The sequence below is a fragment of the Pogona vitticeps genome, chromosome 3, assembly GCF_051106095.1.
Source record: "Pogona vitticeps strain Pit_001003342236 chromosome 3, PviZW2.1, whole genome shotgun sequence".
Lineage (NCBI taxonomy): Eukaryota > Metazoa > Chordata > Lepidosauria > Squamata > Agamidae > Pogona > Pogona vitticeps.
In genome coordinates this window covers 190,564,204-191,573,544 of record NC_135785.1, presented here as the reverse complement: position 1 = coordinate 191,573,544, position 1,009,341 = coordinate 190,564,204, and the positions used below count along the sequence as shown (strand labels likewise).

General features: G+C 39.1%; 1 protein-coding gene, 3 long non-coding RNA genes and 1 pseudogene across 9 annotated transcripts; 3 read left to right on the top strand and 2 right to left on the bottom strand.

The window, feature by feature from the left end:
- Positions 1-43,216: 43,216 nt before the first annotated feature.
- Positions 43,217-987,635, bottom strand: IL1RAPL1 (interleukin 1 receptor accessory protein like 1). Of its 5 annotated transcripts, none has more exons than XM_072994270.2 (11): positions 986,221-987,635; positions 859,812-859,917; positions 513,470-513,749; positions 436,470-436,656; positions 430,903-431,056; positions 277,400-277,474; positions 88,675-88,807; positions 78,996-79,141; positions 61,366-61,509; positions 48,312-48,482; positions 43,217-46,841 (listed from the first exon to the last, which is right to left on the bottom strand). In XM_072994270.2, exons 2-11 carry the CDS (start codon positions 859,891-859,893, stop codon positions 46,123-46,125), a joined length of 2,091 nt encoding a protein of 696 aa, XP_072850371.1. In that variant the 5' UTR covers positions 859,894-859,917; positions 986,221-987,635; the 3' UTR covers positions 43,217-46,122. The 5 variants fall into 5 exon arrangements, with proteins under 5 accessions (XP_072850371.1, XP_072850372.1, XP_078246585.1 ...); XM_072994271.2 differs by having other exon boundaries at positions 986,225-987,635; XM_078390459.1 differs by lacking the exon at positions 986,221-987,635 and adding an exon at positions 903,252-911,542.
- On the top strand, positions 495,346-509,981 carry LOC140705706 (uncharacterized). 2 transcript variants are annotated; one of them, XR_013543570.1, is made up of 5 exons: positions 495,346-495,492; positions 497,024-497,117; positions 498,437-498,644; positions 504,109-504,198; positions 505,092-509,981. It is a non-coding gene; the product is annotated as an uncharacterized LOC140705706 (long non-coding RNA). The 2 variants fall into 2 exon arrangements; XR_012085178.2 differs by having other exon boundaries at positions 495,346-495,496.
- On the top strand, positions 510,418-513,745 carry LOC144588182 (uncharacterized). The gene is made up of 3 exons (XR_013543571.1): positions 510,418-511,848; positions 512,932-513,264; positions 513,690-513,745. It is a non-coding gene; the product is annotated as an uncharacterized LOC144588182 (long non-coding RNA).
- A 1,755-nt stretch (positions 987,636-989,390) lies between the features above and the next one.
- On the bottom strand, positions 989,391-990,193 carry LOC144588183 (uncharacterized). The gene is made up of 2 exons (XR_013543572.1): positions 990,124-990,193; positions 989,391-990,067 (listed from the first exon to the last, which is right to left on the bottom strand). It is a non-coding gene; the product is annotated as an uncharacterized LOC144588183 (long non-coding RNA).
- A 12,063-nt stretch (positions 990,194-1,002,256) lies between these two features.
- LOC140706153 (U1 spliceosomal RNA) lies at positions 1,002,257-1,002,411 on the top strand (annotated as a pseudogene).
- The last annotated feature ends 6,930 nt before the right edge of the window (positions 1,002,412-1,009,341 follow it).

The following is a 1,009,341-nucleotide window of genomic DNA, read 5'->3' as shown; positions in this document are numbered from 1 at the left end:
ATTCCGAGTGGAGTTATACTTTACCTGAAGCATTAGATCAGGTGTTCAGCTCTAGCCTTATCACTTACTACTCTGGCGATGGGTGTGGGTAATACTTATAAGCAGCCATACTTGGATTATCGTCTTTCCCCTCTTCCAGACAACTGACACAATGTACTATCTGTCTTTATTAGCAGTGTGCAAGTTTTTTTCCCCTAAAGTTCCAATTCTCAGTAAATGTATAAGTGGCTTCTATATAATAGGTAATGGTGAACTGATATGAATATTAATTTCACTTCTACACTTTTCTACGTAACATTTTGAAAATCTCTAACATACAACCAACGATGTTGTAGATGCAAGCTTTGTTCAACTGCATCAGTGTTTTTCCCAGATAATTTTCCAGTGTTCAGCAGTGATTTAATGTGGACACTTAAATCACACAAAGCAAGAAAAGGAAAAACAGATCTAAAGAGGCAAACAGGACATTTAGAAAGAAAGCTGGAAACTGGAAAGCAGCAAAGGAAAATTCACTGAGCAAGTCACATACCTATTGAACTGGAAGGGGAATCAAGACAAATTTGGATCTACAAAGCTCATCGGCTACTATACTTTGAACTCCATGAGATAAGAAATGTATGTAGGAGAATGGTACAAGGCCACAGTGCTGCAACCCAATCTATCAAGAGTGAAACATATATTGGAAGCAAACTTAACTTCTCTATATGAGCATCTGTTACCAAACCAGGAAGCAAAAGAAAGAGTTCTCTCTGGTTACCATCCTTTAAGCATCATAATTGTTTATACACAAATATAATTTAAATTTGCTACACAATGCGCTAATTTACAGCCATTTCTTCTTAGTCTTCCCTGGATCATTTTTAACCCATATCCAGACAGGCAGAACATTTAACTCCCAGAAGCCCAGCTTTGTTGCAGATGCAGAACAAGATTTGCCTAACCAAAATATTGCATTTTTCTGCTAGAGTACATTTTCCCCATACACAACAAAACATTGAGAAACATTATTTATTTATTTATTTATTTATTTATTTATTTATTTATTTATTTATTTATTTATTTATTTATTTATTTATTTATTTATTTATTTATTTATTTATTTATTTATTTATTTATTTATTTATTTATTTATTCATTCATTCATTCATTCATTCATTTATTTATTTATTTATTTATTTATTTATTTATTTATTTATTTATTTATTTATTGTATTTATACCCTACCTATCTAGTCATGATGCAGAGTACTAAGATGAGGTGTAACTCCTTCTGCTGCCAACCATGAGGAAATTGGGAGACAACTGAGATTCAACACTCTGCAAACTTTGCAAACAACCAGTTGTATTTTTCAAGATAGTGAAGTATCATGAAAGCAAACTATAGAGTTGATTGCTTTGCAGACAAGAAATCAGGAATCTCTTAAAGAGTCAGGATTCACTGGAGAATAAATCCATGACCACTTTGTCAACAATAAGTGTGTTTGTACAAATTTCAAAATTTGTTTTTCCGTGGTCAGGATGAGGTAGTGATGGAACATATGACCCACATTAGTTTTGCTTTATAGTAGATTGTATTGGTGGTAGAAATCACTCCCCTCTGATTAAAGCAGCCCTGGGGAAAGCTAGAATTGTAATTCTGTATTACAATTCTTGCTGGCTGGAAAGCCAAAGAATCAAATCATTGTATCTCAGAAGAAGGCCTGGTATGGCTTTTTTGGCGAGACTCTAGGACTGATCACTGTACATCATCACTGCACTGTACTATCTGCTGAAAACACAAATGAAAATAGAAATATTAAAACTGATAACAACCCCCCCCAAAATAATAATAATAATAATAATAATAATAATAATAATAATAATAATAATAATAATAATAATAAGAATAAGAATAAGAATAAGAATAAGAATAAGAATAAGAATAATAATAATAAGAAGAAGAAGAAGAAGAGAGATGTGAGTTTAAACTCATTGGCCCAAATCTTGTTGGTTATTTCTGTGGACACAACAGCTTGTTGTGTATGCAGTTGTTCATTTATGTTAATTGTGTAAAGAGATATTCACTACCCTCTAGCTTATATTAAGCTATGCTATTTTTAATGGGGCAATCTCCAGTTTGTGTAATTTCTAGTGGGGTTTGGTGGAGTTGTCACAGAGTGCTCTGTCCTCAGTTTGGGGAGATACCTGTGATTATCCAAACATCTAGCCCCAGTTCAATCCTTGTTGCCTCACAGAAAGGAAAGAAGTCATCATCAACCCCATCTGAAAAAGAGTATTGCTGCTTTGACCTTGTGAACTGCAAGACATATTTTGATGCTTCCTTAGGCTTAAAGGGCTGCCAATCAACAGGTTTATCTAGGAATGCATCAAATATTCCTTTGCAATAAGGTTGCTGACCTGATGGTGTTGTTGTTAAGAAAGAAAGATAAGAAAAAGATAATCCACTTTTTCTTTAAAGAAACTGTTAGCACTTTCCAACAACCAATCTAGTCATGCAGCTAGAAGTGCTGCAAAATACCCACCAAAAGCTTTCTACTATCTTAAGGTTACAGTACTGGTTCTGTTCTACATGAAGACTTTTCACTTTGATAGCTAATAGTGTTAAGTGTGTTTTGTATGGACGAGTAGTCAGAGGACATTTGTACTGAGTTCAGTGTGATTATATCCAGATTAGAAAAATTAATATTAGTAAAAGATGAAATTAGTAAAAATGATGTGAATAAACATGACTTAAGCATTACAGCTACTCACACTAGTATTAGTACAGGCCTTAAAAAAATTAAAATATTTTTATTCCACCTTTCTCCTTAAAAAGAACCCAAGTCAGTTAACATCATTAAAAGAAAACATTTAAAAGCTAAAACAGTAAGAGTACATTTATTTAAAAGTATAAAACAAATCAACACTAAAAATGGTAAATAAAATTAATACCCAAAACAGATTCAAAGCCACAAGACAACATTCTATTTTAAAAAAAAAACCTCTCAGCCTTAAACTGACAGAACAACTCTTCTGTGGCTGAGCCTTTGATTCTACAGAAAGTCTTCAAGAAATAAATAAAATAGATGTGCATTCTCAAATGTCTTTTTGACATCATGACCAACAACTGTGTGTCCATAGTTAGACAATAAAATATTCTGTAATAGATATTTTTCCTTTTATGTTATTGGCATAATCATTGTATATTGTTGACTAGTGGTCTCTGATAATTTCAAGGGCTTTAGCAAGAAGAGAAAAGGGTTCCACACTCTTTTTCATCCCTGGCATTTGACAGTTTTATAGGAATTGTTTGAAAGTGGTAACATGTGGCACGCTCAACTTTTGCAGCGTCAGTGTTTTTCTCCACCAGCATCACTCCATGATGCACACATTTTTCTTTTCAAGCAGGAAATTATTTTCACAAGTAGAGACAATTGTCAAATGTTTCTAACTTGGGAAATGTAGCTTGTAGAGAAGTGCCTAATGTCTGCTGCTCTCAGCACAAATATAATTCATGCAATCTGCCACATTTTCAGGAGATATAATGTGTAAGGCTATCAACTATAATCCCAGTCTTTTAATAAGTGCCAGTTCTGTGCATTTCAGAACAATGGCCAATCACTTTAATTTCATGAGCATGGCCTTTTTTCATCTTCTTCTTTAGTACAGTGAACTCATGTTAGCGTAGACAGATGGAGATTGATGTTGAAATTTGGCAGATCCACAATGAGATAGAGAATATTATCACGTCTATCTCCTAGCTCAGGGCCCTCTTGCTAAGAGAAAAGGATGTCAGTATTGGAAATGAAGGTCTATTTAAAAAAACAGTGAGAATAGGATGAATATATCCCAGGCTTCCATTTAGACTGAAGCACAAATCTATGATTTCTCTCTATTTGATGGATGAAAACAAAGAAACAGCTAAACATCTAGCTACTGGTTTAAAAAGTTTTACAGAAATCACAATCCAACATGCCGAATAAATCATCATCATCATCCCCTCCATGGACTCAGGCCTTGTTGAGGCAGAGGGTCTTGGGGGCTTCAGTGAGGTCAAGAGTTATGCTGAAGGGCCTCCCAAGCCAGACAGGTCTCAGCTGAGAAGCCAGACCAACTGTGTCCACCAACCATCAATTATGATGAGAGGAAATAAACAAAAATGCATACCAGATAGATCGTTGCCTGGGTCAACAAGGACCGCATCAGATGCTATAGCCCCTGGGAATCAGGTGACAAATGGGCTACATGGCTCAGCAGTCCCTGCTGAGGAACCAGGACAGGCTGCTGCAAAGCTACTGGAACAATGTAAATGCAAATCTTGGACTCTTGCCGAAAATCAAGAAATTATGAAATGTTACTACAAGGCAAATGCAACAGCCCATGGTTTTTAAAAAAGAAAAGGAAACACCCAAGTAGTGACACAACTGAACAGCGATTAATGGACCAGAGAAGGTTTATCAGAAGTGTTTTCAGAACCGGAATTGCAAGAACTAGAAAAAGTGGCAAAATCGACACAGGAAAATGGCCATAATGTGGAAGACAAATGGAGGGCAGAGGTAGACGCAATAGCGGAAGAAAACATATCAATAGAGGAACAACATATGGAACAACAGAAATTATGAATTGACAGAACAGCAAACATCACTGAGGGAAAAAATAGTAACCTATATTAGCCAGAACACAGAAAGACAAGGCTCCCCAATTTGCACCAATCACAAAGTAAACCAGTGAAGGATCTATTTAATGATGCAAATGTCATCAGAAAAATCCCAACCAACATGCTAAAGGAAACAAACCAGCTCATGTATAACACAGCTACCATAATAACTGTGGAACTTGATTACAAGCTGCAAAAAAACAAAAACAAAAAAAAACTCAAGGAAAACAAATGGGTGATATTGTAATAACAACTGAAATGATTAAGAGGCAAGTATAGGCTATTAAAAATTGGAGTGTGCCTGGTTCAGATGAGCTGCATGGATTTTGGTTAAAGCATCTAACAAGTCTCCATCAATGGATAGCAGTGCAATTTAATCACTTACTCCAAAATTCTACAATTGAAGCTTGGATGACAGCAGGCCACACATTTCTGATAATAAAAGGTCATCAAAAGGGCAAAGAATCCAGTAATTATCAACCAATTACATGCCTTCCAACAATGTCCAAGCTCCTCACAGGAGTACTTGCAAGATCAATATATAATTACTTAACTGAAATCTCTCTATACCCAACTGAAAAGAAAGGGAACTTTAAAAAGTCAAGAGGCATGAAAGATCAGCTGCTTATTGATTAAATGATCCTGAAGAATGAAAAAAGATGAAAAACAAACCTTAATAAGGCTTGGATAGACTATAAGAAGACATTGGACTCATTGCCACACAGCAGGATTAACACATTTTTAAAAATGTTTGGGATTAGTAAAAACATTCAGAAGTTCCTCAAGAAAAACATGGAAAAAATGAAAAACCATCTTAACGGTGAAGAAATTGGGGATGTTAGCATCAAAAGAGGAATACTTCAAGGGGATTCCTTGTCACCACTGCTGTTTAAGATCTCACTAATCCCCCATGTCAATAATTTTAAATAAAACTGGAATGAGCTACCATATTTCAGAACAAGCAGGAAAAATCCATCATCTAAATGGATGACCTAAAACTATATGCAAAAGGTTCCATGGAGATAGAATCACTGCTAAACACAGTGCAAATATTTAGTGAAAATATCCAAATGAAATTAGGAATTGACAAATGTGCAGCTCAGGCTTTACACTGTGGCAAGATCCAAAAACTAGATAGAATAGAGTTACAAAACGGCAATATTATAAAATCACTCTCAAGTGATGAAAATTATAAATACCTTGGAATACTAGAAGCAGATAACATTGTGGACACAAAAGTTAAAGAAGTGACAGAAAGGGAATATATCAAAAGACTGTAGAAAGTCTTAAAATCAAAATGAAATGATGGAAATACAATCAAAGCCATAAACATATAGGCAGTTCTAGTGATTAGATACGCAGCTGGAATAATAGATTAGACTCAAAATGATTTAGAAGAATTGGATCAAAAAACACAGAAACTAATGAACATACATCATGCACTACATCCAAAAATGATGTGTACAGATTATATTTACCACAAAACATTGGAGGCTATGGATTCCTGCAAATACAGCAGGTAGTAGAGGAGGAAAAAAGAAGCCTAAATGATTATATCAGTACAGAGAAAAATTACTTAAGGCAGTGAAAATGGAGTATATTTTGAGAACAGAAACAAAGGCTCAATATAAGAAACAACAATTTGAAAATAAAGAACTGGAAAAATAAATCACTACATGGACAACACCTGAGAAATATTGATGGAAAACATGATCCTAATTCAACATTGGCATGGCTAAAACCTTCAAGAAAGAAACCGAAGGCTGGATTTTTGCTGCACAACAACAAGCACTCCAAACCAATGTGATGAAACCTAAGGTCCAAGGAGTTAGTGCTAACAGCAAATGCTGACTCTGCCAAGAAAAAGATGAAACTGTGTCACACCTCATCTGTGAATGTCCAAAGATTGCACAAACAGACTACAAAGTTAGACACAAAGTTAGTGCACTGGTCATTATGAAAAAATTATAACTTGCCGGCCTCCAAAAACCCACGAGAAACATCAGGTAGAGAAGGTGTCAGAAAATAAGGAAGTCAAGATCTTGTGGGATTTCCAGATCCAAACTGATAGAAACCTTGAACATAACACACCAGATATAGTAGTACAGTGGTGCCTCGATTTACGAACATCCCAACGTATGACCATTTTGAGTTACACCCAGCTCCGGCCACAAAATTTTGCTTCTACTTGTGACTGGAGCTTCCACTTACGAACAGAAAAAGGCAGGGGGAAAAGGCGGGAAATTCAAATTTCTAACTGTAAGTGGCAACAAGTCTGCTTCTTTGTAGCTCTTTTGCCGCAACCGTTAGAGTGAGTGCTTGGGACTGCCTGACTTCTGCTTGGGAGGGTGTGTGTGTATGTTTGCAGGGAGGCTTCAGGCTGCCTGGTAAGGTAAGATTCTGTTTTCTGCTTTTAAAAAACTGTTCTGGATGTTTTTGCAGCATGGTTTTGGGCTGGGGGGCTGTTACATTTCTGTGCTGTGCTGATTCTTGGAGGGTTGTTTGTTTTTTTGGCTTCCCCCCATTTCCAATGGGTCTTGGGGGCTTTGGTTGCTTTTTGGATTGCTTTTTCCCATTTCCAATGGGTCTTGGGGGGTTGTCTGTTTTTTGTTTCCCCCCCCATTTCTGATGGGTCTTGGGGAGTTTGTTTGTTTTTTGGCTTTCCCCCCATTTCTGATGGGTCTTGGGGGGGTTTGCTTGCTTTTTGGGGGTTTTCACCCCATTTCTGATGGGTCTTGCATGCTTCCCTTGCTTTTTCCTTTGTTTTCTTTGCATTTCTGACCCGGTCCTTTTGTTCTCTGTGCTTTTCCAATCTGCTCCGTTTGTTTTCTGTGCATTTCTTGCATCCTTGATTGCTTTTTCTGTTTTCTGTGCATCTCTTGCATGCTTGATTGCTTTTCTTCCCCCCACCCCTTTGGCCAGAAGGGATTGATCACATTTCCAATGAGTCTTGCAGTGATTTTTTTGTTTGCTTTTTAAAAAAATGTTGGAACAGATTAATTGCATTCCAATGCATTTCAATGGGAAAGGTGCTTCGACTTACGACCATTTCAAGTTACGTCCATCTTCTGGAACAGATTATGGCTGTAAGTCAAGGCACCACTGTAACAGAATGAAGAAATTTTATAGGAAACTAAATGTGTTACACAGGGATGTGGTGCTGCTGAAGGTTAAACCACAGAAGCCTCTGTGCTGCAAGGTCAGAAGACCAGCTTTCGTAAGATCATATCCACACAATGGAGTGAGCTCCTGTCGCATGTCCCAGCTTCTGCCAACCTAGCAGTTCAAAGGCATGTAAAATGCGAGTAGATAAATAGGTACCAACCACCTCATTGGGAAGGTAACGGTGTTATTGGTCTAGTAGCGCTGGCCACGTGACCACGGAAACTGTCTTTGGACAAACGCTGGCTCTATGGCTTGGAAACAGGGATGAGCACCGTGCCCTAGAGTCAGACATGATAGGACTAAATGTCAAGGGGAACCTTTACCTTCAATGTATAAAGCACTGGATCATGACAACAGGTTCATGAGTCTCTGGAGATGAATCTTAAATTATGATAAATATAGCCTTTAGCTTTCTGAAATATTTCCAGAAAGCCTGTAATACAGCTAACAATATGGGTAAAATTTAGTTCTGCAAGAAACAAAGAAGATTCTCTTTGGTTTTCAAGATCATAGACATAATTATTGAATCTTAATTATGGTTAATGATGTAAGGAGACAGAAAGGGCATAGTTTATATTGTGCACACAAAACCTGGCCAAGCACAGACAGCATTTTGAAGCAAATACAGTATATGAATAATGTCAGTCCAGAAGTTGAGAAATAGATCCAACAGAAATGGAATAAAATACCAGCCCAAAGTCTGTCACTTTACAGAATCATATTTTTGATTGCAGTGGTACTTGTTTCCCAATATTGCATGCCAGTTGGATGCCAAGGAAGACTTCAAGCTTATTTATGATATCTTAGAAGCCCTGGAAATGATTGATGACAAGCATGCTATCATTTTGTCACCAAGAGTCATGTAAAGAAATGAAATAGAAAGCATTTTCACAGCATGAAAACTACAGGAGAGAACAGCAAGAACCTTAGTACAAATAGTATCATTACTTCTTTAATCAGCAAGATATCTACAATAAATAATTAGATGTGGACTATTAAAAAGATTCTTTAAAAATTGCCTTAACCTTTCAGGCTTACTTTTTTTTTCTAAATTTCTACATTTAAAGACATATTTTGATTAATAATGACTTCACAGGATGCATTTTTAATTGGTAGATATTGTTACAAATGTTAGTGAGTAATTTGGAGAATTATTGACTTGTCTAAAATGAAGAACAAGTTATTTTGTGATGATTCCAGTTCTCAAATTGTCTGTTAAAGTAAGATCCTATTTTATTACCTCATCTGGCCAGCTATAACTGATGTGATAAAGTGGCAAAATCCCTTATGCAAATTAATTGACATATTTTCTTTATTTGATACATTTTCTTTATTAAAAACAGAGAATATAGGACATTTTATCTGATATTTGACCATTTTTATGCTGAACATTGTACGTTCATTAACCAAGACATTGAACAGTTGAATCACTAAATAAATCTTATATTGGTTGTTGTGGGTTTTCCGGGCTCTTGGGCCGTGTTCTGAAGGTTGTTCTTCCTAACGTTTCGCCAGCCAGAGAGTAAAAGCACTGCCCCTCCCTCACTTTGCCCCTGCTTGCAGGAGCCCAGCAAGACTTTATAGCAGGATTTTGGGTATCTTGGGAATTTAGAAATCTGAAATTTCTGAAATAAAATTTAAAATTGCCATGCGGTGTAATTCTGCGCCTACAGAGCTGGGAGTACGCCTACTGATATATAGAAGGTTGGACTTGTACAGATTTGCACTATAAGACTAAAGCTCTACATATTCCATTAATCACAATGGGATTCACTTGACAGTAAACAGCCTGGATTCTTTCCAAATAAGAAAAGCAAATAGGGCCAACCATTCTCTTTCAAGGTAAGCACGACTGGTATTTTCAGTTTATATGATACACTTTAAATCTGGGTTTACAGTAGGAACCCCCCATATCCACTGGAGATTGGTTCCAAGCCCCTTCTCCATAGATACTGAAAACTGTGGGTAAATGCTATTTATAGCATGGTAAAAGGGGAAAAAAACAGAATTTTTTTTCAGATGCATTATCAGATCTGATCACTAGAGGTGCCAGAGACCATGTTATGCATTCTTTACTTACATGTGTTCATATCTTGATGTCTGCATCCCTTTAGTGGCTGGTTCTGGTAATACACGTGAAAATAGTTTTTTAATGGATTTTTTCTTTTAATATTTGTAATCTTTTCAGGCTGCAAATAAGTGACTTAGTGGATACTGATCCCGTGGATAAGAGGGGGCCTACTGTATTTAGGGTTGCCTATTTCTGAATAGGGATAACAGTTTTATTTTTTAAAAAATCATAACGTAAGAACCCCAGGTTTCCCATATTTGACACAGACCCAAAACAGACTGTCTGGTACACCTGTATCAAATTTGGTGCTGATCTGAAACCTAGTTTAAACATTATATTTTATAGGGGAATGGGGAAGAAACAGTGGTGCAGTGGGGGGTGCAGGGATGAATGTAATCACCTTTTAACCCAGGCAAAGCTAGAGACATTTGTTTCATAAAACAAAGCCTTGCACCATAAAGATTTGCACAACTTACTAAGGCAAAGTTTACACCACAATAGAATGTGTTAGTCTTTAAGGCTCCATAAGAATATATGTTGTCACTATAAGAGACTAAAACAGCTGCCCCTCTAGATTTTGCATATTTTATAGTATTTTATAGTGTTATATATTATATTGTGTTTATGAAATTCAGTTTTGCAAACATCTGCCCAGTTTGTATATGTCTATATGTATACATATATATTTACTACACATATATATTTACTATACATATATATTTACTATATTTGAAAAATGCTCCCTTGTGTGTTATCATGTACACAAATACACGTAATACACATACACAGGGTTGCCTGTATAACATTTTTGTGCCTCAATTCTATTATGAACAGTAAAAGAAACATGCTATTTTCCCTATAAATATATGGTTTTAAACAATTTCCCCAGCCATTTACTTACAAGCAATATCACCTGCCAAGATAGCCTTTTCTCTTCTTCACGGTAGAAACAATACTCTATTTCCTCCCCATTGTCATCTTTGCAGCTGTCAGTAGATTATGTACCAGCTCTTGATATACATGTTTAACACTATTATTTCCAAAGTCCTAACAATATAATTAAATGATAGGTTTAGCCAGCATTCTTCCCCACCCCCACATATTGAATTGTATCCATTCTATATATCCTTATCTTTCCACACTGCCATCTCACAGTGAAGAAATCTGCAAGTCCTGTATTACAATTCAAGTGTTGCCGTAGTGCAACTGAAAACACTATCTTACCAACCATATAATTACACTGATACACTATTTAAAATAATTTCCTGTCCACTGCTGTATGAGCGTGCAGAAACATATAAGGTTACCATAACTGCTTAGATTCCATTTAACTATAGTGGACCCTCGACCTACGAATGGCCCCACTTATGGACTTTTCGACAAATGGACAGCTCCAGCCACAAAATTTTGGATCGACTTATGGCCGGAGCTTCAATGTGCAGACTGAAAAAGGCAGGGAAAAAGGGCGGGAAATTCAAACCGTTGGTGGCGAAGAGGCTGCTTCTTTAGCTCTTTTGCCTCAACAGTATGGAAAAGGGAGGCTCAGCCTCCCGGGGTTCCACTGCTGCTGCTACCGCCACTAGGAGGAGAGCCGCTGGACCATCCCGGCTGGGTTCAGTCTACCGGGCTTCCAGTGCCATTGGGGCAGTGCTTCGGGAGAAGCTGTGCAGTGGGGGAGAAAGGCTGGCTTGGCTCCCTCCTTTCTCCCCCACCGCCTGGCTTTTCTGCTGCTGAAACCACCATCGGGCCCAGAGCTTCAGGAGATCTCGCCTTTCTCCCCCACTGCAAGGCTTTTCCCGAAGCGCTGCGCCCGATGGCGTTTTTGGCAGTGGAGAAGCTGTGCGGTGGGGGAGAAAGGCCAGATTGGCTCTCGCCTTTCACCCCTGTTGCCCAGCTTCTCCACTGCTGAAACCACCATTGAGGCAGCCCTTTGGGAAAGCCGGGCGGCGGGGAAGAAAGGCAGGAGCCAATCTGGCCTTTCTCCCCCACTGCATGGCTTCTCCTGAAGCACTGCGCCCGATGGTGGTTTCAGCAGCGGCGAAACTGGGCGGTGGGGGAGAAAGGTGGTGGTGGAGGCCAGGCCCGGTGGCCATAGCCCCAGCCCAGTGGCAGAGGCTAGGCCCAGCAGCGGCAGCCAGAGCCCTGGCCCGGCAGCAAGGGTTAGAGTCCAGCAGGGTGGTCACAGCGGTGCAGGTAAGGTGCTGCTTTTTGCTTTTTAAAAAACTGGTGTGTTTTTTTAGTCTTTTGTAGGGTGGGATTGGGCTGGTGGGGTTACGTTTGTGTTTGTTTGTTTGTTTTTTTGCAGCCACAGGGGCTTGCAGTGTTTTAGTTTTATTTTATTTTTTGGGGGGGGTATTTTTTCTTGGACCGGAAGAGATTAATGGGTTTCCAATGCATTCCTATGGGAAATGCATATTCGACCTATGGACTTTTCGACCTGTGGCCACCATTTCAATACGGATTAAGTCAGTAGGTCAAGGGTCCACTGTACCTATAGTTATGTTCCAATAAGTTGGGGGTGGTAAAATTTACCCAAGCAAAATTAAGGGGTAGTATTACAAGCTGTTTGCTTCCTTCTGCCATTTTTGTTTGCAGAACACCACAAAATGTTAAAATCTCAATAATTTAATGTTAACTAACGTGTCTTTTTTTTTAAAAAAAGCAGCAAATGACAAAGAGCAACAGAATTGTGATGTTGTCTCCTTCCTTCCTTCCTTTAAAAAAAAAACTACAGAATTTTTGGAAGGGGCTTCAGGGTGGTGTTTGCTGGTGCAGCAAAAATGGCATATTCTACTTACAACTCACTTTAGCGTAATAAGCTGCAAATAGAGTAGGTCCATTTGAATCAATGGAACAGATGTAAGACTTGCCTCACCAAATCTCCTCTGCTTTAATGGTCTGCTCCAGTGCAATTTACTGTGCTAAACAAGAGTCATTAATTATAGCAAAATATTGTTTATATGTACACGTATCTCTATAGATGTATGGACATATACATTTCCAGTAAAAGGACTATCTTAACATTGTCTCACTGATTCAAGAAATATGAATTTAAATGCTTGGAAGATATACCGTTAGTCATATGGGTTGATATTACAGCAAATTTTTGAGGACTCGTTGAGAGAGAGAGAGAGAGAGAGAGAGAGAGAGAGAGAGAAACCCTGTCCTTTACTCGCCAGTTGTTCCAGTATCTACTCAGACAGAAACAATATGATTAGTCATTGTCTGGCAGGGCTGCATTCATTTAAATGATGCTCTCTCAATTTCCCTTTTTTTTATTTCAAGTGGTCATATGTTTCATAATGGCCTGTGGCCATTAGCAATAGGGAACTACTCAGACCAGCGTTCCTGACGTCGGGGGAGTTGCCTGCAATATCTGCCATCCCCAGGCACGGGGTGAGAGACGTGTCTGGGAGAATCTCTGGCCTGCACTCCCCAGCCTTGTTTTCAGGACTGGGACCCTGCTGCTACTGCTCCTGCTGCTTCAGGCCTCCCCACCCCCTTCCATAACATCAGCCACTTGGCTGGGAGGGAGGGAGGCCATAAAAGCTGGAAGCTTGTGCCAGGGCCTTCACAGACCAGCGTTCCTGACGTCGGGGGAGTTGCCTGCAATATCTGCCATCCCCAGGCACGGGGTGAGAGACGTGTCTGGGAGAATCTCTGGCCTGCACTCCCCGGCCTTTTTTCAGGATTGGGACCCTGTTGCTACTGCTGATGCTGCTTCAGGCCACCCCACCCCCTTCCATAACATCAGCCACCTGGCTGGGAAGGGAGGGAGGCCATAAAAACCGGAAGCCTGACCCTGGGTGGTATGCCATGTATATTATTTGCATGCACTGTATATGGTTTATTTTTCTTTTATTATTTGATTTATTTGTATTATTATTATTAACTGTATTCAATTTATGTTTATTTACTTTATGTATATCATTTTTGTGCACTGTCTTACTGTATATGGTTAATTTTCTTTTTTGTTATTTGACCTAGTTGTATTAAGTTAATCTTTTTTTTTAATTTTCTTTTCTCCTTTTCCCCTCCTTTCCTGCTTTTGTCCCCCCCTTTCTTTTTTCCTCCCTTCCTTCCCCCTCTGACATGGAATGGACGGCCTGCCCTCTCAGCGAGGGACCCCAAAACATTTCTGTGGTCACGGGTAGAGGGCGTTATGGTGTTGGCACGGTCCCCACTTGTGTAAGAAGAACGATGAACAGATGTCTGAAGGCTGTACATTGTTCTGAGACCGTGACCAGCCCCCAGTATCGAGGCAGCCAGACCAGTCAGCCTTCCACCCTACGCCTGGTGTTGTTGAATGCCAGGTCTGTATCCAATAAGGCCCAGGTAATCTACGACCTTATCCTGGAGGAGGATGCAGACCTGGCTTGCATAACTGAAACATGGATTGGCGGAGAGGGGGGTCCCCCTCTAGCACTCATCTGTCCGCCCGGTTATGCTGTCCAACACCAGGGTAGACTGGAGGGTCGGGGTGGGGGAGTAGCCATTGTCCACAAATCCAACTTGGAGGTCGCTAGGCGCTCCTCAGTGGTAAAGCCGGGTCTTGAGGCCCTCCACGTGTTGATTGGGGCCAGGGATGGTATTGGGATCTTGCTGGGTTACCGAGCTCCCCGCGACCCAGCCATTTCCTTACCGGAGCTGGTGGACTTTGTCTCCGCGGCACTGCTGAGTTCCCCGAACCTATTGGTTTTGGGGGATTTCAACGTGCATGCGGGGGCAAAGACCTCTGGGCCAGCTCTTGAGTTCTTGGAGACCATGGCCTTCTTGAACATGTCCCAACATGTTAACGGCCCCACCCACATGGGTGGCCACACACTTGACTTGGTTTTTTCCACTAATGGGAGCGAGAGTGGTCCTATGGTGACTGACCTTGAGTCGGTACCCTTGTCATGGTCGGATCACCACCTAATAAAGTGTACCATTAAAATGGCTCTCCCCCCCTGCAGGGAGCAGGGATCTATTGTTATGATCCGCCCTCGAAGGCTACTGGATCCGGTTGGATTCCAGGATGCCATGAGAGGTGTTACGGCTGACCTGGCTGGCGCTCCTGTCGAGGCTCTGGTGGATGGCTGGTTTGCTGCCGCGACTAGGGCTGTTGACATGATCGCACCTAAACGCCCTCTCCGCTGCAGAGACCGCCCGGCACCCTGGTTTAATCGGGACCTCCGGGCGAGGAAGCGGGTCAGGAGACGGCTAGAGCGCAAATGGAGAAAGGTCCCGACGGATTTCAATAGGATAGCTGTCAGGGTCGCTACTAACCTTTATCTTGCTAAGGTAAAGGCTGCTAGTAGATCATACCTCGCTAACCGGATAAGCGAGGCGTCCAACCAGCAGGCGGAGTTATTCCGTATAGTACGCGACCTCTCCGGAATTGGTCCGGGCGATGGGCCTCCCCCTAGTTTTTCGCCGGACCAATTTGCAGCATTTTTTAAATCAAAAGTGGAGGCCATCCGCCGGGACCTCTCTCCTTTTTTGAGCACAGTGAGTCGAGCTGAGATGTCCAGTGCTCCGTCTTGCCCGGTGATCCTGGACACCTTTCAGCCTGTTACGCCTGACACTGTCTCCAGGGCGCTTGACCGCTGTCGTGCCACCACCTCCTCTTTGGACCCTTGCCCGGCCTGGCTAATCAAAGCAGCCAGGCCGCTAACAACGGAGTGGGCCACGGCTATAATAAATGGGTCTCTCCTTGAGGGCAGATTTCCATCTGCCCTGAAGGACACACTCATTAGGCCCATCAGGAAGAAACCTAGTTTGGCGGCGGACGAAATTGGCAACTACAGGCCCGTCGCCAATGTTTCTTTCCTTAGCAAGGTAGTCGAGAGGGTGGTGGCTGACCAGCTTCAAGCGCTCCTGGATGAAACAGATGCCCTGGATCCATTCCAGTCGGGCTTCAGGCCATGCCACGGCACAGAAACGGCTTTGGTCGCCCTGTGTGATGACCTATTGAGGGAGGCTGATAGGGGCAAAGTGTCCCTGTTGGTCCTCCTCGATATCTCAGCGGCCTTTGATACCATTGACCACGGTATCCTCCTGGGGAGGCTCTCCGAGTTGGGAATAGGTGGCCTGGCATTGTCCTGGCTCCGTTCCTTCTTGGAGGACCGCCCCCAGAGAGTTCAGCTTGGGGAGAGAGTCTCGGCCCCGTGGAGCCTCAATTGTGGGGTTCCACAGGGGTCGATTATCTCCCCAATGCTATTTAACATCTATATGAGGCCGCTGGGTGGGGTCATCAGGGGGTGTGGTGCTTCGTGTCACCAGTATGCGGACGACACGCAGCTCTACATCTCCTTTTTGCCAGCTGCAGGAGAAGCCATCCTGTGCCTTCAGCGTTGCCTGGGGACTATACTGGAATGGATGCAGGAGAACGGGCTTAGGCTGAACCCGGACAAGACGGAAGTACTGAGGGTGGGCCCTCCCACAGTTGGGGATTTGGGAAACTCCCTCTCTTTTGGGGGGGTGACTCTCCCTGCAAAGGACGGTGTACGCAGCTTGGGGATCCATCTGGACCCAGTGCTCTCCATGGAGTCACAGGTGGCGTCGGTGGTCCGCACCGCCTTTTTTCACCTCAGGCGGATAGCCCAGCTGCGGCCCTACCTGGATGTGGGGGCGTTCACCATCTTAGTACACGCGCTCGTAATCTCAAGATTAGACCACTGTAATGCGCTCTACGTGGGGCTTCCTTTGAGGTTGCTGCGGAAATTACAGGTGGTGCAGAATGCGGCAGCCAGATTACTCAGTGGAGTGAAAAAATTCCAACATATTTCGCCCACTCTGGCCGCATTGCATTGGCTGCCCATCAGGTTCCGCATTGACTTCAAAGTGTTAACGCTTACGTATAAAGCCCTAAACGGTTTAGGGCCTCGATACCTGGCGGAGCGCCTTCTCCCACCAAGTTCTACCCGGGTCACACGGGCGAGCCAGGAGGTGAGGCTGAGGAGCTTAACGCCGAGGGAGGCCCGAAAAGAGAAAACAAGAAATAGGGCCTTCTCGGCGGTGGCTCCTCGCCTTTGGAATAACTTACCTCCTGGTATTCGCAGAGCTCCCTCGCTGGGCACCTTTAAGAACCTATTAAAGACTTGGATGTTTCGGCAGGCCTTCTCTCCAGATTACTTTTGATTTTCTTCTCTCCTTTATTGTTCCCCTATTTTTAATTGTTGTTGTAATTAGGCTGTTTTATGTTATTGTATTTTATCTCTGTTGTTGGCCGCCTAGAGTAGTCCACCACGACTAGATAGGCGGGATATAAATTAAATAAATAAATAAATAAATATTAGCTGTCAGAAACCTATCAATAATTATGGCTGCTGAGGCAGAAACTGAAAAATTAGCAAGCACATCCCGGGGAAGCCAGTTAAAACAAGAGCTCACCGTCTCACACACAAAAAAACCTTTGCTATTCTGCTTATCTGTTCTGCAGATCCAGTGTTACATTCATGGACTAAATTCCCATGTTGTGCACTGAAAACACTGGCTTATACGTCTTTTAGAAAAAGATTGCCAATTCATTATAGTATATATTATTATTAATAATAACCTTTGAACTGCACAGCTGGAAAGGACTGTGTGGATCATCTAGTCCAGCCCTGTGAAGGAGGTCCAGTGGGGAATCGAATTCTCAATTTCTGATACCTAAACCACTAAACTATCCAGTAGCTCTTTTTTAATTTTGTTAGAAATATGAGGTGCGACAAAGGAAACAGTATTTTTTGGTACTTCTCCCTTTCCTCTTTTTTTTTTTTTTTTTTTTGAAATAACATTTTTCTTCTTTGTGTTGTGAGCATGAAAGTAAAGGATACTTCCACAGCCCCCCAGACCCTTACTCTTTTTGTTTGCTTTAAAGCATAGAAAAGCTTTGCTTTTCTCACTGAACTTGGTGTCACTAGACTCTGTCACAGATGCACCTGCTTGCTCCAATTTGAAGCTAGGCTGTGGTATATCGGCTGATCACGAATATTCTGTCTACCTAATTTCCTATTGAAATGTAACTGCAGAACAGCTTGCAAAATAAGTTAGAGTACATAAAGGGCAGGGATCCAGCTCTGAGGATCGTGTGATTATAGGGCCGGTGGCAGGAAGATGCGCTGGGCCACTTCCGGACCAACAGTCATCAAGTAAAGGTGGCTTGAGGTCTGGGGTGTTTATTAAAGGCCGGCCAGGTTCCTGCTGTCGTCAAGACCACTGGAACCTGGGGCCTGGGACTCACCCATTGACTGTTAGGGGTATCATGGATACCCTGCTTTTTCCTGCTTCCACACTACTGCAGGCCCCTTCATTTGATGAGATCAGTGAAATATATAATTGGATGTGATTTAATAAAGTGTGGCTCATATTTTAATCCATATCATTGTCTCACATCTTTATTCCAGGACCTGGGTGTGCAATGGAAATCTGAATTTTTGGTTGCTGAGACAGCAGATAGATAAGATGTGGTAGGTTTTCATCCTGAAATAAATGCACATTTTATGGAAGTCACATTTTATGTTCTTACTTTTGTGTCTAGCTCACTCTGGAGGTGGTGTATGAGTATTTTGCTATTTTAGAATATGTTAACGTATTTCTGGGTTTTATTTGTAAACTATTTTAAATAAAGGAAAAACACAGTTCCTTTTAAAAATCCTTTTTTTTGGCATTATTGAATTCTGTGGAAGTTTAGATTCTTTATGATTAATCAGTGGTGTTAATAATTTACTCTGTATTTCCCCTTAAACTATCTTTCATTACTAAATTCACATTCATCATTATGAATTTATTGTCCTAAAAAAGTATTCAACTCTGTTCCAAAATATTCATTAAGATCCTAGACCATATTTATTAATAATACCAGTCATATTTTACAGATCTTTTTAAAAAATACGTATAAGCATTATTTTATAATATTTCCAGGCATGAAAAAATCTTTTTAATGGAATAAGCAGTGAGTAAATAGATATGTTAATATAGGTGTGACAGTGAACTATTCAGCATTCTTTAAAATACAACTCTGCAGTATCCAAAAACAAAGATTTAATTAATTTCAGCTTCTTAATTGCTATCATTACTTCTTCCTGGCTAAATGATGTATTTGATTTGTTCCTGTGACCTAAATTTGAGACAAAAGGTTGTGAAATCATTTTCATTAGGACGCTCACTACCAAAAAAAGTTCATTATAAAAATTAAAGAAAGCTTCAAAAATATCCTATACCAGAGTGGCTTTCAAAACAAAGAGTAAAAAGGCACTTCTGTCTACCGCCCTGGTTAATTCTCTTCTAGATTTACTTTTAGTTCAGATAACCATTGCAAAGGATAACATAGATTTTCTGTATTACAGGCTTCTAGCAATTCAAGCTTATCCGTCACTGTCAATTTTCCTTAATTCCAGTTTAAATAGAATTTAAAGCAAATGATGTTGTTCCAAAGAACAATTTAATTCGTATGGTAGTTTACTGATGATTTGCATCTTTGGTAATATTGCATGATTAAGAGTTCTTGTTCCCTGTCTGTCTCAGTTACATTTCAGACCCCCATTCAACATGAATAGGAATGTGGCCTAACTTACCATCAGACCAGTTTTAAAATCTTCTCATTTCTATCACTCACATAAAAGGAATCACTGTGTGAGGTGACATTATCATTAACTACAGAGGTCAGCAATGAGTGATTTGAATCCCCATTAGGAAGTATGCAATTTGAGTTGTCCAGAAAACCAAAATATTTAAGGATATGTTTTAAGTCACCAGAGCGATACCAGTCTCCAGGGCAGGGATATGCATTTTTAAAGTCCCAGAACCCTTCAGAGAGCACACCAGCCCCTCTAAGTGAAACTGGAGGTGTTAAAAAATTCACTGGGAGATAGAGTCGTGGCAGAGGGGAGAAATCATGCAGTGCTTCAGAATATAATCATACTTCCCTGGAGACACAGCTACCTAGTTTCCTTCTTTCCTTCCTTTTAAACAAAACAAAACAAAACATTTTTTCTTCCAGAATTTTTGGAAGGGGGTTGGTGGTGTTTGCTGGTGCTGCAGAAATAGCCTTGGGGCACATGAAGGTTATAAACAGCTAAAATGCTTAGATTTTATTTTTTTAAAAATATACCCATTAGATGCTCAGGATGGGAATAAACCTTACTATTTGCCTCTTTAGAATATTTCAGAGAGGCAGTGTTCCCTCTAAGTTGTGAGGGTGCATGGCTGTGTAGCATTGTATCAGTGCCGCACACACACACACAATTAGTATTGCCTCTTATTTGGTAGCCAGAACTTTGTGCGTTTGGGGTGGAATTTCTGCTCAGTGCTGGTGGAAAATTAGAGGAAATGTTGCAGAGATGTGATCGAAAGAATCCAAAGGAGACCTAAAGTTCTCTGTAATGGTTTAACTGGATTGGATAGGCACACTGTTGCATGTGGATTGAAGTGATGATTGAGCATTCATGAAAAGAAGCTGCAGGAAACCAGAGGGCCATTGTTGTGTTGCAACAGAACTTGTGATTATTTTTAAGGGTTTCCACAGTAGCACAGCTGTGTTTGGTATTTGATAGACAACGTAAGAACCACTATAATTAAAACTGTCAGGTTTTCCCCCTATAAATATATTTTGGGGAGTTCATAATTAGGTCAACTTAGTGCACTCAGTCTTTAATACATTGCATGATCTTTATATCATATTTCTTCCCCATCATGGCTCCTGTTCCAAGTTTTTCCCAAAATCATCTGTGTAAAGAGCTTATTGCTCTAGCTGTGCAGACTGTCTCATTTTCTCTCTAACGAAGAGTATTAAGATTGTAATGTGACTAGGAAAGAGTCCTATATGCTATTCATTACAAAACGAAGACTTAAGAAAAATACAAATAGAAAAGGATCCTATACACTGTTCATTACAGAATGAGGATATGTTTTGTTACAGTTCATGAAGAACCATTTCCAGTATTCGAGATAGCCTAAAAGGATCTAGTAGACGATAACCAAACTTCTGGGAACTAGAGTATGACCCCAGGCTTCCTTCTTGGAGGGAGTTAAGGTTGGGTTAAGGTATCCCTCCACCACCCTCTGCTAGCAGAGGTGACACTTGCTAGTAAGTGGATGAGCTCTTGTCTATCCTAGAAGCCCAGAGAAAACTGCAGGGGAGAAGAACTCTCACCAGTGGCAAGTCTCCCTAGTGCTTAGAAATGGAAAGGACAGGGTGGTAGCACTGAATCTAAAGCCTTGCATATCCCCCTAGGGACCCAATACTTGCACTCTTCAGGTATGTAACCTTTGTCTTCCTCTAAGCCTTTGCTCTAGTTGGAACAAGTCAGCAAAGTTTTTGTAATATGGTATGGAATTTGCTCCTTTACCTCTGTTACAGTTCATGCAGAAGCATTTATTATGTGCTGTACCTTTATTATAGTATTTTTTTATTTGCTGTCATATTTACTTTGTTTTCCCCTTTTGTTACAGTTGTTTGTCATGTTTCATATTACCACATTCATTTCAGTCCTGAAAATATCAAGGTTAAAAATGATATTGAAATTAAATGGCTCAGTAGAAATGCATGGGCTTGCTCAGTGCTCTTGTCCCAACGCAGCATCTTTGTGCTGAGGGAGAATGGGTTTCTCCACTTCAGAGTGCAGCTCGCTATGAAAAACGTTGAGCATGCTTTGTCACATGGATTCATAACCCTGATGTCCTAAGCATATAAGATGAGAAGTAACAGCACTGCACTCACCAGTAAAATCAAAAGGCCATTTTAATGGTTGCTTAATGATATTTCTTTCACTTAATACTCAGTATAAATATCTCAGATGGAAATTGACAAGACATGAAGACATCTCAAAACTCCAGGTCAGATGACTTGTGATTACAACAACACAAAGAGAGAGCCATGCTAGATCAGACCCAAGACCAGTTTGTAGCTAGTGGGCCTGTTTCTGCTTGGAAAGCCACTTAAGGGGCAGGATACTGAAAATAAGGGAGTAGGTTATCTCTAACCCATGGAACTGGTTTATGGAACAGAGTAGAGTGTCATTGAAAATGATTTCACCCAGAGCACAGAGTGCTGTCCTCTGAAGATGCCACCCACAGAGACTGGCGAAACATTAGGAAGAACAACCTTCAGAACACAGCCAAAGAGCCCGAAAAACCCAGAATAACCATTAGAGTGTTACTACTTTGATGTAAGGCAGTGTAAGTATACTTGCTGGTGACTGTGCACAATACTTGCACTGCATTTTTGCATCAGAGACTATGTGTTTTGACTGGGCAATAACACATCCTCTGCTTCCTCCTCCTTGATCTATACATGTTCATCTTCAATATCTGATGCATGTGCAAAACTAGCTAAAGATTCCATGTTCATTCTTCCCAAACCAGTAAATAAAGAGACAAAACACAAGATTAAGTTTCAAAAGGGCAACAAATTCATTAAACTAGTTAACTCCCTCAGACTTGTAGTGGAGCCTAAAATATCGATTATATCAACCCGTATCAAAGAGCAGATGAACCCACCAGGCCCTTCTTCTGCCGCAATGGGTTAGTCCTGCTATATGTCACCTGCCTTGCCCCAGCTGGCCAATCTGGGGAGACAAACGTGGGTCATTTCCAGCCCAAGTCCCAGGATTTAAGGTTGTTCACATCCCACTGCTGCCTCAGAGGGCCATACCTGTCTGTGTCCTTGTGTCTCATTACTCTCAGTGTCCAACCAGAGGCTTGATTGCCCAATAGTGCCTTATGGGGCTTACCACTACCGCCTTTCTCTCTGTACTACCTGCCAAATTGTGACCTACCCAACTCAACACCACCATTGATCTGCCCCACGTACCTCAAAGGAATCAGAATGGGATAGGCAAAAATAATCGCCAAACAACCTAAGCCCTCTTGTTCAATATGCCAGTCAGGGAACCCAAGCTGAAAATTCCTATCCAGTCAAAGATGTGACCAGTAACCTCATTCTGGATTACAGAGTGGATATGCTGGCTGGCAGTCCCCAGCATCACAGAGAGGTAGTGTTGGGGCAGGGCCATCTTTTTAAAGGCTCCTGTCTCCATGTCCAATGCTGCATATGTGGTGATACATACGCACCACACTAGCATGCCTCCACCTCCTTTACTAGAGCAGGGGAATGCACCCCTCCAGCTACATAGCAGTGGGCATACAAAGGAAGTATTCTCCAATAATTCTAATGTGCAGAAGCACAAGACACAAGCATGTTAAATAAGGAAGAAACTTTTTTTAAACCACAGTTGCCTTTGGAAAATAATCTTATTTTAAGGGTTCTTTTAATCTGACAGAAGACAGGGAAATATAAAATATTGGTTGGCACCACATCCATCTCTTATATTTATTTATTCCTTTTCACTCAGTTTTATTTAAGAGGAGCAAAGAAAGGTGTGCTAGGTTCTTTTTATGTTAATTTAATTATCCCAAATTGTGAAAATGATTATTCCACAAGACACTCAAGGAATTCAGCAGAGTCTTATGGGAATATACTAAAATGAGCTGAGGAGTGTAGCATCTCTTTGATGTAGCTATCTTAAAGAGTAGGGCATTTGGGCGTGCTCACCAGTGAGTGGTAGTTATTATAACCATGTAAAAATGACTGCTTTCACATCAGTCCAACAATCAGCAATATGGTAGAAGCTGTGTCATACCTCATATTTGCCTAGCATACCTTTTAATAGGACAGTTGTAGCACAATGACTAGGGACGTGGTGGTGCTGTGGGCTAAACCGCAGAAGCCTGTGCTGCAGGGTCAGAAGACCAGCAGTCGTAAGATCGAATCCACACAATGGAGTGAACTCCCGTTGCTTTGTACCAGCTCCTCGCCAACCTAGCAGTTCGGAAGCATGCAAATGTGAGTAGATAAATAGGTATCACCTCGGTGGGAAGGTAAAATGGCGTTCCCTAGTCACACTGGCCATATGGCAATGGAAACTGTCTTCGGACAAGTGCTGGCTCTACAGCTTGAAAACGGGATGAGCACCTCCCCCTAGAGTCAGACACAACTGGACTAAAAATGTCAAAAAATTACCTTTTTACCTTAGCACAATGACTAAGATATGGTTGAAGGCAGCTCTGGAAGGCAGGGCCCCTTTTGGGAAACAGCATATTTCACTTTTTCTACCCACTCACTCAGGAAACTATAATATCAACAAGTTTCTGTGTGGAAAGAAACAATGGAAACTACTATTGAGGCAAGACAGATGGGAAAGAGATTGAACGCTAGAGGTGAGGCTAAGCTGTGTGGCCTCACTGCCCCTTCACACATTCATTTTCAGCAGAGACATTATTTTGCCCAATTATTTTGTGAAAAATGAGATTTTTGTACCCTTCAGTGTTTTTCACTAATGAAAATGGTAGCCGTGATTGACAGTTACACTCCCTCTCCTTTTCAGTATTCACACTGCACTGTCTAGTCCCTTAGATTAATTTTCTATGGCTTTTGTATTCACTTCCCCACATTTTCCCCCAGACAATCATTACATGTACCTACTCTTCCAGTTATTCATTGCCCTCATATTTCATTGCTGAGTTGGCATGTTTTTGTCATTTCTCATTAAATAGATCTTTCAAATTTATTTTCTGACTGATCTTTTCTGGTTATCACTACTAATTTAGTGGAGCAAAGTAAACAGCTAAGAGAAATTATTTTCAGGAAGAAGACTTTTACATGTAGCTAGAAAATTATTGATACAACATGGAATAGCCTCTATGAACTTTGCCTAGCTGCAAATCCAACTGTTAAACTGATAGGGCTAATACAGGCTGGAATGTGGTCTGACAACAATTGACAGAAATCACATGATACTATAGATGGTTAATGAACATTCTAACTACAGAGGGAACAAAACAGAGCCTCAAAGACAGAAGGAATTGCTTGGAATAGGCAAATGGAATATAGAAGAGTTGAATGGGAAAATGTCCTACAATATAGGGATGCTGAGGGGTAGTCATCCAGAGACTGGATGACTAGAGGAAAATGGTGGAAGAAACAGGGAATGCTTACTGTATGCTCATTCATTCCCTCTATCCACAGTCTTAATCTAGGACACTGCTTCCCAACTTTGGATCCCCAGATGTTCATGGAGTTCAACTCCTAGTAATCCTGGCCAGCACAGCTAGTGGCAAAGGCTTCTGGGAGTTTTTGAGAGCTGCACATGCAGATTACAGTCCCCCAGGCTCTCATGCAGCTTCCAAGCCATATCAACAGGAAAACAGAAACATTATGTGGCTTTTCCTGGCTTTCTTTTTGCTGATTTCTTTGTCCTTTCTAACTGAGGCTGTAGCTCCAGCTAGTGTTGGGATCAAAGTGTGAGTCACATGGGCTACTATCATCTGCTTCTGTGCAAGGTTGGACATCCATAGTTTAATCCAAGGTTTATGTCTGAGAGGAAAGATGGGTGAATAACTTACATAATTTTTTAAAAAAAAGAAATTAGGAGTGGAAGTTGATACAAATGCAAGAGATTCTTACAGACAGACAGACAGACAGACAGACAGACAGACAGACAGACAGACAGACAGACAGACAGACAGAGCCAAGATGGTTGAATAAATGACAAAAGTACTTCACATGATCAACCAGGAGCTTGAAGAAATGGTGGAAAGGATGATGGGAAAAAATTAAAAAGTTGAAAGGAGAGCTGGGAAAATTCTATACATAGAAAGAGGAATTGTAAACTATCCGTAGTAGGAGACAAAATCAAGGGAACTTAGAACTGTGAAAATTCACAGGATGTATTTCCATTGACAATTATTCTTAGCAAATTGCAAAAACTGCACCTTTGCTCATACAGTATTTTACAATAAGATTTTTGTCCAGTATTTGCAAAGAATAATAGATTGTGGCAGTATACATAAAACCAACATGCCTTGAAAGTACTTCTGGTTTACAATGAAAATGGTGATGAGGAATTTACTGATGAAAAATACAAATTATTTACCACAGAGAACAAAATACTGTTTGTATTGGTATTTTTAAAGTAAATGCATAATCAGAGCTCCTATTTTTAAAGTAAATGCATAATTAGACAATTTAAGAAGTATTTTAATATATTTGAAGTGTAATGACTTGGAGGAAGGAATGCAGGGAATACTTAAACAATTTGCAGATGACACAAAATAGAGTAGAATAGCTAACATCTTGGAAAACAGGATCAAAATTCAAAAAGATTGAGCACTGGGCTGAAAACAACAGAATGACATTGAACATGGATAAGTGCAAATTTCTACACTTGGGGGAAGAAACCCAAATGGACACAAGATGGGGATATTTGGATCAAAAATAATACGAGTGAGAAGGATTTGGGAATTGTTGTAGAACAAAAGCTGAATATGAGCCAAAAGTGTGATGTGGCTACAAAAAAAAGGCAAATGCTATTTTAGGATGCGTTAACAAAAGTATTATCTCCAAATCCTGTGGGGTACTAGTCTCCCTCTATTCAGCACTGGTTTGGCCTCATCTAGAGTACTGTGTCCAGTTCCAGACATCACACTTCAAGAAGGATGTCAGCAAACTGGAGCAAGTTCAGAGAAGGGCAACAAGGATGATCAGGGGACTAGAAACCAAGTCCTGTGAGGAAAGACTGGAATTATTGGTCATGTTTCACCTTGAGAAAAGAAGACTTGGAGGGGGGGAATATTGGATAGCACTTTTCAAATACTTGAGAGGCAGCCAAACAGAGGAGGAGCAGAATCTGTTCTTGATCATCCCAGAATGCAGGACACATACACTGTTTCCCTGAAAATAAGACCTAACCTGAAAATAAGGCCTAGTATGATTTTTCAGGATGCTCATAATATAATCCCTATCCCAAAAATAAGTCCTAGTTAAGTGAAACCTCGCCCTCCACCATTGTGCAGCATTTTGCAGCGACCAGAATAAGATGACATGACTGTATTTGAATAAATGTAGATTGTTGTACATGAAAAAAAAATAAAACATCCTCTGAAAATAAGCCCTAATGAGTTTTTTGGAGCAAAAATTAATATAAGACCCTGTCTTATTTTTGGGGAAACACGGTAATAATTGTCTCAAGCTGTAGGAAGTCAGATTTAGACTGAATATCAGGAACAACTTCCTAACTGTTAGAGCAGCAAGACAATAGAACCAATTGCCTGAGACAATAGAACCAATTGCTGGAGGCATTCAAGAGAAAATTGGACAACTGTCTGCCAGATCTGCTTTGACTTGGATTCTTGGATTGAGCAAAGAGTTGGCCTTGATGGCCTTATAGGCCTCTTCCAACTCAGTTATTCCATGATTCTATTATTCTAACTGATGCAATGAGATCTGGAATTTATTGTGCAAGATTGCCATGAGATTTAACAGGAGGGAATGGCTTTAGCTTAGTGGTAGAAACTATTCATGCTTCTTGTGCGGAAGATCCTTTACTGACCCTGCAGACAGGGGTCTAGAACCCTGGGGATATCTTTTTTTAAAAAACATTTTTAAATTAATTTTCCAATCTATCTACATTGTTTGTGCTTATCAGACATTGTGTTACATACTTGCTTACAATTATTTGTTTTTTTACATCTCAGTGTCTTCTCGATTATCCCCCCCAAATTCCGACCTTCTTTCAAACCATTCATATACAGATTTTAGTATATAGTATAGCTACTATCATAATATTACTCTCATATTATATAAAGTTCTCAAGATCTTCTAATAACATTCTTATTGAAAGTGGTTCCAGATCCATGACCCAGCTTTATATATAGTTTAGTCTGCCTAAAATAAAAAGTCACCATATTACATCTTTACCCTGATTCGGGCTCCCTTATTTCAATTTAGTTCTCCTTTTAATATATAGAATATACCCTTTTACAGATCCAAATGATAAATATAAACATATTTCCAATATTAAGGGGCCATTCCTTGTTTTCCCTTTTTTCATCTTTCTAGGTAATTCCCTCTCTCTAAACATGCTGTTATCTTTCATGTCCTCTAAAACCATTTTGTAGATCTGATTTATGTCCATTTTTTGTACTTGGTCTATCTTCAATGAGTCTTCCAGGCTTTTTTTGGTTAATTTTGCTGTTTTTTTCCCTTTGTCTTCCCTTGGTACTCTCCTCTGGTCCAAGACTGATGTTTCTCTTAGATTAACTTTCTCAAGCTGCTGCTTGGTTTGGCATACATCATCTGTGATACTCCCATTTCCTTCCTTGTTGTTTTCAGTTGCTTGTGGACTATAGTCCTTCTGATGTTGATTGGATAATTTTGCCTCTTCATAATGAGATGTCACGGTCGTTAATATTTGTTGAAGCATAAATTTTACTTCATTCCAAAATTGTCCTTGTTGTGCCATTCTGTTTCTGCTGCCTAGATGCTTATAAACAGATATTCCAGATTTCCAGAGTCATTTCAGGAGTTCCGCTTTGGCTGTGTAGAGTTGAACCAAATTGGACCCAAGGAACAGTTTTTGAAAAGTCCACTTTAGGGTTAATTCCGGCCAAATGCAAAGAGAAGCTCACGAGGAGATAAACAGTTTTTCAGCCTTAAGCAACAACAGAATGTCCAAGGCCACCTCTTCTGGGAATCATTCCAAACACTTTAGATAGACAAAACAATGTCCACACTTAATTTTCAGGAAGGTCTCTTAAGCTTATAACGCCAGGTTGTAAATATTCTTAAAGTATAGTTTTAAAAAGTTACTTTCTTCAGCTATCCCTCTCACCAGATTTTCTGCCGCTTTAAAAAGTTACTGAGATAAGATAGCAATTCTTTTTTTCCATATGTAGGGGTACGTAGGCAATTAGTTGCAAAAGAATTCTCACCCGATGGAAAAACAGCGATGCCAGGTGCTGTTCCTTGCTTCTCTCAGACGGCTGCCAGCGACTTGGAAGCTAGCCGAAGCTGCTTATTTCTGCCCATTGGCTGATTAGGGAGTTTCCTGGATCGAACCGGGGTGGCCGCCGCCCCCCGGGATCAACAGGCTTTCTCCCCCAGTTCACCACCCCTCCAGGGTGGTTCCGACACCCTATGGTGTCCCAAAACGGGTCAGAATTCAGCCCAGGGGACAGAGCTCTGCCCTCCTGCTGCTGTCTCGTCGCGACGTCAAGCCGGAAGTCCAACCCTGGGGATATCTTTATCGGCTCCTTCCAACTTAACTTTTCTATGATTCTATGATCATTAGTTCAGATCTCTCCAGAGTGTGTATATTCATAGTCAGTGTTGCTTTCTGAAATGATCATTTTTCAGAAACCTCTTGCTGAGCTATTTTGACCCATTGATTGATTAGTTTCAGTGTTTAGTTAGCCTATTGATTAATTGAAAAGGCTTTCCCTACCAGCATCTTCAATAAAATTGCAAGTTGTTATTTTATTATGCATGTTGACTACAACTGCTCCACTCAAAAGCCCACCAATTACAAGTGCCAATTTTTTCCCCAGACATTTGCCAATTATCGCTTTAGTTTCAGTTTCCATAATTTCACATATTCATGGGTGTTTGTCTGTTCTATTTAATCTTGCCATTGTTTCTCTACCACTGATCCTGAATTTTTAAGTAATTAGTTGAAAGCTGCCTATCCCTACAGAAACTTAACATCTTGATTGCTAGTTGTTGTTGCCTGCTTTTGCCAATTGCTGATGTAAACATTTGCTTAATATATTCATTTGCCTGAAAACTTTCTTGCATTTACTAAGCTCACAGTTCAATCCTGTGCATATTTACGTGGAGATAAGTCCCCTTGAGTTTAGAGGGGCTTACTGTCATATAAATAATGCAAATATTGCAGTGCTATTTTCTCTCTTCTTTTCTTCAATGGCAACACTTTACTTTGACGCATCAGAAATCATCTATACCAGTAGTTCAAACAGCAGTGTTATGCAACGGTATATTGATCAATGCTATTAACATACAGCAGGACCCCTTTATCTGTGTGGAATAGATTGCAAGCCCCCCCCCCCCAAGATGTGTGACACTACAGACAGTACTAAACCCATTAAAGAAAGAGAGAGCACCACAGACTGGGTTGCAACTGAGGACAGTTAGAGGTGGGGGAAGGGCAAGAGGAGAAGGTAAATGCACATGTGCAGTGAGGGCTGGGTTGCAGTGGTGGTGATCACAGATAGCTAAAACCACAGATACTTGCTTTCCAAACATGAGGGTGCTATTGTGTATTAGCCGCCTCGAGTAGACATGGTCTAGAGGGGCGGGGTAAAAATCCAATAAATAAATAAAATAAAATAAATATGGGTTTCTTACCAGTTTAGCTATCATGCTTTTGCGAAAGTATCCTGATTCACAGTTTGTTGAGGATGCTCAGATTTACAAATGGTTAAACTGCTCCTCTAGCACAACACAAATTTTAAAGTTCTTTGGAGAGACAAATTACTGCAAAATCATTTTATTTGTAGAGTTAAAGGCTCCCAGGTCTTCTCTGTTGAGATTACATGAAATCCTCAAGTGTTTATGTGAAATGCATTAGCCACTAAACTAACCCTACCTAGCCAGTTGTGTGAATTTTTTTGTGACATGGGATACAAGTGGAAACTCATTACCTGTAATCACCTCTGTGCTTTTCACCATTGCACTTACGCTGGTAGTGAAAGGATTCTGGCTGCAGTTCTTTCAACATAAGGTAAAGTCCAACAGTGGAATGCACTGACTGAATAATTTCTTCTAGGGACAGAAAGGGTAATTTCTCTTTTCCTTTCTAAGGCAGTCCCGTGTGCATCCAGAAACAAACAAACAAACAGTAAATCTTTGTTGTAGATGATTGGCAAATGCTGTGATATCATTTTTTAAGGCAGCTCAAGTGGAGGGAGAGAGCATTTTCTGAATTTAGGCCACAGCTTTTATTGATGTTAAGCAGCATTATTTGGAAAAAAAGAATTTTCAAATAAAAAATGCATAAATAATCTTGTAAATTCAACTATTTTCAAGCACTTAATGGGCCATTCCTATACATATTTGCTCAAAAGTAAATTCCACTGAGATAAATAGGGCTTGTTTCCAGGTAAAGGGATAACAGAGAAATGAAGCCTCTTGGCAGTATAGTTAATTCTGACCCATACAATTTGAAGTGTTTGGTGTTACACCAAAGCAGTAATTTGTTTTGTTTGTTATAATGTTGGGAAAACTATTATTTTTTTAAATGTTATTGATTAGGTTTATGGATCAGTCAAAATACATGGTGCTACATTACAAAAGGTTACTATTCTAAGAGCACAATTAGTCTGTTAGTGAACAATCCTATATAGAGAAAATTTACGTGGAGGTTCAGAGGGTCAGAGTCATCATAACCTATGATGATGGTAACAGAAGTTTGAACATGAGTTCAAACTGGATTCTGATGTTGTTTTAATGGGGAAAAATATAGTGTTAGTTAAATTATAAAGGATTTAAGTAAATGTCATGCATAACATTGAGGCATACATATCAGAGAATCAAGTAATTTGTAGAAAATATCTACCTAAAAAAATTAGTTGATAGCTGATTTTATTTCCTCAAGATGTCTGCAAACCATGATTTTGTTAAAAAAGCTGGAATTTTCAATTGAATATTCAGTGCCCTTATTGAATTCCCAGGATTATTAAGGTAAACCTATGACAATTTATTGCTGTAGAACAGACATGAACTGGATGTGCAAATCTGCTTTTAATAAAACATGGCTAAAGAGAGATTGCACTTTGTTCACTCCAATGGAATATCTGGTTATGTGCTGGTACAGTATGCCCTGCATAGGTATTTTAAATATATGCACTTCATAAAGCAAGTCCTTTGTGTGCTTTATGTAATAAAACTGCTAGGCTATGTTTTATTATAAAATAATATAAAAATAACCATATACAAAGCATAAGTTTATTTCTGGCCCTATTTTTAACTGGAAGCATACTAATAATGATTGTTAAATTATTTAGAAAGTGTTTTCTCTACCAAAACTATGACTTTCTGGGCTCACAGACCCTTCAATGAAAATGTAATCCCATCCAGCATCAGTCCCAGAAGATGGGAGTGGGAAACTACTTCTGAGTACCTAGAAAGCGCTGGAAAGAGTCACCATGCATCTGAATTGACTTGAAGGCACACAGCTATTGTTACTAGATTCCAGTTAAAAAAAGAGAGTAATCTCTGGACTAGCTTTTATGTGTGCATCCTAGCCAGAGAAGCTTTTCTGCTCCAGTTACTGGGCTCTCTTTAAGAATTCTCTCACACCTTATATATTATACATAGGTACATGGAAGCTTCTCATAAATTTTATCTTCAGAGAGCCCTTTCTGCCTTGATTTAGCCCATAAGCAATCTCTGTACATTGTTGATGATTCTGAACCTATTTTAGGGCATACATGCAGTGCATAGAGAGTACTATTGGGGCTGCTCACCATTGCTGTGCATGAGCTAGGGGTGAAGTGAGGAACACGTCCAACATACTCCTACAGCTGTACAATGTAGATGGAGATCAGAAACTTCTTCTTTAAGGTTGCTTATCTGTTATGACTGATTGGAGGCCCTCAAGGGAGACCATTGTATTAGCTTTCAAGGACTACCATCCTTCCATCAAGTCTACAGTTTGAAGACCACTATATGTGGGCAATAAAGGTGACATGTTTCTTGTTTCTCAGTAAGGGTAAGAAAGACAGAGAAAAATATATCCAGCCAAAAGCCAGTTCGTATAATAGGATGGCAGCTTGTTTCCACCAGAAAAATCCTGGGCCATGGATGAGCAACCAGTGATCATACAGATATTTTTAGAGCTGGGATAAAAACTGCAGATCCCATCAGCAGTGGAAAGAGTCTGAAGAACTGTGGGAGTTTGTTGTCCAACAATCCTTGGACAGGTCAACTACCATGATGAAAATGAATGGCAATCTCTATTTTCCTTTGCAGATAACTTTGATTTTGAATGGCATTTCAGAATCTTTTAAAAACCTCACCCATTACTTCCACCCCCTTTCCAAAAGACTTGGAGAAAATAATCTACAATTAAAAATAAAGCAAAACGCCACTGCTTCATGATGTTGTGGTGCAAGTCTGATGAAGACAACACCTTTGTCTTATAGACTTGAACCCACCTTTATCTCCCTACAGAGGCACAAAGTTATGAAGAAGTTGCAGTACAGGCCACAACATCTCTGCACTTCTGTGTATGCATTTTCAGATATAAAAATACACTAATAATATGAATTACCAGGTACAGTATAAAAGCAGTTTACTTTTTCCCTGATATCTGTAGTCTGCAAGCATGGGGTAATACTGGGAATGTATGAATCAGTATTTATGTGTTTGTACAGGTGCTGCATTTTGCCAATACAAGCCGTAATAACCATTTGGGAACAATCATTTGAGAATCTCTAATTAAGAAAAGGGTATGCTGAATCATGGATTGCTTCCTTGTCATGGCGAAGGGGCTTGAATAATTCAGAGAAGCTATGGGCTAGGCCATGCAGGGACACTCAAGACACAAAGGTCATAGTGGAGAGTTCTGACTAAATGCGACCCACCTGGAGCAGGAACTGGCAAGCCATTCCAGTATTTTTGCCAAGAAAACTCCATGGACAGAAACAAAAGGCTAAAAGACATGCTGGAAGATAAGCCCCTCAGGTCGGAAGGCATCCAACATGCTACTGAGGAAGAGTGGAAGACAAGTACAAGTAGCTCCAGAGCTAATGAAGTAGTTGGGCCAAAGCCAAAAGGATGCTCAGCTGCGGACGCGCCTGGAAGTAAAAGGAATGGCCAATGCTGCAAAGAAAAATACTGCATAGGAAACCTGGAATGTAAGATCTATGAACCTTGATAAGCTGGATGTGGTCAATTAGGAGATGGCAAGAATAAACATTGACATCCTGGACAACAGTGAACTAAAATGGACGGGAATGGAAGAATTCAATTCAGACGATTATCATATCTATTATTGTGGGCAAGAATCCCGTAGAAGAAATAGAGTAGCCCTCATAGTCAACAAAAGTGGGAAAAGCTGTACTGGGATGCAATCTCAAAAGTGAGAGAATGATTTTGATACGAATCCAAGGCAGACCTTTCAATCCAAGTTTATGCATCAACCACCAATGATGAAGAGGCTGTAACTGACCAATTCTATGAAGACTTGCAACACCTTCTAGAACTGACACCAAAGAAAGATGTTCTTCTCATTCTAGGGGACTGGAATGCTAAAGTAGGGAGTCAAGAGATAAAAGGAACAACAGGTAAGTTTGGCCTTGGAGTTCAAAATGAAGCAGGGCAAAGGCTAGTAACACTGGATGGAGGCTCGTAACATTGTACAGGAAGCAGCAACAAAAACCATCCCAAAGAAAAGGAAATGCATGAAAGCAAAGTGACTGTCCAGCGAGACCTTACAAATAGCAGAGAAGAGAAGGGAAACAAAATGTAAGGGAGATAGGGAAAGTTACAGAAAATTGAATGCAGACTTCCAAAGAATAGCAGGGAGAGACAAGAGGGCATTCTAAAACGAACAGTGCAAAGAAATAGAGGAAAAGTATAGAAAGGGAAAAACCAAAGATCTGTTCAAGAAAATTGGAGATATTAGAGGAACATTTTGTGCAAAGATTGACGTGATAAAGGACAAAAATGGTAGAGACCTAACAAGCAGAAGACATCAAGAAGATATCAAGAATACACAGAGGAATTATACCAGAAAGATCTAGATGTCCTGGACAGATAGTGTGGTTGGTGACCTTGAGCCAGATATCCTGGAGAGTGAAGTCAAGCGGGCCTTAGAAAGCATGGGTAACAACACGGCCAGTGGAGGTGATGGCATTCCAGTTGAACTATGTAAAATCTTAAAAGATGACGCTGTTAAGATGCTACACTCAATATGCCAGTGAGTTTGGAAAACTCAGCAGTGGCCAGCGGATTGGAAAAGATCAGTCTTCATCCCAATCCCAAAGAAAGGCAGCACCAAAGAATGCTCCAACTACCGTACAATTGCACTCATTTCACACACTAGGAAGGTTATGCTCAAAATCCTACAAGGTCGGCTTCAGGAGTATGTGGACTGAGAACTCCCAGAAGTACAAGCTTTATTTCGAAGGGGCAGAGGAACTAGAGACCAAATTGCTAACATGTGCTGGATTATGGAGAAAGCCAGAGAGCTCCAGAAAAACATCTATTTCTGCTTCATTGACTACGAAAAAGCCTTTGACTGTGTGGCCCACAGCAAACTATGGCAAGTCCTTAAAGACATTGGAGTCCCTGACCACCTTATCTGTCTCGTGATAAATCTATATGTGGGACAGGAAATAACAGTTAGAACTGGATATGGAACAACTGATTGGTTCAAAATTGGGAAAGGAGTACGACATGGCTGTACAGTGGTGCCCCGTATAGCGAGGTTAATCCGTTCCGGATTAACCTTCGCTATACGAAAACATCGCTGTGCGGGTAAGGAAAGCCTATTGGAACGCATTAAACTTAGTTTAATGCGTTCCAATAAGCTTCGAAACTTACCCCTCCAGCGATGTTTTCGCGTCCGGTGGCCATTTTGGAGCCGCCGATCAGCTGATCGGCGGCTCCAAAATGGCCGCTGCATGACCCGAAATGCCCCCCCGCAGCGTTTTCGCGACCTCCGTAAGCAAGGGGAGGGCGCGAAAACACTGATAGGGGCCATTTCGGGTCATGCGGCGGCCATTTTGGAGCTGCCGATCAGCTGTTCGGCGGCTCCAAAATGGCCGCCGGACGCCCCAATCGTCGCAAAGCGAGTGCGGCAATTGGGGCTGATCCGTATAGCGATCCCCAAAAAGGGATCGCTATACGGATTCTTCGTTAAACGGTGCGCTCGTTAAGCGAGGCACCACTGTATATGGTCCCCCGGCTTATTTAACTTATATGCAGAATACATCATGCGAAAGGCAGGACTGGATGAATCCCAAGTCAGAATTAATATTGCCAGAAGAAATATCAACAACCTCAGATATGCAGATGATCCCACTGATGGCAGAAAGTGAGGAGGAATTAAAGAACTTCTTAATGAGGGTAAAAGAGGAAAGTGCCGAAAAGTCTGAAGCTCAACATCAAAAAAACTAAGATCATGGCCACTGGTCCCATCACCTCCTGGGAAATAGAAAAGGAGGATATGGAGGCAGTGACAGATTTTACTTTCTTGGGTTCCATGATCACTGCAGATATTGACAGCAGCCACGAAATTAAAAGATGCCTGCTTCTTGGGAGGAAAGTGATGACAAACCTAGACAGCATCTTAAAAAGAAGGGACATCACCTTGCCGACAAAGGTCCACATAGTCAAAGTTATGCTTTTTCCAGTAGTGATGTATGGAAGTGAGAGCTAGACCATAAAGAAGGCTGAGTCCTGATGAACTGATGCTTTTGAATTGTGGTAATGGAGGCAACTTTTGAGAGTCCCCTAGAGTTGAAGGAGGACAAACTTATCCATTTTGAAGGAAATCAGCCCTGAGTGCTCACTAGATGGACAGATCCTGAAGCTGAGGTTCCAATTCTTTTGCCATCTCATGAGAAGAGAAGACTCCCTGGAAAAGCCCCTGACATTGGGAAAATGTGAAGGCAAGAAGAGAAGGGGACGACAGAGGATGAGATGGTTGGACAGTGTCATCGAAGCTACCAATATGAATTTGACCAAACTTTGGGAGGCAGTGGAAGACAGGAGTGCCTGGCACGGTCTGGTCCATGGAGTCACAAAGAGTCGGACACAACTTAACGACTAAACAACAACTACAAATGCTGAAATGATATTATTTCTCATTTTTTGCCTTGAATTCAGAACCAACCCATAGCAACCCTAATGGTAAGTGAGAAATTTAAGGAATAGCTTTATCTGTTCCACATAGTTTCCATGGCTGAACAGGGATTGAAACCCAGGCCTCCTGAGCCCTAGTCTGTTATTCTATTGACAACTTCACATTGGGCAAAAGTTATTTCTTACAACTATTTATTTAAACATGTTAAACAATGCCTGTTCCAACATCCAAAGCAATTGAAGATTAAATGCTAACATGTTCTTTCCTTTTTTAAAAAATCCAATACTGACATAGAGTAAGGTAGAGAATCAAATTTCCATGGATTGGGAAGAACTTAAATATTGCTTTTCTAAGCCTGATCTTTCAAACCGACTGGGAAAGTGTATATGAGAAAAGAGGCACAGTTCAGAAGGTATCTATCTTGGAAAAAGAAAGAAAGAAAGAAAGAAAGAAAGAAAGAAAGAAAGAAAGAAAGAAAGAAAGAAAGAAAGAAAGAAAGAAAGAAAGAAAGAAAGAAAGAAAGAAAGAAAGAAAGAAAGAAAACTCTGCTGGATTAGACCAGGATCCACCCATGCCAATGCCTTGTTTTCCATAAAAGTATGAGGTGCTTGTGGGAGGACCACCAAAAGCAGGACAGGAATATAACAATCCTCTTTCTCTGTTGCCTACCCAGGGGTTGAAATGCAGGGGTTGAAATGTTGACATGGGCTTTTGTTATCCAGGTTCAAGTTTCTACTAAACCATGAAAAATGGTCTAACCTACCTCACAAGGTTGTTGTCAAGAAAATTGGGGAGAAGTGCCACAGGTTCACTAGAGGAAAGATGGGACATACATGTAACAAAATAAATCTATACACAAATGAACAAACATTGCCTTGACATGAGAGGCTACATCACAATTGGAAGCCATTGATATACTTTCCTGTCAGTTCAGTTCCTCCATAAATTTAATTCTGCTTTCACTTCATTTAAGCTGTGGCTGTTGCCACTGGTTATGTGAGACCCAGACTACCCAAAGGTTTCAGTATTTTTAAATTCTAATGTAAAGATAGCTGCTACTGTGTCAGAATTTTAAATATGGGGTTGAGTCAAGGTGAAAATTGGAAAACTTCCGTGAGGTTGCATTTTACAAATCTGATCATCCCCGACCTCACCATTTGTATGTAGAGTGCTAATATCATGGCAGCTGTAGACGGTCTGTGCATTGCACCTTGCCTAGCCTCAGCACAGCTAAATTTGTACAGAACTCATTTTACTTAGGAAAATGAATTGAAAATAAGAGAGACCTCTGTGGTTGTTAGCTTTGTAGTAGGTGCAGAAACAGTCCCATTTGATGTATTCTGGATGTTCAGAAGACAAATCTGCAACATTGTAATGTGGTTCTTAAGTTACACGGGTAATGCTAATTGTTTCTCTAAGCATCTTTGAGAACGTAATTACAGCTACTGTGCAGTGTTCACCAGAGGATAAAAGCTCTGGCAAACAAGTCTCCTCTTATTGTAACTACATTGTTGGTCACCTGTGAGGGACATAATGAAGGATGTTCCAAAAACACTGTATTCGAATTTCAGTGAAACGCATGCCTTCACACTATTAAAAACTTTTAAAAAAAGAATCGGCATATAGGCTTGGTGAGAAAATAAATTACTATTTAAGCAGAGCTGAAAAAGAAATTGCAATTAACCATGATTTTATAAATCTATCTCAGCATACAACTTCAGGATTATTGCAAACCGTATATCTCTCCCCCACAACTATTGTTACAAAAAATATGTCCACAGAATCACACACTTCTCTCTCTCTCTCTGTTTTGATATATAAGTGAACATACATAACTAAAAACAGGTAATTTCAAAAATATGCAAAAATACATTGGGAGAATTTCTTTGACCTACTGAATGAATGAGTCTTTTCCAGCCGGCAGTTATGTTAAACCAGGGACAAGATCTGTTTTCAATCATACCAGAGTGCAGGGCACATAATAATGGGCTCAAGCGACAGGAAGCTAGATTTAGGCTGAATATCAGGAAAACAATCTTAACTGTTAGAGCAGTATGACAGTAAAACCAGTTACCATAAGAGGTGATGAGTGTTCCAATGCTGGAAACATTCAAGAGAGAGCTGGTTAACTATCTGCAAGACATGCTTTGATTTGGATTCCTCCACTGAGCAGGCAGTTGGACTTCACAGAGGCCTTATAGGCCCCTTCCAACTCTATTACAGTGGTGACCCGCATGACGATGATAATCCATTCCATTGAAATCGCTGTTTAGTGAAATCATCGTCATGTGAAAACCACTTCCCCATTGAAATGCATTGAAACCCGTTTAATGCGTTCCAATGGGGAAAATACCTCGTCGTTTTGCAAAGATCGCCCATAGCTGTAAAAATGGCTGTCCTGCAAAGCATGGGTTCGGAAAACACAGGGCAGCCATTTTGCGAAGCTGCTGATCAGCTGTAGAAATCGTCATCTTGCAAGCAAAAATCGCCCATTGGAATTACTGTTTTGCGAACTGCTATAACGATTGCAAAAGTCATTGTTATCCAGATTCGTCATTTAGCAGGGTTGTCATCTAGCGAGGTACCACTGTACTCAATGATTCTATGAAAATCCCTTTGATTCAATGGATCTGTGCTAGCTGAGACTCACAATTGGATTTAGCCCAATATTGGTCAAATTATTTGAAAAAATGAGAATATTGAATAAAATGTGTAAAATTTAAGAAAAATTACATACCAAAATACATGGAACACCCACACGGAAAGGAGAAAATGAGCCTCACAACTGGATATGACTCCTGGGTGGAAAAAAGAATGCATGTTGGATTCTGAGACATACAACAGAACCAAGATAAACAGACTATCACTTTTTTTATGTTTGAGCAGAAGCCGATACCATCTAAAAAACAAAATGTGGAGGTTGGATGCAATTTTCATTCATAGTAGCAAGGGTTGAGTTCTGCTCAGGGGGTGCTCCTCCAGAGGAAATGGGAACAGCAGAGTTACGTACACAGAGAGAGGGAGACAAGCAGAGAAACAGACAGTGACAAGTGGTAGCTCTTACCCCTTGATTTGATTTCTTTTTCATAGCAATATTCCCATTTTAGTTTTGCCACACTGACATATCCTTGTTTAGGACTACTACCTTATTTTCTTTTTCACGTTATGATGCAGATATTATTCACCCATCTAGAGTGCCTTCACTTTTAATATAGAAAATGGCATAGTTGGTTTGAGGTGAGCTACGTATCTCCTTAAATAACTACATAATTAACTTCAATAGATATTTGAGACATAGTACAGAGAACTACATGATTTGTACCAGGTATTCAAGCAGGCTTTAGATTTCTGAAGTGGAAGCTTCTCCCTGCCACATGAGTAAGAGTTTTCAAAACTTAGTGGACAGTATGGGGTCCACCTGATCCAAGTTTCTCAATGGTGACTTTTTGGTCCATGGCCTTGGGTGGAGGATATATCTGATATATATTGTTAAACGTATTAACACTGTAGTATGTGAGCTACTACAGTACTGTTTAAAGCCTTTTAGCTGTAGTCATGAAGGCTGTCAACTGCTGTTAACAAGCAAAATTTGTGAGCAAGTTAATTTTCTGTATTCAGGAGCAAAAAAGGGCACACTCAGTAAACTTGTCTTAAAACAATCTAGAATGATTCAGACATGCTGAAACAATTTAAACCATGTTAAGATACTCTAAAACAGTTTAGATGCACGATGTGATGAACGTACGAAGGAAGGAAGCACTAGTCCTGTAGGGTGCGGGCAAGCATTCCTTCAGACATGCAGGTCACCGCAACCACTCTCCATTGCAGATCATCTACAAAAATAGCTATGTCTTTTGCACTTGCACCCACTAGCATAGCCTTAGATCGTTTTTCCTTCCCAAGAGACATATGAGCAGCTGACCTTGGCTTCCCCTCCCCAGAAACTATTAGACTACTAGCTGTACAACTCAGGTTGTCACAAACTGAGTTAAAATGTAAGCAGTGCATACAGAACTATATGATTTTTACTAGTATCTTTTCCAAAAGATTCTAGAATCCCAAACTACTAAAACACCTCCAGCAAATGTCTTGAAAGCTCTTAACTAAGAAGACATCAATATGGCACAATATCCTGCCAAAATACTAGCAAATGTATAATTTTCAGGAAAGTGGTTTGGAATCAGAAAGTCTTCTCTATGAAGGGAAAGGATCTTTTATGCATATAACAATGCCTTCATCATATGAACACATGGCATATGGATAACAATTATGTATGGATATATTTTTAAATTCTGGAAGCCTTTTATAGAAGCCTATATTTAGATTTATTCTTTATTTGAGCTGGAATGCTTCTAGTTGTGATTCCTTCTCATTTGTGTTGTTGTTTTTTTTTTAAGTTTCAACCAATTAAATATTGTTTAAAAAATAAAACATGGAGGGAAGGGATCTTTCTGTTTACAGAGGAAACTGGGAGTTAAAGGAAAAAACTGAAGTAGTAATTCCCACCCCCTGCCACAAGGTTCCCTCTAAGGTGCATCACTGCATTAGCATGGGGGCCTTTGCCCCCCACTGTGTAGTTTTCTTCCTCCTCCATGCACCCACAGTGATGATTTTCAGTCTCAACAGGACCCTGTGTGGGGAGGGTGGAGTTGTGCACATGGGGGGTGTCACACATGGAGGGAACATTGCCCTCATTCCTCATTTCTCAACAGCCGTGTTGGTGCAGATAAATTCAAAAAGTCATGCTCTTGCATTTTCTTTTAGCATGAGTAGAACTCTGCTGAGTTCCAAGACTGGTTGCAATTCACTGTGTACAAATTCTTTTCTTTCACAAAGTTGCCTCCAAATGAGTGCTGTGATGCAGCTGAAAGGAAGTGGGCTTTTTCATCTCCTGCAGTGAGGAAAAGGTAGGACTAGTCATGTTGCTGTGATATCCTAAATTGGGGGAAGGCAATGGGCTCTTATAGTGAGACCTTACCCAAGGTAGATCTCTTTGCTGGGAACAGAGCAGCCCACTCACCTTCCCTGTAAGTCAGACGATAACTTCAGGGGCTGGATAGGAACTTTGAGCCCAGATTCCATGATTGGTGTAGTGAACAAAAGGGGCCCAGGGGAGTTTTGCCTTTCCTGTTTCTCATGGAACAGATGGGCAGATTAAGGGTGGTGTTCTGTTTAAATAGATCACAATCTGGTGGATCGTGTGGGGAGATGAAATGTAATAGTGAGATTCACAGGTCCCCATTTGGTAACTAGGTCCCCTGAATGGGTGCCACGAATTGTGTGCTTCAGGTATGCAAACAGGAATAGCTTTTTGAGGAAGCCTCAGGTAATGACCAATCTCAGTTCATGAGACTTGGGAGGGAGACAAGCCTGAGGTTATCTCCCCAGTTTGGGCTGGTTGGGGCTCACTCAACCTGAACCCGAGGCGCTTGGTTTGTCCACCTGCTCCTGTGCCTAGGTGTGGTACACTACTTTAAGCCCCATCTCAGTTTGGGGATTTAATTAGTCAAAGTTGTTTAACCCATCTTCTGTGTCTTGCCTGTTTATTTACTGGTATGGGCGGAAATATTGGATCTCTTTCTGATGGCTTCTATCAGAAAATGGCAACATGAAATAAGCATTTAATCATATTAGGTACCTTTGGCGCTGCTAGTTAGAAAAATAAAACAGGTGAAGAATGTCCACAGGTTTTTAAGAATATTAGTTCCATAATAAAGGATGGTCTGTAAGTATAGCCTCATCGCACAGTGGTTAAATTGCTGTACTGCAGCCCAAACTGTGCTCACAAGCTGGGGTCCAATCCCAGGTAGCTGGTTCAAGGTTCATTCAGCCTTCCATCTTTCTGAGGTTGGTAAAATGAGTACTGAGCTCTCTCTCTCTCTCTCTCTCTGTGCGTGTGTGTGCGCGTGTGCACGTGTGCGTGCGCAATGTATAGCTTAAATAATTAAATTGTAAACTGCCCAGAGAGTGCTTCAAGTGCAATGGGGCAGTATCTAAGCAGAACACTTTGCTTTTATAATAGTTACTCTGAAAATCCACATGAACCAATGGATTTTGATCTAGAAAACCTTTGCCCAGTGATTACTAATAACGAACTACATGCTCTCAAGTCAATTCCGACTTACAGAAACTGCTTCCAGGGTTTTCTAGGTGCAAGTGCTCAGGAGGACTGGTTTACTATTCCCTTTACCATTCTCTGGTGCTCTGGAGCTGTGCAGCCTGCTGAAGGCTACACAGTCTGGCTCCTCTCCAGGGAGGCACAATGTGGAATTGAGCTTCTGAGCTCTGGCTGAGCTATCCATCCATCCATCCATTGATTAGACTGTACAAACTGAGCAAAGGTTGTAGAAAGAGTGTTAAGCATACTAAACTTTGCATTGGATTCAAAACAAGAGGGCCTGAAGAGATCATCTGGATCAGACGGAAGGTCTAACTAGAACAGCATTCTGTTCTCAAAGTGGCTATCCAGAAGCCACCAAGCAGGATATGAGTACAGAGGCACTTCCTTGCTTTAATTGCAAAGGTATACAGAGGCAATGAAGGTTTCCATTCACCATGACTAGTATGTGATGAGAGCACCAGCCTACATAAGAATGCATTTTTTAAATAACCTTGACGAATTTCTATAGGTACACTTGACTTTGCATACAAAAATTATAACGTTTCTCCCTCCCACCTCCTTTCCCTATAAATAAGGATGGAGCCCAAGAACTAGGGCAAATATATATTTTTTCTTTTTATTTTGTGTTCAAACAGAACTTTAGTTGAACATTGAGTATGTGAACATAATGACAGTTCCTTTATTTTTTTTTCTCACACAGAGCTGTTTTTTGAAGAGGTGTCCTTGGGCGGAATGTTTCTAAAGCCAGAAACGGCCTTGTCCAAATGTTTTTTGTGGACAAGCTCTTTCACACACTCAATTTCTTTCTTGTTTGTTTTTATTCAACAATATGACAAAGCATTGTAAGAAAAATCTTCTCTTTAAGTAGTGTGAATATCAAACAGTATCCATCAATCCCTGAATCATGCTATTCAAAGTGCTTAAATCTACATTAAAAATAGAAGAAATAAGTATTCCTGGTGGGACTTCAAAGAACAAAACAAAATCAAGATTTAAAAAACCCACAGCCCTCCTAACACCTACATTGTGATTGTGGTCAAATTGTAATGCTTTACACGTACTTCATAATCCACTCCCCAGCTTTAAAATTAAAATGGATAGTTCACTGCACTGATTTAACTTTTGGGGTAGGTGGAGTACTTGTAGTCGGGAAGGTCTGAGATTTGGAATCTCATCAAAGGCCATCAAATGTTATCAGTAATTGGCAGGTGTCTGTAACAAACAATATCCATCTTACATTTTCAAAGAATGACCTGTGCAAAGATGCTTTCAAATTCCACCTATCTTGGCAGCTTTATTTGCTTGATGTGATTTATTTGGCACATGTCCAGGTTTATTTTTTATCAGGGGTAGGGGAGCACATATTAACAAAATGACAGATTATTAGAAAAGGACCTGAGAGATAAATATTGTTAGGCAAATAAAAGTCAGTGTATATCCTGGAGTCCTTGAACATGGTTTGCCGATATTTCCTCACCAGTTACAATATGAGGCTGCCTAGTATCATACACACTTGAAGTCTACAAATATTCATAGACTGCTGTTTATACATTCTTTAACCGCATTCTGCCTTATCCAGGTAAAACTATAAACAGCCTTCTTCCACACAATGACAGAACAAAACACACAGTAGCCACGACAGTGACCATGCCCGGGAAACTCTAATTGAATAAAATGTTGGTAGTTTTAAACAATTGTTTCCAGCAAGTGAATTGTTGCATTTTGAGTACAATACAGAGAAGGTTACATTCTCTTCTGGTGTAATTTAAGCATCATCAGTGTTTCACTGCATCCGTTTACACATTTATAAATGTGCTGCTGATTATCTAGTGTGGTACTAATGCAATATCCTAGTGTTGCCCCCCAGATGTTCATATGAAAGTTGGCTATTGCATCAGTATGTGTAAATATGGATATTAATCATGATTGTGTTAACACTGGCTCAATGAGGAGTAAAAATCCGCTTTGCTAAAGTCTATGACAAACTCTCACTGAATTCCACATAGACACAATTCAGCTCTGGAGTTTATGCACAGAATAATTCCCGGAGCCAAGCTGCATGCTCTTTCTTCAACTTGTTAAAGATGAAATCATACATTCAAAATAAAACTAGTTTATTTTTATTCAATAACATTAATTGTTTCCAACATTTCTGGGTCTATTTTAAATATTTATCTTATATAAAATATTGATGTTTGTTGGTATTTACTTTTGCAACCTCCTGAGATCTCCTTTAAACAACCTTGGAATTCAAAACAACTTCTAAATTATTATTACAAGCTTTAAAAAAATAAAAATGAATAATAAAACATGCTAAATTCTGGATGTATCAGTGAAAAGAAAAGTTGCTGACTGAACTTCAGTATACATGGGGACTCCAAAAACGGCTGCACACAAATATTCTCATATTTCTTAAAAGACAGCATATTTTTTTTGTAATACAATATGACGAACCATATTAGATATTGTCCTTCTGCTCTCCTTTGGTTTGGAAGCCATTGCCATAAATCGCTGCGGGATTTAGTGCACATCAGTGCCTATTGCCTTACTTGCCTGACAAATGTAAATAATCTCATTTGTAGAATTTAAAAGGAAAAAAACCCCAATGATCTCAACCAAAGAAAAAAAAGGTCTGGGGAGAGTCACAAACACATCTAACACTTTCTCAAGAAGTGGATGAATTAAGAATCAGCATGTTCTCTCTCTATAAAAGGCATATAGTCAACTCATAAAATAAAATAGAGAAACCCTTATTTTTCTTTCTACGTACTCCATAGTGGTAATAGTGATTATGTGAAGCGGGTGATACAGACTGGGGTCGGGGTGGGGTTGGTTGGCTGGTTGGTTGGTTCCACAACTATTTACTATGTGAAATGTTAGACAATTAGACCATCTGTAATTTCACTCAGTGTCTGGTGCTGTAAAAACTTGAAGGTAAGAGGACAGAGAGGGATAATAAATGAAGAAAGGTTTATGAATCACCAGTAGCATCCTCCTAAGAACAAGTGTTCACACTCACACTCACACCCACACACACATTTGTGAATTGTTGCAAGCATGGCCTCTGGGGTTCAGGCTAGACAGGCCAACAAAACAGATAGTGCTTCTGGGTTCAACAGAGCTTTGTCCAAGCATTCCCAAGAAATGTTTAAAAAAACCCAAAACCCAACAACACGCAAACTATACTAATGAAGCAAAAAGATTTTTCCTATCTATACAGCAGTCTCTTCACTTCTCTTTTTTTAAAAAATGCAAATATACAAATCCCAGTGACATATAAAACAAAGTCAAAATGTGAATGGCAAGAGACATGGGTAAAACAGGAAGACTGATGCTACAAAGAAATTTGCAAAAACATATGTACAAGACCCTGTTTTTCCTCATATTTCATAGATTGTAATGCATGTTTAACAGCAGCAGTCGAGGATGTAGTTCCAGGCACCGGACTGCAGACTTAGCTTCTACACAAGGGGGCTGAATTCCCCCTTGCATGTATGTCACCAAATGACACTGGATATACTGGTTTCCCGTGGTAATAGTGGCAGTATCGCACTGTTTGTATGAGCCTCGTCGGGATTCTGCTCCCTGTTAGTTTTTGTCTGTGGCCTCTGCCCATTAATAAGTGTCATAGGGATGTTGCAGTAGGTATGCTGGTTACCTATTGAGGTAAGAGGCAGGGTGCCAGTAGGAGGTACGTCGTATTCATAGCTTCGATAATAGTGTTTCTGGCGCATCTGGGAATGATACGTGTTATGAAAGGTGGAGCGCAGGTCAGGATGGGCAGTGGCAAGAGCAGTGGAGGTAGCAGCAGCCATGGAAATTGCTGAGACCGTCTGCAGTTCCCCAAAGGGCCCCTGCTCACTGACATCTAAAACCTGCTCATGTGTGATGGGTTCTATCCTCTTAAAAGGCATTTCATACTGTAAACGTTTCCAGAATTTGGAATTTAACTTGTTGCATTTTGGTCCATGCCATTTAATCACAGTTAGGAGCTTGATAGTATGCTTCAGGGCCTCAACCTCCTGGTAGTTCATAATCCCCCGGAGTTCACTGCATTCAATTAGTATCACTTTAATTTCTCCTGTAACTAACATATTTCGAAGTCTTGTTTCCAGTTCAAAGATACTCCAGCCTCTTCTCACCACATAATTTGGAGTCATGACAATGATCAGTCGCTTGCTTTGGTCTACACATCTTGCAACGTCTTCTATATATGCTACAAAAGCAAAAGAGAGGCTCAAAATCAGCTGAAACACATGACTGAAATGCTAACGCTGTACAGAAATTACAAGCAAGTTATTTTTAATTTTTGTCTTCATGTCCTAAATGAATGTAAATATTCGTTTAATTTATTACTTTTAAAAGGATCTCATATATTGGCCAGATTCCTATTGCTTACACTTGCTTCTGAAAGTGCATTGGCTTAAATCTCAGTAATGCCACTAGATATGAAATTAGTGTAGGAATTTGCTGTTGTGTGTCAGTCCCCTGATTTGGTGTGTGACTGCAAATGCCTATGCTGACTTGTTAATTTATGGCAGTTTGCCACTGAAATTTATGCTGACAGATACAAGCATAATTGTTCAATTGGATTCCAGCCTTTGTTGATATACCAGATTAACAACAACTAGTAACCAATGAATATTCACTGACTGAAATCCTGTTTGCACAGCTAAGCCATGTAAGCCATGTATGCAGCATAGCTGAACAAAAGGAATTTTAGCCACTGTCTATGTTACTTTCAGTTTAATATCATTCTTCACATAGTAAACTTTGGACTGCATATTTATAGCCAGCAACTTTGCCACTAAGTCTTAGCACAAGGATGGGGATTGTGTGGCCCATGGAACCCATGAAATGTGCTGAGGCCTTTACTGCAGCCCATTGGTGGCTAAATGCTTTCTGGCCTACCCCCACCCCAGGCGCAATGGGGATAATAGACACTGGCTATGGCCCACTGGGATCCTCTGTGTGTGTGTGTGTGTGGGGGGGGTAAATGGAACTGGCTGATACGGCTCTTGGACTTTCAGTGGTTACCCATTCCTGCTGGAGGAACTCATATCATGAAATACTATTAAAACACTGCTACACTGACAGAGAGAGGATGGGTTCTTCTCATGTTAATATTGCTTTGCAGGTGCATTTGTTAGGGACATAGGAGAGGGCCTTCTCTGTTGCTGCTCCCAGACTTTAGAACTCCCTCCCACAGGAGGCTAGGTTGGCCCCAACTTTGCTGTCCTTCCACAGGCAAATGAAGACCTTTCTGTTCAAGCAAGCCTTTCCTGCAGTGACTGAACATGATTTTTTAGATGGATTGTTACACATTACTGTTTTGTGTGTGTGTTTTTAGTATTGCTTGTGTTTTCCATTTCTCAGAGTGGCATTAACTTGTTCCTTTTAAATATTTCTATACTGAATGTTTGCAGCTTTAAATATTGCCTTTTAATGATTTAGGCTGCCTTTCTATACTCATTGTTTTTAGCTTTAAATACTGCACTTTAATGATGTATGCCACCTTTGTATATTAATTGTTTTTAGCTTTAAATAATGTTTTCAACTGGTATAGGCCACGTTGGGTTCTTTTTTAAGGAGCAAGGTGGGGTATCAATATTTTAAATAAATAACTATATAAAATTGCAGAATACTGTACTGCATGCAATTTTTTTAAAAAAAAATTATAACTTACTTCCAGTTGGTATCAAATCTCTATCTGGAATGAACAATTTGTACCCATAATGCTTTTCCAGCATATCCGGTAAGATCTCAAGAGCAAACCGTTCTTCTTCCCCAGTTTCCTGATTCCATTGGTCGGGATCCACTTTGGTGTATGACAGGTATGCATCATAATCTTTGTTATCTGAAAATATAAAGGGAAGGGGAAGACACGGACAAAAAAAAAAAGAAAGGAAGTAGACAGAACTTGATGTTCCTCTATGTATTTGTTTAGCTAATATCCTCTTTTCCCTAAAGGCACGCTGATCTCCTCTTCAGCAGTTTTCTTTGACTTTACTTTTGCTGCCTTTTCCCTTTCTGCCCTACTGTATCAGGTTTACAAGCTACATTTCCCATTATAGGAACAGATGGCTTCAGCAAAGACAACACATTCTTCACTGCTTAGGCCAAGGGTATGTAACTTCCAGAAACCCCTGAACTACATACACTATACAACTTGGAGGGTGCCCACATCAGCTACTCTGACATCACACCATATGAACTACTGTTTCTACCAAAACCTCTCTTTTTCTTGAATTTAACCCTTATGACTTCTAGTTGATAAAGGCAACTATTTCCCCAGAGATTTGGGCTGAACTTGAGCAGTTTTAGGCCCAGGAGAGGACATCTTTCACAACCAGAAGCCCACTCTCTAGCCTAAAACAGTTTAGGGGACACTGTGACAAAATTGCCCTCCCCACATCTCTTACAGATGAGAGGACTTGTTGAGCAAAATGGAGGGGGAGAAATAAATTTGAGGGAATGGTGCGTTGTGACCATGGATACACGGATCTGGGAACCACACATGCAGTCAAACTACCACACTGTACAGGAAAGAAAAGTATCTGAGAACGTCTGCCTAATGCTTATTTGTGTACATGGCTTTGCATCATAAGGCATGTAAAGATTTTTTTGAGAACCTATGTGCATTTGCAACAGGGGAAATTCACTTTAAGGTGGGAAAAAGAAGGCTGAGTTTGGAATTTTTTTTAATCAAAACTCATTTTGAATTTTTTTTTTGCTTCAAGATGATATATTATTATAGTTGAGATTAAGATTTTAAAATCTCTGTCTTTCCTAAAGCATTTAAATGTAAACAAAACAGTAACACTATAGAATTTGAATCTGAAATTTAAAGTTTTGGTTTTAAAAATGAAGCATCATCATCAAGACAATACAATATACATTGTATTGGTTGAAAAATGCAATAACAACATTATAAAATCAAGGTGGTCAAGCAAATATGAGTGAGAAGAAATTGAGAATGTTTCCATTAAAATATGGCACAAAAGATAGGGCAAGAAAAGCCTTCCTTTTTATTTTTTTAGATGTATGTTTGAATGAATGTAGTTCATTGCACTAAGGTTTTGAATATAATATGCATCCAATATGCTTACATGCAAGATGGAATGGAAGAAGCCATCATTAATTTTCATTAAGGGGTCAATAATGCCAAGTGCTCTGGAAATAATACAGGGGAGTAAGAGGTCACATCTTGATTTTTGTTGCGAAGAAAGTAGGAAAAATCAATGGCAGGAGTAATGAAATGTTAACATGCATCTAACTCTCCAGACAATATTAGGCACAGGCTATAGAGAATATCAATTGCTTGTAAAAGTGGCCTCATTGAATACCTTGCTGTGTGCCATGCACAGAGTTACAATGATTCAGTGCTGAACTGAGATATTTATTAACAGTACATCTTTTTACTCCTTTTTACATTTCATTTCACATTAAATTTGAAAATAGTTTCCCAGTACTGCTGATGGCCTATATGAAAAGCAATGCATGAGTCTTGAATTTCACTGCATCTTAATGGGAGAGAACTTACCTACTGCCCCTGATTCTGTGTGCCCACTAGCCTTGCTCCCAAATTTTGGGTGCTAATTCCAGACATCCGTGGATGTGCATGTATGTAGACTTCCACATGAGCAGGAGGGGGTTTGCTTACTGCACACATGTTAGGAGATGGTTTGGTGAGAATGGGGAGGAGGCAATCTTGTTTGAGGGATTAGCCTTGCCTATGGAAGCAAATCTGAAGGAGGTGACAGGAGGCTTGCCTGCAATCTGTGGCCTCCATATGGACTGTACACCATTTTAGAAAACCTAACACTGCACAATTAAAAGAGTAATTGTGTCCTTGAAGTGTTTCTGCTGGTCAGCCCTTCACAGTAGCAAAGTACATGATCATACTGGTGAATGGAAAATACAATATGGATGTATGTGTGCCCTGTTTCTTTTATATATAAGTCTTTAAATAGTCTATTAAATAGTCTTTATATATATAAAGACTATTTTAACTTGAGATAGCAGGGTGGCACCTAAATATATGCATTTCTTAAAAGTGTGTGTGTGTGTGTGTGTGTGTGTGTGTGTGTGTGTGTGTGTGTGTGTGCATGTCTGTGTGTGTATATATGACCTTTAGGTGCCACCCTGCTATCTCAAGTTAAAGTTAAAATAGTCTTTAATCTTCCTTCAAATAAAATGAGGCCTGTTTTAAAAACATATTAGAAACCTGTTTTAAAACACAGTCCACTGGGGATTATCTCACTGTGGCTTTTGCCAAGGAGAAGGTAGAGGATGAACATTAGCTGTGATGCAGTTCACAGAGAATTGCAATGAGTTTCACAGATAATTTCAAACCATGTCTATTCTGCTTTCAGAAGAGGCTCTGCATCATCCAGAATGAGGTGAAACAGCCACAGCCATATTCCAACAACTGCTTCTGAATTTAGATCACCATAAACCGCAGGAATTTTCTTAGGATCAGTTATCAATAATAGCAAAAGCAAGCTGAGCTACAAGAAGGTGGTGCAATTATTTAACCATGGCAGTTTCCCATATTCCTGTGGATCTCAATAAATATCCAACACAATCTACGTTCCCAAGGTGTAGTTCAGATGCTCTGCCTATGTTCTGTTTTGTTTCACCTGTGTCTGTATGTGTGTGAGTGTGTGTACATGCATAGACGTGCATGTGTGTGAGCACATTTGCACATATGCTCTCATCCAACTGGAAGTTGTGGCAGCCCAAACTTTTATGTAAACACTCAAGATAGTACATTGCCAACTGTTGCAATTTTGCAGGATCAAAAAAAGAGCAGGGTTAAAATTCAAGAGCTGGGTGACAGGCTTCTGCTTCCTATCTGAGTAACACTTCTTAATTTATTCTCAAAAGCCTGAGGAAAGTGCAACTAAAGCCTTCTATATCAATGCATCTTCTAAGTGAAAATGTGATTGATTTGTTGCTTGCACTTTGGCCCTAAGTATAGATTATGCCATTTGGAAGATTTGCTTTTTGGCAGAGTAATGGTGCTTTACTGATAAACATACTACCTCTCTATGTCTATCCTTATGAAGAAAAACAACACCTGCTATTGAGCACATAAAACCCGATATGCTGAAAACATTTACCAGAGCCTTCTGAGCTGGCAGCGAGATTAAAAACAAACCCCCTCCCCAAATTTGTGAAATCCCCGTCTTGCTTTAATAGCAATGCTTCCAAACACTGTCGATGTTATTTGGAGCAGTTCCAACCGCACTTTATCTGAATGCGATCTGCAAAAGCATCATTCAGTATCCAGCACATACTTCTGCCACTGCCTAGTAAAACTTCAAATGCTTCATCAATATGGAGCTATTAAGGGGAAAAATCCTTGAAGTGTAGTTCTGTCTGCTCAAATGTAAACCGCCTTTGAATTCAACAGGACTTACTGCAGTTTTACAATACAATCCTGTCCATTCATATTAAGAAGCTGGAGTGTCACATTTAACATTTTAAATTTAGGATGGAGACAGAAGAGGAAAAACATCTACTTTTTGTGATGCACCTCTTTGCATTCCATTTTGAATGATACTTCTGTCCCTTGCCAATCTGCCTTCTTTCACATATTAAGCCTCCAGCATGTATATTTTATAAATGGGGAGGCAGATGTTTGCACTTGGAGCTAAAACTAGAAATTTTGGCACTTGAGGCAAATTGTACTATTTCCTACCTTCTTGGCCCTTCTTGGCATGACTCCCAGCCAAGAAAAAAAAGAGCATCCCAAGAAAGACAACATTTCTATTTCCAAAAAGAGAAAAGTGAATAATGCTGGAAAACAGGGTAATTTTTCCCGAATCTACCTTCCGTAGATTCTCCTCTGGGTTTTGGCACCCTCCAGTTTTTGATCCCTTGGGACAGAATCCAGTTGCTTTGTCCTACTTATGGCTCTGTTCTCACTTGATGAATTTCTGTTCTGAAATGCAAGGGAAAGGCCCTGTCTCTGGAACCAGGTGGAGCAGGCAAACGAGTAGACAAGAAAACTTTGGCTTAAATCTGGTTGCATAAAGTTATGAGGGCTGATACCAGCTGCATCCTTTTATCATGAATTAAATGTAGCAAAGAAAACCCCTCCCTCAGGTTCTAATGCTCTATCAGGGTCCCTTTCATCCTGGAGAAGCCTCTGGTCCCTTGCGATGGGATAGGACTCTTAACTGTCTGAAAATCAGCACTACCAGTCCTGCACGCTAATGCATGCATTTATTTAGCCAATGTATGCACTTATTTATGCATATTATCGCATTTATGCATTTTACACATTGAATGAAGCATATTTGTATGTTTAAATTTAACATGTTTTAGCACTTTTCATTTGAAACCTCTGTATTACTTTTTGCATAGTTTTTCTCTGAAATGCCCATAAACCTTGCCATTGTGCAAACTGTTGAGATGCCACCCACTGTATTTCTTCCTGGAGGTGGTGTAAAAACGCTACTTTCAGCAAGATAGTTAAATCCAGTGCACTGCTTTTCTATCCCTATGCTTGATTTATTCATCAGCTATATGGAACGTTAAGGTGAAATCCAGTTATTGGTTCTGATGAGACTGATATAGTGATCTAAGTTCCATTGATCTGTAGTTCTTGGGAAGAACAACTGGAATTTGTTGTTGTATGCCATCAAGCAGCTTTTTTTTTGAGGTTTTTTTTCAGATTTTGAGGTATTCAAGATGTTCAAAACAGCCACTCCCTAATGAGTTTTTATGGTAGGGATTTATACCCAGAGTAGGGATTTGAACCCAGGTCTCCTGAGCTCTATTCCAGCACTCTGCCCACAGCCTTACATTGACCCTCATAATGATTGGACTTTGTCTAAAATAGTTAAGTAGTTCAAATAATCAAAGCCATTTTCTAAATATGCTTGAAAGGAAGAGAGATAACTAAAGGACTGTATTCAGCCATATTTATAACATCATAATGTTGGACACATTTGGTGATACATTTGGTTAGAGGAAGATTTGCTTGGGACATGAAAAACACTTGCTGAATTCTTTGTTGTCATCTTTTTAGATTGACTCAAATGACTTTATTCTTTGACGAAGATTCTTCAAGCCTATGGTATTTCTTGCCTTCAGGCCCCAGAGTGAGCTGGGAGATGCTATTTTTAATTGTTGCAGCTTCTGTAATTTCAGCAAACTGTACCTTTGCAAAACTAACACCTGTTTGTTTCCAGAAGCAAAGCACAGACATACAGAAAGCAAAAAAGGCCTGGCTTATATATTGAAAAGAGGAAATATCCTCTCTGATCCTTTTAATCCCCTGCAAAAAGGCAACAACTATCACCATTTTGCACAGGACTTGCATTGAAGGGTTATTGACGGCCAGAATTATTTGTGCTGCACTGCCTATTTTGCAAAACTCAAGTGTTATTACTAGGGGGAGGATTTGTTATCACATTTCACATTTTCTTGCAACCTACATATGAATCCATAAGCAAGATCAAATACATTTATGAGTAATCTGGCCTTTCTCACCAGATTGCTCATGACCATGTTGAAAACCACCCATAACCTCATAGGTTGTGTGTGTGGTGGGAATGATACGTCATAGAAATCCTCCCCCTAGTTATCACTCTTCTTTTGCTGACGGCACCACAAAACACACCACCCTCTTGTAAAGCAAGGAGAGTAATTTTGTGTTTTTTCTTCCTTCTATGCAAGGAAGCTGTTTCAATAAACAGCTGAAGATTTCTATCACTAGCATCATATTTTTATCTTGAGCCAGAAGAATGCCACCTCCATATTCCCACTGCTGTGCAGCTGGGAGAGAGGAGGAGCATTCCCTCTCTCTAAGTAATTGGGAGGTAGGCCATAGCGTATGATGCAAATATGTCACAGCATCAGTGGTGCTGGGGTTAAGGTAGAAATCCTTAAAGGTGGCCTTCGTTGTATGGCCCAACTACCCTGTAGCCTGGAGTGAAACCTCTGGTTGGCTGGCAGGACTGGATAGGAATATTGGGCTTGGGTTCCCTAATTGGCATATTGAGCAAAAAAAAGGTCTGTGATTGCCTATTCTGTTCTGACTCCCACAGGGCATGTTCAGGATAGTATCATATTAAAAAGTCACAAATTTGTGGGTAGTGCCAGGATAGGAGTCTTAGTAGTGAGCTGCCATTGAGTGATTGAGTCCCCTGACTGAGGGCTGAAAATCACGTGGATCAGGGATACATGTAGGGTCAACCCCCTGAGGCAATCTCTGTGTACGACCAGACTCGGATCATGGGAGTTGGGCTGCAAATGGACTCAGGAATGTCCCCACTGGTAGAAATGACCAGGGCAAGGCTGGCAATGTACAGCAGGGCCCCAGGGCCAGGGACTTATCCAGGCTGGGCTGGAGAGGGGTCTGGGTGCTCCACTTGCTCCTGTTCATGGTTCATCTTAGGCCTCACTGCAGGTTAGGGGATTAAAATGGTTAGTGACATTACGGCCCATCTCCTGTATTGTACGGCCTCTTTATTTGCTGGTGTGCAGGGCCAATAAGTTTTATCTTATATAAAATTAATCTAATTATATAAAATTAATTTTCAAGACTTGAAAATTGCAGATGGAAACAAAAATTGTAGAGCACGAATTTTATGGATAGCTCAAATAACCTGAACTATTATTAGTGTATATACTGTAAGATCAAAAAAGTTCAGTTCTTTATCATTTTTGTCATAGAAATATAGCCTGTGGATATGGATTATTTCATTACTAGGAAAAGGATAGAAATTCAGTTAACATAGGTATTTCTGGACTCCAAAATTAAATGTCAGAGCATTGTCTCATATTACCTTTGTAATTCAAATTTCAATGACTGAAAATTAGCCATCTATTTTCTTATACCTTGTGTAGTAGTTACAATTATATCTTGCTTTTCTTCCAGTGAATGCAGGGCAGTGTACATGTAAACTCAAACATTCTTGAAAGAGAATGGTAACAATCTTGGGGCTTTCCATTCAAAGCAACAAAGAAATTAGAATGTTGTGGATTATAAATTGTTTAAAAGACCAGTTGCAAAGAGGTTGATGCAAAATAAGTTTTGTAATGAAGTTATTGGGGATCTGCATAAGAAAGATAATTTACCTGATACGCATAAGTTCTAGGTATTTTTCTCTGAATATTAATCCACCAATTCTAAATGAAGTTTAGACTGACTATCATAGGATATAACACTTGATGGCATTTTATGTGCCATTCACTCTACAATTAAAGAAAGAGTACCAGGACCAGATGGTTTTCTGACAGAACAATGCAGGCATTTAAAGAGGGAATTAGTCTGCATTTACACTACCCAGAAGATTTTTATCTTTTGAACATTAAATCTAGTATTGAACCAAGATAGCACTTCTGTTTTATTTAATCTGTGAAAGAATTGAATGCAATGTTAACATGAATGGTCAGAATCGTACCAGCTAGTTGTGCCAGCCTAAATGAAATGGCATAAATCACAGCAGTTTACTGCTGCTAGTTAACAAGTCGCTCCTTGCAACAATGGTAGTAAAGAAACTCACGTAACCAGCATATCATGAAGGACACAAGTGCTGACTTGTTTCATTGTGGCAATTTGTTACTGCAATTTATGTCGCTGTAGAATGCAACTGATTAATGCAATTCTAAGTGATATACACAAATTGACAGGGAAAAACTTTATTGAGATTTGGTGTCACCAGTGATGATGATAGCTCTGTCTCTCCTTTGCATTAGAAACTTAGGAAAGCTGTGCAGGATTGAACTGTTGCTGCTGCTGTTGTTGTTTTGACTTATATACCATCCCATAGTGCTAAAGGCACTCTCTGTGCATTTTACAACAAGGTTGTGAGCAGAAGCTTGATTGCAGTACTGCAATTTAACCACTGGGCCAGAGAGCTCGGTTTATTGCCTGAAGGCAGTGAGGTACGGCATCACTGGGCATCACTAGTCAGGTTGTGGGACGTAACAAAGTTGAAGACTGTCGATTAAGGACTTAGAGAATCTCATATGGATGGTGAGGAAGGGTAAAATGTTTTAATTAATAAATAAAGATAAAAAATCCCCACTGACACCATACTCTTACAGATTCAAAGTTTGTCAACAATTGTTTGGCATATCTGTGGAATGAAATGACCAACGATGGTGGCATGTGTGTATGTGTGTGTATGTTTACAAGGGCACATTTTCAAGTTTTCCAGTAGAAGAAATAGTAATTTGGGGGTGCATAAAAAGCAAAAAACAACAGCAGCAAACTATTTTCCCTTTGGATAGAATGCAGTACTTTAAGGGCAGAACAAATAGCAAGATTGATTTACCCTTGATGGGAACCTAAATTTGCATTTATTTTGTTTTCTCCCCAAATTTCCACTTTTCTTGGGCAGGATAAAGGACAATGAAATCCCCTACCTCCAAAACTTGAATATATCTAGATTTTATATCTCCAGTTCAGACCACATCAATTTTATGTCCAAGTGAAATAGTTTTGATTGGATTATGCTTTTTTCTTGTACTATTCTCAAGAATGAAGAAAGAAATCATAATATTAAGGTGAAGCATTTTATATAATGAATTGAGGTGCTTTATTTTTTAGAGTACAGCTGGAACAATTTTCTGCTTAGGTCATTGAGATGAAACTAAAGAACAATGCCTGAAGCTGATCGGGAATAGTAAGTCTGCTAAGTATGTTCATTTTAGCAGATTAATATTGATTATGTAATGCCTGAATCTTTGGCTGGGAAAGAAGGGCCTAATTTAGACATAAATGGAGTGAAAATTATGGGAAAGGAATATAAAGAAAATTACATACTAATTATTCTTCATTGATTTTTACCCCCTAATCCATTTCCCTCTACTTCTCAACCGTTAGATCTAATAAATGGTTAGCTTTATCAAGACTCTTAATAAACTGGAACAAGACAGTAATCATGCTTATCAACTGCATTCATGTTTATCTACTGCTTATGAACAGACAAAACTTGTTCTAGGTGATTTTTAATTTTTATTAAGGACTTAAACACTGTCAGTCTATTATAACTGTCAAAGTATCAAAAACAATCACTTCTAAATAGAAGTTTTTGATGAAGGAAATTGAATCAGAATTAAGCTAGTAAAACATAACTACAACAACCGTAACACAATTTTCAGTATCATTATCATCATGCGCCATCAATTCAATTTGATTTATGCCAATCCTTTTCAGGGTTTTCTAGGTAGAGAGTACTCAGAAGTGGTTTGCTGTTCCCTTTTTCTGAGGGCATCCTGGGACTATGCAGCTTGCCCAGGGTTACACAGGCAGTTTTTTCCCCTAGAAAACACAGTGGGGAATTAAATTCCCAACCTTTGGCTCCACAGCCAGATACCTAACTCACTGAATTATCTAGCCAGCTTTCAATTTTCAGTATGGGGCTAAATAAATATAGCACTCTTTCATCATATGGTGAAATTGAACCCAAGGTTCCTCAAAGCAAGAGTTGCCACCACGAAGGCTAGCCTATAACATTTTATTTGCTGAGGTGTTTTGCCACGAGAACTCTGTTCTAGCTTCTGTCCTCTGAAGATGCCAGCCACAGAGACTGGCAAAACGTTAGGAAGAAGAACCTCCAGAACATGGCCAAACAGCCTGAAAAACCTACAACAAATCATCATATGTTTTTGCTTTTACATCCATCCATCCATCCATCCATCCATCCATCCATCCATCCATCCATCCATCCATCCATCCATCCATCCATCCATCCATACTCCTCCCATCTAGACTACTAACTATCAAAGATCTTTACATTCTTTTGTTTTGGGAACTCTCTTTTGTTTTTACTCCCAAATGCTCCTTGGTACAACAGTGGAGGGAAAGTTATATGTAATATAATATATACATACACACATAAGGCATTATTCACTTGTGATTCAAGGGTTATTAATGACAGGCCCATGTTTTCATATCCTGAAAATGTGAAAGGGCCTTTTTTTTGTCTAGACTTACAGATTCAACCCTACCACAAGTATTGGTCTTACCTTTAGGCAGAATGGGGTGCCTGCCTTGGGCCCTGGGGTTTAACAAAAGACATTTAGGATGTTACCTATTTAATATGTAGTTACACTTTTTCTGGAAAAACACAAAAAGGTACCTGTGGAATTTTTGCTCTCATGTTAAAATAACGTAGCTGACTTCCAGTGCTAGGCACCTTGACCTGTACAGTTGGGTAGGTGTCAATGGCTATTCAGCTTCAGGGAGAAAATGGACCCAATATCGCTGTTACATCAGGCCCTATAAATCTAAGTACTCTTCCTCTGATAACCCAAATAGTACACTTGTGAATAAACTGGATTTTCCTTACAAATATTTATTTATTTATTTACTTGCAGTTATATGTAATAGGTTACAGACAGCCATCCAAACTGGAGGGTTTGAATTTGCAACTCTTTTTAAAGAGTCTCTTTACTTTTTTTTAAACTCTCAGAATATATATTTTGGATTAATTCCTGAGTCTGAAGGAGTTCCCAGATGGTAAAAACTTGAAACAACATAGTTCTGATCATTATTGGCCTTACAACTTTATGTAATGACTTTTTATGAATTAAAAACAGTTTTTACATCTATTCTTGCTGCTAAATATGCCTGGTGAATAACTGTGTATAGAATTTATGCAGTCACATGTGTTTTCAGTTCTTTGTTATACATGGAACCAAACAAATATTCTGAGAGAACGAATTCACCAAGACATATACACTCTGAATGCTTGATGTAAAACAGCCTTCTCTTATTTCATATAAAATTGGCTCAGAAATACTGATTGAAACCATGACATCAATTGGATGGAGCACATGATTTAATCCTCTGGAAACAATACATTTTAAATTGTATAATCATGTTAAGTAGAAGATGTTGAGAAGTTACTGAAAACCATCTCTGGATCATTGTAGACTATCTGGAAATTAGGTTTACATGAATCAACAGGATGTCACTTCTAGAGATTAGCCTGATCTCCACAGGATATATTGAACCCTTAATCAGAGTCTGATTGAAAACTGCAGTTGTTGGTCATTTAATGCACCTAGTGCTTCTATTAATAGTTCCCACATTATAGAACTGTCACATGTTAATACAGTAGACCCCCAATCTGCAAGATCTTTATCCGCTGCTTGAAAATACTAAATGAAAAAACCCCAGAAATATATATTTACCCCAACTGGCCACTAGAGGGAGCCAGAGGCCATGCAATGGATAGCCTTCAATACTTCTGTGTTTTTTGGCGTCTGTGGAACTGATCTCTTGTTCCAAGTGAATCAGAAAATGAAATGATTGATTTGTGAACATGAAAAGGCAGAGAAAAATTCTCTGTTGAGGCAAGTAAGGTCTGTTTATTTCATTGCAGAAAGCTTGCACATCTGCTGTTGAACAAAAATCCAAGTGTGGATGAAAGTTTGTCTGTTTGAATGAAATAGAAAATGAAATGAATGTGAAAAAAGAAGCAGCTTTTATAAAACCAGCCCTGTCTCATGTGGGGTGGCAGAGATACAAATAAATATGTGTGGCCCACATCCAAATTTGTACTTTTGCAGTTACAAAATGGAAAAGACCTCTGGTACAAACAGAGGTTTTTTTCTTTTCTTTTCCATGTCCATTAATCAATCAATAATCATTCCATTTTCCGTTACATTTCAGCAGGCAAATCTGCAGATGTTTGCATGGTTTCAGCAGTAAGATGGGCCTTCTCTCCCAGTGTACAGAGATCTTTAAGGGAGGGACTGTGAAAATCATCCCATGTCTGTTAACTTATCACCGAAGGCTCATAAATATTCCAAGGGCAAGAACATTGATGCATTATGTAAAGTTAGCCAAGGGACACTATAGAGAGATTCTGCTGCAATTTTAAAAATCAGATTAAAAGTCAGAATAAAAATCAGGGACTTGCAAATGGAAACAACGCCAGCTCCCTTAGAAAAGTGAATGTTGTTGTTGTTGTTGTTGTTGTTGTTGTTGTTGTTGTTGTTGTTGTTGTTGTTGTTGTTGTTGTTATTATTATTATTATTATTATTATTATTATTATTATTATTATTATTATTATTATTATTATTATTATTATTATTATTATTATAGGTAGGCAGTGAAGTTATAGCATGAAATTGGAAGCCTCCCAAGCAGTCTTCCTGATTATAGTGTGATTCATCATTTGACAGTATTATTATTATTATTATTATTATTATTATTATTATTATTATTATTATTATTATTATTATTATTATTATTATTATTATTATTATTATTATTATTATTATTATTATTATTATTAAATCAGAAATAGAATTTTCACACACTTGTGTTTTTTGATGTATATTCTACTCTTTGGAAAGCTAGAATGGTTTGGTCAAAAGCAGTAAAAATATACTGCAAGATAATCAGCAAGTTTTTTGTCTCCCCTGATTAGTGACAATGGACAATATCCCATGACAGCATTGTAAAATGCCATCATAGGAGAATGACCCAATTATATGTTTTAGTAGAACTATGTATGTATGTGTGATCTTCTGCAGCTCCACTGCACCAGCTCTGGGGTGATGGAAATAGTAGATTCTCTGCAACTGGTTTTCAGGAGAGATGGAAATTTATGAGGAGTGATTTCTCCCCCCCCCCAAGCTGCTAGCTTATTGTTGGATCTAGCCCTCATATTATGTGTATCTCTGGTGTCTTTTTTAAGATCTTCATTTGAAATCCAAAACAAAAGTCATATTTAAAAATGTACATGGAGATGCTTGCTTACCTCCATCTAGTTCTTCAGCACCAAAATGATTCCTGTAGAAGAGCATAATCTCAATCTTGTAGCATTTGTAGATTGTCACTAAACAAACAAGCAGTAGCAGAATAGCACCAAGCCCGCCAGCAAGTTCAACTGTATACATCAGCTCTGAAAAGAATTATAAAACTTAATAACCACCACATTCTGAACTACAGGTACCCACTTATTAGCATATCATGGATGTGGGGGACTGTATCAATAGTGGTCAAACCATGACAGCATTTCTCTGTGGAGAAACAACACGTGGTTTCCTAGTTCATTGGTACAAGACGTATCATCATTCTGATTGGAAACAATAACCATGGTTATCTTTTGCACAAGAGGTGGATGAAACACTTCACAACCCATATAGCATGTTGTATTTTTAAGGAGTTCTATTTTTAACCAGTCACACAGGATGAAGGCAAATACAGGCATTTTTCTTTCTCTCAGTTCAAATATGTGAAGACAGATAGTTTCAAGAGTCTCGATTTCCCATGATTCAGTTCGGCTTTAATATCTCAAACCATTCCCCGTTGATAACACAATTCATCTCGCCTCCTTAGCTTTCCATAAGCAGGTTTGTCTTTTCTCCCTCAAATGTTGCAAACCGCCCCAATTTGTCATTTCTGACATTCTGACATTCAAAGTCCAAATGTAACCACTTTCCTGTGTTATATTGTATCATGGGAGGTTACATGATGGATTGAAATCACTTCCATGCAGCTTAGTTTCTGAGGATGGAAAAGGCAAGGGTAAACATAGCTGTATCTGTCTGGCAACAGTAATCTCTGTGGTAAGACCCTGTATGAGATAATAACTGTAAGTGTTAAAGTCATCATTGCCCATTGCCCTCACATTTACCAAGCAGTTGCACATATAAAGATGTAAGAATGACCATTTTGAGTGAATGGTACTATTAGTCCTGCTATTGTTAAAGACAAGGAAATAAGAGCTGGTCAAATGAAATGATATACTACAAAAGGCGAGAGAGCTCTTGAATTGTTTCAGAAAATGTTACGGAAATTAGAGACGAAGAATCGTTTGTCATCCGAAGAAAGCAACAACCACAGGACAGATCATGGGTGGTAATATTTCTGTTATCCAGCTTTTTAAAAATCGCAGTGATTTGAGTTCAAAGCTAGTTTTTAAAAAGGTGTGATAGATGGAAAGAGAATGCAAAATAAAGGCTCTGTATTGTACACATGTCATTAACCAGCCTGTGAATATTTTAGTATGAAACTGGATAATAGTATTGTGAAACTGCCTACTTGTAGACATTATGATTGGCTGCAAGCCTGAACTTCATTACACAAGTCCAAGGCTAGGCACAGCCAAACTCGTGTACTGTAGTTCATGCAGCCATCTTGAAAGCAGATTGGGCTGCCGTTGGGCTGGTATTTTTGCAGTAGTCACAGTGGAGGGGTTGGGTGGCAACCAGTAAAGGGAAGGAGGCCTGAGTCCATCTGATTTTTACTAGTGTTCCAAAGGCTTGTTTATAAGGTAATTGGTGCTAATACTACTATTCCCATGACATTTGTTAGATTTTGTCTTGATTTTTAATTATAGGAACTAGTTCCCTCATGAAATAGGCTTTCATGAACTATAATCCTCTGGATGTTTCAGACACCAAGAAGGTGTTCATGAAAGATTACTTCACAATAAAATCAGTTTTTGAGGAACTACAAGGCTCTTTATTGTCTCCTTTACAATACAGTGGACCCTCGACTTACAGACGGCTCGACTTACAGAATTTTCGAGTTACAGACTTCTCTGGCTGCAAAATTTAGATTTGACTTGCAGCCGGAGAATCGACCTACAGACCAGAAAAAAACCCAAAATGGAACAAAAACAGAATAAAAACTGCCAGTTATGGGATTAATCAGTTTTCAATGCATTGTAGGTCAATGGAGATTTGACCTACAGACTTTTCGACTTGCAGCCACTGTTCCAATATGGATTAATTCCGTAAGTAGAGAGTCCACTGTAGTCTTTCTGATGGTTTTATCCATTTGTGATGCATTGTATATTGTTTAGAGTGTGCTGCTATATATTTCCATTAAAGACGTATGAACCTGAAGGGGAAATATAATAAGGAATAATATTTATTTCCACTAGCTAGCTTATGTTTATATTTTTATTGTTGTGATGCATGCAGTCTCTATAAAGCTTCAGCATTCTCTAAAACACAATAAACTGTAATTAAATATTTTTGTTTTTTGTAAGATTTATATTTCCTCACTATTCTCTTCAAAAATGTAGTGTAAATTCCTTTATATCGTACAGTTTTAAGATCAGGAATGCTGGTTCCACATATTGGGTACATTTTTTAGCTATAAGGAAGCACGTTTGTTTCCTCGCAATAAATAAACCCACAGCACTTTCATTAGAATAGTAATAAAATTGCTTAGGAAATAAATGGAAATGGAAAGCATACAGGACTAGCTTACCATTTTATCATTTTCTGCCACCTGTGATGCAGCTGTTTAGCAGTAACAGAAGATGGGAATTTAATGTGCTAGGTTGCAGGGTGCAAAATGCACTATTTATGTGCCTTTCGTAATGATGATGCATTGAGGCAGAGGGGAAATGCTACCATTGAAAAACCAGCCGAGAATTATTATGAGATTACACAGAAATAATTTCATGAAGTTTTTTTCACCAATTATTGCGTGTATTTCTGAATGGATATGCTACTGTATGAAAGACATTCCATTTCAGACCATAGGATGCCTTGTTTGAAATATGTTCTGTACAGTTTTCACTTCTTGCTTTCAGTTTCAAAACAAGTACAGTTGAATGCCACTGAAATCAATGGTTATCTGTGACATTTCCCAATATTCATACTGGCATAATGCAAAGTTACACCAGCATAAAGGACCTGGATGTTATGCCCAGCAGCAAGGAAGTGCACAATTTGATTCCACAGTGCTTTGGGGATAGCCATTCAGCCTTGGTGTTTGTGTAGATATTCTGGGCACTCGTGCAACTAAGAAAGAAGATTTTGCCCCTCCTTCCATGTCATAGATTGAATCTGACTTGGCCACCAGCCTGGAAAACTGAACATGTATCTAAGGGAGGTGAAGAAACCCTGACAATTTCTTGTTTCTTGTAGAGACACACAAACATATATTTTTTATTTATTTATTTAACTTATATGCCACCCACTCTACCCAAAGGTCTCTCTACTCAAACTTGATGTGGTAACACTGAGAATTCTGTAAACTCATGAGTGTTCTTGTGTTTTGTGCAATGACAGGACAACATGCACTTCTCTCTGCCCTTGTACTTTTTACATTCTGTACAAAAGGTGATGGGACAAAACCAACACACCTAGAAGAAGCACAAAAGTATGAGCTTATTGATCAAAAAGATGCACACAAACTATCCAATACTTTGGTAGTTAATGCAAGAAGACAATACTTACTACATTTTCTGAAAACGTACATTTTCCAGAAATGCACAAAAATGATCTTGTAGCTACACAAAATCTCTCCAAAATAAATAAACAAATAAACCGTACTGTCTTGCTTTGTCTCGTTTTCTACACGAGAACTTTAAAGACATGAGGAATGTACATCTTTGATTATTTCATTCTTGTAGGTAAGAGGGGAATATTTCAAAGATTTTCTCTCCACAGGAAGAGTGTCTCTCTCTGTGTGTGCACCTGTGCACATGCATGCATGTTTGCAATTCTAGCCCTATTTTAAATGTAAACTTCTTTTGCATAAAAACAGTGTTAGAGCAGAAATCATATTTTGTACAGTGATTTGATTTGATTTGATTTGATTTGCAGAATATAAGCTATTATAACAAAATAACAGAGTTATAGTGCAAAATATAATAGCTTTTAGTTATGCTGTTGCTGACAAGAAAAGACAGTGGTCCCTCTTGAGCTGTTGAGACATCCTCAATTCAATTCAATTCCTTTATTACAATCAGATTAGGCATCCTTCAGTCTCGGGAGACTATGGTAACGTGCTCTGTATGGAGGACTTGTGTCTGAGAAGGCCAATTCAAGAGTGACAATCCCTTTCACACTGAGGACAAATACAATCAGTCCCCTGTCCAGCTCTCAGATTTTGCTGGTTTCATGACTGCCTCTTTGCCTCGACCTTCTGGACAAGGGTATCTTTGAATTGGGAGAGGCCATGATGCACCACCTGCCTCCAGGCTGAACTCTCAGATGTCAGGGTTTCCCATGATATCAACAACATTACAATCAACAGATAAGATCAGCTGATACATTCTTTTTCACTATGGACAAGATTAGTTGTGAACATCCTTTACATTATTATCCAGCACAAAATCCAGCCCTTGTTATAGATAACCATTAATCCATAGCAGAAGCCTCTCCCATACACCATTTTGTATCTTCCTGATGAAAATCAGTAGAACTAGAGGGTATGGTAGTTCCATTACAGTATAAAACATAAGCCAAAGATGTAAAACACATAAGTAAGATGAGAGCTTGGAAATATTACGCTTAGAAAACATTTTAGGGGTTGTGTTGTTGTTTTTAAAACATCAATTCAGTGCAAATCACCTTTAAGGGGCGGAGAGGAAGAAAGAAAAAGTACAAGCCATTTCAGATCTGTTTAGCCTTTGTGTTCTGATGTTAAAATTATAGACCTTGTCCTGTTCAAGGGTCAAGATTGAACTGTGAAAGCGGCAAAGGAAAATTACTAACCATTTCCTATGGGAAATGGCTTTCTGTTAAACACAGGAAATGAATGAGTACCCAAGAGTAACATTTGAGGGCAAAGCAATCACTTAGTTACAGGCAATTAGCAATAGGTTTTGGGAAGCACAAGCCTGGGTCTCCTTTAAGGGAAAAGCCAATTGATTGCTACTGTTGTTCTAGACTGAAAAGAAATAAATAGATCGCTTTTGTTTGAAATGAGTTTTGCTATAAGCATTTTGAGCTACAAGCATTTTGAGCCATGGCTATACAGTGGTGCCTTGCTTAGCGATGTTAATCCGTGCAGAAAAAATCACTGCTAAGTGATAACATCACTAAGCGAAAATAAAAAGCTCATAGAAACGCATTAAAACATGATTAATGCGTTCCTATGGGCTAAAAACTCACCTTTAAGTGAAGATCCTCCATAGCGCCTCCATTTTCAGTGCCTCTAAAGCGAGGTATCTGTGCCTGAAAACAGCAGGTGGCCATTTTGTTTTCCCGGCGGCCATGTTGAAACTGTCGATCAGCTGGCCGAAAATGGGGGCTTTGCGATGATCGCTTCCCTGCGATCATTGCAAAGCGAATTTCCCCCATAGGGACCATCGCAAAGCCATCGCTTTTCCGATGGCAAAAAGTCCATCGCAAAGTGATTTCGTTGCTATACGGAGCGATCGCTATGTGAGGCACCACTGTATTGGTTCTCTTATAAGGACAACTTGACCAAGAAAAGCAGTGAGAGCTAATTAAAATAACACATCGACATTCTGTAGGCATACTGAATGATATCATGGGGACATTTTCCACTAATCCTACAATGATCTTCTGGGGGGGGGGGTTGTATCTTTGAACCGCACCTGGATGTAATTTCTGTTAAACTTTGTCAGCAATGACATAATGGCAATTTACTTATAATTAACTGCACTTGCAAAGGAAAGTAAATAAACGAAAGAAAGAGCACTCTGAAAACTTTCCCATGACTACTTACTTTGGGTTTCCCCCTTTTCTTTCCTACATGTAATGGAGCTTGATGGTGTGTTCTACAGTCATCACATGCTATACTGCATTTTTTATTGTAGATTCATGTACACATTCTCAGTTGCATTTCTATTGTACACAGTTGATTCTGAATCTTTCAAATGCCTGTCGCTGTTTGAAATGTGAAATTTCAGTCTGGATTTCGTTGTGTTTTCTCAAATTCCACCTCTGTTTTCTCCCATATTTCTTTCATATCTGCTTGCACAACAGAAGGGGCATGGATTTTTGCATGTGTTTAAATGCATTTTTGTAAAGGGCACATTTATTTTTAAGGGAAATCTGTCTGTGCATATTTTTTTGAATTCTGTGCAGACTTAACATTTTTAAATGTGTGCACTGATTTATGATCCCTTAATCTAGAATCCAGATGACCTGGTTCTTGAGGTGAGGTGTATCTCTGTACAACGTCTCATGGGATACAAAAATGCTTGTCTTCTTCATGCTGTCAATCCAATTTTCCCCATCATTAATCAATGATTTCCCTCACTTCTTTTGCTTTTCATGGGAAAATACTTCAGACCAAAGGCCTATATAGGCCAGTTCATGCAGTGGCCAGTTAGATGCCTCTTACTAGCCCACAAATGGAACACAAGTGCACTAACATTCTGCTGCTCAAGCTGCCTCTGAGATGGAAGACAATACAGTATACAGATATCAGATATCAGGATTTGTCACCATTGACAAAGTTATCCTCCATGAGTTTGTATAACTCCCTCTAAAGACATCCACACTGGAGGAAATCACTACATCTTGTGGCATAGTATAATTCAATAGTTTCACTATGAACTCTATAAAGAACCACTTCCTTTATCTGTTCTGTATCTCCCATCATTCAGCTTCATTAGATGACTAAAGATGGGGAAAATAACCCTCTCCCCTACACTATGCACAATTGTATATCCTTTAGAGGAGTGCATACTGCATGGTGCAGAGATAGGTACTAGAAAGAGGTTATCTTCCAACATTCATGGTTCTTCCACCATGATAAATGAACCCAGCCTTGTTGCCGTTTTCTCCCGGCATACTGATGTATTTCACAAAATTAATACAACCCATTTGTAAGGATTGCACCTGGCAATGTAACTTCATATCCCAGGCCCTTAATGGCTTTCTGATAAAGTTAGTCACCAAACAATGTCCTACAATACAAGGTATTTTCGACCACCAATCTCATTTAGACAATGGGCTGTGCTTGTTTCTATTAACCTGCAAAGATCCACTAGAATTTTCAAAATGATTTTTGGTACATTATTATAAATATACAGGGTTTCAGGCAGTATAGTCCAATAGTGTTGTTTCAGTTGAAATACTAGTTTTATTTTTGCTGTTGCTCTCATCGGGAATAAGTAGTAGGATTAATGCAGAAAGATGTTACTGTCATATCATGAATTTGCACCTTGAAATACTTTGTGCTGTTATGAAACAGTGCTACATTGGATTCCAAAAAGCTGTGATTTTTAGAGTATGTACACAAACATCCTACTTTTTGTCAACCTAAGTCTTTTTCCTCACACTTAACGTGTGAAATATAGTAGTTAATTGATGTCTAATGACTGAGAAAGCCCATGAGATCAGCAATTTAAGCTGGTTGTAACTCTTCCTCTCAGAGAACAACCCAGTATCTTTATCTTAGTGATGTTACATTTAAAGATTACCTAACCATTTTGTAAATGACATACAAGCATATGACACTCAGGCCTTAATTGCATGCATGTGCAGAGGGAGGGCATGACGCACTCCTGGTCTTTTGTTCCATGTGGATTCAATCACAGAGCTTTGGATAGCTAAATAGAGGTACATATGTTGAGTTTTTGTTCATCTACGGTGCTGCATTTTAAAAATCGAATTTTGGAAGGAAAGGTCCTTGTCATGTTGTTGCTCAGGAAACTGATTACTGCATCATCCCACTTTGCACGTTTAGATTTTAGAGATGGCTATGAGTACAAAAATGAAAGTTGCAGGGAGTTTGTCAGTTTTTGCAAAAGTGATTCCATGCTACACAGAGATGCAAAAATGAAAGTTGCAGGGAGTTTGTCAGTTTTTGCAAAAGTGATTCCGTGCTACACAGAGATGTAGATCAAGAACAGGAACAACACATGTCCTGCGGTTAGTGTGATTAGAAATATCGTGCCTATGCAGGAGTGTAAGAAAATCATACACACACCAATTAGTTTGGAAAGAACAGAGGAAAGAATGGAGAAAAGTCAGGTTGCTCCCTTTGCCTCATAAACACAACAATTCATTTATTTTTATGGGGTATTTTCACTCTTTGGCACTCCACTCTTTGCACATTCGTTAACCTCAGGTTGAAAAAACAATAGAGATTGAAAAGTGGGGAATCTGATATCCTTCCCCCTCCCTCTCTAACCTCTGTGTACTCTTGGGGGCTGGATTGACAGCTGAGATGCTGATCTCAGCCTGGAACAATACATAGAGAGGGAAAATGAAGGGGGGGGGAGACAATCTTCTTGCTGTCTTTATGTATTTTTCTAAACTAAAATTGCTCCCTTTTCACGTCCAAATTGCCACTTAGTTGTAGGAAGAGTGATGAGCCTTTTCTGGTGCAGAGGGTTGTCGCTACTGAGTCCAGTACAAATGCAGGAACAGGTGATACCTTTATTGGACCCATTAAGAAAACAAAAAAAGTGAGCTTTCAATGATAATTCATCTTCTTCAGGCTATACATTAAGTTCTCATGGGTAGCTCTGAAATTCTATGTTTATATTCAAGTCCCAAAAGTTTCACGGCTGTTGTTGGGGGGGGCAGGTGTAGCTTCTTAGATGGAAGGAGCTGTAGTCTACAGGATTGTGAATGAAGAGTGTGGTTTCAGTCCCTCTATCTTCAGCCAGAGGCTTGAAATTTATGACCCATCTGGTTCCAGTCAATTTGTGAATAAATAAGCCCTCCCCTTAATCTATCAGTTTCTAAACCTAACAGAGATCAGTGCCAGTGGGGTTTAAAATAAAAGAGCCTTTCAAATTTTTGACAGTTTAGAATAATTTCATGAAATAATAATCCCTCTTTCATATTAAAACACATGCTTCATGATCTTTCTCTATTAGCAATGAATATATCACAGTGCCTTGCAGTGTGATGTCTCAATGCCTTTTCTAGCTCACATGCTTTCAGTGATAACTGGACACATGAACTTTAATGTGCTGCCTTGTGATTCAGGCACCCTATATTCTCACACCTCCATTCTGTGCTCTCCAACTTTCTTAAAATTTAGTAATCTCAAAATGCAATCGCATTCAGTTCACAGAGAAAACTTTCAGTTTAACTTTATGGCCAAAATCCTATTGTGCCATTATGTATTTACAACTCAAGGTTGTGCCTGCGGTAGTTGCTCTATGGCTGAGGTGGAAGTGCTGTCTCCAAAGCAGTTCCACGGACGTATTGCGTAATTGGCTGTGCTGGGGATGCATGACTAATTGCACAATTCTACAGTGACATTTTACAGCACAATTCCCATTCATGCCAGTGTAACATTACATTACACCAGCATGAACAGGATACTCGTGGTTGTGTTAAGATCCTTCCTTTTCCCTCAATCTGCTATGTGATGGGAAATTGGAACTTTTAAGGATAACTCTATTGTCCTCTAAAGATGCCGGCCACAGAGACTGGCAAAACGTTAGGAAGAACAACCTTCCGAACGTGGCCAAAGAGCCCGAAAAACCCACAACAACCATTAGAGCCAAAAAAACCCACAACAACTGATAACTCTATTAATTGGACAAGATGAATATGGTACGGTATCATATGTTGTAGCCATCCATTTGAGATGGATGACTTTAAGTTGCAGTCATTGACTTAAGTCTTAGGTTCATCTGTTGATTGGAATAGACATATGTGGTTCAATGCAACCCGAACTATCATGTGTTAAATGTTACTTATAATGGACAGTCAACTCATGACACCTATACAGAACAATAAAAGATAGAAGGAATTTTGCATGGATTCCCTGTGTTCTATTCCAGTAGTTTATGTAATAAAGGAAAAAACAGTGGTAAAAGAATTGTAGTAGATGCCAAAAAGCTGGCTGTTGTTATAAAGAAACATTTCAAATACATCATTGAAATCCACAAGCTCCAGCAGAATTTCAACAAAAAAGAGGAAAGTTTGAAACTCAACAAAACTTGGCTCCCAGCTCTGAAAAACACAGCGTGCAAAAGGTCAACGAATTCTACCCAGCCACAAGGACCGGGGATCACTACACACAAAGACCAGCTAATGACACCCATCAATCACAGTGACAGATAATCTCTCCTCCTTATCACAATACACCCACAACAAGACACACTAATCACCCATCTCCTGAAAAGGACAAAAGCCTATCTCACAGCCAAAAATACTCCACTCCCAAGCAAACTACACCAGAGCACAGAGTGCTGTCCTCTGAAGATGTTGGCGACAGAGACTGGCGAAATGTTAGAAAAAACAACCTTCAGAACACGGCCAAAGAGCCTGAAAAACCCACAACAACCATTAGATACCAGCCTTCGTGAATAAATTGAAACATTTCTTTGTTTGCTTTCATAAATCTCAACCTAACTTCTTCTAATGTAATCTCTGGTCATACCACTAGCTGTACAACTAGGGAGAAACATCAGGAGAAGTTAGGTTTAGGTTTATTGTAAAAATCATGAGAGAACAAGTGAAGTCTATGCACCTGAATGGCTAGTAGTACTGATTTCAGAAAGAATTGAGGGAAGATGGTTCAAAGAAATTTGTTGCTTAAAAACTAACTGTTGGAGGGATGCCATATAAACAGCAGACGGGAAAGGTTTATGAGGACTGATTCCTTTTCAGTCATAGGGATGAATACTCCAAGTCACAAAGATCATTTTTGCACATTGTAAATAACTTCCAAGCATTAGATAGGCGTAAATGCAGAATAAGTAGGATGCTGAAGAACTTCATGGAAAGCTCTCTACATGTTTGTGAAGTGTTATGTGTTTTTTAAAAAAGAGAGAGAAGCTGTTAAAATTCCTAGAAGTAACTAAGCATTTAAAAGCTACTTTGTAGCTTCAACTTGCTATGTAATTAAATAAGACTGCAGGAGGTTAGCTCCATGATGAGCAAAAGCCTCATATTTCAGCAGTGTGCTACTGAATGAGTGTGTCCTCTCTCTGTTTATTATTACATTACATTGCATTATTAAGAGTGATTATAACAAAGGAATTATTCCCACCAACTGATTTTTTTTTAAAGGAATGGAATTGACTTGCTTCCTACTTAGTAACTGCATAACATCCTTGCAGTAATAGCACTGAATAGTTTAACAATTCTGACATTGAGAAAGAGACTAGGAAAAATGCCACTCATGCAAGTGACATAAAAAATGGACCAGTCTTACGTCCTCAAACTCATAATACTTTTTCTGAATGCACATATTTACGGAAGGACTATCTCTTGATTTTTATCTGGATTTTTACGAGACCATCAGCAAGGCTGACTGAGAAGACCTCAGTGAACTAAAACTCCTTAATGAGCTGAAGAGAAGATCCGCTGGGCACCATTGGCATTCATGACTAAAGCTAAGGAAAGTTTCTTCCTGGTTTTATTCCTGACACTTCTTTTTCCTCTTCCATTCCATTCCCTTCCTTTTCTTTTCCTCTTCCATTTCCCCCCTTACACTGCTATATCTCCTGGGATTATATGTAGGAACAGAGATGTTTGGAATCAATATTCAGGAACAGGCCTACCCACTATTGGAACATTATGGTTTGGCATCTATAGCTATTTTCCACCAACAGAAACACTCCGAAACTCACTGAGAGCAATAGATTTATGCTTGCAGAGGTTTCCACCACTATAACATGGGCTTTTGGGGTGGACTTGATCTCTCCTTTCTAGTACAGTGGCACTTCTGCCCTAAACACTCTTGGATGGCAAGAGGATTTACCCTGCTACAGAATTAAATAAGACAATGGGCTCTGTTATGGATCACCAGCTAGTAGAATGTTAGGGGAAAAATTATAGGAAAGAGGCAACTTCCAAAATGTATGGGTATAAACTGTCTTTGAAGGCTCTATGTTGTGATATACGGTATGACTTGGTGACAAAACTCTCTTTGTTTCTGTTCTATCCGTCTGACTTTTCCCAGCCCTTGTTTACTGGATTGTGAGACTTTGGATTTTCCCCACATGGAAATTTATGGGTATTTTTAAACACACTTTTTAATACATGTACATTTCCTGATGTACATGTCTCCCCTATTAACTAAGTGTGTTTCCGGATATTTGCTATGCACATTGTTTTGGGCACACATTTTGCTCAGAAGAGCCCCAATAAGCCCCACAAAAGTGCAAATTATTGATGCAAGGTTCATTTCTGCTGGACAGTATTTTAGGTATCCGGTTGCTGAGCCAGAGGCTGGGAGTTCAATTCCACACTGTGGCTCCTGGACAGGCGTCCATAGGGTCCCTTCCAGCTCTGCAGTTCTAAGATGATGAGGAAGATGAGGATTCATCTTGCAATGAGACAGAGGAGGTATAAAAAAAAACTTTAATGAGATCTGTTGTAACCAGGAGCCTCGTGGCGCAGTGGTTAAACCGCTGTACTGCAACTAAAACTGTGCTCACGACCTGGGGTTCAAATCCCAGGTAGCCGGCTCAAGGTTGACTCAGCCTTCTATCCTTCTGAGGTCGGTAGAATGAGTACCCAGCTTGCTGGGGGGGGGGGGAATGTGTAGCCTGCATAATTAAATTGTAAACTGCCCAGAGAGTGTTTGAAGCGCTATGGGGCGGTATATAAGCAGTACGTTTTGCTTTGCAATGCATGTCCTCTCTATTCCCACTTGTGCTATTTGACATATTAAGTGTATTCAATATCTCTCCAATGAACACTAGTGAGATAAGCAAGTCTGCAGATGTTACCAAAGTAGGCACTGGTAAGTTTAAAAAAAAAACTATCCAAAAGCAATATACCTACAAGCTTGGGACAACATAGCGGGAGACATCAATTTCTATTATGACCTGCCTGTGAGCTTGTCAGGCCATATCACACATTGATGGCCTTTATAGACAGGCTAGATAACCAGACATTGTTTTGATTCAGCAATGCAGTTTTATTGTTCAATTGGTGATCTGGCAAAGCCAAACACAAACCTGTAGAACACTGTCCAGTTATATGGAATCATACCCTCCTTTCTCTGCAAAGTGGTTGCATCCATTCATATTTCTGATAAAGTGCAACAGACATTGCTTGATAAAGTAGAATCACCCCCACATTTTTTCCTGTCCAACAGGAAAGAAACTTCTGTAGGCACAATGCCAATTATTTTTCTGAATTTCAAATAGATGTAAACAGCTTGACCAGGATAGATTGGTGTTCTTTTTGTTACATTTTATTTTTAAAAAGTGTTTGGTTAATAACCAAATGTCTGTAATGCAAATGAACAGACATATATACGAGTAATAGATAGTGCTTGATTATTCTCATACAATGCTTCCTAGTCTCTCAAAGAAATTCCAACATCTGAGCAGACTATTTTCCACTTGGAGAATTGCATCATATCCATTCCTCAATGTGCCAGGCTCACAATAAGGTCCGCTAGGTGTAAACAATTCATTCCTGCTGTGAAGCTAATCCTGTTGACACCTGAGGTCAACCTGGTGGCCACCAGGTGCTGGCCTTTTTGAGGAGGGATGCCCTCTCCTTGAAACTTGCTCTCCTCAGAGACCTGCCCAAGCTAATTAGATCACTCCAGACATTTAAGTGGGTTTTTAGAATAGTCACAATTTTTTTTATTGTTTCATGTGGCTTTGTGTGGCATTGTTGCACTGCCTTTTCAGATTATTTCTATTTACTTGTAAGTATTTTAATGTTTGCTACTCTGTTTATTCATAAAGTAAATATGGATTAATTTTTGTGGAGAGATTATTTAAAATGTAAAAATACACAAATGTAGAAATCATAGTTTGAGATCCCACTTCTTCATTGAATATTAAATGAATCTAATGGTCCATGATATTTATAGTATAATTCCCATGCATGGCTGCTCACAAATAATTCCCATTGCATATTGGAAGTCTTGCACTTACTTTCACTAAGTCTATAGATGCTTGCAGAGATAGCCTATGCCAATATTGTAATGTTATCAAATTACAGCAGTTACCAAACTGACAGAATCATAATTGTACCATGTTTACTGAATAACCAGGTGATCCAACATTCCTATGTAATAATACAAATTTCATGCCTAGCCAAGGTATAAACTGAAGCAAATGAATGAATGAATAAATAAACTGTTGTCATGGTGAGAAAGATGAGCCCTGTTGCAGAATTTTCTTAGGTAAAATGTCTGAGAAACCTGCTTGATTTTTTTTTTTTAAAAAAAGCTGTCATGGCTAATTTCTCATCTTGTGGGAGAAGATGTCAAAATAGAATGTATGCTGAATACATCCATCAGGTACAGTTCACAAGGACACTATCAAGTACAGTGGTGTCTCGACTTACAAACTTAATTGGCTCCAGAACTCCAGTTGTAACTCAAAATGGTTGTAGGTCTAAGCACCATTTCCCAGAGGAACGCACTGAAATGCAATTAATCTGTTCTGGCCAAAGAAAATAATAATAATAATAATAATAATAATAATAATAATAATAATAATAATAATAATAATAATAATAATAATAATAATAATAATAATAATAATAATAATAATAATAATAATAATAATAATAATAATAATAATAATAATAATAATAATTGCTGCAAGACCATCAGAAACATGATTAATTCCTTCCAGCTGAAGGAGGGGGGGAAAGAAAAGCAATCAAGTGTGCAAGACCCATTGCAAATGCAAACAAAGCAAAGCAAAAAGCAATCAAGTGTGCAAGACCCATTGCAAATGCAAACAAAACAAAGCAAAAATCAATCAAGCAGATTGTGCAAGATCGGAAATGGGGGAAAAACCTAAAAAGCAAACAAACTCTCCAAGACCCATCGGAAATGGGGAAAAAACTCAAAAAAGCAAGGAAACCCCCAAGACACATCAGAAATGGGAAAAACTACAAAAAGCAAGGAAACCCCCCAAGACCCATTGGAAATGGGGGAAAAAAGCCCAAAAGCAAGCAAACCTCCCCAAGACCCATCAGAAATGGGGGGGGAAATGCCAAAAAGCAAGGAAACCCCCCAAGAGCCATCGGAAATGGGGGAAAAATCCCCCCAAACAAGGAAACCCCTCAAGACCCATCACAGCACAGAAACATAACCCCCCAGCCCAAAACCACACTGCAAAACCCACCCAGAACAGTTTTTTAAAAGCAGAAAGCAGCACCTTACTTTACCAGGCAGCCTCCTCTAACTGCTGGGACGAAAGAGCAGCCTCGTTGCCATCTACAGTTAGCAATTTTAATTTTCTGCCCTTTTTGCCTGCCTTTTTCTGTTCATAACTGGAAGCTCCTGCTGCAGGTCAAGGCAAAATTTTGCAGCCAGAGCTGGCTGTAACTTAAAATGGTCATAAATCAGGATGTTCATAAATTGAGGAACCACTGTAATTCTCAAACAATTCAAATCTTCAGCTATCATGTCAACTCTGACAAACCCTTTCTCCTACTAGCTATATTCTTCAGAGATCACTTGCTATACTTTTTAAATGACTCTTCACTGCCCATCTACCCCATTATTGTCTATCATTACTGGAAGGGGATTTCCTCAGTTAATTGGGATTGAACTTGAGATCTGCATGTAAATACATGCTCTGCCACTGTGCAGTGGTATGTCTATATAAGTACAAAGGAGCCTTTTAGCCATTCTACGTTTCATATGTTCCTTACTAGTTTAGAGTAGAGTAGAATAAAATCTGTATACATGATATTTATTAAATAAATTTTTGCATGAGGTATCTATGATACGGTGTTAAACTTTTTCCGTAGAGCACTGCTAGATTGCCATGTACAGTAAGCAAGTGTCATGAGTGTATACAAGCACAGGGGGACATCTTATCCAGAATCCCAAATGCCTGAATGATTTTAATGGTGCACAGTGCACTGTGTTGCAGCAGTGCATGCAGTGTGGACAAATTATGCTCAAAACCCACTATTCAGCTTTGATCATGCTTAAAAAAATGCCCTTGACAGGAGTCCCATGAAACTTTTCCATCTTCCATCTTCCTTCAAAACAACAGTAAGATTGAGACATATGATAACTTGGAAAAGTTAGTGCCAAGAAGGACAGGGGAGATCATTATTAGAAAGGTCAGTAGCTGCACAGGAGTAAAGATATTTAAATTTTTTTTAGAAAGGAGAGGACAGGGAAATAGGTATGGAGAGCATTATTAAACTTTTCTCCAACTAGTTCGGGACTCCATAATTTCAATACATACTTTGTGAGATGCTACTTGTACTGCTAAAAAAATCTGGAATGAGAATGCTAAGCAAGTTAGTATTTGGATCAACATAATAAAGAACACGTGGTCTTCTCTTATAAAAGCTATGCAAAAATAAGGTGGTATATGTACATATACATATACTTAACTATACATAATGGAAGGTGTGGAAACATAATCTATTGACTAATTTCTAACCCTAAATTAGAAGTAACATGAGAATGCAGGAAGAACTTCCAACAGACGACATATTAAAAAAAATCACTGATTGCAGAGTTAATACAAGAAAAGTTTACATGACTGACCATTGGTGATGAATGAATGGGACTGGCTATGCGGTCATCTAGTACAAGGATTATTATAGAGCTCTGTAATAATCCTTGTACTAGAATATACATTATACTATTGGTTAAACTGCTAAATAGTGTCTGTGCATGTGGGGGACATTCAATGAACTCATAATCCACCATGATTGAAAATAAGCTATAAAATCTTGTGGTACCTTAAAGACCAAAAAGATGTATTTGGCATAGGTTCTCATGGAATTTAGCCCACTTTTTCATATGTATAAACTCTCCCTCCCTTGAAAATTTCATCAACCACCAGTGACTATGGAGGTTGTATAAGCCAGTGGTCCCCAACCTTGGGCCTCCAGATGTTCTTGGACTTCAACTCCCAGAAATCCTGGCCAACAGAGGTGGTGGTGAAGGCTTCTGGGAGTTGTAGTCCAAGAACATCTGGAGGCCCAAGGTTGGGGAACACTGGTATAAGCCATTCCTTGCTGGTGTTTCTAGCTCCTGTCTGGCAGTAATCACTGCAAGTGTCTTAGTAGAAGTTGCACCCCTGCATCAAACCATTAGACTAGTCTGTCTTTTTCAGTAGTATCCAGTCAATAAAAGATACTGTTGAAAGACTAAAGAGGAACAGACCCTACACTAACAAGCATAATAATAGATACTCTAAAGATTTTATAAAGGTTACTGCCAGCGTATATTAGTTTTTAGTCAAAAAATTTCTAGACACCAGACTTTACCAAGGACTGTATGGAATATTCTTTAGTTCTCTCCCTGTCAGTGCTGAAAGTTTTAAACATAGCATTTAGAACAACAATAAAATTGTCTTCAAGATGGAATTCATCACGATGCTGAGAGAGTCTTTCTGCTCTGCATTTATCCTTGAGCCCGTTATATTTGGAACTTATTGCTTTTCTGTATTATTTAGACTTCTAGAAAACGATTAAAATTCTATTACCAACAGCTGCCTGGCAGAATAGTGCTAGTATATTTTTATTAGTTCACATACTCATGAGCTCTTTAAAGCATTTTCTATAAAAGCATTATTAAAAAGTGTATTTAACTGTATTTCTTCAACAGATAGTCATATTTAATCATGCCTTTATTTATTTATTTAAAATGTCCTTCCCAGATAGAGTCAAAGGGTAATTAGTATTTTGCTTTCAGTGTACCAAAGACATGGCAGCTAAGATAATAAATGGCTATGAAAAAAAAATATATACTGCTTACAGTTAAAACCATCCTTTAAAAAAAGAAGATATTCACCCCTTTTAAGTAGAATAACGGTAGCATGTCTGCGGCCATATCCATTTTCAACATAACATGAGTAATTCCCAAGGTCTCCTTCTTCCACTGAATCAAGAATTAACGAAATGGAAACTTCCTGTTCTCCAAGGTGTTCCTTAAGAACTCTGGTGAAAGAAAAGAAAACATTTTTCATAGATATACCAATTTTTTATACAATGCCACAAGGAAAGATAATCCTGACATCATGTTTTTGACAAACCAAAGCACGCTGATTTCAGCTTTGGCTGCGGTTTGATGCAGTCTTAATTAAATTACGTGATGTCCTTTTCTTCTTCGCCGTTAATGAGGACGTTTGGTTTTGTAGCTGCTAATAAGAGGAGCAATTAATCTGGCATCCTTAGACACATTCAGATGAGCTATTAGAAGCTGTGTACCAAAAAAATTGGGGAAAAGAGTTACATTGTATTTTGAAAAAAACTTTGAATGGGATTTTTCCTTTTGAAATTATGATATACAAAAGGGATGCATATCCTTGCTGATTTCATTCTTGCAGGTGAGAACAACCATTTTCCAATTTCTCATTGGTGGATGAAATTTCAGGAGTTTCTATGCTTTCCCCTCCCCCATTTCAGGACATGGGTGGTGGCAAGTTCATGCTAAATATTTCTTTCTACAAAAACATTGTTTATTCCACAGAATACTTTAACTTTTGCAATTTTAGCTCCCCTTTGTTCCTTTTACTCTGGCAACACCCTTCCTGCTTGTGTAGCCTCCCAGGACACCACCCTGATTCCTAAACTACTCTCCTCTCCCAATAAATATTGTATTTGTTAACTATAGGTAAGCATAATGTTTGTTTTTAACACTTTGGGTCCACGTTTTGGGAGAAATACAGCAGATAACTAAAATGAAACAAAATGAAATTGCCTGTTTCCCTCTTCTAAATATTTTCTTTGCCTTCGATATGCTACATTCTCAATCAGACCCTGGTTTCTTCTGTTCTCCATGTATACTCCTCTATAGAAGCCAAGCAGCTCAACAGTAGCTACTCTGGGGACAGAAGTAATAATTCAAGATGTGGAAATGTGAGTGGGTTAAAGACAACTTAAGAGGGGTGGTGAACAAGCAGCTCTGAAAAATACAAAGTCAGTGTAAAACCATCAGCCAGCTCCAGCCAAATCTGAAAGCAAGGTCACTATACAATAAAATTGCCTTGTAAAAGGGTTTATTTCATGGTTGACAGTTCAGCGTAGAGAGAATTGAAAGTGTATTAAAATATGTGGTTTATGTAAAATGTTTTGATGTGTTAATATGACTGGTAGGTAGCATTTCCAGATCTTTTGTGACATGCTATACTTTATTTTACTAGACCTTGTATTTTACACCCAGTGTAACCCACAGGATGAGCAAATGCTAGTCAAAATAATAATGTCCATTGCCATGGTGGCATCTTGTCAGATTCTGATTTACAGGAATTATATTTGCAGGAGTTGCAAAAGCAATAGAAATTTCAATTATAATTTTTTTTTTTTTTTTTGGTGAATCAAGACCCTGTAAGTTGCAGATCCAGGAACAAAGAAGGTTGACAGTTGGGGGGTGAGGGAATACGGATATAAACAATGGCCATAAAAGATAGGAAGGGCAAGAAGCTTAGGATGGGAAGAGAGCACGAGCAGAAGGAAGAAAAGTCTACTAGGGTTGTAAAGCAAAATTTATATACTGATGTGATCTTGTATTTGTTCATGATCTAATCTATCAGTTATGTAGTCTGCTAAGATGCTTCCTTAGATGTGACTAAATTGAGAGTTTTCCAATAGTTGTTGTAGGTTTTTCGGGCTGTTTGTCTGTGTTCTGGAGGTTTTTCTTCCTAATGTTTCGCCAGTCTCTGTGGCTGGCATCTTCAGAGGACAGGAGTTAGAACTCTGTCTGTGTCCTGGTGTAGTGTGTGGGATGGTACACTGAAAGCAACTATCCCACACACTACACCAGAACACACACAGAGTTCTAACTCCTGTTCTCTGACGATGCCAGCCACAGAGACTGGTGAAACATTAGGAAGAAAAACCTCTGGAAAACGGCCAAACAGCCCAAAAAACCTACAACAACCATTGCCTCCCTGCCGTGAAAGCCTTCAAGGATACGGTTTTTCAATAGTTCTATAGTACTTTTAAATAATTATTAAGTATCTGTAGCATTTTAGTTGAAGTCTTATTATCAAATTATTAAATTGTGTTAGAGTACTTGTATTTTCCATTCTCTGATCTGACAATGAGAGTCACATAACTGTTGTCCTGCCTGGCCCCTTTGGGTATTGAGGCAACTCAACACATCACAACCACAGGCTTCATCATAATTGGTGCCACAACATTTTTTGGAACATTACACGCTAGACTGAATTGTGTAAATTTGAAAATGTAAACATAGATGATGTTAGATTTCCTGCTGTCTAATGTATGAAGACTGAAGCCAAATAGTATCAGATATGCTTGTCCCTTCATGGAAAATTACTGAAATGAGCACTATAATATTAAAATGTGGCCGTAAAGTAGGTCTTTGTTTTGTTTTATAATATATATAGGGCACCACTTGGACAGATACTAATAAGAAGAAAGAATAAAACACAACTGGGAACTAGTGCATTATGACTCAGGGCACTAATTACATTTTTGGATAATGCTGGTTAATATTTCTTGGGTCTTATTTTCAGGATCCAAGGGTATATTGGAGATAAGGATGTATGGAATGAGTTGGACTGCAGATATATGGACTTGTGGTATGGACTGTAGAATTGTGGAATAGAATGTCCTACCTATCAAATGGGATGGAAGAATCTTTGGTTTGGTTTGTAAATGCCATGATTGACTGCTCGCTGTTAGGAAAGAGAGCAGAAGGGTTTTTTTAGGTCTAGATTTTTAAATTTTGAATGGATAAAAGAACAGAAACATGGCTGCTGTGTTGACAAGGCCTTGGCCAAGCTAAAACTCATTGGAATAGTATGGGCAAGATTTGAAGTTGGGTACTTTCAATTTGCCCAGAATATACCCAGATGGCTGTAATCATGCCATTTGCCTCAGGACAAAGGGATGCTGCTTCTGGATAATGAAAGAAAGTGGTGTAATGTACCTTTTTCTTCCTAACATAACCAATTTGTGGACAACATAAAATTGGAACAGCTAATACCCTGAAGACAAGAATAAAATTCATATAGATCTGGACAGGCTTGAGCACTGGGCTGAAAACAAAAGAATTAAATTTAAGAGGAATTAGTGCAAAGTTCTACACCTGGGGAAAAAACCCAAAAGCACAAGTACAAGATGAGGGATACTTGACTCAGTAACAGTATGAATGAGAAAGATCTTGGAATAATCAAAAATCACAAGCTGAATATGAGCCAAAAAAAAGGGCAATGCTATTTTATGATGAATTAACAGAAGTATAGTTTCCAAATCCTGTGAGGTACTAGTTCCCCTCTATTCAGCACTGTAGAGTATTGTGTCGAGTTATGGATAGTGCACTTTAAAACATATACCAACAAACTGGAACAAGTTCAAAGGAGGCAACAAGGATGAACAGAGGATTTGGCTGAATATCAGGAAAAAATCTCTTAATTGTTACAGCAGTATGACAATGGAACCAATTTCCTTGAGAGATGGTGAGCGCTCCAAAGCTGGAGGCGTTCAGGAGAAAACTGGACAACCATCACTTAGATCTGCTTTGATTTGGACTACTGCATTAAGCAGGGACTTGGACCCAATAGCCTTATAGACCCCTTCCAACTCCATTATTCTATGATTTTACTAACATAGAAGTGAGGAGGGGGAAAGGGGCCAATATAAATGTAGGACAATTGGGACTGTCAGTGGAACAGAAAGCAATTGCATTTGTATAGAGGGGCACACTTTTTCAGCTCATTTTTTTTCCTCACATAATTTTACTTTGCCCTCCCAACCCCAGAATAAAGCACGAGACAGTGGTATGGGTTAAATATGAGCCACACTTTATTAATATACATTCAGATTCAAAATTTTCATTTTTTGTAAAAAGAAGGGGTCCTGCTATAGTGTGAAAACAGTTAAATGACGTGAGTATCTAAATACCCCTTGATCAATGATGAGGCGGGTCCCCGGCCCCCAGGCTCCAGCAATCTTAAGGACAGCAGGAACATGGCCGGCTGCTAATAAAACACCCCCAGACCTCACCCCCCTTTCTTCGAGGGGTGTTAGTACGGAAGTGGCCCAGCGCATCTTCCCGCCACAGGCACTGTAATCGCATGATCTGCAGTGCCAGGCAGTTGGATGTGCTGTTGGCTTACTTGAAATTACAGCGGTACCGACGATAAATAGCTGTTTTTTCTGCGCTACCTGCCAGTGTGACCAAAATTTATTCCACCAACTTGCCAACAACCCTCATCCAGTGTGGGATAGGCAAAAAACTCCCCCATCCGAAGGCCAATCAGGATGAAGGTCAAAATTCCTATCCAGCCCCTTAAAGGCGACCAGAAGAACTCACACTAGAAATAGAGAGGGTGGGTGGGTGCCCAAAAAGAAGAGGGCATTCTAGAAGGGAAAGTCCCTTAAGTAACCTTGCTTTCCCCTCCCACATATGAGTCAAATGAGACTAATCCATCTTGCAATATCCCGGGTGTAAGGCAAAAGCCAGCCTTGCTGTTTGAAGTCCAAGGACCCTCCAGTGGCTGGAGCATTTTTATTTTTATTTTTTGCAGATTATTCTTGCTTTGCAGTCTTTTGGCCTTAGTTTATTTTTTAGCCTTAACTTTGAAAGAAAAATCTGTTTTTTTTACAGAGAATAAGACTAATTTTCTGAAATTCCTCTTCTTTTATCTTTCATTTATTTTTCTCTCATGACACACCTACCCACACACCTACCCTGGTGAAACTCAGACTGAATTCTTTTATTTTACATTTTTCTTTTAATTTTCTTATCTGATTTTTTTCTGGAGTCATCCACATTCACTGGAGTCTTCAGGAGTCTGCTATCACGAACAGATAGCTATAAATCTTTTTCTGCTTTTCGACTAAAGACTTTTAAACAACTAGGAACACAGCAACTGGTGAAAAATTAAGGGGAAAATGCAGTGTTTTATAAAGGGTTAACCATGGCTAAACTGGTGTTTTATATAATAATTTAATAGCTGCATTGCATATTGTCTAAAATTAACTGGTTTATCTCTGATCTTCTATGCACTGTGCCTTCATGATCTTATTCCCTGTTTACCTGTTGTGGTATGAATAAATCTTTAAACTGATTGCACTTGTGAATAGCTGAGACCATATACATACCTCTTGCCAACCCAGGCAAACTATGAACTTCTTTTTCAGTAAGCACTGTTCTCCTCACCCACCCCCAAATTCCACTGTTAATGAAATGTCCCATTTCCCCTTTTCAACCAAAATTCAAGCAGCATGGGACACATATGGCTGTTCTGCAAATCTGTTAGCACTCTAGGAAGCTTGCTAGAAGCACTAATGGTTTGTAAACAAGCCACATGGATGACCTGTGCACCTTATTTTACAAATTTGTTAGTATTTCTGGGAGGTATCCCAGAGTGCTATTAGTCTTGTAGAGTAGCTACATATGTCTCAGGCTGATGAAAGAAGCAAATGTTAGTTTTTGCTACCAGCATTGCAAATTCAGTGGTAACACTGAGAGGGACATTTCAGGCCTTTAAAGGGATGTAGTTTTGAAAAATGTCAAAAAACATGCAATGGACATGTTCCATTGCTGGTTACTGGAGCTGCACGCAATACAAATCAGTAGCACACTACCTGCGAAAAACAAGTAACATGGTGCTGGCCAAATCCTGTTTGATATTTATGCACATGCAAGAGGAACCATGGAATTTGGGCAGCAAAGTGTGGCTAACTGACATGGTGCTGGTGATGTGCAATTAACTGCACAATTAAGCTCATGACCAGGACCTCATCAATTAGCTCTGCCGACTTCTGTGATTTCTTTTGTGCACACATCCATCTGCAATAGAATTCTGGCCACTATCTCCAAACTCTTCTGCCTTATGTGAACTGAGGGCCTGATCACATGAGGCAAATGTTCCCTAGTTAGATTGTTGTATAAATTTCTGGTCACATGATGCACAGCCATTATCGCATCATTTCCCCAGCCAGTCCTATAACTGCAGTTTCTTTCCACCTTGCTGAGACTGTTGTGTTATTTTGTTGTGATGACGTCTCGGAACATTCTTTACCAGTATTGCTTATGTGAACATCATTCCTGCTGGGGAAAACAGAGAAGGAAGAGTGGCCAGGACCAAGACACCACTGGAAAGAAGCATGCCTACCCCTTGGGGCTTGGTGCAGGGCAGTGGGGGTAATGCCCAGCCTTTGCTAGTGGAGAGGGGGTGTGAAAAGGAGAAGGGAGAGTGGCCAGGACCAAAGCACCACTACAAAAACACATGGCCACCCTGTGGGGCTTGATGCAGGGATAGGGCCAGGTACCCCTGGCCAGAGAGAGAATAGGTTAGAGTCTTTATATCTTTTTATTTAATATATATATAAAATAAGGGGCTGCACTGCCCCAGGTAACAAGACAGAAAGTAAATCAATTCCACAGGGTAGCCAGACATAATATTTCAAATAGGAAGAAATGAACTGGCAACATTAAAACGGGAACACTTGCCTAGGTACATATAACATCTGATTGTGATTCAATGCACCAGACGTATGGAAAGTATTGTTAGACATGTGGAACATTTGCCTTGTGTGATCAGGCCCAGAGGAGTGATAGAATGATGCTCTGGGATTCAGAGTATTGTGTACCAATGCTCAGATGGCATTCACATGCCACTATGTTCATGCTTCTTAAAACTAGCTTTCCAAGCTCTGATATGGAGAAGCAAAAGCATTTAAATAAACTATCTTAACTCTTCGTTTTTTCACTTACATATCAATTTGCTACACGTTGCCTCATGATTTTGCTTATACAATCTATTTCCATTCTATAGTAAGCAAGGCTGGGGGAAAAGGTAGCCTAAGAAAATATTTCACATCTTGGAAGGGGGCAGGACACATGCCAAGAAGGCTTTGTGTATTGAGTATCCAGACCTCCACCTCCTCTGCCCACATCTCCAGCCTCCAGTTTCCTCCCTATCAGATACTGGAGTTGAAATATCAAAAAAGAAACAATGGTGAAAAGGTGTGAGGAAGCAGGACCTGTGAGATGTGGCTCTGCTTTCAAATTTGGGGAAAAATCGAATCCTTCCTATGTCCCTTGGGTCACCATCAAAGGGACAATAGGATACCGGCCTTATTTAATCTCAACATGTACAAGATATTACGCTTTATAGAGAAAGCCTTTGTTTTTCTTGTAGATCTATTTTAATCAGGTTATACACGTGGCCTGAGTAATATACCGTATCATTTATTAATGTAGTAGCAGTGAATTCTCTTCTAACATCAACAAAATAATTACATTTTATGTATCAAACACCTCCACTACTGAGTAGCATACCAACCGCTCAGTAATGAAGCTAAGTTCCCCCTCCCTCATAGTCTGTCTTTTTTTACATTTTTTTAAAAATTCTATGAATATCATGGAAATGTAGGAAGCTAGCTTACCCCACTTCAAACTATTTGTCCATTTAGCTGTTATTTTAAATTAGATACCCCCACTTCATTTGTTCATAGTTCATAATGATATTTAAATGATTTTCCACTTCAAGGAGGTCTCCCAATACCTGCCTTAGATAAATGACTGGGGATGTTATTCCTTGAAAAAAATCATAATTGATTTCAGGAGGAAAAGGGGGATTCATACAACACCATCTGCCTTGCTAATTCCATGTACAGTTTTCTTCTCTTCTCTTTAGACTCCAGCATGAACACATCAACCCTGAGTGCTCACTGGAAGGACAGATCCTGAAGCTGAGGCTCCAGTACTTTGGCCATCTCATGAGAAGAGAAGACTCCCTGAAAAAGACCCTGATGTTGGGAAAGTGTGAAGGCAAGAGGAGAAGGGGACGACAGAGGATGAGATGGCTGGACAGTGTCATCAAAGCTACCAACATGAATTTGACACAACTCCGGGAAGCAGTGGAAGATAGGAGGGCCTGGCGTGCTCTGGTCTTTGGGGCATGAAGAGTCGGACATGACTGAATGACAGCGACGAATAATGACCAAACCCATGACCAATGACCTACTAATTTCACTAAATCAAATAGTCCATCCACTCCTCATTAATGGCAAATATGAAAATTGCCACAAGAAATTAGAGCTTAAACTTGAAAGAAACAAGGAACTGGAGGCCATTTATTATAAAAAGCTATTGGTATCTACAAAAAAAAATGGCAAGACTGAATCATACCTGCATAGGACAGATAAAACATTTTGACACAGTAACAAAGAAGAGGCTCCATGATTGTTTGGATAATTGTCTTGTTTCAGGATTCTAAAAATTTAGATAAAGGCATGAGTGATTGCTATTTTGAAACATGATAATCAACCCAGAAACACAAAAAACTTCAGTCCACTCTCACACTTGTATCTTTATAAAGCCATGATATGATATGTAACCATCTAATGAAAGTAATGGAACAATTCCTCATTGCACAAAAGGCTTTAGACCTGAGAAAAATCGTACTGCAGAAATCCTACATTTAACAGGGAAACTAAAGAAACCTGGGATATGATCAAGTTTGAGCAATGCAATGTAATAGTTTTTGCCTGAAGTGGAGCCCAAATGGCATTCCAAAATCCTGCTAAAGCCAGAGGCTTTAAGTCTTGCTATGTCATTCCTATGTAAATTCATGCCTTCTTTGTCATGGTGCTGCCTGAAGCTGGTTGCTTCATCCTTGCTGTAAGGGGCAGGTCAGCCTTGAGCTGCGGCCTAAAGCCCACTGAGAAGAGATATGATCTTCTAAGGAAGGTTTGTATTCAAGACCTTGGAGATAGCCTTAGAAACCAGCTTCCAGTTGAAGAGACTGTAGCCTGTCCTGAGGAGAGAGGGTAAATCTGCCTCTGGCAAAGGTAAAATTTAAAGTGGTTTTCTATGAAGGACTCATTAATATCTGTATGATTTGGAAAGAAAACATATTTGGAAGCAAAATATTTTAGGATTCCTTTTTCTCTTCATTTGTGGAAATCTCTGCAAACGAGCTCACTTCAGCTCACTGAGATGTTCCAAATAATCTCCACCATTATTAGAATTCTTGAAAGCCTAGACTCCTTATTTTACATATGTGCCCTTGGGATATTAGCAAATGCACTTGTAATAGTGGCAGGCAGGAAAGCATAAAAACGGGGGAGGAATGAGTGGAAGGTCTTGGAACTATTTGTAGAAAGATTACATCATTGTTCAGTGCCTGGTGTTGCCTGCTCATAGGTTTTATACCAGGATTGGGAAATGACTGCATTATCACAGTAATTTGCAGAAAACACTTTGTAATTTTGGCTGGTATTTTAATTATTTGAGTAGCTCCTTTTGCTCAGAATCCATTTCTTTCATTAAAAAGCAAATTATTGAACCAGTGGTTTGAGAAATAATTGTGCACATGTCACAGAATACATTTCTGAAGCCAATCTCAGTGCTCACCCCTCAGAAAAGCAGGCCTCTGGTGATTTAATACACTCTATTAAGGTCTATTGCTTTCTCTACATAGTGTTGTATTCATTACGGTGAATGAGAGATTAGACTTGACAAAATATATACAATGTCCTCCTTTTACCTGATATCACTTTCCCAAACCCGACTTTCATCCAAATCCTCAATAAACTTCTCGCCTTTCATCCAGTACATTAAAGGGCTGACTTCTCCGCTGTATCCGAAAAATGCTCGACAGGTAAGATTAGCAGAGTGGCCTGTTGAAGTGAATTAATAAGGAAAATATGTTATTCCAGAGCTGGCAAAAATGTTTCTTTATCAACAGCTAAGTAGGGCTCTCTCATAAAAACCCAACAAAGCATTACTTACCCTTAACATTCATGACCATTTAGAAACAATTTGTGACCCAGTGATGTTCAAACTACTACCAGAAACATTTTCAGTGAGTGGATGGAATAGACCAATCAGTTACAAGAGAAAAGAGGAGTCCATTTCTTTCATAATGGATGTACACAGAAAGATTGTATATGTTCTTTGTTTAAAATATCATTTATGCACATTCCCCATTGCCCAAATCCAAACAATCTAATCCACAGAACCTTAAAATCCTGCCCTGAACATTGACCCTTACACAATAATTTTAAATACTATTGTCTAGTACTGCTAGAGACTCAAAGCTTATTTGCCACCAGTAATTATGCTTGTTGCTGTAACAGGTACTCCTAATATGCCGAAAATGATCTACAAGCCATGTTTTGACCTTACTGAAAATAGGATGATACTATAAAGAACATTTGCAGAGGGAGCAGAACAAGAAGGGTCAGCCTGTGAGCTAGCTTTGGTGAATAGTGCCACAGTGTACTTCAGTCACATCAAGTATCACATTGTGGTTATGTAATATGATCCCTGGAAAAATCATTGTTTTAGCATGGAGGAGACTGACCAGCAGTACAAATTAGACAGCATTCCACATTGGTCCCAAGAGTCAAACTGTGCCCACATAATGCAACCCCTTGCCTTCATACCCCCCTCCATTTTTGAAAGAATAAAAGCTTTGTTGTTGTGGGGTTTTCAGGCTCTTTGGTTGTGTGCTGAAGGTTGTTCTTCCTAACGTTTCGCCAGTCTCTGTGGCCGGCATCTTCAGAGGACAGCACTTCAGAGGAGAGCACAGAGTGCTGTCCTCTGAAGATGCCGGCCACAGAGACTGGCGAAATGTCAGGAAGAACAACCTTCAGAACACAGCCAAAGAGCCCAAAAAACCCACAACAACCATTAGATCCCGGCCGTGAAAGCCTTCACGAATACAATAAAAGCTTCTTTGGCTCCTTAGCCCCAGCGGTAGAGTATTTTGTAAGGTCTGGGTCCCACACAGTACACAATGTGTGAGGGCATTTATAACTTTTTTTAAAGTTAAAAATGATGTGGGAGGGGAGGGGTGGCTCATGTGAAGAATGGTTCATTCTTAATAGTTTATTTGTGGTGAGGCAGCATGCATTAAGACCTAAGCAAACTGTACTTTTGTATCCTGCACATATAAAAATATCTGGTTTCCTGGGCTTTTTGTGAAATACATGAAAACAATACTGGATGCACACTATGGCTATGTCATTTGGAATTACTAACTTATGTATGTATGTATGTATGTATGTATGTATGTATGTATGTATGTATGTATGTATGTATGTATGTATGTATGTATGTATGTATTTATTTATTTATTTATTTATTTATTTATTTATTTATTTATTTATTTATTTATTTATTTATTTATTTAACGTATATGCGGCATCCACTACCCAAAGGTCTCTGGGCGGCTTACAACAATTTAAATACAGTCAAAAAGATAAAACAATTAAAATATATACTGTACAATTGCCATCAGGACTCACAGTTGATATTATTTCAATTAAAAGCCTCCTGGAACAGGAAGGTTTTGACCTGGCGCTGAAATGTCATCAGTGTCGGCGCCAGACAAATCTCAGTTGGGAGGGAGTTCCATAGTCTGGGGGCAGCTGCCAAAAAGGCCCTTTGTCTACAAGCCATCTCTCTTTCCTCCTTAAGGGACGGCTCTTTCAAAAGGGCCCCCTGGCTAGATCTTAACTGCCGGGTAGGCTCATATGGAAGGAGGTGGTCCTTCAGGTATCCTGGGCCCAAGCCGTTTAGGGCTTTATATGTCAAAACAAGCACTTTGAATTAGGCCCAGGCAGCAACTGGTAGCCAATGTAACTTATACAGAATCGGCTTGATGTGTTCCTTAGTGGCACCACCACTCACCAGCCGTGCAGCTCGATTCTGGATCAGTTGCAGTCGCCGGACCATTTTCAAAGGCAGCCCTACGTAGAGTGCATTGCAATAATCTATGTGAGATGTTACCACTGTGTGTGTAACTGTCATGAGACTCTGCTCGTCCAGGTAAGGCCATAGCTGGTATAATTTCCGCAGCTGAAAGAAGGCGCCCCTGGCTACTGAGTCCATCTGGACTTCCAGAGTTAGACTGGGGTCCAGGAGCACCCCAGGCTGTGGACCCTGTGCGTTAGGGGGAGTGCAACCCCATTCAGGGCAGGGAAATGGCCCTCCAGCCTGTCTGGCGAAGCACCCACTAACAGCACTTCCGTCTTGTCTGGATTGAGTTTCAATTTATTAACCCTCATCCAGTCCATTATCAGGTCCAAATGACATGAGTTCAGCACAGAAACCACCTCACATGGATTGGTGAAAAATGAGAGGTAGAGCTGAGTATCATCAGCATATTGCTGACTCCTCGGCCCAAACCTCCTGATGACCTCTCCCAGCGGTTTCATGTGGATGTTAAACAACATGGGGGACAGTATCGAGCCCTGAGGAACCCCATGACATAAATGCCATGGGGCAGAGCAACTGTGTCCCAGAACCACCATCTGGACATGGTCAGCAAGGAAGGAGCAGAACCACTGTAAAGCGGTGATCCCCAACTCCCAACCCAGCCAACCTATCCAAAAGGACACCATGGTCGATGGTGTCGAAAGCCGCTGAGAAGTCCAGGAGTATCAACAGGGTCACACTCCCTCTGTCTCTCTCCCGGCAAAGGTCAGCATACAGGGCGACCAAGGCAGTCTCTGTACCAAAACCCAGCCTGAAACCCAATTGAAATGGATCCTGAAAATCCGTTTCATCCAGCAGCACCCATAGTTGCCCAGCCACAACCCGCTCCAACTCTTTGCCCAACTAAGGGAGGTTCGCAACTGGTCTGTAGTTAACCACCATCCTTGGGTCCAGGTTAGACTTTTTTTAGGAGTGGCTGAATTACCACCTCTTTCAAGGCGGTAGGGACCACTCCCTCTCTCAAAGAGGCGTTCACGGCCTCCTGGACCCAGGTGCGAACCCCCCTGGCTGATCTTCCAATTAGCCAGGATGGGCAAGGGTCGAGCGGAGTGATGGTATAATGGACAGATCCAAGCACCCTGTCCATATCCTCGGGTCTCAACAACTGAAACTCATCCATTAATACTTGACCTAAGCACGGCAAACTGGATACATCCTTTGATTCTGCACTAATGGTGGAGTTCAACCCACTGCAAATCTGAGTGATTTTTCCCTCAAAATGAATGGCAAACTCATCACAGCGAGCTGATGAACAGTCCAGGACCTCCACTGGATTTCCCAGTTGAAGAAGATCCCAGACCACCCAAAACAGCTCTGCTGGATGACATTCTGAGGAAGCAATACAGCTGGAGAAATATTGCTGTTTTGCCAGCTGTATTACCACAAAATAGGCCCGATAATGGGCTCTGTCATGTTCAACAAACTTAATGGATTTGTATTGTTGCTGCTGTCATTAAATGTATTGTTGTTGTTGTTGTTGTTGCTGCGGCTGCTGCTGCTGCTGCTGCTACTACTACTACTACTACTACTACTACTACTACTACTACTATCACTATCATCATCATCAGTAATAGTAGAAGCAGTAATGGGTATCCAGTGTGGTTTAGTGGATAGAGTAATGGACCAGGACTTAGGAGACCTAGTTTGAATCACTATTGGGCCTATTGTCAAGCAACCACTCCTTAAATACCTCACTTAGTTGATGGCCACACTTCCTCACCATGTTGCAGTGCTGTGCCTGGACTTGTTTGTTTTTTATTGGGACTATTCTGCAACAGGCTGCACTCCTGTACTCTACTAGTACTACCGCCTCAGTTCAGGACAGTTCAAGAGTTTTATCTATCACTGCTGTTAGCCTATCTGTAAACTGTTCCACTGTCTATCATCTCAGACCCTGTTGTTGTTGTTGTTGTTGTTGTTGTTGTTGTTGTTGTTGTTGTTGTTGTTGTTGTTGTTGTTGTTGTTGTTGTTGTTGTTGTTGTTGTTGTTGTTATCAGTAGCAACATTCAAAATAACCCACACATACTGTACATCACTATTTTTGATAGGGGGGCCTGGCAATATATGTTGCTTTGCCACCAACTCCTCCCCCCGCCACTAAATAGTATTAAATTGTTTCCCCATCTAATTAGGACCTGAGTTTTACATCCAATACAGTGGACCCTCGACTTACAGATGGCTCGACTTACAGACTTTTCGAGTTACAGACTTCTCTGGCTGCAAAATTTAGATTCGACTTGAAGCCAGAGAATCGACTTACAAACCAGAAAAAAACCAAAATGGAATAAAAATAAAATAAAAACCACTGGTTATGGGATTAATCGGTTTTCAATGCATTATAGGTCAATGGAGATTCGACTTACAGACTTTTCGACTTGCAGCCACCATTCCAATATGGATTAATTCCTTAAGTAGAGGGTCCACTGTACAAGGATTGCCCCAGAAATATTTTCAGGCGGCCTTTATTCCACTGAAGAATGCTGGGCCCATGCTCATTGATGAGCTTTTTGTAGCATCCACCTTTAATAAACATGATGATATAGGCATGCACATGGTACACAATAACATAATCTTAGAACTGCAGAGCTGGAAAGGACCCTTTGGATTATCAAGTCCAGTCACTATCAAGGAGGCCCAGTGCGGAATCAAACTCCCAACCTCTGGCTCCACAGTCAGATGCCTAAACCACTGAGCTATCATCAGTTCCTATCAGATTCCCCCATTAGTTCCCATGCAAGTCATCCCAGCTTCATCTTGCACAGGGGGCTGCTGGTTTGTGATTTTGCCTCATATAACAGTATTTTTGAAAACATCCTTTGGAGATTGAAGCTGGATTTTTCCACACCTCTGATTCTTTACCAAAACTGATTTCGGTGCAACAGGAATTAGGACAGTTCAAGAGTTTTATTTATTCACAAAGGCTTCTTATTCTGTTTTGCTAAACAGGTTGAACCGGTCTATTGTCAAGTGACTCTTTTTAAAGCATTGTTTCTCAACCTTGGGGTTCCTGCTAATCTTGGAGACTTAGCTGTGTTAACAAAGGTTTGTGAGTGTTGTTGTCAAAGTATATTGATAGGGTCAGGATTGGCATACTGAATATAAATCTAACTTTGAAAAAGGAAGTACAGGTGCTTTTCCTTTTGGGAAGTGGGGTGACATATGCCCTTTGCAGAATGTATGTCATCTAATGTTTGTATCAAGTAAATCCCTCTAATGTTACCTTTCAGATGTTATTTTCTAAACTTTAGATTTCGAGAGCTTTCTTTTGGTCTGGTCAAAAAAGTGAGAAATCTGAAATTATCACATTAATTCTAATACAGTGGTGCCTCGCATTACCACGTTAATTTGCTCCAGCGAAATCACTGTAGAATGAAAACGTCGTAATGCAAAAAGAAAAAACCCATTGAAACACATTAAAACCCGTTTAATGCACTCCAAAGGGCTGTAAACTCACCGTCCAGCGAAGATCCTCCATAGGGCGGCCATTTTCGCTGCCTGTGCAGCGAGGAATCCGTCCCAGAAACAGCGGGGGGCATTTTGTTCACCATGCGGTCATTTTGAAACCACAGATCAGCTGTTGGAAAATCGTCGTTTTGCGAAGAATCGGTTCCCGAAGCAGGGAACTGATCATCGCAAAGCGAAATTCCCCCATAGGAAACATCTTTTTGCGATCGCAAAAGCGATCACGAAAAGTTCATTGTAATGCGGTTTCGTCGTTAAACGGGGCAATCGTAAAGTGAGGCACCACTGTAATTAATACCAAACTCCACCCTAGCACACAGAATAATTTATTCTAATGTGTCAAAAGGAGAAGCAAGGAGTTTTCTGTATGCATTGCTGAAAGACACAAATTAAAAATATTGCTAGATTTCTTATCTCATAAAATACACATCTATTCTTGCTTTCCTTACATTCTGCCTGTCTCCCTGAGCCATTAACTGGTTCTGATGGCATATTCAAAGTAGGTAATTTAAGTTAATTAATTCTGTGTCATGAAGTCCGAACCGATTTATAGTTACCCTAAGTGGGATACTTACTGTAAGGAGTGGGATTCAAACCCAGTTCTCCTGAGTCCTAGTCCATCACTCTGTCCACTACAGTACACTGGCAATCACACAGACATTTTCATCATTTATATTTGATGTTCTCTCTATCTAGTGCCTTTTGGTTTAAGAAATCTAATCAGTGTATAGATTCAGCTAGATCAGTGATATCTGTAAAATCTTTTCAGGTATTCAAAGAACATTGATCTGAACATTAGACTGGGGACAGAATTCCAGCCCTGCCCATCTAGCTGTTGCTTTCTTCATGGAAAGAGAGACATTCTGAGGTGAAAAACTATGTGTGGAGTGTCTCCACACAATCAGGGTTCCCAGTCATGAGGAAACGTTCTCCATATAGTGTAGTATACCATCCTATGAAGACATAGCTAGTATGGTGTAATGGGTAGAGTGTCAGATAGGAGACCTGGATTCAAATTCCTGCTTGTTCATGAAAATACATTGACTGGTGGCAGTTGTAACCACCCTTTGAACATTTCACATACCTTGAAAACTGTATTAAGGTTGCCATAACTCAACTTGACAACACAAAATGATGTCATCATCTTACATAGAAAACCATGTCTTCAACATGCCCTTTTCCATGTGAGAAAAGAGGAAGGAGGAAGGGTAGAATTTTCTACTTGCTCATGAATTCTGATCAATCCTTTCTGAAATAGCTCACTTTACTTCTAAATCAACATAATGTTCAGGGGGTCCTGAACTGTAATAACCGGAGCTTCTTTGGCCAGAATGAGAACACAATAGTAAGATGGCCCTTGCATGTAGTGGATCCCATTAGGGGTTATAAAAATTCAGGGTCAACAGGAAAAAGGGAGGAAATGCTCAAAAGACAAACTTCTAAAACAATAGAACAATTCCAGTAATCAGAATTCTTCTCGTTAAATTTTAGGGAATTCCCTCTGTTGAATGAAATATTTAACATATTTAAAACACAGGATTCAAAGTTTCTGTTCAACATGAAATATTTACACATGGAAGATAAATTAGAGAAGTGCCACCTCTGAGCAGTACTGTATAGATTACTGCTGAGCAAGGGCCATTAATATGCCAGGTGTTCTGCTATAAATTTATACCAAGGCTGTGGCTGCTGTATAATCTATACTTTCCAGTCTGTCTGAGTTTAACAATAAACTATTGAGAAGGTCAGTGATGGGTCATGCAAGCAGGATTTCTCTGACTATTTGCTTCTGCAGTTACTGATGTCCTTGTCACTTACTTTGAGCTAACAGGAAAGGGAGTAGCTCATCTCATTTAAGAAGAATGTTTGCTTTTCAGTGCATTGATCTAATCAATTTTGAGGTGCAAACTTGATTGAATCTCACCACACTAAATAATAAAAATGTGCAAAAACAGTATCTCCTCCCCAAGAGAGGGGACTTTCCAGGGAATGGCTATCTCTGACAGAGTCTGTCCTTTTCAGGAACTGATTTTTGTGCATCTCTGTAAATGTACAAAATTACAAACTACAATAAAAGCTACCTTGTTAAATGGGCTATTAAAAGTAGTAGTACTGGATGGGTTGTTTGAGTCTTTCTGAACTATCTTGTTTTTGTACTTGCTCTCTCTCTCTCTGTTTACATGCATGTGCTTAGCATCACAAAGGAACATATTTTGTGCAAATTGCACAAATCATGAAGCATGTGTTGATTTGTTCTCCTTCTGTAGGTGAGGCAGCTCATGGGGAATACTTGACAAACTATATGAACAATTTAATTTTGCTTCTGTCACCCTTTAGGACCAGATAGGAAAATTTCAGCTCTCATTTCTAGCTTAGGTTTAATTGTGCATGTTTGGAGAGAGAAAGTTTAGAACTGGTTTGGGCTTAGGGCAGCCATCTTGGCTTTTTTTTAAACAAGAGAAATCTGTAAATTGTTACAATAACCATCTCAGGATTTCTGACACTAGGTCTCAACTAGTAGTTTTTGCACAGGTGCAATGTTTTCTCTAAAACACACAGCTGTGTGCATGAGACTCTGCCTCACTGCGCAGCTTTCCTCTTCCTTCGCACAGCCCCTTTGATTCTGTTTGCGACAGAAACCCAAACGCACAGGGAGAAGGATTGCACACATATACAGGGGAGAGGGGCTGAAAATTAGAAGATATATTGCATGGGTGTTAAAAGGGATGTGGGCAGCAAAATGCATTTGTTTAACGGCTGGAACTGTGGAAGTAACAGTGGCAAGAGATACTTCTCACTACATTTCACTTCAGCAATAGGTATAGGTGTCGGTGTGTTAGTGCGCCTGTATTTTGGTCCTTCATTAATCTTTCTGCATTGGCTAACTGGCTCTTATTTCACTCTTTCTATGGAGTTCCTTATATCATTTGAAGATGTGAAGAATGTGTGGAAATAGTAGCTAAATTGCATGAGGGACAGCCAAATCCATAATTTTACTCAGTAGTTTCATTGCATGAAAGTCTGTTGCATTTGTGTTGTAAGTTGAAACTAGAGTAGATCTATTAAATCAGTGGAATCTATGGAGGAGTAGACTCACCAAATTCCCACTGATCCAATGGGCCAACACTAGTTGAAACTTACTGTACTAAGCAACAGAATTTCATCCACTAATCTCGCTCATGGCCTTAGTTTTCACTTACAACTTGATATAAGGTTTTCAGTTTAAAGTTCCTCTCTACATCAGATACTATTTTGCCTGCATCAAAGTCCATATGGATTCTGGTACACATTTAGAAACATACACATGTTAAAATGTTTTTTTAATGTGTGCATGTTTGTGTACTTCTACAAATGAACATACTTTAGAAATAATTTTTCAATCAAATAAAGCATTTCATGTGTATTTTTCAAATGCATGCATTTCTATACACATTTTTACAAATCGATGTGAATTCTTCAGATTTTATTCCGTGCAGTTCGAAATGTACAGACAATTATATCCACTTTTTAAATTAAACGTGTTGTCAACTTTAGAAATATATAGATGTTGATAGCAAACTGATGACTCAGTCCATTTTTAGGTTCAGATAATGCAAATTTGATTAATTTGCACTGTAATGCAATAAAAAGCAAATGTTATTTCCAAAGAAGTCGCTCCATTAGACTGCCTTAGCTTGTTGGCAAAAACATGCCCACTCTTTAGGATTGCCCAAAGCTAACACAATTGCACTGAAAAGGCAACTGAAACAGAACTCCTAATCGCCTATGGATTATGGGAAGTACCCAGCTAAAATATCTGTATACAGTGTGTATACAGGCATTCTGTTTGTCAGGCATTCTTCTTGACAACCTTTGGGCCCCTTTGTGCCCTGTGGCTCTTGAAACCCAGCACATTCACTTTTATGCTGTAGTCAATTTTTGAGGTGACCTCAGATTGGTAAATGGCAGGTAATTCACAGAAAGCCTTAAGCAACTTACTGCTTTTTGCAAACTGTATTTTCTAGTGAATCTTCAGCATCTGGTCTGAAAATTGTGCCATTTAGACAATCACTGGGCACATTATATCCCCTGTGAATAACTTTATTCACATTCATTTAGACACAATTCCAACTATCCATTTACATTCTTGTACAGATGTTAGCTTTCTATTTGTAATAAAGGTGTTCTCAGTCTCTCTCTCCTGTGTAAGTCACTGCTTCACTACATGAAATCTCTTGTTTTCTCCAATACTCCACAGTAGATGCTTCCAATTCCATTTCCCAACCAACATCTTCAGACAAGGTCAGAAAACATTTAAGCAAACCTAGTTATCTTAAAGCAAATTCAAGGCTCCCTCCTCCAAAAAGAAAAAAAAATGCTGAAAAGAGATTAATAATGAATTACAGGTTATCCATAGGTTTTAAGATGATATTATAACTCACCTGAATAAATTTATAGTAAATATTTTGAGTGTAGTACTCAGGAAATGAAATTGTCAAGGTAACTGTAATGTATTTATTTATACATTTATTGTGGGGTTAATCATCTGAACAGAATATTCTATTGTAAAGATGCTACTTTTGGTTCAAGCTGATTAGATTCAGCCAGACGAATGAATCAAAAACCCTCTCTCCTATCTCCTTTCTTGTTACGTGGTCTGGTTTCAAATTGAACAGAATGTGAGGAGGGCCTTCGAGCTTCAGAGCTACTCCCTTGAAGCTGGCATCAGTAGTGACAACATTTGGTTTCAGTGTTGTCTTCTTCTAATTAGTGAAGTGTTGGGCATTTTCAACAGCTTGTGCAGTGGCTCCTTTATTCCACTAGAGGACGGTGCCTCTCTTTCTAAGTACCAACCCATTTATTTTTAAATCCAAAGAAATTGCTCAAGGTATGAGCTCTAATTAAAAATATAATAATAATCAGTATTCGAATAACCTGCTTGTTGAAATTAGCAAATAGTGTTTTGTGCCTCAGTCAAAAATAATTTTACATGGGCAACTTAAATTAGATTTCCATCATTAGTCATACATGTTCAAACATCTTGCAATGACATCCATGTTCATCTTTTCTTTGTGAAGATTTGTCGCAGAATGATGTCTGTTTCTTTTGGCAGCAGTGACAATTAGCAGTATATATCAAGACAAAACTGTAGTTTAAATAAAACCTCAAAGGGCTTTTTCCAAGGATTGGTGTATTGGGACTATCTCACTGAGGTCTAACCTACATAGCCCATTTTTAATGGGGACAAAAAAAAGCAGAGAAAATCTAAATGGTATAGAAAATTATAATGTAATAATTCAAATGGATGAGTCACACTACACAGATATTAAGACAAGGTGGATATTAAGTTCTAATGGCAAGACTACGTTGTGTAAAATGGCCCTGTCAAGTCTGACAGTTTAAACCTTTCCCTCCCACACGCTTCTTCACATTCTCTGCAGTTTTTTTTTCTTCTGAGGCTGAAGAAAATGGAAAATTAATTTTGTTTTTTTTAAAAAAAGCTAGCCTGCAAAAATAAGGGCTGCAGGAATGCTTCAGCTGTCAAAAACTAAGTGAAGGGCAAAACTTCAGGTTGCCTTGGCAAAGATGTGTTATCCAAAAATGTGTTTGTCAGTTAACGGTACGGGAGGGAGGGAGGCTTAACTGCTTCCCACCTGCAAATTATATTCTGCAATCCTTTCCCACTGCCAGCTGGACTTATTCCCAGGCTCTCTGCCACACTTCAATTAGGGGAAAGATATCAATGGAAAGAAGTTGCAAGAAAATATATGGGTAGCAGAGAAGGGGCTTGCACTCATCAGTTTATTTGGCAAATCCAGTCCACATATGTGTATGAGGCAAGTTCCCATTGTTGCAGTTCCCATCTACCATCCCATTCCTGTCCTTCAGTATGATCTTTGTTGCTTACTTTGTGGGCAAGTAGGGTGATTCTGACCTGATATTCAACCATCCAGTCTCTTTCACCTACTGAGCAGGGAATGGAGCTGTTAAAGTTCAGGGAGTCTTGGACAAGTTGATTCAGTTCACTTTCTCAAGTTGATTTGTTTTGCATTTGGATGACAATTTGTACATGTAAGTTAGAGAATTAGTGAATGCCCTATGTCTATGGTAAATAGCAATTCCCAAGATCTCTTCCTCAGGGCTATTTGACCCATGAGTTTGATCACCTTTGGGACCAAACTTGTTCATATGTTTTGTTCATATATTTTGAATTCTGAAGCCCGAGAGGGGATAGCACAGGAAGACCATTCTATACCTAAACTGAAGGAGTTCCTGAAAAGTGTGATGTAACTCATGATCTGGGCAGACTTGTTCATTGATTTTGGCTATTTTGTGTGTATTCACACTAAGACCTAAGATCCACATTTATATTAGCAAATGTGGCCATAACTGAATCCATCTGTTGGAGACTCCTCTTCATTTCCTCTACTATCTGAAAAGTACAGCAAAATTTAACATTTTTTACCCTGAAACGAGTCTTGATTTATTTATTTCAAAATCCTTCTGTGCTGCCTTCCAGTTAAAAATGAAATATCCAGAAGTGCCAGATGAAAATTAAGGTAACCAAAGAAACAATATCCACTCCATCCCAAAAGATAAAACAGACAGAACTAAAAGGAAATAAAGATCCCAGTTAAAATAAAGGGTGTCTTTCAACTCTTGACAAGCAAGCAGAGATAGAGCCAAGAGGCTCCCTGTTAGAAGTGCATGTTGGCACTACAACAGGGATTGATTCAACCACATTTCTACTCGTGGCTACAGGTGCTACAATACCCTGCCTTGGCTACATCCTCAAAAGAAATCCTAAGAACGAATGAGCTGTTGCAGCAAAATGCTAGGGCAGCTGAGTAAAGGGTGTTTTTTTTTGCTAGTTTGTTTTGTTTTTAGTACTCTAGAAAAAAAAAAGCAAAGTATGCCCAGGATCATTGCCAACTTGATCCATGAGAATTCCCTTCTGATTAGAATACATTGCCATAAACTTTAAATGTGTTACTGGAAATGTGAAACAAAACCCATCCTCATCAAGTACTTTCAATTTTCCCCTTTGTTTTATGCCATATGGCTCACTACAATTAAAGCTGATGCATGTAAGGCGAGCGTTTACCCAAAGTCTCTGAAGAAACAGTGGATGGGCTTCGTTTCATATCTGCCATCGTATTTGGGACAGAATGGGGCAAAAATATGGGATGGTATTAAACAAAAAGGGAAGAGGTTCCTCTCTGGCATTTCCAATATTAGAAAGAAAATTTATACTTCCTAAGGCACTGGTTCTTAACCTTGGGTTACTCGGGAGTTTTGGACTGCAACTCCCAGAAGCCTTCACCACCAGCTGTCCTGACTGGGGTTTCTGGGAGTTGCAGTTCAAACGCATCCGAGTAACAAAGGTTAAGAACCACTGTCCTAAGGTATAGTATCCACTTGCATCTAAATTGTACGTAACTGAAGGGGTTAGATCTCTGACATTATATTGTCCACCCCAGCACTAGACTGTTTTGGAAAGATATTTCTACCAATTAAATGTAGGACAATGGATATAGAAAATGCAACTGCTTACAGAGTTCTGTAGCATCCCCCACACATTTGGTTTTCTGCTGCAGAAGTTTTTGTTTTTGCTTTTGCTTTAAGAGACATCTGGACATAAAACACGTCATCTGGAAAAAATGAGCCATTGGAAAAAAACTGAGGAAAATGAGACATGGTGTGCTTTGGAGACAGGGCACTGGCGTGGCAATTTGAAATTGCATGAGCAAGTAGATGTTCTAAAGGCATTCAAGGATTATTGTGAACTTAGAAAAACTAGATCAGGATTTACCAACTTTGGTAGCACAAATTTGATGAGGCAGCAGGACAAGATAATTGTGACGGGTTTAAGGCAGCTTCATAAATGAATTGCCTATATACATTAGGCAAGAACTACTGACTTCTTTGGAGGTAGTGGGAAAAGGAAGGAATAAAGTATGCCTTTTTGTTTGTCCTTTTGGCACCCCTTTTTCTTTCTTCTTTACTGTGAAGTGTCTGCCTGGGCATTTGTGCAACTGGAAAATCACTTTTAGAATAAAACCCCGTTCTGCTGCCAGTCAAGGCTGACAGTTCTGGACTCCTGGAGCCACAAAGGTGCAGACCTCAAATTGTACCTCCTTTCCTTCTGTCACGTTAAGAAATCTTCCTGTGGTGATTTGACAGAAAAAGGTGGAGAGGGATGCATGGTCTTATCTCCCCATATCCCAGAAACAGGAATTGCAGTCTTTAATTAACAGTGACACTGCTGGTGAGATTCACCAGCAAGAGCTGGAGAGGACCATCCTACCTCCTTTTACCTGAAATTCTCTGCCTGCAAAATAAAAACATGCTGATGATTGAGATGCTAATCCTATTTTGACAGCTTCATTGAGATCTACTGGAAGGAGGTTAATCTCATTTCTAAAGTAGACATTTTTTATTCATTTGTCTTTTTGCAATCACCATTATCCAATTATGTTACTGTGTTTTATAGTTAGGTTACAATATATTTATCCAGTTATGTACGTGCATATTCAATGTGTTATGTATTCTGTATGTTATCTACTGTTATCTACTGACAAAACCCGACTAAGAAAGGAATTCTTACTTTCCAAGGACTGCAGCTACCAAGTTGCTTAAGGGACAAGAGACCTTTGTAACCTTCTGTTTCTACTAGGCTATGCTTACCATCTTCATAGAATCATAGAATGATTGAGTTGGAAGGGGCCTATGAGGCCATCAACCTCCTGCTTAATGCAGGAATCCAGATCAAAGCAGATCTGACAGGTGGATGTCCAATTTTCTCTTGAATGACTCCAGCATTGGAGCACTCACCACATCCTGAGGTAATTGGTTCCACTGTTGTACTGCCCTAACAGTTCAGAAATTTTTCCTGATATTCAGCCTAAATCTGGCTTCCTGTAGCTTCAGCCCATTATTACATGTTCTGCACTCTTCCGATGAGAGAGAACAGATCCTGCTCCTCCTCTGTATGACTATATTTCAAGTATTTGAAAAGTGCTATCATCTTTCCCCTCAGTCTTCTTTTCTCACAGTTGTTTCAGACTTTCTTCATAGGGCTTGGTTTCCAGTCCCCTGATCATCCTTTACCCATATAAGATTTTTACTATGGTTTCCAATATCACACTAAACTTCTAATCTGCCAGAATAAATAACACGTAACTAACTCTGGCTTAAATGAATAGCATATAATTAATGCTGACCAGGGTTACATAAAATCCACAGACATAATTTCATTTCCAATTTTATTTTGAGTCTCAGCGGTGTATTTCCCAAGCAGCATGTTTAAATGGGAAATCTATATGGCATTCAAATGTTGACAGGGTCTGTTAGCACAGCCATTATTTTAATACCGCCATTTGAAATAAAAGCATCAGATTTTTAAAAATTTATGCCCATTTCACTTCTGTTTGTGCTGCATTATACATTTTGAGTCTGCAAGGTTGCAGAAACAGTCATTCCCTGCATACATGTTCCATTCATTCAAATGAAGATGACTGACTTGGAATTGTTAGGAATCAAAAGGATCTATATGAAATGAAGCAAAATAAATCAAGGTTATGTAGATGCCATGAATTAAAGTCACGGATGCACTACTCATAAGCAGGTTCATCAAAAGCATGACAGATTACAGATGCCTGGTGGAATGTTTTTAGGAGAAACTGCAAGTGGTAGAAAAGCTTATCTGTATCTTGGCATTTTATATTTTAGCAGAAATTCTAATATTATTGGTATTGAATTAAAAGCTATGGAAACTGTAGCACTACCAATCAAAAATGAAAAGAATGTGGAGAAAGTAAATTGAGAGAATACATTTTAATGATGCATGTTTTGGCCGAGGTTTTCACTATATTAGGATTGTCTGGGACTGCTCAACTGCTCCATGGTACGGGTACTTTCTGACCCCTATCATCTGCGTTTTTCACAGGGAAGGTCCAGAAGTTGTTTTCCTTGTGCCGAAGTTCTAGGAAGGGAAGGAATCTGGTCCTGGTGGGAATTAATTTTGGCTTGAGTCAGCCATAAGTTATAGATGCCTATTGTATCTCAGTTCAAAGTGTTATGTTAGTCTGTGTTCTCACATATCTGTCTTACTGTACATTTGTAAGAAAATTAACTTGCATTGGTGTCATTCATTATGGGTTTATGAATGAAAGAATGGTACCTCATCGAGACAGAGGCCATTATGTAGTGGAAACCAGATTCACAATGGCAATGAATTCTAGGGGAAACTCCTTTGAATTAAATTGGAACATTTACAATGTGGTGCTTCACATGTTTAGTGTGAAATTCTACTGTATTCAGTAAGGCCTTTCCCTGATAGTGTGTTTCCAATTATAGTTTTATAACTGCATAATAGTTGTGTTGTGCATTTTACCTCAGAAGCAAATCCATTGTTTAAAACAGAATTTATTGTATATGAATAGGTATTCATCCTTACAGCCCTGTCCTTTTCAGGATAATATGGAAGTACTTCCCGTAGAATGCCATGGATCTTCATCTGCAGTAAATGGAGATGTTTTATGCTTGCAGACATGGATGTAAAACCAATGTTGTGCTAGTGCTTGTGCATCAGCACTGTGGGTCCTTTTCCCTGTCCTCTTGTCAATCATCATTTCTTTAATGCTCAAAAACCACAGGAAGTCTCAGTGACTTTTCAGGGAGGGGAAACTACTAACTATGGAAGCTCACTCAGCAAAACCACCCCTTTGGATTCCAACCTGTATCACCAATGTCCTATTGTAAGGCATCTCTCTGCAAATATTTTACAAAACCTCTTATCAAGCAGTTGGCTAGCTGGCTGCAGAATTCAGTTCCCCACTGTGCCTCCTTTTCTTTTCCTCTCTATTTGGTTTCCATTTTTCTAAGTTTTCCATTTTTCTAAGTTTTTTATTATTTGCTGTTTTATGTATGTATATTTTAATTATTTGATGATTGTTAGCCGCCTAGAGTGGCCCTGAGTTGGCTGGATAGGCGGGATATAAATAAATAAAATAAATAAATAAATAAATAAATAAATAAATAAATAAATAAATAAATAATAATAATAATAATAATAATAATAATAATAATAATAATAATAATAATAATAATAATAATAATAATAATAATAATAATAATAATTAGAATTAGAATTAGAATTAGAATTAGAATTAGAATTAGAATTAGAATTAGAATTAGAATTAGAATTAGAATTACAATTATAATTAGAATTAGAATTAGAATTAGAATTATAATAATTATAATAATTATAATAATAGAGTCAGCCTATGTGGCCTTGGGCAAAATGACATCCAGAAGATGGAAATGATAAACCACTTCTGAGTATTGTCTACGCAGAAAACCCTGTAAAGGATTGCCATAAATCTGAATTGACTTGACAGCACATCATTCTTGATTTTAATCAGACAGAAACAAGAGTAGATTTTACAACACTGATGGTACTACAGTGACAACTACAGGAGTAATTGTGGAAAAGATGAAGTCAAAGCTACAGAGTAAATATTTTTCCCCTGGGAACTGGACAAAAGAAAGCCTTAAAAAGAGAATTATTAATATTGACTGCAGAATATTGGTGTTCACACAGGTCAGAATACAATGTCTTTGACAACCAAGTAATTTACTCACTGCATACATGCCTTGCACATCATATTCAGTGGGTATCATTCAATGTTAATATTTACTAACAGATTCCAAACTGAAACTGAAGTTGCCACACGTTTCCTCATAGTAAAAATAGCATGTCAGAAACCATTTTGAGATCAATGGTGAGACAGTATTTTTTCTTATACAGTGGTGGCTTGCAAGATGAATTTAATTTGTTCTGCGGTTAATGTTGGCTTGCGAAAAATTTGTCTTGCGAAACACGTTTTCCCATAGGAATGCATTGAAATCTAATTAATGCGTTCCTATGGCAAAAAAAAAGTCAGAAGAAAGTCAAATTTGGTTTACAAAGGGTTTATTAAATGCTCTTTAAAGCCATACATATTGTGCAGATGATTTTAAAAAAATTCAATCAAAAAACTTTTTTAACATCATAGAAAAACATTTAAAAATCAGCAAACATGAGGCAGGAACAATAAATGGAAAACATTCATCTTGCAAAGCATGACCATAGGAACATTTGTCTTGTGAGTCATCACCCCCATTGCCAGAACCATTTGTCTTGCATGTTTTTTGTCCTGCGATGCATTTGTCTTGCGAGGCACCCTTGTATTTCTTGCACTGAAAGGCAACTTTGCATAACATTGTGCTAATCAGAAATATTTTGTTTTTCACTATGTGGGTTAAACAGGAGTTGAGGTTAAAGAGGAGCTTGCATTAACCCACTGTTCTTATCCTTGCAGATGACTTGTTATGCCCATTTCCCTTGTATTATTTTAAAGGCATACCATAAAGTTCAAAATTAAGCCAAAGCAATCATCAGACTATTAAAGTACAGACACCAGTTTTAAAAATGATCCTCTGCCTAGGAAAAGAATTCACTGATAACTGATACAGAGGGGTTTACTGACCACTATGAGAGGTTGCTGCTAGCACCCCTGGCAAGCTCCATCCCAGACACCCAGGCAAAGCCCTTGGAACCAGCAGCTGTGCTGCCTCTAAGATGGGTGAGGAATGGGAACATCTGACCCAGGTTGGGGGGGGGACTGTTGGTGAAGAAAAGGAGGAGGGATCCTCCCTACAGCTTAGGGCTAAACGTGAGGCCTCCAGAGGAGTCATGAAGGTAAGATGAGAGATGCATGCATGCTGTGGATGACTTGGTGAATCAGGAGGAAGAAGAAACTTGGGGTGATGCACAGGAGGACATTAAAGAGAAATACAGTGGGGAGGAGGTTCTGGAGCTGGAGGGGGGCTGGAATTATGTTTACCACAATGATCCCCGAACAAGGGTTCTTCTTGAACTTTGCATGCCCCAAGGGTAAGGCAGTATGCCATGGGCTCCCTGTCAGAGTGGGCACCACTGGCTTCAACATTGGGACTGCCACCATCAGCTTGACCAGGGAAAAGTGGGTCCTACATTGATACAGAGGAATGCTGGAGGCAAAAGAGGCAGAAAAAACTCTTGTGGCACTTCTAGCAGCAGCTGCTGCAGCAGCCAACAATGGCAAACCCAAACCTTGCCCTCACTGAAGCTTACATTCCTTCTCCCAGCACCCTCCTTGGGACCCCCTTGGAGTCCACCTCTGAAAGACACTAGAGATTCATAGGCTTCAGTGGAGCTGACTTTGGGCCCAGAACTAGCCAGGATTGTGGAGGGATATGTGGCATCAACCTCACCCCAGGGACAAGTTACAGGAGTGGGGTAAACTTCTATAGTTATTGTTTCCCCTTCTTCTGTTGCAATAAATCCCACTGAACTACAGCCAAACCATGTTGAGTTGATGGATGTGGACATGGATGGCATAAAGGCAACCTCACTGTGGGGGGTGGCAGGGCTCATACCACTCATACTGATTATTCATACAGAAAGGGAGGGCATTCATCTGATTGTGCCTTCTCTGTCACCTCGGATATATAAATATACACAAAACTCACTGAATAAAGCAGATGTACAGAATAAGTGTGAATTGATGGACAGAGGAAAGAGTGTGAAAGAAAGAAGGGGTGGCAGAAAGAGTGTTCTGGTTCTATTCACTTCATGTCTTCCAATGTTGACTCAGACCCCTATCCACTGCCAGTATGGGTTGGAGCTTTGGGAAAGAAAAATAAAGCTTTATGCTCTAAAATTTCACAATTCCCAAGCCATCATAAATTTTCCATACTTGGCTTGTACTTCCTTCATTTTCTCTCTGTAAGTTCCCTAGCTTTGAAAGTCCACCCCTCTTAAAGCTCCTTGACCTGGTTGCTCAAATGACCAAATTCTTCTAATAGAAATCCAGACCACCACAAACCCCCAATCCAAATTGGATGTTTTGAGATTTTGTTGAGATATACCCAGGAGTGTCCTGCTGCAGAGCACTGACATATCATCCAGTCCTTTTTCTACCCAGAATTGTCTCTAGCAAGCTTACAGTTGAGACAAAAAGGTAATATTTGCCTCCTGTTGCAGGTTAAACCCTATTCAGGCATTCTGAGGCACAGAAGAACGAGAAGGAGTGTTCCATTTATGATATCACAATATTTCCCTTTCCCTATCCTTTATTATTATTTATTTTTTTACCAACAGACTAATATAGCTACCTCTTTGGAAACTGCACACTGAGTACACTTAGATAGTCCAGATGGTGGGTTACTGAATTTAAATTGCTGCAAGCCTTTGTTTTGCGTATGACATACACTGTATTGAAACAATTATCACTAGGGAAGTGGCAATGATACCATCTAAAGATACTTCTAGTGATAATTATCCCATTTAATAGAGGCATGGGTGCAATAAAAGGACATTTGGTCTAATCTATAGACACTTAACATTACATTTTAAAAACTGCTTTGTTTATATCAGCCTCATCCTATCCCTCTTCCTCTTCCAGGAATACACATAATAGTCTTTCATGGTCTAACAGCTACACATACCAAGCCTTGGGATTTGACGTCGCTAAACAGTGCATCATCTGCAGCACTTTACAGAATGACAGTTGCCCACAGCTGGATTCCACCACTGAGCTTGAGGGATCTTTGGTTGTTAGACTTCCATCAATTCATTTAGAAAACAGAGGCTGCGGCCATACCAGCAAAATGTTTCCAAGTTACTCCTCATGAATTTCAACCCCCTCCTCCTTTTTTGGTTCAGATGACATAAATCATTTTCATTTATTTTGTTTCCCCTCCATGGTATCGCCACATCAAATCCAACCCACTAAGAGGCTACTACTATATTTGTTCCACATTTCATTGTGCAGAACAACTGACATCCCATTGACCATGTACTCCAAAACCGATTTGTTTCCTGTGCATCTGCCATGCAATCCCACCTCCCTTGTTTGACTCCCTTAATGTTTAAATTAATTTTAAAATGGGAATATTGGCATGGTGGTATACTTCCGTCAAATATGGAGCATCAGTCCACCTGATGTCTTTTAACCACCACTGTGGGTTCTCCTCAATAGAGGGTAACAGAGCATGGAATTGGGAGAAATGGCCCAGATCAGTATGTGGCCAGTAAGGATGTTTTGCTGACACAAAGATGTACCCACACATTTAAAAAAGGGGGAGAAAGGAAGGAGAGGCAGAGAAAGGTGCAAGAAAAGGAAGGCTATATATCTTGCAGGAGGGGTGTAGATGGACATACCACATCTAATTCATCCCTCAAAAGTGGAATGGTTAGAAAACATATGAGCCACTATCACAGGATATATGCCAAGTGACCACAATGTGTGACTATAGAGGAAGCAGAAGACACAAGAAAGAAGGAGGGTATTTTTCATGTGTAACTGGGGCCAGAGTTACAGCCCGGTGTGTATGTAGGTGTAGCATTGAAAATGCATGTGACAGGAATTGCTAGGAAAGAGTGCTTTGTAAAAATGACCTTGTCTGCTCTTTGCCTCCTAAAGCATTACACAGTGCCCATTGGCCAGTGTCCCTCTTTCTTCTGATTATATTTCCTTCTTCCTTAACTGCAGCTATGGATAAGCACAGAAGAAAGGAATCTCTATAATGTGGGGGATAAATTGGCTGCTGATTTCTGTCATTCATTACTCATTGTGCCTAGCAGTCTTTTTTTGGTCTCACTATAAGACAGTTTACAATCAAACATGTATAGATGATATCCTGCTTGTTATAGATGCAGTTCCACCTAACCGGACAGTCTTTTAGTTTTAGCCACTCAGTCTGCTGTGAGCAGAACGAAGACATTATTTTACAGGCAGTCACAAAAAAATGCTTCCACCATGCCAACACTGAGAACAAATGCTATGCTTAATTCCAAAACATTTGGAGGTAACATTTTAAAGTGTTACCTGCCATGTGCTACTTTTCAGGGGAAACAAGCACCAACACTGTTAAGTTTTAGTGAAAAACATGCTGCTTATATATTGCCCCCCTAGCACTTAAAGCACTCTCTGGGTAGTTTACAAGTTAATTGTGCAGGCTACACATTGCCCCTCCAGTGAGCTGGGTACTCATTTTACCAGCCTCAGAAGGATAGAAGGCTGAGTCAACCTTGAGCCAGCCACCTGGGATTGAACCCTGAGTCATGAGCACAGTTTTGGCTGCAGTACAGCAGTTTAACCACTGCTCCATGAAGCTCAGTAACAATAACATAATAATGGTAATATTACAGTGGTGCCTCGCTTAACAGGCGCCCCATTTAATGACAAATCTGCATAGCAATGCGGATATTCTGATAGCAAAAGCGATCGCATTGCGATGTTCCCTACGGGGAAAAATTGCAAAGCGAAATTTTCCCCATAGGCCCCATTTTCAACCAGCTGACCGGCGGGCGCTTTGGAAGGAGCGTGGGGGAGGGCTCCCCCGCGCTCCTTCCCAAGCGCCTGCCGGTCAGCTGGCCAAAAAAGCCAGCGGGCACTTCGGAAGGAGCATGGGGGAGGCCTCCCCATGCTCCTTCCCAAGCGCGTGCCGGTCAGCTGGCTGAAAAAGCCGACAGGCGCTTCAGAAGGAACGCGGGGGAGCCCTCCCCTGAGCTCCTTCCCAAGCACCCACTGGTCAGGTGGGTGAAAAAGCCGACAGGCGCTTCGGAAGGAGTGTGGGGGAGGGCTCCCCTGTGCTCCTTCCCAAGCGCCCACTGCTCAGGTGGGTGAAAATGCCGGCTAGGGCTTTGTGAGGACCGTGGGGGAGCCCTCCCCCAAGGTCCTCCCAAAGGCCCCATTTTCATACAGCTGATTGGCGGTTCCAAAATGGCCACCTGCAGTGTTTTCATGCCGTTTCCTCGCTTACCGAGGTGGCGAAAATGGCAGCCCTATGGAGGATTCCCGCTTAGCGGTGAGTTTACCCCCCATAGGAACGCATTAAATGGAGTTTAATGCGTTCCTATGGGGTTTTTCTTTCCGTATAGCGATGTTTCCGGATAGCGACATTTTTCCTGGAACGGATTAACGTCGCTTTGCGGGGCAGCACTGTACTACATTTTTGATAGAATGGCTAAAATCCAGTTCCATAACATAGTTAGTCACAACTAGAGTTGGCCCACTGAATCATAGGGGTTTGGTGAGTCCATGTTCAATTGATTCAGTGGGTCTACTTTAGTTGTGACTTACTTTGCTAAGCAACAGAATTTCATCCAATAAGTAACATTCCCTTCTTTAAAAAAAAAAAACATTATTGTGGAGGCATTTGTAATTGAATGGCTTTTTAACTGTAACAACCCACCCTTTGTAGCAATGTAAGTAACAAGGCCAATGAACAACATCTTTTTTAAAAACCAAGAAGTTACTCCCTTGTCCTTTAAATGTAGTTAACATTCCAGACTCTCTAAAATATTGGGGGGAGGGTAAACCCTGAAGTTTTAAAGTCTACAAGAATGGACAATGGACTTCACTATGGAATTAATGTATTGAAAAAAACTCCTACAGGTTTTGTAGGCTGGTGAGCTCTATAGAGTTCTGTGATGGAGATTCAGTACACTCCCCTGAATGACAGTGATACACCTCTGTAGCACAGAGTTATGTGCAGTTCACCAAGGATTTTGCAGGATTGAGCCATGGTAGTTTCAGTAGCTTCAGACTCCTATAACTACAGTATATCACAGAAATGAGGACAGCCCCTCACATTTCATAAATATTTTAGTATATCTTTTCATGTGACAACTCTGAAGAAATGACACTTGGCTACAATGTAAAGTGAGTATACATTTTGTACATTGATTGTTGTGGGTTTTTCGGGCTCTTAGGCCATGTTCTGAAGGTTGTTCTTCCTAATGTTTCGCCAAGCTCTGTGGCCGGCATCTGAGGACAGCACACTGATCCTGCCCATGAAAGCCTTCGCGAATACAGCTTGCATACTGTCCCCTCAAAATAACACAACATGCAGCCATTAATGTGTACACTCATATACTGTATAGATGTAGGTACAGCATAGGTACGCTAGAACATACAGGTACACAAACTAGAACAATTGTTATAGCACTTGAAGATTTACTTTGGGATGCAGCCAAGTTCATTTTCTGAACAAAGACAGATCCAAACTTTGCACTATAAAGTTGCCCAGTGTACAGCTGGTCACTCTTTCATTTCCAGAAGCATTGCATTGCAAATTTACTGATGAGCAAAATGACCCAACAATGTTGTCATTAGGACGAAAAATGACAATAATTTCTAACCTTTTAGTTTATTTTTAATTTTTACCTATATTTCAAATACATCCATAATTCTAAATTATGGAACACTCTGATACAAATATAGAAAGATGATAAATAACACATTTTAGCTGCTAAATAGTTCTGGAAGGAGCACCAAGGACACCAAGATTCCGTAAGAAGCAGCCTGACACACCAGTTCACACATAGTTTATCAAAGAGCATAAATTCCTGTGGCTAAATGCCAACACAATTTGTAAATATATATTACTGCAGATAATGTGTTGACAATCAAGTTTCTTTTCTCCAACATTCAGCAGGTAAGAACTGGTTCCCCATTGTTGCCTTAACAGAGAGATTCTCTTAAAAGGACAGAAATGTAAATTTCTTTCTAGACATTTTATATTCCTCCTCAGGATGGTAAGAGCAAATGAGACACTAGGACATTTCCAAAGCTACCTTTTAAAACTACTTACTAAGCAGATGTTTAAGTCTTTGGGAAAAAAAAACTTTAACTACTTTTTTTTACTAGATCCCAAAAAGGCTGGATTTGCACAACCACAGTAATCCTGTCTATCATTTTAAAATTCTCTCTGTTTGAAGCTTCTATCATATGTAAGTCAGCTATCATAAAAGCATTTACGCTACTGTGGGATTGAAAATAACAACAGGGTACCACTTGATCCCAACCTGTCCCCAGTTCAGATAGGCTAGCCTGAAATGTTTTGGCAAGAAAATCCCTAAGTTAAAAATACTACTGCTGCCAGGTCTTGGCTGGAAAAAAAGAAAAAAGGCATTCCAGGACTTGATTCTGAATTATCAGAGCAATGTGCATCAGAGAAACCTGGCAGAATGTGAATGGGATAATTGAGTGAGCAACCATTTCTGTCAACACAGGTTCTCCATCCAACAGCAGGAGAGACTTTGTGGGCAGGGAGATGGGAATGTAGTGGTCTAACATAATGCTACCCTTTCATCAGATGTCTCATCCAGCAGTCTACCAGTCTTTGAGTTTATCTGTCTGAAGGTGGCTGCCCAGGACAGAAAAAGGATGTTGTTGGTGTACTGCCCATCCTGCTGCATGATAGTTCTCCTTCCTAAGTTAAGCAGGGTGGTCTCCTGGGTAGTTCTGGAGTCTATTTGGCCTGTAGTGCAAGAGGACTTACATATTTTCTTAAACTGCTCTATCAGAAGTGACTTAAGACTTCTCAACATCTACATTCACCACGGATCTATCTCAAGTGAAGTTTGATCCAACTCATTCTACAGGACATTGTCTGGACCTGGGTTTCTGTTCTGATGTAATCTGAACAGAACACAGTAAGCTCTATTCAGTAATTATCAAATATGATTAATAATAACTGAATATGATTGATAATAATCACCATGGTTCTGACTCACATGGAGTATTCCTGATTAATGCTCCAGATATATTTGCAAAGGCTTTCACGGCTGGGATCTAATGGTTGTTGTGGGTTTTTCGGGCTCTTTGGCCGTGTTCTGAAGGTTGTTCTTCCTAACATTTCACCGGTCTCTGTGGCCGGCATCTTCAGAGGACAGCACTCCCAAAGCCAACTACACCAGAGCACAGAGTGCTGTCCTCTGAAGATGCCGGACACAGAGACTGGGGAAACGTTAGGAAGAACAACCTTCAGAACATGACCAAAGAGCCCGAAAAACCCACAGCAACCAATGCTCCAGATGTTGATGGAAGAGAATGTCTGGATCCAAAATAAAGGTCAGAAAGAAAGAAAGAAAGAAAGAAAGAAAGAAAGAAAGAAAGAAAGAAAGAAAGAAAGAAAGAAAGAAAGAAAGAAAGAAAGAAAGGAAGAAAGAAACTAGCAAACTCAAATTGTCCTGCAAGTAGTACAAATAAAAATGTATTTCAACTAATTCTTTAAAATACTGGGCTCATCCACACTGTGGTGTTTTCCCCAATTATTCTTAAATTGATCTAGATCATTCTGGTATTTCTTTTTTGCAGATTTTAATAGATCTTCCCTGTATTGACATCCCCACATGGTGAGAGTATTTGTTGCTAGAGATGGTAAGCTACTTCTGAGTACTCTATACCTAGAAAACCCTGAAAATATACCATCAGGTCAATTCAAACATGGCATCCCTTTTCAAGGTTTTCTAGGTATAGAGTACTCAGAAGTAGCTTACCATTTCCTTCTACTGAGGGCACTCTGGAAGTGTGTAGCCTGCTCCAATAGTCAGGCTCTTCCACTATAAGGTGTAGTGGGGAGTCAATAGTCTGACCCCTAGCTCCACAAGTCAGTGCTCCAGCTCACTTAGCTATTGAACCAGGGAGAGCTAAGTATCCAAAGGCTTATGACCTTTGGACAATGTAATCAACAAGCAGCCCAATGCTGGCCAGTACACTGTCCTACCATTTGTTTGTTTGTTCAGTCGTTTAGTCGTGTCCGACTCTTCGTGACCCCATGGACCAGAGCACGCCAGGCCCTCCTATCTTCCACCGCCTCCCGGAGTTGTGTCAAATTCATGTTGGTTGCTTCGATGACACTGTCCAACCATCTCATCCTCGGTTGTCCCCTTCTCCTCCTGCCTTCACACTTTCCCAACATCAAAGTCTTTTCCAAGGAGTCTTCTCTTTTCATGAGATGGCCAAAGTACTGGAGCCTCAGCTTCAGGATCTGTCCTTCCAATGAGCACTCGGGGTTGATTTCCTTTAGAATTGATAGGTTTGTTCTCTTTGCAGTCCAGGGAACTCTCAAGAGTCTCCTCCAGCACCACAATTCAAAGGCATCAATTCTTCGGTGGTCAGCTTTCTTTATGGTCCATCTCTCACTTCCATACAACACTACAGGAAAAACCATAGCTTTGACTATTCGGACTTTTGTTGGCAAGGTGATGTCTCTGCTTTTTAAGATGCTGTCAAGGTTTGTCATTGCTTTCCTCCCAAGAAGCAGGCGTCTTTTAATTTCGGGGCTGCTGTCTCCATCTGCAGTGATCATGGAGCCCAAGAAAGTAAAATCTGTCACTGCCTCCATATCTTCCCCTTCTATTTCCCAGGAGGTGATGGGACCAGTGGCCATGATCTTAGTTTTTTTGATGTTGAGTTTCAGACCGTTTTTTGCACTCTCGTCTTTCACCCTCATTACAAGGTTCTTTAGTTCCTCCTCACTTTCCACCATCAGAGTGGTATCATCTGCATATCGGAGGTTGTTGATATTTCTTCCTGCAATCTTAATTCCAGCTTGGGATTCCTCCAGTCCAGCCTTCCGCATGATGTATTCTGCATATAAGTTAAATAAGCAGGGTGACAATATACAGCCTTGTCGTACTCCTTTCCCAATTTTGAACCAATCCGTTTTTCTATATCCAGTTCTAACTGTTGCTTCCTGTCCCACATATAGGTTTCTCAGGAGATGGATAAGGTGGTCAGGCACACCCATTTCTTTTAGGACTTGCCATAGTTTGCTGTGGTCCACACAGTCAAAGGCTTTTGCATAGTCAATGAAGCAGAAGTAGATGTTTTTCTGGAACTCTCTGGCTTTCTCCATAATCCAGTGCATGTTGGCAATTTGGTCTCGAGTTCCTCTGCTCCTTCGTCTGCCCCTTCGTCTACCATACCGTATACTAAAAAAATGTAGAGGGGGAGAGATGGAGCACACTGATCATATGGATCTCTACTATAACCTGGATATGACAGGGAAGACTTTAGGTTCCACCTTTAAGATCTCTTATGGATGACTTCTCCTTTCAAGAGCAGGTTGCTGAACCTTCCCTAATGCACAGAATGATCTTTTGTCCAATACCCATAACAATCAATTTAATGATGTTATAACAGAAAAAAATTACTACAATAAAAATGAACAAAACTATATGCATTGATTTGAAGGATGCAACAATGGCACACCCATGCTGACCAGTTCAGCTCATGTGTAAAATCTCTCCCCAGCTCTCTTAACAAATGACTACCTTAGGTCCCTAGCAACAAAAAGCACATCCTTTCTAAGGGTGGGGCACATAGATGGAGCCACTCTGCAGATTGCAAAAGCATGTGGCCATCCTCTAGGCCACAGTGTACAGCCAGCAAATCCTTTGCTTCCTCAAGTATTGCACTGGAATAGCACTGAACACACACCCGCATTTCATATAACAGCATGGCTGTACCTTCCCTTGCCTTGGCTAGCAGCACAACCCACTGAAGAGTACTGGCTATGACCTCCTCCATTCCCAGCTCCTGCACAGCCGTGCAAACAGTACATGCTGAACTAGTTCTCCTTATGCCTTGACTGGATGCACTTGGACACGATTTCTACATTATGAACATGGCAATATCCAATTTTTACACTGTTGTATGACAGATACACTGGAATATCTCTCTTTAGGTCCCACCCCAATCTCTGCCTACATATATTAGAACAGAACATATACTGCATTTGTGAGTGATAAGCTTTAGCCATGACGAGTTCTATTAGGGAAGTGATAACTTCTGTGTTTGTGTGTCACGGAGCTGGCAGTATTGTTGACACACTCAGCCTCAGTCAATAAATGGTTACTTCTCAGAGTCTGTTAATGCCACACAGTTTCTGTAGCTAATGGTACATTTTAAACAAAACATTGTGGTGTCTAAGCCTCCCTAAGGAGAGTTTAGCACTCGGTCAGAGAGTTCAACATGCCATTTACCGACCACCTTTGCACTGAGGCAAGTCCCAACACCTCAGCAGTGTGTAGCGTAAGCCCCTTGAAGAAGTTTGACCTTAAAAGAACATTTTATTTTTACCCAGTACTTCGCAAGTACAGACACATGGGCTTTGCGAGTCCTTAGAAATAACAACAGCTCAGTTAGGTAGGACTCTTAAAGATAGCTAATTTGTGGCCCTTTCCACTCCCTGGATTTAGCCAGACCCTGCTGGTTAAGAGACCAGTCCTTTGTAAGGATTTTTATAATTAATTTTTATTAGAAAAATAGAGTTTCATAGAACCAGTTTATATTGCTCAAGCTTTAGCATAAAGAACATATTCAAAGATCATTACAGTTAAATAAAATAACTAATCCCCATTGAAATAATAAACACTACTAAGCTGGGCTAAGGTGGGCTAGCCCCACCTCCTTTTCTCTCTCCACTTACAGTCTTAATTTGTAATATTTTGTATATTTATAAACTTGTAAACTTGTTAACATACATAAGGTAAAGGTAAAGGTTCCCCTTGACAAATTGTCCAGTCGTATCTGACTCTAGGGGGCAGTGCTCATCCCCGTTTGTCCATAGACAGTTTCCGTGGTCACGTGGCCAGCGTGACTAGACACAGAACACCATTACCTTCCCACCATGGTGGTACTTATTTGTCTACTCACATTTGCATGCTTTCAAACTGCTAGGTTGGTAGGAGCTGGGACAAGTGACAGGAACTCACTCCATTGCATGGATTTGATCTTATGGCTGCTGGTGTTCCGACCTTGCAGCACAGAGACTTCTGCGGTTTAACCCGCAGCACCACCACATACCGACCGACCGACCGACCGACCGACCGACCGACCGACCGACCGACCGACCGACCGACCGACCGACCGACAGACAGACAGACAGACAGACAGACAGACAGTATTGGGGAATTCAGTGGTTCTGAAATATAATATGTCCAAGACTTGGGTTAAATTGGTTCAACTTTCGCAGGACTCAAAAGAACTGGAGAAGGAGTAGGCTGTTGACCAATGCAATACTTCTTAACTGACCATTTCATCTGTTCAAAAGGAATGTAGCATTCCTTAAATAGAACTAAGGGTTTATATAGTCAACATTTACTACGTATCTCAGTCTGAGACTGGGTTTTATATTTGAAAAGAGCACTGTCAAAAAAGGCAGAAGAAAAAGATTGACGTGGCATTTCGGAGATACGCAAAGCCTTCGAGAACTATAAACCTATATCTTTGTAGTATGGATGAAGATGTCATGCACTGACATGGGTTAAGAAAACTGCCACAGAGAAGGCAGAAGAGGTTATTGGTTGCAGAATATGGAAAAAGCAAAGTACTTTCGGCTTCTTATGTGAAAAAGGCTGTCTATTTAGACAAGGCAAAATGCTTGATTATTGCAACAACGCGTCAAATAAAACATTATTAGTTGGTTTCTATGATGTAAGCTTTCAGTGGGTTTTTTCATAAAAGTGATCACACAAAGCCACTGCAAATAATTTGTATGCTTTTAGTGTTGAAATATTTGTTACGTTAGCAAAACTGCCTAAAGGGTCAGCGAACCAAGAATAAGAATAAATTGACCAATTTTCACCACAGTGAAAGGTTAACAGTGGGATAACTCCTGAAGTTTATTAATAGACCCTGGGCTATTACTTTCTTTTAGAAGAGAAACTACTGCCCACAAAGTACAACTTTGCTATTTTTGTTCCTACTGAAATAAATCAAGCTTTTGGTGCTGAAACACTTTGATGATCTGGGAAAAAGCTGTCATCAGATATGACACACAATTTGCTTAAAGTTAGCTAAATGAAGAAAGGATTGTACTCAAGAGATAGCTAACGGAGTAAAGTGAGCGAGCAACAGTATATGACATGGATATTGACAGATGTGTAGGCGGAAGACATATGAACTTATAAAGTGTAGGAGGGAGACATATGAACTCATGCTCTGCCGAACACTAAACTAACAAAACCATCTTGGGAGGGATCTAATATTCTGCTTCAGTTTTTTAAAAATGCAGTAGAGTAGAAGACATGAACAATGGAGGAATTTGTCATTCTGTCTAGTGTTCCGACCTTCAAAGCATCATGTCCTATTTAGATTCAGAAACTGAACAAGAGCTCATAATGGTGTTGTTTACCTAATAAGGTACAGAGTTTCCAGCTTTCAGAACAGATTATCTTTGATTTTTGAACATGGATTTAAGAGAAAATGAATATTATTAAAGGACTGATGGCTGTTCCAGAGCTAAGAAAAAGATCTTCATGTGATGCTGGAAGTAGCATCCAGTGGTAATTAAAATAAAAATTTCAGTTTCTTTACCTATCTCCAATTTTTACTTCCTCTCTTGTATTTATTATTTATTTATTTAAAATATTTTTTTACCTATTTAATTAGGTAGTTTACATAAGTAAAAGATAATATTAAAGATAACGAGTACTAAAAAATACTAAAAATATGTGTATCTGGGCAGCTGAAGGCCTCTTGGATTCCTTGTTTCAAGATTTCCAAATACTTTTTGCTGTCATTTTGTTTTTGACAAGGCAATACTATGTTACAGCTCCCATTGTTTTTTAAAAAAGTATGCTGTCCAATATTTTTTCTTACTTAAATGTGATGGAAGGGATGTTTCGGAGATGGCACTGGGGAACCAGGATGTCCTGGTGCAACTGAAGTGGGCTGTGTTTATGTGACTCCCCACAGGTAGAAATATAGGCTGGTCAAGTGCCCCCTTTCATATTTAACAGCCTGGTATTTCACATGTGTCTCAACTGTGTCTAAACCATTTTCTGCTTTTGTACAGCTTAAATGGGTGGTCTTTTTCTTTTACATAATATGTTCATCTAAGCAATCTGCCAGCTCGTATCCTGCTCTGCCAGCTGTCAGCATCAAAACAAATTAAACAGAAACACTGGCAGAAGTAGATATGGTGGCTTAACCTGTGATGCACAAAAGAAATAGCTGAATTATCTGGCTTAGTTTCCCTCTTCTCAACTTCTTTTCCTTTCAAAAAGAGGGATGATCCAGGAGAACACCCTCTTAAGAATAGAGGCACACTCTGAGATGGGAGACATAGACTATAAGAAACATAGATGGGAGACATAGACTGTCTCTAGCATACTCATCCAGAGGTCACTGCTTCCTAGAAGTCTCCTTGAATATTTCACATTTTATTTATTTGACTTACTGGGAAGGTGACGATGTGAATGCTACTAATAATGTGCCCTCAATTCCATTCTGACATATGGCAATCTTTTCCAAGGTCTTCCAGGTGAGATATCAGAAATGGTTCATCATTCATTTAGTCTCAGGATGCTTTTGGTTTAGCTTCCCCAAGGTACACAGGATGGCTCTTCCTCTAGGGGGCAACAGTGCAGAATCATACTCAAATTCCGGCTCTGCAGCCAGATACCTAACTCACTGATGCGGTGATTAATTGAATGGTCATTTATGTAGATCTGAGCAGGATCTATGTGGGATATCTTGTGAAGTGGAATTGATGTGAGATTTCTTTTTAAAAAAACAACACAGAGATATATTACAGAATGAGCTTTACAGCTCATTTTCTGAAATATGTGGAGAATTTTTCCAGATAGATAGTCTTATATTACATATATTTGGGGTTGAGATGTTGATCACGAGAGTGGTTACAATGCTTTAGGATTCATAAACATGGTTACAAACATGAGGAGTAGGTCAAAGATCTGGGATGGGTATAATATCCTTGGGTACAAAGAACAGAAGTCTCTGTGTAATATTTTTGTACCTGGCACCATCAATACATCCCCCTTAAATTGATGTATTTGTTTCATTGTAATGAGAAACTTTGATATCTGTTGGTCTAACTTTGAGCAGTTGGGATCGACTGTCTTTTTCAGATAGAATCCTGCTAAGTTTAAAGGGATAATTTTTTCATTCAGCTGCAGTCTTTATATTTCCAAATGTAAGTCATGCTTCACTCCACAGTTCTTACATGTTTGACACTCCTGCAATTCCTCCTCCATCCTACCCTTGTAAGGAAGGTCATTCACCTTGAAGCTGAGTTGCTTGTGTTCTATTCTTTCACAATCACAGGAAGTAAAACATGGAATTCAGCTCTTTGGTCTGCATTTGTACAATCTCTAAGACCCTGGAAATCTGGGGAACTTTGTTCAGGGACAGGTCTCTTGCATAAAGCAGCCATTTTCCAAAGATATAAAATCCAATACCACAGCCAATTCAGTCCACTAACAGCACTAGGGATCCAATCCATAGTTTAATCAACTATCTGACTGCATGCAGAAAAATGATTTCTTTGAAAAGTTCTATTATTTTAAAGCAGCTATTCTAAACCTGGTTTTGGCCATGGCCATAAACATAATATGAAAGAAATATAGGCTGAATCAGTATTGTATAAATTGCATAGTGAACCTTGCAAAGTGGCGCGTAAAGAACTGTTTCCAGTCTGGTCCCCTTCAAATGTGTCAGGGCCCCCAGGGGGCCATACAGCCCTTGTCAAGAATTATAACAATGTCATAACCATGTCCAACTCTAAATAAATATATGTTTAAGACACATTACAATTAAATTATTTCTGGCTCACACATGAAACTGCTGATCAAAATAAAAGATTTAGGGGGGAAAATCCATCTTTGGTAAGCCATGACAAGAAATGGTCAGATTATGTTCATATACAATGCCAGCAGTGACGATGGTCTACAGCAGTGGTCCCCAACCTTGGGCCTCCAGATGTTCTTAGACTACAACTCCCAGAAGCCTTCACCATCACCTCTGCTGGCCAGGATTTCTGGGAGTTGAAGTCCAAGAACATCTGGAGGCCCAAGGTTGGGGACCACTGGTCTACAGTATACTCTCTTGTGCTCACTACTGTTGACAAAGTGACACTAAGCAAGAGAAAATCCCAGAACCTGACTCCTTTTTTCACCAGTTAACCATTTCTCACCCAACACAGAGCAATTTTAAAGTCTATTTCTCAACAAGTGGAACACGTTGGCTATATCTATGCCAACGTTGCTGTTGATCTGAAGTCCAGTTTCTATGTTATACTTTTTTGTTTGGACTGCCCCCATTTTTGGAATTGCCTTGTAGAATGTTGATTTGTTCTGCTACGCAATATAATTCAGTTCCTACTCTTAACCAGAGAGTATATACATTGAATCTATTGTTGAATGGTAAATCAACATTTAGATGAAGGCCACTGAGTCAATCAGCCTGTGGTATTTGGAACTAGCAGTTGGCTTACTGGTCAGCCATGTAGTATTTTCTGCAATCACTAACAATCAAGCATTAGTAGGAGACTATTACTGCAGTGCTGTTCATTAACTATCTTGGTGGTACATAATTCCATTTTACTAATACCTCTGTATCTAACTGAGATAAAACATAATTAAACTCAGTCTGGGCCTAACACACAAAAATCTACTGGCTGCTGTTAGGGAAAAATAGTTTTGGAAAATGCAAGCAGAATGAAGAAGTGTTGGCAGTCTGAATATGAGTGTAACATTTTCCCAAACTACTATTTTTTTTTTTTTATCTCCAAAGTGTCCCCAATTATTTCTTTCCTCCCTAGGATCTCAGAGATGTTTTGCTGTTAAAAGATATGTTCAGAACATTCAGGGACATTTTCTTGGGTAGATAAATGGGTGGGAATGAACTGGAAAAACATTAAAATAAAACAGAATACCATGCCTCTCGCTTTTTCCCTTTAAACTGTCTGAATATACATTTTTGCTTCAGATATATATGTCCTTGATATAAGACATTTACATTCCCTTCTTCTGGGGGGCACCCTGGACCATGAAGCTTGCCCAAAGCTACATAGGCTGGCATTTTTCAGAGGAAGTACAGTGTGCGTTTGAACTCCCAACCCTTGGGTCCACTGCAAGGTGCTCCTGCTCACTCAGCTATCCAGCCAGCTATGCTGAACTACCCTATGGAAATAATTTCAAATGAGACAGATGACTATCCTTTCTTGTAAAAAACAAAACAAAGAGGAAACTTTTCCTTAAGTATAATCCCTGACAGAATGTGGGTTGGGTGGCTGTGACATAAACTCACACGTTGCTTAGCAGCATGGAATCCCATGATAAGGTAAACACTTTTATGTTGCCTTTTATGTGAAAGGGACCTTATATTGTTTAATATTCCTTAAGTACAATGGGAAATTTGTGTGATTTATTTATTTTATTTATTTATTATTGGTTTTATATCCCTCCCTTCTAGACAAGTGATGGATTCCATCTGTACAGCAGGGGGTTTATTTTTAACATCTCCTAAAGAGTAGTAGCATCTCTTTCTCCAACTAGGAAGTCACTTTCAAAAATCAAAAGGAATTAGAATTACAAGGAAAAATAGTTTAGAAGTGAAGCATGGGTGTGTCACACCTATTCAATGCAAACATGTCAAAAAAACTAACTGGACATTCCTAATTTGGACTTGGGCTTTGAATATACAATATAAGAACAACCTCTCTCCATATATACTTCCCCTGTGCTAACCATCCAAGTGAAGCATAGCAGTTGTCCACCAAGACTTAAATGGGCCAGAAATTAGAGAATATTCAGGGAGACTCATTATGCTCAGTGTTTAATTCATTTATGTATCAAATGAACTCCAGATTCTTTAGAAGAGTTTGCAGGTCTGTGTTGTTTGTGTTTGTCTTAGAGGTTTATTTCTCTTTTCATTGCCTTGCCTGATTTTTTTTGATATTTCTAATTTCATGCTAAATAAACGAATTAAACAAATAACAAAAACACTCTCAGCTTTATGGGCAGTTGTGACTACTTTTAAGTTATCTGACCTGCTGGCTGCACCCAATTAACCAGTAGCTCTTCCTGTCACTCCTCAAGCTATAGCTGCTACTGATTACTCCAGAATGTCCTGAAGATGCACCGTTCTCTACAAACTTATTTTCTGAGCTCGAGCCACTCCAAATTCTATTACTTGGGTGAAATCGAAGGGGTCAATCCAACTTTCCTCTTCATTTGTAATAAATATCACACTTTTCTTAGGGTCACTCATTGTAGGTTAAGCAATTTGTGTAAAACTGCAACGTATGTGCACTGAATTGCTGAGTTACCTTGAATCTCTATTGATAAAGGTAGTGCAGCATTCTTAAAGTTTCTCTGCATTTTCAATAGAACTCATGCACAGCCTCAAAGTGAGCTTTCAACAAAACAGAAAAACATGGGATTAAACATCTATCTGAAATAGAATGGGAATAAGTTTTTGTATTTTCAACTCTCATTTTTTTTTAAAAGGAAAAGCAGCTATTTCTGGCATACGTTTCTCTACTTTGTCTTACAACAAACAAATACTGCATCTTACATCCAGTATTAATAAAAGGTAACTGAGAGAGCAACAGGAAGAGTTTATATTGCCAGTTGTACTGCAAGGTTGGACAGGATAAATTCCCCACATTAACATCTTGCTCTTCTTCTGTTGTTTTGCTGAGTTACAAATTTTCTCCAATTTTAATCAAAAACTCTTCCTAGGAATATCTCAGCCATAATAAACAAAGGAAACTGGAGAACTTTACTTGCTTTATGATCTCAGTGTGGAGAGCAAAAGCTTTTTCTTTCCTCACCAAACAAGGGAGGAGGTGGTTCATGCAAAATAGGTTCTTTGTTGTCTATGACGAATTTATTTTCATGTTGAGGCAATTGCTCTGTTTAGCCATTAGTTCTATTTTGCCAGTACTGCATTATTACTATACAACATAGAATTTTTAAAGCTACTTCTTGTAAGATTCCTTTCTATTAAGTAACCAAAAAGAAAAAAAGAAATGAGGTTCAAATCCCTTTTTAAATCATACGCTGATGCTGAAGAAACCAAGGAATAGACCTAAGTAAAAAAAAAAAAATCTAAGAACTATAGGGCAGTCCATGTGTTAAGGTTAGTTTTAAAGCAGCACCCAAACTTGAAATGTTGAACTGCAGTGCAGTCAGTTATGGGAAGTCATTATCTCTCACTGAACAACCTCCAGTTGCAAAAGGACTCGGCTGCCTCTGGTCAAGTAAGAGAATTCACCACTACTGGAAGGAAACAGCTACTTTTGTTCTTTGGCTTACCGATATAGACAGGCATGAATGATGCAGTGAAATCAAATAGACGGTGAAGATTAAGAAAAGACTTCAAATCACAGCCATTCTTGCTTGACTATTAAATACTTATTTGAGGCAAGCCATCTAGAACTCATTAGAAAATAGGCAACATATAAACTTTTTACAGCCCCTCGGCTGTGGAACGCCCTTCCAACAGAAATTCGGCTGGCACCCTCGCTGGGTGTTTTTAAAAGAAAGTTTAAAACTTGGCTATTTAGGCAGGCCTTCCCTCCAGTCAGCTAAGTCTTTTTATTTCTTCTTTCCTTATCCTACCCCATCTTGGTAATTCCTTCTTAAATTAATTGTCTTAATTAATATAGCAATTGTATTTTTTATAATTATATATATTTTATATTGATTTATTTTTATGTTGTAAGCCGCCCCGAGTAGACATGGTCTAGAGGGACGGGGTATAAATTTAATAAATAAATAAATAAATAAATAAATAAATAAATAAATAAATAAATAAATAAATAAATAAATAAATAAATAAATAAAGTTTGCCTTTCAGGAAGCATGATACCTATGTTTCTGTTGTCACACACAGCAGTTACCCATGGCTTAGATGTATATGAAGACTGCAAACAACTGTGGCTTCTCTCTATATGTTGCTTAAGAGGGACAATTCCATTATTCATGAAGGTGGTCCACATGAGTTGAAATCCTTGTTTTCCAGGCTCCCAAGTTTATATGAAGAGCCCCCACAGGCACTAGAGGTTCTCTGTCTTCAGGTGTGATACCATCCACACATAGCAGGGCAATAAAAGTGAAGGTGGAAGGGGCAGGCTAGAATTCTCTTTTCCACAAGTGAACATTCTGTACACTTTCTATCATCTCAGTAAGGCTATGGTGAAATAGTCTAAGTGAGATATTATAGGGAGGAAAAATGGCTACTTGGGCCCAATTTGGACATTGTCCCTTAGGGTTACACTCACTTTTGTTGCCAGCGGTTTACACATTAATGGCTGTGTGTTGCGTTATTTTGAGGGGACTGCACATTTACACTGCCATACAAGCTATATACTCACTGCTTTACATTGTAGCCAAGTGTCATTTCTTCAGGTTTGTCACATGAAAAGATGTATTAAAATATTTATGAAACGTGAGGGGGTGTACTCACTTCTGTGATATCCTGTATGTGGCAGCTTCAGGAAAAGGCAAAAATCTATCTTATTTATACCCTTGGATCCCATGACCATGACTTTCAAGGGCTCACTCCTCCCATGAGTTAACGTAGCTTAATATAGTTCAATAAGCACAATGAGAAATGCCTATTTCATATTCTTTTCTACTACCTTCATTCAATAAAATGTTTCCCCATTTAAATTTCTTTTTTATGCCATATAATTTCATATAAAATGTATAATTCACACTAAAACAATGTCTTTAAGGGGCCTCAGTATTTTTTTTAAAAAAATATTGTAATACTGTGGTCCCCAAGCTTGGGCCTCCAGATGTTCTTGGACTACAACTCCCGGAAGCCTTCACCACCACCTCTGCTGGCCAGGATTTCTGGGAGTTGAAATCCAAGAACATCTGGAGGCCCAAGGTTGGGGACCACTGTTGTAATATATTGTATTTCACTGGATATGCCAATCTATGTGCAACTATCACTTATTCTCATGTAAATACTTTGAACAAAAAAAAAGCTTAAAGAACTAGGAGTCTAGATGTGCCTATTTACTTGTGTCTCACAAGCTTCAGATTTTGTCAACTACAAATAAATGAATTATCTTCCTTTGCCAAGCCTATAAACTCTCTTTAGCTTCTGTTATGCCTTTGGCTATTGAGATCACTTGAATTACACAAAAGTGTTATGAAAATTTTCTTTACTGAGCATAAATGAACTCATTTAACACAGTGCGAAATGTGATGTGAACATATGTGTTGCTTTGACATTGTTTTGAAGGAGAATCATGTGGAGGAAGGTCTCAGAAACCGTAACGCAGTTGCCAGCCACAAGTTCTATAAATGCATAGGCTTCACCTACAGAATGATGTTAAAAACCTTTCTATCAATATTTAAACAGAAAAAAACTTCATCTTTTCATTGTATGTTAAGGTCTCTTTGTTACAAATATGTAGGAAGGACTCCCTGTACCCCAAAGACACTATCCAAACCAGTTTGTCCTAGACGATCCAATGGTTCAAAGGATAGCTATAAAAATGCTTTATTTGATTCTCCCCATATTTTACAACTACTGTAGTACACAATTAATTATCTGTTGTACACTTTTAACTGCATTTTGTATATTTCAGCTATATAACATGTTTTATGAATTTTGTATATTTTAGCTATATACTGTAATATGTTTTATCAATTTAAAAATTAACAATTTTTAAATTGCATTTTGTATATTTTAGCCATAAATATGTTTTATGAGCTGGTTACTCGACTGTAATAAATAAATTCATTCATTCATTCAAAAGAGAGAGAGAGAGAGAGATAGAGGTCCCTTTGTAATAAAAATCAAGCACAAACATTAGAGATTTTTAGAACAATATCTTCTTTTCCTACGATGACTATGAATGTTTGACCATGTATACTCAAAATTTGTTTTAATTGATTTCATTTTTAATTTCCCATTGTTTAAGTTTAAATGTGTTTTAATATTAATAGTTTAAACACAGGTACTTCTTATCAGTTATACACCACCTTGGGTCCCTTCACTGGAAGAAAGGTGGGATATGAATAATATTAAAAAGCAATTAGAAATTTGTCAAGATCATTCTCCTCCTTTCCTCCATTTTCTTTACACAATCACACTGAGATCTGGGTGGGTTAGGCTTAAAGATAAATTAGCTGAAGGATGGTGAGGTGACTAGCCCATGAGCATCATGGCTAAGTGGGGATTTGAGCCTGGTGTTACCTAGTCCTGGCCTAACATTTTCTTTGTAGTATCCAGGGGCTGAGTTGCATAGCATCGAAAATGTAGAGATTTGGTCATATAGGCCTCTCCCATTGAATTTACCCCGTAAAAGCATCAGAGATGAGACAAAAGGTGTGCACAACACAATTGGCAGAATAACTTGCATATAGTTGTTTCAGGAAGGAAAAGCTGTCAACATAGGGGCCTGTTATAGTTTACAGCATTACACTGAAAATAAATGTGCTATTTTCCACCAAAATATTGTTTCCCATTACTGTGGAGAAGTGATGGGCCTGTGGGCCTCATGCATTACAAATCTCATGTGCTTTAAATTGCTAGTAAATCACTTGCATTTTTCCTTTAGTTGTTTTTGCTGAGCTCAGCACTTAGAGCTTACAGCTGAATACTGGCACCTAAATCATCCATTGCATTTTTATAGCCTACTGTAGCTTTCCATTTCATACACCAAGGAAATGCCATGTTTTCAGATAGCGCAGGGGTGAAAATTTTATTCACCCAGTGAATAATTCTTTTCATCTCTTCCTCCCCCCTTCCTCTGCATTTGTACAGTAAGTTGCATGATTCATTTTACAGTACCTTGGAAACTATTGGCTGAAATCCAGTAGCAAGACACAATGAGAGTAGACCCATTAAATCAGTGGGGATTCAGTGAGGCAACTCCTCTGTAAGTTCCACTGATTCAATAGGCTTCCTCTAGTTATGACTTACTTTTGGAATTCAATCGTTCTATATTCCTAATTATCAACCTATGGGGGAATTATTAAATGAATGTCCGAATATTTATTATTATTATTTTAATTTTTTAGAATATTTATTATAAAGTATTGTTACTATTACAGTATTACCTTCCTTCGCCATATAAACATAAGGAATTTTAAGCCCAATGAAATTCCTCACCTCAATCAAAGTGTAAGACAAAGAGATCCACCAAATCAAGGTTTCTGCAATGTATTCAAAACATTGATAGTGTCCCTTTCCTCAAGAAGCAAAGTACACATGCAGACACACACAAAAGCATAGAAGATGTCTGATTGTTAAAAAAGATGGCAACAATCCATCTAGTGGTTCCAATTCTTTAAGAAGGCAACAATCGTCCTAATTTGGGGCAATTTGTGAATTGCACAATTTTACACTCCCCTCCCCCAAAAAAGACATTCTCTCTAAATGTAAAATATCCATTAACAAACTTGCTAGTAAAGAGAATAATGTTGGAACTCTTTATCCTTGCCTGCAAGGATAAGACACATAAAGATTTACCATTTTAAGTGTATTTGAGAAGCTTTTGTTCTTGAGGATTTGCACTCCTTTTTACAAATATCCCTGTTTAAAATACTTTTACAAATATGCCTTTTTAATATACTGCCATCCCCATAGTTTGGAGTCTTGGTCTTGCTTTGGAGCCAAGGTTGCTGAAGGGCATTGTAGGATATCTGGGAAGTAGCCTTCCATGCTGAGAGAGCTAGTATTGGTGAAACTCTTGACAACTTCAAAAGTTCTTCACATGCCTAGTTTCTACCTATCAAACTGATTATTGGTAATTGCTTGGATTGTGATCTCTTTCAGACTCAGCTGTGTCCAGTTATTATTATACGTTGCTGGAAGTGACTAGGTGCAGTTCAGCTTTCACTCCAGAAAATGCATGTCTCCACATGGGAAACAGTAGAGGGAGGACCTCCTCTGTGTTTCTAGATTGTTCTTTCCCTGGTCTAACCTGGCCTGACCTTCCTTTGACCTTAGATTACAACTCTTAGGGTTGCTGATGTCACAGCCTTCTCTCACACATGTTTTTTCTCTGTCCAAAGAGGACACATCTTGTCTTTGTTCTCTAGAATTGAAAAGGGAAGCCATGGATCCTGACAACTCCAGCTTAGATAGTGCTAGGACTTCTCTCACTATTCCTATAATGTGTATTTTTCTAATTAACTTCATAATTTTCTTAGAAATATACACCAAAAGGAAATTCATGTAAAGAAAAATTAGATGGAACAGACTTACGATTTAATACAACCGATGCTGACCCATACTGGAAATCACCAGGCTAAATTTCCAGAATTATTTTGAGACAGAGAATAGAATAGAACTGTGAAGACCGCTGTGTTCATCTGTTGTTCCACTTTTTAAAAAGAAATGTAACTTCTCTTTCATCTCTTTGCATGATGCTAATGCAGATACCAATGGCTTATAGAAACTTCCAAAACCATGTATAAGGAATCTGACTTAATGAATGAGATTACAGAACTGCTAAATGCTGATCTATCAGTTTTTCAGCTTTTAAATCTTTCTGCCACTCAGGATTTTAAAACAAGATGCAAAGATGCTTGTTCGATATCACAGGTCAAGAAATATCACTTTGGGATTAAACTTAGACCTTCAATCAAATAATAAATGTGTAGCAGGAAAATTAATGAAGAACTGATTGAACCTAGAAAAGGTTTACAGTGTCAGTAACAGCAACAGAGGATAAATTTGGCATTGTAGGTGCTTGGCATGCCTATCCCCATAACCAATCCCCACCCATACAGAGACTCCAAAAACACTGAAAGATGAAATGAGTTATACCACCATGAGCTCTAATAAGTTTCGTTTCCATTAGGAGCAGGTCCTTACTACACTTGGGACATATCAGGGATTAGGTAGTGCCATGAGCTCACTTATGAAGAAAGCAATCAGTAACCTTCTTCAACTGATAATGGTACACTGTCTTTTTTGATATTGTTGTTGTTTAGTCATTAAGTCATGTCTGACTGTTCATGACCCCATGGACCAGAGCACACCAGGCCCTCCTGTCTTCCCCCGCCTCCTGGAATTGAGTAAAATTCATGTTGGTAGCTTTGATGACACTGTCCAACCATCTCATCCTCTGTTGTCCCCTTCTCCTCTTGCCTTCACACTTTCCCAACATCAGGGTCTTTTCCAGGGAGTCTTCTCTTCTCATAAGATGACCAAAGTATTGGAGACTCAGCTTCAGGATCTGTCCTTCCAGTGAGCACTCAGGATTGATTTCCTTCAAAATGAATAGGTTTGTTCTCTTTGCAGTCCAGGGAAATCAAGAGTCTCTTCCAGCACCACAATTCAAAAGGATAAATTCTTCGGTGGTCAGTTTTCTTTATAGTCCAGCTCTCACTTCCATACATCACCACTGGAAAAAGTATAGCTTTGACTATTCGGACCTTTGTCGGCAAGGTGATGTCTCTGCTTTTGAAGATGCTGTCTAGGTTTGTCATTGCTTTCCTTCTGAGAAGCAGGTGTCTTTTAATTTCCTGGCTGCTGTCACCATCTGCAGTGATCATGGAGCCCAAGAAAGTAAAATCTGTCACTGGATCCATATTTTCCCCTTCCATTTGACAGGAGGTGATGGGACCAGGGGCCATGATCTTAGTTTTTTTTTTTTTTTTTTGATGTTGAGCTTCAGACCATTTTTTGTGCTCTCCTCTTTCACTCTCATTAAGAGGTTCTTTAGTTCCTCCTCACTTTCTGCCATCAGAGTGGTATCATCTGCATATCTGAGCTTGTTGATATTTCTTCTGGCAATCTTGATTCCAGCTCGGGATTCATCCAGCCCTGCATTTCACATGATGTATTCTGCATTTAAGTTAACATTTGATCTCTTGATCGTACAAATAAAATTGATTGACTGCATATAAGTTAAATAAGCAGAGAGACAATATACAGCCTTGTCGTACTCCTTTCCCCATTTTGAACCAATCAGTTGTTCCATATCCAGTTCTAACTGCTGCTTTCTGTCCAACATATAGATTTCTCAGGAGACATAAGGTAGTCAGGCACTCCCATTTCTTTAAGGACTTGCCATAGTTTGTTGTGGTCCACACAGTCAAAGGCTTCTGCATAGTCAATGAAGCAGAAGTAGATGTTTTTCTGAAACTCTCTGGCTTTCTCCGTAATCCAGCGCATGTTAGCAATTTAGTCTTGAGTTCCTCTGCCCATTCAAAATCCAGCTTGTACTTCTGGGAGTTCTCGGCCCACGTACTGCTGAAGCCTTATGTGGCGGAATGCCCAAGTCATGCCTGTCCATCATATGGAACTCTGGGGCAGGAGCCTATGGCAGGACAGGAGGGGCGGAGTCAAGAGAACAGTTCGAGACTGAGGGGGTTAGAGAGAAGATTTTGAAGTGTTAAGACAGAGATTGGAAAGTTGGTGCATGTTACAGAATAGATAAGGGATAAAAGTAATAGAAAATAGATAGACAGTCATAAGATATTGGTACAGTGGCTAATGTGAATGAATACAAACAAGCCAATGTGTAATCATATCCAATTCTAATGATTGGACAATAAAAAAAATCTATGGTTTTCTGTGATTTAACAGTCAAACAATAAATAAACCTGTTATATTTGGCAACCCGGGTCTAAGAAACATATTTGGCACAGTGTGGATAAAGATCCACTGGTGGCAGTGTGTAAAGGGAGAAAATAGTATATCGTGTCCGAAGGTGGACCTGTGTTTGAGGGGAAATGAACAGGTGACACTGGGTGAATGCAACACCTACCTTGTAGGATTTTGAGCATAACCTTGCCAGCATGTGAAATGAGTGCAATTGTATGGTAGTTGGAGCATTCTTTGGCACTGCCTTTCTTTGGGATTGGGATGTAGACTGATCTTTTCCAATCCTCTGGCCACTGCTGAGTTTTCCAAACTTGCTGGCATATTGAGTGTAACACCTTAACAGCATCATCTTTTAAGATTTCAAATAGTTCAATGGGAATGCCATCACCTCCACCGGTCTTGTTGTTATCCATCCTTTCTAAGGCCCACTTGACATCCCCCCTTAAAAGTCCACAACCACAATATCTGTGTTGTCTGGACAACCAGATCTTTCTGGTATAATTCCTCTGTGTATTCTTGCCACCTCTTCTTGATGTCTTCTGCTTCTGTGAGGTCCCTACCATTTTTGTCCTTTATCATGTCCATCTTTGCACAATTTTCTTGAACAGATCTCTGGTTTTTCTCTTTCTATTATTTTCCTCTATATCTTTGCACTGTTCATTTAAGAAGGCCTTCATGTCTCTCCTTGCTATTCTTTAGAAGCCTGCATTCAATTTTCTGTAACTTTCTGTATCTCCCTTGCATCTTCTTTCCCTTCCCTTTTCTGCTATTTGTAAGGCCTCGTTGGACAGCCACTTTGCTATCTTGCATTTCCTTTTCTTTGGGATAGTTTTTGTTGCCACCTCCTATACAATGTTACAAGCCTCCATTCATAGTTCTTATGGCACTCTGTTCACCAAATCTTGTTCCTTAAATCTGTTCTTCACTTCCACTGTGTATTCATAAGGGTTTGATTTAGATTATACCTGACTAGCTCAGTGGTTTTTCCTACTTTCTTTAGTTTAAGCTTGAATTTTGCTATAAGAAGCCAATGATCAGAGCCACAATCACCTCCAAGTCTTGATTTTGCTGACTGTATAGAGTTTCTCCATCGTTGGCTGCAGAGAATATAATTAATCTGATTTCAGTAATGCCCATCTGGTGATGTCCATGTGTATACTCGCCTCATGTGTTGTTGGAAAAGAGTGTTTGTGATGACCAGCTTATTCTCTTGACAAAATTCTATTAGCCTTTGCCCGCTTCATTTTGAACTCCAAGGCCAAATTTACCTGTTGTTTTCTTGGCAAGTTCCTGCTCCAGGTAGATCGCGTTTAGTCAAAACTCTCCACTTTTTTGATATATGTATATTTAATAATTTCAACCAGTGAGCCTAGTTTGTGAAAGTTCATGTGGGAAAAACTAGGCACATATTGAGTTCTCTGCTGAAATTATAATTTATGTTTTCTCAAGGACAATAACATAATTAACTGCAAAATATTAATCATAAAATGCAAAACATTAGAATCTGACTCTGAGAAGGCAAACAAATATTTGTAGCCTTCTGTATCTGGAGAGATTAATGCAGATTGAAGCAGAGAGATATGCAAGGTTTCCCTCTGCATTTCTGATTCCCAAGGGGTCTGTGACAATCTGCATTTGAGTAAGAGAGAGGAGAACAGAAAAAGACTGTTTCTCCCCTTATGGCAGGAATGGGCACATGTGGTTCCCTAAAGGCTAGTCTTACAATAAGAGATGGGTCAAAATCAATTGAGCTGAACTTTGCATTTGATTCAAGCTGGTCTTTCCAGCTTCAGAAGCAAGGAGGCAGCACGGAATCAGTTTTAAAACAAATCAGTTCTGGATATAATTGGAGATAGGGTAGCACTTGTAATTATCCGACAGATACATAAAAATATTTAGGAATATATTTTAATCACACATGTTCTATGTTATGAAGAATGTAATGTTTTCAGAAACAAATATGATGAGTAGAAGGTATGAGAAAAAAAGGGCATACCAATATATTGCAGATTGCATTTTGTGTGGAAGTACTGTTCCTTCAGAACTACACATTACGTTAGATTACTGTGGCTGAAATGTTCATCACCAGGACTTGTTGAAAAGTTCAGTTAATAAAAATGTTATTTAAATCCCATAGTAGAGTTGAAAGAGGTAATTTCAGTAAGGATGTTTGTGTGGGATTATGTATTATTTCAACATGTCTACCTTTTCTTCCAATACTGGAGAAGTGTTGTAATATCTGTTAGAGTTAAAAATACTGCTAAGTATGGAGGGGGGTTTGTCTTCTTTCATAATTCTCCAGTTACACTTTCAGATAACTGTTCCCATTCTCAAGATTGCTAAAGTGGGACACATTCTTCATGTTTTTGGTGGACTGAAGGAATTCTGAGGAAAATATTTTAGGGGACCTTGCTCACAGAATCTAGCTGTCAAAGGCATCTACATAAATGATTAATCCCTGGAGTCCTAGAACCACCATATTTTATTTCAAAGTGATATAAACATGAGTATTACATGAAATGAAAATAATGTTCTAGCAGAGTTTGACTGGGGATCCCACAACCTTTCAGAATTTCAGTTTAGAGTAGCTCTTTAGTCAATTATTACTTAAGCACATGGCAATAGTATTGCTTTAGGGAGGAGCCCCAAATATCTATGGATTGCAATTCACTTCAGACAACTATGTAGGCATCCTTCAGTCTCAAGAGACTATGGTATCGTGCTCTGTATGGAGGTCTTGGAACAGTGTCTTGTGTGGCTGAGAAGGCCAATTTGAGAGTGACAATCCCTTCCACACTGGAGACAAATCCAATCTGTCCCCTGTCCAGCTCCCTGGTTTTGCTTGTTTTGGGACTGCCTCTTTGCCTCGGTCTGCTGCACAAGTGTCTCTTCAAATTGGGAGAGGCCATGATGCACCGCCTGCCTCCAGGCTGAATGCTCAGACGTCAAGGTTTCCCATCTGTTGAGGTCCATTCCTAAGGCCTTCAGATCCCGCTTGCAAATGTCCTTGTAACGCAGCTGTGGTCTCCCTCGGGGGCGGCTTCCCTGCACTAATTCTCCATACAGGAGATCTTTTGGAATCCGACCATCAGCCATTCTCACGACGTGCCCAAGCCAACGTAGACGGCACTGTTTCAATATTGTATACATGCTGAAAATTCCAGCTCGTTCTAGGACTACTCTATTTGGAACTTTGTCCTGCCAGGTGATACCAAAAATGCGTCGGAGACAACGCATATGGAAGGTGTTCAGCTTCCTCTCCTGCCGTGCACAAAGGGTCCAGGACTCGCTGCAGTATAGGAGTGTGCTCAGGACACAGGCTCTATAGACCTGTATTTTGGTGTATGCCGTCAACTTCTTATTAAGCCATACTCTCTTTGTGAGTCTAGAGAACATGGTAGCTGCTTTCCCAATGCGTTTATCCAGCTCGACATCTAGGGAGAGAGTGTCAGAGATTGTTGAGCCAAGGTACACAAATTCATGAACAACCTCCAGTTCTTGCATGGAGATAGTAATAGAGGGAGGTGAGTCCACGCCCTGGCACATGACTTGTGTTTTCTTCAGGCTGATAGTTAGTCCAAAGTCTTGGCAGGCCTTGCTAAAATGATTTATGAGTTGTTGGAGGTCTTCAGCAGAGTGGGCAACAATGGCTGCATCATCAGCAAAGAGGAAGTCCCGCATGCATTTCATTTGGACTTTGGTCTTCGCTCTCAATCTAGTGAGATTAAAGAGCTTTCCATCTGATCTAGTCCGGAGATAGACACCTTCTGTTGCAGTTCCAAAGGCCTGCTTCAGCATGACAGCAAAGAAGATCCCAAACAGATCCCATGTCTGGCAATCTCATCTCTTGCAGGGCAACAATGTCCATCCGCAGTCTACTCAGTTCAATGTCGATAACAGCTGTCTTGCGCACGTCGTCTATTTCCTGCAGGTTGTCAGAAAAGCCAGGGGTCATTGTCCGAACATTCCAGGTTCCCAACTTTAGGGCAGATATTTTCTTTTGATTGTTGCATGGTGCATGGTTATTGATCTGTTTTTCGGCTCTCCGACCATCAGAAGTAGCCCCTGGCATCGTGCTCTATGCCAATCGAGCAAAACGTATAACCAGTAGCTGCTAGTTCCTGTGTTATTTGGACACTGTATGCAAAGCTGGAGTGTCTTCTCCAGAGCACGAAGCCTGGGTAGAATAATATGGAGGATAGGCTGTTACCCAAGCAGCAAATCCCCCCTCTCCACGTCACTGAAATAGTCCAATGGAGAGGCAAGAGCCAATACAACTGGTTCCAGCGACGTCGCAGGAGTTGGCAGAACAACACGAACTGTCTACAGGACTCCGGCTCCGGATTTTGCCTCAAGGTTATCTCCTGAAGCCTTTTCCATGAGTGGATATAGCCACAAGGCAGTGGAGGTTTGAAATCAGAGTTTTCCTTCTCCTAGATGGGCTGCCTTACATGGCTGACGAGTCCCACCTACCCGGCCTGCTCCCTAATAGTGCGGAAGTATGATCCTACTCCTGAAACATTCCTGCCCCCAGGTGTAAGAAATGCTATTTGGCTATCCTATTTAGCAGATTAAAGTAAAAAAATAGAGTGAGAGGATTTCGGCGCGCGCTTCTGCAGGCACTAATTTAAAGCCAGAGCCCCGCCCCCTCAGACCATGTGGTCAAAGGGTCAGCCTACCAGGAAGAACTCACCAATTAAAATGGCCCCCAAACACAGCTCCCTCCTGCCTCTGCTTCCTCTTCAGGAAAGGGGCTTAGAGCTTCTGCAGGCACTAATTTAAAGCCAGAGCCCCGCCCCCTCAGACCATGTGGTCAAAGGGTCAGCCTACCAGGAAGAACTCACCAATTAAAATGGCCCCCAAACACAGCTCCCTCCTGCCTCTGCTTCCTCTTCAGGAAAGGGGCTTAGAGCTTCTGCAGGCACTAATTTAAAGCCAGAGCCCCGCCCCCTCAGACCATGTGGTCAAAGGGTCAGCCTACCAGGACAACTATGACATCCAAACAATAAGAAATATTCCACAGACACTATATTATTTATTTGTTACACCTGTACCCTGTCATTTCACCAAGCGGTTGCGTATAGCAAACAAGTACAGCTTCATTTTCACTCCCACATCAACTGAACATATGAGGTAGGTTAGGTTGAATGGTTGTGTGATTTGCCAAAAAGCCAATGAATGAATATCACAGCTTAGCAGAAATTTTAAATTCTGGTTTTCTTGCTGTAGCATTCCATCACAAGAGCAGGCTGGATCAGCTGAAGAGCACTGATGATATAGGCTGACAGAGTCATGTTCCAGAGTATAAGCACGATTGTTATGATCCATGCAAACATTGTTTTGAGGGAAAAGTCACAACTTTAGGTGAAATCACAGAAACTAGGGCAGGAGTGGACAAAGTGCACTGCTCCCCACATAGTGGGACTACACCTTCCATTATCCTCAGCCAGCATGGCTAATGGTGAGGATTTGCAGTCCAATAGCACATGGAGAGAGATACTTCATCCACCCTGCCTGTGGAAGCTCATACTAAATATTAAAGAGTCACTATTGTAAACTTTTTCAGCATAGGAAGTTCCCAGCACTAGCAGCTGATGGTTCCTTGTCAAGGACCAGCAGTAACCCATATGCAGTATGGGGAGGGGGGAATGGGGGAAAGTTATCTGAGGAGGATGTGTCACAAACAGTATCAAATTATGATCTTTTTCTCACTTTTGCTGCCACTACAGTTTCCCAATTAACTTTTACCTTTGCAGTGGCTGGTTTTAAGCTTGCAGTAAATTATTTCAGAAGTTCAAAAAAATTAAAACAAAGGGAGAACAAGTGTATTTAAAATTATAAATGTAACTATAGAAATTAAGTTGTATTACACATGAGGCATATAGCGAAAATGTTCTATTGTTTTCTACAAGCTACTACTTATTTTCAATAGATCAGTTATATACCATGTAGCAGTTATTACAAATCTGGGCATAATGAAATACTAATAATACTCCCTGGTGATTAGCCAGTTGCATATAAGGCAACCTCAGTTAACTCACTGATTATCCTGGAGGGCTTTGAGAAGGGTCTCTTTTTTCCCCTCCTTGCAGTCTTCCTGGGTGCTTTTTGCACTTCTGTGTGGTGTCTGTGTAGATACATGCCAGATTCTCTCAAGACTGAAAGATGACCTCATTATAATCTAGTACCTGCCATCATCTGAGCTTCATTGCATCCTATTCACAATGCATTTTCTTGTGGTCCTCTCTCAGCCTTTTTCTGCTGTTACAATTTCTTCAGGCTTTGCGTAGCTTCCCTTAAGCTATTTCTCAAGTCCCTTTGGAAGTCTTCTCTACAGATTCCACCTTCTTCCTCTCACTCGCCTTTCATTCAACATTCTTCAACAGTCCAGCCAAAACCCTTCAGCCAGTTTACTTGGAAGAAGATTGAACTCCCCCACTTGTTTTAAATAAAGAACCAATTGATTATGTGCAGTAGGAGGTAATGACCAATAGATAAATGTGAAATGTCCCCACTAATCAATCATAACTAACCATCTTTGTTTCCATGTGGTCTAAGAGTAAAAGTTTTCAATTTTTTAATGGGGTGTGAGTTTTTCTCATTTATTTTTCTTTACTGATCACTACTTAAAAGAAAATAAATTAACACATTTAACTTTTCCCTCAGGTAACAATATTTCTTTTTCTACTTCCTTTGAAGGCAAGCAGAAGAGTGGGAGGTTAGAAAGAAATGAGAATTTTTCTTTTTCAGACCCAATCCCTTATAGCCACTGCAAATTGTTAAGGTTTCCACAGTATTCATTTGCAACTTGAACCAGAGCACTGCACATCCATAACTTATTCCCCTTGGGTAATATGCTATACTTGAACAATTGTGGTCTTAAACAAGCAGTCTAATAGTTTGATTTTCAGTAAACATTTCTAGTTCTCAGTGGTCTTGGATCTTGTGACTGAAAAAGGCTCCCAGTCTTAGTTTCAATGTAACATATTTTTTAAAAGGAACAACATTCAACTATTGCCACATAATTGGATAAGAGAAAACAGATCTCATTGTATTTGGATGGTAATATTTGATTCTCATGAAGGTGAGTTATGAATCTAGATGCTTCTCAGTGCCATAGATTTCTACCTGATTTTCTGTCTAATCTCTTCCCTCCCCCTAGGATTTCCCAGCCAGCAAAATTACCTCAGTTTCTTTCCATTACATTGTGAGTATAATTGCGCAGATACAGCACAGAAATTGATGCCATTCTCCACAAGATTCCTTATCAGCACCTGTTGTCCATCTCAGTTTCTTAGGACTGACAGATACAACCCCTGGAAATTAATCAGTATAAGTAGCCTGAAACTGACAAGAGCCACATCCTCAACAAAACTGTCTCAAAACAATAATTTGATACTGACTCATACATGAGTCTGAAAATAGCAAAAGAAGAGCAAAGATAATACTTCAAGAACAAGTAACCCATGACTCTGATCTTGTGCATGAAGTTGACAAGGACTATGGAGGGGATGAGGGGATATCTCTCAAGTCTTTCTCTCGCCAAGTATTCTTTGTACTCCCACCATGGAGACATCAAATTATATTCTCTGTCTCCTCTGAACAAGCAAAGAAGCAGTATACTCTTTGAGGTAAAAGACTTATTTAAAAATGGATAGTAGTTCAGAGCTTTACATTTAAAGGAATTTCCAGCCTGCTGATCAAACCAATTTGTTCATCCATTCATTTTATTTTTATTAGTTTATATACCACCACTCAGCAAGGGCAGTCTACAGCGTAATATAAAACTGTCCTTTCATAAATGAATAGCCCAGAAAAATGGAAAGGTCTTAACCAGGGCTGCACAAGACAATAAATACATAGTGCTGTCCTCTGAGGATGCTGGCCACAGAGACTGGCGAAACATTAGGAAGAACAACCTTCAGAACACGGCCAAAGAGCCCGAAAAATCCACAACAATCAATAAATACATAGTTAGTGTTTTCTTATTTGTATGTGGATTTCTACACAGATTTACCCAAAGTAGCTCATTAATGAGAAGAAATAATATGCAACGTAGATCAAGACATTGGTACAAATATAATGCCCCAAATAGTTCATAGTGTTGAATTTGATTTTAAAAAAAGTAAGCAGCATTATAAGAAGTATAGTTATATACAAACAGGAGGGCCTGCTTTCCAATCTCATTTCAGCCTAATTTCACTAATTGATTATGATATCTTATTGGAATGGCTTTGTGGGATAGGAGTGGAAAGCATGTTGTTACAGTGGTTCTGGTCCTACTTCCATGGTTGGTTACAAAGTGAAATATTCGGAGTGTATTTCTGTTCAATCCCATTGCTATTAAGTTGTGAGATACCAGAAGGGTCTATTCTATTTCATTCCCTGGGATAAAAATGAAATGAATAACTTAAATAATAAACATGTTGTTGTTTAGTCATTAAGTCGTGTCCGACTCTTCGTGACCCTATGGACCAGAGCATGCCAGGCCCTCCTGTCTTCCACTGCCTCCCGGAGTTGTGTCAAATTCATGTTGGTAGCTTCGATAACACTGTCCAACCATCTCAAATAGATAAATAAATAAGTAATAAAATAAATCCCATCCTCTGTCATTCCCTTCTCCTCTTGCCTTCACTCTTTCCCAACATCAGGGTCTTTTCCGGGGAATCTTCTCTTCTCAAGAGATGGCTAAAGTATTGGAGTCCCAGCTTCAGGATCTGTCCTTCCAGTGAGCACTCAGGGTTGATTTCCTTAAGAATGGATAGATTTGTTCTCTTTGCAGTCAGGGGACTCTCAAGAGCCTCCTCCAGCAACACAATTCAAAAGCATCAATTCTTTAGTGGTCAACCTTCTTTATAGTCCAGCTCTCACTTCCATACATCGCTACTGGAAAAACCATAGCTTTGACTATGCGGACCTTTGACGGCAAGGTGATGTCTCTGCTTTTTAAGATGCTGTCTAGGTTTGTCATTGCTTTCCTTCCAAGAAGCAGGTGTCTTTTAATTGCGTGGCTGCTGTCACCATCTGCAGTGATCATGGAGCCCAAGAAAGTAAAATCTGTCACTGCCTCCATATCTTCCCCTTCTATTTCCCAGGTGATGGGACCAGTGGCCATGATCTTAGTTTTTTTGATGTTGCGCTTCAGACCATTTTTTCACTCTCCTCTTTCACCCTCATTAAGAGCTTCTTTAATTCCTCCTCACTTTCTGCCATCAGAATGGTATCATCTGCATATCTGAGCTTGTTGATATTTCTTCTGGCAATCTTAATTCTGGTTTGGGATTCCTCCAGTCTGGCTTTTCGCATTATGTATTCTGCATATAAGTTAAATAACCAGGGGGACAATATACAACCTTGTCGTACTCCTTTCCCAATTTTGAACCAATCAGTTTTTCCATATCCAGTTCTAACTGTTGCTTCCTGTCCCACATATAGATTTCTCAGGAGACAGATAAGGTCGTCAGGCACTCACATTTCTTTAAGGACTTGCCATAGTTTGCTATGGTCCACACAGTCAAAGGCTTTTGCATAGTCAATGAAGCAAAAGTAGATGCTTTTCTGGAACTCTCTGGCTTTCTCTATAATCCAGCGCATGTTTGCAATTTGGTCTCTAATTCCTCTGCCCCTTCGAAATCTAGCTTCTACTTCTGGGAGTTCTCGGTTCACATACTGCTGAAGCCTGCCTTGTAGGATTTTGAGCATAACCTCGCTAGCGTGTGAACTGAGTGCAATTGTATGGTAGTTGGAGCATTCTTTGGCACTGCCTTTCTTGGGATTGGGATGTAGACTGATCTTTTCCAATCCTCTGGCCACTGTTGAGTTTTCCAAACTTGCTGGCATATTGAATGTAGCACCTTAACAGCAACATCTTTTAAGATTTTAAATAATTCAACAGGAATGCCATCTCCTCCACTGGCCTTGTTGTTAGCCATGCTTTCTAAGGCCCACTTGACTTCACTCTCCAGGATATCTGGCTCAAGGACGCCAGCCACACTATCTGGGTTGTCCAGGACATCCAGATCTTTCTGGTATATAATTCCTCTATGTATTCTTGCCACCTCTTCTTGATATCTTCTGCTTCTGTGAGGTCCCTACCATTTTTGTCCTTTATCATGTCCATCTTTGCACAGAATGTTCCTTTAATATCTTCAAAATTCTTGAACAGATCTCTGATGTTTCCCTGTCTATTATTTTCCTCTATACCTTTGCACTGTTCATTTAAGAAGGCCCTCTCTCCTTGCTATTCTTTGGAAGTCTGCATTCAATTTTCTGTAGCTTTCCCTATCTCCCTTGCATTTTGTTTCCCTTCTCTTCTCTGTTATTTGTAAGGCCTCGTTGGACAGCAACTTTGCTTTCTTGCATTTCCTTTTCTTTGGGAAGATTTTTGTTGCTGCCTCCTCTACAATGTTATAAGCCTCCATCCATAGTTCTTCAGGCACTCTATCCACCAAATCTAGTTCCTTAAATCTGTTCTTCACTTCCATTGTGTACTCATAAGGGATTTGGTTTAGAGCCAGATTTGATCAGAGCCACAATCAGCTCCAGCTCTTCTTTTTGATGAATAATATACATACATAACATTTAAATTTTCATCATATTCCCTTCATAAGACCCCCTGCTGTGGAGATGTATGTATGTTACACACACATGCCTTTGAAATTTCCTACCATAATTAAATGTTGCAGATGGAACAAAATTAAACATAACTTTAGAAAGATATGTCAATAAACTATTCATTACTGTCATAGGTAGAAGTTGTGCAAAAGTGAAGTTGATTATTTTAAATTATAACTATTCTTATTTACTGTTCCCACAAGCAGAATTAATGTGAAGATATTCCTGGTATTTGTATCCATATACAATTGACAATATGAATGAACATTAGTCACATTATTGATGCAATCTATCACTATATTTATTGATTTATATATTGGCCATGTGAAAGCACACATTATAGTGTCATGAATGACACAGTCAGAAAAATAGCATACAATCAATTTAACCACATTATGAAATAATAACAAACACATCATAGAATTGTAATAACTGTAATGTGGAACTGCATACCATTGAATCCAGAAGATGCCAAGATATGTGTAAAATTTAATAGATGCAATCACTAGCAAAATATGAACATACGAGAAGCTCTATTCCTTTATTAAACCTTTGTAAGACGGAGTGAAATTCATCTCAGTTATTACACTGGCTTCCTAGTCACATTCAGACCTAATTCAAGTTGCAAATATGTCACTTTAAAACTCTTAATTGCTTTGGGGATTTTGAATTCCTGAAAGAACTCTTCTTTCCATGTCAACCTACCCATGATTTAAAATCTGCTGATAGCCTTCTCCAGGTATCTCCTTTATTGGAGGTACATCAGGTAAGAACAGAGAAGTGTTTATTGACAGAGTTGCCCCAGTTAACATATACTCTCCCTAAAGAAGCTTGCTTGCTACCTAAGTTGCCATCTTTTCAGCACAAGACAAAATTATGTTGAGTCACAAAGGCATTCCAGGTTGTTGTTCATGTTTTGTCATGGATTTTATCTGTTGTTTCCATGACATCGTAATTGGCTGACCATTACCACTCTTTGGAATTCCCTCCAGGCAGGTACTGAGGCTATGACAGTGTCTTTCTCCCATTCATGGAGTTTGTGCATTGCAAAAAATTTGAAGTTCATATTGATTCTATTAAGAGCATGTCCCAGTTATATGTTTCTTCACTTATAGGGGGTGAAGTGTGAGAGTATCTGTGCCTTTCCTCCCCCCCCCCAATATGGATTCTTGCTAGTAAGAAAATAACTGAAAAAAGAGGAAGGAATCAAAATTCTTCAAATTAAATAAATGACATTTTGTCTCTTTAGAAAAACAGTTTTGTAGGTCTATCTTACCTTGATAAATATGATAATTTTAAAATTGTCAACTCTATTAAAATAACAAAGGCTTGTTAAAAGTCACAGTTCATTAATGTTACATGAAATGTGTGCTTTATGCCTTTTGTGACATCAGAACAAAAGGTAGGAACACTTCAAGTAGTCAATCTGAGATTGCCATGCAATTATTACCTTCTTAATGACAATCTAAAATCTACACAAGTCACTTGTCATGCCACTTTTTATCTTTCATTTCTTTTGTGATTGAAAAAGAAGGAATGCTGTTTCCTTGCTGTTACTAATGAAGCGATGATGAAAGATAAGAATCAAAGAAATCCTCGGGAAGGCTGAATTGTATAGAGTCTTAATTGCACACGATGGAACGTGTCACGTATAGAGAAGGGAAAAATCTGTCAGTTTTGCTTTCTTCTGTATTTGATTTTCTTTTTTTTTTTTTTGAACATGTTTTTCTAGCCCAAATGCAAAGACACAAATGAGTTTTAGTAAAGTCAGCATTCCTGAGTGGAGGAGAAGAGGGATCCTCTGTGTTATCTGCCAGGGCATGGAATTGTGGGTAAGGAGACTATCTGCTGCTGTGGCCCTTACTTCCCCTGTAGAACTAAGCCACTTAGTCCTCTGCTGCTAGACAGGATCAAGTACTCCCTGGTGCTTTGCTCTCTTCTCCCTTTCTCCCCCTGACTTTTCTTTCCTTTGACTTTTATCACTTGCTTTTTTTTAAAGTATTTATTTAAGGACAGGGTAGGGAATACAAAAAGTAAGGGGAAATAGGGAAGAGGGAAAAAGGGTTAGGGGGATAGGAGAAAATAGAGTATACCATCATCCAATCAATTCATATTACAATAACCAACTTTTTGCTTTTTCACAGTTTGATTACCCTCCTGCTTTCATCTTATGATTTAATTTTAGTTTAATTTTATGTTACTCCAACACTATCTGGTAACTGCAGCCATTTATACAATAAATCGCATCATTTAGTTTCCTTTTGAATTGAACAATCTTTCAGCCCATCTGACAGAATATCCATTTTTGTCACTTCCCATATTTTCACAATAAGATTCTCTTGTTTCAGTATCTCTGCTTTCTTGAGATTTTTCACATAATGCTTTTTAATTTTGGAAGCTGCATAGGTCACTGGATAACTATCTATCCCATCTATGTTACCTGGTGTCATGCCCAATAAAGACGGTTCTAAAGTTTGTGCAGCTTCATTTATCACTTGCTTTTATCACTTGCTTAGGGATAGAGTGCATAGGGGGAGTTTTTGTGGTGGGTGGTGGTTGAGCGATAGAGAGGGATAAGAAAGAGGGAGCTTATTTAATGTGTCTGCTGTTGTGAGGTCTTCATCTGTCAAAGAGAGATGTGTTTTCAGAGGCACATGTTTGGGGAAGCAGAGAACAGCCATTACAATTACAGAGGGCAGGGGAAGATAGGAGTTGGGAGCCATCAATTACATCATGAATAGAGGGTAGAAAACAGAGTGTGGGTTGTCCCCATCAAACTGTCTTGAGAATCAAATAGCCTGGATAGCTTTGATAGCTTGTCAGGCAAAGACTTTTCCGGGCAGGCTTTTAATAAGTGTGTGTGTGTGTGTGTATGGGGTATCTAATGAAATTTATAAAATTTAGATATTTTGAAATGTTTTTTAAAATGTTTCTAATCTTAATTTAAATTCAATTGCCTTTAATAAAGTTTTGTATAGTATTTTTAACTTGTTATTGTACATTTTTAATTGTTGAGAGCTGCCTTGGGTCCCGTAGAGGACAAAAGGCAGCATGTGAATAATATAGACAAACAAACAAACAAACAAATAAATCTTCAAAACCAATTTAAATTCTCCTATACTTTCATTGGCCATAGTCACTAGGATGGAGAACATCATGCTGTATCTCTTTGCCACATAGTACTAAAAATGAGAAGCCTCTCATAAGAAAAGAGGAAGGCCTACATTTTGCGCCACAAATGGCTGAACAGATAAGATATTAAGCCTATATTTCTAAGAGTGACACACTCCCATTTTCTGGGCCTAGATGTATAATTGAATGTGTCATTTTTGGTATTGCCCACATTCAGATTTTTTCTTAGTCCCATGTTCTCTCTATCTGGAAGACGAAGAAATTTGCAAATGTTGGTCCATTCTCATAAACAAACTTGAAATGCTCACTGATATTTGATCATGAATTGCTTGTTTGACCATGAATTGCTTGTTGATAAGGATGAAGGAATTTTTAATGGAAAACATTTAAGAACCTCGACACTCAGCAACTAAATGGCAGCTGCCCTTCCAAACAATGTCAAAAGTGGGGACAATACCTGAACCACAACACCAGTTACTGATCAGGAGCACACTCTGTTTGTTCATGCCTGGTAAACTGTGCCCCACAAAACATTTAGAGATGTGTAGAGAATATTTGTAAAATGTGCCAGATTTTGGTAGTTTGAATTTTTTTTAGGTCTCTTCTTTTCCCAGGAGCAACTACAACAAGAGCCGTAGATGTTAAATGTTTGAACAGCATGGATTGGTTTCAGAGGTTGTGGAGCCAGAGGTTGGGAGTGAGATTCCCCAATGTGCATTTTTTTGACAGGAACTTAACTCAGTGATCCATAGAGTCTTTTCCAGCTCTGCAATTCTAAGATGATGACGACAATGATGATTTCTACTGTATATCTTAGCTCTTTTGCACATTCATATAAATGCAAGCACATGGCCGGTAAGGCCTAGCTCAGTGGAAAATTCTATCTTTCACGTAAAATAGAGATAGCAGACTGATAGCCCTATGTGAGGCTGCCTCTGAAGACAGTTAAAAAACTGACAAAAAATTCAGCAGCCATACTACTGATTGGAGCCGGTTACAGGGAACATATAAGGCCCCTGTTAGAGCAACTGCAATTGCTACCAGTCTATTTCTGGGCCCAGTTCAAAGTGCTGTTCATTACCTATAAAGCCCTAAACAGCTTGGGTACAGGCTATCTGAAGGACCATATCTCCCTATACAAGACTTCTTGGTGCTTTATCATCAGGGGAGGCAATCCTATTGGTATAATTTGCAGCACAGGCATGGCTGATGGAAACACAGGAGAGAGCCTTCTCTATGGCAGTTCCCAGGCTATAAAATGTTCTCCCTCAGGTTCCCCCCTCCCTTTTATCCTTCTGCTGACAGCTGAAGACCCATCTCTTCAAGAAGGCTTTTAACAATCTCTCAATGTCTTCTTATAGCTAAGATAGTTTAAATGTTTACTTGCTTTTAATTATTCAATTGCATTTTAATTAGCATGTGGTTTAATTGCTCTTTTAATCTTGAACTTTTTTAGGTTTTTAATTCTATTTCTTTTAATATTGTGAGCCACCTTGAGTCCCCTTATCAGGAGAAAAGTGGCATATAAAACAAATAAACAAACAAACAAATAAACATATGGGAGCTGTTTATCTACTTTTAGTCTAGTTTTTTTTTTTTTTTGGCCAGGTTATCTTCAATGTAAAGGACATCTTCTTGACTTTTAAAACAGATGACGAGCTAGGGCAGAATACATAAAGACAGCAGATTAGGCACCACCTTCAGCAATGCAGATGGGAGATCTGAAGTCTTGGTGAGTGAACAGAGATGTGCCAAGTATGCCCCTGTTTAAGGTACAATGACCTTTTGAGGAGAGGCTTGTGTAGATGAGCACCTATCTTTGCATGTTCATGTACAGGATCAAGAGGAACAGAGAAGTAGTCACAGCCATGATCATAGCCTGTTGTAAACAAACTTGTGCTTTTCTGGCTCTTGAAACCACTACCTTTTCCTGCCTTGCTACAGGTGAATCATGGAATAATTGAGTTGGAAGGGGCCTATATACAAACATCCTTATGCAAACATCAATAAGATTCTGGCCCTGCTACTAATATATATTGAAGTCATTATGCATCTGTAAGATCATTTTCACCACACTACCATCTATCACCATAAATGGGTTATGTACGTTTAGCTTTCATGAGTTTTGGGTTTTACAGCAGTCTACTTATCTATATACTGTTATGCTAGAATTTAACTTTGTACTGTAATGTTTTTAAAAAACTCAATAACTTTGCAAGCAGTTAACTGAATTAGAAGTTAGCTTTGACCCATAATTCACATGTTGAGGCTGACTCTGCATGGGAGCTAGAGAGATTAAGAGTCATAAGCCATGGCCATGTACATTTCCACCCTCATTGTTACTTTGGGTGAACATTGACTTCATTTCACTCAGCGTCATTATTATAAGCATCGCATTATCCTCTTTTTGTTCATTTAGTAATTATTATAGACTACAAAATTATTCTAAAAGTACCCATTCTAAGCTAGATTTTTTTAAAAAAATTCAATGAAAGCTAATTGGGTGAAATTACACAGAAGAAAGCTGATACTGAGCATACGGTAAAAAATATAAATGGTGATCTATTCATTGTCACAGAAGACTAGACAAAATCCTATCACTACACTAATTTAAAATGATTCTAAGAAGAGAAGAATTTAAAGTTCTCTGGGGACAAATCATGCATTGCAGTTGTACCCCATTATTTCTGCAAGAACTTTCTCTTGTATTAACCTCTAAATTAACCTCTACATAAGTATCAAGAAAATACAACTGAAAGTCTCAGTGGAACATGATCTTCCTTGTGAGAATTGTCAGACATGTTAAATTATTTTTGAGGTATTTTGTACCAACTAATCTATATATTGAATTTGCAGTTTGTTAGGAAACAAGAAACTGTGGAAGATTTAAAGCCTAAAGTGTGCTGAAGCCTTCATGAATATTCAGATTAAATTATCTTTCCCTCCAGCTTTTCTCTGTATTCCCGTCCACCCACATCTGTACACGATAGTGTTTGTTGCTCAAGAGGTTGCCCAGAAACAAGATTTAGGAGTACTTTCTCCCTTGAGAAATGTAATTAATTACTATTGTTCCCCCCGAAGGATTTCACTTTCAGATCATTTATTTTCTAGTGTCACTGATGAGCTGACTGGGAAAATGAAACACTTGAGTTTAATTACCAGTTAATATTGCAGCTTTGTGAGCAGGTACTTCATCTTCTATTTCTTCTGTAATTGTCTCTTCTTATGATATAATATGCAGTTGTATCTACTACATTTCAGAATGTTAACTATGGCTTGCCACCACTGTCCTGATGAAACTAATATAAGATGACTACAGAATGAATTAGCCACAAGCTTTCTGTGTGTAGCAGATTGGAGGCTTTCAAATATGTTTTCCAGAGACCCAAGACTGGGAAGACATAAAGATGGAAAATGAACAAGTAAATTAACTCTTCCCTTGTAATAATGTTAAACTCTTATATTAGCATTATAATGTTATGGGCATTTCTAAGACTGGATAATCAATTTTAGGTTGTAAAATAAATGAAATATTACTTGGTGAACATGTGGTGTGATATGAAGGGTTGCACAGTATGTCAGAGACCTGTTTAATGGCCACAGGGTGTAGTAATTTAATGTTAGTTCCCTAATCGAATTCCTTGAACATGCTTTACAACTGATTTTCAGTGTCTATAAGGAAAGGAACACCACACTAGACACCATTGCGAAAAGGAATAAAAAAGTGTTTTATTTGGAAGAGGTGTCTGTTACAAGGAACACCACACTAGACACCATTGCGAAAAGGAATAAAAAAGTGTTTTATTTGGAAGAGGTGTCTGTTACCTCTCTCTATGGTTCTTTCTATCTGTTCAGTCTGTATAGGTAGAGATGTTAGCTATCCCCAAACTGAAGTCACATTTTATGAGGAAGGTATAATGAACTGATATATGCACATATTGAGAGATGATTAATTAGCAGAAGACAGTTCACTCAAACTTATATTTATATTGAGGTTGCTAGGCAGAGGTGTAAAGCTGCCAAGTCCAAACTACTTACAGTAACTAATACCAGTATTACTGTCTAAAGAAGTTAATAATATGAAATCTTTGGTATGGTTCTTGGTTGAGGGTTCTGTCACAGTTCCTGACTAGAAAGATTGACTGTTTCCTCTTGAAAGCAAGGATGTGATTTGTCTCAGTTTGTATAGCTGGGATTCTGGAACGTAGGAGAATATAGTCATTGTAGTGACCAGACTTTGGACAAGCCATGAGAAAATGGTTTAAATCCTGTTGAGTAGTCCTGCTTATGCAATTTGTCATTAGGGAAGTAATGGTTGCAATAATGGCATGGCAGAAAAACAATTCAGAAAAATCTGAATCCTCAGACGCACTGCATAAAAAGTCAGGATAGGAAGTATGCTTGTGGAATCTTTGTTGCCGGGGTGTAATGACTGGCAAAAGTTATGCCTGTGTATCTTTACATGGCAGCATACAGGATTCTGGCCAAGCAAAAAGTAGGGCGAGGTTCAAAGATGGATACTATGAACAGCTCTATACCTAGAGTGTACCCTGAAAGACTGTAGACAGAGAGATATTGTTTCTGGCAAGTAAATAAATGTGGTATAACACAGTTGCCAATGCAGAACTGAGTTTCTGTGATGAGAGATCAATAAAAAGGCAGAAAAATCTAAAGCTATTGGTGAATTAAAAAGTTTGTGTTTATCAAGAGAAGTTATCTTTTTCTTCCTTTTTCTTAATGAACTGCATATTTTGCAGATTTTGCCTCCTCTTAGTTTACCTTGTCTTTTCTCCAACTGAATTCAATCTGAAATTCAGTTTCATCACTCTTTTTCATATACAAGAAGTTTTTACTTGATAGTGTATGTTAAAACCTCTTTCTCTGAAATAGAAGGATAAGAGGATTTTGAAATTTCTCATTCCAGTAATTTTACAGTGGGTTATGTTTTTCAGTATTGAATCCTCCACAGACTCTTCACAGCTCTGAAGACATGACCAAGACGGGCAATGAACAAGCTCAGGCATTTGCAAGCACCCAGCAGCATATTAAGGGGCTAATGTAAATAGGGCAGATTCCTATTGATGTTTGTGTACAGTTAATGGAAGTGGCCATGACTAATTGACAAGGTTCTGGAATGTGTCTTGGGCATATACCAGGCCATGCCCAAGACACATTTCAGAACCTTGTCAATTCAACTGAAATGCACCCCAGCATTTTGACAATTAGTCACAGCAAGTTACACAAAATGCTAATAGGGTTCTGGTCATAGTCCACTGGGTCCTACCAATTTTGCCTAACATAAAACATCTGCCAAAGTAGGGATAAGAGCATACCTTTCTCTAATGCTTCTTTCTTTAATTCTTCTGCTCTTTGTATTCATAAAGGCTTCCATGGCCAGGATCTAATGGTTGTTGTGGGCTTTTCGGGCTCTTTGGCCGTGTTCTGAAGGTTGTTCTTCCTAACGTTTCGCCATTCTCTGTGGCCGGGATCTTCAGAGGACAGGAGTAGCACTCTGTGCTCTGGTGCAGTTTGTTGGGGAGTTGAGTATTTATAGCTGTGGGATCAGCTTTTGTCCTATTCAGGAGATGGGTGATTATGGGGATCAGTGTGTTTGTTGTGGGTGTAATGTTGTGATAAGGAGGAGAGATTATCTGAGACTGGTGAAATGTTAGGAAGAACAACCTTCAGAACACGGCCAAAGAGCCCAAAAAACCCACAACAACCATCTTCTGCTCTTGTTAAGGGCTTCAGTGAAATGAGAGATTTATGACCTCTTACTCAGAATATTCTGGGGAAACCCACAGAATTTTGGGAGGGTACATATGTAGGAATGGATGTGTTCTGGAAGGGTAAATCATAACATACTACAAGGGATTTTGCATATTCTATCAGCTCATGCACTACATCTTCCAGCATTTAGTTTTGAGATCCCACAGATGGTGCTTTGGATGGTGATTAAAGATGGTGGCACAGGTGGCAATAATGAGAGTTCAGCCCGATGGGGCCAGACAGTCCACTTACAATTCTGCTGCAATCTCTGTGGAGCCTTCCAATGGCTCCGGAGATTGCGATTGGCTCGCCACTCCTAGGAGGAGGCAGGACGACAAGCTTCTCTGCCAGGTTGAAGAGTGGCTCACAGATCGTAATCTCTGGAGCCACTGGAAGGCAGAATTGTGAGTGGACTGGCCGGCCCCATGGGACTCGGACTCTCATTATTGCCACCTGTGCAGGGGTATTCGTATACGAACACCTCCATCTCTAATGGTGACTTCTGAAATTCTGGAGCTATCCCTGGGCTAGACAACCATGTAGTAAGGTTAGGTTTTCACTATTTCTAAAATATTTGTTATAACATTCATCAAATTATTATGCAAATACCATTATTCTCTGATCTGACCATGGTGATACATGACCTATGTACATCTCTACCGAGCTACGTGGGGCTGCCTTTGGAAAGTGTTGAAAAACATCAGTGGGTCCAAAATGGCACAGCTAGATTGCTAACTGGGGCTGGTTACAGAGAACATATAACTCCCTTGTGGCAGCAGCTCCATTGGTTTTAACCTTTAAAGCCCTAAACGACTTGGATCCAAGTGATCTAAAAGACTGCATCTTTCTCTATGAGCCTGCCTGGGCATTAAGATCATCAGGTGAGGCCTTTCTCTCAGTCCCACAACCCTCAGAGATTCGCTTGGTGGGGACACAGGAGAGGGCCTTCTCTGTTGCTGCTCCCAGACTCTGGAACTCCTTCCTATGGGAAGCTAGGCTGGCCCTCCACAGGCTGGCAAAGACCTTTCTCTTCAGGCAGGCTTTTCCTTAGTGACTGCCAGTCTGAGAGAGTTTTAAAAATTAATTGTCTGTTGTTTTAAATGTGTTTTTAATGTTGATTTTCTTTTATCATTTTTAATATAATACTTCTTTAGTTTTAAAATATATATATTAATATACTTATTAGTTTTTAGCTTTAATACAGTGGACCCTCAACTTACAGACGGCTCGACTTACAGACTTTTCGAGTTACAGACTCGAATTTAGATTTAGATTCGACTTGCAGCCGGAGAATCGACTTACAGACCAGAAAAAAAAACCAAAATGGAACAAAAATAGAATAAAAACTGCCAGTTATGGGATTAATCGGTTTTCAATGCATTGTAGGTCAATGGAGATTCGACCTACATGCTTTTTGACTTGCAGCCACCATTCCAATATGGATTAATTCCTTAAGTAGAGGGTCCACTGTATTGCCTTTTAATTGTTGTAAGCCACCTTGGGCCTTTAAGGAGAAAGGAAGAGTAAGCCAGAATTCTCTCCCCAGTAAGTCAGAGGCATAATTTTTAAAATATCCTTATGGATTACTGCATCACTTGTTAGTCAGAAGAACTCTTGACATATTTTTTGATGTGTGAACCCAGCCAACAGATTGCTCCCTATTAATACTGTTTAAAGTACTGGCTTTGTGCTCCTGGTAGCATCGCTATATGCCCTTTATCTCAGCTCCCTGCACTGTCTCCACACTGTGGATACTCTTTTTAGCATCCACGGCTTGCGTTGAATCACTTTGTTTCTTTTTCTGACATTCCTAACTCATTATTCACTTTAAAGTGCTCTCAGGGTGACTTATATATTAAAATACTCTACCAGCAAAACATAAAGCTGGGAAGCAAAACCACAAAAGTTCCACCTTAGGTCTCATCAAGCTACATGTACAGTTCTCCAGCACGTATCCTGCTTCCATTGGAATGCCTGCTGCTCTGTCTCTGCTAAAAGAACTCAATGCTGTGGTCTGCTAATTGTCATTGTGTGCCGTCAACTGGTTTCCAGCTTATGGTGACCCTAACAGAGTCTCCTTGATATGTGAGATGTTTAAGGGACAATTTGCAGGTGCTATCGCTGCTCCAGTGAGCTGCCATGGCTGAGTAAAAAAAATCAAGCCAGCTTTTCTGAGTCCATGTCAGACAATCAATCTGCCACACTCTGCTGGCTCTCATAGTCCACTTGACCTTAAGCATAATCATTGGTATTTAGGTGAAGTGATCCAACTTCTTTGTGCACCTCCTATCATAGCTAATATTATTAGGTATTATAAGACATTTTGCTTCTTGAAGCAGTTATCTCATGAACACACATTATTCAGATGCCTAAAGCAGTTTGCTTTACCATGCTATATGGCAAAGCAAGACCTGACCAGATAGTCTGTATATATGTGCATTATGTTTTTCAGATTTAAATATGGGGATGTTCTGTGACACACAATAGCTATGTATAGCAGCTCTGGTAAAAAAGCTATGTTCCCATCACATACTATAGCTAGATACTCCATTTATAAATATTTCAGAATGAGCTGATCAGCACACTATCCTTGCTTATAAAATGATTTCTTCCTGGCTGGTACAAGAATGACCTTTTAGTGTTTTCAGAAATAGAAAGTCATTTACCACAAGAAACAGAGCACTAACTGATCTGTTAGTAGAAACTAACAGCTGTAGAATCAGGCAGAGTGTTAACCCAAAGTGAGAACTCAGCCTGAATTTCTAAAGAAATGTCAGAATTATCTTCCAACTTTAACCATTTCTTTTAAACTTACATTACCAGTTTGCTCTTTCTCCTATCTCCAGAATCTAATCTGATCTCAGAAAGCATTTATTTATCATTTATTTTGAAAATTTTGACTTTCTTCTGAACTCAATACTCCTGTTCAAGAGAATAATAATTACAAAGCCAATAAAACAATCAACTATGCAGTGATCCCCAAAGACAAAATCTCCAACATTTTCAAAGCAGTGGTACTTAATAACTGGAGTTCTAAGTGGCATACTCTCCACTTGCATTGAGCACTGTAGGAGTTGACCAGATGGCTAAGGTCCACATCTACAGCCTTAAGGAGAAGGGATAAAAAGATTGTCCAGAGAATGTCAAGTGATTTAGATAGAATTGAAAAGATTGGGCATTAGCATTGGGGCCAATATTGGTATGGTGGACCCATATCAACCCGAGGTGAGCTGACACCATATACAATAGCATGCTTTTTACTTGTTAAAAACCAAACAAAAACAAAATGTTTTACTATCATGAGGTGGACATCTGGACATTCATATGGATACAGGTATTTGTTTCATTATTTGCACTTTATAGCTGTATCACTTTACAACAAAATCGAATTTGCCTTTTTTGCAAATGATTCTATTCAGTATCAAGGCAACAGAAGAAAATGCGGTTTCATCCCAACAGTCCTAATAATGGTAGGTTTTTGGTCATTTTTTTAAAAAAACCTGAATATGTGCTGGATATTTTTTTTATTTTTTACTTAAAATGATGTTGGCAAAAAGTTTTGTTTGTTTTGTTTCCTGTAATACACCAGGAATGTAGAATCAGTTCTAAAGTATTGGATGCTCATGAGAAGATATAACCACAGTGTTACCTTTGTCTTTCATAAGTTAAGTAATATTAGTGACTGTAAAGGGAGTCTCCTGTAAGGCCTTTAAGTGCAGGATCTAAAACAGGGGTGGGTGATGTGCATCCACTATATGCAGAGTCCACCCCCATCCCTTGCCGGGTATTTTGTAGCACTGCACTCCACCTCAGAGCCCTAAACATCCAAATACAAACAACAACAAGAAAACCTAGGTCTTTGTCTCCTCCTAGATGTCTAGCAGGGTTGGTGGAGTGTCCCTCAGCACCCAAAAATCAAAAATGTAAATTATTCAGGATCTTCTGGTTTGGATTTTTAAAACTTTTTAAAAAGCCTATCAAAGTTGTGGCCCATCAAAATGGTCGAAAACTGGTCTAAAAATCACCTACTATCCATTTGAATTAAAAAGCCAGCTCTCTCAAGCCGATTGTGGGTTTGCCATATTGGCTATTTAATGTTTTAAAGTATTTTCTTACAATACATTGTCAACACTATGCCTAAGAGCACTGACAACACTAGGTCTTGGTAACTAAAATCTAGTAGTAAGTCACAGTTAGAGCAGGATCACTGAAAATTTACATAGGTGTTGACTCACCGAATCCTCAGTGGGCCTATTATAGTTGTGATTAACTACCAGACTTCAGCCATTCAGGCATCATGTCTGTAGCTGAATGAGATAGAAATGAGTTTAGGGGTCAGGTTTCAGATTATAATTTCTAGAATCCCCAGCCCTACTTACTAGCCTTGATGATTGAGGATTCTGAGCTTTGCAGTCCTTCCAAAACAATAAGCCTATCATTTCTTGGAAACTGTGATCCCATCTTCAACCAACATGTGTGCTATGTCATGAGAACTGGCATTGTCCTGCACAGGTATTTCCATCTTTCCCATTCTAAATTTTATTTCATTTTACATCATCTATTAAACCAGCAATGCCAGTCACTCAGAAATAAAACTATCACATTTGGATCAAAAAGAAAAAGTAGCACTGGAGGTCGTCAGTGTATTTACTCCAAGTCCCCATATCATCTCCCCCAACACAAAGAATAGATTCCTCAAATGTTCTCCTACAGCAGTGGTCCCCAGCCTTGGGCCTCCAGATGTTTTTAGACTTCAACTCCCAGAAATCCTGGCCAGCAGAGGTGGTGGTGAAGGCTTCTGGGAGCTGTAGTCCAAGAACATCTGGAGGCCCAAGGTTGGGGACCACTGTCTTACAGGATAAGAAGTGTTCGTAGCACTTTTCCAAATTTCCCTGAAAGACAGGAGTGCAACCTGTGCAAAATAAGCTCTCATTACATATTTGGAAAGGATTCAAATTAAACCGGAAATCAAGGAGGAGCATGTTTAAGATAGTTTTGGCCACGTTTTGCTTTCTCTCATATTGAAACTTGATTAATCTACCTTAACTCTGATTAATGCAAACTGAAATGACCACCTATCTCTAGTTTGGACTAAATGGCCTTGTAGGCTCCTTCCAACTCAATTATTCCACGATTAAGTGATTCATGCAATACCTTGGGCTACATAGTTTAGTTGTACGCAACAGCTTCATGCAATTAAATATCCCCTTATATGAGAAGCTGCAATGGGGTCCCTTTTCCCATGGCATGGAGCCAGAGGTACCCCATTCCTACATTAAAATGAATGATAGTTAACACCGATAATGTTAAGCAGGCTGTACTGGATACATTAAGGATTATTAAAATTGTTTGAAATCTGTGCAAAATCATAAACTGGAAAGAAAAACAAACGGAAGAGGCAGTAGGATGATTTAATGACATCACAAAAGGAAATGGGAAAATGAACTATAGGTGGCATATTATATATCTTTGCAGTCTGAAGTAAACAGCTTTAACATGATATGAATAGGACAGCATGTCAATAAAAGGATTCGAAAGGGTAGTGACATGATGATAGCATAGAGGAAAGAGCAGGAGTTTAACAGTGGCAGTTTAGACAGATTAGAAAGAGAAGTGACAGCCAGTGAGGCCAAATGAATGATAGTGACAAAAGCCAGAGAAGTGTAACTCAGAAAAACAAGAATTACAAGCATAGATTCTTTCAGGAGAACAGTAGCAAAGCCAAGATTTATGGAGGTCTTCTATGAAGAGGTATCTACCATGGGGCACAAAATGATGCTTGTTTGCCTTCTTTTTCCTTTCAGGTCACAAACAATCACATGATGTGCTAACTCTGCTGAAATATGTAAGTATAAACCATTTTACAATACGAAGGGAAAGAAGCAATTAAGAGATTCTCTAATGGGGCACTGATTATATAAATTTTGTACAGCAACACACTCTTCTGAAATGCAAGTTTTCATTCTAGTTTTCTAGGTTGATGCTGTGTATGTGAGGCAATAATTTTGGGGTTTTGTTTCGTTTGTTTATCATACTTCATGTTTCCCGTCTTCGTGTATCTGGCAGTTCAGCAAAAGCAACCAAGATAGCCACACTCAATTCAAACCAATGCATCATTATTCTACTCAGTAATTCTTAAAGACTTCATTAAGGAGCCTGGCCTTGAGAGTTAAGTCTTACCTAAGGAAATTATTACTGCTTTTTAGGGACCTGCTGGCTAAATGAAGGAGTTGAGCTGGCAGACAATGATTCAAGCATCTTAGCTCTGCCATGAGATTATATATTAAAGAAAACAGCAGGTTTGCATGGCAATAATGATAGAACTGGTTGTGGGAAATAAAAAACAATGAATGCCAACTTTGGGATGTGTGTGTGTGTGTGTGTGTGTGTGTGTGTGTGTGTGTGTGTGTGTGTGTGTGTGTGTGTGTGTGTGTGTGTGTGTGTGTGTGTGTGTGTGTAAACTGGACAATGTTTCATACCTTCTATTTTTCTGCTTATCATTTTGTCATTGATTAAAGACGTATCACTTTGAAATGTAAATTGCAGCTGTTCTGTGCCTGATCTGGATTGAGACCACAGAGTTAAAGACTCCCTGCCTCATTCTCATTCTAGGATATTAATCAAAATCTCAATCACTCTAACTGAGAAAAAAGCAAAGCTAGCCACATCTTTAAAGTAATATTGGAGGGGGGGGGACCAGACACTGGTGTTTACCACATTGTTTCCCACTGTATTCTAATTTATTTTTCTAGCACAACTTATCACATGCTTCTTCTGCACTAGTCTTACACTTTGCTCCCCTTTCCCTCTCATTCTTTGGTCTTATGACTTGCTGTGCATAATTGAATTCTAAAAGATTTGTGAGGCAAGGCGTACCCTTATAGAAGCCCTGCTAATTTTCCCTCAGCATGGCTTGTTCTTCTATGTGTTTTAAGATTTTCTCTTGGATGAGGCTTTCCACCATCTTCCCTGGAACAGACATTAGGCTAACCAGCTGGTAGTTTTCTGGATCCCCCTCCTTCCTTTTTAAAAGACTGGCGTGACATGTGCTATCCTCCAGTCCTCTGGCACTGTGGCCATTTTAAGGCACAAGCCGTATACTGTCATTAAGAGATCAGCAACTTCATTCCTCAGTTGCTTAATAACCCTTGGGTGGATGCCATCTGGGCTGGGTGACTTATTGATCTTCAATTTATCAGTTAGGTCTAAAACATCCTCTATTTTAACCGGTATCAGATTTAATTCATTAGTCAGGAGGGGCTGTTCCAGCAGCGGAATCTGCTCAAGGTATTTCGTTGTGAAGACAGATGTGAAGAACTCATTTAATTCCTCTTCAATCTCCAAGTCTCCCTTTACCTCCCCTTTTTCTCCCTCACCATCCACTTCTCTGGCAGGTTTCCTGCTTCTGACATATTTAAAGAAGCTTTTTTAAATTCCACTTTATATTGGTGGCCATACGTTCCTCAAAGTCTTTCTCTGCCTTCCGTATCATCTTCTTACTTTTCTTTTGCCAGAGTTTGTATTTCTTTTTATTTTCCTCATTTGGGAAGGATTTCCATTTACAGAAGGACCCATTCTTGCCCTTTAAAGTCTCTCTAATTCCACTTGTTAACCATGCCCACACCCTCTTGGACTTAGTTGAGCCCTTCTTTCTTTGCGGTATACACTTCCACTGGGCCTCTACTACCGTTGTTTTAAACAGGCTCCATTCACTCTGGAGAGATTGGATTATTTTTACCTTCCCTTTCAACTTCTTTCTAACTAGTCTCCTCATCTGAGGGAAGTCCACCCTTTGGAAATCAAGGGTTTTTGTGTCAGATTTGATTGACACTCAAAATTGAAACTAAATGCACAAATGCATGCAGAACAATGAATCAAAAAATCTAAGTCAAATAAAACAAGAAGGATGAGGATAATTAAATCAGCAGCCAAAACAGTTTACACAACAAACAATTTGAAAAACCAATGATATTTGAAACACTGAATGAAGAATAATTGAAATCCACCTAGAATCAAACCACTCCCAGGCAAAACAAAGGATTACTAGGAAAATAAAACCTACTATAAACTATTTTGAAGTAGTAACTAGCTCTGAAACACATTTTCATCACCCAGAAAAGAGAGAAAGAGAGCTCAGCCCTTCAAACAATGGTTTAAAAACTAGTGCTACAATTGACACTCAACAAAAAAGTAGGATTGAGAATCAGGGATACACACACATATATAGCTGCAGTGACACCACAGAATTCCTCCCTGTAAATGCTACTGCTGGAAAATCCTGGTGAGATTCCTGCCTAAGACTGGAAGTCACAGGTCTGAATTAGAAAAGTCCAACTCAACTCACATGTTCCAAATCCTTCCCCATTACACCATGTTGGTGTTTTCCATATATAGTAAATAGTTTGGAAACCATGCTGCCTATCTTTTAAATTTTCATCAGTTTACCCATTTAGCACGTGAAATGCTCCAGATTGCGTTGGATAATGTTGGGGCAGGTAACCCACTCCAAACTGGTGGTACAATGTCCAAATAACTTTGTGTTGGTCCAGCATACCCCAGGATTTGAGATTTAGCTGAATTGCTGCACAGTCCTATTAGTTAGCGTTTTTCCTTGTCCTATTTTTGTTTTGCAAACCTTTTTTAATAAAATATATATTATTTTATATCAGGCGTGATTGCTTTTGATTTTGTAAACAACCCCCAACAACAACCCCCAAACTACTGTATTACTCATCTGGGAAATGGAATGTGATAGCTCGCCTTCCCCATTCTGTTATAATATTTCAATGAGTCTTTACAACCCTGGTTCAGTATTATTCTCAAAATTATCTTATATTCATATATATCAACATTAACATTTATAAATAACTGTTCTGTCTGGGTAGGGTTTCAGGGGATCATGCAAAGCTTCAGAAACAACCACTCCTTAGTACCTAATTGTTCAGCTCTGCAAATAATTAGCACATCTCTATAAAAACCATAAACAATTTAGGAAAAATAAAGATGACTTGATTATCTTTCATCAGTTGCACACTGAGGGATTAACTTCAGAATAAGATTGTTCTCATGCTGAAACTGGGTCAAGTATGCTATGTAAATTATCCTTGTTTTTATGGCCCATCATAGGACTGGAATTATTGGGGGCTTCATTCCCTTGGTCCTACTGAAACAGCAACATCTACGTTGGCTTGGGCATGTTGTGAGAATGGCTGATGGTCGGATTCCAAAGGATCTCCTGTAAGGAGAATTAGTGCAGGGAAATTGTCCCAGAGGGAGTCCACAGCTGCAATACAAAGATATCTGCAAGCGGGATCTGAAGGTCTTAGGAATGGACCTCAACAGATGGGAAACCCTGACATCTGAGCATTTAGCCTGGAGGCAGGTGGTGCATCACGGCATCTCCCATTTTGAAGAGACACTTGTCCAGCAGGCTGAGGCAAAGAGGCATTCCCAAAACCAGCAAAATCAGGGAGCTGGACAGGGGACAGTATGTCAGGTGAGTGCATGTTTGGCCTGGATCAGATGAAGAACCAGAGAGAGAGTTAGGACACAAAGATGGAGACCAACAGAACCAGAGGAACTATGGGACTTTTTATTTCTAGCTAGAAGCCCTCATTGTGAGAGATTCAACTTTTGAACTGTTAACATTCTGAACTAAATTGACAAAAACCATCTGCCACTGGGAGTAGAGTCAAGGGGATTAAGAAGACCCTGGTACGAAGACCCGCCTGAGCAAAGCAGATTCCACACCTGTCTACTAAGTGATGGAAGACATGTTAAATATTCCATACTTCACAATAAGTGATAAGGACCATGTATCTAGGGGCAAACAAAGGAATCTATACTGCACATGACCTGTGAGCAACCTGAGACAAAGGAATGTCTTTTATGCATGCTCTATTTAAAAAACTGCTCAAATAGAATATAAGAAGAGGGGTCTGGGAAAACATTAGTCTGTCTGTCTGTCTGCTGAGACCAAAAAGCTTTTGGAACCAACTACCTTCTTTGGAACTTGGACAATGCAGATAAAGAATTCTCTCTTTGGAGAGTATGTATGTGGTGTGAATGTGCTGAATGCATGAAAGCCCTTTATTTAGAATTGTAATCAATAGGTAATAAAGTCTATTCATTTTGCATTTATTAATGTGTCTTGTGAGGACCTTTGCTGTTTAATATTGTTCTTCTTGGGATGCAAAAGAACCAGTAGTCACCCTTTTGTGACAAGATTGTATTTGTCTTCAGTGTGGAAGGGATTGTCACTTTCAAATTGGCCTCCTCAGCCACACTACGTGCTGTACCAAGTCCTCTATTCAGAGCATGTTACCATAGTCTCTTGAGACTGAAGGATGTCTAAGAAAAAACATCCCCTTAGACCAATTCAACCACCTCTGAGATAAGTGGACAAGGCATTGGTAAGATGACTTAAGGCAGGCCAGCATATGACAATGGTAAAATTGCTCCTTAAATTTCTCTCATGCCTTAAAAACTATGTTAAAATGTGACCTCACAGCACATAACAGAGAACATTTTCATATGCAAAATGTTTAGTGTTTCACTAAAAATGTTAGAAGGTTGGGAGTAAGATACGGCAGTAAAATACAAAACTGAATTTACTGTAGAAGGAGAAACCATTGAGGATTAAAAAAACAACATAAATGTATGTGGGGAAGAATGGTAAGGGGGCCAGAGGGTGCAATCAAAAAGTCATTGGTCCTGTAATTTGGTCAGAGTTGGGAATGGACTGGTTCATTTCTTTTTCTGGGGATGAAATGATGTATGTGTCATTGCAAATCAGTCTTGCCCTAATCAATGCCCACCTGCATCTTTTTGGTTCCATTTCAGTTTATTGGGTTGTTGTTGTTGTTGTTGTTGTTTTGGAGGAGGGTTGGTGCAGATAGGAGCACTCCATTTTAGTTCAGTTCTAGCATGTTTGATGACTGGGAGTGAACCAAAATGGCTAGCTGTTTCTTTGCTGAAGCTGCTTAACAATCTTGAGAAATGGGAAGCTTCTTGGTTGCTTATCTGCAGAGGGGAAGGAAGCAGAAGTTTCCCTTTTTTTAAAAAAAAGTTGCTAATGTATCAGCAACACTTTCCAAGGGCTTTCTTTAAAAATGTCCTATGTTAGTTAAGAACAACTAAAAAGAAATGGAAAAGTTATTCTCCCTTCCCCTCCACAGGCAAGTGGAAAGGGAACTTTCCATTTCTCAAGACTGTTAAGCAGCTTAGGCAAAGCACAGAAGAAAAGACAGAAGGTGTTTTGTTTTTGTTGCTGTAGTAGTTTTCCCCTTTAAAGAGAAAGATCAGTCAGATCATGCTAAACTAGGTTACTTCACGTGCTCATTACCCCAAAAGACATACCACACATCAACACATCAAACTGACCCAGTTTAGCATGATTCAAACCTACAGAAGTCAGGATAATTGGTCTGCCTAGTCACACACAGATTTTGTTTTTTGTTTTTTTTATCTGCATAACATTTTAGTTCAAATTTCCCTGTGACATAATTATGTATCTTCAGGGATAGTGGGCCTTCAGTTTAAAAGTCTTTAGAAAGCCATTCTGGCCAGTTTAAATAAAAACATATAAACTTTCTCTGAAGCTGAGGGGGAAAGTAGAATCCATTAAATTACACTGTCTGTCTCATCCAGACTCATGTCAGCTTTCAAGGTTACCTCCATATTTGTGTTTTCAGTTTTTCCTTCTCATAATTGGTAGGGTTATATCTATGAATATTATAGTATCTAATCTGAAAAATTTCAAATAGGTTAAAAGGCAATCCATCATCTCCTTTAAAATGTGATATTAACAGCTTTATAGTTAAATTAGGCTTTGAAAAATAGCTAAAGATTGTCTATGAAAAAGCTCTTTTTTATGACAAAGATAATTGAACCCATGGAGAGGAAAGTATAACCTGGAAACGATTTAGAAAATTCATCATGAAAGTGTGTCATTATATTAATTTAGAGAGAAAATCACTTTTTTATTTACCCATCTCTAATGAATTAGTCTCCCTAGGTTCAGGAAAGGGAAAGGAATAACAACATTTTAATAATGAATATGTCAAACAGAAAGTAACTTTGTCTACTCCACCTAAAACTTAGTAGTTCAAAATTCTACATGTTTTTTAAAGTGACTTAATGATCAGCAAAGGTTTTCTTTATATAAATATTATAAATATTTTTTATTTGTAAAATAACTTAAAATGGCTAGGGGAAAGTAATATCTAATAAAATGATTAGGGTTGCTTTCATTTTATATAGCTGTACAAATATTATGCAGTAATAAGGCAGTAAAAGTTCAATTCCAAAGTGAAGGGGAAATAAATCAATGTGGATAAGTAGCTATTTATCACAAGAATATGATTATAAAAAAAGAATACTGAAGTTTGAAGATAGCTGTGTCAATATCTATTTTTTCTTTCAGCTCTGGAATTTAGCTAAAGTTTTTGGAGATGAAAAGGTTTGAAAATGAATATTAGCTATACTATTATTCCAGTGGCTGGCTCAATAAAATTATAACAGTAAAAATAATAAACTGTAGCATTTGCAACCAAATGCTCATGTATTTCTAGTGAAGAAGATGTTACGAAGTTTGGAAAGGCATGCTCATCTATAATGTGTGGATATGATTGTAGCAGACACAGTGCAGCTGCAAAAGAGTGCAGCAATGATATTGTGGGGCACAACAGTTCAGCATTCTACAAGGCAATTCTAGAACTAAGGGGCAGTCTGAACAATAAATTATGACTTTTAAACTGGGCATGGGACCACCTAAGATAATTGTAACAGAGACTCTGATCTTGCTCTGTGCCAAATATGGGGAAGTTTGGACAAAGAGTTTTCAAGTTATGATGTTTTAAAAAGTAAAATGGTTTTACCCCTTGTTTAAGCTACCCAGATTTAAAGTAACTCAAATGAATTGAAAATACCAATCTAGAATATCTTGAAAGAAAAATGTTGGCCCCACCCAGTTTTCTTTATTTGGAAAGAATCAAGGCTGTAGGGGCTGAAATACTGATCCTCAAAATGCCCTTTCGAATAGGAGAAATCGGAACTTCTTACAATATTGAGCATGAATAGCAGGAACAATTCAATTTTGTGTTTTTAATCTTTAAAACTCTCAAAAGATTGAGATTCAAGTACCTCAGGTATCCCTATTTGCATTTTGTTGAGCATGCTTTATTCTTTCTGAATCTTACTATTCATTTCTTCAATTTAGAATCTCTGTATGCTGGAAGTGACTTGACAGCACACGACAACAACCGACACGTAAGTACAGTGGTGTCCCGCGTGACAATGATAATCCATTCCATAGAAATCACTGTCTTGTGAAAACATCATCTTGCGAAAACCGTTTCCCCATTGGAATACATTGAAACCCATTTAATGCATTCCAATGGGGAAAATAGTTGTTTAGCAAAAATCGCCCATACGGAAGCCATTTTGCAAAGCGCCGATCAGCTGTTAAATGGCTGTCCTGCGAAGCACTGTTCCGGAAAACACCCATTTTGCGAAGTGCCAATCAGTGCCAAAATCGTCATCTTGCGAGAAACGGTTTGCAAGGCACGGACCCAAACATCGTCCAGTGAAAATCACCCATCGGAAACACTGTTTTCTGAATCGCTATACCGATCGCAAAACCTCATCGTCATGCGGATTTGTAGTTTTGCAAGGTCGTCGTCTAGTGGAGCACCACTGTATTTTGACTGAATCTTCCTCCTAGTTCTTATTTAATGTTATGTTTTTATTGCGTCCCCCCTGTCTCCACAGCTGTCATTTCTGTGACTGTCATTTGTTAAACCTGTTAGTTTTAAATCTTGTGTATAATAGGCAGGATACACCGTTTCTTAAAAACTTTTATTTATTTATTTATTTATTTATTTATTTATTTATTTATTTATTTATTTATTTAGATAGCTAGATAGCTAGATAGCTAGATAGCTAGATAGCTAGATAGATAGATAGATAGATAGATAGATAGATAGATAGATAGATAGATAGATAGATAGGAGAGGCGGAGCTACAAATTGCGAGGCAGCAAGGAATCTGGAGCTCCCCAGGTTTGTGCCGCATGCTGAGAATCCAGAATCCCCCCAAGAAATTGAAGAAAGGGGGGGCTAGGAGAAGCCCACCCCTGGGTCATAAAAGAGCGGAGGACTTCTGGGGGGTGGAAAGCAACCACCTCTTTAGATTACTCCTTCTCTAGACAAAGGATTCCACCGACAACATTTTTTTATGGTCATCCTAGCTGTAAAGCTCCGTGGCAGGAGGGGAAAGCACAAAGATTTATGAAGGACTGCATCAACAGAGCTAATTGGTTTCAACATTGCCTCTGTAAGTACAAAATAAGCTTAAGTGGCTGATTTTAAGAAGATAATGTAATCTTGAAGCAGCAAACAAGCTTTAAACCCAAACAGATCGATATTTTATTACTGCGTCACACCTGAAAAGAGGAGCTGGAGCGGATAAGGACAGAGACTTCCGTTATTTGCCTCCTGTCCTCGGTGGGAACAACCCATAGTAACTTTTATAATCATCATCATCATCATCATCATCATCATCATCATCATCATCATCATCATCATCATCATCATCAAAAAGGGGAAGAAAAGAAGATTTAAGGAGATTCTGTAAGAGGGGGACTTTAACTTATTATGACTGATTCTATAATTTACAATCGAAGCTATCTGGAGAAAGCTGGAGTCTGGGACAGTATAAATCATTAGCTCTGTTGAGGAACTGACTTTTATTACTTAAGTACTTTATGGCTTTCGGCTGGGAGAAGCAAAACAAACTAAGTTTGGGAGTATTATCTATAACAAGGAATGTTTATTTAATTGAGTTGTGGAGGCATCTTTGAACATCTACTTCGCAATTACGATGGATGTAACAAAAGAGATAGTAAATGCTTTTCAGAACTTACAGAGGAATATTCTTGATCACCTGAAAACTCAATTTTATGAACTCCAGACTGTGCTTTCAGAGTTGAAGGAAACGACAGAGAATCTCTTGTCAGAACAGCAGACTGGAACAGATCACCTCACTACAGAATCGCAAGGAAGAGTAACAAAAGAGGGTGAATGCTTCAAAAAGGAGTTTAGGGAAATTGATTTGCATGGTGAGAAAGAGGTTCAGGTGGATGAAAAAGAGAGGTGTCCAAAATTGATGGGTGTTTACGCAAAGCGGAGAAGTGAAAAGGTGGGGCTGAAAGGGAAACTGGATGATTACAAATCAGACATTGCTTGGCTTCAAAAGGAGGACATGATAATTGGGAAAAATTCACCAAATCAGAGAAAAAATAGCCTAATAGGATTCTATAGATGGCATTTTAAAACTAGTAAAAAAAAAAGGAGACAATTTTAGTTTTAGGTTTAGAGTGCTATAAATAAAAGGGGAAATGATAATTGATGAATACAATAACAAAACGATTCTGATTTATATTTGGAGATAAAGGACAATTAAGATTTATCAATTATGTAATATGAAATATGTATGATGAATATAATATTAGAAATTGTGGATCTTAAGGTACTCTTTAAGATGTAAATCAACTGTAGGCAATTAATGCCATAAGAGTTTTGGACAATATTTGAAATGTTGATGAAATGTGAAATTTGGATATGAAATATATGTATGTTTAGATGTAAAATAGAATTTAATAGAGCACAGGAGATTATCAAGCTAAATAAGTATACCTTGTGATCTTATTTATGATGAATATAACATTAGAAATTGATGATTCTAAGGCACATATTTAAAGAAATAAAATACCCATGAATGGCAATTTGATTAAATTTATATATAACATACTCATTCTCTGAAATATTGATACCATGTGAAATCCTGATATGGAATACATATTTGCATAGACTGTTAAATGAAGGTAATATAGTGTAGGAGATCAATCAATGCATTTATATAAAGACACTAAGCACATATGAAGTATAATATGATTAAGTAGTCAATGTTAGATATATTATTTTGTGGTTCTGCTTTGTTTTGTCTTTCTTATGGTGTGGTTTATTGTTGAAATACAGATTCTTCATGATGGTAGCATGAATATTTTGAGGAATAATTGGTAGCCAAGGATGTGAGAGAAATAATTTTTAGAATTAGTACAACCTTAGGACAGATTATATTTGAAATTCTTATAGAGTAATAAGGTTGATACAGTCAGACCTTTAAGAATGGATAATACCGTATGGAAATGCCTACCCCTTGCCTATATATGTGGGGTTTTGTTTTGTTTTCGTTTTTGATTTTATTTGTATTGTTTTTGTTTTGTGTGTGTGTGTTTTTTGTATGTAGAAAAATAATAATAAAATATTATAAAATAGATATTTATTTATTTATTTATTTATTTATTTATTTATTTGACTTATATCCCGCCCATCTGATAAGTCTATATCACTCTGAGCGGCTAACAGCAACATATATACAATTATAATAACATAAATCGAAAATATCAATTAACAAAACATAACATAAATCATAAATAATAGATAGATAAGGAAAGTCAAATGAATTAGATTAGATTAGATGCTGGCAGGAGGGAAGGCCTTAACATAGAACCATGTTTTTAGTTGAGTTTTAAATGTACCCAGGGTAGGGGCCGCGCGAATCTCAGGAGGGAGACTGTTCCAAAGGCGAGGAGCCACCACGAGAAGGCCCGGTTTCGCGTCTTCTCCCTCCGGGCCTCCCTCGGCGTCAGGCTCCTCAGCCTCACCTCCTGGCTCGCACGGGTGGTCCGGGTAGAACTTGGTGGGTGAAGGCGTTCCGCCAAATATCGAGGTCCCAAACCGTTTAGGGCCTTATATGTGAGCATTAAAACTTTGAAGTCGATACGGAAACGAATGGGCAACCAATGCAGTCTAGCCAGGATAGGAGAGATGTGATGGTATTTTCTCCCTCCAGTGAGGAGTCTGGCTGCTGCATTCTGCACCATCTGAAGTTTCCGTATTAACCTCAAAGGTAGCCCCACGTAGAGCGCGTTGCAGTGATCTAATCATGAGATTACGAGCGCATGCACTAAGGTGGTGAGCGCCCCCGTGTCGAGATAGGGCCGCAGCCTGGCAATCCGCCAAAGGTGGAAAAAGGCGGAGCGGACCACCGACGCCACCTGTGTTTCCATGGTAAGCGACGGGTCCAGGTGTATGCCCAAGCTGCGGACCCCACTCGCCGGAGCCAGGGTCGCCCCCCCAAACGAAAGAGAGCCGACCAAGCCACCAACCACAGGGGCCCCCACCCTCAGGACTTCCGTCTTGTCCGGATTCAGCCTCAGGCCATTCACCTGCATCCATTCCAGTACAGTCCCCAGGCAGCGCTGAAGGGACAGGACGGCATCACCTGCAGTTGGTAAAAAGGAGATGTAGAGCTGGGTGTCATCAGCATACTGGTGACACGACGCTCCACACCCCCTGATGATCCCAGCTAGCGGCCTCATGTAGATGTTAAATAGCATTGGGGAGATAATCGACCCCTGTGGAACCCCACAGTTGGAGTTCCACGGGGCCGAGACACTCTCCCCAAGCTGAACTCTCTGGGGTCGGTCCTCCAAGAAGGAACGGAGCCAGGCTAATGCCAGGCCACCGATTCCCAGCTCGGAGAGCCTCCCCAGGAGGATACCGTGGTCGACGGTATCAAAGGCCGCCGAAATATCGAGGAGGACCAACAGAGACGTTTTGCCCCTGTCAGCCTCCCTCAGCAGGTCATCATACAGGGCGACCAATGCCGTCTCTGTACCGTGACGCGGCCTGAAGCCCGACTGGAATGGATCCAGGGCATCTGTTTCATCCAGGAGAGCCTGAAGCTGGTCTGCCACCACCCTCTCCACCACTTTGCTCATGAAAGAAATATTGGCGACGGGCCTATACTTGCCAATTTCATCCGCCGCCAAAGTAGGTTTCTTTCGTATGGGCCTAATGAGTGTCTCCTTGAGGGCAGGCGGAAACCTGCCCTCAAGGAAAGACCCATTTATTATTGCTGTGGCCCATTCAGTTCTTTTCGGCCTGGCTGCTTTGATTAGCCAGGCCGGGCAAGGGTCCAAGGAGGAGGTGGTGGCCCGACAGCGATCAAGCACCCTGGCCACAGAGTCAGGCGTTACCGGCTGAAAAGAGTCAAAAATAACCGGGCAAGACGGAGCGCTGGACATCTCAGCTCGATTCACTGCATTCAAAAAAGGAGAGAGCTCCCGGCGGATGGCCTCCACTTTAGATTTTAAAAATGCTGCAAATTGGTCCGGTGAAAAACTAGGGGGAGGCCCATCTCCCGGACCAACTCCGGATAGGTCGCGCACTATACGGAAGAGCTCCGCCTGCTGGCTGGACGCTTCGCTTATCCGGTTAGCGAAGTATGATCTACACGCAGCCTTCACCTTATTCAGGTAAAGGTTAGTTGCGACCTTAACAGCTATCCAGTTGTTATCCGTCGGATTCTTCCTCCATCTACGCTCTAGCCTTCTCCTTATTCGCTTCATCGCCCAGAGCTCCTGATTGAACCAGGGCGCCGGACAAGTTCTGCGCCGGAGAGGGCGTTTGGGCGCGATCGTGTCTACTGCCCTGGTGGCAGCGGTGGACCAGCTGTCCACCAGGATGTCGACAGGAGCGCTAGCAGGTCAGCCGTAATCCCTCTCATGGCATCCTGGAAACCAATCGGATCCAGTAGTCTTCGAGGGCGGGCCATAAAAATAGGCCCCTGCTCCCTGCGGAGGGGGAGGGCCACTGTGAGGTTACATTTAATCAGGTGGTGATCTGACCATGACAAGGGGACTGACACCAGGTCCGTCACCATCAGACCACTCTCGCCCCAATTGGAGGAAAAGACCAGGTCCAGAGTATGACCACCCACGTGGGTGGGGCCGTTAACATGCTGGGACATGTTCAAGGAAGCCATGGTTTCCAGGAACTCAAAAGCTGGCCCGGTAACCTCTGCCTCCGCATGCACGTTGAAATCACCCAAGGCCAGAAGCCTCGGGGAACCCAACAGTGCCGCGGAGACAAAGTCGGCCAGCTCCGGAAGGGAAGTGGCTGGGCCGCAGGGGGCTCGGTAGCCCAGCAAAATCCCAATTCCATCCCTGGCCCCTATCGACACGTGGAGCACCTCTAGACCCGGCCTCACCACCGAGGAGCGCCTGGTAACCTCCAAGTTGGATTTATAAACAATGGCTACTCCCCCTCCCCGTCCTTCCAGTCTACCCTGGTGCTGGACATCATAACCGGGCGGGCAGATGAGGGCCAGGGGGGGACCACCCTCCCCATTGAGCCACGTCTCGGTTATGCATGCCAGGTCTGCATCCTCCTCCAGGATAAGATCTTGAATCAACTGGGGCTTATTGGATACAGACCTGGCATTCAACAGCACCAGGGTTAGAGTGGAAGGCTGGCTGCACTGGTTACCTCGATATTGAGGGTTGGTCACAGCCTCAGAACAGTGAACAGCCTTCAGACATCTGTTCACTGTTCTACTAACACGAGCAGGGACTGTGCCTACGCCATATCGCCCTCCACCCATGACCACTGGGATGTTAAAAGGCCCCTCACTGGGCAAACAGGCCTCCCACTCCATGCCAGACAGCAGAAAAAAGGAAGGAGGGAAGAAAAAATAAGAAACAAACACTAAAAAATATAGAACTTAACAAATAAACATAATACGTTGTAATACAAAATTATAAACATAATACAAAGTAAATTAATTTAAATTAAATAATATATTAAAAAACATAATAAAACATAAATAGTAAAAGTGTTACCCCAGATAGATGATGATAGATAGATAGATAGATAGATAGATAGATAGATAGATAGACAGATAGATAGATAGATAGATAGATAGATAGATAGATAGATAGATAGATAGATAGATAGATAGATAGATAGATAGATAGATAGATAGATAGATAGATAGATAGATAGATAGGATATAGAATTTATATACCACCCATCTAGCCAAAGGCCACTCTGTGTGGTTTACAACATAACACAAAGCAATAAAAACATCACAAGTAATATAAAAATGCAGTATAATAAGACATAATGAAATACCACAACATTTAGACATATAAACATTTAAAATGGCAGTATGACAATCTTACTAGCTGATGATAGGTACATTATATAACTGAGAAGAGCATTTATTTTCAAGTATTATTCTGAAGGAAATCATATGAACAGCATAGATTAGATCTGGAGACTAATGTATTAAAGAGTTCCAGAATTAATTCTTTTGTGGGTTTAGAGTTATATTTGGACTGAAATCCAGCAAAGAAGCCAACACAGAAGCGTAGGCATTTGTGAGACACAGGAATAGGGCCAAATGTTCTTCCTGCCTCACAGAAATCATTTATACAATGCTCTAAAAATGCCCCAAATCCAGAAGACCTGTTCTAATATCTAAAGCCAAATTTGAATAATCTGTGCAATAACTGAAGTGTAGAGTCTGGAACATACATTGTTTTTTCAACTACGGAAAATAGCTCTTTGGTCAATTTTTTTTCTGCTGCTTAGATTTGCATCTGTATCTAATTCCAACAAACTGTGAATCTACCATGCCTCTGAAATATTACATTAAATGCCAGTAAACAAGCAAGAATATTGCCAGATACACAATGTGTCAAAAACACCAGTGATACATATTTGTATGGGAACATTTTTGTCTGGGAACATTTTTGGATTTGATAATACGTACTGAAATGTGCCTACATCTATAAAGCACTTTGTAGTACCGAAGACACTCATATGCACTACCTTACTGAAATCCCCATTGTAATTCTGTGGTCTGAATATTATTATTCCCACATCCCCTGCTACCAGGTTGAAGCTGAGAGAGGGTGGTTTACCTAAGACTAGCTGATAATTTCAAATGGGAAACACAAACATTGGACAAGGGAGCTCTTGTTTGTAGACCACTTTTTAAGCCATTATTTTATTTAATTCATATTTAGCCATTAGTTTCTCAGTTGATTATCTATTAAACCAAACAATTTATGTTGCATTTTAGCAAACTGGAAAAAACTAAGAGAATTAACATTTAAATGCTGAAATTTTCTATGCTAATAGTATAAAGTGAACTAAATGTGCAGGTCTCACTTTCTAAAATGGAAGACAATGCTGCCTCAGCACTCATATTTCAATATTGTTCTTAACATCAGCATGGCCCTTCAAGATAAAATATCAAACAGTTGTTTGAAAGACCTTTTTGATGTCTGTTTTATCATAAGAACCACTATTGCATATTTGAAGTATTTAAGATTAAGGTAAAGATATGATAGGAGCTGGGGTGGCTTACCTTTTATATTTCACCACTCAATGGTTAAAACTATTTGCTAGCCGAATACAGTATCTGTACGTTGTAACATTTAAAAAACTGATAATATTTCGCAGGATTTATTTTGAGCAACCTCATACTGACATGCTGTGTCATTTCTAAATGTCAAGGATTTTATGCCTACTTCATGAAAACAGATCCCATCCTCAGGGACAGTATTTGGGCAGCGTATATTTAAAAAGTCTTCCAGAAACCATTTCAATAATCCAGTGACCTTTGTTCTTCTCCGAATGCTGGACAGTCAGGCAACTTTAAAGAATCAGTGTAGTCTTTACCTTAAGACTCTAAAAATCAGCTCATACTTAACAATTTTACTTAAATGAAGATAACAACAGTGTAGGCTGTAGATGTAGTTCAGGACATCACCCTGACAGATGGGAAGTACACTACATTTTTGGTGTTGGTTTTTGAGTAGGGGAGAAGTTGCAATCCTGGAAACTGGTTCATATTCAGAAAATGCCATTGTCAATTTTATTATCTGAAGGTATAGGTAGTGCTCATATGTTTGGATTTTGCCATACTTAACAAACAGCTGCGTATAATATTCATGTATAAAGGTCATAATTTGATTTCCCTTCAGATGATATAAAGGTCATAATATGACAATTTATTGTGACATGGCACACATTACTACTTCATATGAATATAATACAATTAGCCATATGCATCAACCCCTATAGTGCTGTGTTTCAACCAATCAACAACTGCACGGTGACATGTCCTCAAAAGACCACTGGTTTGGAGGCTTTGGAAATAATCTCCAATGTTTTAATGCTGTGAAGAATATTATGGGGGCAAAAGAATTTACAAGTGGAATGAAGTCATACCAACTTTATTTTTCTGTGCTTTAGAGCTTGAAAAGAGTCATCTCACAATTGCTTTTTGGGCTTCTTCTCTTGAGAAAATATGATTTTCACCTAGATGTCTTTTGACAACCTTTTGTTTGACCAAAAAAAGTTTGTTTTTTTTAAAAAAAGAAGTATCGGATTAGGCTCCAAATTTCCATATGTCTCTAGCGTCAGGAACCCACAGCTCTCCTGATTATACCAGTTCAAATGGCTCCTCCAATTTATGCCAAGGGACCTAGCCTCTCCGCTTCCCCAAAAGGAAGGACTTTATAGGTTCATATTTAATTTTATATCTAAGAATGCAACTACATGGTTAAATACCATGGGATTTGCTCTGCTTATAAAGTGGGTGAAATCAATGACCTCATGATGCAAAGGCTGATTTGAATTGGTCCAAAGTCACTCCCCCCCCCCCCCCGCTGCTGGGCTTCTGCTTTTTAAAGCCAGAATGATTTGAACGAGCATTATCCCAAGTGGTAAGTTGTTATACATTCTTGTAAATCTGGGGGATGTCTGCGTAGGTGGTGTTTTGCTGACACTGGCAGTTGGGGAGTGATGTTCAGGCTTTGAGGGCACCATAATTTTAATGTGGGAGATGCTAGTCCTGAATCCTGCAAGATCATGTGGGAAGGTACTTTTGTTGTGAAGTGAAGTTTTAATGATGTTAATTATTTAATTGGCAGGTCTGAAAGTGTTTCATCCCCTTTCATTACTCTTTTCATCTAATTTCAAGTAATGCATGCAGAAATTACCTCATCTCTGTTCACATTTATGTATGTATGTATGTATGTATGTATGTATGTATGTATGTATGTATGTATGTATGTATGTATGTATGTATGTATTTATTTATTTATTTATTTATTTATTTATTTATTTATTTATTTATTTATTTATTTATTTATTTATTTATAGACTGGCCATCTAGTCATATAGACTACTCTGGGCGGGTAACAACACATATTCTATAGTTTTAAACTATTGGCATAATAAACGGTGACCAGAGATGAGGTAATTCCTGCATGTATTACTTGAAAGTAAGGGAAAAGAGTAATGGATGAAAAGGGAAAGGTGGTGATCTCTGTTATAGAATCATTATGATGTATGCATTATGATGTGTTTTGCAAAATTACTGTTCAGACTTTTGATATTCCATATTCTTAGATTGCTTTGAGTACCTTTCCATGTTGTTTTCCTATAAAAAGAGTTTTTGAGAAATGTAGTAGTCAGAATCTCTAAATGAGTTAGTAGCTGCACAGCAAACCATAAAAAAATTCAGCAGAAGTGGTACGACATGAAACAAGAACCAACAAAGGCGGTACATGAGGATAGAAGGAGGCTGTGGGCTTGAACGCCACTCGCATCACAGCCACTATGGAGAACCCCTTAATCAATCCACAGCCCCTGTGTGAACACAGATTGCAATTTTAAATGTAATATAGGCTGTGAATCAAATTGCAGCAAAGTGTAGTTTCACTCATTGTAGTTACACCCTAACTCAAAGGTATTCTGAACAGAGAAATGGATATTAGGTGATTAAGCATATATGATAAAGATGTCATAATAATAGCTATATTTTGTAACTTTAAACTGTCAAAAATTACAGTTTTTCAAAGATGAGTGAAAATGCCAAATTTTGTGTTAAGTGTTGACAGAAACATAAGGAATATGCAGTGCCAGGGTGACTGAAGCAAGATGGTTGCAGCAGTTTCATTGAATAAGCTGTTACAAAGCTGTAAGAAAAATCTATTCTTAATTATTTTGTTTTTCTAATTAAGACGTAAAATAACCTTATTTTAAACATGGTTTCGCTTCTTGTCATGTTAGTCTGTTCAATGAAAGACAATTACTTCAGTATATGGGTGAGTTATGGAACTCATTTTAGCAATGAGGAGGCAGGCTGTCTTTTTCATGTAATTCCTGATATTCTTTGTCACAAAAGAAATTAGTTTTTGAGAGTTTATTGTAGCCTTTTTAAAGATGTGATGTCCTGATAACACCAAATAAAAATAATTAATTTTAAGAAGTGAGCTGTCATAAGCAAACTGTTGATGCAAGAATCTTTTTGAACTGGACAGACAGATAGCTCACTAGATATACCACGTCAGTTTCCTTGTGTGATTCCATAAGTAAATGTGTAAATAGATAAATAAACAGATGTTATTAGGATCATAGCCTAAGGATGTGAAGAACAGAATTGAAGATCTATTTTGGAGCTAAAGCTTTGTTTTATTTGTTTGCTTGGGAGTGATAGACAGTCTGTACATTTTGAAGAGAATTTAGCTCAATATATTTCAACAGTCTGGTTTACTACAAGACCGACTGAAATTTTTTTGCACTGCATATTAGTGACACAATACCTCAGTTTGACCCACAGGCTAAAAAGTACAGGGAAATACTCTCTGGATCCCTCTCATAGCTAAGTCTGACACTGCATCTTTTAAATATATAAGAATGTATTGTAAAGTCTATTCTGACTTATGCCAACCCTTGTAAGGTTTTCCAGGTGTGAAGTACTCAGGAGCAGTTTACCAGTTGCTCTTTCTTGGGCTAATTGGGGCATGCAGGTTGTCCAAGGCCATATAGGTGACTAAGCATGTAACCTCATCTGCCATACATAATCTAGTAATGTTGGCTGACTCTTCTGGGAGGTACAGTGGGGATACGAACTCCTGGCCCTTGGTTCTGCAGCCAAGGACTCCAGTCTATTGAGCTATACCAGCGTTAATTGTAAAAACACAAGGACAACACCAAAGAATACTTCTCTTGCAATTTAGGACTGATAGGAGAATGCCATACAATCTGGGGCAGCAGGAGGGGGGATCCTGTCCAAATGCCTTTAAATTCTCTTAGAAAGTAACATCTATTAATTGTTATTTTTTAAAAAAATAGAAAAAGGTCATGTGGTACCCAAAAACAATAAAAATGCAAGAGTAGGTGATAGCTATGGTGGCAGTAGCAGCAGCAACAACAGTGTGGCGGTGAAACTGGAGCAGAGAGCCCCCTGTTCATTCGTTCGTTTAGTCGTGTCCGACTCTTCGTGACCCCATGGACCAGAGCACGCCAGGCCCTCCTATCTTCTACTGCCTCCCGGAGTTGTGTCAAATTCATGTTGGTTGCTTCGCAGACACTGTCCAGCCATCTCATCCTCGGTCGTCCCCTTCTCCTCTTGCCATTACACTTTCCCAACATCAGGGTCTTTTCCAGGGAGTCTTTTCTTCTCATTAGATGGCCAAAGTACTGGAGCCTCAGCTTCAGGATCTGTCCTTCCAGTGAGCACTCAGGGTTGATTTCCTTTAGAATTGATAGGTTTGTTCTCCTTGCAGTCCAGGGGATTCTCAAGAGTCTCCTCCAGCACCACAATTCAAAGGCATCAATTCGTCGGCGGTCTGCTTTCCTTATGGTCCAGCTCTCACTTCCATACATCACGACAGGAAAAACCATAGCTTTGACTATTCGGACTTTTGTTGGCAAGGTGATGTCTCTGCTTTTTAACATGCTGTCAAGATTTGTCATCGCTTTCCTCCCAAGAAGCAAGCGTCTTTTAATTTCGTGGCTGCTGTCTCCATCTGCAGTGATCATGGAGCCCAGGAAAATAAAATCTGTTACTGCCTCCATATCTTCCCCTTCTATTTCCCAGGAGGTGATGGGACCAGTGGCCATGATCTTAGTTTTTTTGATGTTGAGTTTCAGACCATTTTTTGCACTCTCTTCTTTCACCCTCATTACAAGGTTCTGTAATTCCTCCTCACTTTCTGCCATCAGAGTGGTGTCATCTGCATATCGGAGGTTGTTGATATTTCTTCCGGCAATCTTAATTCCGGCTTGGGATTCCTCCAGTCCAGCCTTCCGCATAATGTATTCTGCATATAAATTGAATAAGCTGGGAGACAATATACAGCCTTGTCGTACTCCTTTCCCAATTTTGAGCCCCCTGAGCATGAACCAAAAACCGAACCAGTTGTGGTTCGGTTTTCCAGTTAACCACGAATGACAAACCATAATGTATCACCATTTTTCAGGTCTGTGCCCATCTCTATTCAGAATCCAAAGCATATTTCATAATGTGTATCTTATGATATAATGGCTCTAAAAATGTTTATTAGTGGTAACATGTTTAGATACTTCTTTAATGTTAATTAACAGCTTTCCGCAATGCTGAATTAATCTGCTGTTTTTCCCCCCTCTGTGACAACTTTCTTGTGTCCTTGTGTAACTGCTATAGCAGGTGTTTTTTTTCTACCTGTGGAGGTTCCCATCATGTTTGAGAACCTCAAGTTCCTCCATGACTAGAAAAGGCTCTCCACTATAGAGGTTGCATAACAAAGGGGTTTGAACATTTCATTGCCTTGATTTTGTTGTGCTCCTTCAAATCCCAGTTTAATTTTCTTCTCATCCTTGCTTTGCATTAGCCTATTAGACTTTTTGTTGTTGTGGGTTTTTTGGGCTCTTTGTTTGGCCATGTTCTTAAGGTTGTTCTTCCTAAAGTTTTGCCAGTCTCTCTGGACGACAACTTCAGAGGACAATACAGAGTGCTGTCCTCTGAAGATGCCGGCCACAGAGACTGGCAAAACGTTAGAAAGAACAACCTTCAGAACATGGCCAAAGAGCCTGAAAAACCCACAACTATTAGATCCCGGCTGTGAAAGCCTTCACAAATACATATTAGACTTTTCGCTTTTTGTATTTTTTCCACATTTTTTTTCCAAAGGTGTGTATTCATCTATGCATTTTGTCCAAAGTATGCATTTTATCATACTTAAGGTGTGGCTATACTGCAAAATACTGCTTGGTTTGTGTTGGAGTATTTTGAATGTACCAGGGATTATTAAGAGTGGTTCTGCTACTGAAATCGCTGTATTAGTCCACACAGACATGATTAATCATCCAGATTCAGGAGCCCATACTGCACTTCCCAACTGGTAGAGTTTTCAGCAGGATCACAGACTGATCCTATTAATACCATCCTCTTTAGCACTCCTTCCCCTCTATGTGGAAGCATAATATTCATTTTTCCACAATTTGGACTGTTCCCCCTCCCCCCCCCTTTTTTAATGACAAGGCACTGGTTCTGAGACTGGCTCTGTGCACGTTGGGATCCAAGTCACCTCAATCAGGAAAGACAAATCCTGCCCTCTCTGTCTGCCACGAAGCTGACACGTGTCTGCATATGCAAGAGAGAAAGAGAGAGAGAAAGGCAAGAGAGAGAAAAGAAAAAGAAGGAAAGAAAGGGGACCTGACAAACTTCTTTGTCAACTTCCCAACTGGCTCTTTGTTTAAAAGTGGGTGAGGGAAAGAGAAGCATGAAAGTGAGCTGAAGAAAAACACACTATATAATGGAAACTCTTTTATTTTACTGTATTTTTTTTTCTGATGTGACAGTGCTGAATCAATTTAATAGCCGATCAGACCAATGAAATGGATTAGCTATTTTGATTTCAGCTGTTTCTCCATGAAGCTTTAAGATCAAAGTAAGAGAGCAGGGAGAGGGAGGGAAACCAGAAAGATGTTGCTAAGAGCATTTGTCAGTTTCATCTGGGTCCTGAACTTTCAGATCATAGCTAGAAGATGAGTTGGAAGCACAGCAGTTATCTGACACAGCGCTACAATTAACAGATAATTTTAAATTTTTTCAAAACATTTGGAGGAAAGACAACGGGAGCTCACTTGAGGGGTATTATCCCATCCAATTTGCATACCACACCCCACTATAGATATCACACTCAACATCACTGCCTCCAACACCCCCTGTGGACAAAGAGAGGTGTTTACAGATGTCAGAAAAGGGGAAAAAGCCATGCCAACTAATTCAGTATGAAATAAACAAACCCCTGATGGCTGAACAAAAAGGCACAAACGCCCCTGGAAAAAAGTGCAGGCTTCCACTCAATTAGGTTTACATCATGTAGCTGCTGGAAAATGAATCAATGTTGATTGTGCCTGGTCTAACACAAACCAAGCGATATTTTGCAGTCAAGTCACACCCTTACACATTTTTTTTTACTGTTCACTAAAGTAGGTTTGTATTTTGCCAAGTGTGTTCATTTTTACCAATAACATTTTAAAATGTGTGCACACTTTGGTGTGCATGTTATTTCTGCAAAAGACCCTGCAAGCACTTGTCAGGAATTGTTTACTTCACAACAACTCCCGAGAGGTGCAAAGGCACTACTTGTGTCAAGATTGCTGAATCCAATGAAGCTATTTTCTATCCCTAACTAGAACACGGAGAAACAGCAGAAGTGACACAACAGTGAAGATGTTGATAAAGACACATCCCTGCAGCCCTTTCTATATTCACACAGCAACCTGACAACTGTAATATCTGAACAGGACTAGTATATGTATAATAAAAAAAATCTATGATTTATTTCTAAAGGCACAAATAATCATTATACTTTTCTTACTCTTCTAGTGTGGATATCCTAACACCAGGGAGAATTTTGTTTCTTGCTTACATGACCTCTGTGTGATATTAGAACCCATTACAGTGTCTGATTATTGCCAGAGATTTCACTTTTCTGATAAATTATTAAACAACAAAAATTGGAGACTTCATTTGCACAATATTGAAATCATCTCTCTCTCTCTCCCTTTTATTGTACTGAAATATAATGGAAAAAAGTATCCTCAATCTCCCTTTTAATTTTTATTTCTAGTTTTGGATACACTGATAGAGCTTACAGTTTAAACTTCTTGTTACCGTTATGTGCCATTAAGTTGCCTCTGAGGAATGAATGAGTTCTCTCCAAAATGTCCTATCCTCAATTGTTCTGATCAGCTCTTGAAACCTCAATCCTGTGGCTCTGTTTAAAAACCGATTCCATCTTGTATCTGGTCTTGCTCTTTCCCTGCTGCCTTCAACCCTTCCCAGCATTATTGTCTTTTTTAGAAGATCATGCCTTCTCACGATGTGCCCAAAGTAGGGCAACCTCAGTTTCATCATTTTTGCCTCCAGAGATAATTCAGGCTTGATTTGGTGTAGGATCCACTTGTTCATCTTTCCAGAGTATCCATAAAGCTCTCCTCCAGCACCATGTTTCAAACAAGTTTTAGGGCTTAAATTTACAAGAATTGTATTTTTCTCTTTCTGAATTCTTTATAGTTTCAAAGACATCTTGAAGCTACATTTTAGTGACCTTTTACTCTGTTCTTATGTACTGATTTTTTTTCACCTAGCATACAGTGTGCCTGCATTCACTTCTCTCTGTTCTGTCTCGAAGCTCTTTGTGCTATGAAATAGCAATTGCCCACAACTTGGAAACTGCTCACATATACTGTTCTGGTCTCACTAAATAATTTTGCCTTGTGCTGTTTAGACATGAGTAAAATTAATGATCAGTGTGGCCTATTTCTAAGTAATGATCTACACATACAACAAGCAAGGAAAATGGACACTTATTCTGAAACAAAGGACTGGCAATTTCAGTAAGTATAATTAACATAACATTATCAAAGAAGCAGTGCTATTAGCTATTGCAGCAATGTATTATGCAGTTCAGAATGTTAGTTGTTCCTTATTGGTTTTATAAATTAAGAATGGTAGAATATATGATTAGATATTTTTTGGGGGGGAAATCCATCCTCCAGACAGCATTGGTTTATTTCCTTAGAGCATTTTCTTAGATCATTTCTAATTTGTTTAAATGTAGTCTGAAGTTCAAACCCCCAAATGATAAAAATGTCTGCTCTGTTTTTAATATATATAAGACTATTTCACTATCCTACAGTCCCACATGCCTCTCAATATCTCTTCCCCCTACTATCTGAGTTAATTTGCATTTTGGACATTAAATGCACGAAAAATTGTATTCTGCAGATTTTACAGGAATATAATGGCCTTTTAATAAAAGTACATTTTATTGAAAAAAACTTTTATAACTTTAAAAAGTTCTAGTTTTGTACCTAGATGTCTAATTTTAAGACTCCTTTGTTATTTTTCTCTTACACTAGGATGAAAATATTTAAATTGTTTGAATTGTGGACTGTTTTCTGACCCTCAGTAAAAATTACAGCATGTTGCAGAGCATAACACCCCCCATGTCCATTTATATCTGTGTGGATTCAGAGAGAGCTAAACGTCCCTTTGTACTGCAAAAGATTTTAAAGGTTTCTTTTTTTTAAAAAAAAAGGTGATCTTATTGTAGTGCTTTATCATCATTTTCATCTGCAAGTTTAGTTTTTATGCCAGTAGAACTGTGCAAAACACATCAATGCATACATAAATTATAACAGATACAGATTTGCTTTTCAAAACATTAACAGTGAAGTCATTTTTTTCTGGGATTTCCTTTTTTTTCTTTTTGATTTTGTTAAATACATCCTTGGTTCCCCAAAGCTACAAACACACTTTGCAGTAGAAGAAAAATAAGAAGAAATATGAAAGGGCCAGAAATGGAAGGCATTTTAATCTGGGCTCCCTGTAATGTTCCTTTTTCAAAGTAGGGGAATTGCCAGATAAAAGCCTCTTCATTATCTAGAAGCACATCTTTCTAGGATCATTCTGTGCTAAATTCCATTCAAGACCAAAAAAAAAAAAAAATCAAATACAAATCATATACTATTTAGGATACAAAAATCTCCATTTATCTTCTCCCCCTTTCCCATTTCATCCTGTCATCCTCATCACACCCACACAAGCAGGAGATCAGGGGACAATCCAAGGATTCCAAGTCTTATGAAAGTGGACTTCAAAGGAACAAGTAGAAAGGGGGGGTAAAGTCTTTTATCTCTGTGACTAGGTTGAGACGTTTTCCATTTACACATAGGGCTCTTTGGATTCCAGTTATTATTCCTCACTCAACTCAAATTTGTGGTAAGTAAGAAGGGAAGAGGGACGTGGTGGCGCTGCAGGCTAAACCGCAGAAGCCTGTGCTGCAGGGTCAGAAGACCAAGCAGTTGTAAGATCGAATCCACGCGAGGGAGTGAGCACCCGTTGCTTGTCCCAGCTCCCGCCAACCTAGCGGTTCGAAAGCATGCAAATGCAAGTAGATAAATAGGGACCACCTCGGTGGGAAGGTAACAGCGTTCCGTGTCTAAGTCGCACTGGCCATGTGACCACGGAAGATTGTCTTCGGACAAAAACGCTGGCTCTATGGCTTCAAAACGGGGATGAGCACGGCCCCCTAGAGTCGAACACGACTGGACAAAAATCTAAGAAGGGAAGAAAAGTCTGTAGATCTTAATATAGATAAACAATTTCATGTCCACAGGTAGAGATGAACAAGAAATGGACAGTTTCAATTCCCCCCTTCCATTCTGTTTATGCTGACTGCCTTCTCTGAAGGAACAGGTTATACATGAGTCAAGATAACCAACCTCTTGTTTATGAAAGAAGGCAATTCCTAATAATCTAATATTCTGAAATGGCTCTAAATCATAGCAAGTATATGGTATATTGTCTGCTGGGTTGGGACACTGCCTTGTTAATGGCCCATTTTGGATATCTAGAGATCATCATAGGATCCAACGGCAGTTCAGGAATAGGAATTTACAGAAAACCTACACACACTGATCAATACCTGCAGTTGGACTCTCATCACCCATTGCAACACAAACTAAGGGGCATCAGGATGCTAAACCAAAGATCAAGAAACATCCCCACCTCCACAGAAGCCAAGAAGAAGGAAGACGGACATTTGAAGGCAGCCCTTAAGGCCTGTGGATATCCAGAACAGGCCTTTAATAAGGCAGTTTCCCGACCCAACAGGAGAATGGAACAGTCTGAAACCCAAAGCTGATGGAAGGACCTGGTCATTCCTTACATGGAGAGTGTGTCTTCAAACCCACAAACACACTAAGGCAGATACTCATCCACCCAAAAGACGTGACACCAAAACGCAACAGGAGCAATGTAGTATATGCGGTCCAATGCAAAGAGAAGTGTTTGGAGCTCTACACTGGAGATACCAAACAGCCACTAAACAGGAGAATGGCCCAGCACAGAAGGGACAAGGGCTCAGGACCACAATCAGCAGTGTTCCTTCATTTAAAGGAAAAAGGACACTCATTTGATGACCAAGATTTACTCGTTCTGGACCAAGAAGATAGATGGTTTGAGAGAGGGGTCAGAGAGGCCATACATGTGTATACAGAAAATCCTTCACTCAACAGGGATGGAGGCCTTAGATACAACCTGTCTCCTATTTATCATGGTGCCCTTTCATCTGTCCCTGGAAAGATCAGGTCTACATCCACCAGAAAGACCATTGTTAACTATTGTTAATGATCCATGACAATGAGTGGAGAAGGAGAGAAGATGGGATTTTCACTTACTCCCCTGTCCATTGTCCATCTAATGAGCCTACTCAGACCAGGGGGGAGTGAAACTAACATGGGGGATGTATCAGGAGTCGCCTACCAACTCTCCTCAGACTGAAGAAACTACTTGGATGAGTAGCTAAACATTTCAGCCTATTAAGAAAGTAGTCCAGTTACCATGACTCAACTTCCAGATAACCTCACCTGGATGACTGAGAATCTTCACAGATATGTTTATTATTAATATAACAATGAACCTGATTGTATACATCACCACCCCTGTGATGCACAAATGATAAAGAGAGACACAGATGGATAAAAGATTAAAGTTGCACTGCATGGGCCTGTGTGTCCATACACACACAAAATCAATGTAGCACTAAAGCTTATTGTGTTGCCTTTTTAATATTTTACTGTTGGTGCTTTAGTCTTTACCAGCTCGCTATTTGGTACAGGTTGTTTACACCTTCTGCTCTGTTGTTGTCTTTTTTTAAAAACAAGAAATTACAGTGATGCAATTCCTACTGTAGTCTAAATTTAAGTTATAGTATGCATGCAGGCATATTGCTGTTAGGAAGAGCTAAATGAAACAGCATCTTCCATCCCCTTTTAATCTTTTAACTTGAAAGCCAAGGCTGCAGGGCCATCTAATGAACCAAGGGTTACCTCACTTCTACTAAAAGCATTATACTCTTTAGAAAGTAAATGGCAAATGTCCTGGATGCTTAGAGATAAACTAGGGTAATTAGATAAACAAAAGTGTGTTAATACCACATGTCATTGTCCAAATTCTGATTAGGAAATATCTAGAATAACTCAGAAATGTGAGCCTTACTCCATGATGGAATCTGACTGTCTTGCGACTTTCAGAGATTCAGAAGACTTTAAGCTCAGCAGCTTCTAAAAACAGTCATGTGTCAAGACACAGGTGCATCAGTGTTGAGCAATGTAAGACCAGAAACCAATTTCAGACCTTTTCATTTATCTTGAGAGGAAATATAATATTATTCCTTTGTTTAATCACAAAACACCATCACCACCATACTCCCTGTTCTGTGTTGAATTACATTTCATTATTTAGGATCCTATAAATTTTGCTTGAGAAGGATTTCAATGTCTCTACAGAATACAAGACAGACTTGTTTTATGATAATCAGTACCTGAAAAGATTTTGAGAGGAGGTGATAAAGAGGAGTAGATCAAAATCTTAGTCTTGGATTCTGAATTATATGAGGAAAATCTTGAAGAGGACTAAGATAAGAAGAATGCAGTAAGTATTCTACCATTCTATTCTTTTCTAAACCTAGTTTAGATAAGAATAAAATGGTAGAATTTTATTCTACCATTTGGCATAGGCCTACTATGCTAAAGTAAGTTGCAGTCAGAGTAGGCCCCTTTGAATCAGTGGAACCTATGGAGGATTGACACACCAAATCGTCATTGATTTGGGCTTCTTTTAGTGATATTTACTAACTAAAGAACAGAATTTTGGTCATCAAATTCTTTTCAATATTAGTAATAGAAGGAACACAAGCAGAAGGCATACAAAGCAGAGAGTATAGAAGGTGCCCAGCTGCCAAACAGATAACTCAAGAGCAAGAGATAGCTTATGAAATTAAGGGAGGGAAAACACTGGCAAATAATACAGGAATTGTTCTAGGGTTGGGATGATCAGATTTGTATTATTTTTGTTGACTACACAATGTACATGTCAGTGCAAATCAGTCCAAAGTTTTCCCCCAATGTGATTCCGCCCTCTTCTCTTCTCTTCTCTTCTCTTCTCTTCTCTTCTCTTCTCTTCTCTTCTCTTCTCTTCTTCTTTCTTTCTTTCTTTCTTTCTTTCTTTCTTTCTTTCTTTCAGTAAATGCATTTGCCTTGGCTCAGGCAGTACGATGTATACAGTTTCAGATCACTCTATGGAGGGGTTTGTAGCCATTCTGTTTCAAACTGTTCTATATGGCTACAGCAACAGAGAGGGAAGGAAGCAAGCCTATTCAGATGGGATACTGGCTACTGATTGAATCCTCTCTTCTCCAAACCTGATGTCTGGGTCAGCTTGTTTTCCTTTTCCCTTCGTCTTCTTCTTCCCTTTCTTTCTTTTGAAATGCTTGGTGGTGTTGTGCTAGGGCACTTAGGAGATCAAAGGGTGGAACAAAAGAGTGAGGAGTCAGCAGAAAGAGGGGAGGAAGAGCTAATGAGCACTTCTTTGCAGCTTATTCAAGTTGCTCTGCTGTAGCCAATGCCAAGGGTAGGAGATTTGCTAGATCACCTAAAGCAGTGGTCCCCAACCTTGGGCCTCCAGAGGTTCTTGGACTTCAACTCCCAAAAATCCTGGTCAGCAGAGGTGGTGGTGAAGGCTTCTGGGAGTTGTAGTCCAAGAATATCTGGAGGCCCAAGGTTGGGGACCACTGACCTAGAGGGCACTACTTACCTAAGTTCTATTGATCTAACTAAAGGGTATTGGCAAATTCCCATGATGCTCCAAGACTGAGAGAAAATGGCCTTATGCAACCAGAAAGGTCTCTATCAATTTGTAAAAATACCATTCGGGCTACATGGGGCAATGGTGACCTTTCAACGCCTCATGGATAAAATATTAGAACCCGTACAAGACTGTGCCGCTGCTTATATCAATGACATCACAGTTTATAGTCATACCTGGGAAGAACACTTAGGCCATTTGAGGAGGGTACTCGGAGAACTAAGACAAGCAGGATTAACAGTAAAGCCTAAGAAGTATAAAATTGGCCTCCCTAACGTGGAATATTTAGGGTTTAAGGCAGGACATGGAGAAATACAACCACAACAAGAAAAGGTCACAAAAATATCACAGTGGTATCATCCCAAAACCAAATGGGAAGTGCAACAATTCTTGGGTCTGGTGGGTTACTACCAACAGTTCATCCCTCAGTTTGCAACCATAGCCGCCCCCTTAACTGATCTGACCAATAAATGGGCCAGTCGATGGGTGATGTGGGGAAAGAGGCAGGAATAAGCTTTTAACACCTTAAAATCGATCATCTGTGAGTTACCAGTCAGGTTAACTCCTGATTTTGATTTCCCTTTCACATTGTTTATGTATGCATCAGAGAAAGGGCTAGGGGCAGTGTTGTCCCAAGTCAGGGAAGGAGTGGAATACCTATTATCATTTCTAAGCTGGAAACTCACCCATAGGGAGCAGACATATGCAGTGATTGGCCATCAAATGGGCTACACACAGTTTGAGATATTACCTTCAAGGAGCCCTGTTTATCCTAGTGACCGATCATGCTCCCTTGCAGTGGCTGTAAAGGATGAAAGAGACCAATCCACGGCTCACTCATTGGTATTTAGCCCTGCAGCCTTTTGCCTTCATGGTCCAATACAAGAAGGGTTCCGACCATGCTAATGTCGATTTTTTCTCTCGGCAGGGACCGTGGGGAAGAGAGGACAGCCCTCTTGGATGGGGGGTATATAATAAGCAGGAAGAGAGTGTTACATAACAGCACTGATGTTACCTGTCTGTCATGGGTTTGGAGGGAAAGTTCCATCCTATGGGGGGTGGAAGGCGGGACATCAGGAGGAGGGGCTGTACTGTATAAATATGTGATGCCTGTGTGGTGAGAGTGAGATGCTGAGAGACACTGGGTTGTGACGAAGCAGCAGCTGGGAAGAAGAAGCTGTTGTGGGAGTCTGTGTGTCAGACAGGGTACTACTGTGTGTCAGAGTACCAACCTGATAGGTTCAGGTGTCTGTTGGTTAGCCAGAACTGATAGGTTCAGGGTCTGTGCTTTAAGTTAAGGGTTCTGGGTGAACTAAACTGTATGCTTGTATGAGTGAGAATAAGCCACGTTACTTTATTTTATTCACCTGATTGTTTATTTTTCCCTGTGTGTATTTAAATAAACCTTAATCTTTATTTGTTTAAAAATCCATCCCTGGTCTGTGTGACTTCTTATAGGGAATGGTTGGTGGCAGCTTAGTGTAACTGTGTGACATATCCCAGTAGGTCTGGGTTTGTCACATTGATTGGTGTCCAGCGTGTGGGATACGACTGGTCCAGTTGTCCAGTGGTCCAGCAAAGCCTTGGCAAGTGTGCCCAGAGCAAGGGGGGTCTAGTCAGGGACAGTCTGAGGCGCGTAGGTAATCTTCTAGGTGTACCTCACGGGGAGGTGCGCTAGTAGAAGAACGTGCCAACTGGGGAGACTTAGATTAAGGTGCTCTGAGGCAGCCTAGTTTTGGCGGGAAAAAGCTGAGGCAAAACTGCGTAGTAACAGCGAGCTAGCTTGCCAGCTGAGAGGCCCAGCAGAGGGGGGTAGGCTCTGACTCGATACTGTTACAAGTTAGTGCTGAAGAACAGCAGCAGTCTCTAGGGAAAGCTGGTTCTGAGGCAAGAGGAAAAAAGTGGTCGTTTTATTTTGAGGCTTGACTTTTTAAAGCAGCCTGTTCTGAGGGGGGATTATGCCCTTGACTCGAAGCCAAGTGGCAGACATGAGTGAAGTGAAAGACCCCCAGATTGACCAAGGTTCTGAGGATGAATTTGGCTCAGTGCAAGGTGACAGCACAGGAGAGCAGGACCCAGAACTCAGAAAAATACTCCTAGCCCAACAGCATGAACTGAGGGTGAGGGAAGTGGAGGAAAGATTAGAGAGAGAAAGAAGGGAGGAAAGGGAGAAACAAAGGCAATTTGAACTAGAGAGAGAGAGAGAGAAAATTGCTCTGGAAAAAGAAAGAATGGTGTTTGAATTAAGAAAACTGGAACTGATGAACCAGAACAATAATAACAATAGGGATTCTGAGGGAGGCCAATTGTCTAAGGCTGACCTGAAGAAATTCCCTGTGTACCACAAGGGAGATTGTCCTGAGGTGTTCTTTTCCCTAGTGGAAAGAGCGTTTGTGGACTTCTCAGTGAGGGAAACTGAGAAGATGACCATCATGCGATCTTTAATCAGTGGTAGCCTGGCTGAGGTCTATGCCGAGATGCCTGAGGAACTGATGAAAGATTTTGCAGAGTTTAAAAAACTGGTGTTTGCCAGACATGGGATAAATGCAGAGCAGCTGAGACAAAGATTCAGGTCCCTCACCAAAAAACCAGAACAGACTTTTACCCAAGTGGGGGCCCAATTGGTGAGGCTGCTTGAGAAATGGCTATCTCAGGAGGGGACAGAGACCTATGAGCAGCTGAAAGACTTGATAGCACTGGAACAGTTCTATTCAGTCCTGCATGGGGAATTGAAATTCCAGGTGAGGGAAAGGAAACCGAAATCTGTGGCAGCAGCCGCAGAGATCGCAGATTTTATTTCCCAAATAAGAAAGCCCTTGGGTGAGGGGAAATCTGTAGGTAAACCCAAAGAAACCTACAGCAAGTACTCTCAGGGACCAGGGAAAAGCCAGCAAGGGGGAGGGGCCCATGGTGAAGGGAAGCCCTCAGACATGAAACTAAGACCTCAGATTTTGGAGGGAAAACCAAAACAAGATGAGAGAGAATCAAAATACACCAGAAAATGTTATTTCTGTCAGGGAAAGGGTCATCTAATCTCAGAGTGTGAGAAATTAAAGCAGCTAAAAGGAATGGTGCCTCAGAATTCTAGTGGGACCAAGCCAAAAGCTGTGTTCTGTGTCCAGAAAGAGCAAGGCTCAGTGTCACAGAGGGAGCCTGTTGCCATGGCTACTCAGTCTGGAACAGCTACCTCTGCTGATCAGGCTGAGGAAAATGGTCCTCTTGTGGAGGTAAAGCGCTGCTTGCTGATAAAAACAGATTCTCAGTTGTTTGAGACAGCAGGGGTGGACGTAGGAATACTTGACCGTCAGTATAGGGGGCTGCGGGACACTTGTTCCCAGGTAACCCTGTGCCATCCAGATATTATTCCTAGGGAGTTTATAATCCCAAATGAGAGCATGAAGGTGGCAGGGATTGAGGGGCAGGTAATCTCTCTGCCAGTAGCAGAGGTACCTGTCAACTTTCAAGGCTGGAGGGGAGATTGGCGGCTAGCGATTTCATCGGCTCTGCCAGCAGCCGTGCTCGTGGGAAATGACCTGGCTGAACATGTGAAACGGGTGCTAGTGATTACACGCTCACAAGCCACCACAGGGACAGTTCAGGGGGGTAATGATGAGCCAGAGACGGAAGCAGAGGGGAGTTCAGAAGCTGTGGTGGAAACCTTAACCACAGACAGCAGATTTGGACAGGAGCAAAAGGCAGACGCCACTCTCCAAAAGTGTTTTGAACAGGTGACTGACGCCCAGCTAACACCTGAAACCCCAGTGAGATTTCTGGAGAAAAAGGGGATTTTATATAGAGAAACCCTGAGGAATATCTCAAAAGGGGGAGATGGGATCAGAAGTCAGCTGGTGGTACCTGAAAAGTATCGCCCCATGATCTTACAAAGGGGTCACTCTGACATGTTTGCTGCACACTTAGGGGTGAAAGGGCCCCTTGATTTGATCAAACAAAATTGGGAGCAGATCACCCAGGATGACCCACAAGACGTTGTGACATACATAGACACCTTGATGAATGACCTAAAGCGAAATCTAGAGCTGGCAGCAGAAAACCTGCAAGCTCAGAAGGTCAGACAGAAAACATGGTATGACCACAAAGCTAGAGAGAGGCACTTTGACCCAGGGGAGGAAGTGCTTTGGCTTAGGCCCTGCAGAGAGAATAAACTGCAGCTCAAATGGGCAGGACCATATAGGGTCATTTCCAAGATGTCAGACCTGAACTACCTTATAGAGCAGGAGGAGAACCAAGCAAGGAGGGTGGTTCATGTGAATGCCCTAAAACCCTACTACCGAGGGGAACAGAGGGTTTTATTCGCGATAAAAGCAGCTGAGAGTGAGGAAGCTGAATTACCCTTCTGGGAGGGTAGAGGGGAAGTAAAATACAACCCAGAGGAGGTAAAGATCAGTCCTGCACTCACCCAAGACCAGCAGCAAGAACTAAAAATGCTGCTTAGTAAATATCAACAGGTGTTTTCCAACAAGCCGGGGATAGTGAAGGGAGTGATGCATCGGATCCACACAGGGGATGCACCCCCGCAGGCAGTATCCCCATACCGAGTAACGGGACCCTATAGGGACAAGGTGCGGAAGGAGCTGGACGAGATGCTGAGGGAGAACATAATCGTCCCCTCTTCTAGTCCTTGGTCCTCTCCGATAGTCCTTGTGGACAAGCCTGATGGGAGCATTAGGTTTTGTGTCGATTACAGGAAATTAAACCGTGTAACCACTCCTGATGCCTACCCAATGCCCAGGCTAGACAACCTGATTGAAACCATAGGGGGTTGTCGGTTCATCTCATCATTGGACCTGGTAAAGGGATATTGGCAATTAAGAATTGATCCCAGGGATCAAGAAAAGACTGCCTTTTGCAGCCCTTTTGGTCTCTATGAGTTTCGAGTCCTGAGCTTTGGTCTCAGAAATGCACCAGCCACATTCCAAAGGCTGATGGACCAGACCTTGGCAGGGCTCAGTGACTTTACAGTGGCCTACATTGACGACATAGGGATCTTCAGTAATACCTGGGAAGATCACCTGATACACCTGGAATTAGTGCTGCAGAGGTTAAGTGCAGCAGGGCTAACAGTAAAGGCCAGCAAGTGTCAGCTGGGTAGCCCAGAAATAAAATACTTGGGTCACATGGTAGGGGGAGGAGTGATAAAACCCCTGGAGGCCAAAATAGAAGCTGTTCGTGATTGGCCTAGACCCAACACCAAGAAAAAAGTCAAATCATTTCTTGGGTTGGTGGGCTACTACAGAAAGTTCATCCCGAGGTTTAGCGAGATTGCGGCTCCGCTGACCGATCTGACGAGGAAGACGGCTGATGACCGCATCCCGTGGACCAGCGACTGTGAGGCGGCGTTCCAGAGGTTGAAGGAGGCGTTAATCAACTATCCTGTCCTGCGTGCTCCAGACTTCGACCGGGAGTTCATCATCTACACCGATGCGTCTAACAGCGGGGTAGGAGCAGTTCTGTGCCAGGAGGATGAGAATGGTGACCAGCATCCAGTGTCCTACCTGAGTAGGAAACTCCAAAAAGGTGAGAGACATTTGGCAACCGTGGAGAAGGAGTGTTTGGCCATAGTCTACGCGATCCAGAAGGCCAAGCCTTACATCTGGGGAAGACATTTTGTTTTGTGTACTGACCATTCACCACTGCAATGGTTAAAGACAATGAAAACCCACAATAGCAAACTTATGAGGTGGGCTTTAAACCTACAGGACTATGACTTTGAAGTGAAGGTGGTCAGAGGGTCAGTGAACTGTGTTGCTGACGCCTTATCAAGAAGACCTGAAGAATGAAGACGGCGAAAGAACATGGACTATGTGTATATAATGATGACAAAAAGTAAAATGTACCTGGTTTTGAATTTGGTTTGTATGAATAAAGGTAAATTGATGTAATGTATATGGTAAATGTTTAAATGCCTAATTGCTATGGTTAACTTAGAATGTAAGTATGAGTAAGTATTATATGGTATGTATAACTGTTGTTGTGTATTTTATTCAGGTTGTTTTTTGGTGAAAAGCACGTTAGCTTTCCCCCTACAAAACAACTTATAAAGAGGGGAGGTGTTACATACAGCACTGATGTTACCTGTCTGTCATGGGTTTGGAGGGAAAGTTCCATCCTATGGGGAGTGGAAGGCGGGACATCAGGAGGAGGGGCTGTACTGTATAAATATGTGATGCCTGTGTGGTGAGAGAGGAGAGATGCTGAGAGACACTGGGTTGTGACGAAGCAGCAGCTGGGAAGAAGAAGCTGTTGTGGGAGTCTGTGTGTCAGACAGGGTACTACTGTGTGTCAGAGTACCAACCTGATAGGTTCAGGTGTCTGTTGGTTAGCCAGAACTGATAGGTTCAGGGTCTGTGCTTCAAGTTAGGGTTCTGGGTGAACCAAACTGTGTGTATGTATGAGTGTAACTAAGCCACGTTACTTTATCCTATTCACCTGATTGTTTATTTTTCCCTGTGTGTATTTAAAATAAACCTTATTCTTTTATTGTTTAAAAATCCATCCCTGGTCTGTGTGACTTCTTATAGGGAATGGTTGGTGGCAGCTTAGTGTAACTGTGTGACATATCCCAGTAGGTCTGGGTTTGTCACATTGATTACAAACCCAGACCTACTGGGATATGTCACACAGTTACACTAAGCTGCCACCAACCATTCCCTATAAGAAGTCACACAGACCAGGGATGGATTTTTAAACAATAAAAGAATAAGGTTTATTTTAAATACACACAGGGAAAAATAAACAATCAGGTGAATAGGATAAAGTAACGTGGCTTAGTTACACTCATACAAGCATACAGTTTAGTTCACCCAGAACCCTTAACTTAAAGCACAGACCCTGAACCTATCAGTTCTGGCTAACCAACAGACACCTGAACCTATCAGGTTGGTACTCTGACACACAGTAGTACCCTGTCTGACACACAGACTCCCACAACAGCTTCTTCTTCCCAGCTGCTGCTTCGTCACAACCCAGTGTCTCTCAGCATCTCACTCTCACCACACAGGCATCACATATTTATACAGTACAGCCCCTCCTCCTGATGTCCCGCCTTCCACCCCCCATAGGATGGAACTTTCCCTCCAAACCCATGACAGACAGGTAACATCAGTGCTGTTATGTAACAGAGAGCATAGAGGCTCCCGTTAGAGTGCCATCCCCAAGTAAGACATCTAAAGACCACTCTGCCACCAACCCCTCCAAGGAAGGTACACCAGGGAATAGACACCTGGGAGCTGGAAATAAATCTATGGGGTCTGACGGTGGCAACACAAACGGAGCAGGAATTGGTAGGAAGAGAGGAACAGGGTAGGTCCATAACGGAGGCGGGAATGGAGATTATAAATAGGGCACACGACAACATACTGGGGGGTTGGGGACTCCTCTGGGTTGAAGACCCATGGACTGGGAAACGGGAAAAGATAAGAGAGGAGGCAGACTATCGCTGTAGGAGGGGACTTCCCCAGTGTCCTTCTTACTGGAGTGAGTCCGAGGCGAGAGAGTGGAGGAGACGGCTGAGAGAGGAGAAAGAAGCAGTGGCCCGGGAAACTGAGGAACGTTGGGCATGGCGTGCAGAGGAGGTGCAGAGGATGATGTACCTCCGGGACCGTGGGGACAACTTGCAGGAGAAAAAGACCCGGTATGGAGAGAGGAGAGGGATGAAGAAACCTTACCATTACTGAGAGACGAAGGAACAGAAGCTGATGTTCCAGTTATGACCCATTTGTTCCAGGACCCTGGGAGGTTAAATCACGGAACCCTTTTGATTCCAAACTTTGGTTGCCCTTGTTGGTCCCGCAAGAGAAGTTACAGAATGAATCGTTAAGAGAAGTTTTACCATTGACTAAAGAAATAAACACCAGTTTGGATTTTGGTTTAAAAACGACTCCTGTCTTATTTGAGCAAAGGTTGGAGGCGAATATCGAAACCTGCCACTGTGATGTATGTTTATTAGTGTATTAATATACTCTGATCAAGTATCCTAAAAAAGAAAAAGAAACATCAAGGCTTCAGTGACTGCAGGAAATATATCTAAGATTCATTCTGCAAAATGTCCATAATTTGAATCCTGTGATAGAATTTCACAGTACAGTGAGATTTTAAACCAGTGAGCCAATCTGCAATAATTAGCTACTCAGGAGCAGGAACACAATGGAGAAAATAAACACAATCTAATTTCCTTTTCATAATTCCATGCCAGAGGATCTGCATCTGCTACATGCCATGCTTGCACCAAATATCTATTTCCCATAAAAACAGAGGGCAAGATGGAAGATGGAGAACAGTTTCCACTTGAACAACAGGAATCTCCTTGTGCTCCCCCCCCCAGATTGGAGAAGATTTGAAGGGTATGCAGAGCAGCTAACAAAGAAGAGAGAAGTTATGTTCTCCACAACAGAGATGAAAGTTTTTCTGTAGCACATTCTTTATTGCTATAAATACAGATTGAAGAGTCTTGTATTAAGTACTCATAATTTGCTGAAACCCCTTTAGCCTCCTTTTGCCCATTATTTGTGCTAACCCATTAGTACCTTCATCACACTTTTCATGTTATCTAAATTACCAATCCGATTGGACAGAACTACATAGCAGGTCCTGAACGAATGGCATGATGGCAATCAGCTAAGGAGCATAACAAGCCCTCAGTTTGACAAAAGGAAGTCTTCTTGTTTTTCTAGCACAGAATAGATCCCTCAGAGTTAGTAAGTAAGTAAGTAAGTAAGTAAGTAAGTAAGTAAGTAAGTAAGTAAGTAAATAAATAAATAAATAAATGAATAAATGAATAAATGAATAAATGAATGAATAAATAAATAAATAAATAAATAAAGGCAAGTCCCTGAATTTTAGCATAATGTGGAAATCCTGGTGAACATGTTGTGTCTCAGAAGGTATTAACCGTCTAATTTGCTGAATCTAATTCAAGCTTTTTGTATGTGGACATGTAAAATGGACATGGAAAACCCTGAATGCACCATTTTAATGTACTCCTTTTAAAAATGTGCTGCAACTGGAATGGAGAAAATGCATTCCATGTCTAAATATTTATGCTGTGACTGTGAGGATGGTTTCGTACCAGCCACAGTTGTTCTTTCTAAGCATCTGCTAAATCTGTACTGTGCACTTTGGGGCCAATCAGTGGCAAAAGTCCTGTCACGTAGTTATATCAGCATAACTTGAAGTGGTACAAGAACTGCAACATTTGTACCAAGGCTAAAGTCGTATCCAGCAAATATTTCTACAGGTGCAGTTGCTCATCTGTTGCATGTTAATGTGTAGCCAGTGCACAATTAATTGCACAAACTATTTGTGCAATTAAATGTGCAGATTCCGTGGACATAACTCCTCAAGACCATCTGCAGGCATAACTTTATGCTATGCCAAGTGTGACAGAATTTCAGCCAGCATTAGCTGCACAAACTACAGTTGACTATGTGCTGATTTCAGTTGATAGCAGCCTTTTCAGAGATTTGACAGTGTGCCTGTGCTTCCACTGAAATAACTTCCAGGTTGATTCTTTGAATCCAGCAGTTTAGCTGCTTTCTTAAATCAAAAAGAAAACAAAACATCCTGGTCTCTTAGATTTGTTATTTTGTCCTGAAGTAACGACAGAAATATCTGGCTCTCTCAAGTGGGTTTACTTTCCAATATTGGCCTATTTTCCAACTTTTTCTTACATTTAATTTTAATATATAATCAAGATTAGAAAATAGTATTCCCACAGAGAGGAGTGTAATCTAAAATTGGCACAGCTAGTGTTTGCTGGGAATGCAGGAAGTGAGAGGTGCCTCATTTGCTTTTAAAATTGATACATTGAATACAGCACATGTAGAGAAGAATTAACTAACTGTAGCAAAATGTTTTTCTCAACTGCTTCTCTCTGTTGGAAATCCCACCATCAGATGTATGAAAAAACAACAAATAAAACGAGAAAGGCCTGCAAAGCTGCAGAAAGGTACTGTCTATCTTAATCCGTTTCAATCCCAGTTTGATGTAAAGTATCATCAAGCAGAATGGGATTCCTCATGCCAACTTCATATGTAAAATACATTCTTTCTTCACTTCTAATTCACGATTGCGTCTTTTGTTAGAGATCATTTCGCAGGCTTCTGTCCCCCACAGTTGCATCTGAATTACAACAAATAAAATGCTGCAACTCTTTGAAGATGAAAGTGAATGTAAGTATTATTAACAGCACAATGAAAATGAGGAGGAGGCAAGACAAGAGATACGTGCTAGTGTTTTAAAATAGTAGACATACTCGATATAAGATTTCTAAACCAAAAATATGAGAACTGCAGGAACAGGAGCTGGAGTCACACCTTGGGTGGCAAAGAGATAGTTGCAAAGTAATCACAAAGCCCCAGTAACCACATCTCTTCAATGCAATTTTATACTGCCCTGTGTCTTTGTGTCCCTCTGTATCTGAACTGTTAATGAGTCCTCAGGAGCGTAAACGTTCGGATCTGGCCCACTTTGGATGCACCTCACCGTGATGGTGATGATGTGACCATGCCCCAGATCTGTCTGCATGAGCCCAATTTTGTTCCGATTTCAAAGCACAAGAACCAGTTGGGGAAAGGGGCTATGCCAAATTTATGAAAGATTCTGTGTTATGCAAAAGAACAACACTATCATAATGTACAATCAAGTCAATTCCAATTTATGGAGTCCTTCCCAGGTTTTCATACTACAAACTACCAAAAAAATTGTCTATCTGTTCTAAATAGTCTTAGAACAGAATCCTTCCCCCCATTCTGCTTTATTTTGTGCTATTTTGTTCTTAACAACAAAATTTACACAGATCACCCAAAAAGTTGTCCTGTCTATAAACCTCAGCAGTCTACTGCTTATTAAATTAATACCATTCTAGTTAATAGTCTGAAACATGGCACCCATTACAATCTCCAAATGTATCAGATTTCAAAGAGAGCTATAACAATTTCAAATGTGCTGAAAACTGAAGCTCTTTTCACTATTTTTTGAAAAAACATAATACATTTCTGTTATGTTGTGCTGAAAATTACAGTGTACCTTTTTCAGGCTTACATGTGGAAGGAGATCCTTAACTAGATTAGTGAAGTTCTTCTGAACAGGAGCTATAAAGTTATTACAAATGTTGTGCCCTATTAAATCCAGAAGAATTGCTGGCAAAATTATGCTATGTGGATTCAATTCCAGTATTTTAATGTTTCAAACTGCACACAAATAGAACAGAATACATCTTCCTTGTTCTTCAATATTTTTATACTCTGTTCTTGAATATAACCTTTAGTGCATTATCCGCCACATAGTAGATAACAGTCTTGATCAAGTTTAGCTGTTCGATGAGGTCAAATAAAACCAGCAATATTTTCACACTCCCTGAAGGAAAGAGTAAAACATATTCTTTGCCCACAAAACCAGAGTAACTTTACTGTGAATGACCAGGTTGGGTGCTTATTTCTCTGCTAGTTTTGCCAAAAGAGATTTCAGTTGTAACCAATATCCTTAGAGTGAGCTCCCTATTAAAGCTGGATTGGCACCTGTATTATGACCCTTCCACCGCTGTGTACAAATGGCTATGTACTGGTCTTGGTTTGATATTAGTATGTTTTGCTTTTATGCCATGAATTTGTTTTTATTGTTGTGATTTGTGTTATTGCTTATATTCCATCTATACCAACATTTTCATTCTTACATTTGTTTTGTTTACAACATCTATACCTTATGGAGAATACAGATTAGAAATACTCTAATCAACAATTAAAGCAAAGCAAAGCGTGCTGCTTATATACCGCCCCATATCGCTTCAAGCACTCTCTGGGTGGTTTACAATTTAATTATGCAGGCTACACATTGCCCCCCCCAGCGAGCTGGGTACTCATTTTACCAACCTCGGAAGGATAGAAGGCTGAGTCAACCTTGAGCCAGCTACCTGGGATTTGAACCCCAGGTCATGAGCACAGCTTTAGCTGCAGTACAGCGGTTTAACCTATAGGTACATACAACTGGTCAGAGAAGAATGTAAAATGTGCTATATATCCAGATAGATATGTCGACGTACCTTGTATTTCAAATGTGTGAATGCACTGCCTCTATGTTTGGACGTGCATCCAAATGACATCCAAATACAGTGGTACCTCAACTTACGGACGTCCCTAGTTTCAAACAATTCGAGTTACGAATGGCTCCATTTGCAAAAAGTTGCTTCGACCTGCGAACAGAGCCTTGACTTACGAACCAAGAAAAAGAAGAAGAAAACTTTCCTGTCCTTTTTTTGACCTAAGTTCACCTTAGGGCAGAAGAAGAAAAATTTTTAAAAATTGCCCCCTAGTGGTAGAGTACAGATTAACCGGCTTTGCATTAGTTCCTATGGGAACTAATGCCTCTACCTACGAACACCGCCTCAACAGACGAACGAAAAACAGCAGATATGGATTAAATGGTTTTCAATGCATTCCTATGGAAAAGTTTGCCTCAACTTAAAAACTTTTCAACGTACAAATGCCATTCCAATACAGATTAAATTCGTAAGTCAAGGTACCACTGATAACGTATTTTGATAATGTGCATTAATGTAAGTACATAAAAAGCATGCTGCTGAAAACTCGGACACACACTATTTTTTTTTACTCTCAAAGATCCTTTTGTTTAGGTTTTTTTCATTTGTTGTTGGATGAGAATGGGAAACCTCCTTATGAACAGAGGTCTTCCATTGGCTGTAATTTGCCAGTGCTGTTATGTATTCATATACGTCTTTTGTAAAATGAAATCTCCAAATGTCCTCTTGATCTGTGGTTTCACATTAAATTTTGTTGCAAATGGAGGTGTGGGGGAAAATCCCTATGAATGGTTGTACTGAACAATGAAGTATTGTATATGATTAACATGACTATTGCCCAAATATTAACTTCCCACTCACAAAAGAAAATTGTGTTGTAATTTAGAGGGCAGGTGTGTTTTTTTAACATTTATGGACAATCTCCCTAAGCAACAGCTATCTTTAGTGTTAAAAGAGGTCTCAGGAGCTGAAATTGCACAACATGTATTTTAGAAAGAGCCTTTTACATATTTTATTAACTTACTTCAACATATTTTTAAAATCTTCATTATACCTTTACTGAATCTGAGACATATCACTTTAAAACTATCACATAAATAATAACATTCAGAAGAGTTAAAAATGAAATATTGGCTTGTTTTTAATTCTTTGAGGTCTTTATTGTTTTGACCACTTTGGTCATCCAACTTCCACCAATTTAAAACATTAAGTAAAAATAATAATATATACACAAACATGGTGCCAGCTGAACAGATACAATACTAGCAGATTAAAAAGTAAAAAAAAAACAAACCCAAATATGTACATTCTCCAAAATGTTAGGATAAAAACAAAATACAAAAAGTTTAAAATATAATTTCAGTATTAAAAACTAAGACATTTCATGTGGGTCTTCAGATGAAGTAATTAAAACTGTGATATTGTTTCTGTTGAATTTCTCCCTGTAAAATACTGATGCATCTCAAAATTGCTGGCTGTATGTGTGTGTATTTATTTTAGTAGTGCTGAGCCAAAAGAGAGAGTTCCTTCTGAGACCCTGAGACTCTTTTATTGACTCATATGTGCCCCTTTGCAAAAGAGACTGAAACTATTCACAGGCAGATGGACAAGAAGATAACAGGGACTGATGAGGTTTCATGAAAGCAATTGAGTCAAGAGTCCCTTCCCTGATCCAGTTATGTATAGTTTATTATTTACCATTTAATTTTTTAATATGCATATCCCATACTTCAATGACTACTATTCCATGACAGAATGTGGATGAGACTGGGCTGTTATCTCTTACTCAAATGGCTTTTTAGGGTTTTTTTTAAATCCCTGGCACATATTTTACTATATAGACATGCAACCTTTTAAAAAGCCTGTTTCCACAGTTTCTAATGTTTAGGTGATTAAATTCTCAATTTCTAATGTTTAGTTGATTAGATTTTAAACCAAATATTCTAAGCTTTGCCCTCCTAGAGCGGAAAAACACATTTTAATATTTGACAAATGTTTAATCAATCAATAAATAAACATAAAAACCTGGTAGCATCTGTGGGGCTCCATAGGTCCCAAAAAGATAACCCTGAGGGACCACATTTGGCTTATTGGCTACACTTTGCCTAGCCATGGCTTAAAATGTCTACCCTTTTAATATATTAAATATATACTGGCTGCAGTATTTAACAAGAGTGAGAAATGGGGTGGACTATCAGCTTTAACTAATATTCCCCATCTATCCAGAATATGTTGCAACTAAAACATTGAAAAGCCTGATTGAGGTCTGCACATTTGCTATGTTCTGAGAACAGCAATCCTGAAGAATGTGATTGCCACAGCTGTCCATTAGACCTACAGCAAGCCTCAGTACTGAGTATAAGGATGAGAAGGCGGCTGCTGAGTAGTTTTGCAACTTCTGACAGACAGATTGTTTTGTCACCACAAAGCAGTGTGGGTCACGGGTATGCTATTGAATTCTTCTTTCTATTTAGCCAGGTGCAAGAGCTGGATATATACATCTGAATGTACACACTACTGAATGAATTACACATTTTTAAAATTAATAATTTTTTTGGGGTGGGATCCCCATCTCTGAGATGTATACTCCATTTCATGTCCTTTGCTTCTTGCTCCACAAACCAAACGTTTTAACCAAGTTTTGTTTATTTATTCTACTTTTACAAGCAGCTCATTCATGCAAAAAAGCAGTGGCCATCATTTTGCACAATTTGTGCTATTGCACTAGAACATAAAAACATAGGAAGAGCCCTGCTGGATCAGGCCAAAGGCCCATCTAGTCCAGCTTCCTGTATCTCACAGTGGCCCCACCAGATGCCCCTGGGAGCACACGAGACAACTAGATCCCTGTCTCCTGATACCCCTCGCCTGCCTCTGGCATTTGGAGATACCTTCCTTCTAAGCCTGGATATTGTGCATCCCCATCATGGCTTGTAACCTGCAATGGATTTTTCCTCCAGAAATCTGTCCAATTCCCTTTTAAAGGTATCTAGGGCCGATGGCAAGGAATTGGAATTCTTCACTGCTGCTGCACACTGGTTGACACTACTTGTGTTCAAGCATTATTTGCTTAGTTTTGCTTAGTTTGTGAATAAACAGTTATTGTTCTCATCAACTCCTCTTATCAAGAAATCTGCAAAACACCACACCATTTTGCAGGAAGAGAAGATTTTTCCAGTTCCCCATCTTTATATATAAGGATGAAAAAAGGAAGAAGTAGCATCTGTAACTGGAGGCAATATGCATCTGAATGCCAATCACAGAGAACAGCATACTGGATTTGTGTGAACTGTGATCTGAACCAGCACAATTCTTCTGACACTTAGGAAGTATATAAGAACAGATGGTGCAAACTTTTCTGCTGACATGCTGAGAAGGACACTTTTCAGGGAACCTCAATCCTGAAACAACTTCATTGGTTGTCTACTTGTTTCACAAGTTCAAGGTGTAAGTGACTTGAGATCCAGAATCCTGTACCAGCCTGCCTATCCTTTTAGATGGGGTGGGGGGAACACATCTGACCACAAGGGAAAATAGTTTGAGTGTGTTGCAAAGTATGCACTCAGACCACATTTATGAACACACACATAAGGAAACTTGTGTAAGGGATAGGCTAGTCTGAGAATATCACATTTACACAGAGCTATCTATAAGAGGGATTTTGCTGAACACACAAGAATTAAAATACAGCTAAAATTCAACAATAAGGTATATCACAAACATGGAGAAATATAGACTCAAAAGAAACTAACTTACATGGCTAATAGGTTCGGCATTTCAGGCTACTACTGCAAAGTTCAGAAGTACTTGGACAAACTATTTGCAGAGGTGTTCCAAAGAAAGGATCTTTTCCTAACCCCTGCCACACACACACACACGAAAGAGGTGGGCAGATTTGGAAGCCACCAGTATTTGAGGAAACTACTTCTAGAAGATAGATTAAAGGATAAAAAAGATTACTTCTTAGTCTTGCTAGACCATCTTGGAGCTGGAACTCCTCCTGGCATTCTTGGGCAAGGATCCTAAGAGAGGGCAGGCTAATAGAGGCCCTAGGCCAGAAACCAGGAATTCAGAACAGAAGCATAGGCTAGCAGGATTCTCTGCCTAATCCTGGATTCCAGGGGATTAAGATAATGATTTCAGCTCAGCAACAAGGAAGTCAAGAAGCTTGGTATGGATCAGCAGGAACAGGATTCAGGCAGAGGCAGACAAAGGAAGATTTACCCCAGAGTACAAAATAAATAAAGATTTACCGCAGAACACCAAATATAGCTATTGTGTGTTTTTCTATATGGTTTCTGGCTAGGCTGATTAAAGCGCTGGCCCCTTGTTAGTCATGTCCTGTTGTGACTTGATCTCAATAAAGGAAGCAACAGCTGTTAGTTTGCAAGACCCAAGCAGAATTTACTGGAAAAGACAATTTTGCTATAGGAAAGCAAGAAGAGACAACAACCCATAGGACATGTTGTTTTTCAAGTTCTGAGCAAAGCTGTATATGACAAGGCATTTTGGAGATCATTAGCTCATACAGTCATCACACATCAGAAATGACTTGATAGCACATAACAGTTTTTGAGGGTTTTTTAAAATAGCAAATGTTGTATAGTGGCAAGAGAGATGAAATGGTTGAAACTATGACTGGATATAGGTATACCCAGCTCTGGTAACATTGAGTAAGATTATCCTCAGTCACAAAGCAAAACAACAACAACATTTCTCTCTCTATATATTTTTTCTTTCTTTTCTCTCTCTTTTTTAAGTCATGCCATCTTGGCAATATCTTATTTGGAATTTAATTGTTATAATTGTATTTTTGTGATGTTATCCATGATATATTTATGTTTTTATCGATGTAAGCCGCCCTGAGTAGACATAGTCTAGAGGGGTGGGGTAAAAATCTAATAAATAAATAAATAAATAAATAAATAAATGAATGAATGAATGAATGAATGAATGAATGAATAAATAAATAAATAAATAAATAAATACAGTAATTTCACAGCTTAAAGAAATGAGCTTCTGAATATTTGTTCTCTATTCTTTTTTTAAGCATCTTTTAAAATATTTCTGCAACCAGACACAGAATCCCTTTGTAATGCCTGTTTTGCCAGTTAAATGTTCTTCCCCTGTGAGTCAGCTAATTGAATCCTGACTGAAAAGGTCAAATGTTCAGATTGCCCCTGGAGCTGAAGACTTGTCAGGAGCCTGGTCTCAGAAATCCTGAGAGAATGTTTACTGAAATCACTTAAGGCTGAGACAATTTGAATGCACCATACAAAACTGTATGCTAATTCCCTGGAGATACAGTACGTGACAAAATTTCCCCCTTTCTGGAGAACTGTTACTCCTTTCCTTTATTTAAAGCAAGCCTATCTTTTGACTGTTTCTGTGACCTTTCATTGCCCTTCAAATATTTCCCTTAGTAACCACACAAAGCTACAACCGTGTATCACTTTGGAACACTCTTGCTGGTAAGCCTCTTCCACACATCCTCAGTTTATAACAAAATCATTGAATTACTCTTTTGAAAGACCTTTTTTGAGGATCATATTTTAGCCCCTGCAGCCTGGATTCCTTTCAAATTAAAAAAAAGCAAGTGGCACCAACCATGCTCTTACAAGACAAGCAAGATTGGAATTTTCAATTTATTTTATCTGTTTTAAAATTGTAGCATTTAAAGTTGCTTGTTTCTGCATGAGAGTAAAACTATTTTAGCTTAAAAACTCATAACTCAAAATCCCTTTGCCCATACTTCTCCAAATTTGGCACAGAGCAAGAGCAGATTGTCTTCTACATCCGTGCCATATTTGGGTATGATCTGAAATTCACGTTGAAAGTTATATTTTTTTGTTTGTGATCCCTCCATTTTTAGAATTGTCTTGTAGAATGTCAATTTGTTTTGCTGCACAATAACATTCCTGCACTCTTCTGCAGTGATAATACACAAAGGAAACATCTGCATACTTGGGAACAATTTTGAAAGTAAGAGATGATTACCGCCAACGGTACAATTTAGAAAGATATGATCTAATTATCTTTTGAGAATCTTCATTAACAAGCAATCTTTGCCTACGCTTAAAAGCTTGGCAAGTACAATTATCTGAAAGGTTTGTTATGTTAATTTATTTTTTTGCATTTCGCAATGTGCATCAGAGCGCTCAAAAAGCTGAGCAGAATGTAATAGATGTTTAAAGGAAGAGTCACCAACTGCCTCACCAGCTACTGCATTAAATCTATTTTGCCTACCTTCCATTCACCCTGATCATGGTTTCATGGTTCTGTATTGTTCTTTCAATCAACCTGACAGAGAAATGTTTTTGATTCTAGGAGCACAAACTCAGAATTCAGAAGTTACTATCTCCCCTTTTTGTTTTGTTTTTCCTCTGCCTGCAATGCCAAAATTAGTTTTGATTAAATATTGGCAAAATTCTAAAATAAGGGCAATCAGAACCCTGTTGTGAAAGTAAAAAAGAAGTACCTGCACAGTTGACTTACAAAAGAAAAGGCTGGAGAACATTTTAAAGCAATCATGGGCAATTCAATAATAGTTTTTGAAGGCATAGTACAAGGAGAGCTTTGATTGATCATCAGCCTTGTGTCTATGAACATATAACATAACTGTTGCTAGTTGTTATTCCGATAGCTCATCACAAACCTAAGCTTCAAATGCACTTCAGGTAAGGAATAATCATGCTGGGATTCATGAAAACGCAGTGCAAAGTAATCAGATTCCTCACTACCAGTAACTTTTCATGCTAGACTCTTCCGCATGATTACACTCACAAAGCTATTTATGTGCCAATATATTTTATTTTATTTATTTATTTATTTGACTTCTATACCACCCATCTGGCTGCCAAGGCCACTCTGGGCAGTTTACATATCAAACACGAACAATTCAAAGCAATAAATATAGTAGTAGTGAGCATAACAATAACAACATTTTCCTTTTTCCACCCTGAACTCTCAGGAAGAGGTAACATGAAAGTTCACCTAGATAACTTTTAGGGTCATCTGAATTGTCATCAACACAATCTGTTGGGAATCTTCACTCCATTGTGTTCCTCATAGGCCATGTTGTTAACTTCAGAACAGAGATAAAGTAATTTTCATTGGGACTGCAGCAAGGGAGGAAAGAACTAACTCTCCTCCTCATGTTTTCCTGTTTGGCTTTCTTCTGTGGTTTAAAAGATGCAAACGACGCACGAGATGTGAGTGAGGTAAAGGGTAGCGGTGTGGTCCAAACAAAATAAAAGGTATATGCAAAAATAGACAATACCTTTACAGACCACTAATAAATCATCCATAGAGTCAATGAGCTTTTGTGGAGTAAAACACCACTTCATCAGCTTTGCACCAGTGTGAAAAACTTAAAGTCCAAAACTTAAATCTAAGCATACATGGCAAGAGGAATTTAGCCAGGAAAACTGTTCTTAGATGTTAAGACCAACAGTTCTTGGCAAGATGGGTTTTGCCAGGCTTAGATGGAAGTCAGGAGTCTGGTTGCTGTTCTACGGTTAGAGCTTAGGCAGTTGTGGAATGAGTGTAACAATGATTGTTCTTCCAAACAAAGAAGCAAAGGCCATGTGCATACTCACACTTCTCTATTTGGCCTTTGTTCAGAACAGATATGTTTCTGCTTGGCCAAGCAGAAGTGATGGAGAAAACCTGAGTCCTCTATCTGAAAATTGGGGTAATAATTTAGTAAACTTGCTAGGTAAGTACATGGCTTGTGCTTCTTTGGAAGACCACAAAAATGCTGAATCTTCTAGAAAGGCAACTCTGAGATGCAAAATGATGGATGCCATACCACCCACTCCCCACTTCTACCAACTGATAAACAGGCCAGCCAGTATGTTGTGGGACATCATGTTCCAAAGACACAGCCATTCAAATAGTCCTCATCACAGGTAAATACATTCTAATAGTTTAAGCAACAGATGGGCACCATCTTTTTTCCTTCCATTTTCAGTAATATTGTAGTGCTGTAGGCATGCGTAAATCAAGGCACCACTGTATCTGTGCCTGGGTGGTCTATAAATATCTGTAGGACTCCTGGGGGTGCCAGGTATCCTTATCAGGTTCTAACAACACGAACAAGTTGTGTGTATCCCCCAAATTCCCAAATATCTTTAATCTGTAGTGATTTGTGGCATTGTGTTTTATTTGATTTTTATTTTCTTAATTCCAATACTTTACAAATAAGAAAAATTAAAATGGCTACCACATATTTCTGATCTATTGGCACATGCATAGTGATTTGATTACAAGACGTAGAGAGCACAGCTTCTTTGTGTTTTTATAAAACCCATTTTTATGTAGCAATAACAGAAAAAAATGTTTGGCCTTTTAACAATTCATTTATCTGCCTTCCAAACATTAAGGTGCAGGAAAACAATGAAGTTACAGAGGAGAGACAGCAAGAAATTGTGAGGCCCTTCTGTATGCTGCATAAGTACTTGGCTGTCCAACAACGTATGCTAAAATGTTCTCTTCTCACAAATATATCTGATATACATGAAAAGAGCTGTCTGAATACAGATCAGTAGTCTTTCTATTCCAAGCCTCATGGTGCAGTGGTTAAACTGCTGTACTGCAGCCAAAACTGTGCTCATGACCCAGGGTTCAATCCCAGATAGTTGGCTCAAGGTTGACTCGGCCTTCTATCCTTCTAAGGTCGGTAAAATGAGTACCCAGCTCGTGAGAGGGGGGAAATGTGTAGCCTGTATAATTAACTTGTTAACTGCCCAGAGAGTGCTTTAAGCACTATGGGGCAGCATATAAGCAGCACACTTTCCCTTTTGCTTTTTTTTTTTAAGCAAATACTATCAACTACAGCCCCAGGTATAGTCCCTAGAGGACAGTATATCAACATATGAGTTGATCAAGGTCTTAAATTTTCAGGAGAGACGATCCTTTGTCCCACCATCTTTAGAGGAACAAGAGAGGCTATTCTCAAGCTGTGGAACTCCCTTCAGAGGAAGGCTGCTGCACCCCTTTGCACCACTTTTGTACTGGCATGTAGATACATTTTTATTTAGAGTTGACTTTGGCCATTGATGAGAAAGGACCTTCTGTTGGTGGGCACTGCATTTCTTGTTGTTTTCAAATATTTTTCAAATTGTATTCATGTCAATGTGGTGCTTCTTTTAATTAGAGTTGGTGGTATTTGCATTTGTATATGAATACATATATCCCTGCAGAGGTTGAAATAACAAAGATCTGTCCCCATGGGGCCGGACTGTCCACTCATAATTTTGTCGCTGCTGCCAGCTCCATGGAGGCTTCCTATCACACTGTTCTCTGCAATGAATTAGCCACTCTCCGACCTAGCCGAGAGGCTTGTCACCTGGCCTCCTGCCAGGAGTGGGTAATCGATTGTGGACAACAGCGCGATAGGCAGCCTCTGCAGAGCTGGCAGCAGTGGCATAATCATGAGTGGACAGTCCGTTATTTCCACCTGTGTGGTGATATTCGTATACAAATTCGAATGCCCCCATCTCTAGTGACAATATATTTAATAGTATTTTAGTAGTTTTATACTTTCAAATATTTTAAAGGCAGAAACCAAGCCTTTGTGATGCCATAGTAACATCTCATAGACAAGTTCATTTGACTGTATTGAAAAGGTGGGAAAACCACTATTAAAAGCAGCAATTTGGGAATTAGGTTGCTTTCATGTGCAAAAATCATGTTAATGCCAGCTGGACCCTGCAGTACAGCAATGTGAACTTTTGATCAATAATGAAATATAGTATCTGGTGCTTACATAAGAATTAGAAATATATGAGTTATAGGTGGTCTCTGCTCGAAGGATTTAGTTAGTTTTAGGCCGTTAGCCTGGAATGTGTGTGTGGTAGTATTAGACATCCATTTATATTGCTTCATGGATGAGGCACAGAATTAATATTTTCTTTCATCCCCAGTGCCAACAATTCATGCCTTACAATTGCTTCTGCATTTCAGATATTTCAGAGCAAACAAAATAAAATAAAATGGTTTGCCAAATCAGATTTTTTTTAAAAGGAAGAAATACTCTGAACACACACAGATTTGCATTTTAAAACATTTAAATCACAGCACAGTAATGTCCACAGGACCAAAATGGCCTTCATGTTTCCCTGGTGTGATTTCCATATATTTAGAACTTGTCACGATCTTATTGTAGAAAAGCATCACATATTTTTAAAGGACAGAATAATATGTTGAGCATCGGTAACCTTGTATGTGCCTGGCCAGCCATCCCTGACTACTTTAAAGAAGGAGGAAGAAAGGTTGCTATTAGCTGTACAGGAGGAGGCAAGCACACCAATGACAGCTCAAGGTAGTGTAATAGGTCCCTACACTTTAGATGCAGAGTAATGCCCTAGATACACCATTGTCTCCATTGCAGAAATTATTCTGAGCTGGTTGGATCTTTATCCCAGTGCTCGTACGCTTATTTGTTTCCATGCAAGCTGAGACATAGTATAAATAAATATTCATTGCTCCTTCATTTAAAGTGTCCTGAAAATACTTTCAACATTAAAAAACTTCCAATAATATTAATTTAGGACTATTTAGTCATTGGGCCCATTTTATTTAATTTTTTAAAATCCCATACTCTTTCCTTTCTTGCTCGTCACAATGTGTTAACCCCTTTTCTTTTTAAGATTTGCTATAAAGGCACGATGTGTTTATTTGTAAACAGCACCTGAAACAGATTTCAGAAACAGTGAATAAATTAGAAAAAAAAAATTAAAGTCAATCTGCTGCTTCTCAAAGAATGACAAGTGAGAGCACTGAAGGAAAACTCAGAAACCACAACAGACAGGAGGTACTTCAAGAGTTGAAATAAGAGGCATGTCTCGGTAGTGGATCTCCAAAACGTCCACTTAAATACTTTTGAATACTGGCATGCTGCTTGAGTCAAGAGACCTGAAAGCACTTTCCACTTCTCACATCATCTTGTGGTAAGAAAGATCAGGCAGTACAATATGATGTCAGGGGATTCCAGGTAAAGTGGTTTCCATCATGCTATTCTCTGATGGAATATTGCCAGTAAATATTATATTTCACATGTTTCATAAATCTGTCATGCCTGGTCTCTCCTGTTTCCTCTCTTATAATGCACATCATTTCACAGAAGTAGAAAAAGAGAGATTCTGGTATCTTCAAAATTATATATTTTCATTTGGAAGAAATTTATTCCTGTGCAAAATGAAACCACAGCTTATTTTACAGTAAATGCCAGTAGATAGTTTGTTGTACAGTATCGTTCAAGAAAGTACGACGGTACAGTTTCCCCCCATGTACAAGGGTAGATTTTTTTTTCAAAAATATGAACAAAACAAACCCTAATATATATAGCTTTCTAAGCAATTATTATTTTCCTGCTGAACTTTATTTTTTGGAAAAATATCATTATTATTATTTATATAACACAAGAGTGCCCTAAATCCATTTGTTAGTTCCAACTAATAATAGACCCATGGTGTCAATGGGAATGTAAATAGATATAGATCTACTTGATTTTCATTGATTCAACAGATCTGCTCCAGTTGACATTTGGATTTAGGTCAGATGGCGCTGCGGGCTAAACCGCAGAAGCCTGTGCTGCAGGGTCAGAAGACCAGCAGTCGTAAGATCGAATCCACGTGACAGAGTGAGCGCCTGTCACTTGTCCCAGCTCCCACCAACCTAGCGGCTCGAAAGCATGCAAATGCAAGTAGATCAATAGGGACCACCTTGGTGGGAAGGTAACAGTGTTCCGTGTCTAAGTCGCACTGGCCATTTGACCACGGAAGATTGTCTTTGGACAAAACGCTGGCTCTATGGCTTGGAAATGGGGATGAGCACCCCTCCTTGATCAGCATGCCCATGCCTTACTGATGAGGAAAAACTAGTTCTTTTTGGCAGTCAGCATCGCCATGAGACATGCTAGTCAAGAAGATGGTGCTGAAACAAGAAAGCCCGAATTTAGCAAAAATACTGTTTCCTGTTTTTGCTCTGCAAATCAGCACAGAAATAATGGCCAGAATCCTATTAATTCTGCCAGCCAACATATGCCAAATGACATAAACAGCTATAGCAAATGAGCTAAGAAGTTCCAACTTCTAATTCTGTCACATAGCAGTCATGTAATGTACTGAGCAATGAGAAATGTAAGTGCTGACTTCTTAACTAGTGGCAATTTGCCACCTTTATCAATGCTATTTGACTTACATTGGTAGGCATAAACAATAGGATTCTGGTTAGTATTTAGGGATGGAAATCTACATGGTATGTGAAAACTTATCTATTTTCTTTTTGTATACAAATATAATTTGCTAGACTCTGTAGGATGTGGTTCATTTTTATATGTTGTTTCCATATGCTAAGACGTTTCCTTACATTCAATATTTATCATTATATGTATTTTACAGAAATTGCTTTGAAATTGTAACTTTATGATACTAATCTATATTAGATATTTCTGACTCATGCAAAGCCCATTCCAGAGTGAGGGACAGCATGATCCTGTATATGGTTACTCAGAAGTTTAATGGACAAATTTGTGAATGGGCAAAATTTCTCAGAAGCTGTTTTTACAATAGCAACCTAATGCTGAAGTCTTATTCCCACTTGCCTATGGGAGCTCCATACTATCATTGTACTCTTTGGACAGAGATCTAAGTAGAACCCATACAGTTTTGCACATTGAACATATAAGGAACTGCAGAGTGAACCATTTTAAAAGTTACATTCTGAACCTGAACTGAAGAGTTAGACATATGAATGAACCACAATCAAAAATACTAAGGAACCCACTTTATATGCCTCAGATTTCATGCAAATGCTTCCCAAGTAGAATAAAAGAACAGTGTAACCCAGTATAACCCAGTGTGGTGTAGTGGGTTTAGTAATGGACTAGGACTCAGAAAGCCTGGCTTTGAATCCCTGCTCAGTCATGGGAACTTACTGGGGATGTGAAATTGGTAAAACCACAGCTTAAATACCCTCAAAAGTCTATTAGGGTTGCTATAAGTCTATTCTAAACTGATGACACATAACATAAAATAATTCATTTTCACAAAACAACAACAATATAATGTCTGGGGTAGGCAAAGTGTCTGCTCACAGATATGCTTCTTTATGGCTCTGATATTAATATTTCTAGCTTTCACAGCTGCCTCTAATACCAGTGTAGCCACATTTCACCCCCATGTTGTCATGGCCACCTTCTTCATTCTAGTTGGTCACAGGTATGCTAAAGTTGAGCTATCTGATACTATGGTCCAAGAGTCAGGTGGCTCCTACATATGTCTAATCAATAAAAAGGAAAGGAAGGTGGGTCTTTGCAAAGATGATGACCAAGGAAAACGCTAGTCTTGCTTTCTGCTGAACTACAGCCTCCTGATTGTTTGTTTGTTTGTTTGTTCAGTCGTTTAGTCATGTCCGACTCTTCGTGACCCCATGGACCAGAGCACGCCAGGCCCTTCTATCTTCCACCGCCTCCCGGAGTTGTGTCAAATTCATGTTGGTTGCTTCGATGACACTGTTCAACCATCTCATCCTCGGTCGTCCCCTTCTCCTCTTGCCTTCACACTTTCCCAACATCAAAGTCTTTTCCAAGGACTCTTCTCTTCTCATGAGATGGCCAAAGTACTGGAGCCTCAGCTTCAGGATCTGTCCTTCCAATGAGCACTCGGGGTTGATTTCCTTTAGAATTGATAGGTTTGTTCTCTTTGCAGTCCAGGGAACTCTCAAGAGTCTCCTCCAGCACCACAATTCAAAGGCATCAATTCTTTGGCGGTCAGCTTTCTTTATGGTCTAGCTCTCACTTCCATACAACACTACAGGAAAAACCATAGCTTTGGACTTTTGTTGGCAAGGTGATGTCTCTGCTTTTTAAGATGCTGTCAAGGTTTGTCATTGCTTTCCTCCTGATAGTTGGAGCAAAATATGTAGGGAATTTTCTCTCCTAATGATGTGTTACCTGTAATGTACTGTATAATTCAACCCTGAGACATAGTGAGTTTTTATTTTAATATGTGTGTGCGGAGCTAGATAATTAAAGGAGAGTGCTCAGCTGGATACACAACCGATTAAAGCTGTTCATTTAAAAAGGTTCAGGTCACATATTTCAATTTCATTGGTTCCAGACTGTGTGAATGCTTGACAAAGTTGACAAAACAACCCATGAAAGGACCCATCCTTTTTATCCACACACAATATTTTTGGCTTTTTTTCTCATTTCTGGATAGGGTCCACGATCCTGCATGCGGAAGATGTATGGAAGAGGGGGTGTGGGGGCACAACTGCACTTCTATCTACTGAAAATTTGCACTTATTTTTATTGTGGAATGTTGAAATAAAAATCAGTAAGGCAAACCTATCAATATGCAGAGCACAGAAGAAACGGCACACAGCAATGTCTATTGCTAGTATCATGTTTCTCTAGATACTTTTCCACAAAGCTCACTGGGAAAATTTCAACTTTCTTAATGTAGCTCTGCAGACATAGCAATATGTTGCATTTGTCTCAGGAATCTTAGGCCTCAATTGTTTCCCTGGATGCTCTTTCATATAGGAATTGCTTCTCTGAGAGCACAGAGGGGAATATGAGCTACGACTCACCCTCAAACCCCCCCCTTCCTGGTTTTAATCTAAGTACCTACATTCTCTGTTTAAAATGCACTAGGGAAATTTCATGACTCAAAAAATCCTCCATCAAAATTAATAAATCATAAAGAGGTGCATATTCTTTTTCCCCCCACTTACCCTCCAGCACTATGCATTAGTGTGTCCTCTGCTACCAACTGCAATTCAGAAATAGCCTAAATTTTAAAGTAGTCCTATGGGTGGAGATGAAGAAACAAGCGAACAAATAGAAAGAAACATAAGATTCGCAAAAAAGAGAAAAGGAATCTGAACAACTTGATGACTATAATAGAAGAATGTTTTGATTTAGGACTTTCAAATGAGCTAAATATAGTATACAGAAGTTATTAAAATGATTAATAATGACATGCAACTGATATTGTAATTGCCTTACTAATCATAGGGGCATTATGCAAAGTTCTTTAAAATGAACAGCATCATTTGCATCTTTGATGTTGCTAATTAGTTTGGTGCTTTGTACTACCAAAAAACGATCACACAGTAGCAGTGTATATTTGTGGGATTTGAAACAAAAGGCATTTATTAGAATGTAACCTTCCAGGCCTGATGGTGATGGTAACTTCTGTCAGCCACTTTGAACTTTCTGCCCACCCACCCCCTCTTCATTGACTGTGACAAAGAAAAGCAATGCATTTGCCGTGGTGAGTCAAATACCATACAGACAGAAATCATTATAGTAAGCTTGCCCAAAATAACCCACAGCTCTTCACGAAAAAGGCATTTAAAAATCATGTAGGAACACATGGTGACAGCTACAAGGTTGTCTGAGCTGTGCAGCTGATATTAATAACTTCCTTGTTACCGACTAGTAACCAAGGCAACAACCAGTGATATCAGGACAATGTATTCATATGCAGGAATATGGATTTACTTTTAGGTGCAGAACTTGAGTGGGCAACTAATTGTTAACTGAGGGTAATTTCGAATTAAGCAAGGGCTGGAAGGGTGTGTCAGCCGCACCAGCATTGCCCACTGATTCACTCAAATCAGTGCTGCTGATTGATGGGGAAAGGATTCTTTAACCTCTTTTTCAGTGTGAAACACTACAGGCCTAGATTACATATCTAAAAAATCCGAGACAAATGGGAAAAGCTTTTAAAGGCTTCCCTCTAAGTGTGAAAGGGGTGGCAGGCTGTGTCCCAGTTGTCCCCTTGTGCTCCCCAAATCCTTGGTCCAGTTGCAGGTGCCTGGCTCATACATGAGAGTGAGGAAGAGAACGAAGAAGGGCCTATGCTGATGGTGTTGGTGACAGTGATGCTATAGGGTAGGATCCAATGTTCCCTCTAATTTTCCAGAGTGCTGTGTGGAGGCTCCACCCCTGTGCTTGGGATTCTGACTGTGACCAAAGCAAATGGATGAAACCACTAGCTCGGCTGTGTGCACCCGATGCAGCGCTGCATGCCTGTGTGCCTTAGAGGGAACGTTGGTGGGACCCTTTGCCTGTAACCCCACTGCAGAACAGTAGCTAAAGGGCATAAGAGAAACACAGTCATGATTAAGAGCTATCCCTATCCTTAGGGCTTTCAAGAGTCCTAGTTGAACTTATAAGGAACTGCTGTATGTCTCTGAGCCTCTGGGTGGGGAAAAAAATCTCAGGGTAAGTAGTGCTACAACAAAGAGACAGGTTGGTTTTCTTCAGCAAGGTTGCTTTGAAGCCTGGAACTCATCTCCACTGATACGTAACTTGTGCCAGGGCTCACTGGCTCAGCACAAAGGTGTTAGTAGGTAAGTATGTCTGGGACAAGCCACCGCATCCAAAAGTCACAAGTGATGAGAGAAGACTGAAAGCAAGCAGGTGCATGCACTGCCATCCATCAAAAAGGAAGGCAGGAGTCAAGCATCAGTGTTGCCACTTATGGTCCTTCTTGTTGCATTAGATGGCCGAGGTGCAGAGTTTGTTGTTTTAGAAAACAAAATACCAGTAACTCACCATGGGCCTGTGTTCTGATAAAGAGTCTTCCACAAGTCTCAGCAACAGGACAGGACAGGGTTGGGCAATGAATAGCCCACCCGATGTTCAGCTGGAACTTCCATGCCCTCTCACCTTTGGCTTTGTTGGCTAGAGCTGATGGGAACTACAGTGAAGGATCTTATAGAGAGCTACACACTCCCCACACCTGAAGCAGACTCTGAAAAACTATCTGCATGTCATTTGTGCTATTAGATGTGGGCTCTAGCAGAAATGGCAAGGGATAGCTGTCTGCCTGGCCATTGAATTTAAATGGATTCTCAGCCCAGTTATTTGGATTCCCTATACTCATTTAAACAGTCAGCTAACCCAGTTCTTCCAACCTTTGCCGCCCTTGCCTCTTTGAAATCTCAAGAGTCCACCGCCCCACCCTCAGTCTCAGGGAATGAAGTGCTGCTCACCTGCTGACCTGAGAAGTTCTTAGGACTGAATAGTGTCCCACAAGAGCTGACAGTTACTAGGACAGAATACACTTCAATATACAGCTCCAAAAACATAAAGGTAGATAAGAACAGCAACAACAAAAAAGCTTCTCCTTGGATCAGACCAAAGTCCATCATTCTGCCTCCAAGAATGGCCCACAAAATACCTAAGAGAATCCCTAGAACTAGAACATCCTTTCCTACCACTGATTCCGAGCAACACGGTGCCTCTGATCTGGAAGGAAGTGTCCATGAATGTAGTTGCCACTGCATGTACTTGAATGGCATTAGGTCCATTCTTGAATGTTGCAGACCATAGGTAGCATCCTCAAATTAACTTCTTCGTTGACAAAGCCATGGGTTAAATGGGGTACAGAGGTCACCTCATCCTATAGTGTACACCATATTGAGTATTCTGGAGCACTGAAACTGCCATGACCAAATAATATCACCTTGACTGGAAAGATGGGACAAGGATGGAAGCCCTTGCAACTTTCTGAGTAAAACAAGCATGGGAATTTACATTTGTGAGGTAACCTAGTTGACCTGATTGGGTAAAATAGGAAGGGGTAGCTACTTCACTATCTTGACGGGTGATCAGAAAGACCAGCAACTCCTTTAGGCAACTTTTAATGAGGCCTCTTGTATTAGACCAAGCTTATTATACAGCTACTCTAAAGAAGTACATTAGGAGTGGCTAATAAGGTTTTTTTTTTAATAGAGAGAGAGAGAGAGCAGGCTGGACCTTACAGCTCCTGATGGCTGCAGACTATAATTCTTGGAAGTCCAGGGAAATAATGTAGTTTTTAAAAAAACCCTGTTCCAAGTAAGGTTTCTGGATGTTGTAGTCTAATTCCATTTCTACTCTGAAGGTTAAAGTATCTGTTATAGAGCTAGTTTAAGCATTTTCCCCTTTGGGGTGGGGGAGTGTGAGTGACATGTAACCTCTGAAAAAAGACCATTAAACTAAGGTCTATATTAACATGTTAATGGGACTGATTTAATGTGTTAATTCAGTGTTAAATGTCAACATCAATGAGTGAATTTCCTAATTTCTAGTATGGAACACACTCTGTGTGTGTGTGTTTTACTTTGCTTCTTGCATGTGAATAAGTATGTAGTTTCTTTTAAATGTCTTTTTGTTTATGTAATAATGTTTCATCTGACATCAGGTGCTGTTCACATGATATTTACCTCAGCATCTGGAGATGGTGAGAGAAAACAGCATTTAGTGGCATAGCATAGCAAACTCCAGGAGCAAAATCGCTGAGGACTGAGAATAAACCAAGCCACAACTTTTTCAGTCATTATCAATAATGGAATAGGAAAAAAAACATCCTTGATTTCATGGGACCAAATCAGCATGTGGGGAGGAAATCCAGGTCGCATAAGCGCTAGCTCAATTTCAACAGCCAAGAGCCCGAGGTGCTCATAAAATGTCATGGGTTCCTTATTAACGTTTTATAACACATGATGCAAAGAACCCAGATATTGTGCTGACATTAAGCACTTTCTAAAACTACTTCAACTTTGGCAGGAAGCAAATTAACATTAAATTAAATATGCAGAGTTATTAATACTTTGCATATGGAGTTTATTGTTGCTGTATTGAATATTTTAATAACCTTCATCCACAAATACTGCTGAGGACATTATAGCAAGCTCATTCATTTTAATTAGTCATCTTATAAATTATGCGAATGACATCGCCTCAGCTGCCTGGCAGCTAGGAAAGCGGTGTTTCTGTATTCACATGTAAATAATGGTGGGTGACAATTAAGAAAATGTTGATAAAGGACCATGTAATTACTGCTATTAACACTACACCTTAAAAACAATTGAAGAATGTGTTATACCTGCATAAAAGGAAAACTGCTTTGAAACTAAAGAACAAAAGCTTCATTTCATACATTCGTTTTATATCTTTTACTTGGCAGCTACTCATTTAAATGTATCATCAGAAACAATAGGAGGAACTAGCAGGCAATAGTAGAATGCTGTGGTTTTAGAAATTATATGAAAAGAAGATTTAGACCACTAGAAAATACACTTGTTCTTAATTCTAAATATATTTGATTGGTAGGAAGTCCAAGAAGCTGAAAAGAGTTTATTCCCATATAGCCAATCTAATGTAATAGTTGAGTTAGGACAGAAAAGATTTAAGCTTATACTAAATATTGGAAAGAAATTCAAGTCGATTTACTTTTTCATTGGGAAAACTCAATGAGACTGTAAATACTTGTGATTGTTTGGGATACCCTCTGGAGGAAAAATGTTTACCCATTTGTGTATTTCAAATATATACATAGCAAAAATTTTGATTTTTTTAAAAAAGCACAGAAAATGTGCACTTTTTCAAAAGTGCACAAAACTATTATTTCCATGTTTAAAAAATGTGTTTGTTACAGGGATGCTGCAGAGCTGCTTAAAAAAGTGCTAATTAGGTGCTAGAAAACAGAGGAAAATCATAATAAAATTACCATTCCTAGTTCAAATCTTTGCTCAATTAAGAAGCTCTCAGAGTCATCTGGGCCGCCTTGGTGTTGGCACTCAGCATAACTGGGCAAACAGCAGGCCCACCTATACCTAGTATACTCATAAAGGAAGAAGAAGATCCAAGTAGCTTTTACTTTAAGCACCAAGGCAGGGACCCTCTTATGCCCCAAACATCTCTTGGCCATCAGATGAAAGACATACAGGGATTTATGGGAAAGATAGCAGCCAATGCAGAGCTATACAGTCCACCATCTTTCAGAGCAAGTTGCTAAAAATAACAAATGTTCTTTGTTGGACTAAAACCGAAGGATGTGCCACATCTGAGAATTGTGCAGTGATTTCCTGTGAATGCCTCCTACTTGTTCTGTAACCTAGTGAACTGCTAGTAGTGGGGAGGTTGGATCAGCCACTAGAGGTATGGGACCTTATTGCTCTGCATGCTATCTTGAGCTCCTCAAATGAAACTGCAATACAAATGGAGTGCCAACAGTCCATAGGGTTGCAGTCTTCATTTACAATAGCCTAGAACCCATTATAGATAAGATCACTAGTATCAGAAGCAGATATTTGAGTGAGTGCATTTAAAAACAAACAAATATATTTCTCACCCTCCACAGTGTCTACCTCTATCATGTCACTGTGGCATAGAGGTGACTCTGGGTTCTCAAAAGTTATGGCACCCAAGTCTACTGCTTGCTACTCTCATTTGTTTAGATTTTTCATGACAGTTCTTGTTGGTATGGAAGTGTGTGACTCTAATTTTTTTGTGGGTAGAGTGGTGTCAAAGGGACCCATAGAAAGGCCAACGAAGTTACTGAAGCAACTGAGGCAACTGACTATATATATTTGATATATAGTTTAATCACAAACAAGCAAACTTGAACTTTGACAGATATCCTTTTCCCAATATAGCAGTGCCACCCTCCATTATGCAGCAGTATCTCGACTTGGTGGACAGCGGTTCCCTTCACTCTCCCCGGCCAATGTTCTGAAAACAGTTTAGTAGCACTGACATAAAAACAAGTTTCCTCCATGTTGGAAGGAAGAGAATTGTAGACCTCAGAACTCACTGGCCAGCTGGCACTGCTGGTCCAACTATCTTTTGTGCTGCCAACATTGCCTTTGGGTTGTAGTGGAGTAACTCAGCAGGGCCACTGGTCATTGAGTCGGGCCTCCCTAGCTAATATGTCATAGTGCAGAGAGCTTCCTTCACTGGCTCCAATTAGGGCCACTTCACCTACTCCTCATCCTCTTCCCTGCCATGTCATCCTCTAGAACCCATGAGTTAGGTTTCTCAAATGCATCAGCCTCTCATCCTTTTACCCCTCCTCCATACCTCTCTCTCCCTCAGCCAGATGCCACTCATTACTGATTGACCAGTTGCCTTCTCTGAAGCCTTGCTCAGGTAACTTCCATCACTGGTGGTCAGCCTGTCTTCTAGAACACCTTCCAGCTGATTTGGGCTGGAGTGAGGGACAGCTCCATATTGGGAGAGGATGTGGGAGAAGCAACCCCTTTTCTTTGGGCAATACCCCTGAATTCCAACAATGGGATGTTAGGGCCCAAGACTGAGACACTTGCCTTGAACTTTTTAGTTTTAATTGTGAAGTTTTGCTTATGTTGCACAAAAATGGTACTCATTCTCCTTTTCTTCCCTCAACAAGTACATAATGCTAATTTGCCCTCTTGCAAGGTGAGAAGAATAATTTTGCGGTTCCTCAACCTTACATGTGAGGACAACACAAGTGAGGATTTATGTCCATACTTTAATGTAAGGATATAAATCATTGCTTACCTTGTCCTTACACAAGAGGATGAAATTATTTTATTTATTGGTTTACTTTATTTATAGCCCGCCTTTCTCTTAGTGGGGGGGCTCAAGCCAGTGTACAACATCTCGGCATACATATGTTTAAGACCACAATAAATTAAGATATTAATATGAAAATACAATGAAGCTTTTGTGGATGAAGAATTGCAAAATTATTTATCTTGCCCGGTTTCAGGGTGAGGCATTTTGTGGCACTTTTGGTCAGAGAATGAGAATGAGAACAGGAACATATTAACATATTAAGGAAAACCACACAAATAAAAGAGACTTTGCAAAATGGTGATGTCTACTTTTGCAGGGGCTTTTAAGGATTAGAAGCCCTGGAGGGATTTGCATCTTTTAAAAACAATGAGCTAGCCACTCTGCGCTTACCATCTCTGTGTGTGCACACACACACACACACACACAAACAAACAAACACACAAACAAACACAAAAACACACACAGAGAGGGAGTTTCTCTAAGGAAAAGGACACTGAGACAGTTTGCCACATTTCAAGGACATTGATGGGAAAAGCTGCCTTTATCTCATTGTCTCCTGAAGGTGAATAATTTTGTGGGCTTGAAAATAGTTTGTTGACATGTCTTGTCAAGTTAAGATAGCCCATATCAGCCCAAAAATTTAGCAAGTATTCTTCCCACCTCTCTTCTGGTGATAATTGGCTACTTTTTACCATCCCAAATTCTGCCCTGAGAAAAAATCAAAACACATTTGGGTATTTATTCATGTAATACTACCTGTCCTGGTCAGTAAATGAAATATTCTGTGGAGACAGGCAATGAAAAAAACAATGCCTTATTAATAAGTGCCTGTGAACTGACAGCACATAACAGAAGTAGGGATATGAAAAGGTAAAAGAGTTACCGGAGCTGAGATTTTGAAAGAGACAGGAATGCAGACTAGTTACTGCATAAGGAATTCAGTTCATACAGGGAAAAATAAGCAACAAAATTAAAAATAAAGTCAAAAACCTTCTGTGAGATTTAGTCTTGTAAATGCCACTCATACAGTTGCTTCTTCATTGCTTGTATACACAAAATTCATACAGTGTGATTTCAGACAGAAAACCCACAAGATTAGGAAACAAACCTATTGCCACTTGATGACATTTTCTTTACTTTTCTTTCATTCTTTCTTTTTCAAATCAACAGCCATTATAGATCTGTAATAGCACATTCTAAATTGGGGGGAGAAAGGCTCCTGGCATCAAAAGACTCTCCTCATTATTCTGACAATTGGATTTCAGACTGAAACTAACAGCACATAAGCTATTTTTCTTCTTCCTTTTCTTGTGACAATTTCTTGACAGCGTACACTAGGACAACAAGGTACATAGGAGTGACAGCCAGGGATGATACCACATCGAGGATGGCCTTTCCAGTAATTACCTGATCTCAGTTAAGCAGTCCTGGTCAAGAATGTCTGAAGTGACATGTCAGAAACTGAGCACCACTATTCATGTCTCAGACGCTAAAGCTCTTCTCAGCATGCTGCACAGGTATAAAATAATGGGGAGATAAAATTTAAAAGAAACAGCATTTGCTAGAAGAATGCCCGGACTGGTTCATGCATTTGTTTTCAAGTAGGAAGCAAACCCAGATATGATCCTCAACCCCAAATTGAGTCAAATCTTTAACACCTTGATCTGCAAAGCTGCAGCTTTTAGCTTTAGCCTCTACCTTCATTTAACCTTCTAGTAAGAGGTCCTATCATGCCTGCTGTTTTTTCTGTGTTCTGTATACAAACAGAGTATTCCCAATTCAATTCCGGTTTGAATCAACTAGCACACATGTACACCAGGCTTGGTTTTAGTTTCTAAATGGCTATGAATACTCCTTGTATTTGAATCATTCAAAAAGCCACTTGAATTGTTGTCCCAGAAGTTCAGTTTCACTGTCCCCAATCACAATTCACAGGAAGCTGTTACATACCAGGTTGGCCTATTACTGAGACAGTGTGGTACTGTGGATAAAGTGTTACATCAAGGCATGAGGGAATTGTGTTTAAACCCTTGCTTACTCACAGTAACTCGCCAGGGGGTGGCAATAGTAAATTATTCTCTGAACATTCCATACACCTTGAAAACCCTATTAGGTTGCCATATACTGGAAGTGATCTGATGGCACATAACAACAATAACCTGCTTATCTATCTAGACCAGTGAACAGCCCTATTCAGGCAGCCTATTTGGCATTTTCTGTGTACTGGAGGTGCCTCACCCAGCCCAGCTCTGTGGTATTCATGAAGGCTCTCTCTTTGTTTACACTGAAGTAATCTAGACTGTAGGATGGAATATTCTTGCAAACAGAAAATTAGAAGGTCAAGTCAATTAAAGCCTATAGCTCTTTTTAAATCCTTAACAGAGTATCTTTTTATCTTTTTAAAAAACGAATCAATCAAGTGAGCTCCACCTAGCATTTAAAATACCACAACTGAGACACAGGCTTGTTTTGTGAAAAAGAACTAGGAGTTTTTTGCTGTGTGTTTTTATCCTGGTTGTAGTTGTTTTTTGGTATGGGAGTGATTCTTCTAGTATTTTCTTTCTAACCATCTGAAATAAAACCAGCTCATTCATAAACTGTGAGATTACATCTGCAGCAGAATAGTGAATGCTGTATTCTTACTTTTTTCTTCTTCCTTTATCAACATTCTCAGTATAGCATACGGGCTTTCGCCATCACTAAATCTGGTATTCAAAATAGAATGCAAATTATTCTGATTATTACAACGATATTAATCACTTTATTACATATAAGATCATTCTGGTTCCAGAAGCAGGGCTGAATGTGCATGATGGAGCAACCTTCTAGAGCTAAGCAGTTCAAGCATGAGAGCCTCAATGGAAGACTATGGCCGCAGGGGGATCCCCTTGTAAACCAACTTTAATTCTGGCTTGGAAAAAGGATGGGATCTATCTATCTATCTATCTATCTATCTATCTATCTATCTATCTATCTATCTATCTATCTATCTATCTATCTATCTATCTATCTATCTATCTATCTATCTATCTATCTATCTATCTATCTATCTATCTATCTATCTATCCATCTATCCATCCATCCATCCATCCATCCATCCATCCATCCATCCATCCATCCATCCATCCATCCATCTATAAATAAATATATAAATAAATAAATAGAACATGTGAACTTCAAAGACTTTCTCAAAGAAACAGAGTTGAACTAGTTGATCGGTTGCATCATGCTTCAGTTGTATTCCAACCCATCCTGAATTGGAACTGCATCAAGAAACATGGTTGGCCTTACGTAACTAACTTATTCGCATAAACACAATGTTTTGTGCTATTATTATTATTGTTGTTGTTGGTGGTGGTGGTGCTGACTGGTATTATATAACAGATACATGTTTTAACCAAAAATCTAAGTATAAATATCGGTGCAGTATGTACGCTGTTCCTAATATTGCCATTTTTTCTAGCTCTGATGGTGTTATTTCTGAGATCTGCAACTGCTCATACTAGTGTGTGAAATTTCTTGATATTGTTCCCAAAACCACGGTGACAACAGGGACCACTGAAGTGTGCTCCATCCACAAGTGAGATGTTTCAATTGCCAGGTCTCAATACTTTGTTAGTTTCTCCAGTTCTTTATGGAACTTCAACTCTGGCATCCCCTGGAATTGCAATGTCAATGATCCAGACATTTCTTTGTTCTACCACTACTATGTTCAGTGTGTTATCTTCAAGGTTGATCAGTTTGGCTCTGGAAATCCCACAGGGTCTTGACTTCCTCATTTTCCGACTCCTTCTATAGTGATGCTCTCATGGCCTCAGATTTTTCATAGTAACTATAATCCGTCCACATCATTTTTTGGATGTAGTGTGTGATGCACGTTCATTAGTTTCCATGTTCTTCAATTCAATTCTTCTAATTCATTTTGAATCCAATCTGTTATTCCACCTGGATATCTAATTACTGGAACTGCCCATGTATTTATGGCTTTGATTTTATTTCCACCATTTAATTTTGATTTTAATATCTTTTGCAGTCTTTTGACTGTCCTTTTCTGTCTGTTTTTTAACTTTTGTGTGCACTATGTTATCTGCTTCTAGTATTCCAAAGTATTTATAATTTTCATCACTTGATGATGATTTTATAATATTACCATTTTTAAACTCTATTCCATCTAGTTTTTGGATCTTGCCACGGTGTATAGACAGAGCTGCACATTTGTCAATTCCAAATTTCATTTTGGTATTTTCACTAAATATTTGCACTCTGTTTAGCAGTGATTCTATCTCTGTGGAACTTTTTGCATATAATTTTAAGTCATCCATGTATAAGAGATAATTGAATTTTTTCTTAAACTACAACATAAACATAAAATACATAAACCAAAATACAAATCAACTATGTTTCCCACCACCACAGTCGGGACCTCTTGCAGTAATCCTCTTCTTCCTCTACCTTTATTTTTCTTCTTCCTTTATTGTCATCTTCTCCAGAACTGCATTTATTCTTGATTTGGAGCTTTCACTTTTCCTCTTGTTAGCACATATTCAAGAAATCTGCCCCATATATCATAGAAATTATTCTTTTTCATCTCTCCTTTCTTAACCTTTAACTTAGAAGTTAACTTATCATTTATAGCAATGTTCCATATTTAATTATACCATTCTTCCATTTGAAATTGATTTCCAATTCCTAGCTGTGGCAGACAGCCCACACGTCACTCATGTCAGTCACTGTAGAGATCTAGTGCAGGAGCCTATGACAGGACAGGAGGGGCGGAGTCAAGAGAACTGGGAGAGACAGAGAGTCAGTTAGGGAGAAGAGTGTGAAGTGTTTAGACAAGAGATTGGAAACTTGGTGTGTTAGAGAATATAAAAGAGTTAAAAGTAATAAGAAATACATAGACAGTCAGAATATATTGAGACCTTGATCAAAGTGTATGAATACAAGTAATGTAATCAAATCCATGTTTATTGAATGAATAATAAAAGAACATCAATGATTTTACTTCTGTGATTCACATACCAAACCATAAATAAACCTTGTTATATTTGGCAGCAATAGTCTGAGATTCATAATTGGTACAGTGAGGGTAATATCCTCTGGTGGCAGTGTAAAAGGGTGAAAACAAACAAACAAGGAACACTGGGGGGGCACGACACTAGCTATTATTAATCTGGCTACTGTTAATAAATTGGTAATCAATTCTCTAGTCATCTTATCATATTCCACATTCTCAAATATTAGTAGCAGAGCTATCTCATGATTAAATACTATATCTTTTTCACATGTGTCATTCAGTTCTTTAAAGATTAGTTTCCAAAATTGTTGTCCTTTTTCCCATTCCCACCACATATGAAAGTATGTACCAATTTCTTTCTCACATTTCCTTCTCACATTTCTCACAACAGAAATTCAGATTACTAGAGTTAATTTTATTCAATTTTGTTGGTGTCAAATACCATCTTAAACCCAATTTGAATTGTTTTCTCTTATTCTCAACGACATAAATTGTAAAACCCTCATTTTCCACATCTTCCTCCATTCTTCATCATTTATCCTTTTTCCTAAGTCTTGTTCCCATACTAACTTCAATCCTTCTTTCTCAATCTCTTTTTCTTCTAGATCAAGCAGGCATCTATAAATTTTACTCACTGCACCCTTTACTGAATCACTCCTCTGAATATCTTCATATGATAATAGAAATTGTTCATACTTCGTATATTCTCTACTTTTATTATACTTCTTTACCCATTCATTAATCCATCTTTCTAATTGCATATAATTCAACCATGATATATCCTTATTTTGAAGGATTTGTTTCATTTGATCTTTCGATCTCATTTTCTACAACCAGTCTTTTAACCTAAACACTTTTTATTTGAATAATTCTGCATAAACTTTCATATTGGCAGGAAAATTCTCTATTTCAATCACTAATTATAATGGAGAGTTAAATGGACATAAATTCTTTCTATATTTGTACCAGACGTTTAACATAGTCTTTAAAAACGGGTTATTAATTTTGCTTATTTTATATTTCTTAGTCATACCAAATAGATGTTTTTCAATATCCACCTGTAATTCTGATGATTCCATTTTCCACCAAATTAACCTTTCTGGGTTATATATAATTTCCCCAATGACCCTCAACTGATTAGCCAAATAAAATTTTTTTTTTTATATTTGGTATGACTATACCTCCTTTTTTTTTTTTTTTGCTGTTTTGTTATCTTTTTATTTATTCTGGCTCTCTTCCCTTCATTACAGTATTTATTAATCATTACCTGCCAAAATTTAAAATAGTCTTCTGTTAACTGTATTGGTAACATCCTTAATAAAAAATAATAATAATTTCTGGTAGAACCTTCATTTTTATCAGTGGGATTCTTCCAAACCAAGAAAGTTTTAAGTTAGTATGTTCCTGTAGTTTCTGTTTAATATCTCCTTTCAATTTATTATAATTAAGTTCTTTTGCATTTTTAGTATCTAAATCCATTACTAAATATTTATAATTTAATTTACTAAATAATTATATTTATTATATTTAATAATAAATATAATTTACTAAATCCATACTTAAATATGTAACCGATTTACATATCTTAAAATCATATTTATCAGAAAACCTTTCTTTTTCCAGATTATTATAATTAAACAACATTATTTCAGATTTTTGCCAATTTAAACGTAATCCAGTTATTTTTTCCAATTTTTTCTAAATGAATTTCAATTCTGTCTATACTTTCTAATTGGTTTTTCACTGTCAATAGGGAATCATCAGCAAATAATTCTTATTTTATTATTTTCACCCATACTTTCAATTAAATCATCATTCCTTATTGCATTTGCTAACATTTCAGTAATCAAACAAAGCAGAACTGGAGAAAGAGGGCAACCTTATATGGTGTCTTGGCCTAGAGCTATCTACTCTGTCATCTCATCATTAACAATTACTGCAGAAGTGTTCTCCAAATAGAATTGGTCTATTACCCCACTAAATTTCTTTCCAAATCCCCAACCCTTTAAAAGGATCTTTAATGTTGGCTATTCTACAGATCTGAATGCCTTAAAAATATCTAATGATAAAATACCTGCTTTTGATTTATCTTTTCTATATTATATATAATATTCAAAACCCATCTAGTTAAAATTTCCATTTGTCTTCCCTTTAAAAACCCATTTTGATCCCCTCTAATATATTTCGTAATAAACTCATTCATTCCATTTGCATTAAATATCTTTGCATCTTGATTTAATAATTAAATACGTCTATACGAACATGGGTCTGTCAAATCTTTATTGGGTTTTGGAATAAGAGCTGTTAATGAATATTTCCAAGAATCTGTTTTTTCCCCAATATTCCATTATAAAGTATTTTTAACTTGGGGATCAGTATTGATTTAAAAACTTTATAATATTCCCATCCCATCCATCAAAGCCTAGAGTGTTATCATTTTTTAGTTTGTTAATAACCTCTGTAATCTCTTCATGCTTTACTTTTTCTAATTCTCTTTTATCATTCTCTAATAGTTTACTCATTTTCATTTTCTTTAATATAATTTTCTATATCTGAGATAATTGATTTTTGCTGCATGTAGCCTGATCCACTTTTGTTTAAAATTATTGACATGGGGATTAGTGAGATGATGATGATGATGATGATGATGATGATGATGATGATGATGATGATAAATTGACTTCAGATCTGCTGAATCCTTTGCAAGAGTTTAGGCAGAAGGCCTGCTATTTGTGCTAGTTTATTCAATAAATTTTCAATCTTAACTTGATGCAGTGAAATACACCTTCTGATCATAATCAGGATGCAAGCAGCTCTCTGGGGTCAGATATACTTTGGTTAAAAAGAAATGCTTTGCCCAATTTGTCTCAGAAGAGTTTCTGCTCTAGGATCCTAGAACAAATCTTTCAAAGAAACACATTTCACCATGCAGGCATTTTGATTACTTTTTCTCCCACAAAGTATATAGATTATTCGTCCTAAAAGGACTGCAACTGACAGTAAAGAGACTGTTTCATTTACTTTAAAGAAGAGGATTAGCATTCAAAATATCATGGGATCTTGAGCTCTCTCTTGCTTTTGCTTTTAAAGTGAGACAGCAAAGGCCTTGAATTTAAATATATGCAAAATTGTGCTGTAATTATTTTGATCAGTGAAAAATAACTAATTCAGATCTACAGAAAATGTAGGGCATGAATGGCCAGTTAATTTGGTTTTTGTGTAATTAACTGTACCTCCTATGGTTCTGTTTTTCTCTTTCTTGCAGAACAAAACATTTCTTCATCTAGCATTAGTTATGCACTTCATCATTCAGGCAGAAAAACAGGCCTTCCGAAACGCAATGCATGTGCAGTACAAATGTCAGAGAATGAGATGGCACCCAGCTATTTAGTAGCAGATTGGACTCCGCTCTCAGCAGGCATGCAGTGTCAAAATGGTCAAGGCCCGCAATTATTACTTCACTTAAGTAATGTCTTGCTATAATTTGAATTTGAAATATCAAAGGCTCCCGCAGTCAGCTTTTATATATCTAAGTGAACAACATTTACCTCCTTTAAGAGAAACACTGAACCGAGAAGAGGAAAAGGGCATGAAAATGATATTCACACACACACACACAGAGACACACAGACACACAGACACAGACACAGACACACACACACACACACAACTGAAGAAGAAACAAATAAAAAAGAATTATCAACTTTTTTTGTAAAATAACTTGAGACACTTTGTCCATGCTTCTTCTGTAAAGAAGAACTGCTCCAACACATTTACTCCAATAGCATGGCACCATGACCATGACAAAAAGAAACGTCTGTTAATGCTTTTCTTTCTGATCCCAGTGGTGTAGCTAGATTTTGGATCTTATGTTCACTCAGGGATCTTCTATTATGATTGCAAAGTATATGATATTCTACTTATTTCTTCAGTTATTTCTACTAACTGTTAAGGAGTACAGATGGATACTTAGGGTTTTAACACACCTCACCTACAAAACCTGGTGCTGCTTCTTCCGACAGTACACACACACACACACACACACACACACACACACACACACACACACACACACACACACACACACACACACACACACACACACACACACACACACACACACACACACACACACACACACACACACACACACTGGAGAACCACACAAGCACAGCAATTCCCTGAGACTTCCAGTAGCAACCTGAGACATCACAACCACAGGCCTCAACTTACAGGCACTTCAGGCAGCAAAATGGAATTTTTCCTCCTCCCCTGCCACTTAATATGAGATTTGTCTCTCTACCTGGAGAGTGGTGGAAGCATGGCAATTCCTACTCAGGATCAATCAAAGCAATAGAATACTCCCTTCTTTCACAACTATACCTCTTATCAACAGCACAACTTGGTCTTTGACAAGAGTCCTAGAAACCAGAAAAAAATATAATGAACTGGCCTGGTATATCAAAATACACCTAAAATCACTGAGACTTCTGTATAAGCATATAAAGGATTCTGAAACAGAAATGGTATCATTTATCATTCAATTGTGCTCTCTAGTTTAATGATGACTATTAGAGATGGAGGTATTCGTATACGAATACTCAGCAGCTGTGCAGGGAGACTCGTCCTCCCTCTCTCTGCCTGGAGTGGCCAGCTGAGTGGGAAGAGAGTGGAGCTCTGGATGCAATTGGAAGGGTGAGTGGGGCAGCCGCTGCCAGCAGACACCTGAGTGGATGGTCCATCTCCAGAGGACAGACCCTTGTTAAGTCCAGCTGCATGGGGGATATTTGTATTCATATACAAATACCCGGATCACTGGTGACTATACATACATACAATTAAAAAGAATCAGCTAGCTTCAGACTTGTAAATTTTGTTTTGAGTCAATGTATTGTTCGCATATGTGCAGAATGTGGTATATTAAAGCAGCTCTGAAGGAAAGATCACAGGGAGAAGAGGGAGGCTATAGATGGAGTCCTTAGAAAGGGATAGATTCATGTAATTACCCAGGCTGAATTGTTGCCCACTGTAGGTTGCATTAAGAGGGGAAGCTCCATTGGGTAATTCTCCACTACCTGAGTGATTAAAACCGATTTTGGAAGGGCATGCCTTCACTATACTCACACAAGGATTGCTTATATATTCATTTCAGGTCACTATGTGATTATCATGAAGAAGCTGCTCTCTATCTCAGTTCAAATCTCAGCCGGAGAATCCACATAGCAGGTAAACACAATTGGCTGAACAGTAACATTCTGTTTCTTTGAATGTTTTCAGGAAGTTATGATACTGGCAGAAACAGAAAATATCCTCCTTCCCCTCTTTCTTCTTTCTTCACGTAATCTCCTGTGGGTGGCTTCTCTTCTGAAATGGTACACTCCAAAAGGTGCCTGCTCCCTGTAAAAGGTTTCCTTCCCCATGTAAACATCACACAGGGCAGTCTTCCTACAAGAAACACAAGGAAACTTGATGTGTTCACACCAGACATATTTAGAAACAGCCAGTGCTTCTTAACTGACTGTTCTTTAGTCTTTAATTAATTTTCTGCTGGGGTATTTTTGACATACTTGCCCCACTACGGTAGTGCCAGACAACTGCTAGACATAAGCAGACAAAATACCACACTTTTAAATGGGCTCACACTTGTGCCTGTTGTGGAGCCAGGGAAGCCCTTCCACTTACTTAGGCAATATAAAATCCGCCCATGGGATCCTGACCCACTCTCAAGTATTTGGCTTCCTTCCCTTACACTATCTTAACTGGTCTTCTCTAGTTATTTCAACTAGTCAGTCTACATATTGTAAGGTTTGTGCATATTTGACCTGGAGAGAGAGAGTTAGGACTCAAAGATGGAGACCAACAGAGCCAGAGGAACTATGGGACTTTGTATTTCTGGCTATAAGCCTTCATTGTGAGAAATTCAAGTATTGAACTGAATGTTTTGAACTATGCTTTCAGTAAGTTGACAAAAAAAAATTGCTGCTAACTGAGGGAATAGAGCAAATGGGATTAAGAAGACCCTGGTACAAGGATCCTCCTGAGCAAGCAGATTCCACACCTGTCCACTAAGTAATGGAAGACACATTAAGTGTTCCATACTTCACAATAAGTGATAAGGTCCATATATCTAGGGGGAAACAAAGAAACATCTAATGCACATGCCCAGATAGCAATCTGCCTAAAAGGAATATAACAAGAAAGGTCTGGGCAATCATAATTTGTCTGCTGAAACCAAAAGGCTTTTTTGGAACTTGGACAATACAAATAAAAAATTCTTCTCTCTTTGGTGAGTATGTATGTGGCGTGAATGTGTTGAATGCATAAAAACCCCTTTATTACAATTGTAATCAACAGGTAATAAAGTATATTCATTTTGCATTTATTAATGTGTCTTGTGAGGTCCTTTGCTGTTTAATACAGTGGTGCCCTGCTTGATGATGATAATGCGTTCTAGCAAAATCGCTGTTAAGCAAAATCGTCATCAAACAGAAAAAAAAATCCCCACTGGAATGCATTGAAAACCGGTCAATGCGTTCCAATGGGGGAAATACCTCATCGTCCAGCGAAGATTGCCCATAGAGAACCGCCGATCAGCTATTCTGATTCACTGTAATGTGAAGCTTCCATCCAGAAAGCAGCCATTTTGAGAAGGGAGGGAAGCCATTTTGTGGAGGGAAGCCATTTTGCAGAGCCGGAAAAAAACATCATTTTGCGAGCAAACGGTTCGCGAAGCAGGCTTCTAATCAACATAAAGCGGATTTCCCCAATGTCATCGTCAAGCGATTTCAACGTCATGCCATAAGCGTCTAGCAGGGCACCACTGCATTGTTCTTCTTGGGATACAAAAGATCCAGTAGTCACCCTTTTGTGACCGTATCCTAGTGTACCATATTGGAAAGCAGGTCGTGAAGCATAAGAAGGTAAGCTACAAATCAGGATGTTCACATTGCACACTAACTGTGACCCCACCCAGTCCCAAACAAGATAGCCAAGGGCAGAAATGCTGGAAGTTGAAGACCAAAAGATCTGGAAGGTCAGATGTAAGAACTACTGGCCTGAACTACTATATATAGGGCTAAGTGATTGTATTTTTTATTATTAGGTTCTCACCCATCTTTGCCTATCACCAAGTTCTTTTCAGTCACAACAAACATCAGCATGTAGGTTGAAGTTTCATAAGTTTTTAAACAGGTAAATGGATTATTGTGCTTGACTGAAAGTTTGTGAGATTTAAAAAAATCTCACGCATCTTTATTACTATACAAAATGTGACATAATTTCAATATTGCAAAGTTTATCTCTAACACTTCCTCAACAAGCTGAATGCAAGATTCACTGATATGTACATCCACGTAAGAAAACCAATACTTAATAGATATATTAGTATACATGTTGTAGCTTCTGTAGCACTTTCAAAGGCAGTCCCAGAAAGAGAACGCTGTGGTAATTGAGCCTGGAGATTACCAATGCATGGACCAGTGCCATTAGTACCTTTCTGTCCAAAAGGGCTGCAACTGTGCAATCAGCTGAAGACGGAAAAAGGCAGACCTGGCCACAGCAGAAATTTGGTTCTCCATAGATAGAACTAAGTCCAAAAGCACACCCAAGTCATGGACCTGGTTAGAAGGTATCTTGTCTGGACCGGAAGGGGGAGTGTAACCCCTTCTGGACAATACAAGATACCGTCTAACCAAGCAGGCTTCCCTCTGAACAACACGATATCTGGGAAAGGTTATCGACCCCTGTGGCAGTCTAATGGTCCTTAAGTGGATATTACCATCACTAACTGATTTGCAGTTCATCTTCAACTGAAGATTGAGGTCATCCATAGGGACCCCAACTCTGTGATGAAGTACGTTGTGTTGGTATGTCTAATGCACTGTTTTGTCTAGTTTTCTTGATTATGATCTAGTGATGTGGAAAAGGCACTTCCACATTGCAAAACCACATCTCCTGCATCAGAGTCATGTACTTCTCGGCTCCTGAAATCTGCTAGGGAATAATGATTAAATGCTCCGCTCTGATCATATATTCATTGCTACAAGAGGACTTTATGCCCTTCTGTTTGAAAGAAACAATAGTTTGGCCCATTACCAAAAAAAAAAATCCATCTTAGCAGCAGATGATGTAAATAATTACAGACGTGTCACAAATATTCCATTTATTATTCATTTATCCTACAGTTGCATGAAAGCGTTTTAAAATAATTGTTATTATAACTCTTTTCTTTTTCTAGCTGAAACAGGCCACCTGTATCATCCTGCAGAGTCACTGAATAGAAAAATTCATATACTTAATTTTATACATGAGAATTATTCATATGATTAATCTTTTTTGGAATTTAAATAAGAAACATAGCCAATATGTTCTGCACCAATTTGCATAACTAATCTTGCTTAAGAAACTATTTGTAGACTGTCCCACCTCCACCCTTTCCCAAGGTTTGTCATTTCTTTCAAAGTTGCATTTGGTAAATGGCAAAACAAATTAATGCATTATCTTCTAATCTAGCATTGATGAGTTAAAAGAAGAAGAATGAAGTATGTGCTGCTTGTGGATGAAGGCAATTGAAAAATAGCTGTATGAATCTACTTATGGTACAATAAAATTAATTTCCTGGATGACTTCTATTTTCTTATAAAATATTTTATCTTTGTCTTCCTGAACAATCTCAAATTATAGTCTTTACTCTGTGAATTTCCTAGATGCTGTTTATTTACCATGAGCCTATACATTGGGCAGATTCTAAATCAGGAGTCAGACTATGGCTATCACACTGAACTTACTACAGAGAATAAGTACTCGTACCTCTCTTGGTTTTAAGATATGTTACCTTTTGTAAAATTGCAGCAAAGGCTCTTTAGTGGTGACATTTAACTTTTTGGAAGTGTTTCTTCATATATCATATGACACAGGGCATATTTTGTGAGTGTTTTTCTGAGCACTTTTGTAATGACTCGTGTGACCATGCCAAAAGCCACTGTGCTTGGGATGTGTGTCATAAAAGGTAAAGGTAAAGGTTCCCCTTGACAATTTTTGTCCAGTTGTGTTCGACTCTAGGGAGCGGTGCTCATCCCTGTTTCCAACCATAGAGCCAGCATTTTTTTTTGTCCGAAGGCAATCTTCCGTGGTCACATGGCCAGTGCGACTTAGACACGGAACGCTGTTATCTTCCCACCAAGGTGTTCCCTATTGATCTACTTGCATTTGCATACTTTCGAACTGCTAGGTTGGTGGGAGCTGGGACAAGCGACGGGTGCTCACTCCGTCGTGTGGATTTGATCTTACGACTGCTTGGTCTTCTGACCCTGCAGCACAGGCTTCTGCGGTTTAGCCCACAGTGCCACCACGTCCCTTGGGATGTGTGTCATATTCGTGATCAAAGGGCTACCACAGCTTCTAGCAAGCAGTCAGCACAGATTGATTCAAAAATCATTGGAGTCTATTACAAAAGTAGTAACACAGTTTTATCACACACTCTTTCTTTTTCTTGTTCCACCACCTGTTTGTTACAAAAAAAAAAAAACAAAACACTTACAAAATACACTTGTTGAGGATTTGGGACTCTGATCTGTCATAAGTTCATCACAGTGAGACTCTGAAGGTCCATTCCAAATGAAAGATGTTGTGTGTTACAGCTCTCAGTACAGCACTCATGTCTAATTACCTAATTGCTTAGCAGTGCTCATGTCTCACCCTGCCACCCTCGTTTAGGTGCTAAAAACTAAACAGTGTTTATTGAGGGCTTCTTGTTTTGACACTTAGCCCAAAGCAGCCCTAGAATAGGTGGTCTTTAATATTAAATTATTCATGCTACATTATTGCTCATATCTCTTTTTATCTGTATGGGGGGGGGGAAGCATATGCATTTTGTTTGCCCTCGTAACTTTTTCCTACAAGTGTGCATCATTGGCTCTTGTTACTAAAGGTGCTCAAAGAAATTTGTGTTCAATAATTTTGCTCTGCAAGTGTGCTGAAAGGAAGCAGATGTGGGCTAATGGGAGGGAGAGGACAAGTGGGTGGAAGAGGGAGGGTTTCTATTTGTTGCTATGCTTGCTCCAACAGCTTGTCTCCAGGATGCAGATGTCAAAAGTATTCTTGGGCATCTCAAAACAGAATCTCATCACCTGCTCTCTTGCCACATCTGCTCAGATTTGGGGAAATCCACTGCTTTATTCATGCCATGTAATTAAAATCAAATTGCATTGTTGAAAGACACAACACAGCTGAATATTCAATGAAGTTGAAGCATTCATTTATCATTGGTTTACGCTCCCCCCAAACCTTAGCTTTTGCTTTGTGGAATTATTAGGTAATAATCATATAATTTGCAATCTGATGTTGCCTAGAGTCATTAATTGCAATAAGATATGTTTAGAGAAAAAGATCATTTCCTATCTATCAGGCCATTAGATGAAACTGAGGCAGAGCATTAAGTAATTTAATAAGAAAAACAGGCTGTTTCATCCCCCCCCCCTTTAAGAATTTTCATTAACTCAAGAATATTGTAGAAGCAGGCAAAACAATGACTGTTCTAGGAGGCTCTCAACACCAAAATTACAGAAGAAACGGAAGCCAAAGGGCACTTAGGAGAGCAGTACTCATAATGCCTTAATACTAATGCTGAACCAGCTACCACACACTGGCTAGAAGAAGCTCCTAAAACAATTAATGAAAAGAGATACGGAGAAGGAAAAATACATAATCTCATTGTCATGGTCCATTTTCTACAGAATCATGACAACAGCTCATAGGTTTGAGGGGCACGTACCTTGACACAGAATTTCAGGGTGACATCTCCCCTTTACTGCTTGGAACACAGACTGTCTAGAAATGTCACTGCCAATGTGTTAGCATCACATGGTCTATTCAGTGGCAATGTTGTGTATAACTTACTTTAGAAGCAACCATCTTTCAAATGATCAGTGTCTTGCTGTACACTTCACGGACACAATGGGAGTGATGTCACTGACAGTAGAAGATGTGCCTGGTTCAATTTTCAGATCTGTGCAACTCACACAATGTACACACAACCTGAAATCAAAGCAGGAGCTCTTCAATTAATGGCAGTCTGCTGTTGCTGGCAACATCACTCTTGTTGCTTTGGCAGAGTCATGAAATGCAATTTTGGCCAAAGTGTGCATGTGTTATAATTTAAGGATTTGAGGATCATCTGACTGCCATGAATTACATCACATCAATCTAAAATTCAACAGCCAGTAACAACAGAAAAGCTGCATTAATAATAACATCTTATGGAGGAAGGCTATGTTCTTGATTTCTTTTTTTATCATCACAGCAGGTCTAAGGCTGCAATCCTAGTCATATTATTTGCTTTGAAATGTGGCCAGATAGAAAGGCTGCAAATCTTCTTCTTTGGAAGAAAGGTGCAATTCAGAGCATCAAGATTAATTTCATAATAGATAAAATAAGATCTAGTTATAAATGCTTGGGAAAATACTAGAAAACCCTGCCTGTCCTATATACATCTTAGAAATACATTTATGTCACTGAACATGAAAAATTCCCTATGTATTTGTCAAATAAGCTTATGGTTTATTATGGTATCAGTGGTGAGGCATCTACCATGCAAATGTTTTTCACTACAGAAAATTATTGTAATTGCCATTTTAATGCTGGTAATTTTCCCTGAGAAAAATCCTCAGAGAGACTTTGATGGGATAACTGCATAACTGTTTTTTAAAATTTTCTGTGACTGGTATCCTAATATTTATCACATTTCTTTCTGTAAATGTATCAATTTGTCTATTTTGTACAGGTTACTTATTTTTATCAGAATGTTAGCCTGCCTTCTGTAGACAATGGCCGGTATAGCAGGTTCAATATTCATTAAATATCCAAAGCTTGCTGGAAAAGACAATAATGCTAGGAAAATGCAAGGACAACAGCAGGAAAACAGAAGAGTTGAAGACCAAATGTGAGATGGACTGATTTGCAAAAACTTAGCAGGGCTCTTAAGAACAAAAATTTTTGGTAGCCACTGTTTCATAGAGTCTCCATAACTCAGAGGAAACCTGACATCATGTAATAACAATATTCAAAATAAGATGATTCTTAATCCTATGCTATTTACAATAGACCTTACAACAGAATTTATAATGTTTAACAGCATGATATGTTAGACCAGGATATTAACTATATTTGAAACATCTTAAGCAATGTGAAGAACCTTCAAGTTATTTTTCTTTTACAGTATGTGCATTGCTCTTATTTTAACAACCTGCAAATAGATTATTCTGCTGATTTTACACAGATCTCATTAACTACAAACATATTAATGTACTCATCACTAATAATTAGTATGCTGGAGTTCTGCCAAGGTAACCCAGTCATTAGCATAAAAAATATCTAGTCTTATAAATGGCTTCATTGTCTCTGATTATCATATGATGCAACATTACACAAAGTAAATTAGAAGAGAATTTATAAAAATGTCTTCATATTTCTGGTAAGTCACTTAGAGGGCTCTCCAAGACTCAATGACACATGCAGATTTATGTGTCAGAACAGGAGTCCTGTAACTATTCCCACCTTTGTTCAATTTCACTGTGTTTTTTCAAATCTACCTGCATTTTCTTTTCATCAAGCTGCAAAACTGTTGCTTTTTAATTCTGGTACTGTGATTCATACCTTTTCCCCATGCACATTTTCTCTAATTTATTAATTTATCTACTTACCTAACATACACATGTCCCCTATAGATGAAAGTATGTTTGCAGATACTCTTCCTACTACAGTAGGATCTCTGTATCTGCAGCAGATCTGTTCCACGATCTACTGCGGATGCCTTAAGCCACAGATAGCAGTGAACCTATACACAACACAGAGAAAGACAGGACAAAGGCTACAAGAAAGTGGGACAAAAGCCACAAGGAAGATGGGGAATGCCATGAAGCCCTTTGTATGTTGTTTATAGGAATGCAGTTCAATGAAGATAACTGAAATTGCGGATACTGATTCTACAGATACAGAGTGTGTGTGTGTCCACTATATCTGCATTTTTGCCATGCATAGTGTATACATCGTTCAATTCATTTCTCTTAAATGCCCTGTAAACGTCACGTATATATGAATTATTGCAGAGAATTCTATTTCCTCTCAAAACAGCTCTTAGGAGATGCAGAAGTGGTGCTTTTGCTGAGATTGTGAAATCCAACAGAATTGTTCTCCATCCCTCCCTGATATCAGTTGAGATGTAGTTCCATTGTTTTCAGTTTAAGAGCCAGATTAATTTCAGATTAATCTAAGGCATGTAGGCAAACCATAAGAACATGTGATCTAAACCTTGAAAACTAGGAGATTGTGCTTATCTGTACAACTGAATATAGGAACATAAATAAAGTTCTGCTGAAATGGACCAAACTGGAATTTAATCTTGTGTTTCTCACAGGAAGTGCACCAGAAGGCTTGAAGGCGGTATAATAGCCACATTTGTTATTGTTTCCCAACAGCTGGTATTCAAGTATTCACCCTGCCTCCATCAGGACTATGATGGGGTGGTATTGGAGAAAAGATCTTTAACAGCTCAGTTGAATGGCTAACCTGTTAGGTTTAGATAGACATAAATAGCATCCTTGGTGGGAACCCAGAACTGGGACTAGTGGCACATAAAATGGTCACATTAAATGTGAAGTCCAGAATCTGTTCTCAAAACTCCATCAGATGGAGTGGCTATGGGGAGTCCCCTCAGCCCAGTTGTAGCAAACGTCTACATGGAACATTTTGAAAAAGAGGTGCTTTGCACCCACAATGTGGTTACAACATGGATGACACCTTCGCAATTTGGAGCCACAGTGAAGAAAAACTGGAAGAATTTCTAAGCCATCCCAATAGCATCCACCCAAAAGTACAATTCACCATGGAAAAAGAAATAGAGGGCCAACTCCCGTTCTTAGATGTCATGGTCATATGCAAACCTGACCTCCTGTTGGGACACAAGGTCTATGGAAAACTCACCCACACAGACTGGTACCTACACAAAAACGCCAACCACTACCCATGACAAAAAAGAGGCATAATAAAAACATTGGTAGACTGTGCAAGTCAGAACCGTGAAGCTCAATTTCTCAGCACTGAACACAACCATCAGAATTGGGCCATACAGGCAAATGGCAACTCCAAAAATGAAATCACAAGAGCCATCAAACTGAGAAAACAACACTGAACTGAAGAAGAAAAACAGCCACCCACAAATAAAGTATTTCTGCCATACATCAAAGGGGTCATGGACCGCATAGGGAAACTTTTAAGAAAAACCCCAACTACAAACAGTATTCATGACAAAAATACAAAAAATGTTATGGTCAGCAAAGGACAAAAGGGCCCCCTCACCACTGCAGGAGTATACCGGATACCTTGCAGTTGTGGCCAGGTATATATTCGGACCACAAAATGCAGCATCCACACCAGAGTCAAAGAACATGAAAGACACTGCATACTAAAACAACTGGAAAAATCAGCAGTAGCTGAACATGCCCTGAAACAGGCTGGACATGAAATCCTATTTCAAAACACAGAAGTACTGGACAACACCAGCAATTATAATGTTAGACTACACAGGGAAGCCATTGAAATCCACAAACACCAGCAAAGCTTCAACAAAAAAGAAGAAAGTCTAAAACTCAATAAAGCCTGGTTCCCAGCACTGAAAAATACAGCCTGCAAAAAGATCAACGAACTCTACCCAGCCACAAGGGGCGGTGATCACTGCACACAAAAGACTAGCTAACGACAACCATCAATCACAGTGACAGATCATCTCCCCACTTATCACAACAATACACCCATTACAAAAAAACACCCTGATCACCATAATCACCCAATCTCCTAAAAAGGACAAAAAGCTGTTCCCACAGCTACAGATACTCAACTGTCCCACACACTACACCAGAACAAAGACAGAGTTCTAACTACTGTCCTCTGAAGATGCCGGCCACAGAGACCGGTGAAACGTTAGGAAGAAAAAACTCCAGAACACGGCCAAACAGCCCCAAAAAACTACAACAACCATTGAATCCCGGCTGTGAAAGCCTTTGAGAATACATCTAAGAAAACTATAAACACTAATCAAAATATGCGGATTTGGATACACAGTTCTGAGGGCAGTACGTTGGCTTTAACCATCAGCTATATGACCTATGATCAATAATAGGGATGTAAATCTTGTTTATTTCATTTTCACAAAGGAGAACAAAAAGTTCAAAACTTTTCTCCTCAGCAGGCATGATTAGAAGTACGTATTTCAAGACTTTTACTTGTAGAAACGATGAAAGTGGTTTTCTGTCCCAAAACTGTATTCTGCTCAAAGAAACATTATATGTTGTACAAAATACCCTTATATTTTCTGCAAATAAATGCACATTGTGTTAAAACATAGTGTTTTCATAATGTGGAATGAGTTTTTTGCCTTGCCCCCTTTCTTTTCTTCAGGGCTACTGCTGCTCCTGATTAAAAACGGACTAATCATTTTACTCTTGAACAGGAGTAAAAAAATGACACATTTGACATTTTCGATGGGGTGTCCTGATGAGTTGAGACAGTTTTTCATCGAGGACAAGAAAGCTTGTGAGTATTCCTCACATCCTTATTCAAGAGGGCAAAATATATGAAAGAGAAACTGAATGAAAAGGAAAACTAGGCAAAAAATCTTTGCCCAAAGGATATAATTTATTTCAAGCAGAAAAGCAGTATACTAAAGTGACTGCTAGGATGAGCTATTGAGTTTAAGAACAAATTTAAAATCAATGGTAGTAACAAATATAATGTCATTGCTATTGTTTTTGCAGAGGTGCCAACAGTAACACACAGTTGAAGTTCTGGATGACATCAACTGGTTAACAGCTGCCATGATATAAAATTGCTGGCTAGGTGCCTAACAAATGAAAAATAACTAGATGGCAGCCGTTAACCAATCAGAATCCCCCTGGTACCATTTGCTTGTTATGGACCGACACAGAAGAGGGCAAGATATCCGATACATCCTTAACTTTCCACACATAGCCGCATGTAAGCATGTAAGATACAGATCTGTATTAGTGAAATAAATATGCATGCTTCCTCTCAGGATGTATCATAGAGACTGCTTCACAACACTTTTCAGAAACTGATACAAATAATATTTTCAATGTGTATTTATAGAAAAGAGATACCCACTGAAAAAGCCTTTCTAAACCTGTGTATAACACAGGTACGTATATTAGGGAACAAGGAGCAAAGGCAGGTTTGCTATAGTATCACAAACAAAACATTTTAAGAGGCCTGAATATACCACAGATAGCCCAATACTAAAAGGTAAAAATGTGTTTGCATTCCAGGAAGGTGATTCAGGCAGACATCCATGATTGAGCAATCATACTTGCCGGTGAAACCTTTGCTTACCCCTAATGACCAGTCACAAAACAAAGCAAGCTAATTTGCACACAGTGGGAGGTGTGAGAAGCTCCCACTGTGCCAATCAGATACTCTCAGTGCTCAAAAATTATGTCTTCTAATGACAAGTTGTCTCTGATGTATATTTTGGCCCTCACAGAGAATATAACAGTGGACACGACATGTTTCCACAAGATTGTCCTTGGTATTTTTGGTATTAGAATTATTTTAGACTTTAGTAAGTGTTTAAAATACTCTGATCAGATACTGAAAAGCAAGACAGCCTTGATCTTCAGCTCCTATAGTGTCAAAATCAGGCAGACACAATTTACAGTAAATGGAAAGGGTAGGGAAGAGAATGCTTTTCCTTCTTGGTCTATTGGATAGGGCATATTCATCTGCTCACCTCTTTGAGGTCATGTCACTGCTGTGAGGCAGGGAATGAAGCCTCTCACTGAGCCTTGGCTACTGGATGAAGCTGTATTGGACTGTCCTTAAATATTCCAACCCATAACTCACTCGTAGCCAAGTGTTCTTTTTGACAAAACAGATCAAGCAAGCTACCCGCAACTGCTCCTGTACTGACCAAAGGCTGGATAGAAAAAAAGAAAGAAAGCTGGAAAGGAATAATGAAATAAGCCTACTGGGGTTTAATAGCTAGGATGGTGAGTCATACTTGTACACATCCCTTATGTTTTCAAGTATTGTAATGATTCTGGAAAAGTCAAACAAAACTCCTTTGCTATCAAGATGTTAGGACTAATACCTGTGACACATTTGCATTCATAGCAGCATTTGTATGTTAAACACAACAATTGCCTGTTTTAAGAATCCTGCTTTTTCATCCTGGTTATGCTGTTTACCAGGAAATTACTTGTGTATCTCAGGTTCAAACATTATGCAGTAAGAGCAGCAGAAATTTAGCATCTCTGTGTAATAATTCTTCATGCAATGTGGAGAAGTGTGCCATGAGCTACCCAGGGAGAAAGCATGAAGAGAGAATTTTGTTAAAAATTTAGATGGCAAAAATTTGCAGTGCATCTGAGGTTAGAGAATATTGACTTATTTTGCTTTCTGATCACTTCTGGGCATTAGCTTGAGTATATTCAACAGGATGAGATTTCCTTTTTTAAAAAACTGACTAGTAGCATTTTTAAAATATTATTTTCAAAATAAACATTATTTTAAAAATCCAGCATTCATGAGATCCCATTAGGCAGGTACAGTACTGAGAGGAGAAAATAGGAATAAAATTACATTATCGGTAGCTGAAGACAGTATTCTCAAGATGAAAGACAAAGACAACATTCAGGGTAAAGAAAAAAAAACTTAGTACTGGAATGTATCTGATGCTTGGAAACAAAGAGAATCAGGGACAAGCTGTACTCTGTAGCTGCTGAAGGGTGCTTTAAGGTGAAAGGAAAGGAAGGCAATTTGCATTCCTTATTGCAATGTGTAAGGGTCATCAAAATATGACCTATCATTGGTCTTAAAAGGCAAAATAACTACACCTGCACCCCATAATGTAATGCTACAGGGAAGAGGGCATCAGTTTATTCTCCAGTGCGCCTGAGGGTACAACAGGAACTAATGGGTGGAAACTCATCAGAGGGAGATCCAACCTAGAAATAAGGAGGAACTTCCTGATGGCGAGAACCATTAAGTAGTGGAACAGCTTGCCTCCCGATGTTGTGGGTGCCCCATCGCTGCAGGTTTTCAAGAAAATATTGGACAGCCATCTGTCCGGGATGGTATGAGCTGTCCTGCCTTGGACAGGGAGTTGGACTAGAAGATCTCCAAGGCCCCTTCCAACCCTATGGCAATTCTATGATTCTATGAGAAGGAATAAGAAATTACAGTGGTGCCCAGCATTACGACAATAATTCGTTCCGTGAAAATCGCTGTTTAGCGAAAACATCATCTTGCGAAAACCGTTTCCCCATTGGAATACATTGAAACTCATTTAATGCGTTCCAATGGGGGAAATCATTGTCGTTTTGCGAAGACTGCCCATAGAGAAGCCATTTTGCGAAGTGCCGATCAGCTGTTAAAATGGCTGCCCTGTGAAGCATCGGTCCCGAAAACACCCATTTTGCGAAGCGCCAATCAGTGGCAAAATCGTTGTCTTGCGAAAATCGATTTGCGAAACAGGGACCCAAACATCGCCCAGCAAAAATTGCCCACTGGAATCACTGTTTTGCGAATCGCTATAGTGATTGCAAAACCTCATCGTCATGTGGATTCGTCATTTTGCGAGGTACCACTGTATTAGGAAGGAACCAAATAATCTCTAGTACAGACTCCCAGGAGCAGTCAGACCTATTACTGTAGACATGCACCAGCCTAGAGGGTGCAGATATGCACAGTGCCTCCTGAGTAACTGGCATCTAGAGCCAGATGGGAACCCAGGTAGCCTATCAAGTTCAAATTCCCCCATTTAAACCTCAGGGTAATCCAGGAGGCTCACCCAGATCAGGGATGGTATTTAACGAACCACTTATCAAATGTCCTGCAGGTATGTGATTTAGCAGGTGAGGGGGGTGTCACTGCTTATGACCAGGCCAACCAGAGGAGAGCATTGCATAGCAGGGGCACAAAGTGAGTTTTGTTGAATGATAAATTATGGTTGGTCCTGGTAGGTTCTCAAGGGAAAGGGAACTGAGGCAAGAATACCCATTGGTCAGCCAAGAGGGATGGGAATAAGAGGGTCTGCAGGTATTACAGTTAGGGACTCACTGCAAATTTGATCACAATTGCCACAATTGCATGGGTCTGCACCTATGGCCTTTCTGCTACCAAGATTTAGGATATTAGTAGCCCATTTGTGAGGGTCAGCCTCAAGCTGTACCAGAAAAAAGGAAAGAGGAGCCACATGCCACAGAAACAGCAAAAATCCAGAGCCTCAAAGTAGAAGGGAAGGGGCTGACGGTCTCCCTGGCCTCTTCCTTGTCTTGGTGCCAGTTTCAGTTGTATGTTGGAGGGATACCCAGACAGGGAGGCAGCCAAATACCTCTGGGAGGGATTTATGCTTGGTTTTCATATTCAGTATCAGGGTCATCATGTTCAGACAGACACCATCAATTTAAAACCAGCTGCTTGCTGAAGCAAAAACAGATAAGTTTGGAGAAAGTTGGATTTCAAGCCCTTTTACATTACCTTGTCTGCCAAATTTGAGGCTATCTCCATTGGTGATGGTTCCTAAGAAAGCTCCAGGCAAATGAAATTTTAGGGGAGTATTCAATTTCATTGCAACATCTATGTTGCAGTCATACAACAAAGCAGTGGCAGGTTTCTGAGACTTGACATTTATTTATTTATTTATTTATTTATTTATTTATTTATTTATTTATTTATTTATTTATTTATTTATTTATTTATTTATTTATTTATTTATTTATTTATTAGATTTCTATCCCACCCTTTTAGACAAAGTCTACTTATGGCTCCTAGGAACGGAGGATTAGTTGGCTTTGGAAGAGCTTGTTCTTGGCTTACTTAGTGGAAGGAGAAGGGCCTAACACTGAAGACACTGTGAATTCATTTAGCTGCCATTTCCTTCTTCCAAAAGGTACAGTGATCCCTGCACATCTTTTCAGGCTTGGAGAGTGCTGGAGAGTTGGCACTGGCTCACCCTGTGCCAGAATGATTGCCACAGGCCCATCACTTTCCAGCTCCTGACCAGGCTTCTCAAGCACCTTCAGGAGACCTGTAGGTATCCCTTATGAGGTGCTTCTTTTTTTGAGCAGCCTTTGTACTTACCTTCTTTGGGACCCTGTGGGTAAATGAATGAGGCGCTAACACTAAGCAGGACAGGACAGCTAGAGCTTTACAGGTAGGGGATGTGTCTATGGCTGGGAACCACATGAGGTGTAAGATTTATCAGAAGGATCGGGGGCACACTATGTTTTTATGAAGGATGCCTAATCAGTTTGCCCAGTCTAGGCAATGGCACCAATCTTGGAGGCATGGCCTAGAGGTGAAGGTTTTGTTTTCATTCATACAGACTGAACACCATTTTCTTATTGTTCCAGTCTGCTGTAGTTATGAGGGTGGGGCTGCTAAGACGGGATTGCCATCAAGGGAATTTGGAGTACATTAATTTAGAATTGAGGCAGCTACAGCTGTGGCAGGCTTTCCTTCTGAAAAAGAGCAGGCCGCAGGGAGACAAACTCTTTTGCTTATAAGCAGTTTGTCACAAGGAGCTTATACAGTCTAAGTTGATCTATTCCAGAACACTGGAGAAATGGCTTGCAGACATAGGGCAGGGGTTCTTAGACTGATAGTCTGGCAGAAGGTGGCCATGCATATAATCACCTCTTGTGGTGATTTTGTGCATAGGACTGGTTTCCAGGTAAGAAAGATAGTTGGTTCACCCTATCCCAGGCAAGAAATCCTCCCCGAGAGGATTGAGGAGTGAGGAGCTGACAGGGGTGCATCTGGCTTGGGAGGGTTGCCACAATCTCCCACAGTACGTAGTGGTGGGCCAGCCTCTAGTGGTTTTGTGGTTGAGGGCATTAATGCTCACATGGTATTCAACCATCCCATGGTTTTCCAGCAAGATTTGGGACAATTTTATTGGCTGGCAGGTGGGTCACCTGATAATGGGATCCACTCATGCTGCACCAAGACTATTTTGCTGTAACTAATCCAAGCGGTGGCCTTTCCATCAACTTATGGTCTTCTGTATCATCTATAATTTCATGAAGCACTTAGAATTTTCTGCCTTTTTATAATTTTCTGCAATAAATCTGTTATTGCATACTGGTGTGTGTTATTTGTGAGCTGGGGAGGAAGTGGAGGGCTGTATTGCCTAGGTATGCAAATCCTTATCTGGGTTGCAGTAAGTCAATTCTGAGTTAACAGCATATGAACAACAGCAGCAGCAGCAATAACAACAGTAGCAAACAGGAACCCCATTGCAGTACAGAAAAGGTGTAATCTATCATCAGTATTGCAGAAAATGGAGCTTGGATAGAGATGACAGTCCACTTCTGATAAGCCTGCAGGTCACATCGTGCCTAGTGTTGCTCTACAATAGGGGTGATTAACTGAAGAAACTCTAGTGCCTATATCTGCCCTATTTTTACCACCTATCATCTACCTCTGCAAGGTCCTTTAAAAGCAGAAACAAAAGGGCCTGGAAGGCTGTTTTGCTATTTTAAAAACTCTACAGACATTTAAAATGTCCAGAGTGTTCCAAAACACTAATTAAACATTCAATACAGCATTAAAGTGGACCTCCCCTGCCTCATGGTCACAGTTCTTCATTTTCAGCCTGTTTCCCCTCCCACAGTAATAGGGGATCCACAGAGTACTGGGCACATTGCTTGCTCGCTGCATAATTTCCACTCTTGTTTTAGAGTCTTATAATTTCACCACCACATATAAAATGAAAGACGTCAATATGAAATCTTCAGTTTATATCTAGTAAATTAAAAATACGAATCTTAGACCCACGCAGGACTACTTCAAAATGAAAGATTAGAGAGAACAGTAGTATAACTTGACAGGAGAAAAATATGCATTTTTGCATATCAGTGTAACAGCACCCAAAAGATAAAGAATGAGGTGGGAAGGGAGAAGAAAGAAGGAGGTGTTTGGCAAAGTTCCCTTTCAATAAATAAGAATGGAATACATACACTTCATATTCAAGACTGGTCTCCAGATTTCAACTAAGACATCATTTTATTAAAGTCAGTTACCTAATTAGGCTTCTTCCAGCGTGACAATGAATGACACATTTGTTTTAACATTCAGAAATGGGGAAAGCATGGCTAACAGATAACAATATATTTCAGTTTATACAATATATGAAACCAAAGACACACACAACAATTATCAAAATTTCATGCTTGCCAACAAAGGTTTGGAAGGAAAGGGGGGTTACTGTTGCTGAAGTCCAAGATTCAAAGCTTTACCAGGATTTTATATGTTAAATACAAAACCCTAACATCAAGGCAAAGGCAATAATGGGTGTAAGGAGGAGGATGTTGTTGTTATGAGCTATCACATCACCTCCAACTTAATGGCAACCCTATGTCTTTGCTAGAGAGTATCAACCCACTCACAGAGTGTTCCTACCTGCATTTTTCTGGCCCTGTTAAGGGGCTTCTGTTCTTCTATTGTGGATAGCATGGCTCTGATTTGGATCAATTCCAGCATATGTATATAGGCATCCTTCAGTCTCAAGAGACTATGGTAACATGTTGTAAATAGAGGTCTTGGAACAACATCTAGTGTGGCTGAGAAGGCCAATTCGAGAGTGACAATCCCTTCCACACTAAAGACAAATACAATCTGCCCCCTGTCCAGCTCCCTGATTTTGCTGGTTTCGAGATTGCCTCTTTGCCTTGGCCTGCTGAACAAGGGTCTCTTCAAATTGGGAGAGGCCACGCTGCGCCGCTTGCCTCCAGGATGAATGCTCAGATGTCAACATTTCCTGTCTGTTGAGGTCCATTCCTTAGGCCTTCAGATCCCGCTTGCAGATATCCTTTGTATCACAGCTCCGGTCTCCCTCTGGGGTGCTTTCCCTGCACTAATTCTCCATATAGGAGACCTTTTGGAATCTGACCATTAGCCATTCTCATGACATGCCTGGGCCAACATAGACACTGCTGTTTCAGTAATGTATACATGCTAAAAATTCCAGCTCGTTCTAGGACTACTCTGTTTGGAACTTTTTCCTGCCAGGTGATACCAAAAATGCGTCGGAGGCAATGCATATGGAACGTGTTCAGCTTCTTCTCTTGCTGTGCACAAAGGGTCCAGGACTCATTGCACTACAGGAGTGTACTCAGGACACTATAAACCTGTGCTGTCAGTTTCTTATTAAGCCATACTCTCTTTGTGAGTCTAGAGAACATAGTAGCTGTTTTGCATATGCTTCCAGCATATTTGATCATTGGAACTGATCCAAATCAAGCCTTCCTCTTCAATTTGTCAATACTGTGAATTGGCGTAATAAGCAAGCCACTTCAGGATATAAAGTAACCACTTCCCCTGCTCAGCAGAGACCAGGAGAAGTATATATATGAATGACTGTATATAGTCTACATATAGACTATATACGACTGTATATAGTCTATAGCTGATCAGCCATAAAAAATTCAACTCCCCCCCCCCACCGATTTCTTTGCCTGCCCTTAAAGGGCCATCTGAGAAACTACCTGCAGTTAATTCCATGGTGGTGTCTTCAGCTGCAGGCAGTTTCTTGATGTGCCTGTCATGAAGGGCCTTGGGGCTCCTGATTTTGCTGCTGTGCTACTGGAGGAGAGCGAGCGAGCAATAGTCCTATTGCACTAGTTAATGTCCATTTGTGTCGTGTTAAGAGTCCATATGTACATCAGATTCCAGGTAAAAAGCACATTGAATTTGATATGCTAGACTCATACAGACATGTCCATTTAAACCTGAAAAGGTTTATTACAAAGCCTCAATGAACACATCCTCCAATTATCTGGTACTTCACCATTTCAAGAAGATAATGGGCAATGGTTCTGAGAGTTCTTCAGTCAGTTCCTCCAGTACTCTTGGATACAGTTCTCCTGGCCCTGGAGACCTGAATTTGTTCAAAGAAATTAGGTATTCCTTGACGATTTGTTTATCAGTCTCACACTTCACTCCTGTCTCCACCACTTGTATACTGCTACTTGCACTTATATTTAAAAGAGAATACTTAGAGACAATACTTGTATAATTATACTTAATAGAGAAAATTATAGCTTATTTTTAAAAAAGGTAAAACAAAACATTTATTTCAGATGAAGATGTATGATTTGCAATTTGTTTTTAAAATTTGTGATTTTTAAGTCACCCTGCTCCCTGTGTTATTTCACCCCACTCAGTGGTTAGTGGTATTAGCTTAGTTTGGAAAATTATATATAGTGGGCAATGGGTAGAAGATATTTCTGATTTACTACATAATGTCACTTTTTTCTGCCTAAATACAGCTATACTTTTCCAGGGCGCAATGCACCATGATATTCTCTAGTTCTAACCATCATCCCTACTACATAAGTCTTTCAATATGCTGATGCCAATCATATTAATAAAGATCAAGGTCAAGCCCCAGTTGAATCAGAGGCAAATGATGTGGTTACTGAACAAGTATCTGGCAGCTACGAGTTCAGAGGGTGAGAGGCAGGTAACCAGAAAATGACAGGTTCCAGAATGTAGCACAGGGAACATGAGATCTGAATGGCTGTTCTAGGGATGAGTACATAAAAGTGGAGAGGTATGCCTGAGGCAGTTCTTATACAAAAGCCACTACTGGCTTCCTCCATCACAGATTTCCTCTGGACTAATAAGCTAAAGTCTCATTTTCTGCCACTATGAAGTAGAACTTGAAAATGTATTTACAGTGACAATTTTGATTGTCAAAGTAGTTAGTTTCCATTATAGTGGCAGGTTTTTAATAAAAGGAATTAACTATTTTCCCGCTTCTCTGTAGTTTCTAAAATAATTAAACACAGATCTGAATGCTACAAGCAGCTACTGCTTTGTGGTACAAAACACTGTCTCCTCCAGTCTACTGAGTTACTGCTACCCCTTTAAGCAGCAAGACATACGACCTCAGGCCTAGCAGATCATGCTAGTTTTCAGGGGTTTTTTGTTCACCAGTCAAACCAAGTCAAGATTCCCATTCAAGAGGTTCACTGTTGGACAGCAGCTCCAAGCAGACATTATGTATGTATGTATGTATGTATGTATGTATGTATGTATGTATGTATGTATGTATGTATGTATGTATGTATGTATGTATGTATGTATGTATGTATGTATGTATGTATGTATGTATTTATTTATTTATTTGATTGATTGATTGATTGATTGATTGATTGATTGATTGATTGACTGACTGACTGACTGACTGACTGACTGACTGACTGACTGACTGACTGATATCCCGCCCATCTGGTCTATACAACCACTCTGGGCGGTTAGTTTCTGGTAGGAGGGACTAAATGTAATTTTGCTCTTGGCCACAACTACAGAGCTTTCTAATAGTGCAAATGGCTGTCCTGAACCTAGTAGGCTTTTCAACAAAGCATAAATAAACCAGCTGGGATGCATTATGGGCCCTGGGGGCCTTGGTGCAGCTCCTGGGCTGTGCTTTGCACAGTCTTGGAGTTGCATTGCCTCCAATCAGATTATACTGTAAAGAAAGAAAGATTATACAGTACATACTGGAGAAACAGCTGGGGATAGGGATCTTATTCTATCTGACACTCAGATTCTGCTCAAGCCACTCACAGGAAAGTTTGATAAGGGACCATGCATTCCATGTTACCTCATTCTTGGTCTGTACAGTAGCAAAGTAAGGATCCTTGTCTAAAAGTCTAAACAGAGAAAGAGAATGGCCTCTAGCTGTCTTGTATAAGACATATACAGTGGTGCCCCGCATAACGAGCGCTTCGTTTAACGATGAATCTGCATAGCGATGTTTTTGCGATCGTTTTTGCGATCGCATTGTGATGTTTTAAATGGTAAAACATCGCTTTGCAATGATCGGTAAGCGTTTCGCTTACCGATTTTCGCATAGCGATGTTTTAAGAACAGCTGATCGGCGGTTCCAAAATGGCCACCGGGTAAATAAAATGGTCGCCCGCTGTGTTTTTGCCAGGATTCCTTGCTTACCGGGCAGCAAAAATAGCAGCCACATGGAGGATTTTCACAGAACGGTGAGTTTTTTGCCCATAGGAACGCATTAAACGTGTTTTAATGCATTCCTATGGGCTTCTTTGTTCAGCATAGCGACGAATCCGTATAGCGACTATTTTTCCGGAATGGATTATCGTCGCTATGCAGGGCACCACTGTATATGATTCTTTACAAGCCAATACAGTAACCCTTTTCATTTTTGGTCTATTTCCATTTTTCTTCATCACATACCATTTTTCTTCATAATGATAAACTACGTTGTTGTTGTTGTTTAGTTTTTAAGTCGTGTCCGATTCTTCGTGACCCCATGGACCAGAGCATGCCAGGCCCTCTTCTCTTCCACTGCCTCCCAGAGTTGGGTCAAATTCATATTGGTATCTCAATGACACTGTCCAACCATCTCGTCCTCTGTTGTCCCCTTCTCCTCCTGCCTTCACACTTTCCTAACATGAAGATCTTCTCTTCTCATGAGGTGGCCAAAGTATTGGAGCATCAGCTTCTGGATCTGTCCTTCCAATGAGCACTCAGAGTTGATTTCCTTCAGAATGGATAGGTTTGTTCTCCTTGTAGTCCAAGAGACTCTCAAGAGCCTCCTCCAGCACCACAATTCAAAAGCATCAATTCTTCAGTGATCAGCCTTCTTTATGGTCCAGCTCTTATTTCCATACATTGTTACTGGAAAAAGCATAGCTTTGACTATGCGGACCTTTGTCGGCAAGGTGATGTCTCTGCTTTTTAAGATGTTGTCTAGGTTTGTCATCGCTTTCCTCCCAAAAGCAGGCATCTTTTAATTTCATGGCTGCTGTCACCATATGCAGTGATCATGGAGTCCAAGAAAGTAAAACCTGTCACTGCCTCCATATCTTCCCCTTGTATTTGACAGGAGGTGATGGGGCAGTGGCCATGATCTTAGTTTTTTTGATGTTGAGCTTCAGACCATTTTTGCGCTCTCCTCTTTCACCCCTTTTTGTTTCTGTCCATGGAGTTTTCTTGGCAGTTCCTGTAGCTTGCCAGTTCCTGCTCTAGTTGGATCGCATTTAGTCAGAACTCTCCACTATGACCTATCTGTCTTGGGTGTCCCTTTTTGGCATAGCCCATAGCTTCTCTGAATTACTCAAGCCCCTTTGCCATGACAAGGCAGCAATCTGTGAAGGGAATAAACGACTAGGGATGCACAAAAACAAGCTGTCTTTCCAAGAATGCGTCTTTCGTCACTGAAGCTTCTCACAATATAATTGACAAGCTTCAGTGGCATGACCATCACACCAAACTGTATTGCAACGATTGGATGGAAAACATTGCAACAAATAATGTGAGCACCAAATAGCAGGAAAAACCTTACAAGACCTGGGTTTTTTTCCTATTTTTTTGGTACTTGCCTCCTACCTTTTTACACCCTGAGGGCTCCGAGATGCTGCCAGTCAAGCATTCAAAAGTGTAGAACAGGAGTAGCCATGTGTAGAAGATAAACTGTAAGTGTTCATGGCATACACTTTTAAATGGAATAAACTACACTAGGATGAAAAGCTTTTGTGGCTATCTTTTAATTAGAAAACCATGTGTAATGAAAGGATATAAACCATAAGACTTGATGGTGGGGGAGTCTGAGTGAGAAAAAGAGTCTAAGTGAATATGATGTTTAGAAAACCTTTATTATTCATTAATTCAAACTATTACTTAAAAGAAAGTAGGAATACGCCTAATTGTACTGCAGCATTTTTCTTTAATAACGAGCTCTCGTGACTCACAATGCAGAACATGCATGCAAAAGCACCAGTAAAACAGAGATAAATGAGCTGCAACTACAAAGGTTATTCATTTCCTGAAGTTTAATTTATCAAGACAACTTTGAGAGATTCGCCCCCCTCTACAAGAAATTATATCTGATCAGCGGCATTTAACTAGGATTTCAAGAAAACAAACCAACATCCAAACTGTTTTGCTATTCATATGACCAACAGGTGAACAATATTTAATTATTTAATTATTGAGATGACTCTTCTACATGCCATGGCTCTTGGCCCTAGATCTATAAAAAGTCAGTGACAGTGTTCCTAATTTGACATCTTCTCTCTCTCTCTCTCTCTTTCTTTGTCTCTCTCTCTTTCTTTGTCTCTCTCCCTCTCCTATTTTCTGTCTTGCGATCTCCTACACCCACCCTGAGGATTATGCAGGTTGGCCTGCTTATTTCATCATTAGGAACTGCACGGATCTAGCTTTTTTTCATTGAGACCTCTGGTCATGGCCTCTGTATCATGAAGAGAATGAAATATTTGATGGGCCAACAACTTTATGTGATAGATGAACTCCTACAATTCATACTATTTTTTACAACCTGTTAATCCTTAACTTGAGCAAACTGTCTCAAGCTGTGTGGAAAATTATTTGAACACCAAATGTATAGTGGAAAAAATCCATTTGATAGAATGTGGTCCATAATAGTTACTTTTAAACTATTAACATACATAAAATTTTGCATACCGTGACAAGATAGAGTATTCTAGAGACAGAATCCTATGAACAATACCATCAGAAAACTCCTGCCAGGAACTGCCCTACTTCAGCCTTCCAATCTAAAGTCAGCGGCTTTCTTTTGTTTCTCAAATTTTGTATGGCCAAATTGTCAATGTTTTTCTTGCAACTATAGAAGTGCTATCAACACTTTTGAATAGTTTTTAAATCCTGAAGGAGGAATGGATTGCTCTTTCAAAAACCACTTTAAACAGTATAGAAATGTGAGCACCTTTTATATGTGTTTCTTTGACTCTGGCTGGAATCTTATTGCAATTTGTATAAGGGTTCTATAACTTGCTGTGGCTAATTGCAAGTAACGCATGAGTGCATCTTGGTTACGACACATGACTGAGACAAACAGGCATCTGACTGAGAGAAATGTTAATTAGCTTTGCAGATTGTGCAAACATTACACAAACACTGACAGGATTCTCCCCAGAGTGTGAAACATCTAAATAACCTGTGAGCAGACATCTGAGGTAGGCTATGTTATTCTACTCAATGCTACTCATAAAAGGTCAAAGGAAGCTGAAATATGGTTCAATTAAAACAAAAAAGATCATACAGCAAAAGAGAAGGATCTAGTACTGTGGCCTGAAACTCTAGAGCTGGTTGACAAAGAGCGTCAAGGCCTTTATGAAATACAGGTACAAAGACTGCCCATTATCTGTACAGTGGACCAACCTGCCAAGGATGTGTGGTGTCTAACTTAATGAAAATATATTTTGACAGTTAACAGTGCCATGATCCAGCCTCATATTACCAAGAGGCATATCGGGGAGCCTGAATCCTCTGTTGTGGGGACTTTTCAAGAGCAGCAGACAGACCTGCTAAGGCAGTTGATAGTTCAGTTCCAAGAGATAACATGACATTTCCAGGAAGTGTGTCTGCCATAAATCACGCTATTGAGATAGCCATTGCAGCATTGATCTGAGCATCCTTCAGGTCATTATCCTATGCACTGTGGATGTGCAATTGGAGATGCAAGAAAACAGAGATAATTCTACTATTTAGCAGAGAAGGAAAAATTCTCCAGTGCTAGTTTGTACTCCTAATGGCATCTCAAGATGTGCACTAGCCACTAAGAATTAAACATCTTTTCCAAATTTGATATATATCCTATTCCTCACATAGGAATGTGAATCATGCCCTGGTATACTGTCCTGCACAAAACTGGAAATAACCTTTGTTGTGAGGTGAAAATATCTTTTTAAAATGTCAGCCCGTGAGAGAATGTGGACATTTGGGAAACAGATTTTTGCACATTTCTGGAAATGTGCAAAATATAAAACTTTGGTAGCAACTGCCCTTTGCATGGATTATGAAAAGTAAGCATTGCATGTGTCTGTGTGAAAGTGTTCTGTATGCTGTTTATAGTCAGCTCTTGGCTGATAGGTGTGTGTGTGCATTTATCTTCACAAAGGGAAAAGGTGCTAGAAAACTTCTGTACAAATTTCATAATGTATGTAAGGGATGGGTGGAAACACTTGGTGACTCTGGTGGTAATTTCTTTCACCCTGAGAGGTGAGAATTATTGACAATCTGACTTAGCTATAAATAGACTTCGGTGAAATTTCTTCACACGGCTTGCCTCAGGTAACTGCCAGAAAGGCTTGAGTAAGTACAATCATCCTCCCATCCATATTTTACTAAGGGAAGACACCCAAAACAGCTGACATTTGAAAAAGCACTTTTGTTTAATATTATTTGACTTCCACTGGATCTTGCAACTTTCCAGGTGCTTTTATATAAAATCTTGGAGTTCCCTGTGTACACTGATGGTACTATTTATTGCTAAACATGGATGAAAACATTTAGTCCATCTAGCTTTTGCATGCCGCAGCTTACAGCAAACAGGAATTATAGACAGTGTCCCAAAGTTACACTTTGGTATTTAGACTGTTACTTATCTAGACCACCTACTTGCATGATCAGGAATAGATGAGGAAGAAAAATCTCCCATGGTGACAGGACACTGGAAAATGGCATCTCTGGTTTCATGAGGGTGGTGATTTTAGTCTTAACTTTAAAGAAGCCACAACCCAAGATGTGGAGCTTATTTAAACCAGAGGGTTTAGCACTTTGGATAGCTATTGTAAAGATTTATTTTCTGTTTCTTTGTAAAATAGAGGAATTTCAGTTAAAGTTGATGCTTGGTCAATGACAGCTAGTAAATTCTATGGCCCTTATTGTGGAGAAGGGGCAGACACATGCTAAGACTCCCTTATAAATCATAGCACAGACAACAAGGCAATTTAGCAAGATTGCATGAAAATTTATAAAAGAAGCAATCAGATTAGCACGTAAATATGACCCAGAAATAATTGGCCCTCTTAAATTCTTTAATTGCTTGTATTTTATTAATAAAACATGTTTCTAGAGAGGTTTGGCTTTTGAACTCACATCCATTTGCCAACACAAAGAAGCATATGGGACTACATATGTGCAAAACATTTGCTGTCTAGAATTATGGAAGTGAGTTTGGCATGTGACACAACTTTTGTTGTCGGTGCTGACCCTGAAGAAATTAAATAGTCACTGCATAATTTCTGTTATTAAAGTAGCATTTGACTAATTCATTCAACCCAAACCTTTTCATTTATTTTGCAGGGTGGGGTGAAAAGATAGGGTTCATCTTTATGGCACACAAAGTCTAACAGCTTTCAGACATAGGTGATCAGACCTTCAAGCTGAGAATGTCAAAGGGTTAAAAAAACAACAACCAAGATACGAAAGAAAACTTTGCTCTGCTTCAAGAGCTCTAGCTTGGCAGTCTTCATTTATCCAGCAACATTGATGTTGTGATCTGGGAAGGAAATGCCACTGAGACATCCCAAAGGGCTTCATTTGGGGAAGATGGTTTCCCACATTGGACATCTCATATTTAAGGTAAACCTCTCCCCTCTCTCGCTCTCTGAGGTTATTCAAATTTGCTTGTCCTTTGAGAGATGGAGCAAATATTCCACCACTTTCATAGAAAGATGAATTGTCCTGTGCAATGTACCCTCTAACTTTCAGCTCCGCAGGGAGGGCCTCCATCTCTTTGCCCCTGCGTGCATGCGTGACGCCCCCCCCACGCACAGAGTTCCATCGTGACTGAAATCTTAGATGACCACTGTGCAGAGGAGGAAGACAGCTGCACGGAGGGAGACAGAGGTGCTCGCATGCGTGCATGCACCCAACTTAGAGGGAACCTTGGTCCTGTGGTAACAAAATATGTTTCCCTACCTATTGAAAGAATGGATGGCAGACCAACCTGATGGATGGATGGATGGACGGACGGACGGACGGACGGACGGATGGATTGGCTGCCTTTTACCTGACAAGGCTTGTTATGTGCCATCAAGTCACTTCTTATAGCAACTCTAACAGGAATTCTGAGACATCTGAGATGCTCAAAGAGTGTTTTGCCATTGTCACTCCCAAGTGAGCACAGGTTACAGACTCATGCAGTGGGTTACAGTTCAAGCAAACAGTTTCTGAGCTGACAGCACAAGTTTTCCTTATCTGATATTAATTAATTCCCTATTACAAGCTCAGCTATAGTGCTAATAAATTATTTCATCACTGAAAGTTCCCAGAGCACTGATCTATATGCTGCCAGGTAAGAACTCTTCTATAACTTAATAAACACAGTTGACCAGCACATGTCATCTTCTGCATTAAAAAAGACATACAAATAAATTTCAAACTAGTTCTCTTCATTCTTCTAGGTATTGGCCTTCACCTGAAGTTTGGATTATATTAATAATATTCTGCTGAGGCTACATAGGATTATTCCAGACATGTAGATGATGAACAAAGCACATGCCCAGCTATTACCATTTGCTTGTAGATAGAAATTCAGTTGTCCCTCCTCTAGTAATATTAATGTGATTAATATTTACCACAACAATTAAACTGATGTTTTTCTCCCATAAACATTCTGCTTTTTAAAAATCCCTGCTCACCCACCGGCTTCTCAAGGAATGAGAACAGCCTAAAATAAGGTCACCCATTGCATAACAAATAAGGAAATACTATCTGAGTTTTTTCTAGAGTGGTCAAAATCCTCTGGGGCATTTCTGCTTGCAAAAAAGGGAATCACACCATCAGCAGCAGCAAATTGCAGCTGATTAAATACTTCAATTTTTTTTATTTCAGAGTAGGCATGACTTGCACACAATGAGAAAAAGTCACATCCACCCTGACTTGAAGAACGAAGTCTTTGATCAGGGTTATAATTTTAACAAAATTACAATGGATCTCAATCTTATGTGGAAGGTAGGTGGCTTTTGGGCCTGTTGAATTGGCTGTCTTGATATTAATTGTGGAGAGGCTTCAAAGTTCCTTATCTATTTCCTCATATTTGTGTATCTCTAAATCATATCTCTAAATCAAAGACTCCCTGGAAAAAACCCTGATGTTAGAAAAGAATGAAGGCAGGAGGAGAGGGGGAAGACAGAGGATGAGATGTTTGGACAAGGTCACTGAAGATACCAACATGAATTTGACCCAATTCTGGGAGGCAATGGAAGACAGGAGGGCCTGACATGCTCTGGTCTGTGGGGTCACGAAGCATCGGACACGACTAAATAACTAAACAACAACAAATCAAATGTGAATAATGTAAACAGAGGATATGTTTAAAAAGAGGACTGAAGCTCTGAAAACAGAATATTGTCCACCCTCAAAGCAGACACGCACATAGCCATCCTCCTGTGGTGGATGACTGCAAGCTATCCATTTGGTGATGTCCCAGCACAGTCACATTATGGACTATAATAGTAAACATCAAATTTAGCAGCTTTCTACCTTCCTGCTTTTCCTGCTCTCCAGCATAGATGGGTGGACCCACCTCATGGCCTTGGATGCTAAGTCTCCATAACTAACTAATCACGACCTTCAGATAATCAAAACACTCAATGTTAACTGCATTTGCCCAGCCATGATTACAATATTTACAGTATGTCCCACATTTCACTCTTGGTGATTGGTACTTAAAAGTAGCTCAGCTAGAGTTTCTGTGTCCCACAAATACACACCATATGAACACTCAAGTCAGAAGGGTTGCAGAACTATAGTAAAAAAAATTGGAAAACTTGCCTTCCTTAAGAATATTCAGTTTCTCCAGACTTTTTTTGCAAAGAAGAAACAGAATGAATCAAGATTTCCAAACTAGTTTCATTTTTCATAACAGGAGTAGGAGCATTAATATTGCATTCAGCTTTGTGGATTTTAAATTAATTTTTCATTTATTTTCCTGTACTGAGCACACCAAAAGGATTTACAAAAAGGAAGATGCTTCAGGACAATCATATTGCATAACTGAGGAATATGGTATATAGCTATGTGGAATTTATTGTTATTTATGGTTGTGGGGATGCCAATAACTTCTTCTAAAACAGCATTTTAAACATCCTTTATAAACCAGGAAATCTGTTCTCATGCCATAATGTGATAATTACAAGCTCATTTTTATGAATGAATATTGACCAGATGTTAATAGCATCAGGAAAGGTTTTTCTGGCAGTGTTAGGTATTGTTAGTTTCCTGATAGTCCTATAAAAGTACTTAGGTTCTACAGATCAATGCACTTATGCTAGTCTGGGTATAACAGCAAGTGGGGTATATGTAGAATACAGCTTTGAAGTTGAAAACTCATTGGAACTACCACATAGTTTCATTTGTTAGGTATATTACTTACTGGACTTTATTAAAAACAGAACTCACTTACTTGTAAGGAGAACTATCTATAAAAGAAATAAAATGTGTTTTGGTACAATTATATTGACACCTGGCTCCTTACTGGGCATGCTAGTAGATTATTAGAAGCTTTAGAGTGCATTAACAAAAACAAACAAAAAACAACAGACCCATACAGTACTTGGTAGTTCAGAAGTGAGAAAGAAAAAGAGAGAACATAGCCCAGGCTGAGAATTGGTTAGCCAGATGTAATCACAACAGAAAGGTGGATTTTCACATGGCAAATGTTGTATAAAAACATAAAAACAAGATGAACTATGTAGTGCTGGAAAAACTTCCTCTTCCTCAATTTAGTACTAACTCAGTATTAATGACCTCTCACAAAAAAAAAAAAAGAATATATGTTTCTGGGAGTTTTCTCTCCATGTTAGCTACTTTACCCTGTTGCCTCCTGAAAAATTACACTTATTTGAGCAGAGCATGGAAATATGGCAATGAGATGGCAGGAGTTACAATTCACCAGGATCACATACATTCATGCTTGAAAGCATCTGCAGAAGGACCAAATGTGTCAGGATTTGTTCCTTTAAGTGAGCAAGGGGTTAAATTTAATATTGTAGTGAGAATGTAAAGTCATGCCTGTAACATCAAGTAATGGATGACTGATAGCATACAGATGGGACAAGCTTAGGTAATGCTTGTCGGCCATGTTCAGCTGCCATGTCTGCAGCGAGAGGCTGCTCTCACTATTTAAGCAAGAGTGTGAGAACAGCACTTCGCCACTCAGTTGTGAGTCTGATGGTCATTACTTGAATGTGAATGTTATCTCTCCCAATGTATATATTACTATGTATATATGTCTGACCAATGTTAATATATCAAGTCTAATTAACATATTATGTTATAAGTCTTATCAGAACTCTCTCTGTATTTTTCCTTTACTCTGCTTATTAAGGAAAGGATTTGAAGATACCAGTTAAGAGACTCGTTATCTTGTTATCTTGGGCTCCAAGGTTTGTTTTCCCTAACAAAGTACTCTTGGAAGCTTCATTATCCAAATCTGACTCCAAGCTTCTGGAGAGGCAATATGCCACATCAAGCCTTTGGAGTTGGCCCCACGCCAACAAAATGTGAATTCCTGAAAACAGAGCAAGCATCCAGCATGCTCTTGGCAACAGGTGAGCCATGTTCATCTGCAGAGGACGGATATGCAGTTGGCCACTATTCCCTACCACTTCCCATGTCATCTCCTCCCCAAACTGAAACTGCTGATTAATGGTAGGCTCAGGTGGGTGATTTGGTCTCAAGGGGGGCATCTCTATCTTATCCTGCTGAGGTCTCACAGTGCTAACAACAAGCCTTGACCATCAGTAATCTGTGAGCAGATTTACGTACCTATGCCAACTAATGTCAAAGTTAACCCAATAGGACTAATTTGTCTACATATTCGCCTCATTTGACTCATTCCCACTAACCTGCCAAACTAGTTAAGGCCAAATTCATGCCAGATTAGACCAAATCAATGGGCTCCAAGATTCCCAACCCTGTAAACTAATCCATTCAGTATGGTATCATTTCAAAAACCTGAACTGGATAATTTGATTTCAAGCAAAGAATTTCTATGCAGCCTCAAAATGATCAGCAAAAGCATGTATTGAAGAAAGTAAAAGGGCAGGATTTGGCACACATTTATTGGTCAAGTCGCAGCTTCCCTGATGCAGTGTTATCCTCGCCACCACAAACTTACACTCAACACCTATGCTATGGTAGAGGGGAGATAACCTTTCTCCTGTCAGGCATGACCAAGATACTTGTAGATATACAACTCCTTCCACATCCCTAGCAGAGGCACAGAGACAGACTTAAACACACAATAAGAACAGTTCAGTTGTAACTGGTGGAAGTGTCATGTTTTTAGTGTCTAGAAAGAAAATGCCTTTGGCTGTAAGCTGAAATCCTCTTCTAAGCATCACATAGTTTGTCAACTGTATAGGGTACATAATAGTTCAAAGATTCAAATTCTTATGTTATTCTGTCAGTTCACTCAGTTGTCGCAGGTCTTTGCTTAGTTCACAAGGAATGATTGCAGATGTTTATTCTACTGTTCACCTTCATACTTCTAACAATTGCTAGTAGATGGATTGAGCCTCAGACCCCTGAATGCTGATTTCCACAATTTAGATCAAGCTAGATTTACTTTCCCCAGGTACCTTTCTAAGGTTATATCAACAATGTGTTCACATACATTGTAAATGTAGGCATCAGACCTCATATCTGACATTAATGACTTCTAGAGTTCCTGCTGGCTTTTGCTGAAGTGAAATATGCAGCAGTGAATGTTGAGGTTTGTGCTCAGGCAAAATATCCGAAGGAAATAAAAAAATTTTCAGTAAGACAAGAGATATTTCTCAGAGGGCTTTCACACACCCCCTGTTTCTAAGCATTGCAGTCGCCGGCCTTAGCTGCACTTACTTTTCTATGTGGTTATAGTTGTTTCCCAATAACATATGACTAACATTGGTTCAATCCTCAATCCAAAGGAAGAATAATCAGAAGAGTGAGTCTCAGAAGGGCAGCAATGAAGGAACTAGAAAATATCAAGTGTAAGGATGTGTCCATGGAGATGAAAACCAAGATAATCCACACTTGTATTCCCAAACACCATGTACGGTTGTGAAAGCTGGGCAGTGGAAAAAAAGTGATGGGGAAAAAAATAGATTCATTTGAAGGTAGTGCTGGAGGACAGTTTTGTGAATGCTGCGGAATACCAGAAAGATGAGCAAATGGGTCCTAGATCAACTCAAGCCTGAATTATCTCTGGGGACAAAAATGATGAAACTGAGGCTGTCATACTTCGAGCATATCATGCTGAAGGCAGCAGGAAAAGAGAAAGACCAAATACAAGATAGATTAATTCCCTAAAGGAAGGCACAAGTTTGAGTTCATAAGAGCTGAGCAGGGCTGTTGAGGACAGGACATGTTGCAGATCTCTCATTCACAGGGTCGTCAGAAGTCAGAAGCAACTTCACAGCATGTAACAACAAAAACGTTGGTTCCGTGCAGGTGAAGACAATATAATATAAAAAGCATACTTTTAAATTAACTTTTGATGCAGAATCATTTTCCCATCTGATATTTAGTGAAGGGTGTTGTACCCAGAATAAATATTTTTAAATCATGAAATCAAATCTCCATGCTAATCCTTACCTCTGCAAATCTATATTAGCATGAAACCATGGCATTCTCAAGTGCTCTCTATTTATTAATAGCTTGACTGAGCATGCTGAGTTGTTGAGGAGAGTCTTCGTGAAATATGAGGTCTTTGCTGTAATTTCAGCCCTGAGTGACAATGAACAATAGTGTTTTCAACTAAATTAGCTCCCAAATATGAGAACTATATCTACAATTCATATCCATCTTAGCAAATGCTGCAGAGCATATATGTATGATGCTTTCAAAATTATGGATACAATTAAGTGGACTCTTGCTGCTTCTATTATCTGAACAGACTAGAAATGTTACAGTTTCACCGTGTGGATAAATAACTTTGGAGGAAAAGAAATGAATATTAGTTTCCTGTTTGAATAATATTGCAAAATAGCAATAAACAGTTACACACGTAGGATTCTTGTATCAGAGGCCCAAACTTATGATCCTTAGCACACACCATCCCTTTAGCTGAATGCAAACTAATTGATCCCTCACACATTTGAATTACTGAAATGGCTTTGAAATTCATGACAAAAAAGGCACCATTTCCAAAGAGCTTTATAGTCAGTGTGGTTGTTAACAGGTGTCTGTAGTGACATGAAAGCTAAATATTTAACTACCTACTTCTTTCCCATTAATCACTGCGTTGCCAAGGGGGGAAAAGAGTGTTACAGAGATAAATGACTTAACATCAGAGGGTTTTGGTGCTGATGTGCAATGGGAGACACCAGGGATTTCTGGCCAGTAAGAATCCAGGTATCAGATAATGTCCTTAAACAGTTATTTCAAAATATTTTTAAGGGAAAGTGTTCAATAAAATTGCTATGCGATTTGTCTGTCCTACAATCTAACCCATGGAAACCTATGCCATCATGAAATCAATAGTTTTTAAACTGCCACGTGTTTGTTTTCAAATTTTAAAGGCATTGCCTCATGGCATCATTTTCTTTTAATCTGGAATACTTGACTCCTGCTTCCCCAGTTGAATTTTGCCTGGTGAATGTTAGCCATGTGTGGTCAGATGCCAACCTTCCCCTTGTGCCAATTGGACTCCAAAGGTCTATGGCATCTCCTAACTAATTATTTCCCCACAGGACACTTCTCTTAGAGGAGTTGGCAGGAAAAACTGTCTGTTTACACATACTAATTCATGTAAATCCAAGTATGGGAGCTAAATTTATTTTAAAAGTCGGGAAATTAAAGCAGGAAGGCGGCAATTTTGTTTCCCCCCCAAATATCCCTAAGCATACTGAGTAAGTCATCTAGACCACTGGTTCTTAACCTTTGTTACTCAGATGTTTTTGGACTGCAACTCCCAGAAGCCTTCACCATCAGCTCTGCTGGCTGGGGTTTCTGGGAGTTGCAGTTCAAAAACACCTGAGTAACAAAGGTTAAGAACCACTGATCTAGACACTCCTCCTAGGTCGCATTAATTTAATTAACTGTGCAAGTGACATAATAATAAAGCTTAATTTCACTCATGTTTCCAAAGGGAGGAAGAGGTATCATTTATCAGGAAAGAAGAACAACAGTAGCAAAGATATGTATCAAAGCTGCCACGGAATAGGGAGGGGGGAGGCAAGTACTAAAACCACTGATAAGAAATGTTTGCTGCTTATACTGCTGTCGACTTTTTATCTCACCCTATTTGTTACTTTGGGTTCACACAGCAGAAATCTACAAATCCCTTAACCAGTAATAAATTAAGTGCAGAAAGTTGGCCTTAGCAGAAATCTAGTCTTCTAGTTGTGCATCATTCTGCAATGCCCCAGTTGCAATTCATTGACTTGTTCAAGTGAGGCCTTGCAGTTCACAACCAAAGAGGCTAAATCCCAAGGAGCTGGCTGAATATATTGCTTTTGATTAGTACTGCAGAATCATGTTTTTTTAGCTCAGCCAAGTTCCTTTAAGGTGCTTCTCTCGGGAGGCTCCTTTTAGAATTCTCTGCATTTTTCCCAGCCAGAGGGTGGGGAGGGAGAAGAGGCCAACATGTCTTTGTTCATAATCAGCCATGATTAGCAGTCCAATTCCAAGGGAAAGAAAAAGTGACATAATGAATTCCATCAGAGTTTGTGTTTGTCAAAGGCAGTTTTAAAGGGGATATCTTAATTTTTTTTTAAAATGCATATGTTGAGAATTTACAACAATCTTGTGAAAATACAGCCTTCCTTAGAAAATGATTCCCAATGTCATCACCATTCAAGATGACCTTGTTAAAAATATGCATTTGCAACTGCTTGGTAGTATTAGAAATGGAATCTGATTTCCCCCCAAACCTGATCTCTAGCTAGAAATGTGAAACATCTGGGCTCATCACCACTACACTTTCTTCAGGCTGCTTTTCTGTTCCCATGAGCAAGAACTATTTGCTCTGAAGCCTTCATCTTCAGTGCAAGTCTTGTTAATAGATATGAACCACGGTATCAACCACTGGTCTGTTTGGTGGTTTCCATTTGAGTAAAGGTTGTTTCTCTTGAAAGTTGTATTTGGTTGCTCTTCCTCCCTCCATATTTATCTGCAATCCTCTGTTTTTCCTTGTGTGTGTATGCATGTTGGTATTAGTGATGGGGAGAAATTTCAGTTTCCAGGCAGCTCTTGATTATGATTGGTGTCGGGAAGCGCAGTTTCTAGGGGACAATATGATAACGTAGCTTAAGTGCAGCAACATCACATATGAGGGGAGCAGTCTCGGCGATAAATAAATAAATAAAAAATATCTCCCCACCCGCCTTTCTTCTTCCTGAATGCTGTCTGAGTTAAGTCATTAATATCAATCCAATTCCACCTGAGCCAATGATTTTTTTTCTCATCACTGGAAATTGTTTTGGGTGTGGATGTACAAGGTTTTATATGTTCATACAAAAGTACTGTACTTTTTGAAATGTACTCTTTTGTTGTTATTGTACCTCTTTCTCTTATGTTTCAAGTAGCACCAAGGGGATAATAGCTGGTGCTTCTATGCCCTGTATTTGGGGGAACAGATGACCATTGTTCTGGTCATCCTTCTTAGCCAGGGAGAGAGAGAAAGGGCACTGCACCCAGGACACTGCTGATAACTCCTTTCCCAACTGTTGGGGAGAAAAGGCCCCTTCCCCTTATTCCTCCTCTTCCTCAGTTGACCAGCAGCCTCCTGTCATCACTCTTTTTTATCTGGCTCCTGGCTGCCTCAGGCTTGTGCCTTAGCCTTTTCCCCTGGCTGAGCTATCTCAGCCATCTTAAAGGGGCCTGATAGCTGCCTTGGTTAGGAACATTACAATCACTCAGTCCTGCTCTTACTGAGTTTTCAATTTCCCAGAAGCCCCCTTATTTCAACTTGCATATTTTGGTGCACATTTGTCAAAATGAATAAATTTTAAAACACTTTTTTCTAATATGTGCATTTGTGGTTTTGTGTGTGTGTGTGTGTGTGTGTGTGTGTGTGTGTGTGTGTGCACGCGCGCGTGTGTGTGCGTGCATGCGTGTACCCTGACTAGCTAAATCATGTTTCTGCACATTTTAAAAATGTATGATTTTTGCTGCTTGCATTTTTTTCACATACATGTGGTCTTATGTATGAATTTTGCCCCATCGGATGCATTTTAAGTCCTGTAAATGTAGAGATTTCTGCTGCAATAAATGATCCATTCCACTGTTGGCCTTGGGAGCTTTGAAATGCAGATTCATGTCATTGTATTGTATTCTATTTTTTGCTAGGAGTTGCAAATCTAACAAGTTTCCTCCCTATCTCTAACTTTGGTTTGATACAGCAAAGCTGTGTAACTTCAAAAGCTTGTTTCTGTAACCTGAAGGATATGCAAATTTCTGACAAATGGCTAAAATCATCAACATGGATCTTTAGAACAAATGGCTAAAATCATCAACATAGATCTTTAGATCTTTGCTCCTGTTCTATTCTGTACCAGCTGAAGTCTCTGGCTATATGTTTACTTGTGCATTCTCATTAAATGGGAATTCTAATAACGTTCAGCAGCTTGAAAAGCTTTTGCTAAAGAACAAACCAACTAATCCTTGACTTCATCCATGAAAAGGATTGAAATGTATACCACAGATCACATGGCAGGCACTTAAACAAAAGTGTCATGTTAGCTTGCAGCAATTAAGAATGTAAACCTTCCTTGGTAGTGAAACAGAGACTGGCTTTTGTAAATATAGACATTCCATAAACAACTAACAATAGGGGTAAACAGACAGCTAGAAATTTATTATAGATGTATTTTCAGGAGAAATATATTTGCAAGGTTCCCACAATTTTTGTTTTGTTTTGTTATCACTGTACTACATAAGCACTGGGTACAAATTACAATATTGCAATACATGCTGCTGAGTTTCAGGAAGGAAGTATCAATCATATTCAATGGTATACTTTAGTCATGAGGCGCCATGCTCATAAATCCTACATGACAGTAACAAGCTTAAATCTGACAATGGGTAGTTAAGCTGAAAGGATATAGAAATGCCAGAGATGATAAGGTCAAACAAAAAGCCCCCTATCAAAGTGCAGAGCGCTTGCTGCCTATTACTTTTAACGGGAGCTCAAGTTTGTCAAGAAAACAACACCTTCTCATTTTATTTACCTATGCCTCAGATTATTTAGCAGGGATTAGATTTGCTGCACAAGAAGCCAGGTCAATGTGATGCTTTTGGCGGTAGAGTGTTGTCATTTTTTTTTAAAATAGAATAGCAGTAATCAAATGAGACTTTCTTCATATTTTTAGAAACTCATACAGATAGTCACTTAACATCTATATACAATACAGGCTTTATTAAGGATAAGCCTTTTATTAAAATGAATAAGAGAACAATCCTGATCTGGTAGCTTGGGGAGGCATAAATAGCATTTAAGTGCCTCTGCACTGGTGGGGCAGGACCTACACTTTAGCATTCCCTGGTATGTCTATCAGGAGCTTTGCAGGGCATTAGCCCCAGAACAAAGTGTTGTGGAGGCTGCTTGGGAACAGATCGAATTTATTAGTTCCCAAATCCCCTTGCTCTCTGAAGAGCTGAGCACTGCTTTATATAAATACATCTTCCCCCCCATTGCAGTCAATGAGGTATTACTAAAAGCAAGATGTGCTGTATGATGGGGATACACCTCAGAATCAGATGAAGACTGAAGGCGGGGCCTCTCCAGACTTGTTTACAGCTTCACAAGGCTCCATGCATGGATGGGCGGGGTGCACTTGCAGGTGGGCGGGTCGTGCGTGCAGGTGTGTGTGTGTGTGCGGGAGTGGGCGGTAGAGTTGTCTTCGCAGCCTGGTCCTACCAAGGCCACAGACTCGCACCGGGCCACAGACCAGTGGTTGGGGACCCCTGCTCTGCAGCATAAAATCTTTTCTGAGAGAATAGCACAGAGTCAACATTGTTAGTGGGTTACAGCAGCCAATTAATGTTTCAAAAATGTTGATAGAGAAAAGTTCTGGATTACTAAGACCTCTGATAAAATATTTTGGTTGCTATATGCCACCTAATGAGAAGTGTTTGTGGCACACTCTTCCAGACCCTTTACAGACTTAATACCTTTAAAAGTTATAGCTCACTAAAAACCAACGTGTATAACTTTTAAATAAAATAACTTTCAAAAGTTATGGCATTAAAAAAGGAAATCTTCTTTTGCAGCTTCAAAATAGTGCAAAGTATGGAATTCTGCAAGACTTGAGCAGAGCCGTTTAGGATAGGATCTTATGGAGGTCACTGGTTCATAGGTCTGGCACAAATCAGGAACAAGTCGACAGCAAATGACAACATCAAAGGTATGGAAAGAGACAACGCCAATAAAATATTCTTATTGAACTACAATGTAGATGGCATCTGTGTTGTGCCAGAGTACCTGATTGCACCATATGGTACTGAAAGGATTACGAAGTCATCAGATTCAGCTATCTATGTCAGAGTTTTTTTTATTAAAACTACAGGCCATTATTAAAACTACACAAGAGGTAGCAAGCATACAATAGTAGCTTTCCCCCAAAATATACAAAATGTTTGGAGTGGTGATTTTATAATCTCACAATATTGTCCAGTTGATCCAGGAATTATTTTAATTAGGGTCATATTAATTAAACTCTTTGCAGTAATAGACACAGCTTCTTGTGCCTATAGAAGCAGGAAAGTGTACAGTTATGAGGATAGCTAAAAGTGCAGCAGGAAGGCAACAGCTGGGTCTCCTTAGATCCTGACTAGACAATACATTACCAGGGCCACACATTCTTGCTAACATTTGGAGAGTATCACGACGTTACGTAACTGACCATGCAAACTACTCTTGTGATTTATCTGCATTATACAGGGTTAGCTAACTAACATTTTCCATTAATATCAATCATGCAGGACAAATGGGATGTTTCTAGTATCCGAAATGTACTTTTGTCTTGCAGAATATGCACATGTGTAGGTCTGCAATATAAGTCACTGTACAATGTTGTCACCTGTATGCTTGTAAACTATTTATACTGATTTATATTGCCATGTATATTTTTACACTGTGAAAAATTGCTTGCCTAAACCCCTCTCCCCATATAGTGATGTTGCCATGAGGTAGATCTTTGCCCTTGAAGGGTGTTGTTTTGTTTTGGCATTGGAGCAAAAAATGTTCAGTGAACCATGGTGCATCAATGCAAAAGTGACATGCTCTGGTTGTCAGGAGATTTGCCATTTGAGAGAGACTAAAACTATTCACACTTGTTAAAAAACAGCCATAAAAATTGCTTTGTGTTTGGGTGAGAAGTGGTCTGCTTCTGGGATTTTCCCTTGCTTGGTGTCGCTCTGTGAGTGATAGTGAGCAAAAGGTTTCTTGTAGACCAGTGGTTCTGAACCTTACTTCCCTAGATTTTCTTGGACTACAACTCCCAGAACCATAGTTACAGATGGAGGCTTCTGCTGTAGACCATCTTGACTGCTGTCATGGGAGATGTCAACATTCAGGCTGCCCCTAGCCTATGTTTTAATTATGATGCTCAATTCTTTAAAAAAAACACCCTCTGGTTTATGAATGTGCTTCTGTATCCATAACTCAAAACACCAGGGGATGGCCTGATATTGCTAATCAATATGGTGCACACACTCCTAGCAGGGGGAAAAAAAGCCAAGGTTAAAATAGCAAACTAGGTGCAATTATTTGACTGAATTCACTAACTCACTGAAGTATTTTTTTCTGCTTGTCTTCTTAGAATGTATTCAGTTCTTCCAAACATCTTCAAATGCTAATTTATTAATCAACTGCAAATCTACAGTTAATGAAGTAATGATATTTTGTTCCATCAGATAATGACAACAGCATTATAAGCTTATGGAAAAAACTCAGATACGGTATATAGATGCCTTATTAATATGTCACTTTAAATCACATATGAATATCAATTAGTTGTGTGAAGAGTCGTGATTTTCCATATTTTAAAAAACTGAATCCCCTTTGATATTGGGTTCAAAGTTATAGTCACTTTATTATTATTATTATTGTTGTTGTTGTTGTTGTTGTTGTTGTTGTTGTTGTTGTTGTTGTTGTTTAAGTATTTATTTAAGGACAGGGTAGGGAATACAAAAAGTAGGGGGGAATAGGGAAGAGGGGAAAAAGGGTTAGGGGGATAGAAGAACACAGAGTATACCATCATCCAATCAATTCATATTACAATAACAGATCAACTTTTTGCTTTTTCACAGTTTGATTACCCTCCTGCTTTCATCTTATCATTTAATTTTAGTTTAATTCTATGTTACTCCAACACTATCTGGTAACTGCAGCCATTTATACAATACATCCCATCGTTCAGTTTCCTTTTGAATTGAACAGTCTTTCAGCCCATCTGACAGAATATCCATTTTTGTCACTTCCCATATTTTCACAATAAGATTCTCTTGTTTCAGTGTTTCTTTCTTGAGATTTTTAACATAATGCTTTTTAATTTTGGAAGCTGCATAGGTCACTGGATAACTCTCTATCCCATCTATGTTACCTGGTGTCATGCCCAATAAAGATGGTTCTAAAGTTTGTGCAGCTTCATTTAAGTTTTGTTTGGCATCTAATGTCCCCTCTTTTGTCACTTTCATCAGATATTCTATTTTGCTAAGACCTTCATGTACTTGCTGAAACCCTGTTATTATTATCTTTTGCATAGTAATCTGCCATTCCTTTTCTATTTCTTGTGCCACTGTTCCAAAACTTTGGGACTGAACAGACCAAGTCTCCATTTGTTGTCTTAAATTTTTGGAGGCCATCTCAGGCTTACCAATGAATGGGGTTTGTATAAATAATACTATGCCCTTAATCACAATGTTCGCCCCTTATATATCCTTCAACAATTTCCACAATTTTATCAACAATCCAAACCCCTAGTCATAAACCTCCCCTTAGATCTCCCTCCAATCTTTATCCAAATATCATAATATAAAAACCAACTTTTAACCCAGCAAATTCAAAATCAGATAGAACTGTGGCACAATTATTTCTTCTTCTCCAGAGTTTAGCAAGCTTCTGTTATCAGTCTCACATGCAGCTCCTTCTTTCTTCTCCAGAAAACAACCAGATTCTGTTATTAACAATTCACAGAGTCCAGAAAAACGCAAAGAGAAATATGTCCCAGCCAAACTGCATTCACGAAACTCAAGTCTCTTAAATCCTGTCCGATGGCATTAGAACCATCTGGGATTCTTTTCCAGAAAAATAAGATTTATTTTTCCGTCTCACTCTCTCGGCTTTGAAATCAGCCTGCTATATTAAGAGTTCACTTGTGGAGGAAAGTTAGTTTCGCTTTTGAGGCAGACTGATAAGATAGGCTCGTCGCTGCTTTTCTTCTTTTAACCAAATATTTTCATTCTTATTTTCAGCTTAATGGGGCTGTTTCATAAATCAAAGGCTTCAGCTTACTTAGTTGTTATATATTTTAAGCTTACATTGGTTGTTCTCCTCTCCCCGATAAAGGGTTACTCACGGCTCCGTGCCAAATATGGCGCCCGCTCCAATCCGTGCTGGGTGATTTCTTCAGAGGGAAGAAGTCTGGGTTTGCATCCCTTTCTTCTCCTTCTGCTGCTCATCATCTGCTTCAGAGAGACTTCTCCTAGACTCTCCTTCAATCCCTATTTCAAAAAGGGGATCCCGGACTGGACGGTTCCAGTTTTTCCAGAGACAGCTCTTCTCTGGAGCTACTGGCAGCACCGTAACAAAGCCCCGCCTCCCAAAGTTATAGTCACTTTAAAGTGCACTTCTTGTTTGAAACTGGTATAATTCAAATAATCAAGATTAGCTTCCTGAATAAACTTTTGGGCTTTGGTTATTAGTTCAAATTTAAATACTGGGGGAAAGTCCTCTCATTCCTTTAATTTTTTTTCTCTATACCTGTGATTTTTAGAACTGATTTTAAATATATCACATGCAGCTCTTTTTGTTGTTTCTAAAGAGAATATGAAAGAGAAGACAAGATGGAAATAAAAAAGAGAGGCAATAAAAAGCATTCATTCCGACACATTAAAACACAGTGCTATGTTTCATTAAGGGTAGAATTAAAAATAGATTCCAGATCTGAAAAAGCTACTGTGGTGGCTCCACTCCTATCAATAGAACTGCTTATTGCACAAAATTTGATCCTTCAGCTGAATTATCAGAAATATACATGACCATTGAAGCCTACTATTCTGTAGTGGGTTCTAGACCAATAAAGAGCCACATACACAATAGTAATTCCACTTGGTTTACTCAAAACGGATCAAAAAAACCACACACACACATAAATAAAACCACCGCCCACCATTGGAGGGGTTCCGACACTCCCTACTCTATTGGCTAATTGCCCAGCATCCTTGCTAATTGGGGGAGGGAAAGTTATCCTCTGAGGCTGTTATCCTAGGGAGCCAAGCTCAACCACCTGGCTCCAAGTAAAACCTGGAGAGGACAATAGTGGAGTTGATCTCAAGACATAACACCTACATTATATTTGTTTTTAAGGAGTTGTACACATTTGCTATTTGAACAGTAATTATGATTTGGCAGGTTGCTGCAGGACCTCAAAAGCCATTCTTGAAGCAAGAGAAACACCTATTTGTTTGTTTGTTTGTTTGTTTGTTTGTTTGTTTGTTTGTTTATTTATTTATTTATTTATTTATTTATTTATTTATTTATTTATTTATTTATTTATTTATTTATTTATTTATTTATTTATTTCCCGTCTATGTGGACTACCAGACCACTCTATTTAAAAAAAGAAAAGAAAGATGAAAAAGTCTGTTCATCTCCAGTATTACTGGTATGTTCCAACCATCCAAAATAATTAGAGTTCACTTCTCCCAAGAAAGAGACAAAAATCTTTTCTTTGTGGCAGTGCAAATGGCCTGGCAAAAGCATGGGAAGTTGACACACTCTTTATTTGCTATCAGGTAGCATGTGAGCTGGGGCTATCAAGAAAATATATTTCATTAGACTGTAGGTTGCATTCGAAGCTGGCTTGAAACAGCTTGAAAAATGCCCAACTCCACTCTTATTTAGGGCAAAAGGTGAAAAGAGGTGGGTTGTACTTCAGATTGTCTCTTGAAATTTGTAGGAAAGTGAATTGAATTTTCTGTCTTCTGTGGATTCTGGAAAGGTTTTCAGGTACCTTCCTCTAAAACAAAACCAAGTGTGTTTCCTAAAAGATGATGACATCTTTGTGCTGTCTTGTCTAGTGAACTGGACAAAAGCTGCTGCTAGGGGAAACTTAACTTCCTTGTTTCTATAAACTGCATGGCCATTGGGGAATTTTAACGCAGCTTGCCACAACTGTTTTATTTTCCTGCCCTTGGTGAAGAAAATGTGTTGTGGAAAGTTACAAAACAGATCAATTCTGTGTGAGCTGGCCTGGGGAAAAACTTCAGCTCCACCAGGATGCTGCAGCCGGACAGCTGATTAGGCCATTTAAAAGTAGCATACAAATAACATGGTACTGGCAACCAATCTGTTTCTCAGTAGAATTCAATGAAAGTGTGGGTTATGATTTACAAAGTGGGACATAACTTGAATATAGCTGATGGACCACACGGTCCCATAAAATCCTGACTGGGCTTTACACACACACACACACTCTCTCTCTCTCCCTCCTTCCCTCTCTCTCTCCCTCCTTCCCTCTCTCTCTCTCTCTCTCTCTCACACACACACACACACACACACACGACCCTTGACGGAACGTTTGCTGAGGACACAAGAGCGGAGTCTCAGTGGCTACTCCTAAACTGTGGAAATCTTTCCTGAGAAAGGGTAGACTACAGTAGCTTTCTCCCCCTTGTCCTCCTGACACAAAGCAAAGCCTTTCTTTAAATTGTCATCAGCTTTCAACAGTTCAGCTTGGTTGCAATTAAATCTTGGTTACCATTAAGATGTTGTCTTAAAAAAGAAAGCTTTAAGACTTGTTTGAGGTTTTAGTTCATCTGCCTTATGTTTTTTCACCTACTTATTATACTCTTTTTATTGTTAGTTAACCTTTATTTTAAGAGAAAGGAGGGGGCATTAAAATATTACATACCAGACACCATAGACAAGAACAAAACAAGCTGGAACTGTATTTTCCCCCCATATGTAAACACTACCTAATATGAAGTATAGCATGACCTTTTTCTTGCAAAATCTATGCCATACTGAATAGTGAAGCAAGACACACTGCATTATCTGAAAAACAATATGGACTCAGAAATTAGTACAACCCTAATTCATTGCAAGGAGTTGCATGCACACAAAATACTAGCAAGAGTAACTGAAAGTGCCCCAGAAGAAGGCTAATATGTTCTAACTAAAGTTTTAAAGAACAACAGATGATATACAATATCAAAATAGCAACAGACAAGAACATACGTCTGAACACCTGCAATTATGATGAGAATCACTCAAGAGATTGTTTAGTGTTTCTTCTCTAACTATTAACTATCAGAAGACCAAGATACAGTGGACCCTCGACTTACAGACGGCTCGACTTACAGACTTTTCGAGTTACAGACTTCTCTGGCCGTAAAATTTAGGTTTGACTTGCAGCCAGAGAATCGACCTACAGACCAGAAAAAAAAAAACCAAAATGGAACAAAAATGGAGCAAAAACAGCTGGTTACAGCATTAATCGGTTTTCAATGCATTGTAGGTCAATGGAGACTCAACCTACAGACTTTTCGACCTGCAGCCACTGTTCCAATATGGATTAATTCCATAAGTAGAGGGTCCACTGTAGTTGCCTTTGGACAGAGACCTAAGATTCAGTCATGGCAAATAAATGGACACAGTTTCGAGCAGGTTACCAGCTTCAAATGTCTTGGGGTAGTACTACAAGCCTCGGGATCTACACTTCAGCATAGTAAATTTGCAGCAGATCAGGGAGAAAGATGAGCAAATAGTATAGTAAAATTCCATCTCTCCCAAGGAGGGTCCTTTATACCAGCAGCCCTCAAACTCCATAAAGCAAAGGCTTTAGCTCAGCTGCTGTATGGCTCATTCATGGGGCCATCCAGCTCTCACTTTGCATCACAAGAAATATAGTTCAATCTAAATTTCTAAGAACTATACTCCAGGTCCCAAGATGGGTGTCAAATGTAAGGATAAGGCTATAAACAGGATGCCTTAAAGTAGAAGCCTGGATTAGGATCCTGGATTAGGAACCACATATATATGTGTCCCAGTTAAACCCAAAAGGCCTATTTTCTTTGATATTTAATGATAACTATCAATCCAAGTGGGTCAAATTGGTCCAGGGCTACTTGGGGAAAACTGGCCTCTCACCTCAGGCACTTATTTCTTCTAGAATAGAGCAGGCAAAACAAATAGTCAAACAAAGAATAGAGGACAATGAATATCAAACAGACCTCTCTAGCATTCAAAACATGGCAGTAAGGACTTACATCAGAAACTGTATGGAACCAGCCAAATACTTAACATCTTTGGAAATTAAAGGAACTAGAAGAGTCTTTACTTTGGCGAGGTGTCTGGCCCTCCCCTCTGCTGTACTAGAAGGGAAGTATAAAAATACTCCTTTTGCTGAAAGGTTATGCTCCTGCCACCTGAGGGAGATCGAGACTGTGCAGCATATGTTCTTCACCTGCCCATTGTATGAAGCAGTGTGAAAAGAGACTATTACCCCATTAATAGATAGAATCCCAGGATGTTCAGAGGGAAATAGGCTTGAGTTCCTTCTCTCGGAATTTGATATGCAGATCACCTGTCAAGTTGTGAAATTCTGTGTAGCAATACTTCGATTGTGGAAGTTAAATACCAATTAGATAGTAGCTCCCAGCTGTATGTGTGCCAACATGTGAATATTGAAAGTTAGAAATTATAAAGTTTTATAAAGTTTTATATTTATGTGACTGGTCTAAGGACCGTAAATAAACTATTCATCTTCATTCATATTCACTCAGAGGATTGTTTAGTGTTTCTTCACAATCAGTTTACACGATCCCAAAGAAGACTAGTATATCCTATTCAACAAGAAACAATTTCAAGGTCAAGACACTGTATATTATAGTATACACAGTAACAATATTGTCTCACACAGAGAGAGATAAGAACATCTAAGGTAATGTTGAAGTCCTCTTCAAGCAATATTGAGATTTTAAGAACATCAGAGTAAAGTTTTCTCTTATTTAGAAACTTTTCAGGGTTCTATGTTGGGGATATTTTCACAAATGGTTCCATACATGAAAATGAATGCTTTTGTTTAATAACAGAAGCCACAATACTATAATTTTGTTATGACAAAAAGGACATGTTAGAAAAGCCTTGAGAGAGGCAGTAACCCACAGTACCGAAGGACAGGCAGGAAGAAAACAAACAAAATGCAACTCCCCCCATCCCCGTCCCCCTAATCGCCTTCATTAAATGAAATAAAGAAATCCTAAATCTACCATGACAGCAAGAGTGAGTGAAAATTCCATGGCAAAGGCAACAACCCCACTATTCAGCAGGAACCAAAGAGTCACAAAAGGTTTCACAATGAATGATGAAGACTACTGAACTTCAGCTGTAATCTGACAACACTACCAAAGTGCTCTTCAGGCAGTGTGAAAGTATGCCTTAATAAAATTTTGAATATCTAGGCATGGATAAAACATTAATTTCAGGAAGTTTTGTTTCCAAGTAAACCAGAAGCTCACAGCACTTATTTGACCAAACCAAAACAGAAACATCAGGATTTTCGACTTCAATACTTGCACCACGTCCGCCTTAGGATCCCTTAGTAAATAAGACATTACAAAAGGAATAAGTGCAATAGCGAGAAACTCTTCTTTTATTTATACACGGAGTTCCGTCCTTTAATGCTTTAACTTATCTACTTCTCAGTTAAAATCTTCGAACACATTAACTGCACACCAATGAAGGAATATGGTACATTGCTGGGTAACCTCCTTTAAAAAGGGTTAATTATCATGTTTAATTACACAACACCATCAATCCAGATGTGCAATTATTAATAATTTCAAACATTTCTGCACAGAAAACACAGTTGAATATCATCTCCCCACTCTTTTAGCTTTAAAAGTTAATGCCCTCATCAAACATTGAGACACAGATATCATCAACATGCCCTGAATGCCACTTACCCAGCTGTGTTTCCTGAATTGTCAGTTTACTCTCCAAAGGGTACAAAAGCTTTGGTGGTTTTTCTGTTAATGGCGCTGCAGAGAGGAGGGAAAAAGAACCATGTTCATTCTGAATGCTGTTGAAAATAACCCTTCATTGTTTAGATGACAAATAGACTAAACTAATAATATCAGTTGCACGGGGATTATTCTTAAAATTATATGGGAAGTCTACAGAGAAGGTGTCCCTCAGCTTCCTCTGTTTTCTACAGCATCTTCAAGTTTACCACAATTTCCACTGGTGCACACATATGGACTTACTATGTACGAATTCATCTCAGTTGCTTGACAAAACCAAATTTTTGTAAGATTCTTCTTTGTTTCTGTTCTGCATTTTTAATTGGATCCAAGGTTGGAATCAATTTAGATTTACATAGCTCCCACTTAAATACAAGGACTTCAAATTAATTCATAAATAACTGCAAAGTTGAATTGTCACTGTCACTTGTTATGTCTATTTTCTTGGTTTCTTCATAATAAATTAAATCATTCTGACTCTAATTAGCCCAGCTTTTTTTAGCTAGTCACATACTTCATCCACAAACCAGCTTAATATAATTGATTATTTTTGTTGATTTTGAATAACATGAATATTTGTGAAATTTCTTCTTCTTTCTAATTTCTGATGTGCACACAACATAAGAAGGACAAAATATAACAGTTGGTTATATTTAGTGTTGAAATATGGATAAATATTCAAATTAGAGCAAACATTTATTCATGCAACTTATAGGCAGGTTCATATATAAAACAATTAAAATTATTTTCAGCTGCATGCACGAAGATCTTTTGTTATTTTTATCCTTGAACAGTCATCCATATGAGAAGCACTCTAACAGGACTAGGAGGTGGTCTGTCTTTTAATTTGAAGTAACATTTTTTTTTAAATAAGATCTTTGCTATATTCAATTTTCCCAATTGCTTCTTACCAAGCCTGTTTAAAATGAAATAAATTTGGGTGAAGTATGAGAGAAGCTTTTTTTCTAGGTGTTAATTGCTTTGCTTCATTATTATCTTCTCCCTCTTTGCCCTAATTGAGTTCCCTACAACTTAGTATGCTCATTTCAATCCCATGCACATACACACAAGAACAGAATGATGTCTTTAAATATTCAGAGTTTTGCTATCACAACACATGCCACTTTTTCTTTGACTCATTAAAAGGGCAGAAAGTAAGAGAGCAAGCATTAAGCAACAACCGCTCAACCCACTACCTGGAAGGCAACGTTTCAAAACCACAATTGAAAAACTGGGCTGGTTATTTCCAAGAAAAAAAAAGAGAGAGAGGTGGATGGAAGAGAACTCAGGTGATTGCCTTACAACTGCTTCAAAGAGAATTCCAAGCACAAAATGATAAAGGAATAGTAGTTTCCAATAGAACAGTTGTTAACAAGTCTGGTAGACAGGAATCTGCATGTTTCACTTTCACATATGCTCATTTTCGCCTACGCTAGGCTTTTTTGAATTTCAAGGTCTTTCCACCCTGTCGATTACTAACTTTGTCAATTTTGGTGAATTCTCATCTAAATAAAAATCCTCAAATTTTCCACAGATCATATTCAATCAATACATGTGTTATGTTGATTCTGACTTATGTCATAAGATGATTATGACTTATGGAGCCCTTACTAAGGGTTTCATGGTACAGGAGATACTAAGGAGTTGCTTCCCACATCAGCTTCCATGGCCAAGTGGGAATTTGAACACAGGTTTCATGAGTCCTAGTCTGGCAGTTTGTTCACTGCACTGCACTGGCTCGCCATTCAGTGGAGACAACTATCTTGGGATGAACATATCCATGCTGTATGTATCTGCCATATATCTGTAAAAGATGAGGACCATATAAGAGAAAAGTGGTGGCAATCCTAATTCAGCTGAATACATGAGTATCCAAAGTCACACTTTTAAGAGTTAACATCCTCTGCTTAGATAGGTGAATCTATATTTTGTCTCTCTCACACACGCAGGTTTTTGTAAAACTCTCAAGTTCTTTCTGTCCAGTTAGAATGAAAACTAAACTAAACTAAACCAAACTAACCTTAAAAAAATTCACAGTTCCTACTAAGGAATGCTAGCATCTTTATCAGTAGTGCCAGCTTCATGAATGGAGCATTCCTATCCACTCCCGGCATCCTCCAGGCTCAGGACTGGTTGTGAACTTATCTTGGCTATGTTGATTAGGATTATGGCTCAGCAGCAGAAAAAAAATCTGCATATTGAAGGGGAAAAGGAGTTTTCTCATTATTGATTAAAATTAGAGGTGAGACAGGATATATTCGGTGACTGCACCTCTTTCTTTCTTAGCTTTGTGGCCAAAAGGACAACACGGCTTCTCATTAACATCCTCTTAAATTTTGTCTGAGGGAATGGGAAGGTAGATGGCTTTGATGGAAATGACAGTACTACATTGATGTTATTTTTCTCTCTTAAATATTTTGCATTAATTTAACTACTACCTTTTCTTTCTTCACAACTGCTTCCAAAAGACTCCTTATCAACTCAGAGTAATCTTTCAGAAAGTATCCACTATACTATTTAAATGTAGATTTGCCTTTTATTGTGAAGCTCAGCTCAATTATTCCTTATCAGATAGTATTTCCTCAGCCACTGTTCTTCTTAATCTCTTAACTCCCTTCAAAGCAGACAAAGTTCTGTTCTGGTCTCTAAGGTATAGCAACGGCTAGAATAATCCTAGTACAAAGGACATGCAGGATAGGGAACAACCAATTCCATTTATTTAACAAACAGATACATCACTTACCTGAGGCCTTGGACCTCAGGTGGCAGCTTTCTGTGTGAAAAATAATAGCCTTTAAAACTGCACAGGGATTAGGGAGGTTATAGTCTCACAACACTCTTTTGGTGTATGTGGTGAAACTTATCTGTAGCATCAGTCTGCTCTACAGCATCCCTTTCATTGTAAAATACACCATAATATGAATTGTTGCTTGAGACCATCACTATGAAAATGCAGAATAAAGGGCAGCGCCCATAGTTAAATATCCATCAGTGTGATTTAAAACTCATCTTGTTTTTTCTTATGGTATGCCTTTATTGAGCTGACACCTTTTCCCCCGGTTTCAGTGCATATCTCCATACCAAAATTTAGTATTAACTGGTCCCTTCTCTTTCATAATCTGCAGTCCTCTACAGACATACATGTGAGCAAAATTCCACTGAATAGTCTGGAATCTGGATCTTACTTTTGAATGAACACTAGGTTCCCCCTGCCTGCAGGCCATAATTAGCCTGCCAGGATCTCCCATCCACTGTGTTTCCAGGCCCTGCCCCTCTGAAAATATGGGGAAACATGCTGTGGTTTTGGACATGTACATCTACATGGAGTTTGTGCATGTATTCAGGAGGTAAAGGAATCTCACTGAATTATTTGCTCTTGACAAGACAGAGTATCCAGACATGCAGAGACAGTCTGCTGAGAGCTCGCAGATCTCTGCAAGATTTCTTATTTCTAATATGAGAATGAAATGAGCTGACTATTTTTATTGAGATTTTTGCAACTTGTGCAAAATCTCTTTCTGGAAAACTATTGTCTTCTTACTATGAAAAGCAATTCCTCTTTTGACTGTAACTGAAGATCAACTATAAGTAAATAGGTTATTCTTTTCTACTTAAGCTACTTGCACAGTGATTTTTTTCTTTTTTATACAAAGGGCTAGTGTGAACAAAAGGACTGGGTGCATGCTAGGATATCTATCTATCTATCTACCTCCCTCCCTCCCTCTAGCTAGCTAGCTAGCTAGCTATTCTCTCCTAAGTTTCCTCAGCGCTGCAGCAGTTGCTTTTGTATTTTTAGGCTCTGCTAATTATAAAAAAATACTAAATGTGCACAACAAAGGCAGCAAGTATTGCACCTCAGCTGTGGTACAAAAAGGATCATTGTCACAAATGCAAGAACTAATAGAAAAGATCTTGCCATCTCTTCCAGAATGAGACAGACAAGAATTTGTGCTTCTAGCATGTATAGGTAGGAATGTCCTTCTGCTGGCCTTTGTTCCTGGCACCACCTGTTACAGGAATGTAACCCTTGTACCTTATCTATAGAAGAAACTGATCCTCAAGCTCAAAAGTGCAGCCCCCATGTGGAATGAAATGCTATTTTTCTGAAAGTGGGGTCCACTACCTTTCACCTGTTCCTGCTTCCCCCCTTCTGTTAGTAATAATCAATTTTGTGACATCAAAAATCACTAAGGTAATTGGAATTGTGATGCTTTAAATGGAAAATTTAAGGTAGAAGATCAGCCATGGAAAGAGGCAAATTGTTCAGAAACAAGGCTCCTCCTGTTATATAAATATCTTGGGCAGTAAAACTAGGAAAAGAGGAATACACAACAATGTGTCAAAAGCACGTAGGCAAAATTGTTTCCAAATGACTGTTTACAAAGTTCTGAAGCAATGTGGCCCCTAATGACTGTGGGCAGGATGGGAATATTTGGGGTGGAGAACACATGTGCAAACAGATGTTGAGATTCCTCATTATCTGCTCATCTCTAATTGAAGCTGACATGACATTTGAGCCAGCCTAGTTACTAAGGGAAACTGCACATATTGCTTCTTTTCTACATTGGTGTTCTTCAATGTTCACAGCAATTCCCAATGCCCTGCCAGGGGAAAGCTGGGGAAAGGTTTTTTAAAAGCTGCAATAATCAAAACCATACCCTTACAGATGGGTGCATAGTCTCTCCCCCACAAAACAAGAAGGAAGGAAGGAAGGAAGGAAGGAAGGAAGGAAGGAAGGAAGGAAGGAAGGAAGGAAGGAAGGAAGGAAGGAAGAAAGGAAGAAAGAAAGAAAGAAAGAAAGAAAGAAAGAAAGAAAGAAAGAAAGAAAGAAAGAAAGAAAGAAAGAAAAGGCAGGCAAACTCTTATCTGATATCAAATGTTTCACTGCAAGATAGATGCTGTATTATGATTGTTCACAGTGCATTCAAACAAGCAAACTGATTTGGATCATATTTGTTCAAACTTGTGAGACTGTAAATTATTAATGCATTGATTTGTAAGATACAACAGTGTAGTATCTTATCTTATAGAAGAAGTAACTGTCAACTAGGGGCCTGTATCAATCTGTCTTGATGGGCTGTACCATTAATGTGAACTCAAGTGTTCTAAATTCTTTTAATGGAGCAGACGTCTCTTGAATGGTTATTTAACAGAAGAAGCAGAAGTAGCAGCAGCTGCTTCACAGCAAGATCTAAGAAACTGCAAAATTCTTCCCTGTGGCCAATGAGATGCCCTATATGGTTCAGATCCAGGCTCTGTGAAGGGCTATATTTTTCTACATATAATCCTTCCTTGCTTATCATAGTTCCAGTGTTCTCAGAGGAATACTTGGTGTGGACATGAGACAGCACATTTTCAGCAGCTGTTCCCTGGCTGTAGAACTCCACAAGCAAACCTACAATGGACTCCTCACAGATTTATGGAAAGCGAGTGCCCTGATGAAAAAACGAATTTGAGTGGGTGGATGTGCAATAAACATTACTACTTTCTGGTGTATTTTAAACTGGTTTTTAAACTAGTTTTTAACACTGGTATATGTTTAATCATATTTTAATAATGCAAGCCTTTCTCACTTTTGTATTCTAGAAATTAGGCTGCTTTGTTTAGTGATTGTTCATAGGCTGTAAAACACCACATGACTGTGTACAACATCAGGTGTGTGGCTCTCATGATATCCCACTGCTGGAAGACAAACAGGATGTCAGCTTCTAAATATGAGCTGAATGCTGTTTAAAGCAAGCAAGCAAGATAGATAGACAGAATTATCTATTATTATGCACATTCCTTTAGTCTTTACGTAGTACTGTATATAGTAATTACACAGAGCAGTAACTCATACATTAACTAGCTCTACACTCCTGCCCTCTGTGGTCCATGATATTTTGCTTTCCCAAACACAGCAACAAACAACATTCTCTCTCCAAGTCAAGGTACTTTCTTTCAAAGGCTGGGCAAATTAATGAGCAACTGAAGCAGAACTCCTCCAAATATCCCCCATTTCCTGGAGGCAAAAAAATTACAATAAATTAAATAAATAAATAACAGTCATCTATATTTCCATTACAGTCAAGATCAGGTGCCTGCAGTGACAATTTCATTTTGCTAATGGTATAGAGCAGTGGTTCTTAGCCTTTGACTTTCTTAAACTACCACTCCCCAAATTCTTTATACTGGCCCTGTTATTTGGGGCTTCTAGAATTTGAAGTCCAACTCATGCGGAGAACTAAAGGTCGAGAACCACTGGGGTAAAGGCAACCCAAACTACCAGCTTGCCTTCTTATTTACTTGACAATAAGAGGCCAATATAGGCAAAGGAAAATATAAAAGGGTTTCTGTCCCAAAGTACAGTCATGGATGGGAAACTGGGCCAGAGTAAGAAGGGGGATAAATGGTGAGCGTAATCTGCGGTCTAAATGCCTCTCTGAAAGCACTATGGATACGGCAAGCAGCCATGCCAGGGGTGCAAAATAGTCAGCTTTGCTTCTCTCCTCCTTGCATGCAAGAAGCTCCAAGACAAAGTATTTTGCAGCACGAGGAATAAATTCTTTTGGGAAATTTAACAGAACTATCTATACAGCATCAAAAACTCTGATCCATGGCCCAGATCCTTCTTCCCTAATTACTGCAGCCCTTTCACTGGTCTCCCACTGTATCATCTTGAGCTCTGTATATCTACCCAGTACTCCAACTCCAAAAGCATTCAGTTGTCTCATCACACTCATTGGATGGCATTTCTCATTCAGTCCCAGCATAGGCTTCTTGTCTGTTGCACTAGAATGTCAAGGTGCATTGGAATAATCAACAAGAGATCCAAAGGAAGCCATGAACACACAAACACACAGACATACATACATACATACCTGCCATCTTAAAGTAAACAATAGATAGACAATTATTTTTTCAGCTATGCAACAAATTATGGAGTTCCAAAATAAAACCAGCTAGCATTATTTTAGCCATGTATTTACCATATGGCTAAAATGATAAATTCTCAATTACAGCAGCATATATAACTTTTTACACATGTTTTAAAAAACACAATGTAAACATCTATGTTAGTTATTTGTGACTCTCAGAATTGACTTAAGGGAGTCAATTTAAGTGCTGAAGTCTAACTACCCAGTCACTTTAAGATGATAAGGATTCTTCTTAGAAAATAAGAAATAGCTATTTACAAATGTATGAGAGAGAAGTGGAACATCTATTGTCTGTTCCTTTATTGAATCCTTCCTTTACTTGGAATTGCATTCTATTTCTCCTGAACTCCGCTTTCTCTATAATCTTTCAATTAATTCCAGAAATACAGCATGCAGAATCCACTGCCATCCTTTTCCTTTCCTGCTTGTAAGTACCTGTGCCTGCACTGATAACATGATATATAAAGAAAGGCAGTCTACATGTAATTGTGCAAAGATTCAGCAATATTCACTGTTATAATCTTTAATCAGATGGGTCCAATTAAGCATGACAGATTTAACAATAAAAGGCTCATAAGGCTCATGGCCCATATACTTGACAAAAGTCCTAACCTGTTATGAACTTATAGTGCCCAGAGACAGTAACAATTCTTTTTCCATGTACTTCCCTTTAAAAAGGGGCTTATTTTGGTTTGTCCCTTTCCATCACCATCTGCTGTGGTTCACCATCTGTGTAATGCTGAGTAGCCACAGTATTGTTCTACATGAGGTCGGGGTATTAGTCCCAACTAAAGTAGATTCAATGAATCAATTGTAACTTCTTAAGTGAAGAATTGTGTAAGTATAATTGATATACATCCTTCTCTAACTTGAACTTGATTTAGACCTTTGATGTGATATAATAAGCCAATCTTTAGATGTTTTTGCCTTCGGCTAACTGACTATCCATATAATTTGCTTGACGAAGAACTGTTCTTTTACATTACATAATGTTTTTCTTGTTCCTCTTTTAAAGTATTTATATTTTAATTGTAAGACCACTTCAGACTTATTTATTCTTTTAGAAAAAGGATTCTAAGTAACATCAAAAACAATAACAACAACGTCAGATTATAATTATAGTGCACTGTTTTAGGTAAGCTGTGCATTGGTAATGTAAAGGGGAGGCACAAGTTATGGGAAGGATCTGCAGTCTATGGACAGCTATGTATGTATATCCCTCTTACAAAGTTCGGTAATTTGAAACAGGGAATGTAGAATTACTGCATAATTATTTCACTTCCTCTTCAGAAACAAAACCAGGTAATATGGAACTCAAAAATACCATGAGAAGCCCACAAGAAGTTAATTCCAGAAAATATAGCTAAATCCTTCACTAAATCTAACCAAAATTAAACCTCATCATTTTAAGAGGTAGGGAGAGACACAATTCAGCTCCTTCATGGAGGTAGGATATCTACACAGGCTTTCTGATCCCTTCCCAGCAGCAAATAGTTTGTTCCCGTCACTGTGCAAGATATTTTTGAAGTTTTAAAAATGGAGAGGGATATCTTTTTCTCTGTACATTGTTAAATATGGTAAGCCAAGTTAAGCTGTTTGCTGAGTTAGGTTTCAATTGGTAGGCACAGTTTATTTTCTTTCTAATGCTATATTTGTTAACTGATCTGCTTTTACGGTTCCGTTGTACATATTTCATTTTATATTTCAATGCTGATAACTGCCCTGGGTACAGGCTGAGGAAGGATTTAAATAAGCAAGCAAGCAAGTAAATATTGTATTCTCGAAGGCTTTCATGGCCGGGATCTGATGGTTATTGTGGGTTTTTTGGGCTCTTTGGTCATGTTCTGAAGGTTGTTTGCTGGAATTTGTACACCCTCATCTTTGGGAACTTTTAAGTTTTTGATCCTTTACTAGAAAATGCCATTGAAAAAAGTCAGACAACAGTAGGCTCATTGATTCAGTGGGGATTTTATGAGTCAACTCCTCTAAAAGTTCCATTGATTCAGAACGGCCTACTCTAGTGCAACTTACTACAGTATTTATTTATTTAATGTTTATACTGCCCCACTATTTGCAACAGGGCCCCCTTACCCACAGGAACTGTATCTACTGATTCATTTATCCACAGTCTCAAAATATTAAAAATATTAAAAGAAAAATCCCAATATATATACATATGTATTCAACAATAAAGTTACCAGAACTGGCAACTAGAGGGAGTCAGAGACCATGTTATGTATAGCATTTGCTATTAAAATAATATTCCATATTTTTCAGCATCTGTGGGGGATTGGAACTGATCCCCCATGGATAGGGAGGTTCTACTATAATAAAAATAAGACAAATGAAGGTTAATAAATTGATAAACCAACCAAATAAAATTAACACAGCATAAAACAAGAGGTGATATTAATAAACAATAGGATTTCCGGCAATAAGTTTAGGTGTTCACAAAATCATTCTGCCCAATACCAGTTAATTTTTGTGAAAAAATCTTTCAGAAAAATGAAACATTTTGAGCAACAAATTAAAAAAATCAAAACTGAAGCTCCCAAAGGAACTACCCAATTACAATTAGGCATTCTTCATAAACTTATCCAAGTCTTCTTAAAAGTCAGTATTGTTCTTTGCTCCTGCGTCTACATCAGGTGTTCTTCGTGTAATGGAAATATGTCTTGAAAGCAAAGATCCACCCTCTCCAGTGCCTTCAGCCTGATGGAAAAAAAAATTAGTCCAAAGTGGGAACAAACTGCTTCCATCAATCATGGCTGAAAGGAGAGGCCTTTCCACACACCCAATTTTCATCTGGAGCTTTGGGTCGCCTTTTCAGTTATCTGCCTGTTGTAAGTTCTTATCCGTGAAATGTTTGGGAGTGAAATACTGGGCTATTTCTGCTTTCTCTGTACTTATTGTGTATCTTGTTTTCTATCACTGGTAGGAACAACAGGATTAAATGGAAGTAGCAGAACCGTGTGTCAAATTGCTTTACAAAAGCATGACCACTCTACAGAGGAAAACAGACAGATTTTGTTTCTCTTCCTTTTCCTTCTTCTTTGTTGTTGTATAATTTTGACAGCCCACTTAAGAGAGGTTTGTAGAAACATGTAGAACCCATAAGTGTTTCAGACATTTTCACCCACCGGTACAGTTCAGAAATACAGTTAGGATGTACCTCTTTCAGGTTCATGATGCAATTTTCTTGCTTGCTTGCTTGCTTTTAGAAGTGAACCCTTAATTAATAACTCTGAATGCATAATATGTTATCTTAGACCCCATGATGTAGATGAGGAAGTGGGAAACCCATATGCTGGTCCTTCCCCAAATTCGATATATCAATTATTCTTCAAATTCTGCAATTAATATCTCCCTTTTTTGCTATTTTTAAAAGAGGTAACTTGGTATCTTTTGTTATTGTTGTGAAACAGCCCTAACCCATCTTTGTACAACCTGGCAATACATGCCAAAAGACAGATAGTGGCTAAAATCCTGTTGATTAGCACAAGAAAATTCATTACTTCCAGTCCATTCATAGCAGGCCAACAAAAAGGTGCCATGATTCTTGGGGGCACACATGCAGGGAGACCTGGCTCATGCTTGCATGTGCTTTCCCCTCCTTTGAGAATCATGGCAGGGCCTTTTTATTTGCCAGTTAGGAACAGATTGAAAGCTACTTTTTTAAGGTTAAGCAGCAGGATTTTAACAACTGTTGTATAGTAGTCAGCATCAGACTGGAACTAGGGTGTAATGCTGTGAAGTAGAGGTGTGAAGCCACACTTGTTTCATTCTTGCAAGAGCGGTTTGAAGACTGCAAGTTTGTCATTCATGAGGAACTGCCTGGAGGTCTTCACAGAATTCTTCCATTGATGACAGCATTTAACTACAAATTTCCTGCATATTTTTGGGGCAAAATCAGTCAGTTTGCATAAAATGACAGAACTGTGAATTGTGCAAATAACCCAAACGGTGTCTTTGTTTAAGAATTTGGATTATTGGAAGGACTGGGGGAAAATTATAGACATCTGGCAAAAAAATCACTCAGACCTTGCAGAGGAGAGCTCTTAATCTTTCTCCTGGCTGGTGAGAAATATGTATTTGGGGCTTAAACATTCCTTATAGAAGTATCTCATCATGTGAAAGCAGTTTAAAGAGATGAGAACAAAAATGTGATGAGTAATGTTTTTCAGTCTCTAATATGAGCACTTGTGAAATTACTCATTCTTGATGACACAGGCAATGTGGATATGTTGAGGCAGCCCAGCAAGAAACAGTATTCTCTGTGAGTGTTCTTGTGTCATGTGTAAGAACATAACAAGGAACAGACTTTTTTTTTCCATCAAGAAAGATTTATTTTCGTTGTAGGAAATGTCTCTACAGAAAGCTAGTGACTTGTCGTACTTATAAAGCAAAGCACAGACTTACAGAGCAAAATCCTTCTAATTTTCAAAAGCTGATACAAAAAAGCAATAGCTATCATGGTTTTACATAATTTCTTCAGTATTTTCCATTTGCCAATTTACGCAGAAATTATTCTTAGGGACATGAGAACTTATATTTAGAGTGCCGGGAAATATTTTGTTTTCCAGGTATGGAGAACAGTTTTCCAGTTGCTCGTTCTTACACATGATAAGCAAGCAAACAAGGATTTACCTCCCTGCAAGGGAGAGTCAGCTTCTAGTACCTTCGAACCCAAGCCAAGAAACCCACAGGGAGTGTCTCAACAAATTTCTCTCTTATTCTCTCTCAGCTTGACCCAGTAGATTAAGGCCAAGTGAAAAAGGAAGAAAGCCATGTATTGCCACATTAGGTTCACTGAAGGGAAGGTGGAAAATGCATGTAGGTAAGACATATAAAAAATAAATATAAGCAAGAATCAAAGGAAGGCTGAATGAATGGAGATGTATGAACAATAGCATTCTCTTCCTCCATCCGTATGCTCCTCTAGCTGCAGAACTGCACAGCTGATAATATATCAGTATGATTCCTACCTTTGGAAACACACATAAGTTTCATTTTGGGATTTGGCGTACATTCTGCATAATTTCTAAAATTAAACAAATGTTTGTTTTAAGAATGGATACATAGAATATTAGCATTAGGTTTACTTCACATGGCACAAGCATCTCTACAAATGGCTAGTTTTACCCTACTGTAAATCAAATAGTTGTAGGGATGGAAATAATGTTTTATTATTCATCATTCAATGTTGCTCAAGCAGACCAATTTACCCCTCCCCCAAAGTCACCTTTTTGAATCCCTCTCTGGACAGTCTATTATTTTTGTATGGGTTGGAGGTCTCCAGTTTAGTCCATTTCCAAGGAATGTGGTCACTCAGAACAGACTAAATTAGAGCCTTGTAGCTTCTTCCAGTGTCAATTTCCAGTATTCTGCAGTGGCTTATGAGCCGCTTCAAGATATTGAAAATTGAACCCTTTGCCTCATCATTTGCGGAGGATCAGGGAAATGATTTTTTAAAAAAACTGTCTGCTAGATCATTGCTAATGCAATTGATCAATTCATTTAATTTTTTTTAAAAAAATGTTTTTTTCTTTGCCTGTCTCTGTGTTGCTGATTGAAACAGCAGCTGCAGGCAGTTTCTCAACTGACAACACATAGACAGGCAAAAAAAATTTTTTCATTAACTGAAGTGGTGCACCATATCAGCAATGATCTAGCAAATGTTAAAAAGAAATTTTACTTCCCCTGTCCATCTGCAGATGATCAGGGGAAGCTCTTAAATGACAGTGGATATGGCTGCAAAAGGTTGTTTACCATTCAGATGGGAAGAGCATGCCAAACAGCACATTGCTCCATCCTGAGACTTCAACCAACCCTTTGTAATCCAATCCAGTCTGTACTAAAATGGCCAGTCTCGGCAGGCCCTAAAACAGATCCATTTTAGCTGAGCAAATGTGAAACTGTGGTTCATCACTGAAACCAACAGTTGTTAAACCAAATAGTTAAGGTAATATTTTCTTGAAAAATAGGAACAACGTTTACAAAATGAATGATGATTCCAATTGTAAGTGACTGAAGAAAATCCCAATGCCATGCTGTTTTCAACATTTAAGAGCTGACCTAAATAGCAATCAGGCAAGGTTAACTATCATATTATTTTAATCACTGTCATATCACAGCTTCTGAGAAATGAGCTGAGCTGCAACTGGGTGACTTCGGTACATCCCCCTGCATGTGAAGGCACAACAAAATGATAAACAAAAATCTGAAAATGTTACAGCATCCACTGCAGAAGGAAACATCCTTGTTGGTCCTCCTTAACCTATCAGTGGTGTTTGATACCATCAACCATGGTATTCTTCTGGGGAAGCTTTCCGGATTGGGGAATGGAGGTCAGGCCTTGGACTGACCCTGGTCCTTCCTGGAGGACTGCCCTCAGAGAGGGCAGCTTGGGGAGATGTTGTCCACCCCGTGGACTCTCAACTGTGGAGTCCCCCAGGGTTCAATGATCTCGTCAATGCCATTTAGTATCTACATGAGGCCACTGGGGGAGATCATCAGGAGCTTTGGAGATTTGTGTCATCAATATGCAGATGACACCCAGCTCTATCTCTCCTTCCACCCTTCTGCAGTGGATGCTGTCCTGTGTTTGAGCACTGCCTGGATGCCATGCTGGGATGGATGAAAGACAACAGACTGAGGCTGAACCCAGACAAGATGGAAATACTGCAGGTGGGGTCCCCTAGTGTTTGTGGTCTGGGTGCCTCCCTTTCTTTTTTTGGGGGGGGTTGGATGAGGTGTGCAGCTTGGGCATACTTTTGGACCCAGTGCTGTCAATGGAATCTCAGATAGCATCTGTGGTTGACACTGCCCATCTCCATCTAAGGCGGACAACTCAGCTGTGTCCCAACTTGACACCGGGTCCCCCACTACAGTGCTCCATGCACTGGTAGTCTCAAGATTAGACTACTGTAATGCTCTCTATGTGGGGCTGCCCTTGGTGCTGAATTCAGATGACTACGTGGGGTGAAAAGGCATCAACATATCTCCCCCACCCTGGCTACCATGCACTGGTTACCCGTTCATTTCTGTGCAAACTTCAGGGTAATGTTGTTAACATACAAAGGTAATGTTGTTAACATACAAAGCCCTAAACGGTTTGGGACCTCGTTATCTGGCAGAATGTCTTCTTCCAACCAGATCTGAATGTCCTGTAAGATCTCTGCAGGCTGGATAGCTGAGAGTTTTGACCCCAAGAGAGGCCCAGAAAACAGGAACCAGGAACCAGGTCTTCTGGGCAGTAGCCCCACAATTATGGAATGCTCTCCTGCATGATATTCACCTAGTACCTTCATTGGGAAACCTTTAAGTGATTATTAAAAACATTTCTATGTAGACAGGCCTCTACAACATCTGATACAATAGCGCTATGCTTTCTTTATTTTATTTTAATGTTCTATTGATATTATTTTTATCTGTTAATAGGGTATAGATTATTTTATTGTCTGCTTTGTATTGTCTTTATATTTTGTTTTATGTTGTTATGTAAACTGCCCAGAGTGGCCTGTGTTGCCAGATGGGTGGTATATAAACACACAAACAAACAAACTCAGAAGATACAGCATTTCACTAGTATAAAGATGCAATTATGGGAATGCATCTGCCACTTCAAATTCTGCTTGTTATACAGCTAATTCAGTCATAGCACACTTTTAATGGGGACAAAAAAGTGATCTGTGGGAGTTCGTATGGGGAATGGCAGCCATTCTCCTGTTGCATATTAGGTAAAGGTAAAGGTTCCCCTTGACATTTAGCCCAGTCGTGTCCAACTCTAGGGGACGGTGCTCATCAGTGTTTCCAAGCTGTAGAGCCAGTGTTTGTCTAAAGACAGCTTTTGTGGTCACATGGCCAGCGGGACTAGATATGGAACTTTGTTACCTTCCCACCATAGTGGTACCTATTTATCTACTTGCATTTTTACATGTTTTCGAACTGCAGGAGTTGGGACAAGCGACGGGAGCTCATTCCATCATATGGATTCGATCTTACAACTGCTGGTCTTCCGACTTTGCAGCACAGAGGCTTCTGCGGTTTAACCCACAGCACCATCACCTATATTAAAGCACATATCCTTTCAAGTTTTAGAAAGCCCATGATCCTTGAGGCATGCAGCTTCAAATAAATATGAACTTTTTAGTTTTACCTGCCATGAAGAAGCAAATACTTTCCTCTACAACAGGCTGAGTGAGTTTTTAACCGCTCTCTGGCAATTCTAGAAGATGACCAAGTGAAAAAGTTGTCATGGAAACTAAATATGGAATTAGCACCTTTGCTTCCAGACCTTTAACAGATTTTGTTAAGAATGCCAAGCAAATCAAAGAGAATTGCTGGCCTCTTTCTCAAGAAGCTGAGAGGCTTTGAAATGTAAAATAACATGTCTAAAACAATACCAATAGAAAATGTTTGGATTATCCATAAACTACTTTGATCCTGACATCTAGCTGCGATCCTACATAGCTCAGTTCCTTAAAATTAAGAATGGATAGATCTATTTATGTTCCATGCCATTTTTTTTAACTTTTAATCTTTATTGCATTTAGAAAGGAAATTATAAAAATCAGTAAATAATTTTCACAATATTAGCACATAGCCAAAATAACTTTCTATTATCTCTTTCACAAAACAGTAAGTCTTTAACATTTTTACTTCCTTATTTTCCACCAAACATTTATTTTCTTCACAATCTTAATAATACCTTTCTTAATTCTTATTTTATATCCATATTAACAATCTGCTTTACTTTATTTTTACTTCTGTTGAGATCAGTTCTGCTTTTAATTTAAGCCCAAGTCACTTGGAACAGGTTTGGGATCTTATTTCCATCTCTCTTTAAGATAATTCTTTATTTTCCCCCATTGAGATTCGTGCTCTGTTCTGCTTTTTCCTTCCAATGAGTTTTTAGTTTTTCCATTAATATTGTTGTTGTTGTTGTTTAGCAGTTAAGTCGTGTCTGACTCTTTGTGACCCCATGGACCAGAGCACGCCAGGCCGTCCTGTTTTCCACTGCCTCCCGGAGCTGGGCCAAATTCATGTTGGTTGCTTCAATGACACTGTCCAACCACCATTAATATTAGTTCCTGTAATTTTATTAAGCAATCCTCCATCGAAGGCTCCTCTTTGTCTTTCCATTGTTTTGCCACTTGAATTATGGCTGCACCTAATATGTATAAACAATTTTTGTCTCTTGTCTTTAATTTAGCTTTACCATATTGAACAAATAAGTTTCAGGTTTCATCTCCATTTTTATTTTTAAATCTATGGTGATTATTTTTTTCTATTTCTTTTCAAAATTTCCTAATAAATCTACAACCCCACCACATATGATACAATGTTCCTTTTATTGTCTTACATCTCCAACATTTATCTTTCTCATTTTTCTTCACCTTTGCCAATTTCTCTGGTGTCATATACCATCTACATAATATTTTCATATAATTTTCTTTCAAATCTATACTTATTAATTGTTTTTGGTTATCATTCCATGCTCTAAACCAATCCTCTGTTTGAATTGTTTTACCTAATTCCTGCATCCATTTTATCATATTTTATTTAATTACTTCCTGTTCCATATTTCTTTCCAATAATAGTTTATACAACTTTGTGATTTGGTGATTTTCTTTTCCCCATATTCTCTTGTCTAGTTCCGTACGTTCTTTATCCAATCCTATTAATTTTTTATCCATTTTCATTCTTTCTGATAGCTGTCTGAAACAACATGCATATTATTCCTACTTGATTAATTTCTTGTCTTGTTCTTAATCACAGCTGTTCCATGCCATTTTGTGGAGTTATCTTTTTTTTCTGTTTCAAGAGTGATCAGCAGTTTTAAAATATCATCTTTGGATATATTTAAATATTTTCATAGAAGCTTAGACATTATTTCTTGTCCTCATCTGTATTTCAGAGCAGATTAGAATACTTCAAGTGTTAAGACTTCCATTGAAACATTAGAAGAAGTGCAAAATATGTTGGAGAGCTAAAATACTCAAGAGTTTTAGGCCTATGGATCGGGGCAGTTCCTACAGGAACCATGGTGCTGTAATTTTAAATCCACACTTTCAATACAGCCTGCATCTTTCCTAACTTACATCGAAGAGACCAGCCATCTGCCATGAACCTCTGAAACTCTGAATTCCCTGCACTAAGTAGAAGATACTGGTTTATGCCTGAAGAAGTGGGCACTGATCCATGAAAGCTAGCAGACTGTATGATTGTTCTAGTAGTTGATAAAGGTATCACCCACTCCTGCATTGCATTTTGTAAGAACCGGCTCTCTTTGATTTCAACAAAATCCTCAAGCACTCCTACGTAAATCTCACTGACTAGTAATGTGTAGAACTGCTGACAGTGGATTTCCATTTGAAGCATGCAATTTTGAGACTTTTATGTGCTCTATTAATTTTGGAGCCTTGGAGTGTCCGGTCTTTAGTAAGAAGAAAGGCAAACGGAAATATTTTCCCCTCAACTTTCTAATAGACAATGGAAAAACGAAGGCACATTTTTTTGGCTGGTGGTATGTTAATTTCCTTTATGCAACCAAGCAAAAAGAAGGCAGATGTTTGCTGTAGTGAGTCCTGGAAAGTAGCATTCATCCCAGGAGATACGGTTCAGCTTCTCTATTGCAGATGAGGCAAACCAAGGTAAATGATAAATTGTACCACACATCCCTACAATTTATCATACAGTGCCCTGTCGGTATGCTTCTTCATGCACATGCGCACGCACGCACGCACATAGACACATGGCTTACCAAGATAATCACCAAGTCAAAGAAGACATTCACCCAGCCTAATCCATATCTAAACACTTTGAAATCTAAGTTCTTCAGAAAAACTTTATGTTCTGATCTTTTGCTACTTGTTTATTGTTATAGGATTGTATCATAAAAACATATCTTGCAGTAGTTTTTTAGTACCCTCATGGTATAAAATCAAAATCATAATTCCTCAAAGACAGAGGGAGAGGAGGTGGCCAACAGTAATAAAACTGGTACCCTTTATAAACAACAGCAACAGTAACGTTTTTTCCATAGAAACCAAATCAATACAGAAAATGCTCTTATTCTACTTTCGTTGCTGCGTGTGTATCTCCTCTGCAGTTACTTGGCAACAGAATGAGATTAAGAACTATAAGCATTTTGCTCTGTCAAAATGCTCCTGGAACTGGTGGTTACATAGCCACCCATTTATTCCCAGTTACACTGGAAATAACTTGTGGTTGTGAAGAAAACAAGGGTTATATGGTAAAAGTTACCCACAGAAGGTCACCACCTAAACACTGAAATTACTGCTAAAAGGCTTGAATTGATTTTTTTTTACAGACGCAAAAATATACACTAACGTAACAGTACATAGAATCCACAAGCCAAAAAGAAGATAAGAGAAAAACGAGGCAATAAGCACTATGTTTATAAAAATATATGCAGTATAATAAAACACATCACTACACTTGCAAAAATATAAAATACCAATATTTTTTCTACCAATATTCTACAAACAGATGAACACTGCATTTTTAATGGCTCAAGAGAATTTTCTATGAACCTAGGAGTTAAGTCCTATGTAAAGAGCAGTTTTTATGCTTGAATAAATATGCACAGGACTGTCGTGTAAAGGTACAATCCAAGGCAGGATTTCTAGGAAGAAGTCCCACTGAAACTCAAAGTTACCTTCCTCTGAATAATGAAGCTTTGGGTCACACCTGGTGTCACCCCTACACAACTGATAACCTTGGAGTAAATCCCACTGAGTCCCACAGTACAAAATGGGACTCAGTAAATATGCAGAGGATTGTCTGTAATGACACATTCTGGGTGGAAAGTGTAGGAAAGCTTTTTGATCTGGTGTGTTTGGTGTTTCCAGAGGGGTGGCGAGCAGAACTTTGACCTTTAACCCCTCCAAACAAACACATTGAAGGTCAGGATTGCTAAGGGAGGGAAAAAGTGGGATTTTTTCATTCTCTCATGTTAAGCTGCTGTAAACCTTGCTCTCCCCATCACCCAATTCCACTGCAAGCAAGAGATTACTGTTTCAGTGGGAAAACGATGACCTTGATCAACACTATGGATAGGAGCTTTAACCTCACCTCCTCTCACAAAAATTCTGACCACAATCAATGTTCCACCACTGGTAGTGGAAAAACTACTAACTTGCCACCCCCCCCCCCCAATCTTGCCTGCATATTATGTGTGCCTGCCAGTGGGGGAACATAATAGCACGGAAATGAGGATGAGGACAAGAGAGGCTTCACCCCTGTTGTCTATCCAGCAAACTGCAGTTAACAATGAGGTAATGGCTGTTTTGATGAAGGTCACTGGCAGATGCCTTTTAGCTCTCTGTCCCCACCATGCACAATCCTGATGAATATGCCTGTTTCCTTTCCTAGTGCATACCATACAGGGAAAAAAAACCCAGTAATCTCTTCCCGTATCCCAGCTGATAAGTGACCAGATGGGCTGCAGAAATGGTGGTATCATCAAGGCTCCACAATCACTGTTCCTTAGGCTCATGACATATGGTTTAAATTGCTATTTCCCTAGATGCTATTCTATGTTATATGACATCACGTTAGAACTGGCATAGCAACTCTAACAGGGCTCTCAAGTTAAGTGAGATATTTAAGGTGCAGTGGTTCCAGTGCCACTAGCTCCCAGTGGCTGAGCAGGGATTTGAACCCACATCTCCTGAGTCCTAGTTCATCACTATACCACACTAGGTGTAGTTACCTCTATATAGCTATAGAGATGATATTATATTCTATCGCATAATGATGACTCAAAGTTTGGACAAATTTCTGAATACCAGCATTTATAACAATCTCTCCATAGTGATCATCACAACATTAGCTACAGTCTATCTCACCTGTAATAACTTTCCATTCAGTTGAGAACTTCCTTGAACACCTGTGCACACCTGGGTGGCTAAATCTTAGGCAATTCCATTCAAAGGAAAAATTCAGCTCACAGTTCCCTACTGACAAATCATTAATATAATGTCTGCAGACTAATAATTTTTTTTTTTTGGTCTAGAAAAAAAAATGTCAAAGAAAGCTTTGAGCAATTCAAATATAACATCAGGTCTTCTCATCTTACAATCATATTTATATTCAGTAGGCACAATCAAAATTTCAACACATCCTTGTCTTTGAAATCCTATTCACCATCAAGGACAGCAACAAAACAGTAACTGACTTTTTAAAAAGCCCCATAGATGTTCACATTTGCCTTGACTAGAAAACTCCTGCCATTCTAAACACATAAGGAGAAATACCACCTACAGCTTGGCTTTCAAAATCAAATATATTTGTAACAACAGAAAAAAATTACCAAAAAGGAACAAGTGAGCTTAAAGGAAACCTTCTGCTCAGAGGATACTCTCAACATGTCTTTGACTATCACAGCCATGAGGCATCCATGTTGCCTAGAGAATTTTTTCTCTTTGAGTATGAGAAGAACAACGTATACCACTGACAAGGGATTACTTTCCAGCAGGTTCTATCACTGTTCATTTGGAAAAAGGTATTTTTAGCCAACTTTGGAAAGGTTGCTAAAGGTATCAGCAAATGTCTTGTTACAGCATTCCATCAGCCTCCAGAACCATGCAGATTAACAGAGACAGCTGGACTAAAACCACCAGTCAGCAGTCCTGGATCACATCTTTCTAAATGCTAGTGCTGCATCATCTCTGTTTATCTTAGGGAGGCAGTTACCTAGGAAAAATACTGTGACTGCCAGAACTTCTTATATATAAAAAAATGTAAACAGCCACAGGTCTTGTGGTATAATTTACATCACAGAATGCTAGTGATGATGATGTGTATTCAATGGATTGAATAAATCAATTTATCTACATATTTATTTGAAGAACCATAAATTCACTGTCGAGAGGGAAATGTGGGCGAACTAACTGTGAAGCAGTTCAGTTAAAATAATCTCTCTGATTTGTCTATTGTTGGGATAATGTAAATGGCATCACTTCTGGAACACATTTTGCTGCCAACTATGAAATCTGTGTAGACATTATCTGTGGCATACTGAGTCACCCAACTCAGTACACAACAAATTCCCTTCTGTGCTGACCAAATTCACTGGACAAGGTTATGCCATTTTCACTTCACCTGCAACAGAATTTGGGCCAGTGCAAATTCTTGTCCACCTTTACCTGTGACCATTTAGAGATTTTTGGATAGCACCTTGCAACAGCTCTAACTAGCACAGGACATGGTGTGGGATTGTAAGAGTTGAATACCCACAATATCTAAATAGTCAATCACTTAATCCATTATGGTTGCTAAGCTATTTACTTTCTGTCCCTGTCCTTAACACAAAGATGAAACAAAACAAAACAAAACAAAAAACTGACATCTGACATATTTCTAATACTGTTTAAAAGGTTAGATTTTAAGGGAATATGGAGTAAATCTACCACTGCATCTAGATGTATATACAACATTTGTTTGAGTTTCAGAATCATTTTGCTATTGTTTAAAGTAACCTGCATATAAGATGCACCAGTGTTTAAACATTTCTTAAGTTTCTGGAGCTTGCTTTTTTTGGTCGTTGTGGATTTTTTGGACTGTTTGGCCATATTCTGGAGGTTTTTATTCCTAACGTTTCGCCAGTCTCTGTGGCCAGCATCTTCAGAGGACAGGAGTTAGAACTCTGTGTTCTGGTGTAGTATGTGGGGCAGTTGAGTATTTGTAGCTATGGGATCAGCTTTTTGTCCTTTTCAGGAGACTGGGTGACTATGGTGATCAGGGTGTTTTTTGTTATGGGTGTATTGTTGTTCTAAGGGGGGAGATGATCTGTCACTGTGATTGATGGTTGTCATTAGCTAGTCTTTTTTATGCCGTGATCACTGGTCCTTGTGGCTGGTAGAGTTCATTGACCTTTTTTCAGGCTGTATTTTTCAGTGATGGGAGCCAGACTTTGTTGAGTTTTAGACTTTCTTCTTTTTGGTTGAAGCTTTTCTGGTGTTAGTGGATTTCAATGGCTTCCCTGTGTAGTCTCACATAATGATTGCTGGTGTTATCCAGTACTTCTTGTTTTGAAATAGGATTTCATGTCCAGCTTGTTTCAGGGCATGTTCAACTACTGCTCATTATTCCAGATGTTTTAGTCTGCAGTATCTTTCATGTTCTTTGATTCTGGTGTGGATGCTGTATTTTGCGGTCCCAATATATACCTGGCCACAACTGCAAGACATCTTGTATACTCCTGCAGAGGCCATGGGGTCCCTTTTGTCCTTTGCTGACTGTAACATTTGTTGTATTTTTGTGGTGGGCCTGAATACCTACAACAACCATCGGATCCTGGCTGTGAAAGCCTTCGAGAATGCTTGCTCTTTTTCATCGTGCATTCATAAAATGTAATGCTAAGCACTATTACCTTTGGCATACAGTGAAAAGAGAGGTTATTTACCTGTAACCATGGTTCTTCAAGTGGTCATCTGTGAATTCACACAAAAGGGTTAACCCAGCGCCAGCGTTGGTCCTCTTGGAACATTCTTGAGCTTTAAGAGAAAAGTAACAAAGTTTAAGGCTGCCTGTACTGCGCATGCTCCCCTCGCCCAAGCCTCAGTTCCATTTATCCGCCACAGGTACCTGAGCATGAGCTCGATACAGACAGTGACAGATAGAGGGGAGGCCGGGAAGGGTTGTGTGAATTCACAGATGACCACTTGAAGAATCATGGTTACAGGTAAGTAACCTCTCTTTCTTCAACGTGGTCTTCTGTGAATGCACACAAAAGGGTGATTAGCATGCTTACTCACTGGATGGTGGGCTGTCACTGGAGGACAGACGTCAATACCGCTCTCTCAAAACTTGTCTCCTTCTTAGCCTTCAGGTCTAGTCCGTAGTGAGTGATGAAGGTGGAGACATTAGACCAAGTGGCAGTCCTGCAGATGTCAGGCACATCAACGCCACGTAGTAGGGCTGTAGAAGAGGCCATGGCTCTGGTGGAATGAGCCCAAAGTCCTTCAGGTGGAATCTTATGCCGAAGCTCATATGCAAGTGAAATCGTGGAGACAAGCCATCTGGAGAGCGTTGAAGACGATGTTGGGAGACCCTTCTTTTTTCCAAAGTAGCAGAGGAAAAGCCTATTGGATGACCTAAAGTCCTTGGTCCTAGAAACATAGAAGGCCAGAGCTCTCCTGACATCCAGAGTGTGGAACATGCGCTCGGTGTCATTTGTAGGTTCAGAGAACAGAGTGGGAAGCAGTAAAGGCTGGTTGAGGTGACAGTCTGAAACCACCTTTGGAAGAAAAGAGATGTCAGGGTGTAACAGCACCTTATCTTTGAAAAACTGTAGAAAAGGTTGGTCAGAACGAAGGGCAGCAAATTCACTTGCACGTCTGGCAGAAGTGATGGCCATAAGAAACAATGACTTAAGAGACAATATCTTGAGGTCACAGGTAGCCATTAGCTCAAAAGGAGGACGAGAAAGGGCATGCAATGCCAACTGAAGAGACCACTGCGGAACGGGTGGTCAAACTGGAGGCCTGAAATTAGTGAGTCCCTTGAGAAAGGTTTAAACTGTAGGATGAGAGAACAGGCGTGATGAACCCGAATCCTTGGGTTGAAAAGAAATGATTGCAGCTAGGTAAACTTGAATAGTGGAAATAGACAACTTGAAATCAAACAGGTAACATAGATATTGTAGTAACATAGAAAGAGACACAGGGGATGGCACAAGACCCCTGGCTTCAGTGAATTTCAAAAAATTTCTCCACTTATAACTGTGGAGGAGAGCAGTGGAGGGTTTCTTTGCATGATCTAACACCTCCTTGATCTCGGGGAGATCCTCCACGCCATTAGATGTAGAGTGTCCACATCTGGATGGAACACTCTGCCTGCACCTTGAGTCAAGAGATCGTTGATGTAAGGGTATAGGTGGATGCCATTGAGGCATGGGTAAGCTGCTACAGGTGCCATGACCTTTGTGAACATCCTGGGAGCTGTCAAAAGACCGAAGAGCAGGGCCAGGAATTGATAAATGGTTCCCTGGAAGATGAATCAAAGATACTTGCAATGATTTGGATGGATGGTCACATGGAAGTATGTATCCTTCAGATCCACCACCACGAACCAGGTGGTGAATGGACTCCAAAGTTACCATCCGGAAGCGTCTTGGATGCAGGTAAGTGTTTAGGATTCTTAGGTCGAGGATAGGCCTTATACCTCCACCCTTCTTTGACACGGGGAAGTACCGGGAGAAGAATCCATTTTTTAGATCTGTGGTTGGGACAGGTTGAATAGCGTCCTTTCCTAGAAGAGATAGAACTTCCTCTTCTAGAGCAGGGTCAAAAGATGTGTGACTTACGAACCCTAAGGGATGAAATTCTCTAAATTCCAGTCTGTAGCCGGATTGGATGATTTTAACACCCATGAGTCGTTTGTGATGGTAGACCAGTTTGCCAGAAAGGGTTGAAGTCGTGTGGTGATGTCGTTTCCGTTTATATGAATGGCAGAGTCAAAGGTATGTTTGGATTTTTTGGGAGGTGGCTTATAAGATTGCCTGCACTGTGATTGCTGATGACGATAACTGGGAGCAGAGGAAGTCGCCTGAGAAGACCTTTGTTGCGGTAAGTTTTTATATGGCTTGTATTGCTGTAAGGATTGTTGATATTGGGAGTAAGATTTCCTCCACTGAAACTTAGAAAATCGAGGCTGAGGCTGTATTGAGTAGGATTTCGCCGTCTTTTTGGCCTTATGTAGTTCCTCCAAATGATTATTGGTCTTGTCATTGAAAAGTCCAGTGGTGTCAAAGGCGAGACTCTCCACTTTGGTCTTGACATCCTCCAGGATATTGGCAGATCTAAGCCAAGTATGCCTGCGTATAGTGATTGCAGACATGAGCATTCTGGCAGCGGTCTCTGCTGCATGCCGGGTCGATAACCTTTGATGTTTTGACACAGTTTGAGCTTCTTCATAAGAATTTAAGAAGCCCTGCCTTACATCTTCTGGGGTCATCTTGAGACCAGGTAAAATCTTGAGCCAAAGTTGCTTCTGGTACTCCCCTAAAGCAGTTTGATAGTTTATGATTCAAAGGAGAAATGAGATTAAAGAGTAATTTTTTTCTCCCAATAAGCTCCAACTTCTTACCCTCCTTATTCGTGGGGGTAACATGTGATTTTCCAGTGGGTTTAGAACAGCTGATTTTGATGATTAGAGAATTTGGAATAGGATGCTTGAGGAGAAATTTCGTGTCATTGCTGTGGACACGATAGAGGTTTTCAGTTGGTCAAGAAATAGAGGGGGAAGTAGCAGGTTGCTCTCAAAACTCTTTAATAATGTCCATAATCACCGGTACAAAGGAAAGGCTAGGAGGTGAAGACGTCTCCTGGATGATGTCTCCAAATATAAGATCTTCAGAAGGAGGAGCAGGTTGGTCCACTTCTAACTTTAGTGCACGTGCTAGACGTGAAAGCTTTTGTGAGTATGAAGAAAAGTCTTAAGATAGGGAGAAAGCATGGGGATCCCCTGTATCAGAAGGTACGACTTCACCTTCAGGAAGATCACCTTGGCAAGGCTGAGCTGGAAGATCCGGATCAGAATCTGAGGACTGAGAAGAAGAACCTTCATCAGGATCAGAGGAAAAAACACCCGTCCCTCTTACGGGGTTGAGGATCGATGTTGTGCCTGTCCTTTGACGTCGAAGAGCGAGTCTGTTGAGAGGTCGAGGGAGCATTAAGATCAGGAGGTGCAGTCACTACCGGTAAAGGCACTTGAGCCTTAGCAGCCTTGATGTTGACTCGTTGACGCCGACAATGATGGCACGGTCGAGGAGAGTCTGAGGAAGAGGAAACATAAATGTACTTGACTTTCCTATGCTTTTGACATCGATCCGTCGAGGTCGAGGAAGAATCAGAGGAACTTGAATGTCGTCGACGTTGGTGATGTTTCCTAGAGCGAACCCTCCCAGAGTCATCTGAAGTGGAGGAACGGTCTTGACGCTGACGTTTCGATCGGCATCGGTGGAAAGAACAGTGCTTCCTTTTTGACGAGCGCTTCTTACGAGGGGACCTCGACCTCGAAGGCGCTGAAGAGATCGATAGAGCCGAAGACCCCTGACCATGAGAAACTGGGCTTTGTGGGGCAGAAGTCAAGCCTGTGGTAGCTCCAGCAAGCTGACTCGGCATCGAAGAAGAGACGCCCTGCGGAATAACCGGCTCAGCTTGTCGAGAAGGCAGAGATGGTGCTGCCTCTGACAAAGACTCCCGATTTCTCGAAGACTCCTCCAAAATCAGTGATGGTAATGATTCGGATATCAGAGGAAGCTGGATGGAGGGCTCCTTCGCTTTAACCGCAGCTTTAGTTTTCACTTGCTTCACAGGTTTGGGAGCTGAAGCTGAAGCGGTATCCGAAGTCTTGCCAGACTTTTTAGAGGGAGCTGACTTTTTGGAGGTTTTGCCTGCCTTAGAAGTGGATGGCAGAGGGGAAGCTGTGGATTTGGAACAAGGAGTAGCTGACGGTGAGGCAAGCTCCATGTCTGAGGGCTTGGTGGAAGACAGTGTGGATTCCCACAGATGGTATTTCAGACGTTGTTGCCTGGCTTTCAAAGCTGCCTTAGTAAAACTCTTACAGTGTATACAGGATTTTGCCTTTAATAAATGGGCTTCTCCCAGGCAAAAAAGGCAGTGATCATGCCCGTCCTGGTGGGGTATCTTCCGATCACAGAGCACGTAGTGGCTGAAGGGCCCTGAAGGGGACATATAGCTAAGAAAGTCCATAGGGAGCCATTGTGAGGCAAGGAAAAAAGGCGGGAAAATCCGAGGCAGCCAAGTTCGAAGGGAAAAACAGTAAACAGAGTCCGTAAAAGAGGAGGTCCGCGTCAAGGGATATAGCAGTTCTCGTAGTCAGTACAGTCCGGTCAAAAACACGAAAAAATCAGTATAAAATAGATTGAAAAAACAGAGCTCGAAGGGAGAGGTTCCAAGTCATTAGGCAGAAAAAGGGAACTGAGGCTTGGGCGGGCGGACCATGCGCAGTACAGGCAGCCTTAAACTTTGTTACTTTTCTCTTAAAGCTCGAGAATGTTCCAAGAGGACCAACACTGGCGCTGGGTTAACCCTTTTGTGTGCATTCACAGAAGACCACGATGAAGAATAAATCTTAATCTGGTTTAATCAACATACTGCAACCTGTACATCAAGCTTTTTCAAAATTCGGCCCCTCAATGCTCCTTTATTACAACATCGGAAGTTCTGTCATGGTTACTTTTCCTGCATAATGTATCAGCACCATCTATCATTTCAATGGCTTCTCCATGTACAAATGGCTTTACAACAGCTTCAGAATATTGCTTACCATCATACTCAAGTGGACTGACTATGCCGAGAAATTATGACTTGCCTAAGCTTTTTTTTTTTTTTTTTTTTTTTTTTTTTTTTTTTTTTGCTATATGGAGAGTTGAACCTGATTCTCCAATCAAAGAATTGAAGGCTACCTTTAGATACTAGGTACTTTGTTTCATTCCATTGCCATATTTTTCTGGTTTCTCTTTCCTGGACTAGTCTAAATGATAACAGGTTTATGAAATGATCAATTCCTGGTGTATTGCAAAGATACTTTCCTTATTTTATTATATCTTTTCCCTTGGAGGAGCCATGTCTGAAAGACAGACAGATCTATGGGAAATGAAATGAAACAATACTCAGCAGGCGTGATCTGCCTGTAAAAAGTAGGGGGTAGACAGCTAGGACTATGCAGACATACACTGTGGTTGTGGGGGAGGAGGGGTGAACTACATCAATTTGCCCCCCTGCCTTCCTTCACATCAGCCCTGCCCCTCACAGCAGGAACAATCACAGGAGGATTAAATCAACCATGCTTCCAGCACATTTCCATACAGTTTTCTTAGAAGCCAACACTAATATAAATGTGCGGAATTACTGTCAAGTGACACAGAATAATCTACAGTGTAACAAACAATAGTGCCTCATCTAGCACAGCAAGGAAGCTTAATATAGCACAGTACATTAAAGTAACTTTAAATAATAACTAAGCAGACCAGCCATTGTCTGACATGCTTCCAGTAGTGGAAGTGATAGCAGGAAGCAAACAAAAGAAAGGGAAGGAAAAGAAAAGAGTAGGGGAGCGGGGGAGGGTGTCAAGTTCTGGATGCTAATAATTGCACCATTTTCAAAGGCCTCACTCGTCTGAGAACGGAATAAAAGCTATGTTTTAGTTTACTTTAGCTAAGCAAAAGAAGAAAGAACATTTCAATAACATGTTTTCACTGAATTATTATCCAAACTCATTGGATAAAATGCATGTTTCAAATGCTAATAGCATATTTGAACTTTTCCCCATCATAATTTCTTTTGATATTTATGGTAGCAGCACACAGAGAATTTATTATATCCATGTGGGAGCCAAAACCCAGAGAGAGAGAGAGAGAGAGAGTATTCATTAACATGATGTCATTTAATGAGGCTCCCTTCTTTAACTATCTGTAAAAAGAGTTTGGCTTCTTTGAAAAAGGTTTATTTATAATAGCAAGCGAGCAGTGAAACAAAGAAATAATCAAAACACAGGAAGCAATATAATTCTTCAGTTTGCTTCAGGTGGAAGACACACAGATCCTAATGACATTCTTGCTCAAATAAGAATGTCCAGCTTGGAGAGAGTGTATCAGTCCTGTGGCTCCTCAATTGTGGGGTGCTGCAAGGATCTATCATCTCTCCAATGCTGCTTAATATCTATATGGGGCCACTGGGTGGGGTCATCCAGGAGTGTGGCGCTTCATGTCATCTGTACACTGATGACACGCAGCTCTACATCTCCTTTTTTCCAACGGCAGTGGATGCTGTTGCATCCCCTGAGCGCTGCCTGGGAGCTGTACTTCAGTGGATGCCGGAGAATGGACTGAGGCTGATCCCAGACAAGACAGATTTTGAGGGTGGGCGCCCTTCCTATCAGTGGTTTGGGAAGCTCCCTCTCTTTTGGGGGTGACTTTCACCACAAAGAGTGTGGTCCACAGCTTGGGGGGCATCTTGACCCAGTGCTTACCATGGAGCCCCAGGTAGCGTCCATGGTCCACACCACCCACTTACATCTTTGGGATTGCCCAGCTGTGCTCCTATCTTGATGTTGGGGCGTTCACCACTCTGGTCCATGCGCTCGGAATCTCAAGGTTAGACAACTGTAATGCACTCTACGTGGGGCTGCCTTTGAGACTGATGCAGAAACTACAAATGGTTCAGAACACGGCTGCCAGATTGTTAACTGGGGTGAAAAAATATCACCACATCTGGCGGCCTTCCACTGGTTGACCATTCGTTTCTGCATTTACTTCAAGGTATTAATGCTTATATAAAAAGCCCTAAACAGTTTAGAACCTCAATACCTGACACAGCACCTGCTCCCACCTAGCTGTACTTGTGTCACTCAATCTAGCCAGGCTGCGCGGCTGAGCGGCTTGACCCCAAGAGAGGCCCAGAAGGAGAGAACTAGAAACCGGGCCTTCTCAGTGGTGGTCCCTTGCCTCTGGAACACCTTGCCCCTGGAGATTCACTGGGAGTTTTTAAGAACAAGCTGAAGGCCTGATTCTTCAGGCAGGACTTCCCCCCTTCCATTTCTTAGTTTTTATGTTTTACCATCTTGGACTTTCCCTGTCTCTACGTTGTTGATATTGTTGTTTTAATTTTTGTTATATACTCAGACTGTAAGCCACTCAGAGTAGATTTGTTGAATCTAGATGGTTAGGGTAAAAGCTGGATAAGTAAATGAATGAATGAATGAATGAATGAATGAATGAATGAATGAATGAATGAATGAATGAATGAATGAATACTACAATTTTTGAAGGATCAAATTGACAGGCAAAAATCTCAAGAAGCCAGATATACACCACACTGTCACCCATGAAACCTGGTATTAGAAGACTTGAAATACTCAAGCACTAAAATATTTTAATGATACAGGCATATTTTAATGATCAAGATACAGGCAGTAGCCATTTCTTCAGAAGTATTCGAGAGGGTGCCCTCCTGCCTGCAGGAGACCCCATTCTCCATCAGTTACTGTATTAGAGCTGCACGCGAGCTGGAGATGGTCTTTCTTGATGTTAGGAGAGCTTTGGTTCCTATAGCCTAATCTCTAGATACCTAGCTGGTATCTCGACCATTCCACTCATCTCATCACTATACTCTTACTTGGAATTTCTTAAAAAAGCCTCCGAGGATGTAATTTGTCATTGAGTAACTTCTTTTTTAAAAAAAATATTTTTGGAACAAAGACAAATACAAAAATAGCAAAATACAAATAATAATAGTGCTTGCTTTACACTAAGTTCTACCTTGCACCCCATACCCACGGGATCCCTTAGAACAGGGGTCAGGGAACTTTTTTACCTTTTACCCCCTAAAAAATTTATATACACTGACATTACCCCCTTGATTTGAAAGGAAGGATCTTGGTGACACGTGGCCAGTTGAGCGCTGCCACCTGTGCCCAGGTCTCCTCCTCCTCTGCTGTCACCTTGTGGGGGTGCGCTGACTCCTTGGCCCTGTGGGGGCTGCTCCCTTTATACACCAGTGGGTGGCTACCAGGTGGCTGTCGAAGAGCAGCAGGTGGCTCGCGCCCCAGGAACACCCGACATTGCTTCCCGCTCCGGCACCGGTGGCTATTCACCGGAGCAGCCGCATCAGGCCTCGGCGTCAGGTCTCCCACGGGTCTTGCCGTCGAAGTGCCGCACGGAGGGCGAGAGGCTCCACCATGCCTGGCTGGCTACTGCAGAGGCACGGCTGAAGGAAGCCGCGTGGCTGGGCGAGTGCTGCTGCCGCCCAATGGGCTCCTCCGGGAATGGGGACAAGGCATGGGGCAGCGGCAGCCCGGTGCCACGAGGCTGAGCCTGGTCCGGACTGCCATCATGGTTGCGCCCTCCCCCCTCCGCTGCGATCTTCCTCTCCAGGCACTCGAAGGAGAGGCTCCTCCTGGCTGGGGCGCTCCGGCCACTCGTCCCCGGCCTTGCCCTCCATCATGGGCATCCCCACCACCGCTGCCTGCTGTACGCTACCAGCTGGGGCCCATCACCAGCCGCCAGCCGCCATGGCTCGGTTGCAGCCAGGCCAGGGAAGGGGGTGGGAAGGGGGCGACTGGGCAGCCGGGAAACCCCCCTTCAGGCAGAGGAGGAGGTGGGAAGGGGGTTAGGGTCGCATCCTCATTACCCCCAGGATTTTCATTTTTACCCCATTTGGGGTAATTTACTCCTGATCCCTGACCACTGCCTTAGAACAATACTTTTATTACAAACTTCCTTTCCAGAAATTGTATAGATAGTTGTTTAGAGGCTTTCCCCTTCTCTTTCACTAATACAAATTCCACAGATCTACCCCAAATAGCATAAAAATCTTTGAACATTTCCCCTCTTTTCATCTTGAGTTCAGTAGTCAATTTATCATTTAATGCAATGTCCCATACTTCACTGTACAAATCTTCTAATTTAATATCATTTTTATCTTTCCAAAACCTAGCTATTAATATTCTAGCACTTGTCATAAAACTGGAAATCAGTTCCTTCAAACAATAATCAAGATCTGTCTTATCAAATTTGACAACAAAGCAGTTTTAGAGTTCAATTCAATATCTTTTCCAAATACATCACATATTTCCTTAAAAATCAGTTTCCAAAATTTCTGAATCAGAAATCCCACCACATATGATAATATGTACCACTTTCTTCATCACCTTTCCAACAAGCTTTAGAGTAATCTGAATATATTATATTCAATTTCACAGGAGTCATGTACCACCTTAAAAATATATTTTTTAAAAAAATTATTCTTACTGACATTAGCCTTAAAACTCTCATCCTCCACATTTTAATCCAATCTTCTATTTTAATTTCTGTCTTTAAATCATTTTCCCAAATTAATTTCAAACCTTCTATTCCCCATTCTTTTTCCTCTTGCTCCAAAATTACATTACATATTCTACTTACTACTCCCTTCATCAAAGCATCTTTCTGCATATCTTCATGTGATGACAGAAATTGTTCGTACTTAGTGCATTCTCTACATTTACCATTAGTTTTCAATCATTCATTTGTCCAACTGTCTAACTGAATATAATTATACCATTATAGTTTATTAGTTTGAAGTTTAATCATAACCTGATCCTTCCATCTTGTTTTACTCATTCAATCCTTCAATCTTGCAACCTTTTTGTCCTTGAACAAATGACTAAACCCTTTAAGTTTGTAGGAAACGTTTCTATTTCCATCACTAATTTTAATGGTGAAGTCGAGGGACATAGCTTCTCTCTATTCCATATATATAACATATTTCTTAAAAGGGTTTTTATCTGATTTATTGTATTTCTTTTTACTACATTAAACAAGTATTTTTCAACATTTATTTTTATTTATTTATATATTTGATTTATATCCTGCCCATCTGGTCTGGTCGGATTCCGTATCGCACCAAATTAATTTTTCTTTATTGTATATAATCTCTCCAATAAATCTTAACTGATTTGCTATATAGCATTTTTTTACATTAGGAATACCTAAATCTCCTTTTTTGGGGGGCCTTATACCAATATCTTATTTTTTCTAGATTTTTTTACCTTGATTACAAAATCCATTAACTAATCCCTGCCAATACTCGAACTCTTCTTCTAATTGTATTGGGAGCATCTTAAATAAAAAGGTAATTTTTGGCAATATTTTCATTTTAATCATAGAGATTCTCCTAAACCATGATAGTTTCGATTTAGAATATTCTTGCAATTTATCTTTAATATCACGTTTTAGTTTATTAAAAATTTTCTCCTTTAATTTTTGAGTCATTTTAACTATATTTATACCTAAATATTTAATATTACACATTTTAAAACATTTCTTGTTCCTGTGTATTATGATTAAACATCATTATTTGTGTTTTTTGCCAATTAATAGTTAATCCTGTTATTTCCCCAAATTTTTCTAAGTGTTTTTAAATATTGTCCATACTCTCTAATGGGTTTTTAATAGTCAATAATGAATCAGCAAATAAACTAATCTTAATTGTATCATTTTTCCTAATCTTTAATTAATTCATCATTTCTTATTGCATTAGCTAGCAATTCTATAACCATACAAAACAATATTAGTGAAAGAGGACAGCCTTGTCTCTCACCTCGGCCTAGAAAAATCTGTTCCATTAAACCATCATTAACTATTACTTCTGAAATATTATCTGAATACAATAGCTTTATAACCCCTCTACATTATTTGCCAGATCCCCAATGCCTTCAAGAAAAATCTTCAATTTATCTTTCATTATATTGCAACTTTTAGCTGTTCTATCTATAATTATCCCAACTGAGATCTTTATTCTTCTATTTTTACACATTATAGCTAATAATTTTGAATTTTTATTGTTAAAATTTAAAAAAATGCCTCTTTCAATACATCAAATATCTCTGGACTTTCTCTGTTTCTAAGTTATCTAATTCATTTCTCTTAGCCTGAATTTCTACCAAAATTCTTCCATCTCTTTCTTTTTAAAAAATCTATTTTCTTCTTCCAATTTTCTCACATTTCTCGTCTTATTTTTTTAATTTACAGGATTCCCTTATTGTTATTCCTCTTAAAATTGCTTTCATGATGTCCTAAAACAGGCCTAATTTAGTACCTCCTGCTTCATTGATTGTCCATAATTCTAACCATTCCTTCTTTATCTTTTCTTTTACCTCTAGGTACTGTAAAATATTATCTATTCTCCACCTTTTAGAGTCTTTATAATCTTTTTCAATCTCATTGAAATAAAGCCACTTCTGATGTGTAGTGGCTACGGTATGTGAGTTAATGACCTCCCAAATGTCTTATCATGAACAACAGGCATGAGTTCTACCTTACCTATCTCAAGTTTGCAGTGCCTAAGTCCCCTTAAACGGAGAGCAGAAGCAGACATTTTAGAAGTCTGTAGAACTGAAATTCAGACAGGAAGTAAAGTGATCCACGGAAAAGACCCTGATGCTGGGAAAGTGTGAAGGCAAGAGGAGAAGGGGACAACAGAGGACAAGATGGTTGGACACTGTCATCGAAACTACCAACATGAATTTCACCCAACTCTGGGAGGCATTGAAAGATAGGAGGAACTGGCGTGCTCTGGTCCATGGGGTCACAAAGAGTCAGGCATGATTTAATGACTAAACAACAAAAGTGATCCGTGCAGGTTTATGAACTAATTATTTTACCACATGCTTATAGTAGTTTAAAGATGTGCTAAGTGCCACAGGGTAGAGACAAAAAACTATCTCATTTTTTTAACACAACAATATGTGTTTTATACTGTAAGAGGAATCTAGTTAGAAATTTCTGGCCATCATCTGAGAAGCATGATATAACATGTGCTATCATATCCTCAGTGCCCTGAGAACATGTGTCTAGATGCACAGGAGGCATTATCTCATTGAACAGTACCTACAAATGTGGGGATCAATTTGGTCAAATTTCAGAGGCCGAATCCAAGCCAATAGAATTAAGAGCAGATTTAGGTATTACTTAACTCCCATTGATTCAGTGGGTCTGCTTTACTTGAGGCTAACAATTGGAAATTCAAAAGAAGTTTAAATTGAAGCTGTTTGGAGTGAAAAGAAGCCTAAATAGATTGCCAGTATATATTTCAGAAGGTTGTGATTTGTATTTAAATCCTTAACATTATTTGAATGCACTTTTCCATGTGATTTAATTAGCTGTAATCGTGCTGATCTATTTAAAGTGGATACCCATGATGCATGGCATGTCCTTTCAAATAGGTGTACAATTATTGTGGAAATGAATGGATCCACTAGCCGAGGGCAATTACAATTACAAGAAATGCTTGTTTAGTTAAAGGTCACAATCTGATGCTTTGCTTTTCCTTGTGATAGTCTTGTCACTGTACAATTTCAAACAATTAAGGCACATTTTTAACAACCATGATTTAGTAGTTGACTTCAGAACCCAGCTAAAAACAGATGGATAATTCCCATGTGTCTGTTTCTATGTACACATTTTAGTATAGAAGCATTATAATGATATACTAAATAATATAATGAAAATAGATATTTAAATATCCGCTTTCATTTAAGTTCATTTTTATAATAAGTTTGCCTTTGGTCATACTGTACATCTTAAAGTGTGACTTTTATGAAACTAAAAAGAAAATAACACACAATTTAATATGTGCACATATATCTGTTAGTGCTATTTCTCAGTTATCTGGACCGAACGGCTAGAAAATCATCGCTAGAAAGGCTTGTTAACTGAATAACTATGACAAAGAGAGTTTCCCATAGGATTAAAATCTTTCAGCTTTACAAAGGAAAATGTGTGGTTAAAATACTACCAACTCATCTTTCAGTAACTGTGAAAGTCTAAGCCACCCTGAAGAACAGGAACCTGGTTGACATGGGTCTTGATTAGATGAGGAATTGACAGGGGAAGAACACCTCCTCTTGTCATAAGTCAAATACAGAGCCCAAAAGGGAGATGTGAACATCAGCACATATGGCTGACTGAATACATGAAGAAGCAGAACAACCATTATTAATAGAGATGGGGATGAAGTGCCAAAATGGCGCTTCATCTTCATTCATAGGTCGTCAAACCTAATGACCCAGGACCCACAAATTCCCCCCAAGTGACCCGACAGACAACGAATCAATTTATCATTCATTTGGTCATTTTTTATTTTTTATTTTGCTTTTCCTCCTCTTGCTATGCCCCGCGGAGCACATCAAGAAGAAGGAAAGCAGGAATCAAAGCGATCTCACAGCGCTTTGATTCCTTTCCCCCTCCTCTTGCTAAGCCCTGCAGGGCACAGCAAGAGGAGAGGGAAAGGGATGAAAGCAATCCTGCAGCTGTGGCTGTGCGATTGCTTTGATCCCTGCTTTCCCTCTTCTTGCTATGCTCCATGGGGCATAGCAAGAGGAGGGAAATCAATCAATCAATCAATCAATCAATCAATCAATCAATCAATCAATCAATCAATCAATCAATCAATCAATCAATCAATCAATCAATCAATCAGGAAAGGAAGCACTTGATCCCTTTCCCCTCCTCTTGCTAAGCCCTGTAGGGCATAGCAAGAGGAGGGAAAACAAGGATCAAAGCCATCCTGCAGCCGTGGGCTGGGAAATCCCTTGGATCCCTCTTTGATAACTTCCCTCCTCTTCTTATGGTGCATGGGAATAGAAAGAGGAGGAAAGGAGAACCAAGCCATCTCCCAGTTCTGGGGGTAGGATTCCCTTCTGGCAGGCTTTAGCAAGCTGCTCAAAGGGAAAACCCCTCTCTACTTATGCCCCTGAGGAACAGCTGATCTGCGGGGGCATAAGCAGATAAGAAATGAAGGGATTATAAGGGTTATACTTGTTGCTTCATATTCGTTGGGGTTTCTGAACCCCAAGAATACGAAGCAACAAATATCTGATGAAGGAGGATATATAACGAATATCCTGATTCATTTTTAAATTCATCCCCATGTCTGATTATTAATCAAACTTAATGATAATAATACTACCTATGCACCATCAGGTCAATTCTGACTTATGGCAACCCTTTCCAGGCCATCTAGTCACAGTAGTAAGAATACTCCCTTAGTTTTGCTAAATTTGAATGCAAGCCATTTCCCCTTTCTTGCTACTATTCTATGTCTCCTCCTGTTCTTTTTTCAGCAGTTTTCATTGAGGAAGATGAATATGCTATAGCCTATCTTTAAAAAAAAATCCAGGTGGCTTAGAAAATGTATTTGAGTAAAGTTTAAATCAATCACATTCTACTGCTCTGTTTTTTCCATCTATCCACTGACTTTAGTGACCTGCTTGTGGAAGCCAAGATTAATTGTCAGAAACTACTCCAGTTTGCATTGTAACACATTTCTGCTGCACCAGAATTAATTGTATTAGTCACTTTCTCATTTACTGCCAGGCAGCTGAAGTTGTCAAACAGCATTTGGTGGTGACAAAAGATGGAAACCATTCTACAGGCACTAAAATGAAGGGCAATGCTTGTGTAGATAATTATTTTAGTTAGCATGGATTTTTCCTGATGAAGTCTGAAGCTGAAAGCAATGCTGTGTATGCCAGGACAGATAATCCTTAGATTATTATACTTGATTGACCATACATGGAAGCAGCAGCTTCCTCTGTGTGTGTATATATATATATATATATATATGTAAATATTTTTACTACAATGCCCAAGTGTATAATATCAGAAGTAAGGGCTACATCATACTCATATTTTATCCATTTTATATTTTATATATGTTTATCCATATATATACATACATAGTATTTCACAGTCACAGCACATGCTGGCTTGCTTAAGGAACTGCTACAAGCATTATCATCTGCATAACATCTGTACTGCGTGCTATAGATGTTTAGTATAACATATGTAGTACAGATGTCAAAAACTTCAGGGATATTTACATCCATAATGTTTCCTATAGTGTGTGGTGCAGCTGTACAAGAAATAGCCTTGGAATAGTCAGAGCTGTTACCTGGAACAGAATGGGCCAAAAATCCCCCCCCCCCGCAGTTATCATGATCACTGCACAAGAATGCAGTGATGTTATTCTGCTGGCATAGCAAATCAACAGTCTACAACAGTGGTTCTTAACATGGGCGATAATGCCCCCCAGGGGGTGATTTCATTTTTCAGGGGGGTGGTAGAACGAAAAGGGGCGGTGTGGGGGCGCTGGAGCTGAAGGGGGCAGTAGGGGGGCGCTGGAGCAAGCCAAACCTGTGAAGATGGCTGCAGCCTTTTTACAATGTGCATGAATATATATTTTCCTCCAATCTTAATTTAGTTTCAGAGTTTTCGTATTGAAATTTTTAGTTCCTGCATTGCGGTTTGTTTTTATGCCCTTTTTATATTTCTTTTTGCGTCTTAAAATTCGCTTGCAACTAAATCATTAAATGTTACTTTTGGGGGGTATTTCATTTTCTTGGAATTGAATTTTGTTTTCAGGGGTCATTAGATTTAAGTGTCATAAATAAATAAATAAATAAATAAATAAATAATCACCACAGGGGAGGGGGCGATGATAACTTCCTCAATGGCTCAAGGGGTCGTTTCTTTCAAAAAGGTTAAGAACCACTGGTCTACAAGATCATTCTAAAACTGAGGGAAGCCCAAATAAAAAATATAATTCTGAAATGGGGGTTCAAATAAGCACAAAATTTGGCACTGATGTAGCCCTTATTTCTGATATTATACACTTGGGCATTGTAGTAAAAATATTTACAAAAGCACCTGGTGTTGAGGTAATCATTGGAAACTTGGAGATATCCAATTGCCACAAATTTCAAACCAAACTAAAAAGTGCTACAGGTTCAACAAGTACTGAAAAATTACATAATAATTTTTTTTACTTCAGTTTTTGCTTCAAATATATCACATATTTTTGTCAAATTCCAAGTACAGTGCAAACAGAATAGGAGGAGAATTGCCACATTTGCAATACATTCTCAAATCCTAGTCTTCACAGTCTGTCAGAACCACATCATGGTGATGGTGCCAGAAATTACTGAAAGGTCCAAAAGAATCATGGATGTCACAATGGACACAGGCAACTTAAAGAAATAATTATGATGTGGCTCTTTTCAAATGAGACCTATCAAAATCCTGGGGATACTGAAAGATTTTTTTTAATGTCAGTTCAAGATCAGGGGTGAAGCGATCTCATATAGGTTCCAGCTCCACAATGCCAGGAAATCAGAAGTTAAGGGAGATGTTTCTGACTTTTATTGTACTGACACAAAAATGTTACAGCACTGCTTCATAAGGAAATACAAGACTAGGTCATCCTCCCAAACTGGACTGGGGCTTGAAAGACCAATAAAAAGTGTGAGCACATTTAGGATAAGTTATAAACAATTACAACTTGTCACAATGCAAAATGTCAGTGCTTTAGAAGAGTTCAATTTATAGATGGAAGCAGCTTTCTAGTCCATAAAAGGAACACCACAGTCTCATGAGAGTTTGCAGTATAACAGATCGTGGCTTACCATACGTCAGAAGACCTAAGACATGAGTAAAATAGGCTTGCAGAAGTTGGATATCAACGTACTAACATGGTTTCTTTTCAGATTTTTCATGTGATTGCCCCATCTCCTTGTTACACGCAGACTATCAATACAAACATAACTATTAAATTCCCATGGAAGACTGGGAGGGTACTGTATGCCTATGGTCATGTTAACTCCAATTAAAATGCCATTCATACCTTTGAAGCACACTGCCTGAGGATGCTTAAAGACCATCTGAATACAAAAGCCTAAGGCATCTTGTTGAACGTCTTAAAATGTCAGGTTCTGTCTTGAGTCAGGAGATTGATTCCTTATCAACAGTCACAGTGTATTAAACTTTTAAAAGGTTAAGCAAATGAGCTGAGTAGTTTTAACTAGATGAGACATACTTTAGATCATTATGTCCTCATCAGAAAGCAAGAGAGCATTATACTGTCATTCATTCTTCAAGAAGCTGGCAAGGAATACAACAGCAGATATTTTAAATACAATTTCCTTGATTGGAATCGGATTCTTTACCATAGGGCATAGGCTATGTTCAAATGACATACATAGTATAATTAAATGTGAGCAGCCCTATATAGTCGTAGAGGCAGACAATGTAGTGTTTGAACTCTGCAATTAAATCCCAATGTTTGTGTGTGTGTGTGTGTGTGTGTGTATGTGTGTGTGTAGGCATCCTTCAGTCTCAAGAGACTATGGTAACGTACTATGAACAGAGGTCTTGGAACAGCATCTAGTGTGGCTGAGAAGGCCAATTTGAGAGTGACAATCCCTTCCACACTGAAGAAAAATACAATCTGTCCCCTCCCCAGCTCCCTGATTTTGCTGGTTTCAGGACTGCCTCTTTGCTTCGGCCTGCTGAGCAAGTGTCTCTTCAAATTGGGAGAGACCATGCTGTACCACTTGCCTCCAGGCTGAGCACTCAGATGTCAAAGTTTCCAATCTGTTGAGGTCCATTCCTAAGGCCTTCAGATAGATATCTTTGTATTGCAGCTGTGGTCTCCTTCTGGGGTGCTTTCCCTGCACTAATTCTCCATACAGGAGATCTTTTGGAATCCGCCATTCTCACGACATGCCAGAGCCAATGTAGATGTCGCTGTTTCAGTAATGAATACATGCTAAAAATTCTAGCTCATTCTAGGACTACTCTATTTGGAACTTTGACCTGGCAGGTGATACCAAAAATTCATCAGAGGCAACACATGTGGAATGTGTTCAGCTTCCTCTCCTGCCATGCACGAATGATCCAGGACTCACTGCAGTACAGGAGTGTGCTCAGGACATAGTCTCTATAGACAAGGATCTTGGTACATGCCGTCAGCTTCTTATTAAGCCATACTCTTTTTGTGAGTCTAGAGAACATGGTAGCTGCTTTGCCAATGCGTTTATCCAGCTCGACATCTAGGGAGAGAGTGTCAGAGATGGCTGAGCCAAGATACACAAAGTCATGAACACCCTCCAGTTCTTGTATAGAGATGGTAATAGAGGGCGGGTGAGTCCACGCTCTGGCCCATAGCTTGTGTTTTCTTCAGGCTGATTGTTAATCCAAAATCCTGGCAGGCCTTGCTAAAACAGTTCATAAGTTGTTGGAGCTCTTCAGCAGAATGGGCAACAACAGCTGCCTCACCGGCAAAGAGGAAGTCCTCCATGCATTTCAGCGGGACTTTGGTCTTCACACTCAGTCTAGAGAGATTAAAGAGCTTTCCATCTGATCTAGTCTGGAGATAGACACCTTCTGTTGAAGTTCCAAAAGTGTGCTTCAGCATGACAGCAAAAAAAGATTTCAAACAGAGTTGGTGCAAGTACACAGCCCTGTTTCGTTCTGCTTCGGATGTCAAAGGGACCTGATGTTGAGCCATCAAAAACTACAGTGCCCTTCATTTCCTCATGAAAGGACCTGATGATGTTAAGGAGTCGAGGTGGACATCCAATCTTGGAAAGTATTTTTAAAAGGCCGTCCCTGCTAACCAAATCAAAGGCCTTTGTAAGATCTATGAAGACCACAAAGAGTGTCTGTCGTTTTCTATATTTCCCCTGCAACTGTCTGAGGGAGAATACCACGTTAATGGTGGATCTATTAGTTCAAAATCCACACTGTGATTCTGGATAGACTCTGTCTGCAAACACCTGAAGCCTCTTCAGCACGACATGGGCAAGCAGCTTCTCTACAACATTGAGGGGAGAGATGCCATGGTAGTTATAGCAGTCGCCCCTGTCACCTTTGTTCTTGTACAATGTGACAATGTTTGTATCCTTCATGCCCTGTGGTACTCCACTTTCCCTCCAGCAAAGACAAACGACTTCATACAGTTCAGTGGTGATGATCTCTTTAAAGCACTTCAGCAGGGATGTTATCCTTTCGAGGTGCCTTGCCAAAGGCGAGAGAATCCAAGGTCGCTTTTATTTCTGCTAAAGTTGGTTCACTGTCCAACTCTTCCAAGACATGCGGGCACTCAATGTTATTTAATGCCTCTTCGGTTACTACATTGTCTCTAGAATATAGCTCAGAGTAGTGCTGCACCCAGCGGTCCATCTGCTGTGCTCGGTCCTGGATGATCACACCTGTAGCAGTCTTCAAAGGAGCAGATTTCTCCTGTATTGGACCTAAAGCCTGCTTGATACCATCATACATTCCCTTGATGTTACCTGTGTCCTCTGCTATCTGTATCTGAGAGCAGAGCTGAAGCCAATAGTAATCATTAAAACATATCCTGGCAGTCTGTTGGACTTTGCTATGAGCAACTCAAAGAACCTGCAAGTTGTACTCACTGGGACAAGCTTTGTACACTGCTAGAGCTCTCCTCTTATCCTCGATGGCTGGCATCAACTCCTCTGAATTTGCTTCAAACCAGTCTGCCGTCCTTTTGGTCTTCTTGCCAAATGTGGACAAGGCAGTGTTATAAACAGCATTCTTGAAATGTTCCCATTGTTCAGGTGCATTTGCAATAGCCGGGCCTGGAAGAGTTTCCTCAAGCGTTTGGACAAATTCCACCACTTTTCTCTGATTGCGGGTCTTGCTGATGTCAATATGTATTTATTTATTTAATTTATACCCTGCCCATTTAGACAATGTCTACTCTGGGCAGCTTATGATAAAATAGCATAAAAGCAATTAAATCAACAATTTAGGCAACAATAATGATATCATTCAAGGTGGGAAGAAGAAGCTCAAATGAAAAAGTAAATACAGGAAAATAAAAATCGAGAAGTAAATCTTCAATTAAAAACAATAAACCCTTGAGGAATAGAAATGTCTTAATTTCACCAACAGAAGGCTTTGGGGGGGTGGGATGGGGAAAGTTCAATTCCCATGGTGCCTCCCAGGAATAAACCCAGCATGTGTAACCATGGGCATGCTATGCGGTCTATACCTAGAAAACTATGGAAAAGGTCACCATAAATTGGAATCAACTTGCAGCATTCAATTATTATCATTATCATGTGCCAATGGGCCTGAATAGAGTACAAAATTGCCACTCATCCAAAGGCACGAAGGGCCCTTTAGAGTTTTTTTTTAAATCTGAGATCCAGGATATTTGAGAGTTTGCAAGAAGGACTCAAGGGGCAGGATCTTTGCCCATCCCTATAATAAACAGCTCATCCCATGCATCTGTAAGATCTCTCTTGATTAACTCCTTTTCCAGAATGTCTGGGAATTAAACCACAGTAACAGTCTGATGAACAGTTTAATGCAATCAGACTGTAATTAACCTGGCCCTTTGGGTCCACACACCTTTTCTTTAATAATTGCCTCAGTGCCGGTAGGCTGGATTTCCTTCCCAATAAAGATGGTGGCTGAATTGTGTCACATAGAGCAACAATACATTCTATATATGGAACTAAATAACCACATGCTGTATAATAACATATTTTTGTACAATGACATTATGTATAAAGAATTTTAACAACATCTATATTTTACGGTGTGTTCTGAATGTACATGAATTGCTGTACATAATTCAGAACACACAGTGAAATCTAGATCTTGTTAAACACCAGTCTTCATTGTCAGAATCGCCTAAGCAGCGAAACTGTCTATATTTAGATATGCAAACAAGTTAATAGCCCACATTCCCTGTTGTACATTTTTTGTCTTTCTTTTTTCTTTTTTTTTAGTGGTACTCTGAAAGGAGCACAGCTTGAACACTTGACAGCACTGATAATAATGGTAATCTGCACTTTTTCATTTCACAAGTGCACATGCAAGAAAATGTTTGTATACTGGCAAACTTTGCAGAGTTTTGTGGAAGGGTTTTCTGTGTAGTGTGTGAATGTCAAATCTGTTAGAAGTGTGATTTCTAAATGTGGCTACCCAAAACATTTGAAGCATGTCAATACTTAACACTGGTGGCTGGTAATGTGGCACTCATGCACACACTCTTGCTCCCAAATCTTCTCCTTATGGCCATTTGTCCTTCAGCAAAAGTCTGGGATGTGGAGCAGGGCATTAAAAGAGGGTATTTGGGAATGAAGTACAGAAACAACTTGCCCTTCACACACATTACCCCATTCCCAAATCCTCCCTACTATTTGTATCTCATATAAGATATCCTATGATTTTCATGAAGATCTTCCAACTTGCTTTGTGGGGTGCAAAAGGGGCTGTATTGCAGAAAGACGGACGGTAAATGAGGAGCACAAATGTGACAGTACAACATCTAAGCAGAACAGCTGATCACTTCTGTTTCAGACTGTTCTGGAGGTGAGACTTTCAGATATAGAAAATATGGCAGCTGCAGGCTATGTGCTAGAAAAAAGCAAGCTGGACAGCCTTTGCGAATATAAGCTGGACAGCATTCAATTTATTTATTTATTTATTTATTTATTTATTTATTTATTTATTTATTTATTTATTTATTTATTTATTTATTTATTTATTGTATTTATACCCCGCCTATCTAGTCATTTTGACCACTCTAGGCGGTTTTCTGTTTACACTGATCTCCACAGCTGAAAGTAACACATTTAAGCAGTGATGAAGGTCAAACAGCAGTTACTTTTGCACTCTGTGGCATGCTAAGCAAAATGGAGGTGAGCTTAGAAGTCCTCCAGTCCAAATCAGCTATCTATCACCTGAACGATCAAGAAAGCAAAATCTACACTTGAGATGTGTTAGTTCCATGCCATGATGATAATGCTAAGCTTCTGCAAGCCCAGCAAAAGTGACTGAGACATTTTCTCTGCCTTGTACTAAAAATGGAAAGGGTGAATCATTTCGGCAGGTTCATATTCTCCTGAACCAGTCCATAACCTTGCTAAAAACACATAAGGGGAAATTATTTGAGAATTAACCCCTTTCTCCTTTTGGCTGAGCTTGGCAGTTTTTCATATTTATGGGGAGATTTCTTTCTTTAAAAGTTGGTTTCCAATATTTAAGCAGCAAAAACAAGCAGATACTCAGTGGCTGATACCCTGTTATGCAACTATGTATGCATAACTTGAAGCTGCAGAAGCATTAGGAAAAAAATGCAGCAGACTAGAATACCCACAAAACACTTCCACATGCATGTTGCATTACCATCCCAATGTGAACCATGTGATCATGAACTGCACAATGCATGTGCATCCACAATATGAATTGCACAGCTGTGATGTGAACCACATAATCATTGAACGGTTGATTCTGTGGTTCACATCACAGCTGGGCGTAAGATCTTCTGTGGGCATAATTTTACCTCATGGCAACCTGAACAGGATTTCAGCCAGCATGTTATAACAGCTAGTAACATAACTGAGTAGTGTGCTTTATCTTCTGAAGTAAATATTGTGGGCTGTGCTGCTCTATTTGCAAGCCCCCTAACTTTAGAAATGCATATCCTCTAAAAATGAAGGTCAACTAATGGGAAATTATGGCAACAGACCATCACACTTACTTCAAAATAAATCCCCTTCAAGGAAAAGTTCACAGGAGGAGGAGGAGGAGGAGGAGGAGGAGGAGGAGTTTGTTAACATTCTCATGCTGAGGTTCATCACTCTTGTTCCTATTTGGTGGCTGCCTTGCAACTAACACAACTATCACCACCACAGAAAACCATAGAACAGCAGCCAATAGACAGCATTGTGGAAGGCAGAAGGGAAAAATTAGAGAAGGGGAAACAAAGCTGTGGTGCTAGTGGCAATACTCACCTGAGAGAAACTATTGGAAAATGTCCTTTTTCCACTGAGGAATCTGGAGAAACAGTCCCCTGCCCCCCCCCCCAAATTCCACAAACAAAGCGGAGAATTTCAAAAGGCCATGTTGCTCAGCTATCAGTCAAATCAAATGAAATATAATGATGTGCCTGTCCTTCCATGATCTGTGTTTAAAGGGACAACCATAAGTGGAACACCACACTTCTGTTTATTGGTAGGATAGGACATGAAAGCTACATTAATTGTTATAATTTTTTCTTATATTTGTTATGTTTTTATGTTGTAAGCCGCCTAGAGTGGTCGAAATGACCAGATAGGTGGGGTATAAATAGAATGAATAAATAAATAAATAAATAAATAAATAAATAAATAAATAAATAAATAAATAAATAAATAAATAAATAAATAGGTGATCGGTGGAGTATCCAAGGAGAAATATCTTAAATGCAATGCATTAATCTTATTCAGAGTTTGAGTGCTAACAATGATTGGATTAAATATATCTAAATGTTTACTTTGAGTGATAATTATTTAAACAAGAACTCTGTGATACGTAGGTGCATAGGGGAAGGGAAAACAGGCTGTTATCAAAAATCCAGTGTCTTCTATGGGAAATATGCCATTTAGATTTGTTTTCATTGTTTCTGAGAACAAACACTGGTTGCTACTAAGTTTCTTGGGTTCACACTACAAACCAGTGCCATTTGTGGTTCCAGTTGCTTATAGAAGTTTGTGTTCTGAACCACATTCACTAGTGGTAGGATGAATGAAATATGATATGTCTTGCTCCTTAAATAGAACTGCCTATGATATCAAATGCTTCCAATCTGATCTTTTTTTTAATCCAACAGTATCAGATATAGCTCTCAAGAAAGGCTTCCGGGGGGGGGGGATGTAGCAATTCCTCATTTGTATTCCTATTTGATCAGTGGAAAGATCTAACAGATTGTCTACAGTTTTTCCTTATTAACTTCGATTGCCCCTTATTGACACTAGCTGTGAAAGAAAAGAGCTGGGAGATGTATAGTTGAGGCTTGAACAGTTCAGTCTCAGTGCAGACACTTTAACAATTCTAGAGTCCTTCAGAAAACATATTGAAAGTGACTGTCCTTAATCAAATAGGGGTTTAGCAGTGTGACAGTAGTTTTTCTCTCTCCTCATCCCCATTCTTGTTATGAAAAGTTACTTCAGAGAAATGATAGGAAGGATAGTGAAGAGGTTGGAGGAAGACTATGATGCCTGATGATGATTATGGAGAAGATGGAAGAGACAATGTTTAGTGGTCCTTGTAATTTGAAGGAGGCAGGCTTGCCTACTTCAGGAAAAATGAAATTATTCTTAAAAGCCTAATTCTCCGCACTGTTGGACTGTCTCTCCTGCCAAGAGGTGCAAGTGGCTCAGAGTACATTTTATCAGGTGTATCTGTTAGGTTAGAAGTAGGGATGTGCGTTGGTCACCCAGCCCACTCAGTTTTTGAATTAAGGGCATGCAGATTGGTGCCTATGTAATTCTGTGCTTCCCTACACTTGCTATCCTTTCTTCCCCCATTTTTCCTCTTTCCTAGATGTGAAATTAGTGCTGTTGACGCCACTCTGATTAATTAACTAATTACTTTCCAGAAGGAAAGGCACAGAAGGTTCACCTTTAAGGTAAAGAGCATACTGTCTTTCTCATTTGCCATCAAATCAGCATCCTCTTGAATTTTTATTTCTCTTTCTCCACATCTAATCATGAAATGTGAATGCCAGATTTAATAGGAAGGATCCATGGATGTGTCATTCTCCCCCATTAATGTGTATGGGTTATTTGTTGAGCCAAATGGCCACCCTGAAAATCCACAAATATCCTTGGTTCAACTCATTATTATATATTGGTCCAAAGACAGTGCACATGCCGAATAGCATACAAGCCCCTACTGATGATGAAGCTGTGACAATAGCTAATACATTGATAACTATAAGACTAGATGAAATGTAGCAAAATGATCCTCCCTACCACTCACCAACCCTGTCCTCTTTGTCCCCACAAACTCAGCCTCATTCCTGTCTTGCTTACTGGCTTCACCAGAGAACACCTCTGTTTTGTTTCATAGCACCAAATGCTTCCTCTAAGACGGCCATCGTGTCTGGAACAGCTAACTGAAGGTAATCATTTAAAAGAATTGCATTCTATTCTCGACTCTCTTTTGTTGAGTCTAAATAGTTTTCAGTAATACAGAAATACAAAGTCCCTCTGTTCTAATGCAGTCAAGTGAAGAATTCACCGTTACTATGCTTACTCAGGACTTGCACCATTTGTACAATAAGCTTTTCTAAAAAATAATGGTTGTGGGTGGTGCTGGAATTTTGCACAAGAAAAGACAGCACACTTAAGAGCACAAGGATCTAAAGGAATTGCTCTACAGAAAATGATTTCTAAAAGGTAAGTCTAGGGCGTTAGAGAGTGGAATACCTTCAAAATGGAGATCCAAGCACAGAAACAGGGGACAGCCATCTTGTGCTTGTTTAATAAGTGTTTCCTCTAGTACAGTTGTAATGGGATACAGTAGGACCCCCCATATCCACTGGGGATTGATTCCAAGGCCCCCATGGATACTTAAAACTGTGGATAATAGCGAACACCATATATACCATGGTAAAAGAGGAAAAAAGCAGAAAAAACATTTTCACATGCATTACCAGAATTGGCCATTAGAGACCATGTTACGTATTCTTTACTAGCAAGTATCCATAGCACGGTCTCTAGTGGCCAGTTTTGGTAATACATGTGAAAATAGGATTTCCCCCCCAGATTTTTTTTATTTTAATATTTTTAATATTTTCAGACCATGGATCAGTGGTTAGTGATCCCATGGATAAGGGGGTCCTACTGTATTCTTTTTGTTTTTATGGGGAGTCTCAACAGGCAGTTCAACATTAGGACAGGAAAGCCTAAGTAATACGGGAAGGACAGTGGACATATGTGGTATTGCAAGGTTTCAAACATCAGATTGCCTATTTATAGATAAGCAAAGCTTCAAATAGCAGATGGTCTTTGTCCATGCCAGTAGGGGAATTTTAGTAGAAAACTTTAGGAGAAATGGAACAAGGGAATTAGTTGACAGGAGATAAGTAGGAAGGATCCCTTCCTCCAAGTCTGAACTAAAATCTGAGCCAGATAAGAATTCAGGGGATATAACACTCTGCCTCATATTTGAGCCATGTGTCGCAAGTTATTAAATCACATATTTCTAAGTCCATGCAACACTATTTCACTACAGAGAGTTTTAGTCTGAATCTGCAATGTACATCCCTAATCCATATTCCATGCTTGTGATTAATAAAAACAACTATTAACACAATCTCATTTTTAAAAATCATTTTAAAGCACAATGCAACATTATGAAATGGACAGAAGGAACTAAAAATGCATTCTGTAAGACAAACTGACCTGAAAAAGTTTTTCACCATCATTGGGTAAGCATTAGACAAAAAGCTATGCTGTAGGGAAATGGTATTTTTCTTGAAAACCTCAAGTCCTGCAAAAGCACTACGCACGGCTCCTCAGATAACAATTAGCTTGCATGCATTCTGAGTAGAAAATTCATAATGGTAAATGGAATATTTTCATAACATGTTAACATATCTTTGAGCAGATCCCAGCTTTAATGCTGTGATAGTTCTAAAATATAGGGCAGGCACCTGTGGAATTATTATTAAGATGATACAACATGTTTTAGCCATATATTATAGAACATATATCCCAAAGCTTTCTGTTTTTAGTTTGTCTAGAATAATCACTTGGAAGATTTCCAATTATGTTAAGATGCCAGTGTGTAAACATTCCAGCCCTATTTAGGTGCTCATATCCATGTAGAACACTCATGACAACAAAGAAGATAGTGCTCTAGCCCTGTGCCTTTGTTGCCACTTTCTATGCATGGAAGTGCCACTTTGCCCACTCCTGCTTTGATTCAAAGAGCGCAGGAGTAGGCAAAGTGCGGCTTGCGTACTGCCCCCCTGACAGGACTTCCAGTGTGCCCTTAGACTGCCCAAATCCTCCCAAGCCAAAATAGAACCAGTTTGTCATTTCCTATTTCTGCAGGGAGGACTGTTTGGGCCTAAAAAGTGTTCTGTGGAGGGCAGAATGGCATTTAGAGAGTGAAATTATATTACAAGAGCAAACAATCTCTGCATACCTACAAGCTTCTGGGGTACCATTTGTCATTTGGGGCACTCAAAATATTTTGGGGTTGCAAAAGCTGGTGTGAGGGAGGTGAATTCCTCCAAGACTCACTGGAAGGTAGAAATGGCTACAGGCCCTTTACTAGTTCCTTACCTTGCTGCGCTGCTTCAGGAAATGTAAATTACATAGATTCTCTTTAAAGTGAATAACGATGAATAAAATTTTACCCTGTCCATATTGTACATATGTTGGCCCCGCATACATGTATGAAGTTTACGCAGGCTGTATTTTGACATACTTGCTAAACTCCTGTCACACAATTACATAGAAGACATACCTTTTAGAGGAAATTTGACATAAGTTAAGAAATCTCTCTGTAGACATTATTTGTTGTTTGCTGAGTTATGAGACTCGTGCACAACAGATGTTTATGGATATGTCTTAACTTGTGGCAATTTGCCTCTAAAACTTAACACATTTTTTGTTACTGAGCAACAGGATTCCAGCCATTGCTGAATATGCACTGACACAGTGATGTTCTCATCCTGGAGCAAAAGATTCTAAAGATATCCCTTCATGCCATATCACTACTACAGCTTCTGTCACCTGCTACCTCCACATTTTCTCCAGGTGAGTCAATCTCCTGTGATAGAAAACTTATACTTTAAACTGAGCCAGAACTTAAAACAAAAAGGCAAGAAAAATGTCATACACACATCTAGAAATGGGATTTTCTATTTATGGTCCTGCCGTTCCTTGGGTGCAATTACCCCCCCCCCCCCAGGAAACATTGGCAAGCTGAAGGGGTAATACTACCCAATGATATCTGGTATATACATTAAAATGCAGTTAAATGTCACTGATGCATGGGGGTTGAGAATCATGTTTCAAGGATAAGCAGATGCAGGGAGGATTTATGTTCTTGAAACTGTTGATTTGGAAAATAGAGAGCTTTAACTTCAGTTTCACTTACAATATGGACTTTAATTAATTGCCTAATAGTTTTACAGTCTTCTTAGACACTTTAGATCTTTAGTGCGTCAAAAACTGTTTCATGGCCTTCAATATTTAAACAAATCTATAAGCACAGTTTCTGTTGTTGATGTCAAATAACTCTATGAGTCAAGCTATTATTAAATAAGATACATCTTGCTCATTTAGCTGCAGTGCTCCCATCATGCCATTTTATAAGCAATTAGCTGGCAGAGGCAGGGAGCCATCACCAGTGACAGACTAGTAGGCAGGAGGTGTCACTATGGTAGCAGGTGTGCAAAAATTAATCAGAATTTGTGAGGTGAAGAGGGACAGTGGAACCAACTGCTAGGTAACAAAAGACACGGTGGAGGCAGTGATTCTTTTACTATGAATGGATGCTTCAATTGTCATGTCTGCCACATATAGATCACTGCGATATACTTCTGCCCAGCATAAGGGCTGGGGTTCCGTGAGAAGTGTTCATGGCATGCATTTTATCTATGATGAGGTACACAGGGTTCTCAGGATGGATTCCAAACATGCACAGGCTACCTTTGAAGACAAACTGGGGTGGTGTGGGTAAAAGTCCTTTTCAGTGGGAAGACTGCAACACAGAATGGGCTTTCCAATGGTAATGCCAACATGTGGAATGCTAGTGCAAGAGGGATGCTAGAACTGCCTGCAACCATGGCCAGAACACAGGAACCTCCTTTATATGTTGGTCTCTTTTATTCAAGTAGCCCAGTATTCTTTATTGCCTTGAATGGCAAAAGTCTCAAGCAGAGATTTTGCCCAATATCTGGCCAGCTATCTGATCCCTGAAAAGAACAAATACAGGGGAGGGCAGAGATTATACGTGGGATTTTTCTCAGTCTTAAGGATATGTGCTTTACTCTCCTTTGACTGACTCAAGAGATGTTTGTTATTCTTCCAGATGGGAAAGGTCAGGCAGAGGAGAAAACTGAAGGCACTTTTCAGGTGCCTTTAAGGTAAACTGAGGCAGCATTCCTCAACATTGTTATGCTGCATTTAAATTCTTGGGAGCAACATTGGGCAGGGTTGCTGACTGTGGCTGAAATCCTGATACTCAGTGCATTAAGTCACAGTAGAAAGGTCTATTGAATCAGTGGAAACTTAGTGAATCAAGCCTTCTATAAATTCTTTTGCTTCAGTGGGCCTGCTCTAGTGTGATTTACTACATTTAAGCAACAGGATTTAAGTCAATAAATGTTCCTTGTTTCCAAACACTTGAAAAACACAAAAAACACCTTTGCATCTTAGAGAAACAAAGCTCCTCATCGAAAACCCATGTCCTGTTTTGTTTGCCATAACACCATTGTTAAATTCTGCTCACTTATTTGAGAAATGGAAGGTTCCTGGGCTGAGTACACAACCATGCTTGGCTTTCTTTGAAGGGAACTCACTGGGGCATTTTTTAAAAACACAAATATTTGCATTAACTTATAACCAATCAGGTTAAGCATAGGTGGAAAGACAGTTTAAGCATGTAATGAGGAGTCAAACTCACTGTCCCACATCAGCCTTGAAAAAGCAGATACTGTATCTCCCTTAGAAGGTTCTTCTTATGAGCTTGCAGAACCCCCATACTCTGTTCTGCTAGATTTTCAGTTTATCTGCTGTCTGTCTGCTGTTCATCAGATGTCTACTTCCAACATATCCTTTTTAGCTGCATGGGGATCTGTCTGCCACCCTCACTCTTCTGTTCAGAGCACCCAGTATACCAAGAAGGAATAAACCAATAATTAGCTCCTGCAGATACATCATCTGAATATCCCGGGTCACTAATAAACAACAAACAAACCGCCCCAAATGGTGTAGTCCTTGTGCAAAAATTTAAATGAAATGGTGGGCCTTGTATTACCTACATTGTTTTTGGATTGTTAACATGCTATGTTCAGTACTTTGGGCAAATGTTGCCTCAGAGCAACCTGGTCAGACAATCCAGGTCTTCCTGCTTGGTGAGTATAACAGCAGAAAGTCTTTGCTGGTACATGTGTTGTGAAGAAACATGCTTAAACATGATAAGGATTATCTTTATTTGCCTTAGTCAATAATGCTGATTCATGGTTATGCACCCAACCTCTACCACTGAAGGAAAAAAAAACACATCTTGCAGTTTAGAAGCTTCAGATCAGGCTTCAATGTGGAAACACAGTGAAAGGAGAATATAGTGGTGAAATCCAAAGATAGCATTACATTTTTTGGGTCCAATAGCCTGACCAACACTATTGAAATGTTATTCTCTAGCTTGAGTTAAATTCAAAATGAAAGGTATATCTTCCATATAAAAAATATTGAGCTGTCACCATTGTACTTCCCTTTGCATTTCTAAAGAAAATTATCTGCATTGTGCTCTGTATATTACATATTCTGGTAGTTTTGAACTTTTGTATACATTAAATGTAAATTCAAATCGGTAAATCAGGATGACTTTTGAGATACACAGGTTTTTTTCTTTTATCATATTTTGACTCCCTCCCACCTACAGCTAAATTAACTGGGATAAAACCAATCTTTTGAGCTGGCTGGTTTCAAACAAGCTTACTGTATCCTCATAGCATGATAATTTGTACAAGTACAGCTTTAGCTGTCACAAATATCTGTTTGTTATTTGTGTGAGCAAGGGAGACATGTCATGGGGGTAAATACTGCATAAATGCTAGGTCACACACAGCACAATAGATCACCAGTGCACTTGAATCCGAAATAACAGTGGCTTTCATCTGAAGAAGCTGTCAGAAGCCAGACGTAATCACAATCAGAATGTGAATTAGAGAGTGAAGAACTTCTGAAATTGCCCTTTTGTTTATTTACATTTGAGGCCACATCACAAGATATTTAGCTGTCCAATTTCAGCCTTTACATCTTTAAACAAAACAAACAAAAAGCATCAAGAAAGAGAGGATTGTCTTGGATTATTTTTATAGTCACAATCAACAGCTCCATCACATGATGAAAATTATCTCTATTTGCCTCAGACAGAAATGTTGATTCATGTTTACCTACTCAGCCTTTCCCATGGAAGCAAATGGTACACTGAAACCATTCTAGAAAACATTTCATATTCTTGAGACCTTTGTATCTGTGATTTTATTTCTGCAATGTAATTAAGAGCCATTTTGTTGACATAACAAAAAGGAAGTGCAAGTTATGTTAATATGTTTGCCAATATATTGATAGGACCATAACTCAACACAAAGGTAAAGAAGCGTACAGTGAAATCTATCTCCACATCCCGTGTTTTGTTCCTGTTTCTTACAGTTTCCTACAGATAAATCTGGAGCACATTAGCCAATGATGGGTTGGCAGTTGACAAATTTAGTTTCTAAAATTATTCCTATAAATTAAAATCAACAAGTAAGGGGGAAAATATAGGCCAAATTCCTTTAGTCACATCTATTTCAGTAGGTACAGTTCTAAGGATGATTAAACCTAGCCCCAGCTTGTGGTGTTTAAACAATTTCTTGCCCCATGGCAAACAAAATGTTATGACTGCTGTTTCCCTTTCTCTGTCTCTCACTATAAACATGAAAACCGAGAATAAGCCAACTAACAGATGCAATTACTGCCCTACTTAGAGACATCATAACTTGCATTTGAGACTTTACACTTCATGATCAAATATATAGAAATCACAGGTAATGCTGAACTGGTAAGACTATAACCTATGGAATATTAGTAGCCATTTGGATTAATAAAGCAATCTAGCACATGAAACCACCATAACAAACAACAAATTAACATGTTTGGTATGTAACTACTACGTTTAACTGCAAAATGTTTGAGCAAATACAACATCAGAAAGGCAGGAAAAGACAGGCCAAAATAATGTGTAAAAAATACCAAAACATAAAAACTCATTTAGCTTCCTTAGATTTTTGCTTTAAAAAAAAGTTTTGGTGCCAACCAAGGGATGCAAACCTTTTCCTCCTTTCCCTAGGACGTTTTGCTGTTCTCACAAAAATGGATTGGGCTTTTGGCAAAATCTTTCAGTACAGTGCTTTACCTCAGGATGACTCCACTCCCAAATTTTATTTAGATAATACCTCACAACAGTTCTACAAATTTATAGCACACATCTATAGATTCTATACCCTTGTTTTCCACTCAGGCCATCAGTACTTATCTCTCACTTTATGACAGCTATCTCGGAATAGGCAGACACAACTACCACTCTCCAGTGACTCTGATATCTCTGTTCATACCTGCACAACAACTAACCTGTGACATCTCTCTGATTTTTGCAGATGTGACAGATCCTTCTTCTTTAGTATCATTCTCTTCAGTGTTCAGAAGAGTTAGAATGGAAATAAATCCAGGTCACCAATGGATTCTGAAACTTTAACCTTTGATGAATGCATTTGCTATATTGCTGCATATACAATACATAGGTTTTGTGCAAGCTTGAGAAATATGGAAGCTTTGTACTTCTGACTATGGAAAATCTACTACATATCAGAGTAATATTTTGTACTGATGTCATTAGTTGAAAACCATTAAGGCAGTTCTGAAAAATCACTTGGTTTCCCAGTTCTCTCTTTCCATCAGCTTCCATCTCACTGCAAAGCAGTCATATTGAAGTCAAGATGCTGAGACATGCCTCTCAAAATCAAGTGAAGTGTAAAACACTGAAATAAAAGACCTTACAGAAGTATTCTAAAAACCAGCTAAAGAAGGTAAATCAATATGATGAATCTAAATCAAATTCCAACTCTGAAAGAACGTAACCAAGATTGACAGCAGTGGAAGAAACAAAAAAAGGAAGTTTTTCTTTCATCTTGGGTGGTTTATATGGGATACACATTGGCAAGTTGAATAAGGATATTGATTTCCATTTGTTAAGGTTGAACTAACATAATATCTGACCTAGACATCATAGTCCCACACTATATCTAACGAGGCAAGAGAGAGAAACAAAGACTCTTTTGAAAAATGCAATCAGAAATCATTGGTGCTTCAGATGGGATGATAAACAATTCTGGTGGTGTCATACTTCAATGAGAATTTTATCACATTTTCTTACTAACCTATCATCAGTGGCCAGAATCTTTCTGAGAAATACCATGTACATAAGGGAAAATGTGCAAGAGAGATATATGAGAGAGAGAGAGAGAGAGAGAGAGAGAGAGAGAGAGAGAGAGAGAGAGAGAGAGAGAGAGAGAGAAATTTAAATTGTCCATTATGCCCAGTGTGGTGTAGTAGATAGAATGACAGACTAGGGGTCTGGATAACAGGGTTCAAATCCCTAGTCGGCCATAAAAGCTCACTGAGAGAGTGGAACTGGTCAAACCACTCCTTCAATATCTCATTTACCTTGGAAGGCCTATTAGAGTCACTGTAAGTTGGTTCCAACTTGATGGCACAGAACAACAACATGATGTCCCTAGTGTGCGACTGAGTATTACTTGGGTATGTAGGACAAAAGATACAATCAGAAAGATTCTGCACACCATTTGGGCTATTTGGGAAGACCATTTTGTAAACCCAATAGGATCATGACCAGTGTGATTTTTCAGAGCAGAATTATCTTCTGGTAGACCTTATGCCACATAACGTGTCTATTATGTAGCACAGCCAAATACTGAGCATCACAAAAAGACAGAAAAAACCTGCACAGTTGAATCATTCAGCTGTAATAGTCAGTATTGCTTGTAATCAAGTCTTTTTACATATTAGACTTCTGGTGAACTAATATCACTTGAATCGGAAGTGCTTTGCCTTACCTGGTTTATGGATGACACTGAAAACACATTTTGTTTTACTTACAAAGATATTAATAGAATTTCTTTTCAGTTCAAGCTGAATGACAATTTTAACATTAGCATTTATACCTTTTATAAAGAGGCATTTAGAAATACCTATTCAGCACAGTATCTTATTATATCTGCAAGTCGCTTACTCAGAATTACTATTGCTGACATCAGTGTCACTACATTAGAGTAAAATAAAATTGTGGACTGAGGTGATAGTTTACTACACAAATCGTTGGTGGCAAAATCAATTTCATTTCCCTGTTTCTTCATGCAGAGATTCTTGTATCAACAAAGCTGGAGATAATAAGAAATAATTTTGAAGGGGGAAAAAATCTGTCCAAAACAATTAAACTAAGCCAAGTTTTCTCTTGTCCTTCTTAATTTGGAGCCTGTTTCTCGCACATTCTTTTCCAAGGCAAATAAATTAGAAAGAGGGAGAGTTTTTTAAAAAAACAACAACAGACACAATAAAACCTAATGCAGGTTAAAATCTGCATATAAACCAATTTATATAAGGAAAAACGGCTTGTGAATTTAATTAAACAAGATTTTACCCTTTGGTATATATCTGTATCTACCAAAAAAGGGGGCTGGCAATTAAATATTCACACTGCATTTGTTTTCACTTCTATCCATGAGGACAGTGATTGGAAGCAATTACACACCACTGTTTATCTAAATGAAAGTCACAGTATGAAAGGACAAGATCAACTACTATCCTTAAATAAATACATGAGGCACAATCTAATGAAAATTGAACATGTCTAAGTCATGCTGCTTTCAGTATGCAGCACTGGAGCACATGCTTAACTTCCTTGCTGAAATCAATGAAACTTAAACATCCCTAAGTTGTATTTGTTTTTGCCCTCAAAGTGTCTGAATGCCCTTGGTAAGAAACTGAATATTGTACTCTGGACTACTTATAAAGGTAAAGTTTCACCTTGACAATTAAGTCTAGTCATGTCTGATTCCAGGGGCTCGTGCGCATCCCTGTTTCTAAACTGAAGAGCTGGCATTTGTCCATAGACACTTTCCATGTTCACGTGACCGACATGACTAGACACAAAACACCATTATCTCCCCACCGAGATAGTACCTATTCATCTACTTGCATTTGCATGGTTTTGAACTGCTAGGTTGGCAGGAGCTGGGACAAGCAACGGGAGCTCACCCCATTGCACAGATTCAAACTGCTAACTTTTCAATCGAGAGCCCAGTGGCTCAGCAGTTTAACCCACGGTGCCACTCATGTCCCTGAGCTACTTGTAGCCCATGGAAAAAAGTCACAAAACAATTCCATGTTATGGTTGTTGTGGGTTTTTCGGGCTCTTTGGCCATGTTCTGAAGGCTGTTCTTCCTAAAGTTTCACGAGTCTCTGCGGCTGGCATCTTCAGAACAACCATCAGATCCCGGCCGTGAAAGCCTTCGAGAATACAATTCCATTTTACTATGAGTAAGAAAAGAACTTACCGCAAGTGTATGCTCTACAGTGTTCATTTTAAAGAAACCACAACAATACAGGGAATATTATTTTAGTGCAGATATTACAAAATACTCCCAAGTACACTAATACGAATATGGAGGATGAGAAATAATGAGACATGGAGGGTGAAAAATGTCCTTATTGTGTCCCTTATTGAAATAGGTCATGTTGACTTTTTTTTTTTTCAATTTGGCAACCTTTTATTATGGCCTCGACACATAGATACTGCATTTCTGCCTCTCAATTTTTCAATTTTTTGAAAGTGAAAAGTCTGTATTTGTGTTTGGTCTTTGACTATAAATAAATACATTCAAAGAGATAATTTGTGTCAAACAGAAAATTTACAGCAGCAGTAACATTGTTCAAACGATATTCCTCTGTCCTTCCTGCTTGGGTAGAACTAGTTATTTTGTGGAACATGTCTGATTTTATAATGTGTTTTCTGGGGGGAACCTTTGAACAGCACAACAATTGCTTTTGGGAGCCAAATGTGTGGGCCATATCTTGTAGTGTTCTGGACCTGTCTCTTTCAATGAAAGGTTCAAATGAGAACTCTCTTTCCTTTGGGAAAGGAATTGCTTAGAGAGCCAACTTTTGGGAGAAATTTGCATTGTTGCCTATATAAATAAACAGCATATATAAATATACCGACTTTCAAAACCTTAAACCACATTTTAAACCAAATTTACATTTAAACCAAAAAGATCCAAGTTGAAGTTCTCTACAAAGCTAAGGAAAGCCAGACTCTAAATTACTCCCCACCTCCCAGAAAATCCAGGCACATTAATACAGTGGTGCCTTGACTTATGATCATAATCCGTTCCAGAAAATGGTTATAAGTCAAAATGGTTGTAAATCAAATCAGCATTTTTAATAGAAATGCATTGAAACCCAATTAATCCGTTACAGCTGTTTTTTGGTTGTATGTAGAGGCGCTGATTGTAAGTCGAAGCACTCGTTCCCATAGGAACTAATGCAAAACCGGTTAATCTGTCCTCTACCACTAGGGGGAGAATTTTTCTTCTTTTAACCTAAGATGACTTCAGTTTTAAAAAGGGCAGGAAAGGAGGGAGGGAGGGAACAATGGGGAAAAAAGGAAAGAAAGAAGATCATCACTGGGGCACACAGACCGTCAGACAAAGGTTTGTGCTGTTAATCACAAAAAGAGAGAAGATAAAGAGAGAAGACACTGGGGGGGGGGAGAGACAGTTTGCCAAACCCTAAGAGCCACAGAATCCAGCAACCATTATTCCAGCAAACAGACCCCCTCAACACAAAAAGAGAGCAGAGAGAGAGAGAGAAGACAATGGGGGGGGGGGAAAGACTTGAGTCTAAGCCACATTTTACAGCATGCCAGCCAATACAGCAGACCTTTGCAGAAAATGTTCTGATTTTAAAAAAAACTTTGGAGTCACATTTTAAACCCACACATTTTAAAACAGAAGAGAGGTCACAGTACACAAACCCTAGGAGCCACAGAATACAAAAATAAATAAATTTTACATTTTAAAATTACAGTCTAATTTTCACATTTAATTTTAATTTAATATTACAGTCTACTTTTCACATTTTAAATCCACATCACAAGACCCATCAAAGCACAGAAACATAACCTCCCCCAACCTGGCCCAAACCTGCAAAAACCCTGTACAGTAAATACAGTGTACTCACCCAGAACAGGCTGTCTCTCTGTTTTAAAAAAGAAAGTCAAAAATCCAAAAAGCAACCAAACCCCCCAAGACCCATTGGAAATGGGGGGAGGAACAAAAAAACCCACAAACGCCCCAAGACCCATCACAGCATAGAAACATAATCCCACAACCCAGATCAAAACTATGTGGCAAAAACACCCAGAACAGTTTTTAAAAAGCAGAAAACAGCACCTTACCTCCCTGCAAACACACACACACTCACTCCGAAGCAGAAGGAGGCAGTCTCAAGCCTCTGACGGCGACGCATACTCTCTAACTGCTGGGGCGAAAGAGCTACAAAGAAGCAGCCTCAACACCACCTGCAGTTAGAAATTTGAATTTCCCGCCTTTTCCTCCTGCCTTTTTCTGTTTGTAAGTGGAAGCTGTGGTCGCAAGTAGAAGCAAAATTTTGCGGCCAGAGCTGTTCGTAAGTCAAAATGGTCATAAGTAGGGGTGTTGGTAAGTCAAGGCACCACTGTACATCCCTCTTATACTTTGGCTAAAATCCTGTTATTAGTATAGTTAATTGCACTAGAGTAAGTCTGCTGAATCAATGGGAATTTGGTGGGTTAACTCTTCTGTGAGTTCCATTGATGCAAATGGGCCTATTCTAACTGCAACTCAGTATGCAAAAGTAAGTCACAGTCAGAGGAGGACATTTGGATCAATGGCACTTACAGAGGAGTTGACTCACCAAATCCCCATTGATTCAACGGCCTATTTATTATATTAAATGACAAGACTTCGGCTGTTATCTGCCACCCAAGTGAACATTATAGCATAATCCCAGTAGCCTCCACACTCTCTGTAGAATATTTCACGTACGGAGTGGAAGAGTTGAAAGGAAACATATGCCGAGTAGAGATGACAGGCAAGCTAACTGAACAGTTTGGAAACAAATGAGATTGGTGTTCTGCTCACAGAGGAGCTAGGGTTTGGGTAGAGCCTAGGGTGTCACAAAGAGTCGGACACAACTAAGCAACCAAAGGATGAAATGACAAGGGTGATAAATAACAATCCAAGGAAAACAGCATCAGGGTTCCCTGGTCCAGTGCAGTTGGGGAACAGACAAGTACTGAGGTTGGCACATTAGAGTCAGGATCTGCAAAAGTTTCACAGTACAGTAGTACACAATGTTCAACACAATATGTTGACAGAGGCAGACAAAGAGGTTACTCAACAAGTGTGGCAACGGAAGAAGAACCAGATAAGTAGGGACAACTTATACTGATTCCAGCTCAGATGCAGAAACTATTCCAGCAACTCCTTCCAGATAGAACTTGATAGAACCTCAGTTTATAAGATGACGTAAAGTGCTTTGCTCATGAGGAGTCCTTCCCCCTACCTATCCCCAAACTGGGCATTTCTTAATGCCCAGTTTGAGGATGGGTGCCTCTGGCCTAAATAATCAGACATTGCCACTTCAAAGGGCTTGGCAAAAGCTCCATCTCTGCCTTTGAAATGGTGGTGGATACTCTGAAACAGGGTACAGGCTTCTCCTTGGTCACTGACATGGGCTTTCCTTTTTGGTGTTGCAAATTACTGGAAGTTTTGGGTCCAACCCTGAGCCAAGGAGGAACTTCCTAGTGTAGCCTATCATTTAAAGGTAGGCTACCAAACAGCTTATATTTCCATATAATTTGTTTAAATAGGCAATTTGTTTCTGGTGCACTGAACATGGCAATTGACAAAAATTATTTCAAGGTAATGGTATTTTACCCCTGCAAAGATTAGGTTCTGGTGCTCATTTTCATCTCCCTCCATTGCAATTCCAAAACATGTGCAGATATTAGTTCTCTCTTCCTGTTAAGAGTCATGCCTTTTGTTCTCTTTTTGACTGAAGTCATTGAATTAAAGTATACCCTGGAGTACAATGTTTTTTGCTCTTTGTAGGCAACAGGCTAAATCACCACATTCATGTGTGTTCTTCAGTACAATACATTTCTCAGCTTCTCTCCAGAGAGGCTGAAGAGGTATACAAATACAACTGCTTCTCTGCAGTGGGTGCAGCATACGTGCATTTTTTGTCTGAGCCTCTCATCACAGGAGTAAAACTTAAAGAGGCAGACCCTTAACCAAACTCAAGCAAAAATTCAAAAAGCATGCTGCTTTCTTGTATGGGATACCTAACCTTCTACATTCAAAAATTAATGTGGCACAGATGTCTTCATGGCGATGAAGCAGGTGCTCCTCCATAATTATATTCAGTTTCCATTCAAGAAAACAAATTGTATGTGCTTAGAATGCTGTGTGGAAAAAACAGCTGATGGTAATAAGATGATCCAAACACATTGGCTTTAAAAAGTGAACCAAGCTTTGTGTCAGACTATTAGATGGACTAGGATATGTTCTAAACTCCTTTGCCTTGTGAAGCTCTGTGCTTCCACTAGTCTTGTTGGGAAGGGTCTGGCTAAAAGGAAGTGCTAACTTCCCTAGCTAAAGTTCTCACTGTGCACAGCATAGCAAAAAACCTGGTGAGGAGGACAGGACATGAATAAGTGAAACACCTGCTGGGATAGATGATATACTGACACTAGAGATGGGTATGAACCAAACTATGAACTGTTTTGCCAAAATGAAATGAAGCGCCAAACTTTTTTCCACTTGGCAATTCATTTTGGTTTGGCAAAACAGATGTTCCCGAACCCTTCCCACTGCCCCTGCAGCTTCCTAGCTGGTCCTGCCTCCTCCTCTGCCACTGCTGTCTTCAGAAACACCACCCTGGCTTCCCTTCTGGGAGCTGGACTGGCTGCCTCTGTGCATGCACACACCTCTCAGCATGCATAGAGACAGCTGGACTGTCTCTCAGAAGGGAACCCACTATGGCTGCCTGGGAAAGTGATTACTTAACTCACTACCATTAAAACCACAACATGCATAGTGCTATAGAACTTGCATGGCATCCATGTGGTTTTTTTACTTTCATCTTGTCAAGAGCACTGTGTTTTTGAAAAGTGTTTAATGCACAGTAACATAGCAGATGAAGTCTTGGAAAGTGCTGCAGTAGTTGTTCTCCAAACAGATACAGTGGTGCCTCGCTTGACGAGGATAATCCGTTCCAGCGAAATCACTGTAGAGAGAAATCCTCGTCAAGCGAAATAAAAAAGCCCATTGAAATGCATTGAAAGCCGGTTCAATGCGTTCCAATGGGTGAAATACCTCAGCATCCAGCAAAGATCCTCCATAGGGCAGCCATTTTCCGATGCCTATGCAGCGAAAAATCCGTCCTAAAGCACAGCGGGGAGCCATTTTACACAGCGGGTGGCCATTTTGAAACCCAACGATCAGCTGTTTTGGAAGAATCAGTTCCCAAAGCAGGGAACCAATCATCAGGAAGCAAATTTTGCCCATTAAAACATTGTTTTGTGATCACAAAAGTGATCGGAAAAACCTCATCATCAAGCGGATTCGTCGTTTAACAAGGTAATCATTGAGCAAGGGACCAGTGTGCTGGGTTTGGTGACATCTTTCTAGCCTTGTGCTGTTCGGTTTTTTCCATGCATGCTGACATGGTTTGAGGGCATTGTCAATGCACCGTGTTGTGAGAGGGAATTGGTAGTAGTTGCCATAGATTCTGTGAACTTGTCAGCCAATATCAATTGAACAGAGGGTTGCAAATGCATCACCTCAGCATTAGCCCTTTGCCTAGCAGCCCCCAGGCACCTGAAAATAATAAATGTCCTTGTCATGTAAGAGAATTTTCTTCACTTTCTTCTACTTTTGATTCTTCTTACAGCAAACAGATGTTGTTCTTCCCATAAAAGAAGTGATTTGAAAGTAGTTTGGAATAACAGATTGTTACTATGTACAAACATGAAACACAGAATGAAACAGCTTAACTGTCTGTTTCTGGGTAATTCAAGACAATAGAAATGGATTCTGTTCATTCAAGGCAACAAAATTGTGCCATAGGATTAATTTTTTTTATTACGAGTAGAAAAGAAACTTTTTGAGGCATAAATCTCATATATTGACATCAGCTGCAGTTTTTCAAGTTCCTGTCTAATTTTTCTTGTGCTAATTATACATCCCTCTGGTAAAGTAAATAACAGCCATTTAAATTGTTCTACAAGGTAGTGACATTGCAATGTCCTCAATGCAAATTTATAATACCTTCAGGCATTTAGATTTGATGGATCTTGCTGAGAAGTTAGTCAAATGCCCACACATATCCATGGTAACAATGGAAGCATATATCAAACAATCAGGTTCAAAATTAGAATTGTCTTCAGAAGGAATACATCTAAGCCCCAAATGCTTCACCTGATGTATTTATAGCAATAAGATAATTAGGAAAAGCTAATATTTAAATCAGAGAACATACTACACGTATACCATAGGTAGGCATTTCAGAATACAGTAAGAGATTATTGTCTCCTGTAGAGGCTGTGTGACATATTCCAATAGAAAATGAAGAGTGTCAGATTAGAAAATTCTGCTTTATGACACTGCGCTGAAGGAGGGCAGGAATAATATGTGTCATTCCTCATGAGCACTTCTATTTTCAGCCAACTGATGATGATCAGCCAGAATACAAAAAGGAATTCTAAGCACACATGCATTTTTCCTACTTTTAAATAGGCCACATTGTGCTGCTGAGGTATAGGAACTGTGTTTATGCATGACCCAAGAGCTTTAATGTTTACATAGGATTTTATTTACATGAAACTAGGGCTGTATAAAAGACAAAAGATCAATATTTTTAAGTGTTATCTTTACATGGAACAGCAATGCTGAAAGGCTTTGAGATGGTTAGTGTTGCAGCGGTGGCAGATTTTTCTCCCTTGCACTTGTGTTAGCAATGCACTATCTATTACTATCTAAAGAACTTGTTCCAGATAATCAATCACCCTATCAGGTTAAATGCCTTTACCTAGGTTTCAAGATATTGAGATGGAAGACAGCGCAGTGGGAGTGATTTAAAATTGAAATAAGTGGAAATATGTTAAAGCAAATGTCCGTTCAGCCCGGTTGAACCATGCTTTTGTGCAAATTTTGCAGAAGCCATATCTGTCATGAATCAAGAAACCATTCTCTTATTATTTTATTAATAGCCATCTGTCAATGAAGTATAATACAAGGCACCACATTAAGTGTCTTTGCACTGTGAATATAATATTGGTCATTTAAAGGCGAGACAGAGAAGTCTTACCTAATCACTGTGTGATTAGTTAGTACTTCTCTGGCTTCATTGGTCATGTTATTGGAATAAATTTCTGTAACTAAGTATATTATGACAACATATTTTCACTGAAACACTTGTTGGAAAATCTCAGCTAGAGCTCAAATGCCTAAGTACAATCCAAAAATCTGAAAGACACGTTTAGCTTGCACTAAAATAAAAATGGAAAATAATAAACATCTAAATAAGAGTCCAAGGGTGCTGGAAGTCCAGAAAAGAGAGAAAAGTTGTGAGAAGTAAGTTTAATATTTGCAGTGTACAGTGTTGTTCACATTCTTGTCATGTCTTCCACAGCACACACATGGGGGAGAGCACTGGGAGATGACATGAAAATTATAGCCGCAGTGAAAATCATTTCACCTTTGCTGTGCTAGATGGTGAGATTTGCTAATTACTTTATGCCTAAGCAGTGTATGAAACTACTACAAAGGAGGATGAGCCAAGATTATAGAGATGGGCACAAATTAAAAAATCAATTGCAAAATTAATCAAAAATTGCTAATTTGTTGGTTCACATTAGTCAGAGGCAACACTCCCTATGAATACATTGCCCCTAACCCTTTGAAATTATTTCCTTTATAGAGTAGGATGAATTGCCCTAGTTTTGTGTTAGCTGACACAATCTTTGTTAAACATATACATAATCAGGGGCTAAATTCAGCAATAGTAGTACCTATACAAGATCTACTGAAATTAGTTGAACTTAAACCAAAGTTTATCCAGACACATGAAAAGCAGCACTAGTTTTATCATCATTGTTAAGTATAACTTATGAAAATGCTACTTCCCCAATCCACTCCTACGTTGTCTTTGGTTCCAGTACTCCTATCCAAAAGAGGAAGAACAAAAAGCAAGATTGTTCATAATTCCACCAAGTCCCCATCCCCTTTTCTCTGCCGTTTTCACACATACTTCTTTATACCACACCCCACCACTATTTCCCCCCAAAACAAGTATGGAACTTCTGGATTTTGTTTACAGGAGAGTTGGGAGATCAAGCAATGCTTCTTAAAGCACTCTTTAAATTTCCACAATGAGCCTAGCTAATTCATCTCAATTAGACAAGTTTGGGCAGCAAGAGATTCTTGGGTGAAAAATATTCAGTGTTACTGCTTATCAACTAGCAAACACAAAGAAAGAAAGAAAGAAAGAAAGAAAGAAAGAAAGAAAGAAAGAAAGAAAGAAAGAAAGAAAGAAAGAAAGAAAGAAAGAAAGAAAGAAAGAAAGAAAGAAAGAAAGTCCTGCACAGAGAATCACAGGGGATCATTTTTAACGGATGTCCCCCAAGTTTTTCCAAAGTGCTGGTTTCAAAGACATGAGATTTCCTAGTGAGATAGAGGAGCTTCCCTTGTCAAAAGCCAAGACTGAATCTGTCAACACTAGTGCTAAACTCAGTGTCACTTATCTGAAAGACAAGAAAACAAAACCCAGCAAGTAGATCGTCTTGTCACTGGACATCCCTCAAGTTTTTTTTTTTGATAGTGTTAGTGTCAAACAAGCTGATTCCCAAAGGAAATTAAGATGGAGCCAGACACTTCCTCAAGAAGCTGTCAGTGGCAGTGTTGATCTTTCATTAAAAAAGCAAGAAGAGGTAGACACTACTACACTATGCCTCCCTGGTCACATCATGAACTGTGATCAAAGGCACACCTATCAAAGGTATTGAAACCACTGATATTTTAATCATATCATCCTGTACTGAGACAAGGAAGTCAAAATGCATTGCAAGAAAAATAAAAATACATGCCAGGTAGTGGAAAGGCATGCAAAATAGTAAAAGCGAGAATGTCATGTGGACATCAGAGAAGACAGCGACACCAACAGTGGACAAATTCGCAGTGGAATTAAGAAGTTCCATTAATTTCAATGGGTCTGCTTTGAGTAAGACTAAAGTTAGATGTAAGGCTGCATTTTCCTGGTAGTAAACCCCATTAGATTAGATTAGATTGAATTAAATCAAATTGGCATATGTAGGTTCTGGTATAATGCTACAGTTTCATTCACTTACTTGAAAGTAAGCAGCTTCTGTTTATTGAGATTTACACCTGAGTAAACATGTAGACAATCAGACTGCAAGTCTCTGTCCTTGAAATATTTCTGAAAAGCAGACCTTTTTCTCTTCTTCTTTTTTTAAAAATAAGTCAGAAATCTTTATGTAAACCTAAATGCAATCCTGATTCAAATGCTTGATTCCCAAACTATCTTGGATTGTTTCCTCCTTTATTCACAACAGCGCGCAAAAGCTGTTCTTTAAGAATGTGTAAATGTAATGTGGGGACTTTGGCAACATACATCCAGATATAATGAGAAAAAGAAATACAATGGAACAGAAGCACTTATGAACAGCTCACCAAGCTTAGCATACATACATATCTTAATTTATATTTATTGTTAGGAAAGCATGATAACTGTATTATATGTATGAACTTTAAAAGTACAAACCATCACTTTATGTTGATCTAGGAAGACAAACTTATTAAAAATTGTTAACTTCTGAACAAAGGAGAACAATTCCTTTTCATTCCTTTTGTTAACCCATACTTGATAAATGAATAGAATAGTTCTACTTGCACATGGGGATTTTGAATAGAACAATCCTCTGATAAACAACATAGCCTCTTCATTTGCTAACTCAGACTTCCAATAGATATCTCCTAAGACTATTCATTTGAAAACTAGTTTTCTCTGTGAAGTGAATGAATGGAGATAAAAACCCTGAAAAACTCTGAAAGGATTTTTTAAAAAAGAGAATATTCTTTGGGTGCTAAAGCAAACTGATCATTGTATTTGGAACATGTACAAATTAATTCTAATAAAGTAGCTATAGCTACATGTTAATAATCTCTTTTTTATATCTTAATGGAAACAACATGAAAGGGCAATGTGAGAACTCAGATTAACTATACTGGGGAAAATGTCATTTCTCATCATAATAGATGGGGAGGGATATCTCTTCAAAAACTAGCCTGTAATTCAATTTCTTTCGCTTCCCCTTCTTCAGAATTTCAGACATGTTCAGTGAAAAAGCTTGACCACAACAGGCCAAATACACACAAGAGAATAACATTATTATGTAGAGTGGTGACTCTTGAGAAGTGTCAATGCTAAAGTATAGGGAGAAGTGGAAATGTGGAAAACTGTAATGTGGAAAATACTATTTCTAAAATATTTCATACAAATATCCAAAATCCTAGGATGTTCTGGGTTCTTTAGAGAGTCCCAGACTTCCTTGGAGGAGGTCAGTCCAAAGCCTAGTTTAGGAAGGTTCATAACAGATCCTTTGGGGATGAGGCCAGCAAGAACTTCGTCAATTAGACAGAGTGAGTAACATAAGCAGATGCTTCCTCCTCCCCGCCCCAGTTAATTATTTCCTCTAACATTCGCTTGTGCATATGTGTGTGTTATATCTTTCCCTATGGTGAATGCAATTTCCTATGCAGTGTACTGGCCACACACAAATATAGGCTGTGCCTCACCCTGCAAAGGATTAGCTGTTACATTGGTGCAGAAAAGGGCATCCAGAAAGCCATACATTTTCCTTCAAAGAGTTTTGCTGCACAAACCTTATGCAGGCTTGGGGTAATTTTATTTGATTTGGAAACCACTGTTAGATAGGCAAGAAACTGCAAAAGATTTCTCAACAGATAGGACTTGCAAAGGAAATTTAAGGATGGGAGGGATTTATTTTTTCTCCATTCCTCCTACTTGAAGATATTTCCCAGTTTTGCAACAGTTGCCCATGGTCTGGTAAGTTCTTGCTCAGATCTTTTTCTTGCAGTACATGATATATTTGGCTGACTATGGAAGTCACCTGGGAACACCCTTTAGGCCAAAAGAGAGGCTGGCTGATATAATCTTACTACACCAATTTTCTTCTGTGGTGGTTTGATCTTTTGAGGTCCTCCATAGCTTGGGACTACATCAGATGCATGGATCTTAAGGTCACTGTGAGAGACAACCTTTTAAATGTGGTGAGGTCTACAGCTAAAAAATACCTTGGCATAACATGTATGAAGAATATAAAACCTAAACAAAGTACTTTGAACATCAGAAGTACTCCTTTTTATTCTCCTGAGCAGTTTAATACTTGTTTGACAATTTTAAGAGCTTTACATTGTTTTATTTTGCTTCTGGATGTTATAATGTGTTGAAATGTTTTTACATCTTATTAGCTTTATCCTGGTTTTACCACGTGCTCTTTTACAATCACTGTTTTCTTGATATTTTAAGGGTTGGTATCTTTAATTTACCTCTGCACTGCTCAGAGAACTTTAGTTATTGGGCACCGTAAAGGAATTAGATAAATTTGTGGCTCGAATTTCTCCCTTGAGAACTTTTAAATCGGTCTCATTAAAAAGAACTTTGAAGAAAACCTCTGGTGAGATCTGATTCAGATTAAGCCTGGGACTGATAGTTCTTGAATTTATCACTCTCTAATTTGTACTGGGAGCTGATATACTACTAAGGAATGTACTCTAACTCCAAATTCCATCCATGGCCAAAATAAATATAAAAATCCATATAATTTTTCCCCCTCTACTGCCATTACATTCTATTGCTATCACAGTGGTGTGAAGGATGGAGGGCTTAGGAACAAAACAGTACTTGCCAGCTGCAGCATAAAAAGCCAATGATCAGGTGGGACGGGGGTGAGCAGTGAAGCAGCAGGTCTCCTTGGGGCTCTGGGGAAGATTGTCTGTATACAGCAGACCAAGATCCCCTCAAATGAATTTTTGAGGGCAGGGAAGTGTGGGAGAACACCCCCCTGTGTCATAGGGGATCGAGAGATCTCAAGAGAAGTGGGCTGCAACCCGCTATCTGGAGGATTTCTCTCCCCCAGACAGAAGATCCAGCTCGGTGCCATGTTCTGGTGATTTAGCTGTGCAGCATACCCAGATCAAGAGACTACACCCTTGGAGGAAACATCGTTATCTCAAGGGAGGAAAGTGGGTAACTGAATTGAACCTTATCCCTGGAGGATTATATACAGAGAGAGAACTCGATAACTTAATAACTAAACAAATAACAACCATATTTTAGTTATAAAAGGTAAAGGTAAAGATTCCCCTTGACGTTTTAGTCAGTCGTGTTTGACTCTAGGGGGTGGTGCTCATCCCCGTTTCCAAGCCATAGAGCCAGCATTTGTCTGAAGACAGTTTCCGTCATCACGTGGCCAGCGCGGCTATACACAGAATGCTGTTTACCTTCCCACCGAGATGATACCTTTACTTTACTTTATTTAGACTTATACCTCACCCCTCTAGACAAAGTCTACTTTATCTACTCGCATTTTCATGCTTTCGAACTGCCAGGTTGGAATTTTAGTTATATAGTTGTAGATGGCATTTTAGTTATATTGTTGTTTAGTTATTTAGTTATATCTATAGTTGGTATTTTAGTTATACTTTCACACAAATGCAGCCCCTTCCTAAAGAGAAGTTAAACAGGGAGACGAAGTGGCATGGAAGCCTTTATCTCACAGTAAACCTCCCAGGTGGTGAGAAAAACCCTGAGGGGAAATTATTAATGGACACAGAGAACTAGAGAACTGACTTCCAACAAGGACTGCTGTAGTTTTAACAAAGGGGGAGGGGAAGGGAGGAGGGAATTGTCAATTAAAACTTTCAAAGCCTTTTGTTCTAATTTCCCCAAGCCCCCACATCTAACCTGAGAGAGAGAAAGGATTTCCATCCAACAGGCTCAGCTATAACATCAACAGAGAAGGGGAAAGGAGGGGTGGTCTGTTAGCTAAACTTTCAAAGCTTTTCAGTATTATCTCCCCCAATCCCCGCTACCCAGCCCGAGAGAAGGAAAGAACATTTTAAATACAGCATCTAAACTCTCTGGCCACCTGGAATCTTACAGCTAGAAAGAAGGAAAACTTGAACTATTAAATGTAGCCAAAACAATAACTATAACAACAATAGCCTCAGATTTAAACAGAACTTTCACTTTCAATCCTGCTCATCCCCAACTCTGCCAGGAGGAAGAGAGCACATGGATGTTTTTGACTGACTTCATTAGGCATAAACAACTGGATGTAGCTCATCTCTCAGACTCTTCCTACAAGACATTATATTCCTATACCCCATCTGGAATGTCTTTAAAGATGCTGGAGAAAGCATTGGGCTGATTGCCAGTTCTCCCAGTCACGAAGAAATTGGTTTATTTTTCCTAACAGGTTTCAATCTTTGGACACTTTGCTGTGCTCTGGTGGCCAAGAGGGGACAAAGCAGCATTTAGTTTGGTACTTTAGTGCTCTGAGGACCTTTAGTGTAACTTGTAAAGGTAAAGGTAAAGGTTCCCCTTGACAATTTTTGTCCAGTCGTGTTCGACTCTAGGGGGCGGTGCTCATCCCCGTTTCCAAGCCATGGAGCCAGCGTTTGTCCGAAGACAATCTTCCATGGTCACATGGCCAGCGCGACTTAGACACGGAACGCTGTTACTTTCCCACCGAGGTGGTCTCTATTTATCTACTTGCATTTGCATGCTTTCGAACCGCTAGGTTGGCGGGAGCTGGGACAAGTGACAGGAGCTCACTCCGTCGCGTGGATTCGATCTTACAACTGCTTGGTCTTCTGACCGTGCAGCACAGGCTTCTGCGGTTTAGCCCGCAGCACCACCACGTCCCCACAGTGTAACTTGATTTGGCTTTTACTTTTGCATACGCTACTGCTCTCTGGTGACCAATTTAAGATAAGGCAGTAACTGAGATTTTTATTTCAGATATATATAAGAAAATTGAGGAGCTTTATCAAGCTGATTTATATGAGGTGTGATAATTATTCTTAAAGGTAAAACGTTTGGTACAATGGGGATTTAGTGTAAAGGTGAGACAATATGACTGTTTCTCCCTCTTTTTTTACAAACTGATAAAAGAAGAATTATGGTGACCAGAACAAAAAAAGACGAGTCTCCTGGGCAGACCTCAGGAGTGGCTAAATTATAAATCAAGATCCTTTTAAAAATACAATGCAGGATATGCAAACCAACCTCATCCGACAAATCTCAGAGCAGATGCAAAAACTAAGAACAGAATTCAGAACTGGAATTGAAAGCAATAACCAGAAGAGTGACACATTCACACAGTTGAACAAAGATTAACAAAAGTGTAACAAGAAATACAAAATATCAAAGTAGAAAAAGATAAGGATCAACAATGTCTTCTCACCTTGCAAATGGACAAAGCCTCATATTTTGTTAGAATTCAAAATGTGGGACAAGGAAAACAAGAAGATTTATTGAAACTGATTTCAGAAGAACTGGTCACTCAAACAGGGATAACTCAAGAAGAGCTGGAACAATCAATAGAGAGAATTTACAGAGTGGGGAATGCTTTCACGAGAAGGAATAAGCTACTGAAAGAGATTCACATAAAATTTTTAAGAAGATCAGTGAAAGAGAAAATACTGAAAGTCAAAAGAGAAAAGGATTTGACAATTAGAGAGACTAAGATAAATGTTTTGAAACAGGACCTTTGGAGCATGAGAGAGAGAGAGAGAGAGAAGAATATTCTTTTCTTACTAAAATATTGTTAGATAGGAAAATTCTGTTCACATGGCAAACACCTGAAGGAGTATTCCTGAACTAGGAGACAAGAAGATATAATATGAATAGCAAAATGAAGGCCACGAACTTTACCAAAGAAATGAAACATAAACTGAAGCTGGCAGAAGAAGATCTACAGTTTTCCAATGAGGAATCAGAAGAGGAACAAGAAGAAGCAGAATGTAAAAGACAAAGAACTCCACCACTACCAAGAAGAACCAGAGGCAAGGAAGCTAAGGATAAAACTGGTAGTAAAAGCTGTACAGATGTCCAAACAAATTAAATTACTATCAGTGAATGTCAAAGGGATGAATTCACCCCCCAAAAAGAAGGAAAAATTAATAAACTTTTTAAAGCCAAGGTAGAAATCATATCTATTCAAGAGACTCATATTAAGGAAATGGACAAAAATGTGTTAGAAAATCCAAAATTGGGTAAAATCTTTATAGCCTCAAATCAATAGAAGAAGAAAAGAGTAGCAATGTACATAAAAAAGGAGCTAGAACCAAAATTGGTATATGCATCAACAGAAGGAAGATTATTAATGGTGGAAGTCTAAAGAAGGAGAAGAAATATTGCTGGTGAACATTTATGTACCAAATGAAACACAACAAAAATGTTATCAGGAACTGAAGAACCAGCTGATACAAAGGCCAGACAGAAAATGTGTATTATGGGAGATTTTCATGCAATAATTGACAAACAAAAAGATACTTTGATGATGAATGGAAATGGAAGGAAAAGAACAAGAAACATGATCCCCCAAGAGTTTCTGGAAATGGCAGAAAAAGTAAACTTAATTGATATATGGAGAACCAGATACTCTCAGAGAGGAGATTATACATTTTATTCACATAAACACAATTCATGGTCGAGAATAGATAACAGTTGCATTTCAGAGGAAATAACACATCAAGTGGAAGAAACTGAAATATTACCGAATACATATGCAGATCACAACCCAATATCAATGACCTTGGGATAAGCAGTAAGAAGAGGAGGTTGGAGACTAAATAGCCACTTTTTAAGAGAAGAGATCTTTTCAACTAAAATTTAAAAAGAATTAGAAGTTTTCTTTCAAATTAATAAACCCCAGAATATAGAGATGACCATGATATGGGATGCAGCCAAAGCCTATTTTTGTGGCTTTGCGATAGAATTCAATGCACAAAAGAAAAAAGAGAGAAACAAACAATACCAAATCCTAATAACGTCTCTAAAGAAAGAAGAAATGGAATTAAAGGAAACACCTACAGCTAAGTACCTAATAAACAAGATAAATATATTACAACATAAAATTAACTTACTAGAACAAGAAGAAATGGGTGGGGATTAAATTTGCAAGGCAATTTTTTTTTTGGAAAATGCTAACAAACCAGGAAGATGGTTAACATACAGAATAAAAAGAGAGAGAGAAAAAAAACAATGATCAATGTAATATTGGGTAAGGAGGGAAAGGAAATATACAAACAAAAGGAAATTGAAAAAGAAATTAAAAACTTACACCAATCTTTATAAAAAGAAAGAGACTGAACAGGGGAAAAAAATGGAACAATTTGAATAAACTTCCAGATTGGAGAGTTAGTTCTCAACAATTGAAAAATGTAAATAAACCAATCACGGCTAGTGAAATTGGAGAAGCATGGAAAAAAACAGAAAAATGGGAAAGCCCCTGGACCAGATGGACTTCCAGCTGAATACTACTAAGCATTTGAAAAATTTTTAAGTCCACACTTAAAGAAATTAATAGAAGACATTGAAACTGGAGGGGAAATCCTGGATTCATGGAAAGAGGTACATATCTCCTTAATACACAAAGTGAGGACGGAGAAAAAACAAATTAAGAATTATAGACCAATCTCTCTCTTTAATGTTGACTATAAGATATACATGGCTATTTGGTGACAAGGCTAAAGGAGGTACTTGAGGAAATGATACACAAACAGGTTTCATCCCAAAAAGGAAACTATCATCAAATATAAGATCAATAATAAATATTTTGGAATATTTTGAAATGCATCCAGAAAAGCAAATGATGTTGAAATCTTTTTAGATGCAGAAAAGGCATTCAATAATGTTGATTGGGAATTTATGTTGCTGCAATTAAAGAAGATGGGAGCAGAAGGAATTTTTCTACAAATTCTACAAACAATTAAAGCAATATACACTAAATAGAAGGCCAAGATTAAAATCAATGGTCAAGTAACTGAAAATATTCAAATTGAACAAGGCACAAGGCAGGGATGTCCACTTTCTCCGTTATTATTTATTCAAACGTTAGAGATTCTAAATAGACAAATAAGAGGGAATGCTGGAATTAAGGGTCTCAGAATTAGAGGAGAAGAATTTAAGCTGCAAGCATATGTTGATGATTTAGCAATAATACTACAAAACCCTCTGGACACTTTGGAAGAATTAGTGAGAACTACAGAAGAATTCAGAGCTATTCATGACTAAAAACAAAAAAGAAAGAAGACATGGAAAGACTGGCAATGAAAACTAATTTCAAGGAGGTACAGAAAATGAAATATCTAAGACTTATCATTACAAAAAACCCAAGTAATTTGATGAAAGAAAATTATCTTACAGCATAGAAGGAAATTCAGAGAGACCTGGAAGAATGGAATAAGCTACAAACCCCTATGATGGGAAGAATCTCGACAATAAAGATTACCAAAACCGTTATTTTTTTTTCAAAATTTACCAGTTTTATTAAATTATAAATACTTCAAGGACCTGGACAGCCTGACTTCAAAATTTGTATGGAAGGCCAAGAAACCAAGAACAAAATTTAGAATACTGCAAGAAAAGAAAGAGGTGGTTCAGGATTACCGAATTGGCTATTACAGTATATTATAAGCCATGTCCCATGGTCTGGATAAGAGAATGGATAATATTAGAAAATCAAAGATTATTGAAATTGGATCTAAAAATGGGTTGGCATGCATATCTGTGGTATGGGAAATACAAAGAACGACCACATTTTGCAAAACATATTCTGCTTCATATGGCAACAATTTCAAATACAAACCTACAAGAAAATTCCAATATGGGTAGCATTAATAGAAGCATTCACTTTGAAAGTATTGAATCAGAAGGGAGTGTTACTCATGTATAAAGACTTATTAACTAAAGATCAGAATATAAAAGATAAACAAGATCTAGAGAAAATGGGCTTAGCTACAGATTGGTGGTCAATGCTGAAATTACAATTGAGATATAATAAGGAGAAAATTATGGGCTTTTTGAGGGGAAAGTCCAGGTGGATGAATTATGGATTTACACGAATGAGAAAATAATTTAAAAATGTATACATACTTGTTAGAATACGATTTAAAGGATGAGTGGATGAAGGAGGCGATGGTAAAATGGGCACAACATTTTGGGTACAATATTGATATTGATGAATGGACAAAGATGTGGAAAGAGAATCATAAAATGATTCAGCCAGTGAATCTTAGAGAAAACATCCTTAAAATGTTTCGTAGATGGCATTTTACTCCTGTAAGATTGGCAAAAACATCAGAAGGTAACAGATGGTGGTCATGTGGAAAAGCAAACAACAACAACAACAACAACAAAATTGGATACAAGTTTGGGAAATGGTAAAAGAGATTGTTCAACAAAAAATAAATTTTAAACCTAAAATGTTATTATTGAATATAATGCCAGAAATTGACAAGAAAATAAAATATAGCATACTGTATATATTCAAAGCAGCTAGGTTACTCTGGGCCCAAAAATGGAAGAATGTAAAGATACCAACAATGGATGAGCTATTAAAGAAGCTATTGGATATTGCAGGACTAGACATGATTTCAGAGGCACCACGAGATCAGCCAAGAGACTTTGTAAAGCAAAGCTGGAAGCTGATATATAATTGGGCCCAGAAAAAGACAGGAATTTAGGGGGAAAATTAGTCTATAGCAAACCAGTGCTCACTGGAATCCCCTTGAAGATATTCCGATGACCAGATGACGGTGAAATCTCTGATCCATAGGGGAAGGATGGGATATTTAGCTGTGGGGTTTTTTGTTGTTGTTGTTGTTGTTGTTGTTGTTAACTATCTGTTAGATTGTTAATGTTTTTAAGTTTGTATGTTTAGATATTAATAAAATTGTTTTTTTTAAAGGATCAGGTGGGACTGGCCATAAACTGGTTTGAAGTAGACCTAGACACTAAGTTGCAGTGGCATTTTTGTGACCACAGGGTTTTTGAATGGGGATGAGAGGTGTTCTGAGCAGCAGCAGGGAAATTACAGTTTGCCTCAGATGCTGCTGCTGCAGAAACAGACATATGTGCTCCAACAGCTACAGCTAGTGTTGAATCAAGCTATAAAAGAAATTGGCTTACTAACTGTACTGACTGATAGACTTTTCAATTAGCTTCTGCTCTTCCAAGAACAAAGGGAAGAGAAATAATGAGACAAAATTTAAAATATAGCCTATAGATTAGAGGCTTTATCTTAGTTTAACATTCTACCCTGATCATCGTGATCTTCATGGCTTTATGGCATTGTTGTTTGTGGTAAAACAATACTATATTGGGGAAGAACATTACTAGTGTACAACAAGGCTTTTAATCATCTGGATGGCAATGAATTGGAACTACAGTATGTTGATTACAGAGAGATAGGACATAGGAAAGAGTGTAGGAAAAGAGTAAAGGGATAGTATGTGAGCACACATTCCTTGCACTGTCCTGGATTCTATGATTGCTGCAAGGCAATTACAATGAGTGCTATTTTCTGATATAATAACAGTTCATATTACTGTTCAGCTAGGCATTTAGAAAAGTCAAAATACTTTCAAAGGGCAGAGCGGTATGAGGTTGTTACCAAAACTAAAAATATAATTTGACATTCAACACACTCTGAACAGGAGGAAGGAGACAAATGAATAGAAGACATATGAATGGACAAGAAAGCAAGAGGCAGGAGAAATCTAACAATGGGCAATGGAAACAAGATCAGAAGGTAGGGAGAAGAGGCAAATGAACAGATGAAAGAGAAGAGGAAGAAACAAAGATAACTGGGAGGAAGAAAGGGAAGGTAGACTGAATCTGAACCAAAAAACATGAGATGAAGGAGTGAGAGGAAGTAAAGATAGGACAAGGAAAGACAGAAGCTTGGGATTTTAGAACAAGCAATAGACCAGAAGGAAAGAGATACAAAATGGAAGGCAAGCAGGAAGTGAAGAAGAAGGAGCCAATCAAAGTGAGTGATAGGTGAGAGAACAATGAGTGTGTTTACATGACTGGGTTTACAAACCCAGACTTTCCATTCATTCAAACACAAAGGCTCACTGGATGCATCTATCATATTCAGTTTCTTAGACATTCAGGATTTGTTAATAACCTTAAGTTCTTTCCATCCCATTTATGAAGGAATTTGTGAAGTTGGTAAATTCTTATCAGAAATTAAATTATCCCCATACATAGAAAGAATTCAAGCAAAAGACAGAAAACTGAACGGGGGCTATAAGCTTTTTAGTAAATCAGAATGTGTGTGTGTGTGTTTTTTTTTTTTGGTATGGCTAACACCCAGACATTAATGTCTATTATCCATTCCAGAGTGTGCTACCAGTATGCTCTCCTGTCCATTATTGTGAGGGGGAAGAGAAAAAAATGTGGAATGTGGAAGTGCACAGAATTGGGCATCAGAGCTGATATAGAAGTTCATATTTACTGGATCAGGTCAAAAAGAGGCATCATAATATATAAAACATTTCCTAACTGCATAGTCTAAACAACCAAACAGGGAAAGCTGTCTTTGCTGTAGTTGCTTTTCAGTAGTCATTTTTATTTATGCATTCCTGCAAATGCACATTTGTTACTTTGGAACTTTCCACTTAGAGCTATAAAAGAGCAACTGTTTTATTATTTGGGGAGACTCACCATACACATATACTCTTTGTGAGTTAGTGATTAACCACTTTTAAAAGGAATGAAGTATTATATTATGAAGATTCACTCTGTGTTCTGTTTTGCAACCCCGAGCCAGTGAGCACAAGTTGGACTGAAGAGTTATCTTGCCCCAGCAAGAAGAGTTCCTAAGTTATATAGGACCCTGATCTCTATAGTTCTGATTTTTATAACTGTTTAGTGCCGTTCAGGCTATATTTTCAAGGATCCCAAGTAGAGATGAGCACAAACTGCTGGTTTGGTGGTTTGTGTTGGTTTGTTTTTTCTGGCATTTCAAAGCCCCACCTCTTCCTGAAGGTGCCCACTCAGAGGCAGTGCCTGGAGGATGCAGAGCAGAGAAGCCAGGGCACTACCTCTAAGTGGGCACCCGCCAGAGGAGGCAGGGTTAGAAAGCACCTAACAATTGTTTGGCCAAAAAACAAACTGGCAGAGACCGCTGAGCTGGCGGTTTGTGCCCATCTCTAGTCACAAAACTGCCCCCCCAAAACACACACACACACATGCACACACAAGTGGGTTGTTCATTTAATTTGACATCTAATGTAGCAATGGTAAAGACCCCCACCTTTGGCTCCGGTCATTTTTATATACAGTCCCTGCTGAACCCTCTAACCAGGAGGGCTTTTATGTTAGCGCGGATGAATATCTTCCCTTCCGAAGTTCTCAAGGGACGATATGCCAGAATACCCTTTGAAGAAAGAACTTGTAACCTCTGTGGATTAGAACCCGATTCAGTTACGCATATTCTATGTCATTGTCCAGAGCTAAGAGATCTCCGAGACCGTACTCTAGGGCCAATCATTTCAGGCTTTCCGGGTCCCCCCCAGTTTTTGACAGGTTTTCTTCTTCATGACTTCTCTCAAGAAACAACGACTTTAGTAGCTGAGTTCCTTGCACAGGTTCTCACCTCCCAGTCCCCAAAAAAACTAACTTGACTCCCCTAAGCACCTCTGCGGGCTTATTCCCCCCCTCCTTACTATTTTAATTATTTACTTAACTGTATGTTCAACTGTTTCTTGTTTTTATGCCAATAAAGGTTGTTGTTGTTGTTGTTGTTGGTAAAGACCTAGTTTTGAAAACAGAGTTAAATGGAAGACTATGCAACACTTAAAGGCTAAACACTGTGGTTGAGACGTTGGTCTAATTAATCAGCAACCTCTAAGGCCAGCAATTCTCATTAGATTCTACATGCCAGTACTAAAAATTCTAAAGTTAGCAGGAATTTTTGGCTGATCACTACAGCAGATCTACTAAAAGCTTCTATAACCTCCCATTAAGAACGGGGTATGTGTGTGTAGGAGAAGAGGACAGAGGACGAGATGGCTAGACAGTGTCATTGAAGTGACCAGCATGAATTTGACCCAACTCCAGAAGGCAGTGGAAGACAGGAGGGCCTGGCGTGCTCTGGTCAATGGAAAGTCAGACATGACTTAACGACTAAACAACATGTGTGTGTATCCAAAGTTGCTTACATTTCAACAGACAGTATATTTATCATGCAGATTCTAGCCAAACTACATAAATCAAGCCCAAAAATATAGTTTAATTACTTACTGACACTTCACCATTGAGAAGCCATATGTGATGAAGATTAGCAGAAGTGATTTGAAAAGGTCCTAAAGAGTCCACTGAAACATGTAATTCATCTGCTTTAATATGGACATTTTGCTGAATGAGCACAGTTTGTTATCTTCAGAGAAGGATACAATTTAAACGGCAGAATCTACTTTTGATCACTGCTTTGAAAGCTTCATTAGCACATTGCTATTCAGCACTACAGCTGCCTCTCTTTAATGGTTGAAAGTAATCAAAGTGTAAACCCATCCTTCAGGGGCCCTCAAAGCAGCCCAATATTTATATAGATACATTAGTGTGACTTAAAATATAGTTGAAAATTAACATTTTTCTTCTTGTCTATACTTTTGTTGAAGAATGGAAAAGAAAATCAAATCTTCTCAATGTTAAAAGAAAGCTACTTAAGGCCAGTAAGAAAAATGAAGCAGAACGCTCGTTTCCAAATTTTCCCATAAACGTCTAGCCACCTTTATAGTAAAATGTTAGCCAAACAACAACCCTGCCCATAATACTGCCAAATTTAAATTATATGCAATAATTTAAAATGTACATTTGAAATAATCAGTTAACTGTACAGTATAATGTAAAACATAAGATATATTGCACACATTTAACTTACTGTGGAATGTTTTAAAATGTGAGGTATATTTCTATCATTTGGTGCTGAAAATAATAAAGAGCTACCCTCTCTTTATTATTTTTCTAAGCCACAGTTGATGTGTTAAATGTTGAAAAAAATACTGGCCTCTCATCCGGCTGCACTTTCCTCTAAACATATAAGGAAATTCGTTTCTTGTAACTCCCAGTTGGCATAAAATTGTCTTGATGCTCTAATCTTACACTGCTTACAGCTATTCCTCAAAAACAAGCAACAAAATACTATATGTTGATTATCCAGTTTCCCAATCACACTTTTATCCAGGTTGTCACTGGAGTAGCTTTGCTGAGGCAAAGCTCCATATGCAGTACATCCAGAGGAGGAAAATCCTCATTCTCATACTATTCTCTATTGCTATGTTGGTTGCATTCTCTCTTCTCATACATGCAGAAATGTTCAAATTCACCACAAGTGAAACTAAGATCAGTGAATGTGCTAATTTAACTGAACAGCAAGACATACAGCAGACTTTGACCTCTTTACTGCTGTTCCTTGGAGAAAATTAAAAGTAATTGATGGGGAGCTATTTAATTAAAAAAACAATTCTTCATAGTTATGCATGATTAAATCCACAGACCAATAAAGATTAACATACTGTATAACATTTGCTTGTTCTAACAATGCTCCATGGGCTTCTGGAGTTGTAAAAGGACAACAGTTGCTCTTGTGTATAAGAGCTTTTACTATTAGAGTGGTAGGTCTCTTTTTGTATTACAGCATTTTCTAGCTTGGGTAATATACAATGCTATCAGCTTTACAACATGCATAAATGCAAGATGTTTACATATCATGTTACTAATACTGCTCAGAAAATGGCTTGACCTACTTTTATATTTCCCTTTGATGAAATAATAAGCAGGCAAATCTGTTTTATGTTGAAATATGCTGTTTTTAATAATTAAGGCATTGCTGAACATGGACACACCACTAGAGTGAGATGTATTAAACTGCTCCAAGCCATAGTGGATAGATGTATCTCAGAGCTTTCCACTGAAATCCCTGCTCCACCAAGGCTGTGACTGTATTGACAGGTAATGCTGGAAATACTCTAGGATGGGGTGGTCAGGTTCACATTATTTTCAATACAGAACATACAACTCAACGCGATTCAGCCCAGAGTTATTCCCCAGTCCAATTTTCTTTCTTCTGCCACTGGATCCTCTCTCTCTCTCTCTCTCTCTCTCTCTCTCTCTGTCTCTCTCTCTTGCAAGAAACGCATACACACTGGTTCAGGCAATGTGATTGCTTGAGACCATGTGAAAGAGTATATAGTCATTTTATTTGAAGCCATGTCACCTGGCTACAGCAACAGTGACAGAGGCAGGGCAGTTAGGAAATTGGCTGCTGTTTGAATCTTCTCCAAACTTAGAGCCCAGGTGTGCTTGTATTCCTCTTCTCTTTCCGTTCCATTCCATTCTTTCTTTTTAAGGTTTGCTGCTCTAACACTAGGGTACCTAACAGACCAAAGGGAAAAAAGAGAAAGGAAACAGTAGAGAAAGAGAAGGAAATTATCAATCAGCCTTGTTTGCAGCCAGTTAAGATAGCTCACTGTAATGGGACCACCTGCATATCAAGAAGTATAGAGCAGAGCTACCTTAACAAGCTGCATACAAGCCTATTTTAACTTTCATGTGATCAATCACAAGATTGTTGTGTTCAGTTTCCACACAATTCTGCTTCTTTTTAAAATAAGCACAAATTGACATTTAGTTCCATGTACCGCTTTCCTTTATGTACATATTTTTATATACAACATTCTGTAATTTACACATTTTTTGTGCAAATGTTGATCTAAGAACTATGTTTCAAAATTCTTAAAAATGTAAAAGCTAAAGGATAACTATGTTTCTATCCATATAGTTATGCAGAAAGGGAAATTCTTGTTTCACTTTAAAATGCAGTTGTCTAACATCTTTGAAATGAGGACATAATGTACTCACATCTGATGAAGTGCTCCACATGATCTGAAACACTGATTAATCCCCATCAGACATTTTAAAACTCTGGCTAGACTCCTATAATCATGTAGCATAAAGTGGAAATTTGTGTGACTATATATGTGAGTGTTCTGATTGTCTGTTGTAGGTCTGGACATGTCTGCAATGTGTGCCCTGCCATGCATTCAGTTATCTGGTTAGAAGAGACTCCCCCATTCATTCATTCATTCATTCATTCATTCATTCATTCATTCATTCATTCATTCATTCATTCATTCATTCATTCATTCATTCATTCATTCATTCATTCATTTAACTTATATGCCACCCACACTACCCAAACATCTCTGGGTGGCTTACAATTAAAATACAATTAAAATATATACTCTAAAAATTGCCCTCAGGACCCACAGTTGATATTATTTCAATTAAAAGCCTTCTGGAACAGGAAGGTTTGGACCTGGCAGTGAAATGTCATCAGTGTTGGCACCACATGAATCTCAATTCGTCTTCATACTGTCACTTTCACATGCAGTGATTAAAGGAGGTAGTATACTCTTTGTAAGCGGAGAACAGAAAGAACGACTGAATAAGGCAGTTGTGTTCTGAGTGACATAAGGACTGGTAAGTGCATGCAGCTAAACACAGTTCTGGCCTCTCATCAGACTTTTACCATCAATGCAGAGATATTCGGGGCAGAGAAGACAGTATTTTTGCCCCTTTATTTTCTCCACAGCAAAAGGTTCATCATGTCTCAACAGGACCTCTCACTTATGTTCTAAAAGCTCAGCAACATTCCCCGTCTCCCATTCATTTAAATGGCTACTTCAATGGTACATTTTTAACACAGAGATCCCATTTAGCTATCATGATCAACAGCACTTATTATCCTCTATGAACCAGTGTGAGGAAGAACTTGCATTTAATTATTTTGAACCTCAAGGAAGAGTTCTACTCTAAGTACTTACTGCACCTTTGCTAACTCCTATATGCATATGCCACCATCTTATATGGCAGCCAAAATGCATAGTGTTGTGCTGAAAATTTCTTCCATGAGTAATTTGACTGTTCTCTTTAAATCTGGTTGAAAGCAAGTTTCTTTCAAAAATAGCTGCAAGGGAGGAGAAACTTCAGAGAAATTCTCATGAGTGAGGTTAAGAACTTTTGTACTTATGAGATGGCTGGAAATGTATGGAAGTTCACTGACTTTTATGGTACAATTTTGTTGTTAGTAGCTGACAGCTCCTTGGCTTACCACAATCCAATTAGTGCCCCAAGAAAGCCACCAAAAGTTAACTCCTCCCACAGGACTTTTCAAGTCAGTAAGGATAGGCAGCCAAAGAATCTGAGGGAACGAAGAGCCCATGTAATGCTCTCCCCCATCTTGCAATATTACGGTAAGCTCAAAAAACATATTTGAAAGAAATTGTGAAGGGACCTTAGAATTAGGCAGAAAATTTGAAGCCCTTCTAATAGACAGATAAAAATTCTGGGAATTTCGGTGACAAACTGTGGTACAACACTAGCCTCCCTTTTTCCCTTGAGCTGGATGCGACACTAACAATATTCACACCTAATATGTGACTTAGAGGTATGGGCAGTTTTAAAACATCTTTTGCAATGGAGATAGATGTAAATACAATAACCTTTCCAAAATCTAAAAACACATGGGGAAGGTGTTGAAACCTGAAGAATAACTACTACTGAGACAAATTTCTTAGAAGACATTTTCTTTAAAATAATTCTGAGATCTTTCTTTTTCCTTCTCCACCATTTTATGTGGATACCTTCCTGTCATCATCAACATAATGCCTTAGAATGACATGGGGCAAAGAGAATTCCTCCTCTTCTCTTAGTTTTTGTGTACATAAATGTGACGTTCCTCTTTCTCGTCACAATGGTCAGGACACTCTCTCATTCACAATTTATTTACGCTGCCACCAACCACTCCTTCATAAGACTCTTCAGACAAATGTATGATTTTAAAAATAAAAACTTGTATTTTATTGATAACAACAGAAGGAATGGTAAATCACTTTATCAACTAAAATAAAAAGGCAATCAGTAATAATAAAGTATCCCCTCATACACACTATCACTCAGACCTTAACTCTTCATGACTCTTAACTCCAAAACTAACTCTCCATAACTCTTAACTCCCAACTGACTCACATCATTCACTCTCCCCCCTTATATACACAGCTCCACCTCCTGGAGTCCCACCTCCTGCTCTGCTATAGGCAGATGGGTTCCAGCATAACCATGATAGGCAGGTGACGTCATCGCAGCCATCACAATAAATAATGTGTAGGATTTGGGAAGGCTGTTTGTGCACATCTATAGTAACATATACAGTAATCTTAAAATATTGTATTCTAAAATAATTTCTATACAGTAATGGATAGACGCATAAAGAGATATAAACAAGAAACACAAAACAAAAGAAAAAGAAGATGACAAAATGTTTTGCCACACTTAAGGACTAACTATGACATTTTAATGTGAGCTCTTGTGGAACTTGTCTACTTCTTCAGACATAAGAGTGAGATATAAGAGATATAAATAAGCTGTTTTAAAATGAGGCATCAAAATTGATTATTTAACTTTTCCATCTGATCTGAACATGGGTGACCCATCTGACAAAGAAGTCAAAACATCTGGAGCATTTCCCATTGCTAATAAGCCAGACAACCAAAGAACTCAGTTACCATGTTCTTCCTTGCAGTAAATGAGGAATGTCTTATTATTCTACAATTCAGACTTTCTATCTGAATTGCTAAAAAGGCATCATTTCCCACAATGATATGTCAAGAAATCCTAATGATTATAAGCCATCATGTTGCTAGATGAAACTCACAAAGTTCATGAAATAGCAAATATATTTTTGAAAGCCAGCAGAGACTTCACTTATCAGTTAGCAATCAAACAAGAAGCATTTTCAAGGTTACATATTTCCATACCTCAAGAGGCACAAGATGTGGTCTCTGACTATCTTTGAGTGATTCTTCAGAGCATTCTGCAGAGCATGTTGAGCTACAGTTCCTATCTTTGTTGTGATAAAATGAGTTAAAAGTTAATAGGAATGTCTACATTAGTTTGCTTAGAATAGTATTCCATATACATTAGTGTGTCCTTCTTATTTCAGGTTGCTAGTAGTGCATTTTGTACATCATTTCCTTACTTGACTCTTCATCTTGAACTGCTGGATAGCTCAGTGGTTTGGGTATGGGAACTCAATTCTTTCCTATGCCTCCGTGATATGGTCTGGACTTGATAATCCAGTATCTCTTCCAGCTTTGTAGTTCCAAGATGATGATGATGATAATTAATTATTCACATGAATTGTTGACATATTCAAATCCCCTCTTGTAATCTCTTTAATAATTTGGAAAATGTGGAAGACATGGAGATGTAAGAAGTGTATAATTTCTGAAAAATCACCCCTGCTGAAGACATCATTAGCCTTCCATAGGTATAGTTGTGGAAACAGGATTTCAGTCAATGTATATTAATATAACAACAGCAACTATGGGAGAATTAAAACTGTGTGTAACAGCTACCACAAAGAAATTTGAAAAATATGATGGACTCTTGAAACAATATAGAGAAAACACGCAACTTCAAAATACCAACAATTGTTCTATACATCACTAGGAGAAAATGCAGAGCAAAAGATTTTAAGCCCATGTAAAGATGATGCTCTAAAATTTGGAAAGAAATGAGGGAAAGCCCAACCGGACATAATAAAGATGCCTCGTGGATTAAAGACATTTGTAAAGAAACTCAAGGGAAACAAATAGATGATATTGTAATAACAACTGAAATGATTAAAAGACAAGTAAAGGCTGTGAAAAACTGGAGTACACCTGGTCCAGATGAGCTGCATGGATTAAAATGCTTTTAATAAGTCTCCATCAATGTATAGCAGTGCAATTTAATCACTTACTCCAAAATTCTACAATTGAAGATTGGGTGACAAAGTCCACACATTTCTGATAATAAAAGATCATCAAAAGGGCAATGAACCCAGTAATTATCGACCAAATACATGCCTTCCAACAATGTTCAAGCTCCTCACAGGAGTACTGGCAATATAAATATATAATTACTTAACTGAAAGTCCCTATACCCAACTGAAGAGAAAGGGAACTTTAAAAAGTCAAGAGGCATGAAAGATCAGCTGCTTATTGATAAAATGATCCTGAAGAATGCAAAAAGACAAAAAACAAACCTTAACCTGGATAGACTATTAAAAAGCATTGGACTCATTGCCACACAGCTGGATTAACACTTGCCTAAAATGTTTGGGATTAGTAAAAACATTCAGAAGTTCAATATATTCGCAAAGGCTTTCACGGCCGGGATCTAACAGAGTGTTGTCCTCTGAAGATGCCAGCCACAGAGACTGGCGAAACATTAGGAAGAACAACCTTCAGAACACAGCCAAAGAGCCCGAAAAACCCACAACAACCATTCAGAAGTTCCTTAAGAAAAACATGGAAAAATGGAAAGCCATCTTAATGGCCCATGGTGAAGAAATTGGGGAAGTTAGCTTCAAAAGAGGAATATTTCAAGGGAATTAATTTTCACCACTGCTGTTTAACATCTCACTAATCCATATGTCAATAATCTTAAATAAAACTGGAGTGGGCGACCATATTTCAGAACAAGCAGGAAAAACAAATAATCTCTTATATATGGATGACATAAAACTATATGCAAAAAGTTCCACAGAGGTAGAATCACTGCTAAACACAGTGCAAATATTTAGTAAAGATATCTAAATAAAATTTGAAATTGACAATTCTGCAGCTCTGTCTATACACCATAGCAAGATCCAAAAACTAGAAAGAATAGTGTTAAAAATAGCCATACTATAAAATCACTGATGAAAATTATAAATACCTCAGAATATTAGAAGCAGATAACAGTGCACACAAAAGTTAAAGAACTGACAGAAAGCGAATATATGAAAAGACTACAGAAAATCTTAAAATCAAAATTAAATGGGAGAAATACAATCAATTCCATAAACACATGGGCCATTCCAGTAATTAGACACCACATTGGAATAATAGATTGGACTCAAAATGAATTAGAAGAATTAGATCTGAAAACACAGAAGCTAATGAAAACGCATCACGCACTGCATCCAAAAAGCAATGTGAACAGATTATAGTTACTATAAAAAATTGGAGGTCATGGATTACTGCAAATACAGCAGGTAGTAGAGGATGAAAAAAAGAAGCCCAAATGATTATATCAGTACAAGCAGAGAAAAATTACTTAAGACAGCGAAAATGGAGAATATTTTGAAAACAAGAGAAACAAAGGCTCAATATAAGAAATAACAATTTGAAAATAAATTAAATAGTTGGAAAAATAAGCTACTACACTAAATGTCTGTGGAGAGCGATTTAGATTTTAGTAGGATTTGAAATGAAGTTGCCCAGCCACTACTCTTCCATTGCTCTACCATACAGCGTTTAGGTAGACGGTGATAGGACATTTCCATCACCCTCTTAGAGTAGGAAAATATAGCTAGAGTTGCTCTGGCTTTAATGGACACCATCCATGTCTCTGTTCCAAGAAAAGCTGCTGGAGTCCCCTGGGGTGCCACGAGGATGTGTCTCAGAAGAAACTGGTTTCTTTTCAGATCATATAAATATTTCAAGAAATTAGTGCTAACAGCAAATGTCAACTCTTCCAAGAAAAAGATAAAACTGTGTCACACCTCATCTGCGAATGTCCAAAGATTGCACAAACAGATTACAAAGTTAGACATGATAGGGCAAAGTTAGTGGACTAGTCATTGTGCAAAAAATATAACTCCAAAAACCCATGGGAACATCAGATAGAAAAGGTGTCAGAAAATGAGGAAGTCAAGATATTGTGAGATTTCCAAATCCAAACTGATAGACACCTTGAACATAACACATCAGACATAGTAGTAATGGAATGAAGAAATGTCTGGATCATTGACATTGCAATTCCGCGGGATGCCAGAGTTGAAAATAAAGAATTGGAAAAACTAACAAAATACAGAGATCTGGCAACTGAAACATCTCATCTCCTGAAGAAACACACTTCAGTGGTCCCCATAGTCATCAGGGCTTTGGGAAAAATATCAAGAAATTTCACACAGTACTATAAACAGTTCCAGATCTCAGAAATAACAAAAATGACAAAAATGCTACAAAAATGACACTATTAGGAACAACATACATACTGCACTGATATTTAACAGATACTTATGTTTTTGGTTAAAACATGTATCTGTTATATAATACCAGTCAATGTTTTATCGTTTTGATTGATTATATCTGGTGTTTTTGAATAATAATTAAAACATGGATGGAAATCCTCACATGTCAATGTGAGAGTTTATCTCCTCCCCCGCTTTGTGCTCCCCTCGAACATATACTAAAGATGCTAGTTCTTGCTTTAAGCCATCAACTTCTACTTCCAACTCATTCAACACCTCATTAACAGTCTGGCTGTTGGGGCTCCACCTTCTGCCCCAACAGGGAGAGTGAGTGGTTAACATAACAGTTTGCAGAGATCACCTCATTCCCCATGTCTTGACTTAGTCGCAACCTATGGTTCAGTATCTCACAGGGCTCCCCTGACATTGATAGGTACAGCAGGGGCAGTGTCTCATCAGGCCACAACTCTCCTCCTCCTGTGATAATCTCTGGTGAGGCAGTTCACAACCATCTCGTCGGTGATAGTTCTCACTGAGGTTTCTTCATTCTGCTCTGTCCCTCTTTTCTCTCTCAATTCAAGTCCTTTCTTCCCTGATATTTCTGTTCCACTCCCAACTTTCTCGCTCACTCCAGCAGATAGGTTTTCTGGGTGGCTGGTAGTTTCTCCTCCTTTCAGCTTCTTCGCAGGGCAGCATTCATCTCTCCTATTTATGTGTTCATGGGTTTTCCATCCAATACCATACACATCCCTCTGGCAATACTCTCCTGTCTTTCTTTACCTCCACTGTGCCACTTCTACCTCTTTTCTTTCCCACTCCTCCCCTCTCTCTGCTTGCTTCCCTCCCTATTTATACATTTCCCCTCCTTTTTTCCTGTTCCAATTCTCCCACCTTTTTCTCTATTTCGATTCTTTCTCCTCCAACAGGAAGCTTCTCATTTTTTTTCCTTCTCTTTCTCCATTGCTCTTCTTACTTGGGCTCTCTCCACTTTCCAGGTAGAGGGGACGGCACTCAGGCAGAAGGCATTGCTTTTCCACCCTCCTTCTCACAGTCTCCTTTTCACAATAAACCACAAAAAATGCTCCTTGACAATGAGATATAAGCCAGAACTACACACTTGCTTCAAACCAGTGCCAACATGAAATGAGTTTTGTCATTTCTCATGATATATGTCTTACTGCGCCTTAAAACAGTGTGCATTGGGAACCATTTTGAAGCACAGTAAGACTTCAACCGAGTGAGAGAGCCCTTTTTTCTTCTGCAGGGTTTGCTTGTTCTGCAGGCAGCTGGAGTGGCAGGTGGGCAGCACAGTGGCAGCAGGGGTGGAGCAGGGGGCCTTTGATTGCCAGGAAGAGCCTTGCCACTGCCACTACTGTTGCACTCCCGCACTGCAGCCATCCACCTGCCCACCAGACAAGCAAGCCCTGTGGAGGAAGAAGGACTGCCTCCTTCATGTACAGCAAAAATGGAACCACTGAATCTGATCCCCCAGGAAAAACAATATTGCCAGATGGCCAATATTGCGAGTCTTCCCAGCTACTTCTACATTAGCCAGCTGATGTGTTCTTGCCTGTGGGGGAAGGGGCAGCCAGAAGCTCTGCTTTCACTGCATTAGAACAGATATAATAAAGCAAAAGCAAAGCGTGCTGCTTATATACCGCCCCATAGTGCCTGAAGCACTCTCTGGGTGGTTTACAAGTTAAATATGCAGGCTACAGATTGCCCCCCCCAGCAAGCTGGTGCAGTTTTGCTCCTGTTTGCAGATAATCAGCTTTTTAAGGCAGGTTATCTCCAACCTTTTGTTCCAGCCACAGAGTTTTCACATTTGAAAGTACAATAGCTGTGCAAGTTGTGGAAAACTAAAATATGTACTTCCATATTGCAAGGACCTTTAAATATCAGATTTATCAGATTGGGATCTTTGATGAATGAGTATGTTGAAAGCAGAAGACTATAGAGATCTCTAGTAGGAAAGGAAAAGAAAAACCCAATAAGCTTGTATGAGAAATGCCTGCTAGCCCTGATAATGGCTTCCTGCAAGTGGGCTTCCTACGACTTCTGCTTGTTTGATTACAAGTCTAATGGACAAAGTATTCTCTTTTCCATTGCATGTTATTGGCCCTCATTGACTATTATCATTCATTATTTTAGCACCACATAAAACCACTGAAATGCCAGAATATGTACCTAAATGGCTGCCACTTTCAGTAATCAAGATCAAGAGTCTCACCGTTCAATTGAAAAACAATAAAGTGTCAGGACTGGATTTCTTGCCTCCAGAACTCATAAAATCTAATATTAGTTAGTGAGCCACTTTGCTGGCAGTTTTACTTTCATTTATTGATTCAGCAGGTTTAATATGTGAAGCTTGCAGTATAGCTACAATAGACTCATACACAAAAGGTGCTAAAACCAGTCCTGCAAATTACTGCCCAATAGTCTACCAGGTATGATTAGCAAGTCTTATGCAATGCTTCCTTAGAACAGACCGACTAGATATAAAACAAAAGCATGATGCTAGCCAAACAGGCTAGAATTTGGTCAGAGTGGATCTAATTTCAATTACAGTTTTGTCCTAATTTGTTTAATTTTGAAATGCAAGAGGTGTTTTGTACCCAGCACTTACTGATCCAAAGGCTACTGTATTTTTCCATGTATAAGACTGTACCTTTGTCTAAAATCTTTAGACTAAAAATTGAGGGTTGTCTTATACATGGAAGTAAGCTGAGAAGAGAATAAAACAAGTGGAGGGGAAAGCAAGGATCAAAGTGATCCTGCAGGGCTTTGATCCCCGCTTTGCCCTCCACTTGCTAAGCCTTAGAAAAAGGAAAGCAGGGATCAAAGCACTGCAGGATGGCTTTGATCCCTGTTTTCCCCTTTCTTACTAAGTCCCATGGGGCTTAGCAAAAGGAGGGGTAAAGGATCAAAGCAATCTCATGGCTTTATAAGGGGGAGAGGGATCAAAACAATCATGCAGTCGTGGGATTGCTTTGATCTCTTTCCTCCTCCTTTTGCTAAGCCCTGCAGGGCTTAGCACGAAGGGAGAAAGCAGGGATCAAAGTCATCCTGCAGTGCTTTGATCCCTTTCCCCCTACATTTGCTAAGCCCCACTTAGATTTCTTAATTTTGGGTTAGAAAATTGGGAAGCATCTTATACATGGGGCATCTTATACATGGAAAAATACAGGTATGTGTGATTCAGTATCACATACACCATTTTTGGAAAATCTCCTCAGCTATAGATAAAATATTATACACAGTGTGGTCTGGTGGACAGTGATGGACTAGGACCTAGGTAGGAGACCTGGATTTGAATACCTGATCAGCCATGGAAGTTCCCTGAGTTGGAGTGGAACTAATAAAATCACTTCTTAAATATTTCACTTACCTTGAGAGCCTTCTTAGGGTTGCTAATGATGGCATATAACATAACATAACATTAGAGAAAAAAATACTTTCTTTTAATTTTTTTAAAAATATTAACACATGGTTGAGTGCATTAATCTTTTTGTTAACCTATATTGATGGACATCTCAGAGACCCTGCACCATCTGCAAAAGGGGTTAAGTAAGATTGCCTTTTATGTCTAGTTTTTGTGTTAATAATAACCATTGAGCATTTGACATCTCCCATTGTTCATTCCTCCAAACTGACCTCAAAAGCCATTTCAGTTTTATTAAATGCAGACAATGGCATGTTATTTGCTAGATCTAACAGTCTTTAAATATAGAAGGACTTTTTTGAGTGCCATCAGCATCACTGGAGGGTCATTTTAGGAGAATTCCATTGCAAAACCAATGCTGATGTGATGGAATGTCAAGAGTATAATTTATATAGCTACTCTAAATTAAAGACAAATAAAGGAAGATGGTGACAGTTATTGGAGTGGGCATGGGATCTGAATCTCAACTTTTTACACCAAAGAAAAGCCTGTGTTTTTCTGGTGTTTAAGTTCATCTGCTTGAATTCTCAATTACAACTTGATTCGATCTTGCCCGCTGTAAGTAATCTCAGCAACCCAGTGGCTAGGCTAAACTACCAAAACTATTTTCCCAGCACTGTAGAAAAAGAAAATATTGTTATTGCTACATTTTCATTTTGGTAGAGTGATAGGGTGAGAAGTATATAGTTGGAAAGGTTTAAGTGTGAGTGAAGACCAGCTGGAATGGCTATGCTATTTCCCCTGTAGCTAATTCTATTTGTAGATTGCATGAAATGTCAAAAACAGTACCTTTGATAGATCCGCAGTAACAAAATGTATCAAGGTGTTTGTTCTATTGCTTTTATGTTTAATGGGCCCTCCAGGTACTATGCTGAATGGTAGGCCCTACAATACTTTAATGCTACCTGCCTGAGATTTAAGTAAAAAGGAGAACAATTCATCAAAAATATGCGAAAATGGTCTGTCTCACACAGAACACACAAAACCATTTTCTTCCATGAACTCTTGACCCCATATGCTGGTTAAGAAAAAATAATTCTTGTATCCAAAGTAATTTATGAAGAGAAACTAGACCCTCTCACATTTCTGAGTGGAGTATCAAAAGGGTTGAAAAATATTTGTATTCCAGGTACAAACACATTTGCATCATTTAATAAACTGGACATGGACTTAGTGCTATGGAATTGTAAGACCTGGTGTTCAAAGATAACAGTTAAGGTCAAAATACTTTCTCTAGAGTGTACCACATTGAACAGGGATACAAATAATAGAACTTCAACCCAGTGATTGGGGGGGGAGGTTTACATTCCCAGGTAAGAATCTTCCACCCAATATTTAATTTTCTATATAACAGATCATCACCGTCACGTGAATCTTCACCTATAGTCTAAAGTGCTACAATGCTTAGACATGGGACCAAGTCCTTACTACTTGCCTTAGATTAACTTGGAGGTCTCTCACACACAAGCCAGAGAGACGTTTCCAAACCAGTCAATTGCCTCGGGAATGCCCTATCACAAATGACCTTCCTATTTAAGCAAGTTAGAAATGAGTTAGAGAGGTGGATGAGATCACAGAATTTCAGTTTTATTGAAAGGTACAGTTTCTTCTGCCAGTGTCTCAGGAGGGGCAAAATGCCATTTTTGCCAAGACTGTCCAATTTGCTCAAATTATTTTCCATTTCAGACTGGAGCTATTCCTTTAGTTCTGTCACCAGTACGTTAGAGTAATAACCATTTTACAGAAGGCAACCCAGAGAGGGTGGCAAAACATGTAACTTGGTAGAAAAACAAAATGCAAAGGTGAAAATAAGAGACATTTTTTCCTTGTCCCTCTGATAGTTTAACTATAAAAATAAATTGCTAAACTATTAGTATATTTTAGATTTCCTAAGATAAAATTGCCCCTCGTTGTATTTTCAAGCTGTACCTTCCTAAGCCATTAATCATACAAACAGAAGGGTATCAATAAAATGCATGTTAAGAGTATTTTATCTAACTATATAGATCTGTATCTTTAAGGCATGCAATTAAATGTTTAGTTTTATTACCATTTAAATTATAGATCTTTTCAATAAACAGGCAATTAAACACTGGCTGCATTGCTTTTCTGTGAATTACAAGATTATTTACATCTGTGTAAGATGTTGCCTGGACAGCATGCTCTACTAACAGTGCAATTCCATATATGTCTCTTCATAGGTAATCCTTGCTAACCTATATTCCAAAATACTGTACACAGAGTTCTACTGGCCATGACCCAGAGATGATATGAATAACTTTAGTGTTCAAATACTAAGCCTACTGCAGTTATTTAAAAGTGTCTAGTAAAACACTGGCCTCTGTGCATTCTCCTAGTGCAAGGCTCAAAATTCTATGCAAATACAGCTGGTGAATATTATTGTTTTATTTGTTTGAGATTTCATTAATTCCCATAATAGCATTCAATATACTTAATAATAGCTCATCCAATACACAAGGTCCATAAATGTAAACCACTAGAACAAACTCTGCAGCTGTATATTAGGACAATGCAATTATCATCAGCAATCAATTTCCATTTTCACTTGTACTGAGATAAACAACAGAATACAATAGACAGAATGTTTTACAGCCAAGGGATTTTTAAAGCATTAGGCAAAAAACAGTATCATACCAAAAGCAGAGTACTGTACAACACTATTAACAAATGTTCTGTGTGTCATTTTGGTCTAGATCCAGCACTGTGCTAGTGGTAAAGTACCAATTTGACAACCTTTCCCACAATAAAGTAGGTAGCAGGATACAGTATATCCAAAACTAGTTAATGTAAATCTCAGCAGACAGGTTAATACAATAGATTTTGTCCTTGAAGCATTTCGTACAGTACATTGATCAGAATGGGCTACCAAGGGGTCCGCCTCTTCATTCAAAATTAGCTCCACCAAACAATACTATGTAGATGCTATGATGGAAGAAAAGAGGTTGTAAGTTCTTATCCACAACTTTAGAATGACTCTCTCTAGCCACTGCATCTTCCATTTCAACAGGGAACTGAATGGGATTCTACCAGCAGGAGCAGTACCTATCAACTATTATATTATGACTGTCTGCAGATGTAGTTCTCATGATGGTTGCACAAATCTAAGTTATCTAAATTGTTTTCTATCCCAGAGGTTAATCTGGGTTATGATATGGCCACCAAACATGAAAACCAAGAATTTATGTGGAGCTCACCAATTCAGAGGCCAGGTTTTTAATGTCTCCTTTCAATCAGAAAGTTGGGATTATGACAGCGTGCATATACATGGACATCACTTCAAGCAAGTGTATGATTCTCATTATGGCTACACAGACCTAAGGGTCAGGTTTCATAGTCATGTTGAAGCCATTCAGAACAACAAGTCCAGTGGTTTCTAACAACATAATCAATACTGTCTTTTGCCCATACAACTACTAATACAAGTAGGCAGCTGAATGTCAAGTACAGGTTTAAGTCAAATTCAGGCATTTTACAAAGGATTAACTTGAAAGTATGAGCAGCAGGAGAGCGCAAGCCTTCCTCTCTGCTATCTACAGGGGATAAGGGACGGCCAAAAAGGGAGATGGTGTTCTACATGTGGAACTTCTCCATACAATCCTGATTTTTCACAATCCCCAATTTTATGGAGAGACTCCCTATAGATTAAAAGTTGTTCTTTTCAGGAAGTCTCTTTACCCAAGGATACAGTGGCAGCAGAAGGCAGAGCTAGAATTCTCTGTCCGTGCATTCAGATTTGTTAAAAAAAAATTCTTTGAATACCTGAATTGGGTTATAATTAAAGTTATCAGAATGCTATTAAGCAGGATACTGGAAAAAAAGAGACAGATCACTGCAACCACTGTTCAGACAATTTAGGAAAGTACACACATTTTTAAAACAAATGGACTATTAACATGGACCATTCTAATTCTTTGAGTTAATGCAACAGCTTGCCTATTATTTTTCTCTGTATTTAAAACTCCTGAAATATCTAGGGTTTGTTAAAGGAAAAATAATTACAGTATGAATGATTTTTTTTTTACTTTTTAGGGATAGGAAAGAGAATAAAACTAAGTGTATGTGCATACTGATCCGATCAAAGTTGCATGAAAATATTTGCAGTAAAAATTGGACCCAATGCATCTCAAACTGATCTGGAGGTGCCTGAAGCAATTGTCAGGTTTCTCCAGATATTTCAATTCTTTATATGTTCTTCGATCACTAAGGGGGGGGGAATGAAAATGTGGAAAATAAAGGGTTATGACCTCGGAATTAGCTCTAAGAACATGGGGGACCTTCATTTTTTTCCTACCAGCTTCCTTCCTTTCAACATTTAACAACTGTGTTAAGGAAAAAGATGTGTTGGAAGTATGGAAGATGTCCCCTTATTTTCCCTGGTGTCCACCTTGCTCAAGTCTGAGTATTCACTGCCTATTGCAGCTCAGAGTGCTACTGCATGTTTGGCACCTACATACTCTGGAACATAGATAGGCACCCACAAAAACACAGAAAGGACCTTCTTGGTTATCAGTGGCAGAGAAGAGGTTGCCTTATATCACAGAGACCGCCTGGCTCCCTCTCTGGGTGTCTTTAGAAGTAAACTTAAGACATGGCTATTTAGGCAGGCTTTCCCTCCTGCTGTATTTTAATATCTACATTTTTACATCTTGGATTTTTGCATGTTCATTGGTTCTATTGTTCTGAAATTTTGTAATGCCGCCCAGAGTAGACTATCTGGCTAGATGGGCGGGGTATAAATCTAATAAAATAAATAAAAATAAATAAGAGAGAAACCGTAGACAAACCGTAGGCAAGTACATTCAAGCGCAAGTGTCTTCCGTGGCACTTCTGTAGTGCAGCAAACAATAAAAATAATGAGATGAATGGGCAAAAGGAAGTATTGTGGTTGAGGTTCATGTCCACTAATATCCCCAATCAGTATCTGGCTTGCTACCTGCCTAGCCCAAATCAAAATGCTGTGCATTCAGTACCCATCCACTATGGAATATACACAGGAAGTAAAGCAAAAGCCAAACCAAAACAACCTGTAAAGGCCAGTATCAAGCACAGAGAGGGAGAGGGAAATGGTGGGGAAGAGAGGAAGATCCTTTCACCTTTCCAATCAAAGCCACTACAAGAATGTCAGTTATCCATCCTACATTCACATAGATACCCAACCCTAAATATAATGAAAGGTCAGTGCAGCTGTCTAAAATTAAAAGCAAGAATATTCCAGAATGTGGCCAGGTTAACAAGATATGCTCTCCCCTCCACTGGCTCTTGGCTGAATAGATGTGGAGAAGGAGCTTGACAGATAAAACCCCAATGAGAGCCAAAACCTCTCCTTGAAATTCTTATCACTGAGCCCTGGGGACAGCTAAGATTGGCCTCACCAGAAACTAATTCTTCTGCTTTGGTGTTTTCTTTTTTTGCTACAGCAATTGGCACCAAGTATTTTTTGTTGTTGTTCAAATTTCAGTCCTTTTAATCCCCAAAACATCATAGCAAACTTCAATGATCCGTAGGAGCGCCTTACCTGACCTGAGCTTGACTTAGGGCTTCTTGAATCATTCTGTATCTGCTCTGATAGAGTACCTGTATCCCCCCACTTTGCCCCACCTCTAAATACAATCTAATTTAAAAAGCTGCCTGAAACAGTTTTTCTCAATGATATTTATAATTGCCATATACAAAAATATTAGCTTGGTACTTGCCATAGTTCTGAAACTTGTCATATAGATGTGTCAGCTTTTCGGATGTGGCAAAAAAGTATAATGCTAAAACATGCAATCTTAATTGCAATAAGCATGATCAAGCCAAAGTTAAGCACTTTAAAGTGCTATTGATTTTCACTGGAGTGGCTAAGCACATTCATAAATCTTCTGTGTTTGAATCAATTAAATTTAAAATCCGTAAAAGTCCATCATGATAGAAATGCATTTTCCCCCTTTTAATCCCTTCTTATGATTATTTGATTGTCAGACTTTCAACCGCTTGGCTTCTGGGCACAGATAAAGTTGCTACCATTTCTGTTCATGCAGTAAAGTACTATGTATGTTAAAAAATACCAATAACCATTCTTGAACTTCAGTTTCACTGCCCCTTAGTGCAATGCACTATTCCGGGTGGTTTACAATGGGAACTAAAACATTTACTAATTATCTATGAATAAACAATAAAATTAAAACATTTAACCAAATAATAAACAAATCACCAAGATAGTCCTTTAAGCAATATGGGGCAGTATATAAGTATCAGGCTTTGCTTTTTTTTGCATTTAAAGCACAATAACAAACAAAGGAAAGAACCTAAAGAAGCCAGGGTGCCTGAATAAGGAGCTTTCAAATGAGTTAAGATTTAAAAGAGTGTGCATAAGAAATGGGAAAGGGGGGCAAATCACCAAGGACAATACAAACGAGTAACCGATAATTGTTAGGGGTTTGTCACAGAGCAAAATCTTAAAGTGAGCTCTGGCTTCCAAGAGAGGTTATAAACAACAAAAAGCTAAGCTCTTCTGTTATACATCCCCTATAGTATATTTTGTCAATATAATTTGTGCACACTGTTTGCCCATAATAAGAGAAATACTGAATCACTATTTTTAGTATAAGACTCTCTTTTGCACACATGAATTTTTGCAAGAAAGCAGCCATAGAATACAATTACTAGTTTTATGGATGCTTTTTCAAAGCATATTGCACTGTAAAAACTTACCTGGGAATTTTTTTAAGGGAAAAATACATAACAGGATACATTATTACTAGCTCAAAAACCATGCGGTTTTGCTTTATTCTTGTTCTCAAAATTGATGACAACCACACAGAGAAAAGGAAAATCACCTATTTTACTGGAAATAAAATTGGTGGTTTAGATTTGATTTGGATAGCAATGATAGCCTCGCTTGCTAGCACTGCAAGAATTTTAGTGAGAATGGCTTCCTTTCTAAGTCAATAGCTGTTACTTTCTTCTCCACAACAAAAGTAAATTAGTATTTTCAAGCATTCTCTTGACACAATATCTTATTTTCTCTCTGTAATCCCTGCCTGTACACATCTCTAACACAATGTAAGGCTAAATATAAATATTCTTAAATATTGTGAGAAAAAAAGTGAGCAAATATTTGTGCTTCTGCCAAAGTCACCTTGAGGATCGTTTATTTAGTGGAAAGGTAGGGTATAAAAAAGTTAAGTAAAAGTACATTTTTTGAAAATCACATTAAAGTATTGTCAAGCTATAAGCTACTGTAACAAATTATTGCACATTGACGCTGATGGAAAATACTATACCAAAATGAACGTCATAATAATTCTGCTATAATTATAATTCTATTCTATTAGCACTTTTAAGGAAATATAAGAATCTAAATCTTCATTTTGTGCTGTAGAATCTGGAAAAGGAAGGAAGGTTTGTAAGTAACACAAGACACCAAAACAATCTAACATCATAATATCAAAGAAATAGTAACTGAACAATGTGACATTCTTTAAAAGTTTATTTTAAAAATAATGTCATCTCTAAAATATGGCATTTATTTTCTTACGGAAAAAAGCATGATCTACACACAATATTGATTTTAAAGGAACACAAGCAAAACAACAGCAACAACCACCCAAACACACATATCTGTATGTGCCCAATGGGGCTCTGCAGTGAAGATAATTCAGTTAAGACCCTGACTAAAGAAAAATGTAAAAAAAAAAAAGAGGTAGGTTAATCTTTAACTGATTATAGACCACATAATTCAACTTGTTTGCAAATGCAAATCTTAGTTGGAAAGGCAAATCTTTATGCTGGTCACTGAATATGACTAATAATCAAGACATAGTTCGAACTTCACTTCTATTTTCTAGAATTCATCTGAATTTTGGACTACATTTGAAAACACAGCATGTTGTTAGGAAGAAGTATAGCCTCCAAACGTCAGACAAATACAGTAAGTGGAGTACTATACACCTTCTTTTTTTAAAAAAAGGAGAATGCCAACAATTTACTTTTGGATGATGTTTAAATATCTGAGTAGATCTAGAATTTCTCATGGGAATAGGTCTAGGGAGGTTTGTGCAAAAGCAATCTACACTTGGGTGGAAAAGAAAAAGAAAGAGGGGCAAAGAGTATGCTTCTTCAATCCCCCCCCCCAATTTGTAGAGAAATGATAAAAGTACACATTGCGTAGATGTGGCCTAGTTACAAAACTTGCACAATTTTACAAGCAAGCTGATGGAGAGTTATTAGTTAATCTGTTTTTGGCAACACATCTGCTTTTTGTACATGCACATAAAAATTATAAGAAGGTGGGTTAAGAACCTGGTCCTCTTTTGGCCACACATAGACTAAGGGCCTGTCCAGACTGTGGGGGTTGGTTGTGAGGTGGATCAGACTGGAATGGGTCCATTGAGGTGTGAGGGGGGAGAGGAGTGATGCACCATTTGGCATGTTCCTTCCATCCAAAACAGCAAACACCTAGTAGCCCAATCAGTTATCAATCAAGTGCTTCCCCTGATACTATAGTGTCGGGAAAGTGAAATTGAGTATGCCCCCCCCCCAAAAAAAAGAATACCCTACCACTGGGACAGAAAGGCAAATGACAAGTGTTAAATAGAAACACTTGTGAAGAAGGTATTTTTCACCTGATCCAAACCATGCCATCAGCAATCTCTTTATCATATCTATATGCCAGTATGGACAGGTTCTATCCAGGGAAGTTGGAAAAAAAATTTTTTTAAAGGAACATAATAACAGTAGTCCACAGCTAATTACATAGAATACTAGAGTTCCCATTTTCATTTAAATATGCCCAGAGAGCTGAGATATTCTAGAGTTGAGGGCATGTTCTGTTGAATGAAGGAGAAGTATGTTACTTGACTATCCACTTCACCGGAAGGTCAAATAAATAGCTCATTAAAGTTCCTGTTATGTAAAGGGATAAAAAAAATGTAGTCACAGACGTTTTTCACTCTAGAGGCTTCTATTAGGCTTGTCTTTTAAAAATATGTTCATGTATTGTGAAACAGCATCAACATTTGACTAAGACAGACATTATACAATAGTTTATGATTTAAAAGGTTCCAGCTCATAGAGAACATTAATGGTATTATATTCATTTGTGCCTTCCCTATCATCTTTCAGCAGAAGGATTATAGTAAAAGAAATATTTTTACACCTTATCTGCAGGCTCACAGGGAGATGATTGTGGCAGACCTAATTACATCCACAATGAACTCATAGAAAAGTGGTGCAGAGGTGAAATTTTCATTAAAACAATTACTCATATCTTCAAGCACTAATTCATATACAGATTCTAAATGGTAGAGTAGGGAGTTTTTAAAGTATGTATCAGCTGTATTTGAGCAGCAATGAATGTTCTGAGCACTTGGCATGAGAGGGGAAGTACCTAGAGCTTTTTCAGAGAAGTGAGTGACAAAGAGAAAGACATACATTCAGCCACCAAATTGAATGCAGGGCATAATCCTCAATTTAGGAACCCCTTCCAAATATCCCATAGCAAGAGGCATGGGTAAAGTATTTATTTATTTATTTATTTATTTATTTATTTATTTATTTATTTATTTATTTATTTATTTATTTATTTATTTATTTATTTATTCATTCATTCATTCATTCATTCATTCATTCACATTCATTCATTCATTTATTTATTTATTTATTTATTTATTTATTTATTTATTTATTTATTTATTTATTTATTTATTCAATTTATATGCCGCCCACACTACCCAGAGGTCTCTGGGCGGCTTACAATAATTAATGGACTCAGGACTCAGGATCTTGAACATATTATGCAATATCAGTCATTGTCTTATTAATGTTTAGCATTAATGCTCCATGAGATTAAACCATAGGAAAATTACTGCATAAAAATGCAATCGTGTACAATCGCAGCCTAAAGTCCTGTGTATTTTTGCTAGGGATGGTAAGACCTGATTGTTAGAATCTTTTTATTGTTGAATTTCTTATATAACAAGGGATGCAAATATTACAATAAACAAAATAACAAATAAACCATAGATAAGTTGTTTGGATCACAGATAACAATATATATGCCACTTGCTAAAATAACATAAGAAATATATATTTTTGTGCAAATTTTACCAGATCTTTAAATGTTATAAGCCTCCATTTGTTTCAGAACAGAGCAAATTCATAAACATGGGCTTTGATACAACCAAACTAAAGAAAACCAAAGGTACAAGGCATATAATCAGGACTTTTAAATAAGCATGATTAAATCCTATTGCATATATTTAGTGCTATAAACATGTATGGTGTGATATAGGAGCAGCAGAGTTCCTCCAAACCTGTGCATATTTCTTTGAAGCCTGAAAAGAGCCTAAATATTAATCTTATTTTGCTGACAGGGATTGTGGCGGACAGCCCACACGTCACTGCTGTCAGTCATTTTAGAGCTCTAGTGCAGGAGCCTATGACAGGACAGGGGGGCGGAGTCAACAGATCTGGGAGAGACAGAGAGTCAATTGGGGAGAAGATTGAGAAGTAATTTAGACAAGATATTGGAAAGTTGGTGTGTTAGAGAATATTAAAGAGTTAAAAGGAATAAGGAATACATAGACAGTCAGAATATATTGAGACCTTGATTAAAGTGAAGGCATACAAGCAAGCTTACATATAATCAAATCCACCTTTATTGAATGAATAATAAAAGAACATCCATGATTTTTCTTCTGTGATTTACCTACCATAAATAAACCTTGTTATATTTGGCAGCAATTGTCTGAGATTCATAATTGATACAGTGAGGGTAATACCCTCTGGTGGCAGCGAAAAAGGGTGAAAAGAACAAGTCGTGTCCAAAGGTGAACCTGTGTGTGTGTGTGAAAACAAACAGGGGACACTGGGGGTGCGCAACAGGAATATTTAAGTTAAAACCCATAGGTCAGAAGCACAGCCACTCTTCACCGTGTATATTCTTTGGATTGAATCTTCAATCTCAACACCCCTTGAAATCTGGGGAACTCACATTAGTGTTGACTAACAAGTCCCATTCATTTCCCAGCTTCATCTGGGACTAATCTTGGGCATAGCCCATTCTCAAAGAAGAGCAGTTATTGACATTGCTTCTTTTCTTTGTGGAAGACGAAGCTTCTCTTTCCCACTCTTCCTTTGAGAGCATGGTTTTATGTAATAGAGAAGCTACATGTGAAGCTTTAGAAATCAGTTAGTTAAATTTTACACACTGCAATAGAAAAGAAATAAGAAGCATAAATGACATACACACCCCTGCCCCCAATTTCTGTACAGCATTCAAGCAGTCATCACATATCAGAGATGAACATTTAAACTATTCTTTTAAATTGGTTCAACTACCAATTTTACTCAAAATTCAACATTTGACATCCTCCATTCACTGACTCTTTAAATGTCATCAGTGGCACTTATTTCTGTCAAAAGGCCCCTCTGGACCGGTGCGGAGCTGCTGGAGTGGGGCTTCTTTTCCTGTCCATCCAGCAGATGGATGGCCAGGAAAAGGAAGAGGGAGCCACGTGGTGGATAGGTAGGTAGGTAGGGCTTAAGGCAAGCCTTTAAGAAGGCTGCCCATGCCTGCGCCATTCTCTTTCCCTGCTGGCTACCCACCTTGCCCCTCAGGGGGTAAGAATGAGAGTAGCTCTTCGCTTTGGGGCCGAATGGGAATTTTGGACCTGCACCTGCATTGGCCTTAGGGTGCAGGTGTTTTTTTGCCCATTCCATTCTTACTTCCTAGGCATTGTGGGTTTTTAAAAAATAATAATAGATGATCATTGATAATACGGTTACAGCAGCGGGTGGGGCAAAGCAGGATAGGATCATGGGATTACCAGGGGATACACACAGCAGGTGCACACCACCCCTCCTCTCAGAATTGCAGTAAAGGAGGTTTAGTTGAGGAGAGGGGAAATCAGGGGACCTCAGGGGATGCAGTTTACTTAGGACCCTGGGGCCAGGCTTGAACCGACAAGAGGGTGCTGTGCTGTAGAACAGTACCCTTTTGATGCAGGATTTTGCTGGAGAAAGGTCTGGACTGGTCAAGTAAGATTGACGATGCTCCCAGACCTGTTTTGCACTACAGCAACCCCCCTTGTAAATAAGGGAAGTTCAAGTGTTAATGTTAATACAGTTTTGGCCCTGGTTTAACCCACTTACTTTGTGTCTCGTCTTGTTATTCCAGGTTGAATGGGCAAAGACTGCTGTAAACACACTTAACACTGACAACAATGCAAACATTATATTTGTAGCGAGAAACACTTACTGTTCAGCCCTTCCAGCTGATGCTGCCAAATGGATAATTTATTGGGTGTTAGAAACATTGACACATAACGAGTTCCATAGAGGGCAATATCAATTCCTGCGTTCACACCTTCTTGTTCAGCTAGCAGAAGTGGAAGTTTGCATGTTAACTTAATGAATGTGAAGGAACAGTTAACATTTAAGTGGATGCAGTAAATATGGAGCCAGCAGGTTGGTAAACTGCAGCTAGATATAGCCCAAGGGTGTGGCAATACACAGACTTCAATTTTATGGATAACTGAGTGCTTTTAGTAGTTGTGGCTATACATAACCCAGGAATTGTATGGGCGGGGGTAGATATAAGGTGTAGAATGCAATATTATTATTAAAAGAGAATACACAGTTGGAGACACCTGATAAGGGGCAACACAGAGCAATGAAAATATCACAATTGCAGTAGTGTTTGTAACCATATCTGTACAGGTCTAGGATCAAGGAAAGCATATGTGATCCTTCTTATGTAGGATCCTGTGGATGTACTGGGCCCTAACTCATCTGACAAACTTAATGAAATTTATGAGATCTAAATCACCATGAAAGACTGAGGAGCATTTGAGAATATCATCACTTTCATGAAGCATGCAAAGAAAACAAAATCAAGGCCAAAATTATTTTTCCTCCTTAGTGTTCTACATGATTGGCTTTAAATGGATTGGCAGTAGCTGTGAAGCCATTAGGGAGTCCCATATTTGGAGCCTACGACCAAATCACATGCTGGGATTTAAAATCATATTTTATTTTATTTTGCAGTCTGGACTATTTTATTTAGGCAATAGATTACATTCCATTTGTAACATCTGAGAATGCAAACAAGATGTGAAATATTGTGCCATCGAAAGTATTCAGAGTTTCACACTGATGTTATGCAGCCCTGATAACAAATTAAGGTTGAATGTTTCCTCAGCCATACACAGAATCGCACATTCTACGGGCAATTTATAAGTGTGACGTGTAAAAGCTGACGTGTAAAAGCAAAAAAGCAAAGCGTGCTGCTTATACACCGTCCCATACTGCTTAAAGCTCTCTCTGTGCAGTTTACAAGTTAAATATGCAGGCTACACATTTCCCCCTCCCCTGTGAGTTGTGTACTCATTTTACCAATCTTGGAAGGATGGAAGGTTGAGTGCACACTGAGCTGGCTAATTAGGATTGAACCCCAGGTCATGAGCAGAGTTTGGCTGCAGTACAGCAGCTTAACCACTGCTCCATGAGGCCTAGTGGTCAAATGGTATGATCTGTACAGTAAATATAAATAAATAAATAAATAAATAAATAAATAAATAAATAAATAAATAAATAAATAAATAAATAAATAAATAAATAAATATTTTGTTGAAACTGATTAGCCATCTTGACATTACCATAATGAAAAAGTAAGTATTTAAGTTCTTCTCCACATGGACAGTGGTCCATTTTTGTTTTTCTTACACAAAGTTAGCCTACATGGGAAGGGAGTGAAGTCTGTGCTCTGCAACAGGCCTTCCCCTGTGCCATCTACACTTTGATGTCAGCCAAAGAACCTGTGCATACACAGGCTTCCACTGGAAAGAGAACACAGCAACTCTGAAAGTGCATGCATATCATGGTCTATATATGTAGGTTTCCCTGGCTTAGCACATGGAGCACTGGGAGGCTGGCCTGGGGAGCCATGGTATTTCAGACAGGGGGCAGTAGATGAACCCTGTACTTGTTTAAATGTATGGACTTCCTTCATGGGGAATGTATGAAGGGCGTTCCTTTAATGAATAGGCAAGAAGGCTCAGCAAAGCCTGCCTTCTGCTTCTGGCAGATTCTGGTGACCATAAGGGCTGACAGGAAGTCCCCTCTCACTTTTACCTCTGTGGACAGTTTTGGATATTTCCAGATATTTGTGAAGCTCAGGAACTGCCCATGATAGCCTGATTCTCATAAGACACAGAGCATGGGAAAAGCCAGATGGAGGCCAACACAGACTTGCGGAATCAGCATAATAGCTATTATAAGGATAAATTCATATAACTCTCCACAGCAAAGACTGCAAGCTGAATCTCCCATAGTTCTGGAGGACTGTTAATAAAGTCTCAGGTATAAGAACACCTAACCAAAAAGTCACATCACTCCCCCACTCCCCCCAGCTATCCTGCAGCTACACTGCCAGGTCAGAATACATCCTTCTTGTCTAAATTTTCAGCAGACAAAATTAGCCTGCCAAAATTAGCCTGCCTTTCTTTCTTTCGTCCTGTATGTATAAGAAAAATATGTCTGGAATCAGCACAGTTCTTCCATTTGAAAAACCTTACAGAAATCTCTTGACTTCAGTGTCTGTTGTTTATGTGTCATTCCTCATTTCTTGTTCCACATTCATGCTAGATTCTAGTTACACCTATGCTGTATGCTGCCAGTTGGCTCTCTCTCTTGCTGAGATGACATTTTGCCTAGGGCTTTGCTAGAAAGCCTCCTCAAGCCTTTTATTTTGGAATATTAGCTGAAATATTTTTTTAAAGCGCTCGTTGCAAAACAGCTTAAAGCCTTCTTCATAGCCTGTTCTTCACAGCACCTCAGCAGTATTGTGTATTCCAGCACTTCCTTCAGGAACAGACCACATATATGAACTAAACGTGTTGCCTTGAGCTATCTCCTAAGGGTCATTTCTATATACCTGGTAGGATCCAACTTGGTCCTGCTGAGTTGTGTCTAAAAAGATTTTACATTCTATGTTTCAGTTCTATAATTAAAACCTGAACAAAGTGCAATCATTCCATGGTACTCCACTGATAAGAGTCAAAACAAGGCTGTATTTCTAATGTCTCTAATGTTTCTTCAGATTAACTAGATCTTCTGCTCATCAAAAGCTTTAGAAGATTTCAATGAGACTGAAGAATTTCAAATTAAATACTTGAGGAGGAAACATAAAGTCAAGCAGAAATGACATACAAGTCCCCAGAACCCCATGCTCAGTCTTTGTATTAGATTTTGCAGCTCCGTTAGCTCTACCGACTCTTTTGATCTTGGCAACACAGAGCAGGAAATGCCCTCTGCTTTACCTATGCTCAGAAACTAAGCCCTGCAGACTAGTGTAGTGCAACTGTTAGAATATTAGGCTATGATCTGGGAGACAAAGGTTCAATTCGCAACTCAACTGTGAAACTCAGTGATTACCCTTGGGCCAGTCATAGTTGCTTAGCTAATATGCATTCATAGGGTTATTGTGAGGACGAAGGTGGGTGGGGAAGAGAAACCTTGTGCACTGTTTTGAACTCACTAGAGGAAATGTGTGATATAAATGCAAGTAATAAATACATTAAATAAACATGCCCTTTTCCTCTCAGCCCTTTCTTTCCTCTTGCGCCCTCACAGAAGCCAAAGGATCGCTAGTTGGCTCTGGTTGCCAGTAGAAGCCAGACCTCTTAAGACAGTGGTCCTCAACCTTGGGCCTCCAGATGTTCTTGGACTTCAACTCCCAGAAATCCTGGCCAGCAGAGGTGGTGGTGAAGGCTTCTGGGAGTTGTAGTCCAAGAACATCTGGAGGCCCAACGTTGGGGACCACTGTCTTAAGATCAAGCCACTCTGTGTAGCCTGGTCCAGTCTCTCAGCATAGCCACCCTTGACAGAGATATCATGTGTTACTTATCACACTATAATCCCCACATTTAAATCTGGTGCATTGATTTGTGTTTTATATATATCTATACATTGCTCCACTCACCCAGGAATGTTTGTTGTTTAACAGCTAATTGATTCACCTATCTTTAACATTATATTATAAATTGTCTGTGCTTTCCGAAATTTCAGTAGGCCTGTGTATATTCTGATTTTTGTATGTTTGACAGACTTGAACTGAGAAGTACCACTGCAAGAGCATAAATTACTGTGACCTATCTGCTTGGTTGCATTAACTTCCAAAGCTCCCTTATATAAGTACTGTATTTTTTCGCACCATAAGACGCACTTTTTTCCCACAAAACAGGGGGGTGGAAAGTATGTGCGTCTTATGGAGCAAAGAAAACAGATTATATTTTCCTGTTTTCTTCTCCTAAAAAATTGGTGCGTCTTATGGAAAGGTGCGTCTTATGGAGCGAAAAATACGGTATATTCCCAGAATGTTAAGTGTGGAAAGCTCACATGGTAATATTTTGACTATGTAAAGGGCTCTTCAGATGGGTTCCATGTGGCATATTGGTACCAGACAAACAAAGCTCAGTGTCCTAGGTATCTGGCTGTATAGCCGGAGGTGTGGAGTTGATTCTCCATTGTGCATTCCAGGAGAACAGTTAGCCTTTGAGGAGCCAGTCTTGGGCAAGCAGAAAAGGGTACTTCTGAGTATCGAATACTTGGAAAAACCTGGAAAGGGTTCTGACTTGATCACAATCAATTATTGTTATCATTACAGCACCCTGCATTTCTGTACATTCTGGAAACTTTCTTGCTAGCACAAGTCACCATTATGCACTGCTGGAATGATTCCTCTCATTAATTATTGATTTTAAGCCCATCTACTGGGAAATAATCTTATTGAAATAAAATGACATTGTTAGAGAATGCAGATATAATTTCTTCATTGTGAAAGTGTCACTTGGGTCAACCCTGACCCCCCAACAATTTTAAATTAACCATGCCACATTGATTTCTCGGGGAATATGAGAGTCCTTCTGGTGATAAGTTTGGAGCATATAATCAAAATTAACTGGAGGGAAGTGATTTACCATACAGATTGGCTTTTGTGACACTTTTTGTGGTTTCACTCAAAGTTTTATCCTGTTTCTTTTCTGTATGACTGGCTTTTTAAAAAGGCTTACTAAAAATCACCTATAATGGATATTTTCTGTCACATGCTGATTTAAATTGGCATTTTGATACATTCTAACTTCTGAGAGCTGTGCCACAGAAACCTCTGTGGTTTCTAGCATGTCAGGGTACACAGGGCAATATCCAGGTCCTGCCTGAGATCTAGGTCCTTCTGAAGCCTTCACCACTGATAATTTTGGGGTTAGGGGGCAGTTGTCAATAGGAACTATTTTAGGATTCACTTAGCCTCCTGAGAACTCCAGGTGCAATCTGAAATTGATTTAAGACAAAATGTAACAAGTAAACAAATGTACAAATTCTACTGTTTTTGGCCTCTACTCTTTCACTGGTGATTCTTATGAAGAAAAGTGTAAACTAATTCAATTGTAGGCATGTAACCTGACAAAGTCCAAAAGGAAATTTAATTAACAATATAGGCTTGCTTTAACAGTTCAGTTGACATTTGCTCGTAGCATTACAAGTAATAACATAGGGCAGAAAATGCTATATGAATAATGGTATGTGAAGAAATAACAGAAAAAGAAGTAATTTAATAACATAACTCAATAACATCACATTTTGAAAGCTGGAAGAACTGTTTGCACATCTGATACATCCTGTAAATTTAAGGTTCTGAAGCGATATGTTAAGACAGTTACTCTTGCAATATTTGGAAAATAACAGTTTCAATGAATCTTGCATTCATGGGTTTATAGCCCTCAGTTGGACAATGTATTTTGATCATGAAACTAAATATTTGAGCATGAAATTCTAATTTATTTTGAGCTAAACATCTGTGACTCAGCCATAACCTGCAGCTGCTAAAATGTCGACATTAGTCATCTGATGTTTATTTCTCCATCATAAAAGCATATATTTGCCTGCTTCTTTCCTTCCAAGAGAAATTTGAATTTTACTATTAGAAATTCAGGAGTGTGAAGCGCTCTATCAAGAAAACTGTTTTAGTCCCCCCCCCTCTCCAAACAAACCTTTTCTCAATTCAAACCAATCCACATTCCCACTCTGTGTGAAGTTTGGTACAAATTGTTTGAAGAGCTGAGTTGTAAATCTTAGCAGTAAAAATAACCACAAAGACTGGAAATGAAAAATATTACAGTAATCATTTAGGTCACCATGATCTGGGTTATTTCTTTCTTTAGAAACTTCCTTGAATTATCTGTTTGTATTTTCTTGTGACAGAAGAGTCATTCTGAATACTGTCACATCTTCTGGTAAAATGTATTGCTGACATGCCCTGAATATCATTCAATTTCTATGAGCCTCCTATTTTTAAATGGGTCAGGACTTTTTGTCTGATGGTGCCACTTCCATTCCATGCAGACTAGACTAGACTTACGACTGACTCTTACTGCAACACTGGCTGTAGAAGAGGATTCTTCATGACACCTGAGGTCACCAGAGGATTATGGAGGTGTGAATCAAATGGCCATAGAATCAGGAGAAACCACTGCCCAGAAGAACTCCCATAGCTGCTCCCCAACATGTGTTACCTAAGTAGGTTGCCACACTCTGGTTCATGGTGGGATCATTCCTATATCACAACAAAGTGTAGAATTGTGTCAACTCAATGCACTTGGTAGCAGTGGCTGGAGACACAACCTGAAATAAACTCAAGCACAGTCCTTTTTTGGTTGCAGTTGCTTCACAAATGAATACACAGATTGTGAGAAAACAAACATGAGCTGTATTGCTGAAACATAAGGCAAGAACATGACCAGGATGGGTGGATAGTTGGCTTCCCTAGCTGCAAATCCCTTGCCTCCCTCCGGTAACGCATACAGCCATCCGCCTACCATCCAACTGTGCTCTTGGCATATTTGCTGCTTTTGCATTTTGGAGAAAATCAGTCACAGGAGCTCCTTTATTCAGCCAGTCTGTGCTGGTTTTGTGACATGTGAAAGCATATTGCATCATTGTGCTCCATTTGGACCTTTTCCAAAAAGTCATATAATATTGTTAGGATTGTAGTGCACAAGTAGAAAAGGTGTAAGACATAGTGACTGATATGTTGTTGCTTTATTGTGCATGTGGAAGGTAAATGGCATAACATACATTCACTTCTAGCTAGCACTTCTGCTGCTGGGATTCTTTACAGGGGGACTTGTGTTTGGTAGTTTGGCATGTACTTAATTATACAGTTGGAAGAGCCATCTAAAAATGACTGAGTTCCATTTGCCTTCCACATGTGCAGCAAAGCAGTAAGATTTCACTCAATGTGTTACGAGAGAGAGAAAAGATAGGATTTGAGCTGATTTTTCTCCATCTGATCTTTGGGATTGGAACTCCAAATCTTTGCACCTCCCATGATTCCTGGAAGGGCTACAACATTTAATGTTTTTCAAATCTGGATGAAATTTATGGAAATAATAGCACCTCAACTGAGGGCTATGTCTGCCAAACATAGAACAAATAGATGCTGAGATTTTTGTGTTATTTATCATATTTTGATTTAAGCATTTAAAAAAATCATTGTCAGAATATATACCTTATTATTGAAGGAAGGAAGGAAGGAAGGAAGGAAGGAAGGAAGGAAGGAAGGAAGGAAGGAAGGAAGGAAGGAAGGAAGGAAGGAAGGAAATGGATAAAATTTGCATCAAACAATCAATTTTGTCAAAATTGAAGCAGGGAGTTTTATTTAAGAACAACCATTATTGTTTGGGGGTGGAACATACAGTTAACAGAAATGAAAAGACATGAACCTGCAGCAGTTTACAAGCAAGAATCTAGTGATACCCCTTCACAGGTTCCACAGATACCATCAAAACAGTTTTAACATTCATGCTCTTGGGTATGGCCAGTAACTTGTAGCTCAAGGTGGATCACCTGACGACTTTCTGACCACTATGACTGGGAGCAGGAACTATCAAATAGCACTGAACACTGGATCAGTCTCACAATATACTGTAACATATTCCATTACCACAAATCACTGAGGCTGAAGAATCATGGTAAAAACATTCACTGTTTTTACAAGCTAGAGTAAACAGTTACAAACCTACAACTGCTCCTTTCCCCTACCTCAGTCTGCTCCTATCCTCTTTCAAACCCTCTATCTCTGGAGAATAAATCGATCAATCAATGTATGTCAGAAAAAAGCAAAGTCATTCACCATAAACATTATTGACATATTTAAATACTGTACAAATAGAAAGATTTTGGCAGTTTAAAGGCTTCCCAGCTTAAGACTATATGTGAGCTTCATGTTGGTTCAAAATCCACAAAACCAGGAAAATAGAACTTATCCTAGTTTTTTGAAAAGAAAAAGTGCTTCTACAGTGTTCCAAAACCCACAGAAGACAAAAATGAAAACCAGTTATTATTTGGGTAGTCATTAACAGGGTGGATATGTCATTAGACAAATCATTAACTGGGCAGGTGCATGGAAATAAATGGCTATGTCATTCTACACTCAGAAAGGTACATTTCTAATTAAGTCTGCATAGGATTGCATCATGCTTTTTGTTTTCCTGTCTTTTCATCAGTGATGTATCTTGTCAAGCAAAATTCCAGTATTGAGATTTCATGCTGTCTATCCCCCCAAAATATATATATATATACGGGCAAAATTGCACAAGAGACACTTGATTTATACATGACAACAATCCCCATTGATTTGAATGGACTTTGCTAAAAAGGATTCATCTCAAAGAAATGTAAACTATTTACTGGATAGTCTCAAAACTAAATTTATTCAACCATTCATAGCTCTCTAACTTAATTCGAAGGAAGGAAGGAAGGAAGGAAGGAAGGAAGGAAGGAAGGAAGGAAGGAAGGAAGGAAGGAAGGAAGGAAGGAAGGAAGGAAGGAAGGAAGGAAGGAAGGAAGGGAGGGAGGGAGGGCGGACGGACGGACGGACGGACGGACGGACGGACAGACAGACTTAATATTTTTAAGGTGAGAACTTTTGTGCTGGTATAATTCAAAACACCAAAACACCAAAAGTGACCAAATAAGAGGTACAGTTTGCTGCCCCCATTTGTCTTCCTATGTATATATTGTCTAGTTTTACTGGCTTTCTGTCAGAACATAAGGGAACTGTCCTAGACATACTTGACTTAAGGAACTTTTTGTGAACACGTAATGTAAAGCAAAAACAGGTGACAACACATTAAACCTCTCCTAAAAACATTTCTAGCCCACCTTTCTTCCTCAGAGAAACATTATATTGTTTTCTACATGCCTAAATTCACATCCAAAGGGTGTAAAAGAAGCTGGAAGAACAGATGCCATTAAACTCATCTATAATCTACACAGATACAGTTATTCACAAATAACATTTAACATATACAGTGTCTATCATGCACTTATATCATGATTTACAAATAAAATTCCATGCATGCACTCTGTATACAGATTGGTGACACGACACTTGTACATATAATGGAGTGTACATATGTGTGTACAGGGGATTCTGAAGTTCTAGCCTTTTTGCCCCATTTTCCTGATATGATATACTGCATATACAGTGGTGCCTTGCAAGATCAATGCCTCGTGGGACAAAAAAAAAAAGCAAGACGAATGTTTTTTCCGATCGCTATGGTGCCTCGCAAGACGGATTCTTCTATGGCCCTGCTTCGCAAGACAATTTTTTTACCCAGAGATCGATGCCTCGCAAGATGAAAAAAATTCATTCGTCTTGTGAGGTTCCTATTGCAATGCATTCCTATGAGAAGCTGCTTTTCGCAACATGATTTTTTTTTGCAAGACAGTGCTTCTCGCGGAACGAATTACATTCGTTTTGCAAGGCACCACTGTACGGTGTTTCTGTCTGTCTATTCATCTGTCCTCACCAACCAGTGAAGACTTTCATTTCTTTACAAAGTGGTATCCAGCACATCAGCAGACCTCACCAAAAGCATGAGACAAATAAGCTAATATGATTTGAAAATGCAATAAAAATGGCAACTACATCTATTTTTAGTACTATTTAACTTACTGTATCTATGGCAATTTTCACTGATCTGAACATTGTCAGAATTGTAGAATCCATCAATACACAAGGGATGCCAAGTTTCAAATTATTATTTAAACAAGTAGTATCTTCGGAAGCAACTGGATTTTAAAACTTTCGGTGGGAGCTTAAGAAAATGGACACTCCCATTTGCGTTCCTTCAAATCCAAACCACTAACAAACTTCAGGAGTATTCAGACTCATCAGACACAATCAAAATTAGTAATTTGACTGAATCTAAAGTATGCCCCTAATTAAAATCAGAGAAAGTCAGAGAAAAGCTACATCATTTACTATAAACATTACTAACATATTTAAATGCAAATATGAATTACGGTATGTTGGCAGGTTAAATGCTGCAGCCAGATTGTTAACTAGGGATCACATAGCCTCCACACCACACCACAATTACAGCAGCTCCACTGGTTGGCAATCCATTTCTGGGCACAATTCAAAGTTCTGGTTTTAACCTATAAAGCCCTAAATGGCTTTGGTCTAAGCTATCTCAAAGATGAGGACTGCCTTTGCCCGGGTGTTAAGGTAATCGGGGAGTCCTTTCACTTGATCCCACCATCCTCACGGGTGCTTTGAGTGGGGATACCAGAGAGGGACTTCTCTGTCACTGAACCCAGTCTCTGGAATTTCCCTCCCTCCCCCCCCACACACAGAAGGCCAGGTAGGCCCCATCTTTGCTGCCCTTCTTCAAACAGATGAAGTATTTTCCCTCCATATATGCTTTCCCTTAGTGACTGGCTGTCTGGTAGCAGTTTTTAAATGGAGTGTTTTGCCTTGTAGCTTTGAATCTGGCTTTGGTGTTAATTTTTAAAACCATTTTTAGTGTGGTATTTGTTTGATTATTTTTAAAATTTGTATTCTTACTGTTCTTAGCTTTTAAATATTGCATTTTAATGATGTAAGCCATCTTGAGTTCTGTTAAAGGAGAAGGCGGTGTAAAACTATTTTAAATACTAAATAATAATTCCTATGCCTTTTAAATATTCAGTCCTTCATTTCCCAGTGTTAGCTGATAGAAAACAAATATATGAAGATTTCAAACAGACTGCAATTGACTAATTACAGGAAAGCTTCCTGGAGCTGAAAGGGATTTTTTCTTCTTCCTTATTTGTCAAACAGACTGTGACTTAAGACAGCCTTTGCTAATGCCAAACATCCTTTTATTGCCTGTAGAAGAGGGGGGGAAGGGGGAGAGAAGAAAATAGTGTATCTTCTATGGAATAGCAAACCCAGTAACAGGCATGTAAATCAAGGCAACTGCCTAGGAATAATCATTTCCAAAAAAATAAAAAACAAAAACCCAAAAAACAATGAAGAAGACATAAATCCATTTATCTATGGACCAGAGATAGTAACAAAGTAAACTTCCCTGGATGGCCCCACTAATGTACCTCAGGGAGCATTTCTAAGCACCTCCATTAACTATTCTGTTTTCCTTTTCCCTGCAGAGATTGCCAACAAGGGTGCCAATTAGCACTAACAGTAAGTGTGCTTTTTTTCTATCTGTAAATTTCTCACAGAATAATTAGAAGAGACCAAACAAGTGACTATTAAAGAGCAAATTCTCATTCTGGATTAGTATATTTTGGTTGCTGTCAACTAAGATGAGTGTTGAACTGATGACCTACTGTGGAAGATCTCTTTCTTCTATTAATCAAAGTATTTTCTCCTGGAATGTTTCTGAGTTTGCAAACCCTTCAGGAGGTACAACAAGCTATGAAACTAAAGGTTAAACACAACAATGAAACTAGGGCAAAGACAAATGAAGACTGACTTGGCAGTCCTCTATGGGGTGCACTGTAATTCAACAACATGGAATTTGTCTGACATTCAGTGAATCTTTGCTCTTCCAGTTTCCCCAGGTTCACAGACCAACCGCAGCCCATGTAAATCCAGCAATTTATCGAAATTATTACCATACACAATTTTATGCAAGGGAAAAAAACAACATATTTTTATGATGATATATCTTTATTACAGAGAATTAGAAAGGCGGCAGAAAAGTCTTCCCCAAAGTCTTGCCAAGACGAATTCTCCACACATTTAAATAAACATTTGTAATGTTTCAAGGGAAATTATCCAGGCCAGCTCCAAGCCAGGCAGCCCAGTGAACTCTTTTAAGTGCTAGCTGGATACCTGAGGCTATAAGATCAGCTGGTTGCCCATACAGGTAATGGCTCCCAGCTGCTTGTATTAAATGTTCCAGTTGCTGTGACATTCCATCATGCTGTAGCCAAGCTAGATACATCTCACACTTGGAACTTAAAGTCAGAAACCACCTATCAACATAAAGGTGTCTATGGGTGCTACCAACCATATATTTTGACAGAATTCACACACAAATATAGCAGTGGAAGTCAAATGTGACCAAAATTAATGTGAACCACAACATAATTAGTCAAATGAAACCAACTGGCCTAGAATTATGAAAATTCTGCCCCAAATTTAAATGTATTAACCTTAATTATATATGCCCCAGTAGAAACACAAAACTATTCCAAACCACCTAGTTCAATACAGAATAGGCAAAAATACCCTTACCATAAAAGGGACCCTAGCAAAACATTTCTACTCAGACCTGAAGTTACCAGAAAAGCTTTATTAAATATAAGGAGAATGTGTTGACAGTTCTCCAAAGAGGGCGAGAGTGTAGTCTGGGAGAACTGTGTATTCACCATCCCACCTTCATCCATAAATATACTGTAAAGAGTATAGCACACCTCATGATTACCATTCATCAATCTTGATTATGGTCTTGATTGTGTCTTGCTTGATTCTGTTTCTAAGTCTTTGACTGTTACTTCTTTAAAACAGAGCTGGTGAGACTTGGAAGTGGAGGCAGCAGCGTTTTGTCCTGGCTGCCTCTTTATTTTATTTTAATGCAGTTTTTTAAACCTCTTTAACCTTTTATAAACAGCTATAAATAGCTTTTATCATGTCACTTTTAGATAGCTTTTAAGATCTTTGGTTTTAGACAGCTTTTAAAGTTTTTTTAGCTTTTGAAATCTTTGAACCAGCTCTATTGGAAGAAGAAAAGGAGGGAGTAGCCGGAGACTCTATTCTGTGGATACAAATAACCCGGCTCTTATCAGTGGCCTTGTTAACTCTGTTTATGCCATTGAAGACAAAGGAGCAATAATATCAGGAATATTATTAGGAAAATATATACTTCTGGCCTTGGAAAGAAAGGAACCCGATTACTGGATTACCAGACTTAGATGAATTACAGTGGAAACAAGAAAAAGGAGCTACTTCTCTGTGAGTAACAGAACAACGTGGCTAAACTAAGAGCACTTGGGGGGTACTTGACTGTTGCCAATTTCAGTGGATATTTACATTCTATGTTTTCCATGAAATGGAAATACTTGATCTTACCTTGTCTCCTCCAATGTTGAGACAGATACAGTGTGGCACCCCAATATCAATCACACCTGTCTCAGACCTGGGAGCTGGCAGGACAGGTGGAGGCAATCCGTTTTCTAAAACATCGCAGGCCCAGGTATGTGGCCACAGCCTTTCCAAGCCTTCTAGTCCTCTTGGGAACATTAACACATATAATGCCAAACATTGTGTTAAAGTCTCCAAGGAAACTGAAGCAAACCAAGATAACTGGCTTTGTTAGTTCATTGAAACCCTTAACAATCAATATAGAGAATTCTGTTACTCCTCATATCGATTTATCTGACAGCTTTTTGACAAACTGTCAGTTACTGTAAAGTAGCCAGTTAATAGGCAGCCTGTTAAATAGCACAGTGAATGTAGATTTTGGCAAGTTAAGACTGTCAGATTTTGCATCAGACCTAGTCTTGGGTCCCGATGGTTTTTTTGTTACCAAATGACGCTGGGACCCTTAGAGAGCAGAAGCTGAACTGTACAAAGGCTGAGATGCCAGAAACTAAAGACACTACACCAGTAACAGGGGAACATGGTTCTTCTCAATCCTCTAAATTAATCTCCTTGGACTGTGATCAAGCAACTCCACTAAAGGATCCAGGTAGCTGTAGAATACAGGGCTTTATTAGAGACACATTAAAGGAAATAAATCAATCTGTGGCCACTATAGCAGATCATCTGATGGAAAATAGGCTGCATCTTGCAAAAAAAAAAAAAAATACAGTAGACCAGTTGAGCCAGAGCCAGGCTGAACATAGACGGTGTATGTCTGATAAAATGAACTATTACAATCTGTCCCCAAAAGCTATTGACAGAATTGACAAGCTTTCACTAGACGAGTTACTTCTATGTGTAAGTTCTCAGACAGAGGCTCAGGGAAATCTTATTGCCGCTGCACCACCTAAAGCAGACTCTCTAAAACCTTTGTCTGCAATGGTCTCTTCAAGTGCAAAACATTATCCTCCAGGAAAGGATCCCGCAAAGATTGGTGGAAAGGCATCTACCCTACACTTGGCGAAGGCTAAGCCCAAACCTGTGAAGACAAAGGAGGCTCAGAAATGAACATCCAAAAAAAGAAGAATGAATTTTAAACCTTTATTTAAACTAATAGAATCAGCAGAGTATACTGCAAAAGGGAAGCATGCTGAAAGACAAGCTAAGGATGCTCAGAGAGAGAAACTTAACTCCAGGAGGACTCTTAAGGATAGTGGCACCAACCAATTTAAGGACACCATAACTTTGGATTTAATCCACTCCTCCAAGCAGAGGGCTGAACCCTCCAATCGGGGTTCACAACAGCTACACCCACAAAGAATATTTTATCCACCAACCTACCCAGTATGGATCTGGATTTGGCTGTAGGTTACCCAATACCTGTCATTATAAGAAATAGGGGCTTGAATCCAAGATCTAAAAAGAAGAGAAGTAGATGGAATGATGCGAATTTAGGGCAAGTTAACACCTATGGGCTTTCTAAACAGTCCTTCGGTCAAGAAATTGATTATTACTGCAAGGACTGACATGGTGACAGGAGCTATTCTTTGCAGGTGAAGAACCCATTGGGCTTAGAGCATGGATGTGTTGGAGAGAAACCCTGTGGCGCCAAGCATACTATGTCCAATGTTTCAGGAAATGAAGTTAGTATGCAAACTCTTTTTAATTTAGTTAGGTCACCTTCTCCCTTTCAGTTAGAGCCATCCTTATCCCACGGCTTGGGTAATGACTCTCCACCTCCTCAGCTATCTGACTTGGAAGACCCCATGTTTTGGCATAAGAGTCCTGCAATTAAATTTTTGTCTTGGAATACTGCGGGCTAGCAGACAAAACCCCTTGGATCCTGCCTTCATTGAATATATCAGTAACTTTGATATTATTCTACTACAAGAAATGTGGTCTTTAAATGGTTATGCGGCATATTCTATTAATGCCACACCCAGTGCTAGAGGAGGTCAACCCAAGGATGGTATGGTCACTTTCTTATCAACAAAGCTATAGGCAACATTAGTGGCATGGGATTTTTCCAACAGGATAGCTTCTGACATGACACTGAAGATTGCTACGTGTTTGTTACTACTTATCAATGTTTATATTCCTCCGCAACAATCTCATGTGATTGACAGATGAGTACTATATTGATCATTTAACACAATTGTATCCTGATGCTTCTATAATAGTCGCTGGGGATTGTAATGCCAGGATAGGTACAAATGATGAGACACTTTCTGCATGGTTCAATGTGACATTCCCAGAACCAATTCTTCACGCAAATTTTAATCACATTTTAAGCAACTTAAACCAGGCAAGGCTCCTGGAACCGATTATATCCCACCTGACTTTATAATGTCCAACTCTGACTGGTGGACTCCAGTACTTGCCTCTTTATTCACTGGATTGATAAAACAGCATGTTTTCCTGAGGATTGGGGCCTAGCCATTGTAGTCCCAATTTGCAAAAGAGGAAATAGAGGGGATCCTGCTAACTATTGACCAATAAGTCTATTAAATACTATTAGTAAACTATATGCAAGGCATTTATTGGGTAAATTACAAGACTGGCTACTTGAGGAGAATATACTTGCAGAGGAACAAGCTGGATTTAGGCTTGGAAGATCCACCATAGACCAAGGTCTTATCTTACACCACCTGGCATCTAAATACTTTGCCCTTAAATGTGGTGCTCTATATGCAGCCTTCATAGATTTCAAATCTGCTTTTGACCTCATTCCAAGGGAACACCTGTGATCTAGATTTGAGTCCACAAGTATCGATAAATGACTTCTGTTGATGCAGTGACTTCATGAAAATACGCATTTGCAGGTTCTTTGTAACTCCGCTGGGATCTTATCCAACCAAGTCCCTGTGCTTAATGGAGTGAGACAAGGATGCATACTAGCCCCCACCTTGTTCAATTTCTATATCAATGGCTTAGTTGGAAATTTAAGTAACCCCAGTTTTCATCAACCCAAACTTGCCTCTTGCCCAATTTCAATCCTACTCTATGCTGATGATGCCATTTTACTGTCAACAACCTGCACAGGATTTAGAAGACTTCTGAGATCCTTCTCATCCTACTGTAATAAAGAACAACTAATAATTAACTAAAACCAAGATTATGGTGAAGAGTAGAAGGCGAATAAAGCACAAATGATCTCTAAATGGACACCCTATAGAGCAAGTAGCATGCTATAAATACCTTGGCATAGTTTTTCATTCTTCAGGATCCTGGCTTACTCATGTAAACCACACAGCAATGAGTGCCCTGAAAAATACTGGGGCACTAACAAGATTTTTCCATACTGATGGGGGTAAATATGTACCATCGGCAATACAAGTTTTAAAGGACAGGATTATTTCACAAATGCTTTATGGCTCTCAGCTATTCGCTTATGATAATCTATGACCTCTGGAGATTGTTCAGACCAAATTTGCGAGGACTGTTCTTGGAGTTCCACCTTGTACTTCCAATGTGGCTCTTTGCATAGAGGTTGGGTTAATATCCACTAAAGCACGGGCTGAAGTCCTTATGGTGAAATACTGGCAAACTGATTTTTTCATTAGAAGGCTTGGCCCCACTGATCCCATTAGATTCCTTTCAGTCGGAGTGGAAGAAGCATATACTGTATTTTTCGCTCCATAAGACACACCTTTCCATAAGACGCACCAATTTTTTAGGAGAAGAAAACAGGAAAATATAATATGTTTTCTTTGCTCCATAAGACGCACAGACTTTCCACCCCCCTGTTTTGTGGGGAAAAAGTGCGTCTTATGGTGCGAAAAATACGGTAACTGAAGAGATATCGAAAATTGGCTTTTCCCCCAGTATACTTATAGCAATGGGTCTCATGGATGCCATCAAAGTGGTGAAGTTAAGGGTATGGGACATTGAACTACAGGATCATGTTGGCCAGTTAGGGAAATATAACTTTCTTAAGAAATCTGCTTTTATCACCTCCTCGTATTTAGCCAGCACTATGTCATCTAAAGCCATACAGGCTTTTATGCTAGCTAGGCTCAATGTCTTTCCTTCTAAGCTTCTGGAGGGAAGATTTCAAGGTTTGCCTGCATCAGATTGTCTCTGCCCTTGTAACAGTGATAAAGTTGAATCAGTGGTCATGTTCTCCTTTTCTATACTTGCTATCGGGATCTTCGTATGGAGCTTTTATCACCTATTATCTGTAAATCTCCTGGGAGATCAGAGGAGGATTATTTCCAGTTACTACTCTCTGACAATACCCCATATATTACGAGACAAGTGGCCAAATTCTGTGCTGCAGCAATGGTTATTCATAATCAGATGTTTGGGTAGGTGATTTTAGATGGATAATATAATGCTTTTAATATAACATTGGCTGAGGTTTTACTTATATTAAGGATATATGATGTTATTAACTGAAAAGAAGGGGTTGTTTTATCATGTTTTAATGGAATTTTATTACCCTGACTGACTTTACGAAACTATAATTATATGTATCTATTTTATATTGATTTGGTTTCACTGGTCTTTGACCATAATAAAGTATTCATTCATTTAAAACAGAGCTGGGCTACCTCCAGAAGCCAATGTAAGCATGACTAATCTTGTTTATAATTTTCAAACCTAATCTTAATCTTAGAACTGCAGAGCTGGAAGAGACCCTATGGATCAATCGAGTCCAGCTCCTGTCAAGGAAGCACAGGGGGGAATTGAACTCCCAACCTCTGACACCAGAGCCAGATACCTAAACCACTCAGCTATTCAGCAGTGCATAAACACACCCACCTTTGGACCTTGGAGGGAGGCACCCACTTCTGTGATCTCACCCCACCAACTTTTCTTACCTAGCACTTTCAAGTCACTGTCCCTACTTTTTAAACAACTTGTTTTTTTGAAGAGGGATGATTGCTGAGGGGGCCTTGAAAAATGGTAAAGTTGCCCCACATCTCCTAAAAGACATAGATAGATATTGGGACCATCGTTCCCTCCAAGCTGTGTGGGTGTGCAGCACTACATCATGGGCACACAAAAAGAGCCCATGTTGCCATTCAATTGCTCCCAGTGGAGGCTGGCACTCTACATGCAAGGGGCAGAGCCACCATGCAGTACCTTGAAGAATTAGAAGGAATGTTGATCAGGACCATTTTCTTTTTTTAAAAAAAGGGTGTGTGTGTGTGTGTGTGGCTGCCCTAGGGAGCATAGGAGCCACATTCTGCCCACAGACAGCAATTTGTTCAACTCTACTAATTGTAGGTGCCTTTTTCATGATTTTATTTATTTTTCTTATATTAAAGAAAGCAAACAAGACTTAACTTTTGTGCCCACTTGAAGAACGAAATCTCCAGAGAAGAAAACAAGCTAACAATAAAACATTCTAACAAATGTACTTTCTTGCAAATGAATGAGCTGTTAAAATAATCTAATATATAACAATTTGTATTTTAACATTACTGTGTGTGCATAGATTTATACATACAGTATATGAATGCACACACATACACACATATATAATTAATGTAATTTAACATCTAATTTTATCAAATTTATGCAATCTAGCTTCCTATTTATGCAAACAGAAATATAATTACATGTTTTTTATATGTTATCTTTTTTTTTCAAAGTAGAGAGTTGCATTTGGCTTGTGTAGATAAAACTAAAGATGTAGTTCACTTTATGCTTTTTATTTTTTAAAATATATATATATATATATATATCTTATGTTCGGGCTTACTAGGAATTACTGCATCAAGTTTTTACAACAATTTTTCATTATAAAAATCAATGTACCAGTGACAGAACACCCGATATGATTTTTTCTCAAAATGAAAGTATAATTGCATTATTCCATGCAATGACTGCTCATTTTTATTTTCTAAAGAATGATCTTTTCCCATAAAACACAAACTATGCATTTCATAGAGAAATGTTATTGGTTTATTACAAGCAAGACTGATAAGATTCACATTAATTTCTAATAAAGTGCACATTAACAAGGAAGAAATAATTCTGCCTCTCCTGCTTCTGCCTCTAATTTAAATCAGAGTTGTGTACAAGGGTCTTTTCAAATTATCCACCCTGCTCATGGTGGAGAAATTCTGGAGATAATTCTGCAGAGCGGCCTACGTTTCTCATGTTTCTCAAATTTTGGCCTTGCACGTGCTCTGCATCTTCCCCAGGCCCATAAAATATCAGAAATTAGAGAAGAGTATATAGATACAGTGTGTGTCTCAGTTGTGTATCATCATGCAGCATCTTCCCTGGAGTTTCGCAGAGAAAGAATCACTGCTAAACACAGTGCAAATATTTAGTGAAGATATCCAAATGAAATTTGGAATTGACAATTGTGCATCTTTGTCTATATACCAGCAAGATCAAAAACAAAACAAAACAAAAAAACCTAGATGAAACAGTTATAGAATCACAATCAAGTGATGAAAATTAAAAATAGATTGGAATACTAGAAGCAGATAATATCCTGCATACAAAAGTTAAAGATATGACAGAAAGGGAATACAACAAAAGACTGCAGAAAACCTTAAAATCAAATTAAATGGTAGAAATACAATTAAAACCATAAACACATTGGCAGTTACAGTAATTAGATACCCAGCTGGAATAATAGATTGGACTCAAAATGAATTAGAAAAATTGGATTGAAAAACATGGAAACTAACGAACATGCATCACACACTACATCCAAAAAGTGATATTTACCATGAAAAGTTGGAGACCATGGATTACTGCAAATACAACAGGTAGTAAAGGAGGAAAAAAGAAGGCTAAATGATCATATTAGTACAAGCAGAGAAAAATTACTTAAACTGGTGAAAATGGAGAATATTTTGAAAACAACAGAAACAAAGGCTCAATATAAGAAATAACAATTTGAAAATAAATGAAACAGTTGGAAAAATAAGCCACTACACTGACAACATCTGAGAAATATTGATGGAAGGCATGACAATAATTCAACATGGTTGTAGCTAAAACAGGGGACCATTAAGAGAGAAACTGAAGTCTTGATTTTTGTTGCACAAGAAAAAACACTCCAAATCATTGTGATGAAAGCTAAGATCAAGAAATTAGTGCTAACAGCAAATGGCGACTCTGCCAAGAAGAAACTCTGTCACACCTCATCTACAAATGTCCAAAGATTGCACAAATAGACTACAAAATAGAGTGGCAAAATTACTGCACTAGACGTTATGCAAAAATATAACTTGCCAGCCTCCAAAAACCAATGGGAATATCAGATAGAGAACATGTCAAAAAAAGACTAAGTCAAGATCTTGTGGGATTTCCGGATCCAAACTGATAGACACCTTGAACATAACACATCAGACATAGTAGTAATAGGATTAAGAAATATCTGGATCATTGAAATTGCAGTTCCAGAGAATACCAGAGTTAAAACTAAAGAACTGGAAAAATTCACAAAATACAGAGATCTGGCAATCATAACATCTCGCTTGTGGATGAAACATACCTTAGTGGTCCCCATAGTCATTGGGGCTTTGGAAACAATATCAAGAAATTTCACACAGTATTATAAGCAATTGCAGATTCCAGAATAACATCAACAGAGCTACAAAAAACCCCAGCAAAATATAGGAACAGCATACATACTACAGTGGTGCCTCGCAGAACGGGCACCTCGTAGAGCGATGAATTCACTCTATGAGGCCGTTTTTGCGATCGCAAATGCGATCGCAAAACGGTTCCCGTATAGGCAGGAAATCGCAGAGCGAAGGTCGGTAAGCTGTTCGCTTACCGACCTTCGCTTTGCGACCCGACAATCAGCTGTCCGGCGGGTCCAAAATGGCCACCGGAACAGCCGAAAGGGGCCAGGGCGCAGCGTTTTCGCGCCCTTGGTAAGCAAGGGGAGGGCGCGAAAATGCTGCGCGCAGCCATTTCGGGGCTTCCGGCAGTGTTTTTGCACCCTCCCCTTGCTTATCAAGGGCGCGAAAACGCTGCGCCGCAGCACCTTTCGGCTGTTCCGGCGGCCATTTTGGACCCGCCAGACAGCTGATCGCAGCCATTTTCGCACCCTCGTTCTGTGAGGGGAGGGCGCGAAAATGGCTGCCGGCATCGCTGTACGGTAAGTAAACGTGCCAATTGGCTTTTTTACTTCCGTACAGCGATGTTTCACACAGTGATGGTTAATCCGGAACGAGGCACCACTGTATGTTGCTATTTAACAGATTACTTAGATTTTTGGTTAATACTTGTATCTATCATGTAATACAAGTTTTGATTGACCATGCCTGGTGTTTTTCAATAACATCTTAGAACCGCAGATCTGGAGGGCACCCCATGAACCATTGAGTTCAGCCCCTGTCAAGGAGGTACAGTTGGAACTGAACTCCCAACTTAATCCACTGATCTATCCAGCAGTTGTGTCAAGTTCAAGGGGGAAAAAAATGAAGCTACTTCTGTGCTGTAATTTAGGCTCCAATTTCCACACTATTTCATTCCCCAAAGAAAACAGTTCCCGTTTTTCTGTCTATTTCAAGCACCTTTAGCATTTATCTGGGATATAATTTTGAGGTTATTATAACGTTGCAAGGCGGTTACCTTTTTCTATCCATTACTAAGCTTTTCATCATTCTATAGTTTATTCGAATGCTCACACCTCATTGACTTGATTCAAACCAATAAGGAAAAATTAGTGGATGAAGTAACAGTAAGGGGAACTCTGGGGGAAGTGACCATGCTATATCTGAGTTATTGATTTCAAAGGAAGCAAAAGTAAGGTGCAGTTGTATGTGTTTGATGGTTTTTCGGAAAACTAGCTACTAGTTGGGTGGGATACAAATGTAAACAAACAAACAATCTCGTAACAATGATAGGTAAGGTCCCATGGCAGGAGATCCTAACAAGAAAAGGAGTCCAAGATTGGGGGGAAAGGGGGAAAGAAATTCAAAAGGGGGGGATGCAATATGGCTTCACAAAAAGCTAAGAGAGGATCTGAAAACTAACCAAAAAGAGACATATAAAGAAAGCGGAAGAAAGACCAGGCTCCAAAAGCAGAGTACAGACAGGTAGCAAGGAATTGCAAGGTTACCTTTAGGAAGCCAAAAGCTGGAATGAATTGAGATTAGTGAAAGATGCTAAAAGCAATTTTTAAAAAATCTTCATTTACATTTGTAGCAAAAGACAGAGAAAAGAAATAGTGACTCAGCCACTCAATGGAGACTGAAAAATGATAGCAGACAACAAAGAAACAGCAGAAGTGCTCAAGCTATTTTATCTCAGTCTTTTCCCAAAAGACAACCTATTACCTTCTAGGCCAGTGATGGTGAACCTTTTTGAACCCGAGTTCCCAAACTGCAACACAAAACCAACTTATTTATTTCAAAGTGCCAACACTGCAATAGAACCTGATTTGCTGGGGCACTATCGCTATCTCTGAGGCAAAAATGAGAAAACTGAGGTTGTCCTACTTGGGCACATCTTGAAAAGATTCTCTGGAAAATACATTAATGTGCCAGCTGTGGCATGCATGCCATAGGTTCACCATCACTGTTCTAGGGAAATGTGAAGTACAAGTGGAAGGAACAGGATTGCAGCTTGAGATGATAAATAAAAAAGGAATAGCTTACTACTTTGAATGAGTTCAAATCTCCAGAGTCTGATGAATTGCATTCAAAAGTACTGAAGGAACTAATTGAAGAATTGTTAGAAATGCTATCTATTATTTTCTTGAAGTCAGGGAGGACGGGTGAAGTGATTGGAGAAGGGCAAATGTTGCCCCATCTTCAAAAAGCGCAAAAAAAGGATGAACGTGGGAACTACAAACCAGTCAGCCTGTCATCATTCCCAGGGAAAATTTGGAGCAGATTATAAAGCAGTCAGTATGTATGCACCTTGAAAACAATGCAGTGACAAGAAGAAGCCAACATGGATTTGTCAAGAACAAATCCTGGCAAATGAATCTAATTTTTGATCATGTAACTTTCCTGGTGGGAATGCTGTAAACATGACATATCTTGACTTCAGCACAGCTTATGACAAAGTGCCTCATGATATTCTGTTAGCAAGCTAACTGTGGGCTCCACAGAATAACTATCAAGTGGATGCTTAGTTGATTATAGAATCGTACTCAGAAAGTGCTTTTCGTTGGCACCATTTCAAACTGGGAGGAGGTAACAAGGGAAGTACTATAACATTCCGTTCTGGGTCTAATGCACTTCAACATTTTTTGTTAATGACTTGTTTGAGAGGGTACAGTGAATGGTTATCAAATCTGCAGATGACATAATATTGGATGGAATAGCTAATACCCTGGATACCAGAAGCAAAATTCAAAAATATCTCAATAGGCTTGAGCACTGGGCTAAAGACAGCATAATGAAATCTAACAAGGATAAGTGCCAAGGAAAAAAGAAACCAAAGTATCTAGGAAAAAGAAACCACATGCACAGTTACAAGATGGGGAATATTAATAGTACATGTGAGTAGGAATTTAGAATTCTTGTAGATCACAAGCTGAATATGAGCCAACTTGTAATATGACTGCAAAAGGGTCAATATTCTCTTAGGCTGCACTGGTTGAATCCCAAACTGCTGATAATTTGCAGAGTTCTGATGAAGGAAACACTCTTCTTCTTCAAGACATGTGTATTTACAGAAATGTACAAATATACAAAGCAGCAGCCCTTCGGTGTGGCAGCAATATAGAGGCAAAGTACATAGAGGATAGCAGAACAGAGTAAGAAGATACATCACATACACATTGTACACTTATATACATTTAAGCAGATGCCTCTGTCCAATCAAGACAGGTGTTGCATCATTTTCATACATGGGTGTTGCACCATACACAGATGTTGCATCGTATTCTTCACAGTCACTGTGACTCAGCACTTCAGAGTCTTGCACGGGTGATCATTATGGCAGCTTATTATCACTACTGTCTTGATCTGTTCAGGCCTGTAAAATTCTCAATATTCTAAGAATCATAACTGTTACAGCAGTGCAACATTAGAACCAATTACTTCAGATATACTCTAACTTGGATTCTTGCATTGACCAGGAGGTTGGACTCAATGACGTTATAGGCCCCTTCAAACGCCATTATTCTATGATTCAATAATTCCTTGATGTGGGGGAAGTAGGGTAGAGGATAGGGCTTTTGTTGAAATGCAGGAAGCTGTGGGAGGAACCTGTCTCCCAGACAGATAATTAATTACACTGTGAAAGAGAAAATATGTGCATACTTTCTTTAATTACCTAATAAATAACATAATAAGAATCCTAAGCCAAACTCATGAGAATCTCCTTTAAATTTATTCTATTAAATTCTTTTTGAAGGAAATTTCTTTTTCTATTAAGTATAAGGAGAATGGAAGAAATTCTCATGGGAGAGTTTTCTGACATAACTCTGCTTTAAATAGAATCTTTTCTCCTTTCTTAAAACTAAACAGTGATATAGACTATTTTGTTATTGTTTAGTCGTTTAGTCATGTCCGACTCTTCGTGACCCCATGGACCAGAGCACATACCATGCTACAAACCGAGATGCCAGCTCTGCCTCCACTTTTACTCTGGCAACATGATTACAGGACCTAGCAATGTCACACACAAAATCAAGGGCACTTTTACTTGTTCCTCTGCTAATGTGGTCTATGCTACTACTTTAAAATTAAAACTAATTTTGCCAACTTATGCCTCTCTGCACTCTACATAGGCCAAACAGGACAATCATTGTACAAAATAATTAATGGACATAAATCGAACATAATGAATGGCAATACACAGAAGTCTATTTCAGATCATTTCAATCTACCTGGACACTCTGCACTGGACTGGAAATATGATATTCTGTAGAAAAAGAGGTTACAGTACTTACCTGTAACTCTGGTTCTTTGGGTGGTCATCTGTGAATTCACACTAATGGGTTAATCTGCACCTGTGCAGAGCAGCCTCAGAACTTTCCAGAGCTCAGACCTCCCGCACACTGGCTATAACCCCACCCCCAGCACTGAGTGCCTCAGTTCCTTAGGACAGTGGTTCTTAACGTGGACGATAATGCCCCCCAGGGGGCGATTTCATTTTTCAGGGGGGCGGTAGAACGAAAAGGGGCAGCGTGGGGGCGCTGGAGCAGAAGGGGGGCGGTAGGGGGGGTGCTGGAGCAAGCCAAACATGTGAAGATGGCTGCAGCCTTTTTACAGTGTGCATGAATATATATTTTCCTCCTATCTTAATTTAGTTTCAGGGTTTTCGTCTTGAAATTTTTAGTTCCTGCATTGCGGTTTGTTTTTATGCCTTTTTAAATTTCTTTTTGCATCTTAAATTCGCTTGCAACTAAATAATTACATGTTACTTTTGGGGGGCATTTCATTTTCTTGGAATTGAATTTTGTTTTCAGGGGTCATTGGATTTAAGTGTCTTAAATAAATAAATAAATAAATAAATAAATAAATAAATAAATAAATAAATAAATAAACAAACAAACAAACAAACAAACAAACAAACAAACAAACAAACAAGTAAGTAAGTAAGTAAGTAAGTAAGTAAGTAAGTAAGTAAGTAAGTAAGTAAGTAAGTAAGTAAGTAAGTAAGTAAGTAAGTAAGTAAGTAAGTAAGTAAGTAAGTAAGTAAGTAAGTAAGTAAGTAAGTAGGTTTTAGAAAGATTCTCCACCCTCCTGGGGATCTGGTAGGAGGAGGACGACTTCACCCAGTACTCCCTCATGAGCTCTGACATAAAATATAAAACCAAGCCTGAGAGGTGGAGACTGGTCAAGGGTTATGTCCTCATGCACCTTATCCACTTTTTTCACAGGAGGCTGCTTGATGTCGAGCACCAGCACCTTCACAATACAAAGGATTAATTGCAAATAGAAAGAATAATCCTCAGACGGTGAAGGGGATGATTTCCCCTAACAACAAATGCCAGTGTTGGAACATTATGAGGGGTTTCCTCTTCACCAAGCAACTCCATAGAGTCCAAGTCCAGAGCCTCTTGGTCAATCAAAGGAGAGTATTGCTCTGGAGCTGATGGTAAGTGGCAGATAGTCGCATCGCCCCACAGACTGACTGCCTGCAGCCTGGCAGGGGGATGTTGAGGGGAGTGCAGGCGCTCCAGGCCCAATTGCTTGCCCTCTGGGTCTGACATCAGTCAAAACAGCCACTTAGCTTCCACAGCAGAAACAAGATCCAAAGGCAGGCGCCTCTTGCAGGGCTGCGGTAGAGGTGAAGGATAGATAGCACCCTCAGTATCGACCAGTTGATTGTGAAACCATCAGTGTTGAGGGAGAGAGGGAGACAGCGAGGGTGAATAGGTCTGATAATGACAATACCAATGGTACAGGTCATATCTGTAAGCCCTTAAATAGAACTGTGGGTCGGGCTCGAAACCTTCCAACTCCGCATTGGAGGAAGGTCATAATAATGGCATCTTACATAGCAAGCTGACTCAAGCACTGGTACTGATGGACAGCTGCAAGGCCCTGCCTCAATGGGCGGTTCAAAGTGCCTTGACTTATGAGAACGCTTTCGCGGAGCCTCCTCCATAAATGATTCTGGACATGATATGGAGGCTTGCCGCCAATTGAGCCCAGAGAGGATTGTGGGCTAGACTGCACCAACTGTGCCTCCTCAGCCAAAGTGTTACTCCTGTCACGGTAATCACTGACACACAGGGATGGCAGGGCCTCTGGCACCGGCAGAGGCACGTTGTTGTCTTCCAATGGCAGGCTCAGGCATACTGAATGTCACCGGGATGTTGCCGGCATCGGCGCTGAGGTTTCAGTTGCCTGAGCAGGTTTGGGTGCCTTCTTCCTCTTCTTCGGCATCAATGACGAGGGCTTTGGTGTCAATACCAGGGTGGTTGTCCTCGAGCCTGAGGAGGAAGTCTTGGACTTGGCCGCCATCTTAGCGCCTTTATGGGCCTTAGAAGCCAGAGAAGATCCCATGACTGAAGGCTGCTGTTCAGCTTGCAGAGGGTCCATGGAGGCACCCTGAGATGGAGAGAGGGACTTTTCCCACAGAAAGGACCAGAGGCATTGAAGCCTCAACTTCAAAACTGGCTTAGTAAAGTTATTACAAAATGTACAAACAGCTGGCTAGTGCTCTTCCCCAAGACAAAAATAAGCACTGAGAATGTCTGTTTGAAAGGGGAATCTTGTTAGAACAGACCTCCCACCTTTTGAAGAGGCCCCACGAGACCATAAACTCTGCAACTGGTAAACAGCACTAACAGTCCATTTTTATTCTTTCTGATACAAAACTCACAATGAAGAAGAATGGTCGACGGTCCAAAATGAAGCCAGGGAGATCAAACGTAGGTAAGGTAGGTAAAAGGTTTTGCAAACTCATGGTAGTTCCTAACGAAGCTGCTGCAGTGGCGGCAAGAAAAGAACTGAGGCACTCAGTGCTTGGGGCGGAGTTACAGCCAGTGTGTGGGAGGTCCCAGCACCATGTGCTCAAGCTCTAGAAAGTTCTGAAGCTGTTCTGCACAGGTGCAGATTAGCCCATTAGTGTGCATCCACAGAGATCACAAAGAAGAAGAAACATTATAGAACAGGGATTCAAAGAGAGTTGAGAAAAAATATTTACATATCCTGGGTATTCCTCTCAATGGTTTGAGTATTAATCAAGGATTCTTGGGCAATTACCAGATGTGAAATGCTACAATAATTATGTTGTTATATCCCATTATTTTCCATAGCTCAAGTTCTTCCCAACCCACCACTGCCACTTTCACAGAACAAACCTTAAAATCAAGCATTCGTAACCCATTACCAATTGTGCAATGCTACAATAATTACGTTGTTTCTGCTGTTGTCATTTATTACCTGAGGTTCCGTTATCTACCAGCCATTATTGTTTTCACAGAACAAGGCTTCAAAAGAAAAGAACTAAATATCAAACAGGGGTCTCAAGTCATTAGCAGATGAGAAATGCCACATTGACTCACACAGTTTGCAACTTGTGTCTGAGTAAGTGGGCGTGATCCACAAAAGCTCACATAAAATAAAATAGTAGCTAGTCTTTAAAGTGCCATATTTATGTTATTTTTTATTTTCTTGTTTCTGTTTTGTTCCTTGTCTGAAAAACGTTGACAAACACAGCTACTACTTGAAAATTAAAACTAAGCGAAACATTCTTTGAAGAGGAAACATCTGTATCTAATTATACAGGTCCCTCCCTAGAGAACAGCCTATTGGTCTACCATTTCCACATCTTCAGAGTACAGTGGGGTCTCGACTTACGAACGGCTCGACATACGAACGTTTCGACTTATGAACCGCTCTCATAGGAATATATGGACTCGACTTACGAACTTAGATTCAAGTTACGAACTCTTTTTTTTTCCTTTTTTTTAAAGCTAAGTCATCTTAGGTTAGAAGGAAAAAAGAAAAAAATCCCCCTCTAGTGGCAGAAGGCAGAATAGCAGCTTCCCATTAGTTTTTATGGACGAAAAGAGCAGATATGGATTAAATGGTTTTCAATGCATTCCTATGGGAAATGCAGATTCGACTTAAGAACTTTTCGACCTGAGAACTGCCTTCCAATACGGATTAAGTTTGTAAGTCAAGACCCCACTGTAAGTTCAAAGGTGACATCTAGATGAGCATAGTTGCACCTATGGGTGTACAATTTCTGACACAACCAGTTGTGTGACTGATTGCACAATGGTATAATCCAAAGCAGAATAATTGCTCTAATAGAAATTTTTACTCAACTAGTGTTATATTGGAAGTAGGTCAAAGATTTTGCTACCAAAATTTCAAGAAAAAAAAAAGAAAAAAGGTTTTTTCCTTTTGAAGTCTGAATGTTATGTATATAACATTCAGACTTCAGTACAAATACTTTCTTTTCCCAGCCACTCAGCACCTTGTTGTGCCTTGTTTGAACAACTCATATGTGGTTGTCCATACGAAAAATCATGAAATGAAATCTTTCCATTATATTCTCCTATAAGAGCAATGTGGTGTTATTCCTGATATTTAGATTACTTTCATGTGTACAAATGTGTTACAATTCTGTTAGCTTGATATATGTCGGAATTCTTCATCTTCGCTTGTGGGCAGTCTCTGGGAAGAGGGACAGTAGTAATTATGCCCTGACATTTGATTGTATTGTTTATTGAGTGTTTGTTACTTCACACATTTTAAAAGGAGCCCACTGAGTTTAGCCATTAATTTTGTGACACAAAATGTATGAATATCCTATATTAGTATCTCTTTATCATTATGCAAATGGAGAGTATGCACAGAGTCAGGACTTCAGATGTCCAATCCCTGTAGAATTCTTTCATCCTCTATTAGTTATCCACCAACAATTGGTCTCAGTTGTAACTTTATTGTAAGTAAAGCAAAGTGTGCTGCTTATATACTACTCCATAGTACTTAAAGCACTAGCTGGGCAGTTTAGAATTACACAGGCTACACATTGCCCACCCCCACCCCAGCAGGATGGGTGCTCAATTTACTGAACTTGGAAAGACAGAAGGATGAGTCAGCCTTTAGCCAGCTACTTGAATTCACTGAGTTCAGACAAGGCTGTGAGCAGAGTTTAGACTGCTGCACTGCAGTTCAACCACTACTACGAGGATCCTATGGCAAATGGCAGCTATTAATGTATAGCCGGAAAGCGATGTACTTCTGAGGCTTGGAGGAAAATTTGTGCCTCTGTATTCAGTGAATAGCTAAGCTTTATTGATCAAAGTGAACTGCTCTGTTCGCAACGGTACACTGAATTCCTTACATAGTGATTAACTGATACAGTCATAATCTGTCAATTATGAACAGAACAAGAGAAACATTGTGCAAAGTGCCAAAACGTACACCACAATGCATTTATTACTGTATGTTTTAATAATGCAGTTTCCATTCCTTAGAAGAGTTTTTTTTTAGGGAGTGGAAAGTTGTATGAATGTTCATTCTAAACCAAATGAGAAATATCCATGAACTTGCTTTAATGAGTGGGGGACGAGTGTTAGTGGAAAGGGTGGCCTGAACAAAAAGGTTTCCTTTCTCCCTCCATATAAAAGGCCAAAGAATATGAAGACAATCTATCATTCGTCAGGCTTGTTTTCATGAATTCATATCTCATCTTTTAAAATTAATACAGCTCTTGATATAAATTAAATGCATCATCTAGGGAAAAAAAAGCTTTACAAAGGGAATGAAAAATACCATTGCTGGTTCTAATTCATCCTCTATATTCAAACAATTGTCATTTGTTATCAATCTCTCAAAGGAGGACCAAACTAATATGGTGATACGTCCCCTCCGTACCCAGAAAAAGTGAATTTAAAAAGTAACGTGTAAAAGATCATATTATTTTAAATATTAAAATACTTTTAAGATTCCTTTTCTTTTTAATAAGAAAACCTGACAGAATTAATACACTACTTACACATATTTTATAATTAAAGAAAGGAATGAAAGTTTGGTAATCAAAAGCCCATTTCAAACTTAAATCATTCACTTTCTTTAAACAAACCAATAGTCTAGATCAATGTCACCCGGGGTTTAGGCCATGCCATGATACAGAGATGGCACTGGTCACTCTGTATGGTGACCTCTTGTAAGAGGCTGATGGGTACAGTGTAACCCTGCTGGTTCTCCTAGATTTCTCAGTAGGTTTTAATACTGTCAACTGAGGTATCTTCCAAGATAGACAATTGGGGCTCGGTATTAGAGAACTTGCTCTTCATTGTTTCAGGTCCTTTCTTGATGGTCATACCCAGAGAGTTCAGCTTGGGGAGGCTTTCTCAACTCTATGGTCCTTTGTTATGGGGTCCCCAGGGATCAATTATCTACTCTTTTAATATCTATGTGAAACTGCTGGATGATGTCATCCAGAGAACTGGAATTCGCTGCCATCAATATGCTGATGACACACATCTCTATATTTCCTTCACTATATCTTGCAGGACCATCAAGGTCCTGTCTTTAATAATGGACTGATGATGGCTATTAAGTTGAAGCTGAATGCAGACAAGATGCGAGATCCTGTTGTTGGGAGGTTCACCTGACCAGCTAGGAGGAAATTTACCCGGTCTGGACAGGATTACCCTTCTCCTAAAAGACCATGTTTGCAATTTGGGAGTAATCTTGGATCTGGCAGTCTTGATGGAAAAATACATTTCTGCTATTACCAGGACCATCTTTTTCCAAATTAGAAAGATTGTTCAGTTATACCCCTACCTGGACAGGACATCCATAACAACATTGGCCCATGCATTAGGATGGGGTGGAGGTATCTTTCTATTGTGAAGAGGAACAGAGCGCAGTACACCTCAAAAGCCCCAGTTGAATCTGCAGAAAGTTCCATGAGTATAAGTGCATCATTGTCAGTGTTTCTACTGGCTAGAGACTCTGAAATGGAGGTGAAGAAAGCTTTGGACAGAGTATAATTATTTCCTTACTGGAGATGGACCTAGATTAGATCTTTAAGTTATGAAAGCCTAAAATTTGCCCCATTAGTTAAAGCATTTGGGGAATAAAAGTATCCTGCTAAACAGTCTGAAAAGCCACATAAACCTCTCACATGAGCAATTACCAGTTCACTCCCTACATCCTAAGCCTTTATTAACCTCCAGTCCCCAAAGTTCAGATTGTAAATTCTAATCTATGCCTTCATCTAGTATATATGCATTGGCCCAGTCTGTGCCAGAATTTGCAAAGAAAGAAGCCTCTCTGAGACCTAGGGCAATGTGTGATAGAGGCACACATTGGAATGTGGAAGAGACACCTGTATACCAATCCATGAGCCACTTATTAGATGTTGCTCATGGACCTGTGGCCTTTGGAATGTCCTAGAGCCCTTACCTCTTATTAATCTTAGAATATTTTCATAGGCACAATACAACAGAAAGACACATCTTTTCTTGTTTACAGTCAACCCTTGACTTACAAACTTAATCCTTTCTGGAAGGAAGTTTGTAAGTCAAAAAGTTTGTAACTCGAACCAGCATTTCCCATAGGAATGCATTGAAAACCAATTAATTCATTCCAGCTGTTTTTCATTCTTAGGTGGAGGGGCGGTTTGTAACTCGAATAATTAGTTTCCATAGGAATTAATGCAAAGCTGGTTAATCCATTCCTACCACTAGGGGCAAAAAGTTTTTTTTTCTTTTTTCCCCCTTTTAACCTAAGATGACTTAGGTTTTAAAAAAAGGAAAGAAAAGAGGGAGGGAACAGACACATTTTCAACAGAACACCTTGAAAAGCACCTTTTCAGCCAAGACAAGCACCTTTTGGGAAAAACCAAGCACCTTTCAGACAACAACACCTTGAAAAGCACCTATTCAACCAAGACAAGATCAGACAAGCACCTTTTGGGGGGAAAGGGGGCAGCAGAGGAGGGAGGGAAGACCTTTTAAACAAAGCACCTTTCAAGACCCATCAGAAAACAGAAACATAACCCCACCCACAGCATGGCACAGAACCCAGTTCTCAAGTCAAATCCATATTTTCCTATAAGAGTCATTCATAACTCGAATCTAAGTTCGCAAGTCAAGTCCATATTTTCCTATGAGAGCAGTTCGTAACTCGAAATGTTTGTAACTAGGGCCGTTCATAAGTTGAGAGTTGACTGTACTTGTAGGACCTAGAAATTAGAGATAAGCTGCACATGAACATTTCTATGACTTGTCAGTGAGAAGATGTCAATCAGACCTCCACAGAATTGTTTAGCCTTTCTTAAAAGGCTATTTTTGCAAGTATCGAATACAAGTATCCTGTAAACTTAAGTCACCTAACCAAAACACTTACTTTATTCCTAAGTAACCCCAACCATTTATGCACCAACTATTTAAGAAATTAGCTTATGCTCAATCAGATCATTATTCCATCTAGCTTCCTATTTCCAACTCTCACTCACAGTTACGTTTTCAATGCTTTAGGCAGGATTTTTCCTCAGTCTGACTGAAGGTCCCTGGTACTCTACGCCGGTCTTAAATCAAAGTACAGTATTGAAAGGGTAGCAATGATGACCTCTCAATCTATCAAACTTCCCCACTACTGTGATGGAGTATAAGAACTTTTGCATCTCCATTAGTTATTTGCTGTTTGTATCTTTGTTACTTTTTTGCTTTTCCACAGTTTTTATCAATCTAATTTTTTATCATCTAATTTATATCAACTGCCTAGAGTAGTGCTGTGGCACTAGCAGGTACATTATATCAAATGGAACAGATAGATAGATAGATAGATAGATAGATAGATAGATAGATAGATAGATAGATAGATAGATAGATAGATAGATAGATAGATAGATAGATAGATAGATAGATAGATAGATAGATAGATAGATAGATAGATAGATAGATAGTACAAACAATAACTCACCAATTTACGGTGCAATTCTATCTAGACATGGGGATGAATTAAAAAATGAATACTGTATTAGTTAAAAATCACTGATTTGCTTAATATTTTTCCCTTTGTTTCTGTCTGTTCTAGATAACCCGACAATTATGTACGATATTCCTCCAGCCTTCCTATTCTGCCTTTGGGCCTGCTGAACAACTGATTGGAGGGTCCATAAGCAGACAATCTTCCCCACAGCTACCTGCCCCACAGTCTGCCTTGCTTCCCCTTCTCCTCCCTCCCTTGGCCACCATCACCATCCAGCACCACCCAGCACCGCCACCATTTACCACCACCTGCTGTGATAGTCTCCCCATGATGGCCTGCCATAAGGGACATAAACTGCCCTTTGCAAAGATGGCAGCTGCATCTTTTCTTAGGGCAGGGACGTTACAGCCACCATCTTTGCAAAGGGTGGCCTGGATTCCCTTAGCCTGCCCTAAGGGAATCTGGCTGCCCTTTGCAATGATGGTGGCTGTGGCTTCCCTTATGGCAGGGAAGCCACAACTGCCATCTTTGCAAAGGGCAGCTGTGTCCCTTATGGCAGGCTGCGGTGGCGGAGGCAGTGGATGGCAGCAACACCAGGCAGCAGTAGATGGTGGCAGAGGAGGCCACCATGGCACAGGCTGGAGTGGATGACAGCGAAGGCCATGGTGGCAGGTGTGGATGGTGGTGGCCTAGGTAGGGAGGTGATGGGGGTAGTGGGAAGGAGGCAAGGGAGCAGGCTGTGTGGGGGAGATTCAACTTTTTTTTTTCAAAGACAGCCTCGAGCTATCTTAAAATCCAGCAAACCAATTTGCAGCTTGTCAGTTCATGGGCAGGAAATCCATGGTTCATGGACCACGAACCAAGACAAACCGTCATTTTGGTGTCATCTCTAATTCTATGCATTTCTGCTCAGAAGTACATGCTATTAGATTTTGGGAAACTTTATCTAAATTAAGTACGCATTCAATTACAACTTTAAACATATTTTCATACTGGAGAATTTGTTGGTGTACAGCGCATATGTCCTTCATTTGCATATTTATTGATAAGATAGGAAACTATAATTCAAGAAACAGTGCCTGCAAGTTTTTTTTTTTATTATTATTATTTTTAATTTTTTAATTAACATATCCATACATAACCATTTCTCTTATCTTTACATAGTCATCATTTTCCTATTTATTTCTACCCCCTTATCCCACCCCCCCCAAAAAAAAAGACCATTTAATTTTAAATCTGCAACCATGAGCACACCTTTTGGAGTTTAACGAATATAACATTATTGGCCCCCCCTTCTCTTACCCATCTTACATATCCCGACCATTTCTTTCTTATCTCTAATGTTTTTTCTTCCCATACCTTATCCTGTGTCAAAATCGACAGTATGTCTGATTGAATCCATTCATATAAATACCAATTCCATCTTTCCAAAGTCCATTTTGATGCATCCTTCCACCCATAAGCTATTACTGCATGTGCTGCTATAATCATAGCTTTAAATAAATTCTGTTTAGGTTTTTTTACTTTATTATTCCCCAGAACTCCCATAAACAAGATTTTCCCAGTCAGCTGCAATTTAATATTACACACGGCGTTCACCTTTTCTAAAATCAGCTGCCAAAATTCAATAACCTTAGGGCATTCACACCAAAGATGTGCATAATATCCCTTACTCCTCTTACAATGCCAGCAACTTGAATTCAAACCTTTTATCATATAAGACAACTGAGGGGGTGTCCTATACCATTTCAATATTAATTTCATCTCCAATTCTCTAAATTTATCCATTTTGATTTCCAATATGCCTTCCATTAACCCATCTATTTCGTATGCTGACAATGTCATTTCTCTTTCCCACTTCGTTTGTATTGTCCCAATCATATAATCTTTATCTGTATTTATCAAGTTGTACAACTTCCTTGCAATACCCTTCTTATTATCCTCTTTATTATTATATAGTTTTTCTAGCGGGGTATCCTCTTTATTTAGTATTCCAGAATACCTTCTCTGTTTCAAAATATTATATAAAGCCATAGTCTGTAACCAGTATTGTCTTCCAACTTGTCCTACTACATTTTGTGCCGGAATCTGTGTCCCCTGAGGGTTATATAAATCCTTCACTCTATAATAGCCAGTTTCTTTTAGTTTCTTCCAAAAAGTTTTCTCAATTTTCAAATCCTCACCTAGAGATTCTAGTGGGGTCCATTTGGAAAGACTTGGCATCCAATTAAGTTGCCTTTCCCCCCATATTGTTAGTGCTGTCTGTCTTGGGCCTATTGTATTTTTAATGTCGTTTTTAACCTTCTGTGTAAATATTCCAAATTTACCTACTCCTTTATTTATTATATCCTCCCATCTTACCCATTTCTCCACACTTTTCCCATCTAATTCCAATAGCATTTTTATTTGAAAAGCTTCGTAATAGCTTTCCAAATGTGGGAGACCCCACCCTAAATCTTCCTGTGGTGAATATATTACCCTCTTTACTATTCTAGCTTTCTTCTTCCCAAAAACCCAATTTTTTAATTCTTGATCCCATACAGCTAATTGTTTTTTTGGGATGTACTCCGGGAGTACCTGAAATAGATATAACATCTTTGGTATTATAAACATTTTTATTGCCCTTATTTTCCCTAAAATACTTATATATCTATTATCCCATTCGTTTAGTTTTTCCTGTATCCTTCTCCAAGTTATTTTATAATTAGTTCCCATCAAATTTTTAATACTTTTTGTTATTGTTATACCTAAATACTTTAATCTCCTAATTCCTAATTTCATACCTGTCAGCTTTGCTATTTCTTTTTGTTCCTTTAAATCTATCCTTTTAAACATTATTTCTGATTTCGAAATATTTACTCCTAAACCTGAATATTCTTTAAACTCTTCTAAAATTATCAGTAGTTCTCTTATTGCATCAAGAGGATTTTGTAACACCAATATTATATCATCCGCATACAGATTTAATTTAATTACCTCTTTCCCTACTGTATATCCTCTTATTTTACTACTACTTCTAATTTTTTCGGCTAAGGGTTCCATAGATAACACAAACAGCATTGGGGATAAGGGACATCCCTGCTTCACTCCTCTCTGGAGCAAAATTTCTTTTGTATAATTATCATTAACTTTAATCATTGCCTTCCCTTCTCTATAAATTTCTTTTAATGCTATCAAAAAGGGACCGTCAAATCCAAATTTACTTAGTACTTGAAATAAATACCCATGACTTAGAGTGTCAAATGCCTTATATACATCTAATTTTAAAAGGGCAAATCTTCCTTCACTGTTTCCGTGATGTAGAGTATTAATCACATTCCTTATAGGGTGTCCAATATATCTCCCTTTAACAAAACCATATTGATCCTCTCCTATTAATCTTGGGAGTGTTTTCTCTAATCTATTTGCTAAAATTTTTGCAAAAATTTTATAATCCTGGTTTGTTAAACTAATAGGCCTATAAGAGTTGGGGTCCGTCGGGTCTCTCGATTGTTTCAAGATTATCATAATTTCTGTTTTCCTCCATGATTCAGGGGCTCTCCCTCCCTTCATTATCTTGTTAAACAAACTCTGCATTTCTGGAACTATTAAAGGCCCCACCATTTTATAAAATTCTGATGTAAAACCATCTAAGCCTGGTGATTTCCTACTTTTTAAATTTTTAATAACTGTCAAGATTTCTTGTTGTGTGATTTCTTCATTTAAAATTGCTAAATCTTGTTTCTTAATTTTGTTCACAATAGCTTCTTCAAATTGTTTCTCTTCATTTACTTTAAATAACTTACTATAAAAATCTTCAAAGATCTCCCTTATTTGTTTGTCTTTAAACACCTTACTTCCCGTTTCATTTTTCATGCACCCTATCTTTTGTTTTTCCTTTCTTTTCTTCAAATAGTTTGCCAATCTTTTCATCGAGTTTATATTTATTCTCTGATACTCATTCCTCACCAATAAATCTTTTTTCCACAAAAACAAATTATCTAACTCTTGCAGCTCCTCTTTCACCCTATTCAACTGTTCCTGTATTTGTCTTTCAAACTTCACCTGTAATCTTCTTTGTAATTCAACTATCTCCTTTAATTTTTGTTCCCTTTTGAAATTCACCTTTCTTCTAAAATGAATTTCTTTAGAAATACATATTCCCCTGATTACTGCCTTTGCAGCATCCCAAATTATATCTTCCTCCGCAGATCCTTTATTTTCTTTAAAATATTTTTGTATCCCTCTTATTAAATCCTCTCTATCCTTTTGTTGCAAAAATATCCTAGAGTTAAACCTCCACCTTCTAACTTTCTGTTCCTCCTCCAAACCAATCTCAACAAATAATGGTGCGTGATCTGAAATCCATATAGCTCCTGTTTCCACACTATTAACTTCCATATCGTTAGTTTCTTTCACTAAGATATGATCAATACAGGAAAATTTTTTATACCTTTTTGAGTAAAAGGTAGGATGCTTTTCATCCTGCAGGAGACTAAATACCTCTTTAAGTTTCCATTTTTTTAAGTTTAATTTCTTATTTTCCCTAATATCATTATTCAAATCCCCTGCAATTAACAAGTCTCCTTCATAAAATGACTGCAATCTTTGAAAGGTTCGGTTCAAAAATAGGGTTTGTCCTTTGTTAGGTGCATAAATACATGCCAAAGTATACTTCTTTCCATTCATCCTGAATTTCACAAAAATAAATCTTCCATCTCTATCTTTACATTGTTCCAAAACATCTATATTCATTCTAGAGTGCAAGAGAATAGCCACACCCCTTGCTTTGTTTGTTCCCCTTGACTCTATCTGCAAACTCCAGTCAGAAGACTTCATCAAAGGTCTTACGTCTCTCTTACTCTTATGCGTTTCCTGCAAACACAGAATATCAACCCCTTGATCCTTTATCATCTTATTTAATCTATAACGTTTCAGATCTGAGGCCAAACCATTCACATTTAAGGAGAGTACTTTAATTATCCTCCCCATTTTTTGTCTATCTCAACTCCCCCTGGTGTGCCCCTATTATTTACTATTTTTTGATGGTCTTTCCCTCCCCCATAGCCCAAAAATAACCCCTTCCCAAGGAGTTGGGTAAGGATACTATATCCCCCCATTTTCGTCTCTATACGTGGAGATCTGTCTACCCACATACTCCCCCCCCAAAAAAAAAATTTCATTCTTTTCAACCAACACTAACCAAAAACAAAAAAAACTATTTTCACATGGTATAAATTTTACATTCCTGAAGGAAGCTTATTCATATTTACAGTCACATATAAATTCCCTCAATCTTCTTCTTCTTCTTCTTCTCCTCCCTCCTTCTCTTCTTCGGCCTGCTGAGTAGTACGTTGTACGTTAAGTCTGTATAGTAACTTCTCCGCCTCTGCTGGGTTGCTAGCTTTCAAGAGTTTTCCATCTTTAAAAATTAAAATATTGGCTGGATAACCCCAGGAAAATAAAACACCATTCTCATGCAACTTCTGTGCAAAGGGTTTCATAAGTCTTCTTTCATTCATGGTTTCTGGTGATAAGTCAGGGCGAGGAAATATCTTCTGTCCCTGAAGTTGTAAGTCTTTAATTTTCCTGAGTTTGTTCCAAACATAGTTCTGCGTTTTCTCTCTTGAAAAAGCTATTATAATGTCTCTAGGCCTGGCTCCAGGCTTTGGTTTCGGTTTCAGAGATCGGTGAGTGCGTTCAATGTCCTCATCTGTTATATTTATGCCATGTTCCTGAAAAAAAGCAATTACAGTCTTCCCAAGGTCTCCTGCAGCAATGTCTTCTGTTACTCCTGAAAGTCTTAAATTCTTTCGCCTTTGGCGGTCTGATAATATGGCCAGCCTTTTTTTTAATTGCTGTATTTCTTTCTCGTTGTTTTCACTTTTTTTTACAGCACTATCTGCAGCTGACCTTGCTGTTTTAACCTCTTCCACTAATTGCCCAAACTTAGATTGAAGCGTTTTTAGGTCTTGTCTAATATTTTTCTCCATATTAGTTATCAACTCCGACAGTTCTTTAACTTCACGTTTTGTCGCCATTATGCTTGTTATGTTGTTTTGTTGTTTTCGCGGTGAGTATTATTGCTTGTAATTAGCAAGGAAAAACTCACCAAGTCAAGGGAAAGTTTGTAGCTGAGTTTCCGGAACCTCCTCAAAAGTTCCTTCAGGCTTATCTTTCAATTGTTTGGTTGTATTATAGTTTTATCTGTAAGTTTCCTGGAGGGCGATGTAAAGGCGTCTAGCTTCGTCGACGCATGCGCAGATCTCCCCCAGTGCCTGCAAGTGGAGACTCAGCTTTGTCTATGAACTTTTTAGATTCCTTGTTTATTACAACATCACCTCAAATTACTCTCTTAGGAGTATTCTGTATACTATATAGACCAATTAACTGAAGATTCTAGGAAGGGGATGGGAAATAATAAATGATACTGAAAGGACAATGTGGTTGAGTTTACCATACTCTAGGGAAACATAAAATTGAAATTAAATCTCCTAATTTTGCAGCTATAATAAGAAACATTAACATCAAATGTCATTTAACCACTTTTATGGAGGCTAGCTAATAAGCATCATGGGTGCCTTAAAACTAGATTTATTTAATTTTTGTGAAATCTTATTTCAACCAGAAGATTATTAGCCAAATACATATTTTGCATTTTGCATAGTGATGCTTTTAAAATATCCTCATAAAAATTCCCCCTGCAATCCACAATTTCCTAGTTATCTTTCTAAACAGGTGCATTTCATTATGAATCCTTTATTGTTCAATCCAGCTACCATTTTATGCAAATAAATTGTGGATGGGCAGTCCGCCACAACTTTGAATGAGAATTAGAAAGAGAAAAATATATCATTTCCGTTACACCTAGAAATGGCATTTCTTTCTCAACTTCCTGGACACTTATTAGCAGAGATGCTTGGTCTAGAGCAGATCATACCAATTCAGGCCAGTCAGGAAGATTTTTAAAATTTTGTTTTCATTTAAGCTAGATAGTCGATCTCCAAGTACATCATATAAAGATAATGCCATGGTGTGATGATGGGGAAGAGGAAGGGGAAGGGAGGATGCTGCTCATTGGCAATTCTGCTTTCCAGTGATTTTGAAAACCAGGAGAATGTGTGCCCTCCTACAGCCTAGATGAACAACTGGGCTGCAAAAGGACATCGATGGCTTTGGAAGTGCCAAGGAATGGCTGAAGGCTATACATAGCCCCTGGAGCTAAAGGTCCTGACACGCACACCTTGGTGTACAACATCATTAAGTTTTCTTTTTGGTGATAATTTATCAGTGCACAAAAATGTGTGTGCCTATTGGAAAATACTACAAAAAAGCATCACAAGGTGACTAAGCATGCAGTTATATCAAGATTGCTCTCCAGCATGTTTATCAATTAGCACATTCTTAGTGTAAAAGGTTAATAGTCAAGATTGGGCAGAGTTGTTTCCCTTGGCCATTAATAAAATAAAACCCCAAAAGTGTCAGAAACACATTAACACATTGAACATATTAGAATTATCCTTTTCTTTGACTGACAGTAAATACTACGAGAAGTGACTAAGATAGCCATTTTATGAAAAACAGTTTATTCAGTGAAAAAAATCAATTAAGCAGTTGCACTGGACTTTTCTTGCTTGATGTAACTATCATATCACCTATTTGTTTGACACATTGTCAGGGAGGATATTACTGCCATTTCTATTGCATCACATTTTCAGTTCCCTGAGGTGGGACTCAGCACTGCAAATAGAGATGACACAAATCTATCTTTTGCAGCTGTTAGAAACCCATTGGAATATTTAGACCAGTGCAAAGAATGCTTTGATCAAGAGTAAGCTTTGAAAGTCTGTTGTATTGCTTCAACTGGAACTGTCAATGGGAACATTTTACTGTTCTTCAGCTTTACCTCCAGGAATCTGGGCACAAAATAGGAGTACTGGAGAGTAGATGGCACAATACAAAATACCATGCTTAACTGCCCAAATTATGGAGGCTGCATGGGGAAAAAGTGAATCTGGGTTGAAAAGAAGATACAGAGCAGATAAATTGAAACATCAATGCTATGCTAGGTTTCTTGTGTAGTCATTTAGATCAAGTCTCAAGCCAGTGAGAATACAGTGCTTATATGACAGCTGATCTGAATCCATTAATCTCACACTCCATGGCACCTCTTTGCTTACAAGGCAAAGTGTTTTATATAAAATAGAGGTAGCGTAGGATTTAAATGGATTGTTCAGTTATAATTAAAGATCAAGATCAAACAGACATTAAAGGGAATGCATATTTCCTCCTATTAAGCCATTTTCCTCTCCTATCCACCCTTTCCTGTTAGAAGGGTAAATAGCTCCCCTTCGTAAATGGGCTGTTTTAATATTGAGTAACTATGCTGGGATTGCATGGCAATCCTGTGAGGCAGGGGCAGAACAAAGGGAAGAGACCAGAAGAGAAAGAGTATCGCCATAAAACACAAAAAAGAAAACAAAAGAAAGAAAAAAACTGTGTTGCTTCTATACCACCCCATAGCACTTCAGGCACTCTCTGGCCATTTTACAAGTTAATTATGCAGGCTATACATTGCCCCCCCCCGTAAGCTCAATACTCATTTTCCTGACCTCTAAAGTGTGGAAGGCTCAGTGAAACTTGAGCCAGCTACCTGGGATTGAGTCCTGGGCCATGAGCACAGTTTTGGCTGCAGTACAGCAGTTTAACCACAATTCCACAAGGTTCCTCATAGTCATGTTGTAACTTTTCCAGTGAGTTTATTAAACTCACTGAAAATCCTGCTGCGTACCTGTGCCTGTGTAACTTGAAGTTGTGGAAATTATCATGACACCTGTACCATGGCAGAAGTTTTATCCAGGAAGCAGTTCCACAGACACAGTTGTGTGGTTAGTTGCATTTTTTTATTGCTCAGTCAATTGCTCAGTTAGTTGGACAATCAGACATGTGGAATGTGCATAAGTGTGCACAGGCATATTTTTATTGCTATGCGAAATGCAATAGGATTCCAGTCAGTGTTTTTTACTACTATGTTTTATTGTTTTTTCCTCTTTCCTGATCTTAATTTCCATTTTAAAATTACACCATATTTTCATGTAGCTGAAATCATTAAATTTTAAATTACTTCTGAAATGAGATGTGAAATAATTGAGATGAATTTCAGGCGATGAATCAACACATTGTCTCAGAATGCCAGAAAATATGGGGTGTCTAAATACCTAATAGAAAAACTTATGCATCCTGTGCTTACTTTGTAAACTACTTAAAAAATACACAAACACTATACATTAATAATAATTATGAACTTTTCTTAAAGGAAATATTAGTCTTACTGAATTGTCATGATTCCAGAAATACATTATAATCACAAATGTACTGCATAATCTTGGTACTGTACAATCTAGAGATATCAGTATTGTGTTTCCTAATGAACTGGAATTAATTATTTCTTATCACATACTGTAGTTCTGCAGAAAAATGAAAATGATTCAGAAGCATTTAGAAAGACCAGAATGCACAAACACAATATGTACAATTTATTTAGCAATCAGCAGAATTATTCATACTACGTTCAGAACAATGATTGACATACTACTTATATTAATGACGAAACTTCCAATGAGCCTGTATCTTCCATTTTATCTCTAGCATAAACATACAATCATAACAAAGAAAAGAAATTGTCAAAACAATCATGTTTTTTTCCTATGAATTGGTCACATGTGACCAATGCAGATTCTGAACTGATGCCTGTGGAGTGGGTAGCCAACACTGCAGGAATTTTGGAAATTACTAGCCAAATTTCGAAACATGGTGACAAAAACATATTTAGAGCAGAGCCAAGAGAGACTGCTGATACCAAGATAACATCCAATGGCTTACTTGGGAGCATTTAAAGTAGGGATACGACAAATTAGGTATGTGTTTCAGTTCAGAGTTTATTTGGATTCCAAAGCAAAATGGAGGCATTACTCCATTTTGGAAGTAATTCAAAACAAACTAAGGAAACCCATATCAGCACTCAGACTGAAATTAGGGTTCTCTGAAGTCCTGGAAATTGCTTCATATGCTTGGGAGGTTTAAGAAAAAACACACTTGCTGGGAAAATAAATGTAATACTGTAACAGAATTAGAAAGCTTAAAGCATAAGGAGATTGAGAGCATAAGCACCAATGAAAAGCCAGACTCTTCTGGGAAGCCCAATCATGGAGCCCTTGGAAGGAAATTTCCCTGTCTATGTGATTGGTGGCCATTTTGTAAAGGCAGCATGTTTTTGAACAGAGATAGATTTCTCTTCCACGCATGCATTTTCAGGATATATGACATGTTCTTCTTTCCCTCCTTTCTTTCAGTAGCTGGAGATCTCAATCCAATTAATTCAGTGCCAGTGTGTATGAAACATATGGCATTGTGCAAAATTTGACTAGGGTAGAATTAAGATCAAGACCTAAGCTATCTAAATTGTGCAGTTATGGTGGGGTGGGGGAGCAAGGAAAGAAAACGGTGGTAGCTTTGCCTTCATACTGGTGGTATGGCAGTAATTGAGGTCACTAGATCCAATCCCCTCATCCCAGATCACAGTATGTTATTTCTCTCAATTTCATATTTTTTTCACTATTTGGCCATATATAAGTACATAGAAATATTTTGGAATATTCAGATAGAAATGGAAGCAAGTATGAATTCCCTTGAAATAAATTGGTTCCAATTTATAAGACAAATTATTCAGATAAAATTGTGGAGGGTATTCATACACCACTGTAAAGAATACTAGATAAATTCTTTGTTTTCTTTAATTTAGGCTATTTCAGCTCAATGAGACTCCTCAACAATGAATTAAAAGTCCCACAAGACTTTGTGCTTCCAGATTAACGGAAAGCATGAAATATCATTTCCCCCCTCATCAAGCTTTTTAATCTGAGCAAACTGCACAAAACCAATGCCCTTTCCGTTTAGAGGCTGTCCATACTAGCATATAGTCATGGTATACAGTTCTCTGACAAAACTGTCATCAGAAAAAAAGACATAATCTACTTCCCATTTAAGAGCTGCCCTGCACCTTTCTGGCACAGGGCTAGGACATGCAAATTATTCATTGGGACACAAAATAGCTCTTTGTTCTGCCTTTGCTGATGGGTACCAAGAATTAAAATAGATTTCACTGAAGATAAGGACTTTTTAAGCATTGGCTGAATTGCACCAAATTTCATAGTGTGGACAGGACCTAAGATGCGAAATATATTATTTTTTATTATTTATTTACAATATTTTTAGCAGCATCATTACCACTGGCTTCTGGGCGGCGTACAACATTAAAACTTAAAAACATTGAAAAGACATGCGCATACACAGACAAAGAAAAAGCACAAAACAACCGTCTGATAGTTTTAAAAGATGCAATCTCCCTCAATTCTTCTAATCCACAAAAGACTAGGTAACAAAGCAGAAGTTGTCATTAATTTTGCATTCTTTGTGGAAATACATCATTTGTGTTGAAGGGCTACCTGTGCAAATTTTGCTTAATTTGTGCAAAACAGTTCTTGTAAAACAGTTCTTGTGCATGGGATTTTTTTCTCTTGTTGAGAGTTCCTCAATTTTCAAGGAATTAGGAGAATAATACTGGAGTTTCTAATTTTCTCTTGAGAAAATAAGACAAGCAAAGATTTGCATTATAACCTTGTATTCAGTCCATGGAGATAATTGAAAAGCTCTCCAACAGAAGTTATGCTGAAACCTGGAGAACATGGCACTGCTTTTCCCTTTCAGCTTTATATCCTTCATGACTCAGTGACAGAACCTGGAACGCTTCTTGCCCAAGTCCTTTAGCGCCGTGGTCTCCAACCTTGGGCCTCCATATGTTCTTGGACTACAACTCCCAGAAGCCTTCACCACCACCTCTATAGGCCAGGATTTCTGGGAGGTGAAGTCCAAGAACATCTGGAGGCCCAAGGTTGAGGACCACTACTTTAGAGCAACAAAGTATTTATTGTTTTAGCAACTTCTGTGGCTGCGTATAATTTTTTTACCAGCATTGTTTCACATGGGTTCACATTTTTAGCTCATAAAGAAGGACATCCAGTTCTAAACCATCAGTATATTGAATAGCAATTGAACTTCATCCTTCATCTGGGCTTTTTGTCCATTTTCTTCCTGCTGACCCTGACAAAACCTAGCTTTGATTCTGTGGAAGACTCTTAAATGTAACAGTAGTTTTCAACATTTGCAATGCTTAATATGCTTACATTTATTAGTTCCTGAAATCTACATGTAAAATGGCCATGTAAATATCTCTCTATTAGGTAAAGGGTCCCCTTGACATTTTTAGTCCAGTCATGTCTGACTCTAGGGGCGGTGCTCATCCCATTTTTCAAGTTGTAGAGCCAGCGCTGTGTCCATGTGGCCAGCGTGACTAGGGAAAGCTGTTTTACCTTCCCACTGAAGTGGTACCTATTTATCTACTCGCATTTACATGCTTTCGAACTGCTAGGTTGGTGAGGAGCTGGGACAAAATGATGGGAGCTCACTCCGTCGCATGGATTCAATCTTACGACTGCTGGTCTTCTGACCCTGCAGCACAGGCTTCTGTAGTTTAGCCCACAGCACCACCATGTCCCATTCATCTCTCTATTAGTCACATCATTTAAGCAGTCCTAGGAATGCTTCTGCCACAAAAAAGAAGGAATTAATTTCTTTTCACATAGATGTGATCTACAGCACTTCTGTTTCCTTTATGAAAGTGTGTAAACTTCTGTGACATTTAATGCAGCACATTTAGGCAACATAATGTGTAATAAATGGAAAGTGATCTTTTAGAGCTCCTACAAGTTAAATACAACTGTATCTATCTAAAGTCATATTGTTACAAGTCATCACACTTTATCTGTCCCATTTACAGTTATGAGTACTGTTTCTTTAGTGAAAAAGCAATATTCCTCTGCCCTAATAGTGTAATTTATTACCAGCCAAAAAGATTTCAAGGCTATCTGAATTTTATTATGCTTCAATATATTTACATTAAAGATGCTTTGATAGCCTATTGCACAGATGAGAAGCAATGTATTATCATCAGAAGGAAGGGATACCTTTTCCCCTTCACCAAAAGTGTCCCAGTATTCCATTCAAATAATAAATTTAGCTAAACATGCCCAAGAACATTATGTCATAACTATGCTGTCTAAAACGTAAGTCAGAGGAGTCAGGAGGTGCATGAAATTCAGCACAATGTAGGGGCAGACCAGAACACAATGGTCTCCCCCTATTATACTATGCAGCAGCTGTATTTTGCAGGTGTGCTGACTCTAAACATTGAGACTGTCACAAAGTTCCAGTATACCACAATGGCTGAGAACTGAGATCCATAGTGAAACAGGCTTAATTTTATTTCTACTCACTACCTGGCTGACTTTGATCCATTTGCTATCCGCAACCTATTTCATAGGATTATTACAAAGACAAATTGGGAGGCAAGGGTGATGATAAATAAATTAATTGTGAAACACTTAATCATGAGCAGGTCCTGTGTGGCTGGAAGAATTTCAAAAGAAAGAACTAATAAGGTCGAGTTGTATGTGTCTTTCATCCTGTAATAAACACTTCCAATGCTGCAAGAAATACCTATGACACTGTGTGTGTCTAGTCCATACAGTTAGGTCATTTCATTGCAAAACTCATTTCAAATATTTTTAACCCATGTGAAAGTTATCATGAAAAAACACTTTAGTGGGAAAACATCCAATGGACAATTACAGTGGTGACTCACATTGCGACGTTAATTCGTTCCAGCGAAATGAAAAGGTCGCAATGTGAAATAAAAAAGCCCATAGAAACATATTAAAATGCGATTAATGCGTTCCTATGGGCTTAAAACTCACTGTTCAGCGAAGATCCTCCATAGCGCGGCCATTTCTGGTGCCTCTTAAGCAAGGAATCTGTCTCAGAAAACAGCGGGCGGCCATGTTTTTTCCCCGGTGGCCATTTTGAAACCACCGATTAGCTGTGCAAAAATGGTCGCTTTGCGATGGTCGGTCATCGCAAAGCGAAAATACCCCATAGGGAACATCGTAAAGCGATTGCAAAATGTTCATCGCAAAGCAATTTCGTCACTAAACGGAGTGATCGCTATGCGATGCACCACTGTATTTGTTAATTAAACAATTGCACATCACAACAAATTTGAGGAAGTAAGGCTCAAAATAAAGTTGCAAAAATTGGCATATTTTTAAATAAAAAGGGAGAATTTTGCTTTAAACATCCTTTTTCCTAACACTAGAACTCTGACAACAGAACTAGGAAATTTTTCACCATCCTCACTGGAGAAAAATAAAAAATGTTGCACCTCCTCATACTTATATATTCCTGGCAGCAACTTGCCCAAGGGATCCATAGGTGGCAAGTTATGAATGCTTCTGCCTGGAGCAATTTGGAGGGTTACACATTCTCTGAGTAGACATGAAATAGTCCTACCAGTAGCATCCCATCAAACAAAAAGAATCCAGGCCAAGGTCATCAGTAATCAGCCAGCAGAAAACAACAACAGTCCAAAGGGAAAATCACAGAGCACAATGATAAATAGTCCAGGTCACTCACAGCAAAGCAGTGAGGGATCTAACAGTGTTTGGTATGTGCAGAACAGTTTTCTTCCCAGCACTGCACATGGGTGAAACAGGAATTTGTATGGCAACGTTGCTGAGAATGCAAAGTTGGAAACCTTCACAAGATTCAGGTGCAGGCTGTGAAGGCTTAGGTCTCCATGTGAGCAGAGAAATGCTATCATAGAAGCCCTTTGCTCCTGAAGAGGTAACTACTCATAAGAAGGTCTCCCCTGGAGCTCTACACTCTAAGAATGTTCTGCCTAGTCCAAGCTTTCATTCTCTTCTGTTTTCAAGGATTATGGAAATTGCCAGTTCCTGATATGAGTCAAGGCTGCTCTTGTTGGGTAGTATGGTGTCTTGCATCATAAATGGGAGTTATGGTGTTCGTGGAGTTCTCTGATGTTGGCTGCATGTTATCCCCACTACAGAATTCCTCTGGTGAAGCCATGACAAGAGCAAGGAATTTTATCTCATGCCCTATATCTAGAAGATTCCCAGTCAATGCATAGTTATCAGAGCTGCTTAACATATTCTTTGAATATATGTAGTTCAATAAATACCAGCTGGGATTTTGAATAGAGAAGTTTATCTTCAGCCATGATAAACCACTTGTGAGGCCAAATATAACAAGGCTCTATGGTCTTACATACATTATTTAAGCATCATCACTATAATTCGGTGTGACACAAGATCCCAAGAAATATTTGGAATGCATCTGCACCAGGAATAAATCACAACTGTGATTCCTTCAGAAAGATGAAGACTTGGTCTTCTCACAGAACTTCATCTTCCAAATATTTTAACAAAGCACACTGCCACACTCAAGATACTCAGAATTAGAGAGCAGAACACTATTTTTTGATTTCAACAAGTTAAGACTGCAAAAATATTGAGTGCGGTCTTTTTGAAAGCAAACTCCTCTTAAACAATTGAATTTCTGCTACACTGCATGTCAGACTGGGCAACATAAATTAAGTTGCAACCTTCCCCCTCCCCACCACTGTCACAGTCCATTTCATTTACAGAGAACAGATATTTAAAACACATAGTATACTTACACTCTTACAAAACGTGACTACCCACTCTTATTAGAAATAGGGCCAAAACGAAATATAACTGAAACTATTTGTCCTATCTTCTTATGTATGCAAGGATGTGAAATCTTATGATTGGAACAAACAAATTGGTGGATACATTTACTCAGAATATTATTTTCAGTTTTTAGAGTCATCTCAAAATCATCTGATTATACGTACAAATCTATTCTAAAAGAGATTTAGTCAGAGCATGGGATTTAGTCATGCGTACTTTACTTCAAGCCCCAATGTAAGGTTGATTAAAACACTGTGAAACCATAGTATGAAACCTATCCATTGTCTGGACACAACAGTCTCTGCAGTTTAGACAATGAACATATTTCTGCATGGCTAAACTTCAGCAAAAAGCAGTAGAGGGAGAAATCCAAATGAAGACTTTCCTTTCTCTAAATCAAAAATGCATTGAGAATCCATGGTTACCTGTAACTGTTAATTCTGTAGTTCTTCTCACAGAAAATAATCCATATTTTAATTCACAAGTGTAATTTCCAATGTCATCTTCTCTGACCTCCCGGATAACAAGAGTGTCCTTTTTGAACAGAATACTTGGTCTCCAGGTTGTGACTTGGCATTCCTAAGCAAAGATAATTACAGTCCCTCAGTGATTACAGTCTTTACATTTAGATTTGACACATCAGCTCTAAACCAGAATCTTAAGGGCTTTTAAAGGTGACACAATACCAGCACAAGTTCATTATACCACTAAACAAAGAAGGCACTTTGTATCATATTCAGAGCTTTTGAAAGGTATTTTTCCGAAGTGTTTTGATATAAAAATATGCGACTAATTGGCTCAGCATTGAAGGAACAAGAAAAGATCCTGAGGTATAAAGATGTGTTGCTGGAGACCAAGGCCAAAATAATCCATACAATGGTATTCCTGGTTATTATGAACAAACCTGAAAGCTAGATAATGTTAAAAGCTGAAAATGTGGTGCTGAGAAGAGCTTTTCAAATATCAAGGACTGCCATACAAAGGTGTTCTTGACCAAATCAAGTCTGAACTCTCACTAGAAGCTAAAATGATTAAACTGAGGATAATATAATTGGACATATCATTAGAAGACAATAATGCTAGGAAAAGTGGAAGGCAGTGGGAAAAGATATAATATTCAACAGAGTGACTCAACAAAGGAAGCCATAGCTTTTAGTTTGCAATCTCTAGACAGGAGTATTAGCCGCCCCGAGTAGACGTTGTCTAGAGGGGCGGGGTAAAAATTGAATAAATAAATAAATAAATAAATAAATAAATAAATAAATAAATAAATAAATAAATAAAAGTCCTTGGAGATAATTATTTCATAGTGTTCCTTAAGTCAAAAGTGATGTGATGACACATAACAAAAATTGGCTCAACAAGTACTAAAAGTGTATGCCTTTGCATAATAATCAGTGTCCTTTATGATACACCGATATCACAGAGCTTTCTTCTAAATATATGTATGTAAGGAGAAGGATTTATTACTTTGTGTTCTTCCTAAATTAAATGTGAACCTAGGACCACGTAGCATGACACTAGTTTATGACAACTCTCTCTTTGGTAAGTGCAGTTAACTGGCTTGACTATGTAATCTCTCACAAAGCTTTAAGACACATTTTGAAGTATTTTATGATTTCTAAAACATGCTGCAGTATTATAATGTTAATTTGTGTCTGTATTAGACAGAAAAAGCTCAATTAAAGCATCACTGTAACAACAGTGTGGATACACATCAGTGACATAATTTCCATACAAGGTTTAAAAGGTCCTTGTACATTATTATCATGTTTGAAACTTCTGATTAAAAGGGTGAAAGGATTGTACTCAATTATTCAAGTCAGAAATTAGACTGATTATTTTTTTGGGGGAGAAATAAAAAACTGTGAGAAGCAGAAATCCAGCTAATGTAGATTTGGAAATCATTGCCACTTCAATCCATGGAAGGCTTCATGTGATGAATTTTAGTGAACCATGCTGTTAAAGACAAATAAGTGTTGCCAGATAAAAAGAGGCAACACAATTGTTAAGCAGAGTGAATGAAAAAAAAAAAAGGAAATAAGTAAATAATGTTGGGAAAAAGCAGAAATATTCAGCAGAAAAATCTCTACTCCTAAAATTATCTCATAAACTAGATGCAAACCGCAAGGTGTCACAGATGCCACAGAACCCATGAAATTATACAAACAATTCACATTCTAGTGAAGGTCAGCAGTTCTTTCAGAATCCAAAGGTGGAAGTAAAATAATTTTAATAATGTAATATCTTAAATATACTGCGAAGAACCTATTAGGAAATACTACAGTTTTAAATTGTGAGCTACATCCACATTGTCCTAGTTTAAAGGTCTTGAAGTAAAAGGAGCTGGCTAGAGATTAGTGAATTAAGTATCGGGCTGCACGAGCCAAAGGTTGGGAGTTCAATTCTCCGCTGTGCATCCCAGAAGCTTGAGCCTGTGCAGTCATGGGCAAGCTGCACAGTCCCAGGATGCCTTCAGAAGGGAACAGTAAACCACTTCTGAGCATACTCTGTACCTAGAAAACCCTGGCAAGGGTTACCATAAGCCAGAATTAAAAACCTGATGGCATACTATAACCATTATTATTAAGTGAAATGTAAAATGACCTAGATGCATGAATCTGAATATATTTTTTCATTACTGCAAGAGGCTCAGAAAAATTATAATCTTTAAAACCACCATACCATAGGCTATTTGTTTTGGGGACAAATGCTCTTTGCTGGAATAAAACAGAATAGTCTCTTTATTTTCCTTGGCATTTATTATTGCCTAGGGTTAGCTTTATAAGATGGGATTAGACCTGAACATTGTTGAACAGGATAGAATCACATTTCTGCGGACATGTAGACAAGTTAATACCCTTCTGTTCCCCTACGATTTAGGCAGGATAACGTCTTCTAAATTATCCTTGAAAAAAATCATCTAAAAAAAAAAATCAAATGTTCTAAAACTCTTTGATGATTCTGTCACACTGGGCAAATTCATAATGGCTGAAATCCTGTTGTTCATTATAATAAGTCACACCGGAGTAGGCTCATTGAATCAGTGGGGATTTAAGTCAAATTTCTCAATACTGCATTGATTCCAATGGGCATAATTCTAGTTGTCATTTACTTTGGCATACTAAGTCACAACTAGAGTAGGCCCATTGAAATCAATGTATTTCATGGAGGAGTTGATTTATGAAATCCCTACTGATTCAATAGGCCTACTCTAGCGCAATTTATTACTCTAAGCAATAGAATTTCAGCCACTATCTTGAAGCCAGCTCAAGATCTGTAGTTCAGGAGGAAGAAAAGGGGTTATTCTCCAACTTTGTGCCATATCAGTTCTTGCACACACCCCAAGACACTAGAACTTGAGGTGATCCTCTTATTTCCCACCACCACCAGAGAAGGAAGTGTCAAAAGCTTTTCCCCTGCTCACCCACACTGGCTGAAAGGGAAGACTATAGCTACAGCTACAGCTTTCTCCTCCCTCCCAAAAAGAAGGCTTTAATGGTATCAGCAGTGCTTCCACCCAACTGCATGAAAGAGAAGATGAACAAGAGTCATCCTGACAGTGGAGCTGGTCCTCATTGTGACGCTCAAAAAGTGCTTTTGTTTCATGAAAGGGCATGGTACTTGTTTCTGGCAGTTGCTTATACAGAGAGGTACAGTGTACAGTGGGCCTTTATGAGGGAAGACAGGATATTCAATTAAATAAAGGTCAATTTCTTAGCCAGTTAGTTATGAAAGTGGCTGATTTGTTTACGCCGTACTTCAAGAGTGACACAAAAATTATCTTAAGCGTCAAAGAAAAAAATGTATATAAAGTGCGGATATAATTTCTCCAGACGGTCATTTTATTTAAGAAGTGTTAAAATGCCCATCTAAAGAAAGGACAGTGATTGAAGCAGACTTGTTAAAAATATGAAGTCATAATATGCCATTATTTTGAGAATAAATTTTAATCTGAAGTAGCAGGATTTTTTAAAAAATATTTCTCTTCATCTGTTCATCTGTTTTTAGAAACATCTTGTGAAAAACCACAAGAAATTTTATTTTAAAAAAATACAGACATAGTTTCTCCTCAATTCGCTGGGTCAATTTCACACATTTTCTTTCAAAATATCCTTTCTTCCCTACTCTCATTTCTGGGCTAAATCCTATTGTTAATTCCAACTACAGTGGGGTCTTGACTTGAGAACTTAATCCATATTGGAAGGCGGTTCTCAAGTCAAAAAGTTCGCAGGTCAAATCTGCATTTCCCATAGGAATGCATTGAAAACCATTTGATCCGTATCTGCTCTTTTCCGTCCATAGAAACTAATGGGAAGCTGCTATTCCGCCTTCAACCACTAGAGGGGGATATTTTGTTTCTTTTTTCTTAGGTCAAGAAAGGTTCAGGGAAGGCAGGGAAAAGACAGTCCAGGCAGTACCAGGCAGTCTGAAGACTGTCTCCCAATCCACTCTCTAAACGCTGGGAGGAGTGAGGAAGCAGACAGGCACCCTTTTCACTGGCCAACAGTTAACTGAAAGTTCAAATTTTGCACTTTCCCTGCCTCCCACGTGGTTTTCTTCAGTTTTTTTTCAGTTTGTAACTCAAATCTAAGTACGTAAGTCAAGTCAATATTTTCCTATGAGAGCGGTTCGTAAGTCAAAATGTTCGTAACTCGGGCCGTTCGTAAGTCAAGACCCCACTGTATCAAAGATTCCACTGAAGAAACTCAATTGATTCCATACCCCTACTCTAGTGGGACTAACAAGTTCATTTAGGCCTTTTATTTTCTGATTGTCTAATTATGACGCTTATATAAACCCAAAGAGGCTTTTAAAAAAAAAAAAAAAAGTGTAAATATTTTGTTTTATAAAATAAGTATATTCTAAATGCTGTTCTTGCTCACCTACTAGAGGCTGGACATCACCACAGGCTATACTACTTCTGGATACAGGATTTCTAAACAACAGAAGAGAATTCAGCCAAACAAGTCCTCAAGTTACCTCAGTCAATAGGCGCTTAACCTTCTTGCTCTTATTTTCCAATTCATTTTATCTTGTATGATCAGGCACAACAACTTGTACAATCTGCACATTCTCAAAGTCAAATGTAAGTTTTTGCCAAAACTTTTTAAAAAAAGTAAAATGTGAGATCGATGTTAAAAGTATGGGTCAATCTATTTCTAGCCCTTGTCAGTTTCACATATCTGCTCAAAAATCTTACCAGTCATTTTACAATAATAATCTGCATTGTTTTCTGCATTGTTTTGATGCACATAAAGATGCACTTAAGTATAAGTCTATATGTATATTTCTTTCTATCAAACAATGCATTTTAAATTTACTCTGATATGATTTTGAGCTCACATCAGTCTTAAGAGAGGAAGGAAGAGTGGAACCAATAGGATAATAAAAGCACTTGACAGTCCTATGCGAGCTGAGTGGGGAGCAATGAGGAAGATATACCACAACGTATTCTCGAAGGCTGTCGCGGCTGGGATCTGATGGTTCCCAGCCCTGAAACAGCCCGAAAAAGCCACAACAACCATATACCACAACATTTAGCAGCTGTTGAGGGTTTGGGAATTTACAAGAGTTGCAGGTTGCAAGAGACGAGCAGGGGTGATAAGAACTGCTCATTAATAAGGTTGCCATAAGTCGAAAGTGACTTAATGACACATGACAACAGCAACATTTCTATAGTATTATATATGTGCAGCTATGAGAAGGATGGTGGAAGACAGGCAGCAGATCTGTTTGAAATTGGAAATATGTATGAATAAAACACATTTTTATTTTCAGTTATTACTCAGCAGTAAGCATTGACACATTCCCCCAGCAAGTATCATGTGGCCTCTTTCTGTTTTGCTTAGCATTTTCTTTATTACAGTTTCCTAAATCTCACCAAGCTGCATGTAACATTCAAGCAAAAATGTCAGATTAATGAAAATGCAGCAGAACGTGACATGAATTTTTTTTTCAGGAAGCAACCAAAGCTTTTCATACATCTTACCTTATACCACAGGATTTCAGGCTCTCTATACGGTGTTAAAAAATCCTGTATGTCTGGGCATGAGATTTCCTTGCTTTTGCTAAGTTCAGCTTTTTCAAAGTATTTCATCTTTGAATTGTAGCAGAGGCCAGTATCATTTTCACCCACTGTCAGCGAAATGGATACTTTCATACAGTAAGTAGAGTTTCTGCAACACAAAGTAATAATAATGAGCAAACAAATGAACAAATGGATAATATCTAATATTCCAGTGAAAGGCTAAAACAAAACCACTCCGAAATAAGTATAATAGGCTTTCTGTGTGTGTTTGTTCTTTGCCATTGTTACAAGAATCTTCATAGATACAATAAATAGGTCTGCACAGAAATTACAGTATAGCTTATTATTTACTTGTTGACTAGAAATTTTATTGTTTGTTTATCATCATAAGCTAGTAATAGTCTTTGAGTTCCTTTATTTCTACATATTGTATGGGAGAATTTTGTTGTTTAGTCATTAAGTCATGTCCAACTCTTTGTGACCCCATGGGCCAGAGCACACCAGGCCCTCCTGTCTTCCACTGCCTCCTGGAGTCTGGTCAAATTCAAATTGTTATGGGAGAATAGCTACCTGCAAAGACAATATCAGCACTAAGGATCTGCATGTAATGGCTGTCAAAGCCCATAACTCTCCTGCTGACAAACACTATTACAACAGCATCCAGGGGTTGAAAGAACCAGTTTAGAGCAAAGCATTCCAGCCCCAACAGGAATGTGAAGCATCTCACTAGGAACTGAAGTGTAAACCAAGCAATTCATCAGATTTAAACAATTTCTCAAGTGAAGCGGTAATTGAAAATATATCCTTCTATAGAATTTAATTCAAATCATCTTAAAGTGTTTGAGTACTTTGAATACAAATTAGTTGTGGTGGCATTGGCATGGAGACAAAAAAAAACAAACAAACCACCTACTTGCTTACTGTACAGCATCATCCCATGCATACTGACTTTGAAAAAGCTCCACTGTCAAGTAGTTGTGCCTGAGAGGCTTAAAAATAATTGTTAACATGTTTTTCAGCTCTTGTTATATGCAATGCATGGTGCACTGATAAAATTTCTGCACATTCACAGGAAAAGCAATGAGAAACCAGGAAAGTTTACTTGCTTCTTTCAATTCTGTGGTGCTCAGTTCTCAGAGACGTAAAATATGCTCCCAAAAAATTTCTATTTCCATTTTGGTTTTCCGCGTGGGTAGCTCAACAGTATGTTAAGGTTGATCAATTTCTGGTAGTGAAGTGTTATAGCGGAAAGCTCCTTTCCCTACTGTGCTGGTAATACCTTTTGACCTCTAATCTGAAAGAAGTGAATACATATAAAGGATTTTGATACTTGCCCTCATAGATACCATGAGTTCAAGACAGTTGTGATTTATATCTGCTTGTTATATAAATGTGTGCAGAGAACGTGTCCATTCTACTTCCACAGATAGCTTGTTGATGTGGTAAAGTCACATTTAGAACAAGGAAGTAGGAAAAGAGGCAGGAAAAAAAACAGGTTGCAACCTACTATATCCGTTCTTCAAGTGTTCATCTCTACATTCACAGAGCTACAGTTTGGAGCCTTCTAAATGGAAAGAATTTGGGCAGCTGCTGCCCACTCTTGCCTACAGCACGTATGTGAGAAGTCTTTCCTTTGGTTCAAAATACGAGTGACATGATGACAGAGTAGGAGTCAATTGTCAGTGCTAAACAGGGGGAAGATGGGCAGGTCACATGAATGATACTGCTCATTACTCAAAAAACAAATGGTAAGCCAGTCTCTCTGGGATACATGTATAGGTAAAGGCTAGTGAAATTTCTTGCAAAATCTCTCAGAAACAGGAGAGAGGGTGGACACATGGATCACTGGAGAACAGCAAAAGGAACTGTTGCATCAAAGAAGTGGTCCGTTTAGATCAGGTATGAGTCAAGATAATAATGTTAAGTGAAGGCTGATGTTTGTGATTTGGTAGCAGCTTGGCCCAATTAAGGTAAGAGCGCCTCTTTAAGGAAAGCAGTGGAAGTACTGATTGCTCTAGTGGAGCAGCTCATAGGTACACATGGTAACAGCATTTTTTCCAAATGATGCTCGTAACTATCAACCTGGAAAGCTATTGGGATGATGGCACAGAACCCTTTTTGCAACCAGAGTAATCTAGGAGAAGATGAGTAATTTTCTGAAGGGGGATATTAGTGCCTTCTTTGCATCCATCATATGCATGATGCAATGGTCCACGACAGAGGCCAGTGATGGGACAAAAATGGAAAAAAATAGTACCTTGAGGTGGACCTGATTTTCAGTAGGAAAGAAATATTAAAATATCACTCTGCCATGATGCCAGATCAGGTAAGAAGTCTCTTATGATGCTAGCTGAGGCAAGGTTGGTTAGGTGGCAGCACCCAGAGCTCTTTTGCTCTTCAGTCCATAGTGATGGCAATTAAGAAAGCCACTTGGCAAGATAAATCCATGACTTGACTGAGGCAATGAATTAAGGGCAACACTGTGAGGATCTGTGGCAGGACCCCAATCTGATGAACAGTATTTAAGAAGGACATTTTTGGCAGATTGTCAATGGCAGAGATGGCCTTCTCAGGAAGTGAAAAAAAAATCTTTAATACAAGTACTTCCAATGCAAGAGGGTCTGGTTAGAAAAGGATGATGGACATGTGTTTTTCCCTGAGACAAAGATATCTGCTGCATCCATCTGTAAGATGAACTTTCCTGTCAATAAAGGATTTGTGTGTGTGCAGATTAAAAGGAATAAAAATGTAAGGGGAAAAATCCTCACAACAAATATAAATATATGAACAAGAATTGAAATGAAGATAAAAGAAAATTAAATGTTTGTTAATGTGTTGTGAACATGGTGAAAAAAGGCTAATGTTTCTCTCAGAGGTTCCTTGTAAGTTTGTGCTGCCACTGTGGCAGAAGATAAATCCAGCTGTAACTTCTGTAATGATTCATGGAGAGAGAAAAATCCCCTTTGTGAACCAGGTAAAGAATGTGGATGTCTCATTAGATCCAATGTTCCCTCTGGAGAAATATGTTGGAACTGTGCCCAGGCCATCAGTTTTATCATCTGTCCATGGTCCAGAAACTGTCTTCTTACTTAGGGAAGGCTGATGTGACCATGCTGATCAATGCAGCTTTAACCTTCAGATTAGACTGTTCTAATTCACTCTACATGGGAGTAGCCTTGAAGCTATAACTGCTACAATACACAACAGTGAGACTGTTAAAGGATGTGTCCTGTCATGATCCTACATTATCTGTTTTAAGCCAGCTGCATTGGTAATGAGGTTTTTTTTGTTTCAGTTTAAGGGGTTGTTATTTCATTCAAAGTCCTACATGGTATGAGACCACATACTTATTGGACCACTTCTACCCATATGAGTCTCTGTGCCAATTAAGGTCATCCAGAACTATCACAACTGTCTGGTTTGAATGCATTTAAAAAAGATTTTTCTGTGTTGCTGCTCCCACACTCTGGAATTCTGTTCCTTAATCTCAATAAGTATGCAGGGATTCAGGCGGGCATGTAAGGCAGAATTGTTTTGGTGGCAAGCATGTTTATATAGTAATGTGTATAAGATAAAATAGCTTAGGTTGTTGCTGCATTTTATTGCATTTTAGTTATATGAAGCATTTTATTGTTGTGTATGCTACATATCACACACAACAATAAGTAAATCAACCTTGAATGCTCACTGGAAGGACAGATCATGAAGCTGAAGCTCCAATAATTTGGCCATTTCATGAGAAGAGAAGACTCCCAGGAAAAGACCCTGATGTTGGGAAAATGTGAAGGCAAGAGGAGAAGGGGACGACAGAGGACGAGATGGTTGGACAGTGTTGTCGAAGCTACCAACATGAATTTGAACCAACTCCGGGAGGCAGTGGAAGACAGGAGGGCCTGGCATCCTCTGGTCCCTGGGGCCACGAAGAGTCGGACATGACTTAATGACTAAACAACAAATGCTACATATGTATTATTTTCATGTTGTGTGCTGTTCTGGATCTCTTTGGGAGAGAATGACAGACAAATGAAAACAATAAACAATCAATAAATAAATGGAGCACAACTGAAGGACAGACCTCTTATACACACACTGTAGGCAGCAGGGATGATGCTATCATCCACACTCCCTCAATGTACACAGTGGCTCTGTGGTAACCTGTGGTGGTGTACATGCAGTGCACAAGAACAATGATAAAGAACAGTATCACCAGGAATGAGAAAAGCCTAACTTGACAAGGAAAAGTAAGGTAATGCTAAATAATTGCAATGCAGTACCCTTCTTTTTCCTCACCCTTTGGATCCAGGTGAGGACAGGTAGGGATATGAAAGTCTCAGTCTCAGTTTTGTTGCATTTCTTCAAATCCCACTTATCCCACTTTTCTTCTCACAGTTTTTCGTATCACATCACAGGACTTCGTGTGAGGTGAATTTTACATTGGCATTTATGTGCATTTATATGCATTTTTCTAATGTATACTTTCATGTATGTATTTTTTCCCAATCTAACACATTCCCCTATTGACTAAAAAAAATTCATGTATTTTTTTTACAGTTGTGCACATTTTTAGTTGCCTGCATTTTGGAATAACTGTTTCTGCAGATAATTTGTAAAAAGGAATTGTCCGAAGGAAAACACATACCGAAATGATTTTATTAGTCTTAAAAGTGCTGCAAATACTTTTGTTTTTGTCCCATTTTTGTTTTATTGTTGCTAAAAAGACTCACATGACTACTTCTCTGAAAATATGATTTACTGGGTACTGAATCCACACCCACACACCCTCTAAGCCTAGCAAATATTTCCATCTGAAAGCATAGTGCATTTCTTTTTGCAGTGAGTCTCAACAGGTGCATAAAGCTTCTTTGGCCAAGACTTTAGCAAAGTTCTTGTCTATCCCCAAGGGCAAGCAACACTATACAAGCAGGAGATTTTTTTTTTTCACTGTCTTTATGAACCTTCATGCATGCCTTTACTTCACAGCAGGACATGAACTGCAACCTTCCTACATAAAAATGTGCCTACACTTTTTGTGTGTTGGTGATAGAGGGAAACGTTGCATTTTGTTCACCCTGGCTTCCAATGCAGAGTGGGAAGAATATCTTGCTGTGAACTTGAAGAGCAGCAGTTTTTCAGGCAGACAGGCAGTCTTGATACAGGTGGATTATAGGCCTGGCTAATATCAGAAAGCTCACTATAATCAAAATATAGGACTGCCAGAAATGTTAAAGCCATGTGTTTGTGCATGGGAATCATTTGGGACATTTTACTGTTGTTGCCTTCCAGATTCTTCAAGGTGTCATGTGCATTAAAAGTCTGAGATACACAGAGCTACTAGTTCCATAACTTCTTTCTCCCTGACAAAATTACTTTTTTTTTCAAATTCCAGAATTGGATTTTCATTCTGATAATATAAATGACAATTTTGCTTTGAATGTATGTTCTCTTTTCTTACTTCCTTTATTTTTGAAATGGTCCACAAAAATGACAGAGAATGTCTTAACATGATATTGCACTTGCTTCATAGGATAATAGGTCAAGTACACCATGCTGATATAGATATAAATGTTATTCAGATCATTAAGTTCTTACAAATGAAGCAAATATTGAGGAACATATTTTAGTTTTCAGCACTTTGCTGAGCATAAAACTGCTGTGTGGGTGTAAGGGGCAGGTTGTAACATTTTGAGGACAGTGGCGTTTATCCATATTTTTAGGAAATGTTTTATGGAAGTTTAGCTTTCTTTCATAATCAGTAAGCTCTCTTTTCTGTTAAAATGAAATCAGTGCTGAAGCCATAGTCTAAAGTGGAACAGAGATGCACAGTGACAAAGACCACCTCAAGCAATTTCACCTCAGCAGGCATAAAATAGGGCGGGGGGGGGATAGCCCAGTAAATACTCTTTTCAACAACTAATTTGACCAAAATAATATGTATGGTGAGCAAAACACTGCTCTTTTATAATATAGAAATGGATTAATCTTCCTGTTTCATTATCTCCCACATCCAATTTTTCCACTTTGTTCTTTCTGTTCTGGTAGAGGAAATCTGTAAACTCGCTCAGTATTTAAATTCTCCCACACATATCCGCTTGGGCCAAAGTCCACAGTATGGAGAGAATGATGGCAAATACACGCATTCAGAGCAACACTTGGAAAAGATATGAACCCAAAGTACCTGTAAGTGTGAATCAGTCAGTTGCTTTCTCCATATTTAGACTTTTAAAATCACAAGTTCTTTTCATCATATAAATATACCCATTTACAAACTTTCCAAAGTTTTAATATAAAAAAAGTTGATCCAAAATGTTGTTATTCAACTCTTCCATAAAGTATGTTTCTAGCAAGAGCATAATGCACATCTTCTAACTCAGGGTCTCCAAACTACAGCCCAAAGGCCACATGCAGCCCTCTTTGCCTCTTTGTGGGGGTTGCCTTTTTATCCAGCACTGTTCAGACTCTAGGACCTTTCCCACGCCACCCTTGTGTCCCCGCCTTCCCTAACAGTGCCTGGCAACAGGACTAGTCTCCCACCCATCCCCTGCTCTAATGCATGCACACACTTTCTCTCAACCTATCTGCCAGAGGGAAACAATGAAGCTCCCACCCTTCCCCAGGCTTCTCTCTGAAAAGTTTGAAGAGTCTAGGATCTCCTCTAGCTCTGCACATCTAAGGTTAATATTATAATTATTAAAAAACAATCCTCATTGGAACCAAGGTGGGCACAGAGGGAAGCTAAGCCTAAAGGAGGAGGACTTTCCTCCTTCCCTGGGGTGTGGGTGTGTATGTATGAGGGGGAGGCATTCACCTTGATAGAAAAGACAAGGACTGTGAAGCCAAGGAAGCAGACGTTTATGTAAAAGGTGCTCACATAGTCCCTGGGTTGCCAGATATGGATGATGGCAAGTGCAGGCATGGGCGCCTGGTAGGGGTAGAAAGCAACTGGCACCCCCATGTGCCCTCAATGGAAACAAACAGCTGCTTCTCCAGAACTACATTGATTCTTGATTTGGAGCTTTCACTTTTCCACTTGTTAGTACATACTCAAGAATTCTGCCCCATATATCATAGAAATTATTCTTTTTCATCACTCCTTTCTCAGCCTTTAAGTTACAAGTTAACTTATCATTTATAGCAATGTTCCATATTTCATTATACCATTCTTCCATTCAAAATTCAGACTTTGATTTGCAATTCCTAGCTATTATTAATCTGGCTCCTATTAATAAATTGGTAATCAATTCTCTAGTCATCTTATCATATTCCACATTCTCAAATATTGATAACAGAGCTATCTCAGGATTAAATTCTATATCTTTTTCACATATGTCATTTACTTCTTTAAAGATTAGTTTCCAAAATCTTTGTACTTTTTTATATTCCCACCACATATGAAAGTATGTACCAATTTCCTTCTCACATTTCCAAGAGACATTCAGATAACTAGCGTTAATTTTATTCAATTTTGTCAGTATCAAATACCATCTTAAACCCAATATGAATTCCCCCCTCTTATTCTAAGAATAAGAAAAGCAGTCTTTTTAAAACTAGTGTATCAAATCCTGCAGCCAGCTACACCTCATGCCCTTTGGGAGATTCCAGTGTTGTAATCCAACAACAACAACAACAACAACAACAACTTTTCCAACCTCTGCCTGGACAGAGAAAGAGGCTGTAGGTGCTTGGGTTGGACTCTGTATTCTTCTAGAGTAGACCCAAGTGCAGCAGTTCACTGTCTAGATTAAAGTTGCTTGTTTTATATCATGATTTTGCTCTTGCAAATCTTGTAAGGTCTGTTATGTGCCATTAAGTTATTTCCAACACAGTGACCCTATGAGTTGGTAACCTGCAAAATGACCTATCATTAACAGATTTTCTGTTCTATTACCTTCACCTTTCCCCAGTTTGTTGTCTCTTCCACTGAGTCTTTTCTTCTCAGAATGAACCCAAGATACATTAGTCACAATTTAATCATTAATATTATAAATTAATATTTTGAAAATAAACAAGCAGTTCTATCTTTCTCATTAATATTGTATACAATATTTGTTAATCCAAATAAAACTTATTAATTCATTATAAAACTGTTTCCCCCCACCTTCGGCCCTTGAAAGTGTGTAAAATATATGATGTGGCCCTCATACTGAAAAGTTTGGAGAGCCCTGTTCTAACTAATATATAATGGACAGGATCCTACTGGAGTTTACATAAAGATTGCACACGTTGCCACACCTAATTGTGACTACTTGATTAGGTGCTCAGGTGCATCTCCCAACTGCATAACCAAGATGCACTCTAGAATCTCATCAATTAGCTACAATTAGCTATAGCATGACGCAGGAAATCTTGCATGAACATTATTAGGATTCCAGTCAATGAGTGACATGTGCATGAGTCTACTTCCCACTGTTATGCAGCATATGGGGAGTTTTTCAAAAACATACTCCAGACCTTCTGCTTATAAAATATTACAGAATGTAGTAGGCAACACCAGGACTGCATTCAAAACTTTACAAACTGGTTTTGGAAAACTCAATGCACTTGAGGTCACTACATGTTTATATTTCAACATTCTCTACTTGAACTCATTCTCAAATGGCAAATATTTAGAGCTATTGCTTCACATGCCCCAATAAGAATAAAGTGAATCTAATGAATGAACACAAGAGGTGCACCAATATTTGCTGTATACCTACATTTTCAGAGACACTTACTGTATTTTTCTGTGTACACGACCCCACAATGTATAAAACAACCCCCTAATTTTGACTCTTGATGGAGGCGGAGGAGCAGTTAATGGGCAACTGCTCCTCCACCTCCGTCTCCTGCTGCTGCTGTCTCCGCTGCCCACCCGATCACGTCCTCCAGTGTGACTGCTGGGGCTCACCTCCAGATCATGTTGCCATCTTGTCCCCTGCCCTAAGGAGACAATTACTGGAGAAGGTGATTCGGCGGCAGCAGCAGCAGGAAGAGGCGCCCGAGCATGTGTGAATACTCTGCCTCTGTCTCCACCTCCTCTGCTGCTGCTGCTTCAGCCACTGGAGGGGACAAGCCGGCAGCAAGAGGCGCCCAAGCGCATGTGTGACTGACTCCTTCCGTGTATAAAACACCCTCAAAATTTCCTCCAATTATTTTAGGAGAAAGTGTCATTTTATACATGGAAAAATACAGTATATTGGACTGGATACCATGTTAATCTACCCAGAAGGACAGATCCATTGGAACAGCACTTGCCAGTCACAGGTAGGTCTCACTGATCTAACTGAATCTATTCAAGGTAAGATGAACACTGGATTTTTGCTCATAAGTTTGCTTCAATTCCCAACTCCTATATGCTTCTGCATGTCAAAGTAAGGAACAATAACAACTCAACGCAAAATGTTACTTGAGTGGATATCAGATATTTGGACAGATTTAATTTGCTGCCAGAAATGCTGGATTAAATTTAAAGACCGCGCTGCATACTAGTTCTATTTGTCCTTGGTTTTAGTGGTGTATTTACTTCCCCCTTCTATATTTCTCTCACATTCTCACCTAAGGAGTCCCAATTATGCTCTGGTCCAGTAATGAGGAATGTGGGATGCTGCTGGTTGTAAACACAGAGGGATGGTGTTGTCCACTTGGCTCTGCAAGTGGACATACCTTTTGTTTGTGCAGCTGGATCTTGGATTCAAGTGTCTCAATCTGGCATCAATAACTGGTAACATCCATGTCATGCCAAACACAGCAAAAGATTTCCAGAGGGAAGAATAAGAGATACATCTAATATCCGTCCAACTATTTTGCTTAGTTTTGTGAATAATGTGGTTACAACATGGAGTGCTTAACAAAATTAAGAACCATTATGAGCAATTTTCCTCTTGTTAATTGGAGGCTCTGATTCAAGTGGTTAAAATCCAAAAGGAATTTCCCTGCGAGACTTTCATTCTGCGCCGTAAAATTCAGACAAACCTCACAGTCAGTGCCCTTTTCAATATTTTACTGTTTTAGCAGAGGCTTAACCAGGCTATTAGCTTCCCATGTTTATGAATCGAGGAAAGAGAAATTAATCTTGATGAACTTTCATTCATTGTGATACAGACAGATAATGAAGACAAGTGTCTTGAAATGCTATCTCAAATGCTAGGCTATGTTCCAATATCCACTGAGCTAACTTACAGAATGAGGAATTCTCTGAGAAGAATGTGGATTAAAAACTTGTAATTTTAGATAGAAAAACTAGGAATCTGGCCACTAGCACTTCTTCCTGTTCAATGTTGTTTTGCTAGATGAAATTTAATACAGTTTGTGACAGTATTCACACATTAAGTGAAAGAGTATCTAGGTAAGAGTGGGTTGAGGAGGAGAGAGGAAATGTCTGGCTCTTTATAATGCTAATGATGCTATGCTGCATCACAGGCTAAAGACTAGAAAGCTAAATTCCACACCCTTGCTATACAAACATGGTTTGCACAACATGGTTTCCAAAAGATGACTCCTCATTTTTTAAAACAAAAAAGAGAGGCTGGGAGTTAGCAAAGATTATCACTTGAAACTAAGATCCATTCTACATAAAAGATGGATTGTGAAGAAAGATGGGGGGGGGGTGAGGAGAGGAATCAATTCATTTGAAATGTGGTGTTGGCGGTGAGCCTTACTTATAGCACAGACCACCAGAAAGGCAAATAAGTCAGGTCAGGTCTGGATTCTCACTGACTAGAGCAAAAATTAGGGATGTGACAGAAGGATTAACACCATTCATAAAATCCACAGATAAATATCCCTTTCTTCTCATCCATGTGGGAACAAATGACATAGCCAAGAGCAACTTTGAAGACATCACGGCAGACTTCGAAGCTCTGGGAAGGAAGCTTAAGGATAGGCTTGAGTATTGGGCTGAAAACAACTGAATAAAATTCTACAAGGATAAGTGCAAAGTACTGCATCTATCTGGCTCAGCAGTACTACAACTGAGAAGAACCTTGGAGTCATTGTAGATGATAAGCTAAATATGAGCCAAAAGTGTGATGTGGCTACAAAAAAAGGCAAATGCTATTTTAGGATGCATTAGCAGAAGTATAATCTCCAAATGCAGCGAGGTACTAGTTCCCCTCTATTCGGCACTGGTTAGGCCTCATCTTGAGTACCGTGTTCCGTTCTGGTCACCACACATGGACTAGTCAGTCTCAGAAATCCTGAAAAAAAAATGTTTACTGAAACATCTCTCTCTCTCTCACCTACAAATGTATTAAATTGTTCAGAATGATGATGGTTTATGTACCCATGATTCAAAAAGCCAAGAAATAGCCTGATATTGCTGTCCATTATTGTGCCACATTGCCAGGAGGAAAAAGGATATTAAGCTTTACATAGCAAAAGACAGTCTGAATGCTGAGAACACCAATAGCAGTAGTAAATATGGTCTACAGCAGTGGTTCTTAACCTTTGTTACTCAGGTGTTTTTGAACTGCAACTCCCAGAAACCCCAGCCAGCAGAGCTGATGGTGAAGGCTTCTGGGAGTTGCAGTCCAAAAATATCTGAGTAACAAAGGTTAAGAACCAGTGGTCTACAGAATACCCTCTTCTGATCAGTACAAGAGATGCGCATGAAACATCAGTTTGGCAGTTCATGCTGGTTTATCCTGAGCGTTCAGCCTGGAGGCAGGCAGTGCATCATGGGCTCTCCCATTTTGAAGAGATACTTGTCCAGCAGGCCGAGGCAAAGAAGCAGTCCTAAAACCAGCAAAATCAGGGAGCTGGACAGGGGACAGATTGTATTTATCTGCAGTGTGAAAGGGATTGTCAATCTCGAATTGGCCTTCTCAGTCACACTAGATGCTGTTCCCAGTCCTCTATTCAGAGCATGTTACCATAGTCTCTCGAGATGCCAAATCTAAATCCTTGAGTGGAGCAAGTGTTTGGTGCTTTCCAGCCCCAGCTCCTGTAGTGGGCACCCCAGCTTCTCTACCTCACCTCCTCCTTCAACATAATAATTTTTTCTTTGTGGACCCCTATTTTTAGTTGGCTTATGGAATGCTAAATTTGGCTGCACCAAAAATACAATGTCACTTCATGAAAGTTTTGCTGGCAAGTCTGTTTTCTAATAAAGTGGCTGATTTTCCTTCTCTTTTGAAATACCTTTTTTGAGGATCAAAGTTTTAGCCCCTGCAGTCTGGATTCTTTCTGAAATAAAACAGTGGGTGAGGCCAACCTTTTTCTTTCAAGTGATCTAGATTGGTCTTTTCAGTTTACAGTATTTGCTATCTCTGTGCCAATGTTCATGCTGATCTGAAGCCCAGTTTTAAAGTTTTTTGTTTGTTTGTTTGAGCTGCCCCCATTTTTAGAATTGCAATATATAATGTTGATTTGCTTTTGTCAGCACAAATAATCATGCAGCAACAAAGGATGGGGTTGGAGCTTATATGTATGCACACATCTTCAATTTAAGTCTTGTGTGTGTTCAGGTGAATGCTTGATGACTGCTACAATATGGGCAGAATGAACCTCAATAATGTTTGTAACACAGAATAGTAATGAACACAGAAATCTTATATTCGGAGGAGATTGCCCTATGTGAGTAGCCTCTCCTGTGAGACAAAATGCCAGTGGGATAGGTTGGGGACTCATGTGGAGAGGCTGCCTAAATAAAATAGCTTCTTCCTTTTCTCATAATTGGATTTGTGTTCAACATGATGATGGAGGGAGTTGGCCTAGCACAATGTGATGGGCAGGTCAGTAACCACTCCTGTCCATCACAATAGAATCTTGATATATCAACCAATGGTTGAACAGAAGAGGCAGAACTAAGGATATATAAGAGAAATGGAAGACAGTTAAAGATCATTTAGGGATGAGTTAGGGATATGAGTTAGAGTTAGGGAGTTCAGTTAAGGATATCAGTTAGAGAGAAGCAGTTTAGGCAGTTAGGACCAGCCTTATGTTAGAGAAGAGTAATAGGGAGATAGGGAATAAGATAAGAAATGAATAAATGATGAAAATGATTCTTCATAAGCAAATATAAATGTTATCTAAGCACAATGTATTGAATGAATAAAATAAGACCATCCATGATTCATTTTATATGATTTACTTATAAACACACAAATAAACATTATTATATTGGATAACTGTGATTTAGGAGTCATATTTAATAGAGTGAGGAATAAATCCTCTGGTGGTAGCCGAAAGAGTTGAAAAGTAAATGTCATACCCGAAAGTGAACCTGGGTTGTGTGGAAGAACAAACAGGGGAACTGGGGGTCTGTGACACACGCTTCTCTCAATGCAGGTGATGTCCATGGACTTCCTTAATGTCCAAATACACTTTGTTTCAGTAGAATGAACAAAGAGGAAAAAAATGCCAGAAGGCCAAAATAAATGTCTAATCTTATTAAATCTAGCATCTATTTATAATCATTAGCTGAAGGCTATCTTGCTGTAATATGAGCATATGAAGAAATATGTGCCTCTCAGCATAAGCAGAATATTTTTTACTCATAAATAGATAACCAGGTGACTGTCAAGCCCCTGTTCTCATATCTCCGAATACCTGGGATCAGGACTAAGGATTTAAGAAGATGTAAGGTTCAAGTAGACTTGTCTTAAGCCTTGAAAGCTCTCACTCTGAGGAAAAGTAGTACTGCCTTTTATAGGACTTATAGGGCACCATATCCATATGTCAATCACCTCTCACTCAAAAAGGAAAAAAAGAAGTAATTTGCAGTGATTTAAATAAATCTGACCAAGGATAAGCCAGGATGCCTTATCAAGTCAGTGGTCTAATAAGAGTCTAGATCTGTGCTCACGCTACTTTGCTGGTAGATATAGTCAAATTCAAATCATAGGGATACAGTACATTTAGGTACATCAGAGTTATATTTAGATTTTTTTTTTTCTGTTTCACACAATTCCTTACTATGCACTACCTGCAGTGCAGTTTTATTCCCCTCCAGCATAACATTTTTGGCTATAGGCTGGACAACTCCCCTGGCAAATAAACTGGGAAAGAGATTACAAAACTCATTTTATCTCTCATTAATAGTCTGAGTCAAATCCATTATTTCAAAGTATGAAAATCAATACTACATTGGCATGTTCCCACGTCTTAATCCAATTCAAACTTCTCAATAAAAGAAATGCTAGAGCAATTTAAGACAACATACAATGTCAAGAAGCTACGTTTGCCAAAGAGCGCAGATTAATAAAATTAAGCAGAGTTTTTCATTGCACATTAAGGCAGAAAGTAAGGTTTATAATACAAACACAGGACCAAATATCCCTGTCCCTTGAAGTTCATTGTTTCTTTAACCTGCAGCTATATGAGAGATCGGTATCTCCAGTTCAGCCAGGAAGAGAACAGATCAGCATACATAGTAGAATGCATCCTTCACATTGTCCTACTATTGACATGTACAGAGAAGACCTTTGTGAGGCACGTAGAGATGGGAATAAAATACTGTACAACAATAACAATCATCATAAATTCTGTGTAATCGACTTGTAAGACCAACATTAGGCAGATACAAATGCATCCCCTGTATCTATGTAAGTTCCACATAATTAAAGAGGAGGAAAAAAAATTCCTACGAGCAGATGAGCATAAAAATTTTTTTAAATGGGAAGTAGCTTTGGGGAGTTGAATCAACAACCGAGAAGATAAAGAAACAAAATAAAATGCCACCTCTGATTGTAATTGCACATATTATGTGCAGCCAAAATTCTTCTCACTAAGCATGCTATAGTCACCCCCATTTACACCTGAAGGAAATTTGACCCGTATGGTCCTCTAAGAATTCAGGAGCTTGTCAAATGTTTGCTATTATTATATCACATCAAGGTTCTTGCTTTGATACAATAATATGTTAGGACTCTGATTTTAAAACGCAACTGCTCATAATAAACCACTGCTTTGATAACTTCAACCACTGTTGAGCTGTTGTAGTAAAATGAATATGCTATTGGATTGGTACTAGAGAGGGACACGTTCTTCCCAAGATGAACCCAACTGGGGGATTGTGAGCTAGGGATGGATGGAATTTTTGCTGAATTCCACATTTCTGATTCCTTCAAGGGGTGAGCATTTCAAGATAGAACTTCAGGGGCACTTCTAAAGTAACTTCAGATTCCTAGCCCCCAACTGAGAGCAAGAAGAAGAACTCCTTCCTCCCTCCCACCTGCACACCATCCCTGCTCCCTCTTTGTAAATGTTTAGCTGAACATGCCAGTAAGGAGATCTTTTCTGCACAACCTTCAATTTCAGAAGCATTTAGTCAACATTCCTGTGCCTTGGCAACAGGTGTTAAGATCAGCAGGAGAGGCCTTTCTTTCCATCCCACCACCTTTGCAGGTGCATTTTGTATGGACACAGGAGAGGGGCTTCACTGTTGCTACCCCTAGATTTTGGGACTCCCTCCCACAGGAAGCCAGGTTGACTCCATTGTTGCTGCCCTTCCACTAGCAGGCAAAGGCCTTTCTCTTCAAGCAAACTTTCCCTTAATTACTGGCTGCCTGAGTAGTGTTCTTAAATATATTTGTGTGCCTTTCTGCTTTATATGTGTTGTCTCTGCTTCCATCTTTTACTGTAGTACTTGTCTGATATTTTTAGTATTTTTATGCTAATTGCTTTTTGCTTTAAATGCTGTCTTTGAATAATGTAACCCACCTTGGGCCCTTTGGAAGGAGAAAAGTGGGGTAGAATTTTTTAAAAACAAACAAACATTGTTAGAGTTGCTGTAAGTCAGAAGAGACTTGACACACATAACAGTGCTGCTCTGTTATCCATCAACAGAGATTTATCTCCATGTGTTAAGTTGAAAAAAAATCTATATGTGGCTTTTAAAACAAAACAAGATATATTTCCAATAATCACCCCTCTTGCACATGAGATGTAAGGCTTAGAGACTAACTCTTTAAGTCTCCTTTTATGTCTGAATGTATACTTAGATTATGGGACAGCACTTCTAAAAAGCAGTTAGTCAACTCTATGCAGTGTGTTTTATATGTGTGTGTGGTTTATTATGTGTGTATGCTTGCTGCATACAAGCAAACTATGGGGAGAACCTGTATATGGTATTTTGGGGATATTCTGGTAGGTGAAATGCAAAATCGTAACTTTTTCACTCTCATCTCGGGGACAGAAGTAGCTCCAACAATACTGCTCCACTTCGTATTTACTGAATATATGAAAAGGACTTAATGTCCTACATCTACTTTTCCCTTTTATAATTCCAAGTGTTCTTGTATACGTTACAAAATAGTAATCCATTTCAGGTTGCCTCCCTACTTTGTCCTGCCACCTCCTCCACTGCAACCCAGAGAGATAGCATCCCGTGCCCCCTGGGAGCCCAGCCAGCTATCTTTGTATCTGTACAGGTCACCTCTCAGCTGAGAAGCAGGTGCAAGTGCACAGCCAGTCAGCCAGCTACCTGCTTAAAAACATTTTTATGCCAGATTGTCAGCCCACCAGGAGGCCTCTGCACAGCTCCTTGCCTTTCAGCTGAGATGTGGGGATGTCTGTAGAGGCCACTTCTAGGGCGCGGTGCTCATCCCCGTTTCCAAGCCATAGTGCCAGCATTTGTTTGAAGACAGTTTCTGTGGTCACATGGCCAGCACGACTAGACACAGCACGCCGTTACCCTCCCATTGAGGTGGTATCTATTTATCTACTCGCATTTTTACATGCTTTTGAACTGCTAGGTTGGCAGGAGCAGGGACAAATGATGGGAGTTCATTCCGTCACGTGGATTCGATCTTACGACAGGTGGTCCTCTGACTCTGCAGCACAGAGGCTTCTGTGGTTTAACCTGCAGCGCCACCATGTCCCAATGATGATGATGACGATGATGACGACGATGACGACGACGACGACGACGACGACGACGATAATAATAATAATAATAATAATAATAATAATAATAATAATAATAATAATAATAATAATAATAATAATAATAATAATAATAATAATAATAATAATAATAATAATAATAATAATAATAATACTGTTTGTATTCCCACAGCAAAAAAGCGGCATAATCAAAACACTGGTAGACCATGCAAATGGAACTGTGAAGCTCAGTTTCTTAGCACTGAACTCAACCATCTGAATTGGGCCCTACAGGCAAATGGTTACTCCAAAAATGAAATCACAAGAGCCATCAAACCAAGAAAACAACACCAAACTGAAGAAGAAAAACGGTCACCCACAAATAAAGTATTTCTGCCATACATCAAAGGGGTCATGGACCGCATGGGGAAACTTTTGAAAAAACACAACCTACAAATAGTATTCAAGCCCACCACAAAAATACAACAAATGTTATGGTCAGCAAAGGACAGAAGGGACCCCCTCACCACTGCAGGAGTATACCGGATACCTTGCAGTTGTGGCCAGGTATACATTGGAACCACAAAATGAAGCATCCACACCAGAATCAAAGAACATGAGAGACACTGCGGACTAAAACAACCAGAAAAATCTGCAGTAGCTGAACATGCCCTGAAACAAACTGGACATGAAATTCTATTCCAAAATACTGAAATACTGGACAACACCAGCAATCATTATATCAGACTACACAGGGAAGTCATTGAAATCCACAAGCACCAGCAAAACTTCAACAGAAAAGAGGAAAGTGTGAAGCTCAACAAAACTTGGCTCCCAGCTCTCAAAAGTGCAGCGTGCAAAAGGTCAACGAACTCTGCCCAGCCACAAGGATCACTACACACAAGCTAATGACACCCATCAACCACAGGAACAGATAATCTCTTCACCTTAGCACAACAATACACCCACAACAATATACACTAATTACCCATAAATACTGCACTCGCAAACCCAAACTACACCAGAGCACAGAGTGCTGTCCTCTGAAGATGCTGGCCACAGAGACTGGTGAAACATTAGGAAGAACAACCTTCCGAACACGGCCAAAGAGCCCGAAAATCCCAAAACAACCATTAGATCCCAGCCGTGAAAGCCTTCGCGAAAACATGATAATATTAATGTTAAAGAATAAATATTAAAAATTAAAATTATAAATTAGTTCTAGTTTTTGTATGTATGGCAGTAGACATGGCTCTAAAGCCAATGGTTTACATTTCCTCGCAGGCCAGATTAGGAAACTGTATTTTTTTTCTCCTTCAGGTACAAGTGGGCAAGGAGTTGCTGGTGCTATGCACCTAACATTTTGTACAAATTGCATAACATGCAAAGTTGTACAAAACGGTAAGACCTATTGCTTAGTTTTATGGATTTCTTAATCCATAACATGCAGGTCTCTGTATCTTTTAGCTCAACTAAGCCTTCTGTGCTTGCCTTGTGCTTTTAGGCATGCATGTGTGCGCACACACTGGTTCTTAAAATTAAAGGGAAAAAAATTAGATTTGTGTAGGCCATTGGAGAGAAATTTTGCAGATTTTGCCATTGAATGGGACAAAAAGCACTCCTTATCTTGATATCTTTAAAGTACCCCAGTTTCTGGAAAATGCATACTGGCAAAGGAAGGAAGGAAGGAAGGAAGGAAGGAAGGAAGGACATAGAATTCCATTCTCCCTTTCAAGAAACCAAAGCCCTACAAGTAGTATAAGTCTACACATAACAGTCACTGAAGTTAATAGAGTCTACAAAGTATATCAATGAGGACAAGATTATAGCATACAGAATTATGGACCTTTCTGTCAGCTTTTTCTACTCATAACGAATCATGTGTTAGTTATAAACCACAGTAATGAATCTCTGGAATATTTCCATGAACAAACCAATGCCTGTAACTGATTTCATGACATATTTCTATTTGATATGGCTATCATTTTATTATTTCAGTATTCTTAACTATGTTCTGGAAAAAAAGGTAGTCTTACTAAAGGTGCCTTCAACAGCATAATCAGAAAAGAGTAATAAAGAATAGAGGTCAGAAAGATTTTTATATATTATATATACTCTCTCTACATATTTTTATAATATATAGAGAGTAAGGTGTTTGTTTTTTAATCTACTGAGAGCATTTTATATAGACACATCTCAAGAGAATAACTATTCTGATAATTATTCAGTGTGACAGGAATCAGCTACAGAAATACAATGCCCCATTGCTATTTAAAGAAAACAATTTTAAGATCAAATAACTCACATTTAATAAACAATATTATCTCGGATAGGAGGGAGTTCCAAAAACATTTTATTTTTCCCCATTCCTATAGCGCAAATATACGTGGAAGCTAAACACATCAGTAACTTCTAGTTGTATGAAATTACCTCCCACAAAATTCATCTGTCAGCAGATATGTCAAGCTAGTCTGCAATAACATACATCCAAAATATATTTTTAGAAAAATGCTCTTTATATATATAGGTGAATACCTTAATAGCGAACTAGTATTATTCATGGAAAAATGCAGGCCATGAAGGTACTTCCTTTTTCCTGAATTAGTTTTCTAAAAGTCAGGCAGGAAATATGTCATTCTATTGCTGCATAGCAATCCAACAAATGATTGCTGACAAGAGAGAGACTGCTCAGCAAGGAAGGGGGCAGAAGGGCATTTTACTGCTAATTTAACCCAATTTGCACTTTTTAACACAACACCCACACTGAAAAACAATTGCGCTTCATAATTTTCATTTATTTCATCAGTTCAAGGCAGAACTGTTTCAGCATTTGGTGCCATTTGTAACTGTTTCATAGTTCTGAATTTCAGGTAAAATTCTCTTTTTTACCTGAAACTACAGCCATGGTGGCGCAGTGGTTAAACTGCTGTACTGCAGCCAAAACTGTGCTCAGAACCCCAGGGTTCAATCCCAGGTAGCTGGCTCAAGGTTGACTCAGCCTTCTATCCTTCAGTAAGTCAATAAAATGAGCACCCAGCTCGCTGGGGCAGGAGCAATGTGTAGCCTGCATAATTAACTTGTAAACTGACCAAAGAGTGCTTGAAGCACTATGGAGTGGTATATAAGCAGCACACTCTGCTTTTGCTTTGCTTTTTTGCTACACGGTAGAAGTACAGAGATCTACAGAGGAGAATAGCTTCAAGTTCCCAGAGGTCTAGCCCTTTCTCATTAAGTAGCACTTCAATCCTCAGTAACTTACTCTGAAACATTCGTAGGAGGAAGAATATAAAATGTTTCTTTTCTTGTATTTCCTTGAAATTACAGATTTGTGTATACTGCTTTCTTTATTGCACACGTACTAGCAACCAGCTGAAGAGATCAACAGCAAGAAACAGCTGCTATCTAGCAAGGAAAGAGAGGGATGAAACACTCAGCAGAGAGGTGGGCTCTTTTCTCTTTGAATTCCAAAGCTGGAAGAAACAACTGGTTAGTGCTGAATAGATAATTATCTCAGTCCAGAAGAGTCCCTTCCAGTCACTGAAACTACAAACAGCATGCAAGGTTGTAGATAAAACTGCAACAGTTACCTCTCTTTCAAATGAGTAGGAATGTTAAATGTACTTTAGTAGAATAGATGGAACCTGAAGAATCATTGGAAAATCCTAGATGTTCATATATGTCCCAAATCATATTCCTGCTGTGTCCTGTGGCATGTTGTTTAGCACAGTAAGTTGCAACTGAAGCAGACCAATTGAATCAATGAATATTTGCTATGTTAATTCCTCCATAAGTTCCATTGATTCAACAGGCCTACTCTAGTTGTTATTTACTAGGTTAAGAAACAGGATTCTGTGACTGCAAAATAACCAGAAAGGTGGGGGGAAATGTAATTGTTTCCATTCATCTGACATTTGCAAGGTCTTTTTTTTGCACATTTGTGATATGTCATTAATCTACACACACACACACACACACACACACACACACACACACACCTCTTATCCTCCTAAAATCCTATAGATTTCTTACATAGGCCAGCTCTATCTTGTATATGATTTTTAAGAACAATTGCCCCCAAATAATACAGAAAGGTAAGTATGCTTTATCTTATCTCAGTTTGTTTGCTGAAATTCCTGAAGAATAAAGGTTGCTTCTGCACTAAATTCCATGAACCTATTCTTCTAAATGTGGCAAACTTCATCCTCTCAGAAAGGGCAACTATTCCTAGAGCTGTCATTCCATTTGGCCAAGAAACAACATGCATAGCAACAGTTTGGAGTTTTCTTGTTTAAAATGACCCAGAGTTTAAAGGTATCCCTATAGAACTCCCTCTGCATCTATTTGTCTGCAGCTGGAAAGGTTTCATGCATTACAAGGAATTACTTTGTTTGAATCTCTCACCCATTTCTGTGAAAGAGAACAACATCTGTGAGCTTTGATTCCTAATAATATTCAAGGGGAAGCAGGAGGTGTGAGATTTTGGATTGTTCAATGAAGATTTTGATACAGCTCCATGAGGGGCTTCCAAATTAAGCAATGGTGAGCTGGGCTGTTTTCTCAACTGGCAAACTGGGGCCTGAAACAAGTGTAGTGGTCAAGGCATGCATTGACAGATGATAGGAAATATCTTACATAGTAGTCCTTGTAGTCACAAATTGGTCTGCTCAGACGTTTCTGTGGATAAAACATATGTATGGAGACATGAACAGAAGATCACACTATCTGTTTCTCCCATTCTCCTGTATAGTACTGACCACTCTTGGTGGACAATCATGTATTGGCAGTAATGTCTACAAAAGGAAGCCTATGCGTTAGTATTTACGCACATGTAGGAAGCTGGCTGGATAGCTCAGTGATTTAGGGAGTTGGCTGGGCAGCCAGAAGTTGGAAGTTCAGTTCCCCACCATGCTTCCTAGGAGAACAGCCATTCTATACAGTAATGGGCAAGCTGCACAGTTCCAGGTTGCCCCAGAATAAGGGAACGGTAAACCACTTCTATGTACACTTTATCTAGAAAACCCTGGAAGGGTGGCCATAAGTCAGAATTGACTTGACAGCATACAATTATTATTAGATTTTCTTTGGGAAGACATCCTCATATGATTTGGATGCTCAGTTGGCTGGGCCATCTCAAAAGGACATGGCCAGTACAACCCAAATTGTTGGGGTGGGGCCAGCATTGCAGCCCCTTTACACTTTCCTCATATGTAAATTCGCTGTGCTGAGGACATAATAAGTTCTAAAGTGTGCATTATGTCTACTCTGTTTGATTTACTGCTACAGTAGGACCAATCCATTTGTCTGTTTTATATTCTATGGATTACTGGAGTTATATTATGAGAACCTAATGTATTTGGCAGAGTGAAAATATTTTAAGAATACTTATGTATTTGGCTGTAGTGCAGGGTGGTTAACTTAAACAATAAATTGTACTCATATCACTTACCATTGGTCACACCCTGGATTTTGGCTCTTTGAACACCAGGTGGAATTCAAAGAACATAGAAAGGATCCAAAAGATATCTATAATAGTATAGGAAGTGTAGAAAAGAATTGCTGTTTCTAATTACATTTTTATGTACCCCTATTTTCTTTTGTAGATGAGACAATATGAGGACTTTGACGGTTTGTTTTGATATCTGAAAGGAAAATTGTGTGCCCGGTTGCAATCTGGACTACATTTCTACAAATGTTATGTGACTACTGTACTGTAAAATAAAGTTCATGGGTGGAAAGGTGAAAAAGCTGTGATTGTATTGTGAAGGAGCAGAAAACATAAGTGTGCCATCCTTAACTGTAGAGGATATAGGAAGAGAAGAGAAAACGGATAAAGGGAAGCCACAAACAGACAGTTAGAGAAGAGGCGGGAGAAGTAGAATCAGATGAAAGAGTGGGAAAGACAGAGGTTTGTTTGACAGAGGAGTTGATAGAAGGAGAGTGGGTGGAGCAAGAAGTGTCAGTCTGGGAGGAGGATATATATGAGGAAGGAGTATGACGGTTTAGCTCAGTGGTGGCAGACTACGAGAGGAAAACACAAGAGGAACGTAAGAAGGTGTTTGAGAGGATTCACACCCAAAACCTCATGCGAGATTTCCCAAACCTCCAAGTGAGGGGACTTCTGCCAGATCCAGAGGTGGATAAGGAGAGACTGACCAGATACGTGGCCCAAGAATGGACGGTGAATCGTAGCCCCGTGTGAAATAGAGCTGCAACGTGAGTGGGAGACTTCGCGCAATTGGTTCCCTGAAGGACCGGATGAGAGAGGATGGGTGCGACACACATTTTGTGGGATGATTTGTGCCAGTTGGAGCATTCCTCCCCCGAGAACAGACCACAAGGAATGGCGTGGGCAGTCCCACCGTTAAGTCCCTGGGACTATGACAAGAGTATTGTATCTGAAAGTTGTGGCCTGTTGCCCAAGTTAAAAAAGTTTGATCCCATAAGTAATATGCTGGTGGACGTTGGCGAGAATAAAGAAGAGAGTTTAAAGGTTATCAAAAGGACTCCTTTATTATTTCCTGCGGAAAAAGAGGGGCTGCCCCAGACGGGGGAAAGAACCTGTTCACATGTATCTGGACAATAAAAGCCTTCCTTCATAACTTACCCCCTTTCCATTTTTAATAAAGTTTTTTGGCCTCCCTAACTAGTTATGGTCACAGTAGTTAAAAAGAAATGCAGGTGTCACTCCCAGAGTTTTAACAGTGACTGGTATAAAACTGCATTAAAGTCAGCAAGTGACATATTTGTAGAATGATCTATAAACTTCTGTTAAGCTTTGAATAAATTTTATGCAACATCAGTGGATCCGCATTGAAGAAATGCATGAGTTTGCATGCTAAATGTGCAAGGAATGATTATCCATTATATTTCCATCACAAATGCTGAAGGAGCAATAACATTTGAAAGGTATAACTGGCTTAATATAAGAAGAACACCGAACAGTGTTTGAATTTTGAATGATGAGGGAATAGACGTTTTGTATACTAATGACAAATATTCAGCTAAGCAGGAACTGCAAAAGTGGTTGCAGTTCTTCTCTATCCCTGATTAAAATATGAGGTGACTTTGCAAGCTATACGGGGACTCCTTGGAGACATGCTGGGCCTTTTTATGAAGCAAGTGGAATTGTGAATTTCCATAGGAGCTTCTGAGTATCTCTTTCAAAAATCAAGCATTCATCTTGCATCATAAGCTACACATACAGCTGCACATTTTCAGAGATACATGTTGACTCATCATATAGAGAGAGAGTGAGAGAGAGCGCTTTTTTTAGTTCACAAGTTGTAATGAATCGAACTACGAACAAGAAAAAATGAACTGGGCTGTTTTGTGGTTCAGTTCATGGTTCATTTCATGCAACCCGTTTCCCCAAAGCAAAATGCCAAACCTTTTTTCCACTTGGCACTTCATTTGGCTTCCACTTGGCCCTTCCCGCTGGACCCATCACCTCCCTACCTAGTCCTGCTGCCTCTTTCTGCTCCTCCTCCTCCTCTGTCACCACCTTCAGCTGATAGCCATGCACAGGCACAGAGACAGCAGACATTTTGAATTCTAATGTCAATACCCAAAGCTGAAAGGCACATGTGCAGAGACAGCAGGCCCAACACCTGGAAGGGAAGCTGAGCTGCTGTCTCTGAAGATGGTGGTGGCAGCAGAGCAGGTGGAAGAGGTGGCAGGACCAGGTAGGAAGGCAACAGGGGCACTGGGAAGGGGAGGCAGGCTACAGAGGGTGTAGAGGGAGTAGGTTCCCCTCCTTTCAGACACAAACTGGAAAAACAAACCACAAACCGGTTTGTTTTTCTAGAGTTTTAGGGTTTTTTCCATGGTTTGTGAGTAGCCACAAACCACAAACCATCATGAATCATCATTATGCTCATCTCTATTCACAACTAAGTGAAATTAGGCATGGTATCTGATGCATGCAGTATGCAGAATGCGTCCCTGCAACTTTCCGCACTGCAGCCAAAACAAATCACAACTTCTAACTCCCAAACCTTGTTTTCAAATGCTCACTCTGAATGTGAATTTTCACCTCACAAGTTAAATGCTTCCAGCTTTTCTTTTTTTCTTTTTTTTGTTTGCATGTCTAGACAAAATTAAAACTATTAAGGAATCATAATATGCTAAGTATTAGTTACCATTCTATGTTAACTATAAAACATCAGCGCATATAAAACCAATAACAATTACATGTCAGCTATTAAGTTGTAAATGTTGAACAACCATTATGAGAATTTATTATCTGAGCAGGATGAAATGAAGAAAAGATTGAGAAAGAGATTTAAGAATGAAAGATTCCTCCAAAGAAGAATATTTTGAGGAAGAAGAGGCAGTTTTTGAGAGCAAAGTGGATGCTGCAGTCAAAGCAACTGGAAGAAATAAAGCATGAGAATACCAATATATTGTAGCTATTTTGATATGTAGAGGCTGAATTTTCCATAATATTAACAAGAATGAGTAGCAGAAAACAACAATAATCTGAAACACTTACTTATGAAGGTGAAAAGAGGAAGTGCAAAAAAATAATTACAGATGAACATTAAGATAAAAATAATGACTTCAAAAGAATTACCTAACTTTAGTAAGGAATATAAGAAATAAAATTATTGAAATTTTTCTGTATCTTAGTTCAGTGATCAACCAAGGTACATCCAAGAAATCAAAATGACATTAGTACTTGGAAGGGTAGCCGTGAAATACCTGGAAAGGATCCTTTAAAATAAGGATATACTACTGGAGGCCAAAGTCAAGATCAGATTACAATATTTTGTTACCAGGTTTGGTCTAAGAGCACATCCATAATCACCCACATGTTCAGAAACACATCCATAAGGGATCTTTGAACCATGGCAAAAGTGCATCTCAGCACAAATTGGGCTGTGTCACACAGAGCTATTCATAATGAAAATCTTATTAAGCAAAAGTAAAGTGTGCTGCTTATATACCATCCCATAATGCTTTAAAGCACAAGTTACAGTGGTGCCTCGCTTGACAACATTAATAAGTTCCAGCAAAATTGTCGTCAAGCGGGGGAAAAACCCATTGAAAACCGGTTCAATGTGTTCCAATGGGCTAAATACCTAATCGTCCAGCGAAGATCCTCCATAGGGCGGCCATTTTCCGGTGCCTATACAGTGAAAAATCCATCCTAAAAACAGCGGGGAGCCATTTTGCACAGCGGGTGGCCATTTTGAGAGCAGCCAATCAGCTGTTTTAAAACCATCGTTAAGTGAAAAATCGGTTCCTGAAGCAGGGAACCGATCAGCGTTAAGCAAATTTTTCCAATTAAAACATTTTGCGATCGCAAAAACCTCATCGTCAAGCAGATTCATCGTTTAATGAGGTAATCTTTAAGCGGGCACCGTAATTATGCAGGCTACACATTGCTGCCCCTCCCATGAGCCGGGTACTCCTTTCACCACCCTGGGAAGGCTGGAAGGTTGAGGCAACCTCAAGCTGGCTACCTAAGCCTAGAACTCAGATCATGAGCACAGCATTCACCGTAGTACTGCAGTTTAACCACTGCGCCACAAGGCTCTCACCAGAATTAAAATATACATAACAATTATATTGGGAAATAGCAAAGATTAAACAATAACTTATATAACTAATACAGGGGAATATAAAGTCAAAACAAGCAAACTTGCATGGATGAGAAAGTTCTGAGATTCATACTGCTCTGTAAAGTTTTGCAGTGCCTGAGCAGACTGTTTGCACAGATGCTACTGTATTTTCCCCAAAATAAGACAGGGTTTTATATTAATTTTTGGTCCAAAAAACACATTAGGGCTTAATTTCAGGGGATTTAATTTTTTTTCATGTACAGTGGGGTCTTGACTTGAGAACTTAATCCGTATTGGAAGGCGGTTCTCAAGTCAAAAAGTTCTCAGGTCAAATCTGCATTTCCCATAGGAATGCATTGAAAACCATTTGATCCGTATCTGCTCTTTTCCGTCCATAGAAACTAATGGGAAGCTGCTATTCCGCCTTCGACCACTGGAGGGGGATATTTTGTTTCTTTTTTTCTTAGGTCAAGAAAGGTTCAGGGAAGGCAGGGAAAATACAGTCCAGGCAGTACCAGGCAGTCTGAAGACTCCCAATCCACTCTCTAAACGCTGGGAGGAGTGAGGAAGCAGACAGGCACCCTTTTCACTGGCCAACAGTTAACTGAAAGTTCAAATTTTGCACTTTCCCTGCCTCCCACATGTTTTTTTTTCAGTTCTTAACTCAAATCTAAGTATGTAGGTCAAGTCAATATTTTCCTATGAGAGTGGTTCCTAAGTCAAAATGTTCTTAACTCAAGCCGTTCTTAAGTCAAGACCCCACTGTACAACAATCTACATTTATTCAAATACTGTCATATCTTCTGGTTGCTGCACAATGCTGCAAAATGGTAAAGGGTGGGGTTTCACTTAACTGGGGCTTATTTTGGGGGTAGGGCTTGTATTATGAGCATCCTGAAAATGATTCTAGGGCTTACTTTCAGGTTAGGTCTTATTTTTGGGAAAACAGGGTATAAAGATAATAAAAAGAAAGAACAGAAGGATCTTTCCATAAATCACACAGATGCACAGACACACACCAGGAAAGGGGGTGGTAGATTGGGAAGCCACCAATGTCTGGGAAAAATACTCCCAGAAAATAGATCAGAGGTGCAAAAGATTACCTCTCTTTAGTCTTGTTAGACCAGGGGTCAGGGAACATTTTTATCTTTTACCCCCCCCCAAAAAAAATTTATATACAGTATGCCAACATTACCCCCACCTGCTCCCAGCACCGCCCCTCTGCTCTTGCCATCTGTGACTGACCCCTCTCCCCACCTCTGCACTCGCCCGGGACCTGCAGCCGCTGCCCGAGCAGCCAGTCTGGAGCTGCCACACCACCGGGAAAACGCATCCTTGGCGAGGGGAGGTGGGCACCGCAGGTCCAGCAGGTCCACCGGCCATGAGCTCAGGTGAGGCGGGGTGGGAAGGGGGCCTCCTTGCCAGTGCACTGGGTGGGCGGGCATGGGCAGGAAGGAGAGCCCCAGCCAGGGCTTCGCCAGGCAAAGAGTCCAGCTGGCCCGGTCCACCACCCTCCCCCCCACTTTGGAGGGAGGTGGCCAGGCAGGTGCCCTATGCAGTTCCTCGCTGGGGCTGACTCTCCCCATGACGTAATGCCCGCCTACACACTGTATCATCAGAAATAAAATGTCAGGATTTCCATTTTTACCCTGTTTGCCTACTGGCCCCCTCTCTGTTTAATTTATACGTAAATGACATAGTAGAATACCTGAACTCTCCTAGTCTCCACCCTCCAAAATTACATCAAAGACATATTTCTATCCTTCTTTATGCGGACGATGCTGTGCTTCTAGCAAGAACTCCAATCGGCCTAAAGAGAGCCCTTAAGAAATTTGCAGACTTCTGCAAAATGAAGGAATTAGAAATAAATTATCAAAAGACAAAAATTATGGCCTTTGGTAGAATACAAAAGAAAAGGTCTTGGACGATAAATGGACAATCTCTCGAACAGGTTTCCTGTTTTTAATATCTAGGTATGGCCCTTCAATCCACTGGGGACAGAAAGGCTCATATACAATATGCAGCTACCTAAGGGGAAAAAACAGCAAATGCCATCTTAAGGTTCTACTACTCCAAAGGGTGTCGATATATTCCAGCAGCCCAAAAACTCTTTCAGGCAAAGGTGGTCAGCCAGATGCTCTACGGCACCTTTATAGGGCCTCCACCTAGCTGCTTTGACCCGATAGAGCGGGTTCAAACTAAATTCCTTAGAGCAATTCTTGAAGTACCAAGATGCGTACCAAATGCACAAATACGTTTAGAGACAGGCTCACTAAGAATGGTAGCCAAAATTACACTAGCCTCACTTCAATACTGGCTTAAAATAAATTATCAACCACAGGGATTAAACTATTTACTTCTAAAGGACAATTTTCAATCGAAGTGGCTGAAAGCGATCCTAAACAAACTGCAAGTTATGGGCTTCTCTCCACAAGCAATACTGAGTATGCAATGGGATGAAGCAAAATTAGCCCTCAAACAGAGAATAATGGACATGGACAGATAGATCTCAGTAGATGCCCCAACTTTAGAGTGACGGACACGCACATATATCGTGTGCTCCCCATGGCCTATTTGTCACAGCTTGAGACATATAAGTTTAGGAAAGCCTTTACTCTGGCTAGGTGTGGGGCCTTTCCCTCAGCAGACCTGGAAGGCAGGTTTAAGAAGATCCCGAGGGAACAGAGACTCTGCCCCTGTGGATCTGGTGAGATAGAATCCATTGAGCATATGATGCTCAGATGTAGCAGGCATAACAAGATTTGAGGAAAATATATTACACCCCTCTTAAAAGACATGACAAACCAGTCAGACTGGGACTACTGTAACCAATTATTAATTGATCAAAATCGGATTACTACAGAACTGGTAGCGAAATTTTGGGCGGCATGCCATAGTAGGCAGAATAGATAGCCAAACTTAGACATTGGTCTTACATTGTCATATTTGTAGTTTTAGTGTCTTTTGCTTATTTGACTTGGCTTTTTATAGTATATGTCAGTACTTGAAGCTCCGCATTTAATTTTGTTTTATTTATATGGCTCGATGCTGTAACAACTATAAAGTAAGTAAGCCCTATTTGGGGTAATTTACCACTGTTCCCTGACCATTGTGTTAGACAGTCTTGGAACTGGGAAGTGTCAAAACTCAAGCTAGAGAGAATTCTTGGGCAAGGATCCTAAGAGAGAACAAGCTAACAGAACTCCAAGGCCAGAAATCAGAAATGTAGGAGTTAAACTTAAGCCAGCAGGATTCTCTGGCTAAATCCTGGATTGGCGGTAGGGGAAAGGGGACAGCTCAGAAATGAAGTCAGCCCAAAGAGGCTTGGCAGAGTTTAGCAGGAGCACAGTTTAGGCAAAATGGGTACAGAAAGAAGATTTTCCCCTGGAACAACAGTCTGGTTTCTGTCCAGACTGACTATAGTGATTTGGCCTTTATTAATCATATATCCACTAAACTTGTTCTGCCCTGATCTTAATCTTGCCACCTGATTAACCCTATCTCATGGTCCAAAGACAATGTATAGGAAGGAGAAAATGGGGAACTCCCTTTATGAAAATGCAGATCATTCTATGCTGTTTCCCCAGATCTCCAGACAATCCTTGTAGCAGAAAAACAAAAGTTGGTGATTTAATCTATACGTCCTCTCTACAAGAGGTCTGTCCCGTGAGATTACTCTTTGGCTGGGGTGTTCACACCTTCTATGTAATTTTGACAGGGATTGTTTCAAGCTATATTCTTGTCATTTACTCTTGGGGGTTGGTTCACTTGAGTCCAGAGGCTATCTCTTTACAGCCATTGTATGTGACGTATACTCTCCTTGGCCAGATAAGGTTTCAAGTTAAAATAATCTGTGAGGCGCACATACATGTTGTAGCTTGTGGGATGTTGTACAGACCTGGCCATTTGGTAACAATTCCCAATTAGCATGTTTGGATATGAAAATTGGACAATGAAGAATGCTGCTGGGGCAGGGGACCAGTGCAAACACATGTACATCCATAGCCTTAATTAGGTTACTCATTTCAGAAAACCATTGGGAAAAATGCTCAGAATAATGTACCACTAAAAATGTATCGCTATGAAGAGTAAACTATAGAGAAAGACTAAATAATGGAATAACCACCACCACCACCTTAGAACTACAGAACTTGGAAGGACCCTATGGATCATCAAGTGTAATGATTCCAAGAGCATCCACACATTGACATAGATGAAGCCAGATACCAGGCTCAGTCTCCTTGGACCTGTCTAACATAAAATTTCTATGGCACTGAAAAGTACAGTCTCCACCAGTTACAAATTGATTGATCTCAATAGACCAACATTCAAGTAACAGAACTTAACACAAAGGATAAAGCAGATAATAAATGCTAAATTTTAAGAAAATATGTAAAGATAAAGGTTCCCCTTGACATTTTTAGCCCAGTCATGTCCAACTCTAGGGGGCGGCACTCATCCTGCTTTTCAAGCCATAGAGCCAGCGCCTGTCCGAAGACAGTTTCCGTTGTCACGTGGCCAGCGTGACTAGGGAACGCCGTACAGCATATTAAAAACAACAATGGTTTTTTTTATCACATTTGAAAAATAGTATACTCTCTATTATCACACAAAGATATACGTAACAGTCCATAACAGTACTACATGTATTTAATCCCATTTGTTTCATTAGGTTTAGCAGTGTCCATTTCCATGGTGGATTGTAGCCTTGATGACATTGTAATAGATGGAAGTGTAACAACCATAGTTAGAAATGAATACTATAAAAGTACAATAATTATATAAAAAGCACTAGGATAACATACTTCACTATAATGGTTCTCAGAACAAAGCATGCATTTTTAATAAGCACGTTAAACCATAATGTAAATGATACATAGTACCATTATGCCTTATGGAGCATGGTATGAAACATAATTGCTTTTGGTTGTTGTGGGTTTTTCGGGCTCTTTGGCCGTGTTCTGAAGGTTGTTCTTCCTAACGTTTCGCCAATCTCTGTGGCCGGCATCTTCAGAGGACAGCACTCTGTGCTCTGAAGACAGAAAAGAAATTGCTTTTCTTTCTGTCAATGAAAAGTTACATATAGTCTTACACTGATCCCATTCTCCTTCAGTCCTAAACAGATCTGCCCTTCAGCAGGTAACCTAACAATGTGTACAATATTCATAATGCATTTGTGTCTCCACAAGGAAATCCAATTAGATTTGCATAAGCCTGGGAGGCAGGAAAGTTTTAAATGTCAGATCATACGTCCACGCTATTAAAGAGCAGGCCAGGTAGGTGGGGCTCGTCAGCCATGGAAGGCAGCCCATCTAGGAGAAGGAAAACTCCCATTTCAAACCTTCACTGCCTTGTGGCTATATCCCCTCATGGAAAAGGCTTCAGGAGTTAACCTATACTTAGCTTGGAGGGACATGATTTGCAATTAGGCTGGCATGCCTATTTATGGTATAAAAAGGACAAAGAACAAAAATTTTTTAATTCACATATGATAAGAAGAGCTTTACTGGGAATGTGGAGAAAAATTGTACAACAAATTTATTACAAAATACCTGTATGGGTGTCACCGTTAGAGGCCTTTATCCAACCCAGTCTTATGACAAAAACAAACTTTTTAAAATATCAAGATCTATTAAAAAAGGATGGTGAACTAAAGTCTAAAGAAGAGCTAGAGTCACAGAATATATATATAGAGTGGTGGCCTAGAGCACAGCTAGAATCTAGATATACAAAAGATAAAACAGAAGGCTTCTACTTAGAGCAAACGATTTTTGACAAACTTTTATTAGGTTCAAAAGAACAAACTGTTAAGAAAATGTATAATTATATGTTGGAAATTAAGATGCAAGATGAAATGGTTAAGGAATGTATGATTAAGTGGGCACAAAATATAGGGCATAACATTGATATTGATCAATGGCTGAAAATATGGCAAAATAATATAAAGCTTACAAGATCGGTGAACTTTAAAGAGAATATATATAAGATGTTTTATAGATGGCACATGACCCCAGAAAAATTGTCAAAGATGTATACAGATGTATCAAATAAGTGTTGGAAATGTGAATCGCAAGTGGGAAGCTATTATCATATGTGGTGGTCATGTGGAGTAGCGAAACAATATTGGAAAAGAGTACATGTAATGTTGGAACAAATATTGCTCTGTAAAGTGCCATTAACCCCAGAACTGTTTTTATTGAGTATGATACCTGAAAATATAGATAAGTCAAAGAATTATATAGCTATATACATAGTTACGGCAGCTAGAATTTTATATGCTAAAAATTGGAAAAGATCAACGGTACCGAAACAAGAAGATCTTATTGAAAAGATACGGGAAATAGCCGAAATGGACATTTTATCAGAAGTTATGAAGGACTATCCCTTGCAAAAGGCAACAGAAAGATGGGATCTATTTAACAAGTGGACAGAATCAACAGGCAGCTTGTGAACAGTACATATTGAAAGGAGAACTGAATCTAGAAGGCAGAAAAGAGTAAATAGAATAATTTAAAATCTTGATATGGCAATAGGTACAGAATGGATGAAAGTATGTTATTGTCTCCCCTCTTCCTCATCAATCCCAATTCCCTTTTCCTTTTTGTTATCCCTTATAAAAAAAAAAAATACAAAAAAAAAAAAAAAGGAGTTAACCTAGAGGCAAAATCCGGAGATGGAGTCCCGAAGGCAGCTCGTGTCGTTCTGCCAACTCCTGCAACATTGCTGGAACCAGTTGTATTGGCTCTTGCCTTTCCACTGGACCATTTCAGCAATGTGGAGAGGGGGGATCTGCTGCTTGGGTAACAGCCTATCCTCCATATTACCTTACCCGGGCTTCATGCTCTGGAGAGGACACTCCTCAATTCAGAGCATGTCACCATAGTCTCTCGAGACTGAAGGATGCCTATGATGATGATGATGTGTCTCCATACAGTTCATATCTTAACTTGTCCAGTAAATAGGAATTGAATATTGCTTAGAAGCTTGACATCAGATACAAGAAAGTTATTCTTTTAGACAACAGTTCTCAGAATCCTCCAACCAGCATGGCCAATGGCTGCACAGTATTTTTTTTAGAAAGAGTAAAATTTCCAAACTCCAAATGGAACACTTCATAGAACTAGAATTTAAAATCAAATTTGCCTCTTTCAACAGCATAGAAGCTTTCCTTACATGCAAACTTTTCAGCAATGTTTCTGGAAAAGATATGCACTGTGAACCTTTTGTTTCCTACTCTTTGAGCTTTTTTGCTATCTCTTTATTCTTTTTTTTAATGCTCAGTACATCTTCTACGTGCCTGTAGGAAATGAGAACTTTTTAAAAAGCCAAAGAGCAAAATAAAATACAATTGTCTTTTTCATTTGATTAAAAAAAAATCCAGCAAATAATCTGGGCAGAAATAGAAAGTGAAGTAAAAAGTAGAAGATGCCAGTCGTTGGATTAAAGGACAGCCACAATTTGAAAGAAGTCAGTAAAGGTAATCTAACACAAACAGGCAAAGGGTGTGAAGCAGTTTAGGGGCAGGTGTTGTTGTTTTTTAAACTCTAGACCTAAAGGTGATAGTCTGTTGGGCTTCAGTCCTCTGGTTTTATTCAGACACAGAATAATGTATCATTCCCTTCCATGGTCTTGGAATGCTGAGTGGATGGCCAAGCTTGATCTGGAGCGCAAGCCCTAGCAAATTGACACATTCCAAATTCATGAGTGATAATTTATTTTATTTTATTTATTTATTCTCTTTATACCCCACCTATCTGATCAATAAGACCACTCTAGGTGGCTTAACTGTGCTTCAGGCTGCCCTAAACAGCAAGCCTCAGAAATGTTATCTCAAGGTAATTACTACTGCAACAGTGCTTTCACTTACTGCACATGCCTGCCAACCAAATGTGACAAAATTAATTTCTCCAAGGCTCCACTGATTCAACCACATTAACCTGTCAAAGACTCCCCAGCCTTTAACTGTATTGATTCCTTCAATACAAAGCAGAAGAAAACACTTTATGAGTTAATCTCTTGTCAGGCCAAACATTCCAATTCAGCCTAAATGCAAGGAACAAAGCCCATACCGGAGAACAAGGAAGATGGGTAGGAGCCACAAGGCTAAAGGGGTGTGTGTGCAGGGCTTGGCCAATAATCACAGACCAAGTGTTATCCTCTGACATGGCATGTGGTTTGTCTTGTACTGATTTGTTTTTAATTAACCATTCCAACACAAAACAAGGAAACCCTGAAATCCTCTAGATATTTAAATGTTCAGTCCTGGATTTTGCAAGCAGTTTGTTACCATTTTCTAGAAAGAAACAATTCCCAAAGTACCTGAGTTATTGATTTTGCCCAGTGTGTTTTCAAATTCTTTCTTTAGATCTGCAGTTTCTTTCCACTTTGGAATGCAAGAAAATACATTAAAAAAAAATGCTAACGAAAATCTAAGTACAATGAAAACATTGTGACAGAGCCCTAACCAGCAATCGTGGCCAATCAGGCAGGTAGTACAAAATGTGGCCACAAATCAACTTTATAATTCATGCATGAACATCATACAAGATGTCATTATAACACTGAATTTGTTTGTTTGTTTGTTTGTTTGTTTGTTTGTTTGTTTGTTTGTTTATTTATTTATTTATTTATTTATTTATTTATTTATTTATTTATTTATATCCCGCCTATCTAGTCAGCTTACAACAAGAATATTACAATATAATTAGAAACAATTTTAAAAAGGGGAAAACTTTAGGCAAGATGGGAGAGATACTAGGAGAAAGAAAGAAGGGAAAATCAGGAATTGGCTAAGGGGAAGGCCTGCCGAAACATCAGTGTTTTTAGTTGATTTTAAAAAATACCCAGCGAGGGAGCCGCGCGAATATCAGGGGGTAGATTATTCCAGAGGCGAGGAGCCACCACTGAGAAGGCCCGATTTCTTGTCTTTTCTTTCCGGGCCTCCCTTGGCGTTAGGCTCCTCAGCCTCACCTCCTGGCTCGTGCGAGTGACACGGGTAGATCTTGGTGGAAGTAGGCATTCCACCAAGTATCGAGGCCCTGAACACTTTGCCAGCATTCCTCCTCCTCCACAAGGGATCAGCAGCACTGTCACCATCTAGCTATAGTTTAGCATTAATAAGATGACTTTCTGCAGTATCCAGCTCAGAGGCTGGTCTACTGCGCAAGGGTAAATCTGCTCTCCGACAGGGAAGGCCTGGTCAACCCATGATTTAGGTAGACCTGCCCTCTTTTTGAATGGCACTACTCTCATCTGCTCCTATACATCTGGGCCCAAGAACTGGTCTGCAGTGCTGCCCTCTGATGCCCTCCAAAGGGGAGGGCCTGGTCTATTGAACCCCTCATAGACCTGTTCCCTGCTGCCCCATCAAGGTCTGGTATACTGAACTGTCTGCTTCCCCATTGGTTCTGAAATAGAACAGCTCTTCCTTTTAAATTTGTCTTGTCTGTTCCATAGCCTAGTCTTTTGCCACCTTTTCATATCTGGCAGACCAGGTATGAAAAGCATTTGTAATATTTAGGGAATTCAACAAAAACATGAATGGAAATAAAATTCTTTCCCACTTACACAGGACAAATTTAAAAGGCAAAGCTATTCCAGGGATAATGAAGTCTTTGCCATAAATAAGCAGCACATATCATTGGTGAGGGCAAGAAGCATGCCAGTTTTTATCTCTCACACAGTCCATTTTTAATTTCAGGCTTCTTACCATGCTTATGACTGTACATTTATACCATGCAATTATTGCAAGTAAACATGGCTTTCCAAAGCAGGCATCCATTTAGTGTAGTTCACTAAATATAGTTTAAACGCATTTACATTTATAATTCAAGATAGAGCTAACTAGAATGTTTCCTACTTTCAGCAAATGAATAGGGCACATATACTTTTTTCCCCAAAGGAAACAAACAAACAAATTTCTCTGGGGGAAAAAAATCTACAACCAAGAATCCGATTAGTTATGGCCACCACCATAATGTAATTGTCAGCAGCAAATTGAAAGCATAGTTAGCATAGATTATTTGGTGTAAAACAGAAAAAGCGTATTCTGATATGTGGCCATCTCAAGCTATGCCACTGGTGTCTCATAGTGCAAATATTCAATAAGGCAAGCCTTCCCCCAGTAACCAGCTATGTGTGATTTTTAGATAGATTGTTATGCATTACTGTTTTGACTGGATTGTTAGTACTACTTGTATTTTCTTCTCAGAGTGACATTTTTAATATTTTTGTATGCTTACTGATCTTTGCCTTAATATTGCCTGTTAATTGATGTAAGATGCCTCCCTATTCATTGTTCATAAATTTTAAATATTGCCTTTTAATTATGCTAACCACTATTACATGCTCATTGTCTTTAACTTTAAATATTGTCTTTCATTGTTGTAAGCCACCTTGAGTCCTTTACAAGGAGAAAGGCAGGGTATGTATGTATGTATGTATGTATGTATGTATGTATGTATGTATGTATGTATGTATGTATGTATGTATGTATGTATGTATGTATGTATGTATGTATGTATGTATGTATGTATGTATGTATGTATGTATGTACCATATTTTTCACTCCATAAGACGCACCTTTCCACAAGACGCACCAAATTTTTAGGAGAAGAAAACAGGAAAAAAATAATTTGTTTTCTTCTCCTAAAAATTGGTGAGCCTTATGGAGAGGTCCATCTTAAGGAACACATCCTAGGACCCTTTGGAGGCTCGCCCTGCACCCCCGGGGGTCAGAGGGGGCGAAATCGCCAGCTTCTGGGACTTGAGGCTTGGGAAGCTTCAGAAGAGTCCCAGAAGCTGGCGATTTCCCCCCCTCTGGCCCAGCAGGGGGGGCAGGGTGAGCCTCCAAAGGGTCCTAGAGTGTGTTTCAGGATGCTTTAGAGACTCACCCTGCCCCCCTCAGGGGTCAGAGGGGGCAAAATTCAGAGGCTTCCCAAGCGTCAAAAGACTCCCAGAAACTGGCAATTTTGCCGGTGATGGCCCTGTGCAAGGGGGGAGCATGGCAAGGGTCCTGGGAGGCTCCCTCAGACCCTTGCCATGCTCCCCTCACCCCCCCCACCACAGGGCCAGGGGGGGTAGAATCGCCAGCTTCTGAGAGTGTTTGGAGGCTTATCAAGCTTCCAAACACTCCCAGAACCTGGCGATTTCGCAAGGGCTGGCCCCGTGGGGGGGAGTGTGGCAAGGGTCCTGGGAGGCTCCCTTGGACCCTTGCCACGCTCCCCCACCCCCCCATGGGGCCAGGGGGGTAAAATCACCAGCTTCTGGGAGTGTTTTGAGGCTTGGGAAGCCTCAAAACACTCCCAGAAACTGGCGATTTTGCCGGTGCTGGCCTGTGCGGGCGTGGGAGGAGTGTCGCAAGGGTCTGAGTGAGCTTCCAGGACCCTTGTGACATTCCCGCCACCTGGAAGCTGGTGATTTCGCTGGCGCTGGCCCCATGGGGGGGTGGGGGAGCCTCGCAAAGGTCCTGGAAGGCTCACCCGGACCCTTGCAACGCTCCCCCCACGGGGCCAGCAGTGACGAAATTGCTGCCTTTGGTCCATAAGACACACGGACTTTCCTCCCCACATTTTGGAGGGAAAAAAGTGTGTCTTATGGAGCAAAAAATATGGTATGTATGTATGTATGTATGTATGTATGTATGTATGTATGTATGTATGTATGTACGTACGTACGTACGTACGTACGTACAAATAAATAAATACATACATACATAAATAAATACATACATAAATAAATAAATAAATAAATAAATAAAGAAATAAAGAAAGAAAGAAAGAAAGAAAGAAAGAAAGAAAGAAAGAAAGAAAGAAAGAAAGAAAGAAAGAAAGAAAGAAAGAAAGAAAGAAAGAAAGAAAGAAAGAAAGACTCCAGTCATAGCTTGGTTGTTTACTTCTCTTCCCACAAATCTACAACAATAAGCTATCAGAGCCAAGTTAGAAATGAGGTGGGCACATCATGAAAAGCAGGGCTGCTTTAAATGATAACACTTATTATTTGAATATGAGTTTGTATCAGTTTGCATTTGGAAAACTATTCTGTGTTTGTTTTGTAATTAATCAACTGGGATGCAACATGATATTGTTTACATGGCTGGTTCCCAGGTACATAGTGCTAAAAGATTTGCATGCATGGAGAGATCATGTAAAAGGACACAAAAATTTGCTTCAACATAAGTGCTCAACCTCAGATGCCGTCTTCTGATGAAACAAACAAAACAAGGAGGAAACCTGGATTTTTCTTACAGCTCTGAAGTGACTCCAGCTGAGAAAAGATATTGCTTCTTTTAAGGGTATAAACAGCGATTCATCATTACTTTGGCTCCTTTTTAAAAACTCTTGAGTAATACCTCTTGGATCTTAACAAAGTCCTACAACAATAACACTGTGAAGGAGAGCAGGATACAAGTGTGTCATCCTCATCAACAGGACCCAAAAAGGAGGAAAAGGAGATCAAAGAGGGTGACACAGAAAGAGTGACAGGAGTGTTGGGGGATGGGAAGAAAGAAATAGAGGTTTGTTTGGTGGAGGAAGAAGAAGGAAGAAAAGGGAGGAGTTAAAACTTTCTATGTGGGAGGAGGAGATAAAAGAAGGGGGAGAACGGAGGTTTGGCAGCAGAGTGATAGAAAAAGGGAGAAGAGAGGATCAGTTGGAGATAGATTCAGGGCATGTTGATCAGAAACATGAGAAAGCACACAACCTACTTAAAGACTTCCCTAATATGAGAGTAAAAGGTCTACTTCCAAATCCAGACATTCCTAAAGAAGGAAAAATGGTCTATGAAACACAAGAATGGATTGTGATCGTGTTTCCGCATGGACAAGGATGTGGGAGGAAGGTGATTCCTCGCAATCCGATATACAACAGCCCACCAAAGGAGGGAGATTGGGCACGACACCCATGTTGTGGGACAGTATGAGCGATGAGGAGTGCTCCCTTACGCAAGATTACTGATAACAAACGGTTTGGGCCAGCCCCACAGTGAATGGAGTGAAATTGGATTATGAGTCCCAGTTAACTTGTTATGGGCAGTTACCCAATTTGTCATGTTTCAACCCAGTTGTTATTGATGTTGAGACTCTACAACAGAATAAATCAAAGATTGTTAATCCTTTAATTCAGTCTCAGTCTCTTCTGCCTGCCAAAAGTGAGGAACTGTCACCAGTTTTGAAAGAACCCAATCACAAGCACATTTTCAAGATCCTCATTTAACCCTTTGAGAATTCAGCTTTCAAGCTTCAAAAACCAAAACATAGCCTTCCTTTGGATAAGTAATTACATCTGACTCCTGCAATTTTTCTAATAGTCTAAAGTGTTCTTCAGTGGAGCTCTTCTTTCCTCCTGAAAACACTGAAGTACTTCAAGGGTTCCTGTTCACGTCATATTCTATGTACTACTAACTCACTCACTTTTGGCATAGCCACCTGTGTTCATACACCACATACATGCTGTTGCATGCTCAAAAATGTAAAACACTGAGCCTAGAATTCACTAGGTGCAAATACATTATTCATGATCATTTTCTTTTTGCAATAACTAAGGTATAACTAACTTACATTATGATTGTAATGCAAAACAAAATGACTTCATCTCTCTTACTGCATACATTTTATCACAGAGCTTTTAAAAATTATATTACAATTACAGGGTGCTGGCCTTCCTCCTGAGAAGCGTTATCAGGTCAGCAGCTGGTTTGTTGTTGTTTAGTCATTTAGTCGTGTCTGACTCTTCATGACCCCATGGACCGGAGCACACCAGGACCTCCTGTCTTCTGGTAGCATTCTGATTTTTTAAGTAACTGTAAGCAACCATTTTGATTATTTTCAGTGAGAGCAAAGAATTACTTTTGGATTTGTAATGGTAACAACAAACAGCTACCTTTGAGGATTTTTGAATGGCAAGTGTAAATAATTACTTTTTTTACGAGTTCCTTCCCAACTTCTGGAAAAAAAATTGTATGCTTTATTGCCTTCTGCACTGTAGGTTTCAACTGCCAGGCTGTCGAAAGATAGACCTTTTCTTGGTACAGTGGCAATATGTGCTTCATCAAATTGGATAATACTTTTGGGCACTGATACCCACTGGCAATTAGACTGAACTACCCTGGGCTACAATTGGTCATATTATGCACCACCCCAACCTTTACAACTCTTCCTAATGAAATGTATGGCCTACTGTCTGGACCCAGAATATCCTTTATGAAATCTCAGTGTTAGTCACATAAATACTTCTCCACAGTCTATCGGCAGCAGAAATCATGTCAGTTCTTGGTCAAGGCTTGCCTTTTGGCTATTATTTGGTGGATCTGGTAAGTTCTGAGCAAAAATGACTAATAAAAATTTCAGCTGCTGCCAGCCAAATTCATGAGGCACAGCTATTCCCAGTATGGAAAGGACCATGTCTGTTGCAAATGCCTACCATGTAGTTGTTAAGATAAGGTGACTGCCAACTCAGGGCGGGGCAGGGTGGAGCACGGCTCTAAATCTGCTCTACAAAATGGTTGAATACACAATTATTCAAAATCAGACTTTTGCTACTCAAGGCACTTTCTGAATGGGTAAATCCAACACTTCCTTTTTCTCTCACATTCATTTGGAATGAAACAAAAACAAAAATAACATATTTTTTCTGTTACGTTTATGACTAATTTGTTAATTTTGGAAAGTACTTAGGGAGGAAATGAAATAAATTCTCATCTGTCCTAGTACACAGTACATAACAACAAATTTTGGCAAGTAGAACCATAGCTGTCAGCCTATTACACATAACTTCCCACAAACAGGAAAAAGTAGCCAGTTCCCTGTGGATATTGGGCCAATTAGGATTAATTAACTGGTGTAGATTTAACGAGTTGATCTAATTTCAATATTGAAAATTTCATATGTACATTTCCCTTTCCTTGTTGCATTATTTGTGATTATCTTGTTCCTCGTCATTCAAAGTCAGAAGGCCAAATCAGACTTCTTGGCTGGATAATCTGCACAATATCTTATTGATATTTTATTGATATCTGCATTTTTGTTATGTCAAGTTGCTTCTGACCTATGGTGACCTGAACAGGGTTTTCAAAAGTATTCAAGGAGTGGCTTTACTATTGCCACCCTCCAGTGAGTTTTCATGACCCAGTGGGGTTCTTGAGTCCTAGTGTGACACTCTATCCACTACCCTTAAGTACATGCATGTACAATTAATTAAACAACAGTAAACAATATTTTATATTTCTATCTTTTTCAAGGCAGATGGAAAACAAAAGCCTCAGAACAATGAGGTAAATTATGAAAAAAAATAGAGAACAGGTATAGAAAAAGTTAAAAAGGATAAATATACTGTTACTAAGATTATAAAGCCCTATCAAGGTACCTTACACACTAAAAGCATCATAAAACAATGTAAGAGAGAAATTACTTTTTTTAAATGACTGCAATTCAGTTATACAATCTAAAACCAACAGTACTATAATAAAAACTTCAACACTGTAGAAAAAGAAGTGCCTATTTAAAATCTGAATTTGATTAGGTTATGAATGACCCTTGTAACATCTGCTTTATCTAGCCAGGTTGCAGCTAGAGAATCAACCAAAGTAATGTAAACACTGCTAGCTACTGGCACCATTTGAAACTCTGTTCTTGGAGTGGAATGCATGAGAAATTTCAACACTGTGCATGTTCTATTTCAGTGCATGCAATTTATGCACCATTGTGTATACTAATGAAGTTCTAGCAAATAGCCAAGATAGAGCTATTGAAGTAGCCCACTTCTCGTTTTTTTAAAAATAAGCTTATTGACTTAATATTTTAATTTGTTTTCAGTTTTACCTATATTTCATATATGTCTATAATTTTAAATTGTGAATTTATTTAGATATGAACGAAGAAACTTTCGGGAGAAATTCAACACCATCTAGCATTATTCACACCTATCTGTGGATCAGCAAATCTTATACACAGAATTTCCATCTTGACTAAGTTTCAGCTTGTTAGCCCCACCTATTGCCTTCAAACACCTTAATTAAGATTTTCACAGACTCCATGGGACTAACAGATGCAAATGTGAGATGAAACTGTGTGTCATTATATCAATAGGTGACACTTCAGCCAAGCCATGGATAAAATTGTGCTAACAGCTTCTTGTAGGTGTCTAAAACAACAGGAAGTAATATAGAATCCTAGGTCATCCTAGAATTCAGGGCCCATGAAGCACAACAAAATATACCTGGAAGCATCATCTGGTTATATCCTTCAAGAAACAACAGAAGCCACTATAATACTATTCCACGAGAGCTACCGCAGCTATATAATCTATATTTGACATCATGGCCAACATTACTAAAGGCTACTGAGAGGTTCAAAAACCCCCAAGTGTCCCATTGTCCATTCCTAGCAGTACTGAAGGTTGTTACTGTCCCAAGGCCAGGTCGACAGACAGGAAGGGATCCTAATAACCCTAGGATCTCCTGGAGCAAAGGACCACCATCGATAAAAAGCAAAAATCTCCAAAAATCAAGTTATTAAGAAGCATTGTTATTTTTCACATGATTTAATCAGTGCCTTCTTAAGCATAGTGAGAACCACATTCATCCTGAAGGAGACACTAAACGTCTCTGAAGTTCAGATGGCAATCTCAATCATGTTAAATTATAATGGCAGGAAAAGCACTGATGGGGTGGCTCAAACCACCAACACGTATTTCCAACCACTTGCCCACAATCTGGCCGCATTCATCAAAATGATGCCATTCAGCTCAAAACTTGTGAAAGTATCGGAATCTGCAAAATTGAATGCAAAAAATAAAAAATAAACAGAAACACCAAGAGCCTAGATGATTCTGCTTATAATTTATTTTATCTATTTTTTGGTGAACATTACTCAGAATTACTTCTTTTTTGGATGTGTATCAAGACTATTGCAAACAGACCTTTGAATGTATTTTGGAAGTACAATTTGAATGGCATTGTGAATGTTTTAAAAAAGTGATGCACTTAAATGTACCAGGATGTGTAGTAATTACTTATGGGGCTGCCCTAAGTATACTAATTATCTGTGCTAGGCAATTTCAGTGGAAATCTATGGAGACATTGTTATACTTTAAGTGTTTAATAAAATTGTTTCCATTTGAGATTATGACAGCAAAACAATTAAAATTCTTGTCCAAGGAGAGCCAGAGGCAATACAGCTAACAAAGTAATTTAGAACAGTTCAGTTCTGATGCAGTAGTTGATTTTTGGTGAATACTTGCTCTTTACCCAGCTGAGTTGTAGCCAAGAAACTGATATCATTCAGCTAGAATCAGAATAAGTCAAAGCCTCACTACGGACTATTATTGTCACCAGACTCTCAGAAAGGCCAACTGGTATTCAAAAAGATAATTAAAACAATGTTACAGGAAAATGATTGAGAGGCATAAAATGTTTTTCTGCTTTAAGTTTACAGTACATTGGTGCCTCAACTTACGAACATTCCTACTTACGACCATTTCGAGTTATGACCAGCTCCAGCCGCAAAATGTTGCTGCTACTTGCCAATGGAGCTTCCACTTACGAACAGAAAAAGGCAGGGAAAAAAGGCAGGAAAGTCAAATTTCTAACTGTAGGTGGCGACAAAGCTGCTTCTTTGTAGCTCTTTCACCCCAGCAGTTAGAGAGTGTGCGATCAGAAAAGGCTGCCTGGTAAGGTAAGGTGCTGTTTTCTGCTTTTAAAAAACCGTTCTGAGTGTTTTTGCAGTGTGGTTTTGGGCTGGGGCTGGGTTATGTTTCTGTGCTGTGATGGGTCTTGGGGGATTTGTTTTTCGGTCCCCCCCATTTCTGATGGGTCTTGGGGGTTTGTTTGTTTGTTGGTGCTTTGCTTTTTCCCCATTTCTGATCTGTCTTGCATGCTTCGCTTGCTTTTTGCATTGCTTTTTCCCCATTTCCAATCTGTCTTGCATGCCTCGTTTGCTTTTTGCATTGCTCTTTCCCCATTTCTGATCTGTCTTGCATGCTCTGTTTGCTTTTCTCCCCCTCCCTTCGGCCAGAAGGGATTAATCGTGTTTCCAATGGGTCTTGCAATGATTTTTTTTTTTTGTGATTTTTTTCCTTCGGCTGGAATGGATTAATTGCATTTCAATAGGAAATGGTGCTTCGACTTACAACCATTTCAACTTATGCCCATCTTCTGGAACAGATTAAGTTTGTAAGTAGAGGCACCACTGTAGGTCTTTTTGTGATCTAGGAAGGATATGAATGCAAACCATCAGTACAAATTTGAATCTCTTTATAAGTTCGTGGCCTTGAGGAACACCAGGATCCACTGTTTCTCTAGGATTATCACTTTGCTGCACTCCCAGAAACATCTCCCATCAACATTCTATAGTATGAAGGCTGAATCTTATTCTGTCAACTGTTAGTGGTCCTTGATATCATCCCAATGTCATACTTCACCCACTGAAAATTATTAATTAAACAGAATTACATGGTGAGTTGCCTTCTAATATGACAATGTAATCTGGAGTGATTTATCCCAATATTGCACAATCCTCTTTGCGTCCATATCATCTTCTAGATCCAAATCAAGTTGCTGATCATGATACACAAAACTATCAATATCCAGGAGGCAGGCTGGATCCAGGATCTGCCATCACATACAGAAAAATTCTACTCATGATGCTACTATGCCCTTTTAAAATAATCAACTGTTGCCTCTTCACCATCAGTTGTCATGATCCACAAGCCATCTGTACATATTTGGGGGAAGAACCATAGGAGTTGCTTCATTCAGCCCAGTTGGATCAATGTCCAACATATCTGAGAAACCAAACGCATTCCTTTAACAACCACAATCTTGAAGGCTGGAAAAATCCTTATAAATAAAAGCATTATAAAAACAAAAGCCACTATTACAACAGAATTCTTATCAACAGTGATTTCTTGCCCTTCTGAAAGCTTTTCACAGTTCATGTATGAGTATCTCCAAATGAAAATGTACAGTCATGTGAAAAATGAATTCCTCTTTGAATTCTATGGCTTCACATATCAGGACATAATAAAAATCATCTGGTCCTTAGCAGGTCTGAAAATTAGTTAACACAATCTCAGATTAACTACAAATACATGACATATTACACTGTGTCATGATTTATTTTACAAAAATAAAGCCAAAGTGGAGAGGCCAATATGTGAAAGACTAAGTTTACCGAATCAAGAGGCTAAGTAGCATCCAGGTGCTGCTAACCAAATGCCGTTGAGTAATTGATTATCAGCAAGTGTGACCACCTCTATAAAAGCCAACGTTATAGCAGTTTGCTGGTCTGGATCACTCAGGTGTGTATTAACGCAATACGAAGGAGGAACCACATCAGCAATGATCATAGAGAAACAACGATAGCTGCCCATCAATCTGAGAATGGTTATAAAGCCATTTACAAACAATTTAAAATCCGTCATTCTACAGTGAGGAAGATCATTAACAAGTGAAAAACATTAAAGACAGTTGTCAATCTTCCCAGGAGTGGACGTCCAAGAAAATTCACCCCAAGGTCAGACTGTACAATGCTGAGAGAAACTGCAAAAACCCAAAGAGTTACATCTCAGACTCTACAGGACTCAGTCAGCATGAAAAATGTTAAAGTTCGTGACAGTACAATTAGAAAAAGAATGAACAAGTATGGTTTGTTTAGAAGGGTTGCCAGAAGAAAGCCTCTTCTCCAAAAAAATGTAGCATGATTTAGGTTTGCAAAGTTGTATCTGGACAAACCAGAAAACTTTTGGAACAACGTCCTTTGGAAAGATGAGACCCAAGTGGAGATGTTTAGCCATAATATACAGCACCATGTTTAGTGAAAACAAAAAACAGCATATCAGCACAAACACCTTATACCAACTGTCAAGCACATTGGTGGAGGGGTGATGAATTGGGGCTTGTTCTGCAGCCCCAGGACCTGGGCACTTTGCAGTCATTGAGTCAATCATGAACTCCTCTTTATATCTAAATATTCTAGAATCAAATGTGAGGTCATTTTCCAACATGTAAGCTTGGCCTAAATTGGGTCATGCAACAGGACGATGATCCCAAGTGCACCAGGACATCTACAATAGAATGGCTGAAAAAGAAAAGAATCAAGTCGTTGCAATGGCCCAGTCAAAGTCCAGACCTCAACCTGATTGAAATGCTGTGGTGGGACCTTAAGAGAGCTGTGTATAAACAAATGTCCACAAACCTCAATGAATTGAAGCAACATTGTAAAGAAGAGTGGGCCAAAATTCGTCCACAATGATGTGAGAGACTGATAAAGTCATATAGACAACGATTACTTCAAGTTACTGCTGCTAAAGGTGGTTCTAAAAGCTTTTGAATCATAAGCTGTACTTAGTTTTTCACATATGGCTTCTCTATTTTGGCTTTATTTTTGTAAAATAAATCATGACAGAGTGTAATATGTCATGTATTTGTAGTTAATCTGAGGTTGTGTTAACTAATTTTCAGACCTGCTAAGGACCAATGAATATGGCATATTCATTGGATTCAATGGACTTGAACTGTATTCTTTGTTGATTTTAATTATTTTAATGTACTTAATTGGCTTTAATGGTTTTTACAGGGGGGTGCTTTTCAATGCACTTATTATAGTTACATTTAGTTTTATTTATGTGCATTCTTTTATGGCCATGGGTCCTATTTTTTGGTAGAAAGGTGGGGTATAAATGAAATAAACAAATAAACCATAATAATAATATACTACAATCATTTACCAGCAAGCACTGCTACATACATGGGGCATTTTATACTCTGCAATTAAATGAAATTCCCAGTCTATAAATGAGGGGGAGGCAGAAGTAACTTGATGCAAATATATTTATTCACCTAGATGAGGGTTAAATAAAATTCAATAGTTCATTCCATTTCCAGCTGCTGTCTATTGCCATGTAAAGGTGATTCCTTCCTACTTCTATCTAATTATTTTATTTTATGCTGAGGACTACTTTAGCCATTGCTCTAACACTGTACTAGAAGGTCATGTTTAATCGGTTATCTTCCATGACTTATGAATCTCTTTTAGAATAATGGCTTTCTAGGATAGATAAAGCCTCCTATCTTGCAATTAATCTTTGCTTTCAGATACATGATCTCACATTTGCCCTTATTAAAATGCATTGTGCTTGGTAAATGAGCTTAAGAGGTATGCAGATCAGTCTGCTGTCTTATTAGAGATCCAGGCTATCATTTAGGCCTGCTGAACTCTTTGTTAAACATCCTGACAGTTTTAATCCTTCAATAAGTGTTCTCTTATTGTTAAGCTTCATTGGGGCTTTGAAAAATTGCTTCTTGGACTACAGCTCCCAAACTCCTTAGGGAGAATGACCACAAGCCATGCTGGTTGTAGGACTGAGAAGCTGAGGAAGCATGCAGGTGAACACTGCTGAATTTTGTTTGGATATTATCCTAATTGTAAAATATCATACAGCTCCAAGTGAGAGAAATTGGGTGGGGGTTACAGAGTTACAGCAGTTTTTGGAGCAGAGGAATGACTTCTGTTTCCTCCTGGATATTTCTAACCATTTTTTTCTTGATGGACAAAACATGGTTTAAAAATTATCTGATCAGAGACAATATCCTGCAGTATCCAAGTGAACATGCAATGTTGTTGTAGGCACACGGGCATCAGCAAGAACTGCTGCCATATTGAAACCCTATGAAAGCCTTGCACTGCTAGAAGTCAACATGAGACATCCTAAAAAGTCACAGGAAAGTTTTTAAAAAACTACAGACACACACAAGAGAGAGAGAGAGAGAGAGAGAGAGAGAGAGATGCCACATATACTTAGAGGGACAATGAAGCTTCTTCCCAAGCTCATTGCCTCCCCCTAAAATTTCTTCACACATTTTCCACTTACCCAGCTATTTTTAAAGGACTGTTTCTGTCCTCAGCCTGCGTTTGACAAACTGAGAACAACAAAGCAGTAAAAAAAATATAGCATGACACTAATCCAAACTTTTACATACTACTTTTTCAAAAGTTCTGTAATTGAAACAATGGTTTCCCTTTCTGGTTTCTTTTCACTAACTGTAGCTCAAATAAACCACATGTCCCTAAATTTGGACCCCACGGGGACACTATTGTTAGTTTAAAAGCAAAAGTAGCCCCTCCTCACTGTTGAAAAAAAGAAGAGGGGAAGTTGCCATACCTCATTTTCATGGTGAGTAACAATGCTTTCCTACCATGTCTAAAGAGAACAAAAGAGTTCAAAATAATGAGAGGGATCAAACAGACCTAAGAAAGATTAAAGGGAAAAATGGGGAAAAGGTTGTGCAGAAACAATCCTGTGTCATCTAAGTTTCTATGGAGCTTTGTGTGAATGGAGAAATTTCTAATCTTAAGCATATCAGCCATAATTTCAACCAAGATTGTTTTTCCTTTACTTTTAATATATATAGTCTCCTTGAAGCAACTTTAATGTGGAGCAGTGAGATTATCCCTTGGGACGTGGTGGCGCTGCGGCCTAAACCTCAGAAGCCTTTGTGTGCTGCAGGGTCAGAAGACCAGCAGTTGTAAGATCAAATCCATGCAACGGAGTGAGCTCCCGTCGCTTTGTCCCAACTCCTTGCCAACCTAGCAGTTCGAAAGCATGTAAATGTGAGTAGATAAATAGGTACCATCTCAGTGGGAAGGTAAACAGCATTCCGTGTATAGCCGCGCTGGCCACGTGACAACGGAAACTGTCTTCGGACAAACGCTGGCTCTACGGCTTGGAAATGGGGATGAGCACCGCCCCCTAGAGTCGGACGTGACTGGACTAAATGTCAAGGGGAACCTTTACCTTTACCTAGTGAGATTATTTATGAAAAGTGATTCACAATACAATGTGGCATCTGTCTAGTCTGACAGAGTTCAACAGCATTTACTCCCAGGTACGCATAGGCTTGCAGCCTTACTGTATTCTTATTCACTGCCTCTTATAAATCCTTTCCTGAGAGGAAACGTAACTGAACAGACATATTTCTATGCCATATATGAGACATATTAAGAAAATAACAAAAATTGACTGCTGGGCAGTGGCTTAGGAATCTGGCTGCAGAATTTGGGAGTTCGATCCCCTACTGTGCCTCCTTGACAAAGGCTGGATTTGATGATCCAAAGGGTCCCTTTCTAGCTTTGCAGTTCTATGATGATGAAATTTGATGAGGCAAAAACAACTTTATGAACACATGAAAGGAAGCATACTTAGGGGGGAGAGATGTTGCAAGATTCGTTCATGGGTTATTCGTGTATAGGAATTTGGCCATTAGAGTCTAAACAAGAGGTTCCCAAAACACAAATATGTGACCTTGAGGAGGAGATGATACCATAGATTTCATGGCCTGAAATTATATGAGAGGGGATTGGATTTTCACGTTTTCATTGGGACAGAACAATTTTCTGATTAGCTGTGGACTAGAAATAACATGAGAAGAGGAAACAACTCAATTTGTAAACGTGTCTCAAGTCAATCATTTACACAAAACAATATTTAAAACAATCAAAGTCCAACAAGAAAAAACAATTCCAAGAGACAAAGCTATCACATTCCTGGTAGGGTCCCAGTTAGACTAATAAGTGGTTTTAGGTTCAAGGTGAATTTATTATAGTAAAATGGCCCAGAAGCAAGCATCGCTAATGCAGCAAACAGTGTCAGGGTTGATAGCATAGCCAAGAAGGATCAAGAGTCGAATTGGCCAGCATTAGCAATGAGTTCGACTAGATGACCTTTGGCATTCCATTAAACTCTGCTATGCACTTTTCTGACCCCTATTAATGCCTGTTTTGGAGGAAAGACGGGAAATACAGTAAATCAATAAATAATTCTGGAGAACAAGCACAGGTCATTGGTTTTTGTGCTGCCCTAGGTACCATTCCACTATGCCCCTTTGTACCTTGCATCTCCTGGCAAACAGATCACAATTATGTTGAAGCCAACACAACTGTCCATGTTAGGTACATTCTTATTTAATGCATGAATACATTTTCATCCTGCTTAGTCCAGAACTACTGAAACAGTGATGTCTACGTCGGCTCGGGTATGTCATGAGAATGGCTGATGGTCGGACTCCAAAAGATCTTCTGCATAGAGAATTAGTGCAGGGAAATCGCCCCAGAGGGAGACCACAGCTGCGATACAAGGATATTTGCAAGCAGGATCTGAAGGTCTTAGGAATGGACTTCAACAGATGGGAAACCTTGACATCTGAGCATTCATCCTGGAGGAAGGAGGTGCATCATGGCCTCTCCCATTTTGAAGAGACATTTGTTTAGCAGGCTGAGGCAAAGAGGCAGTTCTGAAACCAGCAAAATCAGGGAGCTGGACAGGGGACAGATTGTATTTATCTTCAGTGTGGAAGGGATTGTCTCAAATTGGCCTCCTCATCCACAATAGACACTGTTCCAAGTCCTCTATTCAGAGCACGATACCATAGTCTCTTGAGACTAAAGGATGTCTAATCAGTCCAGAACTGACTGAACTAAGAGATCTGAAGAGAAACCAATAGCCAAAAGCAATGAAGAAAACAATAATTCTGAATATAATTAACTCGGAGGTGCACTCAGGTGTAAAGTTATTTCACCTGCAAACAAAAGTGCATCAATTTATATTGCATGAGCATTCAGGAGAGAAGGCCAAATATGCTTTAGCTTTGATAAAAGCAAGTCAGCAGAGTTAACATGTATAAGGATTCACCCAAAGGAAGGAAGGATAAAGAGAAAGGGAAATCTTTGCGCTGTCAGTGTAATTCAGTTTCTGAAAATCTAAAATGATGATGATTGCTTATGAGTTTTAGGAAGCCTCTCAGATTATTAGATAGGAAAAAATTGTTAATGAACATGTACTATTCTACTACAAACTAACAAATCAAGAAAAGAGAAAGAACATCATTAATATATGTTGATGTTGTGAATACCTAAGATGTCTTGGACACAGGTGGAGAATTCCCAAATATTGAAACTTTTCCCCTGGATTTTATAGATGCAGGAAGTACCAGCAATCACTGTAAGGCCTGGAAAGGCCATGTATGTCTCTCATGTTCCCATTCACCAAGCAAATTACTTCAATTCCAGAGCAGCTGATAATGCATAGGTGGAGAGTTAAATGGATGTATCAGAAGCATGGGTAGATTATCAAATAGGTAGACCATCCGTTCCACTCCATAGCCCCAGACACTCTACATAGCTACATACAGAACTGGATTAATAAGGTACTAAACTCTTAAAAAATGCACATCAGGGTACTGTGACTGGATGAAGCTATATATATATATTGGCCAATATTATTTACATACAACAAAAATGGGACAAAAGCTCAGAAAAGGAACAGATCTTCCACGGAGAAGCCAGTTGTCATTTAAGGAATGAAAATAAGAGACACAGAGAGAGAAAAAGAAGAAGCGTGTATTAGATTTTTTTAGAAAGAGAATATGAAACAGAAGTAGAGATGGGAATGAAACTCCAAAATGGCACTTAGTCTTGGTTCATGGGTCATCAAACTTGATGGCCCATGAATCATGAATTGCCTCCCAGTGGCCCGATGAACCACAAATCAATTTGTCAGTTCGTTGGGTCATATATATATAAGTCCTGGCCGCCACAGCCTTCCTATGCCATGCGGAGGACAAGGATCAAGGCAATCTCCCAGCCCCACTGCCTTTGCAGTAGGGCTGTGGGATGGCTTCCTATACCAGTGGGGGCATAAGAAGAGGAGGAAAGCTCCTCAGAATCTATCTAAAAATTTGACCCAATGAACTGACTAATTGATTTGTGGTTCATCATACTATTGGGGGGCAATTCGAGGTTCATGGGTTGTCAAGTCTGACAACCTACAAACCAAGACAAAGCGCCATTTTGGCGCTTTATCCCCATCTCTACTTGTTTCATGTTCTCTTTCTTAAAAAAAATCTAATTCAAGCATCTCTCTCTCTCTCTCTCTCTCTCTCTCTCTCTCTCTCTCTCTCTCTCTCTCTCATTTTAATTCCTTAAATCAGTGGTCCCCAACCTTGGGTCTCCAGATGTTGTTGGACTACAACTCCCAGAAGCCTCCACTGCCATCTCTGCTAGCCAGGATTTCTGGAAGTTGAAGTCCAAGAACATCTGGAGGCCCAAGGTTGGGGACCACTGCTTTAAATAACTGATTTCTCACTGGCAGATCTATTGCTCAAAGGCCAAAGGCAATTCTCACTGGAAAAGTATTGTTTGAGTAGAAAACCACCTTGCATTGAAGTGTAGACATTGAGTGGCCTGGAGAACAGGCATGTTAAACAATAACACTCACTCCCAGCAGGTGGCTAGGCTGAATGAATGTGGGAGCAATTCAGAAAGCTGTGAAGCTGCTCCTGTGGTCATTTAATCATCTCAATTCACAGAGGTGTCTTTAAAAATAATAGGATTAAATACCTCTTCGCAGTACAAAATACTAGAATTAAATATTAATCATTCATTTATACGACTGCTTATCCAGGAGCAAAGGAGAAGTGTTAATGCCATAGTACTCTGTCCCTGGACTCTAAAAATGGGACAAAGGCTCAGAAAAGGAACAGAGGAGAAAAACTTAATAGAACAAAGGACATAATACTCCTATTCTTGCATTGTCTTTTACACAATTACAATCAGGTAATGAGGGAGAAGAGATCATGCTCATGGGTGTTGAAGTTTTTGTACATGTTGCCTTTGACTGGGAGGGACCTTTCTGGGCTGAGGTGACTGTCAATCTATCCAGTATATATATATAGGATATATATACAGGATAGATTGACAGTCACCTCATATATATATATATATATACTGTCAATCTATCCAGTATATATATATATATATATATATATATATATACTGGATAGATTGACAGTTTATATATATATAAAATTTATATATATATAAAATTCTATGGGAAGATACATTGAAACGTTGGTATGCCAACGCTACCAGTGAGCGGTGGTCACCAGTAGTGCTGCACGGATATCCCAAGTCCATTGTGTGCAATGCATTTTTGCAGGAGCAGCCAGTGCGATAAAGGGATCCTTTCCTAAACAGAACTCCCTTTCTGATCAACATTTCCTCTTATTTCTACCCTTGTGTGCAAATCTCTCTCCCCCCCCCACACACACATGTGGAGTTCTATTGTGACCGGAATGAAAGGGGCTGCACATGGAAGGAGGAAAGCTGTCTAGAAGGGAGGTGGAGTCAAGCACACTTGCACAGTCACACCCTTTAGAGGGAGCCTTCTTTCTGATATATCAATCGATGTATCGACAAATATATATATTTAAATATATATATAAATCAAGGGGCAAAATTTCCCCTTGAAGCAAGGAAGAAAATAAACTAGTACAGTGGTGCCTCACTAGACGATGATAATCCATTCCACTGAAATCGCTGTTCAGCTTCAGCGAAATCATTATCTAGTGAAAAGTATTTCCCCATTGGAATGCATTGAAACCTGTTTAATGCGTTAATGGGGAAGAATTGTCATTGTCTAGTGAAGATCGGCCATAGGAAAGATGCTTTGCGAACCACCGATCAGCTGTTTAAATTGCTGTCTTGCGAAGCTTAGGTGCCGAAAACACCCAGTTTGCGAGCACAGAGGGAGCTATCAAAATCGTCGTCTAGCGAAAATCAGTTTGCAAAGCAGGGACCAAACATCATCCGGCGAAATTCACCCATAGGAATCACTGCTATAGCGATCATAAAAAGCCAATGTCTAGCAAAAAACCTGTCATGCGGAGTATATGTCTAGCGAGGCACCACTGTACCATGGTGTAACCAGCTATAATAATTCAAATAGGAGGAAATAAATTGGTACTGCTAAAAGTTCATCAGATTCTCATCCTGGGATATAAACCACATGACCATGATTCAATACAACATAGGTATGGAAAATATCAGAAGAAGTCGAAAACATTTCCCTCATGTGACAAGGGCCAAAGTGTGATTTAATTTTCAGTAAATGTTATATTGAAGCCATGGTTTACTGTGTACTGTTGTTTTACAATATCCAGCTTGTATTGAATGTGTTATAAAAATTGAGAAGATCTACCATTTATAGGTTCCTGCCAAAGACCGGGTTGTTTGTGGAGAAATACTTTATAGTTCAGTTAACTGTTAAAGAGTTCAAGACTCAAATTTAGGTAATGTTAACCTAGAGGTGATAAATTTATAACAGTTATGTTGAGGTTGCATTGTTGTTAAAATTGACGTTATGTTACAGAAAACATGGGCCAAAATGGCTCAGATAGTTATGCCAGCCTTGTTCGGAGTAACTTTTTGGAGGCGAATTTCCTCAGATTAAGAAATCACCATAGACCGACTCTGTACTTAACAAATAATGTCACTCTTAATTTCTTAACTTGAGGGAATTCATTACACTGTTTGTGTTACACTACTGTAACTGCAGAGAAATAATAAAAACCCCTTTGTGATTTTAGCTACACCTTCTTTATCCCTCCAAGGCAAAACGCATGGCTCCCCTCCACTCCATTTTATCACCATTCAATGAATTTCAAAGGTCAAGTCCAAGGAAGTGAACTTGGATTTCCTGCATCCCTGTGCAATTCAATACTAGGGGAGGATTTCTACCACATGACGTATTTTTTTTCTGCAACCTGTGTTTGAGCTTATAGGTGGGTTTGCACATTTTTAAGTAATCTGGTGAGAAAGGCCAGTTTATTCATAAACATGTTTGAATTTACTTATGCATTAAAATGAAGGTTTCAGAGAAAATGTGAAATGTCTTTCCATTGGTCTTGTTTACAGAATATTGAGAAACCACAATATCTATGGAAGCCTTGGCTGATATGATAATTCGAACCAACTGAGACTTTAGTCTAAGATGTACATTAAAATAAGAAGCTCAGATCAAAACACACTGTTTGATATTTATTAACTGCAGAATCTGGAAAACATATGCAAAGGAAAACATTAATTTCCTCCTGTTATATCCATCAGGTCACATGAGTGCTGCTATTACATACAAAAAATATTTTAATATAAAAACATTTGTGTGAATTTCGTTGTATGGGTGTATATACTTACAATGACAATAAATTATTATTGTTATTATATGATGACATTTTAATACACGGAAATGTGAGAGAACATATAATGTTATCTGCCATCAAGTTGGAATCAACTTATGGTGATCCTAACAGGGCTTACAAGGTATTTAAGGAGTGGCTTTACCAGTTCCACAAATGACAGTGAGCTTCCATAGCTGAGCAGAGATTTGAACCCAGGCCCCCTAAGTCCCAGTCCATCACTCTAACCATGACACCACACTGGGCATCAAAAGAAAAAAAAAAACTGTGGTTGTGATGTCAGAATCTGACACAGAACTGGCCCTGGAACTTGATTCCCTACTCATATGTAAAAGTTTGTGTGTGTGTGTGTGTGTGTGTGTGTGTGTGTGTGTGTGTGTGTGTGTGTGTGTGTGTGTGTGTGTGTGTGTGTGTGTGTGTAGACACATGCATGCCTGTATGTATAAAACACAATTAATATACCTAAAACACAGCAGTTTCCCCCCCATGGCAAAAATCAGCATTTCTGAAACTAACATGTTTTCTTCTACAGACTTTTTTTTTATTGAGAGTCTGTAATCTAACAGCCAGTTGGATAATTATCCAATTCTCACAACTGGGAGCAAATCCTTCTAGCTGGACTGAATTACAAGAGGACATGCATAGGCCTGCGGATAATACTCTAGCAGAGAAAAACATGTTCAGTTTCTTTTAAAAAAAATTCACTTCTACAACATGCAGAAATTGCAGGTTTTTAACTGAAACAAGCATACATCCTTCTGTGGGATTAACACTGTCTAGGATCCAGACTAGTTTTGTTTGATACCTTACTGGTTTTAAAAACAGCTACTCTCCTACACATAGGTTAAAATCCAATTTGTTATGCTAGCTGTTGTAATGCAATTGACGTAAAGTACAGTCATGAATAGCCATGACTTGGTGCACAACATAATAATAATAATTTATTAGGGTCAATGACCAGGAAGATATAAATACATTATTTAGATAAAATTACATAATATCACAGGCATTGGTCAAGACGTGTGCACAACAGCAATTGACTATACTGACTTCTTGAAGAATTTGCCACTGAGATTTACATGAAGAGAGGAAAACAGTTTTGTGCAAATGGTATCTTCAATTCAGTTCAGTTTATTTGTCTTATAAATAGAAACTAATTCACCTTGAGCCCATCTGTAACCTGCACAATTCAGTTTATAATCAGAATACATCAGAGCATTTGCACATGTTTGTATTTGTCCAAATAGTGGGGGACAGATGTGAAAATGGGGAAAGCAATGGGCTCTGGCTTGAGATGGGTGTGTGTGTGTAAAAGTCAGTGCCATTAATTTACTCAAATTCATGTAATCATTTCAACAACAAAAAACTTTATTGAAGGGGGAAGGAATATTTCCCTCTGTAGCTGCACTTCCCCAGCAGACAGAATATCTGATTGCTGCCTTCTATAGAACACAAATATGAGCAGGGGGGAAAGGCAGAGGCAAAGCGAGGGGTGATAAAGCTAGCAGCAGGCATTTTTAAAAAATGGAGGAGGGTGATAGCTTACTTACTAGTTCTTTTGTTCGAGCATTATTTTTATTTTCCCAGTGAGTACTTTTTTAAACCCCAAAACACTGAAACACATATTTGGTGGTTCAGAAAGTCCTAATTCAATTTGAAAATTGCTCTTGGTTTCCTCACTTTGCTTTACAGAGAAATGTGGCTGCTTGGTTTTGGGCTTGGAATAATTTCCAAACCTGAAGTACCTCTCTAATAAAAACACAATAGGATCTGGACCGCGGAGGAAAGGTTTATTTCTTTTGTGTACCTGCATACAAATGTGCATGCACAGAAATCTGCCGATTGATAACTCAAGGGAAACCTATAAAATGCACAAGTTTTTCTGAAATCCACACTTGCTAACCTAGACTGTTAATAATCCCATATATATAGGGCAACTATTTCACATTCCAGAATTAAGTCACAAAACTGTACGATGAGCTAAAAGTCACCCAAAAACCAAATCATCCCTCTATAACATCCATGGTTTGATGCAAGTTCCAAACAGTAAGGATGGGAAATGCAACACAAATAAATCAAATTATGTTTAAAATAAAACAACTGTTTTTTGCCCTTGTCTGTGACTTCTCAAGGATTATCACAAATGCTGTTAAACCTAAATGTGTTACTGCTGCACTCTAGTTCATTTTAAGCATTTATGAGCACTAGAGGATAAAGTCACATGTTTCACAAAGTCAGGGTTCTTTTTGTTAAATGCAGTACTAACAGCAAAGTAAAGCATATCATGAAATCTTTCCTTCTTTCGAGGACAGACTGATGTTTAATAATGCTTTGCCTCATCTATCAGCAGTTGGAGAGATCCCAAGATGAGGAAGGGGTCAGTGATGATAAAATTAAAGGCTGGGGGAAAGAGTGAACTACCCAACTGGAGAAGGCACCTGTCAAATACATAGATTGTTTGCTAGGCTACACAATAAAAGATAAAAATGATCTTGCAAAATATTTAGTCAAGGAGACTCAGAAGACAGTGAAGAATGAGGAAGACATGTTATGAGCTTGATCTATGGGAATCACAGAGATGTAGAGGTTTGGACAGTAATGCATGGTCATTGTACACAATAGAATTCAGTTGTACAGGACACAATATAATACAGTACAGATAGGCAACTTATCACACCACAAGAAGTATCAGATATTCCAGCCAATCTATGGTGGCCACCATGATTAACTTCGGTGATGCTTTTGATATAACTGAATAATAGAATCATCCATTGGCAACAGGAATACCTACAGAACAATGACAGCATTTCATTTTGTGAAATGGGAGAAGGCAAGCAGCAAGGAACATCTATGGCCAGCTGGAAGAAAGTGAGAGCTGAAATTTCCAGCCATTGTAAAATATCCTGTTGGTTCTACGGCAGAGTTTCCCACCCTTTTTGGCACCACAGGCCCTTTTTATTTTTGAGAAACACTCATGACTTCCCACCTCTCTGATCCTCTTCTAACAAAAATAAAATCAAATTGGCAAAAATTGTAAATTAAAAATAAACACATTTTAAAGAAATACTACATTCTAGTAACAGTACCTAACACAGAAACTTAAACTTATTTTTTAAACTTATGTATATATATATATATATATATATATATATATATATATATATATATATATATATATATATATATATATATATATATATATATATATATATATATATATATATATATATATATATATATATATATATATATATATATATATATATATATATATATATATATATATATATATATATATATATATATATATATATATATATATATATATATATATATATGCCAGGACAGACTATTGTGATAAACACATTTTGCAATATTTTTGTTACTCGTCATGCTCCTGCTCTTTGTACTTCAGTTCCCTGCTGCTGGATACATGCAACACATTCAAGTTCAAGTGTGCACCAAGTGTTTCTAAAATTCTCATTTTCTTCATTTTCAAGAGTCTCCACTGCAAAATCGTCCTCCTCATCAAACAAAGCATGATTATGTTTTGCACAGATGCTTTGAAGAGGCAGCAACAGGCCTGAAAGAAAGTCATAGTAGGTATATGTCTGCTTGTTTGTCCTAGCTATCATGTTCTAATTAAGAAAGCAAGCAAAGAATGTTGCTTCTATACTGCCCTATAGTGCTCAAAGCTTAAAGCATTCTCTGGGCAGTTTAAAGTCTAATTATGCATTCTACACATTGCCGAGTGCCCATATTCATTTGGAAGGATCGAAGGCTGAATCAGCCTCAAAAGAATGGGGATTTAGTATCTTATGCTTTACAATAACCTTTATAGCTACCGTGTTTTGCCTAAGAAGAATTGGGATTTAGTAAGCTCCATGGATTCAAATTGGCCTACTCTAACTGCCACTTACTATGCTAAATAATGTTCAGAGGAGGTGACTCACCAAATCCCTGTGGATTCTATAGGCCTACTCTAGTTTGATTTACTACACTAAGCAACAATATTTTGGCCATTGATTGGACTCAATCACAAGGTTGTGACAATCCAGAAGTGGGTGTAATGAAAGATATAGATGACTGGAAAGGGAATACAGTGTTACTGGTTTACTAGGGAGACTTTTCATGGCTAAATTTGTCAAGAACTTGATGACACAGCTGAACAGAACTTCTGGATAGGAAAACTGTAATGCTACAAAAGGAAAAATGTAGTTTAAAAATCCCCCAAACCCCCATATGTATATACACTTATCAGCAACATTTTAGCCATCTGCCTAATATCATGTAGGTCCCCCTTGTGCTGCCAGAAGAGCTCTTATGCATTAAGGCATGGGCTCCAGAAGACTTCTGGATGTGCCCTGTGGTACCTGACACCAAGAAATTAGCAGTAGATCCTTCAAGAGCTAACCTATAAGGCCTTAAACGGTTTAGGACCTTGATACCTGGCAGAGCGCCTCCTTCTGATTAGATCTGCCAATAAGATTGTTGCAGGCAGGGCAGTTGAGAGTTCTGATCCCGAGAGAGACCCGAAAAGTGATAACCAGAAACCGGGCCTTCTTTGCAGTCACCTTGCAACTATGGAACAGTCTCCCACCCAAAATTTGCCTGGCCCCCTTGTTGGGAACCTTTAAAAAGCTATTAAAAACCTCGCTATTCAGGCAGGCCTTCTCGGATCTTATAACAACATGATATAATAGTACCTTAATATTTAAACATCCAACCTACCACCATGATTTTATTTTTGTTTTTGTTTTTATTCTATTTTATCCTCATTTTCTTTTAGTTTATGATGTTTTACAGTGTTCCTTTTTGTCGTTTGTTGTGTATTTCTTACATTTTATTTAGTAGTTGTTCTATATCTTGTTATTCTCTCATTTTTGTTATTTATATTATTGTAAACTATCCAGAGTGGACTTGGATGCCAGATGGGCAGGATAAAAATCAAATCAATCAATCAAGTGCTGCCAGTTGTGAGGTGGGGTCTCCCTGGATCAGATCAAGTGTTGCAGCACATTTCATAGAATAGATGCTCAATCAGATTATGGTCTGGGGAATTTAGAGGCCAAGGGAGCACTTTGAACACTTTTTCATGTTCCTCAAATGATTCATAAACCATTGTTGCAGTGTGGCATGGTACATTATCCTGCTGGAAGAGACCACTGCCATGAGGGACCACCATTGCCATGAAGGGGTGTATGTGGACTGCAACAATCTCTAGGTAGGTGGTATGTGTCAAAGTAACATCCACATGACTGCCAGGACCCAAGTTTTCCCAGTGGAACATTGCCCAGAGGATAACACTGCATCTGCAGGTGTGCCTTCTTCCCATAATCCATCTTGCAGCCATCTCTTACTCACACGCACATGCACCCCGCCATTCACCAGATCTAAAATAAAATGTGGTTCATCAGACCAGGCAACCTTCTTCAATTGCTCCATGGTCCAATTCTGACACTCATTATAGGCACTTTCAGTGGTGGACAGGAGTCATTATGGGCACACACACATATTTTTAAAGAAGCAGAATTGGAAATGTTTCATTGAAAAATGAAAAAAAAACCTAATACCTACTGACATCTGACATTTTCAAATCAACTCACAACAATAAGGTCTCCTTACACTTTCTAAAGGTTGTACGACTGTGATGCAGACCGCTATTTTTTAAATGATCTACGGTGGCTAGTTTTGTTAAGGAATGCCTCAATGAGGAAATTCTGCAATTTAAGATCAACATAATCAATAATTCTGTTATTAAAACATTGTTTATCTGTTGAATAATCAACAAAACAGGAAAGTTCATTAAGAGATACGATAAATTAGAACATATGTACACACTTGTACACACAGATTTATGTTCCCGTGAAGCTCTAAAGCTTTTTGACATGTGGCTATACAATATCTGTGATATTTAGTATTGATTGCCCAATAATCTCATATTATTGTCAATCTGATATTTTCTATCTCTAGACAAAATAATTTTTATACACTAGACTCGCCACATTAGAAATCATCCTCTTGTATTTAACTGAGGTTAAACATTTTTCTTCTCCTTTTTGGTTACTGCAAAAGCCACCATCATTCAGTTATTAATCGTCTCAAAACATTTTCTTCTTTCACATCAATTCTAACCCTCAGAAGTTTTATCCATTTTTTCTTGCTTATCTATCAAATAGTTCAGGCAGTCATTCACTCATACAAATGACTGCCATCACTTATGCCTTGGAAGACATAGCAGTTCTCATCAACACCAAAGCTAGCTCTATGATCAAGGCCTATGATTATTGCTTCCTTTTCATTCTGATATTTTTAAAAAATTTCTCCTAAATTAGCTAGACACGCCAGTAGCATGATTCCATAATGGCCTAAGAGAGACTGGTGAACAAAACATGAGCACAATAGGATCTCCACATTATTCATTTTCATTGGGAACAGCATACTGTCCTGGTAGAAACAAAAATATGAAACAAAAATATGGACCTTTATCCTTCATGTGTTTGCTTATTTTAAAGCCAGCCAATATGGCTTTCTGTTCCCAAGGGAGAATCAGGATTGAGGACAGATGGAGCTCCAATGTGTTCAGGGAAGGAAGGGGAGGAAGAGAAGAATCTAATGGGCTCCCACCCTTCTCCTCCCTCCATCACCTGTTTTCCACCCCCATTCATCCTCCATCTCCCCCAGCTGATCTGGATTGGCTGCCCCCCACCAGTGGCAGATTTTGAACAGGATCACATGTGTGCACAAAAAAGTGAGTCTTTCCTCTTCATTCTCTGGGCTCGGGGGGGGGGGGAGGGAGTTGCCAACACCATCTCTGTTTGAAAAGGTGTGTCTGTGTAGTTAAGATGGTGGCAGTAAAGGGGTTTGCTGGAGCAGATGAACTTGAAGAGGATTGGAGGCACTTTTTTCTTTAAATATTAATATCTCTTTAAATATTAAAGAGATATTAAAGGAACATTTTGTGCAAAGATGGACATGATAAAGGGAAAAAAATGATAGGGACCTAACAAAAGCAGAAGACATCAAGGTGGCAAGAATACACATACCAGAAAGATCTGGATGTCCTGGACAACCCAGATAGTGTGGTTGCTGACCTGGAGCCAGACATCCTGGAGAGTGAAGTCAAGTGGGCCTTAGAAAGCATGGCTAACAACAAGGGCAGTGGAGATGGTGGCATTCCAGTTGAACTATTTCAAACCTTAAACAATGATGCTGTTAATGTGCTATAGTCAATATGCCAGCAATTTTGGAAAACTCAGCAGTGGCCAGAGGATTGGAAAAGATCAGTCTACATTCCAATCCCAAAGAAGGGCAGTGCCAAAGTATGCTCCAACTTCTGTACAATTGCACTCATTTCACAAGTTAGCAAGGTTATGCTCAAAATCCTACAAGGTAGGTTTCAGCAGTATGTGGACAAGAACTCCCAGAAGTACAAGCCAGATTTTGAAGGGGCAGAGGAACTAGAGACCAAATTGCTAACATGTGCTGGATTATGGAGAAAGCCAGAGAGTTCCAGAAAAATATCTACTTCTGCTTCATTGACTATGCAAAAGCCTTTGATTGTGTGGGCCACAGCAAACTATGGCAAGTCCTTAGAGAAATGGGAGTGCCTCACCACCTTATCTATCTCCTGAGAAATCTATATGTGGGACAGGAAGCAACAGTTAGAACTGGATATGGAACAACTGATTGGTTCAAAATTGCAGATGATCCCACTCTGATGGGAGAAAATGAAGAGGAATTAAATAATCTCTTAATGAGGGTGAAAAAGAAGAGGGCAAAGATAGCATGAAGCTCAACATAAAAAACAAACAAACACCTAAGATCATGGCCACTGGTCCCATCACCTCCTGGCAAGTGTGTGTGTGTGTTTAGTTGTTTAGGCGTGTCCAGCTCTTCGTGACCCCATGGACCAGAGCACGCCAGGCTCTCCTATCATCCACTGCTTCCCAGAGTTGTGTCAAATTCATGTTGGTAGCTTCGCTGACACTGTCCACCCATCTCGTCCTGGCAAGTAGAAGGGGAAAATGTGGAGACATTGACAGATTTTACCTTCTTGGGCTCCATGATCACTGCAGATGCTGATAGTAGCCCCAAAATTAAAATACACCTGCTTCTTGGGGGGAAAGCAATGACAAACCTAAGACACCATCTTAAAAAGCAGAGACATCACCTTGCCAACAAAGGTCTGCTAATCAAAGCTATGGTTTTTCCAGTAGTGATGTATGGAAGTGAGAGCTGGACCATAAAGAAAGGTGACCACTGAAGAACTGATGCCTTTGAATTGTGGTGCTGGAGGAGACTCTTGAGAATCCCCTGGACTGCAAGGAGGTTGAAACCTATCTGTTCTGAAGGAAATCAACCCTGAGTGCTCACTGGAAGGACAGATCCTAAAGACCCTGATGTTGGGAAAGTGTGAAGGCAAGAGGAGAAGGGGACGACAGAGATGGTTGGACAGTGTCACCAAAGCTACCAACATGAATTTGACCCAACTCTGGGAGGCAGTGGCAGACAGAAGGGCCTGATGTGCTCCGGTCCATGGGGTCACGAAGAGTCGGACACGACTTAACTAAATAACAACAACCTTTCCTGATATTTGGTTTATTTTTACTGTTTTTTTTAACTAGCTGGTTTTGAATAACTACCAAGTGTTCTATTATGGTATTTGTTTGGCAATCTCCTACTTACATATACACTAAATGTTAACTGCTGTGGTTACTGTTTCAAAGCAATTCAACAACACTCATACTTTGTTCAAGGTTGGGAACACCATTTAGGATTATGACTATAGGATAGCCACTTCTCCAAAGGATTCCATGGCCAATATGAATGCATGTGTTAGGATACCATAGTTTAGAATAGCTAGGTATTTTACTTCCCAATATGTGTGCCAAGAAACATTTGACACCTATGACATGATGGCACCTGATTAACCCATGCTGATGCAGCATGGATCTCTTATATTATTTTATATTTTTTAAAAATCTACAAATGTACATTGCATTGAATATATTTATGTAACAATGTTTAGGCATTCAAGCCTGATCTTAAGTAGACTTAGCAGGGCTTCATTACAAAACATAATTATTACTGCCATCATGGGAATTTTAATGGCATTTTAATTTTTATTGGCTTGTATACAATACCACTCATTTGGCATGCAATATTAAACATCTGAATTTTCGAAATAGATGCTAAAATGCTTTGGTAAAAATGAGCCAACATGTCACAAAATATTCGTATTAAAACTGAGCCTGCTTTCCCATCAGTAGTCCTAAATTATGAAATCACTGTGAGCAGATCTCAAATTTGCTAGCAGATACTGGTCCCAATTCAAGGAAAGCTCAGTCACCAGAGCAGTTAGACCAAAAAAAGTTACACTGATTTTAATAGGAGGACCATTACTGACTTTCTCTAAAGTGGGACCACTGTCTACAAATACAATAAAAAATAATAAATCTTCCAAAGACAAAAAGAAAGCCAGGAGAGAAATCTCATTTGCTCCTTTCTTTCAGAAGAAATGTAGCTACAAAAGACTAAGCCAAAAGAGTGAAATTTGCATGTACGAAAACACAATGAAATAACATTAAGTAGCAAAAATGATAAATTAAATTGATAATAGGCTTCAACATTTTTCATGATATATAGTTGGTGATTTGTAAGAGTTTATGACAATCTAATCCCATTGTTGTATGCATGGCTGGGAAATGAAACAGAATTATTGAGAGAAAACCAACTGAAATGCAGATGATTATAAGCACACTTCTCTTAACCTATTTAAGCCTTGTTTCCTTTTGTCTACATTTGCCTTACAAGAGTTATTAGCGTGGGGTAGGAATGGGGAAATCTGACACTTGCTCTCCCTCATTCAAATTATTTTAATGTGAAAAATCCTTTACTCCTGAATATGAAATTGTTTAACAGTGGCACAAAAATGTATCAAAAATAAACTTGAATAGAAGTCTCCTCGATTTGTACTAGCCAGTCTTAAGAGGTACAGCTATTTCCTGTTACACAATCTATATACACATCCAGTCAAGACTGTTAACAAAAGCACGGCCATATCTTTTGCTTTCCAGCTAGAGATGGGGGTATTCGTATACGAATACAAATATCCCCGCAGGAGGGTCCAGCCCCATGGGGCCGGATGGTCCACTCACCGATCTGCAGCAGACGTGAATGGTGCAATTCTGCAAATGGATCCACAGCGCGCAGTCCACTTGCCACTCTTCGACCTTGCAGCAGGGCTTCTCCTCCCGCCTCCTGCCAGGAGTGGTGAGCGGATTGCGCGCTGCAGAGCCATTCATAGAATTGTGCCCTCCATGTGTGCAGCAGATTGGTGAATGGACTGTCCAACCCCATGGGGCTGGACCCTCGTTAACGCCGCCTGTGCAGGGATATTCATATTCAAATACAAATACCCCATCTCTATGTTCAGCCTTTGGGAGGAAACTGCGAGCACAGAGGGTTTTTTTGAACAAAATAAAATTAAAATTACATACTTTTGAAAAATATGCAGAAACTTGCCTTTTCCTATTTCAAACATGCACGAAAAAATACAAGGAAGGTCTACATTCAAATCTGTGCAGAACATGTGAGGATTAAACATAAAGTTCTGCAACCTGATGTGGAACTGGGAACTTTATATGGACAATAATTCTGGGAGAATTCTAGGAAATGCGACAAAAATGAAACCGATAGATTTCCATATCCAGATTCCCTGTTGCTTCTGTCTGAGTGGAACATGGCTCTCCCATGTAGATGAGAAGCCTTAGAAAAAGCAATGGCTATCACTGTTCAGCACTTATAATGGCTTGAATCCGATGGAAACCACTCCAAGTTCTGGACTACAGCAGTTTCTCTCATATAAAATTTCAACTTCTTCCCCCCCCAGCCAAATATGAGAAAATGTTTCATATTTGGACAAATGGTTATCAAAAAGGATCACCCATCTTCTTCATGGAACCACTACTGTAATATTGGCCAGTTATGCACCCTTAATAATTAAGAATCACTTGTCCTCAATGAGCAGTCAAGGGTTTTGCACTCATACCCAATAAGCTAGACACAAACGACAGTTACTGGGTTTAAACAAGCGACACTTATTGACTATCATCTGCAATGCAAAACATAAACTGATGAATGCATTCCACCCTTCAGTGCTGGCTCTGTCAGACTGTAGAAGGAAAAATGAATATTCGTAGGATTTTATGAAAGCCTCTTATTTGTTCAGAAGTTTAGATAAGAGAAGAAACAGCAGGTATTTCTCCTGCTGCTTCTATTCTTACTCAGGCCTGCTTATTAGAGAGCTGCAGAGGGGTGTGTTCTATCATTTGCAGAAAGCTTTGGAGCAGAAAGAAACAGAAGAAGAAATACCTCACTGTGCCTTTCCTTCACCTAAGTCTCCTTCAGTCCTCAATGCTTTCTACAGAGCTTGAAGGAGACATATAGTCCTTTTTCTTCTTCTTTTTTTATTTTGGCCTAAGGGAGTTGTACTGAAGGAAAGCTGCAATTTCTGTTTTTTTGTGTGTTGTTTTTTCCTAACAGTTATTTTAGGTCATGTCGTTTCTCCCTTGAACTCTTTAGCCAGAACTGACTCTTGGGGGGAATGTAGGGTCATGCAGAAAGCACAGACAGACAAAAAAAAAAAAAAAAAAAAAGAAAAAGAAAGACATTCCTCATCCTGTTATTGTCCTTCTTCAAATATTTCTGACATTCACAAATGGATTTGTGGGTTCTTTCACACAGTCACTTCACAGCACTACCATGCACATGACATTAAAAGCAACCGTTGTTTCCTCACAAATCTGAATTTGCGTTTGTTATGATTAAGTTTTTTTTTTCTGGAAAGAAAACAAAATGGAATAAGCAGTGGGAAGACCCAGAAACATTGTAAGTGGGAAACAATGTTGTCAGAGTACCTGTCAAATGTCATGAATAAGGTGGAAGATTGTACAATGAAGACCTGGAATCTTCATCCCTCCTTCTAGCAATTTAAGGAGATTGTTAGGAAGACTGATGATGTGGGGCTGTGTCCTGTTTTCCCACTGTTATCCTCATTTCTATCCACTAGACAACCTTTCTTTACCAAACCCTGTGTGCTTGCCAGAGAGTTTAGGAGAGAAATTGAGCTTTGTATCTCTTGTAAATATTTGGATGAATTAGAAACAATAGCAGAACAGACACCTGGTGTTTTTTTCTTATCTTCTCCATAGTACAGCAAAAGGTAAAGAGGCCCTGGCCTGTTTCTATATGACCTCTGAGCTGCAGAAATTGAAGGTTCAGAAGAACTGATAGTGAGGATGGTAAGTGGGTATTGGTAAACGGCCACTTCCTAAAATGTATGAATGTTAAGTGATCTTGAAAATTAACTTCTTTATGGTCACATATCTATTATACCTGGAAAGCAGGAAGATAAAGGCAGTGGGGATTTTTGCTACCATACATTATTATGACCTTCTAAAATGCTCTAGGAATTTTTTAAGGATTTGAAAGGATGATCCAGCCTCCCTTCCACTGGGAAATAAAAACATGCAGACACCTGATTTTTAAATGCAAGTACAGCAACAGTAGTAAACTGGCGAGGACTAGCTACTCACAGTGACCTCTCCAGAATGATTGACTGACTGCATGACACCAAACAGAGAAAATCACCATGCTGCTGGGGGTTATTCCAGCAGTAACTAAAAACCTCAAAAAAGGTCGGAAACAAATAGAATAAAAAGCTCTGTTCGCTTTGTCTACCTCTGTTTGAATAGAGCAGTTTTAGAGAAGCTATCATTGTGTAGCTGAATATGTCAGAAATATATCAGCGAAGAAAGGGATGTGAGACTGATATCCCAAATATTGATATGAACAAAACAAAATGGTTCCTTTACTTGGCCTGAAACTACATGCTCTAGAAAAATGGGAACAATTCCATAGTGACCCCTGTCATATCACATGATGATAAACCCTACTGCAGTTCAAAATGGCACCCAATCCAATTCTTTTCTCCTCTGGTTTTCACAGATACAATGTGATTTTGGACAGCAAGCTACTCTTTTTTCCCCACGAGTTTCCAAGCTCTGATGTGATATTTGAAGAAATTAGAAAGCCATATTTAGTATTAAATTTTGGCAAGCAGGATACTTAAGAAATGTCTTATTAATTAGAAAAGTTCAGAAGATGAGACACTCTTCTTCTTGTTGTTGTTTAGTCATTTAGTCTTCATGACCCCATGGACCAGAGCACGCCAGGCCCTCCTGTCTTCCACTGCCTCCCGGAGTTGGGTCAAATTCATGCTGGTCACTTCGATGACACTGTTCAAGAGTGTAAGACACTCTTACATCATACAAATAATTAAACTGATAGTTATTATATAACCTATTTTGTAAGCTGTGTCTGTGCAAGGAGACTTCCCTACCATGTCAGGGTGAGGTGCTCCCTCCCCTTGGGTCACCCAGTATTGCTCTATAAATATTAGATATAGCTGAAATACTCACTTGGCTACTACAGCCTAATCAACTTTTGTTCTTTAACAATAACAAAACAGATTTAACTATTTTTGAAAAACTTTTTAGAAAAATACAGCACTTTTCATAAAATGGCAAGAAATAATGCCATTTTCAAATGCTAAAAGATTTTTTCCCCTTATTTTCAATGGATTTTTTTAACTTTTTAGAACAGATGGAACAGATTTAAAAGGAAGTTGCTAATTATCTATTTAAAATAGCTTCATATGACTCACTGGAATCAATTCTTGCAATTAGTTAAGTATCATAGAACCTGCAATAACCTTTCGCATCACTAAATTGTAGCATTGTTTTACTTTTGTTCTTTAAACAACAAAGGTGTTAATCTTGCTTCTCTAAGGCAGCAGCATTAAAAAGAGTAGTTAGACTGCAAAGAGATTTAGAAGTTAAGAACTTAAAAACATGCAGAAACATCTTCAGTCTAAATGGCAAACCATATGTAAGGGGTGTTTCTGCATGCACTTATTTTGGGTGGTGGAGAAAGAAGCAGTCTTTGCCTTCCAGATTCCCCCACCTGAGCTAGATCATGTGCTCAAGAAATTGTTTTTTCCCTCACAGATTTAAGCTGATCAGATTAATCAACAAGGAGTTTCCAAACTCCCTGAGATTCCGTGCCTTCAGGCACGACAAGGGGCGCTTTTTTTCTTTTCACTGTCTCCACAAGTTGAGCAAACTATCCCTGCTCAAAACTGGTGGGAAGCAAATCACTCATGCACATGCAGACACATACATACATATATGCACAGAGAGAATGACTGATCAAAAAGATGCTAACAACTGTCCCAAGGCTTCCAATCCCTAAATGCCCATCCAATAAAGTCTTGGTCATTGTCATTTTGCACAATTTGTGGCACTGAGCTAAAATGAAATTTATGTTAAATTAACAAATGCAGAATTTTGATGAAATCTGAAATTTAAAAAAAGAGATGTGTTTGGAGCTAGCAAAGAAACCAAGGTCAAAACCATCCATAGTATTTAAAAGAAAGACATTGAAGAAAGGCAGGGTCAAAAATCAACTCATTTGAAATGGGGTGTCGGAGGAGATACCATACATGTCGAAGTTTGAAACTTTGTACGTTTAAGAGAGTTGGAAAAATAATAGAATGATTAGAGGCGGTGCAGGAAAAAAAGTGCTTTCCTAGAGGTCTATAAAGTTTGCAGGGACTTTTAGGGAGAGTCAAGCACCTAATTTCTGGGTCTTATACAGCCAGCCAGAAAATTGGTATTCAATCAGAGAATCATTGTAGGGTTCAAAGGCACCTTGGAGGTATTCTAGTCCAACCCCCTGCCCAAGGCAGGAGACCTCATATCATCCCAGACCTCATACCATCCTGGACAGATGGCTGTCCAATCTTTTCTTGAAAACATCCAGCGATGGGGCACCCATAACATCAGGAGGCAAGCTGTCCCACTGCTTAATGGTTCTTATTTCCAGACTGGATCTCCTTCTGATGAATTTTCACCCATTGGATCTTGCCCTACCCTCAGGCATAATGGAGAATAAATTGATGCCCTCTTCCCTGAGGCAGCCCTTCAGATATTGGAAGACTGCTATCTGTCTCCCTTCCATCAAACCTAAACTCTCACTAGACCAAAAATGAATAAATTGGCCTGTTATGCACATATAATAAGAGTATAAAACTGTCCAGAATACATATATTTCTGTTTCTGTGACCTTTCTCTCCAAATGTTTTCCTTCATCACTTACAAATGTATAAAATGAAATATTTCATTTCACTCTGCTCCTGCTGACTAGCCTGTACCATGACTGCTCAGCCTGTACCATGATTGAAAAGTTTTTTTAAGGATCAGTATTTCAGCCCCTATAACCTGGATAGTTTTCAATTTTTAAAAAAAGTGGGTGAGGTCAATAATTCTCTTTCAATATAAACAAGATTGGGCTTTTCAGTTTATATAAGCTATTTTAAATCTGGGTGCATTCTGTTTCAATTACATTTAAATAAATATAACTTAAAATCCTTTGCGTAAACTTCTCAAAATTGGGCACAGAGCAAAAAGCAGAATGTCTGCTACATCTGTAACAAATCTAGTGCTGATCTGAATCACCAGTTTAAAAGTTATGCTTTTTGTTTGGGCTGCTCCCATTTTTAGAATTGCCTTAGAGAATGTTGATTTGCTTTGCCAGCATAAGATCACTGCTGCATTCTTGTACTTTATGTTAAAAAAAATTTCAATCATGGACCCATCACCTGGCATCTTGCTGTGAGACATTTTCTAACTGTCTGCCAGTTTCTTATAGTAAAACTGGTTTCTATCAATTTGGAGTTTCTTATATCCCATCCTTCTGGTAAGGTAAAGGTCAATGATCCCCTTGACATTTAGTCCAGTCGTGTCTGAGTCTAGGTCACGGTGCTCATCCCCGTCTCCAAGCCATAAAGCCAGTGTTTGTCCGTAGACAGTTTCCATGGTCATGTGGCCTGCACGACTAGACACAGAATGCCGTTACATTCCCACTGAGGTGGTACCTATTTATCTACTTGCATTTTTACATGCTTTCAAACTGCTAGGTTGGCAGGATCTGGGACAAGTGACGGGAGCTCACTCTGTCATGTGGATTCCATCTTATGACTGCTGTTCTTCTGACCTTGCAGCACAGAGGCTTCTGCGGTTTAACCCGGAACACCACCACATCTCTTTTTCCTTCTGGTACATGAAAGTAAAAGGAGTGACTTGCCTTCAGACTCCCACTTGTAAATACAAAATGAGCTTTCTAGAGGTAACACAAGGGATGTTCCACAAGACAAGAATGTTCATAAATCAAGCATTGTTTAGTTGAACAGCTACAGTTTTCTTCACCCCTTAAAGTTCTTCTCACCTCCAGAGGCCTTCCTGAGCAGAAGCTTGCATTGGGTTAAGTGATCCTTTAAAATTTCACATTTATGCTTGGTCAAGCATTTAAAAAAAACAGAAATGCATACATCAAATATCCAAGTCTATAAATGTGTTGAAATTTGCTGGGAGACATCCAACTTTCATCATCTCTCTGTCACTTGTTTTCATTAAAAAAAAAACAATAAAAATGCAGAGTGCCTAAGAGTTGAATCAAAAAGTAAAATAAGAGACAGAATTCTGGCTCCTAGCAAAGAAGTGCTGTTTATAATGAAGTTCATTCATCTCTTCAGTTGACTCCAAGGTACATTTTATAAACTTTTTAATCCATGTGCAACAGAATGTGGTATCTTAGTGCCTCAGAGTTACATGTCTCTATAGGGATCCCATCATTCACATAGCAATCTTTTGGTGAAGAAAACTTTGGATCAATCTGACTTCACCAGATGATTTTTTTAAAAAACACTAGAGCCCTCTCAGTTGTTCTCTAACCGCAATTATCAATACGATCAATAGGAGTGCCTAGCCCCCGACCTGTGGCTTTGCTCATGTGAGTTGTGACATGCCTGAAGAGAAGAGGTTTCTTTTTGCATGTAGGCACTACACATGCGCAATAATGCAAATTTTCCAGGATTCTTGCTCATATGGAGAACCAAATGTGAATGGAAAACTCTTCTCTTAAAATGTGGTTTTGTTCTTCTGGGCAAAGTGATACAGGAAGGGTGAGGCAAGCTTCTCTAACCAAGTTCATGATGTTAGATTTTTTTTAAAAAAAAATAGTATTTATTTATTTATTTTTATTCATTCATTCATTTGTCATATTTATAGGCCACCTGATATATAGATATATTAAAAACAATTAAACTATAAAACTAATTAAAATACATTGAATAATTAAAAGCATATGAAAATAATTAAAAAACATATTTATGGCTAAAAGTGACAAGAGGAGGTTAAGTGTGGCATCGAAATCAAGGGAGTCAGCTACCTTGCCTGCCAAAACCTCTGTTGGAAATTTGCTTCTGACTGTATCAGGCGACTGATAGGTTCAAGCCTTGTTACAGGCTAAGAAGTAGCTACGTGTGGACCTCAACAAGGAATGATGAAGCCCTTAGAGAAACACAGCAATATGTATATGGCACCCCAACTGTTAGAATATGGATACAGCAACTTGGGAAGGTTGACAAATTTATCTCAAATACTGTATTGGCTGCAACTAGCTTAAGAGGAGCCTGTCCCACAATTTCTGCTATTTGACAATATGTCCTTGACCACTAACTTTATGGCCTGGACTCTTGGCCAACTGCAGCTGGGGTGACCCACCTGGCTCCTTTGCTGAGGGCCTTCAAGACTAACCTGAAAATATGGCTATAAAGGCAGGCCTTCCCTACAGCTGTTACCTAGTTTATCTCCCCTTTTCCTTTTTCTCTCTTTCTCCTCCTCCTCCTTCTTCTTCTCTTCTTTTCCCCATTTTGGATTCCGTGATTCACTTGGATTTTACCTTAGTTCATTTTTTATGTTATATGTAAACCGCCCAGAGTTGACATGTTATAGATGAGCAGTATATAAATCTAAATAAACAAATAACCAAACAAACAAACAAAATGACACATCACACACACAGTCTAGGTGTTTGGGTTTTATGTAGTACAGGATTGACACACTTTTTGGTTATTCAGCATTTGGGGGCATTTTTACACACTGCAATATATTGGAATTATCACTGAGATTAGGAAGTACCTCAGAATGTGTACTATGCACTCAACAACAACAAAATCTAGTGTGTGCAGATTAGAAGGGCCTACTCTATATTTACTCAATGGTCATCTCTGAATTAAATTGCTTGTTTTTAAATTCTACCTATACAGTATATAAATTTATTTTCCTATCACATAATAATATTAGGCTTTCCCTGAGTGTTAGGTTTTGAGATCTCGGCCTCCCTTTTGCCATCCTTTTCATCATCCTTTTTACCACCTCATTGCCATCTGTTTTAATTCATCCTGCTGGTTATTATATTTGCTGAATGTATGTATGTATTATTATTTTTATCGTGTTTTGATATTGTGTTGTTTATCTTGTTGTTAGCTGCCCAGAGTGGCCTGGTTGCCAGATGGTGCGGGGTATAAATCCAATAAAATAAATAAATAAATAAATATCACTGATGACTAAGATGTCAAAATTGGGTATGCATATTTGAGACTTTGGGGTTCCTGTTTAAAGGCTCAATCCATTTTAAGAAGGGGCAGAACAGAGGCAAAAAGACCCTACATTCTAATGTCTATTTCCAAATTTCACATAGCAGAATGGAAGCTGGTCAGCATATCATCAATGTCATTGTACATTGCATAGTTGGACACCAGCTTTCATCATGACCCCATTTCTCATGGGAAGTCTGTGTAGAATTAGCCAGCAACCCTTGCAAGGTTAAATAGAGATTTTTGGTTCATCTCTCCTCTGGGATGGATTTTTCTCTCTACTCTAGAGAATCTGTTCTCAGAGGTGGTTATTTAAGTGGATTAAGTGGCTCTGTTAATATGCTAATCTTGCTTTTTGGTTCCATTTGGCTTTATAATCCAATTACCTTTTTGTTATGCATCGAGTTTTGTTGTGGGATAGGCTAATTCGCTCACATTTTCAGGGGTATATACAGGCAGGAAACATGAAGTAGATACTGTCCTGTTCCACACTGGCGCATGGCAGTTATGGCTCCCAGCCAGAAAAGCCCCAAACCAGGGTCAAAACAAAAGGGAACAGCTACTGAAGAGCTCGCCAAAACATACCATAGCCAAAGGTCCCATTTACTCCTCCTACATGGCCTCTGAGCCCTTATCATGCACATGCTTCTGGGTTCCCAAAGTTTCATTGTCTGTGGAGCTAAGTGGTTCGTCCCTCTTGGGTTCAGGAGTATTCGGTTCATCTTGCTAAAGGACTGTTTCAACAGGGACATGGTAGATATCAACAAGTTTCCAGAGACACATTTAGGCAGTGATTCTTAGCGGAGTGAAATTTTGGCTAAAAACCTCTAGCTACGTAGCAAGAAAAATGCAGATATCTACAGAGCAAAATTAGCTTCAAGTCTTCCCAGAACAGACTGTTCCATTTGCTTCTTAGCAACTGGCACAGTCTCGATAACTCATTCTGAGACATTGGTAAGAAAAAGAATAAAAAGTTCCATGTACTCACAAAAAAGACTGGGTACATGAACAGACCTTAACTGACTCATAACTACATAACTTCCAGCAGCCTACCACTACTAAGTGAAAACTGACTGAAAAAGTGCAGGGTGGGTGTGGGTGGGGGACTCTTAATGAGAGAGGCAGGAAAAGAATAATTGGTTACTGTGTGTACTGACAATCACCCCAGCCCAAGAGGTTCCTCCCAGCCAAACCTCTTAAAGACAGCATATAAAGGTTGTTAAAACTCCAGCAATGATCAACCATGGCAAAAGCATCCTTTCTAACAACATACGATTTCTCAGCAGGATAATGCTCAGCCTCAGTGTTAACTCAAGTCACTCGTCTGGAATTGTGAGGTCATAGGCAAGGCTGGTTATGGAACCACCTTCTTACTACAGATGTGGCCTGATGGGTGAGCTATCCTAGTCCTTCCTTTTGGCAGACAGTTTTTGACCCACTTCCAACCCAAGCTTTAGAACTGCTAGATTGGGTATGTGGCACCGCATATCAGTATCTCCTGACAAGGAATGTTAAAAGTTCAATATATATCCAAAATGACTATAGATTGCTATATGAACAGTGAGTTATACAGCACTTTCAATAAAGAGTGAAGAGAGAACAAAATGGGAGATCAAAGATACAACATTCTCTGTAAACTCTGTTATCTTATTATATAATCAAACTATCAGTGTGTTCAAACATTATGTTCCCTGTCTGAACTGAATAGTAGTAGTAATAGTGGTAGTGAGAAAGTGTCTGCTCTTCTAGAGAATGGTATATATAATGAGCAAAGACAAGCACTAGGATGGCAAGCTACCAAAAACATGCAGACTCTGGCAATCGTTTAAAAAATGAGCAGCAAGTGCTAAAAAGTGTCTGAAATTTAGTACAGGATGTTTTTGTTTTTTTCTTTTTCTTTATTTCTTTTTGTTTTGTTTTTCTAATTCTTTTTTCCATGACCATGAATGCAGACTACCTCAATAGCAGGTGCGCATCATTTCCTGTCACACTTGCTTTATAATGGAACCTGCAATGTGTAAGTAAATGGATCATATCTACAGATATGTGTCAATGAAGAGCCATCAGTCTTTTTTGAAAAGGGCAATAAGCTAAATGTTACAAGCCATTTAGCAATAAACTGTGCATTTTCTCTGCAAGACTTTTCCTGCATTTTTATCTGCATCATTTCACCTATCTCTAAATTTAATTCTATATTCTTGGATAATTTTCAGAATCTAAGCGGGAGCCCATATGCTCTCTGTTTTCTCCATGGGCAAAAATGTAGCTCAGGATGAATCAGTGCTATGATACAGACGGAAATGATATAGGGAATAATGCATTTCATAAGCAAGAGATCTAAGAAGTGATATGCTCTGCTATGGTGTGTGTATGAGAGAGAATAAAAATGTACTGAGTTTAATCTTATCCCATTACAGTGTAAATGATATCTAGGGTATAAGTTAAAGGAAATTGTTTTCTGTTTTCCTTTCTTTAGGTACCAATTCTGCATATCATCTAAAGACAATTATACACATCGTATATGACAATTGCGGCAGAAATCTTTGTAGAACTGAAATAACAGAAAAAGGCGGGCGGAGTGAGGGTACAGAATCTGTACTTGCTAAGCTTAACACTTCCACTAGGCAGTAACATATCTTTCCTTCCTCAGGAAATTGAAAAGTCATAAATACAGCTTATACATCTACTCAAAATGATGGTGTTTCAAAGATAACATATTCAAAGCAAACCTATTCAAAATGTCTGCACTGTGTGGAGTATTTCATAGGACAGGAGCACCAGTTGAAGGCCAGCTGGAGCTGAGTGGACAGTATGTGTAAAATATATTTTCTATAAAATGTAAAGTAAATATAAATATGCAGAAGAGGTAATGGCACAGGATATGGCACAGAATCAAAATGAAGATGTTCCTCTTGCAGATGATTAATCAAATGCTGGGGAAAGCAAGAAATTGTATTTTATAGCTTCCTTTTACTTTTTAATTTAGCTGGGAGATGGAAAATGGAAGTGCTTACCTTATAACACATGCATAAAGTCCACTGTCTTGTGCCACTGTTGGACGGAACCAAATTGCATCTTCCTCTTTGCTCATCCTTGTTCCATCAAAAGCTATAGGTTCCTCAAAATCTCCAGGTCCAGAACTTTTGTACCACATTAAACTGAGTCCAGCACTTTGTGCTAAGGTGTAATTTGCTCTTATATATCCATAAAACAATGCACATTTTATACGAACAGGTTCTCCCACTAAAACTTGATACTTCTTGTAATCCACCGACCAATCAGTACATCCATCCGCTGAAAGAGAAAAGAGGAAGAAAAACCATTGAGAAGTCAACATACTGCTGAATACACCACATTCCCCTTACCTTATTTGGGACTTTTCATTTCTTAAATCACCATGCTGATTTATTGATTTTAAGCAACATACTCTAAAATGGTTTCACTGAATGTCAATCAAGATAGACCACAGTACATTGAATGAAGTGCTGTTGTTTAGCGTAGTATGTTGCACTATGCCAGACCCATTAAATCAGTGGGGATTCGATGAGTCAACTCCACTGTATGGTCCATGGATTCGAATGGGCCAACTCTAGTACAAGTACAATAAGGAGCATGATTCCAATCAGTGTTTTCTTTCTTGGTAATATGGAACAATTAGCAAATCTCATCACCTTGCTTGGTGTTAGTCCTTTCCTTCGATATATTTTCCATCAATAATATCTGATGAAACCATTTCAAACATATAAGCTACTTAGATAAGAGGATTTCATAATCATGCATCTTTATATATGACATACAAGAGTATGCTATCCATGGCTTCAGACATCTGCAATAGGTCCTGAAATGGATCATCTGCAGATAAAGGGGTGAGGGTGGGGACTCCTGTATTAAAAAACAACTGCTGCTAGTGGTGATTTCAATGGTTTTGATACTTATTAGATTGATATTACAAATGATCATACCATTGAACTTAACTGAATTGATGTATTGCCACCCAAAAGTGCCAAGTGAACTAAACATCTCTAATGGGTGATGACCCTTAATTCCAATCATGACTGCATAATCAGTTATAGTTATGGATTAAAAGAAATCTGAAACAGACAAAAGGTCAAGAGAATTGTATACTTAAATGGGTAGTTAAGCTATGTAACCATGCAAATATATATACTAAATGAGCATTTGAGAAATGGTATTCCAAAAATATTGTTTCAGATACAATATGTGGCTGAAAGAGACATCAAAGCTAAGCATGCACGTATAGCAACCATAAAAAGAATGCCCCAGCCTTTGGGAGAGGGCTATTATTAGTTCCATTTACAAGAAGGATTCAAGATCTGACCCCAGTAACTATTGTCCCATAACTATTGTCCCTGTTTCCTGGCATTCCTCCCATTTTGCAGCTAAATTGAAGGAATAGGTTAATTCCTCCAGTGTAAGGAGCAGATTGATGCTAAAGCAGACTCTTGTACATTAGATCATTGTCTGACTCTCTCATACATTGCTGAAAAGTATTCCAGCTCCTCAGCAGGAAAATTGTTTGTGGTTTTCATCAATTTTAAATCAGCATTCAGTTCTATTTCCTGGGAAATCCTTTGGAGGAAGTTAGCAGACCTAACAGTTGAACTGCGCTTACTGTTCTTGATTAAAACATTGCATTGCAACATCAAGTGAGATGTTGCTGCAAAAGCCAGCTTGCAAATGTGATCCACATATTCAAGGGGGTCAAGCAAGGTTGTGTGTTATTAAACATTTCCCTTGGAGAATTAGCACAGGTGCTAAGCTTGTGAGAGTCATATCCTTCAAAGATTGCATCAATAAAGATTTCTTATTTTCCCTATGCAAGTGACACATTACTGTTTTCAGACAAATCTAGGCTTAAAAAGACTACTGGCTGATTTGGGAGAGTATTGCGGAAATAATCAGCTGGCTATTAGTTCAAAAACTGCAACAAACTAGATTTAGTTGAGAAACTGATGGCCATCTGGCCAAACAAATTCCTGAATATTTACTTTCATAAATCCTCTATATGATGGCACAGAGGAAGCTTGTTATATCTACTGGAGCAGAACAATGCTCAAACATGATATTACACTTTTTTTTCTGACCAAAGGAGGTAGGTTTGTTTCTGCTGCAGTCAAGGTTTTGAAGGTCAAATTAATGTCCCAGCTTTTATAAAACGTGGCAGTGTGGACCACAGATTTACACTCATCTATTGAACAGCTTCATTCTTGAGATCTATTTTGAGTGCTATCAAATGACTGGTTCTTAACCTAGAAGTGGGTTTAAGCTCACAAATAATTCTGGCCTGAAGTTACACCCTTAGCTATTGGAATCAACTACTACATAGGGAAACTTGAGTCCTATGAGTGATCCGTGTGTCTTTTCCTGGAATAAATCTGTGATTCAAAAGATTTCATCATTTGGCTTTAGCTAGCAAAGCTATACCAGCGTAACAGCACGCAAGCCAGGTAGATGATAAAGCAGAGGATCTTACGTATTGAAAAGGAGATTGCTGGCTCCAGCCAATAGAACTTTGATTTAATGTTTCCTTCAGTAATAAATGGGACGTGGTGGTGCTGCGGGCTAAACCGCAGAAGCCTGTGCTGCAAGGTCAGAAGACCAGCAGTCGTAAGATCGAACCCACGCGACGGAGTGAGCTCCCATTGCTTTGTCCCAGCTCCTCAACAACCTAGCAGTTCGAGAGCACGTAAATGCGAGTAAATAAATAAATACCATCGCGGTGAAAAAGTAAAACAGTGTTCCCTAATCACGCTGGCCACGTGACAATGGAAACGGTCTCCAACAAGCACTGGCTCTACGGCTTTAAAATGGGATGAGCACCGCCCCCTAGAGTCGGACACGACTGGACTAAAAATATCAAGGGGAACCTTTACCTTTACCTTCAGTTATAAATAGAGTCTTTCTTTAAATAAGCTGACAATCTTTAAATACAGGAGAGCCTTTTTAATAGCAAGGGCTGATGTATACCCTTGATGCTGATGGAAGGGCAGTTTCAAGGTAAACCACAAATATTATGTCATTCTGGTGCATATTATGTTTCTGTACTGAAATTTCTATAAAGGTGCAAAGGACCAAATGCCACACCTGATCTTTCCTGGTAGATTGGATGTAGACCTTCTGAAAATATGGTTAAATGGGAATAGCTACTTTGTAGTAAATGTAGAGAAATTTCTAAATATTACAATTGAAACCTAGTCCATCACTCTGTCTACTACACCACACTGGGTAGCTTCTTATAATTGATACTAGATGCTTGAAGACATATAGCCTATGGAGCAAATGGTTATGTAATTAATTGTCTGGGTTGTGTGTGTGTGTTTTTAAATAATCAATGAACATTTAGTAACACAAAAAGAGGGACAGACTGATTGATCAGAAAGTCCTACCAAATGCTGCTACATTTGCCAGTTCATGAAAGAAGACAATGTGTACCTCATTTCTGATAATGCACACATTACAGAATTGTGTTATCGTCATCGCAGAATAATAAAAACACTCAACTTTGCTATATCATGATAATGAGAAAATATTGTGATTTTTCTCGTTTACTACCAGAAAATGGAGGAAATCAAGACTTGCATCCCCATATAAATTTATAGACTGGAAAAGCTTGAACCTCCCAGTTTCTATCAACAATACCATTTTCTTATTATTATTCTTTTAACTTGGAAAAACATCTGCATTATTCAAAAGTGTGGAATTTCAGAACCACATTCAGTGAAGTGGCTCTAGTCTGTAATCTCTGTTTTAATATACAACCAGTTATTGCAACTGATAATAGCACAATGCAGAGAATAAGATAAATATAATTTACCCAGTTGTTCCTTTGAATAGCTTCTGGGGATGAAGCAAGCCATAGTACATCACTGTCCTCATAATGAGATCATTCTGCTGGATAAACAGTCTTCCTGCAGGGTGTACCTGCTGATCAGAACCAGCCAACCAAATATTTAAGCAATCTGAGGAGGCCTTCCCTGCCGTCCTCAGTATTGTACATGCTGTTCTCAGGAAAAAACTGATTCAGAGAAGTAGAAAATTGAGCCACTAACTTCAATCTGGCTTAATAACAGTACAGTACTTCGATTCATGCACATGTACACACACTCTAAATCTCTACCACACATTACCAGTTTAAGTATATATGTAGAAGGAATTACAATATTGGAACAAAATTGTGACCAACTTACTAATTTACTATAACCAAACACTCTCTCTCTCTCTCTCTCAATCTCTCTCTCTCTCTCTTAAAATATTTACTTAATATTTTGTTACGCAAAATATTTCATATCAAAACTTTTTATTCTTATTTTTACTCATTTACATGCTGTTCTTTTGTCTGAAGACACCTAAAACAACATACACCACAACATAGCAATATAGATGTCCATTACATATATAAGACACAAAAAAATCAAATAACAGAATACGTCACATAAAACAACCTAAAGCCCACCAGTTTTATCTTTTATACATCCCCAGATAATGCTGGAATAACAAAGCAAAGCAAAGCAAAGCGTGCTGCTTATATACCACCCCCATAGTGCTTCAAGCACTCTCTGGGCGGTTTATAATTTAATTATGCAGGCTACACATTGCCGCCCCCCCAGCAAGCTGGGTACTCATTTTACCGACCTCGGAAGGATAGAAGGCTGAGTCAACCTCGAGCCGGCTACCTGGGATGAACCCCAGGTCGTGAGCACAGTTTTGGCTGCAGTACAGCATTACCTCTCATATAAGGCCATCTTGAGGCAACCTACAAAATGACCCCTCACAACTCCAAAAGCTGACCATATTGGCAGCTGAACCCTATTTTGATGTAGGCAATGATGTGATGTACTGGTGATACGCCCACAGGCTAGCTTATAAGGGAAAGAGCTGGACGGTTGGGGCATGCAGTTTTGTTTTCTATGAAGCATTTCTGAATTTCAAAACGTTTAGAAATGTTTATTTATGTTATTTATGTTTTCTGATGGTAGGCTCATATATACTGCAGAGAAAAGACTGCACAAATGTACACTGATCTACTCTGAAAAGCTCTTTTCATATTCCATGTAATGCTGAGCATGCTGATGATAATGCTCCTTCCTCTGTTACTCAAGATACTTTGTTTTTATTTTACATTGCTGTTCTTTCCCCTCAGGGCTTCACTGAGTTCAGCAAAATCACTTACTAACAAGCATGCTATATTATCAAAAATACCAATTGTACTAGTTTCTATCTGTGATTAAACAAACTTGGACAAGGTCAGGTCCTGAAAGAAAGTCTGAAAAAGGTCAGTCACTCTTTGGAATATACATGAATAAATATATTTTATATCATGCACTGAATCTCAGTGTATCATTATGGCTATCTGTGTTCTTTTTCAAGAACTGACAATGCATTTTCTTGTGTAACAATTGTAAGTAATAAGAAAGATAATTAAAGACACATAGGTAGCCATCTACAGTAGCTACACAGAAAAATCAAATCCAAATGTTTTTATGTGTGTATCTCAAATGTTTTTCATGAATTCCATTGTTCAAATATTGCAGATCTCTTGGCAATTTTTTTTCAGTTCCAGTCATCTTCCACCTACATTCTCTTTCTCCTTCTTGATAAATACATGCATGCATGCAACCACACACAAAGTTTGGGAACCAATGCCTTGGAGATGTTTGCTCAAAAGTGTGTGGTGTCTGTCAGCGAGAGACAGAGATCAGGAGAAATATAAATCGCAAATACAAGATGCTACTCTCACATCTTTTTGAACATCTTCAGTGAAAACTGAAAAGGTATAAAGGCCAGAATCCATCTGAATATTTACACCAGCATAAATGAAATGTAATTTGGAGTTGTAGATATTGGTGTTTGTGCAAGGTTTGTATAGCTTAATCAACATCATGATGTGCCATCAAGTCAATTCTGATGTATGGTAACCCAGCTAATTGTGGCAAATTGATGAGATGTCAGGGAGCTTCTCAGTCACATGCCTGGTCACATGCCAAATGCACAACCAAGATGTGTTCTGACATTTAATCAACTGATTGCTGTTAGCCACCGCAAGTTAGACAAAACCAAACACAAACACCAATGGAATTCCAGTCACTGGCTGAAGTTGTGTTGCCCAGTTGTGCAAATGACATATTTATTTATTTATTTGTTTGTTTGATTTCTATCCCGCCTATCTAATCAATTAAGATTACTCTAGGCGGCTTTGGAAGTGAATAGATCATACATCAAGAAATCTCCTTAGACCCCATCTGTTACGTATAGAGTGTGCAACAGATCATGTCCATGGAGATTTCTGAACCTGTGGCAATTTACCTTTAAAAGATACACTGTCTGCATAACTGGGCAACAGGATTTCAGCCAATGAGTGCTAATTACTAGGTGCAGATATGATTTTACTTGTTCCTCAGTGTCAATGCATAGTAGTTGCTAGGAAATGAATAAACAGCTTTGAATGGATAACTGTTTGAAATCTACTTCATGTATATTTCAAATACAAAAATTCCCAAAGCATATGTTTCTATTTTTTACAATACCATTACAAAATTTTTTACTACAGGCATACCTCGGTTTACAAAATTAATTCTATGCGATGTTACATAATGCAGAAATTTCATAAACTGAAATGCCAATTGCACTAGGAAAGGGGCAGCGCTATAGGGGCAATGTGCCCTGGGAATACCCTTTTGTACTACCGGGGGGGGGGAGAAAAAAAACATAAAATGAGGCATTATTTTCTATGGATTTCAGTTCATAAAATTATGTAAACTGAGGTGTTCGCAAACTGAGGTGCCACTGCATATTGTTTATTAAATTCGGCTGCAAGAAAGGGATGAACTTTTTATGAAAGATTATTCCTTTTCACTTAATTCTGAAAACACATGATCTGAACAAGTGGAAGGGATGAGAAACTGAATCCACTGTCACCAGTTCCAACTTGTGTGTAAAATCTATAGGCATGACCTGTAACTTCCTTTAAAAAAAAAGGGTACCTGACTATATAGTGAATTAGAAAGGCTCCATATATACAAGATATGTGTTTGTAGGCTCTGTTCACAGGACATCAGTGGTGGGACAGATCCTGTTCCTCCACCATAAATCCAATGTGTATATTTCTGGACCATGTGAAAAAGGGTTATGGAGAGGCACTGTCATATAAAACATACGTGTATGTACATGCATCTATGGTTTATTTATCTGTTGCCCTTACTGCTTGATGAGTTTCAGAATTCTAACACTGCCTATTAGTTTACACAAGAATTTACAGCATATAATTGTTTTATATTATTCCCTATTTAGAGACTGTGATCTTGAGTGAAAGTCACAATGAATGGCTAGTTATTATACATCCAATTTTTCTCTAACTAGTGCTCATCACAATTTCCCATTTAAGCAATGACCACAGACATCCACAGTATGAGATATTTATCGGCTCTCACAAGCAGGCTGAGATAAAGCACTGTGAAATTGAACCTGTCATGATCAAAGAGGACTATGATCTGGCCTGCTGTTTTGTAATGGTGTAGTCTAGCTGGTGCTCCTCCTCTCCTCCTGTTCTCTAATCAAAGCATCAAGCAACTATTATTGTGTCCAAGCTTCTTAAGTCCAACTATTACCAACATAATTCAGCAATCAGCTTGCACCTGCAACTAGTAAATATAAGACAAGAAAGAGTTGGTCTTAAATGGGCATTGTTAATTGGTTAAAAGTGTAATCTGCAAAACAAAACACAAAGTGTTTGTTTTAATCTCACCCATTATCGTGAGCCCATGCAAGGCTCAAAGAGGAGACTGAACACTTGCTTGTTAGATTCCTTGGCAAACAGCTTTGGATCAGCCACAAAAGCTAGCCACAGCTTTAGCATTATCCTCTCACATTGATGCCCTGAGTAGGGTCTGTATGCTGCTTCACCCTCATACAGGCCCAGAGCATGTGTATTTTAAGCAAAGGTCACTTCATTCTGTAATAAGGCCATCCACCTTCGGTAGCCCCTAAATGTATCTCCAGAGGAGCCCTGGGGCCCTAGCACAGGATCACTGTAAGTCGGTTATGACATTTTTTTATACAAAAAAAAAAATGTTACACAACTCTTGGCTCAAAAGTCTCCTGTGCCCCCCCCCCAAGTGAGTATCTATGGGGTGGGAGTGGGGATTGATTTTGCCATATTTTCAAGTGACCAATTTTTTTAAAAAAGAAATTTGTTCATTAGAGAGCAAAAGGGGACATTTCCATTTTTTAAAAAATATATATACTGATTGGGTTGAGTAGGAGCCATAGAAGCAGGTGCAATAATCCAGGATTAAGAGGTGGGCACCTGCGGCTTCTGGACTACTAGAAGTGCCCATACTGCCATACTGTCATGAGACTCTACAGGAACAAGGAGGAGGAGGAGAGATAAACCTTAATTCCACCCGTCCCAAATGTCTCGCAATACTCATCAAATAAAAAGCCAGAACCAGCCCCAATAAATCCCACACTACACTTAACTATACCCAGCCCATCACTCTTTCCACTACACCACACTGGCTGCCACAGTCTATGAATGATCATTCAGTTATTGTGCAGAGGAGAATCTTCTCCACTGCACTGCCCACCAGGCGGAATGGTGTCCCTACTGAGAGCAGATGGGCTTAAAGCATGGGATGCTTCTGCTGATGGCAGGTGACAGAGTTGTTCACCTGGTCTTTTTCTGACTGCTAGTATTGCCAAATGCCTCTGGAGTTTTGAGTAGCATGCTTCATTGTTTTACCATTGAAGTGTGATTGGCTTTTCTGTATTGTATTCTGATTTTTTAAAAACATTGGATTTTTGCTTTTAAATAAAAAGTGATATACAAACTTTCTAAAAGAACTTAATGAGGAGGAGGCTGCTGGAACGTGAAAGAAATGGAGAAGCAGAGAAGGGATAGCATGATATGAACAGCTTTTGGGAAAGTGGTATAGTGAGGAAGAGATATATACAGAGGTCTGGGGGAGGAAGAGACGGCTGCCTGGTAGCCATATCTTCTGGCAGCAGAAGAGTGAGGGTGTGTTAGATAAGAAATCTAACCAGATGCTCAACAAAACCAAGATCTGCCTTTCAAAAACTGATGGATTTGCTTAACCCCGGATCTGTACCTGCTGTCCTCTCTGCAAGGTGTGAGCCCCAATTCAGGACACACAGTGCCTGAAAATGGCCAGTCTTGGGCATTAAAAAACAAACAAACCCAACAACAACAACCAAACAAACAGGAGGCCTGAGATGGGTACTTCTGTTTTGTCTATTTAGTTTTGAGGTGGCGTGGGGGGCTTATATGACCACCACTTCCTCAAGGACCATAAAGTAGAGGAAAAACAAACAAATCACTGTTCCTGGAGGTCTTAGCAGACAGAAAGTCACCAGCTTATGTTTAAAACAGTATTTGTTTCTTGAGGGAAGTCTTATGGATCCACAGAAATGCCTCCAGGGCCACACATTGCCTACCCTGGCACAAACTCATATACACTGGTGGAATCTGAATGTGAATTAGGGTCCAACTTGAATCCAGCTACTAGCTGATGCATCAATCACAATTCTAGAAGAGATGCTTCCTTTAGTCCAAGTTTGACCTTCAAACTCCAAAAACTTCAATCACTTATTCTGGAAAGATTTCTAGAATTTAGTGGGAATTGAGTTTAGTTGGAACTGTCATTCCAAAATAAGCCATTTGAAGATCACATTGCAAATCTTTCCTTCACTTTCTGTTCACAGAGTCATATACCCTTACCCTTATAAAACAGTTCTGTGGTTATAGGTAATTTTACACAATTGACTTCCAAGTTACATGCTATGGGGATAAATAGACACAGTAAATTGCTAAAGTAACCTCCAGAGTCAAAACTAATGTTAAATGCTGTATCTTTACTGGAAACACATTATAAGATACAATGTTTCAATCAAAATATACTTTAAGGCACAGTAAAATGGCTTTGTTTACAACCAGAGCATGTGAAAACCAAGTTTGGATTTTCAAAAGAGGTTAATGGAGTTCAGTGCTCAAATCTCATCAAGATTTGTGGAAATTAGATGCTAAATTCCCTTTGGCTCCTACAATATTCTCAATCCTGTTTGATTTGATAGTTGGTAAATCCAAGCAATTTGTTCTCTCCTGCTATCACCTAAAAGAAAACGAACTGGTGGAATTAGAGAAAGTAGCAATAGTACTTCAAACAGGCCTTTTGTGGGTCATTACATTCAACCATACACAACAATCTGTGTTTTTAATTCATAATGTTATTGACTGCAATATGTTAGCACCAATCTCTGAGCTCAACTGAGTTCAACTGAAGTCAGGCAAAACCTCATTGCAGGTCATCAAGGTATGGGTTTGGCATGGAGTGGCTACTGGGAGAGGCTTTCTCTGAGCTTCAACTGAAATGTAGTGGCTGCTGGCCAATCTGTGACTGTAAACTTGAATCAAATCAAGTTCAGATAAACCTGCCAATCACTGGCTGCTTTGCAGCTGAAAATGCCCAAGATGCTGGGTCAGATTTCCATTTGGGCACTGAGCACAGTATGTGGGCAACATGGCTTACAGCAACTGTGGGCATAAAAGCTGCTTATAAAAGCAAAGTGTGCTGCTTATATACCGCCCCATAGCGCTTCAAGCACTCTCTGGATGGTTTACAAGTTAAATATGCACGCTACACATTGCCCCCCCCCCCCAGCAAGCTGGGTACTCATTTTACCAACCTCGGAAGGATAGAAGGCTGAGTCAACCTTGAGCCGGCTACCTGGGATTGAACCCCAGGTCGTGAGCACAGTTTTGGCTGCAGTACAGTGGTTTAACCACTGTGCCACGAGACTCATAGAAAACATTCCAATTAGTTTGTCAATCCAAGAAGCTCTCATTGTTTCATAACAAATAACACATGGACATTTCACTAAAAATGTACTCAGCATCATGCTACAGAATAAATGTTGCTTGTCTTCAGCAAGTCAGAAAGTAAATGAAACCTTTGTTTGCTTTCAAGTGACCTCTCAGACCACATTGCTTAAACAAATTTGCCTGAGCAAGGCAAGGCCTGGTCATACTCAAAGCCTTGTTACACCTTGTGCAACAAACACAATCTGCAATGGCATCTTCAGTAGAAATTTAGCTACAGAAGAGGTTGGACCACTGCAATTCCCCCCACCTAAAACTAAGTGTGTTAAAGGAGAATAAGAGTACAGGAAAACTTAATTATTAGCATGTCTTCAATGCAGAAGATGTATCACAGATTCTGTCATTTGAACTTTCAGGAAAGAACACTGTGAAATAGCAGTGACCAGACCTCTTTTAAAACCCCAAACAATGAATTTTTTGAGGTGGGGGGAAACAACAGATAATTAAATCTGAGTGGTATCCAGCTTTTGCATATACCAACATAGCCTCTTCCCACTCCCCACTCCCATGGAATTTAAGGCAAACAAACAAACAAACAAACAATATTATAGAATTGTGAAGATGCTGCAATGGGACAAATGGGGATCTTTTTGCTTAGAAAAAAAAAGCAAATTGGGATATAATTCAGGCATATAAAATTGTGTCTAGCATAGGGAATGGATTGAAAGATTTTTCACCTTTTCTAATGTCTTCTGTCATATCAGGTCTTGTAATGAAACTGAGGACATGAAACTAACCATCCATAAAAGGAAGTAATTCATGTACCATATCTTTAAACTACAGAGTTCACTAGATTCAGCGATGACCACTGTGGTGTTCGCCTAGTGCCCCCTTGCTGATCATCAAAACGCAGAGTGCACAAAGGCAAACAATCCCCTCTCTTACACTGCTGCCACCAGGTGATCACTAAATCACCATTACTTCAGGAAGATGATGATTCAGGTCCACACTTCAAAGTCTCTTAAATATAACATTTGTTTATTGATTACAGAAAATGATAGTGATTCATGAATATCTTCTTTGGGTAAATTTCTTATTAACAACAATCTTCTATTTGATAATACACTCCTAACTCTAATCACCTCTCAGATTTCCCCAAACTCCACACTCTATCCACTATCTCACTCTACTCATCTCTGGCTCTTACTCTCACTGACTTGCTCTGACTAAATCCCTCTCAGGCTCTGCTTCTTATCTCTCTCGGCTCCACCTCTCAGCATCATGAATATGCATGAACAATTAACATAACCAAACATAAACCATTGACATCATAAAGGGGAAAACTACAACCACCAACTTACATGGCTTTTAAAAAAGACTGGAGAATAAGGACACCAAAGGATGCTGGGTAAGATATGTATGTAATGCAACTGGTATCAAATCCAGCATGTTTTCAAATACTACCTGCTGGGGAACAACAGCTAGAGAGGCCTATTCTCCTCATGTCGCTTTTTGGGGTTGGGGTTGTGTTGGGTGGCTTCTCAAAGGTTTCTTTTTGGATACTGTGGAAAACGGAACACTGGACTAAATGGGTGGAATCTATCTAATTTGTTTATTTTATATACCATTCTTAAATCACAAAGTGGTTTATAAGACCAACTGATCAAACATAAGTACTAACAAAGCAGTACAATTAAAACCCTAGACCTTCATCAGATGCAACCAACAATAAGAAAATAAATATCACAGAACTCTTCAACAAAAGAGAAGGTTCTCCACAACCAACGTCAAAAGGACACAAGACCAAGGTGAAGAGGTGTGTCTTAAGCAAGTGGGCTAAACTGGGCATTATATGAAATACATACAAGCACACAGCTAAAATACCTTTCTTATTTATTTACATGACTCTAACCACAGTTAGGGCTATGATACACAAGTAGGGAAGGTTTATATCTTCTACACACAGTTGCCTTTTCCTCTAAATTTGAGCAAAAGGGAGGTGGAGAAGGCATCAAAGGATTCCCTCCTCACTCTTAGCCCACACAGAAGGAGAAGACTTTGGGAGAATCAGATGCAGTGATGGGGCAGTTTTAACCCTCCCCTCTTCCACATGCAGTGATGCCATTCTTAGTTGGGTCACACAGTGTTACATGAGCCATTCTGAACTGGGTCACCCAATATTACTTATTCATAAAAACTGGAGGGAGGTACCTCACAAACTCTTTATGTATTTAACATAGTTTAGCCCAGGATTGCTGCTGACGACTAGCACAACTTTTATGTTCGTTTCTGGTATGGAACATCATTGGTGGGGAACACACTGCTTTCCCTCCAAAATCAGACAGACAGAAGTGAAATATTATTAAAGCTGACATTCTGCTGCTATTGCAATAAAGCTGAGATGGTTGTCTATGGTCCAGCCATTTTAGAAACAATACCAATTAAGTTAGCTTTTTTAGTGGAACAACCTTATAACCTGAGCATACCTGTGAGAGGGAACATTACAGACAGATACTTCAATCTGCTTGATCTCTGTGCAGTTTCACAATGGCCAAAGGCACAAAGGTGAGGGGAAAAGTACTGTACTATATAGTTCAGCATCAAACCACAGGAGAGAGTTTTGAGATTGTTTAGAATTTCCTTCAGATATGAGATTGCTAATTAATTCACTCTCAGCTTCTCTAACCCTTATTTTTATAATGCCTAGTAAACTATGTTTAATTGTTTGTTATTGTATCTTTGAGCTGTTTGTACTATTAATGGTGAAACACAAAAGCTCTGGGATGTTTTGCCACCATACAGTATAAGCTACCATCTTTAAAATGCATGGAAGAAATGAGGTAGCAATGGGGCCTTTCATGCTTACACAAAAGACCCAAAACACAAAAGAACTCTGGTTTCTTGCATTTCACATTCTTTCATTAATTGCCAGAAGAGAGGCTCTTAAACATGAATGATTCTTGTTTACAAACATGGAGCACACAATATTTGTTTGGTTGCTTTTTTTAGGAGAGAGGCTGTTTTGAGTGGGGGGGTTATTCTGCTGTTTTCTTCCCCCTTGTGTTGGGGGAGTACTTGTTTTGTTTGGTTTTTTAAAATGTCTTTTTTGGTTTATTTACTGTGCATTTATTTTGTTAAAGCTGTATATTTTGGTGTGTTTTGGGACAACAGGCTAGGGTTTTTGGCTGGCTTGCACCCAACTTCAGCATAGGTTATTTCCGAGGAGGCTTTACATCTGAGGAGTTCTCCCTTTCAGGTACTCCACCAGATTACCTTTAGTCTTGCTCAAGCCTTCGTTCTGTCACTGTGCCGCTCTCTTGGACTGGGAGGAGGCCCTGCTTCATTATCAGATCATGGACTACCAGGCCTTCTGTGCGGTAATCTCCTTTGACTCAATTCCCTCCAGCAGAAGCAAGATAACATAAGTGGAAAAGTTTTACTCTTTGTTGCCAATTGTTTCTCTCTGCAGGATGAATGAAAATCCCCTATCAAATATTCTGGGGCAAATAAAATTGAAGTCACCAGAGGCATCTCACAACATGTAATTTGTTGCCTCAAGGGCCACAAGAAATGTAAAAAAAGTATTTTGGGTTTTTTTGTTTTGTTTTTCCATTAGTTTTTTAAAAGAAAAGAAAGTACTAAAAGATTTAAAAAATTAAAAAGCAAGTGAAAATTTACAAAACATATATGAAGGACTAGAATATGAAAGGAAGTATTACTTTAGCAACATAAACAGAAGAAATCATGATATATTTTTCCTTATATGTGCCAAAGTGGGTGCCCTCATCCTGGATTCAGACAAAACTGGATGTGTTGACCACCTACAGATTTTTAGCACTGCTCCGAACAGTGTCCATGTTTCTCCTGAAAAAAGCTTCAAATTGTTCCTGCAACAGAATAGACTGGAATATTTTGGTGGGCGTAGGAAAATTTCACGAAGAAGTTGTCCATCAATCACTTCCAAGTTGACTAAGCTTTTATGGCTGGGAATTAATTTACTATATGGCTAAGCTGCAGTTTCCACTACCTCTTAGTCTTACCCACACGGCATCCCTTGCTAGTATATCGATAATGATATGTTTTACAGAGTTATTCTAAATTATTCTAAGGCTTAGTGAGATAACATATGTGAAGTGCTTTGAGCATTCTGGAACGGTGCTATATAAATACTAAGATGGTGATAAATCATCTCTTGGTTGCTTAGCAACCAAAAAAGGATTATTTCCCATTCTCTAGTACCTGGGAAAATGTCTATGCTGGTGCCATAAAAGGTTAAGAGAGAAGAGAGAAGGGTGGAGAGTATAATGAGGAGGGCAGTGTTGTGTTTCAAGAACAAATGGTCGTGCAGGAGAGAAGTTACAATATGAGTGGGAAAATATAGGTGGAGAGGTAGCCTTGAGTGAACACAGCAGTGTTGAAACTGATGCTTATCTGGATTGGCCAGAAGGCTCTACCAAGACACCATGAATTTTCTGTCTGGGAGGGTTTTTTTTTAAAGCTATTCTTTTTATGTTCTTGCTGCCATAACCCATTGCCCCAAGGAAGGTTAGATGTGTGAGAGAGCCTCATGGTGACTAAAAATACCCATGTTGAGCTTCTAATAATTGATACATGACCTCATTTGTAAAGACTTAGTTGACAGATGGGGAAGTGTAATAAAGAAGGTGGTCCTAAAGAGAGGTAAAATGAGAGGGTTTGTGTATGTGAAGGGGATGGTCCACGAATGCTGTGGGAATGTGAGACGCAGATGTTTACTTTTATTTCAAGAAAAAGGAGGGGGAAATAGTCCAGCTTCTAGCCAAGATGACCTAGACTTAGCTGTTTATTATTTTACTTAGAAATTGTAAGTTTATTTAAACATTGTAACAGTCTGAAGATGTCTAATGCTTATGCTTTAAAGCTACAACTGTAATCTAATGAATCTACTTTATTTTCTTAATAAAACAAGTGTAAAGCTTCAATAGAGGACCAGTCTCTTGATGCAGCAGGACTATAACTAAATCCAGTGTGGATGAAAGAAGGTTAATAGAGGCTACTGTAAATAGAGGTCCTACTTGTCCTACTTTACAAGGCTAGTGTGTATTCTAAGGAAACATATAGCCTATGTTTTATTGCTTTAGAAGCAATCAATGTTACTTTTAAGGTTCAGGCTTGTCTATCAGGCTTACTACGCATTTCTGAGACCTAAAAGATCTACCTCAGGAAATAAAGGTGGTGCTGTAGTTTTGTGCCCAGAGGGACTTCCTGACTGTGATCATTGTCTCTTTAGGGAGATGGGATCGTCACAACCATTACTGCACACACAGTGAGGGGGACCTCCTAGTTCAAACTGTTCATCATAAAAGTTACAGTCTGAAGGACAGTCTGTCAACCCACATAGGCTCTCTATGTAATCTTAGCCTGGTGAGACTTGTAAAAACCAAGAATGAAGTGTGTGTGTGATCTTCACATCCCTAGAAAGCATTGTTGCTGGTGCCCAAACCCTTTGGGGACTTATTCAATGGGCAATTCAGAAATCATGGAGTTTGTGCTGAGGTTTTTCAGGGCCTCAAACCAAGCAGAATTGCTCCTCTTAGCTACATATATTCTCCTAATTCCTTTCCCACAGTTTCACTGTCTCCTTCTTTGTTTCTTCTTCAGATTCCACAGTTCATTATTTTCCTCAGGGTCCAAGGAAATTATTCATTTCAGGACTTTTGATCGAAAATTGTACTCCTAGAGCCCATGATGTTTACATCCAGGGAAGGCCTCAAGTTTGGTTTCATGTGACATCATGTAATTCCTTGTTTCTTAGTATTATCTGTTGCTCATTCAGCTAGTTTGCCAATCTAGCAGCACCCATCCATTTACTAATTCAACTGCCTTCTTTTTAAAAACATTTATGGCAAAGTAAAGATGTATTGTACTTTTAGAATATTTCCAGTAAGCTGCTGTCTCCATTAGTGCAGTGAATGATCTGCTATGTGGTGTGCATACCAGATTTCTGCAATGCTATATCTCAAATTGATTGGACATACGTATACATATGCAAGATTGCCTCCATGTGACTCTGGCCCTTTAGCAATGAAACAGAATGGAAGGATAGCAACTGATTCACTAAAAAAGCACACCAGGTACAAGTACAGTGTAACCTGCTTTGAAGTCGGATGATACTAAATATCACTGTTTGCAGTATAGCATATTATTTCATGCATAAAATAGGCCAAATAAATTAGATGAAGCCTATTAGTTTAATCACCTGGCTTTTACCATTACCTCCTCCAAGAATTCTTTTAGTTTTAGCTTTACAGACTTAGGTTCATTAGTGACCACGTAGAAGCTTGGATATGTTACGTGTGTGTGACTACGAGAATTTAAGTTTCAATATTAATTGCAGGCTTAATATTTCTTTCTGCAGCATTTCACATGATTATCTTCATTTCCTGGATGACATGACATTTTATATTACAGAGACTTAGTTGGAAATTCTACAGCTAGGGCCGCACTGAGATTTGCACTTCAAACAGGATTAAAATCATTCTATTTCACACTTCGTTGATTGAATCTATTTTCCTGATTTAACACAATAACTTCTCAGAGCACAACTGAATCCCCCCCCTTTTTTTTTGGTAAATTATTTATTACTTTGTACAGGGAAAATACATTTCTGCTTTACACCTTTGTGTGACTTTTTTTTCTTCATCAGAGTCTCACATTTTCCACTTCAAGCTAAATGACCACACAATAACTTAAACAGAAGGGAAGCAGGCACCGTCACACCTCATATAAGACATCCTTTGCAATTCTGAATCATTCACCTTATCTATCGTATGCTAATTTACCACAGGTTGAAAGTGGAAAAACCCAAAGCAATTGTAAGTCAGCAAGAATTTATAGAAGTGCTTTAAAAAAATTAAAGCATACATTTCACAATATTTATCATTGTTTTGGTTAACATTGAAGAAAATGATGAATAGTTAAAAGATTTTTTCCTTTTGAAAATTTCCCTAAATGCAATTGTTCCATTGACTTCAGCATGCACCTTTTCACATTTTAACTTACAACCCCATGATATATTTAGTTATTCATTGATATAATTTATAGCCAGTTATTAAGAATAATGAACCACCAAGTGATTATAAGAAGGCAAGGTGTTTTGTGGAGCTCTTGAAAACAGATAAGAATGAGAATATGGAGGGAGTAAGGGAAAGGAGTGCAAATATATGAAATTTGTGCAAATAATGCATAAATATGGACTGCTGCTGTTTTCTTGCATGGACTTCTAAGGATCAAAAACATCAGAAGGGTTGTTTGCCTCTTTTAAAACAATCATGTAATCCATCTACGCTTGCTGTTTGTGTTGTCTCATTCTAAATTTCCATGGAGACAGTCGGCACAAATTAGAGTGACAATGGGGAAGGGAAAATAGTGTTCCTTGTCTCTAGGAAAGAATCTTCTGGAGCTTGAAAATTCCTCAATGAGGTATCTCACTGATTCAACACAGCTTATTAGAATGAAGAATTTACCTAGTATTATTTATTTCTGTTGGCATACCATGAAAAGGATGGTAGCATGGTGATCGTATTATCATTTTTATTTACTGAAATGACATATATGCATAAAATATCCTTATGTAAAGTCAAGGGCTCTGATGAAAATCCTTCCATTCATTTCCATAAGGGTGGAATGTTTTAGAAATATGGTGTGCTTGCCCCCCTTTTGCTGGAGGAAAAAAAAACTCAGCTGCCAATAGCTGCTTACCACCATGAGGATTGTCAAAAGTCCTGTATTTTTCACTCCATAAGACACACCTCTCCATAAGATGCACTGATTTTTTAGGAGAAGAAAACAGGAAAAAAATAATCTGCTTTCTTCTCTTAAAATTTGGTGAGCCTTATGGAGAGGTCCGTCTTATGGAACATACCCTAGGACCCTTTGGAGACTCACCCAGCCTCCCAAGCCTCAAAAGAGTCCCAGAAAGTGGTGATTTTGCCCCCGCTGGCCCCCGTTGGGGGTGTGGGGAGCCTCCCAAGGGTCCTGGAAGGCAGACTCGGACCCTTGGGAGGCTCCCCCACCCCCCACAGGGCCAGGGGGGGCGAAATCACCAGCTTCTCTCCATAAGACGCACAGACTCCCCACACACTTTTTTTTTGGGGGGGGAGTGTGTCTTATAGAGCAAAAATACGGTATCTTTTTCTTTCCCCTTTTGTTTCCCAAGTGAACTTATTTTCCAAATTAAAAAAGCTATGTTTATCTATTGCATTCATTATCTGCCTCTGGCTTTGAAGCTTCTGTACTTAGCTAGGCAATGAAATACACCATTACACTGTGCATTATTTGTACACTGATATTTAGGTTTTATGAGCAGAAGCAATTCCAAATATTTTGAAGACAGGAATAGTTTTTAAATAATAAAGGGCCATTTAGAGTTTTGGCAGCTGATTATGACAGTGTTAACGACTGCTCCCTCATATTTTAACAGATCTGTACAATAGCTGAGGTCTGATAAACACTATGACAGCCAATGGTTGCAGCCCTGGTTTAATTAAATACTCTAACTAGATGAATAATTTGTGAGGAACTTAAAAGTATTGTTGCCTTAGCTCTTTTCACTGTTTGAGAACCATATGAAAGTAAATGAATGTCATTAATTTCCCCAATTCAAAGCAAATACATTCTAGCTATACTATTATGTATGCCCTCTTCTTTTGATTAATGAAAACATATGGTATATTTCTGTATTGTAATATTGTGGAAAAGAAGCACATTTCCACTACACGTACCATGTTAGCAGCATTAGAAAAGCATACTTTCATGTCAGACAAAAACAACTGTGTAAACATGATTAGTGATATTTATATGACCAAATGTTATTCTTCCAACATGGTGGATATAAAAAATCATTTTGCTCGAACATTTTCTAGTGGTTTCTTCCATATGACACAAATACAGTTGAATAAAACATCTATTTAGAATTCTTATTTTCTGTACCTCAGAGCTCCAGAGATTATATTTGGATGAAAAAAATCAATGGAGAAAGAGGATACAGAGAGAAATCTTGATGCAAAGAGAAAAGAATGACCCTATCTTTTCAGTATCTGTCCAAGACCAAGAGGCTTTTAGATGCACATCCCTGTTTTATAGAGCATTGTTTCCCAAGCTCTTCACCATCCTGAACTAAACTCCCCCAAACTTTGAGAAAACAGAATAAATCCTCCACAATATCACTGGTAAACACATCCAACTTAACAACAGAACATGGTACTGTGAAAAACCACACTAGAGGATATGCAGTGAAACATTCCAGTCCTATAAAAATGTATCTTTTTTTTTTCCAGTGGGCATAGGAAAACTCAAGTGATTATGGGTTGTGTGCAGGAAATGCAAGGGTATGCACTGTTCAAATTTTTAAAACCTTGCAAACCTCCATGCAGAAAACACCTGTAAAATGAGGTACAGTTTGGGGATTAGTACAAAGTTTCTATAGAAAAAATGTCTGTGATAGTGGGATCTAAACAAGGAGATCAAAAAGGAAGAAGCTCTGTTCAATACATTCATATGAATGATAAGCATTTGGTGGGGGAGCAGGTGAGGATGCATCCATTAGCCCTGCACATGCAACCATTTTCAAAGGCATTTGCTCATTTAGTGCTAAGTACAGAAGAGGGATTAAAATATATATTTAATTAGGGTTAGGGTGCACACTTGTGTATGCCCAATGCCACTGTACAGAAATGCCTGCAATGAGCTTTTAAATGCAAAAAGAGCATGAATAGAATTATTGATTAGTGAGAGTAATTTGGGGTCAGGTTAGAGGTCCAGTATGCCATTTGCTATGATCCTCACATAGAAATGGCATACCGGACTTCAAGTGACCCAATTTGGTCTGGTTTCTTCTGCTGGAGATTTCCCATATTGTGGCTTTAAAAGAGCCACTTCTTGATATTGGCAAATTAAACATTTCCTCGGCTTCATGAAGAGACAGAGGTCTTTTTTTGGGGGGGGGAACTCTGTTAGGGCAGTGAATATTCACTGTTTCACTTATAAAAAAATAACTGTGGAATTTAGTCACCATATAATAATAGTTATTCAGGAAATAATAATCCCCTCTCCCTTGTTTTTGAAATCTGCCTAAATTTTTTCCCATTGGCCCTAACACAGAGTTTGCATCTACCAGCAATAACACTCTCTGAGTGGAAGTAGAGGGAGATCATTTATCCCTCTCTTCTGCCTTCATAGTTCCTAGCTCCGATGCCAAGAATGAAGCAGTGCTCCAGAGAAGATTTCCATGGGGCAGATACCTCCTCCTCCTCTTTACACCTGTGGAACAGTCTGGATTATCCTGGAGAATGGGATACCGTATTTGCCGCTGTACAAGGCGACTGGGCGTATTAGACCACCCCCTCCCGACTTGGAGGCATGTTTTTGGGACAAGGGAGAGAAGGGAAGGGAAGCAGGTGGCGGCGGAGGAGGAGGAGAGGAAGGAGAAGCAGCTCTCCGGCAGTGCGCGGTTGAGCAGGCGAGCTGGCTCAGCTGCAAGGGAGAGAAGGGAAGGGAAGCAGGTGGCGGCGAAGGAGGAGGAGGGGAAGGAGAAGCAGCTCTCTGGCGGCGCATGGTCGAGCAGGCTTAGCAGCGTGGGGCAGTGGGCTCTGGCCACTCAGGCATGGCTGGCTTTGCTTCCCTTCCACCCTCCGGACCAACCACCTGCCTGCCCACCTGCCTTCCTCTCTGGCTGGCGCGGCCCCGCGTCACTTACTCAGTGGCGGCGGCAGCGGCGGTACCTCCTTCCTGGCCCAAATTAAGTGCACCTGGCATACAAGATGACCCCCCCCACTTGGAGGCATGTTTTTGGGGCCAAAAAAGTCATCTTGTATGCCGGCAAATACGGTATATAATAATGGGCTCATGTTACAAGCCAGATTTCAGCTGAATATTAGGATACATTTCTTAACTGGTAGAGCAGTAGAATAGCAATAGAAACAGTTATCTTGGGAGGCAGTGAGCACCCCACACTGGAGGCATTCAAGAGAAAATTAAACAGCTCTCTGTTAGATTTGCTTTGATTTGTATAACTGTATTGAGCAGGAGCCTTACATGCTCCATGGCCTTACAGGGATCTTCCAACTTAACCATTCTATGATTCTAAGCCTTCTAACTATGTAATTAGCAAAAGTTTTGATGTAAATTTAACTCTTTATAAATTGTATCAGTTTAAAAAGTATTAATTTTAGTAAGCTTATTGACTTTACTGTAAAGTTATTACAGTAGTAATTTTTAACATGAAAAAATAAACATTACAACCCCATTCCAATTGGATAGGAATCTGAAAACAAGAAATCCAGAGGTCTGGCTGTGACTTCATCTTCATAGTTCTAACAACTCTGCCCTCTTACCCCAGAATAATGATGCAAGACCAGAAAATATGGATTAAACATGGGTCACACTTTATTGAACTAATCAGTGTTGCCAACCCTTTGGCAAAGGGGGGTCCTGGCATAGTGCGGACTCAGGTTTAAATAAATAGGTCTGAATGGACTCTTTAACAAACAAATGGGCGAATCCCTGTCCCAAGCTTTTACAGTCATGAAGACAGCGAAAAACCCGGCTGGCCAAAATTGGACCACCATCAGACCTCAAGCCACCCTCTCCATGTTGACTGTTGGCCTGGGTGTGGCCGCAGTGCATCTTCCCCCGCAGCACTATAATCGCACAATCTGCAGCGCTGGGAGTTCAGATGAGCTATACCTTACCTGATAATGATATGGGACTCACCAAAAGACCTGTTTAATCCGCACTACCTGCCAGTGTGACTGAAAATTCCACCTCAAAACGTGCCAGCACACCTTTTCCAGTGTGGGATAGGCAAAAAATCCATGCCTCCAAAGGCCAATCAGGAGACGGGTCAAAAATTCCTATCCGGCCCCAAAGGCGACCAGATAAACTCACACTAGAATATAGGGCAGGTGTGTGGGTGCCAGTAAAGAAAGAGGAAGAGGAGAGGGGGGAATGGTCCTTAAATAACCTATCCTTCCCCCCTCCCTCAAAGTGCTCACGCAAGACTATGAGATCTCACCTCCTCTGAGGAAGAAGGCAAAGGCATTGCCAGAAGTTTCTTTTTAAATTCCTAGCTGGTAAAAGTAATACTTTCTATGCTTTTACTTTCTATGCTTTTATGCCTCCTCTGCTGCACTTTATAATTGCCATGAAGAAATAAATGGTTTAATCTTAACTGAAGGTGAATAAGCGTCATAAAATCCTTAATAATTAGAAAATTGCACTGTAACTGATGTTTTTCTGTAAGGAATGGGAAAAGAAAGGAAAAATATAATAATACGTAGAGCTGTCAGCAGTAATGAGATAAAAATTAGATAAAATAATGTATTATTATACTGCTGAGTAGTAATTCTTTCTGCATAGACTCTGGAGTATAATAATGGTAAGACAATGTGTAGGGTGGCATTAAAATGAGAATGCCACATAGTGAAATGTTTCTCAGTAGCTCTTAGCCTTTCCCAAATGAAATTTTTTTTAAAAAAACCCGTTTTAAAATTCTGAACCCATAAAACCTATTTTGCTATATATGGGTAAATAATATGGTGCATAGGTTCTTATCCTGTGGTCCGCAGACCCCAGGGGGGCGCAATGTCCTCACAAGGGGTCTATGAAGGCTTGAAGAAATGTTCTGATCTTTTCCAGTTAAAATAGAAAGGAAGGAAGGAAGGAAGGAAGGAAGGAAGGAAGGAAGCAAGCAAGCAAGCAAGCAAGCAAGGAAGGAAGCAAGGAAGCAAGGAAGCAAGGAAGGAAGGAAGGAAGGAAGGAAGGAAACATAGAACATCTTAATTTCCTTTGCTTGTTTGTGTAAAACCTGTTTTTTCTAGCCTATCTCCTCCATTAAAAAGAAACAAGAAAAAATATTTATGAAAATAACTGTTTGATAGCAAATAACTGTTTGATATTTCTGCACATGGTGAGAACATGCAAGTGAATGACAATGAGTGGCTGAGAGACAGCATGTGGCAAGCAAAAACTGAATTTAGAGACCCAGTTTCAGTTAATGTGCATGAACTAGAGGGGCTCACTGCAGCAGAGGAACAGAAACTCATAGAAATATCTATGGATGGTGCTTTGAAATTGCAGTTCAAGTAACAGTCCCTTTCAAATTTCTGGACTACAAGCAGATTTTCTGGAACTACTGAAGAGGGCTATGAAAGTATTGAAAAAATAATTTTCTGCTCTTGTTTATCTTAAAAATAAGTACAGAAATAAACTGCTGAAAAAATGTAGAGTCAGAACTCAGAATATAAGTTTCACCTATTAAGCTCGGTATAACCAGGCTTGTAAGTGAAATGCAGCCTAAGCCTTCTCATTAAGTGCAATTATATGAATGTAATATGTTCTCTTTTCCCCCCACCTAACTTGTAATGAGGTACAGTACAAATGTATATACAAATTATATTCATGTCATTTTCTAGCTTTCATTTTCATGTAATGTTTTGTTATAGGCGTGTCATATTAATTATTTTATGTGCTTATTGTTTTGGTTTCTTAAGCAAAGATTAAATATCATCATCATCATCATCTGTATAAAATTATTCCAATAAAATATAATAGGAGTGTGTGTATTAACAGATTAACTTATCTCTTCTTTCTCTCCAAATTTGAAGACCCTTCAGGACAAACTTTGAATAAATATTTGATACATCTTAGGGTTTTAAATCTTGAGTTAAGTGTTAGTGGTCCACAGTAATAAAAGATATTTAAAGGGGGGCTGTGGTAAAAAAAAGGTTAAGATCTGCTGATACAATGGAAGAATTAAGTCTGCGTCAGAGCTTTTAGTCTGTATCTGAGATTTTCATCAGAAGCAAAAACAACTACAATCCAAAACAAATGTTATAGAACACTAGTGGAATATTATTCATACTGGAAATTTTAAGCTTTTTTTTCTCATATGGCCTGTAAGGCAGCTAATGGAATAAAAGCATAATATGACTATAAACGAAACATTTCAAGAACCTTAATAGAAAACCATTTATACTTGTTACCCAAAAGCAAGATAGAGGCATTTGTAGGTAACTTTGAAATGTTTTAACAGTACAACATTGCAGCTGAAGTCCAGCAGTAAGCTACAACTAGAGTAGGCCCACTAAATGAATGGAACTTACATAAGTGTTGACTCACCAATGATTCAGTGGTGGGCTTACTTATCACTAGATTTCAGCTTCTGTTTAACTACAGAATGTACTTGTAAGGCACCAAAGTTATTATGTGAAGCACTTGCTGCCGACCTCAGACAACTTAAATCATTCCTGAAATAGGATTCTTTTGTCAGTTTCCAACACAACCACTCTGCTCAGATTGTGAAGGGATATGCTAATACAAGAGGGATGAATGAATGAATATTACGGTCAAAGACCAGTAAAATATAACAGGGGTGGGCTATTGAGGCTTTTCAAATGTTGCTGGGCCTCTATCTCCAACATTTGTCACAACTTGCTATGGTGGCTGGACCTCACAATACCGATGTTGCAGTCCAACAACATCTGAATATTTTTTTAAAAAACACATGTGTTTATTTATTCTTGATCATCATTTGATCTCATCTCTTTTTTTCCAATTGACAGAAAGCAAACCACCTACTAGGAAGAATTCTGTCTGATACAGGGAAATTAATACAGAATATTAGGAATGGGATATTATTTAACCTTTCAGTTTAAAACTCTTAAGAGAGGGCCACAAATTTATTATTCAAAGAAGCATTAAAATCTTGGGGGTGGAAGTATTTGCAATGTTTTCCAATGAGAAACAACTTTCTAATTAACACTGCAATTACCCAAGCTTTTATGTGCAAGCCTATATTCTATCCAAAAATGATTAGCTCAATTTTCATAATTTCCTCAGACAAGCTGTCAAACCTGCTTTCCCCCCTGATGTATCTGCAATAACCAGTATCTTACTGCTATTAAATTATTCAGCATCACTAAACAGAATATTTAGGAGATTCTCTTAAAAGCAAATCATGATTCATGTCAAAGCTTTGCATTATATAGCAGTAATATATTAATAGTTTATACACAAAGCTTCAAGGTAATATAAAACAATTATATAAACAATAGCTTGCCTTGCAGCCCAGTAATTTCATAAAATGTTATGTTTGTCCATGTCTACAAGGACATGAACAGGTCACAGGGAAGTAGAAAGGTGAGTTGCTAATTTGATTTTTCTTTTCAATCAACATCTATTAAGTTACTGAAGCAGATGGATTGACTGCTCTTTTCTGCCTATTAACGTTTCCTGATTGATTGTTCTCTAATAAACATAAACAAATGCATGCATGCATGCAAACAGAGAGAGTTAAGATTTACTGTAACTTTAACTTGATCTTGTCTCTGCTGGCATATATAGCTCTCGCAGTGACTGGAACTGATTCAATATAGTGTCTGCCCGTTCAATAAATAGTTGTATATTGTCTTGTGCAATATATATATATTGCACAAGACAATATAAAACTATTTATTGAATGGGCAGACACTATATTGAATGAGTTCCAGTCACTGCAAGAACCAATATATTTTTGGATTTCGTCTGTGTAACGAGCTAGGTATTATCACATTCTTGGTACCAAGCAGCAAATCACTAGGGATGGGATTTTCAGAAATTTGTGACCTCTTAGAATTTGCCCAGAGTCGTCCAGGTAGAATTCTGGATTGGGAGAGCTAAACCAAAAAAAAATGTATCACTACCAGCATATGTGTTTTATTCCATGTGTTTGTGCTTTGAAGAAGAAGAAGACGCCTCAGAGCTTGCTGGGAGCTCCAGTGATTGCAGGAGTTGCCACAATAATCCACAGGAAGCGTACTCTTATTACTTATTACAATCTATAGTGGGAGCCTTTCACAGAATTATCCTTCCCAAGGACCACCATGTTGACTTCCAGGAGCATAATAACATTTAGCTTCTGTTAGATTTATTCATACAAGGAAAGCTAATTTCAGTCAGAAAGTTGTAAGAAAAAACTGCACAAATAATAATAAAAAGAAAAATAATAATTTCATTAATTTTTAAAATGATTGTTGATAAAGAATATGATAGCGGTACAGAACTTAAGACAGTGTGGGAAACAAATTTAAATATCAACATACCAGAAAATATTTGGACAAAAATATGGAATACTCAACCATACAAATTGGTATCAGCTACATCAAATAAATTTTATTAAAAGTAGTTCATAGGTGGTACTTACGCCCTACAAAATTACAAAGTATTAATAGAGAGAAACCACAATTGTACTGGAGGAATAGTTTTTTGTGGGTATAAAGGATGACTAGAGCACACATGGATAGCTTGTTTGAAAGTAGAAACATTCTCAAGCAAAGTAACCAATTGGTTAGAAAGTGCAAAAAATAAAAAAATAATCTGAAATGAAATATTACCTCATCTTTATAGATGAAAATCTATCTAACAAAGAGCTGGTGGTGATTCTTATAGGAGCAATTAAATAACTTGATGCTGGAAAAATCCTCAAGATCTTTTCTTGAACAGATTCCTGAATAGAAAATGGGTAGTTGCACTGATAGACAAATTGACTAATTGGGTTAAATTATACCAAGGAAACACAAAACAAGATAATTTAATGAAGCTATGGCACCCTCTGTTCATGTCTCACATTCAATTAAAAAATATAGAAGACAAAATGGGAAATTGGCTGGAATGTTGGTTAGCTTAAGTTTGTAGGATAGATATAAAATATGGATAATGAGCCATGGGGGAGACTGAGATAGTTAAGGAGATAAAGTTGTTGTGCATATAGCATATGAAAATAGTCTATAAATAAAATTACTATGATTGTATTGTAATTCATATGGTTCTGTTTATATAATTTTTAATCACTTCTCAATTAAAAAACTAGGGGAGGGGAGATGACATTGTTGTTGTTTAGTCGTTAAATCATGTCTGACTCTTCATGACCCCATGTCATAGCCCCCCACAAAAAAATCTTCTCCCAAGCCAGCTAAAAAAATTACTTGGTTCTGAGGACAAATTAGACTATTTTGTATCTAGTTTAGTGTAGAGATAAAATGCTTAAGTTGATTTAAACATCATCAAGTTTCAAAGGAATTCCCTGCAACAGTTGCTGATTTTCTACTAAATAAACTTCAGATCTGAGGTAATGTTAAGAGGTATTGCAGGAAACTGGAATAACTACTTTGTCCAGTATACAATTTTGTGGACAAAAATGGGGAAGATGTGCTAACAAAAATCCATAGCCAACAATGATTTCCACAGGCTCAGCTACTCGATAGTGTGCTACTGCAGTCCCTAAGAACACATGAATATATCAGCAGTCTAACAATGAACTTCACACAATGTGAGGATGCACTTGAGAGTCTTCTGAATGTCTTGTGTCGGAAGCTAGGATGAAAATCCTCCTCACAATACACCTACTTCTTGCCATCTTTCTATTTAGATGTCTCAGATATCTATACTTAAAATTAATACCAAACAAGCATTTTCCTGTTAGATTTACATGATTATACAACATAAGGTAGTTTATTAAATAGGGACAAAATCTAAATGAGGTGATACCTGTTTTGACAGTTTCAGCAAACTGACATTTTCATTTGGTTGATTTCTTGCAATAGCCCGTCATGGAGATATATTACTCACTGAAACCTCATAAAATCCACTTTTCTCCTCAGGCTCTAAGCAAAGAATGCATAATGAAGCTTATGCACACTGGCACGTTTTTGATTAGTTACAGGAAAGCTCCCTTATAGCTTCAAGTGATGCTTTTCATATCAGAAGAGCCCTGAGTATAAGCAACAGAGGAAGTTAGCAGTGAAAAATACTTGGCCTTTTATTCACCAGTAATCATAAAAGGGTGTAGTTCAGTTAAATTTACCTTTGATACTGCCACCTTATGCATGCATCTGAGGTTGCATCCTGAGAGAACTTTTCTATGCTTTCTAGAATTTGCAGTGTGCAATAGAATACAATAGGCCATTTGCAGAGTTCTCTCCCAATGTTTCATGCTATTATTGTAAGCGATTATATTCTATCAGAACTAATTCCCTCTTTGTTATTCTTACATGACTCTGCACAGGATAACTACTTGCAGTACAACAGATTTTGCTTGAGTAGACACTTTTTTCTCTCCATTTCCCCAGGTTTAAAACTCTGTGGCCATGTCTGTGATCAAGAAATGTGGGGCTTAACCACAGGATAGAGATGACACAGGCCTGGGCAAAATGTTGCCCTCCAGATGTTGCTGAACTGCAACTCCCAGCAATCCTAGCCCACACAGGCAATAATGAGAAGTGCTGGGATTTGCAGTTCAGCAACATCTGGAGCGCCACACTTTGCCCAGGTCTGGGTGATGGAGGCCTCATATCTGTTCTTCAAGCACAGAAGAACCAGGAATGCTGCTCTGATTACAAACACACACACACACACACAGACAGACAGACAGACAGACAGACAGACAGACACACACACACACACACACACACACACCTCTTTGCATACTCAAAAGCAGCTTTGCCAAGGAAGAGTTTTGCTGGGGTATGTAAGTAGAGATTTAGGTTCGCTGTAAGATATAGTGGGCACAGCACACATTTTTCCCAAGCACACAAGGAAGTGTATCCAGAACCAAAGACACTATTTGTCAGTTTTGTTTTCATTATTTGAACTAGTAAGTCAGTACGTAGTCTACACACTCATTACAACCTCAGCAGTCTGTCTCAAGCCCTCAAACGACTCACTACTAGAAGTCCCCCACTCCCCAGAGATATACCCACAGTGTGAAATGATATATTTTCAGCACTTAAGCGATGAGTTCCTTCTAGGAAGGTAATAAAAAATAACAACACCCTCACTACATTCTTAAAAAGGTAAAGGTAAAGGTTCCCCTTGACAATTTTTGTCCAGTCGTGTTCAACTCTAGGGGGCGGTGCTCATCCCCGTTTCCAAGCCATAGAGCCAGCATTTTTGTCCGAAGACAATCTTCCATGGTCACATGGCCAGTGCAACTTAGACACGGAACGCTGTTACCTTCCCACCAAGGTGGTACCTATTTATCTACTTGCATTTGCATGCTTTCAAACCGCTAGGTTGGCGGGAGCTGGGACAAGCGACGGGAGCTCACTCTGTCGCATGGATTTGATCTTATGACTGCTTGGTCTTCTGACCCTGCAGCACAGGCTTCTGCGGTTTAGCCCACAGTGCCACCACGTCCCTTCACTACATTCTTGGGTTATTGTTATTTGTCAAGCCACCTCAACATGGAATTTTCCACCCCAGTGAGACTATTCATCTGGGCAAGGAATAACAAGGCAAGGAATGCTATTTTTTTCTCATGAACTCCTGAAATTGGGCAAAACATGTGTGTGCTATTGTAGAATCAAAGCACACATATGTGGAGATGCATGGATATGCATATATACATACCTACAATCATAGCAAGTGCTGCTGATTGTTGAAAGAGATACATACATCTTCTCAGTCATTTCTATAAAAAGCCCATATCCCACAAAGCAGGAACAAATAACATTTTGTGGAACTTGTCTTATTTATGATAAAACTTCAGTTCTGCCATAAGCATCATTTGCTCTATCTTGCTTAGTTTGTAGGAAAAATTATTATTGTTCTCTCCTCTTCTTGAGAGTGCAAGAGTATACCTGAGAGTGCAACAACATATCTCACATCACTCTGCATAGGAAGAATAATTTTTGAGCTCTGTGCGCTCACTTCCAAGAACAGAACAAGGGAGAATTTACATCACTAGTACATTCTGCATGGAAGCCTGACTTCCACAAGACCTTTGTTTTCCATGAGAGGAGATAAGCAATAATTCAGTGTTTGATGCTGTGATAACATCTGGGAAAAGCACACATCTCTCTGCTTCTTTCACCTTTTTTGTGCACCTTGCTATCAAAAGAACAAGCATATTCTCTTGGATCTCAGCACTGAGAGGAAGGTGGCATATAAACAAAACAAAGTAAAATAAAACAAAAGAAAAATGTGGTATTGTCTCGCAGCGTAACTGGCTGTTTGCCTTCACAGCTGCTTTTCTTATTGGATTTCTTTAGCTGCAAAGCCTTTACTATAAGAAAAGGAAATGTTTTGCATGGCCTCCTTGCTGTATTGCTAAATACACATGGGTGGGTGGCTCATTAACTTGCCTAGCTTTCCCCAAATGCTGCTCAAACCAATTAGCTCAGGAAGTCTCCTCCTCTCCTTTTTAAAGCGAGTGTATGTGGTTGAACTATGGGGCTACAAAGAGTGGAAATCTAGGTCATCTGATTCATGCATAGTTTCTGGAAATAATTACAGGATGAACTAGTGGATCTCATATTGATGTGTATAGCCTCCCCTATGAATATGAAAATTCCTAGAAGGAAAGAAAACCACACTGAAATAGAATGCATTGAGCTATTTTTTACAGCACAAATATCACACGGGTTACTTGAAGGCAGTTGTCATTTTTGCTCAGTGATGGCTTTCTATTTGAGCTATGAATGGTAACTGTATGACAGAGAATTATTATCTTGTTTTGGAGATTTTGATATAAACAAGGTCATTGCATAATTCACAATCTATCAGTGTCGGCATTCATGGCGGGAAAGAAACTATAGTGCCACACTATGATGTTAATTGGGCCAGTGGGAAAACATAGCAGGTAAGTGGCTGTTCTGGATGTTTCTTTTCTGTATATGGATTTTTGTTCCTCCTGAATGTATTGGCTTTGGTTTCATTTCCTGGAGAAGACGCCTATTTAAATAATGCATAAGGGTCTTTGAAACCTGCTTTATATCAATACAACTTAGAATGTACAGCAAGGTGTTTGTCCTGGGACATGAATTACTGGCACATGGTAAATGGCTCCATTTACAAAACCGTAATTCCCCATTCCTCTCTCAATCACCACCAACCAACAGGGTATTAATCAGTCCAGCCGCTTCTAAAATACTGCACAGGACAGCTACTGTTGCTGCTGTCCTACATAACAGAGTTGCTGCAAAGCATGTATGTGAATATGATCACATCATCCTCAAACTATGTTATGTTTAAAACTATAAATGCTTCATTTCTGCTGAAATTTAGAGAGTGACATACAGTATATTGATTTTTAGTGGAGAAAGAGGGTGAAAATGGCTTTTCTCCAGCTGATTTGTGGCAAGGAGAAAAGGAGGAAGCTAGTAAAAGTGATAGACAATAAAGCCAGAACGACCATTACCAAAGGTCTTACATTTCTGTCTCATTCAACTCACATCACCATAATTGTGGAGCATTACAGATAAATCTGATTAAACTGCAAATCTGCCAGTCAAAGGGCAGTAAAAACACCACAAAAGATGCTACAACCAAGAGTTCCAATGCATTTAAAGAGTAACAAAATTATTATGGCATAAGATTTTTGGGGAAAGACCTAATTCCTTAGATGCATGGCAGCTCTGTCAACGCAGGTACACATGTAGCTCAGGTGGAAGGGAGAAACAGGGAGATACAAAACAAGACGTATAAGCAGTCTATGTATGCATAATAAATCTTAATAGATACAAAATAATTATAGTGATCATTCAGAAAAAAGTAGCAAGAACTAATTGTGTATTAAAATTTTGATTGGTAGTATTTTATAAATTATTGCTGTAAAAATATGTAATATATTTAATGTAATTTCAGTAGTATATCTTACATTTCATTCCCCTCTGATAATGTTTCCCTTTATTTATGATACATCATGTTGTATACTTATCTCACAATTTAAAATGTCATTCATTGCATCAGAGGAAGTATGCTTTAGTCTATGAAAGCTTGCACCATAGCAAACAGGTAAGGCAAAATACAATTGTTTATCTCAGCTAAAACCAACCAGTTGCTTGGTTGTTTTTACTGCAAAAGACTAACCTGGCTACCATTGTATGAAGAAAAGCTAACATTTCACTCCACATAGAACCATAGAATAATGAAATTGGAATGGGCCTATAAGGCCATCGAGTCCAACCCCCTCCTCAATTCTGGAATACCAAGGAAAGTATATCTGCCAGGTGGTTGTCTACATTTCTCTTGAATGCTGCCAGTGTTGGAATGCTCACCACCTCTTGAGGTAATTGGTTCCATATAACAACATGATGTTCTTATTTCTCGTCTTTGTTCCCTAATTCACCAACTTACCTAGGAAATATTAAAACTGGAACTCGTGACATGTTATAACGCACAAAGACAGATATAATAAGAATAAGTACATAAAAAAATTATATCAAGAAACAGACAAACGAGTTATCATAATGCTGAGAAAGTTTGAAGGCAACAACAACAATAAAAGAGATGGACTAAGAGTTGGGTTGACTTTAAAAAGGGAACAACTGCCTTCAGTGTGGAAAACTTGAGCAGGACAGTTGGCAAAACAACTTTTTGGAGATCACCAATTCAAAGGGTTGCCATAAGTCAGAAGCAATAAGTTAATGACACATATCAGTAGCAGCAACAACAGTGGGTTATCTTGTTAAAACACAAATTAAAAGCAATATAAAAGCATATAGTTATAGCCTGTTTTAAAAAAATCACTTCCTCAAGAACAAATCAGGTGCCAAAAGGCCAACCCAGAATGGTTCTTAGACCCCTAAATTGCTGCCTTATGTTGTATTACAGTTCCCATCATTCTTATCCAGAATTTCCAACAGCCATACTGTGCGTGGCTGGTGGAAATTGCAGCCCAACAAGATTAGAGGGCATGAGGTTAGAAAATTTGGTTCTACTCATTTGTCTCTGATGCCCTTGAGACCAACTGCTCACTGCCTGATTACAGCATTCAGTATGCATGGACATACTGCTGCATGACTCCAACATCTGATCTCCCATCCATTTCTTTTTTTCTTTCTTCCTATCACTAATTAATTAAACCACGGATGAATATTCAGATTAGATTCTACAAGTTATATCTCACCGTGAATATTTTGTGTTGCTATGTGCCCTCAAGTAACTCCTGATTCATGGTGACTCTTATGAAATAGCAACCACAAAAAGGTTTTTATCATTAATAGTCCTATTCAGTTCTTGGAAACTCTTGGAAACTTATTTTCTTGACTCATTCATCTCATATTTGTTCTTCTTCTTCTTCCTCTTTTGCCTTCTACCCTTACCAGAACCGCATTTTCAGGTGCTGTCTTCTCAGGATATGTACCAAGTACAATAACATTAGTTTAATCATTTTTGCTTCCAGGGAGAGTTCAGACTTAATTTGACCTAGCAGCTACTTGTCTTTCTGGCAGTCCATGCTATCTGTAAAGTTCTCCTCTAATGTCACATTCCAACGAATCAATCTTTTTCCTATTAGCTTTCTTCACTTTTTAAACATTTACCATATGCAGTAATAAATATACAAAAGGCAGCTATGAAGGAACTAGAATAGATCCTCAAGTGTAAGGATGTGTTACTGGAAACCAAGATGGAGATCATCGACACTCTGGTATTCCCAATTAAACTACACTCACTCTTCAAGCCTTTCTGTCACACCTGACTCTGGCTAGTTTTGCTGTGTACTGCCCCATAGCCAAATCTTGCAGGGGCATGAAAGACTTCAGGGATCCCAGTGCATTGTCCATTCCTGTGGTAAAATATGGTCCTCTCAAAGTTGAAAAGGAAAATCTACTAGGGAGCTACTGGAAAAAAGGGAGAGCATGTATGTGAGCGATGTTGCATGTGTATTGTATAATTCAGTCTTAAATCCCACTGAACCTGTGGAGCATTTTCAGCCAAACATATACGTAAGCTACCAAACACTCCTCCTAGCTTTTCCTTGTAGTCTTCTCTTGTTCTTCAATACACCATAATCTAGATACATCCATTTATTTGAAGCATGCCATACTCGTGAATCTTCCATTACAAAATCTCATCCTCTTCTGCCACCTTTGCCTTGTCTGCATTACCAAAATCTCAGACATATAGAAAATATGTTACCTTAAAATCTCCACTTTGCTGATGGTTGAAACTCCTTTCATGCTCCCTATGTTTCTGGAGGAAATACTAAATCACTCAGGCTGTAAACTTTTGACCAACACATCTCAGTAAATAGCTGAGTTGCAGTAGCCTGATAGAAGACAATTTCCTGCATTTCCACTTTTTCTTGCAACCCAAGGATAAAGCCTAATGTTATAATAAATTTTCCATGCACCTTATAATAGGCTTGCCAGAGTCTATGATCATTTTTCTCCTGTGTAAGAATAATACAGTACTTGTGAAGTCCTCTGATGGGGAAGTATTTGGCATGTAGCCTAGTCATAAACTATTATTTACTTTTAAAGGTTATGTTTCTAAAATAAATAGGAACATACAAGTCAGTGGCTTGATCATTTATTTTACTTTGCTTCTCATCGCTTGTGGATTATTAAGCACTCCATGTCTCACAACCAATGAAATCCCTCTGCTTACATTCAAATGATCACAGAGTGTCGTTATTGACCCTAGAGCAGATGGGGGAAAGCATGTGGCTCACAGGCTACATATACCCTTGCATCTGTGTTTGGAGCCCCACATGTAATACAAAAGTTGCTGTCCTATCAGTAAATATATATATTAACAGTGGGATTTCATCAGAGTGTCATGCCTGATGTTTTTCATGACAAAGTGATTGTTCTCCTGTCAATGGCCAATTACAAAAATAGAGAGCTAATATGCAAGACACAGAGGTGAGGAAAAGTCTATGCTATGACAACTGATCACTCAAGGTCGACCTGCTTCTAAATATGAGCTTGAATGTATTGCCTAGTTTTACTGTGCAGGTCCAATGGCTATGCAGAGGGCTAATCATTCAAGCATCCTCTACATGAAGTACTTTAAGCTCTACTTAAAGCCTGGATGTCCCGCTTTTGTTAAGCAGGAACAAGACAATTATGAAAAGCTGGATAGCTCAGTGGTTTAGGTCTCTGGCTGTGGAGCCAGATGTTGGGAGTTTCACTCCCCCACTGTGCTTCCCTATCAGGAGCTGGACTTGATTATCCATAGGGTCCCTTCCAGTTCTGCAGTTCTAAGATGATGATGATGGTTTCTTTCGTACACATGGAAACTGCCATTCCAAGAACATTTAATCTTTCTTGTCAGTGTGAGTGGTTCATACTTCATTGAATGGATGAGTAGTTTTTCTCAGGTTCTTCTACATCAGCAACTTTGCTTGCAGTCATTCAGAATGGCTCCTTAGTTCCAAGATATCCAGTCCTACCCCTCTGAACACCTCAATTCTAGGTAATTTCAGAAGATATCTTAGTGATATACCCAAATTAATCCTTGATTCTATAAGTCAAAAGATTCTTCTCTGCTTTCCCATCACTAGAGGGCTTACCTGATAAATTATGGCATGGTTTAGAGAAGTCTCACTTTTTGGGGGGAGGGGGTCTACCTTTCGAATCCCTTTTAGTATGATTCAAATGTTATAATATGGGTTAACTCAACATGCATATAAGGAAAGCCCCATTGTCATTTATATCACTCTTCTAGATGAAAGGTAAAGGTAAAGGTAAAAGTTCCCCTTGACAATTTTTGTCCAGTCGTGTTCGACTCTAGGGGGCGGTGCTCATCCCCGTTTCCAAGCCATAGAGCCAGCGTTTGTCCGAAGACAATCTTCCATGGTCACATGGTCAGTACGACTTAGACATGGAACGCTGTTACCTTCCCACCGAAGTGGTCCCTATTTATCTACTTGCATTGCATGCTTTCGAACCGCTAGGTTGGCGGGAGCTGGGACAAGCAACTGGAGCTCACTCCGTTGCGTGGCTTTGATCTTACGACTGCTTGGTCTTCTGACCCTGCAGCACAGGCTTCTGCGGTTTAGCCCGCAGCGCCACCACGTCCCTTCCCTTCTAGATGTAGAGAGTGACAATTCTGAAGATGAAGAATTTTGTGAGGTTTCTCTAAAGGAAGGAGAGCACTCTGGAAAATCAGGCCCTTGAAAGAATTCCTGTAGCCAACAAAGATCTTCCTCTTCTGACTCTCTGTCCTGCAAATGTAAGAAGGCAAACAAGCAAGCAAACAATTGGGGGCGATGAAGCTATTGTGCTCCCCTCTATGTTGGGAGAATCTAGCCTAATCATAATGCCTAAAACAAGAATCTTAATGGAGATACTAAGAATCCTCACTCCCCTTCTGCATCATTTGGACAGAGCTCAAGGAAGGAAGACTCTCTCTGTGTGTGTGCGTGTGTGTCTGTGTGTGTGTATGAGTCTCTCTCTCTCTCTCTCTCTCTCTCTCTCTCTTTCTCTCTCACTGTGTCTGTGTGTTTCTCTCCCATGAAATTCAGTTCTCACTATTTCCCCTCTCTTTTGCATCTCCAAAGTTGAAGCAGTTCTCCGTGCACCCTCCTTGGAAGAATAATTTGCCATCTTTTTGCGCCTCTCATCTCTGAGGCAACTGTCACAGTTAATTATCAAATTGCCTTTTGTTATACTGGAAAATTTCTGATCTTGCCTCTCCTGTTCCTCTGATTATCTTACAAGGCCACTTCATTATCCAGATGTCAACCCAAAGTTATTCACTCTGTGCCCTGGTGTATGTCAGTAAACTTGCTAATTTCTGGGTTAACTACACCAGACACAGAGAAACCTGTCCTCCAGAAAAATGCAGCCATGCCCACAGAATGAGCTACATTTCCCTAGTCATTCATGTTCTGAAGAGGCTTCTTTCTTGAACAGCAAACAACAAAACAAGAACTGGCGGTTAAATATAGGTCAGAATCCGATTGGCAATTTATGCTGGAATAAGAAAAAACATGGTAAACCTTGACATCAGATGCCACAGCTTAAAAAGGTGATTGTTGATTCATAGGCATTTGTGATTAATAATGCACTGAGGGATGCAATCAGCATCTTGTTAATGAAGAGCAATTTGAAACCAAGATTTTCTGGTCTTAAATGTCTGAAGAAGTTGGCACTGCACAGTGAGAAATAGGTCAAATACTTGTCCAAAATAATAGACTTCCAGCACATTTCTGACTATAAGGAAAATTTCTGGTGCACAACTAGAGGTGATTCTAGGAAAGTTAATTCATGTGGGAATAGTAAAAGCAGTAACTGACAACTGGGTTTGGAGAGTTCCTTATTAACAAGTCAGAGTGAGGAACTAGGTGCTTGTGTACAGAAATAGGATTTTAAAAGCAAGTAGCCATTAAAACATGTTTATAACATGTGGTTCTCCATGTAACTGAATATTCTAACATGCCAATAAGCTTTAAATGTAAGCAATTTAATTTTTAAACAAATCTCCATATTTCTTTATTTTTAATATCAAACTTCGCTACTAAACTCAATGCTGAAGGAATCTTAAAAGGAATTTAAATGGTGGCAACAGAAATTTAAGGAAAAAACCTAAATCCTATTTATAAAAGATTTTATAGAACTGATTATATTTTAAGCGGTATTTAATAAATCCGCTGTTCGAGACTGCATGTTAGAATCATAGAAAAGTGAAGTTGGATGGGCCCTACAAGGCCATAAAGTCCAACTCCCTGCTCAATGCAGGAATACAATCAAAGCATATCTGCCAGGTGATTATCTAAGTTTTTCTTGAATGCCCCCAGTGTTGGAGCACTCACCATCTCTCAAGGTAATTGGTTCCACTGTCGTACTGCTCTAACAGTTAGGAAGTTTTTCCTGATATTCAACTGAAATCTGATTTTCTTTAACTTGAGCCCATTGTTGCATGTCCTGCACTCTAGAATGATCAAGAACAGATCTTGCCCCTCCTCTGTGTGACAGCCTTTCAAATATTGGAAAAGTGCTGTCATATCACCCCTCAGTCTTCTCTTCTCAGGGCTAAACATGCCCAGTTCTTTCAGCTTTTCCTCAAAAGGCTTGGTTTACAGCCCCCTAATCATCCTTGTCACCCTCCTCTGAACTTGTTCCAATTTGTTAGCATCCTTCTTGAAGTACGGTGTCCAGAACTGGACACAATACTCAAGGTGACGCCTAACCAGTGCTGAATAGAGGAGGACTAGCACCTCACAGGATTTGGAAACTATACTTCTATTCAGAATTGAAAACAGACTGTCAAGTAGAGTAACTCTTGATTTATTTGTTGTTGTTTTAAATGGCAAGTAGACCAAGGCTAAAGGGATATAATGAGAAAAGCTTCTATGTTTAAATTTTGTTCTCTCTCAATTTTGTGACGGGAGCAGAGTTTCTATGCAGCAAGATCACACACACACTGTGCAACATCATATTGTCCTTGTTAAATTAAAAACCTGAGAAGCAGCATTACAAAAAATTCTGAGATTAATTGAGGGGATATATTTCACTGAGGAAGATGCTGTTATTAGAACACTTCATATTCATGTCAGAAATATCTGGGTCATTTATACTTCTTGTCAGATATTTAAAGAGCAAAAAACATGCAAGAAGTCACTCAGAAGAGACAGACAACAAAATGCTGTAAAGCTATCATGTGTGAGAGACTCTATTTCCCAAACACATAGAAACAGATACAGAATTTTGTCAGTGGAACAAATATGACAGAAATTAATTTGTGTAGTACTGTACTTCAAATGGACATTAATTTACAAGAGAGAATGAAACACTATAGATCAATTATACATCTATAGTTTTATGTTCCTATAGGTATAAGTAGATAGGCATACATTTATACACAGTGTCATTAATGATTTACTGCATAAAATGTAAATATAACCAGTTAGCATTTGAATATTATTTTCTTTTGAACTCCCATTGTGCAAATTTGCCTCCTTTGTAGAAATCAGCACAGGCACTGTTGCCCTTGAATCAACACTACAGGGAATGCAGTGAACAATACTCCTATCCCAAAAATTGTGGAGTCTCCTTTTTCCTTAACACATATGGGGGGAATTTGCATCTTATTAGCAACTATATATGCCTAGTGTCTATTTCAGAGGGATCTGGGAATTCACTGTGGAAACATGAACATTCTAAATGTCAGATTCTAGTTTAATTGTAGATGAAATATGCAGTAGCTCGCTCAGAGTGTTACACAGCTGTACAAATATTTTGAGACTGGGAGATTCTAACCTAGCTAATGTTCATGCAAGCAAGATGCCTTGAATTATTTTCTGGATGAGAAAAACAGAATTCAAATTCCATATCAAATCCATGAATATTTGCAAATGAGGTTTTCTCAGGCTGTCTATATGAGGCAGAAATGTTCGTGCTAGTAATTGTATCATCCTGTATCAAACAGCATAAGTTTGCTTCTGACACACAGACTCCAACTCCTCACTCCACACAAGCTCCAAATATATATACAGTACAGCACCTCCCCCCTGATGTCCCGCCTTCCACTCCCCATAGGATGGAACTTTCCCTCCAAACCCATGACAGACAGGTACCATCAGTGCTGTATGTGACAGCTTCATGTGTTGCATCTTCTTTACAAGCATTTCAAGGACAGAGTGTAAATAATTATGTACAACTTGTGCACTGAGTTTTCTCCATGTTCAATCAAAGCCGGTGGCTTTCAAGGACATATCTTTAGGACAACCTACAAACACACACACACACACACACACACACAATCATGGAATACAGTGGTGCCTCGCAAGACGATGTTAATTCAATCCATTGAAATCACTGTCTTGTGAAAACATCATCTTGCGAAAAGCGTTTCCCCATTGGAATGCATTGAAATCCGTTTAATGTGTTCCAATGGGGAAAAATCGTCATCGTCCAGCGAAAATTGCCCATAGGGAAGCCGTTTTGTGAAGCGCTGATCAGCTGTAAAATCGCTGTCTTGTGAAAAATGGAAGTGCCAATCAGCTGTAAAAATCGTCGTCTTGAGAAAAACATGCGAAGCACAGACCACATAATCGTCTAGCAAAATCCCCCATAGGAAAAACCGTTTTGCAAATCGCTATAGCGATTGTAAAACAACATCGTCCTGCGGATTACCTGTTTTGCGGGGTAATTGTCTAGCGGGTCCCCACTGTATGTGAAGTGCAAAACATCTCCTATACTTCTGCAGAACTGAAAATAAAGGAATTCTGAATTCTGAAGCCAAAAAGGAGACTTTTATTGTGAGCTTATGGAGGGAAAATAAGAGTAGGACTATGAAAAGCACACGGAAGTAGGGAAAACTGATAGAGTATGGGATCACTGCTTTCTGTATGGTGGCCCATATGTTACAAAATTACACCATTTCCACATAGAAGAAAGAAGTATTCTATTGGGGGAGGGAAAGGGAGGGAGGAAGAGAAGGAAGGGAACTAATAGAATCAACATGACTAGTGATAAGGAGGTTGTGTCTACCATCCAGGACCCAGTAATTTTGATACTGATAGGTGAAGTTTCTTGACAGAAAGCAAGAAGCATAAGGAAACTGAATATGAACATTCATATCTCCGAATCTTCCTTCTTTGATGCTCTTCACACAAAAGAGGTCAGGAAAATAGATGCACAAATATATTAAAAACATCAGTGTCATTGTCTGGCTATTGTACCTCACAAAAAAAGATTTAATATAGGAAAGCATACATATTAATCTATTTCCTCTCTCAATCAAATTGGAAAAAAAAAGATTTAATGACCTTCCGTATGTGAATTACGTGTTAGCACATAAACACTTAGAATATGCAACACATATTTTTACAGACATGCAAGAATCAGATTTGGTCTTTGACCATTGCCAAAGAATTACATACGGAACTTCTCATTATGGACACACAACATAATATAACTGAATTAGCAATAAAGTTCATACTCCAAGATCCATAAGATTTTATGTAGGATTGCTTGGTTGGACTAGTTACAGTATTTACTTTTGCTTGAATTGTTTAAAAATATTAATTAAAATTACAGTATGCTTTTACAAAGATTATTTACATACTGTATATTAATATCTACACAGATTTTTTTTTTTAACAGACTGAACAGAGATGGTCCAAATCTTGACTTATTTACTACTGCCGGATATTTAACTATTCCTACAAATGGTTGACTCAGACAAGCAATGTAATGATTGAGAATGGAGTGTCGTTCATCGATCAACTTCTGTGAACAAACATGCTCAGGTCACTCCACCATTCATAGAAGCTACACTGCAATACTCCACAAATCATCTCCTCTTAAGTTAACTGCTCCCTTGAACAGATCAACAGTAGATGTGGAAAGCAGGCAATTAAACTGTTGTACAATTATACTTTCACCACCTTGGATTTATATGTTTATGTTGAGATGTTGATATGAAAATGTATTAAATATTAATGTTGTATAAAGGTAAAGGTTCCCCTTGACATTTAGTCCAGTTATGTCTGACTCTAGGGTCTGGTGCTCATCCCCGTCTCCAAGCCATAGAGCCAGTGTTTGTCCGTAGACAGTTTCCATGGTCATGTGGCCAGCGTGACTAGACACAGAACACTACTACCTTCCCACCGTGGTGATACGTAGTCATCTACTTGCATTTACATGCTTTCGAACTGCTAGGTTGGTAGGAGCTGGGACAAGTGACGGGAGCTCACTCGTGTGGATTTGATCTTATGACTGCTTGGTCTTCTGACTTTGTAGCACAGAGGCTTCTGTGGTTTAAATGTAAAATGGGTGATTTTATCTGAGTCACTGTACTGATTGTATTCAAGTGTGGGTATCAAGAATTAAGACTTAATGTTGTACAGCTGTGTACATGGTGAAACTTGGTGCAGCAGAAAATGAAGTACTGTAATGTATTTTTCTGATTGGTCACAGAACTGTACATAAGTCATGTGTAAAATGAACATCCTTATCTGCTGTAAGTCAGATCACTTTTTCCTATGCAGTGTGTTCCTTCATGTCATGTTATGCTGCCAGAGGAATATCTATTCTCTATTTATATATGTAAATAGACTAAGTTGTTGGTTTTACTCTCTCAGTGTCATAGTGTCATAAGTATCTCTGCTAACCAAATCTCCTTACTCTGCTGATGTTATGAGAACACACGTTATAATCAAAATTCTCAAAAATTGGTTTTGTTGTTTTATTGTTTTTAAATTTGTAAACTGCCCAGAGTAGACCTTTGGTTTAAATGGATGGGATAGAAAACAAATAAATAAATAAATTTAAAAAATACATTCAGGAAAACCACTCAGGAAAACCACTTTACCCTGGACTGGGGAAAGTTATTTCAAATAATAGTTATTAGTAATAATAATTTAGTAAATACTATTTACTAAAAACATTGAATGGTGACTCTCCGCAACACCTCTCCTCTGAAAAAGGAATTGGGTTAACAGGATTAAGCCTAATCACTTAAAGCCTACACAAGATTAAAGTAAAGGGAGCAGATTCAAACATATAAATATGTGCTTGCATACATTCAGTCCCACATCAAATCATAGCAAAACCAAATGCAGCTAATTCAGAAAGCTCCCATCCTAATATTGTGGTTAACCAAAATAAGCAAAAATGTGGTGTGCAGGATGATATAAATAGAAATAACCAGTACACAGCAATTGTGTTCTTTACTTATATTTACTTTAAATTAAGGATTTGTGTATACTTTTTTCTTCTTCACACATGCTTTACAAGCAACAGAACAGATCAACAGGAAACAAACAACTCCAGTGACCAAAGAAAGAGAATACTTGGGAAAGAGGTGGGGCTCTCTTTGAATTCAAAGAGTAGAAGGAATGAATAATTAGTGCTGGATAGACAAACAATTCGTAGACAATTCAGAAAATTCCCTCTCAGTCACTCAAATTACAGGCAGCAGGTGAGCTTATAAATAAAACTCCAACACATTGGTGGGTGAAACTGTCAATAAGTGAAGCACAGCGTCAGCCAGCTGGGAGGAAGGAGCTAAGTGCCAGAGTGGGCAGGCCCCCTCAGCAAGGGCAGATGGGTTGTTGGCCTTGAAGGAAACACCTGAGGGAGATGAGGGTGGAGGCTCTAAACCCACCCCTAAAGAAACAGCTATAGTTGTAGCTGAGCTAGATATAGAGGCGAGTGAGCAAGAAGAAGGGGAACTGGACATTTGGGAGAATGCCTGGGAGTTTCCATCACCTTCGGAGAAGAGAGAAAATAGTCAGCTGGGGGAGACGCTGAAAGGAACTTCTAAGAGGCCTGCATCTCCAGAGGATGGCTGGCTTATCTGAAGGCAAGTTGAAAGCTGAAAGATAGAAGCTCCTGGGTCAGCCAGTGCTGCACAGCTTGCTGGATGCTGTGCTGGGGGACTCGGCTGGCAAAGACTGTTTAACAGCCTGGACCTTTCAGACAAGATGAGCTGCCATGGGAGTGAAGTAGCTCCCTGGGGGCTGGGACAGAATATTGTCTCAGTCCTGGAAGGATAGAAAGCTACCAATTCCATCCCTGCTGCTTGGGACTAGAAGCCCCATCCTGCAAAGGACTACAGAGACACTGTTTTTCTTTTCTTTTCTTTGTATGCTGAGTCCAATAAAGCTTAACTGATCACCAGTACCTGCTGCCTCATCATGGATACAGCGGCTGGGGCCGCTCACACACTGATCCTCCATCACAGCACACCTCCAGTGGCTAATACTGTATTTACAATATTTGATGAGTACAAATGGCTTTCAGCCTCAGGGTTGTACAGTGACCTCCGCTTAAACTGTATGTTCACTAAAATCTTATCTGCTTTATCACATACATGTAATCATCTCATAGGAATTAACTGCTTCCCGCTCCAAATGGCAGGGAGAATCTAAATTCTAGCACTTGCCTCAAAGACACACCATAGCAATGTAATCTATAATAGAATCTAGCTATAGTCCAAGTCAGCAGATTAAAATACTTTAATACAAATTAAGCAGACTATACATCTCCCTGATAAAGAATGAAAATTAAAATTGTAATCTTGGCAATTGCATGTAATTTGCATATACATTACTCATTACTTCATCATGGTCTAAGACTTAATGCCCGTGTGCTGTCTGTGTGTCTTTGAATTGTCTACATACATAGGGCAGATGGGGATTCAAGTCGTTGGACTTGCTGTCAATGTAGACTTAAGTCACACTGGTTGCCTCAACTTGGGGTCAAAACAAAACACATTGAAGGAGGACTTAAAACAGATGGGGAAATGTAGCTCAATGAAAATATATTTAACACATTTTGGAAAATCTGTTAATGTCTCGACCCTAAAAGTAAACTTGTAAAATGGATTTTATTCTTCATAATTTATGTACTTAGTTTGATCTGGGAACTCAGTTTAAACAGTTCCAAAGTTACCTACAGTAAGTCAAATAACTTTGTTCCTCACAACTTACCATCGATAATTTGAGTTTTCTTGTTATGTAAATGCTCCTTGGACAGTAACAATGAAATAAGAAGCATAACAGCAAATAACAGGATTTGCCCTTGTAGTAAAAATCCATTTTAATTTTCTTTTCTGATCTCAAGAATATTTAATTAAAGCAGTCAGAATAATCTCCAGAGATTCCCCGAACATAATTATTACTTATGTCTCAACCTACACAAATCTCGAAGACATTTTACAGATTTGTGTAGGCTAAAAAATCCTGTCCTATTCCATTTGGAACTTTGTTACAAGGAAATGTCTTTTTTTTTAAATCAAAGATATTTTGACACAATGTAATTCCTAAACTGCAGGACACAGGTAGATCACTGCAATACAATTACTATTGTATTTACTGTTAAATCAATTAACTGAAAACGTAGAGGATTCAGTGACCTGGGAAGCACCTATCAAGAGAGAATTTAACTCCATCTATGTACAACTCAAGCTCCCCTGGCTTTGCCTTCTTTCAATTAGAAAAAGGGGTAATTTGGCCATGTGAAAGATGTGGTATCTGGCTGGGATAATTCAGTTGTTCCTGATGATATTGCAAAGTTATCCTCAGTTGGAGAAGGCTTCCCACTGCATCTCTGAAATGAATCAGTGCTCTAAGCTGGCCTCTGCTGTGAGAGAGGTGTGCCAGAAAATGTAATAAAGCAGTAAAGGAAAGTAAGACAGAATCAATATCAGCTTACAGCAGAAGCAGAATTCACTAAGGTTCTGTAATTTTGCTATTTTGCTTACTTTAAAAAATGCAACATTCAAATATGCTTTCAGTTTCCCTTAGGAAAAAGTACACTTTGTGGGATCATTTGTTCAAAAAAAAAAAAGCTGGCACATTTATTTAATATGAAAGTTAAAAGGATCAGATTATAAACACAAACACAGGAAAATGAAATGCTGAGGAGCAAATAATGTTATCCTCTTTGCTCAAGTCACTTGGGTCCAAACATAGTGGAATATGTTTTCCATGTTCATGGAGTGAGTATCTGGGGAACAATGGGTGCAAATTGGAGGTGCCTTTTATCTAATTACCACCCCTATAATTTTCTTTACAGGTTCTAAATGTCTTAATTGTTTTATTATTTAATTTAACTTGTTATTTATTTTATATTGCCACTGATTATTTAATGTTTTTGTTATGCCCTTATTATTCATGTTAACTGCCCAAAGTAACCATTGGTTTAGATGGGTGGTATAAAAATCAAATAAATAAATGAATAAAATCAATTGCCACTGGAATCTTTACACACTGGAGCCCTAGTAGCAGAGCTGGGCCAGAAGCCGACATATTTTTAAAATTAAGAGGAATACAGCTTGCGGGACTTTTATCTGAATAAGTGGAACAGCCCTATAAGGTTCCTTTGATGGGAACCTGAGCTGAGGTTTTGAGAAGTTAACCCTGAGGTTTTGTTTCGTTTTTTAAAAAAATATAATTAAATAGTTGACATTATTAGAAATTCAAATGCTGCTTTAAAAGTTTGTGGTTGTTTTTGTTAACTGGTCATCAAATCACCTCTGGCTTATGAGCAATCTCCTAAATGTCCTATCTCCAACAGCCAGCTCAACTCCTGTAAACTCAAGGCGGTTTCCTTTAGGAAGTCAATTCATCTCATATTTGGCCTTCCTCTTTTCCTGCTACCTTCAATTTTCCCAGTATTATTATATTTTCCAGAGAATCTTGTCTTCTCAGGATTTGCCCAAAGTATGACAGCCTTTAGTTTCATTATTTTTGCCTCCAGAGATTCTCTAGGCTTGATTTGCTCTAAGACCCGTTTGTCTTTCTGGTAGTCCAGAGTATCTGTGAGTCTATAATGAGATAGCTCTAAATGAAATTTTAAAAGGTATTTGGCAACACTTAATGAAGCACCTATCAAAAACAGGCTTTACTTTGAAAATGGCTTTCCAAGAAATCAAGAGAAATGAAATGACAAGAAAAGTGGTCAAAAGAGATTGAGTGGGCATGCTTGGGCCACATAAGCTCTGAGTGTTCCTGGTATGGTTGGATATCAAGTTACCAGGCATTGCTATGACTGCATGAGTATGTGGGTGAAAAAGGCTTTTCTGCATCCATCATTCCACAGCCCTTACCATTTATAGTTAGAACAGTGCCTTCTTCATGTCAGTAGAAGGTGGCAGCTAATCTTGGCAATCAAGTATCCTTGCTGGTTGCTACTTCTTGTCAACTTCATAACTCAGAACAGACAAGATGCAAGTTGAAATCAATATATGCAGTCTGAAAAGAGCTGCCTTTTCAAAATGGAGGAATACTGGCTGAATAAGGACACTTCTTTTGAAATCGGAGATGCAGATGACAAGGAAGTAGGTTTGCCAAGTCAGCAACATCTCATTCCCTAATACAGTAGTTCAAAACCAAAAGTAGAGGCATGGGGGTGGGTCCACGAGGGTAGCCCTTTGTAATGTTATGGGGCAGGTCCTTATGATGCCAAAGTGATTGGGCAGGTAGGTGTTGACAGCAGGTTGGAACTGCTTCTGGGCTAGATAATTTTTGAAAAGAGCCCAACAGAATCTGGGAAAATGAGTTCAAAATCTGGATAATATCTGACTAACTAAGCAGTTATACAACCCAGAGCTGCAGTGTGTGTGTATATATATGTACCCAGGATCTGTGCAGCACAAAGGTTCACAAGTCACAATACTGGCAGTCTACCTGCTGCCTTGCTTCAAGTGGGATCATGGAAAAAGCGCATGCACTCCACATTTTTCTCTCCTAAATCCCTTTGCTCCTGGCTTTTTGGTGTGCCAGTGCTGAGCAAGCACAACACAGGCCTTTACATTGATTCAATGGGCCCTGATGCCAGATGGGAATTGCTGGAGATGGGTACTCAGAATTTAAAGCCACCTAACACGAGCAAATCATATATTCTTCATATCTAACCCCAATCATCCTGAGATTTACGTACCTCAGTTTTTAAAATAGTAACCATTGGGCTACCAGTCTTCTGGTTTAATCTGTGGCTAAGCTTTTAAAAAGTAATAGAGAGAAAAGACCACCTTCAGCATTGTGTATCTGTAGGTACAAATAAACTATTACCTCATGTGAGCTTCCACACCTAAATATTATCTCTCTCCCTATCTTTAGGGAAATACCCCCTGCCCCCTCAGTGTCCATTTTCTGAGCATCCCAAAAGAAACTAGAGAAGGGTGGAGGGTGAAGAGAGATATGGGCCATCATTGTGGAACATTCAGTGGCTTACACATGTTATTTGACTCTCTCCTCTCCCCACCTCAAACACCTGTTTACCAGGATCATTGCCATCAACACTTAACATGCAAAGTAAGAGATGGATAGATGAATATACAAGAGGATAAATGTAAGTTAACATGTGCAATTTTATCCTGCTTCAAGTATGTCATGATAACGTTTCCTCAGAAATAACATGGAGAGGTGATCCCTGTGCAAATTATAAGTCACACTTGTCCTGTTTATAAAGTTTTAAATAAACTACACCTTTTTAAATTCATTTCAATACAAAAGATACATAATAAATAATGGCATGGATCCTACTTTCTCTGTCCTGAATGAAGCTTTCTCTCTTCTAGATAAAGCTCTTTGTGTACCTCAAAACTCACTCTGCCTGTCTGGGGATGCAGAAATGACACCCTCTTATTTGAACTGTTGTATGTTTTCACAGCATGGTTATGTCATATTGCTATTCTTGAAAATAAAATCAAACATAAAACATCACACTCACAGTTGTTTTCCAATATCCTGTATCCCATGCTACTAAGGAAATATAAATGACTTTCCAAAAAATAGTTTTTGTCCCAAAAAAGGTAGTGTTTTCAAGTTCTGACCATATGGAATCCAGATCATTTGAAAACTACCTACTGTATGGACTAGCTTAATGAAGCGGAGTGTCCTTCCTTGTGCTACACAAGTCTTGTTCTTACAAGTCTAGAGAACAGGAAATGTTTGGGGAGGGAACTCCTTGCCCTCTGAGAGGGTGAGACATACTTTGGTGTTGTAGACATGACAGTTTTTGTTCCTTGTGCAGCTTCTGCAAATTGCATCAATCTACAATGGCTGCTGCCTGTTGTGAGGCCAGTTAAGAAGTAGAAACTTGGACAAGTTGTTTGCATCTTTTTTAAAAAATGACCCTATCCTGCTGTGCTTATTGTGCATCTATGCGTTTCTCTTTTTAAAAAAAAAAAAAGAGAGAGAAGATGATACTACTTTTGTGCAGACTGTTACAAACACATTTTTCATAAACTACTGAAATCTTAACAGGGAAAAGAAGCACTCCTTGTCTTGCTCTCACTCAGAAACTGAGGAAACCTCCAAGACCTGGAACTTTCCCACGGAGGCATCTCCTCATGTCAAGAAACAATAAAGAATTTTGCAAGTGTTCTTTACATCCCTGCTGCCAGTTACTGACATAATGACATAGCTATGTTAGTGTGGTACCAATGAGTCACATACAAACATATTCAGACTTCAAGGTGACATAGAAAAGTGCTGTTTGTCTCTACATAGAGGACATAAGGTTTTAAACAATTTATATAAAGATTATCCAAAAGGAAAAATGAGATGCTTTGGCCTTTTCTTCCTTAAAAGTAATAATAAAATAATAATATTGTCGTAATAAAATCGCACATGCCCTCAATTCTGATTTGTGGTGCCTTTCCCAGAGTTTTCTAGGGACTGAGCACTTAAAAGTGGTTTACCATTCCCTTCTCTTGAGCATGCTTAAAATTGCCCATGGCTACACAGACTGGCTGTTTTTATGGAAAGCACAGTGAGGAATCAAACTCACAACTTCTGGCTTTGCTGCCATGTACCCAACTTATTGAGAGTACTTGGAGAAATTTTCAGTCTGAAACACACCAACATTCCATTTGGACATCCAAGATATGGTTCAGATAATCGTTGTTTGGATACCCTTGCTTTCTTTCCAATACAGATGGGTAGAGTAGTTAGACAATCATGTAGTCTGCCAAAAATCTTTATCTTTTGTGAACACACAGCATAACATTTGCAGCCTTCCAAGAGAAGAGGGATTTCCAACAGGATGGCAACTGTGTTAATTCATACTACAGCTTTGTCTAGAATTTTTCAAATTTGTTTTTCAAGCTTTAGCTTTAGAAAGAAAGTTCTTTGTGGCTCGAATTTGTTAGGGGAATCTTCCCACTTGCCCCTTTCCTGGAATAACTTAGTAGTGATCTAGTGTAGTACAGTGCTTCTCTCAAAGAGTTCCAAAAAGCAAAGGTGGCAGTAAGCTAGAGAGAGAAAGAGAGAGAGAGATTTATGTTGCTTCTCATTGCATTTGCTTCGTGGAATGCCCTGCGAATGGAACCTCATATTGCTTCCAAAGCTTTCCACAATGATAATCAGTGGGAAGCTGTAAAAAGATCCTCTAAATGTTAAAGGAAGATATTTTTAACCTTAGCCATCTCTCTAGAGCAGTGATGGTGAACCTTTTTGAGCCCGAGTGCTCAAATGGCAACACAAAACCAAATTATTTACAGTGGTGCCTCAACTTATGAACACAGCTACTTGAGACCATTTCGAGTTATGAACAGCTCCAGCCACAAAATTTTGCTTCTACTTGCAAACGGAGCTTCAACTTACAAACAGAAAAAGGCAGGGGAAAAAGGTGGGAAATTCACATTTCTAACTGTAGGTGGTGACGAGGTTGCTTCTTTCTGGCTTTTTCACCCCAGCAGTTAGTGTGCGATCGGAGAAGGCTGGTACCAGTTGTATTGGCTCTTGCCTTTCCACTGGACCATTTCAGCGATGTGGGGAGGGGGAATTTGCTGCTTGGGTAACAGCCTATCCTCCATACTATTTTACCCAGGCTTCGTGCTCTGGAGAGGACACTCCAGCTTCGCATACAGCGTCGAAACAACACGGGAAGTAGCAGTTACCGGTTATAAGTCTCTGCTCAATTGGCGTAGAGCAGGACGCCAGGGGCTACTTCTGACGGTGGGAGAGGTCATTGCACCTCACTAGGTAGATACCGCCCGCCTTAAGCTGGGCAGCCCCCAGCCAGTAAGGTGCTACCTCGCCATGGGGTGCGTGGGGTTTAGGGTGAAACCCGACAAGCAGATCGACAACCGTGCACCATGCAACAATCATAAGAAAACTTCTGCCCTAAAGCTGGGCACCTGGAATGTACGGACAATGACCCCTGGCTTTCCTGACTACGGCTTTCCTAACGACCTGCAAGAAATAGACGATGTGCGCAAGACAGCTGTCATTGACATGGAACTGAGTAGACTGCAGATGGACATTGTTGCCCTGCAAGAGACAAGACTGCCAGACTCGGGATCTGTCAAAGAAAAAAACTTCTCATTCTTCTGGCAGGGAAAACCATCCAATGAGACCAGGGAATATGGTGTTGGCTTTGCAGTCAGAAACACTCTCCTGAGATGCATTGTTCCACCCACTGTGGGGAGTGAAAGAATCCTGTCTCTGCAGCTCCACTCATCAGCAGGACCAGTAACCCTCATTAGTGCATATGCACCAACACTGTCATCCACTCCAGAAGTGAAAGACAAATTCTACGACGATCTGGCAGCTACTATCAAAAAAGTCCCTGAAAGAGATTCACTGTTCATTCTTGGAGACTTTAATGCTAGAGTTGGTGCTGATCACAATTCTTGGCCCACTTGTCTAGGCCGTTTTGGCATTGGAAAGATGAACGAAAATGGCCAACGCTTACTGGAGTTTTGCTGTTACTATGGTCTCTGTGTCAGCAACACATTCTTTAATACGAAGTTGCAACACAGAGTTTCCTGGAGACATCCAAGATCCAAGCATTGGCATCAGCTCGATTTGATCCTCACTAGACGTTCTAGCCTTCCTAGTGTTACGATCACACGCAGCTACCAGAGTGCTGATTGCGATACTGATCACTCCCTGGTGTGTAGTAGAGTAAAACTGCGAACAAAGAAATTGTATCACATGAAAAAGGAAGGAAGACCACGTATTGACATCAACAAGACTCGCGATCAAAGAAAAGTGAAGGAATTTGCCCAAGCACTCGAGGAAACCCTTCCAGGTCCAGCTAATGTAAATGCACCTGAACGATGGGAACACTTCAAGAACACTGTCTACAACACCGCCTTGTCCACCTTCGGCAAGAAGACCAGAAAGATGGCTGACTGATTCGAAGCCCATTCGGAGGAGTTAATGCCAGCCATTGAGGATAAGAGAAGAGCTCTAGCAGCATACAAAGCCTGTCCTAGCGAGTACAACCTGCAAGCTCTTCGAGCCGCTCGTAGCCAAGTCCAACAGGCTGCCAGGAGATGCTCCAATGACTACTGGCTTCAGCTTTGTTCTCAGATACAGATAGCAGCAGACACAGGTAACATCAAAGGAATGTATGATGGTATCAAGCAGGCCTTAGGTCCATTACAGAAGAAATCTGCTCCCTTGAAGTCTACTACAGGTGTGATCATCCAGGACCGCACACAGCAGATGGAACGCTGGGTGCAGCACTACTCCGAGCTATATTCCAGAAAGAATGTAGTAACCGAAGAAGCATTAAATAACATTGAGTGCCTGCCTGTCTTGGAAGAGCTGGACAGCGAACCAACCCTAGCAGAAATAAATGCGGCCTTGGATTCCCTCACCTCTGGCAAGGCACCTGGAAGGGACAACATCCCTGTTGAAGTGCTGAAATGCGGTAAGGAGATCATCATCACCGAACTGTATGAAATCTTTTGTCTCTGCTGGAGGGAAGGTGGAGTACCACAGGACATGAAGGATGCAAACATTGTCACGTTGTACAAGAACAAAGGTGACAGGGGTGACTGCAATAACTACCGTGGTATCTCTCTTCTTAGCGTTGTAGGGAAGCTGCTTGCCCGTGTTGTGCTGAAGAGGCTCCAGGTGCTTGCAGACAGAGTCTATCCGGAATCACAGTGTGGATTTCGAGCAAATAGATCCACCACTGACATGGTATTCTCCCTCCGACAGTTGCAGGAGAAATGCAGGGAACAACAACAGCCACTCTTAGTGGCCTTCATAGACCTTACAAAAGCATTTGACTTGGTTAGCAGGGATGGCCTTTTCAAAATACTTCCCAAGATTGGATGTCCACCTCGTCTCCTTAACATCATCAGGTCCTTCCACGATGGAATGAAAGGCACTGTAGTTTTTGACGGCTCAACATCAGATCCCTTTGACATCCGAAGCAGAGTGAAACAGGGCTGTGTCCTCGCACCAACACTTTTTGGGATCTTTTTTGCTGTCATGCTGAAGCATGCCTTTGGAACTGCAACAGAAGGTGTCTATCTCCGGACTAGATCAGATGGAAAGCTCTTTAATCTCTCTAGATTGAGAGCAAAGACCAAAGTCCAGCTGAAATGCATGAGGGACTTCCTCTTTGCAGAGGATGCAGCCATTGTTGCCCACTCTGCTGAAGACCTCCAACAACTCATGAACCGTTTCAGCAAGGCCTGCCAAGACTTTGGACTAACAATCAGCCTGAAGAAAACACAAGTCATGGGCCAGGGTGTGGACTCACCTCCCTCTATTACCATCTCCACACAAGAATTGGAGGTTGTTCATGACTTTGTGTACCTTGGCTCAACCATCTCTGACACCCTCTCTCTAGATGTCGAGCTGGATAAACGCATTGGGAAAGCAGCCACCATGTTCTCTAGACTCACAAAGAGAGTATGGCTCAATAAGAAACTGACAACACATACCAAGATCCAGGTCTATAGAGCCTGTGTCCTGAGCACACTCCTGTACTGCAGCGAGTCCTGGACCCTTTGTGCCCGGCAGGAGAGGAAGCTGAACACCTTCCATATGCGTTGCCTACGACGGATTTTTGGTATCACCTGGCAGGACAGAGTTCCAAATAGAGTAGTCCTAGAACGAGCTGGAATTTTCAGCATGCATACATTACTGAAACAGCGACGTCTACGCTGGCTTGGGCACGTTGTGAGAATGGCTGATGGTCGGATTCCAAAGGATCTCCTATATGGAGAATTAGTGCAGGGAAATCGCCCCAGAGGGAGACCACAGCTGCGATACAAGGATATCTGCAAGCGGGATCTGAAGGCCTTAGGAATAGACCTCAACAGATGGGAAACTCTGACATCTGATCGTTCAGCCTGGAGGCAGGCAGTGCATCACGGCCTCTCCCAATTTGAAGAGACCCTTGTCCAGCAGGCTGAGGCAAAGAGGAAGTCACAAAGGAAGCAAAACCAGGGAGCTGGACAGGGGACAGATTGGATTTGTCTCCAGTGTGGAAGGGATTGTCACTCTCGAATTGGCCTCCTCAGCCACACTAGACGCTGTTCCAAGTCCTCCATACAGAGCACGATACCATAGTCTTTCGAGACTGAAGGATGCCTACTGGGGGTTTGTTTGTTGGATTTTTTCCCATTTCTGATGGGTCTTGGGGGTTTGGTTGCTTTTTGGGTTTTCCCCCATTTCTGATGGGTCTTGGGGGGTTTGGGTGCTTTTGGGGGGTTTTCCCCCCATTTCTGATGGGTCTTGCATGCTTCTCTTGCTTTTTCCTTTGTTCTCTTTGCATTTCGGACCTGGTCCCTTTGTTTTCTGTGCATTTCCACACTGCATCCTTTGTTCTCTGTGCATTTCAGACCTGGTCCCTTTGTTTTCTGTGCATTTTTAACTGCTCCCTTTGTTCTCTGTGCATTTCCAACCACATCCCTTTGTTTTCTGTGTATTTCCAATGGGTCTTGCACACTTGATTGCTTTTCTCCCCCCCCCTTTGGCCGGAAGGGATTAATTGCATTTCCAATGAGTCTTGCAGTGATTTTTTTGCGTGATTTTTTTCCTTCAGCTGGAACAGATTAATTGCATTTAAGTGCATTTCAATGGGAAATGGTGCTTCGACTTATGACCATTTTGACTTACAACCATCTTCCTGAACCAATTGATTTCGTAAGTTGAGGCACTGTATTTCGAAGTACCAACACTGCAATTAAACCTGAATACTGGGGTTTTAGTTTAGAAAAAAAACTCATGTCATTTACACATTTTGTCTGTCTGGTTCTTTATTGATTCCACCAACTGACAGCTCTTTTAGAAAAATGTATAGTGCAAAATGCTACACTGAATTAAATGCACCCTATTTATAAAGCTTATTAAGTACATTGCAATCCTGAACTTGTTTCCTCCAGAGTAAGCTACCCTCAGAAAAACAGCTATATATAGGAGTGCAGATTTTTAAAGTGTATACCTACATTTTATACACTACATAAAGTGGATACACACATTTCACTTATTTGAAATGTAGTGTTGGAAAAGAGATTTACAGATATCATGTCAGAAAGGTAAGTAAAACAAATTAAGTGTGGACTCTCACTAGAAGCTAAAATAACCAAGCAAAGAGTATTGTAGTACAGTGGCATCATGAGAAGACAAGGTACTGGAAAAGGCAGCAATGCAGGAAAAAGTGCAATGCAGTAGGAAAAGAGGAAGACTGCAAATGAGATGGATTGACTTAATAAAGAAAGCCACCATCTTTTGTTTGTAATACCTTTTATTTGGTGTTGTAGTCAAAGTAGGACCAGGAGCAGAGAGACTGGGATTCAGATTTGGGGAATAAACTATTATACTTTCACTTGTTTTGGGTTGAGAAACAGAGAAATGTGATTGTTACACACTTCAGAAATCTAGTTCCAGGTGTGTTGATTGTCTTTTACTAGGTGTTTGCTGTTAGTAAGACTCTGCTAAATATTCCAGTTCTGCCCAGTTCAATTTAGAGTCTAAACAGAATTTTAAAATACTGTACTTGCTGTTCTCAGCAAAACATTGCAGAGCTAAATGCAGTGGAGATGAACTTTGGAAGGTTTCCTTTTTCATGGTTTTATTTATATTTATTTATATTTAATTTATATGCTACCTCATTAGTCCCAAGGCACTATTCTGGATGGCTTACAGACAATTACAAACCAGGACAAACAAACTATGGACACTAAAATGTCTTTCTTTCTTTCGTATGCTACCCATCTAGCCAGGCTATTTTGGGTGGTTCACACACAATCAAACCAAAAACATAATTACAAATATAAAATAAGTTCAATATATAAAACATCATAAAATGTAACAACAAATAAATAATCACATAATAAAATATATATTTAAATATTTAGATATTTAAATATTTCAAATGGTGCAGAGGGCAGAAAAATCTTTTCATCAAAGGCTGTTTTAAAACAAACATGTTTAGAATTTTGTTAATTTCCCTACTTACCAGAAAAAGACATTGCAGGGCCATATTTTGAATTAAAAATAGAACTATGTGGAAAATGCCTTAAAATACTTCCACCTCCCACTCTGTAAAACAGGAAGCAATTTGTAAGGCTGGCCAGAAAGAAAATCAAATGTGTACCATAATACAACCTTACTGAAATCCTTTACTAGGTACTTTTGAATGTAATGTAATCCACCAATTGTGATTAGCTTTTGATGACTTTTTAATTCTGGTTTTATGAGTAAAGTCTCTTTGTGTCTCTCTTTCTCACACACACACACGTACACACCCACAAACACTATGGAAGGTTTCTTTTTTCATGGTTTTATGAAAGAGTCAGTTTCTCACACACACAACCTCCCTCCCTCCCTAAATTTTCAGCAATTATTCACATCAGTTCAGTATGTCCCTGTTTCCTCTCATTGCATTTAAACAAGCTGGTGAATCCACCCGCACCTCTCTCACACCTTCCTTCCCGCCTTAATTGGAGCTTTCGCTCCTGTTTGCAGTCACCTCAGGAGGAAGTACAAATTCACACACCAGACTGACTGCCCCAGGCTGTTCTACAGCAGTAAACAATTAAGCACCCTTATGTCCGATCTCTAAAAGAACTGATTTACAAGTGCCACATCCAAGGAAGTTAGCAGGGATAGGTGGCTTACAATCATGCAGTTTGAGTTCTGCTGTGGGGTGTAGCACTCTTCTCACGTGCCTAGGGATAGGTCTCTGCATGCCAGCTGTGGCACGCATGCCATAGGTTCACCATCACTGCCCTAGAGAATGCATTTAAACATGTAATATACAAATACAAGATAGTTGCTGTGGGCTCTTTGGCTACTCCTGTCCCCTGAAGATGCTGGCCACAGAGACTGGTGAAATTTTAGGAAAAACAACCTTCAGAACATGGCCAAAGAGCCCAGAAAACCCACAACAACCATTAAATCCTGGCCGTGAGAGCCTTCACAAATACAAGCTACCTTAACAGTATTTGTATAACTTATTTTTATATTGCCACTTTCAGTCAGAATGGCCTCAGGGTTTTTTTTTTCCACAGATGAGTGGTGCATTAGCTAAACACTTTTATGACTATTAATTTAAAGACATATTTTTTCCTTTTACACATAAAGAACTACAATTTTCTATTATTAAAGGCAGCAACAATTGCTGTTTTTAAAGATAATCTAAATAAGAAAGAAGATTTCAGGTGGACATCTTGGATGTACCTCAGTTTTTTGGAACACATGATGCAACGATTTAGTAAATTCTAAGGGAGAGGTACTATTCTGCCCTTGTCATATTTAATCGTTTGTTTAATGAAAGCCAAAGTAAGTTTTAACATGGTTATAAACAGAAAAATAAGTCCTGTGAAGAAAGACTGAAAGAACAGGGCATGTTTAGACTTGAGAAAAGAGGACTGAGGGGAGAAATGATAGCAATTTTCATATACTGTACTTGAGGGGTAGCCATACAGAGGAAGGGAAGGGGTCTGTTCTCTATCATCCAAAAGTGCAGGATACATAACAATGGACTCAAGCTACAGGATGCCAGATTCAGGCTGAATATCAGGAAAACTTTCATAATTGTTAGAGCAGTATGACAATGGAACCAATTACCATAGAAGGTGGTGAACACTCCAATGCTAGAGGCATTCAAGAGAAAATTGGACAACCAATTTGTCAGATCTGCTTTGACTTGGTTTCTTGCACTGAGCAGAGGGTTGGACTCAATGGCTTTATAGGCTGTTTCCAACTCAATTATCCTCGGAGAGATCATTGTTTAAAAAGGAAAAAACTCACAACAAAACAGCACAGCTAGCTTTTTGCACAAGGCAGGCAAAAGTACACACCCAAGAAATCATGATTATCATCTTCCCCGTAGTCATTGCGGCTTTGGGGACTGTAGCAGGCCACTCTCAAGCCTCTACCCATCCAGGCCTCCAAGAGTGCCCACTACTTCTCACCAAAAACTGCTGCCACCAACCTATCCTTTAACATTCACAAGGACAAGTATTTCTTTCAAACAAAAATAAAGTGTTTATTGATTACACAAAATAAAAGGAGTAAATCACAGGTATAAAATCAAGTTGTCAATCACTGTTTATAAGACACTATCTCACACAGACTTTTCCCTCATGACAGGCTCTTTCTCACTCTCTATCAATCTCTCTAATCACTCATCTTCCAAACTGATCTCTCTCACACCTCACACACACCTTATATAACCCAGCTCCTCCCACTTCTGCACCACCCTCCGTCCTCTCATTGGCTGAGGTTCCCCTGCCCAGCTGTGACGGACAGGTGAGAGCAGAGCTGAACGCCACAGGGACTATATCAAGAAACTTCGCACAGTACTATAAGCAGTTGCAGATTTCAGAAATCACACAATCAGAGCTACAATAAACAGCAATGTTAGGAACATCACACATATTGCATCAATATTTAACAGAGGTTTTTGGTTAAAACTTATATCTGTACCTCGGGGGTGGGGGTGGGGGTGGGGAGTTTAAAACTTTTGGCAGGAAAGGTGTGGTGGAGGAGGACAATAGTAGGCTGTGACAGTCCTGAGTGAAAAAGAAAGAAATAGACAACAAGCAGTGATTCATTCCATCATAGTGGTGATGACTGGGGTTTGATTAGGTGACAAGGCTCAGATGGTTAGATTAGTATATAGAAAAATGCAGGAAACCATTGTGTTTGTTAAGGACTAGAGGGACCCTGTTGAACTTCCAACTACAGTATATTCCTGCTCAGTGGCCTTCCTTTGGAATCTGAATGCTTCTTTGTTCAAAGACAGCAGCTCTGAGGTCAGAGAAAAAATTTCCAAGAAGAGTGGTGTGCTCACCCTCTAGTTTCTAGGTATTTCTGCTTCTGGTGTTCACTTTGTGACTATCTAATATATTATGTAGAGTTTTGCCTGTTTGTCCAATATAAAACTCAGCGTGGCATCGCTGACAGAAGATCACATATATCATATTGTGGGATATGCAAGTGTATGAGCAGCTGATATTGTGTATTATGTTCTTTGGGACTCAGGCAGAGCTGGCGTCTGTGATGGTGGCAAGGTCTGACTGCTGTGTCAGTTTCTCTGGTGGCTGGTCTATTTTTCATGAGCCTCTGTGCACTTGCTCTCAAAGACTCTTTACTAAGAGGATTTTTCTAACTTGCTCATGCCATCCCAAATGATGAATGATATGTGTGTCTTTGTGTGCGGTCAGGGGGTCAGGGTGCATCATCTTCCCCTCTCCCAAGCACATCTTTGAAGGATCTAAAACAAACTACAGGATTTCTAGAAATCCCACAGTCTAAATCCAAACAATGCTTTCTGAATGCACACACATTTTTGTAACAGCCATGTGTTCCACATTACAATAGGATAGCTGACATAGAGATAGAGTATCACCTGGAACTGACTGGGATCAGTGTGTAGCAGAAGAATTCACCATCCCACCTTCTCAGAAAATTGCAAGTACTAGTTTTGATCCTCACTGTCAATGTTTTGGGCTTTACAAATTGATTCTTCAACTACTCCTTCTCCCAGTCTGTTATTATGGCTATTTATTATGACAATTATTTTCAAAAATATTGCTAGTCTGTATTATTGTTGTTTGACTTTATGTTTTAGATACCAAGGTCACATAAGTTATTTTTCTTTGCAACCATAATTGCCGCATGATGTGATATGTTTTTGCACGTCATAAAAATTGCATGCTTGCAAAAAAAGAAACACCCCCCCTAACATCACATTTTGGCAGTTTATCACCTCTAAAAGAATAAGTTGGGTTGAGCACAGTCAAAAGTGCAGAAAACATCAAGCTACATGTTTTCTCTTAATCAAACATTAAAAAATATCTTGTCTGCTACATTCCTGCCAACAGATGAGACAGAACAAAAAGAAAATTAAAAATAAACAGCTATATCACTGCACTGTGATTCTGGAGGAGAATTATACTATCCTTTGCTCTGGGGAATTGCTTGGTAGAAAAGGCAATCAAGGAGGATTAAAAAGAAAAAACTACATAAATAAAATGTATTTTTAAAAAGATTGTCTCTAGGTTTAACTGAATTTCCTCTCAAAAACTTTGTCCTGTACTTGCACTCCATATTATCTGTGTTACTTCTGGCATTTATGGTTTACTCACCTCATCTCCGTCTAGCCTAGTATTTCCATATTTTTATCACCTATCATTTTTTGTGTTTTTTTCCTTCTTCTATTCTCAATAAGAGCATTCCAGATCCCAAGGTGGCATGATAGATGTCCTTAAGGACAGTCCAAGGAGGACCTAGCCATCTTTTACACAAGCGTTTCTGTCATTAAGGGCACACTGCCTCCGAACAAAGACCTTTTATTCCTAGCAGCCATGACTAACAACTATTGCCAATCTTACCCTGCATGAACTTCATATACTTGTCAACATGCTTGGCAGGTGACTGAGCTACAATAGTCAAATGTGAGGACAAGAATGATTTGGTTCCTCACCCATCCCACCCCAATTTACTAACCAAAAAGAGAAGAGTTATCTTCTACAAGTTCAACAGAGACATAGAGGAATAAATTACACCAACATCAATTCAGACAATTTGAAGAGATGTAAACATTTTATTTGAATCATGTAAGAGTAGTGTTGTGAGCTCCACCACACCTGCCCTTGGTAGGGTTGGCGGGTAAACCTTTCCCCACGCCAGTGCCCATGAATGCCATGGGATATGGATTAAGTTCAACAGAGTTTATCACAACGAGGGAAAGAGAACACACAGTTCTAAAATTTTGCTCCATTCCTAACTCTCTTCTCAAGAGTGAAGTTAACATTAATTCCCCCTGCACAGTCTTAGTTTCATCCAGGCCCCTAGTAAACACCATTATGGGGGTCATGAGTTCTTAGAATCATTCAGCAACAGCCTCCATGGGGTACCAAAGGTGGACATCCTGAAGAGGGTCGGCTTGTAAGCATAATGAGGCAGGGCTTGGGGTTCACCAGAGAGGAATGGCTGCTGGTGTTAGAGGTGTCACTGGCAACCCCACTACCTTTTGCACTTTCAGTGTTGTGTCTTGGTAGGCATAGGGCCCTCTGGGTCTGCCAGTGGCTGGTGAGGATGACTCCAGTGTTGAGGGCAGGAGCAGCTACTTGAGCGAAATCTCTTGGGTATGTCATTCTGTTCCAGGGGTATATGAAGTTCTATGAGAACCCCCTGTCCTTTTCTTTAGACATAGTCCCAGTTCTTCTCCAGTACCCTCGCCACCCTGTACACCTCATCGACATATTCCTATTTATTATCTTAGCTTCCCCAGCAGGCTCATATCTCCCTCTCCCTCCTCCTCTGACCACCCCTACCTCTTCCAGGGCCTCTTTTATGGCCTCCAGCTAAAGGATAGTATATCCCCTCCCCCACCTCCTTAGGTGTTCTTCCTTAGCCCCATCCCTTGCCTGGCTAGGCTGTAGGTGTAACTGGATCCAGAAGTCCTGCATGGGTGTCTGGAGTGCTGGACAACAGCCTGCCAAGGGCATTAGCAGTGACCCCCCTCACAAAAACCCTCAGTACACAATTTAGTAGTTGAAAATGTTCTCATTTTTACTCTCCTTTATGAATAGTGATAACGTCTTAGAACTGATTTGATACTACTGACACTTGCTTTCCTTTGTAACGTAGGAATATAAAGAATTCAGATAAAAAAACATTCATGGCCTACAAAAAATAAGATTGCAATTCCTCCAGAGCATACTCTGTTTTACAGTTGTTGTGTCAAGACAGAATAATGGTAACAATAAGAGTAACAACAGTTTGGCATTGTACAGGAGAAACTTCATTGCCAACAAAGCAAAGCATGCTGCTTATATACCGCCCCATAGTGCTTCAAGCACTCTCTGGGCAGTTTACAAGTTAATTATGCAAGCTACACATTGCCCCCCCCCCCAGCGAGCTGGGTACTTATTTTACCAACCTCGGAAGGATAGAAGGCTGAGTCAACCTTGAGTTGACTACCTGGGATTGAACCCCAGGTTGTGAGCACAGTTTTGGCTGCAGTACAGCGGTTTAACCACTGTGCCACGAGGCTCTCTGCGCCAACAACCCCCTGCAGTGTTCAAAAAACATGCATTGAATGACCCTTCAGAACAAATATATCAGCCTGAATTTTTTCAAGCTCCGCTGTCCCTACTCAAAAGTAACACCTTTAGGATAATACTGCAAGTAAATAAATTAGGATTGTCTCATGTGAAGGCAGCAAAATAAGGAATTTCAGTCCACAAGTTAACAACATATTGCCCATATGTTCCCATACCAATCCACGATGCACTAAAAATGAATGAACTAACAAACAAACAAATTAGTTGTCACAGAAAACAGTGTCTCCTCAGATCATTCCCCTCCTCAATCAGCCATATTGCAATGAATATATAGCTAGACCTGGCAGTCAGAAGCTGTTTGCTCTCATTCTGCTCCAGGATCAACAAAAGCAGAATAATGCCTGACTGCGAAGTCTTGTCTTTTCCAGGCAAGGCAAATCTATGCCACCATGTCAAACCACTACTTTTCTTTGTGCTGAACTTCAAATTAATTATAAGAGGGGGGAAAGGGATGCTGAGAGGTCTAATATGTCAGTAACCGTCAAGACCATTAAACCTAATCCCTGAGAACAAAATGCAGTAATTCTCAGAAACCTGAAATGAAAAAAGCTCCTGGCCTCCCCCCTCGCCAATTCAATTTGAATCATTGCCCAGAGCCACTCTGCTTATCAATTACACCAATCTGCTCACATAAAAATTACAGCAGCAGAAAGTGTTTGCACCTCTGGTCAAGTGACTCCCAGAATTGCATTATGTGATCCAACAGCTATTTATCAAACAAGCCCATTTTTTATCACTGGCTTGAATCAGTTCATTAGGTTGTACAGCTGCCAAGGAACAGTATTGTCGACCTTCTGATTGGTCCATGTGGACCTATTGAAAGTGAAAAAAAATTAACATTGTCCATGGCTTTCAGGCTTCCCCATCCCCCAAGTAACTACAATTGACATGCTTATTATCGGTAACTTAAACACCATCTGTTTTTGATCCATAGCATATCACTTTGGCAATATCTATGATCTTAAATTGCAGTTACACTTGGCTTATGCCAGGAAAAATGAATCAAATGTGATTCTTCCTCTGATGATGTGAAAGTCAGAGAAAGAATATGATCTCATTGCATTTAACACATACAAAATAGGTGCTATCCACAGCCTTTAAAATGGGCCAATTAAATTACAGAAAATATAGCTCATTACATCTTTAAAGAGCAACTTGTAGCCTCTAAATCATGTCTACATTTTAAATAACTTGCAAAATGATTTTTTGTTTGTTTGTTTGTTTGTTTGATTGATCGATTGACTTGTGTACCGCCCGCACTCTGCAAGAGTCTTCGGGTGGCTTCAATTAAAACAGTTCAGTTAAAAACAGATACTAAAAACCAATATTGTTACATCTACTCTACAAAAGCAAAAACAAAAACAATCTACAAAAACTATCTAGAGTCATGACTCTATTAATTAAAATTAAAACCTTCAATTAAAAACTTTAATTAAAAAACTTCTGGAACAGGAAGGTTTTTAACCTGGTGCCGACGTTACTAACTATGTCAGTAACGTTGGCGCCGGTTGGATGCCATTTCAGAAGGCATTCCAATGACCAGGGGCAGCTGCCAAAAAGGCCCTCCACCTACAGGCTATCCTTCTCACTTCACTGATGTGAGAGGATCCAATGTGGGATACTAACTCATAGAGATACAACTGCACTAATTATACAGTCTATACTGTAGAGCAGGGGTGGGCAATTAATTTCTATAGGAGGTAAAGCTTCCCCTTGACAATTTTTGTCCAGTCGTGTTTGACTCTAGGGGGCGGTGCTCATCCCGTTTCCAAGCCACAGAGCCAGCGTTTTGTCCGAAGACAATCTTCCATGGTCACGTGGCCAGTGCGACTTAGACACGGAACGCTGTTACCTTCCCACCGAGGTGGACCCTATTTATCTACTTGCATTTGCATGCTTTCGAACCGCTAGGTTGGCGGGAGCTGGGACAAGTGACGGGTGCTCACTCCGTCACGTGGATTTGATCTTACGACTATTTGGTCTTCTGACCCTGCAGCACAGGCTTCTGCGGTTTAGCCCACAGCACCACCACATCATTTGATAGGCCCTCCTTCTATAGGAAAAATCTGAACTGTGTTCGGGGGCCGAACCAAATTTACTTAAAAATAAAATGAAACAGTGATGTTATTATTGTTTTTATTTGAAACTTGTTAATCTTCGCAAATACTAAAGAGGTTTTTTTGCGATATGTTAAAGATACACAACTGATCAACTTTAGATAAAAAGCTATAAATAGTTTTGATGTTCAAAACTGTCAGCGGGCCAGACAGGAGCAGCTCGCAGGCCGTATGTGGCCCTCAGGCCGCACTTTGACCAGGTCTTCTGTAGAGATATAAACTGTACCTTGGTTTGTTGTCATGCATCTTATGTCCTTTCTAAAACAACTTATGGATTTGCAAAAATGATATTTAATACAACTGCACAAATCTTAAAACAATAACTGCTGCCTTTTTTAAAAGTTGAAGAATTAGATACATTGTGTGCATTTTGCATTAGCTTGCCTTCCTGTGCTTCTTTCATGCATGCATGTTTCTCTAAAAAAGAAGGAAAATACTTGAGAAGTTTTGCACAGATTACACAAACCAAGGCCAAAAGGTGTTTTTGTGTGTGTTGCGCTTCAAAAGACTGTCTCGGTGTGCTGAAATCTGTTTCACATCCCTACTATGTGGACAGAAATAGTTTTCAACTTTATCAATACAACATAGTTGTATCTGTTTGTTGCCACTTTAAAGTCCATAGCTCCATCCCAAATAATTATGAGATTTGTAGTTTTCTGTGGTAAAAGAACTGTTCTAGGGAATGCATCCTGCTTTCTTGCAGAACATCAAAGTACCTGACCAGCTTAAGAAGTCCAGGATTCTGTAGGTTCCAGCAGTAGTTGCAAAAGTGATGTCCAGCTGATAAAACTGTGAGGTATAGATACACTCTCAAGAGTACTGCTGTGCTTATTGTTTCTAGAAAGTATATTTGTGAAATAATTTAGTTTTAGGTGATGTAGCATGTTCACACAGAAGCAATCTGCATCCCCCTATTGTATGCACATATTGAGAGAGCTTGAGTGTGTCAGAGAACTTGGAAGCAATGCTGTTGGGAGGCTAGACCCCATTACAGGTTTACACTCTTAGAAGGGTCATCCAATGTGCAATGACCAAAACTGAGACAGCAGACTAGAAGACATCCACTCTCTTCAGGAATTAATGGTAGCTTCAGTATCAAATAACAGATGCCTGGAATGTTGATGGGGGAAGAGAAGCTCCTGAAGGACAGCTACTGGGTAGCAGCAGTGGCAGCAGGTGAAAGCCTCAGCAGAAGCAGTCCTAGCGAGGTGGTGTATATTTAAAAATGCAATTGATTCTTATCTGTTTGTATAACATTAACATGGAGTTAGTAAGATTACTAGGCCAACTCATGTAACCTAACTTTGGTGCAGACAAAAATGCAGGTTTGTTGGTAACCCTGGATTTTTGTATCTTAAGGGGTGGTGTGTCATGAGATTGAAGGAGAGTGGGACTGGTAGTCAGAGATTGAACGAGGGTGGGAATTATAGTCATTGAAGAGGAAAGAAAATGGAGTCTGTTAGGCTTTAAAAATGAAAGGAAGACATGGGAATATGAGAAAGGCAGAGAGGTTGTTTTTCTTAATTTACAGCTAGCCTGGTACAGTGTGAATCCTGATAAGGGTACAAGGACGAGGAGGCACATAGAGCACAGACCCAACAAATTCTTTTCTAATTGGAATGGAGATAAACTACTTGCATCTTCATGAGAATTGTGGATGGAATGGACAGTTATGCCTCTTTGAGTTGATTGGTTTATGGTGAAGAAGGAGGTCCAGAGAATGTAGAAAATGGATGATGGGTTATGTGGGAGAGATTCTTGTTCAATTTTAGATCCATGATGATGGAGAGAGAACTTGATGTTTTGAGTATGTAGCTTGAAGGAGAGAGAATGTAAGTAAAGGAAAGAAGGAGGTGGGGCTAGCCCACCTTAGCCCACTTTAGTGGGTTTTTAAAAAAATGGAAATTGTTGTATTTAACTGTGTATTCTTTTGAACATGTTCTTTATGCTATGCTTGAGCAAAAACAAACTGTTTCTGTGAAACTATATATTTTCTTAGTAAAAAATTAATCATAAAAATCTTCACTAAGGATTGTCTCTTGGATCAGTAGGGTTTGGCTAAATCCAGAGGAGTGGTAGCGGCCATTGACTGGATACCAGAGAAGTCCTAATTAACTGAGCTGTTGTGACTTCTTAGGAATTATAAAGCCATGTGTCTGTACTTGTAAAGTACTGAGTAAAAGTAAACTGTTCTTTTAAGGTCAGGCTTATTCTAGGCGCAAAGGCTATGCACTGCTGGAGGTTGAGGACTTGCCTCAGTATAAAGGCGGTAGATTTTTGGTTAAGGAATTCCCTGACTGAAGGATCCATGCTTCTTAGGGAGATTCGGTCCTGACAGGTGACACTGGCAGAGAATCTTTCATAGGTAATGATAGTGGCTTTCAAACTATTTCTTGTTAGTACTGTGCTAAAGAAGGCTATGGTAAACTTCTTAGACAAAGCACCTACAATGAAACAATTCAATTTGAAACAAGAGCTAATGCTGGAAGGTGAAGGATGGCTTACTTGGACAAGTCCGAGGACCAACTGTCACCCCATCCATGCAGGAACTACTGTGGCCTCATCTACAGCAAAACTGGTCCCCCCTTTAAGCAACAAACTCCTAAACTTTGCTTTCCAAAAGAACCACACTTCCGGGAGGCTTCCAAAAGCCTGAGCCCTGACTTTCCCCCCTTTTCCAGGCAGACAAAAAACAAACAAACACCATCTTGTAATAGTGATGGGCTCCGTGTTTCTACCCCATTAAAACAGACATAACTATTAAAATAAGCTTAATGTAAAATATGTTAAAATCATTACAATAAATATTAAACAGTGTAATAATAAGCCAGTTTTTAAACGTCTGTACATCAGCTTTCAGTTATTTCTTTCTAAAGCCATGCTAAGTGCAAGTTAGGAGAGTTGGAAACTAAAACAGCTTTTCATTATGTTACCATAACACAGTTGTAGTTGGATTAATTTTGCACATAATGAAGTCATATTATAGACTACTGAGTTTTAAGCTATAATCAGCTTGGTAGAATACATTGCATATGAACTGACTCACATCATGAATGTGATGATTTTGCTTGTAGTAATGTTAAACATTTCAAATGTTATTTTGGGCTACTGAAAACTTGTCTTTATTTATTTTTCATTTGAGGGGGGATGTACAACCTACCCTTCTCTGGTGTTCAGTACTCTGCTTGACATTTCATGCTTGAAAAGGACACCCTTTACTCCCTAAAAATGGGCTTTGTTTCCCCAATTCAGTGTACCATTTATTCCCCAAATCACTGCATGAAAGTGGCTTTATTTAATGGACCAAAGATCAAAATGTCTATGATTTAATATGACTGGGGTCATCATGTTCTGAAATGGCTGCATATTTTTGAAGTGATGCACAAGTCTGAAATATGTGTCTTCAGTTCAGTGAGCAGCTACATTTATGTCAAAATGGGAAGTGAAAACAAATTAAAGCTAAGTTAGGAAGACTCTATCTGCTGCTCAATGCCATGTGCACTATTTTAGAGTGAGATAGATTTAGTTTTCCATATCAAAATTCTGATTATTCACTTATTTAATGATTCATTTCCAAAAGTATTCTTGCTGTGATGCTTCTGGGCAGCAACATCTTCTATTTACATTGCTTCTTCTTGCAGTAATTAAACAACTTTCTAATCGTTTCGGCAATTAGAATGTTATGAAAAGTGGTATATCTTTTTTCCTTCCAATATTGTTGCTGTTGTGGAAATACTTTTCTGGAAATCTTGAGAAAGCATTGGCTTGTGTTAGAAACACAATGCACCTGTTAGAGCCTCCCTAACTGCAACAGTTATACAAGGTGCACTGTGGTTATGTTTGTCTAAAGAGGAAGAAAACACTTACTGTATAGGATCAGAGTTCTCTTGGCTAAGAAGACTGTGATTTACTTCCTTATAGTGGTGCACACAATGTAGTATACTGAATAGAGCAATGGGAGACCTGGGTTTGAAACCCCACTTGGCCATGGATACTCTGGGTGTTTGCTATTCGTTTAATAAAAAGCAAAGTAAATATTTTGCTGTATATAAGGGGATTAGTTGGGGTGGAGGAAAGCTGAATTTGATCAGGCAGTGGTGTCTATTCTGTTGGCAGAGGGATACCACTGGATTCCATCCAAAAGATATATCATGTTTCCCTGAAAATAAGAGAGGCTCTTATATTAATTTTTGCCCCCCCCCCAAAATGCATTAGGGCTTATTTTCAGGGGATGTTTTATTTTATAGTTATGTCATCTTCTGGTTGCTGCACAATACTGTACAATGCTGCAGGGCAGGGTTTCACTTAACTAGGGCTTATTTTTGGGGTAGGGCTTATATTACAAGCATCCTGAAAAATCATACAAGGACTTATTTTCAGGTTAGGTCTTATTTTTGGGGAAACAGGATAGATAGCACAGCTCTTTTTCAAAAATGAGATATTCTGATTTAAATCTGACATTTCTTTTTCCTAAGTTCTAAATGAATGTATTTTTATTACTTCTTAACCTAAGATAAGCATGCCCCATTGGCCAAAATCTAATTACATACACCAGAGGTCCCCATTCCCTGGTCCATGGCCCGGTGCCAGTCCGTGGCCTGAGCCGGACCAGGCCACAGAGACAGACCTCCCCCCCACCCCCAGTCCCCCCACAACCCCTTTGTGCATGCACGCGCATGCACCCACACGAGCGTGCCTCCACCCCTTTGCACATGCACACGTGTGCCCCTGAGTACTGTGCCATCCTTCACGCATGCGCACAAGTACATGCCCACATGAGCGCCATCCCACTCCTTCGCCCATGCACACAAGCATAGGGAGGGTGCCCCGCCTTCCCCTGCCAGTCCACAGGGTTAAAAAGGTTGGGGACCACTGACCTACATCATTAGTGTAATGTCACTGGGATAATTTTCAGTAGGGAATTGCCACAGGTTAGTAAGTTGGCACTGGCATTTCCTCTAGCACACTGATTGCATGACTGAGTGTGTGACTGTGTGTCTAAACTGACTCCTTAACCTGTGGCAAATTACCACAAAAAGTTATATCATCAGGTTTGCCCATGGAAAACCTTTTTCAATTTGCTGCAGTATCCTGGGGACATGGAAAGGTAACTATCACATAGGTAGACAGATCTGAAGGCCAGAACAGAACTATAGAAACACATGTTTAAACTCATTTACTCCAAAAGGTTTTAGTATATTCAGATGTGTTTTGACACATTTGAAAATCTAGTTACAGTGTTGGATATATAGTTACAATTTTGGAATGGCATGCAATCTAGACTAATGGTTAATCAGAAGTGTTAAAAATCAGCTAGACATCAGGAATAAATTTCTCACAAGTTACTCTAACCCATAAATGCAATTACATCCCAAATATATGTCAAAATATTAGAGCCTCTTGGCAAAAACCTGTTTTGTTCTGTGTAGTATACATGCAGACTGTAAATATCTATGGCTGAGAATACATCTGGCTCCTACATACTTTAACTATGTATGCATGGCCATTCTGGTGTTCACCCTGAAACAGCTGGGCCATTGTAAACTTGCTAAAACTACAACTTATTTACATTACTGCTTCCTTTCCTTTCCTCCCTTAGAAGATCAAGAAAAAAAATTACAGAGCAGCATAAAATGAAATATTTAGACACCATAAAATGATTCAGTTATCTTGGAGGACTGAACATCAGCAACAAATATAGTTATTGCACCAGAAAAATAAGGATTTTTGGCTTTTAGTAGTTTAGGAACTAGGTCTTCAGAAAGTGGTGTTTCCAGTAAATCAAATAAAGTTGTAATAAAACACACTCTTGCAATTGCATAAAAAAGGACAAGAACACAATAAATGTGCAAAAGTATCCAGCCTAGTGATGTCACATGGAGACATGACCATTTCAGGAAAAAAATAGCTCAATGACACTTTCACAGCACTGTCTTCGACCACTCTCTTAATTTCCCAGCTCCACATTTCAGAAATGTACCTCTGATAGTAAGGAATTTGTTCTGAACAACTTGCACTGGTCAATGAAACTGCCAAGTACTGGGAACAAGGGAATCATAATTGCTGGGACTGTTTGATTACACATAGGAAACTAGTTCCCTATGCATAGTCAAATATGTAGGGAAGCTGAAGTTTAGGAAAAATGGCAAGTTATCTCTCTGGCCCATATGACTAGTAAAAGCTTTATTTGTCACTAGCTGGGATATGAACAGCTACATTTGACTAAGGCAAACCCAGAAAATATTCCCTTCAATTGCAAAATTATCTTGTGCAGTTTGGGGTTGTGGTAACTCCTGTTCAACAAACACAACTCAGGGCACTCTTGAACAAACTAGTTCTTTCAGTCTGATCTAGGTTCCTAGTTCTGGCTGCCAATTTACTTTACATTAGGAAGACTGCAATCAGGTCATACTGAAACAGTGAACATCTGGCCTCTAAATAATCAAACTCAGTTTTAGCGCAATCATCTTGAAGAGTGACTGAAGTCCTTGCAATTAATATGATGGCAGAATGATTGGTAGTGATCATAACATCAGTCATTTCTATGCCACTGCAGGAGGAAGGCCTTTTTTCTATCAGATTGAAGGTTGTTTTGTCGTAAACTTGTCACGCTTGAACAACACAGATTGGCAAGGTACATATAATAGAGGGCCTCACATAAAGCACACTGAAGGATCAAAGAGAGTTCAGCCGGCATATATCTTCAGAGTGCACTGTCCCCTTCAGCCACATTGTGCCTGTTTTCCAAAGTGAGATAGAGCCAGCTATGGAACACTAAAGAAAGATTGCCATGGATAAGGCCTTTAACAATGTCAAAGTTGATTAATGAGAGAGATAAGAGAACATCCTCTTTTTGACATTATGGAGCAAACCTAGGGAAGAGAAAGAAAATAGAATGTGCCAATATATAACAAAAGATATTTATAAGGTGGTGATATTTCCTTCTCAGGCATGTTGATCTATATGTCATTGAAATTTGGGTATTTGATGTCCTTATGCATTTTAGAACACTAAAACATATTGGCCTCTTCCAGAATAAAGCAGTACATTATATGATCAGAATCCACTATGATGAAAATAGATTGTATTAAGCTTTTAAAATTGAAAGTCCTCATGCCATACACTTGTTTCTATAAAATTTCTAAAAAGGAATTCTAAAGGAACAGAGTGAAGTAAATATTATTTCAGGTAACTTTCATTTGTGAGACTGTAAGATTACCAAGAATATAGAGGTAGGGATCTACTTAATTAAACCTATCATGCATAGCACAGCCCATTATCCGTAGGCAATAGCTAAAGCCTTACTCCCCCCTTAAGACCAGTCACCCAATTCACCACAGGCATATTTAAGCCAGTCTTCCTTTAAGAATAGGGAGGAAGTAGGGACGGACTCACTTCTACTTAAAAACATTTCCATATAACCTACAGCTGAAACTAGAAAGGTCCAAAATGGTGATTTATAAAAGGCATATCCATCACACACACATAAATACACACACACAAGGAAGAAAACCTAGTGAGTACCCCAAATAAAATCTGGTGGTTATAAAGATCTTCAAAATACTATTTAGAACAGAAATAAACCATGAAGTTGCACAAAACATTAAAAAACAAACATCTTTTATGTCAACAGAAACATGAAATCTTTACTTGTTGTAATGTTAAGTGCCAACAAGTTACATCTGACTTATGGTGACCTTAAAAGAGTTTTCAAGATGTTTCAGTATTTAATTATCACTGCATGAGAGTGTAGTGATATTATTGTGCAGCAGAACAAATCAACATCCCACAAGGCAATTGTATAAATGTGTGTGTGTGTAACTTTGAAACTGTCTGCAGGACAGTTTCTTGTACTCACTACCATTCATATTTGTTGAAAAACAGTCATGACAATTACTTTGTGTTTGGGTGAGAAGTGGTTAACTGGTTTGGTGTTACCTTGTGAATAATAGTGAGCAGATTTCCTTCTGCCCTCAAGGATACACTCATTAGGCCCATAAGAAAGAAACCTAGTTTGGCAGCGAACGAAATTGGCAACTATAGGCCCGTCGCCAATGTTTCTTTCTTAAGCAAGGTAGTCGAGAGGGTGGTGGCCGATTAGCTTCAGGCGTTCCTGGATGAAACAGATGCCCTGGATCCATTCCAGTCGGGCTTCAGGCCGCGCCATGGAACAGAAACGGCATTGTTCACCCTGTGTGATGATCTATTGAGGGAGGCCGACAGGGGCAAAGTGTCTCTGCTGGTCCTTCTCGATATCTCAGCGGCCTTTGATACCATTGACCACGGTATCCTCCTGGGGAGGCTCGCCGAGTTAGGAATAGGTGGCCGGGCATTTGCTTGGCTCCGTTCCTTCTTGGAGGACCGTCCCCAGAGAGTACAGCTTGGGGAGAATGTCTCGGCCCCGTGGAGCCTCAATTGTGGGGTCCCACAGGGGTCGATCATCTCCCCAATGCTGTTTAACATCTACATGAGGCTGCTGGGGGGGGTCATCAGGGGGTGTGGGGCTCTGTGCCATCAATATGCTGATGACACGCAGCTCTACATCTCCTTTTCACCAACTACAGGAGATGCCGTTCTGTCCCTTCAGCGCTGCCTGGAGACTCTACGGGAATGGATGCAGGAGAACAGGCTGAGGCTGAACCCGGACAAGACGGAGGTACTGAGGGTGGGCGCCCCCACAGCTGGGGATTTGGGAAACTCCCTCATTTTGGGGGGGTGACCCTGCCTGCCAGCAATGGGGTTCGCAGCTTGGGGATTCATCTGGACCCAGCGCTCACCATGGAACCTCAGGTGGTGTCTGTGGTCCATACCGCATTTTTCCATCTTAGGCGGATAGCCCAGCTGCGACCCTATCTTGACGTGGGGGCTCTCACTACTTTGGTACATGCGCTTGTAATCTCAAGATTAGACCACTGCAATGCGCTCTACGTGGGGCTACCTTTGAGGCTGCTGTGGAAACTACAGGTGGTGCAGAATGCTGCGGCCAGATTACTTAGTGGAGTGAGAAGATACCAACATATCTCCCCCACCCTGGCCGCATTGCATTGGGTGCTCATCCGATTCCGCATCGACTTCAAAGTATTGATGCTTACCTATAAAGCCCTAAATGGTTTAGGACCTCAATACCTGGTGGAACGCCTTTTCCCACCAAGATCTACCCGGGTCACTCGTGCGAGCCAGGAGGTGAGGCTGAGGAGCCTGACGCCGAGAGAGGCCCGGAATGAGAAGACCAGAAATCGGGCCTTCTTGGCGGTGGCTCCTCGCCTATGGAACAACTTACCTCCTGAGATTCGCGCCGCTCCCTCGCTGGGCATTTTCAAGAAACAATTAAAAACACTTATGTATAGGCAGGCCTTCCCAACAGCTAACCCCTGACGATCTTTTTCTTTCTATATTATTTTGACCTTTATCTTTGTTAATTTATAATGCTTTTAGAATTTACTGCTGTTGATTTGTAAGCCGCCTAGAGTGGTCGAATAAGACCAGATAGGCGGGATAGAAATGAAATAAATAAATAAATAAATAAATAAATAAGAGGGTATCCTGTAGAGCAGTCTTTTGACTGCTGGTGTTGCCAACGTTCAGGCTGCCCTTTGCTATGTAAAGCTTGCCTTTTGGGGGGGGGGGCAGGAAACATGGGCACAATGTTGTGCAGCAATATTGATCCATTTCCAGGCATTTAAAATCATGGATGGAGAAGCACAATACCCCACATTCATAAACTGAAGGTGGGTTTTTTTTGTTTTTGTTTGGTTTTTTGAATAATTGAATAATTTTGTGTTGTCAAGTCAGTTCCAACCCCTATAGTGACCCATTACAGAGTTTTCTAGATAAAGAATACAAAGAAGTAGTTTACTATTCCTGTCCTCTGGGGGCATCTTGGGACTATGCAGCTTGCCCATGGCTACACAAGCTGGTTCTTCTCCTAGGAGACACAGTGGAATTAATCTCTCAGTCTCTGGCTCCATAACCAGATACCTAAACTGCTGAGCTATCTAAGGAGTGGTTTTATCATTGCCATCTTCCAATGAATTTCTCTGTCTAAGCAGAAGATGTCCTGAATCCTAGTCTGTCACTCTACACCCCACCCCCCCATACCACACTGGTTCTCTTCTCTAAGCATTACTGCCTGGCAATACTGTTGATACTCTAGAATTAACACTTCAAGATTGTTAGATAGCAGGGCAAGATGTTAATGAAATAAATAATACTAAATCAATGATCATTCAAAGCCAGATTTTTGTGCTGCCCACTGATTGACATGGCAAAACCATGTCTGTAAATACTTTTATTTAGATTTATCTCTCTCTCTCCACATAGATGACATGAAGTTAAGAGAAAATTGTTGCTCCCTCAGAGGAGATTAGCACTGCCAAATTTCAGACAAATAGTGGCAGTGTTTTTGTGTGTGTCAGCCACCTTAAAAATCTCCCTTAAAAGCAGTTACAGCTTATGTTCTTTTGTTTTTTCTTGATGAGCATGAAACATGGAAACATGGCAGCTCCTTTAGAGTGGATTATGAATGACAGAATGGAAACAGGTACATGGTGTGGGTTTTTTTTTGTGGGTGGCAGTCATCTTAAATTTTGCATTCATACATTTAATGTTTGCTAAACTGCTCTGCTTTTTTTCTGCTCTGCCTGTGATATGTATGTGCTGCTTGTACACTATTGCTGAGTTCAACTGTGTTCAACTGACTCACGTATTCATGCATGGACAGTGCAAACAGAGAAATGCAAGAAGGAGGAGGGGGAGGTGGCATGTTAAGCAACACATGCTGAAATCAAACCTATACCCAAGCTAAAAATAAGAGGGGCAAACTGGGAAAAAGGGAAAAGAAGGTAAATGTAATAATCAGTAATTACTAAAAGGTCTGTTTGGATAGCTCAGTGATTTAGCCACATGGCTGTGGAGCCAGAGGCTGGGAGTTTGATTCTCCCACTGTCCCTCCTAGGAGAACAGCCAGCCTGTGTAACTTTGGGTAAGTTGCATGATCTCAAAGCACCCACAGAAGAAGAGAAGGGTAGGCTACTTTTCACTCTGTTGCAACAAAATCCTGGATAAGGTGGTCATAAGTCAGAATCCATTTGACAGCATTCAGTTATTATTAACTACTAAAATATTTTTTTAAAAAATATATAAAATTATTGATCTGGGAAAACAATAGGAAAAGAGGAACAAAGGCTGGTATTAGAGATGACTATTACAGAGCACAGGTGGACATAACAAGGGTCCAGCCCCTTGGGGCCGGATGGTTCACTCACCAATCTGCTGTGGGCACAGACACCGCAGAGCCTTCCAACGACTCTGGAGATCACGTTTGGCTCGCCACTCCTGGCAGGAGGTGGGAAGAAAAGCCTCTCTGCTAGTTCGAAGAGTGGCTCACCGAGCGTGATCTCCGGAGCCACTGGAAGGCTCTGCAGTGCCCATGCCCACAAAAAGTTTTTATGTCATTATGTCCACCTGTGTGGGGGGGTATTTGTATTTGTATACGAAAAACCCCATCTCTAGTTGGTATCTTTGGGACGAAGGATAAAGGAACACAAGCTTCCATAAGCACAGCACTTCCATTAATTTCCAACAAAACTCGAAGACATTTTTTAAAAAACCCTTTAATTAAAATAGAATCAGCAAAAGAATCCCTCCCTTCCAGCACTGTGACTGGCCAGTTTAGCTTCCCCTACTGGAAATAAGAGCTGACAATCAGCAAATCCCAATTCACTACCTTTTCCCCTCCACCTCATAATTCTCCATTTATGAATCTATTTTGCAACATTTTGGAAACACATTTTCTGGCTTTCCTTCACTTTCCAGAAATGAAACTAAATCTCTTGAGCGGTAGTTACAAGAAGCTTCTACATAGGCAGGTGAACAAATGAGAAGTCCAAAATATGCATTCAAAACAGAATATAAAATCTAAATAATGATTTCCATATTGCTCAGAGCTCTTCCTCTCATGAGATACAACTATGCAGTTTTTAAAAATAAACGGCACATAAATAATTTCAATGAATGTGGTAAAAACTCCAAAAATGTTGAATGAGTTGATAGCCAGTGTCATCCTTTTCAAGCAGGGAAAACAGGAAACCTTCATGCTAAGCAGGGATCCAAAACAGTTAGCCTCACTCATTCAGAGTTTTATAATAGCTACTTTTGAGTCTTTTTAAATGAAGACATTAATCTGCAGCTTTAAAATTATAAACCAAAAGGAGGTTGTGACAGGGAATGATACTATGCTATATCACATGTTTCTTATATTGAATCTTGGATGCTCATAAGATGTGGAAGTCAAGCACATGCAAAGGTAATTTATAAAACTGTGGAACCAAAAGAGCTCACCGAATAGCATCTCTCAGTTTTGATGGCAATTTAGCCTTTAGAAATGGTTGGTTATGCATAAAATTTTCTTTTTGCATAGGATGCAGACATGTCCCAGTACATCTGACTGAATCTGATGTGATGTATTTGCTTGAATCATCTTCGTTTATAAAGATGCTTCCTAGAATACAAATTTTATTCATGGGAGTATAAATTGTGAGTCACTTCTTTAATTACAGTTACATTAAGAAGAAATGTTTGACAATTATTGTTTTTTTTTAAAGTGGGCACATCTGCATAAATGAGATTTGGGTATCAATGTTTTCTTTTCTTCTTCTTACATCATTACTTAGTTTCAGATGATCAGTTGGGGTAAATGGTATATAACACTGGGTGATGTGTAGAGCAGTGTGTTTGTGTGTGTGTTGGTGATTACAGTGGTTTGATATTAAAAGGCAGCATGTAGTGGGCTTGTTCATCACATGTGAGATCACATGAGACTCTGTCAATGTGAGTCTATGTTCAAATTTTATTAGATCCTTGCAGATCTTGCTAGAATATTTTGCAAATGCAGGCAAGTAAACTGCTCATGATTATGTGAACACACTAATATTTCATATTGAAACTATAACATTGCAGATCACTTTTCTAAAAGTACACCAAGATATTTGCCTGTTAAAGCTTCACTACATTTAATCAACCACATCCACAGATGAAGAGGCAAAGAGTATACCCTTGTTTTTAATAGCATCCTGTCATTTACACACCAAAATAAGCAGCCAGAGTTTTGTTTTTATTGCTATGGATAAGAGTTGAGTTTTATAAGGGAGGGGAAAAATGGAAAAATAAGAAGAGGATGTTTTTATATTTTGGTAACATGAAACAATGTCTGTAATTACTTGTGAATACGTCATTATTACTGGTTTCTAAGCACAGCTACAGCCCCAATAAAAGTGAAGATGTGACTCTGCTATTCAAACAATGTTTTACTGGCAAAGAGCAGATGGAGTACTGCCATCTTCAAAGCACAACAGGGATACTTTAGAGGCTCCCCCCCCCCACACACACTCTTTCATCTACTTCTACCAGATCCTACCTGCTACCTCAACCTTTCAAAGTAACCTTTGAAGGCACTTTTCAAGGTATCTCATTTTGACTTGAATATATTAATTGACAATGCTGACAAATGTGGAACATCCATTTTGCTTCCATATGGCTTAGCTGAGTTATCAACCGGACAAATTTGCTAAACATGCCTAAATCAAAAATGGTAAGTATTATAATTTAATTTTGTTTTGCACTGAACAAGTGACTGTGTCTGTGTGATCTTCCAGTGCTTTTTTAGCCCAGAGAAATGTGTTATTTGTCAAGTTTTGAATCCTGTCAGGAATTATGATGGAACACCTTTTAACGCAAGCACCACCTCTGTATGGGATATGTAGGAGATAAAGCAGATGTAATGAACAGCTGCAGATATATGTAGCATTTTTTGTTCTCATTTGTTACTACAGGAATCAATTATAATAAGTTGATTGTTTTTGGAAGAGCAGCACTGGGTTTTTTTTTTGGGGGGGGGTTATGTTCTTCAGTGAGCTGTCTATGATGTCCCCTGTTCAAGTGACATTCAGGTAGGAGTTCCAGATGACAATTCCTGGATTCATTATAAAACATTCCTGGCCTCATTAGTCACAGGGACTCTAATGAGTCTTATAATGTAGGTGCACTAAAGGGATTCATAAATGTGTTGGTTTGGGAGTTGTGAATTAGTTTGATGAAAATGGAAACCAAACAGACTTTCCAACCTCTGGATGCAAAGCCAGAGGTATAGTTTTCAAACTTACTTCTATACTTGGAATTCTGTCTCTACTCTGGTAGACAACAAACAAACAAACAAAAATTCTGTTACTGTGATAAAAATGAAGCACAGAAACTTGGGTGCTAGGTAAAAGCACCCAGACAGGAGATCAGGATATATCTGAAAATATCCTGGAATAGTATTTCACTTTTTCATGGGTATCACAGTGGTCTTGGAATAGAATCTGAACATATAGTGTCTTTTTCCCAATCAGATGTCTCAAAACATTCTGTGTTAAAATAAAGAGGTAACCCAAACTTACTTGGGGACTCAGTTTATAGCTGGAACAGTGGTCCAGTCTGGCAACAGCTATGCAGTTGGGTTCTTGGTATGACAGCTCCATGAAGCAAGTGCCAGGGAAGCTGGGAGGCCAAATGTTAGTGAGTTTGCGCTGGTGCACAGACATTGACTGGTGTGGTTGGGTGGGTGGGGAGCCTGGAGGTTGGCGGATTTGAGTGGAGTGAGCTTCATGCTCGTACTCTGTCCACCTAGCATAAAACATGGAGGACTCCACAGCTTCCACCATTTGGTGCATTTGTGTGGATGCAGTCAGTTGGAGGGTGGCAGGTGAGTACCTGCACAAAGTGATAGAGGAAGTCCAGAAAACAGGCCATGCCCCAGATGGCAGGGAGCTGAGAGCCATGAATGTGGACTGCCATTATGAAGTTGTTGCTCCTAGCTAATGTTGGGGTGGTGATGGCTTGCATTGCAGGACATTTGAGTCTCTCAGTTATTTGGATCAATTCTCAATGCTGGGGGCAGGGGAATTGCTGCCTGTAATCAATAAAGTTGTAACCTTTCCTTCCCCAAAAGGGGGGTATTCTGTCTTTAGTTTCTGTAGACTGAGTCTACTCAGCAATAGGCCAGCAATGGAACACCACCTCAGATTTCTTCAATACTATCTCTTTCTTGCTACTATTTTGTGCATACATAATAAAATTACAAAAATAATAGTGCACATACTCACACGTGCTTGAGCATGCAACACATATATACACAGAGAAAGATAATTCAAGATACCCTGAACAGCTAGCTGCCCAGGGAACTACCTGAAATATAACACGGACACTTTAATATTAGCCGAGCTGGAGTGTAAATTGAATATTTTCTTTTGACCACTAGATAATTCCGTTAATTTTACTGCAATTGGCTTCATCTAATGGATAAACCACTTGCTGGATAGCTCAGTGGTTTAGGTATTTGGCTAGCAATTTGATTCCTCACAGTGACTTCTGTGCTAAGCGCTGGCATATATGGTCTTGGGTAAACTGCACAGTCCCAGGATGCCCCCATAAGAACCACTCCTGGCTATTCTCTACCTGGAAATCTCTAAAAAGGGTCACCGTAAGTCGGAACTGACTTGGTGAAACAAGATAATTATTAGTGGGTAGACTAAATTTTATTCCTAATTCTCTGATAGGGTGTTTGCCACCAATTAGGAAAGTTCAGTTCTTCAAAAAACAAAACAAAACAAAAGCTCCATTTTACATTGCTTCTATATCCACAATTCAAAACACCATGACATGGTCTGAAATTACTATACAATATCATGCCACTGCCAAACTTTGAGTATAGAATGCCAGTCCAAGTGTAAACAACACCAATGGCAGCAGTCTAAATGGTCTACAGTATAGGTTTTTAACCGGTGGTCCTTAGACCTTCAGTGAGCCACAATGTCCTCATAGGGGGGTCCATGAAGGCTTGAAGGAATGTTATAATCTTTTGCAGTTAAAACAGAAAGAAAGAGAGCCAGTGTCAGTTAGTGTCAGCGTGAGTGTTTGGACAGACTTCGTGATTATGCATCTTCTTTGATTTCTGCTAATAAAACCATTTGATTATTGCTTAGTATAGTGACTTTTCAATATTACTGCAATAAATTTTTAACAATACATTTTGGCTGATCCTCAGAATGGATTGTTGCTTGAATTTGAAATGTAAAAGAACTGATACTGTTGAAGAAGACGCATCCTGTTTAAAGCAAAATGAAGTCATCTTAAAAGGTGTCACCATTATAGAAAGTAATATCTGTCAATGAGACTTATTTAAATACTTTAAATAAGTATTTAATGTACTTTAGGGTTTTAAATCTTGAGTTAAGTCTTGGTGGTCCATGGTAACAAACAATATTTAAAGGGGTCCGTGGTAATGGTTGGAGATGGTTGGTAATGGTTTGAGATGGTTGGACAGTGTCATCAAAAAAAACAGCATGAATTTGACACAACTCCGGGAGGCAGTGGAAGATAGGAGGGCCTGGCGTACTCTGGTCCATGGGGTCACGAAGAGTCAGACATGACTAAACAACTAAACAATGACGTGCTAAAGAAAAGCTTAAGAACCACTGATCTACAGTATATCATCTTCCACTCACTACAATTCACAAAGTGACACCAAGTGAATCCCAGAAGCTGGTTCCCTTTTTCACCAGTTAACCACTTTTCGCCCAAACACAAAGCAATTGTCAGGGCTGTTTTTCCACAAGTGTAAATCATAGTTTCAGACTCAGGCCTGAGTATAAATGAGAGCTTACGAACCTGTACAAGCCAATGTTTTATGGTTTTTGTTTGTTTGTTTGTTTGTTTTCTAAATTTCAAAACTGGGGCCTGATCCAAATATTTTGGTTGGTGTACACTCCTAAAAACAGTGCTCTCCCAAGAATGTTTTTTAAAAAATTCTCCCACAGCTTTCTGCTATGTTTAGAAAACATGCCCATCTAATTCCCTTGGTTAAGTAAAGCACATTTCTTGTCTCTTCTGAAGACAGACAACACATTTAAAGCTTAGTACATTGTATAACAGGCAATATTACTAGTCAACCTTTTTCATCTCCCATTCAGAGAGTCTCTAGAAGTCCAAAAACAAGTCCAAAAACAAAAAGCATTATCATCCAGAATATACAACTACCGTATTTTTCCATGTATAAAATGACACTTTTTCCTAAAACAATTAAAGGAAAAATTGAGTGTCATTTTATATAAAGAAGGAAGCAGGTACTGCTCAGGCACCTCTTGCTGCCACTGCTACTGCCCAATTGCCTCTTCCAGAGCTCATGGTTTGTCCCCTCTGGTGGCCCGGAGGCAGCAGCAGCAGGAGGCGGAGGCAGTCACACATGCTTGGGCACCTCTTGCTGCTGCCTCCCCCACCCGCCCGATCACCACCTCCAGTGGGACTGATGGGATCGGCTCATGTCACTGCCTTGTCCCCTCCGGTGGTGGAGGCAGCAGGAGGCAGAGGTGGAGACAAACAAGCACTCGTGCGCGATCAGGCGCTTCTTCCTACTGCCACTGCCAGATCACCTCCTCCCACAATCTCCTTAGTAGGGGACAAGGCAGTGATGGGGAGCTGGAGGTGAGTCCTGGCAGTCAGCAGTCGCACTGGAGGAGGTAATCGGGCGGGCAGCGGAGACAGCAGCAGTAGGAGATGGAGGTGGAGAAGGAGTTGCCCATTAACTGCTCCTCTGCCTCCATTAAGGGTCAAAATTAGGGGGGGAGGGGCATTTATACATGGGGGGTCATATGCATGGTAAAATACGGTAACTTTTTTCCCCACACACAGCAAGGACTGATCCCACACCCTGGAAAGCCTCAATCTTCTAACAGGGAATGCTAGTTTATGTATAAGCAAAAACCCTGAATGCCAGTTCTAAAGCCTGTGGCAAGAAAAGAAAAGTATTAAAAGATAATAAATCTACTGTAGCAAACATTTCCACTGGAAAAAATCTACTTCAGATTCATTATAAAAGTAACTAGTCAAGAATAATCTGTAATTAATTTATTTCCTTAATAAGTAAGGTATAAACACAACACACCATGATTGTAAATGGATAAGGGTACCTTCACTCATTCTGCAGTGTAGTGTAAATTTTCAGTTACCTTTATAGTCATGGTAGTGACTTCAGTAGATGGTGGTGGAGGAATATTACTTAGTTCAAGTGTTAGTTCATGCTGTGCCTTGTACTTGATGCAATAAGTTGTGAGGTGACCACAAGGTGGGCATGAGAGGCATGTATGTCATATCAGAGGCCAATGGCTTGTAGGTTGCAATTGCCCCCCCCCAAGTAATTAAAATACAACTAATTAAATATAACTATTTTAATCATCTTTGGAAAATAGTAAACTTATTTTTTTAACGTTTACAAGCATCTTGAACATTCTAGAGGCCATGGAATGATAACAAGTGATAATTAAGTAAAAGTTAAAAGTAACTTTCAATGCTTCATGCACCTGATAAAGTAGGCTGCAGTCATTTTATCATATTGAATTGATGAATTTTCCAAGGTGTAACAAAAATTGCTTTTGAATATCAATTGTGAATGTTAAGCCTATGTAAAGTTATGTCTGCACATTCCTTGCTAGTGAATACTGTGTGGCAGTTTTGCTCTGTAATATGTCTATGTCATAGAAGGTAGAGATGAATGTTTTCAGGGGGAGAAAAACTTATTTCAATACCTGATTCGTATTCTGGACTTTGCACCAAGACTGGAGATTTCAGGTGGCACAGACTATCAGACATTCTTTGCCCCAGCCATATTAGATCTTGCTGAACAAATTAAAAATTGGCTGAAATTCGATTGCTTAGCATAGTAAGTCACAACCAGAGTAGACCTATTTGAATCAATGGAACTTACCAAAAATGGACTCACAAAATTCCTTTTGATTCCATGGATCTACTTACTATGCTAATGGATATCAGCCATTATGTGTACTCAGGAACACAGAATCACAGAATCATGAAGTTGGAAGGGTCCTATAAGATCACCGAGTTCAACCCCCTGCTCAATACAGGAATACAAATCAAAGGATATCTGGCAGGTGGTTTTCTAAATTGATCTCTTTATAAACATGCAATGCTTTGGCATATTTCAGAACCATGCAGTAGCTGAGAATAAGAGATATATAAAGAACACTGTACTGTTTCTATATGTATCTCTTTCCTCACATTGTCCTGTAATGTGTGGTGCCTAAATGAAAGTAACTGCATATATACCAGCAGCATGCAAAACCATCTGAAATCCTATGGTTAATGTATTTAATGAAACCCACACCCCTGCTTACAGGAGACACTGTTTGCATTGTTGTATGTGGAGAGAGTGAGAGTAGAAAAAACACATCAGCATGTCCATTAGCAGCCAAAGGTATCCCCAGGAGCCAAAAAGGAGCACCCTTTAGTTACAAAGTTGAAAGTCGGGTTCCTTCTCAGTCCATTTTTGTGAAATACATAGGAGGCTCACCCATGCCCTCAGTCAGTGTCATCTCTGATTTCTTCCTCCCTATTTGCAGTAGTCCTTCATTGCACAGAAAAAAGATATCTGTTAGTTCACAGGGCTAATAGCCATACCATTGTTTTCCATATTGATCTGATTTCCCTTTTCAGCACATATGTTGCATGTGCTGGAGACATTGGGCCAAGTACATTTCAGGAGTAAGGGAGGTGTGGGTCACCCTCCTTCTCAAAATTGTGATCCCCACAAGCGGTGTGGGGAGGGACCCACATTATCAATCTGTTGTGATTGACACAACAATCCTGCTGCCACCAACGTAACCCCAGCACAAGGACTGGTGCGGTGAATTAGTCAGCAGACAGGTTGTACCTTCAGTGGATCTTTGATCTGTGCCAGACCAGTCATCTCTAACTGGTAGCCAATACAAATTGCTGGCATTTATATTCCACTCCTGTCTACATGTGTTCTGCTGCACTCTCTTCTTCCCACTTCTCAATTCTGACTGCTGTTGCAAAGTGCCTAAGGTGGAGGAGTGAAGGAGTAGCACTGATTTGTACTTCTTCCCAACAGTTCTCCTACCAAAAATCCCAGCTAGAAACAAGAACCTCCCCTCTGTGCTAAACGGCAGGTGAAAACATTAAAACACTGTTATGCACCTAAGCACCGCTAAACACAGCAGGATATTCTTTCATTTGAACTACCATAGGAGTGTGGATAAAACCATTCCACTCCAACTTTGCTTGCCTAACATTTATCATTCTTTGTTTACATTATATATAAATCCATTAGGGCAGGTTAGTAATTGCTCCACAGGGGAAGCTCACCTCCTCTGGTTAATTTAATACCTAAGAATATAAGGACTTTAAAAAAAAAAGCATTACATCTGTAACTTTTGCTTTATAGTGCATGAAAAACCAAAATGGTAGCAGTTGGTTTTCATTTTCCACTTTGTACCTTAGTACAGTGGTTGATTGTCAAAGACAGATAATTTGTTCTACAGGTTGACAGTACAATGGGGTGGGTGATCCCTGAAAAATATGTAGCAAAAATAATTACATTTCAGTGTACTGACTGAACTAAAACTGTGTTTTAAACTGCTCAGAACAATTGGCTCAGACAAAGATTTTCCACTTGTGTCTGGTGCAGGCAGGGGTCCGTAGTTCAGAAGTTGCAGGGTTTGCTCCTCATGATGGTTACAAAGTCTGAGTTGAACTGTTGTTTGACTATGTTGCAGTTGAAAACTGCCCCTGGAGCCACTTATTTATGCTGAAAGGCTTTGGGTGTGTGTCTCTGTGTGTCTGTGTGAGAGAAAGAGCAGTTTTGGTGTGGACTAGAAGGAGAACTCTTCTAGGCTATGCCTGGGCAGTGGTGGACCTCAGTTTTTGGGGCCTTGAACTGTTACGGGGACTCCTTCACAACCAGCAACTAGATCTAGTTGCCATTATCTTCTTCAATGGGGTTGTTCCACAACAAATCACCATACTTTAAAAAAAAATGGATTAAAGTCGCTTCTGAGGGTCCTCCATGATTAGGGCCCCTGAAGTTTAAGCTTCATTAGTCTCATCATATATCTGCCCCTGTGTCTGGGCTATAATGATAGGGCCTGACCGAGGCTTCAGCCACTGTCATTCTTTCCCATAGTCCCTCTTGAAGAACTTAGCACTTTGGTGTGGTGAAATATTAGTCCTTGTTGACAGAACTGAGAAGCAACTAAAAGAATAGTGTGACATTCTTCAAAGTTCTTCATTTGCACTGTCTAATCAGCAGCTGTGTCTGTTTTGGTGGGTGCTGGAGATATCAGTCTAAACTCATATCACAGGTAATTAGGGGTAGTTAATGAATGGTATGCAGGTAATGGGATTCCCAGTGTAGTGAAGTGGATAGAGTGATGAATTAGGACTCTGGAGAACAGGGTTTGAATCCATGCTTGGCCATGGATTGAGAGAGTGGAACTGTTAAAACTGTTAAAATATCTCACTTACCTTGAAAATCCTATTAGGTTTCAAATTGATGGCACAGAACACACACACACACACATGCAGGCAAAAGCCTGCACTATCAGATTACAACTTGTCTTCTACCACTATTTTCCCTGTACATTGTCTTAACAGTCACACTAACAACAATATGGAATTTTGCCCTTTACCATGCCAAGATGTAAGCTGCCTCCAATAAAAACTGTGAACCATTTTAATACATTTTCTGTTCTGGTGTAATTCTTGCTCTTCTATTTCACCCTGCTCTACATTGTGGGTATAATTAATTGTGGTTCATTTCCTTGATATTAGAAACATGCAGGGTGAGAAAAGGAATGCTAAGACAATAAATCAAGTAATTTTAAAATTGAATTTTCACTGAAACATACAATATATATATATATACACAGTATATTATATATATATAATGTACTGTCTGTCTGTTACAGGAGCTATGGTAGGATAACTGCTTTTCAAATGCTTTGGGAAAAAGAAGGGGATATAATACATAAACAAGAAGCATGTCATCACAACAACTTTACCTCATCACTTCACAAAGTAAAACTCACGTTCTTTAATATGACTTTATGGGCTACTTGAGTATGGATGTGGAAGCAAAGAAGCATTTGGCCAAATTCAAGGGAATAAGCTGCAGTTCATGATAATGAAGAAAATGCGTTCAACACAGATTATTACCCCATGGAAATCTTTTCCAAGTGTTTGCATTTTTTAAATACACAAAGCATCTATGGTTTATTAGCAGCATTCTAGTCAACGGTGGCTGGTGCAGGCTTGTTACAACAGAATGATATCAAGGAGAACAATAGCAAACATGCAAAATGGAACATATGGGTCCTTATACTTCTGCACTTTCCTTAATTATGCCTGCACTGCTTAGGAACAAATTGTATCTAAATCAAGGAATATTACGCAGAAAAGCATATGGAAATCTCTGCTGTAAAAACTGAAGATGATGGCCACCAGTTTAGATGACTTAAATACCATACCAATTAGATACCCATTACTGGGGTTAATTTGAAGAAAGGTTTTGATCTGATACCCCTGTTTATTTGTTTTATAGAGGTGGTGGTGAACTATGGGGAAAGTTGGTGGACAAGATAGGCTTTACATATGATTCAAAAACATGCTTTTTCTCAAGCCTTATAGGAGTTGTTTTGTTACATAAATACTTTTTTTGTCAGCCTCCTGCACATATTGTCCCTGTTCTCAACACCTAGTTGGCTGCCTTCTCCTTTTCATTGACAGAAACACTTCCCAAAGTTCAAGATGGAGTCTGGCCCACCTCCAAACTTTTGCAGAGGTCTGTCTATCCTATTTTCTGTGGTTCTGAACAACTGTTATCTTTTCTTAGGGTGAGGTTACACAGGCAATAAAAACCACTGAGAATTCACCTGAGTTTCTCTGGAGCCAGAGCAAACTAAAAGAAGCCTGAGAAGCGTACTTATAGCAAGGGCTTGGAGAAATCAGGTAGTGCATCAGTTCAAATCCTTAACTGGCTATGAAACAAACAAGATACTTGTATACATTGCTGATTCTCATTTTTTACGAGAGACATTTTTGCAGGCTTGATGTGAGGCAAAACTACTGCTCTGAGTTTGTGAGAGAAGGGGAGACAGACACATTGAATAAACTAAAGAAAAGAAAACAGATCATTACTGAGGCTAGCTTTAGGACATACCATGATTTTTATAAAAAAATTAGGAAAGAAAGTGGGGTGACTTGTGGTCTGCGGGATCCTTTTCTCACAAAGGCATGAGGAACAATGTCTCCTGCTCAGACTGTGGAGTGACATAAGTTCCTTTCTTTTTGTTTCCTTTCCTATGTTTGTTATTTTTGAGAGTGGAATATTCCATTATGCTAATCCCATTCATTCTCTTATCTGCTGTCCCATTCAAGATCAGAACTTGCGAAAGTTACATGGAATAGTTCCTGTGAGTTATACCAACTTCCACAATCTCCCAGCTTGCCTGTCCAGTGGCCCATGCTCCCAGGGGCATTATTGGATTTGCAATAAAAAAAGGAATTCTTAACTTTCCAGGGGCTTGGAGATGAGATTCCTTAGCAAATCCTGCAGGCAACAAGTCTTGAGATGTGCGCTAAACCCTATGCTTTCTGACATATCATTTTACAGAAAACGAAGAGCTTTAAACAAATCTGCTTTTATTTTATATCACTTTAAAGGGGAGAGAAGGTGCCAGCCAGGCGATCTTGCTAACATCAACCATTTGAAACCTTATCATTTTGGTGAGGCATAATGTCACATCCCTAGCAGTAGGACATTGTAGGAAATGACCATGAATTCATGCTGCGATATTGCATCCAAGCAAATGTATTACCAAATTAGCACAGTCCTCCAAACCTACATCTGACATAAAATCAGAAACTGCTAAGCCAGTATTGCAGGGATAGTTGGGATATTTCCTTGCTGTCATATGACTTTTGTATTTTACAAATTACTGGAAAGTAACAAGGGAGAAGGGACTGCAAAAGACATATTGGGGGAGATGGACAAAGTGGGGAAACCCAGACCCCTCACATTTTATCAACTGAACAAGGCTTTTTTGCATGTCTAGAAATGACGACCATTGGGTGATGTATGAAAGTGGACTCATGCTTCTCAGGAAAATGTAATTGGGATGTGAAATAAACGTACTGTACTTAATAAGATAAATTAACATCTTCCCTAGAAATAATTCCACTAGTCCTGCTTTGGTAAATCAGATATTTTCTAACTATATTCAAAAGGATGGTATCTACAGAGAAAGAGAGAGAAAAAAATGAACAGAGGCATAATTTGGCCACTCCATCTTAATTCTGTTTCTTGTCTTGTGAGATTGGTGATCTATCAGGATGCACCGTGCCACCTCTATTACACTACAACCCTTTGTATCATTTGTTGTTCTCTTTCCTATTGACCTTTCTTCCCCTATCTTTTGCTGCTATTAAGGGCTCCTTGCCTTTGAAAGATAACATCTGTTTTAATATTCAATATTACTTATTAAACATTTTTTTCAGGAGTATTTTCAATGCAGCACACTTGATGGGCTGATATATAATTTCATGCCTTATAAAAATGCAATACAACTACACAATTGTACACAATTGTACAAAATGGTGTCTTCGCATGTATATGTATTTTTCCAGATTAGATTATTAGAATGATTTTCCTCCATAACCAAAGTGTTCAGGACTGGTGTTTTATTATTATTTTTAATGAATATCTCTTTTAAGTATCAATTATTGACATTATATGTCTATGTCTGATGAAGACATCCTTATTAAGCCTATGTTTTCGAAATAGAGTCACTTAGGGTCAGCTAGAGGCACAATATACCATTTGGTACAATTGCTATATCCAAATAGCATATCGGAGCTTAAGCGAGCCTATGTAGCCTGACTCCTTGGGACCTTCCAAAATTGTGAAGTGGTTTAACAAGAGAGCTACTTCTATAGGCAAATTAAACACTTCCTCTGCTCCTCAGCAGAGCAGCAGAAGTGATTTTTTTTTAAAAAAAACCCTCTATTAGCGCAGTCTATTGCATCACTTATAAAAAATAATAATCTTTTCTTTGGCTTGTCCTTAAGGGCCTGTCAAGAAACCACCATGCATTCAGCTCTTGAGTTATTTCTTGAGTGCCAGTTTTGTTTCCCTAATAGAGTCTAAAAAAGCCACTGCCTTCCTCTGACTGAGGAGCAGAGGAGGTGTTTAATTTGCTGATATCCTAAAGTGGCTTACTTATTAAGCCATTTCATGACATTGGACATTCCCACCAGAAAGAGCCTTGACAGCTAGAAGCCTCACTTTCAGTTCGTTTTCAGCTATCACACATGCTGGAAATGAACCAAACCAGAGGGATCCTACCTGCACCAGAAAAGTAGAAGCTCTGCCAGGGGCTCAGAAAGTTGTGGTTAGGTACATTCTGGGGATAATTTACTTTGTTCCAATGATTACATCATGTGATCACTGAAGAAAGGCATGAACCAAACTGTCCCCACAGCATACCAAACATGGGCCTAATGCCTATCTGATCTTCCTAAGAGGTTAGGTTAGGTTAGGCATCCTTCAGTCTCGAAAGACTATGGTAACGTGCTCTGTATGGAGGACTTGGAACAGTGTCTAGTGTGGCTGAGGAGGCCAACTCGAGAGTGACAATCTCTTCCACACTGAAGACAAATCCAATCTGACCCCTGTCCAGCTCCCTGCTTTTGCTGCTTTTGTGACTTCCTCTTCACCTCGGCCTGCTGGATAAGGGTCTCTTCAAATTGGGAGAGGCCGTGATGCAATGCCTGCCTCAAGGTTGAACGCTCAGATGTCAGGGTTTCCCATTTGTTGAGGTCTATTCCTAAGGCCTTCTGATCTCGCTTGCAGATATCCTTGTATCGCAGCCGTGGTCTCCCTCTGGGGTGATTTCCCTGCACTAATTCTCCATACAGGAGATCGTTTGGAATCCGACCATCAGCCATTCTCACAACGTGCCCAAGCCAACGTAGACATTGCTGTTTCAGTAATGTGTACATGCTGAAAATTCCGGCTCGTTCTAGGACTACTCTGTTTGGAACTTTGTCCTGCCAGGTGATACCAAAAATCCATCGAAGGCAACGCATATGGAAGGTGTTCAGCTTCCTCTCCTGCTGTGCACAAAGGGTCCAGGACTCACTGCAGTACAGGAGTGTACTCAGGACACAGGCTCTATAGACCTGGATCTTGGTATGTGTTGTCAGCCTTTTATTGAGCCATACTCTCTTTGTGAGTCTGGAGAACATGGTAGCTGCTTTGCCAATGCATTTATCCAGCTCGACATCCAGAAAGAGGGTGTCAGAGATGGTTGAGCCAAGGTACACAAAGTCATGAACAACCTCCAATTCTTGTGTGGAGATGGTGATAGAGGGAGGTGAGTCCACGCCCTGGCCCATGACTTGCATTTTCTTTAGGCTGATTGTTAGTCCAAAGTCTTGGCAGGCCTTGCTGAAATGATTCATGAGTTGTTGGAGGTCTTCAGCAGAGTGGGCAACAATGGCTGCATCATCTGCAAAGAGGAAGTCCCGCAAGCATTTCAGTTGGACTTTGGTCTTCGCTCTCAATCTAGAGAGGTTAAAGAGCTTTCCGTCTGATCTAGTCCGGAGATAGACACCTTCGGCTGCAGTTCCAAAGGCATGCTTCAGCATGACAGCAAAAAAGATCCCAAAAAGGGTTGGTGCGAGGACACAGCCCTGTTTCACTCCGCTTCAGATGTCAAAGGGATCTGATGTTGAGCCCTCAAAAACTACAGTGCCTTTCATTCCCTCATGGAAGGATCTAATGATGTTAAGGAGACGAGGTGGACATCCGATCTTGGGAAGTATTTTAAAAAGGCCATCCCTGCTAACCAGGTCAAATGCTTTTGTAAGGTCTATGAAGGCCACTAAGAGTGGCTGTTGTTGTTCCCTGCATTTCTCCTGCAACTGTCGGAGGGAGAATACCATGTCAGTGGTGGATCTATTAGCTCAAAATCCACACCGTGATTCTGGATAGACTCTGTCTGCAAGCACCTGGAGCCTAAGAGGACTAGACAATATTACTTATTAAGTGTCTCACTGCTTGGCCATTCTAACATTCTGAAACAAAACATCTAATGATTTATAGCAATAATTTCCACAGTATACAGAAGAATAAATAATAGCAAATTTTGCTGAAAGTGACACACTGGTCAGAACATTTTCTCTGGTAGAAAAAGTACCACCATATTTCTTGTCAACACAAGTTCTCTGGTCAACCTGGTGACATCCCCCTAACCTTGACAAAAGCTTAAAATATATCCATGAGTAATAAACACAGCACATTAAATCAAGTTTTCTTAGTGAGTGCAGACATGTGCTATAAGCCGTGAATTATTACTGAAGCAGTATTTCATATCTACCTTTCTATTAGCACTTCTGTGGGTCAGAATAATCTACCACACATGTTCTGTGAAATACAGTGGACAACAGGACTGAGATTTGGAGGAGATCAGAATTGGAAATATAATTCAGCTTCTGATTTTCTAGACAAGTGACATCTTATAGGTACTGGGGGGGAAAGAAGTAGGAAGCATGCTATACACCCCATCAGAAACAGATCAGATGAAACACACAGTATCCCTTTAACACAGGTTTGGGATTACTGACTTGGTGACGTTTGTATTTTATTATTAGAGCAATCAGTGCAGGTGCATAATCCATCAAATACAAAGCAGACAGGAACATAATTTCTGTTGCTATAGTAACATGGATGCACCTATCACTCCTTGCTTTCTCTATGTGTACTGCTATGCAACAGCTGTATCATACAAACTGTGGCCGCATCCACTGTATTTGTTGAAAGCATCATAGAACTGACACATGCAGTCACAACAGCTTTTCTCTCTGTCCCAATTACAATGTGATGCAAATATCATTCATTAGAAAAAGCTCCATGTTGATTAGTTTCCAGACACTGTTCTGCATTCAGCACTGAGGTAAACAACAGTATTTTAATTCATTTGCATGTTTCACATGGACTAAAACAAAGAAAATGTGCTAAAATATAACCAAATTAAATCTACACTGTCATGTTCTTCACACTTATAAAGGAATGAGCAAGTTTTACACTGATAATTATTTAGAAGGTTGTATGTATTTCCCACCTCAATGGCCAATTTTAAGGGACACATCCCCTTCTTTTTTGTTATTTTGAAGCCATAATAATGTGACCTATATCTCAAAAATATTGACCAATAAAAAAAGTCAATCATTTAACTATGGTTTAGGTATCCTTGAATGAAACAAAAAAGAAAGGAAGAAATTGCAGAGATATTTAGAAAAAGAATCCCAAATTCCAATATTGTGAAAAAATAAAAACATGAACCAATTTCATGTACACTAGGTACCCTAGTGTAAAACAGACTTGCCTTCTTAAAATATTGCTGCAATATTACATTTTGTTTTGCACAAAAACCTTAAGGATAGACCTATTTGTTTTAATGTATGGCCACAGTAATGGCAGCAACCTGACAGTGTGTTAAACTTAATATCCCCAGTGAAGAGGTACCAAAACAAAGTAATAGAATACCCAAACTGAGCAAGATCTACAAATGAGTTCATGCATCTTTGGGACATTTATATTGGCATTGTGATAGGTTCTATTACAATATCACTAGAAATGGCACAGAGACATTAGATTCTGAATTACTTCACATATTTTCAGAGATGGGGAGAAATATTTTAAGCTATAACTCACAGAATACCATAACCGTTATGATTCTCCCCTTCAAACAGCAACAGCATGGAAACACCATGGGTGTGTGAATGCCAATTTATCCAGTTTATATCTTAGCTTTCATGATTGATCCACTCTGAATTGATCTGGAGATAAAATGAACCAATTTTTTTCAGGCTTCTGTTTGCATGAATGTGTATATTTTAAGAATGAAGGGAGAAAAATCCTGAAAAAATTGGGGGAAAATTACTATGACCCAGGATGTTCAGCACCATCACTATAGGAAAAGCAGTAGACCTTCTGTATGTAGGCAATGATTCTACCAGCTTCCTTCTTTCCTTCTCTCCCCTCCCCCCATGTACTCAAGGAAAATACATAATGAGGGTATGAAAGACATCTCTCTAGCATCCTCATTCAGTAATCTGGCTTGCCCTAAACTACACACTCACAGATGTAAATATAGAGAAGACTCAGTGAGACTAATGAAAAGCAAGACAATTCAAAATTAGACCAACGTAATTAATAACATACCACCCTTTCCTTGCTATCTCTGAACACTACACTCAGTTTGGTGGCTGGGAAAAAATAGAATCAATTAAGTCCATCTGAGCTTTCCTGAAACTGGAGTTTCCAGGTAAGATTTTGTCTTTCATTCAGCTTCTAATGCCAAAAAATACTGAAGCAAACTTAAGTGACTCATAGGAGCATTGTTACCAACCCAAGGATGAACGAGAGATACTTGAAACATCCTATACCTACTCTACTACTCTACTAATGGAATAATACCTCTGCTTTACCTTGTTTCGACACTTTCCACCCCTGATGGAAACAATAGTAATACTGCACAAGCAAAAGCAGGAAACTATATTTCTGGAGCCTAATCAGGAGAGTGGAAACTGTTCTACCGAAAAAGATAGCCCTTAGTCATTTCATGGTGACACAAGAGGGCTAATCAGCCAGAAAGAGAGCTAAGGGGTATCTAAATTTGACAGTTTATAATGATAATGGAGTTAAAAAAAATATTCCAAAAAGAAAGGTCATTGCTGCTTACTTCTGTAAGTTGCCAACTGGAGTTGAATTTCAAGCCAGGGTAGTTTTTATTTTTCTGGATAGTGTTACAGCTGTTTAGGGGCATCTGGATGTGAAACTAGCTATTATCCAAACACCATTCTAAAGTAAAAGTCTACAGGTCTTCCTTTTTATAACTTCCTTTCTATGTCTATACTTTAAGCAAAGTTAGGTTTGCTAACATGCACTGGACTATAGAGAAAGCCAGAGAGTTCCAGAAAAGCATCTACTTCTGCTTCATTGATTACGCAAAAGCCTTTGACTGTGTGGACCACAACAAACTATGGCAAGTTCTTAAAGAAATGGGAGTGCCTCACAACCTTATCTATCTCCTGAGAAATCTATACGTGGGACAGGAAGCAACAGTTAGAACTGGATATGGAACAACTGATTGGTTCAAAATTGGGAAAGGAGTACGACAGGGCTCTATATTGTCTCCTTGCCTATTTAACTTATATGCAGAATGCATCATGCGAAAGGCTGGACTGGATGAATCCCAAGTCAGAATTAAGATTGCCGGAAGAAATATCAACAACCTCAGATATGCAGATGATACCACTCTGATGGCAGAAAGTGAGGAGGAATTAAAGAACTTCTTAAAGAGGATAAAAGAGGAGAGTGCAAAAAATGGTCTGAAACTCAACATAAAAAAAAACTAAGATCATGGCCACTGGTCCCATCATCTCCCGGCAAGATGAAGGGGAAGATATGGAGGCAGTGACAGATTTTACTTTCTTGGGCTCCATGATCACTGCAGATGGTGACAGCAGCCATGAAAATTAAAGACGCCTGCTTCTTGGGAGGAAAGCAATGACAAACCTAGACAGCATCTTAAAAAGCAGAGACATCACTTTGCCAACAATGGTCCGCATAGTCAAAGCTATGGTTTTTCCAGTAGCGATGTATGGAAGTGAGAGCTGGACCATAAAGAAGGCTGACTGCTGAAGAATTGATGCTTTTGAATTGTGGTGCTGGAGGAGACTCTTGGGAGTCCCCTGGACTGCGAAGAGAATGAACCTATCCATTTTAAAGGAAATCAACCCTGAGTGCTCACTGGAAGGACAGATCCTGAAGCTGAGGCTCCAGTACTTTGGTCATCTCATGAGAAGAGAAGACTCCCTGGAAAAGACCCTGATGTTGGGAAAGTGTGAGGGCAAGAGGAGAAGGGAACAACAGAGGATGAGATGGTTGGACATTGTCATTGAAGCTACCAACATGAATTTGACCCAGCTCCGGGAGGCAGTGGAAGACAGGAGGGCCTGGTGTGCTCTGGTCCATGGGGTCACAAAGAGTCAGACATGACTTAATGACTAAACAACAACAACGAAGGTTTGCACAGTAGTTGACCTTTAGCCACAAACTGAAAAAGCCCCCAAGATTATGTGATATTAAGGATGTTTTTCAACTCTGCACTGCTTTTAAAGCATTGGAACAGACTGACATCTACAGTTGCCTTATTTTGTTCATGCTCTTCCCCCAAACCTTTTCATGGCCTGCCAGACAGACAAGAAGTGTCCAGAGAGAAGGAAAGAGACGAAGACAGATGAGATACAAGTTCCCTCACCTCCTCCCTTTCAGCATCTTGGAAAAAGACAAAGACATAGATTGCCTTGAATCTTCAGAGTTCTGCCACTGAGAACACTGAGTTTCAATGTTTGTAGAGAAGTCATAGCATCGATATGGGATGACAGAGTTATGAAGTTGCAGTGTCACGGCATAAACATGACAATTTAATAGCCTCTCTCTGTGATTATTTGCTGGCATTCTGTGACTCCAGTCAGAAGCAAAATAGGTTTGTAGCACTTACAGGCTGAATGTCATTGCATCCAAGAATGGGGAGACATTTGCAAATTTATCATTTTGATATTGCTTGTCTTACTTGTGACCAATATCACATTAAAAACAGATAGATGCACTCCTGTATGTATTCTCCAGACTAATTTTGAATAAATCTATGAATGTAGTTTATGAATGTGAATGGCAATTCACAGTTCAGTGTTAACACAGCACTTAGGTTTGACGGTGTACAATTCGTAATACAAATAGATTTTTTCCCCTGCAATATGCAAATGCCAGTAGCGGCGTCATACAGTGCTATTTCTAGTCAGGCAAGCAAAATAATTTAGCTTCTGTAGCTTGCATAATCACAACAATGCACATCAGGTGATTTACAATCACCAACACGAAGGTGTGTAATTAGCGCCAAGATCAGTGCCAAAGCAAGCTCTCCATTCTACTACCATTTGTGGTAGTAGAAGTATTTTTACTGCCCTTGCCACTCCAACTCCCTGTTGCCTCCTCTGCCATGCTCTCTCATGAGGGAAAGGGAGAGGGAAAGGGAGGAAAGGATGGTTGCAGCAACAAAAATATGCTGGCTGCCTTGTCTTCAGTGTGGCCTCCACAGCTCCCAGAATACCCGTAGAGGCTGGTGTCCCTGGCTGGCCCCTCCGGATGAAGAAGGCAGGGTCACAGGCAGAGCCATAAAGCACAGAGCACAGTAAAGAATTCTTCAGTCTCATCTGCTTCTGGGGCATAGAAACACTCCACTCAGTGGTCTGTCTTTCATAGAATCATAGAATAAAGGAGTTAGAAGAGACCTATAAGGCTATTGAGTCCAATCCCCTGCTCAAGGCAGGAATCCAGATCAAAGCAAATCTGACACACGGTGGTCCAATTTTCTCTTGAATGCCTCCAACCTTTGATGGAGGCTCATCTTCCTACTCTTTCATCTGGTGCTTGAACTCACTGATTATCAGCAGATGACTGTCAAGTGTAGAGAGTACTGTTTTGCACTACATTACGTTCTTGCTTCATTTCAACTTTACTGTGAAGGGTTGGGAATTGTGGGAATGTGATCTGATACTATAGGGGAGAATAGGACCTGTGTGTAGGGAACCCCATTTCAGAGCTCCCATTAAGAGATATTGAGGTAAAAGCAATCAGGCACCTGCCCTCTTCTGGGGTGTGCCTCGCTATTCTTCATGACAGATGGCAGGGGCTCCTCCCAGTGGTCAAGCATCCAGCGAACACCTATCATTCCGTCATTCCACTGGCTTTCCCAGCAGCTGGATTGGGGGGGTGGTCCATAGAGTGGTACATAGGTCAGCCAATGCCCAGATCTTTTGTTCTCTGCTGTACCACGTTTATTCAGCTGTAGCCAATAAAGTTGTGGCCATTTATTTTCTACCAACCACCATGTGGTGTGTTGCCTTTTGGGGACCTGCTGTGACCAAGCTTGTCTGCCTAAGCTTGCAAAAGAAAATACTTCAAGGATTTCACTCATGATGGATCTAAGCTGTCTCTTTTGGCTTCTGGAATATCCAGAAATGTCTTCATAGAGTATCACTGAAGAACATGAGGTACAGCAACATTTGGGGGCCCTAAATATTTATTAGAACCCAATTTACCCTCCAAACTTTCAGTCATACTAGGACACCTTGAAGAGGCTGTTAGATTTATGAAGTTATCTTCATCACACAAGGAAGTGCATACGCTGTATTATTTGCATGTTTCCAAATGCAGATACTGTTCATATAACTTGTACAATATATTATTTACACACTGTATATCTAAATATACACCAGACAATATTTAACCTCTAAATAAAAATATGTTTCTCGGGATATCTACAATTCTAAGTTGTTGAATGATACTCTTACTTTGGTATTAAACAATATGCTTGTTATATGAAGTATCATCATCTGGCTGCAGAGTTAAAAAAAATCAAGGAATGTTTGATATGCAAAATTTTGTATTAGAATGACTTCTCATGCAATTTAGCCAAACAGCTGAGAAAAATAAAACCAAACAAACATGAAAAAAAAAATCCCACAAGCCCACACCACAGTTTCCAGAAAGCCACTTAGAGATGTGAACAAATACATTTATCTTGCAAGTGAGATTACCCAAACAACTGCAGTGTTGAGATAGAGAAAACAATCACTATGGTCAAAGCTGCTTTTAGAGATCTAAGAGTCATCTAAACACAATCCCTTTTAAGTGAACACAGAATACAGTCATGTAGGACAATCTTAAAATTCTACAATGTGGCTCTATAAGATATACGAACACTGACTGAAATCCAATAGTGAAATGTAACTAGAGTAGACTCACTGAAGCAATGGAACTTACATATACGCTGAATTTCCAAATCCCTACTGATTCAACAATCATACTCTAGTTCTGACTTCCTACTAGATTTCAGCCAATGATACAGAATCAACTACTGTTGTCATTTCAGCTAAACTTCATGTGCCTAAATATTAAGGGACAGGGGAATCAGCAGTAAGTTAAAAGCCATTCAAGAGAAGAATACGGTAACTCTTTCACTGTCAATGAGAACTCATATATCTGGTTACAGCAGTTTTTTGTAATCTAGTCTAGTTGAGAAGGATTTATCAATAAGCATGTTAATCTTAGGGTGCACATTTTAAATCTACTATATAAAAATAAAGGATATTTTTTTTATTTCAGTTTGTATGAACAAAGGTCAGACACTATATTTAGTGACAGGTGCTCAAATAAAAAATGTTAATCAGATACAGTCAACATATCTAAAGTTTTTTCAGAAACAGAAAGACTCTTTCAGAAAGAAATCATGTTTGACACTCCTTTGACATTATTTACACCTATGGGTGAATAAGGGATAACTTCATTTCAGGTACTATGCTGATCTCTGATTTGTTTGCATCCTTTTCCTCTTCCACTTCATTACCTGGCTCTCTGTTCTGAGGTAATTGGGGGCAAGGGGAATTAGTTCATTGAGAAGAACTTCAAGGTGTTTTAAATTTTTATTAAAAATTCAAAAGTTGCAGATTTCTTCACAAATTCAAAGTAAAACAATCTGAATGCAGGGGAGGGCAAAACTGAAAGATTCAGCCAAGTACAGGCTTTGACAACTTATTAAAAATCCAGCTTTGAATCCCTGTGTATTCCATAGGGTGTAGGGCTCCCAACTGTATGAGCGAAAGACTTGACTCTGACTTTCCAAATACAGTGGTGCCCCGCTAGACGATTACCTTGCAAAACGATGAATCCGCATGACAATGTTTTTGCTATCACTCTAGCACTTTGCAAAACAGTGTTTCCTATGGGTGATTTTCGCTATACGATGTTTTGGTCCGTGCTTCGCAAGACAGTGTTTTTTTTTCAGGACCAATTTTCACAAGACGATGATTTTGAAAGCTGAGTCCATGACTCGCAAAACGGGTGTTTTCAGGACTGATTTTCGCAAGACAGCAATTTTAACAGCTGATCGGGGCTTCGCAAAATGGTTTCTCTATGGGCAATTTTCGCAAAACAACGATTTGTCCCCATTGGAATGCATTAAACGGATTTCAATGCATTCCAATGGGGAACCACATTTCGCAAGACGATGTTTTCAGAAGACAGTGATTTTTGCTGAACGAATTAACATCATCTTGCGGGGCACCACTGTACATTCCTGCCAACTTCATGTTCATGGATTTAATGGTCTGCTCTATAGATGCAGTTTCTTGGGACCATCATAACAAATGACCTGACTTGGAGTGCAAACACCGCTGCGTTAATCAGGAAGGCGCAACAATGGTTGAATTTCCTAAGGACTCTTAGAAAGCAGCAATTGACTGAGAGTTTGTTAACTACCTTCTATCGGAGTTCGATTGAGAGCATATTATCCTACTGTCTCTGTGTATGGTTCACAAGCTGCACAGTGGCAGAGAAAAAGGCAATTCAAAGGGTGATTAAGACAGCCCAAAACATCATTGGCTGTTCACTCCCCTTTTTGGAATAATTGTATAAGAACAGATGTAAGAGGAAGATATCTAACATACTGAAAGACTCCTCTCATCCGGGACATCAGCTCTTTAAATTATTACCATCGGGAAGGAGATTTAGGGTATTGAAAGCAAGGACAAGCAGATTCAAGAACAGCTTTTACCCAAGTGCAGTATTGAGTTTAAATGCGGGGTCATAAGTTTTTGGTGGAATTTTAATTGCTGGGAGAAACGGGGTATTTATATTTGTATGGTGAGTGTTGTGTATATTTTTAACTTTTTTTTGTAGTGGTGTTGTCCAGTTTTACCTTGGGGAAGAGCACCTCATTTCGTTGCACCCACTTGTGAGTGCAATGACAAATAAATTTTTTATGTCTTATGTCTTTTTGTTTAGAATTCAGAAGTTTAGAAGTTTAGAATCTTTGGTCTAGATGGGCGGGGTAAAAATCCAATAAAATAAAATAAAATAAATTCTGTGTCATACTTGCCTCAGACACCCATTTCACCAGGCAAACTTCATACCATGTTAGTTGTGTTTAATTTGCTCTCCTGCACAGGACACAAAAACAACTTCTGGACCTTCTGTTAGAACTCAAAATATGAATACTCTTGACATGGATGGGGCTTTCAAGGTGATGGTCCTGATTTACATAGGAGAGGAACATTTCTAATGACATCCCTCATTTCAAATACATATAAATACAAACACAAGTTATTCACATATAGATTTGGTTCTTGTTTCAAATGTTTCTGATAACAAAAAAGGGGGGCTGCAATTTTGGTTTTGTGTAGTAGTGAAAAATGTCAGGTGGTTGCCCATTTTTTACTGACATGCTCTCTTGTAACATCCTTTTTCATGGGGAAAAAGAAAATTTGTGAGCATTCATCAACACTCTTAAATAATGCCACAACTTATGTTTTATCCTAAATCCTGATTCTCTCCCAAATGCCCACTTTAACTGATGTAATGCCCTCATCTCTCACATTTTCTTGCACCGCCATTATAATCAGCTGCACTCATTCCCTTTCACTCCTCTTCCTCTCAGTAAATACCAATTCAAGTGCACTAGATAACCACCAGATATTCCTACTGAATATGCCTTGACAAGAAGACTTCATGAACTTTAAACTGTAAAATGAGACAACAATATATTTTCAGCAATATCTTTCTGCTGACATAACACAACAAACATTTCTCAAAGGACACTATTTAAATGGAAAACTGTATCAATAAATTTAACCCCAGCAAAGACAAGGAGAAGAAAAACAACAGCATAAAAATATCTAGCATACTGCACAGTCCACTCACTTCACTTCAAACTTACATAAATAAGAAGAGATGTAAAGAAGGCATTCTAAACTAGCCAATTTCTTCCCCTTTTAATCAGGGTACACTTTCCTATAAGCAAGGATAATCTGCAAAACTACATTTCCCATCTCACCATCCAAGTCTGAGATCTGTTTAACTGATTTTGAGAATAAGCCAGAGAACATATTTCTCTATCCCCTATGTTTTGTAGATATAATGGTGAACTGTGACACAGCCTTAACATAAGCTCGGTGCTACAGCCATGTAGCTAAATCATAGTACAAAAAAGGTGATCTTAATGCAAAAACACTAAGAAGCTTTTTTTAGAAACTATTTAACCAGTGCACAAATGCCTTCCTAATTTCAGTATCGAATACAGGAAACTGATACAAATGGAAAATAGCAACAAAATAGCCTGATAAGACTTCCAAAATATGTTTTAGGCAATTTCAAAGTTATACTAGAAGGTAATCAGAACAGAAGGGGTGAAATCCTGTTGCCATCAATTACTCCCTGTAAGGCTGATGACATTAATTTAATGGAAATAAAACATTTCCAATTCCCCAGACTCTAAGGAAAGCAATCATAAAATAGAACTGGGAACATATACACAACTGTTAACACAAGTATCAGCAGGATATTGCAAGATTATTATATCTAACTATATGACATATAACAGTACAAGGGGTGTACAAATACCATCTTTGGTTCTGCCAGAAATATATGTTATATAAATACATGCTAGATATATCACCATCATCATTTAAAGAAGAGAATATTTTTGTTTCTCCCCAGCTATTTCTTCTATTTAATACCTTTGCACCCATTGTGACATTACACAAAAGCTAAATTTCTACAGTCCTAGTTAGGGATCCCTTTTGCAATGAAAATTCAAATGGCACAAAAGAATATGCTTGGTGTTTTACAGAGCCTGTTTTGATTTGAGTACCACTTTGGGTCTCCTCGCTGTAGATCAGTTCAGAAACTGGCAAATATGTCCACTTTGCTTCAAATTTTAAATAATTTCCAAATCTGAAACATATCTCTGTTTGGTAAATGGTTGAAGTGTTTAGGATAAAGTATACCTCTGCCCCTTTTTCCAATAAATGTTACTAGCCTTATCAAAATGTTTTTCTCCTTGAATTTTCTTAGATGCTTGCCCCAATATTTATTTCAAAATGTCAGATGAAATTTGGAAGATAGGGACCAACCCTCAAAAGCCCTCATGTTGTATTAGAACTAGAATTCCAATTCCAATTTAGAGTTAAAAATCTAAGATGTATTGTTCTGATTAAACTTATTTATGCCATAGATTCTATGAAAAGGAGAAGTGTCAGTTTGCAAAAATGTGTATAAATTTCATCTCCCAGTGGTTGGTCCATATGCTTTTCAAAGCTGCCAGCAAATAAATTGAATGTTTTGCCTTCTGTTTTATTCCAAGAGCATGGCCTATTTAGCAGCTCTAACAAGAAAGGGCAAACCCTCTGGAGATTGATAGAAGTTGTTCAAATGAACAAAAACAGCTATATGTTTGTCCTCATCATGAATTTGCGGAACAATAAACAGATGGGTTCTTTGCACGTAATCCTGCCCCATGCTTTTATGTGCCAGGAATTGAATAAAATATATTTTAATAGAGTGATTTGCAGTTGTTCTCAGAAACATATCTGATAGAATTTTGCTAAGTCTACACAAATGTAGAAGAATCAGCCATCTTTGTGGTTATGTAAAAGATAATGCATAGCCCAAACAGAGGTCTGTGCTGAATTTAAGCCGTTTTGATTGGTGGTAAAATATTATTATGAGAAATTACATGCAGCTATTCAAGAGAATGCTAGAAGTTGTTGTTGTTGTTGTTGTTGTTGTTGTTGTTGTTGTTGTTGTTGTTGTTGTTGTTGTTGTTGTTCAAAAACTCCAGGCACAGTCAAAATTACAAAAACATTGACTGGTATTATATAATAGATACAAGTTTTAACCAGAAACCTAACTATTTGTTAATAATAATAATAATAATAATAATAATAATAATAATAATAATAATAATAATAATAATAGTAGTAGTAGTAATAGTAATAGTAATAGTAATAGTAATAGTAATAGTAATTATTATTATTATTATTATTATTATTATTATTATTATTATTATTATTATTATTATTATTATTATTATTAAACACAAGGCACAGTCAAGGTTATAAAAACATTGACTAGTATCATAGATACAAATTTTAACCAAAAGTCTAAGTATCTGTTGTATGTCGGTGGACTATGTATGCTGTTCCTAATATTGCCATTTTTGTAGCTCTGGTGGTGTTATTTCTGAGATCTGCAACTGCTAATAATACTTTGTGAAACTACTTGACATTGTTTCCAAAGCTCCAATGACTACGGGGACCACTCAAGTGTGTTTCTTTCAGAGGTGAGATTTTTCGATTGCCAGGTCTCTGTACTTTGTTAGTTTTTCCAATTCTTTATTTTCAACTCTGGCATCCCCTGGAATTGCAATGTCAATGATCCAAACATTTCTTCATTCTATTACTACTATGTTTGGTGTGTTATGTTCAAGGTGTCTATCCATTTGGATCTGGAAATCCCACAAGATCTTGACTTCCTTATTTTCTGCCACCTTCTCTACCTGATGTTCCCATGGGTTTTTGATGGCTGGTAAGTTATATTTTTTGCACAATGACTAGTGCACTAATGTTGCCACTCTATCATATCTAATTTTGTAATATGTTTGTGCAACTTTTGAACATGTGTAGAAGAGGTGTGATGATGATGATGATTGTAGTGGAATCCAAAATATGATGTCATTCCTGCCTGTCAATCAGAGGATAGGGCAGGAGGGGCGGAGCTAACAGGACAGTTAGACAGTTGGAAGGGACAGTTAGAGGGAGTTGGAATCGGGGAGAGATAGAGAGAGTTAGGGACCAAAAGATGTTGAGAAAATGTTAGGGTTTAGGAATAGATAAAAAGGGTTTCAGAAAAGAAACTGAAAGATTAAAACACACATGTAACCGGCAGGAATGAACTCATGAGTAAAACATGGGAGATATTGATTTAAAGTACACAAGAGTTCTGAATACCAGTGATTGAACACATGATTTATTATACATGAACACCTGAACCAGTTATATATTGCTTTTCCTTTTTATTTGTTCATTAATAAAAGAATGTTTAATTGAAAACCCCTGATTCCTAAGTTATATGAGCAGCTCCTTTGTCTGGGACTTGAATTGGTATTAGGATAATACCTGGTGGCAGTGAAAAAGGGCGAGTTTAACTTTGTGGAGCCCAAAGAAATAAGGGGCGCAAAGGGGGATCGCCACAATGATGATTCAGAGAAGAGATTATTTCTGTTTCTCTCCAAATGTTCTCATTGCCTAATGCCCTGGCGCCCATTGTGATTGTCATTACACAAAAGCCAAACTTCTACTATCCTGGTTAGAGATCCCTTTTGCATTAAAGATCCAAATGGAACAGAACAAAACAAAATGTGTTGCCAATCAAACAGTCTTGTAAAAATTTCTCCCCAAGTCTAAAAGAACGACAATCAACTAACTTCCAGCATGAAGATTAACAATTCCAACAGGGACAGAAATAGACAAGGGCAAGAGGAAAAAGAAATCATAAAGAGCCTTTGTTCAATCAAGCTACTGCATGTAATTTAAGATAATCATGGGAAAAAAACGAGAGATTGTCTCCTGACAAATACTGTGTCCATTCTTCAGGTCACGCAGCAGAGCTGGTTAGTCATAGGGCACAGTAGTTATTCAGTTTGGTTGTGAACATTTCTGAATGGAACATGAATAAAGGAAATGTAATCAAGATATTTCCATTTGCTGTTTAAATGAAAAACAGGCTAAATGTTGACAACAAGTTTTTAGAAGTTTTGTTCCCATAGCTCAAAAAAAATCCATTATTGAACATACTGTTAATGTTGGTGACAACCCCATGTATATCCAGCATCCTATTTATCGATTCAGTGGGCTATCATTGCTTGTGGTATATGCACCTACTTCTTCACCAAAATGAGTTACATAAAATTATATAGGGCAGTATTTTATGTTCTTGCCTCTGGCACAAAATGCCTCTGGGCAGAAAGTGCAATTTCGGTTCAGAGAAGGATTAGGAATCAAGGAAGCACTATTCTGCCTACAAGTAGCTAGGAAGCGATTCTGTGCCACGGACCTGGTTGTGTATGCTTGGTTCATTAACTCCATAAAAAACACATGCGGAAGCCCAACACTGGAAGGATATTCAAAGACATTTATACAGTGTGCAACATGCACTAGCAATAAAAACAGAGGGGGGAGATTAAATGAGATGGGCACAGAGATACGAAGAGGAGTATGACAAGGATGTATATTCTCACCACTGCTTTTCAGTATGTTTTCCTGTAGTATCATAGTCAAAGCAGAAATTATCAATAAGGAGATAGTACAATATCACCAGCTTACATTTAAAAAGTCCATGTAATATTCTTTCTCTCAATAGGCAAGAGGTGTGGGTGTATATCTAAAGTGGTGATTGTATTATATATTTTTAATAGTTTTTAGACATTGTTAATTGCATGCTTGCAAGCTGGATAGTTTAGTGGTTTAGGTATCTGGCTGTGGAGCCAGAGGCCAGGAGGTCAATTCCACATTGTGTCTCCTGAAAGAAAGGCCAGCCAGTGTGGCCTTGGGCAAGCTGCAGGTAAACGTATCATAGGAAGCTTTGTCACTGTTCTAACTTGCAATGCTGCCAATTCTGTTTGAAGGTCAAATAATTCAGTGTAATACTGCTGTTTAAACTTCATGTGTAATACTGAGATTCCAGCAAGCTAAACACCGGTCATACCAATCCTGATACAATAGGAATACATGACCAAGCTAATCTGCTATACTTTTGCAAAACACACACACAAACACACACCTCTACCTGACAATATAACATATATTTTCACAGTACACATATCTGATTCAGGATTTTGCAATGGTCTCAGAGGATCTCCAGCATAACAAACCGCTTATCATTGTTCAACAGTTCTCAGTACAATGTGGAATGCAGGATTACAGGCCAATAAAAATGCATTACACAGAATTTGCCAGATTACTAGTCATCCATAGCAAAAATGTAGCTGGTTTCTATACCAGAGTGCCATCAACTAGAATAATCTGCATGTTAAATTATGTTTTCCTTTGCTATTTTAAAAATGAACACTGTGATATTATAGTTTCTATTTTAAAAAGAACATTGGGTCCTTTTTAAGGAGAAATGGAGGGCAATTTTTTTTTTAAATAAATAAATGTCCAGAAGTGTAGACATGTCAGTCTACTGCAGCAAAATCATACCTTAAAGACTAATGACATGCATTCATTCATTTATTAATTCCTGCCCACTTGCCTCCCTCTCTTTCTTCATTTCTCTGTGGACTATAGCCCATTTCTTCAGATGTACTGGTTACTGTAATTTCAGCATATCAGACAAAAAACAAACAAAAAAAGAAAACCTAATCGACAAAACTACTGTAGCACTTTAAAGGCTGATATATTTAATATTTCCCAGAGATTAGAGTGAGATTATATGTTACATTACATTACATTATATTACATGTTTTCAAGTCAGAACCAATTTATAACAACCCTCATAAGGCTTTCAAGATAAATGAGATACTTAGGAATGGTTTTACGGGTTCAACACCCGCAGTGAGTTTCCATGGCTAAATGGGGGTTTGAACCCAGGTCTCCTGAGTCCTAATCCACTACACCACATCAGATGTTTTAAGACTATATGACTTGCATATTTATACATGACACCAGGTCCACAGAAGGTTACAGATAATGGACAAAGTGGCAATAGTTCATTAACAAAGGAGCAGGATTGTTGATCTGTGAATAATTTTATCAATCTGTGAATCTGCAAGCATTGTTGACACAAATGGCAAACTGAGTGGATTAATGTAAGATTTCACTGTCGGTAATGAATTAGTAGCCATTGATTGATACAGTAGCACCCCCTGTATCCACGGGATCAGTATCCACAGTTTCACTTATCCACAGTTTGAAAATTTTAAAAATATAATATAAAAAACCCACAAATAACTATGTATTTCCATGATGTAATTATAAGAACTGGCCACTACAGGGAACAAGAAGCTATGCTACATAGGTAACTAGCTGCCATATCTGGTCTCCCTCCATCTTGAGGCAATACCCTGTACATTCCTGAGTGTCATTGTCGCCAGCCACCTTCAGTTATTGTTATTTTGATCTCAGAGAGGCCCTATCAAGATGTCTCAGAGAGGTCCCATCATGATAAAATTCACAGGTACAGAGAGACTCTGATTCCAATAAACTATGTTATGTATAGGGTTCATATTATCCATGGTTCTAGGCATCTGCGGGGGGGGGGCTTGGAGCTGATTCCTCGCGGATATAGGAGTCCTACTGTATTTAATTCCTTTGAGTGTGATTTTCACAGTACTTTCTAGCCTCCTTGGCACACAATATTTTTCCCTAAGAATGATAAAAGAATGCAAGCTCCCATGAAGCAGCTTTCTATTTCACATTTAATAAAAGAAAGGTTGTCACAGTAGTTTAAAGTTTAACAATTCAACTGTGACATGAACTACCATGAGCTATGGTCCATTCATCAGACACGTGAAACGTTATCCTAAGTTAGACAAATACACGTTTAGAGGAGGAAGCATAAATTGCAAAAAGTGAGGTAAGAGTTAAATGAAATGCAGAAAGTAAATGCAGTGATAATTACTTCATTAACAGCCATCATTCACAAAACAGTAGAGTGATAACACAGACCTCTTTGCACTGGAAAGCTGATAAACCAGTATCATGTGATTTAAAAACCCCTCCTTCCCTGCTTTCTCCTAAACTACAGGAAACAGAGGTGATAATTTTGGTGGTCTTCGAACTTTTGATGGTTTAATCTGTTTTAAAATAAATTATACAAATTAAATTCAGTGGCAACATGTCCTGACAATTGGAAATGTCTTCTTCTTCTTCTTCTTCTTCTTCTTCTTCTTCTTCTTCTTCTTCTTCTTCTTCTTCTTCTTCTTCTTCTTCTTTGTCCTTTTCCTCTTTTGCATAGAGACATACTGGCCTGTTTGTCCCACGTGGAACACAGTAGGGCATTGCTGACAAATGGTGGCATTTATCACTGTGGAAGAGATCTCTATCCCTCTTAAGAGCTCTTTTGTTTCAACCAGCTAGCCTACCCTAGTCGGCAGAGCAGAGACGATTTGCTTAATGTCTTTCATGAATAGACCTTCATGAATAATTTGTTTAATAATCTCAAGGAAAAATTGTTTCTGTAGAGCTCAGGCTGACCTGGCTGCATAAACCTCAGCTGATGATGCACTGTATTTCTCTGCTGCTGATCTCTGTGAAAATTCATTCTGTTCTGTATTGCTGTGTCCCAGTTGAACGAGTGCAGACAGCATGCTAATAGCCATCCATTGTAAGCAGGACAAGCCCATGCAAACACATTAATATTCTATTTCACATTTTCCTGAGATAAAACATGACACAGAAAAGAGATAATCAGGATAAGATGTGGTTTGGAACAAACTAGCTCATGAATGCAAAGAAAACTCAGGAAAGCAATTTGAAAACTAAACTGAAATTCTAAGTCCACATCTTATTCTCTGCCAGGAGATGTGCAAATCATACTTCTCTGCTTGCTATCGACATTCCTTTTCTATCTCCACATCAAGTGCATACTCAAGTCAACCATTTTATTTTCAACAGGACAAGATCATTACTCTTTTGTCACTTATTCTTCTCTTTTGTGCACATCTGCATGCATTACTTGTATTCATTTTAAAAAAATATATGTGTTGCTTGAATGCAACTTCACAGTGACCAACGTGTGTTTAAGCTTGGTTTTATGTGCCTTTGAAATGTGCACATTTTCCTGTGCACACTTTTCAAATATAGCCTGAACATAATATGTGTGTGTGCAGAACAAGATTGAGATGACGTCTTTCCTTCATCCCTGGCTGATGCAATTTCTCTGCAATATGAAGATTGCCACACCTGTGTGCATGAAGTCACCTTAGACGGGATTGGACCAGACTGATGCCAGAATTGTATTTAAGAAATGAACTCTGTACAGTCATTCTCTTCTCCTTTATACTGATGTCTGCATGTCATGCTGCTGGTTTGAATACTGAAGTGCTGTATGTATGTATATCCTGTATATATTTTGTAAATACACTGCTGAAAAGAAGAAGCTGTTGTGTGCGTTTATCTGCTCTTTACTCTGCGAGAGACAAGATAAAGTCACAGACGCACACTCCCTTAACAGAGGTTATGGGCCCAGAAACGTTCCGCTGCGCTGCAAACGTGAGTAAATAAGTAAATGAAAGAGGAGGAGAGCCTAAGCAGCAGTGATAGTGAAACCAGTTCGTCTGTAAACCCGGGGAAGGGAAGGATACAGAGAGCTGCAAGGATGGCATACAGCACGGGAGGAAATATAGGTGGCCTGGCCATAAATAGACTGAATGAGAATAATTATAGAACGTGGGCAATTAAAGCGGAGATGTTGTTGAGAAAGGAGGGTCTGTTTCGCTACGTTACAGCCCCCCCAGTGCAGCCCAGTGAGGAGGAAGAGGCAGAGCATGAGAGAGCTCTAGCCACGATCATTTTGGCCATTGAAGATTCGCTTCTAACCCACATTCAAGGACTGACAACAGCAAAAGCAGTCTGGGATAAACTAAAAGGCATTTATCAGAGGGAGACGACAGGCACAAAGATTTCTCTTACCAGGAGGTTGTTCCAATGCAGGATGAAACAGGATGAATGTGCTTCGGAACACTTAAAGAATATGAAGGACATGTTTAATCAACTGCAATTAATGAATGTTGTCTTCCCTCAGGAACAGCGCGTTTATATCTTGCTAAGTTCTCTGAATGACGATTACTCCATGCTAGTAACAAGTTTGGAAAGCATGCCAGAAACTGAGCTTTCAGAAGAATATGTGACAAACAGAATTCTCCAGGAGGAACAGCATTTAAAACAGAGAATGCTGAACAAAAAGGCAAGCCACGTGCGTGCTGACCACGAGAGACAGAGATACGCTGATGGCAGCGTACCCAGGAGGCGGGCGGACGGAGAACAAAGAGGAAGAGTGATGATGACGAAAGCCTGTTTCCTCTGCGGATCCACCAATCACCTGCAACGGAACTGTGACAAAAGCGGAAGTCCTCCAAGCAATAGAGACGGAAAAAAGAAGGTCTCCAAAAGGTTTCAACAAAGAAACGACATGAGGCCGGTCTCCTTGGTTACCAGAGGAACGAGGGACAAGGTTCCCGGCAGCCACACAGAGGCGTGGCTCATTGACTCGGGGGCTGTTGTACATTTGACTAATAATAGGGATCTCTTTTGTCTTTTAGATGAAACCAGCCTCAGAAGTGTGATGATGGCAAATTCACAAGAGACAGCCGTTGAAGGACAAGGAACTGTTTACATTCCTTTGTTGAGTACTGAGATAAGTGGGGTATTTTACGCTCCTGAATTGTCGTTTAATATAATAAGTGTATCAGCGTTGGCTGAGCAAGGGTTCACTGTCACTTTTGAGAGACAGGAGTGTATAATTAAGAAAAATGGTAAAATAGTTGCAAAAGTGAAGCAAGAAAATAATCTGTACATGTTAAAGAGCCAGACACATGAAAGTGCACATGTGATACATACAAACAAACCACAACATGATAACTGTATACATTTACTGCATAGGAGGCTGGGTCATGTAAATTTTAGATCATTACAGAAAATGGAACATTTTGCCAGGGATGTAAACATAAAGGAATGCAAAAATTACTTGGACTGTAATGTCTGTAAAAGTAGCAAGACAAATGTGGCCCCAAAAGGGAGGAAAAGTGACAGAGTCACAACCAGGCCATTTGAATTAGTTCATGCAGATTTAATGGGACCATTTCTTCCATCATTAGGAGGAGCGAAATATGCAATGGTTCTAGTGGATGATTTTACAAGGTTTTCTTATTGTTATACACTAAGATCTAAAACAGAAGTATTTGATACATTTAGAAAATGGTTATTTTCAGTAGAGAGAAGATTTAACCACAAGGTGGCGCAGTTGCAAACGGATAGAGGTACGGAGTTTACAAACACTAGGTTTCAAAGATGGTTAGAAAGTCTGGGAATTAGACATAGAAAAACGAGCCCATATAGCCCATTTCAGAATGGTGTTGCTGAGAGACGCAACAGTTACAAGAGATGAAAAATGCATTGTTGGCAGACTCTGGGTTGCGTCACGGTCTGTGGAGTGAAGCGATACTAACCTCTAACTTTTTGGTTAACAGAATTTATTCTTCCTCGATAGATGACACACCATATTTCTTGTTATACGGTAAGAAACCATGTTTAAAATATTTGAGGGTGTTTGGATGCACGGCTTGGGTGCATATCCCGAAACAACTCAGAAGAAAAGGTAAAAATAAAACAAGAAAAATGACATTTGTAGGGTATGAACCCAATTCAAAGGCATACCGGTTTTTTGATGGGGATAGAAGTGTGATAATCTCTAGGTCAGCCAGTTTTAATGAAGGGGAAAACTGGGACCAAGTACATGCAAACTCACAGTTATACATCCCTCTACACGAAAGAAAAAGTCAATTAAGACAGACAGGAACACTTAAGCATGGCGTGGAGTCCTGTGCTGATGATGAAGAAGGAGGAGCTACTACAGATGATGAAGAAGAAGAAGAAAAAGAAGGTAGTGATGAGGAAGGACACGAAGAGGAGGAAGCACATACTAGTAGTCAGATAGAAACACACACAAATTCACATGGTCCCAGGAGGTCCCAGAGGGCAAATAAGGGTGTGCCACCCAGTAGATTTGGAGTGAATGGTATTACAGTGTGTAATGTTTATATTGAGCCCAGAAACTATAAAGATGTTTTGAAGCTTCCTGATTATGAGAAGAATAAGTGGTTAGAGGCCATGGAGGAGGAGATGAATTCCATGAAGGAACATCACGTGTTCACTGAAACCAAACTACCACCAGAGCATAAGGTAATAGGTAGTAAGTGGGTGTTCAAAAGAAAATTGCAAAATGACGGAAACTACAGATATAAAGCAAGGTTGGTTGCACAAGGTTTTACACAGAAAAGGTTTATACATTATGATGAGATATTTTCCCCGACAGTTAGGTCTGAAACATTGAGAACAACGCTTGCCTTTGCTGTCAGTAAAAATTATGTAATTTACCACTACGATATAACAACTGCATACTTAAACGCAGACTTAAAGGAAGAGTTATATATGGCAAAAGCACCAGGTTTTGAGGGTACTAAACCAGAACTAGTGTACAGGCTAAACAAGGCAATTTATGGTTTGAAACAATCTGCTAAAAATTGGAATGATTGTTTACACCAAGTTTTGATGAAACTAGGATACAAGAACGGTCTAGCAGACCCTTGTTTATATACCAAAAAAGTTGGGAATGATTTAAATATTCTTCTGGCATATGTTGATGACCTATGTTTTGTAGCAAAAGATCAAAGACAAGTAGAGTTGTTTGAAAAACAATTAAAAAAGGAATTCAAATTTAAAAATCTAGGGCCAATACAAAATTATCTGGGTGTACAAATAAAGAAAACAGAACATGGACTTGAATTAAGTCAAGAACACAAAATAAAACAAATGTTAGAAAAATATTGTATGGGAGAGTGCAAGAATGTGAGTACTCCCATGACAGTGGATTTTCAAAAGGAAGATGAAATAAGTAAAGATTTTGAAAATAAAGATTTATATCACTCAGCAATAGGGAGCCTAATGTATCTAGCGAACTGGACGCGCCCGGACATAGCGGCGTCAGTAAACATACTCAGTAGATATATAGAAAAACCTAGTGAAAAACACTGGCAAGGATTAAAAAGGATTTTTAGATACCTAAAGGGAACATATAATTATCATCTAACTTTGCAACCATCAAAAAATTTAAAACTGTCAGCTTATGTGGATAGTGACTGGGCCAACGATGAAAAAGACAGAAAATCTATGACTGGATTTGTTATAAAATTTGGAAGTAATATAGTTGGTTGGAAATCACGAAAGCAAAATTCTGTAGCAATCTCAACTTCTGAAGCAGAGTTTGCTGCTTTGTCAGATTTATGCTCTGAATTAATCTGGTACAAACAATTAACAAAAGACTTAAAGTGTAAAACAGATAATGCAATAAAAGTAATGGAAGATAATACCACCTGTATACAAATGGCCAAAACAGATAGAGTAAAAAACAGGAGCAAACATGTTGATATTAAATATCATAACGTAAGAGAAGCTGTAAAAGGAAAACTAATTGAATTAGAATATTGTAAGACTGAAGAAAATATTGCAGACATATTGACTAAACCATTGTGTGCTCAAAAGCATGAAATGTGTATAGATGCATTGGGAATGTGTAATGGGTTCAGGCAATTTAAAAATTAGGAGGAGTGTTAAGGTATATAATTTTTATATAGCCTGAACATAATATGTGTGTGTGCAGAACAAGATTGAGATGACGTCTTTCCTTCATCCCTGGCTGATGCAATTTCTCTGCAATATGAAGATTGCCACACCTGTGTGCATGAAGTCACCTTAGACGGGATTGGACCAGACTGATGCCAGAATTGTATTTAAGAAATGAACTCTGTACAGTCATTCTCTTCTCCTTTATACTGATGTCTGCATGTCATGCTGCTGGTTTGAATACTGAAGTGCTGTATGTATGTATATCCTGTATATATTTTGTAAATACACTGCTGAAAAGAAGAAGCTGTTGTGTGCGTTTATCTGCTCTTTACTCTGCGAGAGACAAGATAAAGTCACAGACGCACACTCCCTTAACAAGCAGGCTTTCCCATCTGTCAGTGCAGCCATCCGTCAAAATAAGAGTTGGAGTATGCTCATTCTGGAGACAAAGACAGGCCTAATGAATCTCAAGCTAACATTAGATTTCTACTCATCTTTATCTTTATACCTTTCTAATTCAGGTAGATATGACTGATAAAGTTCTGGCACCCCACACTTTATTTATTTATTTATCTATTTATCTATTTGTTTGTTTGTGTAAGATCTGATTACCTCATCTTTGTCCTTAAAAGAACCCAAATGATAATTAAAAGACAATATGTAAAATTTTTTTTTTTTAAATTAAAAACAAAAGAGCACAACAATCAATTTAAAAGGAGCTCTCCAAGGCTGCCAGTCACTAAGGAAAAGCCTGTCTGAATATGTTGTTAGACTGTTAAGTACTTTCTTCTCCCCAGCTTTAGGTATACTGGCTAGAGATAGTGAGAACTGTAGTCCAAATTGCTTGCAGTAAAACAGACCAAGATAGGGATGGGCAAAGTGTGTAGCCCTGTAGTGCTTGTGTCCATAGAGTGTGTGCCACTCTGCGACCTGGCAAAGAGGGCTGTCATCCCACCTCCAGCCAGGAGTGGCTAATCCATTGCAGAGCACGACATGCAAGGAAGGTGCTGCTGCACCTGCAGCAGCAGCCAAACAGTGAGTGGACGGCCCGGCTCCATGAGAACCCTTGTTATTTCCACTGCTGGGAGATATTCGTATTCGTCTACAAATACCTCCATCTCTAGTCATGATTATTATGTTTTTGTATTATTGATGTTACAGTGGCATTCTCAATAAAGGCTAGTGATTTTCTAGGGCAAGGGCTTATGACACACTTTAAGAAAGTTCATTTTTAACCTCTTCGTATCCACTTACACTTCCATGGTATTATATAATTCCGGTTTTTAATAAATGATGACTACAGCTGGCCCCAATAGTATAACAAAGTGCTAGGTTACTTAAAAATCAAAGCCTTCAAACTTGAAATTTTATCACACATCTCTTTGTCAATGAGATTTTATCTCAAGTGAAATATTTAGTACAAAATACTTATATCTAAAAGAATCAGGCACAGCATTAACCATGCCAAACTGACATCAGTGAACTCCAGACTTGACATAAGCATCAATAACCACAACTGTATATTTGTATGTGGGACATTTACCCAACCCAGAGGCCATGAATGTACCCTGCTGTCCTATGATATCTTCTGCCCATAACAGAAAACCTACCAATGATAGCTTGTTGTTGTTTAATCGTTTAGTCGTGTCCGACTCTTTGTGACCCCATGGTCATATGAAAGAAAGGCTTAAGATGGAAGGCTTTGCAGACTAGCATAGGCCTACCTTTGCCTAACTTCCTGTTAAAAAAAGGAAGCCACCCATGTACACAAACACACACATACAAGAAGAAGAATGACTGGCTGATTGTTGAAAAAGATGCAAACACTGCCACAAGAAAATATTTCACCTCATTCAGCAATGAGAGTAATTTTGTGGTTCTACGTCATGGTTTCAAGATGTGACAAGCATTTCCCTCCTATGTAAAACAGAGGTGAGGTCAAATGATTTGAAAAAATCTCTCCATTCTGTTTTAGAGAAGAAAAAGCTTTCTGTTTTGTCCATGCTTGTTTGGGTGTCTACTTGTGTGACGTTCCACCCAGTGTTCCCTGTTTGTTTCCTCACAAACACTGCTTCACTCTCTGGATATGTTTATTCTTTCTTCCGCTACCAACTGTGGATCTCTCATCCACACTGCACCATATATGCATCAGACACGTGCTGCCAATATAACTTGTTTATCTTTTGGTTTTTTTAAATCACAGATGTTCTTTTATTATTGTCTAGGATCACTCATTAAACTTCTTATATTTGATTACGTGTTTGCTTATTCAGGTTTTATATTTACATATTCACATTAACCAACTCCTTAATATTCTCTATCTATTTAGCTTTACTATTCTACTTATCTCATTCTCATTCTCTCTAACTCTCCAACTTTCCAATTCTCTCCTCTTCTCTCTCTAAATCTCCTCTCTAACTGCCTCCCTCTCTCCGTCTCCTTGACTCTGCCCCTCCTATCTTCTCATAGGCTTCTGCACTTGAGCTTCTGCGATGATAGGCAGGAGTGACATGGGCAACTTGTTTCTTGAGTGTAGAGGTCTTGTAGTTCTGACCAAATGGAGCAGCTGCAATTTTGATTCCCCTAAAATGCCCAATTATCCAGGCTGGTGAACAAAGGCAATGGTGACTGCCAGGAAGTAAGAGTGTGTGTGCCAGTTTTTGTGAAAATCTTCAACATGTTTCATTGCTTGCAAGCTAGGGTGCAAAATTGGTGGGGGATTTTTTTCATAGAATCATAGAATACTTGAGTTGGAAGGAGCCTATAAGGCCATCAAGTCTAACCCCTTGTTCAATGCAGTAATCCAAATTAAAGCAGATCTAACAGGTGGTTGTCCAATTTTCTCTTGAATAGCTCACCAAAGCTACTGTGAGGTTGTGTGATTGAAACAATTCTAAGATAGAAGGAATGATATATGAGGAAAATAGAGAAATAGCAGAGGAAAAGACAATGTATGAAGGAAAGGAAAGAGAATGGAGAAATCTAGAGGCCAGTGAGGTGGAAATAGAGGAGAGAAAACCAGCAAAAATTAGGGTACAAATCAGTCTCTTCCCATATAGCACCCTCACATGTGTTGGATTACAGTATACGCTGTCTTAGCCAGCCGGGCCAATGAAATACATCAGTTGAATCTATCACATCCAGGGAGCACCAGGCTGAGGAATGTTAGGGTATAAATGGCTGCAGTGGTCCACACACAGAAAAAAAAATGAGTCAGAAGGGCAGTGCAGTCTCAACAAAGAATGCAACAAAATTGTTTCTGTCTGGAAAGCCAGACAAATGTTTCTGCGTTTTGTCAGGTTTGTGAAGAGATATACTCACTGAACTCTGTTGGCTGTTTCTAGCAATAAGTAGTTTGAAGTTCCTATATATGCACTTGCTAAACACCTTGAAAGCAAATTGGACCTGTTTTTAAGACCTATATCTAATTATAAGTGCTAATGGGACTAGAGTTCCTGAATGAAAGGAACTAACCAAGTTCCATAATTTTTTCATTGGAATTAATAAATGGATTTAGCCATCATGCTCTAATATATCAGAGCCATATTTCCTGCAATGACCATTGTGACACATTCTCAGCTATGGTAAATGGTAACAATTCAACAGATAAACACTTAAACTCCATGTTATCACTGGATGTACTGTATACACCTGGAAATCTCTCACTGTGACTGAGGATGAATGCCAGGTAAGAGTAACATAATATGACACCAGACATTTTTTTTAATTTTTTACTATATTTTTGCTGACGGAGATGAAAGAATGGCAGAAGTATAGTGTTCAGTAACTGAAGTCAGCTGGTTATGTAACATTCATTACACTGAAACAAAAATTAATTGAAACAGACCACCTGCTGATGGAACATCAGCAGAAATGTAATGAGCTTTACTTAACAGAGAAATTTGTGAATCAGCTTCTGTGAGGCATTTGTCTTATACAAAATGGATATGGAAAAACAATGACTATAAATGTTAAGAGTAATAGAAATATCACCCATCTCCATAAATCAACGCAAGTGTGAAGAGACTGAGAAATCGGAAGATCATAGATTGGGGATCCTTCCTGGAAAAAATCAGGCTTTTCTTGGTGCCTGGCAACCACTGGCTGAGATAAAGAAGGATGGCAGCTTTCACCCACAAAGAAATGGAAGAACCACCTGCGATTCATCTGTTGGGTTAAAATTTCAAGACTGGATGGGCTTGTTCCCTGGTACTGTGCTAATTGAGAATAAATTCAGCTGTGTTGAAGGGGGCAGAAACTGTTCTTGTGTTTGTGAACATGCCAGGGAATTTAAAGCCTCTTTGGCGGACTATCTGAAAAGGTCTCCAAGTGATGGATAAGGTATTAAAATAAGTTCAGAAGTTACTTTAGTTATCTTTCAGTTGACACTATGCTTAATTGCTGTCATGCTGTGAGGGAAGCACTCAGTTTAACTACTAGGTAGTTAAGTTAATTTTCTTATTTTCTTGTATTCTTCCTCTGTATGGCTCCTGCCCTAGATTTGTATTGATTACTTACTCCAGAATACTTCAGATGCTCTTTTTGAAATGTTTTGAGATCTTTTGAATTTTTTCCTTTTTGTGTTTTTCACTATTTTTAATAAAATATCAACATTTATCTATTCAATTGTCTGGCTTTTTAGCACTTAAAACCAGATGTTGCCTTGACCAACTACTGGAAGCCTGCATGTTTCATGGATGTAGTACCAGATATACTTCGTAGGGTTGGCTTGAGAATCAAGGCACTTAACCATGCAGACTTCTTGGAAGCACCGCTCAGTTGAGCCAGACTGGAATTTTTCGGAGGTTACCGAGATGGATAGATTCCCCCAGACATCACCACGTTTCACTATCCTGGCCTCACCCACTACAGGAACAGCAGAGTAGTGTGGCTCAGTGGTTGGAGTGCAACCTCTGGACTGTGACAACAAGCATGAAAACTTGGGCAAATTTGGCTGATGATCAACCAAGCAGTGTTAAATATGTTAACAATTACAATATAACAATCATGTCTGGCAGAGATTCAGTACCTCTTCTTTGGATGTTGACAAGCCTTCAGTGTTAAAAGAGATTATTGTTAATTCTGGCTCTTGGAAAGTCCCTTTCATTATTGGTGGCTACTGGGGGCTCATTGCCAAAGTCATATAGTCATTCTTAAAATGGTCATAGTACAAGTCATCTCACATAGATGCTTTTGCAACGGAAGGCCTTAGGCCATTTTTAAAAAGAAGGGCAGAGTAAAAATGAATGAACAAACAAGGATCAGCTGACAAGTGCTATAATTGCTTACTTTTTTGCGGGGAGAAGGTTCCTTCCATTCTCCTCTTTCTTAAAAAGCTATTGAGAAATAGTTGGGGTGCACAAATAATATGAATCATTACTGGATGTCTGAAGCTTATTGATAAAGTCAATTGCCTAGCAGGCATTGTACCTAGTGATGTACTGAGAGAAGTAGAAGCTAAACTCAGTGCACATACAGCAAATGCTCATCCACTCTTCATCTACATCCCACCCATCTTACATTAAAATCAAGGAAAAGGTTTTTTTCAGAACATCTATGAATCTTGAAGTAACAGTAGAGAATGTCGAGACTATAATGTGAAAAGAAAGAACTACTCATCTCCTTTAAAACAAATGGAACCCCAGAGAAATCTAGCCCCTGGTCACACAGAGAACTGGGTTACTTGGAAGTTATCCTGGCTTTCACATTGACACAATCATTTGCAAGTTCAGAGAACACAACTTAACACCTATGTGAATGTATATTATGCCCATCAATATGTATGAAGGATGACTGGATGTTAGCTGTCCCAAATTCTCTTTATATTGCCTATTACAGTGGGGTCTCGACTTACAAACTTAATCCGTATTGGAAGGCAGTTTGTAAGTCGAAAAGTTTGTAGGTCGAATCTGCATTTTCCATAGGAATGCATTGAAAATCATTTAATCCGTATCTGCTCGTTTCCGTCCATAGAAACTAATGGGAAGCTGCTATTCCGCTTTCTGCCACTAGAGGGGGATATATTTTTTGTTTTTTTCTTAGGTCAAGAAAAGTTCAGGAAAGGAGGGGGGAGGCAGGGAACAGTTTTAAAAGCACTTTTGAAATCTTTTTTTTTCAACGAAGCCAATTTTAAAGCATGTTTTTAATTGACCCAGGCTTTGCAAGGCAGAATGCCTCTCTCACTTCCCCCCCCCCTTTTTGGTTCATCCCGTGTGTTTTTTTTCGGTTTGTAACTCGAATCTAAGTGTGCAGGTCGAGTCAATATTTTTCTTTCAGAGTGGTTTGTAAGTCGAAATGTTTGTAACTAGAGCCGTTTGTAAGTCGAGGGTTGACTGTACTGTGCAGGCAGAGCACCTTCTCCCACCCAGTTCTGCCAGAGTCACTTGTTCCAGCCAGGCCGGGCAGCTGAGGAGCCTAACAGCGAGGGAGGTCCAGAGGGAAAGGACGAGAATTAGGCCCTTTCCAGCAGTGGCCCCTCACCTTTGGAACAACTTGCCAGTGGAGATCCACCTGGCTCCCTCTTTGCGTGTTTTCAAGACTAGACTTAAAACCTAGCTGTTTGGGCAGGCTTTCCTTCCTGCCATGTCTTAATTTCTTATACTTCGGCATCTTGGACCTATATGTTTTTGGTTTTATTGTTTTTAAATTTGTAAACTGCCCAGAGTAGACCTTTGTTCTAGATGGGCAGGATAGAAATCCAATAAATACAATAGTAACCAAAATATAGTCTAGTCTATAAAACATCTTGTAGTAGAAACATCTTGTAGTAGGTTGTTAATCTTACACTACTTTAATTTTCTTGTGGTTCTTTTTTATATATACATCTTGGTACCACTGGTATAAGGAACAAATATTTAGTTATTTCCTTTCCATGGCATTTTTTAAAATCACACCTGCAAAGCTGATACTTGCATTTCAACAATATTTGTCAGTGGCTGAAATCCTGTTTAGCAAAGTTAAGTCGCACCAAAATATGCTAATTGAACTAGAAGGGATTTGGTGAGTAAATTCCTTCTTAAGTTCCACTGATTCAAATGCTCCTACTCTATCTGTGACCTATTTCAACATATCTTCAACTACAGTAGGCTCATCTGAATCTATGGAACAGAAATTGAGTCATTCATGCAAATAGAGTTTTCCCATGAGACATAAATAATATCTTGGAGTGACAAATTTATGTTGCAACTGAATTCCACCTACATTCAAATGGAAATCTAAATAATATTTCATTGGAACATTTGCTTCAAGAGAATTTCAAGATTTTTAAGACTCTAGAATTTCCAAATTAATAGTTTTTCAGAGGATCATTGTGCCAATTACAGTGTTTTTCTAATACTTCTTTTTAAAAGAATGGATTGAAAACTGGCAGGGTTTTTTTTTTCATGGATGCTTGAATAAGTTAATTAAATATTTTCAATTTAATTCTTGAGCCATGTACTCATTTTTACTCTGTATTCAATTATGTGTCTAGTTTTGTCTTCAGGTTTTGTTTTTGTTTCTTTCGTTTTGTTTTGGTGCTTACCAAGCAATGTGGATGTAAGAGTTTCTATTATCCGCTAAGGAATTGCCTTTTATCTTTTCCAAAAGCCGTTATTAATATTTTTCTTGCCAAAGAAAAAAAGTGATTTTATTATAGTTTCACAGTAGTGCAGCTACATTATTGTGATGCAGAGCAAATCAATAAAGCAATTCTAAAAATGGGAGCACCCCAAACAAAAAGTCATAACATCGAAACTAGATTTCAGATCAGCACCACATTTGGCACAAATGTAGCAGACAGTTTGCTCTTGTTCTGTGCCACATTTGGTGAAGTTTAAGCAAAGGGCTTTTGAGTTATAATTTTTTAAGAATAAAACTGTTTTATCCCCTCCATGGAGAAACAAGCAAATTAAAACAGATCAAATGAATTCAAATACAGTGTTACTTTTCTTGAAAGAGAATTGTTTGCCTCACGCTGTTTGTTTGTTTGTTTTTAATTTGGAAAGAATACAGGCTGCGGAAGCTGAAATATTGATTCTCAAAAAAGGCCTTTCAAAAAGAAAAGCAGTGACTTTGTTTTAAGACTGAACATGCATCGAACAGCCTTACCAGCAAGAATATTCCAAAGTAGATACATAGTCGTAGCTTCATGGCTGGGAAGGGAGATGATTGGAGGGCCATGAAAGATAACAAAAATAGTCAAAAGATAGGTGGTGGCTGATTTTGAACAGTTAAAACACAAAATAAAACACCCAGGCTTGTTTAAAGAAACTAATGGAGTCACAAAAACGGGGACATTTTGCCATGTATCTCCAGGGAATTACTACACAATTTGGTCAGGCATATTTAAAGAATGCAAAAATGATTCACATGTGGAAAAACAAATCTGACAATTGCTTTGTGTTTGGGTGAGCAGCGGTTAACTGATGAATAAAAGGAACCAGCATCTTGGATTTTCCCTTCTTTGCTCTCACTTTATGAATTGTACTGAACACAAGAGGGTATCCTGCATCTTTGCTGCTGCCTTTAGTGTTATTAATATTCAGGCTGCCCTTTGCTTGGCATCTTTTGTCCTGCTGGCAATGTAGCCACAATATTGTGCTTTAATATCAGGCCATTCCCTGGCATTTTGAATTGTGGATACAAAATATCTCACATTCATAAATCCAAGTTTTATTTTTTTTAAAAAAAATAAATAAATGAATTTAATGAGCAGGAATGTACATCTTAAGTGTACAATATCTAACTCCCCTGCTCCTCTGCTTGTTTATAAGTATTATGTTCATCCTTGCATTTCATGGTCTTTTGGCTTCACTACTTGTAATATTTTTTCTTCTATGTACCCATATTTAATATGTGTGTACCATTTAATATATGTAGTATTACTATATAGTAATTTTATGTTGCCATAAGGCTTCATCCATTTCCTCGTTACCATCACGTAATACATACTTTATCAGTTTCATGTATCAAATGATCTTACAACATCCCTGTGGTAATAAATAGTATTATATTAGTGAGTGTGGGTGAGATTACAGAACACAGAATTCCTCAGCATGGTAAATATGAGATATTCTATAGAAGATGAGAAAACTTCAAATTATCTCAGACACAGATTCATAAATATTCACTCCAGATGAAGCCTGTGATTGTGCTGTCATGTAATAACACAAGCTTGTTGCATCTACTCAGAAGTAAACCCCTTTCAGCTGGATGGGTTTTATTTCCAGGTATGTATAGGACTGCAGCCTTAAAGATATTTTATTTCCTGGTAGTCTTTATGTACATGGCTCAAGTCTGAATTGAATTTTTAAAAAATGTTTGTTAGGCAATAATAATTACAGGACACTCGGCATTCCAATGTCTTGAATCATTAATAAATGTGAATTAGCTTAAACAAATGTTCAAATCCTATTTTTTTCCTTTTCCAGTTGTTTTTTTTTATGACTCTTTTTTAAAAAGAAGAAACCATAATAGTCGGTGACTTAGAAAATGACTTCTACTTCTTTGACTTTTCGCATACATTGATCTTGAACTATCTCTATTGGATTATGTAAGGGAGTTCATTTGTACTTTGAGCATGAATATGTGTAAGAAATATAACCTGACAGCCAGTGATTAACATTTTATACAAAACCATGTTTTATATTCCCTTCCTTTCCCAACTTGTTCACCTTTCTGGATGTTTCTCTTTGGCTACAACTGGTCACTTTCAGTTCCATTCTTTAAAGTCCAATAGATGGTGCTCTTACACTTGGTTTTGTTTTCTTTCAACTTTTGTTTGCTCTCTTACACTGGGGTTCTGTACATCTTTAGATTTCAAGAACACTTGAAAGAGACACCTTGTGAACACTGTTGTTATCCTGCTATCCTATAGTGCTACTGTACATCTTGCAGTGCTATGGAGCTTCAGCTCATAAAATGTAAAGGACAAGAGATCAATGCCACAAATTAAGCACACACATAAAATGTAAAACGCAAGACAAATCCCAACATTGGTTTTTATATTGGGTGGGGGGAAAATGACTGCCAGTCATGAGATTGCCAGACCATGTTAATTGCTATTTCATGACACATTTCTGTTTTCAGGAACCAGACTCGTTACAACCAAGTGGCTTAAGAAAAATATTTGTGAGGAAATTAAACAACAAGACAAGTGAAACAACAGAAGCAGTTTCTGAAGAAATGATCACATCCCATTTGGATCCAGAGCGAACAATTCTTCATGACTGTTCCTGAGAAAAATGTCAATTGCTGTTCCAACAAGACTGCCTATGCAGCCATTGCCCAATACTACGCAATACAAGGACAAATTGTCATATAACCACCAGCTGTTGCAAGTCCTGTCACAAAGCAGTCTGAGGATTATAGTGATCAGTCTTTTCTTTTCTATTACATTTAAACACCACTTTCCTGAAACTGTGTTTTAGTTAGTTATTGATCACAGGTCAGACACTTGCCAAGAGCAAATCTTGGAATGATTTTACAATTATTTCCTACCTACTTTCAAACAACCTGAACTTAGAGGTTAATAATACTAAAGAGCTAGCTTTTAAGAGGATGTTAATTTCATCTAATGGTGTGTTTTTTTCCATTCCATCACATGGTCCACTGATTTATTTATTTGTTTGTTTTAAATACATGGAATGAAGGCAAAGGAAAAAGATCCAAAATAAAATGTTAATGATGTCAGGTTAGCTTATAGTCTTTATTTGGTGCAATACATACATAAATGTACCTCAGAAGCCTTTAAAAGTTTTTAATCAAAAAGATAATAGAAATTTTAAAAACACCGATATAAACTAGCAGAATAACACGAAAAAACACTATATGCACAGTTAAACATCACTGTTTTAATCCGATCATTTAAGAGTTTGAAGCTGAAGCTAAAACTGTAAAGCTAATGGCAACTGTATAATATTTCTTCTCAAATTCAGCTACCTGTCACATTAATTATCTTCCCTGAAGATAGTCTGATTTTGCCTCATTCTGGAAGCTAAGCAGAATCAGGCCTGGTGAATACTTCAATATTCACCTAGGAATACTGAAGATCTCCAGGTAGAGTGAGGAAAGAAACCTGTCAGAAATCAGCTGCTGCCAGCCAGAGATGATAATACTGAGTGACATGGACCAATGAACTGACCTACTATATCTCTTCTGTACCTTTCTACTTTTTTTATTAACACAGAATTAAGCATCTTGCACCCATGATCAGAAACATCATGCAACAATATTCCCCTGGATTTCAACATGGGCCTCTTTCACTTGGATTCTACAAAAACCTATTGAAGAAAAATGTATAGGGGAAGGAAACTAAGCAGCAGGTCTATGATACAGAACTGTGCTTCCCAATTTCAGATCTTCCGTAAAGTTTAGAAGGTCCAGTCTCATAAGCTCTAGCCAGCATGATCAATACTGGAGAAATCAGAAAATGTAGTTTAATAACATCCTGGAACTCACAGGTTGGAATGAGCAATATGAGATATGGAGTTACATCGGAGGCCATCACTGCTTGCTTTGAGAGAAGCAAAGCATTTTATTTAAGCTAATGATTTATTAGGGGCTGTTATACTCCTGCTGTCACATAGTTTTGCTTTCCCTTCAACTGTTTTATATAATTCTTTTTAAAAACACTTGCAAACCACATTGATTAATAATGGAACAATAAAAGTCACACTGATTCATTAATGAGATAAAAATGCTTGAATAAATAAACAACCTAGAAGCCAGTGCTCTACAAACCAGCTAGGAAGCTGAAGACTAAAGATGCTGATGGCATGGAGTAGTTCCCCCAGATTCCCAGTCTGGTTGAAAAAAGTATTGGGAAGGGCTACTAAAATAGTTCTTCCCAATATTTGGCTTTAGGACTACTAAAGCCAAAGCCCACCAGAAATATCACACTATTAGATGTAGGATCCCAGCTGCTTTAGAAATCAAATGCAAAGCATAGTTCAACATTACCCCAATACTGTGAGTATGCCATTCCATATGTGCTCTCTGTTCCCTACAGCATATTGTATATTGATCAATCAATCAATGTATCTTGATTCATAAAACCTCTGTTTTATGAATGTGGGGCACTGTGCTTCTGTATCCATCATTCAAAAAGCCAGGAAATCGAGACTGAAGGATGCCTAACTAAATCTTGCTCATGTTTACAGCAGGAAAAAGAATGTCAAGCTTTACATAGCAAAAGGTAGCCTGAATGTTGACAGCCATCAAGATGGTCTCCCAACCTCAGGTCTTCAGGTTTCCTTGGACTAAAACTCACAGAAGCCTTCAGCACTAACTGTGCTGCCCAAGGTTTCTGGGAGCTGCCTTCCGAGAACACCTGGGAATGCAAGATTGGGAACTACTGGTCTATAGGAAACTTGATTTACTTATTTATTTCATTTGTACCCCACCCATCTGGTCCTATGACCACTCTAGGCAGTTGTGCTCACTACCATTCAGAAAGAATAAGGAAAAGGCAGTGTGGTCCCCAAGTTTGCACAAATGTAAGAATGGGTGATACCTTTTATTGGACCACTGAAAAATTAAACAAATTGCAAGTTTTCATGGAGGAACTCCACTTCTAAGCACAATCCCTTCATGGACAATGCAGAAAAATTGTAAACCAGAGTCCAAAAACTGATGCTACATGTCTGTGAGCAGTGATCTTTATCCTCTCAAGGCTGTGATCTTAAGCATCCTTGCAACATGTGTTCTTTGGAATGTTCACACCATGCTTTTAAATCCATTCACAAAGTGACATCAAGCAAGGGAAAATTCCAGAAGATGGCTCCTTTTTCCATCAGTTAAACACTTCTCACTCAAACGCAAAGCAATAATCAGGTTTCAAATTTTAAATGTTTTTATTGAACTGCTCCTGTTTTTTTAAAATTGCCTTACAGAATGTTGACTCTTACTTATTTTATTTATTTAAAATATTTCTACCCCACATTTCTCCTTAAATGGACCCAAGGCAGCTTACCTTATTAAAAAGACAATATTTAAATACTAAAAATCAGTCAAAAGGGAGATCAAGGAATAGAGTTGCCGCTCCTGGATTCATCCCTAATCCTGGATGCCCAGGTTTCGGTGGCGGCCAGGAGTGCCTTTGCACAATTAAAACTAGTGTGCCAGCTGTGCCCATTTCTTGTGAGGGCTGATCTAGCCATGGTAGCACATGCCCTAGTCACATCTCAACTGGATTACTGTAACACACTCTACATTGGTCTGCTTTTGGAAAGTGTGTGGAAATTCCAGAGGGTCCAAAATGCAGCAGCCAGATTGCTGACTGGGGCTGGTTACAGATATCATGTGACAGCCCCATCCCCATTAGAGCAGCTGAACCCTAAGGCATTTCCTTAATAACTGGTGGTCTGAGAGGGGTTTTTTAAATGGATTGTTGTGGTCTGTTGTTTTACATGTGTTTTAGTATTGATTTTATTATTGTTTTTAATGTAATATTTGTTTAATTATTTTAAATATTTGTATATCTACTGTTTTAACTTTTAAATATTGTCTTTTTAATGATGCAAGCCACCTTGGGTCTTTTTAAGGAGAAAGGCAGGTTGAAACCATTTGAAATAAATAAATTAAAAAAAATAAAAACAGCAAGTAAAAAAGAATTAAACAAGCATTACGTTAAAAATAAAAATCAATAATAAAAACATATATAAGAGCAACAGAGGACAACACCGGTGACAGCAGTGATGGTTTTATTTGTTGTTTTTCTTACACAATAGTTTCCCAGTAAGACTCCTTTTACTATTATTCCACCAGGACTCTCAGTAAAACAAGACATCTCTCTTATCACAAGGCAACATCACAGTAGGAAGGATGGGGAGGAAAGCTTATACCTAACACAAATATGCAGATGAAATGTCAACTTGAGCCTTTAACTTTTGAGATTTCCTTGTCTTTTATATCACAGCACAGTGAAAAAAAAATCTGGTGCATAGTACTGTATTGTACTATGGCAAAACAGCAGCTGTTACCAGTTTGAACTGCCTCAGAAAAAAACCCTGATTAATGCCTTATTCGGGAAAGATTAAATACCTTTTCTCTGATTCCTCTCACCCAACATGACATCAACATTTAGATTACAATTCTTGCCTTTAAAGTTAACCCTGTAGTTCTGAATGAGTACTGTGGTAAATAGATTTGTATTTGCTGACAATCTGAAAGAAATTGCTAGCCTGCCATGTTATAACACAGCTTTTCAAACATCAATACTTACTAAACTTTTTATTATTAATAATGTTAGCTGCAGGGATCTGTGCTGAGAAGGAAATGGTTTAGGGCTAACAAGGAGGAAACTGCAGGTGATGGCACATTTTTTAAACAGCTGGAATGCTTATTTATTCAAAAATGCTCCAAAATGCAATAAATAAGAGATAATCACTTTAACTATGCACTTATGGAAAATGACTCAAGGGAAACCTGAACAAGCAAAGAACATCAAAGATTTATAACCCTAATTCAGATCCAAATGTAATTCAGGAAGCTTAATATATAGAATACATCATCCAAACCAGAGACCTATCCCTGGATTACAAAGCTGATTGATTTGACACTTACACTTAAGTGTTCTCTGATTCAAAGAAATGTTAATGTTTGTAGCAAAGCTGGCCTGTACAAAGTGCAGGCTTCAGGCTCTATCTACTACACCATATGCCTGTCAAAGACCAGATAACTCTATCCAATTTTGCTGCATGAGACTGTCTGAAAAGCTAACAGATGGTCAAATATGAGGGGTCTCGGCAAAAATTTTGTACAGCACATTGTGTGTGCACAGATTTCAGCAGCATCCTAGTCCTTCGCTCTACACATCACCAATGTATATGGCTATACTGTATTTGAAAGAAACCGGTAAAATACAATAAAAGTCACAATAGTTTATCCAGTTACCAGAGATGAGAACAAGATGGAGGTACTGCTTATGGGTGGTTTGTTTTTCTAGTTTGGTGATTGTGTGTGTGTGTGTGTGTCCCAGACCTAAATTACACTCATCTGAAGAAAAGACCCAGCTCATCATGCCTTGGACAGGCCTAATTTCCCATTTGAAAAGGAAGCTGTCCCAATGGTTGTTGGGAAGCTTTGTTTTGAAAGAAGATGTTTTAGTCTATCCAAAAGATGACACCTGCCAGCTGGGCGTTTTCTCCAAGTGATCACAATGTAGGTGTGCAAGACCTGGGTCCTGCAGAAAGGAGAATTATGTTTTGAAAATGCATGTCTCTCTTCCTGGATCTATCATTGTCACTTGAGTTTCGTGTAGCTGCAATTACTTTTTCTGTGCATGTGGACAGAAACATGCCAGAGACAATCTGGCATATTTATAAAAATTTCTGTCTAATTTAGTGCAGTATATTATTTACAGGTTGTCCAGAAACTCCTGTTAGCCCAAAATCAGAGTTGGTGATCAGAAGTGACATCATGTCTAACCAGTGCTTTCTCTGCTACGTTGGCAAAGAAATGGTTTTCTCTTAAATATTTTAGATTCCGCGTTTTTTTAAGGCTGCTATTATTAATCAAAGAGACTAGTATTATTGATTTTTTTTGAGCGGGCAGAATTCTATTACTTATGTCCACTGGTTTTAAGTCCAGCAGTGTAACGCTCAGTAGTGAAACTACAGTACCTCAGTTACAAAACTGAAACATATATCTCTTATCACATACCAATTCACATGACTGTTGTGTGATGAAAAAGTGGCCATTCATTAACTAGCTGCAATTCAACATTGAGATTTATGCCAGTAGGTGTACATAATAGGATTCTGGACATTGTTGTTTTAATTTGTTTACTGTGTGAACTGCTTTTTTTGTTAGGGCGTGACATATAAATTAGTAACAAAAGTAATAAACATTGTTTTATTCAGTGCCATTAATGATTTTGCTGAGAAAACACACTGCACATTTTTGACTTATTAAGAGGGACTACAGTTTGATAGGTTTGTTGTATGTTGTTTTGGTAGTTATTATAAAGGTGTAAAAACATATTAGGGCTACTTCATACATTATAATGAAGCAGTAATTTTCAGGCCATTGAGAAATTAATTAATGAGAGTCTGTTGAGCTTCAGCCTCCTGAACTTGGGTGTGAATGTTTAATACATCCTGTATTGGGGAGATATCTGTCATTTACATAGCAATACCACAAAGCTGAATTGAATCCTGTGTATGGAACAACTTCTGACAAAAAAGTTTGGCAAAGGGAAAAGCAAGAAAAATAAAAATGATGTTTTTGACAATGTTAGTCCTTGTTTCAATTTTGAATTACAGTGGTGCCTCGCTTAACGGGTGCTCCGTTTTACGACGAAATCGCATAACGACGAAGTTTTTGCAATCGCAAAACAATGTTTCCTATGGGGGGATTTCGCTTTGCGATGATCAGTTCCCTGCTTCGGGAACTGATTCTCACAAAAGGACGATTTTCCTACAGCTGATTGGCGGTTTCAAATGGCCGTCGGGTAAAAAAAATGGCCGCCTGCTGTTTTCTGGGATGGATTCCTCGCTGCACGTGCAGCGAAAATGGCTGCGCTATGGAGGATCTTCGCTGGACGGTAAGTTTCAAGCCCATAGGAACGCATTAATCAGGTTTTTATGCGCTTCTATGGGCTTTTAAATTTTGCTTTATGAAGTTTTCGTTCTACAGCGATTTCGCTGGAACGAATTAACATCGTAATGCAAGGCACCACTGTATACTGAGATTTCTAGATAAGAATAAATACATAAAATGAGAGTTGAAAAGGAAACCACCTACGGAAACCATTTCAAATACCAAACAATGAATGAAAATAGCTGCTACACCTACAATATATTTAAACTTACAAGCAAGACACTGACTGAAACCTTGTTGCTTAGCATAATGAAATGGAACTGGAGTAGGCCCACTTGAATAAATAGAATTTATGGAGGAGTAGACTCACCAAATCCCCATTGGTTCAGTGGGCCTACTTGTGTGGCTTACTATGCTGAGCGAAAGGATTTCAGTCATTATTTATTTATTTATTTATTTATTTGATTTATATCCCGCCCATCTGATACATCTATATCACTCTGAGCGGCTAATAAGATTAGGTTCTTATTAGAAGATGATCTGTATATCTTCTGTTTGCATGTTTAAATAAATTTTGCCTATCTTTATGAGCTCCCGTCGCTTTGTCCCAGCTCCTCCCCTAGTCACGCTGGCCACATGACAACGGAAACTGTCTTTGGACAAGCTCTGACTATACGGCTTGAAAAACAGGATGAGCACCGCCCCTTAGTGTTGGACACGACTGCACTAAAAATGTCAAGGGGAACCTTTACCTTTTAGAAGTATTTCACACAACTTTCATTCAGTCACAGGAAATCAATTGTGGATGTCACTTACAGCCTGCATTTAATGTTTTATTTAATTCTTTAGTCATCTTGATTAGAACACGATCTGACTAAATTAAATCACAGTTGCCATGCACAACTAGAAGCATTGCAGCAGCCGTTTCTTACAACGGGATTAGACAGCACATATTAAACCTACGTATATTAATCAGTTTTTACAAAGCAGATTAAAACTTATGAACCTTAACTAGTAGTATTTTTTAATATAACACAATATTATAGGAAGTGGGAATAAATAGGTTGCTTCCATTTCACACAATTTAGAAGCTGGTAAAAGATGAATATGCATGAAGCAACATCTCACATGTAATAATGTAAAACAAATGTAGAACCACTGTTTCTTATTAGAGTGTCTTAATGCATGATGCTGAACCCTGGAAAAACATTTCCATATAGCTGCCAATTCTTTAATGGCCATAGAATATGGCCGAAATACTTTAAAGAAGCTTCCGTTCCAAAATATATCATGATCTTTTCCTGGTATAATGAGGGATTTTCTGGCTGATTATTTATGCCCCATTTAAAATATCACCATGGTGCTCCACTGAATAATATTAATGAAGCATTTACAAAAATGAAAATGCAACTTATTTAGTTTTCTGGTTTTTGACACAATGGAGAGTTTGTCTTGGACTTGAAGTACAGACAAAACATTTCCTCTATCTCTGTACATAGTTGGAAAATGAAAAAGCAAAGTTTGGAAACAACTAGTTACAAGTAAGCCATTAATTGTAGTGAATATTCACCCAGCAATTAAGGTATAACAACAACAACAACAACAACAACAACAACAACAACAACAACAACAATTTTTAATGTCAGTAACCAGGAAGATAAGAATACATTATTTAGATAGAAATCACATAATATCACAGACATTGGTCAAGAGATGACTCCATCAATGCACCCTCTGTCTCCTTTAAGACATTAAAGTTAAAAAAAAGTTCTGAGTTAGCCAGCAGCATTGAAGGATATAGAAACTTTTAAAACATCACACCAGTCACATGCAGACATGGGGACAAATATGAAAATGAATCACGATATTCAGGGAATATTGCTGATTCATCAGATATTCATTGCTTTGTATTATTGAGGTCCAGAGACCCCGGCAAATATGAAGCAACAAATATAACCCTTTTATATTTGTCCATTCGTCTATCAGGTTTCTCTCCCCTCTTCCTATGAATGAGCGGGAAGGGGGACCCAAGCTATCAAAGTGATCCCCCAAGTCCGCTCTCTTTGCAAAGGCAGCAGGGCTGGGGGATCGCTTGGGTCCTCCCCAAAGCATAATCGAAGTGAACCCCCAGGCCCAATCTCTTTGCAAAGGCAATGGGGTTGGGGGATAGCTTGGGTCCCCCTTCCTTCCTCTTCCTATGCCTGCATGTCATAGAAGGGCTGTGGGGTACAGCGTGTTTTCTTTTAAAAGATAGCCACATAGGTTATCTAAATTGATTCGTGGTTTGTTGGGCCAGTAGGGGGCATTTTGTGGTTTGTGGGTTATCAAGTTTGATGGCCCACAAACCAAGATGAAGCACCATTTTGGTGCTTCATCCCCATCTCTAGTCACATGACATAAAATGAAATTAGGAGACACATATAACCATCAGTATGCCACCCCAACTCTTCTAGAAAGTAAGTTAAACAAGAAATCTCTAACAAGAGCAGGGGCACTCAAAGATCTTATGTTGTCAGAAGACTTTGGCAAGCTATTGTGGCAGTGCAGTATTTGTACACTTTACTAGTAATGTAAGAAAACTTATCAGAGAGCAGCAAAATAATGTAAAGTTCATCGGATCTCCCAGGAAATTTTTGAAAAATAGGGGAGAGAAGATCCTTGCTGAGATCTCAATACAAATGACAGTATAAGAGGACATTGCCTAATGTTTCTACTTCCCCAGGATCGCAAGGACATAGGGTATAGTTTCAACTGCAACTTGAAAGACTTATTAGGGTCTCTATAAGTCAGTGCCGTCTTGACAACATACAACAGTAGCAATAGCTTTTAGTATTATTTATTTTCCAATAAGAGAGCTAAAAGAGTTAATGTTTTAGTAAGTATTGATACACAGAGAAGATTCGTATTTTTTAAAAAACTGCAACTAAAATGTTCACTAATTACTTTATGAGGCATGGAATGGAGTGGAAAGGAATTTTATTGGCACCAGTAGTCTTAATTAAAGTTGCCTTTTTGCATGTCTGGAAACATCTTGGGAGAAGAAATGCATCTTGATAATTCACACATTAGTGAGACTTAATGGGTCATTTTAGAGAAACAATGCATAAAATGATTACTTTCAACTAAGAATAGCTGAACATGCACAGAATAGAAAAACATACACAAAAGTAGTTAAGTGAATTATTTAAAATATGTAAATGAATGAGCAAATTAGGAAAATGTGTAAAAATATACATGAATTTCCTTTGTTTAAAAAGCACAATGTTTCACAATTAGTACAGAACACAAATAGGAAAAAAATGCAGCAAGGAGTCAAAGAAATGGGGGGGGGAGCTACAGAGAAATCTTCACATCTTTGGCATGGAACAAGAACTTCATGTAATTATACAAATCTGACATTACGAGTGGGAACATATGGAAACCAGTTTCAGAAAACTTCAGTCTCCAACAACACTCTGTTATGGATCTCAGAGTGCTATTGGAGAAATAAAGAAATTGGAGAGAGAGAGAGAGAGAGAGATGGCTACATGGAAAATCCAGTGCATCACTATAAGTCTAAGACAAGATCAAGGCTTTTTAGTATACTTCATATATTAATTCAAATCTTTTAAAAAAACAACTCCTGTTTATGAATGTGGGATATTGTGCTTCCTGCATCCATGATTCAAAATTCCAGTAAATAGCCCAATATTGCTGCACAATATAATGCCCATGTTGTTAGTAGGAAAAAGGATGCAACATTGCTTTTACTTTGGAATGGTCTTAGGGTAAGCCTTTTTCACACAAGTCACTGTATTACTCTTTTGAAAGGCCTTTTTTGAGGATCAGTGTTTCAACGTCTGCAGCCTGGCCTCTTTTCACATAAAAAATTGGGTAGGGCCAATCATTCTCTTTCAAGTTAAGCAAAATTAGTCTTTTCAATTTATTTGATTTTTTTAAAAAATCTGGGGATGTTTAAAGTCTCTTGTTTCTGCAAGAGAGGGTAAAGCAGCTGTAGATTTAAAAAACATAACTCAAAGCCCATTTACTCAAACTTCCCCAAACTTAGTACAGGAGACTGTCAACTGTGCCACATTTAGTGTGATCCAAAGTCCCATGTGAAAGTTAATTTTTGTTTGGGTTGCCTTTAATTTTTTAAATGCCTTCCAGAATGTTGATTTTTTTTTTTACTAATAACATAATTACATACTTTTGCAGTGATGATAATCTGGGTTTGTTTGTTTGTTGTATTTGTTAAAAAATTATAACAGACTTGTGTCTCTTGACATACTATGACCTGTGATCCAGAAACAACTACTAGCATTTATAAGACAGACAAATCTACCTACAGCTCATCACCCCAGCTATGATTTGCAGTTTTAGGTAATTAATATCTTGATTGTTCTAGTCCTTTGTAAACAATGCTTTAGTACTTTATCTATTGTCTGTACTCTTAACAAATTATGATCTATCCCACCATGGGCAAGTGTATAAATACAGAGGACATAGCAGGAATATTCCATTTGTCTGAAGAAATGGATTTTGACCCACAAAAACTCATGCCAAAACAAATGTATTAGTCTTTAAGATGCTATAATATTTTGTTCTTATTTTTAATCCCCGTCACATAACACATTTTCCCCTTTAATTTTGCCTTCATCTAATACATTTGCAAGCTGTTTGAAAAACTACCATATGATGTTTGATTTCATTGTGAGACAGAAGGTAACAATGCAGTGGATTGATGTGCAAAATTCCCAAGTTCTTCATTCCATGACAAGTATTGTATAGCTCATCAGATATCTTCAGCAGGAAGATGTATGACAAATCAGTATACAGTGGTGCCTCGCAAGATGAATTTAATTCATTCCATGGTTAATGTTGTCTTGCGAATAATTTGTCTTGCTAAAGGCATTTTCCCATAGGAATACATTGAAATCTAATTAATGCATTCCTGTGGGCAAAAAAAGTCAGAACAAAGTCAAATTGGGTTTACAAAGGGTTTATTAAGTGCTCTTTAAAGCCATACATATTGTGCAGATGATTTCAAAAATTTCAATCAAAAAACTTTAACTTTTTAAACATCATAGAAAAACATTTAAAAATCAGCAAACATGAGGCAGGAACAAAAAAAATGGAAAACAGTCATCTTGCAAAGCACGGCCATAGGAACATTCATCTTGCGAGTCATCAACCCCATTGCCAAAACCATTTGTCTTGTGAGTTTTTTTGTCCTGCGAGGCATTTGTCTTGCGAGGCAGCATTGTATAGAGAACTTATCACACTAACACAGAGAAACCAAAATCTAGGTAGATGAAGGAATGCTTTCCCCCACATAATCTTCCTGGACTTTGGGTTCTGCTGGGCAACGTCTTCTGAACATGGCATCATCAAAAACAGTTAATACAAAGAACTCATCAGAAGATATTGGCAGCAGCACACTGCTTGTGGAATGGTCTCCCTTCTGAGGCCTGGTTGGCTCCTACAGTATATTTATCAGCATGAGATGAAGACCCTTTTTAAATTCAAGAGCCCACATGGTTCTTTCTTGTATTACTTCATGTTGCTTTTATGAAAAAGTGTAGCAGTCACTGTTTCATTGCTGTGACACATCGCAGCATCACAGTTCTGACTGGAATGGTGAAACTGGTGGTGGAGAACTCATCTTGCACAAGGGTATTCACTGAATGGATTAAGAGAATGGCTGACTTGGATTCTATTGTCATTTTGAGGGGCTGCCAAAATGTCCTGGTGTCAGAATGCTATGAGAAGCCTGTTCTTCTCTAATACTGAATTTAGAGGAACTACTTTTTCTGAAAGGAAAAACTGGAACAACTTATTTCTTCTAAACCTATAGGTTATTGTATGGCACAAATTGATTGTACAAGTAATACAATTTGCTATATACAATAGCCCTTCATAATATAGCCTAACGAAAGAAGGGAGCAAAATAATACCCATAGAGCTTTCACTCTAGGATCCTGGAAATGACATTGGGTTGTGATGTGGAGCCATGGCCCAATTTCTAATGCTCCTGTGCTGAAGTCAGCAAAATAAATGTTCCTACAGTGCAGAAAGCTGAGCTGCTAACTTGTCAAAACCTAAATCAGAGATAATCTTTGTGATGCTTCTATTCCTTTTGAAGAAGATTCCCTTTGGTGGCTTGCCAAGTAGTTGCTATGCTGTGTGTTGTCGTCTTTCTGTCTCACTACAGACACTGGGAACTACCAGAAGTTTGTATAAAAATACAACGTCCAGTTTCCCTGTCTTTCCTCACATTTGTTTTTCAAAATGACCTCTTATTCCTAGCATGACAAATGCAGTATATTGACCCTCTACCAATTTCTTTCATCATCTTCTCTCTTTTTTTAAGTATCACAAGAGATCCCTAATAAACAGCAATGTTTCTCTCTCTCTTAATTCAGTATTTTAAGAATTGCAATTTTGCATCCAAGTCACCATTATCATATAATTACTACCAGTTGATATTTGATCTCCTGATACTCTTCCCCTGCCTCTGACATTTTCAGGCATCTTCCTTTTGACTCTGGAGATTATACATTCCCATCATGGCTTGTAACCTACGATAGACTTTTCCTCCAGAAATCTGTCCAATCCTCTTTTAAAGGCATCTAGGCCAGATGCCATCACCACATCCTGTGGCAAGGAGTTCCATATACTAACATGCTGGGTAAAGAAATATTTTTTTTCTGTTATCACTCTCCCAAAACTCCACTGGAGTGGATGCCCCCTGGTTCTGGTATTGCATGAGAGGGAAAAGAGTTTCCTTCTATCTATTTTATCTATCTCCTGCATAATTTTATATGTCTCAATCATGTTCCCCCTCAGGCACGTTTTCTCTAGACTAAAGAGCCGCAAATACTGTAGCCTTTCCTCATAAGGGAGAAATCATTTCAGCCGCTCTCTTCTGCACCTTTTCCAGTTCCACTATGTCTTTTTTGAGGTGCATAGACCAGAACGGTACACAATACTCCAGGTATGGCCTCACCAGCATTTTGTACAACGGCATCATAATGTTGGCTGTTTTATTTTCATTCTTCATGATTATTCATTCCAGGATGCCCATCTGCTGTGGCCTTTGTCCCTTCCTTCAATTACTTTATCAGAATCAACCTTCCTTTGGTTCAACCCCAGCTGAAATAGAATCCAAGTATGCAGAACCATATTTTTGTTTATATCTCTCCACATTAGGCTTTCTTTTCCCACCAGTGGTTATTTCCTGCACAGTCAAAATAAATTTTTTAGGCTTTCCTCAGAGAGAGCCTGTTTTTCTAAGGATATTCCTGTGTAAAGTACCCAAAGTGCATATAAGTGGTTAGATTACTAGACAGAGGATAAATCAGGAAGATGATGTGATAAAAATAATAATTAATCCAGTGGAACACCCATACAATTGCAAATGAACCTGCAACGTTTTATCAAGGACAGTTACTTTACTTGTAAAGTAAATCCCCGGAACATATGTCATTTTACCCCAAAGGGTTTTCTATCAAACTGGTATTGCAAGAATCATGACATTTATTTTAAATGAACCAGTATGAATTGACACTGAAGCTCATATTCTGAGTACATTTAACAGTTGAAGACTTCAGTCAAGAGCATTAGAGATTGAGTGGTGTATGACTTCTAATTCAGAAGTATAGAGCAGATAGAAAGTGAGATAGTTTCCAAATATTCTGACTAAAGTCCCTGGTAAAAAATTATTAGAGTAAGTATGCAACATTGTCACATAGACATAAAGAGAACTATTGCAATAATCAATGCAATGAAATAGAGGGGAGCAAATAAAGGAGGGACGCAAGAAATCTCTTACAGTAGATCCAAGAAATCAAAGGGAAATTTAAATTTCTAGATTGTTGTTGTTGCTTTTAGTGATTTAGTCGTGTCTGACTCTTTGTGACCCCATGGACCAGAGCATGCCAGGCCCTCCTGTCTTCCACTGCCTCCCGGAGTTGGGTAAAATTCATGTTGGTAGCTTCGATGACACTGTCCAACCATCTCATCCTCTGTCGTCCCTTCTCCTCCTGCCTTCACACTTTCCCAACATCAGGGTCTTTCTAGATTAGGAATATTGAAAGACCAACAAGAAAGTGCACTATCTGACCAATGTAAAATAAAAAGAAGATGGAAACAGTATATTGAAGACCTATACAGAAGAGATAAAGAGATGGCAGATTTCTTGGAAGAGGAATCCTATGATGAAGAACCTGCAGTTCTAGAAAGTGAAGTGAAAACTGATCTAAAAGCACTGTGAAGAAATAACCCACCAGGGACAGATGGAATACCAGTAGAACTATTTTAAGTCACAGAGACTGTACCTCTCAAAATCCTAACAAGATTATGCCAAAAAATATGGAAAATAAAACAAAGACACACAGGTTGGAAATGTTCTATTTACATTCTGATCCCTAAAAAGGGAGATGCAAAGGAGTATTATAATTATAGGACCATTGCTCTAATTTCCCATGCAAGCAAAGTGAGGCTCAAGGTGTTGCCACAAAAGCTTTTACCTTATATAGAGTAAGAAATACCTGATGGTCAAGCTGGATTCCAAAATGGAAAAGTTAGTTGAGATTATATTGCAAATATCCACTGGAGCACACCAAACAGTTTCAGAAGATGATCTGTCTATGCTTTATAGACTAGAGCAAAGCCTTTGACTGCATGGATCATGGGTTGTTCTGAAAGAAATGGATGTGCACCACAGCACTTGATTGTTATGATGCACAACCTGTACTGTGGATAAGAAGCTACCATTAGGGCAGAAAATGGACAGACAGACTGATTTCCTATAGGCAAAGGTTTCAGAGAAAGGTGCAACTTATCCCCTTACCTGTTCAATCTGTATACAAACATATCATACAGAAAGCTGGACTAGATTCAGATGAAGGAGGAGTTAAAATTGGTGACAGAAACATCAAAATGTAAGATATGCAGATGACGCCATTTTATTGACAGAAAGCAGCAAGGACTTGAAATGACTTTTCGTAAAAATCAAATAAGAAAGTGCTTAAGCAGGACTGAAATTACCAAAAGATCAACAAGTGTATGGATGTGTCACTGGAGAGCAAGACCATCCACACTGTTTCCAATCACTATGTATATGTGTGAAAGTTGAATATTGAAGAAAACTAAGAGGAATTTTTTTGGATCCATTTGAAATATGGTGCTGGAAGAGAGCCTTGCAGATACAGTGGACTGCCAGAAAGATGAAAAGTGGATCCTAGAGCAAATCAAGTGGGATCTGTCTCTGGAGCCAAAAATGATGAAACCAGGGCTGTTGTACTTTGGGCACATCATGAGAAGGCAATAATTATTGGGAAAGGCAATAATTATTGGAAAGTTAATGGCAGCAGGAAAATAAGAATACCAAGTTTGAGATAGGTTGACTCTCTAAAGGAAGGGACAGGCTTGAGTTTACAAGAACTGAGCAGGGCTGTTGAGAACAGGACATCACAGATTGCTCATTTATACAGTCACTATATGGCAGAGTTGACTTGACAGCCTGTGACAACATCACATTTCACAAGCGGATTCTGAATCATGAAATAATACTTCCCCTCTTCTCCCATTCCCCACAGCAGCATCCTGCTCCAGAAAGCTTCCTGCTTTGGGCACAGACTGAGAGGTTTCCAGGAAGCCTTGGGCTGGTAAATGCTTATCCGTTGATGGTTGATACCATTGGATAGAACCCTAAGGCACCATCTATCCTAAATATTCTGTTCCTGTTTGCAGACTTACCGCAGTGCTCCTGTCTTTGAACAAACAGTTTTTATATGAGTTGTATGAAACACAGGAAGCTTTTAAAACATTTCTTTTTAAATATTACAGGTATATCATGTGAAGAGTTTTGTTTTGTCATTTGCTTTGGTTTGGGTCAAGAGTCTGAGGTATTTTCTTACTCAAAAAGCAACTTCTTTTGAATCTGTAAAAATGCCAGGTCAATATACCTCTTGCTAGCTTGGTATAGATAGTTAGGGATCAATTCTTGTATTAGGAAGATTTTTCCCTCCAATAAATCAATGTAGGAAAGCATCAGTGTTATTTACCAAAATATAAGGATGTCACTATATTCACCTTTCACAACCTACAAGCTTCCTGAGCTCTAGTAAAGATGAATTTCAATTATGTACTCATGACACTCAGTATATTTTATTGAAGGAAACACTAGAACTGTTTTCCAGGGGCTTTGCTCACAACGGAATCATTAGAGACTAAAATGAATAATGTATTTTTTAGATCCTCTAACTACAGACTGATACACACCACAATTGCTCCAAGAAACCGTTATAGTTAATTGTGTCAATTCTCAAACTATTCTTTTTCCCGAATCCTTTTTTCAGTATCTCTTACTAATCAGCAGCTCTCACCAATAAGTTCTCCACTAGAGGATCATAAATCAAGATTCATTATCTCTCATGTAGAATCATTGTGAACACAGCTGTAAATATCTTACATCTTTCACTTCTTCAGGAATCAATGAAAAAGAATACAGTGGTTTGGTCTATGAACCTCCCCAAAATAACATCTTGCAAATTCTGTCAAATTAAAATGGGTTTGACTGTTGTTAACTGTTATGAGTGGGAAGTTTTCTTCCAGCAGCTCAAAAATGGCAGTGGTGCCTCAACGTACGAACACCCCTACATACAAACATTTTGACTTATGAACAGCTCCATTCACAAAATTTTGCTTCGACTTGCAAGCGGAGCTTTGACTTACGAACAAAACCTGCGGGGAAAGTGGGAAATGGACTTTGGACTGTCTGGTACTGCCTGATACCGTAATTTTAAAATGTAAAAATTGGTTTAAAACATGCTTGGTTTGGTTTAAAGCTGCTTGGTTTTAAAGAAGTTTTGTTTAAAAGGTGTTCGTTCCCTCCCTCCCTCTTTTCCTGCCCTTTTTTAAACCTAAGTCATCTTAGGTTTTTTAAAAAAATTCTCTCCCTAGTGGTAGAGGATGGATTAACCGGTTTTTCATTAGTTCCTGTGGGAACTAATGCTTCGACTTACAAACGGCGCCTCTACATACAAACAAAAAACAGCCGGAACGGATTAATCGGTTTTCATCGCATTCCTATGGGAAATGCTGATTCGACTTATTAACTTTTCACTGACAAAACTCTGTCCGTGGGAGGAGACCTCTAGCATAGTCTCACCTCCCTCTACCTGCAGTCATTAGATCTGGAGGTTTAGATTGCTCTATTAACTGAACCATTGCACATTTTCAGGTCATGCCTTTTTAACACACTACCCTAATGTTTCAGAAGTTTTATATGCCTTAATCTAAGAATCAAGCTGGTTAGCAACATAAATGAAATAAAATTAGTAGACAAGGTAAAAACTGCAGCACCACCTTAGAATGGCAGAGCTAGAAGGGATCTTATGCATCATCAAGTCCAGCTGCTCTCAAGGAAGTACAACTCCCAACCTCCGGCTCTGCAGCCAGATACCTAAACCACTCAGCTATCCATAGTTTGACCACAATGTTATATCATTTGTTTCTGCATATATTCTCTTCAGAATTCAGGCTTTATCTTGATCTTGTATGAGTGCATATCATGGCAATGAAAATTAGGTTTGGGCACATGTTGCACATGCAAAATTTAAGCTGGCCTTCTGGAAACATACCTGATGCATTTCACGGCACTGCACAATTCTTTTATTTGAATATGTTTGCTTTCAGCTGTTACATTACCGGAAAGCAGCCTACTTGCAAACCAGCCACGTTAACAAAAAATGGAACATTTATTTGCCCACACATTCCACTCAAAAGCTTTAAAAAAACTACATACCTTTGAATCAACCTATTTAATAGCAATGCAGATCCTGTGCAATATAATTGTAAATCCACCTAACAGAAAAAGGAGACACAATGCAGAAAATATTTAAAAAGGGTGAGGGAAGTAGGGAAAGAGGTAGGTAGGTAAGGAAAGGAAAGATAATAAAAGAGTTTCTCCTGAAATGTTTTGTGAACTGTTTTCAGTGAAGGCATTTGTTACCTGTCTAGCATGTTTTCTCTTTGTAACTTTTAGCCTGGGCCCAAAGAGATTTGTAAGTGTGCTCTTTGGCAATCAGGGGATACAAGCTGTGCTGGAAAGTGGATGTCCAAATGTTTCTGTTTTCCATCACATTTGAAAGGAGAACTCATACTTCACCACCACAGGGCACAGAATCCATGTATCACACCACTAAGGGCAGGGACATTTTTTAAAATGTGGTGACATACAGTGACAGTAGAAGCACCAGTACATTCAAATATCTACTTCTTGTCAGATGTAATTTCTGTCATATGTAAAACATAAACAGGTACCTCAGAAAGTCTTCAGGAAGAAACATAGGCTCTGATTCTACAGACATTCATCTGCAAGTGGCTACCCTCAGCAGTACTTATGTAAGAGCACATCTGTGCTGTTAATTGTTCAAGTCATAATTTTAACATAGAGCCCCCACAGATGTTGAAAACTTCATCTATAATTAACTGCACAGTCAACCAATGTTCTTTAAAATATTCACTGTCTTTTCTAATACAATAACAAGAATATTAAAACGAGAGACTATATTACATTTCTCTTTACATTTATCCAAAATAATAACCCATATTTGAAATTACTGAAGTGTCACACACATTAAACGGTATCTACTCTCAAGACTCAAGGTTCTTTGTGAAATAATGATTTTGGCTTACAGGAGTTGATTTTAGTTTTGTAGGGGTTTTACTTTTCAAAGTTTCATCTGAATTCATGAGACACAAACCCAGCATTCCACAGACTCCAAATTAAATATATCAAGTCCTTTAGACACGACACAAGCAGAAAGCCCATGTACTATATGCATTGTATAAAAATATTTGTACAAGGAGAACAATTTCACATGATTTATGAACTGAACCAAGGCAATTTCCGCAAATGAATACAAATGCAAAGGGGGAAAACTAAGTGTTCCAGCCAGACTAATGTTCAGAAGCATTCTGTGCAATTTCATGTCCAGTTCCATCTCAAGCACAAACAAAACTCATGCACCAATTAATGACTAAGTATATTTGTTTTGCCCTAGAAATATGTTACTAAGCAGCCAGTCCAAAGATCTGGCAATTCCTGAATCCTCATTCAGGGAAAGAAGTGGAGGAACACAAAATTACTTGCAATTGTGGAAAAATGTGTTTTCTTTTTATTGATTCATTTTATTTATATTCTGTTATAACAGAAAGGAAAACAAATATGGCATAAGTTGATAAAAATAATAACATTTCCCCAAACACATGTTGCTAAATGCTCCCGTAAACATTCCAGAGAGATTCTTCAAGAATTTGGCACTTTTAGTTAGAAATCTAACCTGAATCCATTATTTATTAATTTAACAAATAATATTTAACAAATACTGTGTACCTCTGTGGTACGTAGAGGCTTTATTCGGGTATTATAAAACTGTAGGTGTGGCGAAGGAGCTTCTCCCTCTACTCCCAACCATCTGTGGCTGAACTGGGAACAGGGCTTGCTGGCATGTTCTTGGTACCACTTGCACTGTTAATGGATAGGTAGCATTTTGGCTTTTTTGTTCTTATACAGTTAATGAAAAGTTTCACATTGACTAGAACTAGAACAATGTAGCTAGCAAGCAGATGCAACTGGAAACCTGGGAGTGTTTTGTTTTATTGTTTTAAGAAGTGGGCGGAATAGTTAATACCCTAGAAGACGGGGGGGGGGGAATCAAATTGACCTTGATAGGATTGAGCACTGGGCCGAAAAGAACAGAATAAAATTCAACAGGGATAAGTGCAAAGTTCTGCACCTTGGAAAAAGAAATCAATTGCAAAGTTACAAGATGGGGGATATCTGGCTCAGCAAAACAACAAGCGAGAAGGGTCTTGGAATTGTCATAGATCACAAGCTAAATATGAGCCAACAGTGTGATGTGGCTACAAAAAAGGCAAATGCTATTTTAGGCTGCATTAATAGAAGTATAGTTTCCAAATCCCGCGAGGTGCTAGTCCCCCCTCTATTCAGCACTGGTTAGGCCTCATCTTGAGTATTGTGTCCAGTTCTGGACACCACACTTCAAGAAGGATGCTAACAAATTGGAACAAGTTCAGAGGAGGGTGACAAGGATGATCAGGGGGCTAGAAACCAAGTCTTATGTGGTAAGTATGAAAGAATTGGGCCTGTTTAGCCTTGAGAAAAGAAAACTGAGGGGTGAGGGGTGCTCCAACACTGAAAGCATTCAAGAAAATCTTAGATAATCAGCTGGCAGATATGATTTGATTGTACTCCTGCATTGAGCAGGGGGTTGGACTTGATGGCCTTGTAGGTCCCTTCCACCTTCACTTTTCTATTATTGTGTAGCTGACAATTGCTCCCCTCCACTCTACCTATAAAGATCAATAATGGAGGTTCCTAAAAATAAAGTATCTTGGTTTCTTCTACTACTGCTCCTACTTGCATTCTCCATTGTCTTTACTAATGTTGCCCAAGTCCTAATAATGAACCAGAAGTAACCAATGCCAGGTCATTACTGCTGGTGGATTAGTCTTTGCAGGCAGAGGAAGCATCTTATTCATAGTTGTTTCCCAGACATGGGGCATCCAAGCCTTTATGCCCCAGCACAAAAGGACATAGTTCACATAGGAACATTGTTTTCTGGCACAGAAGGTCTGGTGCAAAAAACCCACAGATAAGGCACAGTAAAGTCATATCAGTCTCTCTCTCCTTACCCCCTCCCCACCTTCTCTTTAGATGGTACCTAGAAGCTATGCAGAAGCAAAAAAAAACCTGTCATCACAAAAAGAGAATTTCAGAATACAATTTTCCTCCCATACTGAATAGAGAAATCTTGTTAAAATGAAGAGTGAGAAACCAAGAACTTGCTGTGTTTTTCCGTGTATAAAATGACATTTTAACTTAAATAATTAGACAAAAAACTGAGGGTCGTTTTATACACGGAAGGCAGCCGCTTTCCCTGCCTTTTGCAAAGCCACAGGGTAAAGCAGCCATGAAAGGGTGGCAGGATCTCACCCCTTTGATCCTGAAGCAGCCATGAAAGGGCTTCAGGACCAAAGGGGTGTGATTGTGCAAATTTTCAAATTTTGGGATTAGAAAACTGGGGGTATCATCTTATACATTGGATCATCTTATAAACAGAAAAATATAGTATGGCCCATTTGCTGGTTGTCTCTACATGTTTACTTTATCATATTTATTGGTCCTATTCTGATGTCTATATGTTCAGCAGAATATCTGTAGAAAGGTGGTAAGTTCATATACCTGAAAGTACATAGGCCAGAACCCAGTGTTACACTGGCATACATCTGCTTCTTCTTTCTCTTGTCCATCCATGCCCTTTTGTGTGTTCTTGAAATCTGCTCTGGAAGATTTTCCCAACCTCCAGAAAAGTTTCAAGAAAGATCTTGTTATGGACTGCTGGGTGTGCTTTGCTCTCCATTTTGTGTATTCTATCGAGATACATATCAGGACAGGGCACATTATTCATTTATTTATTTATTTACATTTATTTATTTATTTGGTTTTTATACACCTAGATGAATCTACTGTGGGCAGTTTACAGTCCAAAAACCAATAAAATAAAAAACTATCAATTAACAAAAACTAAAACAAGCAAACATAATCCAAGATGAAAAAAACCAGGGGAAGAAATTAAGTAATGTCAGGAGGGAAGGCCTGCCTGAAGAACCAGGTCTTCAGTTAATTCATAAAAACTCCCAGCGAGGGAGCCGGGTGGATCTCAAGGGGGAGGATGTTCCAATGTTCACATTGCAGGTAAAGCGAGCCATTCTGTCCTGCCAAATGTAAATATGTAGAAATGAATGAGTAAATAAGGTTATTGTAGAAAGGCCCCTCTGACAACCAATGGAAAGGAATTAATAATTCCATAAATTAAAATAAAATAAGAAGGTTTTATTCATTTTAAAACAGTGACATTGGACAGATCTTGTGTTTCTGAAGAATTATATACAGTGGACCCTCTACTTAAGGAATTAATCCGTATTGGAACGGTGGCTGTAAGTCGAAAAGTCTGTAGGTCGAATCTCCATTGACCTACAATGCATTGAAAACCGATTAATCCCACAACTGGCAGATTTTATTCTATTTTTGTTCCATTTTGGTTTTTTTCTGGTCTGTAGGTCGATTCTCCGGCTGCAAGTCGAATCTAAATTTTGCAGCCAGAGAAGTCTGTAACTCGAAAAGTCTGTAAGTCGAGCCGTCTGTAAGTCGAGGGTCCACTCTGTGTGTGTGTGTGTGTGTGTGTGTGTGTGTGTGTGTGTGTGTCTCTGTGTGTCTGTGTGTGTGTCTGTGTGTGTATCCTTTTTGAGCTGCTTTGTTAGTTTTCTCAAGTGTTTAGGCAAGGTAACAAAATTACATGGCCAATAAACCACCACAGCTGGGTGGAAGAAAGGAGAAAATCATTATGATGCAATTATATTTACCACCCAGCAGGCCAGCAGGCCAAGCAGGCAAGGTGGCTGCCTTTGGATATATAACTTTACAGAATCAAACTGAATCTCTGTGTCTTATGTTATCTGAGTAGAATCCATGGCTTATTGAAATGTATTACAACAATTTTGTGCCTACGTTGCCACAAGTGTATAATTATCAGACTTGAATGAGAAGACAGAGCCTAAATCCTTTTAGAAGCTCTTTCTGCCAAAGTACAAATCTCTGCTGATCAGCCTTCTGACAGAAGAGGAGCAATACTTCAAAATTAATGATGGTGGCCTAGCCCCAGTGCCCCTGTGGCCACTGGAGTTCAGTGTTGCTGCTGCAGTTTCAACAAGTTCATGGTATTTACCATATAGTGCCAACAACAACCACATAATACAATCTTTGCTTTTAGTCATGTTTAATTATTACTTTGGACTTTTGTGGTGTGCCCTTTCTCTCCTTCACTCACAATGTTGATCTTCTTCCTAATTAAGTCTAAACTTCTCATAGTACATGATTAAATTATTCAGTGTCATGTGCCCAAAGCAATAATGCTACTGAAAACAAAGGGAAGAAGTGGCATTATTTAAAAAATAAATTGTTTGGTTCTTCACATCTTAATCAAATTAGTATGAGGATCAGTTTAGCCACCAGGTCAATTATGCGGATAACAGAAACGTGCATTGTATAAATATGTTTATATGTTCCTTGGAAAAATGCTTAAGGAAGCTGACAGAAGGAAAGGCAAGAGGATTCTGATTTTTTTTAAAAAAAATACTGATTATTATCTTTGTTAATAAGTGCTTTTACCAGAAAAGCCCACCTAATTACTGTTGGATGATCACCAGCGGGGAACATTGGTTAGACACAGATGTATTCATGCTTAACATAGTCCAATAGAAGTAAACAGAAGTTAAGTAATTCATAACAAATCCTTGACTAATGTATAATCTCTTGATTTTAATGGCCAGTATTGTATTGAGCATCCACAGAAAATGCCACCAGGATTGCATTGCTTCTGCAAACAGTTGCCCCATGCAGTTTCCCAAGGGCACATTTTCTTCATAGAAATCACTGCTTGTGCTGTGGGAACACCTGTGCAAACAGCATAATCTCACATTACTATACTGACAGGAATTTCTGCTCAGAAGAAGATCCAGACTGAATTTGAATAAGTTTGGATACAACCAATATTGACAATGTCATTATTCACAATGTCTTTGTAAACAAGTCCCTTCAAATGCCTATAAACTAGAGATGGCTGCAGGCTGCTGGTTCATGTCCTTCAGACAAACAGGCGTTTGGTGCTTCCCAGCCCCACCTCCTCCAGTGGGTGGTTACTCAGAAGCAGCATCTTGGCTTCCCTGCTTCACCTCCTCCATGCACTGCCTTTGAGTGGGCGCCTGCCAGAGAAGGCAGGATTAGGAAGCGCCAAACACTTGTTTGGCTGGTAAACAAACCAGCACATTTCTACCATAAACACAATCCAGGTAAATAGATCTTTTAAGAATCCTAGGAATGAAAAAATGAGCTCTGCCACATAGTAGTGATAGATAAACAGTCTATCACTCCCACAGCCCAATTCAGCATGCATCTGATAACAGAAACCATCTACAGAACCTCCTGTTCACCCTCTCTAGGAATCATGTTCCATAAATGGGACACACACATAACCATCAGGATGCACTTTGTTTTCCTAATAACAACATTTCCATCTCCATTCTCACACATTTTCTTCCCTTTGAGGAAAACTGATGAGCCACATGTCACGGTAGTCTTATACAGTACAGAAAACCCACACATCCCCCATTTTTATAAAGGCCAGCTTTAAGTAAGAACTAGTTTATTATTATTATTATTATTATTATTATTATTATTATTATTATTATTATTTATTTAATTTATATCCCGCCTATCTAGTCGTGGTGGACTACTCTAGGCGGCCAACAACAGAGATAAAATACAATAACATAAAACAGCATAATTACAACAACAATTAAAAATAGGGAAACAATAAAGGAGAGAAGAAAATCAAAAGTAATCTGGAGAGAAGGCCTGCCGAAACATCCAAGTCTTTAATAGGTTCTTAAAGGTGCCCAGCGAGGGAGCTCCGCGAATGCCAGGAGGTAAGTTATTCCAAAGGCGAGGAGCCACCGCCGAGAAGGCCCTATTTCTTGTTTTCTCTTTTCGGGCCTCCCTCGGCGTTAAGCTCCTCAGCCTCACCTCCTGGCTCGCCCGTGTGACCCGGGTAGAACTTGGGTTTACCTACATATGGTATATTAATATTAATCTACTGTGAACAGCAAAGAAAATTCTGCATGGGGAAATTTTGACTGCTATGAATTTCCTTGATGGTGCTTAGGCAAATCTTGTGTCTCAGGTAGAAAAACCCTTGTACAAACCTAATTCTCACCATCGATAACAGAAATTGAAATAATCTTGTAAATTAATATTTAATTATTATTATTGACTCAAATGATATGAATTATAATTATTTACTAGAATTAAGCTAGCTAAAAGGTAAAAAGGTAAAGGTTCCCCTTGACATTTTTAGTCCAGTCATGTCTGACTCTAGGGTACGGTGCTCATCCCGTTTTTCAAGCCGTAGAGCCAGCACTTGTCCGAAGACAGTTTCCATTGTCACGTGGCCAGCGTGACTAGGGAATGCCGTTTTATCTTCCCACCGAGATGGTACCTATTTATCTACTTGCATTACTAGCTAAAAGGCTAGTTTAATTCTAGTAAATAAAAAGTGCCATAAGACTCAATTGTTTTCAGTCCTTTTGACTGTCATTGGAGCAACAGTAATAGAGAGGCAGCATTATATTTGTCTAACCAGGCCATAAGTAGCAGCTTCCCAGGATATCAGACAAAGATCTTTCTCACCATCTGGTAAGTGAACTGGGGATGCTGGGGATTGCCTCTGGAACATTCTACATGCGAACTATGTGCTGTATCCCAGACATCACTTAAAGAGGTCAAATGGCATCTAAGGTTATATATGCCTTACAGGAGCAGTCTAGAAAAGAAGGATCTGGCAGACAGCATCTTTTTCTCTGTGCATTAAACATGAACACAATGCTCTTGCAATGAGTTTGCTCCCTAGCAAGAATTCTATTATGCCAATTGTGAAGCAGAACTACACAGGACAAAGCATATCTTTTAAAAATGTTGATAGAGTTTGCTTATCATTTTCTCAGGGATTGAGTCCTGAGACAGACTTAAAAGATAGCTTTTCTAGAGAACATTCTGAGCTGAGTATCTTGAGTGCAACACTATGAGCTTTTCTTAGTCCTGAGATTATACAGACTAGGTTGCTTTACATTGTGACTGGCCTTCAGAATTTATTCAGGGGATTCCTTTGAAATCTGATTTCATAAATACAAAAAGGCTGCCTCAATTACTTCTCTGCAACACTAACACATGTTCACATCTAATTATGGGTTATCTCTAATATTTGTTTTTGCCTTCAGGGAACCTATGGGTCCCCCCCCCCAAAAAAAAGTTTAGGCTCTGCATACAGTACATGCTCAGTGCTTATAACTGATGGACAGCTCAGTGGTTTAGGCAGAGGTTGGGAGTTTGATTCTGCACTGGGCCTTCCTGGCAAGGGTTGGACTTAATGATTCCTTCTAGCACTGGAGTTCTAAAATTATTATTATTTCTCCTAATAATTAGCACTGTGTATCTTTCCTTTTCACAACATATATTTATAAAAGTCTTATCAGTATTATAAAATTCAATAATGATAACAAGCAAAAGGGATGGATACCACTCACCCTGAAGTTTGGTTGCCTCTGGCTAAGGGAAAAAGGTGGAAGAGCATGTTTTTTTTTGGGAAAAGGCAGAGACTGACATCTGATGCTTAGGATAGGACTCCAGTTGCCTTCACAGAAAGATGAAATTAAAATATCAAAACTATATTTCTTTGTCACACAAAATACTGTACAACAATATTAGACAGAGAGAGAGAGAGAGAACATACTATGTGACAGTGATAGAAAACATGCATTGCTCAAGAAAGTAATCAATTAATGGGGGAAATCTGCTTCTTTTCTATATTACAGTTTGGATCAATTCAGAACCGATTACTTCAATGTGTTTTTACTGCTCATTTTAAAATGATACAGAATGTGCTACATTAGGGTGAAAGTGAAGTAAGTGGGGGGAAATCCATATATTTGTAATATGAAATTATAGTCAATGATACTAAAGGTATTTCCTTTTCCCACTCTTAAATATCTTTCAGCTTCACCACAATGATTAGCTCATCTTTTTGGCTAAGTGGGGAAATACAATCCATTGCTATTAAATGAAGTGTCAGCCCACACATGATTGGTTTCCACTTAGGAAGATAGTGTTGTCAGTATAAAACAATAAGAGTATCTGTACATCAGTTAAACTCTCACATGCTAAGGATAATATCTTGAAACATGTAGATATCATAAAGTGGAAACTGAACTTTGAGTTCTGTTTTTCCATTTCAGAATAGAGCCATATGTACAGTGTACCCAGTCAAAGTACACAGAGAGAGCAGCAAGCTCTGCCCAAATGATAGTATAATGACCTCGTTATATGATCTAAAAACTCCCCAAATGAGCATCTGGATTCATGTTTGGAAGTAGAAAAGCTCATTTCCTGGGTGCCTAAGGCAGCAGAAAAACTCTCATTGCATATGGCTTGATGTATGGGAGATTTTTTTTATGTCATACACAAACACATCAAGGTATAACTCACTACTTCCCCATGCTTAGAAAGGACAGTAACGCTGGGAAAAGCTGAAGGCAACATGGAAAAAAGAAAACACATTTGAGATGGATTGACTCCATAAGGAAAGTCATGGCCCTGAGTTTGCAAGAGCTGGGCAGCATCATAAGTGACAGAATCCTGTAGAGGCCACTAATTTGTAGGCCTCCAGCAAGTCAGAAGCAAGTTGAGAGCACATAAAATCATACACATGTCAAACACATGTATATTGCACATCACTCTGTGCTGACTGATGTATAATATTCTTTAATGAAGTAGAGTGGGGTTTTCTTTTTGGTTACAAAGTAGATTAAGGAGTTTTAATTTAACTGGTTGAATTTTATCTATACTTAAACTGAACTAAACCAATAGTCATTCTATTAGATTTGCCAGCGGCATTTGCTGACATAATGGTTGATATTTACCCTTCGCTTAAGTATTCTAAATTGATTCTGTTCTATAGCTTGGAAGTAACATCTTACTTTTGTTGAAAAGATGGTTGTGATGATCTTCCTTTCCCCAAGTTTCAATATAGATGTGTTTGGGTGCACATCTATACATGCATGTGTACATGCATAGCACATAACAATTACTTCTAAACCTTTTTCTTTAAGAATTGGTGGTATTTTTAATACATATTTGCTGTTTCTTAAGGATTAAAAATTTTATTTATTTATTTATTTATTTATTTATTTATTTATTTATTTATTTAATTTATATGCCGCCCACACTACCCAAAGGTAGTAAAACAATGCATTACTGATGCTTTATTCGGAAAAAAAAATAATATAGTAATAATCATTTGCCATCAAGTCTGTTCTTACTTATGTTGACCCTTTTCAGAGTTTTATTGGTAAAGAGAACTCAAAAGTGGTTTGCCAGTCCTTTCGTCCAGGGGCATTCTGGAATTGTGCAGTTTGCACAAAACAACACAGACTGGCTCTTCTCGGATTTACAATCAGAAACTGAACTCCCAAACTTTTGCTCTGTAGCCAAATAGGGCTACAGAGGGCTTACCTACATTTACATTTGCCACCCAACAAGCTCCGTTCCAAATAGATACCATTTTAAATCATCTTACTGTTTAAAATGCTGGTTGTGTTCTCCAACCATTTCTCCCTGTAGCCTTCCCCTTAATGCCCCTTCAGAATCTCTCTCTCTCTCTCTCTCACTCTCTCTCTCACTCACACACACACACACACACAGAGAGAGAGAGAGAGAGAGAGAGAGAGAGAGAGACTCCTCCTGGCTGAGGAGCTCAGGGAAAGTCCTTGGCTTCCCTTTTCCCATCATGACTATCAGCTGACTGATAGTGTCTCCCCCTTCTCTTCATCTCCCAGAGACCAGCGAAAGCATTCTTAAAGGGACAGAAGCAGCCAAGCTTTTTACAAACTTTTTTGCCAGCACACACTCATTCCTTTCTGCCACCTCTTCCACCTCCTCTAGTTACTCCAAAGTGCAATTTGCAATAGGGGTATACACATGCAGAAATTAATAAAATAAACTGAGTTTCACATGCGTACTATTTTAAGCAACCCTCTAGCAGAACCGTATTTTAGTTTGTGTTCCACATATAAAACACACTTCCCTTGCAAAGTAGTCCAGATGTGTGTTTGCATAATGGAGACACTCTTTTAAATGTTGATTCATTTGAACGTGAATGCATTTCAAAAACCAGCTTTTACCAATGTAATCATATCCCTATCGAGTATCCAGCCAGTCATAAAAAATAATACTAGTATTTAATAATAATAAATAATAGTAATAATTCTAGTAGACAGAATCCAGGTGGCAGGGAATATCTTATAGGACGTGTAACTGAGACAAACCCTAGCATCTCATTAACTGGCCATAATTAGGAAGAATAACTTGCACAAACCTTATTCAAACAGCAAAAGGCTTTGTTTATTTGTTTTATGTTTTATTTCCCCACTGTGTCACAATTTTTTTTTAAAAAAATAACACTGAGGGTTTTTTAAAAAAAATATCCCCCAACCCCCAAAAAGCTGTTTAGCTGCCAAAGTTCTAAATCTATAGCACTGATCTATAGGTTCAGAATTTAATCAGAAGACAACAATTTTGTGTAACATGATGGTGAGGACACTGGAGAACAGTGGGAGGCACTGGGGGACCCCTAAAAGAGTTTAGAGGCCACATAATGCCCATGAGTTGCCCTAATCTAGTGTTTCTCATCACATGACTACAGAAAAACATCTATGTGTATGCCTATATGAAGTTTGCCTCACTATGACTGGACACTTTATCAGAAGGATTGACTGGTGCCAATTATCATAATTCCTTGTGCCATTTCTACCCAAAACTTCTCTCACCACAAAAGTATGCAGTGAAAAATGGGACTTTTAGAGGAAAAAATGGCATCCAGCAGCATCTGCATTGGTGGAACAGAGAAATTTCCCCCACACACCAAAAACACAGTGAAATAACTGTGCCAATTTCTGTTTTCAGTGAAATGGGGAGCAAAACTTAGGAGTCATTCTGGGACAAAGAAAGTCAATTTTATACATGGTGTGTTACTTCTTACCCACGTGGGTTCTTTCATCTGCCTAGACTCATATTTTTAATGCATTTATGTTTTCATTTATTATATTTTTATCTTTGGTTTTTATATTTTGTGTAAACAGCCCAGAGCTGACATGTTCTAGATGGGCGGTATATAAATCTAATAAAATAAATAAAATAAATAAATAATACTTCTAGTGCATGTTCAATCATGTATACATATCTCTAACATTCTTTTACATCTTTAATCATCATGTATCCCCTCATGCATTTTCTGAAGCATCTTGTTTTACACTGTTAATCTGTGACCTTGACAATTTCTTATCTACTATAGATGGATGCTTTGAACTGGGGGGATGTATCAGAATTTTCTAAGTGAGCATGATTAAATGCAAGGACTCATGTACCTGTTATTACCAGATATTTGTGGCTTAATCTTTATGGTTAAGTCACATTACTGAACCTGAAGAAAAGGAGTTATATCACTCTTGGAGCAGACATGTGTTAGCCATTACTAGGTATCAGTAATCTGCTTTGGGTTTATGGAACAGCTGGCCTCCCACAGGTGCTCAATGAAAACTTTTATAATCACATAATAAGGTAAGCTTCCTTTTCATAGCCGTATAATCATCTCCATTTCACTTCAAATAGTTATAGACAACCTCCAACAGTTGTGTATAAATTAAGATTTTTTTAAAGAAACACGTGCACTTATACAGCATTCTGCACCTTTTAATCTCAAATTAACAACACAAACAAAACCAAATCAACAACAAGAATTACAACAAAAAACAAAAGCACTGTGGAACCATCTCTAATGGTAATCACAAGCTGCTCTCATGCATTCTTCTAATCAGCTTCAGGCCTACTAAAAGTTTTCAGAGCATTACTCTACACTGAGTTATGGCTGGTTTTTCATCATGTAATTCTATTTTTCTTAGCAGTTGACTTTTCAAGTTCTGGGATAATAATAATGGGAGCTGAAGTAAGGAAGCAAAAACTACTTGCAGTCTTGTAGGCAGGTCTCAGTTTGAACTTGGGCATGCCATTTATTGGCTTCAGCTTATATAGCTTTTGTGTGGTGCAGAGCAGGATCCAGCATATTGGGTAGAATAAAGGTTGGTCAATTGCAACACTTCTAACCAGCCTATTGGAGGAAGAATATTGAGTCTACTGAGGCTTGCCCATCATGTGTTCCATACCATCACCTGCATTTGAGATAGGAAAGCCAATCTCTAAGATATGCTGGAGACTTGCAAATCCATTCACAGCATTCCTTAGAGCAGTGGTCCTCAACCTTGGGCCTCCAGATGTTCTTGGACTTCAACTCCCAGAAATCCTGGCCAGCAGAAGTGGTGGTGAAAGCTTCTGGCAGTTGTAGTCCAAGAACATCTGGAGGCCCAAGGTTGGGGACCACTGCCTTAGAGGATCTCTAGTTTTAAGGAAGAGGGTGTCCCACGTCTGCTCTTCATTTGAATGGATTCAGCCCAGTAACTCCTGCATCACTTATAGGAAGAAAAGGGAACTGGGAAATGGAGTCAGAACAATACAACAGGAGTAACCTGATAATAACCAATAACTAACCCATAATACATGGTAGGCAGAACCCCTGCCACACAATGGCCAGTTACACATCAGGGAACATTTATTCGTGATGTATCAACACAGGAAGCAGGAGCGGATGAGTTGCAATCCTTTAGCAGATGCTAAAGTTAGTACAAAGGCCTCTGCACGCTGCAAATGAACACTAGACTGCCATATTATGTATGCACCAAGTTGGTGACATAGCCCAGATCTGTGGCTGCTCTGCTGTTTTTTATGCAAAAGGAATTAATGATAATAATGGAATCCAAAATACAGAGCAGCTACTGCTGTTATAGTGTGTGCGTACTGGAACAGAGAATCCATATTTCTGCTTGTCTTTGATATTAAATATTTTATTTTCATTTTTTATTTAATTGCTTATCTCACCAATTTAATGGCCAAGACACCACTCTGGGTGGCTTACAATTTCATAACATAAACATATAATAAATCTACCATAACAATCTAATAAAACATCACACAATGACAAAGAACAGTGCCAGTGGGAATGGCACTCGAAAGCCACAGTGGAGGGGAAGTCCAAACCATACCTAGATAAAGGCAGCCATGGATCAGAACAGCATGCATCCATACATCAAATACAGATAAATCAGGGCTATGCTAATGTACATTGTAATAGGAACACTGCAGGTAAACAGCACACACAATGCATTTCAACTAAGTGGCATTATTGGTGAAGTGGTCTCGGTTGCTATGCTTATTTTAAAACAAATCTGTCTTCTAAAAACATTAGTCTTTTAAATATTTGCTGCTGTTAAGTTTTAGAAACTTCTGTTTTTCTTGTTGACATTTTGAAATGGCTCCAGGGGACACACAATCTTAATCAGCATGATCGAAATCAATAGAGCAAACAGTGCTTTGCAATTGAGTGGATAAACAGTTGCAGCTAGATTAGCAAAATTAGCAGTTAATAATGTCACCTTTATAACACATACGGTGCTGTTCTGTGGTCCATGGGAGGGTACTCCAAAAGCCATCAAGTATGTCCAAGATCAGAACCTTACCTGCCCACCACCACCACATAGACATGCTGGCTCACATATCTCTACAGTAATAAAGAGGTTACATTTTCCTGGAGCCTCAGTAGACAACAGTTCTTGAATCTAGAATGAGTACACTCTCAACAGACAAGGGGATGTAACTGTGGCAGAATGTTTACATGTTTAATTAGGAGAATTGCCTTGTATGGTAGGCTATGTGCAAGAGTGTGCAAGAACCTCCCCAATCTGATCTGTATCCAAATATGTGCCATATAATTTGGAACTAACCTGCTCCAAGCTGTTTTAGAAGAGACCTAGTTTTGGGCACCTAAACAGCATCCATCCATCCATCCATCCATCCATCCATCCATCCATCCATCCATCCATCCATCCATCCATCCTTCCTTCCTTCCTTCCTTCCTTCCTTCCTTCCTTCCTTCCTTCCTTCCTTCCTTCATTTATTTATTTATTTATTTATTTATTTATTTATTTATTTATTTATTTATTTAAGGTATATGGGGGAGGCAGTTGTTTCCAAAGAAGCTTTTTTTTGCCCCAGGGAAGGACTGATCAGTCAGACCATTTTAAGCGCAAAGGGGCAGCAGTTCTTGGCAGAGAATCCAGAGATGTGTAGCTGATTCTTCTAGCTGGTATTTAGCTTCCAGGAATATTTTCAGACAAGACACCAGAAGAATTTTTTTCTTCATTGATTACAAAATGCACCAGAGGTCTAAAAAGAATGGATGGATGGTTCATCTCATGCACAACTGACAGTGTCTTGCTCCATCCTGTCATTGGCCAGAGAAGTCTCAATACTCCTGATTCAGTTCACTTTGAAATTTTTCTACAAAATTGAGAAATTAGTGGACATCCCTAATTTATAGTGAATGAGAAGTTCAGTAATTTAAAATCTGACCTTTTTTGATTTGTATACTTCTGGTTATAAGCCTTCTCACATTAGTTGAGGTGTTTTTTAAGCTCTTGATTACATTTGTGAGGATGCTTTTGTCTTTGAAGAGCTTTTGCTGAGGAGAATCCATTATTTGTTGAACAAGTCAGATATGTGACAGATATAAGATGCATGGGAGTGAGAACAGTTTTCCGATCCAAGGGAGTAGGAGCTGAGCAATATGAGTTCAAGCACTGCTTTACTACTGCATCAGTCTTTCATGCCAAGCAGCCTGTCAAGTTTCTTCTCAGGGTTGTATTACTGGAAATCAGAAGATGAGCCACTGATTGTACAGCCCTAGGAAATGAACCATTCCTGCCCAAAACAAACTGGACTTGTTTCTAACATGTGGATTCTTGCCTTCAGCAGCATAACCCAAAGACATTTTTATGATATAATGAGCTATTTGCTCCGCATGTACACATTGTATGTAAAACAAATCCCCATTGCACAGGAAAAACATATAGGTTATGACACAGTTTGGCAATCTCAAAAATATGAATCATAATAGCAGTAGTACATAAGAAACACTGGTTTTAAGGATGTCTTGGTGGGCTTCCATGGATTATACCCAACATTCCTCCTTGAACATGAGGAAATAACAAAGTAGTTCCAAATGTATTGTCCTCCCAGGACATGCTGCAGGTCAGGGACAGTAAGTCTTTATTAGAATATTTTTCTTCATACTTTTCTAGCAACTGTTAGGGTGCTAGTACAAGTGTTTGTACACTGTGGACAATACACCAGGAAAGTAAATGTGCTGTGGAGGAAGAGACCGGATGTGAGATGTAACTTAGGGGCAAACAAAGATGGAAAAGATTTCCATTGGGATCAACAATATTGATGAAAACAGCTATTTGAGTCTCACACAAGATGCACTGTGTGTGCACTGGTTCTGAAACTTTTCCCACTCACGGCTTCCCTGAGCAGTTGTGGTGGCAGTGGTGGCAGTGCAGCAAGAGCAGTGAGGCGTGCTGTGTGGATCAGGCAACAAAGAAACAGGAAGAAGCCAGAGCTGGAGCCAGCTGGAAGAACAGCAGCACAGCAGGCTTGGCCAAAACAACAACAACAACAACAACAACAAAAAACCACTTCCACATTGTTCCTGGCTGGTTTGGCAGCACCCCAGAGAGCCGAGGAATGAGGGGGAGCTACAGTTCACACTTTGGGAAGCTCAGCTATAGTGGATAGAGTGACAGACTAGAACTCAGGAAGCAAGGGTTCAAATATCCAGTCAGCCATGGGCACTGGTAAAAGCACTCTTTATATATCTCAAGTCCACTTAGGTTCACTATAAATCATTTCCAACTTGACAGCACATAGCAAAGCATGTTGCCTTACAAATCTGCACATCTGTGCAATTCACACAATGTTTCAAGATAATAAAGGACACTCCAAAAATTCACACTTTCATGAAGTTTATTTATTTATTTAAAATATTTTTACTTCATACTTCTCCTTAAAAGGACCCAAGGCACCTTGTGACAATTAAAAGACAATATTTAAAAGCTAAAAACGGTGAGTATACATTTTTTTTAAAAAATTAAACAAGTATTAGATTAAAAACAGTCAATAAAAATCACATTTATAAACAATCCCTTAAAAAAAAAAAACCTCTCACTAAGGAAAGGCCTGCCTGAAGAGAAAGGTCTTTGCCTGCTTGCAGAAGGATAGCTGAGATAAGGCCAGCCTAGCTTCCTGTGGAAGGGAGTTCCAGAGTCTGGGCGCAGTGACAGAGATATTTAAGGAGTGTTATAACAGTTCCACTCCCCCAAACAGTCCCCATGGCTGAGCAGGGATTCAAACCCTGTTCTCTAGAATCTTAGTATGTCGCTACTACTGGACTTTATTTAGCTTTATTCCTGCAGTTAGCTGAGTTTCAGAGAGACATCTTGAGGGGAACATCTAAACAAAACAGAAGAAGGGTGAATTTGAAAAAATGGGTGGTAAAATTCCCTCCTATGGAGATGAACAATGTATTTTTCTCATCAACATGACAAATTGGTATACAGTTGTTGACTTTGCAATTATACCATGGATGACCTGCTTGTGTACAATCGATTTTTTTCGAGATGATGTATTAAAATCAGCAGAAATGTGCAGCACTCTATTTCACATATAAAATTCTTCCCTCCCCACGCACACTACCTTTTGCTTATTACATCCTGAAAAGAAAAGAAAAAGCTTCAGGTTATGATATTAAACTTTGAATAGGAACAGGGAGAGTTGCTTATTTGTTTAGTCTAAAGTCTTACTGCAAGCAAACAACTACATGTAGCACACGACAATACATTGCAAAGCAAATGGCAATATTATTTTTAATTTCTCGAGACATTATTATCTGCTTCAAATGAAAACCAACCCACTAAGCTTCACTTGCTAATTTATAATCTAAAGCTTATAATTAGTGGAACCTGTTGACAAAAGCAGTACACTTTTGCTCACCACCTGCAGTAGAATAACTAAACTCCTCATTTGCAAAACAACTGCACATGAGCATTACGAGAAGTCACTCTCTCAAAATAGGCTTAATAATAATCCCTTTCTATAAAGATATGGATGTGTCACAGCACAGGAGTTCTATTGCTAAGAAGCAGATCCCTGCCTGATGCATTAATGAAAGGACTGCTGTATGTAGGAACGCTGCATCCCTGGTAAGTCTTTGGTCACAGATCTTTTCATGGGGAATATACAGCATAGTGGCATCTAAGTACTTGCTCAATGTACAGGGCCTGCATGTCCTGAACAGCTATTCAGTAAATTCGCTAAGCTAGAGAGGTTTCAGAGGACGAAGAAAACAAAACCTCTTTGTTGCTTTCATGTTTGGTTCATAAGGATTCTTAACGCCAGTTCATTTTATCAACACCAAGCCAGACAACTCCTCTTCTCACAAATCCAAGATAGCACTTGCATCATTCTCTCAGATGTACTGGAGGCAAACATTAATGCATGCCCCTTGCTTTCGCATCTCTAATAGAGAGGAGTACCATGCACTCAAAAGCAAACTGAGAGGATTGAAATAAACTTTGAACTTACTATTCCATGAGCACTGGAATGGAGTGTTTAAATACATAAAGCTGTTGGCATCGTGCTCCCTGTAATTGCACATCCCATTAATGACCAAAATTTGGGCTTTTCCCAGATAGGGTGAGAGCTCATTCATCCCATCTGGGCAGATAATATGCAAGTCACCATTTCCTGACATGAATAAGTGTGGGAAGTGCAAAACAGCCACACATTCCATATTCCTATAATTAACATTCATAGTTATCCTAAGTTTCATATCTCAACTTCCATGTTAAGATATACCCCTGCACTTCCTTTTCTGCACAGTCACACTTACCCTTACACGCACATAGCCAATATTTTAAAGACCCAGATGCATGCATATATACAAATACATGCCTTTCCTGCACCTAAGTAATATATGGAAGAAAAAAGGTCTGCTCATTTCCCCAGAGGATGGCTGGTTTTATTACATCTATCAAGAAAGGAAGAAAAACACCTGAAAGGATGTTGTATTCACACAACATTATGAAATCTTTAGAACACCTCAATTATTTGTGTGGACATGTAAGCCACATGCAGCTCACAACAGTTTTGCTGTCCTTTCGCAAGCAGGCAAAGACCTTTCTCTTCAGGCAGGCTTTTCCTTAGTGACTGGCAGTCTGTGAGGGGTTTCTCCAACTGCATTGTTGTGCTCTGTTGAGTTTAAATGTGTTTTAAGTATTGATTTTGTTAACCATTTTTAGTATGGTACTTTTTAAATTCTCTTTTTAATATTTGCATACTTACTGTTTTTAGCTCTTAAATATTGTCCTTTTAATGCAAGCCACCTTGGGTCTTTTTAAGGAGAAATGTCGGATAAAAATATTTTAAATACATTAAATAAATGAATATATTTTGGTTGGTGGCACAAATGTGGCCCTTCCCACCCATCCGAGCCAAGATACAGGGTATCCAGTGGCACTCAAGTTATTTTGGTATGGCACAAAATCTTGCAGAAACTCCACTCCCCATTGCAACCTGGCAGTAAAGACATGCTGAAATGAACAACAACAATAATACCATCAATATCAGTAACAAATTGATGTTCTCTCATGACAACCAAAGCTTTTTTTTCTGTGGTAGGTGACTCACTCTGCCTAATAGCAGGCCCAGTCCTCCTGAATTTTTCAAATTCTCACTGTTAATTTCCCAGTTTGGGGGGCTTATTTAAGCCACAGAGTTCAAAATCTCCATTGTATATAAGGATTTAGAAATAAAATGATTATAATTTATGGGCTTCCCATTATCTTCAGCCATCTTAAATGGGAGATGGCTGGAGATAATGGGAAGCCCATAAATTATAATCTGGGAGCTACCATAATATAAGAACACCCAACTGCCTTATTCAGCTTCTTAAAGAATGTTATCTTCAAAGGATTCCAACTACATTTTTTTTTGTCAGTCTGCTTGCTGGAAAGAAAAGAAACTCTTGAGCAATTTGAAATATATCCCCACTGCCCATTCTAAACTTTCAGCAACATTTTGAACATTTGATTTTGTTTATAGCAGACTTGAAAAACATCTGTCTTCCATTCTCCTCAAGGCAACCCTTGATTGACTTGCATACTTGTTACTTGTCAGATAATTAGTCTATTTGATATAATAATCAATAGCACTTATATAGAATGATCTCAATTCTGGCAAATCAATGAACTCCCAAGACTTCTACTGGAATAAACTCTGCAGAGGAAGAAGAGGGAATAACCTCGCTAAATATACTCCAACTGGGAAGTTGGACAAGAAGTGGACTAGAAAAGAAGGAGAGATTAGAAAATTGACAAAGTTTGAAGAGATCATCGAGCAAAAACAAGTACAAGAAGAAGAAAAAAAGGGTAATAGTGTAATTCATAAGATTTTAATACATTCTGGATTTGAATAAGCGACAATGAAAAACCAGTGGCAGGAGGACTTTGAGGAAGAGATTAAAGGAGATGATCAGAATAAGATATGGTCATAAAGAATAATGAAGAATATGTCTATAAGGGTAAAAGAAAATTGTTATAAGGTAGCATGGAGACGGTATTTTACCCCAGTAAGATTGAATATAATACATCTCAATGCTGGAGATGTAAAAAGGAAAAAGGGACGTATATACTTATGTGGCGGACTTGTGAAATACAAAAGAAAGAGAGGGCACTGGTTTTTAAAGAAGTTAGATAAATTGTTGGATATAATTTTCAAATATCACCAATCATTGCCCTCCTAAATATAATTAAGAATGACCATCTTTAAAAAGAACAGAAAGAGGTAATTGTTATAATGGTCACAGTAGCAAGATTAATATTTGCAAACAATTGGAAAAGTGACAAACAAATTAATTTTGAAGACTGGTATAAAGAAATTTGGAGCTTAACAATTAATGATAAGTTAACATGTAAAATGGAAATAAGAAGGGGGATGACAAAGTTTAATGACTTCAAAGATGTATGCAATTTATATTTGGGGCATATATTCAAACGGGAAAGGTTATAGGCCAGCAGATGAATCAATGTATTTCTGGAGAGGAATGGGGTGAAAAGGGATATAAATTGAAACTTCTGGTCACCTAATCCCAAGGGTGAAGGTGGCACAGGTGGAGATAGTCCAATGTGTATTGTATGTCGTTATTATTGTATCTTTATTTTAGTATTAATTTTTTGAAGAAAAAAAGGAATAAACTCTCAAACAGACATTCTTGAACTGTTTCCCTCCACTTGAGAAAGCTGAAAACTGCTAAGGCCAGCCAGTCACAAACCAATGGCAACAGGCACAGAACTAGCTACAGAACTCTAATTGCAGGAGGTGGCGTTTTGCATAATCAGCTGTCGTAATATCATCTTCTGTTAATATCTGATCTCCCTTTGGGAAATTTTGGCAAATTCTTCCGTTGCACAGCTTTGCTCAAGCTAAATATATTCATTGATTCTCAAAGTATTGTGTTGTGACTCAGCCTCTCTATTTTCAGCAGAATACTGAGCCAAAGGCTGTAAGTGAAGAATGCATTTTGCATTTCCCCTCCTCTCTCCATTGCTCTCAAAATATCTTCATTCATCTCCTGTCATATATTCTTACTTTTCTCCTTTCATAAGTAATTTTTATAATGTTTTCTCCCACATTGAGTTCCTTCCACACTCCTCCCTGGTCCTTTTATATTCACTTCCTTCTCTCTCTAATGCTCTCCCTTTCCTTCCTCCCCACCAAAATCTTCTTTGGCTACTTTTACTCTAGTCCATTTTCTCTCCCTCCTCTCACCACTGCCAGGAGAACACCAATACACACAAGCCTCTCACTCTCATTTCTACTGCCCAGTGCAAGACTGCCCTTCTAAGGCTGAGCCAGCTGTAGAATTACTCAGGAGCAGTTTTCTATGTCAGCAGGAATTGAGCATTGCTTTCTTCCACCCCTTTCACCTCCCTTTCCTGTCAACCCTTTTGCCTTCACTTTCCTGTTTCCTTTTTTCTCCTTCTGCTCTCATATTGAGCAACTCATTCTGACTATTCATTACCTCTTTATTCCCTCCTAATGTTATGTGCAATAGGTAGACATGAGGACGAATATAAAAATGAATCAGGATATTCAAAGAATGTCCCTGATTTGTCAGATATCCGTTGCTTCATATTCTTGGAGTCCAGAGACCCTGACGAATATAAAGCAACAAATATAACCCTTTTATATTCGTCCCTTCATTCCCTATCTGCTTATGCCCCGTGGATCAGCTATTCCTCAGAGTCATAAGCAGAATGAATTTTCCCTTTGGCGGCTTGCTAAAGCCTGCCAGAAGGGAAACCCACCCCTGGGGTTAGGGGATGGCTTGGATCAGGCTTTCCCCCTCTTTCTATCTCCAGCGTCATAGGAAGAGGGGGAAAGAGATCAAAGCAATCCCCCAGCTCCGCTGCCTTTGCAGCATCGCTTTGAGCTGGGGGGATTGCTTTGATCCCTTTCCCCCTCCTCCTATGCTGCCACTGGGCATAGAAAGAGGTGGACAGCCCAATCAAAGCCATTCCCCAGCCCCATTGCCATTGCAAGGGCAGCGGAGTCGTGGGATCGCTTTGATCCCTTACCCCCCTCATTCCATGCCACTGGGGATAGAAAAAAGGGGGAAAGCCCGACCAATGCGATCCTGCAAATCAATGGACCTCATACAAATCAATCTAAATCATAGCAGTTGTGTCCAGAATTTATGATTATCCAGATCTGGTATACAGCTCTTGTGACTGATTAGAGCTAGCACTTCATACCTGTACGGATTCCTCTTTTAATAAAAAGGAAGCAAGGCCTGATAATCTATGGTTCATTACTTTAAATCTGTCATATGGTATTGCTTTTTGGACAGGAATTCCAGAACAATCATATTTGCCTTTACTGAGGGGTAGTGGGTTTTCACTGTCAGTTTTGCATTCAAAGAGCTGAGAAGGATTGATAGTACCTATGTTTACGGTTTGATGGGCCAAATGAAGACAGATGCATTATTCTAGTATACATGGACCCATTCCAGTGGCTTAGAAAGCTCAACTCCAAGGAAACAAACGTGAAAAGTTTTATATATCTTGAGAAAATATCCTACAATTAAAAGGGCAAAATGCTACTTCAGTCTAGAAAGAGACACTATACATAGCCTATAATTATAGCTAGAAAAGTGTCCTGGGTTGAATTGTGCTCACTTGGGATGATGGGGCCACTTGAATAGCACTTAGATCAAAGTTTCTGTTCATATGGAAATGTTCATTTTATCCCAGGTAGTTTCAAGGCAAGAGATCATACACACTTCAAATTGTTGCAATTCTGACCCTCCTGTTCCATTTGTGCAACTAACTCTTCCCAACCCTCCTTCCATCTCCTTGATGCTTTGCTGCAACTGATGTAGTGCTGAATTCCTTTGCTAGCTTGTAAAGTGCAGCACTTATCTTAACAGAGACTGCAAGCAGACAAGGCAGCTGGTTGGAGTCATCTAATACAATGCTTATCTGACACAGCAGTGCATCTGATAAAGTAGGGCTTTAAATAAATGTTCATAGTAGATACAACAGAAGATGAGGGAGAGTTCCAACTGTACACTGCCTAAGGAGGATGTTTTGCTAGTGATCCTGTGTTGCAAAAACTCTGGAACAATGGTTAATCTGTCCAGACTGAGAAAGAGAAAGGGGAAAGACTTTGAGTTGTACTGGACTTGCACCAGAGTGCCTTTGAAAAGTCCCCCCACCAATCTGCATAGGCACTTCTATGAAGAGCTGTGCTGTAACCTGCCATGCCACATCCCACTGAGTATGCTTCCCTAGGGCACTCCCACAACTGCTCATTTGGATCAATACAGGCAATCGCACAAGCCGAAGCCGAAGTGAAACTGTTCAATCCCAATTATTAAAACAAAACAAAACACCGGTAACCCCTGCTAAAAGGTCTAAATGGCCATGTAAAAAGGCCAAGGTGGTTCACAATTAGCTGTACTTTGTGTAGTCACCAGACATACGTACATCAAACTTAACATTGCCAACAGCAATCCAAACCACAGGATAAACAACAGTTTGATTGCACCTTCATTGAGCTATCTAGTTGGACATCACCACACATCAAAATTTTTACAGTGCAAAAATCCAAAAGGTTTACAAATGACTCTAACATTTTTAAATAGTAGTATATGTTACAATGAATTCCTGTTCCAATTATATTTCATACATATTTAGAGGTTTGGAAATAATCAATCAACATATTGCAGAAGATTGTTAGTTTTTATAAATAGATGTTCTTCCGTACAATTACTTCCCAAGAAAAATCATCAACATAGGTACTACCCATTATCAATCTTATCAATACAAATTGACTCTTTGTTATTGTTTAAAATAAATGGATAGTCTGTACTAACCTGCAACAATAGCAATTAAGGAAAATCAGCTGTGAAAAAGGCAGCTAGATATATCCTGTGAAGACACAGAATTTAATGAGAAATTGTGTTTAAAAAATCAATATTGGTTAAGAATAGGTTGCAAAATCTGGGTCAATGAATTTCTGGCTGTTTTGTTTTGTGGCTACTTTCCTGAGCCGTATCAAGAATATTTCAAATAAATGCAATCTTAGGAGTGCAAAGCAGTATTTCTGCCCCTTAAACATTTCCATCCCATTTTAGATTACATTAAGTGGACCACCCATCCAGCTAGTTAGACTATTATGTGCCTGAAATACTCCCAAAATTACTATTAATAAAACAGCAAGTCTTAAATTGTTTTGATTATTAACTAATCTTATCACATAGTTCAAGACACCACAAACTGAGATAAATCACAGTCACCCATGTAAACAGAAGGAACAAAGTTTCCATGACTCAAGTGGAAGGTACCTCTTCCCAAACTTCTGGGGTGAGGCACTCCTGCATTACTCAAGAGTTGTCCTGACAGCTCAGATTCAGAAGCAATTGAAGCTTGGCAGCAGAAGAGGATGGGCTGAAGACGGACACTTAGTTTGGAAAAGATAGATCCATTCATTTCACAGACATTCTCTCCATTCTTTGCAAACAACCTTTTTCTGAGAAGACATCATTTCCCAGGAAACCGTTTGTTGTATGAGATCAAGGATGATGCCTAATGTGTGCTTTGTCTCAGTAGTAGTTTAAGATGTTTCTAGGGTTTTTTTTTAATGTGATTATGTTTAGAAATGCTTCAAGACATACCAGTTTTGTGTATGGAAAGAGCCAACAGAGAAGTCATGGCCATAACCTCTTTTGCTAATGCCAGTGAAATATTGTACATATAACCAAATCCTAAGATCAAAGGGAGAACATTTTGATAATGTTAGTTATTATGAATTATGGCCTGCATGTTTCATCATACAGTGCTATATTCTGTAAGCTTTTATTATGTAATGTTCAAATAAACAATCCAAATGAAACATGAAATGTGGCAATGACAATAACCAAAATAAATCATTATTTAGCCATAAAATCAAGTTAAGTAGTGTAAATTTGTGGGGAGGGAGGCGAATCAAGTTAAAGAAGTGATAATTATTAGCATTATCAAAAGGATGATGGGACAGATAGATAAATAGATAGATAATGTATTAGATTTGGTATAGAGTCCATCAGAGAATGGGGACTGTGAGAGAAAGTAGTATGAGTGGCAGGAAATAACTATTTCTGAAATACAGTTTCTCTGGTATTTGTCCTCGTGGCCCAAGGCAATATTTTTCCATTAACAATATTTTCTGTCTCTTTGCAAGTTACTTCAAAATATAAGGGATTGATTTTTAAATTCAATATCAAACAAGCATATTGCTTTCTGTCTTACAGTGAGGTGATTCATTATAGCATTATAATGGTCATCACTAGCATATCTGAACTTGGATTGTCAAGATATTAAATTCTGAATGTGGAGAATGTTAAAATAATTAAGGGAGTGTAGAAAACAGTGATATCTATGTTGGCTTGGGCATGTTGTGAGAATGGCTGATGGCTGGATTCCAAAAAATCTCCTGTGTGGAGAATTAGTGCAGGGAAATCACCCCAGAAGAAGACCACAGCAGCGATACAAGGATATCTGCAAGAAGGATCTGAAGGCCTTAGGAATGGACCTCAACAGATGGGAAACCCTGACATCTGAGGATTCAGCCTGGAGGCAGGCGGTGCATCATGGTCTCTCCCATTTTGAAGAGACACTTGTCCAGCAGGCTGAGGTGAAGAGGCAGTCCTGAAACCATCAAAATCAGGGAGCTGGACAGGTGACAGATTGTATTTGTCTTCAGTGTGGAAGGGATTGTCACTCTTGAACTGGCCTCCTTATCCACACTAGACACTGTTCCAAATCCTCCATACAGAGCACAATACCATAGTCTCTCAAGACTGAAGGATGCCTAATCTAAAAGAAAAAATAACCCTGAAAAAGTTCATTGTGCTTTACAATTGTGTCTTGAATAGCAGTTTACTACAAGTCAATGAAACAATTAGCCAGCTATCCAGCCAAGAAAGGTTACTGAACATAAACTTTATCCTACAAAGGAGTTATTTTATGGTTGACAATTCAGCATAGAAATAAACAAAACATAGAAATGAAAATGTATTAAAACAATTAGCAAAATGTTGCAATGTGTCAACATGTCCACTAAATGCAGATCTAGTGACTTAGTACACTTTGCTGCATTAATCCCATAATTTTGCTCATTCTGTGAATTGCTGTTAGTGAAAACTTCTGGATTTGGACTCTGTTAGTCAAAACAATAGTACTTATCACCATAATGGGAGCTTGCCAGATTCTGAGTTAGAAGAGTCATATTTTACAAGAATTGTAAAAGCAATGCAAATTCCTATTATACAATTCCTATTATACCTGATGCTGGTGCATCAGGTCTCTGTACTTACAGGTCCAACAAAAAGCAGTTTTTTACTGTTAGAAGGGAAGAGTTTGTAACTACAAGAAATATAAATTCCAGGAGACAGGAGACACACTCATATCATCAAATCATCACAACACATGTCATGCCACATACACTAGATAACAATAAGTCATGTAGCACTAGCAACAACAGATGCAGCAGATTTATTTATTTATTTATTTATTTATTTATTTATTTATTTGTTTGTTTGTTTGTTTGTTTGTTTGTTTATCTAGACAGTCTACTCTGGGCAGCTCACAACATACAAAATAAAAACAATTTAAAATATACACAGTTTTACACAGATAAAAACAGAACGATATAAAATATAAAATCATAGAATTACAATTTTAATAATTAATTTGAAGCCAACAGTCCCAGGATGGCATGAATCAAAAGAAAAAGAAATAAGAATCACTTAATTGACTGATGGGAAGGCCTGCTTGAATAGCCAAGTTTTCAGCTGGCTTTTGAAAACACCCAGATGAGGACAAGATGGATTTTCCTCCATAGATTCAAACTGGGGTGGCTTAGAATAATTTTCATGAGTGTATAAATATGCCAAAAAGCAAAGTAATATATTTTACTTTCATAGATTTTTTATTGTAACAACTTCAACATCTTACAATTGTATCCCATGCTTTTTAATTGTGCCTTTTTAGAATCTAAGCGCTTGCATTTTTAAATGTAACTAAAACTCTCTTTCTGGTATTTTATTGCAATTGTTTTATGCTCATGTATTTTCAATTGAATCTTGACTTAAGTATTTGTCTGCAACTTATGTTTTGTTTTAATATACATATTCAATAACAGACATTGTGTCCCTTTGACTATCCATATATAGAGAGTAGCCTAGCTACTCTATAGTATTACCATTAGGATCAGTGCATATAATCCTACTGTAGAGAAAGTACAAGTGCCTTTCTGCATTGCATTTTGGGTATTCCCAACTGTGTAGGATATGCGACCATGTATCTGGAACCTGGAGTAGGCTGATGGGAAACTAGAGCATGGATCCAGACCACAACATTCTGGCTGCATCTCCACTTTTTAGTCAAGTATCCTGCCAATGCACACTTTATGCTAATTGATTCCCATACCAGTGAGTGATTACTTTTGGTCCAGCATAAAAGTAGATCCATTGGCATTTCTCTTGACTCCATTCTAATGCCTGGACAACAACAAGTGTTTAAAGAATTGTCCCAAAGACTATAGCATAAAAAGAGACAATAGCTATTGGAATTGGCAGCACTGCCACTTCCCTTCCAATGTTAGCTTGCTACCTTTGTACAGATAGTGATTAGGTTCTAGGTAGCAGCCTAAGAAGGCTTAGCAATGCAGGGATTTGATCTCACTCAAGTAATATTCCCAGATTGCTTTATTTTGCTGTCATATCTATACATTTGCTATTATGTACATTGTTCTAAATTTATGTTGTAACTTTGCATGGCAAAGCACTGACCAGATTGATCAGTAGCAGCAGTAATGTAATCTTCACTTAGCATGGCATAAGTTGACCACAGAAATGTGATCTTTTAGTGGCACTTGATTTCCTATTGTATCATAAAGGTGATTTCAACTGCACTAGAATTTGGATGCTTGTATTGAAAAATTTGATGGGCCCATCGATGAAAATTCTTCTGAGCATTTATCTTGCTCTAAGGCCAAGAAATTGTATTAGCTCTTCAGATTATATCCAACAGATAGCTAAGCCGCAGTGAACAGAAAATGCATCTTACTAGGATTCAAGCTATTTGGGGCTTGAGGATTGTATACTGTTCAATCGATACTCCTCTGCCTTTTTGCACTTTCTGAGTTCCCTGATTTATTTTCAGCTTCGCTATGTTGTGATCTACCTCTAGAGCTCCAAATTCCCGAGATAAATAAACACATAAAATATGTGATGGGATACTAGTGCTGGACAGGCAGCTTACCATTTTGACTTCTATGAAGCCGACAATGATTAAAGTCTGTATTTCTAGGGAGTGAGCAATACTACATGGAGGGTCTAATTTGCTATTGTATGATACTCTGGGAGTGGTTTTTTCACTAAAACCAAAGCAAAAGCAAAGCATGCTGCTTATATACCACCCCATAGTGCTTAAAGCTCTCTTTGGACAGTTTACAAATTAATTATGCAGGCTCCACATTACCCCCACCACCAACCTGGGTACTCAAGTTGCTGTCTTTGGAAGGATGGAGTGAAACTTGAGCTGGCTAGCTCAGATTGAACCTAGGTGGTGAGCAGAGTTTTTGGCTGCAGTACTACTTTAATCACAACACCAACCGGATCTAATGAGAAGCCCACCATTTTTTTAAGCCCACATGTAGACATCTTGCAATTATGATGCACATGATTATAAAAGTTAGGATGGATTATTCTATCTGCTTGTGATGTGTGGCCAAAACCATCCATTGACAAACTGGGTTTTGGCTGTTAGTGTGACAGGTGATAGACCACATGTTACATTAGTTCTTCAGTGTCTTCATCTATAAATGCCCGGCATTATTATACAGGTATTTTTAAAATTATGGAATCCTGTCTTCACTCCTTTCTTGTCCATAAACATTCCAATAGGAGCAAAAGGAATGAGCAAGAATGAGAGATGGGAGGCATTTAAATTTTTCCTCACCCAAATATTCCACCCTGGCCCCTAAAGTCCCCCTCCCTATTTCCACCATATAATGTTTTACAGTAGCAAGTGAAACATTCATTATCTTTATATTAAAATGGGAGTCGTTATTGAAGTTCTTATTAAAATGTTAAAAAGCAGTGTTGCTCTTTTGGCCTTAAGAAGGAACATCTTTTTGGTCATATTAATATTTTTAAGTTGTTCTGTCCAAGCTCTGGCTTCAAAACCCACAAAGCAAGTGGCAATTCCAAGGGGCTGTATTATTAATCTTATCTAATCATTATCACTAAAAAGGATTAATATTAGGTGTTCATTGTAGCAAACTCATATGAACTCAATTTTGCTGAAAATGCCCTTTAACCAATTAGAATATTCCCGCACAGCTGGACTTAACGAGGGTTCTAGAGCCGGATCATCCACTCAGGGTAGCCCCGCTCATCCTTCCAATCGCTCCCAGAGCGCCACTCTCTTCCCGCTTAGCTGGCCACTCAGCAGCCCTGCAGGGAGACTCATCCTCTGTATCAGTGGATGGCCCCGCCCAGGGGCTGGACCCTCTTTAAGTCCAGCTGTGAGGGGATATTCTTATTCCCCATCTCTATTAGCAATGCAAACAATAAATGATGGAAACTACTGTTAAAGCAACATTTGTAATGCACAATCTTTATATGCTATATCAGCAACTATACAGCAAATTTCTTTGAAATTGTTTATCTGAAATAAAAACATGCAGCCCACAAGTATTAGCTACTTTGAGAGCCAGCAGAAATAGGTGACTATCTGATAATATCTTCAATACTTGGTTGATAATAATGAACATTTCCCTGGAGCAATCATTTCCAACAGTTCTTTTCTTGACCTTAAGATCATCAAACTGTCCTTTTTCTTCTCTTTGTTTGTTTACTAATCACTTACGGTAATTATCAAACAAAACACTACACAGCTGCCATTTCACTTTTACTACTAGTTCTGAGCCAGGTAGTTCTGAGTGGCCTTTTTCAAGACACTCATGATCTACACCAAATCTAGGCATTAAAGGCTAATCTGCAGGAGTCTGACAGGGGCACAAACTGTGAGAAGAATGCTTGCACATTCTACCTAGAAGAAGAAACAGCTGTACGAAACATATGGAGCTGCCATGGAAGAAGAGCGGCTGGGTTTGTCAAGTGAGACCCTAATCAAAGTGATTGATGCTACATATAATGTACAGATTCAGCAGAAATCCCCTTTGAATGAAGACACTCAGGAGAGAGATACAAAATATGCAAATAAATGGGACAGTCTCAACACCTGCAGTCCTCCAAGGATAAATGCTAATATTCTTCTGGGTTAGGTTTGCTATGAATCATTTACCTCCATCACTATACATTTAAACACTGGAAGAACAGTGGTAAAGTGACCACTGGCCTCACATTTATCAGACAAGATTCTGTACTTTATTGTGGATTTATAACAATTACTCTAAATAAAACGATGAATTGCTCAATCAGTCAATCAATCTGGCTGTCCATTGGATATTCAGTCATAATTTTATGGCCCCCTGGAACATTTTTTTAGTATTGGAGCCTCAGAAAAAGCCAAAAAATATTGGATACAGGTTTGGGATATGGCAAAAGAAATTGTTCAACAAAAATTAAGTTTCAAACCTGAAATGTTATTATTGAATATAATGCCAGAAATCAATGATAAGAAAATAAAATATAGTCTATTGTATATATTTAGAGCAGCTATGTTACTCTGGGCCCAAAAATGGAAGAATGAAGAGACACCAACAATGGAAGAGCTGTTAAAGAAGCTACTGAACATGCTTTCAGAGGCACTAGGAGATCAACCAAGGACTTTGTAAAGCAAAGTTGGAAGCTGATATATATTTGGGCCCAGAAAAAGACAGGAGCTTGGGGGAAATTAGTATATAGCGAACTCAGTGCCCACCGAAATCCTCTTGAGGACATTCGAGACCCAGACGATTATGAAATCTTCTGATCCATAGGGGAAGGAAGGATGCTTTAGTTAGTAGTTTTTATATTTTGTCTTTTTGTTTTGTTGATTACATGTTAGATTGTTTAATGTTTTTTGAGTTTGTATGTTATATATATTAAAAAATACCCTGATGTTGGGAAAGTGTGAAGGCAAGAGGAGAAGGGGATGTCAGAGGATGAGATGGTTGGACACTGTCATCAAAGCTACCAACATGAATTTGACCCAACTCCGGGAGGCAGTGAAAGACAGGAGGGCCTGGTGTGCTCTGGTCCATGGGGTCACGAAGAGTCGGGCATGACTTAATGACCAAACAACAACAATCTGATTTCCAGACAAATGCAACTCACTGTTGAATTTGCTTTTGGTGAACTAGTCATAGACCAAAGCCATCCTACCCATACAATACAAATATCATAAGGGTAATTAATAGTAAGTACCAACGTACATGATGATTAAGCAGGAAGATGCAATACTATTGCCTATCACAGCATTCAAGAACAGCCAGTACCTATTGTGTAATATCACAAATTGGCAGAATGCAGTCTATGCATTAGTCGTGACTTGACTCTTGAGCTTAGAAGGGGGAAATCAGCATAGCAATTTTATTAATGTGCTTGGCTTGTGAATGGGAAACCACAAGTCAATTTCATGACGATAAGTGGGATCAACACAACAATCACACAATAACTTCACTGGCATATGGGAAGGAAATGTGCATTTTATTTTGGTTGGTACATTTTTTTGAGGTTCTAACTGGACCATAGTCATCATTTCATGTCTTCTCTTTATTTCTTTTTGTCTCTCACATACCTTAATGTAAGCTTGTATGAAGAAGTGCAGCCAATGAGTGATACCACAACAATATGCAGCAAGAGGAAGAAGGAACCCAACAACAGCATTGTAAAGTTGTTGCAGATAATTTACCAAAACACACACACACAAAACCAGAAACTGGGAGAAGATCTGAAATGTTAAGACTGTGCCAACATCACCAGGCCAACTATAAAAATCTCAGCAGTATGATTGCTAATTGCACATGATCTCATCTCACACCATTCATTAGAAACATAAGTTGAGAGACCAGAATGGAAGAGTCGATGAGATGATTACAATCTAGCAAAGTAACAGAATTAGAACAAGGAACAGCCACATCATATGCCTATCATCATGGTGTCCCCATTATTGGAGCAATATGTGAAACAACATCCATATGGAAATGCTAAGCATATTGCTAAGATAACACATGGGCTGGCCCGCATGTACAGACTTAAACAGCATTTAGTTACAGTCAAATATAACATGAGTTTGATGATGAGTTAAAAACAAAAGAGGTGAAATGAGATAATTTGAATTAGTAAACAGCCAGCTTTGTGCATCAATGAAAACAAGCATTTCACCACATCAGTAATTTGGAACACATAAAAGTTCGCCAGTGAAATTTAGTAGAATTTTCAGAATTTTAGATATACATCTGTATCTTCCATTTTATTAATTATGGTCTGTGAATGTCAGTAAAAAGGAGAAATTGTAAGACATAAGCCAGGAAAAAAGATGATTGATATACTTCAATTGTAGATACACAATTTAGCATTAAGTGACATATGTAGTTTTTCAGCTTAATTGAGAAAGTATCTTGAAGTGTGATCATGAAAAAATAATAAAACTAGTCACTGTACCACAATATGCAGTTAAATCCTCTAAGTGCTTCATTATCTTTCTTCACATTCCTCTCCTCCTCTACTTGAAGTGTAATGGAATTCTATCTCAAAAATATTTTAATGATATTCATTACTTCATGCAAATGAAGTGAGCTGTAAAATGTAACAAGCATATAAATACACATTCATAATGCTAATTAGAAAACTGTTAGTGATTTACTTTTTAATAAAAACACACCGCTTTAATGCATTATGCAAAGTAAATAGGTTACTATAAGTCCTAATAATAAATACCATTTAAAGCAGGCCTATGTCATTTGTGACCTAGCCATGCATTACTGGCTACCAGAAACTACCTATTTTAAAGTTCTAAATAGAGATTTAAAACCCAGATTTAAAAACAAGAACTCCCTTGAGTCTCTGTAGATAGACAAACGCCAACCTAGGTCACAGCCGTGAACCTGGAGATCAGAAATCCAACAAGCCAGCAATGTTACAAGGTAGAACTTTTAAGATGAAGATTTGTCTTTTATGGTTGCCATGACAATAAATATGAGAATCCACAGATGGCCATTAATTGTTTAGAAATCTTTTGAATTATTCTGCTCTACTTTCTTTACTATGCACATTAACATGCTATCTCAGCAAGTACACAAATTCTTAGTCCTTTGAGTAATGTACACCTACACACACTGTAATTTTACAACTATTTATGCACAAATTGTTCAAATGACATCAAAATAGGCAGTGATGATTACACAGTTTTGTAGTAATAGCCAAAGTAGCTGGACAGAATTAATTATTCCTTTCATTGGCATTTGAAAAGAAATGCATTCCTATGATGTGATGTGAGACAATTTTCTCTTCCATATCAAGAACAGTAGCTTGTGAAAGATATTGGGTGCAAGGCATGAATCAGTCCAATGATTTACAAGGAATAAAAAGCAATTAAGGGTTATATTTTCACTTTTGTGGTAAATGAATTTTGGAAAGATTTGTGGACTTCCAGTTTAGGAAAACTAGGATATTTCATCAGTCTGCTGTCACAGAGGTAAAGAAGGAGCAAGTTTTTAAAAGCTAATTAAATAATAAAAAAAAAACTTATCAGACCAAGCAACATGGAATATTACCTACAAAACTAGTATTATGCAAAGTAAATAGGTTACTCTAAGTCCTAATAATACCCAACCCCCTCGCTGGGTATTTTTAAAAGTCAATTGAAAACCTGGCATTCCTTCCAGGCACTACTTGATTTATTTTTTTCTCTTTCTTTTCCATCTTGAATGATTGTTTATTGTTGTTGTAAATCACTGTTACTTTTAAATTGTTTTATTTACTTGCTGTCAGCTGCCCAGAGTAGTTTATGACTAGATGGGCAGGGTATAATAAATAAATAAATAAATAAATAAATAAATAAATAAATAAATAAATAAATAAATAAATAAATAAATAAATAAATAAATAAATAAATAAATAAATAAATAAATAAATAAATAAATAAATAAAATTATCTCTGTCAGAGATATTTAAGTTATGAACAAGACTAGGCTAGAGAGACTAGTACAAAGTGGTTTCTATTTCTCAATAAAAGTAAGAATACATTATCAAGATGAAATACAGTCAGGACTGTCAGGTTGTAGAGGTCCAACATGATTTCACTACAAATCCCAGCATAAACTTAAGAATAGTTTCAACATGCTTTATCCCTGACAATAAGTCTTCTAAGCAAAGTGAGATGCTTAATATAGTAAAATGCAAGCAAAACTGAACATTTTTAAGTTGCATTGTTTCAGTGATACAGCTAAATACATACCTAATTGTTTGTAATTAAAATATGTGGGACTTACATAACTGACACTTGGCTGGATCTTGTGCTTAATTAAGTGTATCTGAATGAGGAGCAGACATCATTCTCAAAGCTACCCAAATGTATCACTTTGTGGAAGTTGAAGGTACACAATGTCACAAGTTACTGAGGAAAACTAAATTTCGTCTCCACATCATTACATGCTTTCATCTCCACTTTAATCAGTTACATGGAAGGCAATGTTGAATATTGAATAGGTGTAAAAGAGGTTTTCTGTAAATTGACTACTTCAGACAACATTGAAAAATGCTGCCACATATGCCTGTTATCTGATAACTCTGTATACTGATGAATAATGCAGATGCCCTGTACAACTTTATAGGAGTTTTTTCCTCATTTATACAAGCTGCTGATATAAATCTAACAGAGTGAGATTCAATGCTTCTAGATGTAGGAGTGTCTGCTTATTAATATATTTCTTAGAAGCCAATACCTGCGTAGTTCCAAGGGAACTGGGTAGCTATTATTTTCATTAGAGGTGCCAATATTGTATTGTTGCTGCCCTAATAAACACTGCTGATGCCCTAGTAAATACTATTTTAATTAACACTATCTATAATAAAGAACTAGAATTAATCTGTGTTATAATTAAACATCACAAAGCCATCTAAAGTAGCACACTCATTTTCTGGGAGATGACTTAGCAAATCAACCTGTTTGATTTTTTTTTAATTTGGAAAAGAAGGAAAGAAAAAGGGAGTTGTTCAATTACATATCGTAGGAGAGATTTCACTTTTGTGAAGCTCCCTTACAAAGGGCAAGTGGCTAGTTTCCTTTAATCTCTGACACGAAGAAGAAATGTATACAAATGTTCACCAATATACTTTGTTCCTTTAACAATTAAAGGATATTTCTTTCCACTCCTGTTGGGCAATATTAAGTGACTATAACAAATGCAACTATCAAGACCCACATGGCATTTAATCCCTGTTCAGGTCTTCAAGAGCAGTTAACATGACACCTTTAGTATCATGCTGAATCTGGTGCCTGAATTATCTAAACATGTAATACTCCAGCGTTATTAAACTACTCCAGTTCACCAGGTTGGTTGTACGGGCTGGTAATGATAATTATTGCTTATTACCAGTTGCCACCAGAAGCAGTTTTGAATTGCAGAGCTGGAAGGGAGCCTAGGAGGCACAGTGGGGAATTGAACTCCCAGTCTCTGCTGCAGCCAGAGACCTAAGCCACTGAGCTATCCAGCCCGTGAACATGCAATCTAAGAGGAGAAATAAGAAAGACATTTATAAATGTGACTTTTAGATTTCTGAAAATAATAATTATCTCCTAGAACAACAAATATTATTTTTATCTTGGGAATTTTGTGTGTGTGTGTGTGTGTGTGTGTGTGTGTGTGTGTGTGTGTGTGTGTGTGTAGCAATATATAATGTGTGACAACCTAATTCAGCATTCCATAAGCCAACTCAAAAAATAGGGGTGCCTCCAAGAAAAAAATATATAACTTAGAAATTGGACTTCAGATCAGCATCCAGTTTGGCACAGATATAGCAGACAGTCTGCTCTTGCTCTGTGCCAAATTTGGGAATGTTTGGGCAAACAGTTTTTTCAGCTATGATTTGTAAAACATAAAATGGTTTTACGCACCCACCTTATGCAGACACCAGCAAACTTCTCTGTCTACAGATTTAAAACAGATGAAATGCATTGAAATCAACAAACTTGCTTACCTTGAAAGAGAATAGTTAGTCCCAGCCACCCTTTTTTATTATTATTCGGAAGGAATCTAGGCATCTGGGGCTCTAATACTCATTCTGAAAATAGCCATTTGAGGGGCAAAAAGCTTCTGAGCTTCCAGCTTTGTTATCAGCATGAACATTCTAAATGTAAACATTCTAGCAAGCACAGTGTAGGGGAGGAGAACTGAACTTTCAGGCTTCTCTTTGGCATATAAATTTATTGCTGGCCATGCGGACACAATATTGTGCATCAATATTGGGCCATTTCCTGGCTTTTTGAATTTTGGGTACAGAAGCACAATATTTCACATTCATAAATTGGAGGGTTTTAAAAAATTGAATAGCCTATTAGGTATATCTGTGAAGATTCTCAGTCATCCAGGTGATGTTATCTGGAAGTTGAATCAGGGCAACTGGAATACTTTCTTATTAGGTTGAAATGTTTTGCTGCTCACCTAAATAGCTTCGTCAGTCTGAAGAGAGTTGGTAACAGACTCCTGGTAGATCCTCCACATTGGTTTCACTTCCCTCTGGTCTGAATAGGCTCGTTAGATGGACAATGGATGGGGGTGAGTGAAAATCCCACCTCCCCAGTCCTTCTCCACCCATTGTCATGTGTCACTAACAGTTGTTAACAATGGTCTTTCTGGTGGGTGCATGAAAAGGCAGCATTATAAATAGGAGATTATATCTAAGGCCTCCACCCCTGTTGAGTGAGGGGTTTTCTATATGCACACACACCAGAAAGTCCACTGTTAACAACTGTTAACTGTCAGGACCAGACCCATTAGAACAGTGGTGTCGAACTGTGGCCCTCCAGATGTTCTTGGCCTTCAACTCCCAGAAATCCTGGCCAGCAGAGGTGGTGGTGAAGGCTTCTGGGAGTTGAAGTCCAAGAACATCTGGAGGGCCACAGTTCGACACCACTGCATTAGAAAGACCACTGTTAACAACTGTTAGTGACACACGACAATGGGTGGAGAACGACTGTAGAGGTGGGATTTTCATTCACCTCCCATCCATTGTCCATCTAACAGACCAAGGGGAAGTGAAGCTAATGTGGAGGATATATCAGGAGTCTCCTATGAACTCTCCTCAGACTGAAGAAGCCACTTGGATGAGTAGCAAAATGTTGCAACCTAAAAAGAAGGAAGTTCAGACTCAGGTAGACTGGACAAGCAAGCAGCAGAAATGTGCCAACGTTATCATATCCATCACCAGGTTCAGTCACCTTCCACACATGCAGAACAGTTTTGTGAAGAGAAGCACTTCATACCATGAAAGCTGTCCACATTATCTAGAATAAAGAATTTCTGCAATTTGAATCATGTGAAGAACCTCCACGGAAAGTCAGCCTTTGCCTAAGAACAGTGAATAATGAGATTAGATCTAATATGCTTCCTTTAGGGACATGATGATACTCACTAGGTTTTTCATTGTCAGTGATTCTCCAAGTCTCACCATGATGACACTTCTTGAAGGACCTTCTCTTGCATCAGTAAGATTTCCTAGATTCCTGCAAAAATGAGATCCTAGTCTCATTTTTTTTCACCCATTGCTTTGCATAGAAAACTGTAAAATTCTCTGCCATTTGATGTTCTTTCCAGTGAAATCTATGCAGGAAACATATCATTCTATGAAAGAATCATGAAAATCCTGCACAGCTTGATGTTTCTTCTGCCCTTCTGAAATGAATCCTGTCCAATAAAGTTGGTTTTCTGTTCAGGAATGGTAACAAGCAAGGGAAAAAACTTGAAAAAAAGCTAATAAGATTTTCTATGAGATTTCTCTTTAAAAAAAAAACACACAATACAGATAAAGAAATCTTGCCATAAAGAAATATGTTATATTTTTCTTCATTTCTGTTCGATAACAAACAAACAAACAAAAAGATTCATACCCCTAACACCCTGTCCCTGAGTCCACCCAAAGCCACAATGCCTGAATAGGGTATTATTTTTACAGAGATGAATGCTAAGATGGGTTGAGAATCCATACCTGAACTTCAAGGACCCATTGAATACTATAAGTCAGACATATTCAGTTATGTTCACATAACATGAAACTTTGATTCAGTGGTGACTAAATGGAAAATTCCCCTGTTTGTCAGCATCTCTCCCCCCCCCCTTGAATTGCTAAACAGTTTGTGTTTCAAAATAAGTTCTCTAGCACTATTTACAAAAGATCCTTGTTGCCTGTTCAAAGGGTTTAGTATGTGGCAGCCAGTACAGATAGGCAGGCCAAAGGTTTTTTAACAGGCCCCCAATGGATAAACATAGTGCCTTCAGCCTGGTACATGTAGCTGCCTCTGCATTTATTTCTCACTTCAGTCAATCAGGAATGCTTAGATAATTAGCCATGAAGACTCCAGCAACTTGGCAGATTCATTTAGACATTCAAAGGTAGCCTATGTGCTTTGTTTCCACCGGTAGTTGTCAAAATGCTTAAAAATAATCCACAGGTGGTGTGGATCTCTGCCAAAATACTGTATATCATATTACAGAGGGACCTTCCTCACAATGCTGAAAGTGATATGGAGAAGATTACATCTACTTCCATCTTTAGTGGCCCTGTCCATATTTATCATATTTCATTCTTTAGAACAAAGGGGAATTGAAAACAACAATGAATAATAACCATGGTTCTGAATACTGAAAATATTCACTGGCAACTCTAAAAATTGATCTACAGTCGTGCCCCACTGGACAATTACCCCGCTCTATGATGAATGTTTTTGCTATCGCTTTTGCCATCGTAAAACAATATTTTAAATGGAGGAATTTTGCTTCATGTTGATCAGTTTCCTGTTTCGGGAACCGATTTTTCGCAAAACAACAATTTTAAAACAGCTGATTGTCAGGTTTCAAAATGGCTGCCGGCTGTTTTCTAGGACGGATTCCTCACTATACAGGCACTGAAAATGGCCGCCGTATGGAGGATCTTCGCTGGATGAGCAGGTATTCAGCCCATTGGAACGCATTAATGGGGTTTTAATGCGTTTCAATGGGATTTTTTATTTCGTTTGACGATGTTTTCACTCTACAGCGATTTCGCTGGAATGAATTAACATCATCAAGCGAGGCACCACTGTGTTTATCTTCTAGATAACTGTTGTGAGGCTCACAAGTGGCCTTACAGAAATATGTAAGCAAATCTTTTCTGTATATGTGCTTTTAAGTTTCTAAACAATTCTAGATCATTTGTAATCAGAATCACATCTTTTCCTTTTCTCTGTATGTACCATATTTTTCCATGTGTAAGACATCCCCATGTATAAGACGCCCCCACTTTTCTGACCCCCAAAATTTTAAAAACCAGTATTTTTAACATAAAATAGAACACGTTTATTTAGTAATTAGGTAACACTTATATGCCAGTACTGTCATATTATACATCACACTTTAACTTTATTCAGCTTCTGTGCTCAAAATGCTCTGACATTACGAGTCCCTGTTGCATCTGAGCACTGTTGCAATTGGTTTGTTCAGCATCAGCTGACATCTGTTACATAAGGCTCATGATTGGAGGAAGCATAGTCTCCTGACTGTACGAAGCTAGGCCTTGTGATTGAAGGCAGCTAAGCCTCAGGATTGAAGGAAGCCTGTTTGCAGAGGCAAGGTATGAGCCATTTTCTCTCCACAGCTTACTTCCATATATAAGATGACCCTCAATTTTTATTCTAACAAATCTAGGAAAAAATAGTCTTATACACAGAAAAATATGGTACATGTGTTCTTTTTTTTCCTGTGAGTTTTATTTTATTTTTAATAAAATGGAGGAAGGAAAATAAGTCTTTGGAACTCAAGTAGGAGCTCAGCAGTAGGCCTCCATTGTGGTCACACACACCCATTCCTGGAGTGGCTTTTCCACTGAAATTTAACTAGCATCCATACTACTATCATTAGCAGGTTAAAACAAATTAATTTGCCCACCATTTTAAAGTGGTGGTACTGGTTTGTTTCATTTACACTGTTTGCTATCTTGTTGATTTATTTAACTGTGGTGAGGTTGTATGGTTTTATTTCAGTATTGGTAGGAGTAACCAAGTTCCAAAAAGATTAGAAACCCCTTATTGCCCTATTCCCACTGCTCTTTTTCTTTCTCTCTGCTCTTTCACTTCTCTTTTCCTTCTCCATTTCTCTCTCCCCCCCCCCCCAGTTTTCATCTTCCCTTGTCCTGGTGATTGTTTAACCTCTCTGTGTGTTCATTCTCTTCACATCTATCAGGCAGTATGACCTTCTCTCTCCCCCCTCACCACTACATGTTTGAAAAGTTTGGGATTCTACAATGAGAAGTACTGTGTGAAGCTCTCTATGTCATGTAGAAAAATGGATGCCCTGTGCCTACTGCAACTTTGTGTCTGTTGGTTACAGAAGGTGACCGAAGATGGTACTGCAGCCCACACATTTTAATTAAGTAACATTGATTAATCAATTTAGAAAAGAACATAACCATGACATGGACACCCTTGAGATCCCCTAGTATTCATACTGTACTTCAGGTGATTAGGTTTCATGTCTTGGAGTTTTGGAAGTCATAGATATACAGAAACAGCTCTCTATCTTTATCATACACATACACTTTTATATTAATACCTGTACACATTTTTTCAGGAATGCTGCATTGATTAGCACAAGCTCATAAAACCATACAACAACCATACTGGATTGGAGTAAAGGTATATCAAGTCACCACTTTCTTATCACTGTGGCCAATTGGATGCCTAAGGGAATCTCAAAGGCATGACAAGGGTGCTAGAACACATCCTTATTTCTCACAATAAATGATACTAAGAAACATACTGCTCTTTCTTTTGGTGGTATATAGGGGAAAATCCAATTGGTAGCACAAACTACAATAGATCCATTGTGTCAATGTGACTTGCATCAATATTGTAATCTCATTCATTCACTATTTCTATTCTAGTGAGGCCTAATAATTGGATTTAACCATAACATACGACAATAGTTTCCATCTATATGTCAAATGCATTGGCTGTATTTCTGGCAACAATGACCTAACTAATAAAATGTTCCAAACACAAATTTAGTTTCTCGAGTTTTTACAGGCTGAAGTGTATTAAATGTATAATGACTGATAAGATTTTTTTTGGGGGGGGGCTTGAAATAAATAATGAAATGAATCTTAATCCTCTTTTCTAAAATGCCCACAGCTTTCTTGCGCTGCCCATAGCAAACATTATTCTGCTGTGCCACTATTGTGTCTATACGGAGGCTGAAATTTGTAGTACACCACAATTGGAGTAGGCCTGCTGAATCAAAGGAACTTATGGAGGTTTTGACTCAACAAACCCTCAATGATTCAGTGGGCATAATTCTAGTTGCTTTCGACCATAGTCATCTAGCAGAGGTTTTTTTGGGGGATGGCCAAAAGCTTGTTACTCTCTAGCCCACAAGAAGAGATTGAAATTCTCTCAAAAGCTGTAAATTTTTTGTGTTTTTAAGCAGCATGTACGTTTAACATTTATGTTGCAAGCAACCTTGAATCCTACAGGAGAGAAAGGGGCATATAAGTACCCAACATATAACTGTCTAGGTTTGTTCGGAAGTAAAATAGTAGCAATACATCATTTAATTCCCAGCCAATTTAACATCTACTTGCCTCTCTTTAGGGTTCTTTGTCTTCCTCATTACATTACTGCATGAATCATGTGAATCCTGGTAACAGCCAACAATCTTCAATTTACTCAGCAGCCAAATAACCTAATTAGGGGAAGTCAAACCCTGAGGCAGTTCACAGCCAGGTGTGACTGACCTGGAAAGATCTAGCAATATCCTACTGCAAGCCTCCAGGCCATCTTCTAAACCTTTCAACTAGAAGGATACAGTCTAAGTTCAACATAACCTCTTATTCTTTTCTTCTTCAAATGGCATCTGTACTATCTCACAAGTTCTCAAATTCTAACTACAGGGTCTTTTTAATCTGACCAATGTTCTAAAAAATAACCCTGTTATTTCCGCTTCTTCCATCTTTTGTCAAAGGTGACCTTTTTTCGTTGTTCCTGTCTGTAAAAAAATTGATCTATTAGCATATTCATGGATTACTATAACCATCTGATCCTGAATGAGCTGTATTGAAGGCTATCTTCATTATCTGTCCCACTCTGATCATGCCTCGACTCTAGTCAAAGACATCTTATGTAATTCCTGATGGTGTTTATAGTTTTTCTTGTCATTTCAGGGCCTTTCATGCTGCTCTTTATACTTAAATCTAATATTTCACATTGTGTTTGTGAAATTTCCCTTCAACTCCATTCCTTGCCACATGCACACATTATTCTGGTCTTTTCTCCGGTAGGTTCACATCCTCTTTCTTCAAGTGCTTGGTGACAAAGCAACTGTTGAAAAGGTTCCTGCAGTACCGACTGAGCCCAACTTTTTATATTACCCAAAAGCTTTTAATTTTCCTCATATTCTAAATTCCAACCTTTAATGGTAAGGAAGGGGGAAATTATTGACACAATAAGAGCAGCTGACTGTTACTTTTTCAGTCATTCTCTTCCCTCCTGTTCCAATAATATCTCTGTGTGCATGTAGTGTTTGGTCTGGAAACAGCATGTCAAAAAGTACTACACAACTCTGAAATCTATGAATAAACACAAAGACAAAATAAATTTCCACCCAGTGTCTGTCTCTCCGGATACGCTGTTGTGTTAGTAACATAATTACTTTGTATTTCTCCCTTTTTCTAGTCTTATGGTTTCATTACTATCTCAAATATTCTCTCAATAATGTGCTGAAAATGCCCCTCACATGCACACATCTGTAGGGGCATTCGTTTGTCATCGGTTGGGCAGTATCTTTTCAAGGTCATGGTTCCTCCAGTTCATCACAGCGTGGTGTCATTCACATTAGTTTATGGGTCTGACAGTCTCCAGTGTGCTGCTCACTGAAAGCAGAGGATGAAACAAAAAGATGAGATGCCAGCAGTTGGATTAAATCGGGGCCACATTTGTCAATTTAAATCCAGATCTGCAAGTGCAGTTAATCTAGCATATAGAAAATGTGGCTGTTACCAATGGCTGAAATTTTTTGTCTTTCACACTGTGTATAACACAGTACAGTATATCACACTACAGGAGACCCATTGAATACGTGGGGATTTGATAAGTCAAGTTCTTCATAAGTTTGAGTTATTTAAATGGACCTAGTGTACTTGCAACTTGATACAATAAAGTTGTAACTAGAGTAGGTTCATTTGAATCAATGGAGGTTACAGAGGAATCGACTCACTAAATCTCCATTGATTCAACTGCCCTACTCTAGTATAATTTACTATGCTAAGCAAGATATTTCAACCAATAATACAGAAAAAACAAAATTGCAGTTTTAATAAACATAGATCTATTTATAGTTATGTGCAGTTAGATTTATTGTAGTAGATGCCCATTTTTTGTCAATTCAGGTTATTATTTTAAAGGAAAATGGGATGAGGATTTAAAATTCACTGTGATGCCCACCTATTATGGTACAAACTTGGCTGAAAAAGCATTGGTTTTCAGCTTCTTTTAGCATTAAATTCAATATTGACAGCATTCGTTGAAAACACCATCAGGTTAGCACTACCAAATAAGACTACAATAGCAAACAAATGTGAATGCTCGAGCCGCTGCTGAGCCGAACTTCAGCAGTGTGGCTCACCTTTGCCTCCCTCCCTAGATAGAGCGAGACTTCTGGTATCACGAGATTTAGCATAGGAGGAGAGGGGGGAACATTAGGTTATTTAAGAGCCATCCCCCCCCCTCTCCTCTTCCTTTTCCTTTGTGGGCAACAGCCAAGGATGGAGTTTAGCTGCATGACTCCTTTTAAACTGCAAAGTGGGGTGGCGAGGCCTGCCTGGATCAGCGCTTTGGAAAAGGTGGGTAACATTGGGTGGCTCCCACGGTTTGCCTGGCTCCTCCTCTTTTAGATCTGGATTAGATTTAATTTATCAGAAATAATTTGTTTCATTTAATTTAGCTGCTTGAGTTTTTTTTTAATGGCACTAAGGGGTGGGCGCGGCTGCACAGATTGCACGGGCTGTGGTTCGGTGGACTTGGCCCCCTGGGGAATTTTAGTAAAGCATTGATTGATTGTTTGGGTCAAACGAAGGAATAATTCAACAACAACAATAACAACAAATAAATAAATAAACAATGTAAAATTAAATTAAACAAGGTTTCAGGCACGCTACCTTTGAGTGGGGCTTGTTCTCAGGGTGGTGGGGTGTGGAGTCAACTGTGGCTTGGCTCATCTTTTTGGCGCACACCCTTGCTGGCCTCGAAAGCCTATCAGGTTTCGTTGCAGGGCTAATCTTCAGGGGCTGGGAGAGAATACGGTTGCCACCTCTCAGCTGTTCGGCGCTCTGCTCACCTCCCCACACCTTAGGAAGATACAGCGCCAGGATCCAAATTGGTTGGATCCAAATGCTTAGGTTGTTAGCATTTATTTTTTCTTATGTATTGAGCTTTGTTTGTTTACAAATTTGTTTTCTTACGTATTGTGATTGTTTAACTTCAATAGTTGTTCCCAAGCACATAAATAATTATATGGCTAAAGTGATCTCTGAAGTTATTATTTAAAATTGATTACATGAATCCCGTAAGGATTATCATAGTTTAATGGTGCTCGTAGCTATTTCAGAGTAATTAATTTAAATAAATGAACAATTAATTAAACAATCAGTAATTAATTTAAATAAATGAACAATTAATTAAACAATCAGTTAATTATATTTATTTGAATAAATAATTAAGTAATATTCAATAATAGTAATAATAGATCTAATCGGCTGCTGGAGGCTCCTTCGGTTTCAAAATCTTCTTTATAGGCAGATGGTGTGCATGCAATTGGTTGGAGGAGTGGCACCACACAGGAATCACCAGAGTTTTGATGTTTTGGAATTTTTTCCAACAGTTGGTGCCTGGTGGTTTGGGGCAGGTGAATGGGCTAACAATGTCATATGTTTCTGGTGCGACAATTTGACAGTGGTCTACAATTAATAACCCCATGTGCATTCAGATTGTGTCACAACACTGGTGCAGGCTAGACATGTACCAGGTGTAGATAATAGCTTAGTCAATGCATTATCATGCCAACAGGTCGAGCAGTTCAGGGAGTTAGATCCAGGAGCCAATGAATTTACGGAGACTCTTCCCCCAGGGCCTTGGCACTGAGGACAGGAGAAGTGTACTCAGCAGTGATTATAGAGTTTCAGGAGCTTAGGAACGTAGTTAATTTAGAACCTACATGGCCAGGACCTATACAGGGGAGGTTATTGGCGCAGGCTTTCTACACTGCAGTTCATGGTATCAGAATTATTCTTCAGACTACCGCTTTAGGAAAATGATTGGAGGTTGGTCTAAGGAAAGAGGCAGATTTAAAGATTCAAGTATACCTATATCACTGGGACTAGTAGAAAGCATTTGTAAGTAGTGGTAGGCTCTATGTAGAGATGATTATGAAGTTGTTTTATTCAGGGCCGCGTCCTTAATAACTTTTTGGCGCCCTCAGGATCAGTGAAGGGGTAGCCACTGGAAAGTGAGACAGAACCGGAGTGGCTCCACAATGGCAGGATATTTAGGTAGTTATTGGAACGGCGCAGATTCACATCCACTGATCTAAGGCCGATTAGCAAGGACCCCCCTGATGTCTAGGTAGGGGCCTGGTTTGTTTTATCTTGCAGATACCATAGTGATGATGAGAAGGAAGCACATCATGCTCATGGGGTGCAGCTATTTTTTTTGGGGGGAAGCTCAGTATGCTGCCACGTCCCCATGGGGGAATGGTCTTGGACTTGAAGCTAGAGCCATTATCGAATGAAAGGATGCCATTGGATTCTGTGAGGACAACTTTGTCATGCGGCTGCCTTTGGTCAACATCCCCCAGATGTGTGGGTAATACACTTGGGCGGTACCAACCTGACCAGGATCTGCAGAAAGGCCTGATCTTTGATGCAATTTGTGACATCACATGGTTGAGGGTTATGTACCCTGCTATGGACATCATATGGTCATTTATCATCCCTTGGCCAGCATGGAGGGATGTGAGGCAATTTTGGCCCGCTAACACTGCACGAAAGAGTGTTAGCAGGGTGGTCTGCAGAGCTGTCTGCAGTGGCCTGGATTGGTGATTGGTCACCAGAGGATCCACGGATAGGCCTGAGTTTTCCGATCGGTGAAGGCACCGTATCATGCTATGAACACTGTTTGACTGATGGCAATCCCTCAGCTGGTATGGAGGGATGCGAGGCATTTTGGCCCGCTAATGCTGCAAAAAGTAGTGTTAGCAGGGTAGTCTGCAGAACTGATTGCAGCAGCCTTGGATTGATGATTAGTCACCAGATGATCCACATGGATAGGCCTTTTTTTTTTCAGAACGATGGTGTACATCCGTCTGAACGAGGTTTGGGTGCCTTCCTTGAAGACATCAATGAGGGGGTCTGCTGTTGGATCTTGGTGGGTTCAATGGTGGGCGTGGGGCTTAGCTTGGCTAGACCCTATACTGTGGTGGGTAGTGTGGATATAACAGATTTTGTTGGTGAGTCCCATTGCAAACTCAGGTAAGCTATAGCCCATCTGGCCTCCCAGCGCTGTGGATCACGTGATTGCAGTGTTTGGGAGGGAAAGATGCACTGGGGAGAAACCAGGACCAACAGTCAACAAGGAGAAGCTGGCTTGAGGCCCAGGAGTGGTCAAATTAGGGCAGCCGGGTTCTCGCAGTCTTTAAGACCACAAGAACTTGGGGCCAGGGACTCGCCCATTTGTTGCTTAAGGGGTCCTTTGAGACCTCTGTGCTTAAATCTTATCCCGCACTACAACAGGACCCCCTTTGCCAAAGGAAGGTGACATTGATTATATTTAATAAAGTGTGGCTCATGATTAACCCATAATTCTTGTCTCGCGTCTTCATTCTGGGGTTGGGAGGACAAAGCTTTATGTTATTTTGGGCAGCATCCTTAAATCATTAATGTTAAATTACACGACAGGAAATCCCACTGTTTTCAAAACTGAATCTGTACAAAAGGATAAATGTTAAAAAAATTACCAGGTAATTTGTACTCAAAATACTACATCCCAAATAAACCTCTCCCCATTTTTACACAATGTATTATTTGAGCTAAGAGCTCAAACCAGTCTAAGAGCTCAAAGGCACCAAATGAAACCTTTCACCACTAAAGTTTTTATTTGTGCGATGGGGGAAAATTAAGAGCAAAACGCTGTTTCCTTCCATTTGCGGCTGCATAAAGCAGTCACTTTAGAAAATGAACACTTTGTTAAATTTATAGCTCTTGTGTTCTCATTTTGTCTAATCTGTGCTGCCTCAGCATAACTGCGCCATGTATGCTGCACCTACTTCTCAGCAGATCCAGCAAATTCTGCGTTGGCTGACAAAGAGAATGAATACAAAGCTCCTGTTGGAATGTATTTCATTCTTGGGACCATAGCATTATTATAATTGCATATTTCACCAACGGAACCATAAAAAGATAAATAAAAAGGGAAAACATCATTTCATTTACACCCTGGGCACCCAAATGCTTCTTTCTTTGAACATTTGCAATTTTTTGATAATGTTTCCCTTTTAATATTGGCTGGTCATAATACATGTTGACAAAACGATTAAAGAGGCAGACTGCACTGGAATTCTTTCCTTGTATACAACATGTTTAAAGGCATATGTAAGCCATCTAACCTCAGAAACTCCTTTTTACATAATTGTACTGTCACTTTATGAAATTGCCTTGATTAATTCATTAGGATAACTACATATATCATGCTGTTTGTTATTCATTAAAAAAACAACAATTTAGATCTCAGACATTACATATTTTCTCTATTAAAAGTACTGTGCAATAAATTGGGTCTACCTAACAGATTTAAATCTGTTATAATAGTGTGCTGTCTGTTCAGAAATGGTTGCTGCATCTTATTAAAAGATTTTTACTCATGAAAAGTCATGCCTGAGTGAATGAGTCCAAAGTAAGAATGGGCACCGAGCAACATCAAACTGCCCCCATGCCTTAGATACCTTAAAAGTTTTCACATAATTGTTTATGAATTCTGTGACACCTATAGGGGCCAGGGAAATCACATTTCTATAATATCTGTCAATGAAGGTCCTTTCGGTCCAGCATTATTTCTGGTTTTGAAAAAAGAAAATAACCTCATAGCTCTAAAACACATGGGGTAGCCTCAAAAACAAGTGAAATTCCTACTGCTACTCATAGAGAATGCAAGAATCCTTTGGTAATAAAATGGGGGAGTACTAAGGTAGTGGTGTGCAGCTATCCAGACCAGACCAGACCTTCCATGTGACCCCCAGACCTTCAAAAGCTGCCCATCCCTGATCTAAGAATGTTAGTATACTTAGACATAGTGAACAAACCCAAATCACCAAAAGAAAAGCAATTTCCAATTTACCTTCTGTTTCTGACTGAAGCTGCAACAACTCTTTGTGGTTAGTATTAACAATGGTTTACTGAAACAAACCAGCTTCATGGGCGAACTATAGAGAGGGTCTGGAAATAATTATAAACCATGGTGACACTGCTAATGAACCTGCTGTAACAGCCACAGAGGAGGAATATTGTGTGAATGAGTGGGTAGTAAGACACTCTGAAGAAGGTCATTGTGCAGGCCTTATGCAAAACAAAGCATAATTTTTTTACTCTGTCACCTAGAAATAGGCCAAAGGACCAGAGAATGATCAAATGTTCCTGAAACAAAAGGTGGTTTCTATCAGTTATTGGACCAAAGGACTGGAAAAATACCCATAAAATTACACATAAATGAACTGAATAAAAGGCCCTGAATAACCTCAGTACAGTGGTCTCTCGACTTACGAATGCTCCTGCCTATGAAAATGCCAAATGCATGGGTCTACTTATGAGTAAGGACTGCAGAAGGCAGCCAAAGGCGCTGGGCTGGTCTGAGGTGTGGGGGTGGGAGGGGCTCCTCCGTGGATGGGGTTTGCGGCGGCAGTGCAGGAGGAGGCTTCCCGCCGGGAGTGAGTGCCATGGGAGGAGGCTTCAGTCTGCTGCTTCTTCCTTTTTTAGAAACTTCTGGGTGGGTGTTGCAGGGTGGGTTTTGGCTGAGGAGGACTATGTTTCTGTGCTGTGTTGTTTTTTGCAGTCCCAGTGTGGGGATTGCTCGGATGTTCGTTTTGGGGTTTCTGTGTGGTTTTTGCAGCCTTCGAGGCTTGCTCTGTTTATTTTTTGCTTTTTTAAAGCCCCAGCGCCTTCCGATGCGGCTTTCTGTGTGCTTTAATTTTTTTTTGTTATTTTTTTCTATGCTGGAACAAATTAATCCCGTTCCCATGCATTTCAATGGGAAATGGTGCTTTGACTTACAAAAATTTCGAGTTACGGCCACCGTTCCAATACGGATTAATTTCATAAGTAGAGGCACCACTGTACTTAAAATAGTTAAACAGTGATGTAATGGATATGGGCACTGGTGTGAGAAGTGTCAGCACTTTATATAGATGACATATTCCTTTATAGTTCTTATTGTTATTTCCCTTCAAGTCAAAACTGATTTATAATGACCCTAATGGGGTTTTCAAGGTAAGGAAAGTATTTAATGAGTGGTTTTTACCAGTTCAACACCCCCAGGAAGTTTCCACGGGTGAGTGGAGATTCAAACCTATGTGTCCTGAGTCCTAGTCTGTCACTCTGTTCACTACAGAGCTTAATAACATCTTTGTATTTTCCCAGCATTGTTTTCATGTTTTCTTCCCTCCTCATCACTGAAAACTTCGTTCCAGACTCAGTCAGTGCCCTGGGAATTCACAATGTAGTGAATGAGAAGGTTACTGAAAAGAGAGATGAGAGAAAAATAATATTGCAGAGAACACAGGAACTCTGATATGTTTTTTTAAGAATGCATTTTATAGGTCTTTCTTTATACGAAGAGAGATGGAATTTCTCTCCCTCCCATATACTTTCTTCTTTTCTGACAGAGCAGAAAAGACAAAAATAATGCATTTGTGTTTCAATGTATTTTTCTCTTACTAAAAAGTAGCTTTTATTTGTCTTACCAACAGCAAAAGATTAAAATGAGTACTGTGGCTTTCTAAGCAGGACAGAATCTATTTTAGAGGAAACAGCAGCCATTGAATAATTTTGGCTGCAGTTTTGAAAGATGAATGAATATCTATCTGAAGATAAAGTTTCTTTTCGTATCTCTTTTCTGTTTTGCAAAACCTGATAGCTCTTATCAACGTGTGGGACAAAAGAAAGGAAAAAACACCAAATCCTGTCTTGAAATCTCTCAGAGGAAAAAAAAAATCTTCCATTTCCTTAAAGTGTTTTTACTTTTATTTAAATGCACCAGCCTTTCTACCCTACATTTGAAATGTTCTATAGTAAGTGAAGGGTCAGACTTCCAGGCTTCATCAATCAATCAATCTTTATTTTATGGTCACAGACCCAACAATCAGCCTTTAAGGGTTATGTGTCACAAATCAGAAATAGTGACCCTAGTAGGAATTTCAAGGTATATTAGATATTTAAGGAGTGGTTTTACCAGTTTCACCTTTCCCTCATGAGTTTCCCTAGGCAAGTGGGATTGGAACCAGGTCTTGGTGTCCTTGTCCATTTTTCTATGTATTACGCCACACTCGGTATGGTGCAATCTTTGTACTGAAGTACAGTGGTGCCTCGCTTAGCGAGTGCACCGTATAGCGATGTTTCCATATAGCGATCCCTTTTTCGGGATCGCTATATGGAAACATACCCGATCTTCGCAATGGGGAAAACCCGCATTGCGAAGATGGGGTATTGCGGTGGCCATTTTGGAGCCGCCGAACAGCTGTTCGGTGGGTCCAAAATGGCCGCCGGAAGCCCGGAAATGGCTGCCGGCAGCCGTTTTCACGCCCTGCCCTCGTTTAGCGAGGGCGCGAAAATGGCTGCCGGCAAGGGGAATCCTCACTGAACGGGTAAGTAAGCAAGGTATTGGAACGCATTAAACTAAGTTTAATGCATTTCAATACGTTTTCCCTACCCGTTTAGCGACGATTCCGCATAGCGAGGTTAATCCGGAACGGATTAACCTCGCTATGCGGGGCACCACTGTATAATAATACAAAATTACCCATCCAGTCATATCTCAACTGTGTACAACTGTGGCTTTTGAAATGTAACACTACTGACATTCATTACTTTAAAATAGTTGTTTTCCTCGACAGCTTTACCATTTTTAATATTCATGTTCCTCCTCTATTCCAATTTTTTTATAGACAAGACAATTCAAAATGTTTCATGCTTCAGGTAGATGGCCTATGTATTTTCTTGGACACCATTTGCGAGCCCCCAGTCTTTGAGGCTGATGAGCATATTTGGAATGTTGGGGAAGTATCATGGATACTTTTCATAAAATAGCTGCTGTGTGCCTATTTGCAAAACAGCTGCAAAACATCTATTTCAAAGAAGACAACTTCCAGAAGTTGAAATACCTGTTTCAAAAACCCTAGTGAAAGGTAGTGTTGGGGTCTGAGACATTAAATGATTTTGAAGTCACAGTTTTCTGCTTCCACCCTGGGCAACTCATTGCCACTGGATGTGTGAAGATCCTGCAGACAAAAGGACAGGTTGATGAAAACAGTTCCGGAATTGGGCGCCTTCCTAATATTGAGGAGGTTCACGCTCTGAGAGTGTCCCCTATGTTCCCAGAGGCCCACACATATTCATGATTCTCTTATCAGTTAAAACCATCATGAAAATATGGTTGGCTAGTATGACTGCATTATCCTTTACTATAAATGACTTTTGATTAAAAGAGATTACCGATGTTACAAACACAACAAGAAGAAATCTGTAAATGAAGAAAACTTGCTGTACTAGGGACTCAAGGATAGTAATGTGGTGGACTTTCAGATATAGAATCTTCTCATATTTAACAGCTTCTGTAAATATGCTTACACCAGTAAGTACCCCTCCCTTTTCCCTGTAGTAGTTTAGGTATCTGGTTGCAGAGCCAGTGGTTGGGAGTTCAATTCCCCATTGTACCTCTTGCAAGTAGAGCCAGCTTGAGTGGCCTTGGGCAAGCTGCACAGTCCCAGGATGCCCCCCCCCCAGAAGAAAGGAATGGTAAACCACTTCTGAGTACTCTCTACCTGGAAAACCTTGCAAAGGGTCACCGTGAGTAAGAATTGACCTGACAGCACTAGATGATTGCAATTTAATGGAAATGTGTTTAGTGCAACCCCAGTGCAAATATCTCTAGAGATACATAGTAACAGGGTAGTTGGCAACAAAGAAGATTTGCTCAGGACTTCTATCACAAAATTTAAAATTTGCCTCAAATAACTCATGGCTTATACCTCAGTATTCACAGCAGAAGAATTTTATTCAGATGGGTTTGCCGGCAAATGTAACATAAGATTAAAAACACCCAATAATTACCATCTGCTGGTGACTTCCAGTCCTTGAGTTCTGGGTAACTAAAGAACTTTCTCCCCTCCCCACAAGAATGCACATTGTGGTGCACAAGGCTTCTTTAGTCAGAACCTCACATTGCTTAGCTGCATTTATCATCAGCCCTAGAAAATCAAAACAACCAAAAACGCTGCCAGTGTTCCTTTTTATAGCACAGAATACAGATTTCTCTTTGCATTGTTTAGTGTTAACCTAAGAGTGAAAGCAAAATAAGGGACTTTGTTATGGCCTCACACAAAAAAGAGCAGCCTTTTATAGTCCTTAATTTGTTTCTCAGAGATTTTTTCTATTGATTTTAATTAAGCTTTCCCTTAGCTTGCAAGGCTACACAAGTTTAAAAAGAACAGCAGAGACTTTTTGACCATAGATGGTTTTGCTTAGAATGTTCCAGAAAGACGTTAAAACATCTTCTTGACTATTAAATACATGGTCTGTGTGTGCTCCTTCTACCAACATACCAATGTAATAATATTTAAAGGTAACATAATGGGAATTTAATGGATATTATTTTAAAATTAACTTCTTTAGGACAGCAAAATCACCAGCACAATGCCCGATTGTTACATATACAGTATTGCCAATAATGTCATCACAAGATGACTTTTTCTCTTTATTCGAAATTTAAGACCAAAATTAAAACTGTAATCCATAAGACAATATCATATTAACACAACCATCAAAGCCAGATAGTTGTTAATTTACATTTTTTTAAAAACACAACAGTAATTTAAGCTTAGTGTTTCGATGTACACTATGTGAAGCTAACTCTCCGGAGACTTAGTGCCTCACTCTATTCACACCACCACCTCCAATTCTCTCTCAACATATGGCAAAATATTCAATATCTGTGGCTGTGTGATCCAATTCAAAGAAACAAATGCACAGAAAAAGTTTTTGTATTGAGATTGAATCCCTGGTGCATTAAGTTAAATGAAAGAAGTTTCACAGTTCCCATGCAGGATCTTTCCAGCTGTACTTCGAGGTAGCAGAGAATGAGGGAGGAAAGCTGCAACTGAAGCTGGAACATGAAGCAGGACCATAAAGCTTCCCTATTTGCAACACAAGACACCCATGATGTAATGACAGCTTCCCCATACACACGCACCTTGGACGTTATTTATCAGACTCGACCTCTATAAATAGAAATTGATGAATATGTTTGTTGAACTTTCTCCTAATTCAATGTAGTGGAACGCTCAAGTAATTTTCTTTTTACTTTATTAAACAGCTAGAAAAAAAACTAATGAACAAAAATCCCCCTCTCTTTGCCATGGCCAAACGGAATTGGACCAGATGGTATCAGCATGGAGAGGATCATGGCGTACCTGCTAAAGGTGTGGATTTTGCTGGCATATGATGACCCTGGTTCAGCATCAAGAACTAGTTAGGGAAAACAACTTGAGTAGTTTTCTGATGCTCACCTTCCAGGACATTTTTCAAGGCAAAGCGCAGCTTGCTTTGCAATTTTGCATGTTTGTAAGGCTTGTGGAAAATCAAATAATATTAACATAAGAAATAAAATAAACATGTAACCATGCATATACTTTAACTATTGAACTATAAAAGAAAAGTGCAGTTGACAAATGTATTTACATGTTTAAATCAATGACGAAAAATGTGTACCAAAATGTGAATAAATAAATAAGTAACCTGCCCAGAGTAGTTCTGTGGTGCCAATGGAAGTGGGTTAAAAATTAAATAAATAAATAAATAACTTTCTGTACAGTAAAACAACAGGAAAAAAACCACATAACATCTCACAATCTAGTATGAACTGAAGCCCTTTCTCTGGACTTTAAGTGACTGGCTTTCACTTTTATCAGGGTATGGTCTGATTTCCTGCCTCCCACTTCCTTCCAGTGCACATATTTTACTACTACTACTACTATGATGAAAATAACAATGACAATGATGAGGACTCCTTCATACCCCCAAAAAATCTCAGCTGGAGAAGTAACTTTAAACACCACTCTTTGCTTGGGCCAGCCTGGTTAGAACAAATCATACTGTACATACGATAATTATCTCCTTATGTTACACAACACAACTTCCTCCTTAAAATACACAAGAAGAAAAATTGTATCTGAAGAAGCAGATTTGCATATTGTTCTGATCACCGGCCCCAACAATCCCTTTCCCACCATCTAAGCAGTTCCGTAGATTAAAAACAAAACAAAACAGCATAAAGAACCACATTTTTTCATGTATAAGACTATACTTTGGTCTAAAACTTTTAGACTACAAATTGAGGGTCGTCTTATACACAGAAGCAAGCTGAGGAGAGAACAAAAACAAGTGGAGGGGAAAGCAGGGATCAAAGTGATCTTGCAGGGCTTTGATCCCTGCTTTCCCCTCCACATGCTAAGCCTTAGCAAAAGGAAAGCAGGGATCAAAGCACTGCAGGATTGCTTTGATCCCTGCTTTCCCCTCTGCTTGCTAAGTCCCATGGGGCTTAGCAAAAGGAGGGGGGAAAGGATCAAAGCAATCCCTTGGATGTATAAGGGGGAAAGGGATCAAAACGATTGTGCAGTCGTGGGATGGCTTTGATCCCTTTTCCCCTCCTTTTGCTAAGCCCTGTGGGGCTGAGCATGAAGGGAGATAGCAGGGAATCCTGCAGTGCTTTGATCCCTTTCCCCCTATACAGTACTTGCTAAGCCCCACTTAGATTTCTTAATTTTGGATTAGAAAAGTGGGGGGGGGGGCATCTTATACATGGAAAAATATGGTAACTGAGATGAGGAAACTCTATTGGGAATAAGTTTCATTCCTTTCTTCCTCAGTTCCATTCTGGCATTGCAGAATTCAGTTTCCGAACATTCATATAGGGAGTCTTGCTTAAAACAGTCCATGTGAAGTGCAAACCATCACTTGCCAGCAATCCATCTTTCATAAAGTATATATAGCCTATGGTTTAAAAATCCAAATCCCTCACAGCAGCACCACATCTGTAGATGGTTGTTCACCTGGAGTTTTTCCTTTCTATTCCCCTTCTGAGTACTGGTAAATTGGACAAGAAAACTATATGGGCCCCCAAGTCCTTGAGTTCCCTTCCCAGAGCTTCAAAGTCTGATATGATTCCTTGATAGTGCCTCTTAGCTGTGTCATTTATTCCCACATAGATGAGAAAAAAGGAATGTGTATCCATGAGCAAAGGCAATGTTTCTGTCACATCCCTCATATCCTCCAGGTAGGCAACATATCTGTCAGATCCATAAATCTTCCTGGCCTATTTCAGCATCAATCCCATGCAGTAGGGAGTCTTTTGCTACAACTGCTCTTCTCTTCTTTTTATAGGATGTGGATTCAGTGACTCTGCTTGGCTGAGTTTCACCTTCTGTCATGTCCTCAAGTATTACACTGCATGCTGTCTGCCAGACTCTTCTTCAAAAATCTGAAAGTGGTTTTGCTCCTAAATGCAACCTTTTTCCACAATGCTTCCCGCACTATGTTTATTCTCTGCTCACATTTTCCTCTTCTGCTTTACCTTGCTGTTATTCCAACTCTGGAATTGCTGTTATTCCAACTCTGGTGCCTGTCTTAGCTGCTGCTACTCAAGAATTCTATCTAAGTATTCTTCCTCTTTTCTTACAGCCTTCAGTGTAGCTACTTGCTGTGCCAACAGTGCAACCAGTATGCACTAGCTACATGTGTAAATTGTGTTGTTCTTAGACAAAGAGGAAGACATTGTGCACAATTTGCAGGTCACCACCACAAAAACATTGTCCCTCTATGATCTCTGTTACCTTTTTACTTTCTTCTGTTTCTCTGTAACTGCGCTTTGCTTTCTCTTCTGTGTCTTGAAAGACAATGGGAAAGTCCACTAGTATATAATTATCTACCTTTGTCTCTTTGGTATCCATTTTCTTTTGTCTATTCCACCACTAGACCCTTTCCTTACTACTAAACCCTGTCAAACTCCTGTTCACTCATCCCCTGGGGTTCAACTCAGTTTTATTCCTCTGCTGTGCTCTGTTAGGAGTCAGCAAAGAGAATATCAATATGTGGATCTCTTCAGTCCCTATTCTTAATACTTCCCATGTTTCCTATACGTAAGGAAAGAAATTGGTTCTTTTCATAAGATAAAATAAGCTCTTCTGATGGGCTATGGTTAATGAAAGGATCATTGAAAATTGGGAGGAAGGGGGGAAGCGTATTTATTTCACATATAGAGGAAAACACTTTTAAAACTCTCTCCATCAATGGATATAGATTAATATAGAAAGTTCCTCCACTGGCACTCAATATTCTCCATCATCATGTTAGGAAATGTAATATTTCAATTTGTGTGATTGTGTTAGCAAAAGTTGAATCAGATTCATTATACAATTGCAGAATTAAACAGAGTTTCATCAGTAAGTTTACAAAGAGAGCACAGACTTCTCTCTTGAGAATAATGACCTGTTAATAATGCACTCCCCCCCATGAATAAAATCACTTCGGCACCTACTGAAGTATAGCCACAGCAAGGTTTGTGAATGACAATGTTGTAATAAATCAGGTTTGATTTCTGAAAGGATTTTAGACAAAGCCTCTTGGTGTAGGAGGCCCCTTCACTGGCGATATTTAAAAAGTCACTAAAAACTGACTATTTAGGCAGGCATTCAAAAACATCATACCTTTAAGCTCAGCTGAATATAATTAGCCTATTTGTAAAATATCCCCCATCTTAAATGTTCTAAATGTTTTAAATGCTTTGAATGTTTTAAAATGTTTTATTTTGATGTATTTTTATATTTTGAGTTTATTGCTTATTTGTATTTTATTATTTCTGTTTTTTGTTATGTTAAACAGTATTTGGTGGTACTTATATGCTGTAAACCTCCACGAGTGGTCCCAACCAGATGGGCAGTATAAAAATGAAATTAAATAAATAAATAAACACACACACACACACACACACACACACACACACACACACACACACACACACACACACACACACACACACACACACATAAATAGAGTGTCAGTTCCTTAAAGCATGTCAGAGTTCTATGTATGGGTTTCAACTGGCATTTTTAACATTTTCTATTGAATTGTTTTTTAATATTCTTCATTCAGTGCCATATTGATCCAAGTGAATGCTGTATTAACATTGGAGTCAACTTATCAAAATAAATACCAGTCCACAAATGTACATAAGCAATTTAAAAATCAATTGTACAAGCCTCTGAAGTCAGACTTATTTGCTGTGTGAAAATGTGAGACTATGTACAATACTTTCGCCCCCACTATCCCTTGAAATGTATAAATATATGTTATTGCTTGACATGTTAAAATGTTAGCACTAAGTACTTGTAAGGTTTACCAAAAATACCTGAGGGTAAATGCCTTAGAACTCCCTAACAAAATCAATCTCTAAACACACACATTAAATACACTACTTAATTTGAGCACCATTGTTTAAACATACTCAGCTAATCCTGGTGATTATAAATATAAGGGATGCTTTCCTGCTGTCCTTATAGAATACATGTTTTGTTTTCGATCTTGCTCCTGTTCTGTATTATATGTTCCTTGGGATAAAGAGATAATGTCAGGGGCCTGTATATCTTGCTCAGCTAAGCAGATGTTTGCACAAAGGTCATTCTAAGATACAGAGTTGAACCTGATACTCAAGGTTTTTCATAGTAATGCAAGGAACACTGTATGAACAAGCTTTATGGCACCATAGGGCTGGCAGCGTATTTAAGTGGCTGCCACACCTGATGGAGGGCTCTTTAATTTTATCATAATATTTTGTAAGCCCTTTATCACAGTGGACATGAAGTTAGAACAGGAAGCTGCTGCATTGAGAGCTGCACAGAACTTATGTGAGAAGTGAAACTAATGTTTGGGGAGACGTGAAGATCCTGTTCACAATTGCTGTTCCCTTGCAAGAGCTAGTCATTTTCACTAAACATAACACTTGTTGAGAGGGGCAAGAAATGATAAGTGTCCATTTCCTTCTTTAAATGAGCAGATTCCATTACTCTAAGATGGTGCAGTATATGGAGAAGGAACACAAAAGACAAATTAGACAAACTGATAAGCATTGGTGGCTTATGGCTGAAGTACATGTGCTCATCCCAAATTTTGGTTCAGGGCATCTCCTCCTGTTCCAGTTAGCAGCTGCCTTTACTTGTAAGTTGATATAGTTTCGGTCATTCTTCACTCTTGCACACAGCTGCTGCTTTTTAAAAATCTGTAACTTCACTCTAGCCAGTTTGCTCCCTACATGTAAATATAATACATTAGGAACACAGGAAGCTGTTCCACACTAAATCAGAACCAAGATTTGTGTAGCACAATATTTTCCACTGCACAATGGCCCTCCAGATGTTCTTGTACATTTTTTTATCAACCACACTGGCATGGCTGATGGCGAGAAAAAAGAGGGACTGGCAACCACGGGTATCTAGAGGCTGGCCTACACCGGCTGGTAGTGGTTCCCTACAGTCTCAGAGAGATCTCTTTTCCTACCCTACTTGAAAATGACAGGGATTGAATGTAGGACCTTTTGCATTCAAAGCATCTCTTGCAGAGTTAGGAAAAGTCACTTTCTTTGTCCGATGCCAGTCCCAGAGTTTTCCAGTGGTCATGTTGGCAGCGTGCCCTGGGGAAATTTGTGAATATTATCAAAAATAAAGAAAAAAGGAAAAGAAGTGTTCCGAGTTCTTATTTGTGCTGCCTCTGAGATATAGCTCTTCTTTTAATTTTACGCAGTAGGCATCCTTTAGGAAACATAGCATTGCTCTCTGCACCATCTGCAGTTTTCAAATTCACAGCAAAGGCAGCCCCCAGTAGACTGCATGGAAGTAAGGTAATCTGGACATAAATTATCATCATTTTTCCAGGACACAGAGCATATGGCCCATTAGCTAAAACTGTGTTACAATGTATTAAATCATCTGAGACCGAAGATAGTTTTTCCAAGGCTGCAGGGGCTCTCCACTCCCACATGGAGGCATTTAGTACCTCTGAGATTCATTCACCGATGACTCTTCATCCAGATGCACTCAGGCATACAGGGCAGAAGAGAAGGACACATGGCAGTCTCCAAGGATTGGGGCTGGTTCAAATGACTGTGAGAAGGATAAATGTGAGCAGCCATGTCTCCAGTTTAAAAATTAACTACCATGCCTCACTGCCCATTTTTGAGCAAAATGTGTAGTGCTGATTTTCCTTACAGCCAAATGCAGATACAGACTCTTTTACATTAGAGACTGCATTCTCCTGCATGAGCTTGATCAGATATTCTCTCCTTGGAGGATTCTTCTGATTTCACCTCTTTCAGAGAAGCTAAGGGCAGTGAAGAGCTGAGATAGTACTTTGGTTGGCCCTCCCTTGGAATTTTCAGCCACCTGACCAGCAATAAGCCTGATGTCTTTATGGTATCAGAGGATAGTTAGTTCTATTTTTTAAACTATTGTAGGGTGCTCAGATCTGAACACATGGGCTTAACAAACAAACAGAAACCCAAACATCTCTCTAGGGCAAGGGTAGGGGATGTAATCATCACAGGGCCCAGCCGTCTTATTGTTCAAACTGAAATTTGGAAGCAAACCAGGTATTCTTTTTGGGAGCTGCAGTAAATACTTATCTTAAAGGGGTTTCACAATCTCCTGTTGAACCCTGTTTCCTACTCTTTAAAGCAATATTTTTACTTTGTAATGACATGTGGCAGCATGGGGTACTACTGAATTTTAGCAGTATGGTAGCGGGGATACTCTCCATGGAAAGTTGTGGAATTGGTAACCAAACATTTTTTTCCTTATTTCAAGGATTTTGCAAGGTATTAACATATAACCACAAAAGGCACTGATTATTGGAAGAAAAAACTGTTTGAAACTATCCTGTGCATAAATTCACAAAAGCAACACATATGTGGAAAACATATCAGAAAACATGTGGTTCTGTGGATGTGGCCTTGGTATTTTCTAATGAAATGAGCCTCCAATGTATTCTAAATGTAAACATTTAGAATGACCTGATCCTCCTCTATTTTTTACTACTCAATTTATAGTTTGTAATGAAGCTGGAAGAGCTGTAAAATTCTCAGATTTACTGCAATAAGAGAAATATTTATCTTAACAGGTACATTACTGTTACTGTAAAGAATGATTCCATTCTACTTTATCAGCAGAGAAGGGGGAAGGTTAATGGCTATGATGGAACATTCTGCACAGTTAAGATTTATGGTGGAAGAGTCAAAGCATATGTCATTCCAATGGACTGTAAATCTGAAGAGGAACTTTATACTAGAAATATGTCATAAAATTGGGGTGGGACTTATTCTCTTCTTAATTGACTGTGTTCATTTCTGAAAGCACTAGTGACCTCTGAACTCTTGCTGAGAGTTGTAAGTGATTAAACCAGATCCAAATAACAATTCAGTGGTTCAAAACAGGACCTAATTCAATTCTCAGAGACTGAAATTTTCTGAAAATGGTTTCCCTATGTTCCCATTCCTGATTTCTGTAATTTCATGAAATTCTAGTTCCATGCCAAAGATGTGAAAATCTCTGCATTAAAAATAATTGTATTCACAAAGGCTTTCACAGCTGGGATTGAATGGTTGTTGTCGGGCTCTTTGGACATGTTCTGAAGGTTGTTCTTCCTAACGTTTCGCCAGTCTCTGTGGCAGGCATCTTCAGAGGACAGCACTCTGTGCTCTGTTGTAGTTTGCTTGGGAGTGGAGTATTTATGGCTGTGAGATAAGCTTTTGTCCTTTTCTGGAGATGGGGTGATTAGTGTGTATTGTTGTGGGTGTATTGTTGTGCTAAGGAGAAGAGATTATCTGTCACTGTGATTGATGTGTGTCATTAGCTGGTATTTTTTGTGTAGTGATCCCCAGTCCTTGTGGTGGGGTAGAGTTCGTTGACCTTCTGCAGGCTGTATTTTTGAGAGCTGGGAGCCAAGTTTTGTTGAGTTTCCCACTTTGAGGAAAGTTTGGAACTCAACAAAACTTGGCTCCCAGCTCTCAAAAATAGAGTGTGCAAAAGGTCACGAACTCTACCCAGCCACAAGGTAATGGAAAGTCGTCAAGCGATTTCATCAGCATGCGGGGTCGTCGTAATGCGGGTCACCACTGTATTGGAGCCTCAACTTTAGGATCCGTCCATCCTTCCAGTGAGCATTCAGGGTTGATTTCTTTCAAAACGGATAGGTTTGTTCTCTTTGTTGTCCAGGCGACTCTAAATCTATAAAGGCACATAAATATAAATATACACACTCACTTAAGTTTAAGAACAGGACTTTAAACAATACCATTTGGATATCAATTTTGTTTGATTAGTTTGATTTTGGACATCCCTAAGCATTATGAATAATAGTTCTTTAGATTTTGCTGGGATCTTTAAACAGACTGTTTCCTTGTGAAGAAAAAGTATTTGCTGGTTTGCAAATATTCAAATTGAGGATGAGAGTGCAGGCAAAGGTAGTACTAATTTTTAAAATGCTCTCAGTTTGCCTCAAAACAAACAGCATGCACTTGGAGCTCTCTACTCAGCTTCTGCTTGCCAGGCAGGTAGCTGTAGAAAAATTAGTCTTCTGTTTCATTTGCTGACTGCACTACAGCTACTGATTCCTTAGGGATATTCAAATAATTCCACTTTAACACAGTTTGTATCAATGTGCAAAGTGTGGACCATGTACCTGCCACTTTCCAAACACTTCAATATCCCCACTGAAAGAAAATAAACTTTTTTAAAAAGACAAAAAAGAGTCATTTTCTGCACCTGGAAGCCTCAAGGATCAGCTACTTTACAGTTAAATGAAGTGCATGCCCCTGAAAGAACCTATAACTACTCTTCCAGCCACTTCTGGGTTCAATTTTTCAATATTGTGCACATTTTGGATCATCTAGCATTTTTTTAAAAATGCATTCCAGACTATCTGAAGTTCCACCCCTCCCCCGAGTTCTTTATGAAATATGGATAAACAGTGAGAATATGCTTGTTGGCCATACTGCAGTGGCTGTATCTTGAACAGTGGTTTCCAGTCTTGGGTCCCCATATGTTTTTGGACTAAACCTCCCAGAAATTTTTGGCCAGCACAGCTAGTGGTGAAGGATTCTGTTTCTGAGTTTTAGTCTAAAGAAGATGGTCAACCCAGATTGGTCAGAATCCTTCATCAGATAGCGAAACCTCACACAAGCTCCTTTATAACAATGAATAATAAGTTGCTAGGACTGTAGGCCTATGTACACACTCACTGTGTTGGGATTCATTGGAACACTACTTTTGTCTTCATCCTTGGCTAGTCAAGCAGGGTATCCAAGTAGCTCATAATGATGCTGTTCACTACCTAGGAATGTTAATTTAAGCATATTTGTTACTCGGCATATCCACAGACTGTGGGAGCAGCTTTATATTGAAAAACCTGATTTTCAGTATAAATCAGCTTTTATATTGAACAATTTTTATATTCAACAAAAATCTGGGGAATATATAGTTTCCTCACTTGTCAGTCATAAAACTAATGTTTATGCAGGTGATCTTCTACTGAGTGTTGGAACACAATATACAAATTGTGGAAGCTGGGTGGAAGCAGTTCATTTCTCTTTCTCACTGTAGAGGCAGGAAATCTTATGGGACTTCAGAGCTCCTTGTCGAGGTGTCTCATCACGTTGAGACAACGTGGACTGATAGGAACCAAGAATTTATTAAATATTATTCACACTCCTCTTTAGACTACTGTTTCATCCATATCAGCTTGCCTTTGAAAAAAATCTAGGAACTGGTTCAAAATACTGAGGCCAGACTACTGATCTGGTCTTTTATCTCTTCCATCCTCAGAACCATGTCTGCTGAAGATGCAAGAAACAGCTTCCTCAAATGCTGTTCTCGAGCTCTGCAAACCTCCATCTTTACTTGTGCTAGCAGGCAAGCATCTTTTTATTCTGGCAGGCTTTTCCTGTCTATGCCATGTTTTCTTCAGTTGGGTTTTGATGAGTTGGGCAATTCTTTTCCCCTTTATCAGTGTATTCCTAATGGAGTTTTTAATCTATTTTTTTATATTTCAATAGGCTTTAAAAAAAATTTTTTTACCATTGTTAACTCTCCTGAATGTTGTTTGATGAGAGAAAAGCCGGGTATAAAATGAATGGATAAATATATGGACACAACAGGCAAAATTAGTTATCTTAATTTCTTCACCTTATTATGTGTTCTGGGGAAGCCTTTCTCATATTTTCACCACCTTCCCAAGCTCATTTGGTAGAACATTAAACAGGGCCTTCTCATGGCTACTCCCAAGCTTTGAAATGTGCTGTCCCATGAAGCTAAGTTGCCCCCCCCCCCAACCGCCCTTCTATTGTCAGGCTAAGAACTTTATTTTCAGGCAACTTTTTTAAAGGAATACTGTATTTCTTGAATTTAGAAATGTTTAAATGCTTTTTTAATAAGTGTTTTAGAATGTTCCCAATGGTGGTTTTGAGAAATATTTTAGTATAGTTCTGTTTTATAATTGTCATCATTGCATAGTTTTAATTGTGAGCTGCCTTAGGCCCCCTATGGGGAGAAAGATGGCATATAAAAAACTTTAAAGATGAATCGCTTTTCAATCAAAGTGTCTTTATATCCGTCAAGACTCACATATTAAGGCAGATCTCAATTTGTTCCTGAATACCTTTTCAAATGTCATTACTCAATCAGTTTTTTAAATGGGAGGGAAACATATGGAGAAAGAGACAGAGAAAACTATAGTTTTCTGTTTATAATATGACCCAATGTATAAGACGACCTCCCCTTTTCTAACCCCCAAATTAGAACATTTGATCCCTGCAGGGCTTAGGAAGTGGATAAAGCAGCCATGAAAGGGCTGCACAATTGCACCCCTTTGATCCTGAAGCAGCCATGAAAGGGCTTCAGGATCAGAGAGGTGCTATCGTGCAGCCTTTTCACAACTGCTTTACCCAAAGGGAGCCTTCCCCTCCCTTTTGCTAAGTTCTGTGGCTTCGCAAAAGGCAGGGAAAGCCTTCTGTGTATAAAACAACCCTCAATTTTTTGTCTATTTAAGGAAAAAGTGTTGTTTTATACACAGAAAAATATTTTATATATCTGTACCTGGATCTAGAAATTTAAAGTATCTTTGAAAAAAAGGTATTACATAAGATCTGGGTATTGATCATAAATGACAGTAAGCTTTGTTTTCTTTCATTTTGCAAGTCGCTTGCCCTCTTTTTGTCTCTTTTGAAAAATGTCTTTGGTGGAGTTTGGTTTCTCAGAAGTAAAGAGATGTTGTTATGTTTGTCATTTTACACTGTCTTCTGAAATAAAAATGGCATAGTTCTTCCAACTGTTTCCATTTCAAAAGAAGGGGGGGAGTCTAGGTTAGATTGATTGTCAGTTTAGTGTTTGGCTAACAAAGCAAACAAAATAACAGGAGTCAAGTGGTACATATTGCACTACAGAAATGATGTGAATACCATGAAGAGTACAAAACTTAAGTGCTGATTCTCCCCACCTCCTGCTCTGACCACAGCACACCTCTGCCTTGTTATGCTGGTGAACTTTAGCAACACATTCTGCATTGAAACAATATTTTGATAGTATGCCCATTTTTCATGATATGCGAGATGTGATACTTTTTTTTCAGATGCAGCGAGGTCCATAGGAAAAAGGAGCAAGCCAATTCATACTTCAATTTTTTAAAGGAAGAGAACAGAGAAGAGGATGGCTGCAGCTTGGATTCCCCCTTTCTCTTCCTGTTCTGTGTCCTTTAACTTCCTGCCTGTCCCCATGATTCCCCCTTTAACTTCCTGTCTGTCCCCATGATTCCCCCTTTAACTTCCTGTCTGTCCCCATGATTCCCCCTGAAACTGACACTTCCTGTTCTGGTTCGGTTCTTCCGGCGGCACGGCAGCCACTGGTTTCTTCCCCACCCCCTCATTTTGGGCACTTGAGCTGAAAAAGGGTTGCCTCCACTGGTATGGCCTATGTATTCTTAGTTCTACTATACAATATGAAATCATGAATTTTAACACAGGTTACCATCAAACTAATCAAAGAATATGAAACATGGATTTATCACTAGATCCTAAGTATCTCTTGGATCAAGAGGGTGGTTAAGGCAAGTGAATAACGTTCAAGAATTCATAAATCTCAGAGAATGCAGAAAGCAAGAAAGAACACTGTGGTAACATAATAAGAAATGGAAAGTACAAATTGCCACTGCTGATCTCTCTCAAGGTAAAATAATTGGAAAAGAAATGCAGGAAGGGGCACATATCAGCTCATGAGCTTTGCGGATTGATCTGGATTCAGCACAAATCACCATTTAGAACTGTATTTTAAAAGTCAGTATAGTCATGATGTTCTCCAAAGTGCAGTACAGAAAGCTACAGAAGACAAAGAAGCAGCAGCAGATCATCAGGGCTTCATGGAGGAGTTTTTCCTGTCTTTTCTGGGGATTCCTGGAATTAGGCCTGTGATCTCCTGCATGTGAAACAAGTGCTGTATCACTGAACAGGGTTCTCCTAGTGACTACTGCCTCATAGTCCCTCCCTGTACAGTTACACACATGGGAACATACCAGTGCAGATTGTAGGAGGACAATTTTCGATGTAGAAGACTTGTTTATCTCCTGTCTCAGCTTATAAATGACAAAAATGCAGCCTATACAGGTTTTTTTTCGGAGTGGCCCAGGAACAGAAAAAAAGTTTGCTCTTTAGCAGAGAGCTCTGTGGGAAACACTATTTTCTTCTCCAACTTCCCAGAGATTAAGTTTAACTAGCTATCATACGATGATAGCAGGCAATTAATTTTGTCATTCCTAGAAGGAGACTTTAAACCTGTCATTAACCTCCTGTAATAAGCAGGGTGTGCAAAAATTGCTCCAGTTGCAGAGGTTAAAACCTATTTCAGAAAGGTTTGTGTTGTTTACATCTATGATAGCACAGAGACCTCAATACAGAACTTCAGGGGAAAATAATAACAGCAAAACTCTCAAGTCTGCAAAATGATGTGTAGCCTTTCACAATGCTTCGTCAACCAATATGGCAGCATGTCAGGCATAGATAGACAGAAATACAATAAACAAAACCCTTACAGTGGGGTCTCTACTTAAGAACGTCCCTACTTAAGAACAATCCAACTTAAGAACAGCTCCATTTGCTAAATTTTGCTTCTACTTAAGAACAGAAATCCAAGATAAGAACAGGAAAAAAAACCTTTCCTGCTCTTTTTTTAACCTTAGGTGATCTTAGGTTAAAAAAATTTCTCCCCCTAGTGGTAGAGTACGTATTAACCAGCTTTGCATTAGTTCCTATGGAAACTAATGCTTCAATGTACGAACGCACCTCTACATAACAAAAAAACAGCCAGAACGGATTAATTGGTTTTCAGTCCATTCCTATGGGAAATTTTGCTTCAACTTAAGAACGTTTCAACTTAAGAACACCATTCCAAAACGGATTAAGTTCTTAAGTAAAGGTTCCATTGTAGTTTCTATGGATGGAAAAGAGCAGATACGGATTAAATGGTTTTCAATGCATTCCTATGGGAAATGCAGATTCAACATAAGAACTTTTCAACTTGAGAACCACCTTCCAATACGGATTAAGTTCTTAAGTAGAGACCCCACTGTATTTAAAAAAGACAGAACAAGCTCCATTGGTGAAAAATGATAGGCAGGCTTACATGTTCAGTCTTGTTGAGTTTTTCATTCTTCTACCACAAAGCTCTTCTTGGTTTCATGCAAACTGTATTGAACCTCATTAGGAGACATGGTTGCCAAACTATGATGTTAAGCATGCATGTTAGGATGTTATGCATGCACAAGGGGTAGTTGCCACAGGTGACTGATGAGGTGCTAGTCATGTGCTGATCATGTACCTGGACAAACTCTTGACTGCATGCTCATCATGCAGTAGGCATTTGGGCAATTGGCATCACCCAAGGCAATTTCCTTTTGTGTGTCCATAAAGTCCTAAAAGGAAATCCCAAAAGTATAAAATCCCAAAAGCATTTTGGCCACACAAGTGCTTGGCCATACAATAGAATGTATTGGCTTATTATTCAACAATTGATTAAATGGGTTCACTTCACTCTAATTAAGACTAGAAACTGGATTTAGGTCTTTATTTTTGCCTCCAGGTAAAGACTTTTTATAGACCAATCTACATTAGCTGATATGCAAACTTCTGACTTCTGTTTCTACATGCTAGCTTAGGGAGTGTTCCAAAGCAAAGACTACACTTAGGTACTACAGTACACTGTTCCCTTGAGCCCAGGGCTAGACCATTGCTCTACAGTTATTGTGTGTCTTTTGTGTGCTTATTGCCATGCTTGTCATTAATCTAAATCTGTGGGCATCTGCCCCAAAGCCTCATGCCTCAGACCTACCCAGAAGGTGCTTTTAGATAACAATTAAATTTCTTTAGTATCTTGTATAACTGCCTATGTGCAGTCTTCTCACTCTCCCCTGCCTTGCATGCAGAAGGAGCTAAACACAAAAAAGTCCACATTAACAGTTGTGTAACATAGTAATAGCACTGCATATGAGTTCATTTCAGGCTGGGCAATCAGCATGTAACAATTGCTTCACTTGAGGTTTGTATCAGTTTAATGCATACTGTCCCCTTGAGAGGACTCATGTTAATTCCTTTTTAATAGCTTTTTAAAAAGGCACTGAACACCTACCATGACCACTGAGGGGCTGTTCATGAGCTGCTTGCCTTTGAGCAAATGGTTCACTTGATGTTTTACTTCTCCAAACAAGTCCAAAAATAATTTCAGAGGTAGGAAGACCAAATATTAACTCATTAATCAGGCCACAGCTTCATGATCTGGCTCACAGATGGTGAGATAGGCTTGTTTGAGAGCACAACAAACTATGCAATGATGGCCATTGTAAAGAAAAGAATATACAGAGAATTGAAAATGGAAATAGCAAAGGATACAGATAGATTGGGTGAGCTGACTTCACTTTGGATTAACTTAGAAATTATCTAAGGTCTGTTTTTAAAATGGAAAAAAATGGATCACATTTATCTGAGCCAGTTTCAGAAAGTGGAAAACTCTTGTCCCATTTCTTTCAGCCATCTGCTTCCTCCAGGTTCTCCCAGATGCCTCTTCCCTGGGAAGTATTCTTTCCCTTTTCTTAATTTTATAAAAGTAGAGGTGTCAGGAGCAGTAGGATGTGTGACAAATCTGCTGTATAGAGTTTCTTAAAAGTGGGCTTGACAATCTGCCCTTCCAAAACTTGATGTGGGACACCGACACAATTTGCAGTCAGAAATCTATATATTTGCAGGTTCGTAAGGCATTCCACAAAAGAAAAAAAGGGGGGGGGGTTGGCAGTACACTTTATGCACTGAGTGATGCTCCCATTAATGTACTCACTTGAAAAATGTGTACAAGAATGCATATAGACTTTTTGTTTTGTTTTTTAAAAAAAAAATTAGATGGAACAGACTTGGGAAAGAAGTAAACCTACTGAAGAAACTCAACAAGCTTACCCATTCCTGGGTTGGAGAAGACTGTAAGTACCTCTGTCCCTTACCTTCCACAGTTTTCATGTACTGCATAATAATTTGTCAGGGTGCCAAGGCCAAGTGATCATGTTCAAAAGAGTGGTGTTTCCTGCACAACTGAGCTTCCAAAGTACCAAAAAAAAAATAGCTACTGGTTTTAAAGAGACAGCGGGAGAGAAGGAGGGAGAGAAAACTGTGTGGAAGACAAAGGGCCACAATGCCTTACTGTAATCAGTCAGACATGTTTTCAGATCAGGGAAGAAGTGTAAACATAATCAATCAGGTTTGCTTCCTGGCAGAATGCTGTTCTAAAGATTTGCACAATTCTGAACCTTATATTTTTAAATAAATATTCTCTTTGATGTTATCCAATTTATTTTCTGATAGGAAATCTAACAAAAGTGGTGGGAGTGGTTTGGAACTTCTGTCTAACTTCACACTTGGTTTGTACTTAGTTCCTAATCTTAGCAAAGTTGTTGTCTATTAATTCAGCATTTTGTGTCCTAACAGTCCTAACTAAATGTCTCTGAGATGCTTTGAAGCGGATAGTTGGTGTTTTCTGTCATAATCCTCTGGTACCCATAGGATATTGCCTATGAATATGGAGCATGGCTTCTAGGAGGGGCTTCCATGAGCAAAACATAGCAACTTGGAGGAGCTATCAATAGAAGCAAAGGAAGGTGTGTGGTGAAAGGTTTAAAAGTGATGATAGAATTGGCAGTATTTGCCTTTTCTAAAGCTACTCACTACCCCCAACTTTACCATTCAGCAGTGTGTATGATTACAACAGCTGACTGGATAGTTCAGTGGATTAAGTATCTGGCTGCAGAGCCAGAGATTGGCAGTTCAGTTCCCCACTGTGCATCCTAGAAGAGCCAGCCTGTGTGGCCTTGGGGGAACTGAACAGTCCCAGGATACCCCCAGAAGAAGAAAATTGTAAAGTACTTCGGAGTACTCTCTACCTAGAAAACTCTGAAAAGGGCCACTGTAAGTCAGAGTTGACTTAACAGCACGAAATGATGACAATGATGACAGGTTTCATATACTAAATCTCCTCTGGATAAACAAAGCAAACCCTTCATGGTATGGTTAATAAGGTTGCCATTTTACATGAGATAGTTAATTCTAGTATCATGCCAAGCATCCATTTGGATCTTGTGAAATTCTGATTAATCTGTAACAACCTTAATTAAATCAATGTATGACCAAGACAAAAGAGAAATATTATTGCCAATAACAGGGTAATTACAACATTTATTAGCAACATGAGGTCTTACTCTTGAGGAAATAAAGGAATAATGCATCTGTGCTGTTTCATCAGAGTGCCGCTTTCATATTCCTTTAACTGCCAGAAATCCGTGCAATCACAGGTCCATTATAGTCACAGTTCAATTCAGTACATTTTGTCCTCCCTTTCCAACCCTTGAGTAAAAGTTAGCATTTGCACATGTAGGAAGGGGGGGGGGAGTAAAATACCTGCCTGTAGAGTTTGATTTATGGATCAGTATGTGACAAGCGCTCACTTAGAATTTAATATTCCATGCTGAAGCTTATTAAAATTTTAGGATTCCCACCCCCATACCATAGTGCTCATGAGAGTTTTCAAAATACATTATATTCATTCTATCTCATACAAGATCAAGAGCATGAATAATTGGAGAATGTGGTTTTAAACAAGCTTGTTAATCAAGTGAGGTGATCCAAATTCCTCCATAGCTATTATTAGCAGAGCTAAAAAAGCAAGAATGTATGCCATAAATCTTAAGACGACATTCATGAGCAAATCCTTAACATCTCTTTGCTTTGATTTAAAAAAACAAAACACAACACAACTGATATCAGGAAAATGGCAACTATTAAATCCATCGTTCACAAAGGCATGATGTAATAAAAATGTGACAAAACCATGTTATCAGGCAGCGTTCTCAAATACAGTGGTGATTTCCATTCAAATGGACAAAAAGAACCAGAACATGAAAATGAGAATCCAAGCTGCACATCTAAATATATATTTTTAAATGCATAATCTAGTTCTAAATTTTGTTCTTCAAGTTTCCCAGATTCTGGCCATGGTCACACCAGCGAAATGTTTCCCAGTTCTTCCTCATTGGTTTTCAGGGGTTTTAATTTTATTTATTTATTTATTGTGGTCAGACAATGCAAGGCCATTACCAAATATTTTGGCCTGCCTCTCTGCTATCTCCGCATCCAATCTTGCCAGCTGGGAGGCTTCTACGTTTTTTTTGTTGCGGAATTTATCACGCAACAGTTTTACAGTGGTGTCCTGTAAGCGTGGCCGTGCCAATGCTTTTTCTGTCAAGCCACTTTGTGTTGCTTCTGCCAGTGATGTTGTTTGTCTACATATCCCTTTAATCTTGTTTTAAAATAGCGAGCGGAGTGCCAATGCTTTGGAAAACTTACATCAGCATCTGCACTTCAATTATTTATGGATCATTCCACTAGGTGGTGCTCCCTCCCCTGAGCCCTTTAAGTTTCCCTCCTGGGGACCTCATAGCAGAGCCACAATGAGAACAAAGCCCAACTACAAGTTTCTCTGCTGCAAGAGGTGCATTCAAAGCAGAAAACCTTGCACTCATCATGGAAATGTTGCCAAAATATCGATGTAAGAAAATTAATATTTTTCAAAACAGGAAAAAAAGGGGGGCAGAGACATAAACAACCAAGAGGGAATTATTTCAGTACTGAAGTCACACCCTGGAATATATGCCATGTGACTGCAATGGACAATTGCTGATAGAGTAAAAGATGTTAGAAAACAGGTGAACATTTCGCTGGTGTGACCACACCTCCTAAAATTGTCTGCATATACTTAAAAGACTTTAAAGTCTTTGGCCAAGATCAAGCATAGCCATAAATACATAATTGCACAGAATTTGCACTTCATGAGATTTTTTTTATTTTAGAATTTGAATGGTTGATATTTTCTCACTGTGGTGGTGAGTCTTCTTTCATGTAGAATCAGAATCTGATTCTATTTTTGACCCTAATCTGGTAAATAGGAAAGCCAATTAGCATTGCGTACACCTGGAGGTAGGAAAGCTTTAAGGGTTGGATCATACATCCGCACAATTAGAGAGCAGGCCGGGTAAGTGGGGCTCAGCAGCCTTGGAAGGCAGCCCATCTAGGAGAAGGAAAACTCCATGATTTCAAACCTCCACTGCCTTGTGGCTATATTCACTGATGGAAAAGGCTTCAGGAGTAAACCTCAAGGCAAAATCCAGAGCTGGAGTCCTGGAGGTAGTTTGTGTCGTTCTGTCAGCTACTGCAACATTGCTGGAACCAGTTGTATTGGCTCTTGCCTTTTCATTGGACTATTTCAGCGACGTGGAGAGAGGGGATTTGCTGCTTGGGTAACAGCCTATCCTGCATATTACTTTATCCAGGCTTTGTGCCCTGGAGAGGACACTCTCCAAGTCCTCCATACAGAGCACGTTACCATAGTCACTTGAGACTGAAGAATGCCTAACTTCTGGTGGTGGGTTATTTTAAAATTTATGGCAGCTTCAAATAAGATGCCGCAAACAAAATGTTAACTGTCAGATTCTAACTAGCATGGCATGTAATATTGGCTATTAAATACTACTGCATCAGACCTACAAAACTGTCTTTGCATGAAGTATGCTTATTGAAAGCTCACAGCAGCACATCAATGGGAAGATGCATTTTCCTGAAAGACAACTTCCTCATAATTACTGGTGTTCTTATCCAGAAGCCTCTTATTTCTATCACGGGGGAAAATAATAATAACAAATTTTCTCCTGCTATTAGAGTTGTGAAAATCTCTCTGTTTTGGTTTTATCATGTTTCTCTGTATTTATTTAACTTATACCCAAACGTATTCTATCAATATTTTCTTCTCATCCTTTTGTAAAGGTAACAAGACTTTGTGAGGCTTTTCTTTCCACAAAAGAATTTGTGGGCAATGTAAGGCCTTTTTTCTTATTCATTGAAGTGTTTTACATTTTTTCCACTGGCTAAAGCAAGTTTTTGTGTTTTTTTCTTTTTTCAGTTCTGTACGTTTTCAGCTCTTGGCCTTTTAAAGGCTGTATACTCTTCGGTGAATGTTTGATATCTCTGGAACATCCAGCATGCCTTGGAATTGTGTGCGTTCAGAATGTTAGAAGCCTTTCCTCCCTCCGCTTGTCTACTTTTGTCACAAACGTTGAATCCCATTCTTTTCTATCCCTAGATAGTATACTCAGACAGAAGTTAAAAGTGGAGCACTTCAGAGCACTACAGGGCTGCCAGAAGTGGAAATGAAGATGAGACATCCTAGACCAGTTATGATGTGATCTATTTTACTATTTTACAACCTTGAAGACTGGTGAGAGAAGGTCCGATTGAGGTTCTGCTAACAGAAAATCCTATGTGGTGCTTGCACAAATGCTACTGTTGCAAAACTTGGGATCTCCCTGGAAGGGAACCCCGTTTTCTGTTTGCACAATGGCAATACCTGCACAACTAGCATGATGTTGCATTACAACACCACTGGGACCTTGTGCTTGACGGAAACTCAGTATGATACTGATATAATAAACTCAATCTGCTAAGGCTATTTTTATTAATTTACATAATAGGTCTGTAGGCTAGGGAACACAAAGGATACTCTAAGGAAAAGTCTACAAAATGAAATGAGAGTAGGTGGGTAGCAAATTAGAGAGGGGGGAGGGAGAGAGGGAGAGAGAGAGAGAAGCTAAAAGACACTCTTGAAGCAAAAATGTCTCATATGTAGACTTAGGGATGGATGGACTACAGATGAGGATGACTTTCTGAAAAGGAGATGGTATACAATAGGATGTGGGTGAAAATACATCCACTTAATCTGCCAGAACTAAAAGTCTGTAACATGTTTGTTCAATGGAGGAAGAAAAAAAGATCTCTTTCCAAACATTCATAAACCACCAACAGGGAGACAGTGACCCCTTGTCCTTACTCTGCATCATTAAAGGCTGATGCCATCACTGAAGGGCTTAAATCACAGCTGGGAATTAGGGAGAAAAGGTCACATTGTGCATAAACATGCCATGAATATTTACAAGTATAGTTCCTCACAAAGAGTAAAGCCGAAATATTTGGGGACACAGAAGTATCAGATCTGTGACAATAAAAAAATAGTAACACAATTTCTAAAAACAGTTTATAAATCAGATGGCACTCTTTAAAATTTTTATTTCACTGTCCCCCTTCCATGGTTCTTTATGACAAAAGCATCTGCCATGGTTCACTAGAACATAGACAGTGGCCAGAGAGAAGAGGAAATTAGGAATTACAGTCTAAAGGCTAAAAATTCACATGCTGCAGACCTTCATGTAATTTTTCTATCAAGATAGATTGTTTGTATAAAATGGACCTAAAGCAGCTGCAATCTGACATTTCCATATAAAAAGAAGGGAGTTTCTTAACTCTCACTTTAATAGTTTTTCTCCTGAAAACCTTCCCTTCTGGCCCGGGTCTTCTTTACTGGAGGGGAGGAGAACTGCCTGGAGGAAATAGATATTAGGGAGATTTTCAAAAGAACACTGAAAATAAAAGAGTCAAAGACCTTCTGTTTCCCAATGCGTATTCCATTTCAGGCTAGAGCCAACACATCTGAAACTTGTAAACCAATACCATGACAGAGAAAATTACTTCTACCTCAACATGATGTGTAGTTTGACTAAAGAGAAAACAATATGAAAATAGAGAAACAAGAAAAAAGAAAAGCACTGTCTCATTTTCCCCAGGTCTTGGCCCGTTGGCTTTTTTTTTTCAGGGGGTAGGGAGAATTTCTGTAAGACAAAGGGATCATTCAGGAATGAAGATATGCTGAGATGAGCAGGACAGAGAAATCAAATGATACTAGGACTGAGGTTTCAAATCACGGTTAGATGTTTCCAGAGTGACTCCCGTAGATCCATACCCTGTATCCTCAAGTTTATTGCTGGCCCCACCTTTCCATCCAGAGGACATCATTCAAGGTTTCTGTAAGACAGCTTTCTTAGCTGTCATCCCCATCAGATTGCTGCCATTTTAGAACTTCCCAAATCTTTTCTTAGGCGCCAATGTCAGTCAATGCATTCTGAGGATTTTAAGGCTGATGAAACCTTCAGTGTAGAATTGCTATTAGCTGCTGAGGTAAGGGGACAGGTGGCAGATTTAAAATACAAAAATCACAGTCTGAGTGCATGCCAGAACTGCCCTGACACAGACCCCTACAGATCCATGAACTTCTCAAGAGAGTCCCCAAAGAAAGCATCAAATAGTAGGTCATCTCAGTATATAAAGTGACTTTGTGGTTGTTTTGCTGACATTGTGTGTAAAAAGAATGGTAAAAAAGGGGTTTCAGATCCATGTTTTTGCACTGTGGTGACACCAACAAGTTATACTGCAGTGTTTGTTGCTGTTATAGACACTGATATAAGCTGAAAACTATTGCTTTTGGAAGAATCATTTGAGCAGACAATAACTCGATTAACTTGTTAATAGAATTTAATGAAGATAGATCAGCACCTAGTATTTCATTCATATAAAAAGAGACTGTATTTGAGCAGCTGGTTCTGCATGCATACATTTCAGGGAAATAAACCAATGAAGTGGGACCCTCAGGAAAGTGCCCTTTAGTAGCTGGCTTGGGAATTTTCCTGGGGGAGCCCTCTTTGTGGGTGTATAAATATTCACCAAATATGGAAGGATTGTAGAGAAGAGTCAGAGGGAGCTTCCCTGCAATTATGGTGACTCTAGGTGCCTGGAGGGGTGTTCTATAGCCAAAATAATAATAATAATAATAATAATAATAATAATAATAATAATAATAATAATAATAATAATAATAATAATAATAATAATAATAATAATAATAATAATAATAATAATAATAATAATAAAATCAATGAATGAAAAATCACTAAAATTCATTAGTTTGTGATTTGTTGGGGCACTGATTTGTATGAATACAAATTGACAAATTAGCAATTTTTAAAATGAATTTGGTGATTTGTTTTTTAATTCATGCCCATCTCTATTAACAACTTAATTCCTGCCAGCTGTGTAGTCAGTAGAAGGCAAGGCAGTGTTGTGTCCAGTTCCAGGAGGAAGGTGAAGCTACCAATTCTATACTACAGTATATCCCTCAAGTGTTGTTTTCCTATCAATGAGCCTCCTAATTCTTGTTAGACCTCATTCTTAGGACCCTTTAGACTTTCTCTTTGAAAGCTATATATCTGAGCTTACCAACAGCATGGAGTGCAATCAGAGAGTGACATTTTGGATCACACTGAACAGGGTTGCTATGCTGGCTATGATCTTTAGAGTGACTCTTCAAAGTGAGCCTTCTGCCCAAATGTGATCCAGTCTTGATCACTCCACCCCACTCCAAAAGAAGAGATCAGCCCTGCCTCTGAACACAAATGGTCCACCCTTGGCACAGAGCAGGGTCAGGCTAGTTTGCAATCTCACGAACACTGTCTTGTCACTGGCAAATAGAATGAAGTAGATCATGCTGTAAGCACTCCAAAAGGTTAACCAACCAGTCACATTCATAGTGGAGGGGTTGCAAATTTTTTTGTTTTGTTTTATTCTTGTTTCTTTCTATTATACTTCTCCAGCTTTCTTGGCTACCCACGTTTCCTGATCTGAAAAGTGAGTTACATTATTACCTTTTGAAAACCTTTCTGATTTCTTGGAGGATCATTAAAATAGATGACTAATCCCAGATCATCAAACTGAATTGGTTTAAAAAGCTTCACAGGTTTAGCTTCCAAGTAAAAACTTTAATAAAACAATAAAATACCAAGCTTTCGACAAAGAAAAACACCCTATCATCTTTAGGATTACAAACAGCACATGGTGCCGTTTGCAGTCGTATATATATGGCACCATATGCTGTTTGTACGTACGTACGTAAGTATGTATGTATGTATGTATGTATGCATGTATGTATGTATATGGTGATATTTACACAATGTGATTACAACACTAAACTATTACCTTTTCTCTTGGCTTTAAGTGAAATAGGAGAAGCTGCGTATACTGTATTTGCCTGTGTACCACAGAAGTGATTTTACAATAAAACACAGGGCATGGATCTCATAAGTTGGACACGTCCAAGAATCTGGAACCTCACCCATGAGAATTACTCCAGAATTTGTCCTGCTTTGAAATTCTGTTCAAAGGTAATTTCATTTCTATCAGATTAACTGAGAATAATCAAAGGCCTCACAGGATAAATTTTTAGTGTAGTGTTAGTACAAAGCAATGCTTGTTCAGTGGCTGTAAAATGCACATAGAATAATTTTTTCTAGGGCATTGTTTTTAACAAGTTTGATACGTGCTTTAGAATAAATCTAGATACACATTTCCACCCCTTCCTACTGAATAAAGTTGAGAATGAAACGCTTTGCTCCTTTTCTTCAGCTGATGTGAAGTTCTGTCCTTAGTAGACCAGTGTTCTGTCCTATGTGTATAAACATTTGTACGGCCCTACATACCTGGATGCATCTCCCAACCCACCCCCTGAGCCATTCTACCCTTCACTGATAGAAACAACAATACAGGTGGCAGCATATCCAGCACTTTCTGCCCTTTACCAGCAGAACATAATTGCAAGAGTATCTCCTGTGTGCCCTAACTATTTATGAGCAGTTTGTATAAAACAATGCAAGTTTTAAGGATCAAGCTGCACAGGGCCACATGAGGTACCTATTTGAATTTTATTCACAGTTGTCTGTAGCGTGTGACTGGGAAGGCCTTTTCTGAACTGGGATGATTGGTTTGTAGAACTCAAGAATGAGACCACTAATTATAACAGGGAATTTTACAGATGTTCTAGAGATGACAACTCCCCTTCCCAATTTTGATAGCTATATTTCTGAATACCGGCATCAAAGAAATCACTGAAGACCAGTCATTGACTGTAAATTTCTGAAAGTTCTAGTGGTGTGTCCAAACAACTGAATATCTGTTAAATTTGGTCCATAATTTCTCTGCTTTGAGTTCTAAAGGAGCTACCTGTAACTATCTGCAGTAACAGTTTCATTTCTTTAAGTAAATATTATAAATGAAAATGCCAGATGAAAACAGGCATTAAGAAGCAGAACTATGTGAGGTTCAAAGAAGATGTGTTTACTAACACGTGGTGGCACTGCAGGTTTAACCACAGAAGCCTGTGCTGCAAGGTCAGAAGACCTGCAATTGTAAGATCAAATCCACGCGACGGAATGAACCCCCGTCGCTTGTCCCAGCTCCTGCCAACCTAGCGGTTCAAAAGCATGCAAAATGCAAAATGCAAAATGCAAGTAGATAAATAGGTACCACCATGGTGGGAAGGTAATGGTGTTCTGTGTCTAGTCGCACTGGCCACGTAACCACAGAAGATTGTCTTCCAACAAATGCTAGCTCTATGGGTTGGAAATTGAGATGAGCACCGCCCCCTAGAGTTGGACACAACTGGACAAATTGTTAAGGGGAAACTTTACCTATTAGCTGCTAGAGACAGAAATCATAATTCTCGTTGGCAACAAGGCATGTGGCATTTCTGGCCTCATAGTAATTTCTAAGTTGGTTTTATTTAAATATTATTTCATTTGAACACATTATTTCTTCTGCTGAGACATGCTAAGCATCTTTGGTTTCAATTTTCACACAAAAACACTGATTTTTTTAGCCATCTAAAATACACAGTACTATGCCTGGGCTTTCTCTAGAAACATTCCCTTCACTCCCATCTAAACAGGCTTTGGCATTCTAATAATGGCTTATCATGGTATGTTAATCTCAAAAAAATAAATAAATAAAATAAAGGGCAGGAAAGTCTTATAAGTAGTAAAAAAAAAGTCTCAGTACTATGGGCACATACGTAGTAAAGCTCATATACTGCATACCAGGGAACACAATTAATGTATAGCTTGCTCAGAGAATGATTATTTTTATGACTGCCATTTCCAGCATAGCAATGAAAGCTAAGAACCAAAGTACTGTAACACCGGAGGTTGGAGTTCATCCAAAGGATCATCATGTATGACCAAATAACATATAAAAGTGTTGCAGAAAGCCACCTTGAAAACTGATATGTATATTTCCCTTGTGCATCCTCTTGAAATTCTGCTATTTTCCTCTGTGAAGTACTTTTATTCTTCTATACTAACAGAAAACAACATATCAATTTAAATGAGTTGTGAGACTGAAGGACAACAAGCCTTGTCTTCTTTGTTTTTGCTTTTGCTAAATATATGCCATCTTTGTTCTTATTGCTAAATCCTCCTATAATTTACCGTTTCTCATTTTACTTTTATGAAAACTGTTCCTCAAGAGCCACATAAAATAGATACTCCTAGTGCTTTCATTTTTTTCCCTCCTTTAAAGAGAAAGGTTTAATAAGAAGGTAATTTTCTTTGCATTTGGTGAAGATATTTATCTTTTTCTTCATTTCCATGGAGAAACACAGTCAGAATCAAAGGAATAATTTGCATTCATGGGTGGGGCAGGGAACCACTCTTTCTGGGATGGCAGAAATTGATCTCAGCTAAATCTGACACTCTGCTTCTAATCTCTTGGGGAAAATTCAACAGTGTCACGCTAACTTAAAGTTAGAGTTGGTCTTATTGGAATGAGTCTGACTCACTTTCCCCATTTTACAGGCTTTTACAGGCTCTTTCACATATTCAAGTAAACTATTCATATTTTACACATAAAAAGTTTGTGTGAAAAATATGTATTACAGGTGTACTAGGAAAGCATCCTGTTACAACTTGGTGACAAACTAGAATACAGATTGATCCAGCTACACCAGGAAACAAGAGATGGGCACAAATTGAAATACAAACTGAAAAAACTCACAAACCAGGCTGGTTCAAAGTTTGGTTTGCCCATCTGGCACTTTGTTCTAGCAAAATGGAAGATCACACCCCCTTCTTGCTGCACCATCACTTCTCTATCTGGTCCTGCTGCCTCTTCCTCTTCCTTCTCTGCCACTGCCATCTTCAGAGACAGAAGCCCCACTTCCCTTCCTGGAACCAGGCTGTTGTCTCTATGCATGAGCACACCTATCAGCTGATTGGCATCCACATTTGCAGAGACAGCAGGTCTGGTGGCACGACATAAAAAGACAAGTTCCCTCACCACCACCAGGCATCAACTGAAAACCGAACACATTCACAGTTTGGTATTCTAGTTGGTTCGTGATTATGGCCAACCACAAACCATCACAAATCACAAATTTTCAGGTTTGTGCCCATCTCTACAGGAAACCATACATGGGAAGCTACATAATTGAACTGCAGAGCCCCTTCACTTTCCCTTTCTTGTCCTCTGCTTTTCCAAACCATCAGGGAATGAGCCACAATGGCCATGAGATCTGAACTTGCAGATATTGCTTTAAACCATGGGCAAATGCAATCTGTGGACCACATACAAACCCCAGTGAAGCATCCCACAACTCCTCTGCCTAGAAACAGTTTTATCTCTAGAAGATATGGGTGTAATTTCACAATGTTTCTCATCTCCTTGACCTCTTTTAGGCTGGGGAAGGCATGTTTTTTTTTCAAAACAATTTGTGAATTTGCAGATACTTTGCACATATAGCAGATTCTGGCTTTCAAAAAAGGCCCCCACAAGAGATGGGGGCTCCCTTAGAGGGCACAAGAGACCCGTGTTTGTTTGTTCCCTTGCTTGCTTAAAAATGGTGCTCGGAGCATGGGTGCAAATGCATATATATGAACTCCAGACTTTTGGAAGATAACCCCTTTGCTTTAAGCTATGGTCCCTGAGAAATGATTATTTAAAAAGCCACTATTCCCCAGGGCTTAGAAAAATCACTTTCTGGACTACAGCTTGCCGAATTCACCAGGCTGGATGATGTATGGTTGCAGTGGCTAGAAGATTTAATTTAAGATTAATTTCTCCAAGCTGCAGAATTCCCAATCTTTGGACATCTCAGACAATTGTGGTTTATATCATAAAATGGAAAGCAGATGTTTCTAATCTTCTCTGGTACACAAAAGAGCATGAAACAGGACAAATGAGCATGTATGCTGAGACTTGTGAAGCCCATTAACAATAGTGAGAAGTTGTGGTCTCCCACATTGTTTGAACAAACCTGTAAGGCTGCTCTAAACTCAGTTATCCTATGCCCATTTTTTTCAAAAAAAATCTTAGTTCTCCTTGTATTACAGCAATATGCTTTCTAAATATATGGCATCTGTCTACTCTCATTGAGTCTCAGCTTATTCCATTTATGCTGGCAGTAAAGTAACTTAGAGCAAATTCATTGTTCCTCATTGTTTAACTGAAGCTTTATTGTTTTGCAATCACTATGCAATTTTCATCTTAAGATAACATGCTTTGCTCTCTGGCACAATTAGAGCAAGTGGATTTTCCCTTTAGGGAATTCACTAAAGCAATTTCATTGTTGCATCCAATCCAGCTGCTGTGCATATGACATTCATAAAATTAATTCACTATCATTTGCAACCCACATGATTTTCTTAGTTCACCAGAAAGGCATTTTAGGGCTATGAGAAACTTGCTAACAATTGCAGATATTATGCCTGGCAAATGCCTATTGTTTTTCTCTATGAATAATTGAGGTACCTATATAAGAGGGAAGCTAGAACACAGGATATCACCATAGAAACATGCAAGGCAGTAGATTCTGACTGTGGCTTCCTGATTTATGCCTACTAGGTGGAATATGAGTGGGACACTTCCCCAACAATGGGGGGGGGTTGAGGCACCCCCACTCAGTCATGAGCAGCTCCTAGACCCCATAACAGAATGCCTTTACAGATATAGATATAAAATACAAACACACACACACATACGTACGCACGTGTGTGTGTGTTCTTGTATTCATGTGTGTGTATACATGTGTGCATATAAAAGGTGAGGTCACTGAACAAGGAATTCCAGTATGAGTGTGATCACTACTATGCCACATTCTGTACGGTTCCTCAGCAGGCATTTTCAAGATTCTGCAATTTCTAAGGAAGATTAGGAACAATCAAAGCCCCTGTTTTGGAATAAGGCAGTGATTCCCAATCTTGGGTCCTCAGCTTTTCTTGGACTAAAACTCCCAGAAGCCTCCACCACTAGCTGTGTTGGCCAGGATTTCTGGGAGTTGTAGTTAAAGAACATCTGGGGATCCAAGGTTGAGAAGCACTGTACTAAGTCTATATAAAATTCATTGTTGATATTCATTTGCTGCTTCATTCTTTTTGGCTCCTTTAATGATGTTTGCCTGGCACAACTTTCACTCCGTCTTGGAATCAATATCTATAGCTATCTGTTCTCGATTGTTTTCGTACCCTTAAGAGCTATAAACACAGTTTATCTAGTCACACAGGTTTTTAAATAGTGGGAATTTCTGTGTTCTAGCCTAATTCCAAATTTTTTTTTTCATTTCAATCTGTTCAATTTCCTTAACTTAGCAATCTTTTGTTTATAAACATCTGTGTTATAATTAAATTTTCAACTTTACTAGACTTAAGGTAAAGGTAAAGGTTCCCCTTGACAATTTTTGTCCAGTCGTGTTCGACTCTAGGGGGCGGTGCTCATCCCTGTTTCCAAGCCATAGAGCCAGCGTTTGTCCGAAGACAATCTTTCCATGGTCACATGGCCAGTGCAACTTAGAAACGGAACGCTGTTACCTTCCCACTGAGGTGGTCCCTATTTATCTACTCACATTTGCATGCTTTCGAACCGCTAGGTTGGCGGGAGATGGGACAAGCAACGGGAGCTCACTCCATCACATGGATTCGATCTTACGATTGCTTGGTCTTCTGACCCTGCAGCACAGGCTTCTGCGGTTTAGCCCGCAGCGCCACCATGTCCCTAGACTTAGATCTAACATTTTTGATACTGAGCAATAATGCAATGATGGAATTCCTAGACTTGGATTTATACTTTTTCAAAACATGGCATGATTGGATCACAAATGTCATTGTCACTTACAAATGCAATTTTCATTTAAATAACATTATATCACTTTGTTAACATCACATGGGAAAACTGCCACACAATGAAATAAATATTTCAAAGTGGTGTTACTATATCATTTATCTGACTTTGGTCTCAGGCAGGCTGGAAACAGTGTGCTTGTTTCTGGAAACAAATGGCTCAAAGCTGTATTTCAAATGCAGTTTTATTTTCAAGTATCTTTTTTCCTACAGCTCCATAATCATTTCAGCACCCCATCAACTTCAAATTTCAAATTTGTTTGAACCTGTTTTCAATTTTGCAGCTTCATTTCCCTCTGCAGATGAAAGAGGGTTTTGCGCCATTCATTTGTAGATGAGAACAGTGAACACCTCATCCTGGATTTGCCCACACAGTAGTGCTTGTTGGTGACATGTTGGGACCCCATCATGTGGCCACTTAGCAATGCAGTAATTTACATAAAATAACAATTTTGGAAAATGATGTTCTTTTCACCAATTTCATGATAAGGAAACAGCAGGGAAAGAACAACACATTGTACTAGATGTAGACAAACATGTCAGTATATAGAAAATACCTAAATCCTATTGCTGATGTGCCTCACCAACTCCTGGTGGCATATCACTGCAAGATAAGAAGTTAACATAGGCATTTGCTCTTGTGTGTCATGTTCTATGGCAGTGGTTCTCAAACTGGGGTCTCCAGATGTTCTTGGACTGCAAATCCCAGAAGCCTTTACCACTTGCTGTGCTGGCCACAATTTCTGGGAGTTGCAGTCCAAGAACATCTGGGAATCCCAGTTTGAGAACTACTGTTCTATGACAAATTGCATTACATTAGCTAGCAATTGATTTTGGGCAAAGTTTGCTAGTCAAATACTTAGGCTAGGATTGGTTGTAAGATTTAATTCACACTGCTTCTCAACTGTCTGAAACTCTAGGATTTTAATTCCTGACTTCTTCTGATCCTTAACCATACCGTTAACCAGTTCATATGTAATGGAAAACTCCAGCTGTTCAACTCAGGAACAAAGAAGTGAGAAAGGGCTTGCTGAGACATGTATGTGTGAAGGAGGCCTGTGTTTATATGGGACTCAAGAGGCCATTATGTAGGACAGCTAATTAAACTCAAAGAGCACATTTCCTCTGACTTGCTTATTTTGTTGTTGTCATGTGCCTTAAAGTTGCACCTGACTTATGATGATAATATTTCAAAGTATTTGAGATATTTTAGAGTCATTTTGCCATTGCCACCACCCAGTGAGTTTATATGGCAAAGCAGGAACTTAAACCCAGATCTCCCGAGTCTATCACTTTACCATTACTCCATATTGGCTCTTCTGTTTATTATCACAGCAACATTGCCAGCAGTTGTCCCTAGAATGCAAAGCAAGTTATCCAAATTCGTGCTGAGGGAATCAAGGGTTATTTATTCTGTGCAAGTGTATCAGAATACATCTCAAGCCACAATAATACTGAGGCATGTAAGGTTGTAATTAACCTATCTACAGGCTCTGGCTTGTGAATTATGTCCTAAAGATCAAATCTATCAAAACACTGCTAGTAAATGCTTTTAAAAAAAAAAACAGAATCAAGGTAAAACGAATAAAGGGCACAAAGTACCATAGTGTGGTGAATTACTGCCTATGTATCTAAGAACAAGGATAACAGGGATGCCTCCTTAATATTTCTTTTCCAAGAGGTAAGAAATGATTATATTGGTCTCTCTTCTGTATGGCTTCTAGCTCAGAAACAGCAGCTGCGTAGCATTGTCATGTGACTTGTTTCATAAAGATAAAGTAGGTAGAACATACTGTAAAGAAGAAAAATAACTCTCTGGCCTTGAATCACATATGTTAGCGCAAGCATTCAGATGAAATGAGTTTTCAGTTTAGCAAGTATAGCAAAATGTTATGCATCAGAGGAGGCCAGACTGGGCCTATCTTTGCTTTTCTTTCACAAGCAGGCAAAGATCTTTCTCTTCAGGCAAGCCTTCCCTTGGTAACCAACTACCTGTGGGTGATTTTTAGATAGATTGCTATGCATTATTGCTACAACTGGAGTGTTAGTACTACTTGTGTTTTCCTTTTTTATTTTGTCTGTGTTCTCCATTTCTCAGAATGACATTTAAAAAAATATTGTATACTTATTGATCTTTGCCTTAATATTGGCTGTTAATTCATGTAAGATGCCTCCTTATTCATTGTTAATAATTTTTAACTATTTTAATGTTGTTAACCACCATTGTATACTCATTGTTTTCAACTTTAAATATTGTCTTTCATCGTTGTAAGCCACCTTGGGTCCTTTTCAAGGTGAAAGGAGGGGTAAAAATATTTTAAAGAAAAAAAATAAACATGCTGCTCTTGATCAAATGTCACAGTATATAAAAATACGTTAATCCACAAAACATATAGATGAGAATCCACTGGTCTTTGTCTAAAGTTAGTGTGACTTGCCATGGCCAATTGCTGCTAACTGATTAGATACCAGGGTGTGTGCCAGTAGTGTGTCAGCTCATGTATCTTACTGCACAAACAAGATGTGCCTTGACACCTCTTCAATTAGCCACAATTAGCTGTATAAACCTTAAGCAAACACTATCAGGATTTCAGCTATAGTTATTTACTTGGAAGTTTTTAAAGTGATTTCACTGTGGGATTCAGCTGAATTTGGACAAATACCTAAAGAATTTTCATATTTGAAAGTTTCTTTTCTAGACAATGGCTTTGTATAGCTCCCAGTATTTAACTAGTTGCTGTTGTGTTTGTGTTAATGGTTCCAAATATTTGATTGTAATACTTTTGAATTCTTTTACATTCTTTCTTAAATCTTCCAACTTCTCTGTGCATTGTTTCGAAATGTATAAAATCCCTCTCTCCTTATTCAACTTCTGTTTGCCATTCTTTTATTTCATTCTCACCTTGCCATAATTTGTCAGATTTAAATGTTTAATATTGATTGACTGATTGATTGAAAATATTTTTACTTCATGTTTCTCCTTGAAAATGACTCAAGGCACCTTACAAAAAAATGAATAACAATATTTAAAGTTGAAAACAATGAATATACAACGATGGTTAACATAATTAAAAAGTTATATTTAAAAATTATGAACAATGAATAAGGAGGTAACTTACATCAATTAACAGGCACTATTAAGGCAAAGATGAATAAGTACACTTTTTTAAAAAAAGTCATTCTGAGAGGAAAACACAAGTAGTACTAACAATCCAGTCAAAGCAGTAATGCATAACACTCTTATCTCAAAATCACACACTAGGTAGCCGGTTACTGAGGAAAGGCTTGCTTGAAGAAAAAAGTCTTTGCCTGCTTGCGGAAGGACAGCAAGAATGGCACCAGCCTGGCTCCCTGTGGGAGGGAGTTCCAAAGTCTGGGAGCAGCAATAGAGAAGGCTCTCTGCAGTGTCCCCATCAGATGCAACTGTGAAGGTAGTGGGACTGAGAGAAGGCCCTCTCCTAATGATCTTAACATCAAAGCCAGCTCATAATGGGAGATAGGGTCTTTGAGATAGCTTGGACCCAGGTCATTTAGGGCTTTATAGATTAAAACCAGCACTTTAAATTGTGCCTAGTAACTGAACGGCAGCCAGTGGAGCTGCTGTAACAAGGGGTGGGTGGGTTATGTGATCCCTGTAACCAGTCCCAGTCAGCAATCTGGCTGATGCATTTTCGACCTCCTGAAGTTTCCTGACACTTTCCAAAGGCAGCCCCACATAGAGAGCATTACAGCAATCCAGGGGGGGAAATAATTAGGGCATGATAAGCTCTCTCAGTGGTTTCATGTAGATGCTAAATAACATAGGAGACAGGGCCCTGAGGGATTCCACAGGTCAGTGGCCAAGGTTTCAAACAGGAGTCCCCCAGCACCACCTTCTGAGATATGATGTGGGCATGATTTTATAAAGGCCAAAGACTTGCTTTCAAGCTACTAGATAAACCATTCCCAAAACAAGTGACCAGCTAATTATTTAGATCTCCCCTATCATCTACAGACAGTCAAAATATTTGTTAGATGTCTAAAGGGCATGTTCTGGACAAATGTTATAGTGACATAATATTCACAATGCAGAGAGAACCACTTTGTACCAGCCTGCTCTTAAAGACGTAGAGTCTCTTGGAAGGAAAGAGTAGGAATCATAATTCTGTGTCACAAATATGCTTCAGGAGATGTGCCTCCAAATCACTTTCAAATTTTGGTGACTCTAGTAGGGTTTCTGAGGTACAGTGGGGTCTTGACTTAAGAATGGCTTGAGTTAAGAACATTTTGACTTAAGAACCACTCTCATAGGAAAATATTGACTTGACTTACATACTTAGATTTGAGTTAAGAACTGAAAAAAACCCACGTGGGAGGCAGGGAAAGTGCAAAATTTGAACTTTCAGTTAACTGTTGGCCAGTGAAAAGGGTGCCTGTCTGCTTCCTCGCTCTTCCCAGCGTTTAGAGAGTGGATTGGGAGACAGTCTTCGGACTGCCTGGTACTGTACTGCCTGGACTGTATTTTACCTGCTTTCCCTGAACCTTTCTTGACCTAAGAAAAAAAGAAACAAAATATCCCCCTCTAGTGGTCGAAGGCAGAATAGCAGCTTCCCATTAGTTTCTATGGACGGAAAAGAGCAGATACGGATCAAATGGTTTTCAATGCATTCCTATGGGAAATGCAGATTTGACCTGAGAACTTTTTGACTTGAGAACCGCCTTCCAATACGGATTAAGTTCTCAAGTCAAGACCCCACTGTATCTAAGACTTTCAATAAGTAGTTTAACCCTTGTAAACGGAGCTGGATGGATTCTAATCTGACTCTCTATCCAGTACTACAGAGTGGCTGTTATGATTGAATATAGATATTTATACTGTACACATCTCTCTCTCTCTCTCTCTCTCTGGTCTTCATCTTATTTCACATTGCATTCTAAAAAGTAGCTAAGGGGGTAAGGAATGTATGGTGTGACTAAAGGTTTTCGGCTAAAACACTTACCTCTTTTCTATTCTTGGAATTATTTAGAAGTCACCTTGTCACCTCTTTGACTTGTCTCAAAGTAATTCCATTGAACACTTGTGGGAAACATACAGATTTATAGTCTTGGAATTAATTAAACTGAATGATGTACCGAGGGCAATCTCACACATGCCACACAGCACATAGGCTTTTGCAGAATACTCAATATAAAAATCAACAGACTTCAATACAATATATTAAAAAAAACTTTTAGTCAAACTTAACATGTTCTAAAATTTAAGGTACATCTACATATCTACACAGCATACATCAATAAGGAGCCATAGACAATTCTGGCTTTTTGAGTAGTGTGCTGAGTATATATATTCCACATGATGCATGCATTTTCAATTATCTGTCCTTTTTCTTAGTTTTTATTTTTAGGTGTAAATTCAAAATATGATAGCTGAAATCCTGTTTGTATAAAGTGATGATGTCATCACCCACAGCAATTTTTGGGGAATTACACATTCCATCCTCCAGCCCTGTAGCCTCACCGATATTGAGGACCCATCCATTGTCAGGAATCCGTGGCAGTCACGAGGTGAGAGGGGGAAGTCTTTAAGTGACAACCATTTTTGATAATCATAGACTTCTGTCTATCAACTTGTAGCCTCACATAGATTCATTATGATGAAGGGGATTACTCAGGATCCAGAAAGGCCTTGGGATGGGAGCAATACTGTCCCATGTGATGACATAATGAATTTATGCTGCAGAGTTAACATGAGGAAAATTTAAGCCCATATGTGTGAATGTCCTGACTTTGGACTATATTTGAGATCTTCTATTGATTTAAAACAAGAGGTGAATGGATACAAAGATTGAAATGAAAGACCAAACAGTTATGTAGACATTTTGCTCAAGTAAAATACATAGAAAGTGGCACGTTTAAGGTTCTTTGTGTCTCCTGAGAAAAGAGTCGTTCTATGTGGCTACAGGCAAGCTGCACAGTCCCAGGGTGTCCCCCAAAGAAGGGGATGGTAAAGCACTTCTGAGTTGCTTCTACCTGGAAAACTCTGAAAAGGATCACTACAAGTGAGAATTGACCTCATAGCCAGGTCAAGATGGGTTTTAGTTTGCACAAAAGACAGCAAGCAGGTTATCTGCTACAGAGTATAGTGTTTCTCTCTTTTATTTTACCATCAATTATTGTAATTATGGACAATGAAATACAGCTTACATAGTGACATCTTAATGACTTTTTAGGCTTTCAGATTAGATTTTTATTATGCAAGTAATATAGTTAAGCTGTGTTTGATATAAATTTATAGATCATTAGCTAACTAATTCTATCTAATGTGAAACATGGTAATTTAGCTCTCATTAATAGCAGTTAATTTTGTGTTATTTAAAAGGTGATCATTCCATTCTACTTAATTTTAGTGCAGGGATGAAGAGCACTATAGCTTTAATTATGGTAATGTAAACAATTTAATTAATCACTAGAAAAATACAGTTAATGGCATACTTTTTCCCACGGAATGACAGGAGTACATCAACATTAAAAATTATTATTACTTAGTACATTAAAACTGCTAAGCAAAGGAATAAATCAAGGCTATATTAGGTTTTTTTAATGATATGCATTATATAATATTTGTCTGAAGAAAAAAATGTAATAATAATATTCACATCTGTGCCACTACAGCATTTACTAAACACACACATTTCCTTACTGAAAGATCACTGGAGATGCATAACAAGAATTATACTGATAGTAAATGAACATAGATATGATATATGAATCTTCATGCGTCTCCACTGTCTAGTAAATATAAGCAACTGAAGGCACACAGCTATACGTTCATACTTTATCTTTCTGGTAAACGAATGAGAATATTTCAGCAAAACAACCTTCTTGAAGGCAAAAATACATATAGAAAAATACAAGGAATATTGATAACTTAAAAAGTCAATCTCTGGAGATATTATCAGGTATTATTTTATCTGCTTCATAGACAGAAGAAAGAGTTGGGCTTTAATTATTTATTTCACATCAGATTCTAACGCATTTTGATGATCTTAGAACTCTGCCTGTGCATGTGTGCACGTGTGTGCACGCACGCACACACACAAAGTGCCACTGCTGATTTTCAGTGGCAAACTGAAAAACACAAGCATTTTTTTCTTTTAGCAAAATTCAGTGTGAGAATATGCTATCAAATTTTGGCAACACAGTAGCCTATCAAAATTGCTCACCCCAAATGTACAGCAACTGGCAGCATCAGAATTCTTGCATCTATTGCAATACTCAACATGTTTATGAGGATTGTCAATCTTAGTCAGTTTAACTCCCGGATTTAATTTCCAAATGTTATGCTTGTTTGTTAGAAAAGGAGGGAAAATCTGCTGTAACTTTTGTACACAAACACATGGTATGAATTTTCAAAGAGATGCCCTTGTTAGCTTGTTTCAGCATGTAACACAAGAACAGAAATAAAAGGTCATAACAATTATTCTTTTCAGCTGAATCTAATTCTATTTTTTTAAAAAAATCATTTCTATAATGAAATGTCTTAAAAATGCACAACCCAAATAAGCATGGAAATGTTTCTGTTACATAGATTTCCTGCACTGGTTTTATGTGCTTGTTCTATAGGAAACCGCTGATACATCCAACCATGGGATAAAGAGCACAATTCAAATCAAGTGCTTTATCTGTGGTTGTAAATAACATTTTTTTTCAAAAAATAACAATAGTTTTTAGTTTAGTTATATTTATTTGTATGCTGCATTTCTCCCAACAAAGGAACCCAAGGCGACTCACAGCATTAAAATTCACACAATTAAAACGCAGTAAGTTAAATATTAAAAGACAAATTAAACAATGCATGATTTAAAATAAAATTAAAAGATTAAAACATGGAAACATGGAAAAGATTAAAATTATCTGCTAAAATGGAGTTCAGGTTTTCAGTTGCAATTGTTAAAAGCAATTAAATTAAGTTAAATTTGTTAAAATTGTTAAAAACAATAAAACTTATTAATTCTACAAACAAATCAGTGGATAAAATCCTGTTGAACAATGATGGTGTCATGGACAGTGGAGAATCGCTGCTGATTAAAGGGAGATTGTCACTTATAACAGCTAGTTTTGGGAATCATGTACATGATGCAATGAAATTGCATGTACCCCAAAACTGCCAGAAGAAGTCCTTAATCAGTGGCTATTTGTTGCTGCTGCTGCTGTAAATATCTCTGTGGACATGGACATATCTCTGCACAACAGGATTTTCACCAGTAAAAGATTAAAAATTGTCAAAAGACTTAAAATACCACATCTTATTTATTAATCCATAATAAATAAAATATTTGCTTGGAGTGAACTATAATATAAAGTTAGTATTTGGCTCACATTACAGTGGGGTCTCTACTTAAGAACTTAATCCGTATTGGAAGGTGGTTCTCAAGTTGAAAAGTTTTATTTATTTATTTATTTATTCAATTTATATGCCGCCCAAACTACCCAGAGGTCTCTGGGTGGCTTACAATAATTAAAATTCAATACAGCAAAAGATAAAATAATTAAAATACAATTAAAATACAATTAAAATTGCCATCAGACCCACAGCTAATATTATTTCAATTAAAAGCCTTCTGGAACAGGAAGGTTTTGACCTGGTGCCGAAATGTCATCAGCGTCGGCGCCAGACGAATCTCAGTCGGGAGGGCGTTCCATAGTCTGGGGGCAGCTGCCAAAAAGGCCCTTTGTCTACAAGCCGTCCCTCTTACCTCCTTAAGGGACGGCTCTTTCAAAAGGGCACCCTGGCTAGATCTTAACAGCCAGGTAGGTTCATATGGAAGGAGGCGGTCCTTCAGGTATCCAGGGCCCAAGCCGTTTAGGGCTTTATATGTCAAAACAAGCACTTTGAATTGGGCCCGGGCAGCAACTGGTAGCCAATGTAACTTATACAGAATCGGCTTGATATGTTCCGTGGCAGCTGCACCACTCACCAGCCGCGCAGCTCGATTCTGGACCAGTTGCAATCGCCGGACCATCTTCAAAGGCAGCCCCACGTAAAGCGCATTGCAGTAATCTATGCGGGATGTGTGACTGTCATGAGACTCCGCTCGTCCAGGTAGGGCCGTAGCTGGTATAATTTCCGCAGCTGAAGGAAGGCGCCCCTGGCCACCGAGTCCACCTGGGCTTCCAGTGTTAGACTGGGGTCCAGAAGCACCCCCAAGCTGCGGACCCTGTCCCTTAGGGGGAGTGTAACCCCATTCAGGGCGGGGAAATGGCCCTCCAGCCTGTCTGGTGAAGCACCCACTAACAGCACTTCCGTCTTGTCTGGATTGAGTTTCAGTTTATTAACCCTCATCCAGTCCATTATCAGGTCCAGACACGAGTTCAGCACAGAAACTGCCTCACCTGGATTGGTGGAAAACGAGAGGTAGAGCTGAGTATCATCAGCATATTGCTGACTCCTCAGCCCAAACCTCCTGATGACCTCTCCCAGCGGTTTCATGTAGATGTTGAACAGCATGGGGGACAGTATTGAGCCCTGAGGAACCCCATGACATAACTGCCATGGGGCAGAGCAACTGTCCCCCAGCACCACCCTCTGGACACGGTCAGCCAGGAAGGAGCGGAACCACTGTAAAACAGTGCCCCCAACTCCCAACCCAGCCAGCCTATCCAGAAGGACACCATGGTCGATGGTGTCGAAAGCCGCTGAGAGGTCCAGGAGTATCAACAGGGTCACACTCCCCCTGTCTCTCTCCCGGCAAAGGTCATCGTACAGGGCGACCAAGGCAGTCTCTGTACCAAAACCCGGCCTGAAACCCGATTGAAATGGATCCAGAAAATCCGTTTCATCCAGCAGCGCCTGGAGTTGCCCGGCCACAACCCGCTCCAACACCTTGCCCAAATAAGGGAGGTTCGCCACTGGTCGGTAGTTGACCACCAGCCTTGGGTCCAGGTTAGGCTTTTTAAGGAGTGGTTGAATTACCGCCTCTTTCAAGGCGGTAGGGACCACTCCCTCTCTCAGAGAGGCATTCACGGCCTCCTGGACCCAGGTGCGAACCCCCCTGGCTGATCTTCCAATTAGCCAGGATGGGCAAGGGTCGAGCGGAGTGGTGGTAGAACGGACAGATCCAAGCACCCTGTCCACATCATCAGGTCTCAACAATTGAAACTCATCCATTAATACTGGACCTAAGCACGGCGCACTGGACACATCCTCTGATTCTGCAGTAACTGTGGAGTCCAACCCACTGCGAATCTGAGCGATTTTTCCCTCAAAATGTATGGCAAACTCATCACAGCGAGCTGATGAGCAGTCCGGGACCTCCACCGGATTTCCCGGTTGAAGAAGATCCCGGACCACCCGAAACAGCTCTGCTGGACGACATTCTGAGGAAGCAATACGGCTGGAGAAATATTGCCGTTTCGCCAGCCGTATTGCCACGAAATAGGCCCGATAATGGGCTCTAAGTCGTGTTCGATCGGACTCCCAGCGGGATTTCCTCCACCTGCGCTCCAGCCGTCTCCCCTCTCGCTTCATCGCCCGCAGTTCAGAAGTATACCAAGGAGCTGTCTGGGCTCGGCGAGCAGGGAGAGGACGCTTAGGCGCAATCGTGTCAACCGCCCAGGTCATCTCCCTATTCCATAGGGTGACCTGAGCTTCAACAGGAGCGCCAACCATATCAGACGGATAATCCCCCAGAGCATTCAGGAATCCATCTGGATCCATTAGTCTCCGAGGGCGGATCATCTTAATAGATCCCCCACCCTTGCAGAGGGAAGAAGACGCTAATAGACTGAACTTGACCAGGAAGTGGTCTGACCATGACAATGGGGTCACGACCAGCCCCTCCACATCCAAACCACCATCTTCCAGTCCCGTTGAGAAAACCAGGTCCAAGGTGTGGCCCTTCTCATGCGTCGGACCGATGACACATTGAGACAGCCCCATGGTTGTCATGGTGGCCATGAAGTCCTGAGCCGCCCCAGTCAAGGCAGCCTCGGCATGGATGTTGAAGTCCCCCAGCACCAACAGCCTGGGAGTCCTCAACATCAGGTCCGAGACTACCTCTGTCAGCTCAGGCAGGGAGACTGTTGGTACGCAGCAGGTTGGGCGGTACACCAACAGAATCCCTAACCTGTCTCGCGAGCCCAACACACAATACAGGCCCTCGAGACCTCCTCTCAAAGGGACAGGAAGCCTGGTCAAGGAGATAGAACTCCTATAGACTATAGCAACTCCCCCTCCCCGACCCTCCGAGCGACCCTGGTGCTGGACTGAGTACCCAGGCGGACATAGCTGGGAGAGGGGAACACCACCCTCCTCTCCCACCCAGGTCTCAGTAATGCACGCCAGGTCAGACCCCTCATTCAGAATTACATCATGGATGAGGGCAGTTTTATTTTGTACTGACCTGGCGTTCATCAACAGCACCGTGTGGCTCGAGGGTTTGCTGATATGGTCGCCTGATACCATCTGGTTGGGGGTAGAACTAGAAGAGGGGATAGATGTAAGATATCTAACCTCTCTTCTCCTACGCGGGCATGTCCTACCCCCACCGCCATTCCTTCCCCTACCCAGCACCACCTCAATGGCTGCCCCCTCCAACACCCTCCCCTCTTCCTGTTCCATTAGATCCACTGTGGGTCTCTTCTTCATTGATGGCAATTAATAACAATTTAAAAACATTTAAAACATATATAAAATAAAACTTTTCTAAAGCCCCTTCTCTCTCTCCCAGCCATGTAGCTCATGTTGAGAGGGGGATGAGGCAGCCAGGAGCAGCAGGGCCTGATCCTGCAGGCACAGGGGAAGGTTGAGCCAGCTCCCTTGAGAAAGAGCTGGCATCCAACAGGGGCCCGACCACAGTTCCACTGCCTCTCACCCAGTGGGCTGTGGCCGGCAGATGGTCTCTTGTTCCCTCTGTCAGCAGGCACGCTCGTCCGGTCAGGTCCCAAAGGAAGCTCCGGTTAAAACCTTTCTCTCCCCCTGGGCCAGGTGGCCGGTGTTGGTAGGGGATGAGGCAGCCGGGAGCAGCAGGGCCTGATCCTGCCAGCACAGGGGAAGTTCTTATGTTGAATCTGCATTTCCCATAGGAATGCATTGAAAACCAATTAATCCATATCTGCTCTTTTCCGTCCATAGAAACTACAGTGGAACCTCTACTTAAGAACTTAATCGGTTTTGGAATGGTGTTCTTAAGTTGAAACGTTCTTAAGTTGAAGCAAAATTTCCCATAGGAATGGACTGAAAACCAATTAATCCGTTCTGGCTGTTTTTTTGTTATGTAGAGGTGCGTTCGTACATTGAAGCATTAGTTCCCATAGGAACTAATGCAAAGCTGGTTAATACGTACTCTACCACTAGGGGGAGAATTTTTTTTTAACCTAAGATGACCTAAGGTTAAAAAAAGAGCAGGAAAGGTTTTTTTCCTGTTCTTATCTTGGATTTCTGTTCTCAAGTAGAAGCAAAATTTAGCAAATGGAGCTGTTCTTAAGTTGGATTGTTCTTAAGTGGGGATGTTCTTAAGTAGAGACCCCACTGTGCTGTGTCTCGACCTTTAAACAATGCTAAGGAATGTGTGAATTTTAATTATACGGCACTTGCATTCTACATTCATCAACACTTTCTCCTGTACCAGGTCTCAAGTGTGTAATTAATTATTGTTTAGTAATCATTACTAGATGGCCACTAATTAGACTAAAATAAACTTATATAATGATGCATAACTGAATTCTCATTCCCTCCCTCCCCCCAACATTAGATATTGTTCTCTTCTATATCCTAACTACCACTGTGTGGTAATTATCAGAAATAACCAGACTCACTTTTACACTGTCATCTTGGGAACAATAGTTACAATTTATTTAATGATATCATTTTTTCAATAGTAAACCCAGACTGATATAAAAGTTTATGCAACAAATAATTTTTGGACTATGAGAACTAGATGCATCAGATGCAATATTGGTCTACATACTGTTCTTTTGTTAAGCCTATGAAAAGCAATTGGCATAATTTGCATCTGCTTCTTTTAGCAACTAACAAGTTCCTACTTACTTAGCTTTGGGGCACTTACCAAGTCACCTGGAGAGAAGTACCATCATGCCTACTGTTCAATATTTTATAAACAATTTAATGATGTAAGATGCCTCCTTATTCATTATTCATAGTTTTAAATACTGTCTTTTAATGATGTTAACCACTGTTGTATACTCATTGTTTTCAACTTTCAACTTCAAATATTGCCTTTTATTTTTGTAAGGTGCCTCGGGTCCTTTTCCAAGGAGAAAGGTAGGGTAAAATATTTTAAATAAATAAATAGCAAGTCTGGAAACCAAGTCCTGTGTTAAGAGAACTAGGCATGTTTACCCTAAAGAAGAGATGACATGATAAGCCATCTTTACAAATTTGAAATGCTGTCATGTGAAAGATGGAGCAAACTTGTTCTCTCCAGCTCCAAAGGATAGGATTTGAAGTAATGGATCTGAATTACAAGAGAAGTGTTTTCAACTAAAATTGGGAAGAATTTCATGACAGTAAGAGTAGTACAACAGTGGAACTGATTTGCTTGGAAGATGTTGGATTCTTCCAAACTGATGTTTTAAGTGGAGGTTGGATGGCCATAAATTAAGAGTGATGATCTTTCTGTTTCTGCAGAGAGTTGGATTTGATGACCTTACCTTCAAGAACTATAATTCAATGATTCTATAAATTCTGGACTTTGAAACTGCAGAGACTTTGTGGGACAGCTCACCGAACAAGTTCTGCAGTAGAGACTTCTTGCTACATGGAACCTAAGGAACATATATGTATGAAGTATCCAGGTTGATATGTTTAACTGTTGTTCCAATCTGTTCTTTCTCCCTTTCCTTTAGAAAAGTGCAAATCCTTGTTACATTTCTGTTTGCAATATTTTGTTTAAAAAAATTAGTTGTACAGCACCTGAGATTGTGGCAAAAACAACAGGAGGAAACAAAAAAAGAAACAAAAAACTACACAGGAATATTAAATTTGATAGTGAGCAGTGGACAGCAACATGGTGAAAGGCTGGAGAATGTACTCCCAACTTCTTTTAAAAAATCCATTTAAGTCCTCTCAAAAGCCTATTTTTTCCATTGCACTGTAACCTACCTTTAAGATTTCAAGTTCCCATATACACACCGGTTGAAACCTCATCTCCCATTTATCTATGAGGAATAAAGTGGTAATATTAAGATGCTGAGATATGCAAATGTCACTTCTGTGTATGCATTGGGCATGCTATGACCCAGCAATCAAAAACTCTATCTCTAGAGGCTTGGCAAAACCCACATAGTTATATCTGATTAAAGATTCTCATCCTGTCCACTACCTTCTGTGATTCGACAGGATTTTGAAAGATGGAAGAATGGAATGGAAGAAACAATTTTACATATAAAAATCATAACTTGAGAACCTTTTGTCCAAACATCCCCAAATCTGGCTCAAAGCAAGAGAACACTGACTGCTACAATTATAACAACTTTAGTGCTGATCTGAAGCCCGATTTAAAAATTAGTCTTCTGTTTGGGCTACCCACATTTTTAGAATTTCCTTATAGAAGGCTGATTTGCTCTGGTACAAAATGAGAGTACAACTCTCAATTTAGCAAAAGCAAATTTGCATTAAACATTTTAATAACCTTTAAAATATGTATTTAAAGAATTTTAAAATACATACGTCTGCACATATTTTCTCTCAAAATGCATATATCAAACATGCATTGATAGATTTTTGAATCAAAAGCTGAATTGCACTGATCCACACTATGAGGTCAGAAGGACATCCAGGGTCTCCTCCAAACCATAATCCTCGACTGTGGATCAAGTTAGCCCATATTAGAATTAACAAAACTTATAGTCTACAGGTATTATCAACTCTGGGACTTCTTTATTGTTGAACTGGACTTCATATCAGTAAAGTATAAACCATTTGGTTATTGTGGGTTTTCCAGGCTGTTTGGCTCGGAAACCCGAAAACCATTTGTTGAAAATGCCAAAAACAGTGCAACAATCATACAAATTAGTTTTGCTTATTTTATATCCATAAGCTAATACAGTTTTTTCCCTGAGAGCCAAGTTCCTTCTTTAAAAAGAATATTTGGCAATTGCAAGATAATTCTGATATAGAGTTAGTCAGCACACAAAATCTATATAAATGGATTGTAGAAAGATTTGTGTGTGTGATTTACACATCCATCTTTTTAGTCATCACTTATTTAGACTCTGCTGTATCTATACAATTCTATAACAATGATTTATTCAGAAAGTCACCGTGCCAATTTACTAAGTTTTCCTGACAATGGAACATCTTGAACTTGAGTTATAAACAATAAATTACGACATCTTTGTGCACTTGACTCATTTAGTAGGTTTTTAAAATAGTGTAGCTATTTTCCTTATACATCAGGTTTTTTTCCTTTCACTAGTTAGATCTGCCTATCCTATAAAATCCTCCCAGGCCGGTTGATTGAGAGTATTGACTCCAAGAGAGGCCTAGAAAGTGAGGACTAGAAATGGGGTCTACTCGACGGTTGCTTCCTAACTTTGGAACAGCCTCCTGCCTGAAATCTGCCCAGCCCCTTCACTGGGAACTTTTTTTTAAAGACAGGCCTCTCTGGACCTTTAACATCTTATATTTATTTGTTTGTTTGTTTGTTTGTTTGTTTGATTGATTTATATCCCGCCCATCTGGTATATCATACCACTCTGGGTGGCTCTTAACACCTATATTATTAATCCTGCAGCCTTGCTTTTTTATCATTTTAGTTATTAGTAGTTCAATTCTGTTGATATGTTAATTTTGATTTATATTATTATGTTTTTGTTTTAATTGTTAATGATATGTGGTTCAACTGTGTAAATTGCCCAGAATAGCATTGGTAGCCAGATGGGTGGTATAAAAATCAAATCAAACCAATCAATCAATTAGTAAGTAAGTCAGTTTTAACTTGTTTTTTCACACCGAATTACAATTCACAGAAAATGGAAGCTAAAATAATTCTTAGTTTTAGAATGTGGCATATTTTTAAACTCTATGTTTTCTTTATCAGTCTTACATTTACTATCAACATTATTTGCTTTGCCTCTGCTTGAGGCTAAGTTCTGAAAATTTTTGAAAGGATCATGGACCTCATAGCACTGCTGGTTATATATGATACAAGGACAAACAAGGGTGCAGTATTTTCTTCATGGGCATGTGTTTTGGCTTAGTTCAATCCTACAAAAGGCTTTTCTGATAGGAAGGTGAACAAAACACAGTGGCCTCATAATAAATTAGACCTTAATGCAGATTGTGTGACTTGTGCCAGTTGTTCTTGCTTTGATGCATCAAATGGGTTCTTTTTATACAATCAGCTATTTCCTCTGTCTCTAGTATGTGCATTGTCTCTGCACTTTGCCTCCTAAAGGACCCTACTGTTGCATAGGCTACTTAGAAGCATGTTATAGAAAAATCTTGTAGTTGGGAAGGACCATTTCTCATTTCACTCTTACACTGGAGAGGAGGAATTTCACTGACTTCCAAATTTCTCACAAAGGTGTCCCTCTGTGTCAAAACAGCCAAAATTAACATAAATAAGGATTTTTTGTTTTGTTTTGTTTTTTAAAACCTCATTATTCACTAGTTCAGTGGATTAAGTTTAGCTGGGACTAATTGTCAAATTTAGGTTTTTGTTATTTACTTAATTTGGCATAGTCTGTTTTTTTCTAAATTGTTATTCTATTGTTTTGAATTCCTATATTTATTGCTCATATTTGATATGTTATAAGCTACTTTGGATACCTTTATATAGAAAAGTGGCATACAAATGAATAGATAGCAATTAATCATGATTAGCATTTTCTGAACTTACGCATTTCTTTAATTATGTGAGACATGCTTTATAAAACTTTTTTCAAAAAGTGCTGTCTCAATATAGAATATTGCTCAAGCAATTACACTGATCTCGAGCAGTATCTTTTGAAAAATGAACAAAGTTCAAGAAACAATTCAATGGAAAAATGGGTAAGAGAATGAAAGTTAAATTATGCTTTTTCCATTCCTTTTTTTAATATATGCAATTTTCAGTGTGGTTCAAGTTCATTTATAGAATTACAACCATCTTCGTTTAATGCACAATTTTGCCACCTTTCTTCACACTGCATGGTAACTAGCTCTATACGGAACTCATCGGCTTCTAAATGTTCCATATTAAGATTCACCCCATATAACTACCAAATAACTCTCCTCAACTTGCTGTTTAACATTGTATTGGTGTTCCTGTCTATAATATCAGTGCAAATCAGGGCAAATTACAGTAACCTGTCTAGTGATGCCAGTAATACAATTTGTTTGAAACTTCTCAAATGTAGCTTTTACTAGCTGTCCTGAGTGGGTTTGTCTGAATACATTACAAAAGCAGCATAATAGCTTTTTGATAAATAGGAATGCTAGTTCTGAAACATACTACAGTGGGGTCTTGACTTGAGAACTTAATCCGTATTGGAAGGCGGTTCTCAAGTCAAAAAGTTCTCAAGTCAAATCTGCATTTCCCATAGGAATGCATTGAGAACCATTTGATCCGTATCTGCTCTTTTCCGTCCATAGAAACTAATGGGAAGCTGCTATTCCGCCTTCGACCACTTTTTTTCTTAGGTCAAGAAAGGTTCAGGGAAGGCAGGGAAAGAAAATACAGTCCAGGCAGTACAGTCTCCCAATCCACTCTCTAAACGCTGGGAGGAGTGAGGAAGCAGACAGGCACCCTTTTCACTGGCCAACAGTTAACTGAAAGTTCACATTTTGCACTTTCCCTGCCTCCCACGTGGTTTTTTCAGTTCTTAACTCAAATCTAAGTACTTAAGTCAAGTCAATATTTTCCTATGAGAGCAGTTCTTAAGTCAAAATGTTCTTAACTCAAGCCGTTCTTAAGTCAAGACCCCACTGTATCATGAAACTGTCACATTCTTGGGGGTTACAACAGCAGACTCCGATAAGCCAGTCCTATGCCAGAAATTCAGGGAATGCAGAGCCGATATCCAAATACTAAAGCCAACTCACACAACGTAGTCCAGGGTCAGAGTCCAAAGGCAAAGCACACAACATAGTCCAGGGGCAGAGTCCAAAGGCAAGAGTCCAGGGAACAAGGTTCAAGGTGGTCAGGAGCGTGGATGCAAGGCAGAGGTTTGACTTGTTGCTTCCACAGATTTTCAGCCGTGTGAGAGCTGTTTATATAGTAAAAACATCCCTTGAACTGCTGGAAGCCTTTTCATCCTGTCAGAACTCAGGACTATTTGATCAGATGCTTCTGCAGGCAGGCTTCAAGTGATCCTCTGACCTTTTTGTCATAGGTTTTCTCCGAAGTCTGGCCCTCAGCCTGTCTACTGAGGGAGGAGAATCTGGAGACGATTCAGGTGTTTGTATTTCTGATTGCTCAGCATTCTCCTCAGCTACAGTTAACCCTTCAGGTTCCAGATCTTCAGCTTCACTCATGACAGAAACATAATACCATGATGTGCTAAAGTTAGCTGGTGACTGAAGGGGATGAACAATGCTGGCAGTGACATTACTGGCATGGAATTACTAGGCAGACTTCTGGGCCTTAAAACTGAATGTCAACCTCTTTCACCTCCAGTGTTCAGGAGATATTTCTTATCATTGGGTAACTTCTGCTCTCAAACACCCCAGCTCCTGAAGAAGGAATCCTTCTTCCTTAAACACATCAGTTGTTCAAAGTTAACTCTTCCATTCATTTTATTCAACAGACCTCCAACAAACAATTCCAAAGGTGGCAACACTCTCAGCTGTTAAAAAAGAAACTTGTATAGCAGTAAATGGTGAAGCACTGTAATATCAGCAATGGTTGCAGTCACATTTCATTTTAATTTAAGCAATTTGCTCCAGAGAAAAAGTGGCAGAGATCTTAGCCAGCCCTTTGCACCTTCGGGTCCTTGAAGCCAGTGAGGCCACTTGGAGTGTGCTGAGGAAGTGGACTGATCCACTTTCTAGGAAATCAGTTAAATTAAAAAGGTGCATAGATGCAAGCTGAGAACCAAGTAGCACCACACTTTGTTTTGGAGGAAGGAAGGGAGAATCCCATCAGAAAAAAAAAAGTTGACAGAGAGTGGAGGAAATGGGGTTGTGATGGCAGACAGGTAGTCAGGGAGTGAATGAAAACAGCAGCCCATCATTCAGAAAAGATTGAAACCTTGCTAACTTGTCAATGCCACCACCAGCTACAATATTTTGCAGGAACCCATTTCAGCACACTTTTCAAGGCACATCCCATGTCTAGCATTTTATAATCACGTTACCTGGAAATTGCTCAACTGTGCTTGAAGGTGGTAGGGTCAGTCTTTTCAAGGAAAGCCTTGAATGATAACACAGTTGAATTATTTCAGATAACATGGGTCATAAAATATTGCCCTGGTCTAGAAAGTCTATGACGTACTTTGAGATTCTAACATGCACATAGTTTTCAAGGAGTTTGCCTTGCTTATCTGCTTCAACATGTGTTACAAAATAAAAATAAAAGAGATGTGGTACTTTAAAGACTAATAGATTTATTTCAGCAGCAGAGATTCTCAATGTACTATATAGCATGATACTCTGGATCTATATTCTAGCTTAAACCAAAATCGTCATTTTCTTTGACATAATCCTATCTTCAGCACCTATCCTTAGTATCATGATTGCGTTGCAACAGGTTGTCTATCAAAGATCAGTAGTTGACCATTACTGGGGTTAACAAAGCATTGTCATTGACAATTTACTTTCATCCTCTTTTTCCCATCTCACTTGGACCCCATCCCTCTACCATGCTGTGAGTATGTATAATGATAACCCACCTATTATACTTCATGAGTCTGAGGAAGAGGACTGTAAACACTGAAATAAAAAGTTTAGTTTTAAAGATGTCACAGCTCTTTTGCTTTTATTTCTGTTATACTTAATATGGAGTTTTCCATTTTGTTGTGCTGAGGTGTTCAGGTGAAAGAAAGAAAGAAAGAAAGAAAGAAAGAAAGAAAGAAAGAAAGAAAGAAAGAAAGAAAGAAAGAAAGAAAGATTGATTGATTGATTGATTGATTGATTGATTGATTGATTGATTGATTGATTGATTGATTGATTGATTTTGTGTTGGGCAACACAAAATGGACAAAAGTGGGCAAAATGGTTCTCACTGTGTAAATTAAGGCATAATAAAATTCTTGGTCAATGGTTTACATATCTATCCTGAACTCTGTAGAAATCTGTGGAAAAATTTCAACAGAAAATATTTATTCTCACAAACTTCAAGAAACAGAAGTAACAAAAGTAATGTATCCATGCAGAGAAAAGTGGATGTAGAATACAAGATGTTTTGAGATCTGGTTTGACAGAAGTATATATGAAAAGGATGTAGGAGTCTTAGACTATAGGCTAAATATGAGTAAATAGCTTAATGTGTATGCAAAACAAAAACAAACAAACAAAAACACCTAGTGCAATTCTAGGGTACATTGACAGAAGTCTGGTGAATAGATAAAGGGAAATAATGATACCAGTATATGCCACTCTAGTCTGCTTTGCTTAGCTCTTACCCAGAGTACTTTGTCCTGTTCTGGACACCACAGTTCAAGGAAAGGAGGATAGCTAGCATGGTAAAAGGTCTGAAAACCAAACCCTGTGGAAAACACCTGAGGGAGCTAAATATATTCAGCTTGAACAAGATAAGGCTTAAAGTTTATGCAATAGCCATCTTCAAGTATATCAAGGACTGCTGCACGGGCGAGAGAGCAAACTTGTTTTCTGCTGTTGCATGGGTATCTGAGTGACAGATAAAGATTACACAAAAGCTATTTATAATTAAACACGAGGAAGAACTTTCCAATGGCAAGAACAGTCCAGCAGTAGAATGACTACCTTGGAGGGTGGTGAATTCTCCATTGTACCATTTCAAAATGGTTGTCCGTCATGTATAGGTTAGATGTGGATTCTTGCTTTCTCAAGGGATCCTTCAAACATACAGTTCAACAGTTCTATTATTTTTCCATGGCTGTTCATTTTTACAGGCCAAGTTCCAGCAAATTTGTTTACCTTATTTCTACTTTCATAGATTGTTTCAACCCTTTTCATTTTTTTAAGTCATATTCAGAGTTTGCATATCTCCAAGGTGATTTATTACAGACTTAGTTCTGATTTTATAGGAAAGCAGAAGTTCTATTATTATGATAAATGAGTTTTTATAACCTTAACTATCTCTAATGGACCCAATACTACCCCAATTCCTTTATTTTAAGCCCTAAATCACTTTGTCTTGATCAGAATAGATAGTTCAGCAAGTAACTGATGTTTAACCCTATTTCCGGGAAAAATTTCTAATATATTTGGAAAGGAAAAGCAACAGAAGGAAAGAAAGAAATAAGAAACAAACAACTTAGACGTTTCACAAGGTAAGTATTTAAACACATGTCCTGTTGAAATCACTCATTCATAGAGTCCCCCCTGGTTAGAAATTGCTTGACAACACATAGCAACAGCAGCACCAACACACCATGGCATGAACTAGAATATTATGCACACAAATGGCATTCAGCACTTAAATTATTTTGGTTCCACTGACTTCCACATTAAATGTGTTGCACTTGCTCACTGTAGTCTACATGACAAAGGCCATTCATTCAATTATGCCTATGTAGTTTTGGTTTTCTCACCTATCTCTTATTACAGCAGCAATTTCACTCCACGAATGATGCAGGGAGGGGAATCTTTGGAGACCTTTGGGAATTAATTCAACTTACCACTGAAACAAGTTATAGTTTTACCATAGATCATTGGGGAATGATTGACATATGCCATCAACTGGATAAGCCAAGCAGGCAAATTGAGGTGGTTCACTTTCTGCCAGCAAGTGGGCTTCCCTGAGTATGCCAGTAATCTAGGAACTGTCCAATAGTACAGCTGTAGCCTTGTTATATGTGTGGCTCCCATCACATTATATTGGGCTTGCCTGTTCCGGATATGTTTGGGAATTCTTATACTTTCATCTCATCTATATGCTGGAAAGGTATGGGAAATGGATGATCAATGCACTCATACAAGCTTTCTAGGAGTTCATACGAGGAGGAAAGTTTTTTCCATGTAAGGATTGAGAAATTAGCATCCCACTTTCTGCTTAGAAGCTGTATCTAGGAGAGAAATCCTGAAATGGATTGCTCTCACATTAAATTAGAAAAGGTGAATTATTTTGTCTTCATTACAACCATTGGTTTTGAAGTGATTCTGCATATTTGGAAGACTAATTTTTTCCCCATTTATGAAAAATGTGCACAATCAGAAAAAGTGGAAAGAGTTGCTGCTTTATATGAACTAGCAAAGTGAATAGCATGGAATGTGTTGTCAGCATCCTTTTGATCCGCCTCTCCTTTTGTGCTTCTTTGTGCACTCACACTTAGTGTGCACTGCTGTCCATGACCCCATCTCATCCTTTCCCTCAAACAGCCCTGCCCCTCACATAATCTTGAAATATGTGTCTAGCTGGGTGGATTGTTCTGTTTCTCCTTTGGATAAAGAACATGGAAATATAGTAAGATGCTTTATACTGGACATAGTCTACCTACCCACAGTTCATCTAGTCCAGTACTGTGGCTAGCAACAGCTTTCTAGGAGTTCAGTCAAAATACTTTCCTAGTCCTATCTAAAGATTCCTGATATTCTCTCATAGTTTTTATTCTGAGAACTACAGTATCTATCTATCTGTCTGTCTGTCTGTCCGTCCGTCCGTCCGTCCGTCCGTCCGTCTGTCTAATTTAGCTAGCTAGCTAGCTAGTTGGCTGGCTGGCTGGGTGGCTATTTATTTTTACTCCATCTTTCTTCTTAAAAGGATCCAAGGCAGCTAACCACTTCCAACCTGCTTAGCTCCTGTAATTCGATGAGAACAGGTGTGTTCAAAGTGGTATGTTGGTAGAGATCCTACACAAATGTTTTGGTATGATATAGATAGCTGAAACCCCATTAAATTGTCATTATGATTTCACAGTACATTGTTATGTTGTACCAGACTGAGTAGAGCCTGTGTGGCCTTGAGCAAGCTGCACAGTCCCAGAATGCTTGCAGAAGAAGGGAATAGTAAACCACACCTGAGTACTCTGAACCTAGACAACCCCCCAAAAGGGTTACCATAAGTCGGAATTGACTTGAAGGATCATCATCATCATCTACTTAAGGAATCCTGATAAATCTTATTTCTAACTTCTATTGGATTATTTTATTTTTCCAACTAGTAGGAATCACTGTGAACACAGAGGCATCAGCGCATTGCAGTTCTGATAATCACTGTAATTTTGAATTATTATCACTACAAGGTGTTGGGAGAGAAAGAGAGTTACCAAGCAGATAGAAAGTTAATTGTGGTTCCAACAATATACAAGCAGACATCACCGCCCTGAGCTATCTGAAATAAAGTGGCATTTTAATCAAAGGGAACAAAATTATTATCATGTTCCTTTCCCACAATTATTTCACCAAGAATGCTTCTTAAGTATTCTTGTCATCATTAAAGTTTCTCATACAGTACATTTCCAAAATTTCTAGAAGAGATGATGCTAGCAATGTAGAATGAACAGCAATGCAATGAATAGTAATGCAAGTTTACTGTCTTTCAAAAAATAAAATCACTTTTAACTTTGCACACTTTTCTGAGTATCAATCATTAGTTGGGAGAAACCTAATAGAATAGCAAATTTCATACACGTAATGAAGAAGTACAGATTGGTAAAGAGACTGACAGACTTTGGGGCTAATATTCTATTGCAGATTACTACACGTGCATGTGGCAATCACAGAAACCTATTCAGCTAATTGACAAGGTGCCAATTACTTGCTGGTCACATGACCAGGAACATGAAAAGGAATCTCACCAAGCTAGCCAAATCTGCTTCCTTAATTGCTGTTGACTGTGGTAATTCAGAAAGGATACTGCTGTTTGAAAGTAATTTGACAATTCACCACTATCATTTGGAACTTCAAACAGATTTTTAAACATGGTTAATTATAGGCTTCCTGGATTGTTCATGCAGAAAACAGTGATATGCAACAACATGAATAAAATTAACAGCATAATATCCTGACTAAATAGAGATAAGACATTGTACTACTACTACTACTACTACTACTACTACTACTACTACTACTACTACTACTACTACTACTACTACTACTACTACTACTAATAATAATAATAATAATAATAATAATAATAATAATAATAATAATAATAATAATAATAATAATAATAATAATAATAATGCCTTTGAACTGTTGAATTAGAAGGGACCCAATGGATCATTGAGTCCAGCTCCTGTCAAGAAAGGTAGAATGGGGAATTGAACTCCCAACATCTGTCTCTGCAGCCAGAGATCTAAGCTAAGCTATCCAGCAGTTTTGGTACAGTCTTTTGCATGGTTGAAGCAGGCTTGTCTGCACATAGATGGATTTTGAGCATTTACAAACACCTTGGATAAATCACAACTTCATTGCGAGGACAAACACCAAACAGAGGGTGGAGCATTCACAGAATTAGCACAATATTGTACAGTAAAGTCTTTTCCCTTTGTGAAGCTAAGGATATACACTTATCCAGCACAAAAGGTTGTTCATATAGATACAAAAATCCATCTAGTACTTCATAAACATCCATGCAATATGAAAACATTAGTTACAAAAAAGGGGCTGATTTGAATGCTCAAAAATAATCCATCTAATGTTTCTACACTTTAGTATTCCATCTTGACAAGGCAGCCGTTATGTAGTTTTGAAATTCTACAGATTTATACATATATGCAAAAATCAGTCTTCTAAGTGCACAAATTCTGTTTAATCTTTCAAAAATAATTTTATCATCTTGTGATAAAAAAATTTTCACTTTCTCATTTAATGTGCAAGAACCAGATCATCATTTATATCCCTATGTCTAATAACACATTATTTAAACTGAACCAAAATATGAAGTATACAATCTGTCTGTCTGTCTGTCTGTCTGTCTGTCTGTCTGTCTATCTATCTATCTATCTATCTATCTATCTATCTATCTATCTATCTATCTATCTATCTATCTATCTATCTATCTATCTATTTATTTATTTATTTATTTATTTATTTATTTATTTATTTATTTATTTATTTATTTACAACTCATCTAACCAAAGGTTACTCCCAAATCTGTTGGGACCAGTATTAGGTGAATCCCAGTGTATCTCTATTATATGTGTTTATGATTTTAGCCATTATGAAATCCAAGTTACTTGTATTATGATCCCGTCAACAAACATGGAGATCTTTTATTTATCAAAGAGGAGATAATTATCAAGATTGCTCAGATGAGTGTAATGAAACTGAAATAAATGGAGCAACGTAAATGGGGCTGCTATCCATTAAAAATAAATGTATTATCGCAAGTTTAATATCAAGTACTAGAGGACAGAAACTTCCAGTGTTTATGGTAATGCCAGTTACTCTCCACATGTTATAATTTTAACATCTGATTCATTTGCAAAACAATTTGGAACATGATGGTTGTTGTGAGTTTTTCAGGCTCTTTGGCCGTGTTCTGAAGGTTGTTCTTCCTAACATTTCGCCAGTCTCTGTGGCCAGCATCTTCAGAGGACAGGAGTCATTTGGAATACATTGGCAGATATTCTGTTACACAGTTACAGAAAAAGTGTAACTTTTTGAAACAAATTGCTAAAAGTTAAGAACTCTCCATAGGCAATTATAGAGATTTCTTAATACATGGCAAATTTATTTCTAAAAGATATACCTTTTACATGCGTATATGCAGAACAGAATTTCAGCCACTGGCTTTATCATTTGTTCTAGGGCGATAAATAAGTATCTAGCTTTCAAAGTAATTGGCTCCTGCAGCTGTAGTCTAGGAAACTTTATATTGCACTATTTTAATCAAATAATGGTGAAATGAATGGAAAGCTAATTAGTGCTATTATTAGCCTCTGTCCTAATAAGCTGAATAAGCCATAAATGTAGCTAAGCATCTTCAAGGAACAGCTTTTGAAACATTTACCCTTATTTCTGTCATTCTTAATGTGAAATAGAAACACAAATCACCAAGCAAGCACTGGAATGTAAGAACTGCTGCTACAAAATCGGCCCCCTGTGCATTTCCTAAAATTGGATAACAAAACAGGAGGAAACTCGATAACAAAACTAAACTACACTACAAGGTTGTCATATAACATAGCTCAATACAGAAGTAAAACACAGGGATTCTTTATAGGTCTGCTTGGTGCTAACCTGCACTCTCTTCATCACAATTTCTCCCCTAGCAATATGATTGTAATAATAATGCCAGGTTAGCAGCATTTAATGAGATTCCATCTGCATGAAATAGCAGTGTTGGTTTTAAAATGTATTTAGAGAGGAAGGAAGGAAGGAGGGAATCCAGCCTATTAATAAGGACCTGGGTTTAAAATATCAAGAAATCTTGTGTTTGCAGCTATCTTGGGTTGGTAGGCAATATGCTGCTGCCTGAACAAAGCAACATCTATCACCCAGATTTTTGTTTTTGCTTGTTAATGCAGCAGCATTATATAGGAAACATAACACTACAGCCTTAAAAATAATCAGGAAGTTCCAAAATGCTGGTGTGTTAGTCATTATTAATTCACTGGCTAAAAACACTGGCCAGTTATCTTACTGAGCTTCCGCTGAGCATAAAATCATGCCAGCACAGCAATGGTGGGCTGTGCCACTTGTTCAAGCATTACCATTGTGCAAATGACAAGCATCTTGCAGCATTACTATACTGGCAGGATCTTCTGCTGAGAGGAAGCACAATAGGATATGAGTTTATGTTTGCTCTCCTTTGTTTGAAAGGTTCTCCAGTCCTGACATGCTTAGTGATCAAAAATTACATAAAAGCAGCAGAGAGGTCTTGAAGTTCTATACCAAATTTTAGCACAACAGAGGAAGCACATATATGACAATCATCCCCAGTAACTTATTTAAATCCAAATCATTGCCTTTACTCTGGAATTACATCAATATAGATTAATTAACACATGAGAATTTTATGCAGTTTTGAACCATCTCTCTTTGACAATGCATGAATGGCTCCAAATGGTGGTCATTATATAATTAATGGAATCTATCTATCTATCTATCTATCTATCTATCTATCTATCTATCTATCTATCTATCTATCTATCTATCTATCTATCTATCTATCTATCTATCTATCTATCTATCTATCTATCTATCTATCTATCTATCTATCTATCTATCTGTCTGTCTGTCTGTCTGTCTGTCTGTCTGTCTGTCTGTCTGTCTATCTATAATATATGCCACCTTTCATCAAAAAACAAATTACATATCATCATTAAAACTTGTACATAAAATCAGTATTAAAAACATGAGGAACAAGAGAAATACAACTGTCACTTAAAGACACACATCACTCCTTACCCAGCCAGTGACTACAAGAAAGCTTGCCTAAAGACAACGATCTTTGTCTACATGGGGAAAGACAGAAAATAACTCCAACAGCTTCCCTGGATTTAGATGGAAAGGAGAGATAGAATTAGATGTTATCTGCATACTGGTGACACTGAACCCCAAAACTCCCAATGGTTTCATGCAGATGTTAAATAGCATGGGGGAATAAAACAGAACCTTGAGGGACCCCACAGGGAGACAGCCAGGGTGTCAAACAGGAGTCCCTCTGCACTACCTTCTGAGTTCTCACCTACAGGAAGGTCTGGAACCACCATAATACAGTTCTTCCAAGTCCTATTTCAGAAGGATGTGTGACCAACAGGGACATATTCCCTCTGTCAGGTCATCCCCCAAGGTGACCAAAGCAACCCCTATCCCTAAAACAAGCTGGGAGCCAGGCTGAAAATAGATCTAACCCATCTAATCCAGGAACTACTGGAGCTGCAAAACCACCACACAATCCAAATACCTTGCTCAGGAATAGACCATTACAAACTGGCCAGTAACTCTCGAATGCCAAGGGATCCAAGGAGGGCTTTTTCAGTTTCCGTTAAGCATGTGGGGGAACTTAACCTGTTGGAGAGAGGCACTCAGCACTCCTACTCACTCAGCTAGTCACTTTCTGGCAGCTTTTATAAGCCAAGGATCCAACAGACATGTGGTAGCTTTCACCTCTCCAAGTGTCCTGTCAGCATCCTCAAGCTGCAAAAACTGAAACTTATCCATTGAAACAGGAGAAAAAAGGAGGCATTGTTACATTCACATAACCCGTATCAACTATAGCATCCAAGCAGAGCAGATCCAAGTGATTCTGGTGAAGGTTTAGCTGATTGAATGAGGATACATTATCCTGTAGAATTCAGGAGATCCAGAAGATGTTGAAATATCATGTTCCACATTATACTGGTCTTAAGATAGCTTTATTGGCTGTCTAATCTCTGAAGCTATATGGCACACTTATCGCTCTTATGTCTACCTGCAGTCTGTAAAACACACACTGGGTTGATACCAGATGACTCCCAAGCAACCGTCACAAAGTCTTAATATAGGTTTCCATTGACATGGAAGGTTTGATTCGTATACCTTGGCACTTCAAAGACATCATTGCCATAGGTAAGAAGCTGCCTCTCAGCACAGTTAAGGTTCCATCTTGACCATAATTTTTGTTGCCGAAATCGGAGAAATATATGAAGTACAATGTTGTTAGCTTTCATGAAAGCTACAAAAGAATTGCCCTCGAGAAGGAACCCTTTGCCTTTAACATGAGAGTTTCTTTACAGTACACACTTAAAAAAAAACCTTTTTATCAGTTTTTTTAGTCCATTGTTTTTATTGCAGTCCTATATACTTAAATGCTTTAAGCATGCCAAGCTACATGGAAATGACAATTTATTTTATGTACAATCACTTCCTTTATCTGTTGCATACATTATGGGTATGTACAGAATCGAGCTGGACTTACGTGTATAAATTTTTGGTTGTGTGGTTTCTCAAAGACAACTAAAGCATGGCTAGATTGTTAAGTACAAACTGGATTAAAACAACATTTTCCCCTGGAGAACTGAAAGACTTAACTCTGTTCAGTTGAGAAAGTCTAGCCCTATAAACTGACTGGATTGAAAAGCTGCATAGGAACCAAATGAAAGCTCTTAAAGCTCAGCTCTTCAGGGAAATATGAATGATAAATAAATACACAAAGGAGAATATTACAAAAGGAGAGGTGCTTGAGATTTTCAGTTTGGATTAAAAACATTATTATGCAATGAATATGAAGAAAAGCAAACAGAACATAGCTTTAGAATTTGGTTGAAATGTTGAACCTTTTAAAAAGGTATGAAATCACTTAGCAAGGAGAGATGAAGCCCTCCCACTATTTGAAGAGGGAAGCAATGTGCTGCCCCCTCCACCCCCATGCAGACACAGGAAGAGGCATCATCAGCAACAAAAAGGCATTAACCTCACTGTTCAGTGAGTAGCAACACTGCTTGATAAAGAAAGGGAGGGACATCAAGTCAAGGCAAATGGCACAGAAAATAGGATGTGTGGTGGTGGCAGCAGCCAAGGTCATGTGACACATTGCTAGTCTCAATGAGGTGGCTTCAGTGGCCACAAAGCACATGCCTCCTGCTAAAAGCCAGTTCTGTACACAGGAAGCAATTTATTCCTACACTGGGCTGTGACAGTCCAATCAATATTCCAGTTTTCCTAAACAACCCATCTATAGTGCACTGGGTCCAGGGAGGACTACTTTTGGTGGTATGCATATGGCATATGGCCACCTAAACCTCCTCCTTCTCTGGTGGTGGGAGAAAGCAATGCACAGAGGTGTTTTTTGCTTCCATCATGACTCACTTCGAGTGTAAAGTACCTTCTCCTTATGCCCTTCCTCACATTTTTTCAAGGGGAAGGTGCTGAACAGATTTGCATGCGAGAAGAGAGCAGCACTGCTGCATCACACAAGACAAAGACAAGAGGACGTCCAGAAGTAATTAATAAGCATAAGGGAGAGAGATGGTCACCTCTTTAGCCAGCAGACAACACTTAGTAAAATGTACAAAAAGCATATTTGTATGCCAAAATCTTTTTTAACTCTTCCTTGCAGGCCCTAAGAAGCTGGAGCTGCAGAGAGAGCAACAAATGCAGCAGAGTAGATATCACAAGATTTCCCTCATTTTCACCTTTCTTCAGGCCTACTAAGGTTTACTTTTGCATAAGTTTCCAATAATGATTCCACGATTTTTACACCTCTCGAAGGTGAATAACTTCAATTAATTCAGAACTGTAGGAAATACAGAAAGAGTAGGTTGCCTAAAGCTTAACGAACAAGACTTTCAAACAGTTTTTAAAAATTAAAATCATTTATGTTGGGAGGAATCGATGTCTTTCTAAACCTCTGGTATTAAAGATTTGAAATAATCTTAACTCTGATATATAAAAAGTCTTCTCTAGATGTTATTTTGTTCCTTTTTCAGTGAAATACCACAGTGCACACATTATTGTAGTTAACATTGGCCTCTCACCTTTTAAAAATTCTTGTGATTTTAACTTCCGTTAACTACTGAGGAATGCTTATAGCCATAAGATATAAAGGAAATATGAATTTTAATTAGACACAGAACATTATGTATGTAAAAAGGAGAGAACCTTTTTGGCAACCCAGCTCTGGAACATTTTCCCTAAGTATGTTTGCTGACATTATAATCATTTTTGTTGTTGTTCCTGTTCAAAACATTTGATTGGTGCTCAGATATTAAACTGGTTGTCAAGCCTTTGTTTTCCTTAGTAGTTTTAGGGTGCTGTTGCCTCTTCATTTTTGATTTTCAATTCTATTGTTGCATGAAAGCCGATCAATGAAAAAGAAATGGGTGTGCCCCATTACATGATGGCCTTGATGCATAGCCTGTATTACGGATGAGAAATTACTGTTAGAACAGTTTTACGAGAGGTAGCCATGTTAGTCTGTGCTAGCATATCAGGCAAAAAGGAAAGAAAGAAAAAACAAAGAAGACAAAAAACTGGTGACACCCTAACCAGTTGTCTGAGGAAGTGAACTTGTCCACAAAACCTCACATTAAAATATAGCAGTTAGGCTTTAAGATGTCACAATGTTTTTGTCTTCTTTATTTTTTTCTTTTTCTTTTGTTTTTGCCTGATATGCTGTTAGGACAGAATATGAAGAGAGACAAAATTGGTTACCTATAGGCAAAGGAGTGCATTTTATCTCCTTATTTATCCAAACTGTACACAGAACATATGATACAAAAAGCTGGATTAACTTCAGATGATGGAGGAGTAAAAAAATGGCGGAGCAAACAGCAGTGATTTAAGATATGCAAATGACACCACCTTACTGGCAGAAAGCAGCAATGACTTGAAACAACTTTTAGTAAAAGTGCAAGAAGAAACTGAAAGCAGAACTGCAGTTGCAACATTAAAAATGATGACTACAGAAGAGCTGCACAACTTTAATGTTGACAATGAAAGACTTGAAACAGTTAAAGACTTTGTATACTTTGGTTCAATCATCTATCCAAATGGAGACTGCAACCAAGAAATCAGAAGACTGAGACTTGGAAGGACAATACTGAAGGAACTAGAAAAGATAATCAAAGGTAAGTATGTCCATATCACTGGAGAGCAAGAGTCGGAGGTGACTTGACAGCAAATAACAATGCAGGTCAAGTGTGTGCAAATCTTTCTAGTTCAGTGGTTTGTCCTGGTTTGTCTGGCTGTTAGCACCCCACCACACCAACTGGGAAGCAGCATCCCAGCTGCCCTGCCCCTCCAGCTGCTGCTTCTGAGTGGGTACCCATTGGAGACAGCATTGTGCAAAATCACCAAACACATCTTGTGGTTCATGTCCATTTCTGCTTGCAACATATTGCTAAACTTTTCTGTTTTGTTTCTGTGTGGAAATTCATGTACATCTTTATACCCACTCTGGTATTATTGACTCTAGTTTACTAAATACATTTACTAGGTTACTGTAATGTATTAAATACATTAAGAGTTCTCCTGAGTTCCTGCCCATATGGAGAGCCTAAAGGTGAGCAGGAAGCTCTCCTTTTTAGACTCCCTGTTGACTGTGTGAAGAAAATAACCACTGGAACATATTCAGAAAACTGGATTCAATCAAGCCTGAATAGGGCTTTTTCACATATGCTTTCTATTGTACACATTTTCCACAAATATTAAGGCTTGTTTTGGTTTTACCAATAGTATGAATGTTTTCATTTACCAAATATGCATTTTTGTGCATGCTTTACTTCTCAAAAACACTATGTAAGCCTTGCAAATGTGTGAATTCTCAAGGCAAAGTGTGTTTCTCATTGAATGTTAGACTTATAAAAAGGCAGCTTTTCACTCTTGAATCTAATGAAACCCTTTCCCATTATTCAGGTAGGCAGAATGCATCAAGGTGCATTGCTTTTATAGTATTGTACTTCCATTGTTTTATGGCATCTTGAAATATGATAGGCTGAAGAGTGGGTCAGATACAGTAATTTTTTTTCTAAAATAAATAAATAAATATTGAACAATAATGAATTTATGGCTCTGAGAAAGCTCCAAATACTGTAAACCTACCACATCAGCCTACTTCCAGTGAAATACTGACATGACCTAGTTTTCCAATACAAAAATAAGTGTGCCTTCTACATTAAACGACTTTTAAGTAATCTGTACTTCTCCTTCTGAGTTCACAAGATCTTTCTTTTAAAAGAAAAGGTAATTCTCCACATAACATGTCAAGTATTGCTACAAATGAACTACAAAAATGTTGAGACTATGTTCTGGGATCCTATTAAAATTGCCCTGCAATATAGATTTTCTGTCTCAAAAACCAATATTACTGTAGTTTCTCTGATTTAGGGGGGGGAAAGGAACAATGTCTCATCAAACCTTCTGCTCTCCTTAAACTTTTATATACCTTTAACATATGTACAACTTGTTTATTTATTTAATGTTTTCTTGATTAATAATAATACATTCCCAAAACTGGTGTGAGGGAAGACAGATGTTCCTTATGTGGACAGGCGTTCATCAAGGCAACATTTCAATTGCATGAGAAGACAAGACATGTCGATCCTACAGGAATCTAATCTCTGAGAGGAAACAAATGCAAAACCCACAAGCCAATACTCCAAGGTTTCATATTATTTGCAAGAGGGCTACAGTATGTGGCAATGAATGGATCAATGTCCTCCATAGCTTTGAGAATACAACACAGGTCCTTAATGGGGAGACAGCCATCCTTAGCCAGCTGTTCACACAACCCACTTTGACCCCTGAATTAAATAGCAGGCACTGAATATTAAGCAGCCAACTTTCCATTGCATGCAGCAGCAGCTAGTGAAAAGGGGTCAAGCTAGCACTGAGAGGTCGCACACAGCAGGAAGAAAATAGCCATTTTCATAGCACCCCAAACAGCAGCATCAGAAGTTGTATTCCAGAGTCCAGGTCTCTCACCGTTGCAACAACATGACAAGCCTTCTTGGGCACTGTCTCAACAGGTATAGTAGGAGCCTGTCCTCCAGAGACATGACTCCAGAGGAAGGACATGACAGAAGCAGAGAAGATGCATACATGCAGGAGCCCTGCAAGTGAAAAGAGACCAAACCTTTTTCTTACTTGGCTGAGAAGAAGTCTGTTTGAGGAGGTCTGGCCAGGGTGGCAGTGGGACTGCTCACTAACTAGTGCACCCAGGGATAGAATATTCTCTCAGGCAGAGAACATTGTCACTCCATACCACTCATGCCTGGAACCTGGATCTGTAGAAAAACCTATTTTCCTTAAGGTCAATGTACCATTGCTGGATTTCTCTGAAGTTCCTTTAAGGAAGACAGAATAGCACACTCTGCTTACAGTACTATGCATGACATACTTCAGTCTGCTGCCCCTTCCTTCTGCCTCTTTCATTTTTCCAACTGCTACTCCAAGACGGTGCTTACTCATTCAACTGTCCTGTGCCCCATGCTGTTGGCATAGGTCCCATTCACCACAGGCTATCTAGGCAATGCTGGCTATTGGTGCACACTCTTTTGGTTTGGCACAATTATGGCAAAGGTGTCAGAGGACACAGAGAAATCCTTCAAATATGTTTTGTCTGTTCTTGGAATTTTTTAAAAGGGAAAAATAATGAATATATACTATTCATATTGACTGTACCAAAGTTTTGGAGATCCAGAAATTCCAAACCTAAAATTCCAAATTCCAAATCTGCAGGGCTGTCATAGGGCAAGGAGTTCTTTAAGTTGGTATACCTTAAAGGCCCTATCTCGTGTCACTGTAAACCACACCTCCAGCCAAAATGGAACACAGAGGAGGCCTTATCCTTTTAATTATGGAGGGCAGGCAGGTTGATAAGAGAAGTGATAATACAGGCATCTTATTTTAACATGGAGAGAGAGAGAGGACAACAGAAAAACAAGTGACATCAAATCAGTTAAAGTTACCACTTGGTTTTCCCCCACTGGGAAAACATGGAAGCCAGCTCTAAGAGCATCTGTAAATATCCTTCTCTCATGCACTACTTATTGGATGGATTTCTCTAAATAGTCAATACCGTTTTTTCTCCTTTTGCCTTTGCCATTGTCACAGTGATGATTTCTATTCAGCAGGCATAAACTCAGCACTAGGCCACTGCATAAAAATACTGATTAATCCAAAGCTCCCATAGACAAGGGCAAATAAAAAAGGAAGCAAATTTGACATCTGAGCAAGTAAGTAAGTTGACATCTGTAACCCAAATAGATGCTTTGGATTAATTCATCCCTTTGGTTTCTCTCAAGGATACTAATGGCTGACACACATTATATGCTGCTGGTTTACTATATTACCAGCAATTACCTAGTAAACTAAAGTAATACAGTAGCTTACTAACCGGCAAGTATATTTATTTGCTAACTTTGGGACATCTGACCTGCCTGGGAGCAATTTAACATCTGGAAAAGCTTAAATAAAGCACAACTACTTGAGTGTACAATTCAAAAGGGCTTACAGGTGACTGCAGTCAATATAGAGTCTTTCTAATTCTGAATGGTGAACTTGCTGAAATACATCAAGGAGAAGTGGAATCACAAAATGCAAATTGCAAACGTGAACTTATTTAACATACTGGCAGTGTGTCTTAAGACCTGGGACTATTAAATGAAAAAAGCATATCTCAGATACTATAATAAATGCACTTCATTTTTTTTTTCAAAAAATACACACTGATAGAAATAGGGGAACAAACATAATGTCAATTTATATTACTGTTTTGCTTTTATTCTGAGATTATCACTGTATTTTTACACACAATATGCTTAAGTGGGAAGTGCATTTGCATATAGATGCATCTCACTAAGAGAAGAATATTAGCAAGTTGTAATAACTCTGATGCAAGTGCAAACCACTTTCAAATTTCCTGGAGGCAAATCACTAAAACAATTAAATTGTAATATAAAATTGCAGCATCACAATCTTTAAAGCATACCATGTGAAGCCACAGGCTATTAGAACAGTAAATGCAATACACATCTGTTGTAATAAAATTGATCAACGTTAGTGTCTCAATGCAGCTGCTTCTGCTTTGCATGCAAGTTATATTTAAAAGTAAAACATGCAAGGAGGAAGGAAAATGTAATTATGTAGGGTTATCCTTGCTTAAACCATAACAAAGCATTGTTGTCATAGTTAATTGTGACCGGCTGTTCAAAGCAGACAAAACACACACTTGTAATATCAATGGTTCAGTATGCATTACAGAATAACCATAGACACCCACTCTTAGTTAAGATACCAACATCATTGCATTTAGTGACGGATAAAATATGAATACTGAAAGTTTAGAATCAATATATCTAAAATGAAGGATCTATTGGCTTGTGTGATGATACACACCCTCTCTTCCTCATATGAAAGCAGAGTATTAAACTGAGACATACATTCAAAACCTTTTTTGTGTGTTCTACCATAGATTACTCTTAAAATAAGTCCAGGTCTACTTTCAATTAATTTAACTTCAGTCCCTAAGTCAAAAGAGCACAAAGATAAAAAGAGACAACTGGAAGAGTTGATGAGAAGGATTTGTGGCACTATATATATTAGCAGTAATATTATTACCAGCAAGGTCAATGAAAATAAATTGTTTTACTTAGATGTAGATTATTGCACTGTTTTCCCAACAGAGACACCCAGATTATGATGCCAAATACCATTTTTGATTCCCAATGCAATCCCAAACAGCCTTGAATTCAAACATTTCATTACAGATGATAAAAGCCCCACTTTCAATCAGAACTGCATTGTTTAAGTTTGAAAGCTTCTATCTAAAAAGAAAAGAAAAGAATAAAATCATTAATCAATAATGATGCCTTCAGTTCATTTGAGTGAGTATTCCATGAATAAACAGCAGCATAAGCAAATCAGCCCTGACTGGGTGATGTGTTAATCTCTGATGGAGCCAGGAAAATGACAGCTCATGATTAGAATGAATAATTTACATGTAAAATTACAGGATGAAGAAATGAAGAATGGAGACTGTTGGAAGCCTAAGGACATTATTGCTCCCTCCCGCTCTTTGTCTCCTTGGATTTGCTAATTGTTAGTGAATATCATTATCTTTTCAGTTACACTATTATGGCCATGGACTTTGCAAAGAAACATCTTTAATGATGATAGAAATATTGAGGAACCAATATATGGTGAAGATTACATGTGCTCCTCAGCTTTGCAATAGTTTGAAATAATTTTAGGGTCACATTCATATTGCTGTTTCATTTACGGAAAATAGTGATTTTATAAGGCAACTGTTTGGGAACTAATAATCTAATTCAGGATTCTACCAATACACACATAGTTTTGCCAATTAGCAATGCAGTCACGACAAAAGTCTACATGAGCATTCTAAAGATCATAGAACTTCTGCCTTTAAAAGGGTGACTTTAAAAATTACACAGATAGTACTGAGCACCACAGTGAAATACTTGGATTCTGAAATTAAAAATCAACTTTATGATGTACCACTTTTAGAAACAGCCACTCTTTCCTTAAAAGTCTTCCAGAGCTTGGAGAGGAATTCTTAGTATGTCCTTGTTATCTTACAGTTGTGCAAAAAGCATTCTTTCTCCAAAGCCACTCACAGTTTCTACTGTCATGCATTGTCCTCATGCCAGTTTAAGAAATGGGAATAATTATGTTCACCTATTCATATCAATGATCTCTTGATTTAGTTTCTCTACTTGTAAAAGTCAGCTGCTGACCGTATCATTTAATGCACATTTCTGGTGCTATAGATTGCTAATAAAATAGAAAATAACATTGGCTGAAATCTATTGTTTAGTTTGATAAGTTGCACTAGAGTAAGCCTATTGAATCAGTGGGGATTTGGCAAGTCAACTCTCCTTTAAGTTTCATTGCTTGAAATGGGCCACTGTACAGTGGGGTCTTGACTTGAGAACTTAATCCGTATTGGAAGGCGGTTCTCAAGTCAAAAAGTTCTCAGGTCAAATCTGCATTTCCCATAGGAATGCATTGAAAACCATTTGATCCGTATCTGCTCTTTTCCGTCCATAGAAACTAATGGGAAGCTGCTATTCCGCCTTCGGCCACTAGAGGGGGATATTTTGTTTCTTTTTTTTCTTAGGTCAAGAAAGGTTCAGGGAAGGCAGGGAAAATACAGTCCAGGCAGTACAGTACCAGGCAGTCTGAAGACTGTCTCCCAATCCACTCTCTAAACGCTGGGAGGAGTGAGGAAGCAGACAGGCACCCTTTTCACTGGCCAAGAGTTAACTGAAAGTTCACATTTTGAACTTTCCCTGCCTCCCATGTGGTTTTTTTTCAGTTCTTAACTCAAATCTAAGTACTTAAGTCAAGTCAATATTTTCCTATGAGAGTGGTTCTTAAGTCAAAATGTTCTTAACTCAAGTTGTTCTTAAGTCAAGACCCCACTGTACTTGCAACTTACTTAATTTTAGTAAGTCACAACTAGACTAGGCCCATTGAATCAAAGGAAATATGAAGGAATTGGTTCATCAAATCCCCAATGATTCAGTGAGCCTACTTTAGTGTAGCTTACTACACTAAGCAACATTTCAGCCATTCTTTTTCTCTCTGTCTGTTTTCTTAAACTCCTTTATAAAATTACAAGGGAGCAGCCACTGAGAAGGATTCAGAACTTATGTAAGAGAAGTGAATGTCCTTTCCTGGAGGTATGAAATGAACTCTGTAGCTCTGGTATCATATACTACATTTAGCCTCTCTGATAAAAATCAATTAACTTCATCTCACCCAAGATATTTCAAGCCATTCATTCTCATCCAAGGGATCATTCCTTGTTTCTAACCCTCAGGGAGCTGTAAACGTGTCTACCCTTAAGGTGTGTATAAACTCAGAAAAAGAATAATGACTCTTACTGTAAGTATATTGAGGTCAAACTACACAGTATGAGGAACACTGGTTCCTCAAAATTAACCCATTTTCCCTCCCTAACTTTCAACAATTAGCCAATGAGATTAATAAAAATTGTGTTAAACTCATATAGGATACTAGTCACTCTCCAGTTTTACTAGTTAGCCTCTGTGCAGCAACTCCTTGAATCCGTGTATAGTAAGCCAAAAATGAGCTTCATTAATAACTAGTACTGAAGTTACAGGAAGGTGGAAGAAGGAATGGGAATGTGTTACAAACAGGCTACTGTGTTAAGAATACTTACATATTCCTAAGATTTCCAGTAACCTCTTAAAAATACAGTAGTAAGTTCATCTCAACATTTCTATAGATCTTATGTCTGATCAAAATCATTCTAATTGACTTCACATTTTTCTTTAGGCAAACTTTGATGACAACTGTAATCAGTATCTTCAGGTGTTGGTAAAGGCAAGCAAAAGTGAAGTAATTCCTCATAAGCCATGACACAATAGATGTTACTCAAAGTAATAGCATACTCATTCTTACTTAAGTTATGAGACAAAAATTGAGGTTTCATCTTCTCTTACACTTACTATAATATGGAAAATGAAAACAGAAGTTACAGAAGAGATTGGGAACAGCAAGTGAATCGCTACTACTTCTTGCTTTTTATATAAACTGGTCTGGAGGCTCTGGTGAAAATAGAAATATGGTCCCTAGGATAAGAATGTGCAAATCTGTCAGTTCCATTATTGCTTAAGTTTCTCGATCTTCCAGCACCATTTTAATTCAGTCCCATTTCTTTATCAAGTAATCAAACTCTTCCCCTCTAGTACATAGAAACTTTTGTGTTTGTAGGTGCATTTTCCCAAAAGATACACATTTCTGTATGCACTGTTGCATTAATCAAAATGTATTTGTACATATTTTTCACATGAGGACCTGTAAGTTTTAATGTGGCTTTGTACCTTTTTAAAATTTTATTTTGCTCCAAAATGTATCACAAGACATGCAACACTTCAGATTCTCAGGACAAAATATGTTCTCTTGACATTTGCAGGAGATGAGAAATTGGCATTTCCATCAGGAATCATAAACTTAATCAATTTATTTACCAGTTCTAGTTATTGTCCTTCTTCATAACCTTTACAATTACATCTGTTTTTAGCTCTTTTCTATGGCAGTCAGATGGGGGGAGAGTAAAAACTGAGGGTTACAGAAAACAAGTGCAAATTTATATTGCAAAGATTAGAACAGAACTAAGACAGGAATATATGAGGATGCCCTTCTGTTTAATTTGTGTTTTGCCTTCGTCAACTGGGCCACATAGAAGGATAAGCCAATTTTTGTTTCCATTCCTTTCCACTCAGGAGAGGCATTTTTAACTGGACATGGCAGATACAGTACATGATCTTTGAACGTATGGCAGATGCTCTTTCAGTTCAGATGAAAACAATTCGAAAGTGGTGCCAAGGCCATTATGCATTATTTGTGCCCATCCCTCTGTGTGTATAGAGTAACAAATAACGTCCTAAGTAAAGATCAGTATCAGGAGATAAGTAATCACTGATGCCACCAATTATGCTCCTGCTGATCTTTAGGCTGAAAGCCTACAAGCAGTTGAGTCCTTTTTAGGATATTGATAAACCAAGTTTCTATAAAATCACATGGCCACAAATAACTCATAGACTATATAGGTGGATATTAGTTTGTTTAATGCTGGCTGATTTCGCGTTGAAGATCTGCAGGGCTGCAGGGATGTAGCCGTGGCCCCAGGGAAGCGTAGGATGGCTTGTGCTGAGAGCTTGGCAGACTTAGTTGCTGCCCGTTGGTGAGTTGTCCAGGAGTGTCGGTAGTGGAAGAAGACACCCAGATACTTGAACTCTCTGACCTGCTGGATGGAATTCCCATGGAAGGACCATGGGAAGGATTTCCAAGCTTTGCCGAAGACTATGATTTTGGTTTTCTCGAAGTTTAGTTGCAGGTTGTTATGTGATAGATAGTCAAGGCAGCAGGTAATTAGCCGCTTTAGACCAACCCTTGTACGGGAAAGGAGGACCATGTCGTCCGCGTACAGTAGGATTGGTATCTGTAAATGGCCTAATTTGGGACTGTGTCCGATGGTATTGCGTAGAAGTGGGGCGAGGTCATTAATAAATAAGTTGAACAGGGTAGGAGCCAGGACGCAGCCTTGCTTCACTCCTCTGTTGGCGAGAATGGGATTGGAAAGAGCCCCCTTCGACGAAATTTTTATACGGCATGTGGAGCCTGCATGCAATCTTTGAATTAAGAATAGAAGTCTCCTATTGATGCCCAGCCTAGCCAGCTTTAGCCATAGGATGTCTCTGTTGATAGAATTGAAGGGCCCTTTTAGGTCTAAAAAGGCTGCATAGAGACGGGTGTTGGGTCTCACAGCTCTTATACGGCGTCCCCATCTGGATGTCTTCACTACACAGCTCCGTGGAGAGAGTCCAATCTGTATTTCTATACAAAATCCTAGGCCTCCCCCATTGCGTTCCATATGCTGCCCTATGTCTTGAAGGCGGTCAACAGAGAATTGAAACTAGGGCCTGGCTTAGATTCTTAAAATACTGGGTCAAAATCTGCTTTTTTTCTTCCAAGGACATCCTACTCCAAGCTCTGCTTGCTGACAGTCTGTTACCCAAAGGCCTGGCCCTATTCCTCAAAAAAATTAAGACCCTAGGGCTGTCACCAGACTCAATGGGTTCAATTCCCCCCCCAGCGTCTTTCAAACCATCAAAAACAGGGTCTTGGACATAGAAGGGCAAACGCTGTTTAGCGCGGCCCTGAAAGTCTGCTCCCCGCTGCACTTTCAGCTACCCCTTACCCTCGGACGCAGACCCAGTTACCTACATCATCTAGAACAGCCACAAGACCGCTGGGCATTTACCCTCGCTAGATGTAACATAGTACCATCAAGTCTAGCGCAGGGTAGGTACAAGGGCTTACCAACAGAACTGAGAGTTTGCCCATGTGGCCAGGGAAAGACTGAATCCCTGCAACACATGCTATTTTACTGCACACTGTACAAGGACATCCGTCTGTCACATCTGACGGTTTTTCTCCTCTCTCATTCCGGATGGGCAGACCTGAGGAAAATACAATACCTTCTATGTGACCTTAGTAAGGAAGTCACTCTATCCACTGCTAGATACATCCAGGCCATTATTCAGAGACGCCGCAACATGCTTCCCCAAAACGAGGGGCTCCAATTACGATTTCCTGGCACCTCCTCTTGCCTGTAATGAATCTTTCCCCAGTATTTTATTGTGTTATTATGTTATTTATGCAGCATGCCAATAAAGGTTTCTGTTTCTGTTTCTGTTTAATGCTGGCTGGCTATTCAAAATACTTGCATGAAATAGGTTGTACCCAGGAAAAGAGCCTTGTGATATGATTTTTATTTTGCTTTGTCTTTTTTCCTCTTTAACATGAGGTACTCCTTTTGTGAATTTATATTAAAAGAAAACAACTTCTTATATAATCTCTAGTTTGCCTGTTGCCTTTTCTGGTCTGCATATGTGCCAGGGGAGCCCCCCCCCAAAATAAGAAACAGGAAAGTCAATGTTAAGACCCCCCCCCATCTCCTAAACCCAAGTAGGGAAGTGGACTTTCTACAACATCAATACTCCTCTTGCCTGTTGCATGAGAAGGACAAGAGGATGGTGCCAGGTTTAAGTAAGTAAGACCCCCATTACTGAAAAGCAGGCAGAAGGCAAAACATTTCTAGCATGTACGAGGAGGACAGCCCTTTCGTGCTACCTGGTAAAATGCACAGAACATGACTAGCAATGGAAAACTGGGAAATCTTACAACATTGAGCTTCACCAATTTTCCTTTTCCATGTCAGAAGCCTTACTTGATCTCTAGAGAATGAACTCTCCTAGAACATAAAAGCATGACATTTGGGTCCTTTTCACCTTTATGATTTGCTGGAGAAAAGACACAACACTAGCCTGGCAAATACTGTTGCAATGCAAAACAGATGCTGTGTCACAATCTGTATTAACTCTATTCAGATGTTATAATTAATTTTCTCACTATGTAAAGAATGAGGCACTTCAGCCTCACTCAGTACTTTCCCCATTTTGTTGCCCTCCTATACATGGAAGAGAGTAAAGCTGAAGAGGGAGAGCTCTGCTATCTATATCCATTCTAGATGGTGACCCCCTTTTTTCCAAGGTCATAACTGATATAGAGAGTGGACATGAACAGAGAAGCTCTCTTTCTTCAGGCTCACCAACTTCTACATGTAGGAGAGGGCGGTAGGTATGGCAGGCGGCTCAAGGGCTAGAGCAGCGTGTTCTTCATGTAATGAGTGTACACTAATTCTAATGCCTCAATAATATCTTAAGTGTTTCTAAATATAACACAAAATTCTTATTTGCAAACTAGATGCATAGGGGTCTGAACAAAAATGCAGGCATCTCTCAGCTCTTAATTCTTAAAAGTGTCAGTGTGCATGAGTTTTCATCTGCTATTACACAAGCAATACTTTGGGGATTGTTATTAGCTATATCTAATGTTGATAACTATTTTATGTCATGCTGCTGAGTGGTGCTCCTCCCTCACTGACAGTGCTATTCTAATTCTCGTGACCCCTGTACTCTGGAAGGCATGGTGAGTCTACTGGGGTGCCCAGAGGAAGCCCAATTAAAAGATTAACTTCTCTCCCCAGTCTCCCTGTGTCATGTTTTTAATGGTTTTTAAACCCACCTCTGCTCTCCAGTGACTTGACATACTAATGAGGACTGTTCAGCTGGTTAAAATTAGAAACTCTATTAATTTAGCACAAAACCTATTCGGTATCTCCCTATAAAACACCAAGGCTGGGAGTCTGAAGGCAAAGCCATCTTCGTATCACTCACAAGTGCTCAGGATTGTAATCCAAACACAGTATTTTAGAACCTGCAGCAGCAGAACTTCAAAGCACATTTATTAACTTCCATTACAGTGCTTTAATAAGAGATGATGTATATTGGATGCAGTTGGAATAATATCTTGGTGAAAAGCCTTCTACAATTATTCTACGAGTAGACGATGTCTAGAGGGGTGGGGCAAAAATAAAATAAAATAAAATAAAATAAAATAAAATAAAATAAATAAATAAAATAAAATAAATAAATAAAATAAAATAAAATAAATAAATAAATAAATAAATAAATAAATAAATAAATAAATAAATAAATATTTACAGCCAATGTACTCAGCTGTGAAGAATGGGAAAAGAAAGAAAGAAAGAAAGAAAGAAAGAAAGAAAGAAAGAAAGAAAGAAAGAAAGAAAGAAAGAAAGAAAGAAAGAAAGAAAGAAAGAAAGAAAGAAAGAAAGAAAGAAAGAAAGAAAGAAAGAAAGAAAGAAGTGCAACCTTCTTTGCTTTGATATTTAGACAGGCATCCCAACATACTGTCACAGAAAACCAGTGTGGTCATAAAACCCAGTTAGGAATGGGAAAGTACTTGATTAGATTTGACAGTCTTAATGAAACAAACCATATCACCCCTTCTGAGATTTGTTGGGAGACCCTGCTTCAACAATCTGAATACATGCAAGGATTTACGCAGGTGTTTTCAAATGGGAAAAATGTGCAAAAGTAGGAAATATCTACAGATATGTTTTAATCAATAGGGGGAAATGGGTACATCAAAATACATTTAAGCACACTTTTTTAAAAAGCTGACAAATTTATATGCATCCATACAAGTATGGAAGAAAACTAGTTGGCTATAATCATCTCTGGCAATATGCTGTGCCTTGTGTGCAGTGGTCAAACTGCAGTACTGCAGTGAAGACTGCTCATGCCCTGAGTTCTATCCTGGGTTCAGGTAGCTGGCTCAAAGTTAACTCAACCTTTCATCCTCCCCTTTCATCCTTCTGAGGTTGGTAAATTGAGTACCCAGCTTGCCTGAAAGGGCAATGTGTACCCTGCATAATTAAATTGTAAGCTGCCCAGAACAGATTTAAGTACCATGGGGTTGTATATTGACACCACATTTTGCTTTTATAACCTTGTAGATTTTTTGGAAATCCCTGAAAGCACTGCTTAGTCAGTTCAGACTAGAGTGCTGGGATGTACCAAGACCAGGCAGGTTCCCTAGTCATCATCTCATTTAACTCATCTGGGTTCACCCACTCCAGGATCAGCAGGGCAGTACAGTAAGTGGTTAGAATAGGACTCCCGTTATATGGAGTGGTTAGAATGGAGTCCCATTATGACTACAGACTATAAACAAACAAATATCTGCCTTGATACATGTGTGCATATTGTTTGAAATCCATTTATAATTTTCCAGACTTGCTGTACCATATTTAATTTCAAAATCTAGCCTCATTATTCAGTATATGACTATTTTTTTTGTTTCTTTAGCTCTGATCAGGAGCCAATCAATTTACAAAACACCAGAAGAGGACTACTTAAAACATGCCAGTCATTTTTGTTCTTTTATGTACACTGAAGAGGCTTTCATTTAAAACATTACATGTTTTGTTTCCATTTGTTCCATTTCTCACCTAATAAGAACTGAAATTCATTTCATGAACTTAATGCTTAATTCAATTTAATACAAGTATTTGGTGTATGCTTAAAATACCCTATTCTAGACAGGGTAGTTTGAGAAGTGATGGGGAAAAATAAGCACAAATTCCTCATGATTTATATCTTAATTATTTCCTCATACCAAACCAACTTCAGTTTCTCATTTTACAGTCCCATTTCATGGGATAATATGAAGGTGGTGGCTTCCAGTGCTCTACAAAGGAGGTCTTCAAGACAAGATGGCATGGAAGGACACTGAGTAGGGGAAGTAAGGCAGTTCATACTCAAGAAAATATGTTCTGAGATAATTCAGCTCCTTTTCACAGAAACGCCCCAAACTACTCCAGAATAGACAGAATATAGGTAGGTAGGTAGGTAGGTAGGTAGGTAGGTAGGTAGGTAGGTAGGTAGGTAGGTAGGAAGGAAGGAAGGAAGGAAGGAAGGAAGGAAGGAAGGAAGGAAGGAAGGAAGGAAGGAAGGAAGGAAGGAAGGAAGGATTTTTAAGATTAAGAAAAAATAAACTGTTCCCACATTCACTCATAAATGCTACATTTATGATAAACTGTTATAAATAAACTGTTGCGTGCTGTTAATCACTGAAACCTGGCTGAACCCCACTATTCCAAACACTGTTATTGCTATGGAAGGTTTTTTATTACATCGTTTGGACAGAGACAGGAATGTGGGGAAGTGCAGAGGAGGAGGATTGTGCATGTTTGTTAGAGAGAGCTGGTGCACAAACTCAGAGATTATAACACGTCATAGCTCTTTGGAGCTGGAATATCTGTCTGTTAAATGCAGACCTTTTTACCTTCCACGGGAATTCAGCGTTGTAATTATTCTTGTTGTTTATATTCCGCCGGATGCAAATGCGGATTTGGCGCTGGGTCATCTGGGCGATGAAATTGGCAACTTGCAAAGTAAATTTCCGGATGCTGTATACATTATTGCAGGAGACTTCAATCATGCAGATCTACGTGCAGTCCTCCCCAAATTCCATCAACATGTAAGGTGTGCTACTAGGGGGCTGAACACCTTAGATAAGGTCTACACGAATATTGCAAATGGATACAGGATATTACAATTGCCACACTTGGGCCAGTCTGACCATATGTCCCTGTTTTTAGCTCCGGAGTATATTCCTCTGAGAAAACAGTCAGGGCCAGTAGTCAAGACAGTGAAAAGCTGGCCGGAGGGAGCAATGGAGCAGTTAAAGGACTGTTTTGAACAAACGAATTGGGAAGTTTTTGACCATCCTGATCTGGAAGAACATACAGCTGCAGTGTTAGGGTATATGGCACACTGTATTGACACGGTCACAGTGGATAAACGTATCCGGGTTTATCCCAATCAAAAACCTTGGATGACCGGGAAGGTTAGACGCCTGATGTATGCTAGAAATAAGGCTTTTAAGTCTGGAGATGATCTAGACTACAGTGCAGCAAGAACGAACTTGAGGAGAGGCATTAAGCAAGCTAAGGCCGAATACAAGAGGAGAATTGAAGACTGCTTTCTCAGCAATAACATGAGGCAAGTTTGGCAGGGGGTTCAACAACTAACAAACTACAAAGCAAAAAAGGTTTCCTCGGGCGGAGGCGTGGAGGTGGCTGAGGAGTTGAACAACTTTTTTGCTCGATTCGAGATCGATCAAACTGAAACTGTTCGTTTGCCATCATTTACTCAGCAGAGTCCCCCCTTCATTGTGAATGAGCAGGATGTGAGACAGACTATGAAGGTGGTTAACTCCAGAAAAGCAGCTGGACCCGACTTAATTCCTGGTCGGGTGGTAAAAGACTGTGCTGATCAGCTAGCCGGGATATGGACTATAATTTTTAATCGATCCCTGACACTATGCACAGTTCCCGTCTGTCTCAAGGCTTCCGTCATCGTTCCACTGCCTAAAAAGTTGCCTACAAACAGTCCGAATGACTACAGGCCGGTGGCACTAACTTCAATCTTAATGAAGTGCTTTGAGCAGTTAGTTCGGAAATATATTATCTCCTGCCTTCCTGATTCCTTTGATGGGCTTCAGTTTGCTTATAAAGAAAATAGATCAACCGAGGATGCGATCAATACTGTGCTTTATATGGCTTTATCCCACTTGGAAACACAAGGGAATTATGTAAGAATGCTGTTCGCGGACTTTAGCTCTGCTTTTAACACCATTATACCCCACAGATTAATAGACAAACTTAAAGATCTTGACTTTCCAGATTCTATCTGTCTGTGGATTTGGGATTTTTTAACAAATCGTCCACAAAGGGTTAAACTGAATGACTACATCTCTACTGACAAGATACTCAGCACTGGCACTCCACAAGGCTGTGTCCTTAGTCCACTACTGTTCTCCATTTATTCATCAGATTGCACCAATAACCATCCCAGTAATAGGATTATCAAATTTGCAGATGATACTACACTAGTAGGACTTATCTCTGGGGATGATGAGTCTGCGTATCGGGACGAGGTATTACAGCTATCCCGCTGGTGCAAAAAAAATAATCTTTTATTTAACATCCAAAAAACCAAGGAATTCATAGTGGACTATAGGAAAAAAAGAGCAGACATTCAGCCACTGTATATAGATGGAGTTTGTGTGGAACAGGTGGTTGAATGTAAGTTTCTTGGGACTATCATAACAAATGACCTGACTTGGAGTGCAAACACCGCTGCGTTAATCAGGAAGGCACAACAACGGTTGTATTTTCTAAGGATTCTTAGAAAGCAACAATTGACTGAGAGTTTGTTAATCACCTTCTATCGGAGTTCAATTGAGAGTATATTATCCTACTGTCTCTGTGTATGGTTCACGAGCTGCACAGTGGCAGAGAAAAAGGCAATTCAAGGGGTGATCAAGACGGCCCAAAACATCATTGGCTGTTCACTCCCCTCTTTGGAAGAATTGTATAAGAACAGATGTAAGAGGAAGATATCTAACATACTGAAAGACTCCTCTCATCCGGGATATCAGCTCTTTAAACTATTACCATCAGGAAGGAGATTCAGGGTATTGAAAGCAAGGACAAGCAGATTCAAGAACAGTTTTTACCCAAGTGCAGTATTGAGTTTAAATGCGGGGCCATAAGTTTTTGGTGGACTTTTTAATTGCTGAGAGAAAACGGGGTATCTATATTTGGATGGTGAAAGTTGTGTATATTTTAACTTTTTTTTTGTAGTGTTGTCCAGTTTTACCTTGGGGAAGAGCACCTCATTTCGTTGCACCCATTTGTGAGCGCAATGACAAATAAATTTCTTATGTCTTATGTCTTACATAGGTTATTATTGCTTTCAGTACTGTATGAAGCAGTATTTCACCTGCTTCATACAGTGAACGGCTAAACTATTAGAACAAAACACAGCAGCCCCCCCCCAAAATTGCATTCTAGAGTTTTTATGTTGTATAAAGGCTTGAGTCCAAACTCAAAATATTGCACAGTTTCAATAAAAGGAGGGTTTTAACAGTACAGTATATACTTCTATTGGGATTTTCCACTTTATTATCTGGGACTAAGGCAGCAATTCTTTGTATTCATGTTATAATGCCCACTGTTGGTTTGCACTGCTGCCAGCACGATGGGAAATCAGACTCCCAAGCTCTGGTTCTGCAGGATGTACCAAAGTTATGAGTATTCAGCCATTCTGACAGTTCTACCTACTTTTATGTACACATAATATTCTAGGTTCAACTGACTCAAAAGAGGGAGTAGATGCTACAAGGAAGAAAAAACTCAGTTATTAATAGGTCACAATTTCCCATTCTTCACTGCCTCGAAAGGACTTTGCCCACTGTTGGTCAACTGAAAGTTCTTTTAGAATGTGTGCTTCCTTTGAGCCCAAGATGTTCATTTTCCTTGGGAATACAGTGGTGCCTCGCTTAACGATTACCTCATTAAATGACGAAACCGCTATACGATGACTGTTTTGCGATCGTAAAATGATGTTTTAATAAGGCAGAATTTGCTTCCCAATGATCGGTTCCCTGCCTTGGGAACCGATTTTTCGATAGATTATGTTTTTAAAACAGCTGATCGGTGGCTTCAAAATGGCTGCCCGCTGTGTAAAATGGCTCACCGCTGTGTTTTTGGATGGATTCCTCATTTTACAGGCACTGAAAATGGCCACCCCTATGGAGGATCTTCCCTGGACAGTGAGTTATTAAGGCCATTGGAATGCATTGAACGGGTTTTCAATGCATTTCAATGGGATTTTTTATTTCACGAGGATTTCACTCTACAGTGATTTCGCTGGAACGGATTATCCTTGTTAAGCGAGGCACCACTGTATCCCACATCAGATGAATTTCTGATTTCTGTTTGCACAGCTGGATTTCCAGACCTCTCCCCTAAGAGCAGAGGGGAGGATGGATGGAGACTGGAGTGGCAATCTGTTTTGCTGGCACTTTTGAAGAGACATCATGCATACAAGCTAGGAATGACATTCCCATGTAAATACACATAAGTGGATGATTTCAGACAGACCAAATTCCTGTTTGGATTCCAGCCTGGGATTTGCACCTATTGAAAACAAACGATCAGAACCATTCCTAAAACGTCAGTGCCACCTGCCACCAAAAGCCGGGCAAAGGAGCTCCAAGGTACTTATCCACTTCGTTTTAATGTTTGTTCAAGAATGTTTTAATGTACTTAAGCAGTCCATCCTTGTTTACAGTCTTTTTTGTTGCTTTAAATTGCATTTCTTCACCTTAAATGGCTTAATAGATTAAGGAAGTCTTTGCTCAGAGTAAGGACTTCCTGGCTTCCTTCTGAGTTAATTACTGGTCAGGAACCAGGAAGTCAATCGTCTAAGTATTAAGCCAATTAAAGTAAAGAAATATTTTTTGAAACAAAAGCAAAGGCTGTAAACAGGGAGCAATCACTAAACAGGTTAGAAAATGTTGAAATGCATAAAAGAGGCACGTAAAAGCTGTGCTGTTGCTTTCGGTACTGGAACGCATAAGCACTTCTGAGCAAGCATTTAAAAAAATTGGAATATGGGGGTGGTAACTGGGAGTGCTAAAATTTGCCTTGGAAGGCCACTCATCACAGTGTAAACTAATTGACATTGAGGTAGACAGACTAAGTATCCATTCCAACATTTCCTAATTTGTTTATTTCACCATTCCTAGTTTACAGCCTTTGGTTTTGTTTCAGATTTTATTTCTTCAATGTATTCGCAAAGGCTTTCACGGCAGGGATCTAATGGTTGTTGTGGGTTTTTCAGGCTCTTCAGAGTGCTGTCCTCTGAAGATGCCGGCCACAGAGACTGACGAAACATTAGGAAGAAAACCTTCAGAACACGGCCAAAGAGCACAAAAAACCCACAACAACCATTTATTTCTTTACCTTGATTGGTTTAATACCTAAACTATCTCCTTCCTTTTATTTCTTCCCATCAACCCAATCCCATCCCTATGTGTTGGAAGAACATGTAAGATGTCAGCTTCTGAGAATCAAAATTCTATGGAATCCTGTGCTTAAGTTCTGCAAACCTGTAACAAAATAAATAAAGAAAAAATATTGTCTTACAGTTACCCATAAGGACTCTTTGGTGTTTAAGCAGAAGTCTTCCCTCTATTAATTGGATCTTAATAATATACAGTGGTGCCCTGCATAGCGACGTGAATCCGTTCCAGGAAAAACATCGCTATCCGGAAACGGCGCTATGCGGGGGGGAAACCCCATACTCTGTTTAATGCATTCCTATGGGGACAAAACTCACCGCTAAGCGGGAATCCTCAATCCGGCCGCCATTTTTGCTGCCTCGGTAAGCGAGGAATCGGTGCAAAAATGCTGCGGGCGGCCATTTTCTTCTTCCGGCGGCCATTTTGGAACTGCTGATCAGCTGTTCCAAAACATCACAATGCGATGTTTTCCCTATTCAGAACATCGCAATGTGATCGCATTAGCAATCGCAAAAAACGCGTCGCTATGCAGATTCGTCGTTAAACAGTGTGCTCATTAAGCGAGGCACCACTGTAATTGAATATGCCATATTAATAGTAGTAAATGTATTGCATTTTACTCTTCTGTTGTTTTAAACTATTTTGTAAACAGTCAATTGTAGGAGAAAGGTGGTTTTTCAAACAAAATAAATGTTTGGTCTTCCCTGGAGCTTTTGTCACTTCCTTCACCATGTGACCAGTCAAAATGAAGTTATGTTGATCTCAGTGCATCCTTCTGTACCATGGGCCTAATTCACAGAACCTTATTGTATACATGAATAGACTGTACGGTCTCTTGCATGTTGCATCACAAGCAAAATTCTAACATCAAAAGGAGTTTTAGAAGCAGTGTGATGTAGAGCAGGAAATCAACCCCCGGTCTGTGGCCCAGTGCCGGTCCATGGGTTTGCTAGAACTGGGCTGCGGACACAGATCTCCACCCCGCCATGCCCCGCCCCCCACATGGGGGCGTGTCGCGCTTGCTGGTGGACTGTCGCACTTGCAGGTGGGTGTGTGGTCTCCATGCTAATCCTCTCCCCAGCGCCCCTCGCAGGAGAGCAGCTCTCCTTCCCTGTGGGGAAGCTGCTGAGGGGCAGCCAGCCCAGGAAGTGCTGATGGCCAGCCACCGGGCTCGGCGCTGCCCCACTCAGGGCGAGCAGCCCGGCGGGAGTGCACACACGATTCTGCTGCTTCCTGCCCGGCTGACTTCCTGGGTGGGAAAAATGGGCCGGATGGGGCACTGCTGCTCATCCGCGGAACTTCTTGGGTTCTGGGAGGGTGGCTTCCCCATGGCCACCGCCCCCAAGTGCGGCTTGCATTCTGGGGCCTTCCAGGATGGAGCAGCAGAAGGGGAGAAAGACGCAACACCAGTCATGGCATCATCCACGCCAGAGCGTCTTCCATCAACTTTTTCCCTTCTCCTGGAAAAAGCCACTTTAAAAGATTCCCTCCCTATCCCACATGGAAAGGGAGGGCTGAGTGAGGCAGGGAGGGGGTGGTGGAGGAGGATGGACAGATCGACCATCCCCCCCACCTTTCTTTTCTTTCACTTGGACTTAAAGGGTTGCACAGAAGGAGCCTGGGGTAGGGGAGGTCAGGTGTGAGGGAAGCTCCTGTGGGACAGTGAAAGGAGTCCCTCCTCTTTCTCCTCCCTTTCGTTGCCCCTAAAAAGACACACAGCCCTACCTGGCTTGGTTTCCTGAAGTGTTTCCAGTAGTTCTGGAAGGCAGCTTCTCTCCACCGCCTGTGCGTAAAAAGCCCGCCCGCCGGTCCAATGGAGAAGGCTCAGAGACAGGCCAGCTGGGCGTGCAGAGGAAGTGCTGCCTCCAAGAGGCAAGAGTTGCAAAGTTGCTCCACCTCTCTCCCCTCTTCTGGCTTCAGCTAGTGCCATCTCTCCCGTTGACCCCCCTGTAAGTAGCTCCACATCCCGGCTTCTTGTAGATGAAGGAGGGCAGGCAAGAGCGGGGGGGTGAGTGGAGCTGTGCCTCGATGCATGGCTTTGCTCCTTTGCTCACTCGCTCCCCACTCTCCCTCTCCAGGGAGCAGCTGACTAACAAACAGCTGTCGTTGGCACTTCCCGGGCTGGCTACCCCATGGCAGCTTCCCCACAGGGAATGGGTGCTGCTCTCCTGCGACGGGCACTGGGGGAATGGTTAGCATGAAGGCCACACACCCACCTGCAAGCGCAACACTCCCACCAGCAAGCGTGACATGCCCACCCATGAGTGCGGGGGGTGCCCCACCCCCCAACCAGTCTGTGCATGGAGCACCCCCTCCCAAATGATCCACGGACCAAAAAAGTTTGGGGACCACTGATGTAGAGAATGCACGGTACTGCAACCAGGACTAAACGTTTCTGCAGTATGTAAAGATGTTCCTCTGATTTTCAGTACAGTACAGGTTATCTATGCATTCTCCTTTGCTTTGAAACCATGACCAAAAATTTACACCTTCTATTGACACTAGTTTGTAATTTACTCGCAGTGTAAAGAACTCTGACTGGATAAAATGTGTAAATGACCCTGACTACATACATCATTGTTCAATAACTTCAGTTGCCATCATGAGTTCTATATTTAGGTGCAAAAGGACTTTAAACACAAGGAAAGCAAAGGAAGGCCTGACACCCCCCCCCCCAATAGGGGTGAACAAGATACTTCCTATGGAACCCATACCACTATCATCTTTCAAACTTCTCAAAGCAAGCCTCTCATTTTCACTGTGCTATAACTACTACTATTTAATATCTTTAAAGATCCAAATGAATGTCAGTGCTGAGAAATACTGTATACAGTACACTTACAAATTACATTGGGCTGAAGCATCCCCAAACAACACTTGAGTGGGACATGACCCTTCTTTAATTCACTTTATTATAGCTCTTGGAAAATTCTGCATCTCCTGTAGAAATGTGTGAAGGAGGTATAGCCACTAGATTGCTTGGGCAACAAGAAGAAAGTCTTCTTTTCGCCTTCCACATTCAAATATTTTCCCCACAAAAAAACCCTAGAAAATGGCAAGTACTTCGTGGTGCCCAAATAAGCATTTCAGGTGAGCTGTATATATTACAACAGATTTACAAAATGGGAATAATGGGTAAATCAAGGATTATCATTCAAGTGCAGTAAGAGATAAATGGATAACAATTTTGGTATAGTGAATCCAGTGTAGAGATGGGAATCTAACTGCTCGTTTGTCCTTTGGACCAAAAGATGTTTGGTGGTTACCAGTCCCACCTCCTCTGGCAGGTGACCAATCAGAGGCAGCCCCCTGGCTTCCTTGCCCCATCTCCTCTGGGTACTGCCTCCAAGTGGGCTCCTGCTGGAGGAGGTGAGGCTAGAAGAGACAAACACCTATTTGTCCAAATAGATGAACTGGCACAAACCACCAAACCGCCCATCTCTCATAGAGTGATAGATAGATTTTAAATCCCCACTCAACCATGGAAATACACTGGGGATGTGAAGCTGGTAAACCACTCCTTAAATATCTCACTTACTTTGTTTAAAGCTGTTGTAAATCAGTTCCAACTTAATGACACATAACAAGAACAACAAGGCATAAAAACCCTAATAATTAATTAAATTTAAATCCCACAGAATAATAGGGCTTAAAGTTTGCTTGATATATATATATATTTCAGTAGATATGATATTTTCAATATGAGAGGCTTATAAAGAAATATTCTGAGCCAATAGGTTTTTGAAATACCAGAAAGGAATCAATAGAGAAGCTCTGTGTTGTGAAAAGATCATTCTTGCTTATTTTGATGCACTTTTGACGTTTCTATATGAAAGATAAAAAAAAATGACTCATGGGCTCTCAGCTTGCCAATATTGGACTATACTTCAGACTACAAGGTTGACTGTTAAAACACAAATTGTAATTCTTACATGCTCCTTAGGTTCTCTTAGTTATAAATAGACCTCAGAGGATTACCCTCAACAGTCCCAATTTAGATAATTTAGTTTGAGAGAAAGTCCCACATCACAGCATGCCATGACCTACATAGAAGGAGGCAGCATACAAGATTGCCTTCAGACCCTTTCCCTATCCATGCTTTCCACATTCAGAACAACAAGGGTTGTGACAAAATGGCTGGAGGGGGCAACAAATATTTCAATGCTCTGATTGTGCCATGGTCCCCAACTCACTGAACTCACATCTAAGGAAATGGAAGCCCACAGAGCAATTAATAGAAATGTTTTTCTCAGCAATTGCAGAATAGAAAGGCAACCTTTTATTAGTTTGTGTACACATTTCTTTAAACATTCTGGTATAAGAATGTTTTTCAAGGTGGTCTCTGTGGAAATCTAATGGCTTTATTGCAATGAGCTAAGAAAGGTTCTATTGAATAAGACTTCAATCCATTTTAACCTTATGTATTGCTTGCAAGATTTGGAATATAGTTGGGTTTTCTTATCTTGATGTGAATATCATTCTTACTATGATCTTTGCCGTCCTTGCCAGTTTATTTGCCACTGTCTATTTTACAGACAATGTTGTTCAATAGTTTGTACTCACTGTACATGATTTTAAATGCTTTCCTGAACAGAAAATAAAATCTGTTTCTGAAATACTGACTTAGAAATCAGTAGAGTTGAGCAGTGAAATAAGTGAGCTTCTCATTTTGCTTACTTTGATTTGGTCCTACAAAAAGTTGGGATTTGTGAGTACATGAAACTTCTGCAAACAATGTAATTTATATCTCTCCCTCCCTACAAGTGAAGTTGGTACAGTGGGGTCTCTACTTAAGAACGTCTCTACTTAAGAACAATCCAACTTAAGAACAGCTCCATTTGCTAAATTTTGCTTCTACTTGAGAACAGAAATCCAAGATAAGAACAGGAAAAAAAACCTTTCCTGCTCTTTTTTTAACCTTAGGTCATCTTAAGTTAAAAAAAAAAATCTCCCCCTAGTGGTAGAGTACGTATTAACCAGCTTTGCATTAGTTCCTATGGGAACTAATGCTTCAATGTACGATCACACCTCTACATAACAAAAAAAACAGCCAGAACGGATTAATTGGTTTTCAGTCCATTCCTATGGGAAATTTTGCTTCAACTTAAGAACGTTTCAACTTAAGAACACCATTCCAAAATGGATTAAGTTCTTAAGTAGAGGTTCCACTGTAGTTTCTATGGATGGAAAAGAGCAGATACGGATTAAATGGTTTTCAATGCGTTCCTATGGGAAATGCAGATTCAACATAAGAACTTTTCAACTTGTGAACCACCTTCCAATACGGATTAAGTTCTTAAGTAGAGACCCCACTGTACTCCACAACTGCAAACATACCTGAAGACGAAAACACATCACAGGTGCAGTCAGTCAGAAGTGCCACATGATAGGTAGTAATAATTTGCCTATTAAAAATTCTGACACCGAAAATCATTAATCCTAAAGAAAATAAGTAAAAGAATTGCAGATAACTAAATAAATAAGTAGACTTATTTATAGCAATTTGATACTACTTTGCTTTTGTTATACCCCCATCCTATGGAATCTTGAGATTTACTGTCTGTTATTGTGCTTAGAATTCTTTGCTTTTGTTCAGAGGAGTATCTAGCAGAGAATTCAAAGTACCACACCACAAATGCCAAGATTCCATAGATTCAAGCTAAGACAATTAAAGCAGCACCAAACTGTTATAACGGTGTAGTGTAGACTCAAATTCTGTCTCTGTGTCTCTCTCAGTCGTATTCATTATACATACTACTGCCCTGGTACGGTTACTGTTTTTCTGCAAAATGAGTGTCTGTTACTGACCAGCCTACCTGTTCCAGCAACTCCAGAACAATCCTCCTGCATCATCTCTGATTCCAGTGAGGCATCAGATTAGACAGGTAGGAGTGCTCGGGTTGATAACCAGAGGTATTCATAGTGGGATGGTGTCTGTACATGGGAAAGAAGGATGGTAGTCTTAGCACAACTCGATGAGAATCATGGGCCAGCCAACAGGATTTCTATCCAATCTCCTTTCCACCACTTCTTTTGCCTTTTCTTCCTCCTCTGGCACCTTCATGCATGTCTAGATGCACTGACTCTGATTTGAGAAAACAGCTACTTATAAAAAAGGATCCTTTTTGTAGTGTTCTGCATCAACAGTGGCGCTAAATGGATACATACCAGTGTCATGAATGCTTACCTGTTTCCAAGTCTCCATCTGTTCAGTACAGAATAAACATATGTGAAGGAGAAATAAGTTAAAAAATAGTTAACAAGGGTGGGCACACTTTCTTGTTCTTATTTAGGAAAGCAGTGGCAGCCCAATTAGGATAGATCTGTTAAATCAATGGGATTTACAAACCTGTCAACATTCCACTGTACAACTGAATCAATGGCTGAAATCCTGTTTGTCAGGATGTAACATAAAGTTATGCTGGTGTGTATATATATGCCAGGTGTTATGCTCCAGCAACAAGTTGGAACTAGCATTGAGAGATTTTAAAAAATCAGATTGCTAGTCCCAACTACTAACTGAAATCTTTTTGTGTAGCTAAGTGGGAATACCTTCACATTATGCCCACGGCAGCTAGAATTGCACTAAGACAAAAGTACTATCTAGTGAAGCAGTTGATCTAAACTAGAAATACATGCCTGACTGCATTATCAACTAATGTAGTACCAACTGCTGGAGCAGAACACATGGCATATTTATGACAGTTTAACTTTATGTCACACCTTGACAAATAGGACTTCAGAGGAACTATTTTATTCTAATCAACTGACCATCTACTTAGCCAGTTACAACTTAATTTTACCCTTATGCCAACTTAAACCTTTAATTTGAAGACGTTTCTATATTCAGTATATATATAAAACTGAATTCCACTGAGCCAACCATCTGCTTTGTATTGTCATTGCATTATGGAGTTGTAAAATATTTTATTGCAGCAGATTTTTTAAGATGACAAACAGAAATACGATCTAAATAAACTATATTTTAGGGAATAATTCCATTTCATTCACATTTTTGATGCTTTAATCCTCTTTTATTTCCCACCAGAAAAATCTAGCTTTGAAGGACATGTTCACTTATATACCAATTTCAAGTAACTCTCCTTCATGCTGCATTTATGATTCAAGCTGTGAACTCAATAATGTTGTCACACTTTCTGCACAAACTGGAATCTATAATTTCTTGTCTCTCACACATTTGTGAAGATGGCTAAGAATTTTTAACATCCCAAGAGTATAGCAAAGATATCACAAGGAAATCAAGAATGCATGGAAGTTAGTTTGATGAAACTAGTATTGTGACTTTTTCAGGTTACTTCACTTTAAGATGATTCACTTTTGCTACATTTCTTCTCTTTCTCAGAAAAGATAAGAGACTAGACTTGGGTAGGATCTCACATGCTGGAAAGCATACACAAAACAAAATACATGAGGGACAGAGTATGTAATATTACTTTTACCCCTAAGGAAATAATAAAAACAGCCTAAGATTTTTTTTACACTAGTGCTTTTCCTCCATAGAGAAGGCTTTATTCTGAAAAACACCAAGTGTCCTGAATATAATATCTTAGGTGTTCAAACATATAAAAAATAAAAACCAAAGAAGACAACCTAGCCAAGTGGGAACTTTAGTACATCCTACAGTAGATAGTTTTTAGTAAGCTATGCTCTTGCCTTCACTGTCTCTTTGTGAGATAATAACCTCCTGATAGTTTAATTACTAATTTGTGGCAATAGTTCTGAGATGTCAAATCAAGTTGTATGGATACTTATAAAGAACTAACTTCCACTAACTTCAATGGTGAATGTTACAGCTATTTGATCGGTGGTCACTTAATAGGAAATTATTGTCAGCCTCTGTAGATGCATGTATCACTACTAATCATCAAGAATATGATGAAGTGGGCTATGGCTGATGTATGCTTATGTGAAATGCATGTTAGCCTATAAAATGCGGTTATCAGTCATTAAATAATAGAAGCAAATAGGAGGAATACTTATGCCTCTCAGTAATCAACTTGATCATTTTGTAGGCAGCGCTGCTAATGAGTTTGTTCTTGGCATCATATTGAAGATGACCAAGGAATAGAATACTGGAAAGTAATATAGAAGGACAATGTAGCACAGAAGTATGACTCTGACAGGGTGCCCATCCTGAAACAGGACTTATATTTAGGGGAAGAGATGAAGGGAATGCTGTTTTTTTCAGAGTTACTTATGGTAAAAAGGAATGGAGATACAGACCAGTAGGAAAGGAAGAAAAGAGAGGTGTGAAACTTTTTGGAGTGACGTGGTGAGCACAAGAAAAGGCAAGAACATTCTTTTTATGCCTAAATCATTCTTATAACCGAGAAATTCTATAAATGTCCACTGGTTTCAATGAAAGCTGTTCTAGAACACACCTCTGTGTTACTACACATAGCAAAAAAGACCATAAATAAATACAGAAAATTGGTGAGTGTGCTTTCAAAATGGTACTGAATGCACACAGTCTAATAAACATTATTGCACAAGGTTACAGCAGTTTGGTGTTTGCCTTTCCAAATTAATAAAACAACAGAATGATATCTGAGTAATTATTATTAAGCAAAGAGCATGGACTTAGTTTTGGATTGACATTTATTTCTTATTTCAAAGACTCTGACATACTGTTAATTAAAAAAGAAAACTACTGGCCAGGATCCTAGAGGGATTTTCTTCTGAAGCAAGTGAAATTGCATAAATTGTGGCAGCATATTGCAGCTAACCAACAAGCTGTCATTTGTGTGCCTGCGTACATGCAACATACACCATTTAGCCTACTCTGGAGTAAAAATTTAACAGGGTTCTGGCCATTAGCTTTGTGCAATATAGTGTTTTATCTTCTTTTTCTTCTAAATAATACAACAAAGGTCGTTGAGTCTTCTTTATATTCAGACATTGCATTGACTTGTAGTAGTAGAAATTATCAATTACCTGGGTTCTGAGACACCCTCCTTTTATTTTGTATACAATCCCCAATGTTGTAAACAAATTTATAATTCAAAAGAACTACATATCTATCTCCAGCTAAGTTATAAATTATAATTGTCAGGGCAAATATTCCTAATTCATTGTAGACACATGGTTAAGCTTACTTTTCTTCCTTTTGTGAATAGTAAACTAACTTACAAAAGCCCTACAGTCACTATTATCTTTGTATAAAACACATGCAAAGAGGTGAATGTTCTAGTCTCACCCGCTCTGTCCCTGCTTTTGCAGTTTTCCTCTATATGAAAAAAATATGAATCTCTGGATATTCTCAATGAAAGTCAGGATCTGATGTTCCAACATGGGAATCTCAACTCATGTAAAGAGCCCCCATGAATAGCAGAGTTCTATCCCTATCTAGATTTGCTGCCCTCCGTGTGTAGTAGGGCTAGAAAAAGTGATAGTGGAGTGGACAGGACTAGAATGTTCATCTCTTTGCATAGCTTTATATGATGACAAAAAATGGAAAACTGCAATGGCTCCAGCCAGTTTTTTTTTGGGGGGGGGGAAATACACCACAAATGACTATGCTAGTTTCTAACTCAATCACAGAAAAACAATGTTCATGTTTTGTGGAAAACCTGACCACCTGCAGTAAAATGTTAGTGCTTTGCAGAAGATTCTATTACCCATTCCAATCCTATGGAGCTTCACTCGCCTTCTGTGTGACCTGGCAAATAATGCCACGGAATATGGCTAACACTTTTCTTTTATCAAACAGTGCATGATAGCTGAACTGCCTTTCAGAGAAGATAATCCTCCATTCCTGATCATTTTGTTAAGGCTGCTACCTTTCCAAGGATTACTGAGGTCACCCAAAATAACATAATTTAAACAACAGCACAGGGCAACTTCCCATTAGCTCCAGCTACGATCCGGGAAATCCCCCTATGTGGAATGTATCTCTTGGCATGGAATCATTCTGCATTATTGGCTTTGTCTATGCAGCATGCTTTACAGTCACATAGTGGGCATGAATTATATCTTGCTTATTTAAAGCAATTAACAAACAAACCAAATGGTCATACAAAAAGAGAAAGCTTTTAGAGATCTGATCTTTTAAAGTTATTTTTTCTGGATTGAAAGGATAAGAAAAGGATGAATAGATTCTCATGGGCAAATCATGAGCTGTAACTCTCTATGGGAAAACTACAGTACCGTGTTTCCCCAAAAATAAGACCTAACCTGAAAATAAGCCCTAGTAGGAATTTTCAGGATGCTCGTAATATAAGCCCTACCCCAAAATTAAGCCCCAGTTAAGTGAAGCCTCCATCTCCACCATTGTGCAGCAACCAGAAGATGGCATGACTGTGTTTGAATAAACGTAGATTGTTGTAGTATATGAAAAAATAAAACATCACCTGAAAATAAGCCCCAGTGCATTTTAACAAAAATTAATATTTGTTTATTAATTAATATTAATATTTCCAGGGAAATGCAGTATTAGAAATGTTCCTAAATCAGAGATATTTCAAGGCTGGAAAAAAAATCTATGCTTCACATTAATCAGGTTAGTTTACATTGCCAATGCAACTTATCACTATGTGCAGCAAAAGGTAAATTACTTGATCTTTGAACTTCAGTCATTTCTAAATTATTTCCATCAGCACTTTATGGAAGGACATATCCACTAAAATAAAACATAGCCAACTGTGAAGCTGTTGGGGGCATGCATACTTCACCTTGATACATTACTGAATGCTTAAAAATGTATATATTTGAAATGCTTAACATTTTGTTTTTTGTTTGAAATACACATAATGTTTGCATTTATGTTTTGTATCACATTATTTTTTTCTGCTATATTTCACATTGGTTCACTAGAAAGGACAAATCCCTTTTTGATGAGAAGAACTAACCACAGTGGAGTTTAATTTTAACAGGTTTAATGTTAAAGATCCAGTAGATTTTGATGTCTCTGTATCCTGCACACAGGAAACAAACAAACCCATCCATCTTCCCTCAGATTAACAACTGTAGTGACATTCCTCAATCCAAACAAAGAAGCAGGGGAACTCCTTGCTCCAAAAAAGATAACCCCCTCCCATGAGCTAATCCTGTTAGGTCAGAAAGTCTAATGCCTCAACACCCCCCTAAGAGCCCTACAGATCTTTACAAGCCTTTAGGAAGAATTAGATGCCTGTGCTCATCACTGTTGGTTGTTTATCCCTACCCCTTTCCCCCATAAATAAGACCTAACCTGAAAATAAGCCCTAGTAGGATTTTTCAGGATGCTCATAATATAAGCCCTACCCCCAAAATAAGCCCTTGTTAAGTGAAACCCCACCCTCCATCATTGTGCAGCATTGTGCAGCAACCAGAAGATGACATGACTGTATTTGAATACATGTAGATTGTTGTACATGAAAAAAATCCCCTGAAAATAAGCCCTAATGCATTTTTGGAGCAAAAATTAATATAATACCTTGTCTTATTTTCGGGGAAACAGGGTAAAAGGGTTAATTCTTGTAAGAAAACAGATAATCATTTCCAATCATATCAATGCTCATCTGGATATCAAAATAAATATTTTCATAGTTGAAACGTTCCTAATTAATTGTTAGACACATAGCGAAAACTTAATTTTCCTACCTTAGCATGATCAAGTTGTCTAATTCTATAAGCTTTATTCATCTGCATTGATTCTATGTTCCATAATTATAAAAAATACTTCAAAGTTGTTGAAAACATGTCACTTATTTGAGCAGTTACCCACTCATTTCAGTTCCACAGAAATCTGTATTACAAATATGAAAAAAACTTATGTGTAAAAGTTGCAGGCAAGTGCTTAAGTCAGATTTCAATCAAAAGTACAGGAACATAAGACTACAATAAAAATGCCAATATAAAAAAGAATGCTTTAATTACATTCTAAAAATGCAGGAGTTTATAGCCTAAAAAGTCACAATAAAAAAGCAGAGGATATATTTCTTGAAAAACGTTATATCTTTGAGCATGCTTTAGCCTTTAAGCATATCTAGACGCACATGAACAATATTCTAAATGCTCACCCAGCCAAGCCAGTTTTAATGTATGAAGGAAAATCCATGTTGTCCCCATCAATTTTGAGGTACTGCTACAAGTGGTGCTGCTACATGTTATTCTTTGATGTCTGGAACCCATTATCTGTGATACTGGTATCTGGTGTGTGTGATGTGTCACGTGTGTCTTGTCTCCCTATATTTATATTTCTCTCATTTCTTTACATTTCCCTTCAACTATAAACAACTGCATTTTTGCCACTGTAGTAAACTGCTGATCTCTATAAATGGCCAGAAATGTTAAAGGAATCTCTATTGCTTTTACCAGGGTGGCAAAGTATTAATTACTAGATTTGCAAGTTACTGCTATGGCAGATGGTAGCTTTTTGTTCAGATTAATTGGGTCTGTGCACCTGATGGAATAGGTAACTGGTCCCATAGCAATTGACCAGGTTGGTAAAATGCCATGAGTGTAAAGTGCTGAGGAACAAAGTTGGTCTGGTACTAATTTAATGCATCCATATTTTCAGACTGGGAGTTTTTTCCTCAATTGTTTTCAATTTCCTTATCATTTGTTTACATCTCTGGCAGCTAGCCAGGGAAAGGAGACCTTTGTGAGGCAACACTGTTTTATATTGACTTTGCTTTCCAAGTTGTGGCTTGGGACAAAGATCTAGCTGTTTCACAGTGACTTCTACTAAATTGTTTGTTGCACAAGCCTTATTTTCTTAAACACAATGTACATTTTCAGGATCACATTTTCTTAATTATTTTAACACTATACATACAGTACACAATTTTAAAGTTTGACACTCCTCTGAGATATTTTGTTCCAAAAATGTTTGTTGTATGTACAAAGGTTCCAAATAAGCAGAGCAATGTCATGAAACTCTCAACTGGAGGTCTAGACATTTTATAAAGGGAAGAGGTGATACAAAATCTAATTGTGGGGGGGGGGGAGGAGGGTAATGAATCATTTATTTCATGAATCATTTCACCATAGTAACTAGTGTGGAGTAATTTGCTGATGTTGAGATCATAGCACATCACATCAAAATTAGCAGAAGCCCACAAACCAGCAGACATAAGTTTTGAAGTGTGAAGTCCAACAACATTGGTCAGTTGACCAAAACTACATGGAGTGACTGTAAAAGCTGACATAAGTAACGCAAAAACTTGTTATCTATGACATTGTCAGTCAATGGGTGGACCTTACACCAATGTTTCCTCAGAACATCCTAAATCACAGAGATGTCACATATTAGCCAAGCTGGACATTTAATTTATATTATAAACACGAGTTTCTCTTTATATTGTAATAAGTTTGACGTATAACCTCCACTTTCAAAAATAAAACACGTTAGTCAACACATTTTGCCACTGTCACTTATGACATAATAGATTGTACAGACTACCTGCCAGCATAAGCAGTGGCAAAATTATATGCAACATAAATATATAGACAGATATGTAAATATTTGGTTGCATATGCATTTTGAATTCTGCTTTCACAAAGTACAGAACAGAAGACAGAAGTCAGCAAAAGTTCAATATTGCAACAATAAACAGGCAACTAGGAAATTTACAAAAACACAATGGGATAAGGAGACTTCTGTAGAGATGCTACCTGATTAGCAGCTGGATGGAAGGGCACTTTGCCTTTCCCCAGGAAGAGGAAAGGATAGAAGAAGGATAACATTTGTATTTTGATGCTCTCAGCACTGGGGATTTGGAAAGAGGGGCATATATGCATTCCCTGCACTGATGCTGGCCTCTTTTGCCTTCACACAATGAAATGGCAAATGTATTTTTAACAACTACTGATGAATAGTTGATAACTATTTTAAAAGGAGGGCTCCACAATGAAATACCCCACCCCCAGCCCACTAAAGGAGGTAATGTTCTCTGTGAAACAGGCAAAGTATAAAATAAGGCACTTTGACAGCATCTGGACATGTAACCTGTATTTGCTTTCAAGATAAAATACACTTAAATTTTAAGTTCTACGGTATAATAAACTAGTTATATTATCTTTCATGATCTCCAACTTCATAAAATGCTCTAGGGTGAATACAATAATTGTAAATGTGTCTGTGTGTAGACTAGAAGAATATTAAATATCACAGTCAACTGATACAATAGATATTGGGAAAAACATGTTGAAAAAGATTTATAGTGCATTTGCTCGGGAGCTTAAGGTATTAAAGATATTCTGATAGACATACTGACTAAAACGACAACTCTGGTATTCCATTATATTTAGAAGACATCCCTCCTCTAAATACCTCTGGTAATTTCCTGGTACCCCATATGCAGTGTGCGACTTACTGCAAAGGAGGGAACTGAATTACAATGAGATCACGGCAGGGCATGTGTCAAGGTAACAGATCTGAAATACATCAGCATCTCATACAAGCCATATCAGTATAATGTATAGTCAAAAATAAAAGAGAAAGGAAATCACATCTGTTTGTGTAGGCACTCAATGTTTTATCAAGCTCATCAATATTCCTTTTAATAATAGCATTCTTCTTGGATAAGTGTTTGTTATGAATGGGCCATTTATGAAGTGCTCCAATGCCATCCTAATAGGCATTTCAGTTTTTCAAAATATATTCACGTAGTAAGAGCAATCACTTTCCATTTTGCCTTTGCTTTCTATGAAATGACCTTCAGTCTTCCTCTTCTTAAATCAGTTTCTTCATTTCTTTCATGATATACTTTTTCAACAGTTACATTAGGAAGTGTTACACTAGTCACACTGGAAGAATATTATGTAACATAAATATGAAGGCTGGGTCTGGTGAGCCTGATTGTACATTATCAACTTGCCATCAAGTGCTTAAGATTCTGACTGCCCACTGGTGAAAACAGGAAGCTGGCTAGAATGGACTTCAGGCTCATGCAGCAAGACTCATGTTTTTAAAACTAAACTGCCAGAAAGCAGTGTATTTGGTCAAATTACAGAATAACTATCAGAGAATCTTTTGGAGGGACTTGTCATAGGATGTGGAGGCTAGTATTCATATGGTATTTTAGCCCAGCTTTGTAAAGAATCTATTGTTTTTCAGATAATACTCTGCACAGAAGAGCCCTACACTGCAGTCAATTTCTGATCCTATGCCACCATTAATTTAGATGTACAATGTTGGTAAATAGCATAGAAAGGAGCTATTACAAGCTCCTGGCAGGTCAGTGATGAAAACAGGATAATGGGCTAGATTGGACTTCAGTTTGATGCAGCAAGACATATGTTTTTAAAACTGAACTGGTCCATGTAGCTTCCTTCATTGTAGCATGGCTTCTCATATAACCCCTGAAGTGTATTGATGCCCATTAGAGATGTGCTTCAGCTTTAGAATTTTTTTTGGGATCCAAAGCAAAGAGAGGGTTGTTTGTGAGTTTCCTGATGGACCTGAAGTGAAGCAAAGAAGCCTGAAGCAGTGCTTGAATTGAGTAAGGGCTCTCCAGGGCACCTAATATTGTTTCAATCACTTCAATGCTTCAGGGGTTTTAAAAAGCTGAATATTTTTTGAAAATGCACTTAGTGGGAAAATGAAAGTAATGTTTTTTTTTTAACAGAAGAACCAGGAAGCTCAAGGCAGAAGGAATGTGAGAGCTCTGGTGCCAATGAAAAGCCCAAGCTCTCCTTGAAACCCCAAACATAGAGTCCCTGGGTAAGAACTTGCAGTCTCTCAGTGGCCATTTTGCAAACAATGCTTTTTAGAGAGAGAAAAAGACAGTTGCTATTTCTTTCTTTTGATTTTTAACAGGTAGGGTGATCATGCTTTGCTTTTAGGCAACTGCAGTTCCCAGTCCCATTGATTGTGTGCTCATGTGTGTTAAATATTTTCATTGTTGGAGATTTGAGTGGGGAGGATCACAGCAACATTAGAAATAGCACCAAAGCTCCCAGTGGGGAGGGTGAAGAAGGAAAGAAAAAAATAGGTGGGATATTTGTCTGTGCACTCAAGGTGAAGCAGTAGTTGATGTCACTGAGTTCTACCATCTCTTGCCACACCAGGTCAAAGTCCTTTATTTTCTCAATTTCCCCCACCATTTGGGCACCTACAAATGCATACAAATCTTTGAAAATATTTCAGTACAAATTGAATGGGATGGGGTACAGATGAGCTCAAAATGAACTGGCTGCATTTACTATAACAAATAATTCAGACTATCAAAGCAGATAGTACTTGCACACTTCTAATTCCCACTGGACTTCTCATAGTGCCAATGTAAGAAGAAATACAAGTCCTTGAGGAAAATGTGGTGCCAATAATCTTCTCTGGACTCCAAACGGCAAATACAATTAGTGGAGATGCACATTTTTGTCACTTCCTGTACAACAACCTACATTGTGTATGATTATTCTGGAAGTTCAACATATATGTGTATATACCTGTTGGGAAATCTCTAGCCCTATCCATGCAGAACCACAGCTATAAAACCACAGCTGTTGTTTATAAGGACACCCTTGAGCTTGTCAGGCTCTCTGCTGTGGCAATGCTAGGCCTACAGGCCCTCCACATGTCGACTGGGGCCAGGGATGGTTTTGGGATCTTGCTGGCATACCATGCTTCCTGCAATCTGGCCACCTCCCTACCGGAGCTAAGCAACTTTGTCTCTGTGGCTCTGCTGGGATCCCCAAGACTGATTGTCTTGGGTGGTTTCAACATCCATGTGGAGGTTACCGGTCCGGCTCTTGAATTCTTGGAAACCATGGCTTCCTGCTAACAGCCCCACGCACATGGGTGGCCACACTTTGGACCTGGTTTTCTCCACTGAGCAGAGAGAGTGCGGCCCGATGGTGACTGACCTTCGGTTGGTCCCCTTGTTGTGGTCAGACCACCACCTGATAAAGTGCAATCTCATGGTGGCCCTCCCTTCCCATGGGGAGCAGGGACCTATTTTCATGCTCTGCCCTCACAGGCTACTGGATCCTATTGGATTCCAGGATGCCATGTGTGGGATTCTGACTGACCTGGCTGATGCTCCTGTTGAGGCCCAGTTCTACCCATTCCAGTAAGGCCAGGCGGCTGAAGAGCCTAATGCCAAGAGAGGTCTGGCGGGAAAAAAACTACAAATTGGGCCGTCTTGGCAGTGGCCCCTCAACTATGGAAAAGCCTACCTGTAGAGATCTTCCTGGCTCCCTTGTTGAGGGCCTTCAAGGCTAACCTGAAGACAGGCAGACCTTCCCTACAGTTATTACTTAGCCTGTCTCCCTTTTATTTTTTCTCTTTTCTTCTTCTTCTCTTCCTTTCCCCATCTTGGACTCTGTCATTAACTTGGATTTTACCTTAGTTTATTTTTTATGTTATATGTAAACCAACCAGAGTAGACAAGTTCTAGATGGGCAGTATATAAATCTAATAAATAAATAAAAGACAAAACGTATCTTGTGCTGAACCTTAGCACTGCTGTATCTAGTCTATTTTTACTTACACTCAGTGACAGGCCATTTTAAGGATCTGAGAGGCCTGTAATCTGGGGTGGAGGATGGAGACTGCTTGTTTCCCAGCCTTGCTGCCTAAGAAAAGCAACAGTTAGTGGTGCCATGGATTGAACCTGTATAATTTGTGCAAAATATATTTGTTTAAAAGAAATAATTCTCATTATCTGCTTTAATAATGCATAAAATATCAAAAAAGATGGCTTGTATGTTTCCTAGCGAGAAATGCTAATTTATTCACATTCATTCCCACTCACAAGGAATCTGCTAATGGACAAATGGCTTCCACAGGGCCCCGGCCATTTATACAGGATAACTAAATCGTACAGATTTCTCCTAAAGTTAGAGGATAGTTCTTCAATGTGGCTGACATCTACTGCTGTAGTATATTTTAGATTTTATGTAAATCAATCTCATCATTATAAGTAAGAATAGTTTTCCTTCATAAGGAAATAAAGTATGAGCTCCCCCTGCTGAATAATGTAAATAAAATAAAATAAACAAAGCATATTGAAATTTCATATACCCTTAATGATAAACTGGAGGCTGTGCCTACCAATTTCATTCTATTTGCAGAAATGGGGTGGAGAAAATGAGAAAGAGCCTCATACTCAAGATCAAATAAGATCAACCTCTTTTGGGTTGTTCTCATTAAAATAATATATTTTTAAAAAGCCTTAAGGTACCCATCAAATCTAATAAGAAGACAGATGAATGGAGAAGATATTTCTTCTTTCTGTGTTACTTTACCAGTTAATGGGGGAGCTTTAGCCACAGTGGTATACACAGTAATGTTTCTGTTTGTGCCACTGCAGGTATAAACAACATTAGAACCAACTTAGTTCTTCTCTTTCAGCTCTTTCATAATAATAACACCTTACTTATTTATAGTCAGTTGCTTTTTTTTGTACCTTTACAAGAGGAAGCAAAGCTGAAGCTAGGTCATACAGCCTCAGATTTAGACCCTGGACCAGGTGAGCAAAACATAGGTGTCTGTAGGAAATTCCGAATATCTTTAAAGATGACGCAGGCAATTTCAAGTCTGGGATGTTCACACACCCATTCCTGGGCATTATTATTCTTAATTTTCTTATTTACCAGCACAGCTGGTGCACAGAGGTGGACCCAAGGTTCAGGTCCAAAAATTACGAATGAGTTTAGAACTGCTGGATAGCTCAGAGATTTAGGTGTGGTTCAGAGTTTATTACTCACTGTACCTCATTGACAGGGGATGGACTTGATGGCACATAGGTCCCTTTCAGCTCTGCAGTTCTCCGATGATGGTGAATATTTTTAAAATCTTTGGGTGAGATGATATGTTTGCAAAATCTGTGATCTTTGAATTTCAGGAAGTAAATTAGCATGTTTTGACAACTGATTTACATTGATAACCAAAGAATAACTCCAGTTGCTCAAATTAGCATAAGGAGGATAATGACATGATCTTGTTTTCATATTCCTTTAATTTTTTTGCTGTAATGTTTGGTACATTGCAGTTTTTGTAATTTCTATATTTTTGAGGTTGCATGTTCATGTAACTTCAACTTCTACAAAATACGTTTTTATTATAAAATATTACTATCACTATCACCATTACTACTACTATTATTGTTACTATTTTTATTTCCATTATTCATGGTGCACCAAATGTTGGTTAGATTTAGTTCCTTGAACATCAGGCCATTTCCAAGGATCTGGGGTATTCATACCTATTTCCCTGAAGTACATGCTGTTCCAAGTAAGACAGCCTTTTACAGCTGGTATATCATGAGTTTGTTTACTGCTAATTGATGATCCATAGGGTCCCTTTCAGCTTTGCAGTTCTAAGATGATGATTATTATTACTATTACTAACTTTAAAACATGGTGTGTGTGTGTGTGTGTGTGTGTGTGTGTCTGTCTGTCTCTCTCTCTCTGTGTGTGTGTGTGTGTGAGTGCAGGCATGTGTGTGCCCACCATCTAGTGGTCAAAACATTTTTCTTTTATATAGTGGTGTGAAGGGCATATGGTGTGCTGGGGCTTAAAATGTCCCATCACTGAAGAGGAAAAGGAAGAGGCAGTCACAGTAGAAAGAAAATTCATTTAAAGAGCAGTCCTGTTCAGTCCCATCGTCTGGATACTATCAAATTTTCTTAGCAATTTGTCTCAGCTACACTCTCAAGTATCTTGGAAAAATCCATCACTCTTACTTTCGTAAAGCCGAAACTTATACAGCAAAGAATGTTCACCAATCACAGGCATTGGGGACTACAATAGGCCAAACAGGACAAGCTATGTCTCTTCTCTCATTTCCTCTCTTTTGAGAAGGAAAAAAAAATCCCTTTTTAATTTTTTATAATATCATAACTCTCACTTTTGTACTGTTATGAGCATTTGTGCTTTACATCTTCCAGATCACTAGGATGGACATGTTGTTATAACCAGAGAATCAGCTGAGAGTTTTGTAACTTCCCAGCTCTTTGGCACACTTCCTGGCAGTCTCAGTAATGACTATACTTACTCTTAATTGCTTTCACCACACTTACACAAGAGTTACATTTAGTTGAATTATTTCCTGGATTCTCTCTAATTAATCTGAAAGCAGCTGCTTTAGGACCTGGGCTGATTAATAGCTGCAAGACAGCTAAATGCCTTGTGGAAGGGAAATCTCTCTGAAACATATGTACATACAGCTCCATTGTTGTCATCCTGGCACTAGTGATTCTGAGGTAAGCCATTTTCAGTTGAACATGTTGCCATCTTCCCAAATAATCAATTCTAGCTGAACTTCAGAACTATGTAAGCCTAATTAATCTTCTGAAGGAACCTGGTTTTACAACATATGTTGTGCAATGTTTTCAGGACATGTATTATAAATACTGTATATGCATTAGACTTAAGTTACAGGATAGGATGGAGACCCAAGGTCTGAGGAGAACTGCCTCTTTCACTCCAATAATGGGTCACCTGTGGAAGAATCTTGGATAGGAAGATGTTGGAAATGTTTGGGTTTTGTTCTTCTTCGGCTTGGAGACATTACATATAAGAGAGGTGGTTCCATACAAGAATGTGTAAAACTTGCCCCTTCATTTCCACATCTTTGAGCATACTGTAAATTCAAGACACTTTTTGATAAAACTTAGTGCATGGTTTTCAGAAAGAGGATCCTAAAACACTTCCATCTATTAAATTCATACAATCACCTCCAATTGGATGTCCCAATTTCCTAAACTGGGATACAATGCATATAAAGATAAAGCTTCTTACCCTTAACACATTGCCTCTGAAGCAACAGGAGGACAATGACATTTCCTTTTTGTTTGGATTTCTTTTGGGGTGGGGGATGGGTTGTTTGTTTGTTAAGTACAATGCAACCACAATTAGCTGTCCAGAAAAATACCCTTCCCTTATTCTAGGGAGCCAGCAGGGCATGCCCACCAGTAACTAACATGATGATCAACCTCAGGTCAGCTGCCTCCTCAGTCTGCATGAAAATAGACCCTACACTGGCCAGTTAGGATCCACCTCCACAAATGTGAAGGAACTTTGCAAGCATGCATTTGTCTATGGGCAGGGCCCTCTCCCACAATTATGATGGAATACAAAGCAAATAGCTCACAGATTCCCACAATCCTTATTGTGGGAATCTGTGTGCAAATTATAAGAAGACATGAGAAGATTTCTCTGTACATTTCTACAGTTAACACCTAGTTGGTACCATCTTTAAGAACAAGGTAAACCTTGCCTGAAAAAGTGCTGGGTATTTTTCAATGGAGCTCAGTACAGGAGGGATTTACGGATGATATAGTAATATGAATGCTTAACAAAAATGCATTCATCATCTGGAGCATTTTATTGTGGAACAAAAATTAACAAATTTAAAATAAATAAATAAATTTGACAACAAGCTTTCCAGCATTAATGGTGCTTCAAAATTAGCATTCAAGTATGTTTCCTTGGGGATCCAGAAATATATGGCATTATCTCAGAGTGTCTCAGTGTATGTAGAATTTATTTTTAATTAAACAGAATTTGTTCAGTTCTTCATTATCTACTCATTTTTCTAAGATTGACACAGACAGAAAATCCTACGCATATAATTGGGGTGTGCTGTTCCATACTGCACATAGAACTTATCATGCTATTTTCCCCGCACGTGATAGGAATCTTCTGCATGCACAGCCACACTGTACATGTAGTGAACAGCCCACTGCAAATGTCTGTTAAATGACCCTGTACAACTATTACACTTTGCACACCATTTCTATTACCTGATCAGAGGTACCGTATTTGCCAGTGTACAAGATGACTTTTTGGCCCTGAAAAACATGCCTCCAAATGGGGGGTCATCTTGTACGCCGGGTGCATGTCTAGCCCTCTCTCCCAGCGAAGTCACTTACCTGGTAGTAAGACTGAGGAGAGCAGCTCCTAGCCTGGGAACAGCCTGACTCTAGCGCCGAACAGCTGACTGTGGGCAACAGCAGAGATGCGGCAGCCATTTTGAAATGCGACCACATGGCTGCTGCCTCTCCAAAATGGCTGACTCCTCCAAAAAGGAACCAAAGGGGGCAAAAGGAACTCTCCCCATGATGCAGCCAAAGCAGAATCACGCATGTGGAAGAGGGGGTGGTCTTATACAGCAAGTATATAACAAACTCTACATTCTGAGTGGGAATGTTGGGGGGCGTCTTATACACCCAGTCGCCTTATACACCGGCAAATACGGTAATATGCACATCCTTAAAAAAAAAACAACTAGGAAAACTGTACCATAAAAATTATGAATTTTTCAACAGATGCTTCTGCAGCTTTTGGTGTTTTTTTTCCTGCACCATACACAGCTCCATGGTGCCAAGGCTGATGAAAATCTGTAGGGATTATAAAATAGCTTCTTTTTTTGTTATTTTTTTAGTGATCTGATAAAGTTGTCACCCACCCTCGCCTTTGAAATTGTGAGAGGATTCGAGAGAAGTTCAGACTTTTAAAAAGAACTGATAAATCTTCTGTTGCCTAAGAAGCAAAATACCACCTTCAACCATGTCAATTGAAGAGTCAGTTCAATAATGTTATTCTATTAACACACATGATGATGCGCTGACATACACATGGTTCTGGTTATGAAACTATTTGCACAAGCAACAATATGCCTAGGGAGTACAAGAACAAATGTATTATGCTTAACACAAGTGGGAGAAGCAATGCAACTCGGTTATGCCCTTTTCTCTTCTACTAATGTTACACTGATTTAGACCAATGGTTCACAACTTTGAGTAACCCAGGTGTTCCCCTAGAAACCCCAGCCAGCACAGCTGGTAGTGAAGGCTTCTGGGAATTGCAGTCCAAGAACATCTGACCAACCAAGGTTGAGAACCACTGGTTTAGACCAATGAATCTTATCTGCCTTATTTGCTATTGTTATGTGTTGTCAAGTTATTTCTGACCCATGGCGGCCCTATAAATGAGCGACTTCCAAAATGTCTGACTGCCAACAGCTCTGCTCAGTCCTTACAAACTCAAGGCTGTGGGTTCCTTTATTTAGTCAATCCAATAAAGCTGCACCCAAAGTATAGTAGCTTCAGTTTAGTCATTATCTGTCTCACAGTTAAGCACAAAGACAAATGATTTCACCTAGTGTCACTGAAAATATTGTTCCTCTGTAAACAGATCTACCCGTGTCTTTGGTTTATAAGCAGTATAAGTAGTTTCATTCCCTAAATGGTCAATCTATTAGAAACAGTCTTCAAAAACGAAAGGCATACTACATACAGTAGAAGAAGAACATATTCTGGAAATATCTGCAATGTACCATACTGTATTATACTGTAGCAAACTAGCACACTGTCTTTGGGCTACAGAATGAATCTTTTCTTGTTATTTTATATCATTCCATTTGTTTTTATTTGATTATTTTAATATATTTTACACATAATGGCTGAAGTCCTGTTTGCATAAATTCACATCATTTAAGCTGGATGATGTCATCACCAAGTGACATAAATCTTTCATTTAATTAAATGGAAAGTTCCTCCCCCCCCCCTTTCAGGTTCCAAGGCTCCCTAGGGATCATTTTAGCCATTGGGAAGCCTTTGGGAGCCTCAGGGTGGGGAAGAAGTCCCTTAATACTGGAAAATTAGCATCAGCACTCCTGCCACCATGAATAAACTGATCAGGGTTTTTTCCCTTCTTGGAGTTTTGTGGTTAAGAATAGTGTACTGCTCTATCTTTTATAAAAACCTTTGTTGTGCTGTAAAGAGACCATCACCACCAAACTGTATGAAGTCTTTCATCTTTGCTGGAGTGAAGATGGAGTACCACAAGATATTAAGGATGCAAAGATTGTCACACTGTACAAGAAAAAAGGAGACAGGGGCAACTGCAATAACTACCGTGGCATCTCTCTTCTCAGTGTTGTAGGGAAGCTGCTTGACTGTGTTGTGCTAAAGAGGCTCCAGGTGCTTGCATACAGAGTCTATCCAGAATCACAGCGTGGATTTTGAGCTAATAGATCCACCACTGACATGGTATTCTCCCTCAGACAGTTGCAGGAGAAATGTAGGGAACGACGACAGCCACTCTTTGTGGCCTTCATAGATCCTACAAAGGCCTTTGATTTGGTTAGCATGGATGGCATTTTTAAAATACTTCCCAAGATTGGATGTCCACCTTGACTCCTTAATTTCATCAGGTTCTTTCATGAGGGAATGAAGGGCACTGTAGTTTTTGAAGGCGTTAGGAATGGACCTCAACAGATGGGAAACCCTGACATCTGAGCATTCAGCCTGGAGGCAGGCATTGCATCATTGCCTCTCCCAATTTGAAGAGACCCTTGCCCAGCAGGCTGAGGCAAAGAGGCATTCCAGAAACCAGCAAAATCAGGGAGCTGGACAGAGGACAGATTGTATTTGTCTTCAGTGTGGAAGGGATTGTCACTCTCGAATTCACCTTCTCCGCCACACTAGACGCTGTTCCAAATCCTCCATACAGAGCATGTTACCATAGTTTCTTGAGACTGAAGGATGCCTAATCTGTTGTATCAATATTCTTGCATATGGAACTTACACTGACACATGTCTGTCTACTGTTCAAACCTTTTATTGTCAAATCAATTATAACAAGAGATCAGCTTGCTAGCTTTTTTTTAACCAATCTCTTTAGAGCAATCCATCAGTTTCTTGGGACAAGGAACTTAATCCCTTGAAACATAAATGCTCTTTATCTAAATGTATGATTACTGCTAAGTCTAATTTAATTGTTTCTTCAAGGAATTGGAAAGAAGGTGTATGTTTATCACATCAGAAGATGTGGCATAAATTAGAAAACCCCTGCTTACACAAGAGGCTACACAATGTGGTTTGGTGGCTGGAGTGATGGACTAGGGCTCTGGAAACCTGGGTTTGAATCCCCACTTGGCCAGGGAAACTCACTGCAGGGGTGGCAGTGGTAAAACCATTCCTCAAATACCTCATTTACCATAAAATTCCTACTAGAATAGCTATAATTTGGTTCTGACTTGAAGGGACGTAACACAAACAGGTAAGAAGAACTACTGTACTATAGAAGAACATGAGTTGATGCTTTATATCTGAAAAAAGATAAGGATATAGATTGTGCTGTTTCTGTTCTCTCATAATACTAGAAGTCATCAATGGAAAAAGTTATTTTGGGATTTATTTTATTTTTAAATAATGAAAATCCTATCCACACTGTCTTCTGCGGATACCATAATGAAGTCTTCTGTGTTTAAAATTATGCATGACATCATTTGATTCTTAAGCCTAATGGCATGGTCTTAAGAAATGTCTCACTATAAAGCCATATCAAAATTCAGATTGCCAGTGATATTGTCATATTTACAGGTTGTGAAATGGGAGAACACATATCAGCTACGTATTTTTGAAGAAAGGGTGAATATCAAGGAGAGGGGATGGAAAATAGAATAGGAATACATCTCTGCCTCTCCCAGGCTAGTGGTTTCCATGTTTGTTCTCCAGAAGAGCTGGAAAGGTCTGTGTTAAAAAGTTCTCAGACAGTAGTCATGTTGTCTGTGGAAGCATATCCACACACACACACACACACAAAGACAACAACATTGTGGCACTTTAAGGACTAGCTTTTATATTTCAACTTGAACTTCCATGAATACTTGATGTCTGAAGAAGTGGATGTATTAAAAAAAACTCATATTGAAATAAAGCAGTTACTTTTTAATGCTTTGGTTTGCATGGGATTGTTTTGTTTCTTTTTGTTTTTGTTTTTGCCTGGCTAGAGCAAGCTGTATATGTACTGTAGGAAATATTCATTGCAGTGACAGTAGACTTGGGAGATGCTTGTTTATCACAATACTTATGCATCACATCAGGTCTGAATATCTGTCCATATCACTAAGGGCAACTGAAGTCTGTTTAGAATGATGGTAGCAATTCCCATATGAGACAAGAGGGTGCTAGCTACTGAGACATCATAAAGTCATCATTATTTAGCCTTGTCATAATGATCCCCCCCCCCACCAATCCAGGTGTTATCTTCTAGTTCAAAGAAACACTTTACTGAAAGTGGGTCATGCTCGATTTCAACTCTCTCTATAAATAAAATATGACACAGATGCCATGAATGGAGGGGATGGATATATTAAGCCCACTATAAAGACTTCCAAATCTCATTCATATCAATCAAATAAATTATTTTGACAGCAAAATAATTTGCATTGGCTCATTTAAACACATTGCTACTGCATGGAAGCCTTGAAATTACCTGCCTGTGAATTCCATCCAATGAAGAGTTTACACAAATTAAAAATCTTGGCACTTAACAAGTAATTTTGCCATCAGTATTTAGGCAGCAAAGGAAGAAGCTTTTCATTAGCAAGTTGTTTAATTATATCCAAATAAAGCAGATTTGACATCAAAACAGAACTAGATTTTATACATATCTGCACTGAATCTGTGCCACCTCACAGAAATGTCCCCGCTCAAATTTCCAGCCAGATAACCATCCACATGTGTGATATTACAAACTGTAACAGATTCAAGCAGATCAATTCAATGCCCCTTCCACCATCAACACCTTTTAAAGTGACATGCAACATTCAGTCATTCCTACAGGCCACTGTGCACGCTCAGATTTCACTGGGTGGCTTACATGTGCAGACACGCATCCTTTGAGATTTCTTTCATTTAAAAAACATATGCTGAGCATGCTAATACCTGAGGTTATTATTAGAAAGATGGTTAGGATGTCCCACAAAATAATGAAGTATAGATATGAGCCTAATTGAGGAGGGGGAGGGATCAATTTACAGAATCCATCGTCGTCATTGTTTAGTCATGTCCGACTCTTCCTGACCCCATGGACCAGAGCACACCAGGCCCTCCTATCTTCCACTGCCTCTCGGAGTTGTGTCAAATTCATGTTGGTTGCTTCCACAGATGTCTCTTTTGGGTTTTCAGATTTGAAACCACATTTAAATCCAGCAGGTGTGAAGGTTACAAGCCCAAATATTCATGATTCTCTAAAGTAGTATTGTGCATGCTTCGCACAAACATGATTTCAGATTTTATGACTTGCCTTTTTGATGCAGCACTGGACTAAGGAAGACCGGCTCTTAAAGCTTAGCTGATGGCAGTCTGTGGCTAGAATCCTACTGGCAATTTATTCATGCACAAGCGAAACTGCAGAAATCTTGGTGGCAAATTGCTGTTCAATAGCAAAGTGCTGGTTACATCCCTGGGCATGCACCCAGGAATCCAAAAAGCAACTCATTAATGAGCAGTTCTTTTCAGCAAGACTTATGCAATTTCCCGTACAGAAGCGTAAAATCAACAACAGGACTCTGGTCAATGTGAACAAGTCTTCTATGGAGAGAAAGATTGAATATACAAGTACACATACACGTACACACACACACACACACACACACACACACACACACACACCTTGAATTATACAGGTCTGAGCAGCATGATTTTGATTGTACATGGATTTTTTTTAAAAAAAACTAAATATTTCTAAAGAATTATGAAAAAAATATTCAATAAATCAATGTTCAATAAATACTGTGCCCTTGTGCACCCATAAGCTCATGGGTTCAACATCAAAATATTGAAGTGGTCCACTTTCCCCCAAACACAACATCTCTAATTCAGCCTTTAGCTCTGGAAGTAAAAAGGACCTTTGAGGCTCATTACACATGGTATTGTACGGAAAGGATTGTCAACACTATGGAAAAGAATCTTGATAGAGAACTGGTGTGGTGTGTGTGTGTGTGTGTGTGTGTGTGTGTGTGTGTGAATCAAATGTTTATTTGTTATAGTTAAATTTTGTGGGGCATAAGAGTTATACACAGATTTTAAACTACATGGGAGTCCAGTGCCCCTAACCCCAGTATTGTTGAAGGGAGAAATATGCATACCTACAGACATACATACATAAGCACAGAGAATTGTTCAACTGGATCCTTTGGGGGCATGCAAAATCCTTCAAACATCAATCTGTACATTGTTTCAGAAAAACTGGAGTTCTTCCTCTTTTGAGGAAAGAACTTGTATAAAATCCACATTCATCTGAAGAGAACCTTCAAAAACTTGGCAATCACTTCTCGCTGTTGCAGTTCCTACCACCCCTTTCTTTTCATCTGTTTTTGTAACTCAAGAAGTATCACACCACTCTGGGGGGTCTTCATTTTTGAATGGTCAATAGATTCCTGCTTAAACTGGGAAAGCAAGGGCTGTGTACTGCAAATGCACAAACAAAGCAGAAGAGAAATCCAAAGCAGTTGTTGACTCAAAGGTTCTCTCTGAAAAGCAGGAGGAAAAAGCTCAATGTTTGCAGTGCGTGAAAGGACAATATTGTGAAAGAGATAAATGATCTTCACAAGCTTTCCAAGAAGGCAATATAAATAACAAATGGCAAATATAATTAACAGCCTAAGAGGAGGAAAATGGAAGTTATTTCACATGGCCTATTTGAGCAATAATCAACATGCATTAAAAAAACAGGCAGAAGAATTTAAAGGCAGAGAGGACAGAGAAGGAAAAAGCAACAGTATTAGTTACATGGCCTATTATAGATTGGGCTTCTGAAACTGAAGAATACTAGCAAAAGCAGAATGTATACTTTATGAAACTACTCTGATGGTGGCATGAGAACAATGATTATACATGACAGTGAAGTTGAACACATGAAGAGTTGGTTCTTAATCTGGTGCTCTTTGAAGAATTAAACACAAGAAAGAACCTATCCAAATAGCAGATAGAGATTCCCAAGTGGTACTGTAGTTATAATCTAAACCAAAATCCACTTATCTTTCCATTTAGGATAGTACCCTTTGGGTTTACACACTTCACATCACTTCACTGATAAGAGAAAATGGGTGACACAACAAGCTTTTAAAGCCAAGATAGGAATGTTGTTCACAAATGTGCAGATATGAGATTCAAGAAAGGATGTTTAACAATTCTGAAATTATTCCCTGAAACCTGAAACAACTGAAAAATTATAGAAAAGCAACAGTTGAGCTGCAGAAGAGAAATTAGAAAGTGTACATCTTATCTGTACAATACAATAGAGTGGCTCTTTGCACACAGGCAAAAAGGAGGAAACATATCACCAAAACTGGAAAGAAAGATCAAGGATTTTTCTTACCTTTGTGTATATGTTGATTTACATATGTAGACTTACATTTGAAAATAATTAGTACAGTCTGAATTGAAAGACAGTGCAACTCACTGAAGTGTGAGTTGTGCTGTCTTTCAAAGAGTGTAGCCATGTGGCCTGTGGCACATCAGTCACAGACTACCAGCTGCTGTGTGTTGATGGGACACTTCAAAGGCCTTGTCTTCTCTAATGGTTCATTTTCTTCCAATCAGACTTGGATTGGACAGCTGTTCAAACAAAGATGGTCGACTGACAGCCATTCAAATAGATGCCCCCACCATAGAGAATGGTATAGTACAGAGGAATGCTCAGAAGAACTACCTTTAGTTGTCCTATATTAAAACCTTCCTACTTTGAACACACAAGGAGCTTAGACACGAAAGAAATATTACATTCACATTCTATTAAGGATGAACTTTATAACACTCAGCATGACTTGTACCAAAATAACGTCTTGAAATAAATCAGATGCTGAACTTTATCTTTTTTTTTACTAGACTCTTCTTCTTGCACTTACTTTTATCCCAACGTGGCATGCTGTGATTTTTGACTAACCCATGATACATCTTTCTCTGAGGTTCTCAAGCGTCCAGTGTGCACAGTCAGAGTCCTTAGTGTTGTTAGCTTCTCTGTAATCCACAGGCTATGTGGCATGCTGTGTTTCTAAAAGCAGAAGGTGGCCTTCACTTTGAAGGAAGTCAACTAAGGTGCAGTTAGGATCACTGCTTCCTTTCAATGATTTCTCCAATTGATCTGACTAGCTCTAGTGCCACGGATTGAGTTTAATTTGAATGATTTTATATGTTGTAGCTTATATAGAGAAGCATTACACAGTGACAACTTAATGACAATAACATTTAAAGCCATTCAATAAAAGAGTACTTTATATATTCACCTGAGGACTATATTACCATAATGCAACTAGAAGCAAAATGATTGCAGTATAATTAAGGATATGAAGGGATCTCAATAATTTACTCATTTTGAAGAGATGGGCCACCTTGACACTTCAAAAACAGCAAGGATTTTTGTGATTCTTAAATAAATAAATAAAAAAGATAATTGGCATAATTATGTCATTTAAAGGTCTCATTTCTTTCTTTGTCACACCTACATCCTGTTTTCCATCCAGCATAGTAGCATGCAAGGCTCTCCTCCTCCCCACTTTATCCTCAAATCTGTTAGAGATTGGAGAGCAGCTTGTGGTTTTAGCCTTCTGAAACTAAGAATGATTACTTCAACACACTTGTCATCTTGTGAAGGAATCATATTCACAGTTCTTTAAAATAAACCTTGTGCTTTTAGAGGAATGTAGTTGGTATAGGAAATGTGATATAAATCCTAGTCCTGGCTTAAAAAGCCATGTTCAGCCCTTTCAGGTCTGGAAAACAAAGGCAGGATGTCTCCTTAGAGTGACAAAAGAGAAGTGTGAGGAGGAAGGTAGTGACAACAGCAGGCCTAAGAATTGTTGTAATTGGTGTTGTTAAATTTATATACTGGCCATGTAGCAAATTGCTACTCTAGGAGATATAAAACAAAGTAAAGAAACACAAATTATAAAATTACTTTAAAACACCAGGCTATCCCAGAGGTAAACACACAAACCAAGATAGATGCAAAATAAAAATTTCAAAGCACATAGGACAATATTCCTCTTGCCCTCCCAGGACCTGAAATGAAGACGCGAGACAGTGATATGGATTAAATATGGGTCACACTTTATTAATTCAATTCAGATTATAGATTTCATTTTCCTCATCAAATGAGGGGGCCTGCGGTAGTGCAGAGAAAGAAATGCAGGGCATCCACAATACCCATATCAGTCAAAGGGCGAGTCCCAGGTTCCAGTGGTCTTGACGACAGCAGGAACCCGGACAGTCTCTAATAAAACACCCCAGACCTCAATCCATCTTTATTTGATGACTGTTGGTCCAAAAGTGGCCCAGCGCATCTTCCCGCCAGCGGCCCTGTAATTGCACGATCTGCAGAGCCGGGAGGTCAGATGCGCTGTTTGCTTACCATAAGTATCAAAGGGACACACAACCATTTTTTTCCCCTAGCCAGCAGTGTGACTGAGAATAACCACCAAAACAATGCCAACAACCCTTCTCCAGTGTGGGATGGGGGGAAATCCCTCCATTCAATGGCCAACCAGGATAAAGGTCAAAAATTCCTATCCAGCCCCATAAAGGTGACCAAAATCACACTAGAAAGAGGGCGGGCGGGTGGATGCCCAAACAAGAAAGAGGACGCTTCAGGGTGTGCATTCCTGTTACGTAGATGCGCACCCCTCCCTCTTTTACACGTGACTGGAGCTTGCCTCGCGTCCTCCAGATCCAAGAAGGGCAAACCTAGTCTTGCAGTTCAAGGACTTTGCAAGGTCCTTCCTGCAGCCGGAACCTTCTCCTTCCTCCACTGTCCCAATTAATTGGGAGAACTTCCCCAAAAGCTTCCCTAAACAACTGTTTTCAGAAGCTTTTTAACAACATGGAGGGAGGGTGCCTGCTGCCACTCCTGTGGGAGAGCATTCCACAAGTGAGGTGCCACTTCTGAGAAAGCCTGGTTTTTAGTTGACGCTTTCCAGGCTTCTCGAGTTGTCAGGACCTGCAAGTTGTGAGGTCTGTAAGAACCAGGTCAGATGGGCAGCCAAACTAAGCAAAAGATATTAAGACAAATAAGGAGATCCCAAACTGTTTAGAGCTTTATTTGTTAGAACCAGAACCTGGAACCTGGCATGGTGCAGGCAAACCAAAGTTGGGTTGATACATTCAAACTTCCTCACCCTAACAAACAATCTGGTCACTGCTTTCTGGACCTCCTGAAGCTTCCATACCAGCTTCAAGGGAAGTGCTACACAGAGTGCATTATAGTAGTCAATTTTTGAGACTACCAGTGCATTAGGTCATTATTGTTACGGACCTGTTATCTAGGTAGGGAGCTGCGTGATTTGCCAAAGTTGGAGAAAGGCAGAGTGCGCCACTGTGGAGGCCTGCTTTTCGATGACCAGTGCCAGGTCTATAATCACATCCAGACTATGCACCTAATAGGGAGGGGAAATCTCCCAAGTTTAGGGGAAATGCTCCGCAGACAGATGGAAACCACCCCCCAGCATAATCTCCGACTTGCCTGGATTCAACCTCAGCTTGTTCTTCCTTGTCTACTCCAGAACTGCGGCCAGGCAGCTTTCAAGGCACTGGATGACTTGCACTGCAGACGGATTAAAGGAAAGATAGAGCTGTGCATCATGCACATGTTGATGACAGAAAAACTCAAAAAACCCTGATGAATTCTCCCAGCAACCTTATATAGATGTTAAAAAGCATTGAGGAGAAGATCGACCCCTGCAGGACACCACAGTTGAAAACTCACAGGGTCTCCAAGCCTCCCCCAAAATTCATCCTCATAGCAATTTGAGGTCAAAGAAAGGTAATCACAGATCAGAGCAGATAAAGGGCCATCTAAGAAACCTTAGGAGCTCTTCTCCCTCCATTACTCCCTATGCAAAGTCATGCATCTCTTTCATGCATTCAGCCACTTCCAATAAGTGAGTTAGATGAGGATGAGAGATAATTAATGGCCTTAAGTACCACCATGAATGTCATAACTCAATGGCACTACAATCTCACTCTTCCAAATCTCAATTCCATACTTTCACCACTACACCACAACAGCACTGTACAGTAATTACTTGTAGGGTGCCTGGAATACTGAACAGTTCAAAAGAAGAATATATATTTGAACAGATCATTAAGAGCAGAGTCCTAAGGAAACTGAAAGCATGCTTGTCCCCATGCCTGCATCCCTACCTAAAGATCAAGCTGACAATCTAGAAGAGAATACTCTAACTGATATTAATTATCTAAACTCTTTAGATTTGATCCTTAGACTTGTTAGAATGTGATCTTAACATCAGCAAGTTTCTGAAACATTTGAGAACAAATCTGGGGTTCATGTATAGAAAGACACTGCTTTATGCATTGGCTTGGTCCTAGATGTATTTTGGCACATTCTGAAATTAAACAAAAACAAGTGGAAAGATATATCAATAAACTCCCATGCTCTAGAATTACTGCTCAATTTCTAAGTCAGAAAACGTAACAGATTTATTTTCCCCACTGATCCCATCTGTAAGATAGGAATAATTCTTTTTATTGACGTCAATGGGAAGTGTCTTGACCCAGCTTGCTCATCTTTGAATATGAATCAGTTTATATGATTCTGCATCAGAATCTGCTGCTGTAAGTTTATCCACATTATGCGGAACAATGAAACACAAGCTTGCAAATAAGTTCTTATTCCCTAGAAAATATAGATTATTTATTAAGGATATCTAGTAAGTATCTTTTGGGCCATTCCTTACTTTTACCAAACTAATATTGCATACATATTCTTCTGTCTTTAAAGTAGTAGTGCTCACTGTTTTTGGTAGGGATCATAATTTCCATCTTTTTTCCAGAAAAAAGGAGTGATGTATAATTTTGGAATACAGTACTCTGTGAAAGGAAGGGGAATAAGGTGGAATAGAGGAAGAAAAGGAAGAAGAAAAAGAAAAAGAAATAACACCACCAGAGCTAGATTAGAGCAATATTAGGAACAGCATAATGCTGTGCTGATAATAAATTTTATGATTTTGATTGACTGTTATCTGGTATTTTGTCATCATCATCATCATCATCATCATCATCATCATCATCATCATCATCATCATCAGGAACAGCATACATGCAGTGCCAATATTTAACAGTTACTTAGGTTTTTGGTTAAAATTTGTATCTGTTACATAATACCAATCAATGTTTTTATAATTTTGAGCCTGGAGTTTTTAACAACAAAAACAATTTCCAGATCAAAACTGATAGACTGAACAAAACACACCAGGTATGGTAGTAATAGAATGAAGAAAGGTTTGGATCATTGACACTGGAATTCTGGGGGATGCCAGAGTTGAAAATAAAAAATTGGAAAAACGAACAACTTCAGTGGTCCCCATAGTCATCAGGGCTTTGGGAACAATATCAAGAAACAGTACTATATGCAGTTGCAGATCTCAGAAATAACACCATCAGAGCTACAAAAAACAGCAATTTTAGCATACATACTGTACTGCACCAATATTTAACAGATACTTAGATTTTTGGTTAAAACTTGTATCTGTTCTATAAAACAAGTCAATGTTTTCACAAATTGGTAGTAGTTTCAGGAGCTGTGAACTTTAAAACATCCACAGAAGAATGAGTACTCTGGGCTTGTCAGCAATACTGCAGGCTCATATTGTCATCAGTTCTTCTTAAATTACATAAGCAGCTCCTCTACTTCTCTTGGCCGATGCCAGCAACTATTCTTGTTCCACTCTCAGGCTAATGGAATCTCTTAAGATTAATGCTAGTCACAGAGCAGGCTAGGGTTTCTGCTATCTTGCTCTTACACTTATGGAGATTAAGTGAGTTCTGCTTTCCAAATTAAACAGAATTGCCTGCAGCAAATGCAATTTAATATCACTAGCCCATACAAGTCAGATAATCAGGGCAGCATATTGATTATATTGTTTGCTCCCTAAACAAAAACAACAACCACATGAAACAGATGCCAGACAGCAGCTCTGGATTTTGCATGTTCACAAAGAGCACATATATATGCATGATCCGTGTCAGAGACAAATGTCCTCGGAAGCAGTTTTGATGCCTATGAAACATCACTCCTCTGACTAGAACTAGGGATCTGAGAAAAATGTGTTCCACTTCTTAAAATCATTTTACCCAATCTACACCTGTCAGATAGAACACAGACACAAACACAACTGGCAGTCAGAAGTCATAATGTTCTGATTTTACAATGTGTTCTGAAAAAGAAAACAACAACATGCAAACAGTTTGACACATTTTTTTTGAAAACATGGGCAAAAAAAAAGGAAAGAGGTTTCTAAAATGTGCCCAAGCATGGTTTAGTCCAGTGGTTCTTAACGTGGGCAATAATGCCCCCCAGGGGGCGATTTCATTTTTCAGGGGGGCAGTAGAATGAAAAGGGTCAGTGTGGGGGCGAAAGAACAGAAAGAGGGTGGTAGGGGGTGCTGGAGTGAGCCAAACCTCTGAAGGCGACTGCAGCCGCAGTGCTGGCAGTAGATCCGGTGCTGCTGCTGCCGCCAGATGATCTCGCTCTTTCTACCTGCCATGTCTCGCCTTTCTCCTTTAGGGGAGCACTGAGTGTGGATCGGGTGGAAGGAAAGGGTCTCTTGGGTCCTCATCCTCGCCCCGTGAAGCGCTGCCTCGCACCGGGTGGGGAGGGAGACTAGGTAGGTAGGTAGGTAGGTAGGTAGGTAGGTAGGTAGGTAGGTAGGTAGGTAGGTAGGTAGGTAGGTAGGTAGGTAGGTAGGTAGGTAGGTAAGATATCACCTCAGGGAGGGGGGGCGACGATAACTTCCTCAATGGCTCAAGGGGGCGTTTCTTTCAAAAAGGTTAAGAACCACTGGTTTAGTCAACAAGAACAATATTCAATGGTTTTATTTGATTTTTTTTAACTGAAATTTGGCATTATTTGTTTGTATTCTTTTATGGGGTGTATAAGCGACCTTGAGCACTATCTTATAGTCAAAAGGTTGAGTTTAAATGTAACAAACAAACGAAGTGTAGAATAGACAGGTCCTATACGAGAAACACCTATTTCTTTTCCTCTTGAAGAAGTATATAAATATGCATGATATAAGCATGGATTAGACTAGGAACTGAGAAAAGGAAGAAGTACAAATGGGTTTGAAAAATATGCCCATCCTTAACTGCATCACAATAGATTAAAAACAGTGAACAATTCAGATATCAGTACAGGACTTTAATCGTTTTACACTTGCATTTAGAACACACAAATTATTGACTTTTATACTGCCATGTTTTAAGGAGGCTGAAGAGAAAACCACTTGTGTTTCTCCATTCAGATACAGGGTGAAGAAATATTGTCCTCTGGACATTTGAAACACTGGCTCTTAAGCCTCTTTACAGGCAGATGATGTAGTTGCCTCAGTCTTGACAAGAGGGGAGAAAGACCTCAAAGGAAGTAACTTCAAAACAGTTTGCTTCTTTGAGTTCCACACAGGATACAAGCCACTGTTTGATATTTGGGAGCAATGTATAGTTTATGCCACAGGATGGGGGGATTAAATGTTTTTTATTGCTGCAAAGATATGTGCCAGATAAGTTTTGTGGGCACACATTTGGTGTTGATATGGAACAGGGTGGCCACACAGAGAAGAATGAAAAATTTGTTCAGTTAACAGAACAATACAGTGAATTGAAAGTTAGAAAAGGATTATTGAAGGAAAACAGTTTTAATGGGATTTGGAGCTCACATATAGAATAGGCATTTACAAAACATAAAGGTTATACCCCAACACAAGAATCGTTATATTTTTAGAAGGAGATGGGACACATGGTATCAATTAAGATGAAACATATTGTTGAGAATATATATACAGTGGTGCCTCGCAAGACGAATATAATTCATTCCGTGAGTAGTGCTGTCTTGCGAAAAAATTGTCTTGCGAAAAGCAGTTTCCCATAGGAATGCATTGCAATGCATTCCTATGGGAACCCAGCAAGCCGAATGAAATTTTTTTGTCTTGCGAGGCATCGGTCTCGGAAAAAAATTGTCTTGCGAAGCACGGCTATAGAAGAAGCCGTCTTGCGAGGCACCATAGTGATTTAAAAAAAACCATTTGTCTTGCGGTTTTTTCATCCTGCGAGGCATTCGTCTTGTGAGGCACCACTGTATTCCCGATAGTGATATATTACACTGTATATTTGAGTTGTGATTCTGTTTGTCATTTATGTTTTTGTTATATTTGTTATATTTTGTTATATTAAAAGGGGGGAGGGGAAAAGCAGAAGAATACAGACTTAAGAAGTTAATCCTCCTAGACTAAATGCAGCACAGAGCATATAAAGACATTTCCATATCTCCTTCAGCCCAATGATTCTTGGTCCTTCAACAAATAAAAAAAAAATCTTTTTAGTATTGGTATTATTCTCATGTGACAGTGATGCTGATACTGGCTCCTGCACAGCGAAATACCACACAAAAATAATCTTGCTTCTGATGCCTTGGAACTGCAAAGTCACAGGGAGACATATTTTGGCACTGCTGTCTGCCAAAAGACCAAAATGCACTAGACTCAAGAAGCCCATTGCTTTTCCAGAAAAAAAAACTTCATGACACTTCTTCTATTAACCAGAGCACTTATTATTTGAGAGTTTGTTTTATCTTAGTTCCACATTCCTTTTCAGTTTTGTCTGGTACCTGTAGGATATTGCCTCTCAGTGTGCACCAAAAATCTTCCTGCTTCCCATGACTAAGGGTGTGATCAAAGAGGCGCATAGTCAGCTGTTTGATCCACTGTGGGGACAGGCTGGCTCACTCCTTTTTCAAGTGATCACACTGTTGCACAGTTTTGAATTTTTGGTTAAATTCCTCTAGCAGCACATACGCAGGAATTCAGAGCAGAATAGCTTCAAGTTCCCCAGATTATTCCAATCTCTTTCTCTCATCAACTCACGTTTGAGACGTTACTAATAGGAAGAATGCAAAGGTTTCATTAACTTATAGATCAAGAGCTCTATCAGCAAACTGACAAACATGGCCGCTTTCCAACACAGATTCAAGAGAAGGGAAAAAGCTGAGCAAAGAAGTGCGGCTCTCTTTAAATTCAGAAGCAGGAGGGAATGATTGGTTAGTGCTGTTAGTCACTGACAGTCACACCAGCCCAGAAAGTTCTCTCCACCCTCAGCTACTGAAGGCAGTATAAGAGGTTGCAAAAAAGCAGGAGGCTACAGGAGAGGGCAATGACAGTTCCTTCCTCCCCCCTTCTTTTCTTTTCTTTGAGACTTGTCTTATAGGTCAAGAACCTGCCCACAGACAAATCCACCATTGTCATTTAAAAATATTTTTATATGTGATACAGCACATCATTGCTACCCTATACTGTACAGATTTTTTTAAAAAAAGGCAAGGCAAAGCGTGCTGCTTCTATACTGCCCCATAGTGCTTTAAGCACTCTCTGGGTGGTTTACAAGTTAATTATGCAGGCTACACATTGCTCCCCCCAGTAAGCTGGGTACTCATTTTACCAACCTCGGAAGGATAGAAGGCTGAGTCAACCTTGAACCGGCTACCATGAGCACAGTTTTGGCTGCAGTACAGTGGTTTAACCACTGCACCACGAGGCTCTTAATAACTTATTCTGTCCTGCCACAGAGCAAAGAAAATGTTTAATTTGCCAATATCCTGAAGTGGATTTCTTCTTAAGCCACTTTATGATATAGGAAATTGAAGGCAGAAGGAGCCAGACCAAATAGGGTCGTTTCAGGTGCATATGCTATTTTGATGCTAGGATCACAACAAATTGCACACCAGACCCCCGACTCAACCTCTAGTGACACTATTTAGCCTCCATAGCCTGCTCTGATGAGTCTGGGTAGACAACCCCTTAGATTGTCATTCTTACGAACATGCATCTGGTAGTAAGCCCTACTGATCTCAACGGAACTTACTTTTGAATCAGTATACACAGGACTGAACTGATGTGTAGTTCTACAATATGTTCACATTTTAAAATAATGCTGTTAGTTAAATAATTCATGCTACTTTTATGATTTGAACTATTGTTGCTATTAAGAGGAAAATATATTATTCTCGCAAAATAAATTCTTGGATTAAGATTACCATTTTATTCTACATTCCAGTGTTGTAAAATATTTTACAATATGCAGACATTTACAGTAATGTTATCATAACAATTGTACTGTCTAGACATTCAATCGCTTGCTATCTCACTGTTTTCATACATATAAAGGACTAAGAAAGAAAATGCACTCTGGAAACTTTTAAATAACTAAGCATTATAGCCACCCCAAATTGATTTAAAGATGCTAGAATATGTAGTTCTAGTTCTCTTTCTCTTTGTGACTGTGACACTAATATGGGCATCACTTGGTGTCTTGTCTAGCAGGAACATACAGCACTGTATGACTGATACAAGTACATAAAATACTGTACTGAAATGCTATATTAAGAGCCTCTAATTTTCACATGCAATGAAGTTCCAAGAAAACAGTCTCTTCAGACTACTCTGAATGACTGCACCAACAAAATAAAAAACATGAAGGAAAAGAAATTAAATGATAAAACGCTCAGAGCAATGTTCTGCTTCATGTGATATATCCCTGTTTGGAATGTTGTAAATTTTAATTAGCCTTGGACAAAACAGAACACTGTGTAAAGGTGTATTTACAAACTCAGTGTATTGCCACAGAGGTTTAGATCATTTTAGAAGTGACTTTACGAAAAGAACAGTTAAACAAAAGCACTTTTTAAAAAAATCAAGCAAAAGAAATGTCATTTGCTTCAGTGCTCTTTCGTCAGGTTTACGGGAATATACTCAGTAAATTATCAACAGTATCCTAATAAGGGCGACATGTTTTAGTATATCTGGTAAATCATGGCATTATATTGAAAGAGGCTGCATGCTTTTATATACACAGTAAATCATCAACATTATACTGAAAGGGGCTACATGCGTTGAGACTACTTTATCTTCATTTCTACCGAGTGGAGTTATATATTACATTGCAGACTATCACCCTAGGAAAAACTAGGAGGTGGAAACAAAGGAATCTGGAAGATCTCTATTGCCCTGTGAAAAAGCCTAGTTGGAAAAAGACCCACACTTGAGAAGTCTTCACTGCCCATAGGTGTAGTAACTCATCACATAAAGATGCATGCACTCATTGATACCTTATGATCAAGGCAAGAGAGCATCCCACAAATTTTAGATGAGATGTCCTCTGCTTAGTTCAGAAGATGCCTTTGTATGCAGAGATGGTTACTGGTGGTTAGTGAAAGACTTAACAGCTTACAATACCTGTGCTTTGAGAATACTAATGTTGTCATTTCTTTTTCACTAGAGATGATGATGATGGAAGTGTGCCCAATGTTCTCCTCTGATACAGAGTGAAAGCAATTCACAGAATGAGAATGTGATGAGACAAAAAAAGGAGCGATGGCTACTTCAGGCCCCAGCAGAATAGCACATGTTTAGTGCATCTGTCTCTTCATATAAAATTGTTTGTCTTTGTGAACATAACTGGCAGGGATAACTTCTTGCCTTCTCAAAAGTAGGCAAGAAGTTATTCTTACCTTACTCAAAATTGTTGACTAACAAGTCTGATTATCAAAAAGGGAATTCTATTAAAAAAAAAAGAATACCTCTTGATCCCTCCTCAGGTTTGACTGACTAATCAGATTAATCATAAACTCCTGCTACTCCTTTTTTAATTGAAATCACTGCCAACTGCTCTTATCCCACGAAGGTCACTTTATTATAGTTCTTCAAGCACAATGGTTTCCAACTTTGGATCCCCAGATGTTCTTGGATTACAACTCCCTAAAATTTTGCCCACCACAGACACAACTAGTGGTGAAGGCCTCTGTGAGTTTTAATCGAAGAACATCTGGGGACCCAAGGTTAGTAATCACTGTTCTTGCAGATAGTACAGACATGGATGACAAAAAGTAAAAAAGGAAGATGACAATCATTCATTTCTCTCAAACACCTAGACAGTGAAATTACCGACATGTAAATTCATGGAAGCTTACTGCTTGTTTTTCTCTTAATCTTAGATTGGGATCTCCCTCCTTGTATTCCTCTGCATATAATGCAGGTTTATAGCATCAAAGCAGTTCATTAAATTGAGCAGCTATACAAAGCACCTGTTGTGCTGGTATTCACATACCAGATTATTTCTGTTGCCCTTCTCTATGTTGAGTTTCCTCAGTACTGCTTAGGGAAGATTTCTGCTTAAAACTGGAATTTCTGGTATATCAGGCTAATGTCTTGAAATAGTTGGCCAAGGAGCCAAGATCCTCAAAGTTCAGATTTCTTTCTGGAAATTTCTAAATCCAGTGTCAATCTGTAGACAATATTGTAGACAATGTGTAGACAATATTGAGTTAGATGAATCAATTATTTGTCTCTGAGATTCTCAGCAGACTCAAAATCCTTCACCAGCACACTTGCAACTACTGATACTCATGTAGCATCAGGAAGATGATCATTTACACTGGTGAGTGGCTGTTGGCAAGAACTAGAATCTGCCATCACTGTCTGCATGTACTGGGCTCCTAAGCAATTTCTCATTTCTAACATGTTAAAGAAGAAAACACATGCAAGAAAAATTGCCTTCCTCACGAAGGCTTTATTTTTTTTTTTTAAGGCAGAAGGGTCTTGAAGAGGATTGGTGCATTTGCAAGACTGAATTTTTGAACACTTGTTCAAAATTTTAATAGATTATAAATACTGCATAGATTTCTAAAAACTAGAAACATTAAGTATCAGACATCAAGGCTGAACTCTAGAACAAAATGACAAATAATGAAGCTATGCTTCAGGGACATCATGAGAAGGCAAGGCTCACTGGGAAAGGCTAAAATGCTGGGAAAACTTGAAGGCAACTGGAAAAGAGGGAGAATGGACATTAGATGGATTGCCTTATTTTCCTCTTAGAGCACTGAAAGCAGTAGGAACATTAAAAACAAAACCGATTATGCGTTGTCATCCCAGCCCAGTAAAAGATGCTAATTCATTACTTTACATTCGTTACAGTACCACAAGATCACAACTCTGACTTTCCACATTGTACACCAATGAAACATAAATTCATATTATTTCAGTTTTCAACCTATTACATGTAGAAATAGAGACAAAAATTCAGAATCAAGTAAGAGAAACTCTGTTTCCAAAAATGAAGTTAAAGTGTGCTATACAGGCAAAATCTCATGAGAAGAGAAGACTCTCTAGAAAAAAGACCTTGATGTTGGGAAAGTGTGAAGGCAAGAGAAGAAGGGGATGACAGAGAACAAGATGTCATTGAAGCTACCAACATGAATTTGACCAAACTCTGGGAGGCAGTGGAAGACAGGAGAGCCTGGCGTACTCTGGGCCATGGCGTCACAAAGAGCCGGACATGACTTAACGACTAAACAACAACATAAGGCAAAAACACTGAACACATGCTAAAAATACTACAGATATCAGTGACAGTAACATTATCAACAATGATTAGGAAGAAGGACTCAACTTCCATAAAATGTGATGTCTCTATAATAATTCATGCACTAGTATTCTGTTACAGTATACAATCACTAGATGCCAATCATACAAGATTGTTCAGCTCAACAGTGTGAGTCCAATCCAATTCTGATTGAAAAATTGGCTACCTTCCTGTAACCCATTCAATGTATTTCCTTTAAAATGCTTGAAATATTTTTAAACAAATATACAACACAGAAGTTCTGTTTGTCTGCATCACCACACAATTCTGATGTCCCTTGGCATGCCTTCACCCAACTGTCTAGATGTGCACAACATTGATCAGGAAAAATATGACCAGGGAATTGTGTAGGTGAAGAAGCTTCAATATTATTATAACAACAGGAGAAAAGGCATCTGAGAAGACTGTTGAATTATTACAGCTACACAGCTGTACCCTCTCCAGTGTCACCTAAGTAACAGAAACTGCATTTTTAAATGCCTACTGAAAACATACTTATTTATGCAGGAATACCCCCCCCCCAACTGATAAGGACTGCTCTGGTGGAGTGGGGTTTGGTATGGCTATTGTTATGGAGTGCTACGAATTATCTAGTATCTTTTAAATTTGTTTTTACACTATCTTATGTTGTCTTTTATAGCCCATGTCGACATTTTATTATATCAGTCTACACACACACACAAACACACACACACACACCAGAAGTACTCAAGGGATAAAGCAGCAGCAGCACCCCCTCCAGCATTTTGTGGGGTTAAAAACACACATATTAACATAAAAAAGAGAAAGGCAATTAGAAGTAGGAAAAGCAGAATTGAAAGTACCAATACACCATAAGGAAGATGCTGAATTTTACATCCTTTTGCCTGAATGATCTTCATTTGAAGTTGAAAAACCAGGCATGATGGAATAAGGTGTTTACTGCTTACACCATCATTTTTCCTAGAAGAAAATAATGAATGACGCAGTGAACTGAAAGATACTTACTCCAAAGTGTATACTGGATACCTATTATACTAATGCTAGAGTAGGTGATATCTTTATTGAACAAATAAAACCAACAACAACACACAAATTACAAGAACACTATATTTCAGGAGCAAGTAATGGGATAGTGGGGGGGGGGCAGTCACAATGTAATTAGCAAACCCTTTGTCTGGAGTTTGGGATGGAAAATTCCAAGCATGCTGGAAGGGAAGAAACTTTAAAAATCCCCTCCCAGCTCACCTTAACTCACGTTATGCCCACATACTCAGCATGGGCATCTGCCTGAATTTTGGGGACTCTGATCTACAATACTTCCTTTTTTTCTGTACTATGGTGTACAGCCTAAGGAAGTGGGATATTTACCCATGAAAGATTGCAATTTCTGTGATTTTTTTGTGAATCAATAAATGTATTACCCTATTTTTGCATCTGTGTAGCTTTGAACCACACAAACCTTAAATCTAAATCCCTATGTTACTAAGCAAATAATAAGAACAAGACAGAATTCATTTCCTCTGTATGCAACTAACTGACCTCAGAGGCAAGTCTCATTCAGTTCAGAGGGACTTACTTCCATGAAAGTCTGCACAGGATTTCAGCCCAAATAAAGCACATCTGCTTGAAGAAACGGAACATGGAATGGCATCATGCATTTGATTTTTTGCTACTGAGGGCCAATCTGGATTCGCAGGCATGTGAGAATTACTGCTCCAAGGCTAACATTTATTTTTAAACATTATTGGACAGAACATATCTGGAGCAGGGAAGAGAGGACAACTTATAGGCTGCCTTCACTCCCAGACATATATGGTACAGATCTCATGCTCCTCTTGTGTTCTCCTGAATCTTGGCCCATTCCATTCTAGTCTCAGGTGGGATATGTTACCAAAACAGCACTACTGTATTTCCATAAAAGATAGTGGAAAGAGACCCAGAATCTCTAGGCAGGTTTTGATACATCGACCATCATGACTTAGTTGACCAAGGAGAGAGTTTGAGACTCAGTGTTATGGTGGCTCTGCTCCTTACCAGATACATGTGGCATTGTGTAGATCACTGGTTCTTAACCTTGGGTTACTCAGGAGTTTTGGACTGCAACTCCCAGAAGCCTTCACCACCAACTGTGCTGGCTCGGGTTTCTGGGAGTTGCAGTTCAAAAACATCCGAGTAACAAAGGTTAAGAACCACTGGTGTAGATGCTGAACTGATGTCTGGGTGCCATAATGGGCTAGATGATGTCCAGAACAGTAAAGTGAAACTGAATCACAGCAAGATGAAGTATCTGTAATCTTATGGTCTTTGCATCCAGAAAATGAGTAAGCAGCCCACTCTGGATAGTTTTGTAATCCACTGGAAAGAACATGTATCTTGGGAGTATTTCTAGATTCACCTTTATTTCTAGAGACTCAAAGTAGTCTCAGTGGCTCAGAGTCCTATTGAATAGTTTTGCCTGGCAACCAGCCAACCCTAAACTAGAACAACCTGGCAACAGCACTTCGTACACTATAACAGTGAGACTTGGTAACTACTATAAAGGTGTTATAAATGTCATCCACTTTGATTTGACCCAAATTATTTAGCATAAAAATAGCAACAGATTCACTATGAGCTGATCTGCAGTGCATCCACTATGATGTGTATATGAATATTCAAAAATATTTGCACATATTTGCAGGGACCCATATAGTGATAAAACATGAAAATAAAGGGCTTTTGACTTGGCCATTGACTAGTGTTTGACCTCCAGTGTTCTGGAAAAGCTCCCTCCCTCCTTCTCAGGAACTATGCAATCAAACAAATTTATTGAACCAAAACTACTAAAACCACCCATTTAGTAGTTTTGCTGCTCCAGTGGACAGTCACATTTGCCACCCACACTGTTGGAACCCAGGCAGCTATGGGGACAAAGTTGGAGGCAAAGTAGTCTAAAAATAAAAACCAGGACCACTTTGGGCTTCATTATTTCATTTTTGAATGGCTGGAAATTGAAAAATATCCCTGCTTCACTTTGGATTCCAACTAATTTCCAAACCCAGAGCCAAGAGCTTCAGTCAGCATCTAGCACGGCCACAGGATCCTATCATAAACAGATAGACCACTACCTATTGTGGTATAGCAGTGTTCTGTAGGGGAAGATGACACCGGAGGGCATGATTGCACACGATTTCTCTCTCACCTCTGAGTCATCTGAGCCAAAAAGCTTTGATACAGTCATCCAGCACTCAACCAATAGCACCACACCTGGCCATACTAAAATCACTTCATGAATTAATCTTTGACAACATTTATTTCCTAATGTGACGAAAACGTGATCTCATTTGGTTAAAAACAGAGCTTGGAAATGCTACTTTTAAAGACAGCAAATCTCTTTGGAGTTGTTATCCAAACAAGCAATGCCTCTGTGTTCTGATTGAAACACAGATGCTGCATCATGCCTACCTGAGTAAGTACATACTATTTTAGATCAAACAAATGTCCAGGCAACAAGAGAAGACCTGGAAGATCAATAACAAAAATGCTTTGCCAAAATTGCCTTTTATCCATTTTTTATTCTCTCTTTACATCTAGACCCTAGAAACAGAACTACAATAAATATTAAAGAAACAAAATAGTTGGTATTCATTTCCTAAACTACTGCCTTTGATCTCAGAAACACTGGAAGAAGCTGCAAGTCTGTGATGCATGCACTTAATGAAGACTCTGAAATCTCCTGCCACCGTAGGTATAGTATGTGCTCTTGAATGTACCACAAGATGCTTTTTTGTCTTTGTACATCTCTGAGGCATTCCTTCTGACATCCTTATGTGCATGTCTGTATAGATGCCCCCTCTGCTCTAACTTATTGAGTCACCAGCAGGAAAAGTTATTATCATGAACCATGTCTCAAACTGAGGAGAGGGTTGTGAACATCCTACAAGATGGCTTAGCCCTCGAACTCATATGAAGAAATACATGGGATTAGCAGAGCTTCAGCCTAGATTTCAATGGCCATAATGTTTTGAAAGATTGGCTTCAGAAGTATTTTGTAACAGGCCATCAAGGCTACTTTCTAATAAAGGGAACACCTGCTCTCTCCCCCCCTCCCCAAAAGGCGCAGTTTTTGAAATTAAATTACTTGGATTTCTAATTATCAGTCATATATTAAACCAAAGTAGTATCTCCAAATTTAATTTACAGTGGTGCCTCGCATAACGTTTGCTTCGTTTAACGTTTTTTTTGCTTAACGTTTATTTTTTCAGAGTCAGATTGTGCTTCGTATAACGTTTTTCCCTATGGGCGATTTTCGCATAGCGTTTTTGGGACCATGCTTCGCTTAACGTTTTTTGTTTTAGGTCCCCTGCTTCACTTAACAATGTTTTTTTTTCAATTAAAAAAGTGTCTTAGAAGGGTCAAAAACGGTTCTAAATGCTTGGATTCGTTAGAGGACCCCTTAAGACATGTGCAAACCTGATTTGGCTTTGATCTGACTTTTCGTTAATTTTTTGTGAATTTTTGTTTTTTGGCCCATAGGAACCAATGGACCTGTCAAAATCTGACAGCTCCATGCTTTCCTATGGGGGAGAAAACAATTTACAAAAAATTAACGAAAGTTCAGATCAAAGCCAAATCAGGTTTGCACACAACTTAGGGGGTCCTCTAACGAACCCAAGAATTTAGAACAGTTGCTGAGTCTTCATTAATTTTTTGTGAATTTTTTCTTCCCCCATAGGAAATAATGGAGCTGTCAGATTTTGACAGCTGTCAAAAGTTGGGGGAAAAAAATTCACCATTAATTAACGAAAAGTCAGATCAAAGCCAAATTAACTTTTGCATCCGTTTTAGAGGGTGCAGAAGCTAATCCAAGCATTTAAAACCATTTTTGACCCTTTTATGACACACTTAATTTTGCAAAAATTGACTTCGCAAAGCCATTGAAACATATTGAGTCAGCTACAATACATTCCAATGGAGGATACATTGTATCGTTTAATGATGTTTCCTATGGGTTTTTTCGCTTAAGGACGGCAATCCATGCCTATTGGAACGGATTAACCGGTTTCCAATGCATCTCTATGGGAAATGGTGTTTCGCATAAAGTTTTTTTTGCATAAGGTTTTTTTTTTGGAACCAATTAAAAACGTTATGCGAGGCACCACTGTATATAGGGTAGCAAAGGAACACACATGAGCCTTTAAAGAGTTTTTGTTTCTACAATGAATCATTTTTAGAAAAAGAAAAAGAAGTAACTAATTCAGCCATTGCTATGGGACCCTCCCCAGTATTTTTTCATTGATAACTGGTTTTTCATATAAGGAATTTGACCTATGGATTGGTGCTGGAGCTGTTATCTCACCTTCATGATTTACTGTTTGTGAAGATCTATTAGTAGAGATTGGAAAAGAACACACCACAGGCTACAAGGTTACAATGCAATCAATATGCAGATTACATCAAGCTTTAAATCATAACAGACGAACAACCCTAGTTGTCCTTGTATTGAAGGGAGGCTGCATAAGAAGAATTAGCTAAGAATTCATCTTAATCAAGATGAATCAGATATTGAAGGAAACTCACATCTTCTGCTTAAGATCTCAATCTGACAAAATTAGGGGTTCCTGCATATTTAATTATTTTTAGTCCATGTAGTATTGCTTGGTTTAGTTTTTGTCAGACTGAATAGAACCACTGTTTCCTCCAGTAGTCTCAACTATAGTTTTCCAGAACACAATCAGCAGAACCTATATATTATTTTAGATGGGCAGATACCTGCGGACTTTCAATTTAAAACATTATGCAAGACGTTATACTTGGTCACAAAACCTGGAAGAAAGAAAGCACAGAAATGAGACTCTAGGCCAGTTAGTCAGTGATCAGGCCTTTTATGACCCGGAGAGGCATGGAGCCTCATGTTCATTTAGGCCCCTCCCCAATGCCTCCTTTTCACAGCACCTTGTGATAGTGTCATTTCTTTCTATCAGCTAGGCAAAAAGGAAAGCAAGCATATAATAATTTAAACATAATAATAGAATACTTTAAAATGCAGTTATATTGATGTTAGGATGTTAAGATTTTGTGACAAAAGCAAATACTTACACACAATGGCAAACTACACTCAGAATATTTTTGAATTTATCTGATCTTTTTTTCCCTACTTGTTAGCAGTTTCAGAGATGAGATGATCAAAAGATTTTTCTCCCAGAATATCCCATTATATAGATAGAGCAGATAAAACCTTATTTTTTAACAAGGCTGATTTAGAGGATGCCCTTTTTTTCTTCACAATTCAAAACTGACAAATTTAGATAAAGAGAGAGAGAGTGCTATGATAACATTTGGAAAAGCTTGAAACAAGTCCTTGAATGCAAATTATCTTCAAGCAGTACAGTATCCTAAAAACCCATTACATCCCTCTACAAGGAACATTACCAAGCTTTTAGCATAAAGTCCCCTTTGGATTTTTGAGAAACCTCTGTACCCCCCCCCTCTCTCCTTGACCATCAATTCTAACACCTGGAAGTTTTAAATTTATAATTTAGAATAAGAAATAAAATGAAAACGTATTAAAAGTGTTTTAAGTTAAACATAAACACAAAGAGTTGGTTTTTTGCTTACAGCTGGCAATAACATGGAATATAGGAAGGCTTTTCCAAACAGAATTGGACTTGCTTCTCAGGGCATAAGAGTAATTGTAAAAATAAAAATAAAAAATAAAAAAGCATGGGGATTAGAAGGGTTGATCTCTTGTGAAATTTAGCATTTCCTTGGTCTTCCTCAATGCTTGATCTAAATACACAATTTCCTAGGGAGGCATTGGCAGATTGTGGTTTTTAACAGAGTCAAATAGTTGTGACTCTTCATTTTAAGGGGGCAGGTGAACACAATGTTCACCTATCCTATCACCATCTTCGTTTCCTTCACCCTTCACACTGCCCAGCATACATAATATCAAAAAGACCAAACTCAGTGGGGGAGTCTGAGACTTACAATCTTTCCCATCAGCCATGTTTGACAAGAAAAATGTTCCAAGCTCTGGCAATGCTACAGCAGGTGAAGAGACAACTCTAATGGGATGATACAATGAACTTACTCCCAAGTGAGTGGGTATATGATGATAAGACAGGAACATTAGCTCCCTTTTCTCCTACCCTCACTTGCCATGTGGTCTCACAGAGACAGAGAACAATACGAGCAGCAACAGCATGGTGCTTTGTTTTGTTCACACAATGCCTATCTCTCCTATCCATCCAAAAGTTGCTTCTTTCTGAGCACTTGCTTCTTCAAATACATGTTCTAAGGTTGGATGGGCACCTTAGACTCAACACACTGTGGGATGGCTGGTCTCAAAATTCACCATTAGTGAGCAGACAGAGCAGGTACATATACATCAGCAGCAGGTAGTCCGGACTGCTGCTATTCTTCACCTCTGCTCCTGTTTGTGCTGGAGTACTGAGGGTGCCTTGGTGTTGCTTTTCTTCTTCCTGCTCCATTAAAGAAGCAGCCAAAGCACCACCACCAACAACAAAAAAGATCTGCCTCCCGGAATGACTGTCTTTGGCTTCCACTAAGCCAGCTTCTCTTTGCACAGGACAAAGCACAACCCCTTCATCACTTCTTTCCATTCCTGAGCTTGAACTTGTGACTTGTGCCACCATTCTTTACCACACTCATGCCCTCCTAGCCACCATTTCCTAACTCACTCTACCTGAAGCTTTACATACATCCTTTGGAATGTATTTTGGTCCCACAGAGAATGGGAGCAACTTTCTAGGCATCCTTTAAAAAGGCCCTGGTAATGACAAAACCGTCAGAGTATCTCCCTAATTTGGCTACATGAAGATACGTCACAAAGGGAGTTGTGATTGACATGAATCTGCTGAGCTGGAAGAGATCACAGACTGCAGCGTTTTGTGTCAATGATTATTATATGTTTCTGTCAGCAATCCACATAGGGCAGGTAGTTTATAGACAGCTCTTCGTTATGCTGCATATCTGCTTAATCTGTGGAAACACACACTAAGATTATCATGTGACACCCTCTGCAGCTCCAGCAAGGCATGACTTTCTTGCAAGTCTTTTTATGATGACAGCTTGCAGAACGGCCTGCCTGTGGAAAACGAATGGATAGTGGAAAGGCAAAGAACAGAGGGTCTTTCTCTCTCTCCTCACTGACTAAGTCTTTCCACACTTTTCTGTTTGCTTAAACCCACTGATACCTAACATAGACAAGTCATACAGTTGTGTTCAAAATTATTCAGCCCCCACTGAAATTGAATGTTTTGGCCATTTTGACATTGATTTTGATCATTCAGTCATCTTGCTTACATTTACATGAAAGAGGCACTTGTAGGTCAGAGAAATATAACCTTAAGTTTATAATGAAATAACCACAAATGTCTTTTCTGTGCTCACATCATTATTAGTTTTTATTCAACCCCCAAGTGACATTCAATCTTAGTACTTAGTACAACATCCTTTTACAGTTATAACAGCTTTTAAACGTGAAGCATAGCTTGACACAAGTGTCTTGCAGCGATCTACGGGTATCTTCGCCCATTCTTCATGGGCAAAAGCCTCCAGTTCAGTCAAATTCTTAGGCTTGCGCACTGCAACTGCTTTCTTTAAGTCCCACCAGAGGTTCTCAATCGGATTTAAGTCTGGTGACTGCGGTGGCCACTCCAAAATGTTCCAGCCTTTCCTCTGCAACCATGCTCTAGTGGACTTGGAGGTGTGCTTGGGATCATTGTCCTGTTGAAAGGTCCAACGTCTCCCAAGCCTCAGGTGTGTGACGGACTGCATCACATTTTCATCCAATATCTCCTGGTACTGAAGAGAATTCATGGTACCTTGTACACGCTGAAGCTTCCCTGTACCTGCAGAAGCAAAACAGCCCCAAAGCATTATTGACCCTCCGCCATGCTTCACAGTAGGCAAGGTGTTCTTTTCGTCATATGCCTTGTTCTTCCTCCTCCAAACATAGCGTTGATCCATGGGCCCAAACAGTTCTAATTTTGTTTCATCAGTCCACAGAACACTATCCCACAACTTTTGTGGTTTGCCCACATGACTTTTGGCATACTGCAGTCGACTCTTCTTATTCTTGGGAGACAGCAAGGGGGTGCGCCTGGGGGTTCTGGCATGGAGACCTTCATTACGCAGTGTGCGCCTTATTGTCTGAGCTGAAACTTCTATACCCACATCTGACAAATCTTTTTTCAGTTCCTCAGCAGTCACACGGGCACTTTTCACCACTCTACGCTTTAGGTAGCGCACAGCAGTCGAAGTCAGCATCTTCTTTCTTCCACGACCAGGTAGCATTTCAACAGTGCCCTTTGCCTTGAATTTGCGAATGATGCTTCCTATGGTGTCTCTTGGTATGTTTAACTTCTTTGCAATCTTCTTATAGCCATTGCCCTTCCTGTGAAGACAAATCACCTCTTCTCTTGTCTTCCTGGACCATTCTCTTGACTTCACCATGTTTGTAACCACACCAGTAAATGTCTAGAAGGAGCTGAGTATCACAGTCATTTTAAAGCTGCCTAATTGGTGCTTATTATGCTTGATTGGTGCTCGGTGACATCCACAGGTGTTTTCAATACCTGATCGAAAACACCTGAATGAACCTCTCTTCTTCAGAGTGGTAGTCTTTAAGGGGTTGAATAATTGTGGCAATGAAGAAACCACAAAAGAAACATTTACTACTGTATTACATAAACAATTGATGTTATTTTAGTTGCATTTGGTTCTTTAAAACGTCCTTGTAGGATTTCATTCTGAATACAATTCCAAATGTACAGTATAGTCCCTAAATCCCTTTACAGCATTGGGGGCTGAATAATTTTGAACACAACTGTATGTATGTGGGGGTTGGGGAGAGTAAAAGTACCATTATCAATTTACATATAGTATATTCATCAAATTAGTTAGTTGCCAAAATTAGCAATTCAGAAAGGCGACCAGCAATTTAGAAAGTTCTGCCATTGATTACTAAATTTTCTTATGTTTTATCAACCACCTCAATGAATGTGGCATACATAAAATTAACTTGCACTCAGTTAAATTGGAGTTACATTAAGAACTCTAGTATTCATCCATCTACTGCTTTTTTTATAGGAAATACAGTAGAAATGAGATATTTTAAGCAATGTGTATCTCTGAAAGAACAGTCTAGTAAGGATTACAGTGGTACAATTTCACATTGCTTCCACTTACATCTCCATGCCTTGCTTCTGTATCTGAGATACAGTATACAAGGAAAAGACAAATGTGGCACAATCTGATTTGCACAGAAAACAATATATAGGGAGAAAGAATGAGCATGTGGATACAGCTTATGCTAGTACATAGCTTACACAAAAGTGAAAGCCTTCATGGAAGCCACTGTACTTGTACCATAATTGCTATAGGGGTAACAAGTAGCTGATGTACTAGTAACAGGACTGAGACCACTTTGCTGCTAAAAAGTTTGGGGGACACTGAAGCTCATTGGAATTTTCAATGCCCTTCTGTAATTCTGCAGGTTGAGATATACAGCACTCATCAACAGCTCTTAAGATACTTCTGGTAGGTGGGTTAAACTGCAAAAAGAGCACTGACACACTAGAACATCTTCTAGGGTATTGATTACTTCACTGCCTTTCTGTAAAGCATTGCAACTGGAGGTGTGATAAAGTAATTCGCTACATGGAACCTACAACTGTCAATCACAAAACTATACCATCTCTCCCTCCACTTAACTGGTGCTTTTCTTTTACAGATATTGAAGGAATGGTTCAGAAATATGTCCTATTAATAGGGGGAAAACAAAGAGTAAAACAGCTCTCCAAAACTTTGAAATCATTCCAATATCTATTTCCAAGAGAAGGCTGCCTTTCCCCTCCCCCGCCCTGTTTCATATTACAGGATGGTGGCTGCCTTTCTGTTCAGCCTCCTCTAAAAAACTGAATTTCTGCAAGTATGAATTTGCTTAAAATTACTTTACACTAGCCTGATTTACAACCAACTTTCAAACAGCATTTTTTTACTCTTTAAAAGTACTATTTATAGATTCCAGAGTATATTACACTTTTATCCTTCAGTGAGCTCTTATAGACAGTTAGAAGTAGACAACACTCACATCTTCTTGATTCATTGCTCCTGAGTAAATATTCATAGGATTACACAACCTATGAACAGATCAAACAATATTGGACAGAATAGTCAATCTACCCAAGACGATATGTGAGCTGTATTATGTTCATTATTATGTCCCCCTTGAATTTACATTGCCATTCAGAGGAACGGTAAAATCCAAAAGCTAGAAGACATGGCCCAGTGATAGAGTGCATGTTTTGTATGCAGAAAGTCCTGAGTTCAGTCCCAAGCATGTTCCATTGACACTAAGTGTGAGACAGGGGGTGAGAATAATAACCCTCTCGCTGGAATGCCGTCCATTCCCCACACTGTTGACTAAGAGGTGCAGACCCTACCAGCTTCGCCCTATAAGAAAACAGAACAGCAAGGGACAGATACTCAAGAATTAGAAAGAAAAATACAGGGGTTAATGGTTGAGAGAACTCAAGAGAGATTGGCGGGAATAGAACGGAAGAAAATATAGAGGTGGGAATGCGGACATCAAAAGGAAGGAGGGACAGTTACTGCCAGGCTGGGAATGGGTCTGGATGGAGGACCCTTGGACTGGCACATGTGAAAGACTAAGGATTCCAAAAGAAGAGGCTGACTAAAGGGAAGGGAGAAATATTCCCCCAAGACCCTCTTACTGGGGAGAAGGTGAAGCCAAAGAGTGGCGGAGGAAGCTAAGAGAGGAGAAGGAAAGAGGGGAATAAGAAAAAAGAGAGAGAATAGAATGGAGGGTGAGTGAAATGAGGAGGAAGGGATACAGGGAAGTACCCTGGGTAACCCCCATGTCAGTTGGACATGCCGGGTGGAGCGATGATCGGGATGATGACACTGTACCTCTACTGGATGAAGAGACAGGACTGGCGATGAACCTGAATACCTCAACAGGCTGGCTGGGTCCCTGGAATGCTGGTGAAGGAAACCCATTCCTAGTTGAAGGATAGAAGCCCCTGACTGACCCGTTGTCGGCAGGAGAAAAACAATGGAACAATTTTGTTCACACCAGTTATTTGTTAAATACGCCAATAAACCCTACCCCTGTTTCAAAGTTACAAAAATCTCCTGATTTATTTGAAAGAAGGAAAGAGCCAAAAACTGAACCCTCACACTAAGAAAGAACGTTTTCCAAAATACAGTGGTGCCTCACAAGGCGAATTTAATTCATTCCGCTGTTAATGTTGTTTTGCAAAAAATTTATCTTGAGAAACGTGTTTTCCCATAGGAATGCATTGAAATCTAATTAATGTGTTCCTAAGGGCAAAAAAAGTCAGAACAAAGTCAAGTTTGGTTTACAATGGGTTTATTAAGTGCTCTTTAAAGCCATACATATTGTGCAGATGATTTCAAAAATTTCAATAAAAAAACTTTCATTTTTTAAACATCATAGAAAAACATTTAAAAATCAGCAAGCATGAGACAGGAACCAAAAAATGAAAAACATTCATCTTGCGAAGGACGGCAATAGGAACATTCATCTTTCAAGTCATCAACCAGATCACCAAAACCATTCGTCTTGCAAATTTTTCATCCCGCAAGGCATTCCTCTTGCGAGGCACCACTGTACTGAAGAGCTGCTTCCATTCACAGTCAACAATAATGGGATGCACATGGAATTATAATCTGACTCAGTATAAGGCATTTCTACATTCCTGTGTATAAAATTATTTCAAACCCATAGTTTAGAGAAAAAGCCAGCCAGTACTTTAGTGAAAATGCTACATTCTGAAATTTGAGAAGATAGCAGAACTTTCTCTTTTAGGACACTTACAAATTTTGAATGAAGTTTTAGAGTAATGTATTTGTGAACTGCCTTGTGTCTCTTCCCTGGGAGAAAAGCAACATAAAAATGAAATGAAATGAAATAAATATCTTGATAACATGTTCTGGGTTTATTGCCCCCAATAATAAACATATTGCACACAATAACTGAAAGTGAAAGGCCACAACTTTATTAATGATTATAGCTGCAGTTCCGCTGGCTAAACATCGAGGTTGGATCTGGTTTCATCAAGAGATTCAAGTGCCAACCGATGTAGCCGTCCACTTCCCACATCCTCCTGGGCAATGATCCAGAATGGCAAATCCTTGGACACCATGCAGATGAAAGCCACTTTGTGGCTCCCTAAAACCCATGGGGCAAGGCCAGGGCCCTGCCCCCCCCAAGCTTGGGCATTCCCTAGTCCCTGCCCTTGCCCCTCCAGAAGGAGGAGTTCATAGTAGCAAACTCCTACTGTGTATCATCTGTTGCATCCCAAACCACCAGTAAAGCTGTGACACAGATAGAAAAATAAAAGTTGTAAGATCACATAAACCAGCCATACAGGTAACCTCTATTAACCCAACATTTTTTACACTTTACCAAACATGGGGTGGATGGGGAGGGAGAACGTTGCTGAGGACTACTACAGCCCCAGCCCAGGAGCACCCTGCTTATATGCAGGGGGGGTGGTCTTAGTGGAAACACCATCCCTCAAGTCCATCACTCAAGTAGGCCCCACCCAGTGGTTGTGACAGCATACTCCCTGGTCAAGCGTTATGCTCCGAAGCTCCTGTGCAGCCTGCCATGTGGCCACTGCCATTATGGAGCCACAGGGGAACAGGGGAGGCTGGGCCACTGCTACAGCTGCAACACGGGACAGTAGGTTAGTCTGAGTCTGTATTTCTCAGAGCTCTATCTGCCTTTTACAGACAAAACCAACTTAATTCTGTGCACTGCTGTTTCATATGGTTTCTTTAGGCTTGATATGAAATGGTCTTGTCTGAGAGTAAGAACTGCTGACTATATTGAGACTTATGTATGAGAAGATAAGCATTGCGCTATATTGCGCTATTACCAGTCTTGTTTGGGACGCATGGAAATTCACTTCTGAAAACTAAATTGCCACTAAGGGAGAGAGAATAAATCCAACAGAAACATAAATGATATGCTTATCACATTTAGCTCAAATGTGATAAGCATATCATTTCTCATGGTGTCCATTTTTACAGAATTTCAGACTGCAGTCTGTCCTGTAGTGCTGGCTCAGTACATCTTTATTTAATAGGGTAGTGAATCTATATCCTTCACCATTCCACAGTTTTCTAATGAATTTTCTGCCTTTTTCCTTTTTTCCCATGGGATTTCCCAGCCACCAAAATGTTCTCAGATTCTTCCTCAGAAATCCTGTGCATAATTACTGAGATACCACATAAGAATTGATGTCATTTTTGGTAGGATTCTTTATCACTGTCTGGAGAAATAGTATCTAATGCTATGCAAGCAAACAATGAATATTAATTAGATTGTATCTGAACTGACGTCACTATATGTGAGCCCCACAGTGCAGGAAGTGTCACTGGAAAAAAAGACTTATGATTGTTACTGGAGTGGATTTGCATCTGCAAAATGACAGTCATCATAGCTTTCATTGTTTGCTCATCTGTACCTAATGGCCAAGTAGCTATGAAGACTATAATGACTGTCATTTGTAGAGGCAAATCCAGTCAGCTAACAATCACAACTCTTTTTTTCCAGTGACATTTCCTTCGCTGTGGAATTCAATTATTAAGTTTTATTATTACACTTCATCACATAACATTTTGAACTGATTATGTTATAGGCTTTAAAGCAGAAGAATTTTTATCCTTCTCTGCAATTTCCTCAGTAAATCACTGAGCCTAAAATACTAGCTTTCCCAGGATTTTTGTATCATTTTGTTGCTCTCCAACATTTCAGACTGTTGATCTAATCAGTTTCAAATTGCTCTGCAAGATCCCATTGGAATGAGTGACACAAACTTTTGAAATTGGCTAGCATAGGAAACGGAAATTGACAAGACCAACAGAGAATGAAAAATCCTGGGGAGTGGAACTTAATCTTGACCAGGAAACTGGCAAAAAGATGATGATGATGTGATGATGATGTGATGATGAAGACAATGACAATGATGATGACGACGACAACAACAACAGCAACAACTTATCTTTTTCAGGGTTTTCCAGGTATAGAATACTCAGAAGTGGTTTACCATTCCCTTCTTCTTGGTGTGTCTTCGGGATGTGCAGCTTGTCCAAGGTAACACAGGCTGGCTCTATTTCAAACTCCCAACCTCTCTGATTCCACAGCCAGTTACCCAAACCACTGAACTATCCAGCCACCAAAAATGAGAAAGGGAAAAAACCAAGAAAACAGCACTTAGCATTTCTTCAGCTCCTGTTGTGGGAAATATCTGTAGTCTCTATGGAAGTCTTGGAATGGTTTCCCACTAGAATGAAATATCAAAAATTCCCAGGATAAAAAAAAATTCCAAGTGCTCAGAATATCCCTAACTGTAACTTTGAAAATCTGGATAGTAGTCCTATCTGAAGTAGCAACAGAGACTTATACAGAAAAAGTTCATGTGTCAATTGTTAAGGTGCCACAGGACTCTTTGTTTTTTTCTGATGTGTCACACATCCTTTCATATTATATTTGCTGGGAGCATGTTTTGCATCTTCTTTCTTTCACCTCCAACTTCCCTGGAAAAATGGCATGTGTTGCCTTCCATTTCTAGATACATCTTCAAGGGAGGACCAACTTTTAGACCAGCATTCCCCAAGACAATTTCCTCCACATGTTTTGACAAATTCTAGTAGTCCCACCTGGTTTGACTTCTCATCAAACCATCAATGATAAGGGCTATGGGAGTTCTACTCTAAAATACATAGACAGCACAGACTTGAGAAAGATTGGTTTAAACTAATCAGAGTGTTCTGGGAAACTGTTGTGACAACTGTCCATTGCAACACTACATCTGGAAGCTTCTATTTTAAATATTAAGTATTCATGTTGTAATAAACTTACAGAACTAACTCCAGGGACACCTGTCTGCAAAATTTATTACTGATACATAATTTTCCATGATATCCCTCCAATAACTGTCTTAGTAGCCAAGTGGAAAGTGGGCTTTTTGGAATAGAGATAGAAAGATAAATCTTGCAAAGCAGTGATAGGTGATGTCCGTTTCGCATTAAGAAAATAGCAGCCAAAAATTACACTAAGCAAAAGCATCAGCAAATTCTAGCACTGCAATCTACCACATGAATTTTCTGTACATGCTAAGCTGATCCTTGCATCATTTTGTACACATAATGCTGGCATCTTCTCTCACTTTTTCAAAAAAAGACACTCTAATAAAAATTTCATATTTAATTTGGAAGAGATTTTTAAAAGTCACAGTCTTGGCATATAACATGATGTGATTGAGATTTATGTGCTGCTTTCTATTTGTTTGCTTTCATGTTGACTAACAATACGTGCTTATGAAAGTATATTAGAAAACAGAGGAGTAAGATTTATAGTCTACCACCATGGGACTACAGGAAAATGGAAAAACTTAAATCCTGACTAAGAAACAACAACATGCGTATATCTCTTAATTTGTGTCCTTCTTCATATCCAGTTATGTTTTTTTCTATCAAAGACTCTCAAAAACACAAAGAAGGAGCCAATATACAATAATAAACAAAGTAAAACAGGAACATACACAAAATAAAAAGAATAATGCATTGAATTAGGGAATTAACGATGCTATGCTACTAGCAAACTGTCAGCAGTAATACACTGATTGTAAGTAATAATAGAATTCTGTCAGGTCAGCTTTGAATAATGGTTACACCTCACATAGTTTCCTAAGTATAGAATACCCAGAAGGGGTTTACCATTAACTTCTTCTGGGGATGCTCTTGGACTGTACAGTTTGCCCAAGGCTACACAGGCTGGCTCTTCTCCCAGGAGCCAAAGTGGAGAATCAAACTCCCAACCAGGAATCCAACTCACTACGACATCCAGCTAGCTAAAATATTAATTAGCATGAAATAAGAACAAGATGGAGTAAGCATCACATTTTGCATTTGTTTTGAGTCTTTTTTTAACACAACAGGGCTGACAATAGTTAAAATTATTATGACCAGTGACTGTTCTCTATATTTATCTGACCTCACCCAGTTGCTAGATTTGGAAAGTAGCATATATGAACACCTTTGAAGACAATTCTATATTTCCATCACACAGAAAACAACCTATATATTATACATACCAAAATATGTTCTACTGTCTACACCTATAATTAGTCAATCTAAGCATGCTTCACAATTAGAGATGGGGAATATGAATACCCTCATCTCTATTCACAATGAATGTGGAAACATGGATTGGGGGGCAATAAATTTATGGCAGCAAATTATTAAAGAGGACTTCCAGCCCTTATATGTGTGTAACCGTGCATATATTTTCTGATAGTGAAATCAATGAAAAGGAAGAAAGAATTTCTCCTTATGAACCAGCCCTTATCTAGCTGGAATTAAGAATAACAGATTAGCACAAATTCAAGAATTGTCTTTAACAGCATTGTCTTCTAAGCACTCAAAATAGAACAAGAAGAAACTAGGAATCATTCTCCAGACTGACAGCATCTGCACTATAAATTAATTTGAAAACCTAAAAGTCCAGTTGTATCTTCAAATATCTACTAATTAGTCCACCCCAGGTTCAAAGGAGTTGCTTTATTAATTTCCCTCAAGTTGTTCTATCCTCCTATCTATAATACACCCTTATTTTTACTTATGTTTATTTAGTATCTTTGCAAAACCACCAGATGGCATTGCAGTGTTCAATTATTTTATTACTCATTCTTTATAGATAGATTCAAGTGAAACCATTTGAATCTTCTCTTTCTGGTTTATTTCACATTTGATTAGTATTTCAACTCTCCATTATGAACAAATCCCAGTTCTCCATAATAGGTGCCTAGTGACTTAATCAGGAGGAAGAATACAATAAAATTTAATAAACATCACTTCTTTCTGGGATGTATGCAGTGGAAATTATAGCAACCATGCTGGAGTTAAACAAAATTTTTGCAAATTACCAGGGATGTAAAACATGTGCCTACCAAGAAGCACATTTGTTTTTATTTTGGCTCAGAGTTTAATTTGAGTTGCACAATAAGATACCTTCAGAGAAACCATGGGAGCCAAGCTATTTAGAACGCACTTCAATAAAGCTGGCTAAACATAAATAAAAGGCATAGCTAGTTGCTAATGGAACCACCACAGGTTTCCTTTTCATTTTAGAAATAAGTTCTTTCTCTTCAAATGCTTGCTTTGAAAGAAAGGAAGGAAGGAAGGAAGGATGAATGAATGAATGAATGAATGAATGAATGAATGAATGAATGAATGAATGAATGAATGAATGCAAAGTTTTCTGTAGGGGAGGGAACATACTGTTAATTTGAAAACTTTCAACTTCAAAGCAAAAGATAAACTCATTCTATACTGTATTTCATATTATCATTTAGAATATTTGCTACAAAGGTACACCTGACTATCTATGTTCCAGCCACTCTGTTTCCAGTTCCATAGGGGTTCTCCATGTGAGTTGGGATCCCTGGTAGTAAATGTCAGAGATGAGATTTTAGGATTTTTCTGGACTACAAACACCATAATTATCTATTCTGAGAGTTCTACCCATTTTGCAGACACCTTGCAACTACCCCAATGTGATGACCTGGGGTAAAAACCTAATTGGAGGAATCTGAGGCTTAGCTAGGCCAAGCTCCACCCAAGTGTCCAGTTCCTGCCTCAGTGCTAGCTGGACACTTTCTTAATGAGCAGGACACTTAGGCTTAACTAATCTTAAAAGTATTTCAGTTTAGGCCTTTCTCACAGGTGCATCACAATGAGGTATTTGTAAGGTATCTGTAAGGTAGGTAGGACACCCAGAATGTAGAATTATGGCACTTGTAGTCCAGAAAAACCTAAAACCCCATCCCTAATCAGCATTCCAATTCACAAGGGGAGTCCCCATTGCTAACACAGGGGCTTCTCTTCAAGACCATTACTGTTCATGTGCCAAAACGAAAAACAAAGTGTGCCATGGTGGCTGTACTCTGCTCTACATGTGTTAAGTATAGGTGATTAATACCTGAATAGGGCTTATTTGTTGTGGACTTCCAACATCAAAGAATATGCAGAAGGAGTCTTCCTATGTGACAATAAGGAACACATTCAGACCTTTCTTGTGCCTATTGTGTCCCATATGGGTCACATGCATATGAAGGAAAACACAAAGAAACACTGAATATCCATTCCAAATAATACTGATATGGTATAGGTTGTAGATTTGTAATAAGAAACAAAGGAAAAACCAATTTTATCAACATATGGGAAATTGGGTAAGATGTGGTTTGCATACTTGCATGTTCCATGATTGTGCCTACACCACAGAGTAGCACAACCCTCATCTCACATCATGTGCAATGTAATTGGATTACTTGGCTAATTACACTTCCATCCATATTTATGAATGCCCAGTTCCGATGAGTCTTCCTCTTAAAAGTGGGGGGGGGGGCAGCAACCTGCACATCTTATTTATAATATGTCCTAACTGGCAAGTGCATATATTAACCAAAATGGATGGTCTGTTTATGTTTCTCTTAAGAAGCTTGTGAAAAACATATCACACACAAAATGGAATAATATTTAAATTCTTCTTACCTCTTGATTGCCCAAACCAGTGGGACTGTCACAAAATATATGACAGTGAGTATTTCGGACAACTGAGCTATGCCTGAGTTAAGATGTATTTAAACATTACCTCACGTAATGGAACACAGCAACTTTTCAGCAAAGCATTTCACTCCTCATTCTACATTTGCCAGTCTCATACTCAACACCCCCAGTGTTTCTGCAAACATTGTCATCTGGAAGATCCATTGTTTTGTTATGTGGAGGGGGTTTGGTCTTAGAATACAGAAGCTGCTGATATTCCATCTTTTTCCTGAAACCTTTTCAGTAAGAACTGAACTCATCATTCAGTCATTCACTTCGGCAAACTGGCAGTGTAATCATGAGGAGGCCAGGTAGCATATATGTTTTATATATATGTTTGTTTATGTGGTGCATATTTGGAGGTTGATTTCCTAACTCTAAAAGTTACCTATTGTAAGCCTTGCCATTGTTTTAGAGTTAGGAAATCAACCTCCAAATAATAGAGGAAAATAATGAAGAGAAAAGGAAGAACACATAATAGTAACATCTCTTCCAATCCTAAAAGAAGTTTAAGGACACAATCTTTTATACCCACAAAAAGAGAAACAACTTTGAACACAATAGATCCAACTTCTAAGTAGACATGTGCAGCTATTCGTGTGCATCATACAGTTATAATATTATGTATAGTATTATGTATAGTTTCTAATGAGGAAATAATATTGGACAAGGAAGAGCTAACATCTCAGTAAAGATACATAAAGCTGATGTGTGCACATGGTTAACATCAAAGCATGCAAATTCGGGACACATCTTTCCACAATAACAAAACTCTTCGGTTCTCATGAGTATATGTGACTCTGATGTTCTATAAGCTAAGAGGCTGTAGAATAAACTTCTGTCTCCAGAAACTTTAGCTATTAGGACAGCCATGAATAATTTTCAGTCCTAGTTTTACAGCTAGAAACACAGATCTTCAAAACAGATTTTGAAGGCATTATTGTACTGTATGTTCCTTAAAGAAAGCATTGTGATCAAGAGCTGAAACATCCTAGAGAGAGGGAAAAATCTGTTCTGTACTGGCATTTAAAAAAATAAAAAAAAATCCAAAGTTACCTCTTCATTTATCTTTCAAGATTACCTTCAGAAATAAAAAAGGTTAAAAAAATAAGTCTCCAGTGTAAGCTTTAGCCTTTCAAATCTAAGAAACATTCTCCATAAAGACAAATGTATCTTACAGAATTATCAAACATTGACTTTGGAAGGAAATGTTGAATTTTTCATTCAGCAAAGCCATCACTGGGTTTTCTGTTTTATATTTTTATTCAATTAAAAGCATAGGAAATGACCCTGTGTTATAAGATACATCTCTTTTGTTTCCCTAATTACCGGTAGGTGAATTATTTCAGGCAGGAAACTCTGAAGCACATCCATAAAAGTAGTGCATTTGAGCTGTAATTTTTATTTGAAAACACACACACACACACACACACACACACACACACACACACACACACACACACACACACACACACACACACACACACACACACACACACACACACACACACACACATGTTTCCAAAGCCAAGGCAGCATTTGAACCCAGTTCTCCTGAATCCTAATCTGTTATTCTGACCACTATACTACACTGGGTAACACTGAAAGGAGGCAGCAGCTCAATATTTATTTTTATGAGAGCTGCATCCATTAAGCAAATGGGAAAGCTGGGTGTTCACCTAACATAGTACTAAAGATACATATTCACAAAATATCTTTTAATTTAAATTTAAAAGTTTGTGAATATATGAATGACTTGATAATGACACACTATGTAGGCACTGCAAATATCAAAAGTATTTTGAATAATACTTTGGATCTATGCCATCCCTCAACCACCTCCGCTGTGGCGTTGCCTTCTAAACATTTCAATATTTTAAAGTAATAGAATAGTGGAGAATAGATGCCCTGGAAGCTTTTTATAAAAATGCAGTCATGTTGAGTATTTAAGTAATCTACAGAAAGGTGTCTAATTTTGTTTGTTTCGCCTTATTGTAAAAAAAAAGAAAAAGAAAAAAAAAGCCCATTCCACTAAGAGAGAAGCAGAAAGCAAATCTTTGTTTCTTTGTATAAACAAAGTGTGTGCTTTGAATGGCTTAAAAGAATCGTACTTTTCATTAAAGAGGAACAAGAGAGAGACACATTGAAACATCACATTGCCCTACATTTTTCACCAGCTCTTGTCTGATCTTCTGACAATAAAATATCCATTACTCACCAAGTGTAGAAACCAAAAACTGAGAAAAACAAATTTCACTTTCGTTTATCATATAAGTAGAGCACAGATACAGACCACAGGACCAGATATGAAGTTATTTTAAAATTTATCTGGCATTTTATTAGCAAAAGAAGATCATTTCACCATTTATATCAGCTCTGATTTCTTAGAAGGTAGCTTCTTTTTCAATATGTTCTACAATGACACTCAGCCAGAATTGTTCATTTATTATAATTAATCACACTTCCAGATAAGCGGCTTCTTAGGGACAGGGTAGGAGGTTGAATATAAAACTGGACAGCTACTCAGTCAAAGGTTGCAGCCTCATTTGGAAGTTTATATCCCAAATAAAATTACAGGTACTAGTGGTGCTGAATGGGTTGAGAGCACCTGGAGCAAGGCAACCTCCCCTCCCACTGCCTGCTCCTGCTGCCGCACTGACTGATGCAGAGCAGGCCTGTCTGCCCTCAATCCCCACCCCACCCCCACCTCCGTAACGCCCCCCCTCCCACACACACACCTCTTCCACAAAGCCCCCACCCAGTCCAATAGCCAAAATATAATTTTTTGGAAACCTTTATCTCCCTTGTTATATAAAATGGGCGTGTAAACAATAAAAGCAGTTGGACAGTTTCAGTTTCATTTACCACACTTGATGGCACACAGTTGTCCAGGCATTCCAACAGGTGCAGAACGTACTTCTGGAAGTAACAAAAAGCCACTGATTTTCATTAAATTAACAAAGAGCGCTCTGAAACATTGTCCCAAATCCTCTTACCAAGTTAAACTGCTATAGCACAAAGAGTGGAGCTGAACTGCCCTAGACATTATTTTCATTCTGAGTTGTATGACTCTGTGTACAATAGATAGTGTCCATATCGATTTCTTCCCTTGAGGCATTTGTCCTCCAAAAGTTACAACATTTGTATAGCAGACACTGGACCTGGAAGAGAAGCCAAGCAGATCTGACCCCCTTCAAAAACCCCACTGTCCCTTTTGCAACACCCAACCCTTCTGTGCCCCCCCACCTGCACTTCTAGGCCTGCACAGAAAGCAGACTTAGAAGGGAAGCCGAGCAGGTCTGACTCCCACCCCTCAGTAATCCTATACCCTCTCTGCAACCCCAGCCCCCTCCACACACCCCTACCAGTTCCTGCAGCTGCGCTGCCTTCCAGGCGTGTACAGACTGTGGGCCTACTTGCCACTATTATCATTTCTTGTCTTTTACTTTTCCCAGGCCTCACTGTTTACTTCCCTCTCCCCTGCCCTACATATTGATACATATGTCCTTGCTGCTCATAAAAATATTTTATGCAACTGATGAAATGGGTTCTAGACTAGAAAGGTTTATGCAGCATAAATTATATGCTGCTTTTTAAAGCCTCTTCCACTAAATGTTACTCATCATTCATCAACTGTAACATGTTTATGTTACAAAGCCTCAGGGGCCTATCCTGGTCTCAGTGTTTTTCAACATTGTAATAAATGACTTGGATGAAGGAGCACTGGGACTACTCATCAGCTTTGTGAATGACACAGAGCTGGGAGGGGTAGCTAACACTTCAGGAGACAGAATTGGGGTTCAAGACTACCTTGACAGATTTCAGAGCTGAGCCAGAACACATAAGCTTCAGGGGGACAAAATGTAAAGGTACTTGTTTAATTCAGCAAAAATCAGGTGCACAACCTTAAGCTGGGTGACACCTGCTTGGGAGAAGTAAGTGTGAAAGTGGTATATGTAGTATGCATGAAAAGGACCCACAAGCTGAAAACCAGTCAACAGTGAGATGTAGCAACAGACCAAAGGAAAATGCAGTTTTAGACCATATCAACAGAAACACAGCAACCAGGTCAGGAGGGAAAAACACTATCACTTTATTCTGCTTTCTATTCATCTCCTGAAATACTGTGGTTACTTCTTTCTAGACACGATAGTTTCTGAACAACACACACACACACACACACACACACACACACACACACACACACACACACACACACACACACACACACACACACACACACACACACGTCCAGTGGAGGGACACAAAAACTGCAAAGGATCTAGAAAACAAGCCATATGAAGAATGCACTACAATTCTCAGATTCTATGACAAGCACTACAATTTGCTGCTTCTGTGACAAACACTGTAGGAGTCTCATAGTTGGCTGCAAAATTCAGATTAGCAAGTTTTTAAATATATATAGCAACATTGAGGGAAAAGACAATTTGACTAGATCCCAAAGAAAGCCAAATGGGGGGAACATTGTAAAACTGGGGGTAATATTGTAAAATGGAGAGGATTGTGTAAAAACTTCATGCACTACTGACTTTTGATACCATTTGTGGTAATATTTAAGATAGGTACTCATTTCTCTATTATTTCTTTATAAAAAATAGCCAAAATATAGTTTTTTGAAAACCTTTATCTCCCTTGTTATATAAAATGGCTGTGTAAACAATAAGAGTAGTTGGATGGTTTCAGTTTGATTTACAACACCTGATGGCATATGGTTGTCCAGGCATTCCAACAGGTGCAGAACGTACTCCTTGAAGTAAGAAAAACCCACTGATTTTCATTAAATTAACAAGGAGCGCTCTGAAACATTGTCCCAAATCCTCTTACCAAATTAAACTTCTATAACACAAAGAGTGGAGCTGTACTGCCCCAAATTAAAAAAAAAAAATCCCTGTAGACATTATTACTTGCATTCTGAGTTGTATGGCTCTGTGTACAATAGATAGTGTCCACAGTGGTTTGTTACCTTGACGCATTTGGCCTCCAAAAGTTATGACATTTGCATAGCAATATAAGAGGATTTGGGGCGTTAACTGGTAATTCATATGCATCATCATCATTTAGAACTATCTAGAATCTGGAACTGTGGTAAAAATTACACAGAGGTTCTATGAAGTTTTAATGCACTTGTTCTTAACCTTGGTTTACTCAGGAGTTTTGGACTGCAACTCCCAGAAGCCTTCACCACCAGCTGTCCTGACTGGGGTTTCTGGGAGTTGCAGTTCAAAAGCATCTGAGTAACAAAGGTTAAGAACCACTGTTTTAATGCATAATTATCAACGTGCATTTTACAGAGGACTACTTTTTGTAGCACTCTGAAATATTTGCATATACTAAAATAGATGTGCAACATATGCTTTATTCAATTGGAAAGAGGCTAGGAATACTTTTTGTGAGTCTTTGAGTCAGTTAAAAAAACACAAATCGGCAGTGTTCTCGGTAAAGATAATACACATCATGAATCAACAAGAAAGCAGTCATTTATTACTCACAAAACTACTGAAATGAACATTTGGTACAGCACTGACCATAATTCAATGTAAACTGGAAAAATACTCATGAATGATAAATGATTTTGGAAGTAAGAGTCTACTCATCTTACCTTTAATTTCTTTATTTCATAAATATTCCATGGTTTCCTTATTTTTAATTGCTCTTTTCCCTTGCCATTTTTTTTAAGAACAGTAAAGAAGACATTACTGAATAATATATAAAAATAATAAATTTGTGAGGTGTAACCTGGATCAGGCACTGGAAGCATTTAATTTAAAATAACTAAAAATATCCTATCCTCCTCCCTTTAGGTTCCAAGGCTCCTTAGTGTTCATTTTGCCCTGAGCAGATCTAAAAATCAACATTGGTAGTCCCAATCCCAGGTATAGTGATCCAGTTATTAAATTATTAAATGTTCCTCCCTCTTGTTCTGAGGTTTCCAAAGTCTTTCTCAGGCCAGAAGGGAACCTTAAAGGAGGGGCATAAGTAGCTTTTAACTAAATGCTTCCAGAATCCAGTCCAGGTTACTCTGACACAAAGTTACAAATCCTTAGAAAACATATGCTGCCATGGAAAACTATATTTTCAATTCTTGGTTACAGACCAACAGAGCAAAGTTTATGCTTTCCATATCTTAATAGCTGTAAATTCCCACGTCTCAAAAAAACCAAGCTAACAGACCATTTCATCTGTTAGAGAAAAACAAGCCACGTGGTGACACAAAGACTCAAACTCTTTTATCCTCCTTTTCCTGATAATTACCCAGATGATGATGATGATGATGATGATGATTACTACTACTACTACTACTACTACTACTACTACTACTACTACTACTACTACTACTCATCATAAATGAATAAATGATGGGCTAGATATGAAAACCCTTCAGGACTAAGAATATCTATGGGTCATCATTAAACATCTGTAATCTCTACTACAAATAGATTTTTAAAATGTTTCCTCTAAATTAAATCCAGAATTATTCATATTTGGATTCATTCTTCTGTTTTCCGATCACCCACTGAATTGTATTTTCTTACCAGATTATATATTTCAAAATATATTCCTCCCCCAGCTCAAACATTATACACATCAGATGCTTTATCAATAGAACAAGCATAAAGGCAGCACAACTTGTTTAATCTGCTTTTTCCCCCTTAAAAATTTATTGTTACAATTTTCTTGAAGAAGAAGAAGAAGAAGAAGAAGAAGAAGAAGAAGAAGAAGAAGAAGAAGAAGAAGAAGAAGAAGAAGAAGAAGAAGAAGAAGAGGCAATGATGACAACAACAAAATCAGAAAATTTGTTTACAGGAATCCAACAATCAAGAAAACGAAACCAAATAAATTATCATGAAAAGTAGCTTCAATGAATAATAAACAATACTTTAACAATGCTATTAAAGATTTATAGGAAAAGAAAACCAATTCACTATTAAATGATTATTTTTTTCATTCAAAACCATGACAATGCATCTTTTGAATCAGATGATTCAACAGCTGTAAGTTTGATCACAACAGGGACAGCTGGCTATAAAGTAGGGAGACAATCTGAAATCTCTGCCAAGCCATTAATGATCTGTTACAAGCAAGTTACTAAAGCACATCATTTAATAGGACCTACAGTAAATTAAATTGCAACAAACATGGTCAAAGCAGACCACAAAGGCTGCCCACAAAGATCACTGCAGATTCAAGCATGCATCTTATAAAAATGTTTTTAAAAATGACTCAACCAACTTTCTCTCCCCTAAATCAGTCATCATTAAAAGCAATGCAAACTCTTTGGTTGCCTTCAGTGGCCTCTTATGGAGCTATAAGGTATAGAGGAAGTGACACCACTGGTGCCATTAGCAAGATCACATCCCTAGTTATGACATGGACCATCTTCACACTTCTAACAGATGAAGGGGGCGTATGTAATTCAGACTAAGGGGAAACAAATAAAAAAGGAATTACTGTATAAAAATGGCAGTGAACCATCTACCTATAAAGCATGAAACAGAAAAGGGTGGTGGGGAAGAAAACAAAAGAGGAGGCAAAGTGATTCTAACGGGTTGCTTTAACACCCCCAAAAGTTACTTTTCACCTTGGAATTGTCCAAACTTGAAAATTAAATGCAATTTCATTCACCCTACTTCCGATCAAAATTTCTGTTTTGCCAAACTGTGTTGACAATGCTATCAATGTGAAATAATCACACATATTAAACTGGAAGCTATATATCTCTATGAAGCACAGCTGCAAGAGTCACTATAGAAAACAGAACTAAATATGGTCCACTTGTATGAGCAGCATTAATTGGAATCAAGTGTACGGTTGGGCACACAATCATGGAGGGCCACCATTTTTTGTTAGAGTTTTAGTATGATATGGGAATGGGTCTCATCACCAGGGAGCCTGACTTCCAGTCAATTCTGCCGTCAGCCCACATGCTGGATAATGTAGGGAGGTCTCATGAATTTGTTGTCCCAATACAACCTGATCCAATAATATGGATCTCTTCTGCTGCCTGGAGTACAGTTGGCCTGTCAGCCCTTAAGCTGGGCAGGAGTCTCAAGACCTACCCTCAGATTTCCATATGAGGACCATCTTTTGGGAGAATGAACTCAACCATACTTCCCTATTCCTGCTTAAAAGAATCTGAATCATTGTCCATGATATAGTTGTAAAACAGAGATGTTGCTATGGCAGATAGGGAGGCAAACATACCGTCAATCCTGTGTGCAATTAAAATTCCACCTCAGTGTCTTTAAGCAGTGACTAATCTCATTCCACCTGCAGTATCACCAATGGAAGCATGGTGGGTGTGGAGAGATTGGTGCCAACAATGGCCACTACTATACAAAGGCTTTCTTTTACATCTTGGGAAATGGACACAGAACAATCAGTTCTTCCCCCACCCTACCCATCACCCTGATCCTGTTCCCTCAAAAGCCATCAAACACTACTGATCATCTCCCAGTAGTATGTAATGCATGCTACTGCATGCAATGCAGCCACACAACACTTCAGGCCAACTGGCCATAAGATCAGACAAGGATTCAGATGCCCCTGCCCCATTCTCGTTCCTAATGCAAAGGCACCAAAGTAACTGAAAATCAGATAGAAACACTACAAAAACGCATATTTTCTCCAAATCCAGTGATAATTGATGATCATTGCAATATACACATAATGCAAAAAAGAAAAAGGAAAAAAGTCTTCTTACCTGAGCCCCTTTTGGTCACAACCTTCAAACTCTGCACAAGAGTAGCATACAACAGGATTAAGTGAGGGATAGGAGCTTTCATCTTCCAGTTCTCCAAGGCTGTTCCCTAAACCACAAAGAAAAAGAAATCTGGTAATGTATTCTTGGTTTGAGCTAAATAATATTTTAGAAACTAGATATTTGGTTATTTGGTCCCAGGGGGGATGGTGGCATGGGGGGGGGTTGTACAATATATATGTACTGCACCCACTTTTTATGTTAATATTGTCACTATTGTTTTTCCTTAATTATTAAAATTTTTAAAAAAGGAACTGAACAACTAAAATCAAGAATCTTCGACTGAATGAGGTGACAGTTTATTACTTCACCCCTTTTGGTAACATTCTGCCTACCATTAAGGGAATTTCCAGAAGAATGGACATGGAAAGCATTGTTGTACATAACTCAGCAATAAGAGCATTCAGCAGCTGGAAATTTCTGTATGAAAGATAAATGCTTCTATTAAAGGATAAGAAAAAATGCTGCACAATCTAACACTGAGTTAAGTGTGGATAAGCACATTGAAATCAATGGGCCTTAGTGTGCTGAGCTCTGGGTTGGATTATGGCCTACAAATTTATACTTGGCATTAATATTTTATCAAGGAATCTTCAGTAATGTGGAAATTGAATTCCATTCTAGTCAGAGTCAGTTTGTGAATCTGACTCTTTAAGACTTCAATACATCATTCATCTCTAAAAAAAAAAAAAGGTCCATTTCTTGGGAACTGAAAGAAACCAAATAATCTGCTTACAAGAAACCCATATTAGAAAACAGGATGTAAAATACCTAAAGAATGGGAAAATAGGGAAATGCTATACTTCAGTCTCCTCAAATAAATAAATAAATAAATAAATAAATAAATAAATAAATAAATAAATAAATAAATAAATAAATTTAAAAAAAGAGGGGTAGCTATCTATGGGCCAGAACAATGTCTATCAAAAGAAATATTAATTGATAAGGAAGGAAGATATATAAGAGCAGAAATTCAAATACAAGGAAAAACAATAAATGTAATTTCAGTATATGCACCAATAGAAGGAAAAGCTAATTTCTTTCAAAAATTAACACAAAAATTACTAGAATTAGAAAGAGATGACTTGATTATAGCAGGGGATATGAATGGGGTAATAAATCTTAAAGCTGATCGGAAATCTGAAAATAAAATAAAAGAGAATCAGGGGAAACTACCAAAGAGGGTTTTTTTTACATGTTGGATGTTTTCACATTAGAGGATATTTGGAGAATAAAACATGGAGATACCAGAGAATACATTTTTTTAAATTCAGGTAGTCATAAATCATTATCAAGAATTGATCTGATTCTAACAAATAAAACATTCCTTAATTGAAGTTAAGAAGTAAAAATCCTACCAAAACCATGTGCAGATCATAATCCTATAAGATTGGTCGTGACTTTGGAGAACGAGCAGATTTAATTATAAATGAAGGAAAAACTAATATACTGACAGGAAAAAATATGAGAGGAAAAGAAGAAAAAGAATTAGAAATTAAGACAGGTTATAAAGTAGTGAATAAAGTAAGATACCTGGGTATAACAATAACTAAATAGACAAAGGACTTATTTGAACAAAATTATGAGAAGAAAGGGAAAGAAATTAAGAAAATTTAGAGAGATGGAAACAAAATCTCATTGATGGGCAGAATAGCAATTATCAAAATGATGGTATTGCCTATATCCGTATTCCTATTTCAGAATATCCTGTTAATAATAAATAACAAACCATTTCATTTGTGCAGAAAACAACTCTCAAATTATATTTGGCAGGGAAGAAAACTAAGAATAAAATTGAAATACTTGCAAGATGACAAGAGAGGAGGATGGGGGTCTCCCAAATCTCCAATTATATTATGAGACGGCAGCACTACAATGGTTAAGAGACTGGATAAGACTGGAGGATGAAACAATATTAATACTAGAAAGCAAAGATTTAAAATATGGACTTCATGCATACTTATGGAATGGAAAAAAGAAAGTGAACAAAGCTTTTGATAATAATATAATAAGAAAAACATTAATAAGAGTATGGGAGAAATATAAAGGAAAATTTTATCATGGGATTCCAATGTGGATGTCCCCCCATGGAGCTCTGTCAAAGGAAGTTGACATAAAGAATGATAAATGATTAACATATGAAGATCTACTCATAGAGGAAGATGATGGACAACTAAGATTAAGAACAAGACAAGAAATGCCAGTGGTTTCTACACAGACAGCTATCAGAAAGAATGAAAATAGATAATAAATTAATTGGATTGGTTAAAGAACCTAGGGAACTAGATAAGATAATATGGGGAAAAGAAAATCATCAAATCACGAAGTTGTATAAACTATTATTGGAAAGAAATATGGAACAGGAAGTAATTAAATAAAATATGATAAAATGGATGCAGGAATTAGGTAGAACAATTCAGACAGAGGATTGGTTTAGAGCATGGAATGATAACCAAAAACTATTAATAAGTACAGATTTGAAAGAAAATTATATGAAAATATTATGTAGATGGTATATGAGACCAGAGAAATTGGTAAAGGTGAAGAAAAATGAGAATGATAAATGCTGGAGATGTAAGATAATAAAAGGAACACTATATCATATGTGGTGGGGTTGTAAATTTATTAGGAAATTTTGGAAAGAAATAGAACAAATAATTACCATATATTTAAAAATAAAAATTAAGATGAAACCTGAGATTTATTTGTTCAATATGGTAAAGTTAAGCTCGAGACAAGAGACAAAATTTTACTTATACATATTAGGCGCAGCCAGAATTCAAGTCGCAAAACAATAGAAAGACAAAGAGGATTCTTCGATGGAGGATTGCATAATAAAATTACAAGAACTAATATTAATGGACAAACTAACAGACTCATTGAAAAGAAAGAGTAGAACGGAGCACGAATCTCAATGGGGGAAAGTAAAGAATTATCTCAGAGAGAAATGGATTCCAAACCTATACCAAGTGACTTATGCTTAAATTAGAAGTAGAATTGCTCTCAACTTCAGTAAAAACAAAGTAAAGCAGATTGTTAATATGGATGTAAAATAAGAATTAAGAAAGGTATTAAGATTGCGAAGAAAATAAATGTCTGGTGGAAAATAAGGAAGTAAACATGTTAAAGACTTACTGTTTTGCAAAAGAGATAATAGAAAGTTATTTTGGTTATGTGCTAATATTGTGATAATTATTTGCTTATTTTTATAATTTCTTTTTTAAATGCAATAAAGATTAAAAGTTAAAAAAAATACATCACCCATCTGTGGCCTCCAAGAGGCAAAATATTAATTTATTTTTAGATTGTTGCTCATGTTTGAAGAAAGATACACTCCTGTGTGATCAGCTATTATTGGAATACAGTGGGGTCTTGACTTAAGAACGGCTTGAGTTAAGAACATTTTGACTTAAGAACCACTCTCATAGGAAAATATTGACTTGACTTAAGTACTTAGATTTGAGTTAAGAACTGAAAAAAACCCACGTGGAAGGCAGGGAAAGTGCAAAAAGTGAACTTTCAGTTAACTGTTGGCCAGTGAAAAGGGTGCCTGTCTGCTTCCTCACTCCTCCCAGCGTTTAGAGAGTGGATTGGGAGACAGTCTTCTGACTGCCTGGTACTGGACTGCCTGGACTGTATTTTCCCTGCCTTCCCTGAACCTTTCTTGACCTAAGAAAAAAAGAAACAAAATATCCCCCTCTAGTGGTCGAAGGCGGAATAGCAGCTTCCCATTAGTTTCTATGGACGGAAAAGAGCAGATACGGATTAAATGGTTTTCAATGCATTCCTATGGGAAATGCAGATTTGACCTGAGAACATTTTGACTTGAGAACTGCCTTCCAATACGGATTAAGTTCTCAAGTCAAGACCCCACTGTAAAAGAATCAGTGCAAATCTGAAGGCTTATATTTTCTTCCCCCAGATTCTCTTAAGCACTGAGCCCAGGATATATTAACACAGGCCATGATAATGTTTTCTTATGCTGACATTTATGTAGGCAATAAAAACTTAGAAGAATGTGGAGGGAGTGGGGAATCATCTTACAGGTCCCACAAATGACAACTTTGCATGTAGTAAGAGATCCAAAATGGATGAACACATGGTAGCCAGGTGTTGCTCCAGTTCCTCCATAGACATATTATTTTCTGTGTAGCATTAACATCTGCACAAAGTTTTAAACTAATTTGTACAGCTAGTACAATAGGGCCCCTGTATCCATGGAGGATCCGTTCCATGATCTACTTGAGATGCCTGGAACTACAGATTCGAAGGAACCCTATATGCAACCTGCAAGGGGGCAGGACAAAAGCTACAAGGGGGTGTCTTTGTATGTTGTACAGAAGGCTGCAGCTGTGACTTTACTTATCCAAGTTTGGCTGCAGCCCTGTAGACAATACTGATCCCATGACAGGAGGTCCTACTGTATACCAAAGATAAGACAGGTGGCAAATAGCCAAAGAGTCATCTAAGAGTTGGTAATGAAACACACAAAGTGCAAAAGAAAAGACAGTAAATCTGGAGTGGGTGGCAGCTGTCAATTGTTCTGCTGCAGATTTAGATTTCCTTCTGAAGGAAGAACTAGGAATTTCAAACCTCCAAAAACCATCATTATAATCTTCTAAAGAATCAGAAATCCAGAAAATGTGGTTTGACAATCACTTTTTCTTGAAGTTGAAAACTATAATGTTTACTTATTATATGGGTTTTCTGTATGCACACTTAGAACTAGTTCCATCGAATCTCTTCGTAGGGCCAACAGCAAAGAGAACCCTGGGGGGTTCAGTTTTCTCTCTGCTTCTCAACAATTCCTACCAATGTTTACAGAAAGGGCTCAATGGACCTATATACCACTACAGTAAATACAAACCTAATGTGGTGGTGGTGGTGGTGGTGATGATGGGGAATCTGTTACATGGCAATGCATTCAGAATGTGTATGCTGTACATTTTTAAGGGTATAAATAAAAGCTGTTTATGCAGAGGTGAAGCAGAACAGATGCAACTAAAGCTATGTCACACTATGCTGCTGTGTTATACTGCCAGACTGAACTGTGTGCTTCTATAAATAAAATTCCATTTTTCAGTCACTGCACTAAGTGATATAGCAGGAAATCCTGATGCTGATATCTTCAGTCTCTAGAAGACTAGACTGAGTCAATTCCTTACTCTGCATGAGCTTTATAAATACTGTCCAAAGAACTACAGACTTTGGTACAGCACTTTAACATCAGAAGATAAAGTCTAGCTAGCTGTAAAGAACTGAGCCCAGCACACTTATTATGGCCAACTTGCAAACAAGAACATTCCCTGCTTCAGAAGTAAATATAAAACAACCAAATCGAGCAACAGCAAAACTACAGAACAAGTTTTAAAGGCTGGAATTTGACAAGGGAACCAATTAGCTTGGGAGGCAGTGAGTCCTCCAACACTGGAGGCATTCAAAAGAAGATTAGCTATATTTAGATTTAATGGCCTTATAGGCCCCTTCCAATCCCATTAGTCTATGATTCTGTGAATGGGCTACTGAGAATCAAACTGGGCTGGATGGCACATTATGAACACCACATGGAAGTCCCTTCAAAATCACTCCCATGTGCTAATGTAGTCAGCTGCCAAAATTAGAATGGAACAAAAGAAATTTAAAATACAAAACAATGACCCCCATTGCCCCAGAATATCACTCTCTCTCACTCACTCACTCACTCACTCACTCACACACACACACACACACACACACACACACAGAGAGAGAGAGAGAGAGAGAGAGAGAGAGAGAGAGAGAAAGAGACAGAGAGATTTTAGAAGTAACAAGTTAATATGCCAATGATGCTTCAAGTAAAAGTTTTGCATTTCAGTAATTACATTACAATGGCTGAAATCCTGTGGCTTGGTATTGTAAGTTGGTGCCCTGAATCTATGGAACTTATGGAGTTCACTTAGCCCACTGATTCAGAAGGCTTTTTTTAGTTGTGACTTACTATGCCAAGCATCAGGATTTCAGCCAATGTGTTTAATGAAGACATATTCCACTGCAGGCAACCTGGATTCCGTATCAGACCACTCTATGTTCATAGATTTAATGAAATTATAGGAAAATTTCCACATGACCGTTGAATATCTGACATAAATATTAGGCCTTGACACCTGAGAAAATCTGGAATTAAGCAACTCCATCATTTTGCTCTTGCCTCATGTATTAATTTTTATTCATTTATTGCATTTATATATCATATATCATTGAGCAAGCCCACATCTATCTCCTTTCACCTCTTTTTTTGAAATACACTGCAAAGCATATGATCACCTATAGTCTGAGAATCTACAGCACACAAAACATCTTGCCATGGAAAAATAAATTTTAATGTGTAGTATTTTACAGTGATTTTCTAACAGCGCCAGGGAAGGATAATATCCCTGCTGAAGTGCTGAAATGCTGTAAAGAGATCATCACTACTGATCTGTATGAAATCTTTTGGAGGGAAGGTGGAGTACCACAGGACATGAAGGATGCAAACATCATAAGAACAAAGGCGACAGGGGCAACTGCTATAACTACTGTGGCATCTCTCTTCTCAGTGTTGTAGGGAAGCTGCTTGCCCATGTCATGCTGAAGAGGCTCCTGGTCCTTGCAGACAGAGTCTATCCAGAATCATAGTGTGGATTTTGAGCTAATAGATCCACCACTGACATGGTATTTTCCCTCAGACAGTTGCAGGAGAAATGTAGGGAACGACAACAGCCACTCTTTGTAGCCTTCATAGATCCTACAAAGGCCTTTGATTTGGTTAGCAGGGACAGTCTTTTTAAAATACTTCCCAAGATTGGATGTCCACCTTGACTCCTTAACATCATCAGGTCCTTTCATGAGGAAATGAAGGGCACTGTAGTTTTTGATGGCTCCACATCAGATCCCTTTAACCTCTGAAGCAGAGTGAAACAGAGCTGTCTCTGGGATCTTTTTTTGCTATCATGCTGAAGCACGCTTTTGAAACTGCAACATAAGGTGTCTATCTCCAGACTAGATCAGATGGAAAGCTCTTTAATCTCTCTAGATTGAGAGGAAAGACCAAAATCCAGCTGAAATGCATGCAGGATTTCCTCTTCACCAATGATGCAGCTGTTGTTGCCCATTCTGCTGAAGACCTCCAACAATTTATGAACCGTTTTAGTAAGGCCTGCCAAGATTTTGGATTAACAATCAGCCTGAAGAAAACACAAGTCATGGGCCAGAGCATGGACTCACCTCCCTCTATTACCATCTCTATTGAGGTTGTTCATGATTTCGTGTACCTTGGCTCAACGATCTCTGACACTCTCTCCCTAGATGTTGAGCTGGGTAAACTCATTGGCAAAGCAGCTACTATGTTCTCTAGACTCAGAAAGAGAGTATGGCTTAATAAGAAGCTGATGGCATACACCAAAATCAAGGTCTATACAGACTGCATCCTGAGCACACTCCTGTACTGCAGTGAGTCCTGTACCCTTTGTGCACGGCAGGAGAGGAAGCTGAATACATTCCATACTCATTGTCTCTGATACATTTTGGTGTGACCTGGCAGGACAAAGTTCCAAATACAGTAGTCCTAGAATGAGCTGGGATTTTAAAACATGTATACATTATTGAAAAAGTGATGTCTACATTGGCTCAGGCATGTCGTGAGAATGGCTGATGGTCAGATTCCAAAAGATCTCCTGTCTGGAAAATTAGTGCAGGGGAATTGCACCAAAGGGAGACCACAGCTGTGAACAAGGATATCTGCAAGCGGGATCTGAAGGCGTTAGGAATAGACCTCAACAGATGGGAAACTCTGACATTTGAGCATTCAGCCTGGAGGGAGGCGGTGCATCACGGCCTCTCCCATTTTGAAGAGACACTTGTCCAGCAGGCCGAGGCCAAGAGGCAGTCCTGAAACCAGCAAAATCAGGGAGCTGGACAGGGGACAGATTGTATTTGTCTTGAGTGTGGAAGAGATTGTCACTCTCGAATTGGCCTTCTCAGCCACACACTAGACACTGTTCTGTTCAGAGCACATTACCATAGATTCTCGAGACTGAATGATGCCTACTACTACTACTTTCTAACGGACAACTCCTCAGGTTATGTCAGTTCTATTATCCTTAGATTTTGGATACAGGAGCACAGGCTAAGAGAGACTAGCTTGCCTAAGGCCACCCAGTGAACAAGCAAGATTCAAACTGAGGACCTTCTGACTTACTCAGCGAATACACTGCTTCAGTTCAGGTAGTACTTAGAGGGTCAGGGGTCAAAATAGAAAATCTTGTACTAAATCATATATTTTGACAGGAATTTCTTGCACTCTCTCTTTAAACGAGAAGTGTCACATTGGCAGGATTGTTACAAAAATGCCCTGACTGAAAAGGTTACTACATCTAGATAAAACTGTATTCAGGTTCCTTGTATGTTTCTGCCTCATTGTTATTACTGTTTATGGAACTGCTGGATAGCTCAGTGGTTTAAGTATCTGTGTTGGGAGTTCAATTCCCCACTGTGCTTCCTTGACAGGGGCTGGACTTAATGATCCAGAGGGTCCCTTCAAGCTCTTCAGTTCTAAGAACATGATAAAGAATAATGCATATTGTCTAAAGTACATATTTATATATATTAAGTTAAACTACAATTTTCAATTAAATTAGTTAATATTAAAAATAATTAAAATGCAATTTACAATAAAACATTACTGAGTAATTAAAATTAATAGTTTCAAGGAACATCTCAATTAAATCTCCTCTGAACATCTCCTTAGATTATTATTTTTAAGCAGCTAGCAGTCAATGTAAAAAGACAACTAAAACCTATTTTCTTGTGAGCAGAACAATATTTGAGTTGTTTTATGCGTTTAAAGGATAATTTTAAAATGCATGCTTTAAGAAGTGTATGTTTTCAAAGCAATTGATACACATTATTTTTCTTGCTGCTTGGTTCTAGTCCCCTGAGATTCACTGGCGACTTCGTTCATTCTCTCCTCAGCTTTATTCACTGGACCAGATTGTTATCAGAATGGTGGGGCAGGCAAGAGCCAAGTATTCCACCTTTCCGAAAGGTAGCTGTGCTAATCTGTTTCAGCATGTACAAGTACAGTGGTGCCTCGCTTCACAAGTGCACCATTTAACAATGAATCCGCATAGCGACGTGTTTTTTACGATCACTAATGCGATCGCATGGTGATGTTTTAATAGGCAAAACATCACATTGCAATGATTGGTAAGCGTTTCGCTTACCGATCTTCACATTGTGATGTTTAGGGAACAGCTGATTGGCGGTTCCAAAATGGCCACCGGGTACAGAAAATGGCCACCCACAGCGTTTTCGCGCCCTGCCCTCACTTACCGGGTGGTGAAAATGGCGGCCGGATGGAGGATTCCCCGCATAGCGGTGAGTTTTTCCCCAATAGGAACACATTAAATGGAGTTTAATGCGTTCCTATGGGTCCCCCCCCCACACACATAGCGACGAATCCGTATAGCGGATTAATCCTGGAACGGATTAACATCGCTATGTGGGGCACTACTGTATAATGAAAACAAAGCAAACACAAAAATTAAAGTGATATCAGCACCTTAAAGTCTGATAGATTTATTTCTGTGTATACATTTTGGTAGAATAACACACTGAAAAAAACATGCTAGTTTTTAAGGAGCCACAGTATTTCTTTTCCAGATATGCGTTTATTATGCATGCTACCTTGAGCTCCCCAGAGGAAATGTAATAAATAAACAGCACAAGAAAGTATTTTACAATAACTTTTCTTGGCTTTCAGATACTCCTATGCTCATGAATATTTTTGGTATGTTAGTTCTTCTGAGAGGGAACATTCAAGATATAACTGAACCTAATGGTGAAAAATGACAAATGCTTGTTGTGGTAAATTAATTCTGACAGGCAGGTGATGCTGTTAAAACATCCCACATAAACTGTTTACGACATATTACACAAGTTAGCTGATTTTGACTGACAGAGGGAACAAACAATCTAGGCAACTTTGTTTTGGCCGTAGTATACTACTTGCACATTAAAGTCAGTTTCTTTAAAGCCTTTTGAACTATCAGTTAGGGATATCTTAAGCATATGGACTGCAAGAAACTAACAGCTGTAATCTATGCAAGAAAGGCCCTAACAACTGCTGGTATTTGGAATACAGAACCGAGGTTTGGGACCGATCTTTCATAGTGTCATCTCTGAGAGAAACTGGAATTCAGGTAAAATGAAACAGCTCCTTTACATGTGGGGAAAGGATGCATTCTGAAAGACAGAAATGAAGCAAATCAACTTGCGAAATCCAATTCCATTTCTTCCTGCTGTGGAGGAACTCATCTTTCATGCTGCCTTCCTGTAATCCTCAGGGCTCCAGATCAAAAGCCTAACAGAGAATCCCTTCCCTCTCTTATAAGTACAGAATTCTACCAGGAGCAGTTTTCTTCATCATATGCAGTGTTACCACAAAAGCCAGGAAGAGCCGCCTTCCCACCACAGAACTCTTGAAGGAGAGTGGCGGCTCAAATGCTTCCCTTCTCAATCCACAAACTTTATATTTACATTGTAGCCTATCCTCACTCACTTCCCCAAACTCCAAAATATCACTATGCATTACATCTTTAAGTTCCAGCTTTTTGGGAAATCTCTTGATTCTCCTCCTTTACCCAGCTGTATTCTGAGGCGAATCTGCCCCTTCAGGAGGCCTGCTTCCTTATCATCTTCCCTGCCACCAGTATGTACTATCTTCTGTGGTTCTTTCTCTGGGCATGATTTTAATCCCTTTCCAATATATCCTCCTGTCCCTACCACCCATAATGTTCCTTCCCCAAATGCGAGTTTTCAATTTCACCTTCAGAAAAACTTGGGAGCAAAGACACTAACATACAAGGCCCTAAATGGCTTGGGACCTTGATACCCAGCAGAATGCATTATTAAAACAACTTGGCAAGAACAACCCAGAATATTTTTGTCATTCTTTCCCCCACCCCAACCCCCACTGTGAATAATTGCTTCATTTCATTTATGCAGCTCGTTGCCCTCATCTCACCAGCTCCTTAAAATGGTATATCTAGGCCCTTAATAGCACCTCTTTATTCTTAATAGTTGCACAGCAGGAACTGCAACAAATATGTTTCCGTATCTACTGGGATCTAGTGTGTTCTCTAGCTCCATATGTTTCCAAAGATGGCTGACACCTTGACTCAGCTGATACAATACTTATGAATCAGTGCAGCCAATAAAGGCAAGAGACTGAAGCCACAGAAACATGCCACAAAAATCTCGCAGTCAAGAATCATATAAAAGTACAATGACCTTTACATGTGCCTAAAGGATATACAAACCTCATGGTGGCAAATTGCCTCTAAATAACATGATCCCAATGGAGTTCTCATGTACATGATTAGGAGCACAGCACCCTGTTAATTGACAACAATTTGTTGCTTTGACTTATGTACATTTTCGTTATGCACATTGAAATTCCCAGTAGATTTCTGGCCCAGAAGTCTAAAAGTGGACCTAAACTTAACCTGTATCAAACCAGTTCAAAATATAGGCCAGCCTTTAAACAGAACTCTTATTCTCCCTAAAACACAGAACAAAGAAACCGACAAACAAAAGGGAAATAAACAAGCTCTTTCTTCATTTGAATAGCTTCAGGGATATCCACTGTATTTGGATAGTCAAATATTTGTTTGCATGGAGATGATGTTTACATAGTATAATGAAATGGGGTTACAAGGGAGACAGAATACATTCAGCACAATGCAAGTGCCACTGGACTTTATTTAAATGCCAGCATGATTTAAAATGACAGAGATCAGGATTTAGAAAAGGAAAATCCTGGATGTTCAATTTTCTGCCCTTGGGAAGTATAGACTACTGGCAGCTATTATATATATATATTTCCTGACTGCTGATAGCTTGTGGATTTCATACATGAATTTGCTCTGGAGAATTTAATACAGTGTAATGCAATCATAAAGGGGATGGTACATTCAGTAGACCTAAAAGTGTCCTCTGACAATGCTGCTTCAGCAAGAGACAGTTTGGTTGTGACAGCTCTTTGGTAGTTCTGTAGGAGTCTACCATTGCTCCCAATGTGAAAATGTCTCTCCAATAAATTAGTGAAGCAATAAATCTTTGTTTCTTGGGCAGGGGTGGGAATCACTTCTATATTTTTAAACTCCTAACTATTTTTATGCTACATACTTCCCAAATACATTTCTGAGAATCACAGTTTTCAAGTACAGTGGACCCTCTACTTACGGAATTAATCCGTATTGGAACGGTGGCTGCAGGTCGAAAAGTCTGTAAGTCGTCTCCATTGGCCTACAATGCATTGAAAACCGATTAATCCCATAACCAGCCGTTTTTGTTCCATTTTTGTTCCATTTTGGTTTTTTTTCTGGTCTGTACGTCGATTCTCAGGCTGCAAGTCGAACCTAAATTTTGCCGCCAGAGAAGTCTGTAACTCGAAAAGTCTGAAAGTCGAGCCGTCTGTAAGTCGAGGGTCCACTGTACAGCATGCTATAAACTACATATATTTTAACAAAGAACTACTACAACAGAGAAGTGTCAGTGAACAAACTACACATAATTTCCCCTAGAACTCTGACATCTTTTCGAGAAGCCTCATTTTCTGTTGATTAGAAATCCAATTATCATAATACCACATAAAATCATTTTATATTTTTTACAAAATATTTGCCCCCCCCTCTTCTGTTGAAATAAAAAAAATAAAACAGGAAATAAATAAAGCTAGCTGCACAGAACAGCAAATTAAAACAAAGCAATTAAAATGTCCAGTGCCCATTAGAACAAAACTTGTCTTCTGAGCCTACTTGAAGACCAGTAAAGATAGACTGGGAAAGCATTCAGAAGAAGACATGTCAACCCACTACACCTCTCACACTGGAGGTATACAGAGCACACCTTCTGACATGCATCTCAATGTTTCACCACATTTGTGTGGGAAAGGTTAGTCCTTAGGCCTACTCCAAGCCTGCCAGGGCTTTAAAGGTCACAGCCAGCCTTTTGAGTTGATTTCAGAAACATATTGCACTCACAGTGCTGATTTATGAATCAGTTCCTTGGGTGTTATCATTCACAGTTACTTACTCCTATGTACACTTATGTATTGTACACTTGTGCCATTTATCTAATTCCGAATTCTCCCAATGTAATTTACTCCCAATAAGTAAGCACAGGGCAATGTACTTAGTATGGGACTGCGACTAAAGCTTAAGGGGAAAAAAACCTTCTGAAATCAGATGTTGTCATTAAAAGTGGCAATTTGAGAGTGTCAATAAAATGGTGAAAGGGAAAAATATTTTGGTATGACTACTCTTCCCACAATATGGCCTCATAATTGCTAAAGATCAGTTCACCATTGACTCACACACTATTTTACATATTTCATGTTCTCCTTGATATTTCTCATGAGGTCAGTTTGTTTTGCAGAGGAGACAGAAGGAAACAGAAGACAAGACTAACAAAATGAACAATATTATTAAAATATATGCAGGAGGAAACAAGATGCTCCCAGGTCAAATTATCTTAAATGCAATTCATGGTCTCTGGCCTTGTGAAATGCACGCAGTGTACTTCAAGCAGTGCCCCCTTATGGACTGAAGCTATTGTGGTTATGTGATCCAAATTTATTGCACTGTCCTCCTTCCCCAAACCTCATTTCCACAACACAGATAAAAGTGGAAAGTGGACACCCAGTCAGAACAAATGCTAATATTTAGGCTTTCCCCACCCAATTTTGGGAGAGTCTCCTTCTCATACTGCCTCCCATGTTACAACACAAACCATTCTGCCAGAATCCTTGAAACTCATAGCAGTACCTGTGCTGCCCAAAGTTTGTGGGATCTACTAATCCAAGACAAGAATAATTCTTCCAAGCTTTAACTCAAAAGATGCTTTAGAGGGACTTTAGGAAATGGGAAAGTCACTTTTTGACAGCTCTTTCTATGAACTTTTCTCTAGAAGCCAGGTATATCTAAAGGAAATAATGTACCACAGCCTGCTTATGTCATATAATTAGAAAAGCTGACCAAGCTCTTCCTACTCTGTTAAAAATCTTAATATTGCTTCACACAGTGGTAATCTCCACATGTGAATGTCTCCAGGAGCATGTATGGATGGGCACAACTCGTAGCCTGTCCTCTGGTCATTTGTATGGACCAATGCATCCTTTATGGGAAAATGTGTTCCAGCATATTAGGTACAATGGATGAGAATTTGTGCTATGAATCTTTGTTCATTTTAACCACCATGGCAATCAGTTCCTGAACCACAGTTGCAAGGTCCGAAGCGGTCTGTGTATCCTTTCCTGTAAATACTGCTCACAAGATCTGTTAACTGTACATCACCTCATTTAGATTGTGAATGGTAAATGCTAGAAGCTCTCAGTCATCTTTGTTAATCTGGACCTGAAAATGCCTCTTGCCATAGCAACAGAAAACTAGTTTCTGACTCTTTAGCATACACTGGCATCTTCTGCTTGGTCTGCGTACTTCTCAGATAATCTGAGCCAAAATAAAAATAAAAATAACTTCCAAACCAAAATAATTTACTACTTAAATTAAAACTATATTTCTTGGGCATCAATAACAGCTTTGAACACCAAATTCACAGTGTGTTCCTAAGAACTGACATAATTTATTATGTACTCATATCATGTCTGGATTATTTTTGTATGGTAGTCTGTACATGTAAAACAAGTAAATGCAAAACATACCCCTTCTTGAAATGCCTTCATTGTTAATAGAATGATATAGCATATTATCATTCTATTCCATTAAGATTCCATTAATATTAATTGAGCCCCATGGCACAGTGGTTGCATTGCAGTACTGCATTCAAGTGTCCGCTCAGACTGAGTTTGATCTGACAGGTTCAGATAGCCAGCTCAAGGTTGACTCAGCCGTTCATCCTTCCGAGGTTGGGAAAATGAGTGCCCAGCTTGCTGGGGGAGGGGGGGCAAAGTCTTGCTTGCATAATTATGCTATAAACCATCCAAAGAGTGCTCTAGTGCTATGGTGTAGAATACGTATGTTGAAACAGAGACAGCATTTTATTATTAAATCCAAAATATCATCAATTCACATCTACAGTCCAATGTTTTCCTCTACTCATTTACTTGCTTGATTTGAACTTTACGCATACAGCGGCTAAACATACCTTCACATGTGTTATTATATTCAAGGAATCAAGGAGTTTTTAGGCATGGACTGTTTTTGTGATTTCAAACCTGCCCTACCAATTGCAGGACCATGATTTTTAGGCTATCTGATGAAGTTTTTCTGTAACAGTGTTGATTGTAAGGAAGGTATTATTTCAAGTGTCAGTGGGAGATGACTGCTATATAGAAGATTAAATAGCAGATGTTGTGATTACTGTTCTAAGTCATAATAACCAACCTCCTGGGAAATAATCACATGGAGTCTGAAATTATGGAACAAGACACTGCCCTGTGCTCTTCCTAAATCAAGCTTCTGGTTGCAAATGTGTTGGTGAAACACTGGCAGGACTTGAAAACTCTTCTACTCATTCCAAGCAAGAAGTTTTTGAAACACACGTGTTTTAAAAACTGCAAACCTGTATAGTGCGGTAAGTTTGGATATAAAATTCATGCACTTGTTGTTGTTTAAATATTTTTCTCCTCCAAAGTAGTAGACTGTGTACTAAATAGCAATGTATAATTGTACACTGTTGAATTTCAGTTTACCAATCAACTCTATAAGAGGAGTAACAACATCTTGTGTGGTAATTGTTTATTCACTTAATATATGTGACACCTTAGGGCTCCTTGTATACATGTACCAGTATTTCTTGCCTCATTATACTGTATTCACTAAGAGGCCTGCCTAAGGATTCTCGTATTATAGTTAATATACAAAGCTACTCATAAATGTTTTCAAAACATGCACATTAAACATGAAATAAACTTACAAAGGAAGTAGAAAGGAGAGCCCTGCAGCTCCTTAACTCAGTTCCATTGTGTTTAATGATTGAAGCCATTAGGGGAAGGCAAAGTGGAAAGTCTAAAACTGCTTGGAGACTAGTAGATCATGTCTTTTATGCCGCAGTGGGCAAAAGCATTCTGAATTAAGTCAGCTGAGGACTATATTTTTAAAAATTATCTTGCTTTGGGGACATAGAGCTTCTTCTTTTTTCTAGGTCTAAATCTTGAATTGAGGTCTATTTTTGTAATAATTGCCTAGAATTCTCCAGGACTATGTTTGCACTATTAGGTTCCTGTATTCTTAAAGTATATATGTCTTGCTTCCCATAGGCATCTGATTAGCAACTGCACTGGGTTACATGAGCTTTTGGTCTAATCCAGCAGGGAGACACTGGTATTTCTTATGTTATTGACCTGGCTCCTAATTTGCTCTTTCATTAGCCTAAGGAAGGAGGGGTGGCATCAGCCAAGTCTGTCCTCCATCTGCACCTCTCCCAAGCTATGACATACCAATCACAAGAGTCCTCCAATTGCCAGAAGCAGATTTTCATGGGGTACAAGGGGCTAAAGAGGAAATGGGGAAATCAAACAAGTATTGTTCCATTCATTTAAAACGTCAGGGTCCAATCAATTGACTTTAAAGTTCCATATACCTATTTCGATAATCAAAGTAAACAAAACAAAGCAAAACAACAACTACAACAAAGAATCAAGAGACATCCTTTAAATGAATATCTTTATTGTGGCATGAGCTGTCAGATGCCTGATGCTACTCCACCATAGTGACCATTTCACATATTGTTGAAGTGGGATTAAAGTCTTTAAACTGTATACTAGTTTATTAGTCTTCAAGGCAGGGATGTGCAGAGGTGCATGGAGAGGCACTGCCCTTTTAGTTCATTTTGGGCTACACTGCATTATTTGCTGGCCACAGAAATTGAGTAGCATTTGGTGGAAACAGGAAGAAGGGCCTCCTGTATATCAAGGTGTCACAAATTCCTTTGATCCTTTCTCTCTGCTTAGAGCTAGAATTGCAACACTATAAATCATGAAGGTAATTTTGGAAACCAAAACAAAAATTTCCAAATATTTCAATGAAGGGGGACAGTGTCTCTGAGATAAACATCCTCAGAAACATCCTTTCCTTATGATTTTATCACTGTCCCATTTGACTGTATTTGAATTTAGTTTGCAGTTGCCTCTGGGGATTTCTTTCTCTTTTTCATGTTGTTTTCATGATTGGGTATGTTCTGTTGGTGGGTGAGTACATGGGTGGTTTCTGTGTTCTTTTGTTTCTGACACCCAGAGTAGTGGCTTGCCACTAGATGGGTGGGATATAGATGTAACAAACAAACAAACAAGACAAAATATACATTAAGGTGTATATATGTTTTGGTAGATCTAGCTCCAGGAAATCTGCACCAACAATTTCATTAGCTCTGTAATATTTAGGGTTTACTGGCTGCATTTTTGTTAAGCTTAGGTTAGCACTTCATATACAATTAAATTCTGACTGTTAAGACTTTTTAATTGAATTAAATCAGACTTGTGTACAAATTACCAGTGACTTGCAATGGAGAAGAAAGAACCAGTTTGCAAATTTCATGAAAATGACAATTGCACAACATTTTACAGGTATATAATGTGTTCCCCAAATTCATATTTTTAAATGTTTCAATTATTTTTTAAAGATATAAAACTTCTATATTGTGTAAACATTAAAACTTATGAATTCTATAAATAAACGTGTATTGATATTGTTAAGCCCTATTAATAATGCCTCATGATAAATACTGAATGATTTTACTTATTTAAGGATTCTACTACATACAGTAGTGCCTTGCTTAATGGGTGCTCTGTTTAACGACGAAATTGCATAGCGATGAAGATTTTGCGATCGCATTGCGATGTTTTAAATGGGCAAAAATCGCTTTGCGATGATCGGTACCCTGTTTCGCTTACCGATCATTGCAAAGCGATGATTTTTTAACAGCTGATCGGCAGTTCCAAAATGGCCGCCTGGTAAAAAAAGGCTGCCCGCTGTTTTTTGGGATGGATTCGCTTACCGGGCAGCGAAAATGGACGCCCTATGAAGGATTTTCATTTAAAGGTGAGTCTGAAGCCCATAGGAACGCACTGAAGGGGTTTCAATGCATTCCTATGGGCTTTTAAAATTCGCATAGTGACGAAATTGTTTTGCAGCTATTTTTGCTGCACCAATTATCGTTGCTATGTGAGGCACCACTGTATTTGGTATTCCAAATAATGATGAAATAGTTCTAAATAAATATTTATTTATTTATTTGTTCGATTTATATCCTGCCCATCTGGTATATTCTAAATATGAGTAAATAAGAACTGGATAATTCTTAGTTGGTATCAAATGTGAGTCTGTTTTCCCCCTTCCCCAGATGTCATGGAAATGATCAGTTGTAATTTAGATCAAGGGCTTGACAGTGATGGCTGGATGTTTTCTCATATTTTTGAGAAAGAAAAATACTAGATATCTTGTATTAGAAGCTGATGTGGATGAAGTTGAAAGGCCATATCTCACTGTGAATATCTGACTCGAAATAAATATGTAATAAATGACACGGTAAGGGTGCCTCTTCCACAGCACTGCTGAGAATATCTCAGTAGTTGGCAAAGTTGGTTTTCAAAATAATGTCTAATTCTGCAGCCATTTCTCTACACAATTTCAATAAACTCCACAGGATAATTATTAGACATTGTAAATCACTGATGCTTGAATCGTTTACAAATTAATTAAATGATGGCAATCCTTGTAGAAATTGTTCTGCTCTGAATTCTTACACAGCAGTGACTGTCTCTGAATAGTGAGGTTGACTTGCCCTTCTACGATTCAGTTCTTTGGAGGCCTATAAATACCAGGGTGGTATTCCTCAGCATGCTTTTGGAAAAGGAGCACAGCAAAATTAATTTGCATTTGATACTGCCAACAGATAACTAGCTCTGTAACTGCTGGATAAAACAGTAAGGGTTTAAGTATTTAAATTTTTATTTATTAAAACATTCCTATGCTGCCTTTGGGGCTCAAAAGGCCCCCTTAAGTATTTTGCAATAACAATAATCTCAGTACAAGAAAAAGAGTGAACACTTTTTTTAAAAAAAACCTTTTCTTTTCAAAAGCATGGCCAGCAAAATTAAACTAGATCAAAAGCTTGGCTGACTGATAATATTTTAAATACCCACCTAGATACATTAAAAGGTCCAGCCTAACCATGTGATTTCTATCACCAAAGGGATTTTCATGACCAAAGCGCTGCTACCAAAAATTTATTTCCTGAGCAAATTTGGGGTACTTTTGGAGTGTTTTCAGGGACACTGGTAAGTATCCCTTTTCCATTTCTGTGCTACTACGTTTTTATGGATTTCTTCTCAAGTTTCATAAGGAATTGCCAAGATAGCAGGATCTGCTTCCCTGAGATTTCAGAACCAAAACCCAAAAAACTAGGGATGGACCTTTGTGATGTCACGGAGGGCAGACAGGCAAGGGTTGGGGAGGGCTACCGCCATGGCATGTAAAGAAAAAGATTCACTGGTTGCAAATTTGGTGTTCAATTCCCTGCCGTGCTCCAAGTAATAATGAACCTTCTCCTCCTCTCATGCTGCTTGCCCAGGAATTTCTTCCCCTACCTGGAGCCCCAGAGATACACATCACTTTTTGGAGACTTTAGCCAATGAACCTGCCAAGCCTAGTTTCGTGTCATGTAAATTGGCATGTTATGTTATGAAACACTTCATGTTTATGCAGTGGCTTTCAGTATTTTGGTTTCAGCATGAGTTCCACATTAATGAAAAGTTGGGACCCTTCATTTTTAATTACTTTTAAGATTTGAAAATATTAAAACCTATTTAAACCTATTGCCTCAATAGCAGGGGTTGTAGGCCTGTTTAGACTTTCTTGTTAAGGGTATAAAGGAAATACTAAATAACAGGGAATGCTGAATAAAGGGCAGCAGAGGGGTGGAGTAAACATTAAACATTATTTAAGATACATAGACATAAAGGCAAATGAAATATGTGGGTGGGTCACAGTACTCCTGTGACAAGTGATGTCCACTTTACTGATAACGTTAACGTTTTCATTACATCCAAGTGTGAATTGTCCTATTGAAATGTAGCATGTCTAAATTACTTCACTGTGACCAAAAAAAGAAAAGAAAAAGAAAAAGAAAAAAAGACTGAAAATGGCTTGGAGACAAAGTTGACACTAATTAGTTTAACTGTAGTGAATGACAGATGACGAAGAGTAATGACAGTTCCTTTTTAACAGTAATCCCATGCTACTTTGTAAAAAACATCAAAAGCTGGTCAGCTGGAAAATGCCACACGCCTTTGGGTATGGGAGCTGGGAGAAGAAATGAAGGCAACTACATTTCCTCGCCAGCAGGAGAAACAGGCCAGTCAGAAAGTGTCAAGCATCCCTGAAGCACTGATTCTCCTTCACACCAAAAAAGACCAAAAGCTCATCAGTTGACAAATGCTGGAATTTTTTGTGGAGAACTTCTGGATAACTGTATATAGTGATTCTTAAACCAGCTTTGGGGGGGGGGGGGAGACTGAATCATTTGTCATAATATTTTACAGAAAGTAATCAAATATTTACCACAACAGTACTGGTAAACTACATAGCTATCTAGATTGAGTACAAAAATGATATAGGTGGGATATCACTTGAGATAACTCAACTCAAGGAAATACTTTTAGTTTAGTTTAGTTTTTTTTTAACAGGATTGACCTCTTCGCAATGAATTTCTGGAATGGGCACAAAATCCGGCAAAAATCAGCAAGTTGTTTCGTATTGTTAATTTTGTTTGTTGGATTTATATCCTGCTTTTCTCCTCAAAATGGTACTCAAGAGAATACAAAATAGGATTTCTCCAGCTCCAGGAATGTTTTGATTGCCTTTAGATGTAGTCCAGTTGAGGGAGAACTCCAGTTTCCTCTTTGTGTGAAATTATTGGAAAGGTATCTGTTGCTTGAGATATGTGAAATGCCATGGAGAAATGCAACTGATTTCCCTCGAAATGTTTTGCTAGTGTTTTTTCTAGATAGATTCCCCAGAGTTACTTAACATTTGCTTTGCAATAGCACCTGAGAACTTTATAATATTCTATATTCACAAATGTCAGAGACCAAGTGCAAGCAAAAAAATAATATATATATTCTGAGCTGTATCAAGAGAATTCTGGTATGACTTTATATGAAATTTCCTGACATTTCTTCATGCAAGTCAACTTGTTTCAAGTTTACTAATCTTCTATGTCATGTCTCCAATACTGCCTCAATGCTAACCGAGGTGTTAAAAAGCACCATCTTCTCTAGCATTCAAACATGTTTAAGTCAATTTGTCTTATTTGAAGAACTGCATGAACAGCAATGATCTAAGCATGTTTGTATAACATATCACTTTTTAAATACACAAGTAAGGTTGACATAATTGTCAAGTGCATTGAATGTAAAGCTAAGAAAAGAAATGCTGAAGAAGCATCATAAGCTTCTGATTCAATGGGTTGTCTGAAATTGTAGGACAATAATCCGCTGAAAATCATAAAATGCTGAACAAATCTTAAATGCAACATTGTAAAATGGAAAAGTAACTCCTGCTGCAGGCAAACAATTTTGTTCTCCATACATGGTCCCTAGTGACCTATTACAGGGGAAGTTGTTATATGAAGTGTGTGGGGAGTGAAGGTGCCATTCCACAGAGGCCAAGATCTTGGAATAACTCCCTAGCTGAGATCTTGGGCTGGAGATAGCTCTCACAGAGTCCTGTGATCTTGCAGGAACTTCCCATCTGTTAGGGCCCTAAAGGAGGGCTGTCATTTTACCCCAATCCTGTCCAGGCATGAAGATGTCATGACTTTCCCTCCCACCCTCTTTGGTCCTAGGAAGATCTAGATCAACCTTGATCAACTGTGGAGTCTGGGAAGGAATTTTTCCATGCTGACCAGATTGCTGCTAAATGATCAGGATGATTTTTATCTTCCCTGGAGCATCTGCCACATGGCCTCTAGGGTCCAGTTGTCATTTTTTTTCTACATCCTTTGTGGCTGTAGTGCTGTTTTGAGTTTCCCTGCTGATCGTTCTGATGATATGAACTCTTCAGAACTTCCTCAGAGGCAGTGGACTCTCTTTCATTGAAAACTTTTTAAACAAAAGTTGGATGGACAGTTATTAGAGATTCTTTAGCTGTGGATTTCTTACCTTGTTGGACTATATGACCTTTAGATCTGTCCCAAAGTTAAAATGTGATTCTAAATGTCTCATCTGTCCCATAAAGCAGAGTCACCTGGCCTTGGGAAGATGAAGAGTCATGGAAGCTCCATACTCAAACATTTTACTAGATCTAATTCTCTGATCCTAGAACCTAAAGTTCTATCTTCCACATTTTTATAAGAACTTCAAATATCCCACTACCACCAGTGGAAAAGAATAGAATTGTGCCCAAAGTGAAGAAGGAAACCACTGGACCACCGTATCTCATTTTCTATCTAATGCCTTTTTACAGTGCTATTTATTCCTTTTAATTTTCTTGATTTGTACTTCTGTGTTTTTATTCCAAAAATATTTGCTTAGCACCTGAACTTTAAAGAAAATTCATTAAACATTTACACTCTGCTTACATCTTCTCCTGACATGTAAAAACAGACTGGGCTTGTATTGCTAAAGTAGACAAAGCACAGGAGAACAATCCTTAGCAAGCAGGACTCTGTAAAAAAGAACAAGGAACTTCCATGATTTCTGTAATTCTTTTTCAAAATGAAGCTCCCTTTGAGTCAATATACAGTGGTGCCTCGCTTAGCGATGTTAATTCGTGCAGAAGAAATCGCTGCTAACATTGCTAAGCAAAAATAAAAAGCCCATAGATTAATGCGTTCCTATGGGCTTAAAACTCACCTTTAAGCGAAGATCCTCCATAGCGCCGCCATTTTCGGTGCCTCTAAAGCAAGGAATCCATGCCTGAAAACAGCGGGTGGCCATTTTGTTTACCCAGTGGCCATTTTGAAACCACCGATCAGCTGGCCGAAAATGGGGGCTTTGTGATGATCGCTTCCCTGCGATCATCGCAAAGCGAAATTTCCCCATAGGGAACATCGCAAAGCGTCGCTAAGCAATTTCATCACTATACGGAGCAATCGCTATGTGAGGCACCACTGTACTCCTACACTAGACAATGCTCCTATGCTTCTTTGACAATTGTACAGTACATAATTAAACATGTAATTTGGGTTTCATATGGAAATTTCCAAAATGTGAGAAGGCTGATACAGTGAAGATGGTTGTTAAATAACTAGATTTCAGACCATTTAAATGTTTACTGATCAACACCAGCACTCTGGACCTGGAAAATGGGCCCAGAACTGGGCCAACAACCAGAAAAGTGTTAATAAGACACCTTGTCATACCACTACATGTGTGGCATTTTTTAACCTTCAAAAGCAATCATATATATGAAAAAAAAATACACAATATATTGAAAAAGCAAATTTACCAAAAGTATCAGAAGTATCAGAAGACATTAAAAATCTACTAAATAGGGAAATAGCAATGATGGAATTGACCGAATCTATCAAAACAAAAAACAAAAAATGATAAAATTACAGGACCAGATGGATTACCAGCAGAATTTTACAAATCTTTTCAGGACATAATATACTTACCTATGAAAGAAGTTTGCAATGAAGTCTTAACAGAAGCCAAAATACCAAAAACATGGCTAGAGGCAAACATTACTCTAATACAAAAAGAAGATGTGGATCTAAAACAAATAAAAAACTACAGACCGATATCGTTCTTAAATGTGGATTACAAAATTTTCACACCATTTATGGCAGAGAGACTCAAAAAATTCCTGACAGAATTTATACATCAAGATCAAAATGAATTCCTACTAAAAAGATAGCTAAGACATAATCTAAGGATAATTTTGGATATATTGGAATATTATGAAATGAAACCAGGGAAACAAATGCATTACTATTCCTTGATTCTCAAAAAGCATTTGATAATGTCAGCTGGCAGTTTATGATACTGCAGTTGAATATAATGGACTTGGGAGAGACGTTTATAAAGGTAATTAAGACAATCTATAAGAATCAAACAGTAAAAATAATCATAAACAGTGAACGGACCAAAGACATTAAGATTAAAAAAGGCACAAGACAAGGATGCCCTCTCTCCCCTCTGCTGTTTATATTGACCCTGGAAGTGCTCAATAGAAATGTGAGACAGGATCCAGAAATTAAAGGAGCAAAAATAAAAGGTGAAAGCTACAAGCGACAAGCATTTGCAGATGATTTGGTATTTATCTTAGAAGATCCACTGGAATCAACACTGAAATTAATATAAAAAAATAGAGGAATATGGAGAAGTATCAAGACTGAAAATCAACAAGGAAAAAATGAGTTATCACAAAAAATCTAACAGCAAAGCAAAAAAACAAAAACCAACTATCGGAAATGTCAAAGTTACAAATAGCTTAAAAGGTTAAATATTTGGGAATATATCAAACCACATGATGTGCAACCATCAAAGAAGACAACTTTGTAAAATTACAAAGAAGATTCAGAATAGTTTAATACATGGAATTTGTTCTACAAATGGCTAGAAGATCGGAGAAGGGATTAAAATCACCAAGACGCAAAAATAGATGATTACTGTATAAGCAAACCCATGTAACACGATATTTAACAAGCACAAAATGAATATAGGTATAGTGAAAAACAACCATATGTAGACTCCATTACAGTAGTCCACCACATACATCACAAGCAGATAAATAATCAAGTCTTTCCTTCACATACAGAATTGCAGTTGGTGTGCCGTATTATGCTAGTAAAAAGTGTCATTGTCTGCGATTCCACAAAGACAGGTCTCCTAAACCACACACTTGGCTTTTTCTGGGGAGTGCCAACTGCACCTCACATCAGAATAGTTTCTTTTCCACTCACAGTACTTCTCTCTTAAGTCTCAGCTCATTTACCCTCCAAACACTGGTTCAAGGAATCAACAGCTCCCCAGTTACTCAGAGATGAAATTGAGATCTAAAGTCGGATCACCCTTATACTGGCCAGTACAATTCCCCTCCTTTTTCATTCTGTAATAGGTTCCATATAGATTAGAATAATGGTATGGAAAGATAAAACAGCTTTCTGCCCTATCCCAAACAAATCTTAAACACAATTCTGTCATTGCTTTCATCATTCTGAAGTGGACGAATCTGCTGAATCCAGGTAGCCTCTCCATTTAAACCAGAACCCCCTTTTAAGGCAACCCAGTCACAGCAGTCACCCCCTCTTTAGACCATTCTTTGAATACAGTGATGGAGGGGGTGGGATGTTCCCCTCAGTATATATGTGCTCTGCATGGTTATGTAATGATTGTAAGTAAATAGAACTGAGGTAATTTTATGAAGGGTATTTTGCTTTCTTAGACTGTAAGTAAATGCAATTGAAGAAATTTTATGGATGGTGGTTTTTAAACGGTAGTAACAAATTTTAAGTTTTGGTTGACTTGGCTTATATTGACTTATTAGCCTCAGTAGGAAGACACGTATATAGCAGGGAATGGGATGGAGGGAGTTAGATACAACAGGAATGCCCAAGGTCCCTCAGTGGTTGTTAAGGATCTTTTACAGTCATGTGCAGATCTCAGTGTTAGGTGGTGAGAGCTCCTCAATAAGTGACAAGAACACCCAAGTATTTAAGCCAAAGCAGAGTACAGTCAACCCTCGACTTACGAACTTAATCCGTTTCGTGACAGCGTTCCTAAATTGAAAAGTTCGTAAGTCGATTTCCCATTTCCCATAGGAATGCATTGAAACCCCATTAATCCAATCCGGCTGAATAAAAAAATACTGAAATAAATAAATAAATAAATAAATAAATAAATAAATAAATAAATAAATAAATAAATAAATAAATAAATAAATAAATAAATAAATAAATAGCAGCAAACACTGCAAGCCCCTGGTCCTGCAAAAAACAACCCCACCAGCCCAATCCCACCCTACAAAAAAGGAGGAAAAAGCAGCACCTTACCTCCGCAGCCACTGCCAGGCCACAGCTCCGCCGCTGCTGCTGGACCAGGACTGCAACTGCCGCTGCCAGGACAAGACTGCTTGGGAGCAGCCCTTCTGGAGGAGCCGTGGAGTGGGAGAGAAAGGTGATCCAATCTTTCTTTCCCCCCCACGCTCAGGAACAGCCCCAGTAGCGGTGACAGAGGTCCAGGCCCAGGAGCAACAGCAGATAAAGGAAGCAGGGAAACTGGGGAAGCCTCTGGCAGCAGCAGTCATGGCAGTGGGGTGGCCCAGAAGGCTGAGCCTTGCGCGCCCGGGCAAGCTGGGTCCTGGGAACTCCCTCGAGTGCAGGAAGAAGGTGGGGGTGCAGAAAGGAGGCTGCTGAACGAGGGTGGATGTCGGGGTCACAAAATCTCGATGGGGTGGGCCACCCTCTCACCCATCCACTTACTCTTGAGTAAACTCCTGAACCCCAAACTGAGTGAGGCTCGCTCACCAGAAAACCCACCAAAGATCATGCTGCAATAGGCACGGCATGCAAGGCATCGTGTGGTGTACGTGTGGGGGGAAGTGACAGCACTGCTGGGGCAAAGGGGGATGTGGGGGCGAAGTCCCAGTGATGGGCGCTCACCAAGCAGAAGCAGCTTCACCTCCCGCTGAGCCTCCCTTTTCCTAGCCATTGGGGTGAAAGAGCTACAAAGAAGCAACCTCTTCGCCACCAATGGTTCAAATTTCCCGCCCTTTTCCCCTGCCTTTTTTCAGTTTGTAACTCGAGGCTCAGTTCGCAAGTTGAGGGAATATTTTCTGATGAGAGCGGTTCATAAGTCGAAATGTTCGTAACTAGGGCCATTCGTAAGTCGAGAGTTGACTGTAGGTCCTGCTTCCCATGGCAATCTTTTAAAATTATACTATTATAATTTTAGTATGTTATTTTTCTAATCATAGTACGTAGACTACAAGGAAATCCATTTCCTACAGCTCACAATTTAACAAACATAGTCTAAAAGGGGGGGGAGGAGAACATCAAACTTATGTGGGCATTTTGTAATTAAAAATGGGAACACCTTTGGAACATCAAATGGATATTTCCTTTCAAGATTTTTTGGGGCCTTATCTAAACCCCAGTAAGATATTTTTGAGACTTGAGTAATTGATTCAGGGGACATGGATAATGCTTTAATTCAGCTTAATTCAGTTGTCATAGGGATAAATAAGATCAGTAAAGTTCTTGGATAAAGAAAGAAATACAAGAAGATACGAAACAATAGCTTCCTTGCATCATAACAATCCATTTTCGTGGGCTTATTTCCTTTTGTGAAGCATGGGGACCCCAGAATGCATCTGGGAGAACTGAGTAAGGAAAAATTGAGTAGGGCAACAAAAATCTAAATTTGCATTTCTGTGCTTGATAACCCTAATTCTTCTGTGCTTTTTTGGGCTAAATTTTTATACTTCTCCAGATAATGTGACCATGGAGAGCAATATCTGTTTAAGAAGACCAGCACATTCCAGTGTGAGGGGAACAGGGACATAATCTTTTACAGCTGTCCTGATTTCTTCTAGAATCAGGAAAAAGGGTCACAACATCACAATGACTGCACCTTGCTTTTCTTTTCTTGCTCACTGAACACATATCTTAGCAACGCTAAGTGATATTACCTGAAGTAATGATGCACAGTCAATATGAATTCCATCAGTGCACATGGATATAGCCTTCATTATTTCAGAAACAAGGTGACTTTGATACTGGGAAGGAATTATCAGGTATTCAAGGGTCATGATATCAATGTCTAAAGTTATACACCAAGTAAGTCAAATAAGTGTATCAGTTTTGATTATATTTTTAAAGAATAAAGTTGATTATGTAGAGATCTCACATTTCTCACAACCAACATATAAGGATTTTTTATTATTATTAATTTGTGCTGTCCTCTGAAGATGCCAGCCACAGAGACTGGCGAAACGTTAGGAAGAACAACCTTCAGAACACAGCCAAAGAGCCCGAAAAACCCACAACAACCATTATTAATTTTGCTTGCAGTGCCAATGCAACATTAAGATTTTTTGAGCAAGTCAAGATGGTGCTGTGTATATCAATGCATGATGTATGAAGCTGAGTGGTACTCAACACCCTCTGGTCAAATATTTCCTATATGATATAAACAATTTTTTTTAAAAAAATAATCTTATATTTCTTTAAAAAAATAAATACTACAGTTTAATAATATTGGCCAGTATCTTGTTGCACAGCTCTGCCTGCACAACAAGGATGATGTCAGTGGCTAAGGTAGATGGCCACTAATTAAGGATTTCCTTTTTAGACTTCAGGGTGCATACAACATGTGCACAAATGATATGTAGTTGTTTGCATCCCAAATTGAAAGAAAGTTTCTTCCATTGATGTCATTTTGCTGTGGTCAGTGACATCTTGTCCATTGTGCAGCCACATCTACACAACAGGATGCAGACCAATTAAGCATGGAATTGAGGATGGAAGTCCAATATCAGTAACCATCCAGATACGTAACCAAACATTATTTAACCTATACTATGGTGCTGTTTGCTCCAATTGCCAGATAATTTATAAAATATAATAATGTTGTATCCAAGCTATCTTTTTTCTTTTTTCCCTAATACAGGTAAGAAAAAGTCTAACATTGGATTTCTCATTGAATCATCATTGGAACATCCTCCTCTCCTCACTGCCTCCAAACTGGGGGATACAAATACTTATAACAGCAACAAAAATATACACTATGTCAGGCTCCTGACCTTACCTTTTCTAAATATCCATCTATAATTGTCACAGAAGGAGTAATACCAAACATCTACTTTGTTTTTCCAAATATACTGCATTTGAGGACACACAAACTTGAAATAATGTTTACATGATCACACAAGCACCAGCAGAAATTAGGCAAAGATTTTATGTCAATACTTCAAATATGAGATGCTGGGATTAGAAACTTTTGACCTTTACACACTCAAAAGCTATTTCAGTTATTTGGCTCATAGGCAGTGTACTTTTTTAAAATGCTGTCACCCTCTTTGAATATTTTCCCTACTTTGGGGTTGTGTTTAACACTACTGGTTCTGAACAAGGACACAAGTATTTACTCATGCTGCCTCACATTTACAACAACATCCTTAAGGCAGATCTCCTTGGCTATATAATGGTGTGATAGTATCATATTCATCATGTGACATCTGATTAGCTGGGATCACATTAAGGCAGTGTCAAGAAGGAAAATAAAAAGAGAGAGCAGTTCAGAGAAATAAACTGCCACAAACAGGTGAAAAATCAATTAATAAACTGAGCAAGGAGAATATCAGGAAGCATTTTACTCCCTATCCTTAGGAGTACCAGTTGTGACATGATCACGAACTATTTGATTTATGGCCCCTACCATAATACCAGTCAGAATCAGAACCAGAGAGACAGGGGGGACTGGTGAGTGCATTTTCAAAGTTGTTATGACTCTTCTCCAAGTTTTAGTCTGTACTTTTCATGAGTGCAGCCAAAGATCCAGAACCTAAGTGGTTAACTGTAGCTGAGGAGAATGCTGAGCGATTGGAAACACAAACAACTGAATCACCTCCAGATTCTCCTCCCCCAGTAGGAAGACTTATGATGAAAAGGTCAGAGGATCGCTTGAAGGCTGCCTGCAGAAACATCCAATCAACTAGCCCTGAGTTCTGACAGGATGAAAAGGCTTCCAGCAGTTCAAGGACTAATGGTTGTTGTGGGTTTTTCGGGCTTCTTGGCCGTGTTCTGAAAGTGGAAACCACTTTCAGAACATGGCCAAGAAGCCCGAAAAACCCACAACAACCATTAGATCCCAACCGTGAAAGCCTTTGTGAACACAGTTCAAGGACTGTTTTTACTATATAAGCAGCTCTTATATAGTAAGAGCTGAAAGTCCGTGGAAGCAACAAGTCAAATCTCTGGCTTGCATCCACATTCCTGACTACCTTGAACCTTGTTCTTTGGACCCTTGGACTCTGACCCTGGACTATGTTGTGCATTTTGGCTTTGGACTCTGACCCTGGACTACGTTGTGCGTTTTGGCTTTGGACTCTGACTGTGAGTTGGATTTGGTATTTGGATATCAGCTCTACATTCTCTGAATTTCTGGTTTATTGGACTCTGCTGTTGTAACCCCCGGGAACGTGACATTACTTTACATGTGTGAACCCTACTTTGAGAATATGGTTCAGCACCATGGATAGCTCCAAAGATTTCATGGCACCCCCACAACTGGCATAATCAGCCTACACTGCACACAGATACCCATGTCATATCATGTTTCCCCAAAAATAAGACAGGGTCTTATATTAATTTTTTGCTCCAAAAAACTCACTAGGGCTTATTTTCAGGGAATGTTTTATTGTTTTCATGTACAACAATCTACATTTATTCAAATACAGTCATGTCATCTTCTTCTGGTTGCTTCACAATGGTGGAGGGTGGGGTTTCACTTAACTAGTGCTTATTTTTGGGGTAGGGCTTATATTATGAGCATCCTGAAAAATCATACTAAGGCTTATTTTCAGGGAAACAAGGTAGCTATTATTTATAACCCAATAATGTTCCTTCTTTGCACCAACAGAAGGTTTCTTCCATTTCCTATCAGGCTCAGAGCAAGGATAAATGCTCATTGTTACTGTATTAGAATAAAATATTTAACTCTTCTTCCCTTTCACACAGGTTTTTAAAAATCAACCAAATGTCAAGAGTAGTCTGGTCCATGGAGTCTGATAAAAGTCATTTTCCTATGTTTATTCCTAATCCCCCCTCCCAAAATTAGTTCAATAAGCACGGAAAGTGGAATGTTACTCCAATCAGGGAGCATGAACAAAATTTTGATTTGATGTTATGATTATGAACACAGGGGGAACTTAATTACTAGGTTAATTTTCTTGTTACCTCAGGTGTGTTTTAATGAAACACTGTATGAATTCACTGGATTTGTTGATTCTTTTAATAAGTCTATTTACTTTCCCGTTCTTTCCATCTTCAATCATGTCTTTGTGCTTAAGCAGCTCTCTCCTAAACATATCTACTCTGACATTAATGCAAACAGGAGAACGAATGCAAACCCACCCACATTCTGGAGCTTATCTGAGCAAAAATCTCACACCATTATAAAGCATGAGTGAAAGCTCATGGATAGTTTCAACTGCTAAAAGGTACTACTGTATCCTGTAATATTATCTTAAAGGGCATCAGAGGTTATTTGCTATGCCTTGTGAGCCATTGTACCAACACAGTGACTCAAGAGGATTTAGCTCGACCATTGCTGAGTTGTACCATAACACCCTAAGACAAACAAGTCATTAGATTCTTGAAAACCAGTGTAACCTTACATTCCATCTCCCTGGAAATAAAGGACCAGATAAGCAACTTCTTTGCACTGGTCACAATCCTACTTAGGAGAAAATGGATAATAGAACCACCCATGTTAAATTGTACCATTACAGATAAAGATATTTATATGAATCCAGTTACCAGTTCTCACTTGTGTAATATGTAGAATGTGCACGCAATGCAAGCTAAAGACATGTCCTATAAATTTGGGCCTCCAACAAAATGTTACAATGTTTCTTCAGCTCTATGAAGAGCATCTTCTGTTTAAGACTTCATCAAGGCCAAATATGGAGCTTTGTAGTTCATTTCAAGCCCCACCAAAGGAGGTGAGAGTTTCAGACGTGGGAAGGGAAGAATTGCCTTGGATGGACATAGGAGATGATAGAGAATTGCCTACAGGTTAACTGTGGTGTTGTTTAATTTTTGTTTCAGGCATGTAGAAAACAACTGTAAACGACAATTTATAATGAAAATAATGAATCCTCAGCATTTTCCATGAAGCATTTATGTACATCATCTTCTCCATTCCATTCTCTTAAGGTATTTTTAGTAGCAACATCATGTTATAGTACCATGAGGAAAGGGATACATCTGAACCACTGGAACCCACTGAGCAACATTACTGAATTTTGAATTTATTACCTTTACTACTACTTTGTATTGCACTCTTGTATTAACCTTCACTGTAGTATTTTTCCATCTCTGTTTTCACCATATTATTGTAATTATAACATTATTGTATTCACAGTATTTTCAGACTGCTTGATATAGTAAAATCTCTAAGATCTCACAATATTAAACAGTGTGAATTGTATATGCAGTTCCATGCAGTGATATCCTTCTTATTCCATGGTAACTAGAATGCCACTCTAGATCATAAGTAATATTTCTATTTGTGCTTTCCAGAAAATAACAGGCTGTCTTTCAAGAGTACATATTTATGAGCCAGAATCCTGCTGCTCACTTCAGTACTAAGTCCAATAGTATGCAGAAAGACTGAGGAAAGTTGGCGTACAGTATTTATCCTGGAGAAGGGAAGGGTAATATGATAGCCCACTGGTTCTTAACCTTGGGTTACTCAGGAGTTTTGGACTGCAACTCCCAGAAGCCTTCACCACCAGCTGTCCTGACTGGGGTTTCTGGGAGTTGCAGTTCAAAAGCATCTGAGTAACAAAGGTTAAGAACCACTGTGATAGCCATCTTCAAGTATTTAAAGGGATGTCATATGGAAGATGGAGCAGGGTTTTTTTTTATCAAGAGGATAGAACCAGAAGATTCAAGCAATGGATTCAAGTCACAAGACAGGATATTTTGACTACGCATTAGGAATAACTTCCTAACACTAACAACCAGTTGGCAATAGAATCAGCTGCCTCAGAGCATGGAGGACTCTCCTTCACTGGACATTTTTAAGGAGATGTTGGATGGTCACTTAGCAGATGGTCAACTTTCAGATGCTTTACCTGGGAATTCCTGGACAGGCAGAGGACTGAACTTGTTGACCCTTGAGATCCCTTCCAGCTCTACAGTTGTATGATTCTATGACTGATAGACTGAACATGAGAGATCCATGTAGGATACCACAGGTCCCTATGGGTGACCAGAGGCTGCTTTCTCCACCCTGTGGTCACTGTGAGACTCCACAAACAGCTCTGATTTAGTCTGTATTTACACATTTGTCTGACGGCAGTGTACTTCTGCAGTTTTCAGCAACCTGAACAATTTTGCCTTTTCTTTCTTTTTCAGAGAATTTTGAACATTAGATAATGTCATGAATTCCTTTAGATAATTAGCTACATTTTAAAACAGATTTTCACTCAGCTGCCAATATTTTCGTACCTGCCAGGATGTGTGCTTGGCAGGAATGTAGGGTTGTATGATTATGTTTGGAATAATGCATTTTTCTTCTTAAATAAAAAAGGGGGGATAAACAAAAGCAAGGATTTATCAGCTTATGTATATAGGCGTCTCTGTTTTGAAGGCTCAAGCACTGGGAGATGTGAACTGAGAAATCCAATCTAATAGGCTAAACAAGGGAGATTGGTCTGAATAGCAAAAATCCATGGACATTCAGAATGTTAAAGCTTCCACAGGCTTATAACAACATACAATACTCTGGGGAAAATTTGGGCTTTCAAATTTTAATTTCCATGGCAGCACTAACAATGGCTACTCGTTTTAGACAATACAGTCTCTAAAGCAGCCTTGTTGTGTTCATTCCCTTTTGTTGCAAAAAAAAAAAAAGGCTTAGATGTCGTGTTGGTACACCCACACTCGTCTGTAGTGGTCTGAGGAAAGTAGAGCACAAATACACAGTGACAGAACAAGCCTCACAGAGAAAGAGTCCTCCAGCAGTCACTGTTGGAAACCATCACAGTCACATTGACAGTTTGGCCTTGTCAAATGGCTGCATTCCAGCAACATGTTGATCAAATCAGGATCTTCCTGCCAGTAACGTTCATGGAAAAGGCCTTGTGGACTTACAAAACTTCTTCCGCCATAACTCTGTTTCAACAATTGTAGTTCTTCATTGACTCACTGTACCCATGGAAGCTCACAAGTTGCTGAGCATATCTGTATTACTTCAAATGTATACTGAAGCAAATCATTCAAAAAATTGCTCTTTGTGTACTTGTTATTAGTTACACTTCTTTGGCAGTCAGATTGCTGTTACCATGACCTCCGCTGCAAAAGTAATTTGTTGGATTGTTTTATTTTGCCATTATCAAAATCCTGAAAAATTATGGGAAATGCTCTGTACTTCTCTCTAGTGGCTACTCCTGATACTACATTTTGGATAGATTGAGAGAGACAGAGAATGAGAGAGGGAGAAAGAGGGAGAATCTGGCTCTGCAGCCTGATACCTAAACCATTTCTCTTGCCTCTGTAAGTGACTTGTAAGTGAATGGCAGAAAATCTGAAAAAAATCCTGTAAAACTGCCTCTAATATAATCTATTAAAGTGACATATGAAAGTAACAAGGTGTTATCTTTTATATGTAAGTAATTTACGTGTCACTTATTACTCATTACATTAGTTGTTATAAGAAGTTTCTACTTATAGGTAACTTTATTAACACAGTTAACCGTTACTTGTAACTAGCTACTTCCAAGCTGGATCTAGGAGATGCCGCAATGGTTGCAACTAGCCACTGTGGAATTCTCACAAGGCTCTCTGAATGCTACTTTGTTAGGTATTCAGTACTGAAGCAACACCGCTAAAGCCTCATGAGAATAATCGTACTTAGTCACTTGTATCAGACCTCATACTAACAGATGACTCAGTGTTAGATGCGATCACTCAAGGTACCAAAAATTACATAGACAACAATGCTAGTTCCTTGGTCAAACAAGAGTACAGTAATTAAATTCTGTTGCTCCTGCTCATAAATTTGTTGATATAAAAATATCCATAGAAAGATAAAACTACGGCCTAGTTTAAACTCCAGCACAGTGTCTGGCTCTCTCTCCCTCTCCCTCTCTCTCTCTCTCTCTCTCTCTCTCTCTTTTGCCAATGCAAGTCTGTCTAAATGACACATATTTGATTCAGGAATCCATCTCAGCACTTGCTAGTTCCATTAACCTATTATTTCAACAGGATAGCAAAGCATTCATTCACACACAACCAGTTTTTCTGTTGTAGAGCTATATGATTTTTTTTTGGATAAATCTAAATCCTTAATGTCCCGTGTGCACAGACAATTCAAATATTTTTGCTTACAATAATAAAAATGAGAGGGGGACACATAACAGAGTTCTGTGGACTGAGAGGGAGAGTGTCTTACACCAGAATTGTGGAATGAATCCTTGTGGCTTTGATTAGGGGCTATGCCAGAGGGGGGAAATCAGTGTTTTATGCATCTGTAAAGTCTCTGGGTCATCTACTGAAGAAGACAGCTAAAGGTACAACTACTAGTGTATCTTGAACACAGAGACTCCTATCCTGAAGCCACACTTTGTGTTCGACATCCCCAGTAGACTCAGGAAGCCCTTAGGAAAGAACAGGGAAAGAAAATGAGAGCCTCTTAAATATGATACCTAAATGAGTACAAACCAACTGCCAATTTATATATCATATGCAATGTTCTGGTTTTTAGGGTGTGTCTGTTTTGTGTGGGGTTTTTGTTCTTGTTGTTTGCTTGTTTGTTTTTCAAACACATGTTCATTGATGCAACAAACTTACAGCAAACTTGCCATTTACGAACCGGCTTAACAACTGTGGTGAGCTGGCTGGACAACTCAGTGAGCTGTATCTGGCTGTGGAGCAAGGTTAGGAGTTTGATTCCCCATGATGTCTCCTCTGAATAGAATGCAGTACTGCGATTCAATGACTTTGCCACAGGACTCTGAACTGACTTGAAGGCACACAATTATTAGCTAGCTGGATAGCTCTGTGGTTTGGGTATCTGGTTTCAGAGCCACAGATTGGGAATTCGATTTCCCACTATGCATCCTAGAAGAAGAGTCAGTTATGTTGTCTTAGACAAGGTGCACCATCCCAGAATGCCACCAGAAGGGAATGGTAAAAAAAAAAACTTGTGTGTGTTCTCTGTCTAGAAAACCCTGGGAAGATTCAGCATAAGTCAGAATTAACTTGACACCACACAATTATTATTATATTATTAACAACAGTGGAACTCAATGGTTCTAAAACATACTTATTGGAAAGGTTGCTATACATTTCAGGAATGCTTTCTTCTCATTTTCAGACAGATTCATCCCCTCTCATCTTTTCAATTATTGCTTGCATCACTTTGTGAAATGGTGTGAGAGTGTTCAGAACAAATAGGAGCCATGCAGAAAAGAGAAAGTATCTTTGTTGCTATGGCAAACAAGCTGATGCTCTCTGCCTCACACATCTTAAGAACAGAGGCCTAGTCCAGCAGGACTCTTCACACTTAGTGCAGTGCCTTGTTTCTCAGAATGGCAGACCAGAAAGATGCCCACAGGAAGCTCCAAGCAGGACACCATGGCAACACCCTCTCCCACTATTGTTTCCCAGCAACAAGTACTGAAAGACATCCTGCCTCTAATACTACAGGCAGAATTTCAGCATAATGAGCAGTAGTTTTTCTGAATACTATCCTCCATGAATTTGTATAATCCCCCTTTAAATTAATGGGGGGCATTATCATATTCTGTGAGAGAGAATTCTGCAGATTGACAATGTAAAGTTTGAATATATCCAGAATGTATCAGTTCAAAACTATGTTTTTATTATTTACTCACCTCTCTTTCTTTTCTACCACCTAACAGTAGCAGACCTTGTTCAATGAAGCTCTGCTGGCACATAATGCGAGAGTCATAGGAACAAGACCTTGGAAACGAACACTTCTTAGAATCCTAATTTGAAATATGTGTCTTCTTACTATTCCTGAATACAGTGCAAATGGAACCTGTGAGTCACAACAAAAAGCTCACACCTGTATGTTTATCAAGCAGTGCCCCCACAGGTGGTGGCATTTTCCAGAGAGCCTCTCCTGATCATCTTAAAAAGACAGACAAGTTCGTAGGAAAAATAATTGAAATAGTCAGGGCAAATGACATGCTTGTCTTTAAATGTTAAAAGCAACACATTGAATCTTAGAAGACCTTAAAAACCATTGGCAACCACTAGAGGTATTTCAGAGTTGGTGGGGTGGTGGTCACATGGTCTTGATTCCATATACCAGTTAGAAGCCCAGCTGCTGTATATTGCACCAAATGAAGTTCCTGTGCAGAACTTGCTACAGTAAGTTGAGATGCAGTGGAATTAGGCCATCAGTTGGCCTAACCATTACAAATTCAGTTAAAGCTGGTATACTTAGTGAAGTTGTTCCAAAGAACTCCTCATTGCCTGAGCCGCATGGAAGTCCTGGAATAATACAGATTTCAGGACCATGCCGAAGCTTGACACAGTTCCTTCCAGAACAGGTTAAACTACCTCTCCTATATCAGACTTTCTGTTGACCCGCAGCACCTCCATCATTTCAGGGTTTTGTTTCTGCCTGTTCACAGTTATTTGACCCATTTCTGAGCACATCAGTCACAAAGAACAAAAAGGCTGCATATCATCTGCATATTAGTGACAATTCAGTCCCTGAAAGTTGTGGCTTTTGCACACTTCATCCAGAACTAGATCTACAAAGTCAGCATTTTATGGCATTATTAGCCAAAGAGTTATACAGATTGTCCTTGAACTTCAACCACTTACAATATACAATGGCTGAAATCCACTGGTAAGTCACAACTACAGTATGCTCATTGAATCCATGGGTAAATGGCAAGTCAACTCCTCTGTAACTTTTACTGATTCAGTGGTCCTACTCTAGTTGCTCCTTACTTCTTGATTTCAACCAGTTTTTTTAACAGCTAAAAATCTATCCTCAGGAACTCAGCTATAAGCACCTTTTTAATGAACAGCAGTTAGTTGTTGCCACTTACACAATTTCTCTTCTCAGTGGAAGACAGGAAGGCCTGGCATGCTCTGGTTGATGGGGTCACAAAGAATCGGACATGACTTAACGACTAAACAACAACAACAACACAATTTTTCTTATTATGAGCACAAATTTACAATAGGATTCTGGCCATGTTTTATCTCAGCAATTGAAATATTATACTTGTTCTCTTAGGAGTAAATTTCACAAAATAGAGGGTTTTGATTTGGACTGAACAGAGTTCTACATTTATTAAAAATGTCTTTCTTCTGTTCTTACCTTCTGAGGCACATTCAAATCTGTTGGTAAATGTAACCTCTACAACTAGCTACCTTTTCCACGAATGAACTGGGTGGGAGAAATAAGGAGGTCCTCTGTTCTAGTCTCAAACTGATTTATTGAAATACGATACAGAAGTAGAAATGAACTGAACTATGTACCACTCTCCCTCCCCACAAACCAGGCTGCTTCATGGTTTGTTTTGTGCAACCTGTTTTCCTGAAATGAAACAACAAACTTCTTTCTGCTTGGTGCTTCAATATGCTTTGGCAAAGCCGATGCCCCCCTTCCCACTGCCCCCATTGCCTCTCTACCTAGTCCTGCTGCTTCCTCTTCTTCCTCCTCCACCATCTTCAGAGACAGCTGGCCCAGCTCCCAGAAGGGGCCAGTACAGTATCTCTAAAGATGGTGATGGAGGATGAAGAGAAGCTGGCAGGACCAGCTAAGGAGGTGACAGGGGAAGGGGGTGGGTGAATGGCAGAGAGGGTGGAGGCATTAGGTTCCCTTCCCCAGGCATGAACCAGAAAAACAAATTTGAACCATGAATTGGTTCATTTTTCTGGTGTTTGGGGGTGGTTCAACATTTTTTCCATTTTGTGCCAATCTCTATACAGAAGCTAAACACATCAAGAACATTTCTGGAACTTCTCACTGAACAAAATTGTGTTTGTTATTGTTGTGTGCCATCAAGTTGCTTCCAACTTATGTGAATCCTATGAATTAAGGTCCTTCAAAAGATCCTATCATTAACAGACTTGCTAAGGTCTTGCTATCTAAAAGCAGTGACTTCCTTTATTGAGGAAGAAACTATTATGATTCTTTTATGAGAGGGATAGACTCAATAAAGGAAGCCACCTCCCTCCAGCCCACATCTGAAAAAACACCAGCTCACCATGCACAGTATCTTTCCCTTTGTGGAATACGAATATTCCAATTGTTAACTAGTTCATTTGGATTTTGTTTCTCAACTTTTTGTCTTCTGGGATAGAATGATGTTATGGAGGACCATCTCCAGGGGCCAAATGTCCAAATATGGTAACTTCTAGATGTTCAGTCTTCTATCATTTTTACACATGGATTTTAAATCAGTTGGATACTCTGATCCACACCTTACAAGGCTAGATGAACAATACACTGACTCATGGGAAGCTTCCTTTCTATATATATACCATGGGCCCATGTTGTATAATGAAGAAAATTCTTCAAGGTTTGATATTTTATAGAGGGGATGTAATAATAACAAGGGCAACAGATTGTTGAAGCAATTGCTACAAGTAATTATGAGGGAAAATGGAATCCACAAATAAGAAGGGAATGCAAAAATATATAATAATCTTCTTCATCATTGTGTGTCACCAAGTCAATTCTGACTTATGACAATCATTTTCAGGGTTTTCCAGATACAGTGGGGTCTTGACTGAAGAACGGCTCGAGTTAAGAACATTTTGACTAAGAACCACTCTCATAGGAAAATATTGACTTGACTTACATACTTAGATTTGAGTTAAGAACTGAAAAAAAACCCACGTGGGAGGCAGGGAAAGTGCAGAATTTGAACTTTCAGTTAACTGTTGGCCAGTGAAAAGGGTGCCTGTCTGCTTCCTCACTCCTCCCAGCGTTTAGAGCGTGGATTGGGAGTCTTCAGACTGCCTGGTACTGCCTGGACTGTATTTTCCCTGCCTTCCCTGAACCTTTCTTGACCTAAGAAAAAAAGAAACAAAATATCCCCCTCTAGTGGTCGAAGGCAGAATAGCAGCTTCCCATTAGTTTCTATGGACAGAAAAGAGCAGATACAGATCAAATGGTTTTCAATGCATTCCTATGGGAAATGCAGATTTGACCTGAGAACTTTTTGACTTGAGAACCGCCTTCGGATTAAGTTCTCAAGTCAAGACCCCACTGTACAGAATACTCAGAAGTGGTTTACCATTCCCTTCTGGGTGGCCTGAGGCTGTGTAGCTTGCCCAAGGCCACACAGGCTGGCTCTACTTGCAGGATGCACTGTGGGGAATCAAATTCCCAACCTCTGGTTGTGCAGCCAGATACCAAAACCATTGGGCTATCCAGTCAGCCCAGAAATATATAGATATCTACAAAAATCAAACAATAAACATCTAGCACTGCACCAGCTCTGAAATAGAGTTCAAGAATCATTCATCATTTTACAACAAAAATTACAGAATCATAATTTCCACTCCTTTGAATATGTCAAGTTGAGGTGAAATTAGTGTGCCTGGGCATATTCATAGTACTGAAGGTGCTTAAAAAGAAAAAAAAGCTAACCCCTCTGTTTTATTCATATAAATATAAATCCCTGAGTCACTCACTGTCTCACCGTATGTGGAGCATGTATGAAAGAGAAGGAAAGCATACTAGTGGACATTTAACAGAACGAAACACTACAGTGTACATTCAAACAAAACAGGCTAGCAAAGAATGAATAAACAGGGAGTGAGAGAGAAAAATGAACCAATGCAATATAAAAAGGTTCTCTGGTTTCCTGGGAAACACAAGTCAAAGATTACAATGATCACAGCTGAGTTAGGCCTTTCAAATGAGGGACAGGGGAAAAAAACCCCGAGCAAAATGCCACCATGTCTGATGAGAAAATGCCACCTTCTACACTGACAACCATACTGCTAGAAAAAAAAATAATAGGAAAGATGAACAGCTGCTGTCAGGTACTTGGAAGGATAGAGCTAAATGCAATCAAATAGTGGAAAACCAGACTTTTAAAAACAGATTGCAATTGGAAAAAAAGAAGCCTAGTTTCACATGCAGAGCTATACTCACGTATTAAACACACACACACGCACACGCACACGCACACGCACACACACACACACACACACACACACACACACACACACACACACACAACCAATTGACCTGATGATTTCACTGCATATATGAGGTGGCTAGATTCTGAACACATTTTTATTGTTTGTTTTGTTTAAAAGTGAGTTGATAGCTGTACATTGTTTATTCTGGAGCCATACAACATAACATTTGCACATGCTATGGACAGGAGGTGCAATCCATTTCATCAACAAATTATCCCCTTTTAGAATGCAATTATTTTTAAATTTGTCTTTTGAACAGTTGCAGCCAAGAATCATCCTACTGGGATTCACTGTGTTGACTGATGTCATTTGGGGAGGAAGAACAAATCTTTTCGTGCATGGCCGTCCCCATAATTATGTTTCCATATTAATCATTTTTTTATTTAAAAAAAAACACAGAACAGTTCCCTACTGATCTAACAGTTGCAGCTCAAGGTCATTTTGTACAAGAATTCAAAAACATGAAATTCTTCATGCATCCCTAGACATTTTGAGGCCAGAATCCTGTTGAACTCACACAGTGTAAGCGATCAACAGAACAAAGAAAGCTCAGATACCCTGCCAGCTGGCTCTGGGGCTCCTCTGCTTCCTTGGTTCAAGGAAACAGCAACACACCTGGCTGTTCGGCAGATAGCACATCAGAAGGAACAACAATAATATTGTGTGGTTGCCTTTGCACCTGCTATTCTTCCTGACAGGATTTGGGCTAGTATGACTGATCCATTTTCTGAAATGCCCGGTGTCCACTGAGGCATCCTGGGCAGTGTCGCCAGCCCCACATTTGCCTTTTCTGACCCTTTACAAGTCATTTGTATATTTTGCCCCATCAGCCTGTTACAGCTTCTTCTTTTTCTTGAACAGCTACTGAAGCCATGCCTCTCTTTCCAGTTTGCCTGCTGGGTATTATGTGTATATACTTATTCTCCCTGTACACAAAACAACATTTTTTCAGAACTGTGACATTTGCCCCTTTGTGGCCCCTGTTTGTCACCCCAAAACAGAGAGTGCACAAAGGCAAACCCAACACTTTTTCACACGCTGCCACCAGTTGATCACTAAATCAACACATTTCTTAGGAAAGATGAAGGTCCATTCATCACTGTCTTTTGAATAAAACAGGTTTATTGATTACAGATGTTTGATTAATAATTCATAAGTATTTTCTTCAGGTTCATCAATCATCTATATCACTGGTTCTTAATCTCGGGTTACTCAGGAGTTTTGGACTGCGACTCCCAGAAGCCTTCACCACCAACTGTGCTGGCTGGGGTTTCTGGGACTTGCAGTTCAAAAACATCCGAGTAACAAAGGTTAAGAACCACTGATCTATATCATTCTTCTGTATTAAATCACAGGTTACTATACACTCCTCAGAAGAACTACTGCTCCAGATCTCCCAACTCTCTCTCTCTCTCTCTCCAACTCTCTGACTGAACTGTAAACTCTACCTCCCTTCTCCTCTCAGGCGCCACCTTTTTGACATCTCTGGTGGCCCCACCTCTCAACCACATCAACATAGAACATGAATAATGCATAACCTAGTTAGCATAATAAGGGTGAATGCCACAAGAACAAAACTCAGTCTACTACTAACTCAGGTAAACAACAAAGAAGGCAGTGATGGAGTGTAATGACCAACAAGATGACCATAGTTTTATTCTGATTTCTCCTACCAAAACAGTCTGAACAAGGTGATTTCTGTTCTGCAAGAAAGGTTGTGAGTGGCACCTCATCCCATGATTATGGTTTGATATTGTTCTCCCATTTTTCATTGCAATCCACCTTAAACTGGCCCTGGTTCATACTTGCTCAGTTCAATGCCAGAATGTAGGAGAGAGCTCAGTCAGGAATCACCCAGCTTTACTATCATCTGTAGTGAATGAAGATGAAAAAAATCATGTGTGGCTGTGAACAGGGGCACACGTGCATACACATACATACTGCTTGTGACCTTACAACGTAAGGTAAACTGATTATATGGTAATGTTAGGCATAATTAGGTATAAGGTATCAACTCTAGTTTTCTTATTTAGAGAGCCATTGGTCAAAATCTTCTTGCATAGTCAATGCCAGCAGAAGAGAAATGGCACAACTGGCAGCAACAAATCCCTGCTAATTACTGTAATCCTAATCACACACTGAGCCCCCTGACTATTGTGCAATGAACAATCTAAGAAGGGACTCATTAGTGTCAAGGTGCTCCATCTCCCTTCCACCAGCTTAACTACACAGCAAGATTTTGGCCAATACAATTATTATTTTTCTGATCTCTGTCTTTTGTGTGTGTGTGTGTGTGTGTGTGTGTGTGTGTGTGTGTGTGTGTGTGTGTGTGTGTGTGTGTGTGTGTGTGTGTGTGTGTGTGTGTGTGTGTGTGTGTGTGTGTGTGTTTCTGCACCTTTTCCCTTGACTGAAGCATGTGAGTTCTGTTCATTTTCCCAAACACGCATATCTTTTGTCACGTACCTTTGGAAAATGCACATATGGTTTGGGGTGAACTTTCTCTTTGTCAACGTACAATCTTCCCAAGGCAGTACCAATCTAGGAAGGTACAAAATGAATATTTACATATGGAAATACAAAGTCAATGGATTTATTTTCTATCCTTATAGAATAAAATGTGGTTCTGATTGAGATACTTAGGAGGGGTGGGGGGGGGAAAGATTTTGGAAGGGAAATCCCTGATAAGCATGTCCAAAACATCCTTGTGTAGCTGTGCAGCACAGTCTTGGTTGGATGCCAAATATGACATCAATTCCATCCTCAACAAAGACAGGCATTGTCAGGACTACTGTTAATGATACTGAGATTTTCTCACTTCTTTCTTCCCATACAGCAAGGAAATTGCATAATTTCAGTTAATTAGCCAGCTCTTTCATGAGAACAGACAATACAAACACAAGTTTATATAAAAGTTTCAAACTGTAGCACAAACAGGAAACACATATTTTCAAAAAACCCGATGCCAAAGCATTGTTGGCTCATAATCCTATAGAAATAGCTTATTATTTAAAAATTGTCATTCTGTGTCACCCATGTTTGAATTGTTAAAAAAAAAGCTTTGAGACACTGAGACAAAATATAAATAATAATCTTTATCTAGTTCTCTTAGAAAAAGGGTAAACGGGACATCCTAAGAAAATAAGAAAGGTACTAAAATATATTACAAAACATTGTTGTTGTTTAGTTGTTAAGTCGTGTCCGACTCTTCATGACCCCTCGGGCCAGAGCACGCCAGGCCCTCCTGTCTTCCACTGCCTCCCGGAGTAGGGTAAAATTCATGTTGGTGGCTTTGATGACACTGTCCAGCCATCTCGTCCTCTGTCGTCCCCTTCTCCTCTTGCCTTCACACTTTCCCAACATCAGGGTCTTTTCCAGGGAGTCTTCTCTTCTCATGAAATGGCCAGAGTATTGGAGCCCCAGCTTCAGGATCTGTCCTTCCAGTGAGCACTCAGGGTTGATTTCCTTCAGAATGGATAGGTTTGTTCTCCTTGCAGTCCAGGGGACTCTCAAGAGTCTCCTCCAGCACCACAATTCAAATGTATCAATTCTTCAGCGGTCAGCCTTCTTTATTGTCCAGCTCTCAAGTCCATACATTGCTACTGGAAAACCCATAGTTTTGACTATGTGGACCTTTGTCGGCAAGGTGATGTCTCTGCTTTTTAAGATGCCATCTAGGTTTGTCATCGCTTTCTTCCCAAGAAGCAGGCATCTTTTAATTTCTGTCACCATCTGCAGTGATCATGGAGCCCAAGAAAGTAAAATCTATCACTGCCTCCATATCTTCCCCTTCTATTTGCCAGGAGGTGATGGGACCAGTGGCCATGATCTTAGGTTTTTTGATGTTGAGCTTCAGACCATTTTTTGCACTCTCCTCTTTCACCCTCATTACAAGGCTCTTTAATTCCTTCTCACTTTCTGTCATCATTACAAAACATACCAAACAGTAAAGGGAATTAAATGCGGTGGCAGCTCAGGCAATGCCCACAAACTCAGGCAAGCACGCATGGTTTCTGCCTCACTCTGTCAATCAGCACCATCAAAGTTAAGTGTTGTAAGAGGAGGAAGAGAGAGAAGCTTTCTCAAGCCTAATTGATTATAAGGGACAGGTGAGGTCTTTAAAGATTTTAACCCAGTGTGGGTAGTATGATACATCTTGCAGTATACCAACACCCCTTCTCAAGATTTAACGCGAATACATTTGGGTACATAATCAATAACATCAAACATGATCAATTCTGTTGATAAGCATATTTAACATTTCACGAAGATATACAAATTTCTCTTGCAGGGATTGATATTCTTCTTCCAAGGCGTCTATCCATTTCTCTCTCTCTGAAGTAGGTCATTTCCTGATCTCTTTCCAGTTTGCTGGTTCCTTTATTATATGAGGTTCTCACAGAATCCATATCTTTCTGGAGGTTTACTTTTATTAATCCTGTCTGATTGTCTTACAGAGATTGTTGTTTCTGTTTCCCTTGGTCCAGTTTCTGCTTCACCTTCTGTTCTAATAACAACTTCAGAAGATGGACCTATTGGTTGACTGGTTGTCTCTGCAGGTAACCAATTAACGAATTCTTGTCAAACAGTCTCTATATTCTGTAGATCAGTTACCACTGTAGATTCACCTATCTGTTGCTTTATAAGTTTTTCATCTATATATACAACATTACAATATTTAATTTCAAAAGTCTTAGGGTTCAAAATTCTGTACCTTATCCCTCCAATGGGGTGCCCAACAATAATTCCAATTTCAGCTCAAGGATCAAGTTTCCCTCTCTTTTCTTTTGGGAATGTGTTTATGCTTTAGCACCATAAGCTTTTATATGCTTTAAACCAGGTCTTTTTCCAAACCATAATTCAAAAGGTGTTTTGTCCATTATTTTATTAGGACCTCTCTTATGCAAATAAACTGCTGTAACTACTGCTTTGGCCAACAAAGAATTTGTTAATCCAGCTTGCATTAACATAGATCTAGACATCTCTTGCAATGTACGGTTCAGTTTTTCAAAACATCCATTTTGTTGTGGGAAGTGGGATATGGTTACTTTATGTTCTATACCTTCCTGTTCCAAAAATTTCCTGAAATCTGCATTACAGTATTCAGTACATTATCCTAGGGGTGCTTTGCCATTTTTAATAGCAGCTTTATAGCATTTGAACTTCAAGAGTCTCATCTTTACTTTTTAGAACATATACATAAGTATATTTACTTTTAGATTCAGTAAAGTTAAGAAAATATCTACTTTTGCCTGCGGATAATGGCATAGGACCGACTAAATCTGAATAGACCTCTTCTAGAAACTCTTTATCCTGTATATTATTCTGTCCTGTATAACTGGGAGCAGTTCCCTTTGCTTTTATACAAATTTCACATCTTTCTTTGACTTATCACATTTACAAGCATCTATTCCACATTCTGTCAATAATTTTTCAATACTTTGCCTGTAATCACAAGTATCTTGCCTAGTTTGACATACAGATCTTCCTTCATCTACTACAGGATTTAAATCATCACTAACATCAACTATATAATGGAAACCATCATTTTCATCAACCCTAACTACTAGAACAGTTCTATCATAGATAACTTTTCCTGAGTCACCTTTAAGTATTACAGTATAACCATTCTTTACAATCCTTTTAGTGGCATGTAAATTATTTGAGGCTTCAGGGACAAAAGCAACATTTGTTAATGAAAGGTTCACCACCTCTTTTTTTAGAAGTGAGAACCTTTAAAGGTACTGTTCCAGTTCCAAGCACATTTAACCTTTGCTGATTTGCTTGTAATATCTTTGGTCTGTCTCTGTATCAAATTGACTGAAGCTTTCGTGAAATCGACAAATATGTATGAAACTGCCACTGTTAAGAAGGAATTGTCTCTTGTCGTTCACACCTTGATAATCAGATATTTGGAACACTTAGTTATTATTATGAGCATTTTTGCCATCATTGGATCTTTGCTTGTATCTTATACTTGATCTGTCTCGTGATGGTCTGAAATTTCTATGACTGCTAAAATGTCCTTGGGCACTAGGGGCCGCTCTTTCACTTACACCTCTGGGTACCTGAGCTCCTGCATCTTTAAATCTGCAATATTTGGCAGTGTGCCCAACCTCTGAACATATGCAACATGTTCTTTAGGATCAGGTCTCATTCTTAATTCAGGCATTTTTTCAGGCATGTTATCTACTGCCCTTTTAAGTCCAGAGTCTCACAAGTAGGGAGTTGTATAATCCAGGTCCACCTTTGCAGTACACTCAAGCATGGCTTTCTGATTTGCAAAATATTGTGGTAAACTGAGTAATATACAAGTATGGAACTAAGAATCAGATATTCCTGCCCCTGCAGATTGAAGCTCTGAGACAAGTTTCAACATTTCATCCAAATGCTCATTGATGCTAGTTCCTTCTTTCATGCTCATGCTGTATAATCTTTCCTCCAAAAATATTACATTCTTACTTGATCTAGTGAAGTATTTTCCTTTTAGAGCACCATATAGTCCTTTAGCTATTTTATACTTGGTTGCTAATGGAGTCTCATGGTCTTCTATACAAGAGTATACCATATTTTTCCATGTATAAAACGACCCCCTAATTTTGACCCTTGATGGAGGCGAAAGAGCAGTTAATGGGCAACTGTTCCTCCACCTCCGTCTCCTGCTGTCTCCGCTGCCCGCCCAATCACCTCCACCAGTGCGACTGCCAGGGCTCACCTCCAGCTCATGTCGCTCCTTCACCTCTGTCTCCACCTCCTGCTGCTGCTGCCTCAGCCACCAGAGGGGGGGACAAGCCATGAGTACTGGAAGAGGCAATTGGGCAGCAGCAGCTGAAGTGCCCAAGCGGCTGCCTCCCTCAGTGTACGAAATGACACTCAATTTTTCCTCTAATTATTTTAGGAAAAAGTCTCATTTTATACTCAGAAAAATACAACGATCTCATTAAAGCCTTTGCTTCTTTAATTTTATATTCATTCTGTACTGGCTGACTTTCAGGTATATCTTGGTCTATAATATTTAAACAGTCTTGTACTTGAAGGGAAACTCTTAATCTTGCATCCCACATTTGAAAATTGTTCTGGTTCAGCTTTGCAACTGCAAATACGTATGCCACTGCTGTTACTTATACCCAGCTGAAAACATTGAGTGGATGTATTAGCTTCTGGAGTAGTAGCAAGAACTGTAGACATCTTGATACTAATAAATGCTGTCTTCTAGTTAAATTATATTATCCCCTCCACAACTTCACTCTCAATTTACTGAAGCTTGTTTGACTATGTATAAAATTTGCTGTTACTTTAAAAAATATTTTGCAGTCTCTTATCAAAAATTTACTCCCTTTAGTCAGAGGCAAAAACAATGCATTCCCCAATTTGAAAATGAAAGGAATGTTTGCTAAAAGCACTCTGTTCAACTAACTGAACTTCAAAAAGGAAAAAGTTCAAAACACAGCAACAACTTTCAGTGTCTCAAAATGCAACCAGCCTCTGCTACCAAATTTGTTGGGGGGAAAAGGCTTCGAGACTGAGACAAAATATAAATAATAATCTTTATCGAGTTCTCTTAGGAAAAGGGTAAACGGGACATCCTAAGAAAATAAGAAAAGTACTAAAATACATTACAAAACATAACAAACAGTAAAGGGAATTAAAGGTGGCGGCAGCTTAGGCAACACCCACAAACTCAGGCAAGCACGCATGGTCTCTGCCTCACTCTGTCAGTCAGCACCATCAAAGGTAAGTGGTGTAAGAGGAGGGAGAGAGAGAAAGCTTTATAGAGCCTAACTGATTATAAGGGAACAGGTGAGGACTTTAAAGATATTAACCCAGTGTGGGTAGAATGTTACATCTTGCAGTATACCAACATGAATTTCTCATTTTATATATTCCCACAGTAAAAGCATTTGAAGTGAATATTTGTACTTCAAAGTTAAGCAGGCAGTTTTCCTTTCAAAAATGAAACTGAATTGAATTCTGAATTTTGAAAGTAACTCATTATGTTAAAATGGAAGGGTTAGCTCTTCCAGAAATTGAACAGGGGTTTTACATGGATATGCAATGTTTTATTACAAAAATTGTTCATTTTTTAAAAATGGAGTTCACATTAAAATTACAAATTAAAAATGTAGATCAAGCACAGAATTTCACTATTGGCAATATAAGCACAAAGTATGAAAGACACTGCACTTGGTTGTTTTCTATGCCTTTTTCTAGTCTTAATTGGTTGTTAAAAAACCTACTGCAAATTTATTTCACAAAGGAACTATTTTCAAAATCTCACTGTGTAGAATGTCTGTGGTTGGGAAATACATTTGGAATTTATTTATCCCACTGTGTTCACTGTCCATATAAAGCATGCACACAGTGAACACAGAAAGACCAACCCATTATTATGGCTACTAACTGAGTATCTTAGACAAATATGAAGAAGAAATCTATAGAAGCCACTATTTGATGGCCATTATTTACTTACACTGGGGCTGCCTTTAAAAGATATTCATGATAAAACAAAGGAAACCATAAGCCTCTGGTCTAAATCTATAAATGGATCCTTAATCTGATTGTTGCTTGTTCTTTGGTGGTGGTGAGTTTATTTTAGCTTACTTTGAATTCCAATGAAATTAAAGTCTAGTAAATTAAGCTGGTCTAGATAGCTCACTAAGTTAGGCATCTGGCAGTGAAGCCAGAAGTTGGGAGTTCAATTCCCCACTGTGCCTCCTGGGAATTAAGCCAGCCTGTTTGGCTTTGGGCATGCTGCACAGTCCCAAAAAAAGGGGATGGTAAACCACTTCTGATTACTTCATGCCTAGAAAACTTGGAAAGAGATGCCATAAATCAGAACTGAGCTGATGTATTGATGTACCATATTTTCCTTGTATAAGACTATACTTTTGTCTAAAATCTTTAGACTAAAAATTGAGGGCCGTCTTATACACGGAAGTAAGCTGAGGAGAGAACAAACACAAGTGGAGGGAAAAGGGGGGATCAAAGTGATCCTGCAGGGCTTTGATCCCTGCTTTCCTCTCCACTTGCTAAGCCTTAGCAAAAGGAAAGCAGGGATCAAAGTGCTGCAGGATGGCTTTGATCTCTGCTTTCCCCTCTGCTTACTAAGTCCCATAGGGCTTAGCAAAAGGAGGGGGAAAGGATCAATGCAATCCCGTGGCTGTATAAAGGGAAAAGGGATCAAAATGATCATGCAGTGGCAGGATTGCATTGATCCCTTTCCACCTCCTTTTGCTAAGCCCCATGAGGCTTAGCATGAAGGGAGAAAGCAGGGATCAAAGCAATCCTGTGGTGTTTTGATCCCTTCCACCCTACACTTTCTAAGCCCCACTTAGATTTCTTAATTTGGGGTTAGAAAAGTGAGGGACATCTTATACACAGAAAAATATGGTAATTATTGTGTTTGGTTGTTGTGGGTTTTTGGAGCTGTTTGGCCATGTTCTGGAGGTTTTTCTTCCTAACGTTTCACCAGTCTCTGTGGCCGGCAGTCTCTGTTGCCAGACTGGTGAAATGTTAGGAAGAAAAATCTGCAGAACATGGTCAAACAGCCCAAAAAACCACAACAACCATCAGATCCTGGCCATGAAAGCCTTTAAGAAAACATTTATTGTTTTTGTTTAGGTCCAACATGAGACTTTAGACGAAATGGAGCTTTTCATTACAACAAGGGTTTTTAAAAGTCCTATTTGACTTACACAGTTGTGAGGTAATTTTGTATTTTATAGGTAACAATTGTTTTCTTGCTTGCTTGCTTGCTTGATCTGGTCTACAACATGCATGAGGCTTGGTTAAAAAAAAGCATATTTACTCCTTACTAATAAAGCCCAGCAGGACACCAAAATCTAACATTTACTGTAGCTTTTGCTTTTAAGCTTTAAGTGTTATTGCTGACTTTCAGTATTCTAGTATTTTGACATTTTATACTGTTTGGGCTTAGTTGCTTGTATTGTTTCAACATTTGTGATTTTACCAACTGTTGTGCTCTTGCTTCTTACATTAAAATACATAAATGGCATTTGCCAATTAGCAAGTGTAGTTGTAGTATAGCCTTTTAAAATAAAATTGAATGTAATGAACTAGTGGGGCACGAAACAAGTAGACTATATTACCACCCCTGACAGCAATGAACAGCAGTGTGTACAACTTGCCCTCTGATCTGCTAATTCAGCTACCTGTGCAGTTCTATTTGCATCTACAGTGGTGCCCCACTAGATGTCGACCTCGCAAAACAATGAATCCGCATGACGATGAGGTTTTGCGATTGCTATAGTGATTCACAAAATGGGTAATTTTTGCTGGATGATGTTTGGGTCCATGCCTCGCAAACCATTTCTCTCAAGATGATGATTTTGGCACTGATTGGTGCTTCACAAAACAGCGTTTTCAGGACCGATGCTTTGCAGGACAGCCATTTTAACAGCTGATCTGTGCTTCACAAAATTGCCTCCCTATCGGTGATCTTTGCAAAACGATGATAATTTTTCCCCATTGGAACGCATTAAACGGGTTTCAATACAGTCCAATGGGGAAACGGTTTTCGCAAGACAATGTTTTCACAAGACAGCAATTTCTATGGAATGGATTATTGTTGTCATGCGGGGCACCACTGTACTTGGAACGTCCACATTTACAGTGAAATATCTATTGAGAAGTAGGTCCTATTGGGTGCTATGCTTCCAGGTACTTGCACAGTAGGGAAGATCTTTTTGGCTCAAGGGCCAAATTCCACTCTAAGAAAAGTCTTGAGGTTTGCATTCCAGCTCAGTGTGTGTGTGTGTGTGTCAAATCACAGTGGGTGGGTAGAGCCAAAACTGTTATTCTCAGTGATCATAAGTGCACATGCCAATCAGAAAAATTACAGCAGAAAGGGAGGCAGATCTCCTCAGAACAGAATTTCAGGTAACGTGAAAAAAAATGAAAAATTTCCTCTGCCACTTAGAAAAGGTGCATGTATATTCATACATCAGGCTATACATGAACATGCTTTTCACACACACACACACACACACACACACACACACACACACACACACACACACACACACACACACACACACACACACACACTCAAACAACACACAACTAAAATGTTTTACTCAGAACAGATTCATCATCTGATGCATTTATATCAACTGACAATTTTATCCCTATGACAGAATCTGAACAGGCAAATTCCTATTCATATAAACAAACTATCCACGGGTCTCTTTCACTTTGCACTTTGCCTGCACATCTTTTGGGTTCAGAACAGTTTCACTGATGACCAGGGGACCATACAGTAAATTTTGGGCTGAATTTCCCAATTGGCATACAGTACTGAACAAAAGGGCTCCAGAATTCTTTTGCCTACCCTGCTTTGACTGCCTGCATGGCATATAGGTCAGTCTGTGGTGTGTGTGTGTGTGTGTGTGCACGCGTGCGTGCGTGCTTGCGTGCGTGCATGCATGCACTGGTTGGCATAAACATGTGGCCATGCCACTGTTGGGTAATGTGGATGGGAGCTTGGTAGGGTTAGCTCCAGGGGGGGGGGGACCATTAGGTGATTCAGGTACATCAAAGGGTGTCTTGACACACAGGATTCAGGGGACAAGAGGTGGAACGCCCTCTGCAGCTGATTTGGGTCACAGACGACTTCAGGTTGTGGAACTTGGTTGGTAAATAGGTATGGGAAGGGCTCACCAAGTCAGAATGACTGATTAGGCTGTAAATTACAGAAGGGAGTCAAGGCTAAAGTTGACTCTTGTGGAGAGTTCACTCTTCAGGAGAGGACACCAGGGTGGACTCCTGCTCCTTGACCAAGATTTTGCACTGTTCGGAGGCCCCTCTGGAGGTGAGGGAAATTTGAATAGTTAATAAACCTGTGGCTTTATTAACACCCCCCACACATAATCATCTCTTTATTTTCTGGTGTGAGGGGGAGGAATGCTGAGTTGAGAATCATTTCCAAGCTGCTATCCTATTTCATTGGGATTGTTCCTCCAAACCCATATTCCATTCTATGGTCTGTTCTGTTAGTCCAGATGTGATCCACTGCAGTTTCCAGACAATGGTTTAGGGCAAAGGACTGGATCTTCTAGATTGAAGACTTCATGACACCTGACATGATTATCAGTCTGGCTGCTGGAGATTTCCTGGTGATCCCCTGAAGTTTTGCTACTTTGGAAGGGAGTGAAAGTAGAACTCCATGACTGAGTATCTGGCTTCACTTCCCCCTTACCTTCCTTTCTCAAATCCTGAGTATAAGTGTGCCTACTTTCACCATTCCTTCACTATGTCTGAACAGTACTAAATTCTGGAAACTCAGATTTAGGGGTCAGTCCAGGTGAACAGCTACATTACAAACACAAGTTTTCAAAGGGTGGAAGCTCATCCTGCATACTCTCAGTCTCCTATCTTTGTTCTCCTTTTTGACCAGCAGGTCTTATTTGAATTAAACTTATAATTCTTTGGGATCATCAACTCCTGTCATCTTTTTTTCCCAGTGAATGATGCCTGTCATACAAATCCAGACTTGCCCAATTGAGATCTCATGTATAGCATTCAAAACTTGAAAAAGATTCTTACTACTTGCCATCGCCATCTAAAATTTGTTGGCACATTCTCCCATCCCCCGAAGTAGCAGTGATTAATCCTAATGATCTAACCAATTAATTATAACTAGGTAATTATATGATGCCTATATAAATCCCCTGTGCATTCTGAAGTGAAAGGAGAATTTTTGTAATACATTTCACTGAAAAATGGTGGATGCCTAATTGTGATGCTTTTAATGTCTGGTGAACCTCCTTAATAGATTTTGAGGTTATTATAAAGCCTCCTTCTCAGAAGAAACAAACTGCTCAGGTGAACTACAAGGGAAGCTATAAGACAATTTGATACATTTGTGGGTAGGATCTGTCCTGCCCATTAAGCTTTTCAGCTAAAGCAGTGGGTATAATATGTGACTCTCCAGATGTGGCAGGATTGCAATTCCCATATGAGGGAGCACAGCCTTGTTAAGGAATAACAAAAGTTCAAATTCAACAACATCAGGACGGTCACTTGTTCTCCATCCTTATCTTTTACTTGAAGAAGAAGGCCTAGGCTCAATGGCGTGCCATCCCTCTAACCCCCCCCCCCCATCTCATAGGGCCTTATGGCATCACATTGGAAAGAAACATGTCAAATACCTGAATCTTTACCTGTCTAGAAAAAGTCTCTGCACAATGAGGACAGGATCCAAGGAAAACTCTATTCAAATACAGTTATGTCTATATAATGGTTGTTGTGGTTTTTTCGGGCTCTTTGGCCGTGTTCTGAAAGTTATTCTTCCTAACGTTTCGCCAGTCTCTATGGCTGGCATCTTCAGAGGACAGTACTCTGTGCTCTGGTGTAGTTTGCTTGGGAGTCCCAAGCAACTCCCAAGCAAACTACACCAGAGCACAGAGTGCTGTCCTCTGAAGATGCCGGCCATAGAGACTGGTGAAACGTTAGGAAGAACAATCTTCAGAACACGGCCAAAGAGCCCAAAAAAACCACAACCACCATTAGATTCCAGCCGTGAAAGCCTTCGCAAGCACATTGTATGTATAGTTTATATGAAAGATAATGGTGGATTTTTCATTATCTGAAACTACTGAGAATTCTGCCATCAATTTAATTTTAATATTTTTAATAACTTACATTATTCAGTAAAGTTATTTTTAGGAATAGCCTGAGTGCATATTATTATTATTAGTAGTAGTAGTAGTAGTATTAGCATTATTAGTATTATTATTAGTAGCAGTAGTAGCAGTAGTAGCAGTAGTAATAGTTCTATTATGATTATTACTATTATCACTATTATCACTATTATTACTATTATTATAGAATTAAGAAAACTGGACATTCAGCGATCCCTCCCCCCACTACTGACAACTTAAGCAAAGTTCCCCACTTGCTGATTTCTTGTGTGTTCACCTTCTACGGTTACAGCAAAAGGTAACTAATTCAGTCCTACTCTTGGATATATCATGTCAAGAGCTTTGCCAACAGCTACAAATTTCCTTTTAATTTCCAGATATACTGCACAAATCAACAGGTCTAGAATACTTTACTGCTCTCAACCAGTAGGTTGTAAGAGTATATATTCAATTTATCCAGACAACACTACAGTGCAGCAAAATAACTCTTCCCGGAAGATATGGCTTGAAAACATTGCTTACAGTCAGGAAGCTCATAAGAATGTATGTGAATTTTTTTAAAAAGGAAACAATAGGAGAAGGTCCTCAAATTAACTTCTTAATTTGTCTTATAATAGATTGACAGAAATCTCACATACCAACAGAGCATGAAACACTTGCCAGTTCATGTCTTCACAGTCTGAACAGGTTTTACTGGTCCCATAATGCCAACACTCAGGAGGACATAGGTATTTAACAGCTATTAAGTTTTCATTTATACTCTCAGTAGGTCAGATACATGGAATATATAACCCTCTTCCTGCAATAGCTGCATTGCCTACTAGTCCAGTAAACAATTCAAAATACTCAGAGCCACATATAAAGTCCTAAATAACTTGGATCCAGGTTATCTGACCTTCATTCTCCCAGAGCCTGTCCTGGCTTTTGAGATCTCCTGGAAAGGTCCTTTTCACAATCACGCCACCTTCAGAGTCTTATTTCTTTGGGATTCAGGAGCGGGCTTTCTCTGTGGCTGCTGCCAGGCTCTGGAACTCTTTGCCAAGAGAACATACAGTAGGTTCACCCTTGCCTGCTATCCATCTGCCGACAGGGAAAGACCTTTCTATTTAAGCAGATCTTTGGCAAATTAACACCCTTCAAATCAGGGATGTGCGTTCAGATCTGGAAACATTTGGAATTCACCAAATAATGTCATATCAGATAGTTTTGAATAGATCTGAATCTGATTTTGATAGTTCAGAATAACTGCAAAAATAATTCCTAATATTTATGGTCCCATTTATTCCTGTTGATTAGAAAAATAGATTTCTGTTTGCTAGAGGAAGAAGTGAAAGTGAAACCTATTTCTCTGGCATCCTGGTATGAGTTCTTGAAAAATGAAATTTAAGGACACTCTGGCACCAAGGGTAGTGGGGCAGAGAAATCAGTGTCTCCTGATTGGGGTTGCCAAAGGGACAATCTGTCTGCACCAATGAAATCTAGAAGCAGGCACAGACACCAGAAGGTGTTTTTCCACAATGGTTCTTTCCAGCTGAAAGGTGAGCAATAGCTGTTGGATATTGTCCCGTAATCTGTTTTTCATCAGAGGTTGCTGAGATTCAAAAAACTCCCATCAGATTAATTTGGAAGTTTGGGCTATTTCAAAGCTCTAGAGGAGTTCCAAAAGTGATTCTGAACCTGTCTGAGTTTCTGTCAGAAGTCTTTTTCCATGCTTCCAAAGGTGCTAATGTGGTAGGATGAATCAGTGATTGTGTTTCATAAACCAACCTCAGTGGTTGGTCTGTAAGCTGGGAGAATTTACTCTTAAGATATGCTCAGGTGTAAACCTCTACTGCAGCAGTTTTCTCTGTGCCCTTTTCTGAATTCTCAGCTTATATTTACATTATGTACATTTCATTGAACATTGCATACTTAATATAGTTCAGAATAAAATTTAGGATTCATAGATTCATAGATTAGTTTTAGTCAATTTTTGTCCATTTTAGTTCATTTAGATTAAAGCACTCTAAATGAACAGGAAACTATTGTATGAGATTTAGACCCCTCTGGGGCACATAATAAACATCGACATCCTGGGCATAAGTGAAGTAATATGAGAAAAGCTGTAATGGGAAATAATCGCAAAAATGATAGAATGATGTCAATACGAATCCAAGGCAGACCTTTCAACATCACAATAATGCAAGTTTATGCACCAACCACCATTGCTGAGGAGACTGAAATTGAACAATTTTATGAAGATTTACAACATCTTCTAGAACTGACAACAAAGAAAGATGTTCTTCTCATTCTAGGGGACTGGAATGCTAAAGTAAGGAGTAAAGAGATAAAAGGACCAACAGGGAAGTTTGGCCTTGGAGTTCAGAATGAAGCAGGGCAAAGGCTAATAGAGTTTAGTCAAGAGAACAAGCTGGTCATCACAAACACTCTTTTCCAACAACACAAGAGGCGACTCTATACATGGAAATCACCAGGTGGGCAATATCGAAATCAGATTGATTGTATTCTCTGCAGCCAAAGATGGAGAAGCTCTATACAGTCAGCAAAAACAAGACCTGGAGCTGACTGGGGCTCTGATCATCAGCTTCTCATAGCAAAATTCAAGCTTAAACTGAAGAGAGTAGGAAAAACCACTGGGCTACACAAGTATAATCTAAACCAAATCCCTTATGAATACACAGTGGAAGTAACGAACAGATTTAAGGAACTAGATTTGGTGGACAGAGTGCCTGAAGAACTTTGGACAGAGGCTCGTAACATTGTAAGAATAGCAAGGAGAGACAAGAGGGCCTTCTTAAATGAACAATGCAAAGAAAAGAGGAAAATAACAGAAAAGGAAAAACCAGAGATCTGTTCAGGAAAATTGGAGATATTAGAAGAACATTTTGTGCAAAGATGGACATCATAAAGGACAAAAATGGGAGGGACCTAACAGAAGCAGAAGACATCAAGAAGAGGTGGCAAGAATACACAGAGGAATTATATCAGAAAGATTTGGATATCCCGGACAACCCAGACAATATAGTTGCTGACCCTGAGCCAGACATCCTGGAGAGTGAAGTCAAGTGGGCCTTAGAAAGCCTGGCTAACAACAAGGCCAGTGGAGGTGATGGCATTCCAGTTGAACTATTTAAAATCTTAAAAGATGATGCTGTTAAGGTGCTACATTCAATATGCCAGCAAGTTTTGAAAACTCAACAGTGGCCAGAGAATTGGAAAAGATCAGTCTACATCCCAATCCTAAAGAAGGGCAGTGTCAAAGAATGTTCCAAATACCGTACAATTGTACTCATTTCACACGCTAGTAAGATTATGCTCAAAATCCTACAAGGTAGGCTTCAGCAGTATGTGGACCGAGAACTCCCTGAAGTTCAAGCTGGATTCCGAAGGAGCAGAGGAACTAGAGACCAAATTGCTAACATGCGCTGGATTATGGAAAAAGCCAGAGAGTTCGAGAAAAATATCTATTTCTGCTTCATTGATTATGCAAAAGCCTTTGACTGTGTGGACCACAGCAAACTATGGCAAGTACTTAAAGAAATGGGAGTGCCTGACCACCTTATCTGTCTACTAAGAAACCTATATGTGGGACAGGAAGCAACAGTTAGAACTGGATATGGAACAACTGATTGGTTCAAAATTGGGAAAGGACTATGACAAGGCTGTATATTGTCTCCCTGCTTATTTAACATATATGCAGAATACATCGTGTGGAAGGCTGGACTGGAGGAATCCCGAGCCGGAATTAAGACTGCTGAAAGAAATATCAACAACCTCTGATTTGCAGATGATACCACTCTGATGGCAAAAAGTGAGGAGGAATTAAAGAACCTTGTAATGAGGGTGAAAGAGGAGAGCGCAAAAAATGGTCTGAAACTCAACATCAAAAAAACTAAGATCATGGCCACTGGTCCCATCACCTCCTGGGAAATAGAAGGGGAAGATATGGAGGCAGTGACAGATTTTACTTTCTTGGGCTCTATGATCACTGCAGATGGAGACAGCAGGCACGAAATTAAAAGGAGCCTGCTTCTTGTGAGGAAAGCGATGACAAACCTTGACAGCATCTTAAAAAGCAGGGACATCACCTTGCCAACAAAAGTCCAAATAGTCAAAGCTATGGTTTTTCCTGTAGTGATGTATGGAAGTGAGAGCTGGACCATAAAGAAAGCTGACCACTGAAGAATTGATGCTGGAGGAGGCTCTTGAAAGTCCCCTGGACTGCAAGGAGAACTAAACTATCAAATCTAAAGGAAATCAAACCAGAGTGCTCATTGGAAGGACAGATCCTGAAGCTGAGGCTCCAGTACTTTGGCCATCTCATGAGAAGAGAAGACTCCTTGGAAAAGACCTTGATGTTGGGAAAGTGTGACGGCAAGAGGAGAAGGGGATGACAGAGGATGAGATGGTTGGACAGTGTCATCAAAGCAACCAACATGAATTTGACACAACTACAGGAGGCAGTGGAAGAGGGCCTGGCATACTCTGGTCCATGGGGTCACGAAGAGTCGGACACAACTAAACGACGGCGATGGGGCACATAAGGCAGGGGAATAAGATTTTGTTTAGATAGATAGATAGATAGATAGATAGATAGATAGATAGATAGATAGATAGATAGATAGATAGATAGATAGATAGATAGATAGATAGATAGATAGATAGATAGATAGATAGATAGATAGATTAATACATTTTGTATGTCTCTGTACAGTGGTGCCTCGCTTATCGATGTTAATTCATTCCGAAAAAATCACTGCTAAGCGATTTCATCGCTAAGCGAAACACGGTTTCCCTTTGAAATGCATTGAAAACCAGATAATCCGTTCCAATAGGAACGAATTGCCATCCTTAAGCGAAAATCGCCATAGGAAACATCGCTAAGCGAAACACGGTTCCCCAATTGAAATGCATTGAAACCTATTCAATGCATCTCAATGGGGAAAAAATACAACAACAAATTAAAAAAGAGTCAGAACAAATTCAAATTTGGTTAACAAAGGGTTTATTAAGTGCATTTTATGATTTCAAACATTTTAAACAGTAAACTTTAACTTTATAAATAACAGAAAAACATTTAAAAAACAGCAAACATGAAGGTGTTTAAACCATCGTTAAGCAAAACAGTTGACCCAAAATTTAATCGCTATGCAAAGCATGGTCCCAACCATCGCTAAGCGAAAATCGGCCATAGGGAACATCGCTAAACGAAGTGCAAAAATGAACTTAGGAACTTAGGTAAGGCTGCAGAAATCCTGCCAGCACCCACTGCAGCAGCTTCTACTGAGAGGCGTGGGGAAAGGAAAGGAAAGAAAAAAAATACACCCTACAAGTGCAATTATGTGCCTCTCAGACAATATCTGTCACCCAGCAGCACTGAAATTGTGAAAGAGCAGCAGACAGCACTACAGGGAGGGTGTGTGTGCATGTGTGTGTCTGCCAAGGAGATGGGACAGACGTGAATGAACTCAGACATGTTCCAGTTATGTCTTTGTTGCAATCCAGCAAGGGCAGCCAGGGCAAAGGGCCAAAAAAGACGGTAAAGGCAGCACTTTTCTTCCAAAGGACCAATATGCCAGAGAAAGACAAGGATCACATCAGCACTCAGACTGATACTAGCAACTTGGGTAGCAGCAGTACCACTGCTTTTGTAGTTGAGAAGGAGATTTGTGAAGACCACAGACATTCTCTTCCCTATCCATACCATGCAGCTCCATCATATCCAAGGAAGGGCTTACTATCTAGCCTCCATTATCAGTAAATCTCCCCTGTGCAAAGCAGTATGGTGGCTGATGGGGACTCCTTGTCAAGTACATACACATGTGACGTGGGTGGGGAAGAGACTGAAGGGACTCAAGTGGGCACTGTTTCAGAAGCATGTGACACTGAAATCACCCCTGCCCCTCTAGTTGCATTTGCCTCATCAGCTGCCAGAATTAGTAGTGTTGACAAGTTAACAATCGCTGTTAGGAACATGCAGTCAAAAACTGGAACTCTCAATAAATCAATAATCTGGAATAATTTTGTACATTTTCTACATATTTTATGAAATATAAATTATCTAATTACTGGGATCCTGTATTCGCGAAGGCTCTAACTCCTGTCCTCTAAAGATGCCAGCCACGGAGACTGGCAAAATGTTAGGAAGAAAAAACTCCAGAACACATCCAAACAGCCCGAAAAACCTACAATAACTAGGTTGTTGCATGTTATGTTGCTTAAAGCTGATGATGCCACCAGCTGTGGTGATTTTTCAGAAATAAAGCATTTCTGATGTCTCCCTCAAAGATCCCAAGTCTCCTGTGGAAACCTTTTCATTGTTGGGAAGCCAACACAGGATGGGGCAATGAAGTTTTAATTACTGAAAAATTCCACAGTGATACACTCACCCAGCTGCAGTAATTTTTGGTAATTAAAGACTCCCTTCCTGCAGCCCCCAATGGCTTCCTGATGATGAAAAATTATTCACAACTGTGGCAGAATGCCCACGTCACTCCTGTCTATCATAACTGAAGCTCAAGTGCAGAAACCTATGAGAAGACAGGAGGGGCAGAGTCAAGGAGACAGACAGAGGGAGGAGTTAGAGAGGAGAATTGGGGAGAGTTAAGGAGAGAGAATTGAAAAGTTGGAGAGTTAGAGAGAATGGGAAGGAGATAGAATAGTAAAGCTAAATAGAGAATATTAATGAGTTGGTTAATGTGAATAAGTAAATACAACACCTGAATAAGCAAACGTGTAATCAAATATAAGAAGTTTAATGAGTGATCCTAAACACTAATACAAGAACATCTGTGATTTAAAATCCTAAAGAAAAATAAACAAGTTATATTGGCAGCACATGTCTGATGCATATATGGTGCAGCGTGGATAAGTGATCCTCTGGTGGTAGCGGAAGAAAGAGTAAATATATCCAGAGGGTAAACCTGTGTTTGGGGAAAACAAACAGGAAACACTGGGTGGAATGTCACAACAATCTTCAAGGAATAACTTGGAAGTGTTATTGCGAAAAATTTGCCACAACTGACATCAGCCTTATACAGCATACCTTTTAGTCCTTGTTTTATCTGCAAAATGTGTTATGTGTATTATATTAGATAATTATAATTAATGTGCTATTATATTCATCATGTTTCTACATTAGAATGTTATTACATTTTTATTTGCTTTTATTTATTATGGACTTGTGAGTAATCCTCTCACTAACCTCACTTTTTCCCATTGGTAATTATAAGAGCTTTACAATTTCAAGAACTGGGGTTGAGTTTAATGGTTTTCCTTTCCCTCCTTGATCCCATTTTCCACTTTTTCTTATGATTTTTTTTAAAATTAAAGCCTGAGAACAGGGGCTATCTTACAGTCTTCACATTTTCTGCAATAAATGTTCACACTCTTCAATAAGTTCCCAATTAAAGTTATAACATAGTATATTGAAGCTCTCTGAAGACAGACCTCTCTTCAGTTCCATAAATCTTCTCATGATCATATTTGTTTCCCAATCTCTATGTGTATCAGTATTTTAATCGTGTTTCCTTCACTATCTGCCATCCACTATTTATGCTTATTACTTTGAGGCTTGTCTAGTCTGTCCAGGATAATTTTATCACCATAGTTCTTTCCCAAGCACGCTTTTGTACCCCCTAGCTAAAAATTGAACACACCTCTGACTGTGAGTATTACTTGATTTGTGGGAATCCAAATGGAAAAGCAAGACCCAAGACAACAATGTAGATTCCCCAATGAACTTTGAAGAAAAATAGTGCTATATAAATTGAAAGATTGAAGCATGAGTACAGCACTTTAGGGGTGAACTATAAAATAACTTTCCAAGAATCCTTTACAGTTTGTATTCCTGTATATTTCTTAAACCATGGCTCAAAACTGAAGGAGGAAAGATAATACTGTTTTATGGTAAACACAGTGGGTGGTCTTGAGATAGGATTATTAAAATAGGGTAGCTTTCAGAAATGAGAGAAAGAGATTATTTCTGGCTTGGTTTGTTTTTTGGTGTCTACTCATATTTCTGTTTCTTAACAGACAGATGTATGTGCTAGGGAATTAGGATGAATCAAAAACAGTTTTTAAAAATATTTTTGTTTTCTGCTTGGTTGGCACTAAAATAACGGAGGCTCCTCAAGAAGTGAGCTCTCCCACACTGGAGGCATCCAACTAACAGATCCACTTTAACTTAGATTCCTGCATTGAGTGGAGAATTGGACTCAATGGTCTTATAGGCCCCTTCCAACTCCATTACTCTATAAAAATGAAACATGATTATAGTAGATGGTATCGTGGACTGAATGTTAGACTAAGGAAACCTGGGTTGAAATCTCCACTTAGCCACAGACACTTACTGGCAGTGTGTGGCAAGAGTAAACATCACCTTGAACTTCTCAGAAACTTCATTAGGATCATCATTAAGTAAGAATTGATTTGACAGCACATAGCAACAGGAAGAGATGGTAGGTGGAAAGTAATATCTATGATGGTGATTTTTGGAAATTAAAGATTCCCCAGCCATGTCCCTCATCCATTTCCCCATGATGAAAAGGATTCCATAGGAGCCTCAGGACCTTCAGAAGAGGGATCAGGGTTTTTTTTTTTTTACTTCTGTGGCTGTTGATGTCATCAGCACTCTACTGCACAAAACAGGATTACAAACTATGTTCAGGTTTTTGTTACAACTGGGTTTCTCAAAGCATCTTTACTTGCCAATAGTCAGGAGTGTGGCCCACTGAAAATTCTGTGCAGAAGCAGTTTTTTGCAGTCAAGGAACTGAAATATGGTTGTTCCAGAATTGGAGTTACCACAAGTTTTTTTTTTTAACAGTTGCCTCCAGAAGAACGAAATCATTTCAGAATTCTAAGTTCAGACCTGCAATTTCAATTGACCCTTAAACATATTTATTTATTTATTTATTTATTTATTTATTTATTTATTTATTTGTTTATTTGTTTATTTGTTTATTTGTTTGTTTATTTGTTTATTTGTTTATTTGTTTATTTGTTTATCTATCTATCTATCTATCTATCTATTTATTTATCTATCTATCTATCTATCTATCTATCTATCTATCTATCTATCTATCTATCTATCTATCTATCTATCTATCTATTTATTTATTTATTTATTTATTTATTGCATTTATACCCTGCCCATCTAGTCAATCCACTGCTCAGTTTTTAGCCTCAGTTTTCCAACGACACATCTACTTTATTCAAATGGTATGGGAAACATGTGAACGAAATTAAATTAATTCAGAATTAATTCACAAATGATCAGGCACTTAATATGCTGGAAAGTATTTCCAGGAAAGTTTAACACTAGGTGGAATATAGAGAAGGGGAAGGAAGCACAGACATTTTTCTATGTCCACAGCATTAGTATTTTTAGCCATGGTGTGATTTAATTCTCAGGTTCGTTAATCATTTTTGCAGTTGTTGTTAAACTGTTCCTGTTACACACAGAAAAAGAAAATGAAGTAATTAAGAGACTAATAGTCACAGGCTTTTGAGGAGGAAAATAATGGATGTGTTAATATGTTGCTTAAATTGGATGGCGTGTTAATTGGTTGAGCTGCTCCAGCTCCCAAGTGCAGATTTTTTTGCAAACATTTTTAATGTGGTAAACATTTATGAATTTTGATAGATCTAAGTGAGTTATATCTAACTTCCTGATTTAAGCAAATTTGGTCTATGAAGCAATTCATTCCAGCTACTAGCAATATCACCAAATTGTAATCACATATAGCAAGAGTTGGCCAATAATTTAATAAGGCAAAAACAGGATCTAGGAGGCAATATTTTAAAGTTGTAAGTTATAACAGTATGTTTCTCACTTGGATTTCACCACACCCACCTGTACCAAATATTTCCAGAACAGTGGATCATTATGTTAGATAAGAATATATATATGTTATAGGCCATTAACATTCATAAAGATAATCCATCCTTTGCCCCATTTTTACCTGAGGCACAAGTAGCTCTACCAAATGTTGAGGATGTAGACAAACTACAAGGATACAAGATTTGCTTATCATGATGTAAATTATGGGAGAGTAACAACATTGATCCCCATCACAGATTGCTGCCTTGTCATGGCGAAGGGGCTTGAGTAATTCAGAGAAGCTATGGGCTCTGCGGTGCAGGGACACCAAAGATGGGCAGATCATAGTGGAGAGTTCTGACTAAATGCAATCCACCTGGAGCAGGAACTGGCAAGCCACTCCTTTCTTTGCCAAGAAAACTCTATGGACAAGCAAAAGATTTATACGATCTGAAGAGAAACCAGAACAGCAGAAATGGATGTTCTATCAGAAGTGTTGAAAGACTGTCCAATACAAAAGGCAACTGGATAATGGGATTTATTATACAAATGGCTGGAGTCCCCAGATAGTGCTTGAGTAACATATATTTAAACTAGGATGTAACTGTAAGTTGAAACCTGGAGGGCAATCAAATTGTAGAAAGGCGGAAAGCCTACTTGATATCACAACATGAACAGTTTGGATGATAGTACATTTTTTGTTCTATTTCTCCCCCTTCCCCCCAGTATCCCCTTTTACCTTCTGTATTCCTTAGCTTATCCCTAGTTGTTAAACAAACAAACAAACAGATAAGAAGCCTCCATGGACAGAAACAAAAGGCTAAAAAGTGGTTGGGCCAAAGCCGAAAAGATGCTCAGCTGCGGACGTGCCTAGAAGTGAAAGGAAAGTCTGATGCTTCAAAGAAAAATACTGCACAGGAACCTGGAATGTAAGATCTATGAACCTTGATGAGCTGATGTGGTCAAACAGGAGATGGGAAGAAGAAACATTGACATCGTGGGCGTCAGTGAACTAAAATGGATGGGAATGGGCAAATTCGATTCAGACAATTATCATATCTACTATTGTGGACAAGAATCCTGTAGAAGAAATGGAGTAGCCCTGATAGTCAACAAAAGAGTGGGTAAAGCTGTACTGGGAAAAAAATCTCAAAAATGACAGAATGACTTCAATACGAATCCAAGGCAGATCTTTCAACATCAATGTAATCCAAGTTTATGCACCAACCTGTTTCATGACCAGGTTCTGGGATCCCATTGTGCCGAAGCAAAATGAAACAGCAAATATTTTTCCCTTGGGGTTTCATTTGCATCAGCAAACCAGGATCACTTGCCCCCACTCTTCCTGCTGACTCCCATAGCCTTGGCCTATCTATTGCTGTCACTGCTGCCATCCCAGGGTGCCCTGATTCCTTGGTGCCATTCTCAGAGGCAGTGGTGGCGGCAGAGAAGCTGGCTAGAGGAGCCAGGTTGCACAGATACATGCACAGAGGTGATGATGATGATGGTGGTGGTGGTGGTGGAGGTGGTGGTGATGATAGCAGCAGTAGTGACATATAGGCCCAGCAACGGCAACAGGGAGAGGGCAGAGATGGACCCAAACCAGAAACCAGTTAATTTTCTGGATGGTTCATGGTGGTTTGCGATTAGCCACAAACCACAAACCATCACGAATCACAAATGTTCAGGTTTGTGCCTGTGGCGTTCGACCTTGTGGCCCCTGTTTATTTTGGCCCTCACAAAGGCTCACACCCTTTTCTCTTCTACAGTGGGGTCTCTACTTAAGAACGTCCCTACTTAAGAACAATCCAACTTAAGAACAGCTCCATTTGCTAAATTTTGCTTCTACTTGAGAACAGAAATCCAAGATAAGAACAGGAAAAAAAAACCTTTCCTGCTCTTTTTTTAACCTTAGGTCATCTTAGGTTAAAAAAAATTCTCCCCCTAGTGGTAGAGTACGTATTAACCAGCTTTGCATTAGTTCCTATGGGAACTAATGCTTCAATGTACGAACGCACCTCTACATAACAAAAAAAACAGCCAGAACGGATTAATTGGTTTTCAGTCCATTCCTATGGGAAATTTTGCTTCAACTTAAGAACGTTTCAACTTAAGAACACCATTCCAAAACGGATTAAGTTCTTAAGTAGAGGTTCCACTGTAGTTTCTATGGACGGAAAAGAGCAGATACAGATTAAATGGTTTTCAATGCATTCCTATGGGAAATGCAGATTCAACATAAGAACGTTTCAACTTGAGAACCACCTTCCAATACGGATTAAGTTCTTAAGTAGAGACCCCACTGTAGCTGCCACCAGGTATTGTCTTCCTAATACCGATTGTGTATGTTACACGTGTGCTGCCAAAGCTAAGATTTATTGAACTTAGGAATCAGAGGTTTGAGTAACAAATATTTGTTTATTGTCAAGTAAATCACAAAGGTAAATCACATATGAACTGTATCAGGTATTATCAAGGATTTGATTATGTCTGGGGTTCCAAGTACTTTTATTCCAAACTACTATATGCTTTTAATCAATATCTATCTTATAGTACTTATAATTTCATTCCTGCTTGTTCAATGTATTTTAACCTTCTCAATTCTCTCTCTTAACTCTTTCAGCTCAATTCACTAACCTTCTTCTTCCCTCTCCTAAACCTTAACTGCCATTTCACACACCCAACTGTCTGACTCCACCCCTCCTGCCCTATCCTTGGGTCCTCCCTTTTGAGCTTCTGTGATGGACAGGCAGGAATAACATCACCTGTTGGCATTTCGCCACAGTGCCCATCTCTAGAACAGAGTTATTTCGTGGCCCAAAAGCCTATATTAGCAGGTGGCATGCGTGACTTGTCAAAGGTATAAGGCTTGTTTATTAATCTTAAGAATGTACTGGAGACACTAGAAGAAAGCAGGGGGAGATAAAGTTAAGACGTTGTCACTTTATAATACAGTTTATATATTCAGAAAGCAGCATTATCTTAGTTATTTACATTTACTCAGGAAATCAGTAATATTTCAAAAATGTATACTTTGTACTTTCATATGTAATCTATCATATAATCAATGACTGGTATATATGCCAGAAAAGGTATACAGTCAATGTATCAGGCCATGAATTGTGAGGCACACTGCTTTGAGCACTAGCTCCATGTGTTCTTCTTTATTCTGTAGAATAAATTTTGGTAGAAGTCATTTTGTTGCTGGTGTTCTCATTCTTTCCTGCCTAGCAGGTGGTTGGGTCTGACCTGCCAAGGTGCATGAAAAAATATTTCTGCAATGATCAGATGCAGTATAATTCCTATGGAATATAGATTTTGAATTTTCTTATGCCCACATAATTAAAAGAACATGGGCACTGTAAATGTATAATCGGTTACAGTATGTAGTTTGGCCAGTACAGTGAGAATGACAGAAGTGTCAGCCACAAATTGCTGCCAATTAAACAGTCCCTTCATCAGTTTTGCACTCCAGTTTACTTTTTCTCATTCCACACAATGTGTTACCCCTTGCACCTTGCACCCTGGACAAGATGTGTGGTCCCACAAAACCACTAGAAGGTGGGACTGGTAAACAACTTTGGGGCACTTTATTTCCAGAAAACCCTGGGAAACTCACCAGAATTTGTAATCAATTTGACAACATGCAACTGAGGTCAAATCTACCCCACTGGAAGACCTGAAATTGAGATAACTGAAGAAATAAGTACCAAATGCAAAAAGCTTCAAAATACTAAATTAGTAACCTTAACATCGGTACAATTTGTACAATCTTCTTCACAAAACATGATGTTTATAACTGATTTATTTAAAATATTTTCACCTCACCTTTCTCCTTAAAAAGTACACAAGGCAGCTAACATCATTAAAATACAGTATTTAAAGCAACAATAGTGAATATACAAATACAAAGCCACCAAAACCATATTCAATTCAGTAAGGTACAGCAATCCAATTTAAAAGTCCTATTTGGGTAGCCAATTTCTCAGGAGAAGCTTGCCTGAAGACCTCTTTGCTTGAAGAAGGACAGTAAAGATGGGGCCAGTCTGGCCTCCTGTGGGAAAGAATTCCAAAGTCTGAGAGCAGCAACAGAGAAGGCCCTTTCCCATGTTCCCATCAAGCACATCTTTGAAGGTGGTGGGATCAAGAGAAAGGCCTCCATGACTATCTTAACACTCGAGCAGTGTCAGAAAGTGTGGTGCAGTCCAAGTAATCAATGAGATGGCTTGAGCCCAAGTTGTTTAGGGCCTTATAGGTTAGAACCATTACTTTTGAATTCAGCCTGGAAATTGATGTTGTGAACCTTGATATAAAATGTATTAATCTGCTGTATATTTGTGGGGGATATTTCTCACACACTGGCTGAAATCCTGTTGCTTAGTGTAGTAAGTCACACTAGAGTAGGCCCACTGAATAAGTGGGGATTTGTTCAGTTCCACTGATCCAAATGGGCCAACTGTAGTAATGATTTACAACATTAAAATATGTCACTATTAGGGTTAGCCCATTTGAATAAATGAAATTTACAGAGGACTTAACTGAATAAATCCCCACTGATTCAATGGTTCTGTTGCAATTTGTGATACGAAGCAACAGGACTACAGCCAATGCTATGTACCATGTAAGAATGTTACAAATCATAAATGCCCGCTCCTTGGTAAGTGCCAAAGTGCAGACAAACTGGCAAAATATGGGGGAGCAATCCGGCTGAAAGGAGCAGTAAATAAAAGTTGCAGATTTACAAATCATACTTGATATATAATGCCGTACTCCTTTAAAACCCAGTTGATAATGTAACTGGACTAATTGGTGTCCCTTTTGACTAGATGTTAATGAAGAAAAACGGCTTTAGTATCCTGTACCACTATTGCCCTCTACTCCTTTTGTTATCTGGTATCAAAGGACTTTCACATTCTGATATAAGTGCATTTCTTAAAGAGACTTTTGCTCATATAAGTGCCTAGGTAGAAGTATGCACTGGAAGAAAATGAAGTACCAGCATGCTAACTTTATGACCACACAAACTTGTGCCCTCTCCCTCCCACGGACATAATGGATGCCTCTTATTAGCCTTCTTTACTTTCTGTTTTCTATGCTGTCTTCTACTTTGATTATATGTTTTGCATTTCGGCAACAGTTTATTTTCATTCAGTCTAATTGCTGTACATGATCTCTGTGCTTTTATACTGCAATTATTTGGCTGTTCTTTAGAGCACAAGCTACACTAAAGTAGCATGAATTCTCCAGTTTCTTTTGTTAAAATGTATTTGCCCATTAATTGACAACACCAAACATATTAGAATTTTCTCATTGGGGTGCTGTGGTAGCAACGGAAGGACATTGTTTTTCATTGTCTAACTCTATCAATGTCCATAATTAGCACACCATCTTAAACTTGTTGTGAAGCAAGCTTGTAATTGTTTCAAAGGGGAAAAAATATCACTGCTACCCAAACACAAATTCATTGATTGCACGCTGTAAATCAGAGAAAATGCTATGTTTGAAGGAAGCTTAGGGGGCACTTGGAAGCTGCTTTGAAAGAAGCACTTGACTGGAGGAGAAAATAAGGCTTTAGGAGAAGCAAATACACAACATTCTTGAATCACTTGACTGATGCAGCCTGAAAGTCTACCAGAACTGTCTGGTGTACAATGTGTGTAAAAAGAAACAAAAATCCTGTGAAGGATAATAAGGCTGAAGCAGTAGAGAACTGTCAAACCTAATCTTGCTGCACCTCAGATCGGAAGGTGTCCAGAATGCTACTGAGGAAGAACAGAAGACAAGTAGCTCCAGAGCTAATGAAGTGGTTGGGCCAAAGCTGAAAGGATGCTGAGCTGTGGATGTGACTGGAAGTGAAAGGAAAGTCTGATGCTGCAAAGAAAAATACTGCATAGGAACCTGGAATGTAATCTCTATGAACGTTGGAAAGCTGGATGTGGTCAAACAGGAGATGGCAAGAAGAAACATTGACATCCTGGGCATCAGTGAACTAAAATGGATGGGGATGGGCGAATTCAATTCAGACAATTACCATATCTACTACTGTGGGCAAGAATACTGTAAAAGAAATGGAGTAGCCCTCATAGTCAACAGAAGCGTGGGAAAAGCTGTACTGGGATACAATCTCAAAAATGATAGAATAATTTCAATAAAAATCCAAGACAGACCTTTCAACATCACAGCAATCCAAGTTTATGCACCAACGACTGATGCTGAAGAGGCTGAAATTGACCAATAATATGAAGACTTACAAAACCTTCTAGAAATGACACCAAAGAAAGATGTTCTTCTCATTATAGGGGACTGGAATGCTAAAGTAGGGAGTCAAGAGATAAAAGGAACAACAGGTAAATTTGGGCTCTGAGTTCAAAACAAAGTAGGACAAAGGCTAATAAGGTTTTGTCAAGAGAACAAGCTGGTCATCACACACACTCTTTTCCAACAACACAAGAGGTGACTCTACACAAGGACATCATCAGATGGGCAATAACAATATCAGATTGATTATGTTCTCTGCAGCCAAAGATGGAGAAGCTCTATGCAGTCAGCAAAAACAAGACCTGGAGCTGATTGTGGCTTTCATCATCAGCTTCTTATAGCAAATTTCAAACCTAAACTGAAGATAGTAGGAAAAACCACTGTGTTAGTTGGGTATAGTCTAAACCAAGTTTCTTATGAATACACAGTGGAAGTGGAGAACAGATTTGAGGAACTAGATTTGGTGGACAGAGTGCCTGAGGAACTATGGATGGAGGCTCATACCATTGTACAGGAGGCAGCAACAAAAACCATCCCAAAGAAAAGGAAATGCAAGAAAGCAAAGTGGCTGTCCAACAAGGCCTTACAAACAGCAGAGAAGAGAAGGCAAACAAAATGCAAGGGAGAAAGGGAAAGTTATAGAAAATTGAATGCAGACTTCCAAAGAATAACAAGGAGAGAAAAGAGGGCCTTCTTAAATTAACAGTGCAAGGATATAGAGGGAAATAATAAAAAGGGAAAAAATTAGAGATCTGTTCAAGAATATTGGAGATATTAGAGGAACATTTTGTGCAAAGATGGACGTGATAACAGACAAAAATGGGAGGGACCTAACAGAAGCAGAAGACATCAAGACGAGGTGGCAAGAATACACAGAGGAATTATATCAGAAAGATTTGGATATCCCGGACAACCCAGACAATATAGTTGCTTACCCTGAGCCAGACATCCTGGAGAGTGAAGTCAAGTGGGCCTTAGAAAGCCTGGCTAACAACAAGGCCAGTGGAGGTGATGGCATTCCAGTTGAACTATTTAAAATCTTAAAAGATGATGCTGTTAAGGTGCTACATTCAATATGCCAGCAAGTTTTGAAAACTCAACAGTGGCCAGAGAATTGGAAAAGATCAGTCTACATCCCAATCCTAAAGAAGGGCAGTGCCAAAGAATGCTCCAACTACCATGCAATTGCACTTATTAAACATGCTAACAAGGTTATGCTCAAAATCTTACAAGGATCCTACCTTCAGCAGTATGTGGACCAAGAACTCCCAGAAGTACAAGCTGGATTCCGAAGGGGCAGAGGAGCTAGAGACCAAATTGCTAACATGTGCTGGATTATGGAGAAAGCCAGAGAGTTCCAGAAAAACCTCTTTTTCTGCTTCATTGACTACGCAAAAGCCTTTGACTGTGTGGACCACAGCAAACTATGGCAAGTTCTTAAAGAAATGGGAGTGCCTGACCACCTTACCCATCTCCTGAGAAATCTATATGTGGGAAAAGAAGCAACAGTTAGAACTGGATATGGAACAACTGATTAGTTCAAAATTGGGAAAGGAGTACGACAAGGCTATATATTGTCCCCCCGCTTATTTAACTTATATGCAGAGTACATCATGCGAAAGGCTGGACTGGAGGAATCCCAAGCCAAAATTAAGATTGCCGGAAGAAAAATCAACAACATCCATAATCAAATGATACCACTCTGATGGCAGAAAGTGAGGAGGAATTAAAGAACCTCTTAACGAGGGTGAAAGAGGAGAATGCAAAAAACGGTCTGAAGCACGACATCAAAAAACCCTAAGATCATGCCCACTGGTCCCATCACCTCTTGGCAAATAGAAGGGGAAGATATGGAGGCAGCGACAGATTTAATTTCTTGGGCTCCATGATCACTGCAGATGCTGACAGCAGCCACAAAATTAAAAGACACCTGCTTCTTGGGAGCAGAGTGATGACAAACCTCAACAGCATCTTAAAAAGCAGAGACATCACCTTGCCAACAATGGTCCGCATAGTCAAAGCTATGGTTTTTCCTGTAGTGATGTATGGAAGTGAGAGCTGGACCATAAAGAAGGCTGACCGCCAAAGAATTGACCTTTTTGAATTGTGGTGCTGAATCTTGAGAGTCCCCTGGACTGCCAAGAGAACAAACCTATCCATTCTGAAGGAAATCAACCCTGAGTGCTCACTGGAAGGACAGATCTTCAAGCTTAGGCTCCAATACTTTGGCCATCTTATGAGAAGAGAGGACTTCCTGGAAAAGACCCTGATGTTGGAAAAATGTGAAGGCAAGAGAAGGAGGGGACGACAGAGGATGAGATGGTTGGACAGTGTCATCAAAGCTACCAACATGAATTTGACCCTACTCCAGGATGCATTGGAAGACAGCAGGGCCTGGTGTGCTCTGGTCCATGGGGTCACAAAGCGTCAGACACGACTAAATGACTAAAAAACAACAACAATAGTATTCTGTTGCTAGTTTTTAATTGTTTTAACTGTGAGGGTTATGATTTTAAACATTCTGTTTTTTTAAAAATGATGTTGTCTTTATAGTTCCTTTGTCAAAGCTGTTGTCGTATTTTAGCAATACTGCCAGTTTGGAAAGGTGGGATGTGCAGAAGATAAAATAAATCAGACATTTGTACTATATACAGTATCTGTGTGCAAAACCAGTATCCTTTTTGAGAAGCAAAGCATGCAAATGTTGCAGTTTCCCATTTTCATACGCAAGTATAAAACAAGCAAGGATTTAAATCCCTAGGAAACATTCACATGTTCAGTTTCTCATATACAGTTTCAGCATATTCACCATGTGGGACCTCCCCCACTTTTTCCTTCTCTATGGTGTTTCCAGATGAAACTTTTCTCGTGCAATCAATATGCCTCATTCATAGGATTTTAAGCAAGGGAGTTTTCTGAATGATTATGACACCTTTCACTTGTAAATCTCTGCTATTTTCCCACCTCTTCAATATTTTTTCTTACTGCAGAACATTCAAGAACAAGATGGAAGAGCTGCCTCATGCCTTTAGATTGATGGTGCTAAGAGTTGTGTTTGCTCTCAAACGAAAGGCAGCAATGTCGTTCATGTGGCTGAGAAAGGTGGAAGACTACCAAAAGCTACTCCAGAGACAAATATATGTTAGCTTAAAATCACCCTATCTGTAGCTCAGAGCATTATTTTCACATTCACTTGATTTCTTGGTTCTATAATCTGTCCTGAATATCATTTCTGACCAGCTCTGTGGATATATTTACCTACCTAGTAAGTAAACGAGCACAGACACATGTTCTAGTTGAGCAGATTCACTTGTACTCCTTTCCAGTAATAGATCTCTTACCTACAATGCAGTGGCTGGAATCCTGTTGGCACAGCTTCACAGTCATCAGCTGTCAAAATTAATCTTTTAATTTAAATTTTCCTGTTCCCTCACCCCAAATTCCTATGCTTCCTGGGGATACTTTTGACATGGAGCCACAGGAAAGAGGAGAGGGAGCCTTTGATATCTTAAAATCACTGCCACAATTCTGATCTCAGTGGGATTTCCAGCATCATTTTTTAAATGTATTAATGATTTCCTTTTGCTGTAAGGCTCCCAAAGGCTACCCCAGGTTGAAAGGGATCCTTAGGGAGCCTTGGAATCTGTGGCAGGGGTAGGAAACTTTAATTTAAAGATTAACACCAGCAGCTGATGACATCCTCAGCATCTAGACCTGTGCAGCTGTATCAACAGGATTCCAGCCATCACATTCATGCCATAATGCACACAGTGTGTTGGACTGAAATGACAATTGTGCTGCTTCTCCTTAGTACCAGATGCACAGTGTCTCAAATCAGGTTTCTAACAGTACAATGCAATATATTTTTAACTCCAGTGTTAAGTCCCATTGTATTCTATCAAACTTGCCCTTAGATTGCTTTTAGATGCTTGGAATTACGGTCCAACTGCTTATAGGTCTGAGAAGAGATCTGAAATCTAGATTTTTAGGATCATATGGGACTTCAGCTTTACAAGTATTCTCTTTCTGCCCTGGGCTGGCTGGATAGCTCAGTGAGTTAGGTATTTGGCTGTGGAGTCAGAGGTTGGGAGTTGGATACCCCACTGTGCCTCCTGTAAATAGAGCCAGCCTGCATGGCCTTGGGCAAGAGGCATAGTCCCAGAACACACCCAGAAGAAAGCAAAGCAAAGTGTGCTGCTTATATACTGCCCCAGAGCACTTACAGCACTCTCTGGGCAGTTCACAACTGAATTACACATTGCCCGCATCCCCAGTGAACTGGGTATTCATTTTACTGATCTCAGATTGAATCTCGGGTCGTGGGCACAGTTTTGGCTGCAGTTCAGCAGTTTAACCACTGCACCATGAGGCATAATGGTAAACCACTTCTGAGTACTCTCTACTTAGAAAACTCTGAAAAAGATTTCAATAGATTAGAATTGACTTGATGGCACATGATTATTACATTATTTTTGCATATCGGAGCCAACATGTTGTAGAGCTTAAAGTGATTAGGAGACCCGATTCAAAACTCTGCTCAGCCAGAGGAACTCACCAGTGGGTGGAATTGTACAACCACTCCTTAACTATCTCAAATATCTTAGAGTCACTTTAAGTGGGATGTGACTTGATGACACATAGTGTAGTATAACATAAAATATTTGTGAATAAAATTCGCACATCGTAGATTCAAAGTTAGAAGTGTTCATTGCCTCATGAAATGTCTTTACACTTCATAGTCTACACTCAGTTTTATCAAACACACGGCTTTGATCTGGTGTATAATAAATGCAGGAGTCTTGTTTGCTAAAGGTATAGAATGGTGTGTGTATGTGGTATACACATGCGCATGCATGTACATTTTTTATTTGCAGTGTCAGTTTGACATTTTACTGGAGAATAATTGGTATTGGCCCATAGCAGATAATCACAGTGAATGTCCTTTCCTTAGATTAGCTGTTATTGTTGCGGTATGTCCTTTTATTTTTAATGTAACATATTCAACATGTTTATTTTATGGAGTTACAGCCAGAGGATTTCCAATTTTTAAGCTTTTCTCTGTAAGTATAGCAAGCACAGAAAACATGACACCCACCAACCAAATAATTGAACACCAAAATAGTTGTTGAAGACTACTACCCACAACTCTGTATGTCTTTCATTGGCATTTCTAAACAGGGTCTTAAATAGATTTGGGAATTTAGATGCAGCACAGTTTACACTGCTACCAGTCAGCAGTTGTCATCCCATGACCTCACTTTGTTACTCCCCTCTCTCTTACTGCCATTGATATTTCTACAAAATGGAAGAGTCCAATTAAAATGACGAGACTGCATTACTATAGTCTATCACTCTTTAGTACTAGGCTGTTATGTTATCACTTTGGCTGGGTTTCACCATGATTTTAGTCATGTGACACAAACAGCTGACTCAGACTCCAAGCTCAACATTTCCTGCCCCCACCCTTTTTAAAAAGAAGGCTCTGGCCTTTAAAAGAACTGCACACATGCAGGGAAACATATAGTGGTTATCTGGGTAATTATTTTGTAATAAAAGAGCCTTCCAGTGTGATCAGCCAGTTGGTGAAACCATCCACAGTTTGACAGGAGCTCATAAATATATGAATTAAGGATCCACCCTTTCTGAATACATGAGCAAATACTGAAGTTGTGGGGGGCACTAGCTATGTCTGTTTTGCAGAGGGTGGAAATAGTTTGCAGAACTTCCTATACACTGTGCATAGAAAGGAATGAGGAATGAGTATTGGTTGAAGGTTGGAACTAAATTCAACATGCTGTCACTATATAGACTGCTCATTGGTCATGCCCCAAATTAATGTAACATTCCAGCCTTGCTCCTTTAGTACAAAGGTATTTAAAAGAATATAGAATATAGTTTTATATGCTTTTCTTTCTTCAAAGTAGATCTGTCCCGAATTTATTGAGATATTTCTCTTTAAAAATTACCAACCAATGTGTTAAATTGTAATTGTGAACATACTCATTAAAAGTTTCAGATCTATTGTTACCTTTCTTCCTGCCACTTCTTCTTCCATCGAGAAAGCTAGGCAGAGTTGAAAAAAGACAAGAAAATCCAGCAAAAAGATTTTATTTATTTATTATTATTATTTGCAAAATGTCCTCAAAGTTTTTTAAAGGAGTGATAAAAATGGGCAAAGCCCCCTTTGACCCGAATGAGCTCTTAGTGGGAATGGGTTTTCAGTGACACTGCTAGTCTCTCCATCACCACAAATCAACCCAACCAAGCTAAACAAAAAAGCCCAGCCCAAGAGAACTTGTAAAAAAATGGATGGATGGATGGATGGATGGATGGATGGATGGATGGATGGATGGATGGATGGATGGATGGATGGATGGATGGATGGATGGATGGATGGATGGATGGATGGATGGATGGATGGATGGATGGATGGATGGATGAAAAGTCAAATAACATTAAGCTGGAATATTTTCTAGTTGTAATTGTCTACATCTCTGAAGGAACTCACACCATGTTTTCCTCCTAAATTCGGCAGGTCACCCTCAGTTCCCCATGCATTTCCCCAGTAAATCAGATAATGGCAAATAATGAGGGCAAAATGTAACAGCTATCTCATACGAATATAACGAACACCCTGTACATATGGCAAAATGTCACTTATTTATATGCACCAGCAATGTGCACGGCAGCTTCACATTAGTCCCTTTCCCCCACCTTTCCCCTGAAAACAGTCTGGTAACAAGAGTTTAGCCCAAGCTTTGTCACTAAACAGGGAGTTGATATTGGCTCTTCCTTTTTCAAGTCCAGCATTTCTAACCAGTATACCAAGCCAGGTCTCTTAGGTCAGTGGTTATTACTGGGTAGCAGGTCTGAAACACACTGTTAGAAAAACAGTGTAACAGTATAACAATCAATGCTTAATTTTCACAGGTGCAAATAGGGCTGCATAACTTGAATAATATTCAGTATTTGCATAATAGGCAAATTATGATGCATGGATTTGGATAATCCATGGAAGACAGCAACCCTATCCCAGGAGAGTAAGAATTTTATAGAATTATTAAGAATTAGATGTGCATTCCAGCAAACTGGTCTGTAAAGTTCAGATCAGTACACAGGAAATTCACAGCAGGGAGCAGTAAGAGGAGGTAATCAGATTCAAACACAGGTAACCCTGTCCTCTCTTTGGGAATGGTTAGGTCTCATCTTGAGTACACTGCACTTTAAGAAAGATTTAGACAAACTAGAACAAGTTCAGAAGCAGGAAACAAATATTCTCAGGGGACCGGAAGCCAAACCCTATGAGAAAAGACTGAAAGAACTAGGCATGTTTAGACTTGAGAAAAGAAGCCTGAGGGGAGATATGATAGCAATCTTCCAATACTTGAGAAAAAGTCAGACAGAGGAGGGGCAGGATCTGTTCTAATTAATCCCAGAGTGCAGGCTCAAGTTTCAGGAAGCCAGATTTCAGTTGAATATAAGGAAAAACTTCCTAACTATTAGAGCAGTACAACAATGGGAACATTTACCTCAGGAGGTGGTGAGTAGTAGTAATAATAAAAAAAGACAACAATCTGTCAGATATACTTTGATTTGAATTCTTGTATTGAGCCCGGGTTGAACTTGAACGGCCTTATAGGCCCCTTCCAGCTCCATTATTTTGTGATTCTAATTCAGCATTTCAGTGGGAGTAGGAAAATGTGTAGCATGCTCTATCTCACAAGAAATACCTGACCACTGTTCCTTAGCTGCAGAGCAAAGTGCTCCACAGGAGATTTAATGGAAATTACAGCGTCTGAATGCCCTCAAATCCACCAGTACATTAGGTACATCTGATATACTCATAGATGAAAGGATCTGGAAGAAAGCATGCGTGATTTATGATGAAAGCATTGGCTTATTCTAAATGGTGATGGGTTTTTAAAAATTAAAATAATATTTTTGTGTTGTAAAATGACACTGCTACAAACAAAACATTAGCACAGTAAGGATTTCTGCCATGAATCAAGAAGAGCAAACCATCATCTAGTTTGGAGAGTTTGCAATAGTATAGCATTTATGATTTATATTTTGAAGGTGTGAGCCTCATTTTAACAATCTCTTCTTCCCTTTAAGGCTGGAAAGGAGAATTTTGATGAGATCAAGCGAAAGAAAAATCCCTGAAAATTGTTCAGTTGCGTGTGGCTGCTTAAAATGCAAGGGAAGTTAGTACATTTTGAAGTGTCTGAGATTGAAATTGTCTCATCAAAACCCAGTGCACATTTTTTCCCAGAGCCTGAGGGAGCACCTTAAAAAGTTCTAAATCATTATGTTTTTCTTGTGGAGATAGTTCCTCTAGAGACAGAAGTCTGACTCGATTGGGGGGAAATGCATATGTAGATTTCTTTATGGGCTATATAGTACCAACTGCAGTTTGCTTAGTCAGGATAAAATGACTTAACTATATTCTGTGTGTTGTGCTTTCTCTGCCATTGGAATCTTGAAATGTGCTTTGGACCTTGGACCTGAACAATATGAGTTCTTCAGCACTTTGGAAACATGAAGGGCAGATGCAAGCTAGTGGTGTTTTCCCACTTTAGTCTGTCTCTGCTCAAAGTGACAGCAAAGACAAAGGACTCCTGTTTTTCCGATACCTTTGAGAAACTAAAAGGTTGACATATACAAGTAATTTTATTGCTCAGTAAAAAAAAATATTCTTGCCATCTGATTTTTTAAAGCTATCTCCAAACTGATCAGAAGGAAAACAAAGAAGCCTGAATCAATGCTCAGAATGAAGCAGTATTTCCGGAATGCCAAATTTTGATTTGGTTATTTGGAAGATAAAATGCTGAAAAGAGGGTGAGGGTAGGAAATCCCCATCCCTTGGCACACATCAGTCTCATTGAGAAGACAAAATACTGTAATAGAAGGTGAGAGCCCAAAGCACAAGCTCAAACATCAATGAAAAGCTCCAAATCTTCTGGAAGCCCCAATCATGGAAGGGCTCAGATCATATGGACAACACAATTTTGTTCCCTCCCTTCACTTCTGCATCTTTGGTACATTAACTTTCACAAACACAATACACTTAAAGACACCTTTGTTTTGAATCAGTAAGTTCTTAATAGGAATGAATGCTGAAGGGTAGCTAGGATTTAAAGCCACCTTGGTCACATACAGCAAACCTTTTCCTACTCCAGCACTGCATGCCCTTTGACTGGTTTCCTTAGTTGCACACATACAGAAATACAACTATTCCCTGATACTTCAGCTCATACCCAGAGACGTAGCAGCCCTACTCACAGGCATGTGAGTGGATATACTAGTATTAGAGATGATTGATCATTGTATTTAATGTTGTGTTTTACAAGCATTTAGCAAAATGCACAGCCTATGATCTGTACGCTGCCACTTTGCATGTTTCATGCTATTCAGAAATTGTATCTGTACATTGTCACATGTTATTCTTGCATTTATTTAACCCCATAGAACCTTCTTTTCTGAAAAAAAAAATGAACCTGGATGAGACATGTTTGCAGCAGAACAAATGGCATGTATGAATCTTTATCATTTTCTCTGCCCATGACATTTCCTCTGAAGCATTTACCCACCATTTTGTCTCTAACATAGACTGAAGTTGGGCATCTGTCAGGTAAACAAGTACTTGAAGCTTTCAAAGTTCTCCCTTCTGGGGCTGCTCAGCATAATAAGAATTATTCCTGGGCCATGATCTGATAGTTGAAGATGTAGCTTCACCCCACAAATCACATTATGTGTTCTCTCAAGATGAATCATATTATGAGTTATATTATCATAAGGAAAATAAAAGAAATCACAGTGAGAGGGAGAAGACAAAGGTGGGGGAAGAGTGATGGAGAAGAAAGTGGCAGTGGAACATTAATGAATCCAGTATGGGGTGGAGAAACTCTAATTATTTTGCTTTATTGGCAATTGCCATACTCCTGATCACTGAGGATGAGAAAACTGCCAGCAACAATTTGCAAACTATGGGGAGGGAGGTGGTAATATTAGTTGCACTGTTCTTTTTATTATTATTATTATTAATTTTTATTCATGTTCAACAGGAATAGGTTTGGGGTTGGGATATGGGGGGGTAAGGGGAATGTTAGGAGAAAGGTAAAATTCCAGAGAGCGAGAGTGTATTTTTTAAAACATAAGCTTATATAATTATACTAAGAGGATAGCAAATTTTACCAGAATTTCTGTAGTTAACAATTTCTTCATTCTCATTAAACTGTTCTAAGTACCAAATATTTTGGTGTGGCAAGCAGGGAGGGTTTACAAGTAAGATGGCAATGAAACTATTCTGCAGTTCATCAGGAAAAGGTTTACAGTTTAGGAACTTAGGAGCCAACTTAGATTTAAATCTCACTATACAGCGGGGCCTCGACTTACGAAGGTCCCTATTTATGAAAATTTTGAGTGACGGAAAGCTCGGGCCGCAAAATTTTGCCTCTACTTGTGGCCAGAGCTTCAACCTATGAAAGAAAAAAGGCAGGTGGAAAGGGCGGGAAATTTAAATTTACTAACCGTTGGTGGCAAAGAGGCTGCTGCTTCGCCCCAACCGTTAGGAAAAGGGAGGCTCAGCCTCCTGGGCTTCCAACACCGCCCCTGACTGCTACGCTGGGTGCCGGTGCTTTGGAAGCCAGGGAAGCTGGCACCCGGTGTGGCGGTTTGGGTGGTTTTGGAAGCCCGGGAAGCCAGCCTCCAAAGCCGTCTCTGCTGCCCTCCTGTAGCGGCAGAGGCAGGAGGGATGGAAGGCAGAAGGCAGAGAGGATGGCTTTGGAAGCCTGGGAAGCCTGATGCCGATCTGTGGCCTGCACCGGACTGAGCCACAGAGACAGATCTCCCACCCCCCTGCGTGCACTCCCCCCCACAGCCCCTTCACACATGCACGCAAACACATGTGCGCCCACCCCTTTGCACATGCATGTGAGTGCCCTTGAGCCCCCCGTCCTTTGCGCATGTGTGCGTGCATGCACGAGTGCCCCCACTCCTTCATGCATGGACGTGAGTGTGCACATACCTGTGCAAGCACATGTGCGCCCCTCATGCATGCACGTGAGCACAGGGGGTGCCCCGCCTTCCCCAACCAGAACGTGGTGTTAAAAAGGTTGGGGACCATTGGAGGAAAGGACAATAGAAGTAAAGAATGCATTCATTTTGTTTGTTACCAAATATATTTCATACTTCTTAAATTTACAGCCACATTTTTTCTGCCAAAATGGTGCTGAAAGTGCTTCACAATGATAAGATGCAGAGGACTAAAAGCTTCCAGATTTTTAATTAAAACAAAACACATAAAAATCAATTGAAATACAATAAAAAATACAACAGTAAATGGTTTTATGTATTTTGATATATCTATCTGACTTTTTTCATGGTTTAAGACGAAGATCTGTCTCAGATCACCTTCTGCACAAAACAACCAGTCATTCCCTCACTCATTAGTAAAGACAAAACAATTCATAGAAATGGAGGGAATACATTAACACTGCTGCAGTCCAGATGAAATACCTTCTGCCACATCTCCGTATACTTCCTTGAGAGGCTGGCAAAATTATGCTTTTGCATAAAAGGAAGAAAAATGCAAGATATAGTTAATATAAGCAGAGACTTAAATAATAGCCTGCTTGTTATAGTCAGAGTTTGGGGAAGTTATTATTTTTTTTACCAAACACATTTGCCAGGATCCTTATATTTTTCTTTGATTAGTCCCCCCTCAAAAAAAAGGAAAGAAAGAAAGAAAGAAAGAAGGAAAGGAAAGAAAGGAAAAATAAACGAAAAGAAAAGGAAAGAAAAAGAAATTCTGTCCAAGGTCTTGTAATGTCATATAGTATTCTCCAACTATTTCCAGCTGGAGACTGACTCCCTCTCTGTGTGGAAGAAATCCCAAAAATGTAACCCAATTTCCTGGCCAAGCCAGGAAGTAAATTTATTTATTTAAATTTATTTAAATTATTTATACAGTGTGCTGCTTTTCTCCCCATTGGAGACCCAATAAATATCTGGAGCCAGGCCTTTCATTTGGGCTGCCTTCAGTGCTCTTGTTCTATTGTCATGCCTCATTTCAGGTGTAACTCTAGACTAGTCCCATTAATCATCATCATCATCATCATCATCATTGAACTGCAGAAATAGAAGGGACCCTATGGATCATCAATTCCAGCCCTGTCAAGGAGGCACAGTGGGGAATCAAGCTCCCAACCTCTGGCTTCGCAGCCAGATGCCTAAACCTCTGGGAGATAATTGCCATATTTTACTATAGCTTCCTTGATTCCATTCCCTATACAGTATCATATAACTCTTCAACTTCATGTCTGTTTATTCCTGGATCTGGATTGTATCACCAGCTGTTAAGTGAGTTGCTTTTTACCTCCTCATCTTCTCTTGCCTCATCAGATCTGTGCTTCCATATCTCAAGACACCTAAGTTCTTGAAATGATAGATTATAAAGAATGCAGACCTGGTCTCCTCTCCAGTGAGTCACAAATTCTTCCTCATACCTTAAAACTAGTCATATATGTTATTCCTGTTTTTTCTATTCATTAGTAAGTTGGTAATGGTGCATCCTCAAACCTGGTTCTGGGAAAGATTTTCTATTGCCCACATCTGCCCTTAAGTAAGTACAAAGTACATAGTATTTCTCAAATGCTGAAGAGAAATCATGCAATATTTTAAGTAATTACAATTGACACCAAACTAAAACGAATATAACCAGAACAAGTAGACAGTTCATGACCACTGGAATTCCACACAAGAATTAAAACTCTTCCACTGATTTCAATAAATATAGTGGAGACCTTCAGTGGCAAATACTACCCCTCTCTATGTTGCAGAGTTTTAAATTTCCGGTGAAATTCTCTTTTTGCTACACAATAGAAATGCAGAGATACACAGAGAATAGCTACAAGTGCCCCAGATTCCACTGTTTTCTCATTAACTGACACTTAATGTCGCAATAACTCACTCAGAGACATTTTAGTGAGTTTATGAAATTACACACATACTAACAACCAACTGAACAGATCAACAGCAAACAAAACAGCTGTCTCCAAATGACAAAAAAAGAGAGATAAAACACTCAGCAGAGTTCTCTGAAAATGAACAGGCATTTTATTATTACCTACCCCTCCAAACTAGGCTGGATCAATACGAACTATGAAGGTTATTCCTCAATGAAGTAATATTTTTCACTCACAGTGATTTGCAAAGTGTACCCCAGCTATTCTGCCCATCTCTAAAGGTCAAAAGAAGTGCTATTTGGAGTGCCATTAGAAGAAGAAAACAAGTTGTGTCTCAGTAATGGAATCTCTTCAAAAGTCCACGTCTGAGAAATCCGAATGCAAACAAAGCTTATGTCTGCCTCCTGATGACCCACCACAGAACAAAGCAAACTAATTTGTAAGTTTTAGGAGTTCAGAAGACTTGTATGATGACAATTTTAACAGGTGTCTTGCTTCTAACAGTGAGCTTCCAGTATCATCCAGTTGGGTTCATGGGTGCTTTTCTCTCTCTTACTACATGCAACAGAACTGAACAGTGGCTGCACAAGGGATCACATTCCTCTTATTATGACTATGGCAGTTCTGTTGTTTCCCGTGACACTATAGCAAGGAGACTGATGTAGACGAGAATGATGGTATACCTCTCTCGCAACATATGGGAGCAAACCAACAAAGAGTTTAAAGCCACCTGCAAATTAAAAGTACAGTGGTGCCTTGACTTACAAACACCCCCACTTACGACCATTTCGAGTCACGACCAGCTCTGGCCACAAAATTTGGCTTCTACTTGCGACTGGAGCATCCACTTACAAACAGAAAAAGGCAGGGGGAAAAGGTGGGAAATTCAAATTTCTAAGGTGGCGATGAGGCTGCTTATTTGTAGCTCTTCCCCCCCAGCAGTTAGAGAGTGTGCGTCGGAGGAGGCTTGGGACTGTCTCCTTCCAATTCTGTGTGTGTGTGTGTGTGTGTTTGCAGGCTTCAGGCTGCCTTGTAAGGTAAGGTAATTTGCAGGTGGCTTTTTCTGCTTTTTAAAAACTATTCTGGGTGTTTTTGCAGCATGGTTTTGAGCTGGGAGGATTATGTCTCTGTGCTGTGATGGGTCTTGGGGGGGTTGTTTGTTTGTTGTTGTTTTCCCCCATTTCTGATAGGTCTTTGGAGGTTTAGTTGCTTTTTGGATTCCCCACCCACCCATTTCTGATAGGTCTTGGGGAGTTTGCTTTTTATTTCTCCCACCCCATTTCCAATCTTGCACAATCTGCTTGATTGCTTTTTTCTTTGTTTTGTTTGCATTTGCAATGGGACTTGCATGACTGATTGGTTTTTGGTTTGTTTTCTTTGCATTTGGTCTTGCACGTTTGATTGCTTTTTGCTTTGTCTTGCTTGCATTTGCAATGGGTCTTTCATGCTTGATTGCTGTTCTCCCCCCCACACCTTTTGCTGGAAGGAATTAATCACGTTTCCGATCAGTCTTGAAGTGATTTTTTTCTTCGGCCGGAACCAATTAATTGCATTTCAATGCATTCCAATGGGACATAGTGCTTCGACTTATGACCATTTCAAGTTATGACCATCTTCCTGAATCAATTAAGTTCATAAGTCGAGGCACCACTGTAGTTGTAACACATGCTATACCATTTTAGTTGCAACTTAGTAAGGCTAACATTCACAATGAAAACAAACAGGAAAAAAAACCTCTGGCTTACTTTTATTTTGTTTTATTGTCTCTACAGGATTTAACAAAATAGTACGCAAAAGTAATGCTGACATCATTGAATGAGAAAACCAAGGAGTAGATAGGAATAAACCTTTTCAGACCATACATTCATTTTAAGAGGCTAATTCTGTCCAGCCATCTCTACAGATTGAGATAGAGGAGAGGGAATAATGAGGCTCTTTCCCTCTGGCAGTAGTCTCAGTCGTAACATTGCTACTAGCAAGGAATAGAACAGCCCAGGTAATTGGCAATGGGAGGTCTTCTAGCACTCATCATTCTCAATAGAGATGTCAAGGTGTGGCAAGGACAGGCCAGCGGCTGACAGGATGACGTTGGGAAGCACGCAATAGCGACCGCTCAGCAGCCGATTCCTCTAGCAACCCCAGAGGCATGATTATAGATAGTCCAAGCATAATGCTTCTCTCTGCCTCCTGGATTCTGCAGGTGAAGTAGCCTGCAGCTTCCCATTGCTTCACAGAGCCTTAAATTAGCTCACTGTACATTTTGCCCAGAAATTTTACAAAAGGACTTCTCTCTCTCTCTCTCTCTCTCTCTCTCTCTCTGTTTTTCGGTCACTCAAGACTCTGTAGATATTATATTCCAGAAAATCTAATTCTCATGGAAATGTGAAAAACCAAAGAATCTGCATCACCCACAGGTATCTTAGAAAACATACATGCCAGAGAGAGAGAGAGAGAAAGAAACAGAAATGTTGTTCAACTTTGAAGGGGACATATAACAGCTAGCAGCAGAATTTGACTTAGAAGCTCAGATCATAAAGAGGCACACAGAAATATAATGGTGGCTTTCAAAAGGCAATTCTGAACAAATCAGAATGCTGGCAATTAGAGACAATGGAAGAAACAACTAAAGTTACCCCTGAATTTTGTGTAATGAAGTTTGCATGTATTTTTTAAAAAAATCAGAATTTGACTTACACTTTCCATTTATGTTGCCACAAAGCAACCAGGCAAGGAAAGAGCAGGGAAAATCATTTGCTTCAATATGTTTTCCTAGAGATTTATGTTGATAGCACTGCCCATCCCACTGGATATGTCCATAATTTGATGGGAAAACTTTTTATATGGGAGCCTATCTTATTATATAGAATTTCAAGAATTTAAAACACACTGAACCAGTACATATATTAGCTGAAGTCTGGAAGTTACTTTTTTGGATAGCAAAGCCCAAAATCCCTTAGGCATCATGGTCAGTGGTAACAGAAAGCACGTTGTATGGGTGCATGGAGGGCAAGCTGTAAGCCAGAACAATTTGTGCAGTTACGTGATATCTTTGTGGATCATTAGCCTTCCATTTTCGTAGCTTTGTGAAATCAATATGACTCTAGCCTCAGACTGGCAAAAAACAATCACAACAACAACAAAAAACCAAAACCTCTTTGAAGATTAGCCACAGTTGGATGGAGCTGAATTAATAAAGGCTCAATAGACCACACAAGGTGTGGCCATGGACAAAATAAATGTGGAATAATAAATTATTTTTTTTAACTTTTTTTGGAGCTGGAAATATTCTAAAGAATTGGGTTGGATGAGGGAGAGAGGAAACCCTGATGGGACTGATAATCAGTCTACCAATTTTGCATGCAATAGTTCAAAGGGCAGGGATATTTGCAGGACACAACAGAAAGACCAATAATGGCGGCAAGAAACTCAGATTATTCTTAGTATTCAACTGTTATGCTCTTGAGGAATAAAAAAAGTCTCATTCATGGAAAGATGCTGAAGAAAGAAGGGTGAATGGAGAACCCAGCTTCAGTTATTAATAAAGAACTGTTATGGTATATGAGGAATACCCAATATGATGTGGTGGGTAGAGGGGGCAGACTAAGACTCAGGAGGCTTGAGTTAAAATCCCTACTCAGCCATGGAAACTCACTGGGAGAGTGGTATTGGTGAGAAACCACTCCTTCAATATATCACTTACCTTGAAAACCCTATTAGGGTTCCTATAAGTCAGTTCAGACGTGATGGCACATGACATAACATGATATAGACAGAAATATTCAAGTCCTGTTAAAGAGAATGCTATGTGATCTAGCACTGACTGCTCCACAGTTAAGACACTGCTAATGAAAGATGATCAAAATAGCTAGAGTTCATGAAACGTCCAAAGAGCTATGGACATACCTATTAGGAGCTGGCTTGGTACAAAGAGGGTCTCTTTTCCAAGTTATAGTCCTTTTGATACCCACTTCTAGCAAGAAAGGCTGTTTATTGGCTTGGTCACCCCCAAATGAAACAAGAAATGAACAAGAAAGTTTAATTAGGCTGGATGAAAACTAAAGGTGTGTGTAAAGGTGTGTCTTCCTCCCCCTCCATTATTTTCAAGCTTGCTGATGTTCCACAAATGACTTAGCCTGGGCCTTAAAATTATTTTTCTCAATATTGTAGTTGGGTTTGCCAGCTTACCGTTATGTTTTATGAAACTGAAGTTCAAAACAACTTTATCCATTCTTTACCTTTTATGCCACCCAGAGAATTATTGCTACAACACAGTGCTTTTGAGAGCGCTGAAGTTTGTATTTCAGATTCTTAATACAATACAAGTTTACTTGACCTATAACAGTTGCTTGTTCACAATGTCAGGTGACTATTACTTCTCTGAGAAGTCACTTTGCAGATCAAAATGAGATTTTTTTCCCATCACTGGGTAGTTTTGGCCCAATTGTTTCCTCTCAACCTAAGCTACCTTACCAGGTTATTGCGAAGTAGGGAGGAAGGAGAAGCTACATATGCTGTTTTCTGCCCACTGTAGTGACAACAAGCTGACAAATGTAACAAATAAAGAAATACTGGAAGTTTTCATTGAACTATCTGAATATACTGGTGTGTATAGCCACTCTAGTAAGGCAGGTAGTGCAGTCATGCAGAATAAGACTCCTGTACCTTTAAATAGGGGTGTGGAAGAGGAAATTCTAGCAGATGTCATTTAAACCAGTGGTCCCCAACCTTGGGCCTCCAGATGTTCTTGGACTTCAACTCCCAGAAATCCCGGCCAGCAGAGGTGGTGGTGAAGGCTTTTGGGAGTTGTTGTCCAAGAACATCTGGAGGCCCAAGGTTGGGGACCACTGATTTAAACCATATGAATGAACTATTAAAGGTACAAGAGCTTTGCCCTCTGTTGGTTGTGATCCCCTTAGCTTCTTGTTGGATGTTTTATTGACTCAATAGATTTTGTATCCATATCTCTCTCCCTCTCTCTCTCTTACACACACATACACACACACACACATACACACACACACACACACAGAGAGAGAGAGAGAGAGAGAGAGAGAGAGAGAGAGAGAGAGAGAGAGAGAGAGAGATTCTAGCCCCAAGATCTGTAGAGTGCTACAAGAAAATGATGTGATAGGAGTGGACATAACCATCCCATTTGTTCCAATCACACTGCCAGCAATCTGGGCATAAACTGCATGCCTGTGCTACGTCCTGTACAGAAAAGAGAGCACTCTTCTTGCTAAATAAATGCCCTGGAGTGATCACAGTCTACAGTTAATATCCAAGAATCATTGCGATTTTCACAATTTCTATTTTATCAGAGCTCTCAAGATGTTACTTATTAGAGCTAGGCCAAAGAAAGCAATCCCACCTACACTGAATGACAACAGTGATTCAAATTGTGGGAATCAAAGACTGAATCAAAGGCTACAAATCCTGGTGCCTTATGAGTAAAACCGCTCTTCATCTGAGGGTATTAGAAACAGCTTTTCCACTCTCTCCTTTAGTAAAGAATATGAGTTCATTCACTTAGACTACCTCTTATAGAACCATTCAAGCTTCACTGTTAAATATGACGATACAGGAACATATGGTTAGTTATTCTAATTGATCTTTAATGCTTTGGGCCACTGTGCATTTTCCTGGATGCCATGAGTTTGATGACAGTGAGGTAAAGTTAAATGAGATGTGGACTGCTTCTTTTCAAAGTCCTAGGTCAGTCTTATGCCCCCTCTCCTTATTCCATGTTCCAGATTTCCATTTTCCCATTCCTTGAACAGCCAATGTGTGTGTCCTGGGTTTGCTGGGCTGTTTTGTTTTCTGCTTTTTGCCTCTTAAAGTGTCCTTCTCAAAAACCCCTACACTTCATCCAGGCATCCTAACCACTCTGTTGTTTTGTGGCCTCCCTTGGCTTTAATCCTACAAATGCCAACTGAACCCAGAACAGTATTGGGAGGACTGATCATTGCTTAGTTCCATTTACATCTCTCTTCTAAACTTGTGGCTACTGGTACCTGTATTTTTATTTGTTTGCTTGTTTTTTGGGGGGGGCAGTTTACTGGCACAGTAAAGATGTGCAGATTCTTTTAACAGCAACAATTTCTACAACAGGGGAATCAATCCACGTCTAAAAACTCAACAGTGCCCAAATGAAACACAGCATGCCGAACAACACTATAGACTTGTCAGAATCTATGTGCAACCTCCCAGGCTTCATGACAACCTGTTTCTGAAGGCAAATGAGAGGAATTTCTAAAACAGTTTGGGGCAGGGCTTTGTTTGGAAGAGGAAGAGGTATTGGTTGTTCCAACTAAAAACAAATTCTTATTGACAAACCCAAACAAATTCTTATTGACAAACCCACCAGCAATCCTAAAACAGCTCTCTGAAATCCTTTTTTGTGTCTACAAATGGTAATGGATACAGACAGTGTGGCTGAGTTTCTTAATATACGTTTTCCGTCATGTACTTGCCTCACTGCATAGTGAATTGACTGTTACTTCCCCAAGAAGCTACCTTGCAGTTCAGGCTGTAAAGTGAGTGTGTGTGTAAAAAGTGTTTCAAAATGAGCAGTTTTGTTTTTGACCTAAATGCAGTTAAGTCAGGGCAAAGCAAGTCTTTTCAGAGGGCAATGTTTAGGGCAAAAACAAATTGTGGGGAAGCACAATGAAGAGTCCAGAGCTCCCTGTCTTTCTGTCTCAGTCAGTCAAAGGGTTTCCAAATATTATGTTGCAAGGGAGAGAAAGCAAAAAGAACACAGTTGAGGTAATGATGATGGTGACCATACGAAATCTAGTCTACCGTACTCAATCTTTACAGCTGCTTCTATAAGGATAACAGAAGGTGAGCTGACCTTTCTGTTTCATGATCCATAGAAATGCTTTCCTATGGAACATTTTGCTACTCAGTGAGATGATGATTTTCCAGACGCACCCTCCTTTCTCACCGATACTATGTCATATAAAGACAGAGAAAAAAAAAAGAATATGCAGGAGGATTTTACCAAAGCATGAAGTTTAAGAAGAATCTATAGCCAAATCTCTCTCTCCCACACACACACACCCATTTCTCTTCCCATGTGCTTGTGTGTGTGTTAAAGACCAACAAATATTTTAATCTCAAAGTAAGAAAGAGAAAATAAATTGATCAAAACTTGATTAGTGAATGTGAAAAGAGCTAGAATTTATCCTGCATTCCTGGAAAAAGAAATATTTCACTAGGCAGCTAACAATAAAGCTGAAGCCAACGAAGGATCGTTATGATAATGTAACTCACACTGCTAGAATTCATGTGCTATAACATAGTTCTCTTGGTCGCTTCAGGACATTAGCTGTAAATTCTGCTTTAGGCACCTCCACCCATGTTATATGAAAGTTCAATTGTCTGATTATTGCTAAATTATTCCACAGGCATGTATTATTTCTGCATGGCCATTAAGCACACAATTTGTTTCTTAAATGTTATTAGAGTCTAGTGCATTTTGGCATGAAATAAGTGACTGGGATGGGCCAGTGGGACCAACATCTCTGAACAACACCATCTGCTCTTGGAATGGCTCTGTTCTTCTGACGTCCCTCCACTTATAGCTCATCCCATTCAGCAGAGACCTGTGAGCCACCCTCCAGGGTTTTCAGGGGTCATAATGTGTTGATATAGAGAAGAAGCGGTCCAAAGTCCACATCTGCCAGCCCAGGTGCACATGCCAAAATTTGGATACAACTCATTGTCTGCAGGAGTGTTATGAAACAAAAGGGAAATTCAGAGATGAGAGATTTGACCATTATCACCAGATATATTATTTTCCCAGCCTTGTATAACCCCGAAAGACACAGAATAAAGTGAATAAGCACATCACATTGTCTTAAATGATTCTTCTGCCTCCAGTACTGGCTACTCCAGGGTTGTCAATATAAAGTTTTATTTTCCCAAAGCCTATGAAATACTACATGGCAGCACTTTCTACCACATCTCTGCCCAAGTACAGTACTAAGCTAGGATATCATATCCTTATGAATGAAGGACCTAGTCTATCAATTGCCCTTAGGGCTTATGTGAACAAAGGGAAAATAAGAAAGTTAGATGATGGGTTGTCAATGAGTGTTGCAGCTAAGGTAGCCCACTCTATTCTCGGCGGCCACCACAGGCCTACCCAACAACCTGCCTGATGGAATGAGAGAAGTAGCTTTTAAAAAAACACTTTATTTCCTGTTCTTATTCTATTATTTTATATACGTTATAATGTACATTTATTACTGAAGATTTTTTGCAGTTGTAAAAAAAGGTTTGCTTGAAAAGTTTTGCATAGGTAAACAACTAAGACAAGGGCAAAGGTTATTTAGAATGGGTGATAGTGGCTGATGGTTGGTGAACAAGAAACATGGGTCAGAATTGGTTAGGATGGCAGGACAGGAGAAGGAGTGGATAGCAACATTTGTTTGTCCATTTTGGAAGCATACTGTACATGGAAGTGCTCAGAGGGTGCAAAGTTACAAGCAGTAGGTAGCAAAGCTGGCACGGCAAGTAGCATTCATTTTATAGATCAGACATGAAAGGACAGCACGTCAGAACTGGAAGAGAAGGCAGCCAATTAAATACATGTTCTTCAGTCAAAACTAGTGTTTCTTTCTTATAAGGCATAGAGGGGAAACTTTTTCAGCTGAAGGTTTAACAAAAATCTGTGGAAGATCTTGGAGCTGCGTATCAGCAGTGGGTATGACCAAAGGAAAAGTCATATGAATTTTCAAATACCATCTCAAAAGTCAAGCCGACAGTAAACATCAACTCCTCCATTCTACAAATACCTTCAAACTTCAGGAACAACAAGAAAGAAAATTAATTTGCCTGCAGAAGACTCAGACTTATTCTTACACATTTCCCCTGAAATAAATCTTAGAATTGTGTTTAGCTGTGAACCAATGGCTCATGGAACAGTGCAGAGATTTTTTGCCATGACAAAGCAATAGCCTCAATAAAAGTAGGGGCTGTAGGGTGCTGTCATAAGAACCTCTGGAAATGTCCAATAACCAGAGGTCATATGAGATCAGGTACACAAAAGATGAAGAATGCCAGAAACTCAGACCATGTTCTGCTAATCAGAAATGATGGTGGGGAGGCTACTCTGCCTCTTCTACTTCCATTTTAACTAGCAGCAGCTCTCCTACATCCGAAGCCAAAATTATTCTGGAAATCTTTTCGAAGTTAACCAGAAAACCTGAGTTCAGCCACAGAAACTCATGCCATGGAATGTTGCTTGCGGGTGGGGTAGGGTGGCAATAGTAAACCAGCATATAACCACTCTAACATCCAGTCAAGAATTGAATCTCCATCTCTGCAAATGTACTAATCATTTGTACCAAAAACACAGGTGTGAAGTACATAAAGTAGTAGTGAATTATAGTTTAGGTACTGCCGCTCTAAATGAGACTTAGGGTGGAACTAGACTGACATTTGTTTCACTTTTTGTGCTGGAGTTCTGTTACTTTTAATGGTTTCTTTCTATCAACTACATTAAACAAACCAATTCATGAGTGGGTGTGTCCTTTGCCATCACATTGCATTCAACGCGTAGCAGCTCTAATAGGTTTTCACGCTCACACACACACACACACACACACACACACACACACACACACCAAATGAGTTTCTATGGTTGAGCAGGGATTCAAAGCCAAGTCACCTGTCTGTCACTCTATACACTAGACTACATTGGGTACCAATCATAAGTACAGTGGGGTCTCTACTTAAGAACGTCCCTACTTAAGAACAATCCAACTTAAGAACAGCTCCATTTGCTAAATTTTGCTTCTACTTGAGAACAGAAATCCAAGATAAGAACAGGAAAAAAAACCTTTCCTGCTCTTTTTTTAACCTTAGGTCATCTTAGGTTAAAAAAATCTCCCCCTAGTGGTAGAGTACGTATTAGCCAGCTTTGCATTAGTTCCTATGGGAACTAATGCTTCAATGTACGAACGCACCTCTACATAACAAAAAACAGCCAGAACGGATTAATTGATTTTCAGTCCATTCCTATGGGAAATTTTGCTTCAACTTAAGAATGTTTCGACTTAAGAACACCATTCCAAAACGGATTAAGTTCTTAAGTAGAGGTTCCACTGTAGTTTCTATGGACGGAAAAGAGCAGATACGGATTAAATGGTTTTCAATGCATTCCTATGGGAAATACAGATTCAACATAAGAACTTTTCAACTTGAGAACCACCTTCCAATACGGATTAAGTTCTTAAGTAGAGACCCCACTGTAGACCCAGTTTTTTTTCCTATGAGTATTCAATACAATTTGTTCAACCAGTAGAACTTGTATGTCTCTGTGTGTTTTGTTTTTTGATAGTGCTTCCACTCAGATTATTTTGCCTTCCTTTCTGACTTGTGAGATCATCTATGTTGGTCTTTTGGGGCAGCAGTAGAGCATGTCCTGATCACTCTAAGGGTTACGTCTTCAGCAGGGTTGGTTGTAATGCTTCAGCATTACTTCCTTTATGCTCATATTCCCTTTGATCAACACCTCTTAAATAAGTCATTTAAAAATCCATGGACTTGGATTTGACTCTCTTTAGCTAGATCTAATGTGAGACAAATTGCCTGTCCAGCCACATTCTTAGTATCCCCTAGAATCCCCTAGAATCAAATCTGTGGAAGTTCTTGTAAATGTAAGTGTTTGCAAAAGGCTCCAGTATAATTAGACTCCTTTCACAGCAAAATATGGCACGGGGAAAACCTTAATTACATGCTTCCTTCTGGTGCACAGAGCATGTATATTCTACAGCATATGGGGACAGACTAGAGACTTTTGGGGCCAACTTTACTGTTTTACTAGTCTACTGTTTTACTGGACCCTGCCTTCAGCCACATACAAAATAGTAGCTGAGTGATGAGTAGACCCAGATCCAAAATATTAACTGAGAAGTCAAATCCAGCTGCCTATTGCATTTCATGAGCCATACACTAAGATGAGCTCCATTAAAAGTACACTATATATCAGATCAGACATTTTAACAACCTATTTTAGAACCAGGAATGTACTCCTGCTGTTCAGAGTCAGAAATCCTTGCTGATCTGCTACAAAACACCCAGAGATATAGGCACAGATCCAAATCTGTTTTCCAGCCACCTCTTTCTTACGAGCTGTATCAAGTGTGGATTTCAGTCTGAAGATCTATCTCAAGGAGCCATAAAGCAGATATACACAGCAATTGATCTTCTACTTACAAAGATCAGCTGAAGGATGCTTGATTTCAATGGCCCTCCAAAGGGGACCAGAACACATGATTCATAGCAATTACTCTTCAAAAGGGATCTTTTTTTTTTAGTTCAGTCTTCTTCACTGTCAGTTGTGGCTGCAAAAGTTGACCTCTTTGTTCAAAGAAAGGTACCTCTTACGATGTATTCTCAAAGGCTTTCACAGGCAGGATCTGATGGTTGTTGTGGGTTTCCCGGGCTGTTTGGCCATGTTCTTAAGGTTTTTCTTCCTAAAGTTTCACCAGTCTCTGTGGCCGGCATCTTCAGAGGACAGGAGTTAGAACCTTTTATGCTTGGGGGGGGGGCTGACAGGAAACGGACACAATAACATAGTTATGAAATGACTCAGAGTAAATAAAACCTCTGGGTTTGGGTACTGCTTTGTATGTATGCTGCTCTTGCATGCTTACTCACAAAAAAGGTCGGTAAATATGCTGTTCCTTCCCCCAAACAGCTTTTTAGACCAAGGTCTGTGCATATTTTCCCCTTTGGTCTTCACAGAAGAATGTGATCCTCTTAGTATCTAACTTTTAAATAAAATCATATATCTGTAACAAGATATCAACAAGCTTGTTGTTTGTTTGGGTTCAGAGTGGTAAATGAGCAAATAAATTTTCCACTAACTATATACTGGCTTTTATAATAGTTCTGGCCTTAAGTCCTCAGCTTTGTTTTCTATTTGTAAGTGGGTATGTTTGTTTTATAAATTAGAAGTAAACTGAATTAGACCAGGCAGGGTGAAATATGCCAGCTTTAACTTTTCCCCCTCTGCTATGGTTGTGAACTAGATTAGAGTTCCTATACTTACCATTTTATTGTTTAAAGGGAGTCACTGAAACAAACAGATCCTGGTAGCAATCTCACCCTGTCTATTCTGAACTGGACTGCCCCACATTGGCAGTTTCTGTAAACACGTAGACAAACACTATGTATCGAAGTCCAGGCCTACACAGAAAAAGTGGTTTGACTTTACATATGGCTAAACATGCCAACCAGATTCCATCAAGTGTGTACAGTGAGTAGGGTTAAGAACCTACAGTGGGGTCTTGACTTGAGAACTTAATCTGTATTGGAAGGCGGTTCTCAAGTCAAAAAGTCTGTAGGTCAAGTCTCCATTGACCTACAGTGCATTGAAAACCGATTAATCCCATAACAGGCCGTTTTTGTTCCATTTTGGTTTTTTTCTGGTCTGTAAGTCAAATCTCAGTCTGCATGTCAAACCTAAATTTTGCGGCCAGAGAAGTCTGTAACTCAAAAAGTCTGTAAATCAAGCCGTCTGTAAGTCAAGGGTCCACGGTACCCATCTTTTCACAACAGGAGCCATTCCTGATAGCAGGAGAGTTGTGCTTCTTTCTGAAAGGCTACACTGCCGATTTATGTCCAAAGTGCCCATATGTTAGCTAAAGGTAAAAGACAGACATGAGTATCTGGGAATCTATCTTGTTCTTTATCACTCAAAACAGTTCTCAAAGTCCTTTTTGCTCAGAAACAAAATCAGACCAGTTTTCAGTGACATGCTTCGCTGGTCAAGAGAGAAGATCATGGCTTTAGTATTAAAAATCCTTTCTCCATAGTGATCTTCTGCAGTGACTTCAGACTAGGTGAACTTTTGTTGGTTCCCTGGGGTTGAAATTTTCCTTGTGATCTATCTTGAGGGAAAACTTGCATTCTGAATTGATCTCTCTTCCACCTCAATTCATTCTCAAGTGCTAAAATTAGCTTCTTCTTCTTCTTCTTTTATATAATGTTCCTTTTCATCACAGATACCTCATTCTCTTTTAAAGCACAGGGAAAAAAATCAATACTTAGAAGTCTAGAAAGTCAAACTTATCACCTTCCATGCTGGAAACAAATGTTTAAAATAGACTGCCATAGTGCTGCACAATGTAAGCCACCACTAATCTGCCAACACATTTTCAAGGGCAATAACTTTCATTGTCTATTACCTACGCAGAAGAAGAAGAAAACTTCTGAGATAATATGCATTCCACTGTTGGTGCCAAGAGACATTTTCAGTTCTAGCACAAATATCCAGCTGCAGCAGATGGATCTAAATGAATAGGCAACAGCTAATTGAGTAAGAGACTTTCCTCATCAGGTGAATACTGTTGTTCTGGACAATGTTATACTCTCAGCTCCAAAACTTGTTTTTTAATAAGATAAAATATGAATCAGGAGTCCTCCACAACAACTAGAAAATGGCTCTGCTGGCAAAGGAAGCAGAGGCGGGTCTTTTCAGCTCAGGATTAAATGCACATATTTCAAAGAAGGCTAAGAATGAGGAAACTTTTATATCTACAACAGCATAATGTAGATGAGTTCTGATATTATTTATGCTTCCATTCTTAACACCTTAGTAAATATATCACAATCTCTAAAGAGTTGATACAAGCATCTCTGTTACTACGAATACATGAGCTTACTGACCAGGTTAGGGGGGTTTGCCAGTTATTTCTCTTTGCTATGAATCTGAATTGCTTGTGAGTTTTTTAAATATTATGAGTTAATTTTGCATAATCACATCACAGGGTAGAGGTATACACACTTATAACACAGAAAAAAAATTAAGAAGGAATAAACTCAAATTTAAGGAACTAGATTTGGTGGACAGAGTGCCTGAAGAACTTTGGATAGAGGCCCGTAACATTGTACAGGAGGCAGCAACAAAAACCATCCCAAAGAAAAGGAAATGCAAGAAAGCAAAGTGGCTGTCCAACGAGGCCTTAGAAATAGCAGAAAGGAGAAGGGAAATAAAATGCAAGGGAGATAGGGAAAGTTACAGAAAATTGAATGCAGACTTCCAAAGAATAGCAAGGAGAGACAAGAGGGCCTTCTTAAATGAACAATGTAAAGAAATAGAGGAAAATAATAGAAAAGGAAAAACCAGAGATCTGTTCAGGAAAATTGGAGATATTAGAGGAACATTTTGTGCAAAGATGAACATGATAAAGGACAAAAATGGGAAAGACCTCACAGAAGCAGAAGACATCAAGAAGAGGTGGCAAGAATACAGAGAGGAATTATACCAGAAAGATCTGGATGTCCCAGAGAACCCAGACAATGTAGTTGCTGACCTTGAGCCAGACATCCTGGAGAGTGAAGTCAAGTGGGCCTTAGAAAGCTTGTCTAACAACAAGGCCAGTGGAGGTGATGGCATTCCAGTAGAACTATTTAAAATCTTAAAAGATGACGCTGTTAAGGTGCTACATTCAATATGCCAGCAAGTTTGGAAAACTCAACAGTGGCCAAAAGACTGGAAAACATCAATCTACATCCCAATCCCAAAGAAGGGCAGTGCCAAAGAATGCTCCAACTACCGCACAATTGTACTCATTTCACACGCTAGCAAAGTTATGCTCAAAATCCTACAAGGTAGGCTTCAACAGTATGTAGACCCCCAGAGGTACAAGCTGGATTCCGAAGGGGCATGCGCTGGATTATAGAGAAAGCTAGAGAGTTCCAGAAAAACATCTACTTCTGCTTCATTGACTATGCAAACGCCTTTGACTGTGTGGACCACAACAAACTATGGCAAGTCCTTAAAGAAATGGGAGTGCCTGACCACCTTATCTATCTCCTGAGAAACTTATATGTGGGACAGGAAGCAACAGTTAGAACTGGATATGGAACAACTGATTGGTTCAAAATTGGGAAAGGAGTACGACAAGGCTGTATATTCCCCCCTTGCTTATTCAACTTATATTCAGAATACATCATGCGAAAGACTGGAATGGAGGGATCCCAAGCCGGAATCAAGATTGCTGGATGAAATATCAACAACCTCCGATATGCAGATGATACCACTCTGATGGCAGAAAGTGAGGAGGAATTAAGGAACCTGTTAATGAGGGTGAAAGAGGAGAGTGCAAAAAACAGTCTGAAGTTTAACACCAAAAAACTAAGATCATGGCCACTGGCCCCATCACCTCCTGGGAAATAGAAGGGGAAGATATGGAGGCAGTGACAGATTTTACTTTCTTGGGCTCCATGATCATGCAGATGGTGACAACAGCAACGAAATTAAAAGATGCTTGCTTCTTGGGAGGAAAGCGATGACAAACCTTGACAGCATCCTAAAAAGCAGAGACATCACCTTGCCAATGAAAGTCCAAATAGTCAAAGCTATTTTTTTTCTCTAGTGATGTATGGAAGTGAGAGCTGGACCATAAAGAAAGCTGAACGTCAAAGAATTGATGCCTTTGAATTGTGGTGTTGGAGGAGGCTCTTGAGAGTCCCCTGGACTGCAAGGAGAACTAACCTATCAAGTCTAAAGTAAATCAACCCTGAGTGCTCACTGGAAGGACAGATCCTGAAGCTGAGGCTCCAATACTTTGGCCATCACATGAGAAGAGAAGACTCCTTGGAAAAGACCTTGATGTTAGGAAAGTGTGAAGGCAAGAGAAGAAGGGGACGACAGAGGATGAGATGGTTGGACAATGTCATCGAACCTACCAGAATGAATTTGACACAACTCCGGGAGGCAGTGGAAGATAGGAGAGCCTGGTGTGCTCTGGTCCATGGGGTCACGAAGAGTCGGACATGACTAAATGACTAAACAACGACGAAACTCACCATAGTTATCATTCCTGTGTAATTAATGCACAGTGCTGGCCCAAGATATTTTACTTCCTGTGATGAAGATGGCAGCACACATGCACACACATTTCATCTATACAAGGATGTACTTCTCTAGTTTGATACTGGAGCTGTGGGGCACTATCTTTTCCTGCATCTAAAGGCTGTAAACAAGTTTCAGAGGTGTGGAGCAGGTCCTGTGGCACACCACGTTCACTTCCAACCTACTGCTGTCACCTGTCATTACTTGCCACTTGAAGCAATGACTTTGCTATGGTTAACTGTAAGGCGACCTCTGATAATTCAGTCCCATTCCTGCCCCAAGTGGTGGTCAGGAAGTGACTATATTAGTATGCCTTGCTAGAGGTATCCATGATACTCATGAGACTGAGTGGTGGAATTTTGTTACTCCTCAGCACTGTCTCTGCCTACCTTAGTGCTATGTTCCCCCAATTGAACTAAAACTGGGTAGGTATTTCTGACTACCAGCACCCCCTCTCCTTGCTTGGACAGGGAGGGGTCTTTTTTGTTTTGTTTTTGTTTGCTCGCCTTATGCAGAGTCTCATGGGGAAGATGGCAACCTTGGCTCTGCTTAGTGAGCGTTGAGAGCTAGTGTGATGCTGTGGATAGTGTTGATCTAGGATTCAAGAGACCTGGACTCAAGTCCCCACTCAGTTACAGAAACTCACTGGGTTTAGCACTAAAACACTCCTTATTGGGAGCACCATAAGTTGGAAGCAACTTGACCACTCACAGTGGTGTATAAAATAGCCGGCAAAGGAGCTCTGGAGAGAATAAAACAGGAGACATCAGTGAATGTCTCAAGGCATTTTACACTGGAAAATGGTGCATCCAACTTTGCCTTTTGGTTCTCAGGCTTACCTTTGGGGCCTGTCAAAGACATCATCTTCCTTAAATTTCAGGGCTTACAGGATCATGACCTGTGATGCCCACAGCTGTCCACCATCAGATCATGACTTCCAACCAAGATTCAGATAGTTTGCCTTGTTTGCATGACTTGAGCAGGGAGTCTTGGGGGCGGGCACTGCCTTAACTAAGTCCTACACTGTGATTCTTCACTGCCAATTTTTTTTAACCAGTTATGCTTGTGGCTTTAACTGGCTCAAACTCTTATACTCTGCTCCTTCTTCCAAGCTGGTTTGCAGTGCATCATCTGGTAGGCTACCATTAACAAACTTTTGGAGTGAGCTAGCACAGTTAGTTTTATTATTATTTGTTTATTTTATTTTATTTATACCCCGCCCATCTAGACCAAAGTCTACTCTGGGCGGCTAACAACAATCCAAATAATAACAATATAAAATAACACAAGAGCATTAATACAATTGAAGATGGCAATAAATAGATTAGGTATGGACAGGAGGCAGAGACATCACCTTGCTGACAAAGGTCCGCATAGTCAAATCTATGGTTTTTCCAGTAGTGATGTATGGAAGTGAGAGCTGGACCAAAAAGAAGGCTGACTGCTGAAGAATTGATGCTTTTGAATTGTGGTGCTGGAGGAGGCTCTTGAGAGTCCCCTGGACTGCAAGGGGAACAAACCTATCAATTCTGAAGGAAATCAAGCCTGAGTGCTCACTTGAAGGACTGATCTTGAAGCTGAGGCTCCAATACTTTGGCCATCTCATGAGAAGAGAAGACTCCCTGGAAAAGACCCTGAGGTTAGGAAAGTGTGAAGGCAAGAGGAGAAGGTTGGACAGTGTCAGCGAAGCTACCAACATGAATTTGACCAAACTCCAGGAGGCAGTGGAAGATAGGAGGGCCTGGCATGCTCTGGTCCATGGGGTCACAAAGAGTCGGTCATGACTTAACGACTAAACAACATTGACAGGAGAGAAGGCCTGCTGAAAGAGCCAGGCCTTGCATTTGCTCTTAAAAGCACCCAGTGAGGGAGCCAGACAAATTTCTGGTGGGAGATTGTTCCAGAGGTGACTTATCAGCCACTGCCGAGAAGGCCCAGTTTTTTGTTCTTTCTCTCTGGGTCTCCCTCAGCATTAGGCCCCTCAGCCACCCATCATGGCTAAAGCAAGTGATTTGGCTGGATCTAGGTGGGAGAAGGAGTTATGCTAGATATTGAGGTCCTAAACCATTTAGGGCTTTTATATGTCATCATTAGTACTTTGAAATCAATGCAGAAATAAATGGGCAGCCAATGCAGGGCAGCCAAATTGGGGGAGATATGTCGATGTTTTCTCACCCCAATAAGAAGTCTGGCCACCGTGTTCTGCACCATTTGAAGCTTCCACATCAATCTCAAAGGTAGCCCCACATAGAGCGCAGCTGGGCAATCCATCAGGGATGGAAGTAGGTGGTGTGGACCACTGATGCTACCTGGGTTTCCATAATCAGCGCCGGATCTTGATGGACCCCCAAGCTGCGAACCTCACTCTTTGTTTGGAGAGTTACCCCCCCTAAAAGAGAGGGAGTTTCCCAAACAACCAATGGTGGGACCACCCACCCTCAGGACCTCCATCTTGCGCAGTTTCAGCCTCAGTCCATTCACCTGCATTCATTGCAATACGGCCTCCAGACAGCACTGAAGGGACAAAATGGTATCCCCTGTTGTTGGGGAAAAGGAGATGTACAGCTGGGTGTCATCAGCATACTGATGACATGAAGCCCCACAGCCCCTGATGACCAGACCCAGCGGCCTCATATAGATATTAAACAGCATTGGGGAGATAATTGAGCCCTGTGGAACCCAACAATCAAGATTCCATGGAGCTGATACACTTTCCCCAAGTGTACTCTCTGAGGATGGTCCTCCAAGATGGACCAGAGCCAGATAAGTGCCAGACCACCAATTCCCAACTCAAAGAGCCTCCTCAGGAGGATAACACGGTTGACGGTATCAACGGCGGCAGAGATATTGAGAAGGACCGACAGAGACATTTTGCCCCTGTTGGTCTCTCTCAGCAGGTCATCAAACAGGGCAACCAATGCCATTTCCATATCATGGTGTGCCTTGAAGCCCAACTGTAATGGATCCAGGGCATTGGTTTCATCCAAAAGGACCTGGAGCTGGTCAACCACCACCCTCTCTACTACTTTGCTGCGAAAGAAATAGTGGTTATGGGCTTATAATTGCCAATGTTGTTTGACACCAAACTTGGTTGCTTCCTAATGGACCTAATGAGTGTATCTTGAGGGCAAGGGGAACCCTGCCCTCCTGGAGAGACCCATTAATTATTGCAGTGGCCCATCCAGTTGTTATAGGCTGCTTTGATTAGCCAGGTAGGGCAAGGGTCAAGGGAAGAGGTGGTGGCACGACTGTGATCAAGCACTTTGTCCACCATATTTATTTATTTATTTGTTTGTTTGTTTGTTTGTTTGTTTGTTTGTTTAATTTATATCCCGCCTATCTGTCTTGTTAGGACCACTCTAGGTGGCTAACAACATAACAATAACACAATTATATACATATAAAACCATTTCACATAACAGAAAATACAAACAGAATGGGAGAGCTGTAGAAGAAAGGAAAAGGTGTCAGGAGTTATCTGTTGGGAAGGCCTGCCTAAACATCTATGTTTTTAATTGTTTCTTAAAAATGCCCAGCGAGGGAGCCGCGCGCATCTCACGAGGTAGGTTGTTCCAAAGACAAGGAGCCACCGCCGAGAAAGCCCGATTTCTAGTCTTTTCCTTCCGGGCCTCCCTTGGCGTTAGGCTCCTCAGCCTTACCTCCTGGCTCGCGCGAGTGACACGGGTAGGTCTTGGTGGGAGAAGGCGTTCGGCCAAGTATCGAGGTCCTGGTATCACAGGCTGAAAGAGTTTAAATCTCATCGGGCAAGGCGGAGCGCTGGATGTCTCTGCTTGATCTACTGTATTCAAAAAAGGAAAAAGATCCCAGGGGATGGCCTCCACTTTAGATTTTAAAAATGTTGCAAATTGGTCAGGTGAAATACTAGTAGGAGGCCTATCACTGAGACCAATTCTGGATAGATCGTGAACTATACAGAAAATTTCCACCCGCTTATCCGAACAGCGAAATAAGCTCGACTGGCAGCCTTCACCCTGGTAAGGTAAAGGTTAGTCACGATCCTGACAGCTTTCTGATTACAGTGGTACCTCGCAGGATGATTACCCCTCAAAACAATGAATCCGCATGACGACAACATTTTGCGACTGCCGTTTTGCTTTAAGTTGTTGTATTTGCCTCTCCCTGAACTTATTGCTTTGGCTGCTTTTATAGTATTTCCACCATCACAGGTGGTTAATTAGCCATATGCCAGGTGGAATAAGCCTTCTAACAACTGTCTTGATAATTCCTTTTGATGTCTTATGACACATGGCTTGATATGTTTGTTAATTTCAGTTTGTAATTTTTTGCAAATTTATGCTCTTAGCATCTGGCTTTCTAGAATTTTCCAACCCCTTAAAGCAGAAATGGAAAAATGGTGGCTCTCTGGGTGTCGTTGTACTGTTGTATCCTGGCTGCAGCTGACACAAATGGCAGTCCAGCCACTTCTGGAGGAGGTACATTTGCCCAGCTCCACCTTAAAATGCAAAAGCAAAAGATGGACAAAGGTCATGTGCTTTTTGGAAAAAAAATGTTAGTACTAGCTACTTTAAGACAGCCTGAAGTTAAGAACAATATGTGATCTGGAATGAGAAACCAGCAAAAATTATATCATACCAGGCTACCTTAAGTCTGAACAAATGAAAACCTTACCTGTACCACATGTCAGAGAGAGAGAGAGCAGCTATTCTCAACCATGTGGTGAATTTCAAACATGGCTAGCACAGCATATAAAATAAAGCAACAATAAAATATGATAAACAGCTTGGAATCATCTCTCTCTCTCTCTCTCTCTCTCTCTCTCTCTCTCTCTCTGTGTGTGTGTGTGTGTGTGTGTGTGTGTGTGTGTGTGTGTGTGTGTGTGTGTGTGTGTGCAAGAGAGAGGGGGGGGAATATGAACAAGAAAAGTGTTTCAGAGGACTTGGGTGTAAAGAGCTTCCATGCCCATTATTCCAGCCCGACTAAAAGGTGCTGTCTGGTCACATCATCTCATTTCCACACATGTACTTTAGTGCCTTCTAAAATATGGTTCTGTAAACCTCTTTAGTGCATTTTATGTTATTTAAGGTAATCAGCAATTTTGTTCACTACTGGAAAGTCGCAGCAGCAAAAATAACAAATGAGAAAAATGGGCCAGTGATTTGGCAAGAGGAGCCAAACAGATCTTTCAAAGAGGAAATCGGATGTTCCATGTGCACAGTCTGAGTCTCCCGGCAAATACGATGTACTCAGGACTCAATAGCCTTTATTAAGGCAATAATAAAGTAAGCCTTGTTTTGATACTGCAGCTGGTGAAATTTCTCCAAGTTGCTATCCTCCAAAATTCTCTCTCCACCATTTCCCTTTAGTGTCTCACATGACCTGGAAATAACCCTGCTGTGAGCAACAGGACGGCACACTAAAGGTCGAATTGAATATGTAATGCAACTGGCCAGAGCTAATTCTATAGTAGCATTAGATAGCCAGACAGAGAGGCAGGTAGGCAGGCAGGCAGGCAGACAGACAGATATTCCACTAACCTCACAAAACCCTTTGTCTGAAGTAGAAAAATAAGGATTTTGTGCAGACCACATTCCGTTCCTTGTGAAACCTTTACCTTATTATGTATTGTCCAGCTTTATAATGTACAAATCATATATTAAGAATCTACCTAGAGCAATATGCACCTCTTCCATCCAAAACACTTCATTTAGGCCTTTGAGGCAATGGGATATGTGAAAGAAAATAAATGTTACAGAATGAAGACATTTTTTAAAGGTAATGATAAATGAAGGCAGTTATAAGGCCATGGCAAAATTATTACAGAAAATGCCCATTCTCCACTTCTTGCCTTGGTCATTTCAATTACGGTTCCCTCAAATCTCCATGGTAATGAAAAAGAGAATACAGTACTTAACATTTTGATATGGACAACTCTATACCTGTGAGAGTCAGGTAGCACCAAATTTTTGGTATGTCTAGTTAGGGTGAGCAAGGCAGCTAGACAGTCTGCAGTTCATAGCTGACAGGACAATCCTGGTGCATTCACTGTCCTGCTCTGTGTCTATCTTACACCATCTACCTAAGGATAAAAAGCACATAGAATATCATCACATCCAATTGGTGCATCATATGATAGTTTCTGGCCTATTCTGTTTTTCACATTGTTGGTACTCAAGACAGAAGTGCATTTTACTACCCATAATTACATACCTTTAATGCAGCCAAGTGGTCAGTTCCAGGAATTATGCTACCACTATTGAGCAGTATGGAGTACCCAATTATGGGACCCTTAAGATGCTTTCAAAAAGCATGAATGTAATGGCATAATGAAAATATTGCTAACTGAATAATGGCTTGATCCACAGCATTATATTAATACCACTACCCAGTCAATTCATGGATCCAGGGTGCTATAATGTTATTTCTTCTTAATATTAACTTTCACAACTCTGCCTGCTCTTTGTTAGAACATAAGATAACAAGCATCTCAGTTTTGGAGTGACAGGTAGATATTCTGAAGTTTATGCCACAGTACTGCTGAACCATTTTGTGCTGGACACTAGTCTTGCACTAGTGAACCATTCCTAGTATTACCGGACCACCTCTTCTAGGAACAGGGACAAGCTGTGCCATTTATGGTTATCTATATTTGACATTTGCAGGGGTCATGAGAACCAATTGCCCTATAAACAATATCAAAAGGGATGGAAATACCTTCTTCAGGCTTCTGGAAGATGATTTCCACACTACTGATTCAACCATCGACATTTTAGTGCTAGTGCCTTCTCCTCAGAGATGGCAAACATTACTTTGACCAGAACCCTGTTGCTCACTTATGTCAGCATAAGGGCAATTGGTTACACTGCAGCAGTGAATTAATGCTAGTTAACATGCGGCTTCCCATATATTTTGTCATGTGGCAGTTGTGTGACCTGATGCAAGATGTGTGATACAATCAGCAAGTCATCAATGTGCCACTGCAATTTATAGCATTGCACTTAACACCAACATAACAAATGATCAGGATTCTGGCCTTTGTCTGCCTTCAGTTGCCAGGATCACACCACTACAATGGTTACAACCCATGCTGATAGTGGGATTCCGAGACCTTTAGTCCAAAGTAGTACATTTCTCATCTCTGATTTTCCTCTTCACGTGTCTATTTCACTCGTTTTCAGAAATTTTCAGTTGACTTACAGTGGCATCTCAATTGCTACCTGTCATAGTTACACCAGCTGGATTATGCCTATTCTCTTTCACAGCAGGCTGTTTAAGAACCAAATGTAACTTTATAAAGAACATAGGAAAGAAGCCCCATAATGATTTTATTGTCTCTCTCAAAATTCTTGCACATAGTCATCATTACTATTATGATCATTCTCCTGTTCATTAGGCATTTGCAGTCACAGGTCTGCAAGAGGGTAATGAACAAAGATAAAACTGAAAATACAAAGTTAATTATTAAGTTTGTTTTATTATTATTATTATTATTATTATTATTATTATTATTATTATTATTATTATTATTATTATTATTATTATTATTATTATTATTAGCCGCATTTCTCCCAACGAAGGGACCCAAAGAGGCTCACAACATTAAAATTCACACAATTTAAAAACACAATAAGTTAAATGTCTTGTGAATGCTTTGGGGAAAGAGATAAAGAGAAAGATGAATTTGTTGGGAGCTTCCTTGTACAAAATAAAACTCTCTCTCTCTCTCTCTCTCTCTCTCTCTCTCTGTCTGTGTGTGTGTGTGTGTGTGTGTGTGTGTGTGTGTGTGTGTGTTCGTGTGTAAACTTTACTTGAAAACACTCATTTTACTCATGCTTCTAAGAGGACCTTGTTGATACATCTATAGCAGATGTCCCCAACCCCCAGTCCGCGGCCTGGTCCTGGTCTGTGGTCTGAGCCAGACCAGGCCGCCAAGACAAACCTGGTTTGTTTTAGAATAAGAAAAGAATTATGCAGAGAAAGTTGTCTTTGTTTGTGTGTGGCTTTATTTATGCTTTCCTATAGGATAAACCGTGCCAACATTCCTTCTTTTTTTTAAAAGGAACTTCTTTTTAAAATGTTTTTTTCTGATTTCCACATTTCTTGAAGCTTTTATAGATTATAATAAGCTGCACTAGTGGAGAGAGATAATGGGAAATGAAAACAAGCAGATGCAATTTTCTACCTACATAATTAATTGCAAATATCACAGTTCAGCTGTACACAGTTTAAAGCTGCCAAACCCTGTAGTCTTTGTGCTGCTGTTATTCTAATGTTGCAGGTCAAAAACAGCAAACAGCTGTTCAGTATCTGAGGATTTTGCTAAATAATGCAAGACTAAACAAACAATGGGCATTTGGAACCCAAGTTAGAAAGAAATGAACTAGATGGGCAAAAAATAATTGTTTTTAAAATCCTATTATTATGGATTAATCGTGCTTGCTAAATCATAAGTCACTTAGGGAAAAAGTTGCCTAGTTAAGGGCATGAAAAGGATAATCTTGTTTTAAGTGCCATTCCCATCTTACCCTATTCTCTGACATATTTTTTGAAAGATGAGGGAATCATAAATGGATGATAATTCATTATTTTAATATATTACCTAAAAGTATTTTAGAAGGTTAAAAACATACTTTCAATGATCCCTACAGGATCAGATGAAGGGCCTATCTAGTCTAGTATTCTGTTCCCACTGTGGCCAACCAGCATAGGCAGCTTGCTTACATGCTTATGCACAAGCATTCCAATTTATTTTGCCTTTAAATCCAAACAAGGAAATTCTAAGTCCATTTGCCAGCATGAAGGCATAAAGAATTAAGCAACAAAGTGCAACCCTTCCTCCTTCTTCAAAGTGCTTGCTCTCCAGCCCCTTCAAACTAGACAGAACTGGTTCTTTCTACCCCATATGCCACAATCCCAATGAATTTTTCCTTCTCAACAGAATTGGGGTTTTTTTTTGGGGGGGGGATGCATGTTAGTTGGCTGGATAGCTCAGTGGTTTTGGTATAGGTTGGAAGTTAAATTTCGCACTGTGCCTCCTGTGAGTAGAGCCAGCCTGTGTGGCCTTGGGCAAGCTGTATAGTCCCAGGGTGCCCTCAAAAGAAGGGAATGGTAAACCACTTCAGAGTATTCTCCACCTGCAAAAACCTGAAAAGGGCTGCCATAAGTCAGAATTCACTTGACAGCACATGGTTATATTAGTAGGATACTTTTATTTGGCAAGTCTATCAAGCGTTGTGTCATAAAAGGTCTAGGGCACTGATGGCAAACCTATGGCACACGTACCACAGCTGGCAGACAGAGCCCTCTCTGTGGGCATACGAGCCATAAGTCGCCATAGAGAAATACTCACCTGTCCTCTGATCCCGGATATTGGCACTCCCCTCTGCTGGTGGAGTGGTCCAGCGGAGGGGTACAATGGTGACCATTACCAGTCTAGCCCAATGGGGGATTGGAGGACCAGTAAGTATTTCTTTGTTAATACCGCCCATAGGAAGACAAACAAACACACATTTAACCCTTGCAGTGCAGGAGCAGTTATTTTTTTCTAAATTAAAACTTCAATATTCAGGTTTTAATTGCAGTATTGGCACTTTGAAATAAATACGTTGATTCTGTGTTGCAGTTTGGGCACTTGGGCTCAAAAAGTTTAACCATCACTGGTCTAGGGAGAGGGGCAGAGGAAATAATGTTTTGATCCTATAAAGGATTTTATTTGCCTTTTAGAAAGGTTCCCCCATATTTTTCCCTTATTAACTCATGTGAGCTGAGTCAGCTCTTCACCAAATGAAGCCTGAACTCCCTGCAGTTGAATGTGGTTCAGGGATGTTATATGAACCAATATTTATTTATTTATTTATTTATTTATTTATTTATTTATTTATTTATTTATTTATTTATTTATTTATTTATTTATTTATTTATATCCCACCTTCCTCCATAAAAGGACCTGAGGCAGCTTACACCATTAAAAAGATAGCTCAAAACAATAAATACTACAATATTTTAAAATAATTAAACACTGCATTAAAATATGGTATTTTTCTAAAGATGGAGGACATGGTACATTTTTTAAAAGAATGCCCTCCATATGCAGATTTGAAGAACCAGTATATTAAGACTTTACCAACTGGGGTTGGGAACAGTTCTCTCTGTTTATTTTTATTTTTGCTATGTAATCCAGACTAGACTATTATATCTTCTATGGAATTGCCAAATGTTTTAAATGACCCAAGGAGATGGAATTCGTTGCCTGATTCACAGACTCTATATATTAACCTTACAATTTGATCCTTGTTTGAGAATGTTCAATAATTTCTCTTACTGATAGTTCATATGTTAGATCTTATGTTAGACTGTCAGCTCTAAAGAATGGTTTTAATTTCTGTTTACCTGTGCAGCCTGATAGGCTATGGAGCAATAATGAATAAATAAAGTACAGTTTTGATCCAACATTGCTGAAGATTGGTTACATTTGCCTCTCTTACACCTTCCTTTTATGATACCATGTTTGATGGGTTTTGATTCCAAATCCTGTGAAGTACTAGCTCCTCTCTATTTGGTACTGGTTAAGCCTCATCTAGAGTACTGCATCAAGTTCTGGACACCACACTTGAAGAAGGATAACAACAAACTGGAGCAAATTCAGGGGAGGGCATCCTTGGTTTCCAGGATGATCAGGAAACTGGAAACCAAGCCCTATGATGAAAGATTGAAAAAAGTGTGCATGTTTAGCCTTGAGGGGCAAAAAGACTGAGGGGAGATATGACAGCACTTTTTCAAATACTTGAAAGAGCTGGTTTAGTGTCAGAATCCATCTGTCTGCTTTCCATCAAAGACCACTGTAATGGGGCAGATTCAGATTCCACCATATCACAACCTCTAGATTCATCATATGAGGAACAATCTGCACGAAGATCCTTCCAAAGACTGAAAGATATCAGAAAATTTGCATGTTATCACATCAGCTAAATTAGGGAAGAACAGAAAAACCTCAAAAAGCTAATTCTGCATGAAAATGCATATGCTAAGTTGGAGACAATAACTGAGCTACAGGTAACTGTAATCTTGGAGAAGATAAAGAAAGGACTGGGCCATGTGAGCAAGGGAGAACCTGATAGGCAACAAAGGGGGAAGAAAGGGGAAGAATATTAAGTAGTGAAGAACTGAAAGTCTTAACTCTTACCAGTCCCTCCAGTATCTCTTTAAGATCAAATCCAAAAGGGTAGACATGTTGCCTTCCAGATGTGTTAAAATTACAAATTCTACAAGTCACAACCAGTATAATTAATATTCACAGGTGACAGCAGTTCTAAACATGTAGACAGCACCTGTATACCTTCCATTGATTGACTGACTGCTTTCCAGAGAAACTACTCAAATCACAATGCTGGTATCATTTCATCAGTTTCAAATCCCAGTAGTTTAAATGTGTAACTGTGAAGATTCTCAGTCATCAAGGCGAAGTTATCTGGAAGTTGAGTCATGATAACTGGACTTCTTTCTTGTTAGGTTGAAACATCTTGTAGCTTCTTCAGTCTGAGGGGAGTTGGTAGGAGATCTGTGATATATCATCCACCTTGGTTTCACTTCCCCCTGGTCTGAATAGGCTCATTAGAAGGACAAAGGACTGAAGATGAGGGATAATGCCATCTCTGCAGTCCTCCTCCACCCATTGTCATGGGTCTTTCAGTTGTTAACAGTGGTCCTAATGTTTCTGGGGATGGATGAAAGACTGAAGAAGCTACTGTACTTGGATGAATAGTGAAACATTTCAACCTAACAAGAAACATCTACATTTGTAAATGTGGTGACAAATAATAGGATCTCCTGGATCCAGTACAAGTGCTGCATTTCGTTCTGAAAGCTTAGCATATTCCATTTTGATGTCTGCATCTTTCCAGTGCAACCCAGAAGATCATCTCCTTCTCCACAGACAAGAGACTGGAAACACGTTCTGCCTTAAAAATAAAAGGCAGACTTCTAAATGATTTGAAGGGGGGGATCACATTGGGCAGGACCAGGAAATGCACTGAATACCAAACTCTGTCACTTGAGGTTATCGTGGCCACAGAACGAACTAGCATCTCTGAGCATGCACTGGCTGCAAATTTTGATCCAGCAAATTATAGGCTGAAGTCCTAGTGCACATAGGACATTCCCTTACACATGCAGCATGTTCATTTCAAAAACGCATGGTGCTAGGCTACTGGTATGTGTGGGCAGGAGGGAGAAACTCCTTCCTGTTACATTGTGCCATGTTTGAGCCGCTGCCTTTTCCTATTTGTTGCCTATGGTATTTGCTGCATTAATTCAAGAAGATAGGTCTGCAATTTTCATTAATTAAAACTAATATAACATCTAGAAGAAGAGGTCTGGACTCCGTAGTTTCCTGGCAGGCAAAATGAACTAAATTCACTATATCTCAGCCTAGGTTCCCTCTCTGCTGGAGGTTAAGAAATTTATTGGGATGTTTTATATTGAGATTGTTAAGATGGAGTTTATCTGATTACTAACTTTTGGTGCCACAGAGGAACTGCTTCTGGCACTGTCAGGAAGCTCTGAGTGCCCTTGTGCTGAAGCAGTCAGCTGAAATTAGCCAAACGAGTTGGCAGCCAGCTTGGCAGGATCCCTCAGAGGAACTGTCAGCATTACAATTAAAACTTTTAGAGGGAGTGGGGTGTGGAAGACATCAAACAGCTTCCGTATGTGACATACAAGACAAGTAGCCTGAAGAACCTTTTGCTAAATGAATGTGATCCTCCTTGTAGTGCTTACCATCCCAGCTATATATGCCAGTATTCTTAAGGTCGTCCAATCCATGAGCCAAGATCAACTTGGGAAAAGTCACGGTTTAACCCACCCGCTACATATTATATGACAATCCTATACTTAAGAGAGAAAAAAATCTGAAAAAACCACATTACTTGAGGGTAAAAAATATTAAACAACTGTATCATGAGCTGCCTTTTGATTAACCCCTTCTGTTCTTGCAGCATATTCTGTGGTGGTTCACATTTTGTGGTTACATCATTGTAATGTTCTGCAGAATGTTTTGATATCTTCCAATTTTAGGATTAAATTATATTCATGAATTGCTTTCATTATTGTTCTCAGATTCTCAATGACATTGATCACCCAGGTCCTTATGAAGACATTTGCATGGCTTGTTTTTCACTTTGCACATGGATAGCCTTCCATAATTTCATGTGGGGATTGATTGATTGATTGATTGATTGATTGATTGATTGATTGATTGATTGATTGATTGATACATACATACATACATACATACATACATACATACATACATACATACATACATACATACATACATACATACATACATACATACATACATACATACATACATACATACATACATACATACATACATACAACCCATCTGGCCAAGGGCCACACTGGGTGGTTTACAACAAACACAGCAACAATATAATTAAAATACCAATTTGACAGGACATAAAATAAAAATAATAAAATAAGAATAAACAATACCATTTACGTGTATTCTGGATTGGAATTCATTTGGAAAATGAAGCAAAACAGGGGTATCTATCCTGTGAACTAAAGCACAGCAAGGAAGCCTGAAGTGGCACTTGAATCAAATTGAGGCTCACCAAAGTACTAAATTCACACACACTGCACACTGGAGGTGGAGCAGTAACTGATGGCACTGAACTTCATATGTACCTGATCTGAGTTGAGAAACTTTTATTTTTCTCATTTTTTATATATTTTCACTCTTTGGCCAACTATAAGTATACACAAATATTTTAAAAATATTCAGACACAAGTTGAATCAGAATGGCCATAAATCAGCTCAAAGTGAATCAACTGGTTGTGATCTGCAAGAGAAGATTCGCCATGACAAGATGGACTTTTTGCTGTATTCAGTCCTGGGAAATGTAAAATGGGATTTTTTTTTAATATAGGGAAATGAGAATGGAACACACTCCATTTCCATTTTATAAGCATCCCAGTCGATATATACAGCCTCACAATGGAAGACTGCTTCCAGCGTCCTAGTCTCTCACTATACTGGATAACTAATGCCGATTTAGGGAGGGGAAAAAATGACAACTCTGGTGACCACTTTCCAATAATTGGCTAGAATTATATTGAAGTTCCATTGAGCAAAAAGGTATGTTGATGTACTAATGTAGGATCACAACAACTGCCATCAACAAAGAATGGGTTTTCTTTATAGAGATTGTTGCTTGAGTAATGGCAAGTGGCACAGTCCCATGTATGTATGTTTGGCAGAACTTTCCACTCCATGAAAACTCAATTGGATACTGGCCCACACCCATCAATCACAGTTATTCTGCAAAAAATAGGACTTCATGTAAGCTGGGGAAAAATGGGTGAACCAGGGAGGAAAAAAGGCTTGGATGTGTTCTACATCACATGCACCAAGCTCCTTCCTTATAGGGTTATCATCTTCCAGTTCTCCAAATCCAGGCTGATGAATAATGCAAATTATTAGAGTCCAATTTACATACAGGGCACATTTTCAGAATATGCTAACTAATGCAAGTTTTCATATTATGCAAATTGAGCACATTATCATGTTATATATTATATATTGTATATTATATATTATCCTATTGCATAGCTTTGCTAGCACAGAAGGAATTATGCCAGTGGCAGCAGCAGCTTGTTGCTAATTCAACGATTTTTACTTTGATTTTGGGGTGTGCAAAAAAGTTCCACACATAGGAATGTGTTAATTAGCAGAATTCTATCACTGCCACTGACAATACATTTTAGCCATAACCATTATTCTGAGGAAGCCAGTACAGAATGTAATGATTGGAGGGCTGGATTTCAAACAAAGACATGCAAGTTCAAATCTTTGCTCAGTTACGAAGCCTCCTCTTTATCTTTGAGTACTTCTCAGCCAAACCTACCTTACAGAGATTTTCAAATAAAATAAGGAAAGGGAGAAATGAAACATTAAGAGTGTGCATGGATGAATGTGTGTGCATGTGTTGGCACATACACTATATGCCATCAAATCAGAGCTGACTTATAGTGACCCTCTACAAGTTTTAGCCACTCTGCAAGCAAGTTTCCATAGCTAAGCATAGATTCAAAGCCAACTCTCCTGAGTCCTAGTTTGTCACTATACCCACTACTCTACAGTGGATATCCAATAATTTATACCCACCCCAACTTTCTCTCTCCCTCTCAAATTGTAGGGCAGCTCTTAGCTGAGTTTTTACCTGAGTGCTTAGAAACTAGAGAGAAATTTATTGTTTCTGCAAGGACATAAAATCATAGACCTAAACCAGGAAATCCAGTAAGATGCACAGGGTCAGAGCTTTGAGAAACACTTTCATTGGGCTGCAGCTCCCATAACCTCCTAGTCAGATTCTTTTAGAGGCACTGGGCGAGGGACCTGGCTAAAATGATGATATGGCCACCCTACCTGACTTCCAACATGTGGCGGGTGTTGGAACAGACCAAGTGTTGGTGGGGCCAAGAATGGTCTTGCCCTGCCCCTCATGCAATTCGAGAGAGAGAGAGAGAGAGAGAGAGAGATTTGGGGAAATATGAATGGGAAAGAGTTTCAAGTTCATTGCTGAGTAGAATGATAGTGCTACTTGACAGTCTTCTTTTAGATATTCACCCTGTCTCTGCAGGACAGACCTTGTGAGCAAGGCAGGAGGAGCTCACAAAAGAATAGATGCAGAAACTGCTGAGTCAGTGTTTCATTCTCTCTAGACATTTCAGTTGACCTTTTAGGTCATTCTCCTTAAATAAAAGAAAGGAAATCATTAAGTCTGTGGCATTCATGAATGTATATGAGCTATTATGATGTATTGGGGAAAGACATTATGCCATAACTCAGAGAAGTTATGTCCCACTGAAATCAATGTTGCTTAAACACATAATGGTGCTGGGCCATGAACTATGTGAATAGCATGGCTGAAGCAATAGGAACAGGATATGTATATGATTCACTGGGATTCACGATGGTTTCAGTGGATTCAACCGGAAGCAGAGATGAAATGTTAAAATATCAAAGGATGGCAGAAGCAATAACTCACACAAAATAAAAAGTATCAACAAAAATAGCAATATTTGTCTCCCACTAAATTCTAAATTATTCTTGGCACACCCCAAATATTATTCTCCCGATACCACCCATTTGTACTCCAGGCATTTATTATTTGACACTTCACATAAATTAACAGTTTTATATTCATGTCTCATATCACAAGTCTTTGCATTTCCATTATCTTAAGTGCTCACCTTGTGAACCCGATTATCACCCACTGCATTTTTTCTTTGTCCGCATATGCTCATTTAATCCAACCCCCACCCCATATTTATTTAATGAGTTAGGATGTTATGCACCGAAGGAGATGTGCCTATGTACAATCTGGCAAAGTGCTGGGCAGATTATTGTGCAAATAGCAAAAACTTGTGGCTCAATGGTTCCTTCACAAAAACCATATTTGATAAAATATGGACAGATCCCCAAAGGCAACCTGCTCTACTTACAACTTCCTATGTTCTATCTGAAGCATGTCAGATTTTAAAATAGCCTCTGGATTGGATCCTCACAAGGTTTTTGAGGGATTTTTAGAAATCTCCATTTTGTTCTACCCTGTTTCCACAAAAATAAGACCTAACCTGAAAATAAGTCCTAGTAAGATTTTTCAGGATGCTTGTAATAAAAGCCCTACCCAAAACATAAGCCCCAGTTAAGTGAAATCCTGCTGTTCACCATTGTGCAGCAACCAGAAGTAGATTACATGACTATATTTGAATAAATATAGATTGTTGAAAAAATAAAACAGCCCCTGAAAATAGGCCCTACTCATTTTTGGAGCAAAAATTAATATAAGTTCCTGTCTTATTTTCAGGGAAACATGGTAGTAAATCATGGTGTATAACTGACTGCAACATGGGTGCAGACAACTACTCCATTGTTTGAGGGCACAAAATACATTTGTTGACAAGTTGAAGCCCTATTACCACATAGTTCCACTTTTGCCAATTATGAGAAGACTAGCACCCTGGGGTCTTTATGAAGGGCTGTGGAAAGATACCTTTTGCAACTTGAAAATTCCCTTCGAATGATTCAAACATGCCTGCAACTGTCTTTAATTCTCCTTATCCTAATCTAATATCAGCATTTTCAAAAAATCTAGATTGTGCTCAAGTGTCACCACGAAGCACAGAATCATAGAACTGTAACACTGCAAGAACTCGGAGTGTCACCGAGCTCATCCCCTCCCAACGCAAGAAATTCACACCAAAGCAACCCGACAAGCAGCCATCCTGTTCAAAACAGGCCTCTGTTCAAATGAAAAGAGGATCCAGCACTTTTCTAAATAGTTGTTGCACTGACAAATAACTCTTACTGTCAGGACATTTTTTAAAAATTAACTATCTAAAATTTAAACCATACCTTTTTATTACAAGATGAGTGAATGCCATTATGAACATCCACACAGCAGTGAACATTTCAATTAAGGAAGTTCTGTTGTTAGTGGGCAGTAAAAAAATAGAGGTACACTGTACAATCATTGAGGCATATGATTATCCTTTAATAGAATATACGTTATTAAGCACAGAAGTTAAGAAAGATATCAAGAGGGCAATAATCTACCCATGGAGTAAAAACTATAATTATAAAATGATTAAGAGGTTGATTTCTCTGAACAAATCAGTCCTGTACTTTTGGCTTTGTACTTTTAAGTATCGTTTAGGAAAAATATATTGTCTTTCATGGTCATCACAATACTTCCTGAAAACATTCACTCGCTGTCTCATCAGTGTTAACATGAAAAAAAAATCTAAATATCATTAATTTAAAGGAAATCACAGACCTTTATTAGAACATTCAGTTATTAAAAACAAAGCTTCATACTGGGTGTTTTTGGACCGGAGAATGGTAAATACATGAAAATAATAAATAAATAAAAATAATAACTATCCTCTTCTTCCAAGGTATCTTGTATGCAATAAATTATTTCAATCTATTATATACAGTGCAAAATGCATATATATGAATATAAAATATGATGTTTCTCTTCTTTACAACAAAGATTCAACAGGAAATATTTCCCAGTTTACATTTCATTAAAATCCATATCTGTGGACTGAAGGCAGCAGGAAAAGAGGATGACTAAATATGGGATGAATGGGTTGACTCAAAAAAGGAACACACACTTTGAGTTTCTCCAGAACCTTCTGAAGATTTATTAATATATAGGATTGCCACAATTCAGAGGCCAGTTGATGGCACATAACAGGAAACAACAACATCACAATGCACAAATACCTAGGAATTCACAATGAAAGCAATAAGACACCTTGCTATGCATCAGCAATTGGTCAATGGTCAATCAAGTTAAAAGGCAGAAAAACATTGGTGGCCCATGTTTGGCCATCAAAGATTTATTCCTAAGCCTTATCTCACTTCATTTCAACACCTATATATGGAAGAAAACCAGTTCAAATAAAAATGATGTGTATAAAAAGAAAAAAGTTATGCCAATGAAATTAATCTTGACATATACTCATGGTGGAATTGGCTCTTCAGACGATTAAAGATTTCAAAGTCCCTCATCATAGGAAATCTTTGATAGGGTTTTTGGTGGTGAAATCCAGAGTTCCTAATGGGATTAATGATCTCCACATTTTGAAGGTATCAGAATCACATTACTAATTTCTGTTTCAAGGGACTGCAAGCAGACAGAAATAAGACAACAGGGGCATGCCACTTTTATCAGAGTTTGTTAGATATGAGGTCAAGTTGTAGAAAATATATATATATTAATTTGCAGAAGGTGAGTGCACTGCAGATTACATTCACTGGATTCAATTTCGAAATTATTTATAGAATTGTGAATGGTGAAACCACACCATTCAAGGTAGACGACTTAAGACTTTGGTGGTGATGGGGAAGTAGATTGGGGCACAGAGGAGGGACAGAAACAAAGGAGAAATACAAAGTGTGAAAGGATTGATGTTACTTCATTGCTAACAGAAACTATGTAACACTATCTCTCTCTCACACACACACACACAGAAAGAGAGTAAGAGTGAGTGAGTGAGTGTGTGTGTGTGTGTGTGTGTGTGTGTGTGTGTGTGTGTGTGTGTGTGTGAGACAGAGAGAGAGAGAGAGAGAGAGAGAGAGAGAGAGATGTCATTTTCAGTTTAGCTAGTAGAAGTTTCACAGCCAAGAAACATAAACCATAGAACTGGTCTGGCATTATCTGGACTTCTGCATTCACACATTTGGCTCTCAAAACTGGAGAAGGTTCAAAGAACAGCAAGGGAAATGGCAACGTGTCTGAAATCCCAGACTGTAAAGGAAAGACAAAAGGAACGGCACTGTGTCTTTTGAGCCTAACGAGAAAGGAAGATGCAAGGAAGCAGCATATGAATAAATGCTATGAACAGAATTGTAGATAATAGTTTCAAAGTGAATACTGAGGTGAGGGGGGTGAGTGTAATGGAAATACATATTAAAACATGAGCAAGTAATTTCTAATAAAAATTTGCAAGGAAGCTACAAATTAATCAGGAAATCATTGGTGTAACTCTCTCCCTGCTATTATTAGAGAGGACCAACAGATCCTTCTACTTAAGAGTAGTGTAACTTTCCAAAGCTAGTTTCAACTTTCTAGATCTGTAAGCATTCTGTCCATCTCAAAAAATGCCCATATAGCTAAGAAGGCCAAGTTCTATTATATGATGATCATGATACCCCCTATTCAGGCATGTGTACTATGGCTGAATATATATACATAGGACTACATGGGTGGTGAACGTGGTGTGCACATGTAAGCTCCTTTTCCTCTGTTCCACCCCTGCATGGAAATTGGCAAAGCCTTCATGTGTTCAATACAAACATTTCCAGTGTAACCTAAAATCATGTTTAGCTGAACATTCCTTCGGTGTTCTGGATTTTGTAGCCTTGATAAGGCAGAGCTCCCAATTCGTGAGAGTGTTGTAAGGGTGCTTGCAGCCTCCTTTACATACCTCTTTGTTAGCTGTTCAAAGAGTTTACTGACTTCCAGCTGGGGTGGGGCACAGTTTACATGGATCTCCATTTAGCCATGTATGGGTTTCACATAAGGTCTGAACAGGGTCTTGTTTTGCCATAATCGGACTGATGCTTAAGCAGATGGCAGAGATGAGGTACAGAATGACAGAGCAGTGGTGGCACTTTGGCTGCCCTATGCCTCCTTGCTCACTTCATTTGCACGAAAGCATGTGGCCCCGTCACCAATGTTGGTCAGCTGCCAGCGAGGTCAACTTCCACAAAAGAATTTTTGGGAGAGTAGAGGACCATCTTATCGTTTCCATCAGGCAGCAAAATGTCTTAGACCATTTCAGTACATATATATCAAAGATATCACAAGTAATGAGCTCTGTGCCTAATTAAACAAACTACAATAATTTCATCATAACATTTTGATGATCATTTCATTTATGAAGTAGGTACACCAAATGAGTCATCTTCATCAGTGCACCCAAGTTTACTCGTATGCTAACTCCGGAACAAATGTAATAGTCATACTTGCTGACTCATCTAATATGATTCTTCCACTTTCCTACCTAGATAGAAATATCAGTTCATTTGTTGGTGACCCCCCACGTTTCCCTTGGCAAGAGATGGTATCTCAGGGACCCATTATAATCCATATTAATGCATCGCTAGAGTAAATGACTCACTCCTAGAAATTTCTCTCATTGCTTGTAGGCTGGAAACCTTGAAACTGCCGTTGCTCTTTTTCCTGTAGCAGATTAGACTGAACTATAAACACTGGTTTTAAGACTTACTGGTTGAGATGATAAGATGCGCTTCCTACAGTGCAACTCTGATCAGTCTAAACCAAATATGGCTAAAAATATTCAGATAAATTGTAAGAAATCAAGTAGCATTTTTCTGAAAGATTGCTGTTTAAAGCCACTGGTTCTCAGTCTTTGGCCTTGCAGATGTTTTAGACTTTCTCAGAAGTCCCAGCAAGCATGACCAATGGTCAGAGATTCTAGGAGGTGAAGTACAAAACAGCCAGAGGACAAAAGGTTGGAAACCACTCATCTAATAGGATGTTACACAATTCTCATTAAGAATATTTCCAAATCATGACTTTGACCAATGATTTCGATTCTAATGATGGATACTGGGATGGATAGTGTCCCTCTAAGAAGTGTGAGACACTCACTTCATACCCTAGAGAACCTTGTTCACAGCAAAGGAATCTTTGGCTGGCAGCACTCCAGAAACAACTGTCTGTATCTCCCAACTTTTACCAACCACTCTGGAGAGTGCAGAGTAGTGGTGGCCACTTTCTGGAGAACTATGGGCCAGGTGGTTCTTTGCTGTGAATGAGACACTCACGAGGGGTGTCAGGAGCCTTCCTGGTGTGAAACAGTGTGCAATTATCTTTTTCTTCAGAGTCTGAGATAGTCACCTCATGTTGCTTAACAGGAGGACCAACTTACTCATCTTTTAGAGAATAGCCAGCCTGACCTGAATTGAAATGTCAACCCACTTGTCCACACCTGTTACACAGATATCAGGAAGAAAACAGGAACCTGCCTTACGCTAGGTCAGGCTACTTGTCTATGACCTAGTCCACTTCTGTCTGCCCTGACAAACAATATCCAGGCTTTCTAGCAGAAGTCCTTTAAATCACCTGCTATTTCATCCTTATACGTTCAATCAGGAACATTTTTAATATGTGCCCTTTAATTGAGATGTTCCAATTTGTAATCCGACACTCTAACGACTGTATCATACTGACCCAAATCTAACTACAAGGAAGAGCAATATCTTGTCTCAACTTGCTTTTCCAGGGGAAGTCATAGATATCATAACTTTTTGCTACTCAAAAAGCTAGAGAATATGCCTTCACTGACTTTATTTATTTAAAATGGTTCTAGCCCACCTTTCTCCACAAAAGGACCTAAGGCAGCATACATCAATAAAACAGTATTTAAAAGTTAAATCAGTAAGTATGTAAACATTTAAAAGGAATTAAACAATATTATATTAAAATTGTGATGAAGATAAATATTAAAACATATTTAAACCAACAGAGCACAACAGTCCATTTAAAACCCCTCTCAGACCACCAGTCACTAAGGAAAAGCCTGTCTGACTTCTCCTAAAGAAAGTGTCAGTCCTATTGACACACAATAATCTGAATACTAGAGACCAATTAGAGTGTTTGACCACCTGCCCTTTTATTCCATGAGAAGGAGGTAAACAGTGGACATCATAGGAATTATTCACATATCATGCCATATTGAAACATATAGTGAAGCTGTCAGGGATGAGGAAAAATTGGATCCCCCTCATGAGCAGTAGGTCACTTGACAGTACTGTGCGTATTCCACTCACACCATAATATGTACATACTGAGGACAAGGATGTGCACCCTGACATTGAGCTGTTTGGTTTTATACCAACCATGTAACAGAGAGAGAAAAAAATCCAGAACCAAAAGTACCAGGTGTCTAGAACTGTATTTATAAAGATGAGTGCATATATTTTATTAAACAGTAAAAGCTATATTATTAGACAGGGTGCAGTTGCAAAGGCTGCCTAATGCATTTGCTGCCACTACTGAAATGCCATCTGTGGAAGCCCTGTTTGTCTTTTCCCTAAGTTCTATTTATAAAAGCATAACAAATCAATAAAAGCATGAATTATATCTTCAAATCTCCTGTGGCCTATCTATATTTATTTCCACTGCAATAGTCAAATACACACATAATCGAACTGGCAAACTATCGAGTCTCTCCCACTCCACTCCATCAGACATCATAAAATGGTTTTATATTTAAAATGTACGTGGACGACTAACCCAACTCACTGAGCAAACACCCTATGATTTTCCCCCTGGGGCTTCAGTATAAACAGTTCTCTTCTTGATCCCTAACATGACGGATGGCAACATGATGGAGGCTTCTAGATGAAAATGCTGACATAACCTTATCTATAGCTGTGCAAATGGTGCTGCTGCTATAATTACACTTTATACTTGAGCACCACTAGATAAGTTGCTGGTTTCTAATCATCTTAATCAGGGCTTGGTTGCTTCAATTGCCATAAATTATAAAGGAGTCTGCCTGGTAAAAAGGGAGGTTGGCCAAGCACTAAAAATTATATTGGTGATAACATATAAAAATAGATGGAAATATTTTACTGCAAAGCAAGGCAAAGTACAGAAATGCCCCTAGTAAATTGCTATTGCTTATTTCAGTGGCAAAGCACAAAGTAATTTCACCTTTCTTACACTTGTGTGAGGTACTAGTATGAATGTTACTGCAACATCAACCAAAAGATTATTCCATGCAAGTTTAATCAGACATCTTCTCTAAATCAAGTAGCTGTGATTTATTATCAACAATAGATCAAGTCTGCTGTACAACAGGGAAACAAAATCTCAGTGTTCTGAAAGTGGCCTGAAAGAGACACTGTGACAGCCTTCTGTATGCCCTGGATTTTAAAATCAGACTTTTTATCTATCACTCCAGAAACCTGAAAGCCTAATTCATTCTCAGCTGGCACTGATGACAAAATTAGGTTGACTTTGCTGATCCTTGAATTCTATTCTGCCTGTGCAAGACTCTAAATGTCTGCTTCTGTTCATAAACTTGAGCAATCCTTCAGAAATACTTCCCTACATATCAGAAGAATATCTTATATTCTTCTCATGCCGGCTATTTGTACCAAGGAGCTATCTTGACATTATGCAAGACAGAGATTATGAGAACCAGGATCACCTTAGTTTTTTTTTAATTTATTTTTTATTTGAAAGTCATGCAGTCCAGTTCTGTGCACATTAGGTGCAATCAAGGCCTTTGTCATCATTGGCTTAATATCTTTTAAAATATTCTTATGGATTCATAATGTATGCTCTCTCTCTCTCTCTCTCTCTCTCTGTGTGTGTGTGTGTGTGTGTGTGTGTGTGTACCAGTCTCCACTCTCCACTACTGCTTTTCTGAATCACTGATTTCCTGAATCCCTGCTCACACAAAATATTGGCTTGTAACAGGTTCTCTAGAGCATTGTTCTGATGTAAGCAACAGCGGAAACCCTATAGGTAATTAAAGAGTGAGAGAGTACACACAACAGTGAAGTCAGCAAAGGAGAGGCATTAAAGATACATTTTGGTAGTAAGAACATTTCTTAAAATTGCACCAGAGATACTGATTTGTAGGACTTGCAACAGTGTTCTTCTGACCCCTGAAGGATGGAAACAGGAGTTAATTTCACACCTGTGTTACTTCCAGTTACTTTATCTATTCCATGAATGTCAAGCTTTAACCTGCCTTAGTACCACTTATTAGCATCTGTCTGTCAAGTTGTTCTAGAAAATAAAAGAGATAATGGACAGAAACTGGGGAGCCAGTATGAAAGAGAGATACAAGGAGCAACTTGTTAGAGAGGACATAACACCATCCATGTTTTGTAGGTTAGTTACATGCTCCTTTCACAAACTTTCCCGGACATGGCTATACTGTCTGCTTGACAAAAAGGACGATGGTGCTTATGAAACACTGCTGAAACCCTTTGTTTCCTCCATTCTTTCAATTTTTTTTAATAAGCTTATGTTCTATTGAACAGACATGGGTTTAAGCAAGGACATAGCCTAAGACTTGATTAAAACATTCGTTTCACAGAGTTAGTTTTTATCAACAGAAAATAATAGGTACTTCATGGGGACATGTTGATGATGGTGGTGATGGTGATGATTATGATTTCTCCTATGGGGAGAAATCCTATATATTTCTTTTATAGTACAAGTGCTATTTGGGTTAAATTTGCATTTGGTAACTTCTCATGGGAAGGTTATAAAGTCCTGTAAGTCATAAAGGACAGCAAAACTATAATATGGTAACTTCTTTAAAATTTAAATTTCAGAAATTGATTGCCCATCCATGATGTTTCTTTAAGTTCTGCTTAGTCCCACCTCTGCCACTACTATGCAGCCTTTTAAAGGAGATAGAAACCACTCAGCCAGACGCAACAACTCTGGATTCTCTTCTGCCTCTGCAAAAGTCAGGTGAAGGTATTTGGCTGGCAGACACCTCCACTGGACTGCAGAGAGCTTTCAATGTTAATGGCCAATGAAAGCTCCCAAGCCTATTCCCTACAACTGAGGTGAGCTTCAGTCATCAGGAGCCTCATGGTCATTGCATATGGGAAATGGAAAGGAGAGCTTCTCATGGAGCATTTCCATTTTTCAGAAGGGGCTTTCATCAGGGTTTGGCTGCCCTTCCACTCAACACCCTTGCATGTTTCAATATACCTTTTGCAAGAAGAGTCAGCCAATGGGAACTTGGTTCAGAAGTGCAGGGCTGAGGCAGCCCTCCATACAGGTGTGCCCGAGTTAGAAACTATGAAGCCCTAAGGATTTTCTGATGCCACCGTCCCAGAAAGAACCATATTTCAACTGGAGGGGAAAATACCTCTCCCCCTCCCTCTTTCAATTGTCAATAGCCTTCTGAAGTTAATGGAAGGGATTGATATACAGTAAGGTGCTGTTATTAGATGCAATCAAGTTACATAAGCATTGATTAGGCACAGCTACAGCTATCTTCCTCCATATAAAGCTGCCTCTTGCATTCATTATGCATGAACCACCAGCTGGACATGGGAGTCTATGTTCTAGTACACACAAATGCATGCATGCATCCACACTCTCTACAGAGCACTTTAGCATTGCAGTGCATTGCATTGTACCACGTCATCACTATTGATTCCCACAGTCACTTTCGCCCCCTCCCCTTTACCAAAATGCACTTTGCAGATAAAGGTTTAACAATGGGCACTGCTTGATGGTGAGGGAATTCTATTGCTTTCTGGACCACGCCACAGTCAAGTGCCCTGGACACTTCTTGCCCCAGCCAGCCGTAGGCACAGCTGGCAAAATCCAATCTCTGCTGATGCATCTCAAGCTCTTTTGCACGTGGCTGAATCTTAAGGTGTCAAGCAGACATAAGTTGCCAGGTGAAGAACAGAAAATATTATTTAGCAAGACAGGGGAAAGACAAAGTAACCAATGACCAGCTGAAACCTTTTGTGCATTCCTGAGCACCTGCTCTCTTCTTGGGTTTTTTTTTGGGGGGGGGGAGGGAAAAATGCTCCTTGTGCCTAACATAACAGGAATCACATCCTCTTAGGCAGCATTAACCCTCCAAGCAGGAATGCCCCATCAGGCCAATAAATCCAGATTAGCACTTTAAAGTTCAGCAACTTGATCCAAAAAGGAGGAGGAGGAGGAGGAGGAGGAGGACAGCTCTTGTGTCTCTACTGCAGCTCTCTGGCAGAATGTGGCACACGGATGGAAATAAAATAACATAAAATTATTTTTTTAAAAAAAGATATCTTTGAACTGAGGGATGTGAGCAGAGAACTGATCTCCGTGTTAAAGGGGTCCCACCTCTCAGTGCTCCTTCTGCCTGTCGTAGGGTCTCATGTGCCCCGAAATATGTTGTATGGAACGGGGTGGGGGTGGGGGTGGGGGTGGGGGTGGGGGTGGGGAGAGAGGGAGCGTGTTTGCCCAGACTGCATTCAAGCTGATCTTCTCCCCATCGAAGGGGAGGGGGAGAGATCTTCCTCCTGCTTTGATTTATCACAAAATGCACTCTCCAAAATACCTACTGCAGTTGTTCCGCCGAACTGCCAATAACAACTAGATCTCTCTCTTCCCCCCCCCCCCGGCGTCTCTGCACACACACAAACACACACCACATACCCCCAGTGTAATGCAGCAATCATGAAAGTAGTCATTTCCATTACACGGTGCCAAGTTTTGCAATATCTCTGATAGGCTTTCCTCTGTGTGAAAAGCCGGAGTAGGAGAAAATGACCTTACCCACCACAGTCTTGCAAAATATTCTTCTCCCGGTATCAGTCAGTAAGGTAATTGCTGGTCATCACAATGCGTAGTCAGGGAATCCACGGGTTTGTGTGTGTGTGTGTGTGTGTTTTAAAAAAAGACTCCTCAAGGCTTCTTCTTTTTTCCTCCTCCTTTTGCTAGCAATTAAGAAGGGGAAGGCGATGCCCATTCACAAGTGCCAAGTTCACCATCCAAGCAGATAATTCCATAGAGAGCTACAGATCCTTCGCAAGATTCGCCCTCCCGCGAGTTCGCGCAAAGTAGCCAGGTTGGTGACGGATGCGACCATCCAGGTGGGAAAACAAATTAAAAATAAAAGAGGGGAGAGAAGGGGGTGGGGAGAGAGGGAGCTTCCTAGAAGGGTGGGAAGGCAGAGGCAAAGGCTGATAACCCCAGAAGTCTGGGAGCTCTAGGACAAGGCAAGGAGTCCCGGATCATGAGCATGGAGCCCTTTCAGAACGTCTCGGCGCACATGGAAAAATCCCAAGCCGGCCACGCCGCCATCAGCAAGCCAGAATCCTCGGCATATTTCGCAAGTATCGTACAATCAAGCGATCCGACGGGGGGGGGGGGTTCCTTCTACTGTACTGCTATGTGGAGAAAGCCCACAGCCCCGGCTGTTTGAGAGGATGTCTCCTGGGTCCTAAAACTCTCAATCGGCGCAGGATTTATATATATATATATATATAATACGAAAAATAAATAAATAAATAAAGCCCCAAAGAGGAGTGAAGGTGGTGGAGGGGCAGGAAATCCCACAGTTGTCCGTCGGCCCGGAAGGATGCTAGGCTTTCGCGAAGATCTCCAGGCAGCAACCCCCAAGCCGCAGGTCGTGATGCATCGAGGCAATCCACCCCAAATCTCCTAAGGACGAGAAAGGGAGGGTGAGGAAGGAAAGAGGGAGGGAGGCAGGGCAGGCAGGCAGGCAGAAGAGAGAGAGAGAGACGAAAGAAACTGCAATGCATAAACGATCCCTGTGTTTCTACAAGATCGGCTCATTTGATTGAATGCATCCTCGGCTTTGCTGCAAGTCATAAAGAAGATACTGTTACTGCCACCCCATGGCTACTTGAGCGCAAGCCAGTCCGTGCTCCCAACTGCCTGCTTCTCTTTCTCGACGCGCTCTCTGCAAAACTGGGCTGGCAAAGAGGCTGAGCTTGCCGCCGCCGCCCCCCCCCGCCAGTATGTGTGTGTGTGTGGGGGGGGGGGGTTGCGAGAGAGAAGGACAGCCAAGAAGTCATCGCTGGTCGCCGCCGCTTCTCTGCCTCTCCCCGTCCCCTCCCCGCCTCGCTTCCTTCGACGGGGATCGGGGGCCGTGGGGAGGGTACCTCCGGAGGCACCGGGCGAGCCGGGAGGAAACGCCGGGTGGACAAGTTCGACGCGGATCCGCCGCCTTTCCCCCTTCTTCCTCTGCCCCCCCCCCGCGCGCAGCAATTTCTCAAGTGAAGGGTTGTTTTAAAAGCGATGATACATCATCTATTCTGGGATGTGTATGTGTGTGTGTGTGTTTCTGTATAAAGCAAACTGGGGGACTCGCGGTTGCTATGGGATCTTCTTTATGCGAACTCTCTGAACTGTGTGGGAACAGTGTTTTTTTTTTTTTCTTTTTTAGAAGAAAGAAAGAAATATTGGTCCCGCCTTTCTTCTTTTTTTAAAAAAAACACCAAACCCAAAAAATCCTGTCTCTCTCTCCACACACACACACACCCGCGCGCTTTCCACCCTTTTTAACGAGGCTGAAAACAGGTAACAAAAATCCTGCTGCATTATTGCCAATTAAGACGAACAGGAGCTGTAAGGTGTATCTAATTAGGAATTTTAATTACTTCACCAAAGAATCGCTCATTTGCAGATGTTTGGAGCGTTAAACAACTGCTCGGCTAAATTTGTACAGTTAAAAAAAAATTCCCACCCGCCTCTCCATTCCCTGCCCTCAAAATCTAGATATAGCGGGAGAAATCGGTGGTGCTTTTACATGACTAAACCAGGTGTGGGAGGTGAGGAAGGCTGCTTATGTTAAGGCCACTTCCTTGGAAGAGTCTGTAGGGATTTCAGTAGAACCTCTGAATCAAGATCCTTATCGAATAATAATAATAACTGGGTGATTCATATTACTGTACATCTCTAACAGGAAAAGATGAGCAGATAGGTCCTTGGGCTGCCGCAGCCATTTCGCTCGCCTGACTCCTGTGTCTTTCAAGTCAGCTTGGAGCCCCAGGGAGAAAGGGAAGTTTTCTGGTTCACAAGTTAGGATGAAAGTGTTGATAAAATGGCAGCCATGTCACAATAAACAAAGCTTCTTCAATCAGTGTTATGCTAGGATAAGTGCTACCAGTTGCACCTGTTGAATTATTAGAAATGATACAACAACAATCTTGTGCTATCAAGTCAGTTCTGTAGCCAGATTTTATACAGAAACATATTCACATAAAGGCATTTCCCCCTTTCATGATAAAACTCTTCTACATCTCTCCTAAGCTATCTGGAAAGCTCAGTGGTTTAAGTATCTGGCTGTGGAGCCAGAGGTTGAGAGATTGATTTCCCCACTGTGCTTCCTTGACAGTGGCTGAATTTGATGATCCATTGGTCCTTCCAGCTATGCAGTTCTAACATGATGATTATGAATTTTCAGGGCTTTCCAGGTAGAGAATACTCAGAAGTGGTCTACTGTTTCCTTCTGCTTGACGTGGCCGGGGACTGTGTAGTTTGCCCAAGGCCACACAGGCTGGCTCTTCTCCCAGGAGGTACAGTAGGGAATCAAACTCCCAACCCCTAACTCCACAGCCAGATACCTAAGCCACTGAGCTAACCAACCATGTTAGAAGAGATATAGAGGAGTTATATCATGGAAGAAAAATGCAGGTGTGTGTTTCTTTCTGTATACAACCAGGCTACAAGGTTATGGCTTGATTGGAGAAATCCATGCACCGGCTGAAATCCTGTGGCTTAGTGTAGTAAGTTACATATAGTAGGTGCATAGAATCAGTCAGAATTTGGTAAGTGAAGGCCTCCATAAATTGTATTGATTTAAATAGGCCTACTTTAATTGTGACTTCCTTTTGTGTAGTAAATTGCAAGTAGGCTAAGCCCATTTGAGTCAATAGAACATATGGAGGAGCTGACTCACCAAATCCCCACTGATTCAGTGGGACTACGGTAGTTGCAATTTACTATGCTGAGCAGTGGGATTTCCTCCATATTGCAGTAGTTTGGATAAAACTATGGCTACTTATTCACTTTGGGGCCCAGATCAAAGTCATTTCCCTTAAAGCTCAAAATGGCTTCAGACCCTAACAACTGCAGGACAGCCTCTTCCCATTCCCATGTTCACTAAAGCATTTCTTGAAGTACTCTGATTCAAGTTATGGTTAGTGTCAGGGAAGGCAAAGTCTTTCATATCATTGATACTTTTGACAGTGAATGGGCTTCCTGGTAGATCAGGGATGGGCAACAACAGCTCTCCAGATTTTTATTTTATTGTGGCTGCCGTGATCCTACACTGTTGACAGTAATGACCAGGGCTGATGGGACCGGTAGCCCCTTAATGTCTGGAAGGCCACAACTGCCCCTCTCCCTGGACCTACAATCCTGGCAAACTTATTGTAACCTTTTTGGCAGCACACAATTTTTTAAAAAAGAAAATCTCTTAAAACTACATAGTTTTACGGATTAAGGGCTTGGCTAGTTCCATTGCTATTGTATTTGATGGCATGAGTTGATGGTTTGTGCTCTGCCTGGATTTCTAAATAGAATGGTGACATAAATTTTTATTTTGTAAGCCGCCCGGAGTAGACATGGTCTAGAGGGGCGGGGTAAAAATCAACTAACTAACTAACTACCTAACTACCTAACTAACTAACTACCTAACTACCTAACTACCTAACTAACTAACTAACTAACTAACTAACTAACTAACTAACTAAATAAATAAATAAATAAATAAATAAAATGTACTTTAAATGAACAAAATAAATTAAAAATGACACATATAGTTTGCACGATTACTAAGCAGTAAGAGAACAAAACAACAGCAGCAGTAGTAACTTTATTGCTTAACTGTAAGGTGAACAAAACAAAAGGAACCTTTGGAGTTGTGTAACAAATTTGGCTCTCTGTTATCTGGCTGGCAGAGAAATAATGAAGCACACACCATGTCACTGTTAAGAGATGGAAAACAGACAAACTCCCCATCTATAATAACATTCTTCATGAGCCTGAGGTGGACTTTTTCATTTTACATGAGTTCCAATGAAAAAGGCATTGAGTAACATAATGGCCAATATTCTCATTCACAGGTTTCTAAATACACAACAACACTTTCAAAGCTAATTACCTGCAGCAGCCTTTTAAGAATTGAGAGGGCATAACAGTCCACCTTAATTCTATACAAGTGTTTCTTTGTCAAGCTAAAGCAATTGTATTTTAAAAAGAAAACAGCTTTCTTGTATTCTATTTTGGTAGACGGGAACACTAGAAGATGTACAAGAATAAATGATTGTCATACAATAAGTTAGTTCCAAACATAAAATGCCATGCCCAACCTTGAGCTGGATCTTGGTCAGCTAAAAATTATCGCTAGCAAGTTTCTGTAGTATAGTTATTATATTTTGAACAATTAAAAGAGAGCTGTAGACCTGATAAACTAAACACAGATTATAGAATTATTCTATTGTGAAATTAAGAAGCTGAACTGGTATTCTTGTCCAACTGAAAGCCAGCTGTCTTCTCTTTGGACATAAGGAGCAGGGGTGTAATTGGGTAAAGCCAGCATTTTCTTAGAAAACTATTTTGAATCTTTGTTATCTCCTCAAAGCTATGCAATAGGAAGGCCATTCCCCCATCAAAATGTCTTTTGATTGATTGCAACCAATATCCTTCTATTGCTCACCCCTGTCCGTAAAGCAAATGTAAAGAAGCTTCCTCCTCTCACAGCCATTTTAAGGCTTTAAATAGTCCTTTTGGGAAACAGGAAGTAACCTGTTTCATTAAAACATTTCAAATAAACTTTCAGGCCTGGAGTTGGAGGCATTGTATCCAAATGGACAGACATATCTTACATACATGGGTATATAACTGATCTTTTTCACAGCAAATGTGTTGTTGTTTTCAGGAGAGGGACGGGACCTGGCCATTGACAAGGCTAGGGAAGCACGCCTGGCTCATAGACCAAACTTTGTCTCCCCCTGCTCTGAATCATGTAACAAAGAAGGCACGCCCTTAGCACACAAAGATGAGCTGTGTCTCAGATACTCAAGTGGAAGTAGATAGGAGCCATTTCAATTCAAGGAAGCAAGGATCATAGGTGGATATGAAAGGGGAAGTAATGGATAACAGAGAATAAGTCACATTGGTGGTTAAGAAAGAAGTAGTGCATAACAGAGGAAGGCTGGTGTACAAACACTTGGCTTTGTATGACTTTGTGCTGAAGTAATTACAGTGGTGCCTTGACTTACGAAATTAATCTGTATTGGAACAGTGGCCGTAAATCAAAACGTTCATAAGTCAAAGCACCATTTCCCATAGGAATGCATTGAAAACCGATTAATCCATTCCGGCTGTTTTTTGTCCTTATCTCAAGGCACGATTTGTATGTCAAAGCATTAGTTCCCATAGGAACTAATGCAAAGCCAGTTAATCCGTACTCTACCACTAGGGGGAGAATTTTTTTTCTTTTTTCTTCTTTTGACCTAAGATGAACTTAGGCCCAAAAAAGGGCAGGAAAGATTTTTGTTCATTCGTAACTCAAAGCAATACAGTATTTAGCATCCAGAGCAGTTAGTAAGTCAAATTGTTCGTAGGTTAAGGCACCACTGTATGTAACTGCTTACTGGGCATAACAGAAAATGTAAAAAGGGTTGCCATCAGTCAGAACTGACTCAATGGCACTTGATTACAATTATGCCCTCCAGAGCAGGGCTACACTGTTAATAAACGGCCCTTGCAAGTTTTATGTTTAGCGCTCTCTTCTACAGAAGGGCATCCTGTTTGTGTAAAACAGGTCTATGCCATGTAGCCCTGAAGTCCATTTCATGGTCTGCTACATTCAAAATGGTGAAAGGAGGTATCTCCATTTCTCATCCTGCCAAAAAAAAGGATCGTACAGTTTTGTGACAATACTTAGCTGCTTTAATTGTATTTAGTAATATATTTTTGAACTGATTTTTTAAAAAAATTATTATCAGAATAAAAAGAACAGCAGCAGCAACAACCAATAATAATAACCAACGTGGGAGAGACTGAAACTGATGAACATGTCCATCCAGGCTCTAGGTTTTGAATACAGTGGGGTCTCGACTTACGAACGACCCTACTTGCGAACAATTCAACTTACGAACCTGCCCTATAGGGGAAATAAGAACTCGACATACAAACTTCCCTCGAGTTACGAACAGGGAAAAAAGTGCCCCCTCCCTTCCCTTAGAGGCTTCTGGAGGGGAAAAAAGGGTCAGAAACTTAAAAATAAATTTAAAAAAGTCACTTACCAGGCCTTGGTAGCCCCCAAACAGCAGGAAAAGGAGCAGGAAACAGCTAAAAGCCCACACCAGAAGGGAGCCTGGCAGCCATTTTGTGCTTTTCCCCTGCTCCTGCACCCTTCTCTCCCCGCCTATCAGCTGATCAGCTGGCTCTGAAGAGGCTTGGGGAGGCTTGCTCAGCACCTAAAAAGCTAAATAACAGAACATGCATACCTAGGCCATAGCACTGGAGAAGGATGCCCCCTTTCCCCTGACATTATTTGCCTAAGTTATAGAACTCTTGGTGTACAATACTAGAGAAGATCCATTAAACTATGGCATAGATAATAAATACAGGATTAAATCTTTCTGATGATACTTTATGTAAAATAGATAATTAATGGTCATAGACAGTGTGAAATAATATAAAAAAGAATTTTGAGATATAATGTGGATATAGATAAATTGCTTAATCAGAAATGATATGTTTAATTACAGTAAGGAAAAAAGAGGTATTTAGAAAAAATGATATTAATATTTGTAACTATAATAAGTAGGTATAAATATTACAATGAATTTAGAAAGAATGAGAGAGGAATATATTAAAAAAATGGAAGCAAAAAAGATAAGTTAGATGATATTAGAAAAAATGGACTTTCATGATTTGGTAGAATAGCAGTATGTGAAATGACAATTTTACCTAAGACAAATTTTTTATTCATGATGTTATCAATAAAGATAATTGAAAAAAAAGATTGACAAAACATGATTAATAAATTTTGCAATTGAGATGAAAGGCAAAGATTAATAAACAGAGATAGTATAAAGTTCAAAAAGTAGGAGGGTTTGGATTTCCTAAATTAAAATTGTTCTTTTGTGATGTTAAGTCATTCTTGACTTTTGATGACGCTATGATTGAGCAGTCTCCAAAATGTTCTGTCTTTAGTAGCCCTGCTCAGCTCCGGCAAACTCAAACCTTTGGATTCCTTTAGGGAGTCAACCCATTTCATATTTGATCTTCCCATTTTCCTGCTGCCTTTAATCTTTCCCAGCATTATTGTCTTTTCAATAATAATAATAATAATAATAATAATAATAATAATAATAATCCAGAGTCCTCATTATATGCCCTATGTAGCACAGCCTCAGTTTCATCATTTTTGCCTCCAGAGATAGTTCAGGCTGGATTTGATCCAATGACCCATTTGTTTGTCATTCTGGCAGTCCAGGGTATCCACAAAGCTCTCCTCCAGCACCACATTTCAAATGAATCCATTTTTTCCCTGACAGCTTTTCTCATTCCTTCATTGCTGCCATTTCAAGTCTCAGTCTTCTGATTTCTTGCTTGCAGTCTCTGTTTGGATTGATGATTCAACCAAGGTATACAAAAATCTGTAACCACTTCAATTTCTTCATTGTGAACATTAAAGTTGCGTTTTGACTCTGTAGTCATGATCTTGGTCTTCTTGATGTTCAACTGCAGTCCTGCTTTGGCACTTCCTTCTTTCATTTTCACAAAAAGTCATTTCAAATCATTGGTGCTTTTTGCCAGTAAGACGGTTTTATCTGCATATATTAGATGTTTCTTCCACCATTTTCACTCCTCCATATGAATCTAGTCTAGCTTTCCATATGACATGTCCTGCTTACAACAGACTGAACAAATTAAATACATCTTTGTCTATAGGAAATCATAGTGTCTCTCCATAGTCTGTCCTAACAGTAGTAAAGTAAGAAATGACATGTATAAATATTGTAGCACTTAATGACCGTTAACTAAAGTGGATTGGAATTGGATATTTTCAGTAAGACTACTACAAAGTGTTCTACTCTGGAAATGAAAAAATCATAATAAATGGAGTACTGTAGTTCTAATACTGATGTAAAATACAGTATAGTACAGGCAGCTAGGGGCTATAATGTAAAGTCTGTGTGAATAATATAAATCAGGCTCAATGGAAAATCTATGAAAAGAGCCATTGCTTATTATGCTATTTGATATTTTAGGTTTGCATGATTTCATTTACTATTTTTAAAAGATAAATGAAAACTGTTCTATTTCAAGGAGCAAGAAATTTTGGATTGGTACAAATGACAATATTTTTGTATAGTGCTCACAGAGATCAGTTAAATCACTGAATGATTGTTTCTTCTGGTTTCTGTACTGCATTTGAAGACACCTTGCTGAAACAGTTTGTTCTATTCTCTTGTAAAATGTTGCTATATTTGATTAACAGTAAGATGGTATGTACTGTAATGTACTTTTCTTTGATCTGCATGTGAGTATTAAGGCAACAAAACTCTTGATCTTGGGCTTTCTGTTCAGGGGAAATAAAAAGACTGTCTTTCCAACTGGGCTTTCAATTAGGAATAATTTCTCCAGTTCCACTTTCTTCTTATTTTACCATTATTCTACCATTTCCTTATGCCATTATGTCACTTACCTCTGAGCAAGAATTTTTTTTGAAGAAATGTTGTGTATGCACACAAAGAGCCTGCTAGAAGTGAAGACCTGTAAATAGTGTTCCAGCAAGGCACTTTATGAAAGATGGTAACTTTACTGAAAAACAAATACAAACATCCTTTGTTCTCTTAAGACCAACACCATATTGCTCCTTTGCAGAGCTTTGAAAGTTCCTCTTTTGGACTACAACCACCAGAATTTTAGTTATATTAATTTGGGGGTGGGCAAAAATATTAAGATTTTCCATCTCTATCCTGTTGTCCATTTCAACCTGAACCCTAAAGATACTTATCAAACACAGGGATAGCAACTTGTCTGAGATGTGTGTGTTATATAGGCATGACATCGCTGCTCACAAGCACACATTATATGATATAAGAGGGTTTCAACCCATCACTCCATGTCATGAGAGAATGCTGTGGGGCTCATGGGATTGTGTGGCCTGCTGCTGCCTGCTTTCTCTGGATGTTTCCAGAACAGGACAGGCTGCCAAAGAAGCTTATAATATGTGGTCTTGAACAAAGGCAAGGGCTGCTGACTCATGCCTAAGCAGAACCCAGTTCAGAATGTTCCCCTGCCCACTTTCCTGCTTCTGTTGGACTTGGCATTCTCTGTGCAAAACTCCTTGTTTCACTCTTGCATGCATTTTTGTTGTTCCGTCTTGTTATACTGAGCTTCACTAAAGTAATTTGGGATCAAAAATTTCACATAAAGCGGCATTCTTTGCCCATGGAATAATGCCAAAGAATGTGAAAACAGAATGCCGCATCCCAGAGATTAAAAGAAACAGTGCATTTGACATATTTGCTTACATTATCCAAGTGGGATGTAATACTGTTCCCTGGTGAGGATACGTTTGGAAGCTCTGGGTGCCTCTTCAAAATGGCATCCCCCAGGCACCCCCCCATCCTACACCAATTTACCTCTGGTTCAGAATTTGTTTACATTGTTTCCTCGTCGTTGTTTAGTTGTTTAGTCGTGTCCGACTGCTCGTGACCCCATGGACCAGAGCACGCCAGGCCCTCCTATCTTCTACTGCCTCCCGGAGTTGTGTCAAATTCATGTTGGTTGCTTTGATGACATTGTCCAACCATCTCATCCTCTGTCGTCCCCTTCTCCTCTTGCCTTCACACTTTCCTAACATCAAGGTCTTTTCCAGGGAGTCCTCTCATGAGATGGCCAAAGTACTGGAGCCTCAGCTTCAGGATCTGTCCTTCCAATGAACACTCAGGGTTGATTTCCTTTAGAATGGATAGGTTTGTTCTCCTTGCAGTCCAGAGGACTCTCAAGAGCCTCCTCGAACACTACAGGAAAAACCATAGCTTTGACTATTTGAACTTTTGTTGGCAAAGTGATGTCTCTGCTTTTTAATATGCTGTCAAGGTTTGTCATCGCTTTCCTCCCAAGAAGCAGGCGTGTTTTAATTTCAGGGCTGCTGTCACCATCTGCAGTGATCATGGAGCCCAAGAAAGTAAAATCTGTCACTGCCTCCATATCTTCCCCTTCTATTTCCCAGGAGGTGATGGGACCAGTGGCCATGATCTTAGTTTTTTTGATGTTGAGTTTCAGACCATTTTTGCACTCTCCTCTTTCACCCTCATTACAAGGTTCTTTAGTTCCTCCTCACTTTCCGCCATCAGAGTGGTATCATCTGCATATCGGAGGTTGTTGATATTTCTTCCGGCAATCTTAATTCCGGCTTGGGAGTCCTCCAGTCCAGCCTTCCACATCATGTATTCTGCATATAAGTTAAATAAGCCGGGGGACAATATACAGCCTTGTTGTACTCCTTTCCTAATTTTGAACCAATTTGTTTCCTAAAGGTAAACAAATTCTAATCCAGAATTCAGTCAATATAGGGCAGTCCATTCTTCCCCCAGAAAAATCACGTGACTGCAGATGAGTCTACTGGAGGATGTACTTCAAAAATGCCATATTAATTATATACACTGTAGTATGAGAATCTCAAAACATTTTCGAATAGCTGAAAGTATATCCTCTGAAAAAATCCGCTCAGCACAAATAATTGGGCTTACATTTATATTCAAACTCACTTAAAACTTTACTTGGAAGTTATTTGTATTTGAATACTTGTTAGTAATATAACAGATGACAACTCAGTTGCCTACATTTAACTGACATTATTTAGAAAGCAAAGGTGTTGAAAAATGTTGATATAATGATTTTTAAAACATGATGGACTCTATTCACAAGGATACTTGGTTTTTGGGAAATGCATCTGAAAAGAAATTAAATTTTGGTTTTGGATTTTGAAGGTTCTGTTCTTCCCTTGCCTTGCCTTTTATTTATTTGTTACCACATAATTTTGCAAAACAATGCATTTTAAAAATTGAAAGTATTCTGAGAAAATAACAGCAATAGAGTATTCTCATGGCATTTCACTGCTGAACTGGCTTTCATTGCGTGTTTTTTAAGCAGCAGGTAACAGTGGTATAGCTAAATAAATTTACAATGGTGCCCCGCATAGCGACGATAATCCATTCCGGATAAATCGTCGCTATCCGGATTCGTCACTATACGGGGCAAAAAACCCCATAGGAATGCATTAAACCCTGTTTAATGCATTCCTATTGGGGGAAATTCACCGTTATGTGAAGATCCTCCATAGGGGCGGCCATTTTTGGTGCCTCTAAAGCAAGGCAACACAGTGGGTGGCCATTTTGGAACCACCAATCAGCTGTACGAAATGGGGTCTTTGGGAGGACCACGGGTGAGGGCTCCCCCGCAGTCCTTCCGAAGCCACCGCCGGCATTTTCACCAGCTGAGCAGCGGGAGCTTCCGAAGGACCGCAGGGGAACTCTCTCCCGCGGTCCTTCCGAAGCCACCACCGGCATTTTTGCCCAGCTGAGGGGCGGGAGCTTCTGAAGGACCGCGGGGGAACCCTCCCCCACAGTCCTTCCAAAGCCACCACCGGTCAGCTGGGGGAATATGGGGCTATGGGGAAAAATCGCAAAGCAATTTTTCCCATAGGCAACATCACAATGCGATCACAAAAGCGATCGCAAAAAGCCATCGCTATGCAGATTAGTCGTTAAACGGGACACCCGTTAAGCGAGGCACCACTGTAGTTGTTCAGTTAAATGATTGTGTGGATCACTGGAATCTATAGGTTGTCCTGATGCATAACTTGTAGACAAGAAGCTAACATTAGGACAGAATATGGAGAGACAATTTCCTATAGGCAAAGGTGTCAGAAAAGGGTGCATTTTATCTGACCACTCTGTACACCGATCGTATTGTGATGCAGTGCTTAAACTACAGTACTGAAGCCAAAACATTGCTCACAACCTGAGTTCAATCCTAGGTAGATGGCTTGAGGTTCAGTCAGCCTTCCAGCCTTCTGACGTTGGTGAACTAGCACCTAACTTTCTGGGTGCTGGATGTTTAGCCTACATAATTAAGTTGTAAGCTGCTGAGACAGTGCTTTAAGCACTATAGGGTGTTATTTGAGCAAATCGGACAAAATTACAATTGCTTGGTTCTTGCTGCATGAATGCCAGTTTTTGTTTCTAAGAGCTAGGGATGGCATTAGTATCAGCAGCATCTATGCTGTAGTCTTGATTTATGCCGGCTTATAGATGACAATGATGGTGAAGAGCATGGATTAATAGTAGAACACTTGATTCACTAGCAGAAGGTTCCAGGTCTGAAATCAAACTCTACAAATAAGGCTAAGAAATAATTCTGTCTGAAACTCTGGAGAGCCATTGCAGGTTAGAGAGGACTAAATGGACCAATGATCTGATTGAACACAAGCTGTCTTCCTTTGTTCTTGTTTCCCTTCTCTTGATCCACTTCTGTCTGGCTTCAGGGGTCAGAGATGGATTTTGTCACCTTGGTGGATGACCTGCCCAGAAGCAGGGTAAGAGGTGTGTGTCACTGTTGATTTTTGCTGGACCTCTCAGTGTTTTTTGATACCACCAGCCATGATATCTTTCTCAACTTTTTCTCTGGGATGGGACTTGGAGACACTATTCTGCAGTGATTCCATCCCTTCCTGAAAGGGAGAACTCAACATGGGGGCCTGGCCCCCATGTTGATGCTCTGGCCGTTGGCCTATGATGTCCCTCAGGGTCCTGATGATACTCAAATCTATCTCTCCTTTCCAGTTAAATCTATTTTGGTTCTGAATCTATGTTTGAACAACCAGAATCAGAACCGGATTCAGAACAAAAAAGAATAAACTGAAGGTTAATCCAAACAAGACAATGGTACTCCTGATAAATTTCAAGACATATCAGTGAATGGGATTCAGCAAGTGCACAATGAGTCACACTTCCTCCGAGAACACAGATCTGCAATTTAGATATGTTCCTGGATTAATTTTTGAGTTTGGCATTAGCCAGGAGTGCATTTGTACAGTCAAAACTACTGTGGCAGGTACATCCATTTCTTGAGATCTCTTATTTGCCTATGCTGACACATAGTTTTGTTTTGGATACCTTTGAAGAGTGTTCAGAAACTCCAATGCTCCTTAATGCTAGAGCCAAATTCTTAATCAGAACTAGTGACAGACAATATATAGCTCCCTTGTTGCAACAGCCAAAAATCTCCCCATACAAGTCTGCTGAGATCTTAAGATCATCCTGGGAGGCCTTTTCTCAGTTTGCCCACCCTAAGAGTTGCATCTGATGAGAATATGAGAGAGGGCCTTCTCTGTTGCTGCTCCCAAGTTGTTGAACTCCCTCCCATTTTTGTTGTAATTGTTTTAATAAATTAAAAAACAAGAGTTGGCTAAAAAAATTAAATTAAAAAAAAAGGAGAGCAAACTGGCCCTCTCTTTGCTCCCCTTTCACTGGCAGGCAAAGCCCTTTCTCCTGAGACAGGTTTTTTTTTTCAGTAACTGGCTTACTATTAGGAGGCTTTGAAAAGGGAGCTGTGACTTTTTTAAATTAAACTTTTAACATTGTTTTAAATAGTATTATATACTAGTTGTAAAAGGATTCTGGTTTAATTGTTTATTATTAATTAATTAATTAATTAGATTTACCCATATTTTTCGCTCCATGAGACGCACCTCCAAATAAGACGCACCTCATTTTTAGGAGAGGAAAACCGGAAAAAAAATATTCTGGCAAATTCATAAGGCAGTAGCAATAGATAGATGTTGTCACATCAATTACCTCAAACGTCTTGCAGTGTACAACACAGTGAGAGCTTTTGAACAATTTGTAGTTGGCAAAGTTATTCCAATAGCCACAGACAACAACACTACAATGCTTTATATCAACCACCAAGGAGGAACAAAATCCATGTCTTTCTTGCTACTAACAGTACAGTTTTGGGACTGGTGTATTCTCAAGCATGTCATTTCACAAGTCATGAAGCAGACTTCTACAGCAGGATGACACACAATGAGTGGGAATTACAGTACCATCTCAAGTTTTAACACTTATAATGAATTGTTATTGCACTGAAAAAGATGAATAAACAGATTGTTGCTGGGTAGTCAATAAGAGCTATGATGAAGAAATCACCACTAGCAAAGGTGTAAGCAAACAGCAAAGCATGCCTCACTTCCACTCCCTCCCTTCCTTCCTTACAGCAATAAAGTTTTCTCTCTCTCCATCATTCAGTTCTTTACTTTGCAGCATGCAGCATGTCCACAGAAAGTGTGCTTACTTTTATCAGCTTTTTGCAGCTGATCCTCCTGTTTCCTCCACTCTCTAATCATTTTTTCAGATGAGGAGGCCCAAAATGTCTCTGCACTGTTCACTGTTTCCTTAGCATATTTTACTACCTCTAGTTTAAAAGGAATGCTATATGCTAGCCTTTTCTGTTTTGCACTGGTAGAATGAGTTCCCATACTCTGCAAGAAAAATGTGCCCCTTATTCATCACCACATATACTGCCTGCTTCCTTTTACAAATATAATCTCAAAGCAGCACAGAATCATAGAATAATGGAGTTGGAAGGGGCCTATAAGGCCATCAATTCCAACCCCTGGTTCAATGCAGGAATCCAAATCAGAGCAGATCTGACAGATGGTTGTCCAATTTTAGAGACTACAATAGGATAAAATACAGTAGCTGGGAATCACAATGAAAAGATAAAATCTACCAGAAATATTGTAGAACAACAATGATTAAGAAAAACCAATAAAAACAGGGGGAGCGACACCATGCAGCTTTTGTTAACACAAAAATACTACTAAAATTTCTATTTCCAGTTGTGTGTGTGTACATGTGAAATGCTATTTATGAAATGTTGGGTTCTTAAACCAATTTTCAAGATTTCAAAGCCTTACTTGAACATATTCAGATCTGTGATTCAGATCTGCCCTCTGCAATTCAAATTGCCTTGCTGCATAAAAACTGGACTCAGCTAATGTGGCAAGCTAATACACCAAATAAAACCTGTAGCCCTAGTGGTAATATATTAAGGAAAGGAGTGTTAGGTCCCTTTTTGGTTTCCCTTTTGAACTTTATTCTGCATGTGCTCAGTGCCTTTTTAATCATTCTGTGCTTCAGAATGAAATTTGGCTAACAATACACATTAGCCTCCCCCCCCCCCCGGTCCCTTAATGTTTTAAATATCTGCAAAATTACTTCTATTTAGGCCTAATTTATGATGAAGTGATGCAGCTTCCTGCAAAGCTCTGAACTACAGAGAGCTATTCTAGCAGGCTCTCAATAGTAACTTTATCTTCCCCTCACCATTCTCAGGCCTGTTTAAGTTACTGCCAATTTTAGAAGCTTTTGTTTCTGTCCTCTCTCCCTCTCCCTCTCTCTCTCTCTGCTTCTCAAAATGTCTGGCTAGTCACATGGTCTAACTTCTCTGCAGAAGGTGAAGGGAAAGAGACTCCTCCTTCCTGCTTTGCTTCTCCAATAGAGAAGCCTACTGGGTGATGCAAGCAGGCAGATATGCTAATATCTGTGCACTGGAGGATTGTGGGAGGAACATCTAGCCCCTGATGGGGGTCCTGTGGGGCACCCCAAAACACTGAGTAGCTCTCCTGGCCTCTTTCAGGACTGGGGCTGTACAGCACTGTTCTGATCAGGAGGTACAGCCGGCGGTCACCATGCTTTTGGGGGAAAGTGCACACAAAGGGCCAGGAGGCTTAGGGGCCATTCAAACTCAGACCTGGCAGGGGAGATACCATTGTTGTAAAAGTGGTTTTCCCAGGGTAAGGCTCATCTATTGCACTTTGGATGAGCTGACCCCTGTGATTTCCCCAAATGTGGAAAAATCAACTGCCTAAGTGGGAGATTGTGTTTGTGGTTTTCCTTGGTCTTTCTAGAACCACCCTTTGGTCCTTTGCTATTTTCACTGCTTGCTGCCATAGGCCTGTTTGCCTTGCTGGTTTTCCAGGTGGGCTGCAGGAGGCAGATCCTAGAAAGCTAGCAGTGCAGAATGGTGAGGTCCAAACAGAGAGCAGTCTCTGCTGCCAGTTCAGAGGCCTCCCAGCATGGCAGTGGGAGGCTTTTGGGTGGTGGTGGCTGAACCCTGGGTTACTGCATTCACTCCATAAGATGCATGTACTTTCCCTCCCACCTTTTTGGAGAGAAAAAGTGCATCTTATGGAGCAAAAAATATGGTATATACCAACCATCTAGAATGTGTCTGCTCTGGGGGGTTTAATATAGTAATAATGTATTGTATGTTTTAGCTTTTAGTATTGTCTGTTTTAATATTGTTAGCTGCTTTGGGTTCTTTGGAGAAAAATATGGGCTTCAAATAACAGAATGATTGAAATGAATGTATAGTAATGATTATTCTGTCAATGATTAGTGAGTTGGTGGCTTTTTAAACATCTTGTTTGGGATGGGGATAATTTTAACTAACCCCCCAAACTTTGGTCTGCAGTCTTCGTTCGTTCGTTTAGTCGTGTCCGACTCTTCGTGACCCCATGGACCAGTGCACGCCAGGCCCTCCTATCTTCTACTGCCTCCCGGAGTTGTGTCAAATTCATGTTGGTTGCTTCGCAGACACTGTCCAGCCATCTCATCCTCGGTCGTCCCCTTCTCCTCTTGCCATCACACCTTCCTAACATCAAGGTTTTTTCCAAGGACTCTTTTCTTCTCATGAGATGGCCAAAGTACTGGAGCCTCAGCTTCAGGATCTGTCCTTCCAGTGAGCACTCAGGGTTGATTTTCTTTAGAATTGATAGGTTTGTTCTCCTTGCAGTCCAGGGGATTCTCAAGAGCCTCCTCCAGCACCACAATTCAAAGGCATCAATTCTTCGGCGGTCTGCTTTCTTTATGGTCCAGCTCTCACTTCCATACATCACAACAGGAAAAACCATAACTTTGACTATTCGGACTTTTGTTGGCAAGGTGATGTCTCTGCTTTTTAAGATGCTGTCAAGATTTGTCATCGCTTTCCTCCCAAGAAGCAGGCGTCTTTTGATTTCGTGGCTGCTGTCTCCATCTGCAGTGATCATGGAGCCCAGGAAAATAAAATCTGTCACTGCCTCCATATGTTCCCCTTCTATTTCCCAGGAGGTGATGGGACCAGTGGCCATGATCTTAGTTTTTTTGATGTTGAGTTTCAGACCGTTTTTTCCACTCTCCTCTTTCACCCTCATTACAAGGTTCTTTAATTCCTCCTCACTTTCTGCCATCAGAGTGGTATCATCTGCATATCGGAGGTTGTTGATATTTCTTCCGGCAATCTTAATTCCGGCTTGGGATTCCTCCAGTCCAGCCTTTTGCATGATGTATTCTGCATATAAGTTGAATAAGCTGGGGGACAATATACAGCCTTGTCGTACTCCTTTCCCAATTTTGAACCAATCAGTTGTTCCATATCCAGTTCTAACTGTTGCTTCCTGTCCCACGTATAGATTTCTCAGGAGACAGATAAGGTGGTCAGGCACTCCCATTTCTTTAAGGACTTGCTATAGTTTGTTGTGGTCCACACAGTCAAAGGCTTTTGCATAGTCAATGAAGCAGAAGTAGATATTTTTCTGGAACTCTCTGGCTTTCTCCATAATCCAGCGCAAGTTAGCAATTTGGTCTCGCGTGCCTCTGCCTCTTCGGAATCCAGTTTGAACTTCTGGTCTTGGTCCACATACTGCTGAAGCCTACCTTGTAGGATTTTGAGCATAACCTTGCTAGCGTGTGAAATGAGTGCAATTGTGCGGTAGTTGGAGCATTCTTTGGCACTGCCTTTCTTTGGGATTGGGATGTAGACTGATCTTTTCCAGTCCTCTGGCCACTGTTGGGTTTTCCAAACTTGCTGGCATATTGAATGTAGCACCTTAACAGCATCATCTTTCAAGATTTTAAATAGTTCTACTGGAATGCCATCACCTCCACTGGCCTTGTTGTTAGCCAGGCTTTCTAAGGCCCACTTGACTTCACTCTCCAGGATGTCTGGCTCAAGGTCAGCGACTACATTGTCTGGGTTGTCCGGGATATCCACATCTTTCTGATATAATTCCTCTGTGTATTCTTGCCACCTCTTCTTGATGTCTTCTGCTTCTGTTAGGTCCCTCCCATTTTTGTCCTTTATCATGTCCATCTTTGCGCGAAATGTTCCTCTAATATCTCCAATTTTCCTGAACAGATCTCTGGTTTTTCCTTTTCTGTTATTTTCCTCTATTTCTTTGCATTGTTCATTTAAGAAGGCCCTCTTGTCTCTCCTTGCTATTCTTTGGAAGTCTGCATTCAACTTTCTGTAACTTTCCCTATCTCCCTTGCATTTTGCTTCCCTTCTCTTCTCTGCTATTTCTAAGGCCTCGTTGGACAGCCATTTTGCTTTCTTGCATTTCCTTTTCTTTGGGATGGTTTTTGTTGCTGCCTCCTGGACAATGTGACGAGCCTCTATCCAAAGTTCTTCAGGCACTCTGTCCACCAAATCGAGTTCCTTAATTCTGTTCTTCACTTCCACTGTGTACTCATAGGGGATTTGGTTTAGATTATACCCGAGTGGCCCAGTGGTGTTTCCTACTCTCTTCAGTCTAAGTTTGAATTTTGCTATGAGAAGCTGATGATCAGAGCCGCAGTCAGCTCCAGGTCTTGTTTTTGCTGACTGTATAGAGCTTCTCCATCTTTGGCTGCAGAGAATATAATCAATCTGATTTCGATATTGCCCATCTGGTGATTTCCATGTATAGAGTCACCTCTTGTGTTGTTGGAAAAGAGTGTTTGTGATGACCAGCTTATTCTCTTGACAAAACTCTATTAGCCTTTGTCCTGCTTCGTTCTGAACTCCAAGGCCAAACTTCCCTGTTGTTCCTTTTATCTCTTGGCTCCCTACTTTAGCATTCCAGTCCCCTAGAATGAGAAGAACATCTTTCTTTGGTGTCAGTTCTAGAAGGTGTTGTAAATCTTCATGAAACTGTTCCATTTCAGTCTTCTCAGCAGTGGTGGTTGGTGCATAAACTTGGATTATTGTGATGTTGAAAGGTCTGCCTTGGATTCGTATTGACATCATTCTATCATTTTTGAGATTGTATCCCATTACAGCTTTTCCCACTCTTTTGTTGACTATGAGGGCCACTCCATTCCTTCTACGGGCTTCTTGCCCACAATAGTAGATATGATAATCATCTGAGCTGAATTCGCCCATTCCTGTCCATTTTAGTTCACTGATGCCCATGATGTCGATGTTTATTCTTGCCATCTCCTGTTTGACCACCTCCAGCTTCCCAAGGTTCATAGATCTTACATTCCAGGTTCCTATGCAGTATTTTTCTTTGCAACATTGGACTTTCCTTTTACTTCCAGGCACGTCCACAGCTGAGCGTCCTTTCGGCTTTGGCCCAACCACTTCATTAGCTCTGGAGCTACTTGTACTTGTCCTCCACTCTTCCTCAGTAGCATGTTGGACGCCTTCCGACCTGAGGGTCCCATCTTCCAGCGTCATATCTTTTAGCCTTTTGTTTCTGATCATGGGTCATTCTTGGCAAAGATACTGGAGTGGCATTGCCAGTTCCTGCTCCAGGTGGATTGCGTTTAGTCGGAACTCTCCACTATGTCCTGTCCGTCTTGGGTGTCCCTGCATGGCATAGCCCATAGCTTTTCTGAGTTACTCAAGCCCCTTCGCCACGACAAGGCAGCAATCCATGAAGGGGAGTCTTCGTATATACACTGAAATTCATGTTTCAAGGTTCTTTGTTTTCACCCTTTTATGCTGACCACACAGGCACCAGACATTACTGCTGCTTACCTGGAAGTAAGCCTCGGGGGATGCAATTAGACTTTCTTTTGCATAGACATACATATGATTGGTGTGTAAAAAATCATAGGAGCAATATATCAGCAATAGTTTTCTCACTTGTGTGTGTTTTCTGCCTCAAAGTTGCTACACCTCTAGTAAAATTGCTGAATGAACTGGTCTATCACATGTTCTGAGGCTTTATGAGGTAAACTGTTCCCTCATATATGATGTAATGTGCCCTGAGGCCTGTGAAATTAAAAAAAAATCTGGTCCAATTTGGGTTTTAACGGGGCTTAGAAAAACAGTTCTGTTGCTCTGGATTCTGAATGTTTTTCTCCAGCATTTAGAGGAACATAAGAGCTTTAGTGAGAGGGTATTGTCCTACAGCCACATCCTGTTTCAGCAGCATGCAGTTTAACAGAATAAACCAATTATGAGGCCTCATGCAGCTTAATGAGGATTCCTGCCATTCCATGTGAGGAATCTATAAACATTTTGAAACAAACTTTTGTCAGCTTTGTGTAGAAATTTGAATTCAAATACATTTCCTGCCCACCCCCAACTTTATGTTAATTATTCTCTTGGAAGAATGGTCTCTCCGGAGAAATGCTGCAATTTTAGGGCATCCAGGAGTTGCACACAGACACCACACATAGAAAAATAATAATCAAACAATGAAGAAAGAAGGTCAACAGTTCTGGATAGTTGACATAATACTCCTGTAACTTTAATTGACATATCTGGGCTGGAAAAAAAAAGCAATTCAAGTCTGGACTGGATTGCTTTTGCCTCACTTGATCCTAAAATGTTAAATTATCTTGAATGTTAGATTTCGTTCTTTCTTTCTTGCAGGGAGCAGCAAACATTCTTATGTGAAAGCATAGTGCTTCTTGAAGTAAGAGAGTCAATTGGCAATGAATATGAGAACCATGAAGAAGGATGTATTGCAATTCGGGAAGAAAGGGAAAAGGGATAGTAAAAGCAGAGAAGAATGGAAGAGTTTGAAACGAAGGCAATGTGATCAGAATTTTGATGAAGAGGTACAGACAAGTTGAAAGATCTCTCTCTCTCTCTCTCTCTCTCTCCATCTCCTCTTTCATTTTCGGTAGGTAAAATTTGCCCTGTTGATACACACTTGTTCTTCTTTTACAACCCATCCCAGGACAAAAGGAATTTATGGTAATAACTGACAACATGGCACCACCAACAAATCCAGAGTAGTGAGGATCAAAAGCCACATAGCTGTTCCTACTTTCACCACTGCACATTTCTGTTACCTAATTTTAAATTCATGCGCAAGCTATTTTATATGTACTCTATGATGGTGTCAGAAAACATACTTCACTAAAATGACTAGTATCCTACTGGTGTTTGTATAGAGTTTGTTAAGGATCCATTTTGGTCCACACCTGGTCTCATATATGATTGTACAACAGAGACCCACTGCTGCACCTTGTCAATTTGACGCAATTAACCACCACAAGTCACCCAAACACAACTGGGATTCTGGCCAGTGTATTCAAAATCTAATTCTCTCAATAATTCATCATGGACTATGAGAAGTCACATTACAGAACAGGAAGGGAGGAATATAGCGCACTCTATTTTTAGAGAGATCTACTTTGGTTTGACGTGCTAGTCAACTTTCATTCCATGTTGTCACAGTGTTTTACAAAATGTAAAACACTGGAGACTTATTGTTCTACCCTGGACCAACAAATGAATGATGCTTACCCTTGCAACACAGGAGTTGTGACAATAAACAGCTTGGTTCCAGAAGTCCTTAAGAAACATGTGGTATATATTGGCCAAAGTTCTCACGTTTGGGCAACCTAATATGGCCAGCTTTATACTTCTAAAGCATAATGTCTATCCTCAACTAAACTTTTTCCTTTGTGGTTATCTGCTTGTTGTTGTTTAGTCATTAAGTCATATCTGACTCTTCATGACCCCATGGGCCAGAGCATGCAAGGCCCTCCTGTCTTCCACTGCCTCCTGAAGTTTGGTCAAATTCATGGTGGTAGCTTAGATGACACTGTCCAACCATCTCATCCTCTGTCGTCCCCTTCTCCTCTTGCCTTCACACTTTCCCAACATCAGGGTCTTTTCCAGGGAGTCTTCTCTGCTACCTGCCTGTATAAGTTATGGAAACCTTGTGTGGCATTTATGTAACCCACTACTTGCCAGTCATGCCTCTCACTGGGCAAGAGTTCTGTTTCCTAGCAGTGCTGGAGTCACAAAGAATCTGGAAAATGCTATCTTCAAATATGGCAACCCTGTTTTTGTTTCTCATCTGAGCTATAGCAAGAACTGCTGGATAGCTCAGTGGTTTAGGTATCTGGCTCTGAAGCCAGAGGTTGGGAATTTGATTTCTCACTTTGACTCTTCGTCAGGGAGTGGACTCAATGATCTATAGGGTCCCTTCTAGCTCTGCAGTTCTCAAATTGTTGTTGTTGTTGCTGCCATTGTTGTTGTTAATATTGGCTTTGTGGCTGAGGCCATGCGGTATTCACCAAAGTCCCTGTAATCATATTACTCAATCTATTTTTGAATGGCTTGAAAAAGAAGAGGCACTTGGAAGCCATGGAGTTTTTATGTTAACACCTGGAATGAAGAGGATTTAGAAGAAAATTCTGTTTCTTCAATGTGAAACAATTTGTATAACTCTGATCCTATATCTTTGGTTCTTCTTATGGAGTAGCTGTTGCAAGTGAATTCTGGGCTTGATTCTGGGCAACTAAAGGATTGGTCTGCAAGCCCCCTCCCTCTGAGACAAGTAGAATAATTTCATGCAACCTGATGCAGGCCATTGCATTACAACCCAGTCTCATGGATCTTCATTAAGAAATAAGCCCTACTAAGTTCACCAGGACTTCTGATTCCCAAATAAGTATGGATTGCCTTACAGTGAAATTCTATACAAGGAAATCAGAAGGAATGGGTTCAGTGGAGTTTACTCCTCAGAAAAAATGCAGTCAAGTTAAACATTTTCCAAAGCATTTCTTCTACTTCCTTTCTCTCACTTGTTGCTGAAATAGTGTGGGGTCCTTAGAT

Coding starts and splice junctions, on each gene's coding strand:
- IL1RAPL1 (XM_072994269.2), bottom strand. CDS start 896,539: ATGTGCCAGCAGAGCTTCATTGAACAAGGTCTGCTACTGTTAGGTGGT. Junction 431,057..436,469: donor CTGAAATCCTGTGGTATAAG/GTAAGATGTATG, acceptor ATCTTTGCTTAG/GAATGCCAAGTCACAACCTG. Junction 61,510..78,995: donor CGTTATTCTACTTAAAAGGG/GTGAATATCTTC, acceptor AATTCTTTTCAG/AGCTGATGTATACAGTTGAA.